Here is a 1,102,824-nt window from a genome sequence, read left to right as displayed (position 1 = left end):
CAACTGGTGGAATTCATCTGTTTTTATCCATCTCAGTGGGCGGCCATTTTGCCACTTGCTGTCGCCTGAAAATGTCATCACAGTTGCTAGGTCACAACCAATCACGGCTAACCAGTTTTCTCAAGCGAAGCCGTGATTGGTTGACCTGAGACCTAGCAACTGTGATGTCATTTTCAGTCGACAGCAAGTGGCAAAATGGCCGTCCCCGAGATGGATTAAAAACACAAAGGTGGTGCTGATGAGAATACATTTGGCCATTTTGTTGTTGTAGCCTTAGGAAAGGACGAATGGAGTTTAATCTTGATATGGATTGCACTTTAATTGAGTTTATGATGTGGCGAATGGTGCCGATTGACAAGTGACATCCATCTAAAAGTACTTTCAGCTCCTCATCATTTTCACACCCTCCCTCCTTTGAACTCACTGTCCGCCTTTTATGAACTGCAGTTCTCCTCACACATCTCGTCTCTTTCCCAGCATTCAATTTTTTTTTTTTGTCCATATCTTGCAAGTGTGTGTTGTCCATCTGCTCATGTCCTCACGTGTGCTCTGAAGCAAGAGTGGGCTATCGATTGAGGACTAAAAGCAAGAAATCAAAGACACCTTTTGGTTTGGTTTTGGCAAAATACTAATGAATACAAGAGGGAATAAAACATCAGTGTGATGATGTGTGCAAATATTGTCAAAGGAAGCAAGTCGTCGCGTCTCCTTTCACGAACAAGTTGGCCGACTTCTTCTGTGCTGGATGTCGCACCGTTGTGGCGATGATTAAAATTCCCTGCCCACATCACAGTGTCTCTGATCTTTTTATGAGGCGGTAACTCTTATAAAAACAGGAATAATTGCATTTTTGTTGCTTCAAGACCCCCCCCCCCCCCTCCTACAGTTCTGAATTATAATTTACTTTTAAGTCAATGTGGTTAAAAACAAATTATAAATCTATACGTGGGGTGGGCAAACTGCGAGAAGCACAGAGAGCTAATTGCTGCTTGCTTGACATTGAACGCTCGTTGTGGCCGTGTTTGCTTATGTCAACTTTTCATCAGGCAACAGGACAAAGTGGATTAACCTTCAATCTGGTTGTGCAGCAGCACACTTGCGTATGCCCTTTGGTTCTTCTCGCCTCTTTGGCTCTTTCTGTCGCTTTGTGTTGGTTGTGCACGTCTCTCATCTTCCCGTCCCTATGCGGCGGGAAATGTCATCTCCCTTTTCTCTCACGTCTTTTGTCTTGCTTTTATTCTTTCTGTATTATCTGGGACAGTCTCATTCATGCCATTATTCTCATTTTGACTGTTTCTTCAGAGGGTTGATACACCCCCTTACCTTCCTCCCCCCCCCTCCCCCTCTTGTGTCCTCCTCCTCCTCCTGACTTTATGTTTTTCCCTTTTCTGGCTGTCGTTTGTAGTCAATGGCTTTGTGTGGCAGCTCCTGTCTTATCTGGCTCTGTCAGGTGCCAGTTAAAATCCATTCTTTGGAAGGATGCATAAAGGTGAGCTGGTAAAATGCCATTTCTCCCCTTTTTTATTTTTGGGTTGCACAGTGAGGAATTGTTTTGGCGGGACATACTGGCCTAGTTGGCACAAATTTACTTTTGTGTCCGCGTACAATGGAAATTAGGCATCTTCTATCGTCTGCTGCTCACTAGCTTGAGAACATTCGGATGAAACAAAAATGAACTGTTTAAGCACTTCGGGTTCTGGCTAGATGCTGACCTGGTACTTAAGAATTCTGCAGTGATGATAAAAACATAAACAAGAATGTGAGCAATTCTGTTTCATAATGCGTCACCTGCTAATTAGCTCCGACACAAATCAAACATATGTTGTGGAGTTCCTATTGAGCATCAAATGCTGTTTTGAATAATTAATGAAAGGATATTTATGTATATACTGTATATTTTCTTTTTCATCTGCAGTTTTGCTGAGAGCAATATTTTAGCTGACACGCCACATTAGTAGAACTGAATAAATGCCGTAGAATCGGAAAAAGAACTCTCGGGTTGTTCAATCTGGCCATCGGATAGACGAAGAAAGATTGATCCATAATGTATGATTTGATGCTTTTTGGCTTTGAGCCCAGTGGCATGAATTTGGGACAAGCCGTTGAGGGACGTACATGAACTCATAACAGCTGGATGGTACACAAAGGTCATACACTCCAACGAATAGCTTACACTTTTGTACTTTTCTGGATTTTGCAATGCCAGTCCAAATTCTAACCACAATAATAAACATATTTTACTAACTACAATAAATCGAGCAAAGCACAGACCTCGTCCAACTCCAATCATTACTTGAATTACCTTCACAACAGTTTTAATTAGTATTGATGCAATATAAATTGAGAGTCTGGGAAAAATAGTTCACTTCATTTCTAATTCAAACAAACAAAACTGTTGTCTCTGCACATTTTATGATGTTCTCCATGTTGATGACCCAACACACTCAAGCACTAGAAAATGTCAGAACAAATCAAGAAGCAGCGTGCCTCTTTTGTAGCGCAATACCTAAGGCTACGCGTAAAGAGAGAGAGCAGCAAAGATGCAAAAAACAAAACGACATCAGCGTCTTCATCTCTTCCTGCACAAGACGCCATGAAATCGATATTATCGCAAAAATAAAGAGCAACACAAGATGGCGGCTATATTTCACAAAGATTTATTCAAACAGGACACACAGGCCGACGCCATTTTGTTTTAATAGATTGTATGCATGAAAATTCATTTAATATCCCTTTATCCCTGTTTTTTTAATAAATAAAAAAAACCTCCAAAGAAATTTGACTTGAGTTACAGTGTGTGACATCAGATTACCCAGTCTGCTTTAATATCTATAAAAAGCCCTTATATACTGTAAGCTGAGTACTCGACACATTTCACAAAGTGGTACAGCATACAGACTGTTTATACACAGTTAGTACATAGCAATCAAAGGCAACCTATTGCTGCCTGGTACAATTTATCATGTAATAATGCATGATTTTATGGTATTTATTTTTTTTTTTTTGCAAATACAAATCTGCATCTTCCTCCCACCTTTCAACTAACGTGTTGGCAAAGCACTTTGATACAATGCAATATGTTCTCACATTAATTACATGAGGGCGTGTGTGGACCATACAATGTTAAAAGATCACAAGCTTCAAACATATGACATCCTCCGGTAAAGGTGGGGGAGGTGAAGATCGTGCAGCCATGAATCTAAAATCTGGAAGCACTTCTAACTTTCATTGGTCAGATGAACATTTATATATATATTTTTTTGTTATTGTTTCAATTCTTGAAAAAGCACAATACAAAACCAATCAAACCTACCAATCAACAAAAACAGACAGAAAAAAAAAAAAAAAAAGAATCGAACCCTACATCTATATATTGCTAGGGAGCCCAAGTATGTCTACCAGGTCGCATTCATGGAAAACCCGCGGTAGAATACTTGCATTTGTTTCTTGTCGAGACATTTACAAATAGCTGAGTCAGCATCGCCGGACTTTAGTCATTTATTGGGAGGAATCACACACTAAGCTGATGATGATCCAAGCTGATGGTTTCAGCCTTCCACACATTTTCGGATGCATCAGTTAGGTGCTAGGTCAGTTTTCTCCCTTTTCAAGGCTTTCGGTCCACAACGCTGTGGACAATACACGGAAGATATCATTAGTACTGCACCTCTCTTGTGCAAGTATTTACATTGTCTTGTCCATTACGGGCCTTTATATAACGGTCCATCCAATATTGAAGAAGAAAAAAAAAAACATGCTGCGCTGCTTCCTGGATCCAAGTTGAAAATCTTGTGTCCTCATGTTGAGTTTCTCCCCAAGAGCACAAAAAAAAAAAGTCTTAATCCGCAATTCTTGCCATCTCACACCACAAAAAGTCTCCCTGGTGCATTGATTCAAATTCTTTGCAGTAAACAGAGCGGAAGGTAGGCGCTGATTCCAAGTTCACCTTGATAGAAACATGCTCAAGAGTGTGTCGCGACAACCGTTTGAATATAGCGAAAGAACATGTCAAAGCTGGACAGAAATCCACCCATGGCCTCCGATCATATATTGCTTGTTTGCTATTCCGAGGGGTTCAGGATAGACCCCCAACAGAATCTGAAGTGACCCACTAAAAGAGCAACGGGAGAGGAACCTGCAGCATAGTGCGTTACTTATTGTGCGTGGCTGGCAAGAGCATAAGCGCAAACGACTTTGATGCTTTTGTGTTGATGATCCCCATGCTCTTGATCCCTTCTTACAAAAGCATGCCAGTAGCACTCCAACAGCTTGCCCTGAACAGGTTCCAGACAGCGGTATGCTCAAGAAGCCATCGCTGCTGCACAAGTAGGGCAATTATATTGCTGATTTATTCTCTCGGGTTAGTTTTTTTATCCATGCTTCTCAATCCCCTTATTTGTGTACATTCGTGGCTCCTTAATACCGAGATGTAAATTGGACTGATTGGAGGGTGCAGGCGAGAAATGCTTTGTTAGTTTGGTCAATTGTATTGATTTTATTTATTTTTTTTAATGATATTAAATAAATTTTCAAAGAAAAATTCCATGTTACCATTCTAGAAAATAATAATTAATAAATAAATTAAATTAATTAGATAATTTAGATAGATTAATTGTAGAAAATAATAGTTAATAAATAAATTAATAAATAATAAAAAGTATATGTAAATAATGTGTGTATATATATATATATATATATATATATATATATATATATATATATATATATTCCCCAGTTTTATCAGGTCCATGTTAGTAAATTTGCTTCCCGTCTAAACTCTTGTGAGGGACCGACTGTGGAGAGCAGTGAGCTAGGTGCAGGTGACTGCTGTTAGAAGGTCAAGATGGTCATTTCTCCAAGGCTGCAAGGCAGCATAGAGAGAACAGGCGCTAAATTGTGTGTGACCCTGCTAAATGATCCAGTTCCATTAGGTTCCAGGTACTAGCATGCGCCGGCCGGGCGTACGAGATGCTCTGCGCCGGAGCGAGTGTCCTGATGGAAAATAAATGAAGGGGAATTCAATTCAGTCAGCCTGTTGTGTGCAGTTCAGTGGGGGATTGTGAAGCAAGGAGGATTAGGACAGCTTTGGTTAAAAGAGTCGTGCAGCTCGAAAGTAGTCTGCTGCCTTCATGCTAGGAAGGTACACGTCACTGCGACGCACTCATGATTTTATCATTAGCGTTGATGAAGAGGCCTCGCAAAAAGTGTTTGTTGCCCCCTAAACACAATTACGTGGCTCTCCAAAGGTGCGCGTTTTTTATATTCATGATGTTATTTAAACAGTACACTACCTCAGGGTAGGTGATAAATTGAAGGTTATGCATTGTGGGTTGCTCCACATATATCAGAATTGATTGTAGTGCAAAAGTCAATTGGATGTTTTTTTTTTTTGTTTTTTGTTTTTTACTGCCTCCTTTGAATTCTATGAAAGTGGAAAGAAATCACAACCCACATAATGTGACGGGTGTGGTTGTTTCATTATACTGCAAATGATTGAAAACAAATACACTATTATTTTAGGGGGATGAAATCATTTTAAGTTGGAGCAACTTTCTAATATAAATTACTGGCATTTGTTTGCTCCAAATTAATTTTCTACCTTTAAGCTTGGAGGGAGTACAAGGCACAGTTAGCTCTCTTTTTTTTTTGGTTGCAAATGCAGAAAAGACAATTTTCATATTAGCAAAATATTTTGTTGCATAACCCAACCAATTTTTTAAACAGTTTTTTCCCCCAGAGCAATTCTGCATCATTTTATTATTATTATTATTGGCCATAGTATCCTGTTATACGTCTAGCATGGTCGATATTAGCGATTAAATAATTTCAGTAGTTATCCATATTGCATGCAATAGTTTTCGATTCAAGCAGGCATATTTTACAACCAGGAAAATCATCATGCTGGTGTGAAAATATGAACTCTTTTGATGAGATGAATTACCTTGATGGTTGCAATCTTTTTTCTATTGTGGAACATTTTGAACTACCACTGGAGGGAACACAAGGGAGTTTAACTGGAATTAGAATCTTACACAACTGAGCTTTCTTATTCATGTGCACTTTCCGGGGCTGAGAGAGGAATATTATGTATTTGTGCCTGCTTTGGGGGCGGGTGGATGCAACCGTGGTCTTTAACGCTCCTGGCGGACCTCTGTAATTTTTGACAAGTGTGTACTTTGCGCCACTGTTGTGGTTCTCATTCTTTTATTCGCCCCTGGAATAAGGCAAAATAACCCTCAGTCCCCCTTCTCTGCTATGAATTGCCAGGCTGATCTCTCACCCTCCCTTGGGCTGGAGGGTGGTGGGAACTGACAACTTGATGGCATTGTCTCTGCTGATGGGAAGCTACAGTCTTGGGGCCAAAACACTGCCCGAGCAGACCCTGATAGGACTCAAATGGGTAGCGCTGGTGCGTGCGGGGGTAAATAGGAACTTCATGTGGGAATTCTTGCCAGTGTGTGCAATTGAGTCGAGCTGCTATGCCAACGATTATTTACATCACCTTCTCGGTTTGTCTGCTGTTCGGCTCTTACAAAGCACGGCCATGTTCTTATTATCAGTAATGATAATGAAAAGGCAGTAAAAAAAAAATCTTATCATACACGATATTTGCCTGCCCTTCCCTGCAGTTCAGTTAGGCCGTGGATATAAAAGATATCAGAGCCCATCTTTTTTTTTGGGATGTCTTCATGTTCAAACGGTGACCTCTGTCTTGCTGTTAGTAGGCAGTCCCTTGTGCTTGGGGTGCATGTGCGGCGAATGGCCGTAACCCAGCGGTTGGGAGAAGAGCTCCGGCAGCGTCTCGATGCTGAACTGACGTTTGTTGGAGTAGGCTTGACGCCGGCTGTTGGGTTGATGGTGCAGCGTTTGGTGATGCAGCTGCTGCTGCTGGATGGTGTGGTGGTGCTGCGGGCCCTGGAGGACCATATGCGACGCGGCCGGGCGCTGGACGTGGCTCTTGCTGGGGTCCCAGACTTTAAAAGCAGAGCCCGACGTGAGCGGGTGGGTGTTGGTTTTGGATATCTTGGGTTTAGGGATTTGGGAGGCGTTGATGGTGATGGCCAGCGGTGCGTGGATGTCCGGCGGCGGGAGGAAAGGCTTTTCCTTTGGGTGGAAGTTGATCGGCTGGAAAGTAGGAGGAGACTGGCGGTGGGTGTAATCAACTACCATCGGGTAGCTCTTGTAGTAGTCTCTCGGAGTTGTATCTGGATTGATAGGACAGAGAGAAAATGCAAGATGATTATTTTTATTTTTTTTTCTGTCTCCAGCAAGGTAGAGAATCCGGTGACCAAGATGATGAGGGAGTGTTGCACAAAACCGTAGGGAATGAAAGTAGAAACGAGTTCAGCATGTCGTGTCGGATTAGCGCCAGCTTCCCTGAGAAGAACGCGACTCTGCTGTTCGGTCATCACTACTGCAGCCCCCTCATCTCCTACGCATCCCCCACCCCCTCCCGCCCCCACTAGCCTTAAGACACCATCAACCTTGTTTTCCCCTTTTATGAATAATTTCCTTCCTCAAGAAAAACAAGCTGTTTCCAAAAACAGGCGTCATCCCTCACTTTCCTTCTACTATTTTCTATATATTTTTAGACTTGTATGGAATCCTAATGATACTTTTGGGGTGCAATGTCTTGCATTCTAAGGTCATCTCTGGTTTATTATGGAAATTAACAGTGACTTGTGTGTGATTTTTTTTTTCCACACCATTTGTAGCTGTAAACTCTCAGGAATTCATTGTTTTTATTTTTTAGCGGAATCACAAGTCATCCTCAATAATTCAAACTTGTCAGTGTGTAGTGTTTTCCTCATTTTGTTCTTTTGTCTTTTATAGGGAATCAAATGATAGATGGTGTATTTATCAGTGTAAATGATCACATGTGAACCTCTGGAAAAATGTTGCCTTAGTGTCTGACACAAACAGTATGTAACCATTTTTTTTGTGATTTGATTATTGGAGTCGTACCTCGTGACTTTTTTTTTTTTTTTCCCCGACAGAATGGCAAACTGTATATCTCCTTTCACAGGCTCACATTTCTATTTAGAGAAAGGTCAGCTGTCAATAACTGTCAGCGTTCTAGTGGCTGAGTCCGAGACAGATGAGTAACGCAACCATAAATATGCGTTGATCCCAGTTCTAATCAATCCTGGACTTCCCCCGGTTTCATAATGCTAATGGACTATTAATGCAGTTCAATGTTATGCATAACTGGGTTAAAAAAAAAAAGTATAGTGAGTGTAAGAAGTCTACACACCCCTGTCTAAATGGCTCTTTTTTTTTTAATGATGTAAAAAAAACAAAATCCACCATTCCTATAATTTAATTCTTAAGCCGCTTATCTCCTGTCCACAATACTGTATGTCTGCATTAACAGAATTACACTTCTGAATAAAAATGCTTCGTCCATCAGATTATTTAAAATACTGAGTGGGAATACTTACCTACACCCTTGAGTGAAGAATACTTATTGAAACCGATTCCCAGGTTGTTATGAGGGTGAGACAAGGCCATGGCTGGGCCCAGAGGAGACAGGGCTGCATTATTCAAATGGTTATGGTCTAAAAGAAAAAGAGAGATGTCTGCATGACAATTTTGCTACAAATGGAGAAATAATCACATGCACCATTGCTTTTTAGTTTTGCAAATCTTATTCACTGTATTCTGTTACAAGAGTCTTTTGTCAGTGTGCATGTAATAATTATCTCAATGGCCATTTGTGTGTCAGTCTCATTACATAATATTTCAGCTTGAAATAAAAAAAAAATAAAATAATTGATGCCGCCTTCAGAGGTGCAAATGACCCAAAACTGCGCAAAATCACAACTATGAGCATCACATCATTTTCCAATGCGATCCTACAAGATGTGAAGTTGACATGATTAATCGGCACTTGTAGTCAGGTGGCTGATGTTGACCTTTTGAACTTTGCTGCTAATGTTAACCATGGCTGCTCTCATCAGCTGTTTTACAGCCACAGCAGGCAGCTGTTACCGGCAATAAAGCTCTCATAAAGTCCCTGCATGCTACCTGCACAGCACCAAACGCTCGGCAAACAAATGTAGGGACTATTTGGCAAACATTATGGAGCATAGAATAGCTAAAAAGCAATGGAGAGAAACCAGAAGCCAACTAAAATGAGTCGAAACGCTGAACACGTGTACCTACTGTAGAAAGCTACCCGAGCTTGAAGCTTTATTTGGCAAATTTTTTTTTTTTTACCTCAGAAAAACAGTTGGTATTGCCCACAATGTGCATCAGAGGGAATCCAAAATGGGGCAATGTATAGAGTGAGTGATTTGACACCAACAACGAGTGATTGAATTGGAAACACATCTTCACTTCCCCGTGTAATTGATATGCAGCGATGACACTCTGTGTGCGCCACAACTGTGTGATGTAATTTTCTGCGTGCGTAACTGCATGCGGCGGCCGATTGTTGTCAGACTGGTGCCACCAGCACTTCCAAAATATGACCCAGAAATCAAACCATCAAAAAAAGATGATCTGTGCCTGCCATAACAGATCCTTGAGGAGTTTCTTAATAAAAACACCAATGGAAGGATGAGCTTCTTTTTTTTTTTTTTTTTGCTCTCCAAGTGTCCGACATTCTTAAGCATTCTTCGAGTGAGCCAGTTGTTGAAATAATGGAGCAGACAGGGAAAGAAAGATGAACAGAATCAGAGAGGGAGTTAGCCAGAGATAGACTGCAGGGGGAGAAAAAAAATCAACTAATTGATGGAAAGATCCTTGGCCAGACTCCAGTTTGACCACAGGGCTGTTCCCAGCCACCAGAGAGCTCCCACAGAGTGTGGCATAGGCATAGATGGGTCCTTTCCACTTTTCTGGCTCGAGATCCGCCTCCTTTCTCTTTTATTTTTTATACATGTGTTGAATTATTTCACTACGACTAGTTTTTCCCGTAGTGCACTTTAGTAAAGTCAAACTAAAAGCTAAAAAAGAGGAGCTAATGATTTGACTCATTTATGAAAATCCAGAGTGAAGTTATTTGTCATATGCATGTTAGTATATAGTGTGTGTGTGTGTGTGTGTGCGTGTGTGTGTGTAGGCCAGCCGGGCTCAGCATCAAAGTAGAGGACTGCTGCAAGGGCTTCTGCCAGCTTCACTCTGACATAACTGACACACACACCGGGGGATCCAAAGATGGGACGGGTGATTGACGTGGGTGGCATCGAGATGGAAGGAGCCACCTGTGCTGTTTAATGCATTAGGGTTAGAGATCAGACCACCATGGATAAAAAGCCAAGTGGATTTTTTGTTTACAGTAACCAAAGGAGAACTCCTGAGTTGAATACATTTTGTTCCATAAATTTGCTAAAATGTGAGTTGGAGGGCTGCGCCGCTGTGGGAGTGATCAAAGATTGTGAAAATCAAACCCTTCTGTCAAGGATTAGTTCCATTTAATTGGCATTAGGCTGATGAGGGTAGCCTAGACCTAGAGTATTTTGAGAAGCCCAGATTAAAAAATGCAAACTGATGACCTAATGAGTTTGCATCATGTGTTGGGTCACTTTGCAACAACAAGGCTCCAGGCTTTCAACCTCCTGGCCAGCTTTTATGTTCCCTGCTTCCCCTGCAGGGGGTTCCCTGCGGATGCTTTGGCTTCCTTCCACAGACATGCACGTTTGGTTAATTGGACATTATTGCTCGCAGATGTTATTGTCTGTGCGAGTGAATGAAACCGTGTCTGTGATCTAGCCCGGCTGTAGCTCCAACTCTGACCCACTGTGAGCTGGGAACCACTGTAGCGCCATGCAAATGGATGGATGGAAGGATTAATGGCTTATTTGAATAATGAATCACGCTCCCAAATGTATGCAAAATATGATGGGGATGAATATGCATGCATTCCTTTTGCCTGATAGCATATTAAAGCTGAGAGGCAGCCGGATCTACATTGCAACCTAACAAATTACTGCTGCAAGATGGAGTCAGATGACAGCCATGAGCTACCTTCAAAGACAGACTGAAAAAAAAAAAGGAAATAAAATCCCTCCAGCAGTGTGGGTACTTTTGCCAAAAATTCCTTAACTCATTCACTGCCAACCCAGTTAATATATTTGACGTCTATAACCGTCAATGGCACTGAATGAGTTAAAAAAAAAAACAATTTAGGGAAATTCACTGTCTTACTTATTCACTTGCTTATGGATAAGGACCTCCACTTCTATTAGTATGAAAACAGCCCCAAATTGTCAATACTCGATTTTAGTTTTCCAATTCGAATCGTTTTTCCTCCATTCTTTCACTGCTAGCTTACAATTTGCAGGGTAAATGAGAGCTTGTAACCCCATTACAGAGTGCAATAACTTTGGCCGCTTGTCCAGTCAGCACTTTACACAATCCGAAGACCCGCTATGCCTCGACAGAAATAAAAAAAAAAGTGAAACGAGGAGAAATAAACACAAGGCAACATAAGGGTAAACAGGTGGAACGTGGCATTAACCTTTTCAATCTCGTCAATTGTTTGGGAAAGCATGCAAAAAAAAAAAAAGAAAACTGCTTTCCTTGTATTTTTTGCTTCTTATTCATATTTCTATTCCAAATTCCAGCACAATCATTTGCTATATTTTCAAGCGTCAGATTTAATATCTGTGCAGTGTTGTATAATCATCTCCAGCTTCCCATAACAGCTGCAGAAATTTCGAGAAGGGGTGGGGGGGGGCTCATGTTATGCAACGGGACTCAATTTGGGTCCAAAATTCATAAGCTTCATTTGCCCCAATTAATGTGCCAGGAAGTACAATAGCTTCAGATTCCCGATTAGCAAAGCGTCACATCAATCTGCAAAAAAAGATGATGTAATCTATGGCTCTAAAATTGCATTTGCTTGTACTTTAACCTCGCCAGGACCGTTTTCCACCTTGTCTTACAAATTCCTCATGTAGACACTCGAATGTCCTTTTTACTCGTGGAACTAATGAATTGATAATAACCGATGGTGACGCATCCGAGGACTATAGCGGCGATTCCCTCCACGCTGGTGAAGTGATGAATTATTGAGCTAATCTGAGCTTTGAACGTGCCCTTTCATTTTAAGGGGCAAGCAGACCCTGCAGCTTTTTTTTTTTTTTTTTTTTAACTTTACACTCTCATATATATCTCGTCGACTCAAAGGCTTCATCCCTTGAAGGTCCCCCAAGTCCCGTTTGTCGAGAGTCTGGTTTCCATTCAGACGCAGCATATTTTTACCGTGAAGAATTTAGGTTAGGATCCAAATATTTTTCGTATATTTTTCACCATGTATCACATATTACACTACACTGAACAGGTTGGAGTGTTTGCCGTTGAGATGCATTATAGATGTGCTGACTCTTTGGGTCCCTGTAGATTTAAAATGTCTTTTTTACGAGGAACTGAGACGTGTATGATTTCCTGAGTGCTGTTCTGCTCTTTCGGTATTCAATAGAATGAGAAGGAATTAAAATCTTTTTGGTGCTATAAATTGTTGCAAGATTTTTTTTTAAATCATATATTTTTTAAAAATGTTTTCCTGCCTGTACTGTGTTGCTAAGATAGTTGAAAACATTTCCTTTAACTTTTGTGCCCATTTGCTGATTTACACTTTGAACATACCTCAGTTTGATCTGACTTGAAAAATTTGAAGAGCAAGTCACTTTGTTGTCAAGGTCAAACTAACCCGACAGAAGTAGGCTATATGAATAAAATGATGAATAACTAAATCAAATCTTAAGCCTCTAATTTGATTTGCAGGAAACCGCCGTGTCTGAGGAAAAACAACAAATCAGAGACAGAAAATGGGACCTCTTGCAATTGAGAAAATCCAGGACCGACGTGGAATTAGCAACCTTTCTACTCGACAGGTAAGCATATTTCCTTTTTTTAAGCTTTTGATTGTACCTTTCAAAAAATAACACACCATAGATGACATCACGCTTGCACTCATTCTTAAAAGGGGCGTGGCTTATGAGTAAGGCTGCATTCAAACTTTGCGAGCCGTTAAAACACTGCCAGCTCCCCCTTTAACAATTTCTATTTTAGTTTTACTTTGAGTCCCATCCATCTGTGAAGATTTTTGTGGTGTTGTAAAAGCCAAGAATACGTTTTGTGTAAGTTCTCATTTTTTTGCAAACAAGATCCAGAGGTGCAAATGTAAGCAGCAGGCAGGGACTTATTTATGAATTCCTTCAGACAGAAAGAAAGGTCGTGGGGGTATGCGTATTCCATTCCCGTGAAAAATGACAGACTAGACCTTTTGATGCAGCTAATGGATTGCAATAAAGAAGCAAAAGAAAGTGCTTTCAGGTGAAAAATAGGGCAATAATTAAGTACGAGGGTCACAGAAAGACAAAAGGGTAACGTGTGAGCGCATATTGGACACGTTATAAGCTTTGACTTGCATAATCAATTTCGTCGGCCTAACGATAACAAGCTAGCGCACACAAATACCCAATCTTACATCAAATAATCACTGAAATGCCCTCGATTGTAGAAACTTGGCACACGCAACTCTCTCGATCACTCAGACTTCCCTTGAGTGTCTGTGTGTGTGTTGAAAACCATCTCATCCCTATTCTTGGGATGAACCGCAGTGGCTCAGCTCGCTAACTTTACAAAGGCCCCTAAACATCTCCTGTGGCCATCCATCGCAGTGGCCCATAACGACGCTTGGCACCGCTGTGCATGAATATTAAATGAGAAGAAATATTCCGCCTGTTGAAATTAAACTTAAAAATAATATATATATTTCTTTTTAGTAAAAAGCTGTTTACATTATAGCATATGCAGTGAGGGATGGAGGTTGACCTTCAATTTTCCGACAGAAATATAATGTCAATATATCATGTATTTACCATACTGTGTTTATCTTAGCTGAAATAGAAGATTGCCTTTTTTTTTTTTTTTTAACATATGATAAAAGTGTCAGTATTCAAAGTCGCCATTCCGAACTGTGTGGCAGATGTGCTAACCACCAGGTCGGCGTGCCAGCGCACTATAATCAGTCATTCACAAAAACAGCCACCCGTCAACACTCAGCCTTTGCCTCTGCCCCGCTTTTTGGATCAAGAGCTCTGCTTCATGTTTTCAAGCATAAATCTCCTGCCAGTGTGTCCACCCACCATGTCTAACGGAGATTTATGCCACACACACACACACACACACACACACTGTGTGGGTGAGATATGTGTGCTAACACACGCCTGTGTTTGACCTTCAAATCATCTCCCAGCTCTTTGTGCTTCCATCTCGTCATTGATACCTTATTAACACGGTCGTCTGGGTTAGTGATGCAAAGGCAAGTCGAGAGTTCGTCTTGGCTACAGTGCAGCTTGAGAGAGTGATGGGGGAAGATTTTTTAGGGCACTGAAATAAAGATGATATGAAAGGTAGCAGATGGTTTAGGAAGAAGAAGAAGTGACAGGAGAGTGAAGAGTTGACAAAATATTGCAAACGTTTCAGCTGCTGGAAGGAAGCACCTGCTCTCTTTTGTCATCTTTGCCCTCGTTCCTGTTTTCTTCAGCTCTTGTTAAAACAACTATCGCGTCATGTCACACCATGTTTTTGAATACGCTAGCTAGAAATAAATGTCTTCTCTTCGATGATGCCTTTTCTCTCCCACAAGAGCGAGACCCCCGTTAAAAAACACCGAGAGAAGGATAATAATGAGATGACATATCTGGCAAGATAATTACATGCTCCCTGTCTTCATGCAGTTTCCCAAAATAATCCAGCTAGCTAAAATATGCATTATTCTCGTTTTGAAAAAGTAAAAAATTCTCCGCCTCACCTTTTTAATAAAAGATTTACTGGTACATTTTGATTGCTTTGAGATTCAATGTTAAGCTTACTGCGCATTAAATCAAATTCACACGGTCGAATGAATTCAATTGAAGTAAGTATGCTCGAATGAATTCAGTTTTTGAGATTGAAAATCTGATTTACATTTAAAAAAAAAAAAAAGCAAGAGGAAATGATTTTTAATATCATCCCTGTATGATGCATCGCTCAGTGAAACCATTCAATAATATAAAATGTTACCTCAGGAGTACAAATTATTTTGAAAGTGAGATGTAATCAACATTAAAGATGGCCCCTTTGTAATTATTCACATTTACGATGACAGCTTTTTCTGGCGGCTTTGAATATTAGGCGTGTGAACGACTAGCGCACTTTGCTAATAAATCACTGAATGACACCGGCAGCTTTGGGGGACACATAAGGAGAGAGATGAGCTATTACTAAAGCCATCAGCTGCACCTGGGTCTTTCCTTATTTAACGTGTCAAAATGTTCGGCGCGACACCGGGGTGCCAAGACATGTAAATTAAGTCATTATTGCAATTTGTCATCTGCTCAGCTTTGGGCCAAAACGTCTTTGTTCCCAATTTATCTTAATAATCGTTTTTATTTTATTTTATTTTATTTAGTATCTTAATAATGTCATAAATGTATAAATACATTTTATGAATAAATTTATAAAATAATATGTAATAATATATTATATTATAATAATAATTTATAAATAAAATAAATTTATTTTATTTCATTTTATTATCTTGATAATGTCAAATACCTGTGACAATATAAAACACTATCTCACTTGATGCAACATTTATTTTCATTAATGTACACGACTATATTTGTTGGGCTTTTGCCTGCCTCGAGATTCACCAAAAAAAATGACCCAGTGACATGCAGCCAAGCAATGTACGCACACACACGAGCACACACACGCTGTGTGAAAGACGTCAGCGGTTTCGCCATGCTTGACATTTTTGTTGCTCTGCAGCCAACACATGGAAGCTGTCCAGTGACATTTTCTAGCTCTGTCTCTCTCTCCCCCTCTCTCTGTCTCTACTCACTTGCACCCAAAAAAACCAAAACATCTCTCCTGGTAGAGCTCCTCCATGCAGCCTGCCCATCTCATCCTTCGCACTTCCTATTTTTAGTTCCCCACAATGCTTCTCACCTCATTGTCACCCTCTTGCCTCCATGTCTCTTACACACACTCACAAATGGACAAACATATGGCTGTGAGTGCATACTCACACACACTTAACATCTCCAGTCTTCCTATTTTCACACCCTAGTTCTCACCCCTCCATCCAATTCCTTAATTCCTGCTCTCTTTCCCTTCACACGTCCCACCTGTGTCCCCTCGGAGCGACACCGCCAGACGGAAAACGAGTGACTGGCCGTGATTGAAAATCCTGTTTAGCAATTTTTTCATCAGGCGCTTCTGTTAGTCCTTGTCCCATTTTCCTCTTCTCTCCATTCTTCGTCTATTCCCGCCGGCATGGAGTTCCTGCGTGGTGGCCAACGCTGGCCTCTCTTTGATCCCCCCCATAATGCATTGTGATGGCTGTGTCAGCGCTCGCCCCGATCTCACAGCAACTCTCCAAGAAACAAGCTAAGATCAATAGAGCAGTGCCGTCGGGGGAAAAGGACTCCCTCCACTCTCTGCTCTGCCTGTGTGATTTTCATTCTTTTAGTATTTATCGTTTCTCTTGTCATAATCCCATTGTCCCTTTTTTTCAACCCACAGCGTTTTGCACTGCAATTTACTTGACATCTTTACTGCAATGCACATTAAACTCAGTCTTATTATTTACCTTGTTTAAGGGGATGTACTATATCATGGAAATTGGACTTTGTAATTGCACGTGTACAAATAGTTGCGTCTCCGAGCTCGCCCGGCTACCGAGTGTGAAATTAAACAAGTGACTAGTAGATTGAAAGAATTGCGTGAGATCCCGGCGAGTAAACACAAAATGCATTTGTGTTTTCCGAGCGTCAATATGGGAGCGACTTCCCCCTTCGCTTGTACGATGATGGCCCTCTGGGTGGTCTGGACGTTGATAAATATCCCAGCACTGAGGGGACTTGCCAGGTGTGAATATGAGCTAGTTCAGTCATTTTTCCTCTGCAAGGAAAAACAAAATCCAATGTGGGATGGATTTTAGATGAGATTTTTGGTTCAAGAGAAGGATAATAATAATGATAATAATAATGCGTTTTATTTCTAAGGCGCCTTTCAAGGCACTCAAGGTCGCCGTACAGACATAAAAAAGCATACGTAATTAAAATTGAAAAAAGAGTATAAAAGCAAAGAAACAGGTTGAAGACTTTTATGTCGTTACAAGCTTTTATGAATAACATTGAAGCTGGTTGAAGCAAAAAAATGTCACAATGTTGTCCGAAAATAATTTCATGCGGAATTAGAATTCAATTTAATGAATGAAATTTAACTCATTCACTGCCATTGACGACTATAGACGTCAAAGTGATTTATTTTTATTTTTTATTTTTTTACCGGAAGTGAAAAATATCATTCCAACACTGTAACAAAGACATCATTTATGTCTTGATTGATTTTTATAGCTCAAGCTCACTTGACAGTTCTCTCTGTGCTTGTTATGATTTAGCGGACATTCATGAGAGCTTTGAAAGGGCAAAGCTGATTGGATCCAAGGGGCCCCCGCATCCCACCGCGTCTCTGCTTACGTTTTAATGCTGCGGAAATGAAACACACGATTAGTCACTCCGTCTGCCTCAGTCTTGGCTCCCCGCCCTGACCCACACCCTCGTTTCCGCCGTGGTTGTGCGTAGGTCTTACGTTTTTTGTTGTTGTGTACAGTTCAACGCGTGTGTATTAAAAAGCATCCCGTCGGTCGGCGCTCTTCAAAGCCCGTGGCTGTCACACAGCACATGGGCTGTCATAACAGACCTGACTCCCCCATCTGAGGTTCACGCATGGCTGAGTGTGATTAGGTTAAACACGCTTGCTGAGATGATTTGATGTGATGTCGCGTCGTGCGTGCGCCTGACAGATACGGAAACGAGAGAGGCTGGGTGGGGGGTTGTAGGTTTGCGTCACATATGTCCAATGGTTGCGCAGGTGTGTGTGTTTTCTTGTATGCTCACTAGTCACAAAATTAGGTAGACTTGCAAAGTAAATTTAGGAAGTTGATGTTAGTTTTTGAGTTACAGTCATGAGTAACTGTAAGTAAGTCACTAAATGTTCTCAAAATGGAAGTTGATACGCAGAATTGTTTTCCAAGAACTCTTTGTGTTGGGATTGATTTGTGTCAAATATGTTTGGAGCATCATTTGGCTCAGCCGGCAAAAACGACGGTGCCTCACTGCCTTCATCAGTGATAACCATGCCGCTTTTCTGATTGCCTTTCCCAAACACAATGCGACAAGGTTATTAAAATATTTCTTATTACTAGCGAGTGTTATTTAATCATGACGTGTGAAAAGCCGGCACCGTTATTCTTAATTGCGTTTACTCACAAGTTAATGCTACACGGCATCACAGCTAAGCCGAGCAATAAATGACTGGAATCAAATTGAAAGGTCACCTCACTGATAATGAAGATTAAAAATAAGTGAATCTTTGTTCCAGTATTACTTTTAATTCTTTTTAAAGCCCTTTATTGGATGTTAAGATATTAGGAAACTGAACAGTCCAAGCACAACACCCAAAAAAGTGTTCATCAAAAACTAGGCCCCCCCAAAAAATCGATGGAAAAATAGATAAAAAATTAATAAAAATAGATTATTGTAGTCCACTTTCTGCAAATTCTTAGCATTGACATGCGGCTTAACTATAGGGACTTTCAAATAGACCCAATTGAAATATTTATAATGTAAGCTGAATACAAATTTTAAACAAATAAGATGACTGTTGATCAAAACTTCCTAAAGCGCGCCAAAATCATTTTCACCTGTTAGCATCATCGTATTTTTGACAAATCCACAATGACAAAAAGTTTAGCCTTAGCCATTACAGATTTTAAATTATTTATCCCAACTTTTTCGACCGTAAAATCCTTTGTTCCCCCCCATTTCTTGTGAAAGCACTTTATTTGTTGGAATTCCCCTTAATGTGCTCGTCTTCCCTCCTACTCTTCATCATCCCGTTTTCTTGCAAGTCAGCATACGAGGGCCACCCTTGGCCTGATGCATAAAACGGGAAGTGGTTGAGTCCCTGCTGAGTGGGGTTAGGGCTCATTATGGTTTGATAATGATGCCAAAATGGAGCGCCATCCCACCCTTTCCCTCCATAACACTATCAGTAGGCTTGCAGCAGTGGAGGATAATCCCGCCATTTTAATGTATCACCGCACGCTGCTCCGCTCAGTAGCTCATATCGGTGTCCACGCACGCACACGACACTTTATACGCTGTCTCAACCCCGACACGGATCACCTGCCTGCACGTGCAGCACGGCAGGGACGTATTTCAGGATTACCTCGAACTCACACACTCCTGAAATGCTCTTATGCACACAACAAAAAATACTTTCCCACTCACAACTAAAAAACATCCTGTTTAATATACAAGAGTGGGTTCGTGTAATAAACGGAAATTTGCATTTCAGAAAGTGAGCTACACCAAATCTTTCTCCTATAGGCACATACGTCGTAAGACGAGACGCACACCAACATGATTTATTAAGACAGCTGATGACAAATGTGTCCTCTATGCTGTCATTTGTCTCTATTGAGCTTCAATTGTCTACTTTCTATCACGTCTGCCAGAGGGTGTGCGGGAGGCGGCGCTGTCTATACGGCCTGATGAGTGTGTGCGTGCGCGTGTGTGTATGGTCGTAAAGTGGGGTCGGGTGTCCTTGACACGAATGAGGAAAATAGTCAATCAACGCTCTCTCATTCACATACTGCCGTGTATTTTCACTCCATTTCCAACGCGTCAAACGCTCCAGGTAATAACCATTTTTACTTCCATGTTTTGTTTTTGTGATGCCTCAACATTACTCATTTGACCCGCCCACCATCTTGCAAACTGGAGCTCATATACATGAGGAAAATCATCTTGCAAGCCAGTATATTTACAAAAAAAAAGGTCCGTTTGCACCGTTGTGGGCGTGAACACATAAATCAGTCTATGAAAATAGTCTTTTGGATTAACTGCTGTACGTCATAAAGTCATCGCTTGAAGTGCTGCCCCAATAATTTTAGAAGTTGCCTTTGAAATCCCCTTTACACGGAAAGACTCATCAGATCTATTCATTGTAGCTCTCTGATCATTTCTGGCCTACCTCAGTGCTCGGGATCAGACAACTCGATGTCCGCCAGACAAGAAACGACACAAGAGAGTAAAGTTAGTCGCGGCGGGGACAGAGCCATGCCAGAAAAGGAGCGCAGCGAATGCCTGCGAGGGAAAAAGCGAGGCGGAGGGACGACGGACCGATAGTGGGAAATAGTCGAGAAACATAAAAGAAAATCGAGCCAGTGATGCAGTAGAGGATTTCAATTCTGACTCATACTTTAGTGAACCACATATCAGCATCTTCTTTAGATCCTTATTGGATTATACGCTGTATAGCTAGAGCAAGTAGTCATCACACATTCTATGACCAAATCTGTTTCGCTGTTGTAGCTTGAATGCTAATATCTAGCATGTCATCAAAATTCTCCATGCTTTTCTATCGAAACCTTTTCTTAGCTGCTTTTAAATGAGTAATCAGTGCTATATTGCGGCAGAGCTTGTCAGACTGAACCCCCCCTCCCACCCATCTGGAACTTTCTCCATCAGTTTAGTAGCTCAAGCTCTGCATCGCAAAGGTTTATCCTCCACACATGCAAATGATCCACTGAATCCGCCCGCAGTGCGCCGCTTCGAAAATGGATGCAAACTCATTCAAGTTGCACATTTCGAACATTGGCGTGCGCTATTAACATTCAAGCACCCTAAAGCTGTCAGCGTTAGCTTGAACGCACACTCACGGGCGGATTCTAGTTGTTTATAGTCGCATAAACCGTAGTAACACCCTCTCGTTCTAAATAAAAAGTAGTACGAGAAGCCATCAAGACAAATCGCCGACTCTGCGTAAGCTCGCCGCGCTCAAATGAACTTAATACTCGCATATAGATATAATTGTTAATATATGAATGCTGTGTTTGGCTGTCATCCCTCTCTGCGTCTCAAGCTGTCTCTGCGGCGGGGTGTCATTGACGAGCTCGCAGAGGATATAATTGGCGCTGGCCCCCATGTGGCACTCTGATGACACTCGATGGTATTCAAGGGCGCACAGATGTAAACAAACACGCTGCCGCCTTAACACACAACAGCCCCCTACGTCGTTTCACTTAACGGCAACTCGGCGGGATCCCATGATACTCATTTTGGCATCACGCCGATTTTCCAGCTCGCTTTTAAACTCTTCGTTCATTTATAGAAGCGCTTGGTCGTATATCACTCCAGCAGTGTTTGAATGAGAGATTAAAAAAAAAAAAAAAATCAACCCAAATTAAGTTTATTCTCATTTTTGTTTTTGCATAGGCAGCAAAAAGATTCTTTAAGTGTTACTTATATGATGTGTCATCAATTTGGTGATAATTTAGCACTGTTCGTTCCATTTTACAGCGCTGTAGCTGTTTAATTATTGCCATTGTGGCTGGGGCGCTGTCCATGGTGCTGAAATCCTCGCAACCCAAAATGACAGTTTGGCAACCGATTTTTCTCTTGTAAAACATACCCCAGGCTCAAACAATTTGAACTGGCATCATATTTAATACTTCCCCATCCATTTTCTCTGTTTTTACACCACATTGCCGCTCTTTCTGTCATTTACATAATCACCTTCTCACTTCCACTTAATCCAACTTAGGTTTCTCTTCTCCTGCTACTACTTCCTTGCAATATTTCACAATCTGCTCTGTCCTAACCCCTTTTCCACTTAAAGCCAGGTTTTTGAATCGTTGCTCTCTATCAGTCCAAAGAGGTGCGTGCACTCGTGTACGTCTCTCTGTGATGTGTTCAGGTGACGCAAGCGAGTTTGTAAGCATACATGCAACCATCTGCCAATGGACTAGGAATACGAGGACGAATAAACATGTGAGAGCAGGTGTGTGTGTGTTACATCCGTGTGTGTGTGTGGAACAGGGTGTCTGTCCTCAGGGTAGCTCTCCCCACTAGAAGAGAGGGCAGCAGCTGACCAGCTGTCCCCCTCGCAGCTAGCAGCATGTCGGCTCTTCTATCTGCTCTCTCTTTGCTTGTCTCTCATCACCTCTCCTGCTTGACCCTCTCTTTTAAACTCTTTTTTTTTTTTTTGCTAGCTTCATCATCTCTATCCTCTTTCACCGACTGTAACATAACATGACCTATTTCTTTCCCCGCGTTCCTCTCCTCCCTCCCCCTTCTCTCTCTCGCACAAACATTCCTCAAATTTTACATCCTGCAGGTTTTATCCCGCCCTTCATCTCTTAAGCAGTATCAAAAATATCTCAGCCTCAAAACATGCTCAGGAGAGCAAAGGAGGGAAAGGAAGTAGGAGGATTTAGAGGATTTGGCTCCAGTCTTCAAACTTGAGATGTTTGGTCTGCGTTCAATGGTGTCATGTGACTTGCATCTTGACGCCCATATCTAACCGCAAGTGCTTTTATCTTCATATATATTTATTTCAGGATCACAAAATGATTTCTTTCAAACTGAGGCCTCTGACAAAGTAATGGACTGTGTGGGTCCCCCCCCACACCCCCCGCCCCTCTATTTGGCCTGGAGGATTTAAATGATTTTAATTAAGAGGTACTTATGCATAGACAGCTGACACAGCATGATCTCCAAGACTTCATCTTCTTGCCCTCACTCACTGTTGCCTCTACTACTGCTGCCAACAAGCTTCCATTCTTGAACAGTTAAAAAAAGAAAAACAAAATCCAGCCCACTTTAGATTCAGTGAGGAAAAAAGGAAGAATGCGTAAAATTTCCGAGTGGAAAGCGTCATCAATCTTCAAACAATAAACACAAATATCGCAGTATGAGTACTTCTAGTGATAAAATTATCCACGTATATATCTTCTTAATCCACTGAATCAACAAACAAAACAATATGCAGGCTATGCTGTCCTAATTGGAAAATGCACAGCGCAAAACTTTTTTTTTTTACCAGATAATGATGTTATAGACAAATCGGTGAGAGAAGGCCGGGGGAGTAAAGAGGGGAGAATTAAATAGCAGGGGAAGAAAGGAAAGCGGCGCAAGATAGAAGGAAGAGTGCTAATAAGCACAGCATGGGGTGAAAATGAGGTCAAAATGTGTTTGTGGGAAGATGAAAGTCAAGTTAGTTTATTGTTTGCTTATGTGAGTAAACATCACATGTGAAATAAGAGGAGGATAAATGATAGATGAATGGATGTATACGAGGTCTGTATGACTCACTTTCTCTGCATTGTTGTTTATGTAACGATCATTCGTCAGCCGTGACGCAATATGATTCGGCTCGGTGGCGCATGCCATACATACGTCAATCGACGACACGTATGTATGTCGGGCGACAAATAGTTCATATTGAAATGTTTTTGAGAATGAGAGCAGATGTGACGCAGCGGGGACCTTTTGTCCTTTAAATTAACTTGCCTGCAGTCGTCACAAATGAGTCCTCGGGAACTTTTGATTTCATTTTATTTCCCTGTGTGTGTGTTGTCAGAGACGAAAGAGAAAAACAGACAGGTCACTCAACATTCACTCCGTGGGTTGGGACCTGGAATTGGGCGAATTAAGTTTTGATTAAATAGGACTTGTCTAGTGTGGAAACTTAAATAAATAATACAAAATAAAACCAATAATAAAATAAAATTAAAACAATTAAAAAAGAAAAAGAATAAAACAATAAATAAATAAATAAATAAATAGATAAATAGATAGATAGATAAATAAATAAATAGAATTGGTTAACACATGTGAAAGAGGTGTTCTCTAGATGTTTTCAACACTTCCAAGCACTTATGTGTGTGTGTAAATAACAGACAAAGTGGGGGCAGATGCACTTACTACTACGGGGAAATAGGCTCACCGTCTGGTTTCGACTTGTTTTTATAAAAAAAAAAAAAAAAAACAGCCTTAAAGCACTACTGAGTCTTTTGAGATGGTGCAGACATCATTTTTAAGTCCTGAGCTATAAAGTAAGTGTCGAATGTTCTTCTAATTTAAGTGGCTTTACTTTCACTTAAAAAAAGTCTAATCTGCGGCTCTAATTTTGAGTTTGTTTGTTTTTTTGCTGCAAGTGTCTGTACTTCTACTTTTAAGTACAGCTCGTGAGTACTTTAGCCACCATTGAATATTTTGCCGCCGCTCAGTCTTTCGACTTTCCCATCCAGTCTGTCAGAACAGCAAACAAATGGAGATTGTACACTCCGCTTATCTTTGATAATAGATGACAAAAGCATTACAGCTTTGTCGCCTCATTTCTCATCAACTTCTCTCTCATTCTTCTGCTCTTGTAGAGTCTGCTTGTTATTTCTATTCATGCGTCACCCCAAAAAAATCACATGAAACCAAAGGAAAAGACAAAATGCGCCGTAGTAATCTTTTGAGATCTTGCATGATGTCATACATAAATTCCATTTTGGAAGATCTCATCTTGAGTGTGTTGTTACATCGCTCTGTCCCGTTCCCCTCATATCTCTCACCAAACTAAATGGCCAACAATGTCTTGTCAGTTTGAGGGTGAGCTTTAGTGTGACGACTGACCGTTGTTGGAGCGTAACGCCCTGGCCGAGATCCCGTTGGTCCCTATAGGGTGCTGTATTCCGGTTCCATCTACAACTCCCGCCTCGCCTGGCTGCTTCAGCAGCTCTGTCAAAGTCCTGAGGAGGAGAAAAAAAAAAAAGGTTACATAAAAAGCAAAGAAGGGGAAAAGCGACAATTAGTGTTGATGCTAAAAATCTGAAGGCTAAAATGATGAGGAGTACATTTATTAGGAAAATTCTGGAGATAAGTCGCCCAGTGTCCATCTTCATAAAGCGACAGACTCTTACAGGAAGTTCTTTTGAGTTCTCGTCAAGAAAGTGAATTCTAAGATAAAAAGGAATACTCTGGGTGTTTGCCGACGGGAATGTCGAAAAGTGAGTTTCCCCTCTCGCCATCTTTTGTTGTTGGCTGCCTTTGAACAAGTTCAGAAACAAACTATTTGGTATAAGAACCTGCACCAGCAGATAAAAGTTGTTTTTTTAAAACCACAGACTCTATTTTAATAAATGTTTGATTTGTTGAGTGAGCTCCATCCTGGAGTTGCATTTTTCTAAATAAGCAGAACTTGAGTTGAACTGAATATTTATTTTAAATTGCGGCCTTCTTTTCCCCAACCAGAAAAATATATTCAAAGTGACTTTGTGTCAATGATGTCATTAGCCTTGCAAAATGTAATCTCATAATTACAAGGCTGGGTCAGCATTTGTGACCCTCCCCGTAGATTCATGTTTGACATTTGACAGCGAACACAATCAAGCGACCACGTTTGTTATGCTTCTAAATGAGGGCAGAGATTGAAGAGCGCAGCCATGAAGAACATAATGCAGTCGCTTGGCCTCGCGTCGGCTCGTCGCTCGCCGATTCTCTTTCATCTGGTTAATGTCTGTCCGCTTCCATTGCGCTTTTTCCGTCTGTCTTGCTCTCTTTTCCCCCAGCTCTCATTTTGCATGGTAATAAAGCCAGCTCTGTGCCACTTTCCCCTCCCACTCGCCATGTTTTCAGACCCTTCCGGAGACGTAAAAAGCACTTGTTATTCTCCAGATATGTCCCAGGAAAGATCTTGTCTTTCCTGTCTATCTCATTGTCTCGGTGTCCCACTTCCGACGTCCCCCCCCCCCCCCCCCCCTCCTGTTGTTGCTCGATGCTTCATTTTCATTGCTGCTGTATACCTGTCTGACTTTTTCCCATTTTGTCATCTCGTTCTGGATTGTCCCAGCAGTGTCTGGACTCCACAACTACCCCGACTTCCTGTCGATATTGCGCTTGAATAAACACCATATGTTGCTTTTTCCACTGCAATTAAAATTTTTATTGATTTACTGGAGTTCTCTAACCTTTTAACAAAACGTTTTGTCTCTAACAAAGAAGGGAAGACCTTTAGACAAATTATTATATTGATCCTGGGCCATTTTGACAGTGTTATTATCATTGTCATATTATTCCACTGATAAACATGACGCCCACATACACAGACTAAAATCGAAACGACTCTAGTTGTAATCCACAAGTTAAATATTTGTCTCGAAACACACCGGCGTATTGTTTGCAATGTTCTAAATGAAAAATGAAGGCAAATATTTCAGCAAGAGATTAGCCTCTAATAAGCGTCCAAAAAACTCTGTAATGACAATTTCACACTTGTTGGAAAAAAAACTCACGCCTCTCAATTGTGATAATAGATAAGACCACAAGTCACTCATCCTAATAAAAGTCATATTTTCTGATAATGGATGGGTAAAAATAAGAACAAATTGAGTCGTCATTCTTTTTTTTTTTTCCCCCAACAACCCGCAGCGTCATTTTTTTTCCTCTATTAAGCATAATAAAGCTTAAAAAGTGGCGGCGGCCTTTCCATCGAGCTGTTGGACGGTGCCCACTGAGTAACGTGCCTAAATAACAGTTCATCCACTTTTGCTGTCATTTAACCGACACTGTGATATTAGCTAGCACTTGATGAGAACATGAAATACATATTCCAGCTTTAATGTCAAACAGATGTCGGCAGAAGAGCAAAATGAGCGCCAAAGGAACCTTCCAATCACTTTTTAATGCGGGTGATGTTCGAGATCAATTTCACGATAACTGCTACTGTGGTACCAGTTGGCCATTGAGGTCGTTTGGTGAAGGTTTGCAGTTAACAAGGTCTGATGGAGTTGAATGTCAGCGCTGACGGTTTTGGCGGAATTGCGTGCAAAGAACTATGAATCTAATCTGCCTTTTAATTGGAATAATTAGATGTTCAGCCGAGCAGTGGAAGGAAGTGGACGTGAGGAGTATAATTTGGATCGCTAGAAATAGATACAGACCAACTCAATGGAGTGAAAAGCTATTGTTGTCTTATTCGGAATAAAAGTTAGACCTTTTGGTCTGTGATATCAATTCTATACTTTAATTCCCAGTGGCAGTGCTAGAGGGGGGGCTATGGGGGCACTGACTCCCCCCCCCCTTTCTGCAGGTTCCAGGCCAGGGTGTTTTTTTTTCTGTGAATTTTTGAAAGCATTTTTGGGGTTTGTTAAAAAAGAAAAAAAAAATCCTAGCCCCTGCTCCCTGAAGAAAAAAAAATCCTAGCTCTGCCAGTGTGTGGTGACCCAACTAAACACTTAACATCCTTGTTGTTGTTATGACGTGAGCAAAATCCTGCATGATTAACTCATTCACCCACATTAGCCTTTCTTTTTTTAAGAGCGGAGGAGAGAAGGCCAGGCCACCGCACTTTAGTTTGTAAATGGCAAAACACAAAGGGTGAAGGAGTCAACCACTGTGAAAACAAACAGCTGCAGCGAGTTGCAAGTTGCGCATGATCATAAGATTGTGGCGTGCTTGTTGTATAACTAAATATGCTCTCCCCTGTTCTGAATTGCTAAAAAATGCTAAAAATAAAGCGAGAAAAACGCCCCCCTCTAGTCATTGAATACGACATTCACTATTGTGCACACTTAAACACACACACACACCAGTTCCTGGGGGGCGTATAATATAACACAGCATTTTGGAGCTGAATCACTCCTCACTGTCACAGCAGGTTAGTGTGGGGTAAACACCACCCACAGATCATTCCAAGGGCTGCTAACCCAATGTGGACGGAAACATGGAGGCAGATGTGTTTTTTTATACACAACAAAAAGTCCAGCACACAATAAAGCAACAGTGACTTTACAGCAACATTTGGTCCCATTTAATTGGCTTCGATCATAACTCCAAATATCACTTTCATTGTTGTAATTGGAAAGTCAATAGAATATTCAGTGTGTTTGAATGACTGTTTTCTAGGTTTACCAAAGCTGCTTGGAAAATCTGTAATGCGATTAACTTGGATTTTTGTCTGTTAAGCTTTTTTTTTTTTTTTTTTTTTCCCCAAGCATTCAATTCAAGCAAATGGTGTTTATATTTGTAAATAGTACGCAGCATTTATAATAAGGTCCAAAGCAATGCTCAAGTTGTCAATTTGTTCTCATCTACTCATCATATAAAATGAATAGTAGCCCACCACTGTGATCACAAGGAAATCACACACACACAAAAATGCACACACAAGGTCTTTTTGCCAAAAGTAGGCTAAGTGAACACTCATCTGATACACTGGTCTGTGGGGGCAAACTAGCATTTGTACACCAACACACACTGCAGACATAGTTGTGCTATGGCTGCCAGATAGTGCTCCCTTGTAGGCTTGGTACAGAGCCTGGATCCGTCTCCCACCCTGCTGTATTCCTATTAGAGCTGACAGCTGCCAAATAATGTCCCTTGGCATGGCTGAGTGGCCGCCAAGCCAGGGCCTGTTTATGCTCATGCGCTGTCTCGGAGCCACGATCATGACACACTAGAGGCCGTTCCAAAATGTTGCATTCCTTCGGGAATCCACCTAAAATTCAACATGTATTTTTTTCCACCTGCTGATAGATAGCAATGCTAAATTTCCCATTGGCTAATTAGCATGGGCAGTTGGCTAAATTTAAAACACGTATGCATTTTTTTTTTTTTTTTTTTTTCGTGGTTGCATCTTGTTGAGACAAACTGGCAAAAAGAAGCCAACATGCTGCAGGCCCAGTGAACCAGTCAGTGCCAGGCTTGCAGTGCTGAGAAGGCGGCGTTGGTAAATATGATGTCACCGAAAATACCATATGTCACCTTCTGAGTCACTACCCCCCGTTCTCATTATTTTTAGGGTTTGGGATGATTTTAGAAACAACCAAAAGCACTCCCATGGGTTCATTTTGCTCAAGGGACTTATTCTGTAACATGCAGCAGCATGATGACGCACACACAGCCCACGCATAAATTTGCCTACACGTACACACAAACCTAGACTTGCGTGCATCCACATTTTTCAACAGAAAATCAATCAAATTGCCAGGCTTTTGGCATTATTGATGATAATCAATAATGCTGTGATGGTGCTGTGATATTCATCACTATTCTGTATTACATTGCTCTGTTTTCATCAGCTCTGCATTGCAGTCTTAACCTCTTAAATAACTCGTATACATACTCTTGGATGGCAAATGACTTAATATATTATTTATTTATTTAATATATTATTTTAGTTTTTTTTACCCCCATTCCAAGCCCCTGAAATCTTTTATTTTAGTACTAAGTGATTAAGAAAATATATAAATAAATTACAAAAAATAGAAATATACTATATATATTTCTTTATGTAACTTTAATGTTTAATAACAAATTCTCACCCTGCGAAGGAGAAAAGAAATCACTTGTCACCCATCAGGGTCAACATCTCAACCATCCATCGTTGCGAGATGCCTTTTGAAAAGATCAATCCTCCCTTTCATGTCATTTATGATGGCGCTTGCTTAGCCATCATACACAGGCTGTACATGTCATGTAAAATGTGTCAAAGTCACGGCCACCGTGATAAATTACGAGCTTGTCATCGGTGTCCTGTGGAGACGCTGGATCATGAAATGCAGAGTTAAGTGACCTTGGATTACAACCTCAGGCAGGGACGTGTGTGACCCGCGTGAGTTATTCACCCGAGGCGCACTTTTTTTTAAATGAAGGTGAGACACGCGTTCGTTCGCAAAGCAGGCACGTGTTATTATTTTCTCGATTTTTGGAGGCTTTGGAGAAAGAACTATTTGTGGTGGAGGGAATGCAGCTTAGCTACTATTCCCATAATGTTTAATTGAAAACAACGTATCTGTCACTTTTTGCCCTAACATTGGGTCCAATATGTTGAAACCGAGAGCGACCTCGAAAAGCCGTGTCGTCAAAATGACTCAGCGGCCACACATATTGCCTTCATGGTGCGTTTACCTCAAAGTTCTACAAAAGGCGCACGAGAGAAATAACAACAGTCCCTGGGTAGGTACTGCAAGGAGTGTCAAGTGCGGTGTAATATAGTAATGGATCAACAGGCCTTGCCAAAGTCTCGGAACGAAATGAACACATCACTCACTTACGCCCCCACATGGGTAGTAAGTCTTGTCTTTGACCCCCCCCCTACCACGTCACATGACCAAGTGAAGACTTGTAATCTATCAAGCTGTCCCAACTGTATGCCGCTCATGTTTTTGCGCTATGCGTCTGATTCTCTTCCATCTGTTTTCTCATATCGAGTACGAGGAACTGTGCTGCAAAAAAAGAAATATGTATAGTTATATATATTAGAGTGCTGCCTGTTATAATGAAAGTGACATTTCTTTGGATGTTTGCACGACCATTCTGAATTGAATAGAATTTTGTGGAAACTGCTTTTTTGTTTTAAATTTTGTACGGCAATAATGAGGCTTTGATTTAAAGTTGCTTTTAGAATTATGTTTAATATTCCGCCTTTTTCCTGTGTTGCGCAAGGCCCATATCAGAGGACCTGCTAATCGAGTAGGAGTGGTGGTGGTAGATAAATGGAGTGAAAAGAATATAAAACGCACCCGCGGAGTTCTTTTCTTTGATTAAATGCCAATTTTAACCAATCTTTTCTCTCCATCAGTTAATCTCAATTCCTTCCTTTCTTTCGTTCTCTCTCGACACAGTAGTCTGCCTTGTTCCCTTTTGAATTACGCTCTAACTGATCTCGCCATTCCTTGTTTTCTCACACGGACATTGTCCCTCTTTCCTTCTCTCGCTCTCCTGTTGTCTCACTTTTTTTTCCTGTTTTGCTTTCTCCTTCTCTCTCACGTCTCTCTCTCTCTCTCTCTCTGTGTCTCTATCTCGCTCTTTCCCCCGTTACGTGTGCTGTTTAGCTGCGCTTAGCTTCACCTGTCAGCTCGGATCAGAGCTGCGGAGCAGCAACATGACAAACTGTCCTCTGATTCACTCACACTCACCGACAACACACATACACGCATGTATACACACACTTGTAGCATCTTCAGCCCTTCCTAGCTTTCTTTGCTTGGTTTATTGCTGAGAGTGGATGCAATGTACTCTTATCTAAAAGTTCAATTTAAATAGCCACACGGTTCCCCCCCCCCCTCTTCATTTTCCCTCCATTTTGTCTTATTAGCAACATATGGATCATTTGCTTATGTTGTCCAGTTTATTGCAGACTGAAAACATATATGCTAATGCTAATATCAACAAAGCCTCCTATCTCACTGGGAAAATAAGACAGACATGCATCAAAATAGGATTTTATCAATTTTCCTTTAGTGAGAGGAAAATCCACGTAACGGCCGCAGCTCGGCTAGTCGGAAGCTCATCACGTAAAGGGACACGGGGAGTTGGAGGTAAATAGTGAGAGAAAGTGAAAGTGGCATAAAGAGGTTTAGAGGCAAAGTGAAGTGTAAACAACCGCTCATGATACACCGAGTGCTTATGTGAATGTGTAAATAATTCCGTGACACATGTGAGTGAAGATGTAACGCACGCATGAACCGTTGGGTCGATATAATCAATTAAATTGTTCATCTATATATTGCTCTCATCACATTCAAATATTTTACTAAACAACAGATTCAATTTAGTTTAGGGTTTGGATACGGGTCTGAGTACAGAAATTTATTTTCATTGTCAGTTTTTATGTGAGTTTGCAGCTATCTTACAATAAAAACGTTAAGGTCGGGTGAGCCCATTCGTTACCGCCATTTTTTTTTTTTAGCACGCAGCATTAACTGTGACTTTGCATAACTTTGTGCTCGGGTTCGGAAGGTGCTATTCAAAGCGTGTCGCATCGTCTCGGCCCCTCCCTCCCTCCCTTCTCCCCTTCTTAAATGAAAGCAGTTAACATCTGTTAGGACATCCACTGCCTTTGAGCCACAATGTGTGTTCAGCATATAGAGAAGGCTGCGTCCTTCTTAAGATTTATCACGCTCATTTGTGCAAAGAGAGGCAATAGCGGTCGTATGTGGCTGGAATGGAAATGCAAAGGATCGGTAAACAGGTGAACGGACAAGTGAGGAATAGCTCTCCAGAGACTGCGGCACCGAGAAGAATATAAATAAAATAAAATATATAATTAATATAAATAAAATATTTAATGACTATACTAAATAAAATAAAATAAAATATATATAGGTTGTAGACAAAATAAAATACATTTTTAGCAATGAGGATGTCAACAAGCCCACTTTCTGTGCTACTCTGCATTCCCCCCCCCCCCCCCCCCCCATGTAACCATATGCTGTCCTTCTTTTCCTTGTCTTTCATGGCACCTTTCTATGAGCTTGTTTGTCTCGTGCAGTTTCTCAAGACAGCGGTCTGCCTTATTTCCTCCCATCTATCTTTTAACAGCCGAGTCAGGCTGGATTTATTGCTTATGGCAGGATCAGGTAGTTTCTAAAACTTGTTTTTGGGAGGCGAAATGAAATCATCTGGACAAGGCTGTCTTTTTACCGAAAAGATGAATCATTCATTGAATAATGATTGGATTAATGATTAAAAACGACTACAATTCTCATATGTCATGTCTGTCTACAGACCAGTGGAAGCAGATGTTGGAGTGAAGGATGAGGGAGTGAAAATGGGAAGCAAGATGATGGATTGCAAAAGAGATGAGTGGTGAGGAGGAGGAGTGGATGGATAAGGTAAGTTGGATTTTGACCATCACGCCTGATTTGGAATGAGGAATCTCACCCTGTCTTGTTCTTTTTTCTATCGCTGTGTTGTTATTTCACGGCAGCCCACCATCATTTAATTTGTCTTTTTCTTCCTTTGCTTCCTTTTTTTTCCCCCTTGTGCCAATGTGAGACTTGACTTTGAGATATTGACCTCATAAGAATGCAACACTGCTCGGCCACGTTTGGAAGTTTCTTCTTGGTGCAAAGGCAGCAAGAAATAATCAGTAGAAAGGAGAAACCGGTGTCATTTGGAAGACATATGGTGTCAAATACTTTGTATGACCTCAGTTGCTCTTGCCAGCATATTTAAAACAGAGATAGATACAGAGACATCGTCTAATTGGGATTAGGCTCGAGCCATTCCGGAGAAAAGCTCCAATTGCAGGAATGTGTAAAATAAAAATAATGATGACTAAGAATCTTGACATTTAGCAACAAGAAACTGCTTGTTTTTCTCATTACGGGATGTTCGAATGTGTGTCATCAACTCGCTTTCTTTTTTTTTTTTTTTTTTTTTCCCGGCTCATCTGACAAGAAATGGTGCATTTAAAAAAATAAAAAAAAATAAAAAAAACACGGGACACAAAGTACAACACAAATCATAAAAATAGTAAAAAAAAAATTGTTACAACTTGTCAAACCTTGACAAGAGAAAACCACAACTCCACAAAATAGCATTTTTATGTCATTATTATTGTCTCCATGAACAATACTAGCGTATATTGTATATTTCGATTCATACATGGACTTGAAGGTACTATATAGCACATAGACGCTCTTACTGCTTACCACTTTGTATGCTCCAGCAAGCAGCTCCATGTAAGCTGTTGGTTTTCTGTCACTACCACTTGTAGCCAGTGTCAATCTCCTCTGGAACAAGACCGTTATCAGGACCATCGGAGTGCAAATGGAACCCGCCTTGGACTGACCTCAACGCATATAGTACATACGAGTCCATCCAAGACTCAGTCCAACATAAAAAAAAACACTCATAGGAAGGAACTCAGAAAGAACTCCCAGTCTTAAATATCTTGCAGCGTTTGTGAATTGTTCAAAAATATAATCGTAATAATGCGGCGTCGGGATTTTTACTGATGTGAAACGATTATTTTTATAAATGCAGATTTAATTCCACTTTTTACACACGCCGCTTTGCATTTTTATTGAACATGACGTAAGGGAGCTGAATGACATCATGGAAGCTGCAGTCCATAAAAGCAACACACTTACATTTTTATCATATGTTTTTTTTTTCCCCCCACATTGCATATGATTAATATGACCACATGGATCCTATAAAAATTGGACTATGCTTTGTAAGCGTTGGGCCATCTGTCATGCGCACGCGGCCAAAGATTGGAAACATGAAATGCGATTTTTGCTTTAATGTGGAAATAAATAAGGACAGGATATGTTAGCAAATTTACAGTTTAATGTTTCTATGCATCTTCAATGTGGAGATGTTAAAAACAAAATGAAATTTTAATCCAGAAGCAGTTACTAATAATTCAACGAAGGACTTTTCTGTCCTCTGATTGACTTTGTAAGTGCTTCCTGACAATAGTTTGTCCCTCGTGTGTTTTGAAGATACCGAGGAACATCACAGATGGAAATAATCATTGTTATCATCCGCTCCGAATCCCCGCAAGAATTATTATTATTATAAAATCTTTATTATATTAAGAGCGTGCAAATCTATTTTCCGAAACAGTTGCACCATCAAAGAATATTTTCAAACAAGAGACTAGCGCATCCTGGGGAATTAATTTAACAAGTTGTTTTTGTGAAATAACATCAACTTGTTTTTTTATCTCTAATTTCTCTTTCATTTATAGTCTGTTTCACTGCCCTCTTAGATATTTGCAATCATTTCGCAACATTTAAAGCTGATCCCCATCAAATGTAATTAACTTTGAAAAACAAACGTGTTTTCGAGCGGCGGCGCCCAGCACGGGCGCTGAAACTCGTGCTGTGGCTCGAACCGTTTGAGAAAAGCGTAACAGTGTGAGCGCTCATCGCTTTGCTGTAAACACCTGTCACAAGCGATGATGAAAAGTGCCACTGGGGCTGAACAATAAAAGAAATAGAAAGCGCTGAGGATGAAATACAATACAGTAAAGCAATCCAATGGCCTATGGAAAAGGCTCTTTGGATCCCCTGTGACTCATTCAATTGGTTGTGCCCTTGAACGCAAAGCTCTTTTGGGGAATAACTTATGATGACTTGGGTAATGCTATTAAAAGGAAAGACAGCAACATTACTCTACCGGGTGTGTTTGAAACAATGTAAACACCAATAAATTCAACCGCAAAGTTGCTCCCTGAACAAACAAAAGAAGAAAAATCACGTGGCTGTTTGATAATAGTAAATATATACATAAAAAATATATATATTTTAACATTTAAACCACATCTTCTATAATTTCTCATGAGAGTTGAACTCAAAATATTTTGACTTAACTTATAGTCATAATTCAATGACTTTTTTGCATAACGCTATTTTTGTTTGTCGATGGAACAATTCTACCCACTCATGACTGACGTTGGCTGTGATCACACGCGCAGCGGCGCAGCCGTCCCTCTGTTGAGTTCAATTTAATTTGTAAAACATCTTATTGCCCTTTGTTTTCGCTTTACATTCACCATAGTGAAGTTTAAACTCTAAACCTTTAACTAGCACAGAAAAATAAACCAGCTATTGTATTTTAGTAAGTTCTCTACATCTAAGTATGTCAAGACTTAGTAGTTCGTAAATACTTTAAAAATATTTGGTGTATAACTTCCCTCGACTGAATCATGTATCAAAGGATCCGATTTATTTTTAATGTTGTCGCCAACAGACGACGAGCAAAACAAAAACAGCCTCTCGGGAGATGAGGGGAAGTGCATTGGGGGGGAGGGGGGGGGACACACAGGGAGTGATGCACAGCTGTAATGAGAAGTGTGTGTGCATACGTGCGTGTGTGTTGGGTGTCTGAAGCTTTACATCATTGCACGGCTGACTGTTGTGATTGCCTGACCCAAGGTTTCAGCGCATTAGCACCTTAACAGCTTTGTGGCAAGATTTATTTTATCCACTGCACCTACGTGGTACAAACGCAGGCGTGCATAGTGACGAACGGACCCTTCCTTGATCGCAGCTGGGAGGAAGTTCCAAACAATCAAAGGTTGAGAGTGAATTTTGATAGCGTGATTGACGTGCAAAGATGAGCTCTTTTTTTTTTCCGAATGGAAACGTATTTCAGTTCAAGATGTTGTACAAGTGGGTGAACCTGAACTAGGCCCGTTCCTGTGCTTATGTGGGCTCCATCTTAAGTTAATTGAAGACTCGAATTCAAATTCTTGTTCTCCCCCCTCAACTTGAAATAGTTCCCAGGTGTCCTGATAGCAGCACACGTGACATGTTTTCCTCCTAAATGCCCCAAAGGATAAATAGTTACATCACTACATACAATATCCACTTCAAAGTGAACCGTCCTGTCTAATGCAAATGAAAACGCAGTCCACCCCTCCCCTCCCCCTATACTGCAGGGCCAATGCTAAATATGGCTTTTGTTACCGTGACGCCAAAGAATACACCAAATACCTTCAGAAGCTAATGCTAATATATTGTGCATTGTGCATTGTATTTTTGAATAGAAGTTGTGCATCCATGTTGGCATTGCGATGTGTTTTAGAACGTGACATCGCCAACTACTGGCCTGATGTGGGAATTACAGCGTTTTTGTTACCTTCAGGAGGTTTTGCATACATTTTTGGTAATTGTTAATAGTAGCATGCTTTGCACAATGTTGCAATACATGTCATATGGGTTTAATCTATATTGATATATATATTATTTGCATATCCGAGGATAGCATGTGGCAAGAGCTGCCATCTTTAATCATGATATGGGTGTCACAAAACCGGGATTAATCAGTACTGGTGTCCGGCAGTCCTCTCTCTCTCTCTCTCTCTCTCTCTCTCGCTCTCTCGCTCTCTCTCGCTCTCTCGCTCTCTCGCTCTCTCTCTCTCTCTCTCTCTCCATTAGACTCCACACCATGGTCTTACTCATCCGCAGAGTAGGCTGAGAGATCCGGTAATGACGGCATTTTAAAGGAGCCCCCATGGTGCAATTCTTAACACCCAATAGGCTGGCCGGTCACACCCAACACACTGACACACACTCTGAGTCTCTCTCTTGTCCTCGCTGTTCTGTGCGCTAGAATTAACCATTGGCTCCTTTCCAGTCACATCCGGTCAATATTCCAGCCATCCAAAAACCACCCGCTCTCTTCGGATCGTTCACTGGAGGCCAAACATTGGCAGAGTCACAGTTGTGTCACAGCAATCAATCCAGCATCAATGTGAAACAGCTATACCACCAGTATGCAAGCAAAACACAATCTGGCTCCCCGTGCAGGTTTTGTTAAATCCCCACCCAAAGATCAACTAAAAGCGTAATTATGCACCTGGAAAAAATCTCTTTATATTCCATCTTCAGACGTCACATCTGATTTAAATAAATGCGCAGACTGAATCCAAACCAATATTTAGCTCCTGTGCTGCAATGACATTAATAATACAGTATAAAAGTCCATTTGTGAGAATGTGTGGAATGTTTTGATATATCTTCATTGTTCAAGTCCTACCTGGAATTGGTCATGTCCGTCTGTCCACCTCGACTCTTCTCCAACCCCAACTTGGTGAAAATTCCGACGAGAACCATGATGGCCACCACGCCGCAGATAATATACACGATCATGTGGGTTCGATCGCGGTCTGGTTCCTGATGGACCTCTGTGACGGGCGCCGCCGGTTTCCCGGTGTTGGCCCAGACGGGCGTGTCGTAGTTTGAACAGGAAGTCTGATCCAAACTGTGGATTTTGAATTGGCAGCAGAATCGGTAGAAGCAGGAGCCACAACAAAAGCTGTAGATCCCCGCGTTGCAATTGAACGGTGGATCCCACTGGCCCATCACGTCGTAGTAGCCCCAGCAACGATTAGCGCCGCCTAGAGTTTTATCCTCCGAGTCCGGGGTCGGTGTCGCCAGGGCGGCCTCCGGTAACACCGAGGGCTCGGTCGTGAGGTTACTCGAAGGAACCTGGGCTGAAACCAGGCCCAAAGGCCGACGGTGTAGACCACCCAGAGAACTCAAACCTAGAAGAATGCTAACCAGCATCGGTCGCGTGTAGGCAGACATCTTAGGTCCTTGGTCTTGATGCCTCAGTGCTGATGTGTAATCGAAAGAGCCAACATAAAAGAACCTAGGTTTGGACAAACAAATATATTGTTAAATATTCTTCTCACATGTGATCATGCTACAAAGTACAGTCAACGTGTTAGGCTACACAACAAACTGATGAATAACTAGTTTTGAAATCAGAGACTCGTAAAAATTGTTCAAATACTTTAAAAGGACGAATGGTAATAAAAATTGCTAGCAATGTCTCTATTTTTTTATTTTTTTTTAGCAATGACACAAAGTCAACGCAAAATTTGTCTTCGCGGGCCACATCAAATGATGTTGCGGGCCGTATCTGGGCCCCCGGGCCTTGAGTTTGACACCTATGATTTATAGGGATTCATTGACAGCAAGTGAGTGAAAGAAATCAATATTCTATCTTGATTTCATGTCATGTGAATGAATGAAGATCAGAATTGATTGCTGACAGTTTCAACCATCACGCTGTTGAGAAAATATTTGTTGTCATTTTGGATCGTTTAAATTGCGCTCAACTTTTACATGCACGTGTGGTCCATAAACATCACCTTTCACAATTCCATTTGACATCCAGAAGTTGGAAACAAATCCTTGCGGTGGATCCAGTTTAAAGAAGCTCGCTGGCCACAAATAAACGTTTTTGGAGCATTTCCTGCAATCTGTTTCTCACTTTGCTCAGTCAAAGAACAATCTGTGAAAGTGTCAAAAGAAGAACAGGTGGGGGGGGGGGGGGGGGGGTTCTTCTAAGACTCACAAAGAGTCCCAAACTCCCATCTCGGAGGATTTCTCAATTCGAGGGACATTTCTCGTATTCCTGAGTGGCTAACACATCTGATAAGCGGCGCCAAATCACTTCCGACGTCCCAAGGAAAACTCACCGGAGTGTGTCGTCTCTCACGGGAGTTCTCTGTTGCCTCCTCCACTCCGCTCGATTAACTCGTATCTTTCATCTTTCCGCTGACATCATGGATGCACAATTGTTCTTTTATTTTAGTGGTAGGCATCGTTTTTTTGTTTTTCCCCAATTTATTCTCAGTCAAGGAGCCAACAGGCAGCTGTTGTTTAAAAGGAAACTCTGGGCACTCATCCAGCTGTAATCCTCAGATGCCGACTGTCCAGAGGCGTCTCTCCCTTTCCACGTGTGGTGGTGTCTTGTCCTCACACACACTCACACACAACATACACACAGTGGCTTCCAGTTACCACTCAGGGAGTCCAGTGGCTTTTTGGACCCAGTCTGCTTTTGCTTGACCCCCCTCCTGTTTCCCTTCCGCCCGCCCCTTGCAAGCTCTCCTATCTTTGCATCCCACGATTTGTAACAGAGCCTGGACACCAGCTATTGTCTGTTTAGCCTTGTCCTACTTGAGGAAGAAAAAAAAAAAAAAGGGGGGGGTGATGTTGGAGCTCAAAGTGATGCTGCACAAGAGATGCAATCAAAAAAAGATGCTGGATTTATTTGGTTGTCTATTAAAAAGGAAGCAACTCCTTCCTACCCTTAATTTGAAATGCCCCACTCTCGTTCTTCTGCAAAATACATGATTGCTTTCCAAGCCGGATTGTTAGCGACGCTAATAAAATATCAGCGTGAGGTCAAGAGAGACTTGCTCTCTCTGCACTTTGGAGTTGTTCACTGGCATAAGTTTGGCCAGAATGAATTTCCCCAAGCTCGTTGTGGAGTACGACGGTGAAGAGGTGATGCGACAGCCCAAACAGCAACAGCAGCAGCAGGAGCAGGAACACGAGCGTGCTACCATCGACACATCAAAACATGTCCTATTTTCAAAGGAAGCTCTCTTGGACTGCAGCAGATGCTCTTTTGTTCTTTTGGAGGCTGGCTCAGGTTTAAGTTGCTCAAATGTTCCATTCACATTATGAGCACCTGAACAAAAAGTGACCCAAAACAATGCCAATCTATTAATATGCAACAGTTTAGGGAAAATTGTTGCATATTATCTCCCCCCCCCCCCCCCCCCAATCACTCAACCCAATTGTTGTCAATTCTCTCCTTGTCCAGCTGCAACTTCTTTGAAAACAGGCATAATTTGATATATATGTAGAGGAATTTTAGATATATATCATATGTATGTGTTTTCACTGTGGGATGCTCCAAACAGAAGTGGGAAGAGATAGGAAAGGCCGGAAGCAACAAAATGCTTTCTCTTTTTCTGTCATTCCATCGTTGCCCCTTGCAGATGTGGCTCCATGTGTATTCCTTTTATTTGCGCCTCGCTCCCTTGTTGCTCTTCTCCGCGTCCGTATCCCGTAACTTGCTGACGCTTCCCGCTGCCGTTCTCGTCTGTTCCCTGACAGGACTGGATGACAATATCTCAAACACTCCTCCCTCTTCTGCTCACTCCTCCCTCCTCTCTCCCGCTCTCTCTCACTCTCTCGCTCTCTCTCTCGCAGCCACATTCACTTTTGTGAGCAAATGAGCGCAAGGTCTTACTTGCTGACTCCTCCACGATCACCACCACATTTGTCTCAACATTGTCCCACATATTTTTGCCTTTTTGCCATCCAAATTCCTTGCCCAGTTTTCCTTCCTTCCTTCCTTCCTTCCTTCCTTCCTTCCTTCCTTCCTTCCTTCCTTCCTTCCTTCCTTCCTTCCTTCCTTCCTTCCTTCCTTCCTTCCTTCCTTCCTTCCTCCCTTTCTCTTTCCCTCCCTTTCTCTTTCCCTCCCTCCCTCCCTCCCTCCCTCATTTTCCTCCCTCACTTACTCCCTTCCTCCCTCCCTTCCTTCCTTCCTTTCCTCATCTTTTTTCTTTTCCAACTGTCTGCACGTGCACACTTTTTTCTATCTCTTCGACAACAAAGGCGTCATTATTTTTTTCATATTCAATAGTGCCACTTTAACAACATTGCCTGTGAGTCCAAGCGCTGACTGAGCAGCCGTCGGTAATGTGCGTTGCAGGCGGACATGCGTGTGTAAAGTATGGTTTGTGTGCGTGTGTGTGCGTAATTACTGCGCTATAAAAGCTCTGCACACTCTTTCCTCCATATGAGCATGTGTGGTGCGAGCGTGCTGCTGCAGTCTATCGGGAATGATTTAGGGAGCCAGATCACAAGGATGGATGGCGGAGGAGAGGGAGAAGAGAAAGAGGGAAGAGTGAGATAAACAGTGTAAGGGGAAAAAAATGCGGGGAGAGAGGCAGGGTGAGGATGATGGCAGTGTGCCTGAGTGAAAGAAAAGGAGGGAGAGGAAAAGAAGTGAGGAATTACCGCCAGGGAGGAAAGGAGTGGGGGTTGGGAGGGGGGGATTAGAAACATTGGAATAGGAAGTGACAGAGGGAGAGTGGGAAGGATGCAAGGAGTGATATATGGGGAAGGCGTGAGGGCAGGTAGTGGGGAAAAAAGAGAAAGGGCTTCCTCAAGGGGAAGTGACATATTTGGCCTATAGAGGAAGAGAGACAAATAGAAAGAGTCAGCACACTCCCCTGCACCTTTTCGAAAGGATGGAAAGGCGGATGACATTTAAATAATATACAGAGCATGGAATTTGCTCAAAAAGGGGATATTGCCGCGACCTTGACTTTGAGAGGACGTGATAGTAAAATACGGTTTTAAAACGGCCCGTTGAATTTCTAATGAATGTTTAAAAGATTCTGGTGGGAACAAAAGCTGATCATGCTAATTGTCACTTTTGCAAATTTTTGCACAGATGAAATAATAACATTGAGGAAAATAATATTGTTATTGTACTAAAGTAGCTATTTTTTTCAGATTTCTCTATTTTATATTCCGATGACTTTTCGTCCCTACTCAAAATATTGAAAAAGAAAAATTTCTTTCGTTTGTGCTGATCTTCCAAGTACTCCCTGTTTGTTTGTACTCGCTCTGTGTGTTTATATTCCAGTCCCTCTCGGCCTAAACTGCCTTCAAATCTTTTGCAATGCGAGTCTGGAGTCTGAAAATAAACACACATGCACATTACAAATGTGCGACTTCACACAAATGCAAATGCGAGCACTCATGGTGCCACACGGTTTGACGCGGCCCCAAATCAACTAATCCCTTTCCCGCCAAGCAGCCAATTTCAACCTGACATGAAAGTGCCCTCTGTTAAATTTCAAACTTGTCATTCCTTTCGGATCAAAAAAATGCTGATAGAGGATTGGCTCGCTATCAAATACGCCATCATCTCGGCTGTACAAGACAACGCGTGCGAGTTCTAGAACAGGAAAGGTGGAAGGAAGGAGGGATGATGGATGAAAAGACATGAAACATGTGGCTATGGTTCAACATATATTTTCCAAATCCCTCTTCATGTCCTTTCGCTCACCCTTGCGAAGCAAATTACTGCTCAGATTGATTTCCACATATACGCACAGCAAGCACTTCATTAGGTACACCGCGCAAGTTAATGAGATCCAATAGAAGAGGTGGATCAAAAATTCTGCTGTTACAATCAGAATTTTTATTTATTTGATTTCACCTTTATATAACCAGCGATCTGTTTTTGATCTCGAAGGTGCTTCTGGGATTCAAATATTTTCCTTTCTCATCACCATTTTGTACCTTGATTTTTTTTTTCCCTCTATTTCTCAACTCATTTCCCCATCCGTTCATATAAATGTCGACTAAATTTGAGTATATGCCACACCAGCCCACGACACGCCTGTCACTCCTACTCTGTTTCCACTCGGGGGAGCGGAGACTTTTCCTTGCTCGCCGTCACTCCCTTTGGCTCGCTTAGTTGCTCATCGTTCCTGTGCTCTCTGACTGTCACTCACACTAGATTAGTTCAGGGTGGAGACGAGTGTGGGGAGGAAAAGGGATGGAGTCAGGGGAACTCAAGTCAGGGCCACAAGAGGACATTTGGTACAAGGAGGTGACACGTATCGAAAGGGCAAAACGGGAAAGAAAGTGGTTTAAAGGTGTGATGACTTCTGCACGTACTTGAAGTTTAATGGCGGACATGAAATAGCAATGATTCCAAAAATCACCTGAACAAATCGAACTTGTCATGCTTTCCATTAGACACCAATAGAGGATAATCCCGCAGCTTCTCGTTTGGAGCTCGGTGTCATTATTAGCCGTCTGGCTCCGTTTCATCCTCATGCGGTAGCAGCCTCCTCGCCCCCTCCCCTCCCTAAGCCTTCATGGCGTGTATGCTTTGTGCCTCTGTGTGACAGCGGGCACAACCGCAGTAACTCAATCAGCCGGTCCGAGATGGCTTCTGTCCTCACTTGAGCCAAGGGAAACACGGCCCAGTGCAGAGTGGATAGATAAGAAGGTCATCTAAAGGTGAAGGAAGAAAAGATGCTCGGAGTGAAATGCTGGAATAAAGCAAGTGCTTGAGAATGACTGGCGCCTTCCCACACTGAGGAGATAGAAATGTCGAGGGAAAAGAAAAAAAAAAAAAAAGGAAATGAACCCTCCCCGACTTGCTCTCTTGCTCTCCTTCTGCTCAACTTTTTTTTTTGACACAAAGCCGATTTGTAAAATCCTGTTGAAAGCAAAGGCGGCGTGCCCAGCTCACACATATGTGCAATGTGACATGTCATACTTTGGTGGTGAAGGTTATCATTTGCTTAATCAGCACATTCACTTGGTTGTGATCAAAGTGGTGGATTTCGATGGATTAGCCTAGTTTCCGCTCGATTCCGAAACTGGCTGGTGAGTCATTATTCGCCCGTGACGTCACGTCGCTTTTCACGGTGTGTCCGCCTGCAGCTATTTATCCACTTCTATATTTATCAACTTCTTGCACTTGGAGAAACACGTTTGAACTGGAGCAGGCAGGAGATTACCTGCTTGCCGAGGAGAATCTGTTGATCCCGGAGAGGTCCAAGATTTCAATAAATCGCTTATATTCGCTGAGGTGTAAATATAGATCAAGCTAAGCTGTTGTTTTTTTGTTTTTTTTTTTACTGATATGATCGCATCAAAGTCAAAGCTTTTTCTGATATGGTCCTAAAAGCTTTTCAAGTCAAGTGGAGGAAGCTTCTGGCAATGCCAGACTCAACCATTGCTCGATTTTGCTTGAGTGGAGTGAAATCCTAAGAACTTGTGAACTCATTCAACATTCAAATGGAACACCATCAGTTCCAGGACGCTGGCTGACGCCGATGTGTTTGAGTCGCATTTCACCGTAGGAAATAATGGAAACGGAAATATGTGAAACTGTCGCCACCATAAAAATTTAATTTGCCATACGTTTTAATTAACAGAATACATTAAGCACAGTTTATAGTAAGTCGTAAAAACAATAAATGTAATCACCCTTAAATATGGTCGGACTTTGAGAGATGGACGTTGTGGGAAAACTGCAGATTTCTGATTGTACCCGGGAGTCTTTTCACATTAACGCAGCAGATTTTTGGCGGGAATTCAGTTAGTTTCATTTTTATTACTTGTTTCACTCCCTTTTTAGTCTTTTGACTATTAGCATATTAGCGTATTAGCATGTTAGCATACTTCTGTCAGGGGCTCACATGTTTCATGCTTATGTCAAGTGTCACTCATGCATTCATAAATGGCGGCTTTGACAATTACCGTATTTTCCGCACTGTAAGGCGCACCTAAAAACTTCCAATTTTCTCAAAAGCCGACAGTGCGCCTTATAATCAGGTGCGCCTTATATATGGACCAATATTGAGTCACTACAGCAGGCGTGTCCAAAGTCCGGCCCGCGGGCCAAATGTATATATCTTATATATGGACAAAGTTTTAAAATGGGCCATTCATTGAAGGTGCGCCTTATAATCCGGTGCGCTTTATAGTGCGGAAAATACGGTAACTCGTGAGCTGCGGATGTCGTAGCACGTCTGTTTTAAAACCGCTTGTACCATTGGTGCTCCACAAAGTGCCAAGAGAGCTATACAATCCTACTTCCAGCCAAACAAATTCAGTTAGGCCTTTAAAGGACCATTCACCCCAAATACTCTCAAAGATAAACCCTGGGTGGCGGCCAGTTGTGTGCAGTCAAGACTTTCTGGCACCTCAAGTGACTTTGTGGTTCCTCTAAAATCCCTGATGTTGACAACAAACTGCAGAACTTTTCTCTCTTTTTCTTGCCGCGGCTCGAAACTTCACAAGTCGAGACCTTTGGAAAGAACTGCAGGCCAAATAAAACTCCAGTTTTAAATTCTAAACCTGTTAGTATTCTACGGCATTTTTTTTTTTTGTACACCTCCAACCCGGTCCAAGACGACCCACCGACGATTTATCTCAGCTGTAATCGATACACTGTGACTTTCATTAGCTTTGCAGATTACATGACGATCATATTATAGCCGTAGAGAAGTGTCGCGCTATCTTTTAATGCTATCATCGCTCGTCTAACGGGCGTTATTGATGGGAATGGAATGGATAAAGTGCAGGAAGCAGAGCAAAGCAGAACCGCTTCATCTTTTGTGAGACGTAATTCTAAGTTCAGTTAATAATTCGATTACACCATTTGACTCAATATTATTATCATAAGCGTCAGACAGAACACATGGATCATATTTTTTGTTATTGTGAGGTTTGTTGCATCATCAGATATTAGCAATTAATATATGCTAAACTCTGCATGATTTTTGACCAAATTATTTTTATTTTATATTTTTATCTATTATTTTGTTTCAACGTGGCCTTTCAACTTATTTATTCAGTAAATTGACAGTGATGTCTTAATGGCTACATAAAATAGCTGTTTAAATCGCAAGCATCAATAAAGAGACTAAATTGCTTGTATGATGAGGCAGGAAGTGTTGGGATGAATGTAAGAGTAATGACGCGTATTCTGCTTGACTTGTTTTGAAGAAAAATGCCGAGCGTGCTTGTTCATGCGTTAGTTTATTTTCATCAGTCACCCATGCAAAATAGCAACGTAGGCGTTGGCTTTGTTAAATAAACACAAACACCATTTACACGACAGTCGCTAAAGTTCAGTTGGAGTGCAGTTCTTCTGCTGCATCCTTGCTCAAGGCATGAACTTTAGTAAAGCACATTACGATTTGAAATTCCTCCAGAGATTTTAACCCTTTTAAACGCCGTTCATTTATTATTTTTAGTATTTATTATCTGGGCCAAGAATATCCTCAAGAAAATTTATGAGGAAAATGGAAAATTCAAATGACTGTGGATGCTTCCATGACCTCTGTATGACTTTTAGTTCCTATGCCTTTGTGTGCATGCTCAATGTTATGCCATTTTCAGTTTGGAGGTTCCACCCTGAAGCTGGTTATTTTTTTCCCCACCTAATTGCATGATTGAGCGTTGAAGGACAACCAAAGGAGACTGTTGCGTTGTGGGGTGATCAGATTGAAATGTTTCGGCGGCGCAGGCCTCTTGACTGTGATTGTATTTGACTTCCTGTTAACAATCCTCCATTTAAAAGGTGCAAACAGCAAGACGCTCGTCATTCGGCCGGGGGCGTATCACACAACACAATAATAGCATCAGCGGTGAGCCGTGAAGCCGCAAGTGTTGAATCGAGGGAGACCAAACCCAAAGATAGAAAAACTCAGGGCGAGGCATGAAGGTGCATTTCAGTTTAATTAGTGAAAGCAAAATAATTAGCGGCGGGATGTGAATTAATTAACGTGCGTCCAGTCCCGTAAGGCTTTACACTTTGGAGCAGCTCGCATGTTATAGACTATTAATTAGCAATTAAATGCTTCTTGAAGTCCTTATTAATTTTGTCTTCCTATATTTAATACTTGCCTGATAAAAGAATACTGATTCAGAAAAAAAATGTATTGTTTTGTCTCTAGTGTGATTCATATAACGCTGTCTGCTGAATTAAATAATTTCTTGCTAAAATTAGTAGAACTTCAATGTTATTCCAACATCAGCTGGAGTTTACCATTGATTTCTCCCAGTGTGGAGTCATGCGAGGTGCTCAACCTCACAGTTAACACCGCCCAGTCATCGATTACATCAGCGCCTAATCGATGCTAATACCGCTCAACTTTTTACGCAACTTTGACACGTTGCTCACTAAGCATTAGCGTTATTGACAACTATCGACGATTGACATCTACGTTTATGCCGCATAGCATGACGTAGCAAAAATTCCCTTAAGACCGACACGTGATCTTAAAGCGAATTCAGTTCCACATGCAAAAAATGTTGTAGGATAGCTTACTACACCATTCGATAAATCAATAAATATTACAGAAGGATGTCCGTAAAAGAATGTTCTGCAGTGTGTTTGACAAGAGAAAATGGTTCATTAAAAAAAATGATGAAAACATGAAATATGAATGAATCGGTGCATGTATGATATAAAAAATTAATTTAACCATGTACTGTTTGTATGTATTTCTTTGAGTCACCATATATATAATCTGTATGATAGAAAAATGGAATACTGTATGATTTTGAATGGGTTGGTAATGAGGCTGCTGTAGAGCAGGCAACAAATCACACTCTGATAAGGTCAATGTCTGAATAATGATCATAATGTGGTCATAAGGATGGCAGGCTGAGCCAATGAGACTTTTTTCCGGTGAGCTAATACTCTGAGAGGTTAGTGTAGGGTGCTAGTGTTTGTGTGGATGGCTGCAGTTTATTCATTTAAAGAGATTTTAGTGTAGATCGAAATGATTGGTTTATTCACTCTGCAGTTCAAACAATAACATTAATTGCAGAAACATTAGTGGCTTGATTAGACATCAAATAATAAACCCCAGCAAAATAATTGCTGATATAAATATATATTAAAATATAATTTAAAAAAAATATATATATAAATGTCTAAATATATAAATAATATATAAAAAAAACACCAAAGTGAACATTAATTAATGCAAAAGATAATTAGCTCCACAGTAATAGCTGTCTACGGGGTCTGACTTGGGTCAAATATGTGCGAGGCATCAAATCAATATAATTATCCCGCAAACATTCATTATTGCATCTCTGTTATATTTTATTACATTCATTTGGAGCACCCACTCGATCCTTAATTAGTGTGTGGTACAAACAGTTGCACTGTGCACGGTATGTTTGTGCTTGCCTCTCATGTGACTGCAAGTCTGGAGAAGTGGAGGCGAATAAAGATCAGGTTCACCGATGTTAATCTGTGCACTGATAAGCTTCTGTGCCCCAATTAACTCCTGTCTGTTCCAGTTTAAATCAAAGCTAAATTATAGCACAAAAGAAATTGTTGTTGCGCTACTGCTACGTGTTGAGTGGATTTCATTTGAGGCCGGAGAAAGGCAGAACAACACAAAGCATTTATTTCAATGTATTTCTAAAGCTGAACAGGCAAACACTCGACGTATTGTTCTTATGTGTTCCTTTTAATATTTCAACACATTTCGCTTGGACAGGCTAAAACATGCAAATGCAACATGATTGTGGAAACAACGTTTCCCTCCTTGGCTTTTGCTGACAGATCCATTTTATTCATCTAGCTTGATTCCTCCGCTAGTAGGCACAAACCTCCCCAGCTAATTTAGAACATGACAGCAGCAGTTTTCCGGGCAGTTTCTGCGATTTTTCTGACGCTGTGGTGGTAATCAAGATAACAAGCAGAGAGTACGGCCAGAGAGAGAAAGGGAAAATAATTTGAGGCCAAACTCTTGGTTACTTAACACAGCAAATGGCCCTGAAGCAAATCATGACATCTGTGATAATGAACTTAGCATTCTTAATTTTGTTTGTGTACAAATTTATGTTCCAGTGCCTGTTTTTGGCAGTGATATAATTTCTTAAACCTCAGGCATATTACCATATTTTCCGGACTATAAGGCGCACCTAAAAACCTCAAATTTTCTCAAAAGGCGACAGTGCGCCTTATAGTCAGGTGCGCCTTATATATTGTTATATAATTTAAACTGTCCCGAAGCATTGTGTCATAAAATCAATCATAAGTGGCCCGCTGAAGACTATGATTCATGAATCAAAAAGACTATGGATCATTATTTTGTGATTATAAAGTAATTTGTTGCGTCTGAAGTTGAGATAAAAAAAGATAAAATGGAGAATGATTTGATTTGGATTAAAAATCTGACATGATGCATCAATGGTGCGCCTTATATGTGGACAAAGTTTTAAAATGGGCCATTTATTGAAGGTGCACCTTATAGTCCAGTGCGCCTTATAGTCGGGAAAATACGGTACTCCGATTTTAAATCATCTGGCCCTCCTGATTGGGTATTTTTCAATGTGCACAAAAGATTCTTTTCACGATCCTCACACCTTAGCATTTCTTTGTTTTTGCACCTGCCACCGACATCATATCGGTAATGAGCACGCGATTCGTTTCAAAGCGGGATATGTCTACAAGTGACATAGTTGTCAGAGTCTTTCAGGAAGTTGGAGGAGAACTCTTGTGATAGTTAAGACGAAGACATCCATAGTAGCGTTGTCTCGCACACGCCGTCTAATCTTAGCACCATCTGTGGGAACCGCATGTGTGAAAACAGGTTTAATTGTGGCATATGTGTGAGTGTGGGGGGGGGAAAAAAGTGTTTTGAGAAAGAAAAAAATGAGAGAATGCTAGGAGGAAACAGAGTGAACATTTGGCATAGAAGTAAAAAAATAAACCCCAATTGGAGAACACGCAGATTGCAACTGAGCTAAATCATCTGACGTCTAACAATATAGAATTATAATGAAACTTAATTTGGTTTTAGCCATTGTGGGAAAGACACACCTTTAGTGAGCCCGGTTAAGCTTCTTGGCTTGATCCTTGTGATCGATCCTTTGAGATTCAAACTATTGTCTGCTCTAATGCCTGTCTAAAAGCAGACAGCAATAAAGTGTATATTGATGACACCAGACGGTTTGCAGACAATGCGCGCATGCTAATACCAAAACAATTATCACCCCGGAGATTAGCCATTGTGTTCATTTGCTTTGTGGCAAAAACGGAATGAGTTTGCAACAAGGGTGTATCACCTATCATATAGTGGTAGCGGAAAATCTGCGGTGATAAAAGTAGGAAATGTTATTTTCTTGCTAAGCGTAAACAAAAACACTGACTGCGCAGCAGCTTGCCTTAATGCATTTTACAAACAGCCTGAGGCTCACTAACAGGCCAAAGGAGGGCACTCTCATGTCTCAATGTGTGGGAACTTATTACCTTGGTGCGAGTTAATGAGGATGTGAGGAATTAATTGATGGACATAAAAACAGGGCAGATGGACAGACAGGCTTGTGAGATCAAATATATAAAGGTGACGGATATCCTGACAAGAAAGACTGCAGGTCATTATTAACAGATGGGAACCTTGCCGAGTGTGTGTGTGTGTGTGTGTGTGTGTGTGTGTGTGTGTGTGTGTGTGTGTGTGTGTGTGTGTGTGTGTGTGTGTGTGTGTGTGTGTGTGTGTGTGTGTGTGTGTGTGTGTGTGTGTGTGTGTGTAGTGTGTGTAGTGTGTGTAGTGTGTGTGTGTGTGTTGTGTGTGTGTGTGTGTGTGTGTGTGTGTGTAGTGTGTGTGTAGTGTGTGTGTAGTGTGTGTGTAGTGTGTGTGTAGTGTGTGTGTAGTGTGTGTGTAGTGTGTGTGTGTGTTCATGCAAGAGTTCAGCACTTTAGTTGAGCAAAGGGCAGATGTGTGTAAACTGTCAAAGGACACACACACTCACACACACACGGCAGTGCACCCTACAGTATGTGAAGGAATTGCATAGAAATGTGTGACCGGATAAAAGAAGTCATGCTAATGCTAACGCCATAGCCACAGGTTAGGTTATATCTCTTGAAGTAACAGGTATTTGAACACAAATTGTGCAGCAGCACATGTAGCCAGACAATATAAGAGGATTCACAGTCTTATATTGTTAATCCTCGACTATTATTAGTGCCCCGAAATCAATTTTCAGTACAATAGAGAGATTTGTCTCATTAAAAGCATATTTCAACATTTGGAGGGGATATTAGGCGGTGTGAATAGATGAATGGCATTTTATTTCATTCCAATAGGGAAAGATGATTTGAAATGTGTTTTGGAAGTTACGAGCAAATTATCTCTCCACGTAAGCCTTATCATATGTCACTATTATTAAAATAGTTCGTAATAATACCGTTTTTTAAAACACTAATAGCATATTTCAGTAAATGGAAGCTTCCATTTATTTCTATGTATTTTACTCAGTAAAAAAAGTCTTTGCTGACAACGCTACACTGGCTCCATCCCGTTGTTTGATTCTGCATGTTGTGACATACACACGAATGGCTGGCCTGCCGCTGTCGGTGTATAATCCCCTTCGGTTTCGGCATAAATCTAAAAACTGTCAGGGACTAAGTTTGCAGTATACGCCTGACCTACATCAGCTTCTCGTATTGTGCTTTGGAAAATATTTGCTTTCAAGGCCACGTGGGCTTATGCGTACATACGCACACGTGTAACGTGGATGCTGCTGTCACATTAAGGCACGGATTGGTTTCTCTTTAAGCTTTCAACACCCGCGGGTGGTTAACAGGAGAGCTGTAATCTGCGCGTACTGCAACATCACACACGTATGCAAGAAGAACAAAAAAAAAGACATTCGAGGTTTATTCACATGAGGAACCACTTTACAGCACGGGTACCCTCATATTTATCAACTAGTTAAGACTAACTGCTCTAGATGACTGGAAAGTTGCTTTCCACATAATGATGTCACGTTTAGCTCTACTGCTTAATTCTAATGTTCCAAAAAATCAAAAAAAATTCTCATTTTGCGGTACTTTTCCCTTACAGAGGTGTGATAAATAACGCAAAAGCTGCAATGAAAAGGAAAAACACACTTGTGGAGTGAATGAGTCAATGCTCACATTTTTTTTTATTGTGTGCTATTTTCAGCCACATGTAGTAATTAGAGAGGAGACAGCCAGACAGGTACCGATATACCTGTAGGCCGTGATAATGGCCCACCTCTATTTCGGTTCTGTGCTTTTTGACTGGGAAAAAGTCTCTGTCTTGTCCACACACATTTTGTTCCAGCTCTGAATCTTCTTACTGCATCTCTGATTTCAATATTCAATTGGACTGATGTGCCATATAATCAGAATTAGTTCAGTCTTATTAAACAAGTCAGGTCTAATCTACTTCATTTCCATTGTAGTCATTCTTTATTATTAAATGAAGTTGTGACCTTCTGGTTTTTTTTTTAAATTGAATTTCTCATTTAAAAAAAATTAGACCACATCAATTATTTCACCTGAAATCTGATGTTTTTTATTTAAATATTTAATTTGATGTCTCAGCAGGTCACCACAGACAAACATGTTAAGTCTCAATAAAATAAGACTTTTGCAGTGATGGTACACAGTTTCTTACAATTACCTAGCTTACTATCCAAGGCTGCTAAGAAGCTAATTTAGACAACGATCAAATAAATCCATATGGTGTCTATGACAACGAATTACGCAATTAGTCTATTGGATGGAGAGTAAACCAGTTGTCCTTGGAACATCAAGCTACTCTGTTAACTCTCCTGCTGAGGTTGAGCTACAGATACCTGAACTCTTCCTTTGTGTACGTTCAATTCATTAGACAAAGTGGTGAAAGCATGTTATGAATAATAAATTGCTGCATCTTATTGCATCGCTTTTCCCATTGATGGATTTCTACCTTGTTGACTACAATGTAATATCTGATTCCGTATCAATAAATTGCATTTTATTTAAGAATCGCTGAGGTTGTGTTTGGTTTAAAAACACACAAATAGCTGAGGCAGCAGTTTACAAATGGGTTACGTCATTGGCTGGCATGAGTTTCCGTAGCATGAGCACAGCTGTTCTACCTTCAGCATCAGCTCCCGGGGATTAAGAGGGATAATTGGGTCAGACGGTTCAAGTTTATACTACATTATCTATATATATATATATATATTTTTTTTTTAAACTTTCCCCTTGAGGCTAACCAATCAGGATATGGCGGCGATGGCAGTGAAACGCTTGATGATCCTCTGCTCCTTCAGCCTCCAGCTCACTGATACCCCCTGCTGTTGTCTCAGCTTCTAACTAAATTTCCGTGGATTATTATTACACTATACTGTCAAACTTTAGGTTGACCTCTAATTTGGGCCCAATTTGGTCATGTAAAACCTGTGAATCCTTCATTTATTTCATTATCATGCACAGGTTTGATCTGTGGAGTGACTGCTGGGGAATAAGTTGGCCATAATGAAAAGACAGCATGGGGCTCATCATGAGTCAATCATGTGATGACTTGCTTGCTCGTATATTCCCAGTGGTAGTAATGCAATAGTCTTTTATTATGCCCTGATGACAGAGATGGATAATTCTCTTTTTTCATAGCTTATTGACTCTGTGCTTTCCCATCAACGCATCAATCAAGTGGTTCGGCGCTGTCTGGCCTCATCTTATAATATTACACAGTAGTGACGTGGAATTGGGGTGAAAAGATCACGGTTCCCTCTATAAACCTATTTATTTTCCCTTCTCAAAGATGATGATCTAGGGGAAAATTTATTCCTACTATAGAGACTTTGAGATCATTAATTGTTGCAAACAGTTAACTGGCTAACATTTTATAAATATTTGACTCAATATCATCAAATCTTCATGAATTTTACATTTTGGGGCACACCGTATATCCACACAGTAATTTCACGCGGTTATTTTAGTGAGCTAATCAGATATGTATTTTAAATCCGTGAAAATGTTTGCTATTCGATGTTTCTTTGTGTTTCTAAAAATGCTTTCCTTCCTTTTCAAAGTGAATACAGTACTGCCTGTATGGCCCACTGAGGATCAGACATCTGTTGCCCTCATTGACAGCTTCATTCATCTCCATTACTGGGCTCTCTCCGTTGTGACACTAGATAATATAATGTGATATTGAAAGGTGAGCGAGGGCGGAAAAAACAAGGTACTTTTTCAAACCTGTCAGTGTGCATTAAAAGCAACGTATGGCGCTTGTTCGTCTTCTATTGGCTGGACAATCAAACTGCCCCATTTGGTTATTGAAGATAGGATGGACGGAAGACACGATGCACTGATTCGCAGACATCGTGTCGTATTGTGTGCAGGTTAGGATGATCTTTTTTCATCTGACGGTGTTTGTTTGCAAAAATATGGAGGTGGTGCCTGCAGGCGAAGAACTTGAAAGTGTAAGAGAAGGGGAACGAATAAGGACCTTAATGCACCATAACTTGCGATAAGGATACATTCACAGAGCTGGCACGAGTTATCTTCGTTTTTTGTTGTTTGTAGACGTGTGGGTCTGCGCATATTGATGTGTTTGATTTATGTATACATAAATTATACAGTGTAAGAATTTTTGTGCTTTGTGCTTCACTAGTGTGACTGAGCATATGCTGCCCTCTTCTGGACAAATATATATTGCACTTTCAACACTCCCATTGTTCACGCTACTTATTTGTTTACCGTACATTGATTATTGTGATTGATGGGGGTGGTGGTGATGGTTCATACGTTTAAGAGCTGTTTGGACAAATGGGGAAAAAATTAATATATGCTTCTGCACACTTCTCACATAACATACCTGCATTTGGTGTGTTTTGTTTTTTCTCTTTTACACAAATGATCAGCTTTGAGGTGCAGTTATAGGGATGATGTGGAGTAAAAGAATGTGACTCTTCAAATTGTTTCAAACAACTGCATAACGATTACAAAAAAGGTACATGTTCTTTGAAAAGTTGAGCTGAGATCATGTATTTACCATGGTATGCTTTAAAGGTTAAAGTGTTTTGGGTGTGACACATTTTAGCACACTTTGAAGTGTCATCACAAGAAGGTTGAGGTTATTTTTTGTTGCAAAACCTATTGTCCATTCAGTTTTTAAAACTGCCACACCCACTTTCTTGCACAAAGCAAAATGAATCATTATTAATTGTATATTTTTAAAATCCAAATTCCAATGGCTGCAATCATCTGTCCCACCAATTTATCATCCACCCATCAGATTAGGTGTGTTGTAAATTCCGAGTGCAATTCAACTACATTAAACAGCATTCTTAGGATATTTACCGCATTTTTGTAATGTATCTGCTACTGCTGGAATGCAACATAACATAATATAACATCCAGACTCACCGTAGACTCAGGGCGTATGCAAACACCCTTGGCAACAATGTGTCATACTTGTCATACCAACTCTGATCTCGCATCCTCCAGGTAATTAAGTTTAGCGACAGTCAAACACACCTTAAAGTTGCGGAGGTCCCACCTCCAAAGGGAATGTGGAAACCCAACAAAGACCATACTTGCAGTCATTCATTTGTGTAGTAATGGTGCAAGACAAAAACCCTCAGAACTTTTTCATTCAGTCACTCGGTTGCGTTACTTTAAGAAATGTTTCAAACACGATGGAACGTTTGTGAAGTTTTTGAATAAAATAATAATATAAATGGGGTATGTGCATTGAAAAAAAAAAAAGGTAAGGACTGACTAAATCATTGGGACTGTATATTTTGTCAGTGACTTGTCTGAATTAAAAACAAATGTAGAAAAATAATCAATATATATAAATAATATATAAAAATAATAAAATAAATAAAAATAAAAAACCCATATATGGTTTATCAAAAAAAAGTGTATCCAAATACGTTTTGCATTGTACATCATTTCATTGGTTTCAAGAAGCTCAGCTGTTGTAGTGTGTTGGTCTTTCTTTCCTAAAACATGAGTCAGTGTAGAATGTTGTTAAACCAGTTCAATCCAGGCAGACATTCCAATCATAGTGCCGTAACAATGTGACATCCAGATTAAACCCTTCTTTACCACTTATCACAAATACAGATCTTGAGACATTAAGCTTACAGTTTTTGGGCACCTTCAACGACAAGCTCTGCTCTTGATACAAGGCCTCGCTCAGTTCATCTAGTGTTTTGAACTGACAGATTTAAAAGGTACACTGGGTTGCGAGTTTAAGAATTGTAATGTGTTTTGTCTGTTTATATGTGTTGCTACATGGTTTGTGTTCAAATATTCATTCCTTAAAGCATTATAATAGCGCCATAGATTCTATTATTTAGCCCATCCATGCCATTTCCAATTTCTGTTAGCCTATAGCAAATTTCAAGATAAAGTTATGTGATTGTTTTAAATACACAATGTGTACTTCGACAGTAAACTTTGACTGAGAGTGGCATTAAACAAGATGAAGTCTCTTTTCGGACAATTTTTCACTCTGCCAAACTGCTGCTCGTTGTGAAGTGAACTGAATTCACTGGAATCATAAAGCGTTTGTATCTCACATTTTGGCTTGCAACAGAAAAGGGGTGGGGGGGGAAAAAACACCCGAACAAAGTCAAGTCACTTATCTTAAAGCGCCATTGTATTGTATCTTAAACCTTTGACAGAAATGACTCAAAGCTCCATTTTAACTGGCTAGTTTTTCAACTAACACCCTCACCCCCAAAAAAACACACTTGTTTACTATTTTGTGCAAAGAACAAATTTTCAAAGCAAATTAAAATGTGCTTAAAAGAGTAAGCAAATAGTATGCATGTAAAAATGCAGCAAGAGCACATACTGTTCTTCGAGTGTGCATGCTCCTGCATCCACCTGCCACACCTACATGAGTAGCATTCCACGCAAAAATGACACACGAATCAAGTGTGTCAGCTATACTAGGGAGCTCTGTGAGAACCTGCAAAATTTGCAGTCATCTAAGTCAAAATTGCCCTTTTTGGTGAAACAAGTCCCCCCCTCAAATGCTCTTGTTCTCTCCCTTATACAAATAAAAAGTATTTATTTGGTTTTTTTTGTGTGAGAAAAGCTATTTTGAATCAATTTGATTGTTGCCATGAGCTATGTGATATCTATTGACCCTGTGTTTAAGTATCCAAATGTGTAACTGTAAAAATGAAGAATTAATTCAAGGATTTCAAAAGATTTATGAAAACAATTATCATTTCCTAACAATCCCAGATAAAAACACTGGTTAAAAAAAATAGTTGGAATAACCTTTGTAAAAGCTTAACTACAAAAATACTTAAATCCATAAAAAAAAGTTCTAAGACTTTGCAGTCGACACCTCCAACCTTACTTGGTAATTTAAACCTGCAGTTATGTTTACGTGGAAGGCTCGGCATGCTGTTAATGTTTAAGCCAATTATGGACTGTACCCTTTATTGATCTGTTTCATCAGTAACCCCCACCTTATTATCTACCCTGGAATGCGCTGTAATTGGGTTAACAAGGATTCTTTAATTGTCACCTTCAAAAAATTTGTTGATCGTGATCGGTTGTGACCCGAGATCTAGCAGGTGTGACGTCATTTTCAGTCGACAGCAAGTGCCAAAATGGCCGCCCCCTGAGATGAATAAAAAAAAAGTGAGTTTTGCCTGTTTAATTCATATTCCACAAAAGAAACATTATTCCAAACATTGTGTTTGGATCAGTTGGGCTGCACAGAACTTATTACACAGAATTTTGTTGTTGTTGACGTCTTCTTTAAAAGTCAATGTAATTCTGTAGTAACATTTGTGTCAGTCACATTCTTTATGTAGAACGCCCTCGCGTCTTAGTACTCAACTCATACGTGCATACCGAAAGATAATGTCAAGTTGAACCAGTTTAACCAGTGCAATACAGTGCACGCTCCGCGCGTGCATGCGTGCGTGCGCGCGCCTTCGGCTGCGAATACCTGAATGTAGCCCCGCCCTGTTCGCGGCTGGGTGGCAACGAGACAGGTGTGGAGCGACAAAAGTCAAGTCAAAAAGTGGCTTCTCCGGGTAATGAGCGCAGTGGAGCTGGTCGGGCTAGTGTGGGAGGGACGCGTCGACATAGTGTGTGGACACAGCTGACACTCGGTGCGGTGTATCGACGACATCACAAGTTGGGCTGACTTGCTGCCTTTGGTGTTTGATTGGAAGTCGCTGACAGGTCACCTGTCACAATGAAGAAAAGCAAAAGCAAAAGCTCCATCGTTACACCGGTCAAGCAAACGTAAGTTGCTTTTTACATTTGGAGTTAGTGTGTGCATTACTTCGTTATGACAGTATCTTGCATTGAAAGTAACTACGCCGTGCAGTCATGTTATGTCACGCAAAAAAAATGTCCGATTTAATAAAGCTACAACTTCAAAATGCCAAGTACTGTAGCAATTTCATTTTTAAGTTTTTAGCATTAAGAGTAGTTCAACCACATATCTTTAGTTTTACATGCAGGTGTGCACATTTGACACAATATTAACAATATTATCACTTCATAGACGTGTTTTAGTGTTAAATACCAGCTCATTAGTTTGCATGACTTGTGCTCTTTTCAAGTGAGGGTGTGGCACTGTTGTAAAGTTGTAGTAACTGGTTTGATAGGTATTCAGCTGTCCCTTTGATGAAACTGAATTACTTGCAGCCCTCATCCCCAAAATGCTGTAGTTTTTTTTTTTTTTTTTGCACAAAGCCTTAGTGACATTTTGACTGACTTTGCGAAGCTGAAGTTAATATGATTTATTCCCCTTTTTTTTTTTTTTGTCTTTATTAGTAGAGCAGCATGGTCCATGTCATTCGGCAGGTTGAGGGAGTGTTGGGGGGCCCCTACAATAACATTTTTGAAAAACAGAATTAAGTGTAATATGTTGTCAGAGTAGTTCGCCAGACTGAAATGCAAAGAAAACGGAAATTTTCACACATATTTATATTTTTGTTTTTCCAATGAAAAATTCTAAATCAATTTTACAAGGAGAGTGTTGGAGTAAATTTAAAAAAAAAAGTAAAAATAAGTTTATATTAATTCCATGATTTTTTTCAATATCTATTACAAGCTTCAAAAATAGATAAATTCAATTATCATTTATTATGGACAGATGTGCAATTATATTGACAGCACTTATATATTGCACACTATATAAGTTTGTACTGTACGCACACGAAAACTGTGTGGATAGTGTACAGTATAGTGATATATAATATTCATTAAAAAGCTATTATAACTCATCCATCCATTATCCAAACCACTTTGGAGTCACAGGTGTGTTGGAGTATCCCAGGAGTCTTTGGGCAGTACGCAGGGTACACCCTGAACCGGTTATCAGCCAATCACAGGGCATACTTAGACAAACAACCACTCATACTCAAAATCACACCTAAAGACAATTTAGAGAATTCAATTGACGTAACATGCATGTATTTGGAATGTGGGAGGAAAAAGCAAACTCCACAAAATTTCAAACAACCAATTTTTTTGTACAACCCAAAGTTGGGTTGTCTATGTGTATGTATGTGTATATTTGTATACAGATAAAATAAACCAAATATAATGTTTATATGACTTTCCAGTCAACAGTAGGGACAACAATACACCATACAAAGTCACCCTAGTAATATCAGAGTGAGCTGTAGCAATCAACGATAGCAAACTGATCTGCAAAATAATAAAGTTATGATTAGATGTCAGTCACTATAATTTTGGTAATTCCAGGTATATATATAAAGGTAATATACAGTCATATATGTGCCTATAATGATAGTGACCCTTTATTGTTTTTTTTTAGTAGAGGGGCAGCGCCCTCTATTGGCCAGCTGCCACTGCCAATAACAGAGAGGAATTTCTGTGATACAACTCCACCCACTTGGGTCTGTTATATCTGGTTGCGGAACAGTGTGAGATTAAAAGATAAACAATGACAAAGGTCTCCAACAGTTTATATTAGACCTGTTGCAAACCTTTATTAACGGAACCTCGTGATATAATTTCTGCAAATGTAACTACAGTTAAGGTGGGATGTCTCTCCATACGTGCACACGGAGATGTTGAAGGACCATCACAACAAATGACCACAGCAACAACCACACCCACTATGACTTTAGTAGGTCTATTGGAGCCTTCTGTTCCCAATTAGCCCCTCCGTGGAAACTTTTGTATTGTGTTCCTCATGCTTTTTTTTTGCCAGGAACCTCCCAGTTTTGAATTAGTTCAAGTGAGCAACCAAGGAAACATTTGACAGCATGTTTACAGAAGAAACATGCAGGGAAAAACATGACATTTCCTTCAAATGTTCCAACACAACCCTCCTGTTTGTCATTAGAACGCATATTCATTTAATTTGATCTTTCTTGTGTTGCATGCATGTAAAAAAATAAAGTCACGCAAAAGGAGTGAAGTCACATGTTGGCTTGCACAAGGACCTGTTGGTTAAGAATGTCACTGTGAATATTAAGTTTGAAATCGTGGGTTTGTGTACAAAGGAGATAAAACAGCTGGAGTGGTGTTTTTAGTTTGAAAAGAACAGCCGCTGTTAGATTGTCAGACGTTAAGCAAGTCCAAACTTGTTCTCAATTTGTTTCATATAGGAAAAAAAAAAGTGGAATTAAAGTTACTGTGCAAGTTATGTAAGGCTTATTTAATGCTGTGGCTGAGTGGGTGGGGTTATGCTGCGTGCATGAGGTGATGAATGACAGCTAGTGTTTTAAAATGACATAGACATGACCTCTCAAATACACGCACTGTTCACTTGTTAGTATAATAAAATGCAAACCAAACCTAAGGCTCTGATTTCCATCTGCGATGATTTTTTTCTTTCTAATAATTAATTTCAACTCAGGTTTGAGTAAACTAAGCTATGTTTGTGTTTAAATTGGGAAATGTTCACATGAACTCCGTTTTAAAGGCAGGAATATACTTCAAGACAAAATGAAATCGAATTAGGTGTATCGAGTTTTCTTCTCAAGACTCTGTCCTCTGGGACGTTCATACCAAGTGGCTGACTCACAACGTTTTAGTCAAAGAGTCTCATAGTATGTGCTATAAGGTGAGCCAATTGAAAATAATCACAGTGAGCTCAAAAGTTGCATCAAATGTTAGTGTGTTTTCCGGTTTCTTACATTTTTCCTTTTAAAAGTGAAGATGAAGACAACCCAACCCTTGACAGCAAACTGGCCAAACTTGTTTTTCGTTCCTTCCTATCTCTGGGCAGACACACCTTGTGCTATCACTCTGACTCCTCCGATTGCAATGTGTGCAAAAGTCCACGCAGCACTCACTGTGGCCTTTAATTCAGTAGAGGTTGCCGTATGTGCTGTTATTATTAGTTTATGCAATTTTTAAGAGGCTCACCAAAGCAAATTCCAAAACTAAATTTATACAAACATACATTCCAATTGCAATTTAGTACCCAGGCAACTTTCGAGTCGAGGCCACTTGAACAATCTTGACAATAAACATTTTCCTGACAATTTATTTCCTGACAGTGTCAAAGCTGTGCATTATTAGTTTTATTTATTATTTTAAATCAGTGTTAGGGCCAATTGTGCACAATTTCCAGCTACATGCTTTAGACATTTTGTTAGATCATTGAATGCTCTACTAAAGTTAAAACAAATACATAATAGTGTGTTTTTTTTTGTTTTTTTATAATGGTGGTGTTTGTCATCCTTTTCTTTTAGGAGCGTTACCTCGACAGAATTGACGACTCTGATCGAGAAGCTGCAGAGGAATGCTGATAAAGTGGAGAAGAACATCTATGATGTGGAGCAGAACCTCAACAAGGTATGGGAATCTTAACAAGTTGGTAGACATCTTTCAAAAGAGAGATTCTTATTAATAATGATAAACGTACTTACTTGTCTTTCACGCAGGATGTCAGTAAGATCAATGAGGGCAAGCAGCCACTGTATCAGGAGGATACCAACAAGCGACTCCTCAATTCTCTGGAGCTGCTCGTCGGCCTGGATGATGATGCTGTCAATGCCAAGCGCCTTCGGCATCCTCAGGCAGAGATGATAGAACAAGAGTAAGAAACAGTCTGTACCTTCTTCATTTGATTTGATCCGAAATGACTACTTACGTTTGTGTGTACACAGCATGAGGCAGCTGCGGGAGAGAGTGAACAAGCTGAGAGATGACCACGAGCGTATCTACCAACTCCTGCGCACGGAGGGAGTGCCCACCATCAACTGGGGCAACATGATGGATGAGAAACTGGTAGAATATCAGATATATGATGACGTGGTCACAACCAAGCAGCTGAGCAGTTAAAAAATAAAAAAAAATAGAAAAAAACTAAATCAGCAGCTAAGCAGTTAAAAAAAAAGTATATTTATATACTTGGTAGATATATATATAAATGATATCCTATAATTTATTATATATCTAATTTTCTTTTATTAATTACATAATTTTTATTCATTCATATTTTTGCAACTGCATTAGAAAAATCAAAATTAGCTTCTGGAAGCAAAGTGAATAATGATCACACATTATAAGGCATCCTTCTGGCAAAACTGCAAAAACAAAATAATACAGTCGGTATCATCTCTCGGAATCAGTAAGGTGTTTCCTTAAACATATCTGGTTTCCTAGGACATGCTGAGCAACAAGGGCTTTGGCCAGGACCTACCATCTGTGGAGAATGACGTGGAGGAACACAACATCTTTCATAGTGAGGTGGAAGCTTTGGCTCCTCACATTTCTGCTGGTGGTGACAAGGTACAAAGAGAGGAGGGGGCTGTTGGGGTCCAGGCTCTCTCAATATTTTCACTTTTTTGAATTGTGTATTATAAAAAAAACATGCAAGTAATAAAAAAAACATTACCAATGGTCTATTGGTCAATTTATAATTGCTTAGGGGACATTGAATTTGTTTTAAAACAGATTATGAGTAAATGATGTGGAAGAAAAACATTTTAATTGAAACCAATTAACAAAATGTTTTTTTTGTCTGTCTTCCTACAGGAATATGTCAGTGGCCTCCAGATGAAGTACAACAAATTGCTGGTAAGTAAAGTCACACACTATCCTGAAACAATCCCCTGCATAACCTGTCACAATAAATATAATCACTATACTATGATTTGAGTTGAAGGTAGCCCATCATCTTCCCCAAGAAAAAACAAACGTTTCCCTACCCTAGGCCCTTTCCAGTGATCGCCAGCGCCACCTACTGAGCCTCCGTGACTACATGCAACGCTGCACCAACGAGCTTTACTGGATGGACCAGCAGGCTGATGAGAGAATCAACTATGACTGGAGTGACGCCAACCTCGACTATCCTGCCCGCCAGAGACAGTATGAGGTACTGTACACACTGAAAACATCATTTAAAAATTAAATTAAAAGTATGGTTTCCCATCCTGGATCGCTGGAATTGAGCAAAATCCTCTAAAACCATCCATCCGCCCTCCAGTGTATGACTCAAAGTCTGTTTAATAAAGTCCCCATCTCCTTTGTCCTTACAGAACTTCATCAGCAAATGTCTGGAGTCCAAGGAGGGGACAATCACCAAGCTCAATGAAGATGGAGAAAAGTTGATTGCATCAAAGCATCCAGGGGCAAATGTTATTGAGGTATCATTTAATGATTTAACTTGTTTCTACATTCAGTTAACCTAATTAACTTTTTTGGTAGATGAATAAAAACTAAAGTTAAAAACAGAATCCACATGCCTCATTGGCTTTGAGGCAATAATAATAAAAACATGACGTCATCATTAATACAATATTTTGTAGTAGTTCTAAAATGTAAAATGATTTTCTGAAGGTAAAATTATATCTCAGTATATAAAGTACATATGTGCACATGTGTTTTAAAAAAAAATAATAATCTGTAATCTTTGGATAGTTTCAAATAATTCCATACACTCTTTTCCAAGGCTCATACAGAGGCTGTGCATGCTGACTGGAAGGAGTACCTCAATCTGCTCATCTGTGAGGAAAATCACCTGAAACACATGGATGAATATCACAAGGTTAGACACTGAGAACATCGAAGAACTTCACAGCAGGTTGCATATACACGGGTAATAGAACACGTGTGTGTGTATGTGATCAGTTTCACAAGGAGGCACGTGACACCCAGGACCTGTTAAAGCGACTGGACACGGAGGTCAAACAAAAATACAACCCTGAGTTCAAGGATGTGTACCAGATGGAAGCTCTGATCAGAGAGCTGGAGGTAAGCTTTTCTTGTAAGACTGCTCAGTTGTTACTGTTATCGAAACTGAAAATTTGTTTGGCTCTATAGGACCAATCCAAAGCCATGGACCATTTTGATGAACGGGTCAAGGCTCTTCAGAAACGTGGCCAGCAAGTTTTGCCTCTGAAGTACAGACGGGAGAACTCGCAAAAGCTTCTCCCCGTTGAATCTCTATGCGATTTCGACACGGATGAGGTACTGACATCGTTCTTTTGAAGGCCTATCTAGTCTTTTTTTTTTCTTCTTTTGTAAAGATGCGGCTGAAAATTCTGTTGATTATTATGAACAGGTTTTCCCGGAGATAAATATATTTATGCCTCTTGGTTGTATATTATTTTGCTTTTTTTTTTTGTCATTATTCTCTCTAAATTTAATTGGTACAAAATAACAAAAAAATCTTGAGTATTTTTTAGTATTTAGAGATTTTTGTCCTATGTGATTTTTTTTTTTTTTTATCAATTGTTGATTTTTAGAGATGCTTTAAATTGCATTATGTACTTTTTTTTGGATGGTGCAGGGGCAAATTGTGCGTGGAAACCGATACGCTCTACTTCGCAACAATGGAGCCAAGTGGGACGTGAAAGACGCAGCTGGACAAAAATTGTCTGCTCCAGCCATCTGTTTCATTATTCCCCCCACAGATGCTGACGCTGTATCCCTCGTTGACAAGTGAGTTGGTATAGTTTTACAAATTCATAATACATCCTATAACCATTGCAATGCTGCGGTTTAACAGCTTGGCTGGACAGCAAAATTCTCTCAAGCACAAACTGGGAGACAGCAAAGCAGCACTGCTGAAGCGCTTTGATGAGCTGAAAAAATCCAGTGGCGGTGCAGGTAAAGCTAACACATCATTCTGCTTCTTTTTTTTGTCCTTTGCCACCTCCAACTTTGCATTACATCACATTTTCTATTCTTGTCTCCGCTCCTCAGCCTCTCTGTGGTGGTCATTGTTAACCCGGGCCATGACTGGAATTTTTTGAAAACTGATCAGCCTAATAAATACCCTTCAGCTCACAGCATTTCTCCAAATATATAATCATAAATCATTTTGTGCCATCAGACAAGCAGGAGCAACAGTGTCGCCAAATGATGGCTGGACTAGATAAAGTTGCCCGAGACCTGGACACACAAGAGAGAGCTCTTCAATCTCGAATGCGCCCACCGCTGGATCTGAAGAAGCCGCTTCAGGATAGCAGTGACCGCCTGCAGGATTTGAGGGTAATTATAAACCCGTAATCGTTGTTAGCCATTCGACATCGAAAAGAAAATCATTTAGGATTCACACTGGTTAAAACCACAAATATTTTCCTCCAGGATATTGACATTGCAGTTCATAGAATTGAACCAGAAAAGACCTCCAAAGTGCAAGAAGCAAAGAACTTTTTGGTCTCAAACTCGAAATGTCCCAGCGCTCCTTACCTTCACAGTAAATCTGATGATGTCAACAAGAAGTACAACTCCTTAGAGCAGCTTCTTCAGTTGTCTCAGGAAAAGTATGATCAATGATTGACAGTAATCATGTCTCACTATCTCGCCTCCTACTTTCACTAAACTAACCGTTTAAATCCTGATTTTTCTTTAGAATGAAGAATTCTAACCAGCTGGAGGCTTCACTTCAAAATGGAAAGGCTGTACTGTCCAGTTACGAGAACAGGTTGGCCAGGGAGGAGGTGGCTCCTCCCGATTTGTCGTCATTGGAGAAAACTCAGCGCGAGCTTGCCGTAAGATTAATCTTCCATCGTTCTATAAGAGAGATATGACTTGTGTCATATTTGAAAAGAATGGGCCAAGTACAGGAAATATATTTTTTTTCTCTTTGTCTCTCTCAGGATATTGCGTCAGATCTAAGATCCAAGAGAGCGGTGGTCAATGAGACTGAGCAGAACCTGCGTTTGGCCAAAAGCAGCGCTGACCAAATGGCCATAAAATTCCAAGAGCATTGCCCTGACATTGAGAGACAGGAAGCTGATGTCCAGAAGCTAAACAAGCGCTTCAACATCCTGAACAATCAGGTCGACATCAGGTCAGAGGGCCCCGATGACAAAGTCAATCCAGAAATTCAAGCGACTAACCCGTACATTTGCACCGTGTCACAGGTCTCAATGTTTGCAGAGGGCTAAGATGTCAAACAATAATTATCGCAACGATTATAACAACATGAACAGCTGGCTTGCTCGTATTCCAAACTACGAGCCGTCTGAAACCGATGACTTAAAGCAGCTGGACGTCAAACTCAAGAATCAGAGGGTGAGGACAATTTGCAGTTGAACCTGACAAAACATCGTCCACAGTTCTCCTACACTTACTGTTTTACTCCCTTGTCTTCAGAATTTGCTCTCAGATATCGCAAGGAAAGAATCCGACATGAACAATCTTTCCAAAAATAGCCAACTTTACCAGCAAGCTATCAAAGTAAGAACATTTTTCCACACATCTTATGCAATACGTTGATGGTTTGAATCTTACCGATGGATCTTTGTAGGACTATGAGACAGAAACTGGGAAGTTCAGATCCATACTCGACCTTGATGATGGACTTGTACCTCAGACATACAAGCGGAGCCGAATGGAATCTCCTTCACTGTTAGTCAAAGCAGAGGTGGGGCACGTTTCCGTAGTTTGTCTTAGTTTATTCAACGGCGATTTCCAACCAGGGTGTTGAAGTATTGCAGTTCCGACGTCATTTTATTTCTCTCTTTTGCAGGAAGGTGCTGTTGAGGCCAAATATACTGAGGTCAACTCTGTGAACAAGCAAAGACTACGTAACCTGGAGTTCGCCCATAGCCTTCTCAGCCAGGTAAAACTACATGACAATGAACAGAATGTACGATCCGAAACATTATTAGCGTGGTTCAAACATGACTGTTCACTCTCTTCTTTAGCAACCAGATATCCCGCTGATCCAGTCCACAAATGTCCAGTCAGTTAATGCCTCTGCCGGAGGGGAGCTTTGGAGAATTAAGAAGCAGTTGCAAGATGAGATCCAGAGGAGAGAGCAGTTAGAGAAAGAAATTGAGATAATCCAGACTGACATATATGTCTTGGAAGGACAGAAGCCTCAGGATACTATTGTCAAGAAGGAGCTAATCAAAAAAGTTCCTGATCCTCAGCTAGATGAGGAAGTGTATAAGGTTCAGCAGAAGCTTTCAGAGGAACGTCGGATTACACATGTTCTGGAGAATGATTATGAAGTCCTAAAATTGAAGCTGCGTGGTGTTGAGACCGAGGTCAAGGAAGGAGCACAGCAATACATGGTGAAAGAGGTTCTCAGGATCGAAAGAGATCGTGGTCAGGAAGAGGAGATGCGCCAGCTTCGGGAAGAGTTGGAAGAGCTCAGAAGGCAGAAGTTGCTCAAAGACAATGAGATTATTCAGATCAAAAAGCAGGTGACCATCCTGGCCGGAGAAAAGAATAAGGAGCAAGAAGTTATTAAAGAAGAAGAAGTAATAAAAGTTCAAAATGACCCCCAACTTGAAACCGAATACAGACTTCTCTTGAGCAGGAGACAAAAAGAAACTGATGGAAGGAAGCAATTGGAGGATGAATTGAAATTTCTTCAGGAGAAACTCCGTCGGCTGGAGAAAGAGAAAGCAATGGCTGAGGAGAAGATTTCCATTAAGGAGGTCCTTAAAGTAGAGAAGGACGTTGCCCTCGAAAGGGAGGTGGAAAACCTTAGGAGGCAGTATGAAGATGAGAAGGCCAAGCGGAGATCATCCCAGCGAGAAAAAACGGACCTTCAAAGAAAGATTACTAGTCTGGAGGAGGAGAAGTCCAAGGTTGTGATCCAAGAGAAGATGCGGGAAATTGTCCGTCCTGACCCCAAGGCCGAGAACGAGGTAGCCAATCTCAGACTTGAACTTGTCGAGCAACAGAGGCGCTATAAAGATGCGGAGATGCAGTTTAGATCTTTGCAGGATGAGCTGACCATGCTTAAGAACAGGGGACCTCTAGTGGAGGTCAAGGAGATCATCAAAGAGGTCATCAAGTACAAGACCGATCCACAGACTGAAAGAGAACTTGAGAGACTTCGCAATGAAATTGTTGACAAAACTCACCAGACTGAGAAATCTGAGATGGAGATCCGCCAACTTAATGATGAAATTCATAGATGGAAAGAAATGAAACCTCAAGTGCAGACTAAAGAGGTTGTCAATGAAGTGCTGCAGTACAGAGAGGACCCAAAAACGAAGGAAGAAGTTGAGATCCTTAAAAGAAGACTGGCTGAAGAACAGTCGAAACGTCTCGAACTTGAGAGAGAAAGGTCATCCCAAGAGGAAAAGATCAGACTAAGGAAGATAGATCTTTCTCAGGTGCGTGAGAAGTTTGTTCAGCAGGAAGTGGTCAAGATGGAAGAGGACGCTATGCTCCGTTCAGAGTGTGAAACCTTCTCGCAAAACATTAACAATGAGCAGAGACAGAAGGATACTCTGAAAGCCGAGCTCTATCAACTGCAGAGACTGAAGGCCGACTTGGAAATGCAGTTGGAGGAACTTGAGCGCGAGCGTAGGGCAAGACGTGACGCCGAATTGGAGATCCAGAGACTTCGGGTCAGACTTACTGAGCTGGAGATGCGAGACAAAGAAAATCGTGAGAAGGTGACTGTCAAGCAAAAGGTAGTCCTGCAGCAAGATCCTCAACAAGAGAAGGAACATTCTATTCTCAAACTTCAGCTGGATGAAGAGAGGCATAAACGTATCTTGCTTGAGAAAGAGCTGAACGCGCTGATCCAGCAGCAGGTTACCTTGGAGAAGATGGACGTGAAAGAAAGAATTGTTCGCACGGAGAAGGTTCAGGTTGAGAAGGATCCGGAGGCTGAGCATGAAATTGAGAACCTCAAGAGGACTCTGGAGGAGGAGAAAAGAAGAAAGAGAGACCTCGACCAAGAGTTGGTAACTGTCACTTCCAGGATGACTGAGATCGAATTTTCCAACACCAAGTCAAGTAAGGAGCTGGACTATATCCGAGATGAAAGTAGTCGCCTGCTGCAGGAAAACCAAAGATTGCAGAATGAAATTCGCAAGCTTCGTTCTGAGATTGAGATCACCAGCAAAGAGACTCAGCGTATAACTGAGTCGGGACCGAGAGACGATGGAAAGAACCTGGAGTTAAGGCTTGACTCACTACAGAGAGAACTTGCAGAGCTCAGAGGCATCACCATGAAAAAAGACGAGGAGATAGAGAGGCTACAAAAGAGTCTATCAGCTGTTAGGATGAAGAGAGAACAGAGAGAAAGCCATTTGAGAAGGTCCATTGTTGTTATTGACCCAGACACAGGTAAAGAAATGAGACCAGAGGAAGCCTTTAAGCTGGGGCTGATCGACTGGAAGATGTTTGTCAACCTGCAAAGCCAGGAGTGTGATTGGGAGGAGATCACAGTCAAGGGGCCTAAAGGAGAATCATCTGTACTCCATGATAGGAAATCAGGGAAAAAATTCTCCATCGATGATGCTTTGAGTCTTGGCCACATCACAAATCATCAGCTTCAGCAGTACATGAACAAACAACTAACTATCCAGGAGTTTGGTGTATTGGTGTCGGGGAAGAACAAGTAAATGAATCGACAGGAGCATGTTTGGTTTCATGCAACAAAAATTTGATCTTTTTTAAAATATGTTTGCCTTTTACTTGCTTCTGATTTAGCTTTTTTGGTGAACTGGCACCCCCCCCCCCCCCCCCCCCCACTTCCTTTATTACAAAATGCACTCTGTACTTATTTGCTTATTCATACTCCGCTTTATGGTATAAAAATGAACATGCTGTTATAACCAAATTAAATTGCCATTAAATACGGTTTCTGAAGAATGCCCTTTGCTGAGCTTTATTTTACTACACTGGGTACAAGGGTATGCAACTTTTCTTTTTTTTTTTCTAATACAATGCATTAGGAGACTGGAATGTTTTGATGATTTGGGGGATTTTCCCAGGAAATTAAATGTATTCTATGCCTAAATAAAAGTCAAGTTAAAAGGACAAGTGATTCTTGTGTGTAATTATTTATCAAAACCTTGCGTCTTTTTAGTCATGACATTCTTGGTACACTTATTACCACTAGTTTATACTCAAATACTTTATTATTACTCAATCTTAGTGCTGCCTTTGACACTGTCCATCACAACATATTATTAGATGGCTTTGAAACGCGCATTGCTATTACAGAGTCAGCCCTCTCCATGTCAACATGACTTCTGAACTTGATGTTACATGTGGTGTCCCGCAGGGATCGGGACTTGGACCTATACTGTTTCGTATTTATCCATGCTAATTAGCCCTGCTTGGCATTAACACCTATTTAAGGAAGCCACTGTAAATCTTGATAAATGTACAATTACTCAAAGTGATTCTTTAATTAATCTTAGTGTTATATTTGACCAAACTCACGCCTTTCAAAAACACATTAAGAACATAAGAACTGCATTGCAACTTGCATTGGCACCCAGTCCACCTCAGATGTGACATAATTTTGTCATTCATCATATGTCATTCGTGTTGCATTTATTATATGCAAATGCAACAAATATCATATATACACAATTATGTCTCCTTTCTACTTCAAACCAATCTTGTGTTTTGTCACTGACGTCAGTTTTGTGCATGTGACTCCGCCCACCGGAAAACGAGTGCAGTGCCTCTCAGCCAATGGCAGGCGCTCTGTGGACAGGAAAGGCGGGGCTTCGCTTCGTGTTTAGTGGGTGTGTGAAGTGTTGTCTTTTCCTCTCATTCGTTGCGACGTTTTATTAGTGTTGCAAGATGGCGACCGTGCATCTGAGAATCGGAGATCTAGTATGGTGAGATCCTTTAAATGTTATAACATGCCACTTTTCACTCGCTATGGTCTCTACTTTGATCTATTTTGCTTTATTTATTGTATCAGAAATTAACAGAATTAAGCACTAACTAAATGTAAATCCGTCAAGTGGTAGCCAGCTGGTTAGTTGATGGACAACCCAAACAAATTGTTAGCCAAGCTGACTCAACATTCGTTGCTAGCTCCTTGCTAACATTAGCGGAAAAACCTGCAGATGTTCAAATTATGGATTTCCCCCCCCCCCCCCAATTAAATTTCGTTTTGTGGATGCTATTCTGACCACGTAATTCACTGCCACGATCTTTATTCTTTAAAGTTCGTATTGGAGTTGACGTGTTGTATAATTTCCTGCCCTAAAGACGAGCTTTAGTAGACACGGTTGATTAAGCGGAAATCTAGGTTAGCACGGAGGCGTTAACACTCTCTTATCCGTCCACTCGCTCAATCCGAAGCGTTTCTTTCGTGTTTAACCAGTTTATTTATTGTGACCTATGTATTATTGAAACGATATGTATATCAAGCTGCTCTTAACGGTGGCCTATATTTCACTTGATTGCGTTTCTTGTCGCAAATGCTCCTCCCCTGTCGTAGACTTGTACAGTAATGCAGAAAACAAAAGGGACATTAAGTACCGAACATTTTTCTATGAAGAGTGGTTTTCTTGCTAACTGTTAACCCTTCATATAATTTACAAGATAGAATGTTTTTGAATATTTCCTTGTAGAAAGTCACATTTTGCCCAACATTTGAGGTTGTAATTGTCAACAAACCTGTCAAAAATTAATGTAATTTAAGCGGCGTTGGTTATTTACTAGTATACAAAAGTTGAATTGAATGCAAGAAAACGAGCAGTTTTTAAATTTGTTTGGATTTGTGCTACTTTGTTGATTCTGTAATCGTCAACCCAATTTTGAAATCTCTTGTCTATATATGTCGAACTATCCAACATCCTAAAACAATTGTTTTCAAAAAATTTATAAAACAATTTTGAAATAGCACTACGTTTCTGCATAGTATTATTCTACAGTAAGCAGTGGCTAAATACTTTAATTTCAGGGGGAAACTTGGCCGCTATCCACCATGGCCAGGAAAGGTAAATACAGATGGCAAAACCATGTATTTATGGCTTCAACAAAAACAAATAACTGTCACTAGTGTTTTTTATTACATTTATATTTATTTTCAATGTAGATTGTGAGCCCGCCCAAGGACCTGAAAAAGCCACGGGGCAAAAAATGCCACTTTGTGAAATTCTTTGGAACTGAAGACCAGTAAGTAAATATCAGCATATGTCTTTACTGAGCTTGTTCTTCAATAAGTGCGTATGATTCCAATTCTCTTTCAGTGCTTGGATCAAAGTGGAGCAGCTGAAGCCCTACCATCCTCATAAAGAGGAAATGATCAAGATAAATAAAGGCAAACGCTTCCAGCAGGCTGTCGATGCAGTGGAAGACTTTCTCAAAAAATCAAAGGGGAAAGAACAGGTGAGTGACTTGTCTAATAAAGGTCAGTTGTATATCAGCAAGTAAAATCGGAATGATTGTTTTTTTTAAAGAACGCTGAAGGTAAAGGAGACTCCAAAGGAAAGAAGACTCCTAAGAAACCACTAAAAATACTGGATGAGGACGATGAGGATCTCAGTGCCTTGAGGGACCCATCTGAGAAGGTCAGTAAGACAGAATTGGACAAGAAAAATGTCTGTTCTGTCAATTAGTCACAAAGGACCCTCACTGAGCACTACATTAGCACTAAAAATACATTGTCACAGACATCTGCAACAGTCCATGCCTTCAAAGATGTAAACTGCGGGAACTCAATTGCATGAACAGATTACACATGCTGTTGGTGAGCATGTTGTGCCTAATATAATAAATGGGTCCACATGCAAAAAAAAAAAAAAATCCAGACAAACTCGATTGCATATCCAAACCAATGCAAAAGCTGATCTGCTAGCCAGGAGCTCCCGGGCATCTGCATAATGATCAAAATTGCGAGAAGTTCCCGTGCATTGTGGCAGGGGTTATGTACGTATTTCAATTTCAACACAAATTGCGTTGGCTGAGTTTGCATCATGCCAAAGTATGGCTGAAAAGGTTTAATGATGCACACCTCTAAAGTAACATTCAAAGTAATTTTCTTTGGATGACTCTCTTGGTTTGCACCTATTTTTTGCCCTTGCAAACCTTTAGTCAAGTTATTTTAATGTTTTGCTTTAATGGACATAGTTGGTACAATGGATATAGTTATAGCGATATTTTTTTTATTGAAGTATGTCCCTTATTTCAAGATTCAATGTTTGTTTTGTTGTTTATTACACTCCAACTGGGGTGTAAAGATAAATTCCATACATGTCACATGGTTGCTGCAAGCAACACGGTGCATTCAGAGTGTGGGGACAACGCAGGGTGTGTTCAAAACGCACAATCATTTTTCTTTGGTTCGAATACTTTTCGGATCATTAGTATGCCAGTGATTAATTTTCAACATCGTTTGGAAATTCAGACTAGTGGTCGCTTCTCACATTTGTATGTATTCGTTTTGAGTTCTGTTCATGTAATTTGTGTCTGTCACACTGGAGGTCATTTTAACATTGGTATTTTGAAGACTAAAAACTTGTGGTTTTGTCATATTTGAAATGGGCAGGCCCCGGAGATCTCAGCAAATTCACCCTCTGTTTTAAAAGGTGAATGTGTGTCTCTTTCCTCCTTAAAGGACTTAACTGACTCTGACCCTGAGCCGTCCACTATTGAGAGGCTGGGGGCTGCATCTGGATTCAAATGGGAAAGCAGTGTAGGTGAACCCATCCCACCCATACTTCCCACCAAGCTTTGCCTTGCCCTTCTTCTACCTCAATTTAACCCTTGGCTTTAATGAACAACTATGCAGACTTTTCCCTTCTGACCTTTTGGTGCTTGCACTTGACCACTGATTCTGTTTGGTTCCGCCCTTTTGGTTTTGACACATTTGAGTGTGTCGAGGCTTTCAAAGGGCTGATTTTTTGTTTGAGTTCATTGAGAACATATGATTTGACCTAACCACCAAGCGACTTTAAAGCATGGGTTGTAGCTGTGGTTCTCAACTGTTGCCAAATGGGACTCGCATCTTCGTGTCGTCGTAAAGGCGCGGCCCACCTTTACATCAATTGAGATAAATGATAACGAAAATGTTCCAAATTTGCCTTGGAAAACATTTGCCTTTGAAAAATACAGTATTTGTGTGAAGCAACCCTTTTATTTTTACAAACTGCGCGTGACCCACTTTGAATGAATCCTCAGCCAACTGTTCGGTCCCAACTCACCAGTTGAGAATCACTCTTCTAGGGTTTAGTTGAACCTAATATGTGGCTTCAGCAGTTTATGACCATGGATGGAAAGTTTTTTTTTTTTTTTTTTTTCCCCGACAGCATTTGAGAGATAAAACTATATAGCGCAAATGGGTAACTAACTGCATTTGAAAATATCATAGTCACACCAAAACATTACCATTAAAAAAAAAATCAAATATTTTGTTTTCAAATCAGTCTTTTCATTATTCAAAGCATGGACTTTAATGTGTATATATATTTTTCTGCCTAACACGGTAAGTTTCATTAAAAAAAAAAAAAAGCTCACCCCATCAGAAGTTCTCGTGTAGTAAGGGACGTAGTACTTTTATTAACTGCTGAATCCTCAGATTAGCTTCAGCTCAATTAAGTGAGCCCCTTTCTCCTCCAAATGAGTGTGAACTGTACTTTAGTGGAGTTGCCAATCATTAGATTTGTCAATGTTAACAGGTCTTCATTACAACCATTGCCATACAGCTGCTTGTTTTTTGGGTTATAATCCATGAAAGTGAAGTGTGTTATTAATTGGAAGGAATGTGTGGAAAACGTTCAGCGCCATTTTAGTTTTAGTCGAAAAGGCTTAACATTCCCACAACAACTGTACTGAGCGGAAAGTGGTGCCTTGGAATGGGGAAAATGAGCCCACAGCCAAAATCCAACATGGCAGCCGGCAATTGGTGAGTAGGTTACAAGGCCGCCGACGACTGAAGTTTTAGCTCAGTGGCTGGTTAGTTGGTTCCAGACCTGGGTATGCTCCCCAACTTGGGTGTTTATTTGTTTTGTTTTCACATAAGTGGAACATCGTCCTGTAAATGTAAGGCCAATCAGAATAGTTCTTTAAGATTGATGACAAGTTATTATTTAATGGCATAATTCCCACTCATTTGTTTTGAGGACGATACTCTTTGAGCTGGTTCCAAAATCACAAGTCCAATCAATACCTTTTTGAGAAGACAGCAGCGTCGATTTTGATTTTTCTGAGAGTGAGAAGCAAAGTATAGAAATTGGGGAGGAATGCTGTTCTCATGCAGCTTGTAGCAAAAGTGTGCTTCGACTTCATATCACAAAGAGCATTGTTTCACTTTTTTTAACCAGTCTTTGGTCATTTTGTGGGGGTTAAAAAGTCACATAATTTGTATAATGCCAATTTTTGCTAGCCGTATTTTTAATTGAGTGCTAGCGTTAAGATGGCAATAGAAAGTTGTTCTTGTGTTTACATTTACAGTGGTCTAATTCCTCCTGTTGCGTGGTTAGTTTTCCAAGAAATTCCAACTGGGATGTGATTAAAAAGCTAAAGCATTCTCAGTGAGGGCAGAAGATCATTTAACAAGTCACATGCTGCAAGCAATGCAGTGCAGCGCCGGAACTTTAATTCAACCCCCCCGTTCAGCACTTGAATATTTTTTTCTTCGATTCTGATATTTCTATGATCTTAAAAAGTCAGAATCTAAATTATGATGAAATTTAGATTTGCCCAGTCCATCATTTTCACAACAGTCTATTGCTCTCATTTGTTTTAAGGTTTACCATCCTCGAAAAGAACTTTTGCAAAGATACATTATAACAAAAGGTATACAGCCAATAATAGACAGAATTACTATAAACTGAATTGTAAAATGTCACTCTTCAACTTAAGTAAACACACAGTGACTTGCAATTTGAGCTGATTTGCTGATTATGCACGGTCTGGTTTTTGTGCACCCCTGTTTACGATGTGAAATGAAAATTCATCTCAAATGTTATTGAATTTCTTTTTCCCTTTAACATTTGTTGTTGGCGGCCAACTTTTTTTTTTTTTTTTCCTGTGTATTTTTCAAATCTATCTGTTGTAGAACTTTGAATCTTGGTTTAGGCCCTCTTATGTGTGGGGTTCTCCTGGTGCTTTATGGGGGTTTCCCCCTGGTACTCAGGCTTTATCCCACATTTCCAAAAACAAGCATGCTGGGTTCATTGATGACTGATATTTACATACGTGTCAGGGTAAATTGTTGTTGTGATCCAAATGAGGGCAAGCGTTAAATGGATGGATATTCTGGGATTGAAATGATATTTTGCTTTCTAGCAGCAAAACAGTAATTCCAAATGGTCACAGAAAGACAAATTGTTGCCTTGTTTATGTTGGTTTGTGTGTACCTTTCAAAAAGAGCACCTTCCAATGAATTCCTTATTCTGTTACAGCCTGTGAAGGATGACCCACATTTTCATCATTTCTTGCTTAGCCAGTCTGAGAAGGTAAGAGTATTTGTTGTGCATTGGAACTTGAAAGCCAATGTAGATTGTCTGCTTTTTTTTCCTAAATCCACTGTTGCGTTATGCATCTCAAAATGGGAAGCTCAGCTGCTTTTGTGTCAAATACATAACACTTTATACATCCTCTATTGCTGTGTCCTATTAGCCTGCCTCATCCATGGAACCGATAAGCAAGCGTCTAAAAATTATTGAAGAGGTATAGTGGAGCGACTTTGAAAATATATCCTTTTGAAATCAAATTACATTCACTCGGAAAGACAACTATAGCTTTTGATTTGACAGGACACAGCATCAACATCCATTCAAGCGGCAGACAGCACGGCCATCAATGGCAGCATCACACCGACAGATAAAAGGTAGGAGGACGTTTGATGTAAAAAAAAAAAAAAAAAAAAGTAGAAATTTGCAATCGTAGAAGAATTTGAAGTGGTTTTGGGGTTTTATCCATTCGGATCACATTTGACCAGTTTGTTTTCCTCTTTTACCTCCAGGATAGGGTTCCTCGGTCTGGGCCTGATGGGTAGCGGCATCGTATCGAACCTGTTGAAAATGGGTCACGTTGTGACCGTCTGGAACCGCACAGCAGAAAAGGTAGGATGTTAGAAAGCAATCTTGCCTACAGGGTGTGTCAAAAAAGACTGCTGCTGTTACAAAATGACCAAATATGGGCCTTCCCCTTCTGTGGCTCTGACCATGGCTGTATTGCCGTAATAATAAATACGGAACTCTTATATTATCCTGATGCTCTTTAATCAAAATAATATGCAGAAATAGTTTTGATGGTAACTCCTTTTAGAATGTAGTCAGTTAAGCCGTTTCGAACCGGTACTTTGTGTTCCAGTGCGACCTGTTCATCCAAGAAGGAGCCAGGTTGGGTCGGACTCCCGCAGAAGTGGCTTCAATGTGTGACATCACATTCTCTTGTGTGTCTGACCCAAAAGCTGCCCGCGATGTGAGTTTGACCAAAAAAAATCCCGAATTGATGACTGTTTTGGCTTTGCAGATACAAATGTTTTTTGTGTGTTTTGATCCAGTTGGTTTTGGGTCCCAGTGGAGTGCTGCAGGGAATCAGGCCGGGCAAATGCTATGTAGAGATGAGTACAGTTGACCCAGAGACTATTACAGAACTCTCACAGGTTTGTCAACCCAGAATAGTGTGCTTTGTGTTGACAACACCTTTGAAATTGTAGGCTTTAATTTGCGATATGCATTGTTGAAATCAGCTGGTCACATCACGGGGTGGCCGTTTCCTGGAGGCTCCAGTGGCCGGAAGCCAGCAGCTCTCGAATGACGGGATGTTGGTCATCTTGGCAGCCGGTGACCGAACTGTTTATGAGGACTGCAGCAGCTGCTTTCAAGCTATGGGCAAGACTTCCTTCTTCTTGGGTATGTGGCGGGTAATGATGCCAGCCATCTTTTGTTTTTGTTTTTTTTGTGGTGTCACTTACACAGTTAAAGATATATATCATCAAATTCTGTCTGTTGAGTTCACTCATATGTAAACGGCATCCACAAAATAATAGCAAACTACATGTATTTATTTTTCTACACATAAGCCACATATAATTATGAGAACCGGAAATAGAAGCGAATAAAATTACATTTTAAAGATGGTAAATAAAGAACTCAAGTAATGCGGTTGCATAAATTCAAATAAAATGATGTAATCTCAGTGGTGTTTTTGTGTGTGTTCTAAAATGTGCCATTTTGATTTCAAAGGTGAAGCAGGTAACGCAGCAAGAATGATGCTCATCCTTAACATGGTGCAGGGCAGCTTCATGGCCACCATTGCTGAAGGACTCACTCTGGCTCAGGCTACAGGCCAATCACAGCAGACCTTCTTGGACATTCTATGCCAGGGCCAGATGGCGAGTACCTTTGTGGACCAGAAATGTCAAAGTAAGTCAAGTCCATGGGGTTTTAAAGACAGCTTGTCTGTTTTAGTAAAAATGATGCAATATCTCTGTGCATGACAATTCACATTTGAACAATATACACAGATATTATTCATGTGTTTTTGTTTTCTTGTTGCCTTACCTAGATATTCTACAAGGCAACTTTAAGCCAGACTACTATTTGAAGCACATTCAGAAAGATTTAAGGCTTGCCATCTCCATGGGGGATATGGCCAACCATCCTACCCCAATGGCTGCAGCTGCCAATGAGGTACTTTTACTTTGTGTCGTGTTGCTCTTTTGTTCTTCCTTCAAAATAATAGAAGATCTCTATTCTTAGTATTAACTTTCTACAATGGGTTGCAAAAGAAGAAAAACGCCATGGGTCTCATTTTTATGGAGCCACTCTGTAGTTGTTCTTGTGTGTTGTGACACACCCTGGGTTTCAAACGCAGCATCTTTGTTTTTTGTTTTTTTTATAGGTGTACAAGAGGGCCAAGGCACTGGACCAGTCAGACAATGATATTTCTGCAGTCTACCGAGCCTACATTCATTAGATTGAGGTGTGACTTACTGTCTTGGACCACACAGTCTTTAATTTTTCTCTCCTCTTGAAGTAACACGTTTTATCCTTTTAATTCTCGTTTTATTTTACAGAGTTATCCCCTTTGTTTTGCGCCCGCTCAGTTATATGCCCACAACTGATGGGATTGCAATTTCTTCACGATAAGGAAACATTGAACATTGCACTGACTTAACCGAGGGGATGATGTGTGATTACCGCTCTTGTACTACTGCAAGTGGAGGCCGTCTTAACAGACCTCTGACATCAGACTAGTGGCGAAAGTAACGTGCATAGGTTGTTTGCGAGGGCGCGATCGAGACGTTTCGAACCACTGAAGAGCAGGTTGTCCAGTACATGATTTGCGGTTAGGTTTTGAATGCATCGCCCCAAATATTTTTAGGTGCAAATGAGGTCATTTAAGTTTGTCTAAACTCTTTTCTTTGAATATCTCAAATTCCAAGAGTGAAACAGAGAACATGCCACTGCATTGCCTTAATATAATACTCCCTGAACACTCTCATTGGATTTATTTATTTTTGTTTGTGTGGTTTGGTTGTGGCATATTTCCGTATATGACAGACAGTTGGAATTTTAACATAGAAGTTTATTGTATTTCCTAACCACAATTAGGACAACAGCCTTAAAATGCAGTAAGAATTAGACGTTCTCATCAATATTGCTATTCCTGCATATTTTGTTTTGTTTTTTTAATTTGGAATTCTCAGTTATTTTTGTCTTTTATTTCATTTTATAAATGTATATTATCCTGGCATGAGGGGAATCCACTTTTGAGTTGTATTTTAAATGAGATGGCCCCAAATGTCAATCAGGATTTTTTTTTGATTTGTTTGGAGGAAAAAAATATATCGCCAATGTTCTGCAAGGCAACATTGGACATTGTTTGATTGGGTAAAAAAATGAAAAATCACTTTTATATGACTGAGAATTGTTTCACTGACTGAAAGCTGTAGAATGAATAAAATATTCTTAGCAGCAAATTTTCATTTTCGTTGTTCAGTCACTGGCACCCTTACGTAAAGCAGACACCTTTTTGCGTATCTTAAACTCTCTAGTTTGGTACGTTTCGTTATATTGCAGACTTGGACAGAGAACCAAATGCTAAGATGAATAGATGGACACAGTGATGCCAGAAAGTCAGTTTAGATAATTGATTTCTTGCATAAAAATGAGCGCCCTGGTTTTTTGTTGTTGTTGGGGTTTTTTTTCAGCAGAATTATCAGGTTTATCTATGAATGACGATATAGATTTAAGATGCATGCTTAATAGTCCAGCATACCATTCAGTAATTTTTCAACTTGGAAGGTTTTACTTTCCAGATACACTGTTTGAAGGTATTTTAAAAGCCAGATGTAAATAGCACCAGGAGTTTGATTACAAAACATTTTATATCTTCAATTACTGGCCTAAACAATTTTGACTCTTTAAAGCCAATTAACAATGTTTTGTCCTAATAATGTAGAAGTGTAAATTGAAAATCTGATTTATCAAATCACATGCCAATAATTTGGAAGCAGTTTAAGGATGACAACCTTTGGTGATTTGGGGGATATTTATGATTTGTACATGTGGAATTATTAAGGCTTTTGTGCTGTTTAAATAAATCCTTTCCTCATTACTGGCAGAAGTATTGTTTTTTTTTTTGGTGTTACCTTTATTTCCACAAATAGTAGCTTTTTACACCATTTAGTCAGAGACCCTATTAATCGCTGTAAGGTGAGTGAGGCAAAGACATTTATGGAAGAGAAATACTTTTGGGGAGCTGACAACTACAGAAAAGACCTATTTCATCGAAAAAATAGGGGACAATGAAGTAATGACTTTTCCACAGAAGTTTTCATTTTTTTCCTGTGTGCCTATTAACTTGAGTTTTGCACAGATTTGAAAGTCAGTCTGAGGAATATATATATATATATATATATATATAGATACACATTAATTTTTTCTCTGTCTTTTGACCAATAGGATCGCTCAGATCTGCTTCACCAATATAAAAATATAATATATGCTGCACACACAAATGTTGACTGGCGAACTGCGGAAGTCTTCCTAATATGGTTAGATGGGCGGGATCACTCACTTAATTCTGAGCGTGTGACCAAGAAATGTTGCATTCAAGTTCTCCGCCTTTTTGGAACTCGCAGTATATATTTATTTCTGTGTTGTCAGATTCATTGACTTATCTCACGTATGATAAGAATGATAATAATTTTTTCATAAATATTACGTTTTAAAGCAACAGCCTGTATCCAGAGAGGTAAGTTGGACAGAGTGGTTTTAACACCCTCTGATGTCCGTGAATTCTCATTGTCCGTGAAGGCAGCAACTCATCTGCTAACGAGTGCTAGGAAGAAAGCGTAACCAAAGGAAGGACACTTAGGGATTGTGTTCAAAGCTTGCTTTACAAGTGTTGCCTCTTTTTTTCTGCTCAACATGCTCAATCCTCAGAGATCCCTGTCCGAACTCCCCAAGATGTCGTCTGCCAATCAAGTGGAGAGAGCAGTTCTGGTAAGATACTGTTTGTGTTTTGTGTTCGTCTGCAGGGCAGCTAGCCGCGTCACTCATTCACTTTGACTGGATTTGTTAAAGAGCGGCACTCAACCAAAATGCCCACGTTGCTTGACTAAATAAGTGCATTGCTACTTTTGCTGCAGTTATGCATTGTAAAGTTTAAAATATAGTCAGCCGGGTCACCATCGGATGCAGGTGCAGTAAAAGCAAGCTTGCACTGTCACGTTTGGGTTGTTATGGTGGCGGGGAGGCCCGACCGAACCTAACGTCGGAATTAACGCTGATGAAATTGTGTCATTGTATTTCTTTTATTTTATTTTACTAGTGTGACTGACTGCTATACTGTCCAAATCAAAATATACTGTCATTTTCTATTGTAATGCCTCATATGATGTTTGTCTGATTCAATTTATAATAGGAGGAGGAATTCAACTGGCTTCTTAAAGAAGAAGTACATGCTGTTCTTAAGCAGCTGCAGGATGTCCTCAAGGTAAGACTTTAATCATGTTAAATTAGTTCTCATCTCGAGTTGAGGCTGACTGTCGTATTATTGCACAGTTCAAAAGTCATCAATTTTTATTGATCAGCTTCTGAGAATATTGACTGCTCTTTCCTGATGCCTGCATTTTTTTTGTTTTGCTCCTCACCAGGAGGCTTCAAGACGTTTCACCATGCTGACGCCTGGCCTGGAGAGTCAGCTCAAACAGGAAAATTTCATCCTGGGCAGCTCAACGTAATGCCAATTACCATTTTATTTAATGACTCGGTCTGTGTGGTATTCTCTGTCTATGGAAGTCATGAGTTCCACATGAAGATGTTTATCACAAAAACTGTTGTTCTGCAGCATGGATCAGGTGAAAGGAGTGCTGACACTACAGGGAGAAGCTCTGACTCAAGCGGTGAGCTTGAGCTGTTTTGCATTGTCCTTGTGTGAAAGGTGACGCACCATTTGTTTCACCATCACATTTTTCTCATTTGTTTTTACTTTAAACAGGACATCAATTTAAAGGTTGCAAAGAGTAGTCAAGTGCTACACTTCCAGTTTAGGGAGGACAAGCAGTGGAAACTCCAGCAGGTACGTTAAACTGCATGGTTCAAATAACGTCTCCTAGGGAAATGACACAATGTTGGTATTTGTTTAAAAAATGGAATCAACACATTCAAGCAAATCTTCTCAGATCACAGTTGCTATCAAGTTCAAATTCCTGGGACATTTCAAAACAGTTGAATGAATCTGTAATTAACTGATGAGGAAAATACTGCCAAATATGCAGTTTATTTATTCATTAGTACTATTCATAATACTCTATTTGCTTTGGTTGGCTGCAAGGTATAATCATCAAAATTGTAAAATCATGAAATATTTTAATCTGTTTGAAATGGATCTCTTTATCCAGTTTCACTTTTTGCATTGAACTGCAGAAATAAAATAAAGTTTTCCACAATAGTTTAATTTATTGCGATGCACCTACACGATAGATCATTCTAATCCCTGCTAACCAAAATTTACATGAGATTTGGCTCTCCAATCCTTACGCAATTATCATTAAAAGGATTGGCTTATTTTTTGGTTAATATCTTCATATTTGTTTTTTTTTTTGCTAGTTATAGCTCATCGAGACTTCAAATTGTCATGTGAAACTTGAACTAATAACGTTGTCCTCTAGCTCTTAAATAAACAGCACGTCCACACAAAAAGTGTTGTCGACTCGCGTGACAACGTTTGCAAACATCCAAAACAAGCATCATATAATTTGAAGAACATGACAGTTGGTTAGCTGCCGGCTACTTTGATGTTTGCATTTTCTCCCTTTTAAAATGTCCTTTTCTTCCCACATTACAATTACACGCATGATTCAACCCCGCTTTTGTAATTGATATGGAATGGCGCCCAGTTCACCTCTTGCCAAAAGTCAGCTATGATCCTTTTGATTATCAGCAACACTTTAATTGTTGCCATCAAGTTGTTTGCACACAAAACGCAAAGGCAGAGGAAATCTTATTTTAATATTTAGTCGAAAAGTTCAAATCATTTCACCCTCCCGAATGTGAATTCAAGTGCAACGAAAGGTATTTGCGCTCATCGGCTTTTTAGGCACGGGGACAGAAGAGAAAGATTCTCTCCAAATCCTCTGACAACTTCTCCCTCTCCTCTCTTGTGTCAGATCCAGGATGCGCGAAACCATGTCACACAGGCTCTTCAGTTGTTAAGCAGCCATGATGAGAATTATGACTTCAAAACAGGGGCAGAAGTGAACAAGGTTTGCGCAATGTATCAGCGTGCATGTATTATGTAGTGATACCTAAGCTCACCATTCTATTGTCGCTTTAGCTAATGGACGCTGTGATGCTCCAGCTGACACGCGCACGAAACCGCCTAACCACCCCAGCGTCCATGACACTGCCTGAATTGGCCACTAGTGGGTTGATGGTACAATGTTTTTTTCCACTTAAGACTTATTAGGCTCAGACACTTTAATGCAGTGTGACAATTGTTTGCCATCCCTCCATCAGAAAATGTTCACTCCTCCCATGCCTGGTGACGTAATGGTGAATTTCTACATCAACTTGAGCAAACTGTGTCTCACCGTCTATCAGCTTCACGTCCTGCCTCCCAACACCACCAAGGTTTGAACACACGATCAATTCCAATTCATTCAAATACTCTTACCGCATGAACTAAAATATTGGTTGTTTTTGTTCTTCCTCCTTGATAGAATTTCAAACCAACTGGAAGCTCTGTGCTGCACAATCCTGGGGCCATGTTGTAAGATGAAACTAATTTGTTTGTCTGTTTTGTGGCAAGTCCTTCCATCCATTAATTTAGTTTCTAGTTGGGTTAGGCCATTGTTTCGCACATTGTTACATGGGCTAAATTGAGGACTAAACAACACAATATAAAAATGTCTATATAAATAATGGACAGTTGGTATTTTCCGGACTATAAGGCGCACCGGACTATAAGGCGCAGCTTCAATGAATGGCCCATTTTAAAACTTTGTCCTTGTATAAGGCGCACCGGACTATAAGGCGCACCATTAATGCATCATGTCAGATTTTTAATCCCAATCAAATCATTCTCCATTTTATCTTTTTTATTTCAACTTCAGACGCAACAAATTACTTTATAATCACAAAATAATGATTTTGATTCATGATTCATAGTCTTCAGCGGGCCACTTATGATTGATTTCATGACACAATGCTTCGGGCCAGTTTAAATTTAGGAATTTGGTCCATATATAAGGCGCACCGGACTATAAGGCGCAGTGTCGGCTTTTGAGAAAATTTTAGGTTTTTAGGTGCGCCTTATAGTCCGGAAAATACGGTACAAATAAATTGTGTGTCATAATAAAATATTTTAAGCATCGTTCAACATTGATGAGCACTGCGCTATATTGTAGTGCATGTTGTCAATTCATTTTTTTTGTCGCTTCTTCCCAGTGAGCTCAACAACAACCGGTTTGAGGTGAGCCACGTGCACAAGGTGGAGTGTGTCGTCCCCTGGCTCAACGATACGCTGGTGTTTTTCACCATTTCACTACAACTTTGTCAGCAGCTCAAAGACAAGGTGTGTCATGTCAGCTTCACTATTTAGTGTGCACCTAAAAAAACATGGTCTACTTCACATTGACTCTTTTTGTCCACAGTAGATAAAAAAAAAAAAAACTTTTATGGGAGGCATGACTAACAAAGTGTCCTTGTGTACCTGCAGATTTCTGTCTTTTCCAGTTTTTGGAACTACAGACCTTTCTAATCACCTCACAGTCAATGTCTGACTTAAACAACCACACAAGTGTGATGGATATGCTCTTATTTATATTGGTAGCTATTCTCAAGCCAGTTTAAAGTGTTGCATGGTCATCAGAAGCCAGTTAGACGCGACAAACGTGTTTGCCGCTTTCATTTTGTGACCGACATTCCTCTGTTTTGCATTTCACAGGACTGACTACAACCTGTTCTTGAATGTATGTTTTTATTTGAGTTCTTTTTATGTTCAAGCAATGTTGCAAGTATCGATCATGTTGTACTTTCCAGTTGTTGTTGTTGTTTTTTTTGGGGGAGGGTAAACGCTAATCTCGGCACTCAGGCGAAAATAGTGCAAAGGGAGACAGGTTATGGAATGTTCATTTCCATTCACAGAGAGATGAGTTTAAATGTTCATAGATTCCCTCACATGCAAAATTTTGGTAAGTGAAAAACTATTCATGAGAATTATGGGAATTTTACAGGAATCAATGGGTATATATACATATGCATTAATTTAACCACATGCAGTTCTGCTGAGGATTATTGTGCTTTGGCAGCAGTCACAATCCAGCTTTACATTTACACTAAAGTGTGCAATAAAACTGGAATAGTTTGTGAGATGTTTGCAACCATTAGCCAGGACAACATGCACCACCAATACAGTATGTTGTGGATCTAATACAAGTAGTGTATATCTGTGCTGATTGATTGGTGTGTTTGTTTTACTCTCAAAACACAGTTGGTTAGTGGTGCAAATTTGGAAAATTGTGGATGTGAATACTAAAACAGCATTAAGATCAACATGTCTTTTGTTAATCACCCGATTGGGTGTCATTCATCACATTCCTGTTTAAATAAGCTAATCAGTTCTGAATATATTTATTGAAATGTTTTGCACATATATTGTTGATTCCCTGTGAACCAAATACTAATAAAAAGGCTTTTGTCCCAGGAGCCATTTGGACATGTCACAAAGGATTTCATAGGTGTCATTGGTCACATACTAAAAATGGTGTTAAAAATCCCAAACATACCATTAAAAAAAATTGATACTAGCACTTGACAGACAGCAACATGTATTTTTCACCTACAGTGTCAAAATGGCTTCTGGGCTAAATGTCCTTTTATGAACAAAATTATTCCAGCAAGTGTTATTTACTTAGAAAATAATTATTTGAATATAGAATTTATTTATCTGTGCAATAAAGAGTACATGTACGATCATCAAATTTCCAATGCCTCATTCCCTAACTAAATGAATGTTGTTATGATCAAGCTTTAGCATTAGCTTTTGAATGATATATATAGCATATCTAGCTTCTAAAACAAGCAGATTCTACCATGGCAAGAAATTTGCTGCCATAGATTATGACATAAACACCAAAAATTTGAATACATATGAAGGCAACAAATGAAGGTTTGGAGAATGGTGAATATAAAATTAAACGTGCTCCACTATGTTACTGTACACATGATACACTGACATTTTATGAAGTACAAATATGAAAGAGCTGTTTAAGTTTTGCATTTTATTAAATATAAAAAAAATAAAGAAAATGGAAATTCATCACAAAGCATTCAAACATAGTGCAATCAAAGCTCATTTATATTAGTGGGACAAAATCACAGCAGGTACAAAAGAAGAAGTGAACAATTCATTGGGTGCTGAAACAAAATCAGATTTTTAAATGCTAACCAAAGATATTAATGCAAACTCTCCAGTTGCATTGTGCTTTCAGCGATCATGGTTCCAAACACATGTTCTCGATGCCAACTCTCTGATGTTTAGGCTGTTAGAATAGAAGAGCAAAAGCAACAATTCATCATCCATTTTATATTCATGCCTCTACATCGAATGTGGAATTCAGTGTGAAGACACATCATCTTCATAACTAGAAAGTGAACATTTAATTGCATTTCTAACTATAAGTGCTGTTCTAACTACTTATTGTATGTGTTATTTTTGTTGTTAATTTTCACCTTCTCATCACAGCAGCAGCAGCAACAACAGCGGATGAGTACCAGAAGGACCAGCAGGACAATCAAACCTGCAAGCACACATAGCAGCATATATCAGGATTTCACCTTAGTTTATTATTATTATCATTATTTTATTATTATTATTATCAATAATATACAACTTAAAAATACAGTGGAGCCTATCCATTAGGATAGAGACCGGGCCGGCTCGCAAATAGCAAAAAATCAGCATGGAATTGATGTCCACTGGCATTGGAAGTAAAAATAAAAAATAGCCAACCTCACCTATGAAGACTAAGAAGACGACACCAAACCCAATGTCCCATTCAGACTGAAAGAACTGTTTGGACTCCAGTCTGGAAATTACATCATTGAACTGACTCTCAAAGTCCTCGTGGGTGCTTCCTTGTCCCATAGTACTGCTTTGCTACCAAAAAAAAAAAAAAAAGACATAGTTGATGAGAATGCATGTTTATTGTGATTATATTATATTTCCAGGTACTGCAATGAAATCCCCATCCCTTTGAATCATGAACAGTCACCGTGACAAGAATTTATTGAATGTTTGTGTTCAGTGTTGCTATTGTATAATACCCACCCCAATTAGTCTTCAAAATGAACCCCCGTCACCCCTATTTCTGAAATGATGCCCCTTTACAACTGTATTTGTTGTGTAAATTGTTAATAGCTTATGTACGCACTACCTGGAACCAGGAAACGCCACCAAAATGTTGATGTTTTGAACTTTTTATGTCATCAACCGCAGTAACATACTCGGTCCACAAAAATATAATAATAATAATAATACCTTTGACACATTCAAACACCGACTGGAAATATTCTAGGCTATAGAAAGCGGAACTATATCGTGTACTGTATTTGTATTTATTTGTAACATATATCCACGCCGTTCATTTCTGGAGACCGCTACTTATCAGAATCTTTACCCTTCATTAATTAAAAAAAACACTATAATGACGTGAAAGTAATTCAAAGATTTCAGTAGGTAAATACAATATATAAGAAATAATTATTTGTCATTATTAGTACTTGTCTGCTTACCAGTATCTTTCCTGTTTTGTTTTAATTCCCTTCCGTATTTAAGTTCTACCGACCTGATCCACCTGTTTGACGCAATAGACTTCGCCTCTGCTGCCACAGACAAAATCAGAGCAGTAAATCTTTAACCAGGAGTCAGTTAGTTAAAATGCAGTTTGCGTTTGGAGGTTGCTAAGAGGCGTGTAAGAAAATGCCTTCAATAAACAATTCAAGGTGCGATCAAGTGGGTTACATGCATGCAGGTTATAATTTAGTCATCACGTGATTATATCGTCGCGAACCCTTATCCCAGTACATCGACTGGTCCAAGTCATTAAATGCACTCAACGGGAACAGTGCAAGTTGCGCAAACTGTGGTTTATGTTGCTAAAATGTGCACTTTATTTTTGTACGCAGCTACCCTATGTGCTGAGATTGTTTGTTTTTTTGTTATTACACCGCATGATGACATTTAAATACAGTTCAACTAAACTTCTGGGTCCTCATTTGTTGTTTAACTCGGTGTCACCAATATCACACCGTCATATGCGGGGATCGAACTTATGGTGTCGGGACACAAGATGGGCAGGTGTACTCCCGGGCACAGGGAGCAAGTGTATGAGTGCCCTCCTGCACTATTTGCGACCTCTGCGCGATGATGGGCGCATGCGCAGAAGGTTACAAATGTATGAAGGCCACGGGAACAAACTGCATAGGTTACATCAAAAGTGAAGGTAACAATTATGATATGATGAAATCATTGGGAATGTAGATTATATAATTGGTAATAATCTGGTATTTAAATTTGAAAAAACATTGTATTTTGGCACATGAACAGGAATTTTACCAAACGTCGCCACTTTCCCGCGAGCAATGAATTGTGGGTAATATGCTTCGACTGAGTGTGCATTGATGCGCACTTTGGATAATGTGTCACCCTACACACTCGTACCCTCGACGGGCCCGCCCAATTGAAGGGCACTAGTGTTACGCGTGAGTATTTGGAAAGGACCGAAGTAAACAAAGCGTTACGTGGAAATCGGAAGTGTACGCTATTTCTCTTCCGGTTTATACTTCTCCGTCGCTGTAGAAGTTGTTTCGAAGAAGCAATGTCTGACGAACCGGCATCGTCTCTCCGGATATCGGAGATCAAGGATCCGGTGATCTTGTTCGAGCGCTACAGCACCGAAGACATCCGCGGCATAGAGCGGAAAGTCCGCGGGGAAATCGAGCAGAAAAGGGAGGAACTGAGACAGATGGTGGGGGAGCGCTACCGGGATCTGATTGACGCCGCCGACACAATCGGAGAGATGAGGGAGAGCTCGGCGAGTGTTGTCCAGTCCATCCAAGACATGTATCAGTACTGCCACCGACTAAAGCAAGGCAAAGTCTGCGTCAGCAGCCGCATTCCAGAGGTAAACCAAACCTAGTGTTCCACAGTTTTTTGTTTGTTTGCCGCACCTAAACATTTCTTTTCTAAACGATCATTCTGAAGTATAGACATCCTTTTAATGTATACACTGATTATGTTGTGTGATACACTCGGCGTGGAAACTGTACACAAAGATTAAGGCGTGACGATCGCTCCAAGAATCAACCGACCTCGTCAGTCTCAGCTCCTGCAACTTTTTGTCCAGCAGGGCAATCTGAGCATCTGGACGGAATGATCCAAGTTTGTAATGAGACTAATGAGCTCCAGTAGAACGATTCTTTTATATATTTAACCTTTACTTGGGTATGCAATTGAGAGCTATGACATGACAATTGGTTGTGCAATTATGCTATCGAATCAATGCAGTTTGTCATATTAAAAATCAAATTACTGCTCTTGAATGGCACTGCATCGAATGTTTTCCTTTGTTTGTTTGTTTTGAACTTGCTTGGACAGTTTTCTGCCAAAATGCATATTTTATTATGCAGTGAAGTTTGAAAAAATAAGAAGACTGCGAAAAATGAAAAGGGTTTAAACCACACGAGTTAATTATGCTCACAAAATGCATCCGTATTTGTGTCTTTGTCTAATAGAGGCAGTGGCAGGACAGTTTTTACACTATGGCCTCTCAGATTAAGCTCCTATTGGAGATTCCCGAGCGCATCTGGAGCGCCATGGAGGCCTCCCAGTACCTTCAGGCAACTCGTCTCTACCTGCTGTGTTGTCGTCTGCACGGTCTCCTTCAGTTGGAAGCCGGCACAGGGGGTCATTACAGTCCTGCCCTGACCCGCTTCCCTATCCTTGTCCGCCAAGTAGCCACAACTGGTCACTTCAGGTACTTGCTGCTTTTTTTTTTTGTTTACCTTCATAGTGACACAAAGGCAGTACAGTACATTGAAGTTTTGTCATTGTTTTCCAGGTCCACCATCCTTTTAGACAGCAAGTCTCTGTTGCGGGGTCGTGCAGTGTCTGACCAGGCCATTGCCGAGGCCCTCCTGTCCACGATGCTGCTGGAGGACAGCTCCCCGCGCCAGGCACTTGCTGATTTCTTGTTAGCACGAAAAGCCTCCATCCATCAGTTGCTCAACCAGCCCCAACATGGTAGCGTAACATAAACAGCATGCATGCCAGGATACACATCAGGCTTAAATGTTGAAATCATACTTAGCTTCCAAGTCGGTTGTTGGGAGGAACAACAGGTATGCAAGGACATCAACGGGCCGGGCGATGAATTGAAATGAAATCATGATTTCAGATTTGGCTTCACACAACCACAAAAATATGATACTGTACTCAAAGACAAATGACACATGGCGTGGTGTTAATGGAAGCTCCTATATTGTAAAAGCACCCTCTATTTATGTTCCCTTCACTTTTTTGTGTCAGGTGCGGGTATCAAGGCTCAAGTGTGCAGCCTCGTAGAACTGCTGGTGACCACTTTGTTCCAAGCATATGCTGTTTTCTACATGCACCCTGAGGGGGGGCCCAGGCCTGGGGAGGAAACCCTCAGCTGTGGCCTTTTGTTTTCCATCCTGGAAAATGTCACGTCAACTGCATCTGCAGGTAAGTAATATTTATATACATTTAGGATCACTAAAGTACTACACGTTGTCGCCATTCAATGGAAATATACAGTATGGTCAATAATTTTATTTACATTTCACCTGCTGAAATCTGAATTCTAAATTCTGTCACTCTCTCTTCAGCTAACGATAAGAATGTGCTTCAGGACGACACAAGTACAGGCAGCTGGTTTAAGTACCTGCCCCCAACTGTCACGGAGTTCCAGCCGACGCTTCGCACACTTGCGCAGCCAATCCAAAGAGAGCAGCTGCAGGACACCTTACAGCAATGGATCAATACGTAAGCATCAGTCGGTCAATTTGTCACGAGAAAAAAAATAAGCGAGAAGAAATCTTCTCATCATGAGTCTTGCTTTCAGATGTAAGGAGGACATCTGTCATGGTGTTGGTAGCCTTCTGGTCTATGTGAAGAGTCTGAAGGGACTGGCAGCTATTAGAGACGCTGTTTGGGACCTCCTCTCCGCTGATTCCATCAGTCAGCATTGGAACACAGTATGCCAGCGGCTGCTCGAATGCCGTCTGGCCATCTGGGATGACTTCCTTCAACAGCTCTTCCTTCAACGCTTGCAGGTTAGTTAGCGTTCACAATGATAAAAGATTAGAGCGATATGTCTCATTTCATTGGATGCATTCATGGTCCGCCAGGCTATAACCAAGGAAGAAACCGAAGACATCTCGACGAGCTCGGTGCAGCTCCTTACCTCAGCTGTGAGGGATCTTGAGGGACAGACAGCCAATAGTCGGGAGGCCCAGTATGAAGTAGACGTGTCTTCCTATTTGTGGTCGGAGTCTCCGGGAGACCTGCCGAGTGATGCAGGTTGGGTCAGCGTGGCCCAGAGGGGGGAACAGCAGCAAAGAAGCGGTTTGGCCATGAAGACCCAGGCCCTGACACCCTGCGTTCAAAACTTTTGCTCTTCCCTGGACGCTAAGCTGAAAGCGCGGCTTGATGATCTCCAACACTACCTTCCGTCCAAGGAGTCAGGTTGGTGTGGCTGAAAATCAGTTTTTCTACTTTTTTTTTTTTTTTTTTTCTTCTTGAAGACAATTGTCGCTTTCATATTTCAAACACACAATCTCACAGGGAGAAATTCAATTTATTTGTTGGTGTTTCCCTGTTTGAAATGATCAGCGTCTTTATTGGATTCCTGCAGGATTTGGTGGGGATCCGATCATTTCAAAAGAGAATGTTTGTCGAAATGATCTTGCCTGGATATTTCAAGGTTAAAATAAAAAAAAAAATCGTACTCCTCTACAGGCCCAGACGCCCTATCAGTTCCAATTTCATCATCAGGACCGACAGAGGGCTCGTCAGCATCCTCCTTCAACCGCTTCACCGACACGCCGGCAGTGGAGGAGGCTTTACGAGACGGTTGCCTGACCTGCGTTCACCACATTCTCTCTGCCGTCCGTTCCGAATTAGCTACAGTTTCGCCAGAGCCCAGCCCAGCCAGACTGAATTCAGTCCTTTTCATGGCAAGGTTGTGTCACTCTATGGGGGAGCTGTGCCCCAATTTGAAGCACTGCATATTGGGACAACAGAGTGGCTGTGAGGCCACAGCCAAAGTGACCCCGAGGCAGAGCAAGAAATTGGGCAAAACAAGGGCAGCCCCACAGGTCAGCGCTGCTCAGGCCAAGTGGGCAAAACTGAAAGAGGAGCTTCTCAACTGCAGCATGGAGGCCTACCACGTCTGGAGCTCAACTCTCTCAAAAGTAAGCACTTATCAAAAATTGTCCTTTTGTAGTTGTGTGTTGTTTTTTTCCACATATCTTAAGATTTCTTTGGATTTTGCCACTGATCATGATGTTGCGGCTTGAAGAGTTTTAATAGCTTGTTCTTGTTGATTGCCTCAAATTGTGAAAATGGGATTAAAATGCTATCCTGTGACTTCTCAGAGGTTGCTGGAGAGGTTTCGTACAGCTCTTCACGCAGATACCGCCGGTGCCATCTTAACAAATGCGACAAACTGGGAAGATTTCGAGATCCAAGAGGAGGCCGAGTCAGGGAGCAACGTTACATCCAAAATTCGTCTTCCTGTCCAGGTCAGCTTCACCTTCAATTCATTTGAGACCGTTGGATTTACAATTCTCAAAGGACGTTTACACCTTTTGCAGGCATCATTGTTTGTCCAGTCGCTGCTCTTTGAGCTGTGTGTTGAAGTGAACAGGGTTGGGGGTCACGCACTGCCACAACCCACCTTGCAGGAGCTTCTGCAAGACTGTCTGGATCAAGCTTTGAAGCACTACCAAAGCCTCACACAGAGAGGACCCAGGGTGACTCCCCAAAAACAAACTTCTTCAAATGATCATAGAATTAGAATTTGAGAGCATAATTTGTCTGCTTTCAGGAAGGAGCGTTTCCAATGACTCAGAACAGAGCATTGCAGATGATGTTTGACCTCCGTTATCTTAACACTACTTTGTCTGCCAATATGGAAGAAGACAAGACCGCCAAATTCCATCAAGATCCCAGGTAATATTGTCAAGTAGTTGTCAAGAAATATTTGAAAAGATCCAAGTGAATTAAAAAAGGTCAAACCTAAATAACCATGAATGCTAAAATGGGTCAAATGTATAAAGAAAGTTAGAATATGAATACAGCATGGGAATATGTTAAATGAAAAGACATTTTTGGTGTTGTCTTTCAGGATGCAGGAAGTTTGTGATTGGTTGGAGGGTCACATTGACCCTTTTGACCTGGATGTGTTCACACCGCCACTGAATGCAAACCTTAGTCGTCTCTCCCAAAGAACATCGGTACCATACTTGAAACTTTTCATCAATAAACATGTTGCAAAGGGTGACTTCAATGCAATTGCTTTCCCCCTGAATGTTGGTTTTCAGGTACTGTTTGGACTGGTGACTGGCTCAGAAAAGCAGTTTGCTCCGAGGAGCAGCAGTGTCAACACTCAGGAGCCTTACAACATCCTTCCAATGGCCAACACCCAAATCAGGTTTGAACATTTAGAATGATTTGTTTAGATGTACCTGTAGTTATAATAATTAATTTGCCATCGGTTTTGTCCTCCCACAGGTTTGGGTTGTTGCCCCTCAGCATGTATGATAGGCGCAAATCGAAGTCAACCGTCAAAGGCTCCAATGAATCACACCAGCCGGTGAGTACCAATTTCTGTTCTCGACTGTGGAAAATTGTCAAATATGGTCAGCCTTCATTTTTTTGCCATTTTTTTATTGTTGTGTTTAATCCCGCTTAAATGTGGTTTGTTCAATTTTCCCAGACATTTTGAGTGCGAGAAAGCCAGGCAAGTTCATCAGTGTGTTTGTTTGTTTGTTTGTTTGGTTGCAGTATTAGTCAAAGGGCTTTTTTTTTTCTTCATTTTGGTGCATTTGAGTTTCATCATGCTATTAGAAATTAATTGTGATTGATTGAATGAAAATGAAGGAATTCTATGATGCTTTGGTATTACTAATCTTTTCATACTCGTTGGTAAAACCTACACCACGGCCAAAATGATCTGCTGTCAACCTTAATCAAGTACCTGGACTGGTTTACAAAAAAACGTATGAATTGATTACATCCAATCCAACTCACCGAGATTCATGGTATGAGATGATGTTGTTTGTAAAGCTAAACAGTAAATGATTTAATTCAAATGCAATTATGATACAGTTTGCAACAGTGGGCTACAGTTAGGATGAGAAGGCTGAAAGGGATTTGTTTTTGTTCTACTAAAAACACTGCAATTGGGGTTATATTGCATTTTGTTCAAGTTGATGTACATTTCAACATTTATGATGGTGTTTTTACTTTCCATTGCAGCCTATTCCATCATCCTCAGCAGACAGTCTGGAAAGCTTCCAGCCGGGCAGCCTCTTCCGACAGATGGCAGAAGAAGAAGACACAAACTCTCAATCTTTATTTAAACTCGGTTGGCTATCTGGCATGACCAAATAATAACTTAACATACACTTTTTTTGTCGTCAGCATCATGTCTATTTGCTAATTAGGGCTACGTTTGGAATTTTACTCTGCCGCCTGAATAACGGCACATTTGAACAAAGGACAAATTTCTGTATGAAAATGATTTTTATTTATGTCAAACTGTAATTTTTTGAGATAGAGCATATGGGGATTTTTGTTAGCTGCAACCTTTCCATCCATGCAACCATTATCTGAACCGCTTATCTTATAATTATCAAAATTATGTTTAGAATAAAACTGTGGACTGAATCTTTGAGTTGTATAAATATTTTCCAAACTTCCACCATGTGATTTAATATACGTATATATATATTTATATATATATACACGTGTATATATATATTATATTTATATATATATGTATACTACCAAGAAAACGTACCTTAAAACATCCAGACAGCCCAAAAATATTTGACGGGACTGATAGAAGATTAAATGTAGCATTTATTTCTACAACACCAGATGTGTTGTCCAACTAAATAGGCAGCTAATGCGATTACAAATAAGGTTATGTCTTAGAATATAATAGAAATGATTTATGTATCCGTTCTACTCGTGCAACCAACTTTTACTTCTTTCTGTCAATTTTACTCATCATGGCTTTGACATCGACAGGGGCAGAGGCAGCAGCAGCCTTTGCCTTTTCCTCTTCTTCTTGCTTCCAAAGGATGATGGGATGGATACCCGGGCTTCGATTCTGAGCGTTTTGCTCCAACTGGGCTTGACTACAATGACAAAGAAAGAGATGACTGTTACCAACTGACTTTTTGAACTGGATGATATTCTTCTTGACATGTTCAAGGTTTCTGTTCAACTCCAGGTAAGATGAAACAGAATGTGATTAGTACTTTAGTCACTAACCTGAAGTTATGAGGCTCAGGGTTCAATGCCTTCTTCTGAATGTCCTTGTACACTGGTGACTTGAGGTAACGGAAGAAGGTATCCTTTTTCATGAGCAAGAAGACATGTGTTTGTGCAGCCTCCAGCACATAGCGGTGAGGATGGTCCAGGCCTTTCACTGTCAGACCCATAGTCCTGCCATCAATGTTGATCCAGCGGGGGGCGCCAGGGGCCAGAAAAGCCCTGGAAAAAAAAAAAAAAAGAAGAATTATGTTGTCTAACTTGCCTTCCAAAATGCATGTTTTTGACTTACTTAAAGATGGTCTCAGCTTTGGTTGACATGGAAGCTGCAGTTCCCCACTTGAGCTCCTCAGCTGCTTCCCAGAAGGCTAAATTCTCCCCTAGAATAAACAGAATTATGAGTAATACATAATCAAATGTGACCAAAATGGTGAAATACAGTCAGGAAGCAAATGAAAAATGCTCAGTCAGAAAATAATATTGAAAAAAAAAAAAACATACCACTAAACTCCTTCTTTAGGAAGATCTTGAAGTCGTCCCTGCCTCGCAGATCAGTCAGTAATTCAAACAAGCTGAAGGACCAACGCTCCACTCGCATTTTTGTCGGAACATCAACCCTGTTTACAATACATGCATGAGAATCTCGACACTATGCTCTTTTATTTTTTTATCCTGTATTGCTCTGACCTTCTCATATTGAGATTCCAGTAAGAGTCATTGTCTGTCTGCCAGGGGTTGCTGGGTAGGCAAGGTGCCAGGAAGGGATCATGGTTTTTGTAGGTTGTAATATACTTAACCAATCTGTCGGGACACAATTATTAGGAAGAGTACATTTAAAAACTGATCATATACGTATATATGGCACTGTAACGATAAACAAATCCGTCTCCTGATGGTGGGAATGACGGGATGTAATTAAAACTTATAGGGTACTTCCAAGATAATCAATTTCAACTTACGCCCCAAGCGACACACTGGATTTGACTTTTGACCTCATGATAGCTTGCTGGTAGAACATGTTCTAGAGTAAAAGACAAAATTTCATTTGGCGTTTGACAAACTATAACACAGACACAAAGTTTTTGCGTCCATGTTTGACAGCCACTTCTTACCATGCGTCTGTATTGGTCAAATGTGATTTTCTGAAAGAAACACAAAGGAAAACCTTCATTTTAATTTGTTCTCTGATGAAACACAGTGTTTTGAGTAATAACAAAAACTACTACCGTATTTTCCGCACTATTAGGCGCACCTAAAAACTTCCAATTTTCTCAAAGCTGACAGTGCGCCTTATAATCAGGTGCGCCTTATACACTACCGTTCAAAAGTTTGGGGTCACAAAATTGTTTGGGTGACCCCAAACTTTTGAACGGTAGTGTATATATTTATTTAGATAATTATTTATAGATTATATATATAATCTTCTGTGTAAAAAATCTTATAATATATATGTATACTTATATTCATAGATTATATATAATCTTATACAAATATAAGATATAATTTATAATATTTAATTCATAATATTTTATTATAATAATATTTACACTACCGTTCAAAAGTTTGGGGTCACCCAAACAATTTTGTGACCCCAAACTTTTGAACGGTAGTGTATATGGACCAATATTGAGCCACTACAGCAGGCGTGTCCAAAGTCCGGCCCGCGGGCCAAATGTATATATCTTGTATATGGACAAACTTTTAAAATGGGCCATTCATTGAAGGTGCGCCTTATAATCCGGTGCGCCTTATAGTGCGGAAAATACGGTATTTTGAGAACTGAATAAGAAGAATGACGTCTACATCGTTGGGAATAAACACAACTGTCGTTAAATTAGAACACAGAAAACTGTCACGCTTTTATCATCAAAGTAGGAAACCTGAAAGAAAACAAAGTGAATAAATTAGTGTGAGCACAAATGGTGTGACAGTTTAAAACTGAGTGAGTGAAGACTGACCTGTTACCTCGTCTGTGTTAGGATCAATAAGGCGGTCTGGGCCAATATCCAAAGCGCTATAAGTACGACGCTGGACACAAATACATTGGATTTGTACAAAAAGTACATTTTGTAAAATGACATAACACATATAGAGACACTCACTGGTGGTCTGTTCACAATCCAGTAAGCTCTCTCCTGGCAATCAAACACAACACGATCTGGCTTCTTTCTCTCTCTACCAGCTCTAACAAAGAAAATAAATTCTCACATTTGTCTATGAACAAATTGAACCAAATAAGTCGGAAGATGGAAACACGTACTTGTATTGCTCGGTGGCCTGCATCACGATAAAATCCCACTTGTGGAATAGCCATTTATGCAGGTGGTTGTAATCTGCCTTTTTTTTTTTTAAACAAATGCAGAAAGTTGAAAAATGTTAGCTTTTTGTAGAGACCCACGACATGAATGACAATGTCAAGAACAGTCGATAAGAAGCTTGCGCAATAATTCTTGACATGCAGTAAGTCCAAGTGGCCACTTTGTAATTTTTTTAATCCTGTTCACTCACAAATGAAGATCAAGTAACTCACAAATCAAGTTGCCATGATTACAATGAGACCCAAAATGGACTATTTAATGCCTAAATAAGGACGACAACGTTGCTTTTTTTACCTGTTCGTAAGGTTCCAGTATGCCTTGCTTGCGGATGTTTCTCTTTGCCAGGTAAATAGCTAAAAGACGAAAAAGAGTCAGGTGTATGTATATATATAAATATATAGACAAATTCAGTGTCATAATCACCATAGTCCGTATCATCTGCAACCCATTTTTGCGTCGGCCAAAAGTATGGCGTCTAGAATGGTAAACATGGAGAATAAAATGAGAAGGTGCTCGGTCAGTAAGATACTAATTGACTGGCACTGACACTCTTGGTAAAAGTAGATCAAATAAATACTTTTTTTTTTTACTTAAGTAAAAGAATATGTACTGAAGTAATAAAGTAGACATGTTTGTTTGACTGTCAACTACAGTAGATACAATACCACATAGACTGTAACGGACTGCTAATTAATTAAAAATAATAAACTAATTAAAAAATAATAATTAATTATAAATACATTAAATGCATCAAATACGCATACTCCACAAACCACAACACATTTACAAATATTGTAAATGGAGCAGCAAAGGTTAGGCTGGCAGAGGCTGACTGGGGATTTGTGAACTGGAACTGTCCGTGCTATCAATCAATTTTAGCCTGCAGGCATCAGTACTGCCATCGATACCAAACAGAGCCGGATAGTATTTGATTCTTTTATTCTACTGGTTTGTCTCATAGAAGTATCTTCGTAATGGCCTATTTCTGCATACAAATCCATATTCTGCTTTACAAGCTCACAAACTTCTTTTTTTTTTCTCTACCTGAAACCGATAAAGGCTGTTGTCATTGCACATGACCAGTTTCTTGTGGTTCTCCAGGGCATAGATGTAACCATAGGCCACTAACATGGTTCCAAAGGTCTGGGCCTCTGCAAGACAAATTAATGATATGAGGTGGATATGTCAAATTTGTAAAATGACAGACTTTAAATATTTTTATTACATATACCTTCTACAGTGATCTTCATCTTGTTAGTAATCCATGCAATGATGTCTTTACCTGTTTGGAGACCGATAATAATTTGCAAGTATGCAAACAAAATGTATTTAATAATTTTATCTACAGGAGGTACTAAATATATCCTTTAAAGAAAACAATGTGAGGCCATGTAACATCCAGATAGGTTGACCTTTTCCACTCCTGATCTCTGACCAGATTAAAGTCCTAGTTTGTCTTCTAAAGAAGTGTGCAATGCTCATCCAATTGAGGCCTTCTTTATATATATAGTCTGTTGTAGGAGCTTAGACATCCGTGACAGCTTGTGTTCACTCTCAGCTTTTTAAAATGCTTTTTAAAATGCAATTATTTCCCCAGAATTGCATTTATTATGCTTTTGCCACTCACCTACTCCTTTTCAGCCAGTTTTTTTTTAAAGACTGATAGAAATAAATTGTCATTCAATTGAAATGTAAATTCAAATGTGTATGTAAATGTTGATAATGATCAAACAGGCAGTTAATTCACAATTCTCAATTAATTCCTACTTCTCTACATTGGTGTTTTACCAGCAATGACATGTGGAATGGTGGTGACGTTGAGTTTTTGTTCAGAGCCTTTAAGACCACTTTTGGGGTCTTGCATCTCAACCACAATGGTATCCAACTGTAAATGACATATAATGGTAATAAATCAGCCAGACACATCATTTACATGAAAAAAGATCTCTTTTGTTGAAGCACATTTGTACAATTTATTCCATTCATTGTGAAAATATTTTTTCATTGTAATTTGGAGCACTAACTATAAAAAAATGACACAAAAACATTTCAAGCAGTGAATAAATAACTGATACAATGAATGTGTATAAAAATGACTCACCTTTTTCAGACACTGCAGACGTCGAAAATGTTGCACTCGGTCTGGACGTGCTGTTCTGATTGTCATATTTGTCGTTGATGAAGAAAATCACTTTCCTTGACACCAATGTGGAAACTTCACAACCATGAAGAAGAAAGTACCCTTAAAGTGTTTGCATGTGGTAGGGATGTGTGGGGATTGTTCGACAGAAGGCAAGGAAGGATTTAGCCACCAATTAGTCGCAGAAAGCCTCTTCATCCCTCCTGCTTCTTAGAACATTCCTAAGAAATACACTGATGCTGATGGAGATAAAGAAGTCCATGCATGTGGCACATTGCAAATGTGGGTTCATAGTGCATAGTATCATACAACTAGAAAATGCAATTTCTGGAGAAATTGCGTGTGAAGGCGAAAACTATGAATAACTTATTTGGGGAATGCTGCCGGATGATGTTGAAACGAGTTGAATTACTTGAGAAATGAAGAAAATTTGGTAAGTGGGAAGTTGTGGAATAGGTAGGCAAACGATGAACTAGCATAATAGGGATAAGTGTGTTGACAAAAATACTGCTGCACTACTTCTACTTGAGTACTTTTGTTACTGTCACGGCTCGTCCCCGATCATCTCCGTGGTTTCTGTCCGTGTGTCTGTGTGCTCGCCCCTCCCCTCCTGTGTGCCCATGATTCGTCTCACCTGCCTCTTGTTACCGGTCTTGTATTTAAGCGAGCAGGCGGGGGTATTTAGTTCAGGTATTAGCGGGAAAATGACGCCGGCGTGTGACACTCGCGGCTCAAGTGCAATTTATTTGGTTTCAAGGACTTTATAGCTTAAAACGCTTCTAAAAGCTTCCGTCAAAAGTGCCCATCTCTGACTTGAGGTGTTGGCTTTGCGCCTCTTAAAGCCTTCCACTGACCTAAACTTTCCCAAGCATTACAGCAACAAAGGACCCAATTACCGTGAATTACGTCTGCTAACTTTGATTCGACTTTTTCGGCATTTTGTATTTTGGCATTCACTTCAGTCTGGTTTTCAGTCTTGAGGTGAGCATCGGTTGCTCTTTTGTCACTACTGTAGTCACGAGTCTTTGGTCGAGTGGTTAACGTCATTGCCTCTTACACGATGGGAATAGTGTTCGAGACCAGCCCTTGGGCTGTACTTTGTCAATTTTCTCTCACTTCTGCATAAAGATTGTGACTCTTATTTTTCATTAATTTTTTTCCGTTCGCTTGTTTAATACTGCTTCATGATTCGCTGAGGTCTCAGGAAGTGGGCGGGGCAATGAGAATGAAATCCGATTGGTTGGAAAGGGGGCGCGGTGATGCAGACGAGGGGTCCTGTGATCGGTGGGATGTAAAGTGGTCGTGGCGTCGTAGATTTGAAATGCTGCCTTCCGATTGGCTGATGGATAAGTGGGCGTGGTCAGGCCCCTTTCAGTTGCGCTGTGATTGGTCAGACTGAATTTGGGCAGAGGTAGGAGGCGGGCAAATTGGCACTTAGGTTTTTGAAGGCAGGTTTCAGTCTTGAGGTGAGCGTTGCTTGCACTTGTGTCACTGCCAAAGTCACGAGTCTTTGGTCGAGTGGTTAACGTCATTGCCTCTGACACGATGGTAATAGTGTTCGAGACCAGCCCTTGGGCTGTACTTTGTCAATTTTCTCTCACTTCTGCATAAAGATTGTGACTCTTATTTTTCATTTATTTTTTTCCTTTCGCTTGTTTAATACTGCTTCATGATTCGCTGAGGTCTCAGGAAGTGGGCGGGGCAATGAGAATGAAATCCGATTGGTTGGAAAGGGGGCGTGGTGATGCAGACGAGGGGTCCTGTGATCGGTGGGATGTGAAGTAGGCGTGGCGTCGTCAATTTAAAATTGCCTTCCGATTGGCTGTTGGAAAAGTGGACGTGGTCAGGGCCATTTCAGCTGCGCTGTGATTGGTCAGACTGAATTTGGGCAGAGGTAGGAGGCGGGCAAAGTGGCACTTAGGTTTTTGAAGGGTTTTCAGTCTTGAGATGAGCGTTGGTTGCCCTTGTGTCACTGCCAAAGTCACGAGTCTTTGGTCGAGTGGTTAACGTCATTGCCTCTGACACGATGGGAATAGTGTTCGAAACCTCCCCTTGGCGATGGCGGGTGTGGCACTTTTCACTTTCAGTTCCATGATTTTTCCCTAATGCGGTGGCCTGTCACGTGGTACGCGAGTGTGCAAAGCGCCATTGGACGAGCAGGCGAGGAAGATTTGAATTGGCGGATGTGACGTCATGAATTGGGGACGGTGTGTGCTCAAGGGAAGTTGTCATATCTGTGTGCGACACGCGAGCGGTTTCTCAGGTCAGCTCGCATGCTAGTAAATGTTTGTCGTTCATTGGCGTTTGTCACGACGGACGCCTTGTTTGTTTTTTGCAGGATTCAAGGCGAGTTATGAAATACAGGCGCCACCGACCGTGCGGCGGTTTCTCGGGTAAGCTAGTATGCTATCAAATGTTTGTCGTTCATTGCCGTTTCTCACGACGGACGCCTTGTTTGCTGCAAGATTTTCACACTCGTCACGGCTTAGCGAGCAGGCTAGCAAATGTTTATCGTTTATTCTCACGACGGACGCCTTGTTTGTTTTTTGCAGGATTCAAGGCGAGTTATCAAATACAGGCGCCACCGACCGTGCGGCGGTTTCTCGGGTAAGCTAGTATGCTATCAAATGTTTGTCGTTCATTGCCGTTTCTCACGACGGACGCCTTGTTTGATGACAGATTTTCACACTCGTCACGGCGTAGCGAGCAGGCTAGCAAATGTTTATCGTTTATTCTCACGACGGACGCCTTGTTTGTTTTTTGCAGGATTCAAGGCGAGTTGTCAAATACAGGCGCCACCGACCGTGCGGCGGTTTCTCGGGTAAGCTAGTATGCTATCGAATGTTTGTCGTTCATTGCCGTTTCTCACGACGGACGCCTTGTGTGATGCAAGATTTTCACACGGCCACCGCAACTGTTGTTTTGCCGCGACAGTATTTCAAATCTCTTTGGCGTTTTGTTCCGTCAAATTAACAATGTTGCATTACATATAGTGTGCTATTTCCGTGTTATGCAAACTGACTGTGACGAATCTGTTACGTCATGTTTAAATCTATTCCAAGATGGCGCCCGCCCGCAACAAACATTTGCGAGCGTGATTTTCTCCCGTTTTGGACGACTGCTCGATTCATGCCGCCATTTCTGAGTGAGTTGATGGATGATAAAATCAAAATATTATAATTTGGATACTTTTGTCATTATTATAACTCATTACAATATACTGATAATTGTATACATATTTTAAGTATAAAACTGTAGTTGATATGTATAATTGTTGCAAAAATATCATGCCATTGCCACTCTACTCAATGTCTACAAGTGTTGCAATAATTTGTTTGTGTTTTGTAGCGCTCATAAAGGCCTCCCAGCCAGCACCCTTCTATACAAAGCAAGCAGGAGGCTCCTGAGGAAGAGTAGTCCCAAATCAGGTGAAAGCCCGTTGGTGTAAAGTTTCAGCTGACTGTAAATGTGATCACTTTTACCAATTGCACCATTTGTACTTTTCAAGTTTTTTTTGTATGGAACCAGTGAGCAGGGTGACGCCGGTGAGAAGTTACACCATGGAACTCCCTGACGCAGAGCTGTGCTTACCATTAGCCAGACCAGGCAACTGCCTGGGGCAAGGCCACTAGGGGGCTCTCTTATTTATCCATTTTTACATTTGGCACTTGTCCCTTGTATTCTTGCACTCTCGTACGCTGCTGTGACAAGTAAATTTCCCTGTTGTGGAATAAAGTTCTATCAATCAATTGTTTGTATTGTAGTGTTTGTATTGTATGGTGTATTGCATTGTATTGTTTGTATTTGTATGGTATGGTGTTTGTATGGTATGGTGTTTGTATGGTATGGCATTGTACTTTATAGTATTGGACTGTATGGTATTGTTTGCATTGTACTGTATGTATTGTAGTGTTTGTATTGTATATATTGTAGTGTTTGCCATTGTATGGCGTGTTTTGTTTGTAGTGTTTGTATTGTATGGCGTGTTTTGTCGCTTGTACTGTTTGCCATTGTATGGCGTGTTTTGTCGCTTGTACTGTCTGCCATTGCATGGCGCCTTTTGTCGCTTGTACTGTCTGCCATTGCATGGCGCCTTTTGTCGTTTGTACTGTCTGCCATTGCATGGCGTCTTTTGTCGTTTGTACTGTCTGCCATTGCATGGCGCCTTTTGTCGCTTGTACTGTCTGCCATTGCATGGCGTCTTTTGTCGCTTGTACTGTCTGCCATTGCATGGCGTCTTTTGTCGCTTGTACTGTCTGCCATTGCATGGCGTCTTTTGTCGTTTGTACTGTCTGCCATTGCATGGCGTCTTTTGTCGTTTGTACTGTCTGCCATTGCATGGCGTCTTTTGTCGCTTGTACTGTTAGCCATTGCATGGCGTCTTGTCGTTTGTACTGTCTGCCATTGCATGGCGTCTTTTGTCGTTTGTACTGTCTGCCATTGCATGGCGCCTTTTGTCGTTTGTACTGTCTGCCATTGCATGGCGTCTTTTGTCGCTTGTACTGTCTGCCATTGCATGGCGTCTTGTCGTTTGTACTGTCTGCCATTGCATGGCGTCTTTTGTCGTTTGTACTGTCTGCCATTGCATGGCGCCTTTTGTCGTTTGTACTGTCTGCCATTGCATGGCGTCTTTTGTCGTTTGTACTGTCTGCCATTGCATGGCGCCTTTTGTCGCTTGTACTGTCTGCCATTGCATGGCGTCTTTTGTCGCTTGTACTGTCTGCCATTGCATGGCGTCTTTTGTCGCTTGTACTGTCTGCCATTGCATGGCGTCTTTTGTCGCTTGTACTGTCTGCCATTGCATGGCGTCTTTTGTCGTTTGTACTGTCTGCCATTGCATGGCGTCTTTTGTCGTTTGTACTGTCTGCCATTGCATGGCGTCTTGTCGTTTGTACTGTCTGCCATTGCATGGCGTCTTTTGTCGTTTGTACTGTCTGCCATTGCATGGCGCCTTTTGTCGTTTGTACTGTCTGCCATTGCATGGCGTCTTTTGTCGCTTGTACTGTCTGCCATTGCATGGCGTCTTGTCGTTTGTACTGTCTGCCATTGCATGGCGTCTTTTGTCGTTTGTACTGTCTGCCATTGCATGGCGTCTTTTGTCGTTTGTACTGTCTGCCATTGCATGGCGTCTTTTGTCGTTTGTACTGTTAGCCATTGCATGGCGTCTTTTGTCGTTTGTACTGTCTGCCATTGCATGGCGTCTTGTCGTTTGTACTGTTAGCCATTGCATGGCGTCTTTTGTCGCTTGTACTGTTAGCCATTGCATGGCGTCTTGTCGTTTGTACTGTCTGCCATTGTATGGCGTCTTTTGTCGCTTGTACTGTTAGCCATTGTATGGCGTCTTTTGTCGCTTGTACTGTCTGCCATTGCATGGCGTCTTTTGTCGCTTGTACTGTTAGCCATTGCATGGCGTCTTGTCGTTTGTACTGTCTGCCATTGCATGGCGTCTTTTGTCGCTTGTACTGTCTGCCATTGCATGGCGTCTTTTGTCGCTTGTACTGTTAGCCATTGCATGGCGTCTTTTGTCGCTTGTACTGTTAGCCATTGCATGGCGTCTTGTCGTTTGTACTGTTTGCCATTGCATGGCGTCTTTTGTCGTTTGTACTGTCTGCCATTGCATGGCGTCTTGTCGTTTGTACTGTCTGCCATTGCATGGCGTCTTTTGTCGCTTGTACTGTCTGCCATTGCATGGCGTCTTTTGTCGCTTGTACTGTCTGCCATTGCATGGCGTCTTTTGTCGTTTGTACTGTCTGCCATTGCATGGCGTCTTTTGTCGCTTGTACTGTCTGCCATTGCATGGCGTCTTTTGTCGTTTGTACTGTCTGCCATTCCATGGCGTCTTGTCGTTTGTACTGTCTGCCATTGCATGGCGTCTTTTGTCGCTTGTACTGTCTGCCATTGCATGGCGTCTTTTGTCGCTTGTACTGTCTGCCATTGCATGGCGTCTTTTGTCGCTTGTACTGTCTGCCATTGCATGGCGTCTTTTGTCGTTTGTACTGTCAGCCATTGCATGGCGTCTTTTGTCGTTTGTACTGTCTGCCATTGCATGGCGTCTTTTGTTGCTTGTACTGTCAGCCATTGCATGGCGTCTTGTCGTTTGTACTGTCTGCCATTGCATGGCGTCTTTTGTCGCTTGTACTGTCTGCCATTGCATGGCGTCTTTTGTCGCTTGTACTGTCTGCCATTGCATGGCGTCTTTTGTCGCTTGTACTGTCTGCCATTGCATGGCGTCTTTTGTCGCTTGTACTGTTAGCCATTGCATGGCGTCTTGTCGTTTGTACTGTTTGCCATTGCATGGCGTCTTTTGTCGTTTGTACTGTCTGCCATTGCATGGCGTCTTTTGTCGTTTGTACTGTCTGCCATTGCATGCCGGCTTTTGTCGCTTGTACTGTCTGCCATTGCATGGCGTCTTTTGTCGCTTGTACTGTCTGCCATTGCATGGCGTCCTTTGTCGCTTGTACTGTCTGCCATTGCATGGCGTCTTTTGTCGTTTGTACTGTCTGCCATTGCATGGCGTCTTGTCGTTTGTACTGTCTGCCATTGCATGGCGTCTTTTGTCGCTTGTACTGTCTGCCATTGCATGGCGTCTTTTGTCGCTTGTACTGTCTGCCATTGCATGGCGTCTTTTGTCGTTTGTACTGTCTGCCATTGCATGGCGTCTTGTCGTTTGTACTGTCTGCCATTGCATGGCGTCTTTTGTCGCTTGTACTGTCTGCCATTGCATGGCGTCTTTTGTCGCTTGTACTGTTTGCCATTGCATGGCGTCTTGTCGTTTGTACTGTTAGCCATTGCATGGCGTCTTGTCGTTTGCCATTGCATGGCGTCTTTTGTCGTTTGTACTGTCTGCCATTGCATGGCGTCTTTTGTCGCTTGTACTGTCTGCCATTGCATGGCGTCTTTTGTCGCTTGTACTGTCTGCCATTGCATGGCGTCTTTTGTCGCTTGTACTGTCTGCCATTGCATGGCGTCTTGTCGTTTGTACTGTCTGCCATTGCATGGCGTCTTGTCGTTTGTACTGTCTGCCATTGCATGGCGTCTTTTGTCGCTTGTACTGTCTGCCATTGCATGGCGTCTTTTGTCGCTTGTACTGTCTGCCATTGCATGGCGTCTTTTGTCGCTTGTACTGTCTGCCATTGCATGGCGTCTTTTGTCGCTTGTACTGTCTGCCATTGCATGGCGTCTTTTGTCGCTTGTACTGTCTGCCATTGCATGGCGTCTTTTGTCGCTTGTACTGTCTGCCATTGCATGGCGTCTTTTGTCGCTTGTACTGTCTGCCATTGCATGGCGTCTTTTGTCGCTTGTACTGTCTGCCATTGCATGGCGTCTTGTCGTTTGTACTGTCTGCCATTGCATGGCGTCTTTTGTCGCTTGTACTGTCTGCCATTGCATGGCGTCTTTTGTCGCTTGTACTGTCTGCCATTGCATGGCGTCTTTTGTCGCTTGTACTGTCTGCCATTGCATGGCGTCTTTTGTCGCTTGTACTGTCTGCCATTGCATGGCGTCTTTTGTCGCTTGTACTGTCTGCCATTGCATGGCGTCTTTTGTCGTTTGTACTGTCTGCCATTGCATGGCGCCTTTTGTCGTTTGTACTGTCAGCCATTGCATGGCGTCTTTTGTCGTTTGTACTGTCTGCCATTGCATGGCGTCTTTTGTCGTTTGTACTGTCTGCCATTGCATGGCGTCTTTTGTCGTTTGTACTGTCAGCCATTGCATGGCGTCTTGTCGTTTGTACTGTCAGCCATTGCATGGCGTCTTTTGTCGCTTGTACTGTTAGCCATTGCATGGCGTCTTTTGTCGCTTGTACTGTTAGCCATTGCATGGCGTCTTGTCGTTTGTACTGTCTGCCATTGCATGGCGTCTTTTGTCGCTTGTACTGTTAGCCATTGCATGGCGTCTTTTGTCGCTTGTACTGTTAGCCATTGCATGGCGTCTTGTCGTTTGTACTGTCTGCCATTGCATGGCGTCTCTTGTCGCTTGTACTGTCTGCCATTGCATGGCGTCTTTTGTCGCTTGTACTGTCTGCCATTGCATGGCGTCTTTTGTCGTTTGTACTGTCTGCCATTGCATGGCGTCTTTTGTCGTTTGTACTGTCAGCCATTGCATGGCGTCTTTTGTCGCTTGTACTGTTAGCCATTGCATGGCGTCTTTTGTCGCTTGTACTGTTAGCCATTGCATGGCGTCTTGTCGTTTGTACTGTCTGCCATTGCATGGCGTCTTTTGTCGCTTGTACTGTTAGCCATTGCATGGCGTCTTTTGTCGTTTGTACTGTTAGCCATTGCATGGCGTCTTGTCGTTTGTACTGTCTGCCATTGCATGGCGTCTTTTGTCGCTTGTACTGTTAGCCATTGCATGGCGTCTTGTCGTTTGTACTGTCAGCCATTGCATGGCGTCTTTTGTCGCTTGTACTGTTAGCCATTGCATGGCGTCTTTTGTCGCTTGTACTGTTAGCCATTGCATGGCGTCTTTTGTCGCTTGTACTGTTAGCCATTGCATGGCGTCTTGTCGTTTGTACTGTCTGCCATTGCATGGCGTCTTTTGTCGCTTGTACTGTTAGCCATTGCATGGCGTCTTTTGTCGCTTGTACTGTTAGCCATTGCATGGCGTCTTGTCGTTTGTACTGTTAGCCATTGCATGGCGTCTTGTCGTTTGTACTGTCTGCCATTGTATGGCGTCTTTTGTCGCTTGTACTGTTAGCCATTGCATGGCGTCTTGTCGTTTGTACTGTCTGCCATTGCATGGCGTCTTTTGTCGCTTGTACTGTTAGCCATTGCATGGCGTCTTGTCGTTTGTACTGTCTGCCATTGCATGGCGTCTTTTGTCGCTTGTACTGTTAGCCATTGCATGGCGTCTTTTGTCGCTTGTACTGTTAGCCATTGCATGGCGTCTTGTCGTTTGTACTGTCTGCCATTGCATGGCGTCTTTTGTCGCTTGTACTGTTAGCCATTGCATGGCGTCTTTTGTCGCTTGTACTGTTAGCCATTGCATGGCGTCTTGTCGTTTGTACTGTCTGCCATTGCATGGCGTCTCTTGTCGCTTGTACTGTCTGCCATTGCATGGCGTCTTTTGTCGCTTGTACTGTCTGCCATTGCATGGCGTCTTTTGTCGTTTGTACTGTCTGCCATTGCATGGCGTCTTTTGTCGTTTGTACTGTCAGCCATTGCATGGCGTCTTTTGTCGCTTGTACTGTTAGCCATTGCATGGCGTCTTTTGTCGCTTGTACTGTTAGCCATTGCATGGCGTCTTGTCGTTTGTACTGTCTGCCATTGCATGGCGTCTTTTGTCGCTTGTACGGTTTGCCATTGCATGACGTCTTGTCGTTTGTACTGTCTGCCATTGCATGGCGTCTTTTGTCGCTTGTACGGTTTGCCATTGAATTGAAACTTGAAAGTATCTGTTGATTGTATTTCGTTTATATGTTTAATAAAGACAAAGCCATCACAAAACTGTTGTAATTATTTTGATCTAAATTAGCCTTGAATAAAGACTAAGCAGTCACATGAATTAACAGAAAAATGGACAGCCGGCCTCCACACAATACCGTGCAGTGCGTGCAGTGCAAAACAATACCACGCATTCCACACATTACCGTGCAGTGCAAAACAATACCACGCAAACCACGCATTCCACGCATTCCACACATTCCACACATTCCACGCATTCCACACATTACCGTGCAGTGCAAAACAATACCATGCAAACACGCATTCCACGCATTCCACACATTCCACACATTCCACGCATTCCACACATTACCGTGCAGTGCAAAACAATACCACGCAAACCACGCATTCCACGCATTCCACACATTCCACACATTCCACGCATTCCACGCATTCCACACATTACCGTGCAGTGCAAAACAATACCACGCAAACCACGCAAACCACGCATTCCACGCAATGGCAAACAGTACAAACGACAAGACGCCATGCAATGGCTAACAGTACAAGCGACAAAAGACGCCATGCAATGGCAGACAGTACAAGCGACAAAAGACGCCATGCAATGGCAGACAGTACAAGCGACAAAAGACGCCATGCAATGGCAGACAGTACAAGCGACAAAAGACGCCATGCAATGGCAGACAGTACAAACGACAAGACGCCATGCAATGGCTGACAGTACAAGCAACAAAAGACGCCATGCAATGGCAGACAGTACAAACGACAAAAGACGCCATGCAATGGCTGACAGTACAAACGACAAAAGACGCCATGCAATGGCAGACAGTACAAGCGACAAAAGACGCCATGCAATGGCAGACAGTACAAGCGACAAAAGACGCCATGCAATGGCAGACAGTACAAGCGACAAAAGACGCCATGCAATGGCAGACAGTACAAACGACAAGACGCCATGGAATGGCAGACAGTACAAACGACAAAAGACGCCATGCAATGGCAGACAGTACAAGCGACAAAAGACGCCATGCAATGGCAGACAGTACAAACGACAAAAGACGCCATGCAATGGCAGACAGTACAAGCGACAAAAGACGCCATGCAATGGCAGACAGTACAAGCGACAAAAGACGCCATGCAATGGCAGACAGTACAAACGACAAGACGCCATGCAATGGCAGACAGTACAAACGACAAAAGACGCCATGCAATGGCAAACAGTACAAACGACAAGACGCCATGCAATGGCTAACAGTACAAGCGACAAAAGACGCCATGCAATGGCTAACAGTACAAGCGACAAAAGACGCCATGCAATGGCAGACAGTACAAGCGACAAAAGACGCCATGCAATGGCAGACAGTACAAACGACAAGACGCCATGCAATGGCTAACAGTACAAGCGACAAAAGACGCCATGCAATGGCAGACAGTACAAGCGACAAAAGACGCCATACAATGGCTAACAGTACAAGCGACAAAAGACGCCATACAATGGCAGACAGTACAAACGACAAGACGCCATGCAATGGCTAACAGTACAAGCGACAAAAGACGCCATGCAATGGCTAACAGTACAAACGACAAGACGCCATGCAATGGCAGACAGTACAAACGACAAAAGACGCCATGCAATGGCTAACAGTACAAACGACAAAAGACGCCATGCAATGGCAGACAGTACAAACGACAAAAGACGCCATGCAATGGCAGACAGTACAAACGACAAAAGACGCCATGCAATGGCAGACAGTACAAACGACAAGACGCCATGCAATGGCAGACAGTACAAGCGACAAAAGACGCCATGCAATGGCAGACAGTACAAACGACAAAAGGCGCCATGCAATGGCAGACAGTACAAACGACAAAAGACGCCATGCAATGGCAGACAGTACAAACGACAAGACGCCATGCAATGGCAGACAGTACAAACGACAAAAGACGCCATGCAATGGCAGACAGTACAAACGACAAAAGACGCCATGCAATGGCAGACAGTACAAGCGACAAAAGACGCCATGCAATGGCAGACAGTACAAGCGACAAAAGACGCCATGCAATGGCAGACAGTACAAGCGACAAAAGACGCCATGCAATGGCAGACAGTACAAGCGACAAAAGGCGCCATGCAATGGCAGACAGTACAAACGACAAAAGACGCCATGCAATGGCAGACAGTACAAACGACAAAAGGCGCCATGCAATGGCAGACAGTACAAACGACAAAAGACGCCATGCAATGGCAGACAGTACAAACGACAAGACGCCATGCAATGGCAGACAGTACAAGCGACAAAAGACGCCATGCAATGGCAGACAGTACAAACGACAAAAGGCGCCATGCAATGGCAGACAGTACAAACGACAAAAGACGCCATGCAATGGCAGACAGTACAAACGACAAGACGCCATGCAATGGCTAACAGTACAAGCGACAAAAGACGCCATGCAATGGCAGACAGTACAAACGACAAAAGACGCCATGCAATGGCAGACAGTACAAACGACAAAAGACGCCATGCAATGGCAGACAGTACAAGCGACAAAAGACGCCATGCAATGGCAGACAGTACAAGCGACAAAAGACGCCATGCAATGGCAGACAGTACAAGCGACAAAAGGCGCCATGCAATGGCAGACAGTACAAACGACAAAAGACGCCATGCAATGGCAGACAGTACAAACGACAAAAGGCGCCATGCAATGGCAGACAGTACAAGCGACAAAAGGCGCCATGCAATGGCAGACAGTACAAGCGACAAAACACGCCATACAATGGCAAACAGTACAAGCGACAAAACACGCCATACAATACAAACACTACAAACAAAACACGCCATACAATGGCAAACACTACAATATATACAATACAAACACTACAATACATACAGTACAATGCAAACAATACCATACAGTCCAATACTATAAAGTACAATGCCATACCATACAAACACCATACCATACAAACACCATACCATACAAATACAAACAATACAATGCAATACACCATACAATACAAACACTACAATACAAACAATTGATTGATAGAACTTTATTCCACAACAGGGAAATTTACTTGTCACAGCAGCGTACGAGAGTGCAAGAATACAAGGGACAAGTGCCAAATGTAAAAATGGATAAATAAGAGAGCCCCCTAGTGGCCTTGCCCCAGGCAGTTGCCTGGTCTGGCTAATGGTAAAGCACAGCTCTGCGTCAGGGAGTTCCATGGTGTAACTTCTCACCGGCGTCACCCTGCTCACTGGTTCCATACAAAAAAAACTTGAAAAGTACAAATGGTGCAATTGGTAAAAGTGATCACATTTACAGTCAGCTGAAACTTTACACCAACGGGCTTTCACCTGATTTGGGACTACTCTTCCTCAGGAGCCTCCTGCTTGCTTTGTATAGAAGGGTGCTGGCTGGGAGGCCTTTATGAGCGCTACAAAACACAAACAAATTATTGCAACACTTGTAGACATTGAGTAGAGTGGCAATGGCATGATATTTTTGCAACAATTATACATATCAACTACAGTTTTATACTTAAAATATGTATACAATTATCAGTATATTGTAATGAGTTATAATAATGACAAAAGTATCCAAATTATAATATTTTGATTTTATCATCCATCAACTCACTCAGAAATGGCGGCATGAATCGAGCAGTCGTCCAAAACGGGAGAAAATCACGCTCGCAAATGTTTGTTGCGGGCGGGCGCCATCTTGGAATAGATTTAAACATGACGTAACAGATTCGTCACAGTCAGTTTGCATAACACGGAAATAGCACACTATATGTAATGCAACATTGTTAATTTGACGGAACAAAACGCCAAAGAGATTTGAAATACTGTCGCGGCAAAACAACAGTTGCGGTGGCCGTGTGAAAATCTTGCATCACACAAGGCGTCCGTCGTGAGAAACGGCAATGAACGACAAACATTCGATAGCATACTAGCTTACCCGAGAAACCGCCGCACGGTCGGTGGCGCCTGTATTTGACAACTCGCCTTGAATCCTGCAAAAAACAAACAAGGCGTCCGTCGTGAGAATAAACGATAAACATTTGCTAGCCTGCTCGCTACGCCGTGACGAGTGTGAAAATCTGTCATCAAACAAGGCGTCCGTCGTGAGAAACGGCAATGAACGACAAACATTTGATAGCATACTAGCTTACCCGAGAAACCGCCGCACGGTCGGTGGCGCCTGTATTTGATAACTCGCCTTGAATCCTGCAAAAAACAAACAAGGCGTCCGTCGTGAGAATAAACGATAAACATTTGCTAGCCTGCTCGCTAAGCCGTGACGAGTGTGAAAATCTTGCAGCAAACAAGGCGTCCGTCGTGAGAAACGGCAATGAACGACAAACATTTGATAGCATACTAGCTTACCCGAGAAACCGCCGCACGGTCGGTGGCGCCTGTATTTCATAACTCGCCTTGAATCCTGCAAAAAACAAACAAGGCGTCCGTCGTGACAAACGCCAATGAACGACAAACATTTACTAGCATGCGAGCTGACCTGAGAAACCGCTCGCGTGTCGCACACAGATATGACAACTTCCCTTGAGCACACACCGTCCCCAATTCATGACGTCACATCCGCCAATTCAAATCTTCCTCGCCTGCTCGTCCAATGGCGCTTTGCACACTCGCGTACCACGTGACAGGCCACCGCATTAGGGAAAAATCATGGAACTGAAAGTGAAAAGTGCCACACCCGCCATCGCCAAGGGGAGGTTTCGAACACTATTCCCATCGTGTCAGAGGCAATGACGTTAACCACTCGACCAAAGACTCGTGACTTTGGCAGTGACACAAGGGCAACCAACGCTCATCTCAAGACTGAAAACCCTTCAAAAACCTAAGTGCCACTTTGCCCGCCTCCTACCTCTGCCCAAATTCAGTCTGACCAATCACAGCGCAGCTGAAATGGCCCTGACCACGTCCACTTTTCCAACAGCCAATCGGAAGGCAATTTTAAATTGACGACGCCACGCCTACTTCACATCCCACCGATCACAGGACCCCTCGTCTGCATCACCACGCCCCCTTTCCAACCAATCGGATTTCATTCTCATTGCCCCGCCCACTTCCTGAGACCTCAGCGAATCATGAAGCAGTATTAAACAAGCGAAAGGAAAAAAAATAAATGAAAAATAAGAGTCACAATCTTTATGCAGAAGTGAGAGAAAATTGACAAAGTACAGCCCAAGGGCTGGTCTCGAACACTATTCCCATCGTGTCAGAGGCAATGACGTTAACCACTCGACCAAAGACTCGTGACTTTGGCAGTGACACAAGGGCAACCAACGCTCATCTCAAGACTGAAAACTTCAAAAACCTAAGTGCCACTTTGCCCGCCTCCTACCTCTGCCCAAATTCAGTCTGACCAATCACAGCGCAACTGAAATGGCCTGACCACGCCCACTTATCCATCAGCCAATCGGAAGGCAGCATTTCAAATCTACGACGCCACGACCACTTTACATCCCACCGATCACAGGACCCCTCGTCTGCATCACCGCGCCCCCTTTCCAACCAATCGGATTTCATTCTCATTGCCCCGCCCACTTCCTGAGACCTCAGCGAATCATGAAGCAGTATTAAACAAGCGAAAGGAAAAAAATTAATGAAAAATAAGAGTCACAATCTTTAAGCAGAAGTGAGAGAAAGCTCGCAAAGTACAGCCCAAGGGGAGGGTTCGAACCCTCGTTCCATCGTATCAGAGACGTCTGCATAACCGCGCCCCCTTTCCAACCAATCGGATTTCATTCTCATTGCCCCACCCACTTCCTGATACCTCAGCAAATCATGAAGCAGTATTTAACAAGCAAAATGAAAAAAATAAAATAAAAAGTCACAAACTTTATGCAGAAGTGAGAGAAAAATCGACAAAGTACAGCCCCGTGGATAAGGTCGGGTCCCGAACCATGGTTCTATCGTGTTTTACTTATTACTTATTCTCCGTTTCTAAAAGGTCACTGACCTTTGGGGAGAGCAAACAGCAAATACACAGCAACAGAGCTCACGGCACATTTTCTGATACTTTTCTATAACTGATGTTGCGCCCTGACATTTTGGACTCCATACAAGTCACGTAGGAGGCTTTCAAGTCGTCCAACCTCCGCAACTTGGAGATGGTCGCAACGCGCGGACCCGCTGCAAGGTGTACACTTCTGCCTCTAATAAATTATCTCCGTCTCTTTTCTTCTCGCCCGGTGACAGTAGCGCCTTTATGCATAATGCGGATGCTTCTTGCGGAGGTCGAATGAAAGCTCACGTCAACATGTGTCGCCCTGGACTAATGATGGCACGCCGGCCGGCTCGCTGCCCTCGGCGGATGCTTGCACCCGCATCCAGTATGCGCGTGCACGTGCACGGGTTCGTCATGCTGATTAAAAAAGCGCCCCCTCCCCTCCTCTCTCCGCTCCCACCCCGGCTAACAAAGCCCCTCAGAAAAAGACAGCGGGGAACACGAAGCGGTGTCAGGTCGGCCCGGGTGAGGCCGCCGGATGGGTGTCACCTGAATTTAGCCGCCTAATATGACAGCCGCCCGCTGACGGCTTGTCGGCCCAGTGTCACTTTGGGTTAGGGTTTACCTGAGGTCACTTCCGGTCACAAACCAATGGATCACGCCCACTACCTAGGGGGCGGGTTCGTTCTTTTTTTCAGTTCATAACTTTAACCAGTAGATGTCAGTAATGCGCATTGAAGCTGGTGCCACCTCGCCGTAAAACAAAACGAAGAAGAAAATGACGTAACTTCCCGTTTACGAACTGAACGGATCTGTGAGTGAACGAGTCAGTGAGTGAGTGATTTGAATTTCCAGTTCATCGCATCAGTGAGGGCACGAATCTTTCAAATGTAATGGGATACACGATTTGAATTATTTGACAATATGCAGCCACATTTGGTGAGGTGTGGATGAAAATTTGGATGACAGAATGACAACAGACACTGGCGCAGGATGATACAAATTTTAACGGTAAAACAGCGGAACCTTGCTTCACAATGAAATAGAAGATATTTCAATTAAAATCCTAACATAACTGTTATTGACTCATCATTTTCATCAAGTGGCACGTTCAAACTAAACTTCAGGTGCCAACAAAGTGTTGGCTAAGACATGACAAAAACATATTTACAAGGCGGATGGTTGTCGGGCTTTGAGAAAAGAAAAAATAATCCTGGCTTGAAGCCTTTTTTTTGCAATTTAAGATGCATGGAAAGGGGGGGGGGACTTTCAGCTAAAAAATTACCAATGATCAAACAACAAAGATGCCAGCCCCTCTGGAATTTGAATCTATTTTTTAGTATTTTTAAATAATTATTTCTTCACACAAGATAACTTGACCTCAATTCTCAGTACCAGTACAACAATGTTCCAAGCTGCATCTCTGTGCATTGTATTTTCACAAACATTTTTAGATGCAAACATTCAAGCAAAGAAAGATTTATGTTTCAGTCTGGAACACAAACAAATTATTGACTAGTCAATCATATTTTAAAATGATGTGCATTATTTTCTTGACCATGTCATTTGTTTCGAACTAGTCACAGTGGAACCCCTCAATTTCTAAAATAACCCAAATATTTGGGGAACATGCATGAAAAGTCACACAAAAACTCAGTTGATTAAAACTTTTACGATGGTGGTCGTTTCACTCGGGCTGGATTTTTGACAAGTTTACTAATTAGAATGAATTGCGTTTCACTTCATTTCAAACTGACCCAAGATGCAAACTTGAGTCTTGGATGTTCACATATAATGTGGGAATTTTACCTTCATGTAGTTGCAGAACACTTTAAACCAGCATCTAGCTTTTCCTTCCTTTTCACAAGTTTAAGGCCATAGTAAAAAAAAAAAAGGCCAACATTTCAAGAAGGTCAGACAGACATTGAAAAGATGAGCTCATCATCATTTGCTAAGGAACAAGGGGTCATGTGACCCAAGGCATACAACTAAGCCAAAGTCGCAGCTAGCAAGCTTTTCCTCACGCCACGTTGACCTTTGTATAGTACAGACAACCCAAAAAAGTGGGCCTTGGTCCTGAAATGTCATGTCACATTGGTCCCCTAAAAAAAACAAAAAACAGAACCGGTATTTCACTGCATGACTTGACTATGTGCACATTAAGTGGCCAGCAATCCAAATGCATACTAATAACGGGGTGAATGCAAAGGCTGAACTTTTGTTTACACAAGGAAAAAAAACAACTGGAGGCATGAGAAACGGTTGGCTTCAAATCAGAATGAAGTGGTTCACAAAGTGCCCTGAGAAACAGCAAAATCAGGAAAAACAAATCTGCACTGGACAGTTTGACAAGTGGTTGTGTCTGCGCTGTTTCAACAGAAGCCCACACCGGTCCAACAGCAGTTACAAATCAAAAGTGTAAACTCTATATATTATAAGTTAACGCAAAATGCACAGATACATACATATATGTGTGTGGCGTTAGGAAAAGGAACTTAAATGGTTAGAAGCTACGCTACTGAAGATTGTGGCTTGAATGTGGATAGGGCCCTCCTATTTCCTGTTCATCAAAAAATCTTCCGACCAGCCCATATGATGCAATCAAGTGGCGTCAGAAAGCAGACTCATCGTGGAAATAAACGGCGGTTCCGAAAAGACGAGCAAGACGCCCTCGGCGGCCGTGATAACACAAAACAAGGCCTTTCCCTTTCAACAGTGCTCAAAGCAGCATAGGAACAAAAAAAAGCAGCACAGTGTGAGAATTTGAGCGGAAATAAAGAGAGGCATCGGAGAGGGGTAAAGGTCATTTACAGTAGTTGGAAGGGTACATGTTGGCCAGTGGGCAGTCACAGCGAATCTGCTGAATAAGGCAAAGAAGAGGCAAAAGGGATTCTTGGTAGTAGTAGTGGCTTTGATTCAGTCTATAAGAAAGGGGGGGGCACTGTCAAGAAAGGAGGAGGGATGGGTGGAGGGAGACGGACGGGCGGGCGGGTTAAGGAAGATCTTCCTCTGGTCCATGTTAAGAGGTGGTGATGTGCACCCGTCCATCTCTCCTCCTCTCCCTCCTCCCTTCACTGCAGCATCAGCTGCTTGAGGTTGTCATGCAGGATGGTGTCCTTAACGTCGCGGAAGACCAGGCGGATGTTCTCAGTGTTGATAGCGGTGGTGAAGTGGTGGTATAAAGGCTTCTGCTGCTGCTCTCGCCGCTTTTTGCGAAAACACTCCACCAAGAAGGCCTGGACGTCCGCCAGGCTTTTGGGGTCGCCCGAGTACTCGCCAAAGTAGTCTTTGATGGGTACCTGCTTGACCTTTTCCTCTAGCAGATCCGTCTTGTTCAAGAATAAGATGATGGAGACGTTGATGAACACTCGGTTGTTGACGATGGTCTCGAAGATGTTGAGGGACTCGCTCAGACGGTTGGTTTGCCTGTCTTCCATCAAGACCTGGAGGAGTAAGCATGCGTGATACATAAGTGAGGTTGATGGAACGTTATGCTTTCGGTACCCGCGATAAAAATGATTCACAACAGTTTAAGTCCACTCGAACGATTTGCACATATCCCTCAGAAAAAAAAAAATAATGGCAAGATAAAAAAATAAAAAAAAGCCAAAGTGCTGACATTTTGCTGATATCAGCGCTGCGAGAAATGGGAGATGTTGACTTTTCATGCTCAGCTTTATTTGGTATTGATTCAAAACATGACCTAAATGTGAAATGTTGGCCAATGACTAATTAGGATTGATTTCTTTTAGGGTATCGCTACAGTTAATTCAACCAAATGGACACTGATTGATACACGTTGCATCAAAAAAAAAAAAAACCATCCACTGTCAAAATCCGTCAAATTCAGTTTCAAAGTACTAAAAGGATTTCCTTCTTATGTAAAAAAAAAAAAAAAAAAAAGTGCTAGAATATATAAATAGCTAGAATAGAATAGCTCTATTGTCTAAACAGTTCAACGTTAAGGGTCTGTAAATTAGCATGCATGCTTTGCCACAGCCTTTTGTTTGCACTTTTCTGTTCACACACTACGAACGAGTTCCCGGAACTACAAGTCTATTACGTGACTTGTTCTCTAAAACCAGGCTAGCTGAGAGACTGCACCCTTGAATTTTAATTCCCTATGTTCATTAGAGTCAAGATCCAGTTGTTAAGTCTCATTTCGGGATCAGGGGTCTTCATTCAAGCTTTTCCAGAATGGCAAACCGCAACTTGATAAACAATTCACAGTAATTGCCAGATCTGAAAACTGCCTTGCCAAACAACACATTTACAAAATATTGAACCGGAGGGATCTGAACAGTACAAATAGTTCACTCACCTGATCATATTCCGAGGAGGAGACAAGAAAAAGGATGGACGTGACGGAATCGAAGCATTCAAACCAGCGCCGCCTCTCTGAACGCTGACCTCCTACATCCACCATTTTGAAAGGCACATTCTTAATCTCAAAGTCGTACTCGTGGATGCCCTTGGTGGGTTTTCGGGCCAAGAGGATGTCCTGCTGGCTAGGGAGGTAGTCCTGAAAGGAGAAAAATCAAATTCACTTTTTTCGGGTCCATCTGTAATGGCTGATGGCCCAGATGTGGTGCTTTCGCTGCTTATATTGTTTTGTTGATGTCAACCATTTCAAACTCAGCATTCCTGAAATACCACAGAGCATAAACAATTGCGGGTGTTACATTCCAGACATGACTCATCATTAGCAAAGAGCATACTGATATCTGGATAGCTGGAGATCCACAATCCAACTATTCATCAATTCTCGCTTTCGAAACCTGCCTCCACAACAAGCGGTGGTCAAAATGAATTACCATTATGACAGCAGCTATTTTTTTTGTTCGTTTTGAAGCAGACTTAAGTCATTTGCCAGGCATTAATTGAATTAATTAACAACCTATAAACAAATCGTAGAGTAAATCGTCGAGAAAACTTGCATCTTGGCTTGAGAAAATCCTATATAGAATCCTAGTGCATTTTTTTTTTTCTAACAATATTATGCCATCTTTAGGTACACTGGCAAGTGATATTCTCTGAGACTTACCGACTGTCCAAGCTTTTCCAAATTGTCCAGGAAATACCTGACTGACTCCCCCTGAGAGACAGAGAGAGGGGAAAAAAAACTGTGTGAATAAGTAAAATCTTCACAATCTCCATTGATATTATACTATATATAAAAGTGAACATGATTCAATGTCTTTTTGTGGATGAAGGACAAGTGAGAGACAGATTAAAAAAAAAAAAAAGGACAAAATTGAGGGAACTGGAAGCCAAAACAGGCACAAAAAATCCTCTCGAAGATCCAGCCACAACTAAAACGTTGGCTTGTTAATCATTCATTTTCCCACGATGCTCTCGTCAATTTACCCTCGCGCTCATTAATGCTCGTTGTTTAACCACACAGGCAGCGAGCTATGCTAACACACCAAAAAGCGGAAAAACTGGAAGAGGCCAAATATTGGTTCTTAGTGCTGCAATATTTTATTTTAAATTTTTTAAATTAAAAACAGTTTTGAGTCACGCATTTTTCTTTTAACCAATTTTTGTAGTCATCACAACCAAGTTGGTCAACTTTTTTTGGCCCAGCCCTAATAGATCGATTCCCTAAACATCCGAGTTACTTTTGTGAATGAAAAATGTAGTTTCAATTTATTGCTTCTATACAAACCCTAGTTTTTATTTAATTCATTTTTTTTAACATTTTGGTTAACTATAATCTTGCTTACAGATGAATATTGATACAGTGCAAACTGATTTTACTGCGTGAGAAATTGTTGGTAGATCACCAACAAACTTAGAGAAAGAACATTTTGGTAGGTTAGAGCAGTGGTCCCCAACCACCGGGCCGCGGACCGGTACCGGTCCGTGGGTCACTTTGTACCGGGCCGCCAAGCCACACACACAAAAAAAAAAATTGTTTTAATCGACGATCAATTAATTCAGGTCAAGACGCTCGTCCCGGTCACGTGACATGTCACCTCAGTTGAGCCCGCGAAGCAAGCAAAAATGAGCAAGAAACAGAGATATTTGGAAAGCTTCTTCGGAAAGGGAAAAAAGCCCAATGAGGAGACGGAAGAAGAAGAGGCTACGACTTCTAAGAAAAGGAAAGCTGCATTTAAAAGACTATGACGCGCCAAGCCCACTCTGCATAATATGTGGCGACAGGCTAGCTAACGAGGCAATGAAGCCCTCAAAACTGCTTCGGCACATGGAGACCAAGCATCCTGCATTAAAAGACAAACCTTAACCACTTCGGGTGTCATTGTCTCCGATTACGCCTAGATGGGACCGGCTCGTTTCTGAGAAACAAGCTCAGTGCTCCCACTAATTCAATGTAATGGTGAGTTTTATTTTAATGTCGTTTATACTTGTTTTTATGCCAGTCGTATCATTTTATTTCATCGTATTCATGTATTTATTATAAATGTATTATTTATTTATATAAATGTATGATTTAGTTATATAAATCTATTATTTATTTATATAAAGGCCGGTCCGCGAACATATTTCTGACACGTAACCGGTCCGTGGCGCAAAAAAGGTTGGGGATCACTGGGTTAGAGGATGGGATGGGAAGAAAGAGCAGTCAAAAAATGGCTCCCCTTCATTGGCTTTCCTGTGTAGATCTCTGTTCCCACCCCAGCTGCAGCTCTGCTCCATCAAATATAAGGAAGAGGCTTTATCTGTTACTGTCAAAGCTTGTCTGTACACTCCAAGATCAGAAAAAAAAAAACGTGGCGCAAAGTGAGCCATTTTGAATTAATTCGATTTGATATAAAGTCTAGCCCAGGGGTCACCAACCTTTTTGAAGTTGGGAGCTACTTCAAGGGCACCGAATAATACAAAGGGCGACCACTTTGATAATACACTTCTGAAATAGCAAAGTTACACAGTGTACTTTTAATTTTATATTTTTATTAATGATATTCTATGTGAAGACACTGAACATTAATGTTAGTGGGAAGCCTGGCATTGCATGCTCTTCACCAGTGTACTGTAAACTATTTTTAGAACTGGCCTATGGCCGACTGATGTGGTCGCTGCGGGCGACTGATGTGGTCGCCGCGGGCGACCTGGTGCCCGCGGGCACCGGACCGGGTTGGTGACCCCTGGTCTAGCCCAACAACATGGAAAAAGGTGAAGGGCGGCTTTATTCAAGTGGCGCCATCTTGGCAGAAGTTTTTTTTTTTTTTTTTTTATAGCAGAGCACTGCATTTTAGTTTGTTTCTCACAATATGGGGATTTCTTTTCATACTGAAATAGGAAAGATCATGAATTTACAGGAAATTTAGGCTACGGTACTTACCAATTGAAATTCTCTGCGACGGTCATAAGCATTCTGGATTCCCTGGTCATCCCATAGGGCCTTAATTGATGGCAAGTAATGTTGAAAAACTTTGGGTTGCACCATACCGTGGCCGTGGGCCATCATAGATCGAGTGTCAAACGCCATCAACATATCTCCATGGCGTTGATTGGACAAGTTGCCCCAAGGAATGTGAAGTTTCTCTCGAGCATCCACCAAAACTCGAATACCTGGAATGATAAAACACGTTTCATATTTAATTCTCATGTGCTTTATTGCTAGATGCACAGAAAAAATGACACAGTGGAACGTCACTTTTATTCGTGTCGGACTGTGGAACATTTAGAAATAGCTGCCGCATTTGCCTTTATTTTCTGATCGTTTGTTTGCGGATTTTCCGCTGTCTTTTTTTTTTAAATGCGTTGTCTGTGTCAACGGTGAATCAGACAGCAGTGCAAATGGAGGTCCTACCAAATTCACAAGGGACACTGACATTAAATTTCCTGTTTGGTGTAAACATCATCAACTGTGTCATTTCCCCTTCACGCTGAGCGGGCCTTTCCACCCTCTCAAATAACACTTCTCTATTTGCTCAGATTCACAATAAAGTAAGTTACTTTTACCAATGATCAAGATGGATGACAGTAATAATGAATGTATTGACTAGTTTTACAAAATTTCAAAGTCAAAGTCAGCTTTATTGTCAATTCTTCATATGTCAAGACACACAAAGAAACCGAAATTCCGTTTCCTCTATCCCACAGTGACGAGACATACAAGTAGACGACACAAAATAAAATTAGTCACAAGAGTTCGTATTTAATTTAAGTCAATCAAAGTCAATGATTCACTCTGGTGGCGTAGCAGTGTCCACATAATCATAAACAATTAACTGCAAATCCGATATAATAGTCTTGTTAAAACACAATTTTCACGGCCAGATGTTTTGTCCGATTTCATGAATAAAACTGAAGACGTCAGACATGGGAAGATGTCAACTAGCATGTGACTGGAGATTGGTGATCTTAACTTTGATGTCCTTTATGTATCACTAAAGCTTGTGAGTTCAATGTTTAAGTGCAGTTAACATGTTTACATCCCGTGTTTCATGGAACATAAAATTTGTTGTTCTTGTACGAAAGATCATTTGCACATTAGAAAGGCACCTTACAATAAATCCCATTATTAAGGGAGGAAAAATGTCAATAAGATGCATTTCCACAACATCCCTTCACGCTTTCATTCTTCATGCAAGGTTATTTAATAACCGATCATTTGAATGCAATGATTAATTGAGAACGTTTCCATCTGTATCTAGGAATCAATTCTTTATCCAGTCTGGTTTAAGTCCATATTGACGAATGGCGATAGTTTCAGTCATTGTATTAATGATGCTGTCATGCTATCTGCCCACGTTTGACGACTACTACCATCGTGATGTATACCACACGAATAGAGAACGTAATTCTGTTGAGGGGCTCTTCAATGGAACGGACTCGGGTCACGGCTGGTCCTCCTCCCGAACCCACCGAACACAAATAACATGGGCGTTTCTTGTTTGCTCCTCGTCCAGGAACAGAAGCGTAGCCCTGGTCATCTCAACGTGTAGTTAGCATAGCTACCAATTTCACCATCAGTCCATGTTTACACTCGACATCAACTACAACATGTGGCAAGAAGATGAACAAATGTATTAGTCGGAGTCTTACCTTTAATAACATTGCTGTAAATAGTTGCTCTGAATTCTTCTTTGGCCCTCTGATTGAAGTCCTGCCCATGGATAATGCGCATCTGCTTGAGGAAAGTAGACTTACCGCTCTCGCCTGCTCCAAGTAAAAGGATTTTAACTAGCCTTTTAACATATGTTTTGTCTCGAATAAGACATTTATCTATCTCTTTAGATTTCCGCAGCTGCTCTGCCTCGCCGCTAGTGAGGAGACAGTTTGGGAAACAGACAGATAAAACAGAGCGGGACGGCAGGAAGTCCGCCATCTTTGAAACAACTTCATAGATGCACACAACGAGGAAGACTGAGTGCAGCCCGAGCTGCTGCCACTGTTGCGTTCAATGCCATCGGAATCTCCATGTTCGCTCACAATGCCACAATACAACCAGGATTTTTATTGACAGGACGTCAATATTTGTGTGAAGGCGATGGCCTTCACATGGCCACCTGCGTGAAAAGTTTTAGCTCCTTTCACGTTCCGCAGGAGCTAAAACTTTTCACGCAGGTGCCATTAACGAGGGAATCACACGGACGCTCCATTAGGTACACCGCCATTTTCAAGCGTACCTAATAACAGGCCACTTTATTAGGGAAATATCATGGTCAAAGGTCACAGGTGTCAAGCTCTAGTCCTCGGGGCCGCATTCCAACATGTTTTCCAAGATTCCCTCGTGACATACAAAATACAATACAAAACAAACATAAAATAATACAAAGAAAAATACACATTGCTTCAGTTTGTTCTTTTTATTATCTCTGTATCAGATGCATATGAAAAAGCAGCAACACAATAAATGCTTTTACATTAGAATGAATAAAATGTGAATGAGCCAGATAATTATGTCGAACTTGACTAACTTGACTCAGTCTCATTTGTAGATGGTTTGTCCCCATCTATGTAACCAAAACTCAACAGCTTTGACATGTTGACTGGAGAGGATTTCTTGTTAGATACACTGTGGGAACAAATATTTTCCTCAGGACAGCCATCATATATTGTGACTTTAAGAACACTGGAGCAGACTGAATATTGAAACTTATTATTATTATCTTTCGTGTCAATATCTGCTCTCTCAAAGTTAGCAGTGTCCATGATTTTTAAGAAACAGCGCCCTCTTGTGACAATAAAATAACTTACGTCCTCCTGAATTTGCTTCCTACATCATTTGGACTGGGTGGCCGCCATTGCACCAACTTTTTGGTAGGAGTCTTCTTTTTCTGCAAAACAGGAATTTACAAAAGTCTCAAATGTGTCAGTGTAAGGAGCATTTATTCTATTTGGCCATGGTCAATCTCCATCCATTTCTTCCCCCCCCCCCCCCCCCCCCCCCCATCTTAAAATGTAAAATGTATTTTTTAATTTTTTAATGCACATGGAATTTGTAGATTTAGCTGTCAATCCAGACTAGTGGAAATGCAAAATGTGAAAATACCTCATGACGTTTAAGACCCCACTCCACTTGATATTTACCTTCTCCTTGAGAGGACTTCCATCATCCCTCTCCCATGTAGACATATTGTCTGTCCAAAAAGGAGGTAGTACCCTTTGTGAGGAAGCTCCTGAGCTTTTTTTCTCTTTTGTGCAAATAACCCTGATGATATAAAAAAAAGCACGATATTGCAATTCAAAGTATTAGGCCCCTAATTAACAGACTGGTTATTACAAGTGTCAAAATTCACCTTTGGTTACCAAGAGCTTCTAGTGGACCGTCCAACAGTCCATCTGCAACTTCAAATGAGTTGGGCTTGGATGGTTTTGTGTCATCAAAGTACAGAAGCCCTGTGGAAGGGAGGGAGGATAAACACTATATATATATATTAGGGGTGTGCATCTCTTCAATAAAATACAATTTGATACAAATGGTATCACACATGTAGTAGGATTTAATCGCATACAAGTAGCTCAAAAATGGCACTACTATAGTCGTGGAGAAAATATTAGTGATCCTAACTGCACAGGTTTTAATCTCCTAATTTGCTGTCTATGGTAATGACAAAATACACAGATATAAAATGGAGATTGTGCAATGCATCCAGATGGCAGTACCCTTGTGGCCCCCTTGTTTTGCAAGCTTGACGTAGTCAGAATCAGTGTCGAGAATTCCAACTCTTTTCCCGACCTTCACCACGTCTATGACGCTGCTGAGAACTGGGGACAATCCAGGGATTTGGGATATCTGGCCTTTTACTCCATGGTATCCTTTTTTCTCACCTGTGATTTTAAAAGTACAAACACATATGCAAACTTACAACAATCACTTGACTCAAAACATCAAGTCATGTCAGGTGGTGGAAAATAACTTAGTTTTCCCACTGTCCCTGAAGGCAACACACGCACGGGATGTTATGGCTTGTACTCATATATAAACTGTTGCACTTGCCAGATTTTCCCGGTTGAACGTCGTTAAGATCTTTGGGATTTCTAGTAGAAATGGAAACAAAACCCAGCATATCAACTTTTGCGACGTAAACTAGGGTGTAGATCTAATTGTAATGGCTCAAACATTTTTTTTTTAATACCAACAGAAGTGCAAAAAAAAAGTTTTTCCCCCAAAATAACCAGAAGCGAGACCACGCCATGTTGTTGGTCGTCTTACTTCGAATTCATTTTGGACAGAGAGGAAAAGATCCGGATGCGCTGAATCGGTTGCTTTCTCGTTGCTGTGGAAACGTGGTCTTCTTACGCTTCCTCACTTGTCTCGATATAAACCGCGAAATATATTTGGTATAAATAACGACACTTATGAAGGGCATCCTTCTGACGGGGTCGCTTCTGCATGTGACTGCTGGCGCGATCGTCTACTTTAATTCTTTTCGCTCAAGGGCCCATGCAGCACACAAATGATAGCGAAGAAACAACATAAAAGACGCGTCCTCAGGTTTTCTGCCTTGATTTCCGCCTCGTATCGTGACGTCAGCATACGTAAACGTGAGCTCACGACTGAAGTGGTCAGCTACGTAGCTTCACGGCTCAAATGTTGTCATTGCATTGTTGAAATAATAATAATAATAACTTAATTAAAACTCATTTAATTTTTTAAAAAGTCCAAATAAAATAAGAACGAACTTAAATGAAAAATGCAAAATGTGCAAAATTTGTAAACAACGTGTAATGTGACGTGACGTCATTTGTGGGGCGTGGCTTAGCTAGAGGCAATAACGCAACCGACGCGCTTGCCTGTAATTTTGGACACGCATGAAAACTCCAAAACTTTGCTCGTGGTTTGGTGAGCTATGATTAGTGAAAAAAGCACCCTTCAAATGTTTGCCTCAAAAAAAAATTAAATCTGTAGAATCTAAATTTTATATGGATCACAATTTAAATCTTCCATTGGCTAATTTTCATTAATTAATGTATTGCATGTTGTCCCTATACCAGTTTGGGTTTCCTACTACAAAAACATGCATGGTAGCCAGATGAACACTGCATCTTATTTCAGACAGAAAGAACAATAAAAAAAATCCACAAAATTCTGAACGTATGCCTTTTTATTAAAAAAAAAAAAGGACATCAATAATAACTGGCAGCTGGCTGCCGTGTTTGATAAAAAAAAAAATACTGGCACTAAAGACAAAGAAACGATCATTGTAAAATGTATAAATAAAAAGTAAACAGCAAACCACAGAACTAAACTTTAAGTGAAGACCACACAAGACTGCCATGAGAATGGAGGGGCATCATCTTTGTCCTGGCAGAAACATCTTTCACACATTTGCATAATAGAACATGCATGGCCATCTCATTCAATATGTACCAGTGCATTTAGGTCTCTATTCCAGTGGACCCCGGGTATTCGCGATACAGAGAGATCAGCCTTGAAAAACAAAAATCTGTGGATAAGTGACGGACATTGAAATACATTGAAGAAAACAAAAATCACCCCCAAGAATTCTTGCGAGTGGTGATAAACCACCAACAAGCTATTTTGACAACGCCCCCCCACTGTATTTTAAACACTGATATTTCAGATCATCATTTTTATACGTATTTATTTCAATACGTATGCTGTTGTGTAACACAAGGTAATTCTAAAGGAAATAAATAGGATCAAAAAAAGTAGATAAAATCAATGCCTTTAGCCAAAACAAGAATTAAGGTGATGAAGTTTGTAAGGCTTGGGCGAAATCATGAAAACGACACTCGACGAGCGGGAGCTCCCTGATTCAATGAATAAATAAGTTACGTAATATTGCTGGAACTTGAAGAAGTGGAATACATTTAACACAAGACGTCATTTCAGTTTTTGTATTCTGATTGCGTCATATGCACTCAGGCAGCTAAAATAATACAAGGCCTGAGGTGCTGTTTCTATTCTCCAGTATTTTCTGCACCACCATCTGAGTCGTGATGAGAAGCGTCATGCAGACAGGTTGCATGCCTTAACATGAGCAAGGAGATCGTGCGTCCGTGCAGGGCAGATTTGCAGTCTTGCTTGGTCATGCGGGATTGAGGTGGTCTCTTCATGAGTGTGGTTTGAGACCTACAGCGTGATGAAAGTGCCCTGAGACAACTTCTGTTGTGATTTGGCGCTATATAAATATCTTTCCGGTGGGACTTACAGAAGTTGATGAAAATCGTTTATGAGCAGAGATGGCGATGTGTCCACTAAGGTTTAAAACCATGTGCTCAACATGGCTGTCTTTGGTCTCCTTAAGGAGTGAGCTTCAAGCTTGTCAGAAAGTGCGACACCTGAGTTTGGAAAGGAGCAGCAGCAGCAAAAAAAGGTGAGGAAAATTGGGGGGGGGGGGGGGGGGGTGGTCTTCTGCTGTGTGTCGGATTTATATTTTTCATAAATCTGTTGAGGCTCTTCTATGACACAAATGTTGTCTTCCGCCATCTACTTCTTGATAGGGCTGCCCTCCACTCCCAAGTCAACCTCCAAAAAGTCCTGCAGCTCGTTGTCCTGGAAAGGTTTCTCCTCTTCCTTCACAAGATGACTTTTCCGTTTTTGGCACATGCCAGACTTGACTGGACCAAGTAGAGCCAGGCAGATGGCACTGAGCCCCATCCCGACAGCACAGGAATAGAAGGCCGAACCGTAATTACCTGTGATATCCACCAACGCACCTGGAGAGAAAGGTAACGTTTTAAGATGGAAATACAAACGATGAAGGACAACATAATTGTGATCTGAAGAAAAAACAAACACCATACCTCCTACAGGTGGTCCGGCAAGCCCAGCAAAGCTCTGAATAAAGACGTACACTCCCACAGATGTCGGCATTCTATCAATGCCTACTACGTCCTCCTCAGCCAGCATGGGGATGTGCGTGGAGCCCACCGTGCCCAGGAAGTACCCGTAGATGGCGCAGCAGACAGCCAGGCCCCAAAATTCCCAAACAATGGTGAAGGCCACCAGCACCAGACATAGAAAAACAACACACCACAGCAGCACCAGTGTCTTTCTGCAAGGGATTTTGTTCAGCAACACGCCAATGGACAGACGGCCAAAGATCTCAGCCACTGCCATGACAGAGAGCATGTAGGACGCCATGTTGGGCTCCACGCCATGGCTTTTACTCAGTTCAACGATGTAAAGCTGAGGAGCAAAAAAACCCAGAGTGGCAAACAGGCCGAAGAGTGAGTAGCAAATGAAGGCACCGTCTTTCAGGATAGAGAAGTCCAGCAGTTTGGTCCGGGGTGCTTGAGAAGGCCCTGACACTGACACTTCTGGTTCAGAATCCACCTTGAATGGGGAAGGGGGAGTGGACAATGACAGTTCCTGGCCCTCTTGGTCCTGGAGCTCCCACTCTGCCTTGATTTCAGCTCCTGCCTCCCCCAAATCCGCATTTGAAGTAGAAAGCGAAGTGACACCCGAATCCTCCGAACTCTGGGAAACTCCTGAACTGATGGAGGTTCTGGTTTGCTCATTTTCTAGCTCATAAACATCCTGCAGTTGTTCCAAAGAGAGTGGCTCGACCATTTCAATGTCCTCCTTTTCAAGCTCTGGCTGGATGATGATTGGACGAAGAAGAAGGCCACAACCAATTACACAGGATTGGAAAATCCCAAGGACAATGAGACAGTGGCGCCATCCAATGTGCTGCTTGAGTTTCATGAAGGCTGCAGGGACACAGTTAGAGATTAGTGAGTGACTATTGAGTCAAGGTTCACATCCTAAGTAGACAATTTATCTTTTTGTTTGGGGTAGGTGTGTTATTATTTTCCTCAATCCACAGTCATAATGCAAAAGTGACGCAATCCTTTTAGTAAATCTGCTCCTCAGTGGACATGGAAAAAACTATTACAAAGCAAAGATTACAAAAGCAACTCCAAGGTCACTCCCCATTCTCTTCCAAGGTCACTCCCCATTCTCTATCAATGAAAACAATGTCATGTTTATGATCCTGAGTGGCTGTGGTGTGGTAAGCAAACATCACACAGGAAGGCCAGAGATTTAAATCCTGCTGACAGCGAGGCAGGTGTGCTATCAACTCCTGCACTGTGTGACCACAGATTATAATAAAAGAAATAAATGAATCCTCACCTGGGGCAAATGCAAAGATGGCAAAAGATTCTCCGGAAGAAGCAGCAGAGGTAATGAAGGCTCGCCGCCTGGAGAAGTACTGGGCAAGAAGTGTGACGGTGGGGAGGAAGGTAAGACAGTAGCCGAAGCCTGTAAACAAACAGGAGACAAGAAAAAGGGGGCATCACAGCCACTGGCCCGCATGGTAGGTAGGAACACAGCATGGCTAGAGGGTTGGGTCAAAGGTCAGGGTGTCAGGTCACGTCTTTGTCAGAGCTGGTGGGTTGCTTGAGAGGGTTCGGCTTTACTACAGCAGCAGCTGAAAGACAAAAGCATGTAAAGACAAAAAAAAGAGACGGGGAGAGAAGAGAAAAAAGGGATGGTCGAGTTAGTTGAGGTCAGTTAAAAGAGAGACAGGGTGGGAGAGCTAGCAGTGCTTTCTGTTCGAAAAACAAACATACACAAAAGTAAAAAAAAAAACAACAACAACAAAAAATCACATCCACATTTCCTTTCACAAATCTGCGAAGCAATTTTGAATCGATTACTTCCCAATGTATTTTGTCGGTAAATGTTTTGTGTCCTAATTTGCAGCAGACGTTGTGTCCATCTTTCATAGACAGTGAAGTACACCTTCACTAGTTTGATCTGGAAGAAACCGATTTGGCTGTTGACACTGCTAGAAGTCCCTTTGGTTCAAAATAAACAAGGTTTCAAACGAGACATTTTCTGCAACGGTACTGCCATCACGCTGTCAATGTCGCATGGCCAGACGGACGACACACAGCCGTCGGGGGATGCAGAGAAAGCTGCCAAGCAATGAGCCTCAACTCAATTACCTGAGACTACGCCAACGGTGATGTACATCTCATTGATGGAGTTGGTGAAGGCGGAGGCGATGGTGCCTAAGCTGACGAGAAAGCCCCCAATCATTACGACGGGGCGGTGGCCAAAGCGGTTGCTCAACATGGTGGACAGAGGGGCTGCAGGGAAGAAACAGCATGAGCGTGGTTGAAATGAGTATTATTAGTAAGAGAGCAACAAAGCATGCCAGCCACTCACCAGTAAAAGTGAAAATGAAGACGGAGATAGAAATGACCCATGACACCCGAGTGTTGCTCTCATTAAACTCTTTCATCAAATCCTGGAGGAAGATCCCCAAGCTCTTGAGGGTCCCATAGGTGCAGATCTCTACTACAAAGAAGGTGACAGCAACAGCCCAGCCCCAGCCACCTTCGGGCACCTCTTTGTAGACATTCGGACCCAGGAAACCATGGCAGCTGGAACCCAACATGACTGCAATGGGGAACAGAAGAATTTTCATTTTCACTGAAAGCCTGTGTAGCTGATTTTGATGAGAGAAATTTGTCAAATTTAATTGAATGGCATTTCATGACTACTGTATATTATTTTATTTGGGCAAGCTATGCTAATTTAAAGGTACTGTGACATGCAAAGGTTTTTAGTCATAAACCTCCTAAAATCCTCCATGCTAAAATCTTTGAATAGTGACTCACTCAAGTGTTCCATATGGATGCCATGATTCATTGCGACAAAGGTGTGGATAATTGGTGTTGCGTGAAAGAGCAACATCAAATCTGCCTGAGGTCAAGCAAGTCTAGCCAAAAATGTCTTGTGGAAAAAAAAAAAAAAAAAAAACACACGCAACTTGTTCCTTTATCTGGTTTCACTTAAGACCCACACAACTTGTTCCTTTATCTGGTTTCACTTAAGACCATCATGCAACAAGACAAAAGTAAGCCTTGACTGACCAATATTACACCACAACTTTGGATATTAATGTGTTAATTAAAACGTCGAAACTCTAGCAATTAGTTTCTTTGTCGCACAAGACATTCATGGGGCTTGAAAGCATACTTGCAAAACACAGGGCAACATTGTCGAAAGGTGCATGAAAAATTGGCTCAAAATGTCACATTAGGCCAAATGTGAAAAAGCACTTCATTAACACAGATAACATCAAAATATCCAAAACAGGGCAAAGTTGAACATCAATTATATATATATATATATATTGTTTTTTTATTTAATTTAATTTTATTTTTTTTATTTTTTTATGTTTTGCGAATGCGGCCATTAAAGCAATGTATACCATGTGGTCAGGACATCCGCAGTGCAGGGGGCGGGTGATGCAAGTGTGCCGCATCCCAGGGGTTTCTAACCATGAACCCAGGCTACAGAATGGCCCCTCAGCACTTCCTGTCCTTTTTTTTTTTTTTGGTATTGACAAACATTCACTTATGTACTTTCATCTTGCACCCACAAAACACCTCAACGCTGGTATTATTGTAATACTGCTCTATACGTTGCGTCTATGTAATCGACACGAACACCAGTAACAAAGCAGACCGCGGTGAGATCATCCAACAACTATAGTCGCCAAGATAACTTACCGGCTGTGAGGTGACCGGATGAGTACTAGTTGAATAGATGAACTGTACCCGGCTGGGGGAAACTAACACAGAATCTTCCTCATCGCTTTCTGGCTCGAGTCGAAAATGAGGAGTCGTACTCGAGCTTTTGTCACTCCAGGTGAGACATGTTAAGAATTGGATCTGATGGTCAAATGCGGCGGCGGTGGCGGAAGCGGCAGCATCTTTTCGTCCGCATCTCCAGTCGCCGGTCAGGCAGGCAGGCACTCACTGCCTGTTTTGGCAGCTCTTTACCGGCTCAAGCTGGTATTTCAAACGCGGACGCGCAAATGTCTCCGTCATGAACGCGCAGAGCTCAGAAAGCGCTTGCGTGCTGCTCAGAGAAGCGCGCAGAGCCTGACTCATAAAACGTAGAACTACTTCGCAGGATTATTTTTGTATTCGTATCATTAGTTTGTGATTAAAGTTTCCTTTGAATGTGGTGTACTGTGCATTTTTTTACGTAATCCCTTTCTATATAAAAAATAATATTCTTTTTATGCGCAGAAGATGTAAAGTAATACAGTCGAATCTACTGGGGGAAGGGGGAGTGAATAAAGTGACTAATGTAAAAATGTATGGATTTAGACATTAAAATGTTTGCTACGAATAGAATTTGGTGACTTTGTGGTTTGTCAATGCATTTCTAAGCAAAATATTACAGTAACAAAACGGCTCACAAGAAAACTATTGCTCCCATTAAAATGGCTCTCAAATAACTGTTAGTTGCTTGATGGTTGTGATTAATCTTTCAGAAAATTCACAACAGGTTTGCGTTTCAAAATTGGTGTATTGAGACGCAGATTAAATATTTGACATTAACAGCACCAAAAACAACATAAGTATTTGTACTTTTAATTGTACGTTATTGTATTTACAACTACCAATCGCAGGGTGATAAATTATTGAATCTATTACTAACATCCATAATTATCAGATTGAAAGTTACTTTTTTTTTTTTTTTCTCTCATAAATATGATTGTGTGGCTGAGTGGGTGAATGAGAGACTTTGTAAACGTTGTTGCTTTATAAAGTTCAATCCACTGACTTGCAAGTTTACTGGCAGAGTTGACACATTCAATATGGAGGACGCGCTTGCGTAACTCCACAAAGGGACCATTCAATTTAGATCCGTGCCTACGTTGATGTCTATGAACGAAGCAGGTTTGTTCCAGTTGAGAGACAATAAACCGGCTCACACCGGCTTCAGACGTGCGCTGTGGGAAGTTGGAAGCCGGATCTGAGAGATAAATTAATCATGCTTGCGAAGGTCTTTAGAACAAAACGTTAGTTTTGAAATTCATTTCCCGAAACATGAGTCAGAATGTTCCACAGTTGCACACAGCGCTGATGTGTGGGATGAAAAGTAGCACCAGATGTTGCTCAACGTAAACTCATTCATTGAAAGGAAGTAGACAAACCAAAAACATTACGCAGACACAATTACACCCGGTTTACTGTCCTCCCACAATTGGCCAAAACTTTCATCAAAAGCTGGTACAAGTTTGATTAAAAAAGTTTAAGGAGAATTAAAAAATATATTATTGATTCAGTTTGGTAGTTACTTTTTCTAGCAAAAACTTTCATCAAAAGCTGGTACAAGTTTCATTAAAAAAGTTTAAGGAGAATTAAAAAAATATGTTTTTGATTCAGTTTGGCAGTAGTTACTTTTTCTAGCAAAAACTTTCATCAAAAGCTGGTAAAAGCTTGATTTAAAAAGTTTAAGGAAAATTTGAAAAAATATTTTTGATTCAATTTGGCAGTCCATTTGTCTAGTTACTTTTTCCAACAATAATATTTATAATAATAATAATCAGAAAATATCCATCAAATAAATGATCTGACGTGTGTGTCTGTGTGTGAGATTTTCTAACTGAGGATTTTTAAAAATAATTTTGTCAAATTCATATTTACAATATTTACAATATGAATCACTCACCTGTATTGGCTGAGGCTGATTCGTCGGATATACCGCTGCTTCAACTTCCAAAGGCAGCAAGATGAGTTGCAGGCATGTGTTGAATTCTGGCCAGCCCTCAAATCTGATTGGACATTGGAAAGCCCATTCAAAACCACTGAGAATTAGGTTGGGGTTGTGTGTGTGTGTGTGTGTGTGTGTGTGTGTGTGTGTGTGTGTTCGTTTTTTATCTTGCTCCTGGTGTCCAGATATTTTCCAGATTGATATAATGTAGCATAAATGATTAAATTCCTTTCGTAAACATTAACATTGTTACATTACGTTACATTGTTCTTGAACTTTTGGACAATTTCCTCATGCAACTGTTGTGGTGAACCCCCACCTTTGCTTACTAACGACTGAGCCTTTTGGCGATGCTTTGTTTTTATACCGAGAATTTCCCAAAAAACAGCCTTCATACATTTGAAGTCTTTGTAGCAACATTCTGTTGAATATTGGTTGCAAAGGATTTGCAACATCATTAATAAACATTCCTACTTCAATGGAACTGTGGCGTGTACTTCTGAATGGGAAACTATTCCAACCAGTGCATCGTCACTTAAATTATTTTTATTGAAAATAAACTACTGAACCTGATAAGTAGGTTCAATATATTGCTCTCTCAGAGCAGACGAGGGGAACTGTGCTGTTACGTAGTCCAAGTTCAATGAGTGTAAACTGCACACTGTACTATGATAACGTGTGCTAATTATGTCATAACTTCCCACAAGATCATTTGTTTTTAGATACATTGCTGTTTTTGACTTTACATAATGTGCATATTTTCTTTGGCAGCATTTTTTTTCTTATTGTTTAAATCCTCAGCCAGCGGTATGTCTCTCATGTTTGCCTAAGTTGCATAATGCAATAACGAACGCATGCTGATAACCAAAATGCTTTCTGTTGAGCCTTTACTGTAATCCATACAGTAAAAAAAGGTCATACAAGTCATAAAAGTAGTGGACTATTGGACTTGAATGCGAATGAAATGTGATAATGATAATAGTAAAAAAAAAAAAATAGAAGTTGAATATCGTGACATGTTCTGATTTCAAACACAAAGCAAATAATTTAAAGTTGATCAGTTCAGTCCAATTTGGTGCCATCATAAAACCTGTCATTTTTACATTGTTCATTGTTTCAAGTAATTATTACAATTGAGAACAAAAAGTTTCTTGCTGTTTTTGAGAACTTTACCTTTTCAAGTGAAGTTAGCATATGTGTATGCCGTTAGTACGTTTACAATGTCCTTTGTTAAAAACTGTGCCAACTCATTCTGAACCTTTGACTGTAAATTGGAATAAATCATTTTTTGCTGACAGCTTAGCATACTTACGCAACAATGGTTAACACCTTTATATAAGCAGTAAATCTTTTAAAACTGGACCTTTATTTATATACATAAACTCACAGCTGTCTCATTGAAACAAATAAATACAATCTAATTTTTTTTTACTAATAAAATGTGAGATTAACAAGAACAATGAAACAAAATCCCATTTAGCAGTTTTATGCCTCTTTCCTTGTTTATTTGTTTTGGTTTTGTGCAATCAGCAAAATACTTTGCTTTGTTATACAAATGATAATAGACACAAACAACATACAGTACATTTAGATTTTCTGACCTGTATTCAGGACACATGACTCATGTCAACACTTAAAATAAAATACAGATTAAAAATGAGATGTTATGAATATGAACTAAAGATATTATTTAGGCAAACCATGTTGCTACAATAATACACTTTAATAAAATATTTGTCAAGTAATAGAGCTTTGAAAATCATGGTTATATTGCTGTCCCAGCATGCACCTCAAATATTCATAAAACACTGAAGCATTATCTCCCTGATTTCCTTTTAAGTTGCCATCATGACTAAAAATAAAATAAAATAAAACCTCCAATCTCACAGATGATATTGTGAATAAAATTGTAAAAAGTTTGAGGCCACTTTGACAAAATCAGATTCATACCGTTAAGGTATTGTTCTGGAACACTGGCAAACTGGCACATTTATGTAACTATTACCGTATAGGATTTTTTTTTTTTAATTGTTAGTGCCTTGTTTCTCAAAATCTAATTGAAACTATTGTCATTGCTAAAAGTGGAGCTTGGCACCATGAAAAGTGTTTTCCTGCTTGCCTCGCTTTCTTGGGCTGACCTTGATCATCTCACGAGCGCCTCCCCCGGCCGACTCCGGTCCCATCACGACACCAACTAATCTACCAAAACACATGAACAGATTGATTAGTTTTGTCTCCACATTATATGAAAGGCAAGTTTCTAATCCTGCATACATTTGTAAACAAAGAATCTTCAGTCTATCTCACAAGGATTAACTCATTACAGTAAACTCCATTTTACACTTGTGTGAGAATGAAAAACTAATCTGAAGTGACTGCCACTTTTTAAAAAAAAATCTTCTATGACAAGTACTTGACTGCTAATTAACTAATAATTTATTAACATTAATATAGTTAAATAAGATCAAACATTGTATTTGCTTTTCCTTCACAAAGTTTTCACTGCATGTTTTTCACTCGTTAACCTGAAGATGGCAGTACGGTAAAGTCCCAAAATAGTTTCCAAGTCAAATCCACTTGAAACTTCTCACACAGTTACATTTTGGTGGTTTACAAACGAAGCACTGTGACCTTAATAATCTAAGGTTGGAGTAAAACCATCAACTCCTCAACCATTCATCAAATCATAAACATCTGATCATTTCTTTTGTCAATCCATTTCTGTTTCTTATGATTGTTGAAAGAATTTCTTGTCGAAAACATGCTAAATAAATACATTTCCATCAGTTTTACAAAGCAGAATGTTACCGGTTTAACTACTACAGGAGCTTGCTTAGTTAGCACTTCTGGATGCTCACAGGAGGAAACTCGTTCTCATCATCCAGACACACGGGTCCATCAGCAAACTCGTGTTCTGGGATGACTTCCCCGTTCTTTGCCCCACCATCTTCAGAGTAACCTGGAGTGGAGGACAAATGAAGAAAACAAACTATTCAATCAACCTTCCCAACCATTACATATACCACACGAGTTGATATTTAAGGTGACCATTCAAACACACAATTCTGCAAAGATAAAGAAAATTTGCAGTCACACAACAAAATAATCTAAATTTGGGTCTGCAAGATTCAAGCACTGTAATTATGCAACCAAACTTATCTTAAATTTTTATTGGCCTTTTTTTCCCCCCATACCCTTTATGATACTTGGAATAATTTCCAATGGAAGAAATAATACCAATTTTAGTGTAATGAATCGATTCAGTGTGAGTCTTTGTGTCATGAAGTAACGAATTGACAGATAGTGTAAGGCTACTAACCAGTAAGAGTTGCTGTGATGGGACTAGATGCTGGTAAGGCAACAGTTGCAGCATATGAGGGACACACTTGTGCTGGCATCAGGTCGTCAACACCCAAAAGCCTAAAAGAGGAGGAACAAATCCTTTTAGATCAGAGTACTACATTTTTGTCTGCTAATAAGTGTCTTTTCAAAAACAAAAACTGAACAAAATTAAAAGGAATGCTAAAACTACAAAAATGAAACATTTACAAAAAAATAAGTAAAAAAGTAACTTGAAAAATCCCAAACTATTTCACATTCATTTCTATTGGCTGACCTGTGATTGTATGCCAACATGCATTCGCCTCCATCCTGTGGATTCACATTGTAGATGAAAAGCTGGCCATCAGCTGTAGCCACCAGCAAACGTGGATGCTTCTGGATCCTGAAACAATTAAATGAATTTTGACACACATCGAAGGGTTGCTTTTGCGCATTTGCGATGACTGCTTTGAATCATTTCATGGATTTATGACTAAAAAATTAAGGTCCATGACCGAACCACATTAGACAGAAAATCGTGTAGGATCGAAGCAAGTATAAAATAACTTATAATATAATAATAATACAGGTAAAGTCAAGTCTCTCTGCAAAGCAAAAAAAAAATCTGCCTTACGTGGCCAGAGCACAGATATTCTGGCCCGACGTAACGAGATGAACTGTGGCAAAGGCGCGGTCCTGGCTCATCATGCCAGACACCTGAGCAGGTAGGTAGCTGCTTGCTGCTGTGAACATCTTCCCCACATAAGCTGACCAAGTGTCTGTCTCTTCTCCACTGTATGCAGGAAAAAAAAAATTGCCCAAGATTCAAACAGGGAATTCGCCTGTGTGTACTTAAAGGGATCGCGTACTTTTAGCTGAGTGTGTAAAAATCGCTAATTTATTAATACCCTATTTAAAGACACCCTAATTATGTTTTTATCTGCCATCACTTAGATTTTGCTTGAGGGTTGTTTCACACATTTTTCAAAATATACAATTGAACAGGGATGGGTCTCCAAAAGCCTGACGCAATGGTCAAATTTGACCAAATATGTTTAAATTTTGGACATGATCTTTGTGAATCCGTGCGTATGTGTGTGTACCTTGGTCCCTCTTGCTCCAGTTTAAAGATATGTACTGTTTCGGTGTTGCTGGAAGCACAGAGGAACTGGGCATCAGGACTGAAGGACAAAGAGCTTATGTTGACGTACCTGCAGAAAAAACAAAACAAACATATGCTATCAGTAATTACATTTTTTAAGGCTGTCTTAATCAGAGTAAAAAAAAAAAAAAAAACATGTTGATCAGGCCATGTGATTTTAAAAATTAATGCAGTATGTAGATCAGGGGTGTCCAGACTGCGATGAATATCTGACCTCTTCATGCCACGACGGAATTCAAATAGACGGAAGCCCTCAGGAATGGAAAACACTCGGATTACAGTGCCCTATAAAAGACAGTAAGGATGATTTTACACTTTTCAGATCTGACTTGTAAAGATGTTGCATCTATAGGTTTGAATTACCCGCTCTGAGGCGCTGGCAAGTTTGGTGGCTGAGGCATTGAAACAAAGAGCTGCCAGAGGACTGTCGTGTGCCGGGACCATCGTCACTGTGCTCTGAAACCACCAACAGGATTTTGCAAAAGATACAAATTATAAATCACACTGGCATGTTTCTAAAAATGTTTACCAATATTATTGTCTCAGGAAGGGCAATGATTCAATATATGTCGCAATAATTACCTGATCAATAACAATAGAAATTGCACTCAATATGATATTAATCTAAATACTTTGACTGTATTTGTTTTTTTGCATCTCGATTTTTTTCTTACCATATTTTTGGCATCATAAACTATTATCTCTCCCATTGTAGTGCTGCCAGGGTATGCCAGGTAGGAGTTGGAATGATTGGTGGATAGAGCACAGAGGCCTGAAAAGAAGAAGGCATTTTTTAGCGTTATCCATTTAAAATACTCCGTGAAAATGCATTTATGACAATAAAAATTGGGATCCATGATCAAAAGTCGCGTGGGATCAAAGCAAGTAAAATCAATATTTTGGTGTAGTAGGAAATAGCTTTTGCATTTTACACAGAGAACAAAGCGGCCAAACAATTCAGACAAAAACTGATTTGACATTTTTTGACATTTAGCGGTCTTTGATTTGAGCTCATGGATGTTCAGTGATGGCATGTTTTTGTTTATAAGTAAATTTCACTGGTGGGTATGTTAAAAAAATAACATTTACTCCACGAATCAGCTATAAGGTTACCTGAAGGGTTGGACGGAATGTTGAGCAGAGTCTTGAGCAGCTTCATGTCTTTGATGTTGTGGATATAAATGGATTCCTCCAGGCATACAACAAGCCTCTGCATGAAAAAAAAAAAGTAGTTATACTATAGAAATTTCTGTGTATTACAAACCTTCATTGAAAAACACATAAAACTAGACCCTGTCAGAATATTTTGAAATAAAATCATACATTTAAATAAATAAGAATGCACAATGTCAATGATGGTTTAGCTGATTCAAAATAATGTGATTGTTTAGCTCCTTCACAACGTATAAGCAAATTAAAATTTGGTAGCTCTCCTTTCCTAGAAGCTGCATTCAAACAATAATCCATACATGTTATTTTTTGGTGAGTTTTGAACCAGTCGCCACCATCTTACATGTCTGTTGAGCTTGACAGCCAGTATATTGTTGGGGTAGCTGTAGTTACAAATCTCTGTACCCTTCTTGAAGTGGTAGATGTTCATACGCTGTGGTGTGGTGGTGCTTACGACAACGACCAGACTGCTAGAGAAGAGACGTTCCACGATGTAAACGTTGGAAGCCTCTGCTAGGACGACAGGGAGCAGACATATTGTCAACAGTGAACAAAAAAAAAACATTTACAGATCTTTGCTACTCAGAGAAATACGGCCTTTAGAAAAAAAACCCAGATAATTCTACGGTAATTTGTTGAGTCCAAGAAAAGTAAGCGGATTTAAATTGGACTTAACTATAGTATTAACACACTTTCTACAAACCTAAAGACATTGGGTCAATCTGGGACGGGAAACTCAAGAATGAGTCTACCTGTCTTGTCGTCATTTATTCAATTTAGAAACTGTAAAAAGCACAATGTGCCATACTAACAAGTCATCGCAACGAGATTAGCTCATTATTAAGGGGAAATAAAAATCATGTAAGATGTCTAAGTCCTATACTTACCACTCTCATGAATGCAATCCAGTTTATCCACTGCGGTCAAAGAAAACAGCTTGTACCCAGTCTTTGTTCCCAAAGCCAATGACCTGCCATCCGCAAAGCAAAAAGGATTTGAATGCAACAAGTACAAAGTATTTGACTGATATCAGTTTCGTTTTTTGGATGCTTAATGGCCTCCTGATCAGTACAAGATCTGTACATTCCTGTCCTGCCTCATCCTGTTTACAAGCAAGACTCCAGCAGAAAATAGTGGGCAGAGAGTAGAAGGCATGAAATAGAGGCAGTATGTTGTTTTGTTTCGTGAAAATTGTCTTTATAAAATGGAAACAATACATAATGAGTGTCAGATACGAACATCCATCCGCCCATTGACATCTAGTTAGAGGCGAGCATTCAGACCATTCTACAACGTACCTAACAAACATGTTATGGCCTGTGGGAGGAACCCATGAAGGCACTCCGAGAACGCATCACTTTGCTGTGAGGCAGCATTGCTAACTACTCACCACCGTGCTGCCACGGTTTATAATTTAATTTTCCAATTTAAAGGCGTGCTCTTTAAAGAAAAGGTTTTTGTTTTTGGACTGGATATGAGTATACTTAGACTGACAGTCTAAGTTATTTATCAATTGTGTTTTCAAATGACCCAAGTCACGGTATTTTTTTTTCATGCATGAGGCACCACTGGATTTCGCAATTGCAAAAAAACAAACAAAAAAAAACATCCCACTGAAGGGCGAATATTTCCCACTGTTGGAAAAGGTAGCAAAATGAGCACTCATGACAGGGTTTGTTCAAGATCGTAAATGTTCGCCAACAGTCACTAGACCACTGCTTGGCTTGCAATTTTTTACATTTGACTCAAATGTCAGTAGTTCCCCAGAACTCCAATTCACTGCTTGAAAATGTGGCTCTTCTAAACTGTCTTTGCCATAACACCAATGTTTTATTTACACTCACAATAGCATTCAATTTGGCTGACACTTACGACAGGTGATTTGAAATGAAACATTAAGAATCATGTACTGAATTACAGTCTTGAAAAAAAAAGATCAAAAATGGAAAATACCAAAGACAGAAATTGTGTGTCATCCTGTTCAATGTGATGAGTCAAACCAATTAAAGACACACAAGTTACACCCAATAATGGTACAAGGACATTTTTAAAAAAGCAGTGTAAGTGAGATTGTATTAGAGCTACAAATTATTACAGATTAGTAGTTAGTTGCTGAATTGTAGCTTTCATCTTGAAAGGAAACATACTAGAGGGGCACGCACAGGTACTTAATGTGCAGAATCGCATCATAAAACAGCCCTTTGTGAGAACCCTTCCCGTTCTGTTTTGCTTAAAAGACCAGCTAACATAATAGTAAACAGTAGGTTAACATATGGGATTAATTCCTTTCTCGGGTTTGAAGGCTTTCCCAGCATCATACCGCTGTTTTTATAGAGGATGGCCCGCTGGAGCACGTATTAGCAGGAATGCACTGTGGGTTTATTGGAAGCAGAAACCCGAGTCGATTAATTAGCTAGAATTGCGGTGTTTCTGGATACTCGTCGTAAAGCGACAGCATTAGACTACATGGAGGGTGAATTACAGACATATAAAGTCATTCACTCGTGTCTGCTTCCTTACGTAGCGTCTTGGTTGAACGAGGCGCATCTAAACCGGCCTCCCGGTCCGTCCGGTCCGTCCGGTCCACCAGGCCCACTGGCACCCACTGCTGACTCCATCCCGATTCCCAGCGACCTCTTTCCCTCCCTCCGCCGCGGACTGGAGGCCTGGGATCGGTCGAACCTCTTTGCTCGATGACGGCGGAAGACGACTCCAATGTTGCGGAAAACTGGACTGGGAGGAGTAGGTGTAAATTCAACAGGCAGAGTCGGAGTTTTCTCCGTTTGAAAAATACTGAAATTTTGTTTCTGTGCCGATATTTTTGAGAGGACGGTTTTCGGACCTTCAAGAAAAAGAAGGGAGGAAAAGAAGCAAAACAAGAACAGCTGACTGTGTGACGTCACAGCATTGCTTTATCGGATTGGTTAGTAGTGGACCATGTTTTCACTATCTTGGATTATGATTGGTCTGATTTATGGTCGTGTGTTTTCATTGGCTAGCTAGTGTAAGAGGGCTTTTGTTTTCGCCAGCCCATTCACGAGAAGCGGCCACAATTCTCCAGAACTGGAAAGACCTTTTAAGCACACATGATCGTGCAAAACAGACAAATTAAACAAGGTTACAATTCATACACACGGTGTCATTCAAAAGTTTGACACGCTCACTTTAAAACTGAAAGCATTAAGGGGAAAACAGGACAAAAAGAAAAACAGAAGGACGTTGGTCAATCAATTGTCTTGATATCATGTCTCAAAAGTCTTATTATTATTATTTTTTTTAAAGCTGTGTGCTGCTATAACTTCCTTGCCTTTCCATATCATTTAGGGTCTTTTAATTTATAAAAAAAAAAAGTAGTAGAAGTAGACACACTTAATTTGGTTGTGGTGGGGTGCAAGTGGCTCCCCGGTCTTGAGTTTGACAGTCGTGTTTTACAGTAATCAATAAAATTTTATAAATAAATAAGCCTTTTTAGACTTAGCACAGTGTAGAAAACGTGTTGCATGGGCCTCCTTTGAGTGATCTTGCAATGACAATATTCTGCTGCGACAGGATATCCACTTATTTTAAAAGCATTTTATTGACAAATTATAATGATACGGTGGACACTGACAGTTTTTTCCAATAATCACAATCAAGTACAGTATTTGACTTCTATTGTAGTTATTTGTAGGCACAGTAGTCATCAGTAGAGAAGTCTTGATTGGTGAAACCAGGCCGATGACCAGCAGCTTTGGATCATTGCTGCAAACAAAAATACACACTTCTAATTGAGTAATCAACAGAAAATGGTGCCAACTCCAGGTTGCGTCATGTTTGAATGCATTCAAACACACTTGACTTAATATATCCTTTATTTTACCGCAAATACTTTACCTTAAAATCCCACATAACCATGGCTCCATCGAGTCCCACACTGCTGTACTTCTCCACATTAGTTGTTCTCTTAACAACACACAACTGCCTACAGGACAAAAGAGAAATGTGCAAAAGATTGTGATTGGGGATTTTATTCATGAGGACATGTCAAATCCAAACAGTTTACTTTATTGGTTATTTAATGTTAGAGAAGTGAAAAGTATAGCATTTCTTACGTGATGCTGTTCTGGTGAAGGGTGCCCAAATCGTTTCTGTCCTCATTGGTGGCCCTCTTATCCAGGTTCTGAAAGTGCTGCATGGCTGAAATGCCACCTCTGGAAGATTGCTTGGGAATGTCCAGCTTCTTTACAAATCCCAGAGAGCCTGGACCCTTATAGGTGTACTGGTAGGGACAACAGTCATGCCCCTGAGAGACATAAATAAGTGTTAAAAATACCATTTTGTTGTCATGACGACAGGAGGGGAGGAGCTTGGGGGTTGACCGAGGCATTCAGCTTCTATTTGCAGAAGCTGAGCCATCTTTACGGAATATTCATGAGTGCCTGACACCAGTATAGATGATAAAAGCATTTGTTGAGGCAGCACTTTATGCACTTAATGTGCAGATCTGTGCATGTAAGTCCAGTGTTCCCTTATCAAGCAGCTTTTGGTCAAAGGTCAATAATTACCGCAGCAACAATCTCAGTGGGGGTGACATATAGGATGCTCAGCAGTGGAAGACTGTCAATGCTCATCTGTGTTGTCCTGAACAAACAAAAGCAATCAACAAATAACATGTCAATAACGGTATACATATATATAATAGCTTCAAGTTTTGATATTCCCATCATGTTTCCCAATTGCAAATAACAATGATGTAATAAAGTAAATCCAATCAAAACTGCCATACATTGCATTCATTGTGCATATATGATACACCAGATATTTATTACTGTTGTACAACAGTTGTCATTAACATACTAGTTCATATCCATTTCTGTTTACATACAGTATTACTATTTTAAGCACATTACTGCCATCAGGTGGCCATCACGAGAATAGCACAAACATACCACAAGTTAACATTTTTTTAGGGATATAAGTAAATATCATTGGTTGCTTCATGTATGGATGATGTGTCTCTTATTTCAGTAGTACTTACTCTTTTCCACGGGCAGCGTCAGCCACACTGATGCTGCTGTTGTGGGACACCCAAGCCAACTGGTCTCCACTAGGTGAGAAGGAAACACTGTGCACCCAGCCTCCACAGTCCTTATTCTCAAACATCAACTCCCCAAAAGGCATTTTGGCTCCCCAAGCGGTGGGTCCAGGTTTATCCTCAATGTCCTTTATGTAGGCTGAGAAAATCCTAAAAATGACAAGTTCATTCATTCACTCTCAGACTTTTCCAGCAGTCTTTGGGTACACCCTGGACTGGTCGCCAGCTAACCACAGACAGAGTTCATTCTGGGATTAGACATACCTGCAGTGGAAGTCTGCAGATCCAGCTGCCAGAAGAATGTTATTGGGATGCCAATCCAGGCTCAGAATGGTGGAGCGAATGGGCTTTTTGATGTGCTTACTCAGCCACCTGTTGGTGATAAAATGCAAAAAAAAAGCATTCTGATCAAATGAAACTATAAAAGGGCTATTTTAAAACTAGAATGTAGCATTTATTCAATTTGAGATTTTCCTCGGAAAACTCATCAAAGTTGGCCTCCATTTTGCTTTTACCAATCATTTTCCTTCTCAAAGTAGCAGACAGAGATGAGTCGAGCTCCACTGCCCAAGGCAAACTTGTTCTCCAGAGGTGACCACTTGACGCAGGTGGCTGCACGGTTGATCCGTACGAGAACCAGAGTGGGCTTCCACGAGCCATCTTTTAGAGACCACACGTAGGCGTTGCGGTCAGAAGCGCAAGTGACGATGCGATTGGACTCAGGGGCCCAGTCAATGCCTGGGAACATCATTAAATGACACAGGAGAGGTAATAAATCCAATTAAAATACAGGAAGAAAATGTAGTTTGAAGTTGAAGACACCCTTGCCTCAAGCTGCTGTACCTGTGATACGTCCACTGTGCTCATTAAGTTCGTGGATCTTGATCCAGTCTGCACCTTTCTTTTCATAAATGTTCACCACATTGTTGTTGGGGCTTACTGCAATTTCTATATGGAAAGAAATATATCATTTTTGTACTCTGTGTGCAAAACAACATACTCAGCAGTGCTCAACAGTGTTCCCATCAGTGAAGCTCTTTAGTCCATTTACTGTTTTGGTAATTTGATCCTAGTAATTCTGCTGGCAGTATTAATGCAATTACGGGATAGAGGAAATGCATCTGCAGTGTAAAGCATTCGTGGGCAAGCCCAATTTTGAAATAAACTTAACTATAAAAAGTGGTTGACTGTGTTTCACCTACGTGTCTTGTTTTTATTCCAGGTGTGGCAAGAAAGTGGCTCCAGACCAAAACTGTAGCGTGACATGTCTGAACAAAGATGGGAGAAGCTTTTGGAATGCGGCTGCCAGCCCAGATGGTCTCCCGAGTCTGCGATCAGGGAGGAAAGAGTAATAAAAATGCGCAATATCATACATTAAATGTTTTTCACACTCTTAGCACCACATTTTAATTTCACTTTTTTTTTGTTTACACTCAGACATTTAGTCCTCTCCGGATGGACTTGTCTGGCTTCTCGTGAATAATTATTTCAAAATATAATACACACCTTTTTGGGAGTGGTGCATACTGTGCAAACACAATTCTACGTTGCCTGCTTTGCTACCTACTATATGACCTCATTCAAACAAGAAAACTTGGATTTTTATTACTTGTTTTGTTATTTAAAGTGCTACTATTAAGGATTTTCAGCAAACATAGTCACAAGCTCCAGGTAGACTGCTAAATGCATCACCCCTATTCCCCCGCTTTATGGATTTAATAGAAAATATTGAATTAGCTGAGTGGATGTGACAAAACATTATAATAACGAGTTACCTTTTGTGGAAGTCAGATGAGCTGTGTATTCGTGGACTCTGGCCAGTCGACACGAATGAGGCTGTGCAGTCGTACTACAAGGAAGTCATTGTGTTATTACTGAAGGGAGTAAAAGAAAAGTGGGTGTGTCTGAGTGACAGTGTTGAGTTTCTCATATGGACGGAACTATATAAACTATATAAAGTAGTGTAATTATTATTTCAGATGTGTGTGAGGGGGACACATTTATTTATTTGGCAATTTAAGATTTTGTTTTTATGATTAGCTTTATGTTATTTGGCAATGACTACATAAATTCTATCAATCCTTCCATGGGGTAAAAAAAAAAAAAAACAACAACTAGTAGTTGAAACCTCAGATATTAAAAAAAAAAAAGTCTCATTTTTTACAACCCAAAATATGATACAATGTTTCTTGCTTCAGTAATAATGGAATTTGGAATTTATCCTCTAATAAACAAAATGTCTTCTGTAACATATTGCCGATAGTTATATTTGTTTGTAGATTATTTTGTAAAATTGATTCCATAATAACGGTGGTATTAAACTAATTTATAGGTTGGCAGTTAATAAAGTTCATTCGGTCACTTAAGTGCCACTTAAGGTCGTCCAAGTCCAAAATGCACAATCTACCCGTTTTTACAAACGTGGGAGAGAGTTAGTGTGAAAATAAATAAATCGATAAATAATGCAAAGTAATAGCAGGCTAATATATTTGATTAGATTTCCATCGATTTAAAATATATATATATTTCTGATGAATACTGCAGCAGACGGACCACGACGGCTCGAACTCGAGTTATGTAACCGAGCACATAACACAAAAGATGCACAGTACTTTTCGAAAAACAGGAAGTTAGCGTAAAACCGTGCTAGCGGAAGTAGTTCACGACGGCTCGAACGAAAACAAACAGGGACACGACTTGGTAAGAAGAGGACTTTTGTCAAGTTGGCATTTTTACCTGCAACGTGTTAATGTTTTGGAATTAAATGAGTGACTATTAAAGATGTTTGCGGTTAGCGTTCCTGTCGTTTTGGCGTTAGCTTGTATCGTTAAAAACTTTATTTACCATATTACATGTTAATTACGAATTTGTTTCGTTATTACCACATAGACTGGCTTTTCATTACCAACAGAGAGCGCTTTGACTTTTAAACGTAATTATATTTTTCTCGAAAGTCAGCTTAAGTGTTTTGCATACTTGATCTAATTAAGTTATAGTATTAAGTTATTATTACACCATTTAACGGGTTCTTTGTCAAAACTGTTCAAATCAAATAGAAACAGTTGTAGTTTGCAATAATTGCAGTATTTAAATATATACTAGCATGAATAGATGGAAATACTTTTCCCTTTAGTCATTGTTAGTCTAAGACGGCCATAGAACGATAAAGGAAATTGGGAAATTTTGACTATATTGGGAAAACACACCACTGTTACTAATTTGACTGAAGGGGTAACTGCACACTGTTGTCTGTCCATAAATAATATTTACCTAAATTCCTTCAATTTTAGTTTTTTTTAATGACAGTTAAAGAATACGTCAAACCCTTCCTGTACACCTAATAAAGGTTATATGGCAGTGAGTGTAAATGTTAAAGAATACGTTCCTGTACACCTAATAAAGGTTATATAAGTGTTCCCCTCGACACTTATTTCTATTTGTATCAATTCCTATAAGAAAACTAGTTTTAAACTTTAAACAAAAGTCAAGCAGCGTTAGAGACCGATTGTTTTTGCCTTCCTGCCACACTGCAGTTTATTATTATTGACACAAGAATTGCAACCGAGTTCTTATAAGCGAGTCCTTTCTACTACCTCTAATTCGCAATTTCTGTCTCCTACAGATCACAAAATGGCTTCATGTAGTACAAACAATGAGGATGAGCGCAAGCTACGAGAATGTGAGATCTATGTTCAAAAGCACAACATTCAGCAGGTGCTCAAAGACTGCATTGTCCAGCTGTGCACAGCCCGGCCCGAACGACCCATGGCATTCCTCCGGGACCTCTTTGCAAGACTGGAGAAGGTTGTTTCTTACACAAAACCTCTGATATAATACAACTGGCTTCATGATTCAGTCAGTAGGACCGTGCCGTATCGTACCATGCATGATAAGACGAGTGCCATTTTTGACATGATGCAAAAATGTTGCATGACAGTATTGACTAGCAACGGTCACATTGTTGCCATTGTGTGCACACGTCAGTGAAAGAGAGCAGTGTGTCAGCATACTATGTTGCAGCAAAGTTGGGAATATAATTGTGTCATTAGTCAGGATTGCTGGAGAGGATTAACCAATTGTGTTTTTTTTCACACTCTGTTCACTAAACATCCAGTATGAGATTGACATCTAAGTCTGCTGTGAGCTTACCAAATATTTATATTTAAAATATAAATATGACTGAACATCTAGATGTCCATTTATGTATTCAACAATATTTCTATTTAAGAGAATTGTCATGCAAATGAACATACTGACACACAGGAAGAGGTCCAGCAGATGGTGTTACAGCAGAAGTCCATGGACTCACGTGAAGATGAGGTTTCGCCACCTATGAATCCTCTGTTGAGGGGAAGGAGCAGGAGAGGAGCCATCAGTGCTGAGGTGTACACGGAGGAAGATGCTGCTTCCTATGTCAGAAAGGTCAGGGCAATCTTTTCGATATTGGGTCACACCTGTTAAAGTGTTTTGCATTTATCAAATGTCTCGTCGCTCCATATGCTTTTGTTTACATAGTTCGCCTTAGCATAGCTAGCAGCTTCATATTCCTTCCACACGCTTTCGAGATGATCGATTTTTAAGTGACTTGTTGTCACTCTCTGCTTTCTGTCTTTCTTTGTTAGGTTATTCCAAAAGACTACAAGACAATGGCAGCTCTGGGCAAAGCCATGGAGAAGAACATCCTCTTTGCCCACTTAGACAGCAATGAGAGAAGGTATCACACCTTTCAGCTTTGATGAACATTTCTTGCCTATTAAACAATTGCTTTTGTTCCTACAGTGATATTTTTGATGCCATGTTTTCTGTCAACTACATTGGTGGAGAAACAGTCATCATTCAAGGTGATCTGAATTTTGGTCTACTTTTTCTGTCAAGGGCAATATGGCTAAAAAATAGAAGATAATTGTTGATTTTTTTTATTGAATAATACAATACAATGTTGTTTACATCTTGTCACACCAAAACCTTATAAACCTTCTCTGTTTCAGGTGACGAGGGAGATAACTTCTATGTTATCGACCAGGGAGAAATGGATGTAAGTAGGGATGATCGGAAATCGAGCCCGATCATTTGATTGGAATTGCTCCGTGTTGTGACTGTAACCTCTTTTGTATCTCCTTGTAGGTGTACGTGAACAATGAGTGGGTGACCAGCATTAGCGAGGGTGGCAGTTTTGGGGAGCTCGCTCTAATCTATGGGACACCTCGAGCAGCTTCTGTTCGTGCTAGGTCCGATGTCAAGCTATGGGGAATTGACAGAGACAGTTACAGGAGAATACTCATGGTAAGCGGCACTTTTTCACAGTGCAGACCCTCGTTGGGATAAGCAGGATGGATGGATGATAATCATAAAATCTACATTGAGTGATGAGAGTTAAATATATACAGATACGTATGTATATATCATATACAGCATATACATATCTGCATACATACATATTAACAATTTATTGGATTTGAATTATAGGGAAGCACTTTAAGAAAGCGTAAGATGTATGAGGAGTTCCTGAGCAAAGTTTCAATTTTAGGTGAGTTTAAATGTTTATTTTGAATTGTAAAAGATGGTGAATACAGAGATTTTTTTTTTTTGGGTGTATGCTTCATATTTCCTTACCATCTTAACAGAGTCTTTGGAAAAATGGGAGCGTCTGACTGTGGCCGACGCCTTGGAGACAGTGCAATTCGAAGATGACCAAAAGATTGTTGTGCAAGGAGAGCCTGGTGATGAGTTTTTCATCATCTTGGAGGTAAACCTCAATGATTCATTTATAGATTGATGTTTAGATTTTAGCATCCACCTATTTTTGTATATGTCATGCATTTCCACATTGCATTTATTTGAAAGGCAGTTCACGTCATCTTTTATTTGCCGTTAGGGGACAGCAGCAGTGCTGCAGAGGCGGTCCGAGGATCAGGAGTTTGTGGAAGTTGGCAGACTTGGACCATCAGATTACTTTGGTAAGTTCTAGTCAAGCAGAAGAAACTAGTAGTATTTGAAATTAGAATAAAAAATACTTTGACTGGATTTACAATATTTTGAAACATTTTGCTTAGCAGTGTTAAATTGTGTCCATCTTTTTTTTCAGGCGAGATTGCCCTACTGATGAACCGGCCTCGTGCCGCAACTGTTGTTGCATGCGGACCCCTCAAGTGTGTCAAATTGGATCGGCCACGCTTTGAGAGAGTCCTTGGCCCCTGCTCCGACATCTTAAAGAGAAACATCCAGCAGTACAACAGCTTTGTTTCCCTCTCTGTTTGAACTTCCTTCCTTTCTTGTTTCAAATTCACGACACAGGTCCAGTTCATTTTGTATTTTACCTCTCTTTCCAATATAACTGCAGCTGCCTTATTGGGAAAAAAAATGCTGTTTTTTTTCTTTCACGGGACACTTTGATACCTTTCAGAGCTTTGCAGTAGTTGTTATAAATTATTTTATATGTTACTGGCATCGGGTGGAGTCTTCATATCTCCACAATGAGCACTTTTAAAAAAACAATGGAAGCCAAACAGCCTGCCTTGTGGTTTGAGTTCTTGCCTTTGTGTTTTAGTCAGGTCATGTGAAATAAAAAGTTCACTTTTAATGTAACTGCTTTGGGTTCTTAATATACATATTCATATTTTAACTACTTTTTTTTAGTTCTTCTGAGAAGGTCTTCCTTATCAAAGTAAAACATTGGTGCGTGATATAATGGAATTAAAAGTCAATTGAATCGGAAATCGAATCGTGAAGTGAATCGAATTGGGCCTTTGTGAATCAAATCGAATCAATTTTCTAAATCCAAATTAATAAACCCTAATGAATAATGCCAACACCTTCCACAAATGTCAGATTAGCTTTTCTTAACACAGCCACTAACAGCCTCAGAGTGGCCCATGCAATTTCCTTCAGAGCCACCAGAGACTGCTATTGAGTCTAAAAAAATCTTTGATACTTTGACTTTTTTTTTAAATTGAATTTTTAATTGTTGAAGGTCAAATTTACAATAAATTCAAATGCATTTGTAGCTAAGATGTGCTGTACTTCTATATTTCTTAACCCAACTCATATCAGATGCTTATACAGTAAGCAGTTGCATCTTAAGGCCGAGTCAGAGTGATGACTCAAAATGTCATGCAGATGATGGAGTCAACAAGTGACACATGAATGGCAGAATGTTCGCTGCCACCTGGAAGAGGAATTTAAGGTTGGCTTGTCATGATGGACCTAAGGGGCCTGGTGTGAGGGTTGCCATGGGAAAAAATCCTAAGGGTGGACAGAATGTATGTTTACCAGGTATTTATCAGGCTGTGTGGGAAGTAACAGCAAAATTGGACATATTTCATCTCTGAAAAAACAAATTGAATTGGGACTATGTTTAGAAAGGTGCGTGGTTTGTAATGGCTTAACAGAGTCGCAAATCCGCCACAAAATAAAAACATACTGATGTGCTGGTTCATCACTTTTAAATAAATGTTCAAAGACCATGCACATGATTTGTAATTCATTAAAAAATACAATTACGTATCAAATTTGATCAGATTCATTGTATCATGTTTTGCAGACACACTGCAAAGCATTTCATCTTAAGAACCATTGTCGAGATAACGATACCGTGTCATTTCAATCTAGTTATATAAGGATGCTAGTCTTTCCTCAGGCAAAAAAAAAAAGTGTGGGTTTCACTTTCCCCTATCACTTCTACCCCACAAACCACACACTTTCACTAGTGTGTCTTTTTTTTCCTTCTCGCCTTCACTTCAAATTTATCTTGCCCTATCTCTCTGTTCATTTATTTCCCCACAATGACTCTGATCGTCATCCTGTCAGCCTTCATTAAACTCGTTGAAAAAAATGAGAAGAGGCAGCTGACCTATTTTCTGAAAACAACTGACTATATAAAAGAAAGTATTTTGTTATGCATCCTTCATTTTTAAATTCAATATCTTCCTTACACTGTTTGCTATCTCAATATTCCTCTTTCTCTTCGCAAGTGTCCTGGTTCAGCTTGACTATCTGAATTCTGTGATTCCACTAAAACTGATAATCATCACAAATGAGGAAGTTGAGAAATGAGTACCGTGTCCAAACCTCATCTTATATTATTATTCTTATATAAGTAAAAACAGATCATTTGATGTGAAATGTCTCTTCAGTGCCCCCCATGTCAAGCACCGACATGAAGCCCACGCAGAAATTGGCACATCCACTTCTCACTAAGCAAACGTGTGAAAATATGCTGTCCATCTCAATACACCCGAGAGCTTGCGTATACCTTTATGTATTTTGAAATCTATCTTAAGAGTAAAGTACAAGAGCACAAATTCAAGGTTTTTGTAAAACCTTGGCGAGTGAAAAGCCAGATTTTTTTTCTCATGGAGAAAAAGTGCAATGGTTTGATTGTTTGACTTTGTTGAAACACAGCAAGCCCAATCCGACTTTTTTTGTTTTTTTTGGGTTGTGCCTGCTCTTTGAGTAACCCTGTCTTTTATGTCATGCTGGAGCACAAAACCAGTATTTAGCAAACCAGAAAATTACATTCTTCTAAAAATAAACAAAAAGGAAACACAGTATTATGTGAAGAAAGGGAACAGTGAATATAATACAATTTTTGCAGGCTCTATTTGAGGATAATAACTCTCATTGTGATTTTCTGGATTTGCTTTATGAACGACTTTCTTCTTTGCACAATTTTGGAAGAGGGATTTCTTCTTTCCACTGAAATACACAAACTATATACACAAATGGACACATCTGTGTCAGCAGGGGTCCCGGAGGATATCACTTCATCTCATGGCCCATAAACCAAAGCTCATTAACCCCCCCCCACCCAAAAAAAAAATCCCTTTAGCTGTACAGCAGGCCATATGGATAATGAGGAATTTAATGTATGTTTAATCCCATTTCCATCAAATAACCATTAAAAGCTAATTATATACTCTGATAGTAAGGATGACAATAAACATAAATCCTGGAAATTGAAATTTCTTTTCATAATTTCATTTTAATCTTTAATATCATCCCCTTGAAAAACAACTTGAATGGAATTCAAATTTTTTCCTATTATGTTTGTCAGAGGAGCGCATAGAATCATATAGTAGCTATAGTATTAATCCATAAAATGTTTGAGGTGATAGGCAATTTATTATTTAGCAGGTTAAATGAGCAACCAGTTTAGTGTGTTGAATTAGCTTTTTTTTAAAGCTGTGGAGTCAGCTTGTCTCGCCCTCCCATTCTCCTTATACTCTCTTCAATGTCATTAGGCCTATTGACGGAAGGAAGGAGGATTTCCTGGTCTAGGAAGTGGATTAGTGTCCCATGAGAAAATCGTAATATATGATGTCACCGGTTTCTCTTTCTCGGTGAATGCGTTTTGAAAAGAGAAGAAAAAAGGGCTTAAATCAATGAAGAGGAAAACAACCTCCTCCCATTGAGGATGAAATAAATCAGATCATTAAGCTGAGCCTCTGTGTAATAGCAATGACATCACTGGGAGGCAAAAAAACAAAAACAGAGGAAAAGTATTGAAAAAGTGAGTAATTAAATAAAATGCTGAGTGATGTGGTAGAGAGAAAATGACAGCACAGATGGTAAAGTGTGTCATAAAAGTTCCAGGATTGGTGTCACAAAAGATTCATCATTCACTTCTGGGAGGATTCTTCCGGGATGTTAGATGTTGTTCATGTCTTCAAAACGATCCCTCATGATGGACCACATGGAGTTAAAAGTTGGGGTGTAATTTAGAAAAAAATCAAATAACAAGCACTGTCTGATGTCTTTGTAATTGTACACTGAACAATTTGCCTTTTAGCTCCACTTGTTAACTTTGTGCTAATTGCTGTTATTAACAGCGTTGTTGTCGACAGGAGGGAGACGAGGAGTTGGATTGTGGATAACAGGAAGAACACGCACCACAGGAAAAAAAAAAAAAAAAAAGGCATTCACAAGGAATTCCTTTTGCGCCAGAGGGCAGATGTTATGATCTGTGTTTCTCGTTTATGTTTTGGTTGTTTTCCTGTCTCCTGTTTGTGCATTCCATATTTGCTCATTGTGTCTTTGACTACATTTACATGCAGTTTTAAAACACAAATATTATCAAATGCGGATTTGTTTGGGGCCCATTTGACATGATTTTTGTTGATTTTGTTTATTATTTGTTTTACAGCTCCGGCTGACCACTACAGAAACGACTCGACCTCAATGACGGATTTCCTTGGCAGGGTGTCTGGCCTCGGTCACCTGGGAGTGATTAATTCCGATTCTTATCCGGGAGCCGGGATGATGTGGCTCCAGGTATCTCTACTCTCTCTGCATGTTGACCACAGATAAGAGTGAACCAATTCTCTCAGTCTCTCTCTCTCAGGTTCTTGCTCTCTCACATTTGGTCATACAAAGCTGAGGAAAAAAGGAACCACTGCAACACAATGAAAGTCAAGCATTGTTTGTGAGCAAGCTCATTAACTGTCAGGGCTCTAATTCAAACAGAGCAGAGGGCAGGAGAGGAGAACAGCAGGCATCACCTCTTTTTACCTTCTTTGTGAGTAAACCATAAAACGGTGGCGTCAGGGGCCTTCATTTTATGACCTGTGAGACTCGGACGGGTTCGAGGACAGTCAAAAGGCTTCACGTGATTGTATTTGTGTGTGCGTGTGTGTGATTTGAGGTTTAGCAGAGGTCACGCAGCAAAGGTAATGAGGGCAGCGAGTAACTGTCTGCTGTGATGAATGTGTGAATGTTTTTAGGAGACGGGATGTCCCCCAGGGAGAGCAGAAACATGCAATGTGTGAATGTTAGAGAAGATAAAATTGTCATTATCTCAGGGATTTAAATCCTGTGCTGTGCTATGATTTGTTTAGTATGTGGTTGATTGCCCCTAATGTGTTCATTGATTTTAGGTGGATCAATATTTTGTACAGTGATTATTTCGCAAGAAAACGTTGTAGCGGAACGTCATGAGAAATAAGATACATTTCAGTGCAAATCCAAATTGTGATTCAGACTGGTGTTAAACAGTACAGTGCAATAACATTGACAAGAAAATAACTATATAATTAAATATATTAATTTAGCTTTAATTTTATTTTTTTAAACATATTATTTTGTTTAATTTTTTTAATAGTATTTATTTTTTAGTTTTTTGATAGTCTCTAAATAAAATGGGGAAAAACAAAATTATGCACACACACACACACACACACACGCACACACACACACACACACACACACACACACAAAACAAGGCTCTCGGAATGATGACTTGTCAATGTGGTTTATTTTCCTGAAACGGATTCAAATTCTTCTACTCACTCACGCACGCACAGACGGGGAAGCAGTAGAAACGCAAATCATCAGCCTACCTGACAGACTCACAAACCTGATACACACAGCTGTTTTCCAGACGAGAAACACAGAGCTGACTTTGTCCACGTGTTTTCTAATCTGAGCATTTCCCCCCCTCCACACACAGCTGGTAAATGCAGATGTGGCAGTTTGGTTTTGCTTGGCTCACAGGCCGAGTCATCAAACAAGCCGCAAGATTGTGCATAGCCATAATCTGCAGTGGTTAAGACTTGAATTTTTCCACAAAGAATCACAGCACCAAAGCACAACCTTGGAGTCTTGCAAGAACTGTTGAGTGTGAGCTTGGAAATGAGGCAATTCTTAAAATGGACGCACCCTGAATCCAATCCGGACCCAATTAAATTTGAGCTTGAATATAGGACATTTTGCAAAGCTGGCTAAGACTATTCAAACAGTAGAGTTGTTTACTCTCAGAAGTTCCGAGCAGTTTCCTGTCTCATGAGAATACATCGAAAACAATTTAGAAACTACTTTTAAAGGTGCAAAATAAATTTCTGTGCTGAATATGAACTTGAAATACCAGACACACATATAAAGTATACAGTGTATGATTAGCAACCTAAAACAGGAAATAGGTGAAATCTTTTACATGCTTGACATGGTGACAGTCAAGATTTTATCTCTATTCTATTTTTAAAATGTAGGGTGTGAATAAAAGACAAGAAGCTTGCCTATCAGAACAGTAGAGGAGGATAAACAAACAGTCACTACATTAATATGTACTAAAAAAAAAAAAAGAGTCAGTTTTGGTTTTCAAATTTGATTTGAAAACCAGATTTGTTTTGATTGATTGAAAAGACAACTCATATTAAAATATCAAGCAGAAGTAGCAGCAGCAGTAATTGTAATAATGTTCTCCCCAACATTGTATGACAGAAATTACTTAATATTTATTAAAGCAGACTGTCATTAAATTTTAACCACAGTAATTTGGGAGTTTTTGCTTTACAAATTTCGATGAAAATTAGTATCTTTGTCAATTTCATAGGAATAGTCTGCATTTAAAACGTTTCATAGATGCGGAAGAGAAACATTGCTGTGTTTTGTACATTTTTGTTGTGTAAACATACCTTCAATCTGTAGTTGTACCAAAGAAACAACCTTGGGCCAAAATGTCTGCCTGAAAGTGGCAAAAATCCATTTCAAGATGAAAAGCAAGAGGTGCAAAAAAAAATCCTAATTGAGAAGAATATTTTTAAAAAAAAAGTGTATTATATAAAACCAAAACAAATTCATACTTTAAATCTTTGGTGGGCTTTTCTTTTAGTTTTGCTAACTAATCCTGATTGCTCCAACAGTAGGTTCGCAGTAGGAGGGAGTTTTCAATCAGTATAATTGGATTGACTGAGCAGTAAGGGGGCGCTGGAGGATTTGACCAATGATTTACTGACTAATGGGGGGATGGGATGGCTCATTCCACCAGTAGGACACTTCCAAGCCAGTCTTGGTTTGCAACCAACCTTAGTTTGACCCTGATTTATTAGATTAATGTGAATACCAAGATCAGATTTGTAGCTTGTCTTTGATCACAGTCAGTATTTATTTTTTTATTTTTTAAATGAATGAACTCACTCCAACTTGAGTCATTCCTTTCATCGTGATGAAGGGCATTGATTCTCGGAGCTCAGTCGTCAGGGGTGACTAAGGTCATCCAGGACAAAGCACAGCTCAGCACCAATGATGAGTTAAAAGAAACGATATGGAACGATTAGACATTCTGCAAGACAAACATTTATATGACACAATATTCAGAAAATGTAAACATTTTAGGTTTTGGTGGGTGTGTTACTGGTGTTTATGTTGTTGCCAGCATATAGTTAGCGAAACGATCGTTGAATATTCCAATGGGTCATTTACTCACATTGTAGCAAAACCAGACTATTGTTCTCAGTGGACGATAGGTGATACTGCAAATCTTTTTTTTTTTTACACCTCTATCATATCAGCTGTCCTCCATTTCAAAAAGAATAGCCCTTCTTCTCCTGAGATGCAAATGAGAACAACTGGCTCTGGACTGGAAGAAGTCGCACGGCGGTGTTATGCAACGGCTGCTTATTCTCGCTAATGTACAGATAATGGCACTCCTCGCTGAACTGTGTTACGTTTGCTTCTCGGGATTTTCTTCTTGGGGGTAAACCAGTTTTCATTTGAGGGTGTCAGTGGGTTTGAAATGCATTCATTTATGTTTTGCTTAAAATGCAGAATTTGTCTTTGCGGGCCACATCAAATGATGTGCTGGGCCCTATCTAGCCCCCGGGCCTTGAGTTTGCGAGCCATGCTCTTATATGGTCAATTTGAGAAAACCTTGGATGAATTTTTCACATTTATTGTGTTTGGTGCCAGGAATTATTTCCACTCTATTTTTAATGGCCTTTCGCGTGCGGGCATCAGTTCACGTCATGAGTGCTTACTGTAAATAAACACACCCTTTAAACGGAAGCACAGATCAGATGTTGTGATAGTGGAGCTTTTGAAGCATGTTTTGTTTCATTTTGCTGTAGGTTGTTGGACTACTACTTTGAAAAGGATTGCCACTATCATGCATCTCCAATAACTAACATATCTAATTTAATGCACCAAACAGCAATGACTGATTCTTGAGTACATTGCACAAGTTACTGGAATTTTTTTATTTATTTGAGGCACCAAAAGTTTCAGGTACAACTGTTGAGAAACTGGGAGTGTGTTTGTGCAATTGTGATACAGTGGTACCTCCTCACATTCTGATGTCACAAAGTGAGGACCCAGTTGTTTCATTGGATCGGGCAGGGCTGGTGCTTCAAGAGAAGAAATGAGCAGGAATGCTCCAAAATGAGAGAACAGAGGTAGTAATGGGTATCGTTGTCTTCCGTTTTTGATTGCACAGATAAATAGTGGCTCAAGCAGGATTTTGAGTCATCGCCTTTGTGATGCAACTGTCGTTATACTGGCATGTCTTCTCAAGGCGTGACTTTACCAGCTACAGGATTGCGTGCGTGCTGCCGAATGGACCATGAGGGTTGTTCTCGCCTGTGGCGGTTTATAAGTGTATTGCGAAATATGCCTTGCTGTTTAAACAAGCTGAGCTATTTGATTCCGTGGAAAAATCTCAGTCAAAAAATTCAGTCAGTCAATAATTTATTCATTTTTCGACATTGTACAAAACAAGCTATAAAAACAAGTTGTTCTAGCAAAGAAATTAAACCAAGCCTGGAAAACACCCAGAAGTGTAAGAAAAAAAAAAAAAAAACTTAACGTGCATGACTTCGAGTCTCTGTTCCACCGCCTCAGTGAGGAAAATGTCAGGACAGAGTTCAGTTTCAAGTTTCTTATAAAAAGTAACATTTACTCCATTAACAAACAAAAGTGTATTTTTCCCCCCCACAAAATACTCCCAACTAGGTGACAACATGCAACATAAATAATAAACAAAAATGACCCAATAATAGGGAAGAAAAAAAAAAGTAACAATTCCTTCAACATTGGAGTGAGTGCGTCAGTGAGTGTTCATCATATATTGCACAAGTTCAAATCCGTCTGCCCCTATAAAACGGCAAATCTCTTGAACGGCCAGATGAGGAAAAGGACTCAAGGAGTGCATCCATCACCTTCTGCTTGAATTGAACAGCAACTCCTCAACCCGGTGCTCACCAAACGGACAGTCTCCTTTTCCAAATGAGTGACGATATTCCACTGTAGAACTCCGCATCATCTTCACAGCACCGCTAGCAACCACCGACCTCTCATCTCTTCTTCTTGCTTTGTCGTAGTGTCTTCTTCCGCTTTAGGATCATCTCGTAGAGTTTCTCCAGGCCCATCTGCAGGCCTTGACCGTCCAACGCTGAGCAGCCTTGCGTGTAGTGTAGCGTGGATGAGCTCAATTCATGGACGGAGAGAAGTTTCTCCACCTGAAAGAGCGAGATGAATGATTTATTCCATTTGCAATTTGATGAAAACGTGCTTTTCTAAACGCAAAGATTTCAAAGAGTGGGTGCTTGATCTTTTTTTTGCATATTTGTCAGGTGCCTTTATTTGCATGAGATAAAACCACACCCCAAAAGCAGTTATTTCAAAAGAACATTTGTAATTCCGCATTCTTGGCATATTTCGACCGTGTGTGCGAAACATTTTATTATCAGGAGATCTGTTTTCAATTGTGAAAGAATGCATGTTTCCTTTCAGTGGGGGGAAAAAAAAAGAAAAAAGGAAAACAAATCGTTTCTACAATATGAGAAAGGTGGGTTCGTTTTGGGAGAGTTTGGTGAACAATAATCATCAGTACAGTTTAATGAAAAAATGATTACCTCTGAGGATGTCATGGCTGAATCCAGGTCCTGTTTGTTTGCCAGAACCAGTACAGGCACACCTTGATTCTCAGCGGACCGAGTGATCCGGTGAAGCTCCATTTTTGCTTCTTCCATTCGCTCAGCCTCGGCTGCATCCACCACAAATACGAGACCGTCAGTCCTCCGAGTGTATGACTTCCAGAGAGGCCTCAATTTCTCCTGACCACCAACATCCCACACCTGGAAAGTTAATGCGTTGGCTTTCAAATTCCCCATGGCCACTTTAATGCGCTCCATATTGAAGCCTTTGGTGGGGATTGTCTCAACAAATTCCTGCAGTTTGAGTCTGTAAAGGAGCGACGTTTTCCCTGCGTTGTCCAAACCGATCACAACAATGTGCAAGGACTGGAGGTTGGGGAGGAATGCGGTGTTGGGGGCAATGTCTGTAAACTGGTTGCCCATGTTTCGGTCCAGACAAGTGGAAGAATCCACTCTCAGATTTCCACTGCTGGTTCCTTGAGGGGCAAGAATGGAAAAGATGGGAAGATCTGAGGAGAGTAGACTGCTGCAGCTTCAGTTAAGGGAAGCCTGGAGAGAAAAAGAAAAAAGATGATATAAAGTCAATGTGTTGCATATTGTACCTCCAAAATCTTTTGAGACCCCAAAACGGCATGTTTGATCAATTCTTGGCATTGCGTCATCCAAGAGAGCAAGCCATTATTAACATTTCAAATTGGTCAATAACTTAAATAACACCCTGACGTGTGAACTGACCAAAAGTATGTTTTTGTAAAAATATTAAATTGATGAGGTTTTGGTCTGACGCCAGCGATGTAGTGCATTTTTGTCATCATATTTCTTTGGTTACTTTTTCAAAGGTTGCCAGTCTTTTAAGTACTCGCAAAGTAATATATTGACAATAGTGATCGTAAGACCATCAACGGCAATTATAAATATAAGAAATGTCCCAAAAATAGCCAATCCGTAACCTAAAACGCGAGTTTGTGCTTGTAACGTTCGTTACGTTCAATGCAACCGCCGGGGTCCAAATAAAACATGCATTTGGAAAGTTCATTTAAAATAACGAGAAGTTGAATCAGATAAGCGTTCTTATATATATATATAAATATTAAGTGCATACGAGTTAGACGGGTGAACAAATAAAAATTCCCCGCAAACTAAAATATAACGTCCAAGTTTCGACGTGGAGAAAAACCCAAGACGCCAATACAGTTCACGTGCAGACTTGCCAAAAGTGCAAAACTCACCTGGTAGTATTTCCCAAAACTGCCTCAACAAAATATGTCGGCGTTGCAATAGTTTTTAGTTAAAGTAGCAATCTGAGGTTGAGCTTTTCATGCAACCAAAATCGAAACGCTTCCTGGCTCTTGCGTTCATGTGGACGGGCAAAGCAGCAGACCAAGACTCAAGCCAAGAAGCTCAGCATTGGGGGAAAAAGCACCTTCTCAGCTTTGACGTCACTAGGACACGGTGGCCGACAAAGGACAAAAAGCAAGTGAACGTCACACGGTACTCGTCACAATGATAAAACATTTGATGCAGTGTCCGTTATATTTTTTGCTTTTGAGTGAATAGTCCCATAAATTCATGTTTTGCCGAAAAAAAACATCAGTGTGCCTCTGCCAAGTTTAATGTGGTAAAAGAGATGTATTTTCCAATGACAGCTGAAGCGCAAGATGAAATAAAAATAAAAAGCACAGCAATAGCGCCATCTGTCGTATTTGAATGAATGTGCATCGTGGAGGCTTTTTTGTTTATTTTTTTGTTTATTTCTTTGTTTTGTTTTTACACAAATAAAAAGCAAAAAACACGTGTAGAAATTGATAACAATGGTGGGAAAAATGATTTACAATATACTTCGTCACTACTTTATGACATTTATAAGTATATGCATTTGAGCATCTTTGATATTTTTTTTATTCTACAAAGGCGTCGGGGCATTTATGATCGTCGGAACATCCGACCATGTTGAGGTGTTTCCGGCAGATTAAAAAAAAAAAAAAGTTTTATTTAACAAATGCAATTTGAAACAACATATATTATTTAAATATACAGATTAATTACAGATAGAAAAACAGACGGAAAGAAAAAACACAAAGATAAACATGAATGAATAAAATGAATAAACAAATAAATGCCAAGGGTCCTAAATAACCAAGAAGAGACATTGACAACATTTAAATGGGAGTCTCAAATCCACACGGGCAACCAGTCTTTGGTTCTCTTCAACACATGATATCCAACAAGACTTGCCAAAAGTGAGTTACAAAGGCAGGCTAGTACAATTACCAGTGAGATACAGCAATGATTTATCCACCCCTATCTTTCTCCTCCTAAATCAGCCGAAGAGAGCATTAAGTTGCCAGCACACTGTGGGGTAAAGCGACACGGATATCTCAGACTCCACCAATCTCCTGCAGAAGCTGTGACACCTCGCTTTGCAGACCGGAAAGCTAGGTGAGTATTTACAATTATTTATTTGTCATCTACACGCTCTTATATATATATATATATATAAATCTGTTACATTACAATGTAGAGTATTTCAATGAGATCCTTTGAGTAATGTTTGGAATATAATGCCAACCTTCCCGTGCTTTCTTCATGTCATAACTTTTGAAATACAACTGGGCTAATACCTTGGTATGCAAGCCTTTTGAAATTACAATTACCAGTGAGCTGGTGCATTGGAATGTGGTCTGTCACTTAAGGAGAAGCCGGAAACAGTAGGCAGAGTTCTCACAGGAATGCTTACATGCTTTACTAGGTTGTCACAATACACACATTCTTTTAGAGACAATAATAATTCTGTGCATAATTTTCTCTTCATCTGTTCAAATTAAGTGCTGGAGTGCATCAATGAAAATTGGGTGATGAGGTACACACAGAGTATATACTGTATTTGTAATTTATGATAACATTAAATAAATAATGTAAATAGTCTATTTTGTTCCACAAAACTTACTATGTGAATGCACAATAAGCCTTTTAGACGTGAATGAGTATTAGGAAAATGTCTTCTAAACTGCTTCTAGGTGCTGTCGAAATGTCAGCGATGCATTGGGAGGCGAGGCGACGTCAGAGTGCTCTGGATCGAAGGCTGGCTAGAGACAAGCAGCAAGTATACTGTCCTTAAATTTACTATCATTTACTTCTAATACTGTAGAATCGTCATACTCAACATGGCAAAAGTATCATTCCTAAAACTGAAATAAAAAAAAAGGAAGCATCTTGCAAAACCAAGCTCGGAATATAAACAAACACAGCATATTATACTGTCATGTAAAAATTATCGCTAGTTATTGTTGTATACTTTGAGGCAATGGTTTACATCAAGTGTCATTTAAAATAAACCTTAGCGCTCTAAATACCACCCAGTAGCATAGTAGGCACGAGTGTTCATTATAAATAAGGCAAAGTATATATAAATACACATTCCCCGTGCAGTTTCAAAATCAACACTGCGCTTAAAAGTACAAGGGGAAAAAAAACTGTACTTAAATAATGATGCCATTAATATGCATTGCACATAATCCATCAATCGAAATCACACTTGAATTAATGTTTAAATAAACAGCTTGTAAAAATTAAATACACTGCACATAAAAGTTAAATACATATGAACTGTGCAGTAAAAAATTGTAGTCTTTGATTGCAAAAAATAAAAAAATAAACAGGCTATTTGATTAGCTTCAAACTCAAAAGGTTTGATTCGATTTAATTTTTTTAAATGTACATTTTATTTAATGGTACTTGCGCAACACTGAGTATCACTGCTTTAAGGCAATGGAAAAACAAAACAATTTAAGTCACATTACAGTTTTTGAAGGTGTCATTCTTTCTTTGTAAGTAGTCATCGAATCGGCTGTCGGTGAGTTGACACTCTGCTTGGTCTAGTTTATTATTAAACAACAGTGGAGCTGGACATGTGACACTCCGGCATGAGGTCAATCTTATTTCCTGTGTGAATAAAAGACAGAGTATCCTGTTGCCGGAATTTTTGTCATGAGTTTGATTATCGGTTACCGTATTTTCCGCACTATAAGGCGCACCTTCAATGAATGGCCCATTTTAAAACTTTGTCCATATATAAGGCGCACCGGATTATAAGGCGCATAGAATAAATAACTCAACGTGGCTCAAACGTTAATGCACTCACATTATAGTAACACTCGAAACAGTGAAAACAATAACAATATATCAATAACTCCACGTTGCTCAAACGTTAATATCACACAACACACAAAATAAACATGTAAAGCTTACTTTAATAAATTAGTCTTCATCCACGAATCCATATTGGTCCATATATAAGGCGCACCGGATTATAAGGCGCACTGAGAAAATTGGAGGTTTTTAGGTGCGCCTTATAGTGCGGAAAATACGTTATGTTGTCTTCACATACCGTCGTGATCTATTATGAATTTTTTAATAGTCAAAATGGGAACAATACCTTGAACCCACAACCTATTTCTCTTTATAGGTGTTGAAAAAAATTGAGAGCAGCTGTGATATACCTGAATCAAATTCATCAGAGGAGCAAACAGGTACTGTACCTCTAAAATATTCCCAATGCGTACAAAAAAAAGTTACACTGTTTATCTTTTTCAGTTCGATACCACTGTCCCCACTGTAAGTGTGAATTGAAGGCACCTATCGGTCACACTGGAAAGATCCCCAACAGATACTCAGTGGGTGTCACAGTTATTCATCACACATTCATCACTTCATTCTGAGATTGACTTTCATAGAATCTGTGAATTTCTTTTACAGTCTTTACAGTACACACAACAATGGTGAGATGGAGATGTTAGCGCTTTGAAGATAACCTTGGCTCGACATTGCTCACGCTAATGGTAATTTTAAGACTAACATATCTTTTCTGACTTAAAAAATATGTTTTGAAGTTATGATATGAATTGTATTTTATGAACAGATACAAAATACAGCTAAGAAGGCTAAATTCACTATTAGATTTGCTCTGTTAGTGATTTTATAATACAGTTTATGGAGAATGTTATTAGGTGATTGAACCAAAAAATAAACTACACAAACCAATTAATTCTGATTAATTTTGCATTTGTGGGGAAAAAAAACTAAAGCTTTGGCACATTATGTTTTCATGAGTTTGGTCATGTGATGTTTGCAAAGGCAAGCCAGTGGGAATTATCAGTATCAAAACAAAATGGCTGCCACCCCCCACTCGTTGAAATGAATTAAAACAGGTTGATTTTGAAATCTGCAATACAGTGTATCTAGATTTAGGTCAAGGTTCCACTATAGCTCATAAAATGAAACATTTCACATAATTGAATAACATCAGTGATGTTTTATTTGAAGTTGCTATCTTTGCCAAACAACCATTAAAAACCAAAAGTACCATTGCAAGATATACAGTCTATATATATTTTTTAAATAGAACACGTTTAAGTATTATTTATGCAAATAAACAGGTTATACTGTTTGATTTCTTCAACTCTGATTCCTTCAAGTAAAATGTAAACTAAAACACGTTTTCAACAGATTTTGGTCAAAAACTCACAAAGGAAAAAGACTAACACATACAGCAGAGCAAATTCAAACACTGCATATTAAGCCTAAAAATACAAGAATCCACAGCTTTTCTTTGTACATTTTGTTTTAAGCATAAAATGTACAGTGCAAAACAAAAAAACTCAATTTAAATGGCAGAATGAAAAGGATTGTCCTTAATAACACATAATATTGATACGCATAGATTGACAATTTGACAGTATATGTTGTAGCTGTTTTTTTAGATAAGAAAAAAAAAAATTCATGGATCACCACCAAACAAAAATGTTAGAATTACTGGATACAGAGGTTAATTAATATTTATGTACCTTCTGTCATTTAGTGAGTACAATTTAATTATTCTACGTGTCACTATGTCAGTGGCATTTATAATTGAATAAAGATAAATTATTTGTAATAAATAAATACTTTTTGGAACAATTAGATGAAATTGGATAATTTGCCATACCACAACACTGTTCGATGTTGTCCAAAATAACTGAGCAGTCCTTTTCATTCTGCCTTTAAGTTGATGGAGTCACCCAATAGTCTTTGCTGATTTGAAAAAGTTCCATTTATATACATTTAAGAAGACGAATGGTTTAGTGTGATAATGTGCACAATGTTTGCGTGTTATAACTCTTGTGTGAAGGCAGCAAAGTAAAAAATTGTAGTGTTCAGTATGAATTGTAGCCTTCGACTACCGAAGTACTCAAAGCTACCTGTAGTATGCTCAAATAACTAATTTCTCAATCTAACAAACTTACGTCAATAAAATGCGATGTGGCGCTAACGTTGCAATTTTAATACGAGTTGATAAGTCTCTTCTATCATGTAAGGCAAACTTAGCGAAAAGCGCAAAGAATATTTTCTATTTATAACTAAGTAACGGAATGTTAACAGTTTATAAACAACAGGACAGTGTAATTATACAAATACGGGATATCAATATTCTCCAGTGCAGACAGACGGTACGTTTGAAAAAAAAAAAAAAAAGTTCCAATACCACGATTGAACAGTGAATACAGTTAAGCATGAGTACAGATGACAAAACTAGGCCTCAACTTATTAATCATTCTGCCGATTAAATCGGCCAATCATAGCACTGTTCTCATCATCGGCCCAAATTTGACCAATTATTTTATTAGTCTCTCATCAAACAGTACATATGTACATATATGAATGACATCTAAGTGGTGCAGAATGGTGTCCTTACACTGTTTGTCCACTAGGTGGAGCTGTGACTTCATTGAACCCACAGCCAGGTAAAATGAGTGAAATCAACTGTAACTCAACATGTCTCGCCATTTTAGTTTAACTCTCTTTATCATGTTTGTCCAGCTTTCTTTTATATTTTGTTTATATTGCCAAGGTTTTAAAGTTGTAGTTCAATACCACAGGTATTTCTAAACTGCTATATAAAGTAATTTATTTTTATTTTAGTTAAATAATTTCCCAAAGGTTCCAAATATGTACACTTTTGGTACACTATGTAACCTCAAAAAACACAATTGCCTTGCTATTATGTCATCTGTGTGCCTCACTCGCCATCCATGACCAATCAATGCAACTGTTACATAGCATAACAGATGGTTTGAGCGTAAATCGATTCGTCATGCCTTGAGAGTGAGGCCTGGGGGCGCTGTGCAAAAAGTACATTAGTCCTCACTCCTGCAGAGAGGTTAAGAGTTGTTGGTGGGCACGTTTAACCTGCTGAGTAGATTTAACGACGGTGTGCAATAAGGTAGAATGAGTTTTTCGGTGACAGAAGTGACTTTTTCATATTCATCTCTGGTAAAGTTTTGATGCCTGATAAAGTTAAAAAAAAAAAATCAGACTATAGAAAGGACACAGAAGAAGAGGGAGTGAGAAAGTGGACAACTGCCAAATAAAAAGACAGCTGCATGCATAAATTACAGGTCCGGACACAAGCTATCCAATGATGACATCGAGCTTTCAAATTTCTTTCAAACTGTGGACACCCAACTGAGGGCTCCCGCTAATTTCATGTGATGGTGATTTGTGTTTAATATCGAGGTTTTAAGTTTAGGTAGTTTTCGGTTTTATGCTTTATTGTGCATGGGTCTTCCATTTTGTGGTGTAATAATTCTATTATTATTTGTAATCTTTCCAAAATGCTTTCACCGGTCAGTATCGTGTAGAGTACCAGTCATTGTCGGTCAGCTGGATGAGCTCATTGACGACGTCTAGGAGGTTGTAGTTATGTTTCTTGAGCAGCCGCTGGTTGAGTGCTCTGTCTCCAAATCCCATCTCGACAAGCACGGCCATCATAGTTTCTTGCGTGGACTCATCTAATGGAGGCTGCACAAAAAAAAACACATCAAGATGAATCCTTACTAAAGGCGTGTCACACTAAAAGACAAAAATACTTAGTCATTGAAAGATTGCAGAGGATGGATGGAGTCAACAACACTTTTAAACACACTATATTTATGTTTGGGGAGTTTAAGTGACACAGCCACATATGCGTACACCCATATTAGTCCCACCCTTCAAGATGAAAATAAAAATAAAATAAAATCAGAGTACAACTAAGAACCAAGCACAAATTGGTCCTAGATGTGAGTGTAAATAAAAATTTGAGGTTCACGATATGGATTTAATTGTAAAAAAAACTACGATGGAAATATTTCAGAATGTGTCATTCAAATGTAAAAGGTAAATATTTCCAATTTAGTTATTCATTTTTTTTCTGTCTGTTTTTTCTTTAATGGCATTAAAAGCAATTCAACAAATAAAATACAGTCCTAAATAACATTGCTGATACTGTCAATACTTAAAAAGGCAACCAAAAAAAAAATCTATTTATTCTAATAATTTGTTCTATGACCACTCGTCTAAACACGGCCACTTCAACTTTAGCAAAATTAGGAAAATCATGCATTAAGGAGACAGTACCTGTGTCGGGCCTTGTCCTGTAAATAAAGCTTTGTAGGCAGAAGCAGCAACTGACAGTGCTCCTTTAACCAGGTCACTGGTGACCCCTGGATGGCTGATGACAAAAATGGGCAAAATGTAATTTCAGAGAATAATTTTAATTCATATTTAGACAGAGAGTCATGCTTAGATTTAGAGGTGGTAGAGTTTGTAAAATGCAAACAATATATAATGCAAGACAAAAATATTTATAAATAAATTCCACAAAATCCCCAATACTGGTAAAGATACTGTATATTTCTTTCTCACCTGGGATCCCCAGAACATGCGACCTCAGTGTCTTCTGATCCTTCTGAAAGTTTCTTTTCAGCACCTAAGACTGACACACAAGACATTATTCCCACATGTAACACAAACCTTGAGGTAAAGTCATTTCATATTTTAAAGCTGAAAAATATTCAAATATTACCATCCTCCATTTGATACAGTTTGGAGCGCTCAGTTTCTTCCCCAGCTGGAACATTTTCTTCGGATTCTTCAGTGTTCTCTGGACTGTGAAGATGAATATGAGACAATCAGTGTTTACCATCGAGATGTTTTCCACCAACACTTACCCGGGTGTAAGTATGGCTGTAGGTGGCGCCACCACCTCAGGTGTCAATGGCTCATCATCGAGTGTCTGAGATGTGCAAAGCATGTCGTTAGCGCTGCTGTTGCTCAATGTTCCTGTCCCCAGAGTGGCTGTGATATCGTGTGCTTTTCCCTCTTGCTCAGAGGTACCGCTTGGGTGCTCACAGGTAAGGATTTCGGGGTCTGCGGGGGTATTTGGTGGGATGTCACCAGGTTGAGACAGTGCAGAGCTGCAATAGAGGAATATAGAATATATATAAAATGATTTGGGTCACATATGGGTGATCTTTTTGCTTAAAGAGGAACTCAAGTAAAAAAAAAAAAAGCAATAATATGTTTTATGTGCCTCCACTAGTCTAAATATATTATTCTGATTAATATTGTAAAAGGCGGCTCGGTGGCGCACTGGCTAGCACGTCCGCCTCACAGTTAGGAGGGTGCGGGTTCGATTCCACCTCCGGCCCTCCCTGTGTGGAGTTTGCATGTTCTCCCCGGGCCCGCGTGGGTTTTCTCCGGGCACTCCGGTTTCCTCCCACATCCCAAAAACATGCTTGGTAGGCCGATTGAAGACTCCAAATTGTCCCTAGGTTTGAGTGCGAGTGCAAATGGTTGTTTGTCTCTGTGTGCCCTGCGATTGGCTGGCAACCGGTTCAGGGTGTCCCCCGCCTACTGCCCGATGACAGCTGGGATAGGCTCCAGCACACCCGCGACCCCCGTGGGGACTAAGCGGTTCAGAAAATGGATGGATGGATAATATTGTAAAAGTGAAAAATGATTCTTTAGAAATATGCCTACATACCTGTACATGGACTCCCCTAGTGGCCGACTGGTGTCAAAACAGTCAGGAAGGATGATGATGTATTCCTCGGAGGACGTTGAGGAGGAGCGACTCCTCATCCCTTCTTTCTTCTTCAATCCTTCTTTTAATTCTGGTTCTTTCTCACTTTCCCTCCCTTTGGACTGCTCACCGGCGCAGTCTTTGCGAGGGCCCTCGCATTCACCTGCGTTAGGAATATCATTATAGTTGTTTTAGTTTTAGCAACTTGGTTGTTTTAAGGCTATCTCAGATGATCTTTTTTTATTTTTTATTTTTAATCTGAAATTTGGAAATGATAATCAGTATTATCTTTCAATATAAATCCAATGTCATTTCTCCTCAACCACTCACCTATAATAGCGGACTGCTGTCGTGCAGAGGGCATCGATGGAGTGTTGGGTGTTATTGGTACCGAGCTGGGTCCAGCCACCTGAGCTGGGACCATCGATAGAGGAGCTGGTAGGGATGCTTTCATGGGAGATGATAGAGAAGACTTCAGCATAGCTGGTGGTTTCAAGGGATTGTGGCAACTATCCAAGAGTTCCTCAGTTTTCACCGCTTTGCTTTTCACGCAGGAGCCAATTTGAACAGCTGGACGCACCACTGCGAGCAAACAAAATAAAAACTCTACTGTTGTACTATGCACACCAAATATAAATTCATTTCCGCCCTGCTTCCTTTCTCGTGTTCCTTTACCTGCTCCGGAGCAGGACGCTCTAATCGGGGTATGGTCAGGAGCCTCCTCCAAGGTCATTGAGCGAATCACAGTTTCACAAACAAACTGAGTACTGCTGATGTCCTCCTCCCCCTCCTCTTGTGCTGGTATTCCGCTATCCTCAGCACCAGAACCCACCCCGTGAGATACATCTGAGGAGAGATGCAAAATTATAGAATACAGGCGGATAATGATTATAACAGTTAAGGAAAAAAAATGGATGTGTAAATATTCCATCATTTTAATGACCCATTATGCTATTGATGATTTCGGTCTCTTCTTGAATCAGCCCCAAAGAAGGGCTGCTTTTGTCCCGTAGGTGGGCATCTTGAGGAAGAGGGGAGATGCAGGGAGTCATGTCTACATGGGCGAGATAAAGAGGCAGGTTAAAAGAGATTCTTTGCAAAAAAAATATCACATCCATAAATGTAGAGTTAACAAATTGCTGTATTCACCAAAACTGACATATACAATTCATGAAGCATCAACATTTTTATCTCCAACTCTTCTTACCTGCTGGAGTGTTATTCGGGACACTCTCCAATTCTTGAACAATGTTGATATCCAGCAACTCAAAAGACAGAAGATCCTGAGAAATGCAAAATAGTTCGTTGCTAAATAGATATAACGGTTGTGATATTTTTATTTTCTTATTCCAAAGGGAAGGTGCTCATGGCTATAAATAAAAAATGAGTTGATGATTACCTGTGCTGTGAGTAGGTCCACAGAAGGGATGTAATATTCTTCCCCGCTGTCTACTGAAAGTGGAGGCTGCTTCCGGGAGGCTGTACAAGCTTTTCCATCCTTTTGTACTGGATTTTTACCCTGCTGGTCATTGGCGCAATTTAACACTAACACTCGTATCCAACCAGTAATTTTCCACATCATAATGGACACCTTTGCCTTCCATGCAACTAATTGGCTACTTTCATACCTGTGGTGTGACACACGGAGAAACGAGTATCCCATCAGCCATCATAGGGGCAGGGGCCAAAGGGTCAACGACAATGCTACACCAAACCCTGGGTCCGAATTGCTCTCCAGCATGGGCAAGGCGCCAGTGGGAGGTGTAGGATCCCTCCACAGATGGCGCACATAACGCTACACTCACGATACCAACCTGGACATACAGAGAGCAATGTGTATTGTCAATAAGACAAAGAATAAAAAGAAAAAAAAAACTTAGCTTCTCACCTGTCCAGGCTGGAGAAAAGGAACAGACACTTCTCTCCAACGATCACCGGATCCCACTGCCAGGTTTCCCCACATGAACTTCAACTGGAGGAAGCAAATAATGTCAAATGCATTGCAGATACATTTTTGTACTTCCAATGAAACAAGAACTACCCTACGAAGAATCACATAACCAAGTGCAGGAAAATACTTTTACCTTTGTATCAGAGCTCCAACTCATTGTCCCTGTGTTCCTCATCTTCCAGTACTTGATGAACTTGGTTCCGGGACGTAGACGGGTTCCATCGGGAAGGTTTTCATCCAGAAATGTCGCTGTCATGCTTGGAACCATCAGGGGACAGGGGCGCTTTGGTCGCCTTAACACAAATGATATACTTTGTATTTATTGTAGCTCAACTAACACAGGGTTATGTTGTATCAGTTTGTTAAAAAGCTTTTTTTGGAATGAATGTACCCTCAAATATTTACATCACATAGACAATGAATCTACAATTCAGAAAAAAGGTGCAGAAAGTGCTACGCAACCTACTCAGGGCTATTGTGCTGTGTGGCTCGAGGCTGAAGAAGTACAGGAGAAGAACTTCCATCTCTCTGGGAGGAGCTCCATTGTATGCCACGCCTCTCCATCCTTAACTGTTTACGGATCTCTTTCACTTCTGCTTTCAAAAGGCGCTTCTCTGCTTTCAACCGCTGCTTTTCAGCCTTCCGGAAGCTACGGTCGCCTCGCCTATAGAATCTGAATGCGGAAACCATTAATACAAGTGATGGGAAGCAGATGTGGACCATGTAAATAAACTACTGCTAGGATATGAGGCAACACAAAAATGTACGGAAGTTTTTACTGAAGTAGTATGAACGGCTCAACGGTATTTTTTGTCAAATCATCGGGTTCATCTCTTGTACCTGCTGTGGTCAGGGGCAGGTGATCCATGTTCAGGTATTGAGAGAGGAGTTCTGGCCCTCACCAAATTGTGACTAGGATCATGGGAGAAACTGCAAGGCTCACATAGAGTACAAGATGTACACACGCTGTTAAAAAAAAATAAAAAATACAAATGTATCATACCAATGAGAGAGAGCAAAGTCATTAATAAATGCAATCATGAATTAAAAAAAAAAAGCAAATTTTTTGGTGGACATACTAAAAATCTATGCACAAGTGGATTGCAACATATGGGAACCATTGTGCAAAAAAAAAAAAAAAAAAAAGACGTCTGACCCCAATACCTCTCACTTAGTTTGACTTTTGGCCTAGTAAACTATGAATACAAAGTAGGGCTGCTCAATTAATCAAATTGTAATCCTAATCATGATTTTAGCTTTTGATTCAGGCCAAACGATTATTTGGCATTTCCGTTCTGAGACGTGCGTGCGCAACTCAATCGCGAAGCCCACAAAAAGGGCAGCTGGTGTGTTTAAAATTCAAAATCAAAAGTCCTTCATAAGGTAAGAATAAATAAGCCTCCAAAAAAAGCGGACAAGCTTTTGAAGAAAAGTTAACAGTTACCAGCTGACAGCAGACACGCTACCTGCATTGGTAGCCTCCTCCTGTAGTCTGTCCCCTGCAAGAAGAGCAGGGAAGAGTGGAGGACGGAGCTCCGGGTAGGGTTGAGGAAGAAACTTCCGGTACCACGGCAGCTCCAGCTATTCCATCCCCTCGACTTGCCCCTGCTCCACTCAGGGGCTTATGGATGCAGCACTGTCCAGAGAACTCCCGGCAAATTTTCTCCACGGCCTCACGAACCACCTGGTCCTTGAACTGGTGGAAGAAGAAAGGTGAAGGTCAATTGTGGTACATAAAACCAAACCAGCAACGTTTACCTTCTCCATGTAAGACGTGAACCAAGCTGGGGGAGTCTTATCTTCTTCTTTTACCCCTGTCACTTCTTTCATGATCACCTGAAAAGTACAAGGGAATATGAATCATCTTTTAATCAAAAACATTTTGGAGGAGAAACAGAAACCAATTCGAATTGAAGCTGGCATTTTTCTGGCTAAGTTCTGGTCATTTTGTGGCAAACTTAGTCTTTGTTGACCATTTTTAAATAAAATAAAATTAAATTAAACCCTAACCCTAAAATAGAATAAAATAAAACCCTAACCCTAAAATAGAATAAAATAAAATAAATCATACCTTAAAGCAGGATATGAAACCTGCCCTTATACTTGAACATTCAATGTAGGGATTAGAATACAATAAAATTTTTCTACATTTAAAACTAAATACTAGACTAAAACCGATACATAATGGAAGAGGTCAAAATGAAAGAAAACGCTTTGGGCACACCTACCATGCCCTGTTCTGGCACGGCCGCCTGAACCTTGCGACTGACCACTTGGGCAAGAGCAGGACAGTGCTGAGGGGGTCTAAAACCCCGCTTTGGTTCTGCACCGGTCTTGCCAGTGGAGATCCTCGCTGGTTGACCGCGGGTCTCATACACATTCATGTGCAGTCGATTTCCCTGTCTTGCTGCACTCTGTGAGGCACAAACACAAAAAGTGACGTTGAACCTTTACTGTAACAAATATATTAGAATTAAACATACCTTGAGGGCTTCTTCATACTCAACTGCAATGGAAGCAGAAAAGATCATTTGAAATGGGACTTTATGTGCACGTTTGTGTCAACGTAATACCGTATTTATACCAATTTTGATGACTTACCTTGGCTGTTAATGGAAACCTGACAGCAAGAAAGAAGTTTTTGTTAATGACTTTTTTTTTTAAAATGATGACATAAACATATTTGTCAAAACCTGATGCAATTTTGTCATTTTTGAGGACAGATCAATAAGAAGCACCAAATCAATACTGTCGGCTAACATGGTGGCAGTCTGTTTTCAAGAGAAGATAGAAGCGGGTTATCTGATGTCAAGTAAATTGCACAGTCAAAGTTTGTCCATGTAGAGCAGTGTTTTGATTAATAGAAAGAAAATCTCTCACCTCTTCGTTCTCCTCGTCGAAATAGGTTAGCTGAAGGCTGCATAAGCCAAAGGAACGCTTAACCTGTGACACACACGTGTTTTTTTTTTTAACAAAGCTGTCATATGTTTTATAAAATTATAAAATCAATTATAAAATGGTTTTATTTTCTTCAAGTTTGAATATTAACTTGGTGACCGCTACAATTAGAATCAATTCAATTGTAATGTTAAATTCCTGCAGTATAATTTGAATACGATGGGTCAGGTTGCTCCTCGATTTCGAGCAGCCTGTTTTTTTTCACGGGGAATAATAAAACAACCATTTGGGTAATAACAATGTCGTACTGTAGGTTTTGAAACCGCTTAAAAAAAAAATGAAATAGGGGCTAATACGTGCTCTATGCGGCCCGGCAGTTCTTCTGTTAGCTTACCATGGCCTCCATCGAGTCCCAGCTTTTGGTTTCGGATCCCGACAGGAGGAAATTCTTGGAATTTCCCCTGAAATTCACCTTTACGTTGATGCAGAAGTCCATTGCGTCACCTTTTAGGCATTAATACATATTGTGTAGGAGAGCCAAGAGGTGTAATTTTTGAGAGAGATAAGGGCGATTTGGGTTAATCTCGTCAATTGAATCCCGGAAGAGGATGAAGCTATGTTGTGTTTACATCAGCATCCTGGGCACGCCCACTTTGCACCTTGTGCCCGGAAGAACGACCGTAACTTCCGGTTAATGCCTCAAAAAATAAAACAAAGCGTTAAAAAAAAATATATTATTATAGGAAAAATGGATAACAATAAAATGGCACTCATAATCACTGATTTTCACTGGAAAAGGTGGAAATTCTAATTGTTGGTAACTTTAGAAGATGGATTACAATAGTCAGGTATGACCTCATTACTTCTTTTCTCTACAGTCGAAAGAAAAATAACATGATTTTTTGTTAGCTTTTGTTATTCCGATTTTTTTTCTGAAAACAATAACAATGGAAATCTGTACTATAGTTTCAGATGGGGCCCAAAATTGACCTTTGGGTGACCCCACAACTAAGAGCCATACAGGAGAAGGAGGCATCTCCAATTACACCAGAAAAGGTAGGAGGTAAATGCTTTGTGCTTCGAAAAGAATGTGAAAACACAAGAAAACAAAGACTGATTACTAACAGCTAAAATGTCTGGACCCCCGATCTTAAACAAAAACATTGAAAAACCAGGTGGGGATAAAATCTGAAAGACGGAAGTGGAATGTTTAAAACTGATTAGTGGATCTTGTTTCAGCAATGTATGTATAAACAGCTATTTGAGGCACACCCTGCAAAGAGGCAGAAAGAAGCCCCAGAGGAGATCCGAACAGCACGCTAAGTCGCAGTTCACTATTAGCTAAATATGTTGCACAGATGTCCGACATCTACATAAGGACAGGGATATAGACAAGTGGCCACTGTGTGGTCCTTTGTGAATTCTCCAACCCCCACCAAAACTATTTTGTTGTTGCAGACTGAACCTTTCAAACATGCATTTAGAAATGTATTCTGAAAAAATATTTTTATATAATAAGCATATGTTTTGCACAGTGATGAAAAATGGTGCCCTAATGCAAAAACAAAGATGGCAGTTGAGACTGTCCAGATGGAAGGAATGAAAGGAATACAAGGAATGCAAAAGATAATCTAAATAGCAATTTGTAAAGCTCGAAACAGATACGTGTGTGCACGTGCGTGTGTGTGTGTGTGCTGCACATAAATTCAGCAGCTTCACTCCACTGCCAATCATTATTTTAAATATTTATGCAAGTGATTTTTTCCAGTCACCATCTCTCACAGGACTCACAAAAATGAAGTTTCACACAAAGGCTTGTTTATCTGTACACTCCCTACTATCATCTGAGATGCAAAAAAAAAAAATTCTGAGAATTTTGTTTCACAATTATTGCGTAATAAAAAGATAAAAAATGGGATTTTGAGAAGCTTTTCTTTTCTCTTCTGGCTTACAAGTGCGCTTAAGTTTTGTCAAGAGTTAAGCTCATTATGAATTTTTTATTTTGTGTTTTGCAAAATGTCAAACTTGTGTGTTATCAACAACATTTTTTCAACTCAATAAAGTCATTTTGATTTTCCTTTTGTGGGTGATTTTGTTGTTGTACTTTATTCATGAAATATTTGATTATTTCAACTTTGCTCTGTTTCAGTGGTGCATTTGGATTCAGCCGTAGTTCAGCCATGACAAATCCCTTTAACATGACACACACACACACACACACACACACACACACACACACACACACACACACACACACACACACACACACACACACACACACACACACACACACACACACACACAAACACACACACGCACACACGCACACATGCACACAAAGGGTTGTCTTAAAGCATGATAAATGATCAGGCCTTTTCATGAATCATATTTACTGATCCCAACCCCAATTCCAGTGAAGCTAAATTGTGAGACCTTGTGCAATCTGGCAGAGAAAGCTCCACAGCTCATTTGCATAGCGAGAGAAAAGAAATGGGACAAAATTGGCTAAAAGACTTGACTCCTCCTTTGCTCGAGTGCTGACAACCCATCATGGATCGTCATGATGAGGAGGCAGGATCGGGAGCAGACAGGGAGGGGCTCAAAAACTCTTCTGACCATTTCAGGGCTGCTCACTTCTCTTTTTCTCCAACCAAGACGACAGAATGAACTCGCTGGTAAAATGGGCGCTGTTTCTTTTTGTACTCGTATCTCTCCTTTTGAATATTATTCTAATTGGAATATATTCTCACCGCGCACCCAAATGTTCCGCTCAGCGCGCGCATCCTCTGAGAGGAAAACACGACGAGCGCAGCCGCGTGTTCGCAGACCTTACTCAGGATGAGTACTTGCAGGTCCAGCAGTATATGCTCAAACAGAAGAACTTAAATATATCAACCAGGCAGCTGTCCAAACCCTCAGAAAACTTCTTGTTTTTAATCGAACTTTTTCCACCCAAGAAAGTGGACGTGTTGTCCTACTTGGATGGGAACGCTTCCAAGCCAGTGCGCGAAGCCACCGTGGTGGTCTTCCACGGTTCGAGGGGCTACATTAAGGAGTATTTAGTGGGGCCTCTTCCAAACCCCACATACCATCAAGATATCACCAAGAAGAAGTACAAGACGGAACTTCCTATTAACGCGCGCACGGTCACCATCGGAGAATATGACTTGTTGACAAGGTTTCTGGACCAAAAATTATTCTCCCAGCTGCCGGAACTCATGAAAGAGAGCTTCGGCGCCAACAAGAAGATCCTCCCGTTTGAGCAAATGCCCCGAGGAGTGCAATCTGGAGACAGAAAAACCTGGATCTCTTTCTTCAGGAATATGAGCGGCATCTACATCCACCCGGTGGGTTTTGAGGCGCTCATTAATCACGAGATCGTAAATGAATCCGAATGGAAAGTGGAGAAACTTTTGTATAATGGTCAGTATTTCGACACGGTGGAAGAACTTCGACAGAAATATGCTGCTGGATCTGTTAAGAAAATCGTTTATAAGGAGATACCTGATTATGGTTCTCTGAAACCCAAGAGCAAGCCTCTGCAGGTTAGCCCGCTGCAGTATTACACAGAAGGAAAACGCTTCAGCGTCAGTGACAACCAAGTCCTGTACCTGGACTGGAGTTTTGCTTTTGGTTTGAGTTCCCTCACTGGGATGCGGGTCTTCGACGTGCGCTTCAAGGGAGAGCGGATTGCGTATGAGCTGAGCGTACAGGAAGCCATGTCGGTGTACGGGTCAGTGACCCCGGGGATGATTATCACCAAGTTTTTAGACTCCAGTATCGGGATTGGCCGATTCGCACATGAACTTGTCCGTGGTACTGACTGCCCACATGAAGCCACCTATGTGGACACATACCGATATATCGACGTAAACTCACCGGTTCGATACAGGAATTCCATATGTGTTTTTGAGCACAACTTTGGTCAGCCTCTAAGGAGACACTTCTCTGATTTTTTTAGTACGGGTTATGGAGGGATGGTGAACAGCGCTTTGGTGTTCAGGACAATCACTGCAATCGGAAATTACGATTACATGTGGGATTTTATTTTCTACCAAAGTGGATCTGTTGAAATGAAGGTGCACGCCACGGGATATATTTCGTCGTCTTATGTGGTGAACGGCAGTTTGAAACATGGACACCAGGTAGCAGAAAATGTCCTGGGAAACATCCATACGCATTTCATCAACTTCAAGGTGGATCTGGATGTTTTAGGTGAGTCCGATGCAAAGTTTCCTTATATGGCAGGGGTGTCAAATTCATTTTTTGGGCGGGCCGCATCGTAGTCATAGCTTCTTTCATGACTGTCAACCCAAATAAATGTATGAGCACCTCATATTATATACGGTAAAAGCTACAAAACAAACTGACAAATAACTCGTTTTCAAATCAGACGAGTAAAAACTGGTCAAATATATAAAAACAAAAGATATTATTAAAAGTGAAGACAATTTGCAATTCTAGTATCTTCGTGGGCCACATAAAATGATGTGGCGGGCCGTATCTGGCCCCCGGGCCTTGAGTTTGACACCTGTGTTATATGGTAAACACAATGGGGACTTGTTTGAGTCAACAATATTGCTGTGGGTTTTCTTTTCTGAATTTGTATACATTTGGGGATAAATATAACCTTTGTTATAAACTTTTGGAATTTATTGTCAACAGCGAAACAAACAATTGGGAGCATCATTTTATTATCCAGCTTAAGATATCTGTCTTGTAACAAGACACAAGTAGTTTCCCACCCAGCGTGCTCGGTTGCTGCGATGAAGGAAAAAGGTTCTTGGTTCCCATGAGCTTGTTCCTTTTAGGCTTTATAGAGGATCTCTCCCAGGGGTAACCATTCCAAAAAAAACTACAGTAACATAGTTGGCCTGATGTTGATAAAAGCAACATGAAAAACCCACTGGCAGTCACTGTGGTGCAAAGATTCCATTTAAGTTGCACTTTAGTCATCAGCTATTGCATGACCAATATGAATTAATTTTTCAAGATTTAATTCAATGATAGTAAATATAACATGTTCCTCTTCACACCAAGAGTGTCAAACTCATTGTAGTTATAATTTCCCTCAAAGGGCCATTATGACTGTCAACGTCATCTAAAGCAGACTAGTAAAAAATTTTCAATCATTTAAAAAGATGAATGGTGGAAAAGTAAAGTCAATTTGTAATTTTAATAATGACACAAAGTCGATGCCAAATTTTTCTTCACGGGCCACATAAAATGATGTGTTGGGCCGTATCTGGCCCCCGGGCCTTGAGTTTGACACCTATGCTTACGCAGGCCTTGAGCTATTCTTAAACTCATTTACAATGCCTGTAAATGTCATTATTTTTAGGGGGACTTGCTGCCATTTTGCTTCCTCGCATTTTTTGGTCCAAACAATTAGTAGCAGAGTCTTAAAGAGAATAGATGCTGCCTCCGTCCGTATAAGGCAATGCTGGGCCTGGGACAAGTTTGCTGCAAAGTTATGCTTGATACTATGTGGGGAAGGAGCTGAACCAAAATGTGAAGCTTCTAATTTACTGCTTGATCTACGTTCCCACCCTCACCGATTGTCACGAGTTGTGTGTCCATGATTGTTGCCCCCCTCACTTTGCTTATACTAATATTGAGCTTTCACATTATAGGAGCATTACTTCTATCATTAATATTTATTTTCTGTATTTTGTATATATATATTTTTTTTAGGAGTGAAGAATATATTCCAAACCAAAGATATGGAATTTGTGAATGTGACATTACCATGGATGCCCGATCGCCATGCTATGGTACCTCATTTGGTGGAGAAGCAACTTAAAACAGAAAAGGTAAACTTTCATTGAGTCAAGCTCTTTTTGAGTAACGCTGTAACATTAGCTAACCAAAACAGATTTTATGATGTGTGATGGACTAATGAGACCACCTCTGCAGGAGGCAGCTCTTCGTCATGGTACAAAAATTCCTCGTTATCTGCACATTGCAAGCAACAAAACCAACGCTTGGGGTCATCAGCGTTCATATAGACTTCAAGTTATAAGCTTCACTGGAGATCATCTCCCAGAGAGTGAGACAGTGGAACGAGCCATTTCCTGGGCCAGGTGAGACCAACAGATTCAATAAAATCTTTCAATTTAGTCATGTGAAAATCATAGTATGAGGAAGGAATATGACGTGTTTTTTTAAATTACATTTTTTAAATAAAAAAATTAAGAAAATGCTGTTATGTTTTCAACAGTTTCTGGTGAGGCACATGATTGGTCAAAATAGTATAAATGTCCCACGGTGATACAATCGTAACATGGACTACCTAAAGATTTTCAATAATATACAACACTGAAGTCATTATTGAACATTGCACTCTGGTCCAATAGATTTTATTGCGAAACAAATCTCCTGGCCTCATCTAAAAAAAACAAAAAAAAAACACTTCACTTCAGGGGAAAAACATGACACATTTATAGAAATATATTCAAAAAAATGTAACCCTTTCTGGAAATACATGATTCATTTTTGGAGATTTTTTTGATGTTGGTAATTTTACAGGTATAAGGTTGCCATCACCAAGCATAAGGAGTCAGAGCAGACCAGCAGTAGTTTGTATAATCAAAACAATATGTGGAACCCAGCAGTTGACTTCAGCAAATACATCGAAGACAATGAAAACATTGAAAATGAGGTATGTTGTGATTTTCAGTTCGGATTTTGTTGGTGGACATATATGACCAATTGTTTGAATGTATATTATAGGATTTGGTTGCCTGGGTAACCACTGGATTTCTCCACATCCCACATGCGGAGGATATCCCCAACACTGTAACTGTGGGTAATGGCGGAGGCGTTTTACTGCGACCCCATAACTACTTTAATGAGGACCCTTCCATTCATTCTACTGATGGGGTCTACATAAGTTCAGGTAGTGAAGAAAGCTGTGAATACAACAGGATGGGCTGCCTTGCTCAAGAGACCTGCAGCCCTGTACTGGAACCCTTCACATATAATGGCTTTGAAGGAGTCATGAAGTTCGAGGACTGAACAGACAAGAATGTTTTTTTTCTTGCGAAAGCCGCAATAAAAATTTTGGGAGTGTGGTGATTTTTCATCTAGTAAGAACAAAGCACAATATATGAAACACACACTTATACACTTACAGGTATGCTCACAGATGTTTTAACAATGCATTTAAAAAAAAAAAATCTTTTAAACATTGATTGTCAGACTTGTATATTTTCTGATCCTGCAAAATGATTAAATGATTGAGTGGTAATAATGGAATTACACAACATGTAAAGAGCTGACTGCTGAGAAAACAGAATTTATACACTTTTGAGGTGAAAAGCTATTTGTTATTCTACACCATTGATTTAATTCTTCTTCTTTTTTATTCACTTATTCGGTTTTCCTCTCTAATTTCTACATTTTTTTGGGCTGATTCAAGTCGTTCCAACATTAAAACCAATCCAACCTTTTCTGTATTTAGTGAATGGGTCATTTCAAATATGTTATGAACTCATTTCAAAAACCGACGTGGTGTTAAAAAACAGGACTGGAGTTAATAGCAATGACTACTTTATCCTCAAGATGGCAGTAAAGGTTGTCATGGGTTTATTCGTGAACCACCTATAAGCACAGATGAAGAAAAAGTAACTCGCGGACTTCTCAAGTCTCGACCAAGTTTAGTTAGCTCAAGTTGTTGCCGGTGTCAGACAAATCTCAGCGACAGAATTTTCGTTTTAGAATCCTCAACTTGACTGACGTCGTCTTTGGTGTGCCAAGCAACGGGAAGTATTTTGTTTTAATACGATGGCTTGCGAAGGAAATGGTATATCGGGTAAGCTTGATATCGAAAATTCCAGATGAAAAAAAAGTTTACCAACTATTGCTAATGTGTTTTATTCATTCACAGATCAGAGGATCGGAGAAGCACTGATAAAGGAGTAAGTGCCTCTCTCTTTTTTCATTCATTCCCCCCCTCTCCGGCATATTGTACAGTAGTTGATTTCACGGAAATGATTATTTTCTCACCTAATACGCAAAACAAAAACATCTGCCACCACAAAACTATATGTAGAAGAAAAAGCGGAACAAAATCCGAAAATGAACTCATTTGTGAGGTTTGACACATGAATGTTATCATGTGTAATAATAATCATATCTAATGTCAATATTCTCTCATTTAAATGTACCATTTAAATTTTTTGTATTGTAGGCCAAATGCTCGTCTTGGGTTGACAAATGTGAATGTTGGCACATTTTCATTTCACTTTCGTTTTCATTCTCTGGGCCAGATGCAATTCCTTGAAGGGCAGGTTTTGTCATGCTTGCTCTCACGCTAAGTTTAGGGTTGACGAGTTAACTTTGTTTTGTAGTCTCCATCGTACAGCTATGCTTTTTGCTAGTTGCTTATGGAGGTGTGCAAAATAATTTTTTTCTACCTACAGTAACTCCCAATACTCTTTCAATGTTGTTGTTCAGCAGCAGTTACTTTTTCCATACACAAAAATCCAAAACCTATTAAGATTTCAGTTTACTTGGGTTGTCTTTTGCGAGATGTTCAAATGGGTTTGATAAACCGAAACACTTGAGTGCGGGAAATGCCCAAAATGCTTTGTCAGTCTTCAGGAAATGGGTGGATACATTTTCTGTATTAATAGAATGGGAATCCCCCAAGACTCACCTTTTTTGAGGAAGTTCAGATCCTTCTATACAAGCGGTACAAGTCTATAGAAGCAAGTACTTGGGGAGAAGAGTCAGTTCCAGTGACTGAAGATGGAGACATATTCCCTCAATGAGGGACTAGAGATCACAGAGAAACCCTCCCTCCATTTTGGACAAACGTTCCCATCCTGAAGACGACACTGCAGCAGCACTTTTTTCAAGTAGACTTATTTAGCATCTCTGCCCAAAAAAACCCCAAAAACGGTTCAGCAGGTAACAATTTTATTTTTCATCTGGCTCAGATTTATAGACCAGTAAATTCCTGTTTGGGATTACCCAAAAGCCGTTTTTGTATTTGTCTATGACGATTGTAGCATTTATTTTTTGTATTTGCTAATATTGCTGCTGTAATAATGTAAATTCCCACACAACAAAATATATAACTATCTTGTTCATTTTGCCAACTTCAATGGCTGTCAAGTAACGAAGTATAACTAATAGAAAGATCCTAAAAAGTGTTATTGGCTCGTTCATTACTCTACATTCTCACCAGGTATAGTCATGTCGTTTATCCAGGGTTATAGAGGAAGAGCTTAGGGATGTGCCCGCAGAAGATATCCCTCCTCTCACTCCACTGGCTGTGGAAATAGAAAGTACTCAGGAGAAGAAGCTTGTGACCCAGTTGAGCAAAATGATCCGAATCGTTGGTGACAAGGTGCAACATGACAAGGAGTTCCAGGAGTAAGTTTTCTCTCTTTTTTTTTATTCTGATGTATAAATGCCTATGAAATTGAAAATTGTATTTTTTTTCTTTACATCATAATAGTGCAATTGATGGTTTAACCTATGTGGATGGATCCATGTGGGAAAATTTCAAGAAAGTGGCCAATAAGGTCATTGAACAAGGCATTACTTGGGAGAGCATAGCTGTGCTCTTCTATGTAGCAGGGAAGCTAGCACTCAAGGTTATTATGCATTTATTTTCACACCATCAAAATTTTGCTGTCTCTTGTTGCTGTCCGATTACACTCCTTGCAAAACGATTGTATGCTTGACAATCGATGTGTTCATCAGATGGTGGAGGCTCATCTGCCACAGTCAGTGAAGGAGATCCTGATTTGGACAGTGGATTACTTTCGGACGAACCTACTCGGCTGGATTCGGGAACATGGTGGATGGGTATGCCTGGTTTTCTTTTCTTTTTTTTAGGCAAAAAAAACAAAGGGGTTTAGGTTTTAAATTTGTTTTTTTTTTTAGTCAATGTGCTTTCAGCTTAATATCCCATTGAAAGAAGTGAAAGAAATACAAATGATTCATGAAGCAAATTTGAAGCTTCATTTTCCCGTCATTGCTTTTAACCTAAATATCTAAAATTGTCTACTATCATGAAGGCTAAGACCGATAACTTGCTGCTCATGCAACTCTTGTCCTTGATTGTTTGCTATTTTTCCAGGTACCTTTGTTATCAGGTTTTGGGAAGTATGCAAAACTACTTATTTAATATACTGTATTTTCCGGACTATAAGGCGCACCTAAAAACCTAAAAGTTTCTCAAAAGCCGACAGTTTGCCTCATAGTCCGGTGCGCCTTATATATGGACCAAATTCCTAAATTTAAACTGGCCCGAAGCTTTGTGTCATGAAATCAATCATAAGTGGCCCGCTGAAGACTATGAATCATGAATCAAAAAGACTATGGATCATTATTTTGTGATTATAAAGTAATTTGTTGCATCTGAAGTTGAAATAAAAAAGCTAAAATGGAGAATGATTTGAGATTTGGATTAAAAATCTGACATGATGCATTAATGGTGCGCTTTATAGTCCGGTGCGCCTTATATAAGGACAAAGTTTTAAAATGGGCCATTCATTGAAGGCCTTATAGTCCAGAAAATACGGTACTAATAAATCACCATTCCTCATCATTCTCATGTAATTGCGCTAGCGTTACCCCTATTGCGTCAAAGTTTTTATATGCTACTGTATTCCTAATTACTACAATTTACCACACCGGTCTATCCTGTAATGTCAAAAAGCTCTCCAGCAAGCATGTTTAATCCTAGCACATCAAGTTTTGATGTGCTGTTAAAATAACGATTTATACAATAGTTTTGTTTTTGTCAACAGATCAACAGTTTCTCTGAGTTGGCAACAACCTCCATGCAGAACGTGGGATTTAACCGTCAACGCTATAGCGTGGTCCTCATATTCTGCAGTGGCCTCCTCATAGGAAGTTTCTTCACCTGGAGGATGAGCAGAGGCTCTTGAAAACCCTGCTATCAATTTGCCACTATTCCCAGAACGTGTGAGTTTTTTTGGGTTTTTTATTTGTTTGTAAACATTTCGACACCACTATCAAATACGGTACATGGGTATTTTCATACTTGAATTGATACAGTATTTTATCAATATTTTGAGAATTTTACCCCAAAAAAATTACAGCCATTATTTGTTTGATATTGATATATATTTGTCCCCTCCTGTGTACAATTGAAATGAATGATCAATCAGTTCCGTTGTTTGTTAAAAATTATTGACAGTTAATATAAAATGGACGCTCCACTGTTCGAATGCTGGTGTTTGGTATAATTTTCTGATTAAATCTCAGAGAAATAGAAACCAGAGGAATGATAGAATTAGGCGTTTGTTGTCATAATAGCGTCCACCAGATGCCAGCAGAGGGAAAGATCCAGATTTTTTTTGCTTCTATTTGCAGCTTGCTTCCATTTATGAATACATACTGAATACATATATTCAGTCATTCATCTTCCAAAATGCTTATGACATGCTTTATTCATCTGGTAACGGACATCTCTGAGACAAGTTTCCTTTTTTGTATTTTTAAGTTCTTTATTTTGATATTTACTGTTTATTCGCCACCGCTGAACCTGCTATTAAATTCTTATATTGACTTCGGAGTTTCTGTGATGATTACGTAACAGTTGACAAAGAAAGTGTGCAAAGCCAGTCATAAATCTACTCAGAAAGCGATATTTCAAACTACTCTGTGTTTTGCCATCATCGATTTTAAGCATTGTGTGTTTTCCTATTCAGGACATCCTATTTGCTTATATCTATGCACAAATATCTTCGTATTTATCGCTTCGACCTTTGACCATAACTACTAGGCCTCGTTTGCGTGACCCTGGCATTCCAGCCATCCATTTTCAACTTTTACATAAATAAAACATCCGTGACGCATTTGGTAGTTCTGCTGCGTCGTCCTCTGAGAATTGTGTATACATGCTTTACTTACTCTAGCTCTCACTGGGCTCTATTCAGCAAAAAGTCATTTTTCTCCTGAGTCAGCATGTTAATGGACATAATTAACTGTGCATGAGTGTGCATGTTTTTGCATACGCAGTACTTACACATGTGTTCAGAAACCCAACCACTGATCCATCCATACACTTTGTAGAGAGAGAGAGAGAGAGAGAGAGAGAGAGAGAGATGGGTGTGAAACACTCCATCATATCCCTGCTGCTCTGCTCTAACTGAACCAAGTGTTTTAGTAGATTGAAAGAAAGTGGAGGAAGGGAGTAGTGCCGCAGGAGGGATGGTGGTGGCGTGGGCGGTCAAAAAGGACAGACAAGAGCTTTAGGAGACTCATTTTCATCAAGCACAGCACTTCTCATTCCAAAATCCTTTTTTTTTTTTTTTTTTTTTTTTTTTTTTTTATAAAACATGGGCTCAGCAATCTCTTAATTTGTACGCTACTTCTCAATTTAATCACTATAACAATGTTGAATAGGCAATTTTAATCAGATGTGTGCCTTGTATTTTGGATGATTTAAAATAATGTATTTATTTTCTTCGAGCAGATTAGTTTTTTTGGAGATGTTTTCATTTTATTCTGCTTTGAAGTTTGACCTTTAAAAACTGACGCATCATGGATTTTTGCATGCCTTGTCATATGCCAAACTATTCTTATGATAATAGATTGGAATATAAATATAAAAAATTTCATTTTCTTTTGGAGATAAGCGTGATTTTGTGAAAACGCAAGACACGCACAGCGGATATACTTTATATCTGAATATCATCTTTGACCTCATTTGATCCAATCATATGAATTCCACCTGTCCATAACCTTTCGCAATATGTATTTGATTCATAAAATCAGTTTCCCTTTAAGCCTATTCAACCTGATTTCTCTCATACCCACAAGCAGAGAGGCGCCAGGGAAGACTCCTCCTTCACTACCTCTCTCTCTCTCTCCTCCTCCTCATCTCCGTGACACCTTGCAAGGATGCACTTACAGGGACTAAATGCACAGCGGGGATCGGTAGTGAATGGGACAAGCTATTAGCAGAATCAGAATAGCACCACCACCACCACCATCACTCGGGCGCACCGACCGAAGCATGCCTGATCGCAGCCATGACTTGCTCGGCGTCAGATAGCGAGAAGATCGTGATCAACTGCGGCGGGATCCGACACGAGACCTACCGGAGCACCCTGAAGACGCTTCCGGGTACGCGCTTGTCCTGGCTGACGGAGCCCGACGCCTACAGCAACTTCGACTACGACCCCAAGTCAGACGAGTTCTTTTTTGATCGCCACCCGGCCACTTTTGCATTTATTCTCAACTACTACCGCACTGGGAAACTTCATTGTCCTAATGATGTTTGCGGGCCGCTCTTCGAGGAAGAACTCGCCTTCTGGGGCATTGATGAGACGGACGTGGAGGCATGCTGCTGGATGAATTATCGGCAGCATCGCGACGCCGAGGAAGCTCTGGACAGTTTCGAGACCCCCGAGCCAGACGTGCCGGAGGATGACCCGGCTCTTACCGGCGGAGCGGATGGTGACCTGAAGCGGTTGTGCATGCAGGAGGACGGCCGCAGGGCGACGTGGTGGGAGGTGTGGCAGCCCAAAATGTGGGCGCTGTTTGAGGACCCCTACTCATCGAAATACGCCCGGGTGAGTGGCCGAACAGGCTTAAGCTATTCTCTCTCTTTTTTTTTTTTTTTTTTTTTTTTTTTTTGCTTGCACGTTTATGCGCATGCATCTGTCTCGCCATTGCGCATTGCTGCGGGAAAAGTTTCCTCCAACCCGCATTGGCAAGCAAAATAATGGACAAAGATTGAAAAAAGTTGACGCAAGAAAAGTTCAAGAGAAACATTGCACCCCTCAAAACATCCGAAAGTCCATGTCTAGCATTTTTACATGCATTTACATTATTAATATTTTCTGTCCCCTTTTAAGACTAACAAACAAATAAGGCACATTGCAATGGTTCACCATCTTGATCTAATGCAAGATGCCAGCAAGGTCCCTCAATGGCACTTATGTGTGAGGCATGTTGCCCTGGATCCAGTTTCATATTTCCTCAGTAATAATAAATGCATCTCCGCTTTAGGTTCAGTCCATGCCTGTGCATGAGTCTGTGTCATGATGGATTGATAACACAACACTCAAGGTTGTGCTTTCTGATTTAAATTTGTAATACTTTATTGACCGAAGGGATGTCTGTCATTTTTGCATTTGGCAATTTGCCATAACTCCTGTACCCACACCGCTCATTTTAAATTAATTTGATTTAAAGGCCTAGCATTCGCCCTTGAAATCAGTGTTTGTAAACTGCATCATCAGGAGAATTATACCGAACTGTAATCTGGCAAACACACCACATTTTTAAAAAAAGATGATCTTTAAAACACAAAATCCATGGTTGTCTTTTTCTAATGTGCCCCGTGATTCCCTGGCGACCTGTCCAGGGCTCTATTTTGGTAGACTGGCACCACTGGCGGTGCTAGAATTTTTTGCGGGGGGGGCAAGGATAACTCAGGGAGTCCGTTAAACAAACAAAGTTTTACAAATCCTCAGTATTCTTCAAAAAACGCTAATAAAGATACCAAAACAAAGAAAACATCACCATGTACACAGTTAGATTGTGCTTAGGGCTGAGAATGAAAATGGGGACCGCAGTGTTTACAAATTTTGCAGACATTGTAAAACCTCCTTCAGGGCACTGCTAAGTAATTTAGAGAGGAGTTTTAAGATGTGTATTTCTTCTTGCATCCACGTATAGGAAGGATATTAAGTTCATATTCTTTCTAATCTTGTGGTTACATTAGCTATAGGTTATCAATATGCTAATATTCAATCACACTTAATTATACAAAATGTGTGTGCCATAATGAACATTTCAGACCCTATTCTTATTATTTTGCCTGCAAGCTTAATTGTCGTGGAATCTCTCAGTTCACAAAACCCAGATAATCCATTTTATCCCGACTTTGCTGACCGACCGAACCGCTGGTGGTGTGGACCAATCACAAAGCAGCACTGTTTTTCGGGGCGGAATATGCGACTGTGTCAAAAATAAGAAATGCTGATGCTTGGGGGAAACGGACAAACATGGTGGATGAATGTATGGATGCTGCAATTAAAAAAAAACGCTAACTATTATGAAACGCTATGATGTTAGCATCCGAACGACACCAGCTGGTCCAATGATTTTGTCACTCTTTTTCTTAATTGGTCAAAACAAAAGTTTTGTAGGCTTGCTCAAGTTGTCGCACTGTATCTTCCATCTTTCCGGAGCAGATCACAGTGGAGCAGTCCCAGATTGATACCCTAGAGAACTCTTTTTACTGATTCACATATCCATCCAGCCTGTTTTAGATGCATCCCCACTGCAACTACCTGATTCAAATAATCAGGATCGTTCTCAGGTTTTTATAAAGCTCGTTGATGAGCTGTCCGTGAAAATATTGTGTGACAAAAATCTGGTCCGTGGTTGGGGAACGCTAGTATTGATGAATGTAAAGTCAATCAATTTAGTTTAATTTCATTAGACCACATGCAAGATTTCAAGTGTTGTTTTATTTTGATTTCATGATTATGTCAAGGTCAAGGCAGAATTACAAGTCTTGAGCTGGGACCTCGGTCAAGCTAGAGCAAATTATGAAAAGTTCTAAATGGCAGTCAGTGTTAGCGCAAAACATATTTCCCATTCAATTGACTTATACAGGTGACACAAATGAAGGAAAAAGTTTTTAAAATATTTCTCTTCGTTTCATTTTCTTATATCACAAAAAATGGAGATTTATAGAAGGTGTGGAGACTTTTTATCTTCACTGTTAGTTTAATAACCTGTTCTATGGACTTCATACTTCTCTTTTCCATCACTGGAAAATGATGGCGTCTTCACCTTGACATTGCAACTTCTATAAATTACGCATCTAAAATTTGGACAGTTTCAAATTTTGTATGGCACTTTAGGAACCTTGATCCTATTAATATTTATCATATGCACAAAATTGGACCTCTGCAAACACACGCACAGGTTACATAAGCGACCGGGGGGCGGGGGGGGGGGGCAGTTTGCGGTATTGTCTTGCGCAAGGACACCACAGCCGCATGTCCGAGGAATTTTGGAGGTGGATGGTCACTCTGCATCTCCACAGTGGAAGGTGACAATTTTAAACTGTTAGCCACGACTGTTGTGGCATTCCGTATGGATTTTTGTAACCCATCTTTCCCCTTAATTGTTAGTGTAGTAAATGTTAGAAATAACTATGGAGGCAGTTTTCTCAATTCTGGCCAAATTCTACCTTATGATTCATGGTCTGGAAATAAGAGCACAGCTAAATGAGTGATGGGGAAACCAAAAAGGGATGACAGTAAAACAAAAAGGAATTGGATAGCAGGTGAAGGGTAGCGTCAACGTAAAAGCAGAGGTGACTTTGAAAGTAGTGCAGTCTACGTTTTGATTGCCAATACAGAAGGAAAAAGATAGCTTGGGAAGATGGAGGGGAGGGTGCCAGTGCAGCAGCATCTGCAGTAACAGCCGCAGCACTTCAGGTCTGGCAGCACCTCACTTGCGCCTGATTAGCTCAATTTATAGCCCAAGGAAATGTTGAAAGAGGATCAGAGAAAATCATCAAGCGTGTTATCACTTGTTCACTCCATTCATGTGCTTTTAAAAGCCTTCGGTTGATTCCGATGCTTTTTCGAATTTGATTAACCACTTGGGAAATTTCAAGTCATCACCACTGACAGCACTGAAAATTGGTTAGCCAACTGCTTCAGGATTGCAGATTATTGCTACTCAGATCCCCCAAATTCACCCCCCCCCCTGTCTCTCATCTACTCTTCACCCATCCATTCTCAGCTACCACCGTTTTCATTGGTGGATTTTATCCAGCTGACTGCTTGTGCTATAGCATAACACTGCAGTGGCTGTAGTAGCTGACTGCGCTGTACTCTGCAGCAGAGCCACACTCTGAGAAAAGGGGGTGATTATGGTTAGGGGGGGGTTTGGGTGGATGCGAAGGAACAATAGTAGGGACAAACTGGGGGTCGTTTTCCCACACACCCCAATAATCCCCATTTATTTTTTTGCTGAGCTCGGCATGGTGGGTTACCCGTACCCTCTTATTGATGGGGTTGTTGGTCTTCTTCAGGCGGATGTCACAGCTGAATGGTGTTCCTTTCAAAGTAAAACCTTCATGCGCACGTTGCCCTCTCTCTTTTTCACCTCTGCTTCATCCGAAGTGGATGGGATGGTAATAACTTGTTCCTAAGGGAGAACTAGGTAGAATTTGCAAAAATGTCTGAAATTAGCAGTATTTATATAAATAGAGAGATTAGAGTTATTCATATAAAAAAGACATACTGACCAATCCTCTTTTTTTTTTAATCGATATAGGGTCACTTAAATAATACTGACATAAGGAGTACAGCATACATAGTACACATATACAGCAATTTATTAATTAATTTATTTTATTCATTTTTTTCATTTGTCCGTCCGCCCATCTATTCATTCATTAGTTTTTTTCATCTGTCTGTCTGCCCATTTATTTATTTATTTATTTATTTTCATTCATTCATTCATTCATTCATGGGTCAACATTTCAAGATCATTTGTTTTTTAACTTTAAGCTGTAACTTTAAGATTACAGTTACATATTTAAATTAAATAGTATTTAATGGTCATCTTTAGATGGACCATTTACACTTACTGTAATCGGGTGGGTGTCTAAATTGACACCGATCCATTCTTAATTTACATCGGGGGGCTATTTACACACTGTGATGATAAAAACTTCGAAAACTGTCATTCTAATCACTGGAAAAACATTTGAGAATGACATTTCTCTAATGGAGAATTTGCATCTGAATGACTACTAAGTCCATTCACGAATGGCAGAACATCAAATCACTTTTGCATGCTGCTCAACATAATGAGTTTGCTAACACTTCTGTTGTCACACCAGGCTAAAGTAGAATTGGAGTGACACGGTAAAACCAATAAGATTATTTCCTTGTTATAGATAATAATCTCTGTCAAGGATTTGAAGGACTTTGTTTTAGAAAATAGGATGACTTTCTCAAATGGACACTTTTTAATTGCTCATAAACACCAACATTCAATATCTTAACGTGCATGGTTTGAGTGGACCCCATGAGTGTGTTTGACTGGTTTGGGCCTCCAAACTATTAAATAAAGCCCCTGGCAGCAATAAATACAAATTATTTTCTTATTCTTTATTGTAGCCTTGAAGACAACACAGCTTGCTCATACTCTCCCATCTGTAACAAAAATATCCAAATAAGGATGATGGAAACAAATATATTCTTGTTCCTCCTTTCTCTTTCTATATTACCGCAGATATTTGCAATGATTCCCCTTTTTTTTTTAAACAATTTCTCGCTCCCTATCTGCTGGTTTGTTGCGCCATAGGCAATATATCCACCAGGGTCTCCCTTCCCCCTCTGTGCTTTTCAGGATAATGCTGCGACAGAGCTTTCTTTCTCTCCCTGTCACCAGAGAGAGAGAAAGAGAGAGAGACAACTGCACTGTATTTGATGACACGTCAAGAACTCGTATTTAACCTCTGCATGATCTTTAATGCTATCACATCACACAAGGTCCGCAACACAGTCAACATCACACGCCAAAGCAGCCAAACAAGGTTGTGCGGAGAACCTCGTTTTTTAACCATGTGAAGTGGATTACTGCAAAATGATCTGCTACTGTGCAGAGTTTGAGTAGGCTAGGGATGTGTAGGTAATTATTCTCATATACATACAAGACATGATTTTCATGCTAGCTGCAGTTTAATGTCCTTACCTACTTTAAATTTTTAATAAATAATCTAATATATCACTTGTTAGCTTAGCATTTTAAAATAAGGGCACTTTTATAAAATGACTGGTTGATTGCTTATATCAGGGGTGTCAAACTCGTTTTTTTTCCCGGGCCGCATCGTAGTCATAGCTTCTTTCATGACTGTCAACCCAAATAAATGTATGAGCACCTCATATACAGTAAAAGCTACAAAACAAACTGACAAATAACTCATTTTAAATCAGACGAGTAAAGAAAAATTGGTCAAATATTAAAAAAAAAAAAAAAAAAAGATATTAAAAGTGAAGACAATTTGCAATTCTAGTAATGACACACGAATTTGATGCACAATTTGTCTTCGCGGGCCACATAAAATGATGTTGCGGGCCGTATCTGGCCCCCGGGCCTTGAGTTTGACACTTGTGGCTTATAAATTGAGGGCTGAGGCAAAGTAAAAATATTGCAATATATTACATGTTTATCTGTCATGGTACGGTCTCAATACACAAATATCTGACATTGACACAAAAGTCAAAAGTAATTTATGGATGGAATGTGAATGGATGAATTGTCTTACTGAGAAATTAGCACATCATTGCAGTTAAAGAGTTAAATGTGGGCTAACTCAAGCAGGAGGTCATTCCTGCTCTGCTTACCCAATGACCAATGACTTAATGCAGTCTTGATAAATATTTAAAAACTCATTAATAATCAATGTACAAACAATTTGCCATTTGAGATTAGTATAAAAGTAGTGCATCAAATTTGTTTTCCCTTTCCTTTTTAAAAAAAAATATTTTCTTTAATATTGCCTGGCCACTTGAGTGAGGAAGCAAGATCGATTGCAGCGGAGCAAGGTCGAAGGCTCTCAAACTTGTCTCCCGCTGTTCTTAATATTCTCTTTCCTGCTGTCTTGAGCATGAATTTCATATCTTGCAAGCAGACAGACATGTTTTTCAAGGAAGGAAAGGAAAGGAAAGGAAAAGAAAGGAAAGGAAAGGAAAGGAAAGGAAAGGAAAATAAAGGAAAGGAAAGGAAAAATGAGCTTTATGTCGATTGCATGTATATATTTTCGCCAATTTTTGGCCAAATGTCTCTCTTTGACTTTGCTGAGCACTCTCTGGGACAAGAGGGACAGGAAACCCTTCCAATTTCAAGTCTCATTATTGTGTCACACATTGCATTACCTTTTCTTTTGAAGTTTAAAAGGTGTCGAACGGAAAGCTCAGCGGGAATAAATGACCTACATCATTTTTTGTTGTGCACCCAGCAATTTGAAATAGTGCTGCTCGTGAAGATGAATTGTGATGATGTAGTATAGATTTATAATGAAAAGACATTGATGCTGTTTTATTTTTCATTACATTGATCTCCTTTCCTTGCACCAGCAACCCGTCACCTTGCTGATTCAGTGCAGTGTACAGCTTTGCTTACGCATGTGTCTCCTGATGGCCAAGCTATAATTACTAGAAGAGCCTTGCTAAATCTTATGCACACTTGAGATTGACTGGTTAAAGTTAGTTGGTTAGTTGTCATGACTAAAAAAAAAAAAGAATTTGGAGGAGCATACAGAAATTTTTTTATTTCAAAGGGCAAATAAAAGGTGATATTTACATGTCTATTGTTGGATGGTAGTATATACTACTACCGTAATGGCCTGAATATAAGATGACCCTGAATATAAGACGACCCCCTCTTTTTCAAGACTCAAGTTTAAAAAAAGACTATATGAACCCAAAATTACATTTTTATACAGAAAATAATTACAGTACATCTGAAACAAATGATTTTTGCCTCATTCAAATCATGCAAAAACACTATCACGTCTTAATATCTGAACATTTAAATATGTAAACTAAAGTGCAATCACATTTGTAAATGAATGGCTTCTGGTTTTTCCATTTTCTGTTATCTCTTCTCTTATTTTCTTTTCTTTCTTACCGCTATTTTTTATTGTTCTTCTTCGTGCTACCGCTATTTTTATTTTTATTCTTCGTGACAGGGGTTCGCGTTGGCCTGCGGAGTTAAGTTCAGCATTCGCTTTAAAGATACCTGGCACCAACGCACCATCTAGCGAATGGGTCTAGACCCCGAATGTAAGACGACCCCCACTTTTTCAGTCTTATTTCAATGCAAAAAAACACCGTCTTATATTCGGGCCAATACGGTATATGACCCAATTACAATATGCTTACATTCTAAGGAGAGCAATGGAGTGGAATATGCAAGGCAGGGCAAAAGCAATTGGAAACATGTTGAGAGTGGAAGAACAACTCATGCATACATAATAGAACACAATAGAAACAAGCTACATATATACACTGTAGGTTGTGTCTCACTTCATTGCTCCTACTCTATATATCTAATTTACAGTTTGTTTTAATTTAGATTTGGGGGGTAAACACAATTACAACCATTCAGACAGACTATTTGTTGAAAAGTGCCCTTTACTCAAGTGGAGACACTCTGCATTTATTGTTAGTGCATGAGAGTGTGTGTGCATGAGTGTATGTGTGTGTCCGTGCTGCAGTCTTAGAAAGGACATTCCGGGTGCTGCATCACTGCTACAAAAGAGAAGGTGACATCATTATTAAAAAAATAAAAACGGTACTGTCGTTGGACTGCTGTTACATGGATGGATTATGAAATTATTGACTGATTTTGTGAGTTTTAGTGAAAGTAGTTTTTTTTTTCCTTTTAAAAAAAACAGCAGCACTTCGTAGTTTCTCAAGATGACTTGTTCGTCATCTAAACACGGTCAGAAAATATTCTAAATGACAACGAGAGAGGGACCCGTTGAGTTCATTTTTGATATTGGGAGTGGGAGTAAATAAGTGCTATCACACACTTCCTCACTGACTCCTCCACCTAAAGCACCTTTTCTATTACACAAGCTTTATGCCGCTATTTTAGCTATTAATAACTATAAGGCAGCCCTTACATAGACCAACAGTCCCCCCACCCTCCGCCAGTGAAGATGATACTAGGTTCAGTTCACGGAAGCCAATGATATTAATACTAAAGGGAAGCAGCAGAAGCTTAGATCTGCATTGCACTTATTACCTTCAAAGTAATGGGTTCACATTTTTTCAACACGTTAACATTAAATTTGTAATTCACAGATATTATTATTATTGTCATTATTATTATTATCATCATTATTATTGTCATTATTATTATTTCTATTATAATTATTTCTATTATTATTATTATTACTACCCTGACTGCACATCCATGCTTTTTACAAGGTTGTCTTTTCCTTTAAATTAGCTGCTCTTTTCGGTTGTGGATGTTAGCTAAGAGCTAAAATGTGATGTCACAGCAGAATAATTGACTTTTAGCCACTCGGCCGGTTGGAATGGTCTAATAAGATTTAAACAAAAGATGCTTTCACACTGCCTTCCCGGCAAATTGGCTCATCGGCGCCGTAAACGCTTTATTTGCCTGACTTTTTCAGACAGAATTCACCCAAGCGGTGCGTTGGTGTGTCTCAAGGTTGCGTTCACAATGCGATTGTGGCTTAAGGTATTCGGAAAATTAAAAAGCGTCGGCGTCTGGGACAGAAACATTTGCTTTGACACAAAAGAGTGTGGCCCATGATTCTCACATGCTGGTTGACCCTTCGTGCAATTTGTCTCTGATAATTATTTCTGAAGCTGACTAAGGTCAACTTTTTTAAAACGGGGACAAAATTGTTGGTTCCAGAAAAAAAAACGGATCACTGGAATAACTTGAACGGTCACTGGAATAACTTGACAAAGAGTAAAATACAAATATTAGCTGAAATGTTATATTTAGTGATGCAAGAAAAGAGCAAAGAGATTTTCTTGTCATGTTATATGACAGGAGCTCGGGAATGCAATGATAAAGAGAAGGACCGGTGAGGAATATAGGGAAGCAAAAAGCAGATTGTCTACTGCGGTATGTGTCGTGTAGCTTTAATAACTGGGAGTACAATAAAAAAAGATTAGGATTAGGAGTTTGAGGAATTTCCATGATATCAAAGTCCACACTCAGCACGGCGCTCTTTAAAATCTTTTTAACTTCAGAGCACTAAATTACCACACTCAAATTTAATCGCGTTTAAAATATTATTATTATATGTATATATAAATAATATATTGCATATTATAGACACAGAGCTTTTCATATTCTGCTTACATTTTTTTTTAAATAACATTTTAAGAATGCAGAATTCTTACAAACATGTTTGGTGTGCGTGTGTGTGTGTGTGTGTGTGTGTGTGTGCATGTTTGCATGAGATAGAGAAATTTTGTGTAACCAGGACAGCTCTAGATAGGGATGTTAAATTAGACCATGGTTAATAAGCTGTGGGACTCAATGTGCTCTCTTTGGATTAGACCAAGACTTCATTTGTCTGTCTTCATCGTTGACCTGACACACACTTACAATCCCCTCCCCCTGCACACACACACGCTGTGTGTGTATACATACATGTGTTATGATAACAAAATGGTTCATCAACCAAAGATAAGTTGAATAAGAAAGCTTTATTAGCAAGAAAACAAGATTGCGTACAAATGTATCTAGGCCGCTAACATAACACCAGGATTATATTTGTAGATTGAGCTAATTCTTTTTTTTTATGGAAATGTGAATGATGTAATTACTGCACAGCAACACAACTCTGCACAAAGGTGGGTTAGTTTTAGTGTTAGTAATTATGCAGATCAGCGGATCTGAGAGAGGGAAGGCTGCGTCAGTGTGGGAGTGGTCAGAGTTTGCTTCAATCATGCCCAATGAAAGCGGCTTCTCTCATTCCATTTAAATGCGATAATCTAGTCATGCACTTGAGTCTTAAAATACCGAAGGGCACATCTGAGTTGTAAATTGGGATTTTGAATACAGATTCATTCATTCATCTTCCGAACAGCTTGATTTTATGAGGTAGGGTGGGGGCGGCTGTCATAAAATTCCAAACACACAGCATGTCTGTGCAATGTAGATATGGCTTATAAAATACCTATTAAAAATGACCTTCATCACCTTACATAATGAAAACTGAATTGAATGGCACAACTCATCCAAAACGTCAATGCAGAAAAGTTTAGCATGCACATACATGGTTTTGTGTAGATGTGTTTTATAATTCATGCAGGATCGTTATCCCCGATTATAAAATGTGGCTTGATGGTTGCATATCATGTTTGTAACAACCTAATCCACGTCAAACTCGTTGAAAAAAATCAATCATGGACGGAGCTAAACACAAACACTAGCTGTTGTATATCTATGGTCACTAGCATTTGCCACAAAGCATATTTTTTTTAGATAATGTTGACAAAAATGGTTAAATACTCTTTTCGGGGGTTACTACGTTCTATTTTTGTAAGACAAGGTAGCAATTTATCTCAGCCTTTAGGGGGAAAACATCACTGTACAAATGCACGCAAGGGAAAAAGCATCTTACTGCAGCAGAGAGTAAAAATGGGTTGTAAGGAGAGAAAGAGAGAGAGAGAGAGAGCGGAGGAGAGAAAATGAGGAGAAGAGCGAGCAAATGGGGGAATGAATGGTTGGGGGCAGGGGGATGCGGTATCAAAGAGGAATGGAATCACACACACACGATTAATCCAGAAAAAGCTTCCTGAAAATAAATGGATGATTAGTAAAAATGGAATACTATATTATACTGCATTTGTGTGATGGTAAATATTGAGTTAATATTGATCAATGATAGACTATATTCTTTATCACATTTTTTTTTTTAGCTCTAGCTATGTTAAATCATTATTCCCTTGTTTTTCCCCTCATGTTTTGTATATAACTATCTGAATCATATATATCATCTTTGACTTTTTTTATTTTTATCCATCATCTCTATCTGCTGAGTGTGCTGAAATCAATGGATTTGCAGCAGTGAGGCCATTTGCACTTAGATCATTGCTCCATACTCTCCATGGTGTTATAGATACCCCCTAGCGGCAGCTTTCCTGTATAACAGCCTCACATGGTGCAATGGCTCAGAAATGCAAACCGACTCGTGCACAATGAACCCCCCCCCCAAAAAAAATGGAACAGTGTTAAGGAGTCTTCACAGAGATGATGCTGTCTTGAAATCGTTTACTCTAAGATGATGAAAATGAAGATGGTTTTGAATTGGAAACCTTTTTTTTCTCTCCCTCTGCAGTATGTGGCATTTGGCTCCCTCTTCTTCATTCTCCTCTCCATCTCTACGTTTTGTCTGGAGACCCACGAAGCCTTCTACACCATTTACAACCTGACCGAGAACGTCACTGTTAGCAATGTGACACAGGAGGAGGTACTTTTTTTTTTTTTTTTTTTTAATGAGTTAGTGTTAATTAATGTGTCCACTGTGAGCTTTTAAATGACATAAATGATAAAAAATACAAAAGAGGATTCAGGTTTATGCTATCCAAACTTTTAAAGATGAATTTTGAAGCTTTTAATAAGTCAATCAGAACAAAATTATTGGTATCCTTTTTGTTAAAGAAAGAAAAACCCACAATGGTAAAAATAAAAAATAAAGGTTAAGTGAATAATAATGAATAAAAATCAGGCATTGCTTTATCAGGTTGCTCAAGTTATGTCGATTTTACTCTAATAGCATTTAAATTGAGAAAGAATACCAATTATAAATATGAATCTCTCCTTTTTGATTGATATGAAATGTTTTCACTGGCATTAATTTCACATCCATATTGCTGTAGTGCAGTAAAATGTGACTTGATGAATTTGTTTATTCAGTGTTATTATTTGTGTTGCTTCCACTCTACAGACAGTGTTTGAAGTGGTGACAGATGGATGGCTGACATATGTTGAGGGTGTCTGCGTCATTTGGTTCACAATTGAGGTGCTGTTTCGCGTTATCTTCTGCCCTGACAAAGCAGAGTTCTTCCGCAGTGCCCTGAACATCATAGACATTGTGGCCATTGTGCCCTTTTACCTGGAGGTAGCGCTTAGCGGCCTTTCCTCCAAAACAGCCAAAGATGTGCTCAGCTTCCTGCGCGTGGTTCGCTTTGTTCGAATTCTGCGCATATTCAAGCTTACTCGCCATTTTGTTGGTTTGCGGGTACTGGGCCACACTCTGAGGGCAAGCACCAATGAGTTCCTGCTGCTCATCATTTTCCTGGCACTTGGGGTCCTCATCTTTGCAACCATGATTTACTATGCTGAACGCGTAGGTGCTGACCCGGATGATCCGACTGCTGGCGCCCACACAGACTTTAAGAACATTCCCATTGGTTTTTGGTGGGCAGTGGTGACCATGACAACACTGGGCTATGGAGATATGTTTCCCAAGACTTGGTCAGGAATGTTGGTTGGCGCCCTCTGCGCCTTGGCCGGTGTGCTGACCATCGCTATGCCTGTTCCCGTCATTGTCAACAACTTCGGGATGTACTACTCCCTGGCCATGGCGAAGCAAAAGCTCCCCAAGAAGAGGAACAAGCATATACCCCGTGCACCGCAGCCAGGAAGTCCCAACTATTGCAAACCAGATGCCCTCGCCATGGCGACCGCCTCGCCGCATAGGCTCATGGGCAATGTTCTAGGGCCTGGCATGGTGGGATCTGGCAGCATGATGGGTGCTGGAGATTGTCCACTGGCACAAGAGGAGATCATTGAAATCAACAGGGCAGGTATGTGATCTGTTGTACACTATTTAATTGGATCAATTTGGAAATACCTCTGTATTTCTTTCCACCCCACAGATTCCAAACAAAATGGTGATGCGGCAGCCAATGCAGCAGCACTAGCAAATGAAGACTGTCCCACTATTGACCAGGTTTTGGGAGATGATCGCAGCCCGGCCATTGGGGGCCACGGTTCAACCACCAGCCGGGAACGCTACCCGCACGATCGGGCCTGCTTCCTATTGAGTGCTGGGGAATTCCAGCGGACAACAGACGGCAACGTTCGAAAAGGTAGGGGCATCAAGTGGCTTTTGGAAAAGCAGGAGGTTCACAGAACTTTTGCCGACGCAGGGTAGCCTACTGGTTTAAGGCGGTTTTTATTGGAGTGCAGGAAGACAGATCAGTGTAAACATTTATGTTCAAATTCACTAAACATAAGGCCGTTTTCTCAAATAACTCTTCTATATAGATACCTAAGACATTCATCCTGAGGTTGTTGTTTTTTTTTTTTTCACCACATAAACCTCCTCAAAGTCATATTTCCAAATGTCTTGTATTCAAAATTTTTCACACATTTTTAATGGTTGATATTTTAAGGGGCATTTGGGCAAAAAAAAAAAAAATCAATTCATAATCTTGAATCATCACACAGTCCGCACATTTGTATGGTTAAGTGAGTGCAGGACAGTTTAGAATTCAGATTTGTATATTTGTGACACTGATCCTACAGTGCTGAATGCTGCTTTAAGGTAATTGGAAGGGTTCAGGGTTTTAATATCCAAGATTGCATGATGTTAAAGTGTGCTGTATTTAACTCGTCACGTGTTTGTACAAAGTATGTTGGTTGTTTGTCCTTCTGGTTACATGATCCATCTGTTTGTTTTTCAGCCTATTAGTTTCTTGTTTTCTCTGTTAGTTCATCCCTGTATGTGTCGTGTCTTTTCCAGCTGTCTTTCCCTCATCCTGCTCCTCCTCCTCTTCTTCAAACCCTGTCTCCTTTCACTCTGGTATCTACAAATAGTGGGCACCAAAAAAAAACATTGGGATAGTTTTATAAAACATTCTTATTTCATTATTCTAGTTGCAGATTTTGCAATGTAAATGGTTTATTATCAATTGTACTAACCAGCAAGATTTCATTTAAATGATTGAGCGAGTCTAGATATTATTATTATTATTATTACCAGAGTGAAAGTGGCCCATTTGTACTGTTGCACTTGCATTGTTGTGCCAGGCCAGTGAGAGCTGGCGGTTGATTGGTTGGCCTTCTCTGTCTCCTCTGGAACTGAGCCCAGAACAGTTTTTACACCACAGTCCTCCGAGAGCACTGCCTATTTTACGGAGGACTGCAGTCCAGAATTGCATTGCAGACTCTGACTCCATTTTACTGGGAAGCTATTTGATTTATACCAAAATATAAACATTACATTTACTACTGATTGATGTCACATGGTGGGGTGCTTTGCTGCCCTCAAACGCTGATTTTTCATCACTTGGGTAATTCTGTTAAATAATATTTCAAGTGTTACATAAATCAAGATTCTTTTGGTTGCAAAAAAAAGTACAATTGAGTTTTTTTTAATGCCTAAGCTTTTGTTGAAAACAGACACACTGATATTGCTCTCATTATATCCAGGTTGCAGAAAAGAAATTTTTTATTTTTATTTTTTTTTGTAGCCCCAATGCTGCTCGTAACTCAACAACTTCCACTGTATGATTGAAATGTTGCTTTTAAATTCCATCTGACACTACAGTGACAGTTTAATTGACTAAGAGTCCCAACGACTACTCGCAAATGGTTGTAGCCGTTTTACTGAGTGCACATTTCCAACCGTCAATACTAATCTCCATACGAATGCCAACAACAAAACAACATGCTTGTCTGCTGATAAACAAAACTTACAAACTAATAAACTTGCGGATGCCGGACTTCTCTCAAATATAATTTGTCTGTAACCAAACGATCATTTTCAATTGTGCAGTATATTATAATTTAGGTTCTAGAATATGATAGATATTTAAAAAAAAAAAAAACATGAATAAAAATAAGGTGATTGATAGCAACAGAGAGGGAGTAATGAAATCTAATAGACCCAGAAATGTTTTGCCAGATTATGGCATTCATGTAAATTGCATGATAACATCATCAGAAACATGAAAACAATTAATTGAATTAAATCAACAGCTAATTTTAATCATATATGGCTTTATGTACACCTAAATATATTTTTGACAATGATTTAAAAAAAAAAAAAATCTACCACATCATGTCGATTTTTTAAAAATTTTTTGGATCATGCTAATTTTCCACAAATGTTTCACACATGGAATCGGTCTTGTCAGTGTTAAATTACTTTTTGGTGCAAATACAATCAAACTGCTCTTTTTAAGAGAGGTCCGCTTCTTCTAATGCCAGCTCGCATTGCAGAGGTAATATTTTAAGAAAGATTGTTGCGCAGTGTCTCTACATTTCTCCTCCTCAACAACATTAACAAGCAGTAGGCATACAGTACATGTGATGAGAAAGCTAATCAGTAAGTGGCTGGAGGTAAAACAAGGAAATGGGATGCTGCATTAGGCACATACTTGCTTTGAGTTTGAAGTCCTCTCTGGCTGCCACCCTGTCTCCATAATTTCTTGTCTATCCCCAACCTCCTTCTGGAGAAACGTTATTGATTTTCTTTATTGGCAAACAGATTTGTCTGAACTGACTCTTTTTTTTTTTAGTATTACTGAGTAGTCCAGGCTCTCAGCAACCTCGGCCCCATTTGGATAAAACATAGTTGGGATTTTGGTCATTTGTTTTTCTTTTGTATTGCCCTATTGCAACATTCTCGCTATGTCAGGACGATGGGGCTTCTGACTTGGCATTTATGTTCTAAAGCAGGGGTGTCAAACTCATTTTTTTGGCAGGCCGCATTGTAGTCATAGCTTCTTTCGGAGGGCCATTATGACTGTCAGCCCAAATAAATGTATGAGCACCTCATATTATAGACAATAAAAGATACAAAACAAACTGACAAATAACTCGTTTTCAAATCAGACGAGTAAAAACTGGAGAAATATAAAAAAAAAAAGATATTAAAAGTGAAGACAATTTGCAATTCTAGTAATGACACACAAATTTGATGCACAATTTGTCTTCGCGGGCCACATAAAATGATGTGGCGGGCCGTATATGGGCCCCCGGGCCTTACGTTTGACACCTGTGTTCTAAAGCGAGGGGTTTTCAACTGGTTTTGTCCAAGGGACCACTATTTTAACCAAGAAGCAACTCGGGGATCACTGCTTTGGCGGAATATTATTTTATTTTGCGCCGAGGGAGGATAGACCTATACAGGCTATTTATTTGCATCTGTATGTCTATTTTGGGAATCTCAGCTACATTTGACTAAAATTTGGATGGGTAAATAATTCACAAAATTAGCTGGAAAATAAATCAAGTCTACATAATATATATATATATATATATATTTTTTAAATGTTACAATTATTTTCCATTTCCAATTCCGCAGGCCACCTGCAGTACCGCCGCGGACCACCAGTTGACAATCCCAAACACGAGACAACTTTCTGTGTTTTGGGGAGCAATAATCTAAAATCCCCATTTTTGTGTCTAGTCTTGTATTTGCCACCGAACAAGCACCTGCTTCCTTGTTCGGATTGAGATCCACACGAACCGGGCAACACCCGATTCTAATGAATCAGAGTAATTCTGCCAATTTTGCAGCATCAATATTGCCGACACCAACCACTGTTATCCCATGTATAATATAAGTCCAAATATAGTACTCCTGTATATTGTTCAAATAAATTATAGTAGGTGCATTGCAAAAACAACGCCTGACAATAATTTACTGTTATTCTTCTGAGAAAAAATTGACATATAAAATAAAAGGGAATTTAACACGATATTTAGAAATCGAAATATTCAACCAATTCTGTTTGAGCTCAGTTCCAGATGACTTACCCATGCATATAATGCTCGCCACAGTTGTTGTTCTTAAATGAAGCACCATAGTGTGTTCTCCAGGAGAAATGCACACTAAAAATGGAGGAAAAAAAAAATACTATTGAATTTCCAAAAACATTACAAGATTTGTTGTAAGCAATTGTATTGTCCCTTGGACACAGTTGTGCCCCACAAAAAAAAAAAAAAAAAAAATGTGTTCAAGGGATATCGTGGCAACTGATTTTTTTGTAACCCACGTTTCTGTTTTTGTCCTGTGTCTGTCCGTCCATCTGTTTGTCCCTCTGTCTACCTGTCTGTCTTCTCCTCTATTTCCTTTCATCTGGGCTGATTTTGTTTTGAACTTATCAAATGCTTGTCCGTAAACAAATGGCTTCAATTTGCTCTTGTGTGCTGCTGTCAATGTATCTAACATCTGTTTACTTTCAAATTGACATTGCAATTCCATAACACACATTGCTTACATTACTACTTTGTCATGAATGCACATTATGGTCGATATATATATATTTTTGTTGTATTTTAACCTGGTTATGTAGCCACAGGTTATGAGAAATCCCGCAGCCTAAATAACATCTCTGGAATGACGGGAGCTCCTTTGCGCCTCACCCCTATCACCAATTCCACTTTTGAGCCTTTCGAGCCACCCGGGCTGAGGCGATGCCACTCCCCCATTCCCTCCATCTTGTAGTACAGTAAAGCTAACAAGGAAATATCACACCACCCAAAAAAAATACAGCACATTTAGTCTTGTGCAAAACAAAGACACGTATACAATTGTAAAAATATAAAAAAATGAATTAAAAAATATAGGTAGGTAGATTTGCAAGTGTATTTTCAAATTCTCTAACATACCTGCCTGACTAACAAAGACAGAGGCAAAGTTAGTTTAGGCTAATACTTTATAGCTCGGTTAGCTTACTTGTGCTACTTCTTGCCTCTGTCAATTGCACCTGCACTTGCACCACTTTATGCTGTTTTTCAATTTAACTTGAGGTTAGAGACTTTCAATCTTGTGCGAACGACACCCAAAAAAAAAATTTGCTGGACAAGAGCGGGACTGAAATGTCCCATTGTTTTCGATTTATTAGCCTAATGCTAATACGGTTCCTTGTATGGGAAAAAAAACATGGCTCTAATTATTCGGTACCTCACAATAAAGCAGTGGCATAGAAAGAATAGCTATCCAACATTTATGAAATACAGTATTTGTTAATGTTGAGGAATGACCTTAGACGTGAAACAGACCACTTAATACACACACAAACAAAAACAAAAAAACACACACTAAACTCTAGCATGTGTTTTTACTTTATAACGGAAAAAAAAATAATAGCATACAAGTAGATCGAAAATAGAAATTGTAGGTAAAAAGCATTTCAGAAAATGTGGCACTTCTGCACCTTCTACGTGATGAGAAATGAAAGTCACTTTATTAAATGCACGCAGCACATTTCTCGTTCTCACTTAGTTTAGGTAAGATGAGTAAAGAGATTCAGAATAATTGCATTGTGTACCCGCAATATCAAATAAATAAAAGTTGTCTTCATTTTTGATAGACCCTGAACCTGGGAATCCGTTGTGACGAATTTGGAACGATTGAGAAAAAAAGAATTGAATCTTCTTTCATTTGTATCCTCTTCGGTCGTCGTAGTAATTCCCAGACTCGTTTGGACACTTTTTAGACCTCTTAAAGGTGTTCAATAAACCGAAAATACAAATTACTCATTGTCTTTATTTGACTTCGCTATACAAACAACAGCATAATAATTCTCATGTCAGAAGTCACACATATTTCTATTTGGATGCAAATCATTGTAGCCTCTTTCTTTTCTATTTGCTGTCATTAATATGTCAATGTTTTGTTCTCAATGCACAAAGCTTCATTTATCAATACGTCTTTACATAGTGGGGATTATAATGTTTGCCGGTTTGACGTCTGAAAATCATAATGCCTACAGAAAGGCAGTTGTCTTTATTTTAGTGCGTCACAAGTCATACATTTTGCCAATCACTGAAAACTATGGGATGCCAAGGGGAGCAAAATGGCTGCATCACCCCCAACATGCTCCTCGTGTGGCATCTCAGTAGAAGACTGAGCTGCACTGTTCATAAGTGAATTCGAATTGCTTTGATTTGTAAGTCGGCGATAAAACAGGAAATGTCGAGTTTGTCGATTCAATTTTTTGGGGGATAATTAAGCAAGCAAAAGTTTTTTTTTTTAGGGTTTTAGTTTTCCATTAAGTCTTAAAAAAGGAAAGGGGGGTGAAAAAAACTTTTGCTGAAACAATATGTAAATATTCTCACATAGCAATTTGTCAATATTTATTCTAAGGTGACAAGCGCACTAACTCTGCAGCTCAGCCCATATACGAGAATTTCATCTCATCGCCCATCACCACCAACAGCGATACAACTTTGCACTGACTCCAGTGTGATTTGGCTGTCAGTGGCAAGATTTTGAGTTTACACCCTTTTTGGCTTCTCTTTCTTTCCCTGTTGTAACCCTCATGAACTCCCACCCTACCCCATCCTATCTCTTGTCTTGGCAATTCAGTAGGAGGCACTGTTAACGGCTACTGGAGCGACAGCCCATGGTAAAGGAGCAATGGACAAAAGCAACACGCCACGTGGGGAGGAACTTGAAAAAAAAAGAGACTGCATTCAACATCCAAATATGCAAAAGTAGCAAAAGGAGACTGCACTGCGGGATTTGTGAGGTTGTCATCTGACTCAACCACATGGATTAGTGTTCATGTGTGTGTCTGTGTGTGTGCGCATGCATCTACCTCTGCACGGATGCACAAATTTGTTGAGAAGACGAAGGGATACTGCAAAGTTGTATTCGTTGTTTTGCAGTACGCAACATCTTTTTGTCCGCTGTTTTAGAAGAATCGCTCCTCAACATATCCCGACTGATTAATTAGCTCATCAGCAAATTCTGTAGAAGCTTGATAATGATCCTGATCATTTGAATCCAGTGTGAAGCCACCGAACGATTACTAAAATGTTGCTCCCCATTTGAGGCTGATGAGTATTTAAAGCTAATAAATATAATGTAAAATATATTATGTGACAAAATTTATCCTCGCAAAAAAGTTTTTCTGTGAATATTTTATTTATATTTTTATATCGAGAGTTCTGAACACCCAATTAGAAGCTTGCCAGACAGAGTTACATTTTTACAGGAAAACGAGTTATGCTTCATCAAATCTGCTTATTTTCATTCTCGGCAAGATGGAGTGGTAAGGGGATCAATATTGGTCTTAAGTGCTTAAGTCGGGCAAGACATTAGGAAAGCCTTCTTGCCCATGATTGATGCACCCCTGATTGTGCACCAATAAGACAAATGTAGAGCAAAGTGTTCATCAGGCAAATTTCTGAACTTTTAAGAGTCAACCTTGCAGTTTCTTTCAGCATAATTTACTGTACGAGATAGGTCCCTGGCTCTTGTTTTTTTTTTTTTGCATAGCAGCTATAGATTGATTCTCCATTATGCTGCAAAGGAAAACAAAAGTGAAAAATATCTGGCAAGATGGGACTTTCTGATGAAAGGTGCAGAAATATTGTGGCAAGTTCTTCAACGTCTATAGCCTAAGTACTGTGCATGCTAACATTTTGTACCTGCACAAATGCTGACCTGCATTACTATGTCAGTGTGACTGGGCCCTGATTCAGTCAACTCAAGGCAGCTTTAACATGGACTGATTGAAATGGTATTTGGTCATGCAGGGTTTTATGCTCATTGGACTACATGTGAATATTAGGCAACAGTTTCCATTTTCCAGAGAAATGTATTTATTATTTATTTATTTATTTATTTTATTTGTTAATTTGTTTATTTTTTTTATTCATTTATGTATTTATTTATTTTTGGGGTCCCTGACAAATATTTCATTCACTTTATTTGGCATGGACACTGTGCACACACAGGCACACATCAAGACCAGTTTCCCCAGTTTCTACACTTCAACCTCCCATCACCATTTCTTCACAATGTGTGCCACTTATGTCATGATTCTGTACATAACATGTAAAATGTGCATTGTAGGTAACTGCATGGATTTCCATTGCAAGCAATAAGGATTCTGGTATGAGAATAACGTGAGGGTGTTTGATAAGATTTTAGTCTTGATCTGATTAGATATCGACTACGAGTTGTGTGTGTGAGTGTGAAAGTATGTTTTGGCACATGCATATGCACTAACAAAAGCATGAAAAAAAATCTCTTTGAATGCAAGAAGAGGCTGGACATGCTGACATTATGCATGCCAAAATGCTATGATGCTACTGGTCAGTAAAGACCAAGTTAAGGTACTGTAATGGGGCTGGGCAGGGGTGGGAAAGTTTATTTTTGCAGGATGGGGTGGGGTTACGTTTCATACGTCTTGTATAGCAACTTTCCTATTGAGCTTGAGAGACTTGTGATAAGAGAAACATTAACATGTTTAGCTTATGATTTTTCCCTTGACTTCTGTGCTTCTCTTTCTTAAAAAAAAAAAAAAAGCTATTCTGAAAGCCATGCGCTTATCAGATTTATGCAAAGACATGCAGTAAATATGCATGAATGCAATGGGGGGGGGGAATAACTTCAATCCAGCTTCTTCCATGAATGTTAGAATGTCTGCTCTTCTGCATGAAGAACATTACCCCATCCAAGAGACTGTCCTTACAAAAAAAAAAAGAAATCCCAATTTCTTTCTTTGTTTTTATACTTGTATTTACATTATGTAGCAAATTCTTCTGTCACTTTAAACTTCTTTTTCATGCGACGGTCAGATCTGACACAGAGACTTTCATCATGTGACTTGACATTGAATTTGACATACTGTTTCTTATTATTTGCATGAGTTAAGGGTAGTTCTATTCCTTTTCAAACCACTTTGACAAGGCGTTGGACTACATGTATATAAGAGATGCAACATGAGTTGCAATGTATTAGGGGATGGTGAATTTATTATTTCCTTGAGATGTCCACTTTAGCATTCAAAGTACTATGCAAGGTAAGATGGCAGGAACAAAGTCTGCAGGAGGATTTCGATTCACACATATCAGAAACATCAGCTACAGTTAGTTCATATCATCGTAACTTTTCAGAGGACAACCTGGGACTTGAATTGTATCACAATTAATAGACAGACATCTCATGCTATACAAGTGATTAAATTAACCCAAAGACATGTAGATAAATGAAAAAATAAAATAAAAAAAGTGACATCTGCTTAAAAAAGAGGTGTTGTCTTGTATAGATATTCTCCGTCTCACTCTTTTTGCAAAAATTTTACAATATTGACCTACTGCGCCTTTTCAGCTGAATTGCATGGCATGAGTCTAAGCGAAAACAATACTGAAAAAAGATATCAAAACATGAAATGGACTCAAGTTTTTACTTTTTGTAAAAAAAATAAAAAAAAAATAAAATAAATCATTTCATCTCAATGCAAATGTACATCATGATCCATCAACGCTATTTTGTGTTTGACCAAGATCATGTTCTTGGATGAGAACATCCACGGCAATAAATTCCTGAAAATATGTGACGTTTAAAATAAAATTCTCATCGTCAAACACTCCACACCTCAGGGGAATTGTGTTGAGAAACTAAAGCCAAGAAAGTAGTATTCAAGCCGGGGCTTTCATGAACTAGTCAGAAGACAAAATGTCAACTGAATATTTCTTTAACATGGTTTATAAGCATGAATATTTTTTGCATGAGCTCTGCAAGCCATTCTGATTAGCTCTATGCATACTAATAGTATGACAACCAATGAATGAATGAATGGCGGGTTCGTCTTGCAAATACGATAGAAATTCTATTTTTGCTACCGTAATAACCAACAGTCAATGTGCAACAGTTTTATTTTTCTTTTTCATTTGGCTGCCTCCCTGCTTGAGTCCCTCAATTTCCTCTAATTATCATAATTATTATGTCATAAATTATTATAAATATACTTTGTTTATTGTAGTTAATGTTGCTTTTTTTTTTTTTGTTTCTTTCTTTCATTTTCCGGACATGTTCTAAATGTATTTCTTATCATCAAGTCCATTGCTGCATATTTAGACTGTATTTCCACAGACTATATTTTGTTTGTGTTATTTCATTTTGATCAACCCACTGTGTTTACACATTGATGTTTTCTTCTTAAGGTTTTGGCAATATTGTTTACTCAAAACAAATGTAGTTAACATAAAAAAATATATATATTTATATATTACCATACAAGACAGGCCCTTCAAATCAGACACCCAAATTACTTCTTAGCTAAGAGCGTTTTTAAGTGGGTACCTTTAGTCATGTAGTCCCAGTCCCTGAAATCGCCACCTCAGCGATGGCCTAGCGGACATCGAGCAATGCAACTGACCAAGACTGCAGTGGAAAAAAATTACCGTTGGTGACTCTTCATTGCACAATAAATGGACTGAGCACCGCTACCATACACTACTACTTTCATCGAGGACAGGAGTGTCAAACTCATTTTTGTCACGGGACGCAAGACTAGTAAAAACTATTTATTTTAAAAAATGAATGGTAATAAAAAAATGTTAGCAATATCTCTATTTTTTTTAAAATAAAGACAATCTGTAATTTTAGTAGTCGATGCACAATTTGTCTTTGTAGGCCACATAAAATGATGTGGCGGGCCGTATCTGGCCCCCAGGCCTTGAGTTTGACACCTGATCTCGGATATCTGGGGTTTTCTTCAGCAAACATGATGTCTATTCAAAAGAAGAGAGCTGAAATCAAATGAATTACTTTCTGGGCTAAAATGCGATGACTTATATTTCTATAGCAAGTATGTAAAACTGATGAAAGCACCATTAGTAGCAAGAATGTTTGAACTCAGATATTTTCAAATGAACACCTTTGCCACTCCATGATGCAAACAGACACATTATTCAAATCATCACACTTTGAATTACTTAACCCTGAGGTCAACTGGTTAGATAGCATAAATTTCAAAAGTACGACATGGTTTTGATATGGCATTATTAAGTGAATTTATTTGTCACTCCACATGCTAATTATGTGAATTACTGAATGTGAAAATTGGCATCTTGCGGTTTCTGTACACTGGGGACCTATACTTCACAAAGCTGCAATAAAACTTTGATGTTCTAATCAATTTCAGGTTCACAATGGAGTTTATGGGCTGGCCATTTGACTACTTGTTCATTTTTTTATTCACAAACTTCTTCACAGGTTGTACAATTTTAATGTGTTTAATGGTTAATGTTTGACAATGTTGTCAATCAGTGTCATTTGATTATTTGCTGTTTTTTTGTTTAACATTGGCAACTTGTTACTGAGTTCTTATGACATTTTTTTCAAGTTGTTAGCAATCATGCAGAGAAGATAATTCATCAAGAAAAGTAACACACAGTAACAGAAGCCATGTATACACTATTTAAGATCATTGATCATTGTTATTTGTTTTTCTTTACTTTTATTAATTAGGGGAAATTGTGTATACTACCCCAACCTGCAAGAAAAAAATAATGTAATGTAGTTTATCTACAATATTCCAATCATAAATAAAATATACTCCTAAATTGTTTTTATTTGTTCAATATCTTTTTAAACTCCTATGATGTTTTCCTCTACTGTCGCTTTTGTTATAACAAACTCTTTTGTTATGTGGCAGATGGTATTATTTTGCCTTCCTATTTTATTATTTTTTTTAATTCTACTACTGTATCAATAGATGAATTGTCAGCTATATTGACACAAGGATAGGAAAGCATGGGAAAGAATGCAAGATGAGGGTCTTTCCTCCATAAATGACTTTATCGTTTATGTTCCTTACAATTACAGTTACATAGTAGAATGTGACAAACTTAAATGCAGAATATTTCATATATATTAAATTAATATGAAATAGACATAAATGGAATGGTATTATTTATCTTTTATATTTTTTAAACATATATCAAACAAAACTTTATCATTTGTGAAAGAATCTTTAAAAGAAATGTTTTGTTTGAAAACATATGGAAACTGACTGTGAATGCTGATTTACCCTTTGCAGATAAAAACAAAAATGCCGAATAAAACCCCTATTGGAAAGGTAAGAACCAAGCATAATAACTTCAAGAAAAAGAATAAAATAAAGTTTATTGCAATATTTTCTACTTGTGGCTTGTGACTTCATTTTACATTCTCCTACATCTCCCTCTAGTGGTAATTTGTAATATGACTTGATGAATTTAGGTCAAATCAAAACAGAGAATATAAAAATCCACATTTTCATTTAACTCACATCGGCGTCATCAGAGAAGTGAAGAATAAAACGTTTACATCTAATTATTTTTACATTTTCACCATCCCCGTGTAGGACCACTCGATGGCACACGCTCTTAGTTCTGCTTACTCAACATTAAAACACCCGCACAGCAAATACTACAAAACCCAGAGTCCAGTTCGACTTTCACTTTACTGTCACTTAAGAAACGTCGATTCAAATCACGTTTGGAGGTAAATACTGCCAATAATAATACATTAGAAGAAGAAAAAAAATACACGTTCCAAGGTATTTTTACCCAATTGCCAAAAACGTTAGCCTGCTAGCATAAGCATCCCGACTGGCTACCGTGAGGGATGCTAATGCTAGTTTACTGAATTCCAGCAAGCACAGTCTACGTATTTAGCAGGAGCAGCGTCGTGCATACTTGTTGCATTGATCAATCGATATTTATGCCTACCCTTAATTTTCGACATGTGTTAGGAGATGTCTGGTTTTGTGGGATTAGAAAATGCATCATTGAACACTACAAGCAGATATATGTAGAACATATCGGCTGAATATTGCAGAAGGGAATGAACACTTTTTTAATTCTTAACGCAAAAGTAAAAAGGTAAAGACCCAATGATTGTCACACACACACATCTGGGTGTGGTGAAATCTATCTCTGCATTTAACCCATCCCTGAAGGGAGCAGTGAGCTGCAGCGGAGCCGCGCCCGGAAATCATTTGGTGATCTAACCCCCCCAATTCCAACCCTTAATACTGAGTGCCAAGCAGGGAGGCAATGGGTCCCATTTTTATAGTCTTTGGTATGACCCGGCCGGGGTTTGAACCCACAACCTTCCAGTCTCAGCAAAAACCAAAGCAAAAATTATTATATTAAGGTTCCAGTGAGATTATTTATTTATTTATTCATTTATTTATTTGTGTGAAGCAATATTTGTGTCATTGTAATTCTCTGGCTCCTTGTTGCTATTGCTGTGTATTTCAATATATTTTAACAAAAATGTCAAATCAATAAATAACTCAATACATACAATCGTTAGCATTTATTATAAAATCCCCTATGGTGGTTTCAGGGAACATGAAAGTGAAACCAAGAAAAATAGAGTATAAATATCCCCCCGCCCCCCTCACTCTTTTCAGTCCACTGCTATGAACGGAGTGGGTAGGACGTTTCTTTCCCGAGAGAGGTAAGCGCTATTTTCGACTAAATAACACTCAAAACTGTTGTCCTTAATGTCTATTTAGGTCATGTTTGTGTAGCTCCATCACGATGTTTTTAAAAACGAGTACGCGACTAAACTTGAAACGGAAGCGTCCATTTTTTTGTGACATTGTAAAATTAAAAAATAAAGATTTTCCTTTCGCCTTTTGATGAATGTTTTCGTGTGATGTCACCGTTAGAAATTTTGGTCACAATGTCAAATTTAAGTAAACCGGCTCAGTCCATTATTTCCAACGTCTCTCAATTACTTTCGTTTCGTCTATTCCAAATGACTTTTCATTTTCAGGAAGTCAAGCCACCCACTACTGAATTGTACTTGTGCCCGTATGTTAGGCTTGACGGTAAAAGTGAGCCAAGGATTTTTAGCGTTCTCGCTGTAAACATATCCGGGTTTTTTTTCTTTTTTTTTTCTTTTTTTTTTTTTAAAGATAGGCTTAACGGTAAAGTGAGTCAAGGCCTCGCAGCGCGATAGCTGTAACCATATCCGGAAAAAAAAAAAAAAAAAAAAAAGATAGAAATTTTGAATATGCCTCAGTATGACGTATTTTTATGTAGTTCATCAAAATGAAAAATGGATTACTGACATGCACATTTAAATTGGCCTCAGCAATCTATTTTAATGTAATTGGTTCACAGGATCTTGAAGTTATTGAGTGAAAACGCTCATATTTACAGTAATAACTTAATTAAAATTATTTGAAGTGGTTAGATATTGCGGCTCGGCGGCGCACTGGGTAGCACGTCCGCCTCACAGTTAGGAGGGTGCGGGTTCGATTCCACCTCCGGCCCTCCCTGTGTGGCGTTTGCATGTTCTCCCCGGCCTGCGTGGGTTTTCTCCGGGCACTCCGGTTTCCTCCCACATCCCAAAAACATGCTTGGTAGGCTGATTGGGCGCGTCCCTAGGTGCGAGTGCGAGTGCAAATGGTTGTTTGTCTCTGTGTGCCCTGCGATTGGCTGGCAACCGGTTCAGGGTGTCCCCCGCCTACTGCCCGTTGACGGCTGGGATAGGCTCCAGCACGCCCGCGACCCCTGTGGGGACTAAGCGGTTCCGAAAATGGATGGATGGTTAGATATTTTCAGCCTTAGAATAGAATATTGACATATGATACTATTCATTTTTTGTCACCCACTCCAGAAAAGTGTGAAGATGAAGTGTACCAAGTGTGGCTTTAATGCTTTGAAGAAGAAACACAAGTTCTGCAGCGAGTGTGGCTTCAATTTGTCAGTCCAGCCTCCCAACAACCAAGGTGAAGGATATTTTGCTTTTCAGACAGCATATGCAAAAACTTGTCAATATACCTTTTGGATGGATATTCATTCACTAAAAATAAAGTCCTATACGTACTAAAGGCAAAATTGTTTGAAATTGCCAAAATTATGATTCTAAAATAGTTGTCTTTTTTTTTTTTTTTTTAAATAGTATTTGTGTCTGCTGCATTCACCACATAGAAAATTATTTCTATTTTCAAAGTTATGTATTGGTTTTGTATTTAAGAAAAAATCCTGTTTTGTTGTTTTGTTGCTTTGCTTACTCCATGTGTTGAAATTTAATTTGCTTTAATATTAAAAGGAAATGAACCAGCCTCCTTGGTACCAGATTTGGACGCTGCGACCGATACAACAGCAAAACACAACCATTCTGCAGACAACAAAGATTCGAACAAAAAGGTAACATTTCACTTTTCTTCTTACTAAATATCAGCATTGGCTACATCTGCACATTCAGTTGACATAAGAAATATGTCCTTACAAATGAAAATGCTTAGTTTTGAATGTATACATTCAGAATAATTTGTTTCAAAGTCCAAATTGTCGACATCGCCTTGCTTAAATTTAAAAAACTAAGTGCATCATCTCTTATAAAGTTAACTAAAACTTTGCAACTTCTGAACTGTGAGGCGGACGTGCTAACCAGTGCCCTTCTATGCCACCTTCATATGTTGAAATTAATGATCAAATTGATTATTATATTGTAATTAATTGATGAATTAATATTATTAATTCATTTCTTAATTATAAAATGTTTCACTTTTCTGTTTGTAGTCAAAAAAGAAAGCCCGGAAGAAAAAGGCAGCAGATCAGTCCTCCTCAAGAGAGGACCAGTCTGGTTCCTTTGCTGACAATACCAACAATAATGATGCGCAGACTGAAAACAGTCAGTCTGAAGTCACTTCAGGTCCGTATGGCGAAGAAGATAAAGATGAGAGCAATGCACAAAAATCAGTTCAAGATTCAGGTACGACTCAGCACTCTGATGACAGCACAAGTTTCGATGCTAACTCGGGTGCAGGCGAGACTTCCGAGGCCGGCAACACAAATACTGAAGAGACCAAAAAAAGCGAGTCAAAGAGAGAGAACGGTCAAGCCGTGTGTGACCAGAACGCCAACGTGGCTCAGGAAAGCGCACGTGAGAAGGAACCGAAAGTGAAGCAGCCTGGCACTGTAGAACAGACAATGATCTTTGGACCCCAACCTCAAACACCATCCAAGGTAACGCTTGATGCAAATGAGCAGCTCTGATCAGACAACGCGTTGTGTTCCTTGAAGAACATTCATATGCTCGCAGGTGCTTGCTCAAGACAGAGGCTCCAGCGTAGACCCACACAATGCAACGGAAGACATGGGGGTCCAAAGGTCTAATGCAAACTATCATTCCCAACATGCCACCATTCCAACTCAACCAACCGACGCACGGTTTGTCTCACTCAGATGGGTTTCGGTTGAGAATATTTGCCATGGTAATAACAGTAGTATGTTTTTCTCCTCAAAACAGACTCACTATTTACTTCCATGCCATCCTCTCAAAAGATTTCAAATTTAACCTCAATGAAGATTCTATCTACATCAGAGCTGGGCCTCCTTTAGCAAAATGGGAAGACATTGCAGTGCGGCTATTTGTGACCAGGTAATTCTTCCAAAATAGTTTTTTTTTTTTATTTCAGCCAGTACATAATCAAAATTGATTTACAATTTCATTTCACATTGTTATTTATACATAACTTGTTGAAAAGGGAGGCGGGTTGAAGCAATTCTGCTTACGAATTTAATTGGTTCCACCATCGGGTTTGTAAGTCGAAGCAACGTTTCCCATAGGAATCAATGTAAAAGAAAATAATGCGTAAAAGTCACATCTTTTACCTTGTTACTCTGTGTAAAACAACAGTTTTATTTTGGCTACACTTGCTAAAAATAGGCTAATAAATTATGGTATGCTTCCATGTACTCGGCATTACATTTTGGTGCAATTAAGGAGTTTTCCAACTGGAGGGCTAGGGCGTCAGTTCGCAAGTCAAAAATTGGTTCGTAAGTAGGTGCAAAAAATCGCGCGACTCTGGTTCGTATCTCGAAAAGTCATCCTCACCCCAACCTCTTCATGCAGTGATCAATGTTTGTTTTCTGTTTTGTGCAGGGATTTGAACGAGCATGGCTTTTTGGTCCAAGGCGTTCTGGAGACCAACAAAACACGCATTGTGTCCCAGTCAATACCTTACAAATATGTTGTCGACAAGAAGGCACAAGGAAAACCCATATTCGAATACATCTACAAAGAAAATTCAGATCAATCCCAGACCAACAGATGCTTGTTTGTTAAACCTCACCTCCTCAATGAAGACGGTATGAAAAACCCTCACTCGTGCCTGTTATACTCAGCAATTTTGTTGTTTTATGTTGTTTTATTTGTTTGTGTTTATTTTTTCATTAAAGGGGAATGGCATCAGTATGACGACATTGTGTGTGTTAAGCCAGAAAAAGGCATATTGAAACAATTTATTGAAGGAGTGAAAAGTGTTTGGACTGGCCAGAGGAAACAACTGGTTCAAGGCAGAGACATAGCGGGGGAGATAATGATGGACACAATCTTTGATCTTCTCAAGACATGGACAGAAAAGAATTTAGAAACATTTCTAAAACAGCTGAATCAGTTTTTCGATATCTATTCAAACCCATCTACACATGAAGGATCGCGGCACACGAAATGGACCTCCTTAAACTATGACGAGAACCATGTAAGTATAGAAAATTTGCTCTGGTATAGCCAAAATTGTCCTCTGAACCACTTTGCATTTCCCAGGTGCGGAATTCGATCAAGGACTTCATGTTGAAAGATGTGACTCCGCGGGTACAAGGGAATGTAAATGCCCCCAAAAATAGTTTGTACATTGAAGACCCTCTGCGAGCGGCTGCGATCATGCTCTACGTGTGTGAACGATACTGTATCAAACTGGACATTACCAACAGCCTCTACCTTTGCGCTGAGCTGTGTTTACCCAAACTAGACAAAAGTGGCTTCCTTGAGTACTGGAAAGATTTGTCACGGGATCTTGCTCTTCTTCCAAGGTATAGTGGCACCCTGCGATACAGTCAGAATCATTCCTGCCAAAAATTGCTTAAATGCCTTTATCTACTCTAACTAACCATCTTCATCCTGTTTGTGTTGTAGCCTGCCAAGCAGCTTGTTCTCTCTTATCAAAACTGTGAAAGACCGTGGGCACCCCCAATGGATTTTGGCATTACCCCTCTTTCACCTCCTCGACGGAAAGGATGTGCAACCTTTTCAGGTGCTGACATCTGGGCATGGTCTGAAAAATCTTGGATCGGGCGAAATTAACAGTGAAAGTGAAAGGAAGTAAGAACTATAATACAAACACTAACACCATGTGAGCGAGGGAGTGAGTGATCAACTTCTCACCGTCTTTCGCTTGTCAGGGGCTTGCTCAAGATGATGAAAGACAAGCGTCATTTGATGGAAGTGGATCCGCTTGCAGCACGATCTGGATTTTACCTGATGTCGCTCGGTGAATTTAAAGATTGCAGTATCAACATGAACATCCAACTTTTGGACATGCTCAATGTTTTCAGCCTCAAAGCACCAAGGAGCATCGGCTATCATAACTCTAAGGTATGCCATGATTAAGAACAACAAACCAAAATGAAAAAAAACTGTAGTAGAAGTGAGTGTGGACTGCTGCTGCTAACACACCACCATGCTTTTGCATGCTTTATTTTGTTGAGTTGCGTTGTGTTTGTGCCAGCTTCTAGAATTATGGCCCAAAAGTCCAAAAATCTTTTTGTTTCATTGGCCCATAACATTTTTTCCTACTTGATTTTGGGAGATTGGAAATTTTAAGTAGTGCCACTGGACAATGTTAATCATACACAGTATAATATTCTTGGGGTTTAAAATAATGGGTGATTTCTGGTTTCCCTTTCAGGATGTATCTGAAATTCTTTCTCACATCCAAAGCAAAGTCCTTGACATGAAACACAGGTAATTATAATTTTTATTTAAACAAAGCAATATTTAATCTTATATTATTTTTTTATCTTATCTTTTTTTTCTTATATCTTATCTTTTTTTATCATATATTATTTTCAATATTTTTAAACATGGCAATATTTTTTCCCTATATTATTCTCATGTGTTCTTCAATTTGCATATTGAACTCCACTGCATCTTTGGTAGTGATGTCTTGGAGGCTGATGCAAGATCGTGTCTGGCTGTAGCAGTTAAACTCTTTGACAAGATTTGCAAAGGAGCCACGTCGTCCTACAAGGACATTCCTGTAGAATGCATGAAACTGGTTGCGTCCGTGTTTGATTTGGCTGTTTCATACATGCAACAGGTATGAAAAATGAAATCGTATGTGGAATGCCTTTCACATAGACGTGGGTTGGCAATTTAAACAGAAATATCATTTCCATATAGGAGGCTGGAGGAGATGGAAAGCTGCCAGATGCAGAAGAGATCTCAAAGGCAATGCGCATCATGAGATCTTGGATGAGTTCGCAATTCAAGGAAAATTTGCTATCCAGGAGTTTTTCATTTCGCAACCTTGAGGCTACGCAGGAAATGGAAGTGAGCACTGTCATGTTTTTTTAATTGAAATAACAGAAGTAAAGATGGACTCGCCTGTGACTCACCTGTCTTTTGGTTTTGTATTAAGAGCCATCATAAGTCAATCTTTTGATGGTAATAATATGAACATGTTTTTTTGATAATTTGTTGGATGCATCGAAAACGTCTTTATTTTTTATTTTGTGCAGGTATGGAACCACATACTTGGAATCCACTTCAACAATAATAGCTGTCAGAATGAGTGGATGCTGAAATTATCTTTGGATTTTGAGGGCAGGTATAAAAAGGTACAGGATAACGGCTTAATTGCACATCATTTAGATGCCTTTTTTTTTTTTTTTTTTTTGACAAGTTAGTGGAATGTCTGCTGTGTTTGTTTTAAGGAAAAATCCGAGGATCAAATTGCGTTTTACTTCGCAAAAATAGAAAAACTGGAAAATTCGCTTCAAAATGTGTCACCTATTATTGAGAAGTGTGCGCTCGAGGCTGTTACATCTGTATGCCAGGTATCCATATTTTGTCTTTGACAATTTTTGAGAACGTAGCCTAAAGATAAAGTCTCACCCTTATTGTATGTCGGCTTCCTCATCCAGACCAAATCAGAGGTCCAACTGCTTGAGAATTTCAAGATGAACAACAAATTTGTGAAAATCTTCTCAGCCATTCTCCAAAGTTCCTGGCCAAAGGATCAACAAGGAAATTATGAGGAGAAAGAAGAAGTTGTCCTTCAGCACCTTCTCACGTGGACTGGTGCCAAACACATTTTACAGCTATCTGGTAATCCTTCAAACAGCTTTTCATTGATCAGCTTTGATAAAAATGAACACCCAAACCTAATATACGGTTAGATTTGTGCTCTTATAAAACCACCTATCAATGGCGGTCGGAGTCAGGAAAGGTGCTAGTGACATTCAATTGTATCTCCTTTTCAGATGCAGAGGAAAACCTTTTTGACATGCTCACCTTGGATGCCAAAGACAGAGTGACTTTTGCCATGTCAATATTGACAAACATCAAAACTCAGTTTATTAAGGGGAATATTCCACTGAAGCTGCTCCGAATGCTTGTGGCAAATCAAAAAGCCTTCATAGATCTGCTGAAGAGTGGTAATAGTCATCTCCTTTTCACAAATGGCGGAAAGATGACAAGATAGACTGACATGGGCTTTGTTTTTGTTTTTTTCTCCAGAGGATACTAACAAAATGAAAAGACTTCTGAAGTGTCGAGCAGGTGAACTTCATGCTGTAGAGAAAGAGAAGAAGCAAGTGGATGCCTTGCTCACAATGATCCGCCACCTTGACGAATACATGGCGGGTATGAGTCTGAAGTTTAGTGTGATCAAACATTTGCAACGTATGACAACTTGACAAGTCTTTTTCCATCCCTTTTCTTTGCAGTTGATGTCTGTGAGATGGATGAGTTACGCCGTGTCAATATGGAGATGCTACCCCTTGACCATTTTATGGAAGTTCATCCGGTTGACCAAATCCCCCCAGCTATGGCTGGCGTTGTCACTTATTTCAAAATGAATGAACGCATCAGACACATGTCAGATGATTTGGACAAATTCAAAGACAGCCACGTATTCATATTGTGCTGGAAAGAACAAGGCAGACTTCCTGAAGGAGACACCTTGGACGATAATCCCGTTGAGGAAGCGGTACCTCGCGAAACGCTGACATTCGACGAGCTTTGCGAGGATATTTTCGAGCCTTGCATGGACGATTACACGGATATCTACAATGGTTTAAAAGATGGCAGTATCGGGCTAGAGGAGGTGAACCGGCTTTTCGGCAATTATAAGGGCAAGTACGCAGAGCTCGAACGAGACCTGGAGATCATGTGCAAGATTGACATGTCAACAGATAAGCAATGGATTCACACCAGGCTTCAACAAATTGAGCAATTTCACGAACTCCGTCAAGCAGCGGATTCAGCTGAGGTCATCTTGGCCGTCAAAGAGACGCTCTGTCTTCAAGGAGACTTCAGTGTGCTGGAGACGCTCTTGGATGTTGTGAGTTGAATGTCTGCAACAAATCGATGCTATGTTACTTTTGCGTTTTCTTTTTTTCCCCGAAATCAAAAGTGTAAAACTGTGGGAGCCCCATTAACGCTCCAATGTAAATGGCTGAACGATCACGGCAATTTTGACGTTCCTGAAAAATAAGGGTTGTGGCGATTTCAAAATTTATGCCCAATGGCAGCAGTATTTTTCTCCTCAAATTGCTATTACCGTATTTTCCGCACTATAAGGCGCAGCTTCAATGAATGGCCCATTTTAAAACTTTGTCCATATATAAGCCCATATATTTGGACACGCCTGCCATAGTGGCTCAATATCGGTCCATATATAAGGCGCACCGGATTATAAGGCGCACTGTCTGCTTTTGAGATTATTGGAGGTTTTCAGGTGTGCTTTATAGTGCGGAAAATACGGTAATCATGTTTGCGTGTTTTTTTGCATGTTCAATAATAGTTTATTGGGTATTTATATTCAGAATGCTTTCTTGTCACACCTGAGGTTCCACTGACGTTGTTTTTATGGTTTTCTCCCTTCAGAGTCATGCAGACACTCAGGAGAAGGAGCTGCGGTGCATTGACAATGCCTTGATAGAAGCCAAAAAGGATCTGGTTGACATCACGGAGCCTCGTAGACTTTGCTTAAATGAGCTAAAACTCAGAGGCCATTTTGTAAAATGGGTGAAAGATGCACTGAAAGGTAACAAGCATGAGTTCGAATGAATATCTCAAAGCTCATCTAGGCCAGGGAATTTTAAAAACGCCGACTCCTTTCAGATCTGAAGGACCTGAAGGTGTTTGTTGACCTTGCTTTCATCTCTGCGGGAGAGAACGACATGGAGGTGGACCGTGTGGCTTGCTTCCACGATGCCATTCATGGCTACGCTCCCGTCCTGTACGAGCTGCCACCAAATTCCGGTTTTCTGGCCTTCAAAGAGGTTTTAAAGAAACTCTGGAGTGCTCTCGACAAGGACAACAACCTTCCCAAAAAAATGGTAATGGAAAAAGATTTACTCCTCGTGATTAAGACTTACATTTCACGACACAAATTTATTTTTTCTTTTCCAGCGTGACAGTGGCCGCCATTTGGAATGGCTGAAGACTGTTAAGGATAGTCATGGCTCAGTGGAGTTGTCTTCTATGGCTCTGGCAACAGCCATTAACAGAAAGGGCATCTATTGGATCCGTGCAGTGAATGGAAAAAAGGTCAATTGACAAATTGAGATTTGATGTTTGCAATGTTTGGTGCATGTTCAAAATGTGTTTTCGAAAAATGAAATGTGTTTAAAGCATCGGTGTCAAACTCGAGGCCCGGGGGCCACATCATTTTATGCGGCCCACGAAGATAAATTTGACATCCACTTTGTGTCATTACAAACTTTATTCACTTTTAAAAATGACAGATATTGATCACTGATTTTTGAATGTGTGCTTTTTGTGACAGGTAAGTCTGGACACTGTCTTAGACCTGGAAATTGTGGAGGAGGAGGAGGAGGAGGAAGAGTGTGAGGCATCCTCTTCCTCAGAAGAGTATGAGGATGAAGAAGAGGATGAGGATGAAGAAGAGGATGAGGATGAAGAAGAAGATGAGATGCACTGCTATTCTCTGGAAGATGTGCGGGAGCTGCAGAACAAACTGATGCTCATGTCTGGGAAAGGTGATCAGGGACAGCAGGAAGTCAACTACTTTGCAGAGGTACTGTATTTCTAGCAGTGACAGATAAAACAAATGGGGCACCGCACAAAACTGGATTAGGCTTCGCCAAAACTACAATACTCTATCAGCTATCTATCTGTTTGTTTTCATTTTGTTTTCTTCTGACATTCTGATTTTGTTAAAAAAAACAAAAACATTCGTATTACAATTTGACTTTACGAGAGATGCCGCAATGTAATTTTTCTTCTAAAACATTTTATTCTCAGGTCTTTGCTGGTGTTCAAAGACTAGCTGAAGCTTTCATTGCTCTCTACACTGCTGGAAACCCTCTTTTCAGACACTGGGAAGCTCAAGTCCACTGCTGCCTCAATGGGAACGTCAACATTGAGATGAACTTCAACCTTGGGAAAAACGTTCATTTTTTGACCATTGAGGACAGCCTTCCTGAACTTTGCCTCAAAATGGAGGACTGCTTGGCCCTTTGGATGGAATTCCTGGACACACAGCGATTTCAGCATTACTATTTGAACTACTTCACAGCGGAACAAATCTTCTTCCTATGCAGCAATCTGTCAGAAGAACACGTCAAACGTGTTGATGATCAAGTTCTCATGATGCTGTCCTTTATCAAGTCCCACTGCACAGCCTCGGATGTATCGCGCGTGTGGCATGAACTTCAAAATGAAGTCGTCACACATCCACAAGAACAAAATGAGGAATCTGAGTTCCAGGAGATGAATACTGAGGTACAAGCAAACAGATTTGAAAGTTTCAATCAGATATGGGAGGACTACATGAAAGACCCAAAGCACATTCTTGACATACAAAGTCTTGGAAAACTACTGGAAAGGCTGGCTAAGAAGGATGATGTTTCTGAAGAGCAGGTTGAGAACTTCATAAAGAGAGAACTCCCAAAAAGCATGGCAGCTGGAAAGCCAAACCTCCTTGTTTGCCCTCAGACGGCAGTGTTAACCTCTTGCATCTCCATTTATATGACCAGTCACGATCAACCACTCCCAACTTACGACGAGGTCCTGCTGTGCAATTCCACTTCAACTTATGAGCAGGTGGAGCTTTTTCTTAGGCGTTGTCTCAGCGCAAGTTGCAAGGACAAGAAGATATACTGTCTCCTGTTCGGGGAGCTGCTTCCGTACGACGTGAGTTCTAAAGTTGAAAAGTTTTTTCAGCGCATGAACGTGCGCTGTACGGCAGACTACAGGCTTGTTCTTCTGTGTAGCTCCGAAAAAGAACATGCCTACCTTCCATCAGCTTTCAGTCAGTACAGGTTGCAGGTTGTACCTCAATTGCCACTGACCAGCATCCAAAAGTACCTCCAGCATCATTATGTGGTTCCGACCAATCAGTCAAGTGCAGCCGCTGTATTCAAAGATGGCCTCTGTGTTGGCACGGTCTCATCGGAAAGGGCTGGTGTTGGTAAGTGTAAGCCTGTTAACAATTTTGATCTTGCATCCAAATGCTTTTATCGTAATCAAAACAAGCTAGCCTCCACCCAATATGCTGTTTTTTTATTATTATTATTTTTCTAAATCTTGACATGAATTCATTTGGAATTGCACCATGGTGAAAAAACATACTTCCGATCATAATTGTTTTCATAATTTCAGGTAAATCGCTTTACATCAAGAGGATTTACCAATCACTGAAGGAAGCAACTGAGGAACGCACAAGTAGGAAATGCATTCGCCTGATTGAACCCAGCGTCGATGAGCATGCCATCCTTCAGTCTCTTTTGGAAAGCGCCCGAAAGGACAAACTCACCGTGTTTCATTTTGACATCACTTCGTCGGTAATTGTTATAATTTGCGTTACATTTGACGTCCGCTGGTGCTTTTGTGTCAATCTGTATTTCTGCTGTTTTAAAAGGTGAGGAAAGGTATCCACGAGTTTCTCTTCAAGTTGTTGATTCTACGTTACCTAATGGACTCGGAGGGAAACACCTGGAAGTGCAGTAATAAGGATCTTTATCTCATTGAGTTTTTAGAAGAAACCGTCAAGCCAGGCAAAAATGCTTCAGCTCAGGTAGGAGTTTTGATAAACGGTCATTTCACCAGAGCGCTTTGCTTACCTCGGGCTTTTCTTTGGTCTCCTTAGACTGCTGCCTCCATCAGCTCATTCGCAGACGTGTTCCCCAAAATTATTTGCCGGCCACCGAAAGATGTCTTGGAGCTCGCAGTGAGGAAGAAAGAACATTTCAATGACAACCCACTGATGGATGACATAGTGTTCAAGAGTTCAGCCTTCCAGCGACCATACCAGTATCTCCGACGATTTCATAATAACATTAGCCTTGATGGGTTCAATTACAAGAGCAACAACTCTGAAGGTTCGGAGGTGGAATGTCTTCAGCTGCTTCTCATACACTGTGGCATTTCTGATCCTTCCTGGGCGGAACTTAGAAACTTTACTTGGTTTCTCAATCTGCAGCTGCAAGACTGTGAGAAATCTGTGTTCTGTGATGCCGTTTTGACAGGAGACATTCTCAATGGGTTTAAAACCTTTGTGGTGGGTTTTATGATTGTCATGGCAAGAGACTTTGCCACAACATCAGAGAGTATCTCTGACCAAAGCCCTGGGAAATTACAGATGGACTTAAATAACGCCGAGGAGGACTTGGCTCCGTTTTTGATTCGAAAAAGATGGGAAAAGGAACCACACCCGTACATTTTCTTTAATGAGGACCACTCATCCATGACCTTCATTGGATTCTATCTTCGATCCAATTCACAGAATGCATATGATGCAATTGATCCAAGATCCGGTACGGTTATCAAAACAAACGTGATGTCAAAGGAATTGTATCAAGGACTGCACAATCAGGGTGTTCCTTTTAACATCAACTTTGATAGCCTACGCAGAAGTGAAAAAATACAGCGACTATGCAATGTTCTTGGAATCAAGGAGCCTTTTGACCCGGATCCAACATATGAGCTGACAACGGACAACATCCTGAAGATGCTGGCAATTCACATGCGTTTCAGGTGTGGCATACCTGTCATCATCATGGGAGAGACCGGATGCGGGAAGACAAGACTCATCAAATATCTTTGCGAGTTGCGCAGGAACCGCGTCGCCGCTGAAAATATGAAACTGGTCAAAGTGCATGGCGGGACATCATCCCAGATGATTTATGCCAAAGTGAGAGAAAGCGAAGCTATCGCTTCCTCCAACAAACAAAAACATGGATTCGACTCTGTTCTCTTCTTAGACGAGGCCAACACCACAGAGGCCATAAGCAGTATCAAGGAGGTACTTTGTGACAAGACAGTCAAGGGGGTGGCTTTGGATGCCAACAGTGGATTGCAGATCATCGCCGCGTGCAACCCTTACCGAAAGCACACCGATAAGATGATCAAGAGGCTGGAATCTGCAGGTCTTGGGTACAGAGTCCGGGCTGAGGAAACGGATGAAAAACTAGGCTCAATTCCTCTCCGCCAGCTAGTCTATAGAGTGCAAGCATTGCCACCAAGCATGATCTCGTTGGTGTGGGACTTTGGCCAGTTAAACGATCAGACGGAGGAAAAATACATTGAGCAAATTGTGACGAGAGTTGTGCAAAGTCGAGAGATTCCGGAGAAGTACTTCAAATGTATTACTCTGTCTCTCTCCTCCTCACAAAAGTACATGCGTGGAAGGAGTGATGAATGTAGCTTTGTTAGCCTGAGAGATGTCGAACGTTGCATGCAGGTTTTTGTTTGGCTCCATGACCACCACAGAGATTTCTTTGCAGAGCTCAGAGAATTTGACCGGAGTCAAAACAAGAAAAAACAACGGGGTCCAAACGAGCCAGAGGGACGAGATCCAGTGTTGTGGTCTCTAATTATAGCCTTAGGTGTGTGCTACCACGCTTGCCTTGAACAAAAGAATGTCTACAGAAACTGTCTCAGCAAAAGTCTGCCGTCATTTTACACTGCAGCAAAAATAAGGGAGGAAATCACACTGATGCAGGACTTACTCTTGAGTGGCGTGCCAATGGTTGAAACGATTGCAAGAAATGCCGCCCTCAAAGAAAATGTTTTTATGATGGTTTTCTGCATTGAGCTCAGAATTCCGCTTTTCTTAGTCGGGAAACCTGGAACCTCAAAATCTCTGTCCAAGACACTGGTGGCAGATGCAATGCAGGGCCAAGCTGCACACTCTGAGCTCTACAAAATGTTCAAGCAGATTCATTTGGTGTCCTTCCAGTGCAGCCCACACTCCACATCAGAAGGGATCATCAATATTTTCAAACAATGTGGACGCTATCAGGAAGGAAAGAATCTGGAGGAGTACATTTCAGTCGTTGTCCTTGATGAGATTGGGCTGGCTGAAGACTCTCCAAAAATGCCCCTTAAAACCCTTCACCCATTGTTGGAAGAAGGTTGCATTGACGATGAGCCGCTGGCACACAAAAAGGTTGGCTTCATCGGCATTTCCAACTGGGCTTTAGACCCCGCAAAGATGAACCGAGGCATTTCTGTCTCTCGGGGTGATCCTGATAAGAAAGAACTGATTGAGAGCGCGGAAGGCATATGCTCATCTGATGTGATGGTCTTGGAGAAAGTCAGGGAGTTGTTCACCTATTTTGCACGAGCCTACATAAATATTGTCCATAAGAAAGGCAAAGGATTTTTTGGCCTGCGTGACTATTACAGCTTGATTAAGATGGTTTATGCAATGGCCAAAACTTCCCAAAGAAAGCCCACCATTAAGGAGATCACAAAGGCCATTTTGAGGAACTTCAGCGGCAAAAATGATGTGGATGCCATGGCTGTCTTTAATGACAATTTTTGCCTTGCATCCGACCCGGAGAACATCAGCGCCATTGAGTTTGTGAGAGAAAACATTCAGTCGGCTGGACAAGAGGAAGAATGCCGCTACTTGCTGATCCTAACCCGAAATTATGCAGCCCTCCAGATCTTGCAGCAGACCTTTTTTTCCGAGATTGGTCAGCCCGAAATCATTTTTGGATCCAGCTTTCCTAAAGACCAGGAGTACACTCAAATCTGCCGCAACATCAACAGAGTCAAGATCTGCATGGAGACCGGTAAAACTGTTGTGCTTCTGAACTTGCAGAACCTTTATGAAAGTCTCTACGATGCCCTCAATCAATATTATGTCTACTTGGGAGGGCAGAAGTACGTGGACCTTGGCCTCGGAACCCACCGTGTCAAGTGTAGGGTGCACGACAACTTCCGGCTTATTGTCATTGAAGAAAGAGAGGTGGTCTACAAACAGTTCCCAGTACCTCTCATCAACAGGCTGGAGAAACATTATCTGGACATCTACACCGTCCTGACAGCAGCCCAGAAGAGGATGGTGGAGAAATTAGATGAATGGGTCAGACGCTTTGTTTCAGTCAGCAATCACATTGACTTGAATCAGACGTACAAGTACCATCCATCAGACGTCTTCATTGGCTACCATTCAGACGCTTGCGCTTCTGTGATCCATCAAGTGATCGAAAAGACAAAGGATGCTTTTGAAATCGTCGATGCTGAGCAGAGACTTCTCCGAGAGGGTAAATTTGTACTGCTCAGGTGTGCCACCCCGGATTCAGTGATGCGGTTGGAACAGACCGATCTTCCCAATGGAGAAAGTGAAGAACTTGCCAATGTCTACTTTGAACATCAGAACAACAACTGCCTGGTTGACTTCATCGTTGCTCATACAAGACAGGAAGTCCATCGCGTTGCCTCCTTCACAGAGGTAATGTTCACGTACCAGCGCCTGAGAGTTCACTCTCTCAACCCTGAAACCTTTTTTTCTAACAACTGATTTGCTTTCCAAACTACAGGTCACAACGTTCTCCAGACTTCTCACTGCACCCGACTTAAAACCATTGGAGCAAATGTTGCAAAGTGTCACACTTCTCTCACTCCAGCAGTTTGACGCGGAACACCTCTTCTTGAAGGAAATCAGGTTTGTGGATAAAATGGCTTACATACTATTATCGACACACTTCATCCATATCGAATGCGCCAAATAAGCAAAGAATTCATAATGCTGTGTTAAAGTCCAAGTAAAAAAATAAATTAAGATATTTAAAAAATATTAACTTCAATTCACATTATTGTTATATATTATTATATAAATAAATCAAATTATTAGATTATATAAATGAAATTATTATTATTATTAATTAAATGTATATACTACATTTGACTTTTGTTAAGTCTGAAGCAAGTAAAACAACAAGGACGTGGTTGCAAGCTTTGGAACTGACCATTTTCTTCGACTTGTATTGTTGAGAGGATGAAGGCAGTCCAATGTTGTTCTCGTAGAAATTTCCTCACCGCTGACGAACAAAACCTACACGAAGGACCCGGCGACAAGGTCCTCATCGTGCAGAGTGAATTCAAGGAGGCCACTCATAGTCTCCATCTAATTGCATCTGCAAAGTAAGCAACTATCATTTTGGGCATTTCCATGTACTTGTGCTACAGTACTGAACTTTTGCTGCCTAATTGTCAGGTATTCCGCTGTAAATGAAATCACCAAGATCACTCAAGATGGCTTGGACTCCAGGGTTTTCGTCTACTTCATCACCAGGCTTCCAAGGGTTCAAGGAGGGACTTGCTATGTTGGATTTCATGGCGGTACGGTCGCTAATTAGCATTTTGTCGTAAATATCGAAAGAGTCATTTCAAGACATGTGAATCTTGACAGACCCCTGGACGTCGGTGCATCTAGATGACCTCAGAAAGCCAAAGGACATATTCACAGGCATTAGAAAATTGCAAAACACAACAATTTGTCAGCTGTTTGAAACAAAGATGAACCAACCTCAAGGTGGGAGATATTTATTTTTCATTTGATTGATTTAAAACATTTGGTGGTGCTAAACGAAGTCTTTTAACAGCTCTAGAGGCGGGTGAGGCGGGTGAGGTTGGTGAGGTTGGTGATGCGAATGAGGAGGAACCAGACCCAATGGATGTGGAGCATGTAAGACAAACCTCTCATTTATGTTTTTTGTTTTTATCATTTGCTTCAGTGTTGAACAAGGGCCACGATCTATTTTCAATTTTTTTTTTTTAAATGCCAACTTCAGGGGTGCTTTAGAAATGTAACGATTGATTATTATTTAGTTCATTTAGCTTTTGATCGCAAAATAAATGATTTCTGGGTGCTTAACAAAGGGTTGCTAGAAACCACACCCCTCATCAGTATTTTGACCACATTGTAAATCAATATAAATACCGAAGAATCCATTCATTCATTAAACCCAAATTTGAGCTGGATAAAATGGGCTCAATTAATGGCACCGCTTTTGTTGACTACACAATGTTGTTATTGTGCAGAACAAAGATGACACTGGCCTGGACACCACAGCATTGGTGCGGAGCTGTGTGCAGAGTGCAGTCGGCATGCTCAGGGATCAGCAAGGCCGGGGCTGGCGCAGCACTCAAAGACTTGAGACTCTTCTGATTCTTCTCAGTGACACTGACCAAGTCAAAGGTAGTGGCCACTTAGTACATTTTTGCTCGTGTCCCTGGTTAACATTGGTGCCGTTTATTTGGCAGGTGACTTCCTGCAAATTCTGAAGAACCGTCTTTACTTATTGCTAGCAAGTGAAAGCAACTTTTCATCCGCCTCAAGCAATTGGGTCAATCTGGTGGCTTCTAATATTGACGCTTTACAGGAAGGAGGTACATTTTGGTGAGTGGCATCCTCGCACAATACAACATTTGTCTTTAGAAGTTTTAACTATTTATTATTATTATTATTACAGCCACTCTTTATGGAAACGCATTCAGGCCGTGGTGACCCCTGCCTTGGCTCAACTGGTTTCAGTCATTGACGCTGACCAAAACCTGGACATCTTACTGGAAGACCATAGTCCCTCTGTGAAGAGGTTGTGGTTACACATCTTCGCAGATGACAAGTTGCTGGAAATTCCACAGCCATCTCTTGAGTAGGTGGACATCATAGCCTTCAAAATCAACCGAACAAATACTGCCCTAGCAACATTGCGTGATTTCATTTGTGCCAGTTGTCGGAATACACAAATGAGTTATATAGACAAGATTATCGTCCGAACCCGTTAACGGGGCTGATATTTCACATTTCGCCTATTATCCGCATAAGCCTTTTTTATGTTCAACCAACAGCCGATAAGTGATCAATTTAAACCTGAATCAGGGATTAATAGTTTCTCTTATCGAGCTTTTTTTTTTTCTGTTGTAGTTACATTAAGCAGAAGAAATGTTGCAATCTTAGTTTTGAATGGTACTTGCTATGACATGTTAAAATATAATATTTACATTTAGATACTTTCAATTCACTTTATTTATTAATTATTCATTAATTAATGATGACTTCACTTAATATTTTGTATTGGTTAGAAAATCACAAATATTGGTTGTGGCAGTTTTACATTTTGAGCATGAGAGCAATTTTGGAACTTTCAAGTCTGGACTACTTTCTTTATCGTGCATTTTCGCCCTCAAACAGTTCAGAGACAAAAACAATTCCTGTACGAAGCTACATCGCTCAAGGCAGGGACTTTACCTTCAACATGCCTTTCTGTGGGAGGATCAAGCACTACTTAGAGGAACTCTGGGTTCATGCGCATCAAAATGAAGGTATTGATCCATTGCAGAGATTGCACTTGTTGATCTTTTGGCTTTGGTTCACCCTGAATTTCTCTTGCTAGGTCATACTCAAAGATTCATTGATTTCTTTGCCAAAACATCATTGGGACAATACATAGCAAAAGACACCCCAGAGATGCAGTATGAGTTCTTTGATCGTTACCTGTGTGGGTTTCTCTTCTTGACTATAAATGTCAACCGTCAAGAGGATTTGAAGGTTGGAGTATTTGCAACATTGGTGACATCAATTAGTACACGTGTACATAACCATGCATTCATCCATGCTCTTTGCACGCTTTAGCTCTTGCATGCAGCTTTGAACAGCTGTGTCACTGAACTACGCCGGGAATTTAATGACAACGATGCAGTTCCGGCGCTTCCGTGGGTCCATGCTGCCTATCACCAGTCCAAGAACCGACTCCAGAACCTATTCAGAATGGTCTGCCTTGAACCGCAGGTGACTGACAACCTCTTAACAACTCCTGAATTCACGGATGGAGTTGAGCTGGTGAGTTTTGTATTGTTGTGTTAAGTGTGTATAGTTCAATTTAAGTTGCAAAAATTGGTGTGCAATAGATGTTGCGGTCTGTTTTTCTTTTTTTTTTTTACTTTCCTCTCATCACATTGTCTAGAACCGTGTTTCCCAAACTTTTTAGAGTCCATTTTTGAAATCGCCAAACATAAATTTCACAAATTGTGTCATGTATTCAAGGTGCTTGATGTGTATGCGGCTCTTGTTTGCCTGGAATACCTGGAACCTGGACCCCTGGAGACAAATGCCCAAAGGCAAGCCTGGGTTAGACGAGTGAACAAACTCAAGGTCCCGATTGAGCTGGTCTGCTCGGAGGAGAGCGTAAGACACTACCGAGACAGGAGCAAGACGATTGCCAGCCAAGTTCGGTAAGTCGAAATGAAATGAAAGAAGCTTTTAAACAAAATGAATGATTTACTTCTACTTCTCAGCGCTCGCTGGAATCGGATATTTTCACTGTCCTTATTTGTGGAGCACTTTGAGACGCAACAGAACGAGATAACACCTTTCGCGATGAAACACATGAGACGACTCAACCAGGTTGGTGAGAGTTGTGCGCCAGTTTAACGGATAAAGTCAGGCACCATGAAAAGGAATGAACTTTTCTTTCTCAGGCTCTCGAAAACAATTCTGACCTTAAAAGTCAGCAGCCGTTCGAGGCGATGATTCGCCTGCTGAAAACCTGCAAAGACGAAGCTGTCCAACAAGTCTTCAGGTAGCATTGACTGCTCTTCATCAGTGTCTCGTATTGTCTTCTTGTCTATGAGTCTGTTTTCATTTGCTGTGTCCAGGTTCAGTTCGGTCCCTTGGTGCTCGCTGTGTCAAGGAGACCCACATGATCCCGTCTGTTTGCCCTGCGAGCACATCTTCTGTCTCTCATGTATCAAAAAGTGTCTGGTCCCCTGTCAGATGCATGTCTGTCCTCACTGTAAGCAGGCACTTCCTGATGACTTCACCCCTGTTCTCTCTGAAGACTTACGGTTGGTGATAGTAGAACTTGGATTCATTTCCAAATCCCCATGAAGTGAACCTGTTTGCAGCAATTATTTTCTAACATATGTATTTTTCCCTACTTTCATGCTCTTGTACCTTCTGTGCAGGGTTCGAGTTGAACAACACGCTTTGTTCAGGAATCAGTGCAATGCTTTCTTCATCGACTTAGTGTCGAGCGTGTGCTTCAAGGACAACTCTCCACCATGCCCAGCTGTCATTCGCCACTTGCTGTCTTTTCTTTTGGTGGAAGCCAGTGCTGCTCCTATTCTCACCGGTACCTACTTTCTTATTCTGTACTCATTCATGTTTGGAGTTTCCAGACATTTTGTTCAATTTTGCTAGTCCATCTTTAACATTCATGAGTGGCCTTGGCACCCATCAATCATTTTTTTTCAAGCAGAACATAACTGTCTCAATCATTTACGATGTCTCTTTTTGACGAGCATTTTAACGCTGCATTGTTCTTATCTTCTCAGAAAATTGGCAAACAACAACCAAGGTGCTCTCTCCGTTTGATGACTCTGCGGATAAAAACCCAGTGTTTCGATCAAGTCTGCTTAAACTTCTACTGAAGTACAGGTGGGATATGCCAACGTTTTGTATACATTGTAATTTATTTTTTGTACATCATGGACATGGTAGTATAACAATGACTAAAGCAGGTAGCTTGTTTGGTAACTACATGGTACCTGCAAGCTTGTCTTTTCTTGCTCACCATCTGTCCGTCTGTCTGTCCACGGCTAAGTGGTTACCACACACATAAAGATTAGTGATCATAAACGTTGACGAAGTTTACAATTATCGGCCCTGACTTGGCAGTTTCTCATAGCATGAGGTAATCTTTTGGCAACATCGGCAAATCTGGCCAGCGCTAACTTCGATTGAGCTTTTTTTCCCCACGTCTTGTTATTGCAATGTGTTTACCCTGCTTAACCAGGCCATGAATTTTACTCCCTCACAGTTTTGAGGACGTGAAAGATTACCTGCAGCTACACCTACTGGCAGTCGAGCAGTGCCACATACTAGAGAAAAAAGAGAAAACCAAACTGTACTGTATCTACCTGGATTGCCTGCAGGTATACATATTTATTTGTTCCAATTTTAGTTTTTAAGGGGTCTGATCTACTGTCAAAATAAAACATTTAGAATCACTCATTCCAACAAATAAACCTGATGTTTTTCTGGAAATATAAGTCATTTTTTTCCCCCCAATTTATCATTTACTTTGTCCTGATGTTTTTATTATTGTTTGCAATGCCTCAAGTTTTGGATGTAGGAAAGAGCGCAAGATCTCATTTCACTCCACAATAGCTAATTTCTTATCGATTTTGTTCTCGCATGGAGGATGCCATGTTTGAGACTTTCCAGTTCAGGTCGGACATGGACAAGCAGGCGTACATGCGTCGCGAAACTCCCTTCCTGAGATGGGTCCCGCAGCAGCTTGGCCCATTGACGGAGGAGACGCTGGTCACAGTGGAGTATCTGCAGCTGGTGGCGAGAGTGCGCATGGATCTGGATTTAGCTGCGACTATCATTGCTACCGGTGAGTAATGCGATACATGATGACCGACTGCCGCTGTGTTGTGATTGAACAATGCTCACCCATCACGACAGAAATGCCGGACGGAGGAGAGCCGAGTCAAAGCGACCCCTTCCTGGAGAGTGTGGTGAACTTGTGTAGTCGCGGTGGCAACAATTGGTATCGTGTCTACTTGGTTCGTAAAATAACCAGCCAACGCGGAGTGGAGTTTGCCCAAGAGCTCCTAAAAACGAATGGCAAGCACTGGCTATTTCCTGAAGAAGTTCAACAAAAGGTACGGTTGTCCGAGATGATGATTTTTTTACTTTGTAAAATCAGTGGTGGGAAAAGTTTGGCCCGGGGGCCCACATACGGCCCACTTTCTTCTTAAAACCTGTACATTTTTAGATCAAGAGTCCTGTGATTTTCCCCTAAAATGGAGTCATTTATTGGCTTCATATATTTCATTTGAATCACTCTTAGGATGGACAAGCCATCCTAGTTGACCATTATCTTGTGTACGGGGAGCCCTACAAGAAAATCAGAGATGCAGTCTCAGATGCAATCGAAGCCAGCCAGTTGGACTGCCTCGATAAGATTTGCCAGGTAGGTAATAATGTTTTTTGTTTGTTGGATGTATTCACTGGAATTTTACTCATTTGCTTTGGCTTTTAACTTTTAGGAGTGCACAACTTCACCACAGAGGGCAACGCTTTACCTGCTCTTGGCTCTGCACAAAGAAGTGACCAACTTCTTTAGAAACGACAGTGTATGTCTGCATCAAGATACGGAGGTACTGTAGATTCCTAAATAAGGAGCCAAGCAAGCGTTGGCGAGGTCAAGCGTGACTTTTTGTGTCTTTCTTTGTTCACCACTTCCAGCTTTTCTGTGCCCTGATGAATTTCATTGACACTTCCAAAGTGCTTGCTAACCCAAAGGTCAAGGCCTTTGCTCGTGCTCTGGTAACCAACCATCCTGGGCCTTTGGAGGTCACTCCTGGAACATCTGGGGACTATTGTGCATCCTTGGCATTGGCTGTTCACCTGGCTGTTGTTTTGCTTTGCACAAACCAAAAGATCGTAGCACCTCTGCAACAGCTAGCAATTGAACCAAACACCATGCAGGTACTGTAGAACCTTTTAGAGCAGGGGTTTTGTGTCCAAAAAATGGTGCAAACATAATTACAGATGTCGAAACTGATTTGTTAACTGGAGAGGCTTTTAAAAAGTTTAAGCTAACATGTCGGCACAGGTCTCATTTTTGTTTGAGAATACAATTATTTTGAGAAAGGCGCATATCCAGATTCTTTTTTTCATAAAGACAAAATGTAAGCTGTTTCTTTTTTACTAACAATGGTTTAAGATGGGTTTGACGGGATATTAAAGTTATTTGAGATAGTAGATTTCATCGTTTCGTCTGTCCACAATAGGCCACCTTCTTGCCTACCATGCCGCAGGACAAGTTAGCAGAGGCTCAACAAGCTCTGGGGAATTCAGAACCACTCAGGTGGTACAGTAAGTTTACTTTTTTTTTTTATCTCATTCGTCTATTAGTCTGATTTAAAAATAATTCATATGATAACATATCAATTCTGAATTATTTTCTTATCATAGCGTGTCCAAATGGTCACCCCTGCACGGTTGGAGAGGTTAGTTGTTTTTATTCTCTTCCAAAGAGAATCTCTTTCTGCATCTCTATTTGTTTTCATATTCCATTGTGTTTTTTTTTTTTTACCTTCTTCTCATCAGTGTGGCTTACCTATGGAGAAACAGACTTGCCCTGACTGTCAAGCCCCCATTGGTGGGTTACAGCACAAAGCCGTGAACAATTTTAGGCAACTCGAGAGCAGGTGAGTGGCCGACATATATACGAATTCAAATTTATAATCTTGAAAATCCTGGAGGGTGTAGTAGCAGAGGCATGACATCCAAAGGTTATGTACAGCACCTTTAGCATCATTGCGCGTGTTTTGTTTTCAGGAGTGACCGCACTCAGACGGGCCACATACTTGGCGACCCTGGTCGAAGGGACAATGCAGACATGATGGACACCAAGCACCTTTCCCCTGTTCCCTTCACAGTCATTCGCATGCTTACCCATTTAGCCATGCTGGTCGGCACCTTCGACCACTCACAGGTGTCACCAATAACTTTTTTGGAGCATGCTTGGCGAAGATGAAATTCATACTGATGTCTGTGTTTTGACAGACTATTGCTTCCATCATCAACCCTCCAGTCACTGAGCCGTGTTCATTTCTACTGGCCCACCTGAAGAAAGACAAGGAGCATCTTGGTAGAAGTCTGGGCAAAGGGACAGATGACACAATCGGCGCTGCTCACCTGCTCATCAGTGGCCTCCTGGAACCTCAGCAGAGCTGTAAAACAAAACCTAAAACTAACCTTTACTGAATACTTTATATTCTCAGTTGTTCCATGTACATTCTTTAACCTTTATTTTTTTTTTATTTATTTAGTAGTTACTTATTTGAATTTGGACAATACATATTAATCAATATGTCAGCAAAAGCATCAATGTAAATATGCCCAAGTTAGCACAGTAGCTAATTTTCATCCATTGTTAGAGCTTTACTGCGGTTCCTCACTTATGATGGGCTTTTCTAAAAGGTCTGAAACGATACATTTCAATCAAGCATTATGGAATAAAGGGTGTTGAGATTTTGGAGTTTCTACTAAATTCCATTGTTTAAGTTTACCCGTGAAAACTTTATCTATCTGCAAAATGGTCCAAGGGGACGTGGTAATATTTTTGCATGATTTTTATTTATTTTTTTATCTGCTTTCCATGATTTAATCCTGTACTTTCAGGTGACTCTTGGAGACTCTCCACCAATGGCAAAAGAAATGAATGGGAGACGCAAATGAGCCTCTGCATCACACCCAACCTGAAGGTAGCTTCCGTTTCGGTGATGTAAGCAGCAGTAATGTTCAATTTCACAAATTCCACTCTCCGCCCTGCAGCATTTGGACAACCAACTGAAGGAAATGAACGTATCCATCCAGACGGACTCTCAAAATTCTGGCAATCCCATCATGTGGCTGCTGAGAGACAATCCAGCTTCTTTTTTGCCTTCTCTTCGCGTTGATTCCTCCCTCCATAGTTCTGCAGTGTGGAGCTGCAAGGAGAAAGTGTCTCTGCAACATCTTAACCATGCGGTGGAGCTGAACGATGGCAAAGACACCCTTCCTGTGCTCTGGAGATTTCTTAACAAGGTTAGTAAATGAAATCCCGACCTACACTGAAAACATGGTTGAAGAATGAACGCTGGATCACTTTATCATTTCAGGAAGCAGAACTGCGACTGGTGAGGCACCTGCCTGACATTCTGACTCTCCACAAAGAACTCCTTAAGCAATTTCTAAACATCACAGAAGATTCATACGGCACCATCGCCCAGTTCCTCAACAGCCAGACGGGTACTGGAACAGCGGCTCCACTCACATCCATGTGTCTTGTGGACATCATTTTTGTATATTTGACATCTCTTTGCAGGTCCATTCAGAACCCAGTACAGGAAGCACATCGACACATTCCTGACGACCTGGAATCAGCTCAGATCCTCTTTGGCAACCTATGGTGAGTCCTAAAACCATCGCTTGTAAATGCAACAAGTTTGACTGTGTCAGCTGACCTCAGTGGCATTACCAGATGATATCAGAGTGCCCGCCGAGTTCTGCCAGCATGACTTTGACACCGAGAGTGACCTCAAGGTGCTGTTACCGCAGCGGCACGGCCCCGGGTTGTGTTCCACCGCCCTGGTTAGCTACCTCATCGGCCTGCACAATGACATGGTCAGATGTGTGGACAATCACACGGGAGAAAAGACCAGGTGAGGATGCTCATTATTTTTTTATTCATAAAAAATGTTAATTTCCACATAATTTCGAGCTTACCAGTGTATATTCAGTTTCGATTCAGCCGCGGTTTTCCATTCTGCTGCTTGTAGGAAAATGCCGGAAAGAAAATGTAAATTACAATGACATTATTTTAAAAAAAGATTTGCTTTTGTTGGGGGTTTTTTCCCCCCTTTATTTCACCTGACAGCTTTAAACTGTTTTTTTCCCCCAGCATTGATTGCCTCATCTTTTCCACAAATGTTTTTCTTTGTAGGTGAAAAGGAAAACAAATGCTTCATCTTGGGAAATGTTTTGTCAACAAAAATGTTCAGTATGTTAACAGAAGCGTAAATAAAAGCCTAAATATATATATATTCATATATCAATGTATTAAAATGAGCCCCTCAAACTTTGATCTCGCATAATAGAGAAACCAATTGGATAAATTGGCAGCCGGTAAGCAGAGCACGTCAGTGGGGCCTTAAAAGTGTGTTTTTGTTTTGTGTTGTGTTGTTTGATTTTTGTTTCATTTTGTTTTGTGTTATTTTGCTTTTGTTTAGTTTGTTTGTTTTGTTTATTCATATTTGCATTTACCTTGCTGTGCGAGTAGCGTATTTTCCGGACTATAAACCGCCAATTTTTTGCACAAGCTTTCCTATCTATGGATTTTTCATGATTTTGATCATGTTGTGTAATGTGTGCATATTCTCTTACATATGGAAATTAAACAATACAATCATATTTAGGTGCGGTTTATAGTCCAGAAATTATGGGTGTATATAATCTCTGTATGAAAATACTTCCAGGAGTGGACTAATTATTATTTTTTCCCCTCACCCAGCTACGAGGTTAGCCCTGTAGATTTGACAGACCAACATGTAATCCAATACGAGCTGGACAGGGATCTGATGCCCCTGGTCCTCGCCAACACCCAGTACAGCGTGGAAAGGGGCCAGGAGACCCTTCGCGAGTACGATTTGCCCAGGATCCAGAAACAGATTTTCTCCCGCTTCCTTCTGGGCAAACCAATCATCAACCTCAATGTGAGAACAGAGCCCCACTTTTTTTTTTTTTTTTTGCGGCCCTATCGGGTCAATTTCTCACACTGGCCACAACTCTCAATTTACTCACAAATTTACTCACAAATTTGTCACCTGTTTAGTTGAAGCTACCATCTTTGCATAAATGACAACAGATAGTTTGTTGTAACTTATGCCTTCAAGTAGAACAACATTAATTTGTTACTCCCAAAAAAATGAGCACATCTATTATTTGTAGCGCATCCATTTATTTCAGACAAAAGTATTCAGCCAGGCCGTGGCACTGAAATGCATTTCTCCCCTTCTATGTCCGTCCCTTCAACTACAGGGCATCCCAACACTTGTGAACAGGCCCGACCGCAACTATAACATCCTGAAAAACGTCGGAGAGAAAGTCAAACAAGTGAGTTAGGCTGCCGTCATGAAAGCATCACACAGACGTCTACCGAGCATTGACAACTTGTATGCCAACAGGAGCCTCTCACCACCCAGACCATGTTGGAAATGGCCAAGGAGCTCCACGACTACAGCGAGGCATGCGAGGCCGTGTCCATTTTGGAGTTGGCCCTGGGATTCCTCGCCACGGATGGGGGAGACTCTCACATGCGGCTGTCCAGCTACCTGGAGGACGTACTGCAGATGAGAAGCCAGATATCGGACTGTGTCTTCAAGGTGGCCGCAACTCATCATTGTTTCTTGCCTTTTTGCCCTGTTATACAGTATTTTCAATGATGCCTTTATTTTGTGTGCCACAGGTCCTGAGTTGGTGCTATTTGAAACATTGTGTGGCCTTGTGGCAGATGCTGAACTCTCTCAAATCGGAAATTATGCTGATGCTCAATATGGTAATGCTTGCAACAACTTGTTATATATATTAGCCAAGCCAGCAATGTGCTCACAATAGATTAGTATTTTTTCAGTTCAGTTTTTATTCATCATTTGGAGTTAGCTGTAGTATTAGTTTGACCTCATGTATGATATTAATTGACAAAAATTAAGGATATTTTTGTAAAAAAAAAAAAAAAAAAGTTTTATAAACCTGTAATTCCATCTAGTTTTTATTGAAAAAAATTTTTTTATTAACAAACTTTTTTTTTATTTGAGCTTTAGTTATGTTGACAGTTTCCGTCAACTATAATAACCTTGGTGAGCACTTGGATTTGTTCTTCACTGTTTGTTTCCCTACAGGATCCTTTTAAAAACGTTTGCATGCAGTACAAGCAGACCCTCGGTGATAATGAGCGCCGCCTACTGAGTTCTTTCTTCTATGGGAGCAGCACAGACACCTTCCTGCTGGAGCTGCATGACTTGCTGGTGCTGGAACTTAAGAATCCCAAAGCACCAGAGGAACGCAATCCAGATTGGAGGTACTTTAATGACTTGTGCAAAAGCAGAAGGTTACGCTTTTTATTTTGGTCGTGAACATATAGCAAAATGTGATCTTTGTTTTGTGTGAGTGATGTCATACTTCTTGAGCTGATGTTTTTATCTCTTCAAAGCCTGATAGCGATTTTGGACCCTTGCCTGGAGGACAAGTACCCGGATTTCCCATCAAAAATCTGCCTCTCTCATTGTGTTGAAACATGGAAGTTCATCATTGCCATCAAGAAAGTGCGTATTAGCAGGCAAATTGGATAATGGAGCGTTTTGTGCCTTCATTTTTTGCCATCATCCTTATCTGTGACTGTTGAAGATCATTTGCACTCCACTCCACAGCAGAACCTCCCAATTACAAATATCATCTGTTGCTTGCTGGTTGACTTTCAGCCAATATTTGGAAAATGGGCAGAAGGGTGACTCTTAAGGTTCTGTGGAGAATTAGACTTTTATTTTTATTTTTTTCAAACACCTTGCAGGCCTACATGTCTAGTGTTAAAAAAAATTATGCAGCAGACTATTATCACTTTTGCCTTTGAGGATTGTTATCAATATTTTGCCAATAAAAGTTGTTTACATTGTTCACTTGATTTTGTTTGATCATTTGTGCCACTTATCCAGAGCTCCAGCGGGCTACTGTATTATTTTCACAGGGCTTTGCTAGCTCACAGTCTGGGCCATCCATCCATTCGTTCATTTTCAACATAGCTTGTCCTGGTCAAGGTCACCCGGGCCACTGGAGCCTATCCCAGCTGACAACGGCCGAAAGGCAGACTACTCCCTGAACTGGTCACCAGCCAGTCATGGAGCACAGAGACAAACAACCAGTCACACCCATTTGCTGGCTAAATTGCAAGTCAAATAAGATTACGCTCATTTCAATCAAAACTGAATGAAATCAGCATCACTATTAAAGTGTCTAAAACTCTTATTATCTTTTGTTGTGTCTTTAAAAACATGTTTGATTGCATATTATGACAACAGAGTGCAGCAATTTTCCATCCTGGTTGTTTATCAGCGAGCGAGAGAGAACGTTATGTCATTCCCGACATGACCGGGTCAATCAGACTGACTGCCTTGTTTACGCTCCCTTGCTACAGTACAACTCCATACGGTTCTTGGAATGGCTGGCTCCGCCCACCTCACCTTCTCATTGGCTGAGAAGCAGTAAACAGTATAATAAATGTGCACTTCACGAGTACTGCTGCAGAATGTAAAGAGGAGCATCGCGAGCGTGAATTACGTCGCCGCATTTGATTGTAGCAACGTTTTTATTTTTTAACAATGACGAGCAGAATAAGATTTGTTAGATCCATGGTGAAAGCGGCAGCTGTGGCCAACGTTCCTAAACATGTGGATCATTTCTCCAAATTTTCGCCATCTCCGCTTTCCATGAAGCAATTCTTGGATTTTGGTAAGTGTTGTTCACATTTTCGCGAGAATTAATGAAACGATGGCTTGAATTGGTTAATTCATTGCACTTTATTTGGACGTCTGTTTACATTTGGTTTAGTTTTTATTCGAGATGCAGTTTCTTCCTGATAGGACGAGTCACCCTATATCACAGGTGTCAAACTCAAGGCCCGGGGGCCAGATACGGCCCGGCACATCATTTTATGTGGCCCGCGAAGACAAATTGTGCATCAAATTCGTGTGTCATTACTAGAATTGCAAATTGTCTTCACTTTTAATACCTTTTTTTTTTTAAATATTTGACCAGTTTTTCTTTACTCGTATGACTACAATGCAGCCCGAGAAAAAAATGTTTGACACCCTTGCTATATGCAATTTAACAATTTGTGTGGGTAAACACGTAACACATTTTCCAAACAACCTCGCCTACTAATTCAACGCCATCATCATACTCAATCTGGCAGTTCAAATATATAATGATTGTCCAACGATGCTGTTGTTTTTATCAAATGTTATATGTTTGGACTTATATTGTTGTACTCTCAAGGTTCAACCAACGCATGCGAGCGCACATCATTCATCTTTCTGCGCCAAGAGCTTCCTGTGCGTTTATCGAACATCATGAAGGAAATCGATCTGCTGCCGGACAAACTGCTGGCGACACCCTCCGTGCAACTGGTCCAGAGCTGGTCAGTGACTTTCATTTTGACTGTGGCTCTTTATTTTAAAACCGAGTTAATCCCTAATTTAAAGAAAAAAGCTGAATTCCTGAGTTTAAAAGGTTTTTTCCCGTTTTTTTTTACAGTGCATTTCAGTATTTTTTCTTGGGTCCACTATACATATAATTAGGGCACCGCTGTGAATGCCTTGATTACAGATAAATTTTTAAATCTGCCATCTCACAAAAACTTGACCTGGTTGACACTTGATGGGTAGCCAGACTCTTTTAGTCAACAAAGAAGTCAATTTTCTCTAAAGTGTGTATGACGCACTTCTGTTGCAAATGCTTTAAATTTCATCGAGCTACTTAAATCCATCTGCTATAAATAGCAATCCAACAGATTCCTTCACAACACAAGAGGGTGGGGAAGCAGTGAGAGTGAATGAACTTTGTCCCACTTCCTCGTCACGTCTCTGCCTTTCCTCATCTTGTTTTTCCTCATCCTGCTTGCATGTTGTTGTAGCTGAAGGGAACATTACGTTCAGACTAACGTCACTACTATCAGCAGCTCAAGTCACATAGGGGTTGATATGGACGTGGCTTAGTGTCATGTTGCTATTATGTTCTTCGAATTGCCACAGAGGCCCACCACGTGATGGGGATATTTTCATCTCAGCTTCATGATGTTTATGTTATTTAACTTGCCCATAAAATGTAGTGTTGACAGTGACGCAACAAGAAGGATCTGGTTGTCTTCAGTATTTGTTTGTCACACTTACGCTTGTACTCTCTTTAAGGTACATCCGAAGCCTGATGGAGATCTTTGATTTTCTTGACAAGAGCGCAGATGATCAGAGAACTCTCCAGACGTAAGCACTATTTAAGGATTAAATAACAGACAGCATCGTTCAGATGTTAACAGGATATCTGGTGCTCTTCATCTTAGGTTTGTAGAAGTATTGGAGGCAATCAGAAACAGGCACAATGAGGTCGTCCCTACCATGGCCCAAGGAGTTATTGAGTACAAGGAGGCTTACGGTCAGCAGGATCCTGTGACTGACCACAACATGCAATACTTTCTGGATCGCTTTTACACCAGTCGAATTTCTATCCGCATGCTCATCAACCAACACAGTGAGTAGCAGCCTCACACACTCTGTAAAAAAAAAAAAAAACTAGAACACACACACTTTGACCTGTATGCAGTCACCAGATCATTTCTGTGTTCTGATTATGACTCACATGACCATAAGATACGGTTTGAGATCAATCTTATAATCAAATGACCTATTTATGAAACTAATACGTCGTTTTATCGGTCTGCAGCACTTGTTTTCAGTGGAAACACAAACCCGACTCACCCTGGTACCATTGGTTGCATTGACTCACTGTGTGACGTATCTGAGGTTGTACGAGGTAAGCCTTTGTTTTTTCATGAAAAATTCTAAGTCTGTGACTTGGCATTATGTCAGGTCCCATATAGTTCAAATCGATCTAACAGTGACCAGCTAAAGATGCAAATACTCAATATGTGAGACTTTTCTGGGTGTGTCATGCAAGCAAAGCTCTGTGGTTTCTCTCAAGACATTTAAAGTACTGTAAAATTGTCCGTAACAATGAATTATAAGAGCTTCTCATATTTATCATATTTTGTACAATTTTTGTCTCCCTAGATGCTTATGAGAGCGCAAAGTTAATGTGTGAACAATATTACTTGGGAGCACCTGAGCTGGAGTTGAGACAAATGAACGGTGAGAAATATTTTTAATTCAACACAGATAATCACATACTAGTTGGGTGTTTCATGCGAATATAAAGCTTAAAGTGCCTTTTCTCTTCTTTAGCAAACAGTATCAGACAGCCCATCCAGATCTCTTACATCCCATCGCACTTGTACCACATGCTCTTTGAGCTCTTTAAGGTAATGATGACATTATATAAACTATTTTGATCTCCACAAATGAATCAATTCTAATTATGCAAAAGATAAATTATCATGTGCTGTTTTTCTTGGTCAAGAGGAAAGGATGCAAGGGCACCAATCAAGGATTTAAATTCTTGAATAGGAGTAAATGAGCGTGTGTTCTCATTGCAGAACGCCATGAGGGCAACTATTGAAAATCACGAGGCCAGCAGAATCCTCCCGCCCATCCAGGTTCTGGTTTCAGTTGGTGGAGAGGACTTGTCAATCAAGGTGACCAACATTTTCCTCAAATCTCTTTAAATCTCTAACACCCAATTACCATAATTCGATGGGATTAGCTCCTTTCTGCCAATTTGGTGTTACAACACCATTGCATAATTAAAAATCGATGTAAGTAGCCATTGTTGCTGTTACAAGTTTTGACAAAGCCACGACAATCTCTTTTGCTCGACAGATGAGTGATAGAGGGGGTGGAGTTCCTTTTCGGAAAACCGAACGACTATTCAGTTACATGTACTCCACGGCTCCCAGACCACAAATAGGGGAGAAACATAGAGCCCCTCTGGTGAGTATTTGGAACATAATATATTCAACTCATTGTAAGAGATAACATACATTTATTATGTGTATTTATTCATAGGCTGGATTTGGCTACGGTCTGCCCATTTCTCGTCTCTATGCTCGCTACTTTCAAGGAGACTTACAGCTTTATTCCATGGAGGGTCATGGCACTGATGCAGTTATACACCTCAAGGTAACAAAATATTTCAATATGGTGTCTACTGAATATTTCATGATTTGATTAAAAGATACAAATTTGCCATTCTGGGACTAAATTTCAAATTTTGTGCACTCAGATGATGTGTGATTTTTTTTTTTTTGTCCCTCCAGGCCTTGTCGACAGACTCGGTGGAGAGACTGCCAGTTTTTAACAAAACTGCCCTGCGGCACTACAAGCTGAGTTTGGAAGCAGATGATTGGTGTATTCCCTCTAAGGCGCCTCTGGATCTGACACTTTTTCGAACGGCCAAGTGATTCAACCACAAAAAAAAGACAAAGATACTGTTATGCTTGACCATAAAGTGTCCTTGAAAGGAAAGGACAGAACATGACATTGATGGACCAGGAGCTGAGGGAATCCAAAAAAAAAAAAGATGGTCATGTTTTTTTTCATTCATTCTGGCCCTTTGATCGAGTCTTTTTATGCAGTGGTAAATTGCTGGAAGAACAAAACATTGAATTATATCTTGAATGTAAGCATGGAAATATTAGTTTGAACTCATTGAACAGCTGAGCTGGACATTGAGCTTTTATTTGCTGGTATTGTTACAGCGGTGTGAATAGTTGAAAATCCTCATGTTCTGTTATACAGTATATTAGGATTTTAATCACTGTGAGTAGTCACTGGTTATATGAATGAAGTTTTGTGCTTGGTTTCATTCCTTCATTTAAATTAGAAGTGCTTTTGTATTATTGAAATTTTTAAGGAAATGTCAAATGACTTGTTTTTTCAAAAAAAAAAAATAAATACAGTGTGCATATGAATATTTGTGTTTATTCATATATTTTGTGCTGATTTATTTTCTTCTTTGATGTAATGGCTGCTTGTTATAGTCCATGTGATGTGTACGTGTTTGGCCAGTGAACTACGTAGGGGGAAGCAATAAACCTTGCTCGCAAACAAACTTATCACAAAGTTGTATAACAAAAAGTTGAGCACATTACTTGTTATACAGTAATGACCTCAAGTAGACTTTGAACTGCTGGCTGTCTACCACGATGCATTAAATAAATTATTTTTGAAAAACTGAAGTCATCTGCAATTGTACACGTGATGATGATACATTTAACAGATAGTGTCTTTGGTAGATTTCACAAAATCATTTTCATTTGCTTGTTGTAACTCAAACTAATCTTAAACTTCTGTGTTTTTTCAACCACTATAAATATCATGGTCAAAGGTCACAGGTGTCAAGCTCTGGTCCTCGGGGCCGCATTCCAACATGTTTTCCAAGATTCCCTCGTTAAGTGCACCTGCGTGAAAAGTTTTAGCTTCTGCGGAACGTGAAAGGAGCTAAAACTTTTCACGCAGGTGCGCTTAACGAGGGTCACTTGGAAAACATGTTGGAACGCAGCCCTTCAAGGACTGGAGGTCGGCACCCCTGGTTTAAGTGAAAGGTGCCACACCCGCCCTCACCCCCACTTTCTGATTGGCTGTTTGATCTGTGATGTCACTTGGACACTCCATTAGGTACACCGCCATTTTCAGGTGTACCTAATAACAGGCCAGTTCATTAGGGAAAAATCATGGTCAAAGCTTAACTGAAAGTGAAAAGTGCCACACCCACCCTCACCCCCACTTTCTGATTGGCTGGTTGATCTGTGATGTCACTCGGACACTCCATTAGGTACACCGCCATTTTCAGGTGTACCTAATAACAGGCCAGTTCATTAGGGAAAAATCATGGTCAAAGCTTAACTGAAAGTGAAAAGTGCCACACCCGCCCTCACCCCCACTTTCTGATTGGCTGGTTGATCTGTGACGTCACTCGGACACTCCATTAGGTACACCGCCATTTTCAGGTGTACCTAATAACAGGCCACTTCATTAGGGAAAAATCATGGGCAAAGCTTAACTGAAAGTGAAAAGTGCCACACCCGCCCTCACCCCCACTTTCTGATTGGCTGGTTGATCTGTGACGTCACTCGGACACTCCATTAGGTACACCGCCATTTTCAGGTGTACCTAATAACAGGCCAGTTCATTAGGGAAAAATCATGGTCAAAGCTTAATTGAAAGTGAAAAGTGCCACACCCGCCCTCACCCCCACTTTCTGATTGGCTGGTTGATCTGTGACGTCACATGGACACTCCTTCAGGTTCACCATCATTTTCAGGTGTACCTAATAACTTTAGGCATTTTTTGTACAGGTCAAGAATGTGTATTTGACTACTTGCTCTTTATTTTTGGAGGACACCAACACATATTACACAACGTAAAACACATATTGTCATATAAAGCAGTTAACCTAATGTCAGATTTTTGTTTTCATGCCCAAAAAAATTAAAAAAAGGAATAAAACACCAAACAAGTTTTTTTAACAGGTTTTAATGTTTATTAAAATAATAGATGAAATAAATAAAGAAATAAAGACATGAATAAATAAATAAATAAATAAATACACAAATAAATACACAAATAAATAAATAAAGTGTAGTCAGGGGGTGCATGAGCGGTCTCAGTTGAGCACTTGATAAGGGCTACCAAGCACTTTCCCCAATTGCATTTGTTTATTTACAATTGCTTGAAAGGCTGTATGGAAATACAATTCAAGCCGAACTGGGATTTGTAGTATTTCGTGCGCGTGCGCACCACCGAGAAGGGAGGGGGGGGGGGCGCGATTAAAAATAACGCACTCGCCACAAATGGAAGCGACAAACAGGAATCTATAAGAAGCGGGGAAAATAGTGAAAGGAGCGCACAATCGACGACGGCGAGGTGCGCTCTCTTGTTTGAAAGCTCTACTTTTTCAGAGATGCGGGCGAAACTTCTGCTGTTGCCCTGTGTGGTCTTCTCAAGTCTGGTGCTCTGCAGCCCTACCGATGCATGGTACAAGCAGGTGGCCAATCCAAGCTTCCACTCGGTGGGCAGGGCGTCTGGCTTGCTGTCGGGTATCCGGAGGTCACCGTACGGCCGGAGGGGAGCTGACATGGAACCATCAGAAAGTTGGTTTCCTGAAACAGAAGCACTCCGTTTTAGCCTGAAGACAATGGTCAGTGTTTTATTGACTTTATATAAGGATGTTAAAATGTTTGTGTGTGTACGTATCGATGCATGCATTTTGATAGAGAGCGAGAGAGAGAATGCATGAGAGAGAAAGAGCGTGTGTAAATGTGTACAGGGACTATCTATCTATCTATCTATCTATCTATCTATCTATCTATCTATCTATCGATCTATCGAATCTTGTGTTTAAAAATTTGAAAAAAATTTCTTTACTTTGACTTTACTTACATTGTTTAATTTTTATCACTAATACCAATTAATCAAAAATGATTGATAATCAGTAATAGGGGGAAATATATTTTACCGCAAATAAAATTGTCTATAGAATAATAATTTCTAAAATGATTCAATAGTGACCACACTAAAATGCATTTTTCTCATCTACAGCCCAACTGTATAAGAGACATTGTGCCAAACCTGATGAGTTGTGAACTCTTCTCTGGCGACAAGACAACATTCAAGTGCAAAGCCGACATCTTCCTCTCCCAAGACCCTGCTGACTGTATGGAGGCTTAGATGCAACATTGTATCAATCATGGATTATCAATAGACTCGATAGCCAATGCTTAAAGGCCAAAATTATTCATACCCCATTCGTATGAAGCTGACCAGTGCATGTGTTTGTGCAGGTATGTTTTCATTGTGATGCTTTTTACATATTGTGTATATATTGTACCAAGTGCGCCGATAAAGCGCTGACCAACGCATGTCATGTGTTAGTGCAGACGTAATTAAACAAATTGAACAACCATCACGTCTCCTGTCACTAATTTCAACTCAACAATATTGGGAGAATTCACCTTCACCAAAAAAAATAGTTACACATGCTCCACAAATTTACTTTTGCCAAAGTTGGCGGACCAAAATTGACAATTCATTCATCATAGGTCTTCTTAGCACTGTATTTACAATTTTCAGTGTGTGGGGGCAGAACAGATCCACCAACATCATAACAAAATAATATTTTATTTAAAATAATTTAAAACAAATGTGGCATAATTAAGTGGGATTTAAAATAATTCATCTGTTAGAGGAGCTGAGTTGTTGCGAGGTTGTGCTTCATCTGTTCTATGGCAACCTGAAAAACCGCTTGGATGTTGGCGGTGTCGATAGCCGTGATAAAGTGGTGGAATATGAGCCGATTGTCCACATTGCTTGTCAAGAACATGGTGGTGATGTGGCGAGCTGCAGCGTCCACGTCTGCATCTGCTCCTGGAATGGAGGCCAAGATGCAGTGGAACCGCACAGTTAACAAATTTGGAATGAACACATGAGCAACATTTTCTGGAGGGAAACATTTATGCCACTACAGAGAATTATTATATTTTCTTTAAAATATACTAGTGATTTTTATAAACAAAATAGGGATAAACACCTATGAAGCAACACAGTACCTTTAGTACTGTACATACAATAAATCTAAAAGTCCCTGCAAAATAGGATTTTTTTAAATTTTTTTTATTCCATCTGAGGGAAACAGCCAGTCACAACATATCATAATGCATACAGTACCTTGAAAAGTAGAAATGTAGAATCTCAGGTGTCTTCCAGAGAGGAGTATCTTCTCCTGGAAAAGGTCAGTTTTGTTCATGAACAGAATCTGAAAGACGAATGGTGGAAAGGTATAAACTCATATACAACTTTAAGTGCATCAACTGTATATTTGACATTGTCGTCAGGATGCATAATAAATTTATCATTCAAGAGAATGCCAATCCAATTTCCACTGGTTTGTTCATTGTATTGAAATATTGACAGCAACAACTTAAAAAAAAAATGTTTGAAAAATTACATTTATGCAATGTCAATGGTTACGTGTTAGGGGTGTAACGATTCATCGATACACATCGATTAATCGATATAATGCTCTACGATTTGTTGGCATCGATGCTAAACGTAAACATCGATCTATATCACCCGTTTTTGACCTCGGACATTAGACACGACTTTATTTTGAAATCCAGTTCATTGTTGCTTGCTTCCTCTTTCCGGGAGCAGTGCGTGGCGTGTTGTGTTGTGAGCAGAGCAGGCACGTGAAAGGGGAGCCGACAACTACGCGGCTCCTGGGCTGGTGCTATGGCTAGTGTCCAAGAAGACGAGGAAATTCGCTCCCCTTTGGGCTTCAAGTCATTCGTTTGGAAGCACTTTGTAATTTCCTAAATAAAGAGTTTGCAGTACGTTGTTGATTTTGCATATGAATTGTTATAAATCAGGATATTGTTCTATATTGATCGTAGAGCACTATATCGTGATGTATCGTGAATGAATCACAGCAGGCTTTAAGATATCGGCAAATATCGTATCGTGGTTCTTTGTATCGATATGATATCGTATCGTTACAAAACCCGCGATTTACACCCCTAGTTTGTAACCCTAACCTTGATTTAAAACCCTAGTCGGAAACCCTAACCCTAGCTTGAAACCCTAATTAGCAATGGCAAAACTCCTTGGAAACCCTGGTTGGAAACCCTAACCCTAGTTTTGAAAGCCTAGTTAGAAACCCTAATCTTAGAAACCCTAAAAGTAGTTTGAAACCCTAACCTTAGCTTTAAAACCTAGTTTGTAACCCTAAGCTTGGTTTAAAACCCTAGTCGGAAACCCTACCCCTTGTTTGAAACTTTAATTAGCGATGGCAAAACTCCTTGGAAACCCTGGTCGGAAACCCTAACCCTAGTTTTGAAAGCCTAGTTAGAAACCCTGATCTTAGAAACCATTAAAGTAGTTTGAAACCCTCGTTGGAAACCCTAACCCTAGCATTAAAACCAAGTTTGTAACCCTAACCTTTGTTTAAAACCCTAGTCGGAAACCCTAACCCTAGTTTGAAACCCTAAATCGCAATGGCAAAACTCCTTGGAAACCCTGGTCGGAAACCCTAACCCTCGTTTTGAAAGCCTAGTTAGAAACCTTAATCTTAGAAACCCTAAAAGTAGTTTGAAACCCTCGTTGGAAACCCTAACCCTAGCTTTAAAACCTAGTTTGAAACCCTAACCTTGGTTTAAAACCCTAGTCGGAAACCCTGAGCCTAGTTTGAAACCCTAATTAGCGATGGCAAAACTCCTTGGAAACCCTAGTCGGAAACCCTAACCCTAGTTTTGAAAGCCTAGTTAGAAACCCTAACCCTAACTCTAGTTTTGAAAGCCTAGTTAGTAACTCTAACCCTAACCCTAACTCTAACCCTAACCCTAGTTTTGAAAGCCTAGTTAGAAACCCTAACCCCAACCCTAATCCTAACCCTAACCCTAACTTTGGAAACCCTAGTCGAAAACCCTAACCCTAGTTTTGAAAGCCTAGTTAGAAACCCCAATCTTAGAAACCCTAAAATTAGTTTGAAACCCTCGTTGGAAACCCTAACCCTAGCTTTAAAACCTAGTTTGAAACCCTAACCTTGGTTTAAAACCCTAGTCGGAAACCCTGAGCCTAGTTTGAAACCCTAATTAGCGATGGCAAAACTCCTTGGAAACCCTAGTCGGAAACCCTAACCCTAGTTTTGAAAGCCTAGTTAGAAACCCTAACCCTAACTCTAGTTTTGAAAGCCTAGTTAGTAACTCTAACCCTAACCCTAACTCTAACCCTAACCCTAGTTTTGAAAGCCTAGTTAGAAACCCTAACCCCAACCCTAATCCTAACCCTAACCCTAACTTTGGAAACCCTAGTCGAAAACCCTAACCCTAGTTTTGAAAGCCTAGTTAGAAACCCCAATCTTAGAAACCCTAAAATTAGTTTGAAACCCTCGTTGGAAACCCTAACCCTAGCTTTAAAACCTAGTTTGAAACCCTAACCTTGGTTTAAAACCCTAGTCGGAAACCCTGAGCCTAGTTTGAAACCCTAATTAGCGATGGCAAAACTCCTTGGAAACCCTAGTCGGAAACCCTAACCTTAGTTTTGAAAGCCTAGTTAGAAACCCTAACCCTAACTCTAGTTTTGAAAGCCTAGTTAGTAACTCTAACCCTAACCCTAACTCTAACCCTAACCCTAGTTTTGAAAGCCTAGTTAGAAACCCTAACCCCAACCCTAATCCTAACCCTAACCCTAACCCTAACTTTGGAAACCCTAGTCGAAAACCCTAACCCTAGTTTTGAAAGCCTAGTTAGAAACCCCAATCTTAGAAACCCTAAAATTAGTTTGAAACCCTCGTTGGAAACCCTAACCCTAGCTTTAAAACCTAGTTTGAAACCCTAACCTTGGTTTAAAACCCTAGTCGGAAACCCTGAGCCTAGTTTGAAACCCTAATTAGCGATGGCAAAACTCCTTGGAAACCCTAGTTGGAAACCCTAACCCTAGTTTTGAAAGCCTAGTTAGAAACCCTAACCCTAACTCTAGTTTTGAAAGCCTAGTTAGTAACTCTAACCCTAACTCTAACCCTAACCCTAACCCTAGTTTTGAAAGCCTAGTTAGAAACCCTAACCCCAACCCTAATCCTAACCCTAACCCTAACTTTGGAAACCCTAGTCGAAAACCCTAACCCTAGTTTTGAAAGCCTAGTTAGAAACCCCAATCTTAGAAACCCTAAAATTAGTTTGAAACCCTCGTTGGAAACCCTAACCCTAGCTTTAAAACCTAGTTTGAAACCCTAACCTTGGTTTAAAACCCTAGTCGGAAACCCTGAGCCTAGTTTGAAACCCTAATTAGCGATGGCAAAACTCCTTGGAAACCCTAGTCGGAAACCCTAACCCTAGTTTTGAAAGCCTAGTTAGAAACCCTAACCCTAACTCTAGTTTTGAAAGCCTAGTTAGTAACTCTAACCCTAACCCTAACTCTAACCCTAACCCTAGTTTTGAAAGCCTAGTTAGAAACCCTAACCCCAACCCTAACCCTAACCCTAACCCTAACTTTGGAAACCCTAGTCGAAAACCCTAACCCTAGTTTTGAAAGCCTAGTTAGAAACCCCAATCTTAGAAACCCTAAAATTAGTTTGAAACCCTCGTTGGAAACCCTAACCCTAGCTTTAAAACCTAGTTTGAAACCCTAACCTTGGTTTAAAACCCTAGTCGGAAACCCTGAGCCTAGTTTGAAACCCTAATTAGCGATGGCAAAACTCCTTGGAAACCCTAGTCGGAAACCCTAACCCTAGTTTTGAAAGCCTAGTTAGAAACCCTAACCCTAACTCTAGTTTTGAAAGCCTAGTTAGTAACTCTAACCCTAACCCTAACTCTAACCCTAACCCTAGTTTTGAAAGCCTAGTTAGAAACCCTAACCCCAACCCTAATCCTAACCCTAACCCTAACTTTGGAAACCCTAGTCGAAAACCCTAACCCTAGTTTTGAAAGCCTAGTTAGAAACCCCAATCTTAGAAACCCTAAAATTAGTTTGAAACCCTCGTTGGAAACCCTAACCCTAGCTTTAAAACCTAGTGTGAAACCCTAACCTTGGTTTAAAACCCTAGTCGGAAACCCTGAGCCTAGTTTGAAACCCTAATTAGCGATGGCAAAACTCCTTGGAAACCCTAGTCGGAAACCCTAACCCTAGTTTTGAAAGCCTAGTTAGAAACCCTAACCCTAACTCTAGTTTTGAAAGCCTAGTTAGTAACTCTAACCCTAACCCTAACTCTAACCCTAACCCTAGTTTTGAAAGCCTAGTTAGAAACCCTAACCCCAACCCTAATCCTAACCCTAACCCTAACTTTGGAAACCCTAGTCGAAAACCCTAACCCTAGTTTTGAAAGCCTAGTTAGAAACCCCAATCTTAGAAACCCTAAAATTAGTTTGAAACCCTCGTTGGAAACCCTAACCCTAGCTTTAAAACCTAGTTTGAAACCCTAACCTTGGTTTAAAACCCTAGTCGGAAACCCTGAGCCTAGTTTGAAACCCTAATTAGCGATGGCAAAACTCCTTGGAAACCCTAGTCGGAAACCCTAACCCTAGTTTTGAAAGCCTAGTTAGAAACCCTAACCCTAACTCTAGTTTTGAAAGCCTAGTTAGTAACTCTAACCCTAACCCTAACTCTAACCCTAACCCTAGTTTTGAAAGCCTAGTTAGAAACCCTAACCCCAACCCTAATCCTAACCCTAACCCTAACTTTGGAAACCCTAGTCGAAAACCCTAACCCTAGTTTTGAAAGCCTAGTTAGAAACCCCAATCTTAGAAACCCTAAAATTAGTTTGAAACCCTCGTTGGAAACCCTAACCCTAGCTTTAAAACCTAGTTTGAAACCCTAACCTTGGTTTAAAACCCTAGTCGGAAACCCTGAGCCTAGTTTGAAACCCTAATTAGCGATGGCAAAACTCCTTGGAAACCCTAGTCGGAAACCCTAACCCTAGTTTTGAAAGCCTAGTTAGAAACCCTAACCCTAACTCTAGTTTTGAAAGCCTAGTTAGTAACTCTAACCCTAACCCTAACTCTAACCCTAACCCTAGTTTTGAAAGCCTAGTTAGAAACCCTAACCCCAACCCTAATCCTAACCCTAACCCTAACTTTGGAAACCCTAGTCGAAAACCCTAACCCTAGTTTTGAAAGCCTAGTTAGAAACCCCAATCTTAGAAACCCTAAAATTAGTTTGAAACCCTCGTTGGAAACCCTAACCCTAGCTTTAAAACCTAGTTTGAAACCCTAACCTTGGTTTAAAACCCTAGTCGGAAACCCTGAGCCTAGTTTGAAACCCTAATTAGCGATGGCAAAACTCCTTGGAAACCCTAGTCGGAAACCCTAACCCTAGTTTTGAAAGCCTTTATCGTGATTCTTTGTATCGATATGATATCGTATTGTTACAAAACCCGCGATTTACACCCCTATTACGTGTCTCATGTTTAATTGGCAACCAGTCAGGGATGTACCCCACCCTCTTGCCCTAAATCTGGTACCTACCACTGAGGTGAGCTTGAAGATGGAGTTGGTGCAGATCGACGCAAAAAGTTCACAACTTTCCTGCAGTCGATTCTACAGAGTTTTCGAGCACAAACTGTGTGGATTAAAAGTTTGGTCGGTTAGCGCTGCTCAACGTTCACCTCGTTACCGTACCACGGTTGGGTCTTCAGGAAGAGACACGTCATAACTGCTCAGAGCTACGACGAACAGCAAAGCCTGCATATCGTCAAAACAACGCAGCCATTTCCTTCGATCACTACGCTGGCCGCCCACGTCGTACAACCTGTCAAAATGATGATACGAGATGAGAATAATTCACATTGATGAGATAATAATGAGTCCTTAGTAATAAACCATAATTTAGTACTGGAAGGTAAATTTATTAATAAAAATAAATAAATAAACTTGGCCTAATTTTAGTTGGGGGGGGGGGGGAAACGTAATGCAAAGATGTCCATTTGGACCGATCGAGACTGATTGAAGCTCACTGGATTTCGCCATTTTGATTTCCCATCACAAGAAGCAATCTGAAAAGAGACTATCATTCTACTATGTGAAACTTCTGTCTTGTTTATGTCAGCCACTTTTAAGAAAAGAGTTGCTCTTGGCTGCGTAATCGTAGGGCCGAAAGGAAAAATCATTTCAAAATATGATATGGCATTTAGCCGCACCAAAGGGCCTTGGTGACACAGGTAATGAGTTTCCAATGGGGTCAGAGTGTCTGTGACTTCTGCCAAGGTCAAACGTCTGTTCCAGCAAGTGAAGGAAACAATGATGAGTGTGGACAGCAGGTCCATGATGAGAGCTGTCAGTCCTAAGAACTCAGTGTTCATTGTTGTTGATAAGCCACAAAGTACATGGGGAAAATTGTGAGTGAAAGCTGTATTAAAGTGAGACAAACTGAAAAACAATTTTCGGTTTGCGTGGAAGTTAAGTTGAATCTTCGCCTCAATCATAACAATATATTTAAGGTGCTGGCGGTTGTTGTTTGCATATCGTGCTCAAACCAACAATGATTCCAGTGCACATACCGGAATACAATGTCATCAACTTGGAAGTGCGTCTCGATGATGCCGCAGGTCCTCACTCTCACTCGGAGAACGTCTCGCTCGGTAGGGGTGTAATTGGGGGCGATGATTCGACTTATGTTTTGGAAGAAACTTAAGAGGGAAAGCATCACCATTACATTTTGCTACATTGCCTGCACCGCTTTATATTGGCAGCAATGAAGTAAAAATTACAGACGAGGTGGAGACGGATAATTAGTATCGATTTCTTGACCGGATTTGGGCAGAAGAGGTTTTGAAATAAAAATATAAAATAAAAAAAATGTACATTGATGAGTTTTTTTTTTTTTTTTGCATATTATTGAGATTCATTATGGAGTTTAAAAAAAAACAACTAAATATTGAAAACCTTTAACGCACTGTACATTTAACTAAACTTCAAACAATGCACATTGGCAGAGTACATACATTTTTTTCAGATTCTCATCTGTCACCGTGAATAACGTCCAACGCCTCTGATGACCGCTTGATGAACACCCTCACTACAATTTGTAGATGGACACATTTCCTATAGCTTTTTGTTTTTTTAAATGTCAATCAATTCACCCAGTAATATTAAATAATATGTTTGTTTGTTTTTGTCTCACACAACTCACTAGAGGGCAGAGTCATTGAGTTCAAACTCGTAACCTCTGATGGCAGCCGCTCGCACCCCCTGGTCGGCCCACAGCGCGCAGAAAGCATGAGCCACAAAGGGAAGCAACTCCTGGTCGTTGCCCAAACATTGGCGACATGACAGGATGGAGCGAGCGTGACTCTAAAGACAATGAAGCAGATCAAGAAGAGTTATTTCGGATTTGAGGGCGAATAAAAGCGCGAAATCTGCTGCTACATGTAAACATCAGAATGTAGAGTTATTAATCATCTGTACGTATGTTTTGACACAAGGAATTCCCTCCTTAATTACTCGTATTTCAAGGCACTTGAATCCTTGAATTTCTTTTTTTTCTTTTTTTTAAATGCGCACCTTGTTCTTCTTGTCTGCCAGGTTTATCCTTAGCATCCCCATTCCTCGGAGGACAAACTTCATAGAAGTGAGAAGGTTGTCTATGACTGCAGGCTTTCGTAGGGACAGATTAATATATATTTTTTTTTTTTAAAAAGAAAGAAAAACATGCCTACACCATATCAAATTAGGACAACAATGAGTGTAACACCCTTGGCCAAATAACAAGAGAACTGCACCTTAAAGCTGATGAGGTCTTGTTTGGAGAAGCCGTGACTGTGAATGATCTTGATCTGTTTGATTAGAGTGCTCTTTCCACTCTCAGCAGTTCCTAAAACACAAGTTAAGACAGTCCCATCCAAAATGTTTGATGTACTTAAATCCCAACATCACAATCTTACCCAGCATAAGTATTTTGACCACTTTCATCTCATTCTGAGCCTGCTCGGAGAGGTCTTGTTCTATTTTGGAGCTTCTCACTTTGGCCTTTTTGCCTTCCTCGGTCACATCTTGCCCAAGGCACATTTCCATGCACATCTGAAAAGCCATTTTTTTTTCTTAATGCATCAAACACGGATGAGTGGTATCTAGTATGAAACCCAATTCAATTCACTTTAAAAGGTAAAAAACACTGCAGTCAGTTACTACATTAATAAATACTTGGAGTTACATTACTTCATTCAGTCATTTTGGAGTTACCTATTATTAACAACAATAATAATAATAACAATAATAGTTATCTCATTTTTAATTTTAAGTGTCTCCCTGAAGTCAACATACTGTACCAAACAATCTGTTGCAATCTTTTGGTTTGTGGACTCAATTCAGAAAAAAAAATTAGTTAAAAAAACAAAAACGTAATTGACAAAACGAGGTACCTGCAGCGGACCTGGCAGTATATTCAGACAGCAAAACATGGCTAATTGGCTCCGGGTTCCCTGTTGTTATATTCAGTCTTGAAATTACGATTTAAAAGCCACAACGCAGTCCCATGAAGACGGTTTATTTTTGGTCTCATACCGATGACGTCACTCGTAATTATATTTAAATGGGGGCAGGTGCGCAAGACCATAATTGACGTAAATTAACGTAAAGCAGTATGTCGCAAAATCTAATTTTTAATTAATTTTAATTCAATTGTCCATGTTAATCTAAGAAATAATCCAAATGATATTTTATTCTAATGAGTCATGCTAACAGTGCTTTATTTGCTACCGTAAAATTTAAAAAAAAGTTTAAGTGTTAAAAATGTTCAGTTTCTTTCTCTACTAAAACCTTTTCATCACAGTAATAATCAATTTTGATGGAAATTAAATTGTTAATACGCAAGACTGTTCTTCATTTGTGCAGTCTACCACCCTCTGGTGGTTTGTTTGTTAATGTAGTTTAATTTGATTTATGCACATTATGGCCACTTAAAGTGTACGTGCATAACGTGTGTTTTCGAGATTCTACATCCTCGATGCACGTATTGCTTCATATAATAAATTCAACTTTGCGTTAAGTTATGGCCGCAGCAAATTAATATTATGTTGACTAGACATTGTTTTACAAAAACCACACATACACTAAAAACGATGTCCTGATGCCTCTCTCCGATCGCGGACATTGTGAGCCAGTGCGCCGGGCAGTGTACATTGACACCGTCGGAAATTAATCTAGTCCCCTCCTCATCTAGCTGAGAGTGGGTAGGGGGAGGGAGGTTCACTCACATCAGCATCCACTGCTGATGTCACACTCTAGTCATGTCGACCCTTCCTCAGCACAATCAGCACCACCACTGCTTTTGCCACGATACGTAAGTCAATAATCCCGATTACCTGTGCATCCTTGCTCGAATTTCCCTTTGCACGTTTCTGTCTCTAAGGTATAGTTTATGGAATGCATCACTAATAACACCGCTAGGATGTAGCAGGCCCGGTTGAGATGATTTTGTTGCCTTGCGGTCCATGGCGTGAAATCGGAGGTGAGACAAGAAGCTACGTTGGAGTGAGAATGCAAAGAAAATAGGAGTGGGGGCGAATCACAGGAATGCGTGTTTATTAGAAATAATTGGCGTATGCGATAGTATTTAGCCTGAAATATGTGATAGTGTTCTTGAGAAACTTGGATTGCATTGTCAACAAATGTTTATTATTTTGTTAGTTATTCATTACAATCCTGACTCAGTCAGCGTGTTGCGTTCACGTGTTGTCGGCGATTTGAAAACTAACGCAGAACCTGGTGATGTTTTTACAAGCACTGCTACAAACTGACCTCTGTGATGCATGCACATGATTCAAATACTCAATGTGTTAGTTGATGCCTTGAATCTTAACACCATACGAGAAATACAAGCATGTCTAAAACTGAAACATCGTTGCACATTTGAAGAACTGAACTAATAAGCTTTATTTGAAATGTCTATACAAAACGTTATTCTTTCAGCCTAATGAGAAGAAGAAAAAGTCCTTTTTGTGAAATGCAAGCTAAAAATTAATGTTCAAAATATAAACACCATGACTAATGATTAAATTGTCATACATGGGCACATAACACATAACTTTGACCTAAAACAAATAAACTCCTAAATGACATAAAAGGGACCTCTCCATTACAATGATGAAGTGACAGCTCGGGGTGGAGTTCCATAATTAAAGACTTGTATAAAAATTCTTCCTTTACAAAGAAACAAATGCTCAGTTTTGATTGTCGCTGTCATTTAATCCTCGTGTTATCGATCGCTGCAGAACTCTACTGCATCGCACTGAGAGCTATTTTTTTTACTGGAAAACTAAATGAGGTCAGATGCATTAAGCTTTTATAATTATCCCTTCCATTCATTTTCCGTACAGCCTGTTCTCTGTTCTTTTCATTCTGATATTTTTAGATGTAATATCAATTGTTTGTTTTTTATGAAAATACAATCTTTTGTGTGTGTGTGTGTGTGTGGGGGGGGCAATTACACACACTTATCGTGTGATCAGGCGACTATGTTTGTGCTTGACTGCAGGGGGTTATGTGCAACATAATATGTTGGCCCATTAATAAATGAAAAATGCATGCGAGGAAAACATATGGCCATGTTCTTATCGGCCCTTGGCTCACACTGCTCGTACTATGTGTAATACAATAATGCTGACTGAAAGTGGAGCAGGAAATTTTGAGGAAGAAAGGAAGCCAATACATGGTTGCAGTGTGTGGGCTGGGAGTGGATATGTGAGAGAAAGTGTGGGCTGTGGGAGTGGGAGTTATGCACAAGTCACATGCATGTTTTGACCTCTTTTGCTCTATGGCTATTGTTGTTTTAGGTAGTGCACACACGTACACAAACACACGTGTGTGTATTCTTTGAGAACAAAAATATTAAAACACTCATTTTGTGGTAGGCTGTACATTGAGGCTCCAATAAAGCTCCAACTTAATGACCTCTATTTTTCCCTTTCCTACAGATAACTGTCGATGGAGGTATTTGGCACAGCAGAGCTTGGGCTGTTGGGAGGTGGCGAAGGGCTACGAGATGACATAGACATGTCAGCGATCAGCTGGTCATCTGATCATCTCCAAGATGAAATATACCCAGCATCAGGATTGGCAGTAGCTGCAGCTTATCATGACATTAAGACTCGTCTTGCCAGTTTGGAAAGGGAGAACAGCAGCATCAAGAGAAAACTCAAACACTACGAGGTCAAGGTGACGAACATAATACTGTACACGTAAATATTGAAGTAGTCAATATTTGACCTTTATGCCAATTCTGTCAATGTTCCTTTTTTTTTCTCTTTCAATAATTCTATTTAGTTTCCGATGATCAATACCTTTGGAGAGGAGCGTGTGTACTTTTCCTGTCAGCCCGTTATTAAAGATAACAATATCATCCAATCAGAGACATCCAACCTACAACACAGGATCAACTCTCTTACCCAGGAGGTACACTTGGCGTATGTTATTACTACCAATTAGTTTAAATAAATGTCTTTATTTCCCCGCTATGTACTTTCTGTAGCTCCACGTGTGTTAAAAGTAAAGGATAATTTATCTTTTTTTTTATCTCTGCATTTAAGTAATGCTTTTAAAAATCTGAATGAAGAACCTATCATTTTCATAATCAAAATCTGTTTACGTTCATCCATCACCGATTTGGCTATCGAGCTAGCATGCATCACAACATGGCCAACTCTGTTACGACTAAAGCACGAGGGTTGTGTATCTACATCAATAACAACTGGTGTAGCAACAAGCTAACTGTCTTGTCTACCTTTCATCAGATGCTAATAATGCTAGCTCAGGCTGCTACATGACAACATTAGCTTGCAACAATACCAATTTCCAGACACGGTGCACATCATTTCTGGGAATTTTAATCAAGTGGAGTTAAAAAATCAGTGCTTCCTAAACTCCACAAACATGTTTAATATGCGACTAGAGGAGACAACACACTAGATAAAGTATGTCTATGTCTCTGTCTCAGCTCCAGAAGAGCAAGGAAAGAGAGGAACAATTAGAGGACGTCATACAAGCCTACGAGAAGATTCACCTCGAGAAAAGCAATGTCCAGAGAGATCTTGACAAGATGGTTAACACATACTCACATAAAGCATACTCTATTGTTTGTTGAGGATCTTCCTGTTTAACATATTTTATATTTTAGACCACTCTAGCAGAGCAGCATATGGAACGAATCTGCAATCTGGAGGCAGCTCTGAGACAAAGAGAAACTTCCCTTCAAAAACTCAAAACTCAACTCCATAACAAAGATCAGGGTCAACCACATGCAAGCCTGGTTGTACCTAGAGGTGAGTCAGTAGAAAAACAATTGATTGACTCACTGATTGAGAAGATGTAATCCATACTTCATGTGTGTAATCTTGAAAGAGGGCCGCTTGCCAATGCTGCAGAGCTCCCGCAGTCTGGATGCTCTCTCAGACCTAAAGTTGCAGCGTCTAGAGGCTGAATTGGAGGGAGCACTGCATCAGGCTGAAGGAGCATGTCTGAGAGAGAAGGAACTGCGAGCTGAGCTTCAGAGACTACAGAAAGAAGTAGCACAGCTACAAGAGAGGAACAAGGAGGTAGGCCATTTTGCATTTTTTAGAACCTGTGCATGCTCTTGAAATGACTCTATGAAGAGTGAAATAAAAATATACTGTGACAGGAGTTGGCCCCACACTGTGAGCACTGTGATGTAGAATGGATCAAGAAAGCTGGGGATGAACAGTAAGTTCTTGGGCATCTTATCAGACAGCCTGAATATTGGGGGTGACTATCGTGTTGTGTGTTTCAGAGTTAACCTTGCATTGGCTTACACTGAGCTCACAGAGGAGTTGGGTCAAGTACAAAAATTGACAGCGAAACAAAGTGACCTGCTGCGTCAAATCCCACAGGAACCTGGTAGGTGCTTACTACTACTTTCCACAAACATAGTTGCTTTTCGAGAGAGCGAGAAGGTAAAACAACCAGCAGAGGGCTGCACAAACCAAAATAAGACCGCAGTTATTTGGTGAATTCTCCGTGCTACCTGATAATCCATTCTTCTCTTCTCCCACTTTTCAGTTTGTCGTCCTCCCTCTGCTCCTCAGCGTTTCTCTCCCACGTCGCCCCAAGGTACTTCCCTCACCCCTGAAAGGCTGCTGCCTTCTTCCCCACCTCCTCTGCACAATGGTCCTGCCTCTTACTCCCATCAGCCAAGCAGCAGTAATCTTCGAGCAAAATTCCAGGGTCGCCGTAGTTACTCTGAGGTAAATTAGTTCCTCTTATCACTTTGCTGTAATTACGCTTTTTGTGTGTTTATAATTGTATCTGTCCAAGGTTTCTGACCCATCAGCCATACAGAGACACCCACCTCGCCTCATGAGAGACCCAGTATCTACTCTGCCTAAACCCAGGTCTCTCTATGGGGAGACACTTATTTATGGACAATCCAAATCCCATCTTCAAACTCCTTTGGTGGGCCTGGTCAGACCTGCATCAGCTCATGGAGCTGGTGGGGATCGAAGAGTGAGATTAGAGAGAAATGGGGGCAGCAGTCTGAGCAGCAGTCCTCATCATGGTGCGCTGGATCTGGGCTTCCCTCTGACGAATGAGGTGCAGCTCAAAGCCTTGATTACAGTGCAGGGCATTTAATTATACTCCATAAAGTTCATCCTGAAGCATCTCGTCTTTCTGCCGCTCATATACAGGTACATCATTTCTGTCATCTGGATGATGGACCAGAGCCGACCCCACTGGTGACACCCCCACACTCATCAGATGATGAAGAGGTGATTGGTTGCTCCCCAATTTTAAAGCATGCAACAATTTATGGTGTTGCCTGTTACAGGATGTAGGCACCTACATCTCAGCGGCTTCCAGTCCCCCTCGAACACTTGGATCCTTATCACTTGGGGAAAAAATACTCCACCCCTCGTTCTTGTCTTCCCGGAAATCTGGCCAAAGTCCATCTTTCTCAGCCCCTGAAGGCCCCACCACATTCTCCTGCCATCTGCCTGCCTACATGGACTCTGAGCATGCTCAGTCCTGGCCCTCCATTAATGTGAGTACAAACTAGTAAGGGTGTCAAATCATTTCAGATTGTGGTTCGATATTTTTAACGTCCACTTCCTCTGCTTGCAGTTATGGATGGAGTCAGACGAGAGTGCCGTGCGAAGCTGTCCTCTGTGTCAGCTGACCTTCCCAATTGGTTACCCGGATGACGCCCTCATTAGACACATCGACTCGCATTTGGAGAACAGCAAGATCTGACTCGCCCAATGAACGCCATTAGACTTTTTTTTGTCACTTTGATAAGTTCACAGATTTAACAGCAATAGTGCATAGTATTTGTTGCGTTTACATTCTTTAACCAGGGCTTCTTTTTATCCAAACTCTAAAATTAAACCAGCAGCATTTTTACAGCAAATTCTTTATAGGTTTTTATGTTCTGGTTGTACATCTTTTTTTCTCTCCTCTGTTTTGTACACTAAGGTCATGCACGCATTGTGACCTACTATAATCCATCCTGAAAAAGGACTGGATGTTATTTATTAAGTTGCATTTTTTTCTTTCCTTTATGAGTTAACAGATTTAGAAAAGATGCAATTGATTGATAATTTAAAAGCCAAGCTCTTGGAAGAAAGAGTGTGTTTCTGTCTCTATAATCAAATTTATATGGGCTAAAAAAAAAAGTGTGAATTCTTGAAGCAATGAAAATTTAACTAATAAATGGGTCTGGGCAATCTTAACAAGTACATGGGACCAGTATCCAAATAGCACCGAAGCGAACCAGCTATAAATACAAATACAATATGTGCAACGCTTCTTCAGCAATATGTTTGAAATGGGGGAGAAAAAAATAAATAAAGACAATAGCAAAAAATGTTCTTGTAACTTCCACTTCTTGGTGTTGTTCATTAAAGTGCCTTGGTTTAAATTAAATTCACCCTTAGTTGGCAGAAGTAGGCCATTACACAGTGATATTTGTGGCTACCAAACATAAGATATTGCATTCAGAACAATTGTATATTTGCAAAAAATAATTGCGTTTGAACATGACCAACTTGTCTTTGTGCTGTGTTCACTTGTTGACAATAACACAAACCATTGCCTTCATGTCTCTAGATTAGGATTTAATAAATTGTCGAGAAACATGGTGAATAGTACTCAAATAGAGAAACCAATTTCATGAAATTGTATTTTATTTTCCTGCAATTGATCATTGCTATATCAATTATAAAAAAACTGTCCACGTGTATACAATTTAGAATGTACCTTGTCACAAATGTGTGCTAAAATTGAAATGTTTTGCTTTTTATTTCATCACCATTTCATTTTATGATACTACCCTTTGTATGTATGAAATAAATATCTATGTGTCCAGAAATAACTGCCAGGGGGTTCTAACTGAATATTGGGTCTCCATGTACATGAAGCATCTACGACAGGAACAAAGAATGACCCAGAGGGAAGGAAGGCACATTTTTCTTAGATCATTTTCGACTCTGTGATGGCCATGTGGTGACCCACAAGAAATGAACATTCAGTGTGGGAGAATTCTAGGACAATGGTCCCCAACCTTTTTTGCATCTTGACCTGAATTAATTAATTACCAACTAACCCCAAACCTAACCCTAGGCCCAACCCTAACCCCAGCCCTAGCACGAGCACCAACCCTAGCCCCAACCCTTGCCCCAACCCTAGCCCCAACCCTAGCCCCAACCCTAGCCCAACCCTAGCCCCAACCCTAGCCCCAACCCTAGCCCCAGCCCTAACCCCAACCCCAACCCTAGCCCCAGCCCTAACCCCAACCCTAGCCCCAACCCTAGCCCCAACTCTAGCATTAACCCTAGCCCCAACCCTAATCCTAGCGCTAACCCTAGCCCCAACCCTAACCCCGGCCCTAGCTGTGGTTAATAAAATAAATAAAAATCCTTTGTTAGTTATATCATTTCAGAATGTAATCTTACTAAAACATTTTACTTTTATTTTAACAAATGAAAAGAATTAAAATACAATTATTTATAATCTTAAATTAACACATCTAATCATAAAATTTCACTTCAAGCTACTGTGATTTTTGGCCAAAATAGTCAACGTTCAATTGCAGCAAAATAAAACCCCCCAAAAAAAGTAATTCTGATACATAAAGACAATTGCCACCTTTAATTGTCAAATAAGACACCAAGTGGTAAAAACTGATGACTTACTAAATATAAAAACCAGAGAAACAATCTGAATGAATAAACTGAGCTAGACAAGGAGTAGATTCATTTAATTTATTAAAAATCAAAAAGTTAAACAGCTGATTATCAAATATTCTATTGCAAGCTTAACAGTTGGAGGAAAATGTAACTTAACAGTATTTTCCTTCACAAGCTATGACTGAAATGTCAATTTAAAATACTCTGGCATGTAACTTTATCAAGTGAAAATCTGAAAGTCTCATCGATTATATTCTCAAATCAAATTGGACATTCATCTTTGACGTGAGCAACGGCAAGGAATCGTGCTACATTTACAAAGGACCTTTGTGACGAGGTTTAGTGTGCACCAAAAAACAGGACAGCCCTAATCCACGTGTAAATCATCCCCACACATCTATCACGCCTAAAAATGACAAGAAATATGATTTTTGCTTTTAAAGATGTTCTACAATTAAATATAAATATTTTTGTTGCTCTCTTAAAACATGGAAAATATGAACATTTTTACCCAGGGATTGTTCACCCACACTATTAAATGATAGGAAAGGTCAACTTTTAAATCAAGGAATATTCAGTGCTTATCTATGGAGGTAGGCAATACGATGGGGTCAAAACATCTGACAAATAAAAATGTCATCATTTGTTACAGATGGCATTTCACCCCTGTGGTCCAAAAACAAATAAACAAAAATCAGAGGTTCATGAATGCTTTCAAACTTCCTCAGCCTTTCCATTCCGACAGTAGCCGCATTCTGGAATATATTTATGTACGTGCTAGGTGGGTGTATTTGTACAAAAAAAAAAAAGGGGGGGGGGGTGAATTTCATTCATTTTAGAGAACTGAGAGCAAAGCATTGATCCTACCACAGGTCTAGGTTCTCAGTATTAGCAAACCCTGGTTCTTTGCGGAGATCCCAGTAGTTTCCGTTGTATAGCCACACTTCGTTCTTATCCTTGGTTTCTTTCCTGAAAACAAAGAAGCACAATACACATTGATGTCATTAAGTACATTACACCGAGTGAAGACCAAGAATTAACACCGACTTGGTGAAAAAAAATGTCTTCTTACCTGAAGAACCTTGGGATGTGCTGCTTCCCTTGCTTGGCCATCTCCTTCCTCCTCTCCCTTTGTTTCTCCTCCACCTCGTCCTTCTTTTTATCCGCCTCTGCTACCTTTCCCTCCTCTAGGAGCCTGATCGAAAGATTGCGTGACATGAAAAAATTATATTTAATAAAATGAGTTACAATTTATAATAGGTGACACTAAAGTAAGTTAGTGTTTTTTTTTTTTTTTTTTTAGAGTGTGGCTCACCGTTGAGTGCTGCTAAATAACGGAGAGCTAAGTGTGATGCTAATGTCCAAAGGAGACAACGGTACTTAAAGAGAAATGGGGGGGGGGGGGGTCTAGGTTTTATTTTTGTAATGCAAAATTAGCCTACTTAGTGTTTTAACATACATACAACATAAAAACAATAAATCATTACTCTAATAGTCACTTATAAGATAATAGCCATTTGTGTCACTATAAAACTGAATGAGTGGTTCAAAATGAGCTATCATCAGTAATCAAAAATTGCTTTCAGTGTTTACTGTATTTTCCGCACTATAAGGCGCACCTAAAAACCTCCAATTTTCTCAAAAGCCGATATGGACCAATATTGAGCCACTACAGCAGTCGTGTCCAAAGTCCGGCCCGCGGGCCAAATGTATATATCTTATAAATGGACAAAGTTTTAAAATGGGCCATTCATTGAAGGTGCGCCTTATAATCTGGTGCGCCCTATATATGGACAAAGTTTTAAATTGGGCCATTCATTGAAGGTGCGCCTTATAGTGCAGAAAATATGGCATTAAAAAAAAAAAAATTCAAACAAATATTTGTTTTCTTATACGTGAGAATTGTGTGGACCTCAATTACATCAAAATAGAAATTGACTCGACTACTTTACCTCTGGTCTGGTCTGAAACGAGTGTCTGTTGGTGGAAGGACAGCTTTCAGCTCAGGTGTGAGTTCATTTAGCTCTCTGGCATAGCGTGAGAACCCGTAGAACTGGAAGTGGTCATCAGGCTGTACATCTGAAAAAGGACATTTAAATCAAGCTGTCAGAACAAAAAAGGCAATAAGAGGAATTTTTGTGCTTGATGCAAATGAAAAGTTACTTGGCTTCCAAATGCACTTTGGGGTCGATAGCGTCTCACAGAAGATGCCCTCGTGCCAAAATCCTCCAAAACGATGCACGACCTCTCCGGCCCGGTCTAGAACCACACCCTGAACCCCATTTTTACTGCTGTCGGAGGTCCAGTACTGAGACTGGGTGCAGAGAGGAAAGAATCAGAAAAGGTTCTATAGATTTAAAATAAACAATCAATTTCTGACCTTGACAAACGTTATCTTGCAGGTGCAGGCATCGCTCTTTTTGTTTCTGATGACCACCTCACCGTAGTGCTCCAACCAGCGTTGCTGACTCAGCACATTGTGAATGCAAGTAACTGCCTTGTTCCATTCATAATGATCACCATACCTACACATATTTGAGCATTCACAACATTAGATATGGTTTTTTTTTGCTCTCAACTGGCTCCTCCTCACATTTGTGTCCAAGAAAGCTCCATCTCACCTGGGTAAGGTAACATTGACAGGTCCACTCGAGAGGATCTCCACCGACTTCCCCCAAAACTTGTTCTTCCATCTTTGATCTTGACAAAATAGACGCAAACTGATTACCAACTATTACAGGTAAGACAGAAATTTACACTGAGCACACACTTCACTACCTTGCCAGAAGGTGAAGTTTTGAGACTCGGCGTGGCAGGCAGCGATGGGAGGATGATGGCTCACCTGAAGAAAACGGATCATTAGATAGGTTTTAAAATTAATTGATGGTATAATAATAAAAATAAAATGACACCTATTTTGAGTAGAATTGGGACGTTACCTGCTCGCTGACATAGCGGAAGCCTCTGTCTTCTCTGTGATTCTCGTATGTTTCTCCAAGAACAGGATTGAAGGGTTTGTTGCGATACCTCCATGATGCCCATGCATATCCAGAAATTGAAAATGCTGCAATGTAAACCTGGCCCAGGGTAAGAGACAGTTTGAAACATATAGCTTTAGAGCTGCTATTTTTTCCGCCCCACTTTGCCTAATATGACGCGACTCATCTACGAGTTTTCACCGACACGTTTCAAGCCTTGAATAAATGTCTCCAGCCTTGTCCAATCAAATTACCGTATTTTCTGGACTATAAGGCGCACCGGACTATAAAGAGCACCTTCAATGAATGGCCCATTTTAAAACTTTGTCCTTATATAAGGCGCACCGGACTATAAGGCATCATGTCAGATTTTTAATCCAAATCAAATCATTCTCCATTTTATCTTTTTTATTTCAACTTCAGACGCAACAAATTACTTTATAATCGCAAAATAATGATCCATCGTCTTTTTGATTCATGATTCATAGTCTTCAGTGGGCCACTTATGATTGATTTCATGACACAATGCTTCGGGCCAGTTTAAATTTAGGAATTTGGTCCATATATAAGGCGCACCGGACTATAAGGCGCACTGTCGGCTTTTGAGGAAATTTTAGGTTTTCAGGTGCGCCTTATAGTCCGGAAAATACGGTACCCCCAAAAAATTTAATCAGGTGCGAATTGTAGTCCAGAAATAATGTTTGATTTTCGATTCCAGACTCACCATACGCTCATATGGATCATCAGTATGATTAGCAATGTCAAGCAACTCAGAGTACTCCAGCTCTTCTGACACTCTCTGCAGCAAAGACAGAGGTTCATTGAGAGCCACAGGCATGGAAACCCTTGAAAGATCTTTGCCAATGTTGTTGTAGAGGATGCTCATGATGCCAATGTGGCTGTTGTCCGTTCCTGGAGCTGGCAAACAAGTGCGGCGACCTGGATCACAGTAACACAGAATTCAATGCAAAATATACTTTGAGAAAACTTTTCTCTCTATAGAATTATCACAGTGTTAATATGACACAAAGTCTTGGGATAGCCAGTCCATGTTTTTAGGAGTAACATTTCAAAAACATTATTTACTTTAAACAGTGGCTACAGTTTGTAGCTGCATTAAATAGCAAGTTATGGTTCAAACTAAACTAGCAAGAGTAATACCTGTGTCAGACACCGGGGTGGGTTTGTCAGTTGCATTCTTTAGACTGGCTCTGTATTTGAGGTTGGCACTGGCTGAAAAAGACAAAAGTCACATTCTTAATAATTCTCTATCTTCTTAAATCAAATGGAATGATTCTTTCGGTCCGTCGATTGGATGAGCAACAGCCAAAACACATCTAATAATAATAATTTCATGCGTATATTTATACTCACAGTGTCCTTCATCGGGCTCAGATGTGCTTGTGGTGGTGATGTCACTCAAACCAGATTCATCAGAACACTCTGCTTCGGAGGAGGTTTCACAAAAAATCACGTCACTGGCATCAAAATACTCTGCCATGGAATCAGCCACAGAGGGTGCACGTTGACTGTGACTAAAAGATGGCGTTCTCTGCGTCAAGAAAAACAAAAGGCCATTTTGAGAATTGTTGTTCCACATTCAGATGCGGAACTCCGAAAACGTGCACACCTGGTCTGCTTGGACAGTGCAGAAGGATTCCTCAGTAGATTCCGAGGACAAGGAAAGTGATCGGACTTTGGCCGAATGAGACTGCGCGTCATACTAAAACAGATAAAAACAAAAACAATTAAACTAGATTTGGGGGAAAAAAACAATTTACTGCTTAGACAATATATTGTACATTTCGTATTACCCTTTTTCATTTATGGTCCATTCCAATCTAGTAAATATTGAAGAACACTGCTTACACAGGCACATGTGTATGTGCGCACAAAACAGCTTAAAATAAATAATCATTTTCTCCTTTTTCACCAGATGTTTTTTTTGGTGTGTTTTTCCTTGCCCTCCTGCAGGTTAAGATCAGGGGATGTCGTTAATAATGTCAACTGTGGGAACGAGACTTTCATTACATTTAACTTTACTCATATGATGCTAATAAAAAGTACTTTCCCTCTTTTCAACTTCCCATTATTCTTGGCGTACTTTCCTCACTTGAATGTTTACCATCCTCAAACATGTACTGCCACCCAATACAAGCTGAACTTAAGAGTCATCAGTGGAACACACCTTTACAATTATCACAGGAATGTTAAATGTTAAGCAAAAATATTTTGGATAGTTTCCCTTGGTCACGCAACTAGCCGTTTGTTGTGCAGCATGCCGAGATTGCGATCGTGAAATTCAGTGAAGGAAGGTTAAACTTTTTTTTCTTCATGCCTGCTAGCCACATGCTTGCTTGCTACTCATCACGTGACATCACAACACTGCAATAATCAAACTGCAATCTTGGAATGACTACCAGTTTCGAATACAAAATAAAAAGCAATGCATAAACTGTGACATCGACAAAAGACCAAGCAAGCCCAGAAGAAACATTGTGGAAATCCTGACGGGAAGGGGTGATTAAAAAAAAAACCTAAAAATAACTGCCCACTCTGTGCATCTTGATGAATGACTTGAGTGTTCGACCAGGTTTGCAGGAAGAAAATCCAACTGTGAAGTCTGATGCCTCGCTCCCAACAAACAGGCCAAACCTGCTAAACAGTTTCATGCGAGGCCACAACAGTTTAGATAAACTGATGACAGGGATGGGCCCTTTTTTTTTTTTTTAAATGTGCATGGAGATAAAAACATGCACAAACTTTGGATGAATAAAGGTAATAGGTTTCGTTTCTCAACTAACTACGGTCATAGGACAACACTGAAGAAATGATAGTCAATGATTGCGAAATCGTTAGCCAGTCAGCGTGCAGCTCGTATAATAACACAAACTCCTTTTGAAATAAATCCGTTTAAAATCACTGTCAACAAAAGATATATTTTTTGTGACCATTATTTTTTTTTCCAGCCCTGCCTTAACTCATGAGGTTCAAGAGAGATAAACAGCTGTTTGAGATCTTATGGTGCTCCAGCTTCCATTTAAAGATGCCCCATAGAAGCTACAAACGATTTCGATTTGGAGACATTCAGTTTCCAAATGATGGAGCTCAACATGCTCTGCCTCACAATTGCACAGGCATTTTTTAGAAGAGGCTTCCTTGTGAGATGACAGCCATGCAGACCAATTTTATGCAGGTCTGGCAGCACTTACAACTATTTTCCAAAGACAACCTCTAAACACTCAATGACTGGTCAACATGCTGAGGCCTGACCCAGGAAGAACCTGAGAATAACAAAGACAGCATATGACTAAGGCTTAAAAATGTTCTTGTGATTGCAAACTGGGCTGGGTGTGACCTTGAGGGACACAAGCTGTACATAGCTGTTGTGCAAACTTGTATTGAAATGAGAAAAAAAAACTTTTTTTCACATTCAAAATTTTAGAAAAGTTTAAATTAAGTGACTTTTAATAAGCCGTGTGTTCATTGTGCGCTTTTATTGAAGAAATTATATATGTGCTCAATATAAATACTTAAAACAACATTTAAATAGATCGGACTTATGTGGGTCACCTCTGACATTGTGCTGTACAGTGAAGCTGAGGGGTTCTGGCTCCGACCTGGGCCAGTCCGGGCCTGTCTCAGTCGTTCCCTCTCCAAGGTCAAAACTTGATGAACAGACTTGAGAGAGGTAAAAACTGTAACATACAAAGCATTTGAAATTAGCAGATACTGGAAAAACATTTAAAACTTGGAACTGTTTATTTAGAATCCAAAATGAAGTAGAGAAACCGGTGTCAACAATGAGCATTGTTGTATTATTATTATTATTATAAACAGACACATACCCCTCTGTGACACTATGCAGATGTCCTGATGGAGTTTCTTGGCTTCTGGTGAGGTGACTTGAGGATTAGACAACTGCGAGTAGACGTAGTCCGGTATGGATTGAACAGACCTGAAGTCGTTAGAAAGGTGGCTGGAAGTGAACTGGAGAAAAGAGAATCCAAGATAGCAAAAAGAAAAAAACATTACGGTCATCGCTTTAGGACCGTATGCATGTTGCTTTATCATTTTCTTTCTGTAAAATTTATTCCAGTGGAGAAATTTTTTTTGTACAGCATATAAAGAAAATAAACATACAACTCCTCCCATAGCTTCCACACGGGACAAAGTCCTGGAGTGACCAAACGGTTTTCCAGTCTTCTTCTTTGGTTTCTCTAAGGACAGATTCTGGGTGGATTGAGGAGAAAAAAAAAAAACAATGTAACCTCAATTTAACAGACAAGGAACCAAAAGAATCAGCGGACAGATAATTGTGTTCAATAAGGGCAAATGAAAGCTACCTGCATGCTGATGCGCTTCTCCAGATCTGTGTCTGTGATTGGAAAGCCTCCTTCGAGGCAATGGAGTCGCTGAATGAGCAAGGCCAGTTCTGTCACATCTGTCTGGCAACGAGTCAATTCTGATGGAAAAGGATCCATTTTATAGGATGAACCTTACCCCCTTTGCAAATATGGCTAATCAATTTGAAAGCTTTTGCGGGATTGATTGGGCAATCACTTCCTTGCATTTTCATTTTACTTGCAGTCATTGTGAGTGTTGGTCATTTGAAATGCTTTTTTTGCCATGGTTGTATTATTATATTTTCTCCAAATTATATAAAGACCCAAATATTCCCAAGGTGCATCTGCGGATGGTGTATGTATGTGCATCATATTTGCGACATGGATGTAAAGCTTGCAGCTTTTCTTACCTTTGGATGTTGCATCAGTGTCATTGGTCTGCTGTAGCCAGGCTGATACCTTGTTGGTCACGCCTGAATGGGAGGCAACAGTTGGGATGGGCATTTCCGTTTCTGGTTGGAACACTGGTGCCGAGATGGCAGAGCTGGCAGAGTTGGCAAAGATGGGCAACTGAAAAAGAAACAAAAAAATCACAATTGTGACTTTTTTTTTTTTTTAATGAACTAGTAAATAAGTGGAATGTGACACTAAGTTTCATAGATGAGATAATAAGTAAATTATTTTTGCCAGCTTTTTTTAAGTTTCAAATTTATATACATGTAGAACACACATTTGTGCTTTTTTGAATTTGATTTTTTATAAACACAGTTTTGCAACAACAACAAAAAACTGCCTCCATTCAACACTCAATAGCTGCACGGAGAAGCAAAATAACTATACACATTTTCAGTCAGTATATCCACATTCATAACACGGAAACACACAAACATACACAACCACGCACATAATTCATTAAAGATGTCTACTCACCGAGGTTCTTTTTCTCTGGGCCTGATTGTTTATAATTGGCAAAGAACTGTGGCCAAGAGAGATTGCGTGAAGCACTCCACGTTGGACGCTCATAGCCTCGTTCTTTCGAAATCCACGATGGGCACACAACTTTGTCACCCAAATGTAAAATAGCTCATGGCTCTTGGCCTAACAGAAAGGAAGAAAATAGATATTAGCAGTCGGGAAAAAAAAATCGGGTGTAATAGAACTTGCTATACTAAAATAGTGTTCCCTCGGTATGTCGCATTTCATTTGTTGCGTTATGCAGATCCTTTTATTATTTTAAATTTTAAGAATTTGGTCAATTTTAAATTAAAATGTTAATTCTGATTAATTGATTTGTAAAAGTAATTACGGATTAATTTCATAATCCATCTTTTACTATACTACAGAATTCCCCCCAAAAAAACTGGTCTAAATTGATATTGAATGAATTTGAATTCATGTGACAATCGACTGCACTTTGAAAATTACCATCAAGTGGTAGAGATTGTCTCCAGCATCTAAGTCTATACGTTTAGACTTTTTATTAATGGACATAACTGCAACACTAACATCCATAGAGCCATGAAGTTTTCCTCTTAGAATCTGCAAAACAAAATAACCGATAAGTCATAAAAATATACTATTATGAAACAAGACTTCCATAGTCGGGGGAAAAAAAAATCCTTCACTTACATCTTGCTGTGTCTTTGAATACTTCAGGTTTCCCTTTTCCAACATGAAGTACCTCTAAAATATGAGAGAATAAATCCTCGCATTTTCAGCCAATGTTGAAGCGGGCTTAGAGCCAAGAATCATTTTTATTATAAAATCTTTAAAGAGGTGTATGTACCTTGTGCCAACCCTTCAGAGGGTATTTCCTCCTCTTCATCAAAAAGCCCTCACATATTCCAGGAATACTGAGATCCATAGAAGAGCCAGGAACAGAACTCTGGTCTAGTTGTTGCAAGTCTTCCATCACTTCCCAATTACGAGACTGCATACAATACATATATATTAATCAACTTGCTAACTTTGCGGCAAATTCTCCCGTGTGCTTAAGGTTGCTGTGCAGTTATTGACGGTCATAATAAGTCGTGCTTGAGTTTCAGATTTGGGCGTCGCTTGGCAACCTGGTTAACTTTCTTTCGCTTTGCGGTGTCTTCTAAGCATTCAGTCATGAGTACGGTATTCTGATTACCTGAGAGGATAAGTATGACGTCCCGATCTACTAGGTAATTTTAAGTGTCACGGATTTTCCAAATGGGTCTTTATGGAATTTACGTCTAAGTAAAAAAAAATCTGGTCTGCCTCAAAATGAAACACGCCTCTTTGGTGGTTCCGCACAAATTTCCAGGTTATGTTTGGTGGGTGTGTCAGACGCACAAGTATGAGAAATTGACTTAAGCACAAACGGGAGAAAATGTACCTTATAGAGTAAAATAGTAAACAGCAAGTTAATCTTGTCACACATATGGACTAGTAATTTTAGATGTCTGTTGGAACGGTGACAGGGAAGGAGAGAGAAAAAAAAATAAAATAAAATAAAAAAATCACTGCTTTGGAGGCACTGTAAAGGTTTTTGTAGGGTTTATGAATCTTTTGAATTGTTTTAATTTTAACATTTTTCAATGGAGCATTTTACATTTTACCACTCCAGCACAATGTTTGTTTGGAAATACCTAAATTGAGCCCTGATCTCTCATAGAACAAACATATTTTACATTATATTTTAAAAAAAACAATAAAAAAAGAATCTAGAAAAAATTGATATGTCAGGCAATGTTCAAATGGGGTCTTAAAGCTCGATAAGAATTTGCAACAGGATTTTGCAGTCGAGTTACCTGTTTTGAATGTTTGGAGGAGCCAGTGCTGCTGCTCCTGGAGTGGCCGCGTTTATATACACTGGCTGGGGATTTGTCAAGGCCTGATATCAATGAATGGTTGCTACTAAGCGAGGGTGGGCACAGCTGGGGGTCCATTGGTGCACTGTCAAGCGTGACAGGACTGAGGACTGGCTGTGTGTCACTGCACAGTAAACGGAACTGTGGAGGGTCAACAAAAGCAACAGACGCGAGTTACAACTATAGCAAAATTTTCAAAAAATGTGATTTTATTAATTGGACACAAACAAATCTCCCTTATGAAACTCTGAGATTTTAAATGATCAAAACATTGTGACTAGACAAATTATAAACTTTAAATCTCAAAATAAGATTACTGAAACAAACGGATCATTGTGATACCACAGCGGAAGTGTCATTTTCAAACCAGAAATATTTTAAAATAACTGCATAAACAGGTTGTATTACTTTACTACACGGTACAAAAAAAGTAGTTTCTTTTCCAACGTTTTTGAGGCTGCTTGCACTTGCATTTTTAATATGCAAGCTGTAAAATTTGCAATATTCAGCATGGTGGTGGCATCCTAAGTGTCTAACAATTTAGTCAGGGCACCTTTTCTAAGTTCAATTGTTTATTCTTAGTGGACTTGTAGAAATGTGACTAAGAACCTCAACGACGGATAGCATCACATTTTCTCATCAGTGCATAACGCTACAGCGGCTGTATTCATGGATAAAAGACAAAAGAAGAATAAGATAACAGAAAAATGTGACAAGAAAATCTGTGCCAACTCAAACCACAACAGACATTTAAAGTACATTTTGGTTACCCATAACCATGATATAATGCTGGTAAAATTCATGCTGAAATAAAATAGTAATATTTTCAGTGATAGGAGCCTCCATCAAAAGTCATTACAGTCTATATAATATGTGGAGAACTATAAAATTATATATAAGCTATACAAGAAAATGATGAAATCAGAGACTAGTAAAAACTGTTCAAATATTTTAAAAAGATGAATGGTAATAGAAATTGCTAGCAATAGCTGTAGTTTTTTTTTAAAGTGAAGACAATTTGCAATTTTATTATTGACAAATGAAGTCGATCCACAATTTGTTTTTGCGGGCCACACTAAATGATGCGATGGGCCGTATCTGGCCCCCAGGCCTTGAGTTTGACACCTAGGCCCTATCCTTCACAACTAATAAATCACGTTTGATTTATTTTCCAATTGCTATTAACTAATCAAATTATTCAAAATGAATGCCTTTCAGTTTAGCAGAGATAATTAATAGGTACAGGAAATTATAAAAATGTTATGTACTGTATCAAACATTTTCATCCTGAAATACTGCAGGATTCTGAGTTTGTAATCAAAGTTTGATGGATTGTATAATTGTCATACAGAAACCATGGTTCTAAATACTACAAATATTTCTCCCCACAACAGTCAAAATACATTTAGCAAGTATTGAATGGACACACTGATCACTTGAGATCAACTAAAATGAAATCAAAGACTGAAATATTGAATCCAAACACACCTTTACTCTGTGTGAAGATCTGTACTCCAAACAGTCCAAACAAAATACCTTCAGCTTTTCTCCCGGATAAATGAAGCTCACAAAAATCAGAAAAGCAATACGTCCATGAGCTTTTCTACAACATAGTCCTCTGACAAGTCTCCTTAATGCAATAGAGAACAAAGCCACGCCCGAGTGAGTCTGTACTTGCCAGACAGGTGTACAGCACAGAGAAGAAAGTATCTGGGTGGGGCTGATAGTTCTTCACCTTACCCAACAGGCCTGCCAGCTCTGTCATCGGTGGTGGGGGATTACCAAAATATGTCCAGAACATGTAACATCACTCTCTTTTTACTGGTTAGATGACAACATTAAGCACAGTCTTCAGTGTAGAGTTAAAATCCTGTTTGCCTACATTTCATCACAAGGATTATATCTACAAGCATGAATTAACGCAACGTACATAGAGTACATAGTGTCATTGCAAGTGCAGCTAGTGCTGGGTCATGTGGAGAAAAAAAAAAAGAAAAATCACAATATAGGCCAATTTATATCATGATAAATATACCACAATTTATTTCTGTGATTCTATAGAAAAGACAAAAATCATTGCTTACCTTTCCTTCACTTTGTTTTGAAGTGATATGATTTTATTCACTGATAAGACCAAAATGAACCTCTGCCAACATGATGGAAAGGCCAAAGTATGTAGAAAGAAAGGATCTACTAAAATAATCTGATTAAAAAAAAAAAAACTCATCTGTGAAGCTGCTAACTAGTCTTAATTGATCATATAACTAATGATACTCGCAGCAAAATAAAATCTAAAGTTGCTAAGAAATAAAATAATGATCAATCATGGCTCAGCTTGTTAATGTAGGAAAGAAAGGAAAAAAAGAAACCTGGTAACTAAAAATGGAAATTTACAAACAGTGTCAGCCGGTTAACCTGTCGTGGTGGTGAAAAGTTTGAATTAGCGCTTTGCAAGGCAACTAGTCAGGATTCTAACAAAATGATCAATCAGTCCTAAAATTTCTTAAACGTATGTGACAATAATTTACCTGAAAAGCAGGAGCCGGAGGAAGCAATTTGACTCTCCTAACACGTCCCTGATTGTTTGAGACCATGCCGTCACGGAACACTGGATTGGAGCTCACCACGTTGCAAGCGCACCGGGAGACAGGTGCACCATGGGATCAAAAAAAGAGGGGGCTGGGGAGTCCTCACGATTCTATTATTTATAGGCCAGCAAAGACAATGTACACAAATGCCGACAGGTAAATATAATAATTGATTGAGAATTAAAAGGCAAAGCAGGCTACATTAAAGATATACTCGTCATTATTCAGTAAAATAACCACATGGTCAGAAATGTATTTTAAGACATGATCATTTTGAATAGTTCATATAGGTTAATTATGTTTATATTTTCAAAAGATAACTTAACATACACTTCTTGTAGGGTTTATGATTTTTTTTTTTTTAATACCTCTGGAATTGTAAATTTCCTTGCAACAGAAATATACAGTTTTTGGCTCATTGGCTTATTTTATTTTGCCCATCTGCGGTACAACTGCATACGCCGTATTTTAGTAATTTTTCTAATATATTTGACTTTAATAATTAAGGAAAGATTGAGATAATTGAGATAAATTTTGATTATTCCAAATCCAGTTCAGAACACATCTGATTCCCTGTATATTTCAGAACATAAAAACATGCATATCCAAGACCATTTATTTTATTCTGTAATTTTACAGAACATTATAACAGCACAAACAAACCCCAATGACCTGAAAGGAATCACTAATAAGCAAGAGAGAACTCACAACAGATATCAGTTTTTGCTTTTCATATTTGTTGTGCAATAAAGCCTTGTATAATTGAAATGCCCCAAGTAAACATAGGTTTTCTAACCTTATCCCTGCCAAAGGAATAGAGTGCATTGCACTGATAAAAGGTCCCACTTAACCTTAACTTGGCTATTGAACCAAAGGCAGAAACATACTGGTGGCCAATGGAAGGTGGACAAGACTGGTACAATTTCTATGGTGTCGTTCCATATTCAAACTTTACAAATGCTGATCATTGAAGTGTTAGTTACAGTCAAATGAGGAAAACAAAAGTTGCCCATGCTGATCATTGCATGAAAAATACATTGAGATACACTGAAAGACACCTAGAAAGGGAAACCTTGCTTTCTCAAGTTTTAGCAATAATTTTGCTGCCAGCTACAAAACAGCTACTAAACTATGGAAGACATGGATGAGACATTTAACTGAAGTTTGGAATTTGGGAGTGTGGGGACAAACGTAATGCTGGGCGAGCTCCACATGAAGTACACAATTTAGCATTTGTGATATTGTCCTCATCTTAAATAAGCTGCAAACGGGAATAGCAGCAATATTTGCAGTGTGTAACAAAAATGACAGAACTTCATCTTGGTAGGAACTTTGGAGTTTCTTGACTAAGATTGGACATGTTAAAAACAAACACGATAATAATGCAATATTTACTTTTAATGTCCATAAAGTACCTAACGCCCTCCATTTAACCAGTACTTCAAACTTAAGATGTAAGAGGGACATCATCAATTGACAACCTGCTATTTAATTGACCAATTTGATTGCTCTTTTTAAGTCATTGTCATTTAGTTTTTTTTCTTGTTTTGACAAGCACAAGGGAATGTTTAATGTCAAAATGTACTATACATCTGCAGAGCCTCTTCTAGTCCAAACGATTTCAAAATAATAGCTGATTAGCTCCAAAAGTAGCACGAATATACAGCTAGAGTAAATCTGCCAGTGTTTGACTCCTCAATGGTGTTGAGTTCTCTTGCTGTAGTGCGGTCATTTTCTGGGGAGCAACATCTTTGCTTCTTTTTTAAAAAAACAAAAACAAAAAATGAAAACATGGGATACGAAATTGTTTCATGAGACATTCGGATTTTTTGTTTCTTGCAGCAAAAAAAGAAAAGAAAAAAAAAAGTCCTCTCTTCTTGGTCTGTTTTACAGTATCATGGCTGGATGCTTCCCTGGCTGTCAGGGTCCGTCTCAGAAGAGCTGCTTTCAGAGTCCGAGTCGTTGTCGTTGGGCTCGCTCATCACACGTTTCTCCCGTATCCGTCTATGGATGGCGCTGAGCCGAGTCTGCAGCCGCTGATAGTCATAACGGCCACGCTTTTCTCCAAATGGGTCCTGGAAGGGGTTTGCAGAGGACATTCAATCTAGTTAGTTCTTTAGCTTGCTAGCTAGCTAACACTTTTGGTAAACATTGGTTTTATTTTTTTTATTTATTTTCACACATGCCCAGAAGCAGAAGGTGGGGCCCCGACCTTAGCATCCATTTTCAATAATTTCTTCATAAAATAACAGGTCATGTTAACAAGCTATGTGATGTGAACTATCAGTAGTCACCTTCATGTTCTGTCCCTGCAGATGAAGCCTCTCTTTGCAAACTCCCTCATAGAAATCATAGTATTCTAGGAAAGACTTCTCCATCACACTCCTTAAAATAAACACACAATAAATGATAGGCAAGTGTCAGAGGTGAGAAAACGATCGGAAGAAAGCACCAAAGAGATGGGGAAAGAAAATAGTCTTGCCACAAAGCTTCAGGACAGGGGACTTTGCCCTCCAGCATGTCACACACAGCAACCCTCATGGTTTCATGACGTATGCACTCGTTATAGTTCTTACTGTCCCCTGGATGTCGCTCCTGAAAGTCACACAGACATATCATCATTGTGTTGCATAGGTATGTGCAGTTTCTATAAAAAAAAAAATCTGTTAAGGGTGTACCTGCTCAAATCCAGGTTCATTGTGATAAGGTTTCTCTGTCATCAGTGACTGGATGGAAATAAGGACAGAGGAGATGCTCTGCGCTGGACTCCATGCTGGCCCTGTCCATGTTCTGTACAACAATGCAAATGTCCATTCTCATTTTAACAGGTAACACGAAATTGAAAGTACATTCTCTGAGGGTGCCATAATAAAGTATTGCCACTCTCATTAAAAATCACATTATAAATAAAGACAAAATTCTTTATAAATGTACAGTGTTATGGCAATTTTGTAGTATTAAATGGAATTACATTTTTTAAGAATAAGAATCTCTAAGATAAAGGTGCACCATAATTACCATATTTTTTAGACTCATCGCACTATTTTTTTCGTTGTCTGGTTCTGCGACTTATACTACAAGAGTCTTGTTTATTAAAATTATGTTAATAATATTTGAGTAAGAGCTCAATCTGGCCCTCAAAATGCTTGTTCCCTAATCGTGACTTTTTTGGGCTGTTGGCAAATACATTTGGTACTTTACACCAGAATTCTAGTTAGGTAAGCCAATTTTGGACGAGCTCCAAGTCACACCTGAGTCTCAGTAACAGCCAAACTCTGGGACAAAAAAAAGTGACGTATTGTCTGAAAAATATGATAAACACTTCTCATTATCATTGAGTCATGAGTAGAAACTGCACAGAAATGATGCTTTGGATTATTATGAAAATTGGACAAACACTACATAATAATAAATGTGTAACTTGGGCCTTACCCGAGGATGCTGAGGCAGACCTTGCCATTACGGTAAAAATTGGGATTGAACCGGACAGTGTTCTGACCGGTGGTGATGAGCTTGACCCGTGGAGGGTGGATAGGGTAGTCGGGTGGGCATCGAAACAGGAAGAGGAAGAAACCACCCTCATAAGGTGTGTCAAATGGTCCCGTTATCAGCGCATGGATCTTAGAAAGAAAAGATAATGTACTTAATACATTAAATGTACTTAAAACACAGCAGGAACATGGATGTTTGAATAACAATTGCTTAACATTTTTATTTTGGTTCTTTACAATGGGAAAAGTGTATTGCACTTGTACTTGACTGAAAAAAAATATTTCACGAGGTTTTATTTAAAAAGCCACAGATGTATTTTACAAGCTAAATCAACAGTGTCAAGTTGAATCTCGATTTTTTTTTTTTTACCTTGGTCATGTCTTGAGGATCAGGAACAACAAACATCCCAGGAGGCGGCTCCTTGTAGATAGACATAATATCCCTAACAACACAAAACAATAGTAGGTCACTCTTTGAACGTTCTGAAATCTCAGATATCTTCTGTGATCAAATACAATACATAATATAGCTGGAGCTGTAACAAAACGCTTGACATATAGCAATGGGACAAACACAAAAGACAGTGAAAACAGGAAATACGAGCTCCGATGAGAATTTTGGAGCATTTGAAGGAAGACTGACTGATTTAAAATAAAGTTCATTACAGTAGATTAGCCGAGAAGTAACAAAGGCAAGAAAGGAAGTGCTTTCTTTACCTTAGCAAGCTGTAAAAGATGGAAATAGCGGGATTTAACACATGCACTGATTTGGAGGTCCAATTTGAAAATCACTGTCCAAATTTAAAACCCAAGTTTAAGACTATTGGCTTAAGATAAGACTCCAGAGATCCCAGATCAACAGGGTTGGATGTCATTTAATTTAAAGGTCTTCAAGGGCTCCAGAAATTTGAAACTTTGTGAAAAGCAAAATAAAGTACTGATGTCAACACGATTTCAAGTCTTTCGTTAAGTCAGTTTTCATTCCGCAGAAAGTGACGGAGAGAAGCAAAACACTTTCAGTTTCGTTGATTACCTTTTTATTCTTAAAATAGCTGGCTGCGACGTCTTTTCGTTATCCCAGTCCGTACTACGGGTAGGATCCCAAGAAGCGGCGTAGACCTGTGTTAGGGGGCCAGGTCCAGCCACTCCGGCGACACCTTGTCCAACACCTTGAGGGGGTGAAGAGGTGTGTACGTTCGGTGACACCGACACGACCGGTGGAGATAAGACAAACACGCTCCAAAAGTCCGTCTGAGAAGCCGGGAGACCATCAGTTGGAGATCCATCATGGCTTACGGCAGTCTGGTCACCCTCAGAAGCCGGGGCCGTATTGGTGCCGAGGGGTCCATCAGCCGGGGAGTTTCCCAAACTCGGGAAGGGCGAAGATCCACCGGTTTGTCCGGTAACGCTAGAGCCATGTGTATCACCGGTTGACGCATCTTCAATACTGTCCGCCATAGCTCGCAAGCTATCAAGCTGGAGCTAAAATGCTGGTGTTCAATAATGTACACAAATTATTAGAAGCATTGACAGCAGGACGACAAGTTTAAAGTCTCTCTGCTTCTGTGGTGCTTCAGTGGTATCAGAGAAACGACGAGTCGGGTCCAGATGAGACCAGAAAACGAAACATTTCTTCCCCAGGCATAGTAGCTATTCCTCGTTAGCTTACACTGTGTTTTCCGCAGGCCTAAAAAAAAGTCGAAAACCGCTAGCAAACTCACATCTTCCGCATTATGACAATCTATGGGAGAGCGTACCAGCAGATAATGTTGACTTGGAAAAATATGGGTTCCGAATAAAAATAATTCTTACCACCCGTAACCTTGTCAAAAGCACGAGAGTGCTCAACTTCGACATCGGACGTCGTTTCAAGTCAAGATTCACACGCACACGGTATTTGGGGAACTTCCGGTAATGCTTCAAAGTAAGTGCGCCTCAAAGTAAACGTATATGTCGTGTTATGCCTCGTGTTTACTCATTTCAAACACTTTGCGGTCGTCACAAAGACTGCATAATAATAATAATAATAAATAATAATAATAATAAAAGCTCCTCCCGTAGCCTCCTGGTGACTTCATACCCAAGCACATGCTTCACAATAAGGTGGTAGGTTCAATTCTGACTCCGGCCTTCCTGTGTAGAGTTTGTATGTTCTCCCTGTGCCTGTGTGGATTTCCTTCCGTGTGTTAGTGTTTCAAATGTTTTATTTACCTTATGATGTAAATGTGATCGGACATAAATGTTTTGTCGTGTCATTTTGTTTTGGGCAAGTAAGATTGATTATCTCAAAGTTAAGTGCTAAATAAATCATGTTTTTGTCTTATTGTATCTGGTCTTAAAGCATAAGGTAAAAATATTGACCATTTTTTCTAACCTGAAGACAGTAATGCCCAGGTCAGTCATTCATAGAAAATGCCTACATCACTTCACTAGAAAGGCAATTCTAACCAGTTGCCTAACTCACCTCATGTTGCTCTTTGCAATGCAGAAGAAAATATTAAACATTCTGTGTAGTGCAACATTTTATGCAGTTGCATGTGTATGATCTGGTTCTGAGGTGTGCAATTTGGAATCATGCAATTTGAGTTTCCCCTTCAGTCACAATAAGTCAAATAAAAGTACATCCAGAGGCCATTTTATTGAATGATGGATATTCCTGTTAGATCCTCATCTCATCCATGGACTACCTTCTAAATTAACACAGCATTATTAAGATGAAAATATTACAATGTTTCTAAACAAAAGACTGAATTGCAAATTAAGTTTGTTCCAACCATTTATTCAAGATATTTTTCATACTGAAATGGTTTTCCAGAAAAACTACAGAACATAAAAATGTATCCTGATGTGTATCAGCCTTTACTCTTGATTTCTGTTAATTGGAATGGCCCCATCAGCACATTAGAGTTCCTGTTCTGGAACATCCTCACTCCGTTGAATGGATGGAGGGAAGGTAACTTCGATGGAGAGTTGACGGGAAAGGTGTAAAAGAAGCTGAAGGTGTGATTGTCTCCAGATTTACATGGCAAAGAGAATAAGGAATGCCACCATCAAACAAAAGAGACCCATAGCCTCAGATAGAGCAAAGCCCAGGATGGCGTAGGAGAAGAGTTGCTGCTTTAGGGAGGGGTTCCTGCAAAGAATAGTGAAGATTTTTGGGTCAGATTTACCAGGTGCTAATATTCATACACCTTTATTCTGTCTCCATTTCACTTTATATTAAAACAAATTACCTAGCATAGCCAATGATGAGGCTACCAAAAACCGTTCCAATTCCGGCTCCAGAACCAGCAACTCCCACTGTGGCAGCACCAGCACCAATAAACTTAGCAGCAGTGTCGATGTCCCGAGAGACCGCACTGGTCTGGAAATAACGGCTTAGGACTGCAGACTGACTTACTGGCAACAGTGCCTAGAGAAGACAAGAGAACTTAATTAGTAACTTAAAACAGAAACTATTTTTTAAAAAGGGCACGCTCGTGCGCAGTAATGGAATAGAGACCGGTTTTTACATTTCTCCTTTTTTTCCCACGACAGCTAATCGTTCTTATGCAAGAGCCTGCTAATTTTCAGGCATGGAACCGAGGAAGGACGATGGCAAGCTGGCACATTTAAGTAAACATGTATACTTGCTGATCCTAATGGAATTTTGATAAAGTAAGTGCTGACGTGAAAGTGGTAAATTAAATATTAAGTTTTTGTAAAAGTGTGTACATGATCACTACTTCTTACCTGCTGCTGCTCCACTGTTACTTCGGGTCTGTTAAAAAGGGAGACTGAGACTGGCCGGGCAAGGACTCTGGACCCCCCACGCAGCTATAACACATTTAGTACAGAGTCAAACTCAAAAATCATGGCAATATTATTCATATTTAATTGCAACAATCTTCCTTGATAAACATCTCAAATTATTTATATGATCCCGAGCATTACCAGTGATTTATGACAAGAATTAAGTTGCAAGAAGTCTCAGAGTTGAGCAAAATTATTCATGCCAACTTACCAGAGCAGGAGAAGTGACAAACTTTGCACAGGAATACATGGCTGGAACCTGAGAATGAGAAAATGCATTGCAGCATGGAATTCAAACACTGAAACACACAACATTGTGCTAAATCAAAAGATAATCTTAAAAAAATAAAAAATAAAAATTGAGAATGCTATATGAACATAAATCAGTTTGTGAGTGCATTTATAAGTTCTCCTCTCTTAGGGGGGCATTGTGATAAAATGCCTAAATGTAATTTCGGAAACATGGTAGAAAACAAATGACGTCACTACAATGTCAGGAAATAAGTGTGAAGAACCGTATGAACATGCTGCGGTCAAGTCTAGCGTTGTTGCTGGCCACTTCGTTTTTGGAGGCTAATCCAATTATCAACAGACTTGGATCACTTGGCGATTTAATTTAAGAATATGAAGTCTGCCGATAAAGCTGGGGAAAAACGGCTACAGCTCCCCTTTGCTTAGAGGCGCCATTTCCTGAAGCCTGGAGGACACTTCAGCTTAAGATGTCACCTAGCTTTGATTGAAATACCAGTCGTGAAATATGTTCCAAACACTGATCAGAGGTTAATCTGAACACTTGCCCGTCTAATAGTTCATACACGGGGTCACAAATGGTTGTCCTGGAGTGGGATGGGACACACACTGCCAGCCAGTGCTAATATCATGTTGCTAAGCTAAGCACGTACCGTACCTGAAGGTCAAAATGAATTACTAATGATTTCTCGATCACAGTGCAAACCCATCAAAACTAAATCTTCAACGCAATGCAATGCTAAAAATGCAGATGATGAAAGTAGAAGAAAGAGCGAGGTCTTGACAAGAGACGCCTGAACGAAGCACAAAAGGCCTGCAGACAGAAAGAGTAGTACATCCAGTACATAAGGGTGCAAATCAGTCGCGTAATGGCGTGTGACCGAGAATCGCCAAACAAGACACAAAAAACAAATTGCATGCGTGCACAATAGGGAACAAATAGCACCACTTTACACATTAATACGAAATGACCAGCGAATCAGCTGACATCTATCGGTACCATCTTTGAATGGCCGACCTAGCTAAGTTGCTACATGGTATAGTTCAGAAGCGTTTCCTGACGAGCTCCGACAGAACTAAGAATGCATTAAAAAGCTAACTAACATCAGTGCACAAAAGAAAAAGGAAGCTACAGCAAATATTACCGGTTAGTTACGGTATCGGGAGGGTCCCTGATTAGCTTCTCTAGCAGCGAGCGGTAGTCAATGAAGGCAGAACGCAAAAGACTGTCACCTTGTCATTTATAAGAAATGTGTGTACGTCCTAATCGCCCATTGGACAGTAAATCTCAGAAGCGGAAGTAGTATCGTACGTCATCAAGTAACTTCCGTTAATGTAGCCTATTGGAGAGATGTTTGTTACTCAAGAAAGTATTTTATTGGTCAAAACTTGTGGAGGCGGAACCAGTGAACTGGAACATTTACTACTTACCGGGCGACAAGGGGCGACCTTTCAAACACATCCCGTGTCCTATATCGCTATTGGATAATCGATAGGAAATCCGGTCTGCAAAAAAACATCACCATAGATATGACCAATACATAGATGCCACTGAAGACCACCAATATTCATAGAAACAATAGAAAACTACGCTCCTATGCCTTGTGACGTCCACGTTGGTGGGGTCAACTTTGCTATCAAAGGCAATGCATATAGATTGAAAGTATTAATAATTTACTCTGAGTCATTTCTCAACTAATCCCCCCCCCCCCCACACACACACACAACAATTACGATTTTTTCACTGTATTATTTTTCAGACGGTAGTTTTCTTTCCATACATGGCGGTGAATGATTTAGCAAATGGACCGACATTGCCATCTAGAGGTGAAAAGCGGAACAACGAGACGTTTTTCAGTTGAGAACTAAACCTGCTGAGTTGACACGTCTCATAGCTTTTGCAACATTTTGGGTAGACTTGTAAATAATCCCATGGGAATTTTCATAAATTGGTCTACATTATGACACGTTCCTAAACCCTTAGAAATTGATTAAAAATGGGACCAACCCAGGAAGTTGGGCCAAATTGGCTGGGTCCGTCAACTTGAGATGGAAAGGGAGGGAGGGAGAAGGGGAGAGAGAGAGAGAGAGAGAGAGATTTGAGATTTGATTATTCATTACATTATCATGTTGCATGCTGTAAATAAATAATTTACTAACGCTTCAGAAAAAAGACTGTTGAAGGTAATATATGACAAATCCGAAAAGCCTACCATAAATGAGCTCGTGTGTGTTTTTTTATAGGTTCCATGTGACCCCACTCTCCACCGGAAGGTGTACAACTTCATTAAGATAACGTGCATTGTAAAGTGAAAATTTAATGTATTCCTCATGCTGTATTTTTCATCACCCACTGTAGTGCAAGGAGTCTTGTGTGATCCTGGAACATATAAAGTATCCTTGTGGGTGAAAAAAATAGTTTATTTTCCAGTAAAATCTCATTGCGGATGAATATAATCTATCTATCTATCTATCTATCTATCTATCTATCTATCTATCTATCTATCTATCTATCTATCTATCTATCTATCTATCTATCTATCTATCTATCGTCGACCGCGTTGCTCAACAACAACAACAACAACAACAACAACAACAACAACAACAACAACAACAACAACAACAACAACAACAGCAGAGCATCAGCAGCGGCATCAAACGAATTGCGCAATATAAAAATACGATTATAATGTGGGTACGCGTGAAAAAAACATAGTTCATCATCAATAATATAATTACTTTTGATTGAAACGTACTTTTATGAAAGACGCATCACTGTTAAGGACATAAAAGACGGCCCAAACCACCAGGGTTACATTTTTAACCGCTATAGTGCAGGAGCAGGGCAAAGGCTGAAATTCTAAAAAGGCAGTATTTGGCCCTGACGAGTGTAACGGCAAATCCAAGTATCATTTGCGACTTTTTACGTTTTGTCTTTGCAGCTTTGGACAATGACGAACCCTGATACCAAATGCGATGTGCAGTTTTAGAAAATTATTATGATTAATGTTTTTCTGTATTTTGCATGGCTCTACAGTAATCTATTATAATGCGTTTGTTCTTTTTAATTTTCTTAAATTATAGCCGCTGTAATTCAATCAATTACCCGAGTGAGGATATAAATAATAATTTAAAAAAATAAAGGCATATCATCTTCTTTCAGACAATGCAGGAGTGACGCAGTTGCAGTTTTAAACACACACGCGCGCGCTTCAGTGAAAGGAAAGTATAATGAAACAAAACTGCTTTGATTAAAAATAATGATTTTCTGCCCCTTAGTTATGTGAGGTATTTTATTTATTGCCTGTGGTCAAAATGTTGAATTTCCACATTTAGCTATATCCTCAGATTTCCTCACAACTGCGCTCAACTCTGTTAGCACTGTAATCCTTAAATGTTTTTGCACCTCGTCTTGCTGTATCTTTCTGGTGCCGTCCTTGCTTAACAGTTCACTGCGTCTTTTTCTATTTTTTAACCGCGCAGTCACGTTCCCTCCTTTTTTTAATCCGCCCCCACAAAAAGGGCGTATAGCAGAGCAATTAACAAACAAAACGTAAGCAGAATAAATCATAAATATCCACATGATTACAGCATGTTAGGAAAATAATAATAACTACAAAACAATTTATAATCCCTCAATTAATATACAAACATCAAAATACCAATTGACTACTGAATCATGGAAGGTTCTCGCGATTGTATATATTATTATTGTATATATTGTACACAAAATATGTATACGATTGTATGAAACAAAACAATTCAATTTTACAATTCAAATTTTTGAGGTCATGGTGTTATAAAGGTAAACATGCGATAAAACAGGTGACAATTATACTACTACTAGTTTAAAGTGACGCATTCATTTTCAAAAGCGCTTATAAATAAATAATTGTTCTATTTTATGTTCATATTTCACATAGAGGAATTCACAACACTTCCCACTGCCATCATTGTAGAAACGCAATACATGCTATTAATCTGGCAAACACATTTTAATCGAAGGTATATTCTAACAAATTCCTTCCCGCCGTCACACATAAATAAATTGAGAAGAAAAACTGCGCGTCTTCTTAATTATACGTGAGCTGACTTACAGAAGTCTTTATTGTTGTATTTTAAAACTAGTAAGAACCGTTCATGTTTAGAATTATTCTCGATAGACGAAAAACGAAAGTTTACAAACGATTTGCTGGTTATGATGGAGTATTCGTCTTGATACGGGATATATTAGGCCGTGTGATGACAATCATTGAGGCAGCATGGCGCTTTCCTGGTTTCCTCTTGCAAGCACGCACGCGCGCGCGCGTTCCGATCCCCTTGCACATAAACACACGCACGGACACATAAAGCTTTGAGATGGCGGTGGCCTTGAACTTGAGCTCAATACATCTGTCTGCAACCCTCCTGCCCCCCTTTTCCTTGCGTCAAACTTGACCTTGAACCTCTGAGGAAACGTCTGGGGTGCGGACCACACTGCAGGAGAGCACTAAATGTGACTTCTGTGTGTGGCCTCTGGCGCGCTTGTGCATGTGCAAATGAAAGTAAAATGGGATTTACTCATCTTTTTATTGTACTTGATTAAGAAGTAACGTCATGAAAATGCTAAGATTTTTGCTCTGTATTTTTTTTTTTTTACCTTGACATTTTTTGGTCTCTTAAAGGGGGCAGAAAAGTCAAATTGCAAAAAAAATTAATGAGACAGGTAAGACACAAAGAAAAGTAACCAATCATATGCGTTATACATATGAGAAATTCAAGAGAGACGCAATCCGAATTTTGCCTCTTGGACCTGATCATGCAATTTTTTTTATACAAATCCTACGACCAATTGTTGAATGAACAAAGCTGCAATTCTTTTTAAAACATTTTTCAAAGGAGTGAAAGACATTATACATGCAAACACGCCATTCCATTTTTCATACTGCTTATACATACATATATATATATATATATATATATATATATATATATATATATATATATATATATATATATATATATATATATATATATATATATATATATATATATATATATATATATATATATATATATATACATATATATACACGTACGAAACTTGATCTATTGTATAATGAACAAGTCACACCATCATCACTTTGATTTTCCCCATCACATATGGCGAGCTGTCGGCCATGCAAGTGAGAATCATATCTCAGTTGGGTTACCTGGTAACTAGTTCGACTACAATAAATCAAATTAAATATTGATGCTGCTATTCACGTTATCTTATAAATAATACCCACGATAACGGTTTCATCTGCTTTGTATTTTGTATGTATTGTTACAAACAGTCATAATTATCTAAAACCACTGCAGCTCGTGGTTTGCATTGCTGCAATGCGCATTTTAACGCAAAGCGCAAAAGCTGTCTGTCGCTTTTTTTTTTTTTGTTGGCTGCATCCAGGTAGACCTTGTATGGATTTACATGAGACAAAGACAGATCAGACACACGTGGAATCGTTTCCAACACATGTTCATATTCTTCCGGTGCCTGCTCTAGCTCCAATAAAAATATTTTCCTTGAGTGACAATCTCGAAAACATTGCCTTTTTTTTTTTTTGTAGTTCTTCCTATCACGTGATCGCTCTGGCTCATCCAATGGACGCTCGACCACCCTCATATAATCTCCTCTAAAGGCGGTTTGCGTCAAGATATGAAACCGGATGACCGACTAGTTACTCTTTTCCTTGGAGTCTGCAAGGAATACGCGTCACGCATGCAATGACTGTGTGCGTGAGGGCAATACGAATCCGCATGTGTGCCTTAGTTGTGCAGGAGCAGACGCATGCGCCTTTACCTCGATGCGCGCACTAACCAGAACGGCGAAAAAGAGTTCGTATGACAGGCTGTTTGATGCTAAACCCTCGCTGGTCAGCGGAAACGGTAATGTTTGTTTATGACAATAATCTGGACGAGTTTAACAAGAACATGGAAGGGCTGGTGAGTAGCGGGAACTTTGCCACCGCCAATGCAGTCAACCAGTGTCGCAACTTAATGGCTCATTCGGCAGCCGCGGCTGCACTAGGCGGCCATCCTTCGGGGTTAATGCATTCTTCAGCGGGTTACTCCACCATGGACGTCTCGATGTCAGTCCCCGGTGATGCATCTGTATCGTCGGTGAAAACGTGCGCGGCGGGACCGTGTCCAGCAGCGAGCGTTCCACACCAGAGCACTTCTGCAGCTCCTGCTTTACCTTACGGCTACTTTGGTAGCGGCTACTATCCGTGTAGGATGGGGCGTGGTCCTGTCAAATCGTGCACGCAGGCTGCTGGAGCCGCGCTCAGCTCTCAATACATGGACACCACCGTGAACTCCGATGAATACCCGAACCACAGGCCAAAGGAGTTCGCCTTTTACCATGGCTACCCAAGTCCATACCAGTCCATGGCAAGCTACCTGGACGTGTCCGTGGTCCAAACGCTGGGTACTGGTGAGCCGCGCCATGAGACCCTCCTCCCCATGGACAGCTACCAGCCATGGGCTCTCACCAACGGTTGGGGGGGACAGATGTACTGTTCCAAAGACCAGGGACAGGGACATCTCTGGAAGTCCGCTTTGGCTGGTAATATTTCATTAATTGCCTCATCATTAATTCGGACTCACTCTTTAAGGCTAAATGCTCTTTTTCATGTATCATTTTATGACGATAGTACAAAACAAAAAAGTGCGTCTGCAATTAGCATTTTATTAACATGCTCTATTAGAATTTATCAATATAGGTTTCAATCAGACAGTTTATGTTTAAGTTTGCTAATTTATTTTAAATCATAATATTCTTGTATCATTTGTGTAAATGTTATTCAGGGTTTTAAATTTTAATGACTTTAAAAACTCAATTTGAACAGGCCTACAATATGTCTGTCATGAGTGTAGTCTTTCTTTCTTTTTCTCTTTTTCCCTCTCTCTCTTTTTTTTCTTAGATAAATCTGTCATTTGTTATTGTTTGGTAAACAATTTATTTGTCCAAAAATATATAAACATTCATATAATATATGCGTGCGTGTCTATATAAATGCATGCGACACAACATGCTTAAATTGTGACCATAATTAGACTTTGCTATAAATATGCCCCCCCCCCCTTAATACAGGTTACATTTATATAAATATATAGGCTACCATTACCCAATAACCATATTGATTTGCGGTGCTGTCTACTGCTCGGTGGGCCTCGCAAAGGAGAATCCTGCTCTCCATTTTGCCTTACCTGGATAAATAAGGGTTAATTAAGTAAAATAAATAAACTGGAAGATTTAGAGAATAACTTGATGATCCATCTTCACATCGTGATGACGCAACATGTGGAAAAATGTTTCTTATCATGTCCCCTTTTCTACTTGTTATCAGATGTGGTTGCCCACCAGCAAGAATGTTCCCCTTTTCGCCGAGGCAGAAAGAAGCGGATACCTTACACAAAGGTGCAGCTTAAAGAGCTAGAGAAAGAATATGCTGCCAACAAATTCATCACAAAGGACAAGAGGAGGAAGATTTCAGCCGCAACTAATCTTTCGGAGAGGCAGATCACCATCTGGTTCCAGAACAGGAGGGTAAAGGAGAAGAAGTTTGTGACTAAAGTGAAAAGCTCCACGCCTTAGCATCCTACTCATTTGGACCACGGGGGAGTTAGTGTTTGCATAAACCTGACACGAGATGACGTTTTTGATGATCAATCCGTGACTGATCTCCTCTCAGACGCATATATGCATCTTGTATATGGAAAAAAAGATTTAAAAAATGAAATGAATAAACCAAATCCAATTGCAGGCATTTTGTAAATATGACATAAATTGAACTGACTGCTCTGTTTTAATTTGCTTGTATGTAGCTTAAAGGCTATCAAGTGCTATCCCGCCACAGCTTGTTTATAACGTGCTCACATTTCATATATGGGATTTTTTTAAATTCAGTCTTCAGTGCATTTTAAACGATACATAGAATTTCATATTTCAATGTCCCAATCTGCACGTAGCTCCGGTAATGGCAGCTGTTGCTTGTATTGCCACATGAAAGTGCTGATAGGACATCATTTGGACAAACTATACCGGAACAGTAGACTGTTGATACTGTACAAATATGTGAATAAAACCTTGTTTTGAACATCTCTTCATTTAAATATGTAAAAGCATGACAAGAAAATATATACAATAAAATGTATCGCAAAAGCAAAGCTGCTGTTTGCCTTCTGTTTCTAATTCATTTGTCACAATTTCATAAATATTATCATCCACCATGATGTAAAAAGTACACGCACGCACACATCAAATCGATAAAAGTTAAGGAAGTTGGAAAATCAAAAGTGAGGGCGACAGTAAACATCTTTTTTTTAAACAAACTAGGTCAATATCAAAGATGTCCGTTGCACACACAAAATAATATAGGAATAAATAAAATTGCACAGAATAAGGACCGAGATAGGTTTGCCCTTGACCTTCACAGTAAACGCCCACCAATATAAATTCAGTAGAGGGGTCTCTGTCCATTTAACAAGAAATATGTATTTACTGGTGTATTGCGCAGGCGCGCGCTCTCACGCACGCACACACACACGAAATTTGTCTTTCATCTGCTCATGCATCATAATTTCCTCAACATGTCCCCACATAAAACGCACACGATGATCTTAATTAATAAAAGTAATACAATAATATTTTTTTCAGGTGTTTTTACACGTCGAGGGCCTGCGTAGTAGGCCCAACATATACGCGGGTGGGGGAACGAGCAGGAAATTGCGTACTTTGATTTTGCCACATTTGACTTTTAACTCAAATGTTAAGTATTTTACGATAAAGAAAGAGAACGTAAGAAAACTTTACTGCTTTGTTTTCCATCCATTCAAATATTTTTACGTGGGCATATTGCTCCTTATTAACACCAAAGACGTGTCCAGTTAATTTGATAAAAATTTAAGCAAATAAAAATGTGCAATGTCTATTTTCTATATGATCCGAAAATGTTGAAAACAAGAAAATGCGTGGGGGGTCGCAGTGTCCAACATCAGCATCGAACTTGGCGGTGTGCGTGCGCTGCTGCATGTTGACACTCTTTACAACGCAGTCTCCGTCCGCCCTTAAAACCAACAATACTGACGGAAGTTCTTGGCCCATAAAGATCTTTCTGCGCCTTGTCTAAATAGTAGAGAATGATGAGAAGGACTGGGAAGAAATCTGCAACATAGCTCGCATTGCGGGACACATCAGCCGACAATGAATTTATTCTTGCAGCGGGCATGCTTGATCTTTTGCTTCATTTAAATATATGCAATAAGCCGAATAAAAACAAATAAAAACGCATTTTGAGAGACTATGAATATATAATAATAATAATAATAATATAGCAATTACGCTGCGGCAAGCAGGCGTCCCTTTGTTTGTGGAAATAATTAGTCACACGACATTGGCAGCTCCGAATCAGTAATTTAAGAGTTACAGTGGATTTTAAAACACTTAAGCAGTTCAAATGAATTGTACTTTACACTCACGGCGCGTTTTGAATGAGGCCTATCTACTATTTAAAATATATTAGCAAAGACGGCAAGTTAACAAGTTAGTGTGCCTTTTATTTTGTGACCTCACATTTAACAATTGATTGATAAAGTACTTTCTACCAATAGAACTCAAAGTGCAAAGGGCAAAACCCTTACTTTTCTAATTTAATGTAAATCTCGTTTATGTAAAGCAGGTGGCAGTGAATTGTGTTGCCAAGGCACGAGTCTATCATTAATACGCGATGCAACAAGGCAACGAACGGTCATGCGCGGCAAACACATTCGTGCAGAAAAAATATGCACTTTTAAAACTGATAGATTAAAAATTGGACTGACTCGGGAAGTTAGCTCAATTTGACCCAATTTTTGTTGTTCTGTAAGAAAAAAAAAAAACAGTGTGAGATTCAATTTAGGGATTCAATACAAGGAATGGGCTGCATTAAATATTTTTTTTTCTATTTCATTTCAAATGATGGTGTTAATTCCCTTAAAATTATTAGGTTAAAATTTGGAAATTTGACCCAGCTTTGGGTTGTTTTACAAAAAATAACCAAATTATTAGGTTGTTTTGTAGAAAAGAATGGGTTATTTTGACCAATTTGAACCCAAATTTGTATATTACATTTGTAAGGGTGCAGTAATCAGACTCTAGCCTTTCTCCAACAACCATTTTATAGAATTTTCACATGTTCACAATATTACTTGAACTATGGACAAGTCATTACGGATAAGCTTCTGTCATCACATGGCATGCAAAACCGAAATAAATATAAATCTGCATTGCTCTCTACACATTTTCGACAAAGAATTACTCCAGACAACTCACGCTTCCGCAACGAAAACCCATTTTGATAAAATAATTACACCAGAGTGATGATTTAGAGTCAAATATGCAAATTTATCGAATAAGGGCCATTTCATTACAAGGAGCACATCTGTTGGCTGATGTCAGTGTTGTAAAATGTGGAACCTAGTGGCTGACTGTACAACTTATAAACCAGGACTTTTATTGTCAGTATACAGTCCAGATGGTCTGCTTTCTTCTTTCCACCTTGAATCACTTCACCGTGGAGCAATCTTCAAAAACATTCTATTCTATTCTATTCTATTCTATTCTAATCATTGCCCAGAGAACCAGGTCCCTTGAGTATACTTCATGCTTTAGAAGAGGAATGCAGCACTATGAGATGTTTTTTTTCTCAAGTTCATGTCCACCAGTGACCACCGCCTTCTTGCACGTGTGTATGTGCACACACACACACGCACGCACGCACACACACCCTACTATTTTACCACCTTTTCCCCCACAGAACCCCTCCTCTTTTGTCTGCATTGCAAACTGTCTTTTTGTTTCCCAGGTTGGACTTTGCTGTTGAACTTGAGACAGACAGACAGCTTGTAAACTCTTAGTAGTCTGGCCCATGTCTAGTCTGGAATGATGTGGAATGGCCTGGAGGGGCTACAGGGTGGGGGACAAAAGGGCAATGGCAAGGACACTGGACCCTGGCTGTCTTCAAAGCGCCAATACACCCGCCATGATATTCTATGAATATAATATTGTCAATCGTTTTTTTTTTTTTGCTGAGACATCAACAGGTGTGGACTGATACCTGGTGCAAAATTTGGCATTCCTGCCATTTGCTGGGGCTGCAAGCCTTGTGATAAAGTACCTCCAAGTTCTGAGGTTGAGTTCTAATCCATGCTCTGGCTTTCGTGTTTGGAGTTAGCGTTTTCTTTCTGGGATTCTCTGAGTCCGAAAATGCAACATGAGTGTCTGATTTAGCAACAAAAGTAATATGTACATATGTTCACTCAATATATTTTCAATTAGTTGATTCAACAAAATGATATCTTCCTAAATGAAAACATTTTAATTTGGTGGAAATAATTTCATTATGCTCACGAATTTTTTTTTTTCTTTGGGTGTACTAGATATTGTAAATAAAGTGACTTACATTGAGCACTAAATTGACTTCTGAGATAACTGATTTCCAGTGCAATCTATTTAAAATAAGAAGACAACATAGACAAAGTTGTTATCCTTACTATACCAAATACAATTTCAAGTGAAATTTGCATAGTCGCAAATAATTTTCTTTACAATAATATGTTGAACGTGTCTAAACATGGCATTTTGATTAATATTGCGTTTGTGGAACATGAGTTAAGCAGCAAAATTCACCCATTTATATCCTCACCAGTTTTATGAAGCTGAGCCGTGATTGTTTGTGACCCGAGACCTGGCAAATGGAAAAATGGTCGCCCCCATCTGAGAAATAAAAACAAACCTGTTCAATTCGTATTCAACAAACAAAACATGAATCAGAACAGTGTTTCGACTAGTTGGGCTGCAAAGAACATAATATTCCAAAGAACATTTTTAGGTTGACGTCCTCTTTAAGAGAACAAACTGGTATCATCAACAAATAGCCATCCCCGCATGTTGTCGCGAGGCGGAGCATCCACCTTGACACAAAACATTCATCCAATGGTTGATGCCAAGGCGACCGTATTGAATGAATGTGGAAGCAGGTCCCGTGTTGACAGACACATTGAACGTTTGCCAAACTCGTAAAATAAAGAGCTTAACAGTCAGAATGGCTCCTGCACAAGGGGGTGTTATCGGAAGCGTTGTGCTTTTCTTCTGGCGTTTTGTAACCAGGCTAACATATTATATGTGTTGGTGTTCTGATTGAAAGACAAATGAGAAAGCACTTATTGTTAATAATGTGAGTGAGGGAATCACAAAATTGCAAAATGTTCAAAAATTTGTAGTGAATTAATCTTTTTAAATGTCACTGTGAAAAACTACATATTGATTTTCTTCTATTCAATAGCAGCAGAATTGCTTTTAGTTTCAAGAACAACATTACTTTCCACAACTTGTTTTAGTTTACTTTTTTGTTTTGGTTTTTTTGTGAACATTTTCTTTTTCTCCCAACCATTGTTTAGGGTCAGAATTTCCCCCGGCAAAGCTGTGCTGAATTCTATTTCAGGTTTTTATGAGCACCGTTATGCTATCAGGCTGAGCCCCCACTTAGCCTAATGAGGCTTTGCCTAGTTGTTTTTACTTACTTGTTTACTCAGTAAATGATCTAGTTTTACTAATCTGATTTTGGATTGATATAAACCTGGTTTGTTAAACCAGGCCATGAACTCTTACCAAATGGAAAAACAAGAGCTAACGCTTCACTCGTGAACAGCTGAGTAAAAGCAAACCAATCGAATCCGTCCGTCATCCATCGTATTTCTACCTCCTACTAAATTCTGTAGATATGAAATGATATGAAGATGAACCCCTACACGCTGGACCACATTTACTTCCGCAAACATTCCTAAAAAAAACTAATTTAATGCAACAAACACGACATGTAGATCAATTCTGTGTCATGCAATCACTGAGTTTTTGCATTCTTCCATACTGGCATATTTACATGACGAGACACAGGGTAGGGAGCCAAAGTGAATAGCTTGGGGTATGGTACTGGATTTTATAGACCTCTGAGTAAAAACTTGATCACTTTGAGGTTTGTGTGGGCTTCTTCTCTTCATCTCCCTGAAGATATGACTTATCGTTTTTTCATGGACATCTTCTTTTATAGAACCAAGGTCGGCTGATAGGCAGCCAGCGTGTGTTCAGTAGACTTTAATCGCCAGTCTTGGGGCAATAAAAGAGGATGGTGAATTATACAACTGTAAAACACCCAAGGCTCAAGCTTGGTGCGCCTTGAAGACATCGCGGCATTTCAATTAAAACCGCTAGGAATTGTACATCTGGTGTAGATTCATAAATTACTCGTGTTAAACTTGATTAAAATGATAGAACATAAAGCAATTCATCGTCGTCTCTTGGGCTTTGGTTTTGCTTTTTATGTGGTGTTGTAGTGCCACCCTCTGGTGAATGTTTGGCAATGCATAGCAGTATATTTCTTGTATTTATTTCCTGTATTTTGGCGCCCTCTAGTGCCAAAGAATTGACACTGCAATTAAAATACGCCCAGAAATTTTAGATCACTGATTGTCGTTCCATCATCATTAAAATACGATAATGTTAAGGGCCTGAATGTTGATTTAAAAACAAGACAGTTTGTATTACTAACAACTGACGTGTATTTAATATTGTTAGTGACAGAGGTGATCTGATGAGCCCCATATTTTAGTGTCTCGCCCCTGTAAGACACCATACAGAATTGGAACATTAACACCGTCCTTAAAGGGGAAGTTTTGTTTAAAGTCTTTAGATTATTTTCTATAGATCCCTCCACACACGCACGCACACATGAATAAAATAGAGAAGACAGAAGAGAAGCGAGAGAGAAAGAGAATGTCTTCCTATTGGTCAATGCCTAAGAACCAAAAAAAGGAGGTGGGACATATAACACTGCGGTACGACGAACAAAAATTCTGACATGCCAAGACTTTAGTTGTAGTAGTCGTGAACCGTCCTAGACGCCAGCCGACCAATCGTAGTATGACAAGACCACTCAAAATCAGATATGACACGCTATGTTTACCCGTCGGTTCATTATTCGAGTTTATTGTTCGAGCAGTTGTGCGGCAAAGATTGACAATCGGTTCTTACATAAATAAAAAAATAATCTGCAAAAGGTAAACGAAAAAAATAGCGGGACTAAAAAAAAAGGATGTAGATCGTCTCTCTGGTGTCTCTGCAACTCACACTATGTAGCAACCAAGAAAATCCTAGGTGACCAAGTTCTATAATCTGTGACAAAATATACATTTATTATATTGTTTATGGGGGAAAGGAGCAGTCATAGCTTATTCTGTAGGGACTTGAGGACCAGATGTTGGCTGACCCTGGACTAAAATATGCAACGAACGCGCGCACGCACACACACACGGAAGTAAAGGGAATTGAAGGTGCCTTCAGTGTTGTAAAACTTTATTACAAACATGGGCCCAGTTGTCATGGTAGCAACTATACCATTCCGAGTGTGTGTGTGTGTGTGTGTGTGTGAGCATGTATGTGTTTCCAATTACAGAAAGAACATGAATTACAATGTCTGTCTGTCTCCTCTCGCTTACTCTTCGCCCGCTGGCTCTCCACTGTGGCAGCTGTGGCTCAGACAGTTTGATTCCTAATTTTGTAAAATGTTACAAGTTTCATCTTCTGGTAAAATATGCTAAATATTTCAGTTGGAATCAGATAACTCAAAACATACAATCTCATTCCATTATGAATAACTGGCTTTGTTTAACAATACGAAATTCTCAGTGACAGTACTGTTAGAAGCTGTACATTACACAACAGCGTCACCTGCAGGCGCTAACGCTGAACTGAACGAGTCTAAAATACAGCTTTGTTTATATGCCGCGTTCACAACACCTTTATCCTGATGGTAAGGGTTAGCAGGGTTTCTTTTAAAATGTACTCCGGTACAGTTAATAAATACCTGTTAAAAAATGTATTTAGTAATTTATTCCAATCCCTAATATCAAAATAATGTAACTTGAATACTTTTATTTACTACTTTTGAATTACTGTACTCCAATACCATTGTGTGCTTGTTTCAATACGACAAAATATTCCACATATTGAATACATCTTTCATTGTCTGCATATGTGTAAAAGCTTGTGGCATTTTTACTTTATGAGATAATTGAAGTCAAAACTGCTAGCGGAGGCTAAAATGCCAAATTTGCAGACTTTGGAACATAATTACTCAATAACTGTGGTGGAGGAATAGACAATTTGTATCATATTGTGAAAAAAATAATTACCATATTTGAACATGAGAATGGGTGAAATCACTATGATTTAGCATGTGATTTCAAATGGTAATATATTCATGTCGATTGATAAAAATAAAAATATGGAAAGCTAATCGTAAACAAGCACACTGTGCACATTTTTATCATGCCATGTGTTAAAAATAGATGCTCTCTTTTGAACTTGCTTCAAGTCAAGACTCAACTCTTCCTTAACCTCTTGTGACCTTGTGATCATCATTTCATCATCACTAGAATGATTTGTGTTGCGAGCTGCGGTGCATTCCTTTAGAAGATAATAAATATGTTCCTCTAAGTACATCAAGGTTTGTGCTACTTGGCCTTCAGCCCCGCATTCAGACACTGAGAAACGTATGGTTTTAATTGGAGCGCCGCAGTGAAATATGGCTGGAGACAGTCTCAACAGAGCCTGCAATCAATTTTCCATTTTGAAGAAAGACAGAGTCATGTTTGTAATCATTGATGGGATGGGGACTTGGGCTGCTTTTCCATCCGACTCCGACTGTATTTGCTCCTACGCCTATCCACAAAACTCTTCCCGTCAAAGACATGCACATGCTTCCTTAATTATAAAATGCAAAGGTGGGCGATGTTATTGGGGTGAGTCCACCACAAAGAACTTCTCAGGTTCTGAACCTTGTGGTTTTGCAAGCTTCATCGTTGGGATATTGTCAAATTGGGAATAAAGGAGGTGCATAAACTCACACTGTCTACAGAAAAAAAAAAAGGAAACAAAGTGACAATTAATCTAATAGAATAAATTTAAATTACTTCTAATTTAACCACTAATTTAATTAGGTAGATTCAAACAAAACCATTCAATGGAACATAATGAAATCAAAAGCACAATTTTAAACACATGCTGTGTGAATCCAAATCAACTCCATGTGGAGAACTTACTAAAATTTACTGTCTCTGGAAAAAAATAGACCAGTATATCAGTGTGTTAGATTTAGAGTCCACAAATTAACTTGAAGAAATTGATTTCTAGTTACCAAATATCTGGATTTATTAATTTAGAGAATTATTGGTGTGGTTTGTACGACAATGTAACTGTGCTTAAATCAGAGGTAGAAGACAGTGACGTTTCCATGAGAAGCTTTTGCAGTGTTTTGCCGCTAGTTTAGCACAGAGAGAAGGCGATGATTACTGTAATTTTTACCTGTATGAGCAGGTGGAAAGGAGAAAGAGATGGGACGATGCACACTGCTTTCTCCCCAGACTGCGTCTCTGGTTGCTTTATTAAACACATTACATATAAACAACATCATTTCGGTACATTTCTGTTCAACTACACAATTTTCTAGGTGCATTCTCAAATTCATCTGTATGTCTCACCATGTTCAAGTTTTCAAAACAAAATATTAATTCCCCATATAAATTAAAATTCTCCCTGAATGTCTGCATGATCTCATAAAATATTGTGTTATTAAATGACTCACAGTATAACACTGTCAAAAAATACTTCATTGAAAGTGTCATTATTAACAAATGTCTTGTTTAGATGCGCGTCATACAAAATGGCGTCGACACAAACGACAAAAAAGACAAGAGTTAACACGGCTGCTCTAGTACTCAACCGATAGCCATAAATTCAAATATAACATCATAAAAAGAGGTAGTAGGACTTTATATACCATTTACTGACCTGTATGAGCAGGTGGAAAGGAGAAAGAGATGCTTTCTCCCCGGATTGCGTCTGAGGACCCACCGGCCGGAAAATCCCGCCTCTTTGCGGGTCATGACCCGGATCAACTTCAACAACTACTTCCTCCTGATATTATTAATTAAAACGAAATTCTTCTCAATCTTACTGCACTAAAACATATAAGTTTCATACCAGCATGGACGTAAACAACATTATAAATAATCATAAAGAAAATAAATAATATTTTAGTAATTGCTCAAAAAACCTGGTGTCAAGCAGTGTTTGAGTGCGTGCCAAATTCTCCATACCTGGATTACTGTGCCGAGATAAAAAAAATATTAATAACCAGCCATTGATAGAACCCAGAATCACCAGTGACTTGCAGTACCATGCCATCTCTGGGTTGCCATGGCCACCTCGTCCTGGACATAAACTCCTGAAAATATGATTACATTAAAATTTATCATGCAAAGTACATTGAGATTATGGTCATTTACATAGCATGAAATCATGTAATTAAGTTATTAAAACAACTAAATAATAACATGGATAAATGTGGCGCTAATAAGGAAAAACAAATACAGATTTTCGTTTGCTGCATATACCTCGTAATGGATAAGTGTTATCTCTCTCTCGTTCTCTCTCGCTCTCTCTCTCTCTCGCTCTCTCTCTCTTTTATTTGTGTGCGCGCGCGCGTGTATACAAAACTGTTGAACTTTTGAATTTGGCGATAAAATAAATAAATTAAGAAGGTGACTGATACCTATAAAGGCAGCTGATGGGAACTTTGCTGCCGAGAAATAATGGTAAGAATTACATCAGTTTGACTATTTTGCTTTTACCAAGAGGGGTCAGGATATTATCTTGTTAGAACGACGTTATCTTGGTTTATTGTTTCGATTATTCTGTAGTTTAGAATTTTCATAATGCCAAACATCTTAACCGCAACAAGTTTTGCTTTCACGTGAAGCGGTGGTTGCATTTGAGCACGTCAGAATTAAGGGAGTTTTTTTTTTTTTCACGAGTGGGTGTATAGTTAATGTTTCTAATTTTAAAACCTCTTTATCTTTAATTACTTGTTGTGTCGTTTATTTTATTGAATGGAGAAATATATGTAATCACCCAGCTTCTATGGTCGGTCCAATTTTTAACCCAAATTGAATTTTTAACACAGCGTTTTTTAAGGGTGTGTATATCAGCTGGATGTGTGTTTTATTCAGACTTACTAAAATATATTTTCGCCCCTAAACTCTCACGACAGCTACTTCGTATAAAAACAACGCGATCAAAGCTATTGATTTAAAATGCCAAAATCTAAATTGGCCGTGATCATTTTTCCTGCTTTTGTCTTTGTTCTTAAGCCGTATACGTTTAGCTATTAATTCCACGTCTTGAGATTCGGCCAGCACGCATCATTAATAAAATAAGATTTTCACAAAACGGGTGAAAAATACGATAATTAGTTCAATTATATTGTTAGTGTGTCACATTCAAATCTTCATAAAAAAATGCAGGCATTTTAAAACACGTTTTAAAGTGCACGTTAACTGTAATTAATAATAATGAAGTTGACATTGTTAATCAAAATCAGTATAGGTAATATCAAGCCACTTTTTTATGGAATGTCTGGTCGTTTTTGTATTGAATATTGATTCACTCGTTTTCGCATTGTTTTCGCACTTCCGATTGTGTGCGTGCGTGTGTGTGCGTGCGTGTGTTAGCGTGTGTAAACGTGTGCGTGTGCATGAATGCGCATTTGTGTGTTGTGCATGAATGCGCGTTTGTGTGTGTGTGCAGGGCGCGGACGTGTATGCTGAACATTTTATTTTATAATACTGGTGATATAAGATTTGTTTTCAAAATCATATTCATGACGCATATCCGGAACAATAATAATAATAATAATAATAATAATAATAATATATTCACCTCACTCAGACTCCTATTACGACCCGGATTCATGAAAAATTGAATTTGCAAGGCCTAAATAGGGCCATTCATATTTAATATTTAGACCTAGCTCATAAACACGACAGAAAACAAAGACAGAGGAGCATGCAGTGCAGCCAACTTCCATGTCGTATATTTTGGACCAATATATTTTTCCCGATCGGATTATACCTTTCTTCCTCGCGCAGAAAAGAAAAACAAATCTTCTTACCACATATAAGGGCAAATAACGAAAAATTGTTTGAATGTCGGTGTGTTTAGCTCTCTGGAAGCTCCAGTCGATGGACAGATGCAACGAATTAAATCTCAAAACGAAACGTTGGCGATCAAAGCCGAAACTTACTTTTAAGGAGCTTGTTTGTTTGTCCACTGCTGCTTCTGCTCCAAAGCATGCATGCCCTCTTCGATTCCCATCATTCCCCTCTGCAGTTCTGAAAGCATACCTCACCCTCATAAATAATAATAAATAACCACGATGGTACAACGAGATATGCAGAGCTCGGAATTGCTCGTAAATGAAAGCCAGACATTAGATTCCCTGCACTGATTAGCAGCCTGTCAAGAATTCAAGAATGTGATTGTTTCAGAAATAACAATAACTTACACTGCCGTTTAATAAGAGGTCAGCACCAAGTCCAGAATCAAGTCGACTCAATGCTTCGATCTGTTGCATGTCCAAAACAACAAACTTGCATCCCTTGAATGTGACTCTCAGTCAGAGTCCGTGCACTTTTTTTTTTTTTTTTTATCTGTTCCACAGGGAAGTTAATTTCCCCCAGACTCCCATGGAGGTCCCGCACCCAAAAGGTGTTAACTCGGAGCAGCCTGACCGCTGAGTGAGATGTGCTCTTTCTCGAGCAGAAATAAGGCTGCAACATACCCAGTAGTGTTTACAGTCTGCACTAGTGCAAGTCATATATCAGCTCTATAAAACCTTAAGCAGTCGCCATGATTTTTATTATGGTTTAAACGCACTAAAAAAAAAAAAAAAAAAGTTGAAGTAGTGGGTTGCAGGCAAGGGCATGACCACGTGGCCTGGCTTAATGGTGCTCGTTAACAAAAATGACTGTTAATGTGCCAATAAAACAATGGCAGGGGATTTTGAAATGGTGATGTGAAATGTCGAAGACGTGTGTATTTTATTGTGGGTATAGAAAAAAAATGTTGTGGGCAAAACAAAAAGCGCCACTATAATGTCAAGTTGAATTTATAATGCATATTGTGAGTACATTCCTGTTTATTTAGATATAAATGAATGGGGAAAAAATATGATATTGTTCCTATTTTTTTTTTTGTTTTTTTAGAAAAACGCAATAGGCTTATTTATTTTCCACCATCACCCTTATTCAGTCAAAAGTTTTTTTTCTACACCGTGATAAGATGAACTGGCAAGTGAAGCTATTACGATCTAAACATGGGAATCTATGCAGGATTCAAGAAGGCGATCTATTAGAGGGGGATGTGAAAGGGCTTGATTTACGCTCCACCGAAGCTTTAACCCTTTGTCGACATTGGCCAATCAGTTTCTCTGAAAATGAAGGCTGCAACACTTGTTTCGCTATTGCGAGCAAGTTGCTTCGAAAGAAAGAAAGGGGGGGGGGGGGGTAGAGTGGGTGAGGCAGAGAAGGGGGGCAGAGAGAGAGAGAGAGCGAGAGAGAAGTAGCAAAGGGCAGATGATGAGAAGAGGGAAAGAGAAAATCTCCTAATGTCTATCTTCTTGTTCTCCATTTAGTGAACTCGTAGTGTTTCACAGATAATGTCCGAGAATGTCTATTTCTGGGACTCTGAGCAACTATTACGTGGATTCTATCATAAGTCAAGACAGCGATGAACTCCCGACCCCGGTTCATTTTCCCAGTGTCCAATATTCCGGCTCCAGCTCCGCCGCCGCTGCAGCAGCGGGTGGAAGACAACCCGGCTCGGCAGCCGCATCGGAGCATCCGCTCCCCGAGTCATACCCATCCTGCAGCTTCCAGCCCAAACCTGCGCTTTTCTCATCACCCTGGAGTCCATTCAGTCCGCACCACCATGGCGCGAGCGGTCTTCCGACCGTCTACCACCCTTACATACCGACACAACACGTCCCTTCCACGGACACTCGCTACCTCCGCTCGTGGTTGGAATGCGCGCCGCGCGGCTCCGACTGCTTCCCGGGTGGGGGTCAGAGCGGCCAGGTCAAACTGGAGCCCCAGATCAGCCATCCTGGTGTGGAAACTCCACCCAAAATTGGCCAGCTGCAGAGCGCCACATACATCCTGGAATCCCGATCGGCGCCACCGGCCGTGATCACCGGTGTGGGTTTTGGAGAAAATAACGACTCTTGCGAGGGGAGCGAAGACAAAGAGGGCCTAGATCAAAGTAAGTTATTAGGGCTGGAAATAGCACTTTGGAGAAAGACACACGATGATTGGGGAGAGCGATTGTAAATGCTTTTAATGCTGCTGTAAAACAAGAACAAAGAGCTGGAGAGCCGAAGTCACTTTGCGCTGTTCAACCATTACAGCCACTAAAGTCCAAGATAGGATAGTTGGTCCAGTCAGTGTAAATGACTTTAATTGAACTGGACTCTAATTGATATGTTTATTTGGTGATTTTATTAACACAGTATCCAATTGTGACAAAACAAGAAATGGGGTGTTCATTGTGCCACTTTTTAAATCCCTAATTTCTTAAAATACAATGTAGTGTTAGTTTAAGAGCTATAATTAATACATATACACAACGCATTATGTAATATCCTGGTTTGTTGCGATTCTTTCTGTCTGTCACACTCTCTTTCACCTATAGCACTAATTCTTGGAAAAAGTAAATATACGTAAGGTCCTTAGAAATAATAAGTCTTTCACTACCATGAATGGATTTTTATTGTTGTTGATGTTTTTAAACCTGACTGAATATATCAAAACAGCTAACCTTTGAGCTTCATCCTGTGGAGTTCGTAAATAATTTTGTTCAAATATTTGTGTCTTTATCCCAAATTACATGTATTTATAAAATCAACAAATTCAGACCATTAGGAAAATTGAATTTTAAAATGGGAAATTTCAAAGTCATGTTTTCTAGAAGCATTACAATAATTAGGATTATTGTTATTATTTATCGTGATAGTAGTATTGGTGGTGCTGTCCTATCTAAAAGGGCAATTCCTTGATTCCGCAGAATGCGATTTGGGGTTCAACCCAAACCTTTCCTGATGTGTGGAATTTTCATTTTCTTGCCATGTTTGCGCGGTTACTATGCTTTCCCGCACATTTCCAAAACATGTATATATTAAGACTCTAAATTGTCCATATTGTGTGAATGTGAGCATGAACACTTGTTTTTGCCCTGGAACTAACTAGTAGGAGTAAAAAAAAAAAAAAAAGTTGGATTAGGTATTGGGACGATAACCAAAGTAAAGTCTGGAAACTGAATTGGGTTCGATACAGTATTTGTTCAAGGCAGACTGGTTTTAAATCACTGTCTGCTTTTTGATCCATGTTATGATAATAACATTTTCACTAAACCCCCTTCTGGGTTTTGGCTTCCTCTACGAATTTTGAACAATGAACACATCAGTTGGAGGTCAAAGATGGCTCTGTTTTCTACATTATTTTTCGAAATGGCCTTATTATTGGTGGATCTCAAAATATCTCATGACACGCTGAATGGGGCCCCCTGCAGAAGTGTCGGTAATTTGCAGTACTTTAAGTGTACAGAACGGTTTATATACATGCATATGTACAGTAAACACATATTTCCTATACATAATGTATCTATATATAATTCATCCCACATTAGCTCTCTTTGGTCAACTTGTGGCTTTTTTGCCCTGGTTTGTGGAACGGTTTGACATTTCGGAGAAGTTGCTTATTATCTTTATTTCTGCAATGCAAGCAAGTCACCACTACTGTCGTATACGTAGCAATTGCCAGCAGCTGCTTGGCTGAGTTCAAAAGTAAAATGACTTGATGAACATACTTTTGTGAACATTGCAGTTGTTATTCTTCTAGCACGTTTAAAATCGATAATAGAACAAGTGTGTTTTTGGTTAGATGATGGTTGGAGTCCGTTTTTGCAAAAAGTCTCACTGTTCTTTAAGACTATGATGTGTTCCAAAATAACATTGCATCAGTCAAATCTGTCATAAACCGAAAAGTCCCTGTAGTTTTTTCTAGGTGGTATTTATTGTCAAGGTATAGGGTTAGTGATTTCCCGAAGGTGTAGAACTTCTCAAAATGTCCACTATACGTGTAGAGTAAACCATAAGGAGAAAAGCGACCTTTCAATACACCAACACTAATTAAATTGAACAGATGATTTTCACATTATTGGTGCTGGGCAACCATCCAGAATAAACTCCAATATTACACTTCAATCTTTGTACTGCTGTTACTGTTGCCGGCAGAGCTGGGAAAATTATTACCTCGGACGTTTATTAAGTTATCACAGGGTGAACAACCCCATTAATTGGCGTGCTGCTGTTGGTGATTGGCTGAAATGTACAAAAGGGGAGGGAGCAGGTGGAAAAAATACGACAGAGAAATGTAATAACCTGCCTTGGGATATATGAGGGGTCAATTTCTAGAACTATTAGGGTGAAATTGCAAGCGGCGGGGAGAAAGAGGAGAGAGATGGGATGCGATATTAATCCGATGGGCGATGCGCTCACTGTTTCCATGCAAGCTGCATTCATCATGGTGGACACGCGCAGGAAAAGACACATTGGTCAGCAATTGAATTTTTCATGTTGCACAGCCAAAGGCTATAGCAGGCTACTTTATGAGAGTATCAGTCCTTCCATCTCCGTGTCTGTCCGTGCTGGACGATTACAAGAAACTCAAGACAGGACTAGTGCATCACCAATCCACATATTCTTCCTGTCTACCTTTTTTTCCATTGGTCATAATCTTTACTATCCTATCATCCTCGAAAGGATCCTCAAGATGGTTCCGTCATCCTGGATGACAGAACGGTTGTGGAGCAGCTTACACACTAATGGATTGTTCTAGAAGTGATTATACACGACTGTAAAGCACCCACTTTAGCGAGGGACACAAGTACTGCACACCCCGGTTGTGTCATCCATCTTCTCCTCACCTCCCTACGAGGCATTATTTTCCCTGAGAAGAAATCGATAGCTTACGTTTGGGCCGTGTTGGAGGAAATTGATTACGCAGCGATTTTAGGATGTATTAACTGATGATGGCCACTATAACTAACTGTTGGGGACAAGTGGGGAAGTATAACATATAGGGAAGATAACAGGGCTCAATGATTTTTTTTGTGTGGAGATTACGTTTTAATTTGTTTAAAGACATTCTGGCTGTTAAGGTGAATTCTTTTTTTAATGCTTTACCTTGCTTTCTTCTTGCCAGTAATTAATCTAGCCTTCAAAATACTTTAGTATTTTATTTTTTATTTCTATTTATTTTAATAAATATTTTATATTTTCCAAATAGACTGCATTATTTTACAAATAATAATTTAAAGAGGAACTCGAAAAGATTTTTTTTTAAAATTTCAAATAAAAAAATGAGAGTGAGCAGCTACTTCTCAGTAGGTCCTAATATTATTTTTCCAAGATTGTTAATGACAAAATATGATCCATTATATTGAGACAGATATCAAAAGGAAGACATTAAAAAGCACTTTGGGACTTATGTGTTTAATTGAAGCATCAATTTGGATGCAGTGGTCCTCAAGTGGTGTCAAATAAAACAACCACAGATATCCTTATTGGAAATGTGACCCCCTATCGTGCAGTATGTGTTCCACCTTAAAGTTCTCGATATTGCTTTTCAGCATTGCTTAATGTCATTTTTTTAAAAAGCATCTTTGTTCTTCCTCCAGATGACCCCTCCGCCAACTGGTTACATGCACGTTCCTCCAGAAAGAAGAGATGCCCTTATACCAAATATCAGACGCTGGAGCTGGAGAAGGAATTCCTATTCAACATGTATCTGACGCGCGATAGGCGTCATGAAGTGGCGAGAGCGCTCAACCTAACCGAGAGGCAGGTCAAGATCTGGTTCCAAAACCGGAGGATGAAAATGAAGAAGCAGAGCAAGGATCAACCCAAGGATTAAATAACGGGATCCTGTACACGCACTTAAAATTACCATGCAGACGGACTCGGTCCACGCACGCACCCCCCGCCCCCCACACACGTCAGTCCATGTATGTATTTAGCTATACATAACCTGCAACCTCAAAAGGAAATGAGAAAACGCATTACTGCTGATTCCATTCTGTTGAATTCCCACCAATGATTGTTGTGTTCCTTGCAATGCGCTTTACGGGAGCTCAAGTCTTCCATGATGTAAATTGGATTTATTATCTTCTTGGAAATTGACGGGTATACACCACTATCCTCATGGGCAGACATTGTTTTGTTTTGGACTTGCACTTTTTGTTATTTACTGTCGTGTCACTCCCATCAGCGTGCACGAGGTGCTGAAAGCAGTAATTCCCGTGGTCATTAACAACACAGATACACACCCGGACACACACTATATTGCCCGTAATCTTTTGCACGTAATCTTTTCCTTTTTTTTTTTTTAATGGCCTAATTCAATTAGTATGGACCCGGTGGCACACATTAATACATATTCTCCGGTTTGGTCTTAGTAATGATCAAATTGAAAGTGTTAAATACAACGGGCAAGTTGGAAAGCTGTTGTAAATTGGATCTTATCGATTTTTCCTTTTCATTTCCTTAAATTATGAATAATTGATGTTTTATTAGTTGGCAAAAATCATCTCTTTGTTGCTGTGTGTCTTCCCAGGCTACATATGTCAGGGCTGTAATGTTTTAGTCCAGTTGAAATCGTACGTTTAAATAAATAATAACAATAATCTTTAGGAAAGGCTCTCTATTTTTATACAGTTGATACGATAGCCGTCTGCTATGCAAGTAATTTCAAAATAACACCGAAGAAAAGGGCCAATACAATGAAAGAATATTTCTCAATCACTGTATCATTGTTATTCTTCTGATAATGTCATCGCTCGGGGCTGTATAAGTCAACATCATTCAACAAAACATACACTAGGTTTATGTACAGTTTTATTGATCTGAGAGTTGATGAAAAAGGCCATGTTAGAAGGTCATCTTGTTTTATGATATTTGAAGTGTCGTCGTATTTAAATGGCGTGCGCTGGCAGTTTTATGGGCCGACCATAAACAAGACATCGGTGTTGAATGCGAGCCTCTTGTCCAATACAAATCTTTGCGCTTTATACAGACACTTGATGCACAGCGTCACATATCCGATTTCAGGTTCAAATGTTTACATTGTTTGCGCATGCCTCAAATCATTCTTAAATTTGAATTTACTCTTTGTAAATGGCGACATTTTCCAGAGGAGAATGCTTGAAAACAATAAGCTGTTTAAGAATGTAAAAATGTTTCTAATTTATTGTACGTAACTTGTCTTTTTTGAGAATGACTACAATTGGCTAAATCTAAAATTTCCTTTTCAATTTTTTTTTTTATGTCTTTGTGAATCTTTATATCTGTTCTTGAGTCGCTCATGCACCAACGGCAACAAATATTGTTTCACCTTTTTTTCTTAAAATTGGCTGTTCTCGTCCAGATATTTCATTGCATGGCAAATTTCGAGAAACACATGACTGGGTGACACGATACTATTTTTTTTTTCCTTTTGGTGTCACTTCAGAATTAAGTTGCGCAGAGTGAGCCAAACACCCAGGGCGGACGAGCAAAAAAGTTGGGCACCGTACTAACATTGCTGTCAAGTAGGGTGTCCTGAAATATCTTCCTGCGGGCCAAAAATGAGCCCCCGAGCTGCATGTTTGACACCTCTGATCTTGCGCATATTTTCAATTATTATTTCCTTTGTCAGTGTGTCATATTTACACTCCCTGTTCCGATTGAAGGGCAACGTTTACACTTTTTGATAAATATGGATTTACTACGATTGCAGCAAGTTGACAAGCGTCCTGCCTAAACGTGGAGCTCTAAAGTCCCTTCATGAATGTTATGTCTCTCTTTTTTCAGTGCTGTCACTTGTTTCGCTAATGCTGGATTTGAATTTCTATTAAAGAGATTTAATTACGGCATTAATGTTTCCTTTGATTGTCTTGTATTCTGCTACTTTTACTATACAGGCCGATGGGAAATGGGAACAGTAGATTCTTCAGAAGCCATGCAATTGCTTTGTTGCAAATTGCAAAACTGTTCAATTTCAGTTCCTCGCCAATCACCGCTTTCAATTGATATCTATGGGAAGAAACGAGAATGAGCGGGGGAAAAAACTACAAACGGCCGTGAGGGGGGAAGGAGAAGATGAACCCGCATGTGTTTAAAATATGTGTCTCCTCGGTTGCTCGCTGGAGTTTAAAGGAGAGGGGCGTCTGTGTGGCTGCAACACCAAAAGACTGTCATAAAGCCATAAACGACGCAACCCCCACACGCAGATGATCGGCACATTCATTCGAGGTATCGTCACTCTTATTGGGATCCTGGGGAGGGAACTGAGGTCGCCTCTGTCTTGGCTTCTGAATTCGGAAGACCTCATCTCTCGCGAGAAAGCGCAAACATTCATATCTGACATTGTTGATGAATGGATTTTTAATCTTATTTGGATTCTTATTCGTAACTGGAATAGTATGATTACATAATTTGGAAATTATGAGGCAACAATATTTTTCACCAAATAGCAGGGTAAAAGCAATTGCGCAGGAAAATATAATAAGCTTCTACTGAATAATTATAATATTTGTTAGAGAGTCCGAGCTTGTTTGCCTCCCTTGGGCACGCTCCTTAGTTTGCTTGCCTCTGTGCAAATTGGTTCTTCTTTGTAATACTTGTAATTAGAACCTCAAACTGTCTGAGAGATTAATCAAATGTAAAACGAATCAATTTTAAAGCATTACTTTCGAGGACGGGTCAAATTTTATTTGTATTTGACAAGCACATGAGAATAAATTCTTTAATTTCTGTAAACCTTCCAGTCAAGTGCAATTAAAAGCGATATATACATTTAAACATTGAATTTTATTTTTATTTTTTTACTTTTTAGTTGTGCAAAAATGGTTAATTGACATTCATCTCAGTTCACAATGAGCTATTCTCCTCTCAGACAGGACATGACCCCTAACCACATGAAAGATGAAAACTACTACTCTACTTTTAGTTGTGCCCTCTGGTGGAGAAGATAATCACAATGTGAAAACTTACCCTTGGGACAAACCCCGGTCTCCACAGCATTACCACAAAATATTTTCATAATTATGGGCTGTTGCAAATGTGATTTTCGAAAGTGCAAACACACAAATATAATTTTCTAACACATTGATTTAATGTTCCAATGATGCTAAAATGAGGATGCTCGAGTGAAAGACGTGCAAAGCTAACATTTATATTAAAAATGAATATTATAACCAAGAATTACTCACACAACTTTTTTTTTTATCTTGGGTATTGAGGTGGACCACCTTGGGGTCATATTTAGGACACATTTTTTAGTGGTTCTAAGCAAAACCAAAGAAGAACCAGTCATTGGTTCATTATTGAACTCATTAATCCCTTAAAAATCCAAATTCATACATTGGCGCTATATGGGACTGGGATTAAAAACAACAAAATTTGGGTTACAAATCGGACTGACCCAGGAGTTGGGTCAAATTGAAAATTGTTTTGCAAAATTAATTCAACTTCCTGTGTCGCTTCAATTTTTAAGGTTGCAGGTGAGTTGAATCATCAATCTGTTCTTCTTTCCACAGCGTAATAGGAAAACTGTTCAAACAAGCGTTGTCATTTATATCATATATACGTGTGTGTGCGTACAACACTGTTACCGAACAACACCGACTTTGTGTAACCCACAATGTAAGGCTTGACCAATGAAGCTGCAGCCTTTGAGCAGATTTGCTTCGGTCCCAACAAAGCTATCCCATAAACCATCTGTGCACAGGACAGCAGATGATTGTGATACTTCACTGAGGTCTATAGCAGGGTCGGGGTTTCATTAAATCCAGACAGCCTTTACTCTACAGCTGCAGGCCTCCCTCCAGCCTGAGAACGCTGACTGCAAGCTGCTTCACCCCACACTGTGTGTGTATGTGTGTGTGTGGGGTGGTTTTGCTTTGACACATGGCACAGTAAATCTAACAGAATGCAGCCTCTCACACAACAATACACATTCATTTTGAATTAATAGGTAAGTTGTTGCTATGAAGACAGTCCGAAAAGCGTAAGAGATGCTTTGTGGGTATCCAAGGGGAGAAGAGGTCACTATATATATATATATATATATATATATATGTATATATATATAATTGGTTCAAAAAACCCACCCGCGATAAGTGAAATCCGCGAAGTCACCAACAAGAAGCACTGGGCAGGCTAACGAGTTAGCGGAAAGATGCTAATTCGCGATCGTGCTAACACGCGAAAACGGACTTCTAATGGAATGTAAACTAACATTTGGAGCAATACTACATTGTCCTAAAGGTTAGACACATGTTTCCTCTATTTAGAAGTTTTATTTTGACTTTTAAATGTTTTTATAATTTGGAAAGAAAGTCCGCGATGTAGTGAAGCCGCGATAAACGAAACGCGAAGTAGCGAGGGATCACTGTATATATATATATATATGAATGTTTTGTCGTGATTGCTTTTTTTTATGCAATATAATGTAATACACATTAGTGACACACATCATATGAAAACAATCATTATAACCGCCTTAATCTCAAAGTATTTTGTGTAAATGAGCATTATGTCCCATGTTTAGTATCAATTGCATGCTTTATCATCATTGGGAGAATCTGAAAAGGTCCACTTATTATAATCCGAGTTCTGCAAAATAGATATTTTCACCAAGTTCTGCATGGCCCAATACGTCTTTAGTTAATTTTCACTTTCCCAAATCAATCTCTCTCTGTGTGTCTACAGATAACGAGTCTTTCTCTGCTTCCCGAACTCCTTTACGATTCAGCATCAATAATTCAACAAGCATAGAATATCCCTCTTCTTCAGACCTTCATGTGTTACAATTGGTTGTAAGATCCCAATCATCCCATCCACCATTCGAGACACTGCTGGCTGCTCTGCACATGTTACAGCTGCAGTGAAATAGACAGAGGAAGTGGTTGTAACACCATCAAACACAACAGCACATGTTTCAGACCCCCCACATAGTGTGACTTAAACAAATTCATGTGTAATAATGCTACGATTATAACACGTGGACAACAGTGTAGTTTGTTTTAATTGCAGGTTTGTTATGCACGAACAATGTTGATATTTCTGTTTTGCGATTGTGTTGTTATTATCACTAATGCATGATTATATTTTCTTGTTTGACAGGGATAGTCTCTTATTTAGTCCAGCAGAGTACATTTTGAAACAGTGATGATTTGGTTGCCCTTGTCTGACTTTGTTGCATGGAGCGTGGATTTAGTTCCCATCAGTGTCGTGTAAATTGTTGTTTTCTATTTGTGCCCTGACATTGACTGGCAACCCTCCTTTCACCCGAAATGAAGTTTCCTGCAAGCCTACAGTAAATATTGCAAAATGTGTCATGTTTCAAAGCTTCTTAAAAAAAAAAATCCCAAGAGTATTCATTTATGTGTGTGGAAAAGATTATAGGTTGAATAAATCTTGTGGCGGTCCCTCTTTTGAAAACAACGGCATGAAGCTCCACGTTGAGCTTTTGAAATGGATTCACTCATATGAAACAAATCAAATTTTTGACACCCAAAGAAACTTATTTTATCTTTGTTTATACAAACCGTGTTTTAGCGCGTTAAGTCATTTATTGTTAAATGCGTTTAAAATATTATCAGTGGTTATATTTACAATATAATAATATATCTCCCTTGACTCATAAAGCTCTGGCATATTTTGGCTCTCTTCTCACCGCATCATTTTGCACACTTGCTATTTTCAAACACGGAAACAAACAGGGGGAGAAGGAAGTGCAGCACGCACCAGGGTTCTGGAAAAAAAAAAAGGGGGGGGGGGTGTATGAAGGCGACGAGGGATGCAGCATTGGATGGTTGGAAGAAGCCGCCGCCGACTGTCGTAAAAAACAGTAAGACGGCAAAGAAGAGCAAGAGAGCAGAGAGAAAGGGAATTCAATGCGGTGTGCCGCAATAAAATGATATGACGGCAATAAAAGTTTATAGCGTATAAATTTCTGAAGGTTAAGAACTAAACGGCTGTAAAGCAAACACGCCGAGAGAAAGGGGAAGGCGGCAGTATGGAGACAGGCACACTGAAAGTATTAGCGAGAAACGCAGAACCCCCAAAATTTATTTGGATGATGAGATTGATGGAAGGAAACAACTGAATGTTGTCACATGTTTTACCTAAGAATTGCGTGTTTATTTATTTTTATTTTTTTATTATGAATGACCCAATTCTGTTACGTGCTGAATTTCGGATTAAAGCAACGGGGAGGAAAGAACTCCTTCCTCTTCTCCTCTTCCTTTGAAAGGGGAGTTTTATGGTTTTGCTGCCGTTTGCCTCTATGGGGATATCTTTGCGTTGCTGTGTTGAGTCTCCCGTCCTACCTCCCTTTGTCTTCCTCAGTTGCATCCTTACAGCACGGGTCATAAAATCCCCCCCTCTAAAGAAAAACACCCAAGACGGTAGAGCCTGAAACACCAAAGCTCTCACCTTCCGGTCCAGAGGGCAGAACGAGGCCCAGACTGAAGCCTACGTGAGAAGAAATTCTGGGGCTTCACTCCGGAAAGAAAGGTCCCTCATAAGAGGTTTTTCAATCCATGTTCGTATTTTTTGTTATTGCTGCTGTGCTCTCTGATTTCACTGTGCTCGTCTGATAATGACTCAGATATCCAATGGCTGAAAACTCAGGAACTGTGCTGCAGGCTCTTCAGATAATGGTAACAATTGCTTTTTACGGGCTGTTTGCAGCCTCTAATTTAACAGGCCGGCGCGCGCGCGCTCACACACACATATATATACACACACACATACGAGCGCACACACGTAAACGCGCACACGAGTGTGCATGCGCGCACGCGTGCAAATATGCACGCACGAGATAATCGAATGCGTTAAAAAAAATCAGGGTTTTGATTGGCATTTGATTTAAAATAAATACGATTATCATCTGTTTTGTGTTGCTGTATTGCTTTAGCTAAATATATATTTAAAATGAATTTTTTACAACTATTTTAACAACGCAGTTATAGGTAACGTTACTGTTAATGTTTTTTATTAATATAAATAGTTTTACCATGAGATATTTCCATGTTGTTAATTTTATTTAGGACTACAATAGACAGTATATTATATTGATTTGATAGTTATTGATAACATATGTACTCATACTTGAAAATATATGTTATAACGTGTGGATAATCGTCTGCAGGATAAAGGCACACATTTCAACGAATAAAATAAAAAAATCGACAGGAATGGTCGAGGCCTGTCTCTGCCTTTCACCCAGGCTCAGCTGGGATTGGCTATACTGCTAAAGCTTCCATGAATATATAAAGAATATAAGCATAGGAACATTCTAGCGGTGTACGACTATAGTATTAGTAGTGGTAGTAAAACTACTACAAATATAATAATAACAATAATAAAAAAAAATAATAATAATAACATTTAATCTAATTTTAGAATTTTATATAATCATTTTTCATTGAAATATTTTTAGCAGTAATAATGAATGTGAATGACTGATTTGTCTTTTTTTTCTTGGGTTCCCAGCCACTATTGTAAACGTTTCTTGGAGCACAGTTTCTTGGAGCCGTGTATGTAATGTGTAGAATTAAACTGTTATTATTATTTTAGGACTCAACTTTAAAGGCCACTTGATGGCGCTCTTGCACCGTTGTTAGACCTTAAGACCCATACTGCTCACAGGCTGGCTGGTGAACGTGCAAACACACCATTCGCCATCTTACGTTCAGAATCTGTTTTAAAAAATTATGATTAACAATAATAATATTATTATTATTGATTTAGGAATTGTGTGAATTGGTTAACCTGTCAATGGATATATGCAAGTATGACATGCAGAGGCAACGAGCACAAAATATTTTCCATAGATTTATTTTCCATAAAAACAAATGGTTGTCTAAAAGGAGCTGAAGGTGCAGTAAATGCGGGAATATAAAATGGCCATATTGTTTCCGTGGTGTATTTGAGGTTTGTGTACAATGTGCTTAATTGATACACATATAGGAGAAGCAAACTAACAAAGAGCTCCATCGATTTTCTCCAAATGCTTGCAAGTAGTGGCGGCTACCTCTCGTGTTTGAACATATTGGGTATAGATACTTGTTTTATAGGAAATGAAAACAGCAGACTCTAAAAACAAGTGAACTTAACCATTTGATGTGTTAAATGCGGTGCAATGAACTTTGGCCAGTCTGAGTAATAGATGTGAAAATACTGCTGGACTCTTTGTGAAATCTAGCGTATATTAATGTGATTTATACAGTGGCCATTTCAAATGGGCGCTTGCGACATTTTGGCAACACGTCAGCGCTCTATAATGATTCATTCATTCTTTCATTTGACTAACATGCGCGTGTTTGAATGTCACAATGACACACAAAAAAAAACCAATCCACAGAACATTCATGGTTATATGGATGCCACGAGGACCACATTCACATGGTGAAGAATGATTCAAGATCCTAATTGATACATCTACTGCACATTAAATATTCGAGTTTAATCAGCGCGTTTATTTTTTTCCCCCCTATCAAGTCAGAAGATCTAAACGAAAGCCATCCTACAACTTAACCCTCGTTAAAAAGCATCCCTTTGTCCACACCTCGACAGGAGGGGCGACATCTGTATGACGAAATGACAATTAAAACCCGCGGTATTCTTACTCGGTTAAGGGCATTTACGGCCTTCGCTCTCGCAAAAGGGCGCTCATAACCCCTCTTTGTGCTTCTCTGTTGTGAGGACGTAAACAAGCAAACACCACCGCGTCAGCTTTATGGGACTTTATAGTTGCTTAAACTGTTTACAGCCGATTCTAGCGTTTATTACCCAACCACCCACCTCTCCTCGCATGTATATGAAGATCATATTTATAAAATGATCAGAACGCATCGTCCAGATCCCGCGGCTCGTTTATTTCCAAAGCCACACTTAGACTGACACATGCATGGGAGAGGGAAAGAAGTGCTTGGTAATTAATGGGGACGTGGTGTTCTTAATGATGCAATGCATAGAATGCAACCTCTTATCTTCCTTCAATTATAATTTTCAGACCGCATATGAGATGTGTGTGCTATGCATTGGTTAAAACTTTTATTAACACACACGCGGGCGCGCGCATAAACACAAGCACACGCACACACATACTTCGCTTCATTCTCCCTTCTTCGATCTCTCCATCCTCCAGCTCTCTTTGCATTAGACGCGCGCCAGCCGACGCCAGCGGGGAAGTGCAGTGAGTGTGCGCACGCTCGTGCATGTTTGTTCGTGCACAGAGAAGCCAATGGGACGAAGAGCTGATAATAGATGCAAATTATCCTGAAACACACATACTACAGAGGGAGACAGGGAGAGGGGGGATGGAGAGAGAGTGAGCGTGTGTGTGTGTATGTGTGAGAGGGGAGAGAGAGAATATGAAACAAGTCATTTGCAGAAGAGTAAATCACAGAAAAGCCGTTTGAGAGCAAGACAGCGCTCCAGATTTCAACGCTATAGCCGGAATTGTGATGCTCGCTCGCCTTTCCTCCTCCACTTCCCTTTCTCTGGTTTCTTCATCGCTGGATATTTCATGGAATCGGTGTGAAAGTTGTTGTTTTTGCGGCGGCGGCATTGTCTCATGGTCCCGCTCCGGCAGCTTGTCGTCACCGAGATCAGCTCGTCAGTTGTGGCCGTGAGGGGGAACACCACAACAGACTCTCGCTCACTCTCTCCCTCCCCTCCGTCTCTCTCCGTCTGGTGCTCTTTCTCTCGCCTGAAAACACAACCGAAGCAGACAAACACAACAGAGCGCCGCCGCTCACTTATACTCTGACTCTACAGACGGGGGAAAAAACAAAAAACAAAAAATCAGCAAAAGATGAGTTCATATTTCGTCAACTCACTCTTTTCCAAATATAAAAGCGGCGACTCGTTACGTCCAAATTATTATGAATGTGGCTTCGCGCAGGACCTCGCCGGTAGCCGGCCCACTGTAGTGTACGGTCCGGGCTCCGGTGCCACCTTCCAGCACGCTCCTCAGATCCAGGACTTCTATCACCATAGCGCCTCAACACTGCCCAGCAATCCGTACCAGCAGAGTCCTTGTGCGGTGACGTGCCACGGCGAGTCCGGCAACTTCTATGGATATGACGCGCTACAACGGCAGACGCTCTTTGGCACGCAGGACGCAGATTTGGTTCAATACAGCGACTGTAAGCTGGGAGGCGCACCCGGACTCGGCAGCGAGGACGCGGAGGGAACAGACCAGAGTCCTTCACCGACGCAGCTCTTTCCCTGGATGAGGCCGCAAGGTGAGAACTTTCTTTCTCTCTCTTTGCGAAACATCTTCATAAAGTAGTTCGGAGCAAATCTATGACCTGCTTCTCCGGAGGAGACAGCAGAATATTTGAGATGTTGTGGGAAGCAGGAGACAAAAGTTGGCAATTCACTATTTAATGAAGGTAATTGGGGCTTCCTGTGTTCAAAGCGGAAGACAAAGACATGTTTATGGTTTTATTGCCAGCACCAAAACTTGCGGATGACGGGGTTTTAAATTGCACCAACCATAGTGTGGTGGATGGGCGAGCACAGAGAAGGGAAGCACACTGTGGAAAGAATGGTGTTTATGTGTGCGCGTGCGTGCGTGCGCGTGTGTGTGTGTGTGAGGGGGGGGGGGGGGGGGGTCAGACCAAGACCAGACCGGACTAGGAAGAAGTCAACCTCATCAGAAAACCCCCGTCTGCACCAGATGGGAAATAGTACAACCGTATTGAGAGCTCTCAAAGACTTGCTTTAGACATGCAGGCATGACCTGGGTTAAACTTTTACGGCATTTTCCTTTTTACGACTTACTTGTGGTCTTCTGAATTATTCAGCTACACGGGGGCCATGCTGCCTGCATGGGAGAGATGAGGGGGTGTATAGGGGCGACAGAGAGAGAGAGGGAAAAAAAAGAAATGAAGCTCCCTTTTAAAAAAGAAACGAGGTTCGCTTTTATGTTAGTTTTAGCACACACAGTGTGTGCATATATGTATTGTGTGAGTGAGAGAGAGAAACAAGAAGACTCGGAGCTGTGAAGCATTCTTTATTTCAAATAGGAACGATGGCAGAGTAGTTTTATTGTCAATGAGTTTCCCTGCACACACATTGTTTGGATATATATTTTTTTATTTCAGGAGAATATTGCAAGTGACCGTTATAATTTTAAAGTAGTCTTATTGGCTATAGTGAAACAAAAATAACAATAAAAGCTAAACACAAAATCTTTCCCTGTTGCCTACGGCAGTGATTCATCACTGCTGGTAAAATAGCAGCAGGCCTACAAGTTCACTTATGTTTCCGCACCCGTTTCACAAGCCTGTGTAAACTGCAGTGCCTTCTAGCAATTGTGTATTACCACGGACCTGACTTATGTTGGCTGCATGCTTACTAATTGTCCCAACACCTCTGCGAGTTTTACGGCTTGTAATGTTGAGTTGGCAAAGACGATAATCTGAGGAGCTCATATGGTTACAATATTAGTCCGAATTGTTTTGTGGTCTATAAACATATTCTGTGCTCAGTATGAGAATCAAAACAGGAAAGGGCGCGCCATACTTGTAGTTCTATGCAATGGAGCTCCATGGAAAATTTCATTTCTGCACATGTAAAAAAAACAATGTCGTGTTGTTGTCTTCTGCATATGTTAGTTCAATAAATGGGTTAGCACTAAACGCAAAATATGTTGTCGTGAATCCCTATCAAACCTCTTGATAATGTATTTGCAACCCCAAGTTACTCCAGTCAAAATTGCGGAAGAGACTACATGAATTTTCTTGTTTTTCTTTGGTGTGTGAGGAGCATATCTGTAGTCTTGAAATAACTTGTGGTTGTTTATTGGTGCTATATTATAATTGAACTGAATTATGCAATCAAAATTAGTTACAATCATGAGAAACAATCGACCCGTATTGAAAACCTATTGTCACATAAAAACACCAGTACAGATAATTAAATTATATACAATGTGAAGAAATTGTCTTAATTTAATCTCAAAAGTCATTGATAGAGAAGTTTTGTCCACCAAAATTTCACTTTCTAATCCCTGATCATTATGACGAGTGGCATATTTTGTCCGTGTGGTGCATCCATCCCCTTTTATGGTAGGCAATCAAAGCGTAGGACAAACAGTTTTATGGAAATATAATCACACACATAAATGCCCCGTGTGTGTAATCTGTCGGGAGTCGGACGCCAAGCGTTCACTGTTAAATGTGTTAATATATTTTTTTAATATATCCTTGGATGTTTATAGAAGTTGAGACGCTTTTGTGAGGAATCATGTTGAGTTTCTAAATTAAAAATGTACATTTCATTTTTTGTTTCACTGCACCCAGTTGAACGAATAACACTGTTTAAAGTTAAAATGAAATTATCAGCGGGTGTAGTTAATTGGAATGGGAAGTATTGAAATTGTATATGTCCTTGTAATGCATGTGACTTGTGGCCTTGAAATTAGTAATTGAAAATCACTTTGAATATTTTTAATCATTTATGAACTTAATATTGAAGTTGTGGTGAATTTAATCACTTCTCTGTCAGTGAAACAAATCTGCACAACTCTCCCGCCGGTGCAGAGCGAACGAATCGAATTCCCCCGCGTTGGAGTTTTTCCACTAATTGGACCGTTTATGTTGTAGACTTGTTTACGATTCGACACATAGCTTACATACTATTATTTCCAGAGATTTTATGATTGCAACTTTGCTCTGTTTTGATTTATAATATACACAATTAATTTATTAACAATCGTCATTATTTAAAATCCATAAAAAGTGAAAATAATTACATATTGTTTTAAATAATACGAACACATGATTTTTTTATATTCTGTTGTGGACTCCTTTCACTTAAGTTAAAAAAAAAAAGAAAAGAATTCCATTGCTTGTTTCTATATGCATGGGAGACCCAGTCTCTAATAACATATGTCCTCATTCCCCGCCTTTTCCTCACCTCCTCCCCCAGTAGCTGCCGGAAGGAGGCGAGGCCGGCAGACGTACAGCCGTTACCAAACTCTGGAGCTGGAGAAGGAGTTCCTGTTCAACCCGTACTTGACCCGAAAGCGCCGCATCGAGGTGTCGCACGCATTGGCGTTGACGGAGCGACAGGTGAAGATCTGGTTTCAAAATCGAAGGATGAAGTGGAAAAAGGAGAACAATAAGGACAAGTTCCCCAGCAGCAAGAGCGAACAGGAGGCAGTGGAGAGGGAGCGGAGGGAGAAAGAGCTCCGGGATGGCGGGGCAGTTGGTGCGGGAGGTGGAGGAGGTGGCGAGGGTGGAGGTGGAGGTGGTGGAGGCTCCGTGCCGGTAGCGGGAACAGCTGGATCACAGGCGGCTTTGAGCGATGATTGCTGTGAGAAAAGTCATAAGCAAATGTAGGAGAAAATATAGTAGATTAATTTGGGGAGCTCCTTGTGTTATTTGGTCTGAATTGGGGATTTGACTCTCCCATATATTCACCTTTCAATCGACGGGACCGAACTTTAGTTTGCAAATCGGCGAAAGGCTATCTGATATAGGACTGGAAGGGTCTCCGTACCCACTTCTGCTGACTGAATGAAAAAATAACGAGAAAAAAAAAAAGGAAAAAAAAAAACATGTGGAAAAGTAAATAATGAAGGCGGGATTAATCAATCCAACATAGTCTACTTTAGTGAAGAAAAAAAAGAATGATACCACAATGATAGCTTCCTTTCTTTGGTGAACACTTGTCGTGGAAACATTTCTATATTGTTCGAAGTTTGTCATTAACAATTTTATCTTTGGCAGCTGTATAGTTTTTAAGTTAAAATGATGATGGTGCACTTTTTACTGTACTTCTCACTCCTATGTTGTTGTTGTTATTATGGCAATTGTTATTAATGATGAAGTTGATGGCGTAGCAATTAATGAAATGTCCAACAACATGAAACTGCCTATTTATGCCGTTTTAGTAGGTCGGGTCTCTTTTTTAAAACACTCTAATCGTTGTTTATGGTTTTAGTTCGTTTCTGATTGATGGTGTTTGTTTATGCTGTCTTCCTTTTCTCTTTTGGGATTAAAAGCATGCGCACAGTGCGGTTAATAAAGAGAAAATACTTATAAATAAAAACGATTTTAAAATGTACAACGTTTGTGCGTTCTACATTTGTTTTGAAGTTTGGCTGTTATTTTTTTTTTTAAACCTGTTTGCCTATTTTGGGTCTACTTTGGAGGCATTAGCCTGCAAACCCAAGGCAATTAATGGCATACAAATACTTCCTTGTCCTTTTTTTTTTTTATAAACTCTCCTTTTCAAAATTGCATTTTCTGTCATAACACAGACTGATAAAACTGCAGTTTAAGCCTCTTAAAATCACATGCACACACACACACAGGCACACATACAAAACCCTTTGCCTATTCAAACACACTTTTATTTATGGCGCACTCCTCCAATTATATCGTTGCAAGTCTGTGTTGGCGCAGATTTACACTGCTCTCAATCATCATCATATCAAACACTTGCAGCAGGGTTGTTTCCTAATGGAAGGATCAAACACAAAAAACGACTATAGGTTTAAGCATAAACCCCCCACCCTGTACGGTTTAACATATGCAGGAATAAAAGCGGGAGAAGGTACATTGAAATTTTGTCATTTTAGAGTGTAGGCTATATTGATTTGGGTGCAAAATTTGTTTATTTATTTATTTATTTTCATATAGAGCACGTTATACTGAAGCATGCTCACTTCAAGGAAAAACGTTATTTTCAGATTCCAAGAACAATACCATTGTGTGACCTTAAATGGGTTCTGATATATCACGTTTTGTACGAGGTGATCGAAATTCCAATTTGTCGCAACACAGAACAATGAAAACCGATGAAAACACACATTTGCCTGAATATGCTGCTTTACGGAAAGGTGCGCGGTTTGAGTCCTACTTACAATTAATCAACAGAATATTATGCCACCGGATTTATGTTGAATTAAAAAGGAACTAAGTAAGCGATTTAAACCTCTATGGAGGATATCCGTTCACAATGAACGTCCAGTTTGGAAGAACAGCAGAACAATTGTTGCTATGCAACACACGAAAACAGAAATAAAGGAAATAATAAGTTCCACTGCCAACCTGTCACCACTAAAAAAACATTTGGTAGTATATAAAGGTAGTTTATTTTCTAAACCAGCCGCTTAACGTCATTATAACAAAACAAAAAACGCAAAATAAATAAATAAATATGACGAATTTTACTTTGAGTTTAGGATGCATCTTCTCATCTGCATTGTTAACTCTAACTCAAGTGGAAAAAGTTAACCAATGTAAAACGTAAAAAAATATATATATATACGATGCGTAAAGTTTGAGTCCATTCCAAATGATCTCTGCTGCATTGGTCATGATTAAATGAAATGGAAAAACAAATCGTAGCATTGCATCTATGTTGAGAGACACGAGTTTGTAACGAGTAGGCGCCAAGCTGCTTCCAGACAGAAATATGAAAGTGATTGCAACTGACCTGAACTTGAAAACTTGCCATGTTTGTGCTTGTGCTCCGAGATATTGACCAGGGGATTGTTTTTTTTTCTTTTCAATCTCCCAATAAAAATACAATTCAGCAAAACGTATGGGTGAGGAAGATAAGGTGTGTGAACACTGCAAATTGTTCTCAAGGGAAGATAGCAAAGATTGCCTAGTGTTGACATTGCCACTTCGAGAGGATAGATAGTCACCCAAACCTCTGTCATCAGGTTTACAGTTCAAGTGTGTGAAGTTTGAATAACTTTGAATCAAGCTGAGTATCGTTATTGGCTGCAAGTTATTTCATTATTAAAAAAGAGCTTAGGATCTATGGCTGTGCAAAATTCAGAATTTTGGGATTGAATTCAATTAAATTTAATTGAAATGATTTGAATTGACTCCAAGCCACATGATTTTTCATTGAAATGACAGGATATTGAATTCAATTCAATGTGATTGATAGAAACTCATTCTCATCACATGTCGGTGAGAATATGACTGAATTTCAAAAAGCCATCCAATCCGTCCACCAATCCAATTTCTCAACCGTTTATAAAAAGTTCAAAATGTTTGGGCAGAAATTTTAAAGAATTAGATAAAGCAATGGATTCTGGATAAGGTGCGTTCAAGGGCTGTTGTTAAATGGGAAATCATAACGGTAGATGAAGGCTACTCTAAATGAATGTAACACAATGACAACAAACATTCTTGAAACTTGAATTAATGTATTTTATACATGCAATATATATTAGGGCTGTGCACAAATCAGTGGTATTTCGTTCACAGGTTCGATTTGGAATGGCGTATTAATAATCTATTTATAATTTGCGGAGTCGAATTTGAGGATGTGACGTCACGGGAACTGCCATTTTGTTCACAGCTGTTTGCGGGAGCCCTCTGACAAGCAAACCAATGTAAGAGAGGAATGGCGGTTGATACAAAAACCTGCTTTCTAAATCCTGTCCACTACTAATGCAGCAAGGAGGAGGATAACTTAAATGTGGCCAGTGAAAAGGTAAAAATTCATTTTTGCATTCTTTTCGAACTCTCGTCAGTTTAAACGCTACATGTGTGTGCGTGTTTTTGAGTGCGTGTGTTTCCACATATTTCTAAGAGAAAGAACACCAGAAACATAAGATAAATAACAATTAATAAACTAGTACACTTCCAGCAGACATTTTTAAAGAATATTGTTTATTTAGCAACAGTAACATTGAAGAACATAGCTCTTCCTGTGTTTTGCTCTTATTCTGAAAGTCAAAGTGTTGTACTTCTGGTGGCAGACTGTCGTTGGCTTACTTATCGATGAACGGAACTTTCACTAACGTCACAACAAAATCAATAAAAATATATGTTACATATATATATATACACACACACACACACACACAGCAAGTAGCTGAGTTTTTTTGTTAAACTATATATATAGTGTAACAAAAAAACTCAGCCATACAAGTTTAAACAAGAAGTTAACTTCTGCAAAGCTTAACACAAACTACAATGTATAGCGTGGCTGCTTGCAGTGGAAGAACAGATGGCTGTGTCAGTGAGAGGGCAAAGAATGTTTCTATGGTTCGACCAAATCATTTCATTAAACATTTTGTGTCGCCTTGGTTGCGCAGCGGTTACTGTCAGTAGCTCAAATATGCCTGACTGTCTCTTTCTTTTTTATACAACCCCTCCTCTCTCATGCCTTCTCTGGGAAATCTTTTATACTCTGTGACCTCCATAAAACAACAATTTAAGACTTAGTGAATATTCATTAGTTTGTATTGTGTTTAAGATTCTGCAACAAAATACAGCACTCGTGTGAATCACTGCGCCATTGCTTGTCATTGCAGCCTACTGTACATTATGTGCTGAAAATGGTGATGATGAAGACTGAGAGGATCCCAGTTTCTTCAAATCGCCAAAGCAATCAATAAAAACTGTCATTGACTTGCAAGAGGGAGCGGGCTTTATACTTAAGCAACGGAAGCATTCGATTACAGCTCTGGCCTTCCTATCTTGGGTTTGCATGTTCTCCCCATGCCTGCATGATTTTTTTTCCGTGTAATTCAATTTCCTCTCACGCGAGATGCGTGGTAGGGCGTTTGACCACTCCAAATTGTCCTTAGGTGTGACTGTGAGTGTGTATGGCTGTTTTTCTATGTGTGCTCTGATTGGCTGGCAACCAGTTTAGGGTCTACTCCGCCTACCGCCCGAAGACGGATGGCTCTGGCACCACGCAACCCTCGTGAGGATAAACGGTTCAGTTGATGAATGAATGAGTACAAACACACAAAACCAGACCATTTTATAATATCCTGGTCTATTGTAATAATACCAAGTTATAAAGTATCATATTTGATTTGGCTTGTATGACGCTTTTTATGACTTATGTTGTTTGTGGTCTGCTGTGTTCTGCACAGCCTTGTTTCTCAGGCACCTGAAAAACACTGAGCATTTTCTAAATATTGGTGAATAGATCATTTGCAATTTAATAAAGAGAGTTGCATTTTAATTGGGTACTAATTTAATTTTAGTGCTACCCAGATTACAATAACAGTGCAATACAGTACAGTACCATGTTTGTATAAATCAACCTTTAGTTCAAGACCAAAACGACTTTTGCTCTTGAAAGGCATCTCTTCAGAGCCTATCTTTATATAAAACGAAATAATCAAAACGTTTCACTTATTATTTTATTTGAAACCTTGAAGTACATTGAGGTAGCATTTATTTTTAAAATTTTGGGTTTGGTCTATTTAAATTGAAAATGGAAATAAATATTAAAGTAAATTATTACGGCAATATTTTTGATAGTTAAAGCATATTAGAATTAATGGTTGTATTTTGGACATACTTTTAAATGATTTTCAATATATTTTTCTAAATTCACCATGGCGGTTTGATCGTGATTGCGTTATGCAATGTGAAGACAGCAAGTGTTTTATAATCCAGTTTATGATTTTTGGGACAACACCCCGCGCTCTTTGGCAGGTGGCATGCAAATATAATCATGATCGGAAAAAAATGGTTATAGAATCCATATTAATGCACGACGGACAAGCTAATGTTCGGATATAGGTGACTTGTTTTTTCCCCGTTGTGTATCGGCTACAATGAGAAAACTCACGCATGCAAGCACAGCAAACATGCAGGGCCTACGATTCGAAACGATCACTAAAATGGGAGACGACCCAAAAGCAATCTACAGTCTGAATCGGGCGAGAGATTTTTGGGAAATCCACATAATCATGACCGTTATTTTGTGTGCATTTCTTCATTATTAATATTCACCCATTTTCAGAACCGCTCATCCTCATGAGGGTCGCGGATGCGCTGGAGCCTATCCGAGGGGTTCACCCTAACCTGGTTCTCAATTGCAGGGCATATTATTATTATTATTTCCATACATTTCTACAAATGTGTATTTTACCCATGGTAAGAGAACATTTTGCAGCCTAGTTTCGTTTGTGGAATTAATTAAAAATGGAATGTTCTCCTCATACCCGTATAGCAAATCTTGCAAAAATAGCCATAATTTGCTTAATCTGCACTTGAAATGCAACTTGTTAAAGAGATCGCTACATATTTAGTTTATTTTAGGTTCGATTTGATTTATGCACAACGTAAGATAAAGTAATGACTCGGCCGTACATAAAATATAAGTCGACAGATACCCCGAATCAGAATCCGATTCATTTGTTCGATTTCGTCAATGTTGTGAGAGAACGTTACCGCTGCAGAGCCATGCAATCTCCTTGTAAAAAGCAGACGTTTTTCCTTTTTGGTCAATAAAATCCTTATCTAGCTCTGCAAACCCTCTTCGCTCCGAGTTCCAAGTTGCAAACATGGGGGTTCGCCGTCAAGCGGAGAGGCTGTGGAGCGTGGGCTTTACAACGAGTCCTGGTGACTTTATTGCACCCACCAAAGGGGCGGAAAGCCAAATAAAAGCCCAAATCGCACAAAGAAACCAAATGAACAAGGTATCGAGTGACCTGTTTCAAACAGAACACTCTGTGCTGTGCTTCTGCGGGTTTAAATATTAACCTAAGATATTTGCAAGAGGAAGTGTCGCGTCCGTTTTAGCAATCATGTATAGGACAGTTTTGAAGGAAGCTGCACCACATTGTTTAATTACACTATTGGCCCATTTTCTTTTATTATTGATTGTGTAAAATAACACAAGGATTAAGATGAAAATTGTAATTGACGCATAACAATGGCGCGGTCAAATTGTACTTTGGGACTTGGTTAGACGCAAGTAGTATGGGCATAAATGGTATATTATTTTTACCTTATCTAATAGCTAATACGCGCCGTTTACTTCGTTTTTGCGCAAAAATCGGCCATGCAGTCCTGCCTTCTCGTGGAATAATATGAACGGGCGCTATGTAATAATAATAATAAAAATAATAATGTATTCTCATCTCCAATTTTAGCCGCTATACCGTATGCATATTAAGAATATATATAAAATGCATCGAAACCTGCACTACACATCATGTGGCAGGAGGCCCGTCGGTAGTTAAACTGGTGACGCATCGCGTGCCGCAATGCGAAACTACATTTACGCATCACGCGCTTGTAGCCTAGAAATCGACACTATACACATTCCACTCAATTTAAAACCTAATGTTTCCCTTTGCAAGAAATACAAACGAAATGGGAGTGAATCTTGTCCGTCTGCTTTTTTTTTTTTAATTTATCAAGTGGCGCGACTGAATTTTTGTTAATGTTTTCCAACTAAGCAATTAGTTACTGACTAGACGCGTGTATCGCTCAAGTTGTGTTGTCTTGGTCTGTCTGATCATTAGCTGCAACAAGATCTAATAGAACCAATATGCTTGCATATACTGCAAATTTGCTTACACCAAACATACAGGTTTTATCTTTGTATATCTAACTTTACCATGTGGCGAGTGGTGCAATGCTTAAATGAAAAGAGGCCAACAATGTTTGAGAGGGGGTGAAAGGCTCGTTTCAAGAGCAGAAACCGAAGAAAATGGCGGAGAGAAGAGTGGACGAGGGTGTGAGAGCAAAAACCTCTCTCTCTCACTCTCTCCCTCGCAACATCCACCACAGAATTGCTATAAATTCTTTGTTGTTTTATGAAAATTTACAACTTTGTGATACAAGTTTATGAGTGGCCGCGCGCAGGGATTGGCCAATGGACTGGTCATGTGGACGCCCTTAACGTGAACATGAACTTTTTATGATTTCCCAAGTGGCTATATTGCTGCGGCACTGCTCTCCGGCCCGAATCAGCCACCTCCGCTGAGCCCAGCTCCGCAAGCCTGCGTTGACGGGGTGCCGAACGTCGAATTTAGCTCGCTTTGACTACATGCTGACAGGAATGTTGGTGGTGGCTGTGCTTGGGAGCCGCGGAGATGTTGACACCAACCCGTGCTAACCCACACACCCCTCCTCCTTCTCATCATCATCATCTTGCTCTTCCGGATCTTGCTCCTGTGTGCTATATGGCTCCGCTTTCGTGTGGTCCCGTGCTGCTGCCTGCTCCGAAACGGCGCGCCGACTTTGAGTCATGCGTTGGCGGCTCTGATGACAGCGGAGAGACTTGCAAACGTTTCTACCTCCTTAGTTGTCTGTTTGAGTCATTTTGTCAGTGATGCTGCTGAAGATAGCGGGGGCGGCGATGAAGCCGACGTGTTTTTTACAACTGGTTGACAACCCAGACCCCGATTTCCATCCTCCTCCTTCTCAAACCGCCCTCCAATTTGCATGCTTCCGGTGTGCATGCACCAAGACCGACTGGTTCCCCATGGTACCGGGCTAACGTGTTTGCCCGAGTGAGCTGCAGGTGTTTCGGACTCGTGACGGACAAGCAGCAAAATAAAAAAGGTAAGAGCGCTTGGTGTGACCCACAGCCGTGGGTGCTGCATGCACGCTGTTGACTTCAGCCGTGTTAAATGAACAAAACAACTGCAGCTTCGCCCTATTTTGACGCGTCTTTCTCGGTTTCCTCTTTAAAGCGTTGAATAATTCTACCAGAAATACTGTTGGGATTATTTACGCAGGAAACAACAAATGAAACTGCAGTGTTTCAGTAAAAAAAAAATAATAATCAAGAAACTATTTTCCATTTTGTCTTGCGTGCCATTTAGACTATACTGCTGACAGACTTTCTTCATATTGAGAATAGGGATGCTTTAATATTGTTGTTCATTCAAATGTGAGACCATTGTTTTGCTCTTTCTGTCCACGTTGTGTCAATATGCAGCCGTCTCTTTGTCTTTCCATCGCACGCGCGCGTGCGTGAGCGCGCCCTGCCCACTTTTATGACTTCGCTTCCCTTCTCACTTCCTCCCAGCAGGTGGCTGGTATTTTTTTCTCCTCTGATTACCCCTCCACCCATTCCCTTGCTCCCAACATGTGCATATGCACATCCTGCACATTCTTAATTTTAGAATCTGCCCGAGTTGTTGTCTTTTAATGTATCAGCTGCAAGCATGTACTTTGGCGTGATGATTCTCGTGCATATCCCACAATGTAGATTTATCACATCTCGTATGCATTTGGCTATACTAAGCCAACATGTATTGCATATTTAGCTGCACATTAACCTACCAAGGTACGTGTAAAACTGGGTTAAAAACGATCCAATTTGGGTTGAAAATTGGACAGACCTATGAGGTTGGATCAGTTTGACCTAACTTCCTGGTTTGCTTTACCCAAAACAACCCATTATTATTTTATATATATATATTTTTTAAACAACTTAATTTCACAATTTCCCGGGTCGATCCAATTTATAACCCAACAGTTTATTTATATATTTACTTATATATATATATATATATATATATATATATATATATATATATATATATATATATATATATATTCTCTAATTTAGTGTGTGTGTGTGCGTGTGTGTGTGAGAGAACAGAACATGCATTTAGAAATGTAAACATAACAGAATATTACGGAAAAACGGAATGTTCTTTAATACAATTTTTCCTGATTTTAGTCTCCGCCATACACTCTTTGTGAATGGAGTCATTTCTATTCTTCTCATTTCTTAAATAATCTGGCCAGAACTGACGTCGTATCAAACGGCGGACATCACGTTTTTAAATCTCCAAATTAATTAATTCATCATCAGTATAATTGCAAACATCATTGGTATATAGCCCAAAAATGTTGCAACTCTACGAGCGATGGTCCGACAGACAACCAAACGGCTCAGCTTCACACTTTGCTGGGTTGCTCATGAGAAACCTTCAAAATGCTTTGGTGCCATCTAGCGACGTACTGGTGGTAATGTCTAAAGCTATGCACAGACGTGACAACCTTACTGATGATTCAAAGGAACGCTTGCTATGCGGTTGTGCCTCTGTGTTATGTTAGCTCGTCTGTGTGTGTGTGCGCGCGCGCGTGTTTCCTATTTCGGACATGCATGTACATCGGTTGTACATGAATATCTTAACAGGCAATATGAATTTAATATTTTATTAGGAAAGTAGTAGAGAGTTAGGAAAGTTGTCCACATTTTATTTTTTTTCCAGTGTACTGGTAGAAAAGGTCAAGGGCCTGCATTGTTGAGTCTGCTGACTAACTCTGTGAAATGAATCTGAAAGAGGCGAGTGTTCATGCGTGCATGTGGTGGACCGTGGCGGCAAGGTGTAACCCCTAACCTTTTGTTTCTGCTAGCGAGTTTTCTTTCTTTATTTGTTTGATGTGAACTCAGCTGGCGACAGATTGGTGCTTCGCCAAGGTTAGGCATACCCGCTGTTACCCTGTGTTGAATGAGGCGTGAAGCATGCGTGAAACTGTGGACTGTGCCATTGCGCGCTTTGAAAAACAAGCTTGAGGGGGAAAAAGTTTCTGCAGGTTGGTTAGGGTCTCTAAACAGATCCAAGCAAAGATCCTGTGCACGTGATTTTTTTTGCTCACGCGTTTGTGTGAAGGGCAGCATGGGGTGGGGCCCTCAGTGTCCCCTGGTCCTTCCAATATATGCATCCAAGTGAATGTGAGCATAATTTATGACTTCATCATCGGCAGAGGGGGAAAATTATCTTTTTTTTCACACCCCTATCGAAGACAAATCCATATAAATCCTCGCTTTCCGTTATTTATGCTTTGGTGAACAGCCAACGTTGCCATCGGATTCGCGATGTAATTAGATTACAAGTGTGCAATCCATCATGCTTCACCTTTTTAATAAACAAGTGAGGACCACAAGCAAGTAAAGCCCACCAGCAAGTCAATCTTTAAAAAGAAATGACTATAATATAAAACATAATAATAATAATAATCAACGAAAACCAAAACGGGACGGATGCCGATTAGCTATTTACGCATGTCCGTTCTACGTCCTCCTCCTATAAGAGAAACAGTCAAAATAGCTTCCAGCCACCTTTTGTGGTGCCTTAAACGTCGCTTTAATCGTTAACATGCCCCGGGGTCGCTTTGGCGAGCGGACACAAACACGAGCTTATAGTGGCGTGAAGGGCGAGCTTTTGCTCCCTTGAAACGATCAGTATATTACAGCACCAAAATTCAAGTCAGTAAATATCTTTCAGTTTATTATTAACTGCTGCTGCAGGGTCGGTCAAAAACGACGCGCGTAAAGTAGGAGCGGGAAAACACAGGCTACAATGAATTACTCAGTTAATTTTATATTTGTAATAAATATTTATTAAATATTTATTATATATATATATATATATATATATATATATATACTACACACATTTACTGTTTCAGATCAACCAAATTAGAATAAATCCAATAAATTAGATTTGCTATACACCGATGTCTTCGTCAGTTGGCCGCATTTAAATCTTTTTTTTTTTTTTTTTTTGCTTGCAAAGTACAAGCAACAGGACTCAATATACAAGTAAATCATTTGACAATAATTGTGAGTAAATAGCCTGTCGAAAACGCGGTGTAAAAATTGCTCAGGGCCACTGTGCGCCGAAAAGAGAGGGTATGTGTGTGAGCGTGTGTGTGTTGCTATTTTTATTGCTTTATGACTGTTATTGACTCCTTGTAAAACCCAAGGAATGGGGAGTTAAAAAAACAGGCCTGTAGCAAACAGCAGATGAAGAAATGTGCTGTGCAGCACAAAGAACAGCACACACACACGCGCGCGCACGCGGGAGCGAGCTCCCAGGGACGCAGTGAAAAGAGCAATAAAACCATAAAGAAGCCTCAAAAGTTTTGCTCCATTTGAATTTAGTTATCATGATTGTTTTTAAGTGAGGGATTCCGATTTTTTTCCAGTTGCTCTCAGTCGGTATTCAGCGCATCTGTTTCCAAATGTACCTCGCCAAATGCAACTAAACGCATATTGGGAAAATAAATTTAATAGTTGTACTGGAATGATTTCTTCGGATTATTTTTTTTATATATAAATGTGATTCCAATATTTTCTTTCAATTTGTCTGCTTTATAGACAAGAAAACTGTCAAAGGGACTATAGTAAATAAATGAGGAAACTGTGTTTAGTAAATTAAAACAGTGCCGTTCAGATATATTTTTATTTTTCAATGTTTATTCATTTTTAGAACTCCAATATATATGAGCAGTGCAAATAGGCCAAATACATGACAAATGATCACAAAATACGAGTTTTTATTTTTATTTTAATCACCTTGTTGTCTTGAAGTTATCCTAAATGTTTCGGTCAATTCAAAACCGATTATTTATTCTTATATAGACGTTGACGTCGATTGCTCACGTTCTATCTCAGATTAAATTCTAAAAACAAAATTACTGATAAAGAAAAAAAACGGTGTAGTGACAACAAAGAAGAATTTCATTTCACAAAATATCTTAACATATATTTGGTGTATATATAAAAATGGATGCATGCAAATGCCGTTTAGCAATGTACCTATATGACATTACCGTGAACACACCAAAATGACATTGCGGCTGGCTGTACATTATTTTACGCACTAGCAGCACCTTCGCGCGTTCCCTCCTATTAAGGCCAAGCCTGCACTGTCCCCTACCATGCAGCGTTGGTAGACATTAATGATTAAACCGCAGTCACCTCCAACACAATGCTGCAGCTTCCCGTTCCCACAAAGCAGAGAGGAAACGGAGCGTCCTGCCATTGCAGGGAGATGGAAAGATGGCGGTGGGGGTGGAAATGAAAGTTGAAGAGAGTTCCTCCGTCTGTCTATAGTGATCTTGCACAGAAACTGAGGTTTAAACTTATTAGCTGACCCGTGTTATTTCGCAGAGCTGCGAGAAGGCACGGACGCAGGAATGGTGGGGGTGGGACACGGTGAAGTAAAAGTAAAAATAGAGTCTTTGTCTCGATTTGTCAGCCATACTGTCTGCAATATGCCCATTTAGACAAATCGGGGCATATAAGGGAACGATTCATTGCCAAAGAGAACGACACAGTGAGACTGGTTGTATTTATTTCGGAACATGCAGTGCAGGGTCACAACGTCGTGCAGAGTGGCTCTTCTTTCTTGTAGGAACAATACATTTGTGATATGGAATATCTGCGTGATATTATAAACTGTGCATTTCGTTCAGTATCGAACATTAGCCTATTTTATGCAATCAACGGAATTTTTTAGCCTATTTAATCGTCTGCGGTCTTCTGGCATCCGATCGGTTTCACAAAATCAACACGGGCATAAATCAAACCGGGTATGTTTGTTTAGCAACACTTCTGTGGTATGTTTGAAATGAGAGCCACACGCAACAATGTTTCTCCTCGTGGCATAAAAAAAAAAAAAGCCTCACCTGATACGCAATATTATTTCCGTCTACACGGTGGTCTAAGGCACCCACACACTTTTATGTCCGTGTATATTGTAGCCTATCACGGATCAAATCCAGAATCGCACGCTTTATAATTGGAGCTATATAATACCACCGACATGCGCACAAAGGATCGCACGCGAGCGCTTGCGTAATATATTTTTGCAGAAATTATTTGAATGTGCTGTATTATTTGCAAAGTGCAAGGAATATGTTTTATTGTTTCCATTTAGTAACACCACCCCCCCACCCCCACACACACACACCCTCGGGGCTTGAGTTCGCTTGCGCTGCGCATAAGTGCGTTTGTGAGCCGCCAGTTGTTATGGGGCCCAACAGACGGGAGACACAGGGAGAAAGAGAATCAATTTAACGCGCGAAAGACTCCGAGTCTGATTGCGCAATGTCACCGGGAACCAGATGACGATTGTAAAAGTAGATTGGAAGAGAATTAGCAAGAGAGGAAGGGAGATTGGAAAGTGGAAATGAGAAAAGAGCGCACACACGTACACACATTGACGTGCGCGCGCGTCGTGTTCTCCTCCGCCTGGGTATAGGAAAACGAGTGAATGAATGCAGGCACAGAACCTTCTCATTGGTCAGGGTGTGGTCAGCTGGTTCCTGCTTGCCTCCACCTACCTTACCCCTCATCTCTTTTTCCTCACCCAATTCCGCTTTACACACAACGCGCACACAAAAACGCACGCCCGCCCGCGCGCGCACGCATGCTGATGCCCCCCTCTCCCTCTCTTTTTCTGTATGTGCTCCACACAAGCCAGACTCCCCGTGTCCCCTCTAACCCTCATCAACCTCACCCCTCCTCCCAATCTGCGATCAACTAAGTGATAGCGGCAGCCCGTCGAACTGTCGGCTATAAAACACAACAAATCATAAAGTGCAGGCTGGGGAAGCAGATGAAGGAGGACTGGAGGGAGAAGCGTTAGCTGTTAGCCGATAGCCTCATTCTACTCCTCCTTCTTTTTTATAACGCGTGCACGTTGTTGTTGTTTCGCACCCTCCTGTCCTGCCCTCTGCTCATCTCCTCCGTTATTATCCACTTTCATTGCCTACTGTCCTCATGAGTTCCTATTTTGTCAACTCCTCTTTCCCCGTTGCGCTATCGGGAACGGGTGGAGGCGGGCAGTCGGCCGATTCGTTCTTAGGTCAAATCCCTCTCTATTCCTCTGGATACACCACCGATCACCCGCTCAGACATTACCCGGGAGCTGCTGCTGCAGCAGCGGCGGCGGCGGCAGCGGCTTACGGCGCGAGCGGAGGTAGCGCGCAGGAGAAGCCCTACCCGGCTTCTTATTACCAACAGGCGACAAACGGAGCGTATAGTGGGCATCGGACGGCGGCAGGGGTTGCTGTCGGTGCCGCAACCGGCGCAAGTGCGTGTGACTATGCTACAGCCGCGGCGGCTGCTGCTGCCGCGGCGGCGGCGGCCGCCACAAGCTTTTACCGGGACAAGGACTACGCGTGCAGCAGAGAGGAGCATCCACTCGCATTGAGCCAGGATGGCATGCCCCGCAAGACGGACTGCCCGAGTTTGAGTGGCAAGGGGGTCTTTGGTGACATCGAGGATGACAAACAAACGGGGTCAACCCACATTTATCCGTGGATGCAGCGAGTGAACGCCTGCAACGGTGAGCTTTCCTTTCTTCCTTCAACGCATCTTCCTTGCATATTTTATGATCCTCATCATAAAACTGACGTTTGTTTCCTCTTTGAGATTCTCCCTTTCCTTTTCCTCCTCCTCCCCCTCCTCCTCCTCCTCCTCACTCCCTCCTCCTCTTCCTCTCCCACGATTTGTTTTACGATCACCGTTTGTTGGCCCGTCAGTCACTACTCGCTATTTTACTGTCCATCGTAAAACGGGTATGTTTTGGTTGGAGCTGTTAGTGTAGGCCGATGCCGCTACCGAGTAGACGAGAGAAAGAAATCAGATGATGAAAAAGTGGCACGTCTTCAATCTACATTAAGTCTGTCATCTGACAATAATCATAATAATAATACAAAGAAGAAGAAAAATAAGCAGAATAAGAAGAATTATAAAGAAGAAACGATAATTGGTTGGAATAAACTAGACCAAAATCATAATGACACTGTGAGTGAAAGTAAAGTTAGCCTTTTACAAATGTCACGTGATTCTCCCGCAAAATAAATAAAAAAAAATATTTCAATTTGATTTTAACATTCAGATTTTGACGAACACGATGTCATGAGCGATACCCCGGAGATGCGTTAACCAGTTATGAAATGGGAACAATCTCTACAACGAGCACAAACAACCTAATTTGAGATTTAGAAAGAGCACCCATGCATGGACTTAACAAGTGATGTTTTTTTTTTTTTCCATTTTATTCCACGACTCCATTAACATAAAATTAAACTGTTGAAATGTTAATTGTTAGCCTTACATAGTTGATAATAAATGTAGGTTTTTATTACGTTCAAACATATTTAAACCGAGTTAATTCTGTGTTAAAATCATTCCCCCTCGTCAACGTCCTAACTTTCTTCAATTCTCTTTCTCTCAGGGGTATTTGGGAGTCCCGGCAGGCGCGGGCGTCAGACGTACACCCGCTACCAGACTCTCGAGCTGGAGAAGGAGTTTCACTTCAACCGTTACCTTACGCGCAGGCGGCGGATCGAGATCGCGCACGCGCTTTGCCTCACAGAGCGCCAAATTAAGATATGGTTCCAAAACCGGAGGATGAAGTGGAAGAAGGAGAACAAATTGATAAACTCTTCATCCTCCTCTTCATCCACAGTGAACGGGGTCGATGAAGAGGAAAAACTGACGGAGTAAAAAAACAAAGACTAATAAATGGAAGCGATAGGAGAAGATGGTAGAAAAGACATTCTGATGAATGCTTTGTCATCTTCTTCCTTAAAGCGCATTCATTCCTTCAACGCCCTTGGTCTGAACTTCAAACTCTGGGAAAGTAACCTGTGTTTAATTGCATTGTATTGTTTTAAATGAGAAGAACCGAATCGGAGCCATATATGACCCCCACTTGCGTCATCATTCAATTCGTTTTTATCTGTGTGATTTGAAAGGAGAAAAGGGACGTCGTTTAAAATGCTACGGTGGGCAAGATGGTACATTTTGCCTGGTGCGTTTTGGTGGTTTTAAACCAGCCGTTTTAACGTGTTGTTTAACAACACATTTCATGTTACGTTTTCCAAAAAGCGAGTAATTTTCTCTTTTCGCGTATGATTTTCCGCTCTCCTATAAGCACTTGAATTTTAATCACTGTGTTCATTTCTTTGGTATAATTTACAAGAACGAGTCTTAAACTTTTAGTATGACCCGTCCACAAAATTAAGAGAAGAGACACAAAATGTAAAAACAATGTGTTTGTTTGGCACTCGTATTTAATATGTACTGTATATTTGAAAAAAAAAAAAAAAAAGCTGGGTCAAAATCCCGACACATATTGAGGTTTAGCATCATTTTGTAGGGGAGGGGGAACTTAAGGTAATACTTGACGGTTTTACTTAAGCGGAGTGGTGGTGTGAAGTTGGGGGAATAACATGTTGTTATTCTATGAACTACTTTAAGTATTCTGAAATGTGGTCATTTAGAAATTGTATATTTTATGGGCTTTTGCATTGTTTGGTTATTATGTCTGTGTTTGTCAAGTACTGACCAATACTACCTATATGTCCAATAAAATGTAAAGAAATGTAGTTTAAGTCTGCAAAGAGGTTGCTTTTTTTGTCCAGGAAAATTATAAAAATAATAATGATGCTCAGCCAGTCGGCATATCTCTATATAATTTCTTCTAGACAGGGGGCACAATGTTGCTGGTGGTCCGAGCTAATTGATGAGCTGGCCGATGGGGTGAAAGTTGACCTGGCCTCGAGCTGAGCGGCCAGACACGACACCCATAAACACACACTTCACCCAGACAAAGTGGACAATGTCCTTGTGACCCTTTGAACCATGCTTGTCCCCTGTGTGACCGTACGTTCCATCCCGCAGGAGAGAAAGCTTAACTTTATTAGTACTCGGGGGACAAAAAGACGAAAATGAGGCATAAATGAAGAAAGGGACAATGTGAATTATACTTATAGCCCACTCCAGCCAGATTTTGATGAAACAATTAGTCTTTGATAATTTTTTGGGGGGGTCAGATAAGCAGAGTGCGAATTAAGGTGAATATGTTCGGCTATAACGTGCAATGTGTGGTCTTCTTTGGGCATGCATCATTTATCGCCAATGGTGATAAAGTCTCGTTCACTTGAAGGATATTTTGAATGACTAATTAAAAGAAAAAAAAAAAAACATGACATGAGTCACTCCGACTTTTTACATCCCTGTTCAATTTTTTTTTTCTAGCAGGAAAATGACTAAAATCATGCAGTGACTATTGTTGCGTTGCTGTAGATTGTGTGTGTGCTTCTGCAAATTTGATTCCCTGAATGCACTTGCGTATGATTTTCTCTGATGCTCTTATCAAAAGCTGCTTCTATTCACCATTCATATATCTTATATTAAGAATAGAGAATGTTCACAGTTGACGAAGATTCAAATCTAAATCGACTGTCTCTCCCGTGCAAGACTTGCAGTATACCGAGTACAACAATTGAACAATAACAGTGAGTTTGTAGTTATGTTTATATAATTCGTATTATGTGTATTATAATTTGTGTTTTAATGTGTGCTCTAAAAAAAAAAAAACATACTTTGATATCGTAATGTTATTTTCCATTTCATCCAGGGAAGCCAACAGATTTGCCTTTATATTTCAATGACTAAAAATGTAGCGCAAAGTTCACTCTGGCACATTTTACCTATAACAAAATTATTTTCTATCATGTTTTTTTAATATATACAAGACCCCAAGAATGGATAGCAAAGTGCAAATTGCGGCTTAGTTCGGATACACTTGCAAAGATTTGAAGACTCGCGTAGTGAATTTCATCACCTCCGTCATTTTGATTGCTGCAATAAATTCTAACAGTAGGTGGCGCTCTGAGCTCAGCTGCAGCACTGTGTGCACGCGTGTGAGAGTGACAGAAAGGGAGGGAGAAATTGCCCCCGCCCATGCCTTTATCATTAGAAACCTCAGAACATGAATTACCTATCCAGTCATCGGCGAGAATTTACGACGGGTCAACAAAAGCACGTGACCGCTCCCTTCAGCTCTCTGTGCCCCCCCCCCCCCCCCCCCCCTCCTCTTTGCGCCCTACCCATCCCACTCCCTCAAACATACACTCAACACCCCACCCCCATATTTGGACGGCGCATACATAGCTAAAAAACCAAGTACATCGCCATAATTCAAACTGTACATCATAAATCGATGAAAGTAAGCGCGTTATAAGGACCACGAGGAATCCTCCAAATTAAGATTCCTATAACATTAACAATACGCAGCTCTCTAAACCAACCTAAATGAGCTCTTACTTTGTAAACTCGTTCTCAGGGCGCTACCCAAATGGCCCCGACTATCAACTGTTAAATTATGGAACCGGCAGCGGCGCATTGAACAGCGGGGCGTACAGCGATCCCTCCACGGCCGCGATGCACCATGCGACTGGCTCTTACGGCTATGGCTACAATGGGATGGACCTGACGGTCGCGAGCCGGGGAGGGGGGAACACCTCAAACACTGAAGGACACTTCGGGAGAGCTTCGGACTCCCGGAGCTTTAGCCCCCTGGACAGCGAGAAGCAGTCGTCCAGCTGTTCCGTCGCCTCCGTGAGAGACTCGCTCCAGTCAACTAATTGCGGAGACAATAAGCAGAGTAGTCGGAGCTCGTCTCCGGTCTCGGAACAAGCAGGAAGCGCTCTTCTAAGCTCCCTTAACCTGCCCTCAGCCACGGGAGCAACACATCGGTTCACGGAGCTAAATGAAACCGCTGCAGAAGCAAATGGAATGCAGCACAACAACAACCCGGCCAGGGGCGATCATCTAATACAGCCTGCGCGGAAACAAGAGGGCGGTCAGGCGGCCAGCTCAAACTCGGGCAGCGAGTCTCCACAGATATTCCCCTGGATGAGAAAGCTGCACATTAACCATGGTATAAGCGTAATGTATATCAATAAATCAATTAGGTAGTATGCATTTTACTAAGCGTTGTGCCATTGTCTGTATTTAGAAGCCAATTGTTGCATCCGTCTTTCTAGTATAGAAAATTCCACAAAAGTGTCATAATTCTGCCAAGATAGCGCGACAAGCAGGGCAGTAAAAGCAACGGGAGAAGTGCTGAAGAGACGCAGCCGGGTGGGAAACGGGAGGGGGGGAAAAAAGGCCAGCAAGACTTTTGAGGTTGTTGCTTAGAAAATTAAAGCTTTATCTTACGTGTGAGCACTTCATGAGGCAGAAGATGGGGTAGTAAACGTCTCCCCCCAATGCGACTGGAGAAATAATGAGGCGTCGGTGAAGCAGAATAACATTCTAAAGCGAGGCCTTTATGCTCTGGTAGAATGAAATACAATTTGGCAAAAGGTGCCGTTTGATAGTTCCGAACACTTTTGGGGAAAATGTAGTTCACTAATATGTGCGTGGATAAACCCGTGTTATATTTAATTGTGTCCATTGTTTTGTATTTTTTTTCCCCGCTCGTATAACGTGTTTGTCCGCTTCAAAACCCTCAGATATGACGGGCCCCGACGGGAAACGTGCACGGACGGCGTATACCCGCTACCAGACACTCGAGCTGGAGAAGGAGTTTCACTTCAATCGCTATCTTACGCGCAGGCGGCGGATTGAGATCGCGCACACGCTTTGCCTCACCGAGCGGCAAATTAAAATCTGGTTCCAAAATCGAAGGATGAAGTGGAAGAAGGACAACAAACTGAAAAGTGGGAACCTTGGAAGTACCGGGGCAGTCTTCCAACCTTAGCAATTATTCATTTTAAATCATCCTCTCATTAGGCCTACAGGGGAGATTTTGTGTTCTAAAGAGAGAAACTGGAGATTAAAAAAAAAAAGCCAATGTAAGATATCGAGAGGGAAAAATCGCAAATCAACTTGGAGCCCCATGCAAACGAAAATTTATTCATGTCCTCATTTTTGACGCAGTACTGAATATCAACACGGCACTTTCATTTCTTCTGCATGGTGGACCACTGTGTTTTGGGTAAACGTGAAACTATGGTACTGTGGTAGAGTTATCGTGTTTTCGTTTTGGGAAAAAAAAAAAAAAAAAAAGAGTATAAGTCTTACACCTCTTATCACCCCCCACCCTCCGCAAAAAAAAAAAATCTTCAGCCATCCTGGTGAACATTTTCAAGATGTTTATTGTAAGTTATTTGAGCCTAACGTGTACGTATAGTCGAAATATTACAATTTTGAATGCCTTTAAATTCTGCTCTGGAGTTTTTGGTCTTGTGTGTGTGTAAATGCGCCTTTATGGGGGGGGGGGGCAACTTTTCATGCAATTTTGTCCTCTCCCTCTATTATATTGTCATTGTGATATGTGTTTAAGTAAATCAAAATGCATTTTAATCATATGGCTGTTGCATGATGTTATTAGCTCTGGAAATCTTTGAGTTCTTTTGTGTATACATTTTGACAAAATATTGTTGTGCTGTTGAGTCACGCCGTATGATACAATATAATTATGCAGCATATTCCTAAACGCAAATTACGGCATCGTAATAAATGACTTCCTCAATCAAAACGTAATATTAACCTTGTAATGGAATATTAGATACAGCAATTGTACTATTGTTGGGTTGACCTTCTGACCGAATAGAACCAAACATTGATAAAAGAAGAACTTGAAGAAGAGCCAAACATTGATAAAAGAAGAACTTGTACAGCAAACGTCCACCATGGACAGATAAAATGATATATGGAGCATCAAACATGAGCTTTACTCCATAACAGAACAATTTGTTTTGTTTTTTTTGCATTATTGTGGCAATTTAATATTTCATATCAGACCTGGCAAACTAAGTTATTCTAAATCTCTAAGGGCAACGCAAATAAGTTCAGAATAGCTGAAAGATTTAAAATACAAAACTTTTCAAACTCACCGACTGATGTGGGACTACAAGTATATTCTCTTCTTTTCTTTCTTGTTTTTTTTTTCCCCCTACGAGAATTATCCGTACACGACCCTCCGTTCAATGTGCTCGACAATTGAGATATTTCCACTGCTTTGGGTTGCACCATAAAAACGAATTCAGCTTTGACATTTACATGTCGAACAGATGAGTGCTTTTTATCTTCAAGTTGCATCGTAAAGTTCAGGCCTGCGTGGCCTCAAACTGATACTGCTCACTGGCTGTCCACTAGTCACGTGGGGTCCATAAAGCTAGTTTTATGGTTTTGGGGAGTTGACATTGTACAATATATTCAAGATTCTAGAAATCAAGTGACTGTTTAACTGCTTCTAGGGGATCCTAAAGGGGTCAGTAAAGTAGAGACAGAACAGCAGAGGGAGGGAGAGGATTGCGAGCACAGGCCGTGCACGCAGGATGGTCACTGATCCCACTCGGGTCCACACAGGCTCAGAGGGCCGGTCACGATCGTTGTCGATGCATGGGAAAAATCTCAAGGAAGAAGGAAAGGGGGTACAAAGTAAGTACTGGCGTGCATTACTTTGGAAAAGTAAGAGAAGCGTGTTTGATTACTGTTTCACTCTGTTGCAAATATTACTTATGCAGTTGGGGACTTTGTTGCAGCTTTTGTAGCCTTTGCATGATGCCATCAAATGTATTATAGCTGTATTTGTAAGGGAAAGATCACGTTGCGTATTTATGTGCGTGTAAACTGCATGGGAAACATAAATTGAGCAAAATTGGAGGCTAGAACACAAGAGATTCATTTATGAAGTATAGCATGAACTTCAAGTTATATTGTAGTATAGATATCCTTCCATGTGCCTAGCAGATCTTGTCAACACTTTTGTTTTAAATGTCGTAAAATTCATGATAACATCCGAAGCTATTGTTTTGGTTGTCCCTCCCCTCCCCCCCAAGTACCCAGGCGTGTGCATAATTTACCCCATTACTTGGAACAAATTATGGACAATATTGGATTAATGCAGAACTGAAACAATGGTATTTTTTTCTTCTTCCTCTTCTTATTTTTTTAGAATCCCAGAAAAAGTAAATGAATTATTTAGACACATTATTTAATTTCTTGTTTAATTATATATATATATTTCTTTTTTTTCCCCAGTCACTCATAAACATTAAACATAAACATTGCTCTTTTTTGTACTTATTGTTATAAATACAAAAAAGAGCAATGTTTGCATCAGAAATTGCAGCCGTGGTTTGCAGGAAATTTCGCTTCGGTAAACAGGAAAGCAAAAACTCCCCTTTTCCTTTTATACTTACTTCCTCTTTTCCTGACGACAGGAACTTCCTTCCCCCCCACAACAGGTATCCCCGAGCCCCATATTACACAGGTCCGTATATGAATCTGTGACGCAAATAGGCTATTTTTGAAGCGAAAAATGCTTGTGTGTGTGTGTGTGTGCGTGTGTGCGTGTGTGCGTGTGTGTGTGTGTGTGTGTGTGTGTGTGTGTGTGTGTTGTGTGTGTGCGCACCCCGCTGAACTGCAGAACTGCTTTTCCACCATTATTCGGTTTATGTACATAAGCTGTCTTGCTCCTTTGAGCCTGTACACGCTTGCCACAAGGCGCTGACCTTGCCCACACAGGTGATGACGAGTGGGTGAGTCACAAATGTGACTTGGCCCCCTTTTCTTTGCATTGTAGAGGTGTGTCTGGGTTTGTCTTGGAGTTGGACACTCCTGAAGCTTTTGTGGAGAGGTAATCAAGGAGTGTATTGTTGCATCTGAGAGACGTGCACACGGATGTAGGCATGACTTTGGAATGAATCGAGTATTTTGGTCATGTTGCGGTCAATTTGTTCTTCTACCATTGTTTGTGGTGTGTGTGGATCTGCTTGCAGTCATCCACAAAAAAATTAATGTTTGTTGGAGGCACATATTCATTCCTTTTGGAGTCGGCTAAAAGTATTTCAAATCCAACACATACACCTCACTCTAAATATTCCACTCGAGTATCCGAGAATCGCTTTCCTTCTGAACCGTGTCTTCTGCATACTAATGTTGGTTCATGAATAATGTACCAACCCGGAGTCATTGCGAGGTCACCAGACAGGCTGTAACTGCTCTGCACATGCGCAGGCCGTGCATGCGAGGAAAAGCCCATCAACCCCCCTCCCATGTGTGTTTGTTTATGTCACTTACACAGAGGAAAGAAAATAGCCTAACAACTCACTGCTTTTGTTTGTGCATCAATGTTCCCAATTTCCAGGTCACAGGGAAAGGAAGTTTACCTCAGGCAAATAAATTACATCCCAGGCCAGTTGGAGAAATCACACAGATTTGTAAAACAAAGGAGGGCTCACTTTGGACAACAATAGTGAATGGGTGGTTATTGTCGATGGTGGTAATATGTAAATGTTTATATTTATGCAAAAAATAAGGACTATGTCTTTCGTCAACTATTTCCTAAACCTAACGCTCCCCAACCTTTAATATTCCAAGGCACCTACTTTACATTAGACAGATTTCACATTCTACTACATGATTAAATAAATAAATGAATAAATAAATAGATTAATTTTAAAAAATATATTAAAAAAATAAATACATACATAAATTAAAAAAATATATAAAAATAAATAAATAATGATGACTGCTTCGTGATTTACTGCCAAATTTACTCCCTCAATTTGATACCTTGATCTTTAATTAAACACAAAATCTCATAGGATTTATACCTTCTACCATCAAATGGAAGAGCATTCCATTGTTCTGCCTGTCATTATAGATGAAAAAATATATATTTGCAATAATAAATACTATGTATAAGTGAAATTTAATCATTTCTTGAGACAATGAAGTCTATTACTACCACGACATTATAGCTGGGGATCCACCCAGTCCTTAATATGCTTCCAAGGAATTTGGTAGGATTTCCACTTCAATGAAATGAGCTGTGCTGAGGAATATACAACAACAAATGCAGCTCACCCCGCTGCCACCAGAGACCGCTTGAGACCGGGAGGACAAGATAAGCCTGCAGTTCTTAAACCCTGCAACTAGATAACGTCTCATATCCGCTTTACCATTCAAATGCATGTTAGAATTGCATCTCGCGGGAGCTCTTAGATGATGCACCGGTGTAATTATGACTTGAATTGTGAAGCGGTAGATAATTTCAGTCTGACTTTAATCAACTTTAATCTAGTGATGAGCTCTCAATGTAAAACCTTACATTGGCTGCAAGCCATTGTTTCACTCAGTTTCCTGCCCGAGGAAGGAACTATAGCACCCTAGCCTTATTATCAGAGCAGAATTCTTAGGTGTCAACTATACAGCTCGCAGCAGAAGGTTCAAGGAGTTGAAGGGTCAAAAGTTTACCGTCGTGCATGCGTGGGTTCCTCCCTCTCCTTCTTCTCCAAACCAATTGCTGTAGGCTAAGACTACACAAACATGGGAGGGAGGCAGAGAGGTATGAGAGAAATGATGACAGGAGGCAAAGGAGAGGTGAATACATGACCTTCCTTTTCCAGGGACAAAAGCATAGGGCTGCTATATATAAAGTATCGAGTTGAGTGAGTGAGTGTGGCGTGGATGGAAAGTAAAGGAGGTAACATTGAGGGGTTGGATGCGGAGATGTGTTTTGGGTGATGTGGTTTGGTGTCGATTGCGTATTTTGCTAACACCCGATAGCATCTCTAATGAGGCAAATATTTTTTCCCCCGTACATAAAACCAAATATTAGTGTTGTAAATATAATAATAATGATAATAATAATAATAGTTGTGGTATGGACCTCCCACAGGTCAGTCACATGAACTGCATCCTTCAACTATCAAATTTTAAGCTTGCAATATTCCTATTGTTAGTCATTTTGCGTTTCGTCCTTTGCCTGCACCCAAGTCAGCTATAAAATATCAGATGCACTGGTAAAAACTACATCATGGAGGAACCCATCTTGGTTCATCCTGAGTTCACCATTGATTGGGTTTAGTTCGCATCGCTCGCCTGTCTGTCTCCAACCTGAGTAATAACCATGTATTTTTTTTCTTCCTAAAGCATGATACTTAGATGTTTTGTACAAGAGTATGTGATCAAATGAGCACGATGCAAACACAAATAATAAGAAAAACTTCCTCAAATGTGTTAAGGTGTGCTCACCTCAGTACAGATTAAAATGCAAAAAAAAAAAAAGACCGAATTTAGATTTGAAATCATCTTTAATACTGTTTTTGTTATAAAGCCACAGATCTCGTGTGTGTCATTAATAGTTTCACTCCAAAAGGAAATGAGAAATGACATTCAAAGAGAAGAAAATCGGTTTTAGAGAATAATATAAAGACCAGCCCACCCCCACTGCAGCCATTGGCCATTTTTCTTCAAATTAATGACTCCCAATTCAATTTGCTATGACGGAGGGAGCGAAAATCACAATGCAGAACGACGGAGTAGGCGAGAGAGATGGGCTAAGTGGCAGAAAGAAAGGAAGAGGAGAGGGGGGGCTGGAGAGAGATGGGGGGGGGGGGGGTATAGGGGCTCTTGCTCGGGGTGAACGGGAGGTCAGTAGTCACACCATGACGTTGAAAACATGGGGACGAGCCTCCTCCTTTTAACAAAGCCTTACCGCAGATTAATTGGAAAACTTGAGTCCACACGTACACGCACGCGCGCGCGCGCATACACACACGCACAATGTGAGTCAATGCCTTGGAGAGCACGCAGTACTCGGCAGCCGTGAGCCTTCAACAGCTAGCTTGCATTAATCGCAGGGAAATACTGCAAGAGATGGTTGTTTTTAGCACCTATAGTCTGCTGTGGTCGCTACTGATCTTTTTTTTTTTTTTTTTTTTTTTTTTTTGAGGAGTGTGTGGAAAATTACAGCGACTGACTTCCCATTTCTCCTTCTAGTTTGTAGACACCTTGTGGAGACGTCGAGGATCTCCGTGAAAAAAACTCTTGAATCTTGATGTCGCAATGGATGGGAGAGAACGCATGCTGAGAATACCGGAGTTGCGGATCAACAATACGAAAAGGATGCGTTTTAAAAAATGGGATAAGATAAGAGGGTGGAAAAGTGGAGCTGGAGTCGGATTCGAGAGCTACGAAACAGTGAGTATAAAGCATCCTGTTAGGAGGGAGGGTGGGTGGGTGGGCTTTGTCATGCGTGCGCTTGCGTGGGTGTCAGGTGATGCTGCATGGTGATGAGAGGTTATGGGATACCACGTGCTGCAGAATTGTCTATGGCTTCTTGTGATTTAATTAGAACATAATTTATCAGCGAAATTAAGTTGAATCGCCATTTTGCAATTACATTTTTACAAATCAATCATTTTGCATACACAAACCACATTGTCACTGTTTTGTATTTTTTTCTTCTATTTCTTTTTGTAAGTTTGCAGCTATGATTCGTTTAATTCACGGTGAGGCCTGAGAATTTCTCATTTTTCTTATTCTGTCAGTCACTCTCCATAACAAAAGAACGAGGGATGAGTCTAGGTTTATTTTTCACACTATCCACAATGGAGCAAAACTGCATTTTTCTTATTTGCCGTTGCCACTTCTTTGTCCAGTGATTAATATTTCAAAACAATGACAAGACCAGTGTTTGCAAACAAGATCGATTGTAATATATTCATTTATATTTCACTCAATGTATAGCTTTAAAACCAAATGATTATTTTGTTTAGATGTAAGTATTTTTACACACACGCACCCGTACACACACGCGCGTGCACGCACACACCCGTTCACGTGCACGGAATAAGTTACAAATGCCAATATCATATTTATTGGCAGGAAATGATTTATACATTTGTTTTTGTTTGGATAAATTCGAAATTTGCTTTGTTTTGGCTTCCCTTTCAAGTAGCAGCAACTCCTAGATAAAACAGACAACATCCGTGAACATTTAATATTTAATTGAGTTAACAGGCCGTGTAGGGCTTCACATATCGGATTTTGCGATGTATAGGAATAAATTACTAATCCAAAATGTCATTTTGGAGCATTATTTGAAGAAAATGATTTTTTAAAAATCAGGGAAAAGGTCAAGTTGAATAGCATCAGTGTTTCCATTATTATTATGCTAAATTTCGTACATGGCCTCACTAAAATGTATTGATTTCTTGATGCCATTTGTTACGTTATTGAATGACAATTGTAGACAGCCTAACCCTGACCGTATACACAAAACAAACAAAATACGATTCAATATTAATTCCATACAACGTAGCCATTTTACAACCATTACCCACAAATAGAAGACTGAGTTAAATAAGGTTTTCTTTCCATTTGTCTTCAAGTCATGTTTGGATAGTAAGTATACAAATATTTAGTTCGGTTCACCAAATATACCCTAGCTGGTGAGTGACTCTGGTAGCAAAGTGACCTCCATGTGAACTACGTTGTGCAGCCTAAACAAAAGCTGCTGCTGACAAACTTGACATAGGCAGGGGGAAGTGTCACAGTCACACTCAACACACCTTGATCGATATACTACCTGGGATGAAGGCAGCGGGGGTCAAGTTGAATGCTCCCACACCTGGAATTGAATAGAATGGAATAGAATAGCAGTTTTGGTGCAGTGTACATAACGAAAAAAAAAAAATTCGCGGTTCGTTGCAAACGCATAACCTCTCCTTTAAATTGAAGTGCTGTCTGCTCATTGTTCAATTGATGTATGATGTATGACGTATGATGTATGATCTACTGAAAACGGAGGCTGCCTAAAGCAAGGGACAAATAATATTGGTGGCACAAATATCAATGTGGGAACACTATTGCATACCACACAATTTAATGTGCAAGAAAATATATCTAATAATAAAATGTACTTTACAAGCTGCACTGAAAAAAAGAAAGAAAGAAAACAAAAAACATATACACGAATGCAAAAAAGAAAAACAAACTAGAAAGAAATGAAGAACTAAGGATGAACCATGCATCCTCAATTAATTCTTTACTACGAAAATTAACTTTAATGAACATATTTTCCTGACTAGGTTCGAACGGAAGTCATTTGCGCGTTCATTGTTCCAACATGCATTTTTTTTGTATGGGCTCCTGTTAAAACATGTATATCTACACATATCTAATATTTCCATGTGTTTAATTAAGTAATTCTTCGTCTTCTATTATTATTATTATTATTATTATTATTATTATTATTATACCACATGAGTGCATGTACAATGTTTCTTTCTTATGATTAAATGCTATAAAATACAATTAGTATTAAATTAGTATTAATTATTAATACAATTAGCATTAATTTTTTTCTTGGTAAGCATATCGGCTAGTCAATATTTTTTTTGCATTGTTGTGTGACGTATATTATTGCTTATTGTGTCAGTGTGGTTGAATGCTTCATGTCACTATATAAACAAGCAAATTACAGATGCATACCTCGTACTTAATCTCCCCACCCCGCCAACCGCAACCCTTTTCACTTGATGATTTAGTTGGTTGCTTGATAACACTGCGGCAGTGGTGACAAGGAAGTGATGCGTCAAGCGAGCAATTTTTTTTCTTTCAGTCTCGTGGGCAACATAAAGTGAAGGTTCAAGACGGCACAAGTGCAAAAGTGTTTTAAGTTGAATCTCATCCCGTAAGCAATAATTATCGTTTGACGCAGCAAAGTGAGATACCCTGTCTTCTATATCTACCCTGTAGATCCGGATTTGTGTCAAAATTTTAAAAGCAATCACAAATTCGCTTCTAGGGGAGTATATAGTTGATTTATACACGACGGCACCGATGGACACTGTAAGAATAGCGCTTCTTTTTTGTCTTTTAGCAAGCTCTCTCTAATTTTTTTAGCATGGATTTCAAATCATTTGCCACCAGAGGAGCCTTTTAGCAAAGTCTCCATTGTGTCAAATGAAACATTATTTGGACACATTAAATTGCCTTATCTATGCTGTAATTATCGACGTTCTTAATTTTTTGTCATCCATCCATCCATCTGAACCACTTCTTCGTCATATAATATTGGGACATGTTATGCCTAAATGAGGCATTTAAATTATAATTATATCGGTATTGTTGATTGTATTCATTGTATTTAGCTGCATGTATGATTTTAAATTAAGTTTCGTGGACATAGGCATTACGATTTAGTCAATTTGTGACTAATATTGCTTCTTGAAAATAGTCCATGGACAAAATATTGCGAGTGGAGGTGTGGACTAACCATGTCAGTGATGTTAATATATGCGCGTGTGTATATGTGCGATTTTAACATGGCAGCAAATTTAAATTACTGTAAGTATATTACAGATAAATATCAAATGAAGGAAGCTGTGTAACCTTTTATGGTTGATGAATTTTTTATCGATCCCAAACTGGATATAGAGCTGTGTCTGACAGCTGTTGGGTGGTCCATTTCTCTCTCCCTCATTAACACTAATTTACAAAGACTAAATTGATCGGGGGGCGATAATCAATAGAATATTCACAGGCAATAAATTGCAAATTTTAATCGAACACATTTGATTTCCAAAATTTGATAGTAACTCATGCATGATATGCTTCTCTGCATAATTTCAAGGGATTTAATATATAGTGGGAGGTATTTACATGCAGGGCAGCATGCGCGACGTGGGGAGCGTGGCGGGCAGTGAAAGTATTGGGAAGACTTGTTTGTGACTGCACACAAAATGAGCATACAACAAGGCGCGTGCGGGGCAGTGTGTACACTTAATCTCATTTCCTTGTCCACGCTGCGCGTCCCGCTCCAGTTCAATTGGCTCGCTGTAGTCACATGACCGCTTAACTTTCTTCACTTGACAGAAAAGTAGGAGGGTTCAGCGGAACAGGAATGACCGACGAGTAAAGGGATGCGGTATCAATTTTAGTTATATATTATGTACAAGGAGTGGAATAAATGGTCATGAGCTCATACTTGATCAACTCCAACTATGTGGATCCTAAATTCCCACCCTGCGAGGAGTACTCACATAGCGATTATCTACCCAGCAACTCTCCGGATTATTACGGCCAAAGAAATGAAACCACCGCCTTTCTACCGGACTCTGCTCTCTACCATCAGCAGGAGCGATCGGAGCCACAATACACGCTCTGTCAGCCTGCCTCGGTGGTGATGCCCCCTCGTGGCCTGGCTATTCCTCAGATTGGAGTCGACCGAGACTCAGTGACACCCAGCCCGCCTCAGTCGCGGGAGCAGCCGCCCCTCAGCCGAAACAGCCCCGAAAACACCAAAAATGACCCAGTGCTGTATCCGTGGATGAAGAAAGTCCACGTAAACACTGGTAAGTGCTGCATACAAACTTCCTTTTCTTGATCTGTAGTCGTCCGCGGTCACAATCTACGGCTTTCTCTCGGGTTCGACTTGGACTCGTAGTCCTTGGAGATTTACGATCGTCTGTTTGCACGGCCAACATAATTACACCCCCCATAAATTTTTATTACACCTCTACGCCGAGCTGCCTTTTTGAAGTCCGATCTCAGGCTCGAGTCCTTGCTTTATGACAACGCAGACTGAACTCATAAGTTAGGTTTTATGCTGTGGTAATTTGATTTTAAGTGGTAGGTTTGTATAAACTGTGCGCTCCACACTGTCGAGCCTTCCTTCCCCACTCCATGTTCAAGGGGAGTGGGAAGTTTTATGGCATCTGAAATATTCCTGTTTATGGAGCACGCCGTAAAACACTAATGCAAAAGCAAATACCGCAATCTATTATATCTTCTCAGTGTTGTCGTTGGCGAGGTGACTACATATGGCTTGTTCGTTCGACGATGTAAAGGCAATTTAGACCACTCATGTGTTCGCATGGACGTAGTGCAGTTATAAAATAATGGCAATTTCTTGTTGCTTTTTTAGAGGTTCATTCATTCAGGACCACCCTCCCACCTCCATGTTGGCAGAAAATCAACGCCCCTTAGCTTGCTGTGCGTCGTAGCCGTGCAGACGCAGGGGGGGAAAAAAGCGCTCCTTAATTTTATATGCTTATCATTCCTGCTGGTCCCAATAATTAGATCATTCTGTAGTATTGTTGCAAAATAGTGCAGTTCACCACCACAAAATGTACATTTGATCTTAATTTTTTGTATACGATCAAATTTCTTTTGTCACCGTGTCGATGGAGGTGGGGGACTGCTTGCTGGGGGCATTTAAGATCACGTGATACGTGTAGTCCCTTGACATAAGCGCTTTTTTTAATCAATAGAAAGAAAATCACGACCATTGATGCTACTAATATTCTTATAATTATTACTAAGATTGCTAATTTGCATATAGTAGCATCCCTCCCCCTTTACCCCATCACATGTAGGAAGCACATTATTATTATTATTATTATTATTATTATTATATAATAATATAATTATTATTAATGTTGTTGCTGCTGTTCAGAATATGAATACGGTAACACGTTACTTTATTCTTTATTCACAGTAAATTCAAACTACACAGGAGGCGAGCTGAAGCGCTCTCGGACAGCTTACACCCGCCAGCAGGTTCTGGAGCTTGAGAAGGAGTTCCACTACAACCGATACTTGACGCGCAGGCGCAGGGTGGAGATAGCGCATACTCTGTGTCTATCCGAGCGCCAGATCAAAATCTGGTTCCAGAACCGGCGAATGAAATGGAAGAAGGATCATAAATTGCCCAACACCAAGGTCCGCTCCGGGAATAACACAAACGCTCAAGATTTAAATGGCTCCACCTGACCATGCACATGCAGAAATCGAGTCCATCTGCTCTTGCCGCATTTCCGCCACCCAAAACGAAGCTGTAAATAAAAACTGTGGACCGGAAGAACCTTGACTGACTTGGAAGCTTGCTTGTATGCGTCGTCAGTAATCAGCCGGACACAAAAGGGAGTTCACCGTTCGAACACTATTGACAAAGAGCCCGATTGAAAGAATCATGTTCTTTTCTGCCGACAGAAAGGCATTTTCTTCATTTTAATGCTAAATTTGGAATAATTTGTTTATTCTGTGACGATAAGCTGAAAACATTGGTGAATTGATTAAAAGTGGTTCTGCACTGGCCACACAACATACCATAAATAATATAAAAATATGAGCTCTATTCACGTGTCACCCCGCTTTCACAATGAAAGACTTTTATTAATAATGCGATCAAAATATCTATATTTATTGAACAATTCTTTTTACGTTTATTTTCATTTTTAATACTCATCATTGGTCGCAAAATATTGATTTAGATACCGAGAATGACACAGAGCGCTGTCTGTTGATAACATCGACGTATAACAGACTGCTCAGACAAAGAATAGGTTCAGTAGTCATGATTGTATAACAGTATTAGACACTTCCGGAAAAAAAAATCGGTTACATTTGATGAATATGTAGTAAACTGAGGCAATCTTCCACTCTTTTCCTCCAAATAATCACATGATATATGAGTTTACCATTTCTTAAGCTTATGCAATCAATGCACATGTTTGAATTTAGTAACTCCAAATGACTTTTGGGTGCGTATTTGTATCATATCCCAAGTACGCACTAAATTCAGCGCTACAATATTACCTCAGCTGCACGTTTACGTTTGATTTCAGTCTTCAATGAAGTGACGCATTTCAAGCAGTCTTATTTGGAGTATTATATGGCGAGTTCGATCAAATTGCAATAAATTGCTCCGTAAAGCGCCTCTGTACTTTTCAAAAAGCAAATGTGGCATTGCTCTATTCAGAGACATCATAAACATGAAGCCTTTTGTTGCATGAATTAATCATTTGTTGTATGAAATACGCGCACACGGTGTCGCTCCGTGTTTTATTTAAACGAAGTGTTATCCAATTTACATTCCAAAGATAATTATTGTTCATAATAATAATAATAATGATAATAATAATAATAATAATAATATACTCTCGTATTTGATTGATTGATTGATTGATTGATAATGTTGAAGGTGTTACCTCACGGATATGTATATCGCATTTGTGTTTATATGCTGTCTTACTTGCTATGATTTGTAAATACAAAATAAATACATGTCTGAAAATGCGTTGTTTTCCATTATCCTCTATTTTCCTTTCAGAAGTTATAATTTGGTTCTGAAGTATTTCCCTTTGAATATTATTTCATATTATTGACAGCTGTCATGTCTAGCAAATGCAATGTTGTATAAAAATGTGTATAAATGTGTCTACAATTACATAGGCTACTACAAAATGCACTGTTCAATATGATTTCAATGTTCCCAAGAAACACAAAACCCGATTGTCTTGAGAAATCAGAGACTCACGATGATTAATTTTGCCTTGCCGCTAGTGATCTTGGTACATTACGTCCTGTAATCTCGTTTTAAATCACAAACCGTATTCTGTTTCGCCCCCTTTCCTCTGTTAATTTAACGTCAGTGTGCAGCACATTGAACCATTTGAATAATAATAATAATAATAATAATGAAAATGAAATTTGATTGTAGCCTTTGAATGCGTTAATGAATGTATATTTCTGCACAACCGTTTTTTTGTTTTTTTCCAGCATAAGCGTTGAGTGCGCATGTGTGTTTTAGAGGGAAAGGGTCGGCACCATAGCTCAAACCCTGACAAGCAAATAGATAATCAACAAGACGAATGACTTCTTTTGTAAGGCTCGGCTCCCGTATTAATTTTCATTTTCTTCTAGAGCAGGTATCGAAAAATAAAGAGCAAGAGAGGGTGTGGGGCGAGAAAATACCATTCCTCTCGATGAACTTTAAACTAAAAATGTGCCCCCTAAATTGGTCCACTCGTATTCCTCGGCCCAGAGAAGATTCCCCATTACATGTTGGCTGATTTCTCTCCGGGCCCCTTGCCAAAGAGACTCCCCTTGGCCATTTATCTATTTTCTTCCATTTATGAAAGCCTATTGCTCCGTAAAGAAACACGCCCAAATATATGTTCGAATACCCAACAAAACAAATTTAAATAGTGTCGCATATGCTTGACTTCCTCTTGCATCTTTACGTGCACCTGCTTTTCCCATCTTTTATGCATGTGACAACATGGGCACGGATTTACCGCGCGCTAAATAACAATAGCATACTACTTCAAATACGTGCATAACCACAATATTTTATAATATATCAAACATTCTCAGAATCTTGCCCCTCAGTATTTTATTTAATCTTGAAATAAATGATCATCTGCGTGCTATGGTTCCCCAAAATGGAATGAGATGCATTCGAAGTCGTTTTCAAACACAGCTGGACCTTCTTGCTTTCTTTTAATGAGGGAATATATTTTAGTGAGGATGCCCTCGCCTTGTGAAAAGTTCACCTCCATTATTGGGAAACAGGAGAAAGAGGACTGCCCCCGAGAAGAAAAATGTGAGAATTATACAAAAAAATAATCATTAATCACTAGTTCTTCTTAAACCCTTTTCTTTTTCTATTGTCATCTCGCAGCTTCCTCCAAGGCCCCTTCTGTCAGGAGGTGCGAGGGGCCAAGGAACAGAAGAAAAAAGAAAGAAAACGTCTAGGAAGACATCCCCTCCTCCAACACAACAAGAAAGATTTTTTTTTTTCCTACTGATTCATTCACGGGCTATTTTTACGCCCTTCGAGAGTAGAAGACAGAAAAACAGTTTTCCTGCTCATTGGAAAGAAGATAGGAACTCGAGAAGATGGCGAAGAGTTTCATAAACAATGTGCCTTGCAAGGTAAGGCCTGGCGTAGTTTTAACATCTCCGGTTTTGTATTTTGTCTTCCTTGCTTGTTTTGTGATGGCTCCTTGGCATTTTAATGGTTTTATTGCCCTGTGCGAATTAGAAGGCTGGTGTTATTTTTGTCTTTTTCCTTTTGTGTTTATGTAGCATGTGACCGCCCGCCTCGGCGTTAAAGCGTCACTTCTGCATTTGTCACTCACATCTGTTTTAGTGCGTATTTGATACTTATTAAATATGTTAATTTCAATTAAATACACAGGCACACACACACGAATTGATTCTGCATGGTAAACGGTTATTTTTTGAGCCAAGATTTCTTTTTTTTTAATGACTGCAAACGATCGCAGGTCCGGCTTTCTTGCATGGGCCTGTGTGTTATCTATTGAACAGAGCTGCCGTTTGACCCCGAAAGAAATCAATCTGATCAGATTAGAAATAAAAGGGCAAAAGCTCTGGTGTGTCTCAAGGGGATGGAAGCCGCTGCTAGATTCAATACTCGGAGAAGTGAGCGAAACAAATGGAAAAATATGCAGTTGCGCAGCATAGTGTGTTGCGGATTGATGATTGTCCGGGGCCGGTGGTCAGAATGGGTTCAAACAGGGGACACGTTTTTCTGACCGATGAGGTCGAGTGACTCTGAAGCAAGAGGCTGACCTGTGGTTATCCCCCCCCTCCCTATGTTACCCGCCTTGACCTCGCATGGGCTCTACAGCCTCTGCTCATTCGGACATTCCCAGACCTCCTGAGGCCCTGCCTGGCCCCTTAGTCATAACATGCCGAGTTTAGGGCACTGTAAACCACGGAGAGTCAGAGACAAGGAACCCAATCACCTTTGGAGAGGTCAGATTCAGGTCACAGTTGAACGGCTAGATTGATAAATATCCAGTCACATAGATATACACTTGATAAAAATAGACATCGGTGATACCGCAATAAAGTACTCAAATCAATTTGTGAAAACCAACCTCAGCCGAAACAAGTTGATGTGCATACAGCAAAAGATTATCAAACATAAGACAATTCAAGATTAAATAAAAAAAATTGATGCTGGGGAAAATCTTGTTTAGCTGGTTCACTGTATGTGCTAAGATGCTGCGCAGACGACATACCAAAATATTTGAGATAACTGCGCTTGATGTAAAAACAGGTGCAACTTCATTTTCACACTGCGTGGGGCAAATTGAGTTAAACGTGTTTGTGAATACGGTGGACAGCATTGTGTGTGGATATGCCCAGCAAATCGAGCACATTTTCTCTTTTTTTCTCATTGGCAGATGTGCAAATTTGGTAGAAAATGTAGAACACATTTTATACTAACCATGTTTAACTTGTGCAGGTGATTTTGGTGATTTGGTGGACATGTGGTGGATGTCATTGTATTTCATTACTGAGCATGGGACAGTGCCTCTGAATCACTGAAGAAATCAATTCATTGAACAAATTATGACCATTATCATAATTTTTTTTATGGCACCCCTCTGACCATGCAACACAACTATTTTGTGGGGTGGGTGTCACATGGCCATAAGGTTGTGGTTGCAATATGTGGGGGAGGGAGGGGGAGAGAGAGAGAGAGAGATAAGAGATTTAGTAAAAATAGTTATTTAAATATTTTTAATTGTATGTCTTAATAGAAACATTTACTGAAAGTGTCTTTTTAAAAAAAAAAAAAAAAAAGAATTTATGAGTGGAAAAACGTTTCCATTTTTTTTACCAAGTAAGATCCACTCTCCATTTTTGCAGTTGTCAGTGTGGGTTTAACTCTGATTTGTCTGTGCCATGCAATTGATGCAATTGACAGGCGACCAATCCAGCTCATGACGAATGAACAAGCGGTTTATGGATCACATGCCAAATTATCAATATGTGGACGGTATGTGACTGACTGCATTCAGTCATCACTGACTGCATGATATTTTTTGTGACACCTTGATATTTAATTAAACCTATAGTTATTAAACAGTGTGGTAAATAATTTAATAAAATGTGGACATCTCCATTTAAGAAAGACCTTTGTAAAACCTTAACGGGAACTTTTTTAGTCTTATGAACTGAGCTTCGGAGGTTCTTTCCGACACATCCACCACACATCCATGAAACCGTCCAAGGGAAGAACTCACGGGTGGCGCTCTGCAATATATTTTAAAAAGCAGTTGTGACTCGAGGCAGATTTACGAGCGGCAGTGAAAAAAAAATATCAACATGTCAGAGCTTCGTAAATCAATCTCTCTTCCTCTGTTAACGCTGAAGTCATAACAACAAAAACAACAGTAATAATAATAATAATAATAATAATAACAATAGTAGTAATAGATTAGGCTATTCGTCACCATAAATCAAAAAAGCGTCTCAGGTGATACATTTCTTTTCTTCAGTATAACAAAAAGACATTTTCAGTTTGTCTCGTTTAGAACTTAAAACTGATTAATGATTAACGTGAAGGAAGACTGAACCTTCCCTAATCCATCACGTTCCGCACGAGACCGCAGGATTGCATGCGTTTGCATTACACCAAATATATTTGTCATTGAGATTACACAATATTTAGATCACTATTTTAATTGAATTGAAACTTAACAGTGCAATATTAACATATAGAAGAACAAGAAGCGACTTTGCAGTACTTCAATTTTTAAATCAACGTGATTTACTTTTATTAGGCTACATTCTGTTTTTGGGATTAATGTCGTATTGCTTCAGTTGCGGCAATGTGGCACATTTGGCAAAAGCTGATTCCGTTGTCTGGCCGCTCTGGTTCCTCTGCTGCATGCTTATCTTAGCTGTTGTTCACACTCCGAGTACTATAATTTATGGCCATCATTACAGACACCATCATCATCACTGCAAATGTTTGATTTCAATCTTCTTATGGGGAGAATAGAAAAGTGCCATATTGCTCTTTGTGCACCTTTAATTAAATGATTAATATAAATGATAACTCCTTTTTATCAGAATGTTTTTTTATTTTTATTAATGCAATTGGTTTACCCCCTTCCGGGATATAAATTTGTTGTAACGAAAATGTTCACGTTTATTGTTGAACTTGGATGGGTTCTTGTGGGTTCAGGTAGCTTCTTGTTTGACCTTGAAGAATTTCTTGCTTGAAAAAGCAAGGTGAGTTTTTCTTCCATGTTCCAATGTTGCACGCATTAGAACTCTGGAACCAGCAGGACACATAAGGGCCAAATTGAGTCTTGCTTCAATTGTTGTGGCAGGACGGGAGTTCATTCTTCGACTATATGGTTGCTGTATTTTTTTATGTAGAGCTATTTTGATCAAGATACACACCTGAAGACGGTTGACTGCCTCGAAACAATTTATAACATCTTTCAAAAGTGACTCTGAGTCACTAGAGCTTTTTTTTTAATCATTCTAGCGCATTTGTTATTAGAGGGGAGATGTATTCCAACGACAAGACATGAATGCAGCGCAGATATTTAACAATTAGGAGAAAGAGTGTTTGTAAAGAATAAGACAAATATAAAAATAATAAAACTTAAAAAAGACATATTTTTGATTAAAACAAATGTTTTGAAATTGAAGCCAAGGCACTTCAAGGAATCCCTCCTCCTCGGCTCAGTTATTTTTAAGAGCACTGCACAGTATTTTTAATTCTTGGCCCACTCGTTTTTTTTTTTACCTCCTGTACTAAAATATGCGCCATTATTCTTGGGTTGGCATTTTCCATTTTATGTCAAATAACACATCGGAACAGGCAACAACTCCGCTACCGCACTTGCAGAGGTTGCAGAATCTTTCTTTATCTGTCGAGAAATATAACGCCAAGAAAAGGTCTCTCGCCTGCTGCGTGTTAGTGTCGTGGAAAATTAAACTATTTTTTCAAACAAGAAGGGAGGGGAGGAGGAAAACACGACCCCCACTCAAAGCAGAGCGAGAGAATAGGGGGGAGAACGAGAGAGAGAGAGAGAGAGAGAGAGAGAGAGAGAGAGAGAGAGAGAGAGAGAGAGAGAGAGAGAGAGAGAGAGAGAGAGAGAGAGAGAGAGAGAGAGAGAGAGAGAGAGAGAGAGAGAGAGAGAGAGAGAGAGAGAGAGAGAGAGAGAGAGAGAGAGAGAGAGAGAGAGAGAGAGAGAGAGAGAGAGAGAGAGAGAGAAGGGGGCTGCAATATAACAAATTTGGACGGGTGTGCGTCTTGCGGGTCGTTGTGGACACAACGTGAGTATTGCGGAAGAAAGAGGACCTGCGTGGGGGGGAACGAAAGCACCCTCCTTCGACGCTGCACTGCTCTCGCCTGCATCCATCACTGGCTCATATAGGCTTTTTAAACACCTTGGTAAATATCCCCCCCAAAAATAACAATAGTGATATTTGACTCATTGTGCATGTTGCTGTCGTGTTGTTTACACATCTTCCTCCGCCCATAATCATCATCATAAGCCATTTTGTACAGTGTGAAATCAATGTTAGCCGATGGCTGTTTATATCTTAAGAAGCACTTTTATATTCTTCTCCATCTCTCCCCCCCCCCATCACTTCCTGTCTGCCTCTGCATTCCTCTCTCTGTCCATCCCTCCCTCTCTCCCTTTCCCCTCGCAGCCTCTCTCTCTCTCTCCTTCTGCTTTTTCTCCCTGTCAGCTAGCAGCCCAGCTACTTCTCTTGATTTATAGTGAGACTGGGTGTCAGCGTGCGGCCGCGCCTGCCATTGTGTGTTTGTGGGGGAGTGCTTTTGTTTATGGCATTGCACGCGATAAGTCGTGAAGCGATGGTGTGAAGGAAACGACGGCCGATGGAGCGATGATACACTAGAGACCAGTAGAGATTGGCTCCTCTCTCAGTTCTCCTTCTTTTCCCCTTCTTGCATATATGGCTTTATTTTCTCTACCTTCCATGCACACACCCCCCCCCCCCCCCCCATGCTTTTTTTTCCCCTGTGCAATGATTAGCTCAAATGTTTTTTTTTTTTCTTGGGAGTTTCAGCTCCGGGTGTTAAATGTCTGCAGTGAGCAATTAACTGAAAATTAGGTTGACACACAGTGGAAGCCCCGGCTGCCATGAAATCTCACCGAGAGTATTTCATCCAGCTGGGAGGTGTGACAAAATCCAAGTTACGGATTAAGATGTAGCCTAAAGCCTTTTAATTGGCAACTGACCGCGAGTTTGAATATTTCATAAAGTACATTCTGCACTATAGGAGACTCCTGTAATGTTATTTTAGTCAAAATTCCCTGTTAGTGTGTCAAACGGACTAAAAACACATGTGTTGTCCATTTTCATAATGTTTACCCCCCAAATTGTTTTTTTTAGAAATTTGGCTGCAGATAAGGCTGCTATCCGTTATTCATGTCAGTATTCAGTGTCTCTGCTTTTACTCAAACCCTCCACCCTCGATTAAACTATTCTCAAATGGCGAAGCAGAACAGAATCCAGGGGCAGTATCTGTGTGAATGAGGATATGAAATATGAACATATGTATTTCTGCTTCTTGAGAGCATAGGATTTAAAAAAAAAGTGTACAATACGGGTAACTTCAAGTTTTTTTTATTATTATTATTAGAATTTCACAAAAATAATCGTATTCATGCTAAAACACATTAAACAAATAAAATATAATAACAATGGGGTTAGAATTGCTTTATGATAGCATTTCAAACGAATTCCATACATGTCCACTCCTCCCATCTTACTCCATTAGATCAAACCTCAGTGTAACCGAATTAGAGTTGATCCGCAATTTCCCGTCACATATTGATGAAAATGGGAGCATGAGGCGTAACTTTTGAAAACGTGTATTCCTTCTGTCTGCCGACATGTAAAATATATCCCACAACACTGGGCTTTATCCTTTTACATGTTATTATCATTTTTATCATTATTATTATTTATAAGCAATGGTAGCCAGCGCATTTAAAAATATATATATATTTTCAAATATAAAGCGCATGCCAAATTCCACTTTAGTGGAAGCGCACCAGAGTAAGTGGCAGCAATTCACTTTTCTTATCTTATCTTTAGGTATGCGGCCACTTTTAAGTACGTTTGCTCTGGAAAGATAATGCCAAATCTGCGTAAAATAGTTCAAATATTTGAAGAAACATTATCCACCAAATAGCGAAGGGGGTTATCAAATCGCTCGAACTCTTTGCGTCCACAAATCACAAGTTCCGTATCGGTTGCGGTGAACTAAATGAATAATTAGGACCCGAGCAGCGACTGCTGCGATGTCCATTTTGTTTTTTTAAGGAATACTTCTTCTTCGTCGTCATCTTTATTCAGGTTTATATTTTGTCATTTGTGGTCCAAGGCCAGGCAGAAGTAAATCCATAATAATGACAAGCGGTAATACTTCACAAAAACGGCCCGTGTTGTCTTCGTGAGCACGACTTAAAAGCTATAGAATTTCATTGAAAATATCCGTTGCAACGTTATGAACACTATACAATTAAAGTGTTTGTCGGATCCTGCACGTAGGATGTGTCTGCAGTGAACGAATATTTTGGAGACTTACATTAAAAATTGTAGACCTAAATATTATATGGGGAAAGAAAGACACGCGCATAAATAGCCTATAAGATACAAGCACAAAAGGCAAACAAATCATTTAAAGATTAGTTTGTGAATATAAAACAGATAAAGTACCTAAAGAAAGCGAGTAAGGAAAAAACCCGAAATAATCAGTCTTCGAAACGGTCAAAAATAAATCAGGCGACAACAAGGCTCCCTAAATTGTGCACGCCAAAGGATTTAAGCGATGTAAACTTAATAGGTTAACAAATCCGTATCAACATGTAACACCCGTAATATGTGTCATTTTTAAGGCTTTATACATCTGAATTTTGCTCTATTATTATTATTATTATTATTATTATTATTTGCTGTTGTTTTCCTCGTTGTGTCTGGATTTTTTTTTTCTTGTGGTCGCGTGGGCATGTCTATACGCGTGGGAAGATAACACACAATACATACAAAGGCAGAGGAGCAAACAAAACAAAGCGCACGTTTCCGTTCGTATTTTACCCTTTTGTGTTTTAGCGGCGGGTTTGGTCCTATTCCGCAGCATGTGAAAACAAAATTGCAATGACGTAAATATTTATTTGCAATTATTTCAACGTAAGACATAATTGCAAATAAATATTTACGTCATTGCATATATATACATATATATATATATATATATATATATATATACATATATATATATGTGTGTATATATATATATATATATATATATCTTCTTGTTCCACTGCTGATTGCTCTCAGTTTGACGCCATGTAATAACCAACATCTGGACCGCGTGCAGGCAAGACAGACAGGCAGGTCAAAACGAACCTCACCGACCCCCCTGGCCCGCATCAACCAGGCTGCCCTATTGGACAGAGACAAGAACCAGAATCCCCCTCCTTCTCCCCGACTGCTTAGGCATCTCTTGGCTCTCAGTTGGCAGCTCGGTTCAGAAAGAGTTCACTCAGTCATTCCGGTACATCCCGCACATAGGCAAAATCGGAACCGCAGGGTCCAAACCACCACAGGAAATGTGAAGGGAGAGAAGCAGGTTAGTAGAAATTTGATGCTTATGCAATGTCCAATACGTGGACGATATGATTAGAAAAACGTGACAGAATAGCGTTTAGAGAAAGGTGGTCGTTTTATTTTGCAGTCTTAATCCCATTTTGTGTCATTGGTACACAAATGCTCTGGGAATAAGAAGCCTGCAGCGCAGTGCAGGAAGAGAACGCAGAGAGAGCGCCTGCGCGTTTTTTTTTTTTTTTTAAAGGTAGCGGAAAAAAGGGGCCCAGACCTAGCAGACCACATCTGCTTGTGATGCCAGCCAGCAGAGTGAGCATTTAAATTCGCACTGAAAATCAATCAATGCTTTCCCGAAACAAAACACCGTGCTGTTTTTTTGTCAAAATGTCCTCAGGAGCAAATCACCAAAAATAAATCCAGGTAAGTTGTGCCCATGCGTCTGCATCTTGCATGCTCATTCATTGTCCTGCTGATGTGCGTTTCCGAAGCATGCATGCCGATCCCACGCGCTGTCACTGTCCTGCTTGCCAGTGTTCTCTGGAGCTCACTGAGACGTTCATGCGGCGTCCCCACGTGTTTGCTCCGCTCGTGGACAAAAAACTCGGTTCCCTCTGTGCGTGTCAGTGAATCATTCCTATGACAGATGCCTTGGATAGGTAACAAACAAGGGGCCTGCAGCCTCGCCATTCTCTCTCTCTCTCTCTCTCTCTCTCTCTCTCTCTCTCTCTCTCTCTCTCTCTCTCTCTCTCTCACCCCCCCCACACACACAAGAACAAGGCAGAAAGGAAGTAAGAGAACGTGCATATAGCATTAAATGGGTCCTGGCAGCCAGGTGGAAGGAAAAAAAAAAGATCTATAGCTGCACAATGATTTATGATGGTGTGAACAGATTGTTTACTCTCAACTTGCACCACACTCTTGTCCTTGCTTTTGTCTCATCCTCAAATTTCAGTAATGTGTGGAGAGGTCAAAAGTTTGCTACATTATAGAGCCATCGTGTGGCAAACAGTTTCTAATAGTTCATATTGGTTTTGGACACTTTTGAAATATGACTATATATGGGCAGAATAAGATCAAATAAGCACACACTCAAAAAAAAAAAATGCTGTAGTGTCTTCCCTGATGTCAGGGCTTTCTTTGAGTTTGAGGTTAAAGATTAGCATCTCTGATAAAGATTAACTCCACCATCAATGGAAGGTGCTGATGACATGAATGTCTGACCCAAGACTGACCAAGGGGTGAATACTTTAGTGTTGTGCCTAGCCTATACACAAAAGTACTTTGACATGTTGGTAAACTCATTGCTCAGCCTAAGGTGCAATGCCAAATCGTTGGAGTGCAAAATGCACATTAGGGGGTCACCATTTGAGTTGGGGGAGTTGTTTAACTTAATCTGAGATGATTTATTTCAGTATAGACGGCGTAGTTGAGCATTTTATTAAAGTTGTCATTTGTTAGCAGCTTATTGTTGTAGTTTTGAAATCATACCACTGGCCTGGCCGGTTTGCAACCATGGATGGAGGGTGCAAAAATAATTGGGGGCGGGGCTAGAGCCATTAGGTCATGAGCTAACATTTTTTTTGTTGGCCTTAGGAATTTTACCAAATCTTCAGTCTGACTTTGAGTTACAACCAAAGTGTAATGAAACAAAGACCAGAAAGACACTCCCAACACTCCATTTTTAGCGCACATGACTTTTGAAAAGCAGTGTTGACAGATGTGCTTGTGTGTCATCAACCTGCAGGAGGAAGAAGGAAGGAGATAAAAAGTATCGCAATGAAAGACCTGTCGTCACTTCCCATTTAGTGTAGGTCATGGTGATGATGCTGCATGACTGTTCAACCTCATTAAACATTTTCAAAATGATTTGATGAGAAATGTCGCTTTGGAAGGGCGAAGGGTTTTTGTTTTTATAATAATTTCACGGGGGAATGATTACATAGTTGACAAATAAAATAAAGTAAGATCGGCTGCAAAAATTGCAAAAAAATACCCCTCCTGACCTATTTTGTTCAAATTTTGGCTCATCAGCTGAATTGTTGACTGCAGAGACGGCCTCCTTTTGTCTTGGCCTGCATGCTAGCTTGCTAAGCTAATCGGGCCTCCATCATTCTCGGGACAACCTGTGACTTGTCAACTTGTTTGTTTTATGCCTTCAAATTTTCTGCGCACTCGCCGTGCTAAGTGTGAGAGGAAAGCCGAGCTGATGATGTGATGGGAATGCACCCCAGTCAGAGATGTGCGTGAGTGCATGGACGGAAACAATAAATAACTTTATGGTGGAGGTATAGGCACTTGCAGAAGTGGTTTTTATAGTGCTGCTGGTACCATGAAAGTCAGGAGAGCCTTGCTGTTGATTTATGACTTTTGAAAAAGCTGTCAGGAGCCCAACTAGAGGCAGAGTGGAACAGCAATTTTATTCCATCATTTTGATATTAACATCTGCAATGCTATATCATATAAGAACTGTGGAGACTACTTGAACTATTTATTCACATATTTATGAAATTAACAAGATGATTGGTGTTCATTGAGTGACTACAGTTGTTTTTTTAATAATTATTATGCTCTAAAAAATGAGCATAACTGGACTTTTGTCCGCTTGTATGCCTTAAGCCCAAAGCGATGGCGAGAGAAATTATTTATGACCTCTGTGGATCCATATCTGCCTGGAAGTAGCAAGAACATAACGCCCCGCCATCCCAACTAAGAATCTGATATCGCCACATTGAGGACATGCTTAAGTCAGACTGGAATTTAAAAACATTAAAAAATAATTAACAAAATTACTAGGGGTGCAAAATGCAACCATTATTGGAATCTTACCTTTACTTTTACAAAACGAATTGAAATGTGTATGCATTGTGTATCATAACTATTCAGAAATATGGATTAAGTTGGTTAATGGTTCAGTAGTTTTGTCAATGTGCACCTAACAAGTTGAATATATAACGCTGGATTTTTTTTTAAACAAGGGGGATGCGTGACTTGTTTCATGTAATTAATACAATGTTCACAATCAATAATGTCCACTCCAGTACTTGGTGCAGTTCATGTTGCTTCATTCCGGGATATGACAGTGGGGAATCGTTTAAGGTCATACCTGTCCATTAGGCTACACTACGTTTCTGTTCTCTATTGGATTTGCAAGAACCATGATGCCATGTCTCTTTTCCCTCTTTCCTTTATTCCCACATTGCTGCCAACATCAGTTCTTACGAGATCTGTGGAGGGTGCCCTTTACCATCAAAGCACCAGGACATAGAAGAAACTCTCTCAGTGAGTTTTACGCTGTACTTTATATTCTCAAAGTTAATCGTGGCTATGAATGTGTGCATGCATGGGAGTCATTTAAGTTATTTGCATGCAGTGTGCGCATGTGTGCATATGCTGGATGACAGGATATTATTTATTATATTATTTATATAGTATAAATGTAAAAGCAGTCAAATTGCTAGATATGCCTCATAGATAGATAAATATAAAAAACATGACCTATATAATAAATAACATATAATAAAGAATACAGAATATATTAGCATTAAATTAAGACGCATTTCTACAAATTTGAAGAGGTTAAATTGGCACGCAAATATTCTTTAAATGTATGTTTGTGTGACTATGTAATATCATGTGCTATTCATTAATGTGGCAATTATATGATATATCCGCAAATGCAACAGGAAGTAAGCGAGTGTGCTCATCAGTTGATCAATAAAAAAAAAAAGCCTCTTGTAACTACCTTAAATGTGTCAATTTTAACTGGTACCATAATTTCGTTTGAAAGTTTCTTAAATCACAATCAATGCATCTCCTTGTGTGAGGTCATTGAGAAAATAATATATTTCCTTGAACAGTCTGAAATGTTGAATCCGCAACTCACACAACATTGAATTGTCCAATAAAAATAAAAATGAAACTTCGCAATCAGTGGTGTGCTTTCACAAGCGTGCACTTCCCCTCTGGGTGCATGTCTCTCCCCCACACATGGTTCGCGTTTTGGAAAAAACCTTTGGTTAATGAGTAACGTGGTCTGAGCAGAACCTTCAATTAACAAAAGGCTTTGTTGAATAAAAACTGCTGACCGGCACATTTTTGGCTCCCACCTTCTTCCCCCTACATGGAGCTAATCCTCCCATTTCAGCAGCCAGTAACCAATGCTATCTGCTTTTAACTTGTTCTACAATTACAAGCACGCTCATGCAGAGAGCTCGTAAGTCTAAACGTCTTGCATGGGAAAAAAAATAGAGGGGAGTTGGAAAGAGACCATGCAGTGGCATGTGAGAACGACTAGGCTGGGAGATTCTCAGCAACGAATTCTAAATGCTTTTACTGTTTAATCTATTCTTGAAGATGATGTTGTTCCCTCTCGAGGATGTGTGTGAACGGTTGTGCTTTGTGAGTCTAAACAGATGGATGGATGGATGGATGGATGGATGGATGGATGGATGGATGGATGGATGGATGGATGGATGGATGGATGGATGGAGTTGTGTGCAATTCACGAATACGGATGCTCAGTAGCACACGTAGCGTGTGTAAATGTCTTTTCTTTTTCTCCCAGAATAGAGGTGTTACGTCATATGACGTAACTATGGCACTGATTCAATATTTTTACATTTACCTCAGATTAAAAAAAAAATCCAAAACAATTCGCCAATTCAATTGACTGCCGAAACGTATGGTCAGGGCATCGTCGTTTTTGTAATAAAATGAAATTACATCACAGTTTGCGAGGAGTTTAAATGAACTGAGCTGGTGGAAACTGGAGCGCTACATACAAACAATTAAAGCGCGCTCCTAACTGAGCGCTCAACAATAATAGATAATCACTATAGCCTACAGCATCTTAAAATTGTTTTTTTCATTAATCGGTGTGGTATAAAGCGCAAACCTAGCATTTGTTTTATTTATTTATCTAGAGCACGGACCCAAAGCATGCAGTGAGACGTTCAGGATACAAGAGAAAGATTAAAGTTGAATTAAACCATTGAATCATTAACGGTCCCATAATTTGTGTTCCTTTGGGGCTATATCTGGCTGTGTTTAGTGGTCGTAGGAGCAGCGATACATACTTAAAAAAAAAAAAAAAAAAGACATTTGAGGTCATTGTTATCAACCAGCAGCGGTGCAAGCAGGCAGGCAGCGCTGGTAGTGGAGGGGAGAGGGGGGCGGGGGTCTACAGCAGGCAGCAGGCGGGCTCCCGGTAAGCTCGTTCAGCTTGTGTGCTAGCCATAGCCTGTCGGTAGGCTGTCCGTATATTCCACCTGTTTAAACCGGCCCCCCCTCCATCACCGAGGTGCTGAATTTGTCCACCTCTCGTATCCGCGGAGCGTTCATGTCACACGGCGTCCGGCTTGCCGCCCTCCGCGGCCGCTGGCGCCAGGAGGTGGTGGTGGTGTTGTGGCGGCGGCAGTGGCGGCTGCAAACAGCCGCCCGCTAGGCGAGGAAAACATCGGAGCGGCTTGCGCAGGGAATAGAGGGAGCACCAGGATTCTTCATGGATTTCATTATTTTGCCATGATTAATGAAATGTCCCAGTGACGGCAAATCTGTGATGCGATCTTGCTGGGTCCTATCGGGATTGTACCGGGACCGCCGGTGCTAATAAAGGTAAGGATGCCTCACCAGTGGGCAGGCCAGGCGCTAATGCACGAGCGCGTACAACAAAGCAGAAATATCTCGTATTTGCGCATTGTGCACTTTGGGGTTGGCTCGGTTATTTATGACCCGCATGTGCTCAATTCCGGTTCAACAAGAGTTCACTATGCGTTAAACTGTCTTATAGGACCCCCCCCCCCCCCTCACCTCCCCTTCCACCTATTCCGCTTGCCCTTTCTTTCTCTCTTAAATGTTTCACTCCCTCATTCCTTGTATTTTTTTTCTTTTTTGAAATAACCTATTTAATGGCTGACACTATGATTCGTACAATTTATCTTCTGGTTTTACTCTTTTTCATTTACCTATATATTTTTATTTATTTATGCATTTTGTTATTTATTCATTCCTTCTTGCACGTAGCCCCCCCCCCCCAAAAATGTTTATTTTAAATTTGTTTTAAGACGTTTGTAGCATATACCACATCACCACAACATCAATCCGTAGAGTATTTATTCCGTATTAAATGAAATCCCCCCCGTTTTTGTTTTGTTTTCTAAGCCTTTCATATTGTTAAAAAAAAATGTAATAAATCGGTTTCGTATCTCCAAGCTTGCATGGTGCGTCACGGCAGGCGCCATTTGTAATTTTATATCTCAGGATGAAGCAGTCACTGGACACCAAGGCCGACCTCTCCCTCCCTTCGTTTTTTGTTTGGGTGCTTGTGTCACTATGCTTATTATTCTGGGAGACGTCTAAGAAAGTTGGTGATTGTATAAAGCTGTTGCCCTTATAAAACAGGGGAAGATAAATTACGTTTGCCTGTTTTAATCGTAAAACAGCTATGATTCAATAACATAGTCCTCCTACCCTCACTGCCATGGTCTCGCTAGCTCCCTTTTTTTTTTTTTTTTTTTTTTTTTTTACTCCCCCTCTGCTTGCGACTATTCCTCAGAGTAAATAATTAGGATTCCAGCTTGTCTTGAGGAAGATAAATGGCTGACATATGTGACGTGCTGAGAGCTGGAGAGGGGCTGGACAGTGTCTCTGATAAATAAAAAGCTTACAAATAATATTTGGAAAAATGTATGGGGTTTAAACAGCTGAAAATTCTGCATTGATTTAGGTTGATAACGTTTGTCATTATTTTGTAGGTATAGACTCATTCCCACTTTGTTGCTTAATTTTAGTGTAGACTTTTTATTTAAATACCAATTATTATTATTATTTTATTAATATTATTATCTATCTATCTAACTTATTTATCTTTAGCTTTTTATTAAAAAAAGTTTGTATAGAGTGTGAAATAAAAAATAGGAATGCATGAAATGTGTGAATACATTTATAAATACATTTAGGTGTAACAATGACAGCTTTTAAATTAGCAACAATGAGGCAAGCCTCAAATCCAATACAACATTGACAGAAATAGGCTATTTGCATTAGCCACGTTAGAACACATACAGTGACCAATTTACCAGTGCCTTTCTCTAAAAAAAAAAAAAACACACCTATGTATTTGCAAACACTTGAACAATGCAAGGAAATGTGTCCTATAGCAAATAATGTCTCATATTAAGAAATAAAAGAAGAACACAGGACTTAATCATGCAATTCTTCATTTTCAATGTTTGCTAATATTATGTTATTTTGCAAATACTGTCTTACATTTTACTCATTGCTCATGCATTAATTTCCCCCTATTTGAGTCACATACAGTATATGTGTGCATGTGTATGTCTTTCTTTGACGTGAGTGTGCGTGTGCATGTGTAAAGAAAGAGGTCTGCCCTCCTCATGCCCCCTCCACAAGAGCATCTGCAGCCTGTGCTCGGGCTCTGAAGGGAGGGGGGGGCCAGGAGGTGAGGGAAGAAAAGCGCCGGATTCTATTCATGTCATGGCGCCTTTCAGTGGCAGAAGATGGATTTATCTCTCTCATTTCTTGTTTCTGCTTTTCCTAACCTCTTAGGTCAGATTGCAGGGGGCCATTCGAGAGACACCGTCACGTGACCCCTGGTACCAAATGGTCTTCCGGCAGTGGTTCTCAACAAGGGCCGGAGCTAAAGACGACATTGCCACATTTCCCAGACATGCAGAAGACAACATACTACGACAATTCAACTCTTTTTGGTGGCTACGTGTCTTATCAGGTGCAGGGGGCAGCAACTGCACCTGTCAACAGCTTTGGGGGCTATGAAGTCCAAGGGTCTCATCATCAGCCAGCCTTCCAGTCGGCAACCCATCTGGATGTTGACTCCTACCACCGATCCGCCTGCTCTTTGCAGACACTGGGTGGTGGCAGCGGGCACCAGCAGCAGCAGCAGCAACAACAGCTAGCCAAAAACAAGGAGCCCAATGGCAGCTGCATGAGGCCCACCCTGCCTCCTGAGCACCATGCTGGCTCCCAAGTCTCCCCACCATTGGCCCCCAATCCAAGCGACAGTAGTACCGTAGCTCAGCAGCCAGGGGGCAGTGCTGGTGCCTCGTCAGTCCCTAAATCAGGCCTCAATAGGTCATCTAATTCTTCCTCTTCGACGTCATCCTCCACTTCTTCCTCCTCTTCTTCACTGCCCTCCAACCCAACTTTGGCTAAGCATATATTTCCCTGGATGAAAGAGTCTCGCCAAGCAACTAAGCAGAAAAACTGTTCGCCTAGCAACAACTCGGGCAACGGTGTGTTTTACCCATCTTTTGAATTGTTACACTTGTTTTTGATATTTGGATATTTTTGTGTGTTTGACTTATAAAAGCTAGCACAATAGTGATTTTTCAATCGTCATAGTTTCTGCAAAAAAATCCACCTGATGCTGAACCGAGCCCTTAATTTTTAAATATGACTAAATGTTTTACTATATTACATATTAGTGCTAATATGGTATTATTAATATGACAACCTAATGTGCTAGGTGAAAAGAATATTTCTCAAAGTTTATTTGGGTCTATGATAAAAAAAAAATGTTAACAAGTGTTATTAGATTCTCAGTTTAAAAAAAAATCACCATTTGCTAGAATCTGAATCAGAACTGATATGAGCCTTTTAACATACCTGACTTCTTTTTTATGCCAATCAACATACTCCTAAAATATGTCTCTTTCTTGCATTCTTCATTCTTAGTAATGTACTAAATGTAAATTGAAGTCCACCTCTACATGATTTGTGCAGACATTTTTTCCTGCTGCAGCTATTGTAGCTGTAGGGGCTTTGTCTTTCTGGCCAAGATGCAATTTAGCGGCCCTCGACCAGTAACAGCCTTGCTCTCTTAATAACTGCCACTGTTAGAAAGCGGTGACAACTAATATTAGGGGATACTAACCTCTGCCTACACAGTATCGCTTAATCTTCTCATCTGCTGTCTCATCCTTACATGTTTTATTTTTTTTCTATTTCGATCGCAAGCTTTGTCTGATCAATTTTTTTCCTCTGCCAGCAGCATCGGGTGGAGGTGAGAGCGGTAGCGGCGGGGAGAAGAGTCCTACTACCGCATCATCGGCATCATCGAAACGAGCACGCACAGCGTACACCAGTGGCCAACTTGTTGAACTGGAGAAGGAATTTCATTTCAATCGCTACCTGTGCCGTCCACGGCGTGTGGAAATGGCCAATCTTCTTAACCTTTCTGAGCGCCAGATCAAGATCTGGTTCCAGAATCGACGCATGAAGTACAAAAAGGACCAGAAGGCCAAGGGATTAAGTTCTAGCTCAGGAGGGCCTTCACCAACTAGCTCACCGCCTCTGCCCATGCAATCCTCTGCGAGTTATCTCAACTCAATGCACCCAATGGTTGGGGGAGGTGGGGGAGGAGGGTCAGCCTATGATGCCCCATCTCCTCCATCTTTTGGTAAACCTCACCAAGGAGTTTCATACTCCATGTCCACTGCCTACTCCAATCTCCCAATGAAGGGCTGCCCTCCACAGCAGAAGTTTAGTCACCAAGATCAAGACTACGGTGAGCCACATCCTCACCACGGCCTCGTGCAGGCCAACACTACCAGCTTTGGAACTCCCACTAACATGCAGGCCAGTCCAGTGTATGTGGGGGGTGGCAGCTATGTGGAACCCATGCCTGGCTCTGGGCCCTCCATGTATGGCCTAAATCACCTGGGCCCAACACCATCCCATCACCAAACCATTGAATACAATGGTGGAGGGCCCATGTCAGCCACTAACCAGCATCATGTGAGTGGAGGGGTACCTCCAGGTCCTTGCGACCCACCCAGTCATACAACGTACACAGAGCTCTCTGCGCACCATACCTCGACTCAGGGCAGAATTCAAGAAGCACCCAAGCTCACTCACCTGTAGCACTGGGGAGAGAAATGAAGGATGACCACACAAAATTAACAGGCTGATTTGCAGGAAAAGCTATGGAAGAAAATGAGATGGAGAGGAGCAATTCAGTGGTTTATGCTTTACATGCACTTAGGGAAGTAATCAATGTTTGGCTCAATATTGATGTCATCACTGTCAACAAAATGTCAATGTACTTTAGTCTTAGAAAGACACTTCATTTGAATTTGTATTTATTAATTTTGAATAGGAAAAAAAAATATCCTGTACCGCTAGTCTTTACGGAGCAGGCAGTAAGTCCATGTGGAGTTTTTTTGTTGTTGTTGTGGCCTCGACCCACATTTCAAAAATATGGTTATTAGATTATTCTAAATCAGTGGTGGACACATTTTTGTACGCCACAGATCGGTTCATAAAAGTACCCACAACCCGAATGAGAAAAAGTTGGGAGAGGAAATGAATGGATGAAAATTCAGAACAAATGAGTATACTATGATGACAACCTTAAAAGAGAGCCATTTATTTGTCTTTGGTATGTCCCATCGAATTCAAAAAAAGCATCAAATGATCTCCATAGATCTCAAAATAATTGCTCACTTGAATAAATGGAAAACTGTTTATTAATATTCTTGAATAACATAATCTGAGACTTCATTTAAATAATAGACACCCCAGAAGACCCATATACAAACCAGTCTTCCAGATGAAATAGTGGAACATTTAATGGGAAGTTACTGAGGTGCTAAGATTAATGACAGTGAGGTTTCTTCCCCTCCAGGCAACACATGTTGTTGTCATCTGAGCTGAGTAAGTTGAGCTCTTAGAGAAAGGAAAGAATAGCTGGCACTCTTCACTCTCGCCTGTCCAGTAAAGTGCATAAAAACGCTGATTGATCCTCTGTCTCTTTTCATCTCCTGCCATAAATTTCTGTGTGGATCCAGATTTAATCACTGACCCATTGTGTTCGATATGTCACAACAGCACATACGCTCTAATTGGGGTGACATTTTTTTTACAATTCAATTTATGCATCTGTACACAACACCTACAATCACTTCTTCTTCCACTCCAAAAGCTTCAAGGTTGTAGATTCCCTGGAATGACACATACAATGTCTTGCTAAGTACTTTAGCGTACCATCTTTGTACACACAGCAATGCTAAGCTAGTTTCATATTGTTGGTAACTGCAGTCAGGTAACGCCAGCTGCTGATGTTGTTACAATGTTTGTTTATTACCATACTTTCGCACATCATTGATACAGGGTATAGAGTTGAGAATGCTTTTTACTTATGCTTATGCCCATTCTCTCCCTCACTTTCACTAATGGAAGGGTTTACATAAATAGGTGGGCATAATTCTTTTATATATAAATATATTTGTTTGGTTTTTTTCTTGCATATTTTGACTTTCTAAATGGATACAGGGTATATATTTGAACAAAAATGCCAGTCCCAGGAATGTGTACACATTTTTGAAAAATATGGGTTTATTTGTTTAAATCATTAGTAAGGAGTTGGGAGCAAGACACAAAACATTAAGAAAAAAATTGAAAATTATTAACTCAATGTTAAAAGAATTAAAGGGGAAGTGAACCCACAATTTTTTTTTAACAATATGTTTTGAGCAGTCCAACTCGTCAAAACATCATGTTCTGATTAATGTTTCATTTATGGAATATGAATTAAGCAAGCAAAATCGACTTTTTTATGCAGCTCGGGGGGCGGCCATTTTGCTTTTGCTGTTGATTGAAAATGACATCACAGTTGCCACATCTCAGGTCGCAACCAATCACAGCTCATCAGTTTTTTTAAGCTGAGCCATGATTGGTTGGGACCTATAACATCACGTGGCAAAATGGCCGCCCCTAAAATGTATAAAATCCGTATTTAGACTAGTGAGGGCACATAAACAACATATTGTAAAGAAAAGTTTTGAGTTGACTTCCCCTTTAAGTGTGTCTGGCCCACTCTACACTACTTGATGCTCTGAAAATATACTCATATTTTTCAAAAGTGTGATTTACACAAATGCTTTTTGCATCTGGGTGTCATTGTTGCACTTAGAGTTTACATTTTTTAAGTTTAATGTAAAAAAAAAAAAGTTATTTTGAGGAAGCCTCTCCAATCAGAGTCCTTCGCAAATGTGCGTTCAAGTTAACGTTCATATAAAATATTTATTTGTTATTGCCAGTTTAAAATAATTCTCTCTCTCCATTATCATTATTTATCCATCGTGTATTTATATTGATAAAAAAAAATGTAATTTTCTAGCATTTACCTGTTATGAATGAAAAACAGCATTGTGTTTCTTCTTTGTCGATTGTACTGAAGTTACAATTTTAGTTCTTGTATTTTGATAGGGAATAAGTAATTTTTAAGTTCCTACAGTTCTTTTTACAAGAATGTCTTGACATGTAAAAGGAAATAGCAGGGATGGGGATTGGTAACCCATCCATGCAAAATTTTGACAACATATTAGCCAGGGGAAAGAAGAAGACTTTTTGGAGAACAATGACTTCTTTATTTTCCCTTTAGCAACTTTTTATTTAATTGTTTATAGAGTTGTCTGTCCAGCAGTTCCTTAATAAAATGTTACTTTATTCAGAGTTTCATTCACTGTTTCAACATAATCTCAGATAATTAACGTCACACTATAGCAGAAAATGTGTTACAATAAATAACAAAAACAAAGCATCAGTAGAACAAAAAAAAAAAGCATCATGTAGAACTTTTTAAAGAATGCACGCAAACATATAGTCACTATTAAGCTTCGAGATGGCTATAAATGCAAATTATACACCCACTCAGGTCTTCCAAAATGAACCCAAGCGTGATCACGTGGTTTGGAGCCTCACCCCAGCTCAAATACGTTCCTTCTCTCTGTCTAACCCCCATTTATGAGAACCGAAGACTTGAGACATAAATCAGCGTCCCATAAATAACGGCTGTACTTCCCTTTACATTTTCGTTGGACTAACAGACAATAAAAACACCAATAAGCAAAGATTGAATGTAATTTATTGCCTCGTAAAAACAGCCAGGGAACTTGGCTTCAGCCTCTGCTGAAAATAGCGGAGCCCCGGAGCGTGCGATGTCACACGAGCAAGTAGAGCTGTTTTAACAACATTCATTGCAGGAATAATATCTTAACATTTGTTGTGTTAATAATGTTTTATTTATGTTTTTGTTGTAATCCATGTTTCAAATAGATCAATTTACCATTAGTAAAATAATACAAGATGTCACTCTAAAACATTCACAAATTCAGTCCCAAAAAAAAACCGTGTGCCTTTCACCGAAATTCGAGTGTTTTGTCATTGCTTGCTCTGCCGAATGGACTTCACTCCCACACACATTTCTGCCTTTTCTTTCTTTTTCTTTTTTTTTACTCTTACCGAACAACAATTTGTATGCAAAGAAAATGGGTTGTCTTCAAGGATTGTATTTTAAACACACTATAATATTAGGATCAAATGTGCGGTTGATACATAGTGAGTGTTATATAGTAAGTGAAGTGAATGGAAGGTTTGCATGTTTAAGAAGGGGCTGCGTCAGGCTCTTTGCAGTCAGAGAAAGATTGATCACCGCCACCCACCCGGGGGTCCCTATAGGCCCTTCCGAAATATCCCTATAGTAAATTTTCGAGTTCCCATTTTTTACAAACTGTCGCAATTTGCGCCCCAATTTTCCATTGACGTTAGGCTCCCTGCGAATAACCCGGAGATCTAAAAATAAAATGCTGTCTTTCTACAAATAGGAATGTGTGGACTTCCCTCCGCTACAAAACGACCTTGCTGTGAACTCGCTCTCCCTCCGTAAACACACCAACCATTTTTAAGTCACACGTACTTCATTCAAACTAAGAGGGGGTGGGGGACCAATATTCTCACTGTGGATTATCGAAGGAACGAGAAAGATGGCTTCTAAAATCAAAACACTAATCAGGTTTTTACGCCAAATAATTAGAAATAAAAAAAAACATATACGCATAAATAAATAAATAAATACGCTTCACGCACTGGAAACACTTGATTAATAAAACCTTTTATTATGTCTTCTTTCTGTAAAACAAATAAACAAACAAACAAAACAAACGTGACCTATTTACACATTCAATTCTCACCTTTTTTGCAAAATAAAATCTAGCCATACCGCTGTCTGTACAAAATGGAAAAAAAAATAAAAAATCCCATCATAAAACGGGAGTTTGTCAGACTCGATAAGATTAATGATCCGTGTCTTGTAGATAGATTTTTTTTGAAGTTGTGTAAAAGGTGTTGGCGATCTTCGAATATTAACAGTCATCTACCACCGAAAAAAAAAAAAACATGTCCCAGCGATGCTCTATTGTTGGCGTCTACGAGCTGAGATCCACCGACAGACAGGTCGCCTACACTGTCCACATGGCGACCGGTAGCCCACAGGCTTCTCTGAATTACCCCCCGGTGTGACAAAAACAATGGCATTATTTTATGGTATAGCCCCGTTTGCCACATTTTATACCAAATAATTATGCAGCTTCCCACAGTCAACGCCGCCGCCAGGCCTAGCCTTGTAATTGGTTCGTTGGGGTCACGTGACCAGGAATTGGCTGCATTTTCACCCCATAGTTCTTCAGTTTAGCCTACCCAGGTCCCCATACGCTAGTAATATCACCAATATACACAATTATTATATTGCCACACGCATTTACGCTATCGCAGCCGGAGCGTGCGTGCTCGCGCTTTTTTATTTTTGTTAAATTTGAAGGTGTTTCGAGGCTGTATGAGTCTGCTTCATTGCGTGCGTGCGTGTGTGTGCGTGTGTGTGTGTTTTGCTTTTTTTATTTTGGGGAAGGGATTTTCAGGGTTCTCGTCGTTTGATTGATATCCGTTTGAAGGAGCAATGAATTTTGAATTTGAACGAGAGATCGGTTTTATAAACAGCCAACCGTCGCTAGCAGAGTGCCTGACGTCCTTCCCTGCCGTCCTGGAGTCATTTCAAACTTCATCAATCAAGGAGTCGACAGTAATTCCGCCTCCCTTCGAGAACACCATCCCCAGCCTCAGCCCTTGCACAAGCAGCCAGCCAAGACCAGCTTCAAGGAACCAACAGAACCGGAGAACCTCTGTTAGCGATGGCCTCCCCACAAACCACCGACTCACCCAGCATCCCTGCCCGCCTGGCCAAGCCCCCGCCCCGAATGCATCATCGTCTTCCGCTGGACCACTGGCTCACGAATTCCCCTGGATGAAGGAGAAGAAATCATCCAAAAAATGTCTGAAAACTGGGATCAGCTCCAACAGTGGTGGATCCATCATCCCATCGGCTTCTTCGTCCCCGTCACCGACCGTCCCCGGGTACGCTCCGACGGGCATCGACTCACCCACAGGTCGGTACATATGCACTCTGTATGTTTATGGTTGGGCTGTGGGGGTGATTTAGATGTGTTTAAACTGATTGATTGCACACCGTTAATCTCCTCTGAAGCAATTGCATGAAATGTGTCGGACGAAGATGGCATTGTCTCGCTCAAGCAGTGTTGTGTCTATGTGCGTCTTGTGCATTGCGGTGATGCTGGATCAACAGGGGAGCCATTTTCAGACTACTGCATTATGCTGTGCACTGCCTTGCACGCATTCATTCATTGGATTTAAAATGGCCACGTTAGCCATTTAAAGACAGGGATTGCGTTTTGCATTGAGCAAGCCATCGTATTGTATTATCCTGATTATTGTGACAATAAATAAATAAAATTGAATTATGGCGTATTATTTGTGAGCGTAAAATTCTATTTATATACAGTACAATTTATCACATGCTCATTTCGAATAGTTGTGATTTCCTAATGCCGGATATAACCTATATTTTGTGATCGTGAGCCATATCTTATTGATATAGCTAAATGACGACGCATATAGTCCGTCAGAGAATGTGGGGTGGGGGTTGGGTGGTAAAATGTGGAAATCCTCAAGCCCTCATGTCGTTTGGCTTGCAGTTCAACCCCCTTATTAGTTTATCACTTTTTATCTCTACACCCAAATCACGCGAAACTCGCCCCCCCCCCCACTCACGCACATTTTATTCACTATTTTGTGCGTGTGTGTGTAATTTTTTTTTTAATTTTTATCTGCGTCTCCCACTTTTACTCCCTGCTTTGATTTATTTAATCTAATCGCTGCTATCGATTTTACGCAGTCGCTTTTATCGGCGCGCTGCGCTGCCCTACTCAGGAGCGTAACCTGGCATTATTTAGCTTGCAAGGTTTCATCATCCTTTTTTATTTATTTATTTATTTATTTATTTAAAAAGTAGCGCTGTATTTAGAGAGCGCGTTTTATGTTTCATAACTGCTTCATTTTATTTATGGAAGACCCAGCCAGCGGCAGATCCCTCATGCCTTTGAAACAATTTATTGTGAAGGCTGGCAATTGTGCGCGTAATAATGACTTGAGGGAGATTTTATGCACATTGTAAATATTACAACAATGACGAAATCAATATATTTGTCACATATTTGAATGAGAATTAAATCCTTTATTTATGTGCCATTCAGATCCAAATCAAGCGGGTCTAGACGTCGGAGGCGCTGGGTCTCGTCGGCTCCGCACCGCTTACACAAACACGCAACTGCTGGAGTTGGAGAAGGAGTTTCACTTTAACAAATATCTTTGCCGACCGAGAAGAGTGGAGATTGCTGCCCTTTTAGACTTGACCGAGCGTCAGGTTAAAGTTTGGTTCCAAAACCGGCGGATGAAACACAAGCGGCAGACCACACATCACCGTGATGGTGGTGGTGGCGATGGGGGAGGAGGAACCCAAGAATCCGGAGAGCCGAGTTGTATCGAGCCGCTCGAAGGCGCGGATGCTTCATCACCGTACTCAAGTCAGCCGCTTGAGGCATCTGGCACCGGCGAGTTATCGGATGGCGAGGCGGGGTGCAGTAATCCATCTTCGGCTGCAGCACCCACCGCCCACACTCTTGACAGCGGAGACAATGCGCGTCCCACGCTGGAGGAGGGAGGCCTATCGAGGCTCCCGGACCTGCCAACGCTGTCGAATGCGGCTTGCCCCTGTGACTCTGCTGCCAAATACCACTCCCCGGAGCCGTTCGCCAATAAAAATTCCAGCGATAACGCGAGCATAAGGCATTTGAACGAAACGAGCACAGTCGCGGGATCTGAGCCACCACGCGCATTTTGCGAGCAGCCGGACTCGTCCGTCCCCTCGTCTTCTACTTCCTCCGAGCTCCCCGACTTGACTTTTTTTGCCGGGGACGCCTGCATGTCACCCAGCCTTCAGAGTTCCCTGGACAGCCCGGTGGATTTTTCCGAAGAGGACTTTGACTTGTTCACAAGCACATTGTGTACAATGGACCTTCAGCATCTCAATTTCTGAGAGTTTTATTCGTGATTAAAACGAGGGCTCTCAACAAGAACCGTGTCGCTGAAAAAAAACATGACAACATTCCTGAATGATTCAAGAGTGAAATATTGGACGTTGATATTTAAATATATATTTTCATCATTTTGCAAGTATTATTTGAACATGTAGCTCTAGTAGCTACAAAAAAGTCTGAATATATGTGCCCTCATTTCAGGAATGTGAATTTACATATTTATTAGTCATTAGAATTTTTAGAATGTGTGGATTTTTTCCAATCCAAACTTCTCAGGAACTGCTGCCGCTTTTTGAACATCTTATCTGAGGAAATGAACAGGAAAAAATCTCTTGCTGTGCACCCGAGAGAAGAGGGAAGCCGTGTTGATGATTGAAGTTTTAAACCCTAGTTTATTTATTGAGATTCTTTAATAGTGATATCCAAATTATTTATTGTATACATATTTTCATAGTGGAATACTAATATGATAATAAAAATACAAATACATAAAGTGGCATTTGTACTTTTTATTTCGAATGTGTTTTCTATTATAGGTTCAAATTAAGTCCTAAGTCTGTTCAAATATCTGAGCAATGTTATTGAACTTTTACAAAATGCACGTTATTATGGTTAATAGTTGAAAGATGGTATTTAATTTCACTAAATACGTTTTATTTGTTTTACTGTCTATAGAATTGGGAGACGTAGTGAATAAACAGATCCGTGCAGTCATGTGACAACAAACTTGCTGCATTATGGTATAAATGAAGGGATCACTTGGCTGCCTTCTCTATATGCTTATTTTAGTACTATAGTAAGAGTACTTACATAATGCAACAACAATAAGTTGAATGCGTTGATATCCACGACATCTCGCAGGCTTTGAGAATTAATGTTATGCAAACTTGGCTGCTGCCCCTCCTCCTGCAGAGTTAAAATGGCGCTACAGACAAAGCAGGATGCAAACAATGAGCAATGGCAGCCATTACAGGACAAGCTGTGTGCGCGTGCGCGGTTTCGTGTACGTGCTTGTGTTAGTGCGTGCGTGCGTGTGCGCGAGCGCGTTTGGGGCTGTGGGGAAGAGAAAAGAAAGGCAGAGAGAAAGCGTCATTGTTTTTTTTACTCGAACTGCATCGTCTTATTACAACCGCTTCCACTCTTCTACTGCTATTAAAAATAAAATAAAATAACGATGGGGAATTGTTTCGCAATGACAATATAATGTTCTAAATAAATGATTAAAAATATTGGATATCTGTTTCACGACATATAGACATATTTTTTACTTGTGAGCTATTATAAACAGTATAATAATATAATATAACAATATTGTTCAACAATCCTTTAGCCCAGGGATTGTCAATCGGGGGTCCGCGGCCCTCTAGCGGTCCGTTGTGGTATTGCAGGTGGTCCGTATAATTGGAATTGGAAAATAATTGTAACATTTTTAAAAGTAAAATGGATACATTATTTAGACTTGATTTATTTTCCAGCTTTATTTTCCGGTTAGGGGAAATTATAGAGAATTATAGATAAAATACATCGCTGACTTGTTTTGCCACCTCAGTTAAGGCAGTGATCTGTCACACCTGAGTTATGCAATAGCAGTGATTATGGCTCTAACCCTAACCCTAGTCCTAGTCCTAGCTCTAACCTTAACCCTAACCCTAGCTCTAACCCTAACCCTAACCCTAACCCTAACCCTAACCCTAGCTCTAACCCTAACCCTAGCTCTAATCCTAACCCTAGCTCTAACCCTAGCTCCAGCTCTAACCCTAACCCTAGCTCTAACCCTAACCCTAGCTCTAACCCTAACCCTAGCTTTAACCCTAACCCTAACTCTAGCTCTACTCTAACCCTAACCCTAACCGTAGCTCTAACCCTACCCCTAGCTCTAACCCTAACCCTAGCTCCAGCTCTAACCCTAACCCTAGCTCTAACCCTAACCCTAGCTCTAACCCTATCTCCAGCTCTAACCCTAACCCTAGCTTTAACCCTAACCCTAGTCCTAGTCCTAGCTCTAACCTTAACCCTAACCCTAGCTCTAACCCTAACCCTAGCTCTAACCCTAACCCTAGCTCTAATCCTAACCCTAGCTCTAACCCTAGCTCCAGCTCTAACCCTAACCCTAGCTCTAACCCTAACCCTAGCTCTAACCCTAACCCTAGCTTTAACCCTAACCCTAACTCTAGCTCTACTCTAACCCTAACCCTAACCGTAGCTCTAACCCTACCCCTAGCTCTAACCCTAACCCTAGCTCCAGCTCTAACCCTAGCTCTAACCCTAACCCTAGCTCTAACCCTAACCCTAACCCTAGCTTTAACCCTAACCCTAACTCTAGCTCTACTCTAACCCTAACCCTAACCGTAGCTCTAACCCTACCCCTAGCTCTAACCCTAACCCTAGCTCCAGCTCTAACCCTAGCTCTAACCCTAACCCTAGCTCTAACCCTATCTCCAGCTCTAACCCTAACCCTAGCTTTAACCCTAACCCTAGTCCTAGTCCTAGTCCTAGCTCTAACCTTAACCCTAACCCTAGCTCTAACCCTAACCCTAGCTCTAACCCTAACCCTAGCTCTAATCCTAACCCTAGCTCTAACCCTAGCTCCAGCTCTAACCCTAACCCTAGCTCTAACCCTAACCCTAGCTCTAACCCTAACCCTAGCTTTAACCCTAACCCTAACTCTAGCTCTACTCTAACCCTAACCCTAACCGTAGCTCTAACCCTACCCCTAGCTCTAACCCTAACCCTAGCTCCAGCTCTAACCCTAGCTCTAACCCTAACCCTAGCTCTAACCCTATCTCCAGCTCTAACCCTAACCCTAGCTTTAACCCTAACCCTAATTCTAGCTCTAACCCTAACCCTAACCGTAGCTCTAGCCCTACCCCTAGCTCTATCCCTAACCCTAACCCTAACCCTAGCTCCAGCTCTAACCCTAACCCTAGCTCTAACCCTATCTCCAGCTCTAACCCTAACCCTAGCTTTAACCCTAACCCTAACTCTAGCTCTAGCTCTAACCCTAACCCTAACCCTAACCCTAACCGTAGCTCTAACCCTAACCCTAGTCCTAACTCTAACCTTAACCCTAACCCTAGCTCTAACCCCAGCCCTAGCCCTAACTCTTAGGGAGGTGTATGGGGCAGCACACGAGCAACTGTGTTGATAAAATGATAAAACATTTTAGGTCCCAATGGGATTTGAACCCAGGTCGCTGGGGTGAGAGTCCAGAGTACTAACCACTACACTATGGAAGCCTCTCTCATATTGTTTGGAATATAGATGCTTTTATCGAGCAGCTCACAAGCAAATATTTATAATTGTTATATGGGGCAGCACACGAGCAACTGTGTTGCAAATTTTCTATGATAAAATATTTTAGGTCCTAATGGGATTTGAACCCGGGGCGTTGAGGAGAGAGTCCAGAGCACTAACCACTACACTATGGAAGCCTCTCTCACATTGTCAGGAATATATATGGTTTTATGGAGCAGCTCACAAGCAAATAGTAAAAGATCAGTGGTCTTCAACCTTTTTTGCACCACGGACCGGTTACGTGTCAGAAATATTTTTGCGGACCAGCCTTTATATGAATAAATAATACATTTATATAAATAAATAATACATTTATAATAAAAATATAAATACGATGAAATAAAATAATACGACTATTTCTTTCTTTTAGTAGGGTTTTTCCTTGCCCTCTTGGGAGCTTTAGATCAGGGTTGATTTTTTATATTATGTATTTTATGTGCTCTCTCTGCGTCCATTGCAGCCTGGTGATCCTGACACCAGGACATGTATCACCTTTTCTCATTTTGTGTCCCCAAAGACATTGTCAGGTGTGTTCAAATGAGATTTAAGATGATGATGATGAGCATAACATGCTACTTCAGAGGTAACCGTCGGCTGTCAGGTCGAAATAGCCGACTGGATAATGACACGGGCTCGATCCCGGGTGTGAGAGTTTACCTAAATGTACCCTAACTGACCTGTGGTTTGGCGATGCTGTTTACAATGCTCTCGGTATTTAATGTTGGACAATTTCTCACGGCACAGCTGAACATCTCTCACGGCACACACACTGGTTGGGAAACACTGCAATAGCACACACCCAGGCTGAAATCATAACAGTGACGGTGAATGTGATACAAAAGATAAAGGACTACGCCATATTAAAACAAGGCAGCTGGTCGACAGACGGTGACAGCCAGAAGAGCAAGATTATCGAAGCACACCTAACCAATCTCCCTCTCTCTCTCTCTCTCTCTCGCTGCCCATTGTCACCGATTATGTTAATATATTTTATGGGCAGATTTCTAGGTACACCCGAGGCATTGAGGTGGTGATCTCAGTATCTCATCTTTTTTTTTGCGCAAATCTTTTTCTTGTGTTCATCCACGTATCAAACGGTATGTTCGAACTTTATGCTTTGAATCACAATGAATAGCAAATAACCAATCAACCTGCCTCCCTCTCATGCATCAATGTGTAGCTAAGTTGTGTGAGAGCAAATGTCACACGTTTGTTTCTATATAGAAGCACAAGTGCACAAATGACTTGTCAAGCTGGATCCGTGGAGAATACAGTAAAAACAATCTGAATAAGTGTGTACTGCACGAACCTAAACAGGTCAATAAAGTCATTTCACTATATTTGCTAACATTTACCAAGGGACCAACACCGACAATTGCCACTCATTAACAGAAAATAAATAGACGGCGAGGGATTACTGAAGCATTTACATTTCGATCCATTGTTGACCAGCAGCAGTCAACAAGAAGTAGAGAAATATATTACAATATATGAACAAAAAAAAAAAAAAACAGTTATGCATTATTTAACATCATCTGAGGCCACTTTTGTCCTGCTTAGAAGAAATTGAGGCCTGTATGGGACTGAATATTCCTGAATTTCAGTGAACAGAACACAAAAGTTGTTCGATCCAAGTCGCCCGTGTACATTCCATCCTACTGACTTGGGCCAAATTCTTTGTCCCTTCTCAACTGTATTAGTGCAGAGATTGTCAACCGATGGTCCACGGCCCTCTAGTGGTTCCTAGCGGTATTGCAGGTGGTCCGTCAAATTTGAAATGGAAAATAATTTAAATGTACCTATTGTTTAGTATTTGCATGCTTCCACTTGGGGACTTTATAATATAAATAAGGGCTATATAAATAAAATTGACTTGAATCACAATGGGACTTTTTGAAATGCAGGGAAACACATAATTAAAATTTTAACCTTTTAACCTCAGTTTCTTTCTGCCCTGTAGTCACTACCCAGACAGTCATGTGGGTGTCATTTGATGGTCATCTTGTACTAGTCTGTTCCTGCATTCTTCCTACCCACTTACTTTAGTCTGTGTCCTTTCATTCACTATGTGATCATTAACCGCCATCCTTGTTACCCACCCACATCACTCGTCATGACTTACATATAGTGAGTTGGAGTTCTGTTTGCTGTCCGGCCACTCACCATGGTTTGACAAATTCCTTTTTCTGAAGCTTGTCAGCAAGAACTTTTATACTTAAGCAGGCAAATGATTCACTTTAAGAGTATACCGCCTTCCATAAATATTTGCAATGGTCTTTAAAAATGAAAAAAAAAAAAAGTATACCTCCAAAGTATGGTGATAACTGATCTGCACACAGAACACTGTGATGTCACCATTTCTTCTTTCCTGATGGACAAAAAAAAAAAAGTATTTGGTTAACCAGAAGGTCTGCTGTCTCCCTTAATCTTATTGCTATAACAGATCAGCAAAATTATTCCATTAGCAAACACATGGTCAAACACACATCCCAGGCCAATTGTTAGAAATCAAATTGATTCCCCAAAGTTTCTGATCATCTCGTGCAATGTATTATATTATTTCTGGTCTTTTCATCAAAAATAAAATCTACAAAGAAGAAAACGGAAAGCATTTTAATGTTTGATTTTAAGTGACTTCCTGCAGTTAACTCGAGGACCGTTTACTCTGGATTATCCAAGGGTGGTTTGTAATCCAGCCACACACTAGAAGACAATTATTAAAATTTGAGAGGAGCAGGTGGCCCTCACTCATTAAAATCAGGGGAGCAACATTTGTAATTAGCTATTTTATCCATCCATCCAATCATGCTGAAAAGTACTAAATGTACTGCATAGACATTACAAGGAAGTACAACTTTCTTTACTTGTAGTTGTAATGTTTAAAAAAAAAAAAAAAAGCGCTTTTTTTTTTTTCAACGAAGATACCAGGGAGCAGAAGGTTGGTTCACAACTCCTCTTTTATTCCCTCACCCTCTCTCCGCCCTGACAGATTCGTGCTGATATCAGATTGATGGGTCAGTTTGATTGAAGTCTCTTTGTCGTGCCCATGTCACTGCGAGTGATGGATGAGGCGCGTGCGCAAATACAAAACGCGGGCACCTAAGTCCTCCCTGTTCCTCATTCTCCGTTTTACGCGCACACGCACCCCTCGCTTCGTCCACCGGTCAAACAAGATTTGGGGTTTTTGGTCACCCTAGGCGACGTGACGACAAGTCACGTGACCCGGGGAGGTAAGAAAAGAAGTGACACGAAAAACAGAAGGGACATGTAAAAGAGGAAAGCCGAGTGTGAGAAGAAAATGATTTACAGGATGGAAGAAGACGGATTATTACCTGTGTGACCACAAAAAGGTGACTTGACTTTTTTCTGCCCTGTTGCGTTGTTTTGCATCATCACCGAGTCTCAGAATTCCGCACGCGGATTTTTTTGGGCCTTGCTTTTACAAAAACTTATAGGAACACGTATACGCGCGCCACACCATCACACTCACGCACGCGCGCACACGCAAGCGCATCTCAAACAGAGACCATTAGGCTACTTATGTCTGATTCCATTTGGGGGTAGCAGAGCCTTCTCCATTTTTTTTCTCGTCTTGCTTCTTTGTTTCTCTATATTATTTTTATGATTTTGGTTAACGGCATAGATTTTTAAAAAATATATTTTTTCTTGCAGCCAAGTCATTATTGACCAATATCTTTTTCCATTTTAGATTTTTCCCCGAATATTTGTCCCTATAGAGTCTGCATGGACACAACGAATATGAACTCATTTATGCAATATTCAGTTAGTAATCGATCCTATTGTAGACCTAAATCTGGATACCATCAGCATTTGCATCATCATCCTTTGGATCAGCATCAAGATTTCCAGCTGACCAACGACAGCATCCACTCGGACCAATCCGCTCCTCAAGATCCCATCACCGTGTCAAGAAGTTCCAGGCTGTGTTATAATGAACGCTTGAGTGCTGACAGCGGAGGACCGAGTGAGACAACAGAACCGGCCCAGCATCATGAACAACCTCATCATGAGCATCAACACACGCATAATGGCTACTATCATCAACTTCTCAACACACAAAGCGGATTATTGTCTTCCTACCATAACGGAAGTACTGTCAATAACGGGGCCTATTTGGAGCAGGCCTGCACCACAAACACTGACTATACGACAAGCCCTGCCAACACCATCCATCCTCAATATTTCCTGGACGAGCCAGTAACATCTACCTATTATCATCAATCAACATTTGCTACCTCGACCCCCACCGGTGGTCCAAGCTATGGAACCCTGACTACAGCTTATTGTGGGCCTCAAGGCGCCCTCGTCGGTTCCCATTACCCATCTCAGGTTAGCTCGAGTCTGGACGCAGTGGACTACCTGCACGGGGGAGGATATGGAGAGGTACCCATCTCCCTGGAGCGAAAGAGGGAGGACGAGGAGAATCAGCCAGTCGGACAGGGACAAACATTTGATTGGATGAAGGTGAAGAGGAATCCACCTAAAACAGGTGAGTTGTGCGCGTGCGTTCGTGTGCCGCATTTTTTTTTATTTGTGAGCGCACCAGTTTCAAGATGTCTTAGCATAAAAATGATCGACCTCAAACTAATATAAAGTAAAAATTGCATTATAGGGAACTCAAACGACGAAATTGTGATTACAATGTTGGAAAAATGTCTCACGTTTTCTTTCCCGAATATTCATTTTGTTGAACTAACTGAGTGGGCGGGGCCTATAGATAATCCAGTTTTGTATAAAATAATTGTTGGCTAGTTGAGCATGTCATCATTTTAGTTTCATATAAAAAAAAAAAGACGACCGGTGAATTACACAATTGCACACAATTACACACACGCATACGCGCACCCACGAACACGCGCGAGCACACACTATAAATAAACAATAGTCAAAAGGGGAAGCAAATGGTTTTCTCTTTAACGGTGTGCGCAACACGAAGCCTCCAAAATTACGCACACTCATTTATCCATGAGTCAATGTCGAACTTCTGTCGCATCTAATATAAAACTGTTGCATAATTGTTTTTATTTATTCAGTTAAAGTGGCTGACTTCGGCCTGGCTGGTGCAAACAACACCATGCGCACCAACTTTACCACACGGCAGCTCACAGAATTGGAGAAGGAGTTCCACTTCAGCAAATATCTGACCCGAGCACGGCGAGTTGAAATCGCTGCCACTCTCGAGCTTAATGAAACCCAGGTGAAGATTTGGTTCCAGAACAGGCGCATGAAGCAGAAAAAGCGCGAGAAGGAAGGCACGTCCACGCCGGTGCGCCCGTCGTCCTCTTCGGGTTCGTTGAACACTGGCGGTGGCTTCAACAAGGAACTGGAGGAAACGGACCGCTCCTCTGCATCCACTTCACCAGACGCATCTCCCGACTCGGAGTAGATATCCAAAGTTGTTGATATGTGAAATGAAATAATGCCTTGGAGAACAACTTGGCTTTGATTCATGTGCGTGACACCTCTTTCAACATTTCTATCCAAATGATAAAGTTTCCAAATTCTAGAGGGTGCGATCAAACACTACGTATTTTAATTTAAATGCACAGTAAACATCAACGCAATTAAAAGCAAAATAAACGAAAAACTACCAATTGACAACTGATGAATCATATTTATCGTTTATTTATTTTCTATAGGATTGCTTCTTAAATTGCTGTTCTGTTACACAATAAAGAGGAACCTCAATGCACAATGATGAGGTTCAAATGAAAGTTTATATTTTGAAATGTTGGAAAGTTTGCTCTTAATTGTTTGCAAACATCCCAAATTATGAGTTAGGAAAACAACAACTTTTTTTGTGTATGTATGGGGGGGCAGCCAGTGTGATTTGCTTAGGGCACCATTGGGCATATAAATTTATTTTAATTTACTGTGATCTAATCTTCCCATGGTGCATTTATATGTTGGACAACATGGTAAATATGGTAAAAGAAGAAACATATTCAATTGTCTCCATTGTCAGGAATTTTATAATTCCTAAAGATTAATGGAATTTGCCATCAGCATTTACTTCTCAGTGGAGAACAAGGTAGTCCAATTGCGTTGCCCTGGAAGCCCCTCCCCCTTTTGTTCTTTTTTCTTTTTTAAGGTTTCAGTCTTGCTCGAGGACTGTCCTGTCAGAATTGTAGCCTGAATCACAGAGACCATTTATTAAAAAGCCATAGCAGAATAGAATTTCTATGATAGATACTTGTATCTTTTTCTCATGTTTGAAGTTTTTTCAGTGTGTCTACTCAAGGGCTGTCTGTTTAATATGCTTTGACACATTTAATATACCATGGTAGAAAAACAAAGTGAAAGATCAAGCTCCAAATTCTTTGAGTCGTGACACACTGAATGATTTACATGCATGATTTATTCAACTTTTTATAGTTAGATTCAGGGATGCAACTTGCACTGATGAAATAAAATAAAATTTAAAAAGAAAAAGCTGGCCATTGAAATGATCTCTCTTTCCCTGCTGAGTCTAGAAAGTCATTTTCCAGCCTGTCAGTGATCCCATGAGAGTCACATTTATATATTGTAATGCACAGAGTGAGGTCTCACTCTAAACAATAATGTCTGAATAAAAACCATCAACTATAATATGTGATCCTAGAACAGCTGATATCAACTCAGAGTAGGTTAACCTTGAGTTAAGCATGTGCACGGCTATTACAAAAAGCCATCATCAATGAAGCAGTGATACATTGATTCACCATGGTAACCATGGAGACAAACATTGATCCACGTGCTCCAGAATCATTGAATTGAAGATTTCAACCCTAGAATAATATATACATATATATATTTTTTTACATATAGCATAATAAGAACAGAACATAATATATATAGTGACTGAGAGAAAGTGAATCCACCACATTTTGGAGTCAAGAGAGTTAGCAATTTGTCACTAATGTGTCTTTAAGCATTTTTATTTTTCTTCTGCTGCAATTGTCAGTGACTAGAGCAAATATTATTAAAAAAAAAGTTTTAGAAAGAAAAAAAAATCACTGCAAATGCTTTACTCCTGGTCTTTCTCAACATGGAAAACAAAGAGGAATGACTGACCTGATAACCTTTGACCCCAGCAGCATAACATCTCGACAGACTTTCTGAGGGGGAAAAAAAGATCACTGACGTTAACACAATTGGCAGATAGAGTTTATAGCATCAGTATATAAACACAGTATATTATTTTGATTTATCTTTTTGTTTTATCTGCTACATGTGTTATTCTATACTATTTGTTCTCACTCATCCAACTTGTATTGTTTCTCTAACCTGCCAACTCCTTAACAGACCCAAATATATTGCACTAACGTCTTTCTCCCATCCCGGATAAGCCACACGTCGGTGACGACAAGTTGACCTTTCTTGCTCTCCTCCTCTGCTCTCATATTTCCCACCATGCCGTGCTGCAGACAAGATGTGGCGTCACCTGCGCCTGTCCTCCCCGCAACCCCTAACTCTGACCTCCATGTGCGCACGAACACACACTGCGCAATCCAAACATCCACACTTCTGGTTGCCGGTTAGATCAGGTGTGGTAAAAAGGACTGTCAAGCGTCTTTTGGCCCAACTCTAAAATGACCCGAACAAAGGTCAACAGAGTCAAAGGAAACTGACCCCAGGAGCTATGCTATCTCGATAGCCCCCCTTCCCTTCCCCCAAACACACAATCTTACTTCACACATCCACAAAAACACAGTTAGTATTAATTCATTTCTTCTGGTTGCTGTTTTTATATCATTTCCAAATTAATGTATTTATTTGAAAATGGACAGTACATATTAATGAACATGAGCATGCCTGAAAAATTAACATTAGTTAATCGCACCATCATTATATGATACGTACAAGTCTTTAGCATTAGTGGCTAACTGCTAGCAGCTAGCCGCTTGCCTGGCAACAGCATCTGTCAGCTGTTTTGTTCCTTTGTTTTCTTTGTTTTTTTTTCCAAGATGTGGACAGACTTCTCTTTTTTTTTGGTAATGCACTCTCCGTATTTAAAGAAAGAAGATGTGGCCTTGAATTGTACTTTAAGGTCTTTTTCAATTATGGTCCATGTATGAAATGAGAAGGTACCTTATATTGATTACTGCCACATATTTTTATTTTCACTTAAAGCACTGGTACCTGTTCAAAAGAACAATATTGGCACTGCTTCACACAATGGCAGTTAACCTGTTACCTAAATGTTGTAAAGAGTCTAATAAGAGATAAATGTGGACCATCAGGTCTACATTGGCAATGCTGAGAATGATGGAGAAGGAAGGTGTAACCCTAAAAATGGCCTGACAATGAAAAAATAGGTATAACAGTCAAAAAAAAAAAATACTCAAGTGTCAAGCCATAAATTGAAGTTTTCCTTAGGGACTAATAATATCATCTTCTTCTAAAAAGATTGAGTGCCTCAAAATCTGGCTACCCTACTGTTCAACCCAACAACCGAAGAAGATAGAACTCAATCATGGTTGTATTCCGCCATAAAATTGAGACAGTCTTATAACCTTCCAACCCTACGTCTTGTAATGGCCATGTTTTCCTACATTCTACTCTCAAAGGTGTTTGCCTGGTTGAAATGTTGCTGATAGATGGAATCTTGTGGTCATGACCTCATTGTCTGGCCCTCAAGAAGTAATACAAGGGAGACTAAAATGGCCGCCTTTACACTGTGTGCACAATTATTAGGCAAGTGAGTATTTTGTCCGTATGATCATTTCAATGCATATTTTCCATTTACAGGAAAAAGTTGCATCTTTCAAGAAAGCCTTTTATTCCTCTTAAATATTCAAGTTTGATTTTTATTAACATTTTGGTTGACTGAGAGCACTCTAGTTGTTCAAAACCAAAATAAATCCTCAAAAATACACACAATTCCCTAATAATTCTACACACAGTACACAAAATTGATCTCATTAACTACAGTATATAGATAGAACATGAAAACGATGTGTCGATGTGTGGCCAGCATCAATATAAAGCCAAGCTCTCATCGATGAGGTCATAAATACACTTGGGAGTAGAAGACACCGACACAAACCCATGGAGGGGAACATCTAATATCCACGATAAAACATATTCCCAAAAAAGAAAAGTGGTGCTTCCCCTTTGTGGGTTCACAGATAAACAAAAACATTTGACAATACATCGAACACTGTAATGCAGTTCTGTAGCAGGCTCTTACGCTGATATAGCTGTGGCCTCTGGTTGACCCACACACACACAAACACACACACAAGCAAACACACACGCAGACACACGCTGAGCTACAGCGAGGAATGTAGGTTAGCTTTCCGGGTGGTTCGCTACGCTGTCAACCTTTGGAGAGCCTCTGGGATATCTAAACATGTAAACACACTCTTGGTCACCAGCTTCATCACCTCCACAACTCGTTTGAAATACTAGTTGTGGAGCCTGGGTGGCAAGCTCAGTCATCACTTCATTTCATCACACACAAACACACACACACAAAGGTTTTTAAGTTTAGATTGAGAAATAAATCGAAACACACTAAGAAGAATGCTGTGAAATTTTATTCATGAAGTCTGATTAAGGCTCAGTCGCCCTCTCACTTGTTAATGTGTGTCTTTAAGGGGCGTGACTTAGTAAGACGATAGAAGTTTCGTGAGGCACCGCAAGAAACCAACCTCCAAAATGACAACTGCATTGTTACACAAACTAAGGAGAAAGGTGATGGCCAAGTATCCAAACCTAAAATCTGTTCAGCATATGTTTGACATTCTTAATAAAAAAGTAGAGAAGCGAAAAAGCCTTGGCATGGGAGGAATGTGTTAGCCCAGTGAAATAGAAAAACACATCATCACAGAGCCGGAATTAGGAATAAAAGATAATAATTTAAAAAATGGAGTCAATCGGTTGGTATTTTTTGGTCTACATCAACTAGAAAAAGAAACACTTGATTCCTGTAAAGCTATCCAGTATCTTTCCTCCTTGTTAATGCAGCCTTGGCATCAGAAACAAATTCACCCAGAGGCAAGTGAACCCCATGGTGGACACTCATCCTCAGGGCGATGTGGCCTTGGCTTCATTCATCACTTTACTGACACATTCCTGCTGACTGCCTGAGGCTCAAACTTACACAGCAGGCTGTTGTGCTCCTACAAAGTGCCATGTAGTCACACTGGCACCTCTGTTCACCTCAATCTCGTAATACATTATATTCTATTATCTATTAGCTGTAGGTAAAGTGTATATTCAATAATTATGGGTGAGGTGAGAGAAGGAAGTCTGGAATCTCTGCAAAGTCAAAGTAAAACACAACTGCAGACTTTGGCCAACATGGGATTTTGACATATGTTAGCCTTTTAAATATGTGTGCCTATAAATATTTGCATTTCAGACCGAAACTCTCCGCTTTTCAAATCCTGCAATGTTGAAGAGTGAATCTGTTCAGGCTTCAAGCTTTCAAAGTGTCGAGAGTTTGTAAGGAGAGGAGGAGAGTCCCTTTCCCTGAGGTCTATTGGTGTGCTGTCTCATCAATAACTTCATATTGACAGGTGGAAAAAAAAGGACACAGAGGCAGCTCACCCCCACAGTGTGACGCCTTTCAAAGCCCATTTGAATGAGGTTTCAGGTTGAGGAAATGAGGCTTGTGTCTTCAACCCTGTCCCTAAGCAGGTGGTCAGTCAAGTCTTATCTGCCTTGCCCTCTGTCGGGCACTCACATACAAGTACATAGTAGCAGCTTTCTGGGCAGATGTGTGTAGAAAAGAAAAAAAAAGAAAAACACAGTGGACATCTGCCGTGTATTTATAAAGTCATTCTGCATTGTTAAGTGGAAAAAATGTGATTGTGTTTTTAATGCAAAGACAGAATCGCATTGGGAGACACTCACAAATTATAAACTGGATGGATGGATGGATGGACGGACGGAGGAAGTGTTATGCCTTCACAGAAATATAAAGGTAACATAATCACAGAAAGGCTCACCATATCAGATGCGGTGCGTATTGCCCCCTAGTGGTACGGCTCAAATTGAAGGGCTACATGCACCATGAGGTCAGAGAACCACTCCCATTCTGTCATGGTCTGTTTCACAATTGCCGATAATACGACTGACAAAATCAACAATATGGAATGTCCCCTAATATTTAACAGAGAACAAGAGAATATAATTTAGCGCAGTTGACCAAAAGCAGCAATTCACTCAACCTTTCTGCCAGCTATACCTAGAGGCCTAATGCCTTAACAACAAGCAAAATAATAAATCGATATTCCATATTAGATGCCAAATTGCTACTCGATTCAAATTTCCACTGATTCAAATACATTTTATATAATAATATATAATATTATATAATATCTAATAATAAAACCACACTATGATGTGTTTGTAGAGTCCAACTCATATTTGTGTCAGCTCAAATTCCAGAGGGGGGGACAAAAAAAATCGTTCTCCAGTATGGCATTCTTGCATTTCACAGTTCTCTACCTCCGCCGTCAGAGTAGAAGTGTGAATTGTCTGCTGTGGGTGAGAGGAGTCTTTGACATGAAGGCACCCTCTTATGTGCTCTGCGCAGAGTGCAATAGCATCTTGTGATTGTGAGATAAGAATTTAGATTTTTAGTGAAAAATAAAAAGGATTATATACAAATTATTTCCTTGCATTTCCTCATTTTATCCGTGTGTATTTTCCCCTTGGTTAAAAAAGCCAACTCAAAGCTAGTTACTCGTCACTACTTCTATTACTTGTCTTGAGTCATTTAACAATATGATTTATGATTCTGTGGTAACATTGTTGACATTATTTGCAGCCGTGTGTAAAATGATGCTTCCTTGGCAACAGCGTGACTAGGAATAAACAAATGTAATCATCAGCCAATTGAAATTTGGAACTGTGTGTTGCATTGCAGTCAGAATTCTTCTTGGATGATCCTGCATTTGAATCAGGTATGTTGGAGGAGGGAAACATCAAAAACAGGCTGGATTGGAATTCTTGAAGAATGGACTTGGTTTTGACCTTGCTGAGATCAAGGGTGCCCAAGTCCGCTCCCACACTTCTTTTTGAGCTGAGAGCTGCCTCTTCAGTAACATTTATTTAAAAACGGTTAAAAAAAAATTGGGGGTTGGTATTCAAGACTATATATGTGCTTTCAGACAATTAATAAAAAAATCTAATCAATAACAGGATTTGTAAATAATGGAATTAATCGCATTAAAATCTCAGACCTGGTAAATTAATAAATTCCATATGTAGAATTTGAATTCTAGGTCGTTACAAAATTGTAGTGCCCGACTACTCAGTTGCTTGTTATTTTTTTGTTTGATAGAAACAAATCATTTCACAATATTTCAAAAATAGATACAGAAAGAATGAAGGTGTTTGTATGAACAAGTATGTCTTGTATGGAACAAGTATGAAGTAAGGATTTTTCTAGTTTCAGTGTTGCCAGGTTATTGCAATGAGTTTGGGAGGGAGTGGGAGCTATAACAATTTCACACTCCCCACCCTGAGCCACTCATGAACACGCACACAGTTCACCACAAACACCACTCTGCCTCGCCGACAGTGCCCCCTGGCGTCAATTTCACAACACTTCTTGTCTCTGTGTGTATGGAGGGAGTAGCGTTACATATGTGAAATAAGAGTCTCCTACAAAGACCCCTTGACTCTTCATGACCCGGTAACCAGTTCAAGTTCAGTTCAGAAGTTTCTAGTGTGGAAATCCTGCTTTTGTGTATGCTTCGCGGTGGCTCACCATAAAAGGATAAAAGAATATGGGGATGAAAAATGATGTTATTGTCTGTGGAAACGTTTGTATTAAAAAAAATGTAAGAAGCTGTATCAAATGATGACAAAAGGCAAAAGCTGTGGATATATATAAATATATATATATATATATATATATATATATATATATATATATATATATATATATATTTGTGATTTTTTGCTGCAGCCTATCCACCAACTGTTGAACTAATCTAGGAAATTACGGATAGACAGAACAATGAAGAAAGAAAGAAGGGTTAACCACAGTTCAAGGGTTCAATTTTTGTTCACTTACAAAGCTAATGTGTGTGTGTGTGTGTGTGTGGTGGGGAGGGTGCATGGCGGGTACGTGCGTGTGCATCTGCCTGCATGAGTGCATAAGTCTGTGTGTACACATTCAGCATTATAGTGTAGGCCCTGGCAGAAATTGGTATGATGTGTGTGTCTGGATCGCTACCTTAATACTAGAAACCTCCCTAGTGCTTCCTTAGACCTAGTATTTTCATATAATGAGTTTTGTCCATGCACGTGCTGGTGTGCGTGTGTGTGTGTGTGTGTGTGTGTGTGTGTGTGTGTGTGTGTGTGTGTGTGTGTGTGTGTGTGTGTGTGCATGCTTAAGTGTGTTATACGCCATTTGCTGGCCTTCCTTGCTTACAAATATGGTGTCACTCACCCCATTGAAGATGAAACACGCACACAGACACACACATGCACACTCACGTAGGAATATGGTAATTTGAACTTTGTTTCACCCGAAAAATGTCGCATTTGATCCAAGTAAGAACACCTTTTCGCAAATTCTTCTCTCCTGTGCGTCTTCATTTCTTCGCCTGATTCTATTCTCTCTTCTTCTTTTCCAATTTTCCATCCTAGCACCCCTGAAATTGATGTATCAAATTTTCTGCACCGCATTACATTGATGAGGGCTGGACTTGTTTACATCGATGCTGGCCTCACACCGACACATCATTTTTATAAGTTATCGATCGATCGAATTGATATAATTAATCTGATAATTTTTAATTGAAAATTCCTCACACTCTTACACATTTCTTAACTTATATTATTTTCAAAAATGTTACAATTATTTTTTGTTTCCAATATCGCGGACCACAAACAATACTGCCACGGACCACTAGAGGGCCGCGGACCGCCGGTTGACAATTCCTGTTGGAAATTTAGTATTTAAATAACCAAATATAGGCCAAAATGTTTTGGGAATGTGGGAGGACAGTAGAGTACCTGGAGGGAATCAATTTAAGATATTGTAACACTAAAAATTGGTACTGTATGTAACTAACTTGCAAACAAAGCACAGGTGAACTCTGAACTCTTGACTGGGTCAATGTTTCTGTGTAGGATCAGGAAGGCAGCAAGACCACTTGAAGGCGTATAGTGTGAAACCTTTTAAAATATTAGGAAGAGAGATGTCTGTCTTTTGACCACTGAATGACCTCTTGCCTTCCAGTCCTTCTGAGTGACTCTGCTAATCTCCCCGGAGACGGTCTTAAGGGTCACAGTGGTTTCAGAAAATGGTTGTTTGTTGCTGCCGGAAAGGATTATGGGTAACATGCGTCCTTTGTTTTTGTCAAGGTTAGTCAAGGGTAGGGCTGAAAGATTTTGGGAAATAATTTGCAACATTTTGGTGCTGGCCAGACTCGCCAACTTTCCCAATCCACTGCTGATTTTCAAATTGACGGAGACTTAGGTTGGCAGCTAGCCAAACCTTCCAGCTAGCACTCTAAACCACCCAGCTAGCAATCCTCAGACATGGCTCATCAATATTCTGAAGTAGATGTAATGCCTCCTCTATTATATGTTTTTTTTTAATAGACCATGGTGACCTGCAGATTTGCGGTGGCGGCCCAGTGGTGCAAAAAGATTTAGAATGAATAGAGCCATTAAATTCAAGATCGCGGTATCTGAAGGAACAACTTGAATACTGACTTGTATTTTTTTTATATATTTTAAGCCGTCTTCTTCCTATGCCCCAGGAGCCTTTGCTAACAACTAGCAACAAGGTACAGTCACGTTTAACGACTTTCCGAACTCTGTTCCTTCAGATGTGAGGCAATGAGCAATCTCAAAAGCTCAGCTACATGCAAAATCCAGAATTAATGATCGATGAATCAAATATAGAGAAAACAAAATAGGGCTGAGAATAGAACCCTGTGGTACACCAATAGCGGGATTTAAAACCAGACTGAAATTTATGATGAACAGAATTGCTCTCAAGAAAATGCCTCCAGTTGAATAAAAACAAACAGAGCTAAGACAGCTATTAATCTCGACAAGCAGACTTAACCCAACAGAGCTGCTAGCATGATGTCTAAGAGGCAGTTCTTAGTAAAAGACGACAGCGAAATGGTCTCTGGTAGAAAGCCAAAACGCAAAATTAGGTGCAAAACGTGATGAGGCCAATGAAGCAACTGAATCCACAAGGAAAACACGCAGAAGATTTTTAAGACACACGTCTCTCCATGGGTCCAATTTACATGTGGTGGTAGGTGGAGGACTATGATGAACTGAAACCCTGTGGAATTATGTGGATTATTTGTGGAAGAACAATCCATCTGTAATGGCTCACAATTATATTAAACGTTTCAAGCGTCATGATGTCATCCCGATGAGACTACGAAAAGAGCTCACGACAGAAACGGCACAATACAGTCTACACTGCGTCATGCGCATACAGAATATTATGCAGTCGCAGTTATGGCTCATCAACAGGGAATCGGCACACTGAATCATGGTGGTCCCAGTCATCCATTGAGTCTAATCTCCCCCCACAGTACCTACCACTTCCAGTAGCTTAATGTTCACTGTGTTTTTCCATTTGCTAATTTGTCATTTGTTTTTGGTGTTCAGCTATTTGTTCAGTCTTTTCCAATCTTTATTGAGCCAAGACGTGAAAAAAAATCTCACCACTTAGCAAAATGATTCACAAAAATGGATCTACAGATTAATGATGTACCTTCTGTCATTCTAGTGGGAGAGCATTTGATTGTTTTGCTTCCTTTTTTTTTTTTTAATTCGTGGTTGGCGTGTATCAATTAAAAGTTGCCCGCTATGTTCTGCTGTGCTCTGCTGCTTTTCCCAAAAGCATGACAACATAGTAAATATTAAATAAATAAAATGACCAAACACTGGACGTTTCAACAAAGAACACTATTTTTGCATGGTTAATATTCCGTATGTGAAGACATGGAAAAAGGAAATAATTAGAATGGATCGAATCACCCATGTTCGCACAGTATGCTGTAAATAAACTCCAGTGTACAGATGGTGCGTGCATGCGTGTGCGCGACTGATTTACAGCTTCCGACATCACAGAATGAAGAGGAAATTGAAATCTTAAACTAGAAGAAGCAAAAAAAAAAAATCGATTTACACTGACACATACACATGCAGAGAAACATTCACTCAGAGCAGCTGTTGCTCTAATTAGCTCTGCTATACACAACACACTTATCACCGTTACTTGGTTCTGTCTACTAATTTAGTAATCAATCTAATTTTATGGATTCTGTATTGGTATTATATTTTACACCATATTAATTTATTTATTTATTCTCCTTTTTTTGTCCTTTATTTTTGATTGACAGATTTCACCACCTTTTAATGTTGTTACAAATTGCTTCATTTGTCATTTATGGTTTGTGTTGTTTTTTTGTTTCAATTAAATTCGTGCTTGATTTTCATACAGCATTATGTACAAGTACTACTACTACTACTACTACAAGTATTACAACTAGTACTATTACAAGTACTACTACTACAAGTCAAAGAGAAACTCAGCAGACAAAAGAAAGATTTGGAAAGATTCAAAGTACATGGACGGCAAACTGCAGAATCTACGTGAAGCCAATTGGATCATCTCCAGAGAATACTAGAAAAAAAAAAAAGAAAAGAAAATTGAGGTATGTCAGGTCCTAAGAAAAAAATATTTTTAGCTCTGCTCAATCAAGAAAAGCTTCACAAAGTAATTTGCAAGACCTGAGGGAATTGCATACGAGCTATGACTATATAAACCTGGAAATAAATCATCATCAAAGATCAAATGACCCAAATGAAGATATTGATCCAGATAGCTATTACTACTGTAACTTCATTAACCCATTAACTTGGGTTAATGAAGTTATCCACCTAGACGGATACAAATCCGGTGGAGGAGTAAAGCTCTTAATTGAAGAGCATGTCGATGATGGTTGAATGTGTGTCAATAGAAATCACGATGGAATCTTCAAAAGAGAAGTAAAGGGTTTATGGATGAAACAATACCACCGTTACTGTAACATGTAAACATGATGAAATGCTCAGAGTTATTATGTATTTATTATTATTGTCTTTATTAGGTCTGTAATTACAAGCAGGTGCCAGAGCTCTTAATAGAAATCTACTTTGACGTGGTCTTGGAAGTATGTGATGGGCGGAAGGGAAACATAGAAGAGGAGATGATGAGAAGGAAGGAGGAGGACAAAGAGAGGGAGGAAGCACGGAGGCATTTGGATTTGACCGCGGATTGACCTCCTCCCTCTCACCTCTCCTTCACCTCCCTTTCTTCATCCTTCATCCTAGACAGAGGAGGCCTTAAATGCACGCACGAATGCGTGCACACACACACACACAAGGATTCATTCTGATTGTGTCCTCTGCTATGCTCAACAGGAAGGTTGAAAAGAGGATGACTGAGTGACATGTCTACACATAGACCCATGGGCACATAATTAGTCACACACACACAATCTTAGTCGGGATTCAGCCACATGCCAGGTGTGTTTATTTGGTGCAGACGGAAATGAGTGTAGTCGGTGACACAAACACATTTGACACAAACGCCGATTTTTTTCTTATTTGTTGCCGTGCCTCAAATGATGATACTTTGACCGTGATTTGTTTTATTTTCTAAAATTGAATCACCCACTGAAACAAACAAAAAATTCGCAGATAACGACCACATAATTTAGTACAAGTTAAACAATCGACATATTTTTTAATAATAATTCACAAACGTCTGAAGATTTTACAGTATGATTCCTGAAGTCATCATTGCGCTGACTACATCGGCAGTTAAACTTATAAATGGAAAAACCTATCGCAGGGAGAAAATTATTTTTGCTTATTGTCTTCTAATGGGATATTGTGATTTTAACTATGCCAGCGCGGTCCACTCGGGATGTTGGCACTGCAGGCGACACCGGGAAGGAAGCGCAGCACCCGCCTTCTGGGTTTCTCATTGTTCACATTTCTCACTGATCACAGTTGGACTGGCTTGGTCTTGAAAGGTCTTGATCAAAAAAATAATAATCCAGAGTCTGACCTTTTAGTTTTAAATTGTTATAAACATCCAGTTGAGCAGATGGTTTACAATACAAGCAAATTACAATAAATTGCAGATGAGAGCGAGATTTCGACACCAACATACTGGAGCTGGATTTATTCTGAAGGCCTGGTTAGCTGGTGGTGGAGGACTAGTTAGCTGTAACCCAGGTGGTGGAGTCCCAGTTAGCTGTATCCCTGATGGTAGATGCCCGGTTAGCTTTAGCCTAAGTGTCAGAGATCCAGTTAGCTGTAGCCCAGGTGATGGAGGACCAGTTAGCTGTAGCCTTATTTTTTGCTAATTTCATTTACTACCTTTTAATACCTTTTGGTGGATACCCTGGACCTTGATGTGGTTACCAAAATACTACAAATAGCTATAGTGTATCATTCTTATGTTCTTATTTCATGTATACTTTTTTTTTAAATTGTTTCCCCCATATGTGGTGTCAGTACAGACTTGCAGTACCTTTCCTCGTTTGACGTCTGCAGACGAATAGACTGGTTATTAATCCATCCATCACAAAAATTGTCAGTTAACTCATAGTCTTGGCCTACTATATACTGCAGTTAAGAGCACGGAAGGCAGGATGAGGAATGAGTACTCAGTGATTGTACACTCAGAGTATGATGTGCTGTGTCAGAGTGCCTCCAAGTGGCTGGACAAGAGGTTGTGGGAGAATGAAAGCATTGTGCCTCTTTTTTTTTTTTTTTTTTTTTTTTTTTTTAAAAGAGTTATTATTTTCAAAATAATTCCTTATGTTGTGATGTAAAGTGTGATTTTTTTTCCAAAGAATGTTACTGTATTCCAAATGCTCAAATATGGTTGTTTGATTTGACATGTCCAGTTAATTTATTTTACTTACCATATGTTACATTTATCTTCTACTTCTTAATTTAATACAAAATGTCTGTCACCAAATAAATGTGCTCATAACAAATTTGTTGGCCGTTACAACCTGTGATGTGATATGTTCTGTTGTATTCTTTTTTTTTTACATTCCTCCATTTGTTTTATGGACTTGGAGAAGATGTTCGATCATGTTCCTCAAGGAGTTTCGTCAGGGCCTTCATAACCAATGTCAGAATTCGGTCCATGTTATTTTGCTGTCTACAAACCACAGAAACATACAAGGGAAAATAAACCATAGAAATGTTCAAATAATACTATTCTTGTGGCGTAACGTTGAAAATAAAGTTGGATTAAAGTACCGGTCACCAGTACAGCCTTGGTCTCGGGAAAAACACTCTTAAGAAGTGGAGAATGCAATGGCAAAGAAACAGAAGATATTGCAATGTAAAAGAAAAGGCGGGGAAGAGGCTGTTTGCGAGAGACAATTTGATTCAATTTTCCGCTCAATAAAATGCAACCATCAGCTCTGCATGTACACATGCGCACACACACACACACACACACGTACACACTGACAGGGAAAGAGAGGAAGTCTGTCTCTAGAGTGGGGTTTTAATTGAAGTAGGTTACGGTGGTCTCTTGATGAAATTGAAAAAATTAATCAGCTGTAAAATGATGCCTTTTCTTCCTTCTGGCCTTCCTGCTATCTCTCGCTTTCCCTCGGTCTATATCAGTCTCATATGAGATGTGCGTGTTTGTTTTGTTTTGTTTCTTTTCATGTTTTTAGAACTTGTGTAAGTGATCATATCAATGAAGACCAAAACAACAAAAGTGCTAATATTCACAGAACTCAAGTTATACTAAAAAATAACACAATATGAAAGGTTAAATACTTAATATAACAATTTAAATCTTGTATTGTACTGTATTATAGTATTAAACTACACTAATACGTTTTATGATCAACTTTTCTTATGGTTTTTGTATATTTGAAAATATAATACCATTTCAATTTCACAGATCTAGAAGAACATATTGTCGTTACTGATTTTAAATTTAGGTTCATGAATGGATGTGTTTGTATTCTTACCAGTACCTGGGTATGTTGTTTATACTACAGTAAGTTTCCCTAACCAAATGTGCTATTTTATAGTATGATGTTTGTGTTAAAACTGTCTCTCAAGGAAACAGGAATATCCTTTAAACTGCCCCACCTCTCCCTGTGGTCACATCAAAATTCAGTGGAAAGGTCATTTCCTTAACAATAATTCTCCTTCTACTCACACGGCAATATTTTTCATTCTATAAGAAACTCCCTGTGGTATACACATTTGGGGATATGAAGAGTTAATGATTTGTTTAAAAAGCTAGTATGCTTGACGAAGTACAATACATATGAAATTAACCATTTATGAGTAAAACGTAAGTATTGTTTTTATCCGTCATTGTCTTTCTTCTCGCATACATCTAGGCCGGATATAGAAAAACCAGATAGGGCAGCATTCCGAGATGAAATCATATCAACACCAGCAAATGAGAACAGGAAGAAAAGCAGAAAGGAAACACCAAATGACAAGAGCGAGGGATTGGGAGAAAAGCGAGAACCGAGATGAGCTCGACTGTGTCCTCATCTCGTTTTCAATCTCAAGCCAATTAATTGTTCTGAATTAATCTCGCAGTAGGCCTTGCACATGCACACATACCCAAACACTTTAAACCTTAACATAAACACAAATGCACGTACACACACTTTTGCTATTGGAAACACAAAGACACCCGTGTGAATGAGCAGGCACACACACAAACCCCGCTGTGAACAAAGTGGCAGACTGCACAGTTGGACATGAAATACTGTCCAATAGCATCATCCATCTGCTTTTTTTGCCCCTCCTTCTGCCTCCTTTTCTCATTCACTCTCCATCATCTATCCCTCTATCATAATACTGTCATCTTTTCCTCCCTTGTCCTCTTATTACTGTTCCCTTCATTCGGCCATTCTTTTCCCCCACACACACCAACTCTCCAATATCATTCTGACTTTTTTTCCCTGTCCTTCATACAAATAAATACATCTCCAGGAAAGTGAAAGTCTATGATTAAGATCAAATAATACTGTGATATTGCATCATGTGTTTTATTTTTGTATTATGGATAAGACAAAAATATTCCCATTTTCATTGTATACCTGTTGTACAATGACAATAAACGCATTCTATTCTTTGTACAGTGGGTATATACACTGAAATATAGTATATACACTTAATTTGATCATGTACATCATTGCACGACTCAGATTTTGTCCTCTTCTCCTCAAAAATAGTAGAATATGTCAGTTTAACATTTTAATCATGTGCAACAGATGTACATGTTAAATCAGTGTGATTTAATGTATTAGTATTTTATAGTATCTATAACTGTGTCCTAAATTCTACATCCCGAAAAATGTAATTTCAAATTTATTCATGTGCTCTAGTAAACATTTTCACAGCACGTTTATTTCTTTTTGGAAGACCATAGGCTTAAAATTAAAACAAATTAATAAAAACAGAAACGCTTTTAATTTTATTTGTATACTTGTTATGTGAAATACCATAGGTAATTTCATTTTTACTTTATTGTTTTGCACTTTATTTTTTTTATTATAATAGCTGCAATTCTTGATGTTTGTTTGACAAAGACATTCAATAGAAAAAAAAAAGACTTATTTAATTATTGTCCCATCATAGCAAGACTGGCGGTATAACACATACATTTAACCAAAATTAGAGAGGCAATCTCTCTATCAAATGTAAGAGGGCGAACTCTTAGAAAAGACTGATAGATATACGTACCTGAAAACAAAATGGGAAGACTGAAAACTGCTATTTTGCTTTTATTATTCCATTTGCATTCACACTCCAGCACGGTTTATATAAAAAGAAAAATGATACAAAAATGTAATGTTTACATTTTATAATAAAGCGTCAGACACGAATACGAAGTGTGGCGCAACATAATGGGTGCGACAGTTGCTCATGTGAAAGTTCCATTTTTGTGCACTCTTCTGATGCCACCTGCTGGTCAAAAGTCTACTGACATAACCTTCCATCTTTAATATTGTACAAATATAATATTGAAAATACAGTATGTCTATAATAACTCTAAACAAACAATATATTTTGCTGGCATTGGATTTTAAATTAAAAGTAACTCAGCTTTTCTGATTTCAAAATGTAAAAAAAATAACTATTGATATCAGAACAAGGTTGGACTCTTAATTTTCTAGCATGAACAGTGCAAAAATGTGCATAAAACAAGTTTATACGCCAAGTTAGCTTTACATCAAAATAAGATGGTTCTTTTTTTCATCAAAAACTTACTATGGGCAAATTGGCGTGCTCAATCAGCCTACCATGCATGTTTTAGGGATGTGGGAGGTAACCGGAGTACCTGGAGTAAACCCACGCAAGCACGGGGAGAACATGCAAACTCCAACAGGGAGGGCCGGAGGTGGAATCAAACCCGCACCCTCTGAAACCGTGAAGCGGACGTCCTACACTCACATTAAACCTTCATATTAAAGTCCGCATGAAATCGAATTTAAGTGTACTTAATATTGGCCATGCTCAATTGCAGAGAATCTTTTACCTTGTTAGTAAGGCACATGGTTCATTATCTGTATGTCCAGATAAAAGTGCACTTTTTGCACTTCTAAGTTCATGCCACACGAGGGGTTGCGCTAACCAACGTGCATCCTCCAAAGGACAGTGACCTGGCCTTCACCTCACCTCCGCTTAGGGATAATAACCCAGTCTTCAACCCTGTCCTTTGACCTCAGCTGGGTTCAACCTGAGGTCGTCCCTCTCACACACACAGTTCAAGACGGGGTCACTGGGAAGCAATTTAGATGCCATGTGTTCCTCTGAAGCTTTATATCCATCCCACATCAAAAAGCTACAAAACGACAAAACCCGGCACTTGGTAAGATGCACTTGCATACCCCTACCTCTAGATTGCACTATGCTGGACACGATTTGAGGGTGGTTGCACAGTCTTGTGTAAATTTTCACATTCGGGGTCGAAGTTGCCAATATTATAGACAATTTCTCAGTATTAAGAAACAATAGATTATTTACCACATGAACGTAAAAGCAAATACCTGTAGGTACAAAAAATTTGCATCGACTTACCTTTTATTTCAGGTGTGCAGTATCTTTGAGCTACTATATATTCCATGCTATTTGAATATTGTCAAAGAGATAATACATTTGCCCTGTGTTTGTTTTGAATAACTCATGCATGGAGAAAAGGCAGCTGCAAGATGGCGGACTTCTTGACGTATGATTGAGCCGTAAAGGAGTCAGCTAGTTGGTCTAGAACGCTTCGCACGACCATAAGCCTTTGCGTCGTACGGCACTTCCGGTATTGCTGTTGGCGGGTAGACGGGGTTTGCAAGCCGTGCTGCAGAGTGCTGAAGCTATTGTAATATTTAGCACAAAGCTTTTTGGATGGACAAAGAACCCAAACACTAGTAAAACCTTGAGTAGCTTGTTGGTCACAACAACTGGAGATCGGTCTGTTATTAAATTAAAACAGACCCGAAATCACTAGTTGGTTAATTGACCCTTGCGAGAAGCTAATTCAAGAAGTTTTCATCGTAACGGTAAGCATTTCGGAGGAGTAACACGCCATCGCCATGTTGTACCCGGTTGCAGAGCCCGGCTGGCTCGTATTTATTTGTACGTTTGTTTTGTTTGTTTTTGGCGGGGTGTGGCATTTGGATAAAAGTATGTTTCGCAAGAACGGTCCCATTTGCCAACGCATACTGGTGTTTGGTTTCATCCCCAAAATCTGCAACTTTAGTGTTTGAGCATGTCAAGATTATAAACGCCGGACCCCTATGCTTCCCTAGTGAATGCAGTTTGTGTAGTGTGCTAGTTGGATTAGAATGCCATTAATTTGATGTGATTTAAATAACACTGGCAAAAAAAAAGTAATTAAAAAATTAATTAAGTACGTACATACTTGCCTGCAGATATAAAAATTATGGCTGTTTTTAACGCGTTATTTCTAATATTCCGTTGCAAATTAATGCGCTAATAATTAAGTAACAATTTTGATTGAGCGTCAAGTCAATGCGCAAACTTTGCAAATTTGTCACGTTGAGCTACCCGTAGGCTGCTGTGGCTAGTCATTTCCTTTTTGCGCTTCGTTACTCCGCTCCTCCCCGCATCTCACGTTTACATTTGCACAATTTAAAGCAAGGATGATTTATTTTTATCCCAGTTTACGTATTCAAAATCCAGCAATCTCCTGCATTAGTTGCACGTCTGCTTCATGCAGCCTGTTGCCACATCAAATGTTTCTTTGAATGTGTCTTTTTTCCGGAGATGACACTTTGTTTACTCTGTACTGTATAAGCAACGATTTCATTTGATACACTTTCAATTTAAAACATAATTTCCCATTCAAGTTGTTTTTGTTAAACCCCTAATAATTAGATCACATATACTGGTGTGTTATGGTTACTTTGATTTTGTTTGTGAAAAAACACAATACACTTTTAATATTGTCTCTTTAAATTTGTCTGGACCCATCATAGACTTTTTCATTTCACGTCAAGCTGGCGACTGTAGCAGTAAAGAAGGGCAATATGGAGGAGGAGAAGGAGCAGGAGCAGCAGCAGCAGCCGGCGCCGCCCGTAGTGCCTGAAACGCCAACAGCAACCACAGAAGCAACAGCAACACCAGAGGAGGAAGAGGAGGAAGAATATGTGGTTGAGAAGGTTTTGGACCGTAGAGTGATGAAGGGCAAAGTGGAGTTTCTACTGAAATGGAAGGGTTTCTCAAAGTGAGTCTGTTATCATCTTTCAAGTAAGCTAAAAATGTGGAAATGTCTTTAAAGAAGAAACAAGTTGAAATGTATTGACTGGATTGTTACTAATCCTATTTTCATTTGTAAATAATTTGTTTTGCTTTCTGCACTTGTACCTGTTTAGTGAAGACAATACATGGGAACCAGAAGACAATTTGGACTGTCCAGACCTTATTGCAGAATTCATGCGGAAGTACAAAGAGAAGGAGGAAAAAAAGAAGGATGGCAAAAGAAAAGTCACCGGTGAGGCTGTCGGCGGTCCAGAAGACAAAGGGAGCAAAAAGAAGAAGGAGGAGGTAATTGGGAAGATAGTAGGGGTGGAATTGGCTACTGTATCTTCTAATTCACAGCTTTTGTGAGCAACGGCAGTTCAAAAGAGGATTCTTTAGCATAATATGGCTCTTTTAATATTTCATGTTATTTCTTTCCTTGTGTCTAGGGTGAGAAAGTCAGAGGTTTTGGGAGAGGTCTGCAGCCAGAAAGAATTATTGGTGCGACAGACTCAAGTGGCGAGCTGATGTTTCTGATGAAATGGTGAGTCTTCTTTCATTTAAAATTCAAAAACAAAATGTCCAATCCTCTAGAAACATTGAGATGATGAGACTACAATTCCCAGGGAGGGTCATTTACATTATCCCGATGTTTTATATTTATGGTCCCCTTACTTGTCATTACAGGAAGAACTCCGATGAAGCTGACCTCGTCCCAGCCAAAGAAGCCAACATCACTTGCCCACAGGTGGTCATCTCTTTCTATGAGGAGCGTCTCACATGGCACTCTTATCCTGCAGAGGAAGAGGACAAGAAGGAGGAGGAGAAAAAAGACTAGATAAGTGGATGTATATGCAAGAGAGAAAGTGAGGAGGTGCAGGGTTGTAATTAAAAGTACAGTACATACACATGTAATAGCTTAGTTTACTGCAATGGACCCAAGTGCAAAAACTCCAAGGAGTGGGGTGTTAATTGCCATTAAATGTTTTTCCTGTGTTGTGATACATACATCGTTTTATTAAAATACTCCAACTTGCATTATGATTAATATTTTTAAACATATGTCATCCAATAAATGATGTAGTGTTCTGCTTTCTTGCCATGGGTTGAGTGTAGGGCAAATTTGGTTTTGCAGTGAAACAATCAAAATCTTACATAGTATGCGCAAAGCTATCAGTTCATCTTGACTGAGTTGTGGCAAGGATGCATTTAAATAATGATGGCAGACATGTAATGGATGGCTGCAAAAGTCAATTCAAGCTTTTTCACAACATAAATTACACTTGTCCCAGTACCACCAACTACTTTGTCCTCTTTTTGTACTTACAACGGTCATTTATGTAAGTCTTGTGACCTGTGGGAACTCAACTAAGCTTTACTGTACTGATTTTTCACCCAATAAGGTGCTGTAATGTAATCATATTTGTTGGGATAATGTGAAGTTAGTCTTGTTGATGTCAAAACTTATGCAACAAATTTGTTGTTGAACCTCAAAAGGCCAAGTTTTTAAATCGAGTCACAATTTTGAATAAATGATGCAATACTTCCCACTTTTATTTGCAAAGTCTGAAACACTGATATTCGATATGCACAGCTAAACCAAAATATAAGTACAATTACTGGTCGTAACAAAAGGGCACTTTGGAGTTCAGATTCACAATTCAATAGAACTACAGCGGGGGGGGGGGGGCGGGGGGGGGGTTTCTCCCACCTGGTCTTGGAATCACAATTTTGTCAGCCTCACTATGCTTTAATCTCCTCATTCTATTACTGATGAGATATTCTGATATAATTATGGTATAGATTTAATATTTGGGAAGAATGATGGTATTTGGTCAGAAAATGGTTATTACATCTATTTCAGTTAGTCTACCCGGAAGGTTGTTTGTTGATGAGACTTGAGTTTGCCGTCAAATACGAAATGATAAATTACTGACATGAATAATAAACTCAATGCATCTTCTATGTCGGCTTGCATGTTCACTCTTTTGATGTATGCCTTTGAGTTTTGGCTGAATTTGTCAATCATTTTATGTAAATGTCCCATAACAAGAACAGGAAAAACCTTTTGAAAGTTCAGCCGTGTGACCCTTTGTTTTTTTCTTACCCTGTCATCTTTTGAAACAATTAGCTAAGGTTTCTAAGCTATTGAGTAGAATTGTTATTGGCTCCACAGATATGAAATGTAATTTTTCTTTTAAGCCACTGAAATAAATACAAATAACATCTGTACGTGTGCATTTACGGAGAAACGTGGTCCCTAGTAACCAAGCCATTCAATGAATGTGCTAAATATTGAATCAATATGGATTTCTTTTTTAACCATTCAGCAAAATGTGTACAAGTGCTGCCCACAATTCTGAACAGTGATCATTCAGCAATCGACTTGTAGTGTAATTTTATACTTTAAATAGATACTTTTTCTGCAAAACTTCTGTTCTACATGAGTACTCTGCAGTATTGTGATGCGTTTTCTTGTCTCTTTTTCATTTTGCATGTATCTTATTGTCACGATTATTGACTGATCCACTTTCAATTATTAAACAATAAAACGTTTTTGATTTTCTTAACTGTGTATTTTGTTCAGTAAATCTCATTGTAATTCAAACACATATCCATGTGTATGTATGAGTGTGTATATGTATATACATCAATCTCAGGGTTGAGAGGCAAACACTACCACGGAGCCACGCCACTTGTAATTACATATTTAAGTCATTCAATAAACATTTAATTAAAATATCTATTTCGTTATTGGTGCATTTATTTAATTCTACATTTTAAGTGAAAAAATAAACCTAAATGGCGTATTCATTTAATTTTGGTCCTCCATAACTCTTAAGCATTCACATAAGAAGCTGACATAATGTGTACTGGATCCAAATGCAAGGATTGTATCTGGTTATTTAAAAGTGAACTGCAGATCTGCTGTCCCATACTCATCTTTCATTCATCATTCATTCATTCATCTGAAAGATTTTCATTCGAACGATTTGACCTCGCTGTTTTTAGAGCGGAATCGTGAGCGCCCCCTGTCAAACTCCTTGTGCATATGCTTCGATTTGGTTGGCTGCAGGATGATCGGGAACGCGATGGGGGCGGCCCTGTATGGGGGGGAAGAAAAGAAAAAAAAAACTGGAGTTGCCGTATGCGAGGTGGTGCGACTGCTACAGCTCGGAGACTTCCACGTCAACACACCGTCTGAAAGAGTGCAATGGATTCCGCGTCTCTGGTGAGGCTTTTCTTCGTTTCACATGGCTCCGAATACGCGTTACACACTGGTGGAGGGACGATTGTTGTCATTATCGTTTTTAAATGCTATAACGATCTTGTCATTTGTTTTTTCCCCCCATGACAGCTGTAGTTGGCAGGGAACATGCGGTACCAACCACGGAGTTTAGTACATTATAGATCCATCTACATTATATAGCAGAATGAATTTGTATCAATTGAATAGATGAACCTCAGAGTCGTTTTTTTTCTATATTGCCTAAAATAGGGGCACAGCTACTGCTGAGACATCGTGACCAACTTGCGTGGCGATTTTGTAGTCCTTTACGTTACGGTAGTGTGGCTCAGGAAGAGCCGTAATCCACTTACAGTGACCGAGAGACCGTAGAATGTCCCGGAAACCGAGACTGGTTAGCATCATGCCACAAATGCGTTGTAGTCATGGCATATTGTTTATTACCATGAGCTGCTAAAATATCTGCTTGTGTCCACTTGACGTGTAGTCGTTGTTGCCACGTCCGCTCTCTCTCTTTCGCTCTCTCTCTCGCTCTCTCTCTCATATGTAGTGCTTTTACTCTGAATGTTCATTCAAATCATAACGGAGTTAATATTTTCTGTCAGGATTATCTGATAAATGAATAAATGGGGCTGAATTTCATTCATAATTTGAGATTTTAGAGCACAGGTGTCAAACTCAAGGCCCGGGGGCCAGATACGGCCCGCCACATCATTTTATGTGGCCCGCGAAGACAAATTGTGCATCAAATTCGTGTGTCATTACTATAATTGCGAATTGTCTTCACTTTTAATAATACCTTCTTTCTTTTTTTAAATATTTGACCAGTTTTTACTTGTCTGATTTGAAAAGGAGTTATTTGTCAGTTTGTTTTGTAGCTTTTACTGTATATAATGAGGTGCTCATACATTTATTTGGGTTGACAGTCATAACGGCCCTCCGAAAGAAGCTATGACTACAATGCGGCCCGTGGAAAAAAAAAAACCTGTTTTAGAGCTAATGTTAGCATAATAATGTGCCATATGGCAGTTATAGAAAACAATCATTTTAAGTTCAGCACTGTTGTAGACAGTAAAATGTTGCTTAAGATGAATAAAAAGGGAAAAAAGATCTTCCTAATCTCATTTTATTAATTTTATTCTTCATGCTCGTCCCCACCCTAAGGTCAACGTTATACAGGCTGGTCTTCAAGTGTCTGGTCTAAGTTCTGTGATACACTCTGACTGTGAATCTATGCTAGTCAGTGCATAACAGAACTTTGTCCCGAGTCTAAAATACTCTTCTGATAAATGGACAGGTGAAAGAATCTTTTGTTACATCCGCGTCTTGATCAGGATTGAACCAAAAACAGCATCAACATTCACTTGAAGCAATATTGATTCACAAAGAACAGTAGAAAATGAAAAGTGGATCATAAATGTAGCTTTATTACCTGCAGCCTTTTGAAACACACATGACGTTGGCCTCAAAAGCAGTCAGTGTGTAGTTTGTTGAGAGAATAATGAAAACATTCACTCTAAAAGCAGTTGAGTCAAAAATAACCCAAATTGTATTAAAAGGGACAGACCCAACTTGATAGACGTTATACTTGACCTCTTTATGCAAACATGAAACATTTACATCATGCGTCTTTGCAGGAACCTTCCCTCTACACAGTGAAAGCTCTTTTCATTCTTGACAATGATGGCAACAGACTTCTCTCAAAGGTAAAATGAATACTATAATGAATATATTACAAATAGGGTAAAAAATACTGCGGGTCTGGTTGCTCTAGTTTTTAAAGAATTCACATCTGATTTAATGAGCCATTCACAGTTTCACATTATTATTAACCACTTTCATTCCTGAATAGTAAACAGGTTGTGTTATTTAGAAATTGCTCACTGTTTTTCTGAACATCAAAATGGTGGATGCTGATTTTATTGTCCTTTTGTTGTTGTTTTATGATATAGGTGTAATGAATTTAAGAACTAAATTGGTGCTCAACTGATTTTTATTTCTTCCCTATCTTAGTATTATGACCCTAAGCTTTACCCCTCCATGAAGGAGCAAAAGAACTTTGAGAAGAATATTTTCAACAAGACTCACAAAGCAGACAGTAGGTGTAATTATATAGATGTATGTGTGTATATATATTTAATTATATTATATATTTACCCCCCCCCCCCCCACCCCCTCTCTCTCTCTCTCCTAGATGAAATAGCTTTCCTGGAAGGATTGACTATCGTCTATAAAAGCAGCATAGACCTTTTTCTCTATGTTGTCGGAAGCTGTCAAGAGAATGAGGTAAAATGCACTAATCTGTTTCACCAAAGTCTGCTTTCAGAAAATACCCAGATAACACAATTTTAAGGAGGACCGTGGCAATTGTGACAGATTAGCCAAAAACATTTCTAGATCTCTTTATTGCTGTAATCTCTCAATTCCTACTGAAAATTCAAAATCCAACGTCACCACCTCTCAGCAAGGCCGATGATCCAATTCATAGAATTTATCATTTTTTTCCTTTAGCATTTCAGACACTAATACAAATGTTTGGGTGGTATTTATTCATTGGCCCTCTACCAGGAAATTGTCCTTAATGGTTTGTTGGGACTACTCAATTTTGTCATTTCATTTGATTTTTTTCCTCGTAAAGGCTAAATTAATTCCAGGTAGACACTAGTTTTTCTTTCACAAGATAAAATTGCCTACAGTACCCAGTATTAAGAGGATTACTATATATAGAGTTGCGTTCATCTGGTTACTCACCTGAAGCATCGGTACTGGAACGTAGGGATTGATTATCACAAGGGAATTTAATTTAATTTTTCTTTTTCTCTAGTTGATGCTGATGTCTGTACTCAACTGCCTATTTGACTGCCTTAGTCAAATCCTGAGGTAAATTCATCCACCACATATTAAATTTTAATGTGCACTGTCTCACACACACAAACTCGCAGTTCAACAAAGTCCAAAAACATAATAATTTACAATAATTTTCACTTACTATGCATGTTGCTTTGTGCGACTTCTGGCTTTCCTTGACTTGAACAATCCTCTTCAAATCTGGCTTGTATTCCGTTGCTGCAATGTTCCAAGCCAGTTGATACGATGCAAGCGCTTCGTAATTTTGGGGAAAAACTGTTTTTCTGCCTGACTTTTCAAAGTGTCCAACTTGTGCTTGCGAAATTTAGTCCCTTTTGGAAAGTTGTTATCGATGTTAGCATGGAGTGAGCTAAAATGGCGCTGAAGATTTGAAGCTTTAAAATGCGCTAATGGCGTCTGAAATATCAGGCAGAATGGTTTGCCATTACGTTCAACAACAAAAAATCAACTTTCCCACTCTTTTAAAAACGTCCTGTGTTCATCTTCATATTTTCGTTTAGCTGTGCATTTTTTTTACCTGCCATTTTGAGAGCGAAATTGACACTAATTGTTTACTCGAATGGGTTTGCCACTTCCTGCTTTGTGGAATTTCTTGCGCATGCGCGTTTGACGAAAATACCATATTAGACTCAAGTGAAGTAAACACGCACACAAAAAATGTGAAAATGGTTGACATAAATTTGAATGAATAAATTTGTTGCACTTTTTCTGAAGGAAAAATGTGGAGCGTAGGTGTTTCCTTGAGAACATGGAAGGAGCCTTTCTCATTGTTGATGAAATTGTTGATGGAGGGTAAGAATCCTGATATATATCAAAAAAAATATTGTTTTTCAACATTGGTTCAAAAATTCACGTCAAATACAAATAATTTAAATTTATTGTTTTGATAGAGTGATCCTGGAAAGTGACGCACAACAAGTCCTCCAAAAGGTGAATTATAAGGTAAGTTCTTGCTCTGAATAAACCACTCTTATAATTGGCCTCTTCTTAACTATTCCTCTATTCGACTTTCTTAAACTCTTATCTTTTCCCTGTCATCTCTGGTTGGCACCAGCTTGTGCCAGAGCCTGCCTATGGTTTTGTCCTATTTGATCACATCACTGGTAACCTCCAAGCACAAACAGACAAGAGCCAGCTGCTGTAGACAGAGAAAAACAGGGTGAGAAAGATAGATGGATGCATGGTCAAAGAGTGCCATGACTAACAAGAGTTGAAAGGTTCATACTTTTGATGAGTGTCCTTGTTAGGAGTGTCTTAAGTCAGATTACCAAAACAAGTCTAGACCTGCTGTAAGATCAATTCCTCCATTTTAAGGGTCTAAACACATTTTTTACAGTTTTATCATAATCTACAATTAACTATAATTATAATTAAAAATAATTATACTGTATTGTTTATTATTACCAATTAACTGTAATTATAACATACTCAATCAATTAAAATAGTAATTGAAAGACTTAACCAAATAAATCTATAATTGTGTGTAACTGCCAATTAGTTATTTATTGTGGGGATGTTGTGGTCAGGGATGCAAACATGAGTGGAAATATTTTTACTGATGACTGATTTGACTAATGTGAAGATTTATTTGCAAATTTATTTCTTTATTAATTTTGTTTGTGTTGTTTTTATTCTGTTTTATCTTCATTTTTATAGGTTGATGAAGGTACATTATCTGAACAAAGCGTAGCACAGGTAAAGCACACACTCACCTTACATCTACATCAACGCTTACTCCGATTTAGAAATTTCCTGTGATCTTACTGAATGATGTCACCTCTGTGTGATTCTTCCAGGTTCTGCAGTCGGCCAAGGAGCAGATCAAATGGTCCTTACTGAAATAACAGCGATGTCAAGCTATGTCAAGGCAGTTTCAATTACCCCATCGTTTAGTGACCATTTTAATTGTTTAGATTTTGAAGGTCTATGAATAACTTGAAACTGACAAGACTGCAGCTTGGGCAAGTCACAATAGATGTGTTTACAGATGTAAAAATAAGGCATACATAAAAATGGAACACTATGTGGTAATGGAGGTGGTTGTGTTATGTTCTGGGGCTGGTTTGTTACATTTGGCACGGTATCTGCGCAGGGTGTGATGAAATCTCAAGACTGTGTAAGCACTGGCCGATAAGCAGGCTGAAAAAGTGCTGTAGTCTCATTGAGTTACAGAAATTGATTAGTGATTTCTTCAAAAGATTGTGCAACCAAATATTAAGTGAAGAGAATTATATTTTTGTAAAAGTATTTTTATGCCTTTGGCCTGCAAATATAAAACAATGCCTTATTTTTATTAGTAAATAATCAATATTTTTTAGGTATATTTATTACTTTTGTCTGTTTCAAGTTATGTCAGAGACTAATGTTGGTTGTTTTTTTTACAGAAATGTAAATTTCCTGAAAAAATATTTGCATATTTTAATTGTTTATTCCTGTAAAGACATTTTCAAATATTGTTACAAAAAGGTCAATGATTGAAGTCATTAAAGAAATGTTTTTAAAATATGTGTAATACAAAAGATTTTAATACAATATCTATATGAATGTCATTTTTCTTATATGCTACCGCTAATGCAGTCAGCACAAAAGGGGAAAAAAACAGCTGGTGATAAAACATTTTTATTTATATAGTAGTTTTCTAAATACTCAAGACACTTAACAAGGAAAGACAAAACCATCAATGACATTAATAGAAAATACAAATAACTTTAAAACGAAAAAAAAAGACAATGTCAGTAGGATTTTTGATATTTTAACAGAAATATAACAGAGCTACATACATGATCCATCATGAAACTTCATCAAACTAACCTGGATCTCATAGCCGTCAGATCCAACTACAGATGTATACTATCTGGAATTATTTAGCAAACTAGCTGCTAAATGAAACTAACCTGGTGTTTTTTCTATTTGTAATAAGCCTTTTTGGGGCAGTGTGTGGGTCCTGAGCTACAGAAAAACGCCCCCCCCCTCAACATAACTTCCAAATGCGATTGTAATGTGGGCCCAAACTGGCTCAAGTGCACAGTCACAACAACACGAGCTGGTACAGGGGGCTGGAAAAGTACAATGTTTATTAAATAAGTGTATCAAGTAACAAACTTGTCTTACAGTGCTTTAATTTGATAGGTAACATACTGTACTCTTTTGGACTTTAGGTACAAGCCACTAGCCAAATGTGACTATCATGCAGGCATCTTGAAATAAATGTACATCTTATATAAAAGATGTAGTGAGGCAAATTAGTCCGTAAAGTATCTTTGAAACAGCAGTTTTTTTTTAATATTTATCTATGGGTAAGGCTAAAGATGTACTCTTCATTAAGTAGTCTTGATATGCATAATGTACATTATTGTATATTGTGGCATCATGACAAGTAGTATAAAAAGAGGGTTTAGTAACATTGTTCCAATTGTAGAAGTTTTGCTTAAAAAGAAAAAAATGGGGAAAAATCTGTTGACCTGCTTAATTTCGAAATTATTCTTTTAATAGGTAATGGAATAATTAAGTCTGAATAATAGTTATCAGAAGAATAATTTCAGAAGAAGGTGAGGAGAGTCATTAATGAAATACAGATGTTAACTTAAAAGTAGTATGGAGCATACATAAGGGGCAAAATGTAAAAAAATCCAAATTACTCTAATTTTTTCAATTACTTTGTTTTACGTTCCCACACGCATGTCCCAAAAGGGGCTGAATCTGGCATTCGAATGGTGGTTGATGTCCTCAGTCCTTGTTGCGGAAAAGTAGGGGGGGAGAGGGGGACGAAGAGTAAGTGTTGTGTTGGATGAGCTATGAGGAAGGACAGTATGCTGGTTCCTGAAATTTTATTGATTGTAGAGTGAGCGCTGCTCCCAGGGCATAGCCTGGATGGTGCGTGGCACGGGTGAAGGCTTGAGTGTTGTTGCTCCGTTTGGATGGAGGGAGTGGCCAATGGGGTTGATAGTGGTGAGGGGGCGCTGGGGGGTCAGAGAGAAAGTGTCCTGGTGCTTCGGCTGTGGAAGGTGGCAAAGGTAAGGGAGGGAGGGATGGATGGAGGGAGGGAGGGAGGGAGGACAATACAATTTCAGTAAATTCAGTGCAATAATTGAAAAACAATAATATTGCAACTTAATGTACAGCGCTAACTTATTTAGTCAAATAGGTTGATTTCAAACATGCAGTCAAATAATAACCTGAGTACACTTTTAATTTAATTTGTATATAAACTGATAATATTACAACATGCCTTGAAATCTGCTACTATTTCAAATAAGAATTTATAAAACACTAACATGCCAAAAGTTACCCAGCAACAGGTATGGATTAATTTCTTTAATTTTTATAGCACGGTAATTTGCAATGTAATTAATTAATTAATCTAATTATTGAGTTAAAGTGACAGCTCTAGTACATAAACATATTTAAAAATTAAATCACCGTATTTTAAATGACAAATAAATTGAATACAAGCTAAAACATTTTTTTTTTTGGACAATGGACACTTTTCTGAAAAGTTTTTCTCAAAACGATGAGCTTATACATTGCTTCTCCAGTGTAACGCGCACTTCCATGGCTCATACTAAATCCAAAAGTCATTAAGTTCTTATTGCAGCTCCACAGGAATAAAGATGGTTTAAATTTGATTAACTGGTTAATGAAGTATTCATTCCCTGGCAGCAGATGCCCTGATGCAAATGCTAGTAGCTGTCAGGTTGCTTCCAGTCAGTACAAACCACCAAGTTACTCGTGGCCAGGTTCATGTTTTTAAATCTTGAGTACATCTAAATTCTTTTTCTCCTGATGTTAGTAGGTAGATAACGAAAAGCTGCTAGTTAGCATATAAGACGGTGGTTTTCTCTCCTACCATGAGATTGGCGCTCAGCCTAGTGTATCCCAAGCTCATCTCCTTTACCTCAGGCACCAGGGGCTGGAGAAGAGAGTAAGAAGATGTTGCTGTAGTGCTGGAGGAGGAGATGTGTTTGGAGGAGGATGAGCTCCTCATATTTGGCTGGTTGCTCTGGGACGACACAGTGCTGGCCCGGCCCTGTTGGCGAAACCACGTTTATCAGTGAGCTAGCCCCAATAACCAACTTGGTATGTGTTCCCTACCTGGTGGGGGTCAGGGACAGACTGGCTGGTCACGCCACCACCCTGGCCTCCTTGGGACATAGGAGAAACGCAGTGGGAGGGCAGAGGTTCCTGTTGATTGTGTCCTCCATGTTGTGATTGCATTATGGAGGAAGCATTGTTCTGCTGTTGCTGTTGCCGCTGCTGCTGACGGCGAGGTGTGGCCGCAAAATTGCGCCGACTGCCAGACTGCGTGAAAGGAAAGAGGAGACTTCCTTCACCACACTTCAAGAAGAAGCATAAATCACGCCGTAGCATCATTTTACGCAGACCCACCTGGCTGGGTGTTGCAGCAGTACAACGATGTTGCGCTAGCTCTAGCATTGTCCTGTAACTCTTGGAGCAGGAAGGACAGTCGAAACGGTTGGGCCCATCGTCGTGGATCCTCTGGTGGTTGCGGAGATACCGTGCCAAACGAAAAGCCTTCCCACAACGATCACACATGTAGCGCTTCTGACCGTGAATTCGCATATGGTTACGCAAAGACATATAGTTGGTGTAGGGCTTGCTGCAAAAGTCGCATCTGTATTGTGTAAAGAAAAAGAAAAAAATGTTGAATGTTAGAGATGATTAGCAGATTTTTCTTTTTATGCAAATGCATTTTCTATTGATATGACACGTTATCACAATACATCCTGATATTGATATATAATATTAGGACTGCACAATATATCAATATTGCCATTTTGACCCCATTGATTATTTTATAGCCACAAACTTTCAGAATGTTTCGGTTTTACAAAGAGAATTCTCACTTTGTCATTAATTCGTGTTATTATCAACATTCAAAATCAAGAATTGAACTCTCTACCTGAAGTCTCCAGTCTTATGAGTGAGCTTGTGGTTAAGCAAGGAGCTGGCGTGTTTGTAGGCGCAGTTACACAAGTCACAGACGTACGGCCTTTCGTCTGAATCCATGTCATCTGATGCGGATGTTGCTGGTACTGGTGCTCTTGATTCTAAGGAAAGACTGGAATTGGAGAGGGAGGCTGTAGAGAGACTGGAGCTTGACAGTGCAGCTGACGACGAAGGGAGTTGATCACACCAGTTGATGGTCGAACTCGACTGTCACAAAAGATGAAAATTGTTTCAAATATATTATTACAGTGTTTTCCAACCTTTAAGCAAGCAGATCACATTTTACATAAGATCTCAAACAACACCACACACCAGCCCTCTTTTCTGCCAAAACATGAAAGACAAATCTCTGTCTTCTTTACTAAACAAAATTACATCCGGAAAAAAAAAACAAAGATGGGAAATGGAGATTAAACAGTATTTATCTTATCCTACCATATCATTTGATGCTGACCCACTGACATAGTGGAACTGGCTTCCCTTTTAACTGACATCTTTAAAAACTAAATCAAAATTCAAAGCCAAAAATTAATATAATTTGTCAAATGTTACACAAAAAATTGTCACGGTCTAAAATTAATAAAATCCGTATCTGTCGGGCCCTAAATAACACGCGCACCTTACCTTATGCCGGTTCCCATATTTATTAATACAACTGCAGCCTGGCATTACAAAAAGGTTTAGAAAAGACCCCTGTAGGACTCCCTACGCTCTTGTCAAGTCTCGTTTTGTTTTCTTTAAGCTCGCAGTGCACAACGTTGTAGGCAATAGAAGCTGAAATCAAAATCATTTAGATCGCATCTAACCACTCAAGGCACAATTTCACACTTACTTTCCTCTCACAATAATGCGCCACCTTGTTAAGCATTGGCGCTACAGCCAACAACGTCCGTCTTAAATGCTAGCAATAGCTTGTCTCGATGTTTTTGCACATTTGATAGCCGCAACCATATTCCGCACCGGCTGCGGTGTAAATGTACGTGCAACCGGACATGTTGCTTTAGATGATGCGGGATGTCTCCAACTTATAACCACCATCAACACCAAATTAAACCACTAAATATTGTTGTAAAGAGTCAATTAGGCCACAAGCCGCTCCGGTGCCTTAGCAGAACCTGAAGAAGATGCCCACACAAACCACAATGTATACTTTGTCAGATTGACGTGAGACTCACAAACGATAAATACACTCTAATATTGGTATTCCCGAGAAACACATGTATTTATTTTTGATGACATGACGAGTTAGTCTGATTCGTTCGCGAACATTTTAGGCAGGGGGTTTCTTACGTCGTGTGGGTCCTTTTTCCAGAATAATTGGGAGCAATGGCCGAAAGACTCTGTCGATGTCACATAATTCACTCCGTTTCTGTCAGGAAAATCTCCATGTGAACTGCCGGTACTAGTCCTAGCATACATCGTTGGTATGGGGTTCTTTGTATTTTGTGAATTAAAATCCAAACCGCTTTGTCAGGATCTGTGTAAAGAAAAATATTTCTTCTTTGACAGAAGCGTTTTGGCGGTGGGCAAGTGATACAATACGGTTCACTACTGCCATCTGTTGGACTGGAGTATAATAAAACGAAAAACGAAATTAATTGAGATTGTAATCCAGGCGCCATATTTCCTTGTCAATTCACAAATTCGTTATAAATGTTTTAACTCTTTCATGTCTTTTTTTTTTCAACATGCTTTGAAAAGACACATTTTGCTGTCATCATACATTGAGAGAGAGAGAGAGAGAGAGAGAGAGAGAGAGAGAGAGAGAGAGAGAGAGAGAGAGAGAGAGAGAGAGAGAGAGAGAGAGAGAGAGAGAGAGAGAGAGAGAGAGAGAGAGAGAGAGTCGCAAAAATCATAACTTTTCAAGGTGAAAATGATATTTAGTGTACATTTATTTTCATCAAATTTCAAAACAGAGCTAATTTGATCCGCACAATATTTCAAGTGTACTTCCGGAGGTCTTGCTGGGGGAAAGGGAGCAATAATGTAAAGTTTGGTCAATATCTTGTGTCCCCATTTTTGTCTCTTGTCTTATATTAGGCAAAATAATCCCCCTCTCTACCGCCATATTGGAACGGATGAATTTCACCCACCACCATGATTGACAGATTGCTTGCCTATGGATGAAAACATTTTTGTCATTATGATACAGTGTTTCACAAAGACAGTGGTAAATAATAAGATCTTGCTTTTCAACAGCAACATTTTTGTCCTTTCCTCGTTACAACACAATAAAATAATTGACTTTCTTAATGAACACATACTGTACCGCTAGATCTGTTTAAACATCATAGTTACTGAGGCTTTATAATGTTTTGTTTAACATTTAATCTCCAGGATTGAGGGGTTATGGTCAAGAATGGCCAAAATGATTTTGTCCATGTATTTTCTCAAACGCAGGTTGTTCTCCTCCTGTGATTTCAAAGCATCAACCAGCTGAAAAAGAAAGTGTTATTTTAAAATCAATATGAATAGCAATCGCATAAAGGAAGAAAGTAAACAAACCTCATCCCGTGAAGCATTGTCGATCTCAGCAGCCAGACACTGGACCTTTGAGTGGTTGGAAAACAAGCTCTTGGCCTCATACAAACTCAGACTTAGAATCTGAGCATTCAAGTCATCATTCTGATCTCGCAATTTATAGTTCTCCTGTGGAAGCACACAATCACAGTTTATTTGGATTGAAATTGTCGAAATAAAAGCATAATGTGTGTTTGTGGAGGAACCTGTTTCAATTTTTTGACTTCCTGTTCCATTTCCATCTCTCGAGGCTTGGTATTGTGCTCAGAAAGGCCCTTGCTCTTTCCTGGATACTCCATTTCCATCCTAAACAGCTGCAAGTAGTCCAGTTCTCTGCGGAGATCATCAACCAACTGTAGGGTGTATTGAAAATTATGTTAGATACTTTACATGTCCGTGAGGAAATTTTCTATTAGATGGCTGCTTACTTCTTGCATGGCCTCCTTTTCCTTATGAAATTCTCGCCGATTGTGCCAAAGTTTGTCTATTATCTTTCGATAGAGGTCCGTCTCGTCTTTTAACCTCAGGCTTGCGTCGTCCAGCTTGTCCATCTTCTTCTGCTTCTCCTAAACAATTTGACCAAGGGAAATAAATAACTGTCCAAATAATTGTCATTTGAGGATGAAACAATATTCCATCCATCCACCTGGTCCAGTTTCTCTGCCTGAGACTTGAGCCTGTGTACATTTGTCTTCATTTCTCCATTCTCTTCTTCTAACTGTTGTATCCTGTATGTCAAAAATTACAGGCCAGTCCATTACTTTACATATTATTTATTATTTGTGTGTCAATTGTCAGTATTTTTTTACCTGTTGCACAGAAAGTTTATCTCTACGTTTCTTTCACTCTCCATCTTGCAGTAAACTTTGCAGTGTCTCTTGGTCTCCTCTTCCAGACTCTGATCTGCGTTTGTCTCGACATCCTTCATCTGCTCCTCTAGTTCATGCACACTGTGGTAAAAACATCCACATCACATTAAATGATGTTGCTAAAAAGATTTCTTGTACATAAATCCCATGATTTATGGCAACAATTTGAGCCTGGAAAAAAAATCAGATTTTTTTTGTCTTTTTTTTTTAAATGGAGGCTTGCCATTGTCCCAGAATCAATTTTGTTTGACTATACTATACAAATGTGATGGACAACCTACCGATGGACAAGTTGCGTGTTTTCCTGTTTAAGTTTAGACTTAAGTTCCCCATTCGTCAGACTGTCGCTCTCCAGCTCTGTCACCTTCTTCTCAAGGTAACTCACCTGGAGGACATTTCAGTATCACACCAAATAGCCATACTTCAAAAATCAAGTACAAGTGAAATTTAACGTACAATAATATGAGAGAGGACAAACTATCCTGGCCACTTAACTACCGCTTAATTGGGGAAAACTCAAAAAAAAAAAAAAATGTGTATGTCAATACCTTCTCTGTAATATTAAGTTCACAGGAAGCAATGCTCTCTGCGAATAAATCCTCAGTGCTGCTTCCCTGACTGGAATCAAGCACGTTGTGGTTGGCCTGAAACAGTTGGCTAGAGGGAAGACAAGACATAAAAAATATCAATTCTTTTTACTTTTAGATACTTTATCTGTAACATATTCCAGGAGGAGTCAAGTTTTTCATTTGAGTTTAAAAAGAGTTCCAGAACCGCATATTAAACGTTCGTTGGGATAAAATGACTCACTGTCCGAAAGCTGTGCTGGATATACTTCTGCTGGGGCTGAAACACAAGAAAAATAAATAAATGAGGGTTATTTTAAACAAATTTGAGCATCATTTTACATTTTCTATCTAAAATCAGCTGATGGAAAGTGCAGCTTAGAAGCAACATTGGTTGTAGTAATAATTTAGGAAATTAAATAACTAACCCTAAAAATTGTCTGTGTACTTTGTTTTGGTACGTGCGCATATACTTACCTGCTCGCTTTAATGTTTCGAAGGCGAGCATCCAAATCATTGAGCAGATTCACTTTCTTGCAGCACTGAGAACAGTTAATATCCAAGTATTCACTGGTATACAGTTGTCGCATTTTCTGAGTCGTGTGTCCCCCACTGTTGTTACAAAGATACAAAATTATTTGCACTGTCAATAAATCATTGTTCAATAAACGAGAAAAGAGTACTTGAAAAGTACTAGTCAACATTAGTCAGTTAACTTGCTATACTACTCAATTACTGTATAATCTGTCTTTATCTGTTAAAAAAAAAAAAAAAAGAGTGAATGTTTTCTTTTTAAGTACCAACCTCGGTGGAAGGGAGGATCCCAAATTGGAGAAGCATTCGGCTTGGGGGTCGTTTTCAAGCCTTGGACTGCTTGCAGAATAATCTACATCCTTCCCTTCACCATAGTCTTCAAATTTTTCCTCCCTGAAGTTTAGAGAGTCAGAGTCAGAAAAACTAAGGTTGTTCTGCTCGCACTGCAAGGCATGATGGAAACCAGGGCTGCCTAAGACCAGTCCTATAAATTGCTGGACCATCTACAGCAGACACCTAAAAGCAAGATCCTGAAGATAGGTTGGGACAATAGGCAAACTAATATCAGTGTCCAACATTCCCAGTATCACCACAACCATTTTTCAGCACCAGCTACGATGGACAGGTCATGTTGTCCGCATGCCTTTCCAAATAAATTCTGTATGACCAATTGAAGGAAGGATATCGCACTCAAGGGGAACAGAAAAAGTGATACAAGGACAATATAAAAACCCATCTAAAAAAAAAAAAAAGTGTCGCATTGTTATTTGCTTTCACCAGTCATCAACATACGCAACACGATGCGTTCTGTCCGAGAGGCTTTATGTAAGATAAATTGTTTATGCACTCATATATTCAATTGAAATTGGTAATTTGACTTACATTTCCCCTGAAATCCACGTATGGGGTAGCACCTCTGCCGCCGAAAAGGTGGCGCTTTAAACGGCCACACTCAGCTGATTCGTCGGTCTCCCCGCTGGAAGTCCGGTGCTCCCTATCTTTCTCACAAGCCGACCTCCAGGCGTTGTGATGCGGCAGGAGGCTCGCCCCCGACCGCGTCAGTGAGGAGACTCGCTCCGGACCGTCTGCCAAATACAGCGTGACATTTATTGTCTGCAGAAACGTTTGAAACAAATGTATCACCGTACATTATCCCCCTTTTAATAACAGTGTACAGCGCATCTTACCTTGTCTCCTTGGAACAATTCTAAGATATGTCCAACAAACGATTCACCTGGATGGCAATGACGCTTTCCAAACCCCCTCTGAATCAGAACCTGCGATGCGAGTTGGTTATGCACAAATGATCGATGAACACAATTGGCGTTTCCATCCGACTCACCAGTGGCGTCAGAGCAGCGGTACTGTTGCGGCTGCTGAAGGATGAAATTCTCAGGAAAATGGCGATGGTGTACGAATAGGAGCAATGTCAAAAGACGAGGATTTCATAGAGCGCACACCAGCAATCGCAAGAAAACCACTGGGTACCCGAATGATTTGTCATTAAAATGCAGTGCTTAGTATTGATAGAATCGATACTACCGTAAGGAATCGTGTCAATAACAGACAGTATAAATCTTTGACATTGTTATTTATACACACGTATATATATATATATATAATATAAATTTAAAGAATATATATATTTATATATGATTGATAATGATCATTCATCTTTCTGCCTAGACCAGATATCCCCCCCCCCCAAAAAAACAAAATAAAAACACTGCAGTGTTTTATTGGGGTGAAAAATGTACACAAAACACTCATGGAAAAAGACATTAAATGAAATTGATCTACATTTTTGAAGAACATACTATATACATTTAAAAACAGATTTGTTTCTGTACCCTAAAGATTGTTTTGAGATCAAATGAAAATACTGACATTAAAACATTGGAGCGTAATTACTGTAAAGCCATCTGGTAAAATACAGTGAGGACACATTTGTGAACCAGTTTTAAATCATCAGCCTTGGTTCCAGAAGAGAATCCCATCGCTCTGTTACCTGTGGACATAGTTAAATAATAATTTACACATGCAAAAAAATGTAAATCCTCCTTCAATTATGCTAAGTTAACTTAACAAATTGTATTTCGTAAAATAAAATAAAAAATAATAATAATGTGGCAGCATGGTGTTCAACACCTTACCATTTTTTTTTTTTAACACATTTATACAGTATGTTTGGGATTACCCTGGATCCTCTGGACACAGCATATTCCACGATCTCTGATCCGTCTGGATTCTGATACACCAGGTCAAATTTGCCGGGCTCAGAAGGGGCTGGGAAAAGAATCCATATTGATTTGGGGTTTAATATTTGTACGTGTTGTCCTGAGAAATCATTGGCACAGCCTTTCATTTAAATAACTATACATAAAGTGGCACATTTATAGTAAAAATCTTTCTTGAATGAAAATAATGTCATGGAGGTCTTCCAGTATGATTGTGGTTGTCTTTCTATTTTTAGTCAGGTTTATTATATGACAGGCAGAACACGACATGATGCTTTGAATTTTGTTGTGTCGTCAAGTGAGTCTTACCTTGCGTCGCAGAAAGCAATTCCAGCTCTATTTGTTTTGTTATTGGGTCTAAACTCATAATCATACCCTCCTAAAATGGAAAGCGACATCATTTGAATAAATTATGAAAAACATTCTCCAATAACATCTTCGATTTGGTTCTTTCTTTAATTTGCGAAATTACACACCTTATATTCGGACACCTCTGGTGTATAATTTTCAGTAAGCTCCAGCAACTGTGAACAAAAACAAATATGTGGAAATTCTGGACTAATTTTCCTAAACTGGTCAAACACAATCAGGGTACACAGCTCCAGTTCTATGAGTTAGAAACTAACTATTAGAGTTTACATTGTCACAACACTTATTACACAATGTCTATTGGCTAGCTCTTTATGCACAATGTGAGAGAAATTAACATTAAAGCGACATAAAAACTAAAACAACCACATTTAGGTAAGAAACTAAAATTACCTTAAATGCAATCTTCTGTCCCGCTTGTGGAGGGGCGGCAAGAAGGGGCATAGCACTGTAATCTTTTGGCGTACTTTCAGCTCCATTCTACACAACACAAGGGTTGTACAGTTCACTCATAAGTTGGCAGTAGTAAAATTAAGACAACACTTGAAAATTAATTTGTATAAAACTGGTAACAAACATACTACTTGATGAACATTAAGTTTTGTTGATGATGGTAATTACTCACACTGAGACTTTGTTGTTGCATGGGCTGGAGAGTAACCAGATCTGAATTCTCTCCAAAACTGTTTTTGTCACAAGACTTCTGAGACATTGGGATTTGGTCATTTTGGGATACTGACTCACTTGAATGTTTTTTCTGTGCGCAGTTTGAGAGTTTAGAACGAGAATTATGATTCAATCCTAATTTGTTATTGGTTAAATCATTTTTATGCTCGTTATCCACAGTGTTGTTCTGATCCGAGGAGTCTGTATCTGATGAGGAGGACGAGGAACAATTCTTGGCAGGACGGGGACTTGAAGGTAGTTTGGAATGAGGAGAAACTTTTGCAAGAATAGTAGAGTCTGTTTTGGTTCCAGCTGTATTGGAGACTTCATCCTGCACACAACTGGAATCTGATGGGGTGTTTTGCGATTTTGATTTGTGTGATATTTTCATCCTCTTGGAGTTTTTTTTGCTTTTGTGATTTTGAGGAGGAGAAAATGCTTGCTGGGAGGTTGCAGTCAGACCATTTGCCTCTGCTTTCTTCTTTTTCTTCTTTAAGGGTTTATAGTTGTGATCACCATTTGTCTCCACACTCGGTGTCTTATTGGTGTCCACTTCCAAACTATCCTTACACTTTTTCTTCCTTTTCTTTTCCATCAATTCCACACAAGTTGTGTTTTCACCATTATGATCGGGTTTATGTTTCTGTCTCTTTTTGCAGTTTTCACTTGGTTTATTTGAGTGGTGGCTGTGTCCATTCTGGTCCACCTTCACTCTATAAAATGGAAACATTGTTAATGACAACTTTAAAAGACCAAGTTAAAAGAAAACAAAGACTCACCTGAGGCTGTCGTTATCCCGTACAACATGAATGCTTTCCGTGTGTAGTAGATAGCAATCATCTATAAAGAGGTTAATAATACTTTGGCGACTTAACTCAAACTTATCTCTGATGATGCTCTCCAGATCGGCGACCATGCGACACGTGTTTAAATCCACAAGCAGCCAGCACATTCGACAATCCACGACTGCCGGTGGAGGATAGTCAAAGTGTAAACGTACACGAATTTGGTTTCCACACTGAGTAGCCATGTCGGTTATGGTTCTGTTTAGGTTACGTTCGACGATGGATATGAGCTCATTTCTCTAAATTCTATTAATCCTTGAACGCTAAATGCCGCCGGTGTTCTGAACCGGATATGTCCTTCGGTTCGATTGGCCCTGTACAAATACTCGCATTACCACCTTGCACCCCTCAATCGCGCGTCGGGTGTCCAAATTCTTCGAAGTGCGTCGTAACCGCGTCACTTTTGCGCCCTTGGTCCACACTTCGTCTGAGCCTACATCAATGGCCCCTCGGCTTAAGTGCGTTACCCGTAATTCGTTGCGTACTTGACCAAAATTGCGAGAAACACTCGACATTTGGTAAAATACTACATTCACTACATCGCTACTGAAATTTAAAATTACATTTTAAGCGGCAATAGACAAAACAAATACGGGTTCTGTTCGTTTTCGTTTTAAAATTCTTGAATCTTGACTAAGGCAGATTCAACATGGCGGCATATCAATGACGTAACACGCCCTGTCTAAATTTTAATCCACACTTTTGTATACTTATGTATAGTGTGCAAGCGAGTATTTGGACACGGCCGAAGAAGAAGTAGTAGAAGAAGAAAATGAAGAGTCAGATGATGATGAGTCTTGTCACGTGATTTTACATGATTTATTTAAAGAAAAAAAACACTACGAGTATCTTATCAAAGAGGCGAAGCACAAATGGATCAGTGCCGAGCAGCGTTAGTTTTGCTTTCTTTTGCCATCATTGCCAGCAAAGGTAGGCTCTCTGTTTATTACAATTATTGTTTAACACTATTATTAGTATCTGTTTCAACCAAGTTTTCTGTTGATTTTTTTCTCATGAACATCTCGAATCGCTAACTCAACTTTCTGTACTTTAACCATAGCTGTACATAAAATCAATTAAAATCGGCTTATAAAAAGAACGACGTATTATCAACATGTAAAAACAGTCTAAAAAATTAAATTGATAACAAAAAGAGGAAACATCATAGAACACTGCCAAATAAGGTAGCCAAATTGGTGTTTGCGTTTGAGTCAAAAGCCAAATAAAAATGTATGCATGTACATAGACACACACACATATACACACATATACACACACACACACACAGTTATAGATTTTAGCCATCACCCAAAAAGGCAGAATGTTTTAACACAAAAACATTATCAAATAAACAGCAGTAAATAGTTAATAAAAGTCTAACAAAACAAAGATTTTGCACGAAACTTTAACGCTAAGCATTTTTTCTGATTGATGGGATAATGCAATTGATTATAAAAAAATATATTGTGACAGCTCTAGTGTTGTAAAGTGTTCAAATTTAAACAATAAAAAGTGATCTGAATTGAAGAAATTGTTAGCTTTTATTATGCTGTATGTTGGGGGCCCCAGAAAATTTCAGGGCCCAAGGCAACTGCCTGTTTTCCTAATAGTAAGTTTGACAAATACAGTTATTTAGGTCAAAATATAACTTCTTAAAATATTCTTGTTTAATTGTTTGCAGGGCATTCCACTCCACTGGCAGGTAGAGAAACCTGGGACTACCTGGAAGTTCGAGATGGGGCCCACATGTTCTGGTGGCTTTACTATGCCGACAGCCAGTTTGTAAAATATCAAGAATTTCCTCTGATCATGTGGCTACAGGTACGACATATGTATCTGCCCAATGCAGTTTTGGCATTTAAGCTGTTGGAAACTCCCGGACTTGATACTAGATGGAATAATCATCTCGATGATCCAAAGCCACGGAATGTAAAATTGAGACACTCCATATCACGGAATACTGGACAAATCAATCGAACCCACCATCACTGTCAAATGACAAATTCATTCCAAAATATTGATTACTGCTGAAAATGGCTGCATATGTTTAAAATCCCTACAAACATGAGCTTTATTTGTGTTTAGGGTGGACCCGGAGGTTCAGGAAGTGGCTTTGGCAACTTTGGAGAGATTGGACCTTTGAATACTGACCTAAAGCCCAGAAAGACCAGTTGGGTAAGATGATTGCACCTAAAATTTTGGTTTATTTTATTTTTACAACAGTAGCTGTTTTAGAAGACAAGTGTCATTGATTTATTTATTGATTTAAATATATCTAAGTAAAATGCTGTTTCTAATGTTAATGATTGGATATAAGTACTGTATTTGGTTTTTTTCCAGGTAAAGGCAGCCAATGTGCTATTTGTAGACAACCCAGTGGGCTCTGGGTTCAGCTACACAGACAAGCCAGATTGCTACGCTACTAACGTTGCCACCGTGGCTTCAGACATGTTGACCTTATTAAAACACTTTTTTGCCAAGCTGGATGAGTTTCAGGTATGGCTTCTCAATACAAATCTACTCAAATTGATTTTGATGGTATTTCAATTAAGCCTGACTTTCTCCATCCAGACTGTACCCTTCTATATATTTTCTGAATCATATGGAGGAAAAATGGCAGCTGCCATTTCCCTTGAACTTGTAAAGGTGAGTCCACTGTCATATTTCATTCGACTTGAATTCTTGTCTTTCAAAATATAGAAAAAATCATCATGTCGCTCAACCATGCAATTAAATATATTGTGAGTTTAATTTTTGTTATTTGATAATCCAGGCAATAGAACAAGGGGAACTCAAATGTAAATTTGCTGGAGTGGCACTTGGAGACTCATGGATCTCACCAGTGGGTTGGTATCAGTCAGCTTTGTATTTTGGACTTGTCTATAGTGTAACTTCCATATAAATGCTACATTACAGGATGAACTAGTCATTTTATGGTTGTTAAAACCAAATTAGCTTCTTTATACACTTTGGTTAGCATGAAAGATGTTTTTGCTTCATCCACAGACTCTGTTATGACATGGGGACCTTACCTATATGCTACTGTAAGTTATAAAAATGGCATCTTTTTTTTTTTTTTTTCCTGAAACTTGTTTTGAGTTTCTATTGGGCTGTGATCTTTTGGCAGTCAATGCTTGACAATCAAGGTTTGGATGAAGTCAACAGTGCAGCAGAGGAGGTGAAACGTGCTGTAGAAGAGCAGCAGTTTCAGAAAGCCACAGAGTTGTGGTCTGTGGTCGAGACGGTGGTTGAGCAGGTTGGTATGGCTAAAGAATTTATGCCCACTTTTAATGAGGAATTCGGCATCGCCCCCTCCCTTCATGTCAGGTACCCATCACAATTTGTCCATTCAAAATCATTCATCACATTAATGATAATGTCAATAATGTCATATATCAGCATCTGTATACCAAAATATGTGTACATGTTCCGAGAGTTTTTTTGTAAACTGATTTGTTAATAATATTATATTACAATAATATATAATCGATTGTCATTGTCAATCTATTTTCTCTTAGAACACCAACGGAGTAAACTTCTATAATATTCTCTCTCAGACGTCAGAAGACAATGTGGTCTCTTCAGCAGGAAATAACTTAATATGTAAGAGTTTTTTTTTTTTTTTTTACTTTCTGAATGCAATCTAGGATTAACACCCCACTTTTTGATCATAAAGAATGGTCGCTACACATGCATTCAAAATGATTGGCTTTTGCTCATACCTTGTTGGAGATGGAAGAATAAGCAACATGGAGGCAAGCATGGACAGTCTGGGGTTCCCTGTAAGTTTTGTGACAGTAAAAGATGCCTGCATGAAGCAAATTTATTGGCAAGAACCCCCCTGCAAAATCCCTGTTAATTAAAAGACATGTCCAGAAAAGGTCACAATTTGCCAAACACCACATCAACTGACCTAAGGAGAAATTGAATAATATTTTGGCATTAATCCATTTGACCATTTGTTTTTTTTCCAGCTATTCAGGCTTCAAGGCATATTCGTCCACTGCAAGCACAATCACTAAGTGAGCTGATGAATGGACCTATTAGAGAAAAACTGCACATTATTCCTGAGAATGTCACCTGGGGAGGTATTTATATAATTCAATAATTCACATTTATATCCCTCGATCGAGGCACCTGCCTTTCAATTCCTCCCTTCCCTCGGGAGATGTTGCGACTTCATTCGACCTGCTGCCGTTTTCATCATGTTGTTAGGTAGTACATAGATTACAACCAAAATGGTGTACTATAATAAATCCAGAGAATCTGTCATTTTTTTTCTCAATTTATTATGAGCCCACGCCCCCAACACACCATCTCACCCCTTATTTTTTTCTGTACTTTGCAGGCCAAGCAGAGGAGGTCTTCACCTACATGGCGGGGGATTTTATGAAACCTGTGGTGAACATTGTAGACCAACTGCTGACTGCTGGAGTTAACGTTACTATTTACAATGGACAGTTAGACCTTATTGTGGACACGCTAGGTAATGTATTTCAACTTTTTCTTTTAGCCCTGGAGGATAAAATAAAATGTCTGCTAAATGTATGGACTTTTCCATTCAGGTCAGGAGCTGTGGGTGCAGAAGCTCAAGTGGGGGGGTCTACATGGTTTTAATAAGTTGAAGTGGACCGCCTTGGAAGACCCCGCTGCCCTTGGTGTTACTCGAGCTTTCTACAAGACTCATAAGAATTTTGCTTTTTATTGGATCCTCAGAGCTGGTCACATGGTAAGAATTTACAGTATAATTGGAATACAGATGCAACTGATAGTGAGGACTAAGAATAGAAACGGATAAAAGAACAAAACAAGAACAAAAGAAAAAACATACGAGGTAGAATCATATTTAGCTTTCTATTTTAGAGGTTGTCTTTTTCGAAAATGCTTTGCATTTAAAGAGTTAATTGTGCAATATAAGTTAGGGTTAGACCGACTGTAATATTTTCCAAGAACTATGTTGTGACATAAAAATTTTATTGCAATTTTATGTGAATTGTATTAAATTTATCCTTTCACAGATTCCATCAGATCAGGGACCAATGGCTTTACAGATGATGAAGATGATCACCAAGCAAGTCTGATGATGGTTCTTTCTGAAGCCTTCTGGAAAGGCTGCTGTTTCTAATCTTATATTTTAAAAAATTGACTCTTTTAAAAAATCCATTTTGAATGTCCAATTCCGCAATAAAAATGTATATTTGAAAATTGTTTAGTCATACATTATTTACGATTTGTTACATAGACAAAAACACATTGATCAAGTTAATTTGAATTGCATGCATGTGAAAGCACAATAGCTAAAAACCAGTGTTGAGACTTTGTAACGCTGTTATAGATTTCCAGTAACAGATAATCGACTCAATTACGATGTTAATTGTTATAACACTGTTACCGTTACGAACAGTGAAATGTGGCAAGTTACTTTTGCTGCTTGGGACGCAACGCAAAAACATTTCCGCCTCTCCGTGGACTAACTTTCAACTCGCTCATGGATATTAATTAAATTAGTCAGTTTATATGCTGGGTCAGAGCGAACAGAAGTATTTATGAACAGGGAAAGCAGTGACTGCAGCCAAAGCTATACCCAAACTGTCTCCAACGCTGGCTGCAGCCATGGCAAACTCCCTCTGTCTGTCTTCAGTCTAAGGAGAGAGAAAAAAAAAAAAAGATGAACTTGGCCTACCTGTATGATGCCTAAAACAAGGAACATGAGCGTATTGGCAGTTCATGATGATTAGAACATCCCTACCAATGTTGTGCACTGTCTTAGAGATGGGAAAATATATTATCGCCTGGGTTGAATTGTATTTGACTGTACAGAATCTTGACTGGTTAATAAAAAAGAGTGATCAAATAAATCAGACCTCTTTGCTGATGAAGTAGAAAGTGTTCACATATGCAGTTCCACCAAGTAGACCCTCATAGAAGATGATCACAAACACCAACCAGGCATTGGGCAGGAATTGGTAATACACTTCCAACAAGACCAGCACTGCATTCAATACCTGTGGAGTTTAGAGTCATTTTATTTGTGCTTGCGTTGATACCAGCAACTTTTTTTTTAAAAATGTTATTTAAATACAGCTTACCTGTAGTAAAGCAAGAATCCAGAGTTTTCTGATCTTCATACAGCAAAGCGAGGATCGAGAGATAAATACGCCAACCTGATACAATGTCTGATACCTAAGAGAAAAATAACCATATTGATATTTTTGCAATAAAAACTTCCAATGTACACTAAAAATAAAATAAAAATGGCGTTCTATGGAGATTGATGATATTCTGTCGCAGATTAATGTAATGGTTACTAACCAGCGATACTGCTCTGCATGGGTCAGGAAAAAGTTTCGGAAGTACAGAAGCTCCATCTGGAAAAACAGAGGTAATACTTCACGTAAAAAAATTGCCATATCCTATTTGACAAAATAAATAGTGTGATAATTACACTTACCAAACCCTGGTTAATGAAGTATTCAGCATAATAGACTAATCCCAAGGCAGAGACAAATGGTATCAAGCCCTGAAGAAGTTGTGAGGAAAATGAGTGAAGCAGTGAAATCTTGATAATGACAAATGGCTATAAAAATCTACACACCCCTTATATAAATGCCATTTAAAAAAAACAGACTTAAATCAATCAATTCAAAACTCACACCTTTAATTTGACTTTTGAAATAAACTGGAATATGCCCGATAACATGGTTGCATAACTATGCACACATACCCACAAGCTAACATTGTTTTTTTTAATATCACAACATCGCAGGGGTGTGTAGAAACTGCTGGACTTACTTTGATGATGTGGAATTTTTCGGTGAGAGTGAGAAGTCCAGATCCCCTGTCCTCTGTTACATTGAAAGAGAAACCTAACAATATGGTGTTTAAAGCACTGCTATGAATAAGATTTACTAATTTACAGTAGTTTTTTTTTTTTTTTTAAGTGTGATGAAGAGAATATTCTCATTGTCAGGCTACAACCAGAATTTTTTTTTTAACTCGGGTCCACTGAATTATTTAGATGATTGGAATTGTGTAGATTTTTGTTAGATTCATTCACATGAACTTCTGCCCCTGAAACCCAAGTCCAGATGGTCGGATTTTTTTTTTTTTTTTACCTTGGCTAGATGTTTCCTGCTCTTCTTGGCATTCAACCATTAGCCGCTGTCTCTCCTCAGAAGTCTCAATGCTGTTATCGCTTTCTCTCTGTTTCCACTGAGGAAATGATGGTGGTGGAACCAGCAGGAAAAAATAGCTAGAAAAAAATAAGGAATAGAAATCATTAACATAAAAATGTATATGATTTTTTTATTATGACTTTACAATGACTTTCTACTAACTTTACACAATACAATGCTCCGGTAGGTACTACAATTTGGTGTTCAAACATTTTTTTTCAAACTAAACTTATGCAATATTTTCTCACTTACCTAATCAGCATAGTGAATGGGATAGTCAGCATGATTAAAAGTGTAACCTGGGGTGAAACGCCAACTTGAGTTAGGCCTGAATAAAGCAAGGCACCTAAAACACCAGCCCCACCAGTCCCTGAACCCCAGGCCCCAAGTACATCCCTACAACAAGTGAGAAAACAATGTTAAACTTGACTGTTGTACACCTATAAAAAAAAAAAAAAAAAGATTCAAATGGATGTCAGTGTGTGTATGCAAACTTGTGCACCACAAACGTGCAAACAGACAGATCTCCCATTGAAAGGTGTAAACAATTGAAAGATATAGTAATATAGTATACCTGCTATAAAAGACCGTGAGCGCAAGGAAGGACAACTCTCCAAGTCCTGCGCTGGTACTGGCAAAAATCACACCTGAAAGTGTACAGTATTAAAAAAAAACAGATTAATATTGCACAGACCAGTCTTTGAGAGTTGTTTTTGTCCATTACCTATAATGCTCATCCAAACAGTTGAAGATAAGGAAACGATAATGAAACTTGCTGTCGCCATGACGACACAGAATAAGATTCGAAATCTGTAACGAAAATCAACATTTATACATGAGATTCTAAAACCAACAATGCAACACTATACATCTTCTATAATGTTAGATAGGTAGATATCATCCATTATAGTTGTAGAATGTTTTTTTTCCTTTACCCATAAGGCACTTTATGGATCACAAGTGGAGCAGACAGCTTAATGACGAGGGTTGGGAGTATATCAGCTAATAATACAGCCTGAGGGAAAATCAGAAAATCCACATAAGCATGATTACCTTGATTTTTGATGAAGAATTGATGAGCAAATAATTCCCACTTACCGCTGTTGAGAGAGAATTGCAGTCATAGCGACTACTGTTGCCGGTACTCACATCTTTAAATTCTGTAGCCAATACAGATAAAGAAGTGTTCTGAAAAGAAATAATATAAAAGGCGAAGAGTGTTATTTCCATTTTTTCCCCCCAAAATAGTCCAGATCATCATGTGAAACTCTGTTGCACATCCAATACATGATTTTTTTTTCTTCTCAGAGATGTGTCTCAAGACTTATCTTCCTACCATTTGTCACTTTGCATACACTTCAAATATAATAAAAGCGCTGACATACTTCAAATATAATAAAAACGCTGACATACTAATACGGTGGTGTTTTTGGACTCTTGATTTGTGAGGATGTCTTGAGCAGCACTGAGCATAACAACATATGCAAAGTTATTGCACAATCCGATGAGCCTGACAAGGTAAACAAAGAGAAGGGGGGGTAAATGTGTGTTAAAAAGCAATCGCCATTGAAAAAAGTAACCTTAACCCTTAATAATCAGTAACCTGCCACCGAGTACACCTAGCTCAAGGTTGTCAAACTCATTTTTTTCACGGGCCGCATTGTAGTCATTGTTTCTTTCGGAGGGCCATCATGACTGTCAACCCAAATAAATGTATGAGCAGCACCTCATACTATATACAGTAAAAGCTATAAAACAAACTGACAGATAACTCGTTTTCAAATCAGACGAGTAAAATCTGGTCAAATACACATATTAAAAAAAGATATTAAAAGTGAAGACAATTTGCAATTCTAGTAATGTCACACGAATTTGATGCACAATTTGTCTTCGCGGGCCACATAAAATGATGTGGCGGGCCGTATCTGGCCCCCGGGGCCTTGTGTTTGACACCTGTGACCTACTTCCAGTTGGAAGGCTGGTTTGTGTACTATTTTACATGTTACTTTATTAGCTCTAAAAGTTTAGTCAATTCAGTCAACAGCAGAACAAGACCAACACTCTAGCTCTTGTATCAAACGACACTCACCAAAACCCGCTCCAATTTCGCCATTGTTTAATACGATCTGTAACAAGAGTAGGAAAAATAGCAATATAAACCACTGAGAATGTCTTTAAAATGAATGTTATGGGGAGGCGTGTTTTTACCGACCATTTAAGTGATGGTGTTGAATGACATCTGCGTTGAGAGCTCTATCCATTTATAAGTTACGGTTAAAAAATTAGAAACATCTGTAATGTCAGTTCAACAACGTTGACAATTGTTTGTCTTAGGATCACGTGAGAGACCCGGAAGCGTAACATAGACACACATGCGTAGACACCTGATTGAATTGTCTCACGATTTTCGGCGAATACGTCAGCACGTCCGCCATGTTGGATGAGTCCCATCTGACCTGTACTCCGTTCAATGTTTTCATCGCTGGGGTCAAAGGTAACAGAGGTCAAACCTCAACTTTCACACATTTCATTATGATTATTGGACAAATGCAACATCTACCATCATAGCCTGGTTTATTAAATATTCAAAGCAGAAGTCCATGCAATGCTTTTAAGCTTTCATCAGTGATTATATAGGACTGAACCTTTTGTCACCAAGTTAGCTGAAATATTGGTGCTTTAATAACACTGTCTGAACATGTTGAATTACTGTATATTAATTAGATTTGAAGTTCTACTTCAAATATTTTTTCATAAAATTGGACATAAAATTGTCACCTATTTGTGTTTTTCTGGAAATAAAAATACAGGTAGTTCAGGCACCAAAACCTATGGCAGCTCAGAGCATATTCACAAGGTTTATGAAGGAAGACATGGTAGTTGTCCAATCCATGGTGGAGGCTATGCCTCGTACTTCTGCAGCATTGTGGGTTGATGCTGAAGAGACTGTGGTGGGCTGCAGTTTTTCTCCATTTCAATTTCTGGATCTCTCTTGTCCTCTTGAGCTTTAATTGCATCTGCCTTGGTCTTAAATTTAAGTCCATGGCCTGTCAACAAAGGTTAACACATACTTTAAAAAATTTTTTTTTTTTTTTTTTTTTACTAACACTGACTCTTCTCCATGTAGTATAAACATTTTGATCACAATTACTGTAATCACAAATAATAATAATAGGGTGTAACTATACAATTACCCTCACGATTCGACACAGCGATAAATGTTTTTTTAGGATACGCTGATGCGCTATTTGTAAAATCACCCTTTCACAAATTAATATTTAACAAATTAATGAATATGTTTACGTGTGTGTGTGTATTTGCATATACTGACTTAAACAGTTTGCCACCTCCTTGTAGGACTTCTTCTTACAACACCCTCGACAAAGGTTGAAGACGCACTTATTTCCCTGAAAGAGTAAAAACAAAAACGCTTAAATACTTCAAGCAACTCAACAAACAATCGTTTTGCCTTTTAGCAGTTCAAAGCTGGATGTCCGAGAACTACATGCCCATGATTGAGTTGATTAAACTGACATCTTACCTTTGGATTGCCACACTGTTCACATTTGATGTACTTGGCTGCTGGGAGGGAAAAAAATAGTTTATCCATTTGCAAAATATGTTTTCCATATAGAAACTGTATAATTACACATAAAAAGATATAGATAGTATTAATAAAAAGAAAATCTCCGAAACTATGTTCCTTACTCCTGTAAATATAGAAATATTAAATGTTATTTATTAAAAAAAATAAAATAAATAAAAAAAACCACAACCACACTTTCCATGTTTCAAATACAGTAGGAACAGACAAAATTATAATAACACAAAGTCTGACTTCTTTCTCCACAAATTAAACTTACGTTTCTGATCAGGACAGAAGTTCTTGTCGGGATTGCGGGATCTTTTCTTCTGTTTATTTTTGGAGAGTTGTTGACCTGACACAGTGTTGTCCTCCAGTACTCTCTTTTGGCACCCTGTCAACTTCACTTGTGAATTCTGGTTATTAACTTCTTTTGGCCTGTATGAAAAGAAGATACGGATTAGCATTTGACATTTGGCTTGTCCCGTCATTGATCACCACAGCAAATTTTAGAAATTACAAAAAGTATTCAGACCTGGCATACATAGTCATGTCTTTGTTTTATCACAACATATTGAGATAAGATTTAACTATATTCCTACATCACCAGTAACTACAGATCAGGGCAATGAAGCAAACATAGAGGCATAAAACAAAACACATTAGGAAAAGGTAAATACTCACGGTGGCCTGACATATGGTTGGCAGATCCAGTGAGGAAAGGGCAGGCTGCTCTCCTTATGCATCTCATTTTCTCTAGCAATCTCCTCCTAAACGGCAGATAAAAACTCAAGATATGGGGTCGTAATATTTCTCTTCTGATATAATTTTAAAACAGATGTACCTGACATCGCAGTCTCAGCTGGTTACTAACATTAGCCAAACTATCAAGAGTTTTCACTTTAGCTAATTCCTCTCTCAGGTCTTGATGGATCTGAAGCCTAAAACAAAATAAAATATGACGTCAAATTATGTGTGTTAATACGTCCAAAGTGAAAAGACACAGACAGATGAATTCAAAAGAAATGTCAAGCACAAAAAAATAATCAGAAATTTCAAAGTAGAGTCAAGAAACTGAGTGGATCTTGGGGGAAAATAATGTAAATATTGTGGTGTGGTTGTCATACAATGACACAGAAAGAAAAAGACACACATACGTGTGGTGCCACAACTTGAAGAGATGGGCTCGTACATAGGACAAGTTGCTTGGGTGATGCTGCCTCACCACCTCAATGTATTCTTCTGCCATTTCCCAAACTGGTGGGCTACGTCCTTCAAAGAGTGCTGGGTTATGAAGGTTACCCTCTAAATAACACAGAAAGTTATGTTAATAAAAAAAATGGATGCTTGTGAAAACCACTTGTTACACACCTGCACTCATGACCCCTTGCACACCGGTCTCTTTAATGCAGCGTTCCACATCGCTTAGATGCTGAATGTTGCCATTAGCAAAGACAGGAATATTTACTGCCTTCCTGCAAAATAATGCATTGCTTTAGAAATACAGAACAATCAGTTTATCTTCAATAAAGTACATTATGTAAAGTTGAATACAATCAACTTGAAATGTAATCATTGCAGCTCACCGAACTGCTTTGACATGTTCCCAACTCGCAATTCCAGTCAGTGCTCCTTTTTGGTCTTTGGTTCTTCCATGCACCGTGAGTAGCTATGAGGAAAAACAAAACATTTTATTTATCTTTGTAAAACAGATTTCCTTCTCCAAATATAATTGTTAAACCATCAAATAATTTAACAAAAGATCAAATTTGGATTGCTTAATTACCAACATAAATATTTCATATTTCTTATACATAAGCTTTACTTCAAGAGTTTTTAGTGCATTATAAGAGTTCATACCTGGCATCCAGCTTTCTCCAGCATTTGGGCATAGCGGACAGTTTTTTCGATGTCCTCGAACACACGGATCTTACATGTGATTGGCACAGACAGCTTTTCATTTGCTAATGTGACTGTTAAATGAGAAAAATTGTTGTGATCAACGAGATTTGTGGCCCACCTAGGAGGTTCCGCTGTCCTATTTCATAACTCTTTTTATAGAACTGTGATCATACAATAAAAACACATTACCCATTTTTTGTAACAGCTCCCATTCATCTTGCAGGAAAGCTCCATAGTGCCCTACAAGAATGGCAAAAACTGTTTCATGACAATGTCAACGATGATATTTATTATCATACGCTTAATTACTGTAGAAGTCCCAAGTACCCCTTTTAGCAATCATCTGAGGACAACCCAGGTTGAGGTCAATGGCATCACAGTATTTCTCTGCCAAAAGAGCTGCCTGAATGAACACCTCGGGATCATTTGCACAAAACTGAAACGAAAGAAAATTATTTAAAAAATATTTCTAAATTAATCAAATTTCTGAAGGTGGACACTTTGCATTACTTGGCAAAGAAAACCACTCTAATTGACTTGCATTACACCCTCGCCACCTAGCGGCCAACTATAAACACTACACGTTGGAAATGTCAATACAATGTGATAAAATTTCTGAATAATTTATACACCTTTTCTACTGGAATTGAAATTATTGAAAATGTACAACAAATTAAAAGCTACTTTGATAAAAACAGGCAAAAAATAAGGCAAACTTTGAGAGGAAAATAAAAATAGCTGTCTTCTTGTTGGGTTTGCAGTCGGGCTTTTTGTAAATCTTAGGCTGTTACATATGCCTAAAACCTTTGGTAGATTTTGGTCAAACGGTCAACATTTTTCTCTAAAAATGTCTAGAAAGGCCAAAAATGGGGCCAAATTTAAAAGCAATTAAAAATGGCTGACTTCCTGTTTAGTTTTGAGTTGAGTTCCAGTGATTTTTCTGTAGGTCTTGGGTTGTTACATATTAGCCTGGAAAGCCAGACCCAATGCGGAATTTTTTTTTCCATAATTGTCTAGCCATACTTCTGGGTACCAATAAATATTCTTACCTGAGTTATTAATGGTCGATCCTCCTCACAAACCTCATTATAGAGGTTTTCTCGCCTGTAGTTAGCATCACGAACAAAAACCTGCGCGTGTAACATGGGCGTGTAACAGAGGTGAGCGCCGTGGCGACGGCTAAGTAGACGCCATGCTAGCTCGCTCTGGTCCACCATAGGTGCCACCACAAAGGAGGCTTCTTTCAGAGTTTTCTTCCAAAAATCAAACCCCTGGAGCTTTGCCATCTTCGGTGACTGTATCAGACCAGGGTGTCCAAAACATTTAAAATCCTGCAAAAAGAGAATAGACATTGTTTCTGTTGTTTACAACTTTAGTCTGGCACCTACAGCAGATTGTGTTTGCACATTCTGGATCACAGTTATGGTTTTGTTTCAATTCATTAAAGAAAAAGACAATTCAAGCAATTTTCTCTTGTATTTAAGATGTGATAGCACCTGAATACTAGTTTGAATGGAATGAGTGAAAACAATGACAAAATGCCAAAGGGTAACAGCTCGAACCAACTTTATTTTTGATTGGGGAAGAAAAGAACTATAAACTTTTCATTTTTGAAATCATAAACCTAATTCATAAAATTTCAATTATGAACTGGACAAGTTCATTTTAGAATTGTTGAATTGAACGTTCAACTAGTCTGTGGAGAAAATGAACTTTCCCAACACTATTAACATTAGTGTTTTTTTTTAAAAGACATGTTCAATAATTACTGTAACAAACATGTTCAATAAATGCTGTTCCAATTTCATAATCATGTAAATAAATGTGATTTCAATATTGAACAAAATAATCGTGATTATGATTTTGTATCCATAATCGAGCCCCCCTAGTCAATATGATCTGTCAATGAAAGTAACAACACAAAACTTCACTTTAGTTGAATGGTTTCCCTTCGTGGCTTTTCTCAATTTGTCTAAAAACAATTAAAGTTGCTTGTGATTGTTCTTATTCATCCGAGTCATAAAAGTTGAATCTGTCTCGGAGTGCCACGCCGTGTTAAGCAATGCAGTCTGTAACATGCACGACGCACGCGTTCCACTTATGTATTAAAAAATAACCCGATCAAAAACAAAAGACAAATTTCCTTGTAGTTGTGTTACATGCAAAGGTTGCATGACATACTCACGGTAAATATTACATACTCTGTAGCTAGGTTTGTTTCCAGTGCCTTTCTTTTTCCCCTGCACACCAAATCTGTGACGTACTTCCGATCTTGCCAAGGCTCGCCCAATATCCGGTTTACTTCCTGCTTCAGCTACGAGACCTACACGACAAATTTGCATTCTCTAAAGACTAAATGAACATTTTACTTATAACAAATTACATAACCTTAATTAAGAAGATAAACCCAAAGATACAAATTAATTAAATACCAGACTTACTCCTATTACGCGCCCTCTTAGCTTCCAGGGCTTCAATTCGTCGTTAGGTCGTGTCCTCGGTTGAATCTGGGTGGAGGCACAACCAGGACGCAACAAAATAGAGTGAGGGGGAGGAAATGCCTTTTTGCAAATACAGAAATGAGATTTGCCCCATGTTGACTTTTTATTGCGTCCCGTCTAAGAGTCCGACCGAGATGATCGAGTCACTTTTTCCCACTTGGGTACTGTTGTGGATGTGTTTCACCAAGTTCAATACCAAAGTAAATTCAAGAGGATGATGCAGATGTGTTAATCGACAATAAGCAACATAAAAAGAAAACTAAAGGTAAAGTATTGCCTCTGCACCAGATAGATGCGATTCTGTGGCATTTACATTTTTTTCTGTTGTTTTTAATCCTGTTGAATTGTAAACAGGGACGTTTCGTACTTAAAACCACAATTTGACGAGTTTATTGATTTGGATGGCACAGCACCCAGACTATGGTTCACGCACTTTACAGATGACGCAGATTTAAGAAAATAATCCTTAATTATCAGAGTCAGCCTTATGATTTTGGTGGTCCTAAACGAGATCATATGTGGCCCGAAAAGGCGTATGCCTGATTCATACTGACTGCGGAACGGATGTTTTGTGGTGTCCCCTACGGAAGATTTAAGACTGCACGCACACCGACCGTGGTTCGTAGCTGTGTCCGAATTCACAGGCTGCATCCTCCGAAGGACGGCGAGGGTACCACATCCATTTGGGTGTTCATAAAAAATAAAATAAAGTAAGAATAATTTTGAAGACGTCACGATTTAGTTTTCAGGAATACTTATATAAACAATTCTAGATTATTTTATTCATAGTGTACAGTCTAGGATTGTTTGTTTATTTATTTATATTTGTTTATTTAATTTTTTTGATTATTTATGTTTGGGGGAAAAAAATACATTGTTATTGTGATAATTTTAATCAAGCAATCTCTTACCATTGACCCAAAATGTGATTATTTTGAAGTGCTGACTTAGAACTGTTAATTCTGCCTATGCTTGCTGTAAACTTGAGTTGTGCTCCACTCCGGAGTGTAAACACCTGCAAGCTGACCATTGTGAGGATAACTCTGCAACATGCTGGAACCAGTTTGCAGAGATGACCTGAGCAGAAACTTTCACAAAATAAAGACTTCACACCCCACCTTCCTTGTTGAGAATAAATACGATTGCTGCGGGAGCAGAGTTCGGAGTTACTGCCAAGCACTTTTGTGTTGCACAAAAGTTTGATGTTTTATGCTTCAAATGAAAAGTACAAACTGCATTTTATTATACGTTTCACTTCTGTCTCTCACTAGGATGGAGGGTTGTTTGCATCAGCCAGTGGACTCCCATGACAGTCATGAAGTCATCAATATTTTGCCATCTCCACTACCAGGTTTGGTGACTTCACCAATGGTTCATTAAAACATGTTCTACAAAAATACACAAGATTGTCAATAGCACAACTTTTTATTACTTTTTTGTTCATTCCTATTGTATGTCTTCTTACCCATTCAGTGAAACATTATGATGCGGACACAACTGAACCTATTAGCTGTAGTCTTCAAACTTTGAATGAGCTGTTGTCATGGAAACAAAATGAGGCAAACCCCTTCAACGTAGCAGTAGTCCCACTAGCAGGGCGAGAACCTGCACTGCCCAATTGCTTACGTCGGACCTTGGTATCTCATGACATGATGGGTGGATACCTAGAAGACAGGTATGTCCAGATATACATGAAGGCACTGCTTTCTAATTCATTCTATTATAATTCTAACCCTCAGGGCAACTTAGGCAGCGTAATAAAAATTATATTAAAATAATTGTAGCGTAGTGTAACATATATATAACGATGTAACAATTTATTCAATTGAAAAAAAGGTTGGGGGATTTTCCCCATGTTGCTCTGATGCCATTTTTGTCTCCCATGCAATCGGATGCTGTGCTGTATTTATTAATGACATTTTCCAGCATTCGCACATTACAAATAACTCCTAATTTCTTGGTCAAGGTTTGTTCAAGGTGCAGCTGTAGATGCTCCATATGCTTTCTACCACTGGCAGTACATTGATATTTTCAATTATTTTACACACAACATGGTGACCATTCCTCCTGCAGTCTGGACTAATGCTGCACATAAACATGGTGTTCTTGTTCTTGGTGAGCACATGATTCTTTTGTCGTTCAATTCTGAACTTAAATGTACATCATTTTATTGACTTTGTATTTGTTTTTACTTAGGGACTTTCATCACAGAATGGACTGATGGAGCAGCGACATGTGAGGCCTTCCTTCAAGAAGATCTTTATCGTGAAGTCGCTGATAAGCTGGTTCAAATCAGCTCTTATTATGGATTTGATGGCTGGCTTATAAATATAGAGAACACACTCAGTGTGAGTATTGACTTCATCACATTTGACCGATTTTTGCTCTAAAACATTTTGCATTCATAGATACATTTTGTACACAGAAGTGCATTGTTCTTGTAAATAGATATTGATTAAAAAAAAAAAATTAATGCCACCTGTAATTGTGTGTATTTTGTGTCCATTTTTTTCAGGGTGTTGCAGTGAAGAAAACACCTTTGTTTTTGCGCTATCTCACAAATCAGATTCATGAAAAAGTGCCCGGCAGCATGGTCCTTTGGTATGACAGCGTACTTGAGAATGGAGACCTAAAATGGCAGAATGAATTAAACAAATTAAACAGGTATTGATTTCTTGATCAATAAAAATTCTCCTGGGTTTACTTTTTCGGGTAGCGTGGTAATCGAGTGGTTAGCACGTCTGCTGCACGGTTCACAATGGATGCATAATTCATTTCTTTCCTTTTCACTTTCTTTCCAGGGTATTTTTTGATTCATGTGATGGTTTCTTCACCAACTACAACTGGACAGTAGAAAACCTTGAGTGGATGACAAATTACAGTCAAACCATTGGACGTCAGGCTGACATCTATGTGGGGATTGATGTTTTTGCCCGTGGAAAGGTGATCGGAGGGATGTTTGAAACCCATAAGGTATTTTGCGTCTGTGTGTTTATTAAGCGTTTATTTATTTTTTCTGGTCCACTATACGAATGTCTATTGATTAAAAAACATGCCGTTGAGTACTGAATTAAAACCTAAATATATTAGGGGAAATGTGTTTAAATGTATTTATTTTTGGGTCCAATAATAACTTTTATTGATTAAAATATGGTGTTGTGATGTGAATGAAAATTTAAATACACAAGGGAAATAATTATTTGGCAGGAAGCAGGAAAAAAAACGACACGTTTGTTAAGCCATTAATAATACAAGCCTTTTTAAACACTTATGATTGGTCAATAATTTGTAAAAAATAAATAACTAACCAATAATATAGATTTGTGACAAAATTCACACGTTTACCAAACAAGAAGGAAAATTTGCAATATTGTTGTCTCCACAAAAAGAAAAATAATATCAATTGCAAATATCAATTACCTTCTCTGATTGACAGGCACTGGAAGTCATCCGAAAGTACAACTTTTCAGCTGCTATCTTTGCTCCTGGTTGGGTGTATGAGACCCAAAACAAGACAGAGTTTCGCCAGCTTCAAGATAGGTGAGATGACCACCAAAGTTCGATTCATATAATAACAAGTCCCGAGATCTGTGAATGTGATAATCATTGAAAACAAACTTCTATCTGTAGATTCTGGGCTCTTCTGAAAAACAACCTGTACATTCATCGTCTAGCCGTGACGCTCCCCTTCGTTTCTTCCTTCTGTCAGGGCTTTGGAAATTCTGTCTATTGGAAAGGAAAGGTAAAGTACTGAAAGAGGTGGCATAAAATCATTATTATCATTCCAACAATCAATGATCATTTGTTTGCCTCATTTTTGTCCTTTAGTGTGAAACAAAGAAGAATTGGTTCAATTTGACTGCTCAGGAAATCCAGCCATTGTACTACCAAGACCAACTAGAGGGTCATGGCTGGATAAGGAGCCGTGGTTGCCCAGAGGATGCCTGGAATGGAGGCTGCTCATTACTCCTAGATGGTCTCATCCCTGCCACACATACTTCTCCAGTCTGTGCCAAGTCTGTCTCAATTTTGCTCAGCTTGACATCATGGAAGAATATTATGATCCCCTCATCTTGTCTTTTCATGTGCTTTTCAAACTTACAGGATCCTCTCCCTCCATGTGCCTCTATTCGACACCCTTTTCTGCATTGTGTACAAGTCATCTTCTCAAGTTGCAGTTTCGCTGGAGCTCAAGATAACTGATGCTGGTCTTAGTTCAGATGAACTTAACCAGGATATAAAAAGTAAGTTTCTCATGCCCTTCTTTTCTAAATGTATTTATTTATTTATTTAACCTTTATTTTACCAGGTAAGCCCCATTGAGACAGAATAATAACATGGTGCCCCCTTGTGGCAGTTGAGTGTACTGCAGGCAGTAAAATTCCACCGGCATTAAGTTATTAATTAATTCGCTGCGTGTTTTCCTTGTTAAAAACCCCGCCACTTGCTCTTCCACATATCGGTGGATCTTCTGACCCACCCTGGTCCACCAGTGGCCTGGCAATGGTCCTATCTTGACCACAAATGGTAAACCAGTTAGGTTCAGCAATGATTGCTTTTTAAGTAGGGCCAGATTTGTTGTAATTTTCTTTCTCTGCTAAAAAAATAATAATAAAAAATGTCTTTTTGACATTCTTTTTGTTATTATGTCAATTATTTAAATGCAAAATATCACATCAGATATCAGGATAAGGCTAAATGCTCTTTCTCTGCTAAAAGAATAATAATAAAAAATGTCTTTTTGACATTCTTTTTGTTATTATGTCAATTATTTAAATGCGAAATATCACATCAGATATCAGGATAAGGCTAAATGCTTTTTTACTGCTTGAACAAATACAAATTAATGACTATGTTTTCTGTCTGCAGTCACAAGTGCATCTCCAGTTCTACTCCACAAAGAACACGAGTTAATTCAGCAGTTTTCTCATCTTCGTGACAATTGGACGAATACAGGTTGGAGCGTCAGGTAAAACAGCTATTCAGGTCCTTCATATGCTGTTAGTTCCTAAACTCCTTATAATACTTAATGTATTAACTTCAACCATTAAGTTTAAATAACGCACGTTAATGACTTTGCATTAAATTTACTCTTATTCAAAAGGTATTATAAGTTGGACCTACAAGGCTGTATTCTTCGAGGAGTCTGTGTTAACATCCAGTTGGTTGGGGAGCCTTTGGACACAAATTTCAGCTGCAGAATGGGAGAAATAATGGTGAGACCGTCCATCATTGTTTTTGTTTTTTTTGTGAGGCAAATAGTATTATATATTATATATATAATATTACTCAAGGGCAGTGGAGTTTGCATGTTAGGTTGATTGAGCACTCCAAATTACCCGTAGGTGTGAGTGGCTTTAATGTGCCGAAATTGATTAGTTGTTCCTTTTCTTCTCTTCTCTAAGTTCCTAGATATAGACAGTCTACTCAAGGCCCCTGAAATAGTTCAAGATGTTTCTATTTCTGACATTGTGTGGCTGCGCGGTGCTGGTGCACCTCCCAATTCCGATTCGTGCTGCTTGTATCTCAATGCAACGCTGCAATGGAGCTACCCAATGGAGCTTGTACGGCACTTCAATGTGTACTGGCGTCAGCTGAAAGGTCCAAATCCCAGAGTCTCTGCAGGTGAGATGGTTCGGGTGGGTCGGGCATATTCAAAACTTTATAGGGTAACTGAACTCCCAGTCCTTGAGCCCCCTGGCCAGCTGGAACTTCTGGTAGAGCCAGTAACTCGGAAAGGGATGCCACTCCCAATAAACTGTTGGGGAAGAAGAACTGTCAGCTACACAGAGATTGAATGTAAACATGGATAAAGACTTTCTTTAATTTGAAGATCATTATAATGGCATTTAATATTGAGTAGCCATGCTTACTTGCATACTGGGGTAATATATATTTATTTAATGGACTTATTACATTTATTATAATTATGAACAGATTTGCTGTACTGGATTGTGAATTGTATGTTCTTTTTAAAGCAACATTTATTTCTACATAGTTTATTGTATAACACATTAAATCAACATTTTTGTACTATTATTGTATTTTATAAACTGTATTTTAGGAATGTATCATTAAGAATTCAACAATGCAATTTGACATATATGAAGTGAAATAAATAAACACGCATTTATAATTTTTATTTCAGTTAAGGAATCTGGAGGTTTCTCAATAAAACATGAATGCTATAATATTTATTATCCGACCGACTCATTAGACGTCATTCTAATACACACTCCGAAACAAAAGGTGGCGGTAATGCGCCCAAATGTTTGCCACCCGCCAAAATGTCAAAACAGAAGAGCGTCAACCGGCAGTGACGACGCAGCGACGGGAGAGCGAGAGGCCGGTAAAGGAAGAAAACTAACTCCAAATTATAAAGTATACTGGAGCTTGTTTTCCCACCTTATATCCATTCTAAGTAAGTCGTTACTTATTAATAATACGACATTCTAAATGTTTATCTGACAGTGTGGTTCTCGTGTTCTAGACACGCACTTAACCGTGGCAATAGTAGCTCGAACGATGGCTTTCACAATTTTGTGTTTTATTCCTCAGTGTGTTGACAGCCGATGTTATATAGATTATCTAAAGTTCACAAACTACATGAAGCCTACAAAAGAATCTGTTGATTGACTTCGAGATAGTGACTTTCTTACTAATGGCCTTTCTTGAGCGTAGGCCTCACGCGCTAGGCCTAGGCTAGGTGTGTGTACGTATGTATATATATATATATATGTGTGTGTATAGATGTATGTATGTTTATATATATATATATATGTGTGTGTGTGTATGTATGTGTGTGTATATATTTATGTGTGCGTGTGTGTGTGTGTGAGACATATGTATGTATATATATGTATATATGTATGTATATGTGTGTGTGTTTAATATGTATATGTGTGTGTGTTTTATGTGTCTACGTGTGTTTTATGTATATATGTGTGTATGTGTATATATGTGTGTGTATATATATATATGTGTGTGTATATATGTGTGTGTATGTGTGTATATATATATGTGTGTGTATGTATATGTGTGTATGTATATATATATATATATATATGTGTGTATGTATATATTTATATATATATATGTGTGTGTGTATATGTCTGTGTATATATATATATATATATATATACAGACATATATATATATATAGAGCGCATATATATATATATATATATATGCTCTATTTTTATATTTTTTTACTTGCAACACTAGCTAACCTGTGATGGAAAACATTGCTTAATGACATGGAAATATGTCTCTTTTAACAGGAGTGTGTGAAGAACAGTGTGTGACCAGCTTTCCCTATGTGTGTGACAATGGGAGATATCAGCGACTTGGACCGACAGATTGAACAGCTCAGACGGTGTGAACTTATTAAGGAAAACGAAGTGAAAGCCCTTTGTGCTAAAGCCAGGTAACTCATTCACAAAAAAACAAGTGATTAGATTTTATGCTACATATGTCAATTATAGGTTTAAAATAATTTATTAGAAATTGAGTATATATGGGTCTTGTTTCCAGTTTTTAAAAAGTGCACCAAGTAGCCATATGGCTGTAACAACATTTAGTGAAGATTGTTTAGTGTGCATGTTAGTACTTGTTAAAACTGCCTAACCAATGCTTTTATTTGTATTATCAGAGAGATTCTGGTTGAAGAAAGCAATGTCCAAAGAGTGGACTCTCCTGTAACAGTATGTGTTTTTTTTCTGTTTCTCGTTGGTCATAAATTATAAAAAATAAATTGTGTGGTGACAATGATTATCTATTTCACAGGTCTGCGGTGATATACACGGTCAATTCTATGACTTGAAGGAGCTTTTTAGGGTAAGCAAATGTTGGAAATTTCAATAGAATGGTGTTTAAATTTCTCAAAAATACATATGTTTCTACTGTATATTGATGTCAAGTGGCCAATAACTTAAGATACCTTTTTTTTTTTTTTTTACATTTCTAATGTTATGTCATTGTATCACGTTTACAACAGGTTGGTGGAGATGTTCCGGAGACAAATTACCTCTTCATGGGAGACTTTGTAGACCGAGGCTTTTACAGTGTGGAAACATTCCTTCTTCTTCTAGCTCTTAAGGTACAAATCCTTGTTAATAATATATTTGGATTGGCTTCATGGATGTTAAGATGAGAGTAGACCTATCCACTTTATTCCTAGCCAGCCTCCCCTGAGAGCCCTTGCGTGAATTTTGCGACCGACTTCCGGCGTTTGTTTACATTCCAACCAAGACGCACGATGCCAAATGTTGCCAATCCACTTTTCAATGGGGTTAATACTACCAGTCGTCTAAACACAATTACATTTTATCTGTTCAGAATACTGTCATGCTACATGTTTCTGCATGGCTACAGTTGTGTATGCCACACACATGAAGTCATACCTGTTGTTCTTGTAGGACTTGTCAAACCTTAGCACCTTGCGTCTCTTCTCTTTGTCATATCTTAACCACAAAGTATATGGGTTTTTTTTCTTTTTTCTATCAGCAAAATGGAAGGAACACTGATAGTCTTACTTGTCAGAAAATATTGCTGAAATTTCCCTCCACTTCACAATTGTGTAATTTGCGTCCTAGTTGTTGATACTTCACAAGAAAATGTGTTTTTTTTATCTTTGTTTGAAACCTGATATGTGGAAAAAGGTGGGCTAATACTTTAGCAAGGCACTTCCACAAGGAAGGTCATGCGACCTTTGACCAATGCCTTTTTTTAAACCCTTTTGTGTGGTATTTTCAGGTGCGTTACCCAGACAGGATAACTTTGATTCGGGGAAACCATGAGTCTCGACAAATCACCCAAGTCTACGGTTTTTATGATGAGTGCCTCAGAAAATATGGCTCTGTCACAGTCTGGAGATACTGCACTGAAATTTTTGACTACCTTTCCCTCTCCGCTATCATTGACGGCAAGGTAAGAAGTCAACTTTGTCTTTAGCTGTTTTTAGGAACCATTTCTCTAGCTAGTTTAGCATGGGACATCTGTGGTATGAGATTCTAGCTTAGATAAGCCATTTTAAAAGCGGAAGTTTGGAAATCCTACTTGTTCTGTTGTCAACACGATTAGGGAGTGTGTGACCTGTGATTTTAATATACACAAGTTTCACCTGAGTATAAGTCAAAGTTCCAGTCAAACTGGAAAAAAAGTTTAAAAAACAAAAAAAGTTGAATTGATCATTTGTGTCTCATCAGTTGTTTTAATTCAGTCTGTTCTATCTCCTCAGATATTTTGTGTGCATGGTGGCTTATCGCCGTCCATCCAGACATTGGATCAGATCCGGACCATTGACAGAAAACAGGAAGTGCCTCATGACGGGCCCATGTGTGACCTCCTTTGGTCAGACCCAGAAGGTATAGGCGCAACACTTTCTCAATACCAAAAGGCAAATGACATTGACATTTTGACTTTGTGTCCCTGGTCTAAGACACGACTGGATGGGGGGTGAGTCCCAGAGGTGCTGGCTACCTGTTTGGTAGTGATGTCGTGGCCCAGTTCAATGCTGCCAATGACATTCACATGATTTGCAGAGCACATCAACTGGTCATGGAAGGCTATAAGTGGCACTTTAACGAAACAGTGCTCACTGTGTGGTCTGCACCAAACTACTGCTACAGGTATGAAGCATGAAATATTTTCAATAGGACACCAATTCAACCATACAAATCTGAGCAAATATGATTCAGTTGCAGATTCATTGAGGGAAATGGGGTTAGTTATCTTCCCCGAGTAAAAGCACCTGTTTGCAAATGTCCGATACGAATTAAACACAAAAATAATCACCAGTCAGGTTTACTTAGAGCCTTGTAATTTATTCACAATCAAATGTGGGTCCATAGAATCTTTTTTTTTTTGCTGATACAGATGTGGCAACGTGGCTGCCATTTTGGAGCTGGATGAACATTTACAACGAGAGTTCATCATATTTGAAGCAGCACCACAGGAAACAAGAGGCATTCCATCAAAGAAGCCAGTTGCAGACTATTTTCTCTGAAGTCTTGTGTATTGATTTCACCAAGTTATAATTCAAAGAACTCTGTGCAGTTGGACTGAAAACCCGCAGAGACCTAGCAATGTCTGAACCATGAGATCATTTTTCTTCTCTTTATTTGTAAATTCAACTCCGCTCATTTATTCAGTCCTCGTGTAAGTTTATTCTAAAGATGATATGTTGGAACTTTTTTTTTTCTGAAAAAAATTCATATAGGTTTCACAATTTGTAGTGTGATCTCTCGTAAGCTGTATTCACACTTCTTTTCACTTTGGTCTTTTTTTTTTAAATCTAATGTCTGTAGGTCTTTTTTTTTTTTTATCTGTCTGTAGGTTTATCAATTTTGATATTGAGATAAAGTTTTTGTATTGGTGTTTTTGCTAAATAAAAGCCACTTGTGCATAACAAAGTTCAAATGGCTAGTTGTCACGCCCTGGCCCAAAGGTTACGTTCATACATACTAAATCATTTAGACCATTGTCAGAGAACTTTTTTTTGCTCACAAATGTTATCATTAAGTATTCCTCGGAGCCAAGCTAAATACATTTTTGTCTTATTTTGTATTTTTCCATCCATCTTCTGCTTATCTGTTTGGGGTGGTGGGTATAGCAACTTAATAATTAGGGAAGCCTGAACTTTCCTGTCCCCAGCCACTCCTTCCTGGTCTTCCAAGGTGATCATACGGCATGAGATGCCAGTTAGCCATTTATTAAAAATCATTAACGTACTATATGAAGTTTCAGATTTTCTGAAGCATGTGCAATACAAAATTTTATACCCTGCCTTCATCATATATTTTGAAAACATTTTGTCCAGTTGTACCAGGCTTTAAGATAGTACAACCCAAGTTTGAAGTCAATCAGATTAATTCTCCGGGACAAGGGTGCAAATGTAAATGTGCAAAATTTGGCATTCTAAAATGTATAACTCTTCTGTTTTCGTAGGTCTAAATCAAACATACTGAGATTTGTTTTTGATTGTTCACACTATGTGCAGAGCCATTTTGTTTTAATCCTTTAGGACAACTTTAAAATTACATTTTTTCACTAGGATGGATGAGTGTGCAAAGTTTGCAGTTTTGTTTAGGATGTCTAAAATGTGATCCTTTACAAAGAAATACTAAGAATAATTCTTACAAAAATAATAGGGACCTTGAAAATCTTAAAACACAAACAGAATGAAAAACACATTGAAAAAGTGTTGATTAGGGAAATATGGAGTATCTGTGCATAAGAAAAGCATATAATCAACAACAGGTCCAAGAGATTATTTTCACCATTTGAAAACTGAATAACACAAAGTAATTTAATGTTGCTAGATGGACCCCAAAAAAAATTGCTGTTGATCTCACCATATTGCCATAGAAATTTTTTTACACAAACATCCACCGTCTGCTGTCACATGAGTAAGCAAGTTCTCTTAACTGAGGCAGTCCAGCGCAGCCAGCTCAGTTTATTATCATTGTAGGGTGGGTAGCGTAGGCCATTTAGTTTTTCCAAAGCCCAACCACGCATCATGCAACCTCGTCTGTGGCTAAAGGTCTCAAAACCCCAGCGACCATGGTAAGAGCCCCAGCCGCTGGCCCCTGAAGCATAAGTGAAAATAAAAATTCCAAATATTTGCAATTGGACTTCAAGATTGAATTATCTTGTGTGAATATTATCAAATAAAAATATATTCCTTTAACACCTACCTACACCTCCAAATGGTAGTCCCGGTAGTGTCATGTGCACAATCCCGTCATTCGAGCAGAATCCTCCACTGGTTGTTTTCTCCATCACTGTGTTTATGACCTCGGAGAGAAAAATATCCCAAAAGTGATTGTACAACACAAAAATCTATGATTGTAACACTTGAAGCACGTGAAGCACTTACAAAGTCTTCGTTAGAGAAAACGTAGAGGGCCAATGGCTTCTCCATCTGATTGACAATGTCAATGGCTTTTTCCATAGACTCGACAATTAGAATAGCAAGAATTGGGCCAAAGATCTCCTCTTTCATGAGTGCGTCATCTTCAGCTACATTAACCACTGTCGGAGCTAAGAGGAATTAATAACACACATAGAGTATTTCATTATTAAAGAAGAATAACCAGCAAAAAAAAATTCTTAATCCTGTCAGAAATTATTATCACAATGTATAATCAAACAATTTCTCAAAACAAAAGTTGCATATCATGAAATCATTATGTGACTTAAAACTCAACCAGACCAGTAACAGTGCAAATAGGAAAAATATGCTAAATAATGCTAAAGTTTAAATTAGAAATACATGGAGGAATGTTTTGTTGATACGGAAGTCGCTACGGTTTCTTCTTCTACGACTATTTTTGGTATGTTTGGTCAATCTGTGTGTCAAAATGATTTGAATGATTTCAAAGTGTGATGCATGAACACATTAATCCTAATTGGATCAATATTTTTGGTGTCCATGAAAACAGCGCATCATTTTAATCCAAACTCTGATCGTAGCCAGTAATGCTAAAATAATCTCATTTAACTGTAGATATTTGCAGTAGTTTTGTGGTAACAAATGTTATAGAAAATATGGTCCAGAAGTGTCGCATGAGAGCTCAAAAATGAACGGATTAATTAATAATAAATTAATAATAAATTAACTAATTAAAATCTCATAAACTATTCAGTGATCCCTCGTTTATCGCTGATAATTAGTTCCAAGACAGGTGAAAAGGCGATGTGGAGTCAATGTTTTTACAATATGCGAATAAGACTTTTAGAATTGTATTTTTAAAAACTTTATTGTATTTTTTAACCATAATAAAGTTAAATTGACTTTTAGAAACATTCTTTAGGGCTTCACTAAAACTCACAAAGTCACAAGAAAATAAATATATATATATATATATTTGGTATATATATATATATATATATATAAGCGATATATAATATATATATATATATATATATATAATATAATATATATATATATATATATATATATAAAGCTAAAATTGCTAATAATAATATTATTATTTACATATACGTTTGGTTGTGTTGCCTTAAAAATAGCAAAAAACTGCAACAAGAGATTAGTTATCAACAAATGTAAGACCAATTCACCAATGTATTTGTCCTGTTGGTCACTTTCACCTCCGATGACAACCGTCCCGTTGGACTTCTTCAGGAGTTCTGTCAGACGAGTCCAGTGTTGCTGTGACACAATACGGCACAAATCTGGAGATTTCTGAGGATCCTCGCCATAGAAATCTTTCAGGATCTCAGACATGGCAGGAAGAAGAGCATCGTATGTGGCCTTGGAGCACAATACATAGTCTGGCGCAACACAGCTCTGTCCTGCATTGAAGAACTTGGCCCATACTAAGCGGCGTGCAGCATATTCAATAGTCACTGATCCATAAATCAAGCATGGACACTTGCCACCCAGCTCTAATGTTACTGGGGTCAAGTGAACTGAGGCTGCCTGTAAGATGCTGCGAGCCACAATTTGAGAACCTGCAACAAGAGAAAAATTCACAATGTGAATTAGTGGGCGAGAAGCATAAAGCTGGAACTAATATTATTTCTACTGTTCACCATTGGACAAGATTTAACATCCTTTCTGCAGTCAAAGCTTCTACTTACGCCCCAAATTCCAATTTCCTAACCAGACCCATCACCGACATACAGTAAATTGACTTAACCTGTGTAGAAAATGTGGTCAAAGCGATTTTGCAGAAGTGCCTTGGTCTCCTCTGCTCCACCGCTAACAACTGCATAACAGTCCTGGCAAATGGAAAAAAAAAAAAAATTAAGTCAGTAATTTAACGGAATTATTTGTCAATACCTGTGACAAATACCTGTGACAGGTATTTGGGGATGAGCTCTGCTATCAGCCGGGCTGCAGCAGCACTGACTTCAGAGGGCTTGATGATCACACAATTTCCTGGTTAGGGACATCAAACAAAATAGTGAGAACTATTAAATCTCAATCACACAAAATATTTTTTTTAAAAAAGGGGAGAAAATCATATATCAAATAATGCAAAAATTCACAATCAGTGCTGCCACACAGATGCTGAGAAGCCAATAATAATAATAATAATAATAGATCGGTTTTATATAGCGCTTTTCTAAACACTCAAAGCCGCTTAATAATAATAATAGGGTCCACGCAAAGGACAAACAAAACCATATGACAAAACAAATGACAAAAACAACAGAGACAAAAAGACTAATGTAAGAAATTATGTTCATCCTACCTGCTGCAATGGCTGCAACCATGGGTGAGAAAACTAGCTGAAGGGGGTAATTCCATGCCCCAATGATAAGCACCACTCCTAATGGTTCTCTTCGTACAAAACAGTTATCAAACTTTGTGGCCTGCAACCCAATAGAAATACAATCGTTCAGGGGTTAAAGAAAAACAAAAAACAAATATGAATTCATGATTTTTGACACTGCTTATCTTTTCAAGTCACAGAGAAGCTGCAGCCTTTCCCAGCTGACTTGGGGTGACAAGCAGAGTACACACACACACACACACACACAGTATAACTTACAAGATTCGTGCTGACGTACTCTGGCTCCATCCATCCTTGAAGGTTCATGATGGCGTAGTCTAGTTCATTAATCACCATTTCAATCTCAGACAGACTGGCCTCAAATTTAGGCTATTGTGAATGAGGGATGAAGAAAAGTAAATGTTAACATTAAGAACAGACATGTATGTTTGTCATAATGTTGTCCCATTTTCTTTTTTGTGTAATGTATTCATATGTGCAAAAAAACAAAAATTAAATCATGTAATTGATGTGATTTAATGTCACATATGCACTTATTTCTATTATAAATGTTACCTTGGCAAAATCCTTGTGCAATATATTCAAAATATCCTCCTCGTTATCATGGATCATGGCCCTTAGCTTAGAAAGCTGATCATAACGAAAGTCCTTAGATATTGTAATGCCGGAACGGAAAGCCAGACGTAAGCGGTCCACAATTTCTTTCTTGCTGTCCATCTTTTCACCTAAAATACCAACACAAATGTTTTAAAAACAAAAAAACATCTTTGAAAATATTTGCTTGTTAATTTACAATGGTGTAACAATCATAGAAAGTTGCCAAAGCATACTCCAATCTTCACAAAACATATGTCACCATTTTGAAGGGAGGTTCTTGTCCTTTAGGGGCTTGAGGACCATCTGCCATCTTGGAGATACACATTCCAATGCAACATAACACTTCAGTCATTCAGCAGGAACTTCTAATGTTATGTCATATTTTTCTGTCAACTCTTTCCTCTTAACTTCCTCCTTCATGGCTTAGCCATCTGATTGCAGACTTGATTCCAGAACCACTCCCAGCTAAGATCCACCCAAGACGTAAGTGCAAATGTATGCAGAGCACATTTCCACCTCTCCAGGCTAAACTCTCGAGGTGAAATTCTACTCTGACTATGTCATCTACAATCTTCCTATATGACCTCATCTGTCAACCTCTCCATCACCACTGTGAACAAGGACTCAGATCTGATCTTTGCTGTTATCTCACCTCCACCTTGAATGCTGTCACACGACCCTTGTACATGTCTCACACTCCTCTTACATATCTTCACTTTATTGATCTGAGGTCAATGCAAATGATCGTTTCTTTTCCTATTTAGAAATCCTACAGATTAATCTAGATATACTAGAACGATTGGAAATGCCAGTGACTCCTGCAGATTTATGAAGTGCTATTAACCCATCAAGACTTAAGTAATTGGCAAAACACACCTCTAAACCACCAATCACAATGGCAAAAATATAAATCTCGCATTAGTACACACTGAAATGCATTTTTATTTGTCCAAAAAAGTCGCTTGTCTTTAATAATAGAAGTTAGTTTGTATTATATTGTTTCCAGCACAGCTTCTTATGAACAGACAGCTTTGACTAGATAAATTGATATTTCACCAACCTGTTTAGGGGACTTCAATGCCAGTCTGCTTTGTTGCATCAGTCGTTTCTGCAGCACAAAACACTGTTGATGGTTACTTCCGGGTGTTGCAGTACTAGACATGGACACAATGTGGGTGGAACGTTTTTTCGTTTCTTGAAAAACAAGTCTTGCAGCAGCGATTTTTACAATTACCCCAAAGTTTGTTTCTAGAAAAGCAAACTGCGCGTGCGCAGCGGCTATATTGCTTAGGTGAAATTAATTGTGCAGGAAGCAGGTAAGATACTTTCACGAGCCAAAAGGTGTGAACCGGTTTGCTGTTTCTTCATAAACATCAGATATGGTTTCAACCAAACACTGCTGCTTTGATGTCTTTTGATGTGATCATCGTGATCATATGACATTTTTGGCCATATCTTTCCCGGGAGGATGCATGAGAAATATCCACGCTTGGTTCAACCGACGACACCAATATATGCTCTCCACATTTCGTCAGGGGTAAATGTGCCAAAAGTTGAAAATGCACACATTCCAGAATTTCCTCAAAACGCAGTCTTTGCACTAAATATCCACAAGGGCGCACTAAAGACGACGTTATGAATCCACGTCTGTCTTTCACTGTCGTATTCTTTTAATAGACTTTATAATTCATCCCAATTCCACCTTTAAATTCTTTGTGTACTCTTAATAGATAATAGAGATGTATTAGACCGGGTGCACCCCGTAAATACTTTTCTGTAAGTTTTAAATACATTTTTACGAAAACGGACCATTATAAAGGTATTTTGTGTTAGTGGGGATGCCGTAGTTAGCGATCCAAGGTGGTGGACAATCTGCGCATGCGCAAGATGGTTGCCGGTTCAAGCATGCGCACTACGCAGTTTCGAGTTGCAAGTATTAACCGTGTAGTATTAACCGTGCTACCAATTTGAAGAATATAAGATTTTGCTTTTGATATGGCGTTCCGATTGGGAATCAGGAGGATGCTTTGTACTGTAAGAGAAACATCGACCTCTCGTCACTCAAGTCTCTTGGATAAACTGAAAAATAGTAAAGCAGGTGAGAATGCATATGCGCATATGAAGAAGCATATGACTTTGTTTTAACCTGCATGAGCACGTCAGGACTCCAACTACAGCTGTTCTGGAAGTGAATTGCTATACTTTGGCAGCTTTTTCTGTATTTTAATTATTGTCCACTGTGTAAAATGTCTTTCGTCTTCTTGCTAGTCTGTAAAGATTTGATATTTTATTGTCATTATTTTTGTTCTACACTGTAGTACTTGGATTGAGAGAAATTCCAATGCTCAATTTATGTTATTCTGCATCTTTTCTACTGTTTAGGTAAATGGGGACGCGGTCTGGCATCTGACTACAAAGAAGCATGTCGTGATATGGTGGTTGGCATCTGGGAGCATCCTGTCAAAGCATCAATATGCATTACCATGCTTGGAGGTGCATTAACCAGTTTCTTCACAAAGCCTGATTACTCATCTTTTGAAGAGTCCCTCCTCGAGTGTTCCAATCAGCTGGGTCTGCTGTCATCATGGATCCGCAATGCAACCGCTGATAGCCATGTGCAGAAACTGCTTAAGTTTCGCAACGAGGGCCGTCTCTGCCATATCAACCTGGGACTACTTTCTTTTATTTATTTTACTGACCATACACACGACAGCTCTCTGTATGAAGCTCAGTGTTCTAGTTTGTCTGTAATCTGGAGAGAGTTCCCCAGACGTATAATGGATGTAGGCTTTGCTGGTCACTGGTGGGTCCTGAACTCAAAGATGACAAACTATGACGTTAATGAAGATGAGTTCATGTACCTACCAGTGCATATGCAGAGAACATCACCACCCAATGCTCAGGTGGTGGAATCAAATGAGCGACTGCACCGAGAGTCTTGGCTTGCGCTGAAATTGAAAGATGAGGAGAAAGAATAAAAAAAACATCTGTGTGAAGTGAAATTTTTTTTTTACTGTGGGGGGGGCGGTCTCGGAAGTAGTCTCGTCCTGGAGTAATTAGTGTAGAACCACCACTGCCCCCATGGTACCACGTGAGATCGAAATAAACAAATCAGTTAAAAAAATTAAAAAGGTTACCCCCAATGGGAATACGCAGTTGTGAAAGTGCAAGTGTGCAATTTTTGGCTGTTCCAGCCATCTCTGATTTTATGTCCCGATAAAGTAAATAAATTTAGTACGCTTTACCCTAGCCCTAACCTTAACCCTCACTGGGAATTGAACTCGGGTCGCTGGGGAGAGAGAGTCCAGTGCACTAACCACTACACTATGGCACCATTGCTTGTGGTCTCTGAAAGGTACGTATATGCTTTAATAGAGCAGCTCACCAGCGAATAGACTACTTCCTTTGCAGGCATTTGTGATTGTATAGCAAAACACGATTTTTCTAACCTGTTTGCAATCAAAACCACAACAGAAATAAAACAACTACTGGAATAGTTGAAACTTTAAACAGCAGTCAATAAATATAAAAATAAATCGCTGCTCTTTCCGATTTTATTGAACGCAGCACGAGATTCCGACAAAACCCGGATGAAGAATATTTCCCACAATCCCCCGTCCCCTCGGTCTCTTTTCCTGTTGTCGCCATGTCGAAGAGAGGTAAGAAATAGTGTACTTCAATCCTCTTTCATCATCCATTGCTGTTTTCCATCGGATGATACTTTGTAGTCGCTGCGTATCTTATCAAATTGATTACCTGTTATTCATGTTTAGTTCATCTGATTTTTATTGCTTTGTATAGTTATTAGAATCATTGCTTACGAGGCCTCGCGGTAGCCGTCGTGTTAACCCTGAGTATTTTTTTTAATGCTGTGCTACATGCTATGAAAGAAGTTCTCGGATAACTCGCAATTATATTGACTGTTCGTATTTAAGATGTCAAAACCGACACGGAGAAGCAAAGCTTTTCATTTCGCCGAATGCTGTTCGTATGCAAGGCGCTGTTTGCCAAGCAAAATTAGGCTAAATTTGATGGTCTGACTCCAAACCTTCACTAGGACATGAAACTTCAATTCAAGTCCTATTTTAAACGACTGGCGCGTGAACCTCAGCGTTTATTAGTGATACGTGTATTCTGATTAAAATGTTTATTTCCACAGGACGTGGGGGTTCATCCGGAGCGAAGTTCCGAATCTCGCTGGGTCTTCCAGTGGGTGCAGTTATTAACTGTGCCGACAACACTGGTAAGTTTTAATAATAGTTGTCATAACTGTAAACAGCATAACCTCCTAATGCTACATTCAGGTGGCGAAACCGTATACGTGTCTTGCGTTGATTAGCTTAAAGGTATTTGCTCTGAGCAAATGCATATATTTATTTTATATTTATTCCTTAGACTTGCTAGGCTTTAAACAGTATGTGCTCAAAAGTGCAAGGATGGATGGATTTTGCCATTAAGCTTCTTTTTAGATTGGAACAAATTGTGCAGAGATGGAAATATTGTCAAGTGGGAAAGTGAAGTTGACGTGTAAGTTGTTTTAACTGCGTGCTCACACGCTACCCTCTTACAAAAAGCACTTGCTTTGTCTGATCAGTGACAACTGTGAGCCGTCGTGTAAGAGGAGATAGACTTCATCAATGTGGGTGAGATGGCAGCTTAATAAAAGTGGCTGCGGTCTCAATCATTGATGAGACAAACTTCTGCCTCCTGCATTTTCTGTCTTCCTGTTGTCTCTCAGCTTAAATAATGGAAGGAGTGTGAGGAATACGTTTTATTTAAAGAACATTTGCATCAACTGACGTTAAGGCAGCATCCCTGATTTCTTCTGATGGTCTTTTTCCATTAGGTGCCAAGAACCTGTATATCATATCAGTGAAAGGCATTAAAGGGCGTCTGAACCGTCTGCCTGCTGCTGGTGTGGGTGACATGGTGATGGCAACTGTCAAAAAAGGCAAGCCTGAGCTTAGGAAGAAGGGTAAGTTAAAATGGTAACAATTCAGAGGTGTTTTATTTACTAAATGGGATACACCTCAAAGTCGACCAATTCCAAAAATTGACATTTTCTGAGACCAATCACATAGTTAAATGTAATAAAAATGCAAATCATGTACTCCTTTGAGTTATTATTTTTTGCGATGTAACAATATACTAACCATGTCGTCTCTTCATAGTGCATCCTGCGGTCGTGATCAGGCAGCGGAAGTCCTATCGGCGAAAAGATGGAGTCTTTCTCTACTTTGAAGACAATGCAGGCGTCATTGTAAATAATAAAGGTGAAATGAAAGGTGGGTTTGATTTTTTTCATTATTCTATTTTGATGTTAGCAGGAGTCTTTACTGTCTTTTAGGTCATCTTTGATATTGGTGTATAATGTATAATTCTGAAAATTCAAAAAATTTGAGAATACATTGTAAAGTTGGAAGTTTAGTGGGAAAGTGAAGTTCATGTGTAGATTGTTTTAACTGCGTGCTCACACGCTACCCTCTTACAAAAGCACTTGCTTTGTCTGATCGGTGACAAATGTGAGCCGTCGTATAAGAGGAGATAGAATCCATCACTGTGGGTGAGACGGCAGCATAAAAAAAGTTGTTGCGGTCTCAATCATTGATGAGACAAATTAACAGTTTAACAGCCCACCACCAAGCCCTGTGCTATCAGTAGCGGCAGGGGTTAAATACTGGAACAAGTTACACAGAGAAATAATTGTCTGACTGAAGGCCTTCACAAAAACAATGTGCCAGAGCCTACAATGTGCCAGAGCCTACAATGTTGCTAGGGTTGCGAGGGCCCTTCATTATTGTAATAGATATTAAATGGAAATACAGTCTGATAGAACCAAGTTTGAGACTTATGAATAATTTCCTGTTTTTATTTGTGCCCAGGTTCTGCCATTACGGGCCCAGTTGCCAAGGAGTGTGCTGATCTTTGGCCCAGGATTGCATCAAATGCTGGCAGCATTGCCTGAGTGACACTTGATTTTCAATAAAAAATGTTGATGGTGGAGCTAGTGTTGTCACTATACCAACATTTTTACTTCCTTCATAAAGTACCTCGATGCCGGTACCAAAATGGTTCCTGGACAAAAATCTAAAAGTCAGCGAGATACAAACTTTCACCCAAGCTTTTGTGCATAAAACTCCTCATGCTTACCTACAAATTGAGATTTGTGGCTCTGTTTCCATGCATAGAGGATGTTACAGATGTTCCCTGCTTGAAAAACATTCTTGGTCTGTGACATGCACTCACTTAACATATGTAATCCTACAATAAAGTGATATCTACAGTTGATCTATTAAAAGTGCTTTTCAGTGAGAGTCAATAATTGAATAGTTTTTGATTGTTTTGACAGCCGTCAACTCATAATTGACATTTTCAAAACAGTTAACGCACAGGCGTTCAGGACCAAATGACATTTTATTTGTGAAAGGCAATACCTGTGCCAAAACATTGAATATATGGAACAAAAGCCATTTTTGCCTTCAAACAACTCAACTTTAACACTAGTGGATGAGCAATCATTCACTCAATTATTACACAATGGACAACAAAATAGAGCAGTTGTGTGCATCGGTGCACCATTGCTTTTCCTTGGAAGTTTATGGTCAAATTGGCCGTCTTGCAAAATGCATCCAGAATCAGATATGCTGAAATGCAAAAAATCTTTATTAAATTTTTTGGGTGTTATGAGTAAATAAAATAACTACTTTCAGGTGAGCTTATGATTTGCCTTTTTCTTTTTTAGGCGGTTCTTAAGTGCTAGAAGGTCAATATAGAGGATCTGATTTAGGACAGCAGAGGCACAGAGTAGTCCACCATGCAAAGCTCCAGCCATGCCATTACAGAACACATCCTGACCTGCAAACAAACACACAGTTAAATACTGTCAATTACAACTCCAGTGTTTTTGTTTTTCTTGAGTCACCTGTTAAGTATAGACCACTGATAGGTGTTTGTGGCCTGGTCCTTGCAACCGTTTCAGGGGTGAAGCGCTCCAAATTGTGTTCAGCACCATACATCTCACCTCTTGGTGCACCCAAGTAGTGGACATTAGTCAGAGGTGTGGCTGCATCAACCATAACCACCTAAAAAGAGACACACAATTGAAAATAAGTGTGTTACATTTTGTCAAAAACTACATAAAACCACAAAAAAGTACACTAAAGCAAAACCATTTAAAATGCTTAAAAACACATTTAAAAGACAATGAGTTTGAAATAAACATCCATTTAAACAGGGGTGTCAAACTCCAGTCTTCGGGGGCCGCATTCCAACATGTTTTCCAAGATTCCCTCGTTAAGTGCACCTGCGTGAAAAGTTTTAGCTCTGCAGCACATGAAAATGAACAAATCTTTTCACGCAGGTGTGTTTAAGAAGGGTAACTTGGAAAACATATTGGAACGCGGCCCCTCGAGGACTGGAGGTCCCCACCCCTGATTTAAGTGAAAAATGCCACACCCGCCCTCACCCCCACTTTCTGATTGGCTGTTTGATCTGTGATGTCACTTGGACACTCCATTAGGTACACCACCATTTTCAAGTGTACCTAATAACAGGCCACTTTATTAGGGAAATATCATGGTCAAAGGTCACAGGTGTCAAGCTCTAGTCCTCGGGGCCGCGTTCCAATATGTTTTCCAAGTTACCCTCGTTAAGTGCACCTGCGTGAAAAGTTTTAGCTCCTTTCACGTTCCGCAGGAGCTAAAACTTTTCACGCAGGTGCACTTAACGAGGGAATCACACGGACACTCCATTAGGTACACCACCATTTTCAAGTGTACCTAATAACAGGCCACTTTATTAGGGAAATATCACAGTCAAAGGTCACAGATGTCAAGCTCTAGTCCTCGGGGCCGCGTTCCAATATGTTTTCCAAGTTACCCTCGTTAAGCGCACCTGCGTGAAAAGTTTTAGCTCCTTTCACGTTCTGCAGGAGCTAAAACTTTTCACGCAGGTGCACTTAACGAGGCAATCACACGGACGCTCCATTAGGTACACCGCCATTTTCAAGTGTACCTAATAACAGGCCACTTTATTAGGGAAATATCACAGTCAAAGGTCACAGATGTCAAGCTCTAGTCCTCGGGGCCGCGTTCCAATATGTTTTCCAAGTTACCCTCGTTAAGCGCACCTGCGTGAAAAGTTTTAGCTCCTTTCACGTTCTGCAGGAGCTAAAACTTTTCACGCAGGTGCACTTAACGAGGCAATCACACGGACGCTCCATTAGGTACACCGCCATTTTCAAGTGTACCTAATAACAGGCCACTTTATTAGGGAAATATCACGGTCAAAGGTCACAGATGTCAAGCTCTAGTCCTCGGGGCCGCGTTCCAATATGTTTTCCAAGTTACCCTCGTTAAACGCACCTGCGTGAAAAGATTTTGGTCATTTTCACGTGCTGCAAGAGCTAAAACTTTTCACGCAGGTGCACTTAACGAGGGAATCACACGGACACTCCATTAGGTACATCGCCATTTTCAAGTGTACCTAATAACAGGCCACTTTATTAGGGAAATATCATGGTCAAAGGTCACAGGTGTCAAGCTCTTGTCCTTGGGGCCGCGTTCCAATATGTTGTCCAAGATTCCAAGAGGACTGGAGTTCGACACCCTTGGTGTAGAATAACACAAGTAAAAAAACTAACATACATGACAAAGATCAACACACACCTTGTCTTTAAGTTGAGGGAAGATAGTTATGGCCCACTCCAGCATCTCCTGAGCCATGTGGTTTTTTAGATCCTGGTAATCCTGTCCCCTCTTGCCAATCTTTGTCCCCTCCCATTCTTCAAACCACTCATAGCGAGCCATGGTTAACAAAGTCATACAGGATTTTCCTAAGTGAAGATAAGGTCATACGTTATAGGGCCACATTTGACCCCAGATCTCTTTTATTTATTTACCTGGTTGTCGAATGTTGGATGTGGGATCTTTGGCAGATGGGAAGGTGATGAACATCATAGGAATGTTCCCCAAGACTTGATCTCTGGTCAGCGAAGAGTATTGTTCCATTCTTCCCATATAGGTCAAAGACATCACATATATAATGAAATCCAAAATTGTCAAAACTAACTGTAATCCTAATGAAGAGAAGCACTATAAAAAATGTATCTCTGTTTTGAATGTGTAAGTGGTCATAATTAAATTAAAATAAATAAACCAATTAAATTAAAACATTAAAAAGCCAGTATGTATTTGAAATGACAGTTAAAATAACAAGACTCTCGGGATAGGGGGGGATCAATACAATTTACTTACAGTGTATCCAAGTCGCTGTCTTTATACATCCAGAAATTTGTGGAAACAATTCCCAGCTCTTCTTTGGTTCCATCCAGACCAACAAAGACCAAGAAGGAACCCATGCCATGGCGCACCATACTCAACAATGACTGGATCTCTGCTCATATAGGATCAACAGCAATTATATATTTTTTTCCCCCTGTAGTGTTTTTGACATCCTAAACATGCATGAAAACTCACCTGATTTTTGTTGAATCTGTTGTGGCAGAAACTTCTGGAAAGTGTTGAAGATTCCAGCATTGGAAATGACAACAGGAGCATGGATCTCAAGCTCCTCTTGTCCTTTTAGCACTGTCACTCCTGTTAGAAAATACATCCCAGTAAAAAAATCCCAATATGGGGAGTAAATAAATCATTAATAATGTCATAATGGTATAATGCTACTTCATATGACGTTATAAATTTATAATTAAATTATAATCAAACTAGCATATAAAGACTATAAAAGGCAAATAAAAACTGTAATCAGAACAAATTTAAAAAAAAATTCTCACCGCAAGCTTTCCCCTGCTGGTTTAGTAGTACACGCTGCACTGGTGCCCTGACCAAGACAGCGCCCCCTGTCTGCTGAATGACAGGGATGATGTGAAAAGCAAACTCACTGGCGCCTCCTCTTGGATAGTATGCGCCACGTTTGTAATGGTGAAGAAGGAGCGCATTGATGAGAAAGCTCGACTGCTTCGGAGGCACACCTTCAAAAAAGGATCAAACAAAACTCTCAATAAATTGAACAATATGGGTCCAATGCATATAATACTGAATTTAAAATATTACGAATTCCCAGTACCGTAGAAAAGGTAAGCAGATAAAGCTTGAAGATCTTTGTTTTTTGTGAGACGGGACATTATTTCAGAGTGGTTCGTGGTTGCAAGGCGGAACACTGTCGATATGCGATCTAATAGTCCGGTGCGCACCAGGAAGTTGACAAGCCAATATGGAATAATCTTCAAACAGGCAATAAGTGGTGTCCGTTGTGAGGCTAACTGCAAATGAACAAACACATTTAACAATCAGTTTAACACACTTTCCAAAAAAAATGCAAAATGCCTTAGATTCAAAGTATTAAATCACAAATCCATCCCGGTTACTTCCTATTAATCTACCTTCATTAATCGAAAGAATTCATCAATAGCATCCTCCTCTCCTGGAAACTGCTTCTTCAATTCAGTTGCCATTTCAGTCTTCCCTGCATGTATACAATACTGCCTAGGAAGTGAATACGAAATGGGTCAAACATGGTCATAAAAACAAGAAAATATTTATGTATTGTGTGTAACCTGTGTTTTCCAGGTTGGCCCAAGAGCAAGGTATCAAAGTGTTCCTCAAGCCGGGTAAACTGCAGCTGGCCCTCTGTGATTTGATCCAGTGCAACTCGAAGCAGGCTGTTCTCATGAAGCTGGCCAAGATAATGAATACCTGGTGGAAGCATTAAATATATTCAGATCAGAAGGCATTTTGAGTCGTCTTTGCAAAAGGGCTCTGGGCAGCGTGGTTCAGGAGTAGAGTGTTCGCCTCTCAACCCAAAGGTGGTAGGTTCGATTCTCACTCCTGGTGAGCATTTTGAGGTGAGCTTGAGCAAGACACTGACCCCCAATGTGTGCAGAAAAGGCCCAAACAGAATCCAGCAAAGCAGCCCTAACAGTTATGAAATATTGATGATTGTTGTTAGGCTAAATAGACATGCCATTTTTCTTACATGTCACTGGTTCTAAAATGGCATTTAAAAAAAAAAAAAAAAAAATTTGATTTGATTTTCTGGATTACTAATGAAAATTAAGAGTATAGCTACTTATACTCAGGCACCCCTACATCACTCATGAAAATTTTTGTTTTGATGTTACAAGAGCACCATCATTGTCAAATTAAGAATTACAATTGAAAATTGAAATTTAACACTTGTTATTTTTCAGATTTTTGGATTAAAGGACACTAAACCGATAATCAGACCATGGGTATTTAAAGAGGCCAATTGACTTACCTACGTCAAACTCAAATCCCTTATTTTGGAAGGTATGCGTGCAGCCACCAGCCTGATCATGTTGCTCCAAAACAAGAACCTTCTTTCCAGCCTTGGCCAACACAGCTGCAGCTGTCAAACCACCCATACCGCTTCCAATAACCACAGCATCCAGAGCTTTAGGAACCCGATCCATGCGGAATCCTGTAAATTAAAAGTATGATAAATATTGTAAGACATACATTATTAAAACCTAGTTTTATCATTACTATCTAATACTAGCCCACCTGAATATGTTTTATGTAGAATGTACATATTCTTACAAATGCATTTATTCTAGGGCTGGCTATCGATTTATGTGACCAAAATACAAAATTAAACATTAGTTATTAAAAGAGTAGACAAACATTGATTTAATCTGCAAAAGTCAGAATTGATGGATTTTTTTTTTACCTTTCTTGAGCCTGTCATCTCTCTTTTTGTCATCGTTAACCAAGGGTCCTGGAGGTTTAAGGCAGGTCTCACTAAAAACCTTGTAGCGTTGCCTAACAGTCAGGAATATTACAATCACTAAGACAAACAAAATACTGCTCAATAGAATAGACAGCCACATTGTATCAATGATCTTTACACGGCTAAAGCTCGGCAAAAATAAAGAAATTATGGAAGGTTAACGAGGAAAAGAGAGCAATGATGAGGCGGAGTTACTACAGACAAAATATTTCAAAAGCCCTTCATTGCCTTTAGCAAGGCATTCATTCATTCATAAGGAATTTTATGGGTGAAGTATAAGAAAAGGGAAATAGATGCCTATTAAGAATGAAAGAGGATGTTTCATAAAATAACTCCTAACATTTTTAAAAATTAAAGTATGGCAAAGTAAAGGAAAGACATCTCATTGTCTACATCATGGACACGAGATTGCGAGAAAACAGAGAACTAGTTGTTAATTATTTCAAAAGGGTGAAGTCACACAAATAAGTAAAACCATGAATAATTTAGGGTTCATTAGTCAAGTACCTTAAGGCACTTTTTTTCTATCAAAAAAAAAACCCTGTGACTTCAAACTTAACTCTTGGAAACAAAGACGCTTTTTAAATTATGAAGGGTCACTGGTCTTTTTTTTTTTTTTTTTAAATTCCAAAAGCTAAGTGTGCCAAAATTGCAAATCCAAGTTTTTATCATATTTCAGGAATGAGATATTTTTTTCCACATCTGTATACAAGAAATTGTTAAGGCAAGTTTCTGATATAGAAATGTGGAATTTATTTATTTTACTATTGTTTGTTGGTATAATATTCATATTTACAGTTGTGGCTATTTCCATAGAATTGATTATTTGGGTTAAGGTTATTTTCAAAATCAAAAACTTTGTGTTCAGTATATTTTGTGTATTTGGTGTTTGCTGGTTTTGATGTTGACATATGGAGATTATTCAATGACTAGTTATTCATTTGTGCCGGAAATGTTGCTGTTTCTGTGTACTTGTGTGTGTGTGTGTGTGTGGGGAACGAGTTTATAGTATCTTAGATAGGCAATTGTTTCTCTATCATGCTGGTTTTAATTGAAGCATCAAGTCTTTTCTATTTTGTCTTACTGCTTCTGTAAATTCCTTTTTTTTCCTTTTTTTGTATTTAACAATTGGCCTGGGTCTGGCCTTGCCGACTTCTGTTTTTCAAGTATGATTTTGTATTGTATTTGTAATTTTTCTTGGAAAGAAATGTTGTGAGGTTGCATTCAAATCTTGCCAGTAGTTTTGAAACTGTAATCTCTCCTTTTATGATAATAAATAGCTTTGGATGAGGTTCAGTGAATTCAGCGAATGCGCTCAGGCTCATAATGAAAAGCTTGCTGGACCACAATTTACAGCAGACAAAAAGAAAAATAAGAGGTGCATATTTATGTCATGGCTCAGCATACACGTTAACAAACGGTTCATTCATTGTGGGGTCCATCTATTTTATGAAAGACTGCAACAAAAACACATCAATAACCTATACTCAGGTAATGATCAAAAAATAAATGGTTCATACAAAGGTTTGGATTGCCAAAGAAAAATTCTATTACACTTCAGGATATAAGTTTCCTTGTTTACATATACACCGAAGTTGAGGTTATGGTGCAAATGTTTTTTTTTCCTCACTATTTTTTTTGTTTGACATGACATGATGTAAAGAGCAACCCCCTCCCCCCAAAAAAAGAAAGAAAGCATTGATCATGATGTTATGAAGAACTGGGAGTACGACTCCATCTGGCAGCTGGTGTAGAGCTTTCTTTTGATAACATGAGAAACAAAAAATTCATGACATTAATAAAAAAAATAAAAATAAAGAGAAATAAAGAGTCGGAGGTGACAAGACTTGCTGCAGCTCAGCAATTCATTGGTGTGCAAGGGCCTTGGGAATCTATATTTTAAAATTAGCTTGGACGGATAAAAGTGTGATGTACAATAACGGACAGACAGTAACAGAATGAAGATGTTGAACAAAGTGCCAGAAGAGCACTGGTTTTGGTATCGGCTGTAGTCCATGGGTCGGTTAGAATTCAGAAGAGGCAGCGGCAGTTTTTTCTTTTCTTTTTTTTTTTTGTACTGGGAAGTCCGTCATGCAGAGTGGGGCAAGTTAAAGGGGTCTTTGCAAAGTCTTCATCTTAACTGCCATAATGCATTGTGTTGCTGGGGATGACCATGGGCGAAGCCATAGAAATAGCAGCACCCCCCATGGTAAACTGGTTGGTGACTGGATAGTAAGTACCACTGCTACTGGGACCTGATTGGCCTGCTGCAGCCCCTGAAAGAGAAAACAAAGGATTACAATTCAAGACTCCCTGTGACTGTTTGCACGATAAATACATTTAGCTTACCAATGTGGATTTCTGTACTGTGTTGATTATTAACTGGACATACCCTGGACAATTCCTGTGCTCATGATGGAGCCCATCCTGGAGTGGGTGTGGTTCACAATACCTGTGTTCACTGCGAACAAAAAGAAAAGCAGTTACTTGCTGTCGTATCAAAACATTCATTATTTGCATACTTTTTTATTAATTTATTAAGTCTCACAATGATTAGTCTCAGAAACAATGACTTGTCTATGTGTTGTTGCATCTTTGTTAACTCTCTTACGATTCTGTAAATGTGAGAAGTACTCTGAAAATAAATATGTGAAATAAAATAAGTGAGAGAGTAGCAATCCCCTGGTCCCTCCAGAGTTTGGGAGCTGAAAAAGTCAGACTTGCACCATGAAACAAGCAAACGAAAACCTTAACTCGCAACTGCCAAGCGATTTTTCTAAACAATAAGCGCAAAGTAACAGATGCAATGCAGACCTGGCAACCATGGCTGTGCGGATCTGGCAACCATGGCTGCACTTTGACCTGCCTACAATTACAACAGTACAGGAGCTTTTCGCAAGCAATGACCTGTAAATGCATCCATGAAATGAAGTACTGAAATCCCGCTGTCTATTTTCCCGTGCAGACCGCACTGAACGGTTCAAATCTCGATTTTATTCGCTTTGATCCTATGCGACTTTGTGTCTAACGTGACTTGGTCATGGACCCCAATGTTTTTGGTTCAAGTAGTATTTTAAACGGATGCTAGAAGGGCCGTACGAAGCTAAATGACTAGCGCGTAAATCTTAGCGCAAGTGATTTGATGAATTTCTGTGACCAATTGCGTTGGATAAGAAGTTTGCACCAAGAGTTTGAAAAACAAAAAACAATCTGGGTAGGTTTGACCTAGGCCTATGGAAATTTGCAGGCTAGTTGTAGCACCCCAAAATGTATAAAAAGGTCCATGGCAGAAATATGTTAAAGTGAACAGGAAAAAAGTTTTTGAAGGTCCATTTTGGCACAATTTTTGCACAATTACAGGTCATACCTTTGTACCCTTGTCCTAGCTGGTTCACCCGATTGACTTCAAACTTGGGCTGTACCATGTTAAGACCTGAGACGACAAGGGAAAACAGCTTGAGTTTTTGAATTGCTGGTTGACGTGGCGGCTCATCAAAGTTGGGTTCACAATTCGTTCGCCACAAGAACTGCTTTCGAAATGTTTTTTGAGAGCAGATGCTCTCAAAAATAATCCAAAATTTCACATGTAATTAGTTAACTGCCAATAAAACGAGATTAATTTTAGCGGTGCTAAACATTTATAAAAACTCATGAAACCATGAACACAAACAAGGCCTGGTGAAAAAAATATTTGATCAGTTTATTGTGTAATTTAAAAAAAAATGTCTCTGTAGCTTCCTCTAGAATTTTTTAATGATGTTTTTTTTTTTTTGAGCGTTGCAAAAATTTTGTGGTACATATAAGAGCCCAAGACTTACAAAAAAGAAGGATTTACTAAGGACTAGTGCTTCTTGAAGGTGAACCATCAAACATATTGCACATTTTGATCCAACTAACTGCTGACTCATGATTAGAGTTTGTCTCAAAGCGCTCGCAACAACTGCGGTCATTGTAACTGTGAGTTAGATTTGAATCATTTCTTTTAATTTCATATGCCGGTCGTGAAATCCACAGAAGAAATCAATCAATCTCGCTTAACTGGTGGCTGGCTTTTTTTAATAATCAAAAAAATTGGGGTCCATGGCCGAACCACATTAGATAGAAAGTCGCATAGGATCGAAGAGAGTAAAATGGAGATTTAGGTCTAGGCACCCACGTGATAATCGATATTTCCTGCGGAAGCGCGCACGCATTGTGTGAAAGGCAGAAGCCGTTGCTTGTTTTCAAGAAAAAGATGAACACACTTTTGTGTTTGTCAATTTCCATTCCAATTAAGTTTGTAAGTAGAGATACCGTTTTATGAGCAACTAAAAGAATCGGCCTAACTTGGGCCGATATTGATTATTTTGAAAAGAGCTATATTTGGCCAATTTAATCATCAGAACGACAGAGTAATGGTGGCACTCAAACACATGTTGCAATTTGGACAACGTAAAACATACAGTGCATCCGGAACGCATTCACTTTTTTCCATGTTACAGCTTCATTTCAAAATAGTCAATTTCATAATCTTTCAACTTTTGGAACTTTACACACAAAAAAAACAAAAACATGTCAATCAAGTATTCGCAGCCTTTACGCAATACCTTCTTTGCAGTGATTACAGCTTTTTTTTAATATGATGCCACAAGCATGGCAAAATTATCTTTGGGCTGCTTCACCCATTCTTCATTGCAACACCTCAAGTTGGATGGAGACTATTGATGAAAAACCATTTTCAGATTTGATAGCTGTGGTTAAAAATAAGTCGAAAGGATTGAACTGAGAGTATCAATGTGTTTGCAGCACACATTTCACACGCTTTATAAGACACACACACATGGCAGATGTCCAAAAGGGAGCTTTCACCCATTTGGAACTTTCTAGGCCAATTACGGGGTCACTGTCAGTGACCAACAACATATGCAAAAGGCCGAGTGCTCTGCGCGCGGCACACACGATAGAATGCCTTTATTGTCATTGTACAACAGGTATACAACGAAATTAGGAATATAGCTCGCAAGTCAGGCTGCTCTTAAAGTTGGCCGCGTATCACGTTTGCAGGCGCATTTTTTTTTTTTTTTTCACCAGAGCTTAACAGCAGCATTTTTTTGTAAATGCACAAACATGCACAAACTAATTGTGGACATTGTCATGCAGCGGTACAGCTCTGCTGCAGCCCAGAACTACAACAAAAACTTAACACTTTGGATTCCACTGACATTGTTGTTGTTGTAGATCTAGTGAGAATCCTGGGTCCACTGAAAACTGCTTCCTCTGCTCTATGCGGAAAAAAACAACAATTGCCCCACTTGATCACTTATTGTATGATTTACCCAGAAGTAAGGTCATTATTGTATCGAACAACCATTCACACTTACAACTACGGGCTATTTGGAGTGGTCAATTGTCCTACCATGCAAAAGTGGAGTATACGACAAATGATGAGATAAATATATACGGAAACCAGTATCTATCAGTACAAGTGATCTGAGTGTTCCACTCTCTTCATGCACACAAATACGTCTCCATGTTTTAAGCTGATAGCAAATGTATGTATTGCACACGTGCATCAATGAATGGGGGGGGGGGGTGCTCAAGGAAGCCACCTAAAATGTGCACATCATACTTTTTAAAATGCCGTACGTAAATATCGTGACTCGAATATTTATTTATTAACATGAGAAGGATTTAAAGTGTACACGTGGAGGTCACTCATTGAGGGGAAAGGGAGTAATATATATATCTATATATATCTATATATAGATATATATAGATATAATTTGTCGCTCTTGCTGGGGAAAGGGAATAATATGTGTATTTTATATGTATGTTTTTTTTTTTTTTGAAGTTCAGACAATTGGGAATTAAGGTAACTTGTCATTTGTGTCAGCTACAATTCATGTTATGATACGAGTACTTCACTACTTCTTACACACTGCGCACATCTGAGATCAGCATTTTGTTCTAAGGGGCAAGTTTTGCATTTGGTGAGAATTTAGTTGATTTGCGTTTGGATGGCCTTGTCAAAACTCTTGAAATGCTGTCTTGCGTTGCAGTGACAAAACAGGGAGAAAGACGTACCTAGAGGAATAAGGTTGTTGTGAGAGACTGATGAGCCACTGCCAATGACTGTACTAAGGTCATAAGCTGCAGGCATTCCTGGATAGGATGATAAGAAACACAGCAATCACCAATATTAACAAAGAAAAAAAATCAATCGGATCAAGGTGGCACGTATGGGAGCACAGTTTGAGGTTGGTTAAATTACTTTACATTAAGCGCTAAGCTTTATTGTTGAAATAAGGTGAATTAAAATTGTGTTGCAATTCGATATTATTTGTGTGTGTTGAAAGGACCTATTTGAAAATGAGATATCTCTCAAGGGGCTATCCTTGAAATAAATAAATAAAATGTCCTCTTCATTTCTTTCGTGATAAGGATTAATAATCTTTGGTAAAAAATTGTGAACGTCATCGCTCCTGGAGGACAATCGTTTTAATTTTGGAGAGCAAACTACAGATGTTCCACAAAGGTTTTACTCAAAATCCCACCCCTTTAAGAAACAGGTGCACGCAGACACGCAGAAACACACAGGCACACAGCGCTCACAACTTGAAGGTGGTGAGTTCAATCCTCACCCCTGGAGACCATGACAAAGTGTCCTTGAGCAAGACACTGAACCCTAAATTGTTCCTAGCGGCGCCTGGCAGCAGCCTCCCACTGGTGGAATATCTTAATTTCGTTGTAGACCAGTTGTACAATGACAATTAAGGCAATGAAATTCAATTGAAAAAATATTTCAGCCTGCCGCCCCAGGGCAGCTGTGGCTATTTACATAGTTTACCACCACCAGAGTGTGAATGGGTGAGCGTATGAATAATGTATCAACTGTGAGCGCTTTGAGTATAGGCTTCTATAGAGAGAGAGAAAAAACAGAGTATAAATCACATTCTTTGGGAAAAATACATCACATAAACTGACGAAGAACACTGGAGCTCAGACTCGCCACCAATAATTCTTGTTCTTTTAGTAAACATGGTGAAACGTATGCTTTTAGTTTTTTTTTCGTATTCTTCTTCCCATTATTAGGATGGATGGATGGATGGATGGATGGATGGATGGATGGATGGATGGATGGATGGATGGATGGATGGATGGATGTCGGAGCATTCCCTCACATTGCTCTTTTAAGAGTTCCACTGAGAATTTTATACCAGCTTTCGGTCAGTATTGTTTGTGCTCCCAAAACTGGTTATTAGCATTGGTGTTAGTTAATTAGACTTTCTTAACCAATGTAATCACAGCTTCTGTGCATGTTTTGTGAATTAGATACTATCTGTTTATGACCTTTTTACCAGTTAGCGCCACGCAAAAGCAACACATTCATTTAGTAAATTCAGCCCTCAGTGTATTGTTTATATGTGGCGTAGAGTGCCTCAAAAAAGAAGTGAGTCAGTCTATCATTCAGACTGAGGTCATAACCAAAAAATAGGAAGAAAAAAAATGTTGATAAATCAGATAGAGGTGGGCGTCAAAAATGTATCTCTGAACCCACCCCAGCGTTGTTGGCAGGAAACGCGTTTGACAAAACTTCTGCCTCCAAACACAGAAATGTTTTATTTTTAGTTTAAAAAGGCTTACCTTAACTAGAATCCCGCGTCGCTTTATGGCCAAAGGTTGAATCCTGGTCCGATATTGCGCCTTTTACTGCTGTAATTTCTCATCCCACATTTTTTTTGCCATGATTACTCTTCTCGTGTTTCTGAATTTCTACTTGGAAAATACTTTTGGTACGTTACTGCCACCTGTAGCACGCCATAAATAAGATGGTTAACGGCTGTAATGCCTGCTGCGACTTCATGGCTATTGCCAAACACTTTTGGTGAATTACCGACGGGGGGGGGGTGGCTAAGGTTGGTGCCATTCCGAGCTCTAATTTTAATATGAAATACATCCCACTCAATCGTGAGGGTTATGTTATAAATAAAATATGCGATACAGGAATACACTGTAGACATTTGATCACATTTATAGCACCTTTTTAAGTCTTTACCACAATAAAAACACATTTACACTTATATTAAGGGAGAGCATAATCAATGACTAACAAACATAGTATTTTACAATGTGGCAATGTGTTTTCACTATGATGATGAAGATGATGAAGCTGCCATACATTCCCATTTCAATGCAGAAATAAAGGCCGTTTTGTAAAAAATGAATGAATAAATATTGTCATGTGTTGGAAATGACCATTGAAAATTTTATACAAGTGTCCACTTTAATCTTTAATCTTTAATCTTAATAACATGGTTTCAGCCCTTCTACATCAATGACTTTTTTTTTTTTTTTTTGGAATGAACAAACTAGCTATGGGCAGTTCATGTCTGACTGTGCTTCTTTCAATGCTTCTCCATTAAAATCGTTTTGGAACTACAGCACACCATACATCCTGATGCCACTCGGCCAATATTACACAACAGATTGGGAAAGGCGGGGGTGACCAGCAAGGGAAATTGTCAGAATACGAACAGAACAAAAGGGATGCTCTGATTGACTAAATCAGAAGTTATAGGTATTTAAACTCACACCTACACTACAAAATGCTGGCAAATGGCAAAAAAATACACCCTTAAAAATGCTGCATTAAAAACAACCCAATTTGGGTTAAAAAAATTGGACCAAAAACAACACATTTTTTGTATTTGCAAAAGAACCCAAAGTTGGGTCATTTTGATAACATTACATAACATAAAAATTATGTTATGTTGATGTGTGGCCAACATCCATCTAAACCAGTCCAGCTCTCGTCGTTGTCGCTGGATGGCAGGGCAGCGATATTGATGCAATGTGATATATAAGTAAGCCATTTGGAACAATCCCCCCCCAAAACAATTCGGTAGTTAGAACCAAATACATTAATATTTCTTGATAATATTATTTCTATTAATATTTTGAATCTGAGAGTACAATTAAATCTCACGACGATCAAGGTATTCTAGAGAAAAAGATGCTGCCGTGTCGGAAAGCTTGGTCTCAGTCTCAGGTTACCAAAAACTGAACAAATTGAAAATTAAAAAATTGCACAAACTCAACACTTGATTCAAAAGGTTGTACAACAAAATATGAATGTAAGGAGATCATCATTTTTGTCCAGGCCTGTTTCATGAGTTTTTAAAAACTTTCCGTTGAACCACAACTCATAAGCATTTTTAAATTTATATTTTTGAATTTGTAGTTAACTTCACACAATCTCTGTGACTCCTAGAGGGTTTTCTTCCATTAATAGAGGTGTACCATGTATTTTGTCCATGTGTGTATATAAGGATGAAGAACGTTTTCGAGGTTGGGTGTTCCCAGTGAATACATTAATTAAATAAATTCTTAACATCTTGCTTTAATGTTTGTTATTCACCTGATGTGGACATACCTTGACTCATGCTGTAGGATATTCCTGTATTCCAAATATTCTCAGAGGGGGAGGTGTAATGCGACCCAGGAGGTGGATTTGGGGTGGTACCCGTGTACCTGTAAATACATACATGTTTGACATTATGAAAACAGAGCACTCCCATGGAGGTGGATTTGCCACAACAATCAACAATCTGATTGGTTTAAGTGCAATACTTAACATATTCAGTTTTCAAGGCAAATTGTCGAGAAATCTTTGTCCCGGTTCTCGGACAAAGCTTTGTAAACCGACTCGAAAATGAGTAAAGGATCCCTTTCATTTAGTAATTGACTCACCTAAAAAATGGGTTCTTTAAATCCAAGAGGTTGCTGGACTTTGATCCAGTCTGGTCCACCTGGGCAGCAATACTGATGTCATAACTTTGTCTGTTGGGAAAGAAAGGATCACTTGATGAATAAGACCTGAAGGGCAACAGATTTTTTATATGTTTATAATTTCAATGAAAAATAAACAGTTTAGGTTAAAAACACAGTTTTATTCTATGGTTTTTAACTCAACATGACAATCTGCATTGTTTTAGTGGTTTATGGTGTTTGCTGTATGTTATACTTTGTTATAATATGACAGATTTTTACTCCATGTATAGCACACATGCAGCCAAAACAAAACACAAAGTTCAATTGCCAAATATTAAGAAAAAAAAAAGTAAACATATGTAGTAAAATGCGGTCAAATTTCTGGATGATCAGTTTCTTATTCAGAGACAATAATCACCTTTTGTTGGCCACTAGTAGTGCAGTCCCAGACAGTGTATCCCCAGCCTTTGTGAATAAAGGAGACTGCAGCAAACAGCGTACCTGATACCAGTGAGTAAGAGGTTCTGTAGGTGCAGTGGACAGCCACACTGTCGTCCTGTCATGAGACAACAAGCAATGACTTTGAATGAGAGGACATTTATTTAGATAGCACTTGAAGCAGAGAGACTCTCCTGTTTATGTTCACAAATGCATTTTAAAGCAAGATCATTCATTTTTTCATGTCTGCTCAATAAAATTAAAAAAAAACTAATAAAAAAAAAAGTAACATTTCTATCAGGCATTCGTTTGTATTCGAACATTTTCAAAATCTCATCTTGTTCTCCTTAATAATTTATTGTCTGACTTACACTGATCCCATGAATGCCACGTCAAACCAGAAAGCCAGACCGTGTACAAGGCCCGAGTGCATCATGTGGAACTTAAAGGGGATCTCTATCCTAAAAGACAAGGGAAAAGGTAATAAAATACATTTATTTGACTTGTATCTCTCTCTCACATACACCTATCATGAATCTGTGAACACGTACCTGTAAAGATCCTCTTCTTTCGCCTCCAGAAAGTTGACTGTGTATTTGACTGACTTTGCCATCAAGATACGGATATCAAATGTGTCCTGTGGATGGAGATGTGAGGTCATCCCATCAAGCAAAAGTAACAGTGATAATAGTTTCTGCAATAACCTATTAGCCCAACTACTTGATCAGTTCAGCCATTATACACACAATTTACAATGGGTCTGTGCATTTTCTCTGTGCATATATTTATGACCACAATGAGCGGAAAAGCGAACAGACTAGAGTCCGCTTATTGACTGTCCTTGGTATACGTACCACAATTGGCTGGCGGAAATACTCATCCACTGCTGCACCCCGCAGCGCAGAGAGATCTACACCATGGAAAGAGGGCTGGTACCTGAGGAACCAAAAAAAAAAAAAAAGTTTTATGTTTTAAAATGTTGCACGTGGTCTAATATCAATATTAGAGCGGAGTATGAAAGATAGAATGGAATTTGAATTCATATCTTTTGTGACTTGCTTTTTTGCAGCCAACCCAGAATTATTCATCTCCATCAATTCTTGCCTGTTTGTTTTTTTCCCTACTCACCAAAAATTAGCTTTTGTGAACTGCTCCATGTATAGTTGCTCATCTGTGAAAGGTGCCAGGTGAACATCCCCAATGGTCGGGAACATTTTACCTAAAACCAAAGCAACAAAGAAGAAAAACATGTCCTAGTTAATCAAAATTGTACAAACTAATCATGTAAAATACAACATCATTTAATCCAACTTTCTTTGGGATTTTATCATTATAATCAAGTGTACCATTGGGTTTAAGGAACTTCTTGGCATGCAAGTAGCTCTCCAGCATCCGCTCATTAAAAAGCATATAGCCCATGGGCTCTGATATGATGATGTCCACTTGTTCAGGGAGTGTCACCTCCTCCACCTTTCCTGGTATGACAATTACATGGTCCCCAAGATGGTTACTGTTAACCAGCACCTGCAAAAGTAGCACACACGTGATGAGTCAGGTTTGATTGATGTCTGAACCACACCCTCATTTACTGCTATTACGTTTATGTTTTGAAATATTGCTTTTCAGTGTGTACCTCAGCATGCTGAGCCATTGTACTTGCTTCCACAGCATAGACCTTCTTTGCTCCTGCCTGGGCCGCAAAGAAAGACAGGATCCCAGAGCCACATCCAACATCCAGCACAATCTGGAGGAAAACATCAACATAACACAGCCGTTTGATTAAAAACTGTACATTGGCCTATTATTATTATTATTATTAATCTAATGCATTGGATTTATTGTGCTTTTCTATAGCCAGAGCGATTAATATGGCTCAACACATCCCTGAGTTGACTAAGCTGGGCGAACGACATGAATCTAGACGTTGTTAAAAATAACTTGAACAGCTCATTACCTTGTCCTCAAAGTCGGCGTGGTTCTGCAAAATGGCCCGTTGGTAAGTCCCTGTGCGCACGTAGTCCTGCATCATATTCTGTTGTTGCGAGAGGTATCCATAAAACTGCAAGTATGAAAAACAAAGAAGTAAATATTATTCATTGCAGTTAAAAAAGAGAAAGATCAAAATCCTCTACAAACGCTTGCACTCAAGGGATTGATGCTAAGTGTCGACTCACCTGGAAGTACTGTATGGCAGATGATTCCTCTGTTCTGTCACTGAAGACTGACCGCTCACAAAGATGACCCCGACAATTCTTCAAGACGTTATAAAAGGACTGAAAGTCTGAAGTTGAAACGGTGCAACAGATGAGGTTACAAGTTAAGTAGCGGTGCTAACAATAAAATCCAACTTTGAAGTTAGGGTACCTGCAGGTGAGGAGAACTGAATTAGGACACTGTTGCAGCCCAGTGTGATAATGAACGACTGCTTCCCCACTCTGCTGCATTCCGTCTCCTTAGAAACTGAACACTTGAAGATACTTGCGTCCTCTCCTGGAAAGGAAAAAAAAAAAAAAAAGGGAGATTCTGTATCAGATGAAATTTCAAAACAATTCATGTTCCAGTGTCTGTTTTGCAGCTGGGTCAATATCATGGCATTTTCGCCGTAGAGACAAAAATTTACATGGAAATTCAATGTATTCAAGTCATGAGTGGTTAGTGAGTGGCAACGTAACATGGTGTCACTCTTGCTGTGATGCGTTAAGTAGCATTTGTATATATTTAGGTTATTAATGTGTGGTGTTTTTCTTAAGGCAGAGAAGGGCGGGGTGAGCCTTTCAGTTACTTGTGCATTAGGTTATACACCTGTTTTCAAATATGTTCGATCCGATTGATTGTTGAATGCTAAAAATAGGACTGATTTGATTCAATAACAATCACTTTGGCTTTCTGGAGGTAGTTCATCATCAAGCCCGACTGGGTAGTTTATTTGTCACCACCGCGGAGAACATCCCCTCACACGTCTCTTTTCTGCTGCACAGATTTACATATGCTATCAATAAAGTCCGTGTTGCTTCAGTGTAAACTAGCTTAGCGCCTAGGAGTAGCAAGCAGTCGTAAAAGTAAACACTTACATCAAGATCTGCAAACATATATGCTACTGTTTATTTATTTAACCAGTGCAGCACTGTTTAGTGTGACATGCCCACACTCCACAGTAATGCCATTGATGGGTGAGCATGGGACATAAGAGCCCTTTAACAATCACAGCTTTGACAATGTCAAAATTGTGTTGTTTGATCTCACAAGTTCAGTCTCTAAACACTAAATTGTTCAGCCCTAGTAAATAATCCTAGCAGGAGTTGCAGTTCATGACAAAATAACCAATGCCTAATAATGAGTACACATCAGACTGTTTTGATTAAAAAATAAAATATGTATAAGAATATTATTGGGAAAGAACATTTTCATTAATGCAGCCTTAATTCTATTTTGGGAGGGAAAAGCGAGCCTATTGTTTCAAGAACAAAGACGAATGCAGAAGGAAGGCCTTTAATCAAAAATGAAAGATAAGCATCAATAACAATTCATCTAACTACACAATGTTATGCTGTATTTAGACGGCTTTGTCAAGTAACTGGAGATATACGATTAAGCGATCTACTCTACAAGGGGCTACCGCTAAGACCTCAACGTGCCGCTGCTCGTAACGTTGACATTTTCCCCAAAACAATTTTGCAACCTCTATGGACTAATCGCAAAATAGAATTAGAAAAATTATTGAACTATTCAAATCATTGCAATTAATATTCAAGAGCATCGTTACAGAAAATTACACCGCGTGTTAAAAGATTAAAATGTATATTGATGTATTGCAGCTATTCGACGTTGTCTTTTTTTAGCCATGTTAAACAGGCGATATTTTATCGCGAGTATGATTACGCCTACAACCGAGGCACCGGGAAAATATTTGCCTTGCGGTTCCCTCCTGAAACGCTGCGTTACCGCGTCATGCATTACCGTTAGCCAAGGCTATCAGAAAAGCTGTATAAGCATGTGCAAAGCAAAGCAAACCATAGCATAGCTTAGCATATCTTAGCATAGCTTAGCATACCATAGCATAACATAGCATAGTATAGTTTCGCGTAGCTTAGCTTAGCTTTAGCACTGGTGGTGCAGATGCCACACATGTCCGATGCGTTAATGTTGAAATGGTTACCGTACCATTAGAGAGGTTGAGTAATGCAGTCTCCTGTGTGGTTTTTACTTCCAAACGCAATGGTTGCTGTTCTGAGTGTCGCTGTATTTCTCCATTTGCGTCTCCGATGGTCAGCAGCCGTACGCCGGGAAACACCGAGACCGCCATTTTCAATCTGAAAGTGTACAGGTCAGGCAGGTCTGTGTGGCATTCTACTTCACAATTCGGGATACATAAAACACTGCAACAGCGCCCCCTTTCAATAAAATGATGTTACGAAAACATACACAACGTTCTTGAACCCATATCTTGAGTTCAATCTTTTATTTCGCTTTATGTAGAAACGACAGGAATAAAAAAGAGACACAGTCACAATTCACTGTTAACCGAACAGCATATTCCTATTTTTAATAATTGATGTTAGATTTACTTTATTAATGTCACTTCGGTGACTTACTGTTGATGCTGCATGGAAGGACGGAAGCCAGTTTAAGTTATTTATATTATTTTTTTAATAATCACAAAAAGTATACAGAATATAGACAATTGTATGATCAATTGTGGTTGGGGTTTGTGTGAGGGGTGGGGTGGGATGTTCCACTTGAAGCATTGTTTTGTTCTGAAGACTCCAGGATTGCAGAAGGACTAGCTGCTGTGGTAGACTCTTTCTGAACCAGTTCAGGCTCATCTTTACCGGCTTGGGGTGGGTGGACAAGGACCATGTCGATGATACCAAAGTCCTGGGCCTCCATGGGGCTCATATAGCGGTCTCTCTCCATTATATTCTCTGGAAAACAGAACAATTAAAAACTAACATTCATCATTGACCATGAAGTCATTTTTAATAATATTGAGTAGAGTTTGTTTACATAAAACATGTCATAAAACATTTCTGGAGGGACCTTACCAATAGTTTCGAGCAGTTGCCCAGTGTGTTTGGAATAGAGATTATTTATTTGTTTCTTCAATTTCATGATCTCTTCAGCCTGGATGGCGATATCAGTGGCCTGACCCTGGAAAAGAACAATTACATCGCAATGTAAGATATATAAGATATTTTATAATTGCAGGCAGAGAAAATCTTCTCGTCTTGATTTGAAATCTGGATTTGTCTTACCCTAGCACCTCCGGATGGCTGATGGACCATGATACGGGCATTGGGTAATGAATGCCTCATGCCAGTTGTCCCTGCTGCAAGAAGCAAACTACCCATACTAGCAGCTTGACCAACACACCAAGTGGAGATGGGATTAAGGATATATTGCATGGTGTCATATATAGCCAGACCTGCTGTTACCACACCACCTAAGGGAATTAAGAAACATCTTACGAAAGAGTATATAAATGATTTTTTCTTTTCTTGTTATTATTATCTATATTATCGGTTTCACCTTCACAATCACATTTTAGATATATATGAAGCCTTATGATTCAAATGGCACAATAATGAGGATTTCTTGAAGACTTCCAATTTCTCACCAGGGCTGTTGATGTACATGTGGATTGGTTTGTTGTTGCTTTCAGACTGAAGAAAAAGCAGCTGGGCAATAACCAGACTGGCCACAGAGTCATCAATCTTAGAGGAGGCGTCAAATAAAAAAAGATGTGCTGTCATCATCGTAAAAGCATATCATAAAAAAAACCATCTGAATAAAATCATTCAAGCAAGAGACTTACCGGACCCATTACACAAATTATTCTCTCTCTAAGTAGGCGAGAATATATGTCATAGGCGCGTTCTCCTCTGCCCTGAAATAAAGCACACACAAAAAAATTCTCAAAATAAACCAAAAATAAAGTTAAAGCCATTTTAATGCCAAGACAACAAGGCTAACTTTTATATTTAATGCTTTATTTTCTTCAGGTGTATTATTCCACTGCTTTTTATTGATGCTTTACTAGTTTTTGCTATGTTATCATTTTACAACCAGCATTGACTACTTTAGGCATTCATAGTATGGAAGTCAAATTTTGGGTATTGTGACCACACTACCATGTAATACAAAACAATAAATAAATGCAAGCAAAAGAATATTTCACTGACCGTTTGCTCTATAACTATGGGTATTAGAGGACTTTGCCATGCAGGACTGTAGTGGATTGATCTTCTTAATTTCATTCCAAGTCCCACTGTTCGAAACACCCCCTAAAAGACAAGAAGCAAGAAAGAACATATTTTACATGAAATTCTGACAGCTTGTTTTTGCGTTCTAATTTATTAGGGTTGAGTGTAGTTTGTCTAACTAGAGCTGCCGTAGTCTGACGTCATCAACAGTCAATCTGAACCCGAGTAGATGTTGTTCCTGCACCAGCCTTTGGGGGGCGCAGCCTGAGCATTTGTATAACCTGTTTTCAGATGTACTTCAATATTTTGGATTTTGTGGACATCATTTTACTCATTAAGCGACATTAAGCTTGCGTGCGTAACTGCGCACCTATGGAGAAGATGTCCATAAAATCTTAAACATTGATCAAATCATTTTGATATGTTCAGCTGATCATTTGAAATGGATGTGTTAAAGAAGGGAAAGATCTTAAACTGGGTGGATAGGGACTCAAATGCACCACTAAGTTATATTATTGAAATGCCAAAGTTTTACCATCTCATTTGTGCGTTTCCTTGGGTTTCGAAATGTTTCGTCTTTGGAGAAACATGGATACAACTGTACTTCCATAACACGGACCAACCAATACGCACCGAGTCATTTTCGTTTTGCATTGCAACCATTCCGGTGAGTACGTTTAAATAAAAAGTCAAGAGCATTACTGACCGTGAAAAGCGCCCTCATTGTTGAGAGTAGTGTGTGTTAAACTCCCAACGTGACCAGGAGAGAGTTAGTTGAACTGGCTTTCAGATAAACTGACTTTGCCCAAGACACAATCTGTTACCTATTCGGGCACGCATGATCTGAGGCGCGCATGCGCAAAAAGTCGGCCATCTTGAATCACTAACTACGGCAAGTAGCTGTGTCCAAATCTGCAGTTTGCGTCCGATTCTATGAACAAAGTGCGTACTTGAAAATATTAACCTTGGAAATGAAAATAGAACGCGTTGAGCTTCAAACTTGAAAATTAATAAATGTAGTATTCAAAATAAACATACTTGTATGAAAAGTTTTTTCAACTTGAATATAATTTCGCTTCACTAGTAAATTTTTTGAATAAACTATTTTCAGGTTTCACACTCGTTTAAGTGTAACACTCAATTTAAATATTTATTGCTTTAAGCGCTTTTTCACTTGTCAATGGATATGGTCATATTTCATGATTATTATTGGAGAAAAAATGTCCATGTATTGTAATGCTTTTTATTTATTTTCTTTAAAAAAAAATATTAAAAGACCATGTATAGTAAGACTTTTATGGGGCAAAAAATGACCATGTAAATAAGTAGTAAGACTTTTTTTAATGACCATGTATAGTAAGGCTTTTTAGTGTTCTTGCAATTAGTGTTATCAATAATGGAAACAAAACGTCAGAGAACATATATATCTTTTTACTAATTTCATACAAAAAAGGACACTTCCGGTCATATTCACAGGGGGACCACGTGGCCTGATTGACAGACTTAATGAAGAAATGAGAAATTGTAACAGGCACACACAAAAGTCTACTGACATGCACACGCGTCATTATTGCGCATCACTTTGTTGGCTCGCAACCTAACTGCAGTACAGCAAACGGTCCCCAGAGGGCGGTCAACCTCTTCCTACATGCCTTCACCTCCCCCTCTCCTCGCTTGATCCCTTCTTCACCTCCACTGCTTTGCCTCCTTTTTTCACCCCCTCACGTCCTTTAGCCCAAGCACCCCCACCATCCCACCCACTTAACTTTTCTCTTCTCTGATTGGTTCCAGACGTGCCACTGGGCTCTTCTTGCCGACTCAACATTCCACAGCTGGAGACAACGCATGCACACACACGCATTCACGCACACGCACACACCTCCAGCAGCACAAAAAACAAAAAAAATCCTGCAGGCGGGGGAAGACGGGGAAATGATCCTAAATCTGCTTTTGGGGGGTAAAATCAACACTGTGGTATTTACATTGGTGTCGGGAGGGGGATCTCAATTGTTGGCAACACACACACACACGCACGCACACACACAAAACAAAAGAAGTGGAAAAGTCTCCAAATATCTTGAAGCACAAAAGAAAAAGACCGCCACGAAGGCAGAGAAGAAGAAAAAAAATGACAAAGAAACAAATCAGAGTCACTTGGTTTCAAAGTAGGGCTTCAAATTAGGGGTTTAAGTCTGAGTTAAAGTTTCAGAGTAGGATTTCAAAAAAGGGTTTCAAATAAGCTTGTAAGTGTGGGTTAGGGTTGAAAGTAGGGCTGCGAGTCAAGGTTAGGGTTGCACGACAGCGATGAGCTCCAAAATATGGGCTTCAAAATTGTGTCAGGGAACCAAATTAGGGTCTTACACTTTCAACATTCAATTTTGTATTAGGGTTTTTAGTCTGGGTTAGGCTTTTCAAAGTAGGGTTTCAAATCAGGGGCTGGATGTGGTCACACCAGGGTTTGGGTTTCAAAGCTGGGCTTCAAATTAAGACTTTCAAGTCTGGGTCAGGGTTTCAAAGTTAGGGTCTACAGGTGTGGGGGGGTAGGGTTTCAAGACACTGTTTTAAGAATTATAAGGTGGGAAGAAGATGGCAAATCATTCAAAACCTTCTTTTGTGGGGTTGTAGTCAGTGTCAGGGGTTGGGTCTTGTGGTGCAGGGGCGGTTGTTGGCAAATGTCCCAAAAGAAACTGCAAAAGAACCGTGAAAGTCTTTAAATCTGTTGACCTAAGCCAACATAGAAAGAGAAGAAAAACAAAAATAGCTGTGACCAAGTGTGGACCTGGGGCGCTGTGTAAAAGGGGGGGGGGGAATTGCTTACTCAGCTCCAGGTGGGGGTATGGTGGGGGGGCGGAGTGTAAAAACTCACAACATAGCAACACTTGGAAATTAAAGAAAAGTGCAAGAACAGAGCAGGAGGTCACGTCACTGGAAATTTGGACACCTCCTCCTCCTTCGGATGCTGACGTGTCCAAAGGGAAGGAGGCGGGATGGGGATGATGACATCACAGTTTTCGTCGACTTGGCTTGCCTTGGTTTTAAACGAGAAGAAAAAGAGAATTTGGCATCAAAGTAGCGAGTAGCTTTGAGTATTCTTCTAAAAAGCTTCCAAGTCATTTATTCTTCATTTGCATTGACAAAAAAAAAAAGTCTGATTTCATTTGTTCGGGAAAAAAATGTGCTGTAACTGTTAATCCTTGGTGTCGTTGGAGAAAAGCATGTCACAGACACACTTGGGAACAGTTTGAAAAATGTAGAAAATTCAGACGCTGCTGTGCTCTACACAGCCTTTTACTTTTAGGGGGGGTGGATTATTTTTCTCAGGATTATTTTTGGCTTCACAAAATACCGGTTCCCGTGCAGTCTGGCCCAGTCTGAAAGGTCGAGGGACTACTCGGGCTGCTCGTTGAGCTCCATGTCCGATACCAGGATGTTCTTCTCCACCTGGTCGCCCTGGCCCGAGTGCGTACGGCTGTAGCGGGCGCCGTCGTAGGAGCCCCGCACGCCAACTCCGCCGCGCCGCCGGTACAAGTAGATGACGGCCACGATCAGAACCACCAGCACCACTACCGTCACCAGCACCACGATCAGCGTGGGCAGATGGTCGCCGCTCAACAACTCGGTGGAGGACTCCATGACTGCAAAAAGGAAATGGACGTTTGATGATGTCCTTAAAAGCAAAATCGGACATGGGGGCTTACTTCTGGGTCGCTTGCAGATGACGCCGTGCGTTCGGTTCCGGCACGATCCGGGCTTCCAAAGGCCGCTGTTGCTCTGGATCCAGAAGCAAGAGTTGGGCGAGAGCACGGAGAAGGCCACGTCGCGAGCCTCCCAGTTGGTGTATGACATCTCTGTCTCCTTGCTCCACACCAGACTTCCACCTAAATAACAAAAAATGTCCCCCCCCCAAAAAAAATTCTTAAATCAACTTCACAGACATTTGCTTTCATGGTTATGTAAGACAACTGTAATGAAAGCAGTGACATTGATCCGGAGCAAAGAAAAAAGGAGTCATTTGGGACCTCTGACGCTGACTCCCAGCCAAGCTCCGTGGGCCTGCTCGGCCGAGCTCTGGATGTGCTCCCACACAAACGCGTTCTCCGCTTCGTCCAAGATGGTGAGAAGCTCGGCCCCGACTGAGAAGAAGCAAAAAAAAAAAAAGAATCAATATATTACAGCAGGGAAGGAAGCCTGTGTGAGACAAAAGGTTGTCCCGACCTTTCTGGCAGGACACGAGTGCGTCCTGCTGCAGTTTGAGTCTTTGCAGGTTGAAGGCGTAACAGTGGTTCCTGAAGGACACCCAGGCCCAGTCGCCGACAGTGCGCGGGCAACTTCCCGGGTAGAGCCACTTGTGAGTCTCTGGCGCATCTATTTTGATAAACAACAACATTTCATGCATCTATACTTGGGTTGAATAGTGGAGGCGTCCCTAATAAAGTGATGTTGATATTGTTATTCACCACTCATTTGACAGATGGCAGCATCCAGTTTGGTCTCGCAGGAGGTCCTGGTCCACAGGCCGGAGGTGGTCATGTGACCGCAGCCTGGCAACTGTTTGGGCTCTCCGTCCACCCAGTTGGAATAGGGCAAGTCTTCCTCGCCCAGCCAGGTGAAGCTTCGGCCCTGTGGATTCAAAAATGGAGTTTCCCACCCATTGTTGGCTCAAATAAATTTTAATTGACCGAAAATTGTGTGCATATTCGACCCTGTCATGGTGGCCTCACCTCATAGTTGTAGAGAGCGATCCACGCCGGCTTCCGCAAGCTGTTGATGAGCAACGTCAGGTACGCTTGCTGGATGGGATTTTTCGGCGCCGCCAAGGTCCCGTTTAAGGCGTTGCACAGGTGAAGGGCGCCGGTCCAGTCCAGTCGTTTCTGCACCACCTGGTAGGTGATACCGCCCAGGTCCAAACGCTTGGACAAGGTGGCGGGAATCAGGGTAGGTGCCGCGGGCATTCCTGGATCTGAACAAAAGGTGGCGTTACGTCATTGGATTAAAAATGTTAATATTGAAAAAATTATTTGCGCACCTTGTTGCCTCTGACAAAGGTAGCCAAAGCTTTCTATCTCGCAAGCCCGTGAGGCCCACATGCCCTTGTGCTTCTGCGGGTTGCCGTGAATTGAGGCCACGCAGTTTCCCTGGTAGGACACAGCGAGACCGTCAAGACCGAGGGCGGGTGAGGTGATCAGAGAACATCCAGCGCGGCCAGTACCGGGTTCTTGTCATGATGCGGCCCGTTGTTGTCGACCGGTTGTCCCGGAGCCCAGTTGGTGTAGCTGAGCAGACCCGGCTGCGCCCACTGGAAATGACCTTTGGGGTCGGATTTGAGACCGAGCCACAGGTCGACGCTGACGTTGGACAGCAGGGTGGTGACGAAGGCTGCGAGGAGGAGAGTGGATGATTAAATGTTGCCACAACATAATAACCAAAGCGTCTTACCTTGCTCCAAATGATTGGAAATGACAGCCAGGACGCCACCTTGCAGCTCACATTTGATTTTGGCCGCGGACCACGTGACGCGCTGGGACTGCAGCTCAAACACTCTAAAACACTAGCAAGGATCATTTCACATAATATTTAGTAAGGCTAATTGGCTTGAAGGCTAAGCTAGCTTGCACCAGCAAATATATAAAAAATATTTTTTTAAATGTGTGTATTTTCCAAAGTAAAAAAATATGTATAATTTATTTGTGTACCTTGCGCTGATACGAGGTCCATCCTTCGGGGCAACCCGAGGGAGGGTGTGGAGACGATGGCGTCGGGGGGGCGGTGCCGGTGACGTTCACCCTCTTGCAGATGTACGATTGGTCCGAGTCACATTTCTGCTCAGCCCACTCTCCTGTTGAACCCGATTTACATTTTCACGTATAATAGAAAGTCTCGACGGTGAGACTCGTCTCACCTTTGCTAGCGATCAAGTGCACGCATCTGCGGTCGCGACTGAGGGGGCGTGGCCTGCCGGCCGCCCAGGACACGTAGTTGAGCACAGAGTGGTCGGACCAGCGGAAACGCCCGTCGTTGTTGAAAGTGTGAAGTCCCAACCACCAGTTATCAGACTCCACCTTTCCCATCTAAAATTAAAAAAAAAAAAAAAGAAATGAAAACATCATTTTGTGATGTTATGACACTTCCATTGAACATTTTAGCCGTGTTTTCTTTGCCTGGTTGAGCGTGCTGGCCAGGAATTTCTCTTCCTGCGCCGAGTGAACCGAGGCCAGGGATGAATGATCCCATGAGCAAATTCTCTGGGCCTGGTCCCACGTGGTGCGGCTTTCGAAAAACTTGTATTCGGCCTCCTGAAAGCCGATCCATTCCGGTGAAGCGGCGCCTAACGAGCGAATAAGATGCTGTTAGATTTTCAGACGGATGATTTTCATGTGCTACGAGGTCACACTGACCTTCTGGTTGCTTCTCAACGCTGCCTAAAAGCACGGAAAACAAAGAAGAATCAAGATAGAACCGTATAAAAATATGCCTTGGTGATGTACCTCGAGGGATCTTGCAGATCCAGTCCAGAGGCGATTCACAGTGCATGGCCAGCCAAGTCATGGAGCCCAGGTCTGCTGCAGCGCACTGCCGGACGTTGTAGTAGTAGCGCCCAAAGTTCTGGTACGTGACCTAGTGATCCGGTTTCAGCATTATCAAATCAGGTTTATGATATTTGAAAAGAAGCGTGACACTCACAGCCAGCCCATCGCTCCACTTCCAGCTGCTGCTTTCCATCGGGTTCCTGCGGTTCAGACCGATCCAAAACCAGTGCTGATCGTGTTCCTCGGACTCCCTGTGGGTCACAATGACATCATCAACACCATCATCTTCATCATCATCATCATCATCATGGTCCACAAACCCAAAGGTCTCGTGCAGGACTTGAAGAACAAAGTGCTCCTCTTCTGGGCCGGCGATGCTCAGCAAGTCGGCGCCGTGTGTACGGCAGAACAAGTGAGCCTGCAGCCAGCTCAACCTCTGATCTTTGTCCCAGTGAAAGACCTGCACACAGAATCACTTTTTACAGCAATGGCCATATTTGTTCATTTCAAGGACGCGTGGGTACCTTGTAACAATAACGCAGGTTGCTGTTGCTCTTCCAGCCGTTGGGGCAGGACCCAGTGAGGCTGGGCGTGGGCTGAGCGGCGGGAACAGAGGGCTCGGGGCTCAGGGTGGCATCCCGGTTCTGGCGGCAGATGTATTTGGCCTTGAATGATGCGCACTCTCTCACCTCCCACAGCCCGGTTCCCGAACCGGTCGCCATGGAGACGCAGCCTCCTCGGACGCTGACTGGAAAATAGGAAGGATGCGGTTAGAGGCGTGTCCTCGCCTTGCACCACAAAAGCGTGACCTACTCGGCTGGTCTCGGTTCCAGTTGGTGTAGGACACTTGGTCCCCGCTCTGCCAGTGGAACGAGCCGGGGCTGCCCTGGTCGTGCAGGCCGATCCAGAAGGAATCATCGGAACGACCAAACACCAGACTGTTGGCGAAGGCCTGCTCAAATCTTTTGAGGATGATTTCAAAGCACATTAGGGGGAGGAGTCAGCAAAAGTTGACTGATGATTTTGTGGTAATTTACCTGTTGGTGATCGTTAGGAGCGACGCCTTATTTTCCTCGCACGACTTCCTGGCCTCATCGAACGTTAACAGATCCTCCGACACCCAGTAGCAAGATGGACTGTGCCACTTCCAGCCCTAAGAGGCAGACATACAGCTGAATACAACGGCATACAAAAGTGACCAAAAATAAAACTCTCCTTTTTTGGAATATAAAAACAATACCAATTGTCATGCTAAAAAAAAAAAACAGTATTTCATGCGAGTATGCAGAATTGATTGTTATTGCTGTGGTGAACGCACGCAGGCGCATCATCATGCCAGAGTCGAGAGGTCATCGGGGGTGAGCCAGATGATTCTTCTTCACGCTAGTGCGCAAAATCCAAAAAGCAAAAACCACCGCCTCCTTTTAGCATCTGCATGCAAACCTCAAATGCCGCGACGCCGCATTCTTCATGTCTCTCGTCGTAATCGTGCATCTCTTGTGAAATGTAATGCCTACTTTCACCACTAGATGAGCATCAAGCTAATAAAGACGCAGTAATATTAATTACGCTTTGTAAAGAATAAAGAATATATTATGTCTGTCTTTATGTGTTGCTCCACTGGTTGTGTTCAAATATCCAACAGCTCATAGATGCTTTTTTTTTTTTTTAGCCTGTCTATGGCATTTCCATCCATCCATCCATTTTCTGAACCGCTTAGTCCCCACGGGGGTCGCGGGAGTGCTGGAGCCTATCCCAGCCGTCATCGGGCAGTAGGCGGGGGACACCCCGAACCGGTTGCCAGCCAATCGCAGGGCACACAGAGACAAACAACCATTTGCACTCGCACTCACACCTAGGGACAATTTGGAGTCTTCAATCGGCCTACCAAGCATGTTTTTGGGATGTGGGAGGAAACCGGAGTGCCCGGAGAAAACCCACGCGGGCCCGGGGAGAACATGCAAACTCCACACAGGGAGGGCCGGAGGTGGAATCGAACCCGCACCCTCCTAACTGTGTGGCGGACGTGCTACCCAGTGCGCCACCGAGCCGCCTATGGCATTTCCATTTATGTGTTATTCCTAATTAACACAACAAATATAACTGATAAAATTGCTGTCTGATAAACTGACACTTCTATTAGGTGAATCGTCCCGGAAAAAGCTTCGAATTACAAATGTTTCTTCCAGGCGACACGGATTATATTTTCTCTGCATGAGGGATTTGTCTTGAAAAGTCATCAGGTCTTTTACCGTAATTTTCGGACTATAAGTCGCGGTTTTTTTCATAGTTTGGGTGGGGGGGCGACTTATACTCAGGAGCGACTTATATACATATATATGTTTTTTTTCACTTTTTTGGGCATTTTATGGCTGGTGCGACTTATACTCCGGTGCGACTTATAGTCCGAAAATTACGGTACTTCTCCTCAAATGCCTGAAAACATTCTACTTCCATGCAACACTTTATTTTCTTTTAATTTACAACAGGAAGTGTTGTAAAGGAATGCTGCATAGGTAATCACAGCGCCACCTTCTGACCACTAAATGCATTGGGGGGGACTCCACCATTCAATTTTGCTTTATGGGGAATGAACTTATTATTAAAAACGAATTTTGGCAATTTATAACGAATAACAAGCGACTTCATTCGAATAGTCCTTATTTGTGTCATGCTGCTGCGATGGGCTCAGCGAACAGCAACAAACAGTGAGGACAGCTTTGTTAGCTTAACCATCACGTGGCGTTTTCACTTGTTGTTTCACATGTTGAGCTCAGCTGGAAACAAACTAGGCCGCGGGGTGAACTCCTGTCACATGACCAGCCCTGACGCCTACCCCAACACCCTCAAATAAACTCCCCTTATCCTGGCAAATAATGCAATTCAGTTTAAATTGCATAATTTATTTAATTATAATTAAATAACCAATTGTTTAATTGTAATTATTTTTTTTAAACATTGTATTATCAATATTTAATCTAATTGGAATTATTTAATAATCACTTTATGAAATAAAAACTGTTTACAAATAAATCAATTATCATTTTATGAGAAAATAATATAAAAATAAATACAAAATGAATACACGAAAGACCCAGTTTAAGGGAGGAAGAAAAAAGTTAATGATATATTGCCCACTTGTGCTATATTTTCTGCTTAGGTGCCTAACACGCTTCCGAGAAATGCGCTCGACTTGGACTATTTCAAGCCCGTCAAGTGAGCGACGGGAGCGTTGTATATGGGCCACACATGTGGACGTGATTACGGGGATGCGAAATCAAACACAGATGTCTGCGTGAATTCCTCCAACGTGGGATTTGATTCACACACTGTATTCCCGCTGTCCTCACTGACTGTGTATGAGGGTCACTTTAGAACGTATACCCTAAAGGTCAGACGGGGGGGGGAAAGGAGGTCCAAACTGAAGAGCTGGAACGCGTATAACAAGAATCAGGCTCTCGACGGGGCCTGTAGATTGTCAGTAGCTGCAGACAAAAATAAAAGGACCAATTTGAAATTTATAGACATGGCCGCAGGTTTGCTGTACATTGAAGCCACTGTGTGCTGGGAACGATTTGCGTGTTTATTGTCACTCCCACACAACTTTGCCTTCCGCTAGCTTAATGCTAATGCTCAAGGCAAAATGCCATAAACAAGGTAATAATTAGCATGAATCGTCAAGATGTTATAACCCTTGAAGCAAATGATATTTGAACACAAACAGTGCAGCAACACATGTAACCTAGCAAACACTTACAATACTCATGTTTTTTTAATCTAACCAACCTTATTGCGACTTCGTGAGATTGTTGGATTTGTTGGTTCAAGTTGCGCCCACATTGAAATGAAATAATCGAATGCATCTGTACTATTTCAAAGTCAGCGATACCAAATATGGTCTGTTGCCCTATAGTGCGTTTTAAAAAGGAAGATGAGTCTCGTACTTGTTTGCAGTCTTGATGCTGAGATTTTCCTTCTCTTTTGGTAGCGGCCTTCTTGCAGATGGCGGGCAGAGTCAGGTTACACGGACTGTCGTCCCAGCGGCCCTCCTGCGCGTGGAGGCGACACACACACACATAGCTGCTGAGTGTATTTCGACATACAGACGTGAGGAATGGTACAAGCAGGGGATGATGGTTTTGGAGGAGGGGGGGTCACTCACGCGTCCCCACATGGACACGCAGTCTTCTTGAGTGTTGCGGAAGTTGTTGGGTTCGTACGGATGCCAGTGGGTGAAGGTGACGGGGGTGTGATCACTCCAGTGGAAGTCCATCTGCATGGCGATGTCGTGAAGACCGAGCCACAGCTGCTCCGTGTCTGAACACACACACATTATTAGGAACACACACATTCAGAAACAGCTATGTGGCACTCGAAGGGAATGTTAATGAAACGCAGAAAGTTTGGACGGAGGAGTACGTTTTGAGTTCAGAACAGAGGATGAGAGGAAATGTGGGGATGTGTGGTTACCGTGGCAACCAGAGAGCGGAATGCCCAACATTCCAAAGTGACAGTTAAACAATGACATGAAAACATTTGACTAACAAAAATGACTTAATTGGTTTACTGGTAGAAAAAAAAAAACATGTTAATAATGCCTTTTGGGCAACTCAATTAAACTGAACTTTATTTAAAATATAAACTGCTTTCACAAAAGGGCTCAAATATTTTAATAAGGGTAAAAATGGCAGAAAGCAACTGACCTTTCTTGATGTTGCGAACGATGAACTCCATCTCGGGCAGCGTGTGAATGCTAGCCAGGTTAGCTTCCATCTTCTGGCACGCCTTCAGCCCCGCGTCCCATTCGGCTTTTTCCGGCACCACCTTGTAGCAGCCCGCCTGGAAGGCCTGCCATCCCACTTGGCACTCATACTTCTCATCGTCCGCCCATGAGTCTGCTGGGACACCAGAGACGTGATGCCATTCGGGTTCTGGAACATATTCTGAACCTGCTTGCGGTCTGACCGGTAGTAAAAGGATCCAAAGTGGCGTTGGGCCTCTTCTTGCAGACGTAAGGAAGAGTTTCGGAACAAGCACGGTTTTGCCAGCGACCCGATGACTCTGTCCTGATCACAACGCAGTTCTCCTGGTCTTCGTGGTTTGGTTGGTCTGTGGAAAGATTTTGGTATCTTGGTGCCTATTGTTTACAAATACGGCGAAAAGATTTGTCGACAGGCTAACCTTGCTCCCAGTTGAGGTAATTGAGCGGGGACGAGTCGGCCCACTGCCAGCCGGTGTTGATGTCCAGGTCATTGAGGCCAAGCCAAAACGCGGTGCTGTAGGCGGTCAACAGGCCTTTGAAAATAAGAACAGATTTAGGGTCAAGGATTGTATGCGTTGCAGAGTCTGTTTGAAAAATGTGTGGATAAATATATTCATCAATTAAAAAAAAAATAAAAAATACAATTTCAATCCCGCATAAATAAATTTTGACTACAGTACTTAAAATGACACACAGACTGGGTTGCTGAAATTTCACTGGTGCTCATAAATGGGTGGAGGTCCGGAGACTCTGAGTCATCTGAGTAGCCTCAGTCGGAGTCTGGGCTGGGGGTTGTCCGCCCCCCCCCCTGCACGTAGAGGACTCCAAAGTTGTAAACAAACCATTGATGTAGGTCTGCTCATGCAGCTTGGTGACGCTGAGCAGGTCGGCTCCCTGCTGCTGGCAACTGATGCGGGCCTCGTTCCACGACAGCTCGGCCTGGTTGTTGAATTGGTAGCAGCTGTCCGTCAGTGGGTCAATGTCCCAGAAGGTCTCGCAGCCGCCGCCTATGCGGTTGAAAGATACCAATTACCGTATTGGCCCGAATATAAGATGAGTTTTTTTTTCATTGAAAAAAAGAGGCGGTCGTCTTATAATCGGGGTCGTCTTATATTCGGGCCAATACGGTAAGTCAAACAAAGATGGAAAGTGCGCGAATAATGAATTTGGCCCACTCATCAGTAACTCACTGTTGACGGGACAGAAGCCCCAGCTTTCGCCTTGGGCGTAGTCGTAGGTGGTGGCGCACCACAGGTGGCCGTCCTCTCGCCCGATGCTGGTGCAGTTGTGAAACCATTGGCCGTCATACAGGAAGGGCAGGTGGCATGGGCGCCCGTTTGAGTTGCCCTGGATAGTGTAGATGTCTGAGGAGCAACACAGAGGTTTGTTAAATCACAAAAATAATAACTGAAACCTGTGTAAGATATCAACAGTTTTTTTTTCCGTGCACACGCATTTTTCAACACAGTGTGAGGAAAAGGGCAAGAGGGGGAGAACGCACTTGAAAGCCCGAAAAGTAGGGCAGACATTTTTAGCGAGAGCAAGCGAGTGCAAAGATTTCCTCAGGGCTCCGACACTGACTGTCATTCTTCCTCGTCTGACTAACATCTCGTGCGAGTCTGACACTAAATTGTGGATGTAAACATGACGGAGAAGACGCATGGGTTTGATTTGAGGTTTCACAATGTGAACAAACGAGAGGAAAAGCCTTGGACTCTGTAGCGTACGTACCACGATACGTTTTGGCGCACAGGTTCTGCTTTTCACCGTACACGCTCCATTTGGAGCTGGACGTGGAGGGCGTGGACGCGTTGGAGAACGACGGCCAGGGTAGGTAGTTGCTGAGGTCCTCCAGCACTTGGCCGCAGTTCCACGTCCAGCTCACCATGGGGGGCTGGCGGTCGCACGTGTACACGCTCAGAGGTGTGCGTCCCAGCCCGGAGGCGAGTGAGGCGGTGTCGTTGCCGGAGGTCACGCCCAGGCACAGCGAGGAACCCAAATTGAAGAGGCGACCAAGGGACACCCATTTCCAGCGCTGGCCGGCCTCCTGGCAGGACGTGGAGAGCACCAGGGAGCGCCCGCGCACCCCCAGGCAGCCTCGGGTGCCCTCGTGGAAGAAGGCAAAGTCATTGGAATCCGGCGGTGCTGTGGAGGGAAGCCACAAGTCAATACGGTAGATGAGAACATTCCATGGGAGCTGCCGGAGGGATCAATTTATCCGATAATTGGCAAGTGGAAAGTAGCCCCCACTGAAAGAAGAAATAAAACACTGACATGCAGTGGTGAGAGGTGCCAAACACATATTTGCACTTCACACATATATACTGTATGTACATCCTACTATCTCCTCCTACAGGCCATTAGACAGAATGCACCTGTTGAACCTACTGCCCTTTGTTTTATGATGGCTCCAAACAAAGCTCATGTACTCACATTTTTAGTTTTTTTTTCTGCCTTTTTTTCCCCCTCTTTACAATTTTGGTTTTGGTGGAGTCGAAGCCACCGTGACTACACGACTGCGTGTTTGTGTGGGCAGCACAGACAGGACTGAAGAAGGGGGAGAAAAAAAAAAATTCTAAAATATCATCCACATATTCCAAACTCTGCTCAAATACAGCCTGCAGGAGCCAAGGCTGAAAAGACGACCAAAGTGTGACCCTCGGCATTCCGACTCAGCGGGCTCCTGCGAGAGGCCAGGAAGTGAGGAAGCATGGGAACCATCACCGCTGGCTGAGCCAGTTACTTGCTCGTAACACATTCCCCTCTGAAGCCCCCCAATTAGCCTCCTCTCAAAACAATAAAGTCGCACCGTAAAGGCAGCCTCTGGGAAACAAGCAAATGGGCTAATAGGCCCGCTTTCCTTTCATCTTTTGTAACTCATCTGAATTTGGTGAGGCGAATCATTTCAGGACCACTATTAGATTAGGTTTCATGTCTAAGATCAAACATAGAGAATGGTGCACTATATTTTTGAAATAATGACACAACATTGTCTTAATGCAAGCGCATAATGGAAAAGGCTAATGAGTTTAACTAACGGTGAAGCAACACAAGTAGACAGACATAACAAGCAAATGCATACTCCACATTGGATTGTGGAGCAAGGACAATTGTGGGAGACATAATTTCTAATTCTGTCTTTTTTGGTGAATAGGAAAAGGTTGGTCGTAAGCTCCGCCCACACAATGACGAAATGCACAACTGTTGCCAATGTGTTTAGTATACCTACATGTTTGAAGCATACCTGCGTTCAATGAACCAGACACGAATGGGACAGGCAAGCGCTTGTCAAAAGAAGGCGTCGCAGCTGACAAAGTAATTCAGGGCAAAAATCTCAAGAGAGCAATGTGGCAAGACTACAAGAAAGAAAGGAATATATAATTGTCAAACATTTAATACTCCCAAGAACATTGTGAGCCGATGTTTGGGACGAGTTTGCTCAGAGCTGGCCGACGAGTTGGGGGGGGAATTCGAGGGGGTGAGAGCAGGAAAAGAATTTAAAAAAAAAAGTCGAACGGATGATGAAATCCTGAGCAACCAAAAAGGAGCTACACAAGGAATAAAAAAATAATAAAAAAAAACTAATTCAAAATGTCTTTTAGGGCAGGCTGTGCAAATGAAACTTCTTGTTAGTTGTTGAAAAATGACAGAAAGCAGCTGCAATGAGTCACGCCGCACGTCCCGTTTGTCAGGCAACATCTAAACTGTTATCATGCGAGCATCTTTGAGGCTTCCGGGAACGTCGGTCTTTCTTGGCGTCGGCCGAGGAAAGGAATGGAGACTGGGAGAACGTTTGGCTCAAAAGTTAAACTGGATGTGCATCTTCCTCCATCCCCCTTCTTGCACCCAAGGTGTGATGACAATGCAGCCCGAGTCGTACGGAAGCATTACCGCAGGAGGCCCAACAGGACCCGAGTCCTATTGTGAGGATGGCATGTGATTTAGTGGGGCGCCTGGCCGCTGTGGTTTTAGCTCCCAGTGACAATTAGCTTTCAGAGCCAAAGCCACAAGAACACGCCGGTTGGTTGACTTGATGACGCCGCACGTTTTTCTCCCTATTGTCAAAGCTTATGAAGGCTACCAAAATAGCTCATCATTGTGACCCTGACAATTTTCAACTCTCTTACATTGGGATAGTAAATGCAGTGCTGGACAACTAAAATTACATTTAGCGGAAGAATTCTTTTGTTGTAGAATTAAATTACATTTATTTATTTTCTCTCAATTGTTTAAACATATAAAACCTTTTGACTGCAATGCAGGGATTTTAACGACAGCATTACTGTGGGGAAGGATACAATACTAGCATCATCACTCACTGTGGTTGGGGCCTGTAACATCTAATGAAATGATTGATTTCGTGCCCCAATAGAGTCGTCAATCACACATGAGCGGGCTGTTAATGTAACCAGAAATGAAGGTCACATGTGGCCGCAGGGGGGAGGAGGGGGCAGGGCTAGAAATGACATGTCACACTCAAATCAGCCCGCCAAAAAGCCACATAGCACACAATAATAGATAACATAAAATTACCTAAATTGTTTTTGACGGATAAATCACAGCTATAGCAGTTGAGGTGGGCATTATTTTCTGCTCAAGTGCCACAAGTTTGAAATTAAGACAGATGGGCCACTAACAAGGCATACTCGCAGGCATATATTCTTTATCCTCTGTGAAAAACGACTAAAGCTGGTGCGTTCTTCTTTGTGTCTGCACTACTGCCACCTAGTGGCCACACTACAAGAAGCCATTAGTAGTTCTACCAATTGTTTTGTTTTATTTAAAAATATTAGTGAGCTGAATGAACACAACAGAAATAAAAACATTAAATAAAATACATTTTAAAACACCAATTCTGGGGGGCTAAATTAAGACAACGAATATAGGACTCTTGAAAAAAATAAGCTATTTCAGAATACCGTTTTTTTGTCAGTATATTTATAACGGGCCAAACTTTGCCCATGATGGAGCTAAACACTCCAACGCACACTCAACCACAATCCACGCACACCTCAACTCCCCCCCCCCCCCTTTTTTTTTTTTTCATGCACATCTGGTTCCACTCACTCTCGGACTTTTTGGTTCGTGGCAAAGCAAAAGCAGCAAATCCACAATGAAATACCCCCCTTTTAAAAAAAAACACACATTTTCACATATGATCATTTCAACTTCTACTTACTCTTTAAGATACGAATGACACGTGGAGAAAACAATAAAAAGGCTCACCAGTGGCGCTCCACGTCACGTCCACGCAGAGCAGTAGCAGCAGTGAATACAAAGTGCATCGCTGAAATAAGTGGTGCCGACCGGTCCATTTTGTTGCTGTTGTTGTAGAGTTTCGGTGCCGCTCGTCGTCGCCGTGCATGCTCTCAGCTGCAGCCCTCACGCACGCGCATGCACGCACACGCACGCACGAAAGAAATGGTGGGGGAAGGCACACACATAAACACAAAAAGACTCAAAAAGTGACACAAATGTTCCACTCGAAAGAGTTTGAACCGTCTGCTGCCCTGACACGAGCAAATGAATGGAGATGCGTCAACAGTGTGTGTGTGTGTGTGTTTTGCGAAATAAGGCCTGAGGACCCCCAGTGGCCGCAAAGAGTAGCCGCAACTCGCCGGACAATTAATTAGGTACACTGTCCTGCACACTGACATACTTAAAAACATTCATTTTGCATTCAAGGAAAAAAAAAGCAAACTTTGAAATTGTCACAATTGTACTTTGTCTGCATTTATACTTTTCTGTTATCACCACATCTTAATTTCTGCATGTTTTTTTAAAAAAATTAAAGGACTTTATTATTATTATATAAAAACGCATTCTACATTTTTTCCAAAATACTCTCAAAATTCGACCACTTTTGTAATAAGGCAAAAACAAAAAAATAATTTAAAATGATTTCTAACAATACATACCACAGTTGTTTTCTGAGGAACACTCTGCTCCCGTACTGTCCTGAAAGGCAACATGAAGATAAATCAAGGAGTAGGGAATAGTACCTACCTACTGTCAGAGCTCCTTGGTGGTCATCTTGGGAAGATGAACTCCCATCAGACATTAATCTACTCTGGCTGCCCCTCAAACTTCAGGTCGGACCTTTAAAACTCATTACAAACAATATTAAATTACATCTTTTACAGCCATTCTGTCTTTATACAATAGTAAATACTATTTGACTAACAAACTAATAGTCACAGCATATGTTTGAAACATATTTTTTAATGGTTTATGCAATGTCCTGCTAAGGCCCAGACTCTCCCCCCGAAAAAGTACTAGAATGTCAATCAGTCCCTTGCATTTTTAAAATGGCTGAAAATTGAATTCAAACATCCCTAAATAAATATGTGTGTTTGTGGTAGGAAGTGAGGGGAGAGGGGGGTTGAAGGCGGGCGGGCAATAATAACAATAAAAGTTTTAATTAAAGGCAACTTGAGAAGAAAAAAAAAAGAAATTCTTCATAAAAATGACTTCGCTCTTCCTGAAAAATGTCAAAGAAATGGAAGTGGTGGGGTGTAGGTTTTCTTTTCTTGGGAGTTTTTTCTGTTGGGGGGGGACTTCCTCAGTGCTTCCACTCTGTCAAGCATTTCTGTAGAGAACTGAGAATGAACGGCGCCACCATCTGGTTAAAAGCTTTGGTCACAGGGTCGAGGGGGAGATGGTGGCGAGAGGCGCATGTGATGGCCTCCTCCAAGCGCACGCACAGACAAACACAAAATTGGACTTCTATGCCTGCCGTGTGGCGTGGAGGGGTGGGGGGGGGCTTACTTGTAATGCAAAAAACGTCCACCAGAAGGGGCTCAAGCGAGAATTTGCCAGCCATGGAGGGGAGAAAATAGTCTGGTCCTTATGGCCAAGCTGAAGCATTTCTATAGTTGTTGTTTTTTTTTTTTAAGCAGAAACCCCCCAAATGTCAAAGCCCACCTTCACTCCTGGGCTTTGACAGCAACCACCAGCAGTGGACAGGTGACGATAAGTCTTGTCCTCAAGATGGATGCTATGCGTAGGATGGTGTGTGATGGGGGAGGGGGTCTCAGTTGGAGGCGCTGCTGTTGGAGGAGCTGGACGTTGAGGCCACCGCCATGGCCGAGTTGCCCGAGGAGGCCACTGACTTGCGGATGTGCGGCATGAGGAAGGGGTCGTTGGAGAGCTGGTGCACGTCGATGCGGTCCTCCTTCCGGTACACTAAACAGCGTCGGATGAATGCCTGCGGGAACACCAATTTGTGAAGATGAAAACAAACATTCCAAAGAAAGGACAAGAAAAAGCCAGGAGAGGAAATGTTCCTGACCTTGGCTTCCGGTGTGACGACTGGTTTGGGCGGGAACTGCACGTCGGTGGCCTTCAGGATGGTGTTCTCCTGCAGGATGTCCTGCTGAGATTGGTTGTGGCCGAAAGGCTTCGGGGGGGGGGGGGGAGCAAAGGAAAAGTATGCTCTCAGTAATTTGAAACGGCAATGTTTACATACATTCCATACAAATTGGCTGCAAATTATGACCCCTACCTTACGGCCATACAAGCACTGATAAAAAATAACTCCCACGGACCACACGTCCACCTTGTTAGAGATTTTGGGCGGCTCTTTTCCGACTACAAAACACTCGGGCGGCAGGTACCTGAGAAGACGGCATGAGAATCGAATATTCAAAAAGACGTTTCAAAAAGCCCACGTTCATGTCCTGGAGCTTTCATCTCACCAGTACGTGCCGGCTCCCTGCGACGTGAGCTCCATGCCGTCCACGGAGTTGTAGCTGTCGTCGTCCATAATCTTAGATAGGCCGAAATCTGTGATCTTGATCTCTCCGCACGCCGTGCCGTTCACAAGCAGGATGTTACCTGGAGTATTTGACATTTTAACATTTCATAATCAAAACAATCATTTGACTTTGGTGAATAACACCCCACCGGGTTTAAGGTCGTAGTGGATGATGGGCGGCCGGATCTCGTTGAGGTACTTGAGGGCGTTGACAATCTGCATGATGATGGAGCGGCCCTCCTTCTCAGACATCAGCTTGTGCTGTTTCAAGTAGAAGTCCAGGTCGTTGCCCTCGCAGTACTCCAGGACTGTGCAAAACCTACCAGCGAGCAACGTGAAGAGAAAAGCTCCTCGAAATGAACGACGGCATCGTCGGAAAGCAAAACTTACGAGTCTGTGTCGAGCGAGAAGTAGTCGTAGAGTTTAACTATTCGCGGGTGGTCCAGCTCTTTGTGGATTCTGTATTCTCTGCATGCGTGTCTGAAAACAAATTCAACGTGCGTTAAGAAGGAAGTGGAGTCGTCGGTGGAATGGGGCGCCGGTTGCCGGTCGCTCACTTGTGGTAGTTTTCCTTTTTCTCGTCCCTCCAGTTTTTGTTGAGCTGGTGGATTTTGACGGCCACGTACCTTTGCTCTGTTAAATCAAAGGCCTGAAAGAGGAAGTTTCGTGAGACTAAAATATTAACTCAGTTTCTTATTTTATATCGAAGCTTTCTCTCACCTTGTAAACTTCGCTGAAACCCCCGCGTCCGAGTAAATGGAGAAGCAGGTATCGGTCGTTTAGCGTCGGGTGATCTTTGAATCTGCAAGCAGGAGAAGACGGTGAGTGTCCTAGCAACAAACAATTCTGAGGGAAAGAGGAAAAAAAAACGAGGAAGCCTACTGGGAGTTATCCTCGTTGTGGATTCTTTTGAGCTCGCGAATGTGCAGGTTGCGGACTCTCTCCAACCTCTCCAGCTCTGCCTGGATCTCAGCCTCCTCCTGCAAAAGGTGACAAAGATGCGTCAGCGTGCCCTCGCCAGCGCCAGCTCTGCTCTCAAGTGAAGCTTTACCTTCTTTAGATGGCCCAATCGTAACTTGAAGATTTCCTCTTGCTCGTGGTACTCGGCCTGCGATAAACTGCAACAAGGAAAGCGGTCGGAAAAATAAACAAGGGAAGTTAAACAAAAACAAAACTGTTGTGCAAAAGTGTATTTGCGTACGCTTCGCTCTCTGTGCCGTTGGCTTTGCTCTTGCGTTTGTTCTGTTCCAGGTTGGGCGGCGGCGTTTGGGCCATGGAGGGCGGCTTGCGCTTAGCCAGCAGTTTGCGTTGCCTCTCGATGTCTTCTCGCTGCGAGTTGATGCGCTCTTGTTGCCTGCCAAGGCGAGGCAGACAGAAAAAGGGACAGTTGGTCTATTTGTGCCTCGGCGCGTCGCAATGGCGAGGTGCCGCTTACTTGATGAGGTTCTGGAAGGCGTAGCCGTCCGTCCACTGCTCGGTGAACGAGGCTCCGTGTCGCACGGTGGTGAAGTGGCCCAGCCGAAGCCGGTCCTGCATGCTTTTGTCTCGGCACGCCATCTTCTCCTGCTTGGACTGCGGCGGGAGAAAAACGGCGATCAATCAGTCACAAGTCGCCCTACCCATGTCACGGCTCGGACGAGCGCGGACGTACTTTTTCAATCAGCAGCTTCTTGGACATGGTCACGCACTTATTTAAGCGCTCCTTGTATCGCTCAAGCATCCTCTGCTGCTCGTCGATTTGTCTCCGCAGGTCGCAGTTAGCCTGCGGCGCACGAGCAAGCGCAAGATGAGCTTTCAAACGGGAACGTCGAGAGCTTTGTGACGAGATTACGCGTACCCGCAACAAATCGTCGATGCGTCCCTCCTTCTTCTCCAGGTCGGAGTTCTTGTTGTTCTCCATCGCGATTAGCCTCTCGATGGTGAGGTCGGACTACAGAATGAAAAGCAAGGTGGGGGGGGGTGCTTTGGTGAATGAAGGCGCATCAAGTCATAGGAGGTCGAGGAACGGGAGGTTCTTAGGAATACCTGTGTTGCTTTGTGGAGCAGATAAAGGGCGACGGGTTTCAAAGAGCATGACGAGTGCTCGGTGTTGGCCGAGCCCACTGACGACGGGCTTCCCTGCTGCACCTGGGAAATCAAAAAGGGGAAAAAAAAAAAACATTATTAGCCCACCCTCCATCTACAACCATGCAATTGTGCTAAAATAAAATGTCCTCCTGGTTACTAAGCGTGGAAAGATAGAAAATGCAGGTGAGAAAGAGAAGCGTTAAAAAGAGTGCTCACCGCGACTGGTGGGTTGGAGAGGGAGTGCTGCGGGGAAGAGCGGACCACCGGCGGGATCCCCCTGGCAGGGCTGGCCCCAGGACCGCTGCCTCCCGCAAACTTGACAGTCAGAAGGAAAAGAGAAGGCGAAAGACGGGAAGGTGGTTAAGCGGGGAAAAAGATGAAAAACCCAAGTGAGAGGCTTTGGACACTTACCTCAAAATAGTCGCTAATTTTATGTCCCCTTGTTCCTGCTTTACCTGAGGAAGGAAGAAAAAAAAAAAAAAAAAAAGAGTTATAAACACCTCTAATAATCTTTTTTATCATTTGTTTAATTGTACAGTATTTTAAACAGCTCACCTTGGCTGCCATCAAAGTGGTCCGCTTTCCGTTTCCGGACCCTCTGGTCATTTGCCTTTTTCTCTGGAGTCTGGTGGGGTAGAAGGGGGGGCAGATGAAGCGAGTCCATTACAGTCATGTATTCAGTGTGTGCCGTGTATGCGCATAACAAGCGAACAGAAGGAACTACTTGCCAACCTCAAGCTCTTTGTCGCTGAGCGAGCCGACGCTGCACAGACTCTGGTTGGACGACTCGTTCTGACTCTGGCCCGAGCCCTGGGAAGAGAAGCCATTTTATCACTCTGGCTTGCGTTCATTTGAATGGAACACATTGCGGACTGGATGCTGCGAGCACAAACTGGCGGAAAGTAAAAAAGCTGAGGCCGCCTTGTTGCTACGGGCGACGGCGCGATGCCTCTGCTCTTGTCACTCAAACAAATCACATCAGAATTCCGCAGGCGCTGCCCGATGTGGGGGGGGGAGAGCGACTTTGTCATTCAGAGCACACGAGCGCTCTCTCACTGAACCCTCCCTAAAATGGCTCCCGCAACATTAGGCAGGCTGCCGAGGATGTACTCCACTGTCACCTTTTCAACACAAAAAATGACTGTCAGCCATTTTTGCAGGGAATTACTGAGCGTTTCATCAGAATAAAAGGCACTCAAGAGTTGACGTTTCTCTTGAATCCCGCAAAACTTCAAATGTACCTCTCAGGACCCAATGAGTGAACAAGATCAAGAATAAAGCCGACTTATGACATCAGACTTCTTGGAAGGAAGAGCAAAGGAAATTGGTAGACTCCTCCCCAACACATATAGCACCTCATGTTAAGCAGGGTGGCAGCAGGCCGCCATTTTCTCTGCGGCGCCAGCAGCCGCGCCATGCTCCAGGCTCAGCCTATGGTTGGCACGCGGCCCGCTGCTGGCACCGAGTCGCTTTTCCCAAACCGTTCCAAGATCACCTTCCGCAAAGACTGGACGACAACTCCGCCGCGTCGCCCCACTCGCACCTGGTGAAGAACTACTTCAGCATTCCCCCCTGCCCCCCTCCCCACCTTTGCATTCCCATCCCGTCTGTGCACTTCTTGGCAGGCAGCGCCACTTGTATATGCAGGCACTACATCATGAGCAAGGGGGGGAGATGTCATGTCGCGCCAGCCAAAAAAAACACAAGCACATATATGAGACTCTCCAAACAAAGAAACGCTACTGAGAGAAGTGTCGTGTATGTCATGGCAAAAATCCGAAGGAGCAAGCAGAGGCCTCCACCGACCTTAGCCACGCCGACCCCGGTGAAGCGGGCTTCCAGCAGCTCCTGCCGCCGGGGGTCCAGGCTGTGCAGTTCTTCCATCATGGCTGCGGACACAAGAGAGCACAGATGAAGAAGCGGCCGCCGTCGCCGGGGTCCCGTACAATCAAGCGGGCGAGCGACGGATCATTATTTCACAACACATAGGTTGCAATGAGTCATAGCACAGGCTGTGGAAACCAAATAATCCTTCATCTGACTAATCCCAAAATATTTCCATGTCTTCTGTACAAACAGTAAAAGATACAGCGATGGAGGCCTGATGTGTTGAATCACTGCCTTTGAAACATCAAAAGAAAAGATGGCATCATCATGTGATAACTGCCTGACATTAAAATTAGAGGCCCAAGTTACATGCAGATGGAGCTACCTATCAAAAGGTCACACAGCTGGAGGACAGCTGGTAGGCTAATGTGCAGAATTAGAGGTATATACGATTATTTTTGATATTCAAAATGACACGACAATTTAGATCAGCTTACTGTTTGACTTATGTGACATAAACTCACCTATGGCTTGCATACATTAAAGCAACATTAAGCAGACAAGTTAATTCTTGGGAGATTTTAATTCTTTAGGGTGAGGGATATAAATTGATTCGAAAAGTGACTATTTAAAAGTAATGTTGACGATTGGAATGATTTGCAAGACAGTTAGCTGGCTTCACAAACGAGCTAACGAACCTCCCCTGTGATAGCATAGCAACCGCTAACGCTAATGCGAAATGACATTCAAATTTGAGATTTCACTGCGTTACATACCCACGGGCGTGATTAACAGAGGTGATAAGTTGCCGATATATGAATATATTCGTTCTAAATGATTACCGCAGACGTGTGAGACGAGATGAAGGCAACCGGCTAGCGTTAGCTCATCTGTCATAAAAGAAGCATCTTTTGAGTGTTGTCAAGATGTTGCTGCCACGACGCTCAAATCAATGTAGCATCTCCCACCTCCATTCTTTCACTCGACAGCGTCGGGCGAGATACTCACTGCACTCGAGCGTTTCCTCGCTCCACGGGGCCTGCCTTAATCCCCGGGTGTCGTCCCCGTTGTTTCCCCCCGGTGCTCGTCAGTCCCACCCGGGGTAGGCCGCATCCACAGCCTCGGGTCTCGCGTAACGCTTGTGAGCGAGGGTCGCGCGGTAAGATCGGGGAAAGGATGACGGTCGGATTCCGACAGAGGATTCCGACGGAGGATCCCCCCCTGCTCTTGGGAGGCCTCGGCAGCTGAGGGTATCCCAGACCCGCCTTTGAGTACTCCTTAGGCGGGGATCCCCTTTAGGTCCTCGTCGCCGAGCACCATAACTGTTGCGATTTGGCGTTTCCCCGTCCACACAATGGCGACCCTGGAGTTACTTTCCCCCACCTCTCTCCAGCAGGTATAAATGATGTCTTTAAAGCTGCCGTCAGTTAACCCCTACTTTTTTCCTCCCCCTGAAGCGGGGATGCTTTTCTGGTCCAGCGCGATCAAAACAAAGTTGGGCTCCGCACGTCTTCCTTCCTTCCTCGTAAAGAAATCAATTTTGCCCTGCAGAAAAGTTGCCTTTACTCACGAATCCGGATCGATTCGGTTCGGTTCTCATGGCTTTTTTCTTTTTTGCTATGTAAACAATAATCACCCAAATCTCATAATGTCTCGTGAGATTGTGTCAAGTAGTTAGCGGCTGCTCCTGCAAATCTCGTGCGGACAATAGCAGATTTGCACACAATACAATCAAAGTAGTCAGTGCGGATAATGATGTGAAAGTTACTTTTCCCCACCACGATGCATGTTTTCTGATGCAATTAGAAGTTTGACAAAAATAATGACATGTTTATTCATTTTACATGTACAAAAGGTTCAAATTAGGCCATGATATTCCAAAATATTGCTTAAAAAACAGCATCCAGATGAATAGACTCACTTTTAAAAAATTATATAACAAAGAGCAACACACGATGGCAGTTAATGCAACAATGGTTCTGTATCAAGTGGAGCTGGTTTCCTCCTCGAGTTTCCGCCGGTACTTGCACTGGATCCACACCCTGTACATGGTGAGCTGCTTGCCCCTGTTCACCTGAAGCCTCCGATCCACCAGGTTCTGCACCTTCTCCAGCCCGGCCTCGGCGAATATGTCGTGCAGCTCGTCTGGAATCAAGAAACACATCAGTATGATTATAGACTGCATGTAGAGTCATTGAATGGACTGAATAGAAGTTACCTTGTGTAAAGAAGTACACTCTGGTTCCATCACCACGGACGTAAAAGTTATCTGACAGACATCTTCCTAAAAAAAAAAAGCAGTCTTAAAATATACATGATCTATCATAAAGAGTACAGAGCTATTAGTTTGTCTTTTACTTTACCCAAATAAAATGATATGACCCACATTCACATTGTGCCATTTTTTCTTTTCCTCTGCACAGTCAATGTTTGTGGCAACATTTTCCAGATTTTCAACAAAACATTTCTTTGTAGTTTGGGGCATATGAATTTTGTTTTGTCGACATTTTGGCTCAAAATAACATCCCAAATGCTCACAAATTTTGGAGAATCTGTACATATTGTCATGATGATGTCCGTTGGAGTGACGCTCCATTGTACTTTTCCCCAGTTGGATGTCTGAAGTTTCACATTTCCCAGTTTCCTGCAATGGTGCATCAAGCCTACTTACCTTTCTTAAAGCGGAGCTGTGCCATATCGTAGCGTCCGTAGTCCCGCAGCATCATCACCCCGCCAGGCTTAAGCAACCGTGCCAATCTGCTCACAGAAGCCTTCATCCTAAAATACAAAAGAATCAACATGTATTTGTTGATTTCCCGAGAAATGTCATGCGTAAGGACCACATTTGATTTTTAATGGATAGATTGGGTTGGTCATCTGCATGTTGAAGTCTTCCAAAACTGCCCTTTGTCATGAATTCTGTTCCTAAGCACTAAGAAGAAGGTGTCCATACTTGTCGGGGTGCAACGCCGACAGCACGAAGATGAGCACCACCACGTCAAGGCTCCCGTCCGGCACGGGGTAAACGGCGTCGTCATCGCTCAAGTCGGATACGAAGGCGAAGCAGCGTTCAGCGTCGTATTCCGGGTTAGCCTTGAAGGCGAAAGAAAACACCGTTATCGACTTGACAATGACAGAATATTGACGCGCTCACTCACCTTGACGAGCTCCACGGCAGTGCTGGAGAAATCGCAGCAGTACACAAAAAGTCCTGGGTCGCTGTAGAACAAAAAATAGAAAGAAAAATCATTTAAAATACATTACCGGTAAATTGAGGCTTGGTCAGGGAATGAATTAAACTTGCAAGTTAAAGTATATAGTCTAGTCTTACTTGTTGGTCTTCAGGATGGGAAAAACCGTGTTGCCAACACCGCAACCGACCTGTCAAAACAGAGCGTTTATTATTAGCCTCCCACTATCAGTCACACCATTAGGTACACCCACTACAGCTCTATGGCATCGTTAACATAGCAGTTTGTGTTTATTATTCTGGTAGCTAGAACAGAGACGTGGCATGTGTTAAATTATAAACAGCTCACCTCGAGAATACGATACGTGGCTAAAGAACCCGGGAAGTCAGTCGGATTCAAGGTGGCAACATCTCCACTTGGATCCAAACTGGACTGGAGACTGTGATGGTTTTCCGAGCCATCTGGACGGGGACGTTGGTCGTGGAGGCATGCCGGTGCCAACTCAGGGAATTCGGTGAAGAGCCAGTGGCGGTCTTTGAAGAAGCGGTTCTCGTGGATGGTGTAGAAGTCATTCCAGTACTCGTTGGCCCGATTGTCAAAGTCCTCTGGGAGAAGGACACGCAATGCAAGACAATAGAGTAGACCATTTGAGTCACTTCATTAGGTACACCTAATGTTGTGGCCAACACGTAAATTAAACACGATACTTTAAATTCAAAGTTAAACCTTGTTTCCCCGGAGGCAATGGCTGGCTATTCTCTTGTACTTTACTCTTTGCAGCTGCTTCTTGCTCCTCGGTCCACTCCACGTTGTCCCTGTTGACACATTACCGGTCTTTACCATCGTACATTACGACTTAAACATTCGAGCCGTCCATTTAAGCCCATTCAGGGTCCAATTCACCCACCAAGCGTTGTGCTGGAAGACCTGTCGGGGGTCCTTAAGAAAACGAGTACCGAACTGAGGTCGCTTCTCCTCGGTAGCAGACGACTGTGACAGAATGTGAGTGGATTCGTGGACATCATCATCCACCGTGCAGGGCGCCGCCATGTTGAAAAAAGACGCACCGGATGTGGATGTTTGACATGTTCAGGTTGTCTCGGAAATGTCAGAACTTCAATTATTTCGGAAACGTACAACACATTTATATATTCAATAAATACTCACACAAATCCCTTTGGTTAATTGCCACTTGTTTCCATATGAATTTATTGTAACCCCTGAAGTGATACTGCTCGAGTGAAGGCTTTCCCTGTCGTACTTAAACGCCAAAAACAGAAGTTTGCAATGCAGCCACTGGAGGGAGACATTTCCCACAAATGGATTACACAGACAAACTAAGAGACATAGAAAATAATTTATGAAAATATGTGCCAAGACAGAAGTTTATTAATTATTGAACTTTGGAATCATAGCATTAAACTGTTTTACATTATTTCAGTTTTCATGACTTATTTTGGGGCGTGGCTAAAACTGTGGCCCAGTGACGCACTTTGTCGTCGGTCATCATATTAGGCAGAATTGATAACAAATAACGCTCTTTTTTGTGGTGTGTCAAAATGTCACGTTAAAAGGCATTTATTTGCACTTGCATAATACATCGATCACTTATTGGTATTTTCACCCGCATTTCTTGAAACCATCAAATAATACTGCATTTACAGCAAGCAAAAACCCTTGAGCATTAGTGACTGCAGTTGTTATTTTCAAATAACTTACAGTAAATCTATTTATTAAAATCATTTACCAGTTTTCGGAGGACTTTAATAAACAAACAGAGCAGATGCAGCAGTAATGAAAATGTGACCACGTATAAAAAAACACTAAAAAAGAAAAAGTGCAAACTTTATATGCATACAGCAGACGTGACAAGATTTTATGTGCATTTAGCAAAAAAAGTGAGTATTTTTCTCAACTGTACAAGTTACAAGTCCTTGTCGACCACAATAAATATGGCTGGGCTGCAGTGACTGGCTGCGTGTCATGACTAGTTCTCTTGAGTGCAAGCATTTGGCGTGTGTGGTTGAACCCTGAGCTGCAATCAACTGGAGGAGGCGCCTCTGTACGCCACATTGGTGAAGGTGGACGTGGCTCCTTTGTACAGTGGATTGTTGGCCTAGGAAACAAGAAGACATAGTGAACCCCCTCCTATTTGCAAACCCGATTTTCTTCTGAACTTTCTTTTATTGGTGGAAAAATTAACAGTCGTTTCTATGCAACATTTGGTGTATGTGAACTCCTGTAATAACAAACAGATCCCTCTAGATGGCGACGGTTTTCCCCTGAAACAAATTTAAATCCTCACCGTGTTCCACCTGGCTTTGGCTCGCTCCTTCTCGAATCTGTCGTACTCCCTCCGGTCGTGGATGGTGACCAGTAGCTTCCAGATGAGCAGGGCGACCAGGCCCAGGAGAAGGATGGCCCCTGCCACGGCCGACAGTACCACCAGGATGTCGGCACCCTGAGGACATTCTACGACAAAGTGCGTGTGTGAGCTGTTTTGTCCCATATTGTATTAAAAAGTCTGTTTTCCAAAAGATGTCACCTTAAATCGTATTAATTATACAGAGGTACACCATAAAGTGTTACCTGGCTCTTTTATTACAAATAAGATGGATTTGCCACTATCGTCTTCATAATACTGGAAGTGTTCCACGCAGTCATTCTCGTCCTTGTACGAGCAGTTCACGGCATTCTTTGAGAGGAACTCTGCATGACAAAAAGGGTTGAGGTTGACCTTGTCAGAGAGGCCTTCGTTAAAAAAAAAAAAAGTCAAGATGGCGGCATGCTCACCGAGTTGGGTTACAACTCTAATTTCGTCTCTGCAGATGAGACTGCAGCTGTTGTCGTCAGTGTATTGGCCTCTCTTAAAATGCTGACATTCCACACACTCCCTGTAAGAAATTCTTATGTTAATATAATACAAAATGGCTTCTTTTTTACTCCCATCAAAATTATTTTTCCCACATTAAAAATATATATAAATATAAAAATATCAAATCATAAAACAGCAAGAGAAATGTCTTTTTTTTTTTATCCAAAATATCATAGTCAGTTGGGGGAAAGGTTAGCTCGTGGTTAATGTATACTTATTTATCACTAACTAAGTCCTCATATATTACTTTTTGATGGTGCACGAGTCAGGACAGGTAGGGCACTTCTCGCAAGTGGCGCCGTAGGCCCCCGGCTGCGTGCACTGGCACACGCCACACTGGCAGCTTCCGCGGCCGCTGCACAGAAGGCCGATACTGGACATGCACGTGTCGATGCGCGTGGTGCAGTTGCAGTTGTCGCCAACCCAGCCGGCGTCGCACTGGCAAAAGCCGCAGCTACACTTGCCGTGGCCTGTGAGAAACAAACAAACAAAGATGTTAGCTAACATTAGCATTAGCACCCACAAAAATAGAGCTAGCGTTCATTTCCATTGGAGTCATTGCAAACTTCCTATCTGTGTGTGTGTGTTGTGTGCGTGTACGTGTCGCACAAACTTGTGGGTGTGTCGAAAGACTGTTGAATTATTTAACGGTGATACTGTCGGCCATTCTGTTTAAATGTTTCGACACATCATTCGAGGTCCATTGTGCGGACATTCTTGTTTAACCTGGTAATATATTAGCAGATGGGGGACTGTAAAGCCACGCCTGCTCTTGTTTTTGTCGGCAGCGGTCCTTTGCTAGCGTAATAAATGTGTTCTTTGAAACATGTTCAGGCAAGTGGACCGGTGGACTTTTGGAGGGAGTGTTTAATCATAAACCACTAAGAAAGTGTCATTACAATCGTTTAAATGGGTTTAAAAAAATCACAAAGGATGAAAAATCAAGCCGTTCTCTCCCCTCTTACAGAGTACAAGAAATTGACCCAGGAAATGAATGCAGCAGTGAGGGCGGCCCATCTGGATCAGAACACATCACAGAACGACCTCGGGTCACATTCCCAAACTAGTTAATGACTAATGACACAATGCCTTTCCTCTGGCAGGAGTGAAGATAAACGCTAAGCGGGCGTTTTTAGCTTGAGATCATTTCACATCTGGCTTGTAAAACAAGCAAGCCGGTGACAAAAGCTGAGAAAGGGACATTAAAAAAACACAATGTGGGTGGAGAGAGTAACAGTTTGTCCTCTTTTCCTGTAGAGGAATGCAAGCTTTCTTCTCCTTTCGCTTGCTGCCTTTCACATTTATGGGCCCTAAGGCTGGGCTTGCTGGTTCTTGCATACAGCCTAAAAAAAAAAAAACACTGCAGGGAAGGAAAAGGTCTCGGTTTCCTTCGCATCTAACAAACAAACCAAACCCTTCTGCCAGGGCCATTACGATAATGGATGTTATTATGAAAATGATGATATCAAAGTACCTGGAGTGAGTAATCTGGACCACCAGGTTGAGTTCCCGGTGAGCCAAGCTGCTCTACATTTTTTACAAATACCTCATGTGCACTCACCCGAGCATAGCGCCCCCTTGTAGCGCAGGCAGTTGAAGTCATCGCACTCGCAGTGTTTGCCCCACACTTGGCCGAATTCGCTCTCGTGACACGAGCACTGTCCGCACAGGCAGTCTCCGCGCCTGTTGCAGGCGGGGGTGTCGGGTTTGGGGATGCACTTGGCGTCATCGGAGGGGCTGTAGTCCTCCAGCGAGCACTCGCAGTGAGGACCCAGCCGCCCGGTGTGGCACTGGCACACGGCGCACTCGTAAGTGCCGTTGCCGTTGCTGCAAATCGGGCTGTCGACTTCGGCGTCGGCCTCGCAGTCGCACGTGCAGGCGAAATCCACTGTGACCTGTAGAGAGTCTTTAAATCCTAAAGGTTTGATGGTGAACGTCTGGGTCTTCTCCTTCGGGCAGCTTCGCAGTTGAGCCTCCACGCTGAAAGACACCTGAAGACGAGGGTTGGTTTTCGAAGAAAGCAAAACAAACCATCATATCAACCCACCGTGTCGCCGATCTTCAGACCAGAGCAAGACTTGAGACCGAGGATGACTTCACCGTTGAGGCAAGTGGCATTGAAAGACAGATTCAACTCTTCGGGAACGCCCAGAATCTCCAGCTCCACTTTTGAGCGAATTTTCTACAACCAGATGATCATTAATCACAATCTGGATTATTTTAGGGGGAGCAAATCCTTACCGCGTACGCCGCCTCAATGAGCTCAATAACATTCCCAGAGTCACCGGACAACTTTCCCACGGTGGTGCCTGGAATTAGCTGACTGTATTCCTGGGAAAAAAGAGAGCATGGATGACGTGACCTAGTTCCCGTGTTCACAAAGTTAAACGGAGCTTCTACCTTGTAGAGCGGCACCACATAGTTTGTCACGGCGAAAATCAAGTTGATGTTGTTTTCTGACATTTTCTCGGTCAGAAGCGCCAAGGATGGATAGTCCTGGAAAATGTCAGAAAGTTGACAAACGAGACTGGGTGACACATTACACATTTGATTGACACGGGCGTGGTGGCCAAGTGGTAAAGCGTCGGTCTCGTAAACCGAAGATCGTGGGTTCAAACCCCACTCGTGCCTGAAATGTATTCAAGAATTATAGAAATGGTGTTGTTCTTTACCAATATGGTGGATTTGTTGTAGGACATCATCAATATCTAGATGACAGTACACCCTTGATTAACACAGGCGCGGTGGAAAAGTGGTAAGGCGTCGGTCTCGTAAACCGAAGATCGTGGGTTCAAACCCCATCCGTGCCTAAGATGCATTCAATAAATTTTAAAAATGGTGGCGTTCTTTACCACCAGATTTGTTGTAGACATTATCACTATCTAGATGACAGTACACCTTTGATTAACACAGGCACGGTGACCAAGTGGTAAGGCGTCTCGTAAACCGAAGATCGTGGGTTCAAACCCCATCCGTGCCTAAGATGGGTTCAATAAATGTTAAAAACGGTGGCGCTCTTTACCACCAGTGATTTGTTGTAGACATTATCACTATCTAGATGACAGTACACCTTTGATTAACACAGGCGCGTTGGCCAATGGTTAGGTGTCGGTCTCATAAACTGAAGATCGTGGGTTCAAACCCCACCTGTGCCTAAAATGTAGTATATCAATTTTAAAAAATGGTGGCGTTCTTTACCACGATTTGTTGTAGACATTATCACTATATAGATGACAGTACACCTTTGATTATCACAGGCGCGGTGGCCAAGTGGTAAGGCATCGGTCTCGTAAACCGAAGATCGTGGGTTCAAACCCCACTCGTGCCTGAAATGCATTCAAGAATTTTAGAAATGGTGGTGTTCTTTACCAACACGATGGATTTGTTGTAGGACATTATCAATATCTAGATGACAGTACACCTTTGATTAACACAGGCGCGGTGGCCAAGTGGTAAGGCGTCGGTCTCGTAAACCGAAGATCGTGGGTTCAAACCCCACTCGTGCCTGAAATGCATTCAAGAATTTTAGAAATGGTGGTGTTCTTTACCAACACGATGGATTTGTTGTAGGACATTATCAATATCTAGATGACAGTACACCTTTGATTAACACAGGCGCGGTGGCCAAGTGGTAAGGCGTCGGTCTCGTAAACCGAAGATCGTGGGTTCAAACCCCACTCGTGCCTGAAATGCATTCAAGAATTTTAGAAATGGTGGTGTTCTTTACCAACACGATGGATTTGTTGTAGGACATTATCAATATCTAGATGACAGTACACCTTTGATTAACACAGGCGCGGTGGCCAAGTGGTAAGGCGTCGGTCTCGTAAACCGAAGATCGTGGGTTCAAACCCCACCCGTGCCTGAAATGCATTCAAGAATTTTAGAAATGGTGGTGTTCTTTACCAACACGGTGGATTTGTTGTAGACATCACTATCTAGATGACAGTACACCTTTGCTTAACACAGGCGCGGTGGCCAAGCGGTAAGGCGTCGGTCTCGTAAACCGAAGATCGTGGGTTCAAACCCCACCCGTGCCTAAAATGCGTTCAATAAATTTAAAAAATGGTGGCGTTCTTTACCAACACGGTGATTTGTTGTAGACATTATCACTATCTAGATGACAGTACACCTTTGATTAACACAGGCGCGGTGGCCAAGCGGTAAGGCGTCGGTCTCGTAAACCGAAAATCGTGGGTTCAAACCCCACCCGTGCCTAAAATACCTTCAAGAATTTTTAAAATGGCAGTGTTCTTTACCAATATGGTGGATTTGTTGTAGACATTGTCACTATCTAGATGACACTTTCCGTCGTTGGGCTGCACGATGCCGGCCATACGTCCGTCCAAGGCGATATGGGTTTTAGCATCCGTGGTGAAAACCAGAAGGTGGGAGGCATCTGGACGCCAACCGATTTTTTCCTTTAATACATTCAAGAGAGGTAAGGCAAGGAACGGTAGAAATCATCGGAAGCCATGCGAATCCTACCTTACACACTACCGCCTGCATAATGGCATCAAATCCGCCCTCTGGGGCGTCTATGTTTCGTGACACCTGCTGCTTCACCACTTCTTCTGTGAAACGAGCCACCTTTTCCGTGAGGGACAGCACGTGCTTGAAGCCAAACTGCGCCTGACACTCCGTGTTAATCCTTCAAGATTTAGTTGAGGGGACTATTACAGAAAAAGCTTCTTCTCAGATCGTTTGGTGTCACTTACCCAAGACAAGGATTCTCGATAGCCTCGGGAGGAGCCAGGTACATGTAGGGCGACACGGTTTTATCCACAAAGGCTCCGAATCCCATGCGCAGGTTACTGGTGGTCTTCCCCATAGTCTGGGCCAGCTCGTTACCAAGAGTACGCAGGCGAGCCAAATCGTCCTTCATTGAGAAAGACAGATCCATCAGGTAGTAGAGGTCTACCGGGTAGTCCTCCACTTGCTTCACGCTGACAGTGAACTTCTTGGAATCACCTGTAAAGAAACGAGGTTAGAGAACAGAAGGAACCGTAGTTCAAGTCTCTAGACTGGTATTTGGTACACCTGGCCTGAGCACCATGTGGATTTTCTGAGGCTGGATCTGGGTTACGGTTTCCGCCGCGCCTGAGGCTTTGTCGCTTAGTGCCTTATTCTCGAGTACCGTCGAGGTGCTGGTAGGCGACTCCAGAGACGCCTCGGAGCAGCCGCCGTCCAGCAGGTTCTGCTTCAGGTCGCAGCGGAAAACGCCAGACCCTCCCATCCCAAAGCTCTGCAACACAAAACATTAATAATAAGAATAAATCAAATAATATCATATAAAAATAATAATAAATAAATAATTTGACCTCTTGCGAGCACCATGCGCAGCTGGGGTCAACTGTCAAACACTGCTGACATGTCGTGACTCCTCGTGACGTGCACACGTTGGACCCTATCGGTATAATCACAAAAAAGTGACACCATTTCCCGCCGCAGAGTGGCATTTGCATTTCCTCGCTGATTCAGCGCCTAAGAGCGCGTGGGGAGCAAGATAGCGCTCGTCAAGCACAAGTTCCTTTCAGGAGAGTGCTGAGCAAACATGCCCATTGAGGGATGATTAATGCATCCTTACGCACTACAACTTTATGCATGATGGCAAAGTAGACTTTGGTTTTGCAATTTTTTTTTTTTTTTGCAGAAGTCATAGTTATCTTTAGTATAAAGGGAAAAACATCTGTCATACAAAAACAATGATTAAAATGACAAAGTGTAATTTCCATTGACGGGAATATTTGTTACCGTCCATCCAATGACTTAACCAACCGATAAAATAATTGATTTTAAATAGTTACAGCCTTAGTCTGGAATACATCTCTGAGTTAAATGAAAGTGACATTTCTTTTGTAAACACAGGCGGAGAAAAGTTACAAAGACTCACCATAAAGTGAAGAAGTGGACGTAAGAAGGAGGCACAAAACAGGCAGCAGCGTCCTCATGGTAAGTCCGCTTCACTCACTGCGACAACCTTTTCTCATTCTTCCTGAACGACTGCACACACACCAAAATTCTCCTTCCACAACACATCCGCTTCCACCGTCCTTCCCTCCTCATCACTCATAAGTCTACACCCTCTTTTGGAGTCACTCACCTTATTAGCATGTAAAACCTTAAAGTCAATCTAGTTCATATTCATAACAAGACATTGACACAAGAGGCCAGTGAATCACTCAAAGGGTAGTAAATACCATCGAGGGGCTGCGTTGAGTAAACAATACCATATAAGGACACACACTTGGGATGTTTTTTCGGACCATTTGCAGTGTGCTGCATTAAGCTTATGTAATGAGACAATCCTAAATGATGATGTTTGCGCGCACAGTGCTCTCTATTTATAATTATGTTCACCTCGATTTAAAAAATAAAACCTGAATTTCCCCAACTGCTTTTTAGTTCATCCACAGAATAAATAAATAAATAAATACATAAATAAAAGAATGAATGAATGTATAAATAAATAAATGTTGAATGTTGTTTTATCTGCTCAGCATTTGGAAGTTGTAGAACAGCTACCTCTAGTGGCGAAACCGAATATGAGGCAGTATAGGAATCTGTCAATTAAAAAAGCAGTGTCTTGCAATACAAACAAATACTTCAAGATTGCCTCACATTCATTAGCTTTAATTTTAGAAACAAAACTGACCCAATACATTTTCTGGTTGGCATTTTAAACATTCTTATCTGTCCATATATTGAATCATTCATGCCGCCCACCCCCCCTCTCATGCTTTCCGGACGGTTGCTAAGTTACCGCCGCCTATAAAAAAGACGGGGTGACAGAAATAGAGAAATAAGTCGAACAATAATAGTTGTGCTCACTCAGTGTGTGCGTGTGTGTATTGATGGGCCCGGATGTATCAGCACCCTTTTGTTGGGCGTCTCGCCCACAGATGAGTGGCCTTTCCGAAACTGAATGAAGGAACTCGACTGGGTCATATGGCAGCCAATTAAGACTGAACAAGACAAGTGGAGGGGATATGATGAGAGCGGGGGTGGGCTACGGGGTCTCGCCCTGTACGTTATATATCTCTACTGAGGCCTTTAAGCGTCTCGCTCGCAATCGCTGCCATAACAGCAAAGCTTTAACCAGGAGTGAAGGGGGTGGGTCAAAATGAGGTGACATTGATGAAATGTGGACAAGATGGTGGGGTGGTGACTAATAAAAAAAAATAAAAATAAAAAAAAAGCACGTGTTGACCCCCTCACCCCGTCTCTGACATTATCTTTCGAATGACTTGGCGGCCATTTTAGCAAACTCTCATCCCCGCAGACCACCTGTAGCACCCAAAGTGACATTGCAAGGACATTTCTGCTTAATTTATGTTGCTAGGTTGCCAAGTCCCTTCTGCTAAGTGCAAACACCCCCCCCCCCCCCTGCATCCTCCCTCTGGTCGGCCCAAGGACCTTAGCTAGCCTCCCAAGTCCCCCTCCCCACAACACCACCCCCTCCACTCAGTCTCAAAATAACTTCACCAACCATCTGTCAGTGAGCTCCCAGGTCCGCTGTTGCTTGGAAACAAGTCTTACATCCGCGCCCGGATGCATCCACGATATATCTTTATGAAGTTTGGACTCATTGTGGAAAGTTTGAGCAACAGGTCCAAGAGTGCTTCAATGGTCTGGATCATATTCATGAAAAGGGATTTAATGAATAATGCGTGGCTTTATTTGAAGCTCAAAGGGAGGATTAACATGAAGTACACGCTGCTTTCCATAAACACACTGACACGAGTTGATTAACATGCGGCAGATTAATTAGCTGCAGGTTAATCCGCCAGATAATGAGGTTATTTCATTGGAGAGTAAAAACAACTTTGTGCCACGAATGTAATATCAGTACAAAAAAAAAACCAAGTGTGGTCTTTCCGTGGCTGAATTGCCCTCTATCTCGCTTAAAAGAGGATTTATCTGAAGGACATTGGGCTACTTTACATAAACACACTTTGATTTATTAATAGACACAATTACACTTTGTTGATTTGCATACGGAAAATTAATTAGCTGCAAGTGAGTCCGCCGACTAATGAGATCTCATTCACGTAAAAGCAGAGCAAAGCAAAACATGAGAGGTGTTTGTGTGCCGCATCCGAGCCGATTCCTCATCAGGAGATTCCCAAATTGAGGGCGGTGGCCTTTTGCTGATTACCATGACAGCCCCTACCATCACCTTAAGTGTTTTTTGTTTTTTTCTTCAAAATTAACCTAAAAGGTCAGCCAGCTGCCACGAGACTTAAAAATGAAGTATAAACGCGCTCAAAAGAAGTTCATGCTTGATTTTTTTTTTCATTTTAATAAAAGTGGATTTATATGGAGCCGCAGCTTGGCAGAAGTGTAGTGAGGGTTAAAAAGCCCTGCCAATAACTGCAATAAATATTTGCCACGGCTCAATCGCATTTTATTAATTCATCTCTTCATTTCGGAGTCATAACTCGCGGGAACTGACAGCTCCCAAGTGGCGGCGGACGTCTCCACGGCAACCGGTGTTTAAACTCAGAAGCTCCTTTATTAGGACCATCCACCTCAGTGGAGCCTATGAAGAGCTGTAGGGGAAATTCTACCCGATTTACATATGTGGACAAAAAGTTTTGTCTCGTCTGGCAGTAGAATTAAAATAAATACAGGTAATCATCAAATGTTTTTAAAAGGGTGGCAACGGCTGCAAGTTGGTGGGGAGCTCATCATGACTCGCTACGCACCAAAGCCTTGTCACAAAAGGCGCAATGGAGAGAGGGGGTGGTGTGGTGGGGTAAAGGGGGGGCTCCACGCATACGCACAGTCTCTTATTACACCTTGCACACTCTTAAGAGGACCCACGAAAAGAAGCCACCGGGAGGCAGACATCAATCCAGAACTTTATTTTGATTTTAGTTCACTCCAGTTGTGAGCATTACGCACCTAACTCCACATTGGCTTTTTCTTCTTCTTTTTAGTTCCATGACGCCAAGTTGCTCGGCTTTTCTTCACCCCAACTTGGAGCCATGAACGCTTCCTCGTTCCTCGACGCAACGCACGGCGCGCTACTAAATGGCAGCCAGACTCTGGCGGGGACACTGGTCGCATATTCCGGCAACGGTAGCGAGCAGGCGGTGACCGGTGACGGCGGTGCGGGCGGTGGAAGTGTGGGAGACGGCGGGGGCGCTCTGGTTCTCCTGCAGGAGGAGCGCAAACTGCTGGTGATGCGCGTGGTGCAAATCGCCGTTCTGTGCGTTTTGTCGCTCACGGTGCTCTTCGGGGTATTCTTCCTGGGATGCAACTTGATGATCAAGTCCGAGAGCATGATCAACTTCCTGGTGAAGGAGCGGCGGCCGTCCAAAGATGTGGAGACCGGCATGATTGGTCTCACTTAAAGGGGGGCGAGGGAACCAAGGACTCTTCTGCATGAACTTATTAGACGTTTGCGTCCCCCTGCCTTTCCCCTACAAGTCATTCAAGTGAGGATTAGATATGCAACACGGTCACGTCTCCTTCCAAGTGACTCCAAAGCAGCAACCTTTGTGCGTAAAGTTTGTGCGTAAAAGCAGCCAACCGAATACGCGGCGATCGTTTAAAAGTTGCCAACTTGAACTAAAAGTGACTAAAATGTTTACAAGCTGTTACCTCACCTTCGTGTCGCCTTTGTATTTCGGGGTGATTGTAATTTAATTCCTGTTTTAAAACGAAAAAGGCATGGTTGTGATTTGTTGTTGCAATCTTGTCTCGTGTGTGTGCGTAAGAACAACATCAACCAACTCAGCAGTACCACGTATTTGCGCAAATAAAAGGAAACATGGGCCAATTGTTGCACGTTTTCAAGCACACGCTCTCGCTTTTGAAAGTTTTATGGAGTGATCCTGCTGGTCCTTATATGTTTGGCATGCTCTCATTCGGGGTCTGGTTTGCACTTTGGAAACGATATGCTGCATGAAGTCTTTTTTGTACCAAAGGAGATTGCAAAGATTAAAAAAAATATATATCACTGCACACGAACTCTGTCTGATGGATGAATGTATGAATATGGAAATACTTCATTAAAAACTTGGTTTTGCAACAAAGCCTGACTCTGTCATGAAAAGTACACAAAAACTGGACTGTTTGCATTAAAACATTTGGCCAGAATTTTTTTTACAATAATCACATTGCCATGGAAACATGTGGCTTGAGAAAAATATATTTCCCAAAAATGCTTAAGTGTGATGCTACATTTGACCTGTCTGTGTCAGCAAAAGAAAATATTCTGACTCAAACTAGTATATATAACACTTTAGAAAGCTTCATTTAAAAACAAAAGGGAAGGGCTCATCACTTCCAGCACTTAGCCTGATCCCACTCAAAAATGTGCGCGACACTCAAGCCACTTGACGCTCCTTTAGAGCGTCAATAACCATAGTTTGAATTGACATTGGAGCCTAGCTTAACATTAAGGCGACTTATAGACATCTGCGTCGGCCACCGAAGCCTGCTGGGCGCTGCCCTCATGATTATTTCAACACACGCTAGAGGAGCCCGGCCAACACGCCCGTGCGGCGTGCGCGAATGTGCAACAGAGCGGCAAACGCTCCCAAGCACCGCTATCCCCGAGAAACTGCATGAATAAATCAAAATGCTGCCGATAATTAGATGTCGGCGGCTGAGAACAACAGCCAACATGATGATCAACTTGTTTTGTGGGTACCGTTACGTGGCAATAATCTATCGGCTAGTCACGCACCCCCCCCCCCCTCCCCCCCAAAAAGTCGTATAGCACAAGATGGACCTCACAAATGCATAAAACACATTAGAACACAGATAGGCCATTTTAAGTGAATTAATTACGTGCAAAAACACTTTTGTGTGTTCCCATGCGAGCGGGACACGAAGGTTGCCGTGTTGGTATTAATTATGATGACAGCGAGAAAAGGACGTGGATTTTTTTTTTTTTTTTTTTCCTCGTGCCGGCGAGTATGTTTGCTTGTCAAAAAAAGGTTCACCGCTGACCTATAGCGGAGGTATAATAATGAACATCGCAGCGGCTCTGAAGTGATGTCAAGAAGAACAGCGTTCAAGCCGAGCTGGCGAGACCAAAAAGGACCCTTTTTTTTTTTTCCCTAAAAAAAAAACTCTTTTTAATTCCCTCCTGTATTTTTTGACAGGCGGGGCGGGATCGACAAAAGATTTGTTCCGGGCGTGCGCACGGTTCCCTCCAGGACCGAGTGGCCTTTCTCGGGCCCATTCAGCCGCCTGCTAATGGGATGTGTCGCATTGAAAGGAGTAGGGGGGGGGGACAATGCTCGCCGCTCGAACGCTATCTGCAGGTGAGGCCTTTTCTTTTCATCTCAATTACTTTGCATTCAGACGTCGCCAAAGCCTGACAGGGGTTATCCCATGACACACACACAAACACACACACACGGGTTCCATGAATCCAGTTCAATCTTAATCGCTTGTTCAAAGCAACAATATGGAGATATTGCCATTTATGCTCATGCATCGTATTCTTTCAATAGGAAGCAGCACAAAAGAGTCTGTCATGCCGAGTTGAACAATTCAGGGAATTCAAATCCACACCTGAGCTATGGTAGCACGTAGACACCTTGACAGGGAAGGAAAGGACATTCAGTCCTGTTCCTTCTTGTTCTTGTACTGTCAGTGTCAGCTTGGCAGGAAGGGGGGGTGTCAATATTCTCCCCAAACTGACCAAGAAGAACGCGGCTCACTCTCCTCTGCAATTTGGACCATGCCCGAGGCCACCGTCAACTGAGTTGGATCAGCCCTACTTCCATGATCCTATTGAGAAAATCAAAAAAGCACCCAACTCTATTTAGCATCACGCTTCAGGGCAAAATATAAAGATGGACGATGATTTCTCTCCGGGTTTTAGATGACCACCTCGGGCCACCTTAAACGACATCATACCATGACCACCTTACGAACCCACCACAAACCTACCTTAGATCACACAGAACAACTTTCATCCTGTACCATCCTTAGACCATCTTAATCAACTTTAGACCACCTTAAGACTTTGTGCAGACCAGCATCAATGACTTAAGACCACCATCCAGCCACCTTAGATTATCTTCATCAACTTCGATTGTCTTCAACCACTTCGTGTGGATCTTCTCAAGATGACGCGTGTCTAACCATTGATAAGATCAGACCACATCTGAGCTTGAAAACGCACCCCCCCCTCCCTTCCCCCCGCACAGACATCTGAATGCAATATAATTGGAGTCCACTGACTGTTAGGTATTAATAAAGTGAGGATATGAACAGAGACGTGTTAATTGGCTGGAGAGGGTGCTAGTGCCCCCCCCAGCACCACAATTCACCACGTAGCACCGTTAACCAATTTGAACCACCTGAAGCAGTGCATTGTTTTCTTTTTGTATTTGTGAGGATGAGAAATGACTAAATGTGGACCACACATCATCATCATCATCATCACCACCACCATTACCCCTAGAAGAAGTCATCTTTCCTTCCATACTGCCGAGCTGCTGTTGCCAAGGTAACAAGGTAATGCGTAACGGCCACGTGCAGGTGGGGGGGGGTGGGGGTTGGTCGCTGCATGCTAACTTACTATTTGTTTTGACATGCAGCACATTCCACTAATGGCCACCCCCCTTCGCTACATATAAATAAGTCATGATTAATGCTATGCGCTAAACTTTTAGCCACCATGAAGAACATTAGCGAGTACATGTGACTGCCATGAAATATTACAGCGACGTGCCAACGTTCAACTCAGCAGACTACCGTTCACTCAAGACGTCAATCAGAGTGTGGCCGTCACTGGTCGACCATCACAAATAATCTCACAAACCGCCTCGGGCTTCCGCAACCTTTCCCCGTATATGACGACCATCCCTTCACTTTAACGGCCCAAGTTTGGTCACGTGTGTGTTCTATAAAAAGAAGAAGTGCGTGTTATTGCAAAAGGACTCAATGTGTGCTGCGTGGGCGGCACGGGAGAATAGAACAGGAATTACGGCGCTGCCAATTAAATATGCTTTGCTTGTTTGTTCTTCCCCTTGGGTGAAGTTAGATGTCACACAAACACACACGAACATGCACTCCAACACGGCGGGCCACCATTCCAGTTTTACGACCTGCCGGAGTACCTCAGGGCTGCAAAGGACTCGAAGCGCAGCTATTTAATGTCTTGCTTAAGTAACATTTATTAATTTTCTTTACTTATTTTTTACTTTTATTTTATCCACAAAAGTGTTTTTATAAATAAAGCTTGGTTAATTTATAAATGTAGAATTTTTTTTTTCTCCTGTGACAATGATAGTTCCAGTCATTCGTAAGCATGCTAACTGCTACGTAGCCTTGAGGCTAATTTGGGCAAAAAACATGGCGGACACGTGTTGCTAACATGAACAACATCCATCTATACACCCACACGCTACACACAGCCGTGCAGATTACAGTGTTTGAATTGCAGGGCCGGAAATGTTATGGGGGGGGCAGTGCAGCCCTCTTCCTCAATGAGGTGGCGGGGGGTTAGGGTTAGGGGGGCAAAGGGGGGTATGTGTTTAGCATCAGTGCAGGGATGTAAACAGTGCTAATTAGTGTTGTCTGCCAAAGTAGAGCTTGAGCTGTCCATTGTACAAGTATTGGTAGCAAATTTGGAGGACACACACACACACACACACACACACACACACACACACACACACACACACACACACACACACACAAAGTAGATAACATGGGAAGACAACATTACAATATTTTTTGTAATTTACCAGAATTAACCAAAAAAAGCAGGTCAAAGGTCACCTAAACACAGCCATCTGTTAAATTTCAGCATATACGACCCTTTAAATGACATATAAAAAAGAGCAACACACACAAATGAAGTTTCAGTCTTAATTAGGCTGCATTTCTTGTACAAAATTCTCAGGGGATGTTCCTTCCACCGGTCGCTATAGCGACACACCAAGCAGCCAACAGTTGGTGGTGGCTAAAGTTAAAAATAAAGTCCAAGTGGAAGCAACACTAATGAGCTCTGATTTCTCGTTGAAGTGACCCAATGAGTTTGGAGCATAGAATTTATGTCAAACCCAAATTAAAAATCCAAGTGACTCAATCGGGGTCTCGGTCGTGTTGGGTGTGTGGGCAAGTGTCGTGTGGGCGCGTGTGCGATGCATATGCACGTTGCAGACGCTGGCTTTTGTATGTGTGTGTTTTTTTTCTTTTTTTTTGGTCGCCTGTGTACACCTCTGCACCCCAACAGATGGGCTACAATTACAACCCACCATCTTGGAAGATAAAAATAGACCCTATAATGTTTGTAAACATGTGAGTATCAATCGGTGGTGTGCAAGCAGGGAGGGGGGGTGGGGGTGGATTAAGAACTTCCTGTCTTGGCCTGCGCCGGGGAGTGAAGGCAAATCATTGCTGTCTGCGTTTTACATGATGTCCTGTCTTTTGCAGAATTGGGCTTTGTGACAAGAAGATAACACCGCCCCCCGACACTCTCCAAAGTGGATCCTTCTCTCCAATACAGGTAGCAAGACTTTCTCGGGAGCCACAGAGCCTCCAGGCACACAGCCTCATTATAGTTCCATCTCCTCCTCAGCATCAGCACCCACGTTGACTTCTCGATATGCCACAACCGCTCCCCCCCTCTCCCCACCACCACCACACACACCCCCACAAACCATCCTATTAGTGCCGGTGTTCATGTCAAGGAGACGACGGCCGACTGTCACTGCACATAAACTATAAAAAAAAATTAAAAAAGCTGCTCATATCACATTGTGTCCTGCCCGTCACATTACCTGCAAATGTGGAGTTCTTGTGACAACGGTAAGAAAAGTGTTGGAGGGCAAAAGTTTTACTTCTTTATTTTTAACAGAGCTGCAGGAGGCTTTTTGCCATGTTTAGAGGAAATAGTTTTGTCAGTTCACACAAAAAAGTCTGTTTTATAGAAAGGTAACTGTCGCTAATCGAAAACGTTTTCCGTAGGAAATAAACGGAACTCGAAATACTGTGCTTTAATTTGACTCGTGCACATAAAAACTACACGTACACAATGTATGTGACAAAGATAGAATATTTTAATTGATTATTCTATCGATTATTCCATTGATTAATAGAATAATCTAACACCATTTCAGTTGCATTAAAAAAAAATCTCTAAATGATCACTCGATTATTACAATGCAAGACGATTAATTTGCTTTGTTGCTGATTAATTGATTCATTTTGACACCTCTCTTTGACATATAACAAAAATATTTTTTAAAAAAAGATTACAGCACTACTTCTACTGACAGTAAAAATCAAATAAATTCTGTGGAATCGGGAGGTTTAACGCATACACACACCAGACAGCCAATTAACAGCCTCGACTACCAGTGATGTCACAGCCGTCTTTTGACAATGGTGATAATGACGGCGGATGCGATAACAAGAGGCCTGATTGACGACGATGATGATGATGGGAAGGAAGGTGTGTAAATGACGTCAGCTCATCAGACACCATATGAAGATTTAATACTATATTAAGGAGGGCCATTACTGTTGTCATTGTAACGACAGACAATAATAAACTTTTGACACACTCCTGACTGATTAATTGAACAGCACAGAATTTCTGAAACAAGTGGAAAAATCCACAAAAAATTATGTTTTAAATTGAGACTATAGTCGACTACTAAGAGTATTATAAAGTATTACCAAACCTTTTCAACTCCACAATTCATGTGACCTATATCCTCTACAACTTAAATGAGGCTTAAGAAAATAAAAGTTCCACAGTGCATTACCCCCAATTGACCAGTAGAGGGCAGCAATGTAAAGACTGACAGTCCTACTCTGCTGCTGTTTACACGCAGAGTCAAAACATTAGGATCAGCTGTCAGCATCATGTCTATTAGATCACGAGAATATGCAAGAATATCTGTTCAGGTGTACCTAATATTGTGGCCCGTTAGATTACAGGCCAGGGATGGACCTATATGGCCCACAAGCCAGCAACTACTTATGGATCATTAACATTATGGACCCAATAAGGGGGGTGGAAACGAGTGTGATGATGAGTTAAGTGTTAATTTTACCCGATGAAATGACACGTGTCCTCTCCATGTGGCCTGGTAACCCGGGACCATGGTGGGCCGTGCCGCCGTGTCGTCAGTGTCTCCTGGGGGTCATTTCAAAAGAGGAGAGCACATTGAGATCCCCGTTAACGTGGCAAGATTAAGAGTTCAAAGTGGTTAGAACACGCTGATGCCATGCCAGTGTTTGGTTTATCTAGCTATTAATATCACAGAGTAGCTGCCAAGCAAAAGAAGAGGCTCACTTGTCGTTAACACCCATTGTTCGGAAATATTGTGGTGTGGGTGGAGGTGGAACACCTTCACGCAACAGTACGTTGCTGTCCAAATAAAGTGTAGGCGCCATATTTGTTTCTGTTGCATTATCACGGCCGCCTCTTAAAATAAAAACTTTCAAATGGGCCCATTGGGCTCAAATTGACAAAAGCTCTGTTGGCCCCCTTGAGCGGAAGCGACTATTTATTCTTTCGGCCCTAAAAATAGAATTTCACAAGTTATAAGAGGCCATTTGTAAAATTACACGATGCAATCAGTTGAAGTTGTGTGTGCCTGTTTAAAAGCTGCAGCTCAACTGAAATGCAATGCTATGGGATTGATTCATTGAGATGTGGAATTAGTTGAGAAGGAGCAGGTCATGTTGTAGAAAAGTGACATTTTGCAATTCTGGGAATAGAAATACTTTCCTGACTTCCTGAAGGAGCTGAACATTTGTAAATGTTTGCAGTAAAATTTGAAAGAATTGGTCAGTGGCATGTTTAACAGAAATGACTCAAGTATTCACAAATGCAAACCTTACTTACTTGTTAAATTGCTAAACTTGGGATTCATTTAAAAGTTTTCAATTTACACTTAATGTCACGACTGCTCACCTCTTCTCCGCGCACGCGTGTCGCGTGGTTTCGTTTATTGGCAGTGTATCACTCCGCGATCCTCATTGATAGGTCGTTGTTCCGTCGCGGTGTCCTTCCGCCAGTCACGTGATCATTTCCGGTTAAAGAAACGTCATCAATCATTGTTTAATATGACCACGATCGATGTTAAGAAGAAAGTGATCATATGTCAATATTCTTCCAAAGTTATTTACATCATCTTCAGGTAGTATCAACATTGCAATGTTGTCAATTTAAATGTATTCATTTATATTTGAAATTTCTTTGAATCCATGCAGAAGGACAAACAGTCATTTGAGAATTATCAAACTAAAAATTAAAGAGGCTGAAGGAAAAAAGTGAATAGCAGCTCTGATTTTATTAGTAAAAACACAAATTCAAAATCTAAAAGAACACAACACACACAAGATACACAAATACTGTATGTACACAAAGTCATGCAAGGATGTTTCCAGAACCACTTGCTCTTCCGTCCTTCTTACACGTGACGCTTCCTTTCAAATACTTTCCATCCCATGCAGTAAGAACAGAACCTTGTCTAATTTTCAATGTAATAAAAAATATGTGCTTGATTTGATGCTTCCTTCCTATGCTTTTTTTTTTTTTTTAAACAATGCAGTCGATACTTCTTGCCACCCACTATCACAGTAAGAACACAATCGTGTTTTTGTTCGCTGTGCTGGCATCAACAGCCAGTGCTACAAATCCGAAAAAACAGACGGTTTAGGATGTCACAAGTGCATGCACGTTCTTCATCCACCCCATAGTCTATATTTGCTTCACCCTCTCTGGGCCTCCTGGGACATGGAGCGCCCCAGGGCTTTGGGTGCCTTGGAGAACTCCATGAGTGTGGGCTTGACGGGCGGCAGGTCCCGCGTGATCTCGCTCACGCTCCTCTTGGTGGGGCAGGCGCCGTCCGCCAGGGGGAAGGGCTGAAGGTCCTCGGGCGCGTGCGGGCTGCCGCGGCCCATACGGACGCCCAGCTCGGCGGGGGTGAAGATTGGCAAGGGCAGGGTGTGTCGCTTGGGCAGCAGCTGGTGCTCCCTCACGCCACGCTCCACCGTGCCCACGCGGAGAACGCCGGATGGGCAGGACTGGGTTAGGGGGGAGGCCTTCCACTGCCGACTGAGGGTCTCCCTGCGGGAGGTGTCCTTCATGTTCATCGTCTTCCTGCGGGCATCAACCAAAAAGGCCATTTTTGGGTGTGTAATCATCATACTATTGTTTTTCATGATAAGTTTCCTTCCTTTCTCGTTATTTTAGGAGACAGAAGAAGCGCTTAAAGCCATTCCTTACCGTTCCTCAGGTTGAGTCTTGAGGCTGACGCTGTTCCAATCGGCGCAGTAGCTCTCCCTCTGGGCTCTATTCTCTTCCCGGACGCTACACGACAACTCCGCTCCCTCCACCACACCGTTACACTTCTCCACAATGGTACACACCGGCATCTTCCTCCTGAAGCTCAGATAAACTGCGATGGACTTGAAACAAAGTGTGGCAATGCTCCAGATGGCCTCCTCTTTGTCCTCTGTGTCTCCTGGTGTGTCGGGGTTGAAGTCATGCCACAGACTTTATGGAGACGCCGTTGCTATTTTAGATACGTGTTGTCACCGGACAATCGGCGTGCGCTGACATCGGACACCGACAAGTGTTCCGGGTAGCCGCTATGAAGCTCCTCTGCTCAGACTAATTGGCATGAAATCCCACCAAAGGGTCATCGGACCAACACTTTCCACCTTTGCCTTACACACGGTATAGGGATTATGTAACCAAAAACAAACACAACAAGCTGATCTGCATTTGGTTCTTATGTACAGTGGATGAGCCTCTGCTAATGTGGAAACAGTCAACAGCTGCTTTTCAAACACGACACCACCTTTTAAGACTTTGAGCCTTTAAATCTTGACTCCATTGATAGAGTCATTGTTTGGTCCTGGAAACATGGATCTGAAATCTGAAAATAGACAAAAATTAATTATATGGCCTGGCATCAAGTGTATTTCAGGGGGGGCAGTGACCCCGCGGCCCCCCCTCTAGCTACGGCAGTTCATAAACTGTTGCTCAGCTGGACTTGCTGGGCTGCTATGATTGGTTGAGACGGGTAGGTGGACAATTAGGTTGCCTAATTCTGACACGTCAAGATGGAAAGCCATTTTTTTTCCTTTTTTTATCTTTTGTGCTGGTGCAGCACCGCGTGACACCATCAAACTTCCTTATTCCTGCCGCACGGTTGCCGCATCCACCGATTCATCAACTCAATGACAGAGCGGCACGCTCGGCACTCAGATTACACCGCCTGGGAAGCGCTGGCAGCTGGAAAGTTGGTGCGAGTTTACAAAAGTGACTCACTCGTCTGCATTGGGTAGTGATATAACACATACGCAAAGCACAATGGCTACCATGGCATAATCAGCTGTTATTTATTTATTTATTTATTTATATATAAATAATTTATATATTATATAATATATCAATAAATTATATATATCAATATCTTATTTTACATACTGTCCCTTTAACTAGATGAGATAAAGGTTTTAAAGTGTTATTTAGCATGCTATTTAGTTGGCAGGCTTTAATGGCGAATAAGGGTTAGAAATAGTTAATGGCCATCTAAAACAGGGAAGAAGATTGCAACTGATTAGACATGTTATGACACCATGACAACCGTGGTGGACAGCTAGTGTATCATCTCACAACATGTCAGTGGTGCATCACACAGGCGGACACCTTTTAAGATAATTTTGGTGGGCGTATGGGGGCGGGGGGGGGGTATGCCAGGAAGAAGGTGACATTTGGATGAGCTGTCATCTCACCGCACAGTTGGGTAGTGAAAGAGGAATTTGGGGGAGGGGGGTCAAGGGGTGGTAACTAAAGCAGGGTGAGCGGCCATTTTGAAAGTATTTGTTTTGGTTTGAAGGAAGAAGGAGATGGACTAATAAAAGGTTGTCATATAATCCTTAAATCCTAACTGGTTTGGCAGAGCAGTCGCTTACAACGGTGATGCAGCCAAAATAAAAAATAATATATGCAGGCGGAGCATCCACCAATACAGACATATTCTTTATCCTCTGCAAATCGCTGTGATCACCATGACAACAAACCCAAGTAGCCACGAGGTTTTTATGTTCCACATAATGAATACCGTCTTTGTAGAAAAAGCCATAATTGTCTTTTGTGTACGCCGCAAACATGACCTTGACCAGATATGTTCCGAACTTAACAACAATAACAAGAGCAAGCAGCAGCAACAGCTGAGCGCCAGCAGGACCACCAGACACCGGACGGCGCCCCACACCGGGTCCCGGGATTTGCTGCATGCCTGGCGGAGCGGCGAGTACCCACCAGCTGCACCCACGTGCACACGCCAAAAACATCTCCTTTTAATCAGTCTGGACTTCAAATAACCCGCTGACAACATGTGACATGGACTCCGGAGGCTTGCAACTTTATTTGTTATCAATGTCAATAGGACAGATACAAAGAGCAGCATGGCTGCAGGGGGCTTTTCAAACACTGCTTGCTCTTCTCCAAACATATTTGAACGAAGTCAGCTGTTTGGATAGGCAACTTGTTGTCTCGTCATGTGACACGCTAATGAACATGATCTAACCTTGATGTCTGCCGCCCCCTGCCTGTGATCTGGTGCTACTGCAGTCGTTCAGGACTTCTCCAGACTTCCCCCGCTGTCGTCGTCGTCGTCGGGGGCGCCGTTCATGTTGGCCTCCACTCGGGCCAGCAGCAGCGGCAAGTTGATGCCGAGTTGATCCGCCTCATCCTCCTCAGAGTCATCCCGGGGCGGGAAGAAGCGCTTGGCCTTGGTCACAAAGTCCTCGGCAATATCCAGGTAGAGCAAGCGATCCTGAAGAAAGACAGATTATTTTGTCAAGACTGTACTCGATGGACACTTTTTAGGCTCCTCACCAGGATGAAGAGGTATCGCTCCGGCGGCGGCTCCCTGCTGCTGAAGAGCGACGTCTGGGTGTGGAGCGTCTGCAGCAGAGAGCGCGCTGCGGCGGCGTTGCGCATGCGGTCCAGCGAGGCGCCGGCCGACACGGTCAGCAGCGAGTCGGCCTCGGCCATGAAGCCTAAAACATGGACAACATGGGAGTCCGTCTTGTAATGTCACATGGCACGACAAGAGTGGACATGCAGTTTGGAAGAAAAAAAGATGGTGCTCACCAAGATTCTCCAGGATGGTCATCCACTTATCCCGAACTTCCCTGCGCGTGTCTCGCATGGCTTCGATGTCCACACTCAGGCGGCGGTAGCCCTACAAAGGACAAAACTGCAAAGCTCCTTCATTCTGCCTCACTCTTATTTTGTCTTTTTTTTGTGTGTGTGTGGATGTACCGTGGATCCCATACGGGTCTTGGTGCGGGCCTGAAGCAGCGTGTAGAGCGTCCGGTCGTCATCCCGCTCCGAGTGGCTCGGGTCCCCCGGCTCGCTCCACAGGTTGGCCTCCTCGTCGCGGCGCTTTTGCACTTCGCGGCTGAAATACTCCAACGGATCCGGAGTCCTTGCCGATGCGGGCGGATATTTTGTTATGATATTATCGTTTGTTAACCTGTCGCAGTACAGCACCAACTACTGCTGAGGAGGACCATGTCAATGTCAGAGTTTTTTTTAAAGTATCGATGGCTAGTATCGGAGCCTTTGCGATTATCCGATACCCTAAAATAATGTCGTATCGGCCCGATACTCAGCTATTACTCAGCTGTTCCTACTTTTTAAATTCATAACATTGTATAATTTTTTTTTTTTTATACAAATTTGTATGAATAAATTGATTTTAAGTCCAATCAAACATTGGAAAGCAATTTGATCAAATACAATAAATAAAAAAAATCTGGGTAAAATATCTCGTATTAAACTTAAGCTAATTTCGAGGTCAGGGCTTCATTTGCCCTTTCCAAAAAACATGAAGGCATCGGAAAAATGTTTTACCCCACTAAGGGCTGCTTCTCATCGTCGTCGTCGTTGTCGCCGGCGCCGGCGCAGCAGCAACACAACTTGAACAACGTCGAGCCCATGGAGGATCAGCGGCCGAATATCCCAACACTTCTTGTCTTGAATGTCTGGGGATGCCTTTCGCCTCACATTTGCTCACATCCTGGAAAAATAAATAAATGTGATAAACGCCAACATACAAAGGGCAATTTTTTTCATTACCTCATATTCAGCTTCCCATCTTCCGGGATGCTGTGGCGGAGGCCAGAGAAGGTCTGCTGCCTCTGGAGGACTCAACACTCACACGCAACCTCACACACAGCCATCGCCCCGGCACACGGTCACAGCCATGTCATGTGAGTAGGACACCCCTCCCCGCCTCGGTCTAAGGACAACACCTCTTTTCTTCATTCTCATCAGAGGCTCCGTTACGCGCTTTCACTTCGCCTTGGTCGCAAGAAAATCATCCCGAAACTGGCACGATTTGATCCCTGGAGCCCCCCCCTCACCCCGAGTTTGCATGTGACTTATACGACGGGCTCAGTTGGTATTATTGTGGATAACCGTGCTGCTTTATGTCACCTGCTTTTCGCAAAATAATTGAGAAAAGTTCAGTACAGTATCAATTTTGTCTCATAAAGAATGCACACATAAATGAACGCTTTAGCAGAACATATTCTAAGAATATTTTTCTCACCATAAGGTTTTTTGTTGGGATAATTTAAGTGAAGCCTTGGCCTGCCTTAGACCTAACATTTTTGTAAACGGATGCACTTGGTAGTCCTTGGCTGGGGTGGGGGCTTATTTTGTAGTAAAAAAAAAACATGACCATGTATAGAAACGCTTTCCATTTAATAAAAAATAGAAAAGTAATGTACTTTCCTCAAGCCATGAATCTATTCTAAATCCAGTGTCGCAATAAGGCAAGGAGGGGGGGGGGGGGGGATTGTGATTGGTAGACATGTGTCAAGTACTATAGGGACCCCCCCCCCCTCATTTTTCTCAATCAAAATCAATTTCAAGTCAAAGGCATTTGAACCAATAGAGGTCTTGAACCGTAGAGGTCTTTAAATATTAAATCAATTTATTAGACACAAGCTATAAAAAAAAAAGAAAACAGTTGGTCAGTTTGTTGTGATGACTTCAAATGAGTATGATTGTGTAAACACAAGTACAGTAAGATGTATGCAATGTGTGCATGTGTGAGAGATAATGTTCAAACAGTGTAGGTTCATTAAGACAAAGCAAAGATTATACATTGAAGGCAGCCAAAATGCCTTCACGGCTCATTGCCCCCATCTGACATTTTTCCACACTCACATGGGTGTCAGTGAATGTGAGCGCAGAACAATTTGTTCCCTTTGGTTGGGATCATCACATGTGATCATGATATGCTGCTTTTCTTTTCTTTTTTCTCTAAACACTCCCAAACAATGATTTTGTGGTTTTCAGCTTTAAAAAGTCCACAAATCTGAATGATTTAAAAAATCAAATAAAATTAGAAAGCGTTCGCACTTAGCTTGTCCCGACAATCCACACAAACACTTTTAATATACCAGCAATTGTTCAAATCACTGAAACGTGCTCATTCCAGTTCAAAACGGGCAGCGCTACACGCCAGTGGTCAGCGTCGATGTCACAGTTGTTAAGGTTTCACTCACCGACATAAAATTAGATGGCTATGTCTTCATAACATGGCGCGCAAAAAACTGAACAGGAACGGGGGGTGGGGGCGAACAAAAAAAGTAAGCCGCCTGGCACCAGTTGGACGGATCCCACACATTTGCGACCTAATTTGGCAGCCATTTTCTAAATATATATATCTTTTTTTGCACCTGAAGGCAAGGAGATCAGCTTTGGTGCTGTCTCCCTCATGTGACGAAGAGAGTGTATGTTGAGCGGGCAAGGCACCGGATGCAGTCAGCGAGCAGACCAAATGAAGCGGAAGAAGATAAGGCTCAGAGAAAAGTTCAGTCTTAGCAGCCGCGTCGGTTGTGGCCAACGCGTGCTCACGTGCGCCATGTTTCCTTGGCCTCTTTGCCGTCATCCTAGCACGGGTGGTGCTGGCGGTGGCAGCGCAAGGATGGCCGCAACTCAGCGATGCGCTGGCGTAAGTGGGACATGAACTCAAACATGGTGGCGGCCAGACTCTGGTGGATGAGGTAGCGCGGTAGTCGTCCCTGAGAGCGGGAAATGAGTTTCATTTATACGGACAAAAGCATTGGGACAGTTAGCAAGTGCCCTTGAAGACCAGAGCTGGACATGTCTGATGTAACTCAGTTCTTCGTCTCACCTTCAGGTCCGTGTTAAGGATCCAGATAAAGGTGCACACAGACGGGTTGCTGCTGGATTTGAGGACCACAAATCCACCGGGACCGTTCTCTCCCCTGTTGTGCAAAAAGTCCAATAAAAATATAGTGCACAAAAAGATTTTGCCATTTGTTTTTCTGACCTGACATAACGTCCACAGGGTGCTTTGGCGTCGTGATCGGTGGCCATGCCGGCAGAAAGATAGCAGTCTCGTTTCCGCTCTACCCGTCGGACATTGACAAAATCCCTGGGTGGGCCAAATGTGACTTGTCAAACACAGAGAAGCTAAGGCGTGGCCAGCTAAGAGGCTAGCTTGTTACCGGGCGGACACCACTCCTCCGGCTGCCCCCGCCGAGACGTCGTACGTCACCAGTGTGTTGTCGTCCACCCGTTGCAGGATCTGAGGAGGCGGTAATAAAGACATTAAAACGATAAATTGAGAAGTCTTGTGAATATACCAATCACCTGGCAGGCAGACACAGTTCTGTTCCACAGGACCATCTTCTCTGGCTGAAGAATGACTTCCTGGTACACCAGCTCAGCTGGACACTGCACAAAGGCCTGCCAGAGCACACAACAACGTCCCATTTCAGGGAGAATTTGAAATGGGTCAGACACATTGCTCGATTTTACAGTCCGACATCACAAACCTAAGAATAGGAATCAAATCTGTGTAAAAGTCAAAGGTCCTCCTCACATGATTAAGTCCAGCCAGAACTATGCAGGGCTGAAGTATTGCTTGAAAAGTCGCTTTAAGCACGCTTGTTTAGGATTAGCAAACAAAGCGGTCAACCACCCTGACACGGTATATCAAGCCAAAGTGTCAACAACAGCTACATTGTCCCAGTATATCAACTAGTTTGCGGCTAGAGCGCCTTTGCTATTTCGGCGCTAATCAAATGCTTGTTGGCAGTATGGCGCCCTCTGTTGACTGCTTTCTGTACTACATGTGCTGAGCAAAAATAGTCTGATAATGCTGTCACTGGAACGATCGATTGATTAACGTGGAAAAGATGTGACCTCTTTGGATGCCAGTGAGACACTAACTCTGACAAATGAGGCGCTGATAATGAGTTTGTACGCTTTAAAAGGGCTGAACGTGTGAAAGTGTCAATGCAAACCGCTACAACAAGAGTGGAAAGGTGTCAACAGGATGTGGGTCACCGTTGACATGGTGGTGATGACAAACGCTGGTCCCCCACCTTAAGGATGAATGTCTTGCCGTGGAATGGAATCTCCAGCGTGTAGACAGAGTCGCCCGCGTCCTGGAACATGACATGAAATACAAATTAAAAGTGTAGTTGATTGATTGATTGATTGATTGATTATTTATTGATCCCCAGGGGTGGGGAAATTCAGGCCCCAGCAGTATCCACACCACAGAGTGGGTATACAAAAGACACACAGATGGCATGAGCGCAACTCAATAACTCTCATAAGGCAGCCACACAACGGCGCCACAAAGAAAGTCAGAAAGTGCTCAAGATAAAAGCCATCAAAGCAAATCAAAGCTAAAAGACAAAGGAAAAAAAGTAACAGCGGCCAACCAGCACCCCCAATACAAGAGAACACCCCAAAACACACAAAATAGCCTCCACGGGGTCCATCGACAGGTGTAAGGGCAGTCCAGTTCAACGGCGCCCAATGGACCGTGGTCGTGAATCGGTGAAAACATCACAAAGCAGGCAAACGTGTGAGCAGCGTCCCGGGCACCCAGCCGGGGCACGTGCAGATGGTCACCACGGGGCTAGCATGGCCAAAGTCGTTGGTACCGACGAGCCGACTCCCCACAGGGGTTGCGGCTGCAAGGCCAAGGCGAGGGACCCGGTCATCACTGGCCGGATAAGCAGGAAGCCGTCGTAGAGTTACGCCGGCTCAACCGATAATCCCGGTCCCAGGAAGAAAAAAAAAAAAAATATCCGATCCGGTAGAAGGCACCAGCATCGCCGAATGGACAAAAAGACAGAAAGAAAAAGGAGAAAAGAAGGAAATAAAGAGGAAAAGAGAGAACACTGCTGGGAGGCAGCCACTCACGGCGCCATACCAAGAAGAAGAAGAAAAAAAAAAAAAAAAGTTGAGCATAGATGTGGCTAACAACGGTCCACAGTGTGCCCGCCGCTTGCTGAGATAGATTCATATCACTCTAGTGAGGACAAGCGTGGCAGAAAATGTTTTTTTTTTTTTTTTTTAAGCAGCCACATGGGCTCACTCACGTTGTTCTTCTCAAACTTCCAGTTTTCCTCCTGGGTGAGGATCTGCTCCACAATAGTCATGGCCTCGCGTCCTTGTCGAACAAACTCTTTCTCCTGTGGCGGGAGGACAGAACGTCATGAAAGAGAGGTTTCACGTCAATAGTGAGGCGGGATCTTAATTGGGGTACCTGAGTGGTGACGGCACGCCGGCCGAGACCCTCCTCGTCAAGCTCTTCCTCGGAGTCTGGGGGATGGTTAAGGTAATCAGCATATACGAGAGGAGGGGGGGATACAAGCCCAGATGGCGATTACCTGCGACTGATTCGGGCGGCGAATAGAATTGTCCATCAGACAGGGCGCGAGGGTACAGAAGAGGGGCGCGCTCGCAGGCCGCGTTCACCATTGCTAGGTAAGCTGAGGATAAAAGGTTAAAAATCCTGGTTGTTTTTTCTTTTTGGTACTTTTCCACCCTTCGATGGCCGGCGCTCACCTCGCTCGTCGTCCGCCTCCTGCGGGAGAACCTTGAAGTCCAGGAACCAGGTCTCCAGCCAGGCCACCACAAAGGAGGTGATGGGCAGCACATAGCCAAATGCATTCTGGGATAGAAGCTGGATGGATACAAAGCGGGTTGCTCACTGGAGACATGCTATACTCTATGTCAATGGGTCACAAGTCACTGAAAGTTGTCATCTGGTGCACTTTCAGGAAGTGAAAACGTTTGAGGTGGGAACTGATGAACACACACAAAAACAGTAGCAGCACTCACGTTTGAAAGGATGACCTTTACTACGAGGAAGACACTGGTGATGAGGGTGGTGACCTGCGGGGTGTTTATTATTTATTTTTTTTTATTTGGGAAATCTTTAGAGTGGGTGGAATTCCGTCAAATATTCTGAGGCGACTCACCGCGATCATCCACCAGTGCCTCAGTCGGAAGGCAGCGTAGCCCACCTGCAGGCACAGGAAGCGAAACACCGCCAGGAGCTGTAAACAGCAAGAGGACATGACGATTCATTTTTTGAAGAACACTTAGACCAACTACGTTACTGTATATTTAGAATGTTGGTCTAAATGGTGGTGAGCAGATCCCGTGCAACGACAACATTTTACAATAAAAATAATCTCTGCTTACAGTACTTACAAATATGTCAAAAAAGGAAGACCTAAAGTTGTAGCGGATGATCTCCTTCTCCAAGCTTTCCAAGATGGTGCTGGCGATCTAAATGAAGAGTCCACACACAAAATTCAGACAAACATTCGGACAAAAAAACCCAAAGAAGTCTCTCACGTTCAGCTCGATGATCCACAGCAGCGAGATGAAGAGCAGGTCAAAGGTGACGAAAAGGCAAAAGGTGCGGCGCACGTCCGAGATGAGCTTGCGCTCGGAGGGCGGCAGCATCAGGTACGGGGACGGCAGCGACAGCGACGTCGAGTACGACGCGTTCAACGAGGCGATGGCGGGCAGGCTGCCCCCGAGCTCCCCGTACTCCGCGCCCGGCATTTTCCCGGCACAACCTGAAAACCCACGCAAAACAAAATGAGATGACTGTGTTGCACCTAATATATTGTACAGTAGTGCAAATGTACCACATTTACTTAACACAATGGACAATTGTACACTTTTCACTTGATGGTTACAGTTTTGGGGAAGTTCTTTTTTTTTCGTTCCTCAGCAAGCGCATAGAAGAAGTGTGTTTGGGCGGATCAACAAAATCAAAGACACAAACGAACACAAATTGTTCCCAGAAAAGCGATTATGTTAAATTGATTTTATTATTTTGCCACTCATCGCCAACCTCTGAGTCTGAGATTAAATTATTCCTATAAACAACAGGTCTCCAGCATTAGTCATCTCCCCACAGTTAAAACTGTCATAAATCACGCCTCATATTAGTTTCTACATTGATTTGTTTACATTTGAAAAGTGATCCTATTTATGACCATTTAAAAATAAGAGCACGTAAGCGACAAAAACAAACATCTGTGCACTGCACTGGTTATAACTTTCAAGATCTTAGCTAGAAGACTAACACACTGCCAAATACAATTACTCAGAAAGGAAACATGATAATAACTGATAAATTATTTTAGATTAGCAACCATGTGATTTAGTAGATGTCTAACAGTTGCTAGCTGCCCAGTTAGCAAACAAAGGCTAATTTACCTTCGTGCCTTGGCTAGCTGTGTGTACAACGTTCTAAAAATTACGTCCAACTCGCGAGTAAACATTGAACACGTATTTGGGCCTCACGTCCTCATTAAAATGACAATAGTGTATGATTTTAACGTACTTGTTTTAACGCTTCATCATTGCGATGCCAAGTTTTCATGCCAGCCTTCCGACCTTTCAAAGAGGAAAATTATCATTGAGAGATAAATCCCCGCATCGTCGTCGTTGCGTGAGCAGGGGCGGAGTGTTTTCGTTCTGCGTTCTGCAATCAGAACCAGTTGAGTGTGTCTGTGGGAGGAGTGTTACCGTTCTGCTTCCTGCAGTCAGGCCCCTCTCGGCTGTGGGAGGAGTGTTACTGTTCTGCAACCAGACTTTTTTTTTTCTTTTTTTTTTGCAATCAGCCCTTGTCTCGAGAAACGTAACCGAAACTAACTCCAAAGATCATGTGACCAATACCGTCATAGCGAAAACACAATTGAGAGAGGTATCCACACAGAACTTCCTGTTTCGGCGGGATACAGAAACATAAAAGCAAACCGGACACCGATTTTTTTTGCTGTTTACAATGTCGTGTTAAGACAAATATATAATAATTAGCTGTATTTAATTATGGATGATGAAAACGGTCTTTTGGAGTGTGTTACTCTATTAAAGTATCTCCAAATGAGATTATACAGTATTAAAAAATGTTGCTTTGTTGCCTTATTTGTTATATTATATGGTATTCTATTAGACTATTGACAAAGAATGTTAGAAGTTTTATTTCTCGATGTGCATACATTATTGTGCAGACTTTAGGGACATCCTCATTATGTACAGCGTATGTGTTTTAGACAATGCAAAGAAACACCGCTAAGGGAAAAAAAGTGTTTTATTCTGACATTATTTAAAGTTGGTCACTTGAAAACAACCACCAGCAATCACATTTAAAAACAAGCCAACGGAAAACAAAAAAATAAAGAGCATTGAACTCATACATCTGGAAAGAAAGTAGACGAAAGGGGGAAGTTTGGAAAAGGATATCAATTCTAAATACATGAGTTGCTCTTCATCCGGTCAGTAGGTTGTTCATTTCATCTTTATACAAACAGCAGCACAAAAATAAGTTGTGGAAGAAAAAAATAAATTTTGTTGAAATGTCAGTCAAATGGTAACCATGACAACTGTTTCTGAGACGTTGAATTGCAAACCTATATGGTGACTTTATAAAGTTGAGTAGAAAAGGAACCAAAAGATTTGATGACATGCGGCTTGCAGAACACGCGAGGTAGTTTTGCCCTTAATAGGTCCATCACCAAAAACTTAACTACATACTCGCTAATATTAGCTTTGGTGAGTTATCAAAAGTACACCAAGTGGGTTTGGTTTGTTTGGTATTTCCCATTGTTTGAAAATTATTGATTAAAAAAAAAAAGGGGGGAATTCAACTGCGGCTGATAACCTGTCATTCCTGATAGCCACTAGATGGCGGTACATGCATATTAAGTAGCTACTTTACAGTTGAATATAAAGTCAGCGGTAGTTACCAGTGCTCAGAATGTGTTCAGATTAGCCAGTGAGTCGTCACAATATTTCAGTTTGAGGATCAGCCTGTTGCAGGCTCCACATGCCATTGTGCTGATTAACAAATTACAATTGATCAGCTTGGTAATGAAGTAACGCATCCATGAGTGAAAATACAAATTACTTGGGTAGCGCCATCTAAAGAGGTTAGTCATATACTAACATCTTTGTTTTCCTATAAAGATGTGAATTTATTGGTTAAAGGTTACACTGTTCTTTATGAAGTCACACAGACCTCAGCTGTAGAAGCAAAAAGGGAAGCAAGTGGGCTGTGCAATCCTTTAGTTTGATATCAAATGCGCATTTCCTCAGTTACTGCCCAGCGACTTGCTCTCCTCGGTCGTCACCCGGTCTTCTCCCCCTTCCTCCTCCTCCACCTGAGACGCTTGGATCAGCTTATCCGTCTCCTGGACATCGGGGGCCGCTTCCGACTGGTCGCCAGTTGACGTCTCTTGGGGGTCTAAGCATGGAGGGGGGAAAACTTTTACTTTTTCATTTAGGATAAGTCTTTGAGAATGGTGGAAACATAGAATGATCGGGAAGAGGGAGAATAAGATGAGTTAAAATGTTCCTTTATTTGCCCCATAAGGGGAAATAGCCCTAAATGCTCTTAAGTTTACAGGTAAGTACTCTACTGCCCCCAAGAGGCCCGGAGAGTCAAATTCAATGTAATTTTCTAATGCTAGCAGTAGGGTGAATTCTTCCTTTTACAGTAACTAGAAACAAAAACGTGTGCGGCCGGCGCAGTCGCCGGTGGCCCTGTTTGACGGTGGAACGAGAGCCTCCTCCTCACCGGTAGCTTTTTCAGGGTCGTCATCCTCCTCACCCTCAAGAGGGTCCTCCAGAGGAGGGTATACGCCGAAGTTCTGCATGTGCGCCTCGGCCATCTTCTGCACAGCTACGTACACCCACACGGGCACACGGGGGAGATGACGGTAGACAAACACAAGGACACAAGGATAAGAGGGGGATGGTGTTTTGTTTTGACCACGCTTCAGCTCACTGTTTGCTCATAAGAAAAAAAAAAGTGTGGTGTTGTCTTACGCACATTTTTAAACAATCGCGTTTATGAATGAGGCCAGCCGTTTTTAGGAGGCGGCCATTTTGTCACATGTTGTCAACATGACTTCACAGTTGTGTGATATTCCCCCCAAAAATTCAGCCTTCGTTTTTGTTGACGCAAAATATGGAGATCCACTTTTTTAGATCACTTATAGATATTTTGGATTCAATTTCAATTCGTCCCGCCCCTTCGTCCAAACCTCACGACGTTGTTTACAGTCAACAGGTTTGTTCGCGTCTCTCCTCGGTTTTCTCTGCCACGCTGACTCACCCTCCTCCTCTCTTTCGTAACATCGCCTCTCTCAATTTCTCTGGGTCACCTCGCCCCGCCCACCTCGCTCTTCTCTCCTTTGCACCGCGTGGGACGCACACCCGGGCGACGCTTCGGGTCACCTATTCTGGTAGAAGGCCGCTTACGTAACCTTGGCAGATGCAGGTGCGAGGCATCTTGTGTGCACTCTGAACACCTCATGCAATAAGAGCACAAAAGGGTCTTTTGTGTTAAAGTATGCATTTGCAGTGTGTGTATGTGGCACAGCTGTACACACAACTGAGTGTAATCCAGGATGATCCACACTCACACTCACAGCTGTCCCGCTTCTAATCCCCCCCGCCCCCTTTTCTGTCGCACAAACATACACAAGCTGCTGTCACGTTCGCACTAAAAACAATTGCGTGGCACACAATTCACGACAACAAAGGTGGGACAAAAGTAGCGACGCGGTTTACACTTGGTATTTGTTACAAATAAACTTACAAGACAGTTCTTTCCTTTGTCCTTCCTTCCTTCCTTCCTTCCTTCCTTCCTTCCTTCCTTCCTTCCTTCCTTCCTTCCTTCCTTCCTTCCTTCCTTCCTTCCATGTTACCTGTTTTCCTACCATCCTCCATTTCATCCTCTTCCCCTCAAACATTCTTTCCTTAATCTTTCCATCGGGCATTCATATCATCTTTGTTTCCTTCCTTCCTACTTTCCATGCCATCCTTCCTCCCACTCGCCTTTCCATCCTTCCTTGATGAGGTTAATTTGCAAACCTATTTGGGAGCACCTTGTACAATACAATGAAGCACTTTAAAGGTCTTGTTTGTATGCATTGTGAAGCGTGGCAGTAAAACAAATAAAAGGAATAAAGACACAAGGTTAAGTCTAACACACACAAATGTGCGCCCACACACACTACACACCCTTTCGCACTGACCTTTAAGTGATGGAGGCTGGTACACATTTGGATTGACTCGCTTTGGTTTGAGGACGCCGTTCTCCCCGACGACCCACTGTGCGACAAGACATTTGACACACGGTAAAAGGCAAAGTGTGCACAAAAATTGTCAAGTAAAAAATGGAACTATATTGAAGTAATCAATTATGTGAATCAATCAAATGAAACAAAGATAAAAAGGCTCAAGTTCACCTTTACCTGATGGCTGGACTGGTCGTCCTCTGGCGATGTGTGGTCGGCTACTCTGAAGAGGGTGGCGGGCGTCGGCCTCCTGCGCCGAATCTACAAAAGTCACAAAATGAAATGAACGCCACATCAGATGGCATTGTATCAAAAAAGTCTGTCTTCACTGTTTGAAATGATTTTCCATTGATGGAAGGAATGTGTAGCTTTACCAGCTAATTTAGCTTAGCATTCCCACGCAGAAGTTGCCACCTCCAGGAAACATGTCGGATTTAATAAAACAGCGAGCACGCATGGCTTAGCGGAGTCTGAGCCAGCCAACCAACCTTGGCCATGACATGAACCTTTTGTGCCTGCGCCTCATGACGGGAAGAGAGCGAAGGGGAGGCGGCACGATGGAACTGTGCCACAAAACACCACCAAGTGTGGATTCCTCCCTCGCTTGTGACGCCAACTTCCTGTTTACCGGCCCATATTTCGTCCCTGGATCTCTTTCCCGTCCATCATCGGTGTGCCACATTGCTGATTATATTAACATGTGTTTGTTTCCTGTCCTCTTTCTCCTGAAGGCCAGGGATTATAAAAAAAGCTTCCTTTCGACCACGCCCACCCTTTGTCACATCTCTCCCCTGGCAAGGTGAACTGGCCCGGGGGCGTCGTGGCGACCGACACCTGCGATCAGGCTTTCAGGGCGGCCTGAGGTGGCTCAGTCAGACACCAGATACTGCCCTCTTTTATACGAGACTAAAATAAATATTTGAAAAATTATTGGAGAGGAATGGGTCAAATATTTGGTATTTTAAATAAATTAAGAAAAAAAAAAAAAAAATGACTTGTTTTTTTCTCTAAGTATACTATTCTCTAAGCTATTTGGGCATTTAAAATTGTAAATGTAAAAATTGTCAATGATTGTAAAATTTGGTGTAATTCAGTCCAAACAGGCAATCAAAGCACAAATCCAATCTCCATGTGATGCCGCATGATCTGTATGACACGGGACGGCGGACATGATGGCAACACGACACAAACACTCGAGTAATTCTCCAGCTTTAAAAACCAGCCCGCTCTACACCGCTTACGTAATAATCGTGTGTGAGTTCCTCATTTGCGCCAGAGATTACTACGCATTATCCCTCGGCCGTCGCCGCCATCGCTTCTCCACCTCTCCCCTCTATCCTCCAATACGACCCTCTGCTGTGACGCTTCGCGATTGAACCGAGGTATTGGGCCGATGTGGGCCTGCTCCCCAAGCGAGGCGACGGCAGGCCTATAAAAAGCGGCGTCACGAGGACAACGTAAACTAGATCATGGGGGGGGGGTCTCTGGGGGGGCCACTGAGTAATAGAATCTTGAGAATCAGCAGTGGGACATAGCCAAAAGTCTTGGGTCACATCTTCACATGTGGGAAAGGAGAGCCGCAGGACTAATGTCCAACAAAACATTTGCTTCTTATCAGAGCCATCTATTGCAGTCCCGCACTCCCACAGCAGATGATTTATCTGCCATGTCTTTTGTCGTCGTGATCCTTCCACCAGCGTGAATGTGCGAGCGCAATTAAACAATGCTGACCTTTCCTTCTGCTCGCATTGTGGTACCGTTTACGACTTTGGACAATGGAAAGACAAACCGGCAGTTAAACATTTTTCCACGGCTTGTTGGAAAGCTGATGTCCACTGGAGAACAAATTCATTGTGACATAGGGGGATTTTCAGGATCAAGCCTGCAGACAAAGCTCAGACAAAACGTGAGCTACAGGAAGTGAGCTACGGTTCACCGAGCCGGTCGTGGTGCTAGTCAAGGTCGTGAGTCGTGACCGTGCTAATTACAAGCACAACTATTGCCCGAGTATTCATTTTGATTCAAATGAACAGTAAGGCTCATTATGAGGAGGGGATCGGTAGCCCCACTACTGTCCAAATGAATAAACAGATTGGCCAAACAGTACCGCATCTGGAGGGCCTCTCCAACGACCGACCCCGCTTTGCTTCCCTGAATAGACTATTTAGACCCAGCGGCACAATGACCTCATACAAGAACCCTCTCGCTTGCTTGTAATGAGATGCAGGTAACAAGGGGTAGAAGGGAAAACAGGTTTGCGTCACAACACTGTGTCCTTTTCCGGTTCTCTCTCAGGTTTGGTGCGAGTACAAACAAAAGACTGCGTGCGTAGTCACAACGACGCAACAAAAGAGTCTGTTGACGTTCGGGAGACTTTTTCAAGGCCATGACGTCACTTTATTAGCCATAACACCTATTTTGTACTAATAGGAATGAATGAATGAATGAATGAATAAATAAATGTTTTGTAATAATAGGTGAAAATCCACCCATGCAAAAATGTGCGGAAAAATAAATAAATCCATCGAAGAGAATTAGAGATTACAACGCATGTGTCATGTTTCGATGGATCGGTGTGGGAGGTGGGGCAATCTCATTTGTTCGTCAATCACGCCTCGCTGCGCTCATTCCGAAAGACGTGAGTAGAGCGGACCGGACGAGCTGAGACGAAGGGCCCGAGTTCAATGACCTTTGGAGACAAGTCATCCGCAGATGTTTCTCGGACTTGATCCGCAATGCCTGACTTAATCCCTCCCTCCTCGCCGTCATGGCCGCCGCTGTTGTTGTCATCATGGACAACAAACGGGCATCGGGGGGTCGATTAATTGAAATCCCGCTAGTGAACCGCCGAGTGGGATAGCGACACCCCGAGGAACGTCGCGGGCCTGTATGGTGACGGGGCATCTACGCAGCAAGCTTGTGTATACTAGCAACAAGCAGCACACGTTCAATATTGATGTTTTTACACTGTTTACACATCACATGAGGTTTTGTAAAAACATGGCGAGTGTACCACGACACCATCAGTTAAACAAACGGGAATACTTTACTCGTAGGAAGTTCAGAACTCATCTTCAGAACCTCCTAAATTGCTTCATGGAGGACATTCCAGCGGCGGATCAACCGCCTCTCTCCCAGCATGCTTTGCACCACCCATCAAGAGGTGGCGTGTGTGTGTGTGTTGACAGTCCGCCAGACCCCTCGTGTTTGCCCACAAACACGGCTCGTCTCAAAGGTCGCCCCTTGACGTTTAACCCAGAAAAAGTGGACAGCGGGCGGGCGACAAAAACTTCGGACACACTAACTATTTTTATAAGCGGCCACAGGTTGAATCGCTAGTGACTGACTTTGGATCTATCAAGCCAATCTAAGAGTCTCTATAAGCCTTATAGTTTCCTTCGGAGGGCCATTTTATAAAAGTGAAAAAAAATTGCAATTTTAGTATTGACACAATTTGTCTTTGCGGGCCAAATATAATTACACTGCGGGCCAAATTTGGCCCACGTGGCAGAGTTTGACACCCCTATAGTATACGGGAACTGAAAAAGGGTATTTACTTTATCTACGTGGCAAATTCCTTCTTCTTTGACAGCTGCACTATGTTTTTCTGGTTCAATAAAAAGTAAAAACATTCCAATGTCAATCATAAGGTATTTTCTGCAGGTGTCCATAATGACACATCCAGTGCTATCTCCAAACATGCGCGAGATCCAGCGCAAAGGAAGGAGTCGTCGATTAGAGGCGACCTTTTCAGTTATCTGCCGAGAGGGAAGCTTGGGGCGACATTGTTGTCCAGCCCGTCTGTCTCCATGGCGATAGGGCCTCAGTTGTGCGTGATATAAAAGTAGAAATACTCATTAAGAAAATGTTCAGGGTCGAGTGCAATGGTGCAAGATAATGATGCCGGTGATGTCAGTTAGGTCAAGATGAGATACTAATCTCATGAGGAAGCAGCAGAAGAGAAATGTCACAATCGTTTCCCGACGACAAATCAAAAGCAGACAAAAAAAGGTACGCGATCTTAGAAACGACTGTGAGATACTTCGGAAAAAGTTTTTTCAAGACTCCGCCCACTCACCATCTCAACTTGCCGGGGGTCAAGATTGGGGGCCGCCGAGGCCGGGACGGCAAACTGGATCTTCCTCCGCTCTTTGGGTTCCATCTCGGACGACACGGAGGGCTCCATGGTTCCGAAACAGGATGGGTGCAACCTCCCCGGAGGGTTTGCTGATCCTCGAGATTGGCCTCCCTCGAGCAGAGTGAGCAGACCAGAGAAGCCCACCAGTTGCCAAAAATTCCGCTGTAGTTCCTTCTCTCCGCTCAACCTGTGTGGCAGCGGCAGAAGCAGCAGTGGTCCGTCCGTCCGTCCGTCTGTCCTCACAAGAGGCTGAATAGGAGGAGGGAGGGACTGAGGGGCGGCACACAAGGGGGAGGAGAGAAAGAGAGAGAGAGAGAGAGGATGACATTTTACTTTCTATCTGAGCTGAAGTGGATTTGTGATCAGAGAGAAATGAGGGAGGAAAGAAAATAATAATCTCATCGCTTCAACTGAGCCTCTTTTGGCCTCTCTTTGTGAATGAGAGATTGGAGCCAAGGGAGGGGGGGGCGGGAGATAAACAAGAGAGGGAATCACGGAGGGGGAAATGACATCATCAGATTCTTCTCCTTTTAACTTTGCATGTGGATAAAATTATTAAACGTTTCGACAAAGCTCCTCCAGTTCTGCCCCCCCACCAACACCAACATACATACACAGACACACACTTTTCCACAGGTGGCCCCTTGCTCATCATTTTTCAAGTTGGTTAAGTCTGACAAACAATCAGCTGCTGGAATATTCTGCCAAATTTAAACTGCTCTCTTTGTATTCACGCCAGCGTTGTTGCGTAACTTACTGTGAGTTTGGCCGGCATTCCTCAATAAAAAAATAACAAAAATCATGAGGAATGTATTAATGACTGTAAAGGCCACAGGGTCAAGGCGATGCTGTCACATTTTTGCCCGATAATGCGCTATTTCAATGTATCGGGTCCTCGTAAAGGCTGCTGATACCAGTCACCCGATACTTAAGGAGCTTTCTGTAGGCCATTCCACAATCAGGAAGTAAATGACATGCTTAGCTGAGGAAACGTTTTTCGATGTAATCTGCATCCTTCTCCACCCTCTCATATACTGACGCAATACTGTTTGTATTTTTGATAAGGCATTTTACAAATACTTTGAGTGTATCGTTAGCAGGCTACTTTGTCTACTGCAGCAGAATCACATATAGACACAAAGTGGGCTCGGTAGAGGCTCCAGAAATCCGGCCAGACGATTAATCTCACCCCAAATCCAGATTGCATGGAAAAAATATCCTTTAGCTTGGTGAACTGCACTTAAAACCACCAAAAGCAGAAATATGATCACAGATTGATTGCATTTGTTAAGCAGGAGTCCGTGGAAGGGAAATGGAGCATAAATCTCTGACAACATTCAACCCCAAAGGCCACAACTGCAGACTTCGACTAACTTTGAACTGGCAGTAAGTAAATGAGGAGAATGCTCTTTGAGTGCAGCGTCCGTAATGTCTGCGTGGATTACGCATGCAGGAAATCAGATTGAGGGCACCAGTATATCTGTTTTTTTGGAGGCGGTAAATCCTGATATATTTTACTCCTGGGAGATGCTTTGTGCCATCTGTTTTGCAGCTCTGTGGGTGAAGGCTGGGTCATTTTGTACACATTGTACTTTGTGAAATCTCACAATCGCATTTTCTCATAGAAGACAATGCAAACAGAAAGAACAAGTTATTTGCTGTTTAATTATAGTGAAAATTAATTACAAATGCCACAATTAATTTTTTCCTCCTGTGTCTGTTATCCTTGATTATGTGTTGAAAAACGTTCTTCCTTACTATTATTGTGCTCAATCTGAATAGCCACAAGATGATGCCAAAGTCCTGTCTAATAGAAAGGTAGGATTGTTTTACTATTAACAATAGGGCGCCATCTTGTGGAATCTCTGTGCCAAGAACGGTCACGGAAAGAATTCAACTCAAGTCAAGGTACTGTTTGTTACTGTAGTTTAGCGTACGTAGTGTATAACATTTTCAAATGCGGTCAGAAAACAATGTAACATTGCCCCCTAGCGGTGTGTTGGAGTAATTACAAATTAATTGGTGGGAAGATGGCATATATTTGCCACTATATTAGGTACACTAGCTACACATGCGCGTGGACACACATAAATCTGACATACTAATAATATACAAAAACGTAGTAAATTCATGACGTACACGTGTGACGTCATCACTCACATAAACGGTGTCAATCCATTAATTAGCGTAACTGGCAAGTGCATGTTACACACTAAACATTGCATAACTGATGCCTTCACGTTTTTTTTTTTTAATCTTGTAACAAAAACTCAATAATTTTACGATTTTGTTTTTTGGTAGCATGTAAATTGCACTAGAGGGCAACCTCCACCTACTTTTAGTGTCGATTTTTTTTCTAACTTGATTTGACTTTTTACACGTTTCTTCAATGACAGCACTTTGAACTCGTGATGCCCATTTTCTGTGAGGGGGGGGGGGGGGGGTTCCTGATCTGGTTGTATATAAAATGAAATTATACAAAAAGAAAAGCAAATTTGGGTTTTGAGGGTAACATGCCCAGGGTGGGGTCTCTGGGATGTAGCAGGTGGGAGATATGGCGGACGTGGCAATGGGGCAGTGATTTAATTAGCACCCTCTACCCCCTCCAGCCCCGCACTCATAGCATCAATAATGCATGCCCCCCCCCTTGTTTCCACTGCCATAATTAATCCTCTCTTACTATAATTAAAAGGCAAAAAAATCCCACAAGATGGTCGGGCTTGGCCGGGCGCGGGGCTGACTTGGCACGAGAACTGATAGTGGTGGTGGTGGGTGGGGGGGTCTCTCGTGTGCAGACCCAATGACGTGGACTTCGACGTCTAAACGGATGGCACCCGTATGGGGTATGAAGGAGGGTGCATGAAGGTTTGACTGTTGCAGCAGAGCCAAGCGAGCAAGTGAGTGGAGGAAGAAGACGAGGAGGCGGAGCCTACCGATGCTGCAATTAAGAACCTCGTTGTCTGCCCGGCCAGCTAACGAGACTGAAATAAATATTTCAGTCTGGGTATCTCAGATTTCATTTTTAAGTGTCTCTGTTCATACCCGCTATATATGAATATGCATCCAAGCTCCTTTCTTGGGGTGCCCACCGCTTGGCCGCCTGCCAGCAAGTGACACAGCTGGCAGAGCAGGGTGTGGAGGGGCGATCACGTGCCGCCTAAATTTAATCCGCCTCTACCTTTCGCACCTCGTCTTTCAGACCTATACGCTTCTTTGTCGACATGCCTTGCTCTTAAACCTCCGCCATTGACCAAGCCACCCCCACCCCACCCTCCTCCTCCTCCTCCAGACGTCCTCTGCCCCATCTCCACTTGATTTATCGCTCTAAAATACCACTGCACTAATTAGTCAAGTAATTAATTAATAGGCATTTGCATTTGTGCATATGCAATTAGCGGGTAGGAGAAAGGAGAGTGCAGATGGGGTCCGGGATGCTGGCTGGTGTATCTGTGTGTGTGTGCGTGCGTGTGTGTGTGCTAGTAATAGGTCCAGAAAGACCAGAGAAGTGCAGGTCGTCACCTCGCACGTCTGATGGAGAATTGGGAGGGAGGGGGGGGGGGGTAGATTTGGTTTGATGACTTTCACCATCTACTGGATGACATTCAGAGGAAAAAGAAGACGTTGAAACATTATTTTATTTAGCGTTTTGATTAGCTTTGCAATAACAACAGCAGGTACCCCCCCCCCCCTCTCGCTTAACACTAATCTACGTACAAACAAAAAGTCATTGTGAGCGTTTTGGCAAATTAAATGCGGATGCTGAGCCGAAATGCCAAAGACAACATGTTTGAGGACCAACTCCGGGCAGTCTGACTGGAACGCTAACCAAGAATTCCCTCAGAATGTAAACAGGACAAAAAGATAATAGTCGAGTGCATCCTTACGTCACGATGCTATGTGGCTACATGTTAGCATTAAACATTATTCGACCCAGTAAGGGAATTAAGAGCCCTTAGCATTTCTGCACTGGCCTTTCAGCTTCTCCACTGTTTGTTTGACGCTGGCTAAAGTGGCGCTGTAGACATTCAGCATTCATTTTGGCAAGGTGACTTGAAGGCTGTTGGGGACCACCTCCTGCCAATCCTCTACTTGGCAACACTTGGCTGGCACGGAGGCCTCACAACTCTTAATCAATGCGATTAACTATTATTAAAAAATTTGCTTCCTTTAACAAGGGCATTGCCAATTTGCGGCCCGGCCGATATGGATTTTCGGAAAATTAGCGGTTGAGTTCGAAGCATGATTTTTTACATCTACATCATCTGAATCCAAACACACACTCGCTAACACACACACTTAGAGACTCGCTGGTGTGCTTCCAGGTTGACATCCCCACATCCCAAAAGGGATGGACGCATTAGTGAACAAGCATCATCACAAAGAATGCAAACATGTCCTCTGCTTACACACGCACGCATACACCCAGGGGTGACCCACACTAGAACGCAACAAGCCCGTATCGCCATCAACGCCTCTCCTCGGCGTGGTGACACTCTTCGCCAGCCAAATTGGACGCAGCGGTCACGGAGCTCATTTCTCCCGCATTAACTCCACTAATGTGCACTAAATAGAGATCTCAGTGCAGGGACGGACAAAAAAGCGGGCACGCCAAAGGCGACGGGGACAGCCGGGGCACCGCCCCCTCAGATGAAGACACCACCTGCAGCATATTTACGTCAACACAGCAAGTCTTTGAAATGACAAAATGTAACTAACTAAAAAGCAGTTTCCGATAAAACTAAAATGGCTGCCAAAAAGACCACTGAAGTACACAGTGGCTTCCCTTTTGGAGCCAATTTACCATTGGATAAGAATTTGGTGTCGAAGAACACAATTTCCCAGTACCCACCCCCCCAAAAAAAAAAAAAAATTCCCAGAAGAGCACAAAATGGCGGACTGACTGTAAATACCACCCCCTTGGTACTCACAGTAAAGGGCGCTCGTCCCAATACTTTTGCCCTGCTTCTCTCAGTTTTTTCGTCAAGTGGGTCAACGGAACAAAATGCCGACTGAGGCCACGCTCGCCGGCATAGCGTCATTGGATCCAATTAGGTAAATAAATAAACAATAGGCCTTCTGCTAGGGCGGCCTTAATGCACTTCTAATGCATTCTCGCCCCCCCCCCCCACCTCCACCCACCAGTGGCCGCAGTGTGGCAGGCTGCACCTTCTCCACTTAATTGATGTAATTGTACGATAAGCCGCCTACAGTCTTATGCGGACGCTAAACTGATTAATCGCTTGTGTTAATATGATTTAATAGCGGGTGATCTGCTTAATGCAGTTAGCCATGCAATGCATATTCTATTCATAATAATAAAGCTGACTTGTATTATAAAGTGCTTTTTTTTTTTTTTTTTTAAAGGAGGTTCTGGTCCAATATTTTTGGTGTACCACCATTTTATTTGCTTGTCTGTATTTTTTTTGCTGCCTTTGTGCGCACTAGTGTGGCGACAGATGGCGAAGCCCTCCTCCTCCTCTTCCTCCTCTCTCTCTCTTGCTCTCTATCTATGTCTCTCCATCCCTCTCGCTCCACCCCTCCAGGGAGGCCAGATCCCTCCGAATGCGGGCTCATGTCAATCAGCGGGCCCCTCATGTGATGGCTCTTGCCGGTGACGTGCAGCCATATGGGCGCTGGCATCGCAGCCTTATAGTTGGTATGTAACCTCTTCTCTTCTCTCTCACACGCTACACTCTCTCCATTCTCTCTCTTTCTCGTGCTCACCCTCTCTCGCGGAGCGGGAGGAGGGGGGCGAGGCACCCAGTGAAGGAAGAGCCAGCGCGCTGTACGCACCTGCACGCCGACACGGAACAACCGTGCCGCTTCGCTCCCTGACGATGGTGGTTTAAAAAAAAAAAAAAAAAAAAAAAAAAAAAGGACCTCACCCCCTCCTCTTTTTCTTGGTTACTGGACCCCCTCGCCCCCACCCCTCCCATCCCATCCCGCGAGAAGAGCTCGAACGCAGGTGAGTTTGCAAGCGAGCGCGGGGAAGAGACAATATTGCAATTTACGGATTGCTCTCGAACGCACCTTTTTGGATGGTAATTGGAATGAATCTGCGTGCGTGTAGCGCGTTTTTTGTGGATATGGATACTAGCTGAATCGCCACTTTTCCGTAATGTCATCAAATATAATTCATGTAGACGGGTAAGAAAATGTTTTCAAATTAATTTGGAGATTTTTGGCATTAATTGGTATACATCAACATCTAGCGCGCGTATGGATTAATCGGCGATTTCTAAGCGTCCGTTTTCAAGCGCTGTTAAATCGAATTAATACAGATGCAATGTTGCGTAGAAAATTTTTGGGGACACAAATCATGTTTTTGTTTGTCCGGGGGCGCTCTAAAGCTGCAATTACAAGCAAATAAATCAAACCGTCATACAAACGTAATTAACGATGTTAATGCAAATATTATAGATTTGTTCCCTGACACTTTATTTGCATCGTTCTCCCGCCTCTTTAAAGTAAACACACACGTCTGGCTCTTTCATTAAATCACAGCCCACGGCCAACATTTATATATTTCACGAGCCCTAAAAGCCCTACAAGCTATACACTATATGTCCATCTGTGAAGGCGTACGCATGCGTGCATCGCCGATTGCAAGTGCGGTGAAATCAATTTCATGTTTTTGCATGCTTGGCTTGTTAATTGTTTTTGCCTCTAATTGCTGCGACGAAAGAAAACACGAGTGTGTGGTTTTAAAAAGTCGATTTTGCCCCTGGCGCGTGCCCATACACACTCATACACACGTAAACACACGCACACACATCTAAGCGATAATTACCTGAAGGTGTTCGACCGTCTTTCATTAATGCAGCGATGAAATACATTTTGAAGAGGCAATTAGGCTATTGTTTATTTTATGCGTTTCCTGTGCAACGTTGAGGTCAAATGGATCCGTTTTATGTTTAAAACAACGGTTTTATTCATTTCTTCTATTTATATATTTGTGAAATATATATTGTATGTTAAAAGGGAGTGTATAAATGTCACATTTATAGATATGTTTTTACTAATGTGAGCCATTATACGTTACCTCTTCAATTTCAATATTTCCCCATTGGCAAAACAGGTAACACCAAAATCTAAAAATCCTAAAATCTTATGTAAAACACACGATTTTTATATCTGAGATTTCTCAATATTCACCAAATTAAATTTAAAACAGCTGAACAGAAATGAAAGCATGCACTCCAATGATATAACGTTGCTCATTGTTATAATCTTATTATATTAACCTTTATTTTTAATCTATTTATATTCGATAATGTGATTTTGCAGCATGAATGTAATATTGAGAGTCACAAGAGGCAATACACCCAATTAGATTTACGATTTTTATTTTTGGCGGGGGAGGGGGGGGGGGGGTCCTTCTGTCGTCCCGTGACAAGATGTGTTGGATATGAATAGTGTTGGAATGCAGCCAGTGGATGTGGGCGTCCCAGACTCCCCCTTCCTTTCTCACCCCCTCATGGGACCTGTAGTGTGCCCCCGCCCCCTTTGCACCCACTCCTACCAGAGGCCATTGTGTTAAAACAAATACGGAATTATATTTGCAACACTCTTTGACTGAACATATAATTCCAATGTTTTTGATTGGTGTTACTTGAATGGTGTATTCAAATTTCAAAGCAACATACAGATAAATATTTAAGTTGGGCAACTCAACAAAATATTTTAAGTCTTGCTGTGAAAATTGAATTTGCCATATTTGACAACAAGAGTTTACAAAACTGTCTGAATTTGATTAGAAATGAAACGATTAATCTGCAATTAATCGACAGTAAATCTAATTAATCGTCACTTGCAGCCCATTCGATTGATTCACCTCTTCAAGGTGACGTTAGAATTCAGAGTTGTACTTTTTTCTTCTCCCCCTGCAGCAAAATGTTGACGAGGCTTTTCAACGACCCCTCGCTGCTCCCCGACGTGCAGAAATATTCCGGGTGGGCTGACGACAGCGACGACGACAAGATCAAGGACGACGACGGCGACACGCGGGACAATATGGACGCCTCCTCCGATCTACGGGGCAGCAGCCGGACCCAATCGGAGCACGCCGGCGAGGATGACGACGATGACGAGGATGACGACGGCGCCGAGGACGACGAGTGCGACGGCGACGACACGGAGGGCGAGCGGCCCAAGAAGCGGGGCCCCAAGAAGCGCAAAATGACGCCGGCCCGCATCGAGCGCTCCAAGATGCGCCGCGTCAAGGCCAATGCCCGCGAGCGCACGCGCATGCACGACCTCAACTCAGCGCTGGACAACCTGCGCAAAGTGGTGCCCTGCTACTCCAAGACGCAGAAACTCTCCAAAATCGAGACTCTGCGCCTCGCCAAGAACTACATCTGGGCCCTTTCGGAGATCCTGCGCTCGGGCAAGCGGCCGGACCTGGTGGCCTACGTGCAAACCCTGTGCAAGGGTCTTTCGCAGCCCACCACCAACCTGGTGGCCGGCTGCTTGCAGCTCAACTCGCGAAACTTCCTGACGGAGCAGCAGTGTCCCGAGGGGGGGCGCTACGGCTCGGGCTCCTTCTCCATGCACTCGTACCCGTACCAGTGCGCTAGGTTGTCCAGCCCGCATTGCCGCCAGGGTTCGAACTCGCACCCGCTGGGTTCGCACGGCTACTGCCCCGCATACGACTCGACTTATGGCGGCGGCGGCGGGGGTGGTTCCCCGGAGTACAACAGCCCCGAGTACGAGGGGCCCCTCAGCCCGCCGCTCTGCGTCAACGGGAACTTTGCCCTCAAACACCAAGGCGCAGCGTCGCCCGACCACGACAAGGCGTACCACTACTCTATGCACTACTCGGGTCTGCCCGGTTCCAGGCCCGGTGGCGGAGGCGCCCACAACTTGGTGTTCGGCTCTTCAGGGGCCCGCAGTGGCATTCACTCGGAAAACGTCCTGCCTTACCACGACATGCACTTGCACCACGAGCGCGCACCCGCCTACGACGAACTCAACGCCTTTTTCCACAACTAAGCCCAAGCGAGAGAGCGCCCCCTTGCTGCCCACAATCTTTTCTCACGCTTTGTTTATTTGACTTTTATTTCTTGTTGTTTGCAATCGTCAGGGAAACGAGAGCCGTGAAAACATGTGCCACCACTCCACACAGAGTTGTATTTTACACTTTGATTTTCAAAGAGGTGCAAGCGTTCATCCGCGAGATTATAAAATCATTCATCGTTTAAATACCTTTTTTTGTGTGTAAAAATTGTCCAAATCGTCAGAATTATAGCGCCTCAACAGTAAATATTATGTCTGTACGCTGTAAAAAAACAACAACAACAAAAAACAATTTGGGACAAATTAAAATTTGTTTTACATTTATGGCAACAATGCTATAGTTAGCACAACAAAGCAATCAAACTCTTTTCTCCAAAATAATTTGCTTAGTTTCCTTTTTTATCTTTAAGTTTTGGGGCACAATAAAAGGGAAAATTGTTCTGCAAACATCTTTGCTGTGAAATGCAGGAAAAACATTTTTTTTAATCATTCACCCAACTTCAATTTTGTTGCATTGAAAATTTTAGTACACCTAACTTTTTCTAACATTGTAATTGTCCACAATCTTTGTTTTAAATATAAAGACATTTGCTTTTATTTTGAAAATAAGATCAACATTTTTTCAGTCCAAACAAGTTACACACCAAACAAGTAACTGAATGATAAACGTGTGTGCATTTTTACCACTGTCGATCTGAAGTAATGTCCTGTTTTTCAAAGAATGCATAGACATTTATAAAAAATCATTTTCAAAATCCAGATAACCGATTAACCAGCAAATTAATCGATTATAAAAATAAGAGATAGTTGCAGCTCTATTTCAAAGAGGAAAAAAAATGTACTTTGCGTTTGTGTTGGTGCTTGTTTTCTTTATTTTGGCCACTGGAGAATCAGAGTAAAAATGTACACTGTACTATATGAACATTTGCAGGAGGTTGTGTCAGATGTTTATTCATTTTCCTTCAATTTCTATTTTATTAAATTATCTAACAGCTTTGAGGGCTGTCTTTATCTTTCCTTCTCTGAAATCTGTTGTTTGGCATCTATGCAAAAGCAGACACAAAAGCTTTTTGTCGGTTTTCCATCTGTCCTTTACTCTTGCTCTTTAACTGACCCATTACTTGCTTTTTACTTTTTTTTATTTATTTAACAAATTATTTATTATTGCTGCTGCACGTCTATTTATTATTGTGTTTACCCTGTAATTAATGTGAATAGTCAATGAAACGAAGGGATCCCCATGCTGATTAATTTTTCCATCCAGTCTTTCAACTTTGTATTCAACCAAACTGTGTGGCATAAGAAAAAAAACTACAATAAAATGATCAACTGGGAAATTGTGCAATTTGGTTTATTTCTCTTCTTTCCCACTCATATCTGATCCTTCATGTATTTGGACCGGATTTTTAATGAGATGATTGGCGCACTAGATCCTCCTTCCCCCATGTTGGCATTTTTCTCCTCCCTGCACGAGGTAACTTGGCGCCAAAAGTGAGCGAGGGCGTCACGGGTGCCAGATATCTTGAGATTTGACAAAATAGTCATTTAAAAATACAAGCGTGAGTGAGTGAGCGTGTCCTATATTTTACACAGACATTTTACAGCGAGGTTTACAGCGTGGTCAGTGATGCGTTCAAGGTCAACTTGGTCATTTGTAAGCTGCCCGTATATTTGTCGGGAGCACTTTCGTTCCATACGATGTTTTTTTTTATATGTATTTTAACCGCATTTAATACGATTTAATATTGTGCTATTAGTCAATATCCGCCATTTTGTGTAGGCCTACTTTTTTTCTCATGGGAATTATTAAATTTCAACGATAGTTACAAAACGAAGTAGTCGTCACGTTTTAGAAATATAACATTTAGGAATGGATTTTAATTGATGTATAATAATTTCCAAGTTCAGATAAACGTCACTGGACAATACAGAACAGTAGCTTTTATAAACGCCTACTGGATGAGCACACGCAAGCACAGTATGAAATCCACAAAATGGTGCATTGGTTGCCATCTCGACAGGGTTTGGACTGGTGCCCCAGGATCCATATGCGACCCGCCAAAAAAAAAAAAAAAAAAAAAATCAAATTAAAGTCCCGTTCTATAGTGACCACCCGCGAATTGAATTGAGGAATCACGGCCTTAAAAGGCCCGCTTCGGTCCCATGAACACAACACTTTCACCTTGTTTAAATAGATTACATTTTAGGTATTAGATGACAAAAATGTTGAAATTATCAAATGCTATTTTTATTTGATGCATTTTTATTTCGTTTTCTGTACATGTTGCATTTCATTTTAACCCCGGAAATTTTCATTACAAGCCCTATTTACACATATTTCAAAAAATATCGTTCTATTTATATTATTATATTTATAATATAAATCATAACGCAATATAATTACAACATTCTTTATGGATAATTACCTTTTTTGGGGCGGAGAGGTTGGGAGGAATTCATAAACTTCAATGCTGCTCTTTCCAATCGTTGCCGCTGTTAAATAAAAAAAAAAAAAAAGCAAAGGTTATACATATCATTTTTTAATGTGGTCAACTTTTTTATAAGTTGATTTATTCTTGCTTTGTACACGTCTCCGTCTTATTTGTGTGGGGAGATGCTCCCTCCACAGTCCACTGTGCGTGTGCGCGTGTGTTAGATCGAGGCAGTACATCGAGCCAAGTCCCTTAATGTTCACCCGCAGCAGCAGTGGTTCGCGGGCCAAGGTGGGAGTGCTGGGAGTGGGGGTCCACCATGTCTCCTTTCTGATTTTTTTTTTTTTTTGGGGGGGGGGGGCATCTGTTCATTAGCGCGCGTTTTTATTTTCATACTGCAGACTTAAAGTCTTGTTTCCAGGTCTTTTTAAAAAATATATTTCCACCTTACACAAGCATGGAAGTTTTATTAAATTTTGGGTGCATTTCTTTTTTTTTTTTTGCGTGAAAAACTCTTCTTTAACTTGCAGTGACACCGTGTGCGTGTGTGAGTGATCTCGCTGTTTAAATTATCATGTACCGTGCAGCCGGCCCACTCTTTTTCTCACTCAAACTTGAGAGTGTGTTTGTCCGACATGGCCATGAGCAAAATGTCACAAGTACGATGGTGTGAAGTCCAATTAGCCACCAGAAGACCCAATAATTAATAAATAAATACATACAAGTTAGTGTGTGTGTGTGTGTGTGTGTATGTTGTTCTGTGAATTTCTTTATTTCGTTCTGTAAAAGGCATCCCAAAATATGAATCATAAAAAAATATAATTAATAAAATAGCAAAGAATGAAACCATTTGTGTAGCTCTTTCTGGTGTGCCCACTTTGGTCACATGGGTCAGCTCATCATTACAACACTGATATTAGTCATTCTACACAGGGGATAAAGAATATGTGACTGTGGGTCTTGTTATGTTACTCTTCTTTTTTTTTTTTTTACACAAATCGATTTTTATTTGGGGTTGTTTTGTGAGTTATTCACCTGACCCAACATGTTGGGTTATTTATTGAATCACAAAAATTGGGTCGAATGAATGACTCACGAAACAACCCAAAAATATACTGACTAAATAAAAACAATAAAATAAAAGAATAACCCAAAAATCAAAAGTTGGGTCAGTTCCTTTTTGACCCAATATGGGTCATTTCTGACCCAGCTGTTTTTAGAGTGCTTAAGGCACCACTGTGTATGTGCAGATTAGCAATTTGTCAGGAAACAAAAATAAAAACACAACCCACAAAGAAATGCAAAAAAAAAGTGCGCAAATTGATGATGAAATTCCGCAACATCTGTATATTTGCCCACTCTCAAAAGAAAAAGAAGATAAAGAGCTGCGGGTCCTGCTCAGGGGAGAGACCTCAGGAAGAGGAGGGTGTCTTTTTGGCGAGTGTCCAGGAATGTCAGGGAGGAGGAGGGGCAACATCTGGCAGATGTGCATGCACGAGGAGAATGAAAATAGTCTTTCTTCTTGACGCTCCTTTAAACGAGCTCTTCATCCTCGTCCTCATCCTCATGGCATGTGAGTGTGACACGGGGGTGGGGTCAATGCAATGTGGGGGCATCTGGCCTTAGTTTAGGAGGTTAAGTAGGAGCATGCACAGGGACACAACTGGATGAGAGAGCAGTGTGTGTGTGCGTGTGTGCATGTGTGTGTGGCGGGCTTTGGTTGCTAGTCTGCACAGATGGTGTGTGCGTGGGTCCGTTATGATAGGCTTGGTTGATGCCCTCGTGGTCACATGGGCAGCAGTAATTGGCCTCCATATTGACCAGTTTGCAGCGTTGGGGGGATGGAGGAGGTGGGGGCGCTCTCCCAGCTGGACCTGTCACACGGCATTGAGCACACCCCACTGATCAGCACCCTCCACCCACACCCTACGCTCCGCCTACGTCGTCTCTCCATGACGGCAAGGGTCATAGGTCATCCGTACTCTAACGCTGCTCTGAGGGTCACTTACCACTCGTGACTAGCACTTTCTAAAATCTCAATCATTTCCTACTCTGTCACTTTCTAGTCTTACTTCCTGCCTGTCACTTGGCGCCAAGTCAACAGGGCCACTGGGACCAAACAACATGACATCTGTTTTCTTGCTATTGAAATTCAAGAAATTCAGTGCCATCCAGGTCTTGATTTCCTCCAGACAGGACAAAAATGGCCTAATGAAAGAGCTCAGTGGGACATAGATCTCACTAAATATCTCCAATATGCTTTCTTAAGGTGGAACACAGGGGCAGTAAATATGATGGGCCCCACAGTTGAACCCTGTGGAACACCATATGACAGGGGGGGCAGAGCTGGATTCATATTATGCTATAGATAAAACTTTTTGGGAGTTTTTTCGCACCAAACACTGCATGGCTTCTTAATGTAGCAAATACACTCAGACCTTTTGACATGGCTTATTTTTTTGCAGCATGGGTACCTAACAGACCTCTCTCGATGTATCTGACCAAGTTTTAGCATGCTATCACCCTCCCACCTGGCGCGCATTTGTGTGCGTGAGTGTGTGTGTTTTGCTGCGTGATGCCCGACTGCAAGGGAGTTAGCACTGGAGAGGGCTTCTCATCTCAGACTTGGCAGGGGAGGGTCTCTGGGTACGAGGAGAACAATGGTCTCTCCTTGGCTGCTGTCAGCCAGCAAACACACCACACTGGCATGCGCTCAATGGCGGGAAAAAAAAAAAGAGCGGGATGGTGACAAGGGGGATGGACGGGCATGTGCGAGCACACACACACACACGTGTGGCATCAAAATGGGCACCAGAGAGGATGTCATGAAAGTCACTTGTAAAAACAACTGCAGCGATATAGCAATAAAATGGGTGACATCACACAAGATTTTAGCTCAGCAAAATTCTAAAACAAGCACAAGAAAATGTGCTTGCTTAATGCTAACACATAATGAAACACTGGCTAACAAAAATTAGCATAGATGTTACGCTAATTATAAACCTTCAATTAAGTGCAGCAAAACACACATTTTTCCCCCTCAATGTTGTGATTGCAATTTATTATGTGATTATATTTTTGCCAAATTTTATATTAGCCATATTAATGAAACAGGTTCACACAGATTTTTCTATTATTCCCGATGTGGGGGGGAAAAAAAATCACTGGACCTTAATGGTTCTGCTGTATTTTCTTCCAGGCGTGAACTGCGTGTGCGCCCTTCCTTATGCCTGAGCAGAGATGAAGAGGAGGAGAGACGGGAGAGGAGGTTCAAGTGTGTATGTGTGTGTGATGAAGGGGGGGGGGGGCTGTAGAGGTAGTGGTTGAGGGGGTGTGGGGGTAAATTCTGTGACATCTGTTCATTACAACTAGAGTGTGTTTATTTTTATACAGCCACAAGCAGGGAGCTCGACTGGCACCGCTGGTTAATGTACCAGCCCCACACTGCCAATGAAATATTCACCAGCAGGCAGAAGGGGAGGAAGAAAAAGAAGAAGAAATAAAAGCCAGGAGAGGACAAAAGCAGAAAAAATAGAAGATACAAAACAAGATATGTGGAGAAAGGGTGTTAGAATTGACACAAACCTCAATTTTAGGGCTATAAAAAAAGAATTTGTGAGCAACCATAATTGCAAACTTCCTCAAATTTGTGTGGTAAAAAGGAGCACATAACAAATAAAACAAAATAAAAACTGAAAGAAGAGTTGGAAATGGTAATTCCTTTTTTTCCCTCTCAACGTAATATTTGGAGAATATCACCATGTTATAGCCAAAATATACAAAAATATATTTTTTTCAATCACTGGGCATATTTTCCTGCCCCCCTGAAGTAGCAGCAGAGACTAAATCCAATCATCAGGACCCAGCACACTTTAGCATTAACAAGTTAACCCAGTCCCCCCCCAAGCGCGCTACCGAGGGTCCCGCGGGACGGCCTGCTCTGGAATGCCGCTCATGGGGAAGAATCTGGCTGCAGGCGCTCAATATGTCACATGTGTCTGCGTCAAGAGGGGAGTAGAGAGGAGGAGACCTTCGACGGGTTTCGGGGTGGTGTGGTGGGGCGCTGGCAGGTCGGCGTGTTGGAGTGCCACAGATTAAAGGTTTAAAGGGTTCTGATTAACAGGCTCAGGACACTCGGGGCTGGGGAGGATTAGGGGGGCATTAAGAGCTCCCGTGCAGCCGCACATTAGATATTCATTAGTTGGCCCTCGCCGTGCTAGGCTCAAACTCGCCGTGCTCCACCCACCATTTTGATTCTCGCCATTTCAAGGGTCTTCCATTCAACCTGTTTAACTTCAATCGACTACAATACGGAATTTAAAGTAAACTTCAACTGTTGTTACTAACCAGAGGTGGATATTCCGCCATGGTTTCAGCAACTGAAGCCCAAGGAAGCAGGTTTGCGGAAGGATGCTGGGGTGGGGGGTCACGCTTTCCATCCCTGATTGGTTGTTCTTCCTTGGGCGCGGTGGTTTCTTCAAAAATTTAATTTGAGTTAAAAGTTGGAGCCAGATTTTTCTTAACAGGTCATTTTACGAATGGGTTAGGGTTAGTTAATCGATTGAAAAATATGTCCCCTGATCTAAATCCATCTCGACTAGTTTGTTGAATGAGGTGAGATCACAAACTATTTACGAATAAAGGGAAAAACAAACGTGGCCCTTCAAGCTTGAAATAACATTCAATAAAAACTTTTCTTTGTGGTATTTTTTTTTTTGCTGTTGCTGGATTGTTGTGTTTGTTCCTGGAGTGCCAAGAAGAAGTAAAGCCTTCCTCCTCCTTCACCACCGCAGATTAAGAGATTAGCAGGCGAGGCGAGCGCTAAAGCCGGCTAATTCTCACCCGAGAACACGGAGGAGAGAGACGAGGCTAGCGAGAGCCCCGACGCTACGAGGCCCCGTTGGGCCCCGCGGAGCAGCTGTGCCATGGTGCTGGTATTTGGGTCTATTAAAAAAAAAAAAAAAAAAAGTTTACAAAGCAAACTTTCTGACACTTTTAATCTCACTGTTATTTATGATATCATGCATTCAAAGTCAAAGTCGAGCGCTTCAATAAATCTTTGCTTTATGCATTTCTGTCCACGTCCTTCTCAAATTGTTTCTTTTATTTAATTCCCAGCTGCATTTGTTGTTGACGCGAGCTGTTGCGCATTCTGTTACGCAGTAATTTGAGTGATTTTTGTCAAATGTAATTAAATTAAGATGCTTTTTTTTGCAGCCTTCGGCTTAGAATATGAGCAGAAAAAAAAATATTTACACCACGCGTGGTGATAATGCGATTTCCTCCTGCGTGGGAAAATATTATGACACAAAATGCTACACAGAGTAATAATGATGAAAACATGTATGATTCAGGAAAGACGACAATGCTAGCTTGGTATATTTCAAGCATTAGCTTTGAGTAAACCCCCAATTTTATTTGATCATTTATAGCAACCTGTTATGCTAAATTTCCACACACGCCAGCACTTTAAAACAATAGTTTAGCTACTGGAGTTTGACAGAGTATGGAAATTTTGGCACGGTACAAAAAGACCATTTCCCAACGGTGTGTCACCTGCACGCACAGCCCATTTATCTCAGGTGGGCGCTTTGGAGACCCCTAACGCGAGCATCCGTCTCCATGTACGGTAAACATGATAAAAGGCAGTGGGTGAAGGTGGGGGCACGTTGCGGGCACGTGCTCTCCAGCAGGCAGCGGACAATGTGGGGCTGGCAGAGGGGCTACCTTGTGCCAGGGGGGATAAAGTGCCACATGGTGCCCCCTTATGAGAGGGAGTGGGGGCTGCACCCTGGGGGCTTGATGGGGGAAAGGGAGGGGTGCGGTGTTTGTGTTGGTGCATGTACATCTTTGTGGTGTCAAATATGGAGATACAAGTGGAGCAGGGGTGTGCAAAGTGTGGCCCACGTGCCACCTAAAGCACTTAAATTTAGACCACTGGACGTTCATATCCAGCAATATTCGTCATGTGATTTTATTCTCAATTTAAATGGGCTGAAACTTTAATTGCAAAATAAACCATTTATGTGGTTTTTTTCAAATAAAATAATCATTTAATTCATTATATTCATGTGCAAATATATTTTTTTTAAATCAAATTAATGTCCCCTACTTTTGAATTTTATTTAGTTGACTATATTAGTTATAGTTTAATTAATTTGAACTAATTAAAATTCAAAAAATGTATAAAGAATAAAATGCAAAACTCTATCAGTATTTTTATATTAATAAAACAGTTTTTTATTTATCATTTCTATAATACAATCAAAACAGATAAATAAAAAAATATATAAATACATAAATAGTAACAAAAAAAATACCACCTAAGTGTTTTTGTACCTCATCTAGGAATGGTCTGACCCGACCTTGTGCTTTAAAATTTAAATGTATCAGCTGAACAGCAAAAGTTTGCCCAGTCCTGATGTGGAGTGTGAAAGTGTGCATGAGGAGAGGTGGAGTACACCGTGGGGGGAGTCCCACTTCCCTTTTGCATGTTAAATTCCTCAACATCTGTTCAAACCGTCTTGGGTTGCAATGTTTTTGTGCGTCTGTGTGTGTATGTGCACGCTCGACTGAAAGTGCTCCTTAATTAGACGCGGGCTCATTTTCTGCAATACTTGCAGGTGATGCCAGGCGCCAGAATGCAAACAAAGCCATCGCCTCACAAAGCTGCGACCAATCTCTCAGAATAGTGTCAAATGTGCGTCTTGACAACAACTAGGTCAAATGATCGACCCAGGAGTGCGGCCTAGCAAACACGCGTGTTTTTGTGTGTGTATTCCAGCACAGGTCGGAAGATGTGGGTTAGCATTAGCATCCCGCGTGCGCGTGTGAATGCGAAATGACAACGGGAAATGAAATATTTACGGCCCGTCTCTGGAGTGAGCGTGACGGGAGTTTTCTAGGCGAAAAAACAAACAAACGTGCACGGCAGCTGCGTGAGCATTTTTGATGCCGTCGCTTTTCTATCATGTTTACCAAAATAACGTTTATTAATTAGGCCACGCCGCTTTCCGCAAACAAAATGTTTGCCGGAAGTTCGTCACATTTAAGAATATTAGCGTGCTTTACGCAGCCCTTGGAAGAAAAATTTGGGACAGCCGTGGTCTCAAGTGTCAAGGGGGCATTCGTGGACATCAACGATCTGGGGAACCGCGTTTGCCAAACTCGTGTCACATCGGAGCAGCTTGTCACAGTGCATGTCGTACGCCAACCCGACGCCGGCGTAGGAGGCCATTTTCAGACACCGCATGGAAGGTCAACGGCGGCTCGTGACTCTTGAAGGATAAATTTGCGTTGGTTGTTGTTCTTCCGCAATTAGCGGCGCAATCCCGCTTATGAGCTTTAATCTGACAATGTCTAGCAGCCGCCTCTCCCGCCGAAGCCCCTCACCTCTGCCTCCCCGCTCTCCTTCCCCTGATGCCTGCTGGCACTTTGGGAGCGGTGCCCCTCCAATCCCTTCCCTCCCTCCTCCTCCTCTTCTGGATGCCAGCCGACGGCCCTCGCAGTGTGGCACGCCATCTGCTGCCGCCCGCCCCGGCAACCCATCCCGCCCCTCCCCTTCATCGCCGTCGCCGCCCTCCCCCACCAACCCCTGCAGACAGCCACTACCCACAATCCTCCTCTGCCTCAGCGCATCGAACAGGAGGCTTTCACACAGATCACTTCACCCCTTCGATGCCCCCACCAGAGGAGGAAGATGGGGAAAGTGTGCGTGGTGGCCTCAAAAAAGACAAAAAATAGAATGCGACCAAAAATATGCAACTATTCTTAGTTCAAACGACAATATCAATATGATGGTCGATGGATACTGTATTAGGGAACAAACCATATGAATACATGCCCATATTATAATCATCAATTAAGGGGAAACTGCAAAAATGAAATGTTAGCTGCTAGCATACATTAGCTAGCGCCGCGTTTATTCTTTTTCAAATCACAAACGAACAAGAATGACGATATTGACACAGCATAGTGGTAAATAAACACTGTATCATGGTAATATAGATTTTGTGTTTGTCAAGGAAAATTGATCATTTGAATGCTAGCTGCTAGATAGCTCATGTCTCAAGAAAATTGATATGATGTATCATACTGTATTTGTCACATGTGACAATATTAATGTGGGATTTATGAACTATCGAAAATCAACATTGATATTTTCTACCACTAGCATTCAAACCCTAAATATCAACGGTTTTAAGTCATTGAAGTCAAGATTTTCTGATCAAAACGACCCCGTACAGCAGTAGCAAAAGCGCCGGGAGAGGCGGGCAGTTTAATCTCCATCCATCTTTTGTACGGAGCCTCCTCGCTGGCACTCTATCCATCAATGAGCGCAACATTAACTCTTTGGATCGGAACCAACGTTCCCTGATATCTCGCCATCGCTCTTCCCCACCCCTCGCTCTGCTACACACACACCACACAATCATTAGTATGCCGCCGCCATCCAGGGCTTTATTTCCTGCACTTATCCCAAATTCTCCCGTTCTGTTTGGAAAAATCTATTCTTCGTCGTGCCCCCTCCACACACACACACACACACACAGTCGGTGTTAATAATTCAACCAGTGAGCTGGTGCAGAGCTGGCTCACGTCCAGGCCCGCCAACGCCACTCTCGCTCTATTTATGACACAATGTGCGCATCCTATGAGCGGCAAATTAGCATCGGCAGCCACGAGATGGAAATGGAAGTTCAAAGAGGACGACACGAGCTTTTCGTCTTCCCGGTCCAGATGGGTCACGCTACTGCGTCATTTAGCTTAATGTTCACACAAGTGGGCTTGTGTGAGTGCGTGCCGATAATCGAATTCCAAATTAAAATGGTATTAATAGCTCGCTGCTACCAGGTTATTTCTGGTGCAATGTAGGTGCAATGTTGTTTTTTTTCACACTTTTAAAACAAAACATAATATGCTATGTGTGTATAACAAGTTGACTTCACGCTTTTTTTTGCATGGATATAATAAAACAAGCATAGGGAAATGATCAAAAAAATAAATAAAAAACATAATATTGCCTGGACCATTTAGATGAATAGTAAAATCATATGGTCAATATAAATAAATCAAATAATTTTGAAAACAATGATTTTTACAAAACTAGAAAATTAATTTAAAAAATGCTAAAAATATTTATTTTTTTGATAGTGAACTAATACAAAATGAATGCTTAATAATGATAATAATATGTCACTTAAGAACATTTTAAAAGTATATGCAGTGTGTAGGATTAGAAAAAAATGGGAGCTCACACCACAGGGAAGTGACATTTGGGAACCAAGTGCGTTTTGTTGTGTGTGCGTTACCACGCCATCTCCCACACCTCTCACTCTCCCACAGTTGGGCCCACCAGAGACATCATCATCAGCACAGAGTGGCTCACAACACTCACGTTTTCATCATCCATCTTCACGGGAATCGTTCGTCGTCCTCTTTTAGTGTCACAGCGCCCGACCTGAATGCCAACACCTTTAGATTCTGTCCACAAAAAAAAAAAAAATTGTGATTGTCCTTGACTTTGTCTTTTAATTCGCCAACTGCAAAACCAAATTGTTCAGCGGTGACATTTTAATTCAATTACAGGTCATGTTTAAAAGTGGAATGGCAAACAAGGAGGGTTGAAGTTCGGATCCTGACCAAAATGCAGTTCATCAGCTCTGTGAGTAATTCAGTATAACTTCCAACTGTTGCAGAGATTTTTCATTTTTCAGACAAGCTGTTTTTAGCCACGGTTGCTAAAGCTAGAATCTATAACTTTGTGCGTGCCTACGTGCACGCAAACAACCTGCACTGTCATTTCATTTCCAAGATGGCGGCGGGTCAGCGCGGCAGACGGCGTTGGCGCGTGCAAGCGAGCGGCGATGGACTCGCACGACTGTGAGGATGTCTATGAGGGCGCACACACATGCACACATGCATGGCGGTGTTGACAGGTGGCTGTGGTAAAGAGGTGGTCCCTGAGCTGGGGTCCGCCTGTCTCTGGCTGAGGCAGAGAGGAATAAAAAGCTCCCGGCAGCTGTCGCCCTAATTCCTCTAACACGCTGCTTGTGCTCTGATTAGAAAACAGATCTGGCCTCTAATTTACTCCTGACACCAACTAATGCGAAAATATCTCAATCGCCACAGAAGAGGCGGGCAGCGGCCAGGCTCGTGGCGCCGGTCCGAGCGCCCGCTTTGGTCCGAGGGCGCCCGAGATGTCAAGTGGGACGCCTCACCGGTGGGCGCCGCCTGCCAACTTCCTGGAAACGTTCACACCTGATTTATTCACCACCTCACTTCCTGTCACCTTTGGCAAGGCTTTTGATTTGAAGCCTGCAATGCTTAGAAATGTTCCCTTGGGATCCAAAAAGTCAATCTGCATTTTTGGAATTAGCCCCAACTCTTGAAGTGAATTTAAGTGCCTTGCAGTTAATGCAAACTAAAAATATTACAAAAAGCAAATTCAATTTTGTGTCCATGCAAAAGTTACATCATTGAAGAATTCCAAAGTGATGTTTGCTTCCCACAGAGAAGGAGGTGTCAGGCCGTGTGCGTGTGTGTGTTGACGGGTCCGGCCCAGCAGGGGGCAGAGGTGTGATGCGGGGGATGTGGGAGGTGACAGCTCGGTGTCACATGACGGCACACTGGGTGTCACCTCGCCCGGACCGCCGAGACCCAGACAGACAGACAAGGAGGCGGGGAGGGAGAGGAAGGTGGCGGCCATCTTGACACTACACTAAAATGGACAAAAATATATGGACAGGTGCCCTTTCCACCGACAGGAAGTGGCCACAGAGGACAAAGTGTGATGTTCTCTTCCTTTCTTTCTATGATGATTACAAATGTGTGTGCATGTGTGTGTTTAAAAATCCTCTCTTTTTTTTATTCTCCTCTTCCGTTTCTTCTATGTGTCTCAGGGGACTCGCTTGGCATCTCTCCCTACTTTTAATTCTCACTCGGCAAACTGCTGCTGTCTGAAGGCAAGCTGGCATCATGAACACACACAGACACACACATCGCCTCAAAAAAAGACGCCATGAAAAAGGCCCGTCCCACGTCCGGGTCGGGTTTGTGCGCAGGAGAGCCGGTTAAACACACCCGACAACGAGAGGGTACAAGTGGAACTCAAAGAGACGAGCGCAAATACACACACGTACACACGGGCAGCCTCTCAGGAAATGTGCAACACACACACACATTGACAGAAGCTAACACACAAATACAGTCCCTGCGACTCGACATACAAATCCGGCGTGAAAGCAAACACAAACGCGCTCGACAAGCCCTTCAAGCGTAAACACAAATCAAGGAAATAAAAGGACGCTACTGGTTCGTTGCCGTCCCTTCTAGCTTGAGTGTTCCTTTCAGAATAAAGCACCTGTCATCGGAGGGGAACTCGCAAATACACAAACGCAATCACGCACTTCATCAGCCCAACTTCAAAAGCGAGGGATGAATAAGTTAGACAAGTCTGATGGGCACGAATGAATAAATAAGACGAGGGAAGCAAACAGGAAGCGGGAAGCAGGAATGCAGTCGACGAGTCTCACACACACACAAATATACATTCACGCGCACACAAACACATTTCGAATCTCATTTAGCTCCATCTGATATCCGGCAGCACCACAAATGAGATACTAGCAAAGATGCACATTTTCAGAGTTTCCCCCGTAAGACAAACAGACTAAATGAAGCTCCTCTAATCACGTCAACACAGTTCCCGACGGCCCCCACCGATACGGACATATCAGACGATTTTCAGCGAGCTTATTAGATCTTCCTGAGCAACATTTTTATTTTTTAAGAGGGGGCATGAGTGTGAACATACATATGCAAATGAAGCGCTTATTATTGTGTTGCTCATCAAGCAGGGCGCAACGCGGACATTAATAGGCTGATGAATATGCATGCAGAATTTGTTAATTAAGCTAATTATTCCGCCGCAAAATGCATTCGTCTTCCAAGGACATCTTCCCTAGGATTCCAACCTGCTCCGCTCATTAGTCATGCGATAGTTTACACCGGGCGGCGGTACAAGAGGTGGCGCAGGGAGGGGCCACGCAGTCGGGGGGGGTGACGCGGACACAATATAAGGTCACGATGGCTTTGAAGGCACTTGGAGGAACGCAGCGAGAACCCCTGAAAGGCGCATAATAGAGTTCCAATGGCGGCCCGGCCGTTCGTCAGCCCCTCCCAAAAACGTGAGAGGTCAGCGAGGAGGAAAGGAAAAAAAAAAACAAGCAGTGCCTTCGCTTATAGTCGGACGTGCCAGACGCTGGCGCCCGCTAATTCCCCCCTCTTCGCTGCTTTTCCTCTAATTGCTTATTAAAACCCTCTTAAATGAACTTTTTGTGCCAACTTTCCAACACATTAATTAATTGTTGTAGCCAATTAAGTGTCGCTGCGCAAATGAGCTTCAGCACAAATGGTCCTGCAGGGCCCGTCGACACACCCAACGTCCCCCACCCCAACACACACACACACACTTACTCACCAGCTCCACCCTCTTGGCTGACTGCTTTCCCATCAGCCCCTCCTGCCTTAAAGCGACGTCTGCACGGGAAGTCGAAGGCGATGAGGCCTGATGGAAATGCTGCGTCATGCCGAGACTTTGACTCTGTCCGAAGGAGATTAAAAATAAATCAGAGGCTATACAGTAAATTTTTTGACAAGTGACTAGTATGATATTTGCAACATTGCGATAATAATATAGAAATCATGTCATAGTATCAAAAATATAACCAAAACAGCATCTTAATGTGCAAACTCCTTGATGGCGAATCTGCCACAAGATTTGGATTTATTCCAAAAAGCAGGAAGCCGTTATCCCGGAGTACGCCTCGTCTCCTGACCCGCCGTCTGTGACATCAGCGCACATCTGCACCTCCTAAAAACTTCCAATGAGGCCTCGCTGCCACGGAGCGACGGCGAAATAATAATGAGTAGGTGAGTGTGTGTGTGTGTGTCATGGCAGACGCTTCTCTCAAGCAAAACTATAAAGTGAGGAGCGAAGTGAGACGCAGTTAGGGCGTCTATAAAACACACTGTGTGACTCGCAGTAAAGAATATTTCACTTCTGGGAATCATGGCAGACATTTTTAACGGGGATAGATCACACCTATAAAGTGTCTAACTTTGAACATAATTATCGATACACCGACAAACACAGGGATGAAGATAGATTGAAGGATGATGGAATGTCAGAAATACTGAGAGGATGGGGGAATGAACAGACAGATGAGACAAATGGACACACAGATCGAAATTACAGACAGACGGATGCTCAGATGGATGGACGGGCTGACTGACAGATATGTGGAGGACAGAAGGACCCCAAATGGGAAGATAGAGTTGGAAGGGTGGGTGGACTGAAAGACAAATTGCAAAAGAAAAGACACGGATAGGCAGAGAGACAGACATTTTTTAATTTTTTTTTACCACGTTATAAATCACCTTTGCCCTTCAATCATCCTGAGTGAGCGTTTGCCGCCAAATGAAATGCGCTCGCTGTTCAACCTCGCATTGTTTGCCGTGGCAACATGAAGGACGACCGCAGAGATTGCCGCTAAACGCCATCCATAGTTCCGGCCATTAGCCTTTGTTTGGCGTCAGCTTTTAACAAATCGTGCCAATCATCTTAGGTGGTAAACGAGGGAGTTAAATCCATTGAAAGCGAGACACCTGACAAACCGCTGCTATTGTTTGTCAAGCTCGCCGACATTCAAAATGGAAGCCACGTTCCATTACCATGTCGCCTGTCTGCGGAATGGTGACAACATGCTTCAGCCTGGCACGTTTATGGGCACTGCCCCCACCCCACCCTCCATAAGGTGCCCTTCTGATTGATGGCGCGCGCCTCCTTCGCCTCGCCCTGCTGATTTATTCGCCCGGTCTCTGTGACTTGGCAGTGGCAGTGCCCACTCCTCCCTACGGGCACTTCCACTATTATCCCCAGTCCCGGCGGGTGAAGGCATCAGACAGAAACATACACAATAGTCATGCACGCGTGCACAGCTGCACATACACGCACACACACACATTAACAGTGAGCTGGTGCTGGAGGGCAGGTGAGCCACTCAATGAATGCATCTTTCACCCAGAGGCCTCAGCTGCACGCTTTGGGCCAAGAGGGCTAAGCGTCTCTGTTAGCCTGCCAACTGAGGAGCTATGTGTGGATGAGGCCAATCCACACACAAAAACGCGCGAGAGAGCTGGCAATCAGCAGTTTATTCATGTCTGTGTCAGAAGCTCCATAAAGAGATCGAACTTGGGTTGGAATTTAAGGGAGGAAATGCTATTTTTAAAAGTCATTGATGTCACTTTACAAACATTTCTATGAATTCTGAAACGTTCAGTATTAACATAAATTGCACCTTCATGTTTCATTGCCAATCAGATCAACACTAAACAAGTAGGCGGGTCGTACCTGTAGCAGCTAAGCTAAGTAGCCGCCGGCTTTCTTATTGTCAAAAACCACATGAGTGAAAACCAAAAGAAGACATTACATACCTCTAATGTCTCCAAAAGAAGATATACTGCCCCTATTAAGTAAAAAATAATAATTTTAAAGCGTTCTGAAAACGGAGACGATCAATTTGGCGATCTACTTGTGTCTAAAGCTTCACTTCCGGCTTCACTTCCTGATGGACGCTGATTGGTCTACATTCGCGTGGTTTGTTTTGTAGGACTGTAGTCAGGGTCATAAAAAATATTATGAATCATTTTACTAATTCAACACCATAAAAGGGATTTTGTTTCTGTATATGAATTGTTTGATTCGTCTTTGGTTTACAAAAATGTGCAGGGTCAAAGTGCAAAATAGATAGGAAACTGATTTTTTCAAATAACTCTTTGAAGGTGATTCACACTGTTTACTTTATATTCCAAACAGACTTAAATTGCTCTCATAACTTCTTTTAATAAACTCAACACACAAAACATATATTACAAAATATGTGCTTTCCTCTTCGACACATGAATTGCTCTCATTTGAAGATAACAATGGACCATATTACGACTTTCTTCAAACGAGTTATTTTCGTTATTTAGAAAATAACTGGGCCAAAAAAAAAATTTGAAAAGCATTTTTAGCTCACACTCACACAAGGAGGCAAAGAACGGCTTTTGAATGCCCTCCAGGAAAAGCGCTTGAGTCTCTTTTGTGCGACTAAACTTCATACTTCACCAAGCAGAAACGCTGAGCGACTGATTTTATGTTTTAAAGAGCAGAGGATGAGCGCTATGGGCTGTATTAATAAGGCTTGTCACAACACTGAGTTTACTGTTGTTGTTTTTTAATTGATGGCAAGTACAGAGCAGCATTGGCGAAAAAGAAAAACAAAGCATCCAGCCTTGCAGTCAGCACCGTCCAGCATTCAGGCAGAAGATGGAGAGAAGCCAAGCATCTTTGCCGAATAACTTTACCTCACTTCCAGTGGCAGACAAATGCAAACCCTGCATAATAATCACTTTTTAAAATAAATCAAGGAACCAAGCAGACTCAAAACACTTACACCCCATCAGTCCTTTCCCCCCCCCCAGATGATTTACTTCCTGTGTATCCTCTCTTGGGTTTGGAACTGTGGGGTGGAGGCCTGCGTGACTTCAAGTAAGGAGCTCAGTGGGTGGTTCCATGGGAAAACCGGAGGTCCTGGTCCTTGAGGAACTGTGCTGCGTTGGAAGAATCACCTTCAAGAGGGGCCAGGGCCTCAGCTGCGGGCGGCTGAGCCTTGGCTGGGCCCTCCGTGTCGGGTGACGGCTCCTCTCCATCTGAAGGGGCGCCCGCATCTGAGATGAGCTGGAGGAGAGCGGCTGCTATTTCTGATGTGCTGATGTCTTGGCTCAGGCAGGGGACTCCAGCTGCGGGTGGTAGTTCTGGAGGTGAGGGTGGACGCTCAGGTGGGGGTGCGGGGCAGGTGTTGAATGGCTTCCTTTTGGGCACATCTGGAGAGGACATCACATATTAGTCAACAGTCATGAGGATTGTTTTTTTTCAAGGATGCAAGAGCTCACGCTGTAGTTCCTACCTTGTCCACAGGAGGGAGACATTCAAACGCATTAAAGTATGCATAACTTTTGCCTATAGTCATGTTAATGTAAAAGTGAGACTTAAGGTCTGTTTTTAAAGTGAGCACCATTTTCAAAACATTTGCACGAAGCTGAATATTTTTTTAGCAACAGAGTGGGAATGGGTGAGAGAGAAGGATTGGCATGGACAGGGTGACTTCAATTGCTAGAAAGTTGCAGCTTCCTCAAGGCCAAATGAAAGCATTTCATTCAAATGCCTAACCACATTCTTGTAGAATCTGTGTTGAGGGAGAAAAGTAAAAAAATGGTATGTCGGTAAAATAAGCTAAAAGAAGAACATGCAAGTAAGGTCTAAAGATTGAAAACATTTATTTCCACTTGATAACTTATGAGCGTGTAAAAAGGCGAACATGACAGTCTCAAGCTTCCTTCTGCTGAGAGGTGGTGGTGGTGGGGAAATGTGATACAGAACCAATGAGTGAGAAAATAAACACGGAAAAGTGGGTAGACGTGAGAGGAAGGGACGAGGATGGAAGGGGGGAGTGGACTTTTTAACTTTCTACAAATGAATGACACTCGACGTTGTGGTGCATTTATTGTGTACACCAGTCGGCTATACTCGTGTGCAGGAAACCGTCACCCCGGTAACATGAAGACACTTTTTTCATATATACATTCGGGGAGGAAAAAAACCTGAAATTTGAGGGAGTTAAAAAGTGGACTATATGATTTACCCAATTAAAATAATCATGGCACTAATTTCATCAGTATATACAGTAATCCCCCGCACTATCGTGGGTCGCCAACCACTTTTTTTTTTAAATGTAAGCTATGCTCTTATTCGTGGATTTTTCCACCAATGGACAAACTGCAAATGCTGGTGTGTTTTTTCTAAGATCAAAAAGCGCCATTCAAAGCGGCGCCCGATCGCTACCATCCACAAACGGCGGGAGATTACTGTATGATAATTTTGTAGCTGGAAATCTAAAGTAACAATACTTTTCCTCTCAGTCCCCAGTGACGACATTCCCCCGTGTCATCTCCTACAGACTAAAGCCAGACTTGCCCTTGCGCTCAGCAGCAGAAGCAGACGAAGCGCGCGTTAAGGCCTCCCCCGACTGGACGCCGTTGCTGCTTTCGTCGGCCTGCTCCTCGCCCTGCGGCTTCATGATGTGGCCCAGGAGGAGCGCCAGCAGGTTGGCCTGCTCCTCCGGGAGATGCCCGACGTCTAGCGCGTCGGGCGACTGCTCCGGTGGCTCTGCGGCCGGCGCGCCACCTTGTTGGTGCTGGTCGGGGGCGTCGCTGAGCGCCGACAGCGACTGGCTGAGCGTCTCTGCGTTGGACAGGTTAAGGAGCTGGGAGACTTGCGCAAGGGAGATGTCCGTCTGGCCTTGGAGGAGGTTGAGCAGCAGGGCCAACTCGGTCTGGTTCAGCTGCTCGGCGGCAGCGCCCAACACTGGAAAAACAAGAGAACCTCAGTCAATGCCAGAACATTACGTCTGACTTATTTCTCATCCAAAACTGGCAGGAAAAAAAGAATAACGGGAAATATTTACCTGACAAATCGTTGTCCGGGACCGCAGCTGAGGGGGGCTTTCGCTGCGGAGGAGGTGGAGGCGGGGGCGGCGGCGCTCCGGCCGGGCTGGTTTGCGAACGACTGTTCTCCCCGCTTGTGGTACCTGACATGTCCTTACGGGGTGCTTTGGGGACATCCTCGGGCAGGCCGCTCTGACGCGCACGCCGCCGCTTTTTGCTCCACAACTCGTGACAGTCTTGATGATGAGGAAGACTAAAGAGGTGTGTGGGGGGGGGGGGATTGAAATACCTGCTGTTACAAAAATGCCGCAATCGACTGAAATATAACAGTTCAAGTCAACTGACTCTGGCGGTGGCATGTTGATGGGGTCCACGTCGCACAGGAAGTCGCTGTTGAGCGCTCCTTCTGACGTGCAGCGGCGTGAAGGGTCCAGGGTCAGCATTCGGTCTAGCAGGTCGAGGGCATGGGTCGGCAAGCTGCAGAACACAGGGGGAGAGATGTCGATCAGCTTCGAAATAGACAACGAATTGCAACCAGGGCGGCTTTGGACAAGGGCGTACAAGGCAAATTCCTCCCGCAGTCGCCGGCGGTACTGCTTCTTGGGCTTCATGGTGTTGAAGAGGGGCAGCTTGATAACATCAGGCCAGACAGCAGGACAGGGGGAGCCACATAGGCGACTGCAAGACCCAAGATAAAAATTTAAAAAAAAATCAATAAAATAAAAAAGGCAGGCTTAATATTTTTGTGGATTTGGATGCAGTTGAAAATGTGTTATCAAACATTTGGCAGCATATTTAAAATAGCATTTTTGTCACACATCTGGTTAGGAAGAGCAGTAGCACCAACCTGATGAGCTCCAGTTGCAGAAGCTCCTGATTGGCTTGAAAGATGGGCTTCTTAGTGAACAACTCCCCAAGAATGCACCTGAACCACAACAGGCAGAGAATTCAGTTGATCAAAAGTGAATATGAGCTGCACAAAAAGATAAAAGCTCCCAAGAGGATTTTACACTCACCCACAACTCCATACATCAATGGCCGGAGAGTACCTCTCCTCGCCCAGCAGCAGCTCAGGGGGTCGATACCACAGCGTGATGACTTTGTTCGTATATGGCCGGCTGAAAGCACACAAAGTGTGAAAAAGAGTAACAGTGCCATCTAGTGGTGAAAATAAATTACTGAAGAAAAACCAAGGTCATAAGGAAGCTTAATAATTACCTCTCTTCGGAATTATAAAGGCGAGCCAAGCCAAAGTCAGCCAGTTTAATCTGACCTCTAAAAAGAGACAAGAGCACATCTGGTTTTAGGAACACGCGACAAAACATTTTTACAATGAAACGGCTTCTTGTGCCAGTTGTACCTGTTGTTCAGCAGTATGTTGGAGCACTTGATGTCGCGGTGCAGGAAATTGTTCTTGTGGCAGTAGTCCAGGCCCTCCATCAGCTGGCGCATGAAACTGCGGATGTGCTCTTGCGAGAACTGGACCATGCCCGACTCCAGCAGGCCCATGAGGTCGTGGTCCATGTACTCGAAGACCAGATAAAACGCTCCTGGGGGAGGTCAAGGCGAGTTAAATTACTCATCAGCTCCGTTTGACTGATTCTTAAATGTCATTTTATGATGCAGATTTGAATGGCTTCACATGCAGTTTATATCCATCCTAAGTTTACGTGTGCGGAAAATCAACTATTGGCTCAGCCACCTCTAAATCTTGGAGGCAGAAACTTGGAAAGGGCAAGTGACGCAGCGGTTTTTCAGCCGCTTACCTTTGTCCTTTTTAAAGTCAAGCGCGTCCTGCTTGTCGGTGACGATCTCCTTCATATTGACCACGCTGCAGTGTTTGAGCTGCCGCAGGATCTTGATCTCCCGGATGGCTGTTATGGGGAAGCCCTCCTTCTCGTTGTCCAAGCGCACTTTCTTCAGGGCCACCAGCTCGCCTGGCGACACGCGTGTGACAAATCAACACCACTGTGGATTTCATAGAAGACGATCGATGCGGTCCTACCCGTGTCTTTGTCCTTGGCCTTGTACACCTGGCCGTAGGTGCCCTCTCCGATGATGCCGATGATGTCAAACTTATCGACGCATCGCTTGCCCCAGTCGCTCTTGGTGTGTTTGCGCTCGCCGTAGCGAGGGCAACAAATCCTGCAAGAATTTAGGAGACACAAATTAACATGAGGTTTTAGCTTCTCAGTGTAATATGGAACAAAATGAAGATATAACCGAAGGAACCCTGTTCCCACGAGAGCCGTGACCTGCCTGCTTTCCATGTCTACCTGCGGCAACACACCTGACTCAAACGATCAGGCGTGTTTCAGGTTTGGACAGAGCTTGCTGATGAGCTGATCATTTGGATCAGGTGTGTTGCGCCATGGAGACATGGAAAACATGGCTGGGGCTGGACCAGGGTTCCCTACACAAGTGCTAATTGAGAAATTAACTACATAAATGTCAATTAAATGCAGATTTTTGTTAAACGCCGGGCTCGACTGACATCTCTTATCGCGCGACACTCACTTTGGTCTTTTTTTAAGGGCGGACAGGGGCAGCGACAATCCGTGATGGGCGGACAATTGGAGAGGTGGGGAGTCGCCCCCAAGCAGGGTGGGCGGCAGCGGGAGGTCGATGAGTGACGGCCGGCTCCGGGTTTCCTTCTCCTTCCTGGACCCTCGCTGAGGATGAGTGGACTTCTTTGGGCTGAGCAGGCAAAGAGAAAAGAATCGTTTTGTCGGCGCAGAAGAGGAACTACATAATATGCATTTAGCAAACATGCCAGCAGGGGTATGTTAAAACTTTTGCCAATTAAGCTTGATTGAAGTCTATTCTAGGTCCTTCTCACCTGTCTTGAGAGTTTCCAAGCAACATGGGGGGCAAAGGCAGGGGCGGCAACGTGGAAGTCTTGTGGAGCGGCGTCTGTCGGGCAGGACTCCGCGTGGGGACGGAGGCGGGGACTGGAGCGGGTGATTTGGCCGGGGCTGAGGCGGGAGGTGGAACGTTGGTGTTGGCCTGCTGGGGAGGTGGTGGGGGCGGTGGAGTTGAGGCGGTCGAAGCAGGGGCATCAGAGGGTGATGGTTCAGGAGGAAGAGCAGGAGAGAAGCTGGTGCAAGCGGAGGGTAACAGGGTAGCAACTGGTTCTTCCAACACCGGCGTTTCTTGTGGTGACTGCACCGTAGGCGCGGCCTGAAATTCTTTTTCTCCAGAGTCTTTTTGCGGTTGCAGCTCCTCCACTTTAGACCGCGAGGAGGAGGAAGAAGAGGCTGAGGGAGCTGCGGGTTTCTGTGTGGGGGGAGCGGGGGAGGCAGAACCACTATCGCAGGCGCGAGCCGCCGCTGCCGCCGCTTCGGCGGCCTGGCGCTCCTTCTTTCTACGAGTGAGCTCGGCGCCCAGGCTGGAGTTGAGCGGCAGGTGGGTGGAGGGAGGCGAGCGGCTGGCGGGCCGGGCGCTGTAGGAGCCGGCGCCCAACGCCCCGGCCGAGGGGGCGTGCCGCTTGCTGCGGGATCGGGACGAAGAGCGATGAGAGGAGGAGAAGAACATAGGGGATCGACTTCTGGAACGGCCCGAGCGCCTAAAGGAAAAGGTTTGGGGGAATTTTCACATGAATAAGGCAGTTCTATGGCGGTCATCCTGATACATGTTGATGAAGTTGCACAATTGTTAACAGACACGGTACAAGCAAACAACTAGAAAGTATGGCTAACATCAGTTTGTTAGTCTAGTTACTCATTGTCGAAGAAAGCAGGTCAAAGTAATTCAAGTTTTACTCTGGCACAATCTCGTGGAATCTTCATTTCTTTATTCCCTTTACACTGTTTTAGGTTTGCATTTGAAATGTTCTTTTTTGCTTGTGGTCCTTAAAAGCACCTTGTACACGGAAAGTATGTTTCAGCTTCCCTCCCTACGCAGTAACAAACAGTCGGTAACAATTTGAATGATTGTAAGTTTGTGCTAACATATTATTTATGCTACTATGCTATGTTACCCTCATATGGAGGTCTTTATTTGTGTTAAATAATTTAAATACAGGTTGCAGTTATGCCAAAGCTGTGTACATGCGAGACGCATTTATGATGTTTTATGTCTAGCCCTGTTTTACATGCTTTGCCGCCATCTTGTGGCATTTACATGCAACTGCAAACCCATTTTAGGCTCCAGTTCACCTGTTGCTCGAGTGAAAAGCAATATGGCTGCCCTGCCAGAAAAAAATAGACCAAACAAAACCAGTGCGGGATGAAATAACTGGAGACATGCTTACCGGGACACTGGGCTGGGGCTGGTGCTGGAGGAGCGTCGGGCCATGTAGGGGCTAATGGAGCGCTTCCTCGAGAAGGGACTGCTGTCTCGCTCAAAGCTGGACGACCTGTGCCTGCTGCCGTAGGGGCTATCTGACCTCTGCTTGTTGCACCGGCTCATGTCCCCATAGGGACTTGGGCATAGCTGAGTCATCTTGCGCCTGGAGTAGCCGTCGTCCACCATTTGGCCGCCCATCGGGCTCTCTGCCATCCTGGGACTAGGCGACAGGGCGACGCTAGCGGCGCTGACGGTATTCTTGCGAGAGTTTCCTCGACTCGACTTGCCTTTGGGGCTCGACTTGTTGCTCTTGGAGGACTTGCGGTGGCTTCGCTCTCCACGGACCTTCTGGGGGTCGCTGTGGGCGACTTCTAGCCGGGCCTCTCGCCTCTGCTGCTTGTCTTTACGCGACTTTCCAGAGCGGCTGCTCTCCTTGCTCCGGGATGAAGACGCCGAGGACGTGGCGCTCCCTACGCTGAGCATAGGGTACATCTGAGAGAACATGGGATCTCCTCTCTTAAAGTCAACCTCCTGCTGAACATGACGCTTGGATGATCCAGATGAGGCCGATTTCTCCTTGCCGACACCGGAAGCGCTTTTACTACGATCCTTACTGCTCTTCTTCTTGTAGCCGCGTTCCCCATTACCGGGATCCCGAACTTTGTTGGGGTCCTTGGACTTTTTCCGGGAATGTCTGCGGCTCTTACTCTCACGGGTGGGCTCTTCCCTGATGAAGTCGGGTGAAGGCGAGGGCTCGAGACGTTGCATCAGAACCACCCTTTCGGGCATTCTGGTACCCGGTGGGTCTGAGAATGTGTCAGAGTCCGAGCTGATATCGTCATACTCCACGAGAGGCTTCATCAGGACACTAGGAGGCGCCGTGCGGGCCAGGGACATATATTCGGGAATCGTCGGTGGTGCCGGTGGCAATTCACGAACTTTAGTCGATTTGTGACGTTTACGCCTGGACGAGGCCATTAGAGATTTCAAGTGCAACTTGCCGTCTTTGCTGGTCATGTCTCCCGCAGCTGATTGGAGGGCGGTGTGGGCCAAGCCGCCGATGCTTGACTGCGGCTTCCTCTTGGTCCCATGGTGTCGGTCCGACCCAGGCATCCCTTAAGCCGGCGTCGGTACCACCTCTCCTGCGGCTAGGCCTTGGCGGTCCAAGCAACTCATTAACCGTCGATTCAAGTACAAATTCTCAAGTGTTCCTAAGCAAACAAGAATAAACACAAATCAACACACTAGGCCGCGATCGTCCCGTCGGCCTTCTTCACTGTCGATTCATTCTACTCGTAGTGTCGTCCAAACTCGACAAAATGGATAAATATCCCACCGTTGTTCTTCGGGGAAGCTCAATAGTCACATGGAGCGAGTCCGTAAATGAAGTTATCCTACCAAACGTTGGAGCATTGCGCTGTCGTCGTCTCGCAGTCTCAACTTAGCTAACAGCTAGCTAACGCTGGGCAAGCTAGCGAGTTGAGCCGTGGAAAAAGAAAAAAAAGTCTCCTTTGTCAAAGCTGTCCTTGTCCAGTGCCAAGTTAGGGAAAAGCTGATTTTATTCCACAGAAATACGGTCTTAGCGTTCACAAGCTAGCAAATGGCTTCACTAAAAGACGCTCATCTCGAACAAAATGAAAACTTGACCCGGTTGGTGCTGTTTATATATTCCCTTTAATGTAAGCTTTATCCCTCCTTAAATTCAATATTTATAAGAAATCATAGTTTTTTCGTGTGCAATAGATGTTCCAGTTTACTATCAATGGCTCTGGAAATCAACCAGGCCTATATTTAGGGCGATGCTAGTGGATTTAATAACATCCACAGCCGCAGGAGACTACAAACGCCATTGTGGCTCCTGTGACTAGCAACTTCAGCGCACGACGCCAACGCCGGATCGGGCCGGAACTCGACAAGGTGTCAATCAACGACGCTTCCCAGCGACAGCCAATCAGCGTCTAACAACCCGCCTACTTTTCCAACAAGTGACACTTTTAGAAAAACATTTTTGGATGTGAAATCGAAAATAAGATAAAACGCAGACACTGTAAATTAAAGAAAATAAATGCGCTATCTTTTATTTTATTTCATTGGTTCAAACGAAAAAACACAATGCAACCTCCACACCAGTTAATCATCATAAAGGTATGGGATAAAAATTTAAGCGGTTCAAATAGACATTATTTGTAAATTAGATACTAAAACTTATTGATAATCCAAAATCTAAGAGTTTTTAATTTTGTGTGTGGAGCTAAATAACGAACGGAAGCTGTCACAGTGGGGCGTGGTCCAAGGAGAAATGAGAACGTGATGTCTCCCACGGCAATGAAAAAAGTTCCGAAGAGCGTTTTTTTAATACTTAGAATTGACTGTTAAAATTTGTAAATACGCAACCAACTCATAGATAAGAAAATATAACTATATGAAGAAGTGAATGCTGATTGGCTATGATAAAACGGGGGCGTGTTCCAGGGAAAACAAGAAAGTGACCTCTACAACGATGGAGTAAGTTAAAAAAAAAAAAAAAAAAAATCAAACAAGATGTAGGCGATATGTATGGAATAATTTATCATCACGAGAAAATCAAAGCGTTTCCAAAAATTTTTTTTAATCCGCAGCGACAAGAAAGAGTGACGCGTTTGACAACCTAGATGATGATTGGCTTTGCTGTCACAATAGGGCGTGGTCTTGTAGAAACAAGGAAGAGCCATCTCCCATGGCAATAACAAAAGTTCCTAAAGAGCACTTGGTGGCAAATAAACTTGTTCGAATCAAGTGAGCATGCAAGAAGATGATTTGTGTGTCAGTAGAAAACACAAGTGATCTTTTATAATGTATGTCATGGTGGAAAAAGGGTGATCTGGCTTTCAATCCTAAAGAGTCGTGCGCTCCTGGCTTCTGTAGTATAACAAAAATAATTCTGCAATTTTGTCAATTTGATCAATAGTTACATTTCGCTCAGACTTGCACTTTATATTCCTCCATATTTATTTATGCGTGATGTATGTGTCGGGCTATTGTGTGCGTGGATGGGGAGGGAGCGAGTGAGAAAAGGAGAGGGAGGGCAAACCAAAGCCAATAAGGCTGGCTACTGCCCGTACCACACAGCGCTATTATTTTTATTTATGGCAAGCAAGAAGCTATCGTTTGTGTTGTAGGCCCGGTTGGTGGCGTTCAATAGCAAGCTACCCACTCCGGGAAGGACGGTAGCATGATAGCCGTGGATGGGAATCGGCAAAAAGAGCGTCCCCGTCTGCTGCATTCCGACTGCACCCGTACCCGAAGTCACCGAGTCGGTAAGCGGCGGCGTCCAACATGGGGAAGGAGGTAAACGGCGTCTCGCGGAGCCGCTTTGAGGTGAGTTCACCTGGGCCCCCGTCAAACCTTTGACACGCCGTTTAATCACGTCACAGGGCCTCGCTCTGGACCACCATTATTACATTCGTGGACGAAAATAATAATCAACGGCGACATTGACGCGGGTCAAGCACCGTTTGGGATTAGCTGCGGTGCTTTGTGCTAACATCAACAAGGCCTTGGTTGATTTGTTTTATCGACGAGAGGAGGACACAAAGCGGTATAAATGTCGGCTCATGTTGTTATCATTGTGTGGTGCGTTAAAGGTCCCTGGATCTTTTTTCTCTATGCGCCGTCAAAACAAAACACAACCAAGCTACATCTACGCAAAAGCTGCCCGGAAAACCACAATTCATAGCGACGTATCCGGTTTTAGTTCATAATTTAAGTTAAGGTATTTGGGTGTGTGGCTCATAATGGACTTTTTGTTCGTCGGGTTTTTGTGCTGCAGGGTCGGCTCGGTTTGGTGTTGCAGCTCCAGATTGACAGCCGACCGCAGGCCCTTTACCTTATCAACAGGCATTTATTTAACCACATAGAGCCCGCAGACTCTTCGTGGAAACGTCAGTCGGGTTTTGCGGTTGTAGAAAAACGTCGATTTTATTCTCTATTTTTGTTTCGATTGCTTGTTGTGTATTTTTGGATGAACTTATTCTCTAAAAATGCGGCGGCGCGTGCATTACTCCAACTGAGTATGGGGTTTGTTGAGGTTTATTTTTATTTTTTTATGCTATTTCATTTATTTATCGTTGTTTCGATAAATGGGCACAACGGCTAAATATACAGGCCGTTATCCTACAGACTGGTCAAACAGCTGCGGTCGAGTTCTAAACCAAGCTAGCGCATGCGTAAACAGGAAAAGGTATTTTGTCTGCCTTCAAAGTAAAGGTATTTGTGTTTGTTGGCAAGTGCATTTCCGGTTTGATTCTTATTTCTTCCAATACTTCTTGTTTCACTGTTTTCCAACCTTTACTGAAGCTAGAAACATATTTATTTATATGAGCAAAATCATCACCAAGCAAAAATATCAAAAAGAGTTTGTTGTATACTGAAATAATGATTCAAATTAACCAACTGAGTGCAATTTGTTTTCCTGTTTATTGCTGAATTTAAAGCAATTATAGTTATGTAGCATCTGTACAAATCGAGGAACAAGGATCTTTGCAAAGTGGTGGCATGTGAGAAGTACAATAGAACAATAAATTATACACTACAGTAATCCCGAGCTATTCGCGAGGGCTACGGACTGAGCCCTTTTGTGAATGGCCAAAAGAACATGATTAATTGTCTCCCCTCCCAAAAATATAATTTCCTATAATAGTTTAAAGTACTATAAATAACCACAACCTACTATTCAATGTCAAAATCTTACAACATTGCCCTTAGAATTACCCACAGATGATTTGATGTATTTCCAAGACTCTCAAAGATAATAAGAAGGTGCTAAAAAATATATATTCAAGGGATAACATGTTATCAACTGTCCAAAGTGCTTGCTTTCCTGCTGTTTTCTTTTCTTTTTGCTTCTTTATCACCTATTCACTGCCCTCTCAGTGCTAGTCAAGATATCACTTCTAAGTGGATTACTGTACAGTATCGTCAGTTAGCCTTCAGTAAATTTGAGCGGTCTTTTGCTGACGCAATCATTCTGGCGCATCTTGCAGATGTTCACAAACAGCGACGAGGCTGTCATCAATAAGAAGCTACCTAAGGAGCTGTTGCTGCGGTAAGTGAGGTTGGGAATTCTTTTTAACAAATGCCAAACTCACTAATGTTAGATATCATTTGTTTTTATTCCGAATATTCAAATAATACAAAGCTTCAGACATAGTCCTTGCATAAAACCATTTACAGATGAAATTGAGGAAGCAAATTAAACACAAGGAGAGAAAAAAAATCCTTATTAACCCATAAAAATGATTAATTTCACACTTGATGGGTGGGCAGGTACTCCAGAGAGCTATTTGTATACAAGCAATTAAAAAGTCCAGTTTTCCATAATTTGTCCCATTTGACTCTCAGAGAAATCTCGATCTCATACTCATAAGACACATTTGTCCTCCAACATAAACAAACACAGAATGCATTCATGCCCTCCGGCGACGATATCAAGCGAACAGCGGGATGCACGTTTCTCCTATTCCCAACCGCTCCCTGGATGCTTGATTAAAAAGACGCCTTTAGGTTATACAACATTCAAATTGTTTTCAGACTCTGGAGGGACATAAGCCTCTTAGCAAAATGAAGGCCGTAACTCAAGCCTCTGTCTCGCTCGCCCATACGTTGTCTCGACTTCAATAGCTCCGGACTATTACACCCTTCACTGGCTCGTAGCGTCCTACGGTGCTGCTTGCAGTTGGTGAAGTTGTTAGGCTGCAAGGTGACCTCAGTCTGGGAGGAGGAGAAACATGATTGGTTGTGCTGATCTGCTGATCCACATTGTGAATTAAAAGTAGGAGCAAATGATCAATGTGCATGCACGGGAATAATCAACACCGTCCCAAAATTTATTTTATAACCCTAACCCAAAATAATTAAGTAATAAATTGATAACCACTAGCTTAGATGATTTCCTGCGTGCAAAAAAATGTACTACCGGTGTCATCCTAACTGTCATTGTCTGTTTTGTAGAATCTTCTCCTTCCTCGATGTGGTGACGCTGTGTCGCTGTGCCCAGGTCTCGCGGGTGAGAGAGTTATGCATATCATTGTAAGTCCAGTTTGTATATTTGTGTCCAATGACAACCGTTTTGTGTACGTCCTCAGTCCTGGAATGTTCTGGCTCTGGACGGAAGCAACTGGCAGCGGATCGACCTCTTTGACTTTCAACGGGACATCGAGGTGGGCTTGGGGTTATTTTGCGGTGAATGAGGAGAGACTTTGTATGTATTATTATTTATGTTATTATTATTTTTTTGTAGGGCCGAGTGGTGGAGAACATCTCAAAGCGATGCGGGGGGTTCCTGAGGAAGCTGAGCCTACGGGGGTGCCTCGGTGTGGGGGACAGCGCCCTGAAGTGAGAAGCCAGCCTGGAAGAGAGGTGAATTGAAATTTGGCTGCATCCATATGGGCTTTTTTTGTGTGTCTATATTTTTGTAGGACTTTCTCACAGAACTGCAGAAACATCGAGCTGCTCAGTTTGAACGGCTGCACCAAGATTACCGACAGGTACGGCGCACTGGATCGAGCGAGCACGAGTTGAATTGAGTTGAGCTAACCACCGATGCTAATGCTAGCGCCTCGTCTTTCACTCAATATCTTGTGGCATCGTAGGGTATTTTGAAAAGAGCTCCAAATTTTGCACGGCAAAACCTTGTCCTTGTCCTTGCAGCACGTGTAATAGCCTGAGCAAGTTCTGCCCAAAGTTGAAGCACCTGGACCTAGCATCTTGTACCTCAATCACAAATTTGTCACTCAAAGCCCTCAGGTGTGTACGAGAATACATGTGTATAAAAAAAAAAAAAAACTATTTTGTCCAATCAGATTTCTCGGATTCACACTGCTAAATCTGAATCCACTTTAAATCCAGATTGGTGATTTAGAGCCTCACTTAGAATTGACTTGTTTTTCTAGTGGGGTTGCCATTTATTATTTTCATAAGGCCTGTCACATGACTTCTCCCCCCCCCCCCCCCCCCCCCCCCCACTCTAGTGAGGGCTGTCCACTTCTGGAGCAGCTTAATATCTCATGGTGTGATCAGATCACCAAGGACGGCATCCAGGCCCTGGTTCGATCCTGTCCGGCACTCAAGGGCCTTTTCCTAAAAGGCTGCACACTGGTACAACTTGAACTTTTTGTTCATGTTTTCAGGTTTAGTTTCACTTGTGATTTGGATCCATGTCTTAATTTTTTTTTTTCCTTTTTTAGCTAGAAGATGAAGCACTGAAGCATATTGGGGCCAACTGTCCCGAGTTGGTCACGCTTAACTTGCAGACATGCTCGGTAAGCGCACTCGATACGTACGGTAACTTTGGAATCTTTTTGGGAATCATCATTAATTTCAACAGTCTTTTTTTTTCTCGTGTATTAAACTTTTTGCCTTCGCCACGAGTAGCAGATCACAGACGACGGCCTCATTACTATTTGTCGAGGCTGCCATCGTCTTCAGTCGCTATGTGTGTCGGGTTGCGCCAACATCACAGACGCCATCTTGCACGCGCTCGGACAGAACTGCCCCCGCCTCAGGTAGCAATTTAATACATCTCAAAATCAAATCACGTCAAGAAGATGACTGACTGCGAGTGACAATATTGCAACCCAATGGTCTTTTTTTAGAATATTAGAAGTGGCCCGCTGTTCTCAACTTACAGACGTGGGCTTCACAACGCTAGCAAGAGTGAGTGGATGCAAACTCATACAAAACTATTGATGTGCAAAAATACAAATTTGTAGCAAAAGTCACTCCAATCTATTAAATGTCTTTTACAGAATTGTCACGCTCTTGAAAAGATGGATTTAGAAGAATGTGTGCAGGTAAGGAAACAACACCGCTACGGACATTTTATGGACATATTTCATTTTCTGTTAACGTCAGTCTGCAATAATTACTCCCCCCCCCCCCCCCCTTTTGAACTCAGATTACAGATGGAACAATCATACAGCTTTCCATCTACTGCCCTCGGCTGCAAGTTCTGGTGAGTGTTACGCTTTTTCGCTGACTCACACACAGCAAGCGCATCACGGCCGCGCCGCAGTCACCGAGTCCTCCGCCCCTCCCGCCACCTTCTCGCCGCAGAGTCTTTCTCACTGCGAGCTCATCACCGACGACGGCATCCGCCACCTGGGCAGCGGACCGTGCGCCCACGACCGACTGGAGGTGATCGAGCTGGATAACTGCCCGCTTATCACGGACGCCTCGCTGGAGCACTTGAAGAGCTGTCACAGTCTGGATCGTATCGAGCTCTACGACTGTCAGCAGATCACCCGCGCCGGAATCAAGAGGCTAAGAGTGAGTGTTATCTCCTGACAATATTGGGGTGTGAATTTTGATTAATTGGTGAATATTTTTGCAGACCCACCTGCCTAACATCAAAGTGCACGCCTACTTTGCCCCCGTGACTCCTCCGCCCTCAGTGGGGGGCAGCCGCCAGAGGTTTTGCCGCTGCTGCGTCGTGCTATGATGCAAAAAGACATCGACGTCAGTCTTCCCTCTCCGCCCCGTGTTTCCTGGAGTCCCTCCCATAGAAGCCCCCCACCACCATCTGGCCAGGCAGTACATTGATGCTGCATCCCCCTTTAGAAGCTGCAGAGAGACCAAACAGTGCAGGGTAACACACAAGCACACTCCACACATTTCGTTTTGTTTCCCACTTCTGAGGGTTTCTCCCATGTTCCAAAAACACACGATATTTTTATTGAACACTCTAAATTGTCCATCGGTGTAAATGTTTGCATTCTACTACAGTCAGCTAGGATCGTTCCAGAGGATGAACACTCTACAAAATGGACATAACCTCATTGACCTCAGAATACCTCCGATTTTGTTTTTCTGGTCACCATCCAATTGTATAGTTACCATCAGAATGCACTTTGCTAATTGGACCACTCAATATGGCCCCAGGATGAGCTTTCAAAATATAACACACATACATACACAGTGTCTGCACAAGTTGGCTTTGCTTGAATGTATATGACAAAGGGGGGAAAAAAAAAAAAGCAAAAAGCAATGCAATGAACATTTTTAAAAACAATCTTGCTATGGATGGGATGGAAAAAAAACAGCTTCTCATCACACATCCTGCACTGTTGGAAAAAGTCCCGAGTCAGCGTCTGGCCCCCCCCTCCCACACCCTCTTAAAAAAAAGCGACACAGCCGGTGAACAGCAGCCAAAAATGTATTGAAAAAAAGAAGAAGAAAAAAAAAACCGCTAGCTGTCTGCTTTTTGCACCTATCGAAAAAAAAAACATCCAGACTGTTTACAAAGAAGGACATTTCAAAACGTATTCGGTTTGTACTAACAATGTGCCCCACAAACCCTCTGAGGTCGCCCCCCCCCCCTCCATCTCTCTTGTCTCTATGTGCTTCAAAAGAAAAGACAAACTATTTTTCTAAAATGAAAAGCAGCACACATTTGGGGACTGAAGATGCCAAATGTTGCATGTGACACCTTTTTTCGTTCGTTATTATTTGTTTTAACCCAAATGTACAGTACATAAAGTGAGGAGCGAGGGTTGATGGATGAAATAATGGAAAGACTGTAAAAAGAGGATGATGACGGGTTTAAAGGAAAAAAAAAAAAAGACTCTGGAAGATCAACGGGAAGAAAAAGCCAACCATGTTGTTTTGCTTTGATTTTCATTGACTTGAACGAAAGGGTAGTAGGGTCATGAATCCAATTGATTGGTCCAGACCGGTTTTGGTTCTGATGGACCCATGAAGTATTGAACCCCCCCACACTACCTTTTTTTTTTTTTTTTGCCCCTTCCAACATGGAGCTGTCACCTCATTTTATATTTCACTCCTTTCCTTTGCCTTGTTTCTTTCTTTTGACGTGGCTCCGATTGCACCTGCTTTGTGTTGCGTTCGGTGTCTCCTCTGAGATTTTGTGTTTTTATAGTCGTCGTAAATGTCTAGACCAGGTGCAATTGTAATTAGGATATTTTTTTTTTCTTCCTCTCCCCGATATTACTTCTTGAATGTCCCTGAATGAGACGGCTCGTCCGTTATGACGTGCCACTTTGAAAAAAAAAAAAAGCTTCTTTATTTCTATGTCGCCCTCCGCTTATTCGCAAATTCCCCTAAACGCGACTGAAACGTGGAATGTTAACGCAAATGTCCCCAAGGCAAAACAATCTTGAAGATTCTAATAATTTTTGTCGGATAATGCAAGATGGGATGAGCGCTGTGTAATCCCGCCTGAGCCATTTTGTTCCAGCGAGGGTTTTACAACGATGGATTAGGGATAATGTCAAAATGGTGCTTCTGGGAAAGGAAAGCGTGGACTGGAGGAACGCCTTAAAGAGCGCGTGGACCAAAGTGTCAATGCAAACTCTGAAAAATTTGATAGCAGTCCCCTTGTGTCAACGCCGCTTGTCTAAATGTCAACTCTGAAATGCACGACCGAGATTTCTGGCCCATGTGTTGACGTTGAATTTACCGTCTGCTGACCATGCGTCAAAACCGCAAACTCCCGTTTCGCTTTGCATTTCAAAACAAACACTGGAGTTAAATTGCAGGAGGTGAACCCAATCACACCTGGTTGCCCCCCCCCCCCCACCTCAAATAAGACGCCTTCTTCATTGACAAATGGGCGATATTTAAAATTGACAATGACTGTAGTTCATTTAATTACTGTAAATCTTTTTTCCTTTTTTCAGTTTTTTTTGTACAATTAACCGATATAAATGAATATGTATGTATAAATAAATCTATACCTATATTATTAAGGCTGGTTTAGTTTTGTTACAAGGTGTGCTTGGCCTTTTGACCACTAGATAGAAGCATTGAGCTTGTGTAACATTAACAAATACTTTTTGGCTCTACCTTTTACAACGTTTTAGTACCCAGTAGGTTATATATTGTATTTATGTTTCAATACACGTTTATTTATTTTTAGGTTTTATTATTGCGGGTGTAGTTTGCAGTGGTGCCCCGCCCCCTGTGGTTGCACGGTGACGTCCACCGTCGTGACTGCGATCTCCTTCACGTCTCCTGAGTCCTTTTGTGTCCCACTTTTGTTTTTATTCTTCCCCCTTGGAGTGACACACTGTTTTCTCTCTTCCAGCAGTGTTTCAACCTGTGCAAAGATGAAAAGCTGCAAGGAGAATTTAAAATGTGTTTTCCACCTGCAGCAATTCCTCCCGGCTGTTTTTTTTGGAGCACACGAGAGGATCATTTCACACCTCACGAGGCCTTTTTGAACTTTTTTTTTTTTATGGCACTTGTTTGACTTTGAATGTTTTTTAACCTGCTGCGCTTTTAAGGCTGGAACAAGCGATTGATTTAGTCATGTAATATACATTCCAGGACAGTAGGGGGCGATGTCATTTTGTAAAACAATACGACTTATCTTTTCCCATCCAAAACCATCTTTTGGTAATTAGTGACTATGTTTGATGCAGATTAGCGGCGAGTAGCAGGGATCTTCTGTATTGACTTGAATAATGATTTTTCTATTTCATTGTAAAATTGAAAGGGACTAGTAGAGTCCACCTTTTTTAACCTGATGGTCAATTTTTCTGTCATTTTTTATTTTCTAAGCTTACAATTTGTGACCCGTTTTTTTTTCATGTTGGAGTTTACAGGCTTAACAATCCACACACATGACAATTGTTTGGAATGATTGTTTTCAGTTCCAAAATGTTCTCTAGTAAGTGAAGAAATAATGAAGGCTGACAACAAATCTTCCCTCTCTGAAGACCAAAGAGGCGATGCTGCTGTTTGTATCTTTTTATTGGCTCGATGCAGCATGTGTCCAGCGCCTTATTGCTTCAATCTTTCATCTGCTTCTTTCTAAAGGCGGAGGGATGAGAGTGATCAATAGGAGCACACCCCGGGAGTGTGCGGTTAAGCAGCATATTTAAACCCATAGTGGAACCCATCATCCATTTGGCCTTGTGGCAGATGCTTGAAACATGTCAAGTGCTGATTTCTGGATCCACTGTAGGTTTATGTTGCGTTTTGCCCCACATAGGCTTCTGTAGCTCCCCCTAGCCTGTTTACAAAGGGGTGCTTCAAATGGCATAATTATAATCATCACAAAAATGGAAATTAATCAAACATTTTTGAAAAAAGGAAAATATCACACTGATATTGCACATTAAATAGCAAACAAGAATTAAACTGCTTGTATGCTCATTTCATTGTGCTGATCCTTCTGTTGTGCCCATCATGGCCACTGGGGGCAGTACAACAAACTACTTTTCTTCGTAAACTGGAAACAAGTCATTGCTGAGGATAAAGAATATATGTGAGTATTACAATATTGTCTGTCTGTGTTGCTCCACCTTTTTTGAAATCTCCATTGCTTAACGGCTCTTTTATTGTAATGTTGAACGGGCATTCTTGAGGCAAAGTTGTTGGATTTAAAAACACAGTCTGTAGTCATCGTATTTCTTTATATTTAATTATATATCTAATTAACGTAATAACATATATCTTTTAAAAGTCTGCAGGTGCCGCACCAAGAATATGCAAGGGTGTAATTTTACAGCTAAAATAATGTTGCTGTAATAATTACTGTGCGCATGTAAAAAAAAAAAAGAAAAGGAGTCCAATTGACGGCGAGTATTAAGTGGTGCGTGCGTGCGTGTTGTTTCGTGGCGCGGTTGTAAAAGACGCCGGCCAATCGCGCGACACACACGCATGAGTAGGCGTCGCGTGCACACGCACTGATTTTACGCGCGCCGTTAGCGCTGACCAAAAAGGCACACCTTTAACCACGGTGCAACACGAGACAATGTATTTATTTTAGATTTCTCAGCTCACCTTAAGTGACATTTTTGCAGTATTTTGGGGCGTGGGGAGGCTGCGCGCAATGCGGGACTCGACGTGTCATCCACGCTTGCTGTGATATTCCCGCGTGGGTCACTCTTTGCCCACCTCAACCTGGATTTAAGTGTGATTCTTTTTCATATTCAGGTGTGATTTTTTTTTTTTCTCCTCCAATCAAGTTGACCATGACAGAGATCAGTGAAATGGAAAACGACTCTCAGCTTCAACTGACCAGCCAGCCGCTTCCGTCCAAGGTAAATGAAAATGAACTCGGAATAGATTTGTAAAGATAGATTAGTAATTTGGATTTTGTAGTCATTGTTGGTTATTTTTTTACTTGGCAAAAAGAAACAGTAAGGTTTCCAAACTTATTTCAAGTGTCATAGGTACTCACTTTATTATAGCAATGAATGCTCTCGGTTATGTGTGTGTGTGTGCGCGCGCACGCGCGTGTCTGTGCGTGTGTTTTACCTGCACTGTGTTCTTCCACCTGTTTCTCAATTATGTAAGAGGTCACCGATGACATCACAGATCAGGGTAGTACATTTATAAATGAGATGTGGCGTCATCACACACGTACGCACACACTGCAACCTGTGTGTGTGTTTGTGTGTAGATTTGTAAAACTGGTCGATGCTGATGTCTTTTTTGTCATTATCCCAGAAAATACATGTCAGCTCTTTTTGAGATTTTCTGTGCATGTGTAAAACGGTCTAAAATAACAAATCAATGCCCCCTACACACACACACACACACACACCACAGGTTAATCGACGATGATGATCTTTGAGATTCATCTCCTGACTTCATCAGAAAGGGGAGGGGGAGTCATTCATAGCACCCCCCACTTCCAAGACAATGACAATCTCAAAATCAGGCCTTGATAAGCAAGGTAGAAAAAATGCTTAACTTAGACCCGATTGTTGGTATGCGTGTACTTGCTTAAAGATTCATGGTCATACGTATTGAACTGTTACAATTTTCCAAGATGAAATATCGAGATGAAAATTCATTCTTCACACCTCCCCTCATACCACAGGATAATCCCTCAGGATAATCTTTTAGAGACATTCAATAATCGGGCTTTATCTGATTAGAATTGCGAGTGTGTGTATGTGAGGGAGGGGGCGGGGTTCTTTTTCAACATGCCGTACACCCCAATAATCCGATAATTTTTCGATATGATTGATTTAAAACATTTTTTTCTAAAAAAACGATCATACCTAAGCAGTATGCTGAGGAGCATATGAGTCATGTGGTGGTTGTGATTAGTACAAGTGTCTTCTTGGAGCCAAGTGACTCCCGTCCAGTTTTGTTGCTCACCATCTGCTGCTGTGTGCTGATATTCACCAACAAAGCACTCCCACGACTCACTGGTCTGCATCACAAGCACTCATCGGCGGCTTCACGATTTCTTTAGGGATGGACCATGAAGTGATCCGTGTCCAAAAGATTTTTGCCTTTTGGCTCACGTCTTACTGACACAAAACTACAGTATATGAATCCATTTAAATGCCACCCAAGAGACGAACAAAACTCAAAATCTATTCCTTTCATCTTTTGTTGGCATGGTGGACGTATTCCATTTCCTGTTCTATCGTTATTACATTTCCGGTCACAGTGATGGAATTTGGAATGAGCATCACCAAAATATGAACATGAAAAGCTAAAGAAACAACAAAATGACATTAGAAATAACGCATACAAGTGCATCTCCCGAACAACCCAGGCTAAAACAAGCTCCTCCCCAACATCCAGAAGTATCTTGACACGCTTTCATCCAAACATTGTACGTATGCTGAGTTTAATTGGCCAAAAATGACAGGGAATGTCGCTGGCATCGCAATAGTTCGCTAAAATCCACCCGCGGCGTAGTTGACACCTTTTTTGTAGATGACTATCAGATGTCAAGAGGAGGCGGAGGATTAACCAGACTGGCTTTTCTTTTTTCTCTCCTGCCGCGGGTGCGTTGCCAAGGCTGGCAGACACGAGCGATCGCTCATTGCTGTTATTTTAGTTCATTGTTGGAATACAATGGGAGCGACTCATGTTGCCGTTTATAGTCCTGTGCTCGTCTTCAACTGGCTGCGTGCTTGCTTGATCTTGTATATGGATCGCTTCCTCATCGGATGGGGGACAAATAGGTCATTGCTTGGAATAGATAAATAAATAAAGGATTCTGATGCCTGTATTTTCCAATTAGTCTGAGTTTATCATTCTGTGATTCATACACTGGGCAAAAACATAATCAACACTTTTAACAATCAAAATATGGTAAAACAAGACCTGGCATCCAAATTTGATTCAGGATGGCGGCAGTTGTGTTATCATGGAAATGAACACAAATATCGCAAAGCTGTTTGAGATCAGGCGGCCTAGTTAGAGCGTGAAAGATTGTATCCCAAAATTACACCGCGCTCTTCTTCCTTGAGCTCTTTTGAAGTTTTTTTTTCCGGGGGATACTATCATCATTTACATTTGTTAACTTTTAACTCAAAGTAGAAGAAACATGAAAATGATTGGCCAAACTCGTTTTGAATAATTGGTTGTGGGCGGAGCTTGTGTGATGACTCGTCAGATGCCATGCTTTCTATATCATATTTCTGTCAGAGAGCCGCACAATGGAGCGTTAACGTTGAATTATATCTGCTGTGTGACTCATCGATTGACCGAGTGTGTATGAGTATAATCTCCTTTTACGGGTCTGCGGGGTTGTACGGATGACCTACGTATTGATTGACAGCACTGTGCGCTCTTGCGTAGCGGTACTCAATTCCCAACATTTCATCTGACATGTCGCATACAAATGTTCATGTGTGGGGGGGGGGGACATCCAGTGATGGAGCTAATGGTGTAACGGAAGCCCGAATGGAAGACTCTTCTCTCTCCAGCTCGCTGTGGATTCGATTAATTGTAATTGAGATGCGCGCTCCAGTTCTGCAGTCATTTGTTCTAATTGACGGACATAAACATGAGGCTTTAAAAAGCATGGCTCCCTTACATGAGCTACTTGATTATATTTCCAATTTAACAAAAAAAAGCATTCAAAAAAATGTTCATTCGTCGGAATAAGCCCAATTATGTTACATCATAGCATGTTTTGTGTTTTCGTGCGATTACGCTTGTGTCTTCTTCCCTCATATTGCCAAACGGCCAAAAAGCGCAAAGCTCGCGATCCGCTTATCTTGCCAGATCGATACGACCTGTTGAGGCCTCTCGTGTGAGTTTACGGAATCCGTCATCGGAAGACCCCGCGTAGCAATCGAAGCTGCTTTTTTTTGTTGTCATTACGTGTGACACACGGCAATTTGATGTCGTTTTGCACCGCCTCCCATCAGATTACTAGCCTGGGACAGGCTGTTGATAGATGATAAAGGCCCGTTTGACACAATAGCCCCAGCGCCACTGAGATAAGGCGTAAATGTGTGCCAACTGGCACACCCCTTCATGTGTGAGGATGTTCACTGAGCGGCTTATCTGGTTCTGTTTGCAATAAAACTGGCTTTGAACAGGGTCTTATGTGGATGTGACACCTCCAGGAGGTGGAAATGGAGGAAAAATGTGCATCATTCTTCTGGGAGGACTTTAGAAGTGTGTCAACGGGTTTGTTTTCGTTTCTTTCAAGACAAATTGAATATTGCATCGATAATGGAATTTGTTTTCTGTCAGTACCCACAACTGTGAGATGGTTCTTATCCAACATCAGTGTCCCGATACTTTTGTCCACAGTTTGTAGCTGAGGGTTGTGTTTTTTTTCGAGATGTTATTTTATTTGGGACTCATCGTGTTCTTTTTACCACGGGGTGCTTGTATCCAGCGGAATGAAATCATAAAAATTGTTCCGAATCCCTCCCCGAAGGCTCGTCCAATTTTTCTTGCAAAATGTGCAACATTATTGCCTTTCTTTTTTTTTTTCTCATCATCTCTCTGTTTGCTTGTTTAGTTGCAGAAACTGAAGCGCTCGCTGTCGTTCATGCGCAGTAAGAGCGTCGAGAACTTTTTCCAACGCTCCTACAGCGACGCCCGCCTCCCCCCGGAGTTCATTACGGAGCCCGATCCGCCTTCGTCGCCCTCGCCGGAACTGATGCCGACGGGCTCGCCCGTTGTGGGCTCGTCGCGGGCCTCGCCGTCGCTCTCGCCGTCGGTCAGCCCCAACCCATCCATTGCCTCCCGCTCGCCCTCGCTCAGACTGTCGCCGTCGTTGACCCCTAAGCCCCCTCAGATCATGCACTGCTTCCACAATCACGTCTTTCGCAAGCCTACCAGCTGCCAGCTCTGCAAGAACATGATCCTCGGTGAGACCATGATTACTTACCGACCACATTCTTACTGACCTATATTTCTGCAAGGTCGAACATTTCTATTATCAAATAAACCAGGGAGTTTCAGAAATAATGTTTCCCTCATTGTGGTCATCGTTTTGACCTGACTGTGATGCAATACTTCTATTTTGTGTTTTCTGCTGGTCCTTTTTGTATTTGTCGTCACATTGATGAATTGCCAACCACAAATTGTTCTTCTTTTCCTGCATTCTAATTTTTTTCCCCTCAGCATGGCCGCTATCTTCATTATTATTATTATTATGTGATGGATCATCCGGCTCCCCTGCAGCCTTCTGCATTCACCTCCTTCCCGAGCTGTTTTAATCAACACGTCAGAGAAGCCAAAGAGGCGCTCATGTATAATTACGACACGACGGGCAAAGAATAGGGAATAAAAAGCGCTTGTAAATTATTAAAAACCGTCAGGATTGCCGTGCTTTTAACCGTGAACCATGACGTATCATTTATTTATTCATTTCTATTCTTTCTTCCCACATAGGAAACTCCAAACAAGCTTTGCGGTGTAAAACGTGCAAGCTGGCGGCTCACCTGTGGTGCACTTCGGAACTCTCGCAGCAGCCATGTCACGGGAAGGTGCGACAGAACTCACACACACAAAAAAAAAAATGAAATGAAACCAGCATATTAGTCCATTCTCATAAAAAAAAAAAACCACTTGACGGCATTTCACGTCAATGGTACTCAAGTGGATAAAAAATATCTGGAGTAGTCCAAGAAGAACAAGGTGGCTACAAAAACTCAAATGACTTGGCAGGAACAAAAGCAAGAAGCTGATTACATCACGAATGCGTTCTCTCCGCATAATGTGACAGAGTAGCTCATTTGCAAGCCAAGACGGCGACACTTATTTGCTTAATTCGGTGTGAAATGACAGCCTGGTCAGAAAGCCCAGTGTTGAAAATGGCCGCTAGAGCCGAGTGAGATGTTCCTTGACGCCAGTGTTTTCCATTCGATAGAATCTCTCGGTTGAAGTCTCCCGTAATGACAGCGTGGGGGGGTCTTGAAGAAAGAATTAATGGAAGCTGAACAAAAATCATTATGCTCTGTGTTGTCCTCTTAGTCGGGCGCCTTCAAGCGAAACTTCAGCTCGCCGATGCTCGTCACTGAACAACTGGCCGTTGTCAAGGAAGTCCAGCCCAGTCAAGGTGTGTGTGAGTATTGTTTGGAAATGTGAAGATTTTCAGACATACAGTAATCCCTCGTTTATCGCAGATAATTGGTTCCAAAAACCACCCGTTATAAGTGAAATCCGCGAAGTACGGTCACCAACAAGGAGAACGAGTTAGCGGAAAGATGTTAATTCGCGATCGTGCTAACACGCGAAAACGGAAAGGAATGTAAACGAACATTTGGAGCCATGTTTCCTCAATTTCAAAGTTTTATTTTGACTTTTAAATGTTTTTTTAATTTGGAAAAAAAATCCGCGATGTAGTGAAGCCGCGATAAACGAAACGCGAAGAAGCGAGGGATCACTGTACATACAAAATAATCCAATTACTCATCTCCCCGACCTATTCAAAATCAACAAAAGCCGACTACACATAAGTACACAACGACATTAAGCGTAGCTGACTTGTCCTCAAACAGGCCACCGTACTGTACGATAGGTCAACACATGGGTACATATGTCGCTCCGAATCAAGCTTTAGCACCTCTTGCTGTCATTTCCTTTCCATCTTTGCGATTAAGGGCTAAAAATAACCTACATCATAAGAAGTCATGGAAATAACCGCCAAAAATATTTGAGGCCCAGACAAAAAGCAAAAGCAGCATCACCTTAACTTTTTTCAAAAGCGGGTCACCCCAGCCAAATTTAGACTCTCCCTTTATTCCGCCACGTCTATATACAGGCACAATATCCCCATCATGTTGTGTGTGTGTGTGATTTCAGAAGCGGGGCGGGCACGCATGGACCCGGTGTACGCCGCCTTGCGCTACGGGACGTCTCTAGCGCAGATGAGCCGCTCCAGTTTCGGCAGCATGTCAGAGTCGCCGACGCGCAGTTTGGTATGAGCGGCGGCCGTACGAGGATGCGCAAACTGAGCTCTTCAATTTTGTGTGAGCCATCAAAGGTTTCAATTAACATCGAGTGTATGCTGTTGTTGATCAAAGGGTGAGGCGGGTGAGGAGAGGCAGGAGAGACAGTGCAGCATGGAGGAAGACATCCCCCAGGAGACAGGCGGTAATGGCAGTGTTTATCTGTTGTGTACGTGCAAAGATCAACACATATTAGCGTGGATTTACCTTAGACAAGTGGTGTCCAAACTACGGCCTGTGGGCCATTTTTTTATTGGCCCACAAGAAATTTTTTAAATACAATATGGCCCGTACTTCAACTTTTGCACTGATTTTCATTTTCCCCTCAATGTTGCCATTGAATGAGTCATTAATTTTTTAATGATCACAAGCAATAAATTAATCTGCAATAAAATAAATATCGGATTTGTTTTGATCTTGGAAGGTTAAGCTTGTGTTATTTTGTAGGCAAATGAATTATTATGTCAATTAATAAATGCTATGTAAACATGATGACTCATCTAGAAGAAGAGATTTTTTTTAATCCCCCAAATCGCAGCCATTGCGATTTAAAAATTGCATTCTACTCTATTGCGAAGTTTAATTCAATTGTTCACTCTTGCATTTAAACACTTGAGTGTTTTCTGTTCCAGACTCCGTCGCTACTGACATTGAGATGGAGAAGGATGACGACGAGACTGCGAGTCAAACTGAGACGCCTGTTGAGGTGCGTGGATGAATTTTTCCCCATTCATTTCAATAAATTTTTCATATTATGACTCCCTTCTTCCCCTTTCCAGGCGCCCGCCAAACGCATCGAGGTGCACTCCATGCACACTTATGTGGCGCTCTACAGCTTTCTGCCTCAGGAGCACAACGACCTGGAACTCCAGTGAGTCAACCGGCATGCTATTGTTTTTGATCATAAATGTCCCTCCTACTTCATCACAGCGTCCTCAGAAGACACGTTTGGGGACTCCTAATTATGCGCTCCCAGCTCGTCACTGCGCCCACGTAGCCCGATGGAAGGAGAAGAAAGATATTGAGGTGTAGGAGGCGTTTTGCTGTGTTTAAATTATTCGGTTGGATGAAATGGGTTTTGAATTTGGTCCGATTCTTAAAGAAGCAATAAAGAGAAGTGACAAGGGAGGAAAAGGGAAGGATGGAGTTTAAAATGAGACATGCGTAGAATTGATTATTGGCTATTGATTCTGTCTTTCATAATTAATGGAGCTAACTTGACACTAATATTGTCGCTTTTGGGAGTCGAGAGCTGTAACTCGTGATTATTTTCGACGAATTGTGTGTTAGTGAGTCTTGTAAGTCGTCCGCATGTGCTGCAAGTGTTTGTGTTCAAATTTAAAGTTCTTTAAAGGGTTATAACTTCAAATAATTGGAGCTAATTCATTAGCCTGGTTTGTTTAGCATTAAGCTAGCAGACTGAGTCAGAGCAACGTGGCGCGGTTTAGCTCGTATCTCGAAAACCTTGCAAGCTGAGGTGCCACGATAGTATGTGGCGGCTTTTCATTGGCATGCAGAAGAGGTCAGATGCAGCCCTCTGTGTTTTCCACTTTGAAGCTCCACTCGAGCGAGCTGCAAAGACGCCTTTCGTACAGCACCGCAAAAGAAGCTAGCAGCTGTTAACACGGAGAGACAAATTACCGTATTTTCCGCACTATAAGGCGCACCTAAAAACCTCCAATTTTCTCAAAAGCCGACAGTGCGCCTTATAATCCGGTGCGCCTTATATATGGACCAATATTGAGCCACTACGGCAGCCGTGTCCAAATATATGGACTTATATATGGACAAAGTTTTAAAATGGGCCATTCATTGAAGGTGCGCCTTATAATCCGGTGCGCCTTATAGTGCGGAAAATACGGTACACCATTTATTTTTTTTTTTTGTAATTTAAAACATTTCCCTACAGTCTTAATCAAGTTTTTGACAAGTTAAAGATTGCGGGAGGGTTAAAACCTTCTAAAAAATGATTTTTACAGTCTCTGCATTGCGAATTTGGAATATATCCACCGTATTTAACTCGGATTGTCCTTTAAAGTTTTCCCACGTATTCCCATATCAGTTTTCTACGATTTAGTTCTTCTTATAAGTAATTCAGCCTCCTTTGCTGAAGTCAAGAACTTTTTTTTTTGGGTGCTTGACTTTTTTGTCCTGCTTTTTATGTGCTTATCACAAATCCGTCTTTCCTCTCTCCCCCATCCGCACTTTCCTCCTTCTATTATCCTCCTTCCGCCTTATCGTGTCCAGCCCCGGTGATCGGGTGCAAGTCACAGACGACTCCAACGAGGAGTGGTGGAAGGTGGGTGATGCGACTAAATTAGAATTTTGGCGCGTGCGTGCTGCGCATATGATAACAAAGGTGTTAAAATCAAGTGCACCTGCTCGGATGCAAATTGAGTCATTTGTTCCGAAGATTAGTCTAAAAATAGTCTAAGAAAAATGGTCTGCATATATGAGCGTGCGAGTGTGTGTCGACGCAAGCAGCCTATCAAGGCCTTCATCAATTCCCGCATTTTTAATCAGCCGTGATTGTTGTGAGCACATGATGCACACTAAACTCCGTCCTTCACAAGCTGTGAAGTATGCGAGGAGAAATAATGTGTGAAATATGGCCGCACAGAACGTTTCAGCTGTTTATGCAAATATATTGAAAACAATTTTAGCTTGTCAGGAGTGATTATTGCCACGGGTTTCACACAGACACACACACACGCGCTCAAATAAAAAAAATTTTTTGATTAAGAAATGTAAATACAAATAATCCGTCAATTGAATGAGTCAAGGCTTAACTGGATTTCTGTTGTTTGGGCTCCTCCAGGGCAAGAGCGGAGACAAGGTCGGCTTTTTCCCGGCCAACTTTGTGCAGCGAGTGCGTCCCGGCGAGAGAGTGTGGCGCGTCATTCAGGGAACATCCGCCGGCAGTCGGGAAAGAGGACACATGGTAGTCAAGGAGGCGCAGGTACCCGAACCCATTTTATGCTGTTTTAATGCTCGTGTGGTGGTAACCACGGCAACCGAGCGACGACGTTCTAAACCTCTGTGCCTGCACGCTCAAACATTCCGTGAACGCATTGTCACAATTTTTTAAACCATCTCAGTTGTTAGCAAACAAGGTGGATATTCCAAGATAGCTTCAGCAAAGCTGTTTGACGTATGAGGTGTACCTAATAAATTGCCTTTTGTCAGATCTGTGTGGGCAAGCGTGAGGATGGCGAAACCTTGGTGAAGCTGAGCAGCGGCAAGAAGCGAGGCCTGGTCCCCGCTTACTCCATCGAGGAGATCTGAGCTTCACCGGTATCGTCAACACCTCCTTTCGGCTTTTTCATCTTCTTCTTTCTGCACTGATGACGTGGACCATAAAAACAAACGCTCTCCTCACTGTAAGTCTCAAAGGATAACAAAATGGACTCTTGTTTGTTTACACTGGGGTGACACGCTTCCTTCTTCCTACCCGCTTTGCTGTGTTCCATCAAACGCATGAAAGAAAATGTCAAAGCTGGAGAGGGCAGATACGAAAGATTTTTTTTTTTTTTAAATCACAGTTTTACATTGGACCAACACAGGCCGAAACCTTTCCTTGTGCGCTATGCTCTGCTCAGTTAGGTCACAACACTTAATTAATGTGACGTCTAATGAACGCCCCACCACAAAAAAAAAGAAACCCCATTAAAAAGTGGAGGTATAGAAAGACTTGTGTGAAAGTTGTTCAAGCAAAAAAAGCCATTTTAGTCTCATTTCCATGCAAAGGATGTAGAGCACGTAGACGTTTGTATGAGCTGAAGAAAATGAGTGTGTGCGCTGAGGCGTACGCTCAGACGGTGTCTGCACGGACCCTCTGAGTCATCACCGATCCAAAGTCACCTACTGCTCGGCTTCCCATCGTCTGGCTTTCATGCGGGAACATTCGCCGGTCCCCTGTAAAGGACACCTCGCTTCCGTCCCTGCGTGAGGCCGGCGAGGAATCAAAGCCGGAAGCCTTTCATCCTAGGCGGAGCTTAGCTAGCTTCTTCCCACTTTGAGATGATAAGTGTTGTATTCCATTGAACAGTCAAGACACGAACGTAACTGGATTCGGTCCACATGTTGAGCTTGTAAACATCGATGTTTTGTCATTTATTGTCTTTTGAAAATTTTGCCCCTTCCAATAAATGGCTGGAGATGCATTGCGGACGATGGCTCTTCTTGTACAAAATCCCCCCAAAAAAATACCTTTGCTATTCGTTAGCCTGTCTATGGTGTTTTGCACTGTTTGTTAGCATTAAGCTAACTGGATTTTGTTAAAGTGAAGATAATACAAGACGTGTAAATCTCTTTGTGTTATGTTTGACTCCAGGTCCCGGAAGGAAGAAAAAAACGAGTCAATTAATATTGTGTTTGAAATGCCATTTCAGTGGTTATGGTGACACTTTTCTTTTTTGACGCCATTGGTGCCCTTTGGAAAAGACGTCACTAAGAAAATAACCTGCTCTGTGGTTCGCATCACCACCTTTCACAACATCCTTCATGTGGAACATTGCTGGACGGATTTCGCAGTAAAGGCATCATAAATGAGTGCCACACTATTTTTATTGTCATGCCATGAAAGGGTTTTCGTCCTAAAAGTTAACATTGCGTTTTGGGACTAGGTGATAAAACTCCCCCAAATGGTTTGGTCTTGTAAGGCTTTCTTGTCTCACATAATTGCACTTTTGTGCATTTTCTGTCAATCATTCCTGGCAGCACTTTAGCACTTCAGTACGTGCTAAGTGCATCATCAATATTTTTTTTTCTTTTGCTCACCAGCCAATCACAATAGTGCAGAAAAAGGAAATGACGCAAATTTTTCGAGACCTTAATTTGCGACGTTAATTCATATCATGCAAAAAAACAAGGTGGCAATTTTGTCCTTATTTCCTCTAAAGAAAAACATTTAATTCAACACACACACACAATGTTCTTTTGGGGCGGCCAGAATAATTGCTAACATGACTAGATGGCGAGGAAATTTAGATACAAAAATAGATCTGGAAAAAAAAGAATTGTGGTTCACGTAATCACAGGTTCCACAAACACACGCACACTCTTCATCGGGACATGTCGTTGATCGCAGTTGACAGAGGCGTAAAGGAAAAACCTTCCATTACGCTTTCAAGCTCACCCACGCACGCGCAATCTTTTGTCTTTGCCATCAAGACATCAAGTAGTAAACAATAGCCACTTTTCTTCATGTCCCTCCCATGCAAAACTCAATTTTTGTCATATACCGTATTGGCCCGAATATAAGACGACCCCAATTATAAGACGACCGCCTCTTTTTCAAGACTCAAGTTTGAAAAAAGCCTTTGTCTAGACCCCGAATGTAAGACGACCCCCCCTTTTTCAGTTTTATTTCAATGAAAAAAACCTCGTCTTATATTCGGGCCAATACGGTAAATCCTCTATTCGTAAAATGAAACTGAAATGAAAATACCACTTTTTTTTCAAACTCTTTTCTATTCATGAGCCCTTTTTTTCTAAATGTACTCTGAATTTTAGCCACATTTAGAGGACAATGATTCCGATCTCATTATATCTGATTAGCATTAGCCTGCTAGCCCCTGTATACAGAGAAGAAAATAAATGAAGTCTATTTCCCTTTGGCACTAATTACAGGTAGAATAACACCTAATGAGTCTGTGAGTCAGCGGATGCCCTACGTTTGTTCACAATGTTCTCCCTCTAATTAATCTCAACTTTGACCCTGCAGCGCACACGTTGTACACGTACACACAAACACACAGCTTGTGTCATCCTTTAAACTTCACATTGGTACACAGTTGGAAGAGAAGACTTTATAAGTGGTTCTTTTAGACAAGACGCACGACTTCATTTTAGCCTAAATGAGATAGAAAGACCTTAGTGGTCTTGAGTCAGTAATTCGGTTTACTTTGTTTGTGGGTCTGCGGGATTAGCACACGCACACACGCACTGTCTCTCTTCGACATCTTTCTGATGGGCTGTAACGAGAAACAACTGAATTAGCGTGTGCGCTAGTGACTTGTTTGTCTGCTTGTCAGTCCGCGTGACGTCAGGTTGTGTTTACGGGACTCGTTTATTGTTATTTGTAGATGAATGCCTTCAAATGATGACTCGTTTTGTCGGCAGGATGACGTTACAAACCTCAAGGCTAATCGGTGTCGCGGCCATATCTTTTCCATTGTATTCCTAGAGGAGAGTTTGTAAAGAATTGAGCTTCGTATCGTAGGTGCCTTCACATGCCACAAACTGGCGGCGAAGAGCTACTTTTGTCTAAATGAAGCTCCTCAACTCACTTAACTTGCGATGTTAAACAGTCACTAGCTTAGTTTTAAATACAACACACACTTGTTTATTGGATTTTCCTAATGTGTGTGAAACAACCCACTATCGTAATTAAAATATATCATCCATTATCTGTACCGCTTGTCCCCACAGGGGTCGTGGGTAAAATATATAAATAAATAAAATTCAGATGTGTTTTTATCAGCTCTATCCAGATGTAAAACATAGAAGCGGAGCGCCACAGGGAAATGTTTGCCTATTCCGTGCTCAGAGGATTCCTCTAGGCTGCTTGGCACTGTTGATGAATGATTATAATTGGCAAACTGGCGCCGGCATGAGGATGGAGATTTTTTTTTTTATTATAACACGATGCTCTTGCTTGCTTTGATCAATGAGGTGGCTGTTAGGGTTTGCAGAATTGGGGTCACATTACCGCATAGGTCAATCACAGGCATTTTTCTGGAACCCTGAGATTTCCAAGGGCACTCAAACATCTCGTAAAAACTATTTTCCATTATGATATTTCTGACCAAACCGAGAAAACAAGTGAACCGTGATGGTCAAAGATAAATATCGATGAAGGTTACATCCACCCCGAAGCCTCCTCTAAAGTCACGGAGGAATGCACTCAAATGAATACACCTAATTTATGGAGTCTTTTCGCAGGCAGACAAAGAAACCATGTGTGACCATTTTGACCCAAGCGTGGAGAAGCTGTGAATTTTGAGGAGACGCCATCGACAGTGGCTTTTGATGTACGGCCAGCGTGGCGGCGTTTAACGATGTTGGCCGGATGACAAAGAACCCAAATTCTGATGGAAAGACATGATGGAAGATGATGGCTTGACAGGATGACAAATGGTGGGGATTTTTTTTATTTTTTTTTTAAGATGGAACTTTTCTGCTCGTCATTCTCAGCGGGCCACAAACTCAAAATCCACTCTGGATGATTGCGCTACATCCGCCCGTTATCATCAACTCACCACTGTCCCTCACAAAGGGCGCTTAAAAGCATCGATTTCACTCCAGTCAACGACCCTCCGTTGAAAAGCTAGACTTTTGTTGCCATGGCAACTGCTTCTATCCTAAACACCACACGGATTGTCGTAAGTAAGCTGCGTGTGGCGGAACAAAAAAATATATATATCCAGACCCCACACACACACACACCAGAGATCAGGGCGAGGGTCACAAAGGTTGGGATGAAACCAGCCAAACGTTGCTTTCATGGACGCGCGAGTCGGAAAGCGATTGAAGTAGGTTAAGCATAAAAGCGTCACTGCTCAAATTAGACTGTCCTCCAGAATAGATGACCCAGAAGCGCCCACCCTCCCCTCCTTTTACTGAATGCACTTCCCACAATGGATTTGTTGAGTTATGCTCTCAATTATATATTGTTTCTATTTTATATTGTATTTATTATTCCTTGGCATGTCAGAAAATGTTGATTGATCATGTGTGATATCTGACTCTCAAATGTCAGGTGATGTATTCTTATAAACGGGGCTCGATCCATCTTTAAAATGACATTTTACAAATTTACTTGAACAGTTAGCAATTCCAAAAAATTGACTATTGATTTGAGATTTTAGTTGAGGTACTAAGACATCTGCTTAAGACCATGAAATCTTGTTTTTACATCTCAGATGCTATAAAGCTTAAACGTTAAACAAATTGAACCTTATTTTACTCCAATTTGTTCCTAAACATCTTTCAAGAGTTGCCAATAGCTCAGAATGACAGCTTCGTATTTACTTTGTCGTAAGTGTCAGCCACCCCCAAAGTGCTAGAGCTGCTTTGTGACTCAGCACTTAGTCATATGTGTCGCTTTGTTATTCATTTTTAATAAGCATCGGTGTGTTCGTCTCAAAGCAAAATAGGAGCGGCGCTTTCAAGCGAAAAATTCAACTCATTTATTGGGTCAACACCTTTTTCTTACATTACAAACAAGATGTTCCATTCCTTAATGACAACTAGTTATATTTAAGCACAAATTCAAATACCAATGTAAAGCACTTACATTAAACCAAGAAAAAAAAATTAAGACCCAATTTCCATCAAAGAAATCAAGTTAGCTTTGACTTAGCCCAGCAGCGGCGCCACCTCGTTGTGGGTAGGTGGCGGCCTCTTGATGCTGAACAGGTCACGCAGGTTGACCTCCGGGTCGACGTAGTGCGGGATCTTGCGCTCGTTGAACAGGCCCGCCAGGTTCACCTCCACTTTAGCCCGGCGTGAGATGCGCATGCGAAGAGCAAACAGCCGGTTGAGGTTGTCCTCCATCAGGGGGAGGCGACGACCATCCACTCGCTTCTGCCACCACTTTTTGGGACGGTCACGATTCTGTTCAAAGACAATTTTTTTAAGGCAAATATATATTTTTTTAAATACATTTACTGATTTTAGTAACTTTTCTTACCTTGGGTATGGCGACACCAGGGTCATGTCGATGCAAATGCCTGATCATGCTCTCCTGCGGAATGCATGCATGTCCAAATTGAGTATTCAGAAATTGCAAATGGCTGCCGTCATGCTACATACCCGCATGGCAAAGGTGCGTGGGCAGTCTGGGAAGGAGCACTTGTACTTGAGGAGCTTCAGGTGCACCTTGCGGATGTGGTGCTGCAGGTTGAAGGTGGTGGAGAAGAAGGCGTCGCAGTTGTCGCGGGGGCACACCAACACCGGCTTGTGCGTGGCGTGGACCCGCTTGTGATGGCGCAGTGAGTTGGCCTGCTTGAACTCCTTTTTGCAGACTTGGCATATAAATGTTGCTTAAAAAAACATTTAAATTGATTTTTAATGATTATTATTATTTGGTTTATTTTACTTGATACTTACACGGGGGTTTGACCATGTGCTTCTGAAGCATGCTCCAAGTCGTGGTGACCACCTTGCAGTTTGCATCTGGACAGCGGTAACCTGTAAAGTAGTAATATCACAATAGTTCTGCACTCATGAGGTTTCATTTAAAGGTTGACAACCTGCATGCTTCTTCTCATGGGCATTTCGGGCCATGCGGGAGTCAAACAGGGCACCGCATTCCTTTTTTGAACACCTGCGGGAGACAAGAGAAAGTCTGGGTTTTAACTTTTTTTCCACTGTTTGTACAATTTTTGTCCCCAGGTTGCTGTGAGTGTTTTCCACCTGGTGGACTGACAGGTCAATGCCAATATGAACTTACTTGAACTTGGCAGTCAGGCCGTGTTCTTGTAGGTGCACCTTGAAGCGAAATCTCTTTTTGAAAGTCAGGGAGCAGCCAGCCTGAGGGCACTGGAAGCAAAGAGTTTACCCGCAGGATGTGGATTTCTCAGAACTGTTGATAGAGTTTGGCCTTCTGGCTCCCTCTAGAGGGGATTACCTTGAAGTACTTGTCTTTATCACCATGGGTGTAGCACATGTGCCTCTTTAGATGGTCTGCCTGGAAGAAACTTTTATTGCAGGTGTCTAACTCGCATCTGTGAAGCAGAAACCAAAGAATGTAAGCCTATGTGCTTAAACATGCATTTTATTTGGATTTTCTGACAATTATATTCTCTTGTAAAAGTCTATAAAATATTTTTTTTTAATATTTGACCCTTGAAATTAACCCATGCCTTCTATGATAAATTAGCCGTAGCACTACAAGTCCCAGAATGCACCTCGTGCTATGACGTCATGTCTCCCCGCCTCAACTTTAACAATGCTTGTTTATTAGCACTAACGAGACGCTCGTTTATAGCATTTTAAGACGCAACTTAGCATATGAGCACTTGTCGTTTAACCACCTTGTGAGTTGTTACACTTAAATGTTTCACTTAAATGAAATTTATTAACTAAAAGTGTGACTTACTTGAATTGCCTCACACCATCATGTTGCTTTAAGTGGCGACGGAGATGTGATTTCCGGGAGAATCGACCATTGCAGCCGCTCACAGTGCACTGCCAAGGACGCTGAGTATAAAAAAAAATATTTTTTTTTTTAAGTCGGCTTATTACACGATTTTTCAAAACGTTTACTTACAGCTCCGGTGTGACTTGCTTCGTGCTGCCGTAGCCTGCTTTGTTTGGAGAAAGTGGCGCCACACGCTGCGTGGAGACACTTGAACTGTTGGTTCACTTGTGGACAACCTGTAGAAGGTTTAACCGCACACTGACTGCTCATTTTTTTTTAAAATTCTAATCTTTTTTGCAGTTTTATCAAAAATGAACCCAGCATCGCCGTTTCCAGTCTTTCTTATAGCCATCTAATTGGGTAAGTGGCAGCAGCGGGCGACATTTTGCTCATTTAAATAAAGCTGAATCCAGTGAAGCTAATTGCATTCAACAATCTTTGTAAATATTACTTATTTTTTACGAGTTTTCTTTTTTCTTTTTTAATCTGCTACATTTAGTTAGAATTAAAAAAATAGATTAATAGATCAGTCAAGATTATTTGGTTTTATTGACTTAAAAGACGTTGGTTTTATTGACTTAAAAGACGTTTTTATATAAATATTTTTTTTTTTATCGTACAGCGTAGACAGCCTTTTGCTAATGTAACACTTTAATACTTCATCCCTCCTGGGGCATCTACTAAACAATTTTGTTAACTTATTTTTCATAATTCTAGGTGTGATGTCACTGTTTGCACAGCAGAGGGCGCTGTAGCTTTGCCGTTACTATAAATGAACTACAGTACTGTAACTGTACCTATTTCTGCCTATTAAACCACTGAAGGGCGAGTAAGAAAGTATTTGAGCAAAATCTGTGGTTGATTTAAAATTGTTTTTTTGTTGTTGCACTTATTTCGACTCCACAGTGAGAATTTTAGAGATGTAAATGTCTACCTTACTGAATGTCGCTTGTGCTTATACTCTTGTCCTGAAAGGAGGTCGATGAAATATTCACAATGTGCCTCCATTAGCAGGAAGTCTTCTGGACAATTTTCTGTAAATGCTTTGCAAGGTTTTCGAGGGTTTCCTTAATGCGACATGAGGCTGTGATGGAGTCGTGTGTGTCCCCTCGGGCCATATGACAGATTGAATCTAATAATTATTTGATTGTCAGTATCAGTGTGTGAAGCAGAATAAATACTAATGTACGGTCATAAATGACAATATTGTATCCAAACATTTCCATTTACGAGTGTGGTCACGGAACGATTTAAAGTCGTATCTCGAGGCCAAAGTGGGCGTATCCCGCGGCTTCCCCACGTGCCCCGGCACGTCGCAGCCCCCTCTTCCGCATACCGCAGGCACGCGTACGTACGCACGCGCACGCTGCGGAGCGATGCTTCCGCGGTGCTGCGCGTTCTCCTCTTGCTCGGCGCATCTTCCTCACTGATCGTCACCCATCATCCATCGATCCCTGCCGCCATAAAGATAAAAAAAAAAAAAAAAAACGATGCTCCTGTGTCATCTTTTGATGTAAATCTCCGCGTACGAGGAACAGGAGGGGAGATGATGACACCAGGCGTACCATAGCACCTTGGTCTTTTCCCATCCTTGATTTATTTTATTTCAATTTTTTTAACGGTTTTTTCCCCTCTTGTGTCCGCTTCGGTGACGTTTTTGGGGGCCTGCATGCGGTGACCGGCGGGAATGTGTGACGACCATGCTGGCGGTGCGGTGCTTCTTGCTCTTTGCTGCAGTGGGCGAGCGGCTGGCGGTGCCAGGTAAGAGGAGACACGATGATTGGCAGACGGATATTTGCACACTTGTCCGGTGCCACCCACCTTTCCTCTTTGCACCCACATGCAGTGTAGCATCAACATGATGGTTTTGGTTATGTGGCGTGCACGACGTGGCCCTGGATGTGACGGGTTTTGCTGCATAGGCACATTTCTACCGCAGCCCCCTCGAGTGCAAGCAAGCAACTCCTTGTTTTGAAGCCAAATGGGGATGCACCGCCACAACTTGTGCAACACGACTGCAATGTGTTTTTTAAGATACATTGAGGAGCTCTTGGGAGCAAAGTGGGTGGATGGTTAGCACGGTTGCTTTGCAGCCTAAAAGCTTCTATGTTTGGGTAGTCCAGTTTCCTCCCACAGCCCAAATCATGTATGTTAGGTTTGTGGAAAGCTAAATTTTGTTCAATGACACGAAAATCCTTAATTGTTGTTGTGGAAGGGTGGCATGATTATGGCCAGATTGCTAATCATGATTGTTTTGATCAACAATAATTTTGTTTTCTATTTGGTTGGATTCACAATCTTACAAATCAATACCAATTTTCCCTTTCAAATCTGTTTTCATTACATCCATATATTTTTTAGTCCAAGTAGAATAAATGACTCACATAGTCACAAGCAATTAACATTATTATCATAAACATGTCCTGAGCATTGTCTGTGCTGTTTGCCTTCCAGATGTAAACAGGAGCCCAAGCCAGGATGGCGGTGCCTGGGATTGGTCGCCCTGGCCCGGGCAGAGGATGGAGGGCAGCGATACTGCAGCCCAGGTGACCTTCCCCAAACGCCTGGTGCGAAAGACTGAGTCGGAGCAGGAAATGGCTCATGAGCACCTGGACACCAGAGTGAAAACCAACACGCCATACAATTCGGTGAGTTTGATGGCAGGATGGAGATAATGTGGTTGCGTAAGTGGGTGTCAAGTGTCCACTTGAAATGAAATTAGAGGTGTTGGATTTTTCCATCCGTCCATCCATTCTCATTAGTGTGAGAATGTTAAGCGGGCTTTTGCTAGCATGTTTGTCTTGACACGTGTGGGCGTGACGGCATCAAGACCACAGGGCTGTCAGTCTCCCAACATCTCTCCGCAGCTACAAGGTTGCGTCTACGCAGCGTGCGCCTGTTCTTTTTGACCCATTTATTGGCTGAGAATCCCCCGGAATGTCAATGCTGCTCGCCTCACCGCCTTCGCTCCCGCCGCCTGACCTGCTTTGTGCGCGAGCTCGATTCCTTCTGCGTGTTGCCCGTGTGTGCCGGGCCTTTGTTTGCCGTCACTTTGCATCATTCGAGGGGGCCCGTCGGGGCTCCCGGCGGCTTCATTTATTCAGTGATGTGTTGAAGTATGTCCCCATTAATTATGAAGAGGGTTCGTGGTTGCAAAGAGGCACGGGCCAAGTCGTAGCGATCTGATGATGCTACTACTTCCTGTCACGTGACGGGATGCTGTCGTATTTAAGATGGTCGTCTCACTTTCATTTTTCTCTGGTCTGGCATTTATCTGAAATCTTCTGTTTCCAGGCCGTCCACTTGGCGCAGAGCTCTTTCCAGATGGAAGCCTTCGGACGTAGATTCACGCTGGACCTGGAACTAAACCAGTCAGTACTGCTTGCTAAGCTATTTTGCATGGCGACATCTGCAGATGTTTCACATTAGCTCTTGTACACATACAGACAAAGGCACGGTTCCTGACGTGACCTCTTTCTTTGCAGTCACCTGCTGTCCTCGGACTATGTGGAGCGGCATTTTACGCCGGACGGCCGACCCTTGCAGTCGCTGGTAAGAACCAGAAATAGCAATAGGCTTGCTTAACAGTAGTCAGGAAGCTGGCTCACCTGTTTTCTGGGTTTGGTCACGTGACATTCGCACGCGGAATTTGTGGGCTCTTTTCAGTCATCAGCAGGTGGCAGTAGAGTGCAAGAGGGGAAGAAAGAAAAACAACCCATATGGTGTATCAATTTGTGAAAAAATACAAAATTGACCTTATTTGAATGTCAGGGCTCCTCCGCCAACAACAAAAAAGCAGTCATTATTTCTACAATGCTAAAATTCTTTGCTTGGATCTGTGTTCCTAATAAAGTGGCTGCACTGTCTATTTTAAGCACCACCAATCTGCGCGTTTGCCTTTGGGATATTTTTATGTTCTATTTTTGGAAAGCGCTTTGAAGTAGTCTGCCGCACAACCATTTTGTACTTTTGCATGTTACGTTCGTGCTTATGTGTATCGCTTGGAAAAAAAACACCTGCTCTGAGATGATCATCTTCCACGGAGATTTTCATTTGCATTCTAGTAACCAGAAGGCATGCTAATGCTTCGCTGCCCACCGAGCCACCCAACCGATTTGCCTGCGTCCTCCTGACCAATGGCGAGTCTGTCTCCATGGCAACCAGTTAGCTCAGCAGCGTCATTAAGTTCTTGGCAGCGGAGAGAATGAGAGACGAGGGGGTCGGGGGAATGGGAGTAAAAAAGCCTTCCCGTGTGCTGTGAGTGGCTGGAGGGAGGCAAGGTAGGATGGAGGGAGATGGAGTCCTGCAAGGAGGCCAGATTGTGGCGCCGCATGACGGAGGCATCACGTGACGCCGCGGGGACGTGGGAGGCGTTTGGAGACATGCGTCACCGAATTGGGCCTCTCTTTTGAAATAGCACCACGACAGCCTCGCTCAGCTCTGAAAATGTTTTTTTTTAACTTAAATGCTTTTCATTTTTACTCTTAGCAGATGAACCCATTTATGATTAGATTGGAGGTGAAGCCGATTAATCGATCATAAAAAATATTTGAAAAACTGAAAGGAAATTGTCTTTAAAAATATATTTTTTTTATATTTATGCATTGCTTTTTTTCAGTTTTTTTTTTAAATCATTCTTTTTCTGTTTGAGAGAATAATTTCCCCTGTGTTTCCGAATACACGATTTAAATCCAGAAACTATTCTGAAAAACAAACAAAACAATCTATAAAATAGAAAAAGAATACTGTAAAAAACCAGAAACTTAAAAATGGGAAAAAAAAGATTAACTGCAATACCCTTCTGTAATTTCTCAATATATAAAGAAAAAAAAAAGATTGTTTTGTTGTTACTCTCGGGTGACACTTTTTGAACAGTAAGACAAATAGTGACGCACTGCTACCAAATGATTTTCTGTGTTGACTTATTGAAGAGCTCCTTCCAGGAAGGACTTCCACCTCACTTGTAATTCGGAGGCGAGGATGGTACACAAGTAGGTCACAAACGCTTCTGCCGTGGGAGGTAGTGTTTTTTTTTTTTCGGAACCTCACAGCTGACCTATCCCGACAAGCTGTGAAGTTGCAGAGTGTGTGTGTGTTTCAGGTTGTGTGAAACCTCCTCCATGTTTGTGTGTGTGCCCGCAGGGAGGGGAGCACTGCTACTACCAGGGAAGGTTGCGAGGTGTGCCCGAGTCCTGGGCGGCCCTCTCCACCTGCCACGGCCTGTGGTAAGACCCCCCGTCCCCACTTTGACCTTTTATGCACTTTATAATATATTCATCTTGTGTGTGGCCTTTTTTTCCAAGTGGAATGTTCTCAGATGGCATCTTCTCTTACTGGATTGAGCCTGTTTACAATGACAGCAAGGAGGTAAATAGAATTTAAAAATGAACATTATATAGTGGGCCTTCCTTCCTACCTTCCCATCTAAACCTGCCCAATGCCTTTTTAAGTGGTCTACCCATGTATATGAATTTATATGTGGGGGAAGGTTTAAAATAAAACCAGATTGTTTTGTGTTGTAGGAAAATGGCGCCCACCTGATCCATAAGATGTCCGATTTCAGGCTCTCCCCCCAGTGTGAAGGTAGGCAAGCTTATTCATAGTGCGCACGATTCGACAACATCCAAAATAACCCAATGGGTCGACCATTCCCTTTTTACACCTGCTTGTCACCATTGCTGCAGATCTAAAAACCTCCTCAGACTGTGATCCAGATTTTTGGCGCATAATGCAGATAAGGTGATAATTACTTTCCTAATGACTTTGATAATGAACTGCGATGTTTGTGTGTGTGCGTGTGTGCCAAGACTGCACAGAGGACAACAAGTGGGATGGCAGAGGAGGCGACGAAGACCAAGGGGGGCATCAGCAGCAGGAGGCATCGGGGGTGCTAAGGCGATCCAAGAGGTTCGCTCGCAGACCCTCCGTGCAGACCGAGACCAAATATATCGAGTTGATGGTGGTCAACGACAATGACATGGTGAGCGTTCTGAGGTCAAGTTCTGTAGAAAATAAATACCGTTTTTTTCCGTGTATAATGCGCAAAATTTAACTAATTTATTGTCCTAAAATCTGGGGTGCGCATTATACATGGGTACAAATTTTTTTAAATTTTTTTTTTTAAAATTTTCTTTTTTTTTTTTTTTTTTTTTTTTTTTTTTAAGAAAATCATGGTACAACAAAACCAACAACAGGACTGACCGACAATAGTGTGTTTGTACTGTGCTCTGGTCATTTCGTCAAAGAAGGGATAATAGTCCTCTTCTCTTCTTGACTGACAATGAATGTGATAGTTTAATACAATCAGCAAATAACAAAATGCGTATTACAGGTAATATTTTATTTCACAACACTTTGCCATGTTCCTTTCGTCTCTGCTGTTCACTTCAAACACGCTCCATACGAACGCAATGCTCTCGTATCAGACGCTTGCTCGATCACCTGCTCGTTTGCTGTCACAATGTACCCTACACAAATCCGAAACATTTGTTGCGGCTCCGAGTCACGACGAGGGGCAAGTTTTGGTTTCCAAGGGTGTTTTTATTCCTCTTCAACGTCTCTCCCATACAGAGCCGCCTTTTTCACATGTCCGCACGTCACTTTCCTCTCTTTTCATCTGATCGCGGTGGTGCCTTTATGGGCAGTCGGAGAAATCAACGCCAACAAAAAAAAAATACATCCAGCCTAGTTAAGACCATACCAAAGACTATAAAAATGGGACCCATTGCCTCCCTGCGTGTGTGACGATCATTGGGACTTAAAAAAAAAAAAAAAAAAAAAAAAGCAAAAAAAAAAAAAAAAAATTGGGTGCGTATTATACATGGGTACAGGCTTTTTTCCAGCATCAACATGCCATTTTTAGGGTGCGTATTATACATGGGGGCGCATTATACACGGAAAAAAACGGTAAATGGCATATAGAGAACACATTTGTGCCGTCTAAACAGGAGCGCGACACAAAAGTGGCACTTTTCTTGCTGTCTCTTTTATACACTTGTGTGTGTGTGACTGACATTCCATCATTTGTGCATGTTTTGTTTCCTCACAGATTGTACAGCTGCGACGCTCCGGCAGCCAGACGAGAAACTTTGCCAAAGCGGTGGTCAACATGGCCGACGCAGTACGTCGTTTGGATTAGCATCCTTGCATTATTGCACACACAAACGGTCTAAGGAATCAAGTCTCTGTGTTACCGCAGATCTACAAGGAGCAGCTGAATACCAGGATCGTGCTGGTCGCCATGGAGACGTGGACCTCAAAGAATATGGTGCCAGTGGTGGAGGAACCGCTGACCACGCTGCAGAATTTTATGAAGTACAGACGGGACAACATCCGCGAACAGAGCGACGTTGTCCAACTTTTCTCGTGAGTTGATTAACTTGGACTTAGGCGGCGTGGTGGTTCCGCTCCTACGGTGTTCCTCCTGTTCGTCTCCAGAGGGCGTACGTTTCAGAGCGGCCGCAGTGGGACGGCATACACGGGAGGAGTGTGCTCGCCGACGAGGGGAGGGGGCATCAATGAGGTGAGGGGACTTTTTGCTTTTGTCCACAGGAAATCCAGAGTAAAGTTTTTTTGGGGTTTCAGTTTGGGAATGTCGGCGCCATGGCCATCACTTTGTGCCAGAGCCTGGGCCAGAACATTGGGATGCGGTGGAACAATGCCCGCAACTCTGCAGGTATGATGTAATGTAAGGGATGCTGAATACCTCAGTCCTTTTTTTTTTTTTTTGCTGAAAGAACATCCCTGCACCAGCACTTTTGTAATTTCACTCGGGGTGCTTTATCACCTGCATTTGGAACATTGCTGCCGCAGAGCAATGAGTTTGCTGATTAATGTCGAAAGGCCATTTGTGCCGTTACTGGAGTTAAGCGAGCCTTAACTCCTCGTCCTGCTGGAACGCTTCTTCCAAATCATCACGCGATCCTGAACTTGCTTTTTGTGTTCCACAGGAGACTGCAGGTGTCCTGACACTTGGCTGGGCTGTATTATGGAGGACACTGGGTAGGATGTAACATTTGTTTTTGCTTCAGTTCAATGGGCAATGTGACTTCTGTTGGGCGTGCCTTGCCACCAGGGGGCAGTATAATACCAACACATGAATTCTCAGTCAATTCTCATGTTGTACAAAGCAGAAAATGTCACTTATTTGTTCTACAGATGGTTCCATTTCTGTCACATTGTAACAGAACGTCACTAACACGTTGCACTGTTTTCATTGAATGACGCTATTGCTGTTTGTTTTTTAATGCAGATACTATCTGCCCAGAAAGTTTTCTCGCTGCAGTGTGGATGAATACCTCCAGTTCTTGCTCCAGGGAGGCGGCAGTTGCCTCTTCAACAAGCCCAACAAGGTGAGACGAGCGAGATTAGTTAAATCACAGTCGTGGTAAAAGTCCTCTTTGTTTGTCTTCATGATTGTTATCTACTGCCTCCTGGTGGCCAAACCGCGCACACCAGAAAGAGTAGCAATGAATTATTTGTTTGTCTGTGCGTCTCTCAGCTGTTGGACCCTCCAGAATGTGGCAATGGCTTTGTAGAACCTGGTGAAGAGTGTGATTGTGGATCCCAGGTGGTGAGTATAAATCTCCAAATGGGAGGCGTTTCCAAGCGAGCCCTGCTACATTGTGTGTGCGCGTGACCCCAGGAGTGCGCCCGCAGCGGAGGCGCCTGCTGTAAAAAATGCACGCTCACCCACGACGCTATGTGCAGCAATGGACTGTGCTGCCGTGGCTGTAAGGTGCGTACCACAGACATTTATTGGAAACGTCGACCAACAATTGTTACGCCATCTTGTTTTGTTTTTTCAGTATGAGCTGAGAGGCGTGGTGTGTCGAGAGGCTGTCAACGACTGTGACATCCCGGAGAGCTGCACTGGAGACTCCAGCCAGGTACTCCCATGTATAGAACGTCATTAGAATTATCTGTATACCTTTTGGTTTGGTTGCCTGGCTGTTCCAATACTTTTGGAGTGTATACGGCATTTGTGTAAGAGTGCTTGTGCGTCACTCCTGCAGTGTCCTCACAACGTCCACAAGCTGGATGGCTACACGTGTGAAACTAATCAAGTAAGTGCTGCGCCTTTGTGCAAATCCACTTCAACGTCACTTTTTTTAAATATATTGTTTGCCTCATTTTGCCTTTTCAGGGTCGTTGTTATGGCGGACAATGTCGCACTCGAGACGGCCAGTGTAGGGGGCTCTGGGGTTTCAGTAAGTATTTAAATATGTGTGTGCGATGCGTGTGCGACAGCTGACTTCATCCTGCTGTTATTTTCTTTTTATCCGCCAAGACTCAGCAGACAGGTTTTGTTACGAGAAGCTCAACGCCGAGGGGACGGACAAAGGGAATTGCGGTCGCGGTCCCGGCGGCCAAGGCTGGCTTCAGTGCAATAAGCCGTGAGTGTTGGCCAATAATCTCTATTACAGATGACAAAAAATAGTTCTAATAAGACCATGGCAAGCTATTTAGCATCTATGTTGTGTTGCTTTAACACTTAAAGCAATGGATTGAACATGAACGGCTCAGCAGTCACGTGATGAATGACTAATAGTGCTAATAAGAGTTGAGGGCTCATTATGAATCCCAATGAAATTCTAAGCAGTTTTGTACTGCCCCCCAGTGGCCATAGTGCGCACAACAGAAGGGAGCATTTATTTCAAAACGTGTGGAAAAAGACTTTGTTTAATTCTATGTAATTAGTACAACACCCCATTAGCATTTTCTGCATTCCCCCACTTTTACACTGTCTTTGTCATCCTAAGGGACGTTTTGTGCGGCTTCCTGTTCTGCGCCAACATCAGCACAAAGCCAAAATTTGGGGACCTTCAAGGCGAGGTGACCAGTTTCACCCTCTACCACCAGAACAAGTACCTGGACTGTCGGTGAGTTTCATTTCAAGGGGTTCTGATTCGGCAAGTGAGGACGAAAACGGGAAACACGTGCTCGCTTCTTTCAGGGGCGGCCACGCTCTGCTGGAGGACGGCTCGGACCTGGGCTACGTGGAGGACGGAACCCCCTGCGGTCCCAACATGATGTGCTTGGAGCGACGTTGCCTCCCGGTGGCGGCCTTCAACCTCAGCAGCTGCGCGGGGTCCAACTTGGGACGCATCTGCTCCGACCACGGGGTACGACAACACTGAGCAGACCCGAGGAGTCGATGAGGATGATGATCTCGTCTCGTGCTTTGGCAGACGTGCAGCAACGAGGTGAAGTGCATCTGCGACAGGGACTACACCGGCAAGGACTGCAGCGTCTTTGATCCCATCCCCGAACCCACCGTCCCAACAGGCACGGAAAAGAAAGGTAATAATCGATAGGATAATCACTTCCAAAATAAGCCCTAGTGTTGATGGTGTGTGCGTGTTTTTGTTTTTAATTTGATCTAGTGGTGTTGTTGTGTTTTCTCCTCCTTTCCCCCTTCCTCCCTCTGCTCTGCGCAGGTCCCAGTGGCACCAATATCATAATAGGCTCCATCGCAGGTGCTATTCTCCTGGCAGCTATAGTCCTAGGGGGGACAGGATGGGGATTTAAGTAAGAGTTCTGGCATCCTTCCTGTCTGCTTCCACATCGCTCAACAACCTTCCCAGGGTTTAGGGTTAGTCTAGTCTGCCAGGGACCACTGTAGCGTCCCCTACGCTTAGGCCTGTGCCTGCTTCTCGGTTTTCTTCTCCTCTGGCCTAAAAGGACCACCTCCTTTAAACATTTACAGCAACCCGATTGGGTAAAAATAATCTGAATCACAATTGAAGGAATCCTTTTAGATCAGAGGTCAGTGTGTACGTGTAGTCTGCGCATGTGAGCATAAGATGGGTGGGAGGTTTTAGGGTCGCCCGACCTCTGAAGTCAAAAATTAATTCAAGTTTGTATCTTAACTTTGAATTTCTGAATCGCTGCCTCATTCTCCAGCATGGTGCTGACCTGCCATTTTGTATTCCGCCGGCAAGAATGCACACGCGTTCTCATGAGTCATTGTCATTAATGCATTTTCTCTTTTCTCCTTCACAAACGCTTTGTTGATGCAGAAACATTCGCAGAGGAAGGTAGGACTTGTTCCTTATGTTTTGTCCCCTTTCTTTAATAATGAGAATAATTGTTTGCCTGTTTCATTCCAGATCTGGTGGAGGGTAGGATGTTCACCATCAGTCTCTGTGTCCTGCCCACTTCCTGTCTTCTTCTTTTTCTTCTACTTCTTCTTCTTGGTCGCATGGAGGAGAAAAAAAAGGGAACAATAACAACAACAAAATGTCTTCCACTCCTATTCCCATCTCTCCAGTCCTCCTTTTGTTGTCACCTCTATCCTCTTTACTGTGCGGGACACACCGGTCGGGGTCTTCCTCCACTGTTAGGACGAAGAGCAAATCAGCCAAGATGTTTGCACTGCCTGCCTGGACCACAATCTTCTTCTCATGGAAAAATGACTTGCGTGATGTGTAAAATAAGATTAATATGCTAAAGAGGTTCATTCCCTGCCATAGCCTCAACAGCACACGCACATTTCCTGTACTTAATGAACCTGGACTGGATCCAGCTTCGATCTGGTCCATATCTGGACTGGACTAGATTAGATTTGGACTGGATTGGGACTGCGGATGAATGGATGGACAGACGGACGGACGGACCTGGACTGATCAGATCTTGACTCAATCTGGAATAACTGGAACTTTACCTGCTCTAGATTGAGTCTGGACTACATCTGTAATGGACCACGACCCTACAAGGAACATGTGTACTTGGTCAGGACCAGATCAAGACTGGATCAAGACTTCATATGAATGGTGCAGGTCTGGATCTGGGTTGATATGGGCCACATCGCTGGATCGGACATGGAACAAATCTGGCTACAGTTCTATACTGGATCTGGACTAAACCTAAGAAGTGAATTATTGATATTTTAACATTACCTTCAATTTGCCTAAGAATGATGGATGGAACTTTAGTAAATGTGACAATAGTTCTAAAAAAAATCGATTGCCGGCCCAAACCTATTGTGACTATTCTGGAGTGAATCTGGATTAGATCCAGACTGCCCTGTAACAACTGCCCTGGAATTGATCTGGATTATATTTGGAACAAATGTGCTGCCACTTCATCACCGTGAAAATTCCAAGCATGTTTTCCAAAGAAGGACTTGAAGAGGGACCAAGTGTTTTTACTCCGACTGCCAAACAGCTGGTCCAAGTGGACCACGTTTCAGAAGAGTGAAGGATTGAGGGACTTTTGTGTTTTTTGGGATCAATTGACAGGACCAGCGTTGTCAATGCCAGACTGTACATTTCACTGACCCTTGTCAGCGTTCACCACGTTTTTACTCTTTGGACATTTTAACCGAACGCTTGTTGTTTTTTTAAAAGAGCAGAAGAAGAATATGTGCACGTCACAACGGAGCCCTTCAACTTTTCAATGTAATAACGACATGAAGAAGAATGTCACCTAACAGGACTTGAAGGGAGATTCCCCTCTGTTTGTGTTTGTGGAGATGTCCATTTTGCTTCATTAGCAATTAGCTCCCATTGTCATGTCTGTGATCTACTTCCTGATCGAAACTTTCTTAAATTGTTAAATTGGTAGGATTTCATACAAAAATTTTCAAAAAAAGAAACGTTATAATAGCGCTCACAATTTACTGCCAAACTAAACGTGAAAAAACATGACACTTTGTTTTAAACAACCAAACTGCCGAAAGTAGGGCAATGCTAAACTAACCCGAAGGCAATTTAGCATCTAAGCTGTGGTGCTTTAAACTTGTATAAGCTACGGACTGAGCACAAATGTTCAGCAACATGTGGGCAGACACTATAAGAGTACTTAGTTATGTATTCTTTATCATCTGCCAAGAGTGAGTAATATCAGTGCCGAACTGATGAGCTCAGAGAGCAGTCGAGACAAAATTTATTTATGAACTGTACAGGCCCTGTTTTTAGGAACATTTTTAAAACCAACTGCAGAAAATGGCAGTCGCAAAAAAAAAGTCAAAGAAGGGGCAAAAACTTTTCCCTTAGCCCATTATGAGCCTACAAAAGCATGTCACTTTCTTTGTGTGATTTCCTACTCAATTCTCACGCGGCCATTTTGTTTCCATGAGCACATCACTACCTGCAGTGACGAAATCACAAAAATAATGAGCTATTTATGTAAATATGTGCAAGCTATGCTGAATGTTAAAATGCACCATATTGTTGAGGGGGAATAATTTAAACGGCACTTTTTTTTTATTTGTACTGTTTGTTTGTAAATTTTAATTTCATCCTTTGTCAGGGCAGCCCGTGCACTGCCATGAGTGAGTGTGCATGAGCGTGCACTTTTTGGGTGGGTTTTGAGCTTTGCACTGTGGTATGCACTAGTATGGCACATATTAGGAATACAGAGAGCGTGTGTTATGTCATGTGCAGAGCTGCTATCAATCATTTTAAAAGAGAAAAAAAAGACCATATTTTTAGACACTTTTTGAATTTAGACAAAATTAAAAAAAAGAAAAGAAAAAAGGCTTGCGGATAGAGACAAGTGAAGAGAAAAAGAAATAAAAGAAATTCAACTTATTTTTTAATCGCATCTTGTCATGTTGTTTTGGGATGTTTGAGTTTGTATTAAGAGTATAAAAATATTAGTGTTAACCAGCTTCCCTTTTCCCATATTAAGTGCTAAATTATTTTCTGTTTATTAGCTATAAATACCATTTAGATCATGTTAATGAAAAAATAAATATGTAAAATAAAGTATTTTGTTTGACATAAATTTTGAATTCATGTGCTAAAAATAAGAATGTGACAAAAATATTTTGCTTTTTTTTTTAAGAAAAAAATACTATGGAGAGTACCATGATATAAAAAATAATTTGCATTTTGAAAATACTCAGCTAATTTAAAAAAATAAAGGAGGACTTAAAATAAAAATAGACAAAATCAAAATAATTCAAATGAGTTATGACAAAAAAAGACAATGAAGAAAAAAATAAGGTCTTATCTTTTTCTTATCAGACTTGAACAATGCAGATGTACAATCAAATACAAACAATGACCTTATTTTAATATGGATACAATTATTGGTATAAAAAAAAGTATTTAATTTGGTTTGAATTCAACCTGCGGGGGCGTGGCACAGACAGTATAAAAATACAAATTATTATAATAAAAGCTGATGACAGCCAAAGAGCGAACACGTCGATCTTTCATCTCGATCAACACGATGAGTTCCTCCTTTCTTTTCCAGGTTCAAAGTTCACTCCGGCACATCACCCGTGTCCCACTTGGTCTTGGGCTCCTGCCACCACTCGGACATGAGGGACTCCTCGTAGTCGCCGACCCCCTCGAACTCAGCGTCGGGATGCTCGGAGCGCCTGGAGGCGGCCGCTGCTTCCGGACTCACTTCACCCTTTGAGAAATTGCAGAGGACAGTAAGCAGATATTATTTCATTCTTATTGTGCTTTCCTTTGAGTCAAAGTGTCTGGCTGGAATGTGGGGCTCCTCCTCCCTTAGGAGTTATGGTGTCTTACGGTCAACACCTCCTGACCACATACCACACGCCGCTGACAGAAAACAACCTCATTTTCCACCCCCAATCCGGCCCATCCAGGCTACTCTGCACTTTTCTATATAATCTGTCCTTTTATGGACACAAGCGCTCCTTAAAAAAGTGACCCAAAACGTTCTGGAACCAGATCTGCTCTAAAATGCACATTTATTGGTCTTTGCCCTTGCCTCACCCTTCCGCTGTGTTTTGCAGAAATCATTTGAGTATTTGTTTTCCTCATTCCTATTTGCTTACGCATCATGTGTTTTCCTAAAATGGCATTTTTGTCCATATGTTGTATGTACCTCGTCCTCCGTTTGCAGGTAGTTGATGGCAAATTGCAGCATCTCCTTCTGCTTGGTGGTCTGGTTGTAGTACCGAGCAGCGTCCTGCAGAGGGAGACAAATATATTGAATATTATTGCTATATAAGATATAAATAGGTTTAAAAAATAAAATATATATTCAAACAATACAATAGATGTAAAGTGAAAAATGGTGTAAAATAATACAGTTCATTATCCATTTTTCTTCAAATTAGGACTAAAATAGTAACTAAAGCCTCCTGTAGGGGGAGACAAAAAGCAAAACGTCAGCCAAATGTGTTTTTATTTTTACATCAGCAGGCGACAAATTTCGCCAGTCCTCCCCAGCTGGTTTTATGATCCAAATAAAAATTGCGCTGAGCGAGCTTTTATATGACGTTGCAGCTCTTGCGGCTCTCTAATTAGCACGGCGTTAACGCTGATGCCCAACTTTCGGGACTTACGGGCCGCGGTTGGAAGTCTGTATCAGCTAGACCCCATTGTTCCCGGTAGTGGCGGTAGTACTCCACGTTCTGACGCATCACCTGGTCATCGGGGTCGAACAGCATATAGCTGGCGGCGCACGGCGCTGCGCTCTTTACGTCGTTTACTGGAGGAGAGGCGGAGAATAATCAAGAGTCCAATCGTAGCCATGCAATACACTCAGGAAAAACAAAGAAGACTCTTACGTTTATAATATGAGAATTGAAGATAGTGATACACGGTGGCCACAAAGTTGTTCACAAAAAAGCCGCCCACGTTGGGGGTCAAGTGCTCCTCACAGTCCACCTTACATCTCAGCGCCTCCAGGTATAGATCTGAAAAGAAACAAGAAGCAGTCACCAAATAATCAACATTAGATTGCTTTTAAGTGACAAGTAGGTGTCGGGAAGATCTTGGGCACTCGTAGGTGGTGTGCCCGCACCCACCAGCCAGCGTCGGATAGAAATCCTTGACCTCAAGGATCTCGTAGGATCCATCACAGGCGGCCAAGCAGGTGTCGTACACATCTAAGTAGGAGGTGACGGCCTGCTCCATGTGCCGAGCGCTGCCGCTGAAGTCGCCACTGTTGTACAGCTTCACACTCGTCAGAAACATGCTCTGAACATAGTATACGCAACTTTTTCATTACTGACACTATTTTTGTGAGCATCAAAAAGCAGGTTTTGACTTCAGTTCCAGAAATGATGCCAGAAGTGTTCAGAACCTCATATGGCTGCTCCTCGTGGTCAATGAGATAGGAGTTCACGTCCACCAGGGTCTTGTAGTAGTTCATGTTCTTGGTCAGCTGGGGGTCTTTAGGGGTTTTCTTCAGGTAGGTGTGGGCCGCCGACACCGCCTTCGCTAAATCGTTCAGCTGTGGGAAGGTACCCGCAATATAGAATGACATTTATTTATTCATGTAAAACTTTCAGGTGTCCCTAATGTTATGGCGGGTGGGGGTCGCCACATCAGCCCACCAGAAAAGCAGGAGAACAGTGCGGGATTGTTTTTGGGGGGACGTGGCACAAGCTCACTTCATTGCCCAGCAGGAGGTCGCCCCAAAAACCTGACTGTAACTTTCCGATCATAACTTTTGTTCTCACCTGGAAGTACGCGTACTGTATGTATCGATAAGGCGTCCTTTTCTTGAAAGTGTCCAGAAGGTCTCGCCTCGGGTAGGCGAGTTGAAACACGGGAAGGTCGGCCTTGCACTTCTTCAGGCACGCTGCCCTCAGAAGGATGTGTTGCAAGACGCGGAGGTGCGCGTCGTACCCGTCGTCTCCTCGGCTGACGGAGCTGCAGTTGCGGCCGCAGAACGCCTCGCTGTCCCGCAGCAACCGGTGAAGCCTCAAGCTGTGCTCCAGGTATTTGATGCTCTCGGCCCAGTTGCGCTCCGTGTACTGCTGCATCGCATAGTCGAACGTGGAGCCCAGCGGCAGCAGCTCGTCTGCGGGGAAACTTCGGAAGCTGTACTTTTCGTACTGGGCCCGAGTCAAGAGAAGGAGCGATGCTAGGAAAGCGAACGCCGTGGCCACGCCGCGAGGGAGCATCGTCGCCCGATGTCTCACGCACCCGGGACGGGGTCGCGGAATACGAGTGGAAACTTGTCTGTCTCCTTAACGGGCTGCACGTAGGCAACGAGACGATCGGAACCTCGTATGCAACGACGTCCGGGTGGGGCCTTCAAAATAAATCAGAAACGAAATTGAAAATCCAAAACCGTAGAAGAAGAAGTCAAGCCAATCAAATGCCAGGTTACTTCACCCAACGCGCATGCGCACTGATGCGGCAAATTCATGTGCTGTCCGGAGTGGAGGTCATAGACGCCTGAACAAAACCCAGGTGAGTTATGATGTATGTTACCTCAAAGAGAATTTAGCTCAACAATTATTGTCCTGCGAGCTGGTGAGGTTAATGAAATGTTTAATTGTTATGAAATATTTGCGCGTTAAATAAGGTGAAGCTCTACGGGAGCCCATTAGCAAGAGATAAGCGTCCTGTTCCTGCGCATGCTGTTTTACTAATCGGTTCACTTGAGGCTATTTGGTTCGCTTTTGGTTCTGACTGATGCGTGTTTGTGTCTTTTTACACGTTTTCGATCTTGTATTTCTCCCACCAGCTGTTTTCGAAGTTAGCTAACAAGTAAAGGCTAACCCAGATGACGCCTTCAGCCTCTCCGGGCCGGGCCGAAGTCAACAATCCTTGGCCTATAACAAACTAAAAATGCACTGAATTGAAACCTGTCTTTCTTTTCCAGTAAAATTAGATTTTCCACAATGGCCAAACTGTTCGAGTCGATTGGTAAACTGGGACTGGCATTGGCCATAGGTGGAAGTGTCGTCAACTCTGCCCTGTTCAATGGTGAGTGACTGTTATTGTTTTTTTAAATGGCAATACTGTGATAGATTCGAGGATCAAAATGACTCCCTCACAAGTTGCATCATTAATCTAAAATAATAATGAAATCCATCCTTTGAAGACCGTAAACTTTTTTATTTATTTTTTTATTTCTCCCTATTAACTCCCTTTCTTCTTCCTCTGAAAGTTGATGCAGGGCACCAGGCGGTGATATTTGACAGGTTCCAGGGCGTAAAGGAGGCAGTCATCGGCGAGGGCACTCACTTCCTAATTCCGTGGGTGCAGAAACCCATCATTTTTGATTGTCGCTCCCGTCCCCGAAATGTGCCCGTCGTCACAGGAAGCAAAGGTACATCGCTAGCCCTATGCTAAAAGTAACATGGATGTACTGTCACCTTCTGCTTCCCCCTGTAATTAATTTTTATTTAATTTGTGATACTTCTCTCCCGCAGATTTGCAGAATGTCAACATCACATTACGAATCCTCTTCCGGCCGGTGACCGCTGAGCTCCCACGTATCTTCAAGAGCATTGGTGAGGATTATGACGAAAGAGTGTTGCCATCCATCACCACGGAGGTGCTGAAAGCTGTCGTGGTGCGTAATTTTAATTTGACTTATTGGGACCGATTTGGATGTATTATTTTGCAAAAACCAATGATGGGTTTGTTCTTTTTAAGGCTCGTTTTGATGCTGGCGAGCTCATCACGCAGAGAGAGCTGGTCTCTCGCCAGGTCAGCGAGGACCTTACAGAAAGAGCCAACACCTTCGGCCTTATTTTGGATGACGTTTCATTGGTACGAAATTGCTTTCTCGGACGCTACGGAACTACCAGTGGAATGTTAGGAGATAAGCTCACCTGGTGTGCACCAGCTATGAGTTGGCGAGCTAAATACAATTTGCATTCTTTCAGACACACTTGACGTTTGGCAAGGAGTTTACAGAGGCTGTAGAGATGAAGCAGGTGGCACAGCAGGAGGCTGAGAGAGCCAGATTTGTTGTGGAGAAGGTACCTCCTCTCACTATTTGATAGTCCGTGTGATGAACATGCGTGGTTCAAACCGCCCATCAAATGTTTTTTTTTTAGGCGGAACAATTAAAGCAGGCTGCCATCATCTCCGCCGAGGGCGACTCCCAGGCCGCCCTGCTCATCGCCAACTCCCTCCAGGATGCCGGCGACGGCTTGGTGGAGCTGCGCAAACTGGAGGCCGCCGAGGAAATTGCCCTCCAGCTGTCTCGTGCAAGAAACATAACATACCTGCCATCGGGACAGGCCACGTTGATCCAGTTGCCTCAGTGATAACATCCGTGTAAACTATATTCAGTGAACCATGTGGGAGAATTGTCTAGGACTCGCCCTTACTGCTACTTGTGTCTTTAGCGTGCGGATGTGAAGAACTTACAACAATTAAAAATGTATTTCTATCATCATGTGACTCGTGTCCAAAAATGTTGGTTGTATTTCATGTTTTCTATCACAAGAGGGCGTTGTTGTGTGCAGCATAAGGAGGTTCCTTGTGTTAGCAGATTTTTGGGTGGCTTCAAGTGCAAAGAAACTCAATTTTAATTTGATTATTTTAGATATATGAGACATGACAGGATTGGTTCAGTTTGCAGAATACATTCAAAGTTTACATTTTAAGTAGGCTAGCTCGGTTAAAACCCAAGCAACTTTATTCATTTGGGAGAAATTAAAAATATCATGTACACTTAATACCTTACTTCATACATTTTTGAAGGGAGACTATAACTTTCAACAGGGGAAATTTACTTTTAATGAGCTCGATAGAATTTATAGCATTCGCATTGTATCATTTATTCATCATTGGCGGGATCACGTCAACAACTAAGCGCATTAAGCAGCCAGATAAATGATGGATTGTCGTCATTGAGTCTATTCCTTATTTAATGAATTAATCCATGCATTACGGATCTCTGATGGGTGCGCGCGCGTCCCCAGCCCAGACAACCGCGCGCCTGTCCTCCAGACGGCGGCGGCGACGAGGCGAAGGCGGCCTGGCTTGCCTGACTGGGATGAGCGCGGGACGCGACGTCAGAGCAACAAGCGAGCAGCTCAGCTCGGCCGGGCCACGTAGCGCCAGCGGGGCAGCTCAGGTCATCGGTGGGCACCCATCTGCAACGGCCCCGCGTCGCGGTTCATCGCGGGACAGCGGGTTTCTTCTTCACTCCCTCCCGCAGTTGAAGCAGCACATGAAACCCGGACTGTGAGCTACCCTGCCTGCACGCGCTCCGGGAGGAGGTCGCGAAGGTAAGCCTGCCAACCAGCCTGCTGGCCAACCAATAAGTCAGTTAGCCAGCCGGACGGTAACTTCATCCTGGATCGCTTATATGCATGACACGTCGGAAGATGCACTCATTGCTCACCGGTACCCGGTGACCAAAGCAGCGGTGACTAGCTCCAGTGAGCGGCCGACTTTGTGACAGCGTCGATCCAGGGTGTCAAACACAGTAACCCGGGTTGTCATTATTCTATAGGCAACCTTCCTATCGTAGACTCCAGATTAGCAACATTAGCAAAAGTGCATTTGTATGTGTGTGGTTTTTTAATTTTAAATTTTCTTTCAAAAAGGGACACTTTCCCCTCCTCTACGCGCCGTGTCGATGTTTTTTGAGTTGCCTCTGCTCAAATATCTGACGTTACTGTTAGCTATGTGCTACTTAGCATCGCGTTTGGCGAATTTTGACTCTTGAATTACAAAAAACAAAAGTGAAAGTCTCATTTTAACTCGTTTTTAAATACGCTATTAAACTGCTGTTTACGTGCAATGTATTATCCGATGGATGAATCGTTGTGGAATATTTGACTTGCACCTTTCAGCTAACGTAGCTAAGTTAGCTTGTGTTTTGTGAACAGGTTAAAACCTACGGTTGAGGGGAGTAGCTTAGCATGCTAAGTAGCTCAAGTTAACCGGGCCTGTGCTGTGTTGGTACAGTTTTCTGCGTTTGTTTTAACCCTTTGCTCGCTTGCTGGTTACTACGTGGTTAACCATTGACTGGCAATGCCAACATGCACCCGGACGAAGTGGAATAATACGACTGACCTGTATCTATATTTAAAAAAGGATGTGGTTCATTTTACAGCTTGTCAGTGATGACATTTGATGTATTTTTAGGAAAATATTCATCTTCCCACACTGGAAAGACAAAATTAGTTGAAACCACTACCTACAAAATGTCATAATGTGAATAAAACATTGTCAGACCATGTAGCAAAGTCCTGACATTATGTGTGGAAAGTTGTAATAATAGGGGGAAGAAATTATAAAGTCATAATATAAATAGTGAAAGTAATAATTTTGCAAGAATGTGATAGTATGGGAGGAAAACCAAATCCTCCTTTGGGTGTAAAAGGATGTAATATGTAAACCGGTCGTAATGAAACAGGTCAAAGGTCGCAGCATCACTAGGAAACCTGTTTATCAAAAGGTGAAAAATGTTGTAGCTGTCAGAAGCGGAAATCCTAACAATGTAAAAACTAGTAACAGTATAGAAATCTATCGTGGGAAAAGTCATTGTTATGATGATTAAAATGTTGTAATGTAGAAGGACGTTGGGGTGTGAGTGACCCGCTGCACACAGTGAGTCCTTACGAGTTTGCCGCCATTGAGGAATGTGAACCCTCGCACCGTTCCTTCCCTGCAAGCGGTGAAAAGCTCATTAAATTGTGAGCGCCAGTGAGCTTGACTGCTTCCCAGGTCACTGTCAGTTCCACACTTGTGAACACTTGCCCTATTTGTGTTGCTGCTCGTAGTACTGCGCGTGATGTTTGCAGTGTGAAGCTTTCATCCGATCATCTAAAAGCCGCACTCACATTCTATCAGTTATTTGTGTGAGTCACGTTGCGGCCTACCCCATAAGAAACCAGTTTTTGGTTTCTTGCACGTGTCTCTTGAGGCGCAAATGAAGTCGATTATCGTACTTTGATTTTGCTGTGAATTACCATGTGACTTGCTAACCAGATTAATTTAGATCAACTGATGTTTTTTTATTTTAGATTCTCATAAACTCCAGATTTGAGAGGAATTCTTTGTATAGTAGATATTGAGAAGTCTGAAATTTGCCACATCAAAGTGCATTCTTTTCAGGCTGAGCGAAACTCTCAAATGACTCATCAACGATAATACGGAGCAGTAGAGGCATTTTGGGGTGTTGCGTAACCACAAGCTGTGCATGTGTTTGGTCTTTTAATCTGGTTAATTTGTGAAGGGCAAAATGGGATATGATAAGCCACTTGCGTGCCAGTGGTGGCTTTTTTCATGCAGTTTGTCTTCCCCTATCATACACACTCGGGATTATCCAGTCGGCTTTGTGTCAAATACGGCCGAGTCACTCCATCACAACCCAGCTCGCTGTTCCCGTGCCATAGTAATGCTCCCGTTTAGTTCTTAGCCGTGTTTTCATAGCATGTAAAACATGTTGTATGTGATTTGAGTCCACACCCATCCATTTGTGAGGCCTTGTGGTTTGTATTCGCAGCAGCGCGAATGTGGTTGTGACTTTCATGAGCGTCGCTGGAGTTTCGCTATCAACTTTTGTTTTTGTATTGTGACACCGGAAGCGAGTTTTTTTTTTTTTTTTTAGCCCTCCCAACTCATCAGTGTGTGTGTTTCTGTTTCCTCATAGGTGATGAGCCATTCATGGCCCCTGATGGCAAAAAGACGTAAGGTGGTCCTCTCTTCTTCCTCGCCTGCTCTGCCCGTCACAGGAAGTGATTTTAAGCTTCGTCGGGTTTTATTTTAACGCTCACGGAGGCACGCTCGCCGCAGGTTGCCTACCCCGGACAACATGGACGCTTTGTTTGAATCCGGTTGACTGTCTCATACACCTCATCCCCTCCTTCCTGTCGAGGGAAGGTGGGGGTTTGGTGCACCTTACCCTTCAGCGTCATAAAGTTTCATGAAATCCTGCCAAAACCTCAAGGAGGAGGTCTCTGTCCCGTGCCCGGGCGGGATGTCACAGGAGGAGGGACGCAAGCCGCAGGTGTCACAGTCCTACTTCCATCCGCCAATCCCGGAGGTGGACCTGACAGGCAAGCTCTATAAGAGGGAAGCGGGTGGGAAACCCTACTCGGTCCTGGTGGACAATAAAATGGCGACCAAGACGGCGGCGGCGGCCGATTCCGCTCAGCAGTATTTCCGTGAGGGCGCGGCGGGACAAGACGCACGTACGCCGGCGGATGAGGCGACCTCCGAGGAGACGGAAGATGATGATGACGATGAGGAGGAAGAGGAGGACGGCGAGGAGGAAGGTTTTAAGCGTGAGCAGATCATTGTGGAGGTAAACCTCAACAATCAGACCCTCCACGTATCCAAGGGCGATAACAAAGGCGGCGCAGCCGGAGACGATTCGGAGAGAGGTTGCAGCGAGGACAACGATGACGGGGAGGAGGACGAAGACGAGAGCCCCGAAGAGGACGAGGAGGAGGACGAGGAGATCGAAAGTCGGAGGACGAGGTCAAAGAGGGCCCACAGAGGTGCCAGTGGCGCTTCCTGCCAGCCGCAGAGGAAGAGTCTCCGGACGGCTCTAAACTCGTCGGCGTCCGGGATGACCACAAGGGGGCGACGGAAACACGCCGCCGAAATGGCAAAGAGCCAGCGGCGCGCCACTCGCTCCGCCCCGCCGCCGTCTGCGGGCGCCACGCTGACCGGCGGCAAGGCCGAGGGGGAGAAGGAGATGCTGGCGTGCGAAAAGTGCCCTCGCGTGTTCAACACACGCTGGTACCTGGAGAAGCACATGAACGTCACGCACAGGAGGATGCAGATCTGTGACAAGTGCGGCAAGAAGTTTGTCCTGGAGAGCGAGCTGGCCTTGCACCAGCAGACCGACTGCGAGAAGAACATCCAGGTGAGGACTCATGGGTCACACTCGTGCTGTGTCTCATAGTGTCTTAGGCAATATTCAAGTAAAGGTTCAATGAAGCTTAAGAGAATTAATAGCTAAGTAGCTGTTAGCAATTTTTTGCTGTACCTTCGATTTGAAGGGTATCAGGTGAGTGTATTCGACGTACAGCATTTGTCCACAGTGTCTTGGTAGCATCGCCGTTTTCAGTCAGCAGAGGGAGCTAGAGTGTAAGGAAAGATAGATGCTCAACGTGTAAGACAGCTTACTCTTTGTCATGTGTTGCTCATCATTGGCCGTTTCAGTTGTTCTTAATGTATTATCTATCTCCAGTGCGTCTCCTGTAACAAATCCTTCAAGAAACTGTGGTCGCTGCACGAGCACATCAAGATTGTGCACGGCTACGCCGAGAAGAAGTTCTCGTGCGAGATCTGCGAGAAAAAGTTCTACACCATGGCCCACGTCCGCAAGCACATGGTTGGTGAGTGAGGTGTAACAGTCCAGATGACACTCAAGGATGATACATTTTTTGCCATCATATTTTTTACTGAGTGACCGTTTCTGTTTATGTCCGTAATATGCTGCCCTTGTGTGGCCAAGGTTTGAACACCAGAAGAAGAAGAAAATGTGGCTCCCCAATATTAACTTGAGTAAATTTGTGTCGCACAGCTCACACCAAGGACATGCCGTTCACCTGCGAGACGTGCGGCAAGTCGTTTAAGCGCAGCATGTCCCTCAAGGTGCACTCGCTGCAGCATTCTGGAGAGAAGCCCTTCCGTTGCGAGGTAAGACGTCGCCAGCCCACTTCAAAATTCTTTGTTTTAGGTGCATACGAAATGACCCAGTTGCACGACTTCTTTTTTTTTTTTATTCTGATGGAAGAGTGGGTTGTTATTGCATCATGCTCGTAAAATGGTATATGTGACACTTGGCAGCAGATGCGCTTCAGTCCACACCCATCAGTCAGTTAAAAAAAAGTGTGTCAGGAAAGTTTAAAAAAAAAAAAAAAAAAAAAAAAAAAAATCATCCATTACAATGTCATCCGGTCAATTCAGTTCAAAAGCATTGAGTATCTGAATTTTCTCGACAGAGTTCTCAATTTGTGTGTTCCAATACTTTTGTCAACATGAAGAGACCACGTAAAAAAAATAACACAAAAGTGTCATGCGGGCTTCCTAAACTTTTCCGTTTTGAATTTATTCTCGGCTTCATGAATTCAAGCGGACGGATGGAGCGTTGTCCTTCCCCCGAGGTCTTTCCCATGCCATGTGCGCACGGGTGGAGCCGCTCTAATTAAACGCGTGACGGCACCCTGCTCCTGTAGCGTGTTATTACCGGCTCATTATAGCAACGTGTAACATCTCGCCCGCTCTCCTCGGTGGTCTCGGCCCACGCCGCCGCCGCCGACTCGAGTTCCACCAGGTGCTGCCTCCGAGCACTCTTTGATTTTGAGAAATCGAAATAACCCGATATATATGTTTGCGTTATCTGAACCTCCAGAACTGCGACGAGCGCTTCCAGTACAAGTACCAGCTCCGCTCGCACATGAGCATCCACATCGGACACAAGCAGTTCATGTGCCAGTGGTGCGGCAAAGACTTCAACATGAAGCAGTATTTTGATGAGCACATGAAAACACATACAGGTGAGATTTCAAATAAAAAAAAAATATTCATCTATTTCTATCTGTGTTCCATTCCAAACTGGGTGAAAACGTGGCGTCTGGTTGCTGAACGGCATGTTATAGTGAGACGTCGCCCGTTTGTTGTAATGAGAGGGCTTGCCTAACATGAAGAAGCGCTGTGCATATGTAATGACTAGCCGCACACATACTGCCGCTTCCATCCCTCTGATTTTCTCCCGCTGTTTTCCAAAACCGAGTTTTTGTGGTTTTTCCAGGGTCCAGGGCTTCTATTTGTGACGTGTAATTACACAATTCCTTTCCCGTCCCAGGCACACCCAGGCAAGGCCTGCAATACCGGCTACACCCTTTAGAATAGCAATTTTCCCACTCGAGAAAATACTTCTATAAGTAAGACCATTTGGACCATCTTTATAATACACGAGAATATAAATATTACCTGAATACGTTTTTGAATCAAACTCCAAAAAGAAAAAATGCGTCACATTAGAATGCAGTCCTGTACCCCACAATAGAACAAATTCCTCCCACTATAGCGTACTGCTTACACAAGATGGCCGTCACCTTTTCCACTGTTCAGGCTGGTTTGCCGGCGACATGGCGGATGAAGGCGTTTCAAAGAGCCCTTCAGCAGCCGGCGAAGGGACGACCGCGTGGGCGCCAGCGGGCGCATTGAATACCCGCGTGGGGGGGGGGGGGTTAATGAGAGTGGCACTTCCAACTGTTCATTTTCACGTCTCCTCAAAGTGTCAACTGTAATAGCTTCCTGACGAGTGGGCGGCTCGGAAATGGAATGGAGGCTTATTAGCATTGGAGGAAAAAGTCCAACGGGGAACAAGATGTGAGTTGCGGTAGAAAAGTAGAAGCGACTTTTATCCAAACGTTGAGCATTGCAATTAGTTGGAGAGTTTGGGGAATATTCCAAGAAATAATATCACACTTTTATTTCAATTAATTGTACCCCTGTCCTTACTGTAATTCCAATTCTTTTGTTTTCATCTTTAACAGTCCCTCACACAATCATTGTTTTCTTCCCTGCGCAGGAGAGAAGCCGTTCATTTGCGAGATTTGCGGCAAGAGCTTCACCAGCCGACCCAACATGAAGCGCCACCGCCGCACGCACACGGGCGAGAAGCCGTACCCGTGCGAGGTGTGCGGCCAGCGCTTCCGCTTCTCCAACATGCTCAAGGCGCACAAGGAGAAGTGCTTCCGGGTCACCAGCCCTTTGGTGCTGCAGCCCGGCGGCCCGCCCCTCCCGGTCGGCATCTTCGCCAGCACTTTCTCCTCCTCCTCGTCGTCTGGACCTGGGACTTCCGCGGCCGCCCCGCCGGCCGTCACCGGCGCGACCACCCAGGCGCTCAACACGCCTCGAGCGGCCTTGCCCCAGCGAGGCCCTCTTGGACACGCATTCACCCATGTGCAGCTCCAGCACCCCCAACAGCACCTTTCAAACACGCCGAACACACCCCACCATGCCCACCATCACCACCACCTGGCAGTGCCTCCGGTTTCCCACCTGCCCCCTCCCCCGGCCCTTTTTAAAAGCGAGCCCCTCAACCACTGTGGGCACGAAGACAGCACTTACATGCACCACTTGGCTTCTGCTGAGAAGGGTCCCGGAGCCCCTCAACATCACTGAGTCACGAGGCCTCAGTCAGTACCATCAACAACTTCTTGGATAAAAAAAAAAAAAAAATGTAAACAAGTGGGCCACTTTTTTTTTTTTTTAAACACCAACCATCCAGCACCAAGTTAAGCTGCGCTTTCACCGAGCAGATGTTTTTTATCCATTAAAAATAATAAGTCCTAAAATATTCTGCACTGCCACTTTCGTCGGGGTACCAGTTAGCGATGCGCCAAAAATTCGGTCATCGACAATTTTTATTTGGAAAATTGTCACTGGAGCAACACAACCAAAACAGCATGTTGCGTCGTAAGATTAGACAAGGAAAAAAAAAAAAAGGGGACTGACGGTAGATCCGAAGCGTCACCCCGCCATAGCCAACCAAGTTGATGTCGTGGTGTCTTTTTTTTAAGGAGATTCCCGATGCAGACGGGTCGAGTGTAACAACACAGAACTGTCTGGTTATTTTTGTTATTGCTTGCCCAGAGGCTGAGCTGCTCTGCATTTGTTTACAGAGCAAATGTGTGGCTCCAGCCTGAACAACCTTCACATGTCTGAATCGCTTGGCCTCTGGACCGAACTGGAAAGTTTGTCAAAACAACCAAACCACGGTTGAACCCAGTTGACTGTTTGGTGGAAACGTGGCTTAACGGTCGAGCCCGATTGTTATTCGAAGCATTTCCCCTGAATCCGTTTTTAAAATCTTGGACCTTCTGAGCAGCCCGTCACATGGCAATTCATGAATGGGAGCTCCTCTGGAACACATTTTACATGTTTGAAAAACTCAGAACTGATACGGACCTCCTATTTAAAACAAGCTTACACAAGCTTTACAAGTATTCTCAAATGAATGGCGAGTGGACTTTTTTTTTTTTTTCCTGGTGGTCAAAAAATATTCTGTGAATGTTGTCGCTGGTTCTACCAGTCACGCAAGAACACAGTGCCATGGACTCCAGTGTGAGAGAGAGGAGGAGTTTGATTTTATTCTTTTTTTTAGACTTAAAATGAGCTGTTGGATCTGATGTAATTGTGGTGCTTTCCATTCCAATAGACACAAATTCTTAACTTTGGCTTCGCTGTTCAGAAATTCAGTAACACCCTAACCTCGAACGGCGGCACACTCATGTGGAACCGGAGCAGGATGTGGTCATTCAGAAGAAACTCAGGTTTTGCTGGCTGTGAACAGATCAGTGCAACCTCCTCTCTCGTCCCATACTGCCACTGTGAGAGGCCGCATACGACTGGCCCCCCCAATCAGGATCCACCCCCCCAACCCCACCCACCTCCCTTCTGGTATCCGCCACGCTGCTGTCAATAATACGGGTCGGCATGTTAAAACTCATTTAATATGCTCGCTATCCACACACACACACACAGGTTGCTCAGTTTGCTTTGATGGTCTTTTTGTTTTGGTGTACCGCAGGGGTCTGTCTTTAGCCCATTGAATGTTGCCTACGCAATGTTTTTGCTTCTCTTTTTTTGGCCACCAAACAGTGGAGAAAATGGCAGCCGCGTTGCAGCTTCCCATTACGCCAAGAAGTCGGTCGGATAAGAAAATGTATAAGCCGATGGTGTGAATGTTTCCTTATTGTAGAGCTTTGACTGTTATCCGACGTACAGTACTGCGCAAAATATCTTTAGGATGTCCGTGGAAAAGATCAGCTAGATGATATGAACAAAATTTTGTTGCACAACCAAATTGAAATGTGCTTTACAATGTCAACATGGTGGACAAAAAAATCTTGCACCAAATTTTTGCAGTATTCAGCCCCGAGTGGTCGATTAAGACGTCCTTCCCCCTTCTGATTGATTGGACCTGCAGTTTGTCTTTGTGTGGCACTTAGTTCCACATCCATCATCATCATCCAGTTGCAATACGGCTCTTTGTCTTAACTGATGCCTTTTGGTTTTTTTTTTCTTTTTTTTTTGCGTGTATTCTCTGCACTTTAGCACTGCGTGGGCAAGGCGCAGGGAAGCGGCTTTTGTATTGTGGAAAAGGCTGCGGTCTAGCCTGCGAGCAAAAAAGGTCGAGGAGGTAAAGGAGAACAGTGGGTGATGTGGAAGGGACCATAGCAAAAAAAAAAAAGATGTTTCTACTCAAAATAGTGTCCCGGGGGGAAAAAAAAGGAAAGCGTCTTCCTGCTTTGCCGACCACACACTTGGCCATCCGAGCTTTGTCCGCAGTACATTCTTTTTATTTTCATGTTTTTGCTAAAATGGCTGAACCATGATCATGATGATACTCCTCCTTTCTTCGCTGCATAGAATGCACTTTCTACTAAAACTCTCGGCTAGTCGCGAAAAAAAATAACATTGTATATTCGAAGATTCTAAGATGTTTTAAGAAAAATCATTATACTTTCTCCCTTCTTTGTATTTTTAACCACTTAATGTAGCATTATTGTGTATTTTATTATTATTGTTATTATTATTATTGTATCTGGTACAAAATGTGCAGCTTTATAATGTCCTGGTTTGTCTTTATTTTTGTATATTCTCTGGAGATTCGAGGAACTTGGAGAGACAAGTTGGGCCTTTTTTTTTTTTTTTAAATAATGTAATGACTGCTAACTTTAAGTAAAAACAAGTAGCCACGAGTGTGACGCCTCGTCCGTCTGTCCGGCAACTACAAAACAACCTAGCACGAGATCATTTGGTAGTAGGCCAGATGTGGATCTCAAACACTGTCACAATTTTAGGGTCAGTAGGGACGCTTGCTAGCTGCACGTGAAGCCTCAAGGTTCTATCAACTATTTGTTGATTCCGTTTTTTTTGGGGAGATAACCGCTAGCTTGTATCATGTTCAAGCGCATTGACCTTGAGCTGCTGATCAAATATTATAACGGTAGTTAAGAGTTGGGATTATTTACTTTACACAAGAACAGTGGAGGAAATGAAATTGTCATAAAATCCACCTAAAATGGCTCCTTCCAACCAAATTGGCAGATTTCCTGTTGAGTTTTTGAGCATGTGTTGATGTCGGTAGGAGTGCTGCAATTAACGAATCTTGATAATCAATGAATGTGTGAGCGTGTTGCGTTTTAGTCATTTTGTGTTGTGTAGATTGATTTGAGTCTGCTTGTGGACTTCTGTTTAGTGTGTAATAGTATTAGTGTTATTCATCATGTATTTGGAGTTTCTTTGTGTGTTGGTTTGTGAGTGTGAGACAGCAGGTGCTCGGAGGGGCTACGTGTTACTGCGGCGGGGGAGTCCAAGTGAGGCGGCTGGGTCTGGAGAGCCGTGATTCACCGCCAGCGTGTAGGCGGTCGGCCAGCGAGCTTGGGCGATAATAACACGCTGTGGAACATTTCTTTCTTTTCCCTTTTGGATCAGCACGATGCAGGCAACCAGCTGCGAGTTGTTCTGTTGCTGTAATGGTCGTAATGAGACGACACACTTAAGAGGAAATGTTGCCGGGTCTTAAACTGGCCCACATTAACCTTGATTTTGATAAATATTCAGAACTCATTGTAGTAGGTCTAGCTTTCTAGTCTTCTACTTTTGTCCAGTTTAGAGTATAGTCATCCAATTTGGTTATCTTTAAGTACACAACCCAGCATGCAGTCTTCAGTCTAGCAGTCCAGTTCTTCATTTAAAGCAGACTAAACTAGACCAGTTCTTAGTTTAGAGTAGACTAGACCAGTCTTGTAGGTTGGTCAAAAGCAGACTTCATTGGGTTGTGTATTTCCAATTTAGTCAAGTCTAGCAGTAAAGTCCAATTTCTACAACAGCAGACAAAATGCACGTGGACGCGCACAGCAAATGGGAGGGCGGACTCGGCGCTGCGTGCACGCGGAGGCGCGTTCGGGTGTCCCATAAAACCACCCGAACTCCTCGCTCTCCTCTCAATGCGACGGGACCGAACCTCAAAACGACTGCCGACCCACACAAGTATGTATTTGTATTTTTTTTAAATACGCAACAGCAAACATTTTCAGGAAATTAGGTCAAATATTTCAAATGATTTAAAAGCCGGTTTGCACGCTTGCGATAGTGTTTTGAATATTTAATTAGGAAATTTATGATGCATGGGAAATCATAAAAGGCGTATGCTGAAGTTTTTTTTTTTTTTTTTGCGTCACATTAATATACAACCACTTATTTTTTTACGTTCTTATTTTATTTTCATCCTATGGGCTCTGTGTAACGTATTTGCCCTGTTTCTTATTATGTGTATTTTCCTTAAAAATTACAGGCGGACATCTTGAAGGGACGCCCGGCAGTTGATTTTTGCCCACGACGCACACTTCCCAATAGTGAGTTAAAGAAAAATAACATTTTTGAATGGGTCACTTTATTAGGCACCGGGTAATTAGATGAATTTATACGAGTGAGATTAATAACACTGCCCTCTAGCGGCCATGTAAAGGAAGCGCAGTGACTGCATGAACTGATGCACAAATTTAGATTCTTTGCAATTTATTTGATCATATTAAATTACTGTAAGTTTATTTAAACTAAAATACCATGGGGTAATAATTTCATTAATTTATATATTTATAGAATTTATTTTAAAAACATAAACATCTTTCAATTATTTTGAAGTAATAATGTTTTCCTTCAGTAGCCTGCCTCAGCGTGGGATGCAGTAAACGAGGTGTGACAGTCATGGGGGATTCGTTCTTCAACTGCTGTTATTTCCCACCTCAACCCCCAGGCGAGGAGGAGCCCATCGGCTCCCGAACCCGCGGCGAAAGCAGGATGGCCTCTCGCATCTCCCCAGACAAGCGCTTCCTCATCTTCTTTGACTTTGACCTGACCATCGTGGATGAGGACAGCGACGACTCGGTGGTGCAGGCGGCGCCCAACCAGCATCTGCCCACCTGGTTGAAGGACACGTACCAACCGGGCCACTATAACGAGTACATGCAACGGGTGCTGGCCTATCTGGCTGAACAGGGCGTGACCGAGAGTGAACTCCGCATGGTCATGGAGAAGCTACCCTCCACCCCGGGGATGATGGCGCTCTTCCAATTCCTGCGTAACCGCCCGCCGCACGACTTCGAGGTGGTCCTGGTGTCGGATTCCAACACCTTCTTTATCGAGTCCTGGCTGAGGCGATCCGGCGCCCGGTCCGTCTTCCATCGCATCTTCTCCAACCCCGCCAACTTCAACAGAGACGGGCGACTGGTGCTGAGGCCCTTCCACTCCCACGAATGCCCACGCTGCCCCGAGAACATGTGCAAGCAGAAGGTGGTCCGGGAGTACGTCGTACGGCGGACCCAGGAGAGGGGCCGCCCATACCAGAGAGTCTTCTACGTGGGCGATGGTGCCAACGACTTCTGCCCGGCGCTCGCCATGGGGCCCCGGGACGTGGCCTTCCCGCGACGAGACTTCCCCATGCATCGCCTCATTACTGAAATCCACGAGGCCATGCCAGGGGAATTCAAAGCAGTGACGGCGCCCTGGACCTCCGCTGAGGAGGTGGTCCAACGCCTTAGGAAGCTTGTGAACGAGTAAGGCCGTGAATTGGGACAGAAATTGTAATCGATTAGTTACACTGGGGGCAGATACGGAATCAGCACAAAATGTCTCGAAAACAAAACTGAAAACTAAAAACCATAGTCGTTGCAAATAATTGTTGGAGTGCACTACTCATGTGCAATCAGCAGAGGTGCTATTGAGTTCGTTTTAAATAGTTTGCCCTCCAAAGAAGAACATAAAACCAGCTATTCAAGTCAAAAATGTTAACAATGCATCAATAATTTTCCCTATTAATTTATCAAGGCAATTTACCTAAATGCCCGTCCTTAATAAATCGACATTTACTTGACCATTTTAGAGCACATTAATGAAAAACTGAGCAGAAAATGATATAAATGAAGACAAGATATATAATATTTTTAAATTATTTGTCCCTGTATCCTCCCAGAAGAGGTAATCGGCCTACCAGAAACAACATTGAAGGCAATAATATTATTGTTTTGGGTCATTCAAGTCATATATGTTTGTTTCGCTATCATGTCCTTGTATTTTTGGCCTTCATGGCGCAGGGGCACTCAAGATCTGCCCCTCAACGATCAATACAAAGCTCTTAAATGTGTGTATCTTATCTGATAGCAATACCTGTTAAATGTTTGTCTTGTGTCTTGAGTTAAAGCAGTCGTCCTGCAGAAATATTCTTTTACCAAGGTGCTTCTTTTCAAATATTTTATATATGTACTGTACGCGTTCTCAGTGTTTTGTGTCTTTTACTCTGTAGGCTAACGTCTACTTGAGAAACTTGTTACCAGCAGCAATACGGAAATAAAGCCATCAACTAAAACTGTGTGTGTTTTTATTTGTGAAACCTTCAGCAGCGATCAGGTTTGGACGGGGAGAAAATAATAGGCCCTGACATTGATGACTGAGACCGGCCTCTCATAAATACTAGAGTACAAATGATGAGTTATTTATGTACATTCCACCCAAAATAATTTATTTCAGTATTATCCAAAGCCCACTTCAAATGATTGTGGTTAAGTGTAGTACAGAGTATGTAGCATGTTCAAGTACAGTAGGCTATACAATTATGACAAAATTATTTGTATTCTCAAATTACTATTATTACGTTTTGCATACAGCCATTCTTATTTAAAAAAAAATATATTATTCAAAATACATTAAGTTATGACTGTATAAAAAAAAAGACCTAACCCTACGTTCAAAATAATAGTCTGCGTTCTGTAACGCACCACTCGTTATGAAGGGGGCGACAGTGAGTACACTAGAGTGATTATTCGCTGTTTTAGCAAACGAAGAAAATAAGAGACCGGAAGTGGCGTTTCATACGCATGGCGCTATTTGGAAAAAGAGTAACTTGCTAGGAGCTAAACGGATTTCTACTTATAATTTTGTGCATCATTCATTTGCTGTAGCAGAATACAGGTAAATATGCCTTCTCAATTAGATTATAAATTCATTGAAGAAAACTAGCATTGCTCTATTACAACCTTAACGTAACGCTAACGTTGTTTCGGGTGTCATTCATTCTTTACCTCGCTAGCCGGCTAGGATGCTAATTGTGTACTGAAATCATATTTCGCTAAATTCAGAAATGTGGGGGGGGAATATCTGCACCTTTTCAGAAATGGAAATGACGCATACTTATTTGACGAGTGAATACTACATCTCTATTGTGATGTAAGAAAAATACTGAAGCTGAATTAGCATTAGCCGCATAGTAAGGTTACATTATCTTGAGTAACAGTGACTTCATAAATTAAGGTTTAAATTTTGGTTACCTGGTCGGATGACACATCCGAAAACTATGTGTCTGTATTTAAAATTTAGAGAGTCTTTTTTGTATTCGAGCTTCAGTTTTGTCATATATCTGTTTACATCGTCATTGTGGTATTTATATGATGTCTTTTCAACTAACAATATAAATTTCTTGGCCAAGTTCTCTGTCAAATGGAGGCTGATCTGTACGACGAATTTGGCAACTACATTGGCCCAGAGCTTGACTCTGACGATGATGATGAGAACGACTTGGATGCAGAGGACCGAGATGGAGATGAGGTGTTGTGTTGCTCTTGTTTTGATAGAATGTGTCAAACAGTATTGCAATAACATGTCCTCTTTCTGGTGCAGGGCAACGTGGAAGATGATGATGAGCCGGCCGATGCCGACGAGGACGTGCCCGGCATGGAAGTGGTACTGCATGAGGACAAGAAGTACTATCCGACTGCCGAGGAGGTGTACGGGCCAGAAGTGGAAACCATCGTCCAGGAGGAGGACACGCAACCTCTCACAGGTTAGAGATGAGAGACTTGATGCTCAATTTTGACTTACCAACATTTGGGGGGTTTGTTATTGTGGTTGTAGTGGCATGTAAATATACTTTGTGATTCATTTCAACCTCTTCCATCGTTTTATGTACTCAACATTCCTCTCTTGCCGTCCAATCAGAGCCCATCATCAAGCCAGTACGACACAAGCAGTTCACCCTGATGGAGCAGGAATTACCAACTACAGTTTACGACATGGAGTGAGTAATGACAGCTAAGGCTGCAGCAATTGTACAAATAGCTCAAAACATTATTGCCGTAAAGTATAATGAAGAAGGAAGAGTAAATAAAGAAATATAGAAAGATTTCTATTCTGGAAAATGCTCATATTTGTCAGCATGTGCTTTAGTCATCTCTAATTGTCATTCAACTCCTTCAACCAGATTCCTCGCCGACCTAATGGATAGTCCTGAGCTGATCCGTAACGTCACCTTGTGTGGTCACCTCCACCATGGCAAGGTGAGATTATTTTCGCCATCTGTGTGCCCAAAAAAAACAACCATATACTCTCTGAGACAAACCCGACGTAACATGTCTTTGTTTTTCTTTTAAGACCTGCTTTGTGGACTGTCTGATTGAGCAAACACACCCGGAGATCAGGAAGAGAGATGACATAGATGTGAGTTTGCCATCCGTATGACTGCAATGACTGCAGACTAACACCAGGCTTGCTTATCCTTTCAGCTCCGGTACACAGACATCCTCTTTACCGAACAGGAGGTGAGCGTGACATTTTAGAAAAATGAACCCGTGTCACAATGAATGTGAATATTGTTTTGTTTGCATTTCGCAGAGAGGCGTAGGCATCAAGAGCACGCCTGTCACAATGGTGCTGCCTGATTCCAGAGGCAAATCCTACCTGTTAAACATCATGGACACGCCAGGTACTCCACCTTCATATTGTGACATCACCATCAAATAGTCAACACCTTCCGTTTCCCCAAACAGGTCACGTCAACTTCTCAGATGAGGTCACATCCAGCATCCGCATCTCGGACGGCATCGTCCTCTTCATCGACGCGGCCGAAGGAGTACGTCGTCATGCCGCACCGGTGGCAGCCATTTTGGGAGCCGTTCACATGACTCACAGTGTTGTTGGACCGCAGGTGATGCTGAACACTGAGCGGCTGATCAAGCACGCCGTCCAGGAGCGCATGGCCATCACCATCTGCATCAATAAGGTGGACCGGCTCATCGTGGAGCTCAAGCTGCCGCCCACGGACGCCTACTACAAACTCCGCCACATTGTGGACGAAGTCAACGGTCTGCTTAAGTAAGCGGCCGTCGCGCTCTAAACATCCCGTGACGTCGCGGCGTGTTCATTAGCGCCGCTTTCCCCCTCCAGCACATACTCCACCGATGAGAACCTGGTGGTTTCTCCTCTCTTGGGCAACGTGTGCTTTGCTAGTTCCCAGTACAGCATCTGTTTCACCCTGGGCTCCTTTGCAAAGATCTATGCAGACACTTACGGTGAGATGACTGCACACCAACACTCGAACAAACCTCCTTTCTTATGAGTGTGTGTTTATTTGCAGGTGATGTCATTTACACTGAATTTTCCAAGAGACTCTGGGGGGACATTTATTTTAACCCCAAAACGTGAGTGTTTACACAATATTTGACATTTAAAGATACGTTTTCTCAAGTCTTTTGTGTGTGTGTGTGTATGTTTTTGTATGTGTGTCATTTAGGCACAAGTTCACCAAGAAAGCTCCCACCAGTAACTCCCAGCGCAGTTTTGTGGAGTTTGTCCTAGAGCCACTCTACAAAATCCTTTCACAGGTTGGGTACAAAATCCTCATAAAAGCCCACGAGGTCCAATTTTCCTAAAGCCGTCTTTTTGTTTAGGTGGTGGGAGACGTGGACACGTCCCTCCCCAGGGTTCTGGATGAACTCGGGGTCCACCTGAGCAAAGAAGAACTGAAGCTGAATATCAGGCCACTGTTGAGGCTGGTGTGCAACCGCTTCTTTGGAGACTTTACTGGTACACTGCTTTTTTTAAAAAAAAAAAAAAGAAAGTCAGTCAAATGTGACAAACATAAGCCACGCTTCTATCAGGGTAACAATATGTCATATTTATGACCTGTCTCTGCAGGCTTGGTGGACATGTGTGTGCAGCACATCCCCTCACCACAGGAGGGCGCTCGGAACAAGATAGAGCACACTTATACTGGAGGTCTCGACTCTGACTTAGGGGAGGCCATGGCTGAGTGTGACCCTGAAGTGAGTTTTTATGAGCGATTTGTAAAGGTGCAAAATAGAAACATTAAAAAAAAAAAAAAGCGCAAGATTCCTCAGAATTTTAATACAAGCACATCAAACATCTTTAAATAATTTAACCTAAGCCTTTCTTTGCAATCCCCTTGTTCAGGGTCCTCTGATGTGCCACACCACCAAGATGTACAGCACAGAGGACGGCGTTCAGTTCCACGCCTTTGGCCGCGTGCTGAGCGGAACCATCCAGGCGGGCCAGCCCGTCAAGGTGTTAGGCGAGAACTACACCCTGGAGGATGAGGAGGATTCCCAAGTCTGCACCGTCGGCCGGCTCTGGATTTCCGTCGCCAGGTGCGTTTCGGGGATTCTGACTTTTTAAAGTTGGAGTCGATGTCTTATGAATGAAATCCCACCTGCTCCATATTTTGAAGATATCAAATTGAAGTGAATCGAGTCCCAGCCGGCAACTGGGTGCTCATCGAGGGATGTGACCAGCCCATCGTCAAAACGGCCACTATCACAGAGCCCCGAGGGAACGAGGAGGTCAGACTCCGCCGACGCTAACAACCGGCGGTTAAGCTTAAATCCAAACCAATGTCACCATCAACTTCTTGCTTTCGCTTCAGGCTCAGATTTTCAGGCCGTTGAAGTTCAACACAGCGTCTGTGATCAAAATCGCAGTGGAGCCCGTTAACCCGTCAGAGCTGCCCAAGATGTTGGACGGGTTGCGTAAGGTCAACAAGAGTTACCCCTCCCTCACCACAAAGGTGTGTCACATTAGTCAAGTAGTTCCGCCGGCGTCTCCAGATGGAGCAGCTTTGTGCTTGATGTGTGTTCTTGTGTACGTTTTCATAGGTGGAGGAGTCAGGAGAACACGTCATTTTGGGCACAGGGGAGCTCTACCTGGACTGTGTCATGCACGACCTGCGCAAGATGTATTCTGAGATTGACATTAAAGTAATTGAGATTCAGTTGTGACATAGCTCCAGGGTTCTTTTTGCTTTTATTTTGAGACAAATCTCTTCGTGTCCGTAGGTTGCCGACCCGGTGGTGACCTTCTGCGAAACGGTCGTGGAGACGTCGTCTTTAAAGTGTTTTGCTGAGACGCCGAATAAAAAGTGAGTATTGGGTTCACGCTCCAATGCTGGATCTCGTGGCCAGTGAGGGTTAAATAAACGTCGCCATTAGTGTTGGCCTAACTCCCTCCTCCCTTTCTGGTGTCAAAGTAAGTGATTGACAGCTAACCGTGCGTTGCCATTGACAGGAACAAGATCACCATGATCGCCGAGCCCTTGGAGAAGGGGCTGGCCGAGGATATAGAGAACGAGGTGGTGCAGATCACTTGGAACAGGTATGACGGCGGCCATCTTGTAGCTTGCGCACATCCCATCAGCACGCGTTGAATTAAAACAGCTGAGTCGTACGGCAAGACATTTGCGTAACGGCTCCCGAGAGGGCGCCATATTTCTCTTTTATCCCTCAGTTAGCGGCCGATAAATGCCTAGGCACGCAGGAGTGACCATTTGGTCTTTTAATTAAATGTCATGATGGAAAAATGCAGCACAGTCACTTGTACGTCAGATACTCAAAAAACGACTTCATATTCTTTTTAATTTTTAAATGGCGTGCCACAGCCTGCTGACTTTTAATCCAGCCGAGTGTGTTTTTTTTTCCTGGAATTAAATTGAATTCAATGATTTGTTTTATGGGGCATTTCTCTTGTGGAATATTTGGACAGAAAATAAAAGATGTGCTGTGTTTGGTGAAAAGAACGTTGGAGCTCTTTTTAAGAGCCTCCTCGCTATTGATCGGATCACTTACGCTAATTGAAAATGCTCTGAAAGCACACATGAGATTTGGAATCCCTTTGGTACAAAGTGTGTGTGCTTGTGCGTGCGTGTGTGTGCCCGTGCAGGTGCGACGCCACCGCAAAAGCGACACTTCACACCCCATTAGACCGAAACGCTTCCTCTTCCATTAACCCCTAATCAACTAATCTCCTTTATGTTGCAGCTGACACTTGAGGCAAAGCACCTTTCTTAACCGCTTCCTCTCTTCTCCTCCTTCAGGAAGAGGTTGGGTGATTTCTTCCAGGCAAAGTACGACTGGGATCTGCTGGCCGCCAGGTCCATCTGGGCCTTCGGACCCGACACGACGGGGCCCAACATCCTGGTGGACGACACGCTGCCCTCGGAGGTCAGAATTAACGTGGAAGCAAATGAGTCATAGTATTTATCAGATGTTGTGACAATGTTGCAATTTTTTTTTTTTGAGTCAATTCTTGCACTTGACAGGTGGACAAGGCGCTGCTGGGCTCGGTGAAAGACAGCATCGTTCAGGGTTTCCAGTGGGGCACCAGGGAGGGGCCGCTTTGCGACGAACGTAAGGACCATCTCGCTTTAAAGCCAACCAACCATGGAGATATTTTGGAGTCTTCAACATGGATGCCTTTGCGAATGTCTTTTCTGACCTTCTTCTCCCTCAGCCATCAGGAACGTCAAGTTCAAGATCCTGGACGCTGTCATTGCTCAGGAGCCGCTGCACCGTGGAGGGGGCCAGGTCATCCCGACCGCCAGGAGGGTGGTGTACTCGGCTTTCCTCATGGTGAGCTCACCGCCCCAACCCCCGCCCCAACCCGCTTTCCCGTCTGCCATTAGACTTTTCTTTAATGTTCCATTACCCTGATTACACTTTGCATTTCGCTGACGATCGTGCTCCTTAATTGCGGCGCCGTGACGTTTCTCGCTCACACTTTTTGGCCGGTCTCCTCGTTTCCTTTTGACCACCTATGGATGTGTTCGCCGCGTGTTCACCGAGGTTGTTCTGGTTCTTTTTGTGTCCGTTGCAGGCCACCCCGAGGTTGATGGAGCCGTACTACTTTGTGGAGGTTCAGGCGCCGGCCGATTGCGTCTCCGCCGTCTACACGGTGCTCGCCCGGAGGAGGTCGGTGTCCGTCCCGAGCACTTTGAACCGCAGAGCCGGGATTCACTCCGTTGTCGTTTTACAGAGGCCACGTCACGCAAGATGCGCCCATCCCGGGCTCTCCCCTCTACACCATCAAGGCCTTCATCCCGGCCATTGACTCATTCGGCTTCGAGACCGACCTTCGCACGCACACTCAGGGGCAGGCCTTCGCTCTGTCTGTCTTTCACCACTGGCAGGTAGGAATTAAACACCGAATCACTTTTAAGCGTCGAGAAGACATGAATGTCAGCTTTGCTCCATTCGATCAGTCTCAAACAGCAGCGAACTGAAGCGGCAATGTACGCAGAAGCAGCCAACAAAAATCCGCCGCGCTGCCCGCATCACGTCCGCAGCTCGGTCTCAATCACCGCTGATGCGCAGCAAGTGTTGAGTCATTAAGATTTAAGCCCCGTCTCGGACTGCCATGTCCGACACGTGTTTGAGCGCGCTCTCAGCGGCTGTCGCCCGACGTTAAGCTCCACTTAGATGAGATGAGTGCTTATTATGGCAAAGTCCTTCATCGGGAAGCCGCGTCGACGGCGCCATGTTAGCACCTGAACGCCTCCGTAGCAGCGTGCGGTAATAAAAACTGCTTATGATGTTCACTTGAAAGCTTACAATAGAACATTTGACGGGGGTTTGTTTTTCCAGTCAAATATGAGCATTCTTTCTCCACAATTCATGTTTTAATAGTAAGCTAAAATATCCTATAAATAACGCCGTCCCGGAGGAATGATGTATCCCTCCAAGCCGCGAGCCGGTGTCCTTGTCCCTCGTGGATCCGCCCGATGGCCTCCAGCAGCCACTCACATCATCGCTAGCTAGCATAATGACATATTTACTTACTCGGCGTCCATCTTTGCCACCGCCACAACGTTGACCAGAACAGACTGACCGGTATTGATTCAGCTTCCCCTGGACGACACTCTGTTTGCCCCCATTAAACTCGTTAGTGCGCTGGTGGTCTGCCAGTGCCGGCTTGTAATCGATGTCAACTTACTGTTCCGTCCATCTGTTGATTTGCCTTCAGCCTCTTCGAGTGACGGTTTCCTCCCCATGTGTTGTCTCATCCTGAGGCCACGAAACTCGTCTTCAGTTTTTTCGTGGCTTACTTGCGAGATAATCACTCAGTCATTTAGGTCGTCAACTCCGATACTACACCTCATAATTTAAAAAGCCAATTTATGGACAGAGGAAGTTTTACAGGAAGACAAGAAGAAGCCTCATGGGAAAGAAAGTCTTACCTGACAATGCGGCTCATGACGTGCTTGTGGTTCGCACGATTCATCAGCCAAATCAGCTTGGGGGGGGGGGGGGGGGGGGGAAACTTGCTTAACCTGCCAACGTTGCATCGATGCCAACGTTGGTCACACGTCTTGCGTCCATCATCGTGATGGATGCGCTCCTGAGTCAGTGGCAGTGGCGCCACACACTCACCAATGAATCAGATGAGAAGCAGATAAAAAAAAAAAAAAAAACACCAAAAAATAAAAGGTGTCCACTCAGCAGGACCGCCAAGCATCTTTCGCATTTGACGGATTTTTTCTTCTTCTCTCAGCTTGATACTCATGAGAAATTTTTCTAGTGGACCACGCAAATGTATCTTGCGGACATGCTTCTTGGGCAAGACTGAAATTGTCATCATCTTTGTCCTGTGATATAATGTGTGAATTTGTTTCCGTGAGGAAAATTGATTTGGTAGATTGTTTTCTGAGCTTGGTTCACACAACAAAATTAAACTCGTGACTCAAGGGAGCAGCGAAGTTCAAAAGCTGTAACGTGTTCTCCAGATTGTTCCCGGCGACCCGCTGGACAAAAGCATCGTGATAAGACCCCTGGAGCCTCAGCCTGCCCCCCACCTGGCTAGAGAGTTCATGATCAAGACCCGACGGCGCAAGGTCAGCCTCTTCTCCTTCTTTCTGTTGCTTTTTTTCTTCCCCGCCTTTCACAACTGACACTTTGTATCGTTTGTGTGGCAGGGTTTGAGCGAGGACGTAAGCATCAGCAAGTTTTTCGATGATCCTATGTTGTTGGAGTTGGCCAAGCAGGACGTGGTGCTAAATTACCCCATGTGAGTGCAAACTACACTGCGGCGAAAACTTTTTTTTTTTTTTTTTAATACACAAATCAATGTACATCCTGGTAAATATACATTCATCGTGGTTCTTAGTATTTCGATAAAACTGTTGTTGTAGAATACACAAAAACACCCAAAAAACGTTTTTTAAGAACATGCTGTTGATTTGAATAATAAAAATTCAAATAAAAATCTTTGTACTTGAATTTTGTTTAATTTTTTTTCCCCCTCAATAAAATCTCTGTCTTGATGTCAGGTTGTAAGATTGGTGAAGTATAACCACAACAAATATTCACAAAGAAAAAAAAAAAGAACAAACTAAACATTTAGCGACAGTTGCTGGTCAGCAGCTCCTCTCCGGCTAAAAACTTTTCGACCAAATGTCACGAAGTCACGTCCGCGGCGACTTTTGCGGTGATCTGCGTGTCGGCTCGTGACACTGTGTGGGCCGTGACTGATGGACAGGCTGACGAATGAGTGGAGGCAGGCGCGGACCAGGCCAAAGTTGAGAAGAAAATACAAGAGTGATGCAACATGACAGTGAAGACACGGAGGCGACACGACTTGCAATGTACATATAAATATTGATACTTTGTTTTGGAGTCCTTTTAAAATGCGAGCTACAGAGCTACTGTCCACTTAACCGGCTTGTCCACTAAAGACTTGCCATCGTCTGAAGGCACGTGATGCTGATGGATGGACTTGTTTACATGCCGTCACGGGACTTGAGAAGGTGTTAGAGCGACTCACTCTATCACTTTAGACTACCACCATGACACCCCACTATCCTGTCGGTGACTGAGATAGACTAGCTGGTGACATTTTTATACAAAACAAGAATCCATCCAATCAACAAGCCACGAAACAAATTAAACTCAAGCCACCACCGTATGTCTTTGAGGGCCCTTCACCCTAAACAGAAAATGGCTGACTTCAGCTGACGTGACCCCGTCACTCGTCCTCCTCCAGCACTCTGGCGTGAGTCGTGGCCCGTTCCCGGCCGCGGGCCGTGAGACGGATGGCGGCGGTTCTTGCCGGTCTGAACATTGAAGGGCCCCGAGCGCTTGTTACAATCTGTGGTCCCATGCGGTGCTAAATATAGACCATGGTTGAGAAAGACAGATTCTTATGGTGTGTTCAGGGCCAAGATGGACCCCTTTATCCATCTGCTCTCCACCACCTCATCAGTCTTTTTACACATCTTTTACCTCTCCATGTACTCCTTACATACGTACTTACTGTATGCAGTACTTGAAGTGGAGCAGTATAATATTCAAGAATCTCTATCTATCTATCTATCTATCTATCTATCTATCTATCTATCTATCTATCTATCTATCTATCTATCTATCTGTCTATCTGTCTATCTGTCGCTCAAATAATTTTCAAATATAATAATTTTCGGGATCTATCTATCTATCTATCTATCTATCTATCTATCTATCTATCTATCTATCTATCTATCTATCTATCTATCTATCTATCTGTCTATCTATATCTATCTGTCTCTGTCTCTGTCTGTCGCTCAAATAATTTTCAAATATAATAATTTTCGGGGTATCTATCTATCTATCTATCTATCTATCTATCTATCTATCTATCTATCTATCTATCTATCTATCGCTCGCTCAAATCATTTTCAAATATAATCATTTTCGGGGTCTCTGTTCCTTTATTAATCAGATGCTGAATGATCGGGAGCGCGCACGTTCACAGATGCGCACGCGCCACGCTCGTTCTCACCAAGATGCGCGCATGCTTACGAGAGACCCCACACCACCCGACCCTCCTCAGCTGTCACTCAAGAGCGGACCACGGGTTCGGATGCTGTACTTCCACGCGGTGGAATCTCCAGAAAAATAGGAACTGAGGACCAAAGCCACCCCGCCTCCCAGCCCAGCCCCTCCCCGGGATCCGAGCGCTGCTCTGCGGTGATCAACAGATCGGCGAGTCGGGGTTCCGCGGAGGATGTGTAGCGGGGAAGACAATACCGGTCGGTGCAAGCATGTGAGCGAGCCTGATCGAAGCACATGACGGACTCGTGGCTGCCGATTTCGGCTGTAATTGCATGCTACCAGAGGTCGGTCCTGCTCCGGTGCAAAAAGGAAGAAGGTTCGGTTGACAGCGGCAACATGACCCGAACATCATCACCATCATCCCGCACAGCTGTGACGGAACGGGCCCGCGGGGATCGTGGCACCGCTTTTACGCAGCAAACCACATAGTGACCACATTGTGTCAACGAAGGCTGACATGGACAAAAGAAGACGGGGGGCGTGAGGAAAGAAATAGAGGGGAGAAAATGAAACGATAAGAATTAAAGACTCGAGCAGAGAAAGTCCAGAAGATCTTCAAGTTTGGACCGAGCCAAGTCCAAAAACCTCGTCCTCCTCCTTCTGGCTTCTTCCTGGATCCTAAAGCATATTCACAGACTCGCACAGCGGTAAGCAATCATTTACGATTCATTTTTAATGCAAATTAATCTTAACCTATGGTATTACAAAGTGCATTTATTGTTCCGAACGTGTGACGACTCCAAGCTCAGTTTGGGCTGCACGTGCACGCGCCTTTTGACATGCATGCCGTCCACACAAATAAATGCTCGCATTTGTATGTCATATTTTTATGTCAAATTATATTTCTACGGGGAATTGTTTCTTGTGACATTTGCAAACATGAACGCCAGTGACTCCTGCCGTGCACGAGCGCCTTAATTGGAGCTCGTGCACGCGCAACGCCAGCTAGGCAGTTGTGTTCAGCAAATGTCATTTTTCACCTTTGAATCCAAAACGATGCACGTGAACGTTACATATAAAACACAATTGTACTGTTTGTTGTTTTGAATAAATATGAAAATGAAATAATTTATTCGTGAGGGATTATATTATATATTTACATTATTACTGTGGTTTTAAAACTGTGAAAACTGTAGTTAATGGAGGGAGAATGAGAAAAATAAATATAAATATTTGGATTTTTTTTGTGTAATGCAGAACAACAAGCACAATATTAAACGTGAAAAAAATACTATATAATTGATATTATGATTTTTTTATAGCGAGTTTTGGATCTCACGTTGTGCCCGAGCTTGATTCCTGCCATACGTTTTCTGTAAACTGCAACATCTCATCCCTTTATGAAGCCAATACTGCCCCATCCCCCCCTGCCTGCCGCTTTCTTCATCCCACCATCATTCAGGGCAGTTAACCGGGGGGGGGGAGCGACCTGCACCTGGCAGTCTTCGGCGTGATGACACACTGCACGGATGCTTTTGAATGATGATCCGTGGGCTCAAATATTATGACTTTGCTCTTCCATGCCGCACAAAACCAGTTATTTATTACATTTCTCCAAAATGGGATGGATTTGGCTCAGTGAGCAGAAAGTGGAATCTTCACGTTGCTCACATACGGATGATGTGTTCATCGCATACGTTCATCTTCATAGCTCGACCAGCACAATTTATCGTATTAACCATTTTTGCAAAGTGCTCCGTCCCTGATGACCTGGCTAACCTTTGTTACAACTCCTGCAACTGGGGGGGAGGAGGTTGGATGAAAGTGAAACAGGGAAGTGGGGGTGCTTGAGTATTAGACACCTGCACTGAAGAGTGATGAGGGGAAGATTGCGTGTGGCAGTGCCACGGCTGAAGCCAAAATGCTCCTGTTCAAGCTTTCTCCTCTGTTGCCGCTTTAGTGCGTGATTGTGCTTTTGTGATCCACACAAACACAATCGAAATCAGCATGTGGAAATAATGAAATTGTCGACTCAGCAATTAATTAGAACATCTATTATAGACTACAGGCCAAATACTGCATATGAAAAAAAACATCATCCATCCTGCCTTGATGTCACATGCGGTCTTAATACATGTGAGCGTTTATGAGAATCAATACCAGATTTTATTTTCCTGATAGTTAAAAGCCCGAATGAGACACTTGGGGCGCAATTAACGATGCTCCGTCAAGCTGAAGGCCCATTAGACTTTGCTGTAACCTTTTAAAGTGCATAACGCCTGGTGACTAAATCTCATATGGTGCGAAGGCAACATCTTCATTAACGTTACTTTCTCCTTTTCTAATTTGGGCTTTAAAATTGTCCCCACGTTAATGCAAGGATCAAATTTACGGTGTAATTGATTTGAATAAGAAAAAGATAATCATGTGCAATTAATCAGGCTTTTCTGCCGAGCGCAACGCCCGCAGGAGGCTTTTTAAAGTCAATGACACGCTTCAAAGACGTCTCTTCGCTATCGTTGGGGGCCTTGTATGCACTTCCTGTTTTTTCGCAGTTGCGAATGTACTGCATGTTGCCAGTGGCGGGTTGATTATGCAGCAATTGCGACACTTAAGTGGCAGGTGTGCCCACTGATGATCATATGAGCTAACAAGCTAGCATCATGTAGCTACAAAATGAAGTAAAGTGTGTGCAAAGTTTTTTTATTTGTTCAAAACATAAACGCATGCCACCATCTAGTGGTCAATAGTGGAATTGCTTCCCATATAAAACAAAATACACGAGGACAGAGATATTTTAAGACATTGATCTTGCACTATTTTTTACATATTGAAATATTATATCTGTATTTTTTTTTGTAGATTTATCACAACATCCAATAATATATATTTATAAAAAAAAGAATATAAATTGCAACCTTCTGAATTAACTTCAGTTAGCTTCTGGCTAAAACGGAGGATAAAATGAGGGCAACTGTCAACATTTAATGGAGCTAGCATCCCTAAGGGAGCAATTGGCGAAGTTCCCGGCGGTGCTTCCACGGCACTGTATACGTGTTTCCAGTATCTATTTAAACAGGGTGTCGAGCAATGTGCAAAATCAAGGTATTATGTTTATATCTGCTTTGGCAGTCGTGTGCACGCAGCCAGCGTTAATCCTCAGAGTTCGACTTGCTGAGGGGAAACGCCGTCTCGATTCCTGCCAACGAGTCTGGATTCCCTCCGACTGCGCATTGCTCTGCCTTTTTGGGTTTGGGTTTGCCAGTTGCTATGCGCCGCATTAGAGCGGCACCAGAGGGGATGGCTACCACCGAGAGGTCACGCTAAATAGGCGCCCACTTTCGAGGCCTCAAGTGATCGTTTCGAATCACCTCGAGTTACTTGTGTCTATTTTTCGCGCTGTGCCGTCATCCATAGAGGTAAATAAAATGTAATGAGCCTAATTTGTTCACAAAGAAATGAGTAGAGAGATAAAAATTCTACTTCTAAAAAAAAAAAAATACTTAAATGCAGTTCATTCATCCAGTTTCAAAGAGGAAGTTGGGTTGGCTGGCGACTATTTTTGGTATAAACAAATAATTTGGCATGGAGTTTCATCTAGAGGATGAAAAGTGTTAAATTAGAAGCTGAATGTTGTTGTGAAAGGAAAACTACTGGGGGCTGTCCTGATATCACTTTAAAGCAGGCGGCAGTTGTGTTCTTATAAAGTTGATCATTACAAAGTCCTCCGATTGAGTGTTGGCTCGTTCGTGAGTAAGGAGCGAAACGAGGTGGCGGCTTTTTAATTTTTTTGCTTGCAGATAAAGCGGCGTGTCACCTAGGCTTCGCTCACTAAGGCCGAATGGGCATTGTAGCAAATGTTGCACAGCAGGCACCTTCCCACTGGGAATGTCACTGCAACGTAGCAGGATGGATTTAGACGTACATACGCACGCACAGTCGCACGCGGTCGTGCCGAATGCAGCCGTGTTTACGCTCGAGTCATCGTCGAGCACGCATGTTCAAAGCGATATGTCCAACTCGTGAGTTGGCGCGCGCTGACACATTTGCATACTGGCTCGGGCCATCGCCGTGATGCAGGGTGACAGGTCTTATGCCGCTTCCCCTTGGGGGGTCCGGGGGGGGGCGGAACCACAACGTGACAGGCGAGCATGACTGAGGTCTTTCATTCAGGGTCGAGCAATGAACTTTATTTGCTCCTCAACCGCAGTCAGCAGTTAATGTGGGAATATATGCCGTGACGGAGCAAGATTGCATGAATTGATTTATGACTTGCTTAACCCAAGCCATGACTTGCCTTGCTTGATTTTTCCCTTCGTAACTAGAAATTACGACCAGGCAATTAAGCGAAATCTAATTGTGATTTTCAGTTTGGCTTCTCACGATCATATAAATATTATCATCAAAGAGAAAGGATTCATGTGCGGTGTGTGTTTGCAAGTTCCTACGTTTTGAAATCACCCTGAATGTAGCAAGTATGCTAACGCTAGCAGTCAATGTCAAATTGACAGGCTAAATGAAAATTAGCATCATGTTCTGGAAGTCCCCAAATCTGATGAATGTTTCTCTAATAGCTGCGGTGGAATATATTTGCTTAAAAAACTAGCTTTATGTCATAGGAAGGTGGGAGTGATTGCACAACAGTCGATAAAGACGCTCGTAATAATTTTACACGCTCGTTTTAATGCCCTCATAATCCAATTTATCGCAGTTTTAATGCTCTCAGGTGGTCAAATTGTTAGAGCAATGACTCAATGTAAACATTTTTATATTACAAAATAGCAACATCACGTCGGTGCGAGCATTGCGCATTCTGGGGACAGGCAAAATGAGACCTTGCAAATTCAAAAATTGTAACCCCAGAAAATAGTGAATATCATTAGAAAAATGCTAAAAATTAGTTGGAGTAACACTGATTGGTCCACATGTAGAGGATGGAGGATGCCGGAGTCACCCTGCCGTCCCTTTCGCTCACCGTCAGCTTCCCGGCAGAACCAAGCAGACGAGGTCAAAGGCCGCGGGGGCGACACCTTGTCACCGCCTTGCCGACGCGTCTCCTCACACAGGGGTTCAGGGGTTGGGGATGCACACACGTGGGTGCACACAGTCACACCAAAGTATCCGCCAGTGCACAGATGCACGGAATGTGGACTTTCCATGCGGAGAGAACAAATTTCGGCTGTTTTTGCAGCTCGTGCAGTGGTGAGTCACTGCTTGCGAATGCACACATTACTCCCATTTCATCAGCTCCGTGTCAACCCAAACCCCTTCCAACGCCCCCCACCCCGCCCTTTGCGTCCCCTCACTCCGAAAGGTCACAACCTCTATTTCTGGGTCACACGCCATCATTCAGCCCGACATAAACACTCGACTGTTTTCTAATTGGCTGGTTCTGCGACGCCCGTGCGGCGTCACTGTAAATGCCGGCAGCTCTTTACATGTCTCGCTAATTCTACTCAATGGAGCGTCGACATGGGAGGTTGCGCCTATAAAAATAGCCAGGACGCACGAATAAACACACACAAGTGTACGGTGGAGTTATTTTTGTCCGCTGTTCCATATACAGCACGCGTTAACCCAGACGCCCTTGTATGTTTACACGTCTTCTATGGGAATGTCCCTTCCTAGCATTAAGCTAGCTGGGGGTATTCCGAAGGGAAAATCAGTTGACTGAATTGAGAAAGAAACCGTCGCAAAAAGTGTTTAATTCTATTTACAGTATTTCCATACTGTATAATAAAAAAGAAAATGATTGATTAGGGAGCAGCCAATCAGATCCCCAAGTAAAAGCACAAAAACTGAATTTGCAATATTCGTCATCGACATTCACTTTGTCTCCCAGGACAATCCTTCCTCCTTCTCCTCTTCCCATTTCTTATCCCGCGGACACAGCTAAACAAAGTAACGTTCATACATGAGCGGTTCTCCGTGGCCCTGAGGCGTCAAGATGATGCAAGCCAAGGACCACCCTAGTGCGATGGCTCGGACCAAAGGGCCGCCGGGGGGGCGCTCGCGCAGATGCTCTCGTGCAGGCCGACGGGCTAATGATAATAATAAATTGAGACTTTATGCGCGAAACAAAACAATGCTAAAAAAAAAACAAAAGGAAGGAGCAAAGGATGAAGTTGACATATGCGTGCTTAAGGCCTCACTTGAAATAGCTTCTTTATGCATATTGTTATGTCGGGCCGGGTGGTGCGTGCGGGATGCGATGATGCGCTTTCCTATTGCCACTCTCAATGGTAACAAATGAACTCCTTTCCCGTTTTCGCCAACTTGTTTGGACCTCTCTCCGCTCGCGTTAACAAATCCACTTGTCCGTGTTTATTTAAAAAACACTCTGCTCACCAACGCGTACCACCACCCGCACTCTTGATTTTCGAGCTTATTTTCAATTTTATTATAAATAAATAGATAAATGAATGATCAAAATAAAATCATTTAAAAGCTTTCACTTCTTATACTTCTATTTTTTTCATATTTTCATGCATTTTTAAAGGTGTTAAATTCTAATTTATAAATAATTATTTCATTATTTTTATTTCTTTTGCTGGCATTCCTTCCTATGAAGATATTTTATGCAGTCGTAGTGGAACCCCGAGATAACAGGCGAACTAACATAAGCAGGCTGCAGTGTCTCCAGAGCGTGCCGGGGCGCATTTCATGAGGAGCTTGCAGTAAACACGCTTTAAGGATTTCTTTTTTTTCCCTAGACCGCAATGGATTTTTCCAGAGTTTAAAGCGCCTTGTTCCTCTGGATGACCTTTATTCAGATGCTAAATAAAAATAAAAGGTTTTCCTTAAAAACCTCTGTGATGATTTTAGTCACACTTGTTGTGGTGTTTGCATTATGTTTGAGCAGAGGTGGATTTACCGTGAGGCAAAAACGGGCGATCTCGGGGCACCCCAACGTCTGATAAAAACGGATTAGTAAAGTTTTGTTCGATTTAAAGGCATTAATATTGTTTTAATCTGTCAAACTAAACATAAAACAGGGAGAATTACACTTTGTGTTTTTAAAACAACCACTTAGCCTTTCAGTCTGTAAGATTAATGCTAATGCTAATTAGCATTTATGTTGTGGCGCTGTAAAAATGAAGTAGTGTGAAGTCCTATTATTGGGTTCACGTTGAACCCCCTAAATTTGAGTAAAAGCATTTTTTGTTTCCCGCATCAAACGTGTCGGCCGAGTGGGATGATTAAAGTTGCGCAGGAAGTTCAGGCTGTGACACATTGGAAGCCTTGGCGGCCTTTCTTTCGACACCCTCCTTAAGTCTGCGTCGTATGCGCTCAAATTCGATCGCTTACTTCCGTTTTCATTCGTTGGCCATCTGCTGAGTTTGGCTGCAAAGGAGAATCAATTGTTAATGTTGGCGCCGACTTTGCTTGGCCATTTTAATCTTTTCTCGGTCACTGGCTGCAAGCCTTTTTGATCTCTTTGGAGTCCAAAAAGAAAGCGGTCACTGCAGGTCCCTGTACATTGTACAATAACTCAAAGAGAAAATGGCGAGCCGAGCCTTTTTTTTTCTTTTGGTGGTGGTGGTGGTAGGTTTTGATTGAAAAGACCCTGGAAGTAAAGCCACTAAATGGAATGTAACCATGACTCATGTGGCTTTTACTGCAACATGTCTGAGTCTCAACTCTGGAGAAAGGATAATATCAATTTTATGTTCATGTGTGGACGTAAAGAAATCTTATGTGCACATAAAAAAAAGAAAAATCATTACCCATGGGCAATCTATATCGTACGTATGTGTATCTATATCCATATATCAATATGTGTATATATCTATCGCTATATATCTATATCTATTTATATATATGTATATATATATATATATATATATATATATATATATATATGTCTACATCTATAGCTCTAAATATATTTTTAAAATATCATAAAATCAAAACAAACCGATTAAATAATGTGGTTGCATAAGTGTGGACACCCTCTTCCTAATACTGGAATGTGGCTGTGTTCAGGATTAACCACTGTCAAGCCCATGTAAAACATCATTTCAACTTTCTCTGATTTTATACTAAATATGATTAGGATGTTTTTTTAGGCTTTTCCTGATTTTTTTTTTTTTTTTTTTTTTGCTCTCTAGCAGGAACCTGAAGTTTTTTGCGCTAACACCAACTGCTGTCAAACCAGAAGAAAATATTCCAAAAATATGCAGGAAGATTTATGCAGTACACCCTACTAAAAAAATTGTAAGAAAACAAAACAAAAGGTCTGGGAGTTGACGGATAAGTATTTAAAAACGAGCGCCTCCACGGAGGATAAACCATGACCCGAGTCCTCCTCTTTATCCTCTTCAGTGAGCGAGGTGAGCACGCTGATGACCGTCACATGAAAAGTGTTGAGGACGAACGTAATAGCTTCTCTGCTCCTTCCAAGGCCGGCCTGGCGTAACCCAGCCGTGTCCCTGTGGCTTTTGTGAGCGCAGAAAAAAGGTCAGGGCCACTGCGGCACACTTGTCGTGTTTACAATTTGCAGCAAAGAAAACGTGTTCGTATGATACATGACCTCAGGGCGGTGGACGGAGCGTAATAGAAGGACAGCAATGTTTGCTTTTTTTATATTTGTAGCACAAAAGAGACTTGACCTGCTTTTTATGCACTAGTTGCATTTTTGAATGACTGTTTTTGAATTGAAAGTGTGAAGTGAAAGCTTCTGAGCTTCCATCACTAACATCCCGTAGCTCAGTGAATCCAATGGGAGAAAAGAGGCTAATTGCTTTTAAAGCAAAAATACACAATAGAAAAAATATTCACAATAAATATTCTATATATATATAAATACACTGTCTTAGTTTTTCTGCCTGCTAAAATGAATAGGAAAAACATATAACAAGCTAATAATTAATAGCTGTACTAATTTACCCATCCCATTTTTAATCCAACAGTTTTCATTTCTAATCTTTTTTTTTAAAATGCAAATCTATGTTTCAATTTTAATAATCACTTCCTTTCAGTGAGCTTTTACGCACAGCTGAACGTCCCACTGTGACCGTTGCTGTGTTGGTGTGAATTACTAACAGCATCACTTCGCGGGAGTGGGCGGGGCAGCAGGAGCAGCAACACAGCAACAGACACCCTGGTGGGCGTCACTGTTTATGTTCGCTGAATTATTCACTTCCTCTGGGAGTCGCAGATTATCAAGAATTCATGTTGACGACAAAAAGAACCTTAATAGGACATGTAGCCGCTCTGTGTGTGTGTGTTTGTGTGTGTCTGCGTGCCAACATTCCTAAATGTCTACACAGCTTTTGTCTGCTTGGCTGGGTTCTGTGTGAAAGGCCAAGGTGGCTAAATGCTAGCTCTATTATGTACATTATTTCATTATGTATTTTAATATTTTTAATTATGTAAAAAATATGGGGAAGACAAGACAGAATTCAGTCTTCTTTTAAGTCGTCGTCTTTCACTTCCTGTTAGTTGAAGTAAAGTCAGCTAGTCGTCGGTCGCCTCCATGACGTCATGAAGGACACGATCTGACATCTGGGAATCGGCGGTAGTTGCTCCAGGAGGTCTCGCGTAAATAGCGAGCCGCCGCCGCGGGGCAGAAGCCACATTTCATTACGCAATCCTAATTAATCTCCGCAGGAAGCCACGCGTGCGTTTAATTGATTGACTCATCGGCACTGTCGCGATACACGTCCAGACATTAGTGGTGCGCTAAGTGCCAATTTCACGCTAGCTTGGGGCGGCCCCGGACGTTGCGTTATTTTGAAAGAAAATTGTCAGGTGCTAAGTCGCAGCCCGCTCTAATGAGGTGGCTGTTAATCAGTCACTCATTAATGCTGTTCTATTAAACCCTGAGGGAACGTTGCTGGGATTTATATTCTATTAAGAACTTTGATTAAATGTGTGGCAGGTCTGTTTTTGTAGCGTCGATTCTGCAGAGAAATTGCTCTTGAGTGACAAATAACTTAAATTTATCAGTCATGATAGAATGAAGATTAAATAGGCCCGACAAAGGGCGACACTTTAGGAAGTAAACCTTGAGTTAGACCAACACTGGCCGAAAGGGTGACAAATTTTCAATATGGCCGCAGCCCACATTAATATTCATCATGCATTTCAACTTAAATTCAACATAATTTCACCCGCCGTAATGAAAGCAGAGGAAAGGCCCAAAGCCAAACAAGACTAACGAGAAAAGTCCTTATGAAGTCTTACTGTAGCCGATAAGAGGCGAGGAAACGGCAAAGCCAAACGTGTAAGCTTCTTAACACAGTGAGGCAATATGGATATCAATGTTGAAAATCTGGAGTTATGTTTAACGGGTGGGAGCATACGTGACCTCTAACGCTGGCTGACACCGAACATAATTCAGCGTCGGTGACAGGAAGTGCATCGGAGGTGTGAAGGCGTCTTTGATGGATGGTCGGGATGCGGGGGTTGGGGGAAGCCACAGCGGCAGAGTGGTGGGGGTGGGTATCGAGAGGACCCCCTCCCCCGGTGAGGGACGAGGGCGATGGTGAGAGGTGTGTGTGTGTGTTACTCACGAGCAGATGTTGTAATTGTAGCCTTGTGATGAGCCTCATGAATGAGAGCCTCGTGTGAGCACAGAGGCCTCCAACCGGCCGTGGATGCACTCGCTCATCTCATTAGACGTGTCAATGGGTGCGCGTGTGTGCGATTCTATGCCAAACTTGGTAATAATTTGTCCACTAGTGGGCGCCATCATGTTTTCCATCTGTAACTTTAAATGTGTGTGGCTTTAAAAGGCAAACACACGACTCGGCTACAGAGGCTTAATAGCGGTGAGCCTATTGTTTCCAGTGTGGTCAGGGAGGGGGCGTGGCTTGGCGATTCAATCCACGCCGCTTTCGTGTGCATGCGTGGTGCGCCTGTGTAACAATCCGCTAAGTCATCTCTCATCATCGCTCTTTTAGACAGCAGAATGGGCCCTACAGTGTGGATCGAGGCGGAGAGCTGCAGCTGCTACACACGTGCACACACACACACACACACACACACACGTGCGCAGTCGTGCACACACACATGCTGCCCCTCCCTGTTTGTCTGATGCTTTACTTTAATAGTGAGACTGATGCCATTTAAATCTTTCGCTTCAATTCCCGAGATGCAAATGCAGCTGCATAAGTGGGTTAGTCAAGTCTCTCGTTGACATACGGTAGGAGTGCCGGGGGAAGGGCCCGGTCAGTGAACGCAGCACGCCAAGCTCCCGTTGCTTTGTTTTATGAGGAAAAAAAAAAAGGCGCCAGAATTTTTTAAGTGTTCAGCAGGAATATTTGAAAGCTCACATTAACATAATGAATGTGACATGCACGTTCACAAGGCCTGCTAACAATGCAAATTACAACTATAAATGCAGCGTCTTGAATGTGATTTGCAAATGACATTAAGTTTTATTGAAAAAATAAAAACGAGTTGCAGTTTCTTTGACGAGATTTTGCAGGGTCCAATTGAACAAGGTCAAAAATCTTTTTGCAACAAACTACTTTGAGTCATGCGTCAAATTAAAGCCAGTCACGAAGGCTGCCTAAAAAAAGTCATCATTTGAGCAATATGTCTTCATACGATGACATAATGACTAAAAAACATACAATGTGTTCGTTAACAACCATTTTATTTTTAGCAATAGCAAAAACTGCGAGTTATCTCCAAGAGCGCAGCACAAATAAACTCCCTCAACTTTTTTATCGGCAATCCCATTTCCATTGTTTGCAGTTTACAGCAATTAACGCTTCCATAAACACACCATAAAACAAGGCGGCTAATAAACATGTGGTGGTGTCGTAAAAAAATGCACAGCCACCCCAAAAAGCGATTTAAATTCCAACATGCACGCTCTAATCCCGCTTTAATCCCCCATATGACATTTCACTGCGTACACAGCGATAGGGAGGCAGGTGCTAATTATGCATATTTGGGATTATTTCATCCTCGGTGAATGAAGTCCTCGCTAATCCTCGTCCGTGCCGCCGCTCGTGTGGAGTCATCAAGGTAAATCCAGCCTCGGTGTGATTCGCCGGCTATTATTAGCACGCTAACGGGCTCGCCCAAGACACGGGACGTGGGCCAGTGCACATCCAGGTGTGCCATATTGGACAGCAACGGAGGCCTCGGGCGCCCAACTGTCAGACGCGAGACTCGGCCTGCTTTCCTGCAAAATGGGAATAATATGAATAAAAAACACACACACACACACACACACACCCCTTCTGCCCTCCAAAGCTGTCACCAAAGGCAAAGGTGCTCCTGCACATGCGGACACACATGCGCTTTGCGCAAGACATGACACGGAACATCTCATTCTGACTCACTCCGACACACAAACACACACACACACACACACACACACACACACTTACATAAACACACTCGAGGACAAAAAAGGGGATCTTCTCGGTTTTTGTTCCAAATACACTTAAGGGTCAAGTTGCATATGGCTAAAGGTCAGAATATTAGGAACACCTGCTCAATTACAAACAATAGGGTTTTTTAATTCTTGTCTGACACTTGTGACTGACTTCGGCGTCTGGTATTGGTTCCCCATCCTAAACTATGTACGAATTGAACTGACAAAATTGCCTCTTAGCTTGTGAGCTAGTTGGTGGCTAGCACCTTTCATCGCTGCTCGGAAAGAATCTTCCAGGCAGCGCCTTTAAGTGGATATTTTTTTTCAGCTCAAATCTGTATATATCGGTGCGCTATGCTAGCTAGATGAAATTGCATCCATTTTCTGGGTTGCAGCGGTGGTATTTGATTGACAGTTGATTGTTGATTGGTATGAACTTGTCCACAACATTTGAGACTGGAGACAATTTATTTATTTCTCTCAAATTTTTCAATTTAGCAAGGTTAACATTCTTCTCTGTGGTACGTCACATTTAGACATTTATTTGTGCTTGAATGGGACTTTAATAGGCCTTTGTGGAAATATTAGAAACAGCTCACGAAAGGAGAATTTTTTTATCAGTTGAACTAAATCCAGTTGCTGGTTTTCATCCTTCTCCGGCATGATAAATGAATCAGACAGCAGATGAGTGTGTAAAGACGTGCGTGTGTTAGCGTCCGTCGACCTCACTTTAAACCTTCACTCTCGCTTTTAAAGGCGGATGAAAGCAGAAAAAAAAAATTGCTGACGAGTTTTTGTGAAAAGAAGACTTAAAGTGTGCACGGAACCTCACGCATGATATTAAGGGAGACAGTGAATGAAACCACCTAAGTAGCACTTTTATTAGCTTTTCTATTTTTTTCCTTTAGCGGATTGGATTAAGCGGACTCTAATGTCAAATCCAACATTCAGCAGGTCCTTGAATTCTCTGTTCCATTTGAATCCACAATAAAAACAGGCAGGCAGAATTACTACTATGTCAAATATAAAATATATTGAACATAGTATGAGTTTTTTAAAAAATATTGAAATCAAAATACAAATAAAAGAGAGCTATTTGGCTGCAGCCTGGCGGAGCTCGACAGTTCTTCCATGGGGAAAACTTGTGGTGAACTTTGAGATCTGACGGCTTGGAGCGAGAAATTGGATTTGCTCAGCAGTAGCTGCAAAGTTAAAAAAAAATAAATATATATATATATATTTATATATATATTTTGGAAATCCCTATATATATATATATATATATATGGGGATTTCCAAAATTTGAAACAGATGAAATTTGATTAGGAAGTCTTTCATCACTTGCTACAAATGAAGCCATCATCACAGCAGCCAGCTAAAGCAGATTGAGCCCGAGTCACATCTAAAAGGAGTCGAGGCCATCAGATTATGGAAGGTTATTAGCAGAGAGGCGTCAAATCTGAGAAGCAAATCATCTTCATCAACTTCACACGAACGGAAGTCCTAGCAAATTGCTCCAACACGTGGTGGCGCCTGTGGACTTTGAGTGACACCAGATGAAGTTAAAGAGGATTGCCCCGGCCGGGATGTGTGAACGGCGGAAATAAGGAGCCGCGTGGAGATAGCGCGCAGCCCTAATTCGAGCCACCAGCACTAGTGAGTGGATTTAGAGCAAATCAAACGAACATCGCTTATTGTTCGCGGCTCTGCATGATTAGCAGTCGAGGAGGCTTGAAAGTGAAGATGGGGGATTATGGAACTGGACGCTTGACATAAAGCATTTAAATCAAGAAGGGCCTTTCTGGAGACTTTTCCAACTGGTGTCCTGACATGACTCCTTGCAGAAAGTAGAAGTTTCCAAGCTCAAAGTGCTAAATGCTAATGTAGCAGAGCATCTGGCCAAACTGGAAAAAAAGAAATTCGCTGTCAATTTGAAGTAGATTGGGTTATTTTTACCCAAGGTTGGGTTAATTATTTTGACCCAGCAGACTGTATTTGGTGTGTCCCCTCTCCACCCTTCCAACACGCCCACCCGCGCTCATCCCGCCTCTGCCACCTCCAGCCGTGACCCATTTTGCAGGGGGATGATGTGGGGGTAAGTGAGGGTCCATTGTTGAGCGCCACAAAAACGCCCTGCCTCCTTCCCATCCCGCCGCCTTTCGCACAAGTTGGCACTCGGGCGGCGACGCCACAAACGGACGGATCGTTCCTTTGAGGCGGCGGGTAAACGATGGCGGCGGGAAGAGGAGGAGGAATAAGGAGGGAGCAAGTGAGTATATTTCGCTTTGGTTCTTGGCGTGTTTCGTGGAGTCCAAAGCACAGATGCTGTGCCCCCCCTGCAACATATGGAGACGCTTTGCCTTGGGACAACGTTAATGAGGCAACTTTGACTTTCCGACCACGTGCGCCGTCCTCGCATGTTTTGTCATTGTCCACGCCCTCAACGGCGGGGCGGTTCATTTCTGCAGAATTTGACATGTGTTTGTGCTTTCATCATTGCCATCCCTCCATCATCCATTTTTTTGTGCATTCATCTGAGGAGGTTTAATGGATGTGTAATGATGATCAATGCTGATAACTCAAAGTTTTGTTTGGACTCACTTGAAGGAAGGGGAAATAAATTTAGTTAAGATATGCACTGCAGAAGCTTTTCCTCAGACTTTATAACCCAATTTGAATTGCGCATGTACCTAATGAAGTGTCTGGAGAGGAAATGGAGAAACAAACGAGCAGGATGTGAACATGAGCGCATTTGAACATGAACAAATTATTGTTCCTAATAGCTTATTAAGCTTTTTTTTTTTTTTTTTCTCTTTTCATATACACTTTGCATGCCCGAGTCAAGTTCAAGCAGGGGCTAATGAAGCCGTTAGCCGGACACGGTCTCATTAGAGCTTTTTGCAAACCATTTGCACCGTGTTTATTATCCACGCTGCCCCTTCAGCCGCCCGTCTATTCAAAACGAGAGTATGCATATACATGTACATGCATCTGCATATAATAGAGCCTTGCGGGCATATGAAATATTTAACTAGGCAAATAGTTTACAGGCAAAAAGGCATAAGCTTTTTTTTTTTTTACTCACTATGCAACTCATTTCATAGAAATTTATATATATATATTTGAGTCTTTCTATATTAAAATTTTTTAAGATAATTTTCAAAACCAATTATTGAAATAAATGACCTTGATATTCAATTCATAGCTTCATCTTATGTATTTGGTGGCTCACTGCCACACTTGGCCCCAATACAAGCTGACTGTAACTGGCCAAAATGAAACTTTGCCACATTGACCTGTCGACAACCTGTGCACGCTTCCAAAATCTCTGACACAACGTCCACCAAATCGCTGTTCACATTTGTATGATGGTAACATTGTTGTGTTGTGTTGTTACTTTTGCGTTGCTGACTCATGCTGCCGCTAACTTGACATGCTGAGTCAGCTTCTTCAGCCTCCGACTGCCCCCACAAGCTCCCGTGGACGCAAATAAGATGTGAAAGCAAAATGCCAAGTTGTATAAAGTATTCAGAACAGCTGGTGAATGAAAGCAGCGCCTCCTTTGGGTGGGAGGTGCTATGACACCTCCCAGTGTATTCTTTATAAAAGAACTGACTTACTGCGCTTAGAATTTAGAAAAAAAAATGTCCTCCAATATATTTGTACATAAATTATAGTCTTTTGTCAATTTATTCATGACTTGACTTACTCAATACAGACATACATACGGTGTATAGAGATTAGCAATGCGGGCTAACAATTAGCTGATAATATCACGTTTTCACCATTCAGCAATTTATTTTTATGGCTGAGAGGGGAATAGTGACCTTGTAGGGAAAATGTATTTGAATGGCACAGATTAGGTTGGGAATAAATCACCCGCTGTTGCTGTCACCGCTTCACATGTGACAGTGGATAGGAAAGATTTGCATAATTTGAAAATGCGGCCCTTTTAAACACATCAAAGCGCCTCCATGATTTGCCGTTTTATCGTTCCAAACAGTCACTTTGTACGCACGGGAAGCGCCACATCAAAAGAGCCGTTTAACCTCTCGTGGCCTGCAGTGAAAAGGACAACACAAGGAGTTATGTAAAGACAATGACAGACCAGTATGGACTCCCCCGCGTGTGTGTGTCACAACTCACAACTTGTAGCGTGTCCTCACACCGTGAACCGGGGGAGCGCACACGTAAACGATTCCTGACATGTTTCTTCCAGCGGCGTCCTGGCCGTGTCCTTATACGGTCACGGTGATGGATGCACACGCTATCGTCGCAAGCATTCTTGAAAAACAATTCCTCTATCCGAGCTGAAAGCGAGGACATAAGACAGAGGGCTTTGACTTGTGTTGCGTTTCAGAAAAGTTGGAAACTTAAGACCTCTGGCTTGGGAATGAAAAGTTGATGGATCATGATGAACAATTAATTAAAGAAAAAAGGTTACGGTCAACATCGATGGTCAGGGTTTCAAAAATGGTAACACAACACATTCTGTCGGCGTAAAAAGTAGGATTGAAGAGGTTTGGTTGGACATTGAATAATCTTGATCGAAAACGAAGAACTGAATTACTTTTTGCAGTGCCAAACAAAAGTGTGCTCCACCTAGTGGCCAACAGTGGAATTACACCCAAATTAAAGATGTGGCAGCACAAAATAAAATCTGAACCTGCAACTACGGTTTGAATTTAAGTCCTCAGCCATATTTTTGTTCTTGCTGCTTTGAGGTCGAACCTTTGTGAGCTCCGGCCAGGATATTTCCTACTTGAATGCTTCGTTAAGCTTTCAACCTGCTGGCTCAGGAGACGGACCCTGGAAGCCCTTTTTAAAACTCCGCCACTATTCAGGCTGGGATTTTCCAGCAACCCACATCGTGTCCCGCGCTTTCCAAGACATCGACTCCCGAGGGAACAACACACGAGCACAATGACATTTACCTCTCAAACGAACACAACCCCAAAAACTGCACCTCCTTGAGAAGAAGGCTCACTAAGAGGATTTATTTCTTCCAAAAAAGATAGAAAGCGTGTGCGCGTGTGTTTGGGGGTTGGGAATTCCCTCTATGGATTATTTCATCTCCTGGCTGCTGCGCAATGGTATTTTTTTTTTTTAATACTGATATCCTCTTTCCAGCAGTGTTTAATTCCCTTAAGAGGCAACTTGACAGCAGCCTCAAAGTGACACCGAGCTCCCAATGTTTATGCTGCACGAAGCAAAAGAGCAAATAAATGGGCTCGGGGGTCTTTGATTTTACGGACGGAAATTACACATCTCTTAAACTAACGTTAAATTTTCCCTCCGAGTGCTCTGATGATGATGCGAAAGGTTTAATCGAGCTGTGAGATTGGAGGTCACTCTGACGGTGTCGACATGACCTCTGCTAAACGTGGCGAGTTGCGAACAGAATATTCTGTGCCACAGTCTAAAAACGTACCACTTAGCTTTAGCTGCTGTTCCAGCTCGGTGAAATGGTTGTCTGTCAAACGTATTTTACACTCGGTACTTAAGTTGAAGTGCAGTGAAGATGCTTGTGTAAAAAGACGCTTGTAAAAGTACTGAGTCAACTCCTTAACTCCAAGTATATGCAGTGTATTATATTAAATTATAAACTATTCTTTTTTGGGTGTGTGCTCATGCTGTGGTGTTTTTTCTGCCCCCCCCAGAGTCTGTGAGCAGGTGAGAGAGGGACACTGTCTGCCCCACTGTCCAGCGACACCATGAGCTGGAGCTTCCTCACGCGGCTGCTGGAGGAGATCCACAACCACTCCACCTTCGTGGGGAAGCTGTGGCTCACCGTGCTCATCGTCTTCCGCATCGTCCTCACGGCCGTCGGGGGAGAATCGATCTACTACGACGAGCAGAGCAAGTTCGTGTGCAACTCGGGGCAGCCGGGCTGCGAGAACGTCTGCTACGACGCCTTCGCCCCGCTCTCGCACGTGCGCTTTTGGGTCTTCCAGATCATCCTGGTGGCCATGCCGTCCCTCATGTACATGGGCTACGCGGTCAATAAGATCGCACGACTGGATGAAGCCAAGGGAGGAGCCGGTGCCGTGGCGGTGAGAACCCCCGGGGGAGGGGGCTACACGCACAGGAAGCCCAGGAAGATCTGCTTCGGGGCACGGCAGCATCGAGGCATTGAAGAAACCGAGGAGGATCACGAGGACGACCCCATGATCTACGAGGTCCCGGAGATGGAGCCTCCCAAGAGGCCTCGCGATCCGCTGCAACCCACACCCAGACCCAAGATTCGGCACGACGGTCGCACGCGCATCCGGGACGAGGGGTTGATGCGGGTCTACGTTCTGCAGCTGGTGAGCCGCACGGTACTGGAGGCGGGCTTCCTCGCCGGTCAGTACTTTCTGTACGGCTTCCGCGTGATGCCCGTCTTTGTGTGTTCGGGGAAGCCTTGCCCCCACAGCGTGGACTGCTTCGTGTCCCGGCCCACGGAGAAAACCATCTTCCTGCGTATCATGTACGGCGTCACCATCCTCTGCCTGACGCTCAACGTCTGGGAGATGCTCCACTTGGGCATCGGCACCATCTGCGACATTCTCCGCCGGCGCCGCTGCCCGCCTCCGGACGACGAGTACCAGCTGGGCTTGCTGGGCCCCAACGTGGGCAGCGAGGGCCCGGTCGGGGTCGCGGGACCGGAGGTGGGTTCCGAAGGCGAGGCGGGCGGCGACGGCCCCGCCGACTACGTGGGCTACCCTTTCTCCTGGAACACCCCGTCGGCGCCGCCAGGCTACAACATCGTGGTGAAACCGGAGCAGATGCCCTACACCGACCTGAGCAACGCCAAGATGGCGTGCAAGCAGAACCGGGCAAACATCGCCCAGGAGGAGCAGCAGCAGTTCGGCAGCAACGAGGACAACTTCCCCACCGGGGGCGAGGCCCGCGTGGCCCTCAACAAGGACATGATCCAGCAGGCCCACGAGCAGCTGGAAGCCGCCATTCAGGCCTACAGCCAGCAGCACCGCGCCGAGGAGCAGCTCGGAGACAGCCAGGACGACAAACCCCAGAGTAACATTATCCAGACTCAGCCTCACAGGGAACGCAAGCACAGACTCAAGCACGCCAAGGGTGGCGGCAGCAGTGGCGGAGGCAGCAGCAGCAACAGCAGCAGCAGCAAATCAGGAGAGGGAAAACCCTCCGTTTGGATTTAACCGGACCGACCGGACTGAAAACCGCCAGTGCCTTAGAGGAGGGGTTCTTACAACTTTTGGGTCCAGGAATCCAGGAATTTTTCCGCCTTCTAATCATCATGCAGGGGCGTCCAAAGTCCAGCCATGTGTATTTCTTTTTTTAATCCGCTCACATCATTTACTAAGAATAAAAAAAGTCTGTTTTTAACAAAAAGGCAGTGTTAAAATTATGCCTGCTGAAAAAGCCACATACCTGTGGGTGGCACTAATAATAATAATAATGATACTAATAATAATAATAATCTTTTAAAGACCATATCATACACAATGTGCTTCACACTGTTGAAAATGTTTTGAAAAATGTGTGCCCCTGGACCCAAAAAGTTAAAAAAACACAAACCCTGCCTTAGAGAATCCTGCGAGCTGGACTTTTTTTTTTTTATTGTGTGTGAGACGATGCAGCTGATGCTTTTGTCTGGGCTATTGTTGTCAAACATTTTTGACAACTATTAGTGTCTCACTCCTCTAAAGTTGTCCTCATTGTCTGCCTTTTCGAAGGGGAAATTGTCCAATGAGAACACAAACTCAACTCCGATCCGATTCCACTCCCCATTTCAGAATGCAATAAAACCATGGCCAGTGACTTTTCCTCGAGAAGTGACGGGATCAGTGTTCCGTCCCCCCTTTATATGAATTTAACAGTATTTCTGTCTCGTATGTCTTGTTTTCCTTCCGCTTCATATGTCCTTGAACATGGTGCATACTTTTCCATACTTGCCATACGCCTGGCAGCTGACTGCCCCCTGTCGACGGCTGTGGGTATTGCAGTGCCAGTTTGCCAATAGTCCCCGCTGCCTCCAGCAGCAGATGGATCTGAAGTCTTCCTGTTGGTCCGAGCTCATGTGAAATTCTTGAGAGGTTAAAGCCATGAAAAAAAAACCACACACACAATGAGACCAAACACTGTTTCGTGTCATATGTCAGTGCCAAGATTTCAAACGTCGGAATGCCGTGGCCATGCTTGCTCCAAACGCCTGCGTTGGGACCAACCCTTTTGTAAAAGTCACCTGTCTTTCTTTTTTCTACAATGTATGTGTTGAAATTTAAAGCAACGGTGACCACAAGAAGAAGCCGAGGTTTGTTTTTATACGGAATTATGGCTTTTTCTTCTGCCCCATCTTTTTTTGTATAATAGAGGAAAAAGTGCAGAAAATGGAAATAACTGTGTGAATATTTATCGTTGTGATTGAAATTGCCTTCCAGTTGTAAAACATAAAAGAAAAGGGGGGTGACAGTCTATTTTTATAATATATATGGAGAGGGAGAGAGGAAAAAAAATGAGTTTTGCAATGTTCCGGGGCTACAAGGGTACAAGTCACCCGCCCGGGTGCCACATAGTGTCAGGATGCCCCCAAACGAGTTTGTGTTTTCCCAGCTTAAAACGCTTGTGTGAATGCAAAACAAAAGCAGCCAAGCATGAACAGATACGCCCGCCAACTGAGATGTCTGAGAACTCGAGTCAAGTTTTGAATAGAAGAAAGCAAAAGCTTAGAATGCCGATTCGCAGGTGATGATTTACATCCTCTCCAAAGAAGACTGTGTATTCAAGTACCATGAAAAATCTTCTGCTGACGTGGCGGCTTTAGAGTGCCTCGTTGTTGCGCCATCAAAGAAAAGCCACACGTTCGCCATTTTGAAGGCTCATTTTATATAATTACCGATTTTTTTAAATCAAATTTGCCAGGGTTGATGACATCACACTTGTCTTCAGTGTCAAATTAACTTTTCACTTTACATGGACTTTAATGCTCTGTGGATGAAATTAAATTTTTTTTTTTTTAGATTTGTCACCATTTGATCCCTGAAATACCACATTCGTGAGAACCATCTTAATATTTCCACAGTAGGCCAGCGTCACGCTGCATGCATTTCAATGCCGAATCAGATTATACCGTTGGGTCGACTCAAGCATGTGATATTTCAAGTCCTGCACCTGTTGCAATTCTGTCGCAATGATGGATTAGTCGATGCAAGAGGCGCCAAGTGATAAAATCCCGGGATTACCTTTTGTATTTTACGTTTGACAGTTATCGGATGGAAGTTTTTAGTGACCGAGTCCAGCTGTCAAGTCAAACGATGTGTGCTGTCATGTGGCTGGGCTGCATTCTTTCTCTTCATGACATGAATACCGGAAAAAAAAAAAAAAAAAAACAATAGGATGGTTTTGTCAGTTACAAATGTGTGTTTTCCTATGCCTTTAAAAATACATGTAAGTCAATTTGTTTGCAAACTTTTTTTTTTTACATTCTGTATTGGGTATATTTGAGATGCATGTTATAAAAGAATTATTTTCTTAAGAAAAATAAATGCCAAAGAAAGCAAGTGATCGGGATTCTTTTTCTCAATATTGTTTACATTACTTTGATAATTTTTTTTTTTTTTTTTAATTTGTTTAGTTCACTAAACAGTTTGTATTAAATGACTAATTTTTTACACTTGTATGATTGTGAGAAACCTGAAAACAAACTTTTGCTTCATCAAACCTTTGGTCTTTTTTTATTTGCTAGAGTTTTATTTGCCGATACTATACAACAATTAACAGCAAAGCTTTCATTTTCAACATTCATCTATTTTTATTCTGATGCTAATCAGGCACAACATGTTAACCTCCAATGAAGTTGCCTTCAAAAGAACAGAATGTCTTCTTCTCAGTGCAGCTAGAAAACGTTTGCTTATTATGCGTCAGCACTGAACAGTGCTTTGGCTCATTTCTTGCTTATTAATGTTCCCAACAAGTACCTCCAGTCTGTGCGGGTTCAACATGAACAACAATCAATGTGAGCGAATGATAGGAACCATCCAAAAGAACAACAAAAGCCCCCAATTCTCACCCAAAATGCTCAATTCACAGTTGTGTCCCCCAAATCAATTGAGTAAAATCTGCATTAAAAAAAAGAAAGAAAAAACGAGCATCTGACAATTCCTGGATGAGAAGATCTGGAAGACTCTTTCCATGAAGGGATGACAGAATTCTCGTTCCTTTTGAGAAAAAAAAAAAAATAATCTAATTGCACTGTGTGAGTTCCTTCAAATGCCTCAATGTGGCTTTTAAAAACAATAGCTCATCCTTCCAGTTTGAAAAGTCTTCAGTGTTTTCTCCAGTGCAAATGAGTCACGGCTTTTTATCGGTTGGACAATCCCCGAGGTGAAGCTTGAGGATGCCCTGGCTGTGCAGCTTCAGCAGCATTTCAAACTCAACGGGCATGGCGTGGAACTGGGCGTTGACCTTCTTGTCGTCGTAGTAATGATTAGTCATTGTGTAAAGGCCGTGCGGGTGGTTGCTGAAGGGCCAGAAGCCGTACAGGTGCACGTTGGAGCAGGCCTCCAGAGCCATGCTGGCCATCATGATGCCCGTGCTGAGCCGGCGGGCCTTGATGCCGTTGCTGCTCCAGAAGCGGGATAGGTCGCGTAGATATTCCGGGTTGAAATAGACGGCCTGAGTGGTGCTGTCAAAGTCGTCCATGGTGTAGACCGCCCTCAATGACAGACCTGTGTTGCCAATGAAGGAGAAGGCGGGAAGGAGGACCAAGGCCTTGCCGTAGGACTGGAGTCTCTCCGCAAAATTCCGCCGTCGTCCCACCAGAGAATCGTACCTGTGGGGGAGGAGGACCACAAATCTTCCCACTGCTTTTGATAAATCTGAATTCCAAAAATATGCTTACTTTTCTACCAGGATGCTCGGGTTGGCCGTGACGAGGTCAGTCTTGACGCCCACGTGTTGGCTGTATTCATCGTTCAAAGGCGGTAGATTGCACCTTATCACGTACTGGGCCGAGTCGATGGTTTTCCCACAGCCACTGTCCATCAAGATGCCTCCGTTCCCCACCACGGCGCACGTGTCGAATGACCTGTTCGCGAACGGATGCTCCTACAAGTCGACACATATCAAGGTATGAATGAAATGACTTCACGAGATTTCAAGACTTTTGTAAATATGATTTGTGCATTGGGTCACATACAGAGGTGGACAATTTACAAAATTTTACTAGTCCATCATTTTTAGTGTTACTTATGTTAATTAAAAACTAGACAAAAATATATTTGTCATATTTTTCACCGCTCAAAAACTAAACTACATGAGACTTAATGAATAAACAATAACTGGGATAAATCCAGTATGCATTTTCGTTGACTAATAAATAAATGAGACAAAATTAGTTCATTAAATAAGGACTATACTAAAATATATTAACATTTTAGTTCACTAGCAAAGACGAGACCAAAATGAATATTTATTGGCGTTGATTATTGGTCGCTTGACAGAGTTCTCGCGCGATTCACGGCAAAGTCACGCTTGGTGCTGAGTTCTCGCGCGATTCACAGCAAAATTAACAATAATGCTGCTCGCCAGTTGCAGGTGTTGTGCGTTACTCCAACATCAAGGCATCGTGGTAAGTTAAAAAATGTGTTTTTTATAACAAAAACGGCGATAATGCTCTAACTATCATCAACCCAATCGCAAACTAGCTTATACTGGTTAACTTACTAGCCTCTTGTTAGTTGGGCAACTATGTTTTAAGTTGGACAATCATAAGTTTAATTTAAGCAGACAGATGTATGAGCTAATCTAGGACCTAAAGCGAACTAAAACAATTTATCCAAATAATATAGAATAAACCTCAACCCCTCAAAACCCTAACCCTAATTTTATCTAATAATTCACAAAGATATGTGCTGCTTACCTTTACGAAGGTCTTAAAGATGTTTGGCGTCACCTGCAGGATCTTGTTTTTTTCGCCATCGTATTGCATCTTGGTTCCGATAGGCATGTTTGCCTGCGTGACGATGGCCCTCTCGTAGCCTCGACATGATCTGCTCAGCCTGGAGCTGCGAGACCGAAAAAAACCGTTTGTTTGATTCCACTACATATTTGGCATTTCTGCTTCCCACCAGTTTGCCTTACGTAAACGCTCGGTAGTTGGTCTCGTTCTTCTTCCAGATTTTCGAGTGACGCTTCAACACATTATCAATCAGTTCCCTGTGACAAACACGTACATGTATACCAGGTCAAATATGAATCACGGCGAGAACATTAAGGCCAGTTGTGCAAGTGTATGCGCTCACTTGCAGCCTTTACAAAGCGCGGAGGGATTAGGCGAACCTTTCATCTGATGTGGTGGTTTGTAAGTACCCACCGGACTGTGGAAACACAAAGCAGCATTTTTTGTAATGTACAATTTTTTTTTTTATCCATCATAATTCAATACTATCAATAATGTATATGAAATTTATTAAAATAAAATGTATTAAATGCAATATTTTATGACCAGTTCCAATATGATAAATAAATAATGATTGTTATGTTCTTCTGAAATGCATTTAAAGTGCACTCAATTGACCTTTGCTTTTGGTGTGTCAATGTATGGATGGAACAATCCTATCCAATTAAGCTTCACCTTTGAGCTCATGGTTCATCTTGAAAGCTTTTTAAAAACATTCATTGTGTCCCTAATTTTGTCAATGCTCACGTTACAGTCCACTCTGGCAACTCTACTTTGGACTGGAACACAATATGTTGTGTAAACACAGTCACCAGATAGTTGGCCTATTGTGTCACGTAAGGTGCAATCATGCGATCGGGTTTTTTACCGCCTGCACAGCGCAAACGGTCGATTGTTTTATTCGGTTTTAGCAAATTATGAGCGTGCCACTAATTCAACTTTTTATCTGTTTGTTTTCCTTTGTCGCCGTGCGGATTATTTCATAAACATTAAGTTAAAGTTAAAGTCCCAATGATCGTCACACACACACCTGGGTGTGGTGAAATTTGTCCTCTGCATTTAACCCATCCCCGTGTGATTTTAATCCATCCCCTGGGGGAGAGGGGAGCAGTCCGAACTGTGGCTAGAGTTATAAAGTTGCCTAAAAATGTGCAAGGACACAATATCGGCGTTATATTCCAAAAGGGTGCAGCTCCTTAATGGAATTCTTTTCTCTACAGTCATATTGTTTGAATCTGTGTGGACATTTTCTCTTTCCACAATTGTGTCGCAACATGTTTTCGGATATTTTTGCAGCATTTTGTGAAAGCAAGACAGGTTCAGTTGGTTGGTACTGATGAGGAAATGAGTTTTTTTTTTGACTGCCATGCAGAAAAAAATCGGATGTACTCGATGACAGACTGATGCTTGATGGCAATAAGTAAGATGGATTTGGTTTCATGGCATGTTTGTTGAGACTTGGAGGAAAAGATTGCCGACTCAATTGTGTTGTAATTTAGTAAGACGTGTGCCCATGTTGAAGAGGGTAAAGAAAAAAAAATGCTTAGTTTGTTAGTCTCACCATACTTTGACTGACTAGTTGGGCTAAAAATATTTCAGGAATTAGATAAAATACCGGAGGAAATTGTTGAACCGATTTGATCGGACCTTGATGAACTGACACACTGGACTTGTTTAGTTTGTTGGTCTGATCAGTTTTTTTCAGATTGCGATGAATTAAGAGAGTCGGACTAAAAATCTTTTTAGAACCCAATATGATGGATTTGTCGGTCTAAATGATTTTTTTTCAGATTGTGAGAAACAAATTTTTAGACAGATGGACTCGAAATCTTTTGAGAACCAAACGAGGTTTAATTTGTTGGTTTAAATGATTTAAGACTGGGATTACGACAGTTGGACTAAAAATCAACAGTTTCCTTCACTTGTGTCATATTTGATCTGTGACCTTTTCGAGAGCTCCATCAAATAAAAAAACCCAAAAAACGTTAGAAAAGGAAACAAAGTGACTAGCCGTCCGGAGAGACACGTACCTTTCGTCATCAATCAAGTACCAGGTGACGGTGAACAGCAGGGTGCCAAAGCAGAGCAGTACGATCAGAAAGGAGATGCCTTGAGCCATTCCTGCTTGCTTGCTTTCTTCCATTTCAGCTGGGGAAGACATCGCCGAGCGCTCCACCTCTGGGCCAATGTTCAAGTGCTGTCATATTTCCTACTCCAACCTCAGCCGCACCTCCCTCTACCTCTCCCTTATCTACCTCACCTCCAAACTTACCCCTCGATTTCACTTTTCATGCAAAGAACGTCCTTGCGATGTCTTCCTCACCTGACACAGAAAAAAAAAAAAAATCAACAATCGTCAGCGTCGTCCCCGAAGCTTAAAAGCTGCTGCTTCTCAAGGTCTCTACCTCCTCCCCCCCCCAAAAAAGAAAAAACCCTCTCCCCTCCCCTCCCTGGGCCATCCTCCAACCACACAAACTCCCCTTCTGTCTTCTATCCCCCCCTTGGCACAAGAAGGCAAGCGGTAACATGAGTGCCCTAAACCTAATTAGCCTCCAGGGGACACATGTTCGGAGAGCCCCGGAGGCGCCTCATTGGATCGCTGTGACACCCCCACCGCTGGTCAGGGGAGGAGCATGGAGGGGAACAGTCTCTCACGGCACGGAGCGGAAACAGAAACGAGGGGAAGTGCAACCTTGACAGACTTGAAAACTTATGAGCGGGAGGGAGGAGGTGCTTAATGGCAAAGGCAGATCGGCGCACCCTCCACTAAGCTCCATTTCACAATTTGTCATTTTGAGTGATTGGACCTAAAATAATAACAGAAGCTTGATAGCAGCGAGACGAAAAAAAAAAAAAAGCCAGATAACAATTAATATTCAAGAAGCCAAACAGACTCTAGGGAAGGTGAAAAATAAAGTAGGAGTCAAAATGGATGAGCTAATACGGTGTGTAATCGACTCTAGCTGTGATCTCCATGAACGTACCTTCCACTCCATCAGACTTTGCTCTTCCGCTCCCGTTTTAGGACATCACAGACTTGCAAACATCTGGATGAATTCAACTAACCAGAGACTCACAGGATGACTTTTTAAAGTCCTCGTCGTAAAAATCTGCCTCTAAAATTAACGCGAGGTCAACGGAGCGTCCAGCCGATTGGGCCATTTGTCAGGATGTGATTGGACGTGCAGCTGCAGAACCCGGTTTCTTCCCAGTGACTGGCGGCCTCTCTGGGGAACACTTACGCAACATAACAAAGTCGCAAAACAACTTTTGGCAACTTAGTGGGAAACGGAAAAAGGCATTGTGACTGTTATCCCAAAAACAGGGCGTCGGAATAATTTCAATTTATGGGGATTTTATCTGGCTCCTCATGTGACTTAAAAAGAAAAACCGCATCCCTCTGGATCTACTCTCTGCCCACTGTCATTTTTAATTCTTGTTACCGTAATTTTCGGACTATAAGTCGCTCCGGAGTACAAGTCGCATCAGCCATAAAATGCCCAAAAAAGTGAAAAGAAAAAAAACATATATAAGTCGCTCCGGAGTATAAATCGCATTTTGGGGGGCAATTTATTCGACAAAATCCAACACCAAGAACAGTCATGAACGAGCAACAACAGGCTAAACGATAGGTATGCTAACGTGACAAACACAAACGAAGAGCTGAGAACGGCCCTGCCGTAAAATTCTGAGTTATTCAAAAACTATTACATAAATCACACGTTAATAAAACCATCTGTGTCACTCCAATTCATTAAATCTATCGATCGTCCTTTGTCAACAATGCGTGCGCGCCTTTGACGGTGCTTGCACTTCAAAATATTCCACAGGCCCATATAACGATATCTAAATTTACGGAAGAGGATTAGGGCCAGTGAAGAAAAAAAACGAGGGGTGACAGGATTCTGACTTTTTCAGAATTCTGAGAATAACGTCAGAATTCTGAGAAAAAAAGTCAGAATCCTGTCACCCCTCGTTTTTTATTCTTCACTGGCGCTAATCCTCTTCCGTATAAATTAGATATCAAATAACTATTATATATAATAGTATTATCAAACCATCTGTGCACTCTAAATCATTAAATCCATCGATCAAATTCCTCGTCCTTTGTCAACAACGCCGCGCGTGCGCCCTGACGTCAGCCTCGTCGTTATTCCACAGATCTACTATATAGCGCTAACAAAGTTCAAGGAAAGACGTGGGTTTGGTAAACGGCTCTTTAACAAAACAAACTTCCAGGCGTGTGGACTTCCAGCCACGGAGGTGAAAGAGAGCTCCATAGAATAGGACCGGGCGTGCGTAAAAGCCATAATAGTTTTTCAAACCTTCTGTGTCACTCCAAATCCTTCAAACTCTTCGTCCGCCGTGTCACTTAGAAACAAAGCCGCTAATGATGCCGGTAGTACGTGGGGTCCTTTGTCATCCCGTGATCAACCTTTGTCCTTGATGTAAAGAACCGCCGCGTCGCGCTGCTGATGTCACTTGAAATTCAAATTACAGTAATCCCTTGCTACATCGCGGTTCGTTTATCGCGGTTTCACTTTTTTTTTGGGGGGGAAAATATTTGAAAAAAACACAAGTCGCTCATTATAAGTCGCCCCCCCACCCAAACTATGAAAAAAACGCGACTTATAGTCCGAAAATTACGGTATATGCCTTTACCTCTTCTTTTTAGAGATTCTCTCAAATGACAGGGCTCTAAACTCGGCCCATTGCTTTTTTCTTCACCGATTAAATGTAATATTTCCAAATATTTATTCGTCTGTATCTAAATTTGTAGCATGAATGAATGAAAACAAGTCAGACTATTGTCTCTAATTTCCAATTTTATCATTACAGTGAATGAACCTACATTTTGAGCTAAAAATCCGTTATCCGTTATAATGACTACTTTTGGTCGGTTGGACAGCGTCCGAGGTGAAGCCTGAGCACGCCCCGACTGTGCAGCTTGAGCAGCATTTCAAACTCAACGGGCATGGCGTGGAACTTGGTGTTGACCTTCTTGTCGTCGTAGTAATGATTAGTCAGCGTGTAGAGGTCGTACGGGTGGTTGGCGAAGGGCCAGAAGCCGTAGAGGTGCACGTCGGAGCACACCTCCAATGCCAAGCTGGCCATCATGATACCCGTGCTGGGCCGCTTGGACTTGAGGCCGTTGGCAGCCCAGAAGCGGGAGAGGTTGCGCAGGTAGTCCGGGTTGAAGAAGATGGCGCGAGAGGGGCTGCTGAAATCCTCAAGGGTGTAGGCCACCCGCAGAGACACTTCGGTGTTCGTGGGGAACGAGAAGGCGGGAAGGAGGATGAGGGACTTGCCGTAATTCTGGAGTCTCGACATCAAGTCCCGCCGGCGTCCCGACAGTGAGTTGTACCTGGAGGGACAACCATATCAGGACACTTCCACTTTGAACATAATTGCAGTTGGTCGCCGTGCTGACTTTTCTTTGAAGATGCTCGGGTTGGCCGTCACGAGGTCCGTCCTGACGCCCACGTCTTTGCTGTACTCTTCGCTCAGAGGAGGTAGATTGCACCGCATCACAAATCGAGCCGAGTCGATCATATTCCCGCAGCCGCTGTCCACCAGGATGCCGCCGTTTCCCACAACGGCGCACGTGTCGAACGTCTCGTTGGAGAATGGATGCTCCTGGGAAGAGTCAAGAGCTAAAGAATAGCTGCAAATTCCAAAGTTAGTTAGCGGTGTGTCATGCCTTGATGAATGTTTTGAAGATTTCCGGCGTCACTCGTAGCGTCTTGGACGTTTCGGCATCGTAGACGATTTTGCTTCCCACGGGTGTGTTGGCCTGGGTGATGATGGCTTTCTCGAACCCTCGACACGAGCTGCTCAGCTTGGACCTGACGGGACCAGCAAACATTGAAGTAACTACTAATAATATTTGCAGGAACACTTTGACCTACTACGCTACTGTATTTGAACATGGATCATTCTGGTTGTACTTTGTATTTTCTTAGCTGGCTCAGTGAGCGTCACTCACATGACCATAGCGTGACGCTACGACGCACGCACGCTTTTACATATGTTTGCATAAGTCAGCTTGTCTTACGTGAAATTCCGGTAGCTCTCCTCGTTCCTCTCCCACGTTTGAGAATAACGCTTCAACACGTCGTCAATCAGTTTCCTGCGAGGACACGCAAGTAGAGACACAAATGCAACAATTCCTTAATTAATTGACATCTGATTTTAATTTGGGAAAACAATTATCAACAATCACAATGAATGCATTTTCTTCACTGTCGATTTAAAAGGTGAATGAATGACAAAGAGTCAACTTGACTCACCTGCAGCCTTTACAAAGCACACTTGGGGAACTTTTCTTCTGAGCGGGAGGTTTGTAAGAGGCCAGCACACTAGAAAAACATTCAGAGAGGCTCAAGATACATAAATCAGCACATTTGGAGGGCAAAATTTAAGAGACCTACAAATTTGAATTCCAAAAGGTATTAAGATTGTAAAAGGTAATGAAAATATGTCTTTTACAGAACTTGACGCAGCGTCCAGACAAACCTATGATCGTCGACCATGTACCAAGTGATGCTGGACAACAGGCTGGCTAAACATAGCAGAGTTATTGCGGACGAGCCACCCCAAGAAGCCATCATCAACAAAGGAGATGAGGCGCGTCTTTCGCTGTGCGTCACGGTAGAGCTGGCGTTTTTCCTTTTTTTTTTTTTTTTATTAAACCCGGACATGTGTCCTTCCCAATGCCTCGTGCACACCCACCTAACCCCGCGAGCACGCACACCTTCACTCACCTGATTGACATTCACACAGCTGATGTGTGATTAGTAATTAGATGTCACATGACTGTTTAAAAGAATTGTGATTTTTATTTATCGTTTACGTGTTTATCATTGTGTTGCCGTCAAACCAAAATCTCCGCATTATTCAATTTTGTATTAACAGACAACTGAAAAGTGGTGTCTTGTATCTGCTCCAGTGACCCTCCCCATTTGCCCTTCTTGACAGGAAGCACACTGCATGCTTGCTTTTCTTTTTTTCCAGTGACATCATGGAGAAGTACTCTGTGGAATGGAGAGACAGAGAAAGAAAGGAGGCCTCCTCAAAGCATCATTCACCCGCCCCTTCCTTCCTCCATCATCATGTGTGTGCTTGTGAGACAGAAGAGGAAGTCTCTGCGGCGTCAAGAAACAGGAAGTCAGACGAGACACGCCGCGTGCAGGAAAACAAGGTGTCTCGTGTCATCAAACTTCCTCTGCTTTACTTAAAGCATAATCGTGCATTATTTTTATCGTATGATAAATGTGTGTGTCAGCCATTTATCTTCACCGGGGTTGCGGATACTGTTTGATCTGCCAGCTTTGCGTTGAGTCAAGCAGACGAGACGTGACATGTCTTTATGAACACTTTTTATTTTCAGCGATCCATACACACATTTAGACAGGAGCGGTGAACCCCGATTACTTTTTGCCCTCTTCCTCCTTGGACAAGTTCTTGATGATTTCCTCCTTCTTGGCCTGGAGGCGCTCCTCTCGGCGCTTGCGGGCCTCCTTGGTCTTGGTACGGCGGGCCTCGGCTTGATCGCTGCAAAAAGAAAACAATGAGAAAAAAGGTACATTTATTTTGTCAGCTGGGGAGAATGACGTCAAAATGAGGTTGCCAACGTACGCCAGGAGCTTCTTGCGAGCTTTGTCGGCCTTCAGCTTGTGAATGTGCTCCATGAGGATACGCTTGTTCTTGAACACGTTACCCTTGGCCCTCAGATACAAGCTGTGATACCTGAGGAAAAAAAAAAAAAGGTTACATTCAAAATTGGTGTAGCGTTGCAAATTGTATTGTCAAAACGCCAGTTTTTCTTACATGTGCCTGTCGATCTTCTTGGACTCCCTGTAGCGGCGCAACAGGCGACGCAGAATCCTCATACGGCGCATCCAAATCAGCTTCTCGGGCATACGGGCGTTGGCGGTACCCTTTCTCTTACCTGCAGACGAGAAGGCAAAATGTAAGGGAAAAGACCTGGTGGAAATTCCCGGTTGCGGCGGGCAGTGCACGGAACCTACCGATGCCCATGTGCCTGCCCTTGCGGCGTGCCAGCGTGTTCTTGCGGCAGCGGGCCCTGGAGTGGACCGTGACGGGCTTGCGGATAATGAGACCATCCTTCACCAGCTTGCGCACCTGCTGGCCTGGAAGGGACAAGGAAAGGAGGCGAGGTGAGTAGTTGTACTTACTGTGACTACTTGGATAATGGCGCCCTCTCTTGTCAAATGTCAGCAGTTGCACACTAAAGATTTAGCCTTATTTGACAGACCCAATTGGAATTTTCTTTTAGGAAAATAAATCCACTGTCACACAGCTCAACGCTTCCTCATATGATGTCAAGTCACAGCAATTCACAGAGAATGCAAAGGAAGCAAAATGTGGGTGGACAGACTATGTAAAACGTCTGACTTGGAATGAAAGTTCAGATCACAAAGGAATATCGACACGGCGATCCACGATTACTGTTGGTGGAGAGATCAACAATAACTGTGAGTACCACATCACAGTCCCATTTTATAGGGTGCATTAAAGAAGTTCTATTTATGAGGACATTTGGATCTCCTTAAAAGACCAAGCCTGTTTTGGAGTGTAAGCAAATTGGCATTTTATGCCTGATTGCGAGAGCATGGTTGGGTTTTAGTATAGTTACATTTTGGGTCTACTTACGAGAGTTAGCATTGGCGATCTCGTTGGTCTCATTGGGGTCAAGCCAGACCTTCTTCTTGCCACAGCGCAGCACGCTGGCGGCGAGCCTCTTCTGGAGCCTGAGCATGCTGCACGACACAAACACAACAGACAATTACAGACATAAAAAACACACACGCTTAGAATCAAAAGAAAATTATGTATATGTCGCATATGTAATGTGGATTTGGAGACTCCACGTCATTAGCTGATGTTGCTAACCGCTAGCCTGGTTGACAACATGGCCTCTCCCTCGGCTACATCGTGTGGCGCAAAGCCACGGTTAAACACGCAATGGTCGGCATTTGGAGGACAGGTTACAATCCGTGTCGTTTAAATGTAACATGTTATGTCTTGATTGAGAAGCGCAGTGTGTAAAAAGGGTGTTTTTGGACAGTTTAAAATAAAGCAATTGTCTTCTTTCGACGGGAGTCCTACCTCATGGCTGCTACTTCGATAGAAAAAGAGCGATCTCGGCAACGGACAGGAATGTACCATTAGGCAGGCAAGTCCATCTCAATTCATGAAAATATCTTTCTTTGAACGCCAATCAAATTTAGCACGGGTATTGCTAATCTTGCACACGACAAGTTTAATAAGGTCTAAGACGATAATATTTTAGTTCTTTGATAGCTTCACTCATCGTATTTAATAGTATGTTCATTGGACTCCCCTTTGCACCATAATGGTAACGACCAATGTCGTTACAGTGCATTGTGGGTCGAAAGGGTGCAGTTTACACTTAAACCACACGAGGGCAATGTTTCAGCGTGTAAAGGCCCTGAAGCAATTAAAAAAAAAAGTAGTTATTCTATAACTTTAAAATCCGTAAATATTTTACGTGCATGGGAGCGTATTGTATTCATGAAAAACAGAAAACTGTTATTTTACAAAAATGCAAACGGAGAAAAAACATTTCCAAACAGAAAAAAAGACACTGATGTAATACACTTCCATAATTAACAGTCATTAATGAAAAAACTTACAAAATGGGTGCAGAGAAGCTACAAGAAAAAAAAAAGCCACCACAATGTGGTATATATAGGCAATTGTAAACCTGTAAACTTGGAGGGGGGGGGGGGGGGGGTGCGGTTGCCCATTACTTATGGATTGCTGTTCACACAGGACTGGGTCCCTCTCCCCAATGAATTCTGCAGATAAATAGAATACATACAATGCTCCTCACACGCTTGCTATATAGTCGTAGCTCACCAGCAGGCCGTCACCATGGCAACAGTGCACGCCAGCTGTGTGGGTGCATGCATGCACTCACTTCTTCACCTCAGGTAACTGACAATATCTCCAGCATAATCTCTCTGTATAGATAAGATGCTAGTCCATTTCATAACCGTACAGGATATGTTACATGGCTATGAAGAGAGCTGTAAGATGTGACACAACAACCAAATTCATAAACAGCTATGTTTACTTTACTTCCTGCTACTTTTTCTTCCACAGCCTGTTTATGCAGTGGCATTACACTTAGAAGAAAGTAAGATGGCTAGCTAATGCTGATAAGAAAACTGAATTATTTTGACCGAAATACATGGACATGGCATGCTCATGCCTTATCCACATCACGAGGTTATCAAATGTATAAAAATTAGATGCCTGTGATTTGCTGTTGCCATGGCATCACGCACTGTGCTAAAGTACGAGACAGGCTTGTTTTCCTTTCCTTATTCTCCAAATTTCAATAATTGCGTGAAGGCTAATGGCCTTCACACATATGTTATTCTACACCATTAACTTTTTTATTGTGTGAAGGCTAATGGCCTTCACACATGTTTTTCCTGCACTTTATTATTCAACTTATTCTGCCCACTTTTTTGACGTGCTTTGAAGATTATTTATCCAGTATATTTTTAGCGACACGTGTACTAATATTAATGTTATTACTATGGCACTACCTTTTTTGTGTGAATGTGTGGTCTCCCCCATCAATCGATGTGATCTGTCGGTCGGGGCGGGGCTGTTGGACTTCCAGTTGGAGAGAGAAGCAAAAAAGAATGTACACAAAAATAACACTGGAAGTTGGAGATGGAGGCCTTTGAAATAAAAGCAAAAAGTCATTCTCGACATTTTACAAACTACACCAGCATTCGTTAGTGTCAAAGCAACAAAATGTGAAAAATAGAATACACTGCAAGGAAGGCCATTAATTGCACACTATCAGAAAGGCGAAGAAGGTACTTGGGCGTAGTGTTACCGTTCTGCAATCAGATATATTTCCACTATTATTCGCTTTAAATTTATTTTGAAGGGTACAACCGGATGTATGTTCGTTCCCTACCGCTAACTTAGCAACACGGCGCTTCCTTCCTCCGCTCTTGTCGGCAAGCTTGCAGCGAAGGCAGCTGTTGCCATTCTACTCAGCATCGGCCGGGCGAGCCCCACTTCCACGACAAAGATGAGTCCGTGGACACCGACGTAAACACCCCCCTCAGCCTAAAAGACATTCTTTGATCAAGGGCCAAAAGTTAATTCAATGGTACAGAAAAGTAGTATGTCCAGGACGCCTTCCACCTCAACCCAGGAGATCCAAATGGACATGTTCGACCCCCATCCTCAATCACAGGTAAGAAAAAGAGAGGGTTAAGAGAGAGAGGGGGAACAAAAAGACACATATTATATTCAAGCAATTTGACTGGACCTGTTTTCTGTCAACAAATGTTGCGCGTGTTTTCCCAGAACAGATTAACAGGTTGTTTGCCACTTACACATTTGCTTCCAATGAGCTGATTTGCCCTAGAGAAGGCATTCTATGTAAATTAATATCCAATTCCCCCCTATGTATTTTATTTGATATATATTAATGTTTTGTGAACAGTTGGTACTAATTGGTGGCTAATAATCAGCGTTTGTGTACACAGTGGCGAGATAAGCAATGCGATTGGATCTCAATTGGATGCGATGCAAAGCCACGCCTTTGTTTAACGACAACGTAGACATGTAAAATTCCATTTTATCGTAAAGAAAATCACTAAAATCTTAAAGACCTGGAGGCTACTTCATTAGGTATACATGCTATTAAGCCATCCAATCAGAAATGGTTCCTTTACAAAGATGATAATGCTCACTTTTGGAGTTGAAATTTCATCTGATTGTTATTGTGCATGTCGTTTCTAAAGTTTTATTCAATATTTTAATTTTGTTACAAGGTCAACTCGGAAAAATATGATTTTTTAATTATGATACTAATACGTTTGTATTTCATTTTCAAAGATCAAATATTTATTTTTATTATTTAAAAACACCCTTAGACCCATTTTTGTGCTCGCCAATGTTTTTATTTTTTAGGCCGATGTTGAGTCCAATATTTTGCAAAATGAAATTTTGATGACTGAGTAATAGGCTGATTATTTAAAAATACATGTTGTGAATGAATGTTTTTTATTTCCCTTAACACTAAAACAAGATATGAATTACAAGCAGATCATCTGACTTTGAATATTTCAATAGAGAGAAAAATCTGCAAACTGGCCAACATCCTTTCACACATAGTCCTAACTCCTCCATGGTGTCATTTCACAGCAGCCACAAATAGTCTGTGCCTTCCTTTTTTCGAGAGATTGAGTGTGCAAACACAACAATCCACAATATTTTATTTTTGTTTCTTTCTTGTCGGTGGAAAAAGTGGCACAAACACCCACGCTGAGCACACTCATCTCTCTACGTACATGCAGTGAGAGAAACCAGCGCTTCCAATCATACCTTCCTTCCCACTCTCAGCCCCCACAAAGTTCTCCATGTACCAGAAAACTTGAACTTTAGACTCTCAAACCCTGCTATTTGGTGAGGCAATCAAAATAGTAAGAATTATTTGATCTGTGACAAAACTAATCAATTTAAAGATACATTTGAAGTTTGCCCTGCCACACCTCCACTTGAATAAACACCCCTGCTTACTTCCTCTTTAATTATACATCAACATTTAATCTGGTGGGACATTTACCACCAAGAAGCCCCCTGCAGTCCCTGACACCCCCCCCCCCCCATGCCTCGATACAACCTTAAAAGACAAGAAAAAAAGACTAATTTGGATCAATAATAAGTAGAGTTGTATTTTACATGACATTTGCTTTAATCTGTAATACCTGTTGCATTAATTTACACTTAAAAAAGAAACTATTTTTATGAACACAGAGGCCTACTATGTTACTGTTTTTTATAATAGATCACTATGTTGGTATAAAACTTAAGAACAACTGAATACAAACTGCTGCCACCTGCAGGTCTGGAGTATTGCTACATGTTCATTAAATCAAAACAACTCTTTCAATCAGTTGAGCAAGTAAAGCAAGTGCTGCTATCCTGTACTCACAGGACATTTTATTCGGCACCTGCCAAATCAAATATAATGATGCTATTTTTTTTGTCTGACCCTGCACAATATGCTAATTATTGAACTGCCTCATAATGAGATCTTGAGTGGAGTGTGATTGTCTTGGTGTACCTAATCAAGTGTCCAATGTGTGCGATACAAAGCGTTTGCCGGTGCGTTTGGGTTCTGACGCGGCGGTTCCTCACGGGAAGAAGAAGAACAGGCCGTCTCCTCCGCAAACGTGATTAGTCGGCATTGTGTAACCATGGCGATGTGGCCAGGGTGGGCTTCTAATGTAATGAACGGCTTCTGCCCAACCCGGATAGAGTCCACTTGGCAAGGGTCCGCCAATCTGATTAGAGGCTTGCAACAGAACATGAAAAATGAGGAGTCGCCGCAGCTGCTCGTGAATTGTGCGCATGTTTCCCGCTCTGGCCAATGTCGCCTCCGTCGGCGACAGCGGCAAGCCGGGGCCTTTTACAACCATCTGTTAAGATAAATGACTGTGTGGAGGCAAAGTTGTTTTGTTTTTGTCTTTCAAAGCCACACCCAGGCTTCTTTCTTTCCTCAGGGCAAGTACGCCAAGAGGAAGAGCCGCTTCAAGCGCTCTGATGGAAGCACCTCGTCCGATACCACGTCCAACAGCTTCGTCCGACAGGTAACGTCCGTCCCGTTGAGAATTGCAATACAGGACTTGCGCAATTCTAACAACACTTAAAAAAAAGTAGATGACTTAAGACTTGCACCTGACTTGGACCAAAAGACTTGGCTCAAATTAATACAGAGCTGGTTTCAAACATGGACAATACAAATTTTAAACCTACTTTCGACTGTCAGCTCTGACCCAGTTCATTAGCTTTAGCTAATTTAGCGACTTCACTTTGAGATTTATTTGGGACTAGAATGAAATGTAAACTTTGATGCTAGACTAAGATTGGGTTACTTTCCAACTGCTTTACTTGGAGTACTTTAGTTGGAATGGAATTTGGAATTGAGGTTGGTGAAAGACCTTTACAAATGAACACCACCATCGCCACCACAAAAAAGCGTGTGGGCACCCTCTAGGTTTTATACCTTCACCCTATTTTTCATTTTGTTTTGCTCAAAGCCAGGCGCCGTATAGACGTTATAGTCTCGCGCACACCTCCGCAGGAGCAAACTCATTCAAAGACGCGAAAACGCACAGATATACACAATCAGCCGTCGGCGGCGAAGCTGGCTGGTACACCGGGGCTTGGTTTCTATGGCAACCGGGCCACTGAATCTCCCCCCCGTGCGCGCAGCCACAGTGGGATGGGGATGCGAGGGTGACGGCGCTTCGGCGACACTGTTTCTTGTGCGTGGGCGCCACGGCGGCCTACGTGTTTGCGTAGCCTGGTTTGCGCGTCAAGTTCAACAAAAACACGATGAGGATGACTGTCTGCCGCCGTGCTGCGCTTTCTTGGCCGGATGACAGTGTGGATGAAAGGGGATGGGATTTTTGTGCTCTTGATACACCGATGATGGTATCAAAACATTCACATTCCTTTAGGACTAAGACTCGTTCTATTTAAAGACCATGTAAAGCCTTCAATTGAAAATGTAATTTATAAAACAACTCAGTGTGGTTTATTAAATTTCCAACTGAGTTTTGGAATGATTTGGTTGATAACTAGCAGTTGCTGCAGTTTGACCAACTACTAGGTGGCCATTCTTTCACCATCGCCTGCTGATCGAGTCACAGGTTGCCCCCTAGTGGACACAATGAGCCCATCTGTAAAACTTAAGTTGAAGATTTATTGGATGGATGCTTTAGAATTGGATCAAACAACTTGGCACTTGCTTAAGACTTGGGTTTAATGGCAGAAAATGTTAGATTTGGGCCCAAACAATTCATGCAAATGACCCGGCACTTGAGTTTGGTTTCGTACTGGACACTTTGGACACCAAATGCTAAAGCGCTATCTAAGCGCATCATTGACTTGCTTTTAAGTGAACAACTGTCCACAGCCAGTTGTTTTAAAGCAGTCCTGGACCGGTTTCTGTGAGTCCATGAGAGATCAGCAGTGAACAGGCTCCAGAGGGGAGGGGGGTTTCCCCGGGCACTGCCCCGTCCTATCCCACGTCAGCTGGAGCATTGGATGGCTGACGGCTGCATACCAGGCCTCCTCCTTGGCCTCGGCGCACTTACGTCTCTGTTCCTGCCTGGCCCGCCGGCTAAATATATTTCCCCAGTTTGCAAATGTAGCACAAGTCCTGCAACCCGACCCCGGTCCCGCTGGCTCCGGTTCCCTTCCTTTACACAAGGTTCACGTTCCTTTGGGTTGTGGAGGGATACGAGAGAGTGCGCTGGGGTGGGGTTGGAGGTTAAGAGAGCGTCTCTTGCTTTTCGCACACACACATCGCACACTTTTCTGGATCTCTCTGCTCATGTCCACTTGTCAAGCTAACACACACACACACACTAGTTGCCACTTTACACACACACACCGGTCTGTGGACTCCGGCACTGTCCCCCCCCCCCCCCCCCCCCCTCCTCTGGGTCGGCCGTGGTGAGGAGAGTGTGGCAAAGGAGGTATGGAGAGGACTGATCGGATTCAGCGGCCCGTCGTGGTAAGAAGAATTTTGCAGACTTTTCGGCGGCCATTTGTCGGACTAACTGTGCATGCGTGTGCGTTTGTGAGTCCAAGCCTTGGCAGGTGTTGCTCTGAGATGTTGTAACTTGGGTGGGAAATGTGAATTTGCCAGCCCGTGTCCTGATTGTACCGTAACTGTGGGTCAGCGGCTTACTTTGTAATTCCATTTTGGGTCGCTCACAGCTGCTGGGAAGGCTCTGTGTTTTTAATTTAGACTTCCAGTCCCCCACCGGGTCGCGTCCAGTGCTATGCGCGATGACCAGTCAGCCTTCCGGCACAGCGCCGTGGCCATTTCATAGGGTGGCATTCCAAGTTGTTAACTCATAGAACCGAGAAATGTCGATGTTGCTGGCAGAGTTTGTTCACAAAGTATCAGAAACTAAACTGAAATATTCAAAGCTACTTTGTATTATTCATTTCTTTTTGTCCTCAAATCAAAATGGGACTACGATTCAGCTTTAGTTGCTTTAAAACTTAAATCGAGGTCCACCAAAATGACACTTTGACAGCTCACAGCTTTTTCTTTTTATTACTTTTTTGGCTTTATATATGCATTCTTTATCTATCGCTCTAAGGCTCTTTCTGAGATAACCGTAGACGCATCCAAAATTATCTCTTTACAGTTATTTGACCTTTTCAATGTAGTTTTTAAAGATCATATGGAATAAATGTTCCTAGTGGCTCGTAAAATTATGTTTTTATATTTATAGCATTCTCAAGATGAGCGGAAACAAACTTAAATGCATGACTCACATCTCCAGTGAACTCCGCAACCTCAGACTTGGTTACCATGGCACCGCTGTGACAGAGCAAATAAAGATGGCCGCCGTTCGTGACCGTGTGCTACGAATGTGACTTGTTTTTGTAGATGAGTTTTTTTCCCCCCGTGTGGTATCTTGGCACTCCAGTCTTGTCACGTCGACGCACAAAACAAATATCGGACGTTTAGTTTGTTACACGATTGAAATGACGGAGCGAAAGACTGTAACCCCAGAAACCTTCAACTTGGACTGGCAGGTTCCTCGGCCTCCGAGCCAACATTTTCAGTGTTGAGGTGTTCTGCCGCTTCCCTAAAAGTCGTTTCCGGAGAAAGCACTCGTCGCAGGGAACGTGAAGTCATTTTTCTTTGTTGCGCGGTAACGATGCTTCTCGAGCCTCATTAGTCGAAGCTCGCCTGTGTCCGTTTGCCCCCTCTCCTTGCTATCCCCCCTCCCCCTTCTGAGTTATTCAATATCACCTCTAAGGAGGTGCCAATCTATCACAATGCATTTTTCATCATCTTCTGGATTATTCCCACTCCGGTGACGTTGTCACGCCTTCAACCAGATTGAGCGTGATGGATTCTTTCCAACACTTTCAAATTCATCCACAACCACCCTCAAGTTTCCCCATCGCCTCCTCCACACGGATGCAGCTGAGGTGGTTACTATGACACCGCGGGGGTCTCGAGACCGGCGGCGGCCAATGGGGTGGCGGCTGCTCCGTCACGTGACTCGCAGCTATTTTCAACAGGGAGCTGTATGCGAAGTGAAGCAAGCGGCTAAATTAGAGACACAGTGACATGAGGAGGGGAAGACGAAGAAGGGTTGAGTTGAGTTCCTGGAGACTTTTGTTTTCTTTTGTACTCCTTACAGCAAACAGCCATTCATTGCTATTGACTAGTTCAGCGGACCCCCCCGCATACTTCATTTAGTAGATTTAGTGCGTATATAATAATTGGCCACATTCCTGTGGGTCTTTAAAAAGTCAAAATGCTGTAAAATGACTGCAGTGGTTTGGAGTACAAGCGTCATTGAAAATGGATGGATGGGTCGCTAGCTGCCTCGCTCTTCTATTTTCTTTTTTTGTGCTCCAGTGTGACTCAAAACATTTGTCAGTTATTTCCGACGTCATCCGGGTGCCTTTTATTTTAGTCCATTTCACCCCTCCCCACCCTCCAAGGTCGTCCATTAAAATCCTCTGTTGAACTTCCCTTGTTGTCGGGATGCTCCCAGAGGATGAGTCAGAGCTTGTCGGCGAAGGCGGCTGGTGCCATCCTCATCACGTGCGCCGAGATGCAACAGGAAGTGGGGATAGTGTGTGGTTAAGCGTGTATGTGTAGAGGAACACCATGAATTAGCGAGGAGGGCCGTCGCCTCGGCAACAGGGAGTGTCTACATGCGAGTCTGCCGAGCGGCACAATGCGACAGGTGGCTGAGCCAGAATCAACACGCTGGTGTTTGTCGTTTGGTCGGGAATTGCTCAAAGAGAGATGAGGATAGTCATGAAAGGCGGCGTGGGACATTCAACACACACGCATGCAAAAAGCACACGCACACTGTTGGTGTTTTTGCCACCTTCAGCATCCATTAAGCAAACCCTCACAGCTGCCATGTTTGGACTTCAACCCCAATTTGTCCCATTGTGACCAGCCATTAACATTATTCAGGTCAATTTTGAAATAAATTTAAATGCAAATCCATGTGGATTCGCCGTCTACATGATATTTAGCTCAGTTCTTTAGTTTGGGGTGTAATTCCACCTTTGGCCACTAAGTAGCAGCACACAACTCTGTTTAACTGTGTGTAAATTTCGCTATTTTCTTTTTATACAGTAATGTACATCTTTGGAAATGATTACTGATGTATTTTGCATTAAGATGTGTTTGTATTATTTGTGAACTTCAAACTATGACCGCATCAAAGATGCCTTTTCAAATCTGTCATGTTCACTTGACATGCCAGCAGGGAATTTATCCATCGCGGTTACATATGGCTTGCGTTATCTTTTACGCACTCTCACCTCTATTTTGGAGGCCCACACCTCATGACTCACTTGTTCTGCTTGCCGCACTCAGCTGTCGGCGCGCTTGTCAGCAACACCTGCAAAACACAGAGATGTACTCTCTGGACACTTCATTAGGTACACCCGAACACCGGCAATAAATAAATAAATGCTATTATGATAAAAATATTGTCATACAGTGTCCAGGTGTACCTAATGAAATGTCCAGTCCTCGTTATGAGTAGTGTGTACCTACCTGATGGCTCATCCGCATGGCTGACTCTACCTTTTGTTGTGGGGCCAAAGCACCTCAAATTACACTGAGTCAGCTTTCAGTTCTTAATATGAGCGACCTTGTAGGCCACGTAGCCATCTCCACATAGTCGGCAGGAGACAGGAAAAGATGGACAATCTGCAAAAGAGCACACAGAACATCCCTCACGCTCTTGTGTTTATGCGGCAGGGCTCGGCCGACTCCTACACGAGCCGGCCGTCGGACTCCGACGTGTCCCTGGAGGAGGATCCCGAGGCCCTGAGGAAGGAGGCGGACAGGCAGGCCCTCGCCACGCTCGAGAAAGCAAAGGTCAGTAGTCCGTTTGACTACTCTTTATCTTTTGTGGGTGTTGAACATTTTATATTTTCTGTCCAGACCAAACCAGTTGCGTTTGCCGTGCGGACAAACGTGGGCTACAACCCGGGCCCCAGCGATGACGTTCCCGTGCAGGGCATGGCCATATCCTTCGAAGCCAAAGACTTCCTACACATCAAAGAGGTTTGTTTGCGCCGCCATCCTGCGGTCGATGATCGTCTCGTAATGCCTGGCTGTGTTTTTGTTTTTGCAGAAATACAACAACGATTGGTGGATCGGGCGTCTGGTGAAGGAGGGCTGCGAGGTGGGCTTCATCCCCAGCCCGGTCAAGCTAGAGAACACCCGACTTCTACAGGAGCAGAGGATGAGGCAGAACCGACTCAGCTCCAGGTTCGGAAAAATACAAGAAGCGAAATGATGAACATGGCATTTATATCCTTTTGGTTCTGTCTTAGTAAATCTGGAGGAAGCTCAAGCCTGGATGTCGCCACGGGAACACGCAGGCCCACCCCACCCGGCACAGGTGAGGTCAAAACAATTTGCATATTCACGAGTGGCCAATCAAAGAAGCAAGCGGCGGACCGTGTGAAATCATGTGACACAAAGTCCATTCCTCGATAACTTCCTCCTGTCTCCGTTTTCTGCTCATGTCACTCAGCTTTTGTTGCTTTAATTAAGGCTCTCCAAACTGCGAGGCTCCATTGAGAAGGTCCATTTCATTGCTCAATCAGGAAAAAGCGCGCGATTATTTTTTTTTCTCAACACCATCGCTTGAACAAAAGGCGAGAAATTCTTTTGGGTGGTGAATGCTCGCTGTCTTCTATTCATTACCGTCACTCGGCACATTCATTGCATTTCCTCGTGACAATCTGACATTTTCTCCCTCACACTCTTGTCAATGTCATCTTCTTTTCTTCCTTTGGTGCTTCCGTTCCGATGCATCTCACATCTCGTCTTCTATCTTCCCCCCTTTTTTTCTCTCTCCTTATTTCTGTCACTGTCTCCGCGCTTTTGCTTCTATGCCCTGCCCCCTCCCACATGCCAATTAGCACACACGGACATGCCCACTGTGACCTATGATGTTGACCCCCTGGACCTGGATGCCGAGGAGCTCCCTGAGTCGCAGGGGGACCCTCGCTCCCCCAAGGTCATGTCCGGCAGCGTGACCTCGCCTCAGGCCAACACGCACCGGCTGCCTTTCTTTAAGAAGGTAACACTAGGAAGCGATGGGATCGGACTTTGGGATTTGGTGGGGGTGCTGGATGCTTCTCGCCTTCGCCAACAGCCCTTCCTTCCTCCTCCCACCTGCCTGCATTTGCCCCCACCTCCCCTTTGCCCATAACTCATCCAAGACTAACACCTCACAGCTGCCTGAAACTCTAATAGGAAGGCGCTATAAACTGTACCCCCGATGGCAGTACCCCCCCCTCAATGCTTTTCACCCAATGACTAACCAGGCTCTTGCGTGTGTTTTTGTGTGTCTTCTGGCATGTTGCGTGGAATGCTTCCGTAGGCGGTCCGGCTAAACAGAAACAGAAGTCGGTGAGTGCGCTTTTCCATACCTAACCGAACTAACATCTCGGGCCGCATCGTACGAGCGATGGTACGGTAATTAGAAACCTCCAAACAAGAAAAAATAAGAATTCCCCAGATATGGAAAATATAACCAAAGAGCAAAACAGAATGTCTCAGTGGTTGGGGAGTGAGCCGTAATCCCACCACACATTGAAATGCATCACCCGCCAGGCCTCGCCAATCCTCGGCGCCATGGCGACGCCGCAGGTGCACGTCTATTGATTCCTCCCGACACGCCTTCATCTCCATTTGTGACCAAAATGGATGCGTTTGAACATAAAACATTTTCAAGTGGCCAAAACATTAGGAAAATGAGAATATATCGATTAAAAAAAGCATTGTTCATATATCATCATAGCCATCAAATGAGGGAAGGGATAATGATCCTCTTATCCGAAATGTCTAAAATTACACACATACTGTACTCAGGGTACAGAGATAACCGAGCAGATATTCTGGAAGCTCCGGCATTAACTGCCAAAGCGGATCGCCGAAGCCCGAAATGCATGTAAACGCGCCGGCGGAGCGGACGCCGTTACTGTACACCGTACATGACACCACGGCGACGACTGCGCGCTGTGCTAACACTATTAATACACCGATGTTATGTACACCGCTCCAGCGCTGGGCCCCGCGTCGACGAGAGCCATTAGGAGCCTTTTAAAATATGTATTTATAGCCCCGTGTGGATGCAAATGAGGCCGAGGGAGATTTACGTAAGATAATGTAAATGCCTTTTCAATACAAAGCGGAGGCGTAATGGGCAATATAGATTTTCTGTCGTCACTATGTATGCCCTAGTCTGGGGGGGGGGGCAGCGAAAGAAACTGGACTTTTGAAGAGAGAAAGCGCTTATATGGATGAATCATACTTGAGTCACAATGTAAGAATAAGCTTCAAATGTGGCTGATCTATGCGTGGGCATTGCCTTTATGCGGTGAAGGTTTTTATTTTTTATTTTTTTGCTCAGAGCAAACATGCTTTTATGTACTTTTTGCTCACTCGGAAACTCATCGGCATTACACACACACGCCCGCCTGGGCCTCGCCTCTTTAAGGCACATGCATGTAGAAATTGAATAAATGTTAGATATGTGGCCATGAGTCCTTTTATGAGTGTATTAAAAGAATGTGTGTGTGTCTCGTCATAGATGGAGCACGTGCCTCCCTACGACGTGGTTCCTTCCATGAGACCCATCATCCTGGTTGGACCGTCGCTCAAAGGCTACGAAGTGAGTGGAAGCTGCCATAGCAGCCATGTGTCCCAATACTTTTGGGGAATAGATGCGTTGGAAGTATGACCATGTTGAATATTGCCGTTTATGCTGCAGGTGACAGACATGATGCAGAAGGCTCTCTTTGATTTCCTGAAACACAAGTTTGAGGGAAGGTAAGTAGTTGCCGTTAGGCGCCATTTTTTTTTTTCTTCCCTACCCCAAAAGTTGATCGAGTGCCTTCCCGTCGCAGGATATCCATCACACGGGTGACGGCGGACATCTCGCTGGCCAAGCGCTCGGTCCTCAATAACCCCAGCAAACACACCATCATCGAGCGCTCCAGCACCCGTTCCAGCCTGGGTAAACACACAAACACACACACACAATTGTTGTCATCATCCCACTTTGTTAAACTCTCATCAAATGTCGTCTTATCAGATAAGATCTAGTTCCAAACATCAATCCATCAGGTCTTTGCTAGATCAAATTCACCCAGGAACATTATTAAGAAATGGAATCGACTTAACCGAATCGCGAAAAAATTGTTCCTCATTAATTTTCTCCCCGACTTTCTGAGTCTGACTTTTCTTCATCCTGTCTCTCTGCCCTCCTTCGCCCATATTTCCTCCTCATCATCTCCCTCCTCCTCCTCCTCCACCCTCTCTTGAATCAGATGTCCTGGGTATGTATGCATCCCCCCCTCTTCCCACCTTCTCCCCCTTTTTTCCCCCTCCTTTTCTCACCCATCCTCCACATTTGATTTGCCCGTCTGCTTGCCTTGTCTGCTGCCTCTCATCCTTCTCCATGTGATAGCTTGTAGCTTCTGGTAAAGAGAACCACCACCCAAAAAAAACTGGAAAGAAAAGTGTTACGAAACCAAAAAGCGTATCCGTGGGAGGGCAGAAGGGCCGCGAGCTGCTCTCTTCGAGCGGGAGCCAAGCAAACTGATACTCTCATGCCGCTCTCCACCTTGTGTGAGGGTGGAGGTGCTTTAGATGGTCCTTGTGGAGCTACAGTGGGAAGTCCAGGAATAGCGAAATGGGGGGCAAGCTTCTCACTTCAATTTGCAACCAATGAGTATATGTGTGCGCGGAGGATAATGGAAACCTTGCCTCCACTTCCGGCCTCAATAGCTTTTATCGCTGCGAGGGTGGCACACTCGATGGCAACATTAGCACGACGCTAGCAGTCAGTTTAGCACGGTACCGTTTGGTTCACCCGTCACTCACAGGACTCTAGCGCGGACGATATAGAGACTAAAAAGAACCTTATGTACGTCGCTGTGATTTACATTTCAAAAGGTGATTCGAAAATAGACTCAGATGTAGCTCGCTTGATCAATGGTGAATTAATTTAGAACATAGAAGTGATTGAAATGCTTTCACTTTGATCATGCTAGTAGAAAAGCTAGCATGCTAGCATCATTTGTAAATTAGCTCAGTTTACCAATTTAGATTTACACACCCCTGTTCAAATGTGATATAAAAAAAAAAAAACATGAACTTTTTCAAATGTTTCCACCATTAATTGGACCAAAAAATGGATTTGAACAGGGGTGTGTAGACTTTTTATAGCCACTGTAATTGCTGCAGTTCCCGTTAGCCCTAACAACACTAATCTCCAACTTTTGTTTTTTTAATTATTCTATGGCTTCTGTGTTAATGAGAATGTGTTCCCATATTTTTATGGCATCTCATTCTTCAAGGGCCTCCTCTTATTTTATTTTATTTTTTTAAAAGAGACTGACCAACATGAGGACTTCCTTAATGCTCGGGAGGCGACAGAATGAGAATGCCGCGTATCGTTCCATTTAGCTGTGTCTAAATGGAACTGAACGTGTGATCTGAGCCGGTTCACACGAGGTTTTTCCTTGCATGATCTTGTACTAACCTAGCAGTTGGAACAAAGCGGGAGCCGTGTGTTGCTTCTCATGGACTCAGCGCTTCCTCTCGTGTGTTTGGGGGCGCAGCTGAGGTTCAGAGCGAGATCGAGCGCATCTTTGAGCTGGCCCGCACGCTGCAGCTGGTGGCCCTGGACGCCGACACAATCAACCACCCGACTCAGCTGGCCAAGACCTCGCTGGCTCCCATTATCGTCTACATCAAGATAGCATCTCCTAAGGTGAGTCCCGTGGTGGAAAGTACTTTGTTGTTTTTACGGAGTCGCAATAATAGCTGGTTGTATGTTATTGCGTGTTTTTATTTAATTTAGAAATTTAGTATTTCTCAGTATTTGTAAATGATTTCAACATTTTCACCATTTTTTTTTTTTTAATGATCGTAATTATTTTCCAGGTTCTGCAGAGGCTCATTAAATCCAGGGGGAAGTCCCAAGCCAAACACCTCAATGTGCAGATGGTGGCAGCAGACAAGTTGGCTCAGTGCCCCCCTGTAAGTCCTTTGACAATTTGACACATTTTGGAAAAGTAATTTTTTTAAGCTTTTTAGATAAAATCTTGATATTTTGTCAAATGTTTTGGCGCCATCTTGTGGCGTCTTAGTATAGAGGAACTATGTTAAAGTGAGTTTGAGGAGTCTTGTTTGGACAAATATAGTGCTTTTCCGCCAGTTGCCCCCCGCTAATGCAATGTTGGCATCTCCTCTACTGTTCATGCAGGAACTGTTTGACATCATCCTGGATGAGAACCAGCTTGAGGACGCCTGCGAGCACCTGGCCGACTACCTGGAGGCCTACTGGAAGGCCACGCACCCCCCCAGCAGCAACCCGCCCAACCCGTTGCTCAACCGCACCATGGCCACGGCGGCGCTGGCCGCCTCGCCCGAGCCCGTCTCCAACCTGCAGGTACAGGTGCTCACCTCGCTGCGCAGGAATATGGATCTGTGGCCCGACATGGACGGCCATGCCGCCGCCGACGGAAAAGAGGACGAACACGCCCTCTGAAGCCAGTCCAGCACTCAGACTTTGTGGCCGCCAGAATGCGGGAGTAGGAACTCATCCACCGCCCCCCACCCCCCCAAAAGAAACCACACACACATATATATACACACTCAGATGACCTGCTAAATTAAGACCTTCTCACCTAAAGCGGAAATATGGAGAAACTCAAAAGGCTCCGCCTCCCCCCCGTCTTTCTCTTTGCAATTAAGAGCCAAATCCCCTGCCCTCGTTTAGCCACCTCGGTGGCCTCCTTCCTCCGCCAGCCGCTCTCCAGTTTGCCGTCCTCCCCCGTTGTTGCCATGGCGCCGCCCCTGAAAACAGCAAGTCATGCCTGCCTCCTCCTCAATCGGAAAAAGGCGCCCATCTTTTTTGCAGGCTGACACACTAATATGCCTGTTAACAATTACAAGAATCCAACTCATCCAAAAAATGCAGTTTGGTTATGCATCTAATGCATGTCTGGTTGATTGGCTATGAAATCTATAGATCAGGTGTTGGGCAAACTTTGGTGCTCAAGAGCCATATTTGAAATGTAAAGATGGAGAGGTCCAATCACAGATACCCCCACGAGAGTAACACCAAAAGATTTTTTTTCACATTTAGTGTCAAAAGGTGCCATGACCTCATTGAGCCAGAGGGTGGCACAGTTGTGTCCATTAACTGCTTGGGTGTGTTTTGGTTTGCTTTGACCCCTTTTTGCGCATATTTATTATGGACGTTTTGAGCATGTTTACAGCAGCACTTTAACCTGCAAATGTGTTAAATAGTGCAATATTGCTTAGTAGAAGCAGAGTGGAACCTCCAAAGATGTGACGCAATCCATTTTCCCAGTGTTAAGTCGCTTACAGCAGTTGTAGTAGATGTACTATTTGTCTTTATTTGTGTCTGCACGACAGTATTATATCGCCTCCTGGTGGCCAAGGTGAGCACACCAGAAGGAGCGGCACAATGAAAAAAATTCAGGGATTACATCATGATGCAGAAAAGTGTTTAGTCCTTAAGATTTTACTTTAACTACTATTTTGTACAAAATTACAGACGTCATGGAAAATAATGGCTAGCAAATATTTTCTTATGGCCTCGAGTTTGACAAATTGCATCGTACCACTTTTAGGGCGTACATCTTTTGAGGTTCGGCTTTAATCTGTAATGTGTTTCTTGCTTCTGCTCAACCCGCTTACCTTGACTAACTACTCACACCGTTTGTCTCTGCATGGTCACTGTGCGGGTGGTTCGCCTCTGACTCACCCAGGGGTCCAACCTAGTGCACGCCGAGCCCCCTAAGCGGGAGGGCACAGAGTGCGGCGGGAGCGAATACCACGGCGACCTTGGGGGAAAACCTCAGCATCAACAACAGCAACAGTCATACCTGCGCTCTTCACGCGGTCAAGTCCGAGGGGGCAGCGGCCGCGGCCTTTCCCGGCAAGACACCTTCGACTCGGAGACGCAGGGCAGCCGGGACTCGGCGTACACCGAGGCTGGAGACTCCTGCATGGACATTGAGACCGACCCCTACGAGGAGCCTGAGCCTTACCGCGGCGGCGGAGGGGGCAGCCGTCCCCACCTGGCGCAGCACCACGGGCGCCAGGCATCCTGGGAGGACGAGGGCGCCGAGCCGGACCAGGAGAACCTGAACCAGCCGCCGGCGCCCAGTCACGGGGGGCAGCTGCAGCACGGGCGGGCCAAGCTGAGGGAGCGCTACTGCCAGGAGCCGCTGGACATGGGGGCCAACAAGGGCCGCAACAAGAACCAGGACGACTGGGGCAGGGACGTCTACATCCGCTGAGAGGACACAAGAGGAGGAGACGACAAATGTTTACATCCAACGACTACAGTAATCCCTCTCTATTTGCAGGGCACACCCCCACCCCATCCAACCCCCTCCAAATTGCTTAAAATTGTCTACCAGTGGTTCTCAATTTTTTTTACAGTAAGCACCACCTGTAAAAAAAAAGTACCACCGTAGTGACCGGCATTAATTTGTAAGTAGTGCCGTAAGTTGAAATGTTCAACTAAAAAAGGAATAGAATTGTATACAGTACATAAAACTATTATGCACAGTTTGAACATTAACACTAAATACTTTCCTGTCAATTCGTTGTAGCTTTGGCGCCATCTTGTGGTATTTTAGGGCGTTACAGAAAGAGCACCAACGGCAATGAGTGGGGGATTTCTGTCTTTTGCTTTTACACAAAACTGCATGAATGTCACGAGACAGCACGAGGACACTACTTTTGATTGTCAGCTCCGTCAAGCTTCTGTAGAATGTGAGGACATCATCACGTCTGTCCTCCAAAGTCTTAAACAGGGTCTATATCACCCCAATATACCCCCACCAGTGTGCAGTGTCAGGGTTCCTCCTCACCTTCCCTTTTTCAACGTCCACTTCTTATCACCCGGACCTTAAAAGCAGGTGGACAAGATGCTCTATGTTAGATATTTTTTATGGATCCAGATCTCTCTTCCATTGTAGTTTTCAGTGTGCCGCCCTTTCACCCCAGAGCCCGCAATCCTGCCAAAAAGAAAATCCCACAATCCAAAGTGCCGGAAGGTTTCGCCAAGCCATGCCGCCAACAGCGCCGCTGCCGTCTTAACTCTTACACTCCTTCTTTGCAGGCCACACGTTGTCTCTTTCTCCAGGTCCAACACAACTAGCTTTTTGTGTTATTTATGCTCAGATATAGTACTTGCTTAAAATCACAACGACTCAATTTGTGTGTCTCAGCCCCCCTGATCTTTTTTAAGCTCCACTTGTGAGGTTGTGAGAGGCTATAAACATCTTCAGTGGGATAAATGAATATTGAATGTTATTGTTGCGTTATCGCAATTGTTTAAAAAAAAAAAAAAGATAATATATGACATAACATGTATCATTGGTGCCTGATTGTAGCTAATTTTTTTTTTGCTTTTTCTGCCTTTCATTTTTAATCTGTGGATAAATTCGTATTTTAATTAAAAATGTAAGCAGAAAATTGTGTTTTTGTTTCATTTTATTATTTCTGAATAATTTATTTAGTGAAGCCGGCCAAAATGCCCTCAGTAGGCCACTAAGGATTCACTCTAATTAATATACGCTTAATTACTTTTAGCATCTCAAGGGTTCCTAAAGTAGAGCGATAAAGTTTCAATGCGCATGTCATAAAAACTTTCCAGGTTACATTTCACAGTAATAATTTATTAATCACTCGACTTTTACCCCATGATTATTCCATCTGTATTGTATTATTGCTGACACACCTTGTTTCACTTCAAGTTGTGGAAAGAACACGGAAAGGAAAAAAACCATGCCCTTATTTGGACATGTCGTTTGCGTCCCTGCCTGCGTCATCAATGGGTCCATTCCAGAGACTTGTGTTGCCTTCAAGTACAACACGATGTTCTGAAATTCCTCCCCCCAGGCACCAGGACTGAATAAAAATGAAATACACGTCACGAATAATCATATTTTACTTGCATTTGTCACCATCGTGGAGGAAGAGTTCACGCGTCACGAGCAAGTGTGGGAGATTCAAGCCACGAGGGCGTTCCAGTTTCATTTCCCCATTGTGAAATAAAGACTCATTCGGACGAGAGTTGTCAGTTGTCAGTCCAGTTCAGCTTCTACCAGGAGACTAATTCGTGGAGATTTTTTCATTACTTTCCTTCTACATACACACTTGTTATTAGAAATGGGATTTCTCCTCACCAAGATGATGACCGTATTTGGTAACAGAGGTAAGAAAAATTAGTTTATTCTAAATTTCTCCCCTACAAAAAACAGAATAAGATCTTAAATTTAATTATGTATTTTCTAACCACTTAACCAGCAATGTCAATTAATATGATCGTTGGACACATTAAAGATGATTTAACATAGTTTATAATTGGCATTTAATATATCAATGCATTCTTGAAAGTCATATGTAATTTGTCATCATATTGTTTACATTGTAGTCTTATGAAATATCGTATATCTGCTCGATGTATGTGTTCCTCACAATTTTGGCGGCCTTTAAACTAATGTGACGTCACAAAATGTCTCTTCCAGAGCACAAAGTTATTATCGTTGGTCTGGACAACGCAGGCAAGACAACCATCCTTTACCAATTGTAAGTAATGTCACCTTATTTACTTCTGTAAGCATCACATTGTTTTAACAACACTGTTACTGACTTATAGTGTGACAAAGGAAGCGGTTCACACGTCGCCAACGGTGGGCAGCAATGTGGAGGAGATAACGATGAAGAACACACACTTTTTAGTGTGGGACATTGGAGGCCAGACGAACCTTCGTAGCACTTGGTACTCCTACTACTCCAACGCTGAGGTATGTTGATAGCGTGTCCTCTCCTGGACGGTTACATAAGTGTTTCTTCTGGGCCTTATCGTAGCGTTGCGCCTGATAACTTGTGATAATTCTAATCAGTGTATGCGGGCAAATAGGCTATGAACTAATTGTATGTTTTGACGACCGGGCACTTTTCAGATTGTCATCCTGGTGGTGGACAGCACGGACGCAGAGCGACTCATACTCACCAAAGACGAGCTGCACCGAATGCTCGCGCACGAGGTGCGTGGAAATTTTTCGAATGCAGACGAATTAGAAGACTGTACAATTAAGCACAGTTGTGTTTCTCGCAGGACTTGCAGAGCGCTGCAATTCTGGTTCTGGCCAACAAACAGGACGTGAAAGGCTCCATGACGGTGACCGAGATCTCGCGGCACCTCACGTTGGACGCCATCACAACGCACAACTGGCACGTGCAGGCTTGCTGCGGTCTGACCGGCGAGGGGTCAGTCTTATGACATGTCATTGGAAAAAACTGAAAAATGACAATTCACAGCATTGAGATTTTTTTGTCTTCTAGACTCAATGCCTGTCTGGACTGGATGCAGTCGCAGGTGCTCGCCTCCTGAAGATCCTGCCGGTTCTTAATCAAAGGTTACATCAGGATTGCGTAACACTGAACATTTCCTGCGACACTGTCTACCTCAGCTGAATACGATCGGCATCCAAAAAAGGTGCGCCTCATTCACGTCAGCGTAAATTGAGATTATTCACCATGTAATTATTTGTACATGAAAGACTTGATTGTTCTTTATGCTCGACTTGAAGCAAGACTGAAAGTATAGTCGTTTGGTTTTACTGTCTACTTTGTGCTGGGAGAGAAGCCAAGTAATTTTGTACATACAGTATTTCTTGGATTGTATGCAATAGATTTCTATTTTTTTTTAAGTAAAATTATTTGAATGGAAATCAGCAGGAATTACTGGGAATTAACTAAACTGGGTATTTGTAATGTTGGTGATTAATTTATTTTTTGAAATGAAAACAATAGTCCAGCAATATAATTTAAAGATGGTTTATATCAGAGAATATTTTTACGCAATTATTTATGATACTGTATATATTTATTTATAAACTGCAATTTCTGAAGGAATTCACCCAATTTTATAATTAAAAAAAATGTACTCTTTTGACCATGTAGTTTATATAATACAATTATGTTTTGACTTAATAATTGTATTTTCCCAAATATAGAAAGCTTATTTTCTCGCTGGTTGGTATGAAATGTCAGCCATGTTGTAGCATTACATTACAGAGGAAAAAAAACACATTGTGGATCATTATCTGCGTGGTTTCCTTTTTCCGAACGTTTTCAAGGGTTTTTGACTTCACATGTGCTGTGATAAATAAATATCTGAGTTTGTATGTCGTCTCAAGATATTAAGGATTTCGCTAGGTATTTTATCAAAACATTTTCCTTGTTGCTCTGCCACATACGCAGTATTGATGTCATCATATTTGTACATTCTGTCTTCATTTCAAAATCCAAACAGCATAATTAAGTAAAGAATAGCAATTAGAAGGTCAACACAATCCACTACCAAGTTCCTAATGCACAGTATGACATACAGCATCACCACCAACTTCAAGCAGGAAATAAATTTTCTTTTGATGCTCTCCAAGAACCAAAATGTCATGCATCTGCTTGCTGCCACGACTGAACTAGCCGCCTGTGCCAAGAGTCCAAGCACTTTGGAAACTTGTTTGTCGCTTTGGCAAAATGCTTTCGGTGAGGAAATATACAACTGCTGAGGCGTCCTCCTGTGATGCATGCAGCTCAACATGGAGCTTATGGTGTACAGGTGGCGCCAGCAATGAGTGTGTCGACTGTGGGCAGAGCAGCTTCCTGTCACCTGATAAAGCAGGACGTGTTTGTTGGGTTTCCTGTGGAGAGGAGTACGCTCGGTTTGCGGTGGCGGTGCACCATTGAGCAGGTGGTGAGGGTTTCCAAATAAGGGTGTCGGCAGGAGGCACCTTCTTGCCGCTGCCGAGAGCCAAGAACCAAAGCTGCTTAGGATTTGCATCCTTGCTGCTGGGACGATCTCCTCCGGCATTGGCGGAATTTATCTCGGACGGCCATTCCTTATAGTTTAAAATTACACACTGTGATGTCATCATGAAGTCCTCTAGGTAAGAGGACAGATAATTAGCACAGTGCTAATTGTGAGGTCATGCGGTGCAATTTAAATTGGACATTCAGTCCAACAAGCTCAAGTTTTAAAATTACATAGTGTGATGTCATTGTGATTCCACCTATCAACTCCTCTGAGACAGAGGACAGGTAAATATGTCATCCAGGTGAGACAATTCCACCAATGTACCCCAAAGGCCGCTTAATCCCATCATCACATGTTTTACATGGGATTAATTTTCCAGAATACTGAAGAAATATGTCTATTGTCACATGTCTAGAATTTATTTGGCAGCATAAAAGGTCAAACGAGCCCATGTGACCGTCTCCCAGCCAATCAATTTCGAGAAGTCATCATCACAAAGCTTTAGAATGAAGGAACGACATGTAAAGTGAGGGAAAAATTGCCTAGGTCTGTTTTCTATTATAATTTGAAAAGTTTCACAAATGAACATCTATTTGGCGTCTGAGAGGTAACTATGGTTCAATTTCTCCTGAACTTTGTGGGAAAGTCACGAATTCTGATTTTTTCATTCAAATTAGTCACGTTTTGAGCTATTATCTACATACAACCACACTATAAATCTTGATTTTTGTCGTAATAATCTCCTCAACCCAAAATTACTTCACCAAACCGCCAACTGTCACTGATATTAATTTAGAGTTCCGAACTATGACATTTATTAGTATTTCTCCACACGCAAGGATCTCCAAAAACATTTTTGTGTATGTCGGGTTTATTGTCACTTATTATGGACATATTTGTTGGTATCTTGCTAAATGTTTTGGGTTTCACATTTGCATTAAAGGCAGGGAAATTACGTCACACGAAAATCGAGGTTTTTCAAATACATAAATTACACAAACCAGCGTTTGACCACTGGCTACACGGAAAAACACCATAAAATATTTATTTGGTTAAATAATACGGCATTTAGTCGAGCTTTAAGACATAAACAAATATGACATCATCGCACCGCTTGCCAGCAACAAACAAGTGGTCACGTGTTTTAATGCGGAAGTTCCAGCAGTGTGTTTGAGCACAAATCAAGATGGCAGCGCACCCGGGAGGAGGCGGACTGGGTAGGTTAGCCAGTCTCACCTTTGTTATGCTCTACAAAAGTACTCGTGACAGCATTGCCGGCGCTTTGTAACGTGTACACGATACTGCCCTGTTGCCATTTGTTTTCATTCTACGCCTGTGGTTTAATTTCTCGTTGGCGAAATGCAGCCACGAGAGGTGAGTCGTTAGCCGCATGTTAGCTCGCGCCCCAAGTTAGTCTCGAGCGAAGTCAAGAGGAAACAAACGACCGTGACCTCAAAATGCTGGCCTATTTTGTAATCGGGACGCATTGTTTTTTTATATTTGTTATAGCCTTGCTTTTGCTTCTCTTGCAAGATAATCAGCCGAGCTTGTGTTGATCTTTACATTTGTTGTGTAAGGGAATGTGAATTGGTATGGTGACCAACTCAACTAGTAAAGAAGCAATATTGAAAATGGGTAACTGTAAGCGCTTTTTTAAAATTACGTCTATCCTGTTTTGTGTTTTGCAGGCGATGCCAAGGAGCAAATATTGGAACTCGGAACCGTCTTGTTAAAGGAGTAAGCTCAATCGTCATGTAACAAAACATGCCCCCCCCCCCGACATAAAATTATTATTCCCCCCCCCCCTTTCAGTTTCATTTTCGAGCGAGTCCGCCGGCACGGAGATAACAGCACCTTGGTGACCCGGGACCAGTTGGGTGGAGGCCAGATATGTGACCCCAACCATAAAAAGCTGGCCGAGTGCCTGCAGAAGATTGGAGACGAGCTGGATGGCAACGCTGAGCTCCAACGGTAAGCGTTTGGCCCATTTGAGATCATTGTTTTTCTTCCTGTATTCAAAGAATATGAATATCTACGTATCGAAATCCAAGAATGATCAACTGCCCTTCGCTGAGACCCTCAAAGGAGGTGTTTTTGAAGGTGGCCGTCGAGCTCTTCTCCGACGGAAAGTTCAGCTGGGGCCGAGTGGTCACTCTCTTTTACCTGGCCTGTCGACTCGTCATCAAGGTGAGTCGAGACAAATAAACGCCGAGAATGTTACGAATACTGAGGGAAATTTTAACTCCAGGCGCTCATGAATCAAGTTCCTGACATCATCAGAACCATCATCAGCTTTGCTATCGAATACTTCCGTGACCACTTTGTCAATTGGATCTGGGAGCAAGGAGGCTGGGTAAGGACATTACAAATCAGCACACAACCAAGCGCTGCTTTCTTTCTTTCTCATCCAAACACACTCCTTGTATTATTTATTTTTTTCAAGGAGAGCATTGGCTCTTATTTTGGTACTCCGACATGGCAAACGGTGGCCGTGTTCACGGCGGGGGTCATAGCCACGATCCTCGTGACTCGCCAAATGGGAGGAACGCACTCGTAGGGCGAAAGAAGGCCAAGGAGAACAAAGAACTTGCATGAGAACTTTTTGTAAGGACCGTGGCGCCGTTGTAGCCTCCATCCTTCCACCCTTCTACCCCAGTGTCATGTGAGCCGGTTGCACTAAAGGCTGTTTTTGGGGAGGCACACACATGCGCCTGAGCGAGGGAATGCGTTTTAAATAATTTATTTTTTACCTTATTTGGTACAAAAAAGAAAAAACTCACTGTATTTTGGTTTTCTGCTGTCATTTGGAGGTGGTTTTCACCTTTTCATCCAGAAAGTATGCATCTTATGCGATTCGTCAATGTGCAGTGACTTTCAAGTCAATATTGACTTCTTTCTTTATTTAGGAGACCAACAATACTTGTCAGCTAGATTTAAAAAAAAAAAAGTTGGCCACTGTTTCTATCCTGTTTTGTTTAACTTCTGTATCCAAAGCAATATGTGGACAAGTCACATGGTTACTCGAGCCGTTCTGTTGTCTTCTTAAATGGAGTCTGCATTTGTAATCTAGTCACACTCTGGACCAGCATTTGTTATAAATTGCGCGTGTGTCTGGTCACAAATCAAGGTTTGGCGTACCTCACTTGTTTGAATACTTTATTCTGAAAAAGTAATTCAAAAATCAGTTTTGTCTACACAGCAAAAAAAAAAAAAAAAAAAAAGATTTGTTGTTTGTCAGTGCCTTGGTCTTGTTTTTTTTATATACTGAAATTTTCACCTTTTCTATTACCTTTCTAGAAGTTTCAAATCAAGCCCTGGAAGAAAAAAAAAAACAACCACTTTGAAAATGAGTTTGTTTGTTGTTATATGGCTATTAAACCTTTAACTCATTTCGTTTTCCTCTGTATTTTTTTTTAAACTTGTATATAACAAGATAAACACCCAATGGACAATTTAGTCCAAATGCAGATCAAGAGAACATAACAGATTTAAACTGCAATTTTTTTAATATAAAACAATTACATGTGTATTTTTCCACAATCAAGAGTTTTTGCATTTTAGATAAAAGTATGTAATGATTCAGTCTTTTATTAAGGTTAAGTACAGGATCAGCATTAAAAAATTCAGCCACATAGTCACAGACCTATAAAGAAGATCTAGATGTTGATGGCTGTGAGGGGCAACAAAAGCCAGAAGATGACATGAAATCATGTCAGTGATTTCATTTTTGTTTAACGCTCATCTAGTTTCCAGCACTCCGTCTCTGATCCTCCACCTCCAGGAGCCGCTGAAGTCAGGAGCCAGAACGCAGCAAAGCTTCAAGCCCGACTCTTGCACCTCGTCGTCGTAAGCCACTGTGCAGCCCAGCTGCGTCTCCAATGTGAAAACTCTCTCAGAGATCTAAAACAGAGGAGAAAAATGGATTTAGAAAGGGCGTAATGGTGGCTAGCAGTAAATTCACTAATAAACAAAAGCAGCACCTGATCGCTAATACCGGTGGCGATGTGGCCCACCTTCACCCGCCGCGTCTCTCGGATTTGGATGGTTGTCCCGTTGAAGTCTCTGATACAGACGTCCACCCCTGAACAACAAATGTTAGCGTATACCCAAGTGAGCACATTAGATAGAAAAATGGGTTTTGGTGTCGCACCTTGGAAACAGCACGGCTGAGGCGGCGAATGGCCCAGCAGGTCCAGACTGACGCTCTGCTGCCTGTCTAGCTGGCTGGTGTCGCTGCAGACTCCCGAGCTGTAGTCATCAGCCGGGCTCAGAGACCAGCGGCCCGAGTCCTAAATGACAGAAGCTCAACCCTTAAAACATTTAAAGTTTTTTTTTTTTTAGGATTAACTCTGTTCTTGACTGGTTTGAGGAAACAAGTGTAACAGGCAGCACACACCACCAGTTGGGTATTCTCTCGCTGCTTTAGTCATCTTTGGCATACTGGTGTTTCGGTCATGTGATCGTAAGGGCCAATGAAATTCGCACATGCTGGAGTACGCGGAAGTTGTGGAAGAAATGTTTGTTTACAACTCGAGGTGAGTTCATTTGGTTTTAATCCAAAATACTGCTAATACGACTTGAATACTTAAATGCATAACTGTTAACATTGTAGAGCGTACTACCAATGCTGGACTGCGTTGCTCGACCTGCGCGTTTATTAGAAAAGTGGAGTTGGTGAGTACTGACTTAGCATTTAGCATTAGCCGCGCCTATGGTTTAAATGGGTCAGTAACAACTGATATTTTTTAAATACATTTCACTAACTGTGTTGGATCACTGAACTGAATTGGGTGTATTGATCAATTGTAATGCTGCTTTTGCTAATTTAACAAAACTCTAACACTTGTAGTTTTTGGCATTATATTGATGAGTTTGAATTCCTTGCCTATTTATAATAGCATTAGTGTTGTTTAGTTAATTTTGAATTGTGTACACATGAATTGGTCTCTACTGGCTTACAGTAAAGCAAGCATTATGATTACAAATATGTTTTTTTGCCCTATATTTGGAATTGGTCTTCTGAAAATAATTTCAAGTGTTTATTAATTCTATGAGTTTTATATTTTGAATTGAATTACCCAAATGAGCTTTTCTACCTTATTCACCTGTATTGAGATGCACGTGAGTTTTGAATTACCTTTTTGTCCCACGGATCGCGGATGGAGTAGGTGTCGCTGCTGAGACAAGACAAGAGCTGTTCTTGCATCTCAGCAGAGTGAAGCTGGGAAAGGCTGCTCAGATAGAAATCTAAAAAAACAAAAACATGTAAAGCACTGAGGGATGCCACATAGTTGAACCAAAGCAGTGGAGGCTCACCTCGCTCCAGTTTACGCAGCTCAAGTTCCGGAACAGTGTTGGCGCTCCTATTTTTTGACTGGTTTGAATGAAAATGTTGTCCTCGCTCACAAGTGTCAGCTTCGTCTTCATCGCTGTCGTTCACAATCGCACTCCGGTCCGTTTTCTTCTCCTCATCGTCTTCTCGCTCCGACGGTAGGAAGTCCGGAGGTTTGTTGGCGAAATAAAGAGGCTCCTTGTAGGATATGTTCCATGGGCTTCTGAGTCCCCCAACTGCATGGAAAGGTTAAAGGTCAAGTTACCATCAATAACCCCGAGTATATTCCTGAGTATCAAAGCACCTTGCTTGAGCGCTCTGGCCGCGTGTTCCTTCATGTCACTGGCTGACGCTCTCTTGTTGGGATCCTTCTGCAGTCCCGCCTTAATCAAGTTCGCCGTGAGGGGGCCGCAGTCGGGCGGGATTTCTTGGAGCGGCGGCGGCTCGTTGGCGATCTGTTCACAACATGGTGTCGCTTGTGATCTTGAAAGGAGCGCTTGCAAGGCTGTACCTCACAAGTCTGTACTTAAGGATAGCTTGTGAGCGTTTTTGCGACCCATGTTGCATGTTACCTTTAAGAAGAGTCGACAAGTGTAATATCTAGTCCAAGGTTGGCACCCGTTGAGCATGTGCAGTAACATGCAGCAGCTGCTCCACACATCTGCTCTGTCTCCACGGGGTTCGCCTTTCACCATTTCAGGGGACATGTGCGTCTCGGTACCCTTCAGGTCTGCTTTCAACAAGATGGCCAACCAACAGTGAGAAACGCGATGATGTCATATTTTTGGCAGTTCGCCTCGAGACCATCCTACCTCGGGACCCGCTGAGACTTAGCCCGGCAGCGTCCAATCTCTCGGCGTGGCCAAAGTCGCACAGGAAGCAGTCTCTGCCGTCCTCGGACAGCAGTACGTTGTCGGCTGAGGGACAAAAGAAAAAAAAATAAATAAATGGATGGAGCTTGGGTGACTTCCATGACTTATGCATACTTGAAGTGCTGTTTAATTGGAAACAGAGCAGCTGTACACGGCCAGAATGACTAGGGAGGGAAATGGAAAAAAAAAAAAAAAAAGAGAGATGCAGTGGAAAAACAAGTAAGAGCAGTTTTGGTGACATACTTTCAATTTATCCACCTTTCTCTTACCTTTTTAATCACCTCCCCCTTTTAGCTCAATGACTTCCTGCTCTTCCCCCCCCCCCCCCCCCCCAACTCTCTCTCGTACCCTTTTTTTGTCGCGTGTGCATATGCGCCTTTGCTTCCCACCAGCGGCTGAGTCACGATGGGAAATTCCCAAAACCGGTCGTCGTCCTCACGTTCAGTCGCAGGTGCTGTAAACCCGCGTGAGACGGTCCAGATGACAGCCAATCAACGTCAGAGCTGTTGCTGTACTTTTGTTACACTTCTCAAACTTCAGGGTTGGCCCAAGAAAAGCCCAAGCTAGCTAGCAATCAGGCTACTTCTTGGTGCATGGAGGCCATTTTGATTCTTTGCACCACATTTTCACCAAATTAGAATTAAATATACAGAAAAGCATCAAAAAAATTCCACAGATACCTTTAACATCAAGATGCACCACTTTCTTCTTGGCCAGGTACTCGAGCGCTGTTGCGACTTGCAACAGGTAGAAGAGGCTCAGGTCCTCTGGCAGCCGCCCGTGCTGCTTTATCAGCTGGCCTAGCGAGCCTGGATGGACACGGTGAATTATTATTTTTATAGCTATATGATTATTGCGGGTAAGGCTGAAGAAGTACTTGCCAGTTTTGTGGTCCATGAGAAAGAAAACATAAGGCCCGTCTCGGACAACTCCGAAGAGCTCTAGGATGCGAGGAGATCGGAGGGCACTCCACGTGCTCACCTCCTCGCTGTTGAACCTCTTCAGGGCAATCTGGAAGGAGGAATGTGTTGAAGAAAAATCCAAAGTGGACCATGAAGTGCTGATTCTTGCATCGTACCTTTTTGACAGCAAACTTGAAGCCTGTGTTGACATCTCGAGCACCGTGGACTTCGCCGTAGGAGCCTCCCTTGATAAACTCCGATAGGACAAACTCCGTTCCTTCCTTATACTCTGCATCAACAGGCTGGATATTCTGATGGGAGGGCGGAGTACAGATTTGTAATAAACAGGACATATTGACTTGTTTGTATGACACAATCGACTTAAAAAAAAATAAAAAAACTCACCTCGTTGTAAAAAATGATCCCCTCGTTGTCGACGGACCGCCACACGTCTTCTTCCTCTTCCCAAGCGCCGCGCGCCACCTCCTTAAAGAAGGGCCCCGCGTAGCACGGGTCGCCCTGGCTGACGCTGCCCCGCAGGCCGACGAGGGCCAGCGAGCAGTCGCCGGCGCTGCTGAGCGAGTCGCTGTCCGGCGCGTAGGAGCAGAGGCTAGGCGAGGTGCCTGGGAAGAGTTCAGCCCAGGCCAGCGGGGAGCAGCTGGAGCCCGTGTTGTAGAGCTTAGCGCCGTAGACAGGGGGCGCTACATCCTCCTCCTCTGAGCTCTTCACGCTGCTGCAGCAGGAGGAAATGAGGGGGCTGCTTCGTCCTTGCGGCGAATCTTCCTAAAAGAGCGAAAAGCATGATTGCCTCAAATAGTTGCTTTGGTCTCATTGACCCATCACGCTTACTCCGGTGTGCTCCAGAGAACTTCCACTTTCTTGTTCGGGGACACCAGAGGGCACGGCGGTATCTGTGTGGTAGCTGCTACGTTGCTCCTCCCCCTCCTCTTTCTTCTTCGTCTCCCAGGGGACCTTTTTCCGGGCTTTGCGCTTCACCCTTTTGCGGGGCTTCTTCTTCGGGTTGAGCGGGACCGGCGCTTGGACGGAGGCGGTGGTCGGACACGCCACGTTGTTGTGCTCCGGCTGCAGACTGAAGCGAAAATATGGATTCAAACAGCCTGTGTTGTTGTGACGTCTGACGTGCGATTAATACCTGATGATGCAACAGCTCGAGGAAGGAACGTAGGAACGCTCAAAACAAGATGGACTAAATTCTTGGGAATCCTGGGTTTCACCTGGAGGAGAGCACCATGTTAGATGATCGTTTTGGATTTTCCGCTATGATGGAAAACTTCATGATTACATTCAGCCTGTGCAATGAAGGCGGAGCTCTTCAGCGGTGCCTCTCCGACTTGCTCGGCAGTGCCCTGAGTCAGCACTTTGTTCAACAGCGGGCTCAAGCGTGCAATGTAGTCCACTTTGCTGCTCTTCCACTGCTCTTCGTCCACTTCCTCCTCTTCCCCTTGCTGCTTTTGCCGCTCCCGTTTGTGATGCTGCTGCGTCCCTTTCTCGACAGCTGTGCATTTTGGGTACGAGGTCTTCAGGTCGGCCAGCGGCGCCCCGGAGAACGGGGCGGTGGAGTTGAAGATTCTTTGCCTCACTGCCATATCTGCTGCTGTGAGATTTGGAAAAGAAAAACAAAGCATGCTTCTCACATGGTACTAGAGTTTTGTTCATTTCATCACAAACATTGAAGACAAGCGAAGTTGTTTTACAAGGTTGACAGTAAATGATATCCAAGCAACAGCTTTCTGAATCCAAATGATATTTTCAGTTTTATTATATAATTCTAGATTTGTTGTGTTGTTAGGTCACCTGTCCTTAGAAGTAAACCAAAGAGCCCTGATGAGTGATTACATTCATCATATGCGGTGACTTGACTCAGCTACACTGACATTTCCATGACAGGAAATGTACATGTGTAGTTTTAAAGGCACCTCAATGTTTTATGGCGGCTAGACCTGACACAGGAAATCCAGTCCGGCCCGCTGAGCAAAATTGTTTCGTGGAATAACTCGAGCGTTTGGTTTCACTTAAGGGAACTGCCGACACTACTAACAATCAACAAGTATGTCGTCTCAGCGTGTTGCATTCCAACACTGAAGACATTAGTGCACACACATTGATAGCTTCTCAAGACCTCAGCATGTGGACACATTTTATATTCCAAGCAGTCGGTCGAGTGAGGTCATTACCTTCTGGCTCTCGCAGAACAAAAGCGATCCGAATGTTGCTTCCTTAAGAAGGCACACCCCGAACAAGCGGAAAGAAGGAAGACAGTCGCAGAGCATAAACAAAATTGCCAAACTCTTGAGAAAAAAAACGTCCCTGAGCTGAGGTCTCCAACGCTACATGGGAGAAATTAGCAATGAAGGTGCTAGAGAGGCTCCTGTCCTTTGTGCTCTTGACACACACTGCAACCACTGCTCCAGCCCTTTGCTCCTTCGGTAGGCGGAGTCTGACGACTCGGGGGAAACGCAACGCCACGACCTATTTGGCCGAAGGCGGATCACACTCGACGGCTGTTCCGCACAAAAGAAATATAAAACGTGACGTCGGGCAGTGACGCTAATGTGGATTCACTTGGACCAATACAAAACATGTTACTGTGTATTAATATATATTTTAATTGATTGTTTTCACTGTTTTTGGGATTTATGAAGTGCTTTGTTACAGCTGTTGTAATATGCATTATATAAATAAAGTTGTATGTTTGAGACGTTGTTAAAAATGCACTTGCACTATTGTTAACTGAATCCTCTTGCAGTCTCCGCTTGAGTTGAACTCCGCATAGCGACAGTGGCTATCTTGAGCTAACTTGTGCCGCTTGCACACACCCACGCAGATTAATGAAATTCCAAAGGCTTTAGTAAGAGTAGTGAAAAGGGGGCTCGATTTACAGACACACATTGGACGCTTGGCAACGGCCGGAGATTTTTGGCCACTTGCCACAGCAGTAAAGAAATAATTGATGAAAATTATACGACATGCAATGTTGACTGTCTTGTGTGCGTATAACAACTATACAAGTGATGTAATGTGAATCTTTTTTGCCGACGTCGTCTGAACATGGCGTCAATTCATTGCCGCTTGCAGATTTAATTCATGTTGGGTTTTGTCAGCATACTTGGTGTACTCTGGTGTGTTTTGATCAAATTTGTTGTACTTTATAGTTGGTGATTTGTGCTTGTAATTACAGTCTAATTCATACGTAATTAATTGGTGTTGTTACAAAGCGTGTTTTTAGTGACTTTTGTCATTTTAAAACATTTACTGTTGCAATTTGACAGCTGTCAATAAGATTTGGGTTATTTCCTAGTGATTGCACCGTTAGCTTAATTAAAGGAGTAAAAACATGGTGTACTTTCAGTCCAATGTTGAACTTGAGTGCCAACTAGAGGCTTCAAAAATAGAACTGTTTCATGAAGCAAATTTGAAGCACCCCCCCCTTATTAATACCATTTAACCAGTTTATTAACTTTTCTGTACATTATTTCCCCCAGTTTAGCACAGTTTAAAATGTCAACTGTGTGTTGTCAATCTAGGGGAAATGGGAAATTCTGGTCTATATCATGTAAATGCATGCCAACTTAAAAAAAAAAAAAAGATCGTGGGATTTTGGCCGAGTTTGAGTAAGCAGAACCCGCAAAATGTAACAAGACGGATAATAACCCAAGATAATGCACCAACATTCGAACAAACGGACTTTGAAACGAAATTTGACTCATGCCATCTTTTGTTTCTAACTTGTGTTTACCCGTTTATCTTCTCGTGCTATTTTTTGCCACATAAACTTTGAGCAAAAGAAGAAAACGTCCGCGCGAGACCGGAAATGGACAAAAAATCGGGTTATTTTATGTGAAATGTTGACATCGCGAATAATAAGGATAATGAACACAATATTTGGAAGCACACAAACTCCCAAAAGTAAAATCTGGATGATATTTGTTTACTTACCGAGTGTTTTATTAGTAGGCGTTGGTCGTTTGCTGGCGATGGAAAAGTAAGTTTGAGTGAATTTGTGTTTTTTTTGCTGGCTGATTCATTTTTCCAAAGTAAATGTCATTTTACTCTTATACCTCATCAGCAATGAAATCTGCACAATATTTTGAAGTTTAATAATGTGGACTTGTGAGAAGACTTTCTTTCTTCATTAGGCACTAGTGTCGTTACATTCTTTGACCTTTTACAAATGACACATTATCTTTTAATCTGAAGGTAAAATTAGTTGGTAGGAAGTGGCAGATTAAACAATAGCTTGACATAGGTCAACAGGGTTTCACGCCAATCGCTTTTTAATCAAGTCATAAACAAACCCACATAAATGCACGAACCCTTAGTTTTAGTGCGTCTTACACTTTATAACATAAACGAGCAATCAAACAAATACTTGTTTGTTGGTGTTGTATATCCCGTTCAGTAAACAAGTTAGTGTGTTCAACGTCGTCCTTCGTTTCCATTGCGTAAATTCATTAAGACAATTCTCATTATTTTACTGTAATACTGGATGAATCTGTACTAGATTGGAAACAAAAAGCGTTAAGTCTGGAGTTTAGTTACCACTAGATGGAGACACTTGTCTAAACTAGTACCCAAGTGGTCATGAACAATACTGTGCCAAATATGTTACTTTCAGTACACCCAAGGAAATGTATACATGAAAGATGTTATTTCTAACCGTACAGTTTTAGCATTAGCGCCTTCAACAATAACATTCCTTTCAATTTGCCTGTCTTGTGTTAGCTTGATCGAGGCTAATTGGCAGCTAATACTGTAGTCTACCGAGTGCGCATCACAGTGGTGTGCTCCGCCGGGGGACACACACGGTCAGCAAAGAGAAGCTGCTCTGTTAAGAAAATGGCCGACAGATTTTCCCGTTTCAACGAAGAGCGTGATTTCCAGGTAAAACGCCACTCATCTGTCTCTTTATATTTTTTTTATTTGTGCGTCATCTGCGGTATCTCGGGACACTAATAAAGAACCACGAACACTGACAGCTGATTCGTTTCTACATCCGTTTTCGCTCGTTAGCATTCGTAGCTAGCCAGGCTAACGGCAGTGCACTGCAGCTCTTGTCAATTTCATTTCCACCGTTCGATGTTTTGGCGTTCTCTAAATCAACATCTATTTTTTTTCGGAGCCGTAACACTCGTCTACGTCTGCGACAATACATCTACCTACATACCAGTCAGCGATTCTTTTAGTAACTGACACCGAATTGCTCTTTAATGACCTTGACAAGGCTGGATGTTTATCGACATATGCTAACGAGGCTCGGCTAGCCAGCAAGCACGTCGCTAACAAGTGCGCTTATTGTGCATTAGTGTTAACATGACGATGCAATGACAGTGACGTTTTCTTTCCTGGTTTTATCAAACGTCAACGGTGTGTTTTTAGTACTTGACTAAACCTATTGTTGTTTGAAAGATTAAATTAACTCCAGTATGATTAGAAAGCACAATTGTGAATACATTGTATTTACTGATGCAGTTAAATCACTCTGAGCATAATCACAGTAACATGCTGTAAATGTCAATGAAGCAATTCACATGCGTGCTATTTTTTACTGTATACGTTTTATAATGTGGTGCTCTTCACTATTATGATAACCCGCATTTGAGAAGTTGGTCCATTATTTTTGTTATCTGTGCTTTGCGACCACACCCAGTCATTCAAAACATGCATGTTGTGCAGTCAGTGCTTACTTTTTATTAGTTGACATGAAATCATCATCTTCACTTTTATTATTTGATGAAATATGTGCTGTATACTATTTTACACCGACAAGGTGGTACGGGACTGTTTTAATAAAAATGAAGACAAATAAAATTTAAAATAAATGCATTAATGCAGACAATATTACTTGCATTGCACACATTCCACTGCATAATGTGTTTATGTGGCTCAGGATTCCATTTTGGTTAATTTGATTTCCTCTGTTTGCCTCCACTTTATTTGTTCCTAATGGGAAATGCATGCCTGCTGTTTATGGGAGAAATGCAGTCTGAATGTTTCTGTCGGACGGGTTCAACCACTGAGCGAATGGCCGCCGAAAGCATCCGTGGACATTGCTGCAAACTGCACGCTCTGTTGACCTGCATTGTGCTTTACCCGGGCGGCTTATCTGGAGCGCTAGAAACACACAGCATTGCCATTTTCGGTCGAGCAAACATGCAGAGCTGGTTGAAATTCTTTATCATTTCCCTTTAAGAGAAGGGGATTGTAATACATCAGGCAGTTTTATTCGTGTTATAAATAGCAACGGGACAATTAATCTGTTCAATTACCGAAAAAATGTTTCATTGAAAATCTTCCTTGAAACTTTGAAGGGATCATTTTGCCACATGGACGCAGTAGTACAGTTTGCACCGCTCACATGTTGGTGTGATGAACAGTCCTCCAGACTATGCCTAATACAAATTTGGACTGGATTAGCGCCGCACCGCAAGCTCATGTCGTGGTCTGATGGCAAAGTCACCCAAAGGAGGGAGACAGTGTGGGTGGGGGAGAAATCGATCTGCTCTCCCACGGCAACTGTGTTTGTCATAATCCCTCCCGCCCTCGCTGGCTTGGCTCGTGCTGATGCAGGCTCCTGTTTTAATCTGAATTACTGACCAGCAAAGCTTCAAATCACCTCATTGTGGCCTCATAGATCGTACTAGCAAAGATCCTTTCCATTCTACTGCTCATGTGATGAGACGCAACCTTTGCCTGTCTTCCGCAGCTTAAGACAGGAAGCCATCCGTCCGCTGTACAAACTCCCTATTTGGCATTAACAAGCCCATAAATTCATAGTCTGCTGCTCTGCAGTTGTTGGCTGTAAAGTTAACAATTTTAGCCCCCCCGTCATTAAATTATATTGAAGTTGAGACATTACACAGTGGTTCTGACAGCCCACAAAAGGAACGCTTCATGTGTGTGTATTGTTTATGTCTCTCAGGGCGCAAATCACTTTGACCAGTATGAAGACGGCCAAGTGGAGCTGGAACAGGCGTCCCTGGACAAGCCCATTGAATCGGTAAGGCCGCATCCTGTCGTCCGGCACTGTTGGACCAAGGTGTGAGAGTGGATGATTGCTCCAGGCAGGGATTCTTTTTATTTTCACGTCCGCTTGACTCAACTTAATGAATAGAAAGGCTCATCTCGTGTCCATTAATACCTCTCAACCCCCACCCGTCCCCTCGTCCCTGTGTCCTCCGCTATCCACTTCCTGTGTGACATTTAAGTTGATAGCATACATGCTAGGTGAATGTTTGGTTTTAGTCGCACATAACGTCATCGTCGTTAGCCGTCGTTACACTACGAGATGAGTCGATGGCGTGGATAAAGCACGGTTGTCGATCAGGCGTCAACGTTTAGAAGTCATTTGGAGTAAATTTGTATTTATGGACCTGCAATTCGAATGTATAGTTGAAACCCGAAGTATATAATAAAGACATGCATTTTTCACGTTAGACTGCGGGGGGAAAAAATCTTCTGTTTTCAATTGTACATCTTTATTTATTAATCCACAACCCAGTTGAAATTAGTGCGCATTGCTTACGCCACTCCCCAACCAACAAAACACACATTAGACGATGTGAATGGCTATTTTGTTTTTTGAGTGACTGTGCGTGCGTGTGTGTGCTCGTGTGTGTGTGTGTGGACGTAGCTTAGAATTTGTTTGTGTTTGTAGGACAGTTATCTTATTGTACACAACTTGGGGTGTTCGACATTTCTCTCCTGCAGCGAATTGGCCCCCCCAATTAGCTAAGCAGCAATGACCCGGTTTGTATTTGCACGCTCTGCTTTCTTACTCCTGTCTCTAGGGTCCTTGTAACGCTTTTCTTGACTGTTTTTGTCTCTCTCGCTCTCTCTTGCCTCTCACTGTTCCACTCTAAATCTCTATTTTCTACCTCGCTGTCTAAATTTCTGTCTGGCTCCCCTCCCTACTACACAGTGATTCGGTGTACAGTACCCTCTGTCATTCTGTGCTGGCATGGTGCTTGTGCAAATGGGACTGCATTTTTATTTCTTTTTGCTCAAGAGGCACGTAAAGAATAGCGCAGGCAGCTCTTTCTTTTTTTACTGTCTTCCGTCGCCTCAGTGGTCTCCCAAGCCTGGTGTTGAGCAGGTCCGGCCCCCCCCCCTCTCTTGCAGATATTCTACCTGAACCGGTCGGACCGGAGCAACAGCTAGCACCAAATCTGAAAAGTCATCTGCACTAAAAGTAAAGCTGCAGCGAAATGGCCGTTTCTGTCTTAACGCCGATTCCCACTACTGTGTGGGTGGTTGGAAGAAAAAAAAAAAAAAAATACAAAAGGGCGAGAGGTGGCCTGCTTACCTGGCTTGAGTGGCTCTTCTGCTCCTGCGCTATTATTTATGGAAGGAGGGGAGGTCACCGAGAGCTGTTACAGCAAAAAAGTGGTCCAATTTATCAACTGCCATGTGCCTTGATTGACAAAGTGAGTGATAACGCAATGAAAACAAATGTAAATAAATGCTAGCCAAAAGCCCCCCCCCCCCTCTCAGCCTCTTGTTGTATGTCATCTATAGGCAGCTTAGAGGTCTGTGGTACTTGACTGGGATCTCTTACTCGTGTCTTTATCCCCTCTCCCTTTTGATCTCTGCTCTTCTCTCTCTAACATTGGTTTTGCATTGCATGCCTGGTAGCATTCAGTACGACACCAATTGTCCTCCTGACCCCGCCCCAAAGTCTCCTTTTTACTCCCCCTCCTCTCAATCATCCACCCCGACCGATATGCAGTGGGCACCCTCCGAGGCTTAAAATGCACCTCTGTACCCCAATCACAAATGATTCAATCCATATTCCGCACACACGATTTCGTACAGTAAAGCCCCGGAAAGTAACTGCATGAGTAATTCTGAGGTCTCAAGGTGGGCTCCCCTGCATATCTCCTCCCCTCGGCCAAATTTTTGCAAGGCACTGTGCCCCGGTAACAGCACAGTGCACCCCGCCCCCCCCCCTCCCAGTTTGTAGAGGTTTTTTGTTTGGATAATATTTTCTGCTTTTCATTTCTCTTGTATTAACAGTTGGGGTGTTTTTTTTGACATGCTTACCTTTTCTGTTTGTATACAGTATTGTTTTTTTTTTTTTTAAAAGTAGCAGAGAAAAGCAGTTTTAGATTTAAAAAAAAAAAAAGTAGACAAGCTAGCAGAATTGCAGTTGAAAGCGTTTGGCTGGTTTCTTACGTTGTGTCACGTGTGACTGTTTTTTTGACAGCCCAGTATTTTAAAGCCAGGTTCGTATGGAAATGCCTTCACTCCACTTGCACTGCTGTTGGACTCGCCGTCTTTGCTCTCATCCGTCCGTCCGTCCTTCCGTCTGTCCGTCCCATTCTTTTTTGGTGCAACTCATACCTGTCGCTCCGACACGCCGCCGCCACCTCATCTCTTACCGCCGGTCGCAAATGTTGTCCTTCCTGTTTTTTTAAATACTCGATGAAGAGCAACAATGTGGAGCATTCGCTCCGCTAAAATCAGGTCATTCGCTCGGGGAGTCTCTCGCTCCGAGCCTCTGGCCTAAATCAATAAAGATGCTGTTGTAGCATCATCCTGCAGTATTCCAACTCTGCATTGCTCCCTAAAATATAAAATGGCCGACATTGAAGAAGCCATCCCTAATGCGACCTCATGGGCGGAGATGTTGTGCGTGCTGTGTGTAACCGCCACTTCCCTTCACATGCACTAACCCGTCCAAATCCAGTCCCCCCCCCTCCTCCCCAACTACCCAAAAAAGCCTCCCTCTGCCATGGCTCAGCCTGCTCTCTACCGCCCCCTGTCTATCTCATCAAGTAAAAAATAAACTACGGGCCCTGATGAGCCATCACCACCTTCGCTGTGCCTGATCCACCTGAGACTAACGCACACGTTGGTTTTGTTTGCACACTCCTTCCCGCTTCTTCAGTTGTATGTGCAGTGTAGTACTAACACAAAACGAAGCTTTTTGTTGAAGCAATTTTAACAAAAAGACGCATGCAGTTTTTTTCCCCTTTTTGTTCCAATTCCCTCTACCTTCCGTTTTTGTGAATGTCGTCGATCTCTTTGTGATTATAAATATCCTTCATGTTTGGTTTGTATGTTTTTGCTCTTTTATTTTTGGTAGAATGCAGCACTCTGAATGTTAGACTGGAATAGTTATAATCACAATAGAACAACACTTTTCATTCGGAAAATGTCATTGTTATGTTTTTGTGCTTGAGGTTGTAACTGTAGTGTGTAGTGTTGGGACAGTCTTGCATTTCACGTCATGCCCCCCCCCCTCCTTTGCTGACACATACGAGTGACAACACAATCTCAGGAGACTTGCACATTGTAGGAATTCCTGTTGTGCATGCTCCTATCTTTGATTCATTTGCATTTAGCAGATTTTGACGTTAACATTAAATGTCCCAGAAGATGTAGACTCCAAAATAAGTTGGCCTCACAATAATTCATACATAGTGCCCGTCATTGCAAGGTGACTGTGAACTACCTCGGCTGATGTATTCAGGCCATTCGTTTATTTAAAAAAAAAAAAAAAAGGATTTGCTGAACTATGAAAGAGGCATTTTTACATGTAGAGGTCTCTCACTAATAATGACTTTGTCTACGCAGAAAATGTTTTTTAAAGATGCGTTAAAAACAAAGCAAAACATGCACAATGGGAATTTCCAATTAAATAAAACCAAAACAAAAATAATAATTAGTGGGGCTATTAGCACACGTCGTCTCCCTCTTTTTCGGTCTGCACATCCTCCCTCCACGCGTGCGCATTCTGTCCACCCCCCCGGGCCTTGTAATGGTAATCCAAGGCCCCGCTAGCACCACTCCTGTCTCATCCTCTTGCTTTTATTTTGTTTTTGTACTTTATTTGTGACAGCTACGTGTTTCATGGTGCTCCCCCGCCCTCCGCCACCCCCCCCTTTCCTGTCATGGTTACAGAATCACAGCAAGCTTGGAGTTTCTGGTTGTCATTTTGTTAATGCAAGATTTCCATACATGTTCTGTGTCACTTTTCTTTGTTTACTAAGATCTTGCTCTGTAGTGGTTCATATATATATCTTTGTGTTTGTGTGTGTGCGCTTGTGTGTGTGTGATGTCTATATTGCCTTCCTTCCCCTTCCAATATTTAGTGATCAATTTATTGTAATGTGCAGACTACACATAGTCTCATTTAATGGTAGCGCCTTCCCTCAGCACCCCCCTACACACACACACACACACACACACACACACACACACACACACACACACTTGTGATGAAAGACACTGACGTACACTTTGTAGTTGCCGTGGATGACGTTAATGATGACGATGGTGGTGGTGGTGGTGGCTGTGCTGATGGTCGTGTGAGCTGAGTGCTTTTGTTTTAGTTCTTGTGTGAACCGTGACATCACGGGAGGGGAAAAGCATCTCTTACTATTGGAATATTTCTGGTTTCTCTCCTCTCTCCTCTCTGCTAGGACAACATCGGGCACCGGCTGCTTCAGAAACATGGCTGGAAGTTGGGCCAGGGCCTCGGCAAAACCATGCAGGGTAAGCGCTCGCTCATCCACGCACAGTCTTTAACGTACTGGCGCCACTCGCCAATTCTCCCCGCTCACATTTTCAGCGTCTTTATTTGTACCGGCAACTTTCCCCACACTTCCTTACAGCCATTTTGCTGCTGTCCTTCTCCTTCCTCTCCAAGTTGACGTGGGAGGAAAATATAAAGTGAGGGGTGGGGGTGAGCGGAAATGTTAATTTTTCCATTCAATTGCTTTTGGTGTCTTGTCTGACTCAGTTCAGCTCACGTCTCAGAGGTTAAGAAGAGCCAGGCGGACCCAAAGTAGTCCAGATAGTCATGCTGGTGGAGCAACGGAGGTCGGCTCCTTGGCTCAGTTTGTTTGCTCAGCCCTGCCTGGCATGTTTTTAATCACGCCCTGGCATTTCCTATACTAATTGCTTTTTTCCACCCTCCATCTTGTCTTTTTAACCCAAACTAGATAGTTGGCACTGAATCGTTGCAGTCTTGAGCTTCTGTATAAGATCTTTTTTGGCACCCGTTAGGATGTGCGCTTTTGAGGTTGGGGCGTAAAATAGTGACATCCTGTTCGATTCATCCGCATGAGTTGACATGCTCACCCAAGCATGGCTTGTAAGAATAAAACTTTGACTTACCATTTGACAGAGCCGTCAAAAGACTACCGCATTTATCAAAGTTTGAATTAAGATCACAGTGTGTGTTGATGGAAAGGAAAACAAAACACGGCCGACGAATCAGTCGGGCCCGAAACAAACAGTAAGTCATTGCTGGGCTTTGCAGAGTTTGATTTTATTCTTGTGTCTCGGGTTGGCCTTGAATGGCAGCGCAATTTGCGGAGGAGAGCAAACAAGTCGCAGAGCTGGCCCCGGGCGCCGCCGCCGCCGTACGCTTACGTAAGCTTTCTCGCTTTGTGTGCAGATGTCTCTGCGGCAAAGCGCCGTCCGTCCGTTCGGACAAATAAGGCGCTTGCCCTCCTGCTGGATGCTCATTGATTTGCAACACGGCAGTTGAAGTGCAATCTTTTTTTTTTTTTTGTTGACAAAGAGGGTTTTGAATTTTCAAGTGTTGTCCCCTTTTTAAGTTTTCCACTGTATTGACTGTTCTTATTCTTCTTTTGTCCCTTTTTTTGCCCCTTTTTAGGTAAGGTTTGTTGGATCCCTTCTGTATGTCCGTATGCGTGTGTGCGTGCGTGGGTGCGTGTTTTCTTTCTCCCACTCGGCAGTTCACCTCAGTGTAACCCCCGCCCCCCCCCCCTTTTTTTTTTACAGTATACTGTAGGCTAATGGCCTCTGTCAGCTTCCTTCTCTCTGCTTGATAATCACTAAACCTTTTATCTGAATCCGCTCCCGATGTGAAGTGCTTTGATTTGAGCCAAAACGACAATTCGTTTGAATCAATGTTAGACGTAAAGAAGTCGTGATTCCGTCACACTCGCCCTAGAATCGTTCTTACACCCCCCCCCACCCCCCACCGACCTTTGACTTTCCGAGGCTGCTGTCGGGTATCTGATTGGCTGCGACCACGGCTCAGACTTTGAATGGCTTGCAGAGTAGACCCAACTTCACCTCCCGCCTCCCTTTTCTCTGCTTGTTTGCCTGTTTCAACAACTTGTGACACTTGGATGTGTGTGCTGGTCACACACGGGACTGATGACATGCGTGTGCGTCTGTGCGAATGGAACTGTAACTGACCGGGCCATCGTGTCAACCTTACAGGGAAAACCTCACCACCCTCCTACACACTCAACATCTCTGTTGCCTTGGTTACACACTCCCACCCATCTTCCCCTCTTTTGTTTGACCCCCCCACCCCTTTTGCACGGCATGTTTGTCCCAGACGTGCACTGTTGCCTGGCTCCGACTGTCACACTCCCCCCTTGGGCTTTAAGCAGTGTTGCTGTCGGCACAATAAGGCGGTCAGAAAAATCGCGCCCGTGTCGAGCGCTGCTTAAAATCCGCCGGGTATGTCTGTGTGTCACGTCTTTCACCATTTTGGGGTGAGTGATTTAAATACCCCTCTGAAAAAAGAACTTTGGATTAAGGGTTTTCTAACTTCACCAAGGCACCTTAAAAGGAGGGAAGGTGGCGGGCGTCCATCTTTTATTTTTTTTTCCTGAGCTGGTAATATTCTCAGCTGTTTAAAGTCGACCCCTCACCCAGTAAAGCTCCGCCCAAATTGTTTACTGCTTGGGGATGGGGAACCTTTTATCAATGCTTATGGCTTGTCCCAATACTTACGTGCATACAAGGGGAACATTATTGGCACAATTGTGTTTTGGGGCATATTCTGGTTGAGGTAGATACCAAAAGAGCCAGGGCACTGGGACATGTGGTTTGGAGATGGTGGTGAGAGGGAACCTGTAAGCATCTCGCTGTGTGTGTGTGTGGGCAGGCGGGGTGTGTGGACACAGATCCGCCACGCCCCTGAACTCCACACACGCACGTACACCCCCCCAAACCCCGCCCTCCCTTCTCTGTGTCTCAATCTTCCTGCTTAACCAATTGGTGTTTCTTTTTTACAGCGATTTGATCCTGCCCATGTTGTGCTGATGGTAAACTTAGTGGTAAATGTTATTTTCTGCCCCAATTGAATTTTTGTTTTGTTTTCTCCCATTTTTGTTTTGTTTTGTTTCTCCTGTCATCACAGCACCAATGCTACTACATAGGCTTTCAAATCTCTCCGTATTAGTCCTCATTCTGCTGCTTGTATATATTATCATGCATTATGTATTACTCTTAGAACATTGTCATTTTGTTTTCCTTTTTTTTTTTCTTCTTTTTTTTAATACCTTGTGATTCACACCTTGTGATTTAGATGCACATCGTTGTTGTCTGGTCCCTTTCTTTTTCCACTTGGGATGGGTAATGTGGACGTATTGTCACTGTGTTTGACGATTGGTGATGAGGTTTGGGATGCAATTGTTAATGAATCTTTTTAATTCTGGGCTGGGCTTGCGACTCCATTCAGACTAACCACTGCAGTGGACTGACGTGCACGCTAGCCACCTACCAGAATACACGTTGACATCAACGTTGCAGACAATCACCCTTCAATTTAGTGAGGCAGTGCCTTTTTCACTGCATGGTACCCACTCAGCTCTGTGCAGTTTATAATATTACGCTGATGCATCATGTCCGAAAATTGGTAGGGTTTGTCCTGTATTGGGGCTTTTTTATTTTTTTTATATACAAAACAGCCATCATCTTTAAGATGTGACATAAAAAGGGGTTGCAGAAGCGTTTCCATTCAGAAAAGATACAACCAGATACTCTGTTTCAAAGCATGCCGATAACAAAACTATTGCTGGTCGCTGATTGGTCGAAAAAAAAAAAAAAAAAAGCCCAACATTTTCGTGCTGTCCCTGCAATTTCGATTTTGCCCCGAGCAGAAAAACAGTTGAGCTAGTTGGGCTCAAGTTGGTACGGTGCAGTGGAAAAGGATATAAAAAAAAAAAAAAAAAAAGAACTATGGAGGTGACAGACACTGCAGTGGGACTGAGAGTCCAGGCAGGCCGTGATGTTACAATGCCCATGCATTTGTGATTTCAGAATTGAATGTCATTGGGCTGTGATGATTTCCAAAAAAGGAAGCAACACTTTCTCTGTTCTTGGCCTCCCATAGGGAAGAAAAGAACATTTTGGAGTTAGTCACACACTCATTAGAGACGTCCAAATTAAATGATACTTCCACGTCCGTGCTTGTAGCTATGACACACGCCCAATGGTATACGTGTGAACGTGATTCACTGCAACCAAAACTGTGTGTGCGGAGTGGGGGGGAGGGGGGAGCTAAATCAAAACTGAAACGATAACCAGTAAGACTGGTTGTTGTATCTGGCTGGTAAGAGGAGCAACACACACTGGTCCATAGACATGTATACATATATATATATATATAATATGTATGATCAAATATATATAATATATATATATTACTTCTGAGAATCCTTGTCTATCTCTGTCTGTACCCCTCTTCCCCATTTCCATGTGTGAGCAGGTAAGTATCCCCCATCCCTTGCACTGTCACCATGGCGATACCTTGGCCTGTGACGTCACTACCGCTGTAGTTCATTGCTTGTGTCTTGTTTTTTTTTTTTTTGACTACTGTATGTCTTTATCTCTATCTGCTTTGTTTGGCTGATTATGAGTGGATTAAGCCGTTTACGTCTCAATCTTCCAAGTAGTCTTGATTTCAATTTTTTTTTGTTTTCATTTTCTTTTGATTGTCTTTTGTTTCTTTTTCTCGACAGTTGCTTTCCTTCTGAGCTAGCTCTTTTCACAGCTTGCGGATTAAACTTTACAAAGAGGTTTGCGGGGCACGGGTTAAAGGAAATCGGACGACAATCAGGAAAAAGGGGATGGTGACGCAATAGGCTGCAAGAGACACAGCGAGGTTTTGTCGTCCTCACGGATGATGTCGCTCGTGTGTGCCAGCCTATTGCTGCTCCGTTGTTTTGCTAACACTTAAAGCGGTACGGCAAATTTGTCACGACTTTGTCTAAACTTGCTGTCTCATCAGTAAGCTGTGAGAATGGCTGGTGTTTGGTTCACTGTAGCTTTCTGGTCTCTTTGCACTTTTTTAAAAGGCTAATTTCTCTAACCCCAGCACCCTATGCTCTTAAAAGCAGGCTGTCTCCAAGCTGGCCTTTCACCTAGCTAGCTTAGGAAACAACTCACCTTGTCGTCTCTCTGTCTCTTGTTCCCTCAGGACGCACGGACCCCGTGCCCATTATCCTTAAATATGATGTCATGGGAATGGGACGGATGGAGATGGAGGTAAGGGTACTTTGTTTAGCTGAATCTGCTCTTTTTTTTTTTGTAAGCTTGAATTGTAAACAATGTCCTTTTATTTAGATGGATTATGCAGAGGATGCCACAGAGAAAAGACGAGCGCTTGAAGTGGAGAAGGAAGAGACAGAAGAACTACGGCAGAAATATAAGGTGAGGTCTGCCCTGGTTACTTCTGACCAACACTATTTAAGCTAACTTTTTCTTCATGTGCCAACAGGATCAAATTGAAAAGGAGAAAGCAATTGCAAAAGCCCTGGAAGACCTGAGGGCTAATTTCTACTGTGAGCTATGTGACAAGCAGTACACCAAACACCAAGAATTTGACAACCACATCAACTCCTACGACCACGCTCATAAGCAGGTCCGTCTTCGAAATCCCCCCCAAGAGTCATCGTGACGTTAATGCCGATGTTGTTCCGTCTCACAGAGGCTAAAGGAGCTCAAGCAGCGGGAGTTTGCTCGCAATGTGTCGTCACGTTCCCGTAAAGGTGGAAAGAAGAAGGAAAAGATGCTGCGTCGTCTGCACGAGCTGGCGGAGCAGAGGAAACAGCAGGACTGGTAGGATGTTTTATTTGTTCATCAGCGCCATCTACTGGAAGATTTAGTCGATAAAGGCAGACGTTACAGTGGCCATTACAAACACGTTCCGTCTTTTTATCATTCTTCATTTCAGCACACCAGGGAGCGGGCCCATGTTCAAAACGACCACAGTGGCAATAGACGGCAAGAAAGCCGAAGATGGAGACATCTTTCTCCCTGAGAGTACTTTTGTGACAGAACCTGCCATGGAGGTCTGTGTCCCAGAGAAACGTGAACAACCATCGCCGAAGCCCGCGCCGACATTTAGCTTCTCCCTTGGCAAGAAGAAAAACTGCTCCTCACCGACCTCCAGCGCATCTTCCAAAGTCAGCGTGTCCTTCTCCTTTGCCAAGAAGGCGCCAGTGAAGCTGGAGACGGCCGCTGCGGTGTTTACCGATCCCGGCGAGGCAATCGAAGGTGAGGAGGAAGGGGAAGAGGGAGAAAAGGTTGCGGTGCAGGAGGAACTCCCCATTTGCAACACTGACAGCCCCAAAGGAGCCTTGCGGGATAGTGATGGAGGAGAGTCCAGCATTGCGACTGGGACAGAAGAGGCGCAGCAGTCGAATGACGGAAGCTCGCTGGCTTCCACACTCAATAAGCTGAAAATGATGATGAGGAAGGACGAGGGCTACACAGGACAGGAGCCTCAGTACTACCACTACATGCCTCCAGCGCACTGTCGAGTGAAGCCCCACTTCCAGTTCCTGCTCTTCATGAAGGCGTCTGAGCATAATCAGAGTCAAGAAGACGAAGAGGAGGATGAAGTGCAGGAGGAGAAGATTGAGAACGCGTCTCAGGAGAGCAACACTGTCGAGTGCTGCAACGAGGAGGATGAGGATGAAGATGAAGATGAGGATGCCATCACCACCGCAACTCCTGAAGCTCAACAGACTCCCCCGGCTTCAAAAGCGAATGAAGATGACAACACTTTGAACACAGTAGAGGCAACTCCCGAGGTTCCTTCTTCTCCCACGCAGAAAGAAAAAAGCTCATCACCACCACCGGAGCCTTTGGAGTCCAACTCGGGTCCCAAGATCCCAGTGGGTCCGTTCTTCCCTGTGTTGAGTAAGGATGAGAGCACCACCTTGCAGTGGCCCTCCGAGCTCCTCGAGTTCACGAAAGCGCCGCCCGCCCTGTCTTACAGCTGCAACCCTCTATACTTTGATTTCAAGCTGTCTCGGAACAAAGGCGCACGTTCCCGAAAGGTCGCAAAGTCTCCCAAGCCTAGCGAGCCTCCCGACAAGGAAAAGCGGAGAGAATTGACAACCTCAAAAACGGAACCCGTCGTTAATGCGGAACCGGTCGCTAAGGTGAAAGCCGCAGCAAAGACGGAGCTCAACAGTGAAGAGCCCGCTACGAAGGCGGAGGGCGGCCAGTCCGAAGGTGACGATCAAAAAGCGGCAACGGGTGGCGGCGGCGCCAAGAAGAAGAAGAAAAAGAAGAAGCACAAGAAGTCGACAAAGCATTCAAAGCGCAAAGCAAAAGATAAAGATGCGGCTGCCGAAGATGCCGAGGGGGAGGCTGAACCAACTCAAGAGACGCCCAAGAAGAAGAAAAAGAAGCACAAAAAAAAGAAGAGCAAGAACAAAGCAGTGGATCAAGAGGAGGCTCCAGCTGAGGAAAAGGAGAAAGCCAAGGTTAAGTCTGAAGATAAACCCGATCCTTCTCCGGGGCAGGCTCCCGCTGGAGGAGTTGTAGGAACTGGGAAGAGGAAGCGGGCTCTGAAGAATCCCCTAAGCAGGTCGGGAGTGGAGGAAGGCGCCGCAGGAAAAAGCTCAGACAAAGCTGTTAGCTCTGAGGAGCACGGCAGCAACAAGCGACTAAAAACCGACTCCGTTCCATCCCAGAGCGCCTCTTGTTCCACCTCGGCCCAGAGGAGCCCCGGTCCCGGAAGACCTCCCAGCAGCGAGAGCGAAGAAGAAGGCGGTTCAACCACCCAGCGATCGCGCCACCACCGCTCGAGTCCTCGAGAAGAGCGGCGCCACCACAGCGAGGAGTCGAGACGCTCCGGCAGCCGCTCTTCCAGACGTGGCAGCAGCCGTCGGCGGCACCACCGCAGCAAGACCTCCCAGAGCCGCTCTTATTCCAGCAGCTCCGAGCGCTCCTCGGCGGGCAGCAGCGCCTACAGCCACCGAAGCCGCAGCTACTCGGACAGCTACAGCGACTACAGTACCGAGGGGCACCGGCGCAGGCACTCCAAGCGCTCGTCGGACTCGGATTACGAGAGACGGGGCAGCCGAGGGCACCGGCGATCCAGGCGGCGCCAGTATACCTCGTCATCCTCCGATGATTCCCGCTCACGGTCGCGCAGCTACAGCCGCAGGAAGCGACACCGGCGGCACCACCGCAGCACCTCCAGGAGCTCCAGTAGCTGGAGCCGCAGCACCAGCGCAAGGTCCTGGAGGCGCAGCTACAGCCGGAGCCGCAGCTCCGGTAGCCGCTCTTCCAGCTCCGCCAAGGGATCCCCGCACCGCCGGAGCGCTCGCAGCCGAGCGGGCAGCGAGACCCTCCGTAGGGACTTTAACCGCTCCAGCGTCTATCGCTCGCAGTCCCCGCGATCCGCCTCACGCAGCCTTAATCGCACGGCCACCGCCTCGCAGGCTCCGCGCCTCGGCGGAACCCGGGATGCCGGCGAGTACAAAAACTCCCTCACGGCACGCCAGCTCCTGGAGAAGATTCAGTCGAAAAAGAATGCTGATGATCGAGTCACCAAATCCGGTTTAAAGATCAAGGACCCGCCGCAGGGATACTTTGGTCCCAAACTACCCCCATCCACCAAAAGCATGCTGCCGCTTTTCGGTAAACTTCAAGCAGGAAAGAAAACACCCGTGATCCCCCCGAACAGAACGGAAGAGTGTGACAAATCTGGAGCAGGGAAGAGCACAGAGGCTGACGGAGAAGTTATCCTGGTGGAGCCCATCAGGGAGTTCCCTCCACCGCCGCCACCTCCAGTCGCACCGGTCCTGAAGGTTGAGGAGACCCCACAGAGTGCAACAGTCCAGGAGGTGACGGAGCAGCCCACCACAGAGGCTCAGGTGCTACAAGAACCCCACCTGCTATATGAGCAGGACTCTTCCATGATGATACCTCAGTACCAAGGGGAACTGGGCCAGGAGCCCTTGCAGAACCCCATGATGGAGACCATCATGCCTGACATGCAACAGCAGCAGCCCCCGATGCACGGCTATCCCATGTACCCGCCCTCTGGCCTGGAGGAGGACGGCCTGGAGGCGGAGGAAGATGGCCTGGCCCCGCTGGAGAGTCAACCCATCACGTTCACGCCGGAGGAGATGGAGAAATATAGCAAGCTGCAGCAGGCGGCGCAGCAGCACATCCAGCAGCAGCTGCTGGCCAAGCAGGTCAAGAGCTTCCCGTCGGCCGCCGTGGCCGCCGCCGCTAACCTGCCGCAGCCGCCGCCCCCGCCCACCCTGCAGCAGATCCACATCCAGCAGCCTGCCGTGTCGGTGGCGTCGGGCACGTCCATCGCCACCGTGCAGCATGCCATCCTGCAGCACCACGCCGCCACCGCCGCCGCCATGGGCATCCACCCGGCGCACCACCCGCACCCCGCCCATGCCCAGCTGGCCCAAGTGCACCACATACCCCAGCATCACCTCACCCCCATTTCCCTTTCTCCACTTGGTCACACTCTCGGACACTCGTTGGGACACTCGCTGGGACACGCCGGGCTGATCCCCGCCCACCACACCGCCTTCCTTTCCGGGCAGCCCATCCACATTATCCCTGCCTCAGCGCTTCACCACACACCCCTGGCGCTCCACCACGTGCCCCACGCCGCACTCTACCACCCTACGCTGTTCACGCCAAGGGCCTCGCAGGCTGCGGCGGCGGCGGCGGCTCTCCAGCTCCACCCGCTCCTCCACCCTATCTTCTCAGGGCAGGACCTCCAGCATCCACCTAACCACGGCTCATGAGCAGGTGAGAAGTCTGATTGAACACTTATTCCTCTCTTTTGGAGGTTTTTGCAAATATTCTTTTCTCCTAAGACTTTCTCCAGACACTGGTTTGTTGTTTTCATGCGGTACGCAAACAGGATTTTTATTTTTTTTTTTAAACCACTTGTTTTTTTTCCCTGTTGTTTTTTATGTTCTTCTACAGCCAGTGACAAAAAAAATAAATGAGAAAAATAATCCAGGGGTGAGCAACTGTATACAGCCCCATTTGCCATCTAAGGATGACCACCCCTGCTTTAATAGGACTACTTTTACTCACTTGCAGTAATGTGTACATATCTAAGTGTGCAATCTGAAGAATCCCACCCAAAGAAGCGTTGGTGGCCTATAGATCATTGCGACTATTATTCACGTAACGATCCAAGTCGCCCCCAATTCGCAATGCCAGGTGACATTTCTTGCACTGAAATCTTAGTCAATGATTGTAGTATACTGCAATAATTTGTTTTCGTTTATAAATTATTTTCCAATATGAGCTTTTCAAAGAAGGGTGTTTTTTTGTTGCTCTGTGTATTTTTTTCTGTAAATAAAGCTGCTATAGAATAACCTTAACATTCTAGCAGTTGTTATTGGTCAAGGAAGTTGCTCACCTGCCTCGATGGGTCTAGGGAGGATGTTCAAACTGTAGCTACTCTGTATTTTGCTTTAAAACGGGAATTGTGTCACCCAATAAATCCTTGAGTTCATCCCTTGCTTTTTGTTTTGATTTTTGGAATAATTTAACGGCTACTGACAACTCAGTGGTAGATATCCAATATTGCCAGTAGGTGGCAGGATTGTTCTTTAGATTCCAAACCTCAAATAGCGATATCGTTGGCACTCCATAGGCAAAATATTTCAAGTCCTAGATGTAATTAAAATAAGACAAGCGAGGGAGTCATGCAAGTTTTATTTAAAATTATTAAATCACTCACATAGTGAGACTAGATGCAACTGTAAATCACAAAAATGAGCTGTACAATTGTTTAACCTTTCACCTCAATTTAAGACAATGTCACATTTTAATCCTCAAAACAACCATGTAGCTTGTTACTCGTATATTTGTCTGAAACAAAAAAATTGAAATATACATTTCAGAACAGCTTGTATTTCAAAGGAGTGGGTCCAAAGGGGTGGAATACTGTTCGGAAGGTACATCAATGACAACCGTGACGGCACAATTAAAAAAAATGTCTGTGTCCGTGGGTCTTTCTCAGTTTATCCCAGATATCGTATCACCAGGAACATGAAGATGCACGTGAGCAGCATCCCTCCGATCATGATCCACTTATCCTGGGTGGCTCGTCTCTCGATGATCCGCATCACCGTGTTGGACAGGCCCAGCATGTTGGCCACATCCAGCATCTTCTTGTGGGTGCCCTGGCAACAAAAACAGCATCCTTACTTTACATCCCAACAAGACAGCCCAGAATTTAGCTTTCTAAACTGTACCACCCACAGCTTAGCTTTTCATCTTCCCAAAGGGCTTACGCACTTACCTTGAGCGAAGATCTTTGATCTCTCAGCCCGTTGAGGATGCCACTTCCGCTTCCCAGCAGGTCGTCCATGCCTCTGTGTGCGTTGTGTAGGTTGGTGTTGAGCTGCAGCGTCTCGTCGATGGGGATGGACGTGTCTGCATCCTGTGGAAATGACAATGATCATTCGACTGTTTCCAGCTGTTTATCGCCTATTTTATGCACACAATGGGCGGCACTGACATTGGTGGTGAAGGTCCGGCTCATGAGCTCCTCCCGTTCTCGCTCCTGGGCCTCATGAGTGTAGCGTCTGTGCTGGAAGTTCTGCAGGGCGGTGCGAAGATGCTGGACGTCATACTTGAGCTGGTCCACACGCCTTTTCAAGTGGGACCAAAACACTTGTCAAAGATAATCATTCTTTGTGACTTCCACTTTGAGGAGATGACTCGCCCAACTCACAGTTTGGCATTCTGGCGGCGGTTGGGTGGCTCCTTACTGGCCAGGATCTCCAGACGCTCTAAGTGGTTGAAGATCTGCTCAATTCGAGCATGAATTTCATTCTCTAACACTGAACAGTAAGATAAGACAACCATTGTATTATGTAAAATTGAGGGGCTGCATTTGTAGAGCAATGGACACTATATAAATCAATAAAATATACTAATCTGAATTCACTTCACAGTCTTATGCACTTGCAAATCAATTTCTTAAGCGGACTGTACACAGTCTTTAGTTGCTATTGTCACCATATTGTACTTAATCGGTGGTTATCACATTTACGTCTTAAGTATTCTTCCAATTTACAGTTTTTGATGGGTTGGTTGTTGCAAACTTCCCACCCTTATCTCTAAAAGAACCCAGCCCTGCAGTTTCCTGTTCCAAACTGATCACCAAGCACACAAAAGAATCAAGCACGGGCAGTCATAACAAGAAGTGCGTGCGGAATGGACATTAATTAGCCTTTAAAAGGAGAACAGGAAGGAATACACGTGTACAAACACACACTGGTTGTCGCTTACTCTGAATACATCAAAGTGAGCCAGTGTGACTGTAGCTTCTGCAATAAATACTCACAGTGAACTGACTGGCGATCTGTTCTCTCCAGATTCCCAATAAGCGACTGCACCTCCTGGATGTGCCTAATCGAAAGTAGAATTTAAGCAAATGGCTAGCTAGTTAGCTAATCAGATGAGTATTTCCCAAGTAACTCACTTATTTGTCTGGTGGTAAAGCGACTCCATCTTCGACAGCCACTTGCCGAGGTCCTAGCTTATTTGGTTGTTTTTATAAATTGATTTACATATATCTTTTCGTCTTTATCGTTCCTCGGCGTGCAACTAAGGGGAGGAAAGTTAGCTAGTTCGAGGTAGCGCTGAAGGAAAGCACACGTCATCAGCATTTGTGTACGGAAGTGGGAAGCGGAAATGCAGTGACGTCACGTCAAAACGGAAATTGATGAGCGGCGCTGAAGAAGCGCGAACACGCCTGCCGCCATCTTGGAAAGGTAACTTAATAGTTGAAGCATTTGAAACGCGGTTTTTAGCGTTTAAATTGTATTTATGTATGTTTTATTTGGTTCTCAACTGTAAAGGGGGCATTGTTGGGGATTAAACGATGCTATACGACAGTTTAAGATGACGAGAAAGAATCATTTGACATTCGTCCTCGGGCTAGCTAAGCTGTCTGGTAATAAAGAGACGCTCTATTTTAATAAATAGCCCTGTTTGGCCTAATGTTTCCTAAAAGTGGGGTAAGCTTACAACCACAGCACTGTCTTGGAAGAGTTTGTGATATTCAATGATGGGACTTCCCAACAGACATTTCACAACTGTTCCTCAGGTGGAAAACTGATTCCCAAGCCAAAACCGCACTTCACTCATCTTCGTCCTCCATCATCCTGTCAACTAATTTTAAGGCAAGGGGGTTAATTATTCCAGTGAAATCTATGAACGAGCTCTTACAAGCTCCTCTTTTTAATATTTGTTTACCTCATCGGGCACAGCCATCAACAAGTGGAGCCAGACAGATGGTGCTTGACTTGATGGCTGCGTGTATCTCCAGGCTATGAAACTGTCAAAAACTCTGGAGATGCATTCATGCCACTTCTTGCTCCCTTTTTTTTTTTTTTTTTCTTCTCCTCGGTTGTCATAACACATCCCCCCGCGGCGTAGGGAAGCGCCAAATGAAGGCCCTTGTCAACTCGCTGAGGTCCACATGGGAGCGTTCACCCCCCCTCGTCTCAAGGTCGCGGGGTTCTTTTCTTTCTTTCAGTCGCTCTGTCTTTCTTTATCTTTCAGCCCCTGAGGAAAGGATGAGATGAGCTTACTGCTTTGCCTCCACACCTGTGCACCACGGGCACAAGCAACTGTCCAGACTGCAGGTGTGTCAAAAGGTATCTCATCCCACCTTACCTCCACCAAGGAAGCCCATTTTTTGTCCTCCATTTATTGTGATGCATTGTATCAAAATGTCTGCCTTTAACAACCTACTATTTTGATTTGGGAGGCATTGGAGTGGATGAAATGACATTGAAATCGGGTCTGGTTGCTTAAGAGAAGCCAGTTCCATTCCTGAGCAAGACAGAGGTCCACTGGACGCCATGTTCGGCCTCCATTAGGTGCAAGAAAACTCAGCAGTTTAGCGTTGCACATTTGTTAAGGTTACCTGCTTCTGATTCTGGCTTATTTTGGGTGAACACCAAATTTGGTACCTGAGTCACTTTAATGCACTGTCCAAGCCAGCAGCAAAGAAATATAATGTTAAATATAATGTGAAAGTCAATGAAATAAATTGATAATGACGATTGCGTATTTTAAACATAATACAGAATTAATGCGTGCAAACCCAGAAAAAGGCACTCAGGTTGAAAAAAAGCGCTACAATAATTTTCTAGTGTTAAATGCATTTCTCTGAGTACCATGTTAAGGGTAAGAAAAGGAAGTTTGCCAGTCACTGTAATAGATCATAACCCCTCAATTACTCGTCAAAGAAACTGACTGAAGTAAAGAAGACAATTATGAGAGGAGGAGGAGGAGGGAAAAAAAAGGCCTTCGGCGCCACAATTTTTTGGATACCACTCATTTTTTTAAAGGCATACTGATCTTCTCATTTCCCCCCCGAGGGAGACCATCGACTCCACTTTGAAGCCGCTGTGACGAGACGCTGAATGAGAGCAAAAACGGGGCCTGTCAGAACCTCGCCTGGCCTGGCCCGGGCCGACTGGAGTTCTGCTGGGAAAAAACGGGTGAGTCATGTTCTGATTGAGCTGATCGGCTTTCCCTCCTTCCGACAGCGGCTGAGACCATCACATCGAGCTGTCAGTCACACGCACTCACTTCTATGCGCGCGCACACACACACACACACACACGCACGGCCCTGTGGCTACACCACCTGTGACACTTGAGAGATGGTTGCTTGACAGCTCAGGTTCAGGCTTTCCCTTAGCTACACACGCACTCACACTGGTAGGCACAATATTAATGATGTTTTCGTGATCTGTTCCAAAAAGGGACTAAACCTCAAGCATGCAAAAAAAAAGTATTTCTCATTGGAAATAATGTAAATTGAATGAATCCATTCCAGATACCCAAAAAGCAATCTCCAGTTGCAACAAACATGGCGTCTTTGTGTGCAGTCTATGTTTATCTTTGATGTTATGCGGTAGAGCGGGTCCTGTGGTCTTGTCGGCCCGCGGTAGGATGTAAACGGTCAGCATCAACACAACACCGAACCCCCTCGCTAGATAAAAAGTCTGCCCTTTACCCTCAGCATCTCAAGTCCCGTCGAGCATTGAGCTACGTGAGACGGTCAGAATATTAGGAACAGTGTGATGCAAGTGAGGTTCGACATCACTGCACATGAGAAAAAATTAATTTCTTTCAATTGAATCAAACAATATAGAATTTTGATAGAGCCCTTTAATTTTGCATCTATACCGAATAAAGTGGCCCGACCCAACTGACAACACGATTGTGCCGCCAACATTCCAGACACAAGGTCTTCTTCTTCCTTTTATCAGTGTGTTTTTCCCCTCTTGGACCGTGTTGATGCCAGGATGCGTTGGTATTGGTTGTAATGGAGGCTTGTGACTAAGCCAGTGAGTAGTTGAGAGGAGTAGCACGGCGCAGGGAGCGAGTTATGAAAGCGCACAAAAGCGTTATCATGTCCGACGATACCGGCCGTCTTGTTGTTGTTGCTGCAGGTGTGCAAGAGCAGCGGCATGGGAACTGCTTTCCCAGGATTTCCCTGCCGTATATGCTACAGTTGTCATACAGCGTGTGTGTAAATTTGTGTGCCTGTGTGGTCATCATAAATTCTCCAGGGCATCCATGCCGTGGGAAATGTAGAAGAACAGAGCATTTTATAATGTTTGTAAAATGGATCCAGTTTACATGTATATACTGTATAGTATTTATATTATGTATAATTTAATTATCTTTTAAGGAGAAATTCAGTCTCAATTATTCTTCATTTTAATATGTGGACGTTTATGATTCTTGGAAAATTATTATTATTTTTTTGTAAGTGCATGACCTCGTCAGCCACCGTACCTGACCCAGCGCCCCAAAACACCACCCACCTTGTCACCCCCCCCCTCCCTTCCTCCAATGGAGGTATGCACTCAACCTTGTCATGGCCCGAGGCAGTGCATGTTCATGTTGTGGGTTGAGCAATTGCATTACTCATTCCTAAATTCCTGCCCAATGCTGTATTCTGTGGACTGTGTCTGTAATTTTCCCGTTATTTTTTTCCCCCCTCATTTGTTTTTTTTTCTTAAACACGTCAACGTTACAGTTGAATTAGCACTGAGGTTGGGATTAGCACTGAGGCTATCAAGCACTTGTCGAGGCGGAAGTCTCGGTCAGGTTTTAGGTGTTATTCTGTTTTCCCCCTCACCCGAGGCTTCGAGGTTCCAATTACAGATGAGGAACCAAGGCTTTGTGTCCTTGAGCCAAAGCGTCGAACAAACCTGCACGCCTCGCTGAGCCGCCCACACATAAATAAGTCACGTATCAACCTCCGAGCAATGCTAGCTACGGCGAGAAAATACGCTTTTACAGTATTATGCAGAGCAAGAATAACTCGACGGACCCACTGAAGCTGAATGACATGAAACAAATTTAGAGAAAATACAGTAAGCGGCTTTGGCCGTGGCTTAGCCTAGCCTAGCCTCACGCCCGCACTGAAGAACCCAAATACAAACACGCCCTCTTACATATCACCTGCCCTCCTGCTGAGGTGACCACAGGTGTGCACACATATGCAAAAACCTGTTTCTACTTTCACCTGCATGATGTCAGGCACACACAGACATTGATATTGCGTCGCAAGGCCACGTCTAACCCCCTCTCACCCCCACTCAGTGCCACGGGGGCTTGTGCGTGCGAATCCCGCGGTAGACTCCGAAGCGCCCTCTTGGCTCGGGTTGTAGAAGGGAAATGAAGGCTTTAGGAGTTCATTATAAAACAATAACAACAAGCAGCATGGGGAAAGTGTGTGTGTCTGCGTGTTTGTGTGTTTGCCTCGTGGGGGTCTCTACCCCTCATCCTCGTTTTCCTCCTTGATGTCCGACAACAGCCAAAAAAAAGGCCCCTCATCTCCTTCCTTATCCACCAGTCACGTCGATTTAAGTTAAATATTGATTTGAGATATTATAATGCAGTGATCCACTTGTCTAGTGGGCTAGTCTGTGAACTTGTTTAACCTCGGCACCGGCGAGAAGAATGACGCGCATTCAGGTGCTTTCTGACTTTTCGTCTTTGAAGGAAGGGGAAATGAATTATGTTGCAAAAAACAGCTTCAAAGTGAAGGGTTGAATATCAAATTGTTATAATGATACATAACAAATATATTTTCACATCTATTCTATTTTCTTGACTTAGTTAAAGCCCTAATTGGTGTGAACCATTTTTGCTAATCCGAATTGTTGGTGTTCCTTGTTAGAACTATATAAATCCAAGTTATTATGATTATTATGATTATTGTTGCTGTTGTTATATTATTATTATTATGAGTAGTAAAACTAAATAGGCCTCAGTATGAGACAATGGAAGTGCATAAATTCCGCAAGGGATGTTTATACAACATTATTATCATATACAGATTAATTTGGAGGAATCAGTTGTGTTTGGTCTGTCGACAATAACAAATGTGGTTAGCTATTGTGCTAATAGAGAACAATTTGTCTTAGCTCCACTTATTACAGCGGGCCCTTGTCGAAGTTCTAACGAGGAATAATAGCGCCTAATCACTGCCTTTTGAGAGTGACATCAAAAGCTCCTAAAAAAAACAATAACAAAGTTTGTGATTCACGCGCGTAAACGGCCGGGTTGACTGCACGTGTTTATTTGCCACATTCCTCAGCGTTATCGTCTTGGTTGTGATCATCATCATCATCATCACGTTGCAGATGGCCAAAGGCACAACACCTGTCGAGATGCCAAAATCGCTAATGCTAACGTACGTCATTGACATCGCTGACACAAGTCTCTTACAAACATTTGTCCATTTATTTGTTTGCTTTAAATAAACACTTTTGACATGTGGGAGATATATTACCAGGTTCAAAAGACACAAACATTTCAAAAGACTGACTATCTCAATGAGAGTATAACACCCACCACTCATCAATGGGCTTGCTCTTTGGCAAAAAAGAAAAAAAAAAGAGGAAAAGGTGAGGTAGAAAACAATATGAGCCCTGATGTTCTGGAAAGTCTTACAGGCTTTTGGGCTCTTTTGACCTGCACACATGGACACTTGATTTGCAACTGGGAGGGAAAAAATAGGGAGGCCAATTACGGAGCCACTTTGAAAGCGTTTACAGTAAATATGTGGTAAATTACACTTTAAACAAGAACAAATGATTCTCTGGGCTAATTTTAAACTTTAAAGCGTGGTTGTTTTTGATCCCCACATTGTTAACCTCCTTTAGTTCCCCTCTGTAGGCACACATTCATTCCATTCAAAAATTTCCATAAACATTTCCATAAGAGCAACTGAAAAGCCTGCGTGGTTTCTTTTTTTCAAACAATAATCATCCTGTACATGCACGCAGTAACAATGTCCTCCAGTGATCTTTTTGAAAAACTCCCTACTGTGTTTTTTTAATATACTATACTGCACATAACCAGAGCAGTAAGTGCTTTTAACCCTCAATTGACATCGAAAATAAAAATACAGCAGACGTGAAAGACAGACAGGTAGGTTCATTCAGAGCGTAAACTACAAAAAAAGCAGCAATAGTAAATCAGATACATTTAAAAAGGTTAACAGTACCTGATTGAAATGCTCATTTGGGATTTTCAGTGTATCCGGCACATTAGAAAAATGTGCTGAGTCACGTGAAAATCTCAAAATCAAGGGTGCTATTTTATGCCATCACAAACCAGGTGAAGGAAATGCTTTTATTTCTCGGAAAATGTGCTAACCTGTGTGATGTACCCTTTGGATACAGAATATTGGGGAAAAATTATCGCAGAATAATGTGTTTCGTAACGGACATTGACAAACTATCAATTGGGATCAGTCACCATGCAAAAGAAATGAATTACAGTGGAAAGGCTCAACTTAATTTGCTTTTAAGATTTACATTTCTGCATTGCAACAAGCTCTTTCAGATTGGGAAAAATTCTTAGAACACCAAAACAACCAAAATGTGTCAAGGAAGAAACATCGTCAAATCCTTGGTGTCCTCCCATTGTTGTTTACAATCGATGTGATTTACACTGTTGTCGAGCTTTTCACGTAGCTAACGCGGTAGTCTCCATTTTGAATTTTCTATTCCAAGCCTTCCATCTCGGATAATGATATCAATTGTTTTGAATGATGAATTAAATACAGAGTTGTTAGGGCCTTAATTGGCAAACACTTGCACAAAAGGCAAGGACATGTACCAAAACGTGCCACGCCAGAAAACATTAGTCGTCCGTCAGCTGTCAAAGTTCAGCCATGTTTATACCGTATGTGGCTGCTTTGATAAGTTTCTGCCACATTCCCGGGAGATCTCAGTGTTCTGGAGGATCCCGAGGGCTATGTGCTCTTGCAGGTGTACACCTCCTCCTCACGGACGCACGTCTGGCATTCGACGTGGCAACACCAGCGCACCTGGCAGTGGCAGGAGAGGCTGGTGAGGCGCATGGCCGTGTTGTAGCCGCGGCCGCAGCACAGGTTCTGACAGCTGGTGTCTTTGGCGCACGAGCGTCCGCCCGTGCCCGCCGAGTAGCGCGAGGGCCGGCAAAAGCTGGGCGACTCCTCCAGGTAGACCAAATCGGTGGTGCGGAGACTCTGGCTGTGGCGACGCGGCCCCGCTAGCTCGCTCTCGCCGGTTGCCACGTTGGTGACGCTGAGAACCCGCATGGCTGTGTCGTAGCGGTACTTGAGCAGCCGGCCCGTGTCGTGGAACGGGGACAGCTGCTTCCAGCAAGTCCGTATGGCGCAGGAGCCGGATACCCCGTGACACTTGCAGGTGGTCTTGAGGCCGCTCTTTACCGCCTTGGACAGACAGCGCAAGAAGGGGGGTAGACAGGGGGGGGGGAAAAAAAACAGAGATGTCAGTTCTCTGGCTTTGATTCATTACCTGGCCTCTTATCTGGGAGGTCTATCTGCACGAAGGCGGACGGTTTCCTGAAGGCGGTCGGCTGCACCTTCTCAGAATGTTTCTGCTTCACTCGCTGGAAACTCTAACATAATGGATGGAGGACAACTGTCGTATTTCATTTGGCTCACATCTCTCACCCGGACAGCTCGGGCTCTGTTACGACTAGTACTGTCTACTTCGCATGTCTCGTTCCTCAAGCCCGAGGCGTGGCAGGACTCGTGTTGCAAATGCTGGAATCTCTCCTCCTCCCTTTCCGAGCTGCTCACGTAACCAATTTCAACCAACCGCCCCCAAAAACTAGAACATGGAGGGGTACCCCTGATTTGTTCGCTCCATCACTCAGCCATCTGTCTTGGCGAGGGCCAGAGACAGGTCAGATAGCACGGGGGTTAGTCCGACAGGCCCCGGGGTACTTTGGGGTCGAAAAGATCTGCTTAGTTCCTCCCTCTGCAGGTATGAAACCCTCAGGGGGGGCTTGTGAGTACTACTACTGAGAGATGGGTGGGTGGCTGGAGGGGCCATGCTCTCTTCTCAGACCACATCAGCGTAAAGTCAGGAAAACAGTCAACTCAGATAAGTTAGCTGCCCTTGTTTCTTCCTGTTTTTGTGTTTTGGTTTCATGGGTGAAAGACCCCCGGGCGTTTCTTGTCGATCTCAGAGCGCCACAGTGGTGGTTACCAACATTAGGCGGGATTTATGGTGAGTGCAAGTGATTTAGTACGAGGGAAAAAAATCGCTTGCTCGTATATTAAAAAAGAGGCCGTGGTTAAAGTCGCTCCCTCTGCGATATAAGACCTTTAATTTGTAGTCAGCCCGCACAGCAAGCTTTATCATGTCTGAGAACACCTGGCTCCGGTTCTCGTCTTACTGACTTAAAACCAAGTCTAGTCTCTTCTCATGGTGCAGGTAGAGTTAAGAAGATTTTTTTTTTTCTATTGAGGCGCTGCGTACTCACCCGAATTCCCACATTGACATTGTGGGCGTCCACTTGAGCTCTCAAGTCCTTGCTGACCCTCTTCTGGCTCAGGAACCTCTTGAGGAACTTGGTGCTGTACTTGAGGTTGTCGCCGCACACCCCCCATTGCCAAGCCTCCCGGTGTTGAATGCCGGGCGAGTCGTCGCAGGTGCAGCGCTCCATGCGACCCGAGCTGCACGCTTTGGCGAGGGCGTGGGTTAACGCCGCCGACGAAACCGCCAGGAGAAAGGCCGTCTCTTTGAAAGCTGGAACGAACCAGAGTGAAAAGCTTCAGAGGCGATTTTTACACTTGGGGCAAGTCAAAAAGTGCCCCACCGTAGCCAGCAGTTTTCACCTTCTTATTGGCAAAAAACTGAATCAGAGTTAACTAGCGTGCTAGCTAGTCAGCTAGCGATTTTGGTCATAGCGCTAAACACACAGAAATCCCGAATACCCTTGAATATATTTGTAAACCCAAATGTTTACAAAGCGTACGCCATGTTGTCATGTCATCGTATCATCCTCCTCTGACCCGTGTTCTCCGTGTCACACTCTGTTATTTGCGTGATCCCTGAGATATCGGCCCGGCGTGTCTATTTTGATCCAATTAATTATTATTTTGACTAAGACGCAGCCTTTTCCCACATGAAAGTAGGCAATCGCGCCACCCTTTTCCTCTGGGAATTGGCCGCTTTTCCTGGCGGATAAAAATAACCACACGGGACTTCAGAGGTCTCCGACGCCACCACCGCTACCACGGCCGCCATTTGTTGGCAACCTCACTCCCTCATTACTTCCTTGCTGACCTGTTCATCCAGCCAACATGTTGATATGCAGATGTCGCAGTGGTGTTTGATTCAGGCTCAACTCGCAGCTGCACGGACATTTTCTTTTGAACTCGAAGTGATCGCTGATTGATTGGTTAACCGTAAAACATCTGAAAGGTTACTAAAATTGAGTTACTAAAAAGGTTACCAAAATCTAAGTCATACAAACACTTTAAGTAGGAGGAGGTAATATAAGATACGAATGACAAGTTTGTGTACGGACAAAAGATTTTCCGATTCAAATCGTTTTTTGGTTACACCCCTAGTACCTAATAATGCGGCCTGCCCGGATTGTTGCATGATTGTCTATTGTCTTATATCCTCTTCAGGTGTCTGTCCATGTGAGTGATAAGGAGAAGAAGAGACGCCACAATGTTCTCGCGAGGTCACAGGTTCCCTACCTCTCTTCAGGAGGCTCCCCCGGCCATCCAGGCTGCAGTTCCAACGCTCGTTGCGGAACTGGTAGCGGCACTCCAGCAGGCTGAGGCGCACCGACTCGCGAAGGGTCTCGGCCAAGCCGGGCTCGCGTCGGCACAGCCTCTTCTGCCGCCGGGAAAGCACCATTTGCTCGCACTGCTTCAGATGGGCCTTGCCTGTCGCCGGCTCGTTGGAGAAGTGGCCAGGCAGGAAGACCAGGGGCTCCCGCCCTGTCAGCCTAGATGTGAACACACAAAAAAAAAAGGCTGAACTACACAGGTATGTTGGTCAAAAAAAACATTCAGATACTAAACACAATATGTAATCACTAAGTATCATACAGTCAAGTAATAGAAAATGCTAAAAACATGTTTTTATATTAATAATCAAAGTAACATGATCAGTTTAATAAAATAAAAAATCTCAGTAACAAATCATGTTTTTATATTACAGCACACTCAATAATAAGTATTATTAAATTAAAATTGTTTTGACATTAAAGAAGCTTTATTTTAGAATGACTTCTACTAATATAAATTAGTGTCATACACTTAGATAAAATATTTTCACGTTTAAAAAGCCACGAAACAAGGAATTCTATTGATCGGAATCATTGTCATTTTGTTGAAATATTTTCACTTGACAAGAAAGCTTGCTTTTTTAGACCATAAAGGTTTTTATAATTAAGTTTGCACAAATACTTTCATGTACTAGCTAAAACCTTTATTGGCTTATTGCACTGATTTGGATTTGTTCAAATTATATATTTTTATAAAACGAAAATAACAAAAGGTTTTTGTATTACTATATTGTGATCATGTTCACTTGTACAAAGTTGACAAACTATACTCAAGCTTCAGTTGAATTTAATTTTGCTGCGATGCCAATTCACAACTAAAGTCACGTACGTAACACAAAAAAATAGAATTGGAATCACTTTCCAAGACAACAAATTATAAATCAAAGTTAAACGCACCGCATTATAACGCAACAGCAACAAAACTAACAACCACACCAGCAACAAGGTGCGTGCAGGAGAAACCTGCCCTTCAAGCTGCGACCAAAAGGAGATCAAATACAATTCCAAATGCAGATTTAACGCGTGCATTTCTCATTTAGCGCCTCTCGAAACATTTGGAAAGCAACAAGTGAAAAGGTTTGCTGACCCAAAGTAAGCCGCGCTGTGCGACAGAATGATGCAGAGTGCAACCAGGCGCAGTAGGCAGGCGGTCCGCGGGAGCCTAGAGCGCATGTTGCCGGCTCGGTTCTGCTCTTCATCGCGCTGATTCTGCCCAAGGAGAAAGTCCGAGCCGTGTTGGCCGGCTCGCCTCTTTAAGGCGGGAGGGGGAGGCAGGAGGGTGACGTATCTATCGTCCTCACTGGAGTCGCTCTCCACTTTATGAGTTGAGGTGCCCTCCCACAGTCAATGAACGCCACCCAGGTGGATGCCGCTGCAGGGGAAGCTCGTTTACCTGCCGCCATCACCACCACAATCACGTCACAGTAAACAAAACATTGCGGGGAGCCGAGCGAGCATTAAAGTGCATTAAGCAAATTCAAAAGAATCTGAAGGATAGTTTGAGATAAATTTTGAGTGGTGCCAATTTTCTGGAAATATTAACTCCTGAAATTATTTTTGTAGTATTTTGTTTAAAAATTGGCGCCAATCTGCAAGAATATGTTTTTACGGTCATGTTAATGTGAAAACAATTTGTGCGTGGCCATGTTGAAAATCAATTCGAGAGAGTTGCGCCATCTAGTGGTGTGTTAACATTTTAGTCCTGCTTCACTGAAGCAGAGAGAAAAAAAGGACACTAACGTTATGCCTTTTGCCTGCCACCAGGGGGAGCCCGCGTACCGCCATCTCAGTTCTAGATTAAGTTAAAGTTATTGACAAGGGTTCTGTAGGTTAGGGATGCCCATATTTTGAGGGTCCGGAGGAGAGGGTGGGGGTCTTTACATGGGTCCTCCTAAATACTTGGGGCCCCCAGATGCAACTCACCACTGCACAGTAGGACGTGGCTGAACAGCCAAAATTATAGCCCAAAGAAATAAATAAGATGTTGAGTTCATGCAACTCTGCTGACTCACCATGCCAGTTACACAAAAATACATTTTCACGTGTACACTCAATGTACTGAACTATACTGTACAGATGATCTATGCTTTTGTTCTCCCCCCCCCCTGCAGACCACTCACCCTCCTTCTCTCGCTCTGTCTGTATTTCAGGTGGCCAATCCTCCAAAGAGTTGTTACCTTGGAAACGCCACCCTATGTATTTATAGAGCGCCACAGTGCGAAAAGAGAGCGGCGGGCAGAGTGCTGCTGAGGGTCCTTTTCAGCAGGTACAGTGCTAGGCCTCTCTCTCAAACATGACAATTGTAGGACAGTACACATCACTCCGGATCAATTTGACCACCGACGAGAATCCGAATTAATCCGACAAGATATGCAGCGTCACACTCTGCTTCCCTTGCGTGACCTTTCGGGGTGGGGATCTTTCTGTGAGATGTCACAAATATTCATTCCACAGCACATTCCCAAAATGTCTTGAGATCAAACAGCAGCCATTTCTGTCAATGTTAAGAGTTGCTGGATAGCGTGCACGGTGACTTGCATTTGTTTGGCTTGCAGAAAAGCACAGAAGGTGCTCAGCGCCGTGCCTTGTCCTTAACACCCACACACACGCACGCACACACACTAACATACACGCTCACACGATGTGCGGAGTCAGTGAGTCCACGATTGGCCATAACGCATTATAAAGGCAAGTCCTCTCCAGCCGTTCACGTAGCCATGGCAACACAGGCCTTAGCAGGTGATTGGCAGTGGACTGAGGCCTTTTTGGTTTCGCGACATGGCAGAAATGTATTGTCGTCGTGGAGTAAATGCTGTTTTGTTAGTTGTCACTAAAACACCCTCTCACCCTCTTTTTTTTTTTTTCCCCCCACCCTCTCAGTTAACGCTTGCTTTGACTCCTTATCTCCTCTGGGAGGTTCAAACTGCTACAACGCACACGCATGCCTAGGAGAAGAAAATAAACAGGCATAAAGCAGCATGCAATTTCATGGCAGTTATATTATCTAAAGTGCATGCTGGGAAATAAAATTGCACTTTTAACGGCCAGCATGCAATATGCACCATTTAAGAGCGACAGTGAGTGTTGAGCATTCTTTGAGTTTGATCACGATTGTGTATTCTATTCAATTTATTTCATATCTGTATGGTTTAAATATTGGTTTCAATTTTTGCTTTCAATACTGTATCGTTGCCGTGAGCTCCCACAGAAACAATTGCGACCCGCTTTTTATTTACCGTACACACGAGGCCTAATTTTTTTAATAAAGCGCTGTACATGCCTGGCTGATTATTATTTATTTGACATTCTTTGCAATAAAATCTAAAGTACATTTTCACCAGAGCCACTAGATAAAGCTGCGTGTGTTTGGTGTTTGCTTACTTTACATCCCATGAAATGGACCGATAAAAAGCGCCTCAGCTGGGGAGTGAGGCAACCAAAGGCTGGAAATACAGCAACATTTTGTTCTTGTTAGCCACCTAATTATGAAGTTAATCATGTTTTATCGCAGAGAGATGTTCATTGCCGGGCTGCGTTTGCTCATGACCCACGGGAATGCTCGCTAGCTGCGCCCTTAAGGGTTATTGCTGCTAATTTATGCTCGATACATCTCAAGTTAAACACAAGTCAGTGAATGCAACAATTTAATGCAACAACTATCATTGCAGGGATGTTTTGGCTTGGCCTACTTTTTGGAGGAGCGTCCCTGCAGACTGGATGGAAGGTGCCTATGGACCAGCTGGACGTGCTGGACAAACTGGTATGTGTTGTGTAATTGATGCGCGGCGTGAGCATCCATTATTCATCCGTTCTGGTCGTGAATCGGCTCGCATCCGCTTCTATCTTTCCATCTTCTGACATTTCACTTTTTCCTCTTCCTCGGTCGCCGGTTATTACCTTCAACGGTGTGCGGCAAACAAACAAAATAGGTGATGCGCATTTATTATTGTTTATTGTTATTTACCAACGGTTTCACAGCAGTTGACACTTGTAGCTTATAGACAACCCCTGCTGTTTCATAAAATACATTTTTACAACAATAAAAAATGCAAAAATGTATATTTAGGTACAGCCTTGATGTGATGCGGAATATTTCCGTCAGTTCCTTTTAAACAGAACTCATTGAGGTAGCATATTTCAGTGACTTTGCGCAGTCTCACAGTATTATCGGTCAACATGTGCTGCTCCACTGTTTGTGTTCGAATATCCATTGTTGTTTCCGAAATCAAACTGACGAACGATGCTAACTGTTTTGGGTTATTAGCATCAAGCTAAACAGACTCTATCATGAGGCAAAACTCTTCAAATGCAATTTTTTTTTTCGCTTTAGTCTGACAGTCAGCTTCAACTGGGAGTGTAATTAAACAGCTTTAAGTCACTTTGTTCAGTTCTTGCCAAAGTACAGCTTATTGAGAAGTGAGTCAGCGCCCACGTCTGGTGTGATGAATAACTGAGAGTTGGTTGTTTAACTTGACACCCACATGCCACCGTCCTGGTGTTCACCATTCATGCAGGAAGGCTTTGATATTACTTCCAAAGGCGGTGGAATTGCCTTTGTGTCATTTTATTTGTTTCAAAATGCTGATGTAGCATTTGCCACACTTGGATTATATTGAATCATAATAACCGAGTGATTGCTTGCGAACGTGCACCTCCACTGGTTGCCATGCCGATTCAGCGCCACATCTCTCTCGGTTCCCCGACACAGCCTCGTTCATTACTTGGTGTTGTCGTCTTTATATTATAAGCAACCATCCCCTGTGTTGTACCCAGATTTTGGTGTGTCGCCTTTGCCCGCTGTCAGCATCTTCATTTTTGCCCACCCTGCCTTTGAGCTCGTCATGTATTGGCGCCTCATATCATGGCGCCTGTGTCTTTAAGAGAGAAAGTACAATGTTTAATGTGGAAGCGGAGGGGAGCCAGTGAGAGAGGAACGTGTGAATTTATCAACATTTGTGCTTCCTTTCGCAAGCTGTGTGCCGAGGCTCTGTGCACCGGCATGCACCCTCTCCCAAGAATTCTGAAGAGCACGCCCCCTCCCTCTCTCTCTTGCTCTCTCGCGCTCTCTCTCTCTTACTCACTTCCCCCCCCACCCTATCCCCACCTCCCACCCGGGCGCTCCCTTACACACACCCATACACACACACACGCACGCACACACACATTCACACACATGCACACACATTCACACGCACACACACACTGCTGTCGGGGAGCGCCGCCGCTGGACCGCGGCCATCTCGGCAAAGGGAAAGGGAGTCCGAGCGAGGGCGAAGGGACAAAAGGGGAAGGAAGCGGGAGTGGAGCGACTGGAAGCAGGATCCCGGCCGGCGCGAGGTGAAGCCGCGACCTTTACGTGGAGCAAAAAAGGAGGCGGCAACAAGGAAAGGGGAAACGCGATCACTGTCACGGCTGCAGTGCTCCTTGACGCAGCATGGGCAATGCACCATCCCAAGGCATGTCAAACCCTCTGCTTTTTATTTGATGTGTGTGTGCGTGGTGTGCGATTCAACCTGCTGACTGTCACACTGTTTAAGATGGGGGGCAGGGCCGCGCCGGAGGAGAGCGATGCTGGATGCAGGTGGTGCGGGTGAAGCTCAGCTTGGGTTAGAGGTGCTTGGGTTGAGGAAGGGGGGGGGTTGTTGAGCACAATGTGGTTGGAAGCAGGTGGTGCTTGTGTGTGTGCAGGTGTGTTTGACCAGAAAAAGCTTTACGGGAGCGGTTCTTTATAAGGTGGTGAGAGGAAAGACGGCCAAAGCCGAAGAGTCATAGTGTGATTAAGGAGACTTTTTCTCCAGAGGCGAAGGCTATTTTATAATGTCCAGGTCAACCTTCATTCCTTCTATCATCCAGTACTTTTTTTTTTATTCTCAGTCAGGGGCACGCTGTAGGTGTTCCAATGACAAAATTAAATCGAAGGTCGCAGTGAGCCTTAATGAGGATGCCGATAGTCCGAATGGTTGCGGTTTGTAGTAGATGAAGCCAAAAAGGATGGAACAATAATTTATGCGGTTAAAACAATCATGTAGTTTGGGCTTTTGCTATATGCTAATGATAATTTAGCACCCATTTTGGGCTGCTATAACCCTTTTAATAATGGACTAAACAAACTGCAGCAACACATGTAGACAGACAATATGACCTCACTGTCATGTATTTTTGATCCCCTGCAAAGAATGATTAATATTAGTGCCGTACTGATGTTTCCAACAAATTTGGATGATGTAGTAGAATTGAAGATCGCTTTTTGTGGGCAGTTCTGGTAGCCTTGTTTTTTTTGTTGCTCCGCTTTACACTTTTGGCAGTGCATGAACAGAGTTGTCGCATGATGTAGTCATATTGGCCATTAAGCGGATTTATGACGTTTTCATTGGGCGCCACGCGCTCGGCGGTTCAACCATTTAGTGCTGATCCAAATTAGGATTGCTCGGCCATTCTCCTTTCATTGGGGTCCATTCAAGGACACACAGAGAGGGGGGAAAAGCACGGAGGGGTGCGTGGGGGTGTGTGTGAAAGTGAACAACAACTGGCACACTGCGTGAGGATTCAAAGACTTCATCCTCAACCATCATTTAGGCGGACAGTTGAGTGGGCCCGGAGGGGAGGAGCTGATCGGACTGAAAGGAAGTTTAAAAGAACGTGAAAACAAGAAAGGCTAGGACGAGCCGAGCGGCGCGGAGACGCCGAGGGTCTCATCGGTGGCGGCGTGCCGGAATAAGGTCATCATTTAGAAGGCTCGTAAGTGCTCAACAGCCCCTAAAATCTTTTATTTCGCCTCAGCGAGGGAAATACTACATTTTTGCTTCTGTCTCATTCGGGAGCTTAGCGGGGTCACGTTCAGGTGACGGCCGACTTAAGCGTGTTTAGACCTTTTGCACTCTGCAGTTTATTTGATTTCATGCTTTATTACGCTAAAGCCTTGTGTCTGTCACAACAGATTTGGCGCCTCTGCGCTTTATTTGGGAACAGCTCAGAGCCTAAATGTTCTAAAACGTGTCATGTTGTGCCTGAACATTCTCATACAGCAAGCAACATTTGACCCATTTTTGAAGACACCCTGGGTCAAACAATACGATAATCCCGATCCACAACTTTCAAGCACCATCGCCACTGGTGGCAATTAAGCGCAATTAGTTGAACATGGCTAATCTTCCGCGAGGCGCCGCCGGAGCAAGCCGGGTTTCGAACGGCCGACGGAAGTAAGCCCATTATACGTCACGCTACCAGGCTCGAGCGAGGGAATAGCGGAAAAGCCGAGCGGAGCGTTAAAAGCCAACGACGGCTCACGCTGGCGACGATGATGCTATTGTCCACACATGACTGATCTGGCTAACCTTCATGTTCATCGCCTTTTTAAATCTCTCTATCCCATCCCGCAGTGACACTTTTGGTTATAAAAAAAAGAAAGAAAAATTGTATTCATGTGTGGATATTGTTGCAGTCACATTCAATACCTTCGCACTAATAAACGCGTGATTCAATTAACGCCGCCTTGAAAGTGTCCCCCTAAATTTGAAAACGTACTGCTTTTAACGGCACTATTATTTTATGTTGTCCAAACAATGTAATCAATCCCGCCAAATCAACCGAAACTGGGATTTACTAGCGATTCTCCCATTTATTGCACTTTTAATTACAAACACTGTTTCGCAAGCGCACCAGTTTGCATCTTCATCAGTTACCCTTCACTTTGCCTGAGGACATTCTTAAATCCCACTTTTTTTTCTCTTCTGCTTTTCCTTCTTTTCCTCGGCCAAGTGTGCTCCGATGTTTATCCAGCGCGCATAAGCAGCAAAGCTTTATTTTCAAGACTGATGATCACAAGTCGACTGCCATCAGCGTGTTTTCGCTTATTGGCCGTCGCGCACCTGCTCCTTCTCAATGCACAAAGAAACCGCCAGCTCTGCCTTGTGATTGGCTGGCGATGATGCAATGTTTCACGGCAGGCGTCGGCAGCCAGTCGCTCTCTTGTTTTCGGGGCATGTCAGATAGTAATTGACCCTTTTGGGAGCAGCGTTGTGAGATGAAATCTGATAGTCATGCGCACATGAATAAGACATATTCGGTTGGCTCGTGGAGTAACATTTCGGTTTATGCCCGCCGTAGCTTCTTTTTTTTTTTTTTGACACACGTCCAAGACGCCTAATGAACATACAGCGCCTGTAGTCTCAAGCTTGTTAATCATTCAATAGTTTTTATCCTCCATTCATTTTCTTCACCTCTGTATGCGCGGAGTGATGACAGAAAAATAATGCAATAATTAGAGCACTTGTCATTACTGTTGCGTCATCACTATGGCCGTTTGTTAGCAGCTTTTTGTTGTCAGCGGCGAATGTGTCATTAAGCATCAAGCGTCAAGTCAAAGCAATTTCTTCTTATTTATTACAGTCATTATAAACCAGGTTTGACGTGAAATTCAAATTTTTTTTTAATGGACTTTGACAAATTGACCTCCACCATATGCGGACTGAATTTGTAAAGCTCGGTTGCATTAGTTAACACACCTTTCGTGTTGACGTTTGGCAGATTTCTAGTGATGCTGAGGTTACGGGTCAATATATGGACGGAAGAGACCAAGCTCATGCTAGGCTGCCAAAATGGCAGCGCCGTCTTTTAAATGGCAAACTGAGAATATTGATTGCCAGATTGTGATCTAAAAATAAAGCTTGTCATTTTCTTGTAATATCGTCCCCCCCTCCGTTACTGTGCGGTCTTCCGCTTCTGACGTTATGTCACGCTGGTTTTCCTCACCTGGTCGAGAACTACTTCCTGGTCTCTGTGCTTCCGCCCAAAATTGCGCCGAGCAAGGGAATCGTGAGCGCTCGCTAAGAGAACAAAGAGCGATGAGCCAAGCGGCACTTTTGGAGGAAATGAGCTTGCGACGTTAGCGAGGCGCTGGCACAAGTGTTAATAGTCGCCCACCCACCCACCCCCCTTGCGATGGTTCCCTCCTACGTTCTACCTCTTATCAACTCTGATTTTCATTCCCCAGATGCTCTGGCAGGAATATCAAACAGGCGGAACAGGCGCTGATGATTCGGGGCCCAGATTAGCCTCCTTCTGTTTCCAACTGGATCCAACTTCTCACTTATTGCATTCTGGTTCTACACTGGTCCACCTCGCCTCGTTCTCTCGATTGTCTCGCTCGATTCATCCGTAACCTGAAATCCCCAAAGTGACGCTGATGAAGAATCACTTTACAAATCTTCCTTCCCGTTGTCTCAACTGCCTTTGGGCTAGAGAGAGAATTTAGATTTTCATTCTGTATCCCTGTTAGCTTTTAAACCAGCACTGTGTTTCTTTTTTTATGTGCTTTCCGTTCTCCAGATCAATATTTGAGTGAGTTCACGCTAAGTCTCTGCAGCAAAGCTTTGCAAGAACCTGCTCACAGTTCAGGTTTGATTAGTAAGGTTACGTTTGTTGGCTGATTTGTTGGGAGCAGGTGGATAAATATTAAAATCCCAAAATATTAAAACCAATGTAGGGTTGAAGATGAACAAGGAATGTATTGGTACTCAGTGCAGTTTAAATCAGGCACTTCGACCTGCACAGTAAATCTAGCCAAAGGAAAGACAAGAAACAAAAATCCATATTTTGCTAGTCGGGCATCTTATTAACACCTAAAAAAAAAATCCATGTCGTTTTTGCAAAGTGGTGAAGCAGTCTAGGACTTTCAACACAGCCTTCCAGTTGATCAGGCGCAACATCGCATGCGAAGTCGGCAGCCGCGCCCGACCCAACTGCCACAAACTATCAGGGCAGTGACTATGAAAAGGTCACATCCTTCTTCCTCGCCCCCCTTGAGACCGACCTGTTCTCTTTTTAGTTCATCCAGCGCTCGATGCCTCATCATCGATCAGCCGGCTCGCGTTCATCTCCTCAGTCCGATGTGTTAATGGCAAAAGCATGGCTCTCACGCCTGTGTGTGGCATTGACATTTTTTTGAAACATTGCCAAGGAGCATGAAAAAAGAAGAAATATTATCTTCCGCTGAGATTTTCTCAGGGCTGTAAAAGAATTCGCATTTTCTTGTATCTGTTTTGAGTGAGGCTGGAACAGATTAATAGCATTTCCATTCATTTCAATAGGGAAAGGTAATTTGAGATACACGGCGGCTTGCAATTCTTTCATGGCTATACGATTTAATCATTCGCCGGTCTTTTCCTCAGCCGCTTCAGCTCGACCTCTTCTATTCAATGGCAGGAGGTAATCACAACCAAGCTGCAAGGATCTTTGAAGGTCGTCACAATACGCTGATATTCCCTTTTCCGGTTCTTGTTCCTTCCCTTGTGTGGCTTTATGCAAAGGCATCCATGCGCCGGCGCCCAACAATGAACAAATTTCATGTTCACACCTTCAGCCTTCCTCCGAGCTGAAAGGAGGGCGGCCGCCATGATCCCGCGGACGAACCAGTGGGTGTCTACGACAATAGCGGAACATCGTGTTTGTTATTCCGTCCGTTGTTGCCGCGTCTGTATTCGCCATCTGTCTCCTCCTCAATATCTGACGTGTTCATTTGGAGAGAACATAATGGCACAAAAGCTTGGCTGTACTGAGGTCGAGGAGACTTCCATGAGATATGTTTTCGCTAGAACAAAGAATGGAACGACCGTCCGGCGAAAGCCAAAGAATTCTTTGAGCTTCTTCTTGGTACCGATAATGACGTATAATATCTCGGGCGGGATGGAAGATGGAAATATAGCATCCAGTGTGTTTAATGCTCCCTGACAAGTGGATCGCTGCATTAGCGGCAGCGCTTGTTTATGGAATTGCCTCACGGCGTTGCAAACACTCATTGCATGTAGCCCGCCTGAGATAAACGGCCGCGATGGGTCTGACGGGGGAAGAGGGGGCGGGGTGCAAGTCTGTCAGGAACGGGAGAGAGGCCTGACACATCGGAGAGAAAAATAATCTGCCGCCCGAAGATGGTGATTTGGTTGCAGGCTACAATCAGCGCATGTTTGGATGTTTTGCTTTCCTTGACGCAATATCAGGATGGACGCGCTGTTTGATTGACTAAACTTTGTCACACACGTGTCACATGCTAAGGCGCTAGCTCCCCTTCTGCCGTTACTAGGAAACAGGAGTCGTGTGGAAATACGGGAGAGTAAGCGGACCGGTGGAGAGGTGTAACACGATTACGCCCAGCCGCCCTCTGGGGGTTCAAATCTCAAATAAACGTTTGACACCGAATACATTTTCGAGTCGTCGGTGGCTTTTTGACTCCTGTCGCTTCTCTCGGTGGCTCATTTTTATTTCTTGCCACCCTGAATCTCAACTTCAAATACTCACAGCATTTTGCATTCCCTTTTGTGTTTTTAGTGGCGTACTAGTTTAGTTTTCGACGCGTAACGAATGACTCGACTGTTGTTTGCTTCCTCGTGTTTGATGTTCAGTTATGAAATATTTTGAACATTGTTGCTTTGGCTCATCCAGCCATTTGTTTTTAGTTAGGGACACAACCAAGTTCACGCTGGCAAATCCCCAATGAATCGTTACGCTCCACCACTTAGACGCTCATCGTCGCATAATCACTATTTAGCGTCTAATAAATGTAAGTGGCTGCCGGCCCGGGCGAGTCTAACACAAATTGACACGAGCGCCGCAGCTCGCCGAGTCGCCATCGACTGTCCTGATCTGTGTCACAGCTCGCCGCGTTCTATGATGTCGCACAATCGATGGGGGACACAAAAGTCAACACGCCCTCGTTACTCTCGTGCGTCGGGATTTTAAAAACTTTTTACATCAAGTATTGACTCGAAAATGATTAAATAATCATAACTATGATGAAAATACAGTAGCATAGCGGGCCTTTGTGTTCATCATAAAACACTGTACTGTGGAGACAAAAAAAATTCAAACATTGATTTTTGCTGCAATACCTTTCAGATTCAGTGCTCTGGCATCTCCACGGAACATGAGCCAAGGTTATAAAAGTAAGAAAGGTAGCGAGAGTTGTCGATTCATTTGTAGTTGCTTGTTTACACCCTGGGCTCTTATGTGCACAGCATACAAATGTGAGTTCAATTTGAGTCTGCTTCTAAACTGCATTATGTGTTTTTGTGTGTTGTTGGTGTTTACGCACTGTTTTTGTGTGGCAATGACAGCTGCTACCTTTAAAAAAAAAAAAAAAGATTTGTTGTTGCATGCAAATGAGATGCCCGCCAGAGTGAGCGCCTGGAGAACTGATGTGCCCAACTCTTCGGCTTTGCGATTCCTCTCCCCTTCTCCTATCGATCCGTGTCGCCGGGTGACATTTGCACCACTGAAGGCGATCGAGTGTGCAGATTAATCACATGTAATTGTTTGGCGTGGCGCGTTAAACAAAGGGAACATCATTCTTTTCTTTTTAACTTTCTGCCTTTTCAAAGTGCTCCTGCTGAACATCCTTCCAGCGTTGTCTGGCTTCCGGTGAGCATCACATTACGGATCATTTCTGCCGTGACAGCACAGACTGACTCGGCATTAAAGTCATAATTAACCTCCTGAACTTGAATTAATATCATCGCGGCCCAGCTCGCCCCGCGGACCACTCGGGTGTCCGGGGGTCACTACCTGCTGACTCTGTTGTAAATGAATGCTGATACCTTAGGCCATGACACTCCAATCTCATTTGCTCCTTTCCGCAAGTCAATGTGACTGACCGGAATTCATCCAGGACAACGTTTAATCAAATATAACTGACTGAAGTTCATGAAGGCCGGTTTTTGATAAATGTGATCGACTGGAGTCGACGCATGTAATCAAATCCACCTGTGTGGGGTTAATATAAATGTACAGGTTAGGAAAAGCGATGGATTGATGGATGGAGAGCATCCAGGCTAGTGTTTAGCGTGATTGACATGTTCCCGCTTCTTTGTGTCTTTGCACCTGCATCATTCAGGCGCCATCCTCAAATGACGCAACCCGCTTGTGTGGCTTTAGTCGGCACGAAACTCCTCCATATGCTCTCGAGCTTCGGAAGCGTGTGCCCGCATGTTATCTTAGCGATGCGGAGGCGTAATCTGGTTGAAGATTTGACAGTCGCCGCCTCGTATTTTAGCCGTCTTGAGCCGAGCGCGGTGGTTATCGCCGTCTGCGGCGATCGGCGATCAAATTCTTTATGTCTTGTGACAGCCGGGCGGTGAGGCAACATCACGAGGCCTGCATTTTCTGTCATGTTTGATGTTTTTCACTTACCGTCACTGTAACATTTTTTCGGGGTGTGGAAGAAATGGAATTTCTTTGCAAGTTCACTTTGTGTTACCCTCCATTTTGTTGATTCATAGTTTTTGGTTATTCATTTGATAATAATAATAATAATAATGGTAAATTATAAATAATAATCTCATGTACATTTTAATTAATAAATTGTATTTATTTTTGTTCAACAAGTTAATTTATAACCCAATCCATCGTATTTAATAATATAGCCAAATTAAAAATGTACAGTATATTTTTAAAACATAAATGAATCACAATATTGAAATATATTATACAAAATTATATAAATGTGTCTGACATTTTTAATGTTTTTAATTATTTAAAAATAATAGCATCAATATAATCATAAAAAATGTTTTGGATTAAAAATCTTCGTATTTCATCTCAATCTTTTTTCTAAGTTGCTGCGCGTTGAGTGTTTTAGCGCTGTCAGCTAACCAATCAGGCAGCAGCACCCTCCTCCTCCTCTGGTGACTTTTGCCATCATTATTCCTCCACTCCAAACTCAAATAGGCCACTATAGTTTTTGTGTCTCTGTGTTTCTTTGGACATTTTCAGTCAATTAGTCTCAGCACTCCTCTTTCCAGCCTGCCGTGCTTCTCTCGCTCTCTCTTTCTCTCTTCATCCGAGGGCTCGACTTAGCATAATCAAACACTTGTGTGCTTGCTGCCTGTGCGTACACAATCCCCAGGCCCTTTGCTATTAGATGAACAGATTAGAGAAGTAGCTTGATGTCATGAAAAACGCTTGTTTGCTGGAATGAAGGACGCGTGATCAGGTGCAGTGTTGTTCTCACAAATAGCGGACAGCGTCGTTGTAGACTATGACGCTCGGCCAGTCCTTTCATCACTGGCACCTTTTCACACAGCGACATGTCGGAAAGTGGAAGTGCATCTGCCGCCTGGAGCTCTTGCGTCCAGAGGTTGAATGCAAGTAAAGAGCAAGCGATGCCATTAAAGGAGGCCCGCTTTTGTATATGCTCAATGTTCTATGTAGGCTACTTTCCCATCTCGGCAGAACCGTCCTGGCATTCTGCAGGCGGGTAGTAACAGTGAACAGTACGGATATAGGAGATTGATTTTTTTTTTTGAGGAGGGGATGTTTGGGGAGGACTACCAGGTGTTCCTGCCTGATGTTGGTCAGGTGTTGATGTTGGGATGCAAGGATGCTGCCGACGGAGGTAAGCAGTGTCCAGTTACATTTTGCAAACGGCCATCTGGCCCAGTCTAGCCTGCAGGATAGCAATTTTGAGCCGCTTCCAAAAAAATGCTTGTTTTTGTGTGTGTTGCTATTATAGGGTTTTTGATTTTTTTTTTGCAAAATCGAGATCAAATAAATAAGCGGTGAGTTTTGTTGTCGGAAATCATTGAATGCTCATGCGGCTGAATTTTATGTCTGAGTCATTATCGGAGTATGTCTGAAAATTCTTTTTAGGGTCTATAATAATGACCTAAAAATAAAATCTGGAAAAAAAAATGTGAAAAGCTTGTCAAACCTGCCGATTTTAACGATAATGGATGATTTTCTGTGTGACGTGTCAAACTAGTGGCGTTTTCATCCTGACGCTATCTAGAACTACATTGTGGTCATTTACAGTATTGCCATTGCCATGTCAACAAATGATTTTCCGTTCAAATCATCGACTCGAGTAGAGGCCTCTCAGTCCCTCCGTGCTGTCGAGCCCATTTGATGCATTCCAAGGTTAATTTGAGGCTTGAGTAATGACAAGAAACTGCAAAAAAAAAAAACAGAGTGCTTATTGGCAAAAAGGGAAGCGGGCAAGGCATCGACGCGTTTGCTCCCTCCGCCTTTTTAAAGTCGCTTCCGAGAGGACGGGGGCAGACAGTGTGGCCAATTAGCCGGCTCCACTGAAGTGAACACGCTCTCTCTTTGAAGTGCACGGACATCCATACTGCCAATGTGCAAGAAAAATGAGCATTGATTGTGGAGTGAACATTCGTATCACTCACCCACCATATCAATAATAACTCTCTGATGGAAGGGGAACAGCAAAATTGACATTGACTCCGCCATCTTCTCCCGTCTTTCAATCTCTGATCGGTCTTTAATCCTTTAGAATTACGGATAGTTATGACTGGCATCTCGGCGGTGGTACAATCCAACACGTTTAATTAGTTTTGGTGATTTGGTATTCTTTGAACACAAAAGGTGCAGCAACGCAATACAACAGTACTCACCGTCATATCTTCTTTATCCTCTGCAACGATCTGAAAGGAGTTGACTCTGTCTTAAGGCCAAGGTTGTCTCCATACATCCAAAATGTGAGTCAATTTGCCACCTTTGCGTTTGAGATATTTCAGGAACTATTGGTTTCAGCAAGGATTCCCCCAAGAGTGCTTTTCTCACTTTCACTACCGCATTTCAATGACTTTGAGGACTTTTATGTGAGAAGAAAAAAAAAAAGACCAACCTTGAAGTAACAAAAAGCATTGTCAGACATTACCCGAGCCAGGATTCATTTTCGAATAATCACTGACGAGTTAAGTCAACAAAGATTTCCGCTCATTGCCAATCATTCCTCGCCTGACAGACAGGATGACATCACTTTGTTCAGGGAAATGAAATGTGCTGTTTGGCTGCAGAAGGGATAGCAATGGAAGGATTTAAGGAGCGTATGCATGATGGAGATAAGCGACAGATAGACAGCCAGCCGGGCACCCGTCCTCCGCCGCACGCTAGCTGCCGCCAAAACGGCGACACCACGCTACGCTTGCGCTGTCAGGCAAGGACTCGTGAAGGTCACAGGAAGAGCGCTACCTTGCCGAGCGTTCAAGCTGAGCATAAAATTGGCTAACTTTCCCTGCTTGGGATGATATTTTAGCTTGTGTCCTCCATCCTTAATAGCCCGCACTTTACTTGATGTATAACTTGATCCCGTATGTACATAATCATATCTGGTTTTGATATATTGCGATGCTGTGTGCGCCACCGGGGAAGGTTTTGAAGGTGGACAATGGAGGTCACAGATGTTTTTTTTTTTAGTGGTCTAATTTTTTGGTGCTTTTGAGCAATACGCTACTTTGACCATGTGGTCTAAATCCAGCCAAAGTCTTCATTTGCATAACTCCAAAAGTGTGATCAATGTTCAGCAAACTGGCTGAATTGCAATACCCTGAACAGAGAAGAAACTATCCCACTTTTTTAATCAAACTACTTTCCTAAAACTTTCCCTGGGAACTACTAGATGTGGACATGGCTTCCCGGGGCTTCTCGCTGATTTTTAATCAGAATTTAGAATTTGGCACAAGACCGGTTTTCATCTGGCACACATGGCAGTAAGCAAATTAACTTTGTCTCCTCCCAAGGCTTCTGTTCTGCGGCGCTGGCCATGAATAAGTCAGCACCCAATGGTGCCTTGGCCTAATGAGCTGCTTTGCATCGCACCACCGTCAGCCCTTTTTCTCCCCCCCCCGAGGCGACGACCGCCTTAAAGTCGCTGCCAATGCCGTGCCCTTGACATCGCTCCTACATGGTCCGACTCGTCCGGGACCTAAGTGCCTCTGATGAGTGAGGATCTGTCTCACGGGTGAATGGCTGAGCACTTGGTGAATCTGGGTCAAACCTTACATGACGGACAGCCAGCCATTGTCACCACTCAGACACCTAAAAAGGTCGAGCTGTAATGTCCTCAGAGGGTAGGGACCGTTTCGTGATGGACCGGGACTCTCCTCTCGTGAGGCTCTCACTCCTTTTGACACGTCTCTCCTCGCCCGTAATCCTCGAGACACCGAGCGTAGGTGTGCTAAGATCTTGAGTTTTTCTCAGACAGACGGATCAAGGTCGCCTTCGGGCCCACTAAGTGCAGGCTCCCCGTTCGTCTGAAATCTTCCGCTATCAGCTTCAACACGACGCGTGTCTGATTCGCCACTCGGGTTCTTCTTAACACGATGTCGGGTTGACAAGGCCACGCGCTCAACTCTATTTCCAGATTGTCAACTTACGACACGGGTAAGTCTTGCTTCTTACCAATCTTCCCTTTTTATGGGAGTTCTCTCTCCCCGTCCTTGAGTTCCTTCACTTTTGAAGTCATTAGAATTCCTCTCACTTTCTTCTGCGATCACATCGAAGAGATAAGTAAAGGAAATGTCACGGGTTCTTCAGGAACCGTTTCTCTCCCGTGAACATCTCAGCTGATCAGGATTCAGCCAGTGTCATAGAGGAACCTTGTAGACAGCTGAATTTGGAGGTCAAACATGACAAAGACCAAGCCGCCATGCTTTTTGTGATTGACACACTATAGGGTGATTCGTCCCCAAGAGTGAGGCTGATTACCTTGATTCCAGCTTTAGACCGAGGGTTTAACGTGAAAGGCAACGAGTTCCTCTTGTAACTGCCAGGCTTACACTTATAAATCCACACCTTCTCCCCTGACACGAGCCGGGATTACCTGCTCCGAACAGGAGGAGTTCCTTTTCTCCGCTGACGAGCATGTTGTGTGATTCTAAAACTAACATGCCACGAGAATCAAGATCAACATCACAACAGATTGCGATGCTCGTCGACAGTTTCATTTTTGTTTCCACCTGTCAACCAGTTTGAACTTAAATGTGATTTTGCGACGGATAAATCAGTTTTGTCTTGCCTTATGCCCGCCCCCGATTGGATGTTATTAAACCCTCTATTAAACACAAACTACCGCTCACTCTCTCCATCTCATTACTGCTGCTATTTTAACTCACCGTTTGATAAATAAGTCTCAAACTAGAGGCAATTAAATGGCTGATTTGTTGTTTCGTTGCCTACGTATTAGGAATTACCCGTGTCAGCCGCTGCGTGGGGACAAAGAAAGAACAGAAGCGTGCGTTTAACTCGCCACCAGTTTCATCCCTGTCAGCAGAAACCTATTTGTAATTTTCCTTTCAAGGACATTTGGATTTTTACTGATAAGGTTTGAGTAAAACGGTTTGAAATAAATACAATAAAATAAAAATAATAAAATAAAATAATGAAAAATAAATAAAATACTACAAAATAAAATAAACATTTCAGGGAGCTGAAGAATGACTATTTTGGGTATTATAACGAAGGAACAATAATGTCGTCAAAGTAATGGCCTTCATCGTGCAGAGGGACACCGGATTGATTGTTGAGGCCACAAGGCGATTCTCCAGAACCGATTGTGGATCAAATACTCTCTTTCTTGAGACCTGTCGGACCGTTGCATTGCTATCCTTCAAACCTGAACGAGTGTTGCGTCCTTCAGAGCTGAATGCCGATTTATGCGACAGGGCCAGCGGCTCTCCAGCAGCAGTCATTAAAAGGCTGCTGCTCTCTTTTATTCCTCTCCTCCATGAAAATCATTGACACTCATTTGGATGTGTTTCTCACCTTTGTGTGGCAAGATCTACATAATTGATGAATTCCAATGCGTCGCAGGGATTTTGCGACGGATTACAGACAAATGTCTTGTGAATTGGTAACTGAGTGAGCGAAAGGAGCCATCAAAGCTTAAATATCTTTAGAAGATATCGTGATATTTTAATTTAGGCAACATTTCCCTTATTCCAGTTCGTTAGTGTTGAGGACTGTCATTGTCCAGGGTCATTGTCAAGGACACAGGATTGCTGTCCGGACAGCTTCATTGAATTGCTGATGAATGTAAATCGCTAGTGTCAGTTGGGAAGCCCGATAGTGGATTTTACAGAGCGGTTCAAAGGAATCACCATTCAAGAATATCCTTTCGGATCAATCAAGTGATTCCAGACTGTTCGTTTAGCTGTTGAAAGGCAATAGGGATGGTCGAAGCAACGCCGGCTGTCATAGTGGAAGAAAAATCACAGCAAATAGTTTAAATAGTGGCTCTCATCAGGGCCCCTCGGCGGCGAATGATGGCTCGTCAGATTTTGGGTCATTTGTCACCCCGTGCGGCAGACTGGGGGTCCTGATCACATCAAGTTGAGTTATAGCAACCCCATAACCTTAGATTATTGTGCTGTGGGCTACAACGTCCCGTCGTGGGGTGAGAACAACGCAAGGGAGGAATGAAGACAAACATTTTGATCTCCTCTTTTGATTTTGCGGGTTGCTACCAGTTCACTCGGATGTTTCGTTTTGAACCTGACAACAGGGCGTCTTTCTGCGGTGGCTACGCTAGCTGTACGGCTAGCTATTCCCCAACCTCAAGGTGGTACTAGCATCCCCTGACTGGTTCTCCAAGGCATCAGAATAAGAAGTAGTAGTCCAAAAGGTCAGGCTTGTTTTTGCTGCGCTGTCACAAAAACCTCCCTCACCCGCTTTTGGGGATCACCCAGCTGAAGACTGTGGCGCAGAACGAATGGAGGCAGCATAAATTAGCGGCAATGCGGGAGCAATCGTAGGCACCCAGCTGGCTTTTCCCTGCCCCGTAGCTTGACATCAGTAGCGATTGCTCACCAAAGGGAAAGGTCACGGCCGACCTCCAAGGACGGCTTGCATCATTGGCCGCGTCCTGCTCGTTTCCTAGCCCCCCCAAGACCGCTGCAAGAGCGCATCTCGACCATTACGCTCACTGCTATGTCATAGAATGACAACCTACGTTAGAAAAGTGATGGCTGAATTCTTGGGAACGAAAGATTAGACAAATGAAAAGATGGGGGGGGGGAGTCTCTCTCTAGGAAAATGCTCTGAGCAAGGAGGACAGAAAGTAATGGCGGGAAAAAGGTGAAACGGCGGGCAAGTACAGAAGTCCCATAACGCAGCATGAACAGCAAACCCATAGGCGATATTTTACCGTTTGTGTTCCATAAGCAATCATGGCCTCTGATGGCACCATCATTTTTTATTTTTTGCTGATGTTGCATAAAGGCACATTAGATAGCTCGACGAGCAAGTCGGCTACCGGAAGCGCATACGTCGGAAGTGGAAACAAAAACAATCACACTTTTCTCCCTCTCCTGGAACACCAAGCAAAGCCGCAGAGATGCTAATGCAATTAAGACACACTTGCTTTGTACACAAATCTGAATAATTAAAAGGTGAAAGAGGACGCCCTGAGTCATTCATATCCCGTTTGTATTTATTTGTTGGAGGCAAATTGCCCGGCGGGTCCTGTGTTGCTTCTCTCTGATGCAAAATTTAGTGGACTCGCTGTTTATTCGTCCTTATGAGCCACTGACTCCCTGTGTTAGCATAGTGACACACACAAACACACTGCATAGACAATGCATGTGTGTGTGTGTGTGTGTGTGTGTGTGTGTGTTTGCATGCGGCGACTAAATCCGCGTGTGGCGCAGCTGTCAAACCCTAAGCGGCCATTGTTAACCTTGTGTCACTCAGCGTGCATCAGGTGAAATGTCCGCGGGGGGGCTGTCATCCCCTCTCTGCGCCCCTCCGAACACACACATACACACACATTAATTTATAATGACGAATGGTAATTGCCAAATCTTAACAACAGGATGAGATACCCCAGTGTCCTGTGATGAGCACTTTGGCCACTAGAGGCCACTGCTGCAGCTAGTTAATGAAATTAAAAGTCATCAAGACACTGGCATAATGAATCGCAAGTATTCTAAAATCATCATCAATTGACTTTAGAAAATGATGCAGCATTCTAATAATGTTGATTTTATACATTACAGTTTGTTATTAATTCTATTAATAGTGATTTTTTTTTTTCTTCCCTCCATGAAAGTTTTATCTTCATCTGGAAGCTGCAGGAAGCTCATCTTTCCCCCTCCCCAGCGGTCCTCCACGTGTATCTTCACCGCTTTGATGGGCGCTTTTTATTAGCTACGGCTAGCGAGATAGTAACTATCCCTGTAGGCTCCGGTTACACTTGCAGAGCGGCGGGAGAGTTCATAGATGGATAAAATTCAAATTAAAGACTCTCCTCTCGGGTTACAGCGAGAGAGAGAGCGTGGGATGGAGGGGAGCAGGCGTTTGGAAGATGGGCAAGGTTTGAAGCTCAAACTTTTAATGATATTTTTTGCCAGCTTGGATTCATGTGACTAATAACTCAGCCGGTGTTTTTTTTTTAATATGACTTTTTTTTTTGTTTTTGTGAAATAAATGACGAGTGGAGGACAGACAGGAGGTGCTTTGGCGACAAGAAAAGGTGCCTCGTCGGCCATGTTTGCTCGTAGTGGCGTGCGCTCAGATGGAAAGAATGCGTGAAATGGGGTGAGAGTGACACTGGAGGACCGAGAAAGGAAAGTGACATTGTTCAAAAGTGGCAGCGCTCTCTCTCAGTCCCTCTAGGTCTCTTCATCCTTGCGTCCCTCCTCGTGTGCCCACTTTGAAATGTCCTGACTCCGTTTTGCTTCCCAGTCAGGTGCTGAAAATTAGATATTAGTCGGACGTTACGCCGGGATGAAAGGGTGAAAGGATTGCCGCTGGAGGATTCTGGCAAAGCCTCAGGTGGGCACTTGAAGTGGGACTCTCCTCTCATGTGTTTTTTTTTTTCCCCCTCAACTCCTTTGACTATCCCTTCCTGTCAGCTGGTGTCTTTGCTTTTTTTTTTTTTTTTCTTGAAACTTTAATGAGGCGCTGCCTTCCAAGGGAACCTTTGAGGAGAGAGGACACATTGAGTTTGTTGTCAGGAGAGGCACGTATTGCTTCACTGTAACGCTTAAAAAAAAAAAGGACTCAACAGGCTCCTTCAGGATCGCCGCCGCCGCTGCTTCATCACTGACGTGCGTCTCCGCAAACTTTCCCAGCGAATCCTCTGGGGACTTTTTAAGTCATTTGTAGCGAGTAGTTTGAGATTTGTTTGATATCTTATGCCGCCGCCGCCGCTGCCATCTCATTCAGACTTGCGTAAGTGAGAGAGTTTGTGATGACTTCTTTTTATGTGCACAGAGACTACTTTGTTAGAGCCGTGTCGGAAAATACAAGAGGATTCCACCTTTAAAAAGATGATGGGATTCCGTTTTGAGAGCTGTTAATTAAAAGATGGGATGAAGCAAGGTTTGGATAAAGTGAAGTTGCACATCCACAACAGTAGGTGGCAACGGTGCATTTGAGGTGTGCGAATGTACCTAATGAAGTGTCAATGAGGAAATGTGTTATTGTCTTAATTTTTTAATTTAATTTAACATATATTGCTGAGTTGGCAATATTGCAACTGATGTTGCAAACATTCGAAAATACATTTGTCATAATCAAGCCATAATGGTGGTACTTGAAGAGCTAAATTGTTTTTTTTGTTTCTCAATTGATCAATGGCCTTTGTAGCTAAGAAAACAAATTGTACGGTTATACCTTGGTTCCATCCAGTGTACTGTATTGGAAGCTCATTTGTAACTGCTTGTTTCCATGGCGACGTCAGCCATCACTCACCTTGCAGCCCTTCTCCCTCTGTGACTCATGTTCGAAAGAGTTGGATTTGGTTGACTGGAATTTTTTTATTTATTTATTTAAAGTGAGCATCAACTTCAGCTCTGGTGTGGGACAAGGATATTGCCCCCCCCCCCCCCCACCTCCTTCATCATTAGCTATTCCTTGCTATGCACTGGAACGAGGAAAAGAAATACAGCGACCTGGCAGTCACCAAGGCCTGGCCGGGTGTTTTCTGCACAGGAGCTCTCATTAGCCTGCCGGGCTTTGAGTCAATGCAGGCCAACACCTCTCCTCGCTTTCTTGGCCTTCCCCTTCAACAAACTCCAATTAGGATCTACTCTCTGTGTGCGATCATGCGTGCGCACTCGAGTGTGTGTCAGTATTTGACACTAGGTTCACGACTTGACCTTGTTGTGGTTCTGAGTAGTAGTTACTTCCTTTTGGCAGCATTAATTAGCCAAGTCAAGTATCAAGAGCTTCAAGCGCTCACGCCCGGGGCTACACTAGATACCAAGTGAGCACAAATTGAGTGTCGGTGTTTTGGACACACAAACTTTACAATGTTCTTTTTTTTTTTTTTTTTTAACACTCCTGGCTGGTATTTTGGCTTTGACAACAGTCTTTGTGCGGAAAATGAAACAAGGGCATACGTTGGCAACATCAACAAGCATCTAGTGGGCTGTTTTTGGCAACGAGAGCTTCTTGTGTGGCTTTCCTAAAATATTAGGAACAACTCTCTGTGCGTTGCAGTGCAGTTATACTGGCGCGATAAAAGCTAGCGGTGGCGTCTGCAGTTGGAGAGAAAAACGTTCGCATCTGTTCTGAGGAGCCGGAGGCGGCGGGTCACAAAAAGTCAGCTGTTGAGTGTGTGTGTGCGTAGGTGTGTGTGTTATTGGGAGGGGGCATTTTATTGTGATTCGAAGCTAATTAAAGGCTGTGGCAGGTTCTTTAAGGAAATGGATGCAGATGAGCGAGAAGCACAAAAGAAGCCTGGCGAATGAGTGTCAAGCTTTTAAAACGCAAGATGTGGAAATATGTCACAAGCGTCCTGGCACGCCTGAGGAGCTTCGGTGACTGAGGTGGATTTTCTTTTCACGTTTTTTTTTTTCCTTTTGAATGTAGCTGCTAGTACGATGTTTTAATATGACAAGTTCTTGTGAAAACGACGGAGGGCGATTCCAAAAAAAGGCTTATGCATTTTATTTTAATCTTCTTTCCAAGAGTGATGTGAGCTTGTCTCGTCAGACCCAAGCTCCGGTTTCAGACACTAATGAGTCTCACTTGCAGACGTCTCCTTCCTGTCCCATCATTCACCTGCCCTCCATGTCTACATCCGGGACATTTTTTTCCACATCCATATTCCATTCATTTTCCGTTTTTGCACACTGATTGCATGTAGTGCTGGTGTTCTCCACCAGGTGGTGCTGGTCTTCCCTTCTTACAGTGTTGCTTTGAGATACGTGTTTCGTGCGAAAACACAATCTTCAAATCATCTTTTCCCATAATGTTAATTATATTATCATAGAGATGGAACTGAAAAAAGAGAACATATAGCCATCCAACCAGAAATGAAATGGGCCCAATTCTTGATTGGCAGCACCTCATCTGATGGAAGTGGTTCCATCAGATGGCCCCAAGGGAGTCACGGTAAATGCCGCGTTTATTGTGTTGAATGTTACTCGGTGCCCTGGGCGTCAGCGCCAATGTGGGAGTCGTCAGTGTGTCTGACGTGAGCCCCACGGCCGTCCACTCCATTGTGTTGGTGCAAGGACACTGAAAATACAGCCAGACTCTTGACCATCTCCACAATTAATTATTAACTCAACAAGCTGTAGTAAAACGGTCAAGGTTTGTCAGCGAGCCAATACAGGCGCATTTGTCTTTGAAGCAGTTCAAAAAAAGGCGATTTTCACAATTTGAAACACTTCCCGGGTGTCTGTGATGATGTCACGTCATTATATGACATTCTTTGGTTAATATCTACTTATAACAGTCTTGTTGAAATGCTGGTATAGAAGATGCATTTTGTTGCCATAACAACCAGGGGCGGCGCTAGGGCATCGGGATGACGCAAGGCACCCTAGTGAAACTCGGCCCAATTTTGTGACGTCGCAATTTGCCACGATTCCAAATGAGCCACATTTCCACAAATAGGCAGCTAACAGATTTACTCGTTCGATTTCACACTCAACGGCCCGAGACCCGACTGTTTGTATACGAGACATTAAAAAGTTAATTTCGCATAATTTGTCCCATATAACTTGTAAACGTAGCGAGGGAGGATGCAGAAAAGATGCATGTGACATGATTATGTGCGGCGAGATGTGATCACTTTGGGGAAAATACGACACTGCTAACGCTACACAATGCGCCGTAATTCACTGCAGTCCTTTTGTAGCCAAGAGGCACCCTGAGAAAAGGGCACAGACAGTCAATTTTATAGGTGGTGCACAGTGCAGAAAAACACCTTGCTATGCTTCCTTAGAAAACCTCGTAAATCATTACCAAACAACTTGTAGCGTGAAAGACGGATTCATAAACACGATACAAGCGCTACAAACTGAAGTTCGGAGACATGCTTGTTTTACGTCCACTCTACGTACTTATCTGAGGAAATGTGTCATCATCTGCCGTTTCTCTTCATTAGTTTTTAAATATACATTGACCACACTGCCTAAGTATGAACGAACAAGAAGTGATGTTACGTTTTTACACAGTCAGTTTCTCACACTGATGCTATTTTAATGCCATGTAGTTGCTGCTCATAAACATCAAGCTCATTAACGAGCTATTGTTTGCGGCTCAAAGTCAAGACCTGTTTATGAATAAAACAGAGCCCACCAAGTTGACCTAGTAATAATCATGATTTAATGCTTTAATCAATTGAAAATTATGCTGCTTCTTGTACTAGTGCAGTAATGGTACTAGTTTCATTAGCTCTTCTATGATGTTTCCTATTATGTGTTAGCATTAAGCTAACTTATGTGGTTGGTATGTAAAAAAAAATTTCTCGCAAGACAATCGGAAAAATGCGATCACTGTGTTAAAAACATCTGCCAATATCAAGCAACCGCAGCATTTATCAAGCCTTTTTGGATTTGTTACATCGTTTAGCCTGCTAAGTGTCCTCGGGGGTGCTCGCTAACACCCGTGAAAACAAATACAAGCTGTTAATAAACTATGACTGGTTAATTTTTCATTTTCAACACGATGTAGAGACTGTCGACACCACCTCCCTCCTCCGGTCACGTCCTCCGAGTCTTCATTAGCGCAGCCAATGCTTGTGCGCGACTTGTAATACCCGCTTCCCCCATTCGCGCGCCAGCTGTCGCCCGCATGCGCCTGGCATGCTACCCACGTGTCGCAGCAATTCCGCCACTTTGATTGATAACTATGAGAGGAACTCATTTGACAGCAGATGTGCCCAGGACATGTAGCTTGTTAGCGTAGCATCTTGGCTGCGTCTAGCTAGCATGAGATTTATTAAATAGTTTTGACTACTGCTCTGCAGGGAGCTCATACGCAGCATGTCAGAAGCGGCCATGTGTTCTTTCTAAATAAAATGTCTTCTAATTAGCCAACATCAATAACCACGTTGAGATTTTATGTGTGGGAATTATATGATCGTTCACAAAAACAGAGGCTTCACATCGCGGTGGAACCAATTGTGTTTAGAAATTACTTCATGGTAATTATAATCTTGTTAAAGGGATTGTCTTGGAGTCTTATGTGCTTAATTTGACATTTTTAAATGTTTTATTTCATTGCGTCTTGATTGTAAAAAAAAAAAGCTGAATCTACAAATTTAGTCTCAATATGAAATACATCACGCAAATGACTTTGCCTGTTCACTCCAAAATGGTTTCCTTCAATTTAATCGCTGTAGCACTTTATTTTCCCGCCGAGCTTTTCATCATCTTCATCATGCACCTGCTGTTTTTATACTGGAACATCATGAGTGTTTGTTCTCGTAGGTTATTTCAAGTCAAGTCTTTCTTTGCAGTAATAGCTTCTTTGTTCCCCTCCGAATGTAAACATGCCACGGTATTCTGATTAATATTGCATTAAGAGAGTTAAAACGTCAAAGTGGCATCGGGCTCGCATTGCGAACGTCACATGACCAAAACCAGATAAGAGGCGAGCCGTTACATTCCGTGAATCTAACATCAGGGGCTCATTTTTTTCAAAATTGAGTCATGCTGATACAAATAGTCCCATTTATGAACGTCGAAAATGCCCTGAGCCTATTTTTGTGGTATTATGGTATTTATTCAATGTTAAGTTTAGTTTCAAATACATTTCAGGTTACGCCAAAATATCCTTGCATATATAAGACAGTTTCATTTGGTAGATTTGCATACATTAGAAGGATTTATCATCAGTCTTGCCGGAGGTCCGCGCCCTCTGATGGCTCTCGGTACTTCCATATGAGGAAAGGCTCACGGGAACACGACATCACGCTGCGTTCACGCTTGTAAGAAGATCCGTCATCTGTAGCCTTACCTGCCCGCCATCCCATCCTTCTTAATCAGCTCATGAATATGCATCCAGTCTGCTTCTTAATATCCTCCCGTTTCTCCTCGCTGGCCGTTGCCGTTAGCTTAATGGAATGTATCAACATGTGTCTGAATGGCTCGCAAGTACATTGCTGTTTATTACACGAGACCCACGAGATGCATAACTCCTCGTCAGACTCGAGCAATTAACCACGTGAGCACAAATGTTGGCTCCTTTCCAAACTTGTTGATCAATAAATTAACAGCCGCCCATTTGTGCATGTTTTCCAAACCCGCGAGACGCTTTTGTCGAGCGTTGACACGCACCGAATCAGAGCTGATGGTGTTCCAGGAGATGCTTGGTGGTGCCGGCGTTGCCCGGGGAGACGTGGTGTTGTTAGGTTGTGGAGAAGCTGGTGGGTGGAAGGAGGCTTCTTATTAAAGCTCTCCTTTGCCAATAAATGATCAAGGTTTTTCGGCCGCCCCGTAGCCTTCACGTTGTCTCTCCGCTTTTAAAATTGCTGCTTGACCTCCTCCTTGATGGCTTCCTGCGGGTGGGCAGCCGCCATCTTCGCTTCGCTTTTAGCGCTCGTCTCCCGACGCCGCTTCAAGCTTTCACGGCTAATGGAGGGAAAATGTTAAGTGCACATGCTTGCCCGCTAGCAATGGCCCTGTTTTTTTTTTTTTTTTAAAACCCTTTGAGTGGACACCAGTTTCACAAATATAGAATACTTTTAAAAGCCTCCGTGAGTTTTTTGTGTTGACATAACGTTTATGGAAGCCGTCACTCGAGTCAACATTTTTATAGAGAACAAACTGATTAACTTGATATCAGCGGAGAAAAGCCGTCATTTAAAAAGGCCGACGTTGACAGGAGGCAATATCCTCCTCCCACCATGTCTTTCCATCCCCTCTTAGTTATTTGCACAGAATGCCAATTGCTGATTGTTGCACTGCTCCTTATATTTCTCACGATACTCGTTCTTTAACCTGCCTCCGCTGACTCACCCTCGCCGTTCTTGGTTAAAATATTCAGCGCCGTCACAGCTGGCAAGAAGCTTACGACGCGCTCCCTCTAAATTAAAATTCAAGGTATAGGCGCGTTTGCCTCGCTTTGCTTCGATGACTGCGCAATGCAACGAGTGACAGTCTGCGCACTGAAGGATTAGAGAAGTATGATTAAACATGGTTGGACAAGATACTACTTTACGTTAAATACAGTATTAAGGTCCACTGGAGCACGGAATTCTGCACGCTCTGGCCACAACATTGTGTACTCTTCCACAATCACAATTATATTTCAAAACCTGCTCGAAAAATGATCGGTCGTCATGGTAACGGAAGCTGTACTTCTCCGATATAGCCACTTTGGAAGTTTCATTATGCAACAAATTCCATTTAGAATAAAAATGTTACGCCGTCACAGTTAAATGACATGCATAATTTACACCTGTGATATATTTATTAACTTAGCGCTTGGCTCATTGCTGGCTGTCAATAGCTGGAGCGCTACAATGGAAGCAGTGCAGTCAGAAGGCTTCTTAGCATTCCGAGGGCGCCTCTCTCTAGCCTTCACTCCTTCTGACCTGCTTTGAAGTGAGCACGTATGAAATCGATGAAAGCCGTCGAACCGCGAGAGTTCCAGCAGGTGTAGAAGAAGACGCTTCTTCTGCGTCTTCTTGACGAGATGAAATTCAGTTCACTGAAATGACCCACCTTTGAGGCTCGGCATACATGATCATATTCTGTGTGCGTGTCTCTCCAACGGTGAAGGCAGTGCCAACTGGTGAAGTCAGAAGTTGAGAATAACCACGATACACTTTCAGGCCATAACGTTAGAAGGACAACTCCGTTTCAGCTTTTAAGTGAATAATGTATGATTGTTCTAATAGAAAATGTTTCGCTTTTCTATTGTGAAATAGTAACTTAAGATAAGGAATGACTTAAAATCTTTAGCAAAATCCCCTCAGAATTTTCACTACCCATCTTGCTATGTGTTAGCATTTGAGCTAATGTCCACATAGCATAATAATAGAATCCTTGATGACATATGTAACTTAACGCTTTCTGTACTCAGGTTGCTATCTTACTACATATTAGCAAACCAAATGTTAGCATTCTGTACTCAGGTTGATTTCAAGTGTGTGTTTTTAAGCATACTGTTAGCAAGTTAGCTGTTGTGCAGTTTGCGTTTGTCATGGTACTTAACACGGGATTTTTTTTAATTGAATACAGTTCTGTTTTCTGTGCTCATGTTGCTATTTTGCTGTCGATATGATTACTGTACTAACAGCACTATATGTTAGCATGTTAGCATTACGTCAGTTTCCATTAGCTGTTCCTCTATTCCCAAGGCTACCACTCTTTTTGCTCCTTTTAGTTCTGCAGCCGATGTTCTTTTCGCAGGCTTTGCTTTGTCTGCAGGCTTATGTGAAGATATATTGAGGCGCCAATGACGCCAGCATGAAGCGTGAATTCACATTTTTCTATTCTTTGCTATCTCAACCCACGCAGCTTATAAAGACCACTGCCTTCTATCTACTCTACGCAAAGTTTTGTCAGACGTCTCGCAATTGTGCGGCAAACTTATTGTCTTGCATTCAGGACTTGTCTACCGAGAGGCCGGCACGAGCATTGTTATACAGAATTTTTTTTCTTCTCAAGTTGTGATACAAAGGTTCCATTTTCGCAGAGCATTGTGATGGGACACTTGATTTGGGCCACTTGTTAGCCAACACGCCACGAGCTAATGAAGTGCAAAGTGGATATCTGCTCGATGCTAACGCTGTCAACCCGCCGGCCCGCTTCACCTCTATTTATCATCACTTCATCTCTAATGGACACCAGGGCACGATAAATAGACTGGCTAAGTGGGGCAATTGCAGTCCTTCACCGCTTGTATTTCAAGATTTGCCCAGAGGAGAGCATCACATTTTGTTTTAATCACAGTAAATGTGATTACAGGATTGCTATGCAACGAACGAATTGCCAAGCCTTACCATTAATAGCAAAACAACTTTAAGCTTGAAGGAAAATAAAGCTTTTATTTCAAGATTCATTTCAGCTGTACGATTTACGCTTTTACTTAGAGGTTGTATTGCTGCGCAGCCTTCCTCTTTCCACAAGGGGGCGCAAAATCCTGGTACAACTGCCGAAGAACAGGAGATTCACGCAAATAAGTGAAGAAATAAATCACACCGCAATTTCGAGCAAACCCGCCCAGTGCAGTTGCACATATTGCACATGCCAGAAACCGTCACTTTTGATTTGGTTAATAACCAACATTCTGCGCTCTTCACGCATTAGCAGTCTGCACGCGGCTTTGGCTCCGAAGAGACTCAATTATTCCTCCATTTTTTTAATGCACTTCATCCAACCTGTTTTTTGTGTGACAATTAACCTTCAGTGTATCGATTGTGTGTCCACCTGCTATCAGTTAACTACAACTTAAATGTGCTATTAGGTGTTTTCATGTACTCATAGTCGTCAACTGTGTTCTTATATGTGTGTGCGTGTGAATACATGATTTATGCATGTCCTAATTGTTATTGTTGGAAAAGTGCTATTAATTCTAATAGTGCTTTTTGCTGTTGCCACTGTGTTTGTTTGCACACGTTTGTGCACAAACACGTGAATTAACCCCTTGGCATGTTTCTCTTGCAGCACATGCCAGCAGGGCCTGTTATCCCAAACAAGGTAACTTACACGGCAAACATTCCATCACTCTTTTTTCTTTCCTTGTATTTGTTTGTTGTTTTTACCATTTGTTTGTTGTTTTTGAGCTGTGCTGTCCATTAAGTGGTTCAAAGTTGTTCCAGACGTCGTCATCAAATGAATATAAATATTTATTTGGAATGAAGAATATTTGCTCATCCTTCTACGCCAGCCGATGTTACTAATTTCGCAAATGACATAGCAAAAACTAAAATTGAAAAGAAAATACGTAGTTTTGGTGACACTTTGGTTAGCTGGTGTGCCGTGAGATTTTTCTTTTGTAAAATACGTGCCTTGGCTCAATAAAGGTTGAGGACCTCCGGTTTAAAGTATGTCAGGGAGTGAGTTGTGGACAGTGATCGCAGAAATATGATGTTTGTTTCATAAGCCAAGAATCGTTAATGGCGCTTAGGATGACAAAGCAGCAAAACAAGTTCACTTTTGATTCATTACAAAAGCCTTTCCTCTTTGCTCACCATTTTTCTTGCCTTGCCAGCACTTTGGAATCAATACTAGGGCCAGGAACTGCCCTCCTATCTAACATCGCATCCCATTTCTTTCTCTACCTGCTTCTCCTTATCTCTCCCACCATGGTCGCTTCCTTCCTCCGTTCATCGCCGCCGCAGAACTAGAGCGCGGCGGCACTCACATGATCTCCACGGATGACCTGGAGTACCCGCGGGAGTATCGGACGCTGGGCAGCAGCGGCCGGCGCTTCTCCAACGTGGGCCTGGTGCACACGTCGGAGCACCGGCACACGGTGACGGCGGCGCAGAGCCTGGAGGCGCTCACCAACCTACACAAGGCCGACATGGAGCGCAAGCGGGACGCCTTCATGGACCACCTGAAGAGCAAGTACCAGCAGCAGCAGCTGCAACATCAACACCACAACCCGCCGTCGCCGTCGCACTCGCACGCCAGCATGAGGGGAAGCTCGGAGAGGGCTGCTCGAGAACAGGTAAGCACCAAACATGAACATTTTAGATTTCGATACATACTTGCACATACAAACAGAAATTATGTCTTTCAGATGAAATGTGTTGATCAAATTTAAACACAAACCTGTTTGCCTAGTTTGCTTAGCGACGCTCTCAGCCGTGAAAAATTTCAACCTGAGTCACCACTACAACAATGATCTCAAAAGTACACAAACGACAGGGTTTTGTTTTATAAGAGCCATTGACAGACAGACAGAGAGAGGGAGGGCGGGAGCGATTCAGGTGGAGTCCATAGTTGCCATGGTAACCCCGTCCACATATGGCGGGACTATCACGTTGCAAAGGTCGGGCAACGCAGACGAGCGGGAATTGCAAATTATCCAAGTGCTGGGAATGACAAATTCGTAGGTGCACGTCGCATCTTTTAGTGTTTGTGTAGGGAGGGCGAGGGGTGCTACTGAGGACACGGCAAAAGCCTTGCATCTCCCGCATGTGGAGGAGGAGGGAAGAGTGACGAGAGAGGGAGGGAGGGAGGGAGGAGCTGGAGCGAGTACAGCTCTGCGACCAGTCAAGCAAGCCCGCCGCCGCCGCCGTTGCCGCTGTTCAATTAGCCCGCAGCGGCGAGAATCAGAAGGCCACCGGCGAAAAAGAAGCGTCCCGATCAGCTGATGTAATGAATTAAATAACGTGCGATGAGGGAGGAAGAGGAGACACGGACGCTTCGCTGCGCTTGACGGACGGGCGAGGATGAATGGAGCGGCGGACGGGTGCAGGTGAGGCTGGACTGAAGCGTGTCGACATGTGTGTGCGTCCATGTCCTCTACCTGTTGTTTGTTTTGGTTGTCGCGGCGACACCCAGACAACACCGACTGCCTACATGCAGTGTTGTTTTATCATTTTTGAAGTGATAGTCTATTCAGTTGCAGTTTCGATGTGTGTGTTTGTGTGTGTGTGTGTGTGTGTGAGAGATAGAAGAAGTACAAATGACGGTAGCTGGTGGGCTGCTGGGGGATGACGACATGCAGTGCAGGAAGGGGAGTAGTGAGTGCAGCCTGCTTTACATGCTGGTCAGGTAATGCGGTGCTCCAGCTCACTCAGCTCTGTGCCTTCGGTGCACAATTGCGGAAGATTCTTCCTTTCTGTTCACCGTGGGGCGGAAATGCAAACCCAGAAGACCGCGGTCGGTAATTGTTGCCGATAGCGCCGTAAAGAAGGAAGGGGACGAGGCTTTGACTTGACTCGCTCCAGCTGCGTGCCAAAATGGAGTCAATAAAGTTGTCTCATCAAGAGACGAGTAAATATTTACAACGCACTTGATGGAGTGTCAGGAGAGTTTTCTGCACTGACCCTTGTTGTTGTCGTCGCTTTATTTCATTATTAGATGTGTGGACAAGTCGGGTTGACTCACTTGTGCTGAATTTAAAAGGAATGAGGGCAGCCGCTTGTTTGTTCACTCCCACAACGGCGCAAAAGGCCTAGCCCCCACCGCAATCCAAAAACAAACATATTAGGTTTATTGAAGACTCCAAATTGTCCTTCGTTGTGAATATTGTGAAAGACAAACCTTAAAACCCAATATTGATTGCCCCTCCCACGCCCCCACCCACGTCACTTGTGCGTCAGCATTTATTAATACGCAGCGACTGACTGATTACTCAGAAGCGCCTGCAGATAAAAAGAATAAGCGCTTGAATAAGGGTTGGGATTTAAAATTCATGACCGCTGCCCAATCTTTCTTATTTTTTTAATTCAGTATCCGCACGGTATATTTCGAGGGCGACTGGCTGCTTGTGATTCAGGACTGATTATATTTTAATGGGGGGAATTCACCCCTGCTCAATATGAGGCGGTATGACGGGACGTGCAAGACAATCGTTATTTGTATAGTGAGACAGACAGAGAGCTGACATTTTATTTCATTGCACTTACTAAAACTATCTTCTCTTTTTTTCTTCTGTGCAACTGGAAACACCGCAGCAACAACCCAACTATTGGAGTTTTAAGGTCAGTGCTGCATATTAAAGGAAAACCTCCACCAAGGAGTTTGTGTGTTTGCTTGTTTATGTCTGATTTTGGATTCGTCTGCATCAACATTTCTCAAACTTTTTCAGCCTGTTTTCCTATCAAATTTCAGACCAAAAAAAAGAATATATATATATATATATATGTATGTGTATGTTCTTTTTCGTTACACCACTCGCATTTCAATTTGAACTGAGGCTTAGGCCATCTGTTTGCTCACAGGATATAAAGGCTGTCACTTGAGTGACCTTTGAGCGTGATGTACTGGATAGATGAGTGTTTGACCTCCAGTTTATCTGTTTGCTCAAGCGTCAAATCTCCCGCATTCATGCATATATACATTATATGTATATAGAAGGTGGTCGTGTCAGGGTGCAGCCTTGGAGAATTTATTATACCTCACACATGGCCACATTTTTTTTTTTTTTTTTAACGAACACCTCAGCAGAAGAAATACTCGTCGCTGAGACATATTGATCATCTGCTTCGACAGTCAAGTATCCCCCCGGTGGGCAGTTGTCTCTTGTGGAAGTTGGCAGGGAGGAGCTCTTGCTAAACAATGCGACTATTGATGTGTGAGAGCATGGGGGATAAGAAAAAAAAAAAAAGCCAGGGGCTTATATTCTGTGCACCCCCACCACCACCACCACACACACACACACACACACACCCTTCTATTCCACATCGGCTATCAGCGCGACAGGGCGGAAATGTCAGTGAATATCAATAGCCGAGTTCCTTGACCCATAGTGATATGCGCGGCAATTTATCTATCACTCTCAGCATTTTACTCCAAAAGTGATTGATGGGAATTAGAGTGCCGCTCGCAATCCTAATGATAGCCTTTAGCTTCTACAGATGACAACCTCGTCAATTCAACTCACTTTACGATGGCAACAATTTACAAAAAGCCGTCGTGCCAATTTTCAACCAACTTTTTTAACGTTGTCTTTTCATGTCTTAGCTTTTTGCATTTCTCACTTCACCTTCGACGAACCTTCATTCGACCATCTCCTCATTGGAGCGGCTTCTCCATAGTTGGTTAATTTGTGTCATTTTATTGTCATGTTTAGTCGCTTCATGGGAAATCCCCAGAAAGTCTTTTAGCCTATAAAAATTTATGTCAGCCATGATTCAGATTAAAACAGTAAAATCGACTTTGTAAACGTTTATTGCAGTCCTCTAAAACGTATTAGATTAGATATTATTTGATTGACAGGTAAAAGCTAATAAAAACGACTACTTTATGTCTGGCCCACCATTGTCTTCAGGGCACCATTTTCTTTTCTGTTTATTCCCCGGCGAAGCAGTTTGCTCCATGAATTGACGGCGCCTCAGTTGTCTTGTAAGGGGGAAGGAAGCGAGGGGGAGGGGGAGGGGGTCGCTCGGGGGTATTGTGTGTCCAGGCAGAAGATTGGCCTGAGAGTAATCGCCAAGGTGGCTGAATAGCGAGAGAGGCGCAGTCAGTCAATTTATGTGCAGAGGAGAGAGAGCAAATGTATACGGTGGCGAAACCAAGAAATGACAAATGAGGCACAAAGAGGATTCTTGGAAGTGTAAAGTGCGTCGAAGCAAGAGGGAATAACAATAATAAAAAAAAAATTTGCAAAATAGGCGGACAAGGTGTCAGAACATCAGCAGACTTCATAAATAATATTCATGTGTGGTTAAACGCTAACAGGGCTCACTTATAGAAAATGTGTCCATTGCTTTAAAAAAAAAACAAAAAAAAAAACAGGGGAAGATGCTCAGTTGATGATTCATTATTGATGCTATAAAATGACTACACAGAAATGTCATGTTTTGCTGTCTACCTTTGGAGCACTGTAGCTATTTCCCTTTTCCTCTCTCTAGAATAAAAAAGAAAAAGAAAAAATATCACATTGACATCTGTGAGAACCTCTGAGTCGTCCTGATTTGACAAAGCAATAGAAAAGGACTGCTTTGTGCCGACTTTCGAAGTCAGATAAACGTTTCTATTAAAACCGTAAAGTCTTTTTGCTAAATTCAATGTCAGCTTGTGGCCCGCACTCCACAAGATCTGCGAAGAAAGAAAGCACATCGGCTTTTATTGCTCCAAACATGTTTCTTCACACGCTTACAAACTGCTGAACACTATCACACTATTGTATCGTGTGTGTGTGTGTGAGGCTAAATTATGCATGCACACTGACAGAAGGCCGGCACACATAAATATAGATAGAGGGGAGTATCAAGTGAAAAGTTGCTTTCGGGCAAAACGGATAAATAATGTAACTGACTTTCTGTGATGCTAAACATTGGCGATGGTTCATAGCGGTCCAATATTGCTACTTAAAACTATTTTCACTTTGCTTGACATAAATGAGAAAAACATTTGTGAAAGTCTCCCTTGGGAAGACTTTTCTTCTTTTTACATACTAAATAGGACACATTATAGAGTTTGAATATGCACCAATGAAACGATACTGTGAAATAAGGCGGCAAGGATGTCCAATGTTAAAAGACTCCAGATTGGTGTTTCTTCCAAACAAGCAGCAGAGCTTGCGGGAGCTCATTACGAGAACCTCTGTGCCAGAGCATCATCCAGCCGCTCCGTTGAGCTCGGGGCCCAGCTGCCCTGAATCCGCAGTGTGCCGGCCAGCGCCAGATTTACATGAGCTTCCCAAAAAAAAAAAAAAAAAAGTACAATTTACAGCAGCTGGGGAGTTTGAATGAGGGCACAAAGCTCAAGAACATCCTCCGACTGCTGTGTTTTGTACTTCCCTCGTGTTCTTCTGACTTCTCCTCACCTCACGGTTGTGTCGTCTGACTCTCGCAGAGCCGCAGCCCTCGCCACTCCCAGTCCACCCAGTCGGGGCTCGCCGACCAGGCCACCAAGCTGTCCTTCGCCTCTGCAGAGTCCCTGGAGACCATGTCCGAGGCCGACGTGCCTATCGGCTTTAACAGGATGAACCGCTTCCGTCAGAGCCTGCCCCTGTCGCGATCTGCTAGCCAGAATAAGCTACGCTCTCCAGGTGAGCATGTAGCGCACACACACTCAGCGTCTTTTCTTGGTCCATCCTCCTTTTTTTTTTACTTTGGTTGGGTTTGCGTGTGCACATTTTGGGTTTTCCAGCACCACTACATGTCTGACTTTTAACAATTGGTTCTTTCTTTGCTTTGTGTGTTCTTTTGTGTGTTTGGACCGTGCTCTACCAAGATGAGTATGCAGGTTAGTCAGGCGTCAAGACACATTTGAAAGAAAAAAAAAAATGTCAGATCAAATTGGTGTGGCAGCATCCCTGTGGATAAATGAGGATAATTTGTTTTGTATATTTTGAGTTTAATCATAGTTAACTGGGTTGAGAAATGTGTTATGAATTATGTGCGTATACGGTACATGATAAATGTGATTTACCGTTTTTATTATTATTTTTTTTTAGGCGTGCTCTTCCTGCAGTACGGCGACGAGACGCGCCGCGTGCACATCACCCACGAGTTGAGCAGCCTGGACACGCTGCACGCCCTCATCGTGCACATGTTCCCGCAGAAGTTGACGGCCGGCATGCTCAAATCGCCCAACACGGCCGTGCTCATCAAAGACGAGGCGCGGAACGTCTTCTACGAGCTGGAGGACGTGCGCGACATCCAGGACCGCAGTGTCATCAAGATCTACCGCAAGGAGCCCATCTATGCCTCCTACCCGGCCGCCGCCCACCTGGCCAACGGGGACCTGCGGGTGAGCGAGGGCGGGGAGTCTGTAGTGTGGATTTTTTTTTTCATGGCTAAACATGCAGTAGGTCACATATTTTTGGTAGGAAAAAAAATCACAATCCCTCAAAGGCCCATTTGAATCGCCACAATGTGCTATATTCACTTTGTTTAAAAGAAAACGTTTTCAGCCTTTAATGCAGCACTAATGAGCATTTTTTTTTTTTTTCTGTAAGTTGTTGTTTTTGTTGCTTCACTGGTGATTTAAGCAGGTATTCCTCCCGGAAATGTGTTTCCCATCTTCAGCAGACCATCTGTTGACAACAATGTTGCCGTGTTAAAATAAGCGTATCTTTTTTTGTTTTTACATTTCTGCCTCAGCGACAATCAAGAAAGACCTGAGGGAGACATATTTTTTGGTTTTAATTATTGAACACAAAACCCTGCTTAGCCATTTCTTGCCATTAACAATACATTGAAGGGTGATAATGACAGGCGGGTGTTTAGGTGTAATTTTGCGGTTTGCCGGCAAACAAATATATTCTAATTAGTTATGCAAGTATGTTGACATTTTTGGCGGCCTCCTATATTTGCCGATAACACGGTGAGCACTGTGGCTAGAAAGGCGCAATGAGTTAAGCGTTAAATGCAATAACAAATGATTGTTTGTCATTCGATGGCCATAAAGGGAGTCGAGCGCCACTTTATGACGCGCCACAAAAAGCCGGCTAAAATGGAAAGACAGTCTTTAACGTTGGCGTTTACTACTGACAGTTGCGTCTCCATGGTAACAAGGGCCGCTTCCTGATTTCAGAGGGAGATGGTGTACTCGTCCTGTGACTCCTCCCCGACTCGCCGCCTCAACACGCTCCCCTCGTCCTCGGGCTCTTCGGGCTCCCCTTCCCGCTCCCGCCTCTCCTACAGCAGCGGCCGCCCGCCTTCCTTCGCCGGGTCCCACTCGCCCCACGAGCAGGCGCGCCACCCCCACCACGCTGCCGCGGCAGCAGCCCACATGGCCAACGCGGCCCTCTCGCCCTCGCCCAGCGCCATCCTGGAGCGGCGAGACGTCAAGCCGGACGAGGAAGTCTCGGCGAAGAATTTGGCGCTGATGAAGAACGAGTCTTTGTACGCGGACCCCTACAGCCTGATGCACGAGGGCCGCCTCAGCATCGCCTCCACGCAGTCCCTGGCGGCCATCGGAGACCCCTTCAGTTTCCCCGTGTCCTCGGGCCTGTACCGCCGCGGCTCCGTGCGCTCCCTCAGCACGTACTCCGCCGCCGCCCTGCAGGGGGAGCTGGACGATTCTCTCTACAAGCCCGGGGGGTCCCTATACGCCGACACGTACTCGGCCACACTGGGCATGGGCTTTCGCATGGCGCCCTCGTCCCCGCAGAAGATCCCCGACATGCACTTGCGGGACAGAGACACGTACTCTGGCTCGCCCAACCGGGCTTCACCTGTCAGGCAGAACTTCCGCAAGGACTCTGTGTCCTCTGTGTTCATAGACAGTCCCAAGTCCAGACCCAGCTCTGGCTCCGATCCTCTCTGCCTCACCGCCGGACCAGGGGAGGGGGGCAGGGCTACACCCGGTTTTGGGTCATCGCTGTCCGGACCAGATTCTGATGCCAGCAGGTCGGTTGAAGCGTATGAGTTGGCTCTAGAGCAGCAGGAATGCCATTTGTGGCTCCATTTGTGGCCCACTATGTTTTTGACTAGATTGCTTTTTAAGGATTGTTGAAACCATCTCAAATGTGAAAACACCTATATGATGTTGAAGTTGACTTGAGATTGGACCCTCCGACAGGGATCATCGTCTGGAGCGCATGGAGGCCATGGAGAAGCAGATCGCCAGCCTGACCGGCCTGGTCCAGAGCGTCCTGACCAGAGCGCCAGACAGTGACAGCACGTAAGACCATCTCGTCTCCATTATGGTTTGAATAGCAGATTTACACAGTACCTGAAGTATTTATACTCCCCTACGTGAAAAGACTAGCTCATGACGACATTTAGCGAGCTTTCCGGACACAAAGCAGGCGATGCAAACGCCTCGTTACTGTCCGGTGTTGCATTTAGAGTGAGCACTGTAATGTGCTTGCCCTCTGGCCGTTGATCCCTCAGATGCGGCCTGCTGCGCCTCTGCATGATGGCGGGCTGCCCCCCGGACCAGGGAGCCGACTTCTCACGGACATTACCTTTCTCTTCCAGTGACAAGACCGACACCAACAGCGACGGCTCCGCCACCGGAAGTGAGTACCGCAACGGTCGAGGGTTGGGAACTCGGACACCGCCAAGTTTTGTTTTTTAGTTGACACATCTTACGACTGACTCGAAATGGAAAACTCTTTAGTACCCCAAAGTGACACTCAAATGTCTCACTGGGCTCAAGTTCACCGGATCACTTAAGTGAGTTCATGAAACAATTTTCCCACCACTACCTGATTTATCAGTTGAGAGCTGTTCTAATTCCCAACAGTCAAATCCAGTACGATTGTATTTGGAAAAAAAAAAAAAACAACAACAACTCCCTCTTACTACGAGTAACTGGATCTTTCTATATTCCAGCAGGACGGCTAAGGAAGAAAGGTAGTTGCCATTTCATTACTCCTTTGCCCTCCTCTCACCTCCTGTTTCGGGTGTCTTCCTCTCCAGAATAGTGCGGACCCCCTCCCTCGTCTCCCTTTCTTTCTGTCTCTAAATATCTGCTTGGTCCTTCAGGGGCTTTCACAGTCTTGTTTGGTCTTAGATGGGACACTGTCAGGAGACTTCCGTGTGTGTGTGTGTGTGTGTGTGTGTGTGTGCATTTTTGGGAGCGAGCCGTACTCCCACAGCGGTTTGTTTAAGATAAGAGCATGGTTATCCCCCCCCTGTGTGTCACTACTGGGCCAACTAATTGCACCTTCGAATGGGTTTACTAATAGCATGAGCTCAAATATCTCCAGTGGGCCATTAGGGCTTTGTGGGTTTGCTCAGTCACACGCTGTGCACACTGTGTGTGTACGCGTGGATGTGTGTTTATTTTGTGTGTATACATATAGTGTAACAGGCCAGTCGGTGTTAAACTGAATGACTTGACCTCACCGTGAACCCTCGTTCCCCCTCCCTCCCGTGATTGGCAGCTCACACGCCGTCGGCCCCGCTGGCGCTGATGCCTCCGCCGCCGTCTAACTCGACGCCGCTGAACAACGTCAGCCGCCTGCAGATGCAGCTGCACTTGCACGGGCTGCAGCAGAACGCCAACGACCTGCGCAAGCAGCTCGGACAGTTGCGTAAGACGCAGGTACGGTCAATTATTCAGAAGACGGCTTTTAGGACGATGCAGTTGGACAGCGCCGATTATGATGTACTGCATAAGCGATAGAGACAAAGTATGCTAATCTTCACTGCAATTGTTTGTAATTGTCTATATTGATCATTTAGAATTATATAAATTATATTATTTATTTGATTTTTTTTTAAATGATTTTTTTTTAAATTGTGACAATACATGGACAATAGATTATTAGGATTCAATCATTACCTCCGCCCAATTTTTTTTTATTTCCAATAAAATTGCATTTTAATTTTGACATACTAATGATATGTAGATTTTTATATCGTTGATTAATGCGAATTATTTATTTATTTTCCTCATTCATTGTCATGACATCCAGAAAAGAGGCAGGGCGTTTCCTCTGCACCTTACGTGTCACCCCGCAGCTTGCATTTGACATGCGGCTTATGAATTATTCAATCGAGACAGGGTGCAAGATGGGGGTTCTTCTCCAGCGTGCGCTTATGTAAATAATATCAGCGTAAATATTTGTGAATATTTGATGAAATATGATAATGTGGTCTTCTGTTTCGACGTATCCCCGTGGTGGCTTTGTAGCAGGGACCACACGGGGTCATCCGCAATGTGAGCGGTGTTGTTTTACTTCCTGGAACATGTGGCTCATCCATAATGCATCCTTCCTCCCTTACCAGGTGCTTTCATCTCATGAGTTGTATTACACACGCCGGCTCGTTACAATTTTCCATTCATGACGTCGAGGAGGAGTTTTGCACTTTGTAAATTTACCACACCCTGTGCTTTTTTTTTTTTTTCCTTAGGGCATCCTCAGTGTGGGCACATGCAAATTAGTGCTCGCACGGTTGCTATAAAAACAAGTTGTGAGATTTGCCCTGAAAAAAAAGGCAGCATTATGATATAAAATGAAAACTTCTTCTCCCGGCAAATTTATTTTGTTTTAGAATTTCATCATGTTTTTCCCCATTTGGTTTATCTGACAGCTAGAGAACCAGGACTCCATGCGCACGCTGCTGAAGCGTACCGAAACTGAGCTGAATGTGCGCGTGGCCGACGCCCTCCGCAAGCAGGAGGACCCCCTACAGAGGCAGCGCCTCCTGGTGGAGGAAGAGAGGCTCAAGTATCTCAACGAGGAGGAGCTCATCATTCAGCAGCTTCAGTCAGTACCAACACACACACACACATCTGGTTAATCATCAAAATGAGATGAAAAAGCTACTTTTTGTGCGTTTACGACAAAGTGCAAATTCAAGTGAGTCACGCGGCGGCGTGGCAGCGCTCTGATAAAGCCGGAAGCGTAATTAAGCCCGACTTAGCGCTCCCAGATTCTTATTAAGATGTGAGGTGTTAGCGACTAATTGAAGCTCCTGCGCGGGCAGAGCTGAGAGCCACCTTGAGATCTCTGCATCAGATATGCGCCACCATGTTCTCTGAGGTAACAGGACCCAAATTTAGCCCAAGGCCAAAAGCAAGGAGGATTAGAACACACATGTGTACTAATTGTCTGTGAGAAAAATATCTGCTAAACTTTGCAGAGGGTTCTCACAGAATAACCCATAAAACTGGCTGATTTCAGCAAGACAAAAATGCAATTGTATAAAGTGTGCTATAATTGCTGATTGTTGGAGTCATTTGTCTCAAATTTGTTAAGGCCCCTAAGAACTGTTTTAATTTTGGTGAAGCAATTTGTCTCCTTTAACCATTTATTCAATTTATAAACACATGAAGTTGACCACAATCTAAGCACTTCTGAATTCTACTGTAAACATTAGTTCAGATTTGTATTTGCCCCCGTGTTCTCTGCAAGGCACCAAAGTACTTTTCCAAACTTATTAATTCCTGCCCACGCCGCTCCGGTTCAGCTGGCCGCAAAACCTCTGCAAAAATTGCCAGCCGATGGAGCGAGTTAATTGAAAAAAGCGGCGGAGCGGCGAGAGGCGGCCCGCATTCATCTTTATGCACGTTTCCTCCCCCTCAGTGACCTGGAGAAGTCGGTGGAGGACATCCAGAAGGAGTCGTCCGTCAACCACAAGCTGGTGAGCGTGCAGGAGTTAGAGGAGAAGACGGCCGTCCTCCGAAAGTTAGGCGAGACGCTCACCGAGCTCAAGAGTGAGTCTGACGCCTTCGGCGTGACTAATTAAGCGCGGCGGCGCCTGTTCGCCTTTTAAGTCTCCCACTCGCCGTCTGTCAAGCGCTGAATCACTCATCTCCGCCAAAGAGCCGAGTCAACTGAAGTTTCTTCCCTTGCGCCCCAGATCAGTTCCCCAGCCTTCAGAGCAAGATGCGAGTGGTGCTGCGGGTGGAAGTAGAGGCGGTCAAGTTCCTGAAGGAGGAGCCGCACAGGCTGGACGCCCTGATGAAACGCTGCAAGACCATCACGGACACCCTCAACACCATGCGCAAGTATGCGACAGAGTTGAATGTGGATCTGGAAACAATCCATGTCTTGGGTCTCGCAATTTGACGATGGCGATGTGTCTGACTCACCCTCCCTCCAAGGCAAGCCAGCGAGGGCGTGTGGAAAAAACACGAGGACTTCACCTCGTCCAAGCACAACGAGGAGCTGAGAAAGTTCCCGGATTTCGATCTGCCCACCAGCCCGCCGCTCGCCATCAACGACCTCGGGGGAGGAAACAGCCTGTCCAACTGGAGCCCGCACACCAGCCTCTCCCGCCGGCACCACGGGAACCCGGCGGGCCAGCACAAGGACAATCACCCGCCCGTCCCTCACAAGGGCAAAGCCCTGGAGGAGCTGGAACGCCGAAGCGCTGCTGATAAAGCCTTGTCCGTCGAAGTTCGCCTGGTAGGAATCAATTTCGATTCCCGTCCTCTTATCATCGAGCCGAGGCTTTATCGGCACCATCTGTCGTCTTCCCAGGCGGCCGAGCGGGACTGGGAGGAGAAGCGGGCCAGCCTGACCCAGTACAGCGCTCAGGACATCAACCGACTGCTGGAGGAGACACAGGCCGAGCTCCTGAAGGCCATACCCGACCTGGACTTTGCCGCCAAGCAGATCAAGCCCGCCTCCAACGCCACGTGCTCGCAGGCGCCCCAGACGCCTCAGTGTGGGACGGCCACTCCCGAGCACCGCAGCGTCAACAAGCCCCTGCAGAAGAAGGAAGGCGGGTCCAGGCTGGGATCCGGTGAGGAGTGGAGCCAAAATAGTGTCAGCTTTAGAAGATCAAAGAAAAAAAATACTTCCAAGATGAAACCGCGTGCTAACCAATTTCTTGTTGAATAATTTCAACATGATAAATGCAGGCTTTGAAGGTCTAGGTAGTGTTAGATTAGAGTTTGATGATTGTCGGGGTTTTTTCCAACCTCCACAGATGAGCTGACGGTGCCTCGCTACCGCACAGAGAAACCCTCCAAGTCTCCCCCGCCGCCCCCACCCAGACGCAGCTTCCCTTCGTCTCCGGGCTTGATCACCCGCAGCGGGGAGCCCCTCATTCCCGGAAAGAGCGTCAAGGTAACCATCGCCTGCTCCCTGAAATGCAATTCTTACTTTTTCGGCATGCTGTGGTTTCTTGATATATGTATATTTTATTTATTTTGTAACAATCACCATATTGAAGGAAAAAAAAAATCACATTATATTTTCAGTCAAAATTCATGAAAGTGCTTGAAAATGTGCTTCCCATCTTGCTTTCAGAAATCCGACTCTGAGGAGGCAGAAATCCAGAAGCCTCACGTGAAACTGCGGCGGACGGTGTCGGAAAACCCACGTCCGGCGTCCACGCCTCCGACGCTGTCCGGAGACAAGACAGACGAAGAGCAGGAGAAAAGTTCTGCCCAGTTGGAGGTAAGCTGTTCCATTAACCTGACAAGCCTCACGCGTGCTTGGACAGATGTGCTCGCCAACAGTGAGCACGCGTTGAAGCGGCCGAGTCCGTATGTGCTCTGCTTCTGGCAGCGGGTGAAAACGGAGACGGGTGCGTTCATCCACATCATGGTGGATTTCCTCATTTTTACATGACCCCTTTGAGGATAACCCCAAAAAAACAAGCATGTCGGATATTCACTCATCATCCTTCAGGGCAGTCGATCTGCTGTCATTGTGTTTCAATCCCAAATGAATTCAAGTGCTTTCCTGGTTTATAGGGCAGACCTTTGCGTTGCATTCCGCACATCATGTTGACCGAGTGTCCCGTCCGAGATGTGCCTCGTCGTTCGGTGACGCCGAGCGCTTCGCCCCCTCAGCGCGAACTGGAGTCACAGCGCTCCACGGACGTCAAACAAGAAGTGACTTTGCTCTTGACCGAACTGGAGATGAGGGCGCTGTCGTCCTTGGAGGCCCAGGAGCTGAGCGGCGCCATGGGAGTCATTTTGCAAACGCGCACCGTCTCGGCGCACGGCGCGGCGCTCTCGGAGGCGCACTTGAGTGAACGGCCTCTGCTGCTGCTCTTCAGGGAGGAAGCCACGCTCAAGGATGCATACAGGCTGCTGCTTTATATTTTGGAGATGTCGCTACCACAGCCCACACCCAGAAAAAGATCCTCGCCCTGCTCGGGCCAGCGGAGCGCCTTGGTGATGGCTCTGAGGAGAGGCATTGAGACGGGGGACATGGTTCTGAAACTCCAACCTAGCACCGACACCCAAAGTCCATATGGAGATGCAAATCTTTCAACATCAGACCTCGCCTCCACACAGTCCAAACCAGGAGAAAACGTCCGGCAGAGTGCCTACAAAAGGCTCGACAGCTTGGAGGAGACCATTCGAGAGTTGGAGAACACTTTGCAGGAGCTCAGCGGAGGCTCCCGTCCGGAGGACGCCGAGGCCAAATCGAGCAAGAAGCCGCCAGTCCCGCCCAAGCCGCTGACGTCGAGACAGGTTCTTTCCTCACGCCTCCTCGCCCGACACATTCTTTTCCTCATTTCCTCTCTGAGGGTCTGCGGGGAATTTCTCACGCCTCTGATGTCTGCTCCCCCATTGGCTCAGAAAAGGAAAGGGGTGGGACAGACACCAGACTTGTCTTGCGCTGTGATTGGCTCTTGGCTGCCTGTCTGTACTCTCTCACCTCTCTCATGCTTTAAACTGACAATAAAAAAAGCATTTCTTATTTTTTATTGTCCTTTCTTTGCTTCTATACCAAAACACTTTTCATCTTTGTTGTGCTGTGAAATTTCTACTTTTTTATTGTGATAGTTCAGTGATGCCATATTTTCTAAAAACTCAATCCAGTGTTCCTGTGGCGTACGAATGCTCCATATTTTAATTAATACCTTTTAAAACAGCTCTTGTATTGGATCTCGTCGTTGGTTGTTTAAAAAAAATGAACAACTTCAACATAGCTTCACTGCCACTTGTGTTGACATGCGACACAATCACAGCATTCCCAGTTGCTGTGTTAGTGCCGCCTCCCACTCAGTGCCGGGCTGTCAAATTCAACTGTCACCAACGCCGTTCGGGATCTCATTTCCCAACGGCACGGCCGAGGATTTCAAAGTCCTCTCGTGTTGTTTCGTCATGGCCGCGCTTGTCGTTGCATCACTTGATCCTACACGCTCTCCGGACGCTTACGACTGATTGTGTTGGAAGGCAAAAAGTGATGCGGCGTGGCAGCTTGTGAAGTTCATCTCGTATTAAGTTGGACACGGTGGCGACTTTTATACTGCGCCTCCTAAATGCTAAAATGGAAGAACTTCTTCGTTTAAGTGAGAGTAGAAAAATACAGACTAGTTTTTACTGCTCTTTTGAATTTATCTAAGATTTTCTGGTAAATTTCCCTCTCTGTATTAAAAGACTCACCAATGTCTCCCTTCTGTCTTTTCCAGGGCGGGAAGGTTCCGCCCGCCACGGCCCCCAAACTGAAACAGCTTCAGCAGCAAAATAGCACAGACAAGTACAAAGGTGGCAAGAGGGAGGACTTCCTGAAGACCCAGCAGCAGGTAGGGTCTTCTCAGGGGTGTGTGCATGCTGTGGTGACTTCACCTGCATGGTACCTCTCCTCCATTTTGTAGCAACCATAATTGCTGCCATCCTAGACAAATTTCTGTATTATGGTTGGAAAATGGCATCAACATTTTGATAGGAAAGGTTTGTTTTGGGAAAAACAAATGGACGCCCAAGCTCCCTTTCATTATCTAACATTTTTATTCTTCCAATCTTTTTACATTTTAGAGCTTGACTAATTTTATTTTACATTGTACACATTGACTAGATTCTGTGCTTTGACGACAAACATCTTGTTGACAAAAAAATTTCTTGTCATCACCAAGTGAGGAACTTTCATCTTGATTAGCCATCAAAGTCGGCTCTTTGCCGCCTTGTTGATTTGATGAGACGGCACTCGGGTAATCAGCGTGGGGTTTTTTTTTTGCGTCATTGCCGCTTGACTTTTGAGATTGTGCTCATCTACCAGGATGCCATTAACTTTTTTTTATTTTTCGGTTTGACGTCAAAGATGACGAGCATCCTTGTGATAGGAACTACCATAGTAGGATACCGCGTGGAAATCAAAAAATTGACAAATATATGAATAACTATATAAACATTGATAAAAATATATATTTATACTCTGAGCTAGCTGCTAGCCCGTATCCGCTAACGTCGGCTAGCGAGGTTTATATATTAATATATACTGAATATTAGACCTAATTAGGTCTAATAATCAGTAGCATACCACTTTGAAAGATACAAGTCAATAAATAAATACTAATGAAACAGAAAGGTTTGCCATCCTGGGTTTTGTTCCCCTTTAAAATGAAATCTCAAGCTGTGCAACTCATAGTAAATATTAAAATTCCTCACCAATTAGACTTTATGAGCTAGTCATCTTTAGCTGACACCACGTGGTTTTGGCGTTTAGGTCCACAATTAGCTTAAAGTGTCCACTCGCTTTCTTTTCAGGGAGGCTTTTCAAATAGAGACAAAAAGAGAAACAGCAAGCTGTGAGTCGGCGTCATGCTGAAATAATGAGATTAATTTGACTTTCATGAGACAAGTACGGGAATCCGCTCGGCTCACGGCGAGGCTGGCGGGTGTAAATTGCGGCAGGCGGAAGCTCGGAACATAAAGGAAAGGAAATAGCGAGGATCGAGAGAGAGCTCACTCGTCTTAACATCATCATCATCATCCCGGATAATCAGAGAATGAAGAAGCGCTACTGGGATTTCTACCAATCCCATCTCAATCTGAGGGCACCGAAGTTTTTTGTAATGTTGATGAGTGATTTCTTTTTTCCTGCATAAAAGCCACACAAAAAAAATCCTTGTGACTTTACTTGACATGCTTCAGTAACTTCCATTTCCTTCCCTTCAAAGCCCTCGTGCATACTTATCCTAAGTCTTGGTCTTGGTACCTTTACTGCCTCACCAAGCTTATCTTTTAACCAAAGGGATGTTTTCAAACATTGCCATCTAGTGGCTCATACATTCATTACATTGTGCCGTATACGAGTGAGATTATTTTGAACATTTTAATGCGTCCCCGTCATTAAAAGTCAAAATAAAATCGATGTTGGTCCTCATGTGTCGATGGCGCCAGGCCCGTCCATCGCACATGGCTGGTGTCCGTCTGAAATAATGTGTCCTTTGTTTGTTCTGTTCCCCTCCCTCTTCCTCACCCGTCTTCCTCGCGGCGGCGAACCCCACCCGCCTCGTCAACGCACGATAACCGCCCCTCTTCCCTCTCCGGCAGTGAGCGCCTTGTGAGCATGTGTGCGCAGGCAACCTCCACTTTGTCGGACTTTGTCCATCGCCCTCCCCGACGTCTTCATCAATCCCGCTCCCCTCATCACGTGTCCTTTGACCTGAAGGGAGCCGCGACCGTTGAGTCGGCGATCCGCCGCAGGAGGGCGGAGGGCCCCACGCTGAGGGCGTCGCCCGGCCAGGCCAAGGCGCTGCTGGCCAGCCTGTCGGCCGCCGGCCTGAGCGCCGAGGCCCTGCTGCTGTCCTCCGCCCTGCGCCAGCACCGCCTCCTCCGCGAACAGCAGCAGCAGCAACGGGCGTTGGCCTCCGCGGCCTCCTTGCCCTCGCCCAACAGCCGCTCGCCCTCGCCCGCCTCCTCCTCGTCGCAGACGCCCACCGCCACCCTGTCCTCATCCTCCTCGCCCGTCCTGTCGCCCTGCTCACCCACGTCGCTCACGTCGCCCACCTCGTCCAAAGCTAGTTTGGAGGGCCTGAGCGGCTGCAAAAATGGACGCTAAGCAAGTGTCAAAGTGTCCCATTTGGACCAGTCTCATGTGGTTCCAGAGGCCCACTGAGGGAATTCTCCATCCAACGCACAAAATTTGACCTTCCTGCTGATCTCGTTTGGTATAAGCTGTTTGAAAAACGGAAAGCTGCAATAATCGTCACCACGTGAGTCAACTCCATAAACAAGTGCATCTCAATAAATCGGGATATGGTGGAAACATTTTTTTTTTTCAATAGTTTAATTCGAAGTGAAACTCCCTTTTCTACCATATTCAAATTTATTGACATGCATGTGTGTTTGTGTGTAAGCTAATTTGTCATAGTTAAGCTATTTGGTGTTTTAACTCAAGCCGAAGTGGTGCTGTTTACAAAAAGTATTGGAACAGACATCTGAAAAAGAAAAAACTGAAAAATTGGATTCTACCGTGTAAATCATAATGGTTCATTTTAGCAAGACATTGCGGATGGTGCTATATGTCAGTTTGTTTTCCCAATTCACAAAGGCATGCTCAGATGAATTTGCTGGGGAAGAACTTGAGAGCCCCCCCACCTCCCATATAAAAGCTTTTTTTTTTTAATTAAGTTTGTTAGGCAGCGGCACATCTTAAAATGAAGCTACAACTATAACACAGTATATATTTATAGACGTCTGTCTAAAAATGTTATTTTACATTCCTATTAAGACAATCATTGGCATCGCAACACCACCAAGCTCCCCCAAAGACAACATGCACACTTCACATTATTAATGTGTCAAAAAGGGCCAAGTCAGCACAACAGGTGTAATCCCTTTAAAAAAAAAAAAAAAAAAAACAGCACCAGTTCAAATGTAGCATCAGTCCCTCTGCGAAGCAGCCTCATAAGCAGCTTATCGTGCAGACTTTTACACCCAACATTTGTTAAAGGACAAATATGCACATCAAGACTTTAAACGAGCGAGCGCAATCGCCTCTTAATTACATTTTAATGACAAAGCACAACATGACGTCTTAACTCAACACGCTGTGTGTTTGTACGATTAGCTCAAATATCCTGCTCGTGCCTTGCTTGGTTTCCATCCGCACACTTTGTGGGCTTGCACATACGCTTTCGAGAGCACCAGTCATTGAAATCATCGCAATTGCATGAAAATAGTAAATAAATGACACGTGTATTTATGTCAGTAATATGGACATAAAAACAATAATAAAATAAATAGGACTTATTGACAAGTGCAGAAAATTCGGCACTGTATATGCAAATCAAAGTATATACCAGAAAACGACGCCCAGTGAATGCACCATGAAACCGTCCCTCATGCTTGACATCATCACCATGACAGAAGAGCACACTTAGTTAGCACATTTTCTCAAATTTTGCAGATTAAAAAATGGGAATTAAGAAACGCAGCAGTGACATTAGAAGCTAAACCTGAAGGCTCGACACGTTAGACAGACCCCCCCCCCCCCATGTTCTTTCTACACTACTTTGGAATGGGCATCAAGTATAAACTTGATGACCCATATATATATATAAAGATATACATGTGTATATGTATATATACATGTGTTTGTGTGAGATGTCAGTATATGATAGTATAGCTGTGAAAAAGGAAAACCTGTGATATAATGATATACATATTTATATATACATACAGTATATAGACTTAGACGATAAATGAGGATCTACTGTAAAATGTCACGACTGCTTCAGTTTTTATAAATTAACAGTGTGATCATTTTGTACAGATTTTTTCCTTTTCGCATTCCACCTTGAGATTATTTATTTACATGCGCGGGACATTTTTATTAAGACAATTATTTAAAATACATATCTGTATAGGCTGTGTAATATACATAGCTCCTTTTTTTCTAGGATTTCCTGAATGGACACGTGTTCTGTAATGTATGTATTAAGGAATTAGTGACCCAAAATATTATTTTTTGGAAAAAAAAAAAAACGTTTTTTTTATTTTCTGTATTTGTCTTTTTAAAATTTTTATTTATATATCTTTAAAAAATCACCCCATCCTGTCTTTGCATCTTTTGGTGCTGTTGAAGGTGCGACTTTATGGCGTTAAGTACCAAGTTCGTAAAAGGTCACTTGACTTTAATGTTGCATTCGAATCTGCGCGTAAAAAACTCTTAAGCTAGAAAAGAAAAGAAAAAGTCGGGAAAACAGAAGCACCATGATGGATCAACAATGAAGTATTTCAACTTGTATCTCTCTTTTTTAAATATCAATACATTGAACCTATGTGCTATATAGGATGTACTGTATAGTACATGTACTGTATTTTTACATGAATGTGTGGATGTTCCAACAGCGTCACAAAGTAGAAAAAACAAAAATGGTGTACATACACAGTCGTTCCTAACCAGTCCAAGGAGTTATTATGTCCAAAAAGCAAAATGTATTAATATATTAACATTATTAGTAGTCTAATGACAGGATCAGAGGCATTAAAACACCACAAACGCATGTATCGTCTCAAGCAATCGCACGATGCAGTTAAGATGATAAAAAAAATATATAAACTAAGACGATGTCTATAATGAATGTTTTCTCCAAAAATATAAAAAGAATTAAAAAAATAAAAGGTGTTGAAGTTGAGATATGCTTTTGGTTTTGTGTAAGGCAGGCAGGCATGTTAGGTCGTGTGACGTCTGTCGGGATCGCTTCACTGCAACGCGGCCCTGAATTTGTAGTTAGTGTGACATAAAGAACAAAAAGTAACATCATAGATCTATTATAAATATATACATATATATATATAAGAAAATTTAGATTCAATTTATTTAAAAAAAAGACTAATGATGCTGGACTTAATTTATCAGTGTGGGTGATATTATGTGAGGAAATGTGTGTGACAAAATGTTTTGTACATAATTTGCTGTGGTTGTGTGTCCAATAAAGTGCAGCTCCTCTTGTATAGTTTACTGATTGTTTATTTTTGTCTCTTCGTAGACCTAAGCATGCAACTGAACAAAACATATTACATTTTTCTGCCAAACGATTTGGAATGGGGAAAGATCTATGACATACGCTCATTATTAAATGACACGGTTGTGGGCTGTGTTCACACCCACAACGGCACAAACTACCCTTTTCTGGATACACAGACTTGTGCTCGCCATATCTACCCAAAAGTCATTTTTACACCTTGTGAAAGAAATGTCTACATTTTTAAGAATTTTCGCTCAAATTACAAATAAATCAAAAACAATGAATGGGCTTTTGAAACTAAAAAAAAAGTTTCTTTTATTTTATAAAGAGCAACGTTAAGCATACATCTGAAAATGTATGGTGATTTATTTTTCAACACATTTTTGATTATAACACATCCTGTATTTATATACATAAACACTTCCTGCTAAAATGTCAACAATCATGTTTTACTAGCAAGAGATTTCTTGTTGACATCTTGTGTGTGTATCAATCCACTTTCAGCCTTGAGGTCCTTGTTTCTTTTAGGTGTCCGAGCGCTGAGTTGGCCGGCGACCGTCCGTGCGGCGGAATGGCGTGTTCCTCAGATCTGAGGATGAAGAACCAACAATACGGGCGATGGGTAAGACCACGCAAACACTTCTCACACATGTCAATTTGTCATATGTTACCTGTGATGATGTCCTCCAAAGCACCATCCTTGCCCTCGCGCACCTGAGGTTGCACCTGCTTCCGCTTCAGCTCAGCAATGAAGTCCATCTTGGGCATGGAAGGACCCTAATAGGATTTTAAGTCACAGAAAATGTTTGTTTTAAAAAGCCAGGTTCTTTCTGATTTGTGCAGCTCTGGCACCCTCTAGTGGCTTGTTATATTTATTTGGATTTACCTTTAGGCCTGCAGGCTTTGTCGGCACACGATTTTTCTCTTGGCTCATCTCGAGTTCCATTTTCTTCTTCAGCTGATTATCTTGGTCGGCTTTCTGCAAACCAAAAAAAGAATCCTCAGCTCCACACGTTTCCACCCTCAGCCGACATCCTCACCTTGTACCCTTTGATGAAGCGTGCAAAGAGCGGGAAGAACATGGCTGGCTGAGTAGTTTTGGGGTTCTCCCCAAAATACTCCACAGCAGAGCAGTAAGCCTCCTGCATAATGGAGAAGTGGAGGTCAGATTAGGTGACGCGCAAGCTCACTTATGACAATCGAGGCTAACCTGAGCAGTCTTGCTGTCTTTCATCAGAGACTCCAACTGCTCACGATTGCTCTTGACGAACTCCTTCAAGACCGGGCTGTCATCCTTGGCCAGGAACTCCCTCTTGGTCATTTCCATCCCTCGCTCCAGGGAGCGGATGTCCTGGAGGATGCTGTCCAAGGACACTGGGCAAAAGAGAGGAGCGTTTAATTTTGGGTCCATCTTACATCAAAGACAGAAGCGTGGACAATACCGAGGGCTGCCTTGTCCACAAAGTGGAGCTCTGTGTGGAAGTTAGCCAATTCTGGATACTTCTCATTGACAATGTTGGCAATGAAGTGGAGCAGCGTCTGTGTGCGGTCTGTGGACTTTGTTTCCAGCAACTGAAACAAACAAGGGGTTCCTTGAAAACCTTCTCCTACTGGTCTCCATTTCGATGAAAGCTACTTACAAGGTCCAGACTCTGAAGTCGAAAGCCATAAGCTGCTCCTCGCTTGCTGCTGTTCATGTAGTTGCCAAATGCTAAAACGATCTAAAAAAAAAAAAAAGTTAGGATCTGTCTGTAGCTTCATGACCAAGTTGGACCGACCTCTAAGATCTTCTTTAGTTTGGCTGAAGACTTGATGGACATGGACGCTGCGATGACGGAGTTGATTTGCTGTGGTGAGAACAAATAGTCAAATCGTTGGTCCGACACTTTTGAGGGTGGGCTGAACTCACCGGCAGCAGCCTCTTGATGCTCTCGGGGAAGTTTCCCATGAAGGTGAGCGTGTTAATCCGTTGGCTCAGGCGAGGGATCTTCCCAAAGTTCAAAATGAAGCGGTCTTCATCCGTCAGTTCCTCAAGGGGCCGTCCATCATTCTCGTAGTTGTTCAGCAGTTTTATCTCAAAGTCCGAGGGTATGAAGTGCTCCAGTAGTTCCAGAAAGTCAATGGACAAGGATTGCTGATCGAACCTATGAAGGGAACAAGTTTTTATTAATTCCACAAAAATTATGACGGTCAGTTAGGCGGTCCGTACGTCTCGATAGCGGTGCAGATCTCCATAGGACTCATCCCCGCTTTGCGCAGCGTGATGGCCAAATTCTTGGCCTTGTTGGCGTCAATCAAAGATGTCTTGTTGACAGTCTTCTGCATTAGCTTCTTTTTCCCCTTAGTCAGGTCTGTCGGGTTACCCTGCGCCTTGGTCTTGAACTGTTCTTCAAACATTTCCATGTTCAGCTCCTGGAGAGACGTAGAAGGACGATGAAACTTGTGCTTTTGTCTCCACACTGTTCTCTGTCCTTCTTACCTCCAAGACTTTCTCATCATTCAGCTCATGAAACACAGTTCCTGTGACCTGATTCGGTTTTAGAGGCTGCCAGTTCAACAACGGCATCCTAAACTTAGTCTGGATGGGCTTCTTGCTCTTCAACCCTGAGGAGACACAATGAAGACCGTGTTACCGTGGTTTTGGATCTTGATCCTTTCACCACAGGTTTCACAATACCGGGTGCTCCTGGAGGAGAAACACCAGATGGAGGCGGCGGAGGGGGGTGCCCTTCTCCGGCGCCAGGTGGAGGAGGCGGTGGAGGTGGTGGCCGACCTCCGGCAGCAAATGAAGGAGGTGGTGGGGGCGGTGGGGGCGGAGGTGGCGGCCCACCTCCGCCAGCTGCTGGCGGAGGTGGTGGTGGAGGTGGTGGCCCACCTCCCGCAGTAATTGGCGGTGGTGGCGGGGGAGGAGGAGGTGGTGGTGGTGGTGGTGGTGGTGGTGGCCCTCCACTGGCAAGTGGAGGAGGCGGAGGAGGCGTTGGTAGCTCCCCACCTTTGGTGGCAGGTGGCTCTCCTCCAGGAGAAGGTGGTTTTGGTGGAGAAGGAGGTGCCGAGGAATCGATTATAAATGAGGCGGAGCAAGCCACGTCGACCTTGCTTTTTGGTGCCGAGTCGCACTCGGTCTCCGTGACGGGCATAACCTTGATGTCCAAACATCCCGAGGCGCTCCTGGTCAAGCAGATCAAACCCTTCTCTTGCAGTTCCTGGATCTTCAGGTCCAGCTCAGATGTAGCCACCACGCTCATACGCTCCCTCTCCTTCTCCCGCTCCCTGTCCAGCTCCTTCTCTCGTTCCCTCTGCTGCAAGGTGCTCACCTGAGAACACGACTCTCTCAGGCTTTCCTGGGATGGAAAAGAGGACTCATCAGCATGGTCGCACATGTCAACGGCTGCGGTATCATCACACAAACGCCTGATACCTTCTGCAGTTCAGTAAAACATCATACCTTGAGCAACTCTGTCTCTTTGGTGGTCTGCATGAGTTGAGTCTCCAGCTCGGAAATCTTCTCCGCGGTCTGAGACTCGATCTCTTGGAGCTGAGAGTTGAGCTGGAAAGCACAGTATAAGGAACATCTGAGTACACGTCCACGAACTGCGCTGTACTCATGCGATCTTTGTGGTCCACCTCAACGTTTTGGTGCTGCAGTTCGTCCATGTGCTCCAGAACACCTCCTCGGCTCTCGGCGTCCTCCAACAGAGCGCCGACATCCAGCACGTTATCCAGGTAGGCCTGGATTTGCACTTGAAGCTTCTCGCTCTCCGTGTCCCGCAGACTCTGAAATGCACAAACAATACGGTATGAACTCTCTTCACAGGACACTTCATTAGGTACACCGCCGCAATCATCTCACTTCCAAATACTTGTCCAATCCCAAGTTGGTGAATTCGTACTGCAAGTGCACGCGGAAGTTCATGTTCTCCACGGAATGAACCACAATGTTGATGAACTGCATGCAGGCCACCTGCAAATTAATTCCATTTGTAACAACCGTTGCCAAATGATTCAATTCTGCACGGGATGGAAAAATATGTAGGACCCACCATGAAGTCAATGTTGCAGTCCTCGTTGATAAAATACTCCATTAGCTTCTCAAAGCGGTACCTCTCTTTTCTCACCTGAGGAAGACAAACAAATAGATGATCAACAATATTTAATGTACGTTATACTTTATGTCCACAAGAGGGCGCACAAGAGACGTGAGTATGATTGAAGTGTAGCGAATTGTACATGGGTGGATGACGTTGTCTAATGTCTACTAATAATCCTTATCAATAATATTATTATTAGTGTGGAACCTCTCTAAAGTTGTCAAAGGCCGACAGGATGATGTCATGTCCTCCTCTGACCAGACAGACGGCAGCCAGCAGCTCCAGTACCAAGGCCTTGGTCCTGTCACAGAAGACCCGTGTGATGATGATAATGTCACGGGTAAAACACACAACTTATGAACACACACACACCTGTGATTTCTGCTGTTCAGACTGAGCGTGATCTCATTGACGCAACGCGGGTGCCTCATCACCAAGTGGAAACCCGACTAAAACAGGAAGGAAAAAGATGACTGCAATGGCGGCAAGTCTTATTTGTTTCCTCTTTGGTTTATCATGGTACCTGATAGTTCATGATGGCCCTCAGGCACATGATACACACGTGCACGTCATCTCTGTTACCTGGCGAAGGACACTTCTTATGCATTTTGTTGCCCAGAGTGGAGCTGATTCTGTTCACAATGGCAACATGAGCGTCAATTCGCGGTGGACTGCCAATGCAGAAGACTTTGTCGAGACAATCTCACCTCACTGTGAGCGCTCGTGCCGCCCGGGTCATCCCGTGCGAGTGCAAGCCGGCACCAGCGCCGGTCTTGGTCATGTCCTCAATGGATCTCCCATTAAGTGGCTTGGATCCGTCGCTTAGGTTGCTGCCGTTCTCGCTGATCTCCACGTCAATGCTGCAGGAGAAACGGAGTATTAAAAGTGACTCGGTGGACGGCGGGGGAAGATTGGGAAGCTTATCAAGCTACGACTGCTGCGCTACTCACGGGGCGTCACTCTGGGCCAGAGACAAATACTCCACCAACACGTCCAGACCTTTATTCTGCTCATTGAGGAACTCTTGAGCCCAACTACAAGACACAAGGTTATCTTGTTTAGTTTAATCAAACATGAAAATAATCTAAGAGGCAGGCACAAGTTTTACAGTCCAAACAGCACTTTTTTTGTGAGAATTGATATTGCTCACCCAATGTGGTTTGTGCGCAGGGATATTTCCAAATCTTTGAGGACCTTGGTGGCTTCTTGGATTCTTTTTTTCTGATGAATAGCCACCAGCAGAACATGTAAGTCATTGGCATCATTGACAACATCACCATGTATTGTATATTGTATAATATTGTATCGTAGCACCCAACCGAAAAAACTTGAAAAAACTTGAAAAAAAAAAGTGCCAATTTCTGTTATTTTAAAAAAGCTAATATCAACCAATGAATCAGTTTGATCTGACTGTTTACTACAACTGAGATGCAGAATGATCAATTGAACTGACCCGGCGACCCACCACCACTTGGTCCGGGTAGAAGCTCTTGATCCTGGCCGGAAACGTGGATGGAGGGCTTTTCACCCGGAAGCGCTCCTGAGAGAGCAGAGAAAGTGATGTGACACTAACATTCAGGTAGGTGCGCACAAGCTTACACATAACAGTCTGTGTGCGCACCGTCGTCCGACACTGTTGCCATGCCAACCCCTTTGAGGCTTTAACCACACCAGCATGTTGTGTGAGGAGGGCGTTAACTTAAGGATGTTTCATTTTGTCACATTAACTTCTTGGAAATAAAAATACATAAATACATTTAAACGTTATGATTAAATTTGAAAAAGCTAAGATCTAAATTACAAAATTAATATTAAAAAAATAGAAATACAATTGACATAAAATACAATTTAATTCAAAATGACAAAATGTAAAATAAAACAAAAATCACAGTTTGTACCTGGTCACACACAAGCTCCCATTTCTTTTCATTGTCATACTGCCTCAACAGCTCCAGTTTATCGGGTGGCAGGTTCATGTAACTCTGAAAAACAGTAACATCATTTGTACCTTTAATTCTTTTATTTGGTAATATCAGAAATGTTTTCTGATCCCCATAAAAAAAATCACACACTGATTAATATTGCATTTGTGGAATACGAATATGAAGCAGCCCATTTTATTGATTTCAGGGAGCGGCCATTTTGTCATTGTGAGATTCTATTTATCAGCCATTTTGGTGAACAAAAGTCAATGCATGCTTTGATTTGAGTCACTCCCAACTTCAGTTTTGTTCATAGCAGCGTACTTTAGAAACTGGTGAGTGAAGGCCTCACAGGAAATGCAATGTTGGCGTCTCCTCGTTGCGGTTTGACAGTTAAACGTGCGAGATGCCCCCTCGACGTAAAAAAATGACCCAGTCAGACAGATGCCAAATTTTAGATACAAAGAAAATGTGCTTGGTTTGCTAAACATGAATCTTCTGTTCTTTACACTTCCCCCTGAATTGTTTAGCTGAGACAGGAAGTGAGGTCACACTTTTGAGTGGGTGCATTTATCAAATGGAAAAAAAAAAAAAAAGAAATTATGTCAAAGATTTCAAGACCTATGTCAACACACCAAATATACTTGGAACTGCTGTATCTGCTAATTGTCACTAGCAACAATAGTTATTTTTAACATTAACAACTCAAAAGTCTCAACTTAACCTGAGATGAAATAATGGAAAATACAAACAAAAAAAAACATCCCGAGTGCAGCATGTTGAAACGTGCTACTTTCCGGTCTGTGGCGGTGGTGTATTGCACCACTTCCCCTTTCTGTACACTCGCTCAACTAAATAGTCCCACAAATTGAGTTATTATTTAGAATGTTTTCATTTTCTACTGCTTTATGTTTTGATCTCTCACATGTTGTGGATAATCCAGGGTTTGTGGTCTTATGACTTATGAACCATTTACTTTTGCCCTACATGCAATTTTGATCTCTAATGATGTAAAAAAATAGCTTTATGAAGTCACAAAATGCAAATTACCATGAAGGGGAATCTCCCACTGAAATTAGTAGCCTGTAGCAATACTACGTTCTTGTACCCAGTTTCTGCACTCAAACATACTTTGACACATGTTTGTCTGTATTATCAATTTCTTGGTATTATTTTGTTTTCCCCTCATCTTACATATATTTTGACAGTAAATGTGTGCTGACCAGGTTATAGGCTCTTTTTTATACAATGCAATACAAAGCTCTTTACACCAAAGTCTTACACGTGTATTTATACCTTTTCTGTCACTTTGCTTATTGTAAACATTTTAAATAGTTGTTAATTTACTTCAAAACAGCTAATTCCTGACTGAGTGGTCTCATTGCAGTGAATTTAGAAAGTGTTCTTCACTCACCAGCACCACATTGAAGCGCTCCTCCAGCTCCTTCTCAGCGGGCATGGGCAGCTTGGGGGTAGCCGGCTGCTTCTTGGGCAGCGTCGGGGCGCCGGGCTCACTCATGATGCACACCGGGCTCCTGGACTGGCTGTCGGTCGGCTGGTCCTGCTCCGACCCCCCAGCATTCCCCATCACTAATCTCCACACGTAATCCAGAAGGAAAGCCGTACACAAACACCTTTTCCTGAGAAATCAGCGCATACCAGAGCGGGCCGCGCTCACTCCAAAAGAGCTCGTAGGCCTAGATGAGGCCTTGTGGAGCGAGGGGCTGCATCGTGAGATGCTTAAGGATGGAAGAACGAGAAAAGCTCTGAGCGCCGTGTCTGAGCGGAAGGCAACACACTCAGACAAAAAGTCAGAAACCGCACAAACAGAAAAGCAGAAGGGTAACTTCCTGTCTACAAGGCAACAACATCAAGAACGCAGGGTGGAGCACACACAGTGTGATGCTCGTGGTTGGGACTGTAGGGTGGATGCAGGGGTTTGAGGTTAGAGATGAAATGGTGTCACATATACTGGCTACTTTTCATTTGAAGCCACCCTGAGGTTTGATCTTTACCTTCAAGGGAGGCCAGCTTGCTTGAAGGCCAGTCAAGTGATTAAAGAGAACAACAGCGACACTCTGTGGCTCGAATTGGCTACTGCAGCCCAACCTGTTACATTTGTGGATGCTTGGGGGGGGGGAAATGCAACATAAATACAAGCGTTCAACATTCTGTGTTTGCGTATGTGTAACAAACATTTAATAACAGTACGCTCTTACTTTGCCAGCCGACCATGTACTTTGTTTTGATAGCGGAGGAAGTAGTTTTGGCTTTGGAGGCATTCGAAGTTTCACACAAGGACCGCGAACGCACCAACGCTATCAAGGACTTCCAAAATGGCGGATCCGACGACATCGCCCGAGAACCACGCCAAGGTAAAGTCAAGCCGTGTGTTCGTAACAAACATCATCTTTTTTTGTCTTGTTACAAGTCTTTTGTGACATCAGCCACAAGTAAACCGTCGTGTGTCGGTTCACTCTCGGCCGCGCTGGCTGTCATGTAGTCGGGCTTTGTTGTCTTGCTTGTAAAGGGAATGTACTTGAGAGCCTTTTTTTGTCTCGAGCCTGTAATAAACAACGCGTTTGGGTACTTTGTGTTCTAATTTAATTTAATCTAAAGATAGAACCAATGCTCTTTTTGTCTTTTATACTTTGACAAGTCTGTGAAGTAAGTTTTGAGTTTTCATTTGGTCCGCAAGATTTGGGACTGTTGAATCTCGTGTGAAATGTTAAAATATGCTTTTCTCATAAACTACTCGGTCAACCGCTTTAATGCCGTAGTTTAATATAAAAAATAAAATACAAAAACTATATACAGCTGTCTTTTTGATGTCAGAGTTTTGACATCAAGCTGTCAAATCAAAAATGGATAGTAATGAAAGTAAAATATAACATGCCTTCATTTGTTTATCCTATGCATTTTTAATCGTCGCAATCATTTGTATGTTTCATAATTGGGGAAATTGTCATGAAGATATATTGTTTGATTGAAATGGTTTTGTTTTCATAATTGTGTTTGTCTATCAATTGCGTTTTTGGTTTGCCAAATACAGCCAATCCTAGGGCACATGTAGGTACCGCCATTAGAATAATAACAATAATCTTTTTCTATATTCAAAATAAAGGATGAATATTTGTCTTTTTTGTAATTGCATTGCCATCTCAACTGAATTACAACTCTTAGTCTTTCGTATTGTTAAAAAAAATATTCCTCCATTTTTTTGATTTGTTGAGGAGAGTATTTTCTAAATTTGGCTCCCCTGGGGAGCACGTGCGGAGTACTTATTGTGTGGCGGTGTCCTGATTTAAACGGCAAACACAGCAGTGTTTGTGGTCTTGTGCTTCTGTGAATAGAAGTAATCAAGCTAGTGCTCAGTGGGTCCTTTGAGTGTCTTTGTCCTCATCTAGGCCAGCACTTTTACCGCATCTAACTTTTGTCCCTCATTTCTTTCTCGATGTCTGTTGCCTGGTGACGCGGTTCAGCACTCGGATGTGGCGTTCTCCGATGGCGTCTTTGACCCCAGTGAGTTTGTCGTGCTCCAGGTCTCGGCCTCACGAAGACGCGCTGATATTGATTGGAAAAATTGAACACTGTGCTTTGTTGCAGTTCTCTTTCCTGACGCGTCCAGGACGGGGAACCTGGTGTCAAGGGCCAACAGCATCAGCTCAAGTGCCTCTTCAGTTCCAAACACAGGTGTTCCTCCTGCTCATGGTGTCGTCGCACATCAGGCGACACAACCGAGAGCGGCAGAACTGGGCAGTAACCCAAAAAATAGTCTGCAAAATTGTAAAGAAAAACTGCTGACAGTTCAGCCGGGCTCGGCCATGTGGCTCGGTGTGCGGCGGGCCTCAAGGGAGCAATAATGTTCCTAGGTCATTATAAGTCAAAATGTTTTATTATCCAAGTATAGTGTACAATTACTCTTTTAATATGACATCAGATGACGAGGATAGCGACTGCAGGCACGAGACGTTATACAAGACTTCCTGCAAAGATCGGCGGAGGCAAGCGCACACGCAGGCCGAGCAGAAGCGCCGTGACGCCATCAAGGTGACACTGCGATATCCTTAGACTAACACTGAATTTGCCCTCGTCGTGAGATCTTACAGCGCTTAATCTCCCTCTCCAGAAAGGCTACGATGATCTGCAGTCGGTTGTGCCAACCTGCCTGCAGTCTGAATTTGCGGTGGGAGCTCAGAAGATCAGCAAGGCCACCATCCTGCAGAAGAGTAAGACACCACAAACCTAATCGCAAGCATTGTTATGGGAAGCAGAGTGACAAAACTTGTTTCTGTACTCCCACATCATTGTCTCGTTTAGAATGCATTCCTTGCTGAGGGAACGCCGGCCGGTTGCATGTTGGGGCCGAGCTCCCTTGCAGTTGTACAAAAAAAAAAAGATATCTTAAAACTACGCAACCCTTTCTGTTGTGCAGCCATCGAATATATCAAGTTTCTTCACAAAGAGAAAAAGAAGCAGGAGGAGGAAGTTTCCCGTCTAAGGAAAGAAGTGACAGCGCTGAAGATTATGAAAACGTGAGTTGGTGGGTCGGCGAGGGTGGAAGCTGTTATTAAACTACAAATGAGGGTGTCCAAGTTCAGATGCTTTTTAATTGAATGGCTCAAGAGCGCCATCTATTGGATAAACAGCGCAATGACAAAAACAAATGAAATCAGCCTACCAAAATATAACCAATTGAGGTATTTTTTATCCAATCTTTGATAATAAGCCGTCTCATGATGAAAGAAAGTTTTTGTTTGCCAATGGTGATACAGCCTCCATCAATACTGGCAGCTATGGTAGGCATTGTTCTACATTTCCTTTTAGAAACTATGAGCAGATTGTGAAGGCATACCAGAACCATCCACAGCAAGGCGCGGACCAGGTGTCGGACCAGATCAAGTTCAACATCTTCCAGAGCATCATGGACTCGCTCTTCTACACCTTCAGCAGCTCCGTGTCGGTCAACAGCTTCCAGGAGCTGTCGGCCAGCGTGATCAATTGGATCGAGGAGCACTGCAAGCCGCTGGTACGTCCACCGCAGGCGCTCCCCTCGGGTCCGCTCAAAATTGATGCTTTTTCTTTTTACGTAGATGCTGAAGGAATTTGTCGTCAGCGTGTTGCGGCAGGTCAATGGGCAGCTCTACTGATGCGGGCTGTGACGGTACACGATTGTGTATATGTTAGCTGTGGGTGCACACTTGATGTATGTCTCATCTTGACGATTTGAGCCGCTTTACATTTGTGATAACGTGACGCTAGACAAAACAGTTGTGTTTTTAAAAGCCGACAACAGGCAATGTCAAGACACAGGCCTCGGAATGTTATCAAGAGCAATGTGTTTCAGTGTGTGTGGATTTTGTCTCTCAGGGCTCACTAAAGAGAGTCTTTGCCAGAATTTGTAGAGATGTCACTAAATTGTTCTGATGTGCCTAAAATGGCCAGTGAGTGTTAAATCAACAGTGATGACTTGGCTACATCGGCACCAAAAGCAGCCTCCGTCCAGGACAATTCAAACCAATTTCCAGGCCAGGAGATTTCCCATGATATGTGACGTGTCAAACTACAAGCACTACAATCCTACCCGAGCCTTACAAAGTGCATATCATAGGGGTGACGGTAAAGCTTACCTCTATTGGCCTGTTCTGCTCAGATCAGATGTTACTCACCGAAGCAGGACACTCCAGGGTAGCTTCCCGCATTAAGATAATTAAATGCGTGGTGACATCAGTTTGGTGGCTTTCGACAATAGTACGTAGACACAATCTTCTTACAAACTAGCGACAGTATGCCCGTGATGCCTCTTAATACTACCTCACAAGCCGGCTAATTCCCGGGCCGACTTCATCCTGCATCGGTCCCTCTCAATCAGGTAACCGAGCAAGTAAAAAGGCGTTTGGTTGCCAGCGTGTAAGGGGCTAGACTGTCTTTTGTACAGAAAGCTAGCCGGTGATTTGTAAATACATAAAGGGAAGCTTTAATTGTCTTATGACTTAGTGAGTTTGTACTTTTATCGAAAATTTCAAATACTTTTATTTGTGTGCTTAATTTCTATCTCAGTTCCCAGAATAGCCAAGGATTGTGTGTACAAGCAGCATTGCAGCCTTCTTTTATCAAAAGCATTTAATATAATGCCTCATGACGTCCCCAAACAAAGACTTCAGCTCTTGATGAGCTAACAGTTAAGTGTTGTGCCACAAATCAATGTGAGTACAGACTTAAATATTTTGCCTCTAGATCTGTTTTAACCAACGGTGTGCCTCAGGGGTCTGTCCTTGGATTACTCTTGGTCATTCTGTCAAGTCCAAATCCAAACGCACCTCTAGTCTGCTATTTTGTTCTGTTAGTAGGTATTGAACTGCCCCTCCCCTTATTTATTTTAGGCAAACCACAACATTGTTCCCTTGATGTTTCTTACTGATTATACGCGTTCAATGTTGGCTTGTTTTCTAATGGGCTGCTACTCTGTCGTGGCCAGAATAATTTCTTACCTGACTGTCTTTCCTGGTGGAATAAAAGTGTCTGAAGTAGTCTAGTGAGTTGTCAGCATTCAGTGAGACAAGATACAGCAAAACTTTTTTTTTTTTTTTTTTTACTTTGACTAAATAATGCGCGCTGAACATTTAATAAGTTGTCAGTAAATACTGTACAGGAAATAAACACGAGCACACAAGATGAACTAAAAAGAAACAGAATGTACAAACTGCAACATATAGACATTCTTAATAAAGGTTGTTAGGTACATTTAAATACAAAAAATGTGTCTTCAAAGAGTCGGCAGGACCACCTTGTAGTCTTCATCAGTCTCCACGCCAACCTCCTCCTGAAATGAAAATGTCACAGATGTTTAAAAAAAGTTTCAATTAACTCTAAAATCTTTATTTCATTCACCAGGAACTCTTTCTTGCTCTTGGGATATCCCTCCAGGATGGTGTCCATAATGTCCGAAGTCTGAGTAGAATCAAACAAACATGGAGTTATACATTAGCCTCCGTGAGGAAAACAATTTTTACGAAGACTTAAAGTCCTTACCAGTCTCTTCCTCTTTCGCCACTCTTTCACATAAACATTGTGTTCTTTCAAAACCTGAAGATAAAATAGTTTGGATGAAAGTGAATGCATAATAGTACAAAATTATTACATTTTTATGCTATCTTGCTTAAATGCCAACATTTTATTCGACTTTAGTGGCAATTTCATATTCCAAACCTTGTCTTTCTCCTCTGGCGTGACATGATTGTTGGCCGACTTTATCTTGTCCAGACGCTTGTGACATTCTGAACACTCGTCTCTCAGCCTGGCGATTTCTGATATCATTTCCTCTCTGGTCAGACTGTTGTTGAGCTCCTTCAGCTCTGCAACCACACATGTTGTACAAAACAGTTGCCATCAGAAAAACCCATTTTAAGCTACAAATTACCTTCTAAAACTAATCTGTTAAAGGTCCATGTTTTGGATGCCAAATGCATTAGAATCATTTGAAAAAAGACAATGCAAGATGTTCTTTCCCATCTTGTTTTTTTGGGCAAATATAATGTTCAAACTTGGAGTGTTTTCTCATTGGAGAACATGGAGCTACTGTACCTGCATTCAGCTGTCCGCAGCTCTGGCTGAGGGCCTGCATCTCCTCATTGAGGCTGGCAATGCGAACGTCCATGGCCTTCAAGTCTGCATCATTCACATCTTTCAACTGAGCCTTTGAGGAGGAGGAGAATGATCAACATGCAATACGAAGATCCTATCAACGTGCAACTAACCTGATCAGCAAAATAAATCTTCTGCTTGCCATAAGTCTTCTCTTTTATCTTGCCCTCCAGAGCCAGTAGCTCCATGGATTTGACCACTGCCTGGTGACAAGAAAGAAGAAAAACACAATGTTTTGCTTTGACCCCCAAACCACCCACTCAAAGCCTAACCGTTCTGCCCAATCCGTGCTGGCTTTGTAGGTTACAGAAGACATCCTGGGCACTGTAAGGACGGTTCTTGGCATTTAGGTAGGCAAGGATGACTGCGGCGCCTGTGAAGATGAAAATGTTCTTATGCATGACCTATATTTTGCTCCTTAAATTGTAAATGGACAGTAAGCATTGCAATGATGTACGACTTGATCCATACTGTTAATCTCGTAGCTAGCACGCGGCTAATGTTAGACGATTTGACTAAAACTTAGCATTAGCGGCAACTTAACTCGACTACAAATTAAAATTCCGCATGATAATGATCGATAACTTACTGTCAGTGTTGTCCTTTTTACTCATTTTCAACTCGTCCTCGGTCTTCCGCCTTATTTCCGAACTGAGTTTCGCGCGAAATGATTCGTCACAAATAGATCGTCTCTGTAAAGGTGCAGTACAAGCATCAACATTTTTCAAAGCTCACAAGCCTCAGCGTCTCTAACATAAAGTTTAAAAAAAAAAATTATATGCATTCTTAACTAAAGTGACATTGTCGAATTCCATGGAAATTTTACCGAAACAAGAGTGAGTGTTCACGTTTGGTTGTACGAGGTAGAAATTCTACTTCCGGCTAAAGAAGAAGAACTCGAAGTGTTGTCTGAAATGGTGCAGTTAAAATTCTTTGGCGTGAAAGAAGACAAACTGCATTGAAAGGCAAAGTAATGCTCAGGCAGCGCATATCACCCTCTGTGTTGGCTCGTGAGTGAACGATTCGTTCAAAAGAATTGATTTCTTCAGTGAACTTTTTCAGTTCATATGACTTCAACCAGTAGGTGTCGGTAATGCGCATTGAAGCTGATGCCACCTCGCCATAAAACAAAACGAAGAAAATGACGCAACTTCCCGTTCACGAACGAGTAGTGAATTCCATTTCCCGTTCACCAACTGAACGTATCTGTGAGTGAATGAGTCTGTGATTTGCATTTCCAGTTCATCGCGAGAACGATTCAGTGAGGGAACGAATCCTGACTTTCCCGTTCGCGAACGAGTTAATGGGTGAACTGCCTTCCCGTGCATCAACGGATCAGTCAGTGAACGTGCTACGTCTCCTGGCGTGAACTATGTAAGCCAGAATGTAGATTTACGATTTGCCAAGGAACGAAAGAACCACTCACTGAAACACCACTTCTTTTATGCACGTTTTCTCCAAGCTAACGGCTTGCATGAATTATTGCATGCGCCGTTATGCAACAACGGGGAGTGTCCGAATGACGTCACAGATCAAACAGCCTATTTTTCCCTAATGAAGTGGCCTGTTAGTAGGTACACCTCATGGACACTTCAATAGGTACACTACACGAGGTAAAAAAATAAAGTGTTGTGAACGATTCGGTGAACGATTCTTTTGAACAAATATTTTGAGTGAACCGATTCTAAAGATTCAGTTCACTTTAAACTGGAATGCACATCACAAAGTACAAAAGAGTGCAGACGACTGAGGACTGCCAGGTCGAAATAGCCGACTGGTTAGTGACACGGAGCTTACTTGGTAAGAACTTGGTTCGATCCCAGATGTGTGCTTATACATAAATGTGCTTTTAGACTTGGAACCTCGCATTGTATGCGTTTTTTACGTTTAGCTCCTGCAGAACGTGAAAATGAACAAAATCTTTTCACGCAGGTGTGTTTAACGAGGGAATGTTGGAAAACATCTTGGAATGCGGCCCCGAGGACTAGAGCTAGACAACTGTGACCTTTGACCATGATATTTCCCTAATAAAATGGCCTGTTATTAGGTACACTTGAAAATGGCGGTGTACCTAATGGAGTGTCCGTGTGATTCCCTCGTTAAGTGCACCTGCGTGAAAAGTTTTAGCTCCTGCGGAACGTGAAAGGAGCTAAAACTTTTCACGCAGGTGCGCTTAACGAGGGTCACTTGGAAAACATGTTGGAACGCGGCCCCAAGGACGAGAGCTTGACACCTGTGACCTTTGACCATGATATTTCCCTAATAAAGTGGCCTGTTATTAGGTACACTTGAAAATGGCGGTGTACCTAATGGAGTGTCCGTGTGATTCCCTCGTTAAGTGCACCTGCGTGAAAAGTTTTAGCTCCTGCAGAACGTGAAAGGAGCTAAAACTTTTCACGCAGGTGCGTTTAACGAGGGTAACTTGGAAAACATATTGGAACGCGGCCCAGAGGACTAGAGCTTGACACTTGTGACCTTTGACCATGATATTTCCCTAATAAAGTGGCCTGTTATTAGGTACACTTGAAAATGGCGGTGTACCTAATGGAGTGTCCGTGTGATTCCCTCGTTAAGTGCACCTGCGTGAAAAGTTTTAGCTACTGCGGAACGTGAAAGGAGCTAAAACTTTTCACGCAGGTGCGCTTAACGAGGGTCACTTGGAAAACATGTTGGAACGCGGCCCCAAGGACGAGAGCTTGACACCTGTGACCTTTGACCATGATATTTCCCTAATAAAGTGGCCTGTTATTAGGTACACTTGAAAATGGCGGTGTACCTAATGGAGTGTCCGTGTGATTCCCTCGTTAAGTGCACCTGCGTGAAAAGTTTTAGCTCCTGCGGAACGTGAAAGGAGCTAAAACTTTTCACGCAGGTGCGCTTAACGAGGGTCACTTGGAAAACATATTGGAACGCGGCCCCGAGGACTAGAGCTTGACACTTGTGACCTTTGACCATGATATTTCCCTAATAAAGTGGCCTGTTATTAGGTACACTTGAAAATGGCGGTGTACCTAATGGAGTGTCCGTGTGATTCCCTCGTTAAGTGCACCTGCGTGAAAAGTTTTAGCTACTGCGGAACGTGAAAGGAGCTAAAACTTTTCACGCAGGTGCGCTTAACGAGGGTCACTTGGAAAACATGTTGGAACGCGGCCCCAAGGACGAGAGCTTGACACTTGTGACCTTTGACCATGATATTTCCCTAATAAAGTGGCCTGTTATTAGGTACACTTGAAAATGGCGGTGTACCTAATGGAGTGTCCGTGTGATTCCCTCGTTAAGTGCACCTGCGTGAAAAGTTTTAGCTACTGCGGAACGTGAAAGGAGCTAAAACTTTTCACGCAGGTGCGCTTAACGAGGGTCACTTGGAAAACATGTTGGAACGCGGCCCCAAGGACGAGAGCTTGACACCTGTGACCTTTGACCATGATATTTCCCTAATAAAGTGGCCTGTTATTAGGTACACTTGAAAATGGCGGTGTACCTAATGGAGTGTCCGTGTGATTCCCTCGTTAAGTGCACCTGCGTGAAAAGTTTTAGCTACTGCGGAACGTGAAAGGAGCTAAAACTTTTCACGCAGGTGCGCTTAACGAGGGTCACTTGGAAAACATGTTGGAACGCGGCCCCAAGGACGAGAGCTTGACACCTGTGACCTTTGACCATGATATTTCCCTAATAAAGTGGCCTGTTATTAGGTACACTTGAAAATGGCGGTGTACCTAATGGAGTGTCCGTGTGATTCCCTCGTTAAGTGCACCTGCGTGAAAAGTTTTAGCTACTGCGGAACGTGAAAGGAGCTAAAACTTTTCACGCAGGTGCGCTTAACGAGGGTCACTTGGAAAACATATTGGAACGCGGCCCCGAGGACTAGAGCTTGACACTTGTGACCTTTGACCATGATATTTCCCTAATAAAGTGGCCTGTTATTAGGTACACTTGAAAATGGCGGTGTACCTAATGGAGTGTCCGTGTGATTCCCTCGTTAAGTGCACCTGCGTGAAAAGTTTTAGCTACTGCGGAACGTGAAAGGAGCTAAAACTTTTCACGCAGGTGCGCTTAACGAGGGTCACTTGGAAAACATGTTGGAACGCGGCCCCAAGGACGAGAGCTTGACACCTGTGACCTTTGACCATGATATTTCCCTAATAAAGTGGCCTGTTATTAGGTACACTTGAAAATGGCGGTGTACCTAATGGAGTGTCCGTGTGATTCCCTCGTTAAGTGCACCTGCGTGAAAAGTTTTAGCTACTGCGGAACGTGAAAGGAGCTAAAACTTTTCCCGCAGGTGCGCTTAACGAGGGTCACTTGGAAAACATGTTGGAATGCGGCCCCAAGGACTAGAGCTTGACACCTGTGACCTTTGACTGTGATATTTCCCTAATAAAGTGGCCTGTTATTAGGTACACTTGAAAATGGCGGTGTACCTAATGGAGTGTCCGTGTGATTCCCTCGTTAAGTGCACCTGCGTGAAAAGTTTTAGCTACTGCGGAACGTGAAAGGAGCTAAAACTTTTCACGCAGGTGCGCTTAACGAGGGTAACTTGGAAAACATGTTGGAGCGCGGCCCCAAGGACTAGAGCTTGACACCTGTGACCTTTGACTGTGATATTTCCCTAATAAAGTGGCCTGTTATTAGGTACACTTGAAAATGGCGGTGTACCTAATGGAGTGTCTGTGTGATTCCCTCGTTAAGTGCACCTGCGTGAAAAGTTTTAGCTCCTGCAGAACGTGAAAGAAGCTAAAACTTTTCACGCAGGTGCGCTTAACGAGGGTAACTTGGAAAACATATTGGAACGCGGCCCCGAGGACTAGAGCTTGACACTTGTGACCTTTGACCATGATATTTCCCTAATAAAGTGGCCTGTTATTAGGTACACCTCATGCATGCTTCAATAGGTACACTACACGATGTAAAAAAATAAATAAATGAATAAATAAATAAGAACGTGTTGTCACATGTAGTCACAAGGTCCAGGAGGGACATGAACGGTCTCAGTTGAGCACTTGATAAGGGATACCAAGCACTTTCCCCAATTGGATTTGTTTATTTCTTCATGCAATTGCTTGAAGGGCTGCATGGAAATCCAATTCACTCGTATACCTTTCAGGTTAATCTAATTGCTTCAATATTTATTAATTACATATATAATTGTATAATTTAGTGTTCTCACACAAAAAACAAGCAACTTAATTGAAAAGTTTATTCAATATAATTTGCACATCAAAACATATAAAAACGATTTCAGAGGGTAAAATACACAACTGAGCACACTTTTATTTTTTTTGTATTGTGAATCCAGCTGTTTCATTGTGCAGTATGTGATTTTCTTCTGAAAACCACACATATTAGTCTAGAATTCTGATAAAAACTCAACTGTGGCTCACTGAACTGTCTGGTATGGATGACCAAGTCATATTTTTTCATCATAAAGTCACAGCATACTCGCAAAATTTATGCGCCACTTTACAAACCAAACTATCAAAATAATAGTTTACTTCAAGTAACCCTATAAACTGTCATTTGTATATTTCTCCAAAAAAAAGACAATCTCAGCATTACTTTCACTTACATTGGGCTGTTTAAATGGTGTCATTTAAAGGGTGAGAAAGTCAAATTAGTCTTGAATTTGTTTATCCAGCACAAAAAAAATCATGTAACAGAAAATCACACAAAGTATCAGAAACATTAGGGACCAATATCTTTGCCTGTGTGGAGGATAACCACACAGTTAAAATAATATCTAGTGCACATTTTGATGTCAGTGTGGAGGATAACCACACAGTTAAAATAATATCTAGTGCACATTTTGATGTCAAATTAGATTGTCTCCCAAATAAAGACGTGCAACTTTGGAGAACAGCAAATGAGTAAAAAACAGCAGCATAAAAACGCTGAAAACCTGTGAAGAAACAACCTGCTGGGAAAGCAACACGGATGGCTCAAACGGGAATGTCAGATTTGGTCCCGTGTTGGTTAGATAGCCCTCTTGTCCAGACCTCTGCGGGAAAGAGTGTGACGGCTGAATGACAGCGTTTAGGATGTAGTGGTGTGAGTTTCTACTGAGACTTGGCAAAAGCCCAAAAAAAAATAAAAAAATGCTGGTGATTCATTATCTTACCAATCCGATTGGGTGTTCCATAACATATTCACAGTAACAAAAGTGATGCTGACCTGGGCAAGAATCAAACACGAACATTTTACCTACTGTCTAAAATGCCAACACGCTCATTAAAAGTTGAACTTGGTTGTTGTTTTTACTGTGGTTTACCAAGCAGGCTGGACAGAAAGTTGGAGCCCTGACTCTCTCGCCGTTGCCCTTCTACAACGGGGTCCATCTGGCTCAGTTCGGACTGATCCAGCATCTCAAAGTCCTCCACATCAAAGTCCGTGTCCAGCTCCGAGCTGGACTGCTTGCGAAAACTGCGGTGCGCTCCCGCCCTGCGGGAGGCTTGACTGCGCTGGCCGGAGGGTCGCCGAGGCTGCATGGAGCTGACCAGCGCCGCCCGGATCATGGTGCTGGCGATGTCGCCCATGAAGTCGGAGGCGGGCGGCAGGCCGCTGAGGGACATTTCGGCGTCTAGGTCCTCCTGATCCGAGTCCAGATGAGCGTCGACATCCAGTACAGAGGCGCGGGGACTTTGTAGCCCGGACAGAGCCAGGCTGGGCAGCCCGATGCTGGTGTCATCGTCGTCGTCCATCAAAGTGGCGTCTGGGTTGATGGAAGGGAAGTCCGGGAGATCCTGAGCAAAAGATTCCTCTGGATCACTGTGTCGGTCCAGATCTGAATCAGACAAAAGCACAGACAGTAAGATAGATCCATTTTCTATACATGTTATTTTGTGCTGAACGGAAGATGAAAAATAATAACTCACCCTCGGAGCCCTCGGTCAGCGGAGTCTGGCCTCGTGATAGGTTAAATGTCCCATTGTCGGTGTAGGAAATCTCAGCGTCGGAGTGCTCCGAGTCGGTCATGGCGAGTTCCTTTGCCACAACGCCGTCGTCAAACTGGAAGACACAACAGATCTATACTTTAAGCCTGTCAAACAAACTTTGCCATTTGATTTTTGTTTTTAATAGATTAAAAAGGTTTTGTGACGCCTACTGACCGTAGGACAGAAGGCTGCCAGCTCCTCCTCGCTGTCGCTGCCATCAGCTGAGAGGACACCGTGCAGAGGCATGCGCAGGACTAAAAACGACATGCAAAGAAAATAATTTTATTTCCTGAAAAAGCTGTTGATGCGTGTAAAAACAGACGGCGTTCCTCACACTGGTTGTCCAGTGGCTTGGACATCATGTAGCCGCAAACGCTGAAGTCCAGCCGCTGCAGGACCGGCTCCAGCTTCACAAAGACGCGCTGAAAGACCCTGTGGTAAGCCGCCAGAGGGGCCAGGAGGGTCAGCATCACTGGACAAGACAAAGAGAGAATTCTTACTAAAACTTCATTTTTCTAAATTAGCCATAATTGAATCAACTAGGCAGTCTGGCTCATGGACCACCGCAAGTAAGTCAGGAGTTTAAACACATCTGACCTATTTGTCTATCTGCCCGATTGCCTTCATCTTGCTGTCTTATCCATTAAGGTTTTCTCCCCCTTTTTCAACACAAGTGAATTTTTAACAGACGGGAGCTTGGTAGGACTCACCAGCCGAGTAGGAGAGCAACAACCCGGGAACGTAACGTCCAATCACGGCCAAAGAGAAGAAGAGGCAGCTCGTCAGGATGCAAAACTGGAACACATAAGCACATGTCGCCATTTTGGAATAAAAAGATATTCTTGTGAATGAATCTGTATTACAATAAATAATATCAGATTAATCATAGAAAAATGGAAATGTATTTTTAACGCTGAATTAAAAAGGTTTTTAGGTAACACAAATCTCATATTGTCCTCACCCTGCCGGGGTTGACTCGTTTGAAGTGCGCCAGGTTGGACGCAAGCACGACGGCGCTGACCCAGGCCTCGGCCACGTGGTGGCACAACTCGGGTACGCTGAGGATGCCGGGCTGTACCAGGCCCCAACTGCGCGTGAAAGCAACATTAAACGACATTTCATGCGTATGAATATTTTTGAAAACACAATTTCCGCTGCAGTGACCAACCTCTCGCTTTCAGATTCATCCTGGTTTCTGACTGTAAAGAAAAGAAAACAACAACCACTGATCCAGTTGGTGATGTTACATTTTTTTCCTACCATCCAAAAATAGGACCGATTAATCTCCCTGGCACCAGTCTGCCGCATGTCAGAATCAGAACACTACGAGAGGGCACGTTTACAAGCAAGAATGGGAGCTTAACTGCTGGAGGTGACACACAAATCCCTTGTTGAGTCCAGCGTGGCGGGGGGGTGGGCTGTCTTATCTCTTCAGTTTTATGCTAGCAGAGAAGAAAACATGTTTGCACCTCTGAGCTTGGGCCAGATCTTGTTCCTCCATATGTCGACGCAGACCACCACGGCCAGGCCGGACGCCAGCAGGAACAACAGACGCAGAGACGTCAGCGCAAAGAACCTGCAGGAGAACGCCAGCTCGTCAACAGCGACAACACACGGCCCTTGTTCTAACGTCCGCTCGATGATATAAGACTGTTATGTAAGACTTATTATGAACACAATGCTGAACTTTTTTTACACAGAAGCCCATCATTTCTGCTTGGAGACCTTATCACAATATGACTATTATTGTGGTTGTTTTTGCTGTTAATCAATACCAATGCAAAAGCTACAGTTGGGAGATTAACCTGACCAAGAATTTGCTGGCATATTAAAGCTTGTAATTGAGGTTAGCCATGTGATCTGCAGTGCAAAGATCTGGAAAATTAGATTTAGACACATTAAGAAGCAAACAAATAACAAAACCACAATTGCTGTAGTCTTGCAAAGTTTTCAGTCATACATTGAGTGTGAACGGTTGGTTATATACTTCAATGAGTATTTAGAATGTATCATGTTTTAAAATAAGTGGTTCTTACGCCACTACTAACTATGACCACAATAATAATCACATTATTACTTGTATAACTCTCATTTACAGCCTTGCGATGGCATTTATTGATACTCTTGCATTGATTCTCCCAATCAAAACGTAATGGACGTGTACAAAATGTTTAGGTACACAGCAGTTGCAATGCATACAAAGTTAATGTGTCCTCTCACCAAAACACAACGTTGACCAGCACATAGAGCAGCAGACACTGGAAGGGTCTTTCCCACACCAGCACCGACTGCAGGTAGGTGAGCAGCGGCTCGGAGGGCCCCAGTCGGGACTGCAGCGCCGCTTTGACCGCCCGCACCTGAGCGTCCCTCTCGCTGGAGCCCGGTCGGCTCCGGAGGCCGGTAGCACTGGAACCCGACGTGCCACCGACAACGTCTACCTCTGCCACGTCTTCCATAGCACCGGTTTGAGCAGTCTTCAAACGCGAATGTCAGAGAAGAAACTCTTGACGTGCAAATGAGAGGAAAACGCGTGTTATGTTTGTAGACGATAAGCAGCGCCTGCGGAACATCGGCTTGCTAAAAGCGAGCGGATTTTAAGAGCGATATCACCCGTTAAGTAACTATGAGAAGCCGTTGGGCGATATTAGAGGACATAATGTTATCGAAGCCATTGTGAAAAGTGTGAACAGTGAGCTGACACTTACTATTTGTACATTTTCGCATGGAGTAGGTCTCGCTGTTGAACTGCAAATATGGCGTAGTCTGTTTTTCTGAGCCCTTTATCGTCCAATCGGAATGCACAGGGACAAAAGTGGCATGTTGCATTCACTGTAATAGGAATTTTGTATACTTTTATTTTTTTACTGAAAAAGCGCCACATTGACGAGCAAATAAGTGATAAAACTTACTATCATTGCGCTGTTATTATGAATGGCAACATTTCTGCAATATTTAAATACAAATTTGTGAACACACTGACATTAGAGCTGTAGCTGAAATGTGAAAATACTAAATGGTCGCTTTCAATGTCGGTCAAAGTTATTGCAGTCATGTCAGCTGTATGTCATATTGTGCACAGCCACTGTGCGTATTCAATGTTATTTATTACACGTTAAAAAAAGATCATTAAGATTTGCGTGATAGCGACATTCGCCTCTCGGGGCAGTGTCGCCCTATATTTCGGCCAATGAGCAGACAAAGAAGTCGCCATTCAAGCATCACATTCGTCACCAAGCGGGAAGCAAGCTAATGACGGCTAGCTAGCACGCTAGCTAAACAAATAAACGGCTAGCACGGCGGCCAAATAAAGCGCCGCCCAAGACTTCAAGATGCCTCGGGAAATTATAACGTTACAGCTTGGACAGTGCGGGAACCAAAGTACGTGTACAAAAACCCCACAACACGGCGTATTTACCTTGCATTACTTCACGGCAGTTACGTCCCCTCGGTTAGCTTGCAGAGAGCAGTTGTTCTCTTATTGTCGTCTTTTGACGTCACCGAAATATTGTCATCAAATCTATTAAGACTTAATGCAATCGCTTCACTAAGCTGCAATTTGGGGTTTAGCTTCCTCAGAGGTTTACAATGACTTAGCGCTCATAAGGCTAGTAGATGTCGTTGCATCGGTACCAAACGTCAAATCTAGTGTCAAAACTACGAATTGCACATGTTGGTGTTGCGTGCATTAAATGTCGCATTTGCTCGTCTGTGTTTCGCTTGCAGTCGGCTTTGAGTTTTGGAAGCAGCTATGTGCAGAGCATGGTATCAGTCCAGAGGGCATCGTCGAGGAGTTTGCCACCGAAGGAACGGACAGGAAGGATGTTTTCTTCTATCAGGTACACGCTGCCTATCGAACATATAAAATGGTGGTGTTAGCTTCAAATATGTTTGTATGCGTCACTCAGAATGTTGTGCAGGTGTGCAGACTTAAATGTTGTCACTGTGCAATGACACAATACTCCAGCAGATGGCGTCCGAGGAGAGAACAATCACGTATCAATGGACAGATTGAAATGAGTGGTTATGGTGCTAACTGAACACTTAATAAAGGAGTCTATGCGTCTTTTAACACCTTGTCTTAAACATATTTGGTGTTGGATCCCAGAAGTTATAATACACTGTACACCCCATCCGTAAAGCACTTTGTGTTTGCGGCAGGCCGATGACGAGCACTACATCCCCCGCGCTGTCCTCCTGGATCTGGAGCCTCGAGTGATCCACTCCATCCTTAACTCTCCTTACGCCAACCTGTACAATCCTGAGAATATCTACCTGTCCGAACATGGCGGAGGGGCCGGAAATAACTGGGCCAGCGGGTACTCGCAGGTGAGTACTGTTATCAAGACATAAATACCTTAGATTGCCCTAAGGAAATATATAATGTGTTTTTTTCTTTCTCTTTTTTTTGCTCTCTATAGGGGAAAAAAATCCAAGAGGACATTTTTGACATCATTGACCGCGAGGCAGATGGGAGTGACAGTCTGGAGGCAAGTACTTGAAACTTCGCAAGCAGCAGATTGGTAGATACTAAACACTTCCTTTTTGTAATGGCTAGCTGTTAAAACGGCAACATTGTTTACATTTCCAACAACTACGATTACTCTTAGCTGTTTTTGTGTGCTTTCTTTAGCTGCCGCCTCACTAACCATTATTTTGTGTGTGCATGCGTGCGTGAGGAAGGTGTGGCCCAACGGGCTTGTGTATGTTGGCACTGCGCGGTATGTATTAAGCGTGGTGCTAATAGCTAAGGCAGAGTAGAAGGCAGGTATTAGGGAGGGAGCTGGTCCACATTTTTTTATGCCAGCTCTCTCTTATTTCTGGCAGGGGTTTGTCCTGTGTCATTCCATCGCTGGGGGGACGGGTTCCGGTCTGGGGTCCTACCTGCTGGAGAAGCTGAACGACAGGTCCAAAAGCACATATATATTTCCAAAATTATAAATTAAAATACGTCTGTTGTTACAAGGCGGCTAGTTTTCTCATCAGGTACCCAAAGAAGCTGGTACAGACCTACTCGGTCTTTCCCAATCAGCACGAAATGAGCGACGTGGTGGTGCAGCCGTACAACTCGCTGCTGACTCTCAAGAGACTCACGCAGAACGCCGACTGCGTGGTAAGGCAAATCTTGTCTTAAAACATTTTGGGTCTCGTGCTCGTGTGGAATTGGCGTGTCTTTTCTGTCCATTTCTGCCTTCTTTGTTTCAACCGTCACCCATGTTTGCAAGTCTGTTGTCCTCACGTCCTTTGTGCGTTTGGCTCACTCTTCAGGTGGTGCTGGACAACACGGCGCTGAATCGCATTGCCACCGACCGGTTGCACATCCAGAACCCTTCCTTCTCACAAATCAACCAGCTGGTGAGTGAGCGCGAGACCACGCTATTATAAACCCAATGCTCAATTTAAAGCTAGCATATTGCTAGGAAAGCCATTTCGTCTGTCCGTAGAAGGACGTGAGACGTCAAAATGGAAACAAAATGACATCTGTTCCAACTCCGATGTCATTTGGTGTCTTTTTTTTGTGTCAATTGTCCCATTTTGGCTACGATAGGTGTCCACCATCATGTCAGCGAGCACCACCACCCTGCGCTACCCGGGATACATGAACAACGACCTCATCGGCCTCATTGCCTCGCTCATCCCCACGCCACGCCTCCACTTCCTGATGACGGGCTACACGCCGCTCACCACCGACCAGTCGGTGAGTGGACCCGACCGCCGGGTTGGGGTGAGGGGCGGGTTAGGGTTAACAGACTAATGTCATGGTAGGTGGCCAGTGTGAGGAAGACTACCGTGCTGGATGTGATGAGGAGGCTCCTTCAGCCCAAGAACGTGATGGTGTCCACAGGCAGAGAACGCCAGCCCAGCCACTGTTACATCGCCATCCTCAACATCATCCAGGGAGAAGTGGATCCCACTCAGGTAAAGGCTTTACTTTTCATTTCATTTGGAAGTCAGCATTTCAAATGGCGCTGTTGTGAAGCTGGACGTCTCTTCGTCAGGTGCACAAAAGTCTCCAGAGGATCCGGGAGCGGAAACTGGCCAGTTTCATCCCCTGGGGTCCTGCCAGCATCCAGGTGGCACTGTCCAGGAAGTCACCGTACCTGCCGTCCGCCCACCGCGTCAGCGGCCTGATGATGGCCAACCACACCAGCATCTCCTCCGTAAGTCACACCTCGATGCTTACACAATGGACTTGAGTGTGACGTTGCCCTCTTGCAGCTCTTTGAGCGGACGTGCCGGCAGTACGACAAGCTGCGTAAGCGCGAGGCCTTCCTGGAGCAGTTCCGCAAGGAGGACATCTTCAAGGACAACTTCGACGAGCTGGACAACTCACGCGAGGTGGTGCAGCAGCTGGTGGACGAGTACAGCGCCGCCACCAGGCCTGACTACATCTCTTGGGGAACACAAGAGCAGTGATCGCAGCCCATTTCAACATATGCAACAGATGAAATGACTCCAAATGAATGTCCTATTAAGTCTTACTGAGTTTCCCAGCACTAACTTATTGCCTTCTTTTGGCGCTCTTCATGGTTTGTCAGTTGCCAATAACAAAGCCGGAACACGGGCCCCTGAGAAAGTAGTTATTGTAGTTATAAAAGGCAATTTTAAAATATTCAGGTTCTGCAGTGTCAAATAGAACATACATTTAATGGCCACATTATCAAAGACGATTTTTCTGTCAGAAGAGAGACATGTATCAAATGTGACCAGTGAGCATAACAGGAATGCTTAATGTTACATTGCTTGTTAAGTCTATTTAAATTGTACAATAAATTCATTTTCTTAGTACACATGGCCTTTTTATTTTTTATGAAGAAGTCCTATGATATATTTTTTATACCCTTACTATACATGGTCATTTTTTTAAAAACAAAAATAGCCTTGTGTCATCAGGAATTAAAGCAGCACAATGTATCAAAAATATCAATATCACGATTTGTTTCTTTTGGAAATGAATGCATTGATCTAAATTTGACCAACCAGATGCAAACTTTAATGTGTTTCATTTGCTTTTTATCCTACAAATCAACAAAAAAATTACTTTAAAAAATGATTGACTCGCAATATTTTGCATATTTTCCGTATAGTTAAGGGAAAGTCAAAAGCGCAAACACTAGAAGGGACCTTTGACCTAGAAAAAATAAAAAAAAGAATGTAAATGCTGATAAATTGGTGCTGTTTTTTTTATTAATAATTACATACAGTATTTGTCTTATTGCACTTCCAAGTTAGTTTTAAAAAATAGTGCAATGAACTATACACACACACACATTAAAGAGGTACCATGCAGCGTACAAACAAAGTGAATACAAAACAAAACAGGCTCTTTTCTTTTTCTTCTTCTTGTTGTTGTGCTACATCATTCAGAAGCTGCCTGCAGCTTGCCAAGCAGTCAACGTTTGGCAAATTTATCTGATATGGAACAAGCTGCTGGCGTTGATTTCTTTTTTTAAGTTTTGTCACATGGGAAACTCAATTAGCTTCACAAAATCACTCCTTAAGTACAATTAAACGCTTGAATAGAAAACTGGAAGGTGGGGCCGGGAGAGGGGATCATTGTAAAAATACAGAGCAAAAAGCATCTTTGGTCCATCCTATAACTTGGTAACACTTTGGCTATGGGAAGAAACTTTCAAGATCAACAAAAGGATCACATTGACAAAAAAAAAAAATCAGGTGCTCCCTAAGTCAGACAGAGATAGGTTCGAACCACTGACCTTCCTAAACGACCCGCTCCACTGCCTGCGCCATGGCTGCCACTGCTCAACCCTTAATGGTGATTGTTGGACATTCAAGCCAGGCATTGCACGGGAAGCTACAAAAAATAATTCACCTGGGGGAAATTTCCAGCACTTGTCACGTTTGTTGTAATTTGCATAAAACTTGTGCCAACATGATAATTACAGTTGTACTCATAAATTTACATTCCCTGGCAGAATTTATGAAGTACTGGACATTTTTGGAACTGATGACTGAATGTGGACCATTGAGTTTCTTTACTTAACTAATGATTGTGCATATGTGGAAGTGTCCTTTGAGCAAGCTGGCAAACGCTGGGTGAATGTATTTGGAGTACCTTAAGCAAAATCAGAGTTCTATTCAAATGTCCTTAAAAATAAAATATGCCAGGGAATGTTATCAGCACAACTGTAAATATGTCAGAAAACTCCTTAGGGAGTGTGGCTAAATGTAATGCTAATGGGGAAGGTGCACTTGTGTGCATTTAAGACTTTTTTTTTTTTTTTAAACATGAAATACTACTAAAACATTCTCAGTCTTACCCAAGACGCTCACAACTTCATTTGGAACACCTGCACTCCTTTGAAAATGAATGAAAAAGAATAATGCTCATTTTGCCTGACAACAGTTTTCATTCAGTGGAACAGCAAGAATGAAAAAAATATGCAGTTTGAACATTTAATGGGTTGTGCAAGTGTACCTAAGGAAGTGTCCTGTGATTGGAGAAAGGGGAAGAGGGGCTTTGCGCTACAATAGGTTGCTTGGTTGTAAAAAAAAAAAAAAAAGGAAAAAAAAAAAAGAAATTTAAATAGGTACCATTTTATTTATTCTTATTATCATGGTACCTTGAATTTTTTGTGTGTGCATTGCTATGTGTTTTCATGTGTGAATTTGTGTGACCTCGTGTTTGTGGGTTTAAAAAAAAAAACTAAAATGAGCTATGGCCAGTAACAGGGAAAACTAAAAAAAAATGGTGGGCTCTTAAGTCAAGGTACCACTGTTTTATCATTGTTAGCAAAGCTGTGCTGTGCTGTCTTGTCATCAGTCAAGGCCAAACTGGGCAGGAAACCGAAAAAGAATAGGAAGAAGATGCTGCAACAGTGTTCCTCTCGTCAGGGTCCTATACATGAGCACTCGGGCCAGGGTGACTTGAGCTGCAGAGGCAAAACATCTGTTTCCAGTTCCAAGTTCACATGGTTGGCTGCATCAACACTTGTGCGGTAAAGCAGGCCTGATCCATCCGGGACCTTAGGAAAACTCCTAGATGAAGGTCGCGGGAAGGAGGGAGCGCACGAGAGGCAGGACGGCCGCCTTCGAGGAAAGTTGACCCAAACAGGCCCGAGACAGAAAGCAGATGTGGAAGTTGTTTACCGTCCAGCTCTGAGGGTTCGTGTCGGAGAACGGCCCCGGGAAGCGGGCGGCGGCCATCTCAGACGGGGTGCGAAGGCAGCTCCAGGAGGGCGGGCGCGGACGGGTGGCGGAAGCCCACCGGCGTGCCCTCGTGGATTTTGACGGTGTCGCCTTTGCCTCGCTGCAGACGGGTGGCGTTGAAGTACGCGTTCATCAGTTGCGTGATCTCGCTCAGCTGGGACGCACACAGACACATTTTTGGCTGTAGTCACAGTGTGCCTAATAATTTGAACGGTGTCACATTTTTTCTTTGGGTGACCACTTGAGTGATTGAAGCTTTGGTTACCTTGTTGGTTTCGAAGAGCATGTCTCGGCCGCCGGCGCTGATCTTGAAGGTGTTGCTGTCGGAGACGCCGTACGAGCAGATCTGTCCGTAGGGAAACGACTCGAGGGCCTCAGCTTCTCCTTGGCGATAGAGCGACACGCTGCTGGCCGCCACCCCCAACCACAACTTCTGGGAAAAACTCCCCGTTGAACTCTGGAGGGGACACTTAAAATGTCAGCGTGACTTCGAAGGCAACATATTTGTGCAAGTCGAAGGGGTGGTTAGGATCACGGCCTGTGACCAAAGGGCCGCAGGATCGATGCCCAGCATTGACACCATAACAACTACTCACAATGTAGAAGTCGACTTCATAGAGCGTGCAGCCGAAGCCGGACCACTGGCGCGCTATGGCCAGATAGGCGGCCATGCTGTCTCTGCAGTTGGAGCCCGCCAGGCCCCTCCAGCGCTCCAAGATGGCTCCCATGACGGCCGCCGCCTCCTCCTTCACACGGCTGCGGAGGCGCAGGTCCTTCTCCACCTTCTGCTTGTGTGCCGCCGCTGCGTGGCTCCACAGCGCCCCCGCCAGAAGGCGTTGTGCGGCGGGGCAGCCCGTGGGCACGGCCACCTGGCAGGTCGGCACGAGGATGCGGGCTTCCAGCAAGTGGCCAGGGAAGAGGTGCTCCAGGGGTGGGCAGGGGGCGTGCGTGCTAAAGTCCCCCATGACGGCCTGAAGACGAAGGGCCGCCAATGTCTGGAGGTCCTCCTCGCAGGCGGGCAGCTGGCCGCGGATCACCATCTCGTGGCACTGCGATTTCGTGAAAAAAAAAAAAGAAGAAAAAGGGGATTGAGCTCCAGGTGTGCCTAATAAGACGTCCGCCAAGCGCAAACATGTTACCTGCTCAAAGAGGAAGAGATACTCGATGCTGTCCACTGAAATGCTGTCGGCGTCCAGCAGGCAGTAGAGCTTGAAGCACAGTTTGCGCTGACCTTTGGACTCGCACTCTTTGCTGGAGATGCTGCACACAAATATATAAATACCGGAAGTCCACATTTAGTTTGTGATTCAGTGAGCGAGATTCCTCGAATGAAAGGACATTCCTGTATCTTAGTTAAAATCTCGTGACCTTGACGATCAGGTTTCCCCGTGTTTGACCAACAACACCGAGGCAAGGTCGCCTCTTATCACACCGCTGCAAAATGTTCCGCATGGGAAGCGAAGCACAGCAGATAAAAGTGCACAGTCTGCCGCTCTGTTGACGAACAAATAACCACCCGGCGGCGCACATTGAAAAGCTTTTATTGTGTCGGACCTGGTGAGGATGTCGGCGATGAGCGCGCCGCCCGACACCGGCTGCTCCCACAGCGCGTTCTGCTCGTACAGAGCAAACGTGTTTTTGCTGTCTTTCAGGCCGAGCCGCTGCTGCATTCGCTGCACCACCTACGGAGAACACGCAAGTCTCTTTGACATGAAATATCATTTCTGAAAAAAGGATTTTGAAATATGCGGATTCCACCCGACAGTAGCAATGTGTATTTGTGGCTAAAAAGCGAAGTGGGGAGAGTCTCTGTCGCCTGTTCTATTTGACATTTCAAAGTCCAAACCTCGTTGGCGGTGGTATGCGAGCTGATGTAGAGCTGGCAGCAGCCAGGTCCGGGGTAGTGCACCGTGCACAGCATCTCCTGCCTGCTCATCAGCATCTGGATCTCCTCCCAGGACGGCACGCACTCGCGACACTTCGTCTTCTCCAGAGCCTCGCTGATGAAGGACGCGTAGTTGTCCATCTCCGATTCAGGACTCTGGTTTTGGATCCTGCAACAAATATGGGGGGGGGGGGGAAAAATTCAGTCCAATTTTCAATATACAGTGCATATAAAAAAGTCAATCACATAAAATTATTTTATATAGTGACGCTATAATGATATAATGTATTTTTACTTCATCATGTTGATGGCTCACTCGGGGTTGGAGAACACATGATGTCCATTGTTACTTAAGTAGCCAAATACGGTTCCTCACCCCATAACCTCCTCCCCCCTCCCCCCACCCTAATGAAAGCAGCGGTTAACAAAAGACAAATTGTTGAAAGTGACCCAAAACCTTTTAAGAGTGTGACTGGACTACGTCACCCCCCTTTTGAAGTTTTATTTTCTTTGGGGGCTGCCAAAACGACAAAATGTGAGAACATTTTGACGCTGGCTCTCGGGGACGTTAAAAAGCGCTTCAAAGTCACATTTGCCTTTGAGTTTAGCGCGCCAAACAGGAAAAGGCGTTTCCGTTCCTGCAAAAGGGGCTGACCTGCCGCTTCCTCCTGGCGAAGCGTCTAAGCCAGGCCCCGGCGAGCGTGCCAGTGTGCAGCTGGGCCGTCGTATAAAGGTTCCCTTTGAGTGGCTGAGGTGCGAAATTAAATGAAAATCATGATGAAGTTATGAGCTCAGTCTTATGTAAACACCAAGCGGGAAGGAATATTAAAAAAAAAAAGAAAATACACACAAATTTGGACGTTTGCCTCAAAAATAAATATTAACCAGTTTTTCCCGAGATGCCACAAAAATGTCTGTTTGGTAGAATAAGTTCATCCCGGTTAATATGACCTCAGTCTTACCTAAACAAAAAGCAGGAATGGAATAGGAAGGAAACAATTACGTGACATGACGCCAGAATGCACTCAAAAGGAGGCCTTCAAACCTTTTTCATAACAACACTGCCACAGGGACTCCTGAAACATAATTAGGAATGTTCCAGCAAGGCTGTGGGATCCCCTCATATGCCCCCTTTTTTGCTACCACTTCTCCTCCCTCCACACATTCTCTGGGGGGCACTGGAGTGGGGGGGTTGGAAGCTTTTCTGGGCCACATGCCCGGGCTCCAACCTTGGCGCTGCCCGGCTGCAGCTTTCCAGAGGGAGCGGCGAGAAAAAGTGCGTGAGAGCAAAAAAAAGAGGCGTCAAGTTATTCGACTCTGCGATCGCCGCTGTCGATAAGGACTCGGCCGCCGTTTGATGGGGGACACAAAACGCGGAGGAGGGAGATTAGAGGGCTAATAGCATGTGCCGCAGAAGGGCTAATTCAGAGCTGCAAAGCCGCGGCCTACAATAGTTAAAGTGGCGCTCTGAGAGGCTGGCGCCTGCTGATTTTTTTTTTTCCTTCTCTTCACCGCATCAAAGTTCTCACAGAAGCGGCATTTGAGGTGAAGTGACCTTACATTTCAAAGAAAATACAGTACCACAACTCCTAATATCATAAAGTTAACATGAAACACAGTGGCTAGCTTCTTTCTGCAGCAGCTGGAGCTGAATGTCAGTGACTTTTTTATTTTTTTAACATGCGTTAGCCATATTGGGAGGTACTGGGTGAAAAACGTACTTGACGTGTATAATCGTCAACTGCAGTTGACAAGTTACCTCTTGAGGTGGAATCGCAGGTACTTGAGGACGGCAGCTCCGGGCAGGAAGGTACAGCTCATGCAGGTGAGCAGCTGCCAGTAGCGCAGGTGGGCGGCGGTGTAGGGGGCGGGCGTATGGCTGGTCTGCTTCACCAGCTGACAGTAGACCTCGTCGCGCAGCGGCCGCAGATCCAAACACGTCTGCAGTACGCCCTGGATGATGGGCACGGCGTCGTGCGCCGACTCCAGCTGCTGCAGGCCGTTGAAGAGCTTGACGGCCTCCTCGTTCAACGAGCCGTAGCCCTTGCCGTGGTGGTCTGCGGAATGTTCGGAATGGTTACAAACGGAGCGCACGGGCCGACATTAGCGTGTAAAAGACTTACACGTGTGCTCCAGGCTGCCATAGGGGAAGGGCAGCAGCGGGGCGTAGAGGGGCCCATGGGTGTACTTGAGGATAGGGTTGTGCTGGTAGATGTGTTCCACCACCTCAGGGTTGAACTTGTTCTCCTGAAGGTGAAAGAAAAGTCGGTGAGAAATTTCACACGGCTCCAGCACGCGTGCGGCCGATCCGGCCCGGCGGGTGATTGAGTGCGTCTGGCCAACCTTCAAAAGCGCCGGCGAGGTCAAGTGATGACCGGGCAAACGGCCGCAGCACGATAGACATGTTATATTTTATCCGCCCGAGTATCGGTCCCGGACGCTTTCCAGTAGCAACAGATGGCTCGCACGCAATACGGCCCCGCCGCACCTGTTGCTTATTAGTAACGCCGCCACCGCTGCCCCACTTATGACTTTTCCCCCAGCCCGCCGCCAGCTTCTCTGTGGCCGGTTTCCAGACAAGCTTACTCAGTGGGGTAAAGTTGATGCATTCCGCCACGCCGGTGACAGCTTTGTCTGTTTGAAGGGCAAGAACGAGACGCTTTGGAACGTGACAATTGCACAACTTCGGTTTTAATTGCGTTTCGACAATAGTCTTGCTCGTGTCAGACGAGGAATGACATGCTTGCTTGTCACATAAACATGTCCATAATTTGGCCTCATTATCCAAACCACACCAAGCATACAAACAAAAGAGGCTGTGCGGGCGTGTTTACAATAGAGACAGTTTATGCAGCTTTCTTTGATTGCGGGGAACGTGTTATGAAAAACTCACTTGGTCATTTCATGTATACAAACAAACATTTGACTTTCTGGAGCTTTTTGTGAGCTGCATATTTTCCGTATCTTGCTTTTGTTTGCTGGACTGTGATGATGATAATAATAATACACATTTTCAATAAACTGCACTCACGTTCTCAGAATAAAACTATTGTACCAGAAGTACCGAATAAAAAAAAAAAGCCATTTCCTGCATATGCCCAACGTTTGTCGCAAAGGTTCCCGCTTTATTCCCAGAGCAAAATTTCCCCAAAATACACCAAATCTGATAATGGTAATGAATACTCAGATACGCACATAGTTTTAGCTTTATCTGTCTGGCTAGTAAACAAACAAGCAATTAAACGCTGCAAGGGGAAGAGGGGGCGTGGCTAATCAAGCACAACAGCCCTAAAGACGGCTAAACAAGCGTTGCCTCGTGTCGCTATTGAGAGATGTCGTAAAAGATAAGCCATCCTTCCTTGCCGATTTCGAAAGTATCCAAAGGGGAAACGACAAGACAGTGTTTAGCGGACCTCACTGAGCCCACTGCGGACTGGGCCGAGACTCGACGACCGCCCGCTCGCTCGCTCTGAGATTCCAGTGAGCTGTTCTCTCTAGCAACCTCGCTTCTAAAAATAACTTTCAGTCTAGTTTGTTGATGCATGGTGACTCAGCACCAAACAAGAACTTTTATCTCCATTTTTTGCCTCGGGGAGGGTTGAGCTCTAGAAGAACACGATGACATCATCCAGGAAAGAGGGGGAAACTTTGGACTTGTGGACTTTTACATGGTTACCATAGCGACCGAGCCGAGGGTAATCACCTGTAACCCGCCGGCTGTTTGTGTTTGGTGGCGCCAGGGTTTTGGACCTCACCTCTATATCTTGAATCAGGAGTTGCGTGGGCGTTTCCACGGGCGCTTTGGTGTCGATGATTTTCTGGATGGCGCAGGCCCAGTGCACGGCCTCGTTGAAGTGCTTGGTGTAGAGCCTGTAGCAGTGCTTGCGCCCGTACACCGTGATGCTCCAGTAGCCTGGAAGAAGAGCACGGAAACATCACATGAAATCAAAACACTCTTGGAATCGGACCACGCGAGTGTTCCAAAGTCCACTCTGTGGAAAACCAGAACTCCTTGTATGAGCAAGTCGGGCCTGCCCAATCTAAGCGGGCAGCGCTTATCAGGCCTTCCTGCTACGTGACTTGGCACCGTGTCCTTCTGTCTTGATCTCCTAACCCCCAAAGTGATCAAGTCCAACAGCTTGGTGCTACAGACTTTTTTCACATTCGCTTAAAGGGTGCCAAGAAGGCACTTGTGTGATCCCATTGCAGGAAGTTAGCCCGGGAGGCTCATTATCAGCTGCCTAGCAACGCTACAAACAGTTGACAGTTGTACAGCTCAGTTGATTATTTTGGAATTTCAATTGGGAACTGAAATTTGAATCCCAAGACGTAAACATTCAAATTATACATTCAAAAAGAGTAAATGGAAATTGAATTAATGAAAGGGGCGTAACAGGAACTCAAATAAGACAAAAGCAGAAAATACAAGGAGGAAGCAGACGCGCTCGAATAAGGAACAAAATGGTTTATAGCAGCTAAATGGAAGTCATTACGAGGCCAGAAGAGAAGATGCTTTCTTGCCAAGAAAATTCCCCATGATGCACAATGAGCTAGTCCAAAACATTTGCTTTTGGACCGGGACGCTGGGTCGTAAAATCCCAAAATATTGACAATACTCTCATCCAGATTGGTTTCCTGATTTACGCTAAATGTTCAACTTCATTCAGAGAAGGAACCGAAATGCCTGACTGATCACCGAGAAGTTTCTAAACAAACTTTCAACCGCATTTTGGACCGAGCAGCGCTGGGGCTTCCCAAATATACTCACAATTACAGTGCGTGCGGGAGCACAAAGAGGAACCGCAAGACATCACATACATCAGAAAACATGCAAAACATCTGACTCGGAATTTCTGAAAAAGTCCAAATCACGAAATGCCGCACAGGCTGCGAACACCGCAGACAGAGACGTCGTCGAGCGTGAGTCAACCGTGTGCGCGTGTGTGTGCGCTCACCCGTCTCCTTGAAGGTTTGCTTGTCTGGCCAGATGACGGAGCAGAGGCTGGTTAGCACCAACGTTCCCAGTCGGCGGGCTCCCTTCTCGGGCCCGCTGTAGTAGTCCAGCGAGTCCTGGCTTAGCACGAACCAGAAGCGGCGCTGCTTGATCCAATTGCCTCGCACCTCACGCAGCAGCCAACCTTCCCAAAGACCAAGAAAAAAAAAATTCACGTTCATAGTTGACGAAATACTTACGAGATTTACTACAACACAAAAATAACCATAAACTGCAAATAATGCTCAACATAACTCATGAATCTTAATGACGCTTATCCCGAATTATTATTTTTGGACCTTGGTGGAGGTATGCGCTGTACGAGGTGCTGATGGCCAGTCATTTACTTTGGGCCAAAACCAAAACATTGTTCTTATTTGACTTTACAACACATTCTGGCTGCAGCCACGTTATCAGAGAACTTCCAAGAAAAGATCGGCTCCCAGCCCAAAATTATCCGGCCTGCAGGTAGGCTTGTCGTGTCGCTACGCAACGTCACCATGTTTCACTTAGAATAACCCCAGAGGTCTGTAATTGTCCATAAAGTTTCTGTAAGGGTGTTGAGGTAAAATGCTAGGGGGGGATACAAATATAGCCAACTAATGGCAGAGGCATTAAAGCCCGCCATGCAGCCGGCATAATTACAGCTGTGGAGTGACAGAAAGGGTGGTGAAGAAACACTGAACAGAGAAGAGGTCAAGAAGAAGAATTTCAAAACATTGGGTTAAGTTTTTCACATAGGCCGGATCTGCTAGAGGATTTTAATTTTTGCCATTTTTTGCTGGTACCAAAAAAAAGTCCCATTGAAAAGGCAGTTTTTTAATCTACATTTTATAATTCAAAACATGGGGCATCATTTCATACTCCCCCCAACCACTTTTTGAAAAGGTGCCTTTCTCCTAAATGTTAAGCACGTAAATTTCGGAAAATGATTAAGGGAAAAAGACGCCAACTGAGTTCATATGTTGCGACTGAGCCTATTTACTAACCTCCTGAATACACAAATAACTACCGGTAGCTAACTTACCAATAAGTTGACGACATAAGCAATACAAATAACTAACCCAGCTACTTATTTGTGGAAATATGAAAAAAAAAAACCATGAAAAAATGCTACATTTTCGAAGTGGACCCCGCCCCACGTCTGCGACATTGGCAGCGGGCCTGGACGCTCATGTTAGAGCGTGCGTGCCTTCAAAGCGTCAATTAGGCCGCCAATCTGGCAATGACGCCATGGGAGCATCACGGCTTCCTCTGCGGTTAGTGAGCTGCGTGCCACCTGTCAGCCTGTTTACTTCCCTGCCTCCGCTTGCGCACGTTTCCGTGCGACGTGCTTTTCCCAGGCAGCGTGACACGGCCGGGCCAAAATTATAATCAAGCACGAAGCCGTGTTCTCATGCAAGCTTTCCCGTTTAAGAATTTCTCTATACGATCTTTCATCATACGACGACCAAAATAGTTCTCCTCCGAGCATTGAACTTCCCCACGCATTAGGAATGCAGACGAGACGAGCGGGTGCGAGACACGGGGAGAAGCGCACGCCTAAAACACGTCGACGCCTCTGTCAGACATGGCATGTGGCACTTCAACTTGCTGTCACTCACAAAACAGATGAGCAGCATTTCAGGCCAGGGCCCCATAAACCCGCCCCCTCCCCCCCCATCTGGATCCCATCTAAGTCCTGCTAATACCTCCTCCAGGGGGCCACGGCTCACCCTTAATTTGTTTCATTTGTGACCTTTCAACCCAGCTCCAAAATCCCAGCCCCCTCAAACACAACACACAATCTGGCTCTGTGCATTGATGTTTACTCCTCATTTGCCATTTTCAATTTTTGCCTCTACATATAGTCTTGATGAATATTCTTACATTATTTACTCGGTGTAGGAGTAAAATTCTATTTTGCACCTCACTTAATGAGTGCACCAAAAAGAGGCCCACACATGAGCGATCAATGGAACGCGAGCGGAGGCATCATCCCGCGAGTTTGTTTGAACTGTAAATCAACAGCGGTACGTTAATAATCTCTTTCTGTCAGTGTGACCTATTTAAGATGTGGGGGTCAATGTTTACACCCACGCACAGGGCCTTCATGTGGGTGCTTTTACGATATTTCTTTGAGCTGCAACACGGTGAATAAAACGCACAGTACGGTGGTTCATATTTCGGGTCACGGGGTTTACAGTCGCAGATTTTACGACAGTGTCTCATGGTAAGTGTCACAACGAGGCAATGTGAAAGCCACCGCAGGACCAAGCGCTGGCTCGGAAAGAAGAAAAATAAGAAACAAGAATATACGATGAGCTCATCCCTCAAAAGCACGACACGGGCAAGGTCTTGTGACGTCAGTAGCCGTCCGTGGATGCGCCCACGTGAGCTGGCGACAACCACATGTGGCCCGCAGCTGTGCTAGGTGACAGCGCGGTGGGAAGTTGCCACAGTGCTTATTAAACAAGGACAGGATCTTGGAAGTGGACCTCTCAGACAGGCACCGAGACAAAATTGACTTAAGCAATTTGTTCTCATTTGGTTTGTTTGAGGACTTTAATTGGTCACAATTCGAACTATACATGTTGCATAGAAGCTAAAAACGTGAACAAGGCTCAATCCCGACACACGCGGTACAGTCAGTGATTGTGTGCAGCATCCGAGCGGGAAGAGGCGAGTGCCAACGAATATGTTTATTTTACGAGTCTGACTCACCTTTGACCAGAATTTCAGGTTCTTCCTCCAGGCCCATCTTGTTCTTCTCCAGGATAAGGCTCTTCATCTCGTCAGCAGCGCCTGACGCGGCCACTCTGTGTTGGAGAGGAGAAGGTAAATAAATAACTCGGGACCAATTCCGCATGGAGGACAGTTAAGTGGGCTCTACCCCCCGCTCTCACCCCCGTCACCCCTGATCTGGGGAGGAAGAAGTTCCATGAAGTGCCCTCAAGTGTTACCTCACGGCACCACTGCGGAGTGTGAACAGCTTGCCTTGCTTTTATCACTATGGCCGGCGTGTCAGGAGAGAAGGACTGAAAATAAACGTGACAGGGCGACGCCGACCCCGCCCGCCTGCCAGCCAGCAACTCCGTATCGCTTTTGGAAGGTTCAAGAGGTCGCAGGCGTGACGAGTTCAAGCGCTAAACGTCAAACATCTGTTAGTGGGACCTTTATTCTACTTTTTATCCCCCTTCCATGCATCCCTCTCCACTTTTTGGCCATTGTGGTATTGTATATGACATTAAATAAAAATTTTATTTAAAAAAAAAAAAAAGTCTTCATGTCCATTTTGGCCTCTAAAAAGCAATAAAAGCAAGGACCCTATGTGGGCGATATATAAAGTGTTACCGATCTGATTTGTGAGCGTGAGAGTGTGAAACGTAAGCAGACTAACAGATGAAGCTTGCATGTAGCTTGCATAGCTAGCCGCTCCTCTTCGTTGCCACTCGCAAGGTTCTATTTGCCGAATTAATCCCCATGTCAAATGGCTTCCTGCTCTCCACAGGAAGTGGCCCGGCACGGGGCCTCCTCCGTCACAGCCTCCGCTGGGGCTTCTGGGGAATGCGGGGGCGGTGACGTGCTGTGCTGGATGGAGGATGAAGGGGGAGTTGGGTCGGGAGTGAGGGGGGGGGGGGGGGGGGGGGGCTTTGTGGATGTAGCTGCTGGACAGCTGTGCACATCCAAAAAGCTCCACATCACCCTTGGAGAGGTGGGGCGGGGGAAAATTGGCCCTCGAGCAGTACAAGATGTCTGCTTTTCAAATTACTGCTTGCCATCTTTCACTTTAGTGGAAAGTTGGATGGATTCAAAAGCGGAAGACCCCAAAAGCAAAGCATATAAGTTACATTAGGTTGCTAATAAAAATGCTAGCTTTGGCCACAAAGTTGCAGTTGACGTTACGGGGAGAAACCTGATCGTGCTATCAAGCAACTTTTGAGGTAGATGGAGTCACAAACAAATCATTTCTGTCGTTTACTTTCAGTACATTTTTGAATTGACAACTTTCGCAGTTTTGAGTCAAACCCAAAAAGAGTTTGGTTAGAAATATTCAATGACCTCCAAAAAAAGGTAAAAAGAAAAAAAAGGTCCAAATTTGGACTGTGCCGGTGTTTTTTTTTTTTTTTTTAGGTTGACCAGCTGCTTTCAAGCTCCACTGGTCCTTAAACAATAGAATCATCCCAAGTTAGCAGGAGTGGAACGTGGCCACATTTTCCTAGAAAACAACACGGCTCCAAAGCCAAGTTTGCTTTTTGAATTCCAAGAATATTATTTCCGAGATGGACCGCCATTAAAAATAAACGGTGCGTCCAGCTTTTTCTTTGCTAGGATGACGGCGGCGTTCAAATCCATAAAGTGCTCGGAGCAAAGTGCAAATAAGTGTTTTTAGCCATTTGGCTTCTTTAAATTCCTAAAAGCTCATGTGGCTCACTTGCTGCTGCGCTCGCATGCAAAGCCAATGCAGATATAGCGCAGAATAATCCAAGACACTGCAAATAAACACTAGACTAGGTCTTGTCTGGACGGGATTTTTATGTACATCTAAATCCCCGTCAGCGTATGGACTAATTCTGCATTCACGTCTCGGTTTCATCGGCGCAGGTTGTTAACGCCCTCAGCTAAGAGGCGTCCTCGCATTTCTGTGTTTATTTTAACGCCCCTCAGAGGGCGAGGCCCCATCTAATTTTTCATAAAGAGACGCTTTGCTATGTGTTAGCTAGCTTAAATATAAAAGTGCCAGTCGGTTGGCGTCAACAACTATAAGCGTGATATATAAAGTGGGCCACTTGTTATGTGTATATTCAGACTGATACTTTCCAGTGCTTTCATATCAATGAGGACATAAATGATGACAGGAGAAAGCGGCGGATTTATTTTCCGACCAAGTCTTTGTATTCTTATAAGGTCTTGGGACAAGCCTCTAGAATCAAGCCTTGGGTCCAGCATTCCAGTAAACTTGCAAAACAGACATTTGTTGCCTCTACCGAGGAAATTTGCAAAGAAGCGTATACGAACAAAATGTGTGCAGCCCAACATAAAAAAAAGGCGATTATTTTGCCCAACAGTACAAAAAAATGACATTTCTGACTTTCCTCAAACGCATCATTACATCACGTGGACTGCTCAGGTCAGAGAAACCTTCACAACGGTGTCTAAAATTCAACAATGGGAACACACAAATGAGACACTAAGAGAAATTGGGGAAGTAGTGATGTGAAAAATACAAAAGAAAGATTTAAAAGAGGAAGGGGAAAAAGTTTATGAGCGTGACGAAACAGATAAGCTACTCATTACTCATCTATTCATTCCTAATGAAGCCATAGCACCACTTTGTCTGTGGTGGCGGGTGCCCTACTTTCTTAGTCTCACATGACTTTCATACTTAAATTAAACACCCTCAGAGCTCCTAAAAAAGTGACCCGGCAACCAAGCTTTGGTTGGGATGAAAAGAGGAAGGCGATGACAAGGCTAACACTTCAGACCAAAGAGGAAGGAACACGTGAGGTAGCAGCATGGCATCATCACGCAACACCAATTGCCAAATCATGACCATGTACTCACGTTCTGTCAGCTCAAAAAAAAAAAACATCAACATGTAGCTACACTTTTCTTCACAACATATTTCAAGAGTTAAGTTTTTCCAATAAAAAAAAAAATGTTCCAATTGGAGTAAACACGCATACAAAGCAGACAAAGTGGTTGCGCATTGACTTGATTGGAATGTGACTGTCTGCTGCAGTAATTGATTTTAAGTCGAGATTTAATCAAAACACTCAGACGCTAATTAAGGTTTGAAATGGGGGGAAAAAAAGAAGCGACATGGCGGCCTTGCTCTCGGGCGTAGATGACCTCAATATGAGACAACAACCAGAGAAAGTCACAAATATTAAAAAAAAAAATCACTCTCAAAATGACTCTCATTCAAATTTCTGTGCGGATTCCTGCTAACTAACAAAAAAACGACTATGAAAACCTCGCCTCATTAATGGAGGTGGAAAAAAAATAACGACACTTGAACTAATTACGCATTGTCGACGCAATAAACCGCTTGTGAGCCTCTCCAGTGGTCCGAGGGGCAGCTTGTAGCTGAAGGCGGGCTGGTGGGAAAAAATGGGAATGCGGTGATTAAGACTGGGCCTATATGACCTTCCAGCTAAAAATACACTGTTTACCCAAGACCGCAGCCAAGAAATCACTGGACTCAATGCAGGGGGGGAGGGGGGAGGAAAGAAAACACACCCAAAAAAAAAGTCATGTTTTGAGAAGGGAGGGGTGGTGTGACAGGAAGTCTGAGTATGTGACAGGAGAGGAGTGAGAGTGTGTGTTTGTGTGCATAAGTGCCCGAAATAAAAAAATTAAAATGTCGTTGCAAAGTAATGAAGCCAAACGAAATGATGAAACATTCTATATGGGCTGAACATGTCAACTATTTGGGACAGTTAAATATCTGACAGGCTGGCACACAGACAGACAGACGGACACTCAGACAGGCAATTAGCAAGGGGGGCGGGGGGGGGGGGGGGGATGGGTATCGCACACTTTCAATGCGCACGCACGCACATTCGATACACACTGGCCTCTTTCAGTCATTACAGTCTGGCAGCTGACACGCAAAAAAAAAGACTTTTTAAAGGTCAAACGCTGAAAGTTATGGACAAGTGTCCACTTCCCCTCTTGTGCCACTTTGTGTACTTAGTACAAGTTGCGCTGGTTCCAAGATGACGATGCCGTCCATTGGAATGATTGACTTTCTTTTCAGTATTGGGTTTGACAAGTAGAAACGCTGCAAAATGCGTAACGACCTCCTTTGGAGCTGTGCTGCATGTGCCATGAAAATACAGATAATGGACGCATCTCATTGTGGCGACTTATCAGTCTACCGTGGCTCCGCACAGGCGAGGGAGTGGCCGTGTTCCCTCGTTGGCCAGGTAATGACTGACTGCGAACGCTCTCTAATCTCAACTCTCAGCCGCCGTGATTACAGCAAGGCCGCCTTTTGACACGGTCCCTTTAAAGAAGTTAATTATGTCGTGCGCCCGAGGCTGTCGCCGCCACATTTTAAGAGTGACACACAGTTGTGCACACACACACTCACCAGTCCAATCAGACAGTCAGTCCCTTCCAGTGTGAAAAAAAAAAACGCTTTCCTTCTTTTTCAAGTTGAGCTTTGTGACTCATCGTCTTTTCAATCTTCAGATGTACAATAGAGATTGCTATTGAGGGAAGCGTGGGTGGTTGGGGAATAAGGTTTGGCGGGGTACGATAAGGGCAAGATGCCAGAGATAGAGCTCGGTCACATCACTGTCTGAGATCACAGCCCGGCACTAATAGTCGAGATGAGGATACCCGCCCGCCCGCCACCAATGAGTCACCAAGCTTGCACGCCTATGACGGTTTCCAAACTGCTTGTATTTATTCGATACAGTGCTGACTACGACAGTGTACAAATAGGCGGTAACTCCAAAAGAGAAGCAAACTGGCTGTTAATTACAAACGCAGAATTTTCCAATGGAGGGGATTGTACAGTTTGATCATCCTGGACGCTAAACATTAGCTTCATCGCCTTCTCACGCAATGCTGATGGCAGATACGGACTTGGAAGGACACTAAGCAGAAGCAAAGTGTGAATGGAAGCAGAAATGTTCCGACTGCTTTCGAGCTGGGTCGCTCCACCACCCGAAACATGACATGCTGTTGTATTATATACGGGAAACAGAGCGGGCTCTCGCAACTGGCAGTTGTTTAAAAGTTTCAAATTAAACAACGTCACACATGTGCTAGTACAATACCGGATAGTTTGAGGTGGACCAGACGGACTTTAGAATCAAAATAAAAAGGGGCGGATTCACAAGGGAGAACCGATACCAGTACACGTGTAAAAGTGCATTTAATGTTTGCACACACAGACACACACACACACACATACGTGAGTGTCGACTTAGATATGAGGCCTCACGAGATAACGTGTGCTGTGGAGGGAAGTGAGCACGTATGTTTGACTACTTCTACTTTGCTGCTACTTACCCGTTCGTCCCATTTGCTGTACGCGTCGGCTGAGAAACGTGAATCACCTCGGCTGGACTCTGTTGACAGAGGAGAGAAGAAAGGATCAATAAGATGTGCGGTACTAACGCTAAACGACAGATACAGCAGCTAGTAGCAATTGGGCAAAAGTCAATCACCCAGTTAAAATGGATCTTTGACGTCTATAGCCGTCAATGGTAGTCAACGGGTTAATGGAAGGAATAGTCGAGCGATGACTAGCCGCTCCTGTTCAGGAGTCTTACGGTTGATCGTGCAGTCTTAGAAAAGCCTGCACCTGCAACACTTGGCTTTCACTTGCAAGAGTAGCAAAAAGCAAAGCAGCCTCAGTAATGTGGAGCGACGGAACACAGGCATCGTTTGTGCGACAGCTGCGTAGATCCAAAGTAGCAAAACCCCAAAGATCTCTCCCAACAGGTTGTTCACCTAAAAATACCTCCGGACGGGTCTTTTACCCAACAAGCTCTTAATGCTAAATCATACTGGACGACTTAAAAAAAAAAAAAAAAACCTCAATATTTTTACATCAGTTTTACAAGAATACCAATCTGTCATCCCAAACAAATTTTTCATCTGGAAAGCAGACATTTCTCTTCACAATGTTTAGACTTGGGCATTCCCGGGATGACCTCGGAAAACCCCACAAGACATCAGTCACAATTTGGAGCCGTTCCTCGTTCGGGCAGGGCACCGCACACTTTGTCCCTGCGGCTTGACTTCGTATGACTGAACCGCAGCCTGAACCTCAGCCTTGGGCCGGCTGGTACGAGCAGACGGCTCAACCCCGAGTTGCCGCTTTACCTGAAACACTATCCGGGTCAGCAATGGGGCCCGCTCGTACACACACAGAACACTACTACCGGGCAAACTAGTCTAAGTATAGCCCTTTGCCCTGCAAAAACACTCCACTGCTTCTTTGCGGGTGGTTCAAAAATAACCAACTAAACAAGAAGTGTCAATTTATAGGCCAGTATGGAGTTGTGAGATATTTATGAATCAAACTGGCCTAGGGAGCAAAGGGGAGTTTGAAGGAGGAGATTGGATTAATGCTTAACTCAGGGAGAGGCACTGTAAACGTCCGAGGAGACCGCCAAAAACAACCGACCCACGTTCATGGTCAAAAATGTGTAGTGTACTGTAATTCCCTTTTGCCCGTACGCATGTTAGCTATAAAAGCCTGAGCCAAGCTGAAAACGGCCGTAAAGAAAAGCGCGGGCGAAAAAACAAGAAATGAGCGCTAGTCACGACAATGGTTTCAAAGCCGTAATTCCATAATGTAAACCGAAGCGTGCGTCAATAAACCAAAGGCTCAAGGCTTTCAATATTGTGTGTAATTCCAAACAGAACGTGACAATGCTTGGTGGAGTCAGTGGAGTAAATTGGCTGTGGGATGAGGAACGAGGATAGCGTGCGATGCGGAGCCTTGGCAAAGGCTCCCCCTTGGACGGGTCGGGGATGAATCACTCCAGAATAGAGCAGGGCATGGAAGGAGAGAGGGAAAGATGCCGTGATGCGTTTCGTCCCGTGGCCGGCTTCCACTCTGGCTTTCTTTGCCACCCCCCCCTTCCTCTTTTCCCTCCCAGTCTACTCTCCCGCTCCGCTTTCTCTTTCCAGCTCTCCTGGGAGGCTGAGTAACCATGAGGAAATGCTTGGGCTCAGCCAGTGTCGGTCCAAAGAACAGATGTGTGGCCTGGAGGTGGTGAGGCGGAGACGCAACGGAAACCAAATAGAAAAAGCCGAGCAGGACGACGAGCGAGCGCCGACGACAGGGGGCAGCAGCAATGGTGAAATGGGCCATTTTCCAACAGGAAGCTCATTTTTCATGGTACCCTTGGGGGAGGGGCTTAAGAATTCGAATCTGGTAGAGCCACAATCTCCACCAAAGTCAAATTTTCATGTGGCCTGCAAAGATGCAGAAGCAGGGGTCTAGACTTGAAAGGTACCTTGGATTGCTCCACATCAAGGATGGCAGCAATGGCGGTTTCGCGTAGTTTCTCCACCAAAACATTCGGTCGCTGTGGTCTTCCCTGCACCGTTTAAAACCCGACGTACACACATCTAGGGAGGTCCGAGTTGCCGCGTGAAAATGTGTCGTCAAGCTGCGCAGGAAACGAAGCCTTCGGCACAGGCGGAGGAACGCAGCCCCGAGGGACTCTGGAGCCTCCAGTCGACCCCCCCTCGCCCACAACACCCACCTCTGTTGACACCGAGCAAAGGCAAACACTATCAACTAAGATGTGTGTATTCTGAGGGGAGGGGCTGGCAGGGAGCGTAACAAATTGCGCCGCTCCGAGACCAGGTCAGCTGATGATATTGGCTCCGAGTGCTTCAGCTGTGGTCTTAATTGAGAGCTCGGTGTGAACTATTGACTCTTGATACAGGAGATCCAGGGCAGAGCGGAGCGGAGTGAGTCAGACCAGCAGGAAACTGGATTAGAGGAAGTGCATCGATTCTTTTGCAGGAAGAAGGTCATTCCTGATTAACTAGAAGTACAAACTGATATGGAGAACTACATTAATGTCTTTGCCAAAGGTTTGTCGAAAAAAGCCTTGCACTGTTATCATTCTCCAGCATTGATGTCAGAGTCAATAAAGGGATTCCTGCAAGTAAGAGCGAAGCTAATAAAGCCTAAAACGACACCACGGCGGCATCTCTTATGATCAAGCAACAGATGCCTTATCTGAGGGGAGGGGGGGCGGGGGGTACGGGGGGGCTTCACTTGAGGCAATAACGCCGCGAAGCTAATCTTTTGTTAACATTTTCATGCAAATTGCTACGATCCCGTTCTGGTTTTTATGAGTGCACCGAGGGGTCAAATGTGGACAGATAAGAAGTAACGGCTCCATGTGGTACTACTTACACCTGTAGTTCTTTAGACGTACCTCCAGATTGTGGAAAGGTGGAAAGAAAAACAAAGACAACTGCTTCAATGTGTCTTGGCATGTCTGGAGAACTCATTAGCTCTTCCAAATACTTCCATTTGATTTGACAATGATTGCAGTTTCACATTGCAGTCCAAGATTCCGACATTTATTCAGTACACGCGAGGGTCAAAATGTTTGAAACAGCTCACGGTAAGGTGCGGTGCAATTCTACACCATTAAAAACTACAACCAGAAGAAGGTTTTTATAAAAGTGTCCTAGCTGGGGATATATTGGATTGATGTGTTTGACACTGACATCCATTTTTAAGACAGATTCTTAAAAAATTTCAGACATGACTCTTGACCACACTTGCAACCAATTAATGAGAAAAAATAAATAAATAGCAACACATGGAGCCCAAAAGCCACTGGCTCAGCGGGCATCTGCCCTGCAGGCTTGATGACTAGTCCAGCACTGACTGTACAAACATAAACCGTCTTCATCTTAGAACCCCAGACATTTTCAACAGCTCTGGTAACTGAGCTCTTTCCCAGCGAGTGCACTCAGCCCATTTTCAGCTCCAAAAATAATCCAAATCAATTGTTCCCAACGCAGTCCCTGTTCTAGGCCTACAAATGTTGCAGTTTAAGCAAAGTTGTCTGTCTATACTGCATAGGCATGTATAGAAAATCAGCCACCTAAACATGGGCGTCAACAATGCCCCCTCACAAGGGAAAAGGGGGACGTACAATACTGATCTCTCTGTGCCTGATCACATGACCAACATTACAGAGGGGACAAGGCTGCAGTCTTATTTGAGGCCAAACACACAAGGATCCCTTCAACACACTGGTGCTTGCATCTTTGTGTGCGTGTGTGTGTGCGTGCGTGATTGCACAATGATTCCCAAGCTCATTGCAAACCTCAGCAGCTGCACACACACACACACACACACAAACACACACACAATTGAGCGATCCCCCATCACAAAGTGAACATTTCCACAAGGCACATGCAAACATTTGAGTTCTATGCTTCACAATGTGGGTCAATTAGAAGAAAGAAAAAAAAAACTTGCGGTCCAAACTGTGAAGTGATCATTATTGCAATTTGCAATTAATTAAAAGCACAAAGTGAGTCCTTAAAGTGTGTTTTGTGCAATGCAAATGCATCAGTGTGCAAAAGGAGCTCATATGCACGAGATAGCAACACATGGAGTGGCAAAAGATGTTTTGGGGGGCATGCAGGTGGACACTTCTTACCTGTCCATTGGGAGTCAGGCCGTCCTTGTTGCGCAACTCGAAAGACTCTTCCTCCTCTTTCTCCCCATAGTCCCTCCCAAGCAAACTGAAGCCCTGGCGGCAGCACAGCAACCAGCAAACACCTTGCAAAGGCATTCAAATGAGGTTAAGTGTGTCGCCTCGTCGTATCCAGGTCGAGGAATTCACGAGTGGTGGCGGCGGGGCGGCCTCGGTGTTGAGCGGGTGCAGCGTGCGCGCCTCCGCGGAGGCAAACTCTCCATAGAGACCCGACGACGAGGATGGAGTGAAACATGCGACTCTCCACTTAGGTTTGTACACAAAATCTCCGAATGGAAGCTGCCCACAAAACTGTTAGAGGCGACTCAAGAAGTCCACCAAGAACTTCACTCGTCCTGAAGCAAAAGCCACAAAACGCAAAGCTAACTCCATACGAGGAATTCGGGGTTCAAATACAAAGCTTCCTGCTGTTTAGAATGTCCTCAAAGTTGGCGGAATCTAGTAAATAAAGTTAATAAGTGACACGGGAGCTTCAGGCACACGCCGTTGCTCTGAAGCGTGCAGTGGCTGAAGCAAGCTAATGGGAGCCAGGAACCACGCCCACTTGCAATCTGATTGGTCGAGAGCCTACACTCCCCGTAGCGTCATCAACATAAGGCGTGTCCATCGAACGCTGCCAGAAGATCACGTGTCCTGAGGTGACGGCGCAGTACCAATCCTGAACATCACCATGACGTGGAATTTATTGCAATGTGCCGTGCACATGTGCATATTATATTAAAGAAAAATATGATGACCTCTACAGTTTTTTTCTGTATATATAGTAAAGGTAAAACTAAACAAAGCACTTATCAATTATATTAGACAAGGATATGTCTGCTGGAGATAACACTTGGTCAACATTCCACAGTTACTATAAACCAAACATAAGCGTAGACGGCAGTGTGTACCAGTTGAAACGATTATGAATGGAAAATTTGCATAGTTAGCTCTGCTTTGTTGACTTTTGCACATCCTGGTAACTGAACACGTCTGGCACGCAAATGGCTTTCGACATTTTTTTTTTAAAGACGTCGGTCCTGCTTCTTTTTAGTCGCGCTCTTCTACTTAACTGAACAATTGACGAAGAGAGTGCAGTCGAAGGCTGGGGGACTGTGTTAAATCCAGACACGTGATACACACAGCCCCTGGGTGCTCATGCTTATTTCCCCCCTTAATATCCCTTCATTTCCCCCTTCTCAGCTCCATGCAAACTCCCCAGAAACTCACACACTCAGCTGGCTTTAACTCCTTCCTCACCAGGACTGCAACCCACCACTCATGGATGCACCTTTTGACTATGACCATTCTTTCAAGCAATGTCCCATATCGACGCCTCAATGAGAACCAGTCTGGTTTTTTATGCATGCATCAGCAATATTTCTTCAATTGCCTTCTTCAAAGTAAAGCAGATAAACCCCCTTCCCCCAACCCTATCCCAGTTTCTGCAGGCAGAATCATCTTTGGACCAGATCCTCCCCCATATCCCAAAACAATACACTGGAGGCCCTCCGTTGCTTCCACAGACATGCTTGGAACATATGTTTTATTTTTAGAGTTGAGACCCCCTCGGTTTAAAAAAAAAAAAAAAAAAAAAAAGGAAAATCCCTCCATAGTTTTTGCGGGTTTCAGTGGAGCTGAAATCAAAGTGTAAAAAGTCCTCAAATATCAAAGAAGAAACACATGAGCAAATGTCCCGCGCCACTGCGTCTTCCAGGATCAGCTCTTCCAGGAGAAGACACATGAATACGTTTACATGCACGCCAGATAGAACCTGATACCCTCAGAAGCGGGGGCCAGATGATTCGGTCAGGCACCCACTGTGAATTTCAAGTACAGTACTTCCTGAAGGAGGCCTCGACACGACGTGAAAGCGCGGTGCGGCGAGGCGTGCGCACACATATTCCCAAACGCTGAGGGAGACAAGCCTTTGTACGGCCGCTATTATGCTTGCAAAATCTCCCACTCCCCCAACTTCCTGTCGGCATCTCCTGCTCGCATTTGTTGAAATGGAAAGTGCGGAAGTTTCCACTGGAGACGCATAGAAGATACTGCTACACAAAAGAATGTTACTTTAGGGGGAAATTCTGGCCTCTTGAGGTATAATCAATGTCAGGATTTGCCAAAATATCACATATTAGCATAACGCTCATCACGGATATACAAAAGAAATGAAATGAGGTTGGCCTGAAAGTGCTCAGGAAGTGAAAATGGAAAATGGGCAATTTACACACCGCCGGGAAGACTTTGTATTCAATTTCAGAGAGCGTTCTGAGGGGATTTGGATCCATTCTTTCCCGCCTCCTGGCTGTTTAACGGGAATCTCCCGCACCAAAGGAGAGCTTTAACAACTTTAGATTCTTTGTGGTCAATGCTAAGTTCACGACGGTCAAGTCGTCTTGATGACGATCATTTACAAATATTGTTTTGGTTCTTACTGCAAGTTCTGATTGTTTTCAATCAATAATGATTGCGTCTCAACATTTTTTGCTCGAAGGATCACGTGCGGAGCTGATTGGAGCCAGAGGCGCTCTCCGCTGCGCGCCTCTCGGTCTGGCTCCGACCCCGTTCCCTTTCGACTCTGATCCGGCGGGATCCTGTTTCTCCGCAAGGCCGTGTCGCAGCCAGGACCTTATGTTGGTGAGCCAGATTGATTGTCAACAGAACGGGATGTGAAAACCAGCCTGCCAAAGCAAAGCCGGCTCACATCTTTGGAGGGTACACGTTGGGGTTTCTTTGGGCCTCCATCTTTTGAGGTTCCATTTGCGAAAAGTGCAGCTTCCAAGTGCGGTTGGCTGGCACATAAAGAAATTATTCACTTGCAGCCTTTTTCTCTAAGCTTATCTGACAAGCTCCTCGCTTGGGATTTAGGAGAGGAACTGACCCCCTTGTGACCCTTCCCCAACACACACACACACACACACATGACTCAGACGGGATATCCTCTCCACACAGTCCAGCATTGAACTTAACCCTCATCCTGCTGTGCTACGACCAGCGTGGTCCGTCCAGGTCCAACAAGGGGCGGGGCCAAGAGCCGCTGGCCGTGTCTCAGCGAACAAGAGGGCTGCTGTTTGAGTCCCACTGGGTGCTGGTAACAGGATAGGCCTGCCGCGGGGGACGCTTGACCCCCCCTCACCCCCGACAACCGTGTCCTAACTGTGCATCCAGCTGTGCGTGCGAATCGTGTGTGACAGTGGGTTGTCCGGAGGTGCAAAAATTAGGATGGAATGATGATGATGACGATGAAGGGAGATAATTATATCAATGACAAAGAAATGAGAACCATCTGCCTCTCACTGCACGCACTCAGAGAATCTCTCCAGGTTTTTTTTGTTTTGTTTTTTACATGGGGGACAGCGGAATTGCAAGCTTCGGATGGGCATATACTATGTTCCTGCAAAACTGGTCTGAAAGAAGGATTAGTTCCAACATCTGTGACTTTCTAAAATCAAGTGGAAATTCTTCACAGAAGAGTGGAGCAGTTCTACCTGGAGTTAAACCCCCCACATGATTTCCTCCATTTAATGGATTCCCACAGTGACTTGAGTTGCCGGGAAAGATCCCCAAACATTTTAATTGTCCACTTATCGAGAATACTGAGTCATGGTGTCAGGCCGCAAGTCGTTAACTTTCTATCAAGGCGTGTTTAAGGTCATCAAGGAGTTGACCCGCCGGCTTCCAAGTTGTGACTCACATCTACATCCCCGCCGCAAGCTCTCCAATGGTCCAAGTGTGTTATTGGAGGCGCCTCCGCCGTTAAAACCGCCGGCGTTACATAATGACTCTCTACAAAAGACTCGGCTCCATAATTCACCCGTTCCTGGAATTGTAAAAAACGTGACATTCTGTGGCGACATGCGGCACGCATGAAAACGAGAGAAGACATAATAGCACACTTTGTCGTTATCTCTAACTGTCATCAACCTGGAAAGCTTATGGCCGTTGTGCCGGGATCAGGGATACAAAAGATATGGGAGGAGACGAAGGGGGATAAAAAGCAGCAGATAAAATGCCAGAGCAAGACTGAGACGACAAACTGGCCTGGGGACGCAGCAGACGACGATGTCAAAACTACAAAGCACAAAGATGTTAGGTCATAGCTAATTCCGAATCATGCATAGTTTTGTACCTTAGCTAGCAGGCGTCTTCCTGTTAGCGTTAGCTAGCAGGTGTCTCCCTGTTAGCTAGTGCGTTACTTCTTACTTCATGGAGAAGGAAGAAAGATGACAACTTTTTTTATATACATATTTCTATGTAAGCTAGCTAGCTCTTTGATTCATAGAGAAAGTAGTAATAGAGTCCCATTTTTTTGTAGGTTAGCTATCAGGCTAAGAGATCCTACCATTTGCATGGGGGGGGGGTTCCATTGTGCCTCATATAACAGCAAATGCAATCTCATATCTATATTTGAACCCAATATTTTGCCATTCCACCACAAAGTCAAACCCGCTTTTACCGCAGTTTAGCTAACCAACATCACAACAAACCCATCTAGTCACTTTCATGCTTGACGTGCAGTAATTATAAACAGCTAACGTGCGGATGTGGCGCTAATGATTGCGGCGAGGCCGAAGATAACTTATTGACAGTTAGGCTGGGCCGCCGGGCAGAGGGGCAGCCAGCCATTTGAGCTATTTTTAGCCTGCTGACTCCAGTAAAAGCGAGGCAGAATGAAGAACTGATGACACGCTGCCAAAATGTGAACCTGGCCTGGATTAGTGGTGCAATTTTGCACGAGAGCGTGGTGGGGACGTGCGAGGAATTCTGCATCCAGTGCAGCAAAATAAGAAAATAAATTAAAAGAATTAAGTTTATGTTGCTTTAGATATTCTTGCAAAAATACAAATTATGCTGGATACTACTAAGTACTCAGAACCAGAGCAAAATACTGTGCGGCTAAGTGAAATTGCATTTCCAACTTCTTTCTGGGTGACTGTAATCTGTGTGTATGTGTTGTCTCATGTTTCCCCCCCAGGACGAGATCCAAGCTGTTGCTAGGTGCCGTGACCTCCAAAAGCAACACATTGGCGGATGCGGACAGTGCACCCTGCAAAGAGAAGGCCTGTATTTTGTTTCCCACCCCCAACTGCACTCAGCCACAGATACACACTCAAACACACCCTTAAACACACAAGGGTGGTTTAAACACACACTTCCTGTGTGGCAATGAAGATTCATATTCCAAAAAGTCAGCCTTTTATTTAGTTTGGAACACAATTTCCAGTGTGACATCAATGCGAAAATGGTTTCAACCATCTCATTTCTTTTCTTTTCCTCTCCTGCACACTCCTTGCAGGTGCAACTGTCATGTTGTCGATCATTTGCCGCAGTCAGCATTTCGAGCCCAAGGCGGAGCCACAAAGGAGCAAAGACAGTTGGCAAACAAACTAGGAGACAGACTAAATAACCACGGCGGCTTGCGCATACGTGCGTCTGTGTGGTCGTGGATTTGCTTTTTGCGCGTGTTACAAGTCGCGCACAATGGGAACAAAAGTGTCTAGTCACCACGCGTATCCGTCGGGCCGCAGCTGTTGTTGGCATTTGAACCTCAATGCAGGTGTGGAGAGAAGATAAGCATAAGCAAAATGAATGGCTGATGACATCCAAGTGATGGAGTGCTCGCCACTTCCAACAATTAGCGCCACAAAGAGGTCAATGGGATGGTCCACCATGAAGCCATCAAGAATTGGACCAGGAGCACCAGACCAGTTTTAACTAGCAACAAAATTCCAAAGCTGCGTCACATCCAAAATGTGAGAAGTCAAACAGCTGATCTGCACCTCGGCAGTGTGCGGACACCGTCGTCCCCTGTTTACGGCCACCGCCGGGAAGCCGTGACAGCATGTTCTCATGGGAGCCGGCCAACATAAACACTCATCCCGGCGAGAACCCTGCTGAATTCCTCAGTTTCCCAACAGGCCTCTGTCAGCGTTATCTGCTTGTGTTTTGAGTTGATCCCACACACACGCACGACAGCTGAAGGTTCCTTCATCCATCTTCATGACAAGTAGCGCTCAGCCATGATAACAGATCAGCAGAACTATCGCATGGAAACATCTGGCCACGAGCTGTGACCCGTAGGCGTTGCCCTCGGGTTGTGCGTGGAGGTGCATCCATGTGTGTGTCAGTGCACACCCCTATGGAAAACACACACGACTGGGATGGGGGCAGACCTTAGCGCTATCTGGTGAGAAACAAGGTCCATTTGTGTTTGTGTGCAAAATAAGCGGGCGCTTGGGAGGACACATGACTGCCTGCCATGTTTTATAGATGCTCGTTTATCTAATTAGATGAATGAATGAACTGTTACTGAGTTGTATGTTTTGGTATCGGCAACACCAGTGTGATCCAAGTGGCACCAAGTAAGCAAGGAGAGACAAGGCTGCCACCTTGTGGTCTTTTGTTGTAACACAAATTCGAGCCAAAAACGACATTTCTCTAGTTAAAAAAAAAAAAGGCACGTGGGATATATTCCATGTATGAATAAATCAACACATTTAACGGGAAGTCTGCCATCTTAGAAAATTAATCTCAATCACAAACCTGTATTCTAGAAATATGGGCAATATGAAATCACTTTTGCCATACAATCAAAAATGTATTCTCATTTTGACAATTCGATATGTCAAAGGTGATATGTGAATGGTACCAACATAAAAATGGCCATTGACTTTAAATGAGAACTGTTTCTCATTTATATGTTCTATCATAAATCATTTTCGATGAGAGATTTAATAGCACAGACAGGTCATATAGACTGAAATCTGTGGCTTGTACAGGTCAAGAATTAAAAGACGAACAGATGGTGGGCCTGATTCTACATGTACAGGATGGCTTTTGAAACGATTGTTTTCTCATTATATTTTCATGCATTGTCTTTGCAGATACTGGTCTGTACTGGTATATCGTTGTGGGAATGCTGTGGGCAAGTGGGGCGGGGTCCAGGTCAGGCTGGGGTGGTGTTATGGGAGCTTACAAACAATCTGATTTGATTGAAAATCCGCACACACTGGCATTCAATCTCACCGACACACTGACGTCCCATAAACCCACTTCTTAATCCCAAAGCTGTTTTTTTCCCCCTATTTTGTGGCCACTGTGTTTCGAATCACCGTAAATCCCCCTCAGACTAAATCTCACCCTCCCTCTCACGTTCCTGCCTCACTCGTCCAAAATCAAGCACAGCATCTGGCATCATCATCATTATTATCTTAACCTGTTCTGGAACGTTGGCGGCCGGGCAGTGTACCTCCGTGAGAAGGTTACGGGCGGCAAAGTCGCCAAGGTTGCCTAGGCCTAATTTTGGGACCACTTCCTCGACGCACTCGCAAAACTCGATGCCAACCGGATTAAAAGGCGGAGCTGTGCCAAACTGGGATATGTAATATCAGACGAGCGCGGCGGGAAGCATCTTTTGTGCCTGGTGATATAAGAGGCCTGATGGATTATTTTTAAAAGGGATTTTAAAATATATATTTTTTTAATTTATTATAGGTTCTTTGAAAAAGCCATTTTGGGAAAGATTCTCTTTTTTTTTTTTTTCCCATTTCACTTGCCTGCAAACACTCGCCGTGCTTTAACAAAACGTGCATTAGCATCTTAACATTCAACCATTTGGAGAAAAGAAGGAGGTGCGCGCTCTCGGCCGGTCGCAGCATCAGCACCAGCATCTCATGCGCGTGCCCGCACCGGTAGAGACTGCCCGGGAGTTGGAGGAGTTAAAGTTGGACCAGGGTGGAGGGGAAAAAAAGAAAGGTTGCGATGAGAAGAGCACGCCACGGAGAGACATACTAACGTCAAATTAACATTTTCGATGCGGGGAACAGGCGCCCTAAAGTGAAGGATGACTTGCAAAATATTGACTTTATTCTTCTTGTGTTTGGCTGCGCGACGCTGCTCGTCACGTAAGTCTCGTCATGTAGTAAATGTGTTGTCTTTTTTTGTTGTTGTTGTTTTATCCGCATTTGTCGTGTCTTTTGTGCAAAAAGTTGCGCGCATAAACGAAGCAGTGAAGGACATAATGCGTCTGTATAGGAATCCTTCAAGGGCACATTGGCACGCTTTTTCAAAATCGTCCATTTAAATCTTTTATTTTAGTGAATGCAATTTGGAGGGGGGTTGAAGTCGGTCGTTTCGTGCTGTTAGCGTGCACGTAGACCGCGGGGAGGGAACAGCGTCAGTCCCGCAGAATTAAGGTGAGCACGGACGGGACTGTCTGCATTGCAGTGCTTTCAGCTTGCACGCAAGTTTGAGCCCGGCGCAGCCTCAACTTGCACCACAGGGGGAGACAACGCTGCAGGGTCGATGCTGCGGCTGCATGCGTCGAACACATTGCCAATATTAAGCATGCAATAACACTCAAGGGAGATTTCAAATGGAAAATGAGGCTCGAAAGAGCACGGCTCAGCCTGACCGGGACCAGCCCACTGCAGCACTTTTTTGGGGGGAGGCAGTACCTGTCAGTCAAATAGCCGACGCGTACTTTCCCTCATGGGGGGGGGAGGGGTCAAGGATCCCCGCAGTCAGATGTTGAATTTCTCTTAAATGGGTTGTAATTAAATTACAATTATGCTAAAATGAGTGAATTTGCCGACATAATCCAACAATCAGGGAAGTTTAACTCTGCAGCATGCCTGTCATGACTCAGTAGGTGGGAAAACTAGGGATGGGCACTAGTGACGTAGCTCAATAGTTTGCAATACAAAAATAATCCTGCAGTGCGTGCAATGTTGTTTTGACTACATCGGCGTTCTTATTTGAAGTGTGCTGTTGGATACTGCTTACTGTGAATGAACCATCTCATCTATGAATCGATATCGTTGCACTGAGTGGCAGTTGATCGGACACTAAGTGGAGGCCTCACAGTGCAAGATGGGCCAACTATGCAATATGTGCAAAGTGGAGACAGGACATCTGAAAGCTCTTCGCCTTATGTCACAAGTTTTTTCAGGCCCAAAAAATGGAAGCTAGAGTCCCTAGAAACTAGGACTAAAAGGGTTTCTATAGTGACTTAGCAAAAGTGGCTATGTAAATAGAAAGGCTTGCTTTAGTGAGGCTGTCAGCAGTAGCGATAGTGACAGCAGTCTCACGGCTGGGTGACACTCGCGAGGAGGTGCCGCCCAACCTCCTCCTCCTCCTGGTCTCTGCATAGCGCTGCTGCAGGAGAGATGTGTCAGCTCGGTGGGCCCGTCCTACACCTACAGAAGACTGATGAGTCAGCACAAATAGAACTGGCGCTCTAAATGTGGCCACACTGTCTCCACGCCACAGACGTCTATTGATGAATTTGTAATGAGTGCAAGAGAGAGGTAGGGTGGCTTGAAGGATCCACGCAGGTTGCAGTTTTGCAACTTGACAACACCCTAAAACAAGATGCGAGGCTTTTATGGAAATAGTTGTCTCCCCTCTGGAGATATTAAAGCTAATTCGATGCGCCTTCAATTAGATGCAACGCAGTGTTCCTCTTGTGGAATGTTCTGGTTCTGGCTCGGGCTGAGCACTAATATGAACCCTGTCAGAGAATGCAGGCACGGCAGGAAGGTGACATTAACCTTGTCAGCTGTGACTAGTCCACCTGAGGCTGTCCTTGGGGGGGAAAGACACGGAACAAAGCGAGGGTCCTCCTTTTTCAAATTTACGTTCGGGCTTATCAAGGTGTAGGACATTTATCCAACCCGGTGACACAAACGAGACGAGGAAGAAGGATGGCATCTTGTATAGCTGAAATAGCAACTCACCTTGACACAATGTGAAACAAATTTTGACATTAATTCAGTAATAATACATTTTTGGATCTTCTCCAAAATGTAATTACAAATTTTTCAAAAGTGGATAATAACATTGCTGCACTATGTGGTTATGTATTACACTTTCTAGTTAAATTTTAATTTTGTTTGCCAGAGCATGCACTAATGTTTAATTAAAATCCAAAATGTCTGCTCTTATAAAACAACCCCAAAGTGATTTCCATTCATTTTCTCATTTATAATGTTCAAGGAACATAATGTGCATCACATAAACTCCTCCTCCTTATTTGCCCGTAGAAGAATGTGTTGACCCACTCGTGTCTGGCCTCTACGCCTCTTCCTTCCTGGCCTCCTCCAGGTATAACTTTCTCTACTCTGCCAGTTTCGCCAAGTTGTATGGTAAGTTTCTAACGGTATGAAACTCAGAGACATGTTAACATCACAACAACAACAACACACCTTCTTATTCCTTGTAGGCAGCAGTGGCTGGTCACCTTCGCTCAGGGATCGGCAGCCATGGCTGCAGGTGGACCTGGGCAGGAAGTACCGCCTAAGAGCTATCGCCACCCAGGGCACCTTCAACTCGTACGATTGGGTCACCAAGTACACCCTTCTCTATGGTGACAGGCCAGACTCATGGACGCCATATATCATGATAGGAGGCAACTCGGTGGGTGCCACAGGAAGGGGCGGGGCATTAAGCTATGACTCAATAACACCCCCGCCCTTGTCTGTTCACAGACTTTGCCTGGGAACTGGAATTATTATCAGGTGAAGAGGAATGTCTTCCATTACGCCTTCACAGCCAAACACATTCGTCTGCTTCCTCTGGCGTGGAACACAGAGAACGGAGGGAAGATTGGTGTGAGGCTGGAGTTGTTTGGATGCCATTATGGTAACAGATCAATTCAGCATAGTCACCATATTATTTATTTTTACGGGAAATTGGTAGGATTCCACACATAAAGTAACTTTAATGTCCATCAAATGTGCCCCATGGTCTCAGATTCCTATGTGCTACAGTACAACGGGGATGACTCGGTGGTCTACATGTACCCCGGGAAGAGATCCCGTACGTTAAATGACCACATTGCCATAAACTTCAAAACCCTGGAGCAGGATGGTGTCCTATTACACAGTGATGGAGTTCAAGGAGACCTCTTCACCCTTGAGCTCAAGAGAGGTCGACTCTACCTACACATCAGCCTGGGTACAGCCTGATTAGAGTCAAGGTTACAAAAGTCGTCAGTCTTACGCTAATTGTCTGTTCCTTCCATTGTTTCAGGAAGTAGCGTTATACATAAAACAGACGGTCGGACCACTTTGGTAGCTGGCAGCCTTCTCGACAACCTACATTGGCACTACGTCACCATTAAGCGCTCAGGCCGTCAGGTGAACTTCACTGTTGATAGCCAGACGGTGACGGCCATTTGTAATGGGGAGTTTAGCCACCTGGATCTGGACAATAAGGTAGGCCAGCATCTTTGGCGAGTCTTAAGATCTGGAACAAACTGTTTTGGTTCTTTGGGTCTGTATTTTAGTTGTATGTTGGTGGTGTCATCGAGCCGAAAATGCCTCACCTACCGACCACCCCGAATTTCCGTGGCTGCCTGGAGAACGTCTTCATCAATGACATCAACATCATATATAAGGCTAAGCAGGAAGAAGAGGACGTAGTCATCCCAAGAAAGGTATGCCGTCTAAAGTTTTGATTCGCTGAGGAATAGTAGGACAGTAGATTGAATTTTTTTTTTTTCCTTACAGAAAAAGATGCATTTTGCTTGCCGGGACATTCTTCTCAAACCGATGACCTTCGCCGGGCCTAACAACTACCTCCAGGTGCCGGGTTTTTTCAGAAGGCCACGCATGTTTGTTAAGTTCAAGTTCCGCTCGTGGGACTACACGGGCCTGCTCATGTTCACGCGATTTGCTGACGACCTCGGCGCCCTGGAGCTCGGACTTAGCGAGGGGCAGATCAACGTCACTATCTTCCAGCCCGGCAAGAAGAAACTGCAGTTTGCCGCAGGTAATTAATGGACAAACTTAGAGGTGTGAATCTTCGATCTGACAGACTTTTCTACTGTCTCTAGGTTACAGGCTTAATGATGGCTACTGGCATTCGGTTGATTTGGCGGCCAGAGATAACCTCCTCACCCTCACAATCGATGAGGAGGAGGGTTCCCCGTTGAAGATCACCAACCCCTTCACAATACGTACTGGGGACCGCTACTTCTTTGGAGGTGAACTAATCACTAAGACTCATAAACAACTTCGACCTATTTACGTATTGATGTTCTTCTGTCCAGGTTGCCCAAAAACCAACAACACCATCAGGAAGTGTGAAACCAAACTAAATCGCTTCCACGGTTGCATGCAGCATATCTTCATAGACAACGAACAACTCGACATCGATATTATCTTGCAGCGGCAGTGGGGGCGCTATGCTGAACTCTTGTTGGGCACATGTGGCATCACTGACAGGTTAAACTCTTCTTGCCACCAATGCCAAGTCACCGCTGATGTGAATGGCAAAAATGAAAATATTTTGTTTTCCAGATGTAATCCCAATCCGTGTGAGCATGAAGGCCGATGCATCCAGTCGTGGGATGACTTCATTTGTTTATGTGAAAACACTGGCTATAAAGGAGAAGTGTGTCACATGTGTAAGTATTGATGCCCTTTCTGAAGACAAAGCTATTCATATCAATACAAGTTGAATCATGTAAACCCTCACAGCTGTGTATAAAGAGTCATGCGAGGCCTACAGACTCAGCGGAAAGTACTGGTCCGGGAACTACACCATTGATCCAGATTTGAGTGGACCGCTAAAGCCATTCGAAGTATACTGTAAAATTAAATGTAAGTATGACTAATGACTTGTATCACATTTCTGATTTGTCAAATCATCAATATGATCTTGCTCTTCCTTGTTTTGTTTTGAACCGCTCCAGCATATAAAGCTTGGACTGTGATCTTGAATGACCGCGAGGAAGGTACAAAGGTAACAGGGAGTTCGATTGACAATCCGTACATTGGCAACGTCAACTACTGGAACGCATCTTGGGATGAAGTCACCGCCCTGGCCAATACCTCCTTGTACTGTGAGCAGTGGGTCGACTATTCATGCTACAAGTCTCGTTTTCTCAACACGCCCGGTGAGTCTGCCTACAGAACCGTAGGAATGAAAAGCTAGGATTGGGATGCTGACACGCTCTCTGGTTCAGGCGGAAGACCTTTTAGTTACTGGATTGGTCGCAATAATGAGAGTCACTATTACTGGGGAGGAACGTTCAGAGAGGTCCAAACGTGTGGCTGCGCCATCAACCAGACCTGTGCTGACCCCAGGTATCAATGCAACTGTGATGCAGACTACAGACAATGGTAAGACAAGGACATAATGTTTACAAGGTCGGTATCACTGACATGACGGTATCAGGATGGTCATTGTTATCAACCTCCAGGCACTCCGATAAAGGCTACTTGGACTTTAGAGACCATCTTCCGGTCAGGAGGGTGGTGGTGGGCGACACCAACAGGACAGGCTCAGAAGTACAGTTCAAAGTAGGACCTCTGCGCTGCCATGGCGACAGTGAGCTCAACACTTACGGTTTAGTTTTTGATGGCATTTGAGTTGCTTTGTCTCACAACCATTCCACACTGTTTGCAGGAAACATCTGGAACACGATATCCTTCACCAAACCTGCAAACATAACCTTCCCCACCTTCAAGCCGGGCTCCAGCGCTGACATTTCGTTCCACTTCAAAACATACAGATACGACTCGGTCTTCTTGGAGAACTCCGACGATCACCTCAAAAACTTTATCCGGCTAGAGCTCAACAGTGAGTTCACCCAAACCAACAGTGACCTTTACTGCTCATTTGATTGACCTCTTTTCTGAGCCTTTTCTTCCTTCTTTCCAGCAACCCACAATCTTGTATTTGTCTTCATGGTGGGAGATGGCATCCAGAATGTGACACTACGCTCCCCCGTGCCACTCAACGATAACGAGTGGCACTTTGTCCAGGCCGAGATTAATGTAAAATTGGCTCGACTCAAAGTCGACTACCAGCCTTGGACTGTCAAACGTTTCCCCAGTCAGACCTTTGTCACGATGAACTTTACAAATCCTCTTGTTGTAGGTAGGTGACTCAAAACTGACTGATACATTAAAGGTCCCAGAAGCAAGTTGTGTGACCTCTGTCTTATATTAGGTTCACGTAACCGCACCCAAAAACCCTTCTTGGGTTGTCTCCGAGGGTTGAGGTTGAACGGTGTTCCTCTGGATTTGGAAGGGAAAGTTGATGAAGAAAAAGGAATCAGGAGGAACTGTACTGGCCAATGTCTCAATGCCTCCATACCTTGCCGTAACAGTGGCCAATGTATTGAGGGCTACGCTTCCTATACCTGTGACTGCAACAATACTGCATTTGATGGGTTCTACTGCCACAAAGGTGAGTACTTGGGTCAACCGAGAAAGGCATGAAGATGATTGGGTTCGAACATTTGTCTTGTTTAAGATATTGGTGCCCACTTTGAGCTTGGCTCGTGGCTGAAGTACACCGTGCGGAAGAAACCGATATCCGACGAAGCAGCTTGGGCCAACTGGATTGACCCGCATTACGACAATTTCAGCCTGGGCTATAACGACACGGCGGACGACATAGAGTTCAGCTTCAGCACCATCTACAAACCGGCTGTGCTGCTCTACATCAGCTCCTTCGTCCATGACTACATTGCTGTCGTGCTGAAGAACGACGGTAGGGACCGCATGTGACAAGACCTTTCATCGCTCGGCCGTCAATGTTGACTTTTTTTTAACACAGGTAGCGTGGATCTGAGGTATAAACTGGGACTCATCACCCACAAGTATGAACTGACTCGCCGTAACCTTGCTGATGGATACCCCCATTACATCAACATCACCAGACACAACAGGACCATCAAAACGCAGGTTCCTCCCACCCTCCAAACACCCAAACAAAACAGTGCAACTTTGGATCGACAGTATTTATGCTTATCTTTCCCAAGACCCTGAAAGGTTAGAGAAGATACCCCTTTTCTTACTTGTCAAGAGCCTCTTCTTCGGCTTATCCACATGATTATGATTCAATTTTCACGATGAACAAAAACCAGATCTCCAGTTGCGAGAACAAAATTTACATTAGCTGCGTAATCTCACCTGTAGATAAAATGTATAAAATGCTCTCTCTCGTTTCTACAGGTGGATTTTATGGAGCCCATTGTTGAAAAGATAACTTTAGTGGAGGATGCAAGATTTGACTCGCCAAAGTCCATGTTCTTGGGCAGAGTGATGGGTAGATGTTTCATTTCCCTGCTGGAAACATATTTGTTGTTATTGTAAACGACTGTATTTTGACTATGTCGTGCGTCCCCCAGAGGTCGGCGACATCGACTATGAAATCCAGAGGCACAATGCTCCAGGCTTCATTGGCTGCATCTCTGGCGTGAGATACAATGTCTATGCTCCTCTAAGGGCTCTTTTCCGGCCGAATGAAACGGACCCGCCGGTGACGACACAAGGTGATGTCTCAGAGTCCAACTGCGGCGCTTTCCCTCCTGTCTTTGGTTACGTCCCATGGGAGGTGGATCCCTGGTTTACCACCATAGGTATGTCAGTTCACATCTAAATATAGAAGTTAACTGTACCTACATTGTCTTATTGTTTATATCTGCCTTTCAGATTATATATACATTCATGATGACCTTGGTCTATTCTGGATCATAGGTGAGTCCATAATTTTAGTTACTAATCACCTGTATCTGATCTTAAAAATCCATTCAATGAAATGTCAAAATGGGCCAAAAATGATATCTCCTTCAATTTAAGACACATTTATGACATTTTTGTGAATGGCCAAAAATCGATATTAAGTAACAGTTTTTCCCGATCGACCACTTTAAAATAGATCTTCAGAATGTTCTTTTTTTTACAGTTCTTCTTCAATGCATAGCTCCTATTATTGAATCTCGGTGTCAGCATGTTTCACTTGAGAAGCCGAGTGCCCTCCATTATTGTATTACAGATGCAAAGGACAGACTGTACCAACTCCCCCACTCGATCCATGTCTGAGACCGGATCAGCTCAGTTTAGTCTTGGCATTGTGTAGAGCTCATCATTTTACTGCCAGTCATTGCTAGACACTACAGATTAATACGTCACCAGCGCTCAGATTGAGAGGTATTATACTAATGCGAGACGTCATCGTCAAAGATTAGAGCAAACATCCCAAAGCTGGAATACAATTATTGCAACAATGAGCAGGAAAACGTAAAGCGACAGTGAATTTCCTGATTTAATAGTATTGATTTAAATTATAATAAAATATATTTTAAACTAGACATGGCCGAGCATATGACAGTAATACCATTAAATTCCCAGTGACCGATCAAAAGTGCTGATAAGGCAAAAGTGCGCTCTGTTTGAGCATCTGCCTGTCAAGTGGCTCTTATCTCTTTCTATAACTGCTATTTTTATCCCACAGTCATTGTCATTCTGGCGCTGCTCCTTCTGCTGGCCGGTTTGTATAGCATCTACGTGTATGCGTACCAGCAGAAGGGCACCTACCGCACCAACGAGCCCAAACACCTGGATTCGCCCAGCAGCGCCCGACCCCTAACCGAGACGCTGAGACGGGAAAAGAATATCCTACCAGAAATTAACGAAGAGTTCAGGAGCGGCTAAGCTAATTATCAACACATGGGACCAATGGGACAGTGACTTTGGGAAGGACTTACATAGGTTACATGTCTTTAAGTTGATTTTCTTGATTATTGATTTGTAGCACCTCTGAGTCTATCACTTGTGGGTTTAGCTACCATCATGGTTAATTAATGGGGCTATTTGCCCTGCAGCCTAATTTGGCTTGCTTTGATTAATTGAGTTGAGGTCAGATTATTTCTATGGTATTCCATCAGGCATGCATTCCCGGACTTTCACTGTTCTTACCTGATGCTGTGGGCTCTTCGAGTGAAGTGGGTGTAGAAGTCAGTGTATTTGTTGTTGTTGTTGCCCTGGGAATGGTCTCAGATGTCCTGGTTAAGGACCAAAAGAAAGACATTTAAAAAAAGTACCACAATAAGTTAAACCCACAAGCAATAAGACAAAGCCCAACTATCACCAGAGTCACCTGTCTTATGTTTTCCAATTATTTCATCTCTTCTTTTATTGTATTTTTTTTAAACCCCAGCTTGGGTGGGATGGAATGCCTGGTGCTGTACAAAATTTATATTTTGTCAAGTTCAAAACTTCCACATGCGAGTCTCACACTGTCCCGCAGGGTGAAATACTGAAGTGCCTCATCTGAGCAAGCTTGACCCCACTCAAGTATCCACAAAAGATTCATTAGAAGGCATTAGGAAACAGACTTAAATCATTTTCTGGGCCCATTTGAGGCTATCGTATGGACCGTGTGAAACCTGCACCTTTAGCTGACAATCTGGTGACAACTTAGCTCGCAATGTGCCCATGCAAACTACTAAAATCCATCTTACTTTTGAAAAAAAAAAAGCCAACCCGAGTCATACATGTTGGACAAGCATGAACATAAAACAATCGTGGTGCAAAGGTTTGCGTACTGTGTATTCGAAGCCTAACCGTTACAGTAAGGCAGTGCAAAGAATGACCTCGCAGCTTTAATGATTGCAGTACCGTATCTATTTAGCACGGAGCTTCAGACTGTCATAATGATGGGTAACCAGGTGTCCACATACAATTTCTACTTGCATCCGTCTTGCTTGTTAACTTTTGTCAGGCTTTTCAGAAACAATGATCGAGTGAAGACGCTTACATACAAACATACACACACTCTAATTAGGGTGCTTTCACACCAGTAGTTCAAGTAAATCAATTTGTCAAATTGTTCTGTTTCCCCCATCTCTAGAAACACTGCATTATTGATAGGAACTGAAAATATAAGAAGAGGCTAAAGGGAACTGCTGGTGCGAAAGAGTCCTAAAGCACAAAGTACATGTACAGTACAGAGGACCATGATGGTGTATTACTTCCAATTCACACATTTGCTAATAGATTTAGGGCAATATGTTATAAATTAATAACTGAGAGCCGACTCACTCTTTGCTAGCCGCTAACTGTATATGAAACAAAGCATATAGCCTAGCATGAACACATGATAACAAGCTTCTTTACGTCCGCAGATGCACAACAGAGAGTGTAAAGCAACTCTTTAAATGTCACACGAATGTAGTTTGTTCAGGGTAAAGAAAGTACTTACTTTTACCTGTAATAGGCCTTCAAAGTGTATATTTGTTGGCTTGATTGAATGATTGTACATTGACAATAATGTATGAAATTGTACAGATGGTAATTAGAGGCTCTATTTTTTAAGAGTATGCTGTAAAAACGAATGTAAATGAGCGTTGCTAGAATACAGGTGCGTCTGTTAGCATAGTGTCAGTGTACTGTACAGCTAGCATAGCGGTATCATCTCACTCACCATGCGTGGTCCCCCAAAGCGTTTGTGTGTGTGTGTGTTTTCACTGTTTGCCCACCTAGAGACGAGAAACAAGCAGACGTGCACACATGCCAACAACTAATAGACATCATGGTAGTGTGTTAGTGAGCATCAGTAGATGCGCTGAATGGTGTAGAGCCTTAAATGTCCACTAGAGGGAGACAGATTTTTGTTTGCTTTCAAATGTCCAGATGCTTTGGTCACTACTTGACATTGATTAGGCCGAAATGACAATGCTCAAACTTGATTGCACAACTCTCAGTGCACCTCCAACTACAATGACATGCACATTGTCAAACTTCTTGCATTAGACCACCAGTAAGTGTTCCTAATGAAGTGTCCAGAACTGACTGTGGCATCTAAACAGAAAAAATGATTACACTTGGTCATTTTATTCAGTCACTGATTATATTGTCATTCACACTTTATTTTTTGGAGTGATATTGTCACTGTAAATGCCCATTGTTGTTATTCTTATTGTATAAATCTAAGTAAAGCCAAACTCACCTGAATAAAAAGTCTGAAGGAGCCTATTGGCTGATGTGGTAGTCACTCCAAGCATTTATTGTAAACTTATCATGAGGGTAAAAGAGAAGCATAAATATAAAATTAAGATCTGCATGAATAAGAGCCCCACACTCCAAATTGTGCTAAATGAAGTACATTTTATTTTTGTCCTTTTTAGTACATAACAATCATTTTAGAAACATAAGACCTTTCCAACAAAACATCTACCCGGTAACAAACATATGTACACACAGAAAACGTCAAAAAGTTGAAATGTACAAACACTCAGTGCGACCTGGTAGGGAAAACTGGCAGGCAAAATAAACAATATATATATTTATAAAACCCCGAAAATGATCAAACAAAAACAACAACAGTTACAAATTGAGTCGGGGTGGAACTTGGGAACAAAAGTGAACAGGATACAAAAATAAAGAACTAATAGTAGAAGTAGTAGTAGTAGTTTCTACGGGAGTGGTGCGGATGAATGACTATGAATTGTTCTTTTACTGATGCATAAATCATATCAAGGCTGACGGGAAATTGGCTTAATTGGATTAAGCAACCTCATCCATCCTTACAAGGTGTCAAAAGAAACAAAGTGCAGCACTACACAGTAGCGTTGCTCCCTTACATCTCTTCCAACAGTCCTTTAGGATGCACGTCAACCTAAACCCAAACTATATTGAAATTTTCAGGAATGATGGAGAGAAAAAAATAGCAGCTGGTGAGCATAGCTTGGCATATCTGAGGTCAACTAAAAAAGGAATGCATGTATTAAACGTTGTTACAAAGATAAAAAAAAAAAATCTTAAAAAAAGGCAGTGACAGGCTGATTTTCAAAACTAGTCAAAATTGTCCCTTAAAGAAAAACTAAAAAAATATTTTTTTCTTTTTCAAAGGCCACCATTAAAGAATGCTTTCATTTCCACTCCCGTCATATAAATATCCATCGTGTGGTTCATTTGGCCAGTCACCACTTGAAGTGCTTCGGACACGCTCATCTACATTCTTAATACTCAAAAAGAAAAAGCACAATTGAATCCAATGGGAAATGGAACTCTGGAGTCGCAACCCAACTTTTGAACGGGCCTGAATAAATACCAGGAGAGGTGATGAGCAGGCCTGAAGGATAAATTAAATTAGGAAAATAAGAAGTCAAATGAAAGGTTGTGGGACTTTTTTTTTTTTTGCATGAAACTAGGACAAAAAGGAGTGTGAAAATACCTACAAAAATACAAACAATAAATAAAAATAAATGAATTCCCTTCCGATTTTTAACTACTTTTAAACGTTTGTTAGTTTTTAGGAGAGGATCCCTCAGTCTTTTGAAATAAAAGACTTGGTTTTCTTCATATACTTTTTTTTTTTAATAATAAAGTCCATCTGTGACAGAATTACTTCATTAATTTGTCTGCTAGTTTTTCAGACAACACACGTTTTTCCCTTTACTGTGTCTCACAGGCCGTCCGCAAACATCGCACGTGGGCGGGCGGGCGGTCCTTGGCGTAAACAAGTCAATCCAAATCCAATAAAAAATCTTGGAAACAGGTTGACGCATGGACTGCATCTTTAAGCAAACACCTGCATCTTTTTGTTGGCTTCTGGGATATTTGAAATTTGGGTCTGGGCGGAGCCGGCCGCGGCAACGGCGACTGCAGGGCTGGGCGTGGAGTCTGACCAGTCGGACACGCACTGAGGGGAGGGGCTGGACCAGGGCTCGGGGGACTCGGGCGAGGGGGTCAGGTAGGGGTGCTCGGTGGGCAGGTGCAGGTAATGCTTGGGGGTGCCGTCGAGCGCCGACGTGTAGCTATGCTGCGAGGGCGGGGTGGGGTAATCTTCCGTGGAGCCCGGCTGGGGGACGGGAGCTTGGGCAGGCGGGGCGACGCCCGGCGGAGCCTGCGGAGGCGGCTGCTGGAAGAAAGGCGGCGGGGGTTGCGAGGTCTGCGGCGTAGGCGGCGTGGACGACGCCATGCGGGCCATACTCTGCTGGCCGCTTACCGAGTGGCTCATAATCTGCTGCTCGCTAATGGAGGGCAGTTTGACGGGGCTGACGCTCGGCGTGGAGGTGACGGGCGTGGGTTGCAACATGGCGCCGCGGTACATCTGCTGCTGGTGCAACAGCATGTTCTGCTGCAGCGGGGGCGGCGGCGGCATGCTCTGCACCAGGTTCACCACCTGCTGGCCGCACTGCGAGGCGGACGCCCGGGCGTGCCAATCGAAGGGCACGCTGACCGGGCTCACCAGGCCCATGTTGAGCCCCATCTGGCCCGACGGACTCAGCACGTAGCCGTGGCCCACGTCCGACGCCATGGACACGCGGCCCTGCATGGCCATGCCGCCATTGCCCAGGTCGTTGAGCTGCGCCAGAGACACAGCAAAGGGGCCGCCGCCGTCCAGCATGCCGGCGTGCACCATGGGCGTGCTCGGGACAGACATGGACGAGTGGAAGAGCCCCGGCGACGGCATGGCCACGGGGGACGTGGGGTTGGTGATGTAGCCGGCATTGCTGGCACCCCCGTGAGGCGAGTCCAGCGAATCCACTGGCGAGAGGGTGACCGAGCTCTCCAGCAGGGCACTCTGCATGTCCAAGGTCAGCTTCTTGTTGCGGGCCTTGACCGAGTCCTTCAGACCGCCGGCGTGCTGACCTCCCAGGCCGGAGCCCTTAGCCCCCGGTCGGCGGTTCTTCTTGCCCTGCGGGGTGGTCTTCAGGCTGGGAAGGAACGCGCTGGGCGGGCACATGAGGGGTGACAGGGTGTGCCCGCTGGAGAGGTGGAGTCCGGGCCCGCCGTGGCCCTGGGGGCTCCTCACAGTGTTGTACTCATCCAGGAGCTGCACAATATCATGGTGCATGCGCTCCTGTGCAATGTCTCGGGGCAGCCTGTCCATGTGGTCCGTAATCTCGCGGTTGGCAAAGTGAGCCAGCAGAACTTTGACGGCCTCGCAGCTTCCCTCTCGAGCCGCAAGGAAGAGAGGCGTCTCCTCCTGAACAACACACACACACAGATGGTTAAGAATGCGTACACTTCATCACTTTTAATGCCCAAAAAAATGTTTCAATAGCTTTCCAAGGACCTGGAAAATGCATGCAATTGGATTCATACCTTAAGATCTTGCATGTCTTTGTTGGCACCATTCTTGAGCAAGGCAATCGTCGCATCCATGTTGTTAACAGCAGCCGCCCAGTGCAAGGCAGATTTACCTGAAGGCAAACAAACTTCTGTCAACATCTTCTACTCAACATGTGAGTCCCAGGGTCTAACCGGTGCTGACCTAGTTCATCAACTGCATTGACATCTGCGTGGCAAGTGATGAGTTCCTCAACCATTCCCTCCACCGCCAGCCGAGCTGCCAGGATGAGCGCCGTGGAGCCGTCGTACATGCGCGAGTCAAGATCTGTGGCCCTGTTTCGGATCAGGATCTACGACAAGACAAAGCCAAGTTTGACACTTTTACACTTGAAAATCTGTTTTAACAAATGATTCCACTTGTTCTGATGTGTACCTGGAACACTCCTTGTGCGTCCGCAGCCACGGCGGCATGCAGGGGCGAGCGTCCGGTATTATCCTGAGCGTTGGCGTCCGCTCCGGCATCCAGGAGTCTCTTGGCGGCGTCGGCGCGGGCGTAGCGGGCAGCCAGGTGGAGCGCCGTCTCACCCGTGCGATCCGTTTGGGCGGCGAGCGACGCGCCCTGATAGATGAGGTCTGAGATGATGTTGGCCGAGCACTCCTCGCTCTCCTCCTCCTCGGCAATCTCGGGTTCCAGCCCGCCTCCGCAGAACGACGCCAGCATAAGTGGAGTAAAACCATCTAGTAAAACAGAAGTTAGTTAATATATACTTAATTAATCAGATAGCAAGCTAGCAAACTAGCTAGCTAGTGCAACATACTGTATACAGTATGTGTACGTAAATATATATATATATGTATAATTCAAAATTGTTTTTTTTCCTCACTACCAACCTGGGCCTCTGACGTTAACATCCATGCAGTCGCTCTCAAACTCCCCTTGCGGAGGCGTGAGCGCCATAGTGGGCGGTACGCGGATGTCCGCCGCCGCCAGGTGATGTTGCGTCCATTGCCGGCTATCAACGGCGTCCTCTCCGTCTGACAGCATGCTTGGCTCCTCCATCTTGAAAAAAAAAAAAAATGGCAGAGACATTAGTGTCATAAATTAACTGTTGTATTTCTAAGTGTAGGTGGGGATTAATTTGACCTTCAGTCGTTTGGGTTCTGGGCATTCGGCGTCCATCCACTGGTCACTGTGATCTCCAAGCAGAGACTCCTCAACCGTTTTGGGCATATGTCTGTTGATGATATTGAAGAATATGAAAAATAAAACAGGATAAAAAGAACCATCCAATCATCTAAAAGTAAATTCCACAAAAATGGCGGCTACTTGTAGCAGCGCAAATTGAGGACTACACAAAGTACACACAAATATTCCTCCAGCCTTACTTCATTCCGAGAGCATCCTGGCCCACCGGCTCCCTGCGGTTCTTGTTGCTGCCGGGCTCCTTCTTGGGTAAGAAGCCCTCGGGGAACCACAGCGTGCTGTGCTCGCGCTTCCTCCGGGAAATCAACATGCCTAACACCACGATGATCAGCAAGAAAAGCGACGCTATGCTGACCAGCATCAGCTTGCCCCATTGAGGAATGGGGTCCGTTTCATCCACAATCTTTTCACCTACGCAGGCAAAAGCGAGGGAGCGATTACAGATATGTTCCTCTGTGGTTCCTGCTGTGCTTCTCGCGTTCGCTTGTACCTACCGCGGACTTCTTTGAGCGGGTACGGGAAGCGGAGCATTTCGACGGCCGACAAGGCTCCGAGGTAGTCGGCGGCGCTCTCGGGCGTTGGGAAGCAGTCGTTAGTACACAAGCGGTTGTCTATCTCCAGGTACACGATGGAGCTGCTCAAACAAGACACTGATGTTAGTGATCCAAAGATACCACGAGTGGGCTTCCTTACACTAAATCACTCACCCGATAATCTCCTGCTGAGGTTGCAGCTCCCGCTTAAGGCGCGCTTCCCGCCGGGTGTAGGGTCGGATCATCGCCTCGCCGTTGTGGTCCAGTCGGAAGCGTAGCGTGGTGTGAAGGATGGCGCTCAGCTTGAGCAGAAAGGCCGTGCTGGTGCGGAGAAGCTCCTCCGGAGGCAGCAGCACCACTAGAACCAAGGAGCCGTCCACGATATCTTCCGGGACCTTTTGAGCGCAATCCAGGCCGTCCCAGCCGCATTCCTCCGTGTTGCAGCCTTGGTCGCAAAGGCCGTCGGCGTAGTGGTCGATACAGTACGTCTCATAGATGGGACTGAAGGAACCACAAAATTAGAATAACATCAATCAGAACAGGACATGACACAAAAAACTCACTTGCAAACTTTCTCCTTGGTTTTGCAGTCAAAGTTGTCGTATAAGCAGTCAGCGTTGTTGCACGACTCATCGCACTGGCTGTTATTGAAGACACGCCAGCAGCGGGGGTCGGCGCAGCGGGCCCAAGGGTTGACCGCCAGCGAGCAGTCGCCGCCGTCCCAGCGGCAAGCCAGCGTGCTGCACTCTTTGTCGCACACGCCGTCGTTGGCTTTGCCGTGACAGTCGGTCAGCGGGCACGACAGGACCGGGGCCTCGTTGAGCCGGCCGGTCTGCTCGCACCGTTTGCCCGTCCACCCGCTGGGACATTGGCAGTGGAAGAAGGGGAAGGCGGTCTCCTCGGTGCAAAGGCCGCCGTTGCGGCAGGGTTGCGAGGAGCAGCCTTCGTTGCTGCGGTGGGCGCATTGCGGCCCGCCGTAGCCCGGCAGGCAGCTGCAGCGCGCCCCTCGTGTGGTGAGAGCGCAGCTTCCGCCGTTGTAGCAAGACAGCTCGCGGCAGGACATGCTTCGCTCGCAGTTGGGGCCTGTGTAACCCTGCAGACAATATCAAGTTTGATCAACTACAAAAAATGATCCAGTTAATCCTTTATGTGACTGAAGTCAATATGGACTTACGAGCTGACACGTGCACGTGTAGCCAACGGCAGAACTGGACCCGGAGCACGCTCCTCCGTTTTGGCAAGGCTGAGATTCACAAGCACTGAATCGGTTTTGGCACCTTCGACCTAAAACAATGACAAAAAACACACAGACAAAAACAAAGATCAATCACAGAAGTTCACCAAAATTTTGATTCTGAATGAAACAAGCTGTTTGTAGACTTCTTAAAGAAAGACTCAAATAAAAACAGAAAAAAGACATTGTAAATTCACTTAATCCTCTTTTGTCTTGGTAACAAGAATAATATTTCTATTTTTTATGTTCCTTAGTTAGGACAAAAGTTTATCTAACCCGTGAAGCCGACTTTGCAGACACACTGGTAGTCGTTGGGCATCTGGATGCAGTCCAGGCTGTTGGAGGGACTGCAAGGGTTTGAGAGACACTCGTTGATGTCCCCCTCGCACCGCTCGCCGGTGAACCCGGGCGGACAGTTGCAGCGGTAGCCACCCACTCGGTCCACGCAGGTGCCGTTGTTGAGGCACTTGTGGAGAGCGCCGCGAGACCTCATAGGTGGGGCGCAGTCGTCTTCGTTGATCTCGCAGAGGACGCCTTGAAGAGAGACCATTTTGAGTAAAGTCAGAATTGTGCCCTGTCTTTTCTTTGGTTGTCGGACATACCCAGAGTGCCAGGAGGACAGGAGCAGATGTAATGTCCGACCAGGTCGATGCACGTGCCTCCGTTTTGGCAAGGGTGAGACTGACACTCATTGATCTCCAGCTCACAGTTCTGACCCGTGAAGCCCGGCATGCACTGGAAGGACACATCGAGGACAATTTTTACATTATTACATTTTTACTATTCTTTTTTTAAATTTACTTTATTTATTATATTACTTTTATTATTATTTTTCTTAATTAATAAAAAGTACTTGGCTTTAAAAAAGGGGACTTCGGTGTTCAAGGGCCACATTTGATTCTTAACAAGATTAATTAATTAATTGTAAATTCCTACATACAATTTTAAAACATATATTGTTTCATTGGCCTGTTTATTTACCAATTAAATGGATGAATAAACAAAATTAATGAACCAAATTTTTGGGTGGATAAAACACTTAATGAAGGCAACAAATATTGGAGTACAATTGATGAAGTAAATGCTCAGGAGGGCAGATTGGCACAACAACGTGTGAAGAACTCACGTCACACTGGTATCCTCCAACATATCCCCTGCAGGTGGCGCCATTGCGACAGGGTTTGTCCTCGCAGTGGTCCACTTGGCTCTCGCAGTAGCTGCCCGTGTAGTCGCCGGGACACTTGCAGTAGTGCGTGTTGCCCGTGTTGACGCAGTGGCCGCCGTGGTGGCACAGCTCGTCCGTCTGGAGTCCTGATGACGAGAGACGAGGAACGTGAGCGACCACGTTGCGCATCAAAAAAAGATGGAAGAGTATAAAAAGTCAAAACTAGACCTCTTTGGCGAGCCGCCGTCTCACAGGAGACTCGGGGGATGTCGCAGTAACGTCCGGACCAGCCGTGAGCGCACTCGCAGAGGAAGGCCGAGTCTTTTTGACGACAGCGTCCTCCATTCTGGCAGGGGGAGGAGCGTCTGCACCAGTCAACTGGTGTCTATCGATAAAAAGCAACAATTAGCATGCTAGCACTCAAGAAGTTGAAGTCGATTGTCTTTTTAGGTGTACCTGACAGCGCGAGCCAGCGTAGCCTTTGGGGCAGGTGCAGCGGAAGGACTCCAGGGCGTCTTGGCAGACACCCCCGTTGAGGCACGGCTGCGAGTCGCACTCGTTGACCTCGTACTGGCAGTGCGAGCCGGTGAAGCCCGAGCGGCACGTACACGAGTAGCCGTTGATCTTATCCGTGCACGTCCCTCCGTTGAAGCACGAGCTGCCGACGTGGAAACAACTCACGTCAGTCACGTATTAAAGCTCGAGCCGTTTGGAGAAATAACGGCACCCACCTTTCCGTGCAATCGGGTATGTTGGTTTCGCAGTGGATGCCGGTGAAGCCGGCCCTGCACGAGCACGTGTAGGAGTTGACGTAGTCGGTGCACGTGCCGCCGTTCTTGCAGGGCAAACTTTGACATTCGTTGATCTCCAGAGCGCAGCGAGGCCCGGTGAAGCCCGGCAGGCAGCTGCAGTGGAAGGAGTTGACGCTGTCCGTGCAGGAGCCTCCGCTGAGGCACGGATCTGCGGAGCCACGGAAGGGAACCGATGAGGGATTTGCGCAAGGGCGCCATACGTTGACATCCGTGCGGCCACTCACTGGGGGAGCAGTCGTTGATGTCTGTGTCGCAGGTGGGCCCGGTAAAACCGGGCCTGCAGGAGCACACAAAAGACCCGAGTGTGTTGGAGCAGGTCCCGCGGTTCTTGCAAGGATTGGAGAGGCATTCGTTCACATCTCTGTTACAAAGTTGCCCTGCGGATGGCAAAAAATGTCAGGTCACGGTGTCGATGTGACCACCTTCCTTCATATGGTCCCGTGCCCACCTTGCCAACCGGGCTGGCAGTTGCACTGGTAGCCAAGGTAGTCTGCGGTGTGGGTGCAGACGGCCTGATTTGAGCAGGGGTTCGGGGAACATGGGGTGAGCACTTCGGCACACGTGGGGCCGCTGTAGGGAAGCTCGCACAGACAAGTGAAGCTGGCCACGCCGTCCACACACGTGCCTTTGTTCAGGCAGGGACTGGACGCACACTCGTTGATGTTCACCTGGCAGAGGTTACCTACCGGGGGGCGGGTGGGACAAAAATGATTCATTAAACATGAATCCAAGTGGACTAATTGACGCCCTTCTAAAAATAGTTAAAATTGCCTATTTTCAAAGTGTGGTGCTATACGACTGTTGACACCAGGGCTCCCTCTAGTGGCACATAAAAAATCACTGAACAGCTCAGTTGTATTTAACTTTTTAGAACTGAGCATTTGCAAGTACATAAAAAAAGCTCAATTTAATTTTTTTTTAGAACTATTTGATTTGATTATTTATTGACTGATCATTTATTTAGTTTTTATTTATTATTTTTATATTTTTATCTTATTATTTTATTATTTGATTTGTTATTTATTTTTACTTTCTACATGTAAGCACAGCGTTCAAACTGTGCATAATGAAACAAAGACTTCAACAACAGTAAATATACTTCCAAGGAATAAATCCTGTCTTGTTCTGGATGAACACCAAGGCCGACTACGCTACTGTATTTTATTGCTAGTCATGATGGTGTTATAGTTGGCAAACTACATATTTTTTAGCGGTCGAAAAAGAAACCGCAAAATAGGGTCAAGGAATCAATTAAATTCATAAATCAAAGCAGAGATGATAGAACTTGAATGTCAAATGTGGAAATACTTTTTTTTCCCCCCAATGTTTCTTGTCCAAGCAGTTTCAATCAATTTCACAACGTACCTCTAAAGCCCTGACGACATTTGCAGGTGAAGCCGTTAAGTTGATCGATGCAAGTGCCGGCGTTCTGGCAAGGGCTCGGCAAACAGTCATTCCGGTCCAGGTCGCAGTTTTTTCCCACCCAGCCTGGCTCGCAATCACAGCGATATCTGCAAAGACACAAAGGAAGTCAATTTTCGCCCGGAATGCAAACTCGGAGAGCGTGCGTACCCGTTGATGTCGTCCCTGCAGGCGCCGTGGACGCACGGGCTGCTGCCGCATTCGTCCACCTGCGAGTAACAGTACGGGGGCTTGAACCCATCCGGGCACTGGCAGTGGAAGCCGTTCTCCTCGTCCACGCACGTGCCTCCGTTGCGACAGGGGCTCGACGCACACTCGTCTATCTCCACGTTACACTTGGGACCTGACAAGATAGCGAGTGTCAAATGAAATTTAAATGAGTCTATCAGGGGATGTCCAAACTTTTTCCACTGAGGGAAAAAATGTACTAGTGTGATAATAAAACATTCAAATAAAAAAATTAATAAAATTTCCAAGAACTTACCGGTGAAGCCGGGCTTGCAAACGCAGTCGTAGCGGTTGATGCCATCTTTGCACATGCCATAGTCACACGGGTTACTGGCACAATCGTCGAAATTGATCTCACAGTTGGTGCCTGTTGTGAGAGCAAACTTTGAACTACTTTTCCCCGCCCTCACAATGAAACAAAACAACAACAAAAATGTCCTTATTGTAAATAATACAAAGAGATTTGTCTGGTCCGTACCCGACGTCCCGTGTTGGCACTGGCAGATGTATTTGTTGACCAGGTCGACGCACTTCCCTCCGTTCTGGCAAGGGTTGCTGTGGCACTCGTTGAGCTGGTTCTCGCAACGGTAGCCCGTGTAGCCGGCGTCGCAGTTGCACGTGTAGCTGGCGATGCCGTCCACGCAGGTGCCGTGGTGGCACGGGTCGGGCTGGCAGTTGTTGATGTTGCTTTCACATAGCGTACCTTCGTATCCTAATGAGAGAACAGAGTATTGTTGACCTAGTTCGAAAACAGAATCCAGAAAAATGGATCTACCCGGTTTCCATGGCAATAGGTTGTCTGTGCATCAGACAAGTGTTGGTTTGTTTGCTAAGTGCTACAGAGTTGGGCAAAGCAGCAAAGAAAAAAAGTTCTACCAAACCCCCCCGACGAGGCCCGCTTTTGTTCTCTGCGGCGGAGGGAACAATGGCGGGCCGCAGCACGTCAAACAGAGCCACTTCACCATGCAGGGGGGGGGGGGGGTGCTTTGAGGGAGGGGGGGTCGCAAATACAGGGAATACCAAGCAGCTGGCATTTGAAACAATGAAGCAAAGGCCCTCATAAACGCTTAACATCAAACCACATAAAACGATGCCGTGCTTCCCAACCTGTTGAGCAGAGGCATTTTTTTCATCCTCATAAAACTGTCGATGCATGTGAAGGAATGAGGGACGGGGCACACCATAAGGTGTTGTGGAGGGGGGGGATGAACAGATGAACAAATGAACAGATGTCGGGGTGACGACCAAGGTTCTTTTCCAGGCAACTACTGGTGACCCGGTGATCTTGAGGAGGGGGGGGGGGGTTCTGGGGGATTAGCAGGCTGAAGTCAGTTTGTAGAGATATAGCTGACCCCCGCCCCAAAAAAACAAAACAAATGCACAAGTGTTTTAGGCACCCGACAAACTTACCTTCAGCACAGCGGCACTCGAAGCCGTTGGGTCGGTCGTAGCACTTGGCGCCGTTCTGGCAGGGCGTGCTGGCGCACTCGTCGATGTCAATCTGGCACATGGTGCCGGTGAAGCCTGGGACAGTCAAACACAGAGGGGACAGGTCAGAGAGCAACTCCGGGGCGGTTTTGTCCCTTCTTAGTGGCCCCGGGGGCAAAGGTCTCCGGCGTGGTCAGAGACGTCTGGCTCAGACTGGTTAAGAGCTGCGTCATCTGGACGCTGATGGAAATCCCATGACCTTGATGGCATTTCAAGGTCACGGAAAAGACCTCATACGAGGTGCGCCTATCAACTTGGCAACGATGAGAAAGACGGATTTTGCTAGTAGCGCTCTGTTGCTTTGAAAGCTTGAGAAACTACGCAGCCTTGAAATCGGTGGGCAACGTGCCCAGATTGGGGGGCTGCATTGGTAGCACGCTGCTCTGTTGATTAACAATGTGAGGATGGGCTGTGTGTTGCTGCTGATGGGGGGTGTGAGCAGAGGAGACAGTGGGATTGTTTTCTCTTTTGCCCCCCTCCCTCTCCTTTTCTACATCAACCCCACAGGCTCAATAGCGAGATGGGGAGGCGGAGGAGGAGGGGGGGAGACGTCTGTCCCAGATGTAAATTGCGGACCTGGAAAAGAATCTCATTAGCGGGACTGCTGTTCAGACCACCCCTCCCCTTCACCATCACCACCAACCAAGGCAAGTTGAGGGAGACTGCTGGCCCTTTTACATTCCAAAGGGGAGGGGCTTGGGGGTCACAATAGTGTCTTTGTTTAGGCACTTTCTTTTTAATAAGTGGAGGCTGGACTGTCTCAGATTGCCATTCAAATCATGTGCACACAAATGAGGATATTTCTAATATAAAATATTGCTCTGTGTATTTTGGGTGAGAAGCAAACTGTTGAATATGTGGGAATGTGACAGCAATAACATTAATTCATCGTGTGTATCTGAAATTCATCTTACCAGGTTGGCAGGTGCACGTAAAGCCATTGACCATGTCCCGACAGATGCCATCGTTCACGCACGGGTTGCTCTCGCAGTCGTCGACGTCGGTCTCACAGTAAGTCCCCATGTAACCTACAAGACACGTATGCATGTGAGTACCAAAAAAAATCTCCTTCCTGGGAAATCCCAATAATCCCATCATTGGTGAGCTATTTTTAGAACAGGCCCGCGGGCTACTCGAGTGGTCCTCAGGGTCTACTCACAGGCCCACGTCCATTACCGTGTGTGTGTGTGTGTATGGTCCCCACTCTCAACAATTCTATGAGAACCCTTTTTCATGCTCTCCTGGGGACTTTACTGAACCGCAGGATTCGTTGACCTCGAGTCCTAAGATGTTACATCGCATCGCAACACCCCGAGGTCGGCGTCCCATTCACCGGATGTATGTTATACATTCGCTGTTAGCAAACCAACTAACACCCCCCCCCCCATTGAAGTGAAGCCGAGTGTGGAAGCCGCCCGGCTTGAGCTTTGCCGGGCAGCCTGACGATGAGGAGGGTGAGGAGGAAGAGCCTGTCTCTGGAAAGCGGAAAAAAAAAAAAAAATGGGAGGGGGGGTCGAAGAGGGGGGCTCTGGGAAAAGGCCTCCTTTCCCCTCTCTGTGTGTACGAGGGTGCAAAGTGGAGCACAGAGGGGCCCTATTGTTCGGCTCCATTCCCACCACTCTACAACTCATTACTATTCACAGCACAGCGCTCCCCCTAACTGCTCGCCCTCTCTCACATCCAGTCCTATAGAGCCCACTCCCAGCTCTAATTTGTATAGTTCCCAAAACCCCGGGATGCATGTAGCACCGTGCGTGAGAGTTTCACTCTGGTTTTTGTCACCCAGAGTCCAAACCATCACTTTGTCCGCACTAATACCCTCTCTGTCTGGTTGTACAGTGCGCCGAGAGCCCCCTTTGCCCTCCATTACATAATAGCCCACTCTGGCGGTCGGCATGGCAACGGTGGAGATAATACCCCGTACCTGGCATGCAGATGCAGGTGAACTCTCCGATGCGGTCCAGGCAAGTGGCGTCGTTCTGACAAGGCATGGACACGCATTCGTTGATGTCGATCTCGCAACGCGGGCCGGCGTAGCCGCGGCCGCATTGACATTGGAACGAGCCCTCGGTGTTGACGCACTTGCCAAAGTGCTCGCATGGGTTTGCACCTGTGAGACAAAATGGAGGTTGGAGAAGAGAAGACGTGACAGTCCAGTGGCAACAAACAAGTCGCAAACATACCGATGGAGCATTCGTCCATGTCTTGGTTACAAGCCCCTCCCACAAAGCCAGCAGGGCAGGTGCAAATGGCGCGGCCGTTGAGGGGGTTGGTGTCGCACACGGCTCCCTCGTTGCAGGGGTTGCTCACACACGCGTCCTCCAAGTGGCACAGCAAACCTAAACCAGGCCCAACAATAAAATAAAGCCGCTCAAAATGTGGCCCGATGATGCGTTCACTTACCCGTCTTTCCGACCGGGCACTCGCAGAAGAAGGAGGCGACTCGGTCGTGGCAGGTGGCCCCGTTGAAGCAAACGGCGATGGCGCAGTCGTCGATGTTCTCGCTGCAGTCGTCGCCCGTCCAGCCGTTGACGCAGACGCAGGTGTGGCCCCCGATGGTGTTGAAGCACGTGCCCCCGTTGTGGCAGGCGTTGGGCTGCATCAGACACTCGTTGACGTCCTCGGCGCAGTACTGGCCTGGCGTGGTGAGGCGTGATTAGCTCACACGACTCATATTTAAAAATTTCAAGAAAGACCGTGTGCTGTACCTGTCCATTCAGGTGGGCACTGGCAATTATATGTGTTGACTCCATCCACGCAAATCCCGCCATTCATACACTTGTGACCCGGGCAGTCGTCCACATTATTCTCACAGTTGTGGCCCTGGAAGCCTGGAGCGGATGGAGGGAAAGGTTACGACAAACAAACACATTAAGTCGCCCCCCCTGTTCCGCAACAATCAATTTAACTCATAACCTCGAGTCACGTTTCCCACACTGCAGGGGCGCGAGGTAGTTAAAAGGTTGAGTGGGCGACTGTTTACATCCACTCGTGACGGTTCCCACACGACGCCGACGAGAGACTCGACGGCCGCCTCGGAGGCCCGTGCTCCCCGCGGTGTTTGCTTGTTTTATAATCTTCCAGTTTCAATGACTTCCTTTCTGGCAGGAGACATTTCCTGTCGGCTCCCCAGTGGCAAGCCAGAAAGGGTCCATAAAGTAAATTCTTTCTGTTGTGGACATAGTGGAGCAGGAACGCGGGCGTGCGATCCTCCTCCGCCAACTTCTCAACACAGCCACCCCGTTTCTCATCAGTCTATAAATAGCAGGCGGGAAGCTGATCTGCCATGTATGAGTAAATCCCAGCAGCGACGTTCACAACTGCGTCATCGGCCATGGGAAAAACTTCAGACTTGGGAAAACAGCGGGCCTACGCTCTGATAGTGATGGTTTGCATGTGTGCAAAGCCCCCATGTGGGACGGCCCCAGTGGGCTTGTCGCAGTTTGGCTTAAATTTATGTGGGATAGCGATTAGCATTAGCTACATATTGGGTAGCATACATACCTGGCAGGCAGGCGCATTCATAGGAATGGTCGCTGGTCTGGCGACATGTGCCGCCGTTGACGCACTGCGAGGGGGCGCAGGGCTGGGTGGACACCTCGCACGTGCGCCCGCTGTACCCGGGCGGGCACTGGCAGCGGAAGGACCCGTGGGTGTTGATGCAAAGGCCGGCGTTGAGGCAAGCGCCGGGCTTGCGGCACTCGTCCACGTCGCTGCGGCAGTTCTTCCCTTGGAAGCCAGGTGGGCAGGAGCAATTGTAGTGATTATTCCAGTTGGCACAGCGGGCGCCATTGGCGCAAGGACTCGTGGCGCAGGCGTCAATGAGCGAGCAGTCTTGGCCTGGAATTAGAAGGAACGGTCAGATGGTGCTGAAGCTTCGTGCTAATTGTGACGGGCATACCTCTGAAGCCCCTCTGGCACACGCAGCTGTACTGCGGGACACCGTTGACCACTTGGCTCTTGCAAGCGGCCCCGTTAAGACACGGCGATTGGTGGCAGGGATCCTGGTGCTGACAAAGCGGACCGATGAATGCTGGACGGCATCTGGACAAATATGAGCGTTAAGTCTTTGAGAGCCAAAACAGGTAACAAGCTAAAAAGCCAAAGAAGCAAATCTTCAGATGCAACCAATTCCCATTTGGTTCATTAATGCAGCGCATCTGGCCGTGCAGACCCCGTGACAACTCCTTCTTGACTCATAATGTGGTGCGAGGCTGGCGTCTACGCCCTGGAATTATTTCATATTAAGCGCCGGTTGCTTCAAAAGTGCAACGTGGTTTTGTGGAATGAGTGATGCACTCGCAAACGGAGCCAGGCCATATCCTGACGGACGGGCTTTACCAAACGCGCAATTTGTGTCCTCTCCAGCTGGCGAGAGCCATTTTTTCAGTGTCAGCTCACATTCCTCCTTCGTTACGGCTTTTTCCGCAGGTCGGCTCTAAAGAATATACGAACACGCCCAGCGATGGCTGACAGGAAGCCAAAACGATTCCACCCCGTGCCGACGTAAGAAAACTGGAGTCTACACTCAGCATGCTGAGCAAAGAGGAAAAGACAGCTGTGATATTTGGAGAAGTTCTATTTGCTTCCAAGACACACTATCCAGTCTCGCCTTTTGTTTAAACATATCAACATCGGATTAGGAGTATCTGATTGCTCTCTACGGGCCGATGAGAGTTCAGACAAGGTTTGTGCTAACGGAGGAGGTTAGTTTGAGTTAGAAACCCGACACCCAGAGTGGAGCCTCGGGTACAAGCCCCCCCTCTCTCTTCAAACAGGCTGTTTGATGCTGATGACAGAGCAGTGACGGCCAGGATTTGGTTCGCCCTGAGGCGCTGTCTTTTTTTTTTTTTTTTTTTTTTTTTTTTTTACTGCCGAAGAACCCCCAGGCTTAATCAACAATGGATTCCCCTCTGTTCTTCTTTGTACAAGCATTCTATTATTGCACGCTGATCTACAAAACAAACTTTTTGTTTTGCAGTTGTTTTTGGGAGTAGGCCAGCCTTTTTACTATGTTTGTTACTATGTTTGACTTGCTTTGGAGTGTTACAATGACAAAATGATAAAGGGAAGCCACAGGGCTTCAGCACAAAGGACTGCACTGGCATATCCAAGAGAAAGAGACATGAAGAAAAAAAAAGTGCAGTCGAATAGAACTATTAAATAGTCGAACAACTAGAAACACAACATTTACTAGGGATGGGTGAGTAGCCTGCTAATAGCAGAATTAAGAATCGGGTCAATACCAGCCTTATTTTAAGGTATCGGGTCCTTTGGGATGCGGCCGATACCAGCAGCTGATACTTATGGCAAATTTTTGTCATTGAGTTAAATTAAAATTTATTTAAAAAAATAAATAAAAATGAAAAATAAAACAGAACTTGTATTGGTATCAGTCTGAAAAACTGATTTTGAACATCCCAACAATTTACAGTTGAATGTAAGCACAGTCTCTAAGATTAGAAGTTGGTTCAGCTACTACCCCCCACTCGAACTAAAACGCCAGCTTGGCACCCCCCCCCTCCCCACACTGCTGAGAGGTCAAATGTCAGAGGTCCCCCGTCTGATTGTGATGATAATGTCACTCAGGCTGCAGGGCGAGGGGTGGGGCTACGCCGCAGGAGAGAATGTCTTTGGAGGCTGCAACTGGTGGACGGAGAGGGGGTGAATTTGGGAGAGAGGGGGGGGGGGTTAGAGACGGTCTGGTCCAGAGGGAATGCCATGTCATATTTCCTGTAATCCCTTGTCCGCTGCTCTAAAAACACAGCGCTCGCTCCGAAATGCAGGATGGCCGTCGCCCTGGCAACGGGGCAGACCAAAGAGCAAGCCTGACACTCAACCAATCACCCCGCCCGCCCCTTGGTACCCAGGGCTATTTGTCATGGCTTGGCTGGGTTTATTTAGAGGCAAATTAACTATGTCTGGAATCTAGCGGGTCAGGACAAAAAAAAAAAAAAAGAAACGTGGCACATAGAGGACCATTCGGCGAAGGCCCGAGACCAAAGTTGAGATTTGACTCTAGTGGCAAGGCCAACGGTTGTCAAAAGTTTTTTTTTTTTTTTGCGACTTAGGTCAGCTATTTTCTGAATTTTCAACACACGCATTCTTTTGTCTAGACTCGCGTCATGGCCAGCGTTCTTTCTCCCATAACCCAAACTCAACTGATACCAGCGTACAGTTCGATCCCGCTGGCCCAAAACAAGTCCTTATCGGACTCGGATTCCGCAGCTTCTGGGAACGCCAAGGGGAAGCACGCGAAGGGCAGGTGCCGGCTGCTGTTACGCACCAACCTCCCCCCCCTTGGGTGCCGACTTCTGACCTCTGAGAAAGAAGACGCCAGATGATGACGAGCAAGATGTTCTTTCAAGCCGTTTTGCATGGATGTGTCTAATCCTCCCTGTGTCAAACCATGAGATATTTTACCAGCTGCGTTTCTCGGGCACCACGCATCTGTCCGCATCTGTCATTGCGTCTAGTCGTCTCCGAGTCAAAATAACAACTGCTTTTTTTTCCCGGGGACGCACACACACACACACACAAAAACCACTTCACATGACTGAAGAGACACATCAACCTAAAGAAAACATGCATTAACGATTCCTTTTAGCCTTTTAGCTTCACACAAAGCTTCACCACTGCAACACGGCATGCAAAGCAAACAACCGCATGCCTGAACACAAAGGGAAGAAACTTACAACCGGCGTGGTAGCCACTAACGATGACATCCAAACAGGAAATTGCAAAAAGGGGGGAAGAAGAAGAAAGCATTTTAACGAGTGGAAGTGAGAGCTTTCATTTCAGATATGGACTTTTGATTTATGGGATCTGGTGGAACCCAATGCCGGTTTTCCTGCTCTGTGGTTCATTGAAGCAAGGGGTAACCTGAGCTCATCTCCTCCCAAACAATAGCAGATCCTCCGCCGCGGGGTCAAAGGGCGACTCACCTGTGAACAAAGACCCTGTCAACTGTGACACGGTTCCATACCCCAACAAAGCAACGTGTATCAAAGAGGCTCGCTATCTTTGAGCTCAGAGCATCTTTCTACTTTGTGATTAGGTCCAAAAGTGAAACCCAACGACATTTATTCTCCCATAGTAATGCCAACTTGAGCCTTACCCACATCCCCCTTTCTTTCTGAGGAGTCCTTGGCTCTCCCTTTCTCAGCAAACAACCACATTGGGGGGGTGGGTGGGTGTTGTTTTTGTGGCCCCCCCAAATAAAAGCACTAAAGTAGTCAGAAGTCCTTTGTATGATCAGGTTGGAAGACGGAGGGATCCAAGGGGGAGGGAAGAGAGGGGGGTTAGTGACCCAAGCAGCTAGTCTTTCAGGTCTGGGCTTCCATGGACCAACAGGCCGAGGCCGTCGCCTGGCAACAGTATCCCATGGAGAGAGGGAGCCCGAACGGGGAGAAAAGGGGGTGCTGGGAACGAGGGTTTCGTGAGGTTCGGACAGTTTGAGTGCTTCGGAGGAACGACCTTTGCATGTGCAGGAAGCTGGCGACACACGACCGCTCGCTTCTTGTAATTGAGTTCCTTCTGAAGCCAATCCGCTCCATCGCGAGGAAGTTTGTTCCAACAAATTATGCTCACGGTCAAACAATCGGATTGAGGTTTTTGAAATCCGGCGCAATCAATTCCTACAATATTCAAGTTCAAGCAAAGCGTGGATAATTTTTTTTGCGAGGCAGCTCCTTGACATTTTTCAAATAGCAGCAATAACCACATGACACGCACCCCGAGGCCGAGGTCTTTCCAAACATTCGGCATCACACACAACCACAGCGCTACCCACAACCACCAAAGCTAAACCAGATTTGTGCAAAAAGTTTGAAATTCCAAAATCAAAACTTGATTTCAACATGAAAGAAGAGACCCTATCCAGAAGTCCTCAAACTATCACCACAACAGTAACAGACAAAGATCATTTGAACTTCTCAAGGCCTGCTTAATAATCAAACCTCTCCCAAAACAGATATCAAAATTGATTATGTTACTTTATCCCCAAATGAAGTCAACCTGATGCTTGAGTAAAGCTGCTGCGATTAGACAGGATGTGTGGATCAAAAAGGTCAGAAGGCAGAACTTCCTGTGACAGGGCCTGGGAACCAGAGCTCCCAGTTTACAATTATATACAAATACCATCCTCCCTATATTAGTTTCAAACCGAATGGTCAGATATAAGCCATGAGCTTCCTTTTAACTAAAGCTTTTCTGCAATCCATTGTGGCACCACTCGCAGCTAATTGCAAAGTCAAACATTCCAACCATCAGGACCTCAATGAGACTGTATTGTCGGGTGCATTCCTGAATAGGCTTCCAGGGTGGGAGGGGTGGGGGGGGGGGGGGGGTTGGATGGACAATAACCTGGAACTTCCACAACGACAGGAGGGAACCTCAGACAGCAGCATTCCTTTTCTAAATCCGCCGTGAAGATGGCCGAAGAAAACATCGACTGTGGACGGGGACATTAGGCATGACGGGGACGTTTGCGGATGATCAAAAATACAAGCCTCCTTTTATCATGTCTCGAGGGCCTGGGAGTAGTTGAAGGGTCACGACAAAACACGCACAATTTATACGCTAACTCGGCAACTGAGGCCAAAGGCAACACATTTATTAAAAAAGAAAAAAAAAAAAAAAAAGGAAAAGAAACACTGACAGCCACTGCTTCCACATGGGGGCCGCGCCAGGGGCAACTAATGTTTTCGTTTCTGTCTCATTTTTCTTTTACACACATTTAAGGGATTTATGTCAGAAAATAATAAAGTATATATTTAAATTTGTCTTGATGCTGACTCGTCATCCAAGAACAAACGCCATTTTCTTTTCACTATGAAGTCGTTATAATTGAGCTCTTCCAACTCTGCCTAGCAACAAATCACACCCGCCATTTTTTTTTCTTCATACAATGGAATCCAAGCTGTCCCACAGAGGTTAATGTCAACATGTGGCAAGTGAAGTCGCTCTGTGAGAGAATCAACATGTGCTAGCGAGCTAGCAGGCTAGTCGGCGAACTTGTCTCCCAGTGTGCGACTCAATGGTAGCACCTGGCCCTACGCTGCCCCTTTGTTGAGCTCTGACTTCACTGGATTACCATCACAACATCCACCAGCTGTCCTCTCCGCTGCCCCCCCTCCGCCATTTTCCAAGCCAGATCCCCCTCGCGACTTGCTCAGCGCCCCCCCCCCCCATTAAAATCCAGCTGGATCTTCTCTGATCAACACTTTTCACAATCTAATTATCTCTATTGCGCTCATACCGTCGCCCTATCAAGTCGATCGTGTTATTAAAAATATTTTTATTCACTTATGTTGCAGTATCTTTTCAGCTCCGGCTGTGATTTGATTTACTGCTAACATAACCGTCTAAAATATGCTAATCAGCGCATCATCGAAGCCCCTGTGGGACCTCCCACAAAAATTCAAAAATCTTTGTTTCTTTAAAATGATCACTTTTCAGTGGACCTTTAAAACACCATGTTTGTTGTTGAACAAACATTATTATTACATCATCAAAGAGTGCAAGCTATTTCAACAATATAAAATAACAGGTTGTTGTTTCTGTTATTTATTTTACGTTTCACAATCTTTGTCCCACAGCTATTAAAAATGGGAACAATCTGTGTAATCAATCAGGCAGTCCATTGCCAAGTTCAATCACAGTTTTTTGCTAACACGTGCCATTCACTTTGCCGTTACAGCTACTCGGTAAGGGTTGGCCTCCAATCTTGCATCCTTTAGAGACTCACCTGTTGAGGAAGTCGGAACACTCAGTCATAAACTTTTTTTGATGTGCCGCCTCTAATCTGACACGGCGTGACATCATGGCCGCGCAGGATATTCGATACGCGACTATCTGGGGCAGGAACAAAAGCCAGCTGCCATTTACTGTATATCAGTCAAATATTCAAGCCAATTGGGAAGGCCATAAAACAAAATATCTCAACTTTTTCATGAAGACCTTCTTGAATCTACAAACGCGGGCTAGCATAAATTTCATTTTGTCGGTAAACATTCAAATGAAAGCTAGTTTCTGTGGCTTTTTTCTTTCCTGCGCCCACTTTGTGCACTCTGTATCGGATATCTGCAGGAAGAAAGGATCTTTTCTACTCTTGTATATCTTTGTTCTTTTCTCCTGGTTGGGGGCGGGTGGGGGTTAATGAGAGGGGGGGGGGGGGGGTAGTTACCTCAGAATCTAACTAGTCCAACAAGCTCAGCTTCTCTGTTCTGCTCCAGTTTGATATTTGTTGTCCGCCGTTTGCAGGAGACGCATTCTTTCTATTTAAATGGCACTGCAGTGGGTCCAGATGCTCCTCCTTCATAAAAAATGCTTTGGAGTCTTATTATTATTCATCTTCAGTGTTTTCATGGCTTCATGAAATTACACATTGACTGACTTAATGGCACTCTGGCCACATCCCAACTGCAAATGATTGATAAAACGTGGGCGGCGGTTGCTTCTAACGGAGGCCACTTACACGTTTGTGAGTCGAGTTATGTCCGCCTCGCATTGATAACTGAGATTTACGTATAGAGTGGAAGAAAAGAGGATTATTCTTATCTTATCTATCCTTAACTGAACTCTTATTCTACTAAAATGAGGGCCTTTTCGGAAAGCAGGTGGCGGAGACGGGTTGTTTCTCCTCAGTGTAACACTCGAGCATGTTCCTCCTCGAAAAAGCTACAAGGAGGGCTTAAAAGGGGACAAGTGACCCTCGGGCAAGACACTGGAGGCGATTTCACTTGACTATTGTCACGGCTTTTCCCACACAAACCTTTTTCTCCACCCCTCCACCCAAAGGAATTTTAAAACAAAAGCCTTATCAGTGTCAAAAGACGGTAAAAACAAGCAAGGCACTTAAATTAAATGAAGCTTTTAAGGGGAATCAAATAAAATAGTTTTGGTGGAGACATTTAACAGGTGCAGAGGAGACGTGTGGAGGCTTGCTGACGCTCGTAGGTTGGATAAACCCATTTGTAACATTCATTGTAAGGCAATTAAAAGTAGGAATGTTTATCTTTTCTGGCTTTTCTGAAAAAAATGACACCTCTCGTTGAAAGAGTGTTAAGTGAATTTAAAGACACATTCAGAGTTTAATGAGTTGCACTTACATGCATCGGGAGAGCGACTCTATGCATGTCCCTCCATTTTCACATGGCCTGGATTTATCAGAGCATCGAAAACCTGTGGGAGATGTGAGAAATGATTTAAATGGAACTCATGCAGCAAATAATGAGATTGCAACATGAAGACAAACTGATGTGACCCCCCCTACCCCCACCCACTCCTCTTATCTGAGCCCAGCCATGCAACTAGAGGCTTTTGTCCAATTCTAAAGTGTTTGTGATGTACTTTGTTGAGCCTCAATAAACTTATGCAATTTAAATTCATGCAAACACGCTCACGTGTAAAGTTGTTTGGTACTAAAATGTGCAAAGAGTTCAATTCATTTAGCCGTAATATTTTTATTTTATTTCTGCAAGACAACTTTGGTGCAACTACTTTTTGAAAATATTGCTGAATTGACACAATAGCTGGCGCTTTCTCCATGCACGTGCATAAATACGCTATTACCATGAACAACAGGTTCATTAGCATACCTATGGTCGGACTTCAACACAATGCATTGACATGCATGATATCGTAAACATATAATATTTTTGAAACCGTAATAAATTCACTGGCACACTTAATTAGATGCCTGCAACGCTCCTCTTTAAAACCAGGTGACCATATCAAAACATGTCCAGGCAAAGAACCGCAATGCAATCAAAGCGTTAATTACCTTCACAAAGTTGCATAAACAATAAAAAAGACAAAATAATCCACGGTATATTCCCTTCCATGTCGGTGGGAAAAAGTTTCCGGCACTTTGTGGCGCCCTTTTAATACAAATACATCCTTGAGGAATCAAATTGGCGTGAGAAAGAAGGCTCCGGAGTGTGCTGGCCACGATGCCCTCTTTGTCATAAAGTTGACCGGGAAAGGAGTCGCGTTAAGTCCCGCATAAAAGAAAAAGTCCTCCGCAGCTCAGCCACCGCGGATCCTCCTTGACTGAGATTCCTTGGAAAACTTTGGCTGCACGGCAAGAGGCTGCGGCAGCACACCAGTCAACACACTCCGCCTTTCCCTCTCTCTCTCCGTCCCTCCCTCTCTCTCTCTCTCTCTCTCTCCCCTTCTCGCACCCCACCGACACACGCACGCTGGAAGACCTTTAAGATGCTTTATTGGTCCCATTGTCAATGAAAGCAAGCGTTAGTTGAAAAAAAAAAACATTTAAAAGAGCTAATTAAAATGACTGTGTGCATATCTATCTATCTATCTATCTATCTATCTATCTATCTATCTATCTATCTATCTATCTATCTATCTATCTATCTATCTATCTATCTATCTATCTATCTATCTATCTATCTTATTCAATATGTAATATCTATTATTTAATATCTACCTAATAGCTACCTAATATTATCCATCTTACTAGCATGCTGTATGTGTGTCAATGTAAATGTTAGCTTAAAATCTCCACTTTGTTATTGTGAAATATCTTGTGTAGAACTCATTAAAAAAAACTTGCAGAAATTTAAAATGTATTTGTTCAACAGTATACAGAGCTTGCCAACTGAATCATGTGAATTAAGTGAAGATCCACCATGGCCTCCCCCAATGCTAACATTAGCCCAAAATGCTACACAGCATTCCTATATACTGGAACACATCCAGTCCTGTGCATGAATGCTCTTGTTTGTTTGTGTTTACAGTTTGCGCATGACAGATAAGATTGTTAACTATGTTTATTATAGTTGGCTTGAAAAAAAAGAAGAAGCCAAGCCTCGTTGTTCTGAACACCCCCTCCACACACCGCGCTCCCAGCATGCAACTCACATCAACTTGCACCTTGTATATAGAGCCTCGGTTGTTCCGCGGCCAGCACGGAGCCGCTCTCTTCTAGAGACAATAGCCTTGATTTGAATCATAAAAGGAGTCCGGCATTATGACACAGTTTCTCCCCGCAAGGGAGGGCGGCACACTAATATTCAAGCTCACTGCCCCGATGCCACCGTCCCACCGCCACCTCGCCATCACAACACTAGAACTCGCCTTGAATAAATTACAAGCATGGGTAAGGCCGTGAATGCAGAGGGATGGCTGGGAGTGAAGTTCGTTAAGTCCGCTGATGTCATCTGGACGGATCCGTGAAAAGAACTGCTTTTGAAAACACCTGCTTCCTTTGGAAAACCGCATCCGATCAAAGCTGGGTCAGAATCGTAGAATTGGGACTCTTAGAACACAAGATATATAATTCTGCTATTGTTAACACTTTTTTCATCCAATCAGATTCCAGGTTTGATTTGTTGCCAGTTGTGGTCAAAGTTATGTTTCAGAACATTTCACTTCCTCCTCTGATGTCATCAGTAGAAACGGAGCCGAGTCTTCCCTGTGGAAATGTGACCTGGCCTGCATTGTTGTATTGTTCTGGAACTGGAAACACAGAACTAAATCACGTGTGAACGGCAGCGGGTCGGCCTCCATTCTTTTTCTTCAAGTAATTTCAAAAGAAATCCACCGACATCTCGTCGGTTTATTTATTTGCGTTCCCTCCTTTCTCACGCACACAAACAAACATCAAGTACTGGGTGTTGTGTTTGGACTGCAGCCGGGGTGTGAGAGTGGAAGCTTTGGTGGCAAAGTTCTCGCGCACGGCTCCGGGGGAATTCTCCCGTCACACAAACAAGCTTGTCGTCGGCTTGGCGATTTATAACTCTGTTCTCTGCTGGAGAGACAACGCAATGCACTTGGCACAGCCGCTTACCTTACGTGTGACGGGGACGCAACATCTTGACGCCACTGGCTTCTTCCCTCCACTTCTTCTTAAATTGGTTTGCAACTGTTAGGCTACGGATTTTAGTTATTGATCTGACTCCAAATTGCGATCAACACTTAACACATGAATCGTTATGTCCTAATCCACACACTGGTACACCTAACAATTTTGCGAGTTCGTTCTGTCAAAGAGAAGACCAATAAATCAATTAGGCCGAATTTACCAATTGTTTAATCCTGACAAAGCAAACTAATACAGGCGCCTGGGTCCCCCGGGTCCCTCACACTAAGATTCGTGTGTTCTTGTGACCATCAAGAGACAACACATTCTTCCGGGTTGCCCAGTTTTAAAGAAACACAATATGAATATTCAAGCATGCAAAATATTGTGTGGTGATTGGTCGATGGTCATCTCTTCCTCGTTTGGGTCTTTTCCGCTGCTCAGCGCAGGTGTCTGGACCACCAAGACTTTGTGGGTTCAAGCCCCGGCCGGGTCATACCAAAGACTATAAAAATGGGACCCATTGCCTCCCTGCTTGGCACTCAGCATTAAGGGTTGGAATTGGGGGGTTAGATCACCAAATGATTCCTGAGCGCGGCGCCGCTGCTGCTCACTGCTCCCCCCCTCTCCCCCAGGGGATGGATCAAAATCACACGGGGATGGGTCAAATGCAGAGGACAAATTTCACCACACCCAGATGTGTGTGTGACGATCATTGGGACTTTAACTTCTTTAACTTTTTAAGACGAGTTGTTATTCGCGTGCCTCACCGGCCTTGAGATGTCTTCCCTGTCTGGACATCCTGTTCCACAATACTTTGTAGAAAACAAGTTCATGTAGCCTGCACATTCCTTTCCACTTATTATGCGACCACACGAGTACACTACTACTGAAGATTGTATTGATATGATTATATATACGTTTAACGCAGCTTTAATAAAATATGTTTGCAAACTGCCGAAAGCACATTTCCCTTTACAACCAAAAAAGGTAGCTCAATCTTCTAAGTAGCTAAATTTTGGTGCAGATTTTTTATAAGATTTTTTTTTTTTTACCAATATGAGCTACATATCTGGTTTTAGGTTGCATAATCTTAAATTAAAATCAAAACCGATAAGGTCAGAAGCTATTGACTGTTAGCAATCGCTAGGTGACCTTTCAGAGCATCACTCGGCAGTGTGTGCGTGTGTGTATGGACACAAAGTAGACGTGATGACTCTACCACCCAAGGCAGACTGATTTATGGGCAAAAACCATGAGAGCACCCACGGAGAGCGTGGAGAGGATTAAAAGCCCACCGCCTAATAAAAATTGCTCACGGCCAATGGGGGGTACCGGGACCTCCTGCGGGCGCATGTCGCAGCCAATCAGAGCGTAGCGGCTGGCTTGATGAGCTTTCATAATTTGGTCATCGCATTGTGTGCACAGTAGTGGTCAGCGTCAAGTGCTGTGAGATTATGGGATGTAAAGTCAAACGTAAAGGTCTGATGAGGTCGTTGTTGAAAAGTAAGACACGCACGCACACACACACACACACACACACACACACACACACACACACACACACACACACACACACACACACACACACACACACACACACACACACACACACACACACACGCAAGAGTATAGATAAGATAATACTTTGTTGATGCTGGAAAAGTGACATCATCTATTTGGGGAAAAAACTCCTCCTTTTCCTAAGCACTATTAACAGGCTCTCTTTCATAAACATCACATTCATAAAAAAAGAATTCCTATAACATTAAAACAGTGGTTATAAAAAGTCTGCACACACTTCCTTGTTCAAATGTAAAATAATGAAATCAAGATAAATCACTCCAAAACTTTTTTTTTCTCCATTATTGCGACCTACCTGTACCATTAAATTCAAAAATATTTTTTTTCCAACTGGCGAAGTCAAAATAAGTGCGGTCATGAAGTTGAATAAGTGTGCACACCCTGTATATATGCAATACAACAAGTTCGCTCATTTTGTTTTTAACTTCCTGCAACAATAAATGTGTCATCTTGCACGGTGAGACAACAGACAAAATGGTTAAACTTTTGTATTCTTTTTTTTCTTGCCCACACACACACACACACAGACACACACGCACACACACACGGTCATCGCGTCTGGGGCTTTTTTGACTAAAGTAAACACGTGCGAATGATGAATCTTCTTTCAGATTGTGGGAAAAAGTGTTTGACTTTCTCACAAGCTCTCTAAACGGCTATTAAATCCTCAATGTGTACACACGTCCAGGGACGGGCTTGAAGCGAGTGGGGGAGAAGAAAAAGAATGTTTTACCTATGTGGAATCTTTTCTGGGCTTGTTCGTCATTATACAGAAGTTTGGGATGGGAGCCATCAGCGGGACATTTGTTTGAAATTCCAAATGGGGAAATAATTTGTTTTTCTGTGAATGGAGAAAAAACAGAGGATGGTGTCAGTGGATTGACATGGACTGACACTCACTAAGGCATTTTGGTTTACCAATGGATAGTGAAAATGGGGGGTCAGCGAGGGCACAGAGTAGCCATCCTTGCATAGGAATGTATCACGAACAGAGTTGGAGAGCGGCCACGACTGTGTTTCCGTGTGAAATATCAACTTAAGGCCACCGTGAACAGCTGCCGGACAGTGCCCCGTTTGCCCCCCCCCCCCCCCCCCCCCCCCGGCCTCCCTCCCCCTTGCCCCTCGGAAGGCCTGTAAATCTTAAGGGAGAACTGAGGTGCCAGCGACGTGCTGAAAGGGAACCAGGGAGGATCCTGGGGTTTAGTGCGAAAGGTCACTTGTGTGTAAGTAAGGCCCTGATGCTGATGACCCAACACACGTTCGAGGATCAGCCGCTGGACACCCATGACGGACCATGAGCTTCTGGGAAGACGGTAGCTGTATGGGGGCTGCGGCCAGAGGGCTTCTACTGACAAAAGCCAATTGCGCTCATTAAGAATATTGGACAAAAAAAAAAAAGGATCTCAGAGCATGTAATGTGACAAATAAAGCAGCAGAACACCCGAGTTAAGTTGCGACGTGATTGCACTGACAGCCTTGAAAGGTGCTTGAAGCGGCATATGCTCCAGTCAAGACGTCAAATAAAAGACATATTGAGAAAAATGACTGAATTACAACTGCGACTGATCCCACATTTGCCTGTGAAAACGGCAAGAGAAAGACGCGGAGGGGTCCCGAGCGCCCCCTTCATCCCGTCCCTCTTGAGTCAATTGTTGGGGAAGCGCGGTGTCAACCCCGCGCCATCAATCACCCCGTTTCAGAGGAGGGCAGACAAGGCAGGGACCCGCCCCGCAGGACAGGGGGGTGGAAGTTCTCATGCCCTCCCCGCCTCCCGAAGCCCCACGCCCCTACAGACTGGACTCGGACAGCTGGTCTGGCCATTAGGGTCGGCCCGGGACCTGAGGGCCCCTGCACAGCAGCAACAGCTGCCAGCCCACTGGCTCCAAACACCCCCCCCACTCGCACTACTCTATGAAACCCGTATTAGAACATTCCTTTGCATCGCCTCACAAAGATGGCGGCAGCAGGCATCATCCTCGATTATTTGCACTTCTTGGGCTCAGTTTACTGTGAAATTGTTGCTGCTGTTTCATTCTTGTGCGTGTGCTGCAAGCGGTTTGCAAAACATCCAGCTTGCCAGAGCACCCAACTGTCCATTTTGTGATTATTTTTCTCAGTGGGTAACTCACTTGTTAAAAAAAAAAAAAAAAGAATGCAAAATGTCCAACCGAATGCTATTTTATATTAGAAATGTTGTAGTACCAGTTGCAATTTAAATTGTAAATTTTTAATCTAACCGAATGGCCATGACAGGTGGAGTCCCTCAAGGGTCAATCTTAGGACCCCTTTTGTTAAGGAGTACATTCTTTTTTGTTCTTTTTTGTTTTGCAAATGCTTTTCGATGTTGTGATTTTGGTTGAGTGAAGCATATTGAGTTGCTTTTGTGTGTATATAAATAATGTTACATTGCCTTTACCAACGTCGACATCTATAAGCGCTACCTTTCGAAACTGCATGTTAACCACAAACAGCTCCCTCCGAGCTCATTTTTCCTTGACTGTGATTGCGTTTATCCTACAAATATGCAACCATGCCATTTCTGTGTAACTTGTGGCTCGCAAATGCACGCTGACTGACATAAACGCATGAATGTGCGGTGTGTGTGTGTGTGTGTTCCAAGAAGAGCGCTAGAGGCGTTAGAAGAGATTACAACACAGTCCCTCGGGGTACTTGTTACTCATGCGCTGCTGGCAGCGGCGTGGTTCCCACACTTCCACCGTCGTGAGGTGAGAAAGGCTGCACCCACACCGCCCCCACCTACACCTTTTACGTGTCCCAGCAAGGCCCATTTAAGCCGGGATCATCCGTCCTTAAAAAAAGGGGAAGAGAGAAAAAAAAAACACTCAAGCTGGCTTGTGCGCAATCCAAACAACTGCCAGCGAGTCACAATGCAAGTGCACCACTAAGGTATAATTATTACTGAAGCATCCCATGAGGGACACCCCCCCCCTTCCTCCACAGCAAATCTCGATCTCACCCTGCATGCACAGAGTTCAACCAAGAGATGTCCGTCACAATCTCGATAACTTCTCTCATTGCATAACGCAATGCCAGTCTTCCGAGAAAGTAGGGAGTAAAACTGGTTGTCATGCAGACACAGCGGAACCATAGCCAGCTCATGTATTTTCTATTCTTCTTTTAGATCAGAATTTTGTCAGACAGCATGACAGTCGCTCTAATTCTGGAAGGTTTTTTTTTTTTTTTTTTTAGACAATGATAAATCTTTTTCCATAAATTTTGGTTTAAGTTTATTTCCAGTTAATGAGTCTCTTGTATGGAGCACAAATGTTCTCACACATTTTTGAAGAGCAATGAAATGACTCTTTTGTTTCTGCAGTCCGATTCAAAGGACGCATCATGACAACTGTCCGCTGTCTTTATCCGAGCCCATTGAAGACGGTGTGAGATTATATGTGTGATTCTAATCCCTACTTCATTATAGTGGATGTGCCCAGGAGAGCCAAACACATCTTATCATGCACAGCAGCTGTGCTAAAAAAATAAAATAAAAATAGATGATGGTCATGGATCAGAAAAACAAAGATCAGGCCCCAAAAAATGTTCTTCTGGGTTTTAATGAGTGTGCTGCATTCCAGTCTGTGGCCCAGAAGCCCACTTGAGTGATAAGGGAAGCCGTAATGGAATAAGACGGGGTGGGACAAGAGGGAAGTGTTGGTGGTTGACAAGGTTTAAGTGCTGTGCGCCTGAGGGCAAAAAAGGAAATATCTTCAAGGATTGCTGACCGCTTACTTTGTAGAAGATTTGAATTCAGCCACGCGCCACGGGCAGAATTGATCATCTGCATGTGACGACTTTATTGCAAAGTGAATACGGTTCAGTTTTTATGTTTTACTTGAAATGTCAACTAAGTGAAGTCCGTGCTGCTATTAATATCTCGCTTCTCAGAAGCGGGCCACAAAGGTCAAGTGCATGTTTGGAGCAGGTAGCAGTGCTCTCAAGAAAGACTCGGTGCCGATGAGGAGGAAAAAAAAAATATGGAGAGGTGCGGGGGCATGGGGGTGGGCTGATAGTGGCAGACATTCCACCCTGGGGGGAGGGGGGGTAATTCCACTTTTATTAAAACACAAAGAGGAAAATAACCAGCCAGTCTATGACGGCAGGAAGTGGAAATTGGCGTGACGGTGGGGTACATCCATGCTCGCATTCATAATAATAAAAAAATAAATCACATCATTGTCTCTGGACCTGGTTAATCTTTTTGAGTGAATCCCAAACCATCTAGCTTCTCCATTTCCTCTTTGTTTCTTCCCCCTCCCGGTGTTCTAAAAACGCCCCACAGATGTTTCACCACGGAGATTTCTGTAGCGCTCCTCCTCCCGTTTGTGCGTGTTTAGTGCGGCGTCCTGCAGCTTCAGGTTGTCTTATCTGTCCCCGGGTGGATCCTCAAAGGCTCGCCAGTACTAATCTCTCCTGAATGGATGACTTTATTGTCGGAGCAACTTTACAACCAGGCCCTCTGGCCGTTCCGACCCCTCCCGGTGACCTGGTCACTGTCTCCATGGCAACTAATGCAGGAAAGTGGGATCATGCAGCAAAGAGTCTGAGGCCTCCCCAAAATAAATCTCCAAATCTCCAAGTAAAAATATATTTATTTTCATTTTCTTCATTTCTGCACCTTCCGAAACAAATTTACATCTCTTCCTTAAATGCCCCCTCTGGAAGAGAAAGCCAACAGAGACAATCCAGAGATTCCTGCATGCCATTGTGTCCTCTCATAGTCTCTAATTTAAGAGGAGCTGTCGGGTCCTGCAAACCCTCAAGCATCAAAGCTGGCTGAGGAAGAAGATGAGGAAGAGGAGGAGCAAGAAGCCCCCCCTTTTAAGCCACTTTCTTAGCTTGACATCGTGACTTTTAACACCTGTGACAGGTAAAAATGGAGGCAAAATTACAAAGCACTCACTTCAAATCAGGAAGACTGCAATCTACGGGAGCATTTACTCCAACAAGCTACAAATATGTCTAATTGGACCACAATGAACGATGACGCTAAGAACAACTCCTGTGTATGTCTAGCCTGAAGCTTATAAAGTGAAGCTTCCCCGCTAGCACCTGTTCCTCTGAGGAGGAACCCAGGCTCATAGTCACCTGTTGCTTATTTTGGTTTCGTGAGTGATGATTGCGGTGTGTCATGAGAGCTCATGACAGGCAGCTTTCTCACAACAGTGGAGACACAAAAATATCATTAGCTGCTACTGCTGTGTGTGGATTTTTTTTTTTTACGGCTTGAGGTTCTCACACTGGTGTTGGTGGAGGACGTGTTAAGACAAGAGGACCCTGCTGGATCCCAGATGTGGTCCACACTCTGCTCCATAATTACACCGTGGACTCTGTTGTGGGAGCTAATTACTAGGAACGGCTAGCTAACGCAAACCAGCGCATGGATGCCATTTGATTTATTCGGCCTCGGATGTCTGTGTTGCGCATGCGTGCACCCCCCGACACACACACACACACCACCACCCACACACACACATATCGCAGGCAGATGCGACTGCAATAACACAATAACATTTCACAATGTTTTGTCTGACACATACAAGAATTTATTCAACTGATGCACATTAGCAAGTTCCAGTTTTTTTTCTTTTGCTGCCGTCAGCACACCAGTACGTGTGAATCTTAAGACTCTGGATGGTGGATTTCTAAAAGCAATCTTGGGGGTCTCTAACCCGCACTCCCATGGACGCGCTGTTTCGACAGCTTGTTCTAATTCCGCCTCGTTCGCCGAACCACCCGGAGGACAAACAGGGAAGCGGAAGCACCTCGCTCCCATATTACTTCGAAAAAGAGCAGCCTGAGGGGAGCGAGGAGGAAGAGGGTCAACGCAATCATAGGCGGGCTGGAGGCACGGGAGTGAAGGGGGTCACAAATCAGACCCACACCCTTTCATTAACTGGGGAATTCTTCTCCCTCGGATAGAATCCAAACTCTTTGCGGTTTTTACGCAAATTAGCTTTCAGTCTCTCTCATGTGAAGTTCTCCAGGATTCTGCCAGTTTGACCTCCAGCATTAATATTTCCATCTGTGCTATTTCTCCAGCAATCATAACTTGGTCTCACTCACATATTTAAGGCAGTAGGGGAGAATTTGTTAAGTGAACTAAATTTGTAACGTGAAAGAGAACAAAAGTTATCTGGTTGTAGCCTAGCTAACAGTTAGCGTAGCTCCTTCTCTTCTTTTGGAAGTTCTTTTGGCACCACGCTGCCTCGTATAGTTTAGACTTGGTATTGCAGTATGTATGATGTCATACATTGTGTATGTATGCCTCCAGCTTTGTGTAAACAGTTTATCCAAAGCCACTTTTTTTTTCCGTTCCGAGTGCACAAATCAAGGCCCGCAAAGCAATGTAAGCGCAAACAACTTTTAATGGAATTTAGAATGGTGGGTTCCATTTTTCACTTCCTGCATATCTAATGGCCAACTTGTCTCAATACATTTGTCCATGTTACTACATACCAAATCCTGCTTCATCTATCCCCGAGCGAGGGGACACCATGTGGGAAAATCGGCTCCCTCTGAGCCGGATCGATGTAGGACAGATAACAGTGTCCACTGACCTTGGCTGACATGCGTGGAAATCCTTTATTTGTGTGTGAGAACTTCCTGGTTTTCTCCATCAAAATGAGCAGCGGCGAAGTCACTGCTGGAACGAGCCCCTGTGGAAAAAAAAAAACTGAGTGAGGGTCAAAGGTGCAGAACAATTAAAGCGAGCGCTTTGCACTAATGTGGCGCCTTGCGGCAGTTGAAGGACGTTTTTATTTACCCGCTGCCGCTTTGGATTTAACAACATGTGACCTGGAAAGAGAAGCAAACAAACAGTGCAAATTGGCTGCAAATGTTAAAGTGAGCCTGATATTGATCATTTGCATCTTCCCATGATTAAAGTAGTTAGCATTTGTTAGCATGCTCACAAAAACCTTCAAGAAAGATTTTTTTTTTTTACTATGAGGAAAAAAAAAAAGAGTGGGAAAGTATGTTGAATTCAGACAGATTAATGATAATATAATTAAACTTGTGGTTTGCTTCCAACCCAATGAGACCTGAAATCTCAGTTCATGTTTATTTGTCGGCCATTTTCCTGTAAAGAGACTCCTTCGCTTTCTGTCCATTTTTTCCTCTGAGAAAATTCTCAACAAACCTCACAAATGGTGAATTTTTATCCCATCCCAGTCGTTTTTGCAACCTTCCCATCCGCGTTCGCTGTGGGAACCAAGGGCACAGATACGAGCAGGATGTGGGAGCCTAGGAGCGCCCGGTGGGTTAAACACATAACGGGGGTAACTAGGGGAAGGGAGGGGGGGAGTATTAGCACACGACTCGACCGCTTGCCTTGACTGTACATGTGCGTGGGTTCCAAAGTGTGTTTGAGGAATCATAAGATGGAAGGATAAGATGATCTCCCACCTACGTAATTCTCCACTCAGCCATGTCAACATGATGACTATCTCTCACTGGAGTGGCAATAAACTTCTGTCGGGACGAGCCTCCTGTCATGTTATGTTAAGATTTAACTGTACGGAGCCGAAGAGGACCAGGAAGTGAAAATGAAAAATGATACCGTGCCTCTTCATTTCTGAGTCATTACAGGTAGATTTGTTTTTATGACATATAACTGAAACGCTGGTCTTCAACCTTGGCATCGTTATCAAGCAGCCACCAAGTCCTCGGCGTGCCGTCGTGTTTGCAAATATCTACAGTACACATTCCAGAGGTGGCACTATGGGAAAGCAGTGTGATATTGTTCACAGAGTCTAGAGATACACAAAAAAAGGCAGAAAAGCAAAGTGAGGAGCAAATGCTAGAGTCTGTTTCGAATAAACGCGGTTCGCAAACGCGGCAGGATAAGAAAAGTCAGCGCCGTGTGTGCAGTCAAGTCATCAGCTTCTGCAACTGCTCTCGCTGGCCTTTGTGGTGGTTGAAGTGGGCGACTGTGTGTGGTCCGCTTGCTAGAGGAAAGAGAGAGCAGATTTGGACTCTCTTCCACACACACAACCACACACACACTCTCAAACGAGAGCAAAAGACACAGCGGTCCAATAAACTGCGGCCCGGCAAGCCCGCCAAGCTTGCTTTTGTCTCAACGAGAAGGACGTCGCCGACGTCGCCGCCTTCACACAGACGGGCCGTCTTAGTTGCCGTCGAAGCGGCCAAGGGCGTAAAAGAGCGGAACAAATTGGCAAAGCGAGAAGAACATCGTCTCAACCGTGGCAAATGCTAACGTCATTTCCATCAGTCAAACAGCTGCAAGAGGCGCTCGGGCAATATGCAGCTGATTGGCCGTCGACTGCACCACATGACTCAACTCGTCAACCGCAGGAACTGGCAGTTTACAGAGTTGCAAAAAAGCAGTAGAGAATTAAAGAGGAATTGTTTGACTGCATCTTCCAAAAGTCTTGAAGCCGGAAGTGTTCCACTTTGCTTTGGAGGAAACTCTAAACCCTCGGATCGGGCGCAACCAGCGCGGTTATTTCCCACAATTGGGACTGCATAGCGAGCAGCCAGATTTCGATATCTGACACTAATCACTCATTACAAGTGTATCTATTGTGCAACGAGCCGCTAAGAAGAACATTGACAGCTGCTGCTACTGCGTCCGACTCGCCGATTCCGGGAACGTGTCAATTTCCCCCGGAAGATGAGTGCTTATTTTTCTTCTTCTTGTTCTTTCAATATACATTTAGAAAACAGAAGCGACACACACGTGAAGTTTCTGGTCGCCAGCATGATCCTCAGATCCAAATATTTTTTTACCGTGTCCAGGAAGAGATTTGATGCTTTGCTCACAGATCAGCTTTGAGCTGAACAACATGTCATGAAAGTAGCATTCCGGGAGTGTCTGGAAAGAGGGGATCAGCGTTAAGCTAAACGGGGGGGTTGGTTCCGAGAGGTTTTAATGCGGCACCTGTCGGGTTCTGGATTCGTCTGTGCAGCTGTGCCTTCGATCTCAAGCTCGGCCAAGACGGTCTTGACTCATATCACCCTCTGTTTGAATCGCTCACATAACAATGGAAGAGCTCCAACGTCAGCGATACGTAACACAAGGAATGCGGCTGGATTTGAAAATAAGTGAGTAGCAGTTTGACGTGTCATAAATGAATCCAAACAAACCGTAACTCAGCTCCATTGTTGTTTTTTCCTCCTTTCAGAGCGGCTTCAGAAAACAATGAACCAAAGGGCTCCTTTCTGTTCAATTTAATTGAGCGATGTAAAACAGCAAGTTAAGGGCCCGTCTACATTTAGGACTTTTTTTTTGTCTCCTCGATTATATACTCATATTTATTTTCCTCTGTTAAATGGAAACTAGCCCCCAGCACCTCGCCCTCCGAACCCTTGAGAGAATAGCGCAAGCGATGTGACTCGAGGCCTGTGGGCAGTCCTCGCAAAAGTCCATTTATAACCCGATGGCTCCAAATAAGCAGAGGAAGCAGGAGTTGCACTTTCCCACAGTGCTGCAGGAGGCCAAATGCGACTTCTCCTTTATGACCGCATGGAAAAGTGCACCAACACACAGAATGGGCGGACTGGTGGACCGTGGCCAGATAACACAGGCTGAGCGACTCGCTATCTGATTAGCCAACTTGAAGCTAGCCACGCATGCTGATAGCGGCATGTTTTTAATTCTTTATAAAACCTGGACACGAGTATTGGTTGTTTGCTTAAACAACTCAACTTAACAAAGAAGTCAGCCATGTTATGATTCATATTATAGAGGAAATTGAGTTTGACGCAAGTTAGCAAATTTAGCACACAGGCTGAGCGGTTCGCTATCTGATTAGCCAACTTGAAGCTAGCCACACATGCTGATAGTGGCTTTTTTTTTTTCATTATTATTGGACATATTTACTGGTTGTTTGCTTGAATAACTCAACTCCAAGAAAGAAGTCAGCCATGTTCTGATTCATATTATGAACTAGAAGGAAGGGAAGTCTGACGCTAGTTAACAAATTTAGCATCTGCTATCATTAGCATACAGTTTTATTTCCAGATCAAAAACTTTGAAAGGGTACTTTGGGGGGGTTTGAGGTCCTCAACGGCCACATGTTGTCATTCCTCATCTGAAGGCCCTATGGAAGTGGTACGAACAAACACGAAGTGAGTGACAGGAAGGAAGCGAGTCCTTTGAGAGGATTGACTCCGAATTAAAACAGCGATTGCCGCAGCAAAGCCGAGGACCCCCATACAGACAAGCGTATCGCGTTTCAGACACGCACACGTCCGGATACATTACAGTGGCGACGCTGGCCGTCGGTCACGTCTATCAACTGGTTTACTTTGAACTTGGATTTGAGCAAAATGCAGGATCCCGAAAGAGAGCCTGCATCATATTTCACAGGGAGGATCTCTGTTTACAAATCCAGATGGTAATCATTCACAACCTCTGGATGGTTGAGGGCGAGAATTTGGTCGCATTTCCCTGAATTCAAATGGGGAACATTAACAAGCAATTAATTCATTAATTTTTTTCTCTTTGTGAATTTGGATCTGTCTGGATGTTGCTATTAGCTGATTTTCGTTTTATTAGAACAACTTGAGAGGGACGCAACACCGTCTCTGCTGATGTTCTGATTACTTATATTCCAAACAATGTCTTAAGGTCAATTCAACTATTTATTCAACCATCCATTTTCTATACAGCTTGTCCTCATTTGAGTCGTGGGTGGGCCCAGCTAACTTCAGGCAAGAGGCTGAGGAGCAAGCATGGGGAGAACATACAAACCCCACACAGGAAGGACGGAGCCTGGATTCAAACCTACAACCTCAAGACTGTGAGAATAATGATCAAAAGAAGCTTCCAACAATTAATTTTTAAGTCATTTTTGTTTCCAGTGCCCCCACGGGCCCCCCTTTAGCTCCGCCAGTGACCAACTGCAGACTTTGTAGTCTTAAAATCTCTGGTCAACACTTTATGTGTGCACCATTTAATTTGATTCATGAATTGAACTAACTGAAAATATAAAGTATACTGCTATTTCATTAGATGATATTTTGTGACGCAGCCCATCAATTCTCCCAAATCCATTTGGAGGGCAGCTGTGTAGCGACGACAGTTACCATCCAGCTGGCTCCAAGTCTGGGAACCGGCAAGGAGAACTAAGATGCACTTTGGACCATTACAAGCCTATGCATGACTGCCCTCCCTCCTCCTCCTTTGCTTCTCTCTCTCTCTTTCACTTTTTCATTTCTTTCAAGTAGACAAAAGCACAGCAGATCACCCCAAATCGTCAATATAATCAGCGGCTCTGTTCCAGGCCTTCTTCTTCCCAAAAATTACAGTGCCATGTGGTGCAGCAGGATTCCCACATGAGAGGGAGCAGCATGCGGCGAGGGCCGTGTGTTCCGTTTCCTGCGGATTGACTTTGTATGCGGCACTTTTTTCTTTTTTTTTTTACTGTGACAGGCCGAATCAATCTAATGTAAATAAGCATAAGTAACTTTCAACAAACACATGCAGTTGAAAGTGAGAGAATTCCTCCAGTGGATGTAAACTTCCCCCGCTCTCCCAAGATCTCATGCTCGCCTTCCCGACGGCGCCCGAGCTTCACCGACTTTGACTTCCCACATTTGAGAGTTACTAAAAAAAGCATCTTCAAATTGCAACCAGAAGTTTCCCTCCCACGCTCTTTCAATTAGAACGGGGTCTTATACACTGGGAACACTTTGGCTTGTCGAGCCACTTTAAATTTGGCTAATCATGGCTCGGGATGCGTACTGAGCGGGAAAAACAAAAGGAGACTCCAAGAATTACACTAGTCAGTTCCTATATTTACACTCCAAGTTTTATCTCACTAAAAGTTTTTTTTAAAGTTGCAGTATGGAACTTGATCTCTGTGAGATAGCCTGACAGTTTATTCTTCAAACTCATCCCGCCAGTGTGTTATTGTTGCACTTTCAGCCAAAGTATGGCGGCCCATTCAAAGGAGGGGGGCCCTCGGCAATAAACTTGCCATCAGAAAGACGACACGACATCCACACGTCTTATCTGGAAGGCCCACATGAGGGTTGGAGAGCGTGTGCGTGCGTGCCGTCATGCGTAAAGGGGACTCGACCGAAAAGACATCTTTGGGTCACCGTGGACCGATTAGACGGAGAAGACGGGGCCAAGGCGGGAATACAGCTGGATAAATGTTGCTGCTTTCGGAGGAGCTTGTCTAATTATGAGCTTAGGCAACATTTCAGATGTGGTTTGCTGATGCGGCTCAAACATCTGCCTCAAGTGCGGCATGGACATTTGGGCTTGCCGTGCCTCTTCATTCAACCAGGGAAGTGCGGCCGATCATAAGTTAAGTTTCCATAATGTATTTAAAATGAAGTCATCTTAATAATTTAGGTTTAAAAAAAAAAAAAAAAGGCTAAAATGAGGTCATGGCGCTTGAGCACTTGTTGATTTTGGCGGATGAGTCATTCATTCGAATGAAACCAAACGGGACTTGGAGTAAAATTTATTCAACTTGTTTGTGCATGTAGGTTTCGGTGTCACACCCACAATCAGAGTACAATAAAAAAAATACAAATTATAAGATCAGTCTTGGTTGTGAGAGCGGAGTTTCTAACCCTGGGGTCTCTCCCACGCCCCCGCCTGCCATTTCCTGCATGTGCAAACCAAAGCCAGGTTTGAAAGAGTGTGTGTGTGTGGGGTGGGGGGGTGTGGGGTGGGGGGGGGGTGATGATGCATACACACCTTGCGCAATAACAGTCAAAGATTGCAGCAATATTAATAAATGCACAGGCTCCAGTCACACCCCTCCCCAACTGGGCCAGACTCAAAGGCCAAAAACAACTGGACAAGTCCCTCTCTTGGGCATTAATGACTGAGAGGAAAGAATATCAAAAATAAATAAATGAAGTAACCCCCTGAATTGTTGCGTGGGAGAGTTCAAAATGCCCCAAATAGTCTTTTAGTAAGATCGCTGGAATGGCGGTCTGCATTTTTTCACCATACAAGGACTCGTTCTGGGGACTCGACGTCACCTTCCTGACACAACAACTCAACGCAATTCACCGCACACAACATTAGGAACACAAATCTCCAGATTTTGCAGGTGTACCTAATAAAGCGTCTGTGGGTGATTGGCGACTCCCACACAACAGATCTCATAGACAATAGAATGACTCACGAGCAGACGCTGATTGAGTCCAGACGCTCTCGCTTTCGTCACTTTTATCTGGCTGCTGTCGTTTCCGAAGCTTTGATGGCCACTTTCTTTTGGTGTCTTTCTTCCTCTACCTTCGTCCAGTACTTCTTCCTGTCTAGAAACACAAAACAAGATCTAATAAATCTCCGGTAAAAAGTTCTTTACATACTGACAATTATTTATTTCTATTTTCTCATGTCCGGTACAAACAATCAGCTGCTCTGCCATTGAGCTTTTCCATGCAAGTGATACAAAAACCATTTTGGAGCGGGATCCAAGCGAAATAGTTGGTTGGCACAAGAGGACCGTAATCCCGAGTTGGTCGACCTTCTAATCTGCAGACGTTTAGTAGTGTTGGCACGTCGCTTAGAGCTGTCAGCCCAACGTCCAAGGGAGGGAACTCTGGATCTAATTTGCGCAAAGGCCTTGCCAGAACTCAGAAAGAAAGCAACAACAGAGAGAAATGGAGGCCCGTACTATTAGTGCTCTGGTTGCATGTTGTGTTTCTGCAATTTACGCTTTCTACAGGATGTGACAGCAAAAGAGGCAACATAAACCTCGCCGAGTGTGGAAAAAGTGGCTCGAGTGTTTATATGTTTCAATGCATGGGCGTGTGTCGGGGAGTACGAAATGAAATGTTTATTGCCTGCACACCAGCACACCAAATTTAAACAACGCCCCCGAAACAAACGCAAGATTTCAAAATCAAAATATTTTCTCACTCTCTGTTTTGTTTTGTTTTTGTCCGGACTTGCGCGGAACAGCGTGTAAGCCGCCCGTGAGAAGTGACAGCTAACGGTAGTTTCGGTCGAGTATTTCAGGTTCAGTTCCTGACGCAAGAAAAGTCAAGTTGAGGCCTGTCGTTCTTTTTCCTCCTTCTTCATTTCTTCTCCTTGAGAACCAAAAACCACTGAAGGCTGACTGGCTTGCCTCAAAGCGTGGCAGCTCCTGCTGCAAGTCATTCCCATCCTACTCATCTGTTTATTATTTTCCTGTGCGGGCTTGTGCCTTTACGAGGAAGCGGGGGAATAGGTCAGAATGAGGGAATAGTCTCCCATGTTTGATAGATTTGTGAAAGAAACCATGCACGGGGTCAGATGGGAACTGAGCAACATGTGTTGCACTGTATGCCCGTCAACTGATTATGCCCCAAAGGATCTAGAAATGAAGATCAATCAATCACATCAGCAATTTTACAGCACCCGGTATTCTGGAATGCTTCGAGACTTTACACATGAGCGACTGCCATTCACTTGTGGGAACACTTTTTAGGGAAGGTCCCTTTGCTGATTCAGCAAAACTTCCACCCAGTGCACCATAAAGGCAGAGATTCATTCGGCCTACAATGTCTTCCCACTAGACTGGAAGCTTCTATTTTTTTCTTTTTTAGTTTCACTTCCTCTAGAAGTCATGGCCACATCTACTATCATGACTGTTGCTACAATGTAAACCATTAGAGGGGTTTACTGATGCTAATGTTTTTCACGTAAAGATGAGGATACACTTAGAGACTTCTAACTTCTAACATCTTATAGGACTTTTTTTCAAACGTTAAGTGACCACACTATGGGCAAAAACAGCCATGTTGCTCTTATAGTGTGTTTACTCGAGATGTGTAGTCACAGAATAAACAGAATAAGCTAGGCTACTTGTTAGCTTATTTGCAAACAGCATCTTTCCATTTCACATGAGAAAAGTAGTTCGACCGAACTCAGCGTTGACTACATAAAACATTAAAATTTCCAAATGTGCATATTTAAAAGTTCCACCATTTCTTTGTCAGTCCTGGCCGATTCCCAAGCAGCTTAAAGGTGGCTGAAAAGTTTTAACCTCACGAGCACCTGCAAATTAGCATGCTGTGCTAGCTGTAACAAAATAAAAAGTTCAAAATGTGTCAAAGTCTGTATCCAAGGCTCTCTGACAGTGTTTCGAACTTTCAAACGATCACGTTCTTGGCTTTGTGCTTGAACACCTTGTAGTGCATAACTGGGAAGACAGCTGCTGAGGTACGGCATCACGAGCAGCGTACGAAATCCCCAAAGCGCTTCTCATAACTCTCCCTCTGATACTTTATGAAGTTTTCAGAGCACCAGAGGAGGTGGCGAGCATGTGTAGACAGTTGTTTCCCCTGCTGCCTTCGGGGCTCCCGCCATAGGTTTTTATGTTCTGCCGAGTGTGGGTACTCCACTCCGGCGCCCTCTGACCTTCCCACAGCGACAAGAGGAGAGGCCTTGTGACGGGAAAAGCGAGGACCCACACAAGTTGTCTCAAAGTCACATTCCAGGGGACGTTTTTCCCACTGTCGAGCAAACACATGGCTGTGTTCTCGCTTCTGGCTTACGTTCAGGGGAGTGGGTGATTGTGAGTGGGGTCCTGGACGCCACTCATGGCCCAGCTGACCTCTGGCACATGCCACAGCTAGGCTATTCTGCGCAGGTCAGGGGAAAAGGCAAGAGGGCCCGGTTGTGGGAGAAAAAGATCTTGCCATTAATATGGAATACAAACTCTTGGCTTTGATTCCACGGGAAATATTTCAACTGTACATGGGAAAAGCTTTTGCTGCGTTTGTCTTTTTGACGGATGGGCGGTAATGCTTCTGATTCTAATAGTACTTAATTTTAATCTTACTTCTTATCCGCCTTTAGCTTTAGATTACGACATACTATGTGGGCGATGCCACTTTTGTGTTCACTTTATCAAACAATCCTGAGCTTCTTCAGGATGATGAGCAAAATATCCTCCCTATGTTGCGGCATTTCCTCTGAGGAGGAGTTTATTTGGCTTGTGGCCGAGGGGGGGGATGCATTTACACCATACTTAATGATCGGATGAGAGAGAGACAACAGATAAATAAATCAAAGGGGAAACCAACATGCTACATTCTGGCATGTGAAGGGCGGAAAAATAGAAGTAAAAATGAATGTAATCTAATTTGCTGTTAAAGACAGACATGGAGGGGGGGGGGGGGGGGGGTGAGAGGGAGAGTGGCCAAAACGACAGAGGAGTGTTTGTGTTCTGATTAGACCCAGCCAAATGGAGGCGGCTCACCAATGGAGATAACCAACAAAGACGTCTCTTCACCGAGGACAAATCGACGAACATCTTTTCACGGTCAATAGATGGAGGCATTCTTTTGTTTTGATGAGGGGACGGGGTAAGGGAGGAGGAGGGGGCGAAAAATCAATGGACACGGCGCACAAAGATCCCCTTCATCCCGCTCGCCGTGCAGGCCCGGATCAAAATACGCACGCTGGCTGCACAGCGTGCACTCCAAACATTTTCATTGCTCTTCAGATTCAAGTGCGAGTTTCACAAATAAACATCGGGAGATTTTTCTGGGTACGGACACATGCGGGAAAACAATACTGGAAAATGTGGGGGTTGAAAGAAAATGCTACAAAAAGTTTGAATGTGTATTTGAGAGGTGGGCCCACAGACAGCACAGGTGTGAAGGGTATTTAAGGGGGCAAAAAAAAATGCAGAGGAAAGGGTGCAACAGGTGTTTGAAAGCCCGGAGGTGGTGAAATGTACTGTCACAGCAGAACCTCAACTTTTGACTTGTTTGGATTCTAAAGAGAAAAAAAATCCATTCATGACTGAATAGTAAACTTGGATGTCAGTCATGAAAAACGCATTTGTGGGGACATGTGACTTGCAGGGACTTTTGACGCAAGAGGCCTGGTGTGGTTTTCGAGTGGATTGTTTGAATTCAGTTGAGCACTAAAATAATGATTTACATTTAATTAAAAAAATTACATGCTCATGGTTTTGTGCTAATTTAAAATTGTTTTGCAAAATGTCAAGCTAGGAAGTGTGCTAACGTGTCATTTAATCACAGCACTGACTATGTGTTTGTTGTTTTCCTCTTTGTCCTTCTTTTTATCTTCCAACATGGTGCAATATTACACCGATATTACATCATTGTAGAGAATAAAAGCGCAGCATCGCATTACCCGCTATCAGATGACATTGTTTCCCAGCCTTGCACCATTACCCGTAATTCTCTTGTTGGGGAATGACAAGGCTGGTACACGCACACAAAAACACACACACACACTCACTAATCACAGCCGCAGGATCTGAGAGCCGACTCTCTTGGATTGTTTGTGTTGTGGTCTGAAGAGAAGGGGAGCGAGCTAATCACGTCACGCTCGCCACAATAGTATTTCTGTCGGACAAACAATACGCGTGACTCATCTCTTTTGAAAAATGCCCCCAAATGATTTTGCAAAAAAAAAAAAAAAAAAACGTCTGGACTCAGAACCGGAGAGAATCTCCCCCGCCCGATTTGTCGTTGTTGGGTGTGTGAGAGGTCATCGCACAGCGGAGGTAAAGACGGACAGAGAGGGCAGACAGACAGTGGCGAGATGGATGTTCTCTGTTTGTTTCTCCCCGTCGCCTCTGTTGCTTTAACGGACGCCGCAGGACAACTTGGCCTTCTCCTTGTTTTGACGCGGGAAAGATTGATAGTGGTCCCCTCATACTCCATATTTGGTCAATGCATAGCGCAGCCTCCTTGAAGCTCGTGATTTTGCAACAAAAGTCACGGTAAAGGCTCTTAAAGGAGTGACGGAGGGTTTGCGATAAAAGCCGAGTCTGCTCCCGAGTTGCGCTGACCCGGGATCAGGCTCGAGCACTCCGTCTAGACAGCCGCTCCTTTTAAAGCCGCCGTCCCCGAGCCTCGCGAGCCTTTTCTTTGCCGAGTTATCCGAGTCTAGTTCTCACAATTTCCTGACCTCGTGTCTTTGTCGTGAGCCCGTCCCGTCCATCTCATCATAATCTCGAAAGAGGTGAGCCGGTCCTCGAGTCTGACAATGAGGATGCTGGCAAGTGGATTAAGCCGTAACACAAGAGAGCAGGCCAATCGCGTGCACATTAAATATTCCGCCGGCATGCCAAAGATAAATATGGAGGCTCGGCTCTTTATTATGCGTGGGCGCTGGTAAACAAGTTGGTATTCAAGTCTTGTGAGTTTAGCGCTTCTGTACATGTGACAGGGCGACAATACGGAGGAGACCTCAACATGACATGCTGCCCTCATTATGTTGCAATTAGGCTCTTGATAGTGAAACAATGGTTTGATGAGCGACCCGCTTCAATGAGACTTCTCTACATCTCCTGTCTTCATTCAATTAGTAAACAGCTCTTCCATTCAGGCACACCAAATTCCCACTTTCCCAAATCCGACCCCCCCCCCCTCCATCCCTGCCCTTCGCCTCCAGCGTCCCAACACTTGCATCCTCAGAACACTCGGGACAAACAAGACCGCCCCCGCCCCAACTTACTCCTACTCCCCCCTCCCTCACCCATTTGATTGTGATTGACAGTGCTTTTGTTCCATTGTGGGGAGCTGTCGCCTCTGATGAAGACACATACACAGAGGCGAGGAGCTCATTGTACGACGTACCGAAACAACAGGTCCGACACCGGTTGCGCGGTCCCCGTAACGTGACGGCGACCGTGTGTGCGAACCTGTCACACTCTGGACACGGGGTGCTACCGGGGTGTCACCGTGAGGATAAAAAGCCTTAAGGCAGGTCCCGGTCTGGTGGGCTGAGGCGGACAGCTGCCGAGGGGAGGCTCGGGGCTCGGCGGTGCGTCTGAGGGAGGCCGTCATTAGGGCGCACCCCTCCTCGGGGATGGGAACCAGGTCACATTCTCTCACACGGCACAAAGCGGGGTGCATGCCCGAGAGGGGCGGGGGCGATGGGTAGCGGCCCATGACCTCTTTATATCCATCAACAGATCACTAACTCGGCCCACGGTCGCGCACATAAAACGCATTCACGCACACAAACGCATGCTAATGGGCATGTGCATACCGACAAATGCTAAAAAGTTTTTCTGCGTGAGGCCTCTTAGCTGAAAACTCAACTATGAGCTTTCGATGACCACGTCTGTCAAATTGTTTTTTTTCGGGGCTAATTTAAGAAGATATTAACAGATATGACAGGATCATGTTACCAAATTTCCAAACTTTTGTGAGAATTTTAATAACCTGCATTAGTAAATCCAATGAATGTAAAAGGCTCATTAGCATAAAATGATTTGGATCTGCTCATAGGAATTTGTTTTTTTTTCCCCAAGACAAACTCCACTCAACTTTGTATTTTTATAATAGTTATTCATCACTTTGATTGAATGAGGAATTGAAAATGGATCTGTCTACTTGCTGGCGAGTCTCAGAGACTCCCAGGCTGTAAAATACTGCCATCTACGGCTCCAGAAGAAGCCTCACAGCAAAGCAAAGCGGCCAGTCTGGAGTGTCACGTGGACAAATATGCTTGTAAAAGGTAAATCAAATTTTTATTTATTAAAAAACAAAACAAAAAAACGTTTTCAAGAATATATGATTTACCCTTAAGAAAACTTGCAACATGATTGAAATTCATCAAAATTATGATTACACAGCAGTTATGACCATGAGGTGTGGATTTATTATTGATATGCTAGGCTATGCGTTAGCATTATTATGACCTTAAAAAAAAATTAAAACATCTCTCTGCGGTTGAGCTCACCGTTGTGCTTTGTGTCTGATGTATTTTGTGCGTATCTTAATTTTGATATAATATATTTATGCATTTGCGTTTACTGTACACTGTTGAATCAAGGTGCCTTTTTTTTTTTGGGTGTAATGACTGATTCCGGTACCCGAGTTTGATGGTGACGGCGGGGGGATTGTCCTCAGTTGGGAGAAAGCGTGCGTCGGCGCAGGCAGCTGCACGTCAGGCACTTGAGGATGCTCATGGTGATGTGCATGAGAGGTCCGAAATTAAAGAGCAGGTTGTAGAAGGTGTTGACAGACAGTCCGCCGGTCTCGTCGGCGTACTTGAGGGCCACGATGGGCGTGTACAGGCTGTTTGTCAGATTCCTGAAACGAGGGCTGCTGGACTCGATCACCTTCTTAGTGCACTGGAGGGGACGACAAGCGACGTTGGGTCGGCCATTTTTTTTCCCCCACCATCCAAAAAAGTACAAGTGTCTTACTCACTTTAGCTATGTCCTCTGGCGTCTGACCCATGGCTTCGAAGATATCTATCGATGACGGCAGGTAAACGTCTTTAAAATAACGAACCGTGTCGGCGTCCGCGCCTGGGTACTCCATTTTGGCCACATCCTCCATCATTTTGGTCTCAAACTCCGTGTGAACCGGACCCGGCTCGATCATTGACAACCTGATGAGAAAGTTGGACGGGATTAGTGATTGACTCCGTTTTCTTAAACGATCATTTCGTCAACCTCATTGCCTAAGATATTTTAACATTTACAAAAAAACAAACATTGCCATGTTTAAGGAGCTTACGCATTGTTGCGACACAAGGTGAACTTATGCAAACAAATCCAATGCTGCCATCTGCTGGTCATAGTTAAATTTTTCCCATCTTATGATCAAACCAGAGTTGGACAACACCATTCCCATAAAATAAAAAACAGTTGACGGTAATTGACGCCGACGGCGCTCTTCATTGGGAATATGGCTCTTAACGAGTTCACATACGTTACCTGACGTTGAACTTCATCAGCTGCACGGCCATGCTCTCGCAAAAGCCCTCCATGGCAAATTTGGAAGCGGTGTAAACATCGTTGAACACAACACCTGTTCCGAGACAAGCAAAAGCAAATCAATTGGTGCACCAGATTCCGCACAGGATCAACGGACGCCTACCCTGAAGACCCATGACGCTGCTCATGACCACAATGTGTCCGGACCGCCTCTTCTTCATGTCTGGCATGACCTCTTTGATCATGCGGACGACTCCAAAGAAGTTGGTCTCGAACACTCGCTTCATCTCATCGATGCTGATGCTCTCCACGGGGCCAAGCAAGCCCACGCCTGCATTGTTTACTGTCAGAGATAAACACACAGTGCTCAGCATCAGATAAACAACTACGCTTGGGAAGATCGGCTCGATGCAGCTCTGCTTTACTTCTGGTAGCTTCAATTGAGCCGACCACCAGAGGTCAGTGTAAAAGCAAACACACTCAAAAAAGTGTGACGCAACAGTTGGCGTTGACAAAGGCCTTGTAGTTCTTGAGTAATGAGGTGAAGGGGCTTTGGACTTTGCACAAGATGCAAGCAGGCTTCTAAAAAGAACCTTTCTTCACATTCGAGCCTTAGCACATGATCCGACTTTATTATTAAAGAGCTTGTTTGGCGCATCCAAGCAGAAAATACGTATTAGACCTGCTACACTGACCCCATTTCCTTATGCTGTCGCCACTACATTTAAGAGAGTACATTGTGTCAATTGGGGTACTGATATATAAAAAAGAAATAATTTAATTGTATCAAAAGAATACTGAGTATAAAAGCCTCAATAAGTGTCCAATAAGAAATTTCCCAAAGTTCCGGACAGGCCTTGCAGTCCTGCCTAGACTTCAATCTGGATTCAGAACGTCTCAACTCCTCTCTGAGCTCGTCAGTACGTCACTATTATATGATAAATTGGGACATTGTGAGGTCATGTAGGGCAGACTGACTCACTCAAGATATCAATATGACGCTCCTTCACGCTGTTGATGCACTGCTTGACCGATTGGTCGCTGCACACGTCCAGCGGCAACAACACCAAGGTCTTCCCGTACACGTCTCCGGCCGCTTCCACCAGTTTGTTCTTCTTCTTCAGGTCACGCATGGTCGCGATGACTACAGGGGGGTAGACAACAAGACAGACATTTTTATATTGTACAAAATGTTATGGCTGCTAGTTAACAATAATGACCAACGGCACCGAGGTGGCACACGGGACTTTGAGCTCTTTGATCAGAGAGGCCACCGCTATGCGACTTCCTCGTTACGCACCATCAAGCACACGCAACACACTCAGAGAAGCCGCGGGGGTCAAAGTTCCCGCGACACGCACGCCTCACAGGACACAGAGCTGATTCGGTTTGAACTTTACACGCCGGGGCCACATTAGCCCACAACTGCGAGGCCTCGTACGTTTCGCTGAGTCGGCCGAGTGACGCTATCAGGGGGAGGAAAACACTCTTGCGCAACGTAGGTCAGGGGAGGTAAACAAGGAGTTGGCCTCCAGTGATAAACATCCAAGCGTCATGTCAGTTGGCTGAGTATTTTTAGATGAAGGCAAACAGTGTTTGAGGTTTCTTAATTGAGAACCAGCCTGGCAAGTACTCGCCAACAGTTCCGATATCGTATGGCATCGTGAAGTAAATTAAGAACAATGTAGCAATTTGCGAGGCAGACGAAGAAATGTACGTTTGACTGCGAAAGCAACAAGAGGGCCATTGTTCTCTGGGGCTCCTGCAGGAATTACGCTCGGGCCACTTGAACATTCTTGGACGAACCACACTGAGTTGCAAACACAACTGAATGAACTAAGCACCGCTTTCACGTAATATTCCATTTTCTTTCCCAAAAGGGTCTTCGGAAATTATCTGGTGACCTCCACTATTCATAGGGCGACTCCTCAACATGTTTTCACATAATTTGTGGTGCAAAAAAAATAATTGTAAGTATAGTGTTTACCTTGGAGATATTCTGTGGTTGAACAAGACGCTTTTTCGAAACACTTTATGGTCAATGCTAATGTGTGAATGCTGAGTTCGGAGGAGGTATAACAAAATGGTTGACTTTTCCACAGAAAATTAAATTCTGAGTGATAACATGGATGGAGAAGAGCTTGAGTGACTCCCAGGCACCATTGAACACTTCAAATGGGAGTGAGTCTTTGCTTGTACAGGTCTCAAACTTTGCCCCCCTCCTCACCTTAAAACTTTGGCTCTGTAGGCCTATTAGACACGGTACTAAAGCAGAGCGAGCGGTGCATATACCCACAAAGGCTAAGGTTGGGAGGAAAAAATACAGGGGGGTTTGTGGTGGAGAGGTCACGTGAAAGAGAAGTGACAAGCCTCCTTTTTACGATGGTGCCTGGAAAACCAAGTCTCCCCGGAGAACCCCCCTCAGCCCCCCCTCCCCTCCGGCCCTGGAAAGAAGTGGGCTTTCACATGATAATGGCTCAAGCACAACACAAAACAGAGGGGTGACTGATTCCCGATCCTCCCTTTAAAAAAAAAAAAGGAAAGGCGGGGGTTATAGATACCATATCCGCGCGTGGACGCGACACCGAGTGCGTAAAAAGTGCGTAAAAGGAGCCTAGATGGCACGTTTCAGCCCTGCAGGGGGGGACCACAAAAGTAAACATGGACCCGTTTTTCCGAAAGGCCACTAGTAGGTCTTTAAAACAGAACCGAAAAGTTTACCATGGTAACGCTTCTTCTCATCTCTGGCCAGCGTGACGGCGATTCTCAGGCCGATGCCGGAGGAGCAGCCGGTGATCAGCACAACTTTCTGCCCGCCGTTCGCCATGATGAGTGCGGATAAGGGAGCCGTGCAGCTTCGAAGCGCTTCTCGGCTCCTCCGGATGCTTTAGCTCGCTCGGCCCCGACTAAATGCGGATCGCTGCGGCGGCCATGTGAGCGTCTAATGCGGTCACATGCCCCGGCAGTGGGATCACCGGCTGCAAAGTACGTGGCATCCCGCGCAAGCCCGTGCACGTTTAAGACTTATTCCAATGAAGTTAGTGTAATTCCTCACCGAAAAAAGAAGGGGGGAAAGTGATGCGTGAGCGTGCGCGTGACAGAGGGGGCAGTGCTTATGTGATTACGAAGCGGGATACAATGTGACACGATTATTATTTTTTTTTTCACAGCATACTGTTGACACGTTGTTTTGTTTATAGCCGCTGTTTCCAGGTTACGTCACAACTTTCGTAAGATTTAATTTTATTCATTCTTGGAACACATTGATCAATTCTTAAAAGGTGAAACATAGCATTAATTAAGAAAAACAAAATGCGTCATTTAATTTTATATAATATTTTTCAACTAGCACTTGCTTACAATTTATTTCGAAATTGTACTTTAGTAAATTTACAATATGCAAGTAAAGTTGCAGTCACTTAATGCCTGAGGTTGTGCTGCCATCTTGTGGTTAGAAAGTATAGCACAGGCTCAGTGAACGCAGCCAAGAATTGACGAAGGCAGAAATTAAATCACAGTAATCCAAAACTGAAGCAAAGGAACTGAAGACAAATCCCATCCAGGTTATCATCAGTAAATCGTTTTTCAGGCTTTGTCAACTGTGAGTGACGTTGACAGGGGTCAAAGTGCATCTGATAAGAGCTCGAGCAGACTTGTTATTTTTGTCTACCGTGTGAGGTCAAAGTGCAAGAGCTGCCTTTCATTTTTTCAGACGACTGCCTTTTGGGCATGAGTGGAACAGATTGTTCTCTTGTGCAGATTTTAAACATTTGTAAAGCATCAAGGTTATTATTTGGTCACAGCAGGGAATTATGTAAAGAACTCTGGCCACAGTATGAAGGCCGGGAGATGTTGACATACTCTGGAGGTGAAAAGAAGCCTCCACTGTCAGGGAGCAGCTGCTCATTTCCTTCAAAACGCTGAAAGGAGATATTCTCGCAGCCATGCGGGTCCAAGCGAGACTCACCACAGGCTGGTGGCTAAGCTAACAAATCACTCCATGTAGCCCAAATATATCAAGATAAAAACCGGTTGAATTGATTTTCATTCATCACGGTAGTGATCAAGCTTCTATTATCGCTTGATCTGCAGATCAAGCTTCATTTCCTCTCGCTGTAGCAAATAAATAAAACACTCGCTGGGATTTCCTGAGAGTTTATTGTCTGCTCACTTGCGTGATCTTAACAATGGAGCTAGCTGCTAGATGATTCCTTGCATTCTTTTGCATGCTTAGAAGGTGGACAGGTGTGGATGGAGATAATGAGGCGCTGTGACCCACATTATGATCCCTGAAGCTGCCACTGTGGAATTTCAGAAAACTGAGCAATGAAGACCACGAGAGTCAGCGGGCGAGACAAAGACGAGGAGATAATGCAAGTCAATACTTGTAAACGTTGACCCCCCCCTCCTCCCTCTCCACTTTAATCTTTTTTGTTTCTTTCCACCTTTCAGCACTGACACCTTAGAGCATTTTCTTTACCTAGACGCTCTGCTCCCTCAACTCCATCCATAACTTTTTATTTTTCCAGAGTTGCTTCATATCTGATGATCCCCCGCACAGCCCACCCTCATCACAATCTTCTTTTATAGCTTTATTTCCAATTTCCTGTTAAAAGATTCGAGGATGCACGTGCAGAGATTTCACTGTCCTCAAACTGACTTCTAGTGAGCCAGTCAGATTTTTAGTAACTAAAAAAATACTTTTTCTTTTCAAGACGATTGACAGTGCGCCTGGGAATGACGACGACCTGAGCGGGTCGGAGTGGAATGTTTGCTGCAGGTCATCAGTGGCGCTTTCTGCTCTTTTGTGCACAGTCTGCAGAGGAGGTGTGGAATGCAAACTTGATGAGAAGAGACGCGAGGAAAGAGATGGCGCAATGGATGGGCTGCGAGTGGAGGGAGGGAGAGAGTCGACTTAAAAACAGAAAAGAATTGGTTTGAGAAGCTGGGAAAAGGTTCTAGGGGATGTGGGGGGGCGTCAAAACTGTTGCGACAGCTGCAGCACAGCAAATTAAATAAAAAAACAATAAAAAACAGCACAGCAAAGATCATCAAAAGGTGGTGACCAGAGAGAAATAAACTCACAGATACAAGATTTGTTTCAAAAAAGGATCAAAACTGAACCTTTGGGAAAGCTCAGTCTGCAACGTTAGCTAGCTTAGCACTCCCACCAAGTCTAATGGGCACAATTATCACCACACTGGCATTTCCTTTTTGCTGAACTAGTCAAACATTTCCACATTCAGAGTTTTTTTTTTCCAGTGGAATTGAATTGTAAAAGAAGCTAGCGTTTAACTAATGAGCACAAGCGGGAATCATTAAAAAAAAAAAAGCTCCAACCATATATAGCTGATAAATTTTTCTCGTTCCACTCCCAAGCTCATTCAACACATTCCTTGAAATCAGCTTTGTCAAAATGACAAAGTGGAAAAAAAAAAAAAACACCCTTGCCCTTGAATATATATAAATCATTTTCAAATGAAATTAGTCCATTCTGTCTTTTCTCCCTCTCTTGCCCCTTCCTTCACATAAATATTTTCTTTGGCTGTTTGCATTTTGTCATGTTCTGGCATGTTTTTCTTCCACAGACAGAGCTGATCCCAAGGAAGCTGAATGGAAAGGCCACTCCAAAAGATCTCCTCCTAATCCCCGACGCTTCTCAAGTCCACTCGAGGATGCTAAAAAGTCAGACCACGCCTCGCAGATGCCCGAAATAAGGTCAAGCGGTCGGCTTTGCGTGGCTTGGCGTTTAAAACGATTAGCGACGTCGGCCATCTTTGATACTCACGTGAACCTGCGTCATGTTATGAGCATGGGTACAGTAAAATATGAAATGTATAAGGGGATATTTAACATTGTAAATTGATATTTCCCGAGATTTGCGTTTGCAAAAACAGGCTCAGTTGATCTCTGCTGATTAATTTTTTTCCTGCATGTATGTAAAAAAAAACAGAGCAGCCTTACCTTAATCACCAAATCTGAAATCTGAAACAGCCTCCTAAAAAAAAAAAGAAAAGAATTAAATTTAATAAAGGAGTGTCTATTTTCCCTCAGAAAGATCAACTTGACGTTTGAGCTTTGCTGACATTCCCATTTTACAGCGGCTAACTTATTTTTACACTTGTCTGACAATGAAGAAGGTTCCCCATGTTGACCTGCACCTCCTCAGCATTTCATCAAGAGCGTTGTGATTTATGAAACGTGACAGGCTGCCGGCACGGGGAAGGATAAATAGCTCCGTTGCTAAACATTTGTTGCGGACCTGACAAATCAATTAGGCCTAAGTTGGACTCGTGTACACAGCGCAAGTATTTGTCACCCACGGTTCAGACTGTCCACGGGACTCTTGGTAACTATCTGCTAAAAGCTGCTCGGAATGTGCGCGGCTCCCATACGGGCGGGCCTGTGAGAAGAGAGACGGACGGCGGTGGGAGCTTGGACAACTTCAATATGTCCACAGATATTATTTGATCATTTAGGCCAGGGATTGTCAACCGGTGGTTCGCGACCCTCTAGTGGTCCATGCCGGTATTACAGGTGGTCCGCAAAATTGGAAATGGAACATAATTGTAACATTTTTAAAAATAAAATTGATTTATTATTTAGACTTGATTTATTTTCCAGCTAATTTTGTGAATCATTTACCCATTTACTTTGAAAAATAATGTTCCGCCAAAGCAGAGTTGCTTCTTGGTTATAATGATGGTTCCTTGGACAAAACCCCTGATTTAGACGATTTGTTTGAGAGCTTCAAGGCAGGACATGCTGACCTCTCAGATGAGTCATAGATTATTTTTGTTCATAATAAGAAGAAAATGTCTAATGAGCTCTCCACTGAGGCTCCATTTTACACGGCTGACTCACAATGCGGTGTATTGTGGACTTTTTTTTTTTTTTTTTACGGCTGACATGCATGACATCAAATGACATCAGGCAACAAGCAGATTAACAAGGGTGATCCACATGTCACCTCGGTGGATAATGATCGTGTCAACAAGTGAGAGCGAGCAAATTATGGCAGTAATAAAGGTGATTAACGGCAGGGGCTTCCTCCAAGCTTGGCTCTAAGAAGGCTTCTCTCCAAGACGCCCACCTAAGGGAGGGGAAGGAAGGAGGAGGGGGAGGCGAACAGAGGGAGGGAGTGATGGCGAGGAGGAGAAATTGAATGAGAGGATCTTGAGAGGAGCCACCACAACAAAGGAACCTCTCCAACAGTCCGGCAACCACCGGCTTCAATTTCAATTTAATTTTTTTTTACCTTTGTCCTCTACATCCATGGCTGCTTAGTGCCTGAAACTTTTTGGACTGATACATTTTGGTGGAAGAGGGGGGGCCCTCAAGATTTGGGAAGATGGAAGACTTTTTAAGGAATGGGACAATACAGCTGTTGGTTTTGATTCTACTGCACTTCGCCGCCACTCAAGCTGGTACGGTATCGTTTAAGTAAATGCATGTCAAGGTAGAAAATTCGGGTACGTTTTATGAATGGTGATTCTTAAAAAGAAAATCTCAAACTGAGAATTTTTTTACTCTCTGCACGCAATTGTGAAGAATTCACAGCAACACACTGCAAAATTCTCGGGATGATGGCAATCCAGATTTTTCTCGTGCAGGTTTGGGTCAGGTGTGCGCTTGTGCAAACGTATGACGTCACGCTGGCGTGTGCGTGCGAGCCGCTTCGCTTGACTGCGAAAGAGTTTCACGTTGGCTCGCGAAAGGGCTCAACGACTGACTTAAAGGGAGTAGATTAAAATTCCTGGCATGGATCTGTTGCGTGCTCGCACACTGTATAAAACTGCCTCAATCGTTCGTATCATTTTTTTATTTTATTTTTTTTTAAATTGTAGCCTCCTTGTTGCTCAATCAATCGTGTCTTCTGGTTACAATTATTCCAAAGCTACCAATTGCTTTGGTGACCGGGAACTCTCGACACACTTAATAAGCAGCAGTTAGCAAATAGTGAATAAGTCGTAAAAAAAGTTGTTTAATGCCAGTCCCAGTTGAAGTTAACCCTCAAACAAAACAAACAAAAGAATTACTCAGTGCTTATTTAAAACAACTGCTTAAAGAAAGTGAGCTCAATGCTAATGTTAATTAGCATCTATGTTGTATTGTTCTGTATTAATAAGAGATTCAGCAAATGAATGAATGAATGAATGAATGAAATTACAGACGACAACATTTGTTGCTTTTTTTGGGGAGTCTGGAACTGATTAATACCATTTCCATTCATTTCAATGGGAGAAGATGATTTGAAATACAAGTGTCTGGAGTTACGAGTGTGGTCTTGGAATGAATTCAACTTGTATGTCAAGGCACCACTATAATATGAGATCAGGATGGTCATAGTAATAAGTTTTGATCATTATGTCTTTTTGCAATAATCAATTGTTTTTTTATAACCTCATTAAAATTGAGCTGGAGCCGACGCCAGTAGTAATATATGTGAAAATATGAAAACGCTACTGCCGGCCCGGCTTGATCAAATCCACCGGCTGAAACAATAACGTGATAGACGCAGGAAGCGAGCCAAGTGTCTTAATCACACAGAGCAGCTGCAGTGTCCACTGCCGTCTTATGAGGTCCTGCGAAGTGATTGCGCTCGTATTTAAGGTGGCGCTGACTGATAACACGGCTCTTGGCGGCGTGTTTGTGCAGGTGTGAACAGTCTGTGTTTAGTCTGCAATATTTTATTTTATTTTTCTGACAGTTACATTAAGAGCTAACAGACATTTTCCTTTCTATCAGATATACTTTACTGGTGACTCAGCTCCTCTCTTTGCTCCTCAGTACGGCAGTAATGATCTGTCTTTTGAGTTACTCACATTAAGTCCCCATACGGAATATGTCTGTCAAGTCTTTTAATAGGTCAAGTGATTTAACTCCTTATGGGCGGCAGTACATCTGGCTCTAAGGAACGTGTTTTTGTTTTTTTCGCCCCCTCAAGCTGCAGCTGTGATCACTGGATGCTCCAGGCAGCTGTCCGTGGGACAAGTTGGCGAGATGTACGGCAGAATCCAAATAAGCAGATGTCATTGTTTGGGGTCAACCAAACTTTGTCGGCTTGTGATGTCGTCAAAGGTTTCATCGTGGATGCTGTTTACGGATGTGATATTGAGTGTTGATGATGTGTCACTTCAGAGGTCCTGAAACGTTTTAGACTCACGAGGCCACTTCATTAGGTACACTTGAGATCTAATAATGAGTTTGTCGTAAATACGGATTGTCATGGATGGCTGCCATGCAGTGTTAAGATTTAGAAGACATTTTTGAGGAGCAGGTTTCCTAGAGTAGCCCTCCACAAAACATCACTTAAGGCTATTTAGTCAATGGAAACTGTGGCTGAAGTAAGAGAAGATCCAAAATGATGCTTTCTCTGAAATTCCATCGAGAAGTGGAAACATGTGCTCAGGCCTTGAGGGGCAGGTGTTTTCTCAAAGGGTCCGGCAGCTTTTTGGCCTGCCGGCCTGTCGTCCTGTCAACAAACATGAGAAGTGAACAAACTGTGGAAAGCGAAGAATGCGGTCTTGATGTTCTCCGCGAGCACGGCTATCTGTCAAAACGGTTTCACGTTGGCATCAATAGCCGGATTTGTATGTTAAGAACCGTAATACATAAATGATCACCATGTGCTTGCACGCTTGACCTAAATCCATCATCATAAAAAGACAAATACTACAAAAGAAGTCAAACGTAATACTGTATGATATCCCGACGCCTTCTTTCATCACCGCTCTCATATTGATATTCACGAGAGCGCCGAGCGTGTCCGCAGAGAATAACGTTGAACATTTTTCCCAGCCCTCCCTCGACTTCTCGACTCGACACGCTCCGACGGTGTCAGCGATAAGTAAAAGCAGAACCCAAAGCGGGCCCAACCCAGTCGGTGTGATTGCGATAAGAGGTTATCAATTTTTGCAATCTTTGAGCAAACCAGCGTGGAGTTAAAATTAGCTTTTTTTGTTTCTCCTCAATCCCTTCAAACACGTGCAACGAGTTTGCGGAGTAAACATCTGAGAGGAAATTGGACAAGGGCGGGCGTGCAAATTGCTTTCTGATGATATTATGCTGATATAATCGGCTTTGACAAGCTACCGAGCTTGTTTTGTCAAAGTACACGGTGGTTATACAAAGTCAGCATATACCGGAAAAACTGTCAGCTGTGAAAAACACATTTATTATCATTTTTTGTCTTGCTAGAGTTATTATTTACACTTGTATTTTTTTATCAACACGTTTGTCAACATGTTCACTCCGTCATATTAAAATTTATTGATTAAAAAAAAAAGTGACAGAAAAATATTTGTTCTCAGCTAGCATGCTAGCTGAATCATGTCCACCATACGCTCATTAAATACTAACGTAAATGTCCACCCTGTCGTCACATTGTTTTTGCTTCCAAAAAATATGGCTGCTTGACCAATATGCATTCCATTTGCTTTATGTTATAACTTTTTTTCCTCGACATCAAGATGTCTGTTTGAAAACATGCTACGAATAATAAATCCATCTTCATTTCATGTACACACGCTCCAACTCCCAATCTGACACAGATATGCATCTCCAAGTAATAAATCGAATTCCAATCATCCATTTTTTTTTCTCTCCTCCTCTGCTCTTATACAGGGTGCGGTCCAAAAAAGGATGGGAAACTCCCGCTGCCCAGAATCCTCTTGGCTCGCTTTCTTGTTCAATTCCCTCCGTCGCTCCCATGTGCTAGTTCACAGTTTACAGTGTAGCATTGTACAAGGCCTAGCGATACTTTTCAAGATGGATGCGTAGGTGGCCGTGAGTCATGGCGGGAAGTTTCCGAGATGTTTTTGGGGGACACACAAAAGAACACATTATGGTTCATGCGGAACAGCTTGGCCATGTCAAGTGGAAATAGCCCTTTGGGTGGCATTTTTTTTTTTTTTTTGCACGCTGGGCTCAAGCATACCAAAGCGATGATTTAGAAACTATGCGAATAAATTCTAAATTCTCGAAACTTGTGTATGCTCGAGCTTCTTCCCATGTTCTCTCTGACCTTGTTATTGGATTTCAAAACATTCTTCAGTCCGTAGGGATGTGGTGATATTTCCAAACATGCTGCACAGAGCAGCAAAGTCAACAATGAGCCTTTCAGGTAAAGACGTTCCAACAAACTATTAACATAATTGCCCGCTTCTCATTCCAAGTCAGGCTCGTTGGTTCCCATGCCATGTCTGCCAAACCCATCGCAATTTATTCTGCACATTTGGTGTGAAATGATTTTTTTTTTTATCCCCTACATGAATTCTAAGCGATGTAATACTATGACTTCTTTCGCCGTGCTTGGAATTTTTGCCCCCCCCTCCCCTTTTTTTATCTTAAACATGCCAGAAGGTCAACAGTGTCTTGTTGCATAAAAGTGTTTTCCTTTGGGCAACACACACTTGGGAAGGGGGAAAAAAAAAGGAACTGGAGATGTCAAAGACAAAATGTACTTCATGTAGTTCACGGTGTGCACTGACAGGTTGTCATACAAAAAGACATGAACTACTTCACTTGTTTACTCTCCGGGCAAAACTCACTCGACCCTGAAACCGATGATGAAACCACAATATAAATAATTCCAAAAATTGTTCTCGACTTTACACACCAGATCATTTAATGAGATACTGACCTTCTCCCCTATTATAACCGTTCAACTTTTCCTTCCCAACGGAAATTGATTTGCAAGTCAGAAATCAAAGGTGAGCGGCAAATAGAGCTAACAAGGTGGCTGAATATAAACATGAAGGACTTGATCCCAGACATGATGCGCTGAGAGAAGTCAACCGGGGACGATAAAGCTCGCTTACATTTTAATGAGGCTTTTGTCCCAAGCACGGCAAATATGGATCGTTTGCCGGATGAGGTCGTAGCTTCGCTTTAGCTGTAAATTATACGACGTGCCAGAATCAACATATAGCCGTAGATAACATATATCATTGACATTTCGTATTTATTATGTATGAAAAGTTTAATTGACTGAGTATGGAGGAACGTATGCAGCAGATTTGTGTGGAACTTTGCTTTTTATTGTTTGCACTTGCATTTCTCGTCCCCTTTTCCTATTGGCGATTTACAGTTTATCCTATTTACTGCTTTGTCGCAACAGATTGAGAGCACTCAAAGCTACTTGGCATAAACATTGTTTGCTGTGCAAATGCCATAAAACGTAATGTGCTACTTTTCCGTAATGGCAAACTTGCGCCATATGCGGACTAAAAGATGAATTTGCTAAGCAGTTTTGCCCGGAGGAGACGAGTTTCAGATGTTTAAGTGCTAACGAGTTGCTTTGGATGGTCTCGCTTGCTAATACTGGCTGCATGAAAATACATTTGCATGCCAAAGCAACAGCTGGTGCCATAACGCCCAACTGTAAGGTCATTTCAGCCAGTCAAAAGTGTGAAGAAAGTAATTTTCTGGAAAAGAACATCCAGAATGGAATTGAGGGTTCAACCTAGTGCACTGTGATTCGATCTTAACGAGTCTATTCTTCTTTGTTTGTGTTTGAATGACTAACAGTATTTTACTGCTCCCCGGTGGACAAGGCAGGTACAACAGAAGGAGCAGCACCGTAAATTGGATGACAACATTAAATGTCTGATTAGTTCTTCACATTTTATTGTCAAGTACCTTTGAGCTACTAATAATTTTTTTCGCATACAGTAGCTGTTGCTAGCTATAACAATTAAATTCTCATAAAGTACACCAGGCAGAAGGCCCAGTTGACCAGCTGGTGGTGTGCAGTGATTTTTCTACTGTAAAAAATGTGATTTGGCGCCATAGAGCTTGGGAAACACTGGACTGAATCAAAAGGCTTTACATTGCTTTTTTGTGCCACTCAAGTGTTCCAAGTGTGATGCTCATGCAGCTGTCAGGTGTGCCGCAATCGGATTATAGGCGGGATGGTGTACCGCCGCTATCCCATAATAACATTCGGCAAAGCCCGACCACCTGCCGCCGAATCTCTCTGCGAAATTGCCTCTTCCGAATCTTAGGAAGCAGGAAGTTTTTGAGACTGGCTCGCAGCTAAATCCCGTTCTTTTGTAACGGTACTTTTTGTAACGGTACTTATGATCTTTTTCTTTCCATTCTCAGCTCATTCCATCGATGTTCTCCAAGTGCTGGGGCTGTCGGAGAACATGGAGGGGGTGTCCTTGCACCCCGGTCTCTGCGGCAACCGTAAAGAGGCCTTCAAAATAGACCACAAAGTCCAGCTCAGTGCTCCCACGAAACAATTCTTCCCTGGTATTAGATTGTCTCTCATATTGACTTTGTATCATCTTGTCAATTTGGATATCTTCGAAGTATTTGCTCTGCTCCCCAGATTTCACATTCCCGGTCAATTTCTCCCTGATGGCCACCGTGCGAGCCAGAAAGGGATCGCAGTCGTTCCTACTGTCTGTGTATGATGAGCACGGACTGCAGCAGCTGGGGCTCGAAGTGGGCCCTTCGCCCGTCTTCCTGTATCGGGCCGCCAGGCAGCCGGAAACATATCCGGCGTTCCAAGACGTCAACCTGGCCGATGGAGAGTGGGTATTTTTAAGCTAGGATGACCAATGAATTGGAGATCTCTGCCAACCTTATTTTTTTGATCTTCCAGGTGGCACAGGATAGCTTACAGCGTACAAGGCCAGTCCGTTAGCCTCTTTTTGGACTGTCACAAGGTAAAGACGCTAAAGCTAACACGTGGAGACGACGCCACCGCCGTCAGCACGGAGGGAATCGTCGTATTCGGATCACGACTACTGGATGAAGGTGTATTTGAGGTAAAGCCTTCCCTCGTCCCGAAGGTTCAACGAGGCCGAGGTTGACTGTAAATAAAGCAAACTCCTGGCAACGGAGAGAACTTTTTAAATTTACATGCAGGATCACGAAAAGCCATTTACTGGGCTAATGTTTGATGCATAATAGCTGAAAAATGAATTACCTTGATTTAATGCCTGAGTCACTTCACAGAATGTCAAAATCGAAGAATTAAATGCGTCTGGCACATGCATTAATGCTAGACTAATGCTTACTAAGGGGCTGGGGTTGAACTCCATCATCACCCTGGCTGACTTGACTCACTCTGTCCAGGATAAATTTGCACCGGTAAGAGCTCATCATTGCAAAGCATCTGATACGGAGAGGCATTTTTCGTACAGACTTCAAAGCCACCGCAGATCCGATTTGAAAGAAAATTTGTAGTTCAAGAGGCCAGAGGGTGTCGTGGGTCTCATGTCAATCAAGCACGGGAGGAACAAAGTGTTTTTTGAGGTAAAAGAGGCGTTTAAAAGGGAGGTCATAGCATTAGCATTTAACAGTAAAAGTGTTATCTTATAACAAATATATACGCATAGCTCAACTGTATTGCAGGAAGAAGCGCCAGGCTACTTCTTATTCGGTTGCTTAGCAACCAGTAATTGCACCCAAGACTATTTGGATGATCTAATGTCAAAGTGTACAAATTTATTCATGAATCTGCACTTTTTTTCTGTATCTTCTCCCAAATTATTCAGTTTTTAATGCTTGGTACGAGGGAACAAAATCAGTTTTTTTTTTTAGCAATGCTGCAAGCTAACCGAGAAATGGCAATTCAATTTTAAGTAGAATAGCACCTTGCAGAAGACAAACCACCGCCAGAGTCATAAAAGAATCACTTCCGTTTGATTTGCTTGATTCAAAAATCAAGATGAGCTCCACTCTAGTCCAGCAGGTGCAGCTCCATCTGGACAATGCCCAAGTTGGCCCCGATGCAAGTGGACTATACAACCAAAAATTGAAAATAAATGATTATATGCGCATTCTTACTCAGACCATGTTACAGTTTCACGCTTTGCACATGTCTTGTAGAAATCTGCTTGTCAGATTTCCTCCGCTTGAGTGAATCTCTCCAGGTGAAAATTCACAAGTTCATTAGTATACATGTCTGTTTGTGTACATTAAAGCGCTAGTGTCGCTAGGAAGGCTGGTACCAGGGGAAGGCAGATTAAAAGGGCTGACCCCTGGACCACTGTTCCCAGGCCCCAGTTCTGTGGGAGGAGGCCCGTGTTCCGGCCCAGTTCTCCCAGCGTGGGAGCTGTACGGCGTGAGACCAAGGGGGACTTGTGCTGAGCCACTAATGTCTCTATTACTTCCAGATTGAAGCCCAAACACTTGTTGGCAAACGCAACCATTTGCAAACATCAAAATGTCTGCTTGAGCTTATTCATAGCTTGCCGTTGGCTTTGTTTATGTGACTCTTAACACACACACTGTTTAGATAAGACCAAGTGTTTACTTGTTGGGAAAAAAATCGGATCTCTTCTGCTTTGACTGGAAATTTAACATGTTTTTGGCACACGCGTGCAGTAGGGGCAGTTGTGATTGGATGCTGAGTTGTTGATTTAGAACACAAAGGCAGACTTTATAGGTCAAGGTCTGTTTAAAAGCGCATGTAAGTAGCATTTAAAGTCACATTGAATGATGGACTTTATTACCGACACGCTAATGCTAAACTACGCTAAAAATAAAAGCTAATGGCTAACCCAGGGGTGGACAAAGTCAAACAAACTATTCTTTTATCGAGCTGTCAGAAACCCATATATTGAAATTCTCCAGCATTTTATTTTATGTTTTACTTTATATTTGAAAATATTCAGTGCCTCTGTTAGCATCATTTAGCATTGATTAGCAAAGACATTGTAGTCACAACTAAAAATTAGCATCCGCCATTGTGAGTCAACTACGGATTAGCAATGCTTATGGCACTTGCGGGCTAATTGAAAATTGAATGAATAAATAATAATTGTTATGACAATGAATAAATGTCAGTGTGCTGTTAATTTTCGCTGCACGCACAATAACTGATGGTGAGCAGACACTGCGCTAATTAACTTGAAATGACCGGGGAGCATCAAAAGATTGTTTCATTAAGTTGAATGTGTTATCCGCAAATAATGGCTTTAACCTCTGATAAACTCTGGTCACAATAAGCAGTAGGTGGAATAAATTTCATGTACACAGTCGTTCAGTGAGTCAGAGTGCATCCTCCTCCGATGTTGCTGCCGCATCTTAATTTGGGGAACGATGAAGTGTGCCTGATTTTCGGGGGCAACATTTTAGTAGGGGAGAGAAACCCCGCCGGGCAGGAATAATAGGAAATCTTCTCTTTCAGAGTTTTGCCTTTGATCTCTAATTGCGATTGGATTAGAGTGGATTTACTCCCTGTTGCCAGTCTCTCCCCACTCACTATGACAGTCAAAGAGGGCAATACGTGCCCTCGCTCTGTGGGCTTCTGGCCAAAAACTGCAAGAAAAGACACTATTTGGATAACCTTTGCGCACACTGTACTAATGCGCCAATTAGTGCTTCAACAGTGATTTCTTAAAATGCTTCAGAAATGCTGTATAGCAGATCGCCAGGGGCGGCGCTACAGGGTGGCCATGGTCAACCCTCGTCACTCTGCAGGCACTGCTTTGGAGACCGTGAACCGGATACTTTGATTAGAAACACTTGAAGTATCTGACGAGAGCCAATGCCGATCTGTTCACGACATTTACAGCTGCCGTGTTGTTTTGTATTCATTGCAGGGAGAAATTCAACAACTGCTGATTGTCGATGACCCCCAGGCAGCTGCCGCTTACTGTATCGACTACATGCCAGACTGTGAATCCGCTTTGCAACACAGCACCCAAGACCTGGACCTTCAAGGGGTAACCTATATTTTCCCTATTTGTGGCTTTTCAAGATTGAGACTAGCAAGGGACATCAAAAGTGTGAACTACAATTTCCAGCCAATAAAAAACACAAAACATACAGCGAAGCGCAAACTGACGATTTTATGATTGACGACTTCCTCGGAAAGGCCAGCGGGAAAGCATTTCCTTTAAATCAAGCGCTTCATTGTCGAGGGAACAACAGCTGAGATGAAGCAAACAAATGTTGAGCAGAACCAGCTTGAAATCAGCCAAATCAACCAGTGACACACTTCTCACGCTGAATCTGTGCACGTGTCTGCAATGAAAGCCTTCCAGAAATTGTCCATCTTGCAGATTGTCGGCTTTTCCAAAACTATTTCAGCTCTGGGATGAGCTCAGAATGCCAAAGCATGTCAACACTGGCCGACATCCCGTTTGCACACAGTGACCCCGTTTCGATCGAATCGCATCCCCAATGTTGTTCTTACGCTTAAAGATTTATGGCTGTTTGTATAGAGATTCTGAGCGTGTGTGGGGAATACAGGCCACGAATAACCTCACATTCTATGCGTAAATATTCAGAATAATGCTTTTCATTATATATCTATCAAAATTGCTTCTAATTCTGTCAATAGCTCGATCACAGGATTGCTATTTGCTACATTGTGTGTTTCTCCCATCCAACCTTTCCTCACAATGCCTTTTTTTCATGAAAAGAAGTCCCAACTGGAAGAACAACAAGGCAAAGAAGGCAGGAAGGCCAGAAAGAACAAAAAGAAGCGGGACCGAGGCAAACGTAAAGGCAAAGGGAAAGGGAAGGGGAAGAAGAAGAAGGGCGGAAGGAAGAAAAAACTCCAGGAGGAGAATTCTTTGGAGGATGGCTTCATCGGCGTGTCTACGATGCTTCCCGAGTATCTCTCCCAAGAACCGTTTTTGGACACAAAAAGCGCCGAAGAAACGGTCAGTCCCACTCAGGTGTACGAGGACCAGCCCCTTGTGGAGATGCCAATGGAAGAACCGTTGACGGAAGCCCCCACAGCGGGCGCCGTCGTAGCCGAATCTCAAAATCATATTGAGGTAGTTGAGTTAACAGCTCCTGGTTTTGGCCGCCTCTGCTAACGTCACATTTCTCCAGCTGCTCGCCACTAACCAGTCATGCTACACTGGGCCGAATTTGCTCGGACCACAATGATCTGCACGGTATCTACAAGGGATGGGCATAGTAATTACTGTCCTATGCGCAGATATCGTTTTTTGGACCCTATCCACTCTTAGACACTGAAAAACTCACCTATTCACCTTTCTGGAAGATTCCACAAGGTGGCGCCAAATTCAACTATAATTTAAAATGATTGCTTTGGCATTGTCCTGTGTCATTATTTTGCTCATTATAACATTGGCTTGAAAATTTAGAACATGCACCGATGGATTGTCCCCTTAATTGCCCATCCCTGGTACATACAAAACAATATATGTCATTATGTTCTACTTAGCATAGTATCTTTCTTAAAATTGTGTCACGTCCCAGTAACACAAGGAATGATTTGCCTCTTTGCGCCATATCCTAATTTTGCATTGCTGTTTCCGCCTTGCAGCCGAGAATCTGATACAGCCTCGGATTTCTAACAGCAACCCGTCCCAGCTAGCCCATTGTCTACATTAGCGCTAACATTTCATCTCACAATTGACACGCAGGAGATAGAGACGGGAAAGAGCAGAGAGGTGGAGAATGGCAACGACCTTTACGGCAACCTTGATGCCCTCGCTGTTTCCATAGTAACAGCGGGTGTAAATATGACTGAATCTGAGGTGGGTTGAAAGCACATACAAACAAATACAGCATGTGACATTCACTGTAAGGGGTCAGCAATTTTGTTTTGAAACAGGTCCTCGAACACGACGACTACAATAACACCAAATCCGAGTATGAGGAGTACGAACTATACGACGAAGGCTACGATTTTGCAATGCGGGAAGGAGCCGAGACTTGGGAAAGAAAAGTAAACTTTCACTCAGCTATTTGAAACCAGTGGTCAGTTTTTCCCCAACGGTCAAGCAATTTTGTATCCCTTCCTCAGGCAAGAGTACCGATGGAAAAAGGACAGAAGGGCGAGCCTGGAGTGTTTGAGCCGGTGAGCTGCCGGAAGCGTGGCATGAATAGTAAAGTGGCTTCAGCTAAAAAAACGTGAAAATGACTTGCTTTATAGGGTGCACTAGTGGAAGGACCGGCCGGCCTGCCAGGAATGGAGGTGAGTTGTAGGACCGTTAATAAAATCTAATTAGTGCTTTAAATAGACGGAATCCCTATCTAGAATATTGTTTTATATTAATCATTGCCTAAACATGCCACTTGATGGCAGCAATTCCCAGTTTTTATTTGAATTAGTTTCTTGGTAATATTGAGCAGTATTTGTAACATGAAGATGGGTTTGACCTGTGCAGAAAAATAGTGAATAGGTGAGTGGGTCCCCACAAAAAAACAAAAAAAAAAGTCGCCTTAGATAGACAACACACCTGGGGATTTATTGGGGACTATGTAATTCAAAGTGACAATATCTGATTATCCTTCACAGGGACTCCCTGGTACAGTTGGACCAATTGGGCCCCCGGGACCCGGGGGAGACCCGGGTGAAATGGTGAGTGGGGCGTATAATAAACTATTTTTTAACTACAAAAAAACCCTACAATGACCCAGTTCACAGAGTTCAACTGGCTGGACTGAAGAATGGCGCCACGTTTGACCTCCTTTTTCTTGCTTGGTTTGCGCGCTTGTTCAAATAAAATGCTGACAGTGCACGACAAGATAGTGCTAATACGATCAGACATTCAAACGAGAAGACAGATGTCGTAATAAATTAATTTTATAATTTCTGCATATGCTTTTATATTTATCATATTTATTTTGTATTTTAAGGGTCCCCCAGGACGTACCGGTCTTCCTGGGGTTGATGGAATTCCAGGTCCACCAGGAACCTTGCTGATGCTCCCTGTAAGACTTGGCACAATACCACACATATGACAAATTCTCCATCAGCAATATTAACCACAAGGGGGTGCTGTTTGACTCCTCCTGACTTTTCTCTTGCCCTCAGTTCCAGTACCGAAGCGATTCCCAAAAAGGACCGGCGGTGTCTCCTCAGGAGGCCCAAGCGCGAGCTATTATTCAACAGGCCCAGGTAATCACCTAACTACGTGTATTGATCATCCTGCCATTGGAGCAATTGATCAAGATCTCAAAACATTTGTCACGCAATTGCACTTTCCTTCCAGCTGTCTATGAAGGGGCCCCCGGGTCCGATGGGTCTTACAGGGCGACAGGGCCATCTGGTAAGATGACCGAGTCCTGTACGAGCCTTTTAAAGGATCAATGCTCAATCTTATACGACCTCACGTGTCAATAACTTGCTCCTTATCTATTTGGCAGGGTTCTCCGGGCCCAACCGGCCACAAAGGAAACTTCGGTGACCCCGGACCGCCGGTAATGAGACGACATGTTTACCTCGCCGCAAGCGTCCATCGGCCACTCGCTTTTGTTGTCGCTGTATTGATTTCTTTTCGTCTAGCTTGCTGATGCGCTTTCACACCTTTATTTTTTCCCTATTTTTCGTGGCCATACAGGGTCCTCAAGGATTGCCAGGACTTCAAGGAGGTAATGGAAAACCAGGAAAAAGGGTAAGCGATGGAATGGAACTCTCCATGACATCATAAGATATTGGTTTATTTCATTTTTTTTTATTGTTTAGGGACATGCTGGAATAGATGGAGGACGTGGAGCTCCAGGTGAAACTGGTGTGAAGGTAAGACATTAGAGTGCTGCATTGCAGAGGTGAATTTTCTACACTCTGTCGAGCAGAACAGAAACTGATATTCATCTAAATAATGCAATTCTGGAGTAAAATCGAAAACCTTCCTCTATGACCTCACAGGGGGATCGAGGTTTTGACGGCCTTCCAGGACTGCCGGGAAACCAGGGACACAAAGTGAGTTTTTAATTCCTTTGGCGTGACACACTCCGTCGTGCGGTAAAATGTATTTGGGCTTATCTGCATATTCTCCATGATTGTTTTGAAATTAGTGACAGAGTAGCATCTGTTCAGAGTGTCCTACGGAGAGAACCTGTTTTAATTTCGTGATGATGGTTTTGCATCTTCATAGGGGGACAGAGGAAAACCTGGTCCTCAAGGGCCTGCCGGAGAGCCGGGAGAAAAGGTGAGAGAAGACTATTTCTCCCAAAATCAACATGGAGCTTTTGTTTGTTCTATTTTTCCACCTCACAAGGTTAAAAAAGATTTAAGAGAGTGATGAACAGATCAATACGACACGCTGCATAAATGCTACGGCAGCACACACCAAAGCAGGCTGCTCAGAATTGAAGCTACTCTTAAATCAAGCACAAGGAATGTACGAGATACAAACAAATATTTTTGCTGGGATAATATCAATTGATCCAGACATGCATGAGAGAAGTCTCACAAATGTAGTATATGAGAAGGGGCAGAGTCATTGCAACAAGCTAGCTGCAGTATTTGTCATTTAGGTTCCGATCCAATGTGAAACGTTTTTTGTATTTTCTAGGGACCAGATGGACCTATTGGCCCAAGTGGACAACCGGGTGAACCTGTGAGTAAAACACAAGTATCAAAAATCTGGATTTTGCATGCTAGCAAGAAACGTTGCACTGAAAAGAGCAGGCACCTTTGGTTAAAAAAAAAAAGGTAAATTGACAAAATGTCATCATTGCAGATAATCATAGCTCCAAAGTGCCTCTCGGTGAAACCCGAGGCAGCCCGAGATGTTAAGCGTGCCGGTAGTGAGCGTGTCATTTGGCTTGTGCAGCAAACGCACGGTGCTGATTGACTTGCACTCCATCTTCCTCCCAGTAGGAGCTTCGGGCTCAGCGGGCAGCCCTCCCTCCAAATGCGTGGCGAGGAAATAAATTGCAAGAAGAAATTCTCGCAGAGCTGTGCTAAACTACACGGGTTGCTTTCACCGGCGAGAATGGAAAGGAGGCGGGGAAGGGGGGGGGGGAGGACACAGCCAGAGACAAATGCTAGGCAGAAATTGGGTTTGCTGGGAACAAGATAGAGGCAGAGTGAAGAGATAAAAATCACAAGCGCAATGATTATATTTCCATATCAATCATGTCTCGGGAGATCACAGATGTGGCTTTGGAACAGGTGGCTTGGACAGCCTACAAAGCGTTTGCAACGGGGTTGAAGGGGGCTGGTAATAAAAAATAAATAAATAAACGAGAAGCACGCAAATATACATGTGCAAATGCAAGATGGCACAAATGAGATGTTATCTCTTTTCACATCCTTTTTCGTATTTTTAATCCACGCATGTTTTGCCTCCAGGGTCCACGAGGTCTTGTTGGCTCCAGAGGGCCACCGGGACCGGTCGGCCAACCGGTAAGTCAATATTGGAAAACAATACACTTTTTTTTTTTTTTAAATCAATTATTTCTGTTTTTAGGGTGTCCAAGGAGCAGATGGAGCGGAGGGGTCAAAGGGAAACCAGGTCCGTCAGTAAGATTCATGATTGGCGGTCAATCATTGCTGAATATGACTTAAAAATGTGACGCTTGTTTACAGGGTCCACATGGAGAAATTGGACCTTCAGGACAACAAGGAAATCCTGGACCACAGGTACCGCACACTAACAAAATCCAGACCTGATTTCTGGTAATATTAAACTACATTATTATTTATAATTATTTTTATTATTATTATATTATTTAGTACTATTCCAGACACACACACACACACATATGTTAGCTCATCTCCGCATCCTGTGACATTTAACCTGAGTGATGCTTTCCTCCGACGCAGGGATCGCCCGGCTCCCAGGGTCCCATCGGGTTGCCGGGAGAGAAGGTGGGTCTCTTTTCTCTCGTTTATTCCCGAAATTAAACCCGCGTGACCTTGTAAGTGTCACCGCGCTCGCCCACGGGGAGGGGACAGTACGACTCAACTAGCGCTGGCTTCCATTGTGACCGGATTGACACAGGCAGAAAATCAATGGCAAAGAAAAATACACAAGCGTGTGGACATTAAGGGGCGGCCTTGGTCTTTGTGCATCAAGCAGCTGGCCTGACAAAAAAAATGGCAGCAAGTCATTGTTAATGTTTGTGTGGTTGATTGATTCATTGCCACTGTGACATAACCACTTCTATTCTATTCGGTTCTGTCCAATACAGGGTCCCCAAGGGAAGCAAGGCCTGCAAGGTTTACCAGGAATTGATGGACAACCTGTAAGTATACACAATGAGCAGCCATTGCACAATCAGGAGCAACAGCGTTCTTCAGTACATTTAAATGGAGTCAACACAGACCTTTGTCTAGATACGCACAAATGACAAAAGATTGTGTTCCGCCTCGATGTTTTAACTATATTTGGGGGGAAAAAAATAGCTCTCCCATTTCCTTGTCTAAATTGCAGTGGGACACATTTAAATGTCTTTCACTTGATGCTTCTTTTAATTACCCAGCAAAGCTTAGTTTCAAGCAATTGCCTTTTAATGGGGGCTTCACTCTCACTTACACTGACTTTCCCCTCTTTTCAATTGGCTCGTTTCAGTCAGGGGGGGATTCCATTAAACGCAGCGTAATGACAGTGTATTTGAATGGAGCTAACTTGAGCTGATATCTTACTACAGGGTCACCCAGGAAGAGAGGGACCCCAAGGGGAGAAAGGCGACCAAGTGGGTAACCACGCGAGTCTCTGCCCAGATTTATTTGCAGCTTATAAATGTCATTGGCTTTGTAATGCAATGATGCACACATTCAAACGTTGCTGGAAATATTTTCTGTCATACGCAGGGAGCGCCAGGTGCCCTGGGGCCAATCGGGTACCCCGGGACCCGCGGAGTCAAGGTGAGACCATAGACGCCTGGTTTTTGGTCTATCTTTATAATGTTATCTACGAGTTGGATGGGAGATTAACATGGCTTGTGTTAATGACATTTTCTGATTTAAGGGAGCAGATGGCGTCAGAGGTCTAAAAGGTGGCAAAGGGGAGAAGGTGAGTTACACTTTGGTTCTACGTGTCTGGCTGCAGTTAATCTATGGATTTACTATCACAATATAGTGCCACATTCATCATTCAAGATGTCTTCTTTCCCCTCATTAGGGAGAAGATGGCTTCCCTGGCTCCAAAGGTGACATGGGCCTCAAGGGAGACAGGGTAGGAACATCTTTCTAACTACAACCCTCCCCTGTTTAAAACAACAAGTCTGCAAAACAAACTTTTGTACCCTCAAGGGGGACAGTGGGCCCCCAGGTCCTCGTGGAGAGGACGGAACGGAAGGGTTCAAGGGCCAACACGGAGCTGTAGGGGATATCGGAGCTCTTGGGATTGCCGGGGAGAAGGTATGGTTCATTTGGTGGCGGGCATAAACTTAATTCAACTCAAGATGTCTTAGCTTAATGTTAACTAATCGTACAAAATGATAAAGTAGTGGTGAAACTCTATCTTTTTCTGTAGGGTCACCTTGGAGTGCCAGGACTGCCAGGTTACCCAGGACGTCAAGGGTCAAAGGTAATTGATTACTGATGCGGCTCATCTGTATCCTTCCTTGTTTGATTAAACACAAAATCATGATAGACGACTTTTTAAAATGGCCTGTTCTATTAATTGGTCTTCAGAGGCATCCATTCATCTCGTGCTGATTAATGAGGGTATTTACAATGTGTTTGGTATGATTAGCTATAATTTGATACAGTTGTTAATTATACACTGATGAGACACTGGAGTGTATGCCCGAGGTTGATCAACCTCCACGTATCTCCCCTAGGGGTCTCTTGGCTTCCTTGGTGGTCTCGGAGCCCCAGGAGAGAAAGGACGGAGGGTGAGGAGACTTCCATTAAATCCACATCCGATAGCTTTTAGTAGGAATTTGTAGTCACAATAAAATGTAATTATGCACTTATCAATCCAGGGTCCAGCTGGCCAGCCTGGATCCGGAGGCCAAAGAGGTCCTAATGTGAGTATAGCTGCATTTATGGATTATGATGATCTAATAGAAAATGACGATTAGATTGTGGCGTTCACTTCTATATTCCACATTTTGCCATTGGAATCAATTATTCATATGCTTATTAGCCTTTTGTTATTGCCGACAGGGGGCCCGAGGAGGAAGAGGAGCCAGAGGTCCCACTGGGAAGCCTGGAGAAAAGGTAATGGGGCTTAAGAAAAACTTAGGAATCTTGAAAAATGATGGCATCAAATACTGTTAATGTCGACCCAAAAGGAGCAAAAATACAGTAATTTTGAGCAAGGTCAACAGATCCGCCATGTTTTTTGTCATAGGGTTCTTCCGGACAAGATGGCTCTCAAGGATCCCCTGGAGAACAGGTAACCTCATGACTCATGAACAGTGGCTTGGCTTTATACCCACCAGTCAAATGGGAATTGCACAGGCTCCAGAAAACACAATTATTGGCTGGAATCACATTTGTTATTTACGTTTGATATTATTTTTTAGGGTCCTCGAGGCCCGCAGGGAATGCACGGTGAAACAGGAACAAAAGGACCAAATGTGAGTAGACTTTGCGGGTTTTATATTACTGTTCTTTTATCATACCTTTTTAGAGAATCCATTTTCAGTTTTTACAACGATAATAAAAGACACCATTTGTTTAGGGTCCACCTGGAAAAGATGGCATTCCAGGTCATCCTGGCCAGAGAGGGGAGCCAGTAAGTCCTCACACCAACATTTTATAGTTGCTTCATATTGTTTCTTTTGGGCCCTGACGATAAATTGCCAAAGAGCTGAGAGTCATATATAGTCACTTTATTAACACTGCAGATGAAGCAAAAGTCGTGACATTCTAAATGTTCTTTCTTAAAAGGGATTCCAAGGCAAAAATGGCCCCCCTGGTCCCTCGGGTGTTGTCGGACCACGGGTAAGAGGATTTTCCTTTTAATGCCGCTCTCTCTTTCATCCTGTAATAAAATTCTCCGAATGTCCCCTTCAGGGAAAGACGGGTGAAACAGGGCCAACTGGCGACAGAGGTCATCCGGGTTCACCGGGACCGCCAGGTGAACATGGATTACCTGGATCGGCTGGAAAGGAGGGAGCCAAGGTGAGTAATTTTCATTGTATTGTCGGGATAATTATTCCGCAGGCGGTCCAAGGACGTGGTTACAGCTAATCTTCCGTTAAAGAAAGCTCACAGAAAAAAATAGTATTCCTCATTGCAAGACTCTCCAGTTGACGTGCATTTATCTGCGTTCCAGGGAGACCTGGGCCCACCAGGAGCACCAGGAAAGAGTGGCCCTTTAGGGACCCAGGGATTTAGAGGGAGCAGAGGGATGCCAGGCGCACCGGTAATGCAAACATTCTGCAAAATTTTGATCACAATGGCAATGATGACACGATTGACGAGTTGTTTGCATCCCTCGCAGGGTCCTGCAGGCTTAAAAGGAGGAGAGGGTGTTGCTGGTATTGCGGGACTCATTGTAAGTCCGATTTTAGGCTATTTCACTTCATCCCCTTTCCTTACAACTTTTCTGGAAGAAGAGCACCCACTCTGAATGACATCTCACTCTTTTGTGACCCCCCCCCCCCAGGGTGCCAATGGAGAGAGGGGACCTGCTGGGCCAGCGGGTGGTATTGGCCAGCCAGGACGGTCCGGCAGTGTGGGCCCAGTGGGGCCAATGGGAGAGAAAGGCGAACCAGTAAGACGACAAACAATTGAGTTAATGCTACCAATCTGACCCGATGGGTGAGAGTGACCAAAATAATTTTGTTCAAAGGGAGAAAAGGGACCCAGCGGGCCAGCTGGGCATGATGGAGAACAAGGACCAGTTGGACTGCCAGGACCCGTGGGACCAGCTGGGCCTCCGGGCGAGGACGGAGACAAGGTATTCAACACTACACTTTGAAGGATGCAATGACTGATCGCTTGGGCAGTATCCGCAAAGGTTTTACTTATCCGTCACTTTTTGGTCCTGAAAGATGTACCAACAGTTACACCAGGTTCTATCTAATATGGATATTATATAGATCCAGAGATCAGAAAATCAACTCATCTGTCTCCGTAGGGTGAAACAGGAGGGCCGGGCCAGAAGGGAAGCAAGGGAGACAAAGGAGAAGCAGTGAGTATGAATCCTATTTCAATAATCTTAATGTTATGCAAGAGACAGGCAGGAGGCAATGGACATCCTGGCTCATAATTGGTTTGGGATAATTCATTATGATTAGTTTGTCTGTACAATGTACCCCGCCGGTATAATGAGCAGATGGTTTTTAATCATGTCTTCAGTGAAACAGTCATTCTGTTTTTTAGGGACCTCCAGGACCCATTGGAATTCAAGGACCCCCAGGCCAGCCAGGAGTGATTGTAAGGCACTATAACTCACATTACACTGCATGAATATGCATCCGTGGTGGATCCTTTGGTTTGGCAGTGTTGATCGGGCCTTGCATGTTTCAGGGGGCGGATGGTGAGCCAGGGCCTCGTGGGCAACAGGGAATGAACGGACCCAAAGGCGATGAAGGACTCAGAGGCTTTAAAGGAGCAACTGGCCCGACAGGCCTACAGGTAAGAAGGGCAACTGATTGTATGATTATAGATTTAAGATCCAGGGATGAATTGATTTTCTGTGCAGGGAATGCCAGGACTGCCAGGGGAGAAAGGAGAAAGCGGGCATGTGGGCTCTCTGGTGAGTAAATAGATAAAACACCACGATCGAATTCGGTCCATTCAGTCCATTAGTCAACTTTGCATAGTTTTTGCTCTTCATCTTAATTACAGACCTGTGTTCGACTAGATTGTCATAAATGAATAAGTTTAGGATGAAACACTTGGAAGTACCAAAGGAAATACATTCTCTTTGAATGAAACGAGGGTTCGCTTTGGTGAAAGTGAAGAAAGATGAGATAAGAGCTACAGAGAGGAAGCGGCGGCGCAATGGAGTGGAAGGAAGAGGCGGGCCGCTGACTGCGAGAAGGAAGGAAGACGCCGTGACAGCTGCTAATCAGATTAGCCTCAGCCTTGGCTGACTAATGAGCATCCTCCTTTGTGACAGTCATCTCGGTGCCTCGTCAACCATAAACACACGCTCTGCAAGATTCTCTCCAGCCTCTCTGCTTCCACGGCCAGATAATGTAGCCACATGGAGCCAAAACAGAAAGACTGCCAGAGACATTTGGGAGACCTTGGTGTATGTCTAACCGTTACAGTTCAGGACTTGTCGCTAGCATGTCCCCATTCCTCAACCTAGATTGTATTCCTTTGTGTCTGGACATCATACTTTAGGTTTACCCAACAGAAAGACAGTTGGGATTAATTTCTCGGCACCTCAGCACGGTATTGAGCAGTCCGATCACGTTCTGACTGACTGTTGGCTGAGAGAATATGCTCCTCTTCATAACAGCTTTATTATTAGAAAGAAGGAAGAAAGAGATAATGGTGGCGGGGCCAAATGACAAAAAGTCTGTCAGGGTAACGACCTGTCTGGATGTCTTCATCGTGTCGCTAATGTTATGATACCCAAGGGACTTTTTGGGGTCACACTATATTTGATTGATGCAAAGATGCACATGAAAACATTTCTTTCTCCACAGGGACCTCCAGGACAGCACGGACCCCGAGGACCCCAGGGACTAATTGGTGCAGAGGTAGAGGAACCGTTGTTGTTCTTTGATTGCGTTTGTTTGGATCACAATTGGAGATTTGGACCAATTTTGGGCACCTATTTTAGCCACTAAAAACTTCCTCTATCTGTAAGATGGCAAAAGAACAATAAGTCTGGAAAAGGCAACTCAGGAATTATAAAAACATGAAGTAAAACCAGCTTTTCCACAAAGTATAGCCTTGAATTGATAATCACACTTCCGGCTGATTCCAAACGGCTCCCCGGAGTGTTCATCCAAACCACCTGGAAAAGCAAATCCAGAACTAAATCGGGGATAAGAAGGAAAAAAAAAAAGAATGTTGACTCTCGCATAGCTGAGCGACTCATAAAAAAACATGACTTGGTTTACCACCAAAGGGATAAAAAATTATTCACAGAATGAAGAACTAATATAAGAGCTGTATTTAAAAGTCGGTATGCTTTGAAAGTCTTTAATTAGTTTAGGATTTAATTTGTTGGTGTACCTAATGATATGGCCAGACATTCTGTGTTTTCTCCTCAGACAGCTTCTGATTATTTTTACAATAAAGGGGTAACGTGATTTCGACGACACTCTCCCATCTACCTTTGAGACTTTTGAATTATTAACGCAAGATAAAGATTCCCACAGACAGTTATATTTGCAGCTTCATTCATCATTTACAACTATTTGACTGTCAACCCTGAGAGGCGGTTATATTTACCGGGGCAATGGCTGTCCATCTGCGTACAATGTCTCATTCTGCTCTATTATTCAAAATTCAAGTGCAGTAAGTCGTACGTAAATGGACTGATGTGTGGTCAAGTGGGATATCGTGTGGGTGTCAGGATGTGACAAAAAAGCAGTCGCCACCCGGAGATCGCTTCGTTCTGTTTTGAGATTCTTTTTTTTTCTGTCCTTGGTTCTTATTTGGAGATGTTCTATCTTTCAGGGCACAGCGGGAATGCCAGGTGGAGTTGGTCAACCTGGACCTACTGGAGAAAAGGTCAGTATGTCCCATTAGCAACCAGAATCCTTTCGCTCGTGTTCCTAATGTTTTTTCTCTTCTAGGGTGAAGACGGCGAGGCCGGGAACCCGGGACCAGTTGGCGAGTCTGGCGCTCCTGTGAGTCAATACTGACCTGACTTTCTCAACCATAACTCCGAGCAGGTTTTGTGACATGCTTGGCTGATGTTTCAGGGTATTAAAGGAGAGATAGGGGAGAAGGGTGACTCTGGACTAGCTGGGGCAGCAGGACCTCCAGGAATTAGAGGACAACCAGGAGAAGACGGATCTAAGGGCAATATTGTTCGTTTGTCTGATTTACCCCATTGCCATTGATATGACAGTAAAACAATAATATTGAGTGTTGTATTACTGACTGCTCTGCCTTCCAAGGGGCCTGTTGGATTCCCAGGAGATATAGGACCCCTTGGAGAAGTTGGTGTCACTGTAAGCAACTAATGCCCATTTCCACTACACAAACACACACAAATATAGGAGTCCCTCATCATTTATGACATATTGTTTATCATTTAGGGACAAGATGGCGGACCTGGACCTAAAGGTGATGACGGAGACACAGGCAAAGCGGTGAGTTTCTTTGAGGATGGAGTTAACTCAGATCTGTGTTTATTCACACTTGGGATCAAATTACTATTATAACCTACAGGGACCCCCAGGAGCTTCTGGGGAGCCAGGTCCTCCTGGACCTCCTGGACGAAGGGTGAGGTTAAAGCGTTGGTGTGTTGTGTATTTTTGACGATGCAAAGCAGGCAAGCCGTCTTTGCATCAACACATTTTATTAATCTGCTGCTTCAGGGTCACTTGGGCGCTGCGGGACTGGAAGGCAAGCAAGGAATGAAAGGCGCCAAGGTGAGCATGGCAGCTTTGAGCTTGGCGGTTATTAATTTTAATTTCCTGATGTGTCGTGTTCATCATGTTTATTTCTTGTCTCTTGCTCGGTAGGGAACAATAGGTACCCAGGGTCCTGTGGGTAAGACTGGCCCTGTGGGGCCGCAAGGCCACCCAGGGAGATCGGGTCCAGATGGACTTCACGGCATCCCAGGCCCTGCGGTCAGTATACGACATTTGGATCTCTGAGAGAATAGTGGATAGTCTGGTTTCATCTTTCTTGAACTACATTGTCTAACCTTGTATCATTTCTTTTGCCTCCAGGGTGAGCAAGGGTTACCTGGTCCACAAGGACAAACTGGACCACCTGGGCCAATGGTGAGCTCCTTAAATTGAGCTGGTAAAGATGATGAATTGAGAAGAAGTTCAGAATTCTTTTTGGAAAACGGTGTCATGCAATATCTATAATCAATTTTTTCCCAATGTGAATTTACATAATGGAATAATGTCTGATATCGTTAACAGGGACCACCGGGACTTCAAGGATTGAAGGGGGTCCCCGGAATAGATGGCGAAAAAGTAAGCCTGTCTATGTCTATGTAGTGACAAATCAAGTTTAACTATGCATCTGCCTGCAGGGTCATGGTGGGATGCTTGGCCTAGTGGGACCTCCGGGAGAACCTGGTGAGAAGGGTGACAGAGGCCTGCCTGGTATTGACGGAGCACCCGGGCCTAAAGGAGATGAGGTATGGATGGTTCTAACATTGCAGGTGCCTTGAGAATAGGAGTGATCCAACTTATGAGTTTCTTGAGTTGACTTGTAAGCACAGACTTGAGATATGAGCATTGTGTGGTGGCACTGAGCTAACTCCACTCAATACGTAGCATTGTGGCAAATAATGAACAATACTTGCCACAATATATTTAGACCTTGAATATACTCTAGGCATGCATTATTTATCCTCTGAGACGAGCTGAGACATCTAAACTGCCAACTCTCATGTACTTCAATGTAATCACTTATGATAATTAATTAATCTTGTACCATATACATTTAGGGTGTGACTGGCGTAGCTGGTCCCACTGGACCACCAGGACCGACTGGTCTATCAGTAAGTTACACTTACGATTCTATGTGCAATTGGATTATTGAATTATTATCCTGTTCAACGTAATAATACCTTGCGATAATATTTTCATGCGTCTTCCTCTGTTCTTAGGGCGCTGGCGGAGAAAAAGGATCCAAGGGCAACATGGTGAGTTAAAATGAAGGCTTTCAATTTGGCCTCTATTAAGGGCAGCCTGCAGGTGGCAAGTGATTGACACGTGACGTTCTCCTCTTCTGCTCTCCAGGGTGCCATTGGTTCCAAAGGAGATCCGGGCCCTATTGGCCTTCCAGGACCCCCAGTCAGTACATGTGCTAATCAGCATCAAAACCTCTTGCCGTTGATTTTTGGGGGGGTAATTTTTGGGTGGTATTAAATCTTTCAGGGACCCGCCGCGACGGTGGTTCAACCGCTGCCGATCCGGGAGGGCAGGAAGAAGAAAAGACGAAACTCATCTGGAGAGGAGCAAGCGCTGATCAATATGGAAGACTATCTACAAGCAGATCAACCTTTAGGAGGAGAGGATGGAATGGAAGAAGTCTTTGCCACTCTTTCATCCATGAAAACCGAGGTGGAGCTGATGAGGAGACCTTTGGGGACCTTTGAGAGCCCGGCACGCACCTGCAAGGAGCTCATGATGGTTCAGCCAGATTTCAAAGATGGTGACTCAGCATTTGACCTTAGCATGCAGTCTTCTCTTGGTTATGGATGACAACTTGTTTCCATGCGCTTGCTAGGAGACTACTGGATTGATCCTAACCAAGGCTGCAACCGAGATGCCCTCAAGGTCTACTGCAACTTCACAGCTGGTGGAGATACTTGCCTGGACCCCGACAAGAAGATCGAAATGGTATGTCTTCAACGGTATTAGCCTGCCGAGAAACTCAGCTTGCAATTGTTGCCTTGCTCTTTAGGTGAAATTAGCATCGTGGAACAAAGAGAAACCGGGAAGCTGGTACAGTCAATTCAGAAGAGGCAGGAAGGTACAAACTGAACATCCTCAAAGTTCTAACAATAGTTCTGTCAAAATTAATATTTATGTGCCGGTACTTGCCAGTTCTCTTACGACGACATGGATGGCAACACCGTACAAGTGGTCCAGCTGACCTTCCTTAAACTACTGAGCGCCACGGCAAAGCAACGCTTCACATACACGTGCCAGAACTCGGCGGGGTGGTATGACGCCACGTCGGACTCCTACCGCCACGCCGTTCGCTTCCGTGCCGGCAATGACGAAGAGCTGACGCAAGCCAAAAGCACCTTCATCCGCGTCGTGTACGACGGATGCCAGGTTGGTGCCGGGGATCGTGACCTTACATGGTTGGTCTTAGATTTGAAATTCAAAAATGGTCACATTTTTCTTTTAGGTACGCAAAGGTCAGGAAAGTACCGTTCTGGAGATAGACTCTCCCTCGTCTGAGCTGCTACCCATTATGGATGTGTCGGCAACAGACTTTGGCAACAGCAACCAAAAGTTTGGATTTCAAGTTGGACGGGTGTGCTTCACTGGCTGAAACGATGACAACCACCAGGGAGAAGAACAAAAAAAAAAACAAGACCACTGAACACTGCAAAACCAAAGGAACGCGGATTTTATCACTGCCCCCAGCAATATTTATTGTTATATTTTGTTGTATATTATTTAAGACTTTCTTCACAGCCCATGTTGGGAATTCCTTTGGCATTACAACGAGACGAACGAAAACATTCATCACTTGCAACAAAGCACCAAAGGGAAATAAGATGTTTATTGTTTTGTTTTGTTTTTCCTCCATTTCCTTCAACTTCAAATGTTCCTGCGCCGGGATGAACTTACGAGCTACCAAATATTGTCAAAGACTGAAACCGAGTAATTCCCAGACATCCATTTGCATGCCGCCGGGTTGCCATACTGACGATTGCTTATTGCACGTCAAACTTAATTCTACACCTAAACAATTCTTCATTTTCTCTTTGTAGGAACGATGAATCGTTTTGTTTACCCTTCAAGCGTAGTTTGCTAAAACGTGATTAGCATTTAGTATTTAGCCTTCTCCAGAACTGACTGCTTGATTTCTTATTGCGTTTAAGTCCTAATTCACAAATGTGTGTTCCCGCACGTACTGTATTTGTCTCCTCGCTGCGAGGACGTTCCAGGGCAAGAATTAAGAGCGTGCCGATTAAAACCACTCCGCCATGCTCTGTTATACCAAGAGACATGTCATGCAACTCAGAGCGTCACTCGCAGGCATTTGTTTCTCTGGATTATTTATATATTGGAATATGAACGTGTTATTTGTTCTTCGCCGGTGCTATTTTTTGTTTTGTTTTTGTGCCTCTGGATCACAGGAAGGGGAGGGGGAGTGGTATTGCTCCTTCAGCAGAAAGAATCACCCTCTGAGGGAGGCTGGGGACGACTGCTGAGGCGAGGGGGGGTGGGGGGTGAGAAGGGGTTGGTGAGGGTCGGGGTGCGTTGCACATCTTCTGGCTGATTGTGCCAATTTCACAGGGCCAGGGAAGGTCGCTGGGGACATGTCAGTGCAGTGTGGCTTGCAGCTTTAAAGGGAAACTCCACTCTTGCATTGAACTTGTCGTGGAATATTTGATAAGCATGAAAGGAGGGTTCCAGATGAAAACCAGCCGAGGCTACATTTAAAGTAGGGCATGGTTGATTAAATTAGATTAGCAATTTTAAAATGATTTTTGCTGGGTTTATTTTAGGTTCATTACGACATAGGACAAAGATAATGACATTCAAACGGTGCCCCTGATATTAATAAAAACTAATAAAAACAAAAAAATTAATTAACTAGAAAATAAAAATTGGCCAATAAATTGGTTACCGGATTAATTCTGAGATTTAATTGGGACCCCAAAAAAAATATCCATATCGGTCGGGCCCAAATTAAAAATGAGCCGATGCATCTCACTTCATTGCAGGTGACCCCAACATTTTAATGTCTTTAAATAAACAAATGGTGCTACATAATATTTTTTGGACATTAAAATATGCATCCAACCTCGGTGGTTTGAAATGTAAGCGTCCTCCAGTCCAACCCTGTGTTACACCTCCCGTGTATTTTTATTTTTTTGGGTGTGTTTGATTTTCCATACTGTACAGTTATTCTTTAGACTTTGAGATGTTTATCCTGTACTTGTCATGAAACCCAAAAAAAGAAATGGCGTGAATAAAGGGCGTTGGAGAAATGCTGCATTTGCGTGATCGATTGTCTACCGACCTCCCAGACAGTCTCGCTCGACAATGACAACCACCGGAGGACGTCTGCACTCGTCCAAGTCTCAACTTCATTTATTTCAATTAGCCCCTTTGAGTCTTCCAGAGGGGAGGGGGAGGAGGAGGCAGAGTTGAAGGGAGACGAAGCGAAAGGTCACAAATGACAACGCATTCTCCTCTGACTCATTTGGTAGATCTCCTGACACATATTTTTTAAATCAGTGAATATACGATTTTAATCACATTTTCCTTCTGAATTCCAGCCATCCATCTATCGCTGGCCTACACATGCAGTAATTGCTCAGCCCCTTCATCCTCGCTGTCTTATCTGCAGACGCAGCACACGCTCACTTTTCGAAAGCCTTTTCCCTTCACACACACAGTCATACACACATAATAAATCAAGACACTCAAAGCCTTTGGCACACAATTTCAAAAAGCTGGTCGAAAGAAAAGCACGTTATCCTGTGCTGCCTTCTGCTGCCTTTGAACTCTTTTCACCACACCGAGCTCAGCAATAGCAAAGTCCAGGTTACAATATAGCTGTCGTCTTTTTATAACCGTCGCAACATTATGAGAGTATGACTTTCACAAGGCATAATACTGAAATAACATAATGCCACATCTATATCAAATAGCGCTTTGACGCATCTTAAAAACGACAAAAAAATAAATAGCTTGAATTTCAATTCAATTTAGGGGTGCCCTGAAAAAATGGGCTAGAAGCACCCATGCATTATTTACAAAATGGCTGATATGCGTGAAAGTGGCCCTGCATATTCAGTCCATTATCCAGGAAAGAGAATCAAAATTGGACCGGTGAAGGTGACAGCAAGAAAATCTTGTGACATATCGTGTGACAGGAGCATGAAACTGCACTTTAAAGCAAGACACTCCTCATTAAAAGCAAAAAGAGGGAAGGGGGAGCATGCTCGATCGGCCGTCTCATCCCTGCATAGTGTGCGAGATATTAGCGGCAATATTGGACAAGCTAGCGAGGGAACACGTTCGTGTGAATGACTTAAGCCAATTTGGACATGCACAGCTGTTGATAAATCCGGAGCAGGCAGCGCTAATGAAGAACCTTTGCCCTGTGTGCGTGTGGGGGGGGGGAAGAGTAATAAATAGCAGCATGAAGCAATCCCTCAATAAAGATGCTCGGCCCTCGTAAATCACAGCAATGAGCGGTGAGACGGTGATGCAGCCGTGGCTCAAAGCTAAAGTCAAAAAGTCGGAGGAAATGATCGTTTCCGTTCATCCTGATGGATCGCACGCTATTCGCACAAACAGCCTCCTCCTCTAATTTCCTCTCCCTCACTTTTCTGTGCAATGTACTTTACGTTTTGACTTGGACCCCAATTTATGGCCACTTTTCAAAAAAGAAATAAAATGCATCTTACCTGGAATTATGTCTGCATGTTTTTCTGAAATTCTTGTGCTGGACTCTTCCTGTAATTGGAAAACAACAGCAAAGGCATTAGGAAGAAAAAAAGTCACAAATTGCTTATAAAGTTAAAAAAAAAAAAAGGGTAATGCCAGCACAGCGGGAGGCTCAGAACTAAAAGGCCTCACATTCAATTACAAAACTGGGAAAACTGGTTGATAACTTTTCTTCCAAATTATTTGAATCCGAGTATGTAAAAGCTGCCAAGTAAAAGTCAGCAAATGTATTTCCAACCCTACTTCGCACAACGTTTTGATCTTGAATCCATCAATATTTAAAAGAAACGAATTGTTATTCTTGTGATCATTACTTCAAATTGGCTCAGGGAAAAAAAAACTCTCACTCCACGTTGGGCCGCCGACTGAGAAGTCTGACATTTCAATTTCCTCCCGCGGTGCTATGAAACGGCGGCCTTTAGTAAAACTGTCGTCTCGCCTCCTCCGTCCTCAAAGACACATCAAACAATCGCTTCTCGTCGACTCCCAAACGACCGAACAAAGCGCGGCAAAGTGCTGATTGAATGCTTTTGTTTGCCGAACAAACCCGTCAGCCGCTTTCAAGGCTTCAATCTGAATCCTATTTGGCATGCGGGCTCTCTTTGCTAACACCTTCACGCGCGTGTATCTGGCGAGGTTAGCATGTGTGACTTGTGTGTGTGTGTGTCATGGCGGCTATGGTACTTAATGATAGCGAAGAGCTTTGAGGTGAGCGCTTTGAGACGGGGAGGTGAGCGACGTGACTCATGAATAGTGATTGAGCGAGTGGCCGACAGATGCTCATTAACGACGCGCAAATAAACACACGCACACCTGTGCAGAAGTGCCATCGTGCTCCCATGTGGCCGCTTCACGTAAAGTAGCGTTATTAGCATAGCGCAGCTAGCACTTGTCACTTTTGGAGTGAGAAGATGCTTTCACTAAATATGGAAGCAGACGTTGTGGAATTTTTGTTACAAAAGATGACCGAGACAACCTTGAATTCTAATTGTAGTCACTCATTGAGTGCTGTAGGTGTAGACACTGGCGTAGCTAGGGGGTGTCCACAGGGGAACTGCCCCACCCCAACCCCCCTACAGATGCCAGGCCAAATAATAGACTTTTGGGTGGTTTCAGATATTTTATTTTTATTTTTTTTTCAAAATATTTCAACACATCGCCCGTGTGATGAAGCTTAATCAACGTTTTCTGAAGAATTTTTAGGTTTTGATTTTTTGGGGGATTTTTGTTTTGCGGCACTCAAAATGTGCTAACTGGTACATTCTGCCTCATTTTTTTTTTTTTCCAAAATATTTCAACACATCGCCCATATAATGAAGCTTAATCAACTTTTTCTGAAGAACTTTTAAGTTTTGATTTTTTTTGTACGTTTGTTTTGCGGCACTCAAAATATGCCAACTGGTACATTCTGCCTCATTTGCTTCAAGGCCTAAATTTAATTATTAATTTTTTTAAAGACTTCTGCTTGATTTGTATGATTTCAGCCACGTACAGTGCGCAGTATAGATTCCGCTCACTAACTCACATTTATGGCTTCTTCTTCATAGCCTGGGAACCACCTTTTTAATTACACTCAGCCACCAGCCGCTTCCATCACAGTTAACCCAGAAGGCTGAAAAACACACTAGAGGAGCTGATCATACATTCCGAGCACGTATCCACTGCACTGACGAGTATGAATTGGTAATTTTGCTTTATTTATTTTTTTCCATCAAGTGCCACATGTAGGGTGCTTCAGATGGCTTGGAGCGAGTGGGACAAACCCACCCTCTGGCACTTCGAGTTTGATATGGAATCGGCATCTAATAGGCTCTCCTGCTCTCGTCCACGATACCGCATCAACACGTCCTCACTAGGCGAGAGCTAACAGCACGCCATCACTGTTCTTAGTCCATCCTCGTGCCTCCAGCCCTCGAGTGGCGTATACTACAGGTGCGCTGGTCATGCATGACAACAACATGTCTCCATGGTAACAAGAGCTGGCAGCATGAGAGACGAGTTGTTGTGGGATGCGGGGGTTCTGGAAGGGGCTCTTGAACGTTGTTGCTTGTAGCGCACCAACTAGCATTGAATACGGCACAGCGGGGACGACAACCTATTTTGGTGGAGCGCTTGGCGACGGGGGGTAAATCGAAACAAAATTTTCCAAACCCAACGCTACTTCTTAGGACTAAAAGAAATGCTTGGATTATCTTGAATTATGTAATCATTCATAATAATACTCATCTATAGTGAGCAATGGGCACAACAACAGGATTAGCTTGAATTATGTAATCATTAATAACGATACTCATCTATCGTGAGCAATGGGCACAACAACAGCCGTATCGTATTTGGTGCTGAAGCCGATTATTTCAACTAAGAGGAAAACAAACGGTGCAGACAACCAGAATCCCGGAACGATGTATTGTTTAACCATCTAATACAAACTGCCAGCCTTTAGGTTTTTTTTCCCTCTAAACTCTAATTAACTGTCTTAACTCATTCACTCCCATTGACGGATATAGACGTCAAAGATCCATTTTAACTGGGCTGGCAGTGAAAGGATTAATAAATAAAAAGTCTTCCACTCACTATCATACAGCTAATCGATATCACAAAGGGATGAAATCCATCACAAAATCAATTGATGTGTTCTATAATTACGCAAGGGGGTATCCAGAGAGTTTACTGTGCGTCTGGCCTGAAGTGACACGTGGATAAATCTCCACTCTCCTGTCGTCCTACTGCCGCTACCTCTGTCCAGCTGACTTGCCATCTGTCACCCTTCTTTGCCTTCAAATCACCGCGTATTGACCGGAAGCTGACTGCAGGGATCAAGACTAAAGTAAATAAGAAGTCAGTGACCGTGAACGGGCTTGCTCGCTGCTCCTGAACGCCAAAAGGGGGAGGGTCCGGTGTTTTTTCCGAGACGCCACCTTTGACTTTCAACCTGCTGTGTTCTGGCAAGATTTTGTTGGTCGAACTTTACTTTAATATCAGTTCTACCTTTCATAAGAGTGTAGCGAAGATGGAGGAGGGGACACTGAGACCCAATAAAATATTTACTGTCGTCTCAGGCGGCACAAAAGGATATTAGCAGACAGGACAGGTCGTCAAATCTAATAAGGAGGACTTGAAGAGAAGGACGAGACTTTGTGAAGTTGTTTTCATGCTGGGAATTCTGACCTGCTCTTACATTGAGCCAAGCTTTTTTTTTTTTTCTGTGTATTATAGACTATTGAAATAAATGACAGAAAAAACACCAGGAGGGACCGATGTTTATGTGGGTGGTTCTGAACGTCACCGAAATAGGGGACAGAATTTTTTCATCTGTAAACAATCTGAGAGGTGTTTGAGTGTCGAGAAAGCCAGCGCGCATCGAATCGTGTAAATAACTGTTAGTGTCATGCTGCGCGTCCTGTATCTCTATATCGGGAACAGTAAAGTGTATGATGGGGTTAAAAAAAAAAAAGGAATTTGAGTTGACAAGCAAAGACATGCTTGACTCCACTGAATAATTGCATTGTGGCTCTTTAAAGAGATGTTTTTTCCCTGCTAGCTAATGTCTTCCATGGTTGTTCACAGTTGTGTTACGGAGCATATACAAACTGTGTCCAACTGAGTCCAATATAGACACATCAACAAATATGTCTATTTAAAAAAAATATTATGAGAATATTAAAAAAAAAAAAAAAAGCATTTTCATCTGCTCACACTAACTCCCGAGAAGCGCTGAGTCGGCAGTGCCTTCCGGCCAGGTTTGTGTTGGCTCGCGTGTGCGGTTTCGGGAGATATTGGTCAGCGCAGAGTGTTTAATCATCCGTGGGAAGGCAACAAACGAAAAGGACAAATAATCTTGTGAGTGTTTTATGAAGAGTTGTGGCTTTAAAAGGGTTTATTTCACTATTAAAGGTAAATAGGGACAGTGTTTAACTTTATAGTGAGGTTGAATGTTTGCAGATTGTGCTCTGCGGATAAGCCGCTGTATCTCCTAATTACGTGAAAACATTTTTATCTTGTTCGCCGTTATCTTTGGGAACAGCAAAAAAATGGAGGCGCGGTACGAATGATAAACACTAAAACACCTCTACGTGTCTCTTCCGCTTGACATTCCCAAGTATTGTAATGTTTCAAAAGTTTACACCCCCCCCTCAGAAAACAACAACAACACAGCAGCAGATGCATGAAAAAAACATGAAGTCGGTGCAATTTTCAATGAAGCGGAAACAAAATATAAACAACACATACGTATGTGCTGGTTTCCCTCGCCTCGGGCAGGGCAGACTTGCTTTTCCTCGTCTGGGTTTCCTTGCGGCATTATGAATTATGTTTTCATCCAATTAAAATGCAAACAAAGGCTGCGTGATACAACTTGCAGAATTCTGCCCGCAGTGGGAGAGGCCAGGATAGATTTGTTCAACAATGTATTTTATTAGATTTTTTTAAATCCTTAAGCAAACTATCCTGTGTGTTACAAATGACGTTTCCATTTCGCTTGTTTGACCACTTGACATGTTTTGATGGGCAGCCTGTAGATTCTGAACAGCCTCCAACACAGTGAGCCATCAAACATCGACATGCAATCAAACAAACAGAGACTTGGCAATGACTACTCCGAAAGGGAATGATTTAACTGGGGAAAAAAAAAATAGATACGTGCGCCGCATGCAGACACATGCGAAGCGACAGCGGACCGGCGGGGGGGGGGCAACAACGACCGTCCGTCTCGAAGGTTCGCGTCCTTTTGTCTCGCCGCCTTTGGAGCGACCGGAGGAAAAAAAGATGAGAACAAAATGGGTCATGTTTTGTTTGCGTTCACCTCGACATGCAGCCACTGGAACTGGGGGGGGGGGGGGGGGGGAGTGCGCTAGTACTGTGGATCACATGACTCAACGTGGCTTGTAGGCACCCTCGCCGCCTTTATTATTGCCACTCGTGCAGCTGACGACGTGAGAAGAGACGACAGGGGGGGGGGGGGGGGGGGGATGTAATAGTGCCCCTAAAAATGGCACAAGATGACACCGCGCCTCCCCAAAGCTACTTCACTTCATTTCAAGGAGCAGCGGGAGGTCAGAATCAAAAGAAGAAAGGTGTGGACGAAATGGCTTTTTTCATAAAAGTAAATATTATATTTTGGAAAGTGCAAAATTTTTTACTTTTCTATATATCATTTAAGATTTTAGATTAAATCCATTGACAGATTTCAGATTTAAGCAGGGCCCACTATACACAATAATAATAATAATAATAATAATGATAATAATAAATAAAAATTGCACTTAAATAATCTAAAAATGTCCCTTCTTTTTCCAAAAATAGACCAGCATATTGAGACTGCACTTTGTAATCAGTTTATTGTCCAATAAAATAAAACAGTAAATATTTTTCCCTGCATATTTTTCTTATAGCATGAATTATCTTAGTGGAGACTGAATTTTAGATTAGATATAGTGTGCAGGTGTTCCTAATGAAATGTCCAGAAGGCATACAAATATCTCACACAAACACACACACACACTGAAACAGCAAGAGAGAGAGCTTCCAACATGGTGTGTCGTGTGTGTGTGTGTGTCGTGTGTGTGCTGCCCCTATCGTCTGCGTGTTGCAAGAGCACCAGCAATCACCTTCCAACCTCTGCGCCTCTCCTCGCTCAGTGCAGGACGGACGAGCACCGAGGAGAAAGAAAGAGAGAGAGAGAGAGAGAGAGAGAGAGAGAGAGAGAGAGACAGAGAGAGAGAGTGGGAGGGAGGGTGCGAGTGAGCGTTGACACCATCATCCAACTCCCCACACACTCTCCAAGCATCGGACCCTTTCCCCACCTTCCAGCCCATCTCAAATTCAGCGGCAGCTCTGCAGAGGCAACGCCGGCTGTGAACCGGGCAGAGCTGCGTGTGTGCGTCCCTCGCCCCCCCACCCCCCCTCGTCCCCAAGTGATGAGGCTGCTGGAGCGCGGGATAGGAAGAGATCAGTAGCAGCAAAAGGAGAAGAGGAGGAGGTTGGAAGGAAAACTGCGGAAAGCAAAAGATTTGGATGAGGATGCATCTCCTCAGTGCCATGTTCCTGCTGGTCATGTCAGCTGTCACGTCCTGCCAGGTAGGGTACACGGATATGATACTTGTTTGAAACTTCTCATTGCTGGCTTTTTGCATGTTTTGTGATTATGGTAAAAAAATATGAAATTGATTAAAAAAAAAAATTCTTGCAAAAATAACTTACATTTTGTACATTAGTAGTTTTATGATTTCCTTTGGTTGCGTCACACACAAAACAGCTGGCAAAAATACTTTCGATTCTCACTAAGCTAAAGTGTCAGATTTTACACATAATGATGGTTTGAACCTTTGAGGCATATTTTTGTTGGCACGAGTCCAACATCACATCTTGTGAGAGCCATAAAATGATGTGGTGGGCCAGATCTGGCCCCCGAGCCTTGAGTTTGACACCTGCAAATTTGGAATGGAAAAATGCTGCTTTTATATAAAAAAAAAAAAAAAAAAAGAATGCCAAATCTACAAGTGGTCAATTTAAAAGCATCTTTCTTATTTTGGGTGGACTAACGGGTTGCATGGCTGCCTCTAAAGTTTGGGATTTGGAATCTCCATTTAGGAACTGACTCTTAATTTCCATTGATGTGAATTTGAATGGTTGGTGAGTAGTACCCCGCCTCTCGCCCAAAGTCAGCTAGCTTTAGCTCAATCACAGGCATGAATGAGTACAAACGCTATGGACGGATGATTTATTTTTCTATTAAAACTAGCACGCATGCTCCTCCGAGAAAATAACAAAATGGCCTCTAGGTGTACCTAATGGTTTGGGCAGTGACCATATTGAAAAAAAAAAACCCCATTACTGTCAGAATTTGACAGAATGATGCCGTGGGTGTACCTAATGTTGTGGCCGCTGAGCCGAGGCGGATTGGTTTCACAGCAGAACACGAGTGCGCGCGGCAGCCCAATTTTGTCGAAGGTGACGGGTGATGATGTGACAGTTGTAAAGCCAAACGGTGGCGCTGTCAATTATTTGACCTAGAAAAGCGTTTGTTACTATGTATCCTGTAAATTTACGTCCATATTTGTGTCAGGAATAAAATTCAAGAGTGAAAAGAAAAAGTTTTTCTTCCTCCGACTGGCCCTGAGGACATTCATCTCTTAGGAGTCCACACAAGGCAAATTAATCCCGTTAATCTTTTCAAGGCTGACTGCAAGCGAGAGTAATTTCACTTAACAACCCGTGATTAAGTCTATATTGGATTAAATATGCTTTGATCCATTGCGGGGTTATCTGGTGCAGAACTGCTTGTATTGTGCTCGCAGTATAATAAATAGTGTGACATTTGCGAAATTGCACGGGCCTTACACGCTGCTGCTCAGGCTTCACATCTCATGCGCACGACATACACGTGACCTTTTCCAACCCAGAAGCGGAGATACGTCATTGTATTGTTGTATTGATAGGTTACCAGTAACATGATCAAATTAAAACAGTTGATTAAAAAGGCTGAGAAAAGTAATCAATTATTTGATTTTTAAAAAAACAATGTGGGTTTTATCAAAAAAATAAATAAAAATAAATTAAGAAGCAGCTCATGACTCACTGGTTGTGGAACCCCCCACCCCCCCTTAAAGACAGTTCACGCTATAAATGGCCTCAAGGGACAATTTGTTGTAAATGGCTACATTAAATATTCAAACGGCTAAATGAAAATGCATCACTACCCGTCCGTCTCGAGGCCGATTGCGCTGAAATAATGCAGAATTGATACCTTCCCCACCCCCACTGTAATGTTGCCCACATATTTTCCACTCGAGCGCCAAATGAAATATTTCGAGTAATTTAATTTGCTTCGTGTTTTTGTCACGCAGCCCTAAAGCTGATATTGACAGAAATCAGACGCTGAGAATATGCACTGAGGACGACGGGCGGTTGCCGGTTATTGGTTGATGGACGGCAACATTTTTGCCGCCGCAAACACCAAAGTGCAGTGGAGCTGAAAAGTTAATTGGTTGTCATCGTCAAGCAAAGAATCACGCGCCCCTTGTGTACATAACAGGCTGGATTTGGCAACAATTTAGCTAGCAGCCGCTCTCTCGCTCCAGGAGTTACGATCAACAAAAGATTTGAGGAGTTGCGGCATTTAGGGCTGATTAAGTTGTTTACCTCATTCCAGATGGCTGTAATGAGACGAGGAACTCAGCCAGGGTTTCTCTGTAACTATAAAACCATAAAGCAGGTACTGCAAAAAACAAGCTAATGCTAAACATTATGCTAGCGGGTTGTCTTTTATCATCCTATTTTTTTTAAAATGAGTCTGCGAACATAAGTAAAATCAATAAATGGACGATAAACATTCAAGCAATGACGCGGATATGAAAAATAATCCGTCACAGCGAGGCAGGGCAAACATCTGCGTGGGCGCAGGTCCAATACGGACATCTGTGACGAGTCCGCAGGCCTCCTTGCGAAACTTTTAGCCCAAAATCTCAAGGTCTTTTATTACATGGCACTCTTACAAAGAGCAGCGAACCTCGTTAAAGTGCCTCCGGCACATTTTGGCGGCAAGACTGGAGCTCTTAAAGGCTTTTACTGAGTGAGAAGAAGGGCAACTGGCAGGTGTTTTCTACAAACAAGGCCACGAGGTAGAAAACTGGATTGAGTGACCGTCACAGTGACGAACAATTGAGACACGGTCAAAATATGCTGGCAAAAATACGCTGAATTCAAAGTTCAGAATGTGGCTAACAATAATATTAAATGTCATTTTGGGAAAGATTATGCTACGTGTGTCGACGGTACGTCTTCACGCCCCCTCCCTCCTCTAACCATTTCTGCACCAACGGGACGCCTCGCAATCATACGCAGATAATGGCATTGCATTATGTTGTCGGGATTGAAAAGTAGCGGATGATTGTACATGATGATCCCAAGGTGCAACGGAAAAGACATTTCACTTCTCTTTGAATTACATCAGCCGTGGGCCGCGGTTTCGCGTTCGTGTTATAAAGTGCTGGAACACGCGATTGGGATTTCTTGATTGCGTAATGGATTGTTAGCTTCTCTGTGTTAATGTTGAGGTGGGAAGAGGATTATTTACAGTGGAATAGTGTCCTAGTGGGCAGTATCATACTGGTTCTGGGTTCGAATCCCAACATGAGGGTTTGCTCTGTATGACCTCTGTCATGTTGTTTTCTGTTTCGTAGAAAAACCTTGTGACGGTCACAAGGTCCGTGCTCGTAAATTGTCATTCCAAAGCTCTGCGAGGAGACAAAAATTCTGTGACCTTCTCTAACCGCCATGTTTTTTCATTAGGACTAAATAATGCATCCATGCTTCCTCATGTTTTTGTTTGGTGAGCACCCTGCTGTCAAGTGTAAGGTCGGGCGAAATATAAACATAATTTTGATATCACATTCAAACTCCCCCCCCCCCCCCTCCCCACTTGCTCAGTTTCCTTCTGAGCCAGCGTGTGTCCGCTGGAGGCCACACGGCTCTATCCGACTCTAAGCAAAAGTGACATTCCTCGGACAACGCTCCGACCGGGGACGCCCATGCTCGGCCTCATTCCCGCACTGTGCACTTTGCCTTTCTACTGGCAAATTCACAAGCAGCAAGACGGGGGATCACACGTGGGCGGGTCAGGTGAGCTTTTTTTTTTGGTGCTATTTGCTCAATATTGTAAGATGCTTGGAAAATAATGGGCTACTACTGAAGTGATCAATGACTCGAAAAGGTCAACAATGGAACGGCTGCAAAGATCTTTTTGCATACTTTTTGTGGCTGTTGCAGCATACGACAGCTCCTGACCAGACTTGTGTGCGACCTTGCCTTTCCCGCACCATGAATTTTTTATGAGCCCAGCAATGTGGGTTTTCTGATGAGACGATTGGAATATAAATATGGCCGTCGTGCCCGAAGCTCCTATTGTGCATGAGCACAAAAGGCTCGGCTAGATTGCTGCTAATTGGGCGTCGCACTTGAGTTTTACCCAAAGACAAAAAAATGGACGTTGCCTCCAGGCTGGACCGAGTCCTCTTCCTCCCCATCCTTGAAATTCTCTGAGCCATAGCGCTATTATGCCAAAACATCCTCTCCTCGCTACCTTCAATGAGACAGCTGTCCTCGCCCGGTCCAGACTCACTCGGCAGTAGAGTTTTTATTCCGGGCTAATGAGAGATGAGAGCTCGGCGCTGTGGCGGAATCCGGCTGGCGTGAGGGCGGGCGAAAGGAAGCATTTAATCAATGTGTTATCCATCCGCCACTGTCAAAGCTACGCGGTGAGGCGGTTGACGTCGAGCCTCATCTCGAATGAAAGGTTGCACTTAGTCGTGCGGACATTGAGACTGTCAGAAATTATTCTGATGAACCGATTTGCGGAAGGGAACTCATCCAAGGAGGAAGCAAAATGTTGAATGCCTTGCTAGAAAACTAAAAATTTTACTTATCTTCCTTTCTGTATGAAACTCATTTCCTCCTCCCTCGCCTCGCTTCATCAGAGGGAAATGATCATGTCAGACTCTGCCGGAGGATCTGATGCGGTAATTCTCGGTCTGTATATAAAGTAAAGAACTAAGTGCCCGAGCGGCGCTAATGGTGATGAAATGAATAGGTGGTATTCAGGAGAGGGTCTCGCCTCTCTTTAAGCTTCGACGCCTCGGGCGGCGGGAGCTCGTCAGTCGGCCTCAAGTTTGAATGCGAGTGGTGGACGAGCATATTTAATTGTGGTGTGTTCTGGCTTGGCCATTACTCAGCCGGGACGTGAATATAGAGCTGTGATGATCTGATCAAAACAGACGTAAAAATGTGTGCGAATTACATCCATCTAGCAGCTCTCAAAAGTGCCGTTTCTCATTAGGCGATTAATGAGTTGAAGCCATAAAAATCGGACTCGTGCAAGATGCCCTGTAGAGTCATGAAGACGCAACCAAAGAAGACTTTCACAACTAACTGTGAGTCAACAACTAAAATATTTGTAATTTTTCGCATTGGATAAAGAAAATGTTTTTTTTCTGTCTACATGTGTTGAGGCACCTTTTGTGTCCAGTAGCATTGTCGCTAATATCTTTCCAAAATCAGCTTTAGATCATGATTATCGGCCTCCCTGGCTACTAATTGTTTTTGGACTGCCCAAAAACGACACAAAAACAAAGTTTTAATTAGTCTATCAGTTGATAGATCGTCAGAGACTGCAGGTGACTTTGAACACAAAGTCTCAACGGAGACATTTATTTCAATTCTCGTTAGCCTCTAAATCTCATTATTTCTTCTCGATGTAATTCCCCAGCTTGGAGGTTGAATCTCACTTTGAAAGCATCCTCGTCCTTTTGCCGGAGTCAATCAGGCTCAAGTCAACAATCGCAACTCCCAGGAGGGAGCAACATTGTCATTGGAGGTGTCCATTTGTGTCTTAAAGACAGCAAATGAAAAATAGCCAAAGGAGGTTTTGCTGCAGCGTGGCGATGAATATCATTTCCCGCTCCCTCTTTTGTGAATGGAATATTAATGTCGGCGATGGCCTTTGTGGTTGCACTCACAAATAATACCGACGAGCCCAGCAGATTTGTATTGGGGCGACGAACCACAGATGGCATCGGCGCTTATATCACGTCTATGGCGCCGCCCGATGACGACACGCGACCCCATGCGGTGACTCAGCGGCCGACTCCTTTATTTTGTGGGCTTGTGAATCTTATTCTGTTTTTTTTCAGCACTTTTGGTGATTAGTGCCTCGATAAACTGGGACAATAACATTTGCTAATTTACTGATCATTCATTTCTCTGAACATTAATCATAGAAGCTTCCCTCACATATTCTTTATCTTTGGCTGCGGGCTTGGACACCTATTAAATTAATTTTTTAGTTGCGGTCAAATAAACGGTAAACACATTTGTTAATCTGTTGTTTAGTGTTCTGCTTAGGCATATTTGCGCTTTACTGGATTTGGCTGTAACGTTGAGTTAGAGGTCGTTTTGGGATTGCTCGCCAGTGCACAATACGCCTTGTGTAGCACTAATAATGTCTCCCTAATTAAATGTCACAGCTTCTCTGCACGTTAATGATGCGGAGATAGCGGATACAAATGGAGGCTTCAGTTGCCACAAAGAAGCGAGGCTCGTGTGCGTTCATCACAGACGCGCAGGCCAGCGCGCGTAGCCGATGGGATACTGTTGAAATTTTTTTTTTTTTTCTTTTTGCAGCCCTCGACAAAAATATGCAGCAAATTTGCAGAGTGTAATTGGCAGCATCTCAGCGGTCCGTCAGTTGGGTTGTTGCATACGGAGCAGAAAACGCTTCAATCACCTCGGGCAGTTCGAATGCATCGCTGAGAGTCTTGCTCGGTTTTTTTTTTTGCTTTTATTTGTTCTCTCTCTTTCGCCGCCTCTTATGAATATCAATATACTTTTACAAGTTTTTGTCGATATCTGGGTAGTTTAGACTAGTTTTTCAAAATTTGAGTTCGGGACAATTTCTACTAAGAAATGCCCGGGTAGCTCAATGCTAACACGTACTTGAAATCACCATTGACAGGCTAACAGGGCTCATTGTTGTGATATCTTTGAAGCACATTTGAACACAAATGGTGTGGCAACACATGGAGACAATCTTACAATACACACAGGTGTATTATTCAAAGAAAAAAAAATACGTAATGGACTCTTGGACTCATTTGCACGTTCCTCCACCCTTGTTTTTTGTGCGAAGGCATCAATGGGTGTCAATTAGTATATGCAGATTTTTTGGCCCGGTCCCGCAATCAGCGATCAGGCGCCAAACAGTCGGGATGGTCCTTGGTTACATAGCGGCTGATTGCGTCTCTTGTCTGCTACTTGGGATTATCATCTCAACGACGCCTGCCTTCCTGAGCGGCCATAACCCCGAAATAATAATAATCGTATTCTGTATGAATTGCTGAGATTGCCATGAAAAGAGCTATGATGGCGATTGTAATGAGCCATAAATCGAAGTCCTCAATTTGATTTGGAGTCTTCCTTATGATAGTATTAAACCTCCTCGGAAAAAACGAATGAAATCAAATGTATTATTTTAGCACTACTTTATACAATTCTCGCTACTATTCACAACTAAAAAAAAATAAAAAAAATGTTACCATGGAAAGAGGAATCGTGTGTCCCATTTTAAGCTTAACCACGGCAAATTAGACGACACGGCTGTCAGGTCACAAGTGGAGTCATACTGTACTTAGTCCTTATCAGTAGAAGTGCCTGCTAGGCTGTCATCAGCGGCGTATTTTCTCGATTATCCGGCCTCGATGTGACACGCTGACAACGGATGGACTCATCGCGGGCGATTTACAATCAATTCAGCGAGACACGCTCACCTACTGTATTGATCGCCTCCCCACACGTTCGGCCGACAGAGGGACGGATCGCTCGCTCTTATCGGCTATTATTAGACTTAAGCACTATTGAGCCAGTGCTAGCGATGCCGCTTTGTTCAAAGCGCTAACATCTGAAGCCTTAACTCGCACATCACGAATGATGTTTGAGGGAGTGGGAGACATTTTGCGGCGTTTTACATGAAATAGAACTTCAACACAAGGATACAAGGACTTGTTTATTACCAACGCGGAGGTTCGACTGGACAGCATGTCCCGGCCTGCTATTAGTCTTAAAAAGACTCCATTTCCCGCATTTGTTATGGAATAACGAGCATATTCAACGTGCAGTGACTCACTCCTTGCACTCAGGTTGTCACACATGTGCACTCCCGCTGCTGTTTTTACTCCCAAGCCCACAGGAGCTCTTAATAAATTACAAACACGGCGCCGAGCCGGCCCGCCTCAACCCTGAGCTACACTCTATTTAAGCCATTTACTTTGTTGCCATGGCGAAGAGGTCACGTGTCCAAATAGATTTTGTTCCTAATCCATTAAGACGGTAGCGGGTCTTTATGTCTATCATGTAATTATCAAATTATGACTCGTTTAGGGAAGAATAGTCGGCCCCCTCCCTGTGCGCTGGCTATTCTGACCGCAGCCAGAGAGTCACACTGGATTTTGACGCTCGCGATGCTCCACTGCCCTCCACGGGCGTGCGCGAGTGCTGCCATTAATGCACATTTTCATAATTTCGTCCGTAGCTCGGTTTGCTCTAGTCATGTTAAAACCTGGAGCCACTGAAAAAATATAATAATAAAAAAAAGGGATGTAGATTTCTAATTTGGGTATAACAATAGCAATTTATTCTCGCAATGAAGATTCTCGTGTAAGAGAGGAGGAGACAAATAGCTGAAGCCAATCTACATTTTTTTTTCTTTTTATATATAAATCATGGCCACAAGGGAGAGCGAGAGGTTGGGCGCGAGAAGGAAAAATCCACAAAAAGTGAGAACAAAAAACTGAAAATTGAAGCTAATAGCCTTCGAGCGAGCAGAGAATCGACCATTATTGAAGTTTAACTTAAATGGCTGTGAACATTCAGCCAGAATGAAATGAAAGTGTGTTTTTCTTTCCCTTCAAAGGGTGTCAGACATCATTAAATGTGCCAGACAGAGTAGCTGTAAACTGAACTGCCTCTGAAGTTTTAATCTACCGTCAAATATATTACTCACTGTGCCCCAAAAATGCAATTAGCAGTGTAAATAAAAAATTAAGCGGGCCGAGAATAAAACACACACGCGAAAACAACCTCCTTGGCAGAGGTAATTAATCGGTGAATTATCCAGCGTGCTCCTCGTGCCAAAAGTTCAATGATCTGAGATAGTGATTTTCTCCTCTCTTGGACGAATAAACTTCTTCTAGCATCTTCAAGCTTGAATTCATGCTTGAGTCTCTGCTGCCACCCAGCGAGTGAATTTAAAAGTGCAGAGGAACAAAAATATTACCTCCCGGAGGTGTTCTAATTCCTTGTCTATTTTTGTCTTTGTGTTGATTTTGCGCTTTGCAAATGGTGTGACACTAACCAAGGCTGTCACATGCCCTCCGTCATCTCCTTCATGTATTGCCGCCAGGTGACAGCTACCTGCCACCAGGTTTGGATTTGATGAGCTTGGAAATGGCATGTACTGCCGTTGCTAGCCACACGGGGGCACTCTTGCACTGTGGCTTCAGCGTTGGTGAGCCTGCAAGTGAGCTGGAGGGGTGCTGACTTTTTTTTTTTAATGAATCTCTTGTCGTGAGACAGAGACACCCCGAAGGTGCTCATATCACTCACGTGGTGTGACGGGGGGGGGGGGGGGCATGACAGGTGGGCCAATGAATAAGTCAGCAAGGCAGGAGCCAAGAAGGGAGATGACCTGATGGTTTTATTTGAGCGAGCCCTCCTCCTTGCACCATTAGACTTGCTGCTTCCTTCCAAAGAATGACCCCATTGTCGGTGATGAGGTGACAGACATCCCATCAGATACATAGTACAGCCCGCTGGGGGGGATTTCTAACTCGCTGTACGTTTTGTCGTGGCCCGCAGCATGTATTAAAATTAACAATTGATGCAGCCTCAAACTTCACGTACTTTCTAAACTCGGTGTCAGCGGAGTAGTGATGATTTGAATTAAGTTCTGAACGTGAATGTCTCTTCTGCTGCTCCATACAGGGGCTGTTCTAGTGTGTAAAGGGAGGGGGCAAGGACCACCACCCCTCATAGTCACTTTTGAGAGGCTGAAATCATAGAATTGGACTATTTTAAGATTAAAAATATATTTAAAATGTGCTGAGATCTTCGATTTGGAATATGTAGTGTAAACTTGACTACAGATTATTATCCCCTATGCTGCCTGTGAAAGTCACCAGGGGGCCAATTTGCCCACTATCAGGGAATTGCCAGCCTATCTTAGAATGCGTCACTCATTATTTGGCATTATATTTCCTATTTTGCCCAGAGTGACAGCATCATTCTAATTCGCTGCCACGGGGCTTGCAAAGCGAAGCCATGACGGATGAGCTATCAATTTTCCATCAAGCTGCTGTTTGGATGTTCTCAGAGCATCAAACAGGACAGGCGGATGTTGACAAATGAGACCTCACGCTACCGGCTGACGAACGGCTTGACAGCAGCCGCCTTGACGGCTCGCCGGACCACCTGCTGATGTCTCACCCGCCAACCGCCGGCAACCTTTTGAAACATCCTCCCGCATTGATCCGCTAAAGAACGGGAGTCGATGCCGGAGGGAAGTCACAAGGCACGCGTCGGTTTTGTGAAATGAGCGGCACGCTTTGATGTCCACGCCTTTAACGGGTCGCGAGTCATAAAAAGGACAGAAATGTCAGCGAGAGCCGAATGGGGACGAGCTGTTTGGGAGGGGATGAGACGTGAGGCGGCCAATGTGCTGCTCTGAATCTCGAGGAGGAGAGGGGGTGAGGGAGGGAGGGAGGGAGGGGCGGCGGGGGTGAGGCTCAGGATGTCATTCCGAGAGGGAGGATTCTTGCGTGATGCTGCTCTCCTCTAACAGGTCTGAGCAAGCGGCCAGTCCGGTAACCACATCAGCTGGCTGATCAGCTCCCGCTCCTGCTCAGGCTGAGTCGGAACCGAACCGGACTGGGCTTTTGAGAGTCTAGGGTGGGCTGTCGGGCCATTTCGGGGGGGACCCCCGTAGGAGGCAAAGATGAGCGTGCCCATGTTGAAGATCGGGGCGGTGCTCAGCACTATGGCCATGGTGACCAACTGGATGTCTCAGACTCTACCGTCTCTGGTGGGACTCAACGGGACCACCATCTCCAGAGGGGGCACCTCCGAGAGGATCGTTAGTGTGGGTATCACTTTTTTTTTTTTTTTTTTTTTTTTTTTTGCAAGTGGGACAAAGTGATTTACCAATAGAGTTTTGTGTCGCGCTGCTCCGAGTGTCCGTCATATCCCCCCGAGGAGGGCGACGCTGAAGGCATGCGAGAGAGAGAGCAATGTGTGAGAGTCGGGATAACGATGCCGCTGGTGGTGATGAGTGACGGTGAAAAGCAGTGGCGATTGGATGTTTTATGATTTGTGTGTGTGACTTTGGGAGAGATGCTGACGCCTTTTGTCAGTCATCACGCTGGGACACAAACCGTGTTCACGAGGGGATGTGATAAACGACAATGTGGAAATGCTGAAATGCAACTTGTCTCGCTAAGGCGGATTGGGCACGGTGCCGTTCAAGGTTTCTCTCGGATTATATCCCCCCCCATTGTTTTTTTTTGTGCTTGCTCGTGTGAAGTGAAATAGGGTGGTCTTAAACAAGGTCTTAATGTAACTTGGGATGTGATATATCACTGCACAGAAATTGGAATTGATTGGACCTGAAATTACAAGAAATGGATTCAGTTGAATCGAATCGGCTCCTATGGAACAGACACTGCAAATCTGAACTGCACCAAAACAAAAGAAAATGTAATGAACTGAATCAATCTGAAGTGATTTGACCAGAGGTGAATAAATCGCATTGAATCAGCAGAACTGAATCAAAGTGTATCAAGTCTATTTCATCGAACGGAACTGAACTGAGCAGCGGTGATTTCAAAGTGGAATAAATTGAACTGAACAATGATGATCAGAAGTGAATACAAGAAATGGAATCAGATAAGCAGAACTAAATGTTGAATGAATCAAATTTAGGCAATTATATCAACTGGGATTCATCTGGAACTGAGCTGACCAGATGTCTCTCAAATCAAATCAATTTAAATGGAACACAGGCAGATCGCATAGAAAATGAGCTAAATTGAACAAATCAAACCAAGACAAACTGGAAAGAAACAAAAACTGAATGGAGCAGAAGTAAATGTGCTGTTGAAATCAAAGGGATTGTAAGAAGGGATTCAAACTGAGCCAATCACAGCAAACCTAGCTAAACCCAACAGAATTGAATCAAGGAGAGTTGAATGCCATTGAATTGAATCAACTGAACCGAGCCAACTTGTAGTCCATTAACTGGACTGAACCAAACTGAATCGATTTCAAATGGAATTCAATTGGATTGAAACCGAACTGACCGGAAGTGACTCAACTCGATCAGTTCAAATGAATGTAAACACAATGGAAGTGAATCAAATGAAGCAAATCCATCAAACCAAACCAAAATGTAATCCAACTAAAACAAATACATTCAAATTTAATCAACTGTAAAATAATGTGATTTACCAGACTCACAAATGGACTGGATTTGTGACTTAATTGGCCAAAAGTAAAATAAATTAAATCAATTTGAGTTCCAGCAAATGTAGCAGAAATAAACCTATTTTAATTAATTTATTTATAATAACATCACCGTAGAGTAAATTGAACGATGTCCTTTATATTCCATTACAATGCACAAACTTGAACTCAGCACGTTTGCTGTTGGGCGCCGCGAGACGACGATTCATCACCAACACCATTAAGTAAATTAATTTGTCATTTTCTGATCATTCCGAATTGATGAGCGACGCTTTCTGCTTTCATCCTACGCACGTTTTCAAATGGCCTCACGCCCGATAACGCAAATACAGCGTTCTGTTCAAATGATGGAAGGAAATTGAGCGTCCCGAGAGATGTGAGGCCATCTGGCTATGAAGTGTGTGTCTATTTTTGTTGGTTTAACAACGTATTCCGACTATGTTTGTCTTAAGGGGCTTTCGAGTCCATCTGTTTCGAGAAGACTCTCATATTTAATCATGTTTTAGTCAAAAGCGCAGTTGTAAGGTTGAAGAAACACAAGTCCTATGAAACTTTTTGCAGTCGATTTCATGTAAAGGTGCTCAGAGCAGGTTTTGAATTACTCACACGGCTAAACTCTGGAAATCCTGCCCAGCTTCCACATTTCCCTTTGGGGCATGTGCCCTTGCTTTATCCATCCATTTTGCTTATCTCGCTCTCAGTCAAGAGAGAGATGAAATATGTTGTCGGGAAACTCTGAATTCTGAGACTCGTGGCTGAAGTCGTCTGTTTTGCATTTCAAAGAGAGAGTCGGCGTGAAAAATATACATAGTGATGAGGAGAGATTTGATTTCCGGTATTGTGCCGGAGCCTTTCATCAGCGTTTGATCAAAAAACCGAGATGGCGCTTTGAATCGTTAGCGTATGCGATGGTAGACAATCTCCCGCTCATAAAGAATAAAAGTAAACGCCTCATCACGGTTAACGAGACGTTTCGCGGGCACGATCAGGCCGCGGTGAGTCACCGGCGTGTTTGCTGCTCTTATCAAAGGCGACGTCGCAACGCTCTTGTGACACCAGAATGCCAGCTAGCCCGCCGCCGGCGACCCAGCGGCTTCTGCTCGCCCTTTAGCACCCGCGTCCTACATTTCGAGTTCAGCGTCTGGTCCGCTGGCTTTGGGTGCTTTCCCTTTCAAAGTGACTCATTCTGAGGAAAACGGACGGCTTGACGTCAGGAAATACAGCGCTGCCTGGATGCTTATGCACATCTGGATAGTGCAAAAGTGTGTTTGCTTAATGAATGTGGAAGGCCCTGAAAGTCTTAACTGACAAGGAACTTGGCAGGCTACAGAAGATTCCTTTTAAACAGCACTTACGCCAAAAGTTTTATTTTTTATTTAGCTTAAAATAACTGACTTTACTTTAGTTCCGCCCGTTGGTCAGTGTATGTTTGATCTTAAAATTGTTGTATCAGCTAGCTAGCGTTAGCTAATGTAGGAGGGTTCATCCAACATCTAGCATTAGCTCGCAAGCTAGCAGGTGGTTAAGCGCCTCTTATCGAGGCATGGATAACCTAGTGGGATGTCTTACAACCACCGGAGGATTTAAGTAAATATATTTTTGCGGCTTGACTTGAATATTTTGTGTGATTTTGAAGCCTCATTTTCTGCATGTTTTTTTCGAATCATTCCAAATTGACAGGGTTGTTAATTAACAAACTTCTCCTTTGTGTCGTGTCAAATTTACAAGACGGCTTAAATCATTTCATTAAAAAGATAACCTAATAAGAAAGCTGGAATAATAATCGGTCGAGTGCAGACCTTCAAAGGTGGTAAACCAACCTCCACACATTATTTGTGTTTGCTTATTTGTCTACTAGTCAGCAGGCTACTTTAATTTTTAAAATCATGCAGTTAAATCCGGCTAATATCGCATGAAGGGTCGAACAATAAAACATTGGACAAAATGCTGGGATGCATTTACAGTCACTGGAATAAAAAGACCCTCAGTGTGTAAATAGTAGGGGTGTAACGATTCATCGATACACATCGATTAATCGATATAATGCTCTACGATTTATTGGCATCGATGCTAAACGTAAACATGGATTTATATCGCCGTGTTTGACCTCGGACATTAGACGCAACTTTATTTTGAAATCCAGTTCATTGTTGCTTGCTTCCTCTTTCCGTGAGCAGTACGCGGCGTGCTGTGTTGTGAGCAGAGCAGGCACGTGAAAGGGGAGCCGACAACTACGCAGCTCCTGGGCTGGTGCTATGGCTAGTGTCCAAGAAGACGAGGAAATTCGCTCCCCTTTGGGCTTCAAGTCATTCGTTTGGAAGCACTTTGGATTCCAAAGAAAAGATGGCTCAACGGACAATTAAAATTATTGTAAATAAATAGTTCAGTAATGCACTTTAAAGTTAATGGTATTACAAAAAAAGAAAGAATATTCATTTTTCTTTACTTATGAGAAAAAATATAGGAATTCGATAAAGTTCAGTGTTAAAATAAGCACTTTGTATACTACAATACTCTTGTAATTTCCTAAATAAAGAGTTTGCAGTACCTTGTTGATTTTGCGTATGAATTGTTATAAATCAGGATATTGTTCTATATTTTTTATTTTAAAAAAATAAATAAAAATAAAAATATCGATCGTGGAGCACTATATCGTGATGTATCGTGAATGAATCACAGCAGGCTTTAAGATATCGGCAATAATCGTATCATGATCCTTTGTATCGATATGATATCGTATCGTGACAAAACCCGCGATTTACACCCCTAGTAAATAGGCAGTCAGTAAGTCACCGCTCTTTTTTTTTTATTTTTTTTTTATCTCATCAACACTATAAAACGCTCAGTAGTGTGTGCGTGTATGTGTGTGTGCGAGATAATGTGAATACATTGACTTCTAGACCTGTGTGTGTTATCTTCAATGGAAAATAAAAAAGCTCTGAGGCAGCTGACAGAATGGATTTTTTTTCCCCATTTTTTAACAGCATACCGTTCAAAACGTGATTGAGGCCAGTGTGGCGCTGTCCGTCCAGCGCTGTTAACTTTTACATCCACTGTGCGTCCTAATAAAGCAAATTGTGTTGATCGATTATAGGCCGTTGATTAAAGAGCGCTGCGGATTTTTATTGGAGTAGCTTTGGCGCAATTAAGAGCAGTCACTTGAAATTTGTAGAAATCAAACACATGGCAGGATTGAAACAATTAGCCATCTTGTCATTGGTGATTGCGAGCTGGGAAATAATTATAATCCTATTGTATTTGAGGAGGAAGAATTTGGTCCAACCTTTAATGAAAAGCTTCTTGCATAATCGTATCGTGATGCCGTTCGAAAAGTCTTGTGGCCATATTGTAACGCAAGTCCTCATAGTTCACACAGACGTGATATCCTCAAATGAACCATGTTCGAGTACCTCCATCGCGTCCCGTCATTTGGCGTCATTAGTCTCACTCAGAGTTGGCCGGCCGAGCCCCAAAAACCGACCCGACAGCGCACGTAACGCATCTGTGCACCCCTGGACGCCCTTTGGAACAAGCGAGCGGCAGATGGAAAGTTGGCGCCACGGTTGGAAGTGATGGAGTGGGGGAGCCAAGAGGACGCAGCGGTGCTTAGCTCCATTTGCCGCACATTGTACAGTTTAGGTCAGATGAGTAAAGTGAAACTGGCCCACCTAATTGCGATTCAGTAGATTGATTTTGAATGGTCTTATATGGTGCCGATTAAAAACCGCTAGCAAGACTGGAAGCACTTAGTAACAAACACTAATAATCTTTAGCCCACTGGGACAATCTTATCGAAGCCAATCACGATTCTCAAACATGTTCAAACTAGCAGAGAACACTGTCCAGCTTTGACAATCCAGCAGCCAATAAGCTAGCATTAGCGCTGTAAACAAACACACGTTAGCCACGACTTATTTGTTACTATAACAAAATGTTATCGGTTTTACAACATACAAATTCAGCTAGAAATACAAAAGAGGTGCTATTATAACAGTTTTAGCAAAGCCCAAGCTTCAGCTAGCGTGGTGTTTTCTTAAAGCTAAAATTAGCCGTGCACTGAAACTAAGATATTTTGTACAAATGTTTTTATGGAAAACATGGCAGTGAAGGTGTACTTTGAGAAATTTTCTCATGAAAGAGTTTATTCCTGCCAGGTGAAGATGTAATGTGCAGGTGTTGCAACACTTTTACTCGACTAATGTATCGTAAAAGCCAAGAGACAAAACAACAGGCAGCCCGCAGAGAGGTGATCCCATTTCTATCAACAAAAAGTGTTTTTAGGTTACTTCCTGCTCGTTTCAAGATGGCACCACTTCATCAGCGAGGTGTCCTGATTCTATCTAGACTCAAACTCAGCTTGATCCGTCACGTAAGCCCCCCGCTTGTTTTTCTTTCTCATGCCTTCTCTCGCAGATGTGACGCCAGGTTGAGCTGACGGGCCTCCTCGATTTTCTGGCATCGCCCGCTGCTTATGAAAGTTCTAATAGACTTCCCGTCATGCTCATAAAAGTATAGAGCAGCAGATTTATGATCTCATTTAGCCGCGCCTGTACAGCAGCCAGCTCCGGGGTCGCTCTAATGAAACAGCGGAGGAAGTCCATCCTCTCGACAGCGATACCTGCAGCTCACGTGCCTAATTGGATAATCCCGGTGAACTTTGTTAATCATTAAAGGGCTCACAGCTTCATTGCTGCTGAGTGGTGCTCAGGTAATTGCACAAGTTGATTCGTTAGTCGCCGTGACGCTCGCTGCTAAATTGTGCCGTTTCTACGCTCCATTCATTTATGCTGCTAATCGCTAACGGCTAAAGTGTGATTACCAAATATTTCTTAAGGCCATTTGGTGCACTGCCTCAATCTTGTTGTCTTTATATTTAAAACAATGCAACGTGGCATAGGGGTGTTTTGGTTTTGGCTAGTTGGATGTTAGCGGTATTGCTAATTAACGCATTCCCTGCCACTGACAGCTTTGACGTCCCACCCCAAGAGTCCCACAATCGGAAACAAGATCATTGATATTCAGGCGGGGACGACAAATTGATATTCACAAAGCGCTAACTGCTACTGAGCCCCAAAGTCGCCACCGTCAAATGGTCCTCGACAATAAAGTCCGGCGGCCAAATGAGCAGCGATAAATGGCGGTCTAGTAAACTTGTTTTGTGAGTGAGTCCTTTCAGACGGTCACTTGTGGTTTATTGGTTTATGTCAGGAGTTTGATGGCAGGGGAGAGAAAACACCGGCGTTGCCGCAAAAAATGTCAAAACAAAATAGGTCATAAATGGACGCCCAATCGACTTTTCCATCATGTCTTCTGCAAAACAGTCACTCAATTCAATGTCGCCGTCATCTCCGCCCCACTCATCTCACCGTGTCTGCGACGGCTTCATGTCTGCCACTTGCATATTCAATTTAATCCTTCACTGCTACAGAATCCATTTTTTGTGACAATGAAATGCAACAATGCCTTGTCTCTCCCAAAATACGACATTTTTGTCCGCAATTTAGGCTGCATCCCCGGTTTACACACTCTTAGTTACCCAACCAGATAGAGGTGGCCTGGTAAACAAGCTGATTTCAACAAGATCAAGAAATAGACTATATAAAGTGTGCTATAGAATAAAGACAAAGATTTATAGGATGTCACAGTCATGCTCTGAAAATAATTGGGAATGGTTTTAAATTTTAATCCTTGATTTGATCCTGCTCCTCACCAATGACACCAGGCACATCAGTTTAACCTGCCTACATAATACATATCAGCATATTTTATTCATTTTTTTATGAGAGCTGAAAAATATGCTTTCCTTGGGTAATACGATATCTGGTGAGCTTAAATGAAGACTGTGATTCTTTTTGTAGAGACCTGACACGTTCGATTGAAATGAATAAGTCACAGGTCTTAAAATCTGGCTGACTGCATTTAAGTACATATTTTCACGGAAAAACCACACACAGGAAAAAATAAATAAAAAATACATGCCATTCGCATCCGAGTGAATCCATCTCCCTCTAAACGTTCTATTTGTGCAGTCGAGTTAGAGGCGAATGGAAATTGGAACGGATTCAAATGCACTCTTAATTTCAGCTCGGCATTTATGAAATATTAATACGCAGGAGAAGTGTTGCTGAGAAGCTTCTGGGGGGGAGGGGGGGGCGCAGCATGGAGTTGGAAATTGAGAAGGGAAGTGTTAGGGCAAAAGGATTGACCTCGGGCATCCCACAGCTAAACTTGAAAACTTTAGCAACAAGACAAGTGAAGGAAACAAATGAGGCCATCTAGCCCACTGTCTGTCAGTTAAGAGCATGCAACAGTCAAAGGCCATTTTTTTTTTCTTTCCCAACTATTAAGACGGCAACAAGACGTCACCTGCTCGTGCGTCTCGTCTTCCTCACGGACAAACTAAAAGCACACCCACACACATCTGCAGCGACGCATCACAGCCGCCTTTCCTTTGCAAACAAATGCTCATGGGAGACTTTGTCGCATATAAAAAGCCATGAATTATTAAAAAGGCCCCGGAGAGGGTTTGTGCAAATATATAGATGCTCGCTCGCAGAAAGGCTGCAGCAGAACAAGAAATGCAGACTTGAAAGGCGGATCGGCATATCTGACTTAGTTGCGTCTTTGAAAAGATAAAAGAGTTGATTCAACATCAATGTGAATGGGAAGTGCCACTTGCAGACATTGTCAATTAAAGTAAAAAAAAAAGAAGACTTACTGGATGTAGAATTGGAGACTTCATCCCAGTTAAGAATTGAAATCCTTCCAATGATTGTAATCCTCAAAATCCATTGATGAATCCCTAAAAACAAAGGTAGAGCACTTAAGAGGATGGTAGGTGTGCAAATAATTTGTATTCCAATTGAGTTCCTTCCTTAGGCCACGCCCCTTGACTTCCTGCCAAACAGGAAATGACTGTTATACATATTTCAGTTCCAAAAAAATGTTTTTTTTCTTTGATTCAATAAATTCTGTAAATCTCTTTTTTGTTCTTTTCACTAATTATTTACACATTTATTTCCATTTTCTTTCATCCATTTTAATTTCCTCTCAAACCCGTTCAATGAAATGTAATGGATGGATGCCAGAGCTGTTTGGGAATGATTTGTGAGGAACTACTACTTTGGCAACAACTCATAAGAAAAATCCAGGAAATATGAAAAGAATAATAAATGTTGCTTTTGCTGTGGTAGACGCCACTGATAGAAGAGCAGATTTTTAATACTAGCGCCGAGAATGTTTTCCATCACAACTCGTTTAATCATAGAAAATTGGAAGTGAACGCGCTCAGGAGTTTGAGGCGAGAGGAAATGAAGACATGGGAGCTGCAGATCGGTGTGTGTGTGTGTGTGTGTGTGTGTGTGGTCGTCGCTTCAAACTCCAGCAAAAGCCTTTTCCGAGTCCCCCATCCTCCCGCCAAATAAAAATTCCCTTTGCAAAGAGGACGACATGACTGCAGGGAAGGGAAGCAAGCCTTCTGCCTGCACTTATTTTGATGGCTCTTTAATTTCATCTCCAAAATAGCCGATCCTTCTCTCATTACATTTCGGCCTTGTCTGCCAAGAGTGAGCGGAGATGAATGAAAGGGTCGCCTTGTGTGTATGTGTGTGTTTGCAAGCACTCAGCACTACTTCTGAATGGATTAGCCCAAGAGGGACATCCAACCTTTCAGCCAGGCTCCTCCCCCGGCTAGCTATTGATCTGTGGACAGCTCCATTTCCTGCCGGCTTCCAAACAGATCATCTGCTTTCCACTCCATTGCTCAATCGCGCCTTTTACTTTGAAATGTTGCTTCTTCATCTTCCATCAAGCTCTTAATTGATCTCCCCGATTCGATCCTGTTGTTGTTGTTTTTCCCACGGTTTGAATGTGGGGAGAATCCTAACGCTTAGGTTTCACTGAATTTGTCGGGAAAAAAAGTATTATTCATTGATTAGTATTTTTATTCATTTCTCAGTCTTCTCAAATTGCTGTGAAGTGTGCCAGCCTCTCTTTCTCACCCTCCACTCACAGCTAAAATTAAACAGCAAGTGATTCTCAGTCGTTGCCGAGATCAATTGCCATTAATTGTCTTCGGGGAAGAACGACTTTTGACAGGGCTCCGAGAGCGAAAGAGAATCCCGAGGAGAAATTCTGACTCTGTAGCTAAGTTGCGCCGACAGAATGGGCACAACTAATCACGATATGGAATACATTAAAAAAAAAGAGATTTCCCACTAAACACATCCCCACGGGATAAGGAAGTGTTGCTACAAATGTTTTATGATGGGGGAGGGACGACTGCGCCCGTTTGGCTGTTGATAAAGAAGATGTACGTCTCCGCAGGCGCTGTACCCGAGTCCGGAGGAAGGCTGGCAGATCTACAGCTCGGCGCAAGGCGCAGATGGAAAATGTATCTGCACGGTGGTGGCGCCTGCTCAGAACATGTGTAACCGCGACCCACGCAACAGGCAGCTCCGCCAGCTCATGGAGAAGGTGACTGCTATCCGTCACACGCTCGCTTTCAGGCACAACTGAGAATGCAAGCTGTCATGTACAAGTGTCACATCGTGAGGATTTTATCACAAAAAGAGGCTTCAAGCTGTTTGATTATCACGTTGTGGTTGCTTAAATGGCCCGAGCTAGCTTAATGCTAGCATCTAATGGAAATTGCGTATCAGTTAGCGTCACTGGTTGGGGTTATACAACACACTAAGCAAGATGGAGCAATACGTAAAGGCAAATAATAAAATACTCACAGTCATATATTCTTTAACCTCTACATAAAATAGCTAATATGACAGTAAATTGCAGAGTGGTCTTGTTATTAATCTGTTTTCATAAAGAATGATAGCAAAAGGGAGACAGCTTCCGTCAGTTGGCGGGAAATTCATTTATGAAGCATGCAAAGGAAGGACCATAAAACACACACAGTCTGACACTGATGTACTGTTGCGAGGGAGGCGGAACTAAATTGAAATGCACGAAGGCTCCGGAATCCACGAATTCCATCCCGCCCCGTTGGAAGTTTGTCTTTCCCCAGACAGACCAAATTTACACCGACTTGGAAAGAAGCACGATATATTAGTGCCGACATATTGTATTCTGACAGAAGCACTTGATTTAGGACAACGACAAAGTCATGTTGTGCTTTGCCGCCATCTTGTGGCACCTATACGCAACAAGAAATATTTTTGGGTTTTTTTGTTGAACATGACCAAAAGTAAGGTTCAGGTACAAAGTGTCTTGGCTTGCTTGTTCACACAAAAAACGAAAAAATGACAAGCCAACGTAGCATAATCAATTTCTTAGTATAATTCAGGGATGCGGAATGGACTAAGGGTGATTAGAATATCAGCCTCTGCCTGGAAGGCGCCAACTATCAAAGGCAAGCGCTGCGCTCTAATACATTTCAGAGCCCGTCTTAATGAGGACACCTGAGGTTTGTGCTATTTGAGCGGTACAAAAAGCAAAAAAGACACAGTGCCATACACACACCAAAAAGAGACATCCTCATTTGGATCCAAAGCATGCTGAGGAAGAATTTCAGTGAAGCCCATCCACAAATCCCCTCCACAGGCATGAAAAAAAAAAAAAGAGACAAGGGCGGGCGGGCATGTCAAGGTTCAAAGAATTCACAACAGCTTGACGCCAAAGTCTGTCGACAGCTTCATGTAAAGCTGCTAAAATGTGGAGATGACCAAGGAGATGCGGCGGAAATGTTCAATGTGGAAGGTTTTGACGATTAGTAGCTCCGCCCCCACCACACACAGTATAAAAAGAAGTATGTAAAAATGATATACACCCGCCAAAACGTTGAGTTTGGCTCTATTCTAGTTTCTCGATGAGCATTTCAACATCATGTTTTGATGGAGCATGTGGGAGGAGACACGGGCGAAAAGAACAGTAGGCTGGACACAGTCATTGAGTGGGCCGATCGCGGGGAAGGCAAACGAGGCATCTGGAGCAACAGATTCCATGCCAAACGGCGACCCTTTGAGACTCGGGACTGTTGAATAAAGGATGAAATAAGCCCTACGTGCAACTCGGAGGAGTTTAGAGTCCTGCCTGTCTTGCAGGTTTTTGTTTGCATGGACGTACAGCGAGGACACGTGAGCCGCCTGGCGAAGACACGAAGTCGTGGTTCGAATGAGCTCGCTCACGGCTGAGGGGGTGCGACAGTAGGCCGGTTACGCAGAAGCAGAGTGGGCTGTCGGTATTCGAGGATTAAATTTAGCGCACGGCTGAATGGGGGAAATCAAGCTAGCAGCGAATAGAAGATTTGTTTACAAGAAGACATCTTGTTTGTTTATATTGTGTTGAACATTATTAATACGAGCGCAGACGCGCTAGCAGGAAACTTATCATGCTGCTCATTCTGGGGTCTCTCTCCTCTCGGCTTCTCAGTACGGCACTTATATTTGCCGCTCTTTGTCGAGGATAAACTTATGCCTTATTTTGTCTGTCTACATGTGCACTATTTGTGTTCAGATAGCCATTAGCAGTACCGCTAATTGTTAGCCTGTGTGTCTAAAATTAAATTAGATAAAACCAATGGTGGCAAATTTCTTTTCCCACAAATCATATTTATTATGTAATACTGTTAAATCCTGTGTGGCATTTTTATGATCTCGGTGTGCTTTGCATGGGTTTAAGCGAGCTAGTTAATCTTGTTATGAGTGTCAGTTTGTACGCTCGTCTGTGGTCTATCAAGGTTAATAAAGTGCTAATTAAAATCCACCAAAAGTGGAAAACAAATCTCTTTGTCTATACATGCCTGCCAAAAAAACTCACTCTTTCTCAGCACATCTTAAGAGAATGGCACCTGTGCCAATTATTGATCAGATAAGGATAAGAGACGCTTTTCAAATGGCCGTCTTACTCACAGGAAAGTTAACTGACTTTCCATTTGAAATGATTTCCTTGCACTGCCAGCATAGAATTTGAGCAGATGCCATCTGGAGTCAAAAATTCCGCACATCAGTACCATTGTGCTATAAATAGACATCATCGTCTAATGAGGTTTTTTTTTCCTTTGCGGTGTGACTAGGTACAGAATATAAGTCAAACAATGGAGGTGCTGAATTTGCGAACCAACAGAGACCTCCAATATGTGAAGGACACCGAAGGTCTGATGAAAACGGTGGACGGCAGGCTGAAGGTGGCCTCGGACAACCCCCGCAGTCTCAATCCAAAAAGCTTTCAGGTACATGGCTGCGTGTTGCCACAATTGCTTGGTGTCGTTTCACAGCCAATAAAGTTTTGTATGACTTGAAGCGACACAAACTTAATTTAAAGTTCCGAGCCGCCCTGCTGAATTTTGAAAAGCGGCGACTAGCTTTTCGTGTAACTCTAACTTTCGTGTTGTCGATGTTTCTTTTTCCCGCGATCTTATTTACCTTGTTCAACGTCAGGCTGCGTTGGAGTCGAGCGTATCCTTCTCGGCATCAATCTCCAGCTTATCTCTTTACAAGCGAATGCAAGCATGCCATCGTCTGGCGGGTTCTTTGTCTTCCTGTCTCTCGCCGGCTCCTAATTCATTCTTCACACTGTTGGGATACGAGATGAAGCATATAATAGTTTGATTAAAGTACGAATGCAAAACGTGCCAGCCCCCTGGGGATGTGCGTGAATGTCGCTCAACTGTGTTTTATGCATGGCGGACTCGCTAATGTGTGGGGGTGAGCATTAGTTAAGGCTGGGAGGATTAAAAGACGAGCAAAATGTTCCACCTCGGGTTTCTCAATGCAAAATTACAAAGAGGGAGTTGAAAAATATGTGCATTGGACTATATTGACTGATGGCTGCGCTCAGCTGCAAGTTGCGACGGGGGAGATTAACGGGATCTGCTCGGCTTGGAAAGGAGGCTAGAGTGGAGCGAGGGAGGGGGGGGGGGAGATTTATGACGTGACGCCACAGGAGTGAAAGTGACTCCATCACTAGATTTAAGATAAACCCCAACAAGAGAGAGATGGGGGGCAAAGGCGCCATCCCCTCGTGGCAAGCATATTTGAGGTCGATTTCCAGGGTGATGTATGGCTTGCATGCTGGGCGGCTCTCCCACGGCTTCCTGCACTCCTACCTTTCCCATACGGAACACCTGATGAGTCACATCTTCTTCAATCAATCAGAGGGATGGTGAAAAAGGAAAACGTGTGATTGTAGGTGGATGGGCGCGAGGGAGCGAGGGATGGATGGATGATCTTTTCTCTTCTCTCGGCTGACCATGTAGGATTTGAAAGACAAGATGGGCGATCTCCTCCGTCGCCTCCCCGTGCTGGAGCAATACAAAGCGGACACCAAGATGATCCTGCACCTGCGCGAGGAGGTGAGGAATCTGTCCTTGGTGCTGATGACCATCCAGGAGGAGATGGGCGCGTACGACTACGAGGAACTGCGCCAGAGGGTCTTGCTGTTGGAAACCCGCCTCCACTCTTGCATGCAGAAACTGGGTGTGTACTTGCATGCAAATGAGCGTCGGGGCGCGTTCCATGAATTCTTAATCGATTAATCCTTTACACCATTTGTACGCCTATGGGCAATTAGCGTGACCCACGTGAGCGACAGAATGAACATCATAAAGAGATAAATGATCTGCTGTATAACATTAAAACCCTGGTGGCTGTCTCAAATTATGAAAAACATCTATCCATAAAACCACTCCATCCATTTTGAGTAAAACGAATGGAGAGTTGTCAGAACCCTTTCAAAATCCAATTTAAAATGTCTTCCTGCACATATGTACTATTCATTTTCATACGTTCCTGCCTTTATCTTTTCTTTGACCTGCAGGCTGCGGGAAGCTCACCGGCGTCAGTAATCCTATCACGGTCCGTGCGTCGGGGTCCAGGTTCGGCTCCTGGATGACAGATACGATGATCCCCAGCTCTGACAACCGAGTGAGTGTTCTAATCCCTGGAAGAGAGCAAATACAGAAGATGGAGTTGAGCGCAAAGCCAAAGAGGGGATGTGTAAAATGGAAGCTAAGTTAAGACAAGGTGTTTGGTTTCCACAAGTGGAAATTAATGGAAATTTCCACGAGTTGATAGAAAGGCTTGTTTGTCTTCCGTAAGTGCCACGAAACTGACTGGCGACCAGCCCAGCTCACCCATTAGTGGGGGGGGGGTTGCAGGTGTAAATGAATTCCAAAAAATTAACGAGAAAATCATTCTCATTCGTTCCCAATGAAAAATGCCCCCGATTTGAGCTTCATTTCCAGCGGAAATATATCAGAAATGATCGTTTGCGAGCCGATAATCACTAATGGATCCATTTACCTCCTCCCGACGCTGGTTCGCCTCTGCAGCGCCAGCTAATAAATCACTTCATCATCAACAATGGAGGAATAAATGAGTTGTTTGCTCTGGAGTTTCGCAAATGGCCAAGGCAATTAGTCGCGTGTGGACCCTGGACACGGGCGATAATCAAAAGTGGCCTCCAAGTTTGGATTTGAATTTTACTCAGTTTGGAAAAACGATTGTTGAATCATCATCTTCTGCCAAAAAAAATAATAAAAAAAATCCTGTAACAAAATGGACATCAAATTAAAGTAGGCTCAGCTACTTCCCCTCGCAGAGCTCCCGGGGCTCGTCTAGCAGGCCGAGGATATTTAACGCGCCATCGTTTTCTGTTTCACACAATCCGACTGCTGCACCTCGCTACTCCCAGCGCAACTCTTAGTGCAAGTAAAGTGCCGACTGTTGCACCTAGGGAGGAGGGGGAGGGGGGGGCGCTATTGTAGCAAACCCCTCTTCGCTGTGTTAAGCACAAAATAAACATCTATGTGGAGTGCTGTTTAATTAAATCAATTAAAAGATGAACTTTCTCTCAGTGGAAGCATCGGGAGGGGGCGGCAGACCAACGGGGCCTTGTCAGCGCTCGAGGAAGACAATAGAGCTGCTAAATTGACCGATTTTCTCTAAGTGGCAAAACGGTCGACTGCAAAGTGCGGCGACGTCTTCAGTCCGGATCGATGCCCGTTCAGAATGGCAGTCAGGCGTCCGCACGGTCAGCAGACGACGCGTCTTGTTTAAATTCCGGAACCTTGAACCCAGAATTAGTCAAGCGGGGACAAGAAGTTACTCAAAGTCGTACGCAAACGCCATTGACTGTTTTCCTTGTCGCAGGTTTGGTCCATGGACGGTTACTTCAAGGGGCGTCGGGTTTTGGAGTACCGCACCATGAGTGACTTCATGAAGGGTCAGAACTTTGTGCAGCACTTGCTCCCCCACCCATGGGCAGGAACCGGCCATGTGGTCTACAACGGCTCGCTGTACTACAACAAATACCAGAGTAATATCATCATCAAGTATCACTTCCGTTCCCGGAGCGTCTTGGTGCAGCGCAGTCTGAGCGGCGCCGGCTACAACAACACCTTCCCTTACTCCTGGGGCGGCTCCTCCGACATCGACCTGATGGCCGACGAGAACGGTCTATGGGCGGTCTACACCACCATCCCCAAAGCCGGGAATATCGTCATCAGCCGCTTGGATCCGCAGAGTCTGGAGGTCCAGCAGACTTGGGACACCGGTTTCCCCAAGCGCAGCGCCGGAGAGTCCTTCATGATCTGCAGCACCCTCTACGTCACCAATTCTCACCTGGCCGGCGCCAAGATCTACTTTGCTTACTATACCAACACGTCCAGCTACGAGTACACGGACATCCCTTTCCACAATCAATACTCCCACATCTCCATGATGGACTACAACCCCAGGGAGAGGGTCCTCTACACCTGGAACAATGGCCATCAGGTGCTCTACAATGTCACACTGTTCCAGGTCATTAAGACTTCTGGAGACTGAGAGCCCGACAGAGGCTGGACTCATCTAATGCTGTATACAATGTTTTTGGGACAAAAGACTGTGGGCGGGAACAAGTTCAAGCTGGGTGGGCGGGGCTATTTAAGTGTTACACAGGCATAGCCTTGTATTTTCTATCAAACCTTCATAGAGTGCTATTATTCACATTGTGAAAAACAAAGCAAGGTCCGACATGAAACTGGACTAAGCATTTCTGTTTTGTTTTCTTTCTGTGATGAGTAAGCATGGTCCATTTTAATTGTGATGAGAAATAAATATCAGTCTTTAACATTTACAATCTGGTGACTCTTTGTCCTTCAAAATCATTCATCGGCGTAATCCGATGGCAATAAGAAAGACTGAAAACTGAACTTCGCGCTTAGATTTTCTCAAGGTGAACTGCAAATGAAAACAAAGACTAAGAGACTTGTTGCTACAATATCGCTCACAGTCAGTGCTCCTGTCAAGCAGACGTCTCATCAAATATGTCCAAAAAAGATATCCCATAATTGAGGAACGCTGCGAACCTTTCACCGCGTGTTGGCTATTTTTTGCTCGCGGCCATAAACCCACATTGGATTATCGTAGCCTGTGTCTTGTAGTGATGTAATTTTTACCCGGATCAATTATTTATAAGACACAGCCTATTCCTGAGCTTCTGAGGAGCCGCTGCATGTAACCATGGCAATCTCATTCATAGCGGATAGCCTTTCTACCAATATAGTGCTCTTGGCTGCTAAGTTCATGGCTGACATTTAAAGCACAATAGAAGAGCTCAAATAAAACACGCCATCGGATGCCCGGTGTAAATAGTGACGGAGATGAAACGAGTACGAAAAACGTTTTCCCCAAACGTGGCCTGCGGTACTCGCGTCAGCCGTGTTATGATTGTACAATAAAGATCAGCGGGGTAAGAAATAGCATCAAGGTAGGCTGCTCGCATTACCCGTTCACGACTTGGGCGAGGGCTACAATGCAGAAGAGTTTATATACAAGTTAGAAGAACGACTGCGCGAATGCCACTTTTGTCATCTGGCTTGCTTTTTGGTTCATTTCAGTGGAAACACAATTATCTCAGCATGTGCAGCTGGTCTTGGCAGATTCCACTTGCGTTCAAGTGTGCAGTTGCTCTTCTTCTGTTCATTCACTAGAACGTCATCCCGACAGTCTGATGTGCCTGTTCTAGCATCCTATCCGTAATATACGACAAAATCATTTACAGTACTGCTCAAAAATAAAACAATCAGTTCCCATGGAGTCCCGCAGGGCTCAATTCACAGTCCCTGTATCCAATTTTCTAAATAATTCAATTCTTAATGATCAATAAAACTAGATATCAAACAGTCCCTTCTTTATCCAATTTTCTAAATAATTCAATTCTTAATGATCAATAAAACTAGATATCAAAATGGTAGAGTACCTCTTAAATGTCAACTGTGCAAAATGATAACCCAAAACTATTTTGCATCAACATTGATGACCCCACCTCAAACTACATTGCCTTAAGTGTGTTTTATAGTTCCACATTTCACAGCTATGTTTAAGATCAAGCCGGAGTGTGCAGATGGAGTAACGGGTCAGAGATGAAGAAGGTAATTTTTCCACCAATTAACTGAGAAGCCCGCTCGTTAATCGACTCTTTAATTGCGTTCATGGTGGCGCCATTTTTTTTTTTTTTGTGCCGAAATAGGACTTATAAACGGATGTCAGGCAAATAAATATGACAGCAAAAGTTATATGTCCCTGCTAGTTTTTCCACTCGGCTTCCCTGTTGACTCTCTGGGGGACTTTTGTTTTGTGTGTGGCATCTACTCCAGTCAAGCTGCTGTTCATGCAAGATGCCTCTGCTTGTTTTCCACACTTTGGTGCTATAAATACATACGTGGGCGGGATATGCGGGCTCAATTTTTAATTTCATAACACAGTTGAGGGTAATAAAGATAAAGTTTAATGTGGAATATATTTCTCCCATGTTTAAAGTGTTCTTATAGAAAATGCTAATTTTTTTGGATAGATTGTATATTGTTACACTGGCAATTCAACTTGGGAGTGTTTCTTCTTCTTGGCCTATATTGTAGGCAGCACGTCCTACGTGGACCACCAAAGCAAAAGTAATTAAAAGAGATGCTTGGACCTGAACCATTTATAAACATTGCAGGCTCCACACATTATACTGCATTAATATGCAAATGGGCAGAAAAGGCTGTGATCACAGCACTTTACTGATCCCTGTTATTAAATCAAATTCTCCCCAAAACAAGCTGCTGAGGTAGTCAAAGGGTTTTTATTCCGTTGCATATTAATGAGTCAGACTCAATTATACGGACGGCCCAGATGACGGGGGCTGACTCTGCCTTGGTTACAATGTCATCTCCCACTTGTCATAATTTCACACGGCTCAAATGTGTGCATTGTAAACCAGAGTGGAAGTGTAATGAAAACTAATTTGAATCAGAATCTTAAAAAAAAATATCCCAGCGTTTGACGCAATGTTGTTGTCATCCCCTACCTTCCTTGTTTGGTTCCCCTTGAATCTCTTTTTGTTGTCCTCCTGTGCAGGGCTGTAAACACAAAGCACATAATGGTTCTTATCCGCCTGTAATTGTCTTTAATGACGCTTGCCGCTTTGCTGCTAATGCTCTCCGTCGTTTGCCTGTTCCAAGGGTCATTTTACACGCAAACAAGGGCAGAGCAATCTCTCGACGGAGCAAGGAAAGCGTCACTGTGAGTCTTATAAAGGCAGTCAAATCCAAATTGTGTTGGTATAATTTAATCTTCCACGGAATTACAGCACACTTTACACATCACATTTGTGTTTGCTCTGGGGGCATGATAATATGGACAGAGGCACATAAAAAACTGCCATAATAGGAATAGAATTCTTGTCTGTCGAGATGTTTTGCTACAGCATTTTTGTTCCAGTAGCTTTTTCTAGTGTGAAATTGAGCCACACCAATGTTTCTAAGTTGCACAAAAGACGTCTTGAGCATTGTAAATGTCAACGTGTTCCCAAGCCGAGTGTGCGTCTCGGCTGATAAGAGTCAGGTCAGAGGAGTTCACTGAGCTCACCATATTGAGACATCACCGCCGGTCACTTCAATTTCCTTAAGGACTCGCCGTTCCAAAGCGCAATCTCGACATTTGATATCACAGTCGAAGCCCTCTTGGCCTTTTTCCCTTCCATCCAAATCTCATCGAAGGACCTCAGAGGACCTCGGATGACGTCTGAGGCGACGGTTGTCCAAAGCAAGAACATCACGGCGCTCGTTTTTTTGGTTTTTTTGACAGGCAGAGATTAGGCTTCGGCTGATCTCAAGGGAAGACGACAAGCGAGGGTAGGATATTGGGGGTACTTCAGAGACGCCTTTCAAATAGTTCCAGACAAACTGGCGGAGGCGGGCTCAGAAGAGAAGAAACCCAACCGCTCTGCTCGACGCTTCGGAACGTTTTCTCGAGAGACCCTGGAATGCCACATCAAACATCACGCAAGACGCAAAAAAACAGGGTACCAAATAAATAAATGAATAAATAAATAAATACATTAAAAAAAATAAAAATAAATAAAGGACAATTAAAATAAGGAAAAGAATGAATGAATAAATAAATAAATAAAAATCACATGCTGTATGATGATTCAAATTCAGATGTTTTCAATGACATATTTTCCTAGGTGGAAAATCCAAATTGTACAGTACAAAAAGTGTTATCACTGCTCAATACAGGGACATAAAGGTACTTGTGGAATGTGGGGTGAAAAGTTGAAAAACTGCACCAAAACTTCTTTGCACACACGCTAGGGAATTATGATTCATACATATGACGCTTGCAGGAGAAACTAAATAAGTGAAGACCGAGCAGGGAAAGGTACTTTGTTGAATCGCGATTATAATTAAAAAGGCACCATCACTGAGATATCAAGTTCACTTTGGCGAGCTTTTTTTCTCTTCATCACGAAAGAAGTTTTGATTCCGCTCTTGAGTTGGATCTCATTAGCTGGCGAAGGCGTACCTAATCAAGGGACCAGTGAGAATGCGGCTGGATCGGCATCACTAAACGAGGTCGCTTTTATCAACAAGCGCATCAAATGAATGCAATCAGTCTTGGACAATGATGTCGTTAATGCTCTCTGAGCCGTTTGACGTTGCACGCACACACACACACACACACACACTTACTCATACAACACTAGACCCGGGCTAATTATGTGCTTGGCCAATCAATAGTCAGGGGGCCTCTTTGTCAAGTCAGCGCCGCTTCAAGGGGCCCTGTACAGTGTGGGCGTCTCTGAACTAGGCCCGTCAAAGCCACGGGGCGGGCGGGAGCTGGCGAGGGAAGCGGAACCAAGCGGCGACGTGTTCATCAAGGCTGTGAAAGGACCAAGATGAAGCGCCTGCGATGAAATGAGAATTTTGAAGCAAAGCAAAGTATACGACATCTTTACATTTGAATTGCCTCATGCGTAAACTTCCATCTGAGGGCGCAACCTAGGTTCTATTTCTTCAAATAGTGAAAAAGGTCAACGCTAACGATGGCAATTCTGCAGCGGCGGGAGACGGAATCTCGGGGGATTTATTTGTAACTTTAAATAGGAACAGCGCAGTCGTGAGGAAGCAGACGTGCTGTTGTCGTTTCTCCCCCGATGTTCTTTACACTCAGCGGACAGTTCGTTAGGTACGCCATTCGGCACAATATATAAAAGCAATCAGATGGATTAATTCTTCAGCTTTCAGAATGATAAGATTAGCATCAATCATTTGCAGAGCCATCTTGATTTTCAGGCAGGTGTACCTAATAATCTGGCCGCGGCGAATATAACTCCCGTCGGCAGAATTTCAAACATGTTGCCGCCGTCTGCCTTATTTGCTCTCTAACGTCGTCAGAGGGCAGACCTCCCATGTCGCCGTCAGACGAGGCGGCGAAAGGAACGAGTGGAAGTAAAGCATCCATCACAAGGAGAGAGAGACGAAGACAGACAGGAAGCGGGCCTTTGTAGCGGGCGCAGCTGTCATTCTTGACGTCCAAACTGCGAGAAAAGTGCCTGTGAGAGAATCCTCGTTGCGCAGCGGGCGAGCCGCTGCTTTTACAATCTTGCAACGTGTCAAACACGGCAACTGATGGCTCCTGCAGTGAGGGCTTCGCACATGTCCGACACGTGCACAACCATGCATGAAGCAACAGCGGGCACTGTGAATCGTTAAAACACCTTAATCGTTACGATAAATCTTGGTGCTTGGTGCGAGCTTGTCGTGTCAGATCTATGACCAGGTCGACGTGTCAGAGGGAGGAGAAGGAAACATCCAAGTATGAGAGATTGAGGTCATCTGCAACCCGGTCCTTGTTTAAGATAGAAGAGGAGTCTTTAAATAAATGTTTAAAAAGATATGACACCGCCGGGACAGGTGTCACAGAGAAATAAGAATCCCAATAAAAGGCAGGGAGGATCTATCTATGTTTAATAATGTCATTTTTTATTAACGGAGGAGGGTTATAAACTGCTTTCTCTTCCATAACGAGGTGCCGCGGCCTGACATCTTTAAAGGTTTCAACAAAGAAAATAGATGGCAGAGATATTTTTTTTTTTATCGGCATTAAGCGTTTTGCAAGCGAGAGAATCAATCTTTGATCTTTTTTCCCCCCCCAATTGAATACAATTTCTTTTATTTTTCAAAGAAATATAAAAGCCTTAAAAATCTTTGTTATTATTCTTCTGTTTTGTCTCTTCTTAGGGAATCAGCTATTTTTAGATCAGACGCGTGGGCTACTCACGTCCTTGGGACGAACTAGTACCTGCTGGCATTATTATTTATTTTTTTTGGACAATACACAATCATCAGAGCAAAAATGCATTTATGTGTATTTTGTCTTCCCTTCACCTGTAACTTCTCACCCCTCCACATATGAAATACTTTTTGTCTATCAAAACAAATCAGCTTTCCGGGTTGTTTTGCCCAAAATGTCGGGTCAAACTGACCCAAGTCGTATTTCAGCCCAATTTTCTTTTTACCCTGCATTTGTTTTGCACCCATCCTATTGTTTATTTGGGTGGGGCTATTATTGGAAGCTGCACACCTCCTGCTACCCCCCCATCCAGAACTAAGGCGTAACGTAGCTCTCTAATTTTAGAATTCATTACAAGTCGGCTTTGTCCCACTTTCCTTTTCCCGCTTCCTACATGGACGGCGGCATGGCGGGATGTCGGAAGCGGAGGAGCAGATGTTAGCGTGCATGTGCAATCTGCGCCTTGTCGTGTAATTAACCCCCCTGCCGTCATGTTGACATCATGCATGTCAGACGAGTACGAGGGTGGGGGGGGGGGCTTCACAACAATAATTGTAATTCCGCGAGCGGGATTACGACATAACAATAGAAGAATGCGGCCTAGTTAGCTACGCAGCAGCTGAGTTGGGGGGGGGAGTGTGTCATTTATTTTGACTTTTTTTTTTTTGTATTGGGTGACTCAATAGGTGCTTTGGCCACGGTAACTCGGGACACGCTGGCAATCCAAAGGTTAGGATTTGAGATTTATTCATGACTTGCACAGATGCGACCCAACGCAGTCAGGTGCACAGTAATTGGCCCGGATAGCTGAAAGAATGTATACACTTTGAAGCTGCTTGTTGATGCAATTAAAGCCTCGCCCCATTTAACATGAAAAATAGAAGCGGAACACCGACCGTGCTCCCTGGAGCCCCGCGGAGATTTAAAAAAACACACAACAGCAACAGAGCCAAATATCATCTTGAAATAGGAAGAAATTCTTTATGGCTAGCATGAGAAGGCTTAAACCGGGGCGGGGGGGGGGGGGGGGGGGGGGGTCTAGGCCCACCTATGCATCCAGTTTTATATGGAACCAAAGAGTACCCCTGTGGCCAACCCACACTCATGCAAATTATATTGTATTGCAGATGAACGAGGGAGTCATAAAAGAAAGAAAGAAGAGTTTTATCATTCTAATGGTCTGCACTGGCCAGGAATGAAGACACCTGAGCAAACTTCACAACGCTCAGGTTAATGACCGCACTAGAAAAAAAAAAGTACAAAAAGAGCCTCTCAAATGTGTTTTAAAAAGGCGGTGCGAATCATGTGGACCAACATGATGAGCACTGGATGAAAGGATTTGTGCTCTGCCAAGCTTCTGCTGCTACCAGCTTTGTCCTGCAGGGACCCTGAGCCAGTCGACTCATTGTGGATGTTGGCAAAAATAAGGAGGGGGAGAGGGGGAGGGCTCAAAAACCTGCAAATGTGTCTCTCTGTGTGATATTCATGTTTCAGAGGGGGAATTGGAGAATGAAGCTGAAACCCTGCCAAAAAATGCTGACTCATGCAAAGCATCCAATTACTGCCCTGGAATTCCTGGAAGCGCCACTCGGTAATCAAACTGTTGTTTGAGGCTTTTTTGTTGTTGTTGTTGTTCAAAAAGAAACATGCTGTGTAATTGTTGGCGTGACGAAAGAGTCCGTTCTGTTTGATTCATTAGCGGTTTCGTTTGTGTTGACTTTGAAGGGTGACAGCACTCAGATAGTTAAGATAAAAAGAAAAAATGAAATTAAAAAAAAAAAAGGAGGCAAAGGATTTAAAAGAAAGACCTGGAGGATGTAAGAGGTAAGGGAGGGGTGGGGATGGGGAGCTCCTTCCATTAAGTGACACAGTAGCTGCGAGGGATGCGAACAAATCTGCAAACGAGCACTTCCAAATGTCAATTTGAAATCGCTCGGAGCAACACGCAGGAAGAACAAGCGACGTAAAGTGTGCCGTCGCTCGTGCGAGTGTTGGGGAAGGAACATTTCAACAGTCATGTTTTGTTTTTTGTTTTTACGGAATTTTTAAGTTGTATTAAGGCCTCACTTAGACAAAAAAAATGGCGATGTAACTTTATTAAGCAAGTCTGAGCATAGAGGGAAAAGAAATGCCATTATTTTTTTTGTCAGTGGTTTAATCCACAATTTTGTAGGCAATATTGTGTGACTTGCAACTTTTCTCGCTTCATGTCCCCACTAAAATGTTTCCAGGCATATTTAATATTCATTCTAATATTCCCTACTTAGGCTAATATTGTGGCTTGTGTGTTACATATGATTTTTTTTTCATTAAAAAAAAAAATGAAAAGTTCAAGGTGAGGCAAACAGTACTCCGCCTCACTGGAAGAGGGTGAACCAAATTAACTTATTTCTCATGCGAGTGTTGGGAAGGGGCAAATTTTAGTCATCATATTTTTGGCTTATAATTTTTAGAGATTTATAAAGGAGTTTTAGAACCTCACTTGAAAGACTCTTCCTCGCAACAAGTGACAGAACTAGAATAATTTTCTTCCATTAGCAAATATTTATAGAACATGTTTTAAACCTTTATTTGTGTTGTTGAAGTACTTTGCAGTCGCAGTCCCAAATTGTAAAGCCAAAATTCAATTGAACTTACCTTTAGCCAAGCATTTTCTTCATCTGTCTGCATTTAATTGCTTCTTGGACTTTGGTGTTTACTGGCCCTCCCCAAGGAGCTTTTGGGTTGTTCGCCGAAGAGGTGGAGAAGTCGACTTAACGGCCCTTGCCAAAACAAAAAGAGGACAACAAGCATTCAGACAGCAGGTGGGCGAATCGAACATCAACTCAATAAACACCATCCACAACGCAGCACTTCAAAGCAGATGAGACTTTTTTTTTTACCTTCAGGGCCACCGTAGGGGAAGTAAGTCTCCATAGTATTAATGCTTATTATGTATGACTGTCTTCAAATCCATTTCCTCCATTTGCAGTAATGTACTTTGACTTTGTTGTGACTTTTTTTTTTTCCACATTCCATTAGCCTTTCATCTGTGGCTCAGTAGGCTGAAAAATGTTCTGATTAATTAATGACCTTGAATGATCTATTCCAAATTCAGCCAACATTACGCTTTCGCAAAGATGACCATCACAAGAAGAAGCGTAATAAGCAAGATCTTTGAAAAATGGTCATCAAGATGCAGCTCAAGTAAACATGAAAATTGCTTCTTTTTTTTTTTAAAAAAAAACGCTTTTAAGTGTTCCTCCTGCTGGCATAATAAAGTGAAGACCAAAGTAAGAATTTGCATCTGCCGAGTTTTGGATTAATTTATGGAAGAATCAGGAGCTACTTTTGTGCAACGGAGATGTTTAATTAATATCGAGATGTTATGTTGTTTCTTTTCGAGCAGATGCTACGCTACAGTAACTTGAATCATTTCAGTTGGACTGCACTTTGACTGCAGCCCCCATGGGCTCATACTATACTACATTAGCAACAGTGGCGTCACCATGGCAACCAGTCAGCTGGGAGGAAGATGCATTACCATGGGAGCAGAAAACGGAATATGCAAAGTAGCCGTAGACTAAATAGTATATGAATAATAAAGGCAAAAAAAAATACAAGGGTCTGGGTTAAAGCATGTGTTTATTTTTTTCATCATCCCAATGGAAAAAGAAAATGTAATGGTCACTTTTATTCTCAGTGCGCTACGCTGGCATAGCAAGGCCATGAAAATCTTTTTAAAACTTTTTTTTCTACCACTATGGTGACTTATAACCTGTACAACTCAATTAGAAAAAAAAATATTTTCAAAATGGGAAGTGAAATCAACTGAGATGTGGTTGCATAAGTGCGCACACCTTCTTATAACTGTGGCCAAGAGTGGCTAGGTTCAAAATTTGCCACTCATATTCGTTTAATCATTTTAATACACACAAGCGTTTAAACACGGGTGTGTAGACTTTTTATACTCACTGTATTCTCTCCACTTTGTCGGAAGAACGACTATTAATAGAGTTTTATTGCATCATCTCTTAATTTCGCTGTATTTATTCCAGTAGACCTCGGAGGTGCTCAACATTCTGCGCTACAACGTGGTTTACTACGACAGCGGAGAACTCTAAATGTAAAAATCTACTACTACGAATAGACACGCAAATGCAAGCAAGAGGTGAATTAATGCTAATGGACGTGCGAGGGATACGATGGACGTCTTCGCAAACATAAACGGATCGTAACCTTTAGCATCCTGGCGGCAATTAAAAGATCAAACAGCAAGGGAAGCTTTCCATCTTTGATGACGCCACCGCTGTGCCAGCATTATACGCAGATGGAGATATTTACATATTTATTTGTGCACGCGCACTTGCATGTAGCGCCGCTCGTGTGTGCGCCGCGCTCCCCAGCAGGGACTTTACCTCCACTCGGCTTATTGTGGTGATTTGTCAGAGCAAGGCAAGGCAAGCTGGTGGGAGTAGTAGCGCAAGTTAATCAAATATATGAATGAAGACAAATGGAAAGGCTTGGAAATAAACACCAAAAACAACCATGTATAAATCAGAGTTGACCCCTAGGTAGTAGGGGTGAACAATTAATCGACTTTAAATCGACATTATAATGGAACGCAAGTTTTTATATACCAAGGGAGCACCTATTTGTCAATTAAAACGTGAGTCTATCTTTAAAGTAAAATTTTCCTGCCAACAAACACACCCAAATATAAATTTGGTGAGCCTCATTCATTATGAATCATGTAGCGAAAACAACAACAACTTTAGCACGCACTCGGCTAACAAACCGCACGCGATGCCGCTCGCCGTCCCGGACGCATCTTTTCTCGGAAAATGTGAAAGCTCGCCAGATGAAAGCGCCGCAGCTGTTGCCGCACACAAACAAACGAGCGACATGAATATTTATACGGAAGCGTTCACTCGCGGGAGCTCTTCGCTCAGTCGACTTCTCATCCTCACAGGCTACTTCATCGAAGCCCTACTATAAATTGTCACCAGTCCGAAACCTCAAAACCATAAGTCCTATAATAGTGGACACCATGCTGCCATTTCTTTTCTACAAAATAGAATCTGTTCATATGCCTCGGTGCAGCTGTTTTGGTTAGCAACAGAGATTGAACGGGCATTAAATTTGTAACGTCACAGTGTCAATGAACCGAAAATGTAGGTTACGTAGAGTCGCATTTGTGAAACTTCACAGCGAGCCATCTAAGCTGCGACAAAATTTCAAGAAAAAAAAACTCAGCAAGGCAAATTGGAGTGTTGGACGAAAGCTGCCGAGCGGGGCCCCCCTCGCTGAGCTGCAAATTGCTCCCCTCCCCTTGGCCTCTCCTCTGCACTAGACTAGCTTGCGCTAACACGACCGCAGCCATTCATCAATTACCGGGCGCCTCAGCGGAGATTCCGCCGGCTTTACGACGCTAAATGAGAGCGGCGCTTATAGACGCCGAAGATTGCGCGGCGACCAAGAGGCTGTTGACAGATACTCAAACGGAGCCAGCAAATGCTCACGTTGTCCTTTTGCTGCCCTTGTTGTCGACATTTTCAGCAGCACAAGCAGTTTGTGTTGTGTAATAAGTGTGGCGCAGCATTGTGCTCCACTTGGTCCCAGAAGCAACTTAGTTCTGGGCAGTCGTCCATTAGAGATAAAGAGCAGCGAGACCACGGTTGCCAGTTTTTTTTTTTTTGCCCTCGTTTTTTGGTGCACAGAAAAGCAGCAGGCTTACTTGTTAGCTACACTGCGTAGTGAACCCCAGCCGAGTTGTGGTTCACAACAAACTCACTTAATTGGAAGCTTTCCAAAATTCTCAAAAACACCCACCAAGTGGCACCAAAGCGCTGGCTAATAGGAAAGTAGTTATTTTAGTTCTGCTGGGGTTCCATGAGGTTCTCCTAAAAAGCCTTTCGCAAACTGTTCAGTTATTCTGGTGAGAGGAAATTGGGAAATTTTATTTTATTTTTTTTAAATCAGAGCACTAATGTCTTTTGGAGCTCCGTGGTGTGTTGGTGGCTACCAGGCAGAAGCAACTTCTAGAATTTGCAATTCCATCGATTTGTATATTCAGAAGTCTTGGAAAGTTATGTGCTTGGGAATAACACCAAAGCTACAGCATGCAAAGACGAGAGTTCACTTTTAACCCACGCAGAGAAAAACAGATCTTTTATCATCTTTTTTTTACTGGAAATTGTTGTCGAGTTGGAGCTCTCCGAGTAGAACAAAGGTCGACAAAACTAAATGCTTGTTACAATGTTTCATTTGTACATTTTCAAACTAGCGATTTATTATCCCCCGCCACACACACACACACACACACACACACACACACACACACACACACACACACACACACACACACACACACACACACACACACACACACACACACACACACACACACACACACACACACACACACACACACACACACACACACACACACACACACACACACACACACACACACACACACACACACACACACACACACACACACACACACACACACACACACACACACACACACACACACACACACACACACACACACACACACACACACACACACACACACACACACACACACACACACACACACACACACACACACACACACACACACACACACACACACACACACACACACACACACACACACACACACACACACACACAGAAAAAAAAATACTTACATGGCTTTGATTTGACAGATGCGAAATATATAAACTGTATTTTTGATGGATAGTTATTCTTCCACAGGTGCTCCTATTACATTTTTATGAGTCGTGAAAAATTACCCAGCCGGAAAAAAAAATTCTTATCCTTTATAATGTATCAGACTTTGCTGTCAGCTTTTATCCAATTTGAATGAACTGTGCACTAAATTGTAGCCATTCAGTTCTTGACTTTGCAGGTGACAAATGTCCTAAGCCTTGGTGGAGGTCTTCTCATTGCTCTCTGTTTTATTTTGCAGTATGTATTGTGTCAATTTGCTAACATTAGCTCTTTAACAGTTATTTATTTTAAAAAAAAAAGCACGCTACTGACATTGTGACCTAAATGTTCGCCTGTATTTAGCCAACAAGCAGCTAAAATTAGCAAGTAGAATTAAAAAAATGTATTACTCTGTAACATTCTATTTACGCAAGCTAACAATAACTTTAGCTCATCACATCGTCATGTGACGCCCATTAAACAAATTACTTGTTCTGTGGATTTAAATTCTCTTACTTAAATAATCTTCATTGACATGTAATGGTTTGAAAAAAAAAAACGTTTGGAAGCTTCAAGAAAGCCATTCTTGTGTCAGCTAATGTTATCATTACCAGATAAACTACCAGTTAGCCTAGCTTATTTAATTTCTTCTTTGAGAAATACTAGGTAGGCAGTCTGGATGGGTCAGTCTTTGGACTACAACAGGCCTCTGGTTCAGGGTGGGAGACTCGGGAGTGTCGGTGGAAATATATGTTATGTTGGTTATTACGCGTCAATTTTTCGTTGTCACATGTCAGGTCGCTGTCATTTTAAAAAGCAGTCAAGATGTTAAAAATCAATTATCCACTCAAATCCTAATTTAAGACCAGAACACGTAGCAGTGCCAAGGTGGGCTGGTCTCACCTTGTGTCTGTATGTTCCGGGTCAAGCAGTCCCCTTAAATTGTCTGGATGACGGCGCGGGACGCCGACTCTATACTCTAATTTGTCCGACCTGTTCCCGTTTATGAGATTCACAGTGGTTCGGCAGAGGGTGGATGCGCTCCAAGGGCTGACATTTAATCCATGCCAATTTATCACCACTGCGGCCCACCCGAGTGGTCGGAAAGGGCAGCGGCGGCCTGCCTCGGGGGAGGAGCCTATGGCAGGGGACGCAATGCAAATGGATTTATTTTAGCGGGTATGTAAATGAGGGCGATGCTTGGAGGTGGGAGAAATTCTCGATTGAGATGCTAAAAACAGTGTCGGCTCATAAAGGAAGCCAATTTTTGTTGTTGTTGTGCACCCCTTTATGGCCACGTGGAGGCGGGCCAAGATTGCGGCCATGCAGAGATGTAGCGATGAATCTCCTTGGCAGCCGAGAGAGGGTGAAGAACATTGCAAAGTTTTTGGAGTGGTTTATTACCATATTTTCTACATTGATGATATGGAATCGTTATCTGTCTTTGTTGCGGAGCCACAAGGCCGTGATAGTGGAGCTTTTTTTGAGAAACAAGCGAAGAAGATACTTTCAGGGCTGAACCTGTCAGGAGTGGATTTTTTTTTTTTTTGCTTCCTAAAATCACCTCCCGCTCTCATCTGTCGCCGTCATAAAAAACACAGATGGTATTATTTTCTGTCAGTTTCTCTCCTCTCGGTGTGCATCACCCAGATTGATTTTGCCTTAATTCACTGCAGGCGGATGATCAAATATATGTTCCGGAGAGGTGCCACGTCGGCGGATTACGGGGGTAGAATACAAAAGCTTCCTTTAGATGACAGTCACGTTGCCGTGCTCCTTAGTTTTTATAATATTAATAATAAAACAAAGATAATTGTGCAAGTATTTTGGTCGCGATGTCGACGAGGCTCCTTGGTGTTAAAGAATGAATAAATAAAAATCACAACTCAATTTGCCTTTTTCCCTTGGCACTCCCACTGCTAGGACTATCCTCATCCATCCCAGCCTCATCCATCTTCCAAGGTCTCAGGCGCCCGTGACCCATCAGTTCTGCTCAGGCCTCTGAGGGGTCATTCATCAGCAGTCGGCACTACAACCCGGGGATAGATTTCCTCTCCCCTTTTCTGGGCATCAATCACCGGGGGGGGCTCCCGTGCATACTCAAGCAGGCAGCGGTGCCAAGCAATGTCACGGGGAGGCCTACCGGCGACTCGAGAGACGAGTACAACCTGCGCATGACAGCGAGGCGACTGCAAATGTGTCTGAGACACTGCTTCCGTGTGCGAGGAAAGGAAAAGGTCACATTCGCAGATATGATTCACTTACCAACGTTGAACTGTCGAGAGAAGTCCGTAAAGACTTTTTTTTTTAGGGGGGGGGTTCGTAACACTTAGCCATGATTAATAATAGAATTATGATTTAATGGAATAATTATAAAAGAACAAAAAATAATAAAAATAACAGAATAATAAACTGTCAACTGATGATGGTTTGATTCCGTAGTTAAAATTTTCTTTTGGCTCTTCTGGCATACGACTTTGATTAGTATTATTATATCCAATCGAACACAAACGAAGAAGACTTTCACAAATACTGGAAGTGACGGCTGTAATATTAGTCGTGTTTCTCAGAGGATAGAAAAATATGTCTCTGGAGATAATATGATGGAAAAAATAAAAAGTTTAAAAGATTAAAAGAAAAAAGCATGGCGTTTGTTGACTCAGCGGCCGATGTCACCCGCACTTCCCCGCGCGTCAACTTGAGCTGGCGCCACCAATTAAATTCTCTAATTAAATCTCAACTATTATTAGAAACATGCTGGAAGCACGTCGTTGCGGGAGAATTGCACATCTTTGCTCTGATTCTACTTTTCTCCGGGGCTACCCTACGGTACCGACGCTGGCTTGGCAAGAAATGCAGCTGCCACAGCCAGAAAATGAAAAGAAAATGAACACTGATCAGTCAGAGACATTCTACAATTGGAAGACTTTCTTACATGCACCAAATTAAAAACATTATTTATATGACTCGTTGTCTTTAAGTAAATTGAAGACTTACTTCTGCATGGAATTCAAACTTATTTTGCCAGATCTTTATGAAGGGGAAGAAAGCCAATTTGCTTCTATCACCGTCAACTGAGCGACCCAAAACAACCTGAAGCACGACCATCTATTCATTTTCTATGGCACTTGTCCTCATTAGAGTCGCTGGTGAGCTGAAGTCGATCCCAGCTGACTTTGAGTGAGACACTAGGTACATGCTGGACTGATGGCTAGTCAATCGCAGGGTACATATAGACAAGCAACCATTCAATGACCGCTTTTGGAAAGCTTAGTGAGCCGACATTAGCCTCAGTAAGTAAGTGTTTTTGAAAATCAACAAAGGTGATGAACATACCTTCTACGTTCGAGCTTCTTGATGGTGGATATTCCGCCATGGTTTCAGCAAAGCTCCTCAACCCCAACGTGTGCCTGCAAGGGCATGAGAATGAACGACATATCAGTCACAGTCGCTAACTGGTTGTGTTTCCTCAAGTGCGGTAGTTTCTTAAAATTAAAATTAGAAAAAAAGGCCAGGGTTGGCTTTTTTCTTTTTTTTTTTTTAAAGCTGAATACATTTAAATCAGGCAAAGTTGAGAAGAAAATGTATTTGTGGTTTAGGTCAAACAAACCAATGCATACCAAATAAAGAAACACCAAGTGACAATTTGAACTAAGTATTAAATCATCACACTCTAATCGTGTGTTTTGGTTTCAGGTGTCACTTACCGCTTATCATTCGGAAATTTGCATACCTGATCCCATATCCCTAGTAATGGAATTGGACAGATACCGCTTTCCAATTAATTCAACAAAATGAATCATGAATATAGTTTTAAATCTGTATTTAAACACACTGCTTCTAAACATCCCTCAGTAAATGATTAATGAGCACAGGGTCCACCTCAACATTGCAACACATTCATCCGTACCTCTGCGACATTTTGATGGAGGAGCTGCTCCCCTCAACTACCTTCATCAACAAAATATGAGAGGAGCAATGACCGCTCTTGTAACTTAGTAAAGAACTGGCATAAATGTCGAGTGTAATCGATACCCAGTTGTTTTATTGGCCCCCGTACACTTGAATGATGAAACTCTTTTTGGTTTTTAAAGATGTTGTGTAAGCATAATTATAATCATTAGAGGTAACTCGAGGGGATAATTTCAAAACAACACAGATGGTGACTCACTCTATGCAAATTAAGAGCATTTGAGGACACTACTTAATGTTGTTTAGGATATAAAATACAAATTAACAGGTGTGGCATCTTTGTGTATTTATTAGGCGCAATACAATTACTTTTTGTGGCCATATTGGTTTGGAAATTGATATTGAACACAATTTGCAACGCCAAATGTGAACCAAAAGCTGCTGTTGGCCAAATAAAGCAACTTAAAACTCAACTTCAAATTGTTTTAACACCCAAAATGGCCGCCCACTCTAACCTGGTATGCGTAATGAGAAATAAAATCGAGTATAAATACACAAACTAGTTATGTGCCTGTATTATATAGGCTGTATCATGTTAGAGGGTGAAAAGTGCATGTCACATACCTGACTGGAAAAGAGCAAAACACGGCAAGTAGAGCTGGCGAAGTCTTTTAAAAATGTTTTAGCCATGATTGGCAAAAAAAAAAGAAAAAACACCTTGTGCTGCATTCAGGACAGCTAGGAAATTAAACAACCTTACATTGGGTTTCAGTCGATCAAAAAAAACAAAAAAACGATCTTGTGACTCAGGGGAGTAAATAAATGTATCCGCACACCAGTTTATTACAAATAAATACCGATAAATATAATTAGATTGTCCTTCAGATCCATTGTTGTGCATCTGTAAGAGTCAATTTAATGAAGAACTCCTTGTGGTACATTTTTATCGTCATTAGAGGCTATTTCCATAGAAAACATCTTGACATAATGTTGCTTTTACAGAACCCAAAACGGTCCAGTTTAAGTGCAATTTGGCCATTCCCATCTTTTAATTGAAAAGAAACCAAGGCAACGCCAATGCATCAATGAATAGCCGCAGAAAGTCCAATCGATTTTTGCAGGCACAACCCCAGGAATGAAAATGAGGCATTTGTCAGGCTTCGGGACGATTATTTGTACATTTACAAGAGAGTAATCAAAAAGCCTTATTGTTTATTCATTACTTTCATTGTACGATTCACAAAGTGTCTGAACAGCAGCTGCGCAAACTCTCAACTTGAAATATTTAATTATTCAGTATTTTTCACTCCGACTTGGCCTCGTAAAATTGTTTAATGTTGTGGCTTGGAGGAGGGAGGAAGAAATATGCTACAAGACCACCAGAGCTTCTGAAAAAGTTAACCTCTGTGGATATATCCCTTTTTCATTCTTTGGGCAACTGCTTGAGGATGGAATTTTAAATCTTTAAACACCCGTGGTGCAGCAGCCAGAGAGAGAGAGAGAGAGTAATTGCTTTTTTGTAACAGAAACCACCAAGTCTACTCTCTGTTTATGAAACTACGTAGAAAAAAGTATTGGCTATAAAATACAATTTTAGTCTTTATATTGTTTGGTTGAGGCGGATAATTGCATCATAGAAAGGTCCCCTTCATATTGACTGACACGTTAATCACTTGTAATGCATTTTTGGCGAAGGATAAAAAAGTGTACGCTGTTGCCCTTTATCGTTTTTTTTCCCTGAGCCTTTGTGTGCGATAAATGTTCTGACCCGGTGGAGCGCTCCGATTCGATTTCCGATCATTAACTTCTGGATGTTCAAGGTATAGTGATTATTCATCAGCGAGGGTATTTGAATCTTTTTGGAATTTATACACTCAAGAAAAATATTGTTTTAAGTGTTTCAGTTTGGAATTAGACACATTTTGAGAGGTACATTTCAAAAGCAATTTGAAAAACAAAATGCATATCACCTGTATGAAATAAACACGCGAAAAACGATGAAAGCTACTGTAAGTCTTAACGTGGAAAGATACAACAGTGCCATCTAGTGGTCGATATGTTTCAAGCGTTCTCTACTATGAATATGGATAAATTATTTCCATACAGCACAGCATACATTTTAAATGAATAAAACCAGCAAAAAATAAATAAACAGCTTCCAGAAAAGCTATAATACATAATACTTAACAGGTTTTAAAACATACAAATGTGAAAATTAAATTAGAATGTAAGAGGATGAACGACACATTTAACTTTAAAATGTGCTCCAGATTTATTTAGTTCTGAACCAGGAAAATAACTTTAATGCAAAAGTGGTGAATATGGACATGTTTAAAAATAACGTTGATGATTCTTAGCTGAAAGGCACCAAAGACAAATGTTTCCTCCGAAACGTAGCTTAGAACAAACTTAAAAGTGTATGAAGACAATTAAGAGCAACGCACTACAAATAATTAGCGTCTTTCACTTCTCTATCACACTGTAAAAATCTTCATTTCAAAGGTTAAATAAGACAATAGTGGTCTTGTTGTGACTCTAAAGTGTATCTTACATAAATACAATAGTCACTACTTTTGCAACTCGTGCATTCCTCTGCTCCCTTTTGTGACTACATTCTCCGCTGCGTGTGCAAGAACTTGAAAAAAATTACTAAATTCAAAGCGGAACATTAAAAAAAAAAAAAAAAAAGGACAAACATTTGTAATAAATTACATGTAGTAGAAAACACAGCAAAGGAAACCACTGTGTCTTTTTAGCTTGGACGATGGTCTGCGATTGTCTGCTGTCAACCAAAAATGAAAACACACCGAGACAATCGAGGTCCAAAACCTGACTCGAAGCAAATGCGTCACCTTGTGTTGATGTAAAGTGATGCCGAGAACTCATCCGAAAATGTTTTTCCTAAGTGGGATTACAAGAAGAGCAAACCATGTGGAACACACGTTGTTAGCACCGTGCTTTTACCGATTTGGGACTACATTTGCATGAGCCCCGCCCCCTCCCCTCCCCTACTTCGTGGTAGCGCTTCTGGTCCTGCCCATAAGCGCTTTAACATCTTCACGATGTCTCCCTTAACTGTTTATCTTTTTTTTCAAGGGAGTCCAATCTTGTTGCTCTCGCCTGCGTGCGTCATTTATGGAGCGAGATGGAGACGTAAGACGTCGGGATGTAGCCTTCGTCCCCGTTGCTCCTACGGACGCGAGTCCAGCCGTCGCCTTTGTCTTCCTCGACCACGGCCAGCACTTCTCCTTCCTGCATGGCGATGGTGCCTTCGCTGGCGCCTGCGACACAGACACAACCTTGATGATGAACATTTCGAAATATCGCCCCCAAGGGTAAAGATAATCAGATTGCTAACATTTTTGTTATTTATTTTGTGGCAAGGTGGATGTAGTAATAAAGCTAGCGACATACCGGGAAAGTTATACATGGCGGTACAGTTCCCAATGGGCGCCGCCAATTCCTCATCCTCAAAGTCATCATCAAACTCAGCATAGATGGCGTGGGAGGAGGCGTCGGGCGTGCCACCATCGGAGTGTGCTCCATCCAGGCTGTTTTAGAACACACACACACATATATGGGTGTGTAGGCAATCTCAATGGGTCAAACACTGGTGCGAGGAAAATGCGAATCACCTAAGCGGTTCGTGAGTGTCGTTGTTGTTGAAGGAGTGAGATTTGTATCGTGGCGTGTCTCCTCGACCACCTGCATCAGCCAGCCATGTCTGGAAAAGCATCGCCATGGTTAAGCATTAAACAGCATTAGATAATAATAGCATATAAATACAGATAAATAAAATACAATAAAATATAATAATATAAAAATATAAATACCACGTCTATTTGGACAGCTCACATTTAACACTTTTGCCTTGTTAAGTGTTGCTGTTAACAAGTTGATTTGCAATTTAGAATTACCACCAAAAAGCCGTGCGGTACTATTAAGCTCCTGTGGGTGAACTTAATTCCGACAAGGTAATACCTTGTACCTGCTCCCATCAAACTAAAAGGCCTAATTGCCTCTCTCAGTAGGCTGCTACAAATACTTCATGTTCAGATTAATAATTCAGAGTATGGCCCGTCTACCTATTACAGGGCAAAATAAATAAGACGAGCCCCGAAGTCGGCATTACCTCATACTTGTTTAGCTCCTGCCTGAGGCGTTCTATATTCAGATTCGTATGGTTGATTTGGGGTACGAGGCTGCCGGCGTCTCCCAGATCAGGATTTTTCTCATAAACACCCTTCATCTTTTCCAGGGCCTCACTGACAGCCAGACAGAGAGAGAATTTTTATAAGTTTCACTCACTCACGCAATGCCATTAACACGATGTCCACTAGGGGGAGCCCTAATGGAGATGAACGGACAGGTGCAGACCTTTGATCGGTTTCCTTCTGCAACCTTCGGCCAGTTTCCTCCAGTTTCTCCTGCAACCTCTTCCTGCGCTGCTCCGGAGGGAGGTGCGTGAAGTCCTCCGTGACCGCCGGCTGCAAAAAAGGTCACAGGAAGTCAGCGTTAACGCTGCGGAGCATACAGAAAAGAAACAGGCACACACACACAGTCAGGAAAAAACACCAAGGCGCTCTCACGTTTGGAGATCAGATTACTTTCCAAAACAAAAGGTTAATCTGGGCACAGTTGGTCACGCTGGATGTGTTAGGGGCACACTGAAAACTAGATATTTTTAAAATGGAAGCTGTATTACAAGAATATTTTGAAGGAAAAAAAACATATTGGGGATTTTAAAATGTATATAAATATGGATATATTTTATTGAAATAAAGACTTCAAAAAGTCAGAGAATCATGAAAATTAAAACATAAAAACAAGAGCCGTTACGACCTCTTAACAAAAAAATCTGAATCTTGTAATATTATGAGAATACAGCCATGATGAGAATCCAACTGACATTCACCCGCTGAAATTCTCTCGTACATTATTTTCATTTAATTGCTTTTTTTTTTTTTTATCCATATTCCTGCGGCACTACAACCGATTTATTTCCCCTTGTAATCAGTGTGGCCCGAACACTCCTTTCTCATGTTCCCTAGTGCCGAAGAAGCCCAATTTTCTCATAGCGTGACCAATTGTGTGTCCTCTCCTCCACCAACAAGTGACCACCTTTTCAATGCAAAAATATATATATATATCATGTCAACTGCTGTGGGGCAAGTCGTTGAGCAGCTGAGTCAGATTTGTTTGCTCTTTTTTTTTTTTTCTTTTTATTATCGTAACCAAATGAGCATTTGCATGGGGAAGGTGGCCGCTTTATGAGTCACCCGCTTTGCAAACCAGCGCGTGCCATATTACCGGAATCCTCTCTGGTGTGAACTTCTAAAAAGAGAAGGAAGCAAAATATATTTTGGAACACATGCTTAGTGTTGTTAAAAAGAAGCCTGTGCAATGGTGCCTTATGCAAACGTGATGTGAGCAACATTCCATAAACTGTACAGTCAACACACACAGCGAGAAAATACAATAAGACAAAAGTAGTGCTTAGGTGGAGCGACAATAGGATGTGCAGGCCCCAGCAGTTGACCGACTCACCGATCTCCTGAGTGTGCGGAAGGACGAGATTCTGGGTTTGACTGTCTTATTGATCTCCTTCAAACAGTACGACAGGGGGTCCCGGCCAAACTTGGGGGACGGGGGTCCGTTAATGGGCGAGGGGGCGGGAGGGGTGGAGAAAGGTGGGAGCGTAGAAGGGGAGAGCTGGTAAGGAAATAGGGATGGGGGGGGGGGGGGGGGACAGCAGGAAGCAGGCGGGTCGATGTACAGCAGGGGTGGGGAGGGGGGTGGGACAAAAAGACAAAACAAGATGACAAGAGAAAGAAAAAGACACCGTCAACACCTTGAAGCCCAATACAAAGCAAGAAGACAACATTGAGCCCCGGCAACATGGCAGCAAACAAACACACACCAGCGAGCGAGCGAGCGAACGAACAAGCGAGGCTTTTGGGCTCATACAGAAAATAAAAACCCAGCAATACAGGAGAAGTGCTGCTTTCATTGCCAGACCCAGAAAGTCCCTTCAAGTGAGCTTGCTCTTCATCTGGCTTCAGGCCTAATTAGGAGAGCATGACTGATGACACACACACACACACACACACACACACACACACACACACACACACACACACACACACACACACACACACACACACACACACACACACACACACACACACACACACACACACACACACACACACACACACACACACACACACACACACACACACACACACACCACACACACACACACACACACACACACACACACACACACACACACACACACACACACACACACACACACACACACACACACACACACACACACACACACACACACACACACACACACACACACACACACACACACACACACCACACACACACACACACACACACACACACACACACACACACACACACACACACACACACACAACACACACACACACACACACACACACACACACACACACACACACACACACACACACACACACACACACACACACACACACACACACACACACACACACACACACACACACACACACACACACACACACACACACACACACACACACACACACACACACACACACACACACACACACACACACACACACACACACACACACACACACACCACACACACACACACACACACACACACACACACACACACACACACACACACACACACACACACACACACACACACACACACACACACACACACACACACACACACACACACACACACACACACACACACACACACACACACACACACACACACACACACACACACACACACACACACACACACACACACACACACACACACACACACACACACACACACACACACACACACACACACACACACACACACACACACACACACACACACACACACACACACACACACACACACACACACACACACACACACACACACACACACACACACGCACGGCCGAGCGCAGCCTGGGGAGACATGCTGAGCGGAGAGAGGCGTTGAACAAGCAAACAAGAAATACAGAGGGGGTCATTTAGTGCTGTGAATAGAAGGGAGGGGGGGAGGGCGTGGGGGGACTACTCATGTGACTTGGAAGACCGAGCGATTTCACGTGACCGATGCGGATTGATAATTACAAAAAAAACCTCCACCGTGACGTCGTTCCACTCCGGTGCTGTAGGTGGCAGTATTGCGTAGAAGGTGCGCAGGAATAGTTTTGCGCAAGTGGCGAATGTTAATTTTTTTCCCCCACGTCGTCGCTTCGAACTAACAGCTTCTCCACTTGCCAGCGCCACTTGACCTTGAGTCCCGTTTTACTGACCCGGCAAATAACATTGCGGCTTGTCCTCACAATGCTTGCGATTGTAGCGCCAAGGATAATGGAAGCAGTGTGTTTTGCGGATGCCTGCCGAGGAAAAATTCAATGTTGTCTCCGGCTCTGAAAGCACAAGCGCAGCACAACGCTTGACTGCCGGTTGACCTGTGCGTAGGTGGGGGGGTGGCAGGGGGTCTTGAAGAGGGGAGGGGGGGTGCTCAATCATGCAAACAGGTGGGATTCTAGAAACACTATGGGGTGCAAAAGGGCATTATGATTTCAAAAATTGCATGCTGTGGAGGTTTAGAACGGGCGCGAGGTCCGTCCCGGCTCGGCCCGCCATGCAAGGAGCCGCCCGCTAGTCGACTGCTGCGCTACTGCATTACAGTTGCATCCCACTCATTTTGAATATCGTAGAAACCTTCATTTATTTCTGTAGTTCGATTCAAATAGTCTTTGATTTACTGTACTGAAATAAATGTAAAGTTTCGCTCGATATTCAACTTGATATGGTCAAATGTGGGTTCATGTGCGCTTGGATGACATGCAAAATCCTACCTTGGACTTTTTGCTGAAAATCCAAAAGTTTTTGCTTCGGTTTTTAACCGTATGGTCAATGGAGCCTTTGGGCGTTCCCACGCTGCCGTCTGACGACGTCCTATTCATGCCTTGACTGAAGTCCTCAAATTCGACGTCGCCGGGCCGATCAAAGCCCGACTTGTTCTGCTCGATGACCACCATGGTGTCCTGAGTGGCGAGCGCCATCTGACTCTTACTTTTCTGCACTTGTTCAAAGTCGGTAGAAAGCCGAAGTGACTCACGTGTTTCTCGTTGACATTGGTGCCGGCTTTGGTGATGCCATCCAGGCATTTGCCGATGATGGGCATCACCTGCTTCTCTATATCCGAGTACAAGATGTAGCCCTGCGCCAACTTTCGCATCCGCCGCTCGTCCAATTCTTGCATTTTCTGGTTCATGCACACAACAATTATGAAAATGATATTAGCATTTTGCATATTTTCTGCTTTCAGTATGATTCAACGTGGATGATGCTACTGCCACTGGCGGAGCTAGAGGGTGGCTTGCAGGGGAAATTGCCTCCCCAATAACTTACATTAAAGATGACCGGCATGTCGGTGAAATAGAACTGCTTCTGTTCCTTGTTGAAATTCTGAAGTTGAGCGGCGTAGTCGTTCTTGCATTCCTCTGCGACGTGCGCTCTCATGTGCGCTTGTTGCTTCGCCTTCCGAGAACACGCAGGAAGAAGACACGGATTTACATCATAAGTGCCATGACTCAAGACGATTCAACTCCTCGAACTGTTTTCACCTTTTCCACATCCGCTTTAGTGGCGTTATTGTCCTGATCAGTCTTGTCGGCGTTCTGCGACGCTCGCTCTGCTTCTCGCCATTCCCGCTCAAAACGCTTTTTACTCTGGAAAGTGGACAACCCAGTTTAATAAAATTAAATAAAATAAAATAAAGCTTTGACTGTATGGCAACCAATGAGTTTAGAATGTACGGACTGGATGAAATCTGTCATGAACTTTTACTGCCAGGTTCATTTCAATGCCGTGTCGATACGAGACCACACTTACGCTTTCTAGCTGCTTGTTGGTGCTCTCCAACGTCTGCTGGGCCTTCTTGGCCTCCATCAGATACTGCAGACATTTGTAAAAATAGAGTCAGCGAAAGGGGAAGGAAGGGTGGGGGCTGAGGGGGGGGGGGGGGGGTCATGTGACAACGGGGGGGGGGGGGCAGCCGTGTGTAAGTGCGGGAGTGAATAGTGACAATCCGATGGGGAGGAAAAAAAAATGGAAAGAACAAATGCCAGCGTGTCGGCCAGAGACGTCTCGTCTGCCTTCAGACTGATAATCCGACGAGACGGAGCCAAGGAATGACTCCTCGCCGAGAGACGCCACATCACTGCACATCCATTTCAATGAACGACCGTAATATCCACATGACCGTGACGCACGTCAACCGCCCCTTTATATCGAGGGTACTCAAGTATTGGAGCACACCTACAGGAAGTTAACTTTCTCGAAAAAAGTTTTTGAATTGGTTCTTCCACATAGATCTCATCCAAGTATGATTTTATGGAAAAGCGGCCTATCTTAATACTTTGTCCCACAAATCTATTTAATTGCGTCAAATTGACTACTGACCGACTTTCGCTCCAGTTTGAGCTCCTGCAGGTACTTAGTGAGGTCGGCGCAAATGTTCATCAGCATGTTCTCGGCCACCAGCTCCCTCTGGCCCGCGTAGTCGTTTGTCTCGTTCAAGACTTCCATGAACGACTGGTAGCTGGTGAGTCTAAAGGTCGTGGCGGAGGAAAATATCAAACAGACGGTGATGAGGATTTCAGATAACACACTCGGAGGGAAGTCGTGATAAGAGATTTGTCGGTTAAGGCCGTTAGCGCCCTGTGAAAAATTAGCTAATAGCTTGGGAGTGTCATTTTTATTTTAGCTCACCTGACATCTGGCTCATCCTTGCTGTTCCGTTTTAAATTAAACTTCTTGAACAGATTCCTGAAATAAGACAAAAAGCGATTCAAAAATAATGGCACGATATACACAATATGGACAAAAGTATTGGGACACCTTCAATGCAACCTCACATTCCAGGCACAAACTGAACCCTACAAAAAGCAATCGTTAATCCAACGTGTGTGTCCCAATACTTCTGCACATTTATATATTTATCGTGTTTTGCAATGCCGATGCAATAGAAGGAAGTTTGGGTGAGTGAAAGTAAAAGTCGAATGACATCACAACATGAGGAAACTCATCGACTTGTCAACCACAGGATGGAATTTAGAAATAAAAAAAGGCCGGTCCTCTTCCTCATTTCACTCTTCCTCTGACCACATCCTGTGTGTCATGTGCTCGTCTGCTCCCACTTCCTCAGCGCATGCTCAGCGAGTGGGAGCAGTGGGACTGCAGCTGGAGAATGAGGCCAGTGTGTTCCGATAGAGTCATGGGACTAGACAAACATGCCATAAACAGCTCACACACACACACACACTTCGAAAGAGATGATCCAAAAGAAGGACAAGGCCCACCTCAACTGCTTGGCATAGTTCTGCTCAATCTCCGTCCTCTCCTTCACAAATTTCACATACTTCTCCACCAGCTCCAACCCGGAGTGCGTATGCTTCTCGATGACGTCACATCGGTCCTTAAAAAAAAAAAAAAAAAATCTTTAAAATAGAACACGAGGGAGTGATTAGGGAAAGGAGACGCTCGCTGCAGGATGTGATTCATGTTGAGTTAATGTTGCACTGGCTGGAATGCTGTCAAGAATCTTGCTTCATGTTACGCTGCAGACATTCCAAGCATATGTAGCAGAGTTACAGTTAAAACACGGATAAAAAGATTTGTCCGCATCAGCTGCTTGTCCAATATTCCATTCACAAATGGAGCGAAATGTCACCGGTGCAATTAGAAGTTCACGCCTAAATGACAAGCCATGTTGCGACTCTGACGAATTTGGGTGAAAAGAAACCACAAAACACCGGCAAAGATAAAGGAACCAGCAGATCAAGCCTACTGTATACCGCAAACTCACTCGAGCACTTCCTCATGCCCAATTCAACACCGGCATTCCATATGTGCGAATCGTCGTCGTTTATCGAGAAAGGAGCCATATTTGGTCACATGGAAACGCGACACGGACGCATCAAATGTGCTATGATGCAAAAGAACGCCATGTGAATGGATGCTGGAATCAAATTGGTCGAAAAGTATCATGGTTACCAAAGCAAAAACAAAAGTGGGACATGGAAAAATTTAGGGAGGTTATAATAATGAATTTTGAGACGTGCCCCTAAAGTATCACCATGTTCAAAATTACTGAGCCAGTCCAAATTTCTAAATACGTTCCTGTTCCAAACCAAGAGAGATTATTATGACCAGATCAGCCGTGTAATGATTTAAGGAAAAAAACATGACCACTTGATTTGCTAAAGCGGCATGAAACAAAGTTAGCTTCATGTCGCTAGCTTGGGCGAGCCATGACATTGAAACACGGAATGTTGGCGAGTAACAAGGGCATTATTATGTTCAATAATACACATATGCTAACAATAATTCGATTTTCAAGACGCACAAAGAATCTAAAAAGCCCACACAAGCAAAAGCGTATTTGTGTCGACAAAAATATCTTCCATATTGTGTTCCTATTATGATAATGAGGCCCGCAAGCACTTGCTATGATACGACGCATGACGACGGCAAATTGACGACAAATGTAGCGTAAAATGAGACTGCGTTTCATGTCAGCGGCAAACCTCGACATTCTCTGCCGGCTGGAATTTGATTTCCATCATAAAAGGCTACGCTCAGGCAACTCTGTCAAGAGCGAGTGACGATGATCGTCTCTCACGGGAGATTCCCGGGATTTAATTTCTGACTAGTGATTGTATTGAGGAGAAGGTGGGATGGAGAGGGGGTGGAAAACTGAAGAGGGGAACCCGGACAAGTCCTTGTCCGCCCTTCCGGAGACAACATTTGGGCTAATTACAGAACAGAGTAAAAGGTTAAAGACTCTGGCCCAAAACAAAAGGTCATCCAACAAACGTTTGTTCACCCGCCCAACTGAGGTAATCCTGCACTGCGGTACGGTGAAGAATAGCAAAAAAATTCAAATTAAAAAGGTCAGTTGTGTGGATGAGTCCTACTGGGCAATTTTAGTGTTAGCTGACCAATCGGCCTGAGGCTACGAGCATGAAACATCAACACGTGATGCTATTCATTCACGGTCCGAGTAATTATGTCGTCTGGAACATTTTCAGACAGCAGAGCCGCCTCATTGTGTGTCACGGTTTCATGAGATTATTATTTTTAGAAATGGCGCAAGGATTTGGGTTTTCGGGGCCAAGATGTCTGCCATTTCTCATTTCTATATTCCCCATCGATGAGTTCATTCACAGAGAGGTGACTTGCGACACCTGAACAGCTCATGACCATCTGTATCCATCCCTGTTAGCGCTCGCTATCAGGTTAGCACGAGCCGCTACACTGGTCTTGCACACCACGCACCTTTAAATAGCAGCGGGATTAAAGTGCGATCAGATGCCAGACAAGTGACTCTTGAGGTAAACATTCATGAAACCAGCAACTGGTTCATTTCATAGTTATTCTTCAAAACCCTTTTCCCTGTAGCAAATCATGTAGTGAATTCATTATTAGTTTCAGTTATGTTGTTATATATATTTTTTTTCAGTTTTTAATTCATTACTACTTACTGTGACACACAACGCAAACAGCACAGACGACAGGCTAACAATAAGCATCATTTGTCTCTTTAGCAACAAATTTGAATGGTGAAGCAACACATGTCGACAAACAATATAACATTACTCACAGGCATTTTTTTTTTTTTTTAATCCACTCCAAAGAAAGGCAAACACTGCTATTATGGTATCTTAAGGAGTCAGAATTTAGGGCCAATAGCTTAAAGCTAAACCAAAATGCGAGCTAATGAATAGCATCAATAATTACAGTGTTATAACCTTTTAGCAGTGAGCAATGGACGCCCAATTCCACACTGGGGGAAAGGAACTAACTTATAACTTAGAATTGTTAGAAGAAACAAATGTATAGAGAGAATCGTTGGGGGGGGGGGGGGGGGGCAACACATAAGCATGTGGATCAGCAAATACCTAAATAAGCTAAAGAACCTGCTCTTCACACTGCCGCTACCGCCGTCCAATCAAAGTAGGGCAAAACTAATTACGCTGTTGCACAAGCACGCTGAACAGAAAAAGGGACGGGAAACGTGGCCCGAGGGGGGAACGCTGTAATGAGGCTGCAGCATTTCTCTCTCCAATTCTGCCTGTCAAGGAAAATGGCTCCGTGACGTCACGTTACTATACCGTCTTACTGGCGTCTCGTTCTCACGAGCTGCTATGAGCTGCAACGGCCTGATGCTAACAGAACGAATTATCTGACCGCCAGTAAAAAGAATGTACTTTGCGGAATAAGTGTGGAAAAACTGCACACGAGAAAATGTGGCAACATAGCACTCGGTGCAAAAGAAACAGTGCCTATTAAGTGCTTAGAGGGCATATGCGTCTCAGTTTTAGGCCATGTGAGCAATGACGAGAAATGGAAACAGGGCCTTCATATGTTGAACCAGTGTCGTACTGATAAGCTGAGAGAAGAGTCAGTTTTACTTTTATGAATAGATTTTTATCTACGCATACTTTGTTTATTTGGTTATACAGCGTCTAGATAAAAAAAGATGTCAGAGGAAACACTTCGACTCTATTGAGAACATTCTAGTACACAATTGCAGTTGTCTAGTCACCTTTAGAAGCAATTGTTTTGTGTGTCGCAAGTTGAACAGTTGTTCGTACATAACCACAATTGTTATTGAGCTATTGTCCCCATTTTCTGCTATTGTTTACACCTGAATGACAATGATTACATCATCATACAGTAAAAGTGCACACGCGTGTGATTTACAGTCCAAGGTTGTTTTCAAATCCAAATAACACTGAGCATGTGGTGTCATCTCTATGGAAGCCAAGTGTCAACAAGGAAATAACACACAATTCCCTGTGCTTGCAACGTATCCCTGCGGGACACCTTGAAGATGCATGCACGGAATTGCTTTTAAGTGCAAAACATTTGAAAGGGGTGACGCGACAATCTTGATGTGCTCTGCAAGTGATGTTCGGACATTCAATTAGGTACAACCTGCACGACCTTCTCCGTCCAAAATAGATCAAATGCATCTCGTGTACCGAATAAAATGACCCGCAATTGTGTGTGTGTGTGTGTGTGTGTCATCGTGCAAACGTGGACTTCAATTTGCAAAACTCGCTGTTTCCAAAACGGCGGTGACCATGAACGCACCATGTCGGGGAATCAAAAGAAGCTAACTAAATCCCACGTAAAAGCTAGCAAGAGTCGTCCTGGCCGCGTTGCATATTCGGCAGCGACTCACCCAAAGCTCCGTGCCCCAGTCCATGTTCAACCCGCTGGCCAAGCCCTCTCGACCGCCCCGAATACAAAGAACTTCTCCAAAGTTCTCAGAGTATAATCCCCCGAAAGGCGGGCGGAGGAAGACTTTCTGGCCGATCGTCGCCCTATCCGCAGCGTCGCTCGCTTCCTTCAACAAGTCATGTAAACCGGTAACATAATTGGCTAATTAAAGCCGTCTGACAGCCGTTAGTCTAGTTTGTCCAAATATTTTTCATAGCGCAGAAAAAAAGGATAACTAAACTGGGTTTCATATCCGCGTCACTCCCAAATCCTTCAGTCCTTAAAGGGCCAGCGCAAGCAAGTTTGACTGCAAGGCCACGTCCCGCCTGCATTGGCGTGCGCGGCCTCGAACGTGCTGTGCGTTGACGCGCACGTCGGTCATCACGTGACACTCGGCTCGCACACGTGCAGGACACCACATTAGGGACACTTGTTGTAAGGGAATGTTTTTTTTTGTTTTTCTCATCTGATTTTATTCTCAACGTGCTTTCGTGTCAATTTTATCTACCCAGGGGCATTTATCAGCACGTTTGAAGGCGTTGTAGCAACGGGAGTTTCTTTAACCTGATTGGCTTCAAAGCAAATCTGGCCCTTATGACGTCAGCTTTATTTTGTCCTCTGATTTGTTGGTCAGGTGAAGCAATCTTATACCAGCCGTGACAAGCAAAATATTTCACACATTGGTCTTCCTTATGCTTATATATATAATATATACAGCAGTGATTTCCTCCCAAACTTTATTAGGCTAAGGCACACATTTTACATAGGAAAATTCTCTTGCAACCACACCAAAATGTCAGAAAAAGCAAGTACTATAGGAAAATAATGATCAAGTCTAAATGTATTCACAAATCTACTTGCTAATAGATTCCGAGGAAGTCATGAATTATTCAGTTGCATGAATGGATATACAGTGATCCCTCGCTACTTCGCGTCTCGTTTATTGCGGCTTCACTACATCGCGGATTTTTTTCCAAATTAAAAAAACATTTAAAAGTCAAACTAAAACTTCTAAATTGAGGAAACGTGTCTAACCTTTAGGACAATGTAGTACTGCTCCAAATGTTCGTTTAAATTCCTTTAGAAGTCCGTTTTCCGCGTTAGCACGATCGCGAATTAGCATCTTTCCGCCTGCCCAGTGCTTCTTTTTGGTGACCGTACTTCGCGGATTTCACTTATCGCGGATGGTTTTTGGAACCAATTATCCGCAATAAACGAGGGATTACTGTACACATCTATTATACCTTCTAGCATTTGATAGAACATTTAAGAACATCGTGCCTGCCTCTCATGAAACATGTATGGAAACCGTAATTTGGTCAAATGGTCCAGTTCAAAAGACAATATGCACAAAAATAAAGTGGTACATTTAATGGAATACAACCAGAGTTTACAGTATTAAAGTGGAGGTTCTAAAATAATCGATCCAAAATACAATACGATCTTAAAACATATATATTTTATAAAGTTTTTTTTTCTTTTTTAAACCAACAACCTGCAAACCTGTAAGAGATTGTTGTTAAAACAATGCTTTGCCAATGACTTCCAAGTTTACTGAATAATATCCAGCTCGCCCTGTCCCACCCCTCCTGTAATCCTCAGCACACTGAGCGTTATTGGGAGGCTCAAAAGTTAAATCGAGCCACATTATTGAATGAGTCAAAGGTCTGAATCATCTATGTTGCAAGCTTGTTCCCACCAAGAATGTTTCCGAGAGCGATATTGTCACTTTGGACCTTGAAACAGTACTGACCTCTTCTTTTCCTGCCGATACAAATAAAGATCAGGGCGAGGACTGCAAACAATGTCAACACACAAATTATAACGACTGGCACAAGGACTGGTCTGCTGTCGGGGACTGGACTGCTGTCGGGGACTGCAAGAGAAACAAAAGTGGAGGCTCAGTAGCGACATTTCACCCTGCTCTCGGGAAAATATGCATAGACTCGCACACCCCATTCCAGAGAGCTTTGCGTAATAATGCGCAGGAGAAGAAGCAGAAGAGTGATGGAATTGCATCCGAAAAGATTGAGCACGCTTACATTCACTCGTGACCTTCAAGGAAGCTTCCTGCTGGGTGACATTATTGGTCAGGATGTACTCAGCCTGGCAAGTGTACGTTGATTCTCTTTTCATCCTGATGACCAAGGGATATGAGAATTCCTGCGAGGTCACTGAGTTATGAATGTTTATGATTCCGCCGCCTTCCAGCCATCTGATGGTCAGGTTTCGCACAGGGCTCAGCACGGTAATGTTACAAAAAAGAGTGTAAAAGTTGTCCTCCAACATGGGACCAGAATCGGGCTTGACATATACCCACATCATAACTGGAGGAACTGCAAATTGAATGAAATGTTATTTCCATCACATTTAAAAAAAATCATATTGTGTCGATGCACTGTACTCACAGTAAAAGAAAATGGGAGGCAGAACATAACATGCCTCACGGGAGAAGTTGCCAGTGTAACATTCTTGTTTTCCGCCCCACTCGTTCAGAGTCCCATTGGTGACAGTATACAGTTTTTTCACGTCACGGCCTCCGTGTGTTTCCCTCCAAAGCTCGTCCCAAACGAGAGTAATATTCTCGTAGCAGGGTTCGGATATTTTGGCAGCAAAGTTAAAGTACGAATGCGCTAGAGGACAAACTGACATCGAGGGAAAAACAGCGAGCGAGGTGTTAATTAAAGAGAACAAAATTAGGCTGTTATTCTTTGGTAAAGCACCAGAGGGCGCTCACGCATAACTTTTAGAATGACTCAATTAAAACAGCTGTGACCCCAATATTTTGGTCCATGCAATTTAAGTTATACGTTCACCTGGCAGCAGTGAAAAAAATAATAATAATCGTAATAATCATAATAATAAAAATAACAATAATAATAATGATAATAACCTTGTGGCTGTTCCACTTCCGTGGAAGGGACTCTTAGCGCTGTGATCAAGAAAGACATCTTCCCGTGAAAATGGAAATTGATGGCCAAACAGTCGTAGACTAATTGAGTAGATGACATATCCCTAATGTCAATCATCTCAGTGAGTATGGGATATATTCCACAGAAGAATGTTATGTCGGAAACTTGTTCCCCTAGATCTGGATCAGTTGGAGAAGCAAAGGTCAACTTTATGCATGGGCGCATAACATTTAACAGGATACATTGAAACACGAACACATACATACAAAACAAATGTTTGTCAGGGAAATCTTGTAGCATGTCTTTAAACATTTTGCCCAAAAGTGCTGTTTTTAGAGATAATGTCCTCAACGTCACTGTTAAAACTCACCACATAATGCAGCCCATAGGAGGACGGCCACCAACATCTGAAGCGCCATCCTTCCAGATATAAATGAAGAGTCTCTTGATAGTTTATATGATGGCCATCTTCAGGACTATTAGGTGAAGCTCCCCAGCGAGTCTCCTTATAACACCTCGTCTAGCTTCAGTTGCACAAGCTTGTGAGGAAGGCGTCAACGCCCTCTTTCACAAGAAACCTTACATTTGATTGAAAAAAAGCAGGTTGTGAAGCAATCGGCGATGATTCAGGGACTCTCTTAAACCAAACAACAAAATCATCAATTTTGAGGGCGGGGTTGGAAATATGACAACTGAAAATATGAGGCAAAGTCATGACACTAAGCAGCAAAAAAAAAAAGGAGGAGGCCGATTGCACAACGGCGTAGCCGCTACAAATGTATGTATCACAAAAAACAAGAATAATATGAAGTAGAAAAGAAAGAAAAGAACATAAACCATTAGCATTTATTGAGGTGATGAGAAAATGTGACAATAGTCTGAAAATAATGTATCCATTTTTTCCAGGTGACTGAACAAATTGGATTTATTAGGTCATTTGATTTATTGCGTTCTACACAATTGAACTCATGAAAAAAATATATCATACGGCGGGAGTCACGGCAGTAACTCAATAAGCGAATGTCAGTGGAGGACCTCGAAAGCAGCAAAAAGGGGAAGGCCGATCTCGTTCCCTCCCATGAGTGTGATGCAAAGAAATTACACGGGCTTGAGCATCATGAGGACCCGCTTGAGCGAGTAGGAGCCGCCGTGGAACTCGGCCCAATAGACGCCGTCCTGGTAGCGGCTGCGGTAGTGACCGCCCCGATACCAAACGCCATTGAGGTTGGAGTGGGCGCACATGTGGTACCACCAGCCTCCTTTCTGGTAGTGGGCGCAGTTACCTGCCGACAAAACCACGAGAAAGTAATAAAGCCTCAAATCCGTGTAGGTGAGCGACGTAAACAATGCGAACCTGTGTAGGCGTCTTTATCCCGATCCAGAGTGGTGAAGGCCTTGTTGTTGTGCCACGAGAGCGAATCGCCGGCGTTGCCCCGATACTGACCCAAGCGCAGTCTGTACCAGTCGCTCTCCGGCTCCAGCCGGAAGCTGTCGTACTCGGCGAACACTTGCCGGCCCTGCCAGTCTTCCAGAACCACACGCAGCTTGTATTTGGCTTGCTTGGTAAGCCAGTAGAGATGTTCCAGGCCCAGCCAGTACTCTCCGTCCAGGTTCCCGAAGCCATGCTGTAATACATCGGAGGATCGATATTGAAATAAAGTTTGAACTGGATTGGTTGCCACAGAAAGCCAAAATAAATGCCAGTTAAAACAGATCTTTGACGTCTATAGTCGTCAATGGTAGTGAACGGTTTTAATGTTACCTTGTACTGCTCCCAATTTCGAAAAAAGTTAACGGAGCCGTCCTGCCGTCTCTGGATGACCGTCCAGCCTCCTTGAGCATGATTCTGGTCACACCAGGCCTGGAGGAGCCGGTTGGCGCTCTGCAAGCGCAGAAGGTAGATGCCGGTGGTGGTCTCGCCGGATTCCAGCGCATGTTTGCAGTCCCGCCATGGCCCTGAGTCACAGCAAACAACTATATTTGTTTTCATTGTCGGAATTCACTTTTTTCATGTAAAGTGGAGAAGAAACAAGAAGTTTGGTATGGGGGGAATGCCTCCCACACGAGGCTATTTAGCTTACTAATTTCAAACATTCTGATAAGCTTTGCACGCTGCCATTGACATTGTTTTGGCATTCCCCAGAGAGATAAGACTCTCCCCCGAGGAGGTCACCGACCCCGACGGCATTTGACGCTCATGCGAGCACTGAAATCCATCACGGTGTGCAGACAAAGGAATTAAAGACGGAATTAAACCAGAGTTATGAATCATATGCGGTTTTGCATACCTGGGCTCTTGGTGACAGGGAAGTTAATGACAGGCTGGGCTGTTGAAGGACTGACAGTGGTGCTGGAAATCAGAAGCGCCTCCAAAGGGTTGTCTTGCTGCAGAGCACTTTGGTCCCTTTGAAGATCATTGCTGATTTCAGAACTGTCATTAAGCAGCACACCGGAGCGGCTTTTTGGAGAGTCCGTCGGCATCTGCAGCGGTCACAATGTTGCACAATGTTATTAGATAAGAGAGAAGGGTTGGGTTGAAAATGACGTTCTTACCGGGTCCGACTGAGAGTTGTCCTTACACTGGCATTGGCTCTCCAAACGGGTAATTAATTGGCTTTGGGAGGTCAACATGGATGTAAGCACTCCGTATTTTTTCTCCAGTTCCCTGAAGTTGCTGGACACCTGCAGCGCCTGATGGAAGACCACCATCCACATTAAATCAAACTTTTCATGATAGGACCAGGAAGTAACCTCACAATTGCCTTTTATATTTAAAAAGATTTAAATTTGTAATTTCCACTTGCGACCCAGGCGAAACTAAATTAAAGTAGGCTTTCATTCATATTTTATCGTGTTACTCACATGCGTTGTCGCATTAAGCAGGATGCTCTCCGCCCTGCGTTGCTCCATGGCCTGGTCCTTCTTGTGGATGACCTCGTGCAGAAGCTGGCTGTAGAGTTGAGCGATACGGGCGTTCATGCCGCTGCTCTCCTGACGCAGGATTCTCATCTCGGTGATGAAGCTGCCCTCCTGCTCCAGCAACGTCTGTAGGTTCTCCAGCTGCTCCTGCTGCAGTTTCAGTTCTGCCCGTAAGGCCACCACCTCTGATTGGTTGGCGGCCTTCGTGTCCAAGCACAACGCTCCGGATAGCTTCTGCTGCGGGACGATGAACGTATAGGAGCAATGCCCCGCTTTGACATCCGAGGAACTCGGTGAATGAGTTCCTGTGGTGTCTCTAATGGATCTCAGGCCATTGACCTGGAGCAAGTCCAGACTTAATGGCAAGAGGACAATCAGTCCTATTAATGTTGCGTGCTCCATCTTTGAAGGACAAAAAGAGAAGATGATAAGAGTCTTTTTAGTTGTGTTTATATTTAATACAAAGTAGCGAAATGCGGCCTTGTTCTGTTTCAATATTTAATAGACTCCACTGCACATATTCCGCCTAGCAACAACACCGGCAAGAATTTAAGCAATTGTGTCGATTTACAAGGCCAAATTTTTTAAAGAGTTTTAAACACTTTCCCGTGCCTTGTGCTGACCACATGTCTCCTTGTAAAGTGGCAACAAACAAGAGTGGCAGAGATTTACTGACTAAGGCATCCAAAATCAACACAGACCTCCATGTTGCAGTCAGCTGGATACTTTGTCACGGTCAACATCGTAAATGCACAATGTTGACAAACCCTTCAGACAAAAAGTCCACTTTCGAGGAGTTTGCAAGTGAATTCTGAGATTTATTTTTGAGAGGAAACTATTTTAATATCAGCGTACTCATACATCTATAAGAGTGTAGTTTAAAATATGGCTTCAAATCATGTTAAATGAAGATTATTTAATTTAAAAAATATACATTTATCATATCATAAAAATATTCATTATAAGTGCCAAATCAAAGTGTATTATGAATACTATACATTCATTCATTGCTGTGTAATTAAAAACTTACTCTGGTCGTTGGTTCTTTAGGATCCAAACAATCCTCCTGAAAACTGCCTGATGTTCTCCGTCAATGAGAAGAATATGATCCAGGGGCAAATGTGGAGGGATGGGGCGATGGAGAAGAATGACACCCTGCAACTCGTCCTGCAGCCCCTTGTTTGTGTGCAGAGGTCACGGCCTGTACAGGATGTTGAATGAAGGGAGAAGGCTAATTACAAAGTATGTATGCCTGCCAGAAGACACCTCCTCCCAGCTGCTTGCTTACTGGAGAAGTTCTGGGATGAGTCTCCTCCCTCAATATCAAGTTGCCTGAAAGGCTCACACACTCCAATTATATTCATGCAATTGATATACAGTACAGTCTGATCACATTTGTTTTGCAGTTCAATTTCTAATGTGATTAGATTTACTGGGCTCTTGTTCAGAGTTACAGCTACTGCTTCTGGTAATGACAATAAAAATTATGTTAAAAAAAATTGCAAACGTTTTTTGAATGAGCAGAATGGGAATCCCTTTCATTTAATTTATTTTAATAATGTTTTGTTGGAACTAGTAACAAGAATAGAAATAAAGTATTTATAGTCATTGCTAACATTGTTCTGGCCCCACATTCGGGTTTGCAAAAATATGTAAAGTATTTTTATTTGCATTTTGCACATTACCCGGAAGCTTATTATCGTAACACTCAACTAATTACTTCTTTAAACCAAAAAACAATTAATTTAAAACTACATTAGGTGGCTGTATGAGCATATTATATTAAGGCTATGAACACATTATTTCGACGACAAAAAGGTCACAGCATTGGTAAAGTTGGCTGAGCGTTAGGTTTACCGTAGCTAGGAACGTCAGTCTAGCGCGCAAGTGGAAACACGGACATATTAGTATGTGATACGCATTGGAACCATGTGGACGGAATGGCGATGGAAGCCTCGTTAACGCTCTATGTGTAGTCGGTTTAAAACTGAATAAAACATAGCCAGTATGGTCGATTGCTCGCTATATGTTTTGTATACTAAAGAGTAAAGTAACTTATTTGTACTCAAACTACGATTCACGTAATCATGGGCAAATCAAAGGTAAGTAGCCTCTTTTCCATGTGCTAGCATGTTAGCTCCAGAGTTGGCCGAAAGTAAACTGACATTATTGAGATTGCATCTGTGTACTAAACAAGACATGATTTTTTTCATGTGTTGATTGTTAATATTTTAGTTAGATGTTTGTAATGAACGTAGTGCTACTGTTTAAACATCAAGCGTGGTCTGTCAGGCCTTGCCACTACAACGTCGTTACAATGTGTAACAATACTTTTTTTTTTTTTTTTTTTTAAGACCAAGAACCAGAAAAAGTCTCGAGCAGAAGCCCACCATGTGGCTGAAGAGTCATACCGATCCGTCCCCCACTCGTTTGTCTTCCATCGGGGTCAAGTGGGGAAAAACGTGGCTCAGCTCATCATGGATGTCAGGAGAGTCATGGACCCTTACACTGCGGAACAATTAAAGGTTTGACCTACTACTATATCTTACATTTCGCATTGTCACAGTCAATAATCAAAATGATCCTCACCTGAACCAGGTCCGGAAAAAGAATGTGTTGAAAGACTTTGTAACTGTAGCTGGACCAATCGGAGTGACGCACTTCATCATCTTCAGCAAGACGCCAAGCAGCATCACAATGGTGAGAGCACAAGAAGCACGTTTGGTGCCAAGGAGAAATAAATGCATGCTAACATATTTTTTGTCATTTTCAGAGGCTGGCTCGACTGCCCAAAGGGCCCATGCTCTATTTTAAAGTGCTCAAGGTAAATATTGTTTGTACCCTAAACATGAGAAGAACATATGGACGGGTGCAAGTGATGACACTTTTTTTTTTCCTACTTGATTTCTAAGTGATGTTTTTCAAAGTAAACGCACTGATGCACTCGACTGTTAATTTTCAATTCGTGTTAAATTTGCATTGGTACCAATTGCCGATTCTTATCATCTTTGCAGTACACTCTGGTCAAAGACGTGGTCTCGTCACTGAAGAAGCACCGCATGCACGGACAACAGTTCACGCACCACCCGCTACTCATCCTCAACAACTTTGGATCCGACGGCATGCACATCAAATTGATGGCCACCATGTTCCAGAACATGTTCCCGTCCATTAATGTGCACAAGGTATGATGAGAATTTTTAATTTAAGGACGCCCGAACAGGCTTGTGGCAGTATTTACAGCCTTCCGTTTATAACCATGCTGACTAAAATGATGACAGTATAGTCTTCCGAGTTCTCCTTTGAAGAGTTCTAAAAAGTAAACGCTTACTGATTAGTCAGCCTGGTACTCATTTAATGTACAGATTTTAAGTTTTTGTGAGAAATGACAAGTTTTCTTTCCCGCCAGGTGAGCCTCAACACCATCAAGAGGTGCGTGCTGCTCAACTACAACCAGGAGACGCAGGAAATCGAGTTTCGCCACTAGTAAGTTGATTTACGATCTCCTTTTAAAGCCACACACATTCAAAGTTACAAGTATAGAATGGAACATAATGATGACCCAATTGTAATATTTATTTTCTATTGGATAAATGGCAGAGTAATTTATTCTTGCGCAAGTGTGGCGGCCCAGATGATGACAAACTCTGAACTTGACTGCTCAGTGATTCATTTTCAAAGTAAACGTACTGACGGGCCTCCCCACCACCATGAAACACAGACAATGTTTCCGATATGTTCAAAAACCCAACAATCAAAACTTTCTTGTTGTCCTACCTTGCAGCAGCCTGAAGGTGGTGCCGGTAGGCATGAGCCGCGGCGTCAAGAAGCTGATGCAGGAGAAGTTCCCCAACATGTGCAAATTTGAGGACATCAGTGAGCTGATGATAAAGTAAGTGGAGACATTAGGAACGGACAAATTCCTCATCTGATCCATGTTATCATTGTTGCCAGAGGGGCGAACCTTTCGGAGAGCGAAGCCGAGCAGGACGGCGAGCACAACATCACCGAACTGCCTCAGGTGTACTCGGGTCGCGGCAACATGGCGTCCGAGCAGAGCGCCATCCGTTTGACGGAGGTACGCTGGAAGAAAACACATTTTGTGTGTTTTTTTTTTTTTTTTTCTAATTCAGAGCTTTTGTATGTGCAGATTGGACCTCGCATGACTCTGCAGCTGGTCAAGATACAAGACGGCATGGCAGAGGGAAACATCATGTATCACTCCACAAGTAAGTCCCGCCGGCCGGCTCGGCCCGCCAGTCTTGGTGCAGAGGATGACAATGTCTTTATGAAATCTGTGATTTCACTACAAGTAAACGCTTACTGATGCACCAAAAGATATTTCATGTGGATGCGAAACCAAAGGAATGTACTTATTTGAGGATCATTTTCCTCGCAGTTTCCAAGACAGAGGAGGAAATCCTGGAGATCCTACAGAGGAAGGAGGATAAGATGAAGGCCAAAGAGGAGCGCCGGAAGAAGCAGGAGAAGAACGTGGCTCAGAAGAAACTGCAAAAGGAGGAGCACAAGTAGGATGAGATCAGAACTTCACTAATGTTAGCCATAGGTTTTGACTATTATGTAACCTGCTTTTGAATATTACCTGCAAACAGGAAAAAGAGCCTGGCGGGCCTCACGAAGAAACAAGGTGACGAGGACAAAGACAGCGAGGTGGAGGATCCAGGCGTGCAGGACGACCGAGCAGCAACGGCGGTGGAGTCGGACGACGAGGCCGAGTACTACAGGCAGGCTGTGGGAGAAGAGCCGGATGAAGGTTAGTAACAGTTACACTATAGCAAGCGCTTGTTTTTGAATCGGCATATTACCAAAGCCTTCATCTTCAGATATGTTCGTTGGAGCCAAGAGGCGGAGAAGCAATGATGGATCTCGAGGACCTGCCAAAAAGATGAGGAAGCCCTATGCTGATAAAGCGTCCAGCCGAGAGAAAGGCACCAAAGGAAGCAACCCGGGCGGACATTACAAGGATAAACCGGCAAAGAAATTTGGCGATCGGGAGAAGAAATTCGTTGGAAAGAAAACATTTGGAAAGAAGTCGTCACCTGGAGGAAAGCCATTCAAAAAGAAACAGAGCGCCGGGGAAAATAGATCTGGCAACAAGAACAAATTTGAAGGAAAGAGAACTTTCAGTGGAAAGACAAATAATGGTAAAGCGTTTCAGTCCAAGAGCAAGAAAAGTAAAGCGCCGTTTAACAAGAAAAGCGGCGGAGGTGCAAAGCAAGGCTTCAAACGCAAGAAGGGAAAAGGCTGAGCATGTTTGGCTCGGCTACATTGACTGTTGGAGAAAGCAGGATGGACAAGTTTATTGTATTATTCCCTGTACTATTATAGAAATGTTCATTTCTAATAAATCTATTTAAAAAAAGTGTTTTTTTCTTGCATTGTAAAAACTTGGCTTAAGTACAGTTTTAATGGATACTTGCAAACTAGTGCTATGTATTTCTGAAACATGAATCACAGCATTAATTCAATAGGCTAATAAGCAGGAATGTAAGGATTATAAAGTGTTTTTTCCAAATTAAAATTACCCCAAATTCAAGCTTGATCTTATTATACACCACGTTCGTAAAAAACGCGTCATTAGCATATATTTTGCTCCAACGCCAACATTCGGGTTACACCGGCACTGAAAGGAACATAACTACGTCGTAAAGCGAGGACCTGGAAACTTTTATTTTTTATTTCAAGTACCAGAAGTGATGTCAGAGTTAGCACCGCGCTCTTCCGGTCTTTACAGTCCTGTAGCTAAGCTAGCTGAACACACGGGATGCCGTCGATCGAGTTCGACGAGTGAGTTTTCATCTAAAAATCTCTTCATTTCTATTTACTCCAAATTTAATAACCTACTCCATTTTCCCCTCAGCTCCAAGCCCAGCTGGGCCGACCAAGTAGAAGAGGAAGTAGATGAAGGTAAAACTAGCTTGAATCGTTAGCATGCTAGTCGTACGCGCAATCGTAACTGTGCCGGCAGGACGTTGCCAGCTAAGCGACTAGCATTTCCACGTGCATGACACCGAGCTATGCGTGTATTTTTTTCCCCCTTTACGGCATAAACTTTATGCATGTCTTAATACTAAAAGTGAAAGTGGTACATTTGACGCAAGCAGAAAAGAAGCAGACATATGGTCTGGGATGTGACGTAATGCAATGTAGTAAACCTATTTGTAAGCATTAGCAATGTTATTAAAGTATTTTCGTATCATAGTTATAAAATATTTATGGGTTACACTATTAAGGAAATGTCGGAGTTTAAACTGGTAATAAAGTTAATGTCGGACTGCCAATGTCCTTTTGTCAGGAACGCTTCCACCTCCCAAGGAAACCATCAAAGGAAACATCAAAACTCTTACAGAGTATAAAATCGACGACGATGGAAAGAAGTTTAAGGTAAATCAGACATGTTATCCGGCATAGTTAAACAAAAAGTGACATGCGTATAATTTGTAGATTGTGCGGACGATCAAGATAGAGACCAGGAAAGCCTCCAAAGCTGTGGCGAGAAGAAAGGTGGGCTTTTAACAGGTCAGAACTGAGTTGAAATGAAGCACATGTGACTGAAGGTTTTTTTTCCTCCTCACCTTCAGAACTGGAAGAAATTCGGCAACTCGGAGTTCGACGCCCCGGGTCCAAATGTGGCCACCACCACCGTCAGTGATGACGTCTTCATGACGTTCATCTCTAGCAAAGAGGTGAAGATCCACTCCCGCTTTCAGGAAATTCTGCATAACGCGTCTGATGAGTGTCTCCTCCTGCAGGATCTGAATGCCCAAGACCAAGATGAGGACCCAATGAACAAGCTGAAAGGACAGAAGATCGTGTCTTGTCGTATCTGCAAAGGCGACCATTGGACCACCCGCTGTCCCTACAAAGACACCCTGGGCCCCATGCAGAAGGAGCTGGCCGAGCAGCTCGGCCTGTCTACCTCCGACAAGGACAAGCCTCCCGGCTCAGGTATTGCGAGGGCATCCAGAAATATTTTGGTAAACTTCATTTGGACCTTAACGTGGGTGAAAACATATGGAAGACAGACGTTTTTTGTCATCAGTCCAATGCAGTTAGCCAGTTTAACATTTTCCATAAACCACTCTTAAAATGTCATCCATTTTGTCAGCCGAGCCAGAGCCCGCGCAGCCCGCACAGAGCAAGACTGGCAAATACGTGCCCCCCAGCCTGAGGGACGGGAGTACACGCAGAGGCGAGTCCATGCAGCCCAACCGCAGAGGTAAGCTACAGATAGAATAAAATAAACGGCTCAAAACGTGTGTAAATAACCCACAACACACGCGTAGCCGACGACAACGCCACCATCCGTGTTACCAACCTGTCGGAGGATACACGCGAGACCGATCTGCAGGAGCTCTTCAGACCCTTCGGCGCCATCTCCAGAATCTACCTGGCCAAAGACAAGAACACCGGGCAGTCCAAGGTGAGTAGTCACACCCTCGCAGTTTCTACAAGCAGCAGAACATGAAATGAAACGTGCACACGTGTCGCAGGGCTTCGCTTTCATCAGTTTTGTCCGTCGCGAGGATGCTGCCAGAGCCATTGTGGCCGTGTCAGGATTTGGATATGATCATCTTATTCTCAACGTTGAATGGGCCAAGTAAGTTGACACTGCTTTGGGTGTTAAAAGATTCAAAACAAGTGAGCGCTATTATTTTCTCTTTGCAGACCATCAAACAACTGAGGACTTCAGGATATTCCATCACAAGGCCATGTTTTGTCACTGTGCTCAAATATGGCTGGTTACCTAAATAAAGATCATTGTTATCACTTTTTGTGAAAGTTTTTGTCAACACAGCACATTTATTGCCTTGCTGAAACAACAATCATGGAAATAAAAACCTCACCGTATCAACAGCATTCAAGGGGCACTAATGCTAACTCAATGCAGCTCTGCTTACCTTTTGGCATATCCAATTGGACACCTGATTGATGTGATAAGAGCTTTATTTGAAATATTACATATAAAAACTACATACAATTTGTCCAACATGTTAACAGGCATTAAAAGCACATTTAAATTCTGACCGGTAACCGTGCCAGCCATGAATTAACAAAATCATCTCCACGTTTTGCTGCCAAGAGAACACTAATCAGACACCTCCATCTTCTCTTGTTTGATGTTCTCTGGAGGAAAACACAAGCAACATTTGAACTAAATTGTTCCTTTGATACTTTTTAACAATGCGGTGTTTACCTGCTGTCTGTTCTTCCTTCATCCTTTCAATGACGCACTTCTTAATCTCCAGCCCGATAGCTCTGGAGAGGGGCGGGGGCACAGCGTTGCCCACCTGCCAGGCACCGACAACAACATGGTGATTAACGTTGACTTTCTCCACTGTGGCTCAAAGCGCTGGCGTGGTTGCTCACCTGTCTGTGTTTATCCAGGACGTTTCCGAAGAAGCGATACGTGTCGGGGAACCCCTGAGATCGTGCGCACTCCCTCACGCTGACCACACGGTGTTGCTCAGGGTGCAGAACGCGACCCTGTGAAAATAAATCAAAATGAAATTTAAGTCCAATTAATTTCCTGGCCTGAGCTTAGATTTTCTTAACCTGTTTTCCCATGGGCTCAGGATTGGTGACGGTAGTGCTGAAGAACCCGTCCCACTCCAGCCTCCCGTAAAGCCCCGCCCAGTGATTGTGGCGGTTTCCCGTGTGAGGCAGACACCACGGGATCAGAGTGTTGAACTGTCGGTCGGCTGAATCGCAAGGCTTCCCTGCATGGGCGCACACGCACAAAACAAAATTAGCATCCGAGTGACTTCATGAAAGAGCTACTTGAGGATGTGCGTACCTCCGGCACAGGTGCAGACGCCTCTGAGCGCGCCCGTGCCACTACGTCCGTTCTTCTTGTCCGGGTGTGTGTAGCGCAGCTTCTTGGTCTTGGTGCCGTCCTTCAGGCGCACTTCGATATTGGGAAGGTCTCTCCAATCGGAGCCGGGCGCCAAAGGAATGTGGCGCATGCGGCCCTCCACCAGAGCACTCATGTCCTAGAATCAAATAAAAATAAATAAATGAAGTAAAAATGGAGGATATGTGCGACTCAGCGTGAGGGTTCACCTTGCAGACGTGATCCCTGAGGATGGGCTGGTACTGCGTGCCACGGATCTGCCGCTGAAACCAAGACTGAGGCTCGCCGTTATAGGAAATCTCCAAGGCCGCGGCGCCGTTGCGAATCTCTGGCAGGTCAGACATGGTGTCTCGGACGGTGATGGTTCTGTAGATTCCGCCGTTGCCGCTGTACGCAGGACGTCGTGTTACAACACAACGTGATGAGCGCATGCACGGGTGGAGAGCAAACTTACCGCGTGACGTTGCTGACGTATTTCCTCTCGTCCACCACTACGCTGAGGGAGACGGCTCTGGGGGCGAACACATGCAGGGGCTCCGGATAGCGAGGCAACTTCTCTCCGGGAGCGGCGGCCAGGATGATGGCTCGGCGGCGAGTTTGGGCCACGCCGTACTGACCCGCCTGATTCCAAAGGGACCGTGTCGATTTGCCATAAAGTAAAAATAATAAAATCAATAAAAAAAATAATAAATACCTGCAGGACTCCAAACGTGCACTGGTATCCCATTCGGACGAGACAGCGCAGGGTCAACTTGAGGACCATGGAGCTTTTGAAGGACACAAAGTTCCTCACATTCTCCAGCAGGAAGAACTTTGGTCTGTAGTAATCACAGTAACTGCAAGCCCACCAAACGTTAGCCATTCCCTCAACTCATCGACCAAGTCGCTTCATTTCCGGTTTGTCGCACCTGAGGTAGGAGACCACCAGCGAGTTCTTGAACTTTGAGTAGGTGCGAGAGTTGAAACGATTCATGCCGCTGAAGCCTTGGCAGGGTGGCCCACCGCAGAGCATCTCCACGTCGCCTTTCTGCGGCAGCTTCTGTCCCAGGGAGTTTGTCTTCTCGCCCGACATGACCAGCTTGAGCAATACGTTGCAGTCCTCTGTGAAGACGGTGGTGCCCGGGTTGTTGAGCCGGAAGGCCTGCGCCGCCGGCTCCCACATCTCCACGGCCCACTCAGTCTCGGAAATGCCTTCAAAATATGAAAATGGACGTTCGCCAACCTGCCCGGATCAGGACATTTAAGCATGTGGGTGGGAGGGGGAGCTCGTACCAGCTTGGTGGAAGCCCTCGGAGAGACCACCGCAGCCCGAGAACACGTCCAGCGTGCGATATTTATGCACCTTGGGAGTCTGCGCGTCGGTGATTTGCTCCGCTGGTTCCTGAAGGGCGGAGGACTTCCCTTTGCCTTTACCTTGGAAATAAAAATATAAGACTGACTGGATTGGGGTTAAAAAAAAATAAAAAAATAAAATAAAAAGCACCAACTAATAAATGTTAGCTGATTTTCTTTTCTTTTTTTTTTTTTTAAATTACCTTTTCCTTTGCCCTTTCCTTTGCCTTTGGACGTGGCAGAGCGAGCGTGGTTTGGAGGATCCTCAAAACCTTTGGTTTTGGCATTATAAGCCTGAAAAAAGACAATTAAAAGGGGGCCGTGGAAATTTGAGCTTTCAATGAGTGAGCAAAGCGTTAATTCATCCCGACTCAGCAAATTTGACTCGACTGCACCTCCAGGAAATAGAAGCGGTCGGGTCCTCCGTTGGAATATTCTAGGACCGACTCTGTGAGGTCCTCTCCGTATTCCACGTGACAGCGTCCCAGCACGTCGGCCATGCTGACCGTGACCTCTTCGTCGCTCCAGTAGAGCTGATTGACATCCGTGTGGTAGCTGCCTTTCACTCCCTTGTGGGTGTTCTCCGGTCTAACAGAGGAAAGAGTCACTTTAGTTTTTTTTCTTTCTTTGAAAATTCAAACAATCAATCTGTTACCTGTAGAACTTGCATAGTCGCAGTTTGACCTCCGCCGAGTCAGCCTTGCCGTTGCTGCGCCGGTGACAGAAGATCTCCTTGATGCGGCCGATGCGGAACGGGTCCGGGGCGTCCTGGTTGGAGCCTTTGATATAGTCTGAGGACTTCCTGTAGTATTCTGGGTACAAGTCCTCGTCCACGTCCTCTTTCCTGTGGGAGCGCTTCACCGGGCTGGTTGCTTTCACACTGACAGGAGACAGAAGACTGTCAGCAATGATGTTGCGCCGCCAAGTGTGATGATCAGAACTTTATTTTGTGGGTCACCTGAAGTTGAAGGCCTCTGGAGGCAAGTAGACGCTGTCTCCCACTTTGAACTGCTCTCCTCTGAAGCAGGCCAGTGCGTAGAGCGCCTTGGAGTCATGCTCTTCATCCAGCGGCTCAAAGGCGCAAGGCGTTTCCCGCTCCTCGCGCTCTTTAATCCTCACGCAGCTGCAGCAGAACCTATTTGGACAAAATGAAGAAATGATGAGACTACACTAGAGTGGAGGAATGTTAAGTAAATGCTTGCACTCACTTGAACTTGCAGTCTTCTGACGGCGTGGTCTTGGGCGGCGTCTCAAAGCGGGCAAAGTCCATGTCGTACCAGAACTGATAGAAGAAACTTTTGCCGTCGTCTTCAATCACCTTGACGTCGGCATCCATCCCGCCCTGATGCGCGAAAAGCAGCAGTGAGGAGAGAAGAGGAGGAGACTCCTCAGCCAGGTGGACTCACCTCCATGAACCAGTTGTTGGAGGGCGCCTTGTAGCTGACGTTGACTTTGCCTTGGATGTAGTTGAGAGACATGTCTTCGCAGTCGTCCACCAAGAGCAGCTCCAGGGGATCGGACGACTCGCCGAGCACCGTTTGGGTGCCGCGGAGGAACCAGTGGGCGTGGAACATCTTGCCGTTGTTGTCCTCCCACATTGCCGTGATCCTGGTGGACAAGAAAACATGTCAAGTCCCAAGGCCAACATATACTCTTGGTCCTCCGTACAAGACAAACTTAAATTATTGCAGTTTAACGAGTCAGTTGTAAAGTTTTGGGTTACTGCCCCCTGGTGGGCAAGATGCGCACAATGTGCAACAGAACTGGAGGTATGATTTCATCACGGTTTGTTTTTATAACGAACTCTACAAAACTGCTGAGTGCCATTTTTTTGGCACCTGGGCACATTAACGCCATGTCAATTAAATTTGGGTTAAAAATTTTACCTAGCCAGGTACAAGGGAGTGGAAGGATCCTCTGAAGAAACAGAGACACAGTCGCCGACCTCCAGCTCTTCATCATTCACACGGACCTTTTTGTAGTACTGCTTTTTGCCCTCGCACTGAAAGCAACGAAAAGATGAGCACCGAGTCTCGTATGCGACACACTCGAGCGCGTCAAGCGGCCCGTACCTTAATGGGCTCGCCGACCCACGTCAGCTTGCACTGAGTCTGCTTCTTGGTCTTCACGCGAGATGCTTTCTTGCTCTTCACCGGGACATCTTCCTCCTCTATATTCTCGTCATCCTCGGCCTCCTTCACGGCCAGATTTGGGCACCTGGATCGATGAAGACATTGATTAACGATGGGCCGCTAACTTGAACATCTACACGCGATAAAAGTGAGATCGATAACGTGTGTTTACGCTCACCTTCTTTGTTTACACGCCTGCTTGCTTTTGCCACTTCCTCCAAATTTGATCATGTCCTTGCAGGCGGCACACTTGCCACAGTCTGGAGATTGGCAAACCTTAAAAAAGAAAAAGACCATGGTAAAGGTTTCCACATACATCTGGGGAATCAGGCCGCCGAGCCTCACCTCGCAGACGCCGCAGCGCTGCCGTTTGGCGATGGCCTCCTTGTCGTCCTTCTCCAGCTGCTCCGAGAAGAAGGTGTCAAAAATCAGGTAGACCAGCTTAGTGGTGGTGGCTTTGGTGGGACCCTTGCTGTCCTTCTCGATCTTGGTGGGGTGACGGATGGCCTGTCGTCTGGCAGCTCGCCTGATTGAAATCGAAATTGTGTTCAAATACTGGTTATTTAGGACCCCCTAGTGGTTGTGGAATGTAATGTCACACGATGAAGCAATTGGCCCAATCGTCAGAAGCGTCCAGCCATGCAACGCCACACAAGCGAGACACAGTGAAGCTGCGGAATGAAGAGTAGCAGACTGATTATATTTTTTTGAGTCATGTTGATGGTCGACACAGACAGCAGCTGGTTGTGTTAAGTATTTGTTATGTCACCCAATGACAGGCGTTTACAAATGAAATGTCGCTAGCAGCTAAGCTAACAGTTAGTCTAGCATCTATTTCTTCTTTTGTCACTATTCTTAATATTTTCTAGCAGTATGCCTCAGCGATTGTTTTCTTTGTTGTGTATTGTGAGGTCACATAAAAAAAAAAAGGGTTCCAAATCCGAGCTTCACCAAATAATTTGAACAGTCACACAAACAACGGTGATGCGAGAAGGGGCAGACTCCAAATTCAAAGACCATGTACTAGTTGCCATGGCAACACTGGGCTGATAACCTGACCCTTGGAGGCAAATCACACACTCCATCCTCCTGACTGCTACATGTGCTCGTGACGCAATTTATTCCTTCAAAGGCTATTTCGCCATACAAAGAGCTTTTTCCAAAACGTTGCTTTCTAGCGCGATAATGGCTCGATATTTTTGCGAAAGGCCTTGTTGCCTTGGCTAACAATAAATTTATGTGGGCGCGGCACTGCGCCACTCAGCTCACGGAGCGCCTTGGAATGACAAACCAGATGGCGTAATGAGGCTAGTGCACATAAACGACTACTATGTGAAGCCATACAAAACAATAGCATGGATTTTTTTCTCCCCCCCATCACACAAGCCATTAATGCATTCCGGCCTACCTACCAGTACAGCAGCATGCTGCATAAGGAAATGTCAGAGGAATGGCAGACGTTAGCGAGCACTTGACACTAATAATTCTTCAGAAAGAAAAGCTACAACTTTAATAATCGGCAGGAGTCGCAACTTAAAAAGCAACCCCAAAGGCGGAGCACCCCTCGCCCCCAAAACAAAGTCGTACCTCTTGCCCAGCGTGACGCCGGCCAGCTTGATGAGGTCACGCATGCAGGGCGTGACGATGATGGGCTGCTCGTCCGAGTCGCCTGCCTCGTCGTAGCTTTCCACCTGCTCCACCACGAACTGGGCGTGGCGCAGGAGCGTGTCCTCGGTGAAGCAGTTGAAGTTGAGGCCCGGCGGCGGCACCGTGGTCTGACGGCGGCGGGGAAGAGAAAGAAAAAAAAAAAAGCCCAATTAATAATAGCAGAGAATTTGGGACCGCCTATAAATTCTACAGAACCCTCATCCTCACCTCAATCTTGTTGAGAAGATCTTCATAAGTGGCGTCCGGATTCTTCTGGAGGAACTCCACCACAATTTTGCTCATGTAGATCTTCTCCTGCATCAGTGCGAAGATGGAAGAGTACTCCTCGCTGGGATTCATCAGGATGTAGTCGGCAAACGCTGGAGAGGGAGGGAAGAAAAATTGTTCATCTCCATCGGACGGGAAATAAAAAGACAGTGTCAATACCTGTGGTGAACCCGATGAGCGCTTTTTCGCCTCCATCAAATCCAGTAATCCACCAGGCGTTAATGGGCCCGAGCTTCTTGGCAGGAACGCCACCTCAAGAGGAATCAGTTAATTAGGTAACGCCAGCGGAATAGAGTCTGTTAGCGTCAGATATTTTTAAATGTAAGACTGACTCCAACTATTCTGCGTCGGCTTTATGAGTGCATTTAAGATCGTGCAAGTGTGCCTAATCAAGTGTCCGTTGAGTTACATAAATGTCAATGCCAGCGTGATCCTTACCATCCAAGCAGGGGTTGTCATCATAGATTGGTTTGACAACGCAACTGAAGTAGAGCTCCACGTTCCTCTCAATTAGTCCGGCGTCAAAGGGACAAAGATGGCCGTGCTTGTCATAGATACTGCGGAAAATAAAAGAGTTTTGTTTTTTTTGTTCCAATGTAGAAAGTCAAAAATACTTTTTTTTTTTTTAACCTAAAGTTTGTGATCCTGTGTTGCGGCAGATCCTCGTAGCTCTCGAAGCCGTCCTCGTTTGCGTCAAACAAGGAGAGCCGCTCGTCAGTCAGCATTTCGGGCTCGTCCAGCTGAAGATGCGACCAAATTATTGGAATACTCTTGGTAAGAAAAAAATAATAATCTCTCACTCACCGCAGTGTCTGGATCCCCTTGAAAGAACTTGAGATCAGAGTCGTCCAAATATTGCCTGCAATCTGGACATTTGGGAGGCGGAGTCTGAAAAGCACAGAAAATGTAAGCTACACATTTTTATCATTTTGGTTTTTCACAACAGCTTGATGCAAACACGTTGGATGCTCGATAACTAGTGAGAGTTGTGTTGACGTCTTTGCTCAACATGTTACCTTTGCAGCAGAAACTGTCGTGGTCTCCGGCTTGGCTTCTTCGGGACTTGCGGCTCTGTCAAAATCAAGTATGTTAGAGTGACAAATTCAAGGAAGCGCCATTTCAAAGTGTTTGAGGAACTTACTTGTCATCAGACTCCACTTTCAGACGCTTCTCCTGGGACTGTGGCACATTCTGAAGAGGGGGTTAATAAAAAAAATTATTAGGCTGCGAAGTGTGGAAAAAGTGAGCCGCAGGAAGACGACTCACCTCGGCACAATCTTCCTGTTTCACTTCAGTTTCTCCATTTGTGGCTTCGCCATTCAAGTCTTCAGACTTGCGCTTTTGACTGTAAAAGAGGATTTTATTTCTTTCAAAAATCCAAATGATCATGCTCAAATTATCATACTTTCTAGAAATACAATACAAAGAGCCCACAGTAAGCCAGTAAAGAATTTATGTTGGACTAACGCACATTTTGGGGAACATGGACATGATGGATGCTTGCTTGCCGCCGCTTCTCGTCACCCTGGAACTGGCTGGAGACTCTGAGGGGGAAAATCGAGAATAATAGATGAAAAATAACTGACGCTATAAAAAGGATGCGGGTAGAGAAAAGTGCTTTGAACCAACTTTTGGCATCAGTCTTGCTCTTGCGTCCTTTCCCTCGTGCGCTGGGTGATTTGACGGTCTCGTCTTCCTCCTCCACATCCATGCCGCCGTCCTCGTCTTTGTGGGAGCCGTTACTGAGGCCGTTTGTTTTGCCGTTGGTCTCCTCGCCGTTCTCCAGATTTAGCTCCTTTCCCAGCAGGGACTTCACTTTGGAGATGTAGTCTTCCTAAAAGAAGGTAACAAAGACATGAGAGATTAAATTAAGGTATTTAATGTAGACAAAATTAAAAAAAAAAAAGAGAGAGAGAGAGGGTCACCATGGAGATTTCTGAGCTTTTCATCTTTTCCTCGAGGCTGCCGAGGGCATCCTGCGTGTCGGCGTGCAGAAATTCCTGCACCAGCTTGAGCTTCTCCTTCACGTCCTGGAACGACATGAATCATGTAGACCGTGCGAAATTGTTGTTGGTGCATTGTGGAGGGAAAAGGGAAGCAGAGTGGAAAAGCCAAGTCGAAAGGAAAACAAACAGGTCATAACCTTTTCCACTGCGACACCTAAGGGACATAAGCAATAAAGCCAGACACTCGAGCCACATGTAATTGTCAGCCGAGGAGGACGCAATAGAGATGAAGTGGAGAGTGCCACGTTAACAAAAAAGGGAAGTCAACCTGGTGTAATAGCAAAATATGGCTGGCTAACTTTTGTTCATGCTAACTAAACATTAGTTAAAACCTTCACTTATGAGTTAATAACCCTTGAGGTGGATTTAAACAACTATTTAGCACCGTAAACAAGAAAAGTTTGACACAATCACTTGTTAAAATTGATAAACATTAATATTTCATAATTTTTGTAGTGCACGAATGTGAAGAGGGCTAACACTACCCATGGAATTGACTAATATTATCTATAGAGTTTATAAGTGCATATAAATGAGAGTTACGTCGCGGTAAGAACGGAAGCCCGTCGTAACCCGAGGACCACTTGTATGGCAATTACACGAAGCCCCAATTAACATCAATGCTTACACCTGTTGCTTTACCGGAACCGAGAGCAGACGTTTGAAAAGAGCGCTTCATATTTGTCCACGTTTAGCGTTCTCCTGCGATAAAATTGGTTGACAGTCCAACTCACCTCGTCTGAAGACCCATCTCCATGCAGAACCTGCAGCCTTTAAAGAAAGGTAAGAAAAAAAAAGAGGTCAGAACGATGTTTAGCCATGTTAGCATCTCTTATGTTTATCACTGAGACTTCGTAGTGGCGCCAAATTCATCCCCGCACACACACACACGCGTTGACAGGCTGCGGCGCTAACAGGCATGCTAACGCGACGGTCAAGTGGCAACATGCTAACAAAAACAGTGAAGAGGTAGCGGTCGAGCTTTTGGTACAGCCCAACAGAAATTAAATAAAGACTTCCCCCCGAAAAAACGAAATAAAGTGGCAATGTTGGAGCACGACGCAGAATTAGCATCCGGGTTATTCACTACAGCCTACCTTTTCCTGACATCCTCTGGCAACGACAGGGAAGTCTTGGCTGGCATCACGCTTGGCAGGCGATAAAATCAACGATTAAGAGCGGAAGACAAAATGGCTTTAAAACAATCTAAAAGAGGCGGCTGAGCGTGAGAGCGGGGTTGCAGCTCAGCCTTAGCATGGGTCGTGTTGTGGAATGGACGCTAGAAAAGCAATTGGCGCGCCTGGGCCGTCTTTTCGCGCGGAAACCTGGGCGTTTCGGACCGTACCACTGCAGAGCCCCATGGGTAAGATACCTACAATGGAGTGACGCATTAGTCAACAACAGAGGGACAATTTTCGATTAAAACACACTAGATATGTAATTATACTAATTACAAATTAACTACTCTTTAAGATTTTGTCGCTTTAGGTATGGTGTAATAGTCATTAACTTTAATATAACATGAGTCCACCCCTTTTTTTATTTTATCTCCCGGAAGTCGACGGAGCATGCGGAAACGGACAGACCATTGTTTGGCAATTTTTACAAAATAATAGACTTCATTGTTGTTTTTGTTTGTTCGAAATCTGCGACAGCATGCTTGGAACCCATACTCATTACAGAGTATAAAAAAAAGAAGAAACCCACGTTTAAGCCAAGTATGTAAAACCGATAGAATGTGTCTCAATTGTGTCAGGTCATCTCCTCTTCGCTTATTTGATCATATATTGAAGGTTAATGTTCGAATCGTGGCGCCCTCTCGGGTCCATGGCGTCCTTAGCATCGGCTTTATTTATTTATTCGTTTATTTAGCCATCTATCAATCCTTTACTGTTTTATCACTTGAATTTACCCCGCGGGTCAATCAAAGATTTTCTGATTTTACTTGAGTTTATCCTAACAGTTAGGACCTAACTCTATACCGTGAAGGTAGTACATGACTCGACCACCAGGTGGCAGCGTAACATTAGATTTCTGCTCATAATAAAGCGTTTGATCCAAAGAAAATGTATCCACGGTCCTTCATCCATCCATGCATCCATTTTCTGTACCGCTGTATCCCCACGGGGGTCGCGGGCTTGCTGGAGCCTATCCCAGCTGTCATCGGGCAGTAGGCGGGGGACACCCTGAACCGGTCGCCAGCCAATCGCAGGGCACACAGAGACGAACAACCATCCGCACACGCACTCACACCTAGGGGCAATTTGGAGCGGTCAATCAGCCTACCAAGCATGTTTTGGGGATGTGGGAGGAAACCGGAGGGCCTGGAGAAAACCCACGCGGACACGGGGAGAACATGCAAACTCCACACAGGGAGGGCCGGAGGTGGAATCGAACCCGCACCCTCCGTACTGTGAGGCGGACGTGCTAGCCAGTGCCCCACCGAGCCGCCTACGGTCCTTCATTTAACTGATAATTTGTTTAGAGTTGATTAAACACTTGAGTATGTATACATAATATATTAATATATTTAATTTTTAAAAATTATTTTCACCCTCGATTATGTTTAGATATTTTACCCCTGACATCTTCGTGCATCAAGTTATTTCATTCTATTAGGTTGTTTGCTTGATTTGATGCGTGACTTCCCCTTACAGGTTTGAGCGTCTGACGTCACATCCTGCAAGGAAAACGGCTGAACAGCAATCTGGCCGTCTTCCCAGTCGCCGCAGTCTCCTGGGCCTGATTCAGCCAAAGTTCCCACCCAGGAATCCTGGACGGCTGACAGGAAACAGACCCAAGTCTCTCGAGGCCGCTGTAAGTCAACCCTCGCCCGAGTCTCCCCCAGACCCCAAAAACATCCCCGTGGGGCATTTCTCAGACAAGCTAGCTTACAAATAGACATTCTTGGTCAGCGCCACACCCCGAATGTCACTCGCCTTGCCCTATGCCCGGCTTCCCATCATTTCTTTCCTTTGAGCAAATGAACAATGCTGTTGAGTAAGACAGGCGTGATTAACAGATAAACAGTACGGCCCAAATGAATGTTTCTCCGTATGTGCCCTGCGATTGGTTGGCAACCTGTCTACGGTGTAGCCTGGCTAGCTCGCTAAAGGTCATCTTCGATTCATTGAAAAGTCTTTTTGTGTGAGTGTGCCAAAGTAAACAACATAACAACTTCCTTAATGTTTCATTTTATTAAAAAAAAAAGGAATGCAGTAAACAAAAACAATGTACCTACATTAGTGTTTCAGATTGTACCGAATGGACACAGGCAGCGTGCTACAGGACACAAAAGGCTATTGCACACAAGACACATTTTCATACATAAACACACACGCATATAAACTGTACATACTTACATACATGTTCATATATTTATAGTCAGGCGACACGACAAGTGACACGACAGACGCCTAAAAAAAAAAAAAAAAAGACATCACTGAAGCTGCCAAAGTGCTTTTCACCATTTCTGCTGGTCTGTGTGAGTATGAATGATTGTGATTTTTTTTTAAATTATTTGTAATAAAAATAACACACACAGGACGAATGGGAGAATAATCCCGAACAACAGGAACCGGACAACACGGACAAACCAACACAACAGGACTTCCTGTTAGTTATCCGGAATGAGGATGATGTTGACCTCCTAGGTTTGGGTCTTTGAAACCAGATCTGGTCCCACAGCTCGAGTTGCACACAAGACATACGGCGGACGAATGAAACCAGGATTTTGTTTTAAGACTTCACAGTGAGTCAGGATGAGCAGTAATACTGTCGACCACGGGACCACTGCCCCGAAAACCTCCTCCTCTTCTTCTTCTTCATGCATACATTCAGCCAAGTTGGATGGCGCAAACAGAAACGTTGCTAACAACACTGTCAGGGACAAATAACCAGTCAAAGCGAATCACTGGAGGAAATGTGCTTTCCCTGGAAGATACATACACAAGATGAGCGTCAATATAAACAACGGGAAAAATAGAAAGGAGGGTTAGTGATGGAAGCTGGAGTACATCATACACATGTAATGAGCTACAATTCCATGCATTACAAAGAAGCAGATTATGGTTACTCAAATGGATTTTAAGTAAGGTTATATCGGGACTATATAGCCCTGCTTTGAGCCGTGCGTTGTGGAATGGGTTTTCAAAAAGGCTTAATATGTCCTGTATTCACCTCCTTGTTTGGGATACGTTGTTGTTGTTTTTTTAAAGCAAACAGGACTTCATATAGTCATCAAGTACAATACAATGCAAAGGGATAGTAATCGTATGGCTCGTGTTACAATCATCAAGATTCCTACTTTTGCATCCATGAATTCAGAGGAAATCCCAAAAAGGTCACGCACGTGACAACGTCGGAGTGTCAGGAGCTTGGCCTAAACGCTACAAAGTGCAACGCTGAAAGCTTTGCGTTGAAGACGCTGCGAAAAATAACACAAATGTGGTGTTCAGCGCGTCTTTTTGGTTTTGGCTTCCGAGGCTGGATTTACACTGCAGTTGCTCAATTCCGATTGGAAGTACATATTTGTCGTTATGTACGGTTCAAGTGACTCGTATCCTCAAAATGGCTGTGTTTATACGGAAAACATCTGCTGTCCCTAAATTGCACAGAGATAATGACACAAATATTAACAGAGGGCAGTGAACACAACATGGAACTAAACAATGATTTATAAATAACACAAATATTAAACATGAGGTTGACTCTCCACTTATTTTGAATTTAAATTGGAAAATTCTATTAGCATGCTAAGAGCTAGCATGAACAGTTGTGTGTGTGGTTTTTTTAACCTTTTAAGCGACCAACATTTAAAACACACACAATGTAGCAATACATGTACACATTTAATATAACAATACTCACTGCCACATATTCTTTATCCTCTGCCAAGAATGATTAATATTACAGCATCTTCAATTACGGTAATAGTAAAAGTGCTATTCTAATTTGTGTCTGTATGACTTTATTGCGTACATTTGAATTTTTATTTAATTCCTTCTTTTTATAATGTAAGTTATTATTGAGTGCTATTTTCACTTATCAAAAAACACAAACCCATAATTTTGTTTGGGGGGGGTAGCCGGAACAGATTAACGGCAATTCTATTCATTTTAAGGGGAAATGATGATTTGACATATGTGGTTATTGTCACTTGAGAGCCAAAAAAACCCTGAATTGCGTCACACCATGCAGTGTAAATCCAGCCTAGTATACATTAAAATGACTCCATGTGATGTCACAAGAGTACCCATGAAGAGTTTCACATTTGCCAAGCACCCCAATGTGGAGATCTTGTTGGTGTTCAAAAGTGGCCTCGCATCCCAACTCAGGCGATTGCATCCGCTCTCTTCTCTTGCCCGCCGCCGTCACACGCAAGTGGTGCAGTTCTGCATGATGGGCGTGTTCGGTTGTTCGTGTTTGTGTGTGCAGTGTTCCAGCGAGCTGGAGCTCTTGAGCGGCACCAGGCAGCGCTCGGCGGGCCGCCCGCTCTGGAGGACCCCCCAGCAGCATAGCACGCGCAGGAACTCCTTGCGCATGTCCTTGCTGCGCAGCGTGTAGATGACCGGGTTGAGCGCCGAGTTGAGCGTGGCGAAGCCGAAGAAGATGTTGGCTTTGTGGAGGATGGGGCAGGACCGGATGGTGCACGAGGAATCCAGTAGGAGGATGGTGAAGGCGGGAAGCCAGCACATGATGAAGACGCCAAGCACGATGGTGACCGTTTTCAAGAGGGAGTAGGTGGGGGAGTTTGGGGCTTCCTGGTGGCTGGAGCGTACGATTAAGTAGATCCTCACGTAGAGGATGACGATGGAGAGCAGGATGAGGCTGAATATGGTCACCACGAAGAGGATGTACTTCTTGGAGTAGAGCGGCAGCACGGCCGAACACTGCGGGAGGTTGTCGATGCAGTTCCACCCCATGATGGGGAGGCCGCCCAGCAGGATGGACGTCACCCAGCAGGCCCCTATGAGCAGGAACATGCGGCAGGTCTTGTTGGAGCCGTAGACTTTGACCTTGTTGATGGCGATGTAGCGCTCGATGGCGATGGCCAGGAGGCTGAAGACCGACGCGGCCAGGGCGATGAACGCCGTGCCCTCCCGGATGAACCACTGCACGGGCACCAGGTCAAAGGTCCGCGAGCCCGACAGGAAAATGTTGGCGATGTACGCCGAGCCGGCCAGGAGGTCGGAGAAGGCCAGGTTGCCGATGAAGAAAAACATGGCCGTGTGGAACTTCTTGTTACGGCACACGGCGATGAGCACCAGGAGGTTCTCCAGGATGATGATGGTGCACAGGACCACGATGATGATGCTGGGGTCCGTCAGCAATTTCTTGTCTTCGTAACGCTTGTCTAGGTCCTCCAGGGTCATGTTCTTGGCGAACACGTAGTAGTAGGGGATCAGAGTCCGGTTGTAGTACTGTGAGTATCTGCTCCTCATGGCGACGAGCTGGGACACCGCTGCCGCTTCACGGCAAAGATTCATTCACTTGGTAGGCCGTGCCGCTCGCCGGAAGGAGAAAAGGGAGGGGGACGCCTGTCCCAGAGTCTCGTCTCAGGAGCTCTAACGTGGGTCACCTACGTACACGAAGAGAAGACAATTTTAGAAGTTGTTCTCCGGAACCACTCATCCCTCTCGGGTACGACGCCCCTGCTGTAGTGTGAAACCCGAGAGGTAAGCAGAGCTGCATGGAGGTTTCCTTGACATGCAAATTAGCTTCAGATAATGAAAAGTTAAGGATGCCACAAAATAATGCGCTTTGGCGCCACCTATTGAACTGGAATACCGAGACAGAATCACTGGTCATTTGCAATCATTTCCTCATCAGGAATTTGGCACAGAATGAACACACGTTGTCTGTTTGGAACTTCCGAACGCCCCCACACACAACGTTCTCCGCTGCTTTTTGCATCTTCGCCGTAGTCCTGTGGCTTGTAAGAAACCTTCAACGACACCTTGGGGGAACATATCTTATTTTGCGGGACAGTGCCTTCCTGTTGTCAGATGTAGATCTCGTTTTCAGGTAGATGATTTGAGTTCAAGACGGAGGGAAGAGGGTTGCCAGATGGACAAAGCGGACTCACTGAAGGACACATTCCACGAACGCCCGCTGTCAACACAAGGCATTTTTGTTGGATCCAAACCGTTCTCTCTCCAGCCTCCGCAGGCCTGCACAACAGCTTGGAAGCTTCCTACTTGTCCATATTTTATTTTTTGCAAATACCCACTTAGCGTACCTCGTTAGCATATCAATATTTACTAACCTGCGTGTTGGGATTCTGACTTTTAAACATCTCCCACGCACATGTTACTCAAATGTATGTCGGCGTCTCTTATGTCAACTTGACAAACAAGCATAATGGTGCGAAAACCACGTAGGTGAACTTTGAACTCAAAATGCGATCATGTTTAAATAAGAGTCTAAATATTCATGTGACTCCGGTAAAAGTTGAAAACTGTCAAGCGAGTCTTAAAAACTGGCTGGAAACAAAAGGGACAATCTAATTAGAGAAGGAGCTGGCAGCCTTAAAGCTGTCAGAAGTAATACAATCCATGTGCGCCGTTGCTCCGGAGGTAATTTAACACTGATGCGTCGCGCTGCTACTCGCTTGTGATAGCAAGAAGGAGCGAAAACCACACAAGGAGCATGCATGTGGAACGGCATCTGGACACAATGGCAGGAATCCGAATGACCGCACGCATATCTGCATATCCATACGGGACCCCTACCGAAAAGAAAAAAAAGAAAATCTTCATGAATACACTAAAAAAATACCACCAACTATGATGCCTGAACAGTTTGCCAAAACCAAACTCATCTTACTTTAATTTTGAAAGAAAACTAAACAGCAAGAACTCTGTAACTGCCGCTAACAACCCAGGCTAAACTCGTCTCTCATTTTGTGCTGTGCAATCTCATTTTTGATATACTTCCTTGACACCGATTTCTTTATTTGACAGTGCTTTGTCAGCATCTTTGGGTGGTCCAGAAAGATTGCAAACAGGTGAGCTTTTTCAAATAGGTGAGCGATTAATCGGCCAGCTGATTGCATCGGTGGATATTAGCTCTTTTAAAATGGACTGACTTTTGCTCTTTTTAAAAACACATCATAACAGAAGATGAAGATAATCACACTTAAACACCTTCCGCAGCAAATAATTTTACGTTTACGGACTTAAGAGTCAAAATTTGGGTGCGTATTATACATGGGTACAGGCTTTTTTCCAGCATCGACATGCCATTTTTAGGGTGCGTATTATGCACGGGGGCGCATTCTGCATGGTAAAACACGGTATTTGACAAAGTCCAACACCAACAACAGTCATGAACAAGCAACAACAGGCTAAACGATAGGTATGCTAACGTGACATAAACACAAACGAAGAGCTGAGAACGGCCCTGACGTAAAATTCAGAGTTATTCAAAAAACTATTACATAAATAACACGTTAATAAAACCATCTGTGTCACTCCAATTCATTAAATCCATCGATCGTCCTTTGTCAACAATGCGTGCGCGCCGCTGACGGCGCTTGCACTTCAAAATATTCCACACGCCCATATAACGATATATAAATTATATATCAAATAACTATTATATAAGCAATAATGTTATCAAACCATCTGTGTCACTCCAAATCATTAAATCCATCGATCGTCCTTTGTCAACAATGGGTGCGCGCAGCTGACGGCGCTTGGACTTCAAAATATTCCACAGGCCCATATAACGATATATAAATTAGATATCAAATAACTATTATATAAGCAATAGTATTATCAAACCATCTGTGCACTCTAAATCATTAAATCCATCGATCAAATTCCTCGTCCTTCGTCAACAACGCCGCGCGTGCGCCCTGACGTCAGCCTCGTCGTTATTCCACAGATCTACTATGTCAAAGTCAAAGTCAAAGTCAGCTTTATTGTCAATCCCTTCATATGTCAAGACACACAAAGAAACCGAAATTCCGTTTCCTCTATCCCACGGTGACGAGACTTACAAGTAGACGACACAAAATAAAAACAAGAAGGCACAAACAATAAATAATAAAAAAAAATAATAATAAATAAATCAAATGAGCGATTTATAACTATATTGTAGTGTTAACAAAGTTCAAGGAAAGACCTGGGTTTGGTAAACGGCTCTTTATTTAACAAAACAAACTTCCAGGCGTGTGGCGGCGTGGACTTGCAGCCACGAAAGTGGAAGAGAGCTCCATAGAATAGGACCGGGCGTGCGTAAAAGCCATGACCGAGCCCCATCCACCGTCCCCGGACAGCCACCCGGCCGAGCGCCGGCCCCCGACTTCAATCCACGGAAGTGAAAGAGAGCTCCGTAGAGTAGGACCGGGCGTGCGTAAAAGCCATAATAGTTTTTCAAACCTTCTGTGTCACTCCAAATCCTTAAATCCTTCAAACTCTTCGTCCGCTTAAATCCTTCAAACTCTTCGTCCGCCGTGTCACTTAGAAACAAAGCCGCTAATGATCCCGTGATCAATCTTTGTCCTTTATGTAAAGGACCGCCGCGCCACGCCGCGTCGCGCTGCTGACGTCACTTGAAATTCAAATTACAGGAATCGTTCGTTTATCGTGTTTTCACTTTTTTTTTTTTTTTTTTTGAACATTTTTGAAAATTTTTGAAAAAACCCCACATATAAGTCGCTCCTTATTATAAGTCAACCCCCCACCCACCCAAACTATGAAAAAAACCGCGACTTACAGTACGAAAATTACGGTAATTCATATATTTATTGAAGAAAAATGTTATATTTATTATATATTTTCTAAATGAATCAGCCAAATGTTTTGTTAGTAATTCATATATTTATTGAAGAAAAATGTATTATATATTTTCGAAATGAATCGGCCAATTAATCAGTAACCCGAGTTTTATTCCGCCAAATATTGGCCTCGGAGTGTGCACGTGTGGGCAATTGCACAGGTGCTTTACAGCCTCGCCAGCAATAACCATCTTAGTGTTTCCTCAAGCCGAGCCGAGGAACAATAAAGTCGTTGAGCGCGGCGGCCAGACTTGACGGCCTTGGGCGCTCATAATGTCGCCGCTCACTTCTCTTTGAGGCTGATCATGCATCTGGAGGGCTGGCACGAATGGACTTAACAGCTGCGAGCGTCCAGCTTTGCAAATAGTCTAGTCAGTCGGCATCACTCTCTTAGCTCTGTTAATAGAAATAAACAAGAAAGCCCGAGACTGAGCACATGTGCCAGCTGCGGCGGCCAAATCACTTTAGGTCTCATTCTTGCAGCCGGGATTGATTAAGTCGGCCGTGGCCATCGGCTCCCAGCAACGATTAGGCTGCCGTGTGTGAGACCAGGGGTCTCCAACCTGTGGCACGGGGGCCCATCTGCGGCCCGCATGATGATATTTTCTGGCCTCCCTGTGGTGGTGTTTTGCGTTGTGGGCCATTTCTCAAATATATCATAATCGTGCGATATTTGTCTTTGTTTTTACGTACGCTTACGTAATGGTTTTAAACAGACTACATGGCGAGAGGGAATTCTTCCGTGATCTCCGGCAGGTCAGCACACGACTGATCTGGCATGCATTGCGGAGACAGCTCGCAGGTCCTCCTGTCACCAAGCTGCCTGCCGTCTTGTCGTGACGGAACGGGGAAACCTGATGCGCCGGTTTCTCCCCGCCCCTCTACCTGCCCCCCCCCCCCCTTGTCTTGCATTCTCACTTTATTTTGACTGCAAAATTGTTTGTTTTGTTTGACGAATGTCACGAAATGGTCGGCAGTGCCGAAAGCTCACACAAAGACAAAATAACATGGCACGCTGTCTGGATTTGGGGAGGGGAAAAAAATAAAAGCTGACGAAAAGCGCCACGGCTGCGAACAGGCGGGCGTGTTAGGGCAAGTGACCGACAGATAAAAACAAAGCAGTCACCTGGCACTTATTATTACTGCACGCCATCGAGACTTTCAATATCATGCTGAAAACCGATGCTTCTCTCCGAACAGTCGAAGCTCTCCGGTGACAGCTGCACAAGAGCCACAAAGCTTTTTTTTTTCTTTTTTTTTAAAAAAACACCTTCCATCACCTGATAAGCTCCAATTAGCACCACACCAAATGCTGCTACCTGTCACAGTTCTAAACTCCCTCACTTTCTCCTCTTAGGTGCTTTGCACACCTTTCCTACAAAACAGGAACCCTGCCTAACCTTTGTTTTGCTTTGTTTTTCATTTCAGGAAAACCTTGATTGCGCTACAGGATTTCAACTGTTTCGTGGCCGCGCAGACGTTTGTGGTTTGGAACCAACATCCTGTGACAAAGTAAGGCAAAGTTTTCCCTCGCACTAAAAGAAATGTCTTTGCTGCTCTCACAACTGTGTTTAAAAAAAACAAAAAAACAATACTATTTTATTATTCAATATCAATGAAGTTCTGGCTCTAGAAAATATTCCACTGATTTATTATTTGGCAAAAATCACAACAAGGTTTCAAAACATCACACTTTGCTCTAATTGGACCGGGATGACATCGATCGGGCTTCTTTGAGCAACACCTACACGCACGAACATCTTGAACTAAACAGGAAACGCTGGGATGGTCTGCTGGCACGTGGCCATGGGCTCCCTCTGACTCCACCCTGAGGCTTGATACGTGAGCTTTTCCACATCTGAGCCACACCACAATATTGATCCACGGTCAATACGCAGGGTTTAAAAGCAGGATGATGAGAATAACCCCCCGAGGGGTGCAAACAGATCACAAACTCGCACGGTGCTGCTGATCTTGTCTACTACTACCTGGAAATGAGACGAAAATAACTATCGAGACTTACATCCGTTGGTTGCGACGGCATGCACGCGGCTTATCTGCATTTGCTATTGACAACAAATGTTATCAAGCTAGTGCGGCAATGCTAACAGTCATCAAGCTAGCGTGGCAAATGATCCTAAAATCATTTATTTCGATGAGATTCATCATGTCTTTGTAATCATATAAAAAGATTCTTTTGTTCGGACAAAATAAAATAAAAATAGCCTAAAATCCATTACAGTCATTTTTTTCTCTTTCAACACCATAATCAAAAAGTGTAAGGCCTGATGGGAGCAAGTTTGACCAAGAGTCAAACGTGGGGCGAGCACGTAGGACACTGCCGGGATTTGCTTTTTTAAGACATCTCACCGAGCGGCGCCTCAAAGAGGAAGTTGAAACGAGGAAGAGGAGAGGCGCCCGATCCTCAATACACGGATGCTGAGAGGAACTCAGAAAAGCTTTGCGCAGCTTCAGAACATGAACAGACTAAACTCCCTCATTTGATTTGAAAACTACAACCAAAGTTGAACGAGACATTTTTAGAATAACGTCAGCTCACTTTTTGTCATTGTCACCTAACACCACTCCTAAAGTGTCAATCAAAAGCGAGCGAAAAAATATTTCTGGATTGAATGTATGCAGCAGTTACTGGAGTATCTTTACGTCACCAAAGCGTTGGATGACATTAGCGAGAGAGCAAAACACTTCCTCTTTTGCCGACACATGAAACACTTCACTCTTGGCCCTTTTTTGTGGTTTCATTCTTTGTCTTCAACACCAAAACCTTCCGTGGTCTTTGTTCCACGCAAAAAAAAAATAAAAAAACGTGCTTCGTTAGAGACGCCCGTCTGGATATTCATGGTGGGTGGGTGGGGGGTGAAAATGGGTGCCCTCAATTCATAGCGGGGGTCTCGTCTTTTAATTAGGGATTACCCTTTTCGCTTGTCAAATAGTCTGACAGTTTGGGCACAGTCTCTTCCGTGCGTGTCAATGCGGTTTAGGCGCTTTTGCCTTTCTCACTTACGTCCAAGCTCAGGAAGTTTGCCGTGCTTTTATTTACGGCAGATGTTTTTTGCTGTGTGCTTCGACCAAGCTGAACCTCATCTTAACTCTCAACCAAGACTTGTTTTTGGTTCTACATGCAGGGTGCTTACGTGGAGTACAAAAGGAAATGCGGTCATGTCGTGTTGATGAAACCACAAAAAAAAAAAACTTCAAGTTTCAGCTTCCCCGTATCTTCACAATGAGTTGAAATGAATGAATGCCTCGGCACCTTCTTTTCGGTACAAAAGGAAATGCAGTCTTGGTGAGTTGATGAAACCACAAAACCCTTCAAGTTTCAGCTGCCTCGTATCTTCACAATGAGTTGAAATTAATGAATGCCTCGGTACCTTCTTTTTGGGACTCCGTTGTCCCATTCTTCTCTAAAATCCAGACCTTGAACTCCACCCCTTCTCATGTTCACAAGTGATCTTTTCGTCACGGATCAGGGGAGGCGACGAGACGCTTTCCGCACCGTGACCGCAACCTCCATATTTGTTCCATCTCATGAACTCTACAGACCCGGGGAGGAGTCATGTGTTGACAACAACGTGAAATGGAACATGATACCATCTAGTCAAGCTTCTACCGCCGCTGCCTAGCACCCGCTGATAAGATGCTGGACTGATGGAGGAACGTCCATCCATCCATCCTCACACTCAAGCAAAAGGACAAAGCGTCAAGACTCCCCCAAGCAAACAAGAATCCATTAAAATCCGGGAACACTGTTATGCAAGGGGGGGAAAAAAAACATCATGGTTGCCTAGGGAGGGAAACATGTACTGAAACAACCTCTTGGATATCTCTCTATGATGTCAACTCTCTTCTCATGAAGAACTACAATCTACTATGACAACAACATAAATCACGTTGCTGCCTGCCAAAAGGACAGTTTGCATTTATTGCCCATTTGAAATCACACAATATGGTCTTAAGACATGCCTCTTGATCAAGTAATTAATCGTGGGTTGGCTGAGATCTTTAGCCCTTGAGTCATCGTCCTGATAGACATTTTGGACCACTGTATGAAACATCTTTGTGGGAAAGTCCTGGAAAGGCCATTTTCACTTCCAGTATGTGTGTACTAAAGCCAAAAGGACATTTGCAGGAGGTTTGGTACAGAACTAAATTATTCCAGCTAGTTTTAACAATTTCGGATGACAGAAACAACGTCTACGCCCTGAAGTTTTTCGGAATAAATGTCCAAAAAAATCCCCACATATATTCTTGAAACAATTCTGAGTGAGTAAAACAGTAACAATATATTTTTTGTCAATATTTTCTAGTGGATGAGCTATTTTGACTTGGATCATATTAAAAAAAAAGAATCTAGCCAGTCTGTTTGGCCTCAATCGTGACCCCGGCTCGTATTAACTTAAATCCTTCATGTTTAAAAACCTGGAAAGCGGATAAAGGATAATAGCTGCTTCTCAACAAAAGAGGCTAAAGTGGCATTGTAATAATTGCGCATGACATCCTTCGAGCTCTCAGCTCCAACCGGCTGGACAATTCCAAATCTAAGAAAAAGATGCTTGGCTTACTGATGGATTGGAGGTAACCCCGTTGAGTTTTGCAGCTGCACAAACAAAGCTGATTGGATAACAAAGACTCCCAAGTGGGAAGAAGAACAAGAAGGTCTTTTCAGACACAGCATCCTCACGTCTACCTGCTCTGGTACTTTTCCCGTGCACACTGATCCAGCAGTCAGAAAAACCAAGTTGTGACCACACTGATTAATCTTTTGCCATCCACTTTATAAATCACTCAGTGTAACCTCAAGTGAAAGCTGCAAAGCGCTGTCAATCCTGTCCGAAACCGCAACCAGAAACCTGACAATCAAAATCCCGTGCACAGTAAAAAGCTGGACAGATACTCTGTAATTCGAAACGTCACACTGCCAGAGCAGATTGAGTCCTCACTATGTTGCTGTAAAAGTCTAGTTACTGAAAAATCGACATTCTGGAACCTCTTGGAACCAATCAGAAGCTTGAAGAAAGTCATATCTGGAAAAAGGTGGAATAACAAGGAACGTTAGAATCATACACGACTACTGCTTGCCAAGTTCAGTTATTTTTGTATACCATAAAGCATAAAATCTGCGCACGTAAGGAGATGGCGGTAACGTCATACAAAGGATAGGGGCCAATAAAAACGGCGGTTTTCCCCGTCTACACACAAACGCTGACAACAGTTTTTGGAAAGTCTTAACGCTGCTTCTCACTGACCTCAAACAAAAAAGTGGATGAAAGGACCGAAACGGGTTTTAAAAATAGTCGCCTCTGTGCGGACTAGGCGTAAAATCCCTGGCCTCGCATGTTTTGGGGTTGACTTCTGGAATTAAACGCGACAGGAGCCTGTATCCACGCAGGATACCCTAGCATGCCGCTACAAGAATCCACGCCTGGTCACGGTGTGTTGAAAAAGGGGAAAGGCCACCGCTGGGCGGGTTCTCCCATAGTTTGTTCAAGTCCCTCAAGTGGAAAAAGGAATGAAACATGAGTTAATGGATTTCTCATTGACTGAGACACCTCCGGACTCCAGAGGAGCCTGTGCGAATGTCTCGAAGAGAACCACAGCTGAGTGGCTTAGAAACAACAAATCCCAAGGCGCCATATAATTCTCAGATGGGTGACACTCCCTGATCTTGGCTGAGAATCAGAAAGCAACATGGTGTTGTGTTGTGACTTGTGAGAAGACATATCTTCATCTGCCACACCCGATAAAAGGGTTTTTCTGTGAGTAGGGGTGATCGGGTCAGAACTGTCAGAACTCTCGAAACAGCTTGATTGTCTGCTGCGATGTGTCACCCGTCTTCTTTTCTGCCGTCACGTCGGGAACAGTGGTTTCACTTAACCAGCTTGATGCCTCTGGCAACATAGTCCTCAGATCTGTTGTTAGCCCTCCGATCACGTCGCATCAAGTGGTGTGTGTCTACAACAAAAGACGAGTAACCCGCCCAACGGAAAAGCCGCCTCACTGCGTCCTGTTAGCGGACCGCTCCCACTCCTCGACTGAAACCCGAGCGTCCTCCGAGAGAGGGGGGGTCGACACCCCCCGCCTGACTCCCCCCCAGTGACCGCCGGTTCCAGTAGGAAAAAGAAAAGTCCCTCGCAAATCCAGTTCCCACCCCTCAATTGTCATTTATTTATCCGTGTATACACTTAGACATCCGTTTATTTGTTTGACAGATCTATGTGACGCCAATTCTCATGCTAATCCCTTTCTCCGGTTACACATGAAATACAGGCAACTCAAACATGCGGGACTGCGCTACTCTTATATTGATTACTACTTCTGCCATGTGCTCTCAGATGAAAGAAAAATATTGTACTGTGTGCCCTATATCGACTATTTTTATAGCTTTCATTTTGACCTTTGCAGACTACCTGAACTGAACTTTGGGTTAAAACTCTATCTTCAGAGGGGACAATGGTTTGTTCAATTCTTGATTTTTAAATCTTGGGTACATACCTCTACTGTTTTGATTCAGGACAAGGTACCACATTTGGAATTTCATAGTCAGTCTTACAGAGTACAGTAGTTTGGTATTGTACCATCCTGGAAATAGAATACAAAACATGTGGTCCAGTAATTGGCCCTAAGGATTATATGGACTGGGTGTTCCCCAAGAGATACTGCTCTTGTATCAGTCTTTCACAGCTGGGAAACGCATTCTGTGCCTTTTTGACCCAAGATGGGTTCCAACTTTTGGAGTCCCAATATGGAGTATATGGTATCAAGAGTTTGTCACTGGGATATTACTCAAATATCTTTTGTCATTTTAGCTGCTTGGGAAGATCTCTGCACCTTTTGGGTTCTGGACTGGTCATCCTACGGTGCTGATTCAAGAATTTGAATCATTTACTTTCACAGCTTAGGACTAGATCAGTCTTTTGGAACTAAAACCTGATACGAAATTTGGACTCTCCTGTGAAGATTCAGTTTCAAAGGCTTCTTTTATATCTCAGTGGGGTTCCCCTGAAGTTATTGCTTTTGTTCCCTTCCTGTTCACATTGTTAACTTTATTTGATCCTTTGAGAATCAAATTTGTAGTTCCAATGATCAACATTGGTGTAGATTCTACCTAAAGACAGAAATTCTTCCGCTTCTGGCAACCCACATCTGTTCAATAACATTGCGAGATCAATCACAGAAAGGACAAAGGAAACCAAAACAGGCTCTGTGAGGATGCAAAGTGTTTGTTCTGGTTCAATGAGCCGTGCAATGACACAAAACCAAAATGCGGATGGACCATTGGCGCGTGGACCCCGGTCGGTCGCTGGTATGCTGGGCTTGCCCAAGATGGGCCATCTAAAACAAACCAAGCAACTCTGGCGTGACATTTCCATCAATGAAACTGCCGACGGAGCCTTCGACACTTGATAAGCCCTGAGCGTGTTTCCTCCTCACCCACTCGTGCCGTGATGTTATCTGGGTTTGTCTTATTCGACCTGCACTGCACCACCACATTTGGTTTCTTTGCTCAGGTCTTGCCTTCAGATCATTGCCACACTTGCTCCTGCCTTCCGTACCACAGCAAAGCAAATGATGGATCAGCGCTTTTATCTGAGCAATAAACATTATTTCCTCCGCCTTATCATCTTATCTCAGTGATTTGGCACTTCTCGCCAAAGCGCTGCCGACACCTCCAGGGCTGCTTTTAGCCTTAGGAAACAATCCCTGCCACCGCTTCAAGCTTTTTTTTAGAGCAATGCCTTTTTAAGAAAGTAGTGATAGTCTTTGTGTGTGCTTTCCACAACAGGAGTGTGTTAAGTCTGCTATTGTTTGAGCTGTGAGGTGCTTTTCTCTGGGGAGGACATCTCTGACCTAAGAGATTTAGTCAGAACATGGAAGGGGGGGGGGGGGGGGGGGGGGTGAAGGGGTGGGAGGGGGTTATGGTGCTGGTGATAATGGAGGCTTTTGTCTTATTAATACATCCTTTCAATACAATGCCTTCTTTAGAGTGACGGATGAACAAGCCTCAACAACATTGGAGGGGTCATAGCAGTAGGGGGGGGGGCACAGCAGGCTGCGCAACGGCTTTGAGGGAGCCCCCCCTCCCCTTTTTACTCCCCCCCCCCTTATACGCACATGCACAAGACAGCAAATGATGCATTGAGCCCACTGTACGCCCATCGGCATCAATTTAATGTTTAACGACACCGTGTTAGGCATTAAACACGCACGCGGAGGGACAAAAGTGCAATCAAAGACGCGCATTTGCAGTGGTTGCCACATCTGCGCTTCGAGTTTCACTTTAGCGCCAAACTTTGGGGGGAAAAACGTCTCTTTGTTAGGAGTTTATGTCGAGCGTCATTCTTAAATGTTCGCAAACTTACCCCATGAGAGAGAAAAGATGACTTTGGTCCCCCCAATGACGCTCACATGTAGTCATCAACTTGCAGAGCAAAAAATAAAAGCAACCCGAAAGTTCAGCTCTCCTGCTCCGATCCAGCGGATGACAATCACGATCGTTTTGGTGCCAAGACGCGCCGTCTGGTCCGTGCTGGTAGACGATCCATAGCGGACCCGAATTAGGCGGACTCCGGTACAAGTCCAATTAACTGTCGGGGTAGCGATGCAGGCTTCCAAAAAGCGTCCCGCAGCCGGATCCTGCAGCGCGTCTGCCGCCGCACGAGTGCTCGTCCTGCTGTTGCTGCTTCTGCTGCTGACTGAACACGCACACACGCAATCACACACTGACACAGGCACAAGCGCACACTCCGGAGGCGGGGAGGCGCGCGTATGACGACATCGCCTCGCACGTACAAACACACTTGAGTCAGCTCCCATCGTGTTATAATAATGTGATATCCACAACCGTGTCAGCAGCAATGTTGAAAAGTAAAAGAGTAACTAAAATGTTAAGATAATTAGGATTTTGTTCATAATGTACTTGAATGGAGCAAACTTGAAGTTTGAGGGCGGAATGATCAGTTCATACCGGGCCCACTGATTTTTGACTTTTCATAAAAAAAATCCTAATTCCAGCAGACTACTGTTAAAAAAAATCAGTCTAATGATTCAAAATTATTAGTCTAATGTACTTTATTTTTCTGTTCCATAGTTTTTAGTGTAAATTAAGTAACCACTTAAATAAATCATGGAATGGTACCTCAGCCAAGACAAAATAATCCGAAACACTCCCTCCATTTTTTACTGTAAGATTGCGTAAAGGATTCCGTTGAACTAACAAACAAATAAACACAGCAGAAGTCGAACCTCCTTGGCGGAGGTAATGTGTTTTACAGCCTATTTTTGGGGCCGTTTCGCCGGATCGGAGCGTAGCACAAATCAAGTCCAGATGTTCCACCTCCTCACTTCCTCTCCCCCCTCCGATGAAGATCCCAGCGTGCGCCGAGTCCTCGCTTTTCCCAACTAATCTCGCTTCCTCTCCAAGCATCAGGGCTTGTTGCACAAACGGTGACCCCAAGGCGGTCATTCACATGTCAATTCAGCCTGATCAAACGTGATGAACGTTAGTATCTGACCCCTGTGAGGCTGCGCTACGTTTTCCATGAAGCCTCCGGGGCTTGTCAGTCATCATCATTCATTGGGGCAGGTGCTCCTTGCTTTTGGAGCTAATAACGTCGTCATAGTGATTACTGAGTAAGTCATCTCTAGCGGGTGTGATGTCATGTCTGAGGTGTATCAAAGTCATACGTTTTTATCTTCTTGTTGCCACCCATGTCTTATTGAGGGCTTGTTTGTTTATTTATTTTTTTTAGACTTTGGGTTCAACTTATTGTTGCCTCCTAGCTATGCTAGCTATTCATCATTGTATAGCGTTAGCTTCTCATTTGCATTAGACAGGATCACCCCCCTAAAACAGGCTAATTTCAGCAAATAAAAAAATGGGGGTGCAAAGTGTGCTATAATTTTTAATTTTGGACAAAGAAAGTGTTGGGGAATACACATAATGTTGCAGATGAGAAAATTAGACAATAATACAGAAGTAATACAAATATTAAACATTACATAGTGTTTGGTTAACCAAGTCCATGTCATATCTACTATTGACACTTGACTTTTACAGTACCTTTTGTTTTCTCAAACAAGTGCAAGTAGTTATTTTAGAGCGTAATAATAATCACTTGGGTGGACCCCCTGGGATTATGACCGGTGTCTTCCCTCCGAGACAGGCGCTTTTGCTCATACCTGGCTGAGTGACATCAGAGCACTAACAAAGGGGCCTATAGCTCACAGCATCCACCTGTGGCGAGAGTTCGCCAGTGGAAACAAAAAAAGCAGACAAATCTACGCTGATGCATTTCAGTTACTTTGACTCATGTCGTGTCTGCCCGTGGTTGACTCTGGGGGAGAACCGCAACGAGATTGTGCAACGCACACTCCCAGCCGCCCCCGCAGCAGCTGGTATGTGGAAAGTAGCCAGGCCGCAAAGAAGCCTTTTTTTTTTTTAGGGCTCTTTTTTCACACGTTTCGTACGGCGGGATGTGTCGTAGACGGCACTTTACGTCTTTTTACGACGGGACACTCTCAAGAGTTTGTCCGCTGAAGTTGCATGCTGCGGCGCTTTTAGTTTAAGGGAGGGGGCACGAGCCCTGACCTCACTTCCTGTCGGGGCTCCTCACAGGCATTCCATTGTCTGTGAGAATGTGCATGGGCTCGAGGGACTCTGCACATCTGGCAGCTGTTATTAGCAGCCTCCTACAGCCACCAAGCCAGCAGCACCAGCATACACGAGTCAACCCCGCCACGAGAGAAGAGGGTGGACCTGCGCCTCGGATATGCTAATGTTTCACAAGCGTGCATTTCACAAGACAGGAAGATCAGTTTATTTCACTTGTGACTGCGAGGAGTGAACTCGAGAATTGCAACAAACAGTCGTTTGGCTAACGATCTTGACACTTGAAGCTATAGTCAGTTAGCTTAGGTTAGTCAGATAGCTTAGCATCATCTTGAGCGGAGTTTACTCACTTAGTTTCTTCTACGTAATAACTTTTCCAGGATAATCGGGCCTTTACTGACATTTATTACTATGGTCGAAAAAAAATGGCTTTTTTTTAATCGGTTAGCTTAGCTTAGCATTACCTGGCTAGGATTTCTCAATCATTTGGCAGTCAAACAATTTGGAATTTGACCTAAAATTTCAAGCAAGGTTTGCTTACATGGCCTCTTTTGGTGTAGAACACGAGCGGGCTAAAATTTGAATTGATTTTCATAGATGGTGTAAAAAAATTATCTAAAATAGCTATATAGGATAATAAATGATAGAATTGGTTTTCCAGAACTTTTGATCATGCATACGCATAGACCAGATTAAAGAACAACGTAGGCCCGCCGCCTTACTTTGCCCACTCAGGGCGTTGACGCCTGACCCACATTTTCCTAAATCTTGCAAAATCGTTTTCAGGGAATTGATGAATACACTTGGGCAACAAGATTGCGAATGAGTCAGCGACAACACCTGGAGCCCTCGGCAGGTTATTCAACATGAGTGTTTCGGGAGGGGTGATGGATATTCCCCATGTAGCGTAACTAATCCTTTCACTCTGGACATTTAAGGAATAATTTGGCCCATAAACACATTTCATCATCTGGCTCCAGGAAGTCAGCTGGGGCCTTAAGGCATCAGTCATGGGATGCATCTCAGCAAAACATAACGGTTATTACCAGAGGCACATGATTTACTTCTTCAACTTCCCTGCAGAAATGCCATAATGACCTACATTTAACTGATTATGTCGTAAAGCTGTAAAATTCACTTATGGCCGCTCATGTGAGCAACCACAAGATGGAGGCGGGGCTTGTCACTTTAGTGCAACAACTGATATAACAACTGGTTAGTGTGTGTGTGTGATTTGGGTGGAGAAAAAAAAAAAGATGCGTATCGCAAAAGCCCCTCAACAATTTGTTGTGGCTTGGAGTCAGGCTGGCTCATGTCTCTCTGCACTCCAAACAGCGGGCGAAGAGTTGCCTGTGCCACATGTTTCTGCTGTTCACAGGTTTTTGTAGAAGACTTTGCAGTGTTGACTTTGCACTTATCTTTTCACCATCTTTCTTACTGTCTCGCTCTCTGGGACTAAAGAACTCAACTGTTTACTGTGCACAGGAGAAGTCTGAGCCTGTTTTGAAATGACAGAACTTGACACTAATTACGTAAAGTACGTCTTGCCTTAAATGTGCAAGAGAGAAAATACTATCTAACAAATTAGTGATTACTGAAAAGGGGAAATGTGTGTTTTTTTTTAATCTCCTATTGTTTTCCCCTCTTTGCACTTCTGCCTTTCTCACTGTCATGCGGAAGCTCTCATGGCGAACAATGAGGCGCTCTAATGTGGTGCGATCCGTTTTTGCTTACACTATTTTTAGACGGACACTATTATGAGTTCTTCAGAATGTAAACAAATAATCAAAATGAGCATTTTCCATTATAAATCGCTTCATGTAAACTGCCCTTTCAATATGTTGCTTTTGCAAACCATATGACCCAGCCCCCCCCCGGAGGAAAATCCTGCTTGGGTATTGGATGTCGGATGTGTTTATTGTATTGTGCTCCACTAAAGCAAAGGAGGGGGAGAGTAAAGTGGACCACATGGTTTGAAGGAGGGGGGGGGGGGGGAGTCATGACTTTTGCAGCGTCCTACAGATTAGGCAGTGTTTACAAGAAGTAGACTTAGCAAAACACGTTCAAATCTACACTTGGTAAATCTACACTTTTGAAAGTCTGAAACGTTATTATCGTCATGGTGACACTCGGTGGTTGGAAAAAGCGGCTGGCAGCCCTGCGGTTGAAAAAGTCATTAGCTGGTCGGGGAGTTTGTCTTTATTTCCTTTAAAGAGGTGTAGAAGCACTACAAAGGCTTCAGTGTCGTGACACGCAATCGCACACATGCGAGTCGCTCGGCATTTAATCTTTTCGGGCATCACCATGTGGCTCCCATCAAGCGGCCAGAAAGCCGAGCTTGACGTTTGCGACGCTAAATCACCGAGGAAGTTCAAAAGGTGAGTCATCGCTTTGCGTCAAGCATCGCAGGACCTTCAAACGTTAAAACGCTTCATGCTCGTCAAGAAAATTAGCCCGAAAGGAAAAAAACAGACGAAAGGTAATGATGGTACGAGAAAACAGAAAGCGGATGACGTGCGTAAGGCCGAGGAAGTGAAGTCGCTCGGCAGAGGGTAAAATAAGCTTTTGGGTAAACAGGTCAAGCGTGCGCCCGATGGAATCTGGCCTGGAGAGGTCGGCATGCCGCCCGCCCGGAGGACTTTGTCCGCGTTGATCTTTGTGTATTTTTGCTAGAGGCACGGCGCTCACTATTTGTTTAAAATCCAGCCGACAAAAGGCAGTTTGTGCAAACACGTGCGTCAAAGGTGCACATTTTTTCTCTTCCGTTCACCGTTGGCTTCCACTTGGCTGGCGGGGAGTAGTGTGTGGGGGGGTCAATGTTGTGAGGGGGGGGGGGTCATCAGATAAGAAGGATCAGGGTCAGGCCATTACTTTAATCCAAGGTGTATGCGCTTGTGTGTTTCTTTTGTTAGCCGGTCAGGAATCCTCGCCGCTGCCTCGCACTCCGACCACAAGGTACACACAGACATGCGCTTTGTGGTCAAAGTGGTCAAATGTTGCACTGAAATAGACAAAAGGAGGGATGACAAGAGAACAGCGGGGGCCTAAAACTCACACTAGCCCGATATAGCCTGGAGCACAACCAAGACTGGAAGTGACAGACAGACAGTTGCAGATCCTTAATTTATTGCAATATGAAGTTTTTTCCCTCACCCGTAATAGATAAATACATGGATAGAGGAAACAAAACTCCTCGATGTTAGCTAATACTGTACCGCAAGTTGACGCAATTGATACAGAAAGTACAACTAATAAACAGGAAGTGAGTGTTGGAAGGAAACACACAGGTGACTTGAGGGGGGAAATATGGATTTGAAATGGAGGATTTAAAATGGATCAATCCAGGAGGCAGATGGTGAATGGTGGAAGCGGATATATGGCACACGATGGGGATAACATCCTCCTCGCTCCTGCTTGGAAACTCTTTCCTGCCTGGGAATCGTTCAGCAGACGAAGCTGAGTGCTGTTACTTCCGCAATTGTTCCAACGCAAACCTGTTGTAAACTTCAACTCTTGATACTTTTTACTGCACGGCGTCCATTTTGTGCCAAACCGAAACTCGGCTTCCCTTCTCTCATACTTAAACCTTTTAAATAAGACACTGACTAAACTAAACTTTTTTTTTTCTTTTTTTACTGTGAAGGTGTAAATTAAATACGTTAATACAATTTAAAAAATAAAATAGATAAAAAATTAGGGAAATCAGTGTAAGTAGTTGATGTTAAATGATGCTAGTCCAGCTAAGGTTGCATATAAACCAGAGTGCGGTTGACCGTCCCGCCCATGCGGTCAAACTTAACACACGACGCTTTGATCCGCATGCTGCACGCATTTTTCCCATCACCGTCTCAAATCCCCTGCCGGACTTTTTTTTTTTTTTTTTTATTGGCTGCAGCTGGAACACCTCTTGCTCCCTCGCTCCGACTCGCTCCCATTCCAGCTCACCTCTGTTTGACTGAACCTGAAGTAATTATATGCAAGCACAGCAGCGAGTTGAATATTATATACGTGTGCGTATAATATAATGACATGTCCACCGTAGTCTTTTCTCTCCCAAATGAGCTTTTAAAGAGAATTGACTTTCCTGCAGCTGTGATAAATCTGTTCCTTTTCCCGTGACCCTTGACCTCTGCACCAATGATAAGGCCTCGCGCTGAACCTGACCAGCCGCACGGCTCTCGATAATTTAGACAACCTTGTTCAAATTTAATTTTTGCTGACTTTGAAATCGCTCTCGCTTGAAGTAGTGAGGTAGTAGGCAAAAAATAAAGAGTGAGGGGAGTTTACTTTTATTGATTCAGCTGCCACAGCGACTGCATGTGCACGATGACCTCATCGGCCACAGCCAATCAAGTTCTGAATGCCATCGTAGTGTTGCCAGGCTATAATAGCCTCTTCAATTTAAAGCAAGTTAGCGTCTACCACAGATGGGTTTGCACTTATGCCTTTCATACAAATAAAAAAAAAAGAGAACTGCTGCAGAAGAAACTCAATACGACATGATTATTATAATTGCTCAGCAACCGGCAACATCCGACGGCGAAATAATTCCAAATCAAACGTCTTTCTGAAGACCCGCAGTGACTCCCGAGCGCCACCAGCATCCATTATGACAAATCTGGCTTGACGTAACGTTAGCCACGTGAGCTTTGAGTGTGACGCTCGCCAGCTGGGGCTCGACGTGTGTTTGTGAGTCACACCAGACGAGCCTTGAGCTTCATTCTGTCAGCCGGCGGAAGAAGCGGCGATATAAACAATCGGCAATTAGGCGGGGTATTGTCAAGGCATCGGCGCTAACATGTTAGCTTGAGGATAATGAAGCAGATGTTCAACCAAACCAGATGAATCAATCACGAATCCATTGATTCATTCATCTCTTCGTTTTCTATAGTACATTAAGGTCAAAGGTCACACGAGCTGGTTGGGAGGTCAAAAACCAAAACCTTTACCCCATCTTGACTTCTTCAGCTGGCAGTCACCTGCTTCAACAAGTTGCAATAAATTGCTGAAATTATTCGACTCCCCGCTTGGACAAGTCAACCCTTTGACCGTCGTCAAAGTCAAAGAACGCCCCAATAGGAAACGCTGATTGGTTCCCGTTTTCCTTCCTGGAGTGGATTGATGGTTGAGGTCCTGGTGAAATATTGCTTCATTTCCAGCTTTGGACCACTCTTACCCCCCTGACCTCTTCCTCGGTCATATGCCCCGCCCCCCCTCGGAAAAGCTTCGAATTCTTGGAAAAGTTGTAGTGAAGTACTGGCTTCCATAAATCTCCCTCCCCAGACCGCTCCCTGTTGAGCATGAAGGGAGAAACATCATCCCCTTTCCTTGAACCCCCACCAAGTACCCCCCACCCCCTCCCCTTTCCATGCCTCCCCCACTTCTACCGCACTGAAAGCATTCTCACCATTTTATCTCCTTTTAACAAACGTGTTTGACTTTGAGCCGCTCACCGCGCAGTCAGATCTTTACGACGCACCACGTTGACGTCAAACGGCGCCGCGGCGGTCAACTCCACCGCTGCGTTTACCTGTCAGCGTTCACAGCTTACCGTCCAGGTGTCGCTTTTGTTTTTTTTTATAGCCTGCAATACAAAGCGACGGCAACTGTCTGTTAAGTCTAACCACAGTTTAATTTTGTTTTTGCACATCTTGTGCAAAACTGCAGATGAAGGCAATGTGTCATTTGGGGCGTGGGAAAGTCACCCCGCGACAAGTGATGTTATATAAGAGCTGGGTTTTTTGGTACGAGGCCAGCGGAAAATCTTTTTATTGATTTGCCCGACCCGAGTGAGCAACAGTATATATTTGCAAACCTCCAAGGACACGCAAAGGTTAGACCTACATACTGTGTCACTCCAAAACATTCGTACCTGTGACTGCTTGAGGTTGTACCATCGAAACGTCTGCTTCTATTCAATTCTTGACAGCTGACAAATTTCATATTGATCACAACAACGGCAAGACTCTGGCAGGAACTTCATCGTATAAACAGAGAACATCCGTAAACAGTTCCAAAAAGGCCCGTTTGGACTTGGTGGTGGGGTGGGAAGGAGGAGGACTGGGACAAAATTCGGGGGGTGAGAGAGTGAAGCACTGCAGCTGATATTCCCTCCATGGCGGCCAAGTTGGGAGGAGCAACAGCAGGCCGCCTCTGTGTTCCCCCTTTGGGACTTTCTGCCTGTACAAACAAAGTGATCCAGGGCCTCCTGATCTAATGGGAACCAGACCTGCTGAAGGACCAAAACTCTCCCCTTTGGTCCTCTCTGCTTCTCTTTGGCCCTTTTTTACTTATGAAGGACCCCATCCCGTGAACCTTGGCTTGTCGCCACGGCAACAGTTGGTGACGATCCAATCCGAGCGCTGACCTTCTTAACTTCAGTCCAGCCAGACTCCACTGACACTTATCAGCACTTGGAAATGTTTTATCTCTACTCCCCTCTCGCACTTTCTATAAATAAAGCACTCACGTAGAGCTTTTCATTTGACTTCTGATCATCTCGATGACCTTTGGCCACCCAATCCATATCTCACGTGCTTTCCAAAGAAACCTTCAATGACTCGTTTCTCAAACAAAATACGGTCTTGTTGCTAACACACTATATCATCACATTCCGTTACACGTCCGAAGGCTTTAAGCGTCAAGTGATCTCATCACAGGCTCCGTCTGAATGTTGTCATTGTGCGAAGAGAGTTCAGAGTTTATCAGTCAACGTCCTCCCAGTCTTCAGCGCCGAGCCTCTATCTCCTTGAATGTTGTCTTTCACCCGAGCTACGAATACTCAGACGGAGGCTCTTGAAAAACACACACACGCACAGGCAGCCCATTGTGATATTCGCCTGGTGACGGTCAACCTCTCAGACATGTGGTGCTGTTTAGATTTCACCATTTTATCGCCGCATTCTTTGCGATAAGTCGGATAGTTTGTATCGCTAACGCTTCCTGATGTGCTTTCTTTTATTGTTGTTTTTCAAAGGAGTGTGCTAAAGCTATCGCTAGGACCTTGCTCTCAAGCTATAGTGCCTGACTGTTTTCTTTCCGTCTTGTCTCCTCTTGAATAAAGATCTGGTTTGGGCTGAATGTTGTGTGGTTTTCATGGTTCTCCACATCAAATGGAAAAGTGGTATTAGAGTTTGTACCGTGATCAATTCATAGTGAGGTGTCTATAGAAGCGACCGAACCCATGTGTGTTTTTTAGCTGAGTCACAAAAGCTAACAAAACTTTTTTGACTGTGTGTGGTGCGGTAGGTGAAAAAAAAAATAGTTTTCCTCTGCAGCCAGTTGTTGGACCGCAACATGAGCCTTTTGGACGCGATTTGTGATGGTGCGCGTTTGTCACCCTGTTCGTGATGTTGCCCCGGGTTACATCAAATTGTTGCTATTGATCCACTGTAAACAAGCTCTCAGAAGTTTCTGGCCTACAATAAAAATGGATCAATGCCGGAGCCGCGCACTTCCAACACCAAAGCAATTTTTCCGTTTATATTTCTTGACATGTAATCTCTCTGAGGAAAGCTTGGATGAGACCAGGTGGGCGTGCTGGGTTCATGCGGCTTTCTATTCCCACTGATGTCATGACTTGTGCAAGCCACAGGAAGGGACAGACAAACAGTCAAGGTCGTTGACCTACTACAGTGAGAATTGGAAAAAAAAGCCTCCAATCATTTGTGTCCCTGATGTTTCACATTAACGATTATTCCCTGATGTCATGGGGGGGCCGGGGGGGCTTTTCTCTATGAATGGTCACATACAGTACAGTCAACGTCTTTGTCCATGAATGGTTATATATACAATTGTCACAATGCTCCCATCGCCTTTCCTCTTCCTCCATATTGTTCGCCCACGTCGGAGCCGGGAAGTTGGAGACACCTGGATCTAGATTGTTCTCCTTCGTCCCGGCGTTGCGTCATGTGATGACAGTGATGATGTGGCAGGGGGTCTCTCTGCGACCCCATTCTCCCCTTCCGCGGGGTTGTGTGGGATCGCTCTCGCAAAGGGGACGGGGGGAACTTGAACCCTCTGACTTCCTGCCCGCTGATGAGGTCACATGGTCTCAGTGGGAGCGTCTGTGAAATTCCTGTTCAATAACAGCAGACTTGACTGGAGGGCACAGTGGGAGGGAGGGAGGGGAGGCAAAGCAGATGATGGTTTGATGTGCGGGGGTACAAGCATGGTGGGGGGGTTAGGACCATGTAGTGCTTGTCTCTAGTGAGCCCCCGGGGCGCTTTGTTGGAGCACAGCATGTGCTCTTGTTATGGAAACTCTTTCCTTTTTTAAAAGAATTAGCGGTGAAGGTGCGAAAACTAGTCTAGAAATCTCACGCAACTGTCCAAAAACAAAAAATGGTGTGTACTGTAGTTAAATTAGCACGGTGCCGTAGTGGTTAGCACGTCTCACAATTCTCGGGTTTGAATCTTGGCCTTTTTGTTTGGAGTGTGCACAGTTTCTCCAAACAAATGCATAAATAATGGTAAATAACTACAAGCTTAGAATGATACTATTATTAAAAGCAATAAAATCCTAATGTGCAATAAAGATAAGGGACCGCAAACAACTCAGTAGTTCCCTAAATTGAACCCCGCATTAGAAATGTAGTTCCTCTCTTGGGAGCCAAATTTACCCTTAGCCATAATATATCAACACGCATATAAATTAATTCCACATTAATTTCCCAACATGAATTTATGACAACAAACATGAATCAAAGAGCCCTTTGCCAAGCAAAATATGCAGCTCTAGAGTAATGAAATATCATTTTTAACCTCTGACGGACCAAATAAATATTCAATGCGTTTGCGCTAATCTCGTTTTATGAATTAAATGCCAACCAGGGCTGTGCAAGTCAGCTAAAGATCAGGAACCCCATTTATGACCAAAAAAACGAGGCCGTCAACAATCCAGATGATCGTCAACAAAGTGTTTCGAGCGCTTGCCGCGTCTCATTAGGTTGTTATACACAAAAACTCCTCATGCGGGACGAGGAACAAATTTGCGGTATGCTTCTCTCTCTCTTCCTGGCTAGCGTCACGTCACACACATGATTGCTTTGCGTGAAGGTCAAATCCAGGCTGGGGCGGCTCGTGGTTGCGAGGGCAAAGGGAGGTGAACGTTTTGATGTAAGACGCCCGAGGCGGCGGAGGAACTCGAGGTACGTCGAACGGGAGGAAGGGAGGGGCAGTGTTGATGAGTGCCCCCACATACAAAGACAGCTTGTTTTAAAGCGCCCGCTCGTCAAACAAAGAGCCGTACTGTATGAAGCGTGATTACAGTAGGGAGTCAATTTTGCCGGGTCCCCCTTAGGCTACACCCGTTGGGAAAGCCATTGAACTCCACGATGACTGTTTCCATCTTTCCCAGAACTTCAGGAGTAGGTACAGGATGTTCCCTGAGAGATTCATTTGTCAGATTGTGGGAGGAAGAAAATTCATACGGGAGTCCACACGGAGTCGAACCAAGAATCTTTCATGGTTCTTGTGGCATCGCTCTACAAAGTTCTGGAAATTAGTAGCGAAGTGGTTCTCATGGCTGACTTTCATGCAGCTGGCGCGGTGTCGGTTCCCAGGCAACGTCCCATTATGCGATTGACTGGTGAGCAGTCAAGGATGAAGTCAGCTGATATCAACTTTGGTCACCCTGAACAGGATATAACGCAATAGAATGTTTTTTTTTTGTTTTTTTTGGAACCCTGCTAACTAATCAACGGTAATCAAAAGAATACGTCTCGCCTTCGTGCGAAGGACGCCGGCATTTCTCTTTTTTTTTTTTTTTTCTAATTGATTGCAGATGCCAACCTGAATGGACTCAATTTGTTAGTCCTCCAGAAAGTCTCTGAAAAGAACACACACTCACACCCGCGTCATCATTTTGGAGTTTCACCTGCGGCCAACAACAGCTTGATGCCTTCCAGATGTGCACACGTTGTACTCTCCGCTCTTAGCTAACCTCGGATGCAAACCTTCAGCCGGGTTTTTACAGTGCCCAGGAGGTCTCTCTGAATGGGTGGGGGAGGAGGACTGTCCCTTTTTTGAAGCTCCTGCTGAGCCCACAATAAAAAAAAGAGGACCTTTGCATCCTTTCCCTTTCACACGTTAATGGCTCGTCGATCTTCAAGCAGAGTCGGGAATGAAAAGCTGCCCGAGAGGCACGGGTGTGGTTTGAAAAGACATCCTGGTTCTCTTGGGGAGAGGTGTGCTTCGGTCCAGATGGGTCGAGGCGGCTCGTGTTATTTGGTTTCACGCTGGGCCTTTGGCTTTCTTACCTCTCACAGCCTTACATGAATAATTTCCGCTAAAATATCAAATCAATGACTCGATTCTCAGGACTCAAAGACCCCGGTGTCGCACGGTCAGACGATCCTAAATTTTACGGGTCATGTGGACCCTGTTTGTTTCACAATACAGAGTCTGGAATGTCACATGTTTGTGTTCTGTTCCTCCACTGGGCTTGCTGTCGTATTGAAACAAGAGACTAAAGAGTTTGGTGTGATTTGCATGATTAAAGACAGGTCCTCTGTAGCTTTTGTTTGTTGCCACGATTACACACAAAAAAAAACATTAACATTGAAATGGATGGAATTTAGGTGCATAGCTCCAACTCAAGGAATTGATTTTACTCTGCTCGCCCTAATGACATTTTTTTCAGTGGCAAAAGCACTGGCGGAACTAGAGGGGGGTCCGTGGGGGCACTGCCTCCCCTGAAATATGCTTGGACACCCCTAGGTGGCAGACCAGATGATTGACTTTTGGGTATTTTTCAAACCGATCAGCATTTTATGAATCATTCCCCCCCCCCTCCCAAAGAAAAACTCCTAGCTCCGCCTCTGCTTCCCAGCAGGCCCGCCGAGACCGAACGCAAGCGCTAACCCCCCTCCACTCCCACCCCACCCGACCACGACAAAGACGCTGCGAGCTGGAGCAAGCTCCAGACCTCTGTGAGAAAGTACCCATCTGCAGCGCAGGCTGGAGGCGGCCCAAAGCAAACAAGTTAAAATTAAACCACAGCGCAGACATCCAATAGTTTCCATGTTTCAAGCACTTGCAAATCGAGAATCTTTACCATTTCACAGAGTGGAGAAATTGTCAGTATTGTGGTTTTGCTTCGCCACAAATGGACCGTTAATGTGTGTAACAGCTGCAAGGCTGAGGAACAATGCTGCAGAACAGCTGATAGAAGTTTGGAAGACATGAACGTTTCCACAGGTGGATGATAAGCTCCATTTATTTATTATTTACTTGTGAAGGAAATACGTCAAGTACAGAACGTCTTCCAGACCAGTTGTCTGAGATTGTGGGTTTTATTTATTTAATCGAGACGACAGAGTTAAACACACTTTATGTTGTTTAAATGTTTACTTTTGTCGTGAACAAAATACTTCAAGTGCAGGATAAACATTGTGCAATAAATATGGACAAATATTCCACTCATTTCGGGAAAACTGCTCAGAAAAATCCAAATTCGATGACACGTAGCAACTTTATTCGTTTGTTTTTTATTTGGAAGCGAAGCGGAAAGAAATGGGTCAGCGCTGCCAGCGCGACGTCGAAAGTTCACGGCGACCTTTCTGCGGTGGCCGCGTTTCATTTCTTTCAAGATTGTCAACAAGTTCAAGCCACTTCCAGTACAACAAAGACCACATTCATTTCTGATTCAGTCAATGTCTCAAGCAACGTTACAATTTATGCCTTTTTGACATAAATGGCTTCACACACAGACTTCTAAGGAATACACTCTATTGACCTTGGCAAAGGTCAGGACTTTCCCTTGTAAGAAAAACACACTCATTTACTTTTCCTTTAGGCTAACAGAAAAACAAAATTGGGATTTCCCTCATTTCATTTCAACACTAAGCCTTTCTTGGACCTTGTGAATTGAGCTGTCCCAGTAGCATTGCTAGAGCTACGAAGTCAGTGTGTGGTCGCCGTGGTTACCAGTTGGTACCTGTTTGAAGCAGACCCCCGCTTCTTTTGCCCCCCCACCCCACTTTCAATCTTCTAGCATAGGTGAGGAATATGACATGATTGATTCATTTGGATGCTTTGAGAGCATGTGCAAGGCTTTTGGTTTTCTCATTTGACATTATGCTGCCATCTAGTGGTGACAAGCCACGTGAACCTCAGACATTATTTGTTGTACAGAATTATTTAAAATAAAATCAAGGATGCAGCAAAACCGTGCTTAACAACAACCTAAAATAGAACAAACATAAAGCGTAGTTCTCAAACTAACAAATCGTTCTGTTGATTTTTCTCAAGCGCTTGTTAGACCTCATCTAACCAAGAGGGGGCGCCATAGAGTTTAACATTTTATCCAAGCAGTTGAAAACACTGATTCAAACCTCGTGAGCAGATGTCATTGCATTACTTCTCCTTGGAGCCCGAACCCCCCCAAACAGTGGAAAACATTGACCAGTTATGACTCCCAGAATGCATGACATCATCCATCGCTCAGCACTTACTCCACCTTAACCCACATTTCTCACATATAATCAAACACAGACACACACACACACACAAAAAATCACCCGTTGATGACTCCCCTCACTATTCTCTTCAAGCAATCTTCATTTCCATTGTGCCCCTCTAAATATTCACATATGTTGATGATGTCACTCCATTCTACTCCCCTCCACCTACGACACGACCTTAAGACATGATTAATTCAAGTGTGCTGTTTGGAAATATTGACTGAACTCCACTGCAAGTCCATTTTACGGTTTAACATTTTATGGAAAGTTGTGAAAATTTTCATTAGCCTTTTCTGAAAGTGACTATGCCAATGAGTCATTCTGGAGTTCAGCCTCCCTTTAATATAATTTACATAAAGAACACAATGACGTTTTCTCTGCCCATGATGGGGGCACCTGCCTAGCAACATGCAAACATCATCCAAAACAGTTTAATCATCTTTCTAGAAGACAGTGGCCCGTCCAACGAGAACACAAAACAATTCAAATAAAATGAAATGGGCTTTTTCTGAGTCTCGGGAACAACCCTGGCTCATTTCCACGTCAAAAGACTGCTCGCATGAGAAAAGCGGGGCAGCAGTGAGGATCAAAAATGAAAGTGAAAGTGAGGAAAGGGAAGACGCGGGGTGTATTAAAACAGATTAAAACCAGGGGGGGAGTTGGGCCAGCAACAATTGAATTGACTTCCCAGTGGTGCCACAGGAAGTCTTTGCAAATAAGCAGAGACGCAAGCTCGAGTTTGCAAGCAGAACATGTGTGGATTAGTTGAAGTGAAATCCTTCTAATCAGGCAGGAAGGGAGAGTGAAAGAGAACCAGGGGAGGGAGGGTTGTGATAAGTAGTCGGTGAGCAGACCTGGAGGTCATCAGATAAGAAGAACCAACATCAGGAAGTCCAGCTCTCGCCTCACAACACACTTCCTGCTTATGTTTGAAGGAAATTTCACATTTCCAGACTGAAGCTGCCAGTCCATGTCCTCTTTTATTTGTAATTTTTGTGGGTGTAATAGCTGTCAGTGGGAGACAGGGGAGGCAGAGCCTCACTTGCTTGTCAAGAGTGAATAATAAATAATAATTAGAAAAAAATATTTTTTGATTAATTTAGTCTGTCTTTTCTATTGATCTTTTTGAATCTAATAATATTTAGAATTAATTGATTGAAATAGCTAAATTTGTTTAGCGTACATAAGAGAAATGGGAAGTTCGACAGCCTCACTTCAGATTTCAAAATCATACTCCAAACGTTAGCAGCAAATTACACAGAGCGCCATCCGTGCTCCAACAGTTAAAATTTTCACACCCTTATAAAAGACATTCTGATATTTAGTTTTGCTAATAGCATAAAACCCGCAGATAAAATGTGAGGTGAGGCAGACGGGATTCTGCCTCCAGATTGTTCCCACCATTCAAAGGATTCCAAACCGTCATTTGAAATAGAACTGATCAGGAAAGACTGACCTCACTGGCAATCACTTCTATTTAACATCAAGTAAAGATAACACAATATAGTTATTTCGTCATTTTCACATTGCGACATTATGGAAGCTGGAATGTATGGAAACGTGACCTTTCCTAAAAGAACACATCCATTCCAGTAAACGTCCCTCCCTGTTTTAATGATCGACAGCAACAATGGAATCCTTTTTTGGCAGACGGGCTTAAATCATTTTCACTCTCCTGATACACCCGACCAGGATGTGTCAAGCCCGAAAGGGTCTGCAAAGAATCACAGGAAATTCGCTCAATTAAACAAACTATAGATGGTTGGGATGCAAATAACATTACAAAACTCTTTTGATCAACCGCTTCCACTTTCGCTAAACATGTTAAACCAGAATGATTTACAGTCTACGATGTTATTTACGACTAAGCGGACCTTCTAAAGTCAATCACCCCAGAAGTCATCCATTTGAAAACTCCAATTATCAGTTGAGCCAACAATCGTAAAGGTTAAACCTGTTCGATATTTACGGTAGCTACGTGTGTGGTCAAACCGATCCACAGCCTTTGATTGTGGCGTGAAACTTTTTTACGACTTTTTCTTTGTCTATTTGTATGCATACACTGTGGCACTACACTGCCTCTCACAGGCCAGTCTTGGTACTACAACACACATCTGATTCGGGAGTGCTCCTGAATCAGCAATTTGAATCTATGATTCATTCTGACCCATAATAGACAAATATTTAAGTCGGGGCCAACTAGGTTATCTCAAGTTGGCAGTCTCGCAATCCCTGACGTCGGCATTTGGCTGTATATATTTAGCTGATATTTGAGCTTTCCTGCTTTAGGGAAGCTGATGAGTAATGGGAAGCGTACACGGTGATTTATGTTGCCGTCTGAATAGTTTTTGGAGGAAAGGGGGAGTCAAAAAAGATACTTGGATGATTTCCTCTCTCTTGCGCAAGAGGCACACATCAACAGAAGGAGCATTGTTGCTACGATCACGTTACACTCGGTCTTGCTTCGCTAAGTCGCTATAGTGTTGTGATTTTTTTTAAAAAGGGGATCGAGGTCGGGGGTGATATTGGAGGAATGGCGAGAAAGAAGCATCTGGCCACCAAATGCTGACGTCAAATTTATACAAGCGAGTTGGATGAGTGCCGCGCTAGCCGACAAAACTCATTATTCATTCGGGGGTCTGCACTGTGTTTTCATATGAGGCTGTTCCATTGTTCTACTTTCACAACCTTTTCCAAAACAACTTTGTTCCTTGACAACCCTTTCACAACAATCGCTTGGTGATGTGGCATGTGGATAAAGAGAAATTGTGTTGTTTTTATTGCCATAGTTTTGATTATTCCTATTTTTCACCTCGTAGTAGTTTTTGTATATTTGGGTTTTCGGTTAAGGAAGGGTCAATATTTGCTCTTGATTTACTATTTTGAATTTTCAAACAGTAGTCTCGAATTCCACCTAGCAACAAGTTACTAGGATGAATCACTTCATCTCTGTGCACACTAAGGCTGCTCAATTATGGGAAGAAAAATAATATTCTTTTTTTTTTTTTGGTAATAATTGAAATCCAAATTATTCAAATGGATCATTTGGTACAAAACAGGAAAAGGTTTAGACATTAATTCATATTAAGGCAAATGTTTTGGGAGCGTCATTATGTAAGTTAGTTTTGGACCAAACAAAATGTACAATTTTTTTATTTTAAAATAAAAAAAAAAGAAATATTTAATAAGAATGATACATTCAAATATGGGTTGCTTATATGAACAAACTTAAATTAATTAATAGTCGATTTTATTTTTACAGTGATGCCAATTTTGTAATCGGGAAGTATAATAATCGTATTTGTAATTGAATTCCGATTAATTGCCCTATGAACTGTTCATTTATAAAATTTTATGATGAAGAAGAAGATGGCAAGCGAGATGGGAGTTCTGTCTTTGGTTTAATTTTGTGCGCTGACAGAAACGGTCAAAGCTCATTAAGCGAATGTTTTCATGATCTAATCAAAAAGGATGTGCAAGCTATCTTGCAGCTCAGGGTGGAGAAAAGGGCACATGATGTTATTTGATGAAGTGGGAGTGTGTCAGAATCATGGCTGCAATTTCAAGACTGTAGCAAACTTTTTGCATGCTGGGCTTTAATTTAAAAAATTATCTTTTTTGAGATAATGCGCCATTTTAGTTGATACTGCCAAAGTGATAGTGGGAAATGTGGAATTTACCCCATGCTAGTATTGGAACTCATTTTGTCTCCCAAAAGGAATCCAAAGGTGACTCATTAAAAGAATTCCCGGACCCAACTAACATCCATGAATGGCAAACACATCCTGCATTTCCTGGAAATTACTCAACTTCAGCTTCCATTTTAATCGGTGAACACGATGCAAACAGGAAGTGAATGGACAAGGTGGATTGTGGAAAGTCCACAGTTTACCTTGGAAGAAAATTCAAAAGGCTTGTGCAAGAGGATGTGATAGTTTGATAAAAAAACCATTTTTGGTTTCGATTTGATTTCAAAAGTGAAATTTTCGGAAATTCTCTTATGTTGTTATTGTAAGCTTTGTCCCATAGGAAATTACTGATAACAGACACTCCAGTTCCTGTCACCATTAACTGCACAGGCAGTGTATTACATCAGAAATTTTCTGAAAGCACATACATGTCTGTTTTTCATATTTTTTTATATATTTTTTTCCATGGGTTGCTTCTCATTTGATTTAAGATGTTGATGTTTGTCTTTTTGTGCGGTTACTGGGGTAGATTACACATGATGGGTGGTGGTGCAAAAAAGTCTTTTTTATTTTTACAAGGGGAAAATGAAATAAAAAATTAATAATAATTAAACGACGACCCCACTATAACAGCTACAGTAACTTTAAGAAATACAAATACCAAAAACTAAAAGTTGGGCTGTATGAGACTTTTATTTATTTATTTATTTATTTTTTAAAACAAACTTCTCCCGTCACTTTACCTTGCTCAGCAGAGCTCTATATTTCTTGTCTTTTTTTTATTTTTTTTATTATTTTAAATATTTCAGATGAAATAAAAATGACCAGCAAATATTTTCCCAACAGCTGTGTGTTTGCAACACAGTTGGTTATTTCCATGTCCCAATCTGCACTTTCATGCAGCTGCTGCCTCAACTTTGCAGTGTAACACGGCCTGACTTATTGGAAGCAGGAATCTCACACACACACACACACGCGCACACACACACACGTATCAAATGAACACACCTCCTTTTCTCTCTCTTTCTCTCTCTCTCTCGCTCTTTTTTTATCGAGCCTTCTCTTCTACTTGACATTTGTGCAATGCATGAGAGTGGTGCACAAGTAAAGTTGAGTTGGAGAAAAGGAATCACCCAAGAGGGAGGTTTTACGTGCCATCGGGAAATGGGCGAAAGGACAACTTTTACGCGCCTCTTGTTAGGGTTTCTACTCTGCACCTCAGGTAGGAACAACTCTTTGCGTTTTAGTCAAGTGTCACGAATATTCCAGAATAGTCATAACTGTTTATTATTTCCTCTCTGACTGAGAACAGCAAATATAAAGATTTACATACTGCACATACAACATTATGTGCATATTCAATATTAGTTTCTGCAACAAAACAGGCATGCCAAATTATTCATATTTTTTAGAAATAGTTAAAAATACCCGGCCGGGTCATACCAAAGACTATAAAAATGGGACCCATTGCCTCCCTGCTTGGCACTCAGCATTAAGGGTTGGAATTGGGGGGTTAGATCACCAACTGATTCCCGAGCGCGGCACCGCTGCTGCTCACTGCTCCCCTCTCCCCCAGGGGATGGATTAAAATCACATGGGGATGGGTTAAATGCAGAGGACAAATTTCACCACACCCAGGTGTGTGTGTGACGATCATTGGGACTTTAATCTTAAAAATAATCTTAATGTATTTGAAGAAAAAGGTTCAAATAGGATTTAAAATCACGATTCCAGTGTAGTTGGAATGACTGGTCATAAAGTTGATGTTTGTCATTATGCAAGATGTTGACAGTAGAGTTGAGTTGAGGGAATACGATTTTTTTCGCCTTTTCCTTTCTGGGCGGAATTAAAAGGTCGCACGGCATGAGGAAGGAAGGATTTCCTCAGTATGCCAGTGGAGCAAGGCAGTGACCCCCCCAAAATATATTGCTACACTCACTGAAACCGAACTGGACGGAAAACAATAATCACATGACTTTACGCAGGTGCCTGCTGCCCCATCGAGTTGAGCCCACCCAGAGTGGTGGTGCGATACGGAGACCCCGTGTTGATCAACTGTAGCACATCCGACCCCATGTACAAAGGGATGGGTTGGGAAACTCCGACGGGCGGCACGGGCCTGGAGCTTGTGCACCGTTTGACTTGGAGCGTGGACAAACTCACTACTTGGAACATCTCGGCGATATGCTACCTCAGCCCGGTGAAAAGCGGAGGAGCGCAGTGCTCCAAGAAGCCAATTGTGGTTGTTTACAGTGAGTGTTAAGCAATTCATTGTCATTTAATCAATGGTTTTGATTTTGGCTTCTCACAATTATGAAAACATCAGGAAAATAATTTATGTGTTTTGGTAGTTTGTCAACAATCACAATTGTTTTTTGGAATTTTTTTTTACATAATAGCTCAGCTCTATTCCACACATTGACAAAATGGTAGCATGGGGTCATGTGTCTGATCACTTCTTTTTCCTCCTCCAGCACCTCCACAAAATGTCTCCGTCCAAGCCAACAGTTCCGTTGTAAAACACGGAGAGGCCATTGAAGTGGAATGTGTCGTCAACAATATAGCGCCGATTCAAAGCGTCACTGTGCGCTGGTACAACGGCGAAAAAGTCATCATGGAAAGACGCCCAGAGTCTTTCAAGAAAGGACCCGTCAATTTTGTTTTGGGCTACACCTATCAATATTCCCAGTCGTTTTCGGAAATGCAGCAGTTTGTCCGGCTCAGATGTGAGGTGGTGATGGACCTGACACCCGAGGGACCGTATCTCAATTTCCTTTCACCCGAGTTCAATGTCACTGTTGAACGTAAGATCACAATTTTTGAAGCCACAACTAAACTGCAACCTTGAGTTTTGTTGAATACGCAGATTAGCATTAGCTTGTGGAAATTAGCGCATACTTGATTGCTTGGCGTAGTTGAAATCATTTTGTTCTTCCCTTTTTAGATAACTTTGAAGACATACACTTAATTTGTCCAAATAACTACACGGTGGTGGAGTACGCTCCTCACGACCTCAACCTCTCCTGTTATGCGGAAGGCGGCTCTTCCGACCCTCTGATAACTTGGTACAAAGACGGAGAGCAGGTGGAGTTATCGGAGACGCTGACAAGATTCGACGCGGGGCAATATGTCGTGGTTGCCACATTGTTTTCAAACACGGTCAACGCCACAGTGGACCTCAATGTTGTATGTGAGTCTGATTTCAGTTGCCATTGATGACCAAATCGGAACTTAGTTCTAACCACAAATTGTTCCGGTCAGATCCGCCCTCACCGATAGAAGAGCTGGAGGCCGTTGAAGTTGAGCTAGGCTCCGAAGTGTATCTCAAGTGCTCCAGCAGAGGCAACCCGCGACCCGAGTACTCCTGGATCGCACCCACTTTTCAAAACGTAGTTCAGGTTAATGAAGACGGCATTTCCCGTCTGCTGATCGAAAATATGGCTTCAAACCACACGGGCGACTACAAGTGCCACGCCACTAACGAAAGAGGGACTGTCTGGAAAAACGTCACTGTGAGTGTGAAAGGTGAGGCTCATACACACACACCCCAGAAGTCAAGTTGAGTTTATTTCTATAGCTTTGAAATCAACAGTTTGAGAGTCCATTCATTGACATAAAGTGCTGCAGGTCGACTTCTCCAGCAAAGTGGTTTTCCTCTCTAAGGGAAATGTGAAAATTTGAATACAGTAATCCCTCGTTTATCGCGGATAATTGGTTCCAAAAACCAGCCGCGATAAGTGAAATCCGCGAAGTACGGTCACCAACAAGAAGTACTGGGCAGGCTAACGAGTTAGCGGAAAGATGCTGATTCGCGATCGTGCTAACACGCAAAAACGGACTTCTAAAGGAATGTAAACGAACATTTGGAGCAATACTACATTGTCCTAAAGGTTAGACACACGTTTCCTCAATTTAGAAGTTTTATTTTGACTTTTAAATGTTTTTTTAATTTGGAAAAAAAAAATCCGCGATGTAGTGAAGCCGCGATAAACGAAACGCGAAGTAGCGAGGAATCACTGTACTTCCCTGGCCTTGGACTCTGTTTAGTCTGTCATAATATGTGTGAAAATGACAAAGAAAGTGTGTGTGTGACAGAGTGCGAGCCCGGTTGGTTTCGATGTGCAAATGGCGCCTGCATCTTGTCTCATCGGATGTGTGATGGAGAGGACCACTGCGGTGATGGCAGCGACGAACTACTCTGTGGTAATTAAATTTTTTTTATTTTTTTTTAAAATAATCATAATCTGTCAGTGTAAACACAACGTTCGTAAATAACGAGCTAGTTATTAACGGCGCCGTAATTGCTCATGCGCAGTTGATGGGGGGCAGAGGGAGGCAGGACCGCTGTTTTTTCCCCGGAGGGAGGAGCAAGGAACAGCCAGGCATGTAGCTTTAGCATTTAGCTCGCTCAGTCAGCTGGAGAAGCTGACACACGCACACGGGAAAGAGGCGCCGCCCGGCCGGAGCCACCCTGGCTAGCTGGGACAGTGCCGTTACGAATCTGGGGGCGAGGGGGAAAAAAAAAAACAAGTCAAATGGATGATTTGAAGTGGCTTCGTTTTCTCTCAGTCTTCTTGACTTTCGAGCTGTCGCTGTCGAACGGAGCCCAGTCGAGTGAGTAAAACGATTTGTAATGTGAATGATAAAAATATGACAGTTGTCTAAAAATAATCTTGCGGTTGTTTGTATATTGTGCAGCCAATCGGTCAGAGGAAAATTCACATTCCAGACGTGTCTTGAATCAGAAGAACAAATGGGCACATTGTTTGCGATGAAGACTCTTCTTTAAATTAAAAAAAAAAACACACACACACATTCCACACAATTTTACTTAAGTTTGTTCGACTTGAGGAATGTGCACTGAGATGGTGGATGATGCGTTCAAGTCCAACATTAAGACCTCAGGAGCAGTCTTTCCTCTGGGAGGGTCTTTCCTTCCTGACTGCCTTCCTTTCCTGTTGGACCTTAACAAACAGCTTTTGTTTTACAAGCTCCCTAATGTCAGCACGACAGCATCGCATGCATGTCGGGAAAGGCCCCATGTTGCAGCACCTGTGCACGTTCTATCATCTTCCACGTTTGTGAGATTTCTATCTATTCCCACAGGTGAGCACCACCAATGCCCCATTAGGATACACCCAGAGAGCCTGGTGCTCCAATACAAGGGCGAAAGTCAGAACGCCACGTGCATGTTCACCAGATCCAGGAAGTCCCGAGCTATAGCCTGGCACGAGCGGGACCCCGTCCACCTCAACGAAACAACTTGGACTCCGGACACCCACACCGACTGGGACCCTGCTCCTCGTTGCACCGCCTTCTTCCAGGGGCAAAAGATTTGCCAGAAGCCTCTGAAATTCACCCTCTATAGTGTGTATATTTATTCTTTTTTTTCCCCTATTTTTATTCTATTTTTAATATGTGCTTCTTTTCATTTTCTTTCAATGACCACAACTAGAAATGCCGGACAGCGTCGCCGTCCGTCCAGTCAACGAGGAGATCTTTTTTGAAGGCCGGCCGTGCCAGTTGCATTGTGACATCACCAACGTGGCTCCCGCACAAAGCCTCGTTGTGCGCTGGTATCAAGGCAATCGAAGCATTGAGCCGTCATTCAGAGGTAAGGAGTCAAATATTATTTGAATTTGTTCTGAAACGATAATGACAATTCAAAATACATATTTCAAATCATGTTTCAACACTGAAAATGATGGAAATTCCAACACTCAACAAAATAGTTTTCTTAGCACATTAAATGGGAATTGGGTTGCTCCTTCTGGTGTGCACACCTTGTCCACATGGGGGCAGTATAATACACACAAACAGCTAGTACTACATGAAAATCCTCATATAAATTAATAATTTTGTATAAGAAAAATGATCGCTTCTCAGTTTACTTTTTTTAATCTGACAAAAAATTAACATTTGTCTTTTTCCCCAAAATGTCCTTCAGAGCCTCTACGATTGGCCGACTGCCTGCAAGATTTAAACATGTCGTGTGAACCGGGCATCACCAGAATGCCAGTGAACGTGTCCGCCAGCGCCAGCTTCCTTTTGAACCGAACGCATCATGAAGCAGCTTTAAGTTGCGAGGCTCTATTAGAGCTCGGACCGGCTGGACCGAGGCTGTCACCCTCCGTCAAGTCACGTGCTGTCAGCTTGAGCGTTCACTGTGAGCTCATCTTTCATGTTTATGTTAGTTTTCTCTTTTCTGTGGTGTGTATCTATTTGTCTTTCCTTGAACAGACAAGCCGATCATCAACACCGCAAAGCTCCCCAAAGTCGTCCCGCTGTTTCGAGGTTACCCCGAGGAGCTGGTGTGCGAAGCTGACGGTCAGCCGCCTCCCGTCATCTACTGGTCAAATAGCCAAGGAAAAAACTCTTCAAAGTCGGGAGGCAACATCACAGTCTTGGAAGCGGACCGCTACGTCTGCATGGCCGTCAATTACCTGGCTTCGGTCGTGTACGAGGTTGAAGTGGTCCCAAAAGGTAGGACTCACACAAAAACTCCTCCATGTCATCTTTCGCAGCTGTTTTCCAAAAGTGATGCAATAAATAAAATGCAAAATCCAACCGAGCTGGCTATTTTTTGTGAAACACAAATGTGACCTTTCTTTTTTTTTTTTTTGTGACGGCCTGCAAACCGTTGCTTCACTTTTGCTGTGTTGTGTTTCGACCGTAGAGGACTACCTGCCTCTCATCGCCGGATTTGTGGCGGCCACAGTGGTGATCATCTCGGCCATTTTCCTCTTCATCTACTCCATCTATTACAAGAACACCAAGATGCGCCGCTACAGCCTGAAGAACCCCAAACTCAGCGGCCACAACGCCAACGTGGCCCACAACGGCTGGGACTTGCAGTTCCCCATGACCAAGTTGTCATGACCGACGAGCCGTCTGCCGGCTGACTCACAGTCATGTCTTCTTCCAGATTTGACTCTTCATCAGATCCTTTTAAAGACTCTGGCTTGCGCTGTACCCATCAGTATTTAATACTTCACTGGACGGAGAGGTGGGGAAAAAAAAGAGACAACATAAGCTGGCTTTTGAATGTTTAATAAGCACAAAAAGGAAGTTTGTTGCATATAATTCTGAAAATGGAAGTGCACTACTTTTTCTTTACTAATCAGCTGTGCTTGATTTGTGAAAAATGACGTGATGTGTGTCTATCACTGAGCCTTTTGCCCTTTGGCGGTGCCTGCCGTTAGTCACTGTGCACTTCTGTAGCCTCTCTCTCTCTCTTTTTGTCTGTATTGAGGTCAGATGTTTTTCTATGAATGAATGAATTCCCCTTAATGTTATATTGAATCGTTTATATTCTGTTAAAACTTTGAATTTTAAGAGTGAACAAACACTGCATTGTGGATGTGAATATGGTGTCTACACTTGTGAATTTTGTTGTACATATTTATACCTGAAGAGTTTTATTGTTTTTATTTTTAAATGTGCCTTTCCAGTGAAGTTGCTTTGTGCAGATTCAATTGTTGATAAAAAAAAAACACTTATTTGTTTTTTATGACACTGAGGATGTTGAAAATGTGCTTCCAGAATATGATCATTATATTCAGTTAAACATGTATTTATTCCAACATTATTTTGGATTGTTGGAAAGTCCGGGTTTTTAATAATCATTACCGTGTTGCTTTCATAGTCATCGGGGAAAATGCGGAACTGACAAGCAACAGGCGAGCAAGTTCCCTGTATTACATTGTCATGACATGTTGACACTGTGACGTGATCGGCCCGATTTTTCTTAATGTGTCGAAACATTAACTTTGGCAAATTTTAACAATGACGCACGTAGGAGTAATGCGGTTGGGTTGGATTACTTCATTTGGCTTATTTACGTGAACGCAGCTGGGTGTGTGAAGCCAGACTTCGTTTCTATCATTTTCCACCACAGCTTAGTTTGACGGTGCCTATTTTACCACGTTCGTGATGACAATCATCATACTCAGCTTCTTAATAACGTTTGCAGGTAAGAGTGTTTTCTGTCATTTATTCATTCGCTTGTTAACTTAGCTGCGTCGTTGTTTTAAACGTTTCGCTGCACCAGTCCATCCGTGAAATACTTTGTCGGTTTTTAAACCAGACTGCTCACCAACCATGCGTGGTTTAAATTACACACCCACTGAGTCGCGTGTTTTCCAATAAGCCAAGGCACATTGAGTACTATTTAACATGAATAATGATTTGGTTTCTATTTACTCTCATTAACTTAGCGTCATACTGCCCCCATGTTGCCAAAAGGTGCATGTCTTACATACCAGAAAAGAGTTGCGCAATCGCAATGATTTTTTTTCTACAAGCATTAAAGTACAGATACCTGAAAAATCTAAGTACAGTGATCCCTCGCTACTTCGCGTTTCGTTTATTGCGGCTTCACTACATCGCGGATTTTTCCAAATTTAAAAAAGAAACATTTAAAAGTCAAAATAAAACTTCTAAATTGAGGAAATCTTCGTTTACATTCCTTTAGAAGTCCGTTTTCGCGTGTTAGCACGATCGCGAATTAGCATCTTTCCGCTAACTCGTTAGCCTGCCCGGTACTTCTTATTGGTGACCGTACTTTGCGGATTTCACTTTTTAGAACCAATTATCCGCGCTAAACGAGGGATTACTGTAGTACAAAAGTATTGTAGCGTTATTTCCCACCTCTACCCACCAGTTATGCTGAAGAATAGAGAACATTTTCATTTCTTTCCAGCACAGCCTGCAAGCACCACCTGTCCACTTGAAATTACGCCTCCTGCTGTGGCGGTGCCTTTTGGCGGCACCGTCTCAGCACTATGCGAGTCATCATCTCCTCAGGTGAAGGGAATGGGCTGGGAATCGCCATATGGAGGCACAGGACTGGTGAAGGGCGTGTCCAACATTACCTTACAAATTGATTCGTTGCGAAGGTGGTCCGTGCATCCCATCTGCTTTGTCAATCTCAATGGTTCTCAGTGTACTAAGGAATTAAACGTCACCGTCTACAGTAAGTAGCCTTCATTTCGGACGTGATGAGCGAAACGTCAACTTTGCTCCGTGCCTCACTTTGTCATTTCTCCTTGCAGAAATGCCAGATAATGTGACCTTATCTTTATGGATTTCTGACTCCTTTCTGGTAGAAGGGGAAAACTTTGCGGTGGACTGTGAAGTCAATCAGATTGCGCCAATACATCAAGTTTCTATAAAATTGCTCAATGGCAATAAAATATTGGGAGAGTTGTGGGGCAACAAAAGTAGCAGCTTTAGCCCAGTTTCCTCAATTTTTTATTTCCTACAAGAAGTCAAGAGAGAGTATAATGGAGTGCAGTTGCACTGTGAGGCAAAGATCCACCTTGGCCCATTGCAAGATCTTCCAGCGACCTCTTCAAAGCCGCTCCAGCTGATTGTGCATTGTAAGTCTACACCAACTGGGGAAATATAGAAACAAGGAAAGATTAGGACTGTGCCATGCAGTTCTTTCACAAACCCTGTGCTGGGAATTGATATCTAATCTTGTCCCAACAGACCCTCCGACTTTCAGCCAACCGGAGAACGAGACTCTGACACTTTCCGATGGCGATCAAATGAGTTTAAATTGCAGCGCCTCAGGAGAGCCTGCGCCACGATACAGCTGGAAGATTCCTCCCATGTCCAAAGTGCCGACTGGAACTCAAGACATTTTCAATTCCTCTTTCAAGTACGCAGGCACCTACGAGTGCACCGCTGCTAACTCCCGGGGTGCCGTCACCAAGTATTTCACGGTCACCCAAGCTCCAAGTAAGCTCGTCACGCTTCTTGTACTGCTTCTCTCAAACAAACCGGATTCAGAATTCCTGACGAGACAATAACAGAAACATCCATCTCCTGCAGGGGATCGAACAACCTTGGCGGTGGTGCTCGGGGTCTTTCTGGCCGTGGCAGTCGTGCTCGCCATCCTGGGAATTTTTTTCCTCACCCCACAAGGGACGTTTTCGTGCAGTAAGCATGGCTTCACTCCTGGACGATCTGTGTCAGGTCCTGTATGAGCCTTATTTAATTTTGGGCTCCAATAGACCAAGTTAAATCCATTGTTGGCTACTAAACGACAAATACAGGGTTTCTAATTGCACGCCCACATTTTCAGGTACCACTGTGCAGTGTGCTCCATGATTGTATTTTATGTGTTTTATTTTCTATTTGCACCTTTTTTTACATCATCGGCGACAAAGCTATTTTATGACGATTTGCATGTGTCTGGGAAGTTTTGCACTGTGAACACTAATGTGTGAGTTTGATTCTCCCCTATGTTTTGTACTTGACTATGTTAAGCATTAAATGGACATAATTCCTCTGGTGTCAAAAATGTTTTTCCATTTTTACACGAGTGGATGAAAATATTAGTTTTATTTTACAGTGGTTAACGTGTTTTTGTATTCGTACTTGTTAATAATAGTTAATAAGAGCTGGACTTGATTTAATTATAAGGATGTTAATCATGTTAACTGTTATGTATGCCATTAATCATGTCAATTACGCAACTCCCCGAAAACTCCACTAGGTGGCGATAGCGCCCTAGAAACAGCTTCCTGTTTCCTCCGCTATGTATCGTTTTTTGGTATCTTCAAAAGGTGAGAATACTTTATTTTTTAATCATAATGAATACAAATTTCCTTAATTTTTTATTATTAATAGTTTAAATTAACAACAAAATATTTTGTTTGACACTAGATTTTGATGGCACGGCACCTTTAAAACCCACTAAGCAATGATGTAAACATTCTCCAGAGGAATACTGATTTGTCTTGCTTGCCTTTAACTGTTTGCGTGCCAGCCTTTACCTCGCTTCGGCCCCCTCTTGGCCCACTGCTGCTCTCATTCACTTGGAGGTTGCAAGGCCGCCATACTAATTAGACGGGGAATGTAAAGTATAGCCTGACCCGGTTTGCCCATTTGCACCATTCTTTATATTCCTTCACGTTAAGAGCTCAAAAGTTCTATTCTGCTGAAGTCATGTGTTCCATGCAGCTGTCCACATTGTAAATACACCGCAGAGAATCCAATGGTGCTGCAGCCGTGCAGCATTCTGCTCACAGTGGGAGTCTGGGGAACAACAACAACAACAGCCGGCCCAGAATGCACATTCAAGTGAAAAGAATGGAAATAAATTCAGATTTGACCACCCACCATTTTGTAAGTGCTTTAACATCATGTCTGAAATATAATATTTCATTCCACCTGTCAAAGTCGCCTCTTTCCCTTCTCTACACACACATTAAACTCAACACACACACACACACAGTGAAGTCAGATGGGATGAAGGGGGCCCTTGTGTCCACCAAGCATTGTTCCCTGCAGAGTTGGCCAAGCTTGTGTAACTTGGGATTTGTCTTATCCGGGGCTGCTTCACCGCCAAGTGAACATGGCCAATGTGGCGCCTCTGCAGTGGATTGTGGCACTTTGCATGTTTTGTTCAGGTAGGATGCTATTTTTTATCCATTTAGCGGCATGATCCTTGATGTCACCGTCTCAGTTTCAGGTGACGGTTGCTCCCTAATCCTCAAACCCGCCAGGGCAGTGGTGGGCTTCGGGGAGTCGGTGTCTGTCAGCTGCGAGGCGACCCGGCCGGTGCGTGTGCTGGGCTGGGAATCGGCCATCAGCGCGGCGCACACGCAGCAGGGCCCGAGCGTCCAGTGGAAGGTGGACAGCCTCATCGACTGGATCGAAGAGCCCATTTGCTACGGGGTGTTCTTCAGCGCACCGCGCCAGTGCGAGGAAAAACTCAATCTCGTCCTCTACAGTGAGATTATTAATGCATATGTTTTTATTCCACAGATAATTTTTTTTTTATAGTCTGTTTTGGTTTTTGTTGTTCTCACAGAAAGCCCAGACAGCGTCACCATCACGGTGGTGAATCATACCGGGCCGATGGTGGCGGGAAAGGAGTATCAGCTGCTATGTGAGGTCCAGAACGTGGCTCCCGTTCAATATCTCAACTTGAGGTGGTACAGGGGCCGCAACGAGGTGTATAACCGCTCCTTTACCGACCTGACTTCTCCCTCGCCGGTGCAAGTTTCCTCTATCCTGGTCATCACGCCCTCCCAGGCCGACGACGGCGTTCGGTACAGCTGCGTGGCCGAGCTTGAACTCGGACCGGAGGGTCCGCAACCGCCTCTGACTGTCACCTCGGTGCCGTTGAGAGTATCTGTGTACTGTGAGTTCGTGTTACCAACAACATTGAACCCAAAGAACTACATTGCAGCTCTGCTTACCTCTTGCTTACCTCAATGTAGTTCCTCCGACGTTTCAAAGCCCCGAGGCGGAAATCGTGGACGTGCCAGAAGGTGGTGAAACAACGCTGAACTGCACCGCTGCTGGGAACCCGGCACCTGTCTACAGCTGGCAACCTGAGCCGGAGCCAAAAAGGGAAGATGACCAACAAGCCGTACTCGCTTCATCCTTGCTGCTGCCCGGAACCTACACCTGCACCGCCTCCAACGTGTTAGGGAAGAAGACCAAGCAGTTTACTGTCAAAGCCAAGAGCAAAGGTAGACAGAAGGTGTGAACCGACCACCAGGGATTTTTACAACACTCAGTATTTATGCTACATTTGTCACCATTTTAACATAGATAGCTGTCTAGTTAAGTTTACATATAGTAGCTGATGTCATTAGCTTTGTCTGATTTTCTACACTGATTTTCTACATTGTCAGAAAAAACGTGCTAAATTTGTACCTCCAGTAGTTTGCCACTGGCGAAGTACCCTCAAGGTGCACCGACCTGACAATCTGCACCATTTGTAGACAAATAAAAAAAAAAAAGCTTGTCATTGTAATCATTTAGAATGAATGTTCGAATATGTTCGTCTATGTGGAAAACACATGTGCTTGTTTTATACATATAAATGTATAACTGGCTTGAATGTCATATAAATACACCAATTTGAATAACAGAGGGAAATAAAATGTATTATGGTTCAAGAAACTTCTCCTCGAATACATTGCCACACTGCCATACCATTAAAGGTCAACAGATGTCGCTGTGACAAATTCCATTGGCTCGTTGTGCGTCACGTGATCATAACAAGGAAGGAGAAAAAATCGAAAGCAGTCTGCAATGCCAGCAAAAGATCCTTGCAAAAAGCATGCTTGCGCCATCCAAACGTGTTTACAAGGTATATTGCGGTCAAAAAATTTTGTTGACCAAATGACTTATGCACAATGCTAACTTGATTTCATTCCGGCAGCTAACAAGTATGTGGAGAGCATGTGTGCGGATGTGATCGATGACATGCGGCGGTGCTGCCGAATGCATGGCGCATACTCCCTCTGCTGCTCTGGTTTTAAAGAACCAAAAAACATGGAGAGGAAACCCAACACGTAGCCTCCAACAAGGCTAGTGGGACAACAGCAGAAAGCATCACTGGCTGCAGTGTAATTTATTAAATAAATATATGAATATATGAAATAGGTGCAACGTGACATCATTCGTATTTTGAGATTAATTTCAAACAGTTATTTGTTCACATGTTCTACGTGATGTTCCTTTAAGGACTGGTAGCGCAACACAACTCGCCGTGTGACGTCAGACGCACGACGTAGAGCAGAAACAAAGGGGAATTATTTCCTTATTTAAATAAATTATTCTACTGAATAACTTTTTTTTACTATAAAAAAAACCCCCACAATTAATTACTAAATACAAATCTCGGTGCTGGTTCCTTTCTGAGCGGGAGGAGCTCAACACGCAGGCGCAAAATGACGTCAGACGTACGACGTGCACCGGAAATTCCCAGCAGTACTTTCTAGAATTTCTTGAGTAGCTAACCCGAGTGAATCAGTTTTCATTTTAGATTTCATCTTGGCAAAACGACGGGTCTTCCAACTCACTTTTGAGTTAAGCATCTTTGCTTCATCTTAGATTCGGTAGGCAGCGGATCGCACTAGCCCCCACAAAGCTAACGCTACCTGCTTTGAGCTTCTTTAATCATGTCCAAAATAGACTACAGCGTGTGGGACCACATTGAGGTGTCGGACGACGAAGATGACACCCACCCAAACATCGACACTCCGAGCCTCTTCAGGTGGAGACACCAGGTATAAATTGATGGGAAGGAATGGTCACGAGGTTTATTGAAATCCATGAAGTGTCACAATGGAGATTTCTTTTGATAAACAAGAGTTAAATCGCTATGTAAACAAAAAAAATCTCGGTCTTGATTGATGCGTCTCACTATGTAGTATTGGACATCTTCATTTTACTTGCACATTATGTGCGAGTAGTGGATGGTGACATTTTATTGCACCCTCATTGCAGTATAAGTGAAGCAAAAACAACAAGATTTGATATCAAAATAAAATTGTGTGCCTTTTTCCACTGGTAAAACATATGCCGCCACTCATGCCATTTGAGATAAAAAAAAAAAAAGAGTTCTGTCATAATGCAGTGTAAATCCAACTGGGAACTTGTCATTTCTAGGCCCGCGTGGATCGAATGGAAGAATTCCAGCAAAAAACACAAGACCTCAACAAGGGACTCGCCGAGTGCCGACGCAAGATGTCAGAAGTACAAAAGAAAATCCAGGAGCTGAGCGTATCGGCGACGGACGAAAGCAAAGCCGACCTGAGCAAAGTGCAGGCGGAGGAGAAGAAACTGAAGAAGGAGCAGCGTGACTGGGAGAGGAAGGTGGAAGATCATGCTCGGGAAGAGAAGAAGATGCCGTGGAATGTGGACACGCTGAGCAAAGAAGGCTTCAGCAAGGTGGGACAACCCGTAGGCGGCCAGCACATGTACTGCAATGATTCTCAAACCTTCTACTGCACTTGATGAATCAGTGAAAATATTTTGTCCATAAAAGTTAAATCGTGCCTAAATATTTATTTGAAAACAAACAGGTCTAAAACATGCTAATCTGATGTGTTGAAAAGTTAAATACAACTAAAAATGCAATGTAGTGGATTGTAAAAAATGTAGCATCTAATGTGTGCATTCCTTTGCGTACCGCTAGAGGGTGCTGTTGTAGCACACTTTGAGAGACTTAACCATCCCTCGCATACAAAGGCACGTCTAATTTTCAGATGCACATTCTTTCCCTCAGGCTCAGTGTCATGGACAGAATATTGAACCCACATATATTTAAAGTGTGCATTACCACAGCAGTAAAATGCAAATTAACGATAAAAAAAACATAATTTTTCCCATTAATAAGTGAATGAATGAATTAATTTCTCATTTGGCATTCTGGCTTTACAATAGTGATACATGTATTATTTTATTAGTGGCCATGTTAGGCAAAATTATTTCACTGTTGTACGTTTCTTAATTTGTGATTAAAATTAATATAATAGAAAACCTTTTGTGTGGTACTGCAAAATGCTAACTCGGTGTAATGAGTGCTCGAAGCAGACCTCATCCGTGCTACTTCAAATGACGCAATAGTGCAATGCGTCTTCTCACAAAAAATTTCCAACGGAGGTTGATAAAACTGTCAAAACGTTTGTGGTTTCCTGATGTACCTTTTGGGGCTGTTTTTGCAGAGTGTTGTCAACGTCAAACCCGAAGCGTCGGAGGAGTCCGAAGAGGACAAAGAGAAGAAGCATAAGACCTTTGTGGAAAAATATGAGAAGCAGATCAAACATTTTGGTGAGGATAGGCATTTGGCTTGCATGTTTCCTGTTGAGAGGGTGTGCGAAATTTCACTCCTGGTGTTGTGTTTCCCTCAGGCATGCTGCGGCGCTGGGATGACAGCCAAAAGTACTTGTCTGACAACCCTCATCTGGTGTGCGAGGAGACGGCCAACTACCTGGTCATTATGTGCATTGACCTCGAAGTGGAGGAGGTAATGCTCCCTCGCTTTTTTTAACTCGCCTGATGGATGGATCAAGGCTCAAAATAGGCGGTTTCGTTGCCGTGGCGAGTCGATTTGCGCTTCATCAAAATAAGAAACTCGTGTCACTCGTCACCTCGCGTAGATTGACAGCTAGCAGCAGTGAGCTTTGGCTGGCTACTCTTGCAGTGAACGAGAAGAAACAAAGGAAAAGGCATGCTACATGCCAAGCGAACTTTTTGTGTGTTTTTTTAAATTTATTTAATTGTTTGTTTTCTCACAAAGGGATTATAAGGAAAGGATAAGCCATGCTAATTGCTAAGCTAACGTGTTGTGTTATTTTTAATTTGCTTTTGTTTTGCGTGGTTTTTGATTTGCTCTTTGCGTTTAATGTTAATTGCACTTCAGAGCCATCATAACTTTTGCTTCAGCTATTTAGCCGAGACACACAAATGTCGGAAAAGGCACAAAACATTTGCTTTGGCTCTTTTCAACAGAAACATGCCTTGATGGAGCAAGTGGCTCATCAGACCATCGTCATGCAGTTCATACTGGAGTTGGCGAAAAGTCTCAAGGTGGACCCCCGAGGATGCTTTCGGCAGTTTTTTGCCAAGATCAAGGTTGGTTTTTGTGCGTCATGCTGCTTCTGAAAATACTATTAGACGCTGTAAAAAAATAAATATTTGGCACTGCGTTTCCTCCGCAGACATCAGATCAGCAGTATCAGGATGCGTTCAACGACGAGCTGGAGTCTTTCAAGGAGCGAGTGCGCGGCAGGGCCAAGATTCGCATCGAGAAGGCCATGAAGGAGTACGAGGAAGAAGAGCGACAGAAGCGCTTAGGACCCGGCGGACTCGATCCCGTTGACGTCTACGAGAGTCTACCACAGGTCGGCCCCTGTTACTGTTTTAAAAATGTTTGACTTTCAAGTTCCTCACATTTTTTTTTTTATTTTTAATCTACAGGAGATGCAGAAATGCTTTGACGACAAGGACATCCAAATGTTACAAGACGTCATTAGCAAAATGGATCCAACGGTAAGCAACTTCCTCCAGTCCCCAGTTTCAAAATTCAAAGTTTGCCCACCAATTAGAACGAACGCAAGCGTCACTCTTTATTTATTTTGTATCGATTTTTCTTGTCTGTGATTCAGGAGGCCAAAGTGCACATGAAGCGCTGCATCGAGTCCGGGCTTTGGGTGCCCAATTCCAAGCTGGGCGACGGCGACGACAAAGACGAAGAGGCCGTCTACGAGGACGTGAAAGAGGAGCCTGAAGACGCCAAGCAGGACTGACCGACAGGGAGAGCCTTTGCGAATGTACTTAATTAAACCCTGCTGCAAACTCATGGCAACTCTCTTAGGTGTGCGACTAGTTTGCCTCGTGAGAAAAACAAAGAGCTTGACACACACATCGAGCTTTTCAGTAAAGGTTTGGCTGTCACACAATTCCCCGCATTCTTGATGAATTCTGCTTGGGAAATAACCACGGCTTGTTTGAGGTTTTTTTTGTTTGTTTGTTTGTTTTATATAATACTGGGACACAAAATTTGTTCTGTACGCTTGAAGTACCCTACCGTTGAAATGTTTGGGGTCACTTAGAAATGTCCTTATTTTTTAAATAAAATTGCAATTTTTTTCAATGAGGATAATCAAATTAATCAGGAATCAGGAAAAGCCCA

General features: G+C 42.7%; 106 protein-coding genes, 11 long non-coding RNA genes and 8 other non-coding genes across 229 annotated transcripts; 67 read left to right on the top strand and 58 right to left on the bottom strand.

Moving 5' to 3' along the window:
* Positions 1–5,860: 5,860 nt before the first annotated feature.
* LOC119125799 (protein shisa-8) lies at positions 5,861–40,156 on the bottom strand. The gene is made up of 5 exons (XM_037256654.1): positions 38,242–40,156; positions 37,122–37,736; positions 24,477–24,592; positions 8,442–8,558; positions 5,861–7,205 (listed from the first exon to the last, which is right to left on the bottom strand). The coding sequence occupies exons 2-5, from the start codon at positions 37,670–37,672 to the stop codon at positions 6,694–6,696; spliced, it is 1,296 nt and encodes a 431-aa protein (XP_037112549.1). The 5' UTR covers positions 37,673–37,736; positions 38,242–40,156; the 3' UTR covers positions 5,861–6,693.
* Positions 40,157–57,243: 17,087 nt separating this feature from the next.
* On the top strand, positions 57,244–69,428 carry ppl (periplakin). The gene is made up of 22 exons (XM_037255564.1): positions 57,244–57,491; positions 60,929–61,031; positions 61,121–61,275; positions 61,346–61,466; positions 61,845–61,970; positions 62,217–62,258; positions 62,395–62,556; positions 62,720–62,827; positions 63,133–63,228; positions 63,312–63,434; positions 63,504–63,650; positions 63,973–64,124; positions 64,192–64,292; positions 64,519–64,676; positions 64,773–64,951; positions 65,041–65,179; positions 65,288–65,481; positions 65,555–65,705; positions 65,787–65,870; positions 65,941–66,057; positions 66,163–66,255; positions 66,341–69,428. The coding sequence occupies exons 1-22, from the start codon at positions 57,442–57,444 to the stop codon at positions 69,008–69,010; spliced, it is 5,271 nt and encodes a 1,756-aa protein (XP_037111459.1). The 5' UTR covers positions 57,244–57,441; the 3' UTR covers positions 69,011–69,428.
* Positions 69,429–70,126: 698 nt separating this feature from the next.
* Positions 70,127–79,931, top strand: glyr1 (glyoxylate reductase 1 homolog (Arabidopsis)). Of its 2 annotated transcripts, XM_037256372.1 has the most exons (16): positions 70,127–70,243; positions 71,320–71,356; positions 71,455–71,534; positions 71,609–71,747; positions 71,819–71,929; positions 72,976–73,053; positions 75,764–75,817; positions 75,981–76,031; positions 76,118–76,191; positions 76,327–76,426; positions 76,677–76,787; positions 76,870–76,971; positions 77,059–77,221; positions 77,555–77,734; positions 77,877–78,001; positions 78,213–79,931. In XM_037256372.1, exons 1-16 carry the CDS (start codon positions 70,206–70,208, stop codon positions 78,285–78,287), a joined length of 1,518 nt encoding a protein of 505 aa, XP_037112267.1. In that variant the 5' UTR covers positions 70,127–70,205; the 3' UTR covers positions 78,288–79,931. The 2 variants fall into 2 exon arrangements, with proteins under 2 accessions (XP_037112267.1, XP_037112268.1); XM_037256373.1 differs by lacking the exon at positions 72,976–73,053.
* Positions 79,932–80,585: 654 nt separating this feature from the next.
* On the top strand, positions 80,586–85,131 carry rogdi (rogdi atypical leucine zipper). Its single transcript, XM_037256265.1, has 11 exons — positions 80,586–80,821; positions 81,243–81,314; positions 81,475–81,557; positions 81,669–81,723; positions 81,819–81,899; positions 82,990–83,085; positions 83,157–83,255; positions 83,339–83,452; positions 83,542–83,591; positions 84,269–84,395; positions 84,540–85,131. The coding sequence occupies exons 1-11, from the start codon at positions 80,747–80,749 to the stop codon at positions 84,579–84,581; spliced, it is 894 nt and encodes a 297-aa protein (XP_037112160.1). The 5' UTR covers positions 80,586–80,746; the 3' UTR covers positions 84,582–85,131.
* A 615-nt stretch (positions 85,132–85,746) lies between these two features.
* Positions 85,747–87,813, bottom strand: smim22 (small integral membrane protein 22). 3 transcript variants are annotated; one of them, XM_037256268.1, is made up of 4 exons: positions 87,670–87,813; positions 86,840–86,981; positions 86,555–86,622; positions 85,747–86,364 (listed from the first exon to the last, which is right to left on the bottom strand). In XM_037256268.1, exons 2-4 carry the CDS (start codon positions 86,967–86,969, stop codon positions 86,317–86,319), a joined length of 246 nt encoding a protein of 81 aa, XP_037112163.1. In that variant the 5' UTR covers positions 86,970–86,981; positions 87,670–87,813; the 3' UTR covers positions 85,747–86,316. The 3 variants fall into 3 exon arrangements, with proteins under 3 accessions (XP_037112163.1, XP_037112164.1, XP_037112162.1); XM_037256269.1 differs by having other exon boundaries at positions 86,840–86,976; positions 87,617–87,779; XM_037256267.1 differs by having other exon boundaries at positions 87,617–87,773.
* Positions 87,814–88,495: 682 nt separating this feature from the next.
* Positions 88,496–94,828, top strand: cog1 (component of oligomeric golgi complex 1). Of its 3 annotated transcripts, XM_037256264.1 has the most exons (16): positions 88,496–89,007; positions 89,618–89,859; positions 89,944–90,125; positions 90,411–90,587; positions 90,731–90,887; positions 90,967–91,177; positions 91,253–91,589; positions 91,863–92,317; positions 92,501–92,647; positions 92,720–92,878; positions 92,953–93,077; positions 93,253–93,361; positions 93,449–93,558; positions 93,639–93,720; positions 93,844–93,867; positions 94,386–94,483. In XM_037256264.1, the coding sequence occupies exons 1-15, from the start codon at positions 88,702–88,704 to the stop codon at positions 93,850–93,852; spliced, it is 2,808 nt and encodes a 935-aa protein (XP_037112159.1). In that variant the 5' UTR covers positions 88,496–88,701; the 3' UTR covers positions 93,853–93,867; positions 94,386–94,483. The 3 variants fall into 3 exon arrangements, with proteins under 3 accessions (XP_037112159.1, XP_037112158.1, XP_037112157.1); XM_037256263.1 differs by lacking the exon at positions 93,844–93,867 and having other exon boundaries at positions 90,411–90,574; positions 90,724–90,887; positions 94,386–94,828; XM_037256262.1 differs by lacking the exon at positions 93,844–93,867 and having other exon boundaries at positions 94,386–94,828.
* A 58-nt stretch (positions 94,829–94,886) lies between these two features.
* Positions 94,887–99,987, bottom strand: rgs9a (regulator of G protein signaling 9a). The gene is made up of 16 exons (XM_037256261.1): positions 99,828–99,987; positions 99,515–99,611; positions 98,958–99,008; positions 98,771–98,877; positions 98,150–98,201; positions 98,021–98,079; positions 97,669–97,745; positions 97,511–97,592; positions 97,374–97,436; positions 96,521–96,550; positions 96,368–96,429; positions 96,096–96,209; positions 95,910–96,025; positions 95,701–95,788; positions 95,409–95,630; positions 94,887–95,272 (listed from the first exon to the last, which is right to left on the bottom strand). The coding sequence occupies exons 1-16, from the start codon at positions 99,891–99,893 to the stop codon at positions 95,116–95,118; spliced, it is 1,443 nt and encodes a 480-aa protein (XP_037112156.1). The 5' UTR covers positions 99,894–99,987; the 3' UTR covers positions 94,887–95,115.
* A 16,251-nt stretch (positions 99,988–116,238) lies between these two features.
* Positions 116,239–124,589, bottom strand: gna13b (guanine nucleotide binding protein (G protein), alpha 13b). Of its 2 annotated transcripts, XR_005098529.1 has the most exons (6): positions 124,265–124,589; positions 122,556–122,785; positions 120,294–120,344; positions 119,571–119,771; positions 117,285–118,692; positions 116,239–117,237 (listed from the first exon to the last, which is right to left on the bottom strand). XR_005098529.1 is itself a non-coding variant. In XM_037256603.1 (5 exons), the coding sequence occupies exons 1-5, from the start codon at positions 124,545–124,547 to the stop codon at positions 118,321–118,323; spliced, it is 1,137 nt and encodes a 378-aa protein (XP_037112498.1). In that variant the 5' UTR covers positions 124,548–124,589; the 3' UTR covers positions 116,239–118,320. The 2 variants fall into 2 exon arrangements, 1 of the variants encoding a protein (XP_037112498.1); XM_037256603.1 differs by having other exon boundaries at positions 116,239–118,692.
* A 417-nt stretch (positions 124,590–125,006) lies between these two features.
* On the bottom strand, positions 125,007–127,192 carry LOC119126240 (uncharacterized protein C7orf57-like). Of its 2 annotated transcripts, none has more exons than XM_037257383.1 (7): positions 126,879–127,192; positions 126,663–126,703; positions 126,329–126,493; positions 125,962–126,061; positions 125,753–125,873; positions 125,420–125,499; positions 125,007–125,237 (listed from the first exon to the last, which is right to left on the bottom strand). In XM_037257383.1, exons 1-7 carry the CDS (start codon positions 126,887–126,889, stop codon positions 125,135–125,137), a joined length of 621 nt encoding a protein of 206 aa, XP_037113278.1. In that variant the 5' UTR covers positions 126,890–127,192; the 3' UTR covers positions 125,007–125,134. The 2 variants fall into 2 exon arrangements, with proteins under 2 accessions (XP_037113278.1, XP_037113279.1); XM_037257384.1 differs by having other exon boundaries at positions 125,420–125,496.
* Positions 127,193–127,780: 588 nt separating this feature from the next.
* slc16a6b (solute carrier family 16 member 6b) lies at positions 127,781–135,224 on the bottom strand. 2 transcript variants are annotated; one of them, XM_037257664.1, is made up of 6 exons: positions 135,120–135,224; positions 131,811–132,044; positions 131,588–131,731; positions 130,770–130,898; positions 129,437–130,345; positions 127,781–129,349 (listed from the first exon to the last, which is right to left on the bottom strand). In XM_037257664.1, the coding sequence occupies exons 2-6, from the start codon at positions 132,040–132,042 to the stop codon at positions 129,120–129,122; spliced, it is 1,644 nt and encodes a 547-aa protein (XP_037113559.1). In that variant the 5' UTR covers positions 132,043–132,044; positions 135,120–135,224; the 3' UTR covers positions 127,781–129,119. The 2 variants fall into 2 exon arrangements, with proteins under 2 accessions (XP_037113559.1, XP_037113557.1); XM_037257662.1 differs by lacking the exon at positions 135,120–135,224 and adding an exon at positions 133,163–133,450.
* Positions 135,225–136,636: 1,412 nt separating this feature from the next.
* On the bottom strand, positions 136,637–143,698 carry wipi1 (WD repeat domain, phosphoinositide interacting 1). 5 transcript variants are annotated; one of them, XM_037257667.1, is made up of 13 exons: positions 143,335–143,698; positions 141,702–141,784; positions 141,158–141,327; positions 140,758–140,854; positions 140,319–140,416; positions 140,008–140,100; positions 139,859–139,929; positions 139,586–139,693; positions 139,117–139,275; positions 138,778–138,885; positions 138,481–138,581; positions 137,970–138,120; positions 136,637–137,360 (listed from the first exon to the last, which is right to left on the bottom strand). In XM_037257667.1, the coding sequence occupies exons 1-12, from the start codon at positions 143,430–143,432 to the stop codon at positions 137,999–138,001; spliced, it is 1,308 nt and encodes a 435-aa protein (XP_037113562.1). In that variant the 5' UTR covers positions 143,433–143,698; the 3' UTR covers positions 136,637–137,360; positions 137,970–137,998. The 5 variants fall into 5 exon arrangements, with proteins under 5 accessions (XP_037113562.1, XP_037113563.1, XP_037113560.1 ...); XM_037257668.1 differs by having other exon boundaries at positions 136,637–137,355; XM_037257665.1 differs by having other exon boundaries at positions 137,151–137,360; positions 138,020–138,120.
* A 669-nt stretch (positions 143,699–144,367) lies between these two features.
* Positions 144,368–147,813, bottom strand: zgc:86896 (uncharacterized protein LOC415190 homolog). 2 transcript variants are annotated; one of them, XM_037257672.1, is made up of 10 exons: positions 147,662–147,813; positions 147,091–147,193; positions 146,732–146,836; positions 146,404–146,626; positions 146,153–146,260; positions 145,832–146,038; positions 145,359–145,434; positions 144,906–145,096; positions 144,688–144,775; positions 144,368–144,555 (listed from the first exon to the last, which is right to left on the bottom strand). In XM_037257672.1, the coding sequence occupies exons 2-10, from the start codon at positions 147,152–147,154 to the stop codon at positions 144,550–144,552; spliced, it is 1,068 nt and encodes a 355-aa protein (XP_037113567.1). In that variant the 5' UTR covers positions 147,155–147,193; positions 147,662–147,813; the 3' UTR covers positions 144,368–144,549. The 2 variants fall into 2 exon arrangements, with proteins under 2 accessions (XP_037113567.1, XP_037113568.1); XM_037257673.1 differs by having other exon boundaries at positions 147,091–147,216; positions 147,664–147,770.
* Positions 147,814–148,516: 703 nt separating this feature from the next.
* prkar1aa (protein kinase, cAMP-dependent, regulatory, type I, alpha (tissue specific extinguisher 1) a) lies at positions 148,517–152,473 on the top strand. The gene is made up of 11 exons (XM_037257671.1): positions 148,517–148,588; positions 149,511–149,692; positions 150,152–150,310; positions 150,511–150,602; positions 150,668–150,729; positions 150,877–150,923; positions 151,013–151,171; positions 151,355–151,415; positions 151,513–151,634; positions 151,764–151,845; positions 151,974–152,473. The coding sequence occupies exons 2-11, from the start codon at positions 149,519–149,521 to the stop codon at positions 152,144–152,146; spliced, it is 1,131 nt and encodes a 376-aa protein (XP_037113566.1). The 5' UTR covers positions 148,517–148,588; positions 149,511–149,518; the 3' UTR covers positions 152,147–152,473.
* Positions 152,474–160,325: 7,852 nt separating this feature from the next.
* On the bottom strand, positions 160,326–162,932 carry LOC119126407 (ADP-ribosylation factor-like protein 4D). The gene is made up of 3 exons (XM_037257674.1): positions 162,759–162,932; positions 161,509–162,078; positions 160,326–161,112 (listed from the first exon to the last, which is right to left on the bottom strand). Exons 2-3 carry the CDS (start codon positions 161,950–161,952, stop codon positions 160,948–160,950), a joined length of 609 nt encoding a protein of 202 aa, XP_037113569.1. The 5' UTR covers positions 161,953–162,078; positions 162,759–162,932; the 3' UTR covers positions 160,326–160,947.
* Positions 162,933–163,788: 856 nt separating this feature from the next.
* On the top strand, positions 163,789–166,598 carry LOC119125741 (coiled-coil domain-containing protein 200-like). Its single transcript, XM_037256550.1, has 5 exons — positions 163,789–163,968; positions 164,547–164,632; positions 165,995–166,058; positions 166,123–166,202; positions 166,285–166,598. The coding sequence occupies exons 2-5, from the start codon at positions 164,558–164,560 to the stop codon at positions 166,309–166,311; spliced, it is 246 nt and encodes an 81-aa protein (XP_037112445.1). The 5' UTR covers positions 163,789–163,968; positions 164,547–164,557; the 3' UTR covers positions 166,312–166,598.
* A 222-nt stretch (positions 166,599–166,820) lies between these two features.
* On the bottom strand, positions 166,821–176,902 carry nbr1b (NBR1 autophagy cargo receptor b). 2 transcript variants are annotated; one of them, XM_037256547.1, is made up of 23 exons: positions 176,653–176,902; positions 176,241–176,303; positions 175,962–175,980; positions 175,844–175,866; positions 175,589–175,774; positions 175,119–175,196; positions 174,827–175,056; positions 174,201–174,326; positions 173,827–174,033; positions 173,494–173,653; positions 173,298–173,381; positions 173,038–173,223; positions 172,809–172,931; positions 172,617–172,692; positions 172,353–172,463; positions 172,085–172,255; positions 171,740–171,991; positions 171,371–171,572; positions 170,556–170,801; positions 170,411–170,493; positions 170,251–170,320; positions 169,963–170,056; positions 166,821–169,365 (listed from the first exon to the last, which is right to left on the bottom strand). In XM_037256547.1, exons 1-23 carry the CDS (start codon positions 176,752–176,754, stop codon positions 169,192–169,194), a joined length of 3,066 nt encoding a protein of 1,021 aa, XP_037112442.1. In that variant the 5' UTR covers positions 176,755–176,902; the 3' UTR covers positions 166,821–169,191. The 2 variants fall into 2 exon arrangements, with proteins under 2 accessions (XP_037112442.1, XP_037112443.1); XM_037256548.1 differs by having other exon boundaries at positions 172,809–172,928.
* A 1,961-nt stretch (positions 176,903–178,863) lies between these two features.
* On the top strand, positions 178,864–183,715 carry aoc2 (amine oxidase copper containing 2). The gene is made up of 5 exons (XM_037256224.1): positions 178,864–180,473; positions 181,953–182,071; positions 182,175–182,341; positions 182,787–182,919; positions 182,991–183,715. The coding sequence occupies exons 1-5, from the start codon at positions 178,922–178,924 to the stop codon at positions 183,273–183,275; spliced, it is 2,256 nt and encodes a 751-aa protein (XP_037112119.1). The 5' UTR covers positions 178,864–178,921; the 3' UTR covers positions 183,276–183,715.
* Positions 183,716–183,856: 141 nt separating this feature from the next.
* LOC119125601 (apoptosis regulator BAX-like) lies at positions 183,857–187,808 on the top strand. The gene is made up of 6 exons (XM_037256228.1): positions 183,857–184,071; positions 184,147–184,177; positions 185,475–185,639; positions 185,725–185,863; positions 185,973–186,077; positions 187,025–187,808. The coding sequence occupies exons 1-6, from the start codon at positions 184,044–184,046 to the stop codon at positions 187,163–187,165; spliced, it is 609 nt and encodes a 202-aa protein (XP_037112123.1). The 5' UTR covers positions 183,857–184,043; the 3' UTR covers positions 187,166–187,808.
* Positions 187,809–187,929: 121 nt separating this feature from the next.
* LOC119125600 (potassium voltage-gated channel subfamily C member 1-like) lies at positions 187,930–212,134 on the top strand. Of its 3 annotated transcripts, none has more exons than XM_037256227.1 (5): positions 187,930–189,820; positions 201,130–201,261; positions 201,739–202,600; positions 202,673–202,885; positions 209,125–212,134. In XM_037256227.1, the coding sequence occupies exons 1-5, from the start codon at positions 189,278–189,280 to the stop codon at positions 209,163–209,165; spliced, it is 1,791 nt and encodes a 596-aa protein (XP_037112122.1). In that variant the 5' UTR covers positions 187,930–189,277; the 3' UTR covers positions 209,166–212,134. The 3 variants fall into 3 exon arrangements, with proteins under 3 accessions (XP_037112122.1, XP_037112121.1, XP_037112120.1); XM_037256226.1 differs by having other exon boundaries at positions 209,122–212,134; XM_037256225.1 differs by having other exon boundaries at positions 207,104–212,134.
* Positions 212,135–215,901: 3,767 nt separating this feature from the next.
* rnf213a (ring finger protein 213a) lies at positions 215,902–244,057 on the top strand. Of its 7 annotated transcripts, none has more exons than XM_037257048.1 (68): positions 215,902–216,000; positions 217,171–217,282; positions 217,603–217,703; positions 218,079–218,128; positions 218,258–218,525; positions 218,602–218,729; positions 218,809–218,940; positions 219,445–219,650; positions 219,741–220,042; positions 220,108–220,373; positions 220,477–220,662; positions 220,743–220,935; positions 221,249–221,304; positions 221,500–221,659; positions 221,743–221,892; positions 222,081–222,179; positions 222,276–222,398; positions 222,486–222,669; positions 222,825–222,998; positions 223,081–223,206; positions 223,290–223,906; positions 224,452–224,611; positions 224,689–224,906; positions 224,980–225,117; positions 225,356–225,607; positions 225,835–227,002; positions 227,194–227,375; positions 227,453–227,608; positions 227,681–231,274; positions 231,363–231,487; positions 231,850–231,966; positions 232,040–232,164; positions 232,235–232,357; positions 232,428–232,510; positions 232,867–233,023; positions 233,089–233,224; positions 233,298–233,480; positions 234,020–234,150; positions 234,222–234,376; positions 234,461–234,667; positions 234,872–235,059; positions 235,123–235,231; positions 235,306–235,406; positions 235,483–235,671; positions 235,792–235,958; positions 236,161–236,263; positions 236,646–236,760; positions 237,029–237,227; positions 237,299–237,498; positions 237,687–237,809; positions 237,886–237,996; positions 238,085–238,327; positions 238,633–238,717; positions 238,817–238,851; positions 238,952–239,052; positions 239,183–239,339; positions 239,411–239,579; positions 240,029–240,111; positions 240,182–240,433; positions 240,508–240,637; positions 240,714–240,797; positions 240,870–241,050; positions 241,899–242,100; positions 242,426–242,500; positions 242,572–242,769; positions 242,853–242,942; positions 243,286–243,464; positions 243,597–244,057. In XM_037257048.1, the coding sequence occupies exons 2-68, from the start codon at positions 217,183–217,185 to the stop codon at positions 243,733–243,735; spliced, it is 15,039 nt and encodes a 5,012-aa protein (XP_037112943.1). In that variant the 5' UTR covers positions 215,902–216,000; positions 217,171–217,182; the 3' UTR covers positions 243,736–244,057. The 7 variants fall into 7 exon arrangements, with proteins under 7 accessions (XP_037112943.1, XP_037112942.1, XP_037112939.1 ...); XM_037257047.1 differs by having other exon boundaries at positions 218,079–218,525; positions 225,356–225,382; positions 225,485–225,607; XM_037257044.1 differs by having other exon boundaries at positions 217,606–217,703; positions 218,079–218,525.
* Positions 244,058–244,665: 608 nt separating this feature from the next.
* LOC119126042 (pyruvate dehydrogenase (acetyl-transferring) kinase isozyme 2, mitochondrial-like) lies at positions 244,666–249,284 on the top strand. Its single transcript, XM_037257052.1, has 11 exons — positions 244,666–244,888; positions 245,435–245,576; positions 246,346–246,417; positions 246,495–246,682; positions 246,875–246,964; positions 247,222–247,299; positions 247,393–247,469; positions 247,644–247,742; positions 247,927–248,037; positions 248,113–248,226; positions 248,364–249,284. The coding sequence occupies exons 1-11, from the start codon at positions 244,759–244,761 to the stop codon at positions 248,505–248,507; spliced, it is 1,245 nt and encodes a 414-aa protein (XP_037112947.1). The 5' UTR covers positions 244,666–244,758; the 3' UTR covers positions 248,508–249,284.
* A 1,654-nt stretch (positions 249,285–250,938) lies between these two features.
* Positions 250,939–252,010, top strand: LOC119126044 (neuropeptide B-like). Its single transcript, XM_037257054.1, has 2 exons — positions 250,939–251,245; positions 251,647–252,010. The coding sequence occupies exons 1-2, from the start codon at positions 251,009–251,011 to the stop codon at positions 251,773–251,775; spliced, it is 366 nt and encodes a 121-aa protein (XP_037112949.1). The 5' UTR covers positions 250,939–251,008; the 3' UTR covers positions 251,776–252,010.
* On the bottom strand, positions 251,998–262,162 carry LOC119126043 (guanine nucleotide-binding protein G(o) subunit alpha-like). The gene is made up of 10 exons (XM_037257053.1): positions 261,893–262,162; positions 260,474–260,609; positions 260,312–260,403; positions 260,094–260,186; positions 259,723–259,883; positions 259,091–259,219; positions 258,213–258,342; positions 258,060–258,131; positions 252,772–252,859; positions 251,998–252,471 (listed from the first exon to the last, which is right to left on the bottom strand). The coding sequence occupies exons 2-10, from the start codon at positions 260,607–260,609 to the stop codon at positions 252,287–252,289; spliced, it is 1,086 nt and encodes a 361-aa protein (XP_037112948.1). The 5' UTR covers positions 261,893–262,162; the 3' UTR covers positions 251,998–252,286.
* Positions 261,767–267,703, top strand: LOC119126041 (TANK-binding kinase 1-binding protein 1-like). 2 transcript variants are annotated; one of them, XM_037257050.1, is made up of 13 exons: positions 261,767–261,870; positions 263,504–263,744; positions 263,853–263,981; positions 264,523–264,627; positions 264,703–264,847; positions 264,930–265,120; positions 265,204–265,265; positions 265,333–265,439; positions 265,602–265,786; positions 265,857–266,132; positions 266,228–266,308; positions 266,368–266,580; positions 266,661–267,703. In XM_037257050.1, exons 2-13 carry the CDS (start codon positions 263,514–263,516, stop codon positions 266,787–266,789), a joined length of 1,854 nt encoding a protein of 617 aa, XP_037112945.1. In that variant the 5' UTR covers positions 261,767–261,870; positions 263,504–263,513; the 3' UTR covers positions 266,790–267,703. The 2 variants fall into 2 exon arrangements, with proteins under 2 accessions (XP_037112945.1, XP_037112944.1); XM_037257049.1 differs by having other exon boundaries at positions 264,927–265,120.
* Positions 267,704–268,783: 1,080 nt separating this feature from the next.
* On the bottom strand, positions 268,784–281,513 carry LOC119125624 (oxysterol-binding protein-related protein 6-like). 6 transcript variants are annotated; one of them, XM_037256270.1, is made up of 23 exons: positions 281,413–281,513; positions 278,825–279,025; positions 277,834–277,977; positions 277,677–277,730; positions 277,473–277,586; positions 276,978–277,145; positions 276,458–276,617; positions 276,048–276,166; positions 275,845–275,934; positions 275,550–275,691; positions 275,275–275,399; positions 273,332–273,424; positions 273,076–273,253; positions 272,863–272,934; positions 272,426–272,640; positions 271,663–271,800; positions 271,502–271,565; positions 271,345–271,423; positions 271,104–271,248; positions 270,887–271,037; positions 270,676–270,802; positions 269,796–269,918; positions 268,784–269,692 (listed from the first exon to the last, which is right to left on the bottom strand). In XM_037256270.1, the coding sequence occupies exons 1-23, from the start codon at positions 281,476–281,478 to the stop codon at positions 269,587–269,589; spliced, it is 2,874 nt and encodes a 957-aa protein (XP_037112165.1). In that variant the 5' UTR covers positions 281,479–281,513; the 3' UTR covers positions 268,784–269,586. The 6 variants fall into 6 exon arrangements, with proteins under 6 accessions (XP_037112165.1, XP_037112169.1, XP_037112168.1 ...); XM_037256274.1 differs by lacking the exon at positions 281,413–281,513 and adding an exon at positions 280,373–280,559 and having other exon boundaries at positions 278,825–279,028; XM_037256273.1 differs by lacking the exon at positions 281,413–281,513 and adding an exon at positions 280,373–280,559.
* Positions 281,514–282,072: 559 nt separating this feature from the next.
* Positions 282,073–286,421, bottom strand: ube2z (ubiquitin-conjugating enzyme E2Z). The gene is made up of 7 exons (XM_037256278.1): positions 285,997–286,421; positions 285,334–285,406; positions 284,905–285,092; positions 284,151–284,262; positions 283,955–284,067; positions 283,767–283,857; positions 282,073–283,547 (listed from the first exon to the last, which is right to left on the bottom strand). Exons 1-7 carry the CDS (start codon positions 286,419–286,421, stop codon positions 283,368–283,370), a joined length of 1,182 nt encoding a protein of 393 aa, XP_037112173.1. The 3' UTR covers positions 282,073–283,367.
* Positions 286,422–287,721: 1,300 nt separating this feature from the next.
* On the bottom strand, positions 287,722–290,287 carry LOC119125978 (ATP synthase F(0) complex subunit C2, mitochondrial-like). The gene is made up of 5 exons (XM_037256949.1): positions 290,150–290,287; positions 288,967–289,014; positions 288,696–288,779; positions 288,197–288,375; positions 287,722–288,096 (listed from the first exon to the last, which is right to left on the bottom strand). Exons 2-5 carry the CDS (start codon positions 289,003–289,005, stop codon positions 287,982–287,984), a joined length of 417 nt encoding a protein of 138 aa, XP_037112844.1. The 5' UTR covers positions 289,006–289,014; positions 290,150–290,287; the 3' UTR covers positions 287,722–287,981.
* A 4,582-nt stretch (positions 290,288–294,869) lies between these two features.
* Positions 294,870–296,625, top strand: hoxb13a (homeobox B13a). The gene is made up of 2 exons (XM_037257026.1): positions 294,870–295,593; positions 296,378–296,625. The coding sequence occupies exons 1-2, from the start codon at positions 294,870–294,872 to the stop codon at positions 296,623–296,625; spliced, it is 972 nt and encodes a 323-aa protein (XP_037112921.1).
* Positions 296,626–303,106: 6,481 nt separating this feature from the next.
* Positions 303,107–308,725, bottom strand: LOC119126030. Its single transcript, XR_005098570.1, has 4 exons — positions 308,468–308,725; positions 308,207–308,294; positions 305,428–306,349; positions 303,107–304,975 (listed from the first exon to the last, which is right to left on the bottom strand). It is a non-coding gene; the product is annotated as an uncharacterized LOC119126030 (long non-coding RNA).
* A 777-nt stretch (positions 308,726–309,502) lies between these two features.
* Positions 309,503–315,924, top strand: hoxb9a (homeobox B9a). The gene is made up of 2 exons (XM_037257064.1): positions 309,503–310,221; positions 313,696–315,924. Exons 1-2 carry the CDS (start codon positions 309,630–309,632, stop codon positions 313,929–313,931), a joined length of 828 nt encoding a protein of 275 aa, XP_037112959.1. The 5' UTR covers positions 309,503–309,629; the 3' UTR covers positions 313,932–315,924.
* A 6,631-nt stretch (positions 315,925–322,555) lies between these two features.
* Positions 322,556–324,044, bottom strand: LOC119125254. Its single transcript, XR_005098456.1, has 2 exons — positions 323,908–324,044; positions 322,556–323,777 (listed from the first exon to the last, which is right to left on the bottom strand). It is a non-coding gene; the product is annotated as an uncharacterized LOC119125254 (long non-coding RNA).
* On the top strand, positions 323,771–328,147 carry LOC119125250 (homeobox protein Hox-B8a). Of its 2 annotated transcripts, none has more exons than XM_037255535.1 (2): positions 323,771–324,315; positions 327,011–328,147. In XM_037255535.1, the coding sequence occupies exons 1-2, from the start codon at positions 323,883–323,885 to the stop codon at positions 327,418–327,420; spliced, it is 843 nt and encodes a 280-aa protein (XP_037111430.1). In that variant the 5' UTR covers positions 323,771–323,882; the 3' UTR covers positions 327,421–328,147. The 2 variants fall into 2 exon arrangements, with proteins under 2 accessions (XP_037111430.1, XP_037111429.1); XM_037255534.1 differs by having other exon boundaries at positions 327,008–328,147.
* Positions 326,651–348,521, bottom strand: LOC119125253. The gene is made up of 2 exons (XR_005098455.1): positions 348,262–348,521; positions 326,651–327,392 (listed from the first exon to the last, which is right to left on the bottom strand). It is a non-coding gene; the product is annotated as an uncharacterized LOC119125253 (long non-coding RNA).
* LOC119125251 (homeobox protein Hox-B6a-like) lies at positions 339,145–343,959 on the top strand. The gene is made up of 2 exons (XM_037255536.1): positions 339,145–341,909; positions 342,804–343,959. Exons 1-2 carry the CDS (start codon positions 341,342–341,344, stop codon positions 343,073–343,075), a joined length of 840 nt encoding a protein of 279 aa, XP_037111431.1. The 5' UTR covers positions 339,145–341,341; the 3' UTR covers positions 343,076–343,959.
* On the top strand, positions 345,490–348,090 carry LOC119125249 (homeobox protein Hox-B5a-like). Its single transcript, XM_037255532.1, has 2 exons — positions 345,490–346,298; positions 346,876–348,090. Exons 1-2 carry the CDS (start codon positions 345,671–345,673, stop codon positions 347,121–347,123), a joined length of 876 nt encoding a protein of 291 aa, XP_037111427.1. The 5' UTR covers positions 345,490–345,670; the 3' UTR covers positions 347,124–348,090.
* A 4,709-nt stretch (positions 348,522–353,230) lies between the features above and the next one.
* hoxb3a (homeobox B3a) lies at positions 353,231–381,861 on the top strand. Of its 6 annotated transcripts, none has more exons than XM_037255529.1 (5): positions 353,231–353,359; positions 361,632–361,885; positions 372,586–372,652; positions 376,940–377,643; positions 378,399–381,861. In XM_037255529.1, the coding sequence occupies exons 4-5, from the start codon at positions 377,061–377,063 to the stop codon at positions 379,271–379,273; spliced, it is 1,458 nt and encodes a 485-aa protein (XP_037111424.1). In that variant the 5' UTR covers positions 353,231–353,359; positions 361,632–361,885; positions 372,586–372,652; positions 376,940–377,060; the 3' UTR covers positions 379,274–381,861. The 6 variants fall into 6 exon arrangements, with proteins under 6 accessions (XP_037111424.1, XP_037111423.1, XP_037111421.1 ...); XM_037255527.1 differs by lacking the exon at positions 372,586–372,652 and adding an exon at positions 361,459–361,553 and having other exon boundaries at positions 353,278–353,359; XM_037255528.1 differs by lacking the exon at positions 372,586–372,652 and having other exon boundaries at positions 378,402–381,861.
* On the top strand, positions 356,008–359,134 carry LOC119125252 (homeobox protein Hox-B4a-like). The gene is made up of 2 exons (XM_037255537.1): positions 356,008–357,519; positions 358,665–359,134. Exons 1-2 carry the CDS (start codon positions 357,135–357,137, stop codon positions 358,937–358,939), a joined length of 660 nt encoding a protein of 219 aa, XP_037111432.1. The 5' UTR covers positions 356,008–357,134; the 3' UTR covers positions 358,940–359,134.
* A 1,990-nt stretch (positions 381,862–383,851) lies between the features above and the next one.
* hoxb2a (homeobox B2a) lies at positions 383,852–387,130 on the top strand. Its single transcript, XM_037257092.1, has 2 exons — positions 383,852–384,630; positions 385,795–387,130. The coding sequence occupies exons 1-2, from the start codon at positions 384,144–384,146 to the stop codon at positions 386,634–386,636; spliced, it is 1,329 nt and encodes a 442-aa protein (XP_037112987.1). The 5' UTR covers positions 383,852–384,143; the 3' UTR covers positions 386,637–387,130.
* A 6,516-nt stretch (positions 387,131–393,646) lies between these two features.
* Positions 393,647–396,411, top strand: hoxb1a (homeobox B1a). Its single transcript, XM_037257402.1, has 2 exons — positions 393,647–394,441; positions 394,986–396,411. The coding sequence occupies exons 1-2, from the start codon at positions 393,676–393,678 to the stop codon at positions 395,336–395,338; spliced, it is 1,119 nt and encodes a 372-aa protein (XP_037113297.1). The 5' UTR covers positions 393,647–393,675; the 3' UTR covers positions 395,339–396,411.
* Positions 396,412–413,232: 16,821 nt separating this feature from the next.
* LOC119125360 (chromobox protein homolog 1-like) lies at positions 413,233–417,257 on the top strand. Of its 2 annotated transcripts, none has more exons than XM_037255731.1 (5): positions 413,233–413,486; positions 414,426–414,673; positions 414,822–414,993; positions 415,137–415,231; positions 415,375–417,257. In XM_037255731.1, exons 2-5 carry the CDS (start codon positions 414,477–414,479, stop codon positions 415,523–415,525), a joined length of 615 nt encoding a protein of 204 aa, XP_037111626.1. In that variant the 5' UTR covers positions 413,233–413,486; positions 414,426–414,476; the 3' UTR covers positions 415,526–417,257. The 2 variants fall into 2 exon arrangements, with proteins under 2 accessions (XP_037111626.1, XP_037111627.1); XM_037255732.1 differs by having other exon boundaries at positions 413,241–413,486; positions 414,447–414,673.
* A 564-nt stretch (positions 417,258–417,821) lies between these two features.
* On the top strand, positions 417,822–423,393 carry copz2 (COPI coat complex subunit zeta 2). Of its 2 annotated transcripts, XR_005098468.1 has the most exons (10): positions 417,822–417,919; positions 419,572–419,640; positions 419,948–420,032; positions 420,129–420,220; positions 420,759–420,814; positions 421,517–421,594; positions 421,693–421,744; positions 421,857–421,961; positions 422,459–422,497; positions 422,599–423,334. XR_005098468.1 is itself a non-coding variant. In XM_037255733.1 (9 exons), the coding sequence occupies exons 1-9, from the start codon at positions 417,902–417,904 to the stop codon at positions 422,644–422,646; spliced, it is 537 nt and encodes a 178-aa protein (XP_037111628.1). In that variant the 5' UTR covers positions 417,822–417,901; the 3' UTR covers positions 422,647–423,393. The 2 variants fall into 2 exon arrangements, 1 of the variants encoding a protein (XP_037111628.1); XM_037255733.1 differs by lacking the exon at positions 421,857–421,961 and having other exon boundaries at positions 422,599–423,393.
* A 456-nt stretch (positions 423,394–423,849) lies between these two features.
* On the bottom strand, positions 423,850–428,290 carry LOC119125359 (zinc finger protein 646-like). 2 transcript variants are annotated; one of them, XM_037255730.1, is made up of 6 exons: positions 428,060–428,290; positions 426,723–426,976; positions 426,188–426,434; positions 425,894–426,100; positions 425,697–425,828; positions 423,850–424,797 (listed from the first exon to the last, which is right to left on the bottom strand). In XM_037255730.1, the coding sequence occupies exons 1-6, from the start codon at positions 428,186–428,188 to the stop codon at positions 424,630–424,632; spliced, it is 1,137 nt and encodes a 378-aa protein (XP_037111625.1). In that variant the 5' UTR covers positions 428,189–428,290; the 3' UTR covers positions 423,850–424,629. The 2 variants fall into 2 exon arrangements, with proteins under 2 accessions (XP_037111625.1, XP_037111624.1); XM_037255729.1 differs by having other exon boundaries at positions 425,649–425,828; positions 428,060–428,289.
* Positions 428,291–428,643: 353 nt separating this feature from the next.
* On the bottom strand, positions 428,644–432,781 carry rab11fip4a (RAB11 family interacting protein 4 (class II) a). Its single transcript, XM_037255728.1, has 14 exons — positions 432,601–432,781; positions 432,446–432,523; positions 432,141–432,343; positions 431,529–431,651; positions 431,202–431,336; positions 430,969–431,004; positions 430,707–430,815; positions 430,440–430,543; positions 430,099–430,239; positions 429,936–430,017; positions 429,718–429,855; positions 429,496–429,642; positions 429,275–429,418; positions 428,644–429,205 (listed from the first exon to the last, which is right to left on the bottom strand). Coding segments are annotated over exons 3-14 (1,278 nt in total). The 5' UTR covers positions 432,143–432,343; positions 432,446–432,523; positions 432,601–432,781; the 3' UTR covers positions 428,644–429,088.
* Positions 432,782–432,976: 195 nt separating this feature from the next.
* On the bottom strand, positions 432,977–436,106 carry coil (coilin p80). Of its 2 annotated transcripts, XM_037257518.1 has the most exons (7): positions 435,310–436,106; positions 434,490–435,243; positions 434,258–434,344; positions 433,972–434,019; positions 433,805–433,874; positions 433,456–433,544; positions 432,977–433,266 (listed from the first exon to the last, which is right to left on the bottom strand). In XM_037257518.1, the coding sequence occupies exons 1-7, from the start codon at positions 435,558–435,560 to the stop codon at positions 433,219–433,221; spliced, it is 1,347 nt and encodes a 448-aa protein (XP_037113413.1). In that variant the 5' UTR covers positions 435,561–436,106; the 3' UTR covers positions 432,977–433,218. The 2 variants fall into 2 exon arrangements, with proteins under 2 accessions (XP_037113413.1, XP_037113411.1); XM_037257516.1 differs by lacking the exons at positions 432,977–433,266; positions 433,456–433,544 and adding an exon at positions 433,594–433,717 and having other exon boundaries at positions 433,750–433,874.
* Positions 436,107–436,150: 44 nt separating this feature from the next.
* Positions 436,151–440,580, top strand: scpep1 (serine carboxypeptidase 1). 2 transcript variants are annotated; one of them, XM_037257522.1, is made up of 13 exons: positions 436,151–436,305; positions 437,057–437,196; positions 437,461–437,550; positions 437,716–437,871; positions 437,947–438,021; positions 438,149–438,221; positions 438,382–438,419; positions 438,503–438,631; positions 438,894–438,978; positions 439,350–439,463; positions 439,724–439,861; positions 439,941–440,104; positions 440,394–440,580. In XM_037257522.1, exons 1-13 carry the CDS (start codon positions 436,248–436,250, stop codon positions 440,454–440,456), a joined length of 1,323 nt encoding a protein of 440 aa, XP_037113417.1. In that variant the 5' UTR covers positions 436,151–436,247; the 3' UTR covers positions 440,457–440,580. The 2 variants fall into 2 exon arrangements, with proteins under 2 accessions (XP_037113417.1, XP_037113416.1); XM_037257521.1 differs by having other exon boundaries at positions 439,941–440,580.
* cln3 (CLN3 lysosomal/endosomal transmembrane protein, battenin) lies at positions 439,657–444,915 on the bottom strand. Of its 2 annotated transcripts, none has more exons than XM_037257519.1 (15): positions 444,763–444,915; positions 444,640–444,676; positions 443,964–444,060; positions 443,649–443,738; positions 443,486–443,565; positions 443,275–443,360; positions 443,125–443,197; positions 442,803–442,946; positions 442,491–442,627; positions 442,168–442,241; positions 441,827–441,895; positions 441,688–441,743; positions 441,465–441,558; positions 441,240–441,380; positions 439,657–441,017 (listed from the first exon to the last, which is right to left on the bottom strand). In XM_037257519.1, the coding sequence occupies exons 1-15, from the start codon at positions 444,809–444,811 to the stop codon at positions 440,901–440,903; spliced, it is 1,344 nt and encodes a 447-aa protein (XP_037113414.1). In that variant the 5' UTR covers positions 444,812–444,915; the 3' UTR covers positions 439,657–440,900. The 2 variants fall into 2 exon arrangements, with proteins under 2 accessions (XP_037113414.1, XP_037113415.1); XM_037257520.1 differs by having other exon boundaries at positions 442,168–442,220.
* Positions 444,916–445,107: 192 nt separating this feature from the next.
* On the bottom strand, positions 445,108–450,344 carry dus1l (dihydrouridine synthase 1-like (S. cerevisiae)). Of its 2 annotated transcripts, none has more exons than XM_037257513.1 (14): positions 450,221–450,344; positions 449,085–449,366; positions 448,363–448,471; positions 448,225–448,275; positions 447,994–448,106; positions 447,720–447,802; positions 447,505–447,608; positions 447,291–447,438; positions 446,978–447,074; positions 446,818–446,903; positions 446,414–446,571; positions 446,092–446,129; positions 445,882–445,957; positions 445,108–445,597 (listed from the first exon to the last, which is right to left on the bottom strand). In XM_037257513.1, the coding sequence occupies exons 2-14, from the start codon at positions 449,319–449,321 to the stop codon at positions 445,452–445,454; spliced, it is 1,446 nt and encodes a 481-aa protein (XP_037113408.1). In that variant the 5' UTR covers positions 449,322–449,366; positions 450,221–450,344; the 3' UTR covers positions 445,108–445,451. The 2 variants fall into 2 exon arrangements, with proteins under 2 accessions (XP_037113408.1, XP_037113407.1); XM_037257512.1 differs by having other exon boundaries at positions 450,237–450,341.
* A 289-nt stretch (positions 450,345–450,633) lies between these two features.
* On the top strand, positions 450,634–456,734 carry engase (endo-beta-N-acetylglucosaminidase). The gene is made up of 14 exons (XM_037257511.1): positions 450,634–450,801; positions 451,808–451,887; positions 452,010–452,211; positions 452,503–452,651; positions 452,733–452,884; positions 453,052–453,200; positions 453,338–453,509; positions 453,973–454,076; positions 454,167–454,278; positions 454,365–454,552; positions 454,641–454,780; positions 455,406–455,505; positions 455,641–455,752; positions 455,942–456,734. The coding sequence occupies exons 2-14, from the start codon at positions 451,809–451,811 to the stop codon at positions 456,347–456,349; spliced, it is 2,067 nt and encodes a 688-aa protein (XP_037113406.1). The 5' UTR covers positions 450,634–450,801; position 451,808; the 3' UTR covers positions 456,350–456,734.
* Positions 456,735–456,818: 84 nt separating this feature from the next.
* Positions 456,819–460,924, top strand: LOC119126327 (serine/threonine-protein phosphatase 4 catalytic subunit B). Its single transcript, XM_037257523.1, has 9 exons — positions 456,819–456,957; positions 457,817–457,962; positions 458,188–458,239; positions 458,322–458,372; positions 458,533–458,634; positions 459,291–459,464; positions 459,775–459,901; positions 459,976–460,165; positions 460,413–460,924. Exons 2-9 carry the CDS (start codon positions 457,853–457,855, stop codon positions 460,540–460,542), a joined length of 936 nt encoding a protein of 311 aa, XP_037113418.1. The 5' UTR covers positions 456,819–456,957; positions 457,817–457,852; the 3' UTR covers positions 460,543–460,924.
* Positions 460,829–466,550, bottom strand: aldh3b1 (aldehyde dehydrogenase 3 family, member B1). 2 transcript variants are annotated; one of them, XM_037257515.1, is made up of 11 exons: positions 466,458–466,519; positions 465,594–465,707; positions 465,356–465,525; positions 465,059–465,169; positions 464,759–464,879; positions 464,357–464,442; positions 464,201–464,282; positions 463,620–464,012; positions 462,415–462,578; positions 462,233–462,332; positions 460,829–462,124 (listed from the first exon to the last, which is right to left on the bottom strand). In XM_037257515.1, the coding sequence occupies exons 3-11, from the start codon at positions 465,515–465,517 to the stop codon at positions 461,937–461,939; spliced, it is 1,407 nt and encodes a 468-aa protein (XP_037113410.1). In that variant the 5' UTR covers positions 465,518–465,525; positions 465,594–465,707; positions 466,458–466,519; the 3' UTR covers positions 460,829–461,936. The 2 variants fall into 2 exon arrangements, with proteins under 2 accessions (XP_037113410.1, XP_037113409.1); XM_037257514.1 differs by lacking the exon at positions 465,594–465,707 and having other exon boundaries at positions 466,458–466,550.
* A 734-nt stretch (positions 466,551–467,284) lies between these two features.
* timm29 (translocase of inner mitochondrial membrane 29) lies at positions 467,285–468,399 on the top strand. The gene is made up of 2 exons (XM_037255562.1): positions 467,285–467,495; positions 467,780–468,399. Exons 1-2 carry the CDS (start codon positions 467,393–467,395, stop codon positions 468,373–468,375), a joined length of 699 nt encoding a protein of 232 aa, XP_037111457.1. The 5' UTR covers positions 467,285–467,392; the 3' UTR covers positions 468,376–468,399.
* A 569-nt stretch (positions 468,400–468,968) lies between these two features.
* Positions 468,969–471,685, top strand: rpl23 (ribosomal protein L23). The gene is made up of 5 exons (XM_037255563.1): positions 468,969–469,056; positions 469,557–469,640; positions 470,244–470,372; positions 470,569–470,682; positions 471,280–471,685. Exons 1-5 carry the CDS (start codon positions 469,044–469,046, stop codon positions 471,360–471,362), a joined length of 423 nt encoding a protein of 140 aa, XP_037111458.1. The 5' UTR covers positions 468,969–469,043; the 3' UTR covers positions 471,363–471,685.
* A 116-nt stretch (positions 471,686–471,801) lies between these two features.
* LOC119125260 (all-trans-retinol 13,14-reductase-like) lies at positions 471,802–478,129 on the bottom strand. Of its 2 annotated transcripts, none has more exons than XM_037255559.1 (13): positions 477,104–478,129; positions 476,672–476,854; positions 475,971–476,109; positions 475,797–475,899; positions 475,481–475,676; positions 475,188–475,385; positions 474,874–474,993; positions 474,652–474,790; positions 474,297–474,406; positions 474,064–474,230; positions 472,320–472,479; positions 472,089–472,252; positions 471,802–471,884 (listed from the first exon to the last, which is right to left on the bottom strand). In XM_037255559.1, exons 1-12 carry the CDS (start codon positions 477,261–477,263, stop codon positions 472,104–472,106), a joined length of 1,824 nt encoding a protein of 607 aa, XP_037111454.1. In that variant the 5' UTR covers positions 477,264–478,129; the 3' UTR covers positions 471,802–471,884; positions 472,089–472,103. The 2 variants fall into 2 exon arrangements, with proteins under 2 accessions (XP_037111454.1, XP_037111455.1); XM_037255560.1 differs by having other exon boundaries at positions 471,802–471,892; positions 472,101–472,252.
* Positions 478,130–478,811: 682 nt separating this feature from the next.
* On the bottom strand, positions 478,812–491,688 carry carm1 (coactivator-associated arginine methyltransferase 1). 14 transcript variants are annotated; one of them, XM_037255546.1, is made up of 18 exons: positions 491,513–491,688; positions 489,716–489,841; positions 489,526–489,632; positions 489,306–489,410; positions 488,985–489,095; positions 488,698–488,875; positions 488,480–488,570; positions 488,206–488,287; positions 487,903–487,988; positions 487,723–487,812; positions 487,332–487,469; positions 486,893–486,982; positions 486,576–486,673; positions 483,227–483,304; positions 482,365–482,424; positions 480,531–480,596; positions 479,556–479,624; positions 478,812–479,439 (listed from the first exon to the last, which is right to left on the bottom strand). In XM_037255546.1, the coding sequence occupies exons 1-18, from the start codon at positions 491,652–491,654 to the stop codon at positions 479,300–479,302; spliced, it is 1,857 nt and encodes a 618-aa protein (XP_037111441.1). In that variant the 5' UTR covers positions 491,655–491,688; the 3' UTR covers positions 478,812–479,299. The 14 variants fall into 14 exon arrangements, 13 of the variants coding, with proteins under 13 accessions (XP_037111441.1, XP_037111443.1, XP_037111439.1 ...); XM_037255549.1 differs by having other exon boundaries at positions 479,237–479,439; positions 479,513–479,624; positions 491,513–491,687; XM_037255548.1 differs by lacking the exon at positions 480,531–480,596 and having other exon boundaries at positions 491,513–491,687.
* A 286-nt stretch (positions 491,689–491,974) lies between these two features.
* Positions 491,975–494,413, bottom strand: LOC119125261 (caseinolytic mitochondrial matrix peptidase proteolytic subunit). Its single transcript, XM_037255561.1, has 7 exons — positions 494,258–494,413; positions 493,531–493,632; positions 493,164–493,235; positions 492,966–493,062; positions 492,604–492,791; positions 492,394–492,499; positions 491,975–492,273 (listed from the first exon to the last, which is right to left on the bottom strand). Exons 1-7 carry the CDS (start codon positions 494,273–494,275, stop codon positions 492,041–492,043), a joined length of 816 nt encoding a protein of 271 aa, XP_037111456.1. The 5' UTR covers positions 494,276–494,413; the 3' UTR covers positions 491,975–492,040.
* Positions 494,414–494,961: 548 nt separating this feature from the next.
* mrc2 (mannose receptor, C type 2) lies at positions 494,962–510,535 on the bottom strand. Of its 4 annotated transcripts, none has more exons than XM_037256192.1 (28): positions 510,067–510,533; positions 506,572–506,985; positions 506,031–506,204; positions 505,683–505,847; positions 505,260–505,373; positions 505,044–505,187; positions 504,782–504,976; positions 504,241–504,395; positions 504,023–504,127; positions 501,116–501,231; positions 500,892–501,040; positions 500,603–500,826; positions 500,399–500,538; positions 500,233–500,329; positions 500,037–500,166; positions 499,947–499,970; positions 499,710–499,876; positions 499,451–499,619; positions 499,245–499,387; positions 498,988–499,099; positions 498,761–498,927; positions 498,578–498,686; positions 498,273–498,511; positions 498,009–498,171; positions 497,767–497,916; positions 497,571–497,684; positions 497,250–497,429; positions 494,962–497,186 (listed from the first exon to the last, which is right to left on the bottom strand). In XM_037256192.1, the coding sequence occupies exons 1-28, from the start codon at positions 510,203–510,205 to the stop codon at positions 496,939–496,941; spliced, it is 4,446 nt and encodes a 1,481-aa protein (XP_037112087.1). In that variant the 5' UTR covers positions 510,206–510,533; the 3' UTR covers positions 494,962–496,938. The 4 variants fall into 4 exon arrangements, with proteins under 4 accessions (XP_037112087.1, XP_037112088.1, XP_037112085.1 ...); XM_037256193.1 differs by having other exon boundaries at positions 504,782–504,973; positions 510,067–510,532; XM_037256190.1 differs by having other exon boundaries at positions 494,962–497,429; positions 510,067–510,535.
* Positions 510,536–511,042: 507 nt separating this feature from the next.
* Positions 511,043–518,123, bottom strand: tlk2 (tousled-like kinase 2). Of its 2 annotated transcripts, XM_037256194.1 has the most exons (21): positions 517,499–518,123; positions 516,470–516,552; positions 515,396–515,473; positions 515,219–515,288; positions 515,075–515,118; positions 514,880–514,978; positions 514,622–514,723; positions 514,434–514,526; positions 514,248–514,358; positions 514,032–514,168; positions 513,798–513,950; positions 513,648–513,714; positions 513,479–513,576; positions 513,317–513,398; positions 513,154–513,245; positions 512,987–513,076; positions 512,746–512,915; positions 512,538–512,676; positions 512,345–512,456; positions 512,132–512,239; positions 511,043–512,047 (listed from the first exon to the last, which is right to left on the bottom strand). In XM_037256194.1, exons 2-21 carry the CDS (start codon positions 516,548–516,550, stop codon positions 511,874–511,876), a joined length of 2,100 nt encoding a protein of 699 aa, XP_037112089.1. In that variant the 5' UTR covers positions 516,551–516,552; positions 517,499–518,123; the 3' UTR covers positions 511,043–511,873. The 2 variants fall into 2 exon arrangements, with proteins under 2 accessions (XP_037112089.1, XP_037112090.1); XM_037256195.1 differs by lacking the exon at positions 514,880–514,978.
* Positions 518,124–518,295: 172 nt separating this feature from the next.
* mettl2a (methyltransferase like 2A) lies at positions 518,296–520,745 on the bottom strand. The gene is made up of 9 exons (XM_037256196.1): positions 520,589–520,745; positions 520,408–520,496; positions 520,030–520,286; positions 519,822–519,871; positions 519,649–519,709; positions 519,444–519,583; positions 519,162–519,268; positions 518,709–518,774; positions 518,296–518,635 (listed from the first exon to the last, which is right to left on the bottom strand). Exons 1-9 carry the CDS (start codon positions 520,729–520,731, stop codon positions 518,475–518,477), a joined length of 1,074 nt encoding a protein of 357 aa, XP_037112091.1. The 5' UTR covers positions 520,732–520,745; the 3' UTR covers positions 518,296–518,474.
* Positions 520,746–521,221: 476 nt separating this feature from the next.
* LOC119125747 (integrin beta-3-like) lies at positions 521,222–528,747 on the bottom strand. 2 transcript variants are annotated; one of them, XM_037256561.1, is made up of 15 exons: positions 528,450–528,747; positions 527,878–527,963; positions 527,597–527,801; positions 527,275–527,527; positions 527,045–527,207; positions 526,816–526,977; positions 524,957–525,052; positions 524,798–524,887; positions 524,604–524,738; positions 524,118–524,547; positions 522,804–523,026; positions 522,475–522,575; positions 522,271–522,390; positions 521,987–522,153; positions 521,222–521,797 (listed from the first exon to the last, which is right to left on the bottom strand). In XM_037256561.1, the coding sequence occupies exons 1-15, from the start codon at positions 528,505–528,507 to the stop codon at positions 521,723–521,725; spliced, it is 2,364 nt and encodes a 787-aa protein (XP_037112456.1). In that variant the 5' UTR covers positions 528,508–528,747; the 3' UTR covers positions 521,222–521,722. The 2 variants fall into 2 exon arrangements, with proteins under 2 accessions (XP_037112456.1, XP_037112455.1); XM_037256560.1 differs by having other exon boundaries at positions 522,271–522,575.
* On the top strand, positions 525,116–525,187 carry trnat-cgu. The gene has a single exon. It is a non-coding gene; the product is annotated as a tRNA-Thr (tRNA).
* trnat-cgu lies at positions 525,295–525,366 on the top strand. The gene has a single exon. It is a non-coding gene; the product is annotated as a tRNA-Thr (tRNA).
* Positions 525,813–525,884, top strand: trnat-cgu. Its single transcript has one exon. It is a non-coding gene; the product is annotated as a tRNA-Thr (tRNA).
* trnat-cgu lies at positions 525,992–526,063 on the top strand. Its single transcript has one exon. It is a non-coding gene; the product is annotated as a tRNA-Thr (tRNA).
* trnat-cgu lies at positions 526,171–526,242 on the top strand. The gene has a single exon. It is a non-coding gene; the product is annotated as a tRNA-Thr (tRNA).
* On the top strand, positions 526,350–526,421 carry trnat-cgu. Its single transcript has one exon. It is a non-coding gene; the product is annotated as a tRNA-Thr (tRNA).
* trnat-cgu lies at positions 526,525–526,596 on the top strand. Its single transcript has one exon. It is a non-coding gene; the product is annotated as a tRNA-Thr (tRNA).
* Positions 526,703–526,774, top strand: trnat-cgu. Its single transcript has one exon. It is a non-coding gene; the product is annotated as a tRNA-Thr (tRNA).
* Positions 528,748–531,343: 2,596 nt separating the features above from the next.
* On the top strand, positions 531,344–532,599 carry rprml (reprimo-like). Its single transcript, XM_037257385.1, has one exon. It carries the CDS (start codon positions 531,547–531,549, stop codon positions 531,913–531,915), a length of 369 nt encoding a protein of 122 aa, XP_037113280.1. The 5' UTR covers positions 531,344–531,546; the 3' UTR covers positions 531,916–532,599.
* Positions 532,600–533,790: 1,191 nt separating this feature from the next.
* On the bottom strand, positions 533,791–539,676 carry LOC119125357. The gene is made up of 3 exons (XR_005098467.1): positions 539,463–539,676; positions 538,597–538,679; positions 533,791–534,310 (listed from the first exon to the last, which is right to left on the bottom strand). It is a non-coding gene; the product is annotated as an uncharacterized LOC119125357 (long non-coding RNA).
* A 146-nt stretch (positions 539,677–539,822) lies between these two features.
* On the bottom strand, positions 539,823–541,042 carry LOC119125356 (titin-cap (telethonin)). Its single transcript, XM_037255726.1, has 2 exons — positions 540,780–541,042; positions 539,823–540,653 (listed from the first exon to the last, which is right to left on the bottom strand). The coding sequence occupies exons 1-2, from the start codon at positions 540,926–540,928 to the stop codon at positions 540,263–540,265; spliced, it is 540 nt and encodes a 179-aa protein (XP_037111621.1). The 5' UTR covers positions 540,929–541,042; the 3' UTR covers positions 539,823–540,262.
* A 1,860-nt stretch (positions 541,043–542,902) lies between these two features.
* Positions 542,903–545,096, bottom strand: mreg (melanoregulin). The gene is made up of 6 exons (XM_037255725.1): positions 544,653–545,096; positions 544,428–544,593; positions 543,834–543,999; positions 543,663–543,753; positions 543,405–543,568; positions 542,903–543,342 (listed from the first exon to the last, which is right to left on the bottom strand). The coding sequence occupies exons 2-6, from the start codon at positions 544,511–544,513 to the stop codon at positions 543,142–543,144; spliced, it is 708 nt and encodes a 235-aa protein (XP_037111620.1). The 5' UTR covers positions 544,514–544,593; positions 544,653–545,096; the 3' UTR covers positions 542,903–543,141.
* A 972-nt stretch (positions 545,097–546,068) lies between these two features.
* Positions 546,069–551,374, bottom strand: stard3 (StAR-related lipid transfer (START) domain containing 3). Its single transcript, XM_037255722.1, has 15 exons — positions 551,224–551,374; positions 550,221–550,447; positions 550,074–550,151; positions 549,839–549,916; positions 549,699–549,752; positions 549,423–549,540; positions 549,245–549,346; positions 549,121–549,176; positions 548,954–549,046; positions 547,943–548,005; positions 547,206–547,301; positions 547,061–547,140; positions 546,883–546,987; positions 546,724–546,817; positions 546,069–546,610 (listed from the first exon to the last, which is right to left on the bottom strand). Exons 2-15 carry the CDS (start codon positions 550,431–550,433, stop codon positions 546,479–546,481), a joined length of 1,362 nt encoding a protein of 453 aa, XP_037111617.1. The 5' UTR covers positions 550,434–550,447; positions 551,224–551,374; the 3' UTR covers positions 546,069–546,478.
* A 581-nt stretch (positions 551,375–551,955) lies between these two features.
* On the bottom strand, positions 551,956–559,357 carry ppp1r1b (protein phosphatase 1, regulatory (inhibitor) subunit 1B). 2 transcript variants are annotated; one of them, XM_037255724.1, is made up of 5 exons: positions 559,044–559,357; positions 555,137–555,226; positions 554,924–554,999; positions 553,459–553,563; positions 551,956–553,125 (listed from the first exon to the last, which is right to left on the bottom strand). In XM_037255724.1, exons 1-5 carry the CDS (start codon positions 559,149–559,151, stop codon positions 552,974–552,976), a joined length of 531 nt encoding a protein of 176 aa, XP_037111619.1. In that variant the 5' UTR covers positions 559,152–559,357; the 3' UTR covers positions 551,956–552,973. The 2 variants fall into 2 exon arrangements, with proteins under 2 accessions (XP_037111619.1, XP_037111618.1); XM_037255723.1 differs by having other exon boundaries at positions 555,143–555,226; positions 559,044–559,355.
* Positions 559,358–564,664: 5,307 nt separating this feature from the next.
* Positions 564,665–569,451, top strand: neurod2 (neuronal differentiation 2). 3 transcript variants are annotated; one of them, XM_037257090.1, is made up of 2 exons: positions 564,665–564,759; positions 566,993–569,451. In XM_037257090.1, exon 2 carries the CDS (start codon positions 566,997–566,999, stop codon positions 568,092–568,094), a length of 1,098 nt encoding a protein of 365 aa, XP_037112985.1. In that variant the 5' UTR covers positions 564,665–564,759; positions 566,993–566,996; the 3' UTR covers positions 568,095–569,451. The 3 variants fall into 3 exon arrangements, with proteins under 3 accessions (XP_037112985.1, XP_037112984.1, XP_037112982.1); XM_037257089.1 differs by lacking the exon at positions 564,665–564,759 and adding an exon at positions 564,767–565,068; XM_037257087.1 differs by lacking the exon at positions 564,665–564,759 and adding an exon at positions 565,081–565,250.
* Positions 569,452–579,884: 10,433 nt separating this feature from the next.
* LOC119125742 lies at positions 579,885–585,174 on the bottom strand. Its single transcript, XR_005098524.1, has 3 exons — positions 585,047–585,174; positions 583,032–583,154; positions 579,885–580,033 (listed from the first exon to the last, which is right to left on the bottom strand). It is a non-coding gene; the product is annotated as an uncharacterized LOC119125742 (long non-coding RNA).
* A 636-nt stretch (positions 585,175–585,810) lies between these two features.
* Positions 585,811–594,269, bottom strand: cdk12 (cyclin-dependent kinase 12). Of its 2 annotated transcripts, none has more exons than XM_037256481.1 (15): positions 593,724–594,269; positions 592,353–593,598; positions 590,940–591,665; positions 590,618–590,797; positions 590,106–590,245; positions 589,867–590,037; positions 589,461–589,650; positions 589,319–589,375; positions 589,117–589,218; positions 588,948–589,025; positions 588,662–588,778; positions 588,446–588,577; positions 588,121–588,353; positions 587,631–588,020; positions 585,811–586,480 (listed from the first exon to the last, which is right to left on the bottom strand). In XM_037256481.1, the coding sequence occupies exons 2-15, from the start codon at positions 593,498–593,500 to the stop codon at positions 586,155–586,157; spliced, it is 3,990 nt and encodes a 1,329-aa protein (XP_037112376.1). In that variant the 5' UTR covers positions 593,501–593,598; positions 593,724–594,269; the 3' UTR covers positions 585,811–586,154. The 2 variants fall into 2 exon arrangements, with proteins under 2 accessions (XP_037112376.1, XP_037112377.1); XM_037256482.1 differs by having other exon boundaries at positions 593,786–594,269.
* A 1,144-nt stretch (positions 594,270–595,413) lies between these two features.
* On the top strand, positions 595,414–602,959 carry fbxl20 (F-box and leucine-rich repeat protein 20). Its single transcript, XM_037256493.1, has 15 exons — positions 595,414–595,744; positions 597,409–597,470; positions 598,376–598,430; positions 598,510–598,584; positions 598,665–598,759; positions 598,843–598,911; positions 599,075–599,170; positions 599,395–599,521; positions 599,611–599,685; positions 599,798–599,928; positions 600,019–600,079; positions 600,172–600,216; positions 600,321–600,377; positions 600,479–600,691; positions 600,756–602,959. The coding sequence occupies exons 1-15, from the start codon at positions 595,703–595,705 to the stop codon at positions 600,861–600,863; spliced, it is 1,311 nt and encodes a 436-aa protein (XP_037112388.1). The 5' UTR covers positions 595,414–595,702; the 3' UTR covers positions 600,864–602,959.
* A 2,064-nt stretch (positions 602,960–605,023) lies between these two features.
* Positions 605,024–615,726, top strand: LOC119125711 (SH3 and cysteine-rich domain-containing protein 2-like). Of its 2 annotated transcripts, XM_037256494.1 has the most exons (12): positions 605,024–605,264; positions 605,356–605,430; positions 609,120–609,471; positions 609,998–610,092; positions 610,580–610,664; positions 611,411–611,526; positions 611,632–611,725; positions 612,189–612,262; positions 612,336–612,427; positions 613,804–613,855; positions 614,375–614,515; positions 614,743–615,726. In XM_037256494.1, exons 2-12 carry the CDS (start codon positions 605,362–605,364, stop codon positions 614,839–614,841), a joined length of 1,269 nt encoding a protein of 422 aa, XP_037112389.1. In that variant the 5' UTR covers positions 605,024–605,264; positions 605,356–605,361; the 3' UTR covers positions 614,842–615,726. The 2 variants fall into 2 exon arrangements, with proteins under 2 accessions (XP_037112389.1, XP_037112390.1); XM_037256495.1 differs by having other exon boundaries at positions 605,024–605,430; positions 611,632–611,701.
* Positions 615,727–619,666: 3,940 nt separating this feature from the next.
* Positions 619,667–628,319, bottom strand: si:dkey-208k4.2 (uncharacterized protein LOC570186 homolog). The gene is made up of 10 exons (XM_037255521.1): positions 628,304–628,319; positions 621,833–621,939; positions 621,662–621,762; positions 621,191–621,287; positions 621,014–621,102; positions 620,814–620,887; positions 620,671–620,751; positions 620,374–620,603; positions 620,252–620,305; positions 619,667–620,175 (listed from the first exon to the last, which is right to left on the bottom strand). The coding sequence occupies exons 1-10, from the start codon at positions 628,317–628,319 to the stop codon at positions 619,918–619,920; spliced, it is 1,107 nt and encodes a 368-aa protein (XP_037111416.1). The 3' UTR covers positions 619,667–619,917.
* LOC119125242 (disintegrin and metalloproteinase domain-containing protein 11-like) lies at positions 623,017–635,125 on the top strand. 2 transcript variants are annotated; one of them, XM_037255518.1, is made up of 26 exons: positions 623,018–623,464; positions 624,158–624,351; positions 624,998–625,074; positions 625,189–625,255; positions 626,846–626,928; positions 627,007–627,070; positions 627,226–627,286; positions 627,511–627,683; positions 628,752–628,823; positions 628,902–629,068; positions 629,141–629,225; positions 629,288–629,378; positions 629,653–629,704; positions 629,955–630,054; positions 630,204–630,275; positions 630,348–630,440; positions 630,511–630,591; positions 630,718–630,768; positions 630,849–630,912; positions 630,993–631,098; positions 631,465–631,584; positions 631,659–631,827; positions 631,894–632,005; positions 632,143–632,233; positions 632,725–632,742; positions 632,815–632,930. In XM_037255518.1, the coding sequence occupies exons 1-26, from the start codon at positions 623,404–623,406 to the stop codon at positions 632,828–632,830; spliced, it is 2,340 nt and encodes a 779-aa protein (XP_037111413.1). In that variant the 5' UTR covers positions 623,018–623,403; the 3' UTR covers positions 632,831–632,930. The 2 variants fall into 2 exon arrangements, with proteins under 2 accessions (XP_037111412.1, XP_037111413.1); XM_037255517.1 differs by lacking the exon at positions 632,143–632,233 and having other exon boundaries at positions 623,017–623,464; positions 632,815–635,125.
* A 526-nt stretch (positions 635,126–635,651) lies between these two features.
* On the bottom strand, positions 635,652–638,665 carry p3h4 (prolyl 3-hydroxylase family member 4 (inactive)). The gene is made up of 7 exons (XM_037255520.1): positions 638,100–638,665; positions 637,721–637,870; positions 637,443–637,614; positions 637,203–637,331; positions 636,978–637,123; positions 636,515–636,598; positions 635,652–636,070 (listed from the first exon to the last, which is right to left on the bottom strand). The coding sequence occupies exons 1-7, from the start codon at positions 638,544–638,546 to the stop codon at positions 635,918–635,920; spliced, it is 1,281 nt and encodes a 426-aa protein (XP_037111415.1). The 5' UTR covers positions 638,547–638,665; the 3' UTR covers positions 635,652–635,917.
* Positions 638,666–638,706: 41 nt separating this feature from the next.
* phb (prohibitin) lies at positions 638,707–640,788 on the top strand. The gene is made up of 7 exons (XM_037255525.1): positions 638,707–638,838; positions 639,254–639,357; positions 639,542–639,703; positions 639,807–639,949; positions 640,033–640,149; positions 640,266–640,361; positions 640,440–640,788. Exons 2-7 carry the CDS (start codon positions 639,273–639,275, stop codon positions 640,650–640,652), a joined length of 816 nt encoding a protein of 271 aa, XP_037111420.1. The 5' UTR covers positions 638,707–638,838; positions 639,254–639,272; the 3' UTR covers positions 640,653–640,788.
* Positions 640,789–641,316: 528 nt separating this feature from the next.
* On the top strand, positions 641,317–650,833 carry znf652 (zinc finger protein 652). The gene is made up of 6 exons (XM_037255519.1): positions 641,317–641,621; positions 643,997–645,217; positions 645,545–645,692; positions 645,881–645,996; positions 646,712–646,856; positions 647,897–650,833. The coding sequence occupies exons 2-6, from the start codon at positions 644,270–644,272 to the stop codon at positions 648,490–648,492; spliced, it is 1,953 nt and encodes a 650-aa protein (XP_037111414.1). The 5' UTR covers positions 641,317–641,621; positions 643,997–644,269; the 3' UTR covers positions 648,493–650,833.
* A 989-nt stretch (positions 650,834–651,822) lies between these two features.
* On the top strand, positions 651,823–654,742 carry phospho1 (phosphoethanolamine/phosphocholine phosphatase 1). Of its 2 annotated transcripts, none has more exons than XM_037255523.1 (3): positions 651,823–652,368; positions 652,673–652,733; positions 653,135–654,742. In XM_037255523.1, the coding sequence occupies exon 3, from the start codon at positions 653,179–653,181 to the stop codon at positions 653,935–653,937; it is 759 nt and encodes a 252-aa protein (XP_037111418.1). In that variant the 5' UTR covers positions 651,823–652,368; positions 652,673–652,733; positions 653,135–653,178; the 3' UTR covers positions 653,938–654,742. The 2 variants fall into 2 exon arrangements, with proteins under 2 accessions (XP_037111418.1, XP_037111417.1); XM_037255522.1 differs by having other exon boundaries at positions 652,184–652,368; positions 653,042–654,742.
* Positions 654,743–655,220: 478 nt separating this feature from the next.
* Positions 655,221–663,693, top strand: eftud2 (elongation factor Tu GTP binding domain containing 2). Its single transcript, XM_037256913.1, has 28 exons — positions 655,221–655,344; positions 655,859–655,977; positions 656,050–656,212; positions 656,368–656,446; positions 656,630–656,705; positions 656,800–656,865; positions 656,931–656,966; positions 657,040–657,130; positions 657,195–657,277; positions 657,353–657,519; positions 657,592–657,716; positions 657,782–657,845; positions 657,938–658,028; positions 658,095–658,230; positions 658,342–658,469; positions 658,618–658,811; positions 658,892–659,003; positions 659,087–659,227; positions 659,316–659,417; positions 659,496–659,578; positions 659,725–659,811; positions 660,530–660,656; positions 660,755–660,842; positions 660,946–661,064; positions 661,309–661,403; positions 661,468–661,621; positions 663,215–663,322; positions 663,404–663,693. The coding sequence occupies exons 2-28, from the start codon at positions 655,870–655,872 to the stop codon at positions 663,497–663,499; spliced, it is 2,919 nt and encodes a 972-aa protein (XP_037112808.1). The 5' UTR covers positions 655,221–655,344; positions 655,859–655,869; the 3' UTR covers positions 663,500–663,693.
* Positions 663,694–665,247: 1,554 nt separating this feature from the next.
* gjc1 (gap junction protein gamma 1) lies at positions 665,248–686,907 on the top strand. 2 transcript variants are annotated; one of them, XM_037255512.1, is made up of 3 exons: positions 665,248–665,944; positions 683,235–683,882; positions 683,976–686,907. In XM_037255512.1, the coding sequence occupies exons 2-3, from the start codon at positions 683,289–683,291 to the stop codon at positions 684,732–684,734; spliced, it is 1,353 nt and encodes a 450-aa protein (XP_037111407.1). In that variant the 5' UTR covers positions 665,248–665,944; positions 683,235–683,288; the 3' UTR covers positions 684,735–686,907. The 2 variants fall into 2 exon arrangements, with proteins under 2 accessions (XP_037111407.1, XP_037111406.1); XM_037255511.1 differs by having other exon boundaries at positions 683,235–686,907.
* Positions 686,908–687,264: 357 nt separating this feature from the next.
* Positions 687,265–691,921, bottom strand: LOC119125238 (alpha-2,8-sialyltransferase 8E-like). The gene is made up of 6 exons (XM_037255513.1): positions 691,525–691,921; positions 689,838–689,912; positions 689,677–689,751; positions 689,456–689,600; positions 688,436–688,641; positions 687,265–688,366 (listed from the first exon to the last, which is right to left on the bottom strand). Exons 1-6 carry the CDS (start codon positions 691,653–691,655, stop codon positions 687,886–687,888), a joined length of 1,113 nt encoding a protein of 370 aa, XP_037111408.1. The 5' UTR covers positions 691,656–691,921; the 3' UTR covers positions 687,265–687,885.
* Positions 691,922–694,327: 2,406 nt separating this feature from the next.
* On the bottom strand, positions 694,328–696,149 carry st8sia6 (ST8 alpha-N-acetyl-neuraminide alpha-2,8-sialyltransferase 6). The gene is made up of 6 exons (XM_037255515.1): positions 696,011–696,149; positions 695,785–695,853; positions 695,550–695,624; positions 695,196–695,340; positions 694,926–695,131; positions 694,328–694,859 (listed from the first exon to the last, which is right to left on the bottom strand). Exons 1-6 carry the CDS (start codon positions 696,103–696,105, stop codon positions 694,382–694,384), a joined length of 1,068 nt encoding a protein of 355 aa, XP_037111410.1. The 5' UTR covers positions 696,106–696,149; the 3' UTR covers positions 694,328–694,381.
* Positions 695,339–696,778, top strand: LOC119125241. The gene is made up of 3 exons (XR_005098454.1): positions 695,339–695,833; positions 695,986–696,135; positions 696,509–696,778. It is a non-coding gene; the product is annotated as an uncharacterized LOC119125241 (long non-coding RNA).
* Positions 696,779–696,856: 78 nt separating this feature from the next.
* On the bottom strand, positions 696,857–698,765 carry rpl19 (ribosomal protein L19). The gene is made up of 6 exons (XM_037255514.1): positions 698,627–698,765; positions 698,171–698,277; positions 697,525–697,647; positions 697,325–697,445; positions 697,133–697,243; positions 696,857–697,048 (listed from the first exon to the last, which is right to left on the bottom strand). The coding sequence occupies exons 1-6, from the start codon at positions 698,629–698,631 to the stop codon at positions 696,925–696,927; spliced, it is 591 nt and encodes a 196-aa protein (XP_037111409.1). The 5' UTR covers positions 698,632–698,765; the 3' UTR covers positions 696,857–696,924.
* A 1,728-nt stretch (positions 698,766–700,493) lies between these two features.
* cacnb1 (calcium channel, voltage-dependent, beta 1 subunit) lies at positions 700,494–716,685 on the top strand. 7 transcript variants are annotated; one of them, XM_037255503.1, is made up of 15 exons: positions 700,498–700,766; positions 703,084–703,170; positions 708,354–708,473; positions 708,540–708,662; positions 708,733–708,869; positions 708,935–709,002; positions 709,529–709,689; positions 711,205–711,285; positions 711,385–711,443; positions 711,521–711,630; positions 711,944–711,952; positions 713,240–713,391; positions 713,565–713,660; positions 713,887–714,072; positions 715,421–716,685. In XM_037255503.1, the coding sequence occupies exons 1-15, from the start codon at positions 700,677–700,679 to the stop codon at positions 715,952–715,954; spliced, it is 2,013 nt and encodes a 670-aa protein (XP_037111398.1). In that variant the 5' UTR covers positions 700,498–700,676; the 3' UTR covers positions 715,955–716,685. The 7 variants fall into 7 exon arrangements, with proteins under 7 accessions (XP_037111404.1, XP_037111405.1, XP_037111398.1 ...); XM_037255505.1 differs by lacking the exon at positions 709,529–709,689 and adding an exon at positions 709,993–710,021 and having other exon boundaries at positions 700,500–700,766; XM_037255504.1 differs by lacking the exon at positions 711,944–711,952.
* A 1,029-nt stretch (positions 716,686–717,714) lies between these two features.
* arl5c (ADP-ribosylation factor-like 5C) lies at positions 717,715–719,860 on the top strand. The gene is made up of 6 exons (XM_037257084.1): positions 717,715–717,882; positions 718,196–718,256; positions 718,327–718,474; positions 718,634–718,717; positions 718,789–718,940; positions 719,016–719,860. The coding sequence occupies exons 1-6, from the start codon at positions 717,837–717,839 to the stop codon at positions 719,062–719,064; spliced, it is 540 nt and encodes a 179-aa protein (XP_037112979.1). The 5' UTR covers positions 717,715–717,836; the 3' UTR covers positions 719,065–719,860.
* Positions 719,861–721,617: 1,757 nt separating this feature from the next.
* Positions 721,618–723,807, top strand: LOC119125920 (apoptosis regulator BAX-like). Its single transcript, XM_037256900.1, has 6 exons — positions 721,618–721,709; positions 722,181–722,229; positions 722,305–722,463; positions 722,544–722,679; positions 722,741–722,845; positions 722,936–723,807. Exons 1-6 carry the CDS (start codon positions 721,679–721,681, stop codon positions 723,047–723,049), a joined length of 594 nt encoding a protein of 197 aa, XP_037112795.1. The 5' UTR covers positions 721,618–721,678; the 3' UTR covers positions 723,050–723,807.
* Positions 723,808–724,060: 253 nt separating this feature from the next.
* map3k14a (mitogen-activated protein kinase kinase kinase 14a) lies at positions 724,061–731,620 on the bottom strand. Of its 6 annotated transcripts, none has more exons than XM_037256743.1 (16): positions 731,556–731,616; positions 728,902–729,207; positions 728,752–728,833; positions 728,448–728,688; positions 728,004–728,381; positions 727,775–727,909; positions 727,578–727,707; positions 727,377–727,505; positions 726,637–726,741; positions 726,397–726,557; positions 726,129–726,279; positions 725,809–726,060; positions 725,630–725,739; positions 724,643–724,781; positions 724,473–724,573; positions 724,061–724,392 (listed from the first exon to the last, which is right to left on the bottom strand). In XM_037256743.1, the coding sequence occupies exons 2-16, from the start codon at positions 729,203–729,205 to the stop codon at positions 724,231–724,233; spliced, it is 2,580 nt and encodes an 859-aa protein (XP_037112638.1). In that variant the 5' UTR covers positions 729,206–729,207; positions 731,556–731,616; the 3' UTR covers positions 724,061–724,230. The 6 variants fall into 6 exon arrangements, with proteins under 6 accessions (XP_037112638.1, XP_037112639.1, XP_037112635.1 ...); XM_037256744.1 differs by having other exon boundaries at positions 726,397–726,554; XM_037256740.1 differs by having other exon boundaries at positions 727,377–727,707; positions 728,902–729,213; positions 731,556–731,620.
* On the top strand, positions 724,972–726,757 carry LOC119125952. Its single transcript, XR_005098560.1, has 2 exons — positions 724,972–725,027; positions 725,105–726,757. It is a non-coding gene; the product is annotated as an uncharacterized LOC119125952 (long non-coding RNA).
* A 662-nt stretch (positions 731,621–732,282) lies between the features above and the next one.
* On the top strand, positions 732,283–749,139 carry gpatch8 (G patch domain containing 8). 10 transcript variants are annotated; one of them, XM_037256701.1, is made up of 11 exons: positions 732,462–732,500; positions 734,539–734,616; positions 735,327–735,365; positions 736,822–736,840; positions 739,043–739,115; positions 741,626–741,667; positions 743,812–743,879; positions 743,958–744,044; positions 744,112–744,255; positions 744,322–744,452; positions 744,568–749,139. In XM_037256701.1, the coding sequence occupies exons 7-11, from the start codon at positions 743,853–743,855 to the stop codon at positions 748,406–748,408; spliced, it is 4,230 nt and encodes a 1,409-aa protein (XP_037112596.1). In that variant the 5' UTR covers positions 732,462–732,500; positions 734,539–734,616; positions 735,327–735,365; positions 736,822–736,840; positions 739,043–739,115; positions 741,626–741,667; positions 743,812–743,852; the 3' UTR covers positions 748,409–749,139. The 10 variants fall into 10 exon arrangements, with proteins under 10 accessions (XP_037112589.1, XP_037112594.1, XP_037112596.1 ...); XM_037256696.1 differs by lacking the exon at positions 741,626–741,667; XM_037256699.1 differs by lacking the exons at positions 735,327–735,365; positions 736,822–736,840 and having other exon boundaries at positions 732,413–732,500.
* Positions 738,640–738,898, bottom strand: LOC119125938. The gene is made up of 2 exons (XR_005098545.1): positions 738,814–738,898; positions 738,640–738,783 (listed from the first exon to the last, which is right to left on the bottom strand). It is a non-coding gene; the product is annotated as an uncharacterized LOC119125938 (long non-coding RNA).
* A 178-nt stretch (positions 749,140–749,317) lies between the features above and the next one.
* gosr2 (golgi SNAP receptor complex member 2) lies at positions 749,318–751,312 on the bottom strand. Its single transcript, XM_037256890.1, has 6 exons — positions 751,114–751,312; positions 750,976–751,040; positions 750,361–750,469; positions 750,145–750,277; positions 749,926–750,066; positions 749,318–749,806 (listed from the first exon to the last, which is right to left on the bottom strand). Exons 1-6 carry the CDS (start codon positions 751,140–751,142, stop codon positions 749,645–749,647), a joined length of 639 nt encoding a protein of 212 aa, XP_037112785.1. The 5' UTR covers positions 751,143–751,312; the 3' UTR covers positions 749,318–749,644.
* Positions 751,313–756,391: 5,079 nt separating this feature from the next.
* wnt9b (wingless-type MMTV integration site family, member 9B) lies at positions 756,392–762,125 on the bottom strand. The gene is made up of 4 exons (XM_037256862.1): positions 761,865–762,125; positions 760,683–760,936; positions 759,455–759,720; positions 756,392–758,393 (listed from the first exon to the last, which is right to left on the bottom strand). Exons 1-4 carry the CDS (start codon positions 761,948–761,950, stop codon positions 757,932–757,934), a joined length of 1,068 nt encoding a protein of 355 aa, XP_037112757.1. The 5' UTR covers positions 761,951–762,125; the 3' UTR covers positions 756,392–757,931.
* Positions 760,839–809,733, top strand: si:ch211-278a6.1 (SRC kinase signaling inhibitor 1). Of its 3 annotated transcripts, XM_037256682.1 has the most exons (24): positions 760,839–760,977; positions 762,928–763,043; positions 764,446–764,537; positions 791,419–791,451; positions 792,096–792,427; positions 794,385–794,411; positions 797,230–797,425; positions 797,611–797,622; positions 797,834–798,129; positions 798,916–799,733; positions 799,906–800,007; positions 800,220–800,347; positions 800,664–800,684; positions 801,218–801,378; positions 802,371–802,546; positions 803,366–803,496; positions 803,643–803,790; positions 803,887–804,190; positions 804,266–804,530; positions 804,717–804,856; positions 805,040–805,189; positions 805,489–806,217; positions 807,162–807,275; positions 809,026–809,237. In XM_037256682.1, the coding sequence occupies exons 3-24, from the start codon at positions 764,495–764,497 to the stop codon at positions 809,026–809,028; spliced, it is 4,329 nt and encodes a 1,442-aa protein (XP_037112577.1). In that variant the 5' UTR covers positions 760,839–760,977; positions 762,928–763,043; positions 764,446–764,494; the 3' UTR covers positions 809,029–809,237. The 3 variants fall into 3 exon arrangements, with proteins under 3 accessions (XP_037112577.1, XP_037112576.1, XP_037112578.1); XM_037256681.1 differs by lacking the exons at positions 760,839–760,977; positions 762,928–763,043; positions 764,446–764,537 and adding an exon at positions 765,653–766,233 and having other exon boundaries at positions 809,144–809,733; XM_037256683.1 differs by lacking the exons at positions 760,839–760,977; positions 762,928–763,043; positions 764,446–764,537; positions 791,419–791,451; positions 792,096–792,427 and adding an exon at positions 792,456–793,180 and having other exon boundaries at positions 809,144–809,733.
* Positions 809,734–812,431: 2,698 nt separating this feature from the next.
* fmnl1a (formin-like 1a) lies at positions 812,432–820,045 on the bottom strand. The gene is made up of 25 exons (XM_037256715.1): positions 819,872–820,045; positions 818,434–818,517; positions 817,989–818,075; positions 817,686–817,756; positions 817,486–817,569; positions 817,243–817,395; positions 817,059–817,167; positions 816,908–816,984; positions 816,743–816,836; positions 816,488–816,562; positions 816,298–816,408; positions 816,072–816,221; positions 815,893–815,994; positions 815,125–815,788; positions 814,927–815,051; positions 814,657–814,859; positions 814,357–814,591; positions 814,226–814,294; positions 814,088–814,168; positions 813,890–814,019; positions 813,658–813,821; positions 813,488–813,589; positions 813,334–813,426; positions 813,119–813,224; positions 812,432–813,036 (listed from the first exon to the last, which is right to left on the bottom strand). Exons 1-25 carry the CDS (start codon positions 820,043–820,045, stop codon positions 812,972–812,974), a joined length of 3,408 nt encoding a protein of 1,135 aa, XP_037112610.1. The 3' UTR covers positions 812,432–812,971.
* On the top strand, positions 820,044–824,992 carry mlx (MAX dimerization protein MLX). The gene is made up of 8 exons (XM_037256886.1): positions 820,044–820,832; positions 821,940–821,979; positions 822,064–822,150; positions 822,398–822,507; positions 822,587–822,686; positions 822,893–822,992; positions 823,285–823,486; positions 823,551–824,992. The coding sequence occupies exons 1-8, from the start codon at positions 820,794–820,796 to the stop codon at positions 823,605–823,607; spliced, it is 735 nt and encodes a 244-aa protein (XP_037112781.1). The 5' UTR covers positions 820,044–820,793; the 3' UTR covers positions 823,608–824,992.
* Positions 824,993–825,032: 40 nt separating this feature from the next.
* LOC119125912 (PSMC3 interacting protein) lies at positions 825,033–827,123 on the bottom strand. Of its 2 annotated transcripts, XM_037256888.1 has the most exons (9): positions 826,928–827,123; positions 826,691–826,793; positions 826,374–826,474; positions 826,215–826,304; positions 826,042–826,153; positions 825,667–825,812; positions 825,490–825,543; positions 825,349–825,408; positions 825,033–825,280 (listed from the first exon to the last, which is right to left on the bottom strand). In XM_037256888.1, the coding sequence occupies exons 2-9, from the start codon at positions 826,713–826,715 to the stop codon at positions 825,224–825,226; spliced, it is 645 nt and encodes a 214-aa protein (XP_037112783.1). In that variant the 5' UTR covers positions 826,716–826,793; positions 826,928–827,123; the 3' UTR covers positions 825,033–825,223. The 2 variants fall into 2 exon arrangements, with proteins under 2 accessions (XP_037112783.1, XP_037112784.1); XM_037256889.1 differs by having other exon boundaries at positions 826,691–827,123.
* A 5,018-nt stretch (positions 827,124–832,141) lies between these two features.
* Positions 832,142–835,845, bottom strand: retreg3 (reticulophagy regulator family member 3). The gene is made up of 10 exons (XM_037256802.1): positions 835,736–835,845; positions 835,251–835,533; positions 834,500–834,606; positions 834,199–834,229; positions 833,992–834,118; positions 833,741–833,825; positions 833,365–833,502; positions 833,205–833,284; positions 832,971–833,103; positions 832,142–832,879 (listed from the first exon to the last, which is right to left on the bottom strand). The coding sequence occupies exons 2-10, from the start codon at positions 835,484–835,486 to the stop codon at positions 832,353–832,355; spliced, it is 1,464 nt and encodes a 487-aa protein (XP_037112697.1). The 5' UTR covers positions 835,487–835,533; positions 835,736–835,845; the 3' UTR covers positions 832,142–832,352.
* Positions 835,846–836,227: 382 nt separating this feature from the next.
* On the top strand, positions 836,228–839,816 carry tubg1 (tubulin, gamma 1). Its single transcript, XM_037256818.1, has 11 exons — positions 836,228–836,408; positions 836,754–836,866; positions 837,189–837,356; positions 837,449–837,517; positions 837,855–837,934; positions 838,014–838,140; positions 838,296–838,382; positions 838,576–838,725; positions 838,794–838,946; positions 839,027–839,188; positions 839,247–839,816. Exons 1-11 carry the CDS (start codon positions 836,360–836,362, stop codon positions 839,442–839,444), a joined length of 1,356 nt encoding a protein of 451 aa, XP_037112713.1. The 5' UTR covers positions 836,228–836,359; the 3' UTR covers positions 839,445–839,816.
* Positions 839,817–840,193: 377 nt separating this feature from the next.
* On the bottom strand, positions 840,194–861,797 carry plekhh3 (pleckstrin homology, MyTH4 and FERM domain containing H3). Of its 2 annotated transcripts, XM_037256757.1 has the most exons (13): positions 861,229–861,797; positions 857,084–857,142; positions 851,780–851,874; positions 849,039–849,221; positions 847,839–847,996; positions 846,207–846,330; positions 845,843–846,140; positions 844,045–844,252; positions 843,753–843,880; positions 843,338–843,458; positions 842,795–843,247; positions 842,464–842,655; positions 840,194–842,352 (listed from the first exon to the last, which is right to left on the bottom strand). In XM_037256757.1, the coding sequence occupies exons 1-13, from the start codon at positions 861,361–861,363 to the stop codon at positions 842,197–842,199; spliced, it is 2,310 nt and encodes a 769-aa protein (XP_037112652.1). In that variant the 5' UTR covers positions 861,364–861,797; the 3' UTR covers positions 840,194–842,196. The 2 variants fall into 2 exon arrangements, with proteins under 2 accessions (XP_037112652.1, XP_037112653.1); XM_037256758.1 differs by lacking the exons at positions 857,084–857,142; positions 861,229–861,797 and adding an exon at positions 851,962–852,055.
* A 6,675-nt stretch (positions 861,798–868,472) lies between these two features.
* Positions 868,473–880,037, top strand: cntnap1 (contactin associated protein 1). The gene is made up of 24 exons (XM_037256705.1): positions 868,473–869,171; positions 871,311–871,412; positions 871,490–871,683; positions 871,755–871,908; positions 872,020–872,223; positions 872,299–872,483; positions 872,555–872,704; positions 872,778–873,039; positions 873,104–873,253; positions 873,320–873,494; positions 873,570–873,676; positions 873,750–873,872; positions 873,965–874,168; positions 874,238–874,394; positions 874,475–874,602; positions 874,681–874,854; positions 874,936–875,154; positions 875,227–875,466; positions 875,533–875,772; positions 875,839–875,966; positions 876,237–876,330; positions 876,413–876,643; positions 876,717–876,761; positions 877,519–880,037. The coding sequence occupies exons 1-24, from the start codon at positions 869,111–869,113 to the stop codon at positions 877,716–877,718; spliced, it is 3,927 nt and encodes a 1,308-aa protein (XP_037112600.1). The 5' UTR covers positions 868,473–869,110; the 3' UTR covers positions 877,719–880,037.
* A 115-nt stretch (positions 880,038–880,152) lies between these two features.
* notch3 (notch receptor 3) lies at positions 880,153–903,299 on the bottom strand. The gene is made up of 33 exons (XM_037256668.1): positions 902,957–903,299; positions 902,283–902,355; positions 895,073–895,215; positions 894,676–895,011; positions 893,880–894,002; positions 893,575–893,808; positions 893,355–893,510; positions 893,096–893,281; positions 892,086–892,199; positions 891,094–891,207; positions 890,162–890,395; positions 889,940–890,050; positions 889,606–889,798; positions 889,399–889,544; positions 888,482–888,715; positions 888,258–888,410; positions 887,953–888,181; positions 887,678–887,879; positions 887,450–887,606; positions 887,183–887,367; positions 886,659–886,791; positions 886,333–886,590; positions 885,997–886,106; positions 885,386–885,915; positions 884,997–885,323; positions 884,784–884,923; positions 884,472–884,700; positions 884,230–884,320; positions 883,977–884,145; positions 883,519–883,823; positions 883,288–883,435; positions 883,119–883,216; positions 880,153–882,999 (listed from the first exon to the last, which is right to left on the bottom strand). Exons 1-33 carry the CDS (start codon positions 903,015–903,017, stop codon positions 881,587–881,589), a joined length of 7,335 nt encoding a protein of 2,444 aa, XP_037112563.1. The 5' UTR covers positions 903,018–903,299; the 3' UTR covers positions 880,153–881,586.
* Positions 903,300–906,599: 3,300 nt separating this feature from the next.
* On the bottom strand, positions 906,600–920,100 carry LOC119125936. The gene is made up of 4 exons (XR_005098542.1): positions 919,717–920,100; positions 913,365–913,396; positions 913,159–913,257; positions 906,600–907,421 (listed from the first exon to the last, which is right to left on the bottom strand). It is a non-coding gene; the product is annotated as an uncharacterized LOC119125936 (long non-coding RNA).
* Positions 920,101–926,259: 6,159 nt separating this feature from the next.
* On the bottom strand, positions 926,260–930,308 carry rdh8a (retinol dehydrogenase 8a). Its single transcript, XM_037256879.1, has 6 exons — positions 929,959–930,308; positions 928,220–928,381; positions 927,401–927,580; positions 927,238–927,331; positions 926,726–926,909; positions 926,260–926,646 (listed from the first exon to the last, which is right to left on the bottom strand). Exons 1-6 carry the CDS (start codon positions 930,062–930,064, stop codon positions 926,419–926,421), a joined length of 954 nt encoding a protein of 317 aa, XP_037112774.1. The 5' UTR covers positions 930,065–930,308; the 3' UTR covers positions 926,260–926,418.
* Positions 930,309–931,948: 1,640 nt separating this feature from the next.
* Positions 931,949–933,248, top strand: LOC119125944. The gene is made up of 2 exons (XR_005098551.1): positions 931,949–932,064; positions 932,826–933,248. It is a non-coding gene; the product is annotated as an uncharacterized LOC119125944 (long non-coding RNA).
* Positions 933,249–934,401: 1,153 nt separating this feature from the next.
* Positions 934,402–961,320, top strand: col5a3a (collagen, type V, alpha 3a). Of its 2 annotated transcripts, XM_037256679.1 has the most exons (67): positions 934,402–934,664; positions 940,345–940,494; positions 940,574–940,778; positions 940,850–941,015; positions 943,800–943,922; positions 944,625–944,984; positions 945,603–945,716; positions 945,794–945,907; positions 945,986–946,039; positions 946,115–946,156; positions 946,481–946,543; positions 946,822–946,896; positions 947,000–947,083; positions 947,178–947,234; positions 947,332–947,385; positions 947,526–947,579; positions 947,651–947,704; positions 947,834–947,887; positions 948,063–948,116; positions 948,483–948,527; positions 949,265–949,318; positions 949,383–949,427; positions 949,502–949,555; positions 949,739–949,783; positions 950,107–950,160; positions 950,566–950,610; positions 950,729–950,782; positions 950,886–950,930; positions 951,039–951,092; positions 951,170–951,277; positions 951,393–951,446; positions 951,703–951,756; positions 951,847–951,891; positions 952,031–952,084; positions 952,218–952,262; positions 952,393–952,446; positions 952,551–952,604; positions 952,760–952,813; positions 952,886–952,993; positions 953,148–953,237; positions 953,316–953,369; positions 953,481–953,588; positions 953,667–953,774; positions 953,955–954,008; positions 954,200–954,253; positions 954,347–954,454; positions 954,522–954,575; positions 955,480–955,533; positions 956,462–956,515; positions 956,581–956,634; positions 956,710–956,817; positions 956,908–956,961; positions 957,049–957,102; positions 957,182–957,235; positions 957,331–957,384; positions 957,478–957,585; positions 957,688–957,741; positions 957,889–957,942; positions 958,002–958,109; positions 958,422–958,475; positions 958,584–958,619; positions 958,717–958,770; positions 958,855–959,131; positions 959,207–959,319; positions 959,384–959,452; positions 959,527–959,760; positions 959,837–961,320. In XM_037256679.1, exons 1-67 carry the CDS (start codon positions 934,589–934,591, stop codon positions 959,981–959,983), a joined length of 5,502 nt encoding a protein of 1,833 aa, XP_037112574.1. In that variant the 5' UTR covers positions 934,402–934,588; the 3' UTR covers positions 959,984–961,320. The 2 variants fall into 2 exon arrangements, with proteins under 2 accessions (XP_037112574.1, XP_037112575.1); XM_037256680.1 differs by lacking the exons at positions 951,039–951,092; positions 951,170–951,277.
* Positions 961,321–968,828: 7,508 nt separating this feature from the next.
* On the top strand, positions 968,829–996,258 carry olfm2a (olfactomedin 2a). 2 transcript variants are annotated; one of them, XM_037256808.1, is made up of 6 exons: positions 968,829–969,198; positions 989,509–989,658; positions 992,213–992,368; positions 993,395–993,614; positions 993,955–994,061; positions 995,289–995,963. In XM_037256808.1, the coding sequence occupies exons 1-6, from the start codon at positions 969,136–969,138 to the stop codon at positions 995,961–995,963; spliced, it is 1,371 nt and encodes a 456-aa protein (XP_037112703.1). In that variant the 5' UTR covers positions 968,829–969,135. The 2 variants fall into 2 exon arrangements, with proteins under 2 accessions (XP_037112703.1, XP_037112702.1); XM_037256807.1 differs by lacking the exon at positions 968,829–969,198 and adding an exon at positions 979,661–979,804 and having other exon boundaries at positions 995,289–996,258.
* An 18,341-nt stretch (positions 996,259–1,014,599) lies between these two features.
* trip10a (thyroid hormone receptor interactor 10a) lies at positions 1,014,600–1,027,018 on the bottom strand. Of its 4 annotated transcripts, none has more exons than XM_037256777.1 (15): positions 1,026,661–1,027,016; positions 1,022,771–1,022,886; positions 1,022,181–1,022,237; positions 1,021,872–1,022,019; positions 1,021,302–1,021,364; positions 1,021,034–1,021,138; positions 1,020,819–1,020,947; positions 1,020,526–1,020,672; positions 1,020,263–1,020,451; positions 1,017,900–1,018,064; positions 1,016,730–1,016,839; positions 1,016,485–1,016,617; positions 1,015,988–1,016,076; positions 1,015,767–1,015,903; positions 1,014,600–1,015,633 (listed from the first exon to the last, which is right to left on the bottom strand). In XM_037256777.1, exons 1-15 carry the CDS (start codon positions 1,026,682–1,026,684, stop codon positions 1,015,482–1,015,484), a joined length of 1,764 nt encoding a protein of 587 aa, XP_037112672.1. In that variant the 5' UTR covers positions 1,026,685–1,027,016; the 3' UTR covers positions 1,014,600–1,015,481. The 4 variants fall into 4 exon arrangements, with proteins under 4 accessions (XP_037112672.1, XP_037112674.1, XP_037112673.1 ...); XM_037256779.1 differs by lacking the exon at positions 1,017,900–1,018,064 and adding an exon at positions 1,017,663–1,017,686 and having other exon boundaries at positions 1,026,661–1,027,015; XM_037256778.1 differs by lacking the exon at positions 1,016,485–1,016,617 and having other exon boundaries at positions 1,026,661–1,027,018.
* A 1,179-nt stretch (positions 1,027,019–1,028,197) lies between these two features.
* On the bottom strand, positions 1,028,198–1,030,153 carry LOC119125901. 4 transcript variants are annotated; one of them, XM_037256874.1, is made up of 5 exons: positions 1,029,981–1,030,150; positions 1,029,592–1,029,798; positions 1,029,103–1,029,343; positions 1,028,741–1,029,030; positions 1,028,198–1,028,574 (listed from the first exon to the last, which is right to left on the bottom strand). In XM_037256874.1, exons 1-5 carry the CDS (start codon positions 1,030,027–1,030,029, stop codon positions 1,028,375–1,028,377), a joined length of 987 nt encoding a protein of 328 aa, XP_037112769.1. In that variant the 5' UTR covers positions 1,030,030–1,030,150; the 3' UTR covers positions 1,028,198–1,028,374. The 4 variants fall into 4 exon arrangements, with proteins under 4 accessions (XP_037112769.1, XP_037112768.1, XP_037112770.1 ...); XM_037256873.1 differs by having other exon boundaries at positions 1,028,741–1,029,034; positions 1,029,107–1,029,343; positions 1,029,981–1,030,149; XM_037256875.1 differs by having other exon boundaries at positions 1,028,741–1,029,034; positions 1,029,107–1,029,343; positions 1,029,592–1,029,783; positions 1,029,981–1,030,149.
* On the top strand, positions 1,028,573–1,034,021 carry LOC119125947. Its single transcript, XR_005098554.1, has 2 exons — positions 1,028,573–1,028,813; positions 1,033,580–1,034,021. It is a non-coding gene; the product is annotated as an uncharacterized LOC119125947 (long non-coding RNA).
* angptl6 (angiopoietin-like 6) lies at positions 1,030,443–1,033,675 on the bottom strand. The gene is made up of 7 exons (XM_037256809.1): positions 1,033,560–1,033,675; positions 1,032,473–1,032,931; positions 1,032,164–1,032,301; positions 1,031,899–1,032,091; positions 1,031,373–1,031,566; positions 1,030,965–1,031,235; positions 1,030,443–1,030,893 (listed from the first exon to the last, which is right to left on the bottom strand). The coding sequence occupies exons 2-7, from the start codon at positions 1,032,929–1,032,931 to the stop codon at positions 1,030,709–1,030,711; spliced, it is 1,440 nt and encodes a 479-aa protein (XP_037112704.1). The 5' UTR covers positions 1,033,560–1,033,675; the 3' UTR covers positions 1,030,443–1,030,708.
* Positions 1,034,022–1,034,431: 410 nt separating the features above from the next.
* Positions 1,034,432–1,037,911, top strand: ppan (peter pan homolog). The gene is made up of 12 exons (XM_037256786.1): positions 1,034,432–1,034,631; positions 1,034,884–1,035,054; positions 1,035,128–1,035,229; positions 1,035,303–1,035,353; positions 1,035,544–1,035,714; positions 1,035,939–1,036,015; positions 1,036,314–1,036,421; positions 1,036,484–1,036,607; positions 1,036,680–1,036,758; positions 1,036,929–1,037,058; positions 1,037,143–1,037,303; positions 1,037,374–1,037,911. The coding sequence occupies exons 1-12, from the start codon at positions 1,034,617–1,034,619 to the stop codon at positions 1,037,796–1,037,798; spliced, it is 1,614 nt and encodes a 537-aa protein (XP_037112681.1). The 5' UTR covers positions 1,034,432–1,034,616; the 3' UTR covers positions 1,037,799–1,037,911.
* A 335-nt stretch (positions 1,037,912–1,038,246) lies between these two features.
* On the top strand, positions 1,038,247–1,040,332 carry eif3g (eukaryotic translation initiation factor 3, subunit G). The gene is made up of 10 exons (XM_037256882.1): positions 1,038,247–1,038,337; positions 1,038,411–1,038,457; positions 1,038,846–1,038,934; positions 1,038,995–1,039,054; positions 1,039,132–1,039,236; positions 1,039,303–1,039,498; positions 1,039,659–1,039,769; positions 1,039,837–1,039,973; positions 1,040,044–1,040,150; positions 1,040,219–1,040,332. The coding sequence occupies exons 1-10, from the start codon at positions 1,038,315–1,038,317 to the stop codon at positions 1,040,232–1,040,234; spliced, it is 891 nt and encodes a 296-aa protein (XP_037112777.1). The 5' UTR covers positions 1,038,247–1,038,314; the 3' UTR covers positions 1,040,235–1,040,332.
* A 150-nt stretch (positions 1,040,333–1,040,482) lies between these two features.
* dnmt1 (DNA (cytosine-5-)-methyltransferase 1) lies at positions 1,040,483–1,050,128 on the bottom strand. Of its 2 annotated transcripts, XM_037256692.1 has the most exons (35): positions 1,049,907–1,050,128; positions 1,049,544–1,049,580; positions 1,048,729–1,048,833; positions 1,048,433–1,048,637; positions 1,048,275–1,048,347; positions 1,048,070–1,048,148; positions 1,047,945–1,047,994; positions 1,047,820–1,047,874; positions 1,047,608–1,047,691; positions 1,047,434–1,047,543; positions 1,047,242–1,047,360; positions 1,046,963–1,047,055; positions 1,046,744–1,046,895; positions 1,046,456–1,046,643; positions 1,046,281–1,046,295; positions 1,045,214–1,045,394; positions 1,045,047–1,045,144; positions 1,044,809–1,044,953; positions 1,044,623–1,044,738; positions 1,044,143–1,044,344; positions 1,043,945–1,044,078; positions 1,043,695–1,043,871; positions 1,043,392–1,043,616; positions 1,043,132–1,043,324; positions 1,042,940–1,043,030; positions 1,042,677–1,042,817; positions 1,042,313–1,042,595; positions 1,042,099–1,042,240; positions 1,041,859–1,042,025; positions 1,041,614–1,041,791; positions 1,041,348–1,041,543; positions 1,041,107–1,041,270; positions 1,040,921–1,041,037; positions 1,040,748–1,040,841; positions 1,040,483–1,040,677 (listed from the first exon to the last, which is right to left on the bottom strand). In XM_037256692.1, exons 1-35 carry the CDS (start codon positions 1,049,951–1,049,953, stop codon positions 1,040,640–1,040,642), a joined length of 4,494 nt encoding a protein of 1,497 aa, XP_037112587.1. In that variant the 5' UTR covers positions 1,049,954–1,050,128; the 3' UTR covers positions 1,040,483–1,040,639. The 2 variants fall into 2 exon arrangements, with proteins under 2 accessions (XP_037112587.1, XP_037112588.1); XM_037256693.1 differs by lacking the exon at positions 1,046,281–1,046,295 and having other exon boundaries at positions 1,049,907–1,050,127.
* Positions 1,050,129–1,051,475: 1,347 nt separating this feature from the next.
* Positions 1,051,476–1,092,875, top strand: LOC119125835 (hemicentin-2-like). 2 transcript variants are annotated; one of them, XM_037256746.1, is made up of 13 exons: positions 1,051,476–1,051,626; positions 1,056,774–1,056,835; positions 1,060,022–1,060,105; positions 1,087,361–1,087,629; positions 1,087,852–1,088,179; positions 1,088,320–1,088,565; positions 1,088,637–1,088,900; positions 1,089,471–1,089,578; positions 1,090,482–1,090,742; positions 1,090,831–1,090,989; positions 1,091,323–1,091,541; positions 1,091,616–1,091,858; positions 1,092,052–1,092,875. In XM_037256746.1, the coding sequence occupies exons 4-13, from the start codon at positions 1,087,450–1,087,452 to the stop codon at positions 1,092,252–1,092,254; spliced, it is 2,211 nt and encodes a 736-aa protein (XP_037112641.1). In that variant the 5' UTR covers positions 1,051,476–1,051,626; positions 1,056,774–1,056,835; positions 1,060,022–1,060,105; positions 1,087,361–1,087,449; the 3' UTR covers positions 1,092,255–1,092,875. The 2 variants fall into 2 exon arrangements, with proteins under 2 accessions (XP_037112641.1, XP_037112640.1); XM_037256745.1 differs by lacking the exons at positions 1,051,476–1,051,626; positions 1,056,774–1,056,835; positions 1,060,022–1,060,105 and adding an exon at positions 1,086,411–1,086,597 and having other exon boundaries at positions 1,087,361–1,087,627; positions 1,087,850–1,088,179.
* On the bottom strand, positions 1,052,002–1,067,355 carry s1pr2 (sphingosine-1-phosphate receptor 2). Its single transcript, XM_037256860.1, has 2 exons — positions 1,066,975–1,067,355; positions 1,052,002–1,055,389 (listed from the first exon to the last, which is right to left on the bottom strand). Exon 2 carries the CDS (start codon positions 1,055,295–1,055,297, stop codon positions 1,054,182–1,054,184), a length of 1,116 nt encoding a protein of 371 aa, XP_037112755.1. The 5' UTR covers positions 1,055,298–1,055,389; positions 1,066,975–1,067,355; the 3' UTR covers positions 1,052,002–1,054,181.
* A 160-nt stretch (positions 1,092,876–1,093,035) lies between the features above and the next one.
* On the top strand, positions 1,093,036–1,098,302 carry LOC119126218 (intercellular adhesion molecule 1-like). The gene is made up of 9 exons (XM_037257352.1): positions 1,093,036–1,093,347; positions 1,094,077–1,094,349; positions 1,094,429–1,094,755; positions 1,094,868–1,095,119; positions 1,095,213–1,095,366; positions 1,096,641–1,096,795; positions 1,096,852–1,097,118; positions 1,097,200–1,097,532; positions 1,097,612–1,098,302. The coding sequence occupies exons 1-9, from the start codon at positions 1,093,308–1,093,310 to the stop codon at positions 1,097,881–1,097,883; spliced, it is 2,073 nt and encodes a 690-aa protein (XP_037113247.1). The 5' UTR covers positions 1,093,036–1,093,307; the 3' UTR covers positions 1,097,884–1,098,302.
* Positions 1,098,303–1,098,371: 69 nt separating this feature from the next.
* On the top strand, positions 1,098,372–1,098,789 carry cmc4 (C-x(9)-C motif containing 4 homolog (S. cerevisiae)). The gene is made up of 2 exons (XM_037256910.1): positions 1,098,372–1,098,492; positions 1,098,565–1,098,789. Exons 1-2 carry the CDS (start codon positions 1,098,435–1,098,437, stop codon positions 1,098,699–1,098,701), a joined length of 195 nt encoding a protein of 64 aa, XP_037112805.1. The 5' UTR covers positions 1,098,372–1,098,434; the 3' UTR covers positions 1,098,702–1,098,789.
* Positions 1,098,790–1,099,083: 294 nt separating this feature from the next.
* On the top strand, positions 1,099,084–1,102,502 carry LOC119125889 (hsp90 co-chaperone Cdc37-like). Of its 2 annotated transcripts, XM_037256859.1 has the most exons (9): positions 1,099,084–1,099,262; positions 1,099,294–1,099,414; positions 1,099,797–1,100,078; positions 1,100,855–1,100,960; positions 1,101,041–1,101,156; positions 1,101,642–1,101,764; positions 1,101,851–1,102,033; positions 1,102,110–1,102,181; positions 1,102,298–1,102,502. In XM_037256859.1, exons 2-9 carry the CDS (start codon positions 1,099,307–1,099,309, stop codon positions 1,102,436–1,102,438), a joined length of 1,131 nt encoding a protein of 376 aa, XP_037112754.1. In that variant the 5' UTR covers positions 1,099,084–1,099,262; positions 1,099,294–1,099,306; the 3' UTR covers positions 1,102,439–1,102,502. The 2 variants fall into 2 exon arrangements, with proteins under 2 accessions (XP_037112754.1, XP_037112753.1); XM_037256858.1 differs by having other exon boundaries at positions 1,099,084–1,099,414.
* Positions 1,102,503–1,102,824: the final 322 nt, after the last annotated feature.

This window comes from Syngnathus acus, chromosome 8 (assembly GCF_901709675.1).
Source record: "Syngnathus acus chromosome 8, fSynAcu1.2, whole genome shotgun sequence".
Lineage (NCBI taxonomy): Eukaryota > Metazoa > Chordata > Actinopteri > Syngnathiformes > Syngnathidae > Syngnathus > Syngnathus acus.
This window is presented reverse-complemented; position numbering and strand designations above follow the sequence as displayed.

Bases quoted from the DNA above. Each gene is read 5' to 3' on its own strand.
- LOC119125799 (XM_037256654.1), bottom strand. From the start codon at position 37,672: ATGTCTGCCTACACGCGACCGATGCTGGTTAGCATTCTTCTAGGTTTG. The intron at 8,559-24,476 runs GTCAGTCGTCAC...TTTTTCTTTTAG, and splicing joins GGCGTTACGCTCCAACAACG to ACCATAACCATTTGAATAAT. The intron at 7,206-8,441 runs GTAAGTATTCCC...CTATCAATCCAG, and splicing joins TTCTTCACTCAAGGGTGTAG to ATACAACTCCGAGAGACTAC.
- ppl (XM_037255564.1), top strand. From the start codon at position 57,442: ATGAAGAAAAGCAAAAGCAAAAGCTCCATCGTTACACCGGTCAAGCAA. The intron at 63,651-63,972 runs GTACTGACATCG...TGGATGGTGCAG, and splicing joins GCGATTTCGACACGGATGAG to GGGCAAATTGTGCGTGGAAA. The intron at 65,871-65,940 runs GTAAGAACATTT...GGATCTTTGTAG, and splicing joins TTTACCAGCAAGCTATCAAA to GACTATGAGACAGAAACTGG.
- glyr1 (XM_037256372.1), top strand. From the start codon at position 70,206: ATGGCGACCGTGCATCTGAGAATCGGAGATCTAGTATG. The intron at 71,930-72,975 runs GTCAGTAAGACA...TCCTCCTTAAAG, and splicing joins TGAGGGACCCATCTGAGAAG to GACTTAACTGACTCTGACCC. The intron at 73,054-75,763 runs GTAGGTGAACCC...ATTCTGTTACAG, and splicing joins GATTCAAATGGGAAAGCAGT to CCTGTGAAGGATGACCCACA.
- rogdi (XM_037256265.1), top strand. From the start codon at position 80,747: ATGCTCAATCCTCAGAGATCCCTGTCCGAACTCCCCAAGATGTCGTCT. The intron at 81,315-81,474 runs GTAAGACTTTAA...GCTCCTCACCAG, and splicing joins AGCTGCAGGATGTCCTCAAG to GAGGCTTCAAGACGTTTCAC. The intron at 81,724-81,818 runs GTGAGCTTGAGC...TACTTTAAACAG, and splicing joins GAGAAGCTCTGACTCAAGCG to GACATCAATTTAAAGGTTGC.
- smim22 (XM_037256268.1), bottom strand. From the start codon at position 86,969: ATGGGACAAGGAAGCACCCACGAGGACTTTGAGAGTCAGTTCAATGAT. The intron at 86,623-86,839 runs GTGAGGTTGGCT...GTGTGCTTGCAG, and splicing joins CGTCTTCTTAGTCTTCATAG to GTTTGATTGTCCTGCTGGTC. The intron at 86,365-86,554 runs GTGAAAATTAAC...CTATTCTAACAG, and splicing joins GCTGCTGCTGTGATGAGAAG to CCTAAACATCAGAGAGTTGG.
- cog1 (XM_037256262.1), top strand. From the start codon at position 88,702: ATGTCTGACGAACCGGCATCGTCTCTCCGGATATCGGAGATCAAGGAT. The intron at 90,888-90,966 runs GTAAGCATCAGT...TCTTGCTTTCAG, and splicing joins TTACAGCAATGGATCAATAC to ATGTAAGGAGGACATCTGTC. The intron at 92,879-92,952 runs GTGACTCCCCAA...GTCTGCTTTCAG, and splicing joins TCACACAGAGAGGACCCAGG to GAAGGAGCGTTTCCAATGAC.
- rgs9a (XM_037256261.1), bottom strand. From the start codon at position 99,893: ATGACAATCAGAACAGCACGTCCAGACCGAGTGCAACATTTTCGACGT. The intron at 99,612-99,827 runs GTGAGTCATTTT...TGTCATTTACAG, and splicing joins GTCTGCAGTGTCTGAAAAAG to TTGGATACCATTGTGGTTGA. The intron at 97,746-98,020 runs GTAAAAAAAGCA...AAAAAAAAAAAG, and splicing joins TACTGGAACCTTACGAACAG to GCAGATTACAACCACCTGCA.
- gna13b (XM_037256603.1), bottom strand. From the start codon at position 124,547: ATGGCGGACTTCCTGCCGTCCCGCTCTGTTTTATCTGTCTGTTTCCCA. The intron at 120,345-122,555 runs GTAAGTACCGTA...TCTGTCTCTCAG, and splicing joins GTCGCAGAGAATTTCAATTG to GGGGAGTCAGTCAGGTATTT. The intron at 118,693-119,570 runs GTGAGTGAACTA...TTACTCCTCCAG, and splicing joins CCTCCTCGGAATATGATCAG to GTCTTGATGGAAGACAGGCA.
- LOC119126240 (XM_037257383.1), bottom strand. The intron at 126,062-126,328 runs GTACTGCCATCT...TCCCTTCCACAG, and splicing joins AAAACAAGGGGGCCACAAGG to GGCTTCTGTACTTTGATGAC. The intron at 125,238-125,419 runs GTAAGTTATTTT...TTGTTCCCACAG, and splicing joins GGAAGCAAATTCAGGAGGAC to TGTATCTAACAAGAAATCCT.
- slc16a6b (XM_037257664.1), bottom strand. From the start codon at position 132,042: ATGTTGGGTTCCAGCTGCCATGGTTTCCTGGGTCCGAATGTCTACAAA. The intron at 131,732-131,810 runs GTGAGTGGCTGG...TCTTCCCTGCAG, and splicing joins CTTCATTTTCACTTTTACTG to CCCCTCTGTCCACCATGTTG. The intron at 130,899-131,587 runs GTAATTGAGTTG...GTTTGTTTACAG, and splicing joins CACCGTTGGCGTAGTCTCAG to GCTTCGGCTACTGTCTTACC.
- wipi1 (XM_037257665.1), bottom strand. From the start codon at position 143,432: ATGGAGTCAGCAGTGGGTGCCAGTGGGCCTGGTGGACCGGACGGACCG. The intron at 140,417-140,757 runs GTAACCTTATAG...TCTTCTTTTCAG, and splicing joins CATTCCGTCCAACCCTTCAG to GCCTCTGTGCTCTATCCACC. The intron at 137,361-138,019 runs GTGAGCATCCAG...GTGTTTTGGTAG, and splicing joins ATGAGAACGAGTTTCCTCCT to ATTAGTTGGTGTCGTGATGG.
- zgc:86896 (XM_037257672.1), bottom strand. From the start codon at position 147,154: ATGTCACGCTACAGTTTTGGTCTGGAGCCACTTTCTTGCCACACCTGG. The intron at 146,837-147,090 runs GTAGGTGAAACA...CTTTCCATATAG, and splicing joins CTGGAATAAAAACAAGACAC to AAATTGCAGTAAGCCCCAAC. The intron at 146,039-146,152 runs GTATGTCTAATC...TGTCATTTTTAG, and splicing joins TCTGCAGACTTCCACTGCAG to GATTTTCTCAGCCTACATAA.
- prkar1aa (XM_037257671.1), top strand. From the start codon at position 149,519: ATGGCTTCATGTAGTACAAACAATGAGGATGAGCGCAAGCTACGAGAA. The intron at 150,924-151,012 runs GTAAGTAGGGAT...ATCTCCTTGTAG, and splicing joins TCGACCAGGGAGAAATGGAT to GTGTACGTGAACAATGAGTG. The intron at 151,416-151,512 runs GTGAGTTTAAAT...CCATCTTAACAG, and splicing joins GAGCAAAGTTTCAATTTTAG to AGTCTTTGGAAAAATGGGAG.
- LOC119126407 (XM_037257674.1), bottom strand. From the start codon at position 161,952: ATGGGCAACCAGTTTACAGACATTGCCCCCAACACCGCATTCCTCCCC. The intron at 161,113-161,508 runs GTAATCATTTTT...TCGCTCTTTCAG, and splicing joins CAGCCATGACATCCTCAGAG to GTGGAGAAACTTCTCTCCGT.
- LOC119125741 (XM_037256550.1), top strand. From the start codon at position 164,558: ATGTCAGCGATGCATTGGGAGGCGAGGCGACGTCAGAGTGCTCTGGAT. The intron at 164,633-165,994 runs GTATACTGTCCT...TTCTCTTTATAG, and splicing joins TGGCTAGAGACAAGCAGCAA to GTGTTGAAAAAAATTGAGAG. The intron at 166,059-166,122 runs GTACTGTACCTC...TATCTTTTTCAG, and splicing joins TTCATCAGAGGAGCAAACAG to TTCGATACCACTGTCCCCAC.
- nbr1b (XM_037256547.1), bottom strand. From the start codon at position 176,754: ATGGACTTCTGCATCAACGTAAAGGTGAATTTCAGGGGAAATTCCAAG. The intron at 176,304-176,652 runs GTAAGCTAACAG...TGTGTGTCACAG, and splicing joins GGGACTCGATGGAGGCCATG to GTTAAGCGTTCCTTTGGCTT. The intron at 172,932-173,037 runs GTATGAAAGTAG...GCCAATGACCAG, and splicing joins CTCCGTGTGTCACACCACAG to CAGGGTAAAAATCCAGTACA.
- aoc2 (XM_037256224.1), top strand. From the start codon at position 178,922: ATGAACTCGCTGGTAAAATGGGCGCTGTTTCTTTTTGTACTCGTATCT. The intron at 182,072-182,174 runs GTAAACTTTCAT...CCACCTCTGCAG, and splicing joins AGCAACTTAAAACAGAAAAG to GAGGCAGCTCTTCGTCATGG. The intron at 182,920-182,990 runs GTATGTTGTGAT...TGTATATTATAG, and splicing joins ATGAAAACATTGAAAATGAG to GATTTGGTTGCCTGGGTAAC.
- LOC119125601 (XM_037256228.1), top strand. From the start codon at position 184,044: ATGGCTTGCGAAGGAAATGGTATATCGG. The intron at 184,178-185,474 runs GTAAGTGCCTCT...TCGTTTATCCAG, and splicing joins GGAGAAGCACTGATAAAGGA to GGTTATAGAGGAAGAGCTTA. The intron at 186,078-187,024 runs GTATGCCTGGTT...TTTTGTCAACAG, and splicing joins TTCGGGAACATGGTGGATGG to ATCAACAGTTTCTCTGAGTT.
- LOC119125600 (XM_037256225.1), top strand. From the start codon at position 189,278: ATGACTTGCTCGGCGTCAGATAGCGAGAAGATCGTGATCAACTGCGGC. The intron at 189,821-201,129 runs GTGAGTGGCCGA...CTCCCTCTGCAG, and splicing joins ACTCATCGAAATACGCCCGG to TATGTGGCATTTGGCTCCCT. The intron at 202,886-207,103 runs GTAGGGGCATCA...CTGGTTATGTAG, and splicing joins AGACGGCAACGTTCGAAAAG to CCACAGGTTATGAGAAATCC.
- rnf213a (XM_037257042.1), top strand. From the start codon at position 217,183: ATGAAGTGTACCAAGTGTGGCTTTAATGCTTTGAAGAAGAAACACAAG. The intron at 224,612-224,688 runs GTAACAAGCATG...GACTCCTTTCAG, and splicing joins GGTGAAAGATGCACTGAAAG to ATCTGAAGGACCTGAAGGTG. The intron at 237,997-238,084 runs GTACTGTAGATT...CACCACTTCCAG, and splicing joins GTCTGCATCAAGATACGGAG to CTTTTCTGTGCCCTGATGAA.
- LOC119126042 (XM_037257052.1), top strand. From the start codon at position 244,759: ATGACGAGCAGAATAAGATTTGTTAGATCCATGGTGAAAGCGGCAGCT. The intron at 246,965-247,221 runs GTAAGCCTTTGT...TTGTCTCCCTAG, and splicing joins CGTATCTGAGGTTGTACGAG to ATGCTTATGAGAGCGCAAAG. The intron at 248,227-248,363 runs GTAACAAAATAT...TTGTCCCTCCAG, and splicing joins ATGCAGTTATACACCTCAAG to GCCTTGTCGACAGACTCGGT.
- LOC119126044 (XM_037257054.1), top strand. From the start codon at position 251,009: ATGCGGGCGAAACTTCTGCTGTTGCCCTGTGTGGTCTTCTCAAGTCTG. The intron at 251,246-251,646 runs GTCAGTGTTTTA...TCTCATCTACAG, and splicing joins GTTTTAGCCTGAAGACAATG to CCCAACTGTATAAGAGACAT.
- LOC119126043 (XM_037257053.1), bottom strand. From the start codon at position 260,609: ATGTGCATGGAAATGTGCCTTGGGCAAGATGTGACCGAGGAAGGCAAA. The intron at 259,884-260,093 runs GTGCGCATTTAA...CATTGTCTTTAG, and splicing joins TGGCAGACAAGAAGAACAAG to AGTCACGCTCGCTCCATCCT. The intron at 252,860-258,059 runs GTAGGTACCAGA...TTCGTCTTTCAG, and splicing joins TCTTCAAGCTCACCTCAGTG to ATTCTGTTCATGAACAAAAC.
- LOC119126041 (XM_037257049.1), top strand. From the start codon at position 263,514: ATGGAGGTATTTGGCACAGCAGAGCTTGGGCTGTTGGGAGGTGGCGAA. The intron at 264,848-264,926 runs GTGAGTCAGTAG...TAATCTTGAAAG, and splicing joins AAGCCTGGTTGTACCTAGAG to AGGGCCGCTTGCCAATGCTG. The intron at 265,787-265,856 runs GTAAATTAGTTC...TATCTGTCCAAG, and splicing joins GTCGCCGTAGTTACTCTGAG to GTTTCTGACCCATCAGCCAT.
- LOC119125624 (XM_037256270.1), bottom strand. From the start codon at position 281,478: ATGGTCTCAAACAATCAGGGACGTGTTAGGAGAGTCAAATTGCTTCCT. The intron at 277,587-277,676 runs GTAAGTGAAGGA...TTTGTTTTGCAG, and splicing joins ATTCAAAGACACAGCAAGAT to ATTCTAAGAGGAAAACTTCA. The intron at 269,693-269,795 runs GTAAGAAGACAT...CTTTGTTTTCAG, and splicing joins CACATCCCAAGGTTCTTCAG to GAAAGAAACCAAGGATAAGA.
- ube2z (XM_037256278.1), bottom strand. From the start codon at position 286,421: ATGGCGGACAGTATTGAAGATGCGTCAACCGGTGATACACATGGCTCT. The intron at 284,263-284,904 runs GTAAGGCCCAAG...ATTGTTGTACAG, and splicing joins GTCTGCCTCAGCATCCTCGG to AACATGGACAGGGCCAGCAT. The intron at 283,548-283,766 runs GTGACTACTGAT...AACCCCTTCCAG, and splicing joins TGCAGGGACAGAACATGAAG to GACCCATTTGGAGAAAAGCG.
- LOC119125978 (XM_037256949.1), bottom strand. From the start codon at position 289,005: ATGTATTCCTGTGCAAAGTTTGTCACTTCTCCTGCTCTG. The intron at 288,376-288,695 runs GTAAGAAGTAGT...TGTCTTCTCTAG, and splicing joins TAACAGTGGAGCAGCAGCAG to GCACTGTTGCCAGTAAGTCA. The intron at 288,097-288,196 runs GTAATTTGTTTT...TATTCTTTGCAG, and splicing joins CTCATCATTGGCTATGCTAG to GAACCCCTCCCTAAAGCAGC.
- hoxb13a (XM_037257026.1), top strand. From the start codon at position 294,870: ATGACAGGCTGTTTGATGCTAAACCCTCGCTGGTCAGCGGAAACGGTA. The intron at 295,594-296,377 runs GTAATATTTCAT...ACTTGTTATCAG, and splicing joins CTGGAAGTCCGCTTTGGCTG to ATGTGGTTGCCCACCAGCAA.
- hoxb9a (XM_037257064.1), top strand. From the start codon at position 309,630: ATGTCTATTTCTGGGACTCTGAGCAACTATTACGTGGATTCTATCATA. The intron at 310,222-313,695 runs GTAAGTTATTAG...TTCTTCCTCCAG, and splicing joins CAAAGAGGGCCTAGATCAAA to ATGACCCCTCCGCCAACTGG.
- LOC119125250 (XM_037255534.1), top strand. From the start codon at position 323,883: ATGAGTTCATATTTCGTCAACTCACTCTTTTCCAAATATAAAAGCGGC. The intron at 324,316-327,007 runs GTGAGAACTTTC...CTCCTCCCCCAG, and splicing joins TCCCTGGATGAGGCCGCAAG to TAGCTGCCGGAAGGAGGCGA.
- LOC119125251 (XM_037255536.1), top strand. From the start codon at position 341,342: ATGAGTTCCTATTTTGTCAACTCCTCTTTCCCCGTTGCGCTATCGGGA. The intron at 341,910-342,803 runs GTGAGCTTTCCT...TCTTTCTCTCAG, and splicing joins GCGAGTGAACGCCTGCAACG to GGGTATTTGGGAGTCCCGGC.
- LOC119125249 (XM_037255532.1), top strand. From the start codon at position 345,671: ATGAGCTCTTACTTTGTAAACTCGTTCTCAGGGCGCTACCCAAATGGC. The intron at 346,299-346,875 runs GTATAAGCGTAA...CAAAACCCTCAG, and splicing joins AAAGCTGCACATTAACCATG to ATATGACGGGCCCCGACGGG.
- LOC119125252 (XM_037255537.1), top strand. From the start codon at position 357,135: ATGGTCATGAGCTCATACTTGATCAACTCCAACTATGTGGATCCTAAA. The intron at 357,520-358,664 runs GTAAGTGCTGCA...CTTTATTCACAG, and splicing joins GAAAGTCCACGTAAACACTG to TAAATTCAAACTACACAGGA.
- hoxb3a (XM_037255526.1), top strand. The intron at 377,644-378,398 runs GTGTGTTTTACC...TTCCTCTGCCAG, and splicing joins TAGCAACAACTCGGGCAACG to CAGCATCGGGTGGAGGTGAG.
- hoxb2a (XM_037257092.1), top strand. From the start codon at position 384,144: ATGAATTTTGAATTTGAACGAGAGATCGGTTTTATAAACAGCCAACCG. The intron at 384,631-385,794 runs GTCGGTACATAT...TGTGCCATTCAG, and splicing joins GGGCATCGACTCACCCACAG to ATCCAAATCAAGCGGGTCTA.
- hoxb1a (XM_037257402.1), top strand. From the start codon at position 393,676: ATGGACACAACGAATATGAACTCATTTATGCAATATTCAGTTAGTAAT. The intron at 394,442-394,985 runs GTGAGTTGTGCG...TTATTTATTCAG, and splicing joins GAGGAATCCACCTAAAACAG to TTAAAGTGGCTGACTTCGGC.
- LOC119125360 (XM_037255731.1), top strand. From the start codon at position 414,477: ATGGAGGAGGAGAAGGAGCAGGAGCAGCAGCAGCAGCCGGCGCCGCCC. The intron at 414,994-415,136 runs GTAATTGGGAAG...CCTTGTGTCTAG, and splicing joins GCAAAAAGAAGAAGGAGGAG to GGTGAGAAAGTCAGAGGTTT. The intron at 415,232-415,374 runs GTGAGTCTTCTT...TTGTCATTACAG, and splicing joins CTGATGTTTCTGATGAAATG to GAAGAACTCCGATGAAGCTG.
- copz2 (XM_037255733.1), top strand. The intron at 420,033-420,128 runs GTAGGTGTAATT...TCTCTCTCCTAG, and splicing joins CAAGACTCACAAAGCAGACA to ATGAAATAGCTTTCCTGGAA. The intron at 420,815-421,516 runs GTAAATTCATCC...CTTTTTCTGAAG, and splicing joins TGCCTTAGTCAAATCCTGAG to GAAAAATGTGGAGCGTAGGT.
- LOC119125359 (XM_037255729.1), bottom strand. From the start codon at position 428,188: ATGTATGCTAGGACTAGTACCGGCAGTTCACATGGAGATTTTCCTGAC. The intron at 426,435-426,722 runs GTAGAGAGTTCA...TACACAATACAG, and splicing joins CATAAGACTGGAGACTTCAG to ATGCGACTTTTGCAGCAAGC. The intron at 426,101-426,187 runs GTGGGTCTGCGT...CCTTTCACGCAG, and splicing joins CTGCTGCAACACCCAGCCAG to TCTGGCAGTCGGCGCAATTT.
- rab11fip4a (XM_037255728.1), bottom strand. The intron at 431,337-431,528 runs GTTGGTACTTAA...TTGTAACAACAG, and splicing joins GGATCCTCCCTTCCACCGAG to TGGGGGACACACGACTCAGA. The intron at 430,018-430,098 runs GTAAAAAAATAC...TTTGACATACAG, and splicing joins ATAAACTTTCTGTGCAACAG to GATACAACAGTTAGAAGAAG.
- coil (XM_037257516.1), bottom strand. From the start codon at position 435,560: ATGGCTACTCAGTGTGGAAACCAAATTCGTGTACGTTTACACTTTGAC. The intron at 435,244-435,309 runs GTGAGTCTTTGT...TCCATTTTATAG, and splicing joins CGGGATAACGACAGCCTCAG to AGTGAAGGTGGACCAGAATG. The intron at 433,875-433,971 runs GTGTGTAATTTC...TTTCCATTTTAG, and splicing joins CAGAGGTGTCCGAATATAAG to GAGGGTATGATTATGAGTTT.
- scpep1 (XM_037257521.1), top strand. From the start codon at position 436,248: ATGGATCAGTGCCGAGCAGCGTTAGTTTTGCTTTCTTTTGCCATCATT. The intron at 436,306-437,056 runs GTAGGCTCTCTG...AATTGTTTGCAG, and splicing joins TGCCATCATTGCCAGCAAAG to GGCATTCCACTCCACTGGCA. The intron at 438,979-439,349 runs GTAAGAGTTTTT...TTTTTTTTCCAG, and splicing joins AGCAGGAAATAACTTAATAT to CTATTCAGGCTTCAAGGCAT.
- cln3 (XM_037257519.1), bottom strand. From the start codon at position 444,811: ATGGATAGAGCTCTCAACGCAGATGTCATTCAACACCATCACTTAAAT. The intron at 444,677-444,762 runs GTCGGTAAAAAC...CTCTTGTTACAG, and splicing joins TCAACACCATCACTTAAATG to ATCGTATTAAACAATGGCGA. The intron at 443,739-443,963 runs GTATGTCAGCGT...ATTTCTTTTCAG, and splicing joins CCAAAAACACCACCGTATTA to AACACTTCTTTATCTGTATT.
- dus1l (XM_037257513.1), bottom strand. From the start codon at position 449,321: ATGGCAAAGCTCCAGGGGTTTGATTTTTGGAAGAAAACTCTGAAAGAA. The intron at 447,439-447,504 runs GTGTGTAACAAG...TGTGTTATTTAG, and splicing joins GCAAGGGGTCATGAGTGCAG to AGGGTAACCTTCATAACCCA. The intron at 445,958-446,091 runs GTAAGATGTCAG...TTACTCTTTCAG, and splicing joins AACAGTGTGGCAATCCAAAG to GGAAATAAGTGCGTCTTCAA.
- engase (XM_037257511.1), top strand. From the start codon at position 451,809: ATGGAGGGTTGTTTGCATCAGCCAGTGGACTCCCATGACAGTCATGAA. The intron at 452,212-452,502 runs GTATGTCCAGAT...TTCTTGGTCAAG, and splicing joins GGTGGATACCTAGAAGACAG to GTTTGTTCAAGGTGCAGCTG. The intron at 453,201-453,337 runs GTATTGATTTCT...CTTTCTTTCCAG, and splicing joins GAATTAAACAAATTAAACAG to GGTATTTTTTGATTCATGTG.
- LOC119126327 (XM_037257523.1), top strand. From the start codon at position 457,853: ATGTGTGTGACAATGGGAGATATCAGCGACTTGGACCGACAGATTGAA. The intron at 459,465-459,774 runs GTAAGAAGTCAA...CTATCTCCTCAG, and splicing joins CCGCTATCATTGACGGCAAG to ATATTTTGTGTGCATGGTGG. The intron at 459,902-459,975 runs GTATAGGCGCAA...CCCTGGTCTAAG, and splicing joins CCTTTGGTCAGACCCAGAAG to ACACGACTGGATGGGGGGTG.
- aldh3b1 (XM_037257514.1), bottom strand. From the start codon at position 465,517: ATGGACAGCAAGAAAGAAATTGTGGACCGCTTACGTCTGGCTTTCCGT. The intron at 464,283-464,356 runs GTATTTGTCACA...TCCATTTGCCAG, and splicing joins TCCCCAAATACCTGTCACAG to GACTGTTATGCAGTTGTTAG. The intron at 464,013-464,200 runs GTTAAGTCAATT...CTCTTGTTGCAG, and splicing joins TGACCACATTTTCTACACAG to GTTCTCAAATTGTGGCTCGC.
- timm29 (XM_037255562.1), top strand. From the start codon at position 467,393: ATGGCGTTCCGATTGGGAATCAGGAGGATGCTTTGTACTGTAAGAGAA. The intron at 467,496-467,779 runs GTGAGAATGCAT...TCTACTGTTTAG, and splicing joins ACTGAAAAATAGTAAAGCAG to GTAAATGGGGACGCGGTCTG.
- rpl23 (XM_037255563.1), top strand. The intron at 470,373-470,568 runs GTAAGTTAAAAT...GTCTCTTCATAG, and splicing joins GCCTGAGCTTAGGAAGAAGG to TGCATCCTGCGGTCGTGATC. The intron at 470,683-471,279 runs GTGGGTTTGATT...ATTTGTGCCCAG, and splicing joins TAATAAAGGTGAAATGAAAG to GTTCTGCCATTACGGGCCCA.
- LOC119125260 (XM_037255559.1), bottom strand. From the start codon at position 477,263: ATGTGGCTGTCTATTCTATTGAGCAGTATTTTGTTTGTCTTAGTGATT. The intron at 475,677-475,796 runs GTAGATTAATAG...GTTCATTTGCAG, and splicing joins AATTCTTTCGATTAATGAAG to TTAGCCTCACAACGGACACC. The intron at 474,231-474,296 runs GTAAATAAATAA...ATCTTCACTTAG, and splicing joins ATCCAACATTCGACAACCAG to GAAAATCCTGTATGACTTTG.
- carm1 (XM_037255546.1), bottom strand. From the start codon at position 491,654: ATGGCGGTCTCGGTGTTTCCCGGCGTACGGCTGCTGACCATCGGAGAC. The intron at 489,633-489,715 runs GTACCCTAACTT...TTTCAACTTCAG, and splicing joins TCAGTTCTCCTCACCTGCAG to ACTTTCAGTCCTTTTATAAC. The intron at 487,470-487,722 runs GTAAGTCAGACA...GTCTCATGACAG, and splicing joins GTGGCATTCATGGGATCAGT to GACGACAGTGTGGCTGTCCA.
- LOC119125261 (XM_037255561.1), bottom strand. The intron at 493,236-493,530 runs GTCAGTGAAATA...GCTTTATTTCAG, and splicing joins CCATAGTTATAGAGCAAACG to GGCAGAGGAGAACGCGCCTA. The intron at 492,274-492,393 runs GTAAGGTCCCTC...TCTGTTTTCCAG, and splicing joins GCAACTGCTCGAAACTATTG to AGAATATAATGGAGAGAGAC.
- mrc2 (XM_037256190.1), bottom strand. From the start codon at position 510,205: ATGCACGGCGACGACGAGCGGCACCGAAACTCTACAACAACAGCAACA. The intron at 505,374-505,682 runs GTTTGTTTACAA...TTATTTTCAAAG, and splicing joins TGAGCAGACCTACATCAATG to GCCTGTTGACCGCCTACAGC. The intron at 499,877-499,946 runs GTCAGTGTGACC...TTCGCTCGTTAG, and splicing joins CGTTGAGAAGCAACCAGAAG to GCGCCGCTTCACCGGAATGG.
- tlk2 (XM_037256194.1), bottom strand. From the start codon at position 516,550: ATGATGGAAGAACTGCACAGCCTGGACCCCCGGCGGCAGGAGCTGCTG. The intron at 515,289-515,395 runs GTTGGCAAGTAG...CTACCCCACCAG, and splicing joins TCAGCGACAAAGAGCTTGAG to ACTCCAGAGAAAAAGGCAAA. The intron at 512,916-512,986 runs GTAAGTTTTGCT...GCTCGCTGGTAG, and splicing joins TTCTCGCTCGACACAGACTC to GTTTTGCACAGTCCTGGAGT.
- mettl2a (XM_037256196.1), bottom strand. From the start codon at position 520,731: ATGGCGGCGCCCTGCACGGTGGATGATGATGTCCACGAATCCACTCAC. The intron at 519,872-520,029 runs GTGAGCTGTTTA...CTGTTTTGACAG, and splicing joins CCACGTATCGTATTCTCGAG to GTCGGTTGCGGTGTTGGCAA. The intron at 519,269-519,443 runs GTATGGACACCT...TTTGTATTTTAG, and splicing joins TCGGCGTTGCACCCCGACAA to GATGAAGGCTTCTGTGAGCA.
- LOC119125747 (XM_037256560.1), bottom strand. From the start codon at position 528,507: ATGAGGACGCTGCTGCCTGTTTTGTGCCTCCTTCTTACGTCCACTTCT. The intron at 527,802-527,877 runs GTCAAATTATTT...TTTGTGTTGCAG, and splicing joins GCGCATGGTGCTCGCAAGAG to AGCTTTGGGATGGGAGGGTC. The intron at 526,978-527,044 runs GTAGGATTCGCA...AATGTATTAAAG, and splicing joins TGCAGGCGGTAGTGTGTAAG to GAAAAAATCGGTTGGCGTCC.
- rprml (XM_037257385.1), top strand. From the start codon at position 531,547: ATGAACGCTTCCTCGTTCCTCGACGCAACGCACGGCGCGCTACTAAAT.
- LOC119125356 (XM_037255726.1), bottom strand. From the start codon at position 540,928: ATGCCGGTGTGTACCATTGTGGAGAAGTGTAACGGTGTGGTGGAGGGA. The intron at 540,654-540,779 runs GTAAGGAATGGC...TGATGCCCGCAG, and splicing joins AAGACTCAACCTGAGGAACG to GAAGACGATGAACATGAAGG.
- mreg (XM_037255725.1), bottom strand. From the start codon at position 544,513: ATGGGCTCGACGTTGTTCAAGTTGTGTTGCTGCTGCGCCGGCGCCGGC. The intron at 544,000-544,427 runs GTAAAACATTTT...CGCATCGGCAAG, and splicing joins GAGAAGCAGCCCTTAGTGGG to GACTCCGGATCCGTTGGAGT. The intron at 543,569-543,662 runs GTGAGCACCATC...TCCATGTTTTAG, and splicing joins GACCATCCTGGAGAATCTTG to GCTTCATGGCCGAGGCCGAC.
- stard3 (XM_037255722.1), bottom strand. From the start codon at position 550,433: ATGCCGGGCGCGGAGTACGGGGAGCTCGGGGGCAGCCTGCCCGCCATC. The intron at 549,753-549,838 runs GTGAGTCGCCTC...AACACCCCGCAG, and splicing joins GGCACTGGTGGATGATCGCG to GTCACCACCCTCATCACCAG. The intron at 548,006-548,953 runs GTGAGTGAGCCC...GTCATGTTCCAG, and splicing joins GGAAGTTTGAGAAGAACAAC to GACGCGGGCGACTCTGTCTA.
- ppp1r1b (XM_037255724.1), bottom strand. From the start codon at position 559,151: ATGGAGCCCTCCGTGTCGTCCGAGATGGAACCCAAAGAGCGGAGGAAG. The intron at 555,227-559,043 runs GTGAGTGGGCGG...TGACTTTTGTAG, and splicing joins ACCCCCGGCAAGTTGAGATG to ATTCGGCGCAGGAGGCCGAC. The intron at 553,126-553,458 runs GTGAGGAGGAGG...CTCCATGCTTAG, and splicing joins CGACCCTGAAAAAGCTACCG to ACCCCCAAGAGACGTCAACT.
- neurod2 (XM_037257087.1), top strand. From the start codon at position 565,222: ATGTCATCAAATATAATTCATGTAGACGG. The intron at 565,251-566,992 runs GTAAGAAAATGT...CTCCCCCTGCAG, and splicing joins AATATAATTCATGTAGACGG to CAAAATGTTGACGAGGCTTT.
- cdk12 (XM_037256481.1), bottom strand. From the start codon at position 593,500: ATGCCTGGGTCGGACCGACACCATGGGACCAAGAGGAAGCCGCAGTCA. The intron at 590,246-590,617 runs GTGAGTGTCGCG...AAATTCTTGCAG, and splicing joins GCCCTTAAAAAAAGACCAAA to GATTTGTTGCCCTCGCTACG. The intron at 588,578-588,661 runs GTACGCCCTTGT...TGTGTTCTGCAG, and splicing joins CTGCGGGAGGAATTTGCCTT to CTTGCCGACCCATGCCCTCG.
- fbxl20 (XM_037256493.1), top strand. From the start codon at position 595,703: ATGGGGAAGGAGGTAAACGGCGTCTCGCGGAGCCGCTTTGAG. The intron at 598,431-598,509 runs GTGAGAGAGTTA...GTACGTCCTCAG, and splicing joins GCTGTGCCCAGGTCTCGCGG to TCCTGGAATGTTCTGGCTCT. The intron at 600,217-600,320 runs GTAAGGAAACAA...TTTTGAACTCAG, and splicing joins ATTTAGAAGAATGTGTGCAG to ATTACAGATGGAACAATCAT.
- LOC119125711 (XM_037256494.1), top strand. From the start codon at position 605,362: ATGACAGAGATCAGTGAAATGGAAAACGACTCTCAGCTTCAACTGACC. The intron at 605,431-609,119 runs GTAAATGAAAAT...TTGCTTGTTTAG, and splicing joins GCCAGCCGCTTCCGTCCAAG to TTGCAGAAACTGAAGCGCTC. The intron at 614,516-614,742 runs GTACCCGAACCC...GCCTTTTGTCAG, and splicing joins TGGTAGTCAAGGAGGCGCAG to ATCTGTGTGGGCAAGCGTGA.
- LOC119125242 (XM_037255517.1), top strand. From the start codon at position 623,404: ATGCTGGCGGTGCGGTGCTTCTTGCTCTTTGCTGCAGTGGGCGAGCGG. The intron at 627,287-627,510 runs GTAGGCAAGCTT...GTGTGTGCCAAG, and splicing joins GCTCTCCCCCCAGTGTGAAG to ACTGCACAGAGGACAACAAG. The intron at 631,585-631,658 runs GTGAGTTTCATT...CGCTTCTTTCAG, and splicing joins AACAAGTACCTGGACTGTCG to GGGCGGCCACGCTCTGCTGG.
- si:dkey-208k4.2 (XM_037255521.1), bottom strand. The intron at 621,763-621,832 runs GTAAGTAAACGT...TTTTATACTCAG, and splicing joins AAGCAAGTCACACCGGAGCT to CGTCCTTGGCAGTGCACTGT. The intron at 620,752-620,813 runs GTTGTCAACCTT...ACTACTTTACAG, and splicing joins CCATGAGAAGAAGCATGCAG to GTTACCGCTGTCCAGATGCA.
- p3h4 (XM_037255520.1), bottom strand. From the start codon at position 638,546: ATGCTCCCTCGCGGCGTGGCCACGGCGTTCGCTTTCCTAGCATCGCTC. The intron at 637,124-637,202 runs GTAAGAGTCTTC...CCTCTCCTCCAG, and splicing joins TCAATTCTCATATTATAAAC to TAAACGACGTAAAGAGCGCA. The intron at 636,071-636,514 runs GTACATACAACA...AATTTCTCAAAG, and splicing joins ACCTGCAAACGGAGGACGAG to GGTGAAGTGAGTCCGGAAGC.
- phb (XM_037255525.1), top strand. From the start codon at position 639,273: ATGGCCAAACTGTTCGAGTCGATTGGTAAACTGGGACTGGCATTGGCC. The intron at 639,950-640,032 runs GTGCGTAATTTT...GTTCTTTTTAAG, and splicing joins AGGTGCTGAAAGCTGTCGTG to GCTCGTTTTGATGCTGGCGA. The intron at 640,150-640,265 runs GTACGAAATTGC...GCATTCTTTCAG, and splicing joins TTTTGGATGACGTTTCATTG to ACACACTTGACGTTTGGCAA.
- znf652 (XM_037255519.1), top strand. From the start codon at position 644,270: ATGAAATCCTGCCAAAACCTCAAGGAGGAGGTCTCTGTCCCGTGCCCG. The intron at 645,218-645,544 runs GTGAGGACTCAT...ATCTATCTCCAG, and splicing joins ACTGCGAGAAGAACATCCAG to TGCGTCTCCTGTAACAAATC. The intron at 646,857-647,896 runs GTGAGATTTCAA...TTCCCTGCGCAG, and splicing joins GCACATGAAAACACATACAG to GAGAGAAGCCGTTCATTTGC.
- phospho1 (XM_037255522.1), top strand. From the start codon at position 653,086: ATGGGGGATTCGTTCTTCAACTGCTGTTATTTCCCACCTCAACCCCCA.
- eftud2 (XM_037256913.1), top strand. From the start codon at position 655,870: ATGGAGGCTGATCTGTACGACGAATTTGGCAACTACATTGGCCCAGAG. The intron at 657,846-657,937 runs GTGAGTGTTTAC...TGTGTCATTTAG, and splicing joins ATTTATTTTAACCCCAAAAC to GCACAAGTTCACCAAGAAAG. The intron at 658,470-658,617 runs GTGAGTTTTTAT...CCCCTTGTTCAG, and splicing joins TGGCTGAGTGTGACCCTGAA to GGTCCTCTGATGTGCCACAC.
- gjc1 (XM_037255511.1), top strand. From the start codon at position 683,289: ATGAGCTGGAGCTTCCTCACGCGGCTGCTGGAGGAGATCCACAACCAC.
- LOC119125238 (XM_037255513.1), bottom strand. From the start codon at position 691,655: ATGTCTTCCCCAGCTGAAATGGAAGAAAGCAAGCAAGCAGGAATGGCT. The intron at 689,913-691,524 runs GTACGTGTCTCT...GTGTTTCCACAG, and splicing joins TACTTGATTGATGACGAAAG to TCCGGTGGGTACTTACAAAC. The intron at 689,752-689,837 runs GTGAGCGCATAC...TGTTTGTCACAG, and splicing joins GCGCTTTGTAAAGGCTGCAA to GGAACTGATTGATAATGTGT.
- st8sia6 (XM_037255515.1), bottom strand. From the start codon at position 696,105: ATGATGGCTTCTTGGGGTGGCTCGTCCGCAATAACTCTGCTATGTTTA. The intron at 695,854-696,010 runs GTTTGTCTGGAC...ATGTTTTTCTAG, and splicing joins TACATGGTCGACGATCATAG to TGTGCTGGCCTCTTACAAAC. The intron at 694,860-694,925 runs GTCAGCACGGCG...TTGTCCCTCCAG, and splicing joins CCGAGCATCTTCAAAGAAAA to GTACAACTCACTGTCGGGAC.
- rpl19 (XM_037255514.1), bottom strand. The intron at 697,648-698,170 runs GTAAGTAGACCC...TGTCCCTTCCAG, and splicing joins GATCGCCAATGCTAACTCTC to GCCAGCAGGTGCGCAAGCTG. The intron at 697,244-697,324 runs GTAAGAAAAACT...TTTTTTCCTCAG, and splicing joins AAGAAGATCGACAGGCACAT to GTATCACAGCTTGTATCTGA.
- cacnb1 (XM_037255503.1), top strand. From the start codon at position 700,677: ATGGTACAGAAAAGTAGTATGTCCAGGACGCCTTCCACCTCAACCCAG. The intron at 703,171-708,353 runs GTAACGTCCGTC...TTTATGCGGCAG, and splicing joins CCAACAGCTTCGTCCGACAG to GGCTCGGCCGACTCCTACAC. The intron at 713,392-713,564 runs GTGAGTCCCGTG...ATTATTTTCCAG, and splicing joins TCAAGATAGCATCTCCTAAG to GTTCTGCAGAGGCTCATTAA.
- arl5c (XM_037257084.1), top strand. From the start codon at position 717,837: ATGGGATTTCTCCTCACCAAGATGATGACCGTATTTGGTAACAGAG. The intron at 717,883-718,195 runs GTAAGAAAAATT...TGTCTCTTCCAG, and splicing joins GACCGTATTTGGTAACAGAG to AGCACAAAGTTATTATCGTT. The intron at 718,718-718,788 runs GTGCGTGGAAAT...TGTTTCTCGCAG, and splicing joins ACCGAATGCTCGCGCACGAG to GACTTGCAGAGCGCTGCAAT.
- LOC119125920 (XM_037256900.1), top strand. From the start codon at position 721,679: ATGGCAGCGCACCCGGGAGGAGGCGGACTGG. The intron at 721,710-722,180 runs GTAGGTTAGCCA...TGTGTTTTGCAG, and splicing joins CCCGGGAGGAGGCGGACTGG to GCGATGCCAAGGAGCAAATA. The intron at 722,230-722,304 runs GTAAGCTCAATC...CCCCCCTTTCAG, and splicing joins GGAACCGTCTTGTTAAAGGA to TTTCATTTTCGAGCGAGTCC.
- map3k14a (XM_037256740.1), bottom strand. From the start codon at position 729,205: ATGGCAGTGAGGCAAAGAATCTTCAACTCCACCGCCCCGTTCTCCGGG. The intron at 728,382-728,447 runs GTAAGCGTGATG...TCGCTCTTTTAG, and splicing joins GTTCTCTGGAGCACACCGGA to GAAGATTCGCCGCAAGGACG. The intron at 724,574-724,642 runs GTGCGACACCAA...TTTGTTGTTCAG, and splicing joins TCAGCCGTGCTGTTTCCAAG to GGGTGGACGTCTGTATCAGA.
- gpatch8 (XM_037256694.1), top strand. From the start codon at position 732,456: ATGGCCGACAGATTTTCCCGTTTCAACGAAGAGCGTGATTTCCAG. The intron at 732,501-734,538 runs GTAAAACGCCAC...TATGTCTCTCAG, and splicing joins ACGAAGAGCGTGATTTCCAG to GGCGCAAATCACTTTGACCA. The intron at 739,116-743,811 runs GTAAGCGCTCGC...TTGTTCCCTCAG, and splicing joins CCTCGGCAAAACCATGCAGG to GACGCACGGACCCCGTGCCC.
- gosr2 (XM_037256890.1), bottom strand. From the start codon at position 751,142: ATGGAGTCGCTTTACCACCAGACAAATAA. The intron at 750,470-750,975 runs GTGAGTATTTAT...CTTACTGTTCAG, and splicing joins AGATCGCCAGTCAGTTCACT to TGTTAGAGAATGAAATTCAT. The intron at 750,067-750,144 runs GTCAGTGCCGCC...TCATTTCCACAG, and splicing joins GCCGGACCTTCACCACCAAT to GATGCAGACACGTCCATCCC.
- wnt9b (XM_037256862.1), bottom strand. From the start codon at position 761,950: ATGCGCTCTAGGCTCCCGCGGACCGCCTGCCTACTGCGCCTGGTTGCA. The intron at 760,937-761,864 runs GTCAGCAAACCT...GTTCACATCTAG, and splicing joins CACAGCGCGGCTTACTTTGG to GCTGACAGGGCGGGAGCCCC. The intron at 759,721-760,682 runs GTAGGGAACCTG...GGTTCGTTCCAG, and splicing joins GGGGAGCCTCCTGAAGAGAG to CTTTCAAAGAGACGGCCTTT.
- si:ch211-278a6.1 (XM_037256681.1), top strand. From the start codon at position 766,212: ATGGGCAATGCACCATCCCAAG. The intron at 804,191-804,265 runs GTAGGAATCAAT...TCGTCTTCCCAG, and splicing joins TGTCCGTCGAAGTTCGCCTG to GCGGCCGAGCGGGACTGGGA. The intron at 804,857-805,039 runs GTAACCATCGCC...TCTTGCTTTCAG, and splicing joins TTCCCGGAAAGAGCGTCAAG to AAATCCGACTCTGAGGAGGC.
- fmnl1a (XM_037256715.1), bottom strand. From the start codon at position 820,045: ATGGGGAATGCTGGGGGGTCGGAGCAGGACCAGCCGACCGACAGCCAG. The intron at 817,570-817,685 runs GTGAGCAATATC...TGTGTCTTGTAG, and splicing joins CTGCGCACAAACCACATTGG to TTGGGCTCAAGAGTTCCTCA. The intron at 813,590-813,657 runs GTTAGCCTCGAT...TCCATTATGCAG, and splicing joins AAGACAGCAAGACTGCTCAG to GAGGCTTACTGCTCTGCTGT.
- mlx (XM_037256886.1), top strand. From the start codon at position 820,794: ATGGCGGATCCGACGACATCGCCCGAGAACCACGCCAAG. The intron at 822,151-822,397 runs GTGTTCCTCCTG...ATATGACATCAG, and splicing joins CTCTTCAGTTCCAAACACAG to ATGACGAGGATAGCGACTGC. The intron at 822,508-822,586 runs GTGACACTGCGA...CTCCCTCTCCAG, and splicing joins AGCGCCGTGACGCCATCAAG to AAAGGCTACGATGATCTGCA.
- LOC119125912 (XM_037256889.1), bottom strand. From the start codon at position 826,715: ATGAGTAAAAAGGACAACACTGACA. The intron at 826,475-826,690 runs GTAAGTTATCGA...TCATCTTCACAG, and splicing joins TAAAAAGGACAACACTGACA to GCGCCGCAGTCATCCTTGCC. The intron at 826,154-826,214 runs GTTAGTTGCACG...TCCTCCTCAAAG, and splicing joins AGATTTATTTTGCTGATCAG to GCTCAGTTGAAAGATGTGAA.
- retreg3 (XM_037256802.1), bottom strand. From the start codon at position 835,486: ATGGAAGACGTGGCAGAGGTAGACGTTGTCGGTGGCACGTCGGGTTCC. The intron at 833,503-833,740 runs GTGAGTCCTACC...TGTCTTGTCCAG, and splicing joins GTTGCTCTCCTACTCGGCTG to TGATGCTGACCCTCCTGGCC. The intron at 833,104-833,204 runs GTCAGTAGGCGT...TGTGTCTTCCAG, and splicing joins TGGCAGCCTTCTGTCCTACG to TTTGACGACGGCGTTGTGGC.
- tubg1 (XM_037256818.1), top strand. From the start codon at position 836,360: ATGCCTCGGGAAATTATAACGTTACAGCTTGGACAGTGCGGGAACCAA. The intron at 837,357-837,448 runs GTGAGTACTGTT...TGCTCTCTATAG, and splicing joins GGGCCAGCGGGTACTCGCAG to GGGAAAAAAATCCAAGAGGA. The intron at 838,947-839,026 runs GTAAAGGCTTTA...TCTCTTCGTCAG, and splicing joins GAGAAGTGGATCCCACTCAG to GTGCACAAAAGTCTCCAGAG.
- plekhh3 (XM_037256757.1), bottom strand. From the start codon at position 861,363: ATGCCTTTGCAAGGTGTTTGCTGGTTGCTGTGCTGCCGCCAGGGCTTC. The intron at 849,222-851,779 runs GTGAGTCAGACT...GTCTTTGGGAAG, and splicing joins ACCTGAAATTCTGGTCAAAG to GTTGGCTGCTGCGTGAGGTG. The intron at 846,141-846,206 runs GTAAGTCTTTTA...AACATTCCGCAG, and splicing joins TGGCAGCCTGGAGCACACGT to ACCACCACGGCAAGGGCTAC.
- cntnap1 (XM_037256705.1), top strand. From the start codon at position 869,111: ATGACTTGCAAAATATTGACTTTATTCTTCTTGTGTTTGGCTGCGCGA. The intron at 873,495-873,569 runs GTTAAACTCTTC...TTTGTTTTCCAG, and splicing joins ACATGTGGCATCACTGACAG to ATGTAATCCCAATCCGTGTG. The intron at 874,169-874,237 runs GTGAGTCTGCCT...TCTCTGGTTCAG, and splicing joins TCGTTTTCTCAACACGCCCG to GCGGAAGACCTTTTAGTTAC.
- notch3 (XM_037256668.1), bottom strand. From the start codon at position 903,017: ATGGAAGGGAATATACCGTGGATTATTTTGTCTTTTTTATTGTTTATG. The intron at 894,003-894,675 runs GTATGTATGCTA...CATCCGCTCCAG, and splicing joins TGAATGCGCCTGCCTGCCAG to GCTTCCAGGGCCACAACTGT. The intron at 886,591-886,658 runs GTATGTCCGACA...TCTCTCTTCAAG, and splicing joins CTGTCCTCCTGGCACTCTGG to GCGTCCTCTGCGAGATCAAC.
- rdh8a (XM_037256879.1), bottom strand. From the start codon at position 930,064: ATGGCGAACGGCGGGCAGAAAGTTGTGCTGATCACCGGCTGCTCCTCC. The intron at 928,382-929,958 runs GTAAACTTTTCG...ACCCCCCTGTAG, and splicing joins TGAGAAGAAGCGTTACCATG to TCATCGCGACCATGCGTGAC. The intron at 926,910-927,237 runs GTAACGTATGTG...CTTTCTCATCAG, and splicing joins CTGATGAAGTTCAACGTCAG to GTTGTCAATGATCGAGCCGG.
- col5a3a (XM_037256679.1), top strand. From the start codon at position 934,589: ATGGAAGACTTTTTAAGGAATGGGACAATACAGCTGTTGGTTTTGATT. The intron at 934,665-940,344 runs GTACGGTATCGT...TTCCATTCTCAG, and splicing joins CTTCGCCGCCACTCAAGCTG to CTCATTCCATCGATGTTCTC. The intron at 956,962-957,048 runs GTAAGCAACTAA...TTTATCATTTAG, and splicing joins TTGGAGAAGTTGGTGTCACT to GGACAAGATGGCGGACCTGG.
- olfm2a (XM_037256807.1), top strand. From the start codon at position 979,661: ATGAGCGTGCCCATGTTGAAGATCGGGGCGGTGCTCAGCACTATGGCC. The intron at 993,615-993,954 runs GTGTGTACTTGC...TTTGACCTGCAG, and splicing joins CTCTTGCATGCAGAAACTGG to GCTGCGGGAAGCTCACCGGC. The intron at 994,062-995,288 runs GTGAGTGTTCTA...TCCTTGTCGCAG, and splicing joins TCCCCAGCTCTGACAACCGA to GTTTGGTCCATGGACGGTTA.
- trip10a (XM_037256777.1), bottom strand. From the start codon at position 1,026,684: ATGGACTGGGGCACGGAGCTTTGG. The intron at 1,022,238-1,022,770 runs GTGGGCCTTGTC...GTCTTATTTCAG, and splicing joins AACTATGCCAAGCAGTTGAG to GAATCTGTTCAAGAAGTTTA. The intron at 1,020,673-1,020,818 runs GTAAGTTATTGG...TGCATGAACCAG, and splicing joins ACATGCCGGTCATCTTTAAT to AAAATGCAAGAATTGGACGA.
- LOC119125901 (XM_037256874.1), bottom strand. From the start codon at position 1,030,029: ATGGCGCTTCAGATGTTGGTGGCCGTCCTCCTATGGGCTGCATTATGT. The intron at 1,029,799-1,029,980 runs GTGAGTTTTAAC...TTGCTTCTCCAA, and splicing joins CCTATGGGCTGCATTATGTG to CTGATCCAGATCTAGGGGAA. The intron at 1,028,575-1,028,740 runs GTAAGCGTGCTC...TTTCTCTTGCAG, and splicing joins CTTGAAGGTCACGAGTGAAT to TCCCCGACAGCAGTCCAGTC.
- angptl6 (XM_037256809.1), bottom strand. From the start codon at position 1,032,931: ATGGAGCACGCAACATTAATAGGACTGATTGTCCTCTTGCCATTAAGT. The intron at 1,031,567-1,031,898 runs GTATGCAAAACC...GCTGTGACTCAG, and splicing joins CCCTGTCACCAAGAGCCCAG to GGCCATGGCGGGACTGCAAA. The intron at 1,031,236-1,031,372 runs GTAACATTAAAA...GATGTATTACAG, and splicing joins GAAATTGGGAGCAGTACAAG to CATGGCTTCGGGAACCTGGA.
- ppan (XM_037256786.1), top strand. The intron at 1,035,354-1,035,543 runs GTAAATATTGTT...TCATCTTTGCAG, and splicing joins TCTATTTTAAAGTGCTCAAG to TACACTCTGGTCAAAGACGT. The intron at 1,036,608-1,036,679 runs GTACGCTGGAAG...TTGTATGTGCAG, and splicing joins GCGCCATCCGTTTGACGGAG to ATTGGACCTCGCATGACTCT.
- eif3g (XM_037256882.1), top strand. From the start codon at position 1,038,315: ATGCCGTCGATCGAGTTCGACGA. The intron at 1,038,338-1,038,410 runs GTGAGTTTTCAT...TTTTCCCCTCAG, and splicing joins CCGTCGATCGAGTTCGACGA to CTCCAAGCCCAGCTGGGCCG. The intron at 1,039,055-1,039,131 runs GTGGGCTTTTAA...CCTCACCTTCAG, and splicing joins AAGCTGTGGCGAGAAGAAAG to AACTGGAAGAAATTCGGCAA.
- dnmt1 (XM_037256692.1), bottom strand. From the start codon at position 1,049,953: ATGCCAGCCAAGACTTCCCTGTCGTTGCCAGAGGATGTCAGGAAAAG. The intron at 1,041,792-1,041,858 runs GTAAGTTTGCTC...TCCTGCGTACAG, and splicing joins TACGTCAGCAACGTCACGCG to CGGCAACGGCGGAATCTACA. The intron at 1,040,842-1,040,920 runs GTGAGCAACCAC...GGTGCCTGGCAG, and splicing joins TCCTGGATAAACACAGACAG to GTGGGCAACGCTGTGCCCCC.
- s1pr2 (XM_037256860.1), bottom strand. From the start codon at position 1,055,297: ATGAATCTTTGCCGTGAAGCGGCAGCGGTGTCCCAGCTCGTCGCCATG.
- LOC119125835 (XM_037256745.1), top strand. From the start codon at position 1,086,459: ATGCATGAGAGTGGTGCACAAGTAAAGTTGAGTTGGAGAAAAGGAATC. The intron at 1,087,628-1,087,849 runs GTGAGTGTTAAG...TTCCTCCTCCAG, and splicing joins GCCAATTGTGGTTGTTTACA to CACCTCCACAAAATGTCTCC. The intron at 1,091,542-1,091,615 runs GTGAGCTCATCT...TTCCTTGAACAG, and splicing joins TGTCAGCTTGAGCGTTCACT to ACAAGCCGATCATCAACACC.
- LOC119126218 (XM_037257352.1), top strand. From the start codon at position 1,093,308: ATGACAATCATCATACTCAGCTTCTTAATAACGTTTGCAG. The intron at 1,094,350-1,094,428 runs GTAAGTAGCCTT...TTCTCCTTGCAG, and splicing joins ATTAAACGTCACCGTCTACA to AAATGCCAGATAATGTGACC. The intron at 1,095,120-1,095,212 runs GTAAGCTCGTCA...CATCTCCTGCAG, and splicing joins CACGGTCACCCAAGCTCCAA to GGGATCGAACAACCTTGGCG.
- cmc4 (XM_037256910.1), top strand. From the start codon at position 1,098,435: ATGCCAGCAAAAGATCCTTGCAAAAAGCATGCTTGCGCCATCCAAACG. The intron at 1,098,493-1,098,564 runs GTATATTGCGGT...TCATTCCGGCAG, and splicing joins CATCCAAACGTGTTTACAAG to CTAACAAGTATGTGGAGAGC.
- LOC119125889 (XM_037256859.1), top strand. From the start codon at position 1,099,307: ATGTCCAAAATAGACTACAGCGTGTGGGACCACATTGAGGTGTCGGAC. The intron at 1,099,415-1,099,796 runs GTATAAATTGAT...TGTCATTTCTAG, and splicing joins TCTTCAGGTGGAGACACCAG to GCCCGCGTGGATCGAATGGA. The intron at 1,101,765-1,101,850 runs GTTGGTTTTTGT...TTTCCTCCGCAG, and splicing joins AGTTTTTTGCCAAGATCAAG to ACATCAGATCAGCAGTATCA.